At 41.7% G+C, this 1,153,433-nt stretch overlaps 1 protein-coding gene and 1 pseudogene across 2 annotated transcripts; one reads left to right on the top strand and one right to left on the bottom strand.

Moving 5' to 3' along the window:
- The first annotated feature begins 353,777 nt into the window (after positions 1-353,777).
- Positions 353,778-356,845, top strand: LOC120928295 (annotated as a pseudogene).
- A 232,756-nt stretch (positions 356,846-589,601) lies between these two features.
- TAFA3 (TAFA chemokine like family member 3) lies at positions 589,602-1,148,012 on the bottom strand. Of its 2 annotated transcripts, XM_040337473.1 has the most exons (6): positions 1,147,521-1,148,012; positions 912,274-912,389; positions 679,611-679,760; positions 674,705-674,829; positions 621,980-622,055; positions 589,602-592,357 (listed from the first exon to the last, which is right to left on the bottom strand). In XM_040337473.1, the coding sequence occupies exons 2-5, from the start codon at positions 912,386-912,388 to the stop codon at positions 622,029-622,031; spliced, it is 417 nt and encodes a 138-aa protein (XP_040193407.1). In that variant the 5' UTR covers position 912,389; positions 1,147,521-1,148,012; the 3' UTR covers positions 589,602-592,357; positions 621,980-622,028. The 2 variants fall into 2 exon arrangements, with proteins under 2 accessions (XP_040193407.1, XP_040193408.1); XM_040337474.1 differs by lacking the exon at positions 621,980-622,055 and having other exon boundaries at positions 1,147,521-1,148,011.
- Between the last annotated feature and the right edge of the window lie 5,421 nt (positions 1,148,013-1,153,433).

The raw sequence follows: 1,153,433 nt of genomic DNA, 5'->3' as shown, positions 1-1,153,433 counted from the left end.
CCTTCCCGCCCAAGCCAATTTTCAGCTTTCAGCACTGTCGCACTTTGAATGGCAATTGCGCGGTCATGCTACACTGTACCCAAAATTGGCGTCCTTTTTTACCCACAAATAGAGCTTTTTTTGGTGGTATTTGATCACCTCTGCGATTTTTTTTTTTGTTGCGCAACAACTAAAAAAAAATTTGAAAAAAATTACGTTTTTATTTTTTTCTGTAATTTTTTTGTAAATAAGTAAGTTTTCTCTTTCAATTACGGGCACTGATATGGTGGCACTGATGGGCACAGATGAGATGGCACTGATGCACATCGACGAGGTAGTACTGACGGGCACAGATGAGGTGGCACTGATTGGCGGTGCTGGTATGCGGCACTGATGGGCACACATAGGCGGCACTCATGGGCACACATAGGCGGCACTGATGGGCACTCATGGGCGGCACATATGGGCACTGTGGGGTGGCACTTATGGGTGGCACAGATGGGCACTGTGGGGTGGCACTGATGGGCACTGTGGGGTGGCACTGATGGACACTGTGGGGTGGCACTGATGGACACTGTGGGGCGGCACTGATGGACACTGTGGGGCGGCACTGATTTACTTGTTGCCAGTCAGTGCCCATTTGTGGGCACTGATTGTCATCTTTTTTTTTTGCATCTTTTTATTTTTTCCCCAGACTTTATTTTTTTTTTCAGACTTTTTTTTATTTTTTGGACTTTTTTTTGTTTTGCCCTTCCCTGGTGGGCATCCCTGGTGGTCCATGTGGCGATCCGAGGGGGGGCTGTGCTGATAAACAATCAGCGCGAACCCCCCCTGTCAGGAGGGCTGCCGATCGGCTCTCCTCTACTCGCGTCTGTCAGACGCGAGTGAGGAAGAGCCATCAACGGCTCTTCCTGTTTACATCGTGATCAGCCGTGATTGGACACGGCTGATCACGTGGTAAAGAGTCTCCGTGAGAGACTCTTTACCGAGATCGGTGTTGCGGGGTGTCAGACTGACACCCCACAACAACGATCACCGCAATGCGCGCCCCCGGGGGCGCGCAGCGGCTCAGAATCCTGAGGACGTCATATGACGTCCAGTCAGGATTCTACAACCACTTTGCCGACGTCAATTTGTCATTGGCGGGCGGCAAGTGGTTATATATTGCTTTTTGCACAGGATTATGTCCTTCATTAGCTTTGATACTTCATAAGCAATATCACAGTCACACTGTTTTTTACTAAACCTGCCAAGGTAGTCCAGCACTGGGGATTAAACAAGGTTGGAAGAATTTTTTCTGGTTATAGTTTATGTTATTTTATGTTTTTTCAATCCAATAGCACTTACCATCACTAGTGCCTATAATATAGGCCCATTCACTGTTTGCTGACATCCACAGCAATACAAACCTGGTTGCCTGCACAGAGTCCTTATTTTTAAGTTTTCTTTTGTGTTTATTTCACTCAATTAGTGACACACACACTTCACAGGGAATTGGATCCCATACCTGTGACACGCCTATTCACAGTGATACATACATCTTCTTTCAAATTGCCATTTATGTGGCACAATCCTATTGGCATTATAAACGGGTAGTCTGAAGGTTTCGTAAAGCCCATTGGGGACACAGAAAGGGGGATTCATCCAATTGGACCCACCCTTCATTCTAGATTACCCTACACCTGTTTGCTTACAGGAATTTTGATTATCAGCTGGCGGTCCAGCCTATTTTGCAGCGCCACCACCCCTTTTTTACTTTATACATTGTTAACCTAAGCTCTTAATTACTGTGACACTGTTTTTAACTATATTAGCAGAAATAAACTATTGTGAGGATTTCAAGTTCTGAAAAAATAGGATCTCATGGCCAGGTATTACTATTTTTAAGATAAATTGCACAATAAAGTATTTTCTTTCTTCAGTTGCTGAAGACAATGGCAATAATGATTGCATGTGAGTGACTGGTCCTTGAAATATGTCTCAGTTATTGCTTTTCTTGGTCATTAGAAAGAGCAGCCAATCATCACTTAGCTCAAATACTCACCAATTCATCTTAAACATTAGCGCCATTCAACCTGTTCCCACCAGTCACTCTTCTAATCAATTCTCTGTAGTTAGTTCCCATAGGAACAACCCAATTGAACAGCATACTCCTGTAGAGTCAAAGTGAGAATCATGAACAAACAAGGACCGTGCAGTGCACAGAACAAAAAAAAATCATACTAAGTACCTATATATTTTTTTCTATATTTGGCACTCTGCTCATAAGTAAAAACATGTTGATTGCTTTTCATTCAGTTGTTCTATTTTAGTGGACAAAGAATTATATTTCTTTGACTTGTATATAAGAAATAAAACACTCACATGTTTACAGTGTGACTAACTAGGCCACGTAGTAAAAAAAAAAAAAATATATATATATATATATATATATATATATATATATATATATATATATATATATATATATATATATATATATACAGTATATATATATATATATATATATATATATATAGTGTCATTTGATTGACACCAATGTATAAAACCAATAACTCAAACTTCTTTGTATGTGTTTCATTTTATTAACATTTGCTCTACTGAGAATCATTTGCTGTCATTGTTGGTGTTTTTTTTTTGTGTCCTTTGTCTGCTGTAATATAGTAATATAATAACAAAGCCATATAAGTTATAATGTGATGTACTTCACCTGTCAAATTCAATCCACATGGGCTGAATGTTGTCAACTTTGAAACATATATCTAGAAGTAGTTGTTCATTTGGGTACACAAGTCTGTTAACAACTAGCATTAAACTCTGTAATCTTTGTATAATACACTCCTTCCTTTCAGCATGAATGCATAGAATAAGCAGAGGATGTCTTCTACTTACCTGCCCACCAATCTCAATGTTGTCTTTTGTCAGACGTTTGTGTTAAATGTTGTCTTATAATCCAGTTTTCAGACTGTTTGTCATCCACTGTTCTCTAATGCAGCACAACATGAATGGCATAAATGTGAGCCTGTCTTTTCTTGGTAGACAGTAATGCCAGTAAATAAGCAATAGGTCTGAGATGAAGAGCTATCAGGGGCTCAAGGAAGGAGATAATGCAGATTGTGCCATGTATTGTAATTTTTCCTATTTAAGTTTATATGTTTGCATTTACTTGAAGAAGAAAACAATGGCCCGGATTCACAGAGAGTTGGGCGCACATTCAAACGCTGTATGTCACGTCGACGCAGCGCAGAGAGGCAAGCATGGAATTCAGGAAGCAAGTGCTCCCAATGCTGCGTCGGCGTGGCGTAGGTTTCGAAGGCGCAGGCCGGCGTAGGTGGAAGTGGGCTTGACCCATGCAAATGAGGTGTGACCCCATGCAAATGATGGTCCGAGCACCAGACAATTACGTTTACTGAACTGCGCATGCGCCGTGACGTGGACGCATCCCCCTGCGTATGCTCACAACCACATCGAAACAACTGCCTAAGATACGCCAGATCACTGCGTACGCCATGAACGTAACCTATGCCCAGCCAGACACACGTCCAATGTAAAATACGCCGGCTAGCCCGGCTTGTGTTCCCTGGTGCAGACCTTTGCATGTCTGCTGCTGGGTTACACCTCCTTTATGGGGCTTTACGCCGGACGTACAACTTACGCCCACCTCTCGTAGCCTGCGTCGGGCGCACGCAGGTTTCGTGATTTGCCGTATTTCCCTCATTTACATATTTGAATGACTAATCAATGGGAGCGGCACCATGCTCCCAGCCTAAATGTGCGCCCACTCTACGCCGGCATAAGAAAGATACGTCGGCAGGGTGTAGCCTGGTTTTAGGCGCATCTCTTTTTGTGGGTCTTGCGCACAGATGCGACGGCACACATTTGCACTTACGTCGGCGTAACTTGTTATACGTCAGCGTAAGTGCTTTGTAAATCCGGGCCATTGTTTTTAGAAATGCAAAACGTGATTTGGATTGTGTTTAGCAGCAGGACGTCCTTCTCAGGACCCTATCTTAAGTGTTTAGCAGCAGGACGTCCTTCTCAGGACCCTATCTTAACAGCGCTACACTGTTTTTGCACATTTTTCTTTACACTTTATATCTAAGTTGTAGTGTTTAGCAGCAGGACGTCCTTCTCAGGACCCTATCTTAATTGTTTTATCAGCGCTACACTGTTTTTGCACATTTTTCTTTACACTTTATATCTAAGTTGTAGTGTTTAGCAGCAGGACGTCCTTCTCAGGACCCTATCTTAATTGTTTTATTAACATACATTTCTTACTAAGCGCAAATTATTCCCATTCCCTTTTCCCTTTCTTTTACACACTGGATTATATATTTGTCTGAAATAAGAGACTATTTGTGTGAGAACTAGTTTTTTTTGTGCTGTCTTGTATGAGATCAGTACCATAAGTGTTCACAAATCTCAAAATTAAGGCTTTGAAGGACCGAGTTATTGAGACACATAGAAAGTTTAAATGCAATTAAAACAAAACCAAGGACATTTAGAGCTGATAAATACTGTATAGGAAGTGCACTTAAAAAAAAATGTGGAGCCTGAATAGCATTGCACCAGTAATCAGCAGATCACTGGTGCCATGATGCAGTTCCCCTGCAGATCTGTCAGTGTATCTGTGTACCCATACATGAACAGCACACACAGATAGATACTGTTATGTGCGCTGGAAAATGATGAGGTGCTACTATTCAGGGGTCCGTTGAGGTTTAATAAATATTACCTCAATATTGATCTCTGGAAAAGTCATGCATCTTAAGCAAATATCCTACAATTAAAATAAAAGAAGAAAGAACATTCAAAAATAAGATCACAAGTGATATTATTCATCTTGGGACCCCTTCCACTATGATGAAGATAATATACCTAGATTTAACCCAGGGATACAAAAATAATGGCCCAGATAGAGTTGATTTAGAACTTCTAATCTTAGAGTGCCATCTGGTGGACAGGTTCAGTCAGCACCTAATTAAACATTAGGTTAATCACTAGAAATGCCTTCCAATCAGATATGGATGAATATTCTGAATTACACCTTCTAGGCTAGTCTTTAGGTAGGGAAGCTTTGGAGATAAAAGGGGAAGTTCAGAGGGAAAAGTTACACTATCTCAACCATTACTTTCTCAACCCAGAGATTATGCTCTCTCAAACGAAAAAACATGCTCTTCCAGACACATACACACTCTCTTGATCAAAACATCCTCTCAATCAGATGCTCTATCAATCTATCTCTTGGGAGCCTTCTAAAAAAACTCTCAAAAGCGGCCTTGCAAATCTTTGGGTGTGATCCTATAATCCACCACAATTATCTTTGTTGGTAGGGTATAATTGAATACCTACTCTGCATATTTTTTTCTCTCACGTCTGAAATTTACTGAGTGTGTATTTTAAAGTTGTGTATGATAGGCTGGTGGCGTTAAATCCTATTTACTGGTTTTATCTCCACTGATGGAATCAAGTAACTCAGCTGAACCATGCCAGTAAACTAGTAGCATAGACTTGATCCTTGCATTCTGCTGCAGGGAATTCAAGGGTATGGACTGATTGGGAAAGACCTTGTTGTCCTGTAGTTCAAATTGTTTGTATTCTGAGATGCCGGTGATGGTACCTACTGCATGTAAAAATAAATAATCTAATTTACCCTATGTTCCTAGGCCTTAATGTATAGTTGTATTGATTACTTTTGAAGAAACGTGATATTGAGTCAACTGTGTTTATGTATTGCGATAAGCCAGACCTATATATATGATTGCAAGTGACTTCACAGTGAATAATTCGTTATTTATTTTATTGTTACGTAGTTCATACTTTCACTGATAATTGTATTGTGCTAAATAAAACTACACACATAGTTTAACAGACTCAGGAAATTAATCAAGCCAGTGTAGGTTATCTTTACTAGTTTTTTTGTATGTAATTAGCATGACGAAAGGCTGGAGGTCCTGTTCTAAATTAAAGAATTTAATAATTGGCATTGCTGTCTTGATTGATCGTAAACAATGTGAACAAATATCTGCGCTAACTAAAGGTGAACCAATGTATTATATAAAAAAGCAGCTAGCACAGTCTGTGGATTCAGCAAACAAAAACATGTAAATAAATATGTAAATAAATAGTGCAGCGCTCAAATAGTATAAAGTGACAGTCCAAGTATAAATCAATGCAGGGGGAAAGTAGATGGAGCTGATAGAAGACCTCCACCACAGCTTCAGTGTGAACATAGGCAGAATACACCACACCACTGTGCTAATAATCTGCTTACCAGATGGTAAAGGCAACAGGCGTTGTAATCATACAATGCAGAGGGTTAATGGGAAAACGATATTCCAAACCAGATAGATCGATCAGCATAACATCAAGAAATTCCAAGACTCGGACAATGGATGGATATATTGTGCATCATCACATGGAATTAACTAATGAAGAGAAGGAAAGCAACAATAGTGAAGCCCGTAAGGTAAAACATACTAAAATATATTGTAGTCTATTGTTGTCTTGATTGATCATTTAAGCTTTCTGACATTGTCAGCATCCTGTGTTTACATGGTTCTTGAGTAGGGATGAGCTGAGTTTTTGGTCTGTATGTTGAACAGCATTGATGAACTTGACACCTTCCAGCACCTAATGCATCCTTAGCAAAAATGGCATTACCTGCCACCATTTGCTTACATGGCTAAAAATCCCCAGTCACATAAGAAAATGAGCAGGGATATGGGGGGGTTGTCATTTGGTAAGTGGCCATCGTAACATCAGGTTTTTATCTTTGAGTGGGCTCTACCCATGAGACTAACAATTTTGGGGATTTTGTTTTCAGTGTCTTGGTGTTGTTAGCTACTGTTTACTTTTTCCTGTGAATGGATAGTAAATAGTATCCTTTACTCATTCATGTGAGGGGTGTTATCTGGGGGCCTTCTTATTTTCTTTTTATCTTCCTCATTTGCATATGTGCATAGAAAATCAATAGGAGCGGCAAATGCGCCCAGCGTAAATATGTGCCCACGATACGACGGCGTAGGCAAGTTATGTTGGTCGTAGGAAGCCTATTTTTAGGCGTATCTCAGATTGTGGGCACGGTGCATAGATACGACGGCGCATAGTTACACTTACGCAGCGTATCTCGAGATACGACGGCGTAAGTGCTTTGTGAATCCGGGCCAAAGTGGCACATAATTGTAAAGTGGAAGGAACATGAAACATGGTTTTCCATTTTTTTAAATAAATAAATATGTGAAAAGTGTGGTGTGGTGCATTTTTATTCAGCCCCCTTTACTCTGATACACCTAACTAAAATCTAGTGGAACCAATTGCCTTCAGAAGTCACCTAGATAGTAAATAGAGTTCATCTGTGTGTAATTTAATCTCAGTATTACAGCTGTTCTGTAAAGCTCTCAAAGGTTTGTTAGAGAATCTTAGGGAACAAACAGCATCATGAAGGCAAAGGAACACACAAGACAGGTCATGGATAAAGTTGTGGAGAAGTTTAAAGCAGGCTTAGGTTATAAAATAATGTGCCAAGCTTTGAACATCTCACAGAACACTGTTCAATCCATCATCTGAAAATGGAAAGAGTATGGCACAACTATAAACCTAACAAGACATGGCCGTCCACCTAAACTGACAGGCTAGGCAAGCATAGCATTAATCAGAAAAGCAGCAAAAAGACCCATGGTACGGAGGAGCTGCAGAGATCCACAGCTCAGGTGGGAGAAGATGTCCACAGGACAACTATTAGTTGTGCACTCCACAAATCTGGCCTTTAAGGAAGAGTGGTAAGAAGAAAATCTGGCCTTTAAGGAAGAGTGGTAAGAAGAAAGCCATTGTTGAAAGAAAGCCATAAGAAGTCCTGTTTGCAGTTTGTGAGAAACCTTGTGGGGGACACAGCAAACATGTAGAAGAAGGTGCTCTAGTAAGAATTTTTTGGTCTAAAAGCAAAACACTCTGTGAGGTGTAAAACTAAAAGTGCACATCACCCTGAACACACATGGTGGTGGCAGCATCATGTTGTGGGGATGCTTTTCTTCAGAAGTGACAGGGAAGCTGGTCAGAGTTGATGGGAAAATGGATTGAGCCAAATACAGGGCGATCTTAGATGAACCCAGCAAAAGACTGGGGCAGAGGTTCGCCTTCCAGCAGGACAACGACCCTAAACCTACAGCCGGAGCTACAATGGAATGGTTTAGATCAAAGCATATTCATGTGTTAGAATGGCCCAGTCAAAGTTCAGACCTAAATCCAATTGAAAATCTGTGGCAAGACTTGAAAATTGCTGTTCACAGACACTCCCCATCCAATCTGACAGAGCTTGAGCTACTTTGCAAAGAAGAATGGGCAAAAATGTTACTCTCTATATGTGCAAAGCTGGTAGAGACATCCCCAAAAAGACTTGCAAATGTATTTGCAGCAAAAGGTGGTTCTACAAAGTATTGGACTGAATAAAAATGCACGCCACACTTTTCGGATATTTATTTATTAAAACATTTTGAAAACCATTTTTCATTTTCCTTCAACTTCACAATTATGTGCCACTTTGTGTTGGTCTATACATAAAATCCCAATAAAATACATTTACATTTTTGATTGTAACATGACAAAATGTAGAACATTTCAAGGGGTATGAATACTTTTTCAAGGCACTGTAACATCTTTTAGTAAAGTGGACCCTTTAAAGCATGCCCGAGTTTTTTTCCTTCCTGATCTCTCAAGTAGGATAAGCACCCACAAAGGGGGGACATTAGTGAATACTCTGTGGAAATTTGTTCTTTGGTTTTCCCACCCTGTTCTGAGCAGCTGTCACACATGCATCTCTCTGGTTCTTCAACCTGTAGCTACTGGTTTAAGGCCCAGCCTCCAGTGTTAAGCTTGAAAACAATGCCAAAGAATTCTATCTAAACTTTACTTTGTACAGCTTTTAATCAGTGGAACCTTCAAGAATATTTCCACTTACATTTTCAAAGATCAGGCACACTCTACTAAGCCATAGTTGTATTTGCTCAATTCATTCCATAAATGCAAAACATTATTTTGTTAATAAACAACTTGCTGTGCAGTATGAAGTATGAAGTACTGTTTGGAATCTTCATTATACAGCCTGGGGATGTTTTTCTATTCAAGCACTTGATTATTTTATTTATGTGAGTAGGTGTTTATACTTTGAAGTGCAATAAAAGTTTAATTTGGATTTACACTATGTGGACCTTTTCATCTTTGATTTTATGCTGAACCGTGTGAACTATGATGCTGCATACTGGAGTGGGGTTCGGATCCCTTTGTGATGTGATTGTCATTTTTATGCCAATGTGATGTAATGTGGTCCATTTGTTCCAGTAATGCTGCGTACACACAATGGGTTAGTCTGATGAAAACGGTCTGATGGACCGTTTTCATCAGACCAAACCGATTGTGTGTGGGCCCCATAGGTTATTTATCCATAGGTTAAAAAAAATGGAACTTGTTTTAAAATTATCTGATGGATACCTAACCGATAGTAAAAAAACGATCGTCTGTAGGCACGTCCATCAGTTAAAAATCCATGCATGCTCAGAATCAAGTCGACGCATGCTTGGAAGCATTGAACTTCATTTTTTTCAGCACGTCGTTGTGTTTTACGTCACCGCGTTCTGACACGATCGTTTTTTTAACTGATGGTGTGTAGGCATGACTGATCATCAGTCAGCTTCATCGGATAACTGATGGAAAAATCCATCAGACCGTTTTCATCAGACTAACCTATCGTGTGTACAGGGCATAAGAGTCCTTATCTCACGGATGGTGATGTCCAAGGAGTGATTGCATGATTTGATCAAATGCATTTTTTGCACAGCAGTGATTTGGAAAGTGTTCAATCAGGACTTTCATCACATTACTTTCTATTATATACACACATGGACTGTATGATTTTGTATTTTGCACTTTCATATAATTGATTCACTTTTTTAGGTTTGCACATGATCACATTTAGCATGCCAAGTTGTTTATTATTGTTAATATGTAGTTTGTCTGACTATTTCTTGTCAGCAGCTGGAGCTCTGTACCTGCCAGCACGTTTTCTATTATGGTGTTATATTCTTTTATTAGCAGTTCACAGTCACCGTGTATTAAAAAATAGCAAAAAACATTTATGTATATCCATTCTTTGCTAATAAGGTGTATCAGAGAAGAATGCCGTGATACAGAATACAAGCCTTCTGTTTCTACTTTTGTTTACATAGCAGTGTGTTACTTGACTGTGCTGGAAACAAACTGCTATTTTCTCCACAGTGCCTATTGAAGCACACAGTATTTTGGACTTGGCATCTGTAGAAGATATTGCATTATCACAGCTGATACAGAGGAATTCTCAGCAGCCTATCCCAGCATGACTTTAGTCATCTTTCGTCAGGAATGATGAACACAACAACAAGGGTCATATTATTTTACAGCCACAACAATGTATAGCTAATATTTAATTGAGCAAAGTTTCAGTATAAAAATAGTTTTCTCCCTTTTATTTTAGTAAGCTTTTTGGATCCTCTCATGTGAGCATACTAGCAAAATCATTGAAAACTGGATCAAACTTAAGTGACAACTGTCATGGTTAAACAGTAATGTTGGTCTGTCAGCTTATCTTTCCATGTGCTCAGATTAAGAGGTCAGCCACTCTCACCTGGCTGCTTAAGTAATCTCTCCTCTAAGCACGGCTCCACCCCAGGCCCTATCAGGGAACTCTATATTAACCTGTGCATGGCTAGCCAGCCGTGCTGATCAATTTAGTGTGTTTTGGCTCCTGTGTGCTCATTGCTCTGTGTCCTATGTCTGATCCTGTTTACCGACTTTGGCTTGTTCTTGACTGTCCTCTCCTGCTTCATACCCTGACTTTTGGCGTGTTCTTCTCAACTATCCCTTTCTGCTTGTTGCCCTGACCTTTTGTCTAATCTCTTGACTATCCTTGTTGTGAGCGTGAGCTGGAAGACCCCGGGGGCCGTGACCTGGAGACAGTTGCAGCACAGTCCATCCTCACCACTAGAGGCTCCGGTGAACACCTGCTGGTTCTTAGACTCTGTGCCCTGGGGAATCTATGCTCTAGCTCCCAGTGGGATCTGTGTTGGTGCTCCAGTGGACCTGCCTTCCTGAACCTCCCAGAGTTTCATCCGCAGCAGTCAGTACTAAGATCCACTACCTTAGCGGTGCACTCCTGACTCCTACGGAGTGCATCTGTCACCTGGCCTCAGGTGACCTAACAGTTTTATCAGCCATGGACACAGCTGATGTGCCACTACCCTTAGATGATCCGTTGCAGGGCAAAGTCTGCAGACTTGAGACTCAGGAATCTAATCAGACCCAGGTGGTGCGATTCCTTCAGGATTTTGCTTCCCATTTTGAACAGGTTCAGGCCTACTTAGGACCCCCGGTTCAACAACCTCAACCTCTATTATGGTGTTATATTCTTTTATTAGCAGTTCACAGTCACCGTGTATTAAAAAATAGCAAAAAACATTTATGTATATCCATTCTTTGCTAATAAGGTGTATCAGAGAAGAATGCCATGATACAGAATACAAGCCTTCTGTTTCTACTTTTGTTTACATAGCAGTGTGTTACTTGACTGTGCTGGAAACAAACTGCTATTTTCTCCACAGTGCCTATTGAAGCACACAGTATTTTGGACTTGGCATCTGTAGAAGATATTGCATTATCACAGCTGATACAGAGGAATTCTCAGCAGCCTATCCCAGCATGACTTTAGTCATCTTTCGTCAGGAATGATGAACACAACAACAAGGGTCATATTATTTTACAGCCACAACAATGTATAGCTAATATTTAATTGAGCAAAGTTTCAGTATAAAAATAGTTTTCTCCCTTTTATTTTAGTAAGCTTTTTGGATCCTCTCATGTGAGCATACTAGCAAAATCATTGAAAACTGGATCAAACTTAAGTGACAACTGTCATGGTTAAACAGTAATGTTGGTCTGTCAGCTTATCTTTCCATGTGCTCAGATTAAGAGGTCAGCCACTCTCACCTGGCTGCTTAAGTAATCTCTCCTCTAAGCACGGCTCCACCCCAGGCCCTATCAGGGAACTCTATATTAACCTGTGCATGGCTAGCCAGCCGTGCTGATCAATTTAGTGTGTTTTGGCTCCTGTGTGCTCATTGCTCTGTGTCCTATGTCTGATCCTGTTTACCGACTTTGGCTTGTTCTTGACTGTCCTCTCCTGCTTCATACCCTGACTTTTGGCGTGTTCTTCTCAACTATCCCTTTCTGCTTGTTGCCCTGACCTTTTGTCTAATCTCTTGACTATCCTTGTTGTGAGCGTGAGCTGGAAGACCCCGGGGGCCGTGACCTGGAGACAGTTGCAGCACAGTCCATCCTCACCACTAGAGGCTCCGGTGAACACCTGCTGGTTCTTAGACTCTGTGCCCTGGGGAATCTATGCTCTAGCTCCCAGTGGGATCTGTGTTGGTGCTCCAGTGGACCTGCCTTCCTGAACCTCCCAGAGTTTCATCCGCAGCAGTCAGTACTAAGATCCACTACCTTAGCGGTGCACTCCTGACTCCTACGGAGTGCATCTGTCACCTGGCCTCAGGTGACCTAACAGTTTTATCAGCCATGGACACAGCTGATGTGCCACTACCCTTAGATGATCCGTTGCAGGGCAAAGTCTGCAGACTTGAGACTCAGGAATCTAATCAGACCCAGGTGGTGCGATTCCTTCAGGATTTTGCTTCCCATTTTGAACAGGTTCAGGCCTACTTAGGACCCCCGGTTCAACAACCTCAACCACTATCTGCTGCCGCACCTATTCCGGCCACAGCCACATCCACAAATTCTTTGCATTTACCTGCTCTGTCCTGTTACTCTTAGTTGCAACCTTTTTACATGGCCTCTCTGATAGAGTGAAAGATGAATTAGCAGGAAGAACCATCCCTGCTGATATGGACAATGTCATCTCCTTGTTTAACCAGATCAATATTCGCTGGCAGGAGAGGACCCTGTAAAAGATACCAGTACTCCCCGGTCTTTAGGCAGCCTGAGCCTCCCTCTCCTCAACCTGAGAAGCTCCTCCTGCCAGCTGAGAAACCTATGCAGCTGGACCGGACCAGGCTTTCTCCAGAGGAACACGCTAGACACAGAGCTCTGGTCCTGTGCCTCTATTGTTGGGCCAAAGATAATTTTCGCGACACTTGCTCTCTTCGTCCGGAAAAACTTTTGGGTCTAATAAATCTGGAAGGTGGAGTATTGGACCCAGAAATATAACCTTCACCTTCTCGTCTTCTTTTTCTGTGTTCCTTCATGTTGGCACTTCTTCTCAGTGTATCTGGATTGCAGAGCCACTGGCAATTTCATGAACTGGGAAACTGCATCTTGCATGAGACTTACCCTTTTGGCCCTTCTTGGCAATTGATGGCACTGTTTTCCCTGTGGGCCCTATCCGCTTCCAGATCCTCCCTGTTAGGATGTCAGTAGGGACACTCCACCAGGAGTGGATATCCTTCCTTATCTTATCTAAGGCCTCAACTCCTATCGTTTTCGGTCTTCCTTGGTTTTGGCTCCATTCTTCACAAGTTAACTGGACTGCTGGACAGATCTTGTCATGGGGTTCCTCCTGTTCCTCATCCTGCCTACCCATGGTTGCCCCAAAAGAGAAACTTCCTGTTGCCACCATCCCAGTATCTCTTGCTCTTCCTGCTGCATATAGTGATTTCTGGCATGTGACCTGCAATAGTTGGGCTGATGCACTCTCTAGGTCATATGGCACTCTGGATGAGGAGCCCACCTGTGAACCTAAGCCGATCATTCACTCCAGTTTGCATAACCATTTACCTTTGTCTGTCCCTAAACACCATTGGACGCACAGCCAGGCTAACTTGTCTGCAAGTTCTGCAGTCGCTACAGTGGGTGACCGCGACATTGTGTCAATCTCGCTCCCTTTCTCGGCGAGATTGACCACCTACGAGCACCATCGCGGGAGCCAGCGCCGAGCTGGCTTGCCGCGATGGAGACAAAGCCGGCATAGAAGCGACGGGAGATCCGACTTGGATTCCCGCCAATTCTAGGTGCGGCATTTGGTATGCATTCCTGAGAGGGAGAACTCCAGGCCAATTTTTAAATAAAAAACCGACATGGGTTCCCCCCCAGGAGCATACCAGGCCCTTAGGTCTGGTATGGGTTGTAAGGAGACCCCCCCTACGCTGAAAAACCAATGTAGGGGGCCCGCCTACAATCCATACCAGACCCGTATCCAAAGCAAGCTACCCGGCCAGCCAGGAAGGGAGTGGGGACGAGTGAGCGCCCCCCCTCCTGAGCCGTAACAGGCGGCATGCCCTCAACATGGGGGGGTTGGGTGCTCTGGGGCAGGGGGGCGCACTGTGGGGCCCCCCCACCCCAGAGCACCCTGTCCCCATGTTGATAAGGACAGGGCCTCTTCCCGACAACCCTGGCCGTTGGTTGTCGGGGTCTGCGGGCGGGGGGCTTATCGGAATCTGGGAGCCCCCTAAAATAAGGGGGCCCCCAGATACCGGCCCCCCACCCTAAGTGAATGGATATGGGGTACATCGTACCCCTACCCATTCACCTGGGTAGGTACCACGTGGGTAGGTACCGGAGCATGATGGGACTGTGAGGCCTATATAAGTCGGATGCAAGCCGCGCACCTGTCATTGCAGTGAGAAGATGCGTCGGGTCAACATCGGAAGAAGGGAGAAGAAGAGAAGAGAAGAAGAAGACGTCATAGAACAGCGGGCTGGCCGCCTGCTAGTAACTAACACACGAAGATAGCGGGCGACCAGCGCTGAAGGAGAAGGCACCGGACAGCGCGAGAAGAACCGGGGTGCGCCGAGTCAACAGCGGAGAGCGGCGACGATAGAAGAAGACCCCCCCCCCCCGGCGAGCGGAGAAGACCCCCGAGAGCGGAGAAGACCCCCCGGAGAGCAGAAGACCCCCCCGGAGAGCGGAAGAAGAAGCCCCCCCTGCTAAAAGAGCTAAAGAAGACAGGGGGGGCCCCCGGAGCAGACTAATAAATTATTTTAAAAACCCTGTGCCGCGTGTTTATTAACTTTAACACTTTGCCTCCGGTGAATGGGTAGGGGTACGATGTACCCCATATCCATTCACTTAGGGTGGGGGGCCGGTATCTGGGGGCCCCCTTATTTGAGTGGGCTCCCAGATTCCGATAAGCCCCCCGCCTGCAGACCCCGACAACCAACGGCCAGGGTTGTCGGGAAGAGGCCCTGTCCTTATCAACATGGGGACAGGGTGCTCTGGGATGGGGGGCCCCGCAGTGCGCCCCCCTGCCCCAGAGCACCCAACCCCCCATGTTGAGGGCATGCAGCCTGGTACGGCTCAGGAGGGGGGGGCGCTTGCTCATCCCCACTCCCTTCCTGGCCGGCCGGGTAGCGTGCTTTGGATACGGGTCTGGTATGGATTATAGGGGGACCCCCTACGTCGGTGTTTCGGCGTAGGGGGGGTCTCCTTACAACCCATACCAGACCTAAGGGCCTGGTATTGCTCCTGGGGGGAACCCATGTCGGTTTTTTATTTAAAAATTGGCGTGGAGTTCTCCCTCTCAGGAATGCATACCAAATGCCGCACCTAGAATTGGCGGGAATCCAAGTCAGATCCCCGTCTCTTCTATGACGCGCTCGCTGGAATGTGCTTTGTCTATTCCAGCGAGTGCGAGATGTCGGCACCATGTCGCCGAGAATCAGCGCGATGCTGTCGTGCTAGAAACACATTCTCGGCAACATGTACTGTACTGTATGCCTTGTGATGTGATTCAGGTAGTTGCTACACCTGACTATGCTATTCACTTGGCCTCTGCACCAGTTATGCCAATCCAGCCCATGCCCAGTGAGCCTCCTACTTTTTCTTATTCAGGATCTTCAGTAACCTGGCCATTATCCTACCACTCTTACATCCATTCAAACCTGTCTAAGAGGCTCTATCCATCCTTTGGATAGACTGCCTCATTCGGCCAGGTGGGGTTTTTAACCTTTTTTCAGTGCTCTCTGCATTTTGCTTGTCTTTCAGCTATCCAGCTTGCCTCCTGTGACATGTCACCTTCTAACCAACCTGACCTCAGGGATCCACTGACTTCTGTCCAGTCTGATGGTCCTGTGCTAGATGTCCAGCTCATCTTTAAGGGTCTGGGGAACCCTCCTCAGACTCCTGTTGGTCCTCTCATGCCCTTGCTTATTCCTAAAAGGCCTTTAGTCCTCAATAAATCCTCTCGTTCTCTCCCTATCTTGGTTCTGGTCTCTGAGGATAATATAAAGTACGAGGTTAGTCAAGGTCTGGATTCTCAGCTCTGTAGAGGCATTCTTCAGTACCTTGTGCATTGTAAAGGATTTGGTCCTGAGGAGAGGTCTTGAATCGCTGCATCGGAGGTCTTTGCACCCTGTCTGTTGAGGAGTTTTCATCTGAGGTTTGGGCCCAGGCAGAGGGGAGGGCCTCGTAAGAGGGGGGTACTGTCATGGTTAAACAGCAATGTTTGTCTGTCAGCTTACCTCTCCATGTGCTCAGATTAAGAGGTCAGCCACTCACTCTCACCTGGCTGCTTAAGTAATCTCTCCTCTAAGCATGGCGTCACCCCAGGCCCTATCAGGGAATTCTATATTAACCTGTGCACTGCAAGCCAGCTGTGCAGATAAATAATGTTTGGTTTTGGCTCATTGCTCTGTTTCCTACGTCTGATCCTGTTTACTGACTTTGGATGGTTCTTGACTGTCCTCGTCTGCTACATACCCCGACCTTTGGCGTGTTCTTCGACAATCCATATCTGCTTGTTGCCCTGACCTTTTGGCTAATCTCTTGACTATCATTGTTGTTCCAGGCTGCTGCTTCCTTCCTCTTTCTCTTGTGTCTACTGTGAGCCTGAGCTGGAAGACCCTGGAGGCCGTGACCTGGAGCCAGTTGCAGCGCAGTCCATCCTCATCACTAGAGGCTCTGGTGAACACCTGCTGCCTTTTAGACTCTGTGCCCTGGGGAATCTATGCTCTAGCTCCCAGTGGGATCTGTGTTGGTGCTCCAGTGGACCTGCCTTACTGAACTTTCAAGAGTTCCATCCGCAGCAGTCAGTCCTAGGATCCACTACCTTAGCGGTGCACTCCTATGGAGTGCATCTGTCACCTGGCCTCAGGTGACCTGACAACAACTTCTACCATTAGGTAAACAAAATGGGATATGAAAATAGAAATGTTCACTAACAGTATGTTCAATTCAAGCTTTAAGCTCAAAAAAAATAGGGAAGGGGAATAACAATAAGGCACTCACATTGGCCCACATCCGAAATATTGATTCAAAAAAAGAAAAGTTGTGCTACACTGGGTAGCGACATGGCGGACTTTAGAGGGCAATAACAGGGACATTTATCGTTATAAAAATAAAGTTTAATTACAAAGTAGTACGTATACAAATAAATTTCTTATTAAAAAATGTTATCAAAAAAGAGAACATAGATACATATTTGAGCAATAAAACGTCTCGCCGACGCGTTTCGCCTTGCGGCTTCTTCTGGACGAGTTGTATGGTTTTATAACATGGAAGTATTGCTACTTGTATGTGTCAATTGAGTTGGTGGTCATCCGCATCCATCACACATCATTGGGGTAGTGCCAAAAAATAAGTGCGTTAGCCGGGTAACAAGGAGAAAGAAACGATCTCCTGATGGTATGGGAAGCCACAGTACTATTAGATTCTCAAGGGTAGTATAAAAGGCAACAACCGGGACCAGCAAGGCAGAAAACAGGTGGAAAAGACCTTGAGGGAAAATAGATTCCGTCGCTAGGTGACCCCACTGTACTGTCCACAATAAAGGGCAGATCAGAAGGCTTTAGAGACCTTGAAGCCTACGAAGTAGTGTGTGTCCCGGGGAGGTAGCAGGCTGTGCTCCACGGGACACACACTACTTCGTAGGCTTCAAGGTCTCTAAAGCCTTCTGATCTGCCCTTTATTGTGGACAGTACAGTGGGGTCACCTAGCGACGGAATCTATTTTCCCTCAAGGTCTTTTCCACCTGTTTTCTGCCTTGCTGGTCCCAGTTGTTGCCTTTTATACTACCCTTGAGAATCTAATAGTACTGTGGCTTCCCATACCATCAGGAGATCGTTTCTTTCTCCTTGTTACCCGGCTAACGCACTTATTTTTTGGCACTACCCCAATGATGTGTGATGGATGCGGATGACCACCAACTCAATTGACACATACAAGTAGCAATACTTCCATGTTATAAAACCATACAACTCGTCCAGAAGAAGCCGCAAGGCGAAACGCGTCGGCGAGACGTTTTATTGCTCAAATATGTATCTATGTTCTCTTTTTTGATAACATTTTTTAATAAGAAATTTATTTGTATACGTACTACTTTGTAATTAAACTTTATTTTTATAACGATAAATGTCCCTGTTATTGCCCTCTAAAGTCCGCCATGTCGCTACCCAGTGTAGCACAACTTTTCTTTTTTTGAATCAAGCTTTAAGCTGTCCATACATGGATTAAAGTTAAGGCTGGTTCAGCAGGGACCAGCTGAATTGCAATTCTTGTTTAGGCCCTGTTGTTGTACAGAAGTCAATCTACAGATCGACTTTTGTTCAACAGCCCTGTCGGACTTTCCCCTCTCAACCAGCAACACAGACTATAGACTGCAGTGCTGATCAGTGTATACTCATGGTGGGCAAATCTCCCCACTGTCAGAATACATTAGCTCGGCTTGGATGATTCCCTCATCCAACTTGATTGTGTGAATGAGGGAAGTGAGTCCGTTCTTTCACTGACCCCGCTGGTTGAACAAAAAAAAACAAAAACTGACCTATGTATGGATTGCCTTAAAGTGGTTGTAAAGGCAAAAGGTTTTTTACCTTAATGCATTAATATAAAAAACTTTCTGTGTGCAGCAGCCCCCCTAATACTTACCTGAGCCTATCTCGATCCAGCAATGTTGCTCTCGGCTGCCTGAAATTCCCCTTCTCATTGGATGACAGTGTGGGGGCATTGGCTCCCGCTGCATTGAATTAAAGTCAGTAAGCCAATGAAGAGAAAAATGGGGTGGGGTCGGGCCACGGCTCCATGTCTGAATGGATACACAGAGCTGTAGCTCGGCTTGGTTGCCCCCATAGCAAGCTGCTTACTATAGGGGGGCTCAGCAGGAGGGAGGAGCTATAAGTACCTAATAGAGACCTGAGAAGAGGAGTGTCCAGGATACTCTGTGCAAAACCATTACACAGAGCAGGTAAGTATAAGTATAGACTGTTTGTTATTTTTAACTAAAAAAAAAACAAGGCTTTAGTATCGCTTTATGTGTGATGATTAGATTAAATAGTGAATAACTACAGATATTAAAGCGGGGGTTCACCCTAAAAAAATCTAACATTGCATGGAGCTGACCTATGAGACCGACAGTATGCTGTTGTTTTTATTTTTTTTCTTGCGTACATACCATTTTAGGGCTATTTTCACCCCCGGCTTTCCCGCGGGAGTGGGCACACCATCGCATGCAGGGTCATCCCATTACCAGCCAATTGGTCTTCAAAAGCTGTTTTAGAGTCTATGCAGCAGACAGAGAGTCAGAGGGTTAACAGGTAAGATGTCCTACTCAAAAGATGGGCAGGGGATATATAGCGGAACGAGCAACAGCAGTTCCATTGCAGCAATTGGCTCACTCTCCTCCAGAGAAGTTAACTCTTCCTGGCCCATCCTCGAGAGAATAATCTCAATATGCAGCAAGTATCCCTCCAAGACATCTGGATGATGGGGAACCATCTGAGGTTTCCTCAGAAGAGCTCAGCCCTCAGACTTAAACTTTTTGCCCCATGTCCAGCCTGTAAACCAGCTATTGGCTGGGAGAAAGGTGACGCTACATCTGAGTAGTCAAAAGACATACTTCATATTTCTAAAGAAGCTGGTTTCCTTCTTTTCTTTCAATATTTTTCTTGTATATTTTTATAAAGAACAATAAATCATACAAAAAATGTGGTGGTCATTACATACAATTAGAAGTCAAGGAAAACCAAATCTCAGAGTGAACAGAGTGAAATAAGTTCAGAATGTGGGAGTAAAAAACATAGCACATGTCATCCAGTTAATTCTTTAAAAAAAAAGAAAAATTTAAATGGGATAATGCTTTGTTCATGCTGGAGGTTAAACTCCCATCGGTTTGTCAGGAAAGCAAATGATTAGTCTAACTTCAAGCGTTTTCAGGATATTATTTAATATACCTCAGAGGAAACATTGTTTTTAGATATTAGGATCGCCACTCCCCTAGTTTTGTCCTCAACATTGGCGAGGAAAAACAGCGGCAATTTTTCATGCTGGAAAGAGGGATTATAACGCTTTGGAAAGTGAGTTTCCTGGAGGAGGACTATATCAACCTTATGTGAATACATGAATTGTAAAATTTTCCAGCGTTTAACCGGAGAGTTCATACCCTGCATGTTGTGGGAAGCAACCCGCAGGGGAGGAGAGAGTGTGGTGGTGTCAGCCATCGAGCACAGGCTAAAGGCCCTCTTTCGTTATCCTGTCACGTACCTCAATGATGTCCTTGAGTCTATTCCGGTATTCGTTTCAGCAAAATTTTAGCACCCCTTCAGAGGCTGTCTCAGCGGATGGATCCCGAAGGCTGGCAAAGAGGGGAGAAGAAGAAAAGAGGTTAGCGAAAGAAAGGAGAAGAAGCAGAGGCAAGAGGATATGGGTATGTGGGGTGCAAGAACATATGACCCCGGCCTAGGCACACCAAAATGTATAACTTTACAAAATGATTGAAAAACTTAAAGTCTGGGCATGCGCGAGGCTCGTGATGGAAGACGTGTCCTTCTAGAGCTCCACACTCCCCGCCACTACAACGGGTTTTGACTGACGAACTGGACCGTTCGGCAACCCCATTTTTTTTGGCAATCCCCTCCGGTACACACCAAGCACCTCCCGGGATGGTCCTGACCGGACATCGAGGCAAAACGAAGCCTAAACCCATCAAGGCGGCCTTGGCCCGAGCCTCGTCCAAGATGGCGGGGAAGGCCTTAGCTAAGCAGCTCGCGGCTTCCCCGGACAGATCCATCCATGCTGACAGTGACGACGATGAAAACACTGAGGCACACCTTGGCGAATCTTCTACACTACCGCCTTCAGGTATGTCACAAGGGGACTTTTTTAAATATATGGAAGCCATGCTTCATAAAGCGCTTAAAGCCACCTCGGATCAGATCACCAACCGGCTGCCCCGGGAGATCAGGGAGCTTGGTCAGCGTACAGCAGATCTAGAGACTCGGGTGGATGACATTGAGCTGACCCTCCAGGAACAGGCCCAAGAGCAGGCGGTTCTCCGTGAGGACAATGCCACGCTTCTCTCCCATTTAGAGGACGCCGAAAATCGCTCCCGCAGGTCCAATTTGCGTATCCGCAACATCCCTGAAACCGTGGATGACCTGCAATCATTCTCCACTGCCTTTTTCCAAGAGCTTGTACCCTCTATCCCAATTGAATGCCTGGAGTTTGATAGAATCCACAGGGCCCTCACCCGCCGCCAGCAAGATGGCTCCCCCCGGGACATTATCATCAAGCTGCACTTCTTTCGCACAAAGGAACAATTGCTTGCTGCTGCATGGAACAAAGATACCCTTCTGTTCCAGGGCCATACCTCAGCTCTTTTCTGACCTGGCCCCCCTCACTATCACAAGGAGACGGGCGATGAAGCCCCAACTGCAAGTTCTCATCCAGCACCACCTGAAGTATACTTGGCGATTCCCCTTCGCCCTGCAATTCACCCACCAAGGCCAACAACACTCCTGCACGTCACCTGAATCCTTGCAGCGCCTCTTGGAATCCCTCCACCTAGCCGTCCCTGCTCAACCATCAGAGACTAATTTGCCTCGCACCCCTGCCCGTGATGCCACCCATCCTTACTCCTTCACCCCGAGGAGGGCACAGCAGGGTCCCTCCTCTGTTCGCAAGGGGACCCCTGCTCGCTCCCATAGGGATGGAGCTCCTGACCGTCAATTGTATTCGCCTCGCTGAAGAGGCTTGTTTAACTTTATTTTTTCTTGCAGGTCTCTCCGTTTTTGTTTCTTGTTTTCTTCCCCAGTGCCGGACTGAACTTTCGGGCTGAAGCTTACTGTTGCGCACTGTCCCACCTGTGGAAGACCTGTTTAGCTAAGCTCGGAGAGACTGCCATCCCTGGTTCTCCACTCTCCCGGAGGGAGACAACTGCAATCCTGTGAAGCCTACAGGAATTGCTCAGGTCCAGTCCTTTATTCCTTTTTTTTTGTTGTTTTCGTTGTCTACCATTTTTCTTTTTTGTCCTTTTTCCTACTACTCAAGTATATTTTTTTTATTTAGCTTTAAGTCAACCCACCTCGGGCCGCAGCCTTTTGTGACCCGGGGCGGCTACGACACATTTTTGCATCCGCCAACCAGGTTCATTTGTATGCTATTCTTATGCATTAGGTGTGCTACATACATAATTATACCCTCATAGGTGTAGTTCCATTCTTATGGTTGTTTATGATTGTTTAGTTCGCCTATGGGAGCCTATGGTTCCTGCCATGTGCCTTAGAGGGTACCCCCCCGGGGTTTATGACTCAGGAATGTTGCTTCCCCTCCCTCCCCTCCCTACCCTTCCCAACTACCCTTTATCTCTCCCCGATCATCCTCCTGCCCCGATAACACCATACCCTCCCTTACCTTCCCCTTCCTCCCCCTGCCTCCGTTCCTTTCCCTACCCCAACATATCCTTTGGTTTTCCCCCTGAGAGAATGGGTTATTCTAGCACCCAGGTTTAGGTCCGGGTGCTTATCCTCTGATATATAACGGTATACACACTGCAAATGTTAGTTATGTGCACCTTTGGTTTGGTTTGACAATTTAATTTCTGTTACCATTCTCATTTTTGGAAATATGCTCGATTTACAATTACTGTTTGTTGATCCTTTCACGTTGACACATGTTAGGTAACCTTTATATCCCCCATCTGTGGCGGGGAGCAGTCATTGCTCCCCCTCTCTACGGTGCACCCACACCCGTGCTAGCTGGCTGGCCGGTGGTTGGTGCACTATTTGGTCGGGCGACAGAGTTTGACTCTCACCCTTCCTTATGCTTTCTGGTTTGCCCTATGAACCCTTCCCTTCCCTTTCTTCCCCCTCCTTGTCTTACTTTTCTGCTCTTTTCTTTCTCTTTTCTCTTTGTCGGCGTGGTCGTGGTCCCCTGGTGAGGTCCCAGAATACTCTTTTTTTTTTTTAGTCTTAGATGGCCCCCTTGAATGTTCTTTCCCTAAATGTCAAGGGCCTGAATTCTCCTAACAAGAGGGTTAAGGCGTTTCAAACATTTGCCTCTTTGAAGGCAGATATAGTGGCCCTCCAGGAAACTCATTTTTCTGAACGCAATACTCCAAAATACTTTGGCCCTAAATATCCTCAGGTGTTTACTGCCTCAGCTAGTACAAAACACCGGGGTGTTCTCATTGCCCTACATCATTCTATCCCCTTCTCAGTGACCTCAGAAATAAAAGACCCTGAAGGTCGCTATATTATACTGGTTGGTTTGCTCCAAGAAGTCGAGGTTACTCTTGTCTCCTATTACGCTCCGAACACCAACCCAATCCCCTTTTTTTCACACCTGTTCCAGGTCTTACGTTCCCATTGCAAGGGCACTCTGTTTTTATGCGGTGACTCAAATTTAATACTACAGCCCCACCTGGACAAATCCCCTTATGCTCCTGACCAGTACTCTCCCTCTCTACGCTTTCGGAAACTTCTCCAACAGGCCTCCTTACTCGATTCATGGCGTGAATGTAATCCAACCAAGAAAAACTACACGTTTTATTCTTACCCCCATAAGTCATTCTCTAGAATTGACCATATTTTTGTATCGGTTGCCTCCTCTCCTATTTTGCTTAGTTCCACCATTCAGCCTATTACTTGGTCAGGCCACTGTGCAGTGTTAACCTCAGTCTCGTCCTTGATTCCACGCTCTAAAGATCGTACCTGGTGTATGAATGAAGCCCATCTTACTAACCAGTCATACTGTTTTGATATCCAAATTGTCCTAACTGAATATCTTAAACACAACTCCACACCTGAAATTTCCCCAGTTCTTTTGTGGGAAGCACACAAGTCAGTGATTAGGGCTAAATGTATCTCGGTGTCGACCCACTTAAATCGTGATAGGAAATTACAGTTGGCCAAGCGAGAACACGACTTTCACCAAAGTTTCCTTTGGTTTCAATCCTCCCCTTCTGAACCCAATAGGATAGCCATGGAAAGGGCTAAAGTAGAACTGGACCTGTTGTTGGCCGAGTCTGCAGATAAGGCCATCCGCAGGTCTGCCCACACTATTTATACTAAGGCCAACAAACCTGACACCTTCCTGGCATTGCGCCTCCGTCATCCGGATAGAGCTCATGTCTCCATTTGGCTTCGTACAGACAAGAATTCATTTACCAGCAATCCTGTTAAAGTTTTAGCGATTTTCCGTCGGAAGCTGGAAGAGTTGTATAAAGCCCAGTCTTCTTTCTCCCCGGTTGAAGCTGAAGCTTTGTTCCAAGACGTCCCCTTACCAGCTTTGTCTGACTCTAATCGTGAGCTTTTGGAAAAATCTATAATGGTAGAGGAGGTCATTTCGGCTATCAAAACTCTCAAGCCCCATAAGAGACCTGGTCCGGAAGGGCTCTCAAGTAATTACTATAAGAAATTTGTTGTTGGAATCAAATTATAAACTATTGACCCAATGGTATTATACACCAGTAAAGTTGCAAACATTTTCTAAAGATTACTCAGAATACTGTTGGAGATGTGGCTTGGAGCAGGGAACCTTTCTACATATATTTTGGTCGTGTGTAAAAATAAGAGAATACTGGAAGGAGGTCCAGAGAATCGTTCAGAAATTTACGGAATTTCAGATTCCGGATGATCCAGCCTTTTTTCTGCTCCATAGTTCACAAATCCCAGTACGAGAGTATAAAAAGACGGTAATTTGCCACATGATAAATACAGCAAGAAAGGGGATAACACTACAATGGAGAGACAGTAAACCACCATCCATCGCGAGATGGCTCAACAGAGTTAGGCCCCATACTCACGACCAAACATGTCTGCTGAAACTGGTCCGCAGGCCAGTTTCAGCAGACATGTTTGGTCGTGTGTGGGCGCGAGCGGGCCGAATTCCAGCAAACATTTGCCCGCCGGGCCTTTTCCCAGCAGACAAATATTCCTGGACTTGTTTTAAAACAGTCCGCTGGAATTCTGCCCGCTCGGACATGTACGGTCGTCAGTACAGACCTACCGTACATGTCCAGGCGCCCGCCGTCCCTCGCATGCGTCGAATGACTTCGACGCATGCGTGGAAGCATTTTAAAGGCGGGCCGCCCATGTCGCCGTGTCATCGACGCGGCGACACCGCGGACAAGCCCCGCGTATTGTTTACGCGCGGACTTCTGTACGATGGTGTGTACAACCATCGTACAGAAGCCCTCTGGCAGACATGTATGGTGAAAACGGTCCGACGGACCGCTTTCACCATACATGTTTGGTCGTGAGTACCCGGCCTAAGAGAGACGGGAGCCATAGAGGACTTGATCCTCTCAGCCCGGAATAAAAGGGAACAATACATAGAAACATGGACTGGATGGAATCCATTTGTAAACACGGAAGAAGGGAAGAGTCTACTGGAGGAGGAGAGCGGGTAGAAAAAGACCCTTTTTGGGTAGGAACAAGTTGGGAAGGGTCGAAGGACTTATCTGGGAGTGGTCCCCTGTCTCCGGCGCGGAAGGGATGGGGGGGAGGTAGGAGGGGGGGGGGGGGGTTTGGGGGGGTTTGGGTCTGGGGAGGGGTTAAGTAGGGGGATCATGGAAGGGTAGGGGAAAAGAGGGGTGAGTGTTGTTGGGGGACGATATGGTGGTACTAAGGAATGGGAACGGAAGTTAAGAATAAAAGGCGGAGTGGTATGTGAACAGGGTTAGGGGACGAAAGATTGCTTTTCCTTTTGTTTGGTTTAGTTATCTTAAGTTGTTCGGAACCCCTCTTGTTTTCTTTACCAACCTTACATAAGAGTGTAGTGTGAAAAACTACATATATATGCTGCTGTTCCCATTATATATGTTATGTTAACCTTTTGTGAAACTGTCATATAAAGAAAAAGAGAAATAAAGTACAAATATGAAAAAAAAAAAAAAAAAGAATTCATTTACCAGCAATCCTGTTAAAGTTTTAGCGATTTTCCGTCGGAAGCTGGAAGAGTTGTATAAAGCCCAGTCTTCTTTCTCCCCGGTTGAAGCTGAAGCTTTGTTCCAAGACGTCCCCTTACCAGCTTTGTCTGACTCTAATTGTGAGCTTTTGGAAAAATCTATAATGGTAGAGGAGGTCATTTCGGCTATCAAAACTCTCAAGCCCCATAAGAGACCTGGTCCGGAAGGGCTCTCAAGTAATTACTATAAGAAATTTGTTGTTACTTTGGCCCCACTCCTTTCTAAAGCTTTTAATGCAATCCTGCAACAGCATTCGTTTGGTCGAGACACATTGACAGCAATTATAGCGATGATACCCAAACCCAACTCAGATAATACCCTGTGGTCCAACTTTAGACCTATCTTGTTGCTTAATTTGGATATTAAAATTTTAGCTGAGATCATGGCCTTACGCCTCAATCCCATCATAGGGGGAATGATACACAAGGACCAGGTGGGTTTTATTCCCCGCCGGCAAGCTAGTGATAACTTTCGCAGAGTAGTTCTGCTTCAACATGTTGCTAGAAGCCGTAAAATCCCCATGCACCTGCTGTCTCTTGACATCAGGAAGGCATTTGATACAGTCTCATGGCCCTACCTAAATGTTATACTCACCCGATGGGGTTTTGGTCCACATTTTTTGCAATGGATGGGCTCTCTCTATAGCCATCCTCAGGCATATGTTAAATACTCTGGATTTCGTTCTGATAGTTTTCAGATTGGTAGGGGCACCAGGCAAGGCTGCCCCTTATCCCCCTGCTCTTTGCCTTGGCAATAGAACCATTAGCTGCTTTGATTAGGTCCAGCCCCGAAATTAAAGGACTAGAAATTGCCTCTACCTCCCACAAGATTTGTTTATTTGCGGATGACGCCCTTTTATTTGTAACTTCCCCCCGTCTAACCCTCCCAAGCCTACTACGAATTCTTGATAAATTTGCTAAAACCTCTGGTCTAGAAGTTAATCAATCTAAGTCGCGGGCCCTCAATGTGTCTCTCCCTGCCGATGAGGTTGCTCATCTTCAAGAATATTTCCCTTTCACCTGGTCCGCTGTCTCCCTGCCATACCTAGGCATAAAATTGACTGGTGACCCAGCCTCTCTTTTTCGGTCCAATTACCTTCCCATGTTGACACAGTTATCATCTTTGCTAGATTCATGGAAACCTTTATGTGTGTCATGGCTGGGCAGAGTTGCTGCTGTCAAGATGTCCCTGCTTCCTAAGTTACTTTATCTTTACAGAGTCCTCCCGATAGCTGTCCCGTCTTATTACCATAGGGTTATTCAATCCCGGGTCTTCCGATACATATGGGGCCCCATTAAACCAAGGGTTTCCAGATCTATTCTACTCCACAATAGACTCAGTGGGGGACTCAGGATTCCCAATTTTCTTCGTTATTATCAGGCCTCTCAGCTGGCCCAGATCACCTTGCTTCATGCGTCCACTGAAATTCCTATATGGATCGGTCTGGAAGCCATTGATATTTCTCCCCTATTGGTCCACAATTTACTATGGCTACCCACGTCGGTCCGCGCCTCAATAACGAATCCGATCACGCGTCACTCACTCAAAATATGGGACTCCTTACGTACCCCATTCCATTTAGTCTCCACCCATGCCCCTTTACTTTCATTTTTTGGCCACCCACTTTTTTATCCTGCTTTCACAGAACCGGAATCCTTCCGGTTTTGGTCTCAAGCAGGGCTACGCCGGATCTGCGATATAGCAAATAAAACCACACTGAAGACTTTTTTGGAACTCCAGACCCAAGTTAAGTTACCTTCTGTTGAATACTTTCACTACCTCCAAATAACCCACTTTACTCGTACAGTGGTAGGTGTTTGCTCCTCATTTGACGGTATGTCCTTCTATGAGAATATATGTAACTCAGATCCACACGCCCCTGGCATTATTTCACGTATCTATAGCCATCTCACGGCCCCACCCTCTGAACTCCCTCTATATGCGGCACAGTGGTCCAAGGACCTACAAGTAACATTGGAACCGGAGGACTGGGCGAACATTTGGGCCCGTACTAAGACCTCCACTCAAAACGTGGTGGCCCTGGAGGCCAATTACAAGGTTCTCATGAGATGGTACCTGGTCCCAGCTAGGATAGCTAAATTCTCACCTTTGTACTCCCCTGTATGTTTCCGAGGCTGTGGAGAGAGAGGTACCCATGAGCATATCTGGTGGTCATGCCCCATTGTACAACAATTCTGGAAATTGATATTCCGTATGGCCTCGACCCTCTTACACGACACCCTCCTCCCTGATCCATCTTTGGCCTTGTTAAGTCATATTAGTGGTGACTCTACCAGAGCCCAAGTTCACCTTCTACTACAACTAACCACGGCTGCTAAACAAACAATAGCCAAGGCCTGGAAAACCCCTAAACTTCATGTAGCCGAAGCAAAACACAGAGTGACCCAAGCAATGATCCATAGTAAGACTGAAGCAATTGTTCTGGACAGAATTCCACAACATGATAAGGTATGGTCCCCATGGGTGGAATATTTTCTCCCCCCTGACTTTGAAGCCACCTTCCCTATCCCATGATCATCATGATGATCTCATAATTTGACACAATGACCCATCGGGGCTCACCCGTCCACGCCGACACTCCTTCTACCTCTTACTCCTACAGTTCTCCTCCCCCGCCCTCGTCTCTTAGGGCTCCTCTCCCCCTACATTGAAACCTTTTGTTTTTACACAAGGGCGACACAGTGACGTGTAGCCCCCCATTAGCCTTTAGTTCTCTATTCTTGGACTTGTTGAGTACGGATTATTGTTCTACACCACCTTTTGGAATAGAAACGTGTGCTATGTAATTTTGGATTTATTTGTCCCTATCCATTATGTTTCCAAATGCCTCAGTTATAATGTCTTCTCTCATTATGTTGCACTTGATCCCCTGTTAATTGATCCCAGATAATTTCCCTGGTACTGTTTGTACACGTTGATATCATTATGTACCACTGCATCTCCGCTATTGTTTTATGCGGAAATGTTTGTTTTTTAATCTGTACTCTTTATTTTTTCAATAAAATATTTGAACAGAAAAACTTAAAGTCTGACTATAACAGGTACAATGCAGTATAAGGTCTGAGCTGGACTAGCTTGAAAATGTGTGGGGGAGGTAGGGGTAGATGGAAGAGTGTTTACCGAACCTGGAATATGAAAATATACAGATGGGGGTGGGGGGGGGGGTCTCAACTGATGGCCTATAAAAAGGTATCTCATTACCAAGGTGTCACACAAGAAACATCTCATGACTAGGGATGACCCCCCCCCCCCCATTCGGTTTGCACCAGAACCTTCAAACAGGCCGAACGTTTGCGCAAACATTTAGAACCCCATTGACGTCAATGGGACTCGAACGTTCAAATTCAAAAGTGCTCATTTTAAAGCCTGAGGCCCCGTACACACGACCGAACATGTCAGCTGAAACAGGTCCGCGGACCAGTTTCAGCAGACATGTTCGGTCGTGTGTAGGCCCGAGCGGACAGGATTCCAGCATACATTTGCCCGCCGGGCCTTTTTCCAGCGGGCAAATATTTCTGGACTTGTTTTAAAACAGCCCGCTGGAATCCTGTCCGCTCGGACATGTTCGGTCGTCTGTACAGACCTACCGTACATGTCCGAGCGCCCGCCATCCCTCGCATGCGTCGAATGACTTTGACGCATGCGTGGAAGCATTGAACTGGCAGGGCCGCCCACATCGCCTCGTCATCGGCGCGGCGATGGCGCGGCCACGCCCCGCATATTGTTTACGCGCGGATTTCTGTATGATGGTGAGTACAGCCACCATACAGAAATCCCCGGGCAGACATGTACGGTGAAAACGGTCCGGCGGACCGGTTTCATCGTACATGTTTGCTCGTCTGTACAAGGCATAATATGCAAGTTATTGTCGGAAAACGGGTTTGAGAACCCGGGTCTTGCCCCAGGGAACATGTATGAACGGAAAAAAAAGTTTTAAAAACGGTCGTTTTTTTCTGGAGCAGTGATTTTAATGATGCTTAAAGTGAAAAAAAAAAGAAAAATTCTAAAATTTATCGTACCTGCTGGTTGTCTATAGTATGCCTGTGAGGTGGCACGTGTTTAGAACTGTCCCTGCACAAAATTAGATTACTATAAGAAAAAAGTCATTTAAAACTACTTGCGGCTTTAATGTAATGTCTGGTCCCTGCAATATGGATGAAAATCATTGAGAAAAATAGCATGGGTTTCCCCCAACTCCCCCCAGGTCAATTCAAGCCCCTATGGCTCTATATACTTTGCAAAGCATTATACAGGCGGAGCAAACAAGACAGGCACTGTAGGTTTGTTGTTAAGTAGAATCTGTTTGTAATTTTAAACTGGTACTTTTTTAAAGTGTAGCTCCAGCCATAAAATCTATTTTTAAGCTTTTCTGTAAAAATAGAGAAGGGTTATCACCCCTGTAAATTTGTTTTGCTGTCTGTGTGCATCTGTTTTAGAAGATTGCAATTCACTTTCTGTCCCAATGACAAATGATGTTTTGAAAATGTGTTTTTTTTTTGTGAAACAAGGATTGGTGATAAAGCATCAGTGGACAGGAGACACCTCTTACAGAAGAGAATTTCCCTTCCTAGGGGTAGATTTCCTCTCACTTCCTGTTGTCTCCTTCCATTTGCAAGTAGGAGTCGTTTGTAAGTTGGATGTTTGAAAGTAGGGGCCTGCCGTATATACTGTATATATATAGGTGTTGGTGTGTGCCACAACACTGTAAGCCCTCATAGTTAGTCTTGGTGGGCGCTGGAACGCCCTGCTGTGTGAACTATTATATCAAGAATTGTAAATACATGCCATTGTTGAACAGTGGTAGAAAAATTGGGCCTTTGGTGCTGACGCTGGTGCCACAACTCTGTAAACCCTCACAGTTACTCTTGGTGGGCACAGGAATGGGCCCTGCTGTGAAATATTAGATCAAGAATTGTAATTACATGACCCTGTTGAACAAGGGCAGAAAAATTGGGCCTTTGTTGGTGGTGCTGGTGCCACAACACTGCAACCTCTTACAGATACTCTAGTTGGAGCGCAGCAATGAGCCTGCTGCAAAGTATTGCATCAACAATTGTAATTACACGCCCCTGTTAAACAGGAGCAGAAAAATTGGGCCTTAGCCACTGGTGGCGGTGCCCAGAACCAAAAATGTTCTTACAAGCTACTGTATCAGCATGATAATTGAGGAGGAAAGGGATAGTCACTCAGCATAACAGGATAGTCACTCAGAATCAGCATAGGCAGTCTTGAAGGGATCTGACATTTAAAAAAAAATCTCAGTTACATCAGCATCAGGTGCTTGGTAGCTGGTGGTGATCCAAGCCTGATTCATTTTTATGAAGGTCAGTCGATCGACCGAGTCGGTGGAGAGGCGCACCCTGTGATCGGTTACAGAGCCTTAAGGCAGCACTGAATGTGCGTTCTGAAAGAACGCTGGATGCAGGACAAGCCAGTAGCTCAATTGCGTACTGTGCAAGCTCTGGCCAGTGATCCATCCTCAAGACCCAGTAAGCCAGAGGATTTTCAGTGGGAAAGGTGACCAAGTCTGATCTTGCCCCTAGGTATTCCCGAACCATGTAAAACAGACGCTGGCGATGGTTGCTGGAACCGGTCATACCTTGGGGCTGCGGACTAAAAAATTGTCTGAACGCATCAGTCAGATGGCCACCTTCTCCACCGCTCCTTCTGTGACTGACCGAAGCCTCAGTAACACGTTGTCCAGGACCTGGATTTTGTAACCCCCATTCTCTGGGATCGCGTTGCACAGTCCTTTCTGCAAGGCCTCCCGAAGATGTTTTATCTTCTGCTCCCTCTGCGCCGGCAAGATAAGGTCTGCAACCTTATTCTTGTAATGTGGATCAAGGAGAGTTGCCAGCCAGTAATGATCCCTCTCCTTGATAGCACGAATACGAGGATCCTTTCCGCAGGCTTTGCAGGATCAGGGAGGCCATACAACGTAGGTTTGCTGAGGCATTCAGGGCCGAGTCCTCTGGGTCACTGAGGACGACAGGATCCGCAGCCACCTCATCCCTGCCACGTACAAGTCCATGGGTTCCTTGGGACTGTAATTAATCCCTTGAAGACTGCTGCTGATGCTGAGTGCTAGGCTCCACCTTCATGCTGACACAATCCTCCTCCTCGTCCTCTTCCTGTGTGATAGGCGGGCAAGCAGGAACACTGTCTGGATAAAGGGGGCCTTGAGAGGTAAGGAAGTCCTCCTCTTCCTCCCTCTGTTCTGCCTCAAGGGCCCTGTCAATTTTTCCACGCAGCGTGTGCTCCAACATGTGAATAAGAGGGACAGTCTCAATGATGCATGCACTGTCACTGCTCACCATCCTCGTAGCCTCCTCAAATGGTGACAGGACAGTGCATGCATCCCTGATCATGACCCACTGGCGTGGGGAAAAAAAACAAGCTCCCCTGACCCAGTTCTGCTGCTATATTGGCACAGATACTCATTGATGGCCCTCTGCTGCGGTTGCAGCATGGCCAACATAGAGTTCCACCTGGTGGGCATGTCACAGATTAGGCGGTTCTTGGGCAGGTTGTATTCCCTTTGGAGGTCTGCCAGCCGAGCACTGGCATTATATGACCATCGGAAATGCACACAGACTTTCCTGGCCTACTTCAGGACATCCTGTAAGCCTGGGTACCTGCCCAAGAACCGCTGCACCACCAAATTAAGGACATGAGCAAAACAGGGCACATGGGTCAGTTGTCCCTGTCGCAGGGCAGAGAGGAGGTTGGTGCCATTGTCGCAAACCACCATTCCTGGCTTAAGCTGGCATGGCGTCAACCACCTCTGAGCCTGCCCCTGCAGAGCTGACAGAACCTCTGGCCCAGTGTGGCTCCTGTCCCTCAAGCACACCAGCTCAAGCATTGCATGGCATCTCTTTGCCTGCGTACCTGCGTAGCCCCTTGAACGCCTACGGAGCAGCACTGGTTCCCGAGGACACATCAGCACAGGAAGAGGCCACAGAAGAAGAAGACGAGGAGGGGGTGGAGGAGAGAGGCGTATCACAACCAGTAGTAGCATTTTGGAGGCGTGGTGGTGGAACAACCTCCAACACTACTGTACCTTGTCCTGCGTCCTTCCCAGCTGCCAGCAGAGTCACCCAATGCGCCGTGAAAGATAGGTAATGCCCCTGTCCATGCCTGCTGGACCATGAGTCAGTGGTAATATGCACCTTACCACTGACCGCCCTGTCCAGCGAGGCATGGACATTGCCTTCCACATGGCGGTAGAGAGCCGGAATCACCTTCCGTGAGAAAAAGTGGCGTTTAGGAACTTGCCACTGAGGTACCGCACATTCCACAAACTCACGGAAGGGGGCAGAATCTACCAACTGAAAATGCAGCAGTTGAAGTGCTAGCGATTTAGCTAAGCTATAGCATTCAACCGCTGGGCATGTGGTTGGCTGGGAGAGAACTTCTTTCGGCGCTGCAGCAGCTGGGGCAGGGAAATTTGCCTGGTACAATCTGCCATTGGTGTACCGATAGATTGCCCGCATGTACTAGGCTGTGACACACCTAATTCTACACCTTCAGTCCTATCAGTGCAGCCTTCAGAGAGGACTGAGGGTATAGTGGGGTTGAAGATCCCAGCTAATGAGGGGCAAGGGGAGGTCCGCTTTGTTCTTTGGTGTGGGTCTTTGAGGTACGCTTGCCAACGAACTGCATGGCAGGTCGACATATGTCTGGTCAAGCATGTGGTGCCCAAGCAGGTGATGTTTTGGCCACGCGAGATACGCTTAAGACATATGTTGCAAATAGCAGCGGTGCAATCTGATGCACTCGTCTCAAAAAAGACCCACACCAAACTGCAGAGGACCCGGGCAGTACAAACCAAGTAGCTTTAGGTGCAAACTGCAGAGGACACAGGCAGTACACACCAAGTAGCTTTAGGTGCAAACTACAGAGGACACGTGCAGTACAAACCAAGTAGCTTTAGGTGCAAACTACAGAGGACAGTGCAGTACACACCAAGTAGCTTTAGGTGCAAACTACAGAGGACACGTGCAGTACACACCAAGTAGCTTTAGGTGAAAACTACAGAGGACACATGCAGTACACACACTATGTAGCTTTAGGTGCAAACTGCAGAGGACACGGGCAGTACACACCAAGTAGCTTTAGGTGCAAACTGCAGAGGACAAAGGCAGTACACACACTACGTAGCTTTAGGTGCAAACTGCAGAGCACACGGGCAGTACACACCAAGTAGCTTTAGGTGCAAACTACAGAGGACATGTGCAGTACACACCAAGTAGCTTTAGGTGCAAACTACAGAGGACACATGCAGTACACACCAAGTAGCTTTAGGTGCAAACTACAGAGGACACGGGCAGTACACACCAAGTAGCTTTAGGTGCAAACCACAGAGGACACGTGCAGTACACACCAAGTAGCTTTAGGTGCAAACTGCAGAGGACACGGGCAGTACACACCAAGTAGCTTTAGGTGCAAACTACAGAGGACACGTGCAGTACACACCAAGTAGCTTTAGGTGCAAACTGCTGAGGACAAAGGCAGTACACACCAAGTAGCTTTAGGTGCAAACTACAGAGGACACGTGCAGTACAAACCAAGTAGCTTTAGGTGCAAACTACAGAGGACAGTGCAGTACACACCAAGTAGCTTTAGGTGCAAACTACAGAGGACACGTGCAGTACACACCAAGTAGCTTTAGGTGCAAACTACAGAGGACACATGCAGTACACACACTACGTAGCTTTAGGTGCAAACTGCAGAGGATCCAGGCAGTACACACCAAGTAGCTTTAGGTGCAAACTGCAGAGGACAAAGGCAGTACACACACTACGTAGCTTTAGGTGCAAACTGCAGAGGACACGGGCAGTACACACCAAGTAGCTTTAGGTGCAAACTACAGAGGACACGGGCAGTACACACCAAGTAGCTTTAGGTGCAAACCACAGAGGACACGTGCAGTACACACCAAGTAGCTTTAGGTGCAAACTGCAGAGGACACGGGCAGTACACACCAAGTAGCTTTAGGTGCAAACTACAGAGGACACGTGCAGTACACACCAAGTAGCTTTAGGTGAAAACTACAGAGGACACATGCAGTACACACACTACGTAGCTTTAGGTGCAAACTGCAGAGGACACGGGCAGTACACACCAAGTAGCTTTAGGTGCAAACTGCAGAGGACAAAGGCAGTACACACACTACGTAGCTTTAGGTGCAAACTGCAGAGCTCACGGGCAGTACACACCAAGTAGCTTTAGGTGCAAACTACAGAGGACATGTGCAGTACACACCAAGTAGCTTTAGGTGCAAACTACAGAGGACACATGCAGTACACACCAAGTAGCTTTAGGTGCAAACTACAGAGGACACGGGCAGTACACACCAAGTAGCTTTAGGTGCAAACCACAGAGGACACGTGCAGTACACACCAAGTAGCTTTAGGTGCAAACTGCAGAGGACACGTGCAGTACACACCAAGTAGCTTTAGGTGCAAACTACAGAGGACACGTGCAGTACACACCAAGTAGCTTTAGGTGCAAACTGCTGAGGACAAAGGCAGTACACACCAAGTAGCTTTAGGTGCAAACTACAGAGGACACGTGCAGTACAAACCAAGTAGCTTTAGGTGCAAACTACAGAGGACAGTGCAGTACACACCAAGTAGCTTTAGGTGCAAACTACAGAGGACACGTGCAGTACACACCAAGTAGCTTTAGGTGCAAACTACAGAGGACACATGCAGTACACACACTACGTAGCTTTAGGTGCAAACTGCAGAGGATCCAGGCAGTACACACCAAGTAGCTTTAGGTGCAAACTGCAGAGGACAAAGGCAGTACACACACTACGTAGCTTTAGGTGCAAACTGCAGAGGACACGGGCAGTACACACCAAGTAGCTTTAGGTGCAAACTACAGAGGACACGGGCAGTACACACCAAGTAGCTTTAGGTGCAAACTACAGAGGACATGTGCAGTACACACCAAGTAGCTTTAGGTGCAAACTACAGAGGACACGGGCAGTACACACCAAGTAGCTTTAGGTGCAAACCACAGAGGACACGGGCAGTACACACCAAGTAGCTTTAGGTGCAAACTACAGAGGACACGTGCAGTACACACCAAGTAGCTTTAGGTGCAAACTGCAGAGGACAAAGGCAGTACACACACTACGTAGCTTTAGGTGCAAACTGCAGAGGACACGGGCAGTACACACCAAGTAGCTTTAGGTGCAAACTGCAGATGACACAGGCAGTACACACCAAGTAGCTTTAGGTACAAACTGCAGAGGACACGTGCAGTACACACCAAGTAGCTTTAGGTGCAAACTACAGAGGACACAGGCAATACACCATGTGAGAATACTGCAGCTAGCACAATCACCTGCCTGCCAGTAAATTAGGAATAGCTGATCTAGCTAAACTATACAGTGTATAAATATATGTACAACACCTGGGATGCATATATATCCTCTACACACTGTGGCCCAGATTCTTGTAGAGCGGCGTAAATGTAAGCGGGCGTAGAGTATCGTAGTTACGCTATGCCGCGCAACTTGGAGAGGCAAGTGCTGTATTCACAAAGCACTTGCGTCTAAAGTTACGGCGGCGTAGCGTAAATGTGCCGGCGTAAGCGCACCTAAATCAAATGAGGAACAGGGGGGCGTGTTTTATGTAAACTAATCATGACCCCACGTAAATGACGCTTTTTTCTAACGGCGCATGCGCGCGCATGCTCAGTATAACGTCAAATTTTCTAATTAAATTACGCCCGCTCAATGCCTAGTCGACGTGAACGTAACTTACGTCCAGCCCCATTCACGGACGACTTATGCAAACGACGTAAAACACGACGCTGTTCGTACTTTTCCGACGTCCATACCTAACATGACTTACCCCTGCTTTATGAGGGGTAACTTTATGCCGGCGTATGTCTTACGTAAACAATGTATCTTGCTATGCCGGACGCACGTACGTTCGTGAATCGGCGTATCTTGCTCATTAGCATATTCAACGCGGAAATCTATGGAAGCGCCACCTAGCGGCCAGCGTAAATATGCACCCTAGGATACGACGGTGTAAGAGACTTACGCCGCTCGTATCTTAGCCAAATTTATGCGTAACTGATTCTATGAATTAGCCGCATAGATACGACGGCTCTCACTCAGACTTACGACGGCGCACATGGCGCTACGCCGTCGTAAGTCCTTTGAGAATCTGGGCCTGTAACTTTAACTGACTAGCCTGCCTGCTCTATCTACCTAGAAAAAAATACACTGTCTCTCTCTCTCTGTCTGTCTTTAACCACCGCCGCAACACACTACACAAGGCCGACCTGCAGGGGGCCTTTTATAGTGTGGGGCGTGTACTAAACCCCCTGAGCCATAATTGGCCAAAGCCAGCCTGGCTTTGGCCAATTATGGCTCTCCGTTTTTTGTGTGCTGTGATTGGTCAAGCATGCGGGTCATAGTGTATGCTTGGCCAATCATCAGCCAGCAATGCACTGAGATGCCGCAGTGAATTATGGGCCGTGACGCGCCACTTGAATTTGGCGAAAAAGGCTTAACCCTACTCAGGCTGGGTAAAAGCAAAGAGCTCTCTCAAGACCTTTGCAACCTTATTGTTGCAAAACATACTGGTGGCATTGGTTACAGAAGAATTTCTAAACTTCTGAATGTTCCAGTGAGCACCATTGGGGCCATAATCTGGAAATGGAAAGAACATAATTTCACCATAAACCGACCGCGACCAGGTGCTCCTTGCACGATTTCTGATGGAGGAGTGAAAATAATTATCAGAAGAGTTGTCCAAGAGCCAAGGACATCTTGGTGAGAGTTTCAGAAAGGAATTAGCAGGTGCAGTTGTTTCAAAGAAAACAAAAAGTAATGCATTTAAACGTCCTGGCCTGTATCCACGCTCACCACGCAAGACTTTATTGCTGAAGTAAAAGCATGTTGAAGCTTGTTTGTTGCTGCACAACATTTAGGCAAGCTTGTGAAATATCAGGAGAATATAATCTGTTCAGATGAGACCAAATTTGAACTCTTTAGATGCCATAATACACACCATGTTTGGAGGTCAAATTGCACTGCACATCACCCCAAAAACGCCATACCAACAGTGAAGTTTGGAGGTGGGAACGTCATGGTGTGGGACTGTTTCAAAGCATACAGTACTGGCATAGTTCATATCATTGAAGGAAGGATGAATGGAAACATGTACCAACACATTCTTGATAAAAAGCTACCAGGATAATGAAGATGAAATGAGGGCATTTCAGAAAGACAATGGGGATGATTTGCTAAAACAGGAGCACACAAATTTTGGTGCAACTCTGCATAGAAACCAATAAGCTTTTAGGTTTATTGTCAACAACAAGCTGAAGTTAGAAGCTGATTGGCTACCATGCACATCTGCACCAGATTTTGCACTCTTTAATTTTAGTAAATCAACCCTAATGATTCCAAATACAAAGTCAAATAAACTTTCAGTTGGTTTCAAAGAGAAAATAAAGATGCTAGAATGGCACAGCCAATCACCAGACTTGAATACAATAGAAAATCTATGGAAAGAACTAAAGATCAGAGTTCAAAGAAAAGGCCTACGGAACCTTCAAGATTTGGATGTGGAAGAATGGGCCAAAACCACAGCTGAGCAATGCATGTGACTAGTTTCTTCATACAGGAGGCATCTTGATGCTGTCATTACCAAGAAAGGATTTTGTACGAAGTATTAAATACATTTCAGTTAGTGTGTTCAATACTTTTTCCCTCTGCAATTCCATTTTATTGCACATGACTTAATTTCTGAACTTTGAATGTATGGATTGTATGGGTTGTTACTGACATGTGAAGACAATGTCATGCCAATAGTACCTTTAGAAATATATTTACCTCGAAAAATGGTGATGTGTGGCCAGTTCATCACCTTTACCCTCAGCTTCTTTAGCAAGGCAGCGGTCGTATTAGAGTTGTGTTTGGGGTCATTATTATGTTGGAATACTGCCCTGTGGCACAGTTTCTGAAGGGAGGGGTCATACTCTGCCTTCCTAGTGGCAGCTAGGGGCAAATTTACTTTCACCTTCATGTCCCATAACATTGGTAGTCAGGACAAATACCTGTAGAGATAGTGAGGTTGATTTACTAAAAGATTTGAGAATATTCACATAATACATTGTGTGAATATTCATTCTAATTATCCAATCATGTCCAGATAAAATAGGTAAACATGGATTTTCATTTTACTTAACCCCTTTGCGCCCACGCTATAGCCGAAAGACGGCTACAGCGCAGGCCTAAATTGCTGGGAGAGCGTCCATGTACGTTCTACCGAGCATGTGCTGCCTGTGCCCCCCTCTTGCCGGGCGCAGGCAGCACACTCTATGATCAGCGAGTCTATGAGATGCTGGCCCCTTACCACATGATCAGCTGTCATCCAATGACAGCTGATCACATGATGTAAACAGAAGCAGGTAATCTGCTTTTTTTCTCCTCAGGCTGATAGTGTGAGGTGAAAAAAAAGGCAATTACCAGCTTGTGTAAATGGTACATCTGTCCCGCACACAGAGAGCCACTACGCCTCATCAGTGCTGACCAGTGCCAACCTACAAAAGCCCACCAGAGCAATCTATCGATGCCCACCGGTGCCACCTACCAGTGCTGACCAGTGCCACCTATCAATGCTTACCAATGCCACCTATCAGTGACCATCAGTGCTACCAGTTAGTACCCATCAGTGCCTCATCATCAGTGCCACCTATCGGTGCTGCCTATCAGTGTCACATGTCAGTGCCTTTCAATGCCCATCAGTGCCACCTTTCAGTGCCTGTCAGTGCCACCTATCAGTGCAGCCTCATCAGTGCTTCTTGATCAGTGCCCAGTAGTGCTGCCTCATCAGTGCCACCTATCAGTGCCCATCAGTGCAGCCTATCAGTGCCCATCAGTGCAGCCTATCAGTGCCCATCAGCACGCCTCATCAGCACACATCAATGAAAGTGAAAAATTACCTGTTTGCAAAATTGTGTAACAAACTATGAAAACAAATTTTTTCTTTCAAAGGTTTTTTTTGCAAAAAATAAAAACCCCAGTAGTGATTAAATACCACCAAAAGAAAGCTTTATTTGTGTGAAAAGAATGATAACAATTTAATTTGGGTACAGTGTAGCATGCCGGCGCAATTGTCATTCAAATTGCGACAGCGCTGAAAGTCGGCCTGGGCTTTCTCTTACTGTTTCAGTTCACTTTCAGCTTTTATTAATTGCGCTATGCCTCAATATTACCTTGAACATCATGGTCAGAAGGCTCTTTCTCTTTGGTATTCTCACAGTATTTCTAGTCTAGTGTTGTAGGCAAGCACCATTTAAACTCATGCACACACACCTATGCCCTGTACATACGATAGGAATTTCCTATGGGATAAAATCTGATAGAATTTTCTGTCAGAATTCCATTCAAGCTGTCTTCCATCAGTCTTGCATACACACTATCAGGCCCCGTACACACGGCCGAGGAACTCGACGTGCCAAACACGTCGAGTTCCTCGTCGAGTTCAGGGATGAAGCCGCCGAGGAGCTCGGCGGGCCGCCTTCTCCCATAGAACAACGAGAAAATAGAGAACATGTTCTCTATTTTCTCGACGAGTTCCTCGGCGGCTCCATCGGGCCAAAAGTGTACAGACGACAGAGTTTCTCGGCAGAATCCGGGTTTGACCGAGTTTCTCGGTGAATTCTGCCGAGAAACTCTGTCGTGTGTATGAGGCCTCAGACTAAATTCTGACCGCCCAAAACAGGGTGACGTAAAACACTACGATGAGCCGAGAAAAATTAAATTCAATGCTTCTGAGCATGCGTCGACTTGATTCTGAGCATGCCTGTTTTTTTCTCCGTCAGAGTTCCACACAAACGATCGGAATTTCCCATAGGATCTTTTTCCATCAGAAAAAATAAAACCTGTTCTATTTCCAAACTCTGACGGAAAAAAATCCTATGGGGCCCACACACGATAGGAATTTCTGATGAAAAAATTCCATCAGACTTTTTTCATCAGAAATTCCCATCGTGTGTACAAGGCATTGCTGCTCTTTTCAGACAACAAAATCCTTGCAACAGTCTTTAAGGGTCTGGCATGCTTATCTACTTTTTTATGCTATACTACAATTCAATTTTTAAGTTGTTATAGTCCTTCAGGTCTCATGCTGCTTCAAAGGTAATGCCACATACACACGATCGGTTCATCCGATGAAAACGGACGGATGGATTTTTTCATCAGATATCCGATGAAGCTGACCTTCATCAGTCTTGCCTACACACCATCAGTTAAAAATCTGATCGTGTCCAACGCGGTGACGTAAAACACTACGACGTGCTGAGAAAAATTAAGTTCAATGCTTCTGAGCATGCGTCGACTTGATTCTGAGCACGCATGGATTTTTGACCGATGGATTTCCCCACAGACGATGTTTTTTTTCTATCGGTTTTTTAACCATCAGAAAATTTTAAAACAGGTTCTATTTTTTTTCACCAATGGGAAAAAAAACAATGGGGCCCACACACGATCGGTTCATCCGATGAAAACGGTCCGACAAATCGATCGTGTGTACAGGGCATAACTCTCCTTTGTGATGCAGCCTGAATTCAACATCATTCCAAAGTAACTAATACTAAGTATGTATTCAAAGTATTTTCCTATTGCAGTGTGCAAAGGATGTTTAGTGTGCTGTTTTTCTTCTCATTTTGTAGACAGTAGATGCCATATTATATTAAATCTAATAATGTGGTGGTCAGAACATGTTATGCCGCGTACACACGATCGGTCCATCCGATGAGAACGGTCTGATGGACCGTTGACAGAGGTTAACCAATGAAGCTGACTAATGGTCAGTCGTGCCTACACATCATCGGTTAAAAAAACGATCATGTCAGAACGCGGTGACGTAAAACACAACGACGTGCTGAAAAAAACGAAGTTTGATGCTTCCAAGCATGCCTCGACTTGATTCTAAGCATGCATGGAATAAATTTAAAACAAGATTGCTTTTTTTTTAACCTATGGATAAATAACCGATAGGGCCAACACACGATCGGTTTGGTCCGATGAAAACTGTCCATCAGACCGTTCTCATTGGTTTGACCGATCGTGTGTACGCAGCATTAGAGTTCTACCATATTGTATTAAACAATTCCTTCAATTATGACCAAATATTCACTTTATCGTTTTACTTTTATATTTATTTAATAATCCATGAAGCTATACTATAGAGTAGACATAGGGCCGTATTCAGATACATTGCAGCATCTGTCGGCGCGGCATATCGTATCGCAGATACAGTACGCCGATGTAACTTAGGGCGCAAGTTCCATATTCAGAAAGAACTTGCGCCCTTAGTTACGGCGGCGTAACGTATGTTTGTCAGCGTAAGCCCGCCTAATTCAAATGGGGATGATGTGGGCGTGTTTTATGTAAATTCACTGTGACCCCACATACTTGACGTATTTTACGAACGGCGCATGCGCCGTTCGTGAACAAATCCCAGTGCGCAGGCTCGAAAATTACGCCGCAAGTCGTCATTGCTTTAGACGTGAACGTAACTTACGTACAGCCCTATTCGCGAACGACTTACGCAAACGACGTAAAAATTTCAAAACTCGACGCGGGAACGATGTCCATACTTAAAATTAGCTACGCCTCATATAGCAGGGGTAACTTTACGCCGAAAAAAGCCTAACGTAAACGACGTAAAAAAATGCGCTGGCCGGACATACGTTTCTGAATTGGCGAATCTTCCTAATTAGCATATTCATCGCGTAACTATACGGAAGCGCCACCTAGCGGCCAGCGTAAATATGCAGCCTAAGATACGACGGTGTAAGACACTTACGCCGGTCGGATCTTAGGGAAATCTATGCGTAACTGATTCTCTGAATCAGTCGCAAAGATACGATGGCCCGCACTCAGAGATACGACAGCGTATCCGGAGATACGCCGTCATACCTCCTTTCTGAATCCGGGCCAGTGAATACATCAATAAACCAGTGCATATTGTTACAACATTGCTTTAACAGTTTCTTATATGATGCCCTTAATAACCACAATTCTCTTACTTTTTAAGTAGTTATAAACTTTGGAAGCCATAGCGTCTGCTGCACATCAGCTGTCATTTTCTTGTCCTTTACCCATAACACAAGTAAATGAGTTGTTTCCGCTGCACAATAGTGTACACTCTATCTAAACTGAAATCTCAGCAGCTGTTTATGTCTAGGCTTATGCTACGTAAATCTGTCATGTGCTGTAGCCTAATAAATAGGAGTATGACTTCCACTTGAAAAAATCGTACAAATTCAAATCCTATAAATCAGTCTTGTGATGAATTACAGGAGACACATTTGCCAAATGCAGTCTGCTATAAATTGGGGACGCTGGTCTGTGAATGGTTGATGAGTCTCACATGATTACTCATAACTTTTTACTTCATGGTGACTACAAAATTAATTGTCTAGCACTGAAGTTAGCAAAACAACTTCCACAGACTTAAATATTATAGTTAATAAATCAGAAATCCATTGTGTTCCTTTTATCCAAATGCTTCTTTTTCAGTCACCATCACTGTTCACGTGTTTCTAAAATTCAGTATTTATGTTACACATAATGCAGAGCTCCTGAGGTAGAAAGTGGTGTTCTATCCTATTCTATATTATGTAGAGAAAATATATTCTTCATTGTTTAATCTTTGCAAGGATAGAGATCAGGTAATATGTTGTGATGAGAAAACAAAGCAACTTTTATCACTTCCATTTTGTTTGAAACTCTTGTGCAAACCATGGGACATACAGTACCATTCTGTGTCAACCTATGCTTTTATGCCACGTACACACAATCAGTTCATCCGATGAAAACGGACTGATGGATTTTTTCATCAGATATCCGATGAAGCTGACTTTCATCAGTCTTGCCTACACACCATCAGTTAAAAATCCAATCGTGTCCAACGTGGTGACCTAAAACACAACGACGTGCAGAGAAAAATGAAGTTCAATGCTTCCGAGCATGCGTCGACTTGATTCTGAGCATGCATGGATTTTTGACAGATGGATTTCCCCACAGACGATCGTTTTTTTTTTCTATCAGTTTTTTAACCATTAGAACATTTTAAAACAGGTTCTATTTTTTTTCACCGATGGGAAAAAAAACAATGGGGCCCACACACGATCGATTAGTCGGACCGTTTTCATCAGACGAACCGATCGTGTGTACAGGGCATAAGAGTTTTTCCAGTGAAGAACTTTTTTTCCAAGAATGCCTTTCCACTGCATTGGAGGGACAATACAGCAAGCCTATAGGGTGCAATATATTTAATTGCACACTATATCAAATCTGCTTATACTGTAGATTTCAACACTATGGTGAACCATGACATTAAAAAGTGCCAATGAAAATGGTATGCACACCTAAGATAGAAGGAAAAGGGAAGCACCCTTAAGGTTCAGACTTTAGAGGCAATTTAGACCACGTGAGGTATATAAAAATATAAACGTTATTAGTACAATACAATAAAAAAAGATTTGCAAAGAGCAAAAACATGAAGCTTAAAAGCATGCATTTGCATATGTGTATAATGTAGACAAATGGACACAATACTATAGAAGTGAGTAGTTACACCATATGAGATGAATGAGCCCCTGTGCATTTGATGCAAGCCACAAGCTGTCACAGGTGGTGCCCACAGTTAGGATGCCAGTCCTCAGAGCCTCTTTGGGGGAGTACATTGCTGGATCCTGGGACATGTGAGTGTCTGTTTATTAACCTGTTGCCACCCACATTATAGCCAAATGATGGCTATAGCGCAGGCTTACTTTGTTGAGAGGGCATCTATTGATGTCCTCCCGTGGTCGTGCTTCCCGTGTGCCCCCTGCTGTGTGTGAGTGGCATGCTCCGCCACTCATACTCTGCTCTGCTCTGCCACTCCTTCGGACTCAGCTGATCACAGATCAGGGTAAAGGGCCAATCACAGCAGCCCTTTGCAATGAGATCAGCTGTGTTCAATGACATTGCTGTCTGATTTGAGATAGAAAAGAGATACATGTCTGTAAATTTATTTGTAACACTCATTGATAAAGCTAAGTAGCCCTGGACATTTGTGAAGGGGGAGTTTCCCAATCACTTGCTCTATTTTAAGCTGCTGTAAAAGGTTTGAATAATGAGGCTATGTGTTCAGAGGATGTTTTAGGTAGATTCAGTGACATAGCGTGAAAGGTGCGTAGCCCCAGGTGTAAAATCTAGGGGGACTGGATCTCCCCTTTCTTCATTGTGGCAGCCAGCCAGTGCCCCTCATATATCTCCAATGTCCCTCCTGTCCCCAGAAATGTCCCTCCTGTCCCCACAATCAGCCCCAATGTCCCCCTGTCTCTCCAATGTCCCTCTGTCTCTCCAATGTCCCTCCTGTCTCTCCAATGTCCCTCCTGCCCCCCCATTACCCCCAATGTTCTTCCTGTCCCTCCAATGTTCCCCCATTTATCCCCAGTATCCCTCCTGTCCCCCCCCAAATGTCCCTCCTGTCCCCACAATTAGCCTCAATTTCCCCCAATTATCCCACATTTCCCTCCTGTCCCCCAATGTCACTCCTTATCCCTGATGTCCCTACTGTCCTCCCAATGTCTCTCCCAATGTCTCTCCTGTTCCCCCCCAATGTCCCTCCTGTCCTCCCACATATTCCCAATGTCCCTCCTGCCCCCCTAATTGTCCCCAATGTCCTTCCTGTCCCCCCATTTTTCTCCTGTCCTCCCACTTATCCTCAATATCCCTCCTGTCCCCAATGTTCCTCCTGTCCTCCCACTTATCACCAATGTTCCTCCTGTCCTCCCAGTGGTCCTCCTGTCCCCCAATGTTCCTCCTGCCCCCCACTTATTCTCAATGTCCCTTCTGTCATCTAAATTTTCCTCATGTTTCCCCACTAATCCCTAATGTTCCTCATGTCCCCTCAATTATCCCCAATGTCACTCCTATCTCCCAATGTCCCTCCTGCCCTCCCAAAAAACCCAATGTTCCTCCTGTCCCCCAATGTCCCTCATGTCCTCTCAGTTATCCCCAATGTCCCTCCTGTCCCCCCAATTATCCCCAATGTCCCTCCTGACCCCCTAATTATCCCCAATGTCCCTCCTGATCCCCCAATGGTACTGTCTGTGTCATCTGCACATTGTGCTCCTAACGTAAAGCTGGTGTTTCTCATATTTACTCCTAGAAGCAGAGATCTTCTCATATTAATACTACCGGCAGGGTATATTGCTGCAAGTACTTTCACGTGGTGTACTGTCTGTGTCCTCTGCAGTGTGCACCTAAAGCTACATGGTGTGTGTACTGTCTGTGTCCTCTGCAGTGTGCACCTAAAGCTATGTGGTGTGTGTGTGCTGTCTGTGTCCTCTGCAGTGTGCACCTAAAGCTAAGTGGTGTGTGTACTGTCTGTCCTCTGCAGTGTGCCCCCAACGCTATGTGGTGTGTGTACTGTCTGTGTCCTCTGCAGTGTGCACCTAAAGCTACGTGGTGTGTGTACTGTGTCCTCTGCACATTGTGCACCTAACGTAAAGCTGGTGTTTCTCATATTTACTCCTATTAATACTACAGGCAGGGTATATTGCAGGATGGTGATAACCCCTCATAATGAGCACAGCAAGAGTACAGCCGCAGGAATTCAGCACAGCACAGGGATGGTGGGAACTCCTCATAATGAGCACAGCAGAAGTACAGCCCCAGGAAGTCAGCACAGCACAGGGATGGTGGGAACCCCTCATCCCTGTTCTGTGCTGAATTCCTGGGTTTGTACTTCTGCTGTGCTCATTATGAGGGGTTCCCACCATCCCTGTGCTGTGCTGACTTCCTCCTGCTTCCTCCTTCCCCCAGCACAGCACATTGCCACCATAACATCGCGCACCGCATCGCCCCAGCACACCGCATCGGCCCAAGCACATCGCAGCACACTGCATCATCCCCAGCACACCACATTGTCCCCAGCACATCACATCGGCCACAGCACACCGCATCGGCCCCAGCACACTGCATCGCCCCCAGCACACCACATCGTCCCCAGCACACCGCATCGCCCCCAGCACACCACATGTCCCCCAGCACAGCACATCCACCATTACATGTCCCCAAGCACATTGCCAACATTACATGTCCCCCAGAACAGCACAGCCACCATTACATGTCCCCCAGCACAGCACAACCACCATTACATGTCCCCCAGCCAGTGTTGTAAGTAACGGCGTTTAAATAAATGCCGTTATGTAACGATTGGCCTCCTGCGGGTAACTAGTAATCTACCTGATTACTTTTACCCTCTCGGCAATGCCGTTCCCACTACATGGGCGGCGTTACCGAGATTACCCCCACCGCCGTTGCCGCCGCATACCGTAACACCGCCGCCTAGTTAATTAGGGTGCAGGGAACATTACAGCTTTCATTTGAATAGCTGTCTGTTCCCCTCCGTGCCGTGTATAGACACTCCCCCTTGCTCGGGATTGGATGGGTGATCTGTCTATCAAGGTGCAGATCACCCGTCCAATCCCGAGCAAGGGGGAGTGTCTGTACGCAGCGCGGCGGGGAACACACGTTCAAATGAAAGCTGTAATGTTCCCTGCACGCTGATTAATGCGGCGGCGGCGGCATCATCATCTAGGTGGGGACATCATGGCTGCATATGTGGGGGAAATCATGGCTGCATCTGTGGGGGACATCATGGCTGCATCTGTGGGGGACATCATGGCTGCATCTGTGGGGGACATGGCTGCATATGTGGGGGACATGGCTGCATATGTGGGGGACATGGCTGCATATCATGTGGGGGACATGGCTGCATATGTGGGGGGGACATGGCTGCATATATGGGGGACATGGCTGCATATGTTGTGGACATGGCTGCATATATGGGGGACATGGCTGCATCTGTGGGGGACATGGCTGCATCTGTGGGGGACATGGTTGCATCTGTGGGGGACATGGCTGTATTTGGGGACACATTTAAAAAAAAGTATCGGCAGTCTTTTTTTTTTTTAAATGTGGTCCACCTTTAAAATCCTTTCTAGATTTCTAGGTTTGGTATAAATTTTAAAAAAACATGCCATGTAGTAGAAAAGTCACACAAAGAAAAAAAAATGGCATTTGATTAACCGTAATTGCATTGTAGAATATAAAAAAAAAAATCTCAGTTACTTTGCCAAGTAACTAGTTACTTTGCCAATAAAGTAACTGAGTCACTAACTCAATTACTTTTTCGGACAAGAGCACTATCTGGAACAATTATACACGGTTTAAGGATTGAACAAAGAGTGGACCAACGTGCCAATTGAAGGCCTTCAGAGTTTCATACCAAGAGAATCACTCAGCACGGCCCACTCCTGTTGTATTTCAATACCCTATACTGTGTCCAATATTAATTTAATCTTTTTTTTTGGATTTGTATTTATTTTCTATGTACTATTAAATTATTTTTGTATTTTTACAAATAAGTGCCTATAAAGTCCATTTCTTCATTCCCTCCTCTCTTCAATATAATTAGGATGCGGCACTATGTTATTTAAGGATGTTTGATTGCCATCCAAGGGCAAACACAATCAATTTTTCAAAACATCTCCCAGGAGGCATAGCGGTCCGTGGATGACGCTCTGAGGCTGCTGCCGCCGCGGCGGAGCGGGGAATAAACAATGATATAACAATGAGTTTTAATAATAATAAAAAAAACATATGCTAAATCGATATAAGGGGACAGACCTACAGGGGATGCAACAAAGTGTTAAAGAGGGTGGAGCTCCACTTTAATAACTTCAATTTCTCAAACATATATTTATCTAAAAATTTCCAGAGAGGAAACAAAGCTAATTACTTAACAGGTTCACTTCTTCTTTATGCCCTGTTATATCAGCCATCTGTTTGAACACACAGGTGGGAATAAAAAATAAATTAAATGCAGATGTAATTTTTTACTTCTTTACCTGCTTTGCTATATGTTAAAAACCATTTACAGGGAGAGAGAGAGAGAGAGAGAGAGAGAAAGAGGGAGTGTCTATTAAAACTGAATTACAGGAGAAGCAAATATTGTCTAACTACAAAGGGCATTTTATCTCTTCTTGTGCAGACTGGCATCTTTTATCTACCCACAACTAGTGTTGAGCAGAATACGCCATATTCGATTTCGCGATATATCACGAATATATAGCCGAATATTCGAGAAATATTCGCTAAATTCGAATATTCGTGATATTTTATCGAAATTAAATTTTTGCGAAATTTCGCTATTGCGAATGCGAAAATAATTGCGAAATTTTGACAACTGCGGTAGGAGCACTCTGATTGGCTCAGAATATTTGTGATATTTTATCGAAATTTCGCAAAATGCGAATGCGATATTTATTGCGGAATTTCGACAACTGCGGTAGGAGCCCTCTGATTGGCTCAGAATATTTGTGATATTTTATCGAAATTTCGCAAAATGCGAATGCGATATTTATTGCGGAATTTCGACAACTGCGGTAGGAGCCCTCTGATTGGCTCAGAATATTCGTGATATTTTATTGAAATTTCGCAAAATGCGAATGCGATATTTATTGCGGAATTTCGACAACTGCGGTAGGAGCCCTCTGATTGGCTCAGAATATTCGTGATATTTTATCGAAATTTCGCAAAATGCGAATGCGAAATTGATTGCGGAATTTCGACAACTGCGGTAGGAGCACTCTGATTGGCTCTGATGCAAAAGAAGGGCGGAGAAAATAATCGCGCGATATTCCGATTGCCGAATAATCGCATTGCGATTTTTCGGCAAGATAAAATGATCGCTTCAGCTACTCGGCCCAAGGTCTCTAATCATACCAGCAATGCTTTTAGACGTCGATGGAGATCTCTAGGATGTGATCTGTTCTAAAAATAAAATTGAAAAAATTTGAATATTCGGAATAGCGAATATTCACCACGAAATTCGAAATATATCGCGAATACTCGAATATGCCATATTCGAGCCGAATATTCGCAATACGAATATTCGTGAGCAACACTACCCACAACCTCTAGTGGGTCAGTAAAACTTGTGTCACAAAACTGGAAGCCTACATCTGCTACTCCTGAAAATCAACCAGCTCACAATTCCAGACATTTTCTGCCAAATTTTAAGGATAAGTTCACATTATAAAAAATATTAAAGCACATATTGTTGCAAGTAAAAAAATGTGCATGTTATTTTTTTTATTTATTTTTTACACTGGAGCCTGTAAAGCATTGTATCTGTGATCAGATTGTGGGTGTAATGCCACAATGCTGCAATGCACACTGTCTGCCCATACTGTACCTCTGATACAGGCAGGCAGTTACTGAATTGCAGGTTGAATCAACAAACTATTAGAGCACTCAGCAGTGCCCTCGCAGTTCATTGAGAACTATAAGCTATTGGCCGTGGTGGATGATGGGTATCTGTAGTAGTTCATTCATTCACAGAACTCTGTGAATTAATGATGTGGCTGTGCAGGCAGAGTCCTGCATGGCCTTACTGTTATTAAATTGTAATAGCGGGTGCAGGGAAAAGGTCACCATGTCCACTGTCACAGGGAGGAAAGAGTAGTAGGAGGTAGGAGCTGGAATATTTTACATACACCGTAAATACATGTGGAATATGTAACATTTTCCAAAGATGAACTCAGCCTTTAAATCCTACAAAACGTAAGGCATTTCTAACAAATTTTAAAAGGATTTCAGGGTGTAAACAGTGATCCTGGGATAAATGGGTCAGTAATTGCTCCCTTCTTGACAAGAGACTATCAAAAGATGTTTTACAAGCTAATTCTAGAGGACACCATGGTCTAATACCAATTGAACGTGTAGATCTTAACCCACCTTGGGGTGACTACAGCAGTTAAAGTGCAACAAGTGCACCACTACAGAGTGGATTAGCCCTCATGATCCCAGATGTATGACCTTAATAATCTGTGGCTAATTATTCCAATCAGAATCTTTAACCAGCCTGCAGATGGGGAAAAGAGTTGGGGTGGACTGATACCTTTAGTCCCTGCCAGTTAATCTGCAATTAGGGTTTTGCCATGAAGAGTATGAATAACGGTCCCACTTTGCTCTCTGTGTATTTTGATGACATTGCCATATTAACTGAGGATGGGGAGTGTCAACTGTCAATGATTCAGTCAGTACTAGACTCCATAAAGAAACCAGGATTCATTGTAAATTCTGAGGAATGTGTTTTGGTGATGGAAGAAGCAAAATACCTCAGGTACACTGTAGGGAGGGGGTTGGGGAAGCAACAAACTGGAGGCTATCTAATCCTGATACATTGACATGGATGCACCAGAATAAGGGAGGTAATGCTAGGGTGACCAGGTGGTTTCTGGAACTTTAGGAATTCAGATTTGTGATGGAGCACAGACCTAGGAGACAGCATCAAAATTCTGATGCCATTTACTGGGTCCATTATCTAAACTCCTCTAGTGCCTGCACCCTTGAAAATGCCCAAAAAAAATCTTTAACACCTTGCATATTGACCACATAAATTTACTTATTTTGACAACTCCTGATTTCCTCCAAAATTCAGGGAAAATTAAAACTCTGCTTTACTCATCCTTTTTAAAAGGCTTTAGCTGAGTCTGCATAAATCACATTTCATTTATTCATTTATTAATTTATGTTGACCAAGTTTGATATTGGACCCCTTCATTACTGATAAATATGCAGTAAGACATAATTTAGGATGGAATTTGATTCTAAATCAGAAGCATAAGTCCACTAGTAGTATGGATTTTCTTTTACACTACATACCTGTGAAGCATCAGACAGCAATAATACTCAGTAATATGTATAATGCAGCAGGTCCTGTTGTATTTTAGGCTACAGACTCACAGGGAGAGAATAAAAGTGGTGTTTAGCAAAAATGATAGACACAAGGGCTTTAGAGGCAGTGGTAGAATGGTCAGTTGAGAACCAATGGCCCAGAGCAAGCTTGTTGTAAAACCAATCCAGAAAGATGTAAATTCATATTTCTAAATCTCAAAGTTTAAGGTCATTCCTCGTTCAAACACTTAACCTTAACAAATACCGGCTATGGTGCCATTGTCCTCAATTTGTTATAAAAATGATTTTTAAATGCATGAAGATCCATAAAGACATCTTTATTAAGCATCTCAGTCCTGATTGAGACTGTGAATATACTCCATTCCCTAAATCGTAGCATCAAGAGTCATCTCATTCATGACACATCTGTCATAGCTACAACCTAATTTTATTTCACTTTAAATTGCCATCATGATCTTTATTTCTTCATGGAAATGTGTATACTGCACCAAGAGATTATCTTTGCCATCTGTTAAATATAACATTTTCTTCACAGTGTTAAAAAAAACACTTCTTTTATTCAGAATGGAAAGAGTCTATGAATTAAATCCCCAAGATTATGGGAAAAGCACAGCTTACATTTCATTGCCATTATGCTCTTGTGCCCTTTATTTCATTAAAGAAGATCTAAACCATGGCACAATGATACTAAAGATCTAAAACCATGGCACAATATACTAAAGCACTTTGCATTATCAACAGTTAGGGTCCACACCAAGGGTCTGTGCAAAGTCTGGCAGTGTCTTTTCCCACTGAGCCACCTAAAGATATGGATGGCTCCTTGCTTGATCTCCTGGTCATTCTTCATTATTACCCAGTTATTTTCTGAACTATGAACTCCTTGCTCTTTCCTTAGACCTCCTGTTTATGCCACTTCCTGTCTGCCATATTAATATGTAAACCTGATTCATTAAATTTAAGCTGGGCACATATATCTGCAGTGTTTTCTTATTGCACTTCAAAGCACTGTGTCCCATGTCTTTCTCCTGCTCCGTTCTTCTGTTACCAGCCTGATAACTTCTGATAAATTCCCTGACACATGAGAAAAAAGCAGACTGAATTTTGTTTCAGGGAGGGAGCTGTAAATAGATTAGCAGGCAGCTTGCCATGTCACAGAATACCTCTGAGAGTCTTTGCCTATGTGGAGAGGGGATGTGTGCCTTTCCTCCAATAAGCTGTGTTAACCGTCTTGGCTGTGTGCCCAGACTTCACACTCCATGTTAACAAGGAAGAGAATCTCCTAACATGATGTGAACTTTCTAAACAGTATATGAAGATGGAGATAGCAGACATACATGTAAAACTTAGGGAGATTTGGTTAATCTCTGTGTATCATCTGAGGTTGTTCACTTCAATGGGTATTTGTGGGGGTTTACATCCACTTTAAGCCAGTATATTGCTTTTGTTGCTACTGCTACACTCTGTCCTTATTTACCAGTACTCATTTATCTACCCATGGTGGCCAATTCACTGACCACTCTATCATTCTTCACTTCAAACCTATTATCTGTGGCTACCAACTTTGGCTACCAAATTTGATCTCCAAATACATTTCTCCTATATTTCTACCAATACATGTGTACTGAATCCAGCCTGTTAAAAAAAACAGCTGATCTCAGCACATAATAGAATAATCTGGCCACAATGTGGAGTCTGCTAATAATCCAATAAAGCCCACTGCCATTACAGAGGTATTCTTCCAGATGTAACTTGCTGCATTTCTTTTTGAGACAATCTTTTTGCTTCTATAACTACAATGAATCACATTTTTTTATTTTAACTGCTGTGCCACTGCCAAAGCTAATTTGCACAGTTTGCAACAGGGTAAACACTCTGAATACACACCTACATTTTAATGTTAGATTGCACTTAGAATCCAGCAGAGAATATCAGTCAGTTATGCTGAGGCCTTTCTGAACAAGGTAAAAACAAGTTTACCAGAGTAGAGACTGATGACCTTGAGGCTTTTATTCAACTATGTATCCAAACTGATCAAAGAATTACTGAAGGTATGAAGGAGAAACTAGGAATGTTGGGAAATAATAGAGGCATGCACTTCTCACCTTTTATTCAAGAAGAAAATAATATTTATTCTCAGTCATTTCATTTTATCATTCCTATCCAACTTATTCTTAAGAGCTTTCATATTCCTTGTTTTGCTTTGCATGAATCTAAGGCTGAGGGAAACTTCATGGACATAGAATTCTCTCAAAGCAATGCTATAAAAATGAGAACTAAGGGCCAGATCCACGTACAGCGGGCGCAACTTAAATATTCGGATTTAAGTTACACCGCCGCAAAATTTCTACCTAAGTGCCCGATCCACAAAGCACTTACCTAGAAATTTGCAGCGGTGTAACTTAAATCCGTCCGGCGCAAGGCGGGCCCAATCTAATGGGGCGAGTCCCATTTAAATTAGGCGCGCTCCCACGCCGGATGTACTGCGCATGCTCCCGACGCGATTTTCCCGACGTGCTTTGCGTTACGTTACGTTGCGCCGAGTTTTGTGAATCGTGACGGGTAAAAAAGAGATGCGGCGGGAAAAATAAAATTAAAAAAAAAAAATTGACAGCGACGCGGGAAAGAAGGGTATACTTTTACATGGTGTACTAAGTTTACACTTTGTAAAAGCAGCCCTAATTTTGCGACGGCAAACTAACACTTACGGAGAAAAAACAAAGGGAAAAACCTTTGTGGATCTCCGTAAGTGCTAATTTGCATACCCGACGCGGAATTTCGACGAGAAATGCCCCCAGCGGTGGCCGCGGTACTGCATTCTAAGATCAGACAGTGTAAAACTATTACACCTGCCGGATCTTAGGAATATCTATGCGTAACTGATTCTATGAATCAGCCGCATAGATAGAAACAGGGATACGACGGCATATCAGTAGATACGCCTGCGTATCCCTTTTGTGGATCTGGCCCTAAGTCTGCACCTATTGATATGGATACTGTTGATGGATCACCTTCATCTTCAGGGCCAATTACCCATGAGACTGTGCCTCTTGAACAGCAAATTGAGACCCACCAGCACAAGCTTTCAGCTGACTGCAGCACTCAAATTTCCTCTTGGTTTTCTACTCATAATCCCCCCAACCTGAAAAACACTGACTATAGCTTTTGCTTCTGATCATTGTAAATAATATTATAATTAACATTGTGAATTAAATTCTTCTCTGATCAAGGAATCACACATAAACCTCTTGACCTTAAAGCCTCTTTCTAACACTTTTGTTTGTAATTGAGTAACTTGTAAGTGAGTCATTTTTGCTAGAAAATCTGTTATAGCACACAGTATTTGCGCATCAGTTTTTCAAAATGCAATTTTTTGGAAAAAAAAATACTTTTTTGAATTTTAATGCAAAAAAAACACAATACATAACCCAACTTTTTTGAAAATATAAAAGATGATGGTATGCCGAGTAAATAGAGACCAAATATGTCACACTTTAAAATTACGCACTTTACGCCTTTAGAAATACCTTTTGATCACATTTAACAGTGTGAGCTTTAATTAAAAGTGCTTAGGGAGTACAGGATGGAAATTTAAAGAAGAGTTTCATCAGACAATTAACATCTTTTGCAGATGCAGCCCTGTTGAGGGTCTCTCTATCTGTTGTCCATACATCGACCACAGGAAATTAAATAAAATCATGGTTAAGAATTGTTATCGTCTCCCTTGAATTCCTAAACTGCTAAAATACTCTACTCTGGTAGGATATTCATCAAATTACACTTATGGAAAACATATAACCTCATTTACTTTGGTCAAGGAAAAAAATGGAAAACTGCATTCAAAATCACATATGGAGATGTTGGGTTTAATTTAACAGACTGCAAATAGACTATGCAGGCTCACTGCAGGCTGCGAGGCCATTTAGGCCACAATATTTCAAAATATTACCAATAATGTGCTGCAAGATCCTTTAGTCCAGCATGTTGTTGCCTACTTTGATGATATCCTTATATTTTCAGATAATTTACAAGAGCATCACAGGCATGTTTTAATTGTCTTTGAATGACTGAGGAAGAATCAGTTTTACATAAAATTGAAAAAATATTAGTATGAACAAACACAGCCTTAGTCCTTGGGTCACATAATTTCTCCAGAAGTGTTGAACAAAGCCCCCAGTAAGATCAAAGCAGTTATGGGGTGACCTGCCCCAAGAAACATTATAGAAACTTGATTTTTTTTTTTTTGCTAACTTTTTGAAACATTTGTATGGGACTTCTACAAAGTACAAATTGCCCAGCTTACAAGGAAGAGGAGGTTTTGTATTGTCACCACAGGCACAAGCTGCTTGCTTTTAGCAAACTAAATACTGTTTTTACTTCCACACCAAATATTGGGACATCCAGGACCATGCTATTAATAAGCTTATGATCTACCAGAACCCCAGTTGTAACCCCCCCCAGTATGTATGATGCATGTATATTTTAGCTACCCAAGTGCATAACTTTTCAATTTTAAACCTAATTTTTCACCCAATTAGTCACTCAATTAAACAGTGTATTGAGGTTGGCTTGTAAGTTGGAGACAACCTGTAAGGACAATATTCCAATTCATTGCTTGGTGTAATTTGCAAAGACTGAAATTGTACTTTTAATCCCAGACCCTATATCATTTATAAATATAATAAAAAGCAAGAGTCCCAACACTGAACCTTGGGGTACACCACTGATAACATTAGACCATTCAGAGTATAAGTAATTCGCCTCTACTTTGCAGACCGTAAGTATTCCAGGTTCCTGTGGTCAGTGAAAATGATAATGGGATGCGCTGCCCCCTCCAGCAGGTACCTCCACTCCTCCAGTGCAAATTTTATGGCCAGTAGTTCTCTATCGCCTACGTCGTAATTGCGCTCAGGAGGACTTAGTTTCCGAGAGGCGTAGGCTACTGGGTGAAGAAGCGACTTCGGTCCCTGTCTCTGGGAAAGAATAGCGCCTGTAGCAGATTCCGAGGCGTCCACTTCTAGAACAAAAGGTAACGTAGAATCCGGATGACAAAGTACAGGTGCCGAGGTAAAGGCCGTTTTGAGTTTGATAAAGGCCTCCTGAGCCTCTTGTGGCCACTGGAAGCGGTGCCCCTGGCGGGTCAACTTGGTGATGGGAGAAACAATTGATGAAAAACCGATGATGAATCGTCTATAAAAATTGGCGAAGCCAATGAAGCGCTGAACGCCCTTTTTGTCTGTTGGAGGTGCCCACTCCTGAATAGCACTGATTTTCTGGGGATCCATGGCTACCCCATGCACAGAAATTATAAATCCTAAAAATTGCACTGATGTCTTTTCGAACTCGCATTTTTCTGATTTGAGATAAAGCTGGTGTTGTCTTAAGATGGTGAGAACCTGCCTGACATGTTGCCGATGTAATTCTTTTGTGGCTGAAAAGATGAGAATATCGTCCAAGTAGACTACGAGGAAGTCATCTAAAAATTGTCGAAAAATGTCATTGACTAGATGCTGGAAGGTGGCGGGCGCATTACAGAGCCCAAAGGGCATGACCAGATACTCGAAGTGCCCGAATCTGGACCTGAACGCAGTCTTCCACTCATCTCCTGCCCTTATTCGGACCAAATTGTAGGCGCCCCGGAGGTCCAATTTAGAAAAAACCTGAGCTGATCGGAACCTTTGAAAGAGCTCAGGGATTAGAGGCAGCGGGTACCGGTTCTTGATGGTAATTTTGTTTAACTCCCTATAATCAATGCAGGGTCTAAGCGATCCATCTTTTTTCTCGACAAAGAAGATCCCCGCCCCCGCTGGCGAGGAGGAGGGACGGATGAACTTCTTATTTAAATTTTCTTCAATATAGACCTTGAGGGTCTTCAACTCAGTCTCTGACAAGGGGAATATGCGCCCAAAGGGAATCTCAGATCCGGGCAAGAGGTCAATGGGGCAGTCATATGACCGATGTGGTGGGAGACAATCGGCTTGTTTTTTGTCAAAGACATCCTTGAAGTCTAGGTAGGCTGGAGGAACATGCTGTAGGTCTTCAGGTGGAGTAGCTAGCGTGGAGCAGGCGACTGGAGCGGGTGCGAGACAGTGCTGGGAACAGTAGGTGGAAGGGAAGCTGACTTCTTTCTTGAGCCAATCAATGCAGGGCAGATGAACTTGTAGCCAAGGGAGACCCAGAATGATAGGGAACATGGGGGACGGGATCAAGTCCAAACAGAGGAACTCCCGGTGCCCAGAATCTGAGATGGCACAAAGAGGAAGGGTTTCCTGGGTAATCAATCCGGAACGGGGAAGAGAGCCATCAGCCAGATGAACTTGCAGCTGAAAATCCTTGGTACGGCAGGGGATACGCAGCTTTTGGGCCAAGGATGAGTCCAAGAAGCAGCTGCAGGCCCCGGAATCAATTATCGCCGGCAGACGTGTTGCCCCTTCCGGGAGCTGTAGGGAAAGAAAGAGGATAACATAAGTCTGAGGCAAACTGGTAACAGGGAAATTGATAGCAGATGGAGGTTTCGACTTACAAGGCCTTACTGGGCAAGTGCGCAAAAAGTGTCCGGCGGCTCCGCAGTACAGACAGAGGTTAGATTGACGCCTCCGGAGTCTTTCTTCTGGAGTCAGAGGGGCCCGTACTATACCAAGCTGCATCGGCTCTGGGTCAGGTAATGAGGTGTTTGGTGGAGCTGGGTGAGGCGGAGGTACTGGAGCATATCTTGGTGGAACCCAGTTAGGTCGGTTGGACTGGAACCTCTCCGAACGACGTTCTCGAAGGCGCCTATCCAGCTGAGTGGCGGTTTGGATTAAATCCTCCAGAGAGGCAGGGGGTGCTGACCTTGCAAGCTCATCCTTTAGGTTCTCAGAGAGGCCCTGGCGGTATTGGTACCTGAGGGCCAACTCATTCCAGCCTGTGTCAGCAGACCACTTTCTAAATTCGGCGGTGTAGTCTTCCACCGGCCGTCTCCCTTGATTTAAGCTGTGCAGAGTACCCTCTGCGGTGGCTGCACGTAGGGGGTCGTCGTATAATTTCCCCATGTGGGTGAAGAAGGTGTCCATAGAGTCAAGTATTGGACTGCGTTGTTCCATTAAGGAGTGTGCCCATGCTTGAGGCTCCTCAGAAAGGAGAGAGATTACGAATCCAACCTTAACAGCTTCGGTCGCAAAAGTTCTAGGTTGCAAGGCCAGGTAAAGGGAACAGGCATTCTTGAAAGCCCGATATTTCCGGCGGTCGCCTGAGAATCGCTCGGGCATGGAGACCCGGGGTTCGGGATTACTCCCCATCATGGCAGGGCTTGCAGGAGCTTGGGCAGCAGAAGGTCCGGGTGAAGAGGCTAGGGACGCAGTGGATGGACGTGGGGAACCGGCCAGTTGTTGGAGGCGGCCATCAATCTGGAGGTAGCCTTCCTGAAGCTTCTGGACTGCCTCTGTTAAGGCGGAGACCTGTTGGCACAGCGTCTCAAAGGGTGAGCGCGCCCTGTCGGTCTCAGACATCTGGCTGGTTTGTACTGTCGGAACCTGTACTCACCGAGACCGAGATGCTGAGGGCGGCTCACCTTTGCGACCCTGTGCAGACCACTCCCTGGAGTTGGGACAGAGGAGGGACGGCACAAGGAGGCACCGGCGCCGGGAGCTGGCAGGAAGACTTGGTGCAGCTGACAGAAGCAGGGCAGGTGCAGAAGACTGGAGACAAGCGTTGGTCAGGCAGGAACTGGTAGGTGAGTCTGGTAGGGTCCACAGGAGATGAGGGCAAATCCGAGTCACAAGCCGAGGGTCAAGGGCAGGAGAGTTCAGAGGGAGTCCATGAGAGCAAGCCAAGGTCAAGGGGCAGGAGACAACAGCAATCCAGGTAACGTTAGCCAAAGGGTCAGAGGTTCCAGGTGAGAGGAGAGTCGTCGGGAATTCCGGGTCAAAACAGGCAGGTACGGCAACAGGTAAACACATAGGAGCTGAAGACAAACCAGCAACCTGTTCAGGGAAGGCTGCTGGTTTAAATAGGAATGTCCGGCCTCTGATTGGCCCCAGGGTTGCCGCATACGTGCACGTGCGCGCTTCCACGCACACGGCGCGCTGCCGTACCGCGCATGCGTGCGCGCAAACCACGCACAGGCATGCGCCGAAATGTCATTCTACTGGGCATGTGCGGGAATCTGTCAGAGATGGAGCTAGTACCCTGACATTTCGTGCAAAGCACGGCGGGAAATTTCAAAACGGAGCATGCGCAGTACGTTCGGCGCGGGAACGTGCCTAATTTAAATGATACACACCCCATTTGAATTAGGCAGGCTTGCGCCGGACGGATTTACGATACGCCGCCGCAAGTTTACAGGCAAGTGCTTTGTGAATCAAGCACTTGCCCGTAAAACTTGCAGCGGTGTAACGTAAATGTGATACATTACGCCACCGCGGATTTACGCAATTCTACCTGAATCTGGCCCTAAGTAATTAGGTAATAGGGCAGCCCAGTGGTGTTGTGGTTAGCACTTTCACCTAGCAGCAAAAGGGTAGCTGGTTCAAATCCTGACCATGACACTACCTGCCTGCAGTTTGCATGTTCTACCCTGTGCCTGCATAGGTTTTCTCCCACACTCCAAAAACATGGTGGTAGGGTAATTGGCTCCTGAGTAAATTGGTCTTAGTATGTGTCAGGGACTTACCTCTCAATCTCGCCGGACCACCATTTGTTTGAGACAGCAGCGCTCACCTGTGACTGTGCGCCATCGCGCGTCTATCACGCGCACATGCACAATGGTACGGCGCGCGGCGGGAGCGCGCGTGCACGTTAATCCGGCTTGGCGCCAAATTCCCTTTCAAAGCTCACTTGTGTCCCCAGCACATTGCTGTCTGATCTGCAGTTCCTGAGTGTTTATCAGTTTTTGAAAACCTGATTTTTGTTTGAACCTTCTGACCCGGCTTGTTGACCATCCGTACCTCTCCAACCTCTGACCTCTGCTTCTATTGACCTTGCTTCTCTGATTGATCCACCACTGCCAGACCCTCCTGCCTGCACCACGACTACGCTTCAGCCTTCCGTACCTGATTACCTGATTATCTGTTGTGACCCAGCTTGCCTGACTCTGCTATCACCTGCTGTCCATTAACCAGCTTACCTTACCAGCTTGTTGCCGTTGTACCTGCACCTTCTGTTAGGGTCGCTAACCCACTTCCTCCACTTCAGTGGTTTCCAGTCTACCGCTCCAGAAGGAACCAGCACCCCATCAACTACACGCTACACCGGCACTCCTACCCTGCCGCGCTCCCGAGCCTGCTGTTCCCACTCCAGCGGCTCGCGAGCCAGAGCCGTAAGAGAGGCCTTCTCCTGCGACCAGGCTCTGGCTACCAGGTACGTGGTACATAGCAGTATGTGTATGAATGTAATGTCAGAACATTTGGGGGTTAAAAGAATATATATATATATATAAATCCATATATTTTTCATATTTATAAATATTGAACAAGAGGAGCCATTTTCTCTCTAAAGCTGAAATTAAGTTCAAAGCTCATGAATAGACATGTTAGGAGACTGTGTAAGTCTATCTGCACCATGTTCCCAGGTTATAATTCAAAGGTTTAGACATTTAGTAAAATAGACAAGATAGATTCTCCAGATGAGACAAGGGGAGATTCTACAGATGAGACATGAGCTCACAGTAATTATCTTTGCATGAATGAAGCAAGAGGGCTTATTTATAAATAAGCCATTGTATTATATATGTTAAATAATAATGTTTATTTTATAATATGTTTACAGTGTATCTATTAGTTAACAACATATAAACCTGTTTACTACATATATATTATCATAAGGGTTGCAAATGTGAAATCCTAGCTGTGTTGAAATGAGGCACATAATTGAATTCCGTTGGTTGGAGTTTCAAGGAATTTACAGACCCTTAGCTAATGATGAGGGGTAAACAGTCCCAATACATATATCTAAGCTAGACGCTAGGTTGGCTAGGAAAGTTGACACGTGATGTCAACCATTACACAATTAATGGTGTTTCACTAAGTCGAAGATCAAAGGGTGTCACAAATTGTATTAAGGCTTGGACATCCAACAAAATTTCCCTTGGATTTTTGTCCTAATTGATTTGTCCGATCACACCCATAGCATACACATGCTCAGACTTTCTCGGCAACCAACACGAACGTAGTGACGTTTCAACGTACTGCAGAGCGTTTAAAAGAGGAAGTTCAATTCTCCGACGTCACCCATTGCGTTCCTTCAGCTACTCTATAGTTAGTTGACGTTTCGTGTGAGTGCTTTCTAGATTTCGAGACTTGCCGCGTCACGAATGTGCTTTTTCAAATACGAACGCTAGTTTTACTAGACAGAAGGCTTCCGGCTGCTCTTTACTTCTGAGCATGCGCATTTGTACTTTGTCCAAATGTCTGATTGTTTGCTGTACACACGGTCGGACTTTGCACCATCTGACTTTTGTTGACATAAAGTTGGTCCGTTTGAAGACCCAACTTTTTGTCCGAAGAAAGCCAAAAAAGTTGGTTCGATGGAACGTACACACGGTTGGACAAATGCGAAAAGTTGCGGATTTTGAAGTTGGTTGGCCAAAAGTCAGACCGTGTGTATGGGGCTTTAGACATATATGAGAATAACATTAGAAGTCATTTCTTATACAACACTGCCCCTAGAGGTGAAAATATGAATTATTCAAGATTGATGCTGAACTTGGTTGTTATGGCAACATATAAACTCCATTGTCACATGTCATCATCAATTACATAGTTGTAACGGTCACCACCGTTTACGACCTTCCATCCACTACGACAGCTCATCTGACACACAGACAAACCAGCAGGCCTCCCATTTCCCAGAATAACGAGACTTGCTCCGTGTTCTCTGGTTTCAAATGAAGACATCTTTAATGGTTCACTCTCAGCTTTTATACAGTTTTCAAGGCACAGGAACAATCAAACTGCCCCCCCCCCTCATCACACCATGGGGCTTCAATCACATTCTTTTACATAATGATATTCAGAGTTAATTATCCCCCAGACTTTGCGTCTCCGACAAGTACATTCCACACATAAACAGTATACATAATGAAAGGTCTGGTAGCCAAGCTGACTCTGTTTCAATCCACAGAAGCAGTCTTAGCATCTCAACAGCCTCACACAATGGAAGGCCTTTCAGAAGCAGACTCAATTAGCATGTCAACAGGCTATCCAGAGAGATGAGTCATAGAATATTCTTTGCAGGCATTAAGGAATATACTGTAGATCACTGTCCATGCCAAAACAATCCAACATCTCCTGGCTCAATCTGTGCCCAAAAGTCACTCCTGTTACATGGCTCCCTCCTTGTGGAACACTCCGGCAGACACGGCTTGATCCTTTTCGGGTCAACTTGGGGATGTCCGGAACTAGGAGGCCGGGATGACGTCTGTTTGCCGGGAAAAACCATCAGCATTGCCCTCTGGCTTACCAGGTCGGTAGCTGATGGTGAAGGTGAATAATGGAATTCAGTTCTGGAACAGTCACTTGCTTTGCTCTCTCAATGGCTCGCAAAACCTGTTGCTGATGCTCTTGGGACAGATAAGGCACCACCTGGATGCAAATCCCATTTAACCTTTTGACAATTTCAGCCTGTTTGTGCATTTCAATGTTCAAGCCACGGGACATCTCATAATACATGACGTAGTGTCGTTGCATTTCTGATTTCTCACTGGCCAACTTGTCACATTCCCATTTTAGACCGTGATATTGTGCCGGATCTACAGTATATGTCGGGGAAGGTAGTCTTACCCGGGTCTCAGCCGCAAGCGAGTTGGTTCCAGCAACGTAGGTTGGGGCACAGGTAGTCACTATGTGGGCTTCAGCGGGACACATCGGGGCGTACGCAGAAACAAGGGGGGCCAAATCATTCCCCAGTAGTACATCTGCTGGCAAATCCTTCATCACCCTCACATTCACATGTCCCGAACCAACCCCCAATCCAGGTGAACCCGGGCAACGGGTAGCCGGAAGACGGTGCCTCCCGCTACTCTTACGGCTACGGTGTCTCCGGTGTGCTGGCTCTCTGGGATGAGTTTCTTCCGTAGCAGTGTCATTGTGGCCCCAGAATCGCGTAGTCCATTGGCTACCTTTCCATTGACCCAGACAGTCTGCCTGTTGTCCTGGTTAGCTGCTTGTATTGGATCTGTCTCGTGCAGAACGCCCCAATGTTCTTCCTCCTCAATGCAGTTGGCCGCAGGCATGGATGTGTGGGGGTTCCCCCTTTCTGGCTGTCTCCATGACTGTGACTGCCTGGGTGGATTCAATGGACAGTCTAGCTTTCTGTGTCCTAGCTGTTTACACCCAAAACACCTGATGGGCTGTGAGTAGTCCTGGGAGTTGAACCTAGGCTTATGAGGATAAGTGGCCGCTGGAGGTGGTGTTGTAGGACGGTCCGACTGGGGTTTGTAGGCAATAGCCGGCGGGGGTGCTGCTGATCGATAATCCACCCGAGCTGTGGTCTTGACCACAGAGTTGTCCAGTTTGCGGGCGTCTGTGTATTCGTCCGCCAGGCGAGCTGCTTCAGACAAGGAGAAAGGGTTTCTGTCCCGGACCCATTCTCTGACCTCCCGGGACAGTTTGTCAAAGAAGTGCTCCAGCAGGAACACCTGCAGCACCTCTTCCTCGGATTCTGCTTGGCATCCATCGACCCAGTGGGATGCTGTGCGGTGTAGGCAGCATGCCCACTCGGTATATGAGTCTCCAGTCTGCTTGCTCGTCTCTCGGAAACGCCTGCGGTATGCCTCTGGTGTGACGGCATACCTGGCCAAAAGTGCTTCTTTTACCAGTCCATAGTTCATAATATCCTTGTCTGGGATGGCCCTGAACGCTTCACTGGCCTGGCCGGACAATTTTCCAGACAAAATGGTAACCCATTCCTCTGTGGGCACCCGGTGTAGGGCACATTGCCGTTCAAAATCAGCAAGATACCCGTCAATCTCCCCTTCAGTTTCAATGAAGTTCTTAAAATCAGAAAAATGTATCTTTCTCCTTTCAGTTGGTGCTGCTGTGACTTCTGCTGCTGCAGAACGTCTTTGCCGTAGCCAATTTGCGTCCACAGCAGCTATAACTCGGTCTATGATCTCCGGTGAAGGGTTAGGACCATAGTGTGCCAGTCTTAGTTTAACAGCCCGATCAAAGCTTGCCTCCTCCGGGATCCTATCTGTTACGCTGGGCCTTTCCGTTAAGTTGGGTCTTACCGCTCCATCCATTTGGACAAGTTCTGTGATCACGTCCATCTTCTTATGGTTGCTGGCTGGTCTGCCACGGTTCTCCAGTAGTCCTTGTAGCTGTCCTTAAAGCGATGGAATTATCCCACTGCTGTGCCACCACTGTAACGGTCACCACCGTTTACGACCTTCCATCCACTACGACAGCTCATCTGACACACAGACAAACCAGCAGGCTTCCCATTTCCCAGAATAACGAGACTTGCTCCGTGTTCTCTGGTTTCAAATGAAGACATCTTTAATGGTTCACTCTCAGCTTTTATACAATTTTCAAGGCACAGGAACAATCAAACTGTCCCCCCCCCTCATCACACCATGGGGCTTCAATCACATTCTTTTACGTAATGATATTCAGAGTTAATTATCCTCCAGACTTTGCGTCTCCGACAAGTACATTCCACACATAAACAGTATACATAATGAAAGGTCTGGTAGCCAAGCTGACTCTGTTTCAATCCACAGAAGCAGTCTTAGCATCTCAACAGCCTCACACAATGGAAGGCCTTTCAGAAGCAGACTCAATTAGCATGTCAACAGGCTATTCAGAGAGATGAGTCATAGAATATTCTTTGCAGGCATTAAGGAATATACTGTAGATCACTGTCCATGCCAAAACAATCCAAAGTCTCCTGGCTCAATCTGTGCCCAAAAGTCACTCCTGTTACAATACCGTAGTAATGAGACACACACCCACTTTTGGGGTGGGTTAAAAGGGTGTTACAGATAGCAGAGGGGAGATCTCAGAAAGAGGAGCTGAAGGGAAGATCTCTCGGGAGCTGTCTATACCTCGCTATCTCTTGGGCAGGAAGGATGCTATGAGGATTCTGAAAGGGGGGATCTTGAAAGGCAAAGATGTAGGAATGTTGGAGTCCGGTGGGACTCATAATGGAAGCTTCTCAAAAATACAAAACTCTTAGGCCCCGTACACACGACCGAGGAACTCGACGTGCCAAACACATCGAGTTCCTCGTCGAGTTCAGTGTGGAAGCCGCAGAGGAGCTCGGCGGGCCGACTTTCCTCATTGAACAACGAGGAAATAGAGAACATGTTCTCTTTTCGGCCCGACGAGTTCCTCGTCGGCTTCCGCGCTGAAAACTGTACACACGACCGAGTTTCTCACCAGAATCCAGCTCCGACCGAGTTTCTGGCTGAATTCTGCCGAGAAACTCGGTCGTGTGTACGGGGCCTCAAGCCATGGTAAAGTATTAATCTTTTCATGTATTCCTTTTTGGTAATTGAATTGTTTTTGCATATACATTACTAAAACCATTTAAATATATATGGCAGAGAAAATTGGAGTTGTATTATTTTTATCTGCAGTATGAAATAATTATATTCCAAATATTAAGAGACATACATAGTTGTGTCTGTCTTTAAAAAGCTAGAGCTAAAGTTGTACAATGGTTTTATTATGATATATGTTTAGAAATTGATTCATCCTAAATTTAACATAAGTCTTGATTACATTATCAAGCTGTGCACAATATGACATTTTGTCTGTGCACGTTTAATGTTTAACCACTTGCTTACTGGGCACATATACCCCCCTCCTGCCAAGGCGAAATTTCAGCTTCCAGCACTGCGTCGCTTTAACTGACAATTGCGCAGTCGTGCAACGTGGCTCCCAAACAAAATTGACGTCCATATTTCCCCACAAATAGAGCTTTCTTTTGGTGGTATTTGATCAATTATGTTTTTATTTTTTGCGCTATAAACCAAAAAAGAGCGACAATTTTGAAAAAAATATATATATTTTTATAATTTTTTTCCCCAGTTTAGGCTGATACGTATTCTTCTACATATTTTTGGTAAAAAAAAAAATCGCAATAAGTTATAGCGCCTACAAAATAGGGGACATAATTTTTTTTTAATAATTTTTTTTACTAGTAATGGCGGCGATCTGTGATTTTAATTGGGACTGCGACATTATGGCAGACACATCGGACACCTTTGACACATTTTTGGGACCATTCACATTTATACAGCGATCAGTGCTATAAATATGCACTAATTACTGTATAAATGTGACTGGCAGGGAAGGGGTTAACACTAGGGGACGAGAAAGGGGTTAAATGTGTACCCTGCATAGTGTTTCTAACTGTGGGGGGAGGTGACTGACTAAGGGAAGGTGACCGATCTGTGTCCCTATGTACAAGAGACACAGCATCAGTCTCCTCTCTCCCTGACAGGACGTGGATCTGTCTGTTTACACACACAGATACACGTCCTTGTCTGTGTAACTGCCGATCACAGGTGCCCGGCGGACATCGGCATCTCAGTGATGGGGCGTCGCTCGCACGCCCCCCAGTGGCTGGAGGAGCCTATAGACTTCCTCCCGGCAATTGAGAGCCGTCTTTTGACAATAGGCAGGATGCCAAGTGGTTAAGAGTGTAAGAAGGAGGTCTGTTTGTTTTGAGAAAGCATCACATCATAGTGTTAAGGTAAGCATCACATCATAGTGTTAAGGTAAACAAAATTGTTTACACAAGTCCGTGAAGTCACAGAAAGCTATTCAAGAGTTACCCAAGTCAAAAATTTACAAGTATCATTCAAGTATTGAAATGTGGTAATTTGTAATAGAGATGGGGTAGAAATGAATATTATCTGAATTATCATTTATCTTTGATATGTAGAAGTATATCCATTTATTTGTATTATCACCAAATATACTTGATATTAATTTGAACTGTATTTTTACTTAATATATATATATTTTTTTAAGCTTATCATTTGTACCACTTGTCTTCAAAATAGCACAGATAAACTAACTTGAATTTCTTGTTGGTATTGGCGGAAAAAATGTAAATTTCCCAAAACAAAGATTTGCATATTTTAAATACAATACTGTTTTATTATTATATACAATACTGTTTTATTATTTCAGTATAAATATTCTGACAGTGAGTTAGGGATCTTAGATTGTAAGCTCTTTGAGGGCAGAGACTGATGTATATGACAGTGCTGTATAAGTACTTGAAATAAATAAGTTAATGTATGTGTTCCTAAAACTTTTCTAGAAACTGGAACAATTTAGTTGGCTTACTTGAACCTATGGGGCCAGATTCACAAAAGAGATACGACGGCGCAATGCACTTCGTAAAATTTTAGGGACGGAGCATGCGCAGTACATTCGGCGTGGGAACGCGCCTAATTTAAATGGTCCCCGCACCATTTGAATTAGGAGGGGCTTGCGCCGGGCGGATTTACGATACGCCGCCGCAAGTTTACAGGCAAGTGCTTTGTAAATCAAGCACTTACGCTGAAAACTTGCGGTGGTGTAACGTAAATGTAATACGTTACGCCGCCGCAGCGTAGGGCGATTCTACGTGAATCTGGCCCATGGTCTATAAACTGGAAAAATATAGTTGGCCTTACTTAAAACTATAGTTCCAGACAAGTTAAGTTATGTATTCCTAACTTAAAACACTATGGTCTATAAATTGAAAAAAAAAAACAATAAGTTGGCTTTACTTAAAACAACAAAGTTGAAAACATGAAAAGTCTAAGGCCTCGTACACACGACCGAACATGTCCGCTAAAAACTGGTCCGCGGACCAGTTTCCGCGGACATGTCCGACCGTGTGTAGGGCTTAGCGGACAGTTTTCCGGCCGAGCGGACAGGTTTCCAGCGGACAAAAGTTTCTTAGTATGCTAAGAAACTTGTCCGCTGGAAAGCTGTCCGTCGGACATGTCCGATGGTTAGTATGACTCATCGGACATGTCCGCTGGTTATGACGTATAACCAGTGGCCCGAAATCCCACGCATGCGTCGAATTGATTAGACGCATGCATGAAATCATCGTACTACCGTGTCAGAGAACGTCGGTGTCGTATACGTCACTGCGTTCTCTGTCCATGGGGATTTTGGTCTGATAGTGTGTACACACATCAGACCAAAACCTCCCAGCAGACATGTCCGATGAAAACGGTCCGCGGACCGTTTTCATCGGACATGTCTGGTTGTGTATACAAGGCCTAATAATCAGTTTAGTTGACAATACCCATAAAGCTGAGTAGACCAAGCACAATATATTTTACAGTGTATATACAGTGGGCCATATTCTCGAAAAATATCCGCCTGCTGCGCTTAGGGCACTGGAGCAGGTGTTGTATTCCCCAAACACTTGCTCCATAAGTTGGGACAGCGGAGTGTAAGTGTCCCGGCGTAGCCTGGCGGATCTCCAAGGGGGCGTCTTCTATTCAAATGAAGCGCGCCCCCGATGCGAAAGAACTGGGCATGCGCCGGGCTGCAAAAAGCCCAGTGCGCATGCTCCAGTTCTCGGCGGAAAACATCAATGACGCCGACGTGTGCGTCATTTACGTAAAGTCGTATTCAAGAACGACTTACGTAAACGACGTACTCGACGAAAAAACACGACGGGGACCCGACGCCATCCGTAACATGGCCTACGCGAGACTTGCGGAAATTTAATCCTCCATATAGCAGGACTAAATTTCCGCTTACGCAAACGACGTTAGCGACGGTTACGCAACGCGAACTCGTTCGGGAATCGGCGTAGAAGGATCATTTGCATATGCAAATGACTCCTTCACGTAAATGCCATCTAGCGGCGGCCGGCGTCATTGCATTTAAGATCCGCCAGTGTAAGTGACTTACAGATGGCGGATCTTAAGTGTATCTATGCAAAAATTATTCTGAGAATCAGGAGCATAGATACACTGGCCAAAAAAGGGAGTTACGATGGAGTATCTGACTTACTCCATCGTAACTTCACTGAGAATATGGCCCAGTGTACATACAGTATGTGTGCATCAGGGGCACATGGTAAGTTTGTAAATACAGAAAACATATGACTTGATTGTTCACTCACAAGTGGATGAGCAAACGTGCTCACATACAGTATCCTTTGGTAAATTAGGACTTTCATCTCATTCTGGTAAATTTTGTTTTAAAACATGTCCAGTTAATCAGTTAGGAAATGTAGCAACCTATTATAAGTAGTGACAGTCTTACAGTACCCACCTTTTCTCATTAACATATGTTAGTGACTGTCAGAGATATTTTAGGTTATTCTGGTAAATATGCAGCAAATGTGACAGCAAATATTTGATTTGTACTGTATGTCTGGACATGTTGCTTTCTATGTATCGATATGATAAAAGTAAAAAAAAAAAAATATGTGTTACATCCATTTAAGCTCAATATCATTGAATGGAAATATTCAATTGGTCACACTTTTATGCTTTAATAGTGTTTAAAACTTGCTTCAAAAGCACTATAATTGAAACAATGATAATAACAGCCATTGCATGAATAAACCTTAAATTAGCACATTATTTTGCCTTCTGTTCACATTTACATGGCTTTTTTAATTGGAAATGATTTCATTTGTACATTGATTGAAATTTAGGCCTAATTTAGCGTGCTCGTTATTTACTCACTCATTTTAATAATAATACATGCTAAATCTAAAAGCAATTCTAGCAGAAAATATAACTCATGAGATACAGCATTTGGTATACCACATACTGGTGCCTGCTCTATTCTTAAGAAATAAAGCATGCCAGTAAGAATAGAAAACATAAATGCCAAGGCTTCCTGTATACTGTTCCCGTATGCAGACACATGAAGACAACAAAATATGCTTAATGTAGTATATGAGTATGCAAAGATGTTTTACAATTTAGTTATTTTTCTAAATTACTTATTTTAATGAGTTTTCATGCTGACCAGATGTTTGTGTTATATATTTCCACGCTATAGGGTACTGTAAAGTACCTTAACTAATCTTTGCTATAACAGCTAATTTTTCCTTGAAATCTATTACCTTAGAAACTAAAAATAATTTTCCAGAATGCAGCAGAAAACTGTTACATCGAAATTCTCTCTTCTCATTTTTGTATCTGACAATATGCTGCAAATTTGGAGAACTAATAGCTATCACCCATGCAATGCTGTACACAAATTAAATATATATATATATATATATATATATTTTCACACAAATAGAATTTTCTTTTGGTGGGATTTGGTCACCACTGAGTTTTTTATTTTTCGCAATATAAATGAAAAAAGATTGAAAATTTATGAAAAATAAATATTTTCTGCTATACAACATATCCAATAACAATTTAAAAAAACAAAAACATATGTCTTCATAAATTTTGACCAAAATGTATTCTGCTATGTGTTTTTGGCAAAGAAAATCCCAATAAGTGCATATCAATTGGTTTGCATGACAGTTATAGTTAGGGGTGCAACGGATCGTCACCGATCTGTGATCCGAACGCGCCACCCCGTTCGGATCGGTCACACCACGCGATCCGCGGAGCGCTTCGGAGCCTCGGCCGTAGGAAAGTCCCCGGCTTCGGCCTAGCTCCGGAGCGGCGGCCATCTTGCTCCACCCCCGTGTGCTTGCCAGAGCCCAATGCATAGCACAGCACAGCTCGCTCACTGCAGACATGTGGAGAGTGGAGACAGCATCTGTGAGCTCCTGCAGGTAGGAGATCCGTTGCACCCCTAGTAAGCATGATTGTAATGTTCAATCTGAAAATAGCAAGACAGAGGGAGATAAGGGGCCAGAGGTATTTGTGGAGAGGCCCCCTAACAGCTGCATCTGTAATGGGAGGACATGGGGGCAAGTGGACATCTTTCATTACACCCAACAGAGTTTTAGATTCAGTTATTTTCATCACAAAATACAGTATTTGTAAATCCGATGGACAGTTTAAATGTTAAATTTAATGTGAAAATCAGAGGTGTAAGGTTACATTAGCAATAAACAGTCCGTCGGATTTCCAAACACGACGCGTGTGCCTGGTGGGCGCGATCACCACTGGGCACCCACGATCGCTCGTTACAGAGCGAGAACCAGGAGCTGTGGGCCAGATTCACGTAGACTAGCGGCGGCGTAACGTATCGTAGATACGTTACACAGCCGCAAGTTTTCATCGCAAGTGCCTGATTCACAAAGCACTTGCAATGAAAACCTACGCTGGCGGCCTTCGCGTAAGCCCGCTTAATTTAAATGGGCATGTGCCATTTAAATAAGGCGCGCTCCCGCGCCGGACCTACTGTGCATGCTCCGTTTCGAAATTCCCGCCGTGCTTTGCGCGAAGTGACGTCATTTTTTCAAACGGCGACGTGCGTAGCGTACTTCCGTATTCCCGGACGTCTTACGCAAACGACGTGAATTTTTTAATTTCGACGCGGGAACGACGGCCATACTTTATACAGCACACACGTGTGCTGTGTAAAGTTAGGGCACCCAAAACGACGACTAAATTTGCGACGGGAATCTAGACTAGCAGCGACGTAGCGAACGCGAAAAACCGTCGTGGATCGCCGTAACTCCTAATTTGCATACCCGACGCTGGTTTACGACGCAAACTCCCCCCAGCGGCGGCCGCGGTACTGCATCCTAAGATTCGACAGTGTAAAACAATTACACCTGTCGGATCTTAGGGCTATCTATGCATAACTGATTCCGCTGTGAATCTGGCCCTTTGTGTGTAAACACACAGCTCCCGGTCCTGTCAGGGGGAGAAATGCCTGATTGTCTGTTCATACAATGTATGAACAGCGATTAGTAATTTCCCCAAGTCAGTCCACCCCACCTTCAGTTAGAACACACCCATGGAACATACTTAACCCCTTCCTCGCCCCCTAGTGTTAACCACTTCCCTGCTAGTGGCATTGTTATAGTAATCAATGCATTTTTATAGCACTGATCGCTATAAAAATGCCAATGGTCCCAAAAATGTGTCAAAAGTGTCCGAAGTTTCTGCCATAAGGTCGCAGTACCGATAAAAATCACTGATCGCCGCCATTACTAGTAAAAAAAAAATATTAATAAAAATGCCATAAAACTATGCCCTATTTTGTAGACACTATGGGCCAGATTCTCAAAAAAGCGCCTATCTATAGGCGGGCGTAGCGTATCTCAGATACACTACACCGCTGTAACTTAGTGAGGCAGGTCCCATATTCTCAAAGAACTTGCGCCCAAAGTTACGGCAGCGTAGTGTAACTGTGCTGGCGCAAGCCCGCATAATTCAAAGTAGGTTAGTGTGGGCGTGTTTTATGTTAATGTATCGTGACCCGACGTGATTGACGTTTTTAACGAACGGCGCATGCGCCGTCCGTGAATGTATCCCAGTGCGCATGCTCAAAATTACGCCGCAAATAGTCAATGCTTTCGACGTGAATGTAAATTACGTCCAGCCCCATTCACAGACTTATGCAAACGACATAAAACACAACGCTGTTCCGATGTTTCCGACGTCCATACTTAACATGACTTACCCCTGCTTTATGAGGGGTAACTTTACACCGGCATATGTCTTACGTAAACAACGTATCTTGCTACGCCGGGCGCACGTACGTTCGTGAATCGGCGTATCTAGCTAATTTGCATATTCGACGCAGAAATCTACGGAAGTGCCACCTAGCAGCCAGCGTAAATATGCAACTAAGATACGACGGCGTAAGATACTTACGCCGCTCGTATCTTAGCCAAATTTATGCGTAACTTATTCTAATGCCGCGTATACACGGTTGTTTTTTGTGATGAAATAAAACAACGTTTTAAATCATGAAATAAAAAGAAGTTTTTGAAACTTCATTTTAAAAAACGACGTTGCCTACACACCATCGTTTTTTTCAAAATGCTCTAGCAAAGCGCGGTTACGTTCAGCACTCTTTTCCATTGAAGCTCGCTTCATAACTTGCTTCTGAGCATGCGCGGGTTTAAAAACGTTGTTTTAAACGTCGTTTTAGCTACACATGATTTTTTATGACACAAAAAACGACGTTTTGAAAAACGACATAAAAAATTGAAGCATGCTCAAATTTTTTTTTTTTTTTTTTTTTTCAGAAGACATAAAACAACATTTTCCCCACGCACGGTCATTTTAAATGACGTTTTTAAAAACGATGTTTTTTTTCATCACAAAAAACGACCGTCTGTACGTGGCATAAGAATCAGCCGCATAGATACGATGGCTCTCATTCGGACGCTGTCGTAAGTCCTTTGAGAATCTGGGCCTATAACTTTTGCTCAAAAAAAATATGTAGAAGAATACGTATCGGCCTAAACTGAGGAAAAAATATGTTTTTTTATATATTTTTGGGGATATTTATTACAGCAAAAAGTAAAAAATATAATTTTTTTTTCAAAATTGTCGCTCTATTTTTCTTATAGCGCAAAAAAATAAAAACCGCAGAGGTGATCAAATACCACTAAAAGAAAGCTCTATTTGTGGGAAAAAAAGGATGCCAATTTTGTTTGGGAGCCATGTCGCACGACCGTGCAATTGTCAGTTAAAGCGACGCAGTGCCGCATCGTAAAAAGGGGCCTGGTCATTGAGCAGCAATATGGTCCGGGGCTGAAGTGGTTAATAATGCACAAGGTAAACATTATACTGCCCTGGTGTGGGCGGTATCCTGCGGTGTGTTAGGCTGGCGAGGCACCTTGCTGTACCTTCTTTGGGTGCGCATATACTCTCCTAGGGAGAGGGACGTGCTGTGGACGTGCTCATCTGGTTTTCTGTCTTTCCTCTGACTTTTATGGTCAGGCTGTGGTGCTTTATGGGGTGGTGATAGCATTTTGGCACTGAGCATGCACGGTTTTCCTATGCATGCACAGTTGGGGTATTAAACCTGGTGACATCACAGGTCACCAAGTTAGGGGTGCAGTCGATGAAGGAAGTGCCAGAGGGAGATATATAGTATACCATTTGTTCGAGGAAGTTGCTTTTATAAACTTTTATAAACTGTCCTTATTATGGACCATCACTCTATATTACCTCCTTTTTCCACATGCATCTATTCTCTTGTTTTTTTTTTTTAGATTCCATATTTGGGTGTTATACTTTCAATGGTGGACTAAGTAACATTTATTTGTGAGATCTGACTCCACCTGGATCTTGTGATGTCCTAGGAATACCTCTCCACTGCCCAAATGCACATTGTGCAATCCAGTGCTTTGCAATCGCTTCCCCTTTGGCTCATTCAGACCATAATTTTTTAGTTTGAATTACCATATACTGCAGCCACTTTATTACATACACCTGTTCAGTTGCTTGGTAACACAAATTGCTAACCAGCCAATCACATGGCAGCAACTCAATGCATTTAGGCATCTAGATGTGGTGAAGATGAATTACTGAAGTTCAAACTGAGCATCAGAATTGGGAAGAAAGGGGATTTAAGTGACATTGAATGAGGCATGGTTGTTGGTGCCAGATGGGCTAGTCTGAGTATTTCAAAAACTATTGATCTACTGGGATTTTCATGCACAACCATCTCTAGGGTTCACAGAGAATGATACAAAAAAGAGAAAATAGTGAGCGGCAGTGGTGTGAATAAAAAGGCCTTGTTGATGTCAGAGGTCAGAGGAGAAGGGGCAAACTGATTTGAGATGATAGAAAGGCAAAAGTAACACAAATACTGTAACCACTCATTACAGCCAAGGTATGCAGCATACAGTACCTGTTGCCGAGAATGTGTTTCCAGCACGACAGCATCGCGCTGATTCTCGGCGACAGGGTGCCGACATCTCGCACTCGCTGGAATAGACAAAACACATTCCAGCGAGTGCGTCATAGAAACGACAGGGATCCGACTTGGATTCCCGCCAATTCTAGCTGCGGCGTTTGGTATGAATCCTGAGAGAGAACTCCACGCCAAATTTTAAATAAAAAAACGTCATGGGTCCCCCCCCCCAGGAGCATTCCAGGCCCTTAGGTCTGGTATGGTTTGTAAGGAGACCCCCCCTACCCCGAAAAAACGGTGTGGGGGTCCCCCCACAATCCATACCAGACCCGTATCCAAAGCACGCTGCCCGGCCAGTCAGGAAAGGAGTGGGGACGAGCGGGCGCCCCCCTCCTGAGCCATACCAGGTCGCATGCCCTCAACATGGGGGGGTTGGGTGCTCTGGGGCAGGGGGGCGCCCTGCGGCCCCCCACCCCAGAGCACCCTGTCCCCATGTTGATAAGGACAGGGCCTCTTCCCGACAACCCTGGCCGTTGGTTGTCAGGGTCTGTGGGCGGGGGGCTTATCGGAATCTGGGAGCCCCCTTTAAAAAGGGGGCCCCCAGATACTGGCCCCCCACCCTTGGTGAATGAATATGGGGTACATCGTACCCCTACCCATTCAACTGGAGGCAAAGTGTAAAAGAAAATAATCACACAACACAGGGTTTTTAAAGTAATTTATTAGTCAGCCCTGGGGCCCCCCCTCTCTTCTTTAGCTCTTTTACCAGGGGGGGCCTTCTTCTTCCGCTCTCCGGGGGTCTTCTTCTGCTCTCCGGGGGTCTTCTCCGCTCTCCGGGGGTCTTCTCCGCGGCTCCCAACTGGAGCTGTCAGGTTTTTTGTGTGCAAAATAAACGGTAGTGTGTACCAGGCTTTAAAACAGGTTTGGTCTTCACCCAAAGGCTGCGTATACATCAGGGGTCTCAAACTGGCGGCCCTCCAGCTGTTGCAAAACTACAAGTCCCATCATGCCTATGCCTGTGGGAGTCATGCTTGTAACTGTCAGCTTTGCAACGCCTCATGGGACTTGTAGTTTCGCAACAGCTGGAGGGCCGCCAGTTTGAGACCTCTGGTATACATCAATCACCTTGCAGATGGACAGCCAGACAGTAAGAGTGCAGCTCAGCCAAAACCAGGATCCTGGAATGAGACAAGCAGCTGCCATGGAACAGGAATGACACACTCCTGACACTGTGTAATTATCATTCAAATCGTGACATAGCTAAAATCTGAAAAAATGGCCTGGGCAAAAAGGGGGTGAAACAGCATGGTCTTGAAGTTATTAAAGCAAACCTGTAAGATTACAAAAAAACAAAATCATTTGCTCCTGCAAGCAAAGAGCTTTTATACTGACTTTTCTCGTGGTCTTGGAATCTTGCTGTCCCTCTGTTCCAGTGCTACAGCCTTCAAAAGACTCCTATGGAAGTTTTGAATGCCTGATTCATCTAGAATTCACCTTGCTTTTCTCCAACCATAGGTGTGCACAGCCTGTTGCATTAGGGTGTGTACCTCAAAGCTCCAACACATATGCGTATATGACATATATACACCGGCCTTTTCCACGCTCTCCATCCTGAAACAATGGAGGAAGGGGGAGACCCGGGCAGCATAAAGAGGGACAGAAGGGGTGGCGTGGGTGGCATATATTGTTATCAATCCCCTATATTTTGCTCCTGTGGCAGCTGAATGTCTGCGAGAGGGAGAGGCGAAGATTACTTTCAGCTGCTGCAGGAGGAAAATACAGATCTTTTCCACTAAATTCCAACTCTACCGCCTCTCCTGTCCAGGTTCTGGGGTTTGGCAAGGAAGGATTAAGGTTCACCAGTCAGCTGCCCACTATCAACAGGTAGATTATGATTGACAGGTTGCCAACCCCAGGATTAGGGTCTGCCCAGGCACACCTGGCACACCCCTTGCACACACCTATGTCTCCAACCGTTATTTTACTGCTGTGTCTGGTAATGATGTAGGAGGCAGAAGATGGAACCATGATGAACCACATGGGCACAGGCATTTTACATTCTGGCAAACATTTTACAGAGACTGGAATTGAGCAAAGGCAGGAGACATGGGCCACTGTAGAAGTGGATATAATAGCTCATCTATTGCAAGGATTTTTTATCTTGGTTTTTTAAGTAATCTAACTGGGTCGCTTTAAGTACAGATCAGCATGACCCCTGTTCCCTCTCACAGCAATGATTAGGCTGGGAGAGGGAACAAAGGAATGTAAATTGTTGAGATAAAAAAAGAACTATACTTTAATGGCTAAGTTATAAACTTGAGTGATGATATATTCGTCATAGCTTGCAGTTACAGAGGTCAGTGAAGGCTTATTTACTGCATGTCAAAAATATGGAAATATGTTCATATACTGGTTCACTTTTCAAAATGTTCACAAGTTGAATGGCAGTGTGTATAAATGAATAAGGGCTAGATGAAATCAAAGCTTGATTCACCTGTCCTTTATCTGAATGATTACATTACCTACTATACTCATAGCCACAAACAACACTACCAAAGTTGCCTGTTCTCCTAGCCACTACCACAAATCCACCATGAAATGAGTTGCTACCTGAATATGCAATAGATATTTTACAGAATTTTGCTTTACTAGTAGTAAAGTTTTGGTTTCTATACAACACATTGCACATTTGTATGTCTGTAATTGGCAGGGTATAATTAAGAAGTTACTTACCACCATTAACTTTGAAACCTGGGTAAAAAAATTACTCAAAACATATCTTTGAAGTTGGCTACAAACTTCTTGAGTATTATTAGAGTAGACCATATTTCAAGCCAGATTAGTAAAAGCATATGTTTCATAAATGGTATAAATGGCATATTTTCTTAATAGTCCCAGTTAACTTTTAATTGGTTATGCTAGAATTGAATTAGAGTCACTTTATGCTTCCTATTAAACAGCAATGCATAACACCAACAGCATGAACTTCCAAAATTATTACCATTCAATTATATAGCTTCTCAGGATTTTTTTTACATTACAGCCACATTTAATATTTCAGTGGTGACTGTCATTGATATATACTCTTACAAGGCTAATAATTATTAAATCAAAATAAGGAGTTAAATCTAAAAATAGCTGTGGTTACACACAGGATGGGTTAAATCAAATTACTAAAAACCAACACCATAAACCCACCTGTTAGATATGCATAAATACACATCGAGTGCAGGGATATTTAGCTAGATTCAGGTAGAGTTAGGTCGGCGTATCAGTAGATACACCGACCTAACTCAGAATCTGCGCCGACCTATGTTTAAGTGTATTCTCAAACAGAGATACGCTGAAACATATCTAAGATACGACGGCTTGTGCCGTCCTATCTTAGGTTGCAATATTTCGGCTGGCCGCTAGGTGGTGCTTCCATTGCGGTCGGCGTAGAATATGTAAATCAGTAAATACGCCTATTCATGAACGTACGCCCGGCCGCCGCAGTACATTTACGCCATTTATGTAAGTGATAGGCCGCCTAAAGTTAAAGCTGCCCCCTAGGTGGCGTAGCCAATGTTAAAGTATGGCCGCCGTTCCCGCTTCGAAATTCGAAAATTTTACGTTGTTTGCGTAAGTCGTCTGTGAATAGGGATTTACGTAGTTTACGTCCACGTCTAAATCAATAGGCCTGTGCGGCAGACTTAGCCGCAATGCACACTGGGAAATGTAGGCCCCCGGCGCATGCGCAGTTAAAAAAAAATGCCAATTACGTCGGGTCAAGCCTCATTATCATAAAACACGCCCCCTCAGACAAATTTGAATTAGGCGCCCTTACGCCCGACCGCTTTAGGCTACGCCGCCGTAACTTAGCAGGCAAGTACTTTGAGAATCAAGTACTTGCCTCGCTAACTTATGGCGGCGTAGCCTAAACACGCTAAGCTACGCCGCCGCAAAGTTGCGCCCATCTCTATGAATCTGGCTAAAAATGTCTACTCTAAAAGTATAGCAGTCATTAACTCCTTAACTCCCGCCGCATGACTATTTACGTCCGCACAATGGCACGGACAGGCAGAAGGACGTATATATACGTCCTTGCCTTTTCTGCGGGTCGGGGGTCCGATCGGGACCCCCCCCGCTGCGTGCGGCGGGCGGATTCCCTCGGGGAGCGATCCGGGAGGACGGCGCGGCTATTCGTTTATAGCCGCTCCATCGCGATCGCTCCCCAGAGCTGAAGAACGGGGAGAGCCATATGTAAACACAGCTTCCCCATGCTTCACTGTGGCGGCGCATCGATCGTGTCATCCCCTATCTATAGGGGAGACACAATCGATGACGTCAGACCTACAGCCACACCCCCCTACTGTTGTAAACACACACTAGGTGAAGCCTAAAACGTTCAGCGCCCCCTGTGGTTAACTCCCAAACTGCAACTGTCATTTTCACAATAAAGAATGCAATTTAAATGCATTTTTTGCTGTGAAAATGACAATGGTCCCAAAAATGTGTCAAAATTGTCCGAAGTGTCCGCCATAATATCGCAGTCATGAAAAAAATCGCTGATCGCCGCCATTAGTAGTAAAAAAAAAATAATTAATAAAAATGCAATAAAAATATCCCCTATTTTGAAAAACCCTATAAATTTTGCGCAAACCAAACGATAAATGCTTATTGCGATTTTTTTTACCAAAAATAGGTAGAAGAATACGTATCGGCCTAAACTGAGAAAAAAAAAAAATTTATATGTTTTTGGGGGATATTTATTACAGCAAAAAGTAAAAAATATTGCATTTTTTTCAAAATTGTCGCTCTATTTTTGTTTATAGCGCAAAAAATAAAAACCGCAGAGGTGATCAAATACCACCAAAAGAAAGCTCTATTTGTGGGAACAAAATGATAAAAAAATTGTTTGGGTACAGTGTAGCACGACCGCGCAATTGTCATTCAAAATGCGACAGTGCTGAAAGCTGAAAATTGGCTTGGGCAGGAAGGTGCGTAAGTGCCCGGTATGGAAGCGGTTAATTGGTTGTCTGCAAGCTGGTCGGGAGCCACGTCGCACGAGCGCGCAATTGTCTGTTAAAGCGATGCAGTGCAGAATTGTAAAAACGCCTTTGGGCATTTAGCAGCATATTGGTCCGGGGCTTAAGTGGTTAAAGACACAAATAGATACAATTTTATCATTGTTAATTCCTTTTGGCCCCCAGGAAAAAATATCCCATCATGAGCTCCTGCTGGGGTATGTCAGGGAACTCTCAGATACCTCAGTAGGGGACACTAGAGGCTTTTATTAGATCCATGAGACCACCCCAAGGGATCAGCTCTTTGGTATACTGCCTGGATTGCCCATGTACTAAAGTAAGCCCTCTTTCACTTGTCTGTGATATACATGACTAATTATGGTTATCAATTCACCAGTACCCTCACAGCCTCTCATTTGTTTTCCTTTTCCCTCTCCCCACTCCTCTTCCCCTCCCCCCAATTTACAGGTATGATATATTCCATATAGGAGCTATATGCAGTCTAACCATTTTTTTCCTTCCTCTCCTAGGTTCTATCTCAGCCCGATTGCCCGTATCCCTTTTAGGGTATCCCCAAGCAATCTCTCCAATGAATGTAAGTTAACCATTTCCTTTTTTCCCCACAAATAGAGATTTCTTTTGGTGGTATTTGATCACCTCTGCGGTTTCTATTTTTTGCGCTATAAACAAAAATAAAGCGACAATTTTGAAAATATATATATATTTTTTACTTGTTGCTATAATAAAATTCCCCCAAAAATCTATAAAAAAACTTTTCTCAGTTTAGGCCGATACGTATTTTTGGTAAAAAAAATGATTTTTGCAAAGTTGTAGCGTCTACAAAATAGGGGATAGTTTTAGGACATTTTTATTAATATTTTTTTTTACTAGTAATGGCGGTGATCAGCGATATTTATTGTGACTGCGACATTATGGCGGACACATCGGACACTTTTGACACCATTTTGAGACTATTGTCATTTTAACAGCGATCAGTGCTATAAAAATGCACTGGTTACTGTAAAAATGACACTAACAGTGAAGGGGTTAACCTGTAGGGGGCGCTGAAGGGGTTAAGTGTGACCTAGGGAGTGATTCTAACTGTTAGGGGGCATGGTTTGCTGTGACACATCACTGATGACTGTTCCCGATGACAGGGAACAGACAATCAGTGACATGTCACTAGAAAGAACGGGGAGATGTTTACACTGACATCTACCGGTTCTTCAGCTCTATGACCCGATCGTGGGACACCGGCAGACATCGAGTCACGGAACTCGCGGGCACGGTCACGGAGCTTGCGAAAGGGTCGCGAGAGTGCCGCTGCCGGTGCACACATGACCACACGGCGGAAAATTAAAGGGGCCATGTATATATATTTATATATATATATATATATATATATATGTTTATTTGCGCAGTCGTGCCATTCTGTCAAAGTAAAAACTTGTGAGGCGGTCGGCAAGTGGTTAAGTAAGTATATGCATATGTTGACACGCAGATGCACATTGCTTCCTCCTGTTGGATTTTATATACAATGCAGCCTGTGTCTAATTCTCTCTACCCTGACAGGTCAGTGGCAAAATATATTGCGGCGGCAGCGGTGGATGACGTGACGAGGAAAACCGGGGGCCCCCGAGTACATTTAGGGCGGATCGGCCCTGCCCTAAGGGCCAAAAGGAATTAAGCATTATGAAATTGTATCTATTTGTTTCATTTCAGAAAGCTATACTTTTAGAGTAGCCAATTTGTCCCTGCAATGGATGTGTATATATTTATATCTAACAGGTGGGTTTATGGAGTTGGTCTTTAGTAATACAAGTGTGGCTTTCTGTGCTCTTTTGTGTATGAGCTTATAAATAATAATTCTTTACTCTTATGTTTATGTTTTCCATGGTTTTTGTTTTTTTAAGTCCAAGTCGCCATTTTCCTTGTTTGGGACTGTTTCTGTTGCAACCAGATGTGTGCGGGGAACCCCAAGTTTGTGCACTTGTTCTGTGATTACTATCTTATGCCCATCCTGTGTGTCACCTCAGACCAGAGGTTTCAATCCCTTTAAAGTCCCACTACTTCTTTTTTTTACTGTCTTTACCAATATTGGGATTAAAGGGAAGGGACGGGGGTGGATCAAGGAAAGGGAGATAAGAAGGTAAAGATAGAGGAAAAGAAAGCAGAAGGAGGGGGGTAAAGCACTGTGAGGCAAACACAAGCCACACTGCAAGCCAAATATAGTAGAGGAGGGGGAGGACATGAAGTGGAACTTAACCTTCCCGGCAAGCTTTCCCTACCGGCAGCTCACAATGGGAAGTTTTCAGGTTTTTAGAGGCAGTGCTGTCAATACAGAAAGCAGTGGGTAGGTGTGGTCTGTGAATGATATCCTATTCAAGTGTAATCTGGCTCAGAACACATACAGTGCCTTAAAAAAGCATTCATAACCCCTTAAATTTCCACATTTTGTTATGTTACAACCAAAACTGTAAATGTATTTTATTGGGATTTTATGTGATAGACCAACATAAAGTGGCAAATAATTATGAAGTGTAATGCCCCGTACACATGAATGGATTTTCCAGTGGAAAAACCATGGATGTGTTTTCAGACGGAATTCCGCTCAAGCTTGGCTTGTATACACACAGTCACACAAAAGTATTTTTCCTCACAAATGGAGCTTTCTTTTTTTTCTGTTATTTTTTACACTATAAACAACAAATTTTGGGGAAAAAAAATACTTTTTACTTTCTGCTATAAAACATACACAATAAAAAATGTATAAAATATAATTTCTTCATAAATTTAGGCCAATATATATTTTGCTACATATTTTTAGTAAAAAAAAACTCCAACAAGTATATATTGTAATACATTATAATTGGTTTGCGCAAAAGTTATAACGTCTACAAACTATGGGTTTGATTTAGGGACACACATATATATATATATATCAATATATCAATATATATATATATATATATATATTTTTTATTTTTTTTTGCGGCGAACAAATCTGACACTAAGGCCTCGTACACACGATAGGATGGCCAGAGGAGAAAGGTCTGAAGGACCGTTTTCATCAGTCCAAACCAATCGTATGTAGGCCCCATAGGTTAGTTATGCTTCGGTCAAAAAAATGAGAACTTGCTTTAAAATTTAACCGATGGACACCTAACCGATAGGTCAAAACCGATCGTTAGTACGCACGACCATCGGTTAAAAATCCATGCATGCTCAGACTAAATGAGGGGACGGGAGCGCTCGTTCTTGTAAAACTTGCGTTCGTTTTGGAGATAGCACATTCATCACGCTGTAACAGACAGAAAAGCGCGAAATTGTCTTTTACTAACACAAAATCAGCTAAAGCAGCCCCAAGGGTGGCGCCATTGGATTTGAACTTCCCCTTTATAGTGCCGTTGTACGTGGTTACGTGTCCGCGTTCTGACATGAACGGTTAAGTAACCGATGGTGTGTAGGCGCGATGGACCATCAGTCTGCTTCATCGGTTAACCGATGAGAGCGGTCCTTTGGACCGTTCTCATCGGATGGACTGATCGTGTGTACGAGGCTTAAGTGACAATTTTTGGGGACTAGTGATACCAATACAGGGATCAGTGCTAAACAAAATGCACTGTCACTTTATAAATGACACTGGCAGAGAAGCCGTTAGCATCAGGGGCAATCAAAGGGTTAAATGTGTGCCCTATGAGTGCTTACTTACGATTCGGGAGTGCTTTGACTAAAGTAAAACAGATAGCCCTGTTTCTGTTTAACAGAAACACACAATCTCCATTTTCCTCTCTGGCAAAAGGGCGGTCTGCCTTGTTTACATAGGCAGACCGCCATTCTGCCTCTCTATAAACAATCACCAGGCTCCAATCACAGCAGGCCTTGGCAGCTCTCACGCATGCCCCAGAGCCAAAGAAGAAGGTCCAGGTATGTGATTTTGTGCTTAAGGGCCACCCTGCTGCAGTATATGTACGTGGGGAAGTCCTTAAGCTGTTAAAGTGGATGTAAACCCGCCCATTAACCCAGTAAAGTGAACAGCCACAGATAATACACAGGGATGAACCAAAGCTCCCTACATAGGGTTTACATTTATATCTGCTGTCTTCACATTTATATACTGTTTAGAAAGTTCCAATCGTGTTAGGAGATTTCCTCTTCCTGGTTAACACAGAGTTAGATGTCTGGGTATACAGCCAAGATAGCTAACATTGCTGATTGGAGGGAAGGCACACACACCCTCTGATCATAGGCATAGATTAACATAGGTGTTTTGTAATAAAACCTGCTCCCTGCTAATGTACTGTATTTCAGTTTCCTACCCTGGCAGAAGATTCAGGCTGCTTTTGTCTAAAGTGTCAGAGAATTTGTCAGGAGTTATCAGGCTAATAACAGAGGAATGGTTTAGGAGAGAGCTAAAGGGACTTAACTCATTGTTGGGAGATAACAAAATACTGCAGATACAGTATATGTGCCCAGCTCAAATTTCATGAAAAACCTTCTGCCTTTTCAACTCCTTTAGGCTCCATGTACATGGGACGCTTTTACAACTGTTCCTAACTGATTACACTTGACAGATTGTAACCCACATTTAAAACGTCTGTTTTGCCATGTTTACATGCCGCATTTAGCGGCGTTTAGCCACGTTTTGCCACGTTTGCGTTTAGAAGCATTTCAATAATAAATATATATATATTTTAAATGGGCAAAAATGAAAAATGCCTATAAACGAAATGCTGCTAAATGCGTGTTACCGCGTTTAGCTTCGTTTAGCCACGTTTGGCGTCTGAAACGTGGAAATCTTCTGGGTCTGAACCCATTTTTGTGCTTTCAAAGAAACGCTGTTAAACACAACTGCCTAAATACGGCAATAAACAAGACTGCGTACATGGTCACATAGGATAACATTGAATAAGTTCAGGGGCAGTTGAAAAAAGCATCCAACTACCTCTGAACGTACATTTAAAATTAAGTGCTGCAGCACATATTTTTCAATAGAAGGCCACAGTTTTTCTTTAAACAATGCAGTTACAGAAAGCAGCCTTGTAATGTCTAGTGTTTAATATATTCCATTAGTAACTCTCTAGCTGCACATAGACACAGGGTTGGCCAAGCTATTGTGATGATCCTGGAGCTGGAGAGGATGGACTGTTGTTTAGCAAGAAAAACTAGTGTTTATTGGGCCTCATATCATTAGTGTTGGGAAGCATTCACACTGTGTAAGTGGATTAAGTCATGTGTTTGTGTTTGTTGAATAAAAGAACTGTGTGAAGGTGATTTTTTTTTCCTATTCTATAAAAAGTTGACCTATGTTTAAAGGCTTATTAACATTTTATAGTCAAAGCTGAGGATGATTGGAGTTTCATTATCTAATTATGCCGATTGGGACACTTTCATTCAAGGGAACATGTTTTATGTTGAAAGATCATAAGTATTTCTGAGGATCTTTTTACTGATTCAAAATTAATGGGGAAAAAAGCCACAGATCAAATAATCTTGTTCACTTTACATTTTTTTTTGGTTTAAACAATATCTTATTTACATTTTGTTTCATCATAGTATCACATTTTATTGTAGCTCTACAGTTTCTACTAGTTTTTTTATGTTTTATTTCACACCTCTTCTATGTTGAAGCTTATTTTCATGTATTTTGTTTAGGTAGGCAGTGCAGACAAATATAAGGTATTTAGACATATGGGGTTATTTCCCAGCAGCACCAGTTTTGGCCTTTAGTAACTGAGAGGCAGGGTTGAAATCTCTGAGACAAGAGAACAACTCTGTACTTTTTCTTTCATTTTACTATGAATACAGTGATCAATGCAGTCAAGCTCTAGCTCATGCCTTACGATCTCATAGAACCCAAACATATCCTCTAATTTGGATACTAAATTTCATACTCCGAACCTGCCAATTTAAATGCACCCCTTAAAGGTGCTCAACTGGACTACAGTTAGCAGACATGAAAGCCAACATATCTGCAATAGCTATGCCTACCTTGATAGTAGACAAAAAAAAATCTTTGGCCCGTACGATTACAGCAGACAAAATCCTTTGGGAATGGCAAAGGCCCTGCCTATAATGGCCTTACTGCCTCTTGCTATAAAAGCTTCTTGCTTCAGCTGACTTCACATTTCCTGGATGTGTTTTATGTCATTCTGGAGGACTCTCATATCCCAATGAGCCCAATGTGGGCCTAGATATCAGTAATTTCCAAGCTCGACAAAGACTCCAATTGCTTTATTGTGATCTAAGATTAAAAAATTGCAAATAGATTTAGCTCAATCCTTCCACCCATTGTCCCTCTGGATCAAGCCAGCTTTATCCTCACTAGAGAGTCACAAAATAACACTATCCATCAACCTCTTCTCCAAAGCTATAAATGCATCCACCTCTATGCTGTCTGTGGATGCAGAAAAAGCCTTTGATAGGGTTGCTTGGACTTTCATGCAGTGCACACTGGCCCATATTGGCGTGGCGGACCCCAAACTTACATGGACTAAAGTCCTGTACACACGGGCCAGAATCTCGTCAGGAAAAGACTGTCGTTTTTCCTAATGAGATTTTTGGCAAGAATCTCTTGCCGCCCAAGTGTACAGACACTCCTTTCAAAAGAACCGCGGTTCTTTTGGAAAGCAAGAACGCGGTGATGTCATCGCGTACGACGAGCTTGCGCTCGTCACATTCGATGCTGTCTTCGCCATCTTGCTGCACCCTACCTATGCATAGGAAGCTACCGCACATGCGTCAAAGTCATTTTGAGAGAGGGTATTTCAACTTTTGAACGTACAGAGCAGTGCGAATACAGATGTGTAGAACTTAACATGGGTACAGGTATACTCAAATAAAAGCGTTTTCCAGCAAGAGATCATTCAAGCAGAGTTAACATACCATATCCTATGGCAAACATAACAGGTAGAAAATATATAGCTCTGAATAAAAAAGGCACACCTTAATCAGAAGGTGGCACAGGAGGATTAGGTGTTATGAAGGTTTTCAGATTCAAGGGCTAAACTCTGAATTGTCCCATAATTTCCATATTTTATAAAAGAAGGGTAATGTGTCTTCAATCTTAGCGGTCAAGTGTTCCATCCTACGTATATCAGCCATTATTGAGAGAAAGTGATGAAATGTGGGAGGGGAGGTGGAAAGCCAATGCCTAGGGATGGCTCTCTTTGCAGCCACAAGGATGAAAGACATAAGTTTGTGTGATGCTTTAGATATTCCCAGGAGCTGTGCTGGTTATCCACAGCTCCCCCTCCGTGGTCCAGATTTCTGCACCTGGTTACTGAGATTCGGAGGATGGAGTACTTAACAGCATCTGTCCATGATTCTATTCCACAATTTGATAAAGTTTGGGAACCTTGGGACCACTCGAGATACGGGACTTCTGTACCACTGGCCTCACCTTAGTCTTTATTATTACTCTCCGATTTATGCTGCTAATTTCTACATTGGAGTTGTTTGTTCTATATTATCTTGATATTTTTGTGCAGATCACCACTGTGATCTGCATACTTGGACACTGTGGGGCAAATCCACAAAAAAACTGCCTAACTTAACTTTTAGCAGTTAAGTTACACTGGCGGAAAATTTCTACCTAAGTGCCCGATCCACAAAGCACTTACCTAGAAATTTTTGGCTGTGTAACTTAAGTGCCTCCGTCGCATGCGTGTGACGTCATTTTTCCCGACGGGCAGCGAGCGAAATTACGTTACGTCGGGCTTTGTGGATTGCGACGGGACAATAAAGTTGCGTCGGGGAAAGAAAAAGTTACGCGGCGAAAAATAAAATTTGAAATTTAAAAAAAATAGCGGCGATCAAAAAAAAGGTATGTTTTTACAAGGTGTTACTAGTTTACACCTTGTAAAAGCATCCCTAATTTTACGCATGCAAAACATAACTTACGCAGAAAAAAAGCTTTGTGGATCTGCCTAAGTACTCATTTGCATATGCAAAGCGGCATTTCGACTCGAAATGCCCCCAGCGGCGGATGCGGTACTGCATCTTAAGATCTGACAGTGTAAGTGTCTTACAGATGTCAGATCTTATGCCTATCTTTGGAAAAATCCTTCTGTGGATCAGTTCCAAAGATAGGCACAGGGATACGCAGGCTGAACAGCAGTTCCGCCTGCGTATCTCTTTTGAGGAGTTGGCCCTGTATTCTTGTCAATTGTTTTCATGTTCTCTTTTGAGAAATCTCTTTGATATCATTATGTTGATGTTATCATTCTTTTGTACTCTATGATTCAGCTCTGTACTATGTGCTTCTTAAAATCCAATAAAAATACAATTTTGAAAAAGATATTCCCAGGAGAGGTAGGCCTATAAGGAGATGTATATGAGTCAAAGGTATGGGTATAGATAATAACTTTTGTAGAAGCTCCTGAATTTTAGTCCAAAAAGGGCCAATGAGAGGGCATTCCCAAAAGATATGAAAATGGGAACCTACAGATTCATTACATCTCCAGCAGAGAGTAGAGATGGTGGGATTACGGACATGTAACCAATCAGAGGTCCTGTACCAAAATGACAAGATCTTAAATGCAGTTTCCCTCTGCACTACACAGTGTGAGATTTTTGACGTAGATGCCCATATTTTCCCCCAGTCTAATATTGAGATTGGGCGTTGTAGTATATGAGACCAGTTTTTATGTAGTGAGTTCCGTTAGAGGTGGGGTTTCGTGCAGGAATTTATATATGGATGAAATCTGTTTGGATTCATAGGGACCATTGGCACATAAGATTTCAAAGTCGGTGGGTTTCTTTAGTGAGAATGAGGGGGATTTAGAAAGGAAAAACGTGTTTAAATTGTATGTAGGAATACAGGAGGGAGGCAGGAAGTTAATGTTTCGCCTGTAAATCTGGGAAAGACAAGAGTTTACGTGTGACCGGGTGTACAAGATGTCGCGATTGAAAGATTCCAGCCTTAGTCCATGGAAACATTCTCGTATAGGACATTCCATCAGGTATGTCTGGGTTGAAAAGTATAATCAGGAGTGGAGAGCAAATGGAGGAGAGGGAGACCCGTTCTGCACATCTCCTCCAAATAGCAAGGGTGAAAAGCATCCACGCCAAGCAGAGGGATCTCAGTTGAGGCATACGTTAAGTTGAGGAAGGCCATAGCATATAACAAGAATGCACCGGAACAGTAACCCCCATTTCAATCTCAGCCCATCTGCTTAGCGCTTTTCTAGAGATCCAGGAAGTTAATACTCGGAGGTGAGAGGCATAGTAATATTTAATGATATCTGGTGCAGCCAGTCCCCCTTTATTTTTAACCACTTCATTACCCAGCCATAGTCAAATGACATGCACAGATGGGATCTCCCATCCTGGGTGGACACCATATGACGTCCTTGGCTTTCTGACGCTACGGAGCAGCGGGCGGCCGAGGGGCACGCAGCACGACAATCAGGGCTGAGGCTTTTCCCCTGGATACAGCCTAGTCCTGATCACGGTAAAGAGCCAATGAAATTGGCTATTTACCATGTGACCGATTGTGTCCAATCACAGCCGTCACTAAATGTAAACACAACCGATACGCAACGATCCAGTGTGAGGAGGAGATCAGCTAACAGTGGCTTACACATCTGTAATACACTACATATGTACTACTGTGTCCAAATTGCCCCCCTAAATAAAGACTACCTGTCATCTAGTTCCTGTCATCAGGAGTACCTGTCATCTAGTACCCCCTACCAGAGTACCTGCCACCAGAGTACCCGCCACCTCACCAGAGTACCCGCCACCAGAGTACCCGCCATCAGAGTACCTACCACCAGAGTACCTGCCACCAGAGTACCTTCCACCTCACCAGAGTACCTGCCACCTCACCAGAGTAACCACCACCAGAGTACCTGCCACCAGAGTACCCGCCACCTCACCAAAGTACCCGCCACCAGAGTACCCACCACCAGAGTACCTACCACCAGAGTACCTGCCACCAGAGTACCCTCCACCTCACCAGAGTACCTACCACCAGAGTACCTTCCACCTCACCAGTGTACCTGCCACCTTACCAGAGTAGCCGCCACCAGAGTACCTGCCACCAGAGTACCCACCACCTCACCAGAGTACCTGCCACCTCACCAGAGTACCTACCACCAGAGTACCTGCCACCAGGGTACCTTCCACCTCACCAGAGTACCTGCCACCTCACCAGAGTAACCGCCACCAGAGTACCTGCCACCAGAGTACCTGCCACCAGAGTACCCACCACCTCACCAAAGTACCCGCCACCAGAGTACCCACCACCAGAGTACCTACCACCAGAGTACCTGCCACCAGAGTACCCTCCACCTCACCAGAGTACCTGCCACCAGAGTACCTTCCACCTCACCAGAGTACCTGCCACCTTACCAGAGTAGCTGCCACTAGAGTACCTGCCACCAGAGTACCCACCACCTCACCAGAGTACCTGCCACCTCACCAGAGTACCCGCCACCAGAGTACCTGCCACCAGAGTACCCACCACCTCACCAGAGTACATGCCACCTCACCAGAGTACCTGCCACCTCACCAGAATACCTGCCACCTCAACAGAGTACCCGCCACCAGAGTACCCGCCACCAGACTATCCGCCATCTTACCAAAGTACTTGCCACCAGAGTACCTGCCACCTCAACAGAGTATCTGCCACCAGACCACCTGCCACCAGAGTACCTGCCACCTCACCAAAGTACCCACCACCATAATACCTGCCACCAGTCCATCAGGAGTACCTGTCTATCAGGAGTATCTGCCACCAGAGTACCCATCACCTCACCAGAGGACCTGCCACCGGAGTACCTGCTACCCCAACAGAGTACCTGCCAGAGTACAAAAAAATAACAAAAAGAAAAAAAAATAACAAAATGTAAATAATACTTGAAAACATTTTTTTAATGACCCTAAAGTTAAAAAAAAACTTCAGGGAACCCAGGCAACAACCTGGGAACTTAGTAAGGGGCATGGCAACCTGCACGTTCCCGTCTCTTCTAAGTAAACAGTCATCACCATTCAGTGGAGGGCAAGCGGTATATTAAAGGAGAAGTAAGCAACTACAAGATTATCAAGAGTGGAATTACTTTAAAAAAAACAAGATTTAAGGAAGTGTCACTCTCGAAAATGGAGTGGTCCATTTTCAAGGGGCCACTGGCACAGCCAGATTAAACATCATCTGGCCATGGTAGGGGAATAAGAAGATTCTTGAAGAAAGAGCCTCTTCAGGTCAGAAATCTGAGGGGTTAGCTTGTTGAAGGGTAGAGAAGGCCTTTTGCGATCTCCGTTGGACAGGGGTCCAGATCTTGTCTGAGGTCAATGGCGATGGAACGTCACTTCCATTAGCATTTCTGACAGGTCACCATATCTGATGAAACACCTGCAATCTCTGAAAATTACGGCACCCCGATGCTTAACAATTAGCACCAACGCCAATTCCTATACTTCCTGCATTTTCCACCCAAATCTCATAGTTTCTGGAGGGAAATCACTCCCTTTGAAGAAGTCTGTCTAGAAGACAGTGTCTTGCACCTTTATCTTCTTCCTACCAGTTTGTGTTGAGAGGTGACCCTAAATGTCTTTCTTGCCAATTGGTAAAATGATCTTCACTAAGGACCAAATTTACAGAATACAATTTCGTGCCCACAAAGAATCCATCTTCTACAAATATCAGGGGCTCTCCTATAAGTTTGGAAAAAGAAAAAAGAATTGTGCTAAACCTCATAAACGTTGTGCATAAATGATATGACAATTGACAAATAAACATTCACATATGTAAATAAAGAGAAAAACAGTGATTGTTTCCCAAAAACATAAAGAAGTCCTTGCGTCACATGATATGATGATAAATGAGTCCTCATAGATTAGAAGCCAGATACTTTCCAAAAAAAGGGAGGGCCCATAGATCAAACAATTAAGAGAAAACCAAACAAAAAATGAAACAAAAATTGTCTATAGAGAAAAAGGAAGAAAAGCAAATCCTCCTCCACCCATGTGAAAAAAATCCTAAATGGTGTAGTCTTGAGTGATGTACATATATGGTATTGATGATGGGTGACAATCCAACAGAAATAGGCCTCCACCGAAAGAGCACACATATCTCCTTACCAGATCCCGAGTGTCCCTTATTACAGGGGACCCCAGGTCGCATGTATGGTCATACAAACAGCTGGGCTTAGCGAGATACAGACAGCCTGGTATGGGTCATCTCCACAATCCAATTCTCCAATGATGATGATCACATATACATGAAAAGAGCCAAAGGAATGCTTCGATCGTGTAAAACCTTTTAACATTTTATTGTAGAGTAATGATATGTATAAAAATTCACACTTTTTTTGTAAAAAAGAAGCCTTGAGTCTGCTGTTCTGGCCAGATACAGACAGGCAGACCGGTCAGTTGAGAAATCCTTGAGCAGTCCAGGGGGTGATCCCAGTGTGCCGCTCGTTCCACTCGCTTGGGAAACAATCACTGTTTTCTCTTTATTTACATATGGGAATGTTTATTTGTCAATTGTCATATCATTTATGCACAACGTTTATGAGGTTTAGCGTGATTCTTTTTTCTTTTTCCAATTTTGTTCACTGTTTATATTACGCAGCGAATCGCAGCTTAACATTTTTTTATCACAGCAAACGTTCACTTATCCGTTTTTACAGTCTTTTTTATTAGCGCAGTTTACACCACTCCTATAAGTTTGTCACTAGGTAGTCGAGGAAACTGTTGGCCCTGGCTAAAATTTTCTCTCAGCAAAGCCACAACTGTTGGTAATGCAGTACCCATGTAGGATCCTTTTTTATGTCTTCTGGAGCTGTCCTGTGTATGACCCGAGGCTACAGAATTTTTAAAACACATTTTTGTACTGACTAATGACCCCTTTGCCATTCTTCTCCATCTTACAACCATGTCCTGGAAAAGATACAAAAAGCCCCTGCTCATCCTCTTACTAAATGCTGCTAAGGCCTGTGTGTTTGGTAACTGGAAAAAAATTACCCCCCTTCATAATTTTGCAGGAGTTTGACAGGGTGAATAATACTGAGATTATAGAAGCCCTTGCCACTGAAATGTCCAATTACAAAGTACTCAGAAAAAAGGTTTGGTGGGGCTGTAAGATTATTGTAACTACTTAAAAAAAGTCAAGAGATAAAATATCACAATGTTCATTTATATGACATTAAAAGGTTAAATCCATCTTCCCCTTGTCAAGGTAAAATAAAAACATGTTACCAATAATACCCTTCCTTCAGGAGACCACCACAAAGTAAAATATCACAATGTTCATTAACATATCATTAAAAGGTTTACAAATCCATCTTCCTCTTGTCAAGGTAAAATAAAAACATGTTACCAATAATTCCCTTCCTTTAGGAGACCACCACAAAGGTGGTACTTTATGCAAAGTGTATGTCAGACGTTTATGCAAAGTGTATGTCAGGCGCTTATGCAAAGTGTATGTCAGGCGTTCCATTTGTCAAATATTCACAGAGGTCTCCTTTTTTCTCAATGTGTTTCACTTATCAGGTTTCATCAGGAGAACAAGGGGAGAAGGAGTATTTAACATCATTCAAATCAGAGATACACATTTGAATTCAACAATACATTTATGTTATATAAGAATACATGGGGGTTATTTACGGAGGCAAACCCACTTTGCACTACAAGTGCAAACTACAAGTGCAAACTACAAGTTCAAAGTGCACCTGAAATTGCACTGAAAGTGCAGTCACTGTAAATCTGAGGGGAAGCTCTGCTGATTTTATCATCCAATCATGTGAAAGCTAAAATGCTGTTTTTTACTTCCTTGCATGTCCCCCTCGGATCTACAGTGACTGCACTTCCAAGTGCACTTTCGGTGCACTTTCAAGTGCAATATGCATTTGTCGTTTGCACTTGTAGTGCAAAGTAGATTTGCCTTTCGTAAATAACCCCCCAGTGTACATCTTGATACATACAATATATAATTAATTTTTATGTTTTTAACAGCTTTTTAAAACATTTTTTTAATTTAAACTACCTGAATCACATGTGTACATCTGTAGGATACTGAAGAGTGAAGCTCGGTACCAGGATGGTACAGCTTCATTTCAAATGTGAGAGAGTTGCATCATCACTGACTGCCCTTTGGGCAAAGACTAAAAACACCAGCGACTAAAGAAGCTTGAAATAACATATATTTGTTTATCAATATATAATGTATAAGGCTGAACCAAGACATGGGCCCATCCAGTTAAACCTATGTGTGTATGCATGTGTGATTTTAATTATCTAATCATTCTCACAGGGCTGTATATTCTGCTTCTTGATAAAGACATTGAAATGTTTTTTTTTTTTTTTTTTTTTTATAAGTTGTCCACACTCTCAGCTAGCAGCACAAAATATGATACCAGCAGCTATGCACACAACGAACCCAGAGGTGAGCACCTACAACAATCAGTTCCAGTTTAATTCTCCTGAAAAGTGAAAAAAAAGTCAACTCTACACTACTGCCACTCAGAAAAAAAAACTGTTCTCTTCTTCATTGTCACCTTCTCTGGAAACCACTGCTCCAAATATAACAGTTGTATTTAAATGTAGATACCTACATATCTCCCCCAAGGAAGAAAACTAGCTAATAATAAATTGAATCTAGTTAATAATTGTTTCATCTAGTCACATTCAGACAAGAAAAGAATGTGACAATACATTTGCATTTCTTCTTTATAGTATGTTAAAGGCATTTTTTTTATTTGCCTGCTCTGTGCAGTAGTTTTGCACAGAGTAGCCCTGATCCTCCTCTTCCCCCCACCCACACCCCTGGCCTCGTTGTCCTGCTGAGTGCCCCAGAGTAAGCAGCTTGCTATGGGGGCACCCACGCAGGCTCCACCCTGAGTTGCTGCTCTGCATATCTATTCACATACAGAGCAATAGCTCAGCCCCTCCAACTCTCTCCTTATTGGCCCATTGGCTGTGATTTACAGCAGCTGTCTCAGACAATGAGGATGTAGGGGGTTATTGTGCCATTGTTGGATCATGATGGGACTCAGTTTAGAATTAAGGGGGCCGGAGGGGAGGCTGCAGCATGCAGAAGTTTTTTTGCATAGAATGCATGACAGGGGGAAAAAAAAAAAATTCATGCCTTTACAACCACTTTAATCTTTACACTACAAACTGGATAAAGGGGACAACATTACTGAATCATCACTACAGTGGCTTTCTTCTATTTTTTTTATTTTATTTATAATTTGCTGAAAAAAAAAATAGATGAAAAATTACAAAAGAGAATAAAATGTATTTGTTGTAAAGTAAGTATTAAAAAGAGAAGTAGTTAAGTAGGTTTTTAAAATGTTATGTAACTTTTGTGGGGACAAACATTATGAGCTTTGTATTTACTATTGCTTGTGTACAAGGTGCATTATAGCAAACATCAGGTATCTTGCGTCACATTTTAGCCAGGGCTAGATCTATTATTAATAATTTCTAAAAATACGTCTCCACGAATGGCTGTGTTGTAGTAAATCACTAGTATAATCCTACAATGGAAAATGTGCTTTTTTTATTTCATTTTTTTTTTTTTTCGGTGGCTAAGAAAATTTGCTGACTTGGCAACTTGGCAGCAGCTTTATATTATACCTTACATAAAAAATCCCTGTTAACAGTTATTGTCATGTTGTGACAAAGCCAAATAAAATATTTTTAGGACATCTTCCAGTTTGATTGTGGAAGATATTGCACTAGTTACATTGTCACATTATGGACATAATTGATGTACCCTACTGCAAACGGCTTATCATTTTGTTGCATTGTGTGTTGACTTTCTTTGGCTTTTCAGTGTATTTTATTTGGTCTTATAACAAAACATTTTATATTACATCACTTGGTATGGTTTAGATGTTTGTGCCTGTAAGATTTGTGTTCTAATACACTGCAGCAGAGTATTCTTGAGTCTCTGTTGAGCTTATCAAGAATGCTGGCTCATTTGTTTTGTGTATTGCCCTGACATGGTTAGTGCAGGGTTACTGAGCTTCCTTATCTACACTTCTTTGTCTGTAGTTTCTCTACATTACCAGCCACAAATCAATTTCTATTTTAAATCCTCCTATTCACATGAATCTGCCACTTTGTGCAGTTTGGCAACAAACCGATCTGAACTTTTCTGCTGAATCTCACATACATTTATTGAAAGGGAACTGAGAGTTAAAGCATTTTATGAAGACTCAAAGGTCCTTGAGCATTGCAGTTAGGACCACTGAACTGTCAGATTATGCAGAAAGATGATTTGTTTTCCAATTTACATATATATATATATATATATATATATATATATATATATATATATATATATATATATATATATATATATATATATATATATATATATATATATATATATATATATATAAATATATATATACACAGTGTGTTAAGAAAGACAAGTAATACATACGCCTACAGAAAATGAATGCACAACTATATCTGCCGCTGTATTGTGTTTGCCTTGGATCAATTTCCTTCCTCCTGCACATTGAATGAAACATGGCTATGAATATTACAGAAACCCGCAGTTAGCTCTTACTTGTGTGTACATCAATATAAGTAGGAAATAGAAAGTATATATGGCAAATAGATATATTTAAAGTAAAGGGAGATACAGAAAATTCACAGAAATATGAAAAAATGGTGGTGTAAAAGCAAGAACTTAGAAAGAAGTACAGTATGCTCTCTCTGGGATATGGGAATTTGCCACTCAGAAAATACTATACTAAAGGTGGGAGTGGGTATAGTTAATATTTCCATACAAATACAAATTTCAATGTAATAACATTGATAAGTATGAATATTTATGGTGTTTAAAGTCAGCATAAAATACAAAACAATAGGGAAGAAAAGGTTTAATTTAAATCAAGAACTTCAAATAAATAAGCTCCAGAAGTTTGAAAAGCAATATGTAAACCAATAAAGCATATCCCAAAACAAAAATGTAATATATTTTAGTTTACCCGTCCTTAGTGAGTGTACCTGTGTTCATTTTCTTTTTTAGTTATTTTTTTTCCCTTTATTTTCACCTGGTAATCATTGCATGACTAACTAAGACTTATAAAGATCAGAAGGCTTGACTAGGGATGTGCTCAGTTGTTCAGTCTGTAAGTCTAGACAGAGCACTGGCTGTTTGGACACAGGCAAACAAATTGCAACTGCCAATGGCTGCTAAGGAAGCAGTGACTGCTGAGTCCACTGATTCTCTTCATGTACATAGACGGGACTCCCTAAAAGCAAATGGAGCTGCCTACATCATTGTCTAAACATGGCCACACATTTATGACAGGAGAGTGCAAAATTTGGTGCAGATCTGCAAAGAAACCAATCAGCTTCCTTTTTTTTTATAAATGCTTAATTGAACAAGCTGAAGTTGTGTGAGGTACCCCCTAAAATTCATACCAGACTCATTGGGGTCTGGTATGCATTTTGGAGGGGGAATCTATCCATATTTTTCATTTGCCAGTAAATGACATTTATTGCCAAAGTCTTAAAAAAAAAAACCCCACACAAACCCCTCCAAAAGTCCATATAATACATAGCAGACACTTGAAGGGGTCTGTGTGCTGTTTTTTTTTTTTTTATCTGGCAATGGCAGCTGTAAAAATCATTTGCCAGCGTCTTAAATGTATTTTTTCTCTGTAAATATTAATGCTGATGCAAGACTTTCAGTACATCACAGAGATGCACCCCATCAAAGGCAGGATTTTGACACCTAAAAAAAGGCTATTTATAGGAATTTTACATGTTTAATGGTTCACCTTAGGCATTTAAAAAATCACTGCCCCTGGATTTTTTTTTCTTTTTTTCGATGGTACATGCTCCTTAGGACAGTGGCCACTTCCATGCTATTTCTTTTCACACCGTCTTGTATATTAGCCCAGTACATGAGCATATTTGATATGACAGATTTGACTTCCAATGATTACACTGGCATTTTGATTCAGCATTTTAACTCGTTTGAAATTTGGTGAACCCCCACTGAAGAGAACCCAGTCTGACTCCTCGCTAGTTGCAACACAAATTATATTCAAAACCAACAGCATGGAATGGATTCTATGCTTCCCCTCAGGAAAAATAAACCAAGAATGCATCGCACTTACAGTGGTGAGGCTGCATTTGATGATGATTTTGCACACAAACAAAAACAGTCACACAAAAATCATCACAAACACATACTGACATTACACACACACACAATAGAAATCCCTTTCTCGAGACAGGGGTACTTACAGTAGGAATTTTTTTTAGATCTGCAGGTGTACCGTGTACTTCACCATAAAAGGTTGAGAAACACTGCTGTAAGTGACTGAGCAATCCACACTGTCACTACATGCAGACCTAATCTGTCTCTATAATACCACCCTAACCAGGCACTATATATCACCCTGACCTGGCACTATATACCACCCTGACCTGTCTCTATATACCACCCTGACCTGGCACTATATACCATCCTGGCCTGGCACTATATACCACCCTAACCTGGTACTATATACCACCCTGACCTGGCACTATATATTACCCTGACCTGGCACTAGGTACCACCCTGACCTGTCTCTATATGCCACCCTGACCTGTCTCTATATACCACCCTAACCTGGCACTATATACCACCCTGACCTGGCACTATATACCACACTAACCTGGCACTATATACCACACTAACCTGGCACTATATACCACCCTGATCTGGCACTGTATACCACCCTGACCTGGCACTGTATACCACCCTGACCTGGCACTATATACCACACTAACCTGGCACTATATCACCTAACTTGCCAGTATACTACCCTAATGTTACTTGAAGTCGATGTGTGGTGCGCTGGCCTGGCGGGGGGTGGCAGATATAGTATCCGCCCCGGGTGCCAAATGCTCTAGGTACGCCCCTGCACTTTTTCCTTCCTTTTGTGCTTGTCACTATATATAATGCTTTCCAATGTTTTGCAATTCTTTGATTTTTCCATATACCCGTTGTCTGTTGAAATCTCAGTAAAGCTTTTGTGAAAGAAAAAAGGTATTTACTTGCATAAAATAAAGATTTCTTGCTTAGCAAGTGCTTGCTTTAGACTCCTGACTGTGAAAACAACAGGCTTCACATACTTCAATACCAACTAACCTTAGTCAAGTCCTGTATGCATACTTAGAAATTAATTATAACACAGTAATTTGCAGGTATTAAACACTGCTGACAAGTTTGACAAGTTTTCTTTTTTTTTATCTCTTGCATGATTATTCTAAAGTAGAATTTAAATGCATGTTTAACATTTACTACTTACAGTATTAGACCCCAAAACTGATTTTTCATATCTCTTTGTGATTTTAAATTAACTTTAAAAATTAAATAAATATTTAAATATTTAATTCCATGTAACATAAAAGCAAATGGTCAATGACATTGACCAGATTCCCCAACAATAAATATTTATTACTGCAGCCTGGAATCCACAATTTAGTAATGGCCGTGTGGCATGTACAAATTGGCAGGCAACAGATGATCATGATTGACATTGGTTACCTGGATTACTTTATTCACGTGGTCACATGGTACACATACGGCAACATTTCGTCAGACAAATGGTGATGGTGTAAGATGTCATGTCCTGCTTGTGTAATTGGCTTACTGTTTTTCCCAGAAGTCTGTACCAAGATCAGGGCCGCCATCAGGGGGTACAGGCAGTACACCTGTAAGGGGTCCAGAGGTTCCCAGGGGCCCAGAGGCAACCTCCCTTTTTTTTATTTATTTTTTATAAAAAAAATATATATTTTTTTAATATCTTTTTATTTTTTGTTTTGTTAAAGGGACAATTTTTTTTTAGGGGTCTGGAGGTTCCCAGGGGCCCGGAGATCCCCAGGGCCCCAGATGACAACCCCCCTTTTTTTATATAAAAACACTTTTTTTATATATCTTTATATTTCTTTTATTTTTATATATATATATACATTTTTTTATAAGTGTTTATTTTTTTTTATATATTTTTTTTGTTTATTTTTTATCAAAGGGCCCAGAGGTCTATTTTTTTTATTAAAGGGCCCAGAGGTCCCCAGGGCCCCAGATGGCAACCCCCTTTTTTAAAAAATATATATATATATATATATATATATATATATATATTTTATTTCTTTTTAATAAAGGGCCCAGGATGGCTACCCCCCCTTTTTTATATATATTTTTCTTTATTTCTTCTCTAATTTGTAAAGGGGCCCCCCCGCTTCTCAATTTGCGGCAGCCCCCCCCCCGCTTCTCAATTTCAGGCGGCAGCACCCCCCCTGGTTTTCTGCTCCAGGAGGGCCCATGCCTGAAGCTGTGTAAGGGGCCCCATAATTCCTGATGGCGGCCCTGACCAAGATACAAATTCAATTTTGAGCATTCCCAGCAACAAAAATTGCCTTTTTGATGAGATACCCTCAAAGAGAAATCACATTTCAGTTCCCGACACAAAAACACATTCCAAATCCGTTCCAGACAGGCCCGGATTGGCCAATCGGGAGAACCGGGACACCTCCCGGTGGGCTGGTCGGGTTGCGGGCCGCTACCATTTTGTTCAGGAGGGGGGCGCAATCAGCCGCGGCCGCTAAACCATTTTAATCAGTGTGTCAGACAGCGCACTGAGCGCAGTGACACTTTAAAAACTGTCTGCCCGCCGATTCCGACTCACTGGCTGCCGAGTGCGCTCCTTTCCTCCTGTGCGTTTCCTCGCCCCCCCCATGGAGGATTGACTTGGGTTATTCCACTGGCGTGCGCGCGTGACGTCACGCCGGCGGCCGGAGGCGAGGTGAGAGAGGGAGGACTCGCGCAGGGAGCTGTGCCTGTGAGTGTCGGCGCTTGCAGACTAGCGCTTGCAGCTGAGGCAGAGGGAGGGGTGCAATCAGGGGGGACAGCCCAGGCTGCTTTGGCTTCTGTACGAGGCAATTTTCTAGGTCTGGAGTGGTGGGCAGAGGCAGAACTGTCCTAAGATTAGAGGACTATTTGTTCATTTTCGGGCGGCGCAGTGATCTAGACGCACGGCTATATGAATCCGCCAGCCCTGTGCTTTCTAGCGGCTCACAGCTGACACTTGTTTAACACAGGAGCTTGGTCCTGTGTTTTCAAGCAGAGTGACAGCAAGCCGCTCCCAGCAGCTCACAGTCCAATAGAGGAGGGGGCGAGCAGTGGGGGAGGTACCTCACACAGCGCTTCCTCGTGTTTGAAAGTGCAGTCTGCAAATGACCGACTTCGGCAGGCAGGACAGGTGGGGGTGATCTGACATGCAGGAACAGAGTGAGCATACTGCAGGCACTCTGCTCTCTTCTCCTCTCTAGTTTACACAGCTGCATTCTGACTTATGTGCAGTGTTTCAACTAGTAGTGTAGCACCAATGTGTGTCACGCTAGGCTCTGTCCTCCTATTTTCTATTTTATGTGTCCCTGTGCTCTGGTCACTCAGCCTGAGACAGAACAGGGACACAGGAAATAGAAATTAGGAGGACAAAGCTGACCTGAGAGTGACACACACTGACGACTGGGCGAATGGGGTCATGTTCGGTCATGTGCGGCGGCAGGGCTGCTCCTGGAGTCCCGTCTCCACTTCATCGTGAGCTGCCGCTGTCTTCTCCTCTGGATCCGTTCCCCTATTGTGTCAGCCAGTCTGGCAGTGTGTGACAGAGGTTACAGAGCAGAGGGAAAAAAGGCAGGTGGTCAGTATAGGAATACTGTAGGTAGGTCAGTGTAGTGGTCAGTATAGGAGTCAGGTAGGTTAGTGTAGTGGTCAGTGTAGTAGTCAGGTAGGTCAGAGTAGTGGTAGGTCAGTGACTCAGTGTAGTGGCCAGTATAGGAATCAGGTAGGTCAGTGTAGTGGACAGGTAGGTCAGTGTAGGAGTCAGATAGGTCAGTGCTACTAACACAGACATGGGGCACTAGTCCATGTTCTGACATTATGATACCAATGATGGGGCACTGTTCCTCCCACTGATACCAATGATGGGGCGGTATTCCTTCCACTGATACCAATGAGGGGGCACTATTCCTCTCACTAACCAATGATGAGACATTATTCCTCCGACTGACATTAATTATGGGACATTATTCCTCCCACCGATAAAAATAATGGGGTATTATTCCTTCCACCGATACCAATAATGGGGCAGTATTCTTCTCTCTGATACCAATAATGGGGCAGTATTCCTCTCTCTGACACCAATGATGGGACACTATTCCTCCCACTGACACCAATGATGGGACAGTGTTCCTCCCACTGATACCAATAATGGGACACTATTTCTCCCACTGACACCAATGATGGGACAGTGTTCCTCCCATTGATGCCAAGATGGGGCACTATTACTGTACACCACCACAGTGACACTGTCAGACTGATATTTTTCTGGATAACCATACAAGTGATGGGCTCTGTGCATCAGAGAAAGTCCTTTGGCTCTTATTTAGGTAAGTTGTCAGGCAGTCTGAATTTGTACTGTGTCCAATGGCCCTCTACTGGCTCAGAACGCCTTTCCAGCCGCAGAGACTTACTTCTGTGGGGAGAACTGCATAATTGTGAGGTAGGAATAACCTGCCCAGGGTTAACACTGGAGATTGCAGCCACCACAACAGGGGTGAGACAAAGTTCCCTGTCCAGGAAAACAGTAAGCTATCTTATCTAGACAATATCTTTAGTTGAAGGGCTCTGAAGTAGAACTGGGCAAAGAACTGCCTTGAGAAGTGACAGTGTGCTGTGTGAAAAGTAAGAAAGAAATGAAATTATTGTATTAGGGGTTGGGGGGGGGGGGGGGGTTGGACTGAGGTGACCATAATTTCTTTAATAAAAGAATGTTTGTTATTTTGAGCTTGCCTTCTCTGACTAAAAAAATAAACCCATTAATTGAAGCCTCACTGTGCCACCAAACGCAGTCACTGTGCCATCACACGCAACCTCTGTGCCATCACACGCAGCCACTGTGCCCATCAAACGCAACACTGTGCCATCAATTGTCGCCACTGTGCCATCACATGCAGCCACTGTGCCAACACACGCAGCACTGTGCCATCAATTGTCGCCACTGTGCCCATCACATGCAGCCACTGTGCCCATCACACGCAGCCACTGTGCCCATCACGCGCAGCCACTGTGCCCATCATACGCAGCAACTGTGCCATCAATTGTCGCCACTGTGCCCGTCACACGCAGCCACTGTGCCCATCACACGCAGCCACTGTGCCCATCACACGCAGCCACTGTGCCACCAAACGCAGCCACTGTGCCATCACATGCAGCCACTGTGCCCATCAAACGCAGCCACTGCCCATCAATTGTCGCCACTGTGCCTATCACACGCAGCCACTGTGCCTATCACACGCAGCCACTGTGCCAACACACGCAGCACTGTGCCAACACACGCAGCACTGTGCCATCAATTGTTGCCTATACTTTGAAGTGTAAAGGAGGGCTCGGGGGAATTACAGGCTGTAGAGAACAGTGCGCCATTGCAACCTTATATTTTGAGGTTTTAATTACATTATATTAATAGTCGTGAACTAAAGTGGGCTGGTCTAAGGCATGAAACTCCAGGGCTGAAAATGAGTCCCACTCCGGCCCTGGTTCCAGATACATTTCTGCTTGTGCATTTTTATCAAATTTTTGATGTGTTACAGTGCATTTTTGATGCGTTACCGGATGCATTTCACGTTCTTTTTGCTTTATTTTTCCTGGTTTTTTTTTTTCACTGGACCCCATCCAGTGCATTTTCTACTTTTTTTTGGAACTGACCATACTGGTGTAAATGATGCCATTGGAAACCAAGGGCCAGATTCAGAAAGAATCGCGGCGGCGTAACATATCGTCTTTACGTTACACCGCCGCAAGTTTTCAGCGCAAGTACCTGATTCACCAAGCACTTGCGTGTAAACTTACGGCGGTGTAACGTAAAGCCGTCCGGCGCAAGCCCGCCTAACTCAAATGGGGCGTGTACCATTTAAATTAGGCGCGCTCCCGCGCTGAACGTTCTGCGCATGATCCATTAGTAAATTTCCCGACGTGCTTTGCGCGAAATTATGGCGCCCCGACGTGTTTGTGAATGGCGACGTGTGTAACGTACTTACACCGAAAAAAAATAATAATAATTTGACGTGGGAATGACGGCCATACTTTAACATGGCTGGTGTAAAGTTAAGCCATGAAAAAGCAGGCTTAACTTTGCGACGGGAAAAAACGACGTAACGCACGTGAGTAGCTTTGTGGATCGCCGTAAAAGCTAATTTGCATACCCGACGCTGGAAAACGACGCAAACTCCACCCAGCGGCGGCCGAAGTATTGCAGCCTAAGACCTGAAGGCGTACGAAGCCGTAAGCCTGTCGGATCTTAGCCAAATGCCGTCGTATCTTGTTTGTGAATCACAAATTAAGATACGACGCAGCAAATTTGAAAATACGCCAGAGTATCAGTACATACGTATTTCTTCTATGAATCTGACCCCATATAACCTACTTTCCATGCATTTTTTTTTTTTCATTGAATTTTTTTTTTTATATATAATTTTACTTTTAACAATATTGCAGTCATAAAATCAGGAAATAGTAAAGGAAGAAATCCAATTGGTCAGGAAAATGATATGTCTGGAATGTGTAGGCGGAGTAGGTATTCATTTGTGTACAATACAACGTGGCACATTAGTATACCAAAGTATTGTAGAAAAGATCACAACATAGAAAAGGGGGGAAATTAGAAAATAAGCCTAGATATTAAGGTGAAATTTGTGTACGAAGTACACAGGGGTGCCACACTTTATTTCATTGTGGGCTGCATCAGCATTATGATTGTTCTCAAAAGGGCCAGTTGTATCTGTAAGATTAGATGTCCAGCGCATGCCCTCCCCTAGATGTCAAGAGCCACCCCACCATCATAAGTTGAGTCCCCCACTCTCCCTTACATCACAATGTAACCCCTTTTCCTTATGCTGCTGCTGGGAAGAAGCTGGATGCATTGCTTGAAATCAGAAAGTAGGGGTCTGGAGGAGGACCACAGGAGGGTCTCTGCTTTTCAGACTTTCCATGCGTTTTTGATGCAGAAAAAAAACACACTGGACTGAATGTAGTGTGAACTGGCCCTCAAGGGATGCAGACCCTGCCTCATTAGATCCCTGCAGGTGCAGCAGCTGATTGATAATTATAAAAAGACTCCCATACTTCACTTGCACATGGACACAGGCATACAAACAGCTATTCCTTCAGACTAACAAAAGGTTGGAATCTGCAACAAGGTTTGTTAAAATTTGTGTGTGAACTAAGCCAAGCACTAGGTGTGACAGTGCTCACGTGTCTCATAAATCAATAGATCAGGACATGTGTATCAATCAATTCAATTATATTGTGACTGCCCAAAACAATATACTAAAAACATTTCCTCAAAATCAAAAAACAGTGAAATCCATTAAAGTGCTTGTGCATATAAATGGACCAAATGTGTACCAATACATCAAAGCATTTTAAATCCTTGCAAGCATGTCAAATCCTTGCAATGTACATTTGAACAATGTACACCCAGAGGGGAATATTTTTTTCTCAACAAAAGTGGAGTTACTTTAACCACTTAACCCCCGGACCATATTGCTGGCCAAAGACCAGAGCACTTTTTGCGATTCGGCACTGTGTCGCTTTAACTGACAATTGCACGGTCGTGCGACGTGGCTCCCAAACAAAATTGGCCTCCCTTTTTCCCCACAAATAGAGATTTCCTTTGGTGGTATTTGATCCCCTCTGCGGTTTTTAGTTTTTTGCGCTATAATACAAAAATAGAGCGACAATTTTTAAAAAAATTAATATTTTTTACTTTTTGCTATAATAAATATCCCCCAAAAATATATATAAAAAATGTTTTTCCTCAGTTTAGGCCAATACGTATTCTTCTACGTATTTTTCTCAAAAAAAAATGCAATAAGCGTTTATTGATTGGTTTGCACAAAAGTTATAGCGTTTACAAAATAGGGGGTATTTTTATGGCATTTTTGTTAATATTTTTTTTTTTACTAGTAATGGCGGCGATCAGCGTTTTTTTTTTTCCGGTACTGCGACATTATGGCAGACACTTCGGAACACTTTAGACACATTTTTGGGATCATTGGCATTTTTATAGCGATAAGTGCTATAAAAATGCATTGGATTACTATAAAAATTCCACTGGTAGTGAAGGGGTTAATACTAGGGGGCGGGGAAGGGGTTAAGTATGTCCCTGGGTGTGTTCTAACTGCAGGGGGGGTGGCCTCACTAGGGGAAATTACTGATCTTCTGTTCATACATTCAGCATTTCTCCCCCTGACAGGACCGGGACACAGCTCCCGGTCCCCGCTCTGTAATGAGCGATCGCGTGTGCCCGGCGGTGATCGTGCCCGCCAGGCACGCGCACGGAGTCGGGGGCGTGCCAAATGACGGTGGCTGGTCGGCAAGTAGTTAACATACATAAAATTACATTTTATGGTCAACTATGTCACCAAGGGATCCCCTGTAAACTATGGAGTCAGACAATGTTTAAAAATGTTGTGCTAGTTCACAACAGATGCTGTCCCGTTCAGTTCTGTGTGCTTTTTTTCTGCACAAAAGGCATGCATAGTGTTTTCCATGTATTCCAATGGCTCCAGTTGGATCTAGTTCACACCATACAGTCAGTTTCCAGTCAGTTTCTGCACCGGAAACTGACTGCATGGTGTGAACTAGAGCCAACAAGAGCCATTGGAATACACTGTGGCCCAGATTCAAGTAGAATCGCGCAATATTTGCGTGGGCAAAGAGCAAATTTTTTTCTCTGCGCCCACGCAAATATTGCGCTTTGCCCGCGATTCACGGAGCAGTTGCTCCGTAAACTGCGCGGGCAATATGCTAAGCAGCCGGGCGCAAGGCTGCCTAATGTAAATGATCCCGCCGGGGGCGGGAATCATTTAAATTAGGCGCGCTCCCGCGCCGAGCGAACAGCGCATGCTCCGTCGGGAAACTTTCCCGACGTGCATTGCGGCAAATGACGTCGCAAGGACGTCATTTGCTTGTAAGTGAACGTAAATGGCGTCCAGCGCCATTCACGGTTCACTTACGTAAACGACGTTAAATTTGAACGTCGCGAGCGGGAGGCGCAGCTATACTTTAGCATTGGCTGCGCCTGCTATTAGCAGGAGCAACCTTATGCTAAAGGCGCCGTACGGAAACTCCGTACCTTGCGTAGGCAGGGCCCGCGCAACTTTTGTGAATCGGTGGTAGTATGCAATTTGCATACTACACGCCGATCACAAAGGCCGCGCCCCCTAGCGGCCAACGCAAGAATGCAGCCTGGGATGTGAAGGCATAAGGAGGCTTATGTTTATCACATCCTAGGCTGCATTCGGTGTAACGAGGTTCCTGAATCAGGAGCACTCGTTACACCGGAGCAAGTAAGCACTTGCGCCGCGCAACTATGGTTGCGCGGGCGCAAGTGCTTCTTGAATCTGGGCCTGTGCATGCATTTTTAGTGCAGAAAAATGCACACGGAACTGAATAGAACTGCGTCTGGTGTGAACTGGCCCTAAAGTGAAAGTACACATGTATTTAAAAAAAAAATTGGGTTGGGTGTCCCTCATTATTCAAACTATAATGACGCCTACACACGACCGTTTTTAATGTCATGGAAAAAAACGTGATTCTTGACAAGCCTGCCTTGCATACACACGATTGTGAAAAAAAATCCTCGACCAAAGCGCGGTGACGTACAACACGTACAACGGCACTATAAAGGGGAGGTTCTATTTGGATGGCGCCACCCTTTGGGCTGCTTTTGCTGATTTCGTGTTAGTAAAAGTTTGGTGAGAGACAATTTGCGCTTTTCAGTCTGTTACAGCGTGACAAATGTGCTATCTTCGTTACAAACGCTAATTTTACCAGACCAAGTGCTCCCGTCTCATAATTTGCTTCTGACCATGCATGTTTTTTTCCCGTCGTTAAAGCCTACACACGACCGTTTTTCACGACGTGAAAAACAATGGTTTTAATGGCCTCTTTTCACGTCGAGAAAAATGCTCTGGAGCCTACACGTGACCGTTTTTAATGACCAATTTAAAAAATGACATTTTTCTCTTCATGAAAAACGGTCGTGTGTAAGTGGCATAACACTCTTACTTTGTAGTCATGGACCTTCTTTGTGGAACATATAGATGCAGCATAAAAACTACATTTAGTAAAAACAGTATTTTATTTATGTTGAGTAAAATATTACAATATAAAACTGGTGTCTGTTTGGGAGATCACAAAATGTATAGATCCACAACAATCCACATGTAAACTTAATATGTTTAAATGATCTTTCTCAGAAGAACATGTGAATCAAATCAATGCAATGAAACCCACAGTTGATATTTGAAAACAGAAAGTACAATGCAATCCTCTGGACAACATATCAGGTGAAATTTTTCTACACTCCCACAGAGATGTAAGATGATTAAATACCATAGTTTCTCAGTCCGTTCCAGTCACATAGATAGAGGTCACCATGAATTCTAAGAACCAGAATCTTCTTCTCCATGGTGTTACAGCTGTATAGATAGTCACATAGCTCAGTATCTCATTCCTGATTAAAAATCCCTTATAGGTCAAAAAGAGCAGCAAGGATTTCTAACTTATGCCAGGTAAAGAAGATCAAAAAAGTATAAATCATATGGCCATACATGCTCCCACCAGAACTAAGAAACTGGAATTTATTTATTTATTTAAGATATGCCTACAAGGGAGAACATTTTCACCTGATGTGTTGTCTAGTGGATTGCATTGCACTTTTTATTTTTAAAAAGATCAACTGTGGGTTCCATCACATTGATTTTGTTTAACATGTACTCCTGGGGAACATTATCAAAATGCATTGACATGTGGATAGTTTTAGATCTATACGTTTTGTGAACCCCCAAAGATACACCAGTTTTATATTGTGACCTTTTAATCAACATAAATAAAAGACTGTTTTTATAAAATGTAGTATTTGTTCATGTTGCATTAATATGTTCCACAAAAAAGTGATATATACTGGTATACAGGGACGTGGACATACTGTATAGCCCACACAATCTAGGTTTCAAATACCTTTATGATTATTAAAACCAGACCTTTATCCAGGCATGATACCAGAGTGGCAAAGAAAGAAAGGGCAGTGAGCATAAAGCCCCAACTTCCACACCAGGCCACTTGTCTTTCAACATTAGAGGGTACATTGCAAGAGGGATGGAAAAGCTAAAGGACAATAGCCTCTTATCCATCTCCATGTGCCCAAAAAAAGAAGTGGGTTTAATAGAAAATTAGGGGGAATTACGATGGTATCTGTAAGAACTCTTTATTATAAGGAAGTGACCAGATATCAACCCAATCCCAGGGGAATAATTACAGGTGTACAATAATATCACTTACCTATTTCCACAAAGAGTTAAAAGTTAAAGAAAAAACATACACACACAGCAAAATGAATTCCTTTAATAAAAAAAAAATATATATATATATATATTTTTTTTTTATTTTAGCTCTTATAAATAATGTTTATTAGTGTCCCCAGAAGTAAATCCAGTGCTTTCACGAACCATGGGTGTAAACCTTTTAATATTAATAAGCAGCAAGTGCAAGGTTAGGTGAATGTTTGTGGTTAATGAACTTGCAAGATTGTACAGGAGAAACCATAGGGTGTCCTTGGCAGATGTCTTCCAGTATTGGTTCCAGTATTCATATTAGAAGTGTAGGGAATCTTACTAGTACCTAGTAGTATTCTCCAGAAAAGAATGGGAAATCAAGATGTATAGGAAATGTTGACAAAACAAACCGATTCAATGAACATGTTAGAGACAAATGTGCAAAGTAACTCTAGACATATGTGCAAATGTCCTGCTTTATAACTATGTCTCTATTATTTAAACAATGTTTTTTTATGTACAATTATGATGTATATGATATTTGTATATGTATATTGGAAATTTTGCATACTAAAAGCTTATGGTTCCTCTTTATCATTTATGAATATGGAAGGCTGAGGGATTTATTTTTGATTAATTCTAATGATTATTTCTCTAAATTTCTGAGGAATTTTTTTTATTCCTTACAACTGTTTTCCATACATTCTTTTTCATACACTTTTGTAAAATGCTTAGTGCTCAAAACATGTAGAAGATACCAATAATATCACTTTAAAAAAATGATGGACCCTGTTACCTTTCTAAAATCTCTTGTTAATGGAAATACAGTATATTAACTAGTATTTTAAAGGGGTTCTAAAGGCAGAATGTTTTTTATCTTAATACATTCTATGCATTAAGATCAAAAACCTTCTGTGTACAACAGGCCCATCCCAGCCCCACTAATACTTACTTGAGCCCCATCTCAATCCAGCGATGTTGCATGAGAGCCTCGGCAGTCCGGAATTCTCCCTCCTGAAAAACCACTACACAGAGCAGGTAAGTATAACATTTTGGGCCAAGTTATTATGTGTTCCCTTTTGGAACTAGGAGCTTGCAGCGATGAGGGCTTCTAGTTCTAAGATCATACGGTCACTAACAATCAGGAACCGCTCTGATCATGAAGACAACCAAAATCCTAGTAGTCACATTTAAAAAAAACAACAACCAGCCAAATGAATAAAAAAAAACACATTTTCTTAAATTCGGTTATAAAAATTTTCAAATAAATAACCTTTCTTTATAAATGTAGGCCAGAAAGTATTCTGCTACTTTCTTTAGTAAAAAAAAAAAAAAATCAAATTTGGGTATATTATTCAGTATGTGTGAAAGTTATAAAAGATAAAATAATGAACAGCTGTGGCAAGGAAAACCCTTATTACTTCAGTGGTTCTTGCTCAGGGATAATAACAGGAGACAAACTTCAAGAAAAATAAAATAAAAATGAAACGGGAAAAGCATTATGACTTACAATCAATACATGACATCCAGATTGAACCATGGCCCCCTCATCTGGTAGTGGACCAATGTACCAGGAGACCCATCAGTCAGTTGTGGCAGTGGAGGGTTCAGCCAGCCATTTTCCCCACACTCTATCATATTTCTTTGTACAGCCCCTATTTTGATAGGTTTCTTTATAGTGAGATAATACTCTATTAACCTCCCTGGTGGTATGATTCTGTCTGGAATTACGTACCAAAAGCGGTACAATTATTTGCAAGGAAATTTGGCGTTTTATACTGTAGGCCTGTGATTTTTAGGAATAACTCACTTAAATCTGACCAAACAAGAATCTAGTAGGCATCCCGGGTATGACATTTTTTTAAAAACAAAATTTTAATTTATAATATAATAAATAATTATAAATAATTATAGCAAGTAATAATATAATTAAAATAAAAAATATTCAATAATGTAATCAAATCAAAATCACTGAAATTTTCTCAGTTGCAGAATTGTTGCTGTCATTATTTTTTTTTTTTTATGACGAATTTCCCCGCAAATCGCTATCGCACAATTCTGCAAGTGATTATAATTTATTATCGCTGTTTTCTAGCTGATCTAAAACCATTTTTGACATAAAAAGACACTTTTGGTTGCTATGGACAATCTACAGTTTTCAGGCAGAAAAAAAGGTTTTTATTATATAAAATGACATGCATGACACTGGGCAGACCACTAGGGACAAGGGGGGTGTGTTTTTTTTACATACAGTACTGTAATCTATAAGATTACAGTATACTGTATGCAATGTGTTTGTTTACTTTTTTTAATTTGGCGCCGATCTCCGCTCCCGTGCGTCGTAACGTCGCAGGGAACGGAGATCGGCGGCACAGGAGGACGCTGTGTGAATCGAGCGAGGTCCCGCTCGCTCACACAGCGTGGTGACATCGCTGGATCCAGGAGAAGGTAAGCCAGCGCACGCTGCAGGCTCTGCATGTCTACCCCGAGCGTGACTCGGGGTTACCGATCGTAACATGAAAAACCAACCCCGAGTCACGCTCGGGGATACCGCCAGGGAGGTTAACAGGTCGCTTTCCATAGGAGTTCCAATCTGCATGTGAGCCTCAGTTAAAATGATGTTTGTCTATTACAACAGCTTGTAATAAAGAAAAAAAACCACAAGCAGTAAATGTAATAAAACTGTGCAGAAAGAAAAGATTTACATGTCCACAGAAAAAACAAAAAGGGAAAATATTAAGGTTTCAATGACCTCTTGCCATGAAAAAGTTAAACACAGTTTGATGTCATCCACATTCTTAATAGAATGTGCTGTTGATGGGAAATGTTGTTGTAAAAGAAAAAAATAAGAAAAATTAATGAGGTTTCTTTATCTACAAACCTACTGGGATCTAGATTTCCAACTTTGAAGTTGTCATTATTAGATTAATTTTATTTGTATTTGTAAAACATTGGCCACATGAGGAGAGTTGCTTGCGGTGCAACGCAAGAAAAATTGTAAAAGAAAGCAAAGTGTAAAACAATAATAAAAAAGGGCCATGTGCGAAATTAGCCATGGGAATTTTTGGTTAATGTTGCTCATTATTCTATGATAATTTGAAGTGCCATTTTTATTCCCAGCTTGAAGACAGTCTTTTTGTTACTTATTAAATTGGTTCAATGGATTTAATATTATGTAATTAATGATGCTCTCCTGTAGCTTCAATTAGATGCATTGAAACTGACTCTCACAATTAACTCACTGGTTTAGACCTTAAGATTTATAAATAGCAATGGTTGCTGAATTCATGGTCTGCTTAAGTCAAAATGGTTTGCTTATTGCAATAGTTACTTTTAAGTGAGTCAGCCTATTTTAAATCATACTTAATCAACTTTCTGACAAATCACTGCACCAGGAAAATACACTTATAATATTAGTTAAATACTGGAAAATACTGGAAATGATCACATGATGCCCGCGTTTATGCACATCACTAATTTCCATGTTAAATGCCCTTAGGTATATGATTATGCTAATAGTACATATTACCCATATATATTATTTTCTACCCTGAACCTTGATTTTCCTCAGTTTTATGACAGTAAGATCCTGTGATCAAAATATGTGCAGTCTTTATATTTATACAGTATGTTGTACAAAAGAAACACATTCTTCAGGGAATATAGCTTTATGGCAACACATTAAAACCGGACTTGGCAAGAGATATATTTGTCCATGTTGAGTGCATACATGCTATGTAATATGTCATTTAAACATTTAGGCTTCATTTCCATGGACGTTTTTACAGACACTTTTCTGAGCTTTTTTGCAGCTTAAAAACGGCTCCCCATGTTAGTCTATGGCCTCATGCCCACTATGACGTTTTTGAGCTGTAGATGGCTGAGCCGTTTTTAAGCTGCAAAAAAAAAACAGGACCAGTGCGTTCTGAAGCTCCAGACTTAGAGCTGTAAAAACGCCAGACGTTAAAAAACACTCAAAACGCGCAAAAACGCTAAAAAAGCTACCGCGGCGTTTTGGAGCTCCAGCTCAAAAAAATAAAAACATGGACAGGCATTTTTAAGCTGTAAAAACGTCCATGGAAATGAAGCCTTATAGTATATGTTACGTGTCACATTGGTCATTGTACTTTTCCTTGCAATGCCATAATCTTATTGATTCATTGTGCATTGTCAGCATCTACTTACTGGGCCAAAATCCTGACTTAGCAATGACAAACATATACATTCTGGTTAATGTGCAGATCCTGGGTGTTTTCACAAATGTCTGACACAGATCAGCCCATGCTGCATCCCTATAATGTTACAATTATATCAATGGAACTGGGAAAACTCTTGTTCTTACCTGAAGCAGATTGGCATCTGTCAACACAAACACCTAACTGGAGATTAAAATATGCTTTGTAATAATAATATGTAAACACATTTTGAAAAACAATACTGCTGCTATATTGTGACCTGGCAGGAATGCATTCATACACACTTGTAAAGTTACTAAATACTTCCCTTTAAGCATCCAACAGAAGCAAAGTCTTTGGAAGGAATGTACAGTGGTTTTGAATATTTTGTTTATAGACATACCTTGTCTTGAGAAAGATGAAAATGTGGAAAATAAAAACATTGCTGTTTTGATCTGTCTCCTTTGCAAGACCCGTGAGTACCTCTATACCAGTTTTGGATATGTTTATAGACATAGATAGACACACACACATAACTGAATGGTACAGATGGATAACTCAACCCTTATCAGTACAACATTTCAGAAAGAGATAGTGGTGCCTGAAAGGGAGCTACTGTTCTGTCTCTTTAGCTATACCATAGTGCTTTTGGAATAATTTGTTCAGTACTGTATTAGGGGTAGATTTTAGAAAGAAGTTACGCTGGCATATCTATTGATACGCCGCGTAACTTCTAGGATGCTCCGGCGTATGTTTTTTCTGTATTCTGAAAACAAGAAACGCCGGAATTTGGCTACGATCCCACTGGCGTAAGTCTCTTATGCAGTCGTATCTTAGTTGCATATTTACGCTGGCCGCTAGGTGGCGCTTCCGTCGATTTACGCGAGGAATATGCAAATTAGGTAGATACGCCGATTCAGAAACGTACGTCCGCCCGGCGCATTTTTTTACGTCGTTTACGTTAGGCTTTTTCCGGCGTAAAGTTATGCCTGCTATATGAGGCATAGCCAATGTTAAGTATGGACGTCGGGACAGCGTAAAATTTTACGTTGTTTGCGTAAGTCGTTCGCGAATAGGGCTTTAGTGTAAATTACGTTCATGTCGAAAGCATTGACTATTTGTGACTTGATTAGGAGCATGCGCACTGAGATACGTTCACGGACGGCGCATGCGCCGTTCGTTAGAGACGTAATTTACGTGGGGTCATGTTTTATTTACATAAAACAAGCCCACCTCTTCACAATTTGAATTAGGCGCGCTTACGCCGGCAGATTTACGATACACCGCCGTAACTTAGGACACAGGTTCTTTGTAAATACAGAAACTGCCTCACTAAGTTACGGCGGCGTAGCGTATCTGAGATACGCTACGCCCGCACAAAGTTACAGTGGGCTATCTGAATCTAGCCCTTAGTGTTTATTTGTTAAACAAAGAAAACATCAGTTGATATCTAAGTCCAAATCCATTTTTTAACCATTTCCATACCGGCCTATTTTGGCACTTGTCTCCTACATGCAAAAATCATAATTGTTTTGCTAGAAAATTACTCAGAACCCCCAAACACTATATATGTTTTTTTTAGCAGACACCCTAGGGAATAAAATGGTGGTCATTGCAATTTTTTATCTCGCGCAGTATTTGCGCAATCATTTTTCAAATGCCTTTTTTTGGGGAAAAAAACTGTTTCATGAATTAAAAAATAACAAATCAGTAAAGTTAGCCGAATTTTTTTGTACAATGTGAAAGATGAAATTACGTCGAGTAAATAGATACCTAACATGTCATGCTTTAAAAAAATTCACGCTAAAATTGCGCTCACTCATGGAATGACGCCAAACTTCAGTACAATCTCCATAGGCGTTGCTTATTTTTTTTTACAGGTTATCAGTTTAGAGTTACAGAGGACCCCACATCTCTCCTCCAGGCTGGAAAGCATGAGATCGTGAAAAAAAATTCACGGATCTCATGCTTTCAGCGGCTTTGTTTACATTCTGGTACCCGGGCGTGACGTCATAACATCGCGCCCGGGCCTCCGACGATCATAGAGATGACTGGTGACCACCCCGGATGGCGAAACCGCCACTATGATCATTCGTATGGTGCACAGAATCGCCAGCTGAAGAGATGGATATGTGAATGATGCCTGTAGCTGCAGGCATCTTTCAGATATTCCCACTCAAAGTCCAGGACGTCATGTGACGTCCTTGGGCGGGAAGTGGTTAAACTTCTACTCAATCCTTTAAAAACATCAAAAATCAATTTCTCGTATTTCTTAAATGGAGCCTATGTTTTACTTCTCTGTGTTGGTATGATCTACTACATGATTTAATCTTCAAAGTTGTCAGAACATTTCTAATGTAAATTGATATGTTTCTCCAGTTTGAAAAGATATAGCAACTGGACAGGATGGCTGTGTCTGATGTCCTTGAAAACTTCATCCCCAAGTCCAGCTACAAATCTAAAGGAGAACGAAGATTCGCAGTCCAAGGACCATGGCTATGGAACGCTCTACCTGCGAACATCCGCATGGAAGAAAACCATCAGGCCTTCAGGAAAAAACTTAAGACCCACCTCTTCTGAAGGATCTGGATGACATTGGATGCAAAGCGCCTTGATGCGATTTAGTTTACATTTGTAGCGCTATACAAGTTACTCACTCACTAACCATTTGAATTATCATATGTGCAAATAACCAGTTGTTTTTTTTCTCGCCTTTCCCATTTAGCATGGAGAGTGGCATTCTTTTTAAAAGTATCACATGTAGTTATTGAGAAATGAATGAAGCCTAGATAAACCAAGGTGTTCTGCTCCCTACTTCTACCACAGTAGAGATATATCACCATCACCATGATCATCATTATTAAAAGTTGCCACTTATCAACACCACCAGAAGTACCAGTATATATCTGCCACCACAGACAACAAAGACACCTGCACTTGTATTTGTTCTGTTGCTTATCCATTCCCAACATTCCATATTCTCACAATGCGCCATAATAAAAGGCACTTCTTAATTTTTCACAACCATAAAAGTGGTGTTGTGAAAACATTAGTTTAATTTTTATTCATAGTTTCCTTTTGTTTTGTTTTTTTCTTGGTGTGTTTTATTATTAATTACAAGAAATTGTATTATTATTTGTATTGATATTTTACTATTTTTAATCTTTATAACTTCTGCCATTTTTTTATCTATTTTATTCACGTCTTATGTAATTTAGAATCCATCTCTTTATCTTATTTATATTTAACCACTGATCATTCAGGAACCAGTCAGAATGGTGGTCTGCCTATGAAAACAAGGCAGACCGCCGTTCTGTGAGAGGGGAATGTACTGATCCTGTTAGCTAGATTCACAAAGAGTTACGCCGGCGTATCAGTAAATACGCCGTCGTAACTCGGAATCTAAGCAGTCGTATGTTTAGGTGTATTCTCAAACTGATATACACTTAAACCTAGCTAAGATACGACGGCCTGCGCCATCGTATCTTAGCTCTCTAGTTCCGCCGGCCGCTAGGGGCGTGAACGCTGATTTACACCTAGAATGCGCAAATCAGCGAGATACGCCGATTCACGAATGTACGCTTGCCCATCACAGTAAAGATACGCCGTTTACGTAAGGCGTTTTCCGGCGTAAAGTTAGTCGAACAAATAGCTGGCCTAGCCAATGTTAAGTATGGCCGTCGTTCCTGCGTCGAAATTTGAAAAATGTACGTCGTTTGCGTAAAAGTAAGCCGCCCTACCTGCATCCAGCTATGTGTTTTTAAGCAGAAACATGGATCCTTACCTTCCCCCAGTCAAATCACCCCCCCCCCCCACACACACATACACACACAATTAATAAGCACTTCCTAGGAACACATTTAACCCTTTGATCACCCCTGATGTTAACCCCTTCCCTGACAGTGTCATCTGTACAGTGACAGTGCATATTAATATATACTAGTAAAAAAAGAAAAGAAAAGAAAATATCCCATAGTTTGTAGACTCTATTAGGTGGATTCAGGTAGGCGGGCGCATAGTTGCGGCGGCGTAGCATATGGCATTTACACTACGCCGCCGTAAGTTAGCGAGGCAAGTACATGATTCACAAAGTACTTGCCTGCTAAGTTACGGCGGCGTAGCGTAAATCGGGCGGGCTTAAGCGCGCATAATTCAAATTCGGCTGAGGGGGCATGTTTTATGCTAATGGGGGGTGACCTTACGTGATTGACGTATTTTACGAACGGCGCATGCGCCGTCCGCCTACATATCCCAGTTTGCATTGCGGCAAAGTACGCCGCACGGTCCTATTGGTTTCGACGTGGACGTAAATGACGTAAATCTCTATTCATGGACGACTTATGCAAACGACGTAAAATTTTCAAATTTCGACACGGGAACGACGGCCATACTTAACATTACTATTCCAGCTATTTGATGGAATAACTTTAGGCCTGATAATGCGTTACGTAAACGGCGTATCTGTACTGCCAGGCGTACATTCGTGAATAGGCGTATCTAGTGATTTACATATTCTACGCCGACCGCAATGGAAGCGTCACCTAGCGGTCAGCCTAAAAATTACACTTTAGGATACGACGGTGTAAGACACTTACGCCGCTCGTATCTGAGCCTAATTTAAGCGTACCTGGTTACCAGAATACGCTTAAATTAGCGCCGGCGCACATTCAGACTTAGGCTGGCGTATCTACTGATACGCCAGCCTAAGTCTTTCTGAATCCACCTACATAACTTTTGCGCAAACCAAACAATATACGCTTATAGGGATTTTTTAGCAAAAATATGTAGCAGAATACATACTAGCATACATTGATGAAGAAATTCGATTTTTTTTTTTTTTTTGTATTGTGTATGTTTTGTAGCAGAAAGGAAAAATATATATTTTTTTTCAGAATTGGTGTTTTTTTTTTGCTTATAGCGAAAAAAATGAAAAACTAATAAATACCACCAAAAAAAAGCTCTATTTGTGGGGAAAAAAAAGAGCACACATTATATTTGGGTACAATGTCCCACAACCGCACAATTGTTAGTTAACGTGACGCAGTGCCGTATCACAAAAAATGACCTGGTCATTAAGGGGGGTAAACCCTAAGATAGTCACTTACACCTGTCGGATCTTAGGGAGATCTATGCGGAACCTGATTCTATGAATCAGGCGCATAGATACCACGGACGGAACTCAGAGATACGACGGCGTATCAGGAGATACGCCGTCGTATCTCTATCTGAATCCGGGCCACAGTTTATTAACTAAAAGCATTGAACCTGTTTTGAAATTCATTCTAATAGTAAACTGGAAAAAAAAACTGACTTGGAACCCCTTTTAGGTAAAGATTATTATCTTGCTAGGACTTTGATGTTTATGAAACAAACCTCTTTGGCTTCAGATGAGAGATTACATAGATCCATTATTTGTTTTCAAATCATCTCTCAATGATTCCTTAAAGGGTTAGTTCACATTGGCAAAAAACTGCCTATGCGGGTAAAGGATATTTGTAGATTAACCGCTTAAGCCCCGGACCATTTTGCAGCTAAATGCCCAGGCCAGGTTTTGCGATTCGGGACTGCGTCGCTTTAACAGACAATTGCGCAGTCGTGCGACGTGGCTCCCAAACAAAATTGGCGTCCTTTTTTCCCCACAAATAGAGCTTTCTTTTGGTGGTATTTGATCACCTCTGCGGTTTTTATTTTTTGCGCTATAAACAAAAATAGAGCGACAATTTTGAAAAAAATTCAATATTTTTTACTTTTTGCTATAATAAAAATCCCCCAAAAACATATATAACAATTTTTTTTTTCCTCAGTTTAGGCCGATACGTATTCTTCTACCTATTTTTGGTAAAAAAAATCGCAATAAGCATTTATCGATTGGTTTGCGCAAGATTTATAGTGTTTACAAAATAGGGGATAGTTTTATTGCATTTTTATTAATTTTTTTTTTTTACTACTATTGGCGGCGATCAGTGATTTTTTTCGTGACTGCGACATTATGGCGGACACTTTGGACAATTTTGACACATTTTTGGGACCATTGTCATTTTCACAGCAAAAAATGCATTTAAATTGCATTGTTTGTTGTGAAAATGACAGTTGCAGTTTGGGAGTTAAACACAGGGGGCGCTGTAGGAGTTAAGGATCACTGTGTGTGTGTTTACAACTGTAGGTGGGTGTGGCTGTAGGAATGACGTCATCGATCGTGTCTTCCCTATAAAGGGAATGACGCGATCGATGCGCCGCCACAGTGAAGCACGGGGAAGCCGTGTTTACACACGGCTCTCCCCGTTCTTCAGCTCCGGGGAGCGATGGCGACGGAGCGGCTATAAACGAATAGCCGCGCCGTCGTCCCGGATCGCTCCCCGAGGGATCCCGCCCGCCGCACGCAGCGGAGGGGGTCCCGATCGGACCCCCCACCCGCTAGAAGGCAAGGGCGTATATATACGCCCTTATGCCTGTCCGTGCCATTGTGCGGACGTATATAGGCGTGCGGCGGGTGTTAAGTGGTTAAGGCAAGCTGTGCAGCTCAGACTAAAATTGAATAATGCCCTTGCTAAAGGTGTAGTCCATTTACATACTGTAACTCCTGAAGCCTGACTGGAATACTCCTAGGACATTGCTAAGTGAGGCCAAGTTATTTCTGCTTATCTATACTATCACAGCAGTAAACTTCTTCTCTGATTCAAACCCCCTCACATGCTTTTTATCTCTTCTGATGCAGTAGCTCTGAGCTCAGCATTTGAAAGCTTACTCCTGTGATGGTAGAGGTGAGCAGTAACTGGGCCTCACTTAACAATTGACGTGGCAGTTTTGGTGGTATGCAGAGCACACCGCCATCCTGCCTTGTGCTATAAGCACACACTTCATCTTAGTGAAATAATCCATCTCTAAGCTAAAAGTTTCACTCACCATTCATCCCCTTCCATTCATTCAATAACAGACCATTGACACCAGCTTGTTCTCAGTTCGCCATCACAGCCATCATTGCCTTTTCAAGCTCCTCACGGCTCCTTTATTCTCACAAACAGGAAGTGATCACTCCACCAGTTAATCACCTCCCCCATGGAGTGGTCATCACAGGATGTCCTCTCCACACAGCAAGCACCATATAAGGGCATCCCTCTAACAGGATTATCCTATACAATGAATACAATACATGAATAGAATACATGAATGGAATACATACAATGCTGGCTAAAGTCTTATGGGCGTGTCTGGGCAGGGAATGCATCCATGCCTTGTAGCAGGCAAAGCTGTATTGCTTTTAAAACATGTACGCCTTCCACCAATCCAAAAACGCCGCATATTCAGATTATACCATTATTGTAGGTGGAATGGAGGCTATCTACAGGCGTACTCTACGAATCCCGAACCATGCTGATCAGACACAGCAGAGAAAAGAGCGCACATCCGTCTATAACCACTAATGTCTTTGCGGAGTGAGCATAACCCCTCCTCAACGATCGTCTGCGCTATAATGCACAGAGGGCCCATTGCTGGCGGACATATGCCGACGCCGCAAACATCAAACTCCAACCTCAAGACATTTTCTACTATCAGACGAGATTCAACCAGTCTCAGACTGCCCCAGTCAGCTCTTTTAGAGCGGATTGCCGAAGTACTAAACACTGGGTGACACTATGACAATGCATATTAAATACATCTTGAAATTCCCACAACAAAATCAACTGGCAGTATTCTAGTTAGGTTTCAGGAGATACAATATGTACTTGACCTACACCTATAGCAAGGGCATTATTCAATTTTAATCAAAGCTGCATCATTTGTTTTTTTCTACAGATGCCCCTTATCTACATAGGCAGTTTATTGGTAAAGGTGAACTAACCTTTTAACAACTTCCATACCAGGAACTTAGTCCCCTTACCGCCCATGCCGATTTTCAGCTTTCAGCGCTGTCGCGGCTTAAATGAAAATTGCATGGACATGTTACACTGTTGGTGGTATTTGATCATCTCTGCAGTTTTTATTTTTCGCTAAACAAATAAAAAAGACTGAAAATTGTGAAAAAAAAATTTCGTTTGTTTCTGTTATAACATTTTGTAAATAAGTAAGGCCTCGTACACACAACTGTTTTTCTCAGCAAAAACCAGCAAGAAAACTGCTGGCATTTTAATATGCTTGAAATGACTTTGATGCATGTAGCTTCCACGGCATAGGTAGGGTGAATAAGATGGCAGCGACGGCATCGAATGCGACGAACGCATGCTTGTTGTACGCGATGACGTCACCGCATTCTTGCCTTTCAAGAGAACCAAATTTTTTCTAAAAGGTCAGTGTGTACACTCGGGCGGCAAGAGATTCTTGCAAGAATCTCATTGGGAAAAACAACGTTTTTTTCCTGACGAGATTCTTGCCTGTGTGTACAAGGCCTAAGTTTTATTTTTAACTGATGGGCACTGATAAGGCGGCACTGACGAGCACTGATAAGGCAGCACTGATGAGGTGGCACCAATGAGGTGGCACTGATGGGCATTGACAATGGGCACTGATAGGCGGCACTGATGGGCACTGATATGTGCACTGATGGGTGGCACTGATATGCAGATATGATGGGCATTGATAGGCGGCACTGATGAGCACTCATGGGTGACACTGTTGGGTACTGATAGGTGACAGTGATAGGCACTGAAAGGCTGCACTGATGGGTACTTATGGGTGGCACTGATAGGCGGCACTGATGGGCACTGATATGTGGCACTGATAGATGGCACTTACCCTGCTCTGCACATGCTCAGTCACTCTCTATGTTTGTCCATCCGGATAACATCCTATGCAGATACGACCAGAAAGTGTATTTGGGCTGATATGCTGTTACCTTACAGCAGTAAGGTAAGGGGACATCCTCACTTATTTTGAAGAGAACACCGGCGATACCACTATAATACCACAGCGTACCTTCAGAGCGAAGTCAATACCTTGATGAGTCAGGGCTGTTTTGTAGGTAAAGAGGGACCTACTCAATATTAGCTGGATGGTCATCATATTATAGGTAATCAATGTATATCCAAAACTTCTTTGCTTTAGATGAAGTAGTGAAGTTTTCATTGCTGTCTGTCATTGATAAATAGATCAATACCCTCAATATGTCCATAGAACCATTGCCATTGAGACAAAAAGATTACACAGTGTGAGTGATGCTGTCAGGGACCTGTTTCCCGACCACGGCGTGTGCGCATGTGCACGCATGCTGCTGCTCAAATTAGACAACAGCAGCCATCTGTAACTGCGTGCCGACGCGCGCCGAATGCGCCAATGACGCACGCGCACCGGGAGCATGCACGTGCACGTTAATACGGTTTGGCGCCAAATCCACTAGCCACACCAATACAGTGCTGTCTGATCTGCAGCTCTGTATCAGTATCCTGCATCCCTATCTAACCTGTTACCAGCACCGACCCGGCTCTATCTGACTATCTGAACCTCTCCAATCCTTGACCCTTGGCTTGTTTGACCTTGCTCACCTGATTTGCCTACCTGCTAAGCCCTCCGCATCAGCTGCCTGATTGCCTGTTCTTGTCCCGGCCTGTCTGACTCCGCTACTGCCTGTTGATTGTACTTAACCCCGCTGTTCCAGTATAACCAGCTCCTGGATCGCTGATCCACCACTTACACTCTAACTGTCCTCAGTTCCAGCCATTCCTGAAGGATCATTATCCAGTGCCTGACTACTGCTTCCACTCCGGCACTCCTACCTCACTGTGCTCCTGAGCTTGCTGTCCCCACTGCAGTGACTCATGAGCCAGGGCTGTAAGAGAGGCCTTCTCCTGCAAACTAGGCTCTGATTACCTGGTACGTTCGTACATAACAGATGCATTTTTTTTTTAACCAGAACAGGAAGTGGGGGTGAGTCTATCAGTGCGGACATCTTTTCTGGTGACAACTACGGTAACTTAAAGGGGAATTTCTCTCACTTTGTAAGGATTTCCGCTAGCCTTCTATTGCATCTTCAGGATAGGAAATCAAGAGAACTATCCAGTTTTTATTTTCCTTAATTTTTTTGAAGTTGTATTTTCAAAATTCATTCATCACATTCATCACTTTCACTAAGCTAAGGGAAAGTTTTCTTTCAAAGTTGTAAAGAGTCCTAAAGCTCTTATTATCAAGGGATGTCATTGTGCAGAACATACATTTACAGTACATTAATATGACTATTGAATGTAACCAAACTCAATATATATTCAAATACATTTTTTTTTACTTGTATTTTCTGGATCACAAACTGACAAATATTTTCCCTCTGAAGGAGATGCTTTGAGGCAATCTGAAAATTGCATGCATTAAACAATAAATACAGACAGATAGTTTAGCTATGTTTTCAATAGACTGACAAGCAAACTAATCTGTTTGTCACTATGTACACTTTATTAATAGTGATAATAACTAGTGCTGTATCTAAAAGCAAATGTGGGGGTGACACTTAAAGCGGGAGTTCACCCGAATTTTTTTTTTTTAACATGAGATTGATGCTCATTTTGTCAAGGGGAATCGGCTAGATTTTTTAAAATCGAAGCAGTACTTACCGTTTTAGAGAGCAATCTTCTCCGCTGCTTCCGGGTATGGTCTTCGGGACTGGGCGTTCCTATTTGATTGACAGGCTTCCGACAGGCTTCCGACGGTCGCATACATCGCGTCACGAGTAGCCGAAAGAAGCCGAATGTCGGTGCGGCTCTATACGACGCCTGCGCACCGACGTTCGGCTACTTTCAGAAAATCGTGACGCGATGTATGCGACTGTCGGAAGCCTGTCGGAAGCCTGTCAATCAAATAGGAACGCCCAGTCCCGCAGCCCGTACCCGGAAGCGGCGGAGAAGATCACTCTCTAAAACGGTAAGTACTGCTTCGATTTTAAAAAAAACTGGTCGATTCCCCTTGACAAAATGAGCATGAATCTCATGTTAAAAATTTAGTTTTCGGGTGAACCTCCACTTTAAGTTGAACCGGAGGCTCAAAATGTCTCGACACTAAACTTTTGAATTAACTAGAGATATGTAGCACAATTAGGCAACTTACAAGAAAAACCTATTTTGAAAACTGAGAAAAAAACTTCTACTTTAATGAAATGACACTTGGTTTAGTGGATATTTTCTACAGGAAAACTAATATATTTTAAAAAATTACTACTAATATCGGAAAACTTTGCTCCAATATATATATATATATATATATATATATATATATATATATATATATATATATATATATATATATATATATATATATATATATATATATTGTAATACAACACAGTGCTTGTGCTTTTCTGCACAATATGGAAGTATAGCTATGTCAACAGATATTTAAGTGGGACTTTAGTCAGAAAATTACAATAAGTCCTGCTAGATCAGTCCATGTTGGCCCCGTTTGCAGGTATAGCTATGTAACACATTAAAAATAAGTGCCTATACTGTTTCTAATCCAGTAAAAAAAAACTGCCTTACCCTGCTCTGCACATGCTCAGTCACTCTCTATGTTTGTCCATCCGGATAACATCCTATGCGGATACGACCAGAAAGTGTATTTGGGCTGATAAGCTGTTACCTTACAGCAGTAAGGTAAGGGGACATCCTCACTTATTTTGAAGAGAACACCGGAAACCTACCTTTTCTTCACGTTATTTTGGCATTTACACATGCACTTTTATTTTTGGATTTTTCCTCCGTTATGCTTATAGGCTTTTTTTTGCATGGACATTTAAAGCGGGGGGGGGGGGGGTAAACATGAAAAAAAAAATTAACATTAGATTGAGGCTAATTACTGGAGGCAGAATCGGGTGTTTTTTTTTAAAATCAATTACTTACTTACTGTTTTAGAGATAGATGTTCTCTGCCGCTTCCGGATATGGTCTTCAGGACTGGGCGTTCCAATTTGATTGACAGCGTTCCGACGGTCGCACACAGCGCGTCACGAGTTGCCAAACGTTGGTGCGGCTCTATACGGCGCCTGCGCACCGACGTTTCGCTACTTTTGGAAACTGGTGACGCGCTGTATGCGACGGTCGGAAGGCTGTCAATCAAATTGGAACGCCCAGTCCCGCAGCCCATACCCGGAAGCGGCAGAGAACATCTATCTCTAAAACGGTAAGTACTGCATTGATTTTAAACAAAACACCTGATTCTGCCTCCAGTAATTAGCCTTAATCTAATGTTAAAAATAGATTTTTTGGGTGAACCTCCACTTTAACTTAGCCTATTTCAGTCACTGTTGTGTGTTGTGTTATGCACGCTGTACACCCCATTGGTTAACAGTACACTAATTATTATTGTATTACACTGTATGATACTAGCACTGTCACGTTTTATTACCCTACTTTTGCCAGCTGGATTAGCTGCACTGTAGCACGTTAATTTTGATGTCAATATTTTTTCACATTGTCATTTTGATCATTAGTCAGACTGTATCTTTTTTCATATAAGGATTTGCTACACTTCCTCTATACTTGTACCCCATTCCCTATTTACAGCGCAGCACTATCCTTTTCTTTATATCTATTATGGTCTGATACACCTTTCAGTGCCGCAGCCGTACCCCTTCCTTTTTCCCCTTCCCCCATTTCTTGGTAGCGCGGTAATACTCACTCACTCGCTCTCTATGTTTGGTATTGTGCTGAAAATCAGAGCCACTAGAGGTTGATCTGGTGACAGCTTAAATATTTACTGCTGCTCAGGGGTTCTGGGTTTCAGCAAAGTAGTAACCTCTGGCAATGCTAAAGGCAATTTTCAGCACACAAAAAAAATGTTGCATAATTAATAATGTGGCATGTATGATCCTTGCTAAAAAAAACATTATTTTTCATCAAGCTGTTATGGGTGAAGTCCTGCTTTAATACAAAGCATATATGTTGTGGGTGGGCTATTGAGTATTTTTGTGTGCAGCAGTCTTTCAGTAAGGATATTGATTCTATCTTCTAATATAAGAATATAGAGGACACCTACTTACAATACATGTACAGTGATACCTCGGTTCATGAAAAGTTCACCAACATTTGCTTCGGAACGCAAACACGAGCCATGGCCATCTTCCCTTCTCTGACACATGGTTGTGACTTCCTGTAGGTAAGATCTCGGTCACAGAGAGATGCTGAAAGTGTACTGTGAAGACACTTACAGTGTTGAGAAGTGTTGAGAAGCTTTTTGGTGTGCTGTTTAGCACATAATTTACATCCTGTACTGTAAATCCCTGTGCACACTTGCTGTAGAGCCTTTTAGTGTGCTTTTTATCACATACTGTACTGTACCGGACATCCAGTATGGCTCCAAAGAAAATTCAGAGCAAGCATAGTGGTAAGAAGTAGTAACGAAGGTGACAAAGCTGTTCAGAGCAAGCATGTAGTTAAAAAGAAAGTGCAGAGTGGTAATGAAGGTGACAAGAATGTGCAGAGCGGAAAGGAAGGTGACAAGAATGTGCAGAGCTGTAATGAAGGTGAAAAGAATTAGAGACAAAGAAGAGAGGAAACCCCTGAAGCAGATCTCCCCCATGTCCTTATGGAGGGGGACTCTCCCTCCGAGCAATAACCACCTCCCATCCGCCTTTCTCCATGCCAGAAGTCGAATCAAGAAAGGTTAGTGTTAGTATTCTCTCCCTTCATACTGTACTGTACTTTCAGAACGGATTAACCTGATTTACATTGAACCCTATGGGAAAATTTGCCTCGGTTTGCGACCAATTCAGTTCACGACCAGTTTGCGAGTTGTGGACTATCACTGTATATCACTGTATATGAAATATAATCATAAAAATGCTGCACAATGAACAAGCATTTAAAAGTAAGAAAATCATGCAAAATAATGTATTTAAGTGAGCTTTACAATATTAACATAAAATTTATACTCAAAATGTGTCTGTTCCCTATAAACTAAACTATTAGCTGGATTCAGGTAGATGAGCCTAACGTTAGGCAGGCATAGCATATCTCATATACGCTACACCGCCGTAAGTTAGAGAGGCAAGTGCTGTATTCACAAAGCACCTGCGTCCTAAATTACGGCGGCGTAGCGTAAATGTGCCGACCTAAGCGCGCCTAATTCAAATTGTGAAGAGAGACCCGACGTGATTGACGTTTTTTTACGAATGGCGCATCCGCCTTCCGTGGACATATCCCAGTGCTCATGCTCCAAATTACACAGCAAAGACTTATTGGTTTCGACGTGAACGTAAATTACGCCCATCCCCATTCTACGCGTAAATCAGCGTACACGCCACTAGCGGCCGGCCTAAATAGACAGCTAAGATACGACGGCGCCCGAGGTCGTATCTTAGCTAGATTTAAGTGTATCTCAATTTGAGAATACACTTAAATTTACGACGGCGCAGATTCAGAGTTACGACGGCGTATCTACTGATACGCCGGCGTAACTCTCTCTGAATCTGGCTATATGTTTTTAATGCAAGTTTACAATACTAAGTAAATTCTAAGCCAATGAAATTGCTAGAGACTATTCAAAATAAGTTAAAACTATGGAACTTTAATTTACAGATAACACGTCAGAATTTCCAGCACTCTTCTCCTGCATACACTTTTCACGATCACTATCCTCCACACTTCTGCTTATATTTGCACCATGACATCTTAGAAAAAAATCCTCAAAAAGCCTTGCACATACAAATGTCAAGTTTCTGTGATGTAAATAAATGAGAAAGATAAACAATTTCAGAACTTTTTACACCTTTGATGTGACCTATAAACTGTACATCTCAATTGAAAAACAAACTGAAATCTTTTAGTGGGGGACATAAAAAATAATAATAATGTGGTTGCATAAGTGTCCACACCCTCTTATAACTGGGGATGTAGCTGTGTTCAGAATTAAGCAATCACATTCAAACCCATGTCAAATAGGAGTCAGTACACACCTGATATCATTTAAAGTGTATCTGATTAACCCCAAATAAGGTTCAACTATTCTCTTAGGTCTTTCCTGCCATTTTCTTAGTCACATCCTACAGCAAAAGCCATGTTCCACAAAGAGATTCAAAAACATCAGAGGGATCTCATTGTTAAAAGGTATCAGTCAGAAGAAGGGTACAAAAGAATTTCCAAGGTATTAGGTATACCATGGAACACAGCGAAGACAGTCATCATCAAGTGAAGAAAATATGGCACAACAGTGACATTACAAAGAACTGGACGTCCCTGCAAATTGATGAAAAGACAAGAAGAAAACTGGTCAGTGAGGCTGCCAACAAACAACATTAAACTAGCTGTAGGAATATCTGGCAAGTACTGGCTGTGTGGTATATGTGACAACAATCTCTCGTATTATGTATATGTCTGGGCTATGGGGTAGAGTGGCAAGACGGAAGCCTTTTCTTACCAAGAAAAACATCCAAGCCCGGCTAGATTTTGCAAAAACACATCTGAAGTCTCCCAAAAGCACGCGTGAAAATGTGTTATGATCTGATGAAACCAAGGTTAAACTTTTTGGCCATAATTCCAAAAGATATGTTTGGTACAAAAACAACACTGCACATCACCAAAGGAACACCATACCCACCGTGAAGCAAGATGGTGGCAGCATCATGCTTTGGGGCTGTTTTTTTTTCAGCTGGAACAGGGGCCTTAGTCAAATGCCAGTCAATATTAGCACAAAACCTTCAGGTTTCTGCTAGAAAGCTGAACATAAAGGGGAACTTCATCTTTTAGCATGACAATGACCCACAGCATACATTCAAATTAACAAAGGAATGGCTTCACCAGAAGAAGATTAAAGTTTTGGAATGGCCCAGGCAGTGCCCAGGCTTGAATCCCATTGACAATCTGTGGGGTGATCTGAAGAGGGCTGTGCACAGGAGATGCGTTTGCAATCTGACAGATTTGGAGCGTTTTTGCAAAGAATATTGGACAAATATTGCCAAGTCATGATGTGACATGCTGATAGACTCATACCCCAAAAGACTGAGTGCTGTAATAAAATCAAAAGGTGCTTCAACAAAGTATTAGTTTAAGGGTGCAACAAAGTATTAGTTTAAGGGTGTGCACACATTTATTTTTTATTTTTACTACTCTCCACCTAAAAGATTTCAGTTTTGTTTTCCAACTGAGTTGTACAGTTAATAGGTCACATTAATGGTGGAAAAAGTTCTGAAATGATTTATCTTTGTCTAAAATTTCAGAGAAACCTGACATTTTAACAGGGGTGTGTAGACTTTTTATAGCCACTGTATTACCCACTGTCATACCCTCTGGCACTTTGTTTCCATAGATACTGCCCACCATCATACCTTCCACACTCCTATCCTGCACATAGAAAACCTTAATCTCATTACAAAATTTGACACATTGTTTTATATTTTATTTAAACTTACATGCAAAAAAAAAGATTTCTGAAAGGGTAACTCCACTTTCGTGGGAAAAAAATGGCAAATAAAAAAATAATAATAATATAATAAATATAATTGCGACAGAAGCCATAATGTAATTTAATGTTATTGAAAACAACCTTTCCTTTTCAGTCTGCAACACTGCAATTTTCTGTAAAACACAATGCAATATTGCAACATGGAAGCATTCGGTACACAGATGGTGTACAGAACATCCTCCAGAAATATAATTTCCTGCTTGTGAGATTGGTTAATAATTTTTCCAGAAGTCTGCAATGAGATACACATCAGATTTTGGGCAGCTCCTGCAACAAAAAGGAAAATCACATCTAAAGAGATGCAGACCCTGAAATGTTCCTCGTTAGAACCCTGTAAGTGCAGCAGCTGATTGACAATTATGATATTTTATGAATAATAATTATGAAATCACTCCCATTCACTACCATTTTGCACATGTACACAAACAAACAGCTATTTCTTCACAATGAGAAAAGGTGTGAATCTTCAATAACATTTATTAAAATCCCTGCATGTACATTGATCACCAAGAGGGGATTTTTTTTCCACAAAAGTGCAGTAACTCTTTAACTTTTCAACATAAATTGTAACAATTGTAACCGTGTTTGTATATATATATATATATATATATATATATATATATATATATATATATATATATATATATATATATATATATATATATATATATACATATCTGTCTAGCTAGGCTCATTCTCGGGGCAAGCTTTGAGCAAAATACTAAAGGCAATCCTGCTATGCTTTAGTGGGACCAAGACCAATAAGTATAAGTAAACATTGTTATAACTGAATATGTATGTAATTGACTATATAAATATAAAAATATGTTGTTGATGCTGCTGGTAATTATTTAAAGTTTTATTTTTACACATATATTTTTGGAGGTAATTTAGATACATTTTGTGAGTATAATGTCAATAATTATAAAAAAAGTCAAATCTTTAACTTATTAACCTTTAATTATTGTCACATATTTAATAGAAACTGTATTGGCATAAAAAAGGTTAACAACTGGCAAAAATTATATTTTGTCATTGTCCGTAAACAATTCAATTACCTTGCCGGTATTTTCCTACCTGCTTGTCACATTTCCTATTCTCTCTACCTCACTCACTTTTTTTTTTAATTCATGTTATTTAAAAGCTGAAAATATCATCCATTACCCTAGCATGACAAAGCTGTCTATATAAGACCCAGGAATCCCATTAAAAGGTCTTTAACTGACAAGACTACAGCAAAGCTGTATTATTCAAATTGCATATCAGTCACAAAAATGGAAGGGTAATTTGTCAAAGTCACAGTGGTGCTCAATAACTATTTGAAGATGGCTCAGTAATTAATCATTAATATATTCTGTGCCTTTCATTTTCAGGGTAGCATTCTCTGATTGTTGTCTTAAATAATAACACAAGATATTTGATATTTGTAGAAAATAAATATCATGGCAACCTAGCACTCATAATTTGCCCTGGATCAGTCATTTCTGGAAGAATGTTGCCTATATAATGTTTGTACCTCAAAGCCTTCACCCACACATTTTTCATCTGTGTGGTGTCATGGCTTAAGTTCCATTCAGTAGGTTATATGTGTGTTTCAGATATTTTAATGTTTGAAAAAGTCTAGGGTAGACTCACTAAGCTTGTCAGATATGAATGTATTTCACTTTAGTTGAAGAACAGATGAATGGCACACAAACAAAATACTCAGCATGCTAATTGCATGAAGTATAAAACCCCTATTACATAATTGAACCTGTTTTCTTTTGATAAACAAGATGACCAATATTTTAGTAGAGTATTATAAGTTTTATACAGTGTATATATATATATATATATATATATATATATATATATATATATATATATATATATATATATATATATATATTGTATTTATTGGCGTATAACACTCACTTTTTTACCCTGAAAATAGAGGGTAAACTGTGCCTGCGTGTTATACGCAGGGGGCTGTGGAAGTTTTTTTCCCCTGAAAATACCCTCTTAATGTTATGGTGCGTGTTATATGCCGATAAATATGGTATATATTTATTTATATATATACAGTATATATATACAGTATATATATATATATATTATAAATGCTCACACATGTAACAAAGGAAAACAAAATATTTAATTTGCTGCTGTGGATTTGAATATGGAATGGTTTTTACATTGAATGCAAGCCTGGATTGGCAACTTTATTATATTGTACGCAATATGTTGTATGAATGTGTTGTTCCGAAGAACTTTATATACTTTAGTAAACATGCACCCACTAAAGCCTCGTACATGCAATCGGATTTTCCGACGGAAAATGTGTGTTGACAGCCTGTTAGCCTAAAATCTAACCGTTTGTACGCTCCATCAAACAATTGTTGTCGGATTTTCCGCAGACAAATTTTGGATGGCAGGCTTTAAATTTTTCCGCAGACCACGGTCTGTTGTACGATTTTACGATTGTGTGTATACAAGTCCGCCAGACAAAAGTGAAAACACGCAGATCCATCTTTTACCTAAGATCCATAAGGATCCCACTAACCCTCCTGGGCACCCCATAGTTTCTGGGATGGAATCGGTGACAACTCCACTAGCACAATATCTGGATAAGTGTATAACACCATTATTATTTAACACTGAATCATATATAAGGGTTACTACAGAGTTCCTTGATAAAGTTTAAATTGTCATTCGATTCCATCCTAGTAACATGGGATGTTTCCAGTCTTTATACAGTGATCCCCCATGAGTTAGGAATTGAAGCATGTTGGCGATTGTTATTATAATCGAATTAACATAATAATCGATAAATTGATTTTCTGTTGGACCTACCCCCCTCAAGAGGCTTTCTCCACACCAGGGAGAAAGCCTTGCATTACTGTGTGGAGTTACAGACAGAAGAACAGGAAGTGAGGATTTCTCAGAAGAAATAAGGACATTTAAAAGCAAAATGGAAGGATGAGGTAAGTGAAGGAGGACTGCACTAAGGCTCCATTCACATTGTAACGCCGCACATGCGGCATATTTTGCCGCGATTAGTTTACTTTTTTTTTCACAAAGAATTTACATTGATGTCTATGGCCGAACGCCAATGCCACCTGAAAAAAAGGGTCCGGGACTTGTTTTCAGGCGGCAGGCGTACAGCGTTTATGAGATGTGAACCATCTCATAGACATCAATGAAAATTCTCCCCTCCAGCGGCACGGGCGTCGCGCTTCAGGCGTTTTGTCGCCTAGGTGTGAATGCAGCCTAAGTTAAAGGAAGCTATTTAGGGGGGAACAATTCCTTTACAACCCTTTTAAGTATTATATTATACACAGTACTTTAGCTAACTAAATGTCATTCAGTTAGGGTTTACATCTATTTTTATTGAATCAAATAATACATGTTTCTAGCTTTTTATTGGTTATTGATGGGCCATGTTGGGAGAATACCACACAAAATATGTCCAATGTGATCATTTATATGTGCACAGCTTGCACAGCTTTGTGTCCTAACTCAGTTTTATGATTAATGGCCAGAAATGGCCCTGAATTGTTGGTTAATGGGAAAATATGGTCCTAATTTGCTTGCTAATGGACAATGATGACATCCAGTTGGGTGCTAATAAGTAAAAACAATGATCAATGAAAACACTATTTACCTAAAGTCTATTACACCACAGGTCTAGTTAGATGGACAAGCAAAGTTTATATTCTTTGTTGTACTGACTCTCGTTATGAATTGAAATGCACATTTAAAAATGTAACACTTTAACCACTTCAGCCCCGGAAAGGATTTACCCCCTTAATGACCAGGCCATTTTTTGCGATACGGCACTGCATTACTTTAACTGACAATTGCGCGGGTGTGCTACGCTGTACCCAAATAAAATTGTCCTTTTTTATTATTTTTTTATCACCTCTGCGTTTTTTTTTTTTTTTTTGCACTATGAACAGAAAAAGACCGACTATTATGAAAAAAAAAACAATATTTTAAACTTTTTACTATAATACAGATCCAATAAAAAAAAAAAAATGTATTCATCAGTTTAGGCCAATATGTATTCTTCTATATATTCTTGGCAAAAAAAATATGCAATAAGCGAATATTGATTGGCAAAAGTTATAGCATCTACAAAATAAGGGATAGATTTATGGCATTTTTATTATTATTATTATTTTTTTACTAGTAAGGGCGGCGAGCAGCAATTTTTAGTAGGACTGTGACATTGCGGTGGACAGATCGGACACTTTTGACACTTTTTTGGGACCAGTGACATTATTACAGTGATCAGAGCTAGGGATGAGCTTTGAGTTCGAGTCGAACCCATGTTCGATCGTTCGTCAAATTACAAACTTTATGGGCCATTCCCGACAAATTCGAGTGGCGCGTCACGGGCCATAAATCACTGCGGCATCGCAGTGCATTGCTGGCTGTTGATTTGCCAAGCATGCACTATGACCCGCATGCTTTGGCCAATCACAGTGCACAAAAAACGGAGAGCCATAATTGGCCAAAGCCAGGGTGACTTTGGCCAATTATGCCTCAGGGGATTTAGTACACGCCCCACACTGTATAAGGCTGCCTGGAAGTCTGCCTTGTGTAGTGTGTTCCGGCATGCGGAGATAGAGAGAGAGAGAGAGAGAGACAGTGTCATTTCATTTGAGTTAGATAGAGCAGGCAGGCGAGTCAGTTAGCTGCAGTTACAGTGTGTAGAGGATATATATGCATCCCAGGTGTTGTATATATATTTATACACTGTTTTCAGTATAGCTAGAACCGTTCCTGTTATTCTCTTCATAATATACTGACAGGCAGGCAGGTGATTGTGCTAGCTGCAGTATTTTAACTTAGTGTACTGTGTCCTTTGCACAGTGTACACCTAAAGCTACCTGTACAATTGCTGGTGTTCTCATACAAATACAGGCAGGGACCTCAAGTACCCTGATGTGCTGTGCCCTGATGTGCTGTGCCCTGATGTCCTGGGCCCTGTACCCTGATGTGATGTACCCTGATGTGCTGTGACCTGATGTGCTGTGCCCTGTACTCTGATGTGCTGTGCCCTGTGCCCTGATTTGCTGGGCTCTGTGGCCTGATGTGCTGTACCCTGATGTTCTGTGCCCTGATGGTGATTGGTCAGTGTGTAGTGTAGTGATCAGTAAGGTGTGTAGTGGTCAGTGGGGTGTGTAGTGGTCAGTGTAGTGGTCTGTGTGCAGTGTAGTGGTCTGTGTGCAGTGCAGTGGTCAGTGTGCAGTGTGTAGTGCAGTGGTCAGTGGGGTGTGTAGTGGTCAGTGGTCAGTGTGCAGTGTAGTGGTCAGTGTGTAGTATAGTGGTCAGTGTGCAGTGTAGTGGTCAGTATGCAGTGTAGTGGTCAGTGTGCAGTGTAGTGGTCGGGGTTAATAATGCATTTGCTGACACCAGTGCTAGGGGTTAATAATGTGTTTGCTGACACCAGTGCTAGGGGTTAATAATGCATCCGCTGACACCATTGCTAGGGTTAATAATGCATCCACTGACACCAGTGCTGGGGGTAATAATGTGTCTGCTGACACCAGTGCTGGGGGTAATAATGTGTCTGCTGACACCAGTGCTGGGGTAAAAATGTATTTATTTTTTTAATCAAAAGAAACACAACACAAATTCAAACAGGTATCACATTACACTTTGTTTTGTCAGTGAAGAATCAACAGAGATTTGCATGCATAATGTGATTAAAATGTAATGTTATATACTATGATATACAAATTTCTAATTAACTGACTTAATATGATATGTATATGTTTCTGTTTTCTTGATAGAAGGCTTGTGCCTCTTAATCCCCTGAGGAAGCCTGACATATGGGCGAAACATGTTGGGAAATCCATCTTTCAGTGCTGTTTCGATAAAACTATATTGAGCTATACCTGTCAACTGTTATGTTTTGTAAGGCAAAGACAATCCGCGCTATCCCCTTAGAACACAAAGTACAATAGTGCTAAATGTGATATATAAAAAAATTAAAATACAATTAGCCAGATTCAGGTGCATATCTTTAGGCGGGCATAGCGCATCTCATATACGCTATGCTGCCGTAAGTTAGAGAGGCAAGTACAGTATTCACAAAGAACTTGCGTCCTAAGTTACGGCGGCGTAGTGTAAATGGGCCGGCGTAAGCGCACGTAATTCAAAGTAGGCTAGAGTGGGCGTGTTGCATGCTAATGAATTGTGACCTCACGTAAATGACGCGCCTAACGAACGGCGCAAGCGCCGTCCGTGAATGTATCCCAGTGCGCATGCTCAAAATCACATCACAAATAGTCAATGCTTTCGACGTGAACGTAACCTACGCCCAGACCCATTCTGAATCGACTTACGCAAACAACGTAAACGACGTGAAATTCGACGGCTGTCCCGACGTCCATACTTAACATTGGCTGCGCCATCTTTTTGTTGTTTTATCTTTACGCCTGAAAACGGCTTACGTAAACGGCGTATCTTACATGCGACGGGTGTGCGTACGTTCGTAAATAGGTGTATCTTGCTCATTTGCATATTCTCGGCGTAAATCGCCTTACATGCCCCTAGCGGCCAGCGTAAATATGCAGCTAAGATACAACGGCGTAGGAGACTTACCCCGGTCGTATCTTAGCAACAGAGAAGCGTATCTCAATTTGAGCATACGCTTAAAGATAAGACGGCGCGGATTCGGACTTACGATGGCGTATCTACTGATACGCCGTCGTAAGTCTTTGTGAACCTAGCTAAATTACAGTGCTGCACCTTGATACAAAGAAACCTAATATTGGGCTTCAGACATATGTGCATAAAAAAGGAAAAAAGGTGCGCTACAAAAAATGTAGGCAAAAAATTGCATAAGAGTGTTCTGAAAATAGCAAAAAATTAATTAATGAAATCAAGTGTCCTTGGTCATATCCCAAAAAAACATGTGCTATGAATGAATGAGTCCTGGCTAGGGATGAGCCGAACACCCCCCTGTTCGGTTCGCACCAGAACTTGCGAACACACCAAATGTTCGTGTGAACTTTAGAACCCCGTTAAAGTCTATGGGACTCGAACATTTGAAATCTAAGGCCACGTACACACGGCCGAGGAACTCGACGTGCCAAACACATCGAGTTCCTCGGCCAGTTCAGCCCTGAAGCCGCCGAGGAGCTCGGCGGGCCGAGAGCTCCCATAGAACAACGAGAAAATAGAGAACATGTTCTCTATTTTCTCGACGAGTTCCTCGGCGGCTCCATCGGGCCGAAAGTGTACACACGACAGAGTTTCTCGGCAGAATCCGGCTCTGACCGAGTTTCTCGCCGAATTCTGCCGAGAAACTCTGTCGTGTGTACGAGGCCTAATGTGCTCATTTTAAAGGCTAATATGCAAGTTATTGTCCTAAAAAGTGTTTGGGGACCTGGGTGCTGTCCCAGGGGACATGTATCAATGCAAAAAAAAGTTGTAAAAATGGCTGTTTTTCGGGAGCAGTGAATTTAACCACTTGCCGCCCACCAATGACACATTGACGTCGGCAAAGTGGTTGTAGAATCCTGACTGGACGTCATATGACGTCCTCAGGATTCTGAGCCGCTGCGCGCACCCGGGGGCGCGCATCGCGGCGATCGTTGTTGCAGGGTGTCAGTCTGACACCCCGCAACACCGATCAAGGTAAAGAGTCTCTCACGGAGACTCTTTACCACGTGATCAGCCGTGTCCAATCACGGCTGATCACGATGTAAACAGGAAAAGCCAGTAATCGGCTTTTCCTCACTCGCGTCTGTCATACGCGAGTAGAGGAGAGCCGATCGGCTGCTCCTGTGACAGGGGGGGGTTTGTGCTGATCGATTATCAGCACAGCCCCCCCCGAGGATGCCCACTGGACCACCAGGGATGCCCACTGGACCACCAGGGATTAAAAAAATGAAAATAAAAGGTATGCCACCCTAGACCACCAGGGATGAGGACACAAAAAATGGATGCCAATCAGTGCCGCAATGGATGCCAATCAGTGCCCACAATGGGCATCACTGATTGGCAGGCATTGTTTGGCACTGATTGGCATCCATTAGTAAAACACATACAATAGTGCCCATCTATGCCCATCCTTGCCACCTATCAGTGCCCATCCGTGCCGCCTATCAGTGCCCATCCGTGCCGCCTGTCCATGCCTATCCGTGTCCATCCATGCCGCCTATCCGTGCCCGGCCATGCCGCCTATCTGTGCCCATCTGTGCCACCTATCCGTGCCCATCCATGCTGCCTATCCAAGCCCATCCATGGCGCCTATCCGTGCCGCCTATCAGTGCCTATCCGTGCCGCCCATCAGTGCTGCATATTAGTGCCAATCAATGCCACCACATCAGTGCCACCTCATCGGTGCCCATCAGTGCCGCCTTATTAGTGCCCGTCAGTGCAGTACCATCAGTGCCATCAGTGAAGGAGAAAACGTACTTATTTACAATGTTTTATAATAGAAAAAAAAAACGTTTTTTTTTCTAAATTTTCGGTATTTTTTTTTTTTTTTTGCAGAAAATAAATATCCCAGAGGTGATCAAATACCACCAAAAGAAAGCTCTATTTGTGGGTACAAAATGATAAAAAATTAATTTGGGTACAGTGTAGCATGACCGTGCAATTGTCATTCAAAGTGCAACAGCGCTGAAAGCTAAAAATTGGTCTGGGCGGGAAGGTGTATAAGTGCCCTGTATGGAAGTGGTTAATAATGCTAAAAGTGAAACAATAAAAGTGAAATATTCCTTTAAATTTTGTACCTAGGGGGTGTGTAAAGTTAGCATGTGAACTATTGCATGTTTCCCGTACATAGAACTGTCCCTGCACAAAGTGTCATTTCTGAAAGGAAAAAAAGGCATTTAAAACTGGACTTGTGGCTATAATGAATTGTTGGCTCCGAGAGAATTCATTCATAAAAAAAAAAAAGAAGCATGGGGGTCCCCCCAAATTCAATTACCAGGCCCTTCAGGTCTGGTATGGATATTAAGGGGAGCCCTGCCGTCAATTTAAAAAAAAAAATACATGGGGTTCCCCCCTTTTTTTTAAATGGCGTGGAGTTCCCCCAAAAATCCACACCAGACCCCTTATCCGGGCATGTTAACCTGGCCGGCCGCAGAAAAGAGGGGCCCTCCTCTCCTGAACCGTACCAGGTCACATGCCCTCAACATGGGGAGGATGTCTCCATGTTGATGGGGAGGATGTCTCCATGTTGATGGGGACAAGGGCCTCATCCCCACAACCCTTGCCCGGTGGTTGTGGGGGTCTGCAGGCAGGGGGCTTATCAGAATCTGTAAGACCCCTTTAACAAAGGGGACCCCAGATCCTGCCCCCCCATGTGAATTGGTAATGGGGTACATTGTACCCCTACCATTTCACGAAGGAAGTGTAAATAGTTGTAAAAAACACACACACACACCGTAGAAAAAAGTCCTTTATTAATAAAAAAAAAAGAAAATAAATCCAGCGCTGATAATGCACTCGGTCCCGGCTTCCTGCTCCAACATTGTCTGTATCCAGTGACGGGTGATCTCCTCTCAGGTCCAGCGATGAGAAGATCGCCCGGGATCCAGAGAGCAGCATCACCCGCCTCCTCTCTCCGCCGGACACAGCCCAGCGAATGACGCACCTGGAGCTTTGACATTTCTTATATTTGTGAGGCGGGGCCACCGTCACGTGACCCCTCCCCCTGTTTAAATTGACGACGGGGTTCCCCTTAATATCCATACCGGACCTGAAGGGCCTGGTAATTGAATTTGGGGGGACCCCCACGCTTTTTTTATGAATGAATTCTCTATGAATTGCCGGAGCCGACAATTCATTATAGCCGCAAGTCCGGTTTTAAAAGCCTTTTTTTCCTTTCAGAAATGACACTTCGTGCAGAGACAGTTCTATGTACGGGAAACATGCGGGAAACACTTTTCAGGACAATAACTTGCATATTAGCCTTTAAAATTAGCACCTTAGATTTCTCCCATAGACTTTAACAGGGTGTTCCGCGGCTTTTCGAATTTGCCGCGAACACCCCAAATTGTTCGCCGAACAGGCGAACAGGCAATGTTCGAGTCGAACATGAGTTCGACTCAAACTTGAAGCCCATCCCTAGTCCTGTCACAAACACATCAATGCGCTGGCTCATGTATGATCTCAATCCTCCGTTGGAAAACGGGATGAATGCAGATAACTTATAAGCAAATGGCAGATAACTTATAAGCAACAAAATTCCCATGTTTAGAGAAATGGATGGCCGCTTACCAGATCCGTTGGACCCCCAAACGGATAAGTCAGGCACTGAGATTAGGATGTCTGTCACTGGGTCCAGGTGGCTGCTCCGGGTTTTCTCCTCTCATGGAAGCTCAGGAACAAACCTGCTGTTGTCTCCCACCGGTTAATACAGGATACAGCAGCCTCTCCAGATCATGTAGGAACTTGTGGGTTCAAAAGGAGAAAGAGGGAGTCATAGTTAGTGTTGAGCGGAATACGCCATATTCAATTTCGCGATATATCACGAATATTCGTGAAATATTCGCAAAAATCGAATATTCGTAATATTTAAAAAAAAAAAAAATTGCGAAATTTCGCTAATGCGAATTTATTGCGAACATTTTGCGATTTTTTTTTTTTTTCTGATTGGCTCTGATGCAAAAGAAGGGCGGAGAAAGTATTCTCGAATATTCGGAAATCGAATATTCGGAATATTTTATCAAAAAAAAAAATGTTGTGAAATATTTTGACAACTGTGGTAGGAGAACTCTGATTGGCTCTGATGCAAAAGAAGGGTGGAGAAAGTATTTGCGAATATTCGGAAATCGAATATTCGCGAATACTTTCTCCATTCATTATTGCATTCTTTATTGTGAAAATGACAGTTGCAGTTTGGGAGTTAACCACAGGTGGCGCTGTAGGAGTTAGGGTGCACCTAGTGTGTGTTTACAACTGTAGGGGGGTGTGGCTGTAGGACTGACGTCATCGATTGCGTCTCCCCTATAAATGCGCCGCCATAGTGAAGCACGGGGAAGCCGTGTTTACATACGGCTCTCCCCGTTCTTCAGCTCCGGGGAGCGATCGCGACGGAGCGGCTATAAACAAATAGCCGCGCCGTGGTCCCGGATCGCTCCCCGAGCGGACCCGACCTCCGCATGTAGCGGGGGGGGGTCCCGATCGGACCCCCCACCCGCTAATAGGCAAGGACGTACAATGATGCCCATGTGCCTGTACGTGCCATATTGTGGACGTACATTTACATGCGGAGGTCGGGAAGTAGTTAACGAAACTACTGCACTATGAAGTCCTCTTTCTCCTTTTAAGGACTAAGCGCTGATACCTCAGTGTGAAATGCGTCAGCTATCCATCCCACTGTCTGCTGTGACTTGTAGTGCTGTTTCCATTTTTTACTATTAAAAGCAACATTTTAAGAATTTCGTGGAAGTGCGGCTGTCCAGTCTTTTTCTCCAGTCTTCGCTCCGTGCATTGCCTGCACCCACGCTTCTGAGAGGACTCACCTGGAGCGGCAGTTTCCCTTTTCTCTACTCATTCATTCATAGCACATGTTATTTTTGGGATATGACCAAGGACACTTGATTTAATTTATTAATTTTTTGCTATTTTCAGAACACTCTTATGCAATTTTTTGCCTTAATTTTTTGTAGCGCACCTTTTTTCCTCTCTGCTTTTGCTCTACTATGTTGTCTGTTACCCAAATGGCAGTGTGTCCCCGGGTATCTTTTGCATCTATGAGCATCTAAGCAGTCTCATCTGAACCAGTTTTCTTGGGCTTATACCTGGTGTATCCAGCCAAGCGGCCCATAATCTGTTAATGTCCCACGATTTCCCCCTATGCTGATATATGTATTTTTCCATTATAAGAGTATTTTTTCCTAGCTTGAACCAATGCTCTGGTGAAAGCCCTTCTTGTCATTTCCTCTGGGACTTCCCCCTCCAGTACACCTAGAAGGCAACCTAGTGGATCAAGAGGGATATTAGTTTGAAATACCCCATTAAGTGTAGCCAGGACCATGTCTAATATCTATGGAGTTTGGTGCAGCACCAGAGGAGATGTATCAGGTCAACCAGCACTATTCTACACCTGCCACATAACGAGTCTGGCAATTTGCCCATTTTGTGGAGTTTTACTGGGGTATAGTGTGCTCTCAATAGTATATATAGTTGGGATACTTTTTGTGAAACGTTCAGCGAACAGGTGTTAACAGCCTGAAGGGCCTCTTCCCACTGTTCCCCTGTAATAAGGCCTAAGTCTGCCTCCCACAGGATCACTGCTTTCATGAAGTAGCCCTCCAAGAATGCAGATAGGAGCATAAGGAAGCATTTGGATATTATGCCCTTTGTGTCCGTTGCGTTTTGCAGTATGTGGAAAATAGGGTTGGTGGATTCTAATCAATCTACTGCGATACCCTGCGCTTTGACAGCGTGATTTAGTTGGAGGTAGTAGAATAGCATGTTGGAAGGTAGGGCATATTTAGATTGCAGATCTGCAAAAGAGAGCAGTCTCCTGTTGTAAAAAGGCATGCCTGAGGTGAGTTATTCCCATGGGATGCCACCTGGGTCCCTGTTGAAGTTTGGCCAGTTCCTCGTATGATTTATTCCCCCAAAGTGGGCGATAAACTGTATACCAGTTACGTGTTGCAATTGTTTGACCTTGTTTCACACATTCTGAAGGAGTGTGTAAGTGGGCATTTGTTTGTTGGCCCCTTGAAACAACCCAGCATCTAGGCCCTCTGGTACAGACTCCACCATGATTAATCACTTTGTGTGAAACGCATCTTCTGAACAGTGTGGATCCCTCACATGTCATGTTTTTAAACCTTTGACTCTACAATAAACCAACACATTTTTCTTCATCTCTCAATGTGCCACTTTTTCTCTTTGTTACATGGTACAGACTCTGCCCCTGTGCCAACTAGCAGGAGTTTAGCTGATGAACCTGCAGGATTGGGAGCCATAGCTCCTATCAGGTGCTGCAGCTGTGCAGCCAAATAGTATGTCCAAGGGTTGGGGAGTGCGAAACCACCCCTCTCCTTCGGATATTGCAGCTGCTCCAATTTATTCCCGGGTGGGGGGGGGGGGGGGGCGGTTTGTTATGCCATAACAATAATCGGAATAGGGAGTTGACACCTTAAAATATTTTCAGTGGAATAACCAGTGGCGTGTCGTGGAGCAGGTACAGAAACTGGGGCATTAGGATTATCCTAATAAGGTTTGTATTCCCTGCCAGGGACATTTTGAGTCTGTTCCATATATTTATTTTGTCTCTGAAGTGAGTCAGTAGGGGGTATATATTTTGCCTATAATAATCAGTCAGTTTGGGTGTTATGTATCTATCTTTTAATTTTTTAAAGCAAGTCATATAGAGACAGGGCAAGGAAGCTCTGCATTCAATCCAGCTGCCTCATTCACAAACAGCAGTGCGGACTTAGACCAGTTAATGGTAAGGCCTGAGTAGTGACCAAAATCTGCGATAAGGGACATTGCGTGAGACAATGAATTATCCACGTCCTCCAGGGAGAGGAGCTTATTGTCGGCATAGAGCATTATTTTCTCCAGGACTGGTTTCTTAAACTACAATAATACTACCCACCTTTTAATTTATTGTTTACAATAATGACTGATTTATTTAAATGATGCCATAAAAATATAAAATGTAAACAATTTAGCAGATAGAATCTGACTTCCTGGTCTCCGGATGAGAACATAATGACTTTTTAAAAACGAGGAAGAATGGCTATCATGAAAACATTTGTCTGAAAAACATTTTTTTTTTTTACTTTTTTTTTGTGTTTTAATGATCTTTATACTGAAATTGGCAAATTGTTTTAATATTTAAAAAAAACATCATGTATTGTTATATATCCTTCTCTTTCAGAGATGTAAGCAGTTCTTATAGGAATTGCATTGACAGGGTTAATTATTTATGCAGCTAATAGAGGACCAAGAAATAAAAAGTAGTTTAGTATTACTGTAAATTAGCTAAATAAAGCTAATTGAGCATCGTATCTAATTGTCTTTTGTCTCCAGTAGATGATACTTGTTTCTTGGAAATGAATACCAAGCAATGTATTCCTCTATGGTATTGTATTTCTACATCCTCTGCAAGTCCATGCAAAGTATATTCAAGATGAAAAATTATAACTGGACACAATAATTACTCAATTATTTTTAAACACAGAAAGGTTGGTAAGAATTTGTTACTACTATAGGTTATGCTGTCTGGAATATTGATTCAGTGTCAGTTGTCTTTTTTATTTTTCAAGTAGTCATTCATCTGTTGTAACTGATATCTGATGAAATATTGCATAACAAGAAAAAAATATATAAGGAAAAAAACACTGGATTTATATTTGAGGAGTGTATTTGAAGATGAGCTTCAGATGATAGCTCATACCTATGAAATACATTATAAAAAAAGCTTTACCCACCAAAGCATTTGTATTTCCATCCATCCAATCCTAAGATTTACACATTTAATAAGAAAACACAGCACAACAAGGTGGATAACGTCACGTACAGTTAAATCAGGATTTCTCAACTCCAGTCCTCAAGGCGCCCCAACAGGTCATGTTTTCAGGCTTTCCATTATTTTGCATAGGTGATTTTATCAGTTTCACTGCCTTGTAATTACCACAGCTGTTTCATCTGAGGGAAATCCTGAAAACATGACCTGTTGGGGTGCCTTGAGGACTGGAGTTGAGAAACACTGAGTTAAATAGTACAATTGTGTCCTTTCCTCACCCCACCCCTCCCCAACCTGTTAATTGGACATTGAGGGGAAGTTAGCATACCTCTGAAATGATCTATCTGCCTGGTTGCTAACTCTGGCCTCCTATCAACATGTTCATTTTCAACACATTGGCTCTCAGTCCTGCCCCTTTCTTCTTTATATGAGTGCTACTGTTTTAAGAATTAGAGGAACCTAATGCCTCGTACACACAATCGCGATTCCCAAAGAGAAAAGTGCGATGTGAGCTTTTTTCGCAAATTCTGGCCGTGTGTATGCTCCATCACACTTTTTCTGTCAGAATTCCAGCCAAGAAAAGATTGAGAGCAGGATCTCAATTTTCGTGACAGAAAAAATTCCTGTTGCGAATCGCATTCGTCTGTATGCAATTACGACATCCAAAAAAATGCGCATGCTCAGAATCTAGCAGAAGAGCCAAACTGCCTATTGAACTTCTTTGATCTCGGCTTGTCGTACGTGTTGTAAGTCACTGCGTTCTTGACGTTTGGAATATCAGACAAGATTAGTGTGACCGTGTGTATGCAAGACAAATTTTAGCCGTTGTCGGAAATTGCGATCGTGTGTACGAGGCATAATACCAAAATAAATTCAGACAGTATAGCAGTTGCAATTAAAAAAAACACCTATCTGCATACATGTTTTTATTTTTATATCTGTCTAAGATTCAACTTTAACAATGTAGCACAGGATACACAAGCTTTAGGGTCCATTCCCATCACAAACATGCATTGTATTGTTCCAAGTTCATTGCAATGCAAATGTCTCCAACAGGCCCAAGTTCCACTAAATGTACTGCACTAGTGTGTGGGGGGTTAAACTTGAACAAGATGCAATTATATGCAGTGCAAAACAGCACAGTGCGTGATAAGAAGAGAAAAATAAAGTATTTTGGCTCCATAGATTAAAAACTAACAAAAGAGACAACACACATCAATGCAACACAATGTTCTAAAAAATACATCAAGTGAAGTGTGTTTAGTACATGTCAATGCATGTTAAATGCAAAGCAAGTGGTGTAAATGCAGTCTTGTTTGGCCTTCTTTAGGTTATACCACACCCAGGAAGATTTCTCCTAAAGTTCAAGTGGTGGCTGCATTTAACATGACCTATACATTGCTTTTAAAAGGCTGATTTACTAAAGAATTTGAGATTTACTTCAATTATCCAATTATGTAGGAAGAAAGTGTCTGTTTACTATTTTATCTGAACATGATTGGATAATTGAAGAGTATATACACACAATTTATTCTGAGAACATTCTCAAACCCTTTATCAAATCAATTTGTGTACTTTCTACATCTGTACATTTTATAAAATGAAGCAACCCTCTTTGCAACACTATATCTTGTGATGTGAAATAGGATAAGATATGCAGTCTTTTTTATACCAAAGAAGAGCCACATAAATACATATTCAATTACCAATCAGGTCCTATCCTATTAGTTGATGTCTTTCACCCTAGATTGTGAAAAAAAAAGCTGCATTTATCATCTTACAAATATTGGCTTTACTTGGCCTATCTCTGCTTCCTTTTTTCTGCATATATATATATATATATATATATATATATATATATATATATATGTGTGTGTGTATATATAAATAAATCTATATATACACACACAGAGTTTCCAGCATTTGGATTTATTTTTGCAGCTCTTCGACTGTATTATGCACTTGCAATTGTTTTTCATCCCCTGTAGTAAATAACATTCGAAATAATTGCTTGCAAGCCGATGGGAAGGACAAGTAATGTAGAGAGACAGAAATAAACATCACAGGCCGACACCGCCTCATCTGTCCTGGAACGGTAACCTTGGACATTCACCTTGGGGCACTACTTTGGTCTAATCAAAAAGAAGTAACTTGCGGCTACATTTTCCATGCTTTACAAGATGCAATAGTTGAAAAAAAAAGGAAGCATCATTTAAAAAGAACAGAGGATACCTAAAATGTCTAGGCACCTCTGAACGAGAGAGATGGAGGAGAACTGGCATTGTGTGTCAATACACTGCACTGAATAGCGAGTTCTGCCCTTCACTTTCTTCTGATTGACATAAAAGAGTAGCTGCAAGAGGGAATAGTAGAATTTACCTTGCATGAATTCAAATTACTTAGTGCTGAATAAAATAACACAGATAATAGGTTTCCTCTGAAGGCATCCCAAATCTTAGTACACTGCAACAGCACTGCAAGTGATTTGGAAGATTGCAGTATCCTTATTGCTATGGTAGGTGAATAGAAGTATGAAAGCAAAATAGTATTATATACACATATTGCAAACAATTTATATCTGGAGTATGTATTAGTGACAGTTTGGAACCTGTTTTTGTTTTTTTTCTGCACCCACCATCCTTATTGAATTTTGTGGTCCACTATTTTGGATATATACATATATATCCAGATCCCAGTGTTCAGTCTCCACCTGCTTCTGGCTGCTAGGAGGGTATTTAGGTCCTCCCTTACTAGTGCCTCTTGCTACAGTGTTTTGCTTGCTGCCAGATACTGCTAGCCATTATCCTGTTTCTGCATCTGCCCTGTGTGCTGTACCCTGTATCCTGCCGCCTTGTATCTGCTCTCCCCTGTTCCTCATCCCAGTCTTGGTTCTCCCTTCCCTTCTGCTCCTGCACTTTTAGCTTTCCCCTCATTATCTGTGTTCTTCATTTGTGTATATTGTATATAGTTAGTTGGTAGGCTTTGTGTTTGCTAGTTATTAGTCAGGTATTCTGTCATTGGGTTTTTTGGTTCACTTATATTTTTATATTTTCTTGTGCTGGTGTTTGGATGGATTTTGTTTCAATGCAAATAAATCTCACTTAAAACATACACATAGTGGTCTCAGTTTCCTGAGTGTAGTCTCACAGACCTGACCGTCCCTGTTACTGATTCCAAACAGGCCTGCTTTTGGACACCAATACTTTGCTTAATTATCATCAATGGAGGAAACAGAAAATATGATTATTATACTCACTATAAAATCCTTTTCTTGAAGACCATTGAGGGCCACAGATATTCCCCCCTCATTTCCTATTGTCCTGTCTTTGGACTGCTTGCTAGGTGGGAGGGGTTTTAGCCTTTGTTTTGTTTTTTTGTGTGTCAAGTGTCCATTTCTTCTATAGGTGACAGTATATCAAGCTATGCCCATAAATGAACCCCAAGAGAGGATTTAAAAAAAAAAACGAACATACATGAAACTGAACTCTAAAGGAATGGACTCATCAATGACCCGGTTTTCAGAACAAATCATCAGGTTCCACAGCCTCAGTCAGGGTCATGCAATCATATACATTTATTGGAAAGCCCCTAAACCTCTTGCATTGTGCCCTTTTCCAAGCTAGAATGTGGACATGAAAAAATGAATGGGAACAGATGTGACCCAAAAAAGGTCTAGGCTTATTTTTATTGGAGACCAGATTATTTGCCGAGAGTCACCTGCTGATATCTACACTCCTACTGAGTTTAGCTTTAATGTGAACAAAATAAAAGCTCACGTTGGCATGTTTGTGAAAGCATTTGTAAAATGCAGTTAACACTATCTGCAACTATTTTAATAGATACAATAATTGTGAGGATAGATGATTTTTTTTATAAACTGTAACATACACCATACTATAAAAGGCTTCTAAATTATTGTTTTAGGATAAAACCCTCAATTAAATATTATGACATTTTCTTGCTAAATTGAAAAGAAAATAATCCTTCTAAATGCTTGTTATATACACTTTTTATTGTAGCATATGCAAACTTTCTCATATAAATAGTATGATAAAATGGGAAAAGACATGGATAAGTAAAGCATATGTAATCCCTCACATTGTAAAACAACCCATTCAGTTTAAAATAGAAATAAAAGGCAAATAAATTGTATGTATGTATATATATATATATATATATATATATATATATATATATATATAACCGTATTTATCGGGGTATTGCGCGCTCCCTCCGGTTTATAGAGCGCACCCCTAAAGTGGACCCGCATTCCTGTGGAAAAAAGATTTTTGTACTTACAGTTTTGGTGTTTTGCACGGCGTCCATCGGCGGCCTCGTCGGGTCCGGCGTCCGTCTGCGGCTTCGGGTGTCCTCTTCGTCGGGTCCTGCGTCCTTCTGCGGCATCCTCCCTGCTTTCCCGTGCCGAGTTTGAATACTGCGCCGGCATATACTGAGCGCAGTACACTCGTGTATAGTCGGGCAGGCTCGGCTACTCTCGTGCTCACGTCCTGTACGTCCAGGACGTGAGCGCGAGAGGAGCCGAGCCTGGCCGACTATACATGAATGTACTGCGCTCGGTATATGCCGGCGCAGTACACTCATGTATAGTCGGGCAGGTCCGGCTCCTCTCGCGCTCACGTCCTGTACGTCCAGGATGTGAGCGCGAGAGGAGCCGAGACTGCCCGACTATACACAAGTGTACTGCGCTCGGTATATGCCGGCGCAGTATTCAAACTCGGCACGGGAAAGTGGGTATCGGCATATATCGCGCACCCACGATTTTGCCCTGATTTTCAGGGCAAAAAAGTGTGCGGTATACACCGATAAATACGGTATATATATATATATATATATATATACACACAGTTGGGCTCATAAGTTTACATACCCTGGCAGCATTTATAAATTCTTGGCCATTTTTCAGAGAATATGAAGCTCCCAAATTTGATTGCGAAATGCGTAGAGGTTGCTGGGAAACTACAACATCACTTCCTGCTAGTAATGAGATTGAGGCTTGGACCGAGCGCTACCAAAGGGGAACACTTGTTGAAGACATCAGCTCCATTACACTGCTGAAAAAGGCTTGGTGCCGGCTTATGGGCACTGAAAATTGTAAGTGCAATAGTTTTTTAACTTTTTTTTTAATAAAGTAGCAGACATACTGCGCAATGATAGCTATTCATTTCTCCATGAGCTCCTGATAATAACATATAAGAAGCTAATTGATGACACACTGACATTGCTGATACACTGACTGGAGAATGCTTAAGGCTGATGCTTGAGAGTGGAATGGTTATCCCACAGATGAACCAAAGGCGTACATATAGTTTACTTCTGGTGAGTGGCCAACTTATAAGGTGGTGGTGCCGTCACAATTTGGTGGAACACAGATGTGCTGAGTCACGGGTGAATGGTTGATTTCACAAATCTACAGTTGAATTGCACTGAAGATATTCACTGGGACTATAATATATATTGTATTTATTGGTGTATAACACTCACTTTTTTACCCTGAAAATAGAGGGTAAACTGTGCCTGCGTGTTATACGCAGGGGGCTGTAGAAAGTTTTTATCCTGAAACTTCCTTCTTAAAGTTAGGGTGCGTGTTATATGCCTGTGCGTGTTATACGCCGATAAATACGGTAATTCATCTAGATCTATTTCTTTTAAATCTTGGACTCTCTCCAAATTATTTGTTGTTTTTTTGTTGTTGTTTTTTTTTATCTGCTTGGTGATTTATTGGGACACACGATGTGTTTGGTATTGTATCACTGAACAAGCACATAGGGAACGATTTGATGGTATTTTTTTTAAGGGTATCAATATTTAAAGTTGCACATTTATCCAATTTCTTGAATCAATTTAATAATTGCACATTTATTGCTGAATTAGAAATGTTTAATATATGTGAAAGTTAGCGCAGTTATCACTTTTTTTTTCCTTTTTTCAAATAGAAACTGTTCTCTAGAATGAATGTTCGCTATGAAGAATGATTCCCTGACAGAGTTTAATTCACTATGGGACCCCTGGCTAGCACACCCATACTATTCTAATGCATAATATCTACTTTCTAAAATCTTTGTGTTTCCTCATTACCAAAGATGTAACACTTTTACTGTTTTGTTACCCCTAATTAGCTGTTCCAAATAGTATATGGTTTGAGTCGATATAATGCACAATGCATGTACCTGATTCTATTTGTTTTCCGTTAGTGCTGTACTCTTCATCACTTGTTCCCACTGGGCCAATTAGGCCTCTGTTTACCCTATTGTTACCCCCTCATATGTGTAAAGCTTTAGTGAAGAACAATGAAGCATAAGAGTTGGCTGTGTTGTCTTCCCCTCAAGACACAGTGGGGGTTATTTACGAAAGGCAAATCCACTTTGTACTACAAGTGCAAATTCCACTTGAAATTGCACTAAAAGTGCACTTGAAAGTTCAGTCACTGTAGATCCGAGGGTGGCATGCAAGAAAACTAAAAAAAACAGCATTTTAGCTTGCACATGATTGGATAATAAAATCAGCAGAGCTTCCCCTCATTTCAGATCTTCCTCTCAGCTTTACAGCAACTTCGCTTCACAATTTCAAGTGCACTTTGCACTTGTAGTTTGCACTTGTAGTGCAAAGTGGATTTACCTTTAGTAAATGACCCCCAGTGTGTTCCCAGATCTTTTATTTAGCTATGAGTAATACTTAAGATGTTCAAATATGCTTGTTATTTCTGTTCTGTCATCTGTACTAAAATGAGTATGTACCCTTACTATGTATTGACAGTGCTGATCAGTGCTCATCATTGCCACCCATCAGTGCCCATCACTGCCACCTATCAGTGTCCATCACTGCCAGCTATCAGTGCCACCCATCAATGCCACATATTAGTGTCACCTCTCAGTGCCCACCAATGCCACCTCTCAGTGTCCCCCAGTGCTGCCTATTAGGGCCCACCAGTGCTGCCTATCAGTGCCCACCAGTGCTGCCTTATAGGTGCCCATCGGTGCAGCCCTTCGGTGCCCATCAGTGCAGCCCATTGGTGCCCATCAGTGCAGCCTCAACAGCATACATCAATGAAGTAGAAAAATTACAGTTTGCTAAATTTTATAACAAATTATAAAACGGTTTTGTATTATTTAAAAAAAAAATTGTCTTTTTTTTTTATTTTTTAACAGAAAACAAAAACCACAGAGGAGATCAAATGCCACCAAAAGAAAGCTCTATTTGTGGAAAAAATGTCATTTGGGTACAGTGTTATATGACTGTGCAATTGTCATTCAAAGAGTGAGAGCACTGAAAGCTGAAAAATGGTCTGGGCAGGAGGGGGGTTTAAGTGCCCAGTAAGCAAGTGGTTAAGGGGAACCCAAATACTTTTTTTTAATAGGAAAAAAACATGTTTATTGACTGCTCGTGGGCTAGTAGGGTTACATACATTAACAGAGAAAATTGTTGGGTATGATATATAACTTAATAACACTGAAATAGTATTAGGCCACCTTTTTGATTCAAAACAATGGCATTAGAGTTAAATCCTTAGAATTGGACTGTGTTAAGGCTACATAAGTTTTGATAAACATGCCTTTTTACATGGTGAGGAATGCTTGGTTTATTAGGACTTTAAGCTGATAATGGCAGATGGCTGGAAGCACATTAATTTAACAGATCCTCCAGTAACTTCTTGTCATTGCCACTGGGAAGTTGAGGAAGAGCTTCCAGTGCTTGTTTGAAATTTGATTTGCTGTCAGTTTTAGATACATAGCTACTGCATCTCTCAGTTAGCTAATTTCAAGGCGTGCCTGCAATGCTCCGTTCCTGCTGAAGGATGACACACTGCATGAGCCTGCTGAGCTCTTCCCCCATTGCTTCCACAGTTCTATATATTACTCTGGGGACAAGTTCTTTGGAAATACCCCTGCATGTACAGCATTATGTTCACCAACACTTCCTTCAAATAGTTTCTTACCCCTGTAGGAATAAGGCAGTCTTTCCAATCAAAATACCCAGCATAAATACCAGGCTCCAGGGACCCAACAATAGGATCTGCTTTCATCTCGATAAAGGTTTCAAGTAATCTATGGTCCAGCTCCCTGCGAGACTCATAAATGGCCTGGGCTATCTTCTCTATTTCTTGGAAGCCATGCTTCTCAAAATGTTGCTAGTTGTTTTACCTCTTCTGCTGTATGCTGTAAGGTGACAATGACACAGCAAACTTGTAAATCAAGGATAAGGACTTGTATGGATTGCAGCATGTCATTAGGGATCTCAAGTGCTGTCAGAGATTCATAACTAAGTCTGACAGTCTGGACAACATGAGCCAACCAGGGCTCTGACAATTCAGCCTTTAACTCTCAGCCACCATACTTCTTTAAAGGGGTTGTAAAGGTAATTTTTTTCCCTAAATAGCTTCCTTTACCCTAGTACAGTCCTCCTTCACTTACCTCATCCTTCGATTTTGCTTTTAAATGCCCTTATTTCTTCTGAGAAATCCTCACTTCTTGTTCTTCTGTCTGTAACTACACACAGTAATGTGAGGCTTTCTCCCTGGTGTAGAGAAAGCCTCTTGAGGTGGAGGGGGTGAGCAGGAGTGTCAGGACGCCCACTAACACACAGCTCCTTTCTCTATCTGCAAAGTAGAAATTGTCCTGACTTGACTGCTCGCCCCCTCCCCCCTCAAGAGGATTTCTCCACACCAGGGAGAAAGCCTTGCATTACTGTGTGTAGTTACAGACAGAAGAACAGGAAGTGAGGATTTCTCAGAAGACATAAGGACAGGAAGTTTATTTCTCTGGTCAATACTTTTGTCTTTGTATTCACAAATTTCCATTGGCAGGGTATCCATCAGCCTACACCACTCTATACTTTGTAAATGGAAAATTAGCACACAGGTTAATCTTCCTGCTGATAGACATTGTCTGCTTTTCAAGAAAAGTCACCAAAACTGAAAGTCACCAAACTTTTGTTGTCAGAAACTCATATCTGGTCTCTGTTTAACCACCTCTCACCCACACTCGAACGATGGCTACAGCACGTGCCTTAACTGTCGGGAGGCCGACATATGACGTCCTCCCATGCATGAGCTATCTATGAGTCTATGATAATCGGCTGATCACAGATCCCTTACCACGTGATCAGCTGATCATGTAATGTAAACAGATGATCGTTAATCACCGGCTTCTGTCAGAGGGACATCAGTCCCTCACACAGAGAGCCGTGGCTGTCTCATCTGTGCCCACCAGTGCCACCTGCCAGTGCCACCTATCAGTACCCACCAGTGCCACCTACCAGTGCCCACAGTGCCACCTACATTTGCCCACCAGTGCCACCTATCAATGCCCATCAGTGCCTCATCATCAGTGCCATCAGTGGCACCAATCAGTGTTGCCAATAAGTGTCAAATTACCTGTTTTCAAAATGTTATAACAAACTATGAAACTGTTTTTGTTTTTTTCTTTCAAATTTTCAGTCCTTTTTTTTTAGCAAAAAAAATATAAAAACAGCAGTGAAGAAATACCACCAAAAGAAAGCTTTATTTGTGTGAAAAAAAAAAAAAGATAAAAAATTTGGGTACAGTGTTGCATGACCGCGCAATTGTCATTCAAAGTATGAGCGCACTGAAAGCTGAAAATTGGTCTGGGCAAGAGGGGGGTTTAAGTGCCCAGTAAGCAAGTGGTTAAACTGCCAGGCCGGAGATGGCTGTTGGTGTCCAAACTGTTTATTACCTTTTTACAGTGGGGCCACCACACCAGGTGGTGACTGATCAAAACAGTGATAGTGTGGGTCCTCCAAAGGGGAAAATATTTAGGTGTTGATGATCTCCTTATTTGAGATCCTCTCTGTCTAGTAAGCAGCCTGTTTGCCCTAAGGAGCACAGTTGTGACACAGACTCAGTTTATACAATTTTACAGCACAGAGCACTTTTCCTTGCACCTGGATGGACTTTATTTGCATTTTTTATTTGTTTATGAATTAATAGTTTAGTATTTATATTTATTCACTTATGCATTATTTTGCACTTTCATGTGGAATGTTTGTTATTCACCCAGAATAAACGAATGGCACAGTATTAATGTGTATATTATGCAATCCTCCTGCATGTATCCCTACCTTGCAAATGTCACCCCCTTCAGCAGTAGGAGCCCCACAAAACTCTGGAATCAGTGGGTGGGTCTGTTTGCTGAAGCTTGGTTGCTTATTGAATTTTACATGAAAAACAGGAGAATATTTTATTTGTATTATCACAGTCACATTGGCTCCTAATAAGTTTGTACATTATATTAGTACAATTGTTATTATTGGTAGCGCCACTTTTTCTCATACATGTCAGGCCCCGTACACACGACCGAGTTTCTCGGCAGAATTCAGCCAGAAACTCGATCGGAGCTGGATTCTGCCGATAAACTTGGTCGTGTGTACACTTTTCACCAAGGAAGCCGACGAGGAACTCGTCGGGCCAAATAGAGAACATGTTCTCTATTTTCTCGTTGTTCAATGAGGAAAGTTGGCTCGCCGAGATCCTCGGCGGCTTCAACACAGAACTCGACGAGGAACTCGATATGTTTGGCACGTCAAGTTCCTCGGACGTGTGTACGGGGCCTAAGTGGTAAAAACCATTATAGCATTGCAATCTGCCAAAACATCTCTGTGTTATATTACAACATTTTAACAAAAAAGGTTAATTTGGAATATGCAAACGTATGTGTAACTAGTTTTACAAATATTAATATATTACATATTAATATTTTGAAAGTATTAACACTGAAAGTGTTCATTATTCCTGATGAGTGGACTGGTACAGACCCAGTGCTTCCCTTTCAGCTTTTCTTCCAACTCCTTGCAGTTCAGAAACATTTGTTAAACAATCTTTATGATTATAATTATCATTAGTAATGTGATGTAAAAGCAGGTTGATGCTAAGGTTTGTAACCTACAGAGAAAATTATTTTGGATCAGGTGTTAAATCTCAAGGGAGATGTTTTATGACTTAATAATGCTTGAAAGTTGCCCTTCAAAAATCCTGGCATTAAAAACACTTGAAACTTTACTCTTCTTGATGAACCAGGCGTTATAATTATATGTGATAATAAGGCCTGAAATGTCACTTATGGCAGGTGGCATTCGTCATATTGTTGGTATCTATTAACTTGCTGGATTAAGTAATTCTATAATAATTGAATAGTTGTATATTACCTATTTCAATGAGTTGATTTATTAAAGCAGTGTAAAAAACAATGGTGCTGTACAAAGTGAAATATTCAATAGCAGCTGCTCAGTTCAGTTCATTGCAGCCAGATCAGTTGTCTGATGATTTGTCTTGGCAGCTATGAGTTACTGTACCTTGCAAGTCATCAATTCCTTTAATAGCTCTACTGTAAAAAAATAAATAAAAAAAATACAGTGTATAGAGGCAACTGCCATTTTCAAAATAACGATTAGGTTTTAGAACTCACCTAAGGTACACTAGCAATGAATCTGAAGTGGCTGCATGATGTTACCTAACCTAATTATTTTATATATGTGTGCTCAAAAACATTGTAACCAGTTACAACCAGTAACAGCACAAGAAAATAGATAGAAAATCATGCAGCCGTGGTAATTATGGATAGCTGAGTGGTTAACATGGTATGATAACTATGTGTATATATATATATATATATATATACAGGGCTTTTTTTCTCAGACAATAGGTGCAGGAACTCCCCTTTTCCGAGTCACTTTTCTCTGCCCCTACCCACCTCCGAGCAACGTCCCTTGGTTCCATCCTCTACCCACCTCCCAGTACAGCCCCTTTTAGACAATACAGAACTAAGTATCATTTTGTTGTGCTAAGTAATTTGTATGGAATTTAGTTTCCCCTTCAGCCAGCAACAATAGATCCTCCTAACAATGTACCACCCACAACAAAATCCCCCCCCCCCCAGCAACAATAGACTACCGGCAGCATCAACAGATCTCCGCACAGCCAGCATTAATAGACTCTCTGGCAGCCATCAACCATAGACCCCTCCCCCAACAATAGATCATCTTCAGCAACAACTGATCCCCGCAGCAACAATAGGTCCCCCACCAGCAACACTAGACCTCCTCAGCAACACTAGACCCCCCTGCAAAAATAGATCCCCTCCAGCTAGAATATATCCGCCAGCAGTGAGCATCAATACCCTGCAGCACACCCCAGCACCCCTTGACATTACATACAGTCAGTCCAGGAGGTGCCGGAACTGCGTTCCCCCGCGTTCCCGCTGAAAAAAAGCCCTGTATATATATATATCTATATCTATATATATAAAACTCAACGTGTATATGTATGTATGTATGTTCCAGCATCACGTCCAAACGGCTAAAGATATTAACATGAAACTTGGCACACATGTTACTTATATGTCAGCAACAAACATAGGATAGGTGGTTTAACCCTTACCCACCCCCATTTGCCATGGTCGGGGTTTTTCTTTAAAGTCCCATTCAACTCTATGGGAAATACATGTTACTTCATAACTTCCAAACGGCTGTACATATTTCGATAACACTTGGTCACATGTTACTTACCGTATTTATCGCGGTATAACGCGCTCTGAAGATTCACGAGTGTACTGCCCGAAGATTCACGAGTGTACTGCGCTCGCTATATGCGGGCGCAGTATTCAAACTCGTGGCGGGAAAGCGGGTATCGGCGTATATCGCGCACCCACGATTTTGCCCTGATTTCCAGGGCAAAATAGTGCGCGGTATACGCCGATAAATACGGTATATGTCCACTTAAACTATAGGATAATTAATTTATCCCTTAACTACCCCCATTTGTGAGGGTCAGGGTTTTTGTTTAAAGTCTCATGCAAATCAATGGGAAATGTATGTTCCCACATAACTTCTGTACGCCTGGAGATATTTCAATAATACCTGGTACACATATTACTTATATGCCAAATAAAAATATATGACAGTTAAATTAACCCTTACCTACACCCTTATATAAAAGATATTTATATTACTATGATTTTCCTCCCCAAAAGGTTAAGATAGGAAGACCGGACAAACTTTGCTCTGTCCCGGTCCGCCAAACCGGCGGACATCTGGTGATGTTCGCGGCGGTCCGCCATTTTACATAGAGAAGAACTTTGACCTATGACACATCCATCAGATGGAGCAGGACAGCAAATTGAGACATTTCAGCATGTGGACATACCCCCTACCTTATAAATAAACCTGATCTGGCGGCCATCTTACATTCTGCTTTTTGTCAGTGTAGGGAGAGGTTGGTGTTTGGAGCAGGGACAGGCTGTATTCAATCAAATAGCTATCTAAAAGGTCCACAAAAGTCCTTTTAAGGACTGGTATAGGTGTACTACTTGCTGTGCAGTATATAGGTGTGTAATACATTCATATACTTTTTGTCAGTGTAGGGACAGGTTGCTGTTTCGAGCAGGGACAGACTATAGTGACACAAATCGTTACCTAACAGGTCCACAAAAGTCCTTTCAAGCACTGGTATAGGTGTACTACTTGCTCTGCAGTACATAGGTGTGTAATACATTCATATACTTTTTGTCAGTGTAGGGACAGGTTGCTGTTTCGAGCAGGGACAGACTGTAGTGACACAAATCGTTACCCAACAGGTCCACAAAAGTCCTTTCAAGCACTCATATAGGTGTACTACTTGCTGTGCAGTATAAAGGTGTTATATATTTACTTATAATATACTTTCGAATATAGAAAGCATATTGTAGTGGATTTGTATTGTGCAGCATTGTGACTGGCAGTGTATTTGGTTACTGCTGAATTTTTGACTCTTTTGTTGCGTTACCTCTGCTACACACATTAACAAGATTTAGTGAAAAAAAAGTTTCATAACTGGTGCGATAAACTAGTGGCCCCCCAAAACGACAGATTGAAGCGGGGTGTTAAATAAAAATATACTTTCATAATAGTGTATTTGGGTACTGCAGAATTGTTGTCGCTTTCGCTGCTTTACTTCTGCTACACACAGTGGCAAAATTTCCTGGAAAAAAAAGTTTCATAACTGGTGCGATAAACCAGTGGCCCCCCAAAATGACAGATTTTGTTATATACCTTCTTCCACATATACTGCGCTTCCCTAGAGACTTTTGTCACAGGGTCATTTAAAAAATGACAGGCAGAGGAAGAGGCAGGCCCTTCCGCAGGTGTGGTAGGGGTAGGGCAGTAGCACCAGGCCGGAGCCAAAATGGGAAGTGGCACAATGTTCTAAGGATTACGTCAAAGGACTCACCAGACTTGGTTGAGTTGCTCACCACCAACACTACCACCAACACCAAATACCCTCCGCTTGAGTCACAGGAATTATTTTCCGATCCATCAGAAGACATTTTGGATGCACAGCCATTCTTGGCATTGGATCAGGAAGAGGAGGTAGCAACAGCTGGCACTCAGCAGTCTGACGACAGTACTCAGATCAGCCCAAGGAGGTTGGTACCTGCTGTTGCTGCCTACTCCGAGATCTCTTATGTTAGTGGTGGGGAAGGTGACGTTGATGATGACGTGTCTACAGACGTCACATGGTTGCCCACAAGAGAGGAAGAGGAGAGGAGTTCAGAGTTGCACAGGAGGGAAAAACCAGACTCCTACTGTATCAGGAGCGAGACATCAACCATGTATGGTCACATCTGGCGCTCCCAGGATGCCGGCCCATGGCTCCGCAGGGTGGTCTTTTTTTAACGTGTCCGCTGCAGACAATAGTGTTGTCATCTGCAGCCTTTGCAGTCAACGCATAAGTCTTGGTAAGCCCAACACTCACCGAGGGACGAGCACTTTAAGAAGGCACCTGGCCTCCCATCACTGAGTCCAGTGGGAGCAACGCCATCATACATTCTCCATGCTTTACATACAAAAGTAACTTTAATACAAAGATAGAAATGCTTATTTTAAAACTCTTTAAAATTCCATGATTAATCATGCCTAATAGCATTAAGTAAAAAAAAACCCCGGTACAGAAAATTAATCCTGACAATATAAGATACAAAATCTTAAGGGGGCATACAAAACACACAAAAACACCCTTCCCCCTACACATTCCATATATAGTGCATATGTAAAATAAAGAAATATATTATGTACATCAAGTGCCAATATAAAACCACAGCGCTATGAGAATAAATAAATATTCAAATCTAAATATATATATACAAGTGTACAAAGTGATATCACAATTATACGTGAATAAACTCATAAATTTGTAAACATGCTAAAAAAGTGAAAAAAAGTTTGTGATGTTACAAAAAACGTGAAGTATTTAAAGGAAAGTTCATGTGACTTCAAAAAAGTTGTTCCACTCTTCCGGGACTTCCACCACACCTCAGTGTTCAGTGCTCCAATCCCCCCTCACAGTGGACACTCACCACAATATTATGCCTCCCACTCTCGTGTTTGGCTAACGAGCTTGTAGTAAGACCGTCCCCCTATTTAAGATCAATTTTTATCCCCAGTATTTGGTAATCGTTATTATGCTCACACACTTTCATTTTTTAATACTAATTTGTTAGTTTTGTTTTTTTCTTTTTTAAAGTAAACTGTTGTGTGATATGTTTGTGTACCAGATGTACACTGCACTTCCGTCTGGGTTTATGATGCGGAGATTGTCTATTGGCTACGGGGTACACGTGACTAGTTGGCCGCGTCCCCCGTTGTCAGGACAACGCGGCACCCTGACGATAGCTTATGCTCATTCGTCATCTTCCGGCAAGGCGATTGGATACAAGAGAAGCGCAGCATGATTGGTTGCGCTCATCGCCGCTGAAGTGACGAGTGAGACCCTATACACAACTCCCGCCCATAGAAACGGCGATGCTCTCACCCCATTGGACGCGGAATCACACGTGACCGGGTGACGCTCTCGCTATCAGATGATACGATGCACACACGCAAGGGGCGGTGTGTTAATCGTCACTCTCTGATTTTATTTGCTGCTAGTATCCCTGAGCATTTATAAAAGAGGGGAATGGGGGATTCGGCCATACCCATGAATAAGACAGGAAGTCGAAACATGTCGGGGCGTGGCCTAATCCATGTTTGAAAAAAGTTCCAAGTTACATCTAGGACTGTTTGTAGCCATCTCTTAGTTGGTTTGCACTATCGAGCTAAGGAGTTTTCGTTTGAAGTGATATGCTGTGCCAAGGATTGTGGTGAGATCATCCAATTAATCGAGGGTCCGCCGTGACCACTGTTATCTGCAGTTAAGGAGTTTGAAGTGTGCAGTGATTTGTTATCATACAAAGCTGGTTTTGTGATTTCGTTTTGTGAGTGCAACTTTTGAAGGTTCATTTGAGTGTTTTAATAAACTGGTCTTACGTTTTTACACTATTGTGCACTTTTTTTCCTTTTTTGCATTTTATTTTGGAAATATCCTCGGAATTGACACTGGGATTCATATTGATGATACCTTGGAGATACTCTTACTACAAGCTCGTTAGCCAAACACGAGAGTGGGAGGCATAATATTGTGGTGAGTGTCCACTGTGAGGGGGGATTGGAGCACTGAACACTGAGGTGTGGTGGAAGTCCCGGAAGAGTGGAACAACTTTTTTGAAGTCACATGAACTTTCCTTTAAATACTTCACGTTTTTTGTAACATCACAAACTTTTTTTCACTTTTTTAGCATGTTTACAAATTTATGAGTTTATTCACTTATAATTGTGATATCACTTTGTACACTTGTATATATATTTAGATTTGAATATTTATTTATTCTCATAGCGCTGTGGTTTTATATTGGCACTTGATGTACATAATATATTTCTTTATTTTACATATTATTTATCTAAACAGCAGCTAGGCGCTTCAACTTCTTTCCATTTGGCGCAGTAGTGGGTTATCAGTCGGGCGCAGTTTTGATACCCCAAACATTACATATATAGTGCATGCCGAATGCACATGTAGGGAATATTGAAATTCACATGAAGATAATTCAATATTAGTTGTATGTTAACCCTAAAATGAATAAAATAGAAAAAATAAAAAATCTATTTCTTTAAATACCTATGGGCAAGAACGAATACCCATTGTGGGTTAGACGTGCCCCCATACATTATATACCTGGAGTTATGATTAAAGGGTAATGGATTAAAAAAACAGCATTAGTACCACTAAAAAAAATTAAAATTAAAATAGCGACTTCCAACTAATAATCTGAAATGAAGCAATTCAAATCGAATTCAATGTTGAGTCCATTGGGCGCTAAAGATCGCATTTCATGTATCCATCTGGATTCACTTTTACTAAGTTTGCAAACTTTTTTGACTACCTGGCTATATTTGTCAATGGCCCAGAACTTAATTTCTTTTGGTTTTTTTTCATGACACATTGCGAAATTACGCGAAACATTGTGCTTGGGGAAGCCTTTTTCAATGTTCTGTACATGTTCTCTTATGCGTTTCCACATGGGTCTTTTAGTACGTCCTATGTATTGAAGTGAACAGGAACACTGCAGAACATACACCAGACCTTCTGTTCGGCAGGTGATGAGATCTTTGATTTTATATTCTTTTTGGGTGACGTTCGACACAAATTTAGAGCATTTTTGTCCATTAAAATTGTTTTTTTTATAAGCGTAACACCACTTGCAGGGAAAAAAAACGTTTTCTTGATAGAATTTTAGTAGATTATTTTTTGTTGGGGGATCAGGGACATTCTTGGCTACCAGGTCCCTCAGGGTGGGAGCTCTTCTGTAAATTACTTTTGGGACACTAGGCAAGATGCCCTGCAACTACCTATCGGCTTGTAATATAGGTCAATGTTTTCTGAATATCCTTTCTAATTTTTTGTGTTGAGCACTATAGTTAAGGATGATAGGTAATTCATTTTCAAAAATATTATTTTTAATCTTATCCTGTATGAGAGATTCTCTAGGGGTTTCATATTCCTTTGAAATTTGGGTTTGTATGAAATCTTTATCGTAACCCTTGTTGATAAATTTCATGCCCACCATATTCGCTTGCTCCAGAAAAACCTCTGGGTCAGTACAATTCCTCCAGATCCTCGTCATTTGCCCTTTGGGAATGTTGATCAACCAGGGATCAAAATGACAGCTATCTACTGGTATGTAGCTGTTTCTTTCCACTGGTTTGAAGTAGGTTTTTGTGGTTATTTTCTGGGCCTCCAAAGTAATTTCCAAGTCGAGAAACTGGATCGTTATGTCACTAATTAAATAAGACAATTTGATGTTCTTTTGATTTTGGTTCAAATTATCAAAGAATTGTGTCAGGGAGGCCTCATCACCATTCCAGATGATTATACAGTCATCTATGTATCTTCTGTACAGAACTAGATGGTCAGGCATATTTTGAATAGATAGCCGTTTCCTCCCTTTCGGACATAAACACATTTGCGACACTTGGAGCATATTTAGCGCCCATCCCTATTCCATTAATTTGTCGGAAAAAATCAGACTTGTACCAGAAATAATTATGCTGAAGGCCATAGGCCAAACACCTTAGGACAAAACGTTTTTGGTTTAAGATAAGGAGGCCATACTTATTCAAGGCCCACTTAGTAGCCCCAATCGCTTCTCCATGGTTAATAACTGTATATAGTGATGCCACGTCAGCTGTGGCTATCAGATATTTATCCTGTGTATTCATCACTATAGTATAAAGGATCTGAATGAGATGCTTAGTGTCTCTCAGATAAGCCCTTGTTAGGGGAACTAGTGGTTGAATAAATTTGTCAACATATTCTCCCAGGCGGGAATTAATTGATTGGATCCCATTGATGATAGGCCTACCAGGTGGTCTGAGAGGATCCTTGTGAATTTGGGGTACTGTATATATAATTGGAACCCTACATACATCTGGGTTTAAGTATTTTTCCTCTCTTTTATTGAGAATACCTCTCTCCCTTCCTTTGTGAATAAGTTCAGAGAGTTCCTCCTTATATTCCCCCGTAGGGTTTCCCCTGAGTTTCATATAAGTATTAACATCATTGAGTTGATTACCCAATTCTTCATGATAGTACTCTTGTGAAAGGACTACAATGGCCCCGCCCTTGTCTGACGGCCTAATGATTACTTGTTTGTTCTCTTCAAGTTCTTTGATCCCCTTATGAATGGCCTTAGGATCCGGCATTTTCTTAATTTTCAATTGATCCAGGTCCCTAAGTACCATTTTATTGAACACCTCTACATGGTGATTATTATGTACTTGGGGATTAAATAAGGACTTGTTTCTTAATTGGCTGTGTGACCAGTACTGGGTGGCAACGTACTTAGACCCCCGGTACAAACAAAACATGGTGGAAATGTTACCACCATCACAGAGGGCTATCAGAATGCAGCACTTCCAGTCATTGCTTCGAGAAATGCTGCATTCTGCTTTTGCGTCCACTGGCAGAGGAATTTCCACTGACAGAGAAACAGTTTCGGGTACAACAGCGCCTGCAAGAAGAGGGCGGTTTGAAGATGGCTTGGTCACTAATGATATGAGATCATTCTTTTAGCTGACCCATCGACAGCTGTCCTCCGGATCCAGCATCAGGAAACGCCTAGACCGACAGGTGTCTGACTACATCGGGTTAACGGCCGATGTGGACGCACTGAGAAGTGATGAACCCCTGGACTACTGGGTGGGCAGTCTTGACCTCTGGCCAGAGCTTGCACATTTTGCAATGGAACTGTTGGCTTGCCCCTCGTCCAGTGTCCTGTCCGAAAGGACGTTCAGCGCAGGTGAACGCTGGTGGCCGTGGGCTAATTTTTGGGGCCTGTAATGGCTGACACTTACTTCTGTATCTGGTGAATGCCTAATGTACCACCAGCCACATAATACAAAGTTGTTTGCTGTCAGGTGACTGCTGTGGCCGTGGGCTAATTTTTGGTGCCTGCAATGGCCGACACTTACTTCTGTATCCGGTGAATGCCTATTGTACCACCAGCCACAGAATACAAAGTTGTTTGCTGTCAGGTGAATGCCTGTGGCCGTGGGATAATTTGTGGGGCATGTAATGGGCCGCACTTACTTCTGTATCCGGTGAATGCCTATTGTACCAACAGGCACAGAATACAAAGTTGTTTGCTGTCAGGTGAACGCCTGTGGGCTAATTTTTGGGGCCTGTACTGGCCGGCACTTACTTCTGTACCTGGTGAATAGCTTAATGTACCTCCAGTCACAGAATACAAAGTTGTTTGCTGTCAGGTGAACGCCTGTCGGCTAATTTTTGGAGCCTGTAATGGCCGACACTTACTTCTGTATATGGTGAATAGCTTAATGTACCTCCAGCCACAGAATACAAAGTTGTTTGCTGTCAGGTGAACGCTTGTCGGCTAATTTTTGGGGCCTGTAATGGCCGGCACTTACTTATGTATCCGGTTTTTCACTTAATACTTCTGGTAGGTCAGTGTCCATGTTGTGGGGCTATTTGTGCACAGCCAGTAAGTATTTTGTGGCTGCAAATATGACCTGCAGGCTTTTAATATTCGCCTGCCATTAAAGTCAATCCATCACTACTCTACTTTACCCTAGACTGGTCTAGTGCTTGTTTATTTTTCAGCTGTCTTTTGCCTGAACCTGGTTTGCCTGTTTTTGTTAATCCGTATGGATTCAAACTTACAAACCTCTGTCTGTATCAGCGTATGGTGTTATCCTTTTTTCCTGTTTGATTCATAACCTAAAAGGATATATTAAGAAAATGGATACCATCAAGTAATATCGTTATATGGAGAGTACCAATATCCTTTATAAATGTTTTCAACCAACCAAATTTATTTATTCAGTCTGAATTAAAAATATACAATATATATATACATAAAATTTACATTTTGCAAAACGGAATACCCTAACCTCCACTCCTACCAATATGACCTAGCATTTACAGTATTAAAATATCTACAACATATCTACAATATATAAGACCATATACGACCTTAGATAATTGTGCTATTTAAACACTAGGGCCCAGATTCAGAAAGAATCGTGTATCTTTAGGCGGGCGTAGCGCATCACATATGTGCTACGCCGCCGTAACTTAGTCAGGCGAGTAGTGTATTCAGAAAGAAGTTGCGCCCGAAGTTACGGTGTCGTAGCGTATATGGGCCAGCGTAAGCCCGCCTAATTCAAACTAGGCTGGTAGGGGGCGTGTTGTATGGTAATGAATCGTGACCCTACGTAAATGACGCACCTAACGAACGGCGCATGCGTGCGCATGCTCAGTATCATGTAGAATTTTCACCGTAAATGACGCCGGCTCAATGTTTAGTCGACGTGAACGTAACCTACGCCCATCCCCATTCACAGACGACTTACGCAAACGACGTAAAATACAGTCGCTGTTCCGAGGTTTCCGACGTCCATACCTAACATGACTTACCCCTGCTTTATGAGGGGTAAAGTTACGCCGGTCGGACGCCTTACGTAAACAGCGTATTTTAATACGCCAGGCGCAAGTACGTTCGTGAATCGGCGTATCTGGCTAATTTGCATATTCAACGCGGAAATCAATGGAAGCGCCACCTAGCGGCCAGCGTAAATATGCACCTAAGATACGACGGTGTAAGAGACTTACATCAGTCGTATCTTAGACAAATTCTGGCGTATCTGATTCTTTGAATCAGGCGCCGAGATACGACGCCTCACATTCAGACTTACGACGGCGTATCTGGAGATACGCCGTCGTAAGTCCTTTGTGAATCGGGGCCTAGGTTGTATGGGTAGAAGTGGAGTTTAGGATACTACATTTTTCTTACAGATGTAATATACTGTAGTTAAGAAAGCTGATGTAATGTCATATAATGGAACAGCATGGTTGGAATTGTATGTAAAGTGTGAAAATAAGTGTGTACCTTCAAAATCCCAGAGAACTTCTCAAATTGTGGTTGGACACTGACCTAAGCAGCATTGGCCATTTTGACATATCTGCAAATCTAGACCTGCTTCATTTATCCTGTTCAATAATCCTGTCCTGTCATGACCTCTTTGTTGCTTAAACTAGTTAATCTTCCTCCTGATCCTGATACTTTCAAATAATATTGGGGGGTCACAGCATAGCAAATATCCTGCAGCCCTGAATCACAAATTATTGTGTTGATGCAACAATACTTGTTTGTCTGCACTAATCCTGAATGTACTTTTGACAGTACACTTCTTTATTTTCTATTGTAACATTTATGCCCTTGGCATCTGGAGATAGGACACAAGAGACGTGCTGCTGCATCATTGTTTGTTCAATATGTGACACAAACAAGATATCTTAAGCATCTCCCTGAAAAGTGATATTTGTGGAGGGTGGGTGCGCTAACAATATTATATTAGTAATCCATACCTAAATCAAGTGCAAAGAAATAAATATAAAATTACTACAACACCTAATGTAATAGATGATCTAGTACAAATGTCCGTTATTGCAGTACTAATACTGCCTGTAGGATGTCGATTAATCCTGTGCCAAATATAATATATGACTTTGTGATCTCAAATGAAGTGAATAAGTCCAATAAATGCATGAGAAAGAAAAAAGTCCATAAGCAGTCCTCAATGATTAAAGACAGATGCGTGCTCCTGATCAAATCAGTAATATTCCACCTTCACCATTTAACTGATATACACCCGAAGTGAATGAATGTAGATGGCTCCTTACCAAATGGAAATGCTCCTTATTTTGATACCAAAAAAGGAGACATGTAAAGCTTTAACAGGCAGACCTGTATGATCAGATGCGTCCTGGCAGTGTTAATTCTTGCGATCAGAAATATCCCAGTAGATGCATGTAAAATAAAATAGTGCCAAACATAGTGTAACTTGTTTATTATAAGTATAAAAATATAAACAGAGGGAGCCAAATGGCCGCTTACTATTTGAGGTGCCTCAAACCCGGCACTGAGGCTCAATCGCGTTGGATCAGATGGTTAGTCCTAGACGCTGTATGCTGCACTCGTGTCCCGAGTGTGCGTTCCACCTCGGCGACGATCAGAACCAGCGGGACAGGAAGTGATGAAATGCCGTGCGTGGATAGGTACCTATGTTTATATTTTTATACTTATAATAAACAAGTTACACTATGTTTGGCACTATTCTATTTTACATGCATCTACTGGGATATTTCTGATCGCAAGAATTAACACTGCCAGGACGCATCTGATCATACAGGTCTGCCTGTTAAAGCTTTACATGTCTCCTTTTTTGGTATCAAAATAAGGAGCATTTCCATTCGGTAAGGAGCCATCTACATTCATTCACTTCGGGTGTATATCAGTTAAATGGTGAAGGTGGAATATTACTGATTTGATCAGGAGCACGCATCTGTCTTTAATCATTGAGGACTGCTTATGGACTTTTTTCTTTCTCATGCATTTATTGGACTTATTCACTTCATTTGAGATCACAAAGTCATATATTATGTTTGGCACAGGATTAATCGACACCCTACAGGCAGTATTAGAACTGCAATAACGGACATTTCTACTAGATCATCCATTACATTAGGTGTTGTAGTAATTTTATATTTATTTCTTTGCACTTGATTTAGGTATGGATTACTAATATGATATTGTTAGCGCACCCACCCTCCACAAATATCACTGTTATAATCAATTGATTATTTTGGGTTGCAGCTTTAGTTTTATTTTATATTTTGTAAACTTTTTGGCGCGAGATACTATTTACACAATCTCCCTGAAAAGCAAGTAGCAATTAGAGTTAAACGGACACCTGGAGGTCCGGGTTCGACGGGTTCGGCCGAACTTCGGAAAAAAAGTCCGGGTTCGGGACCAGAACTTGACCCGAACTTGACCCCGAACCCCATTGAAGTCAATCGGGACCCGAACTTTTGAGTACTAAAATGTCTCTAAAAAAGTAATGGAAAGGGCTAGAGGGCTGCAAATGGCAGCAAAATGTTGATAAGAGCATGGCAAGTACTCTGCAGACAAATGTGGATCGGGAAATAATTTAAAATAACATAAAATACATAAAAATAAAAAATAAATAATCTTGACCTAGGAGGACAAGGTCCATATGTGTTTATCTCACACGTACAGATATGGAGGAAACACTGCAAACACTGGAGGAAACACTGCAAACACTGGAGGAAACACTGCAAAATATATTTGTTTGTCCTAAATGGGTGTTTTTTGAATAACACAATAGAAGAACAGTAGCTAAAGTGTTTATCTCACTCGTACAGATATGGAGGAAACACTGCAATCACTGGAGGAAACACTGCAAACACTGGAGGAAACACTGCAAAAAATTTTTTTTTGCCCTAAATGGGTGTTTTTTGAATAGCAAAATAGAAGAACAGTAGCTAAAGTGTTTATCTCACATGTACAGATATGGAGGAAACACTGCAAACACTGGAGGAAACACTGCAAAATATTTTTTTTCCCTAAATGGGTGTTTTTTGAATAGAAAAATAGAAGAAAGGTATCTAAAGGGTGTATCTCACACATACAGATGTGGTGAAAACACTGCAACAATTTTTTCCCCCTAAATGGATGTTTTTTGAATAGCACAATAGAAGACAAGTATCTACAGGGTGTATCTCACAGTAACATATGCAGTGCTGGTGTAATTTGATTTCTGAAGCAGGACTGACTCCTATTTCTCTCCCTAAAAGCAAAACCAGGCAGGAACCTTTCCCTAAAGTATCTAAAGCAGAGTGACTTGCTGTGCTATGTAGATCGCTGAGTAAGTTGATTTCTGAAGCAGTACAGTCTGACTTCTATCTAATTCTCTCCCTCAGAGCAGCAGGAGCGCCAGCCTTTCCCTACCTATCTAAAGCAGAGTGACGTGCTGTGCTATGTGCCTCTAGCTTATATAGAGGCTGGGTCACATGCTGGGTCACATGCTGCACTGTACAATATACAATGAACTCTCAAACTCTTGTTGTAGCAGCTGTTTAAACCAAAATATACTATGTTCACTTTCAAAAAACCTATACCTGTACTCCATGTGTATGATTTTCTCAAGCACATTTTGAAAGAGTAGTCTAGTTCCAGCTTGTACACACTGCTCACTGATCTTCATAGTAGTTCCTATGCCAACTTAGGTAAATTAGAGTTTACTTCAAATTCAGCACTTTTTTATTTTGTTGATATTACTCAAAATAGATCTAGAGAATTTATGGGTTTCTGAAATTAAACCCAAAAGCAAACATGTATTATATCGCAGCTTACCATTTCTTAGATGAACTGGATAATGAGGCAAAAAGAAAGAAGAAGAGAAAAGACAGAGTCTAGCAGTGATTGGCTTCTGAGACAAGAAGAATTGTCATATACATATATTGGTTATTGGTTATACCCATGCTAACCAACTTGCGGAAAAGTTATCCTGATGACTATCGTAATTATCTCAGGATGTCCCAAGAAACTTTTGACAGTCTACTTGAACAAGTTGGTCCTCATGTGCAGAAGACAGATTCCCTAATGAGGAAAGCCATCAGCCCAGAACAGAGACTTAAAGCAACTAGGGATGAGCTGAACACACCCTGGTTCGGTTCGCACCACAATTTGCGAATAGGCAAAAAATTTGTGAACACCGTGGGACACGAACATGAACAATCAAAAGTGCTAATTTTAAAGGCTTATATGCATGATATTGTCATAAAAAGTGTTTGTGAGCCCCCAGATCCCAGCCCCCTATGTGAATTGGTAATGGGGTACATTGTAACCCTACCATTTCACAAAAAAAATGTGTAAAAAAAAAAGACAAGAGCCAGCTTGGAACAAGTCCTTTATTAAAAAAAAAAAAAAAAAAAGTGTAAATCCATCTCGAGTACCGGACCAAAGTGATAATTTTAAAGGCTTATTTGCAAGTTATTGCCATAAAAAGTGTTTGGGGACCTGGGTCCTGCCCCAGGGGACATGTATCAATGCAATTTTTTTTATTTTTTTAAACTGCCATTTTTTTTAGAGCAGTGATTTTAATAATGCTTAAAGTGAAACAATAAAAGTGAAATATTCCTTTAAATTTCATACCTGGGGGTGTCTATAGTATGCATGTAAAGTGTCACATTTTTCCTGTGTTTAGAACAGTCCCTGCAGCAAAATTACATTTCTAAAGGAAAAAAGTTTAAAACTACTCGTGGCTATAATGAATTGTCGGGTCCCACAATACAGGGAAAAGTCATTGAAAAAAACAGCGAAGGGGTCCCCCTCAAAATCCATACCAGACCCTTATCCGAGCACGCAACCTGACAGGCTGCAGGAAAAGAGAAGATGACAAGAGAGCCCCCCCTCCTGAACCATACCAGACAACATGCCCTCAACATGGGGGGATGGGTGCTTTGGGGCAGGGGGCTCTGTGCCCCCCACTCCAAAGCACGTTGTCCCCATGTTGATGGGGACAAGGGCCTCATCCCCACAACCCTTGCCCGGTGGTTGTGGGGGTCTGTGGGTGGTGGGCTTATCTGAATCTGGAATCCCCCTTTAACAAGGGGACCCCCAGATTCCGGCCCCCCTTATGTGAATTGGTAATGGGGTACATTGTACCCCTACCATTTTACCCCCAAAAAAAAATGTAAAAAGGACAAGCGACAGCTTGGGACAAGTCCTTTATTTTAAAAATAAATAAAATTCCAGCGATGTAAATCCATCTCGGGACGATGACCGGGAAAAACATAATGGAACAGCTCTGTCTCCATGGGCAGCTCCTGCCGAATGTTGCTACTCCTGTCGTGATAGCTGAGGGCGGGGCCATCTGGTCACATGTATGGGTGACCCCGCCCCGCCTCTGACACCTCAGGGAAACGCCACAAGGCCACCCAATCACGTATATGGGTGACCACGCCCCCTCTGACGCCACGGGAAAACCCTGTGGCGTCAGAGGGGGTGCACATCACCGGGTGGCCTCGCCTTCAGCTATATAACAGCTGTCACAGCGGGAGACGCGCCATTATGCAGGAGACGCTCATGGAGGCATAGCTATTGCGGTGCTTTTTTTCCTCGGTTCGGCACTCGAGATGGATTTACACATTTTTTTTTAAATTAAAGGACTTGTCCCAAGCTGGCTCTTGTCTTTTTTTTTATTTTTGACACTTTTTTGTTGAAATGGTAGGGGTACAATGTACCCCGTTACCAATTCACATAGGGGGGCCGGGATCATTTATTTACATGCTGAGATGCATGAGGATTAATACTTGCAATATTGGTGGTAGAGATGGGCCAAACTGTTCGGGAGTTCTGCTGTGAACCAAACAGGGGAAAAGTTCTAACCTGAAAGGCGTACCCTATTGAAGTCTATAGCCCCATACAAACTATTCAATTTTCTGCAGATTTTTGTCTTCAGATTTACCAAAACTATATAATATGAGCTCAAACCTTAAGTGTTTCTATTTGTATGCAACCAGCCAGGCCTGACACTACATGGTTTTGGTAAATCTGAAGACAAAAATCTGAGGAAAATCTAATAGTGTGACTAAGGGACCCGAACAGGAAAATAAAAAGTGACGATTTTGATGGCTTACATGCAAGTAATTGGCCATAAAAGGGGTATGGGGGGGGGGCGAGCACCCAGCTATTGGAAAAAAATTATGAAAAAACTGCATGGGGTCCCCCCTAAGATCCATACCAGTCCCTTGCCTGAGCACACAGCTTGGCATTTCAAGAAAAGGGGGGACGAGTGGCTCCCTCCACCCCAGAGCACTTTGTCCCCATGTTGTCGCTGGGCTGGGGTTGTGGGGGTCTCAATCTTCCTCCAGACTCTGGAACCTTTATTGCCAAATAAAATGCAAAGATTTTTACAGTCATCTGCTGGTGTTAGGCAACTGTATGTTATCAAGTCCAAAGTCAGCGTAGCCCTATACCATGAAATTCTAGGGCACTTTCCTCTGCTGACCAGCTTTATGGAGATGCTTATTTCATTTTTCAGCAGGACTTGGCACCTGCCAACACTGCCAGAAATACCAATAGATGAGTTAATGATCATGGTATCACTGTGCTAGATTGACTAGCAAACTCGCCTAGCCTAAACTCCATAGAGACTCTGAGGGGTATTGCCAAGAGAAATGAGAGACACCAGACCCAATACAATGCAGACAAGCTGAAGAACACTATCAAAGCAACCTGGGCTTCCATAACACCTCAGCAGTGCCACAGGCTGATCGCCTCCATGCCACTCCACATTGATGCAGTAATTCATGCAAAGGGAGCCCTGACTAAGTATTGAGTGCATACTATACTGTACGTGGTTATACTTTTTCAGTAAGCCAACATTTCTGTATTCAAATTCCTTTTTTTATTGGTCTTATGTAATATTCAAATTTTCAGATACTGAACTTTGGGTTTTCACTAGCTGTAAGCCATAATCATAAAAAAAAAAAGAAATGCTTGAAATATCTCACTCTATGTGTAACGCATATATATACAATATATGAGTTTCACTTTTTGAATTGAATTACTGAAATACATTTTTGATGATATTCTAATTTTATGAGATGCACCTATAGATCTGCTAACTTTTGGTATGCCTCATCTCGCAACTGTCTATTGAAATAGTCCTTTGATGTCACATTCCAGAGGTTTGAATTTTTCAGATTAATATCAATAAATTGTGGTAGGAAATGTAAGGAGGTAAATTTGGTTACCATTGCTGTAGGGAAAAGTAAAAAAAAAATAATACTAGTCAAGACATATAAGAGCACAAAAACAGTAGATGACAGAATGCAAAGGCAAACAATAGTCGGAAATGCGGCCGACATGTTTCCCAGAGTTCTTCTGGGTTTTCAGGCTCCGGAACTGTGTTTACCAGTGCGCGGGTGCTGCTAGACATGTGCAATTTTTTTAGTTACGAATACGTTTTCCGCCAATTTTCGTTATTTTAGTTGATTCGTTAACATACGAATGAACGAACGGTTTAGCGCAATTAATAATGAATAACAATATTTTCAAAATAACGAATATGGAAAACAACGAAGATACGAAAGAAGAAAGAAACGAAAACATAGAAACAACGAAAATACCGAACCCCAAAAAAAATTACGAAAAACAAAATGAACGAAAATGCAAACTTACTAATATTCGAAGACCAAAAAGAAAACAACCTAAATGCCGAACAAAGAATAAAAAACAAAAATCAAAACTAACGAAAAATAAATTACGAATCTTCGTAAAACGGAAATGAAAACAACGAAAATACGAAATAATGTAAATTAGCTTTCGTTAGTACTGAAATATTTCTGGACATTGACCAATAGCCACTGAACGCTGTCCCTTTCCTCTGAAGAGATTTGTTCCTTCCCCCAATGAGCTTCTTTCTCATTACCTCCTGGCTCCTTGTGTCTTTTTCTGTGTTAGACTGCAGTGCATCTAATTTCTAGATTTGTATTTGTAATATCTGACATATTTTAGTTTTCTTCTACTTCAGACTTCATTCTAGACAGGGTGTGTGTGCTAACTAAGACAGTCAAGTCAATCACAGTAAAGTATGAATTACAAAATTACGACGAGTAGTGTGTCGAATAAACGTAAAATGTATTCTAACAGAATTACGAATGCAATAAAATCTACAAAAGTACGTTTTTACAACCAAAGGAAAATACGAACGTGGCATGATGGAAAATATAATGTAATGTAATGTAAATACGAATAGCAAAACAACGAAAATTAAACCAACATAAAAACGAAGAAACAAATGAAATCATTTTAAAAATACGAACGCGGCAGAATACAAAATATAACAAAAATACTAATCTCGATTCAATGAAAAATAAACTAACAGAAAAAAACGGAAACGGAAAAAAAAGTGTTACGAAAATACTAAAGAGTACGAATACGATAACTAACGTCTTACGAAATTACGACTCGTTACGAATCACGATAAATGAACAGAAATGAAACAGAAATAAACGAAAATGTTTGCTGTGTACATGTCTTGGTGCCGCCAGTCATGGCACAGGCCATGAAGAAACCGCATGAGCGGACTGTTTCTACAGTGCCCATGCACCAATGATGTCCGTGGCAGCGTATACAGTAAATATCTCCTATACGGTGCAAGTTTAGGAGATATTTACAGTACCTATAGGTAAGCCTTATTATAGGCTTACCTATAGATACAACTTCCCCATGGAGGTATACAGCTTCTTTAAGTGTTTTCTTGTAATTGTCTCATAACTTAATATAACATACTTGAATGGTCTATTTATAATTTTGGGGCTTTAAATCCTTATAGTGAGTATTGTAATTCTGAGATTTATATTTGACATACTGTTTTTTTTTTTTTTCATTCTGTCTTGATGGTTATATACATTTAAACTATCTTTATTTTCTGACATATGGACATTTAGCAACATCTTTCTGCTGAATGTCAATTAATACTATTTAAGTCACCAAAAGTGAACATTTTGGGTAATAATGTAAGCTTAGATGTGGGCGGTGGACAAGTCTGTTTCACCTATGGTGTTTTTATTAGTCCAGCAGCGCACCAGCACCTTTGCAGACATTGTGCTACATGCTGGGTGTCTGGTGTGCTCCTGTACCTTTAAGAAGAGATGGGCTGCCCTTCAGTCCACCTGTCCTCATCTATCCATCAGAATGCATGTGCCTCCATTGTGGGGACACTCATAGTTTAGTGTTAGGACCACAGAATCCAGGGAGCCGTGTCATGGCTCCGTTGGTCATGCATGCGTTTGCAAATGCGTGCGGACAAAACCCCAGTTTTTAACGCATACTGTTAGACAGGTTAATTGGTTGTCTGCGAACTGGTCGGTAAGTAGGCTTGGTTTTTCCTGGGCATTCCCCAGGCCTTTGTTGATATCTGTTTCAGCCTTCCAATGCTGCTTACTGCGATTGCCAGCTATAGATGAGGGTGGTGGACAAGTCTGTTTCACCTGTGGTGTTTGTATTGGTCCAGCATCGCACTCACACCTTTTCAGCCATTGTACTACTGGAGAAGGAAGTGTTTCCAAAAAGCAGAAGTTCAATTTTTGGGTGGAACTTAGCTTTAACCTCCCTGGCAGTATGATTATGTCAGAAATTTGTACCAAAAGCAGTACAAATGTTTGGCTTGGAAATTGGGTGTTATGTATTATAGGCCTGCAATTCTTAGTAATTACTTACTTAAACCTGACCAAACAAGACTCTAGTAGACATCCCAGATGTGAAGTTTGAAACACAAAATCATGAATTATAATATAATAAATAATATAATGTATTCAATAATGTAATAAAAAATAATGACATTTGTCAAACAAAGAAAATTCAATAAACATCCTGAGTGTGATACATTTTGAAACATGGGACTGCACAAAGTCCGACGTCACAATCAGGACAATGGAACCTGGTTTATTTTTGGACTTTCTTTCCATTGCCATCTCTCCTTGAGCAGCAAGCCATGCACATCCTGGTAGGTGCTGCCTTTTTTGCGGTTGGCGGGATGTAGTCCATAAATTGACGACCAGTCAGGCATTCTGGGTTGACAACGTCAACAGCATGACGTCCAGGTCTGTTCACAGCTACTGATGGCGTCTGGTGGTTGACAAAAATCCGCTCAGCCACCTTCAATATAAACTCAGAATGAACAAGAGGCATGTCACTCTTTGGTCTGTGCAGGATATATAAATTCCAAAGGCATTGTTCCAGAAGATGCCTGAAGATCTTCTTATAATATTTTTTTTGCTGTTTGCGCATAGCTGGATAAAATGTCATTGCCTGATCGGCTCTGTCGACACCTCCCATGGTGTTATTATAGTCTATCATGACTTGCGGCTTCAGCACATCTTTCCCACCTTTTGTGTGTACCATGGCAGAGGAGGTATTGTGCACAGTACTCATGAGACACACGTCCTTCTTGTCTCGCATTGCCATCATCTTACCCTTCTGTCAGGCAACCATTTCTCCAGTTTTGAGTTTTTTCTTGGCAAACATAGATGGCATGTCACGTCGGTTAGGCCTAACTGTACCATATGCATCAGTCTTGTTTTGTAGCAAAACCTCATACAGTTCCGGAGACGTGTAGAAATTGTCCGTGGCAACACAATATCCCTGTTTCAGCAATGGCTCCAGCAGTGTAAAGAGAGATGATGTGGCCATCCCATAGCCGCTGTACCTGGGGTTGAACTTTGTGCCTTTACCGGTGTAAATGACCTAATTTCAGATGTACCCAGTGGATGAATCGGAGAGCATGTAGGATTTGATGCCAAACTGCGCTCTTTTGAAAGCAATGGTGGCCAGTAACTTATTGGTGGTCTAGTACCATTTCTGGAGTGGTTTCCCACCATCCCCTGAACAATGATGAGTCCCAGAAACTGCCAGATGTCCCTTTTTGGTCTTTGCTGCTCTTGGTAGCGATTTGTCTCAGTGACAATTCCTCAGTAAGGAATAATTGCAGGTATGCCACAGGGTTGTCATGCTCAACATCTACCTTCATCCCAGGTGATCCAGTGAACAGGAATCTTGGGGGCACTACCTGGTCCGTATTGCAGTCAATAGGGCACCAAGTGCACACATCGCTGAGGTCAGGTGCAGGATCATCGCCGTTGTCACTTGCCAGATCAGTGTCAGTGTCAGACCTCAAATCTCCCCACAACTCACTATCGCTCAGTTCTGCGAGCACCTCCGTGTAGTTGTCACTCAACTGGTCCAAAAGCACTTTTGTAGTAAAGTGCCGCTTTTTTGATGCCATGTTATAAATATTTTATGGGCACAAATGACAGTAAAATGGCAGGCAAGGTTCACTGTACAGTGATCAAGTGTCATGCCACGTACACACGATCATTTTCCGGGTTGTAAAAAAACAACGTTTTTTAAAAATGTCATTTAAAATGACCGTGTGTGGGCTTCAGAGCATTTTTCGGGTTCTGAAAAACGGGCACATTTTTTTTCGAACATGCTCTATTTTTTCACAACGTTTTAAACTATGTCTTTTTTCGGGTTGTAAAAAATGATCGTGTGAGGACTTTAACGACATGAAAAACCTGTGCATGCTCAGAAGCAAGTTATGAGACGGGAGCGCTCGTTCTGGTAAAACTACCGTTCGTAATGGAGTAGGCACATTCATCACGATGTAACAGAAAAGCGCAAATCGTCTTTTACTAATCGAAAATCAGCTAAAGCAGCCCAAAGGGTGGCGTCATCCGAATGGAACTTCCCCTTTATAGTGCCGTCGTACGTGTTGTACCTCACCGCGCTTTCCTAGTGCATTTTTTTTTTAACGATCATGTGTAGGCAAGGCTGTTTTAATGATGAAGTTGAAAAAAACATTGTTTTTTCTAGAGTCTGAAAAATGTTGTTTTTTACAACCGAAAAATTATCGTGTGTACGCGGCATCAGATCTGAGATGATACAGTGTAATCATCTCAGATTACAATGTATCACCGCTTTTATGTGTGTGTCTCTTTTGAATTACCCACCCAGTTCTGCTCCCAGGGCCTCAGGGAACGGAACCAGGAAGTCAGATGCCAGCCGGGGCTCTCGCCAGCGATCACAGCGGATGACATTGCTGGACTGCCAGGAGAAGGTAAGGGGACTCAGCTGACAGCTCTGCAATATTACCCCGTGCGTGACTCGGGATTACCGCTCCTGGCAGTGAAAATTAACCCCGAGTCACGCTCGGGAATACCGTCAGGGAGGTTAATGCTGGATTCAGACATATGCAAATTGGATGTGGCTTACACCACATCCAATTCGCAGAACATTTGAAAATATGTTTTGTTTAATGGATCTGGTTCACATATGTACGTTGCATCTGCACTCCGCATTGCACAAAAAACATGTGTGTTTTCTAGGCTGTGCGGTGCGAATTGCAGGCACATAGGGCCAGATTCATGTAGGACTTACGCAGACGTATCTCGAGATACGCCGCGTAAGTGTAAATATGCCCCGTCGTATCTGTGCGCCGTACCCACAGAACTAGATACGCCTGAAACTAGGCTTCTTCCGACCGACGTAATTTCCCTATGCCGGCGTATCGTGGGCGCATATTTACGCTGCACGCATCTGGCGCACCCATTGATTTCCTATTCAAATATGCAAATGAGGGAAATACGCCGATTCACGAACGTAGCGCGTTCGGTGCAGGCTACGCGCGGTGCGCGTAAGTTCTACGTCCGGCCTAAAGTTACCCCTCATAAAGCAGGGGTAACTCTGCACCAGACTTGCACAGGTCAGCTGGAGAGTAGCTGCAGCAGCACCGTTACGGACGAGTTGAGCAACCACACTTGCAGGACAACACATCTGTATGCCAACATGCCAGGGGCAACCGTGGTCCTAGCACTACTACTGTGTCCACAGGCATGTAGGAGGCCACAGGAGAGGATATACCGAACGCGCATGAACGTCTTGGCATGGGGGATTCGGAGGTGTATCGCATCTTCAGATTCAGCCCTGCTGCCATCCTGGAATTAGCCACAGCCCTGCATGATGACATCACCAGCAAGACACAACATGCACATGCCATGCAGCCACTAGTCAAGGTACTGGCAACACTGCATTTCCTTGCAAGTGGATCTTTTCAGCGTACAAGTGGAGTCGTGGCTGGGATGTCACAATCAACCATGAGCAGATGTGTGCACCAGGTTATCCCCGTAATCCTCACACGCATGTCCCACCACATCATCAAACCCACCCATGAGCATCTACGGCAGAAGGCAATGCAGGATTTCTACAGAATTGCAGGATTCCCACGCACCGTGGGGGCCATTGAATGCACACATGTGGCACTACGGCCCCCCCGTGCCACAGAACACATGTACCGCAATCGTAAGCAGTGGCATTCCATCAATGTACCGGTGATAGACGATGTGCAATGCGTCATATGGCACGTCCGTGCCAAACACCCCGGGGCCAGCCATGACAGCTACATATTCCATCAAAGCAACATCCCAACAGAATTCGAACAGAACGTGTACGGGAACAGCTGGCTGGTTGGTAAAAGACATGGGAGTCAGGCATGACTGTCCGAACCCATGATGCAGACATCACGAGGGGCACATGCACGACTAACATCCTCCTGTCTTTTTCCTTCCAGGTGACTCTGCATATGCACTTGGGCCCCATCTCATGACTCCATTCCGGAATCCCGAAACCAGAGGAGAGAGAAAATACAATGCTGCACACATACGTACCCATGCAGTGGTGGAGCGCACATTTGGCCTCCTGAAGTCCCATTTCTGATGCCTGGATAATTCCGGGGGGACCCTGTTGTATTCCCCAAACTTTGTGTGCCAGATCATCGGTGCATGTTGCATGCTGCAAAACTACGCCATGAGAAAGGGCCTGAAGATTGACATACGTGATGACCTGACCCCCGAACCACACAGTCCACCCCTAACCGAGGCTACCCCGTCAGGAGATGCCTCGTGGTACGCATCTTTGCACATTAAACACACACATTCATCATGGTACAAGGAGAATGCACGCATGCACACCACTGTGGTCCCTAGCTCACACACCACATATACCTCACATTGGATTAGCCCAAGTCCACCATGCAGGACTTGGGAGCAGCAACGCCGCGCCAAGGCCCCAATGGTGTCGCTGACCATTCATACCACATTCACACGGTCATGGGGATAACTTCTCCCCGACGACCCAGGGTGACACACCTTGCTGGCAGGTATGTCACCCCCACATTCACACAAAAGTAACACTGTAGCCTGCACTACTGACCGTGTGCATACATAATAATAAAAAAAACGCTCCTCACTGGAGCATAAAATAAAAAAAAAACGCTCCTCACCGGGGCATAAAATAAAAAAAACGCTCCTCACCAGAGCAAACAAAATCCAAAGAAAGCAAACAATTGCCCTGTTGTGGGCTCTGCCTGGTGCCACATCTCTGGCTGCTCAGTTGCCTGGGGGGAGCCTCAGGTGGGTGTGGTGGGGCATCAGGAGGAGACTCATCCTCAAGTCTGCCACTCCTGGCAGGTGCTGGCTGCCTGCCCTCCAACGCCAGGGCATGGCGGGTGAGCACCGCGTTGGTCTCAGCCTGCATCCGCAGCTGGCGGGTGGTGGTCTGCTGCTGGTGGCGCCTCCTCTGCCTCCCCTCCGCCGCGATGGCAGCACTATTGGCCTTTACAGCCACTGTCAGACTCTTGACCTCTGTCACAAGGCATGATGTCGTGGCCTGCAGCTCACCAACGCAGGTCACCACAGCTGCACAGTCGGCACTTATATCTTGCAGACTGTCGGGTATTTGTGCCGAGGAGGCCAGGCTGTCTGCGACACGCCGCATGTCCCAGTCAACAGCACCCATATGGTGGGTCTGGCAGGCCTGATCCCTCGCAAGAGTTTCCTGGATGGCTTTGGGAACACCCCTGGTTTTGCGAGTAGCCTTCCTGGGGGCAGGAGAGGCTTGGGGCCGTGTATATGGGGAGGCCCTTGAGGAGCCTCCCCTGATGGTGGAGGAGGGTGAGGGTCTTTCCCTGATGGGGGAGGAGGGTGAGGGTCTTTCCCTGATGGGGGAGGAGGGTGAGGGGGGTCCCCTGATGGGGGAGGAGGTTTGGGAGGGTCCAGGGATGATGGGATCCTCCTCCACGAGGTAGACCACTTCCTCCAGGTCCCCGTGCTCCTCCACTACTTCCTCCAGAGGAAAGGTGTGGGCACACTCATCCGTGGATGGCATGGGTCGCCCAGCAGCCGACGATGATCCAGCTCCCTCCAGCACATCTGTGGATGACACAAAGCATTCACATGTTGGTGGACCCACACACTTGTCACATATTCCCTTCCACCCCCTCACATGCTACACACCGTATAGGAGCTAAAACACACTTACCTGACCTCAAGGACTGGTCACCGGAGTCGAATCCCTCCATGCCCTCCACCTGCTCACGTTGCAAACATTCGGCAAAGGGCTTTTAAGTTTATTTATATATTTTATTTTATTTACATATTCTACTTGATGGGCATTCATCTTTTTCAACCTAAGGGACAAAAAAGCGGCGCCCTCTAAGCGTAGTATAAAATTTTATAAAAAGACACAAAATAGACATCAATTCTTATGAGGGTTGTACTCACAAGACTGCAGGGGGTACAGGCAATGGAAAATAGGGTGTCATCCGTGACTGGCTTCCGGGGTGCATAAAATCCGCTGTGTAGATCTTGCTCGTTTATCATATGCTCAGGCACTCAGTATAGTGGGCGATCCACAGACTGGAGCAGGGTACAGTGTCTCTGAGGATCCCAGGGAAATGCAGGGACGCCGTAGACCGGCGTGGTGGAACGCATCCGTGGAGAACAAACAGCAAGGCGTCACTTCCGGGTTAGGTCATGGGGCGGTGCACGCGTTCGAGGCATGCGTGCCTCTCCATCGGGCTCTATAGGGGCCATCTTGGATGAGGGACAGAAGAACAGCTCAAACGGAGCTGATTGGTTGATAAAGGAGCACACGGAAAATCAACTTAATACAAAATACAAACGTAAACAATACGCATATGACAAAAGGGGGCACATCTTTATGGATCAAGAATATATTAACAGGAGGCAAATCTTTAAAAATTAGCACACTATTGCGAATAGGAATTGTGGTATAGAGCGTGTGTGTATATAAACATATGTAAACACATATAAATTATCTTATAGGAACAGGTGTGATTCATACCTATGGCAACTAACAAAAAAATTCTCTTATTATATAATAATAAAAAAATATATAAAATTGTTTGACAATTGTTTTAAAGTTAATTATGGAGATTGGTTTTAGAAAGAACTACAAAGTGGATGCACACTAAGGGATAAGCTAAGGAAATTATAAGATTAAAAACACCCTTACACATACGTTATCTATGCAGTATGTGCGGGATGATACGAGCATATATCAATGGATATACACACATGCACATTGGGCATGTACATGCGCGCATAAATGTATACACACATGCGCACATGTGTAATTGGACTCACACAAATAGATTTGTGTGGGTACATATACAAGTATGTGATACAAGAGAAACCAGATGTAAAAAAAAATAGATATAAAAATATATTCATATGGGGACTTGCATGGTCTATAATCTGTGAAAAGGGACTATAGCCTTCCCTCATTATGATAGATGGATATTGAGGTGCAAATTAATATGTATATATCGGGTCAGACCAACATGAGGGGGAAGGGGTGAGGACTGGCGGGCATGACCACCCCACCAACATCAAGGGGCTTAGTAATAATAAGAGAGGTAGAGCAGGAAATGAAAAGGTGCTAAGTAGGGATGAGCCGAACATACCCGGGTTCGGTTCGCATCAGAACGTTCGAACAGACCGCGGGTTCGCGCGAACATTTAGAACCCCATTGAAGTCTATGGGACTCGAACGTTCGAATTCAAAAACGATCATTTTAAAGACCAATATTCAATTTAATGTTGGTAAACGTCTTTCAGAACCCGGGTCTTGCCCCAGGGAACATGTATCAATCGAAAAAAATATTTTAAAAACGGACGTTTTTGCGGAGCAGCGATTTTAATGATGTTTAAAGTGAAAAAAAAAAATGAAAAATTCCTTCAAATATCACACCTGCTGTGTGTCTCTAGTAGTGGCACATGTTTAGAAATGTCCCTGCACAACATTAAATTATTATAAGAACAAAGTAATTTAATACTGGTTGCGCACGTGCTGTGTGGGAACAATATCTCGATTATTTTAGGGGTGGTGGGGGGGTGGCATTATCTTTTTGGGAAAGCAAAATTGTAGAAAAAAGGGCACCCCTCAAACATACTGTAATTGTAGCGCAACAAAGAGCCACGTGCAAAGTATTGCATCAAAAATTGTTATTAGGCGCCCTTGTTACACAGGGGCATAAAAATGTGTCCGTAGGCGCAACATAACACTGCAACCCCTCCCAATATCTGTAATTGGAGCGCAACAAGGAGCCACGTGCAAAGTATTGCATCAAAAATTGTTATTAGGCGCCCTTGTTACACAGGGGCATAAAAATGTGTCCGTAGGCGCAACATAACACTGCAACCCCTCCCAATATCTGTAATTGGAGCGCAACAAGGAGCCACGTGCAAAGTATTGCATCAAAAATTGTTATTAGGTGCCCCTGTTACACAGGGGCATAAAAATGTGTCCATAGGCGCAACATAACACTGCAACCCCTCCCAATATCTGTAATTGGAGCGCAACAAGGAGCCACGTGCAAAGTATTGCATCAAAAATTGTTATTAGGTGCCCCTGTTACACAGGGGCATAAAAATGTGTCCGTAGGCGCAACATAACACTGCAACCCCTCCCAATATCTGTAATTGGAGCGCAACAAGGAGCCACGTGCAAAGTATTGCATCAAAAATTGTTATTAGGTGCCCCTGTTACACAGGGGCATAAAAATGTGTCCATAGGCGCAACATAACACTGCAACCCCTCCCAATATCTGTAATTGGAGCCCAACAAGGAGCCAAGTGCAAAGTATTGCATCAAAAATTGTTATTAGGTGCCCCTGTTACACAGGGGCATAAAAATGTGTCCATAGGCGCAACATAACACTGCAACCCCTCCCAATATCTGTAATTGGAGCGCAACAAGGAGCCACGTGCAAAGTATTGCATCAAAAATTGTTATTAGACACCCCCGTTACACAGGGGCAGAAAAATTAGGCCTTAGGCCACGTGCAAAGTATTGCATCCAAAATTGTTATTAGGCGCAACATAACACTGCAACCCCTCCCAATATCTGTAATTGGAGCGCAACAAGGAGCCACGTGCAAAGTATTGCATCAAAAATTGTTATTAGACGCCCCTGTTACACAGGGGCACAAAAATTAGGCCTTAGGCCACGTGCAAAGTATTGCATCAAAAATTGTTATTAGACGCCCCTGTTACACAGGGGCACAAAAATTAGGCCTTAGGCCACGTGCAAAGTATTGCATCAAAAATTTTTATTAGACGCCCCTGTTACACAGGGGCACAAAAATTAGGCCTTAGGCCACGTGCAAAGTATTGCATCAAAAATTGTTATTAGACGCCCCTGTTACACAGGGGCACAAAAATTAGGCCTTAGGCCACGTGCAAAGTATTGCATCAAAAATTGTTATTAGACGCCCCTGTTACACAGGGGCACAAAAATTAGGCCTTAGGCCACGTGCAAAGTATTGCATCAAAAATTGTTATTAGACGCCCCTGTTACACAGGGGCACAAAAATTAGGCCTTAGGCCACGTGCAAAGTATTGCATCAAAAATTGTTATTAGGCGCCCCTGTTAAACAGGGGCAGAAAAATTAGGCCTTAGGCACTGGTGGCGGAGCACAGAAAAACAAAATTTCTTACTAGCTAACAGCATGAAAAGTGAGGAGGAGAAGGATATTCCATCAGCAGCACAACAGGACAGTCACTCAGCATCAGCAGTCTCAAAGGGATCTGATATTTCAACACAAAATTCTTATTCAGTAACATCAGCATCAGGTGCTTGGTAGCCGGTGTTGATCCAAGCCTGATTCATTTTGATGAAGGTCAGTCGATCAACAGAGTCGGTGGAGAGGCGTACCCTGTGATCGGTCACAAAGCCTCCAGCAGCACTGAATGTACGTTCTGAAAGAACACTGGATGCAGGGCAAGCCAGTAGCTCAATTGCGTACTGTGCAAGCTCTGGCCAGTGATCCATCCTCAAGACCCAGTAAGCCAGAGGATTTTCCGTGGGGAAGGTGTCCAAGTCGGATCTTGCCGCTAGGTATTCCCGGACCATGTAAACCAGACGCTGGCGATGGTTGCTGGAACCGGTCAGACCTTGGGGCTGCGGATTAAAAAATTGTCTGAACGCATCGGTCAGACGGCCACCTTCTCCACCGCTCCTTCTCTGACTCACCGAAGCCTCAGCAAGACGTTGTCCAGGGCCAGGTTTTGGTAATCCCCCCGGTTCTGGGAACGCATTGCACAGACCCTTCTGCAAGGCCTCCCGCAGTAGTTTCATCTTCTGCTCCCTCTGCGATGGCAACATAAGATCCGTTACCTTACTCTTGTAACGTGGATCAAGGAGAGTTGCCAGCCAGTAATGATCCCTCTCCTTGATAGCACGTACACGAGGATCCTTACGCAGGCTTTGCAGAATCAGGGAGGCCATGCAGCGTAGGTTTGCAGAGGCATTTGGGGCACAGTCCTCTGGGTCACTGAGGACGACAGGATCCTCAGCCACCTCATCCCAGCCACGTAAAAGTCCACGTGTTCCTTGGGACTGTAAATGATCCCTTGAAGACTGCTGCTGTTGATGCTGAGTGCTAGGCTCCACCTCCATGCTGCTGATACAATCCTCCTCCTCCTCCTCTTCCTCATCCTCCTCCTCCTCTTCCTGTGTTCCAGGTGGGCAAGCAGGAACAGTGTCTGGATAAAGGGGGCCTTGAGAGGTAAGGAAGTCCTCCTCTTCCTCCCTCTGTTCTGCCTCAAGGGCCCTGTCCATTATTCCACGTAGGGTGTGCTCCAACATGTGAATAAGCGGGACAGTCTCACTGATGCATGCACTGTCACTGCTCACCATCCTCGTGGCCTCCTCAAATGGTGACAGGACAGTGCATGCATCCCTGATCAAGGCCCACTGGCGTGGTGAAAAAAAACCAAGCTCCCCTGAGCCAGTTCTGCTGCCATATTGGCACAGGTACTCATTGATGGCCCTCTGCTGCGTGTGCAGCCGCTGCAGCATGGCCAACGTAGAGTTCCATCTGGTGGGCATGTCACAGATTAGGCGGTTCTTGGGCAGGTTGTATTCCCTCTGGAGGTCTGTCAGCCGAGCAGTGGCATTATATGACCTCCGGAAATGCACACAGACTTTCCTGGCCTGCCTCAGGACATCCTGTAAGCCAGGGTACCTGCCCAAGAACCGCTGCACCACCAAATTGAGAACATGCGCAAAACAGGGCACATGGGTGAGTTTTCCACGTCGCAGGGCAGAGAGGAGGTTGGTGCCATTATCGCTGACCACCATTCCAGGCTTCAGCTGGCGTGGCGTCAACCACCTCTGAGCCTGCCCCTGCAGAGCTGAAAGAACCTCTTCCCCAGTGTGGCTCCTGTCTCCCAAGCACACCAGCTCTAGGACCGCATGGCATCTCTTGGCCTGCATTCCTGCGTAGCCCGTCGTACGCCTACGGAGCACGGCTGGTTCTGAGCCAACATCACCACAGGAAGAGGCCACAGAGGAAGAAGAAGAGGAGGGGGTGGAGGAGAGAGGTGTGTCACAAGCAGTTGTAGTGTTTTGGAGGCGTGGTGGTGGAACAACCTCCAAAACTACTGTGCCTTGACCTGCGCCCTTCCCAGCTGCCAGCAGAGTCACCCAATGGGCCGTAAAAGACAGGTAACGTCCCTGTCCATGCCTGCTGGACCATGAGTCAGCGGTAAGATGCACCTTACCACTGACCGCCCTGTCCAGCGAGGTATGGACATTGCCTTCCACATGCCGGTAGAGAGCCGGAATCGCCTTCCGTGAAAAAAAGTGGCGTTTGGGTACTTGCCACTGAGGTACTGCACATTCCACAAACTCACGGAAGGGGGCAGAATCTACCAACTGAAAAGGTAGCAGTTGAAGTGCTAGCAATTTTGCTAAGCTAGCATTCAACCGCTGGGCATGTGGATGGCTGGGAGCGTACTTCTTTCGGCGCTGCAGCAGCTGGGGCAGGGAAATTTGTCTGGTAATATCAGTAGATTGGCCGGATGTACTACCACTACTACGTTGTGACACACCTATTTCTACACCTTCGGTGCAGGCTGCAGAGAGGACTAGGGGTCTAGTGGGGTTTGAGGTCACAGAAGGGCAAGGGGAGGACCGCTTTGGTCTTTGGTGTGGGTCTTTCTGGTATGCCTGCCAACGAGCTGCATGGCAGGTCGACATATGTCTGGACAAGCATGTGGTGCCCAAGCGGGTGATGTTTTGGCCACGCGAGATACGCTTGAGACATATGTTGCAAACAGCAAAGGTAGCATCTGATGGACAGGTTTCAAAAAAGGCCCACACCAAAGAACTTTTGCTGTACCTTTGAGACACAGCAGCGCCACGTAATGCAGTTGGTGTACTGCCCTTAAGCTGACCCCTGGAGGGCTTCCTGCCTCTTTGAAGATGTGCCTGTGCCTCGTCCTCTTCCTCCTCCTCCTCCTCTCTCCTACCAGGCACCCAGGTAGAGTCAATGACCTCATCATCCCCTCCCTCCTCATCATCACTGGCGACAACCTGGCAGTATGCTCCAGCTGGGGGAACATCACTCCCAGATTGTTGTCCCTCTCGGCCACCCCCTCTCCCTGGGCTCACATCAATGCCTTCCTCTATCAGTGTTCCGTCATCGGAGTCTTCAAAACGCTGTGCATCTTCAGCTAGCATGTACCCAACACTGTGTTGAAACAGTTCGGGGGACTCCTCAGAAGGACACGGTGGGACTAGGGAAGGATTGTGTGATCCCATTGTGCAGAGGGTAGAGGACGCCTTGGCAGCTGCTTTGCCAGACAAACTATAATCAGTCTGTGTGAGAGAGGATGAGGAGGATGAGGACGGCTTGGTCATCCACTCAACTAATTTCTCAGCATGTTGAGGCTCAACACGGCCAGCTCCCGAAAAGAAGGACGAGCGGCCACGGCCACGTGCTGAAGAGGATGCACCACATCCATCACCAGCGTTACCTCTAGATGCAGAGCCTGCTTGCCCTCGTGACTCTCTGCCTCTCTTTGTCCTTCCAGCCATAGTTATGCGTTCAGGTGTTATGTAACAAAATAGTCGCTGTCACACCGACTGCGTTCAGATGGTATTAAACAGCAACCACACAGTAAGAGCGACTTGGCTCAAGTGTAAAGTAACAAAGTAGTCGCTGTCACACCGACTGCGTTCAGATGGTATTAAACAGCAATCACACAGTAAGAGTGACTTGGTTCAAGTGTAAAGTAACAAAATAGTCGCTGTCACACCAACTGCGTTCAGATGGTATTAAACAGCAACCACACAGTAAGAGCGACTTGGCTCAAGTGTAAAGTAACAAAATAGTCGCTGTCACACCAACTGCGTTCAGATGGTATTAAACAGCAACCACACAGTAAGAGCGACTTGGCTCAAGTGTAAAGTAACAAAATAGTCGCTGTCACACCGACTGCGTTCAGATGGTATTAAACAGCAATCACACAGTAAGAGCGACTTGGTTCAAGTGTAAAGTAACAAAATAGTCGCTGTCACACCAACTGCTTTCAGATGGTATTAAACAGCAATCACACAGTAAGAGCGACTTGGTTCAAGTGTAAAGTAACAAAATAGTCGCTGTCACACCAACTGCTTTCAGATGGTATTAAACAGCAACCACACAGTAAGAGCGACTTGGCTCAAGTGTAAAGTAACAAAATAGCCGCAGTGACACCAACTGCCTTTAGTTGCTATTAAACAGCACGCACGCAGTAATAGCGACTGCGGTCAAATGCGATTTAACAGCACGCACGCAGTGACACCAACTGCCTTTAGTTGCTATTAAACAGCACGCATGCAGTAATAGCGACTGCGGTCAAATGCGATTTAACAGCACGCACGCAGTGACACCAACTGCCTTTAGTTGCTATTAAACAGCACGCACGCAGTAATAGCGACTGCGGTCAAATGCGATTTAACAGCACGCACGCAGTGACACCAACTGCCTTTAGTTGCTATTAAACAGCACACACGCAGTAATAGCGACTGCGGTCAAATGCGATTTAACAGCACGCACGCAGTGACACCAACTGCCTTTAGTTGCTATTAAACAGCACGCACGCAGTAATAGCGACTGCGGTCAAATGCGATTTAACAGCACGCACGCAGTGACACCAACTGCCTTTAGTTGCTATTAAACAGCACGCACGCAGTAATAGCGACTGCGGTCAAATGCGATTTAACAGCACGCACGCAGTGACACCAACTGCCTTTAGTTGCTATTAAACAGCACGCACGCAGTAATAGCGACTGCGGTCAAATGCGATTTAACAGCACGCACGCAGTGACACCAACTGCCTTTAGTTGCTATTAAACAGCACGCACGCAGTAATAGCGACTGCGGTCAAATGCGATTTAACAGCACGCACGCAGTGACACCAACTGCCTTTAGTTGCTATTAAACAGCACGCACGCAGTAATAGCGACTGCGGTCAAATGCGATTTAACAGCACGCACGCAGTGACACCAACTGCCTTTAGTTGCTATTAAACAGCACGCACGCAGTAATAGCGACTGCGGTCAAATGCGATTTAACAGCACGCACGCAGTGACACCAACTGCCTTTAGTTGCTATTAAACAGCACGCACGCAGTAATAGCGACTGCGGTCAAATGCGATTTAACAGCACGCACGCAGTGACACCAACTGCCTTTAGTTGCTATTAAACAGCACGCACGCAGTAATAGCGACTGCGGACAAATGCGATTTAACAGCACGCACGCAGTGACACCAACTGCCTTTAGTTGCTATTAAACAGCACGCACGCAGTAATAGCGACTGCGGTCAAATGCGATTTAACAGCACGCACGCAGTGACACCAACTGCCTTTAGTTGCTATTAAACAGCACGCACGCAGTAATAGCGACTGCGGTCAAATGCGATTTAACAGCACGCACGCAGTGACACCAACTGCCTTTAGTTGCTATTAAACAGCACGCACGCAGTAATAGCGACTGCGGTCAAATGCGATTTAACAGCACGCACGCAGTGACACCAACTGCCTTTAGTTGCTATTAAACAGCACGCACGCAGTAATAGCGACTGCGGTCAAATGCGATTTAACAGCACGCACGCAGTGACACCAACTGCCTTTAGTTGCTATTAAACAGCACGCACGCAGTAATAGCGACTGCGGTCAAATGCGATTTAACAGCACGCACGCAGTGACACCAACTGCCTTTAGTTGCTATTAAACAGCACGCACGCAGTAATAGCGACTGCGGTCAAATGCGATTTAACAGCACGCACGCAGTGACACCAACTGCCTTTAGTTGCTATTAAACAGCACGCACGCAGTAATAGCGACTGCGGTCAAATGCGATTTAACAGCACGCACGCAGTGACACCAACTGCCTTTAGTTGCTATTAAACAGCATGCACGCAGTAATAGCGACTGCGTTTCTGTGCAATTCAATAGCCCAGTTGCATTAACAGCGACTGCGCTTCTGTGCAAATAAATTGCACACGTGCAGTAACAGGTAATGCGTCTGTGTGTGCAATTAACTAGCACACGTTAAATAACACAGAATAATTATATTTAAAGTAAATCCCTAATGCAGGCAATACAACACGTTAGAGCGCTGCATGTAGAACAATCTCCTGCCTGATAGATAAACTAGCTGAGCTGTACAGTTTATAAATATATTGACAACGCCTAAGGATGTGAATATATTCTCTACAAACTGTACTTTTAACTATACTGACTACACTTCCTACTCTATCTATCTATCTATCTATCTATCTGGTTAAGACACTGTGTCTCTATCTCTCTATCTCTCTCTGTCTGACTGACTGATCTCTAGAACCGCCAACACACTACACTAGGCAGCCGTGCAGGCTGCCTTTTATAGTGGGGGGCGTGTACTAATCCCCCTGAGCCATAATTGGCCAAAGCCACCCTGGCTTTGGCCAATTATGGCTCTTCGTTTTTTGAGCGCTGTGATTGGCCAAGCATGCGGGACATACAGCATGCTTGGCCAATCATCAGCGCTCAACGCCCCAGTGAATTATGGGACGTTTTGCGTCACTCGAATTTGGCGCGAACGACCCGTTTTGTTCGAGTTTCGACGAACGATCGAACGACCGATGTTCGAGTCGAACATACGTTCGAATCGAACGCGGAGCTCATCCCTAGTGCTAAGGTATAACATAAGTCCCATTAGAGAACTAGGATTAAGGAGGGATGGATCTAGCTATGTACCCATACAAATATTTTTATGTATGTATTATGTTGTATATGTTAAAGTATATGTATGTTATGTATGAAAAATCTATGAGCCGTGTATTGGATGTTGATTTTAAAGAAAACAAAGTTTGTAAAGATTTTTCTATGGGAAAAGAATAAAAAACAATTTAAACAATAACATGCAGGCAGTTTACCCTCTATTTTCAGGGTAAAAAAAAGGGAGTGTTATACGCCAATAAATACAGTAATTGGTTTAGTGGGAGTTTTGTAGTGGGGTGGATTTGGCCAAAATTTGGCATGGGCATCTAGGCAATAATAACCTCCAGTTAAACCATGTGAATGAAATATTGCCATTGTACGCACCCCTGGTAGCATTAAAATGTATCATTCTGATAGGAAGCTTGAACTGCATGTAATTCTGGGAAAAATTATAAATAATAACTATCAACACATAATATTTGCCACAATAGTGGTCTTTTTAGTAAATGGATGGAAAATTATGGAAAATGTATACAAATATAAACAAAATATCAACATGCAATAAGTAAAAGGTTCTAAAAAGTATATTCAATTAAATGTCTCAGCCATCATTAGATAATATTTTTGAAAATCATGGACATAAGCCCCATTAAAAAAGCATAGCATTATGGCACTGAAAATAAATCAGTCACATTGAAAGCACATAAAAGGATAGTATGACTGCTGTAACAATCTGTAACAAGCACAGTTTTGCTATTAGTAATTAATTCTGCTGCCAGGATAGAGAATAAATATTTCATTGCTAATGGATATGTATTCAAAACAGTGGATATTCGCTTTACATGAAACTTGTGAAAATGCTGCCCTGAGTGCAAATAGAGCAACAGACATTTTTAAAAATGAGCTTTATAGTTGGTGATGTGTTACTAGATAGTGTATAAACACAGTCAATACAACAATGTCTGATAGGAATCTGGTAGGCACTACAGAGACAGTAAAGAACAAGTATCCTTAACTGATACTGGGGAGTTAAAAGGACTGTTTTTTTTGTTCCCAGATAGATTTAATCCATAAAAGCTGGCGCCATTGGAGATTTTTAGCATTTTCATTGAGTTACCATAAAAGCCATCCATTTGCCAAGTACAAAGCTCCATCCCAGTCGCTTAATCTGGCGTTCTCCCTTGTGTATTTAAATAATTTATAAGCTTATGCATTATACACTAATCTAAATGCATTAACAAGTACTTAATTGGGTCCCACTTGATCATAGTACCCTGATATATATTGTATTACTTGTAAATCAATTCAACATCTTTGTGACTCCTCCGGACCATCTTTCTAAACACTCTGTATGTAAAAACAGAGGCCTTGTCTCTTGATCTGCTCATGTTCATCCATTGTATTGCTTGATGTCTTGTGTACGTTATACATTGTTTTTGAAACATAGATGCTACTATCTACAGTATATTGCTGAACTGATATTATATCAGTAAGATGTAAGTAAAAAAATAGTTTTTCCCTGTTTTTAATGTTAATTTGAACTTCTTGTCTTCTTCAACTTTCTAAAACATATTTTTTGAAAGCCATGTTTATGAGATTTTGCACAAAAAGTAACAGCTGCAATAAATAATATTTTTATGTTAGACAAGGACTTGAGAATATTGTTGCACTTTCCAGCCAATTTAAGCCAAGTCTATATCAGGCACAGATACCCCCAGCTGACTTTTTGCAGTGAAAAGACCTATCAGACAGGTTTCAAAAACGTATCTGATTGTTATTCTTTCTTCTAAGATAAGACAGATTTGGCATGTCACTGTATTTTAACCACTTCCATACAGGGCACTTACGCACCTTCCTGCCCAAGCCAATTTTCAGCTTTCAGCACTGTCGCACTTTGAATGACAATTGCGCGGTCCTGCGACGTGGCTCCCAAACAAAATTGGCGTCCTTTTTCCCCCACAAATAGAGCTTTCTTTTGGTGGTATTTGATCACCTCTGCGGATTTTTTTTTTGCGCAACAGCTAAAAAAAGACTGAAAATTTTGAAAAAAAAAATACATTTTTATTTTTTTCTGTTAATTTTTTTGTAAATAAGTACGTTTTCTCTTTCAATTACGGGCACTGATATGGCGGCACTGATGGGCACCGATGAGATGGCACTGATGGACATCAATGAGGTAGTACTGATTGGCACAGATGAGGTGGCACTGATTGGCGGCGCTTGTATGCGGCACTGATGGGCACACATAGGCGGCACTGATGGGCACACATAGGCGGCATTGATGGGCACACAATGGCGGCACTGGGCACTCATGGGCGGCACTGATGGGCACTCATGGGCGGCACTGGGCACTCATAGGCGGCACAGATGGGCACTCATGGGCGGCACTGATGGCTACTTATGGGTGGCACAGATGGGCACTGATAGGTGGGCACTGGGCATGGATGGGCACTGTGGGGTGGCACTGATGGACACTGTAGGGTGGCACTGATGGACAATGTGGGTGGCACTGATGGACACTGTGGGGCGGCACTGTTTTACCTATGTTGCCAGTCAGTGCCCATTTGTGGGCACTGATTGGCATCTTATTTTTTTTTTTTTTTTTTTTTTAAGACTTTTTTTTTACAGACTTTTTTTTGGCTTTTTTTTTTATCTGCCCTTCCCTGGTGGTCCAGGGTGGGCTTCCCTGGTGGTCCATGTGGCGATAAACAATCAGCGCGAATCCCCCCTGTCAGGAGAGCCGCCGATCGGCTCTCCTCTACTCGCGTCTGTCAGACGCGAGTGAGGAAGAGCCGTCAACGGCTCTTCCTGTTTACATCGTGATCAGCCGTGGTTGGACACGGCTGATCACGTGGTAAAGAGTCTCCGTGAGAGACTCTTTACCGAGATCGGTGTTGCGGGGTGTCAGATTGACACCCCGCAACAACGATCGCCGCGATGCGCGCCCCCGGGGGCGCGCAGCGGCTCAGAATCCTGAGGACGTCATATGATGTCCAGTCAGGATTCTACAACCACTTTGCCGCCGTCAATCTGTCATTGGCGGGCGGCCAGTGGTTACTATACTGCACTGTAAATATAATTGTAAATGACATGACAAAATTAAAAAATCTTGGATTTAAATAAAAATGCTACTTTATTTCATTATAGACATGATAATAATATACAGTATAGAAAACAATGTTATTCAAGTAGTATAATTTTATATATAACATGTTATGTATAGTAAGATCTGTATAGTGGAAGTATACTTGACCTGGCCCCAAATTGAACCCCATATCCCTGTAGAGTTCCTTGGATCTTATGCCAGTTAACATATCTGTGGTTTTGACTGCTGCTAATTTGAGATTGAAATGTAAAGCCAAAAATTGTAACAATAAAACTCCAATATGTTAATTTCAATGCATGTCATGTTATAGATGCAGTAACCTTTCCAGCTTCATATGGTGTTTTAAAGGAGTTTTCTGACCTAAAAGTTTTAACCCCCGCTGTGCCCGGGCTGTAAAAAAATAGAAAATAAACTGTCACTTACGTGCCTACGATCCCCCGTTGTTCCGATATCGCCGTCCCGTTCTCCGGTCCCGGTCTCTTCCGCTTCCTGTGTGTCGGTGACTCATAGTGCGCTCAGCCTATCAGTGGCCGCGACGGGACATTGCTGCGGCCGCTGATAGGCTGAGCGCACTATGAGTCACCGACACACAGGAAGCGGAAGGGGCCCGGGACCGGAGAACGGGACGGCGATATCGGAACAACGGGGGATCGTAGGCAGGTAAGTGACAGTTTATTTTCTATTTTTTTACAGCCCGGGCACAGCGGGGGTTAAAACTTTTAGGTCAGAGAACTCCTTTAAGGATGATATATTCACTCAAGCAATGTTAGTCCTTTCCTCTCCTGTATCCCATTGAAGTAGTACTGTAGTGTGGTGTGTTGTCTCTCCCTCCCTTCCTATTACTAGGAACAAAGTTACAGGGACAGTGACAGCTCTGATGCCGAGAGAAGACAGGGTGAAGTGACCATATGACCACCATAAAAGAATACCATAAAAGGTATAAGTCAATGAATTACAACTTTGTCCAATGATACAGATGATATGATATACAGCCATGTATTACAGCTAGTCTGTGTAGGTTGAATTCTTAGGTGCTTGCAACAAAGGACTTGCTTTTTAAAGTTTATCTAAGCTCTGACTTCCCTTATTTGTGTCCTTTTGGTTTGTTAAATATACAATCAAATTTAATTTAAAAAACTGTTTATTGTCAGTTCAGTTGCTATTGCCCTCTCAGTTCTTAGCTTGGGACTACAGAAAAATCATTACTTATGCTGTAGAGTTGGAACAGTGGAAGGATTTAGGAGAAGTTTAACAAACGAAAATTGGACAAGTCTGACCTTCACAACCTTCACAAAATTACTGTGGGGTTGATTTACTAAAACTGGAGAGTACAAAATCAGGTGCAGCTGTGCATAGTAGCCAATCAGCTTCTAACTTCAGCTTGTTCTTTTAGACTTTTAAAAAAAACAAAGGAAGATGGTTGGTTTCTATGCAGAGCTGCAACAAATTTTCTCAAGTTTTAGTAAATCTACCCCACTGTGTTGTCAGCCCAGAATAGAACTTAGGAGGTCTGTATTTGTGGCAGACCAACACATATTTTTCTCTGTTTGCATCGTCTTTAAAGGGAGACAACAGGGAATATGTGTATTAATTGCAAAAATGTACTAAATATGTGGGTTTTTTGTTCTGACTTTGATACTTTAACAACTTAACCGCTTCCATACCGCGCCATTGGAAAATGACGGCGGCAGGAACCCCTCGCCGATCCGGGTGGACGTCATATGACGTCCTGTGTTCACGGCGATCTAGGGCGCGTGCGGTAGCGCTCGTGACATGGCACGGGTGGCTGGCGGCCGCGATTGTCGCCGGATGCCCCCAATTGCCGGTAATCACGGCAGGAGTGTGGATCTGTGTGTGTAAACACACAGATCCACCTCCTGTCAGCAGTGAGGAGACCAATGTGTGTTCCCAGTACAGAGGAACACACATCGGTCTCCTCCCCTTGAGAGTCCCCTCCCCCCTACAGTTAGAACACACCTTAGGGAACATATTAACCCCTTTAACGCCCCCTAGTGGTTAACCCCTTCCCTGCCAGTCACATTTACACAGTAATCAATGCATATTTATAGCATTAATCGCTGTATAAATGTGAACGGTCCCAAAAACTTGTCAAAAGTGTTGGATGTGTTCGCCGCAATGTCATGGTCACAGTAAAAAAATCGCAAATCGCCGCCAATACTAGTAAAAAAAAATAATAAAATAAAAATGCCATAAATCTATCACCTATTTTGTAGACGCTATAACTTTTGCACAAACCAATCAATATATGATTATTGCGATTTTTTGTTACCAAAAATATGTAGAAGAATACGTATTGGCCTAAACTGAGGAAAAAAAATGTTTTGTTTTTTTTAATTGTGATATTTATTAAATAAAAAAGTAAAAAATATTAACTTCCGCCCATAGCTCTTAAATTTTTATTTTTTTTCAAACAACATTTATTTTTTTATTGCATTTTAGTGTAAATATGAGATCTGAGGTATTTTGACTCCAGATGTCATATTTAAGTGGTCCTGTCATGCTTTTTCTATTACAAGGGATGTTCATATTCCTTCTAATAGGAATAAAAGTGACACAAAAATAAAAGGTAAAATACATTTTAAAAAAACGCAGAAGCGAACAAACACGTGAGTAGCGGCCATTGAAAACGGTGTTCAAACCACACATGTGAGGAATCACTGTGATCCATAGAGCAAGGGCAATAATTCTAGCCCTAGACCTCCTCTGTAACTCAAAACATGCAACCTGTAGAATTTTTTAAACATTGCATATGGAGATTTTTAAGGGAAAAAAATTGTAGCCATTCCACGAGCGGGTATCAATTTACTCACCGTAACATCATCTTTCAGGATATTAAAAAAATTGGCTGACTTTACTGTTGTCTTATTTTTTAATTAAAAAAAGTGTATTTTTCTTTAAAAAACAAAAGCCGCTGCGCAAATGCGGTGTGAAAAAAAGTATTGCAGCGGCAATAGTATCTATACGGGTCAGTATGGTGCGTTCATGCTGCAGGGAGAGCAGAGCTCACTCACTATGATGCCGCTCTGATTCAGCTTGAGACACCCGCTCAGACTCTCGGACCCATTGGCTCCCCCCGCACGCTGCCTGCACGCTGCCCGTACAAAACTACACCGGCTCTGATACCTACCTACCTATTGATATTCATTGATACTCGCCGCTGGGACCCCTGTAGAGATATACCTGCACGCTGTCTCGCACAGCGTCTGCTACACGTTGCTACACACTCCCGACCAGACGCCAGATGCCAGATGCCGAGCAGACTTCCATGCAGTCATCCGTGCACTCATCCATGCTGAACTCCGCTCCCGGTTCTGAGGTTATCTGAGGCTATCCTGATAACCTATAGAGTCAGTTCAGACTCATACCCCGACTCCACTCAGGCTCTTGCTCAGGCTTTCGCTGGGGACATCTACTGACGCTTGTTGATCTTTGCTGACCCCTGCTGGGACTAGGACATATCTACACGCTATCTATATGCTACTACACGCTGTCGGCACAATATACAGCACAGCCACAGCCACAGCCATATAGTTCACACAGCCATATATATATATATATATATAGCTGTACAGCCATATACAGCTATAAACAGCTATATACTGTTATATATATATATATATATATACTTTGTTGTGATTCAGACCTATCTCCACCTATATCTTCACATCTAGAACATGGTCAAAATTAACCCACCACTTCCTCGGTTACCTGCCACTCGCTCCTCATCAGTACCGCGATCACAAAGCATTCCAGACCTGTTTAGGTCCCGCCCATCTGCCCGCGATACAAACGCTCCAGGCACTGCAGGTAGCTCTGGTAGTTCAGACACCAGAGACACCCCAGGAATTTCAAGCACCCCGGGCAGCACAAATATCTCTAACATGACGCCAGAGGATAACGATCATGAGGATAGCGAGGGTTTGCAAGTCATGGCGGAGGAAACGGTGAGGCATTGCCCTTCTTCTGATCATTTGTTAACTTATGCTGATATGACTGTGTTTGTGGATGACATTAAGCATAATTTTGCATCTGCTATTACTGATCTCAAAACTGATATGTTAGTGTTAAATGAGATGGCTCGGACGGCCGAATGCCTGGGTCAAAAAAGAGACATTGCAATCCCGGCTGGAGTCGGTTTCAAATGCTCATACCGCACAATTAATTGCTGTAAACCGACACCTGGAAGATTTGGAAAATAGGGACAGGAGGCATAATATAAGGGTCAGGGGGGGACCCGAATCAATCACACATGAGCAAATTGTCCCCACTTTGTCCTCCATTTTTAACAAATTATTAGAGAAACCAGCAGATAACCCAATTGATTTTGATAGAGCCCATCGGGCATTTCGTGTACGTCCGAGTGAATCGGCGCCTGCTAGGGACATTATCTGCTGTCTTCAGAATTACAAGCTTAAGGAGGACATTATGGCACATGCACGTCAAAATGAACAAATTATCTTTAATGAGCAGAAGATCTCCTTATTTCAGGACCTCTCACCCATTACTTTGAACAATCGTAGAGCCCTGCGACCTTTATTTGAAATACTTAGAGAGCATAATCTCACATATAGATGGAAGTTTCCTTTTGCTCTCTCGGTCAATGTGGAGGGGGTTTTCCACACTCTTAAGACCCCGGATGACTTACTGCAATTTTGTGAAGCTCTGCATCTACCACCAGTGGACTTACCAGACTGGTATAGGGAATTTAGGTTACCACTAGACCCCCCTAGACCACCTGTTTCACAACAATCGACTCCTAGTACACATGTAATGAAGAAGGGTAAATATCAAAAGTCCCAGGGAGTGGACCCCGAAAGACAGGTCCAGGTGACCAGAAGCACAAGGGCAAGAGAATACACTTAAGAAGTCGCTTTACTGCTTCAAGGAGTCCTGAATTATATAATATGTGTATACTGGACAGGGTTATCTGATTGTTTGACTGCTCCTTAGACTTTTGGGACGCTGAAATTCCTGTCCTCCTTTCTTATATATATATATTTTTTCGGCCTATTTTTGGGCATTAGAATAAGTCTAGTTCCCCGTAGGGGACCATGGCCCCCTCCAATTATGCATGAAGTGACGGCCTGTAATTATGTGTATACTGGACAGTATTGTTTGAGTGCTCTTTACACTGTTGGGATGCTGAAATTTTTGCGTTTTTTTTTTTTTCTTTTTTTCTTTTTTTCTGGATTCATGCAAGTCTTAATACACTTACGGGTCAATGTTTTATAAATATGTATTTTTTTTTCTTTTTCTCTATTCTGCAGGTGTGAGTAGCTGCTTTTCTGTTATTTAACATAATAAATATATTTTGTTCTCTGACCATTTCACAGGTTTTACCCACGTACCCCACACTGTGTCTATCCCGGGTGTTCCACCGGGCTAATTTCCTTCTGCCAGTGTACCCCTAGGTAGACACAATAGGAGGAGCCCCTCTACAGCGGTAGAGGAGTGCTCGATCGGTTATCTGTAAATATCTAGCCTGTTCATTCAGGAGACTTTTTTTTTCTTCTGCCCCCCCCTTCCTTTTTTTTTTTCCTCTTCTCTTGACGCTGTGCTGAAATGGCTTATCATTCATTAGGCAAACACCCCACCCTGATCTCTCATAACCTAAGGGGTCTTAATATTCCCGAAAAGAGGGTATCACTTCTAAGAGAATTGAAAAAAGCCCAACCGGCTTTTGTGTTTATCCAGGAGACCCATTCCCAATCCTCTTCGGTACCCAGATTATTTGATAGACATTTCCCTGAGGCATACCATGCGCCAAACCCTAACTCCAAATCCAAAGGTGTGTCTATTCTGCTACATAAACATGCACATTTCAAAGTGTCTCAACAATACACGGACCCCCATGGGGCGATTTATGTTCCTTAAGGGAATGTGGCATAATAGAGAGATCACCTTGGCAAATGCTTATTTCCCTAATTCAGGTCATCTTGCATTTTGTCGTCACCTAATAGACGAACTAAAGGGTTTTGCCACTGGCTGTATTATCTTAGGTGGGGATTTTAATATACCCAACGGGCAGAGATTATACATATTATTCTCCGCTACATAAAAAACACTCTCGTATTGACTATGTGTTTATTTTGCAACGTGATTTACCTTTGCTCCAGGCAGCCAACATAGGCATACAATCCCTTTCGGATCATTGTCCGGTATCGATCTCTCTGTCACAATCAGATAGGCCTCCTAGACCATGCAGCTGGCGGTTGAATTCCACCTTACTGACGGATCCCTCTACTTGCCAACAAATCCACAAGGCGCTTAAATTATACTTTCAGCTTAATACTACAGAGGATATGTCACCCTTGACGATCTGGGAGGCTCACAAGTGTGTCCTACGTGGCGAACTTATGCGCCTTGGCTCCCTTAAGAAAAGAGAAGCTGAAAAAGTTACTCTGACATTAGCCGAAAAAATTGTCTCGTTGGAAAGCCAACATAAACAGTCACATGTAGAGGCGCACCTGTTGGAACTGTCAAAGACGCGGGAAAAACTTAACTCTTTACTTAATCTTAAAGCAAAACAAATTCTCTATTTCAAGAAAGGCTTTCATTATGAACATGGGGATAAGTGTGGCAAATTTCTTGCAAAAACCCTTAAAACAATTACCCATGCACATTCTATTCTTTCTATTAAGACTTCCAATGGACAACTTGTACAAAAAACGGACCAGATTGCGTCACAATTTCATGCTTTTTATACTAAGCTTTATAATCTCCCCCCGACACATAAACCCATAGAGCTTCAAGGAAATAGAGAATCCGTTTTGCAAGAATATATCATGGAGAGTGGCATGCCTACTTTATCTTCGGTTGAGAGTGATTCTTTGGAATCGCCGATTTCAGAAGAATAACTTATACGGGTAATTAAGACTCAAAAAACGGGTAAGAGCCCAGGCCCGGATGGGTTCACGGCCCATTATTATAAAACTTTTATAGACATCCTGAAAGCTCCCCTACTCCGTGCCCTGGAACATATCCGAACCTCTTCATTAATGTCGAGCTCCTTTACGACGGCATATGTAACATTGATCCCTAAACAAGCGAAGGACCGTACTGATTGTACAAACTATAGACCGATTTCATTGCTGAATTTGGACCTAAAAATACTGGCGAAGGTATTGGCATCTAGACTGACATCCTTTCTCCCAAAACTTATAGGCCCATAACAGGCGGGTTTTATGCCAGGGAGGGAAGCCTGTGATAATGTTATAAAAGCCCTTAATCTGATTCATTACGCACACACCTGGGGAATTGAGGGTCTCCTCCTGTCAACTGACGCAGAGAAGGCCTTCGACTGTGTTGCCTGGGACTATATGTTTGCTATTTGCAGACATATTGGGTTGGGATCGAACATGATGGCGTGGATATCGGATTTATTTCATAAACCTAGGGCACAGCTTAAAATTAATGGTACCCTCTCAGAAGCTGTGGACATAAATAATGGTACAAGGCAGGGTTGCCCTCTTTCCCCTCTTTTATTTATTCTATCTTTAGAACCTTTTATCCGCACAGTAAACACAAATCCTGATATACGAGGCTTCCAGATAGGTCAACACGACTTTAAAATTGCAGCATAAGCGGATGACCACAGCCCCAGGTCTCAATTCCGAAGCTCTCTAAAGCTTTTAAAATATTTAGTTATATTTCCAATATGAAAATGAACTATTCTAAATCAGAAGCTCTCAATCTCACATTGTCAGCTGACCCCTTAGAGAGTGCACGCTCTTCTGGCTTATTTAAGTGGGTAACTTCATCTATTACCTATCTAGGAATCAAACTTGCACCCAAATTCGGAGATATATATAATATTAACTTCATCCCTTTGCTAAAAAAAATTCAAGTAGATCTTAAAGGTTGGACCTCAAGATCATTTTCCTGGTTCGGCAGAGCTGCTATATTGAAGATGGTAATTTTACCCAGAATCCTATACCACTTCCACACCTTACCTATTCCACTCCCAGGTTCCTTTTTCAAACAACTTCAGACCATTTTACGCACGTTTATTTGGAAGGGGCAAAAACCTAGGATAAAGCTTGATACGCTTACAAAACCCAAGGAAGAGGGAGGTATAGGTTTACCTGATTTTAAACTTTACCATTCTGGGATACACTTGGCCAGAATTATGGATTGGAACTGTCATAGGGAGCAGAAGGATTGGGTCACATTGGAGGAAGCATCCTCAACACTTCATATTAAACTCCTACCTTGGATTCCCTGGGTAAAATTGCAGCAAAACGTGCAGCAGCATCCCTTGGTGGGGACCACGCTTAAAGTGTTTCATACGATGACGAATCACCATAAACTTTCCTCATCTCCTGGACCGCTTTCATTTTGGACCTACCGCCAGCTGCATAATTATACACAGGTTTCCCAGACCAAAAAACAGTTGTTTAGACCAATAACTCCTTTTGAACAAATTTGCTTGGCTGGAGCCCCGGTACCTAGAGCTACTTCCCTTACGTACTCATGGCTCCAACTAGATAGGGGCGGGATACCATCCGGAATACGAGTACAATGGGAAAAGGCGATTAAAACAAGCTTCACTGATAAGCAATGGAAACGTGCTTGTATTTTTGCCCATAAGTGTTCCATTGGTACAAGAATGGTACAGACATCAGATTCTTGCTGGAGATGTGAGCAAGACCAGGGGACTATTCTCCACATCTGGTGGGAATGTCCTCGCTTGAGACCCTTCTGGGACAGGGTGTGTGAGGTGATCAAGGTCATTACGGATACCACAATCTCTCTCTCTCCCGCATGCTGTCTACTCCATATTGCGGATTGTTCTATGCAGCATTATAAAAAATCACTGATTAGACATCTGCTGAATGCAGCGAAAGTCTTGATTCCCAGGCACTGGAAATCGAAGGATATTCCTTCTATCCCAGAATGGTTTAGCGCCATAGAGAATATCCACCAAATGGAGGAAACTGTAGCCATTGCCAGGGAATCGTCGAAAAAATTTAATCAGACATGGTCACCTTGGGTGGCGTTCAGATATTCGGATCAATACTCACAATTAGATATGAGATGAGATTGGGGTTGTGGCTCTGATATTTTCTTGTTCACTCTCATTGGTACATAGAGATTCTAGATGAGCCGTCTGTGCACAGCGTCTCTCTCCTTTTTTATTTTTATTTTATTTTTATTATTTATTTATTTTTATTTATTTTTTTCTCTTTTCTTTTCTTCTTTTCTTTTTCTTAGTAGTAGTTAGTAGCGGGTAATATCCTAGGTTGTGATGTTTCCCTTCGCTATCTTGTGTTATAAGATATAAAAGTAGCTTATTTTTCAGAGTATGTATTGATATGTTTTGATTTGTGTTTTCGGTACCATGGCTGTATTTTGTACTCTGATTTTCCTTTTCACCAATAATAAAAAAAACGTATTAGTAAAAAAAAAAAGTATTGCAGTGACCGCCATTTTGTTAGTGTTATTATTGGTGTTAGATAAAAAATATATATATGTTTGGGGGTTCTAAATCATTTTCTAGCATATTTTTTTTAACTTGTAAACAACATGTGTGAAAAATAGGCTTGGGGCTGAAGTGGTTAAGGAGGAGTGTAATAAAAGTACAATATTAACTTGGCTGTTAGTTGAGAACCTATGTTCAATCTGGGTCCATGCCCCACAGGGACACAACAATTTATTTAGGTTTAAAACAGTTACTTGCAGGCTCCACATGATGGTTATACTTCGCCATTATTATTACCGTAGAAATATCTTAAGTCATGTCAGGATCATCTTAAGGTTGTAAAGTCAGAAGTTTTTTTTGATCTTAATGCATTCTATGTATTAAGATAAAACGCCTTCTGTGTGCAGCAGCCCTTCTTGGGCCCCCTAATACTTACCTGATCCCCATCACTGTCCAGCGGTGTTCATGAGTGTCTCGGCCATCTGGGAGTGTCATTGGCTCCTGCTGATGTCAAAGTCAGTTAGCCAATTAGGAGAGAGAGGGGGTGGGGCCGAACTGAAGCTCCATGTCTGAATGGACACATGGAACTGCAGCTCGGCTTGGGTTCCCCCAAAGCATGCTGCTTGCTGTGGGAGCACTCAACAGGAGGGAGGGGCCAGGAGCACAAAAGAGGGACCCGAGAAGAATCTGGGCTGCCCTGTGCAAAATCACCACACAAAGAAGGTAAGTATAACATGTTTGCTATTTTTATAGAAAAAAAATGATTTACAATCACTTTAAGGACATCTGCAAACACAGATCCCTAAATCAGGTGGAGGATATTGTAGTAAACTACCCTGACTTTCATGCTTTTCAGCCAGAAATCCTAAAAACACTAAAAAAGTAATATCTGTGTTATTAAAAAGAAGACTTGTGAATGATTTGGGAGCAAGGAGTTTGCTAAGAAACAAAAACATATCAAAATAAGTGAATGTTTTTCTTGCCTCTAACTACTTAACGGATGTATTTACTAAAGGATTATTTTTAAACTATGAATTCTTTACATCATGGTCTCTTGTTTTTATTATTTTTTTCCTTAAAAATATCAGCTCCTACATTTATATGATTATTGCTGAAGTCATTCTTGACTCAGCAAGCAAGTAGTTAAGGAATCTAATCTACAATTTCAAAGATTAACTCATCTCCCAGGTGTAGGAGGAAACACGAGGCTAGGACATTATTAAAAAGCAATGGACCATACGCTAATTTGTTCATGTTTTCAGTTAGCAGTCATTTATTAAGAATGTCTGACTTCATTCATATTCAGGTCAGCCTAATAATATCATATTAACCTCCTTCTCCATCCATGCAAAAAACCAAAAGTCTAATCACATTTTTTGTACAAATTCTATGTAGAAGGATAATGGGATTTTTTTCTTTGTCTTTTTTTGGATACGCTACCAACAATAAAGAATTGTTAGATTGATCCTGTCAGTGCAGACACACGGTACACATAGCAGTGTTTACTTGTCACAATCGCTCACAAAGTTTTCTGCCAGGAATATAACAAGGTTTGATTGTCGGAAGTGAGTAATGCCTTCGAGTTCAGAGACATAAAAAAGAAGCAAGAAAAATGTGTATTTAATGAAAAACTCATACAAAGTTGTGTTGTTAATACATAGCATAGGTATATTAATGGATTACCTCTCTGACAGACAAATAAAGGTACTTAACAATTGAATTGGATAATAAGTAGTTGCAAAGTACAGTAACCCACACTCAACAATGAGATTCAGCTTTCCTAGTAAAATAATGGAAACCATAAGAAAATAATCAGTTGCAAAAATTCACTGCACTTTGAAGGTAGTCTTTAGTTACACCTTGCACTATTCTATTAAATACTCTCAAATATGCATTGCACACTTAAAATAAATATTTTAATTAATTAAAATTACTAAGATCTTTTGGACTTGTATATTTAAGATACTGAATAAGACATCCAACAAATGTATTATTTAATGTTTTATATTCATAACAGGCTGCTTCTTTATGTCTAGGTAACACAAAGGAAAACATTTATAAAGCAGTATGGCCTTACCATGACCATATTCATGTTATTTGAAAAAATAATAATAATGAGCACCTTCACATTTTTAAAACATAGTGGTGCACATTTGTACTTAGTTCTTCGAGACTTCTAAGCAAGACAAGCACTATTTAATGAACTGAATGAAAAAAAGAGGCAGAGGGAACAGACATGGAAAAGTCAATTGATTAGCCTCTCCTCCAATTATGAAGTGTTCTTTGCACTGTTTAGAACCATGGCTGTATTTTATGAATAGCTCAGAAAATACATACATTGAGGAAAGACTAAAACAACACCCTCTAGATACTCTGTAAATGTAGTCAGAGATGAAGGATGAACCTTTTTGGCCCAAAGGGGACTCTACACACAGTGGACATAGACTTCCCTCTGCTGACCTTCATTTACTGTCAATAAAAAAAGTGATTTCAAATACAAATGCTAGGAATTAATAGGTAATAAATGCAATTCACAAGATAATTGGGCATACACATTATAAATATATCTTTCTTTACTAGGGATGGCTGAAAGTGGCAGCTTTACCACTATGATGTAGCTACTGCTAAAAAAAGTTTTTAATTCTCCAGAAACTATTGCAATCCAAGGCTGTTTGCAAGATATTAGTTCAGGCACAGCAATGTCAAACATTGGTTGAGACACATTTCAGACTTAGCCACAGCTAAGAGCTAAGTGTTGTATATTTGGGCAGACTGATGATTTCATGCTTAGAGATAAAACTGTGTTCAGCATTACCAATCCTGCTTTGAAAAAAAAAAGCTATTAGCTGATCTTGATCTAATGATAGACAAAGCTGTGTCAGTCTGGAGAATTTCAGAAAAAAGTATGGGGTCTGGTCTACAACCAAAACCACTATATGGTCTGTCTTATTGTACACAGTGCACAAAAGGTAAGCATGCCGCACTCAAAAAGTCAAAGCAATATCTGCAGACAATATGTACAGACTAAATCAGTCTCTAGTATGTAACATAACATCAAAGGGAATTACATTTTCTGTTTAGATATCAGTGGCTGGTATACAGATATTCTTTATCTGCTCCTTGGCAAACTTAGTACCACAAATGTGTTAGTGTCACATGTGGTACTACACTCATTCCTTATAATTGATTTAAGCTGACCATAGATTGTTAAAATCTTGGTCGGTTCAGCAGGAACTGGCTGAGATGTGAACTATCTATGGGCAGACTGAATGATCGATTGTACAACCAGCCTGCTGGATTTTACATGTGATTATTGCTAGCCCCCTAGCCAGGAGAACACAATGGCTCAGAAGAAGAGATTCCCCTGTCAACACTGTGTTGATGGGGGAATCAAGTGATTTTCTTTCCTGCAACCAAAATCACTTTGTTTATGTCCAGCTTTAGACCACAAGGATGCTCAAAGGCTAAAAAAAATTAACCCACTCTATTACAAGTAAGAATGTTTTGTCTGTTACAGAAATAAATGTATGTGTAGATCATTCACAAGACTGGTTTACTCCATGCATCTACATAGCTAAGACATCTTAAACTGTTACAAACCTTAAGGCTGGGTTCACACTATTGGGTTTCCCCACATCCAATCCGCATTTCAGGAGATTGTGAGCCGGTTCTCACATCTCCGGAGTCCTGAGTCCTCAGGAGTCCTGTGCATCTTCTAGTCGATTTCAGGTCCAAATTCAGCTGAAAATGCAGGCTGAAATCAGACATAAGTAAGAAGTGATTTTCGCGCCAAAAAAATTAATATAAATATAACGTGGGATAAATATACATAAATCAAAAGCTGCTCCCCTAGAAAAGAAGAAGTGATGGGCCTCTTCAATCATTCACTGAAATCAGACATGTAACAGTGAACAGGGACTCACTGGACCACTGCTATGAGCCGCTCAATGCTTCAGTGTGAACAAAGCCTACAGCAGTGCTAAACTTAAAACAAACAAAAAAAATGCTAGTTAGGCCCCTTTCACACGGGGGCGGATCAGTAATGATTCGCCCCGTAAACCTTGGCTTGCTCAGCTGGGATCGCTCCGTTGATCCCAGCTAAGCCGGAGAATGACAGGGCGGTCTTTTCTCTGCTCTGCCCTATGGGGGGGATCTGATGAACACGGAACATGTGTCCGTGTTCATCCGATCCGCAGAAGGAAGGAAAAATAGGCTTTTCTTCTGTCTGCAGAATCGGATCATTGCGGAGGCGGAGGAGATCGAGTGTCAGCGGATGTTCATCCGCTGACATCCGCAATCTCATAGGGACCAATGTATGTCCCTTTTTCATCCGCAAACGGATGGATGAAAAATTGGGCATACGGTCCGCAGGTGTGAAAGGGGCCTTAGTGTTTTTTTTTTATTGGAAATGTATTTATACGTCTCTTCTGTCCAAAAAAAATGCTTTACTCGTTGCTACCCAAGGGCCAAAGTGAGACAATGCTTCATGTGGAAGAAGAGCAGAAGCAAACAGAGAGGTGGTGTGTGTGGACTTGAGTACTGGAGGAGGCCAAAACTAAGGGTAAAGTGTGCCATAATGTGCAAGTATGCTCAGTGAACCCTAGTGCATTTAGATATTTGAAGACACAATGATGCTGATTTACTAAATAAACTGAAAATATTCACACAATAAATTGTGCAAATGTTCACTTCAATTATACAATCATGTAAAAATCGGACGCCTATTTACTTATTTGACCTGTGTATGTTTGGCTAATTGAAGTTGATATTCACACAATTTATTGTGCAAACATTCTCACCGTCTTTAGAAAATCAGCCTCACTGAACTATGTCATTCTTACAACAGTTTTACAGCTGTATAACAACTGATAGCTTGCTTGGAACAAAAACTGTCCCCTGACAGGGTTGCCTCCCACCCCATGGCACAGTGAGTTCCCAAATTGGGGTGCCAGAGAGATAACACAGACTCCAACAGAGAAACACCAACTTTACATCTAGATATTAAAGTTTCAACACAACACCTCTTATCTTTATGTTACCTTCAATGTAAGTCTTTAACGTTTGCTATAATTCTCCGTACGAATTGATGTTGATAATATCTTTCTCAACTTATGTATTGATACTTTCTGAAAACTTCAATAAAATCTTTGATTAAAAAAAAAAACTGTCCCCTTTTTTTAATGATTTTTGGACATAATTTACACTTTTTTGTGGGACCTAGTTATACTGTATGTCTGGAGAAAATTGATTATGATGCTAAAAAAGCTGTAAACAGGTCATTAAAGGGTAAGTTCACCTTTACAGAAAAATATGTAAGGTGAATTTACACTGGACCCTCTCCCCTTCCCCCCAATCCTGCTGACTTGGAGTCCGGGGATCATCCGCACTCACTGGTCTGGGGCTTAGAAATCCCCTGCGTCTCAATCGCCTATATGTACCTCGTCAGGAGCATTCTAATTGAACGTTAACTAATCAGAACCCGCGTAGCCCGTCCTGTCACCGCAGGTGAAGAGGAGAAAATACCATAGGTATTTCAAATCCCCAGACTGGTAAAGCGGCGATACGATCTGTCAGAACAGGAGATCAGGGGACTCCAGGTTAGTGGGACAAGGTGCAATGGAAAGGTGGTCCAGTGTAAGTTCACCTTACAGATGTTCTGTAAAGGTGAACTTACACTTTAAGGCATTGCTAAAAAACAGCAACAAGAAAAAGTATTAGTTTAAAAATGTCCAAAGACACCACACAAATGATGGAAAACAGCAAGTCTTTCAACAAAGCAGAATAATCATCTAAAAAGAGGCTATGTTATCACATGACTTATATTACTGGCTCAAGCAAGCCATGGACACCTTTGATTTTAGAGGGCATGGATTCTTACTGTTTATAAATTATTTCTTAAAATATCCCAAATTCCTGCAACTACGTAAAAAATATACAGTATCATACCATCATTGACAAACTCAAGTCTATACTTGTATGGTATAATATATTAGAAGAGATCATTTAAGACAACATACTTTATGTACATTTGAAACCAAATGGTGAACTAAACTCATTTTGTTTTAGTCCATAATACCTTTAGTCCAGGGTATAAGCTGAAAGGGTATATCATAATAAAAACAATATTTTCAAGAATTCAGTAAGCACAGGTGATGATCTGCCTATACAGCTGCAGAATATTCATATTTCTGGTACATTTGATGAATTTCGTCAGTTACCAATGGAGAGAGTGTTGAAACATACTCTACTTAAAGCAGTAATAGACCCCTGCCTTTTTAAAAAAAATGCAAAACAATGTCAAAATGTGCTAACCTTGCATACTAGCACATTTTGTGGAACAAAGCCCTCCAGTAGCACACTGTCGCCGCTGAAGGAGCTTTCATCTTCACTTAGTCTTCTTTCCGGGTTCGCAGTCTCGCGTTTGTGTGAGTGGCTGAAACTACAATGACATCCCTCCTGGGTATGCACATCGGAGCTGCCATTTACAGCACATTATGTTGTTCTTTCAGAGCACATGCAGCGGTGACGTCATCAAGTAAATATATTCTAAATATCTCCAAAATGTGCACTGTTTAGGAGCTATTTACAGTACCTATAGGTAAGCCCTATTCTGTCTCTAGGACAGATAGCTAAATCTGCTTATCATATAAACTTCAGATACCATATTTCTTTGATTTTAGTTTTGTTAAAACAAGTCAGGTGAAACTACAAAATAACAGAAATAGACCTCAATAAGTACAATATTGCATACATTAAAGCATACATTACAGAAACAATGATCTACAATATAGGATGAGATAGTAAAAACATAGGGCCAGATCCACAGCCAGCGGGCGCAACTTAAATATTCCGATTTAAGTTACACCGCCGCAAAATTTCTACCTAAGTGCCCGATCCACAAAGCACTTACCTTGAAATTTGCAGCGGTGTAACTTAAATCCGTCCGGCGCAAGGCGTGCCCAATCTAATGGGGCGAGTCCCATTTAAATTAGGCGCGCTCCCGCCCAGACGTACTGCGCATGCTCCCGACGCGATTTTCCCGACATGCTTTTTACGTTGCGCCGAGTTTTGTGAATTGCGACGGGTAAAAAAGAGATGCGGCGGGAAAAATTTTTTTAAAAAAAAAAAATAGCAGCGACGCGGGAAAGAAGGGTATACCTTTACATGGTGTACTAAGTTTACACTTTGTAAAAGCAGCCCTAATTTTGCGATGGCAAACTAACACTTACGGAGACTTAACGAAGGGAAAAACCTTCGTGGATCTCCGTAAGTGCTAATTTGCATACCCAACGCGGAATTTTGACGAGAAATGCCCCCAGAGGCGGCCGCGGTACTGCATCCTAAGATCCGACAGTGTAAAACTATTACACCTGCCGGATCTTAGGAATATCTATGCGTAACTGATTCTATGAATCAGCCGCATAGATAGAAACAGGGAACCTTTTGTGGATCTGGCCCATACTTTTTAAGTTCTCTAATGGGTGATGGCGATAGATTGAGAAATACATGTCTTGCTTCCTGCAGTATTTTCTCAAAGAATGGTGGCTGGTTCACTTCCTGTGAAGATTCTACCCAAAACTCCCTGCTTACTAACAACTTCCTTAACTACACATAAAGTAAATTAACAGAACAACTGCAGGATTACCAAAAATAACACTATATGGACTCCACATATGATTGTCTTATGTAAATTACAAACCTTACATGTAATTTAAACAAAACAAATACAGATGATCAGTATAGCCATCTGATGGATAGAACACTCCCCGTCTGACGTCAAGTGACGTCACTAACAGAGACCTCCATAGAAATCAACAGAACAAGTTCGGTCACTGGTCTTAAGAATACTTTAGCCTCATTTTGTTTAAAGATCTTGACCTCGACCTTACAGACACGATTATCCTTGCTTGGGAGTACTTTGGCGACCAGACCCAAAGGCCACATATTCCTTAGTGTCTTGCAATCTTTCATGAGCACAACATGACCAGGTTTAAGATTAGGCTTTTCAATGTGCCACTTTCTCCTTACTTGTAGAGTAGATATATATTGTTCCCTCCACCGGCTCCAGAAAGTATTGGCAAGGGTTTGTACTTGTCTCCATTGACGTTTGTCAAGGTCCTTCTCACAAAACTCTCCAGCTGGAGCACTGGCAAGGCTAGTTTATGCGTGAGTAACATGGGAGGTGTGAGGACCACTGCATCTTCAGAGTCACTTGAAATTGATGTCAAAGGTCTGGCGGTAATGATAGCTGTAACCTCTGCCATAAATGTCACTAAAAATTTGTGAGTAAGCCTTGCAGTTCCTACTTGTAGGAAGATAGAGTCAAGAATTATGCAGGCTATGCCTATCTTCCTCTCCCAAACACCTCCCATGTGAGAAGAGTCAGGTGGGTTGAAGATCCACCTGCAGTCTTGTTCACTCAAGTATCTTTCTACTCTGAGAACGTCCAAGTTAGAAGGAGTTCGAAGTTCTTTTACTGCTCCTACAAAGTTAGACCCTCTGTCAGAGAGAATACGTTTCACTGGGCCTGTGATTTCAATGAAACGTCTAAGAGCATTAATGAAACTTGAAGTGTCCATGGTTTTCAGGTAAGCTACAACAGCAATTGCTTTAACAGAAGCATCCGAAAACAGTCTTTGCATCTGAATGTCTGTAGATGGCAGAGGAGCATAAGAGCATGGAATTTTAAGGTTGGATAGAGCTGTTAGTGAGTCCGTTCACTCTAGCCATAGGTTCTTCCTGCCGGTGGGGAGAGGGTGGTCCCAATCTAACAACTCACAGGTTAAGTCTCTAAGTAGTGCCTTACCCTGGATGGTGACAGGTGCTGCAAAGCCTAAAGGATCATACAGGCTGTTTATGGCAGACAGGACACCTCTACGGGTAAAGGGTTTATCTTCTGTGTTTACTTGGAAAGTAAAGGTGTCAGATCTTAAGTCCCAAAGCAAACCAAGGCTGTGTTGCATGGGAAGTGAGTCTGTGCCTAGATCTAAGTCAGTTAACTTGTTAGCATGATCTTGGACAGGAAAGGCTTCTAAAACTTCTCTACTGTTGGGAGCAATCTTGTGGAGTCTTAAGTTGAAACAAGTAAGCATTGCCTTTTGAGGAGACTGATTGCAGCTTCATTTGTGGGTAGTGATTTCAAGCAATTGTCTACTTAGAAATCCTTGTCCACAAATTGTCTGACATCTGACCCATACCCTGACTCTCCCACTCTAGCAGAGTGTCTAAGGCCATATATAGCAAGTGCAGGGGAAGGACTGTTGCCAAATATGTGCACCCTCATGCAGTATTCTGTGATGTCTCCAGAGGGGTTGTTGTCCCTGAACCAGAGAAACCTCAGAAAGTTTTGGTGTTCTTCTTTAACAAGAAAGCAATAGAACTTTTGTTGTATGTCTGCCATGAATGCGACTGAATCCTTGCGAAAGCGGAGAAGTGCTCCCAATAGTCTGTTGTTAAGGTCAGGGCCAGAGAGAAGGACATAATTTAGAGAGACACCCTCATGCTTGGTGCTGGAATCGAACACCACTCTAATCTGCCCTGGCTTCTTAGGGTGATAGACCCCAAATATGGGTAAGTACCAACATTCCTCTGAGTCTTTGAGGTTTGGGGCTATCTCAGCATGACCATTCTGGAATATTTTCTTCATGAAGGAAAATAAATGTTCTCCCATCTCTGGTTTCCTTTTTAGATTGTGTTTTAGGGAACTGAGGCATTTATATGCTAGTTCTCTGTTGATAGGCAAACATTGTCTTTGTGGTCTAAAGGGAAGAGGTGCAACCCAGCTATTAGTCATGTCTTTCTCTATACTCTTTTCCATAACTTCTAGGAAGAGCCTATCCTCAATGGACATTGCTACCTGGTTATCATCCTTTGCTCTCCTGAACACAGTGCGTCCTAAGTCGCTTGGGTCATCATCATAGGTAATGCTGTCACAGAGGGGGCATAGGAAAGGAAGAGGTACAGGGTTGTTATGTGGTAGCTCCTTTATGAGGATGTGATTTTGACAGGGTTGGAAAAGAGAAGGACGACCATTCTCGAGGGTACTAGTGAGCAGGTTATTAACGGATGCTGGTTTGAGTGTGCCTCCCAGGCAAACATCACCTATAATGACCCACCCGAGATCCAGTTTTTGGGCATATGGGGTGTTTTGAGGACCACTGATCAGTTTTCTTACTTTGTGTGCTTGCAAGATATCTCTCCCTAGGAGTAAAATTATCTGAGCCTGATCATCTAGTTATGGTATGAGATGTGCTATGTGATTCAAGTGAGTCTGTGTAACGGCACCAGGGAAGGGAGAGTAAACCACAACTGCGAATGCAAGGATTTCAATGTGCTTCTTTATGTGACAACTCAGTATTAGCCCCAGGCGTCACTCCTCTCAAACAGGAGTTTGGGGGATCTCTACATCATCTCTCTGTCACATAAAGAAAGGCGTTGAGCTACTAAGAATGGACGCATTACAACATGCGACCAGAGCTTAGCGTTTAAAATTATATTATGTACTAAAAGATTGCAATGCACAATTGTACGCTAATGATTATGAGTATTATATGGCGTTGTGCATTAGGCGACTAAGGGAGAAGATATAGAATACGTCAACCCCTAGCATAGAAAGTTTAGGCGAACATGTTCCGCAACTTTAGGGCATAGGCCCATATACAAGTAGCACTTATGTCAGCACGTAGTAAATATGCGTTGTAGCGACAACTGATAGTTGCATAAGAGTAGCAATTATAGCTCAGGTAATAATAGTTGCATTTGAGAGGCAAATATAGCTCAGGTAACAATAGTTTAGATGTCTCTTTAAGTTCTTCCTTAGCAAACAGTCCTTAGCAAAGGGGTATATCCCACAAAGTATGTTGATAGCCACCAGACATTACAAACAATAGCAATTGTGTTAGATGAAAGATAAGCAACAGTTCTTGTTATAGCACTACAAGTGACACAACAGCTACTAATCCATTTGCAGGCTTCTGTGCAGGCAATAGGGATTCCTGGTAAGGATGTTCAGCAGGGAAGGCCCAAGGATGTCCCCAGCAAGGCTCTCTGTTGAAGCAGGTGCAACAGCACTAAAGGAGTAGTTGATGGCAGGAACGATACAGTCCAGGGATTGCTGGGACCTGTAGTGCCTCTGTAGCCTTGATAGTAGATGCCTGCAAGGCCAAGAAGGCTGGTAGCCTAGCCGGCTACGGCCGACATAAATAGAACAGGGTTCTTTTGAATAGTGAATGCCTTTTTTAGGCATATAACAGCTGCAGTGCATCTCACTGATTTGAGCACCGCAGCGCACTTCCGCGTTCCACGCTGGAACCCACCACGGCACCAGGCAATGACGTCATCACGCGAGCGCCGTATGCGCTCCAGCATGGAACGTATTACGGCGCCGAAGGCGCCTGTCACAACAGAAGGTAACAGGTGCGCGGAGCGCCTGTTACAGTCTGGTGAGCTGCTGCATCTGGTGTGGGAATGTCTGATCTGTTGTCTGGCATCTGGTTGCACTCTATTATGGTTGGTAAGGGTAGGCATGTCTTACCATCCATAGATTTAATTTGTAGGCAGTCAGCTCTTCTCCCTGCCGTTTCCACTGTACCTGCAGAAGTCCTAAGGAAGTAAGGGCTGTTGGGGCCTTTAAGGTTTAGAATTTCAAAAAACACAGATCTAGCTAGTGACTTATTACTCTGATCATCCAAAGCTCGACTGCTTTGTCTCTGCGTCCCTTTGGGTAAACTGTTACGATACAGATTTTAGAGCAGGATGTGCCATCTGCACTTCCTTTGCAGACTTCAGTGCACTGTGAAGTGATTTCTATGGTGTCTGTACTAGAGTCTTTGGTCTCGCTGCCTTGCTCCTTGTACCTATGAACGGGTGGGAAAGTTCTTGGAGTAAGCCTTGGGTGTAGAGCTGTGTTGTGCTCTGTGCTGTCACATTCTGTACATTTGACACTGACCTTACAGTCCTTGGCGAAGTGTGTGGACGAAGAGCAGCACTTGTAACAGATGTTGTTCTTTTTGAAGTCTCTGTTCTGTCTCTCTCAGCTGACGGACATTGCAGCTGCCGGCTACGCGCATCGACTCTGCGCCAGCCCCCTAGAGCTCTTAAAGCGACCGATGTACAATGACAGCGATTTGCCCAGGAGAGCCAACCTGCCGCAGTACAAGTGCGGTGGCTGGTCTTAAAATGGTTAAACACAAAATAAGCTTGCTCACTAAACCACTTGTAGGTGGGAGATATGGGGACATTTGTCATTAATGAGTTAAAAAATATACACAACTGATACATACAGTTTAGGCATTGCCCCATTCACTTGACTGGGTTGCATTTAATGGTGGTACTGCCCACAGAAAATGAGAGGGGGCATAAAGTTTGCTTGCTACCATGGTATACTGTATGTACAGCCCTGTGTGACTGCATGCCATGTTTTAGGTGGGTGGTCAGCCTGTATGAGCAAGGCCTAAAAGCCATAGCACAGTTCACACAAGCTACTCCCTCCCTATAAGGGTCCTTTTACACTAATGTGCTTTTGATGTTTACCCATTGACTTACAATGGACGGTGCCTTTTTAAGTGCTCCTTTGAAAAACTGTGCCAAAGATGCAGCTTCCAGGACTTTTCAAAACACGGTGCACCTTAGTGTGAACAGTTACATAGGATTTCATGGGGAATAGTTTTCATGCACTTTTTGTCGGCCTGGAAAAGCACAGAAAAAACACCAGTGTGAAAGTGGCCTTATATGTTTTTGCCTAGGTTCAGCTGAACTTGCACGATTTCATTCCCGCATGTCAGTCCGACTTTGGGGGAAATTTCAGAGACATCTGTGTGGGTTCTTGGACAGATGTCTATTGAAAAACCGCACCCAAAGTCACTAAAAGTAGTACAGAAACTACTTTGGGAATCTGTGCGATGCCGCAAAATCGGCGTTGCGCCGATTCGGACGGTGCCATTGCTGGCAATAGCTGCCAATTTGGCATGCGATTTAAAATCGAGTTAAATCGCATTTCAATTCCCATCAATGTGAACCTAGAGCCCTGGTGCAAGAAATCAAAAAGGGCCAAAACTGTTTACTATAATTCAGTTATGAATGAACAGAGTCAGTGATCAGTACGGATCACTATATCTATTTATTAAGACAAGAGAGGGGCCGGTAATTGGCACAGCAAACTACAGTATTCCATAGCAACCAGAATCAAGTTTTATATTTGATACAATCAAAATATAATAAACTGATTTGTTACTTTTGGCTAAAGTATTGTGCAGTTTGCAGAAAACGATTACAATCTTATTTAATAATATCCTTTGAGTCTCCAAACCCAGTCTCTGTATTTACAGTTTATATTCTGTGTCAGGGGGAAAGGTATAATTTTATACCATTCCTAATATGTGTTGATAATAGGTTGTTTCCACATCCAAAGAAAAAAAATAAGAAAAAAAAAAACACATAGTGATAAATTGCTCAAGACAACAGCAAATTATCAAACTAATAAATCCTCTAACATGTATCATGCATTAGCTGTTAATCATAGTGAGTAGTGTTCCTGGAGTGACGATTTTTCGTTATATGGACTATTGTATCAAAGGGTGCTTTTAAGCTGACCAAAAACAAGCAGATCTCCACTGAGCTCTCAGAGCTGCTGCAGATGTGTGATGGCTTATTCAACTTATGTGCCATCAAGGGATTGTTCACTTTCCTCAACCATAAGATATCAATCAAACAATGGGTCTAACACATTTTTCCAGAATTTTGTAAAATCACTGTGACTGACACTGCAGACGTCCATCATGTGCGATTCTCCAAATGCTCAGTATCAATCATTTAATAACCCTTAAACTCTCTAAGGTTCAGATCGGATTTATAGCTTTAGAATTTCATGTATAGTACTAGCATTATGACATTAGTTCCTGAATAAAAGATTCCTGAAACAGAAACTAGAGAATCTGTTTTTCATCTCTTTTAGTCATGGTATAATGCAATGTAATTAAAGTCCAATCCACCCAAAAGTTTTAGGTGCAAACCATAAAGCAAAACTAATTTGCAGGATACAGTTGCTGCAGTACAATTATGAGCAGCGCTAAATGAATCTATATTAGACAATAAAGTGCCTCTTATTAAAAATAGTGCTTAGACATTCAAAGCAACCAAAGAAAAGTGACATAAATACTCATAAATACACATATAATGACAATTATAAGTTATATAACATGGGTTAGAAATTACTGTGCAAATAATAATAAAAGTCCAGAAAAGTTTATATAGACAATTACTGTTCATGCACTGATTCTGTGTGCCTCATTAAGCAAGGTGCTTCCCCCCCCATGTGTCACCACTCAGAGAAGCTTGTTACCAGATCCTGTGGACCATAAAATTATAAATGGTCAGACACACCCAGGTTAATTCGACGTCCAATAACGTCCTGGATAAAGCTGGATAAAGCACCATTGCCTCTGGATATCACCGCAAAAAGGAAACATACAGGTCTATAGTGAGGTACATAAAAGGTCTTCTTTCTCTGGGCGGTGTGTAATTGTGATGAAGTCATGTCATAGCAACTGAGCTGGATTAGTAGCAGATCCTTTCTCGTAGGACATGTGGTCGCAGACCTTCTCTCTCTATTTACTTCCTCCTTCTGGGGTTTCTAACTCAGCCACACAGAGACAAGAAGTGATGTACATGTATGTGTTCGCTTCTGCGCACATGCACGGCAGGACAGGGTGCTTCAAATATTTTTGTAATAGAAAAAAAGCATGACAGGACCTCTTTAATGTGAGATCTGGGGTTAAAAAGACCTTAGATCTCACATTTACACTTGCAAAAAAAGCCTTTTTTTCCAATAAAGAAAAAAATTCCCCTTTAGGACCATTGGGTGGAAGTGATGTTTGATGTTGCTTTCGCCATCCAATAGTATGGAGGTGAGTGGGGGGCCAGCATTTCCTCACTCACTTCATGCCTCTGAGGGGGAAAGGATCGGATCATCTCCGCCGCTACCGATGGCTCTGGTAAATGGCGGAGATGACCAGGACGTGGCGGGAGGGGGGGTGGGCACCTCTCCCACCGCTGAAAAATGTGATATTGCAGAGAATCTGCCGCAGAGACCACTTTTACTTTTAAGAGGAGCACCCTCAGTTTTTAAAAATACCAGGGCTATGGCAGCTATCTTCTGCCCTAACAGTATTCAACATCAAAGGACTGACGTATAACGATGCCAGGCGGTCGGGAAGTGGTTATTGACCAGTCTCAATTTAACTGACAATTGCAGTCATACAACGTTGTATCCAAACAAAATTGATGTATTTTGGTGGTATTTGATTACCTCTGCATTTTTTTTTTGCTCTATAAACAAAAAAATAATTATTTTGAAAAAAAAACTATATTTTTTGATCTCTGCTGTAATACATGTCCAATATATATATATATATATATATATATATATATATATATATATATATATATATATATATATATGTGTATGTATTTATATATATATGTATTCATCAGTTTAGGCCAATATGTATTCTTCTACATATTTTTAAAATCGCAATACGCGTATATTGATTGTTTTGCGAAAAAGTTATAAAAAATAGGGGATAGATTTGTGGACTTTAATTTTTTAACTGGTAGTGGCGGCAATCTGTGACTTTTAGCTAGACTACGACATTGCGGCGGACAAATCTGACCCCAAGTGACACTTTTTGGGGACCAGTGACATTATTACAGTGATCAGTGGTAAAAACAATGCACTGATCAATGTATAAATGACACTGGCAGGGAAGGGGTTAACACTAGGGGGTGATCAAGGGGTTAACTGTTTTCCCTGGGTGTGTTCTAACTGTGTGAGGAATGGGCTCATTGGGACAACACAGAGGTTGCTGTTCCTGATCACTAGGAACAGAAGATTTTCATGTTGTCCCCTGTCAGAACGGGGATCAGCCTTGTTTACATAGGCAGATCCCCGTTCTGCCTCTCTGTGGAGCGATCGCGGATGGCTGGCGGACATCGAGTCCCGCAGTATCTATTACACAATATGCAGTACAGGTACATAGTTTTGCGCAATAAAGCAAACCTGCCACAGTATATATACTGTGGCTGGTCGGCAAGTGTTTAAGCACAGCCACTTAGAAATACAGACAGTAGATGGCAGCAGATTCCTGCAGCAGCATAACATCCAAACCATGAGAGGTTCCATTGAAGACCTGACCTTGGTGTTGGAAAAGAACAACAGGAAAGTTGCTAATAAACTGACAATACTGTATGCATTATACATATCTATGCAGCAGGTGGCACTGTAGTATTATAGGGCCAAATCCACAAAGACCCGGCATAACGGCAAAATTCTAATTTAAGTTACACTGCCTTAAAATTTCTACCTAAGTGCCCGATCCACAAAGCACTTACCTAGAAATTTCTGGCCGTGTAACTTAAATTTCGCCGGCGCAAGGCGTTCCTCATTTCATGGGGGCAATTCCATTTAAATGAGGCGCGCTCCCGCGCCGGCCGTACTGCGCATGCTTGTGACGTCATTTTCCCGACGTGCATAGCGCAAAATTACGTTACGCCGGGCTTTGTGGATTGCGACGGGTCAATAAAGTTGCGTCGAAAAAAAAAAAAAGACGGCGCGAAAAAAAATATTCAAATTCGGAAAAAAAACGTGTCGCTAGACAGAAGGGTCTGCTTTTACATAGTGTACTAACTTTACACCATGTAAAAGCAGCCCTAATTTTGCGTATGCAACTTAATACTTACGGAGAAAAAACGAAGCAGAAAAGCTTTGTGGATCTCCGTAAGTGCTAATTTGCATACCCGAGGCGGCATTTCGACACAAAATGCCCCCAGCGGCGGATGCGGTACTGCATCCTAAGATCCGGCAGTGTAATTCAATTACACATGCCGGATCTTCTCCCTAACTATGGAAAACTGATTCTGTGGATCAGTTCCATAGTTAGGACCAGGGATACGACGGAGTAACAGTAGTTACTCCGGCGTATCTCTTTTGAGGATTTGGCCCATAGTGTATAGTGAATGTAGTCTATGATATAACAGGATGTACCGTCTATCTAAGTTATGTGAACTTGTTTGTGTTCTCTTCCTGTTCTATGATAAAAGGCATGTCATTTATTTCTCCATGAAAGTAAATGTATACTCTGCATACAAGAAGCTTTAGATGCATGATGTTAATACTCTGATAATAGGTTAAGGGTTCCAGACACATACAGGAACTGTAGAGGATTCTACAAGCAGCAGCAAATCCAGCAGGCACCCAGACACCCCCAGACACTGGAAAGAATTCTGCAAGTCTGTGAGTACTGTATGTAAGCTGCTGAAACATGGCAAGTGGTTCAGATGTGAAGATTCCAATTTTAAAGCTGATCAATGACAATTACCAGCTGTGGATGTTTAAACTACAAATGCTTTTAATCATGGATGACTTGTGGCAAGTGTTGAATACAGACAGATCCACAGACGGAGAGACGGAGGACTGAAATAGAAAGGAAAAACGAATTTAAGCTTGCTATTGGAAAATGACCTGCTTATCCACATAAGAACAGAGAAAACAGCCAAAGGTATGTGGACTTCATTACAAAAGCTGCATGAGCATTCAAGTCTAAACAGCAAACAGTTTTTGCTAAGAAAGTTGTACAAGATGAGACTACAAGAAGGCCCGCAAATGTGTGACCACATAAAAGCTATGCTAGAGTAGAGATCTTAATGCAGCTATGCGCCATCTGAGAGGACATTAAAGGTAAACATACTGGGATGCGTCCGCGGACGGCGCATGCGCCGTTCGTAAGAAGCGTCATTTACGCAGAGTAATTACCATAAAACACGCCAAACTCTTCAACATTTGAATTGGGCGGGCTTACGCCGGCCAAAAAAAAGAAAAAAAACAAAACAAAAAAAAAAAGGTAAACATATTGGGCTAGATTCAGTAAGAGTTAGGCCGGCGTATCAGTAGATACGCCGACCTAACTCGGAATCTGTGCTGACCTAAGTTTAAGTGTATTTTCGAACAGAGATACACTTAAACCTATCTAAGATACGACGGCTTGCGCCGTCCTATCTTAGGGTGCAATATTTAGGCTGGCGCTTCCATTGCGGTCGGCATAGAATATGTAAATCACTAGATGCGCCTATTCACGAACGTACGTCCGCCCGTCGCAGTAAAGATACGCCGTTTGTGTAAGAGATAGGCGCCTAAAGATAAACATGCCCCCTAGGTGGCATAGCCAATGTTAAGCATGGCCGTCGTTCCCGCGTCGAAATGTGAAAATTTACGTAGTTTGCGTAAGTCGTCCGTGAATAGGAATTTACGTCATTTACGTCCACGTCGAAACCAATAGGCCCGTGCAGCGTACTTTGCCACAATGCACACTGGGATATGTAGGCGGACGGCGCATGCGCCGTTCCAAAAAAACGTCAATCACGTCAGGTCAACACAAATTAACATAGAACACGCCCCCTTAGCCTATTTTGAATTAGGCGCCATTACGCCTGCTCGCTTTAGGCTAAGCCGCCGTAACTTAGCAGGCAAGTACTTTGTGAATCATGTACTTGCCTCGCTAACTTACGGCGGCGTAGTGTAAACACGATACACTACACCGCCGCAAAGTTAGGGCGGGCTATGTGAATCTAGCCCATTGTTGCCCTGCCTCTCGGCTGCCTTCCAGAGACATATTCTGCTCTTATTAACGCTTTAGAAACCAGACCTGAGCAGAAGCTGATACTAGATTATGTCAAAGTGAAATTAATCAAGGAATATGACAGAAGGAAAGAAAATACACACCATGATGACAAAGCTTTCAACATGTACAAAGCTCTGTAAAATGACTGGTCACTTAAAAATTGATTGTTCTATCTGGAAAGCCAAGCTGTGAAAGTTAAAGCTATCCGCATAAGAAAGAGTTGCAGCAGCCACAAAGGAAACTGCAGACACACCATGGAGTGGCACCTTTAAAGTGCAAAGCCACGCAGCTGGTGCATAGACTCAGAAGCGACAAGCCACATGACTAGGGGGTGTGCATGATTACAAGCAGTCACAGATATTCACACAGCACCATAGGCTGTGGTATGCACTGCTAGAGACCAGCACTGTCACCCACAATTCCATCCACTTCCTAGCAGCATTGTTGGAAAGCAGAGGGTAAATTTCCAACCACACAGCTTAGCAACAGCAGGGGCATGTTCCACCAGTACCAAATGCTACATGTACTTGATTTCCCAAAGGTTAAATAAACATTTAAAATGTCTATTGAGACTTCTACTTTTAGCTTGAGTGGAACCTCTACACACAGTGAGTAGATGCAATAGGGGTTCTATCATATGTTACAATGAAAGCCCTAGAGGTCAGGAATTTAAACAGGATTTAATTTAAAATATACAGACCACAGAAAGTAAAGCAGTGTGATGGTTAAGCTGGTAGTTCATTATACAGCAGCATTGGATTGCAGGTTAATCAATAACAAAGTTTGTAGCCAGGCCAAGGGTCATACACAGGAATCAGTCCAGAGAGGATGCAGGAACAAGCTGGGCCATACACAGAGGGCAGAAGATAATAGAGTAGTCGGCAAAGCCAGGGTCAGATACGAGGAGATAAACAGGATCACAGGTTATGACGTAAGCCAAAGGTCAAGCCAGAGATTCAGGATCCGCAGGATACAGGAGACACAGAAAGCTGATGATAATCCAGCAAACTTTAAGTATCAGTGGCAGCTTTAAATTGACCGGGGGATGCGCCTACAATATTCACGGAGTGCATGCACGTCCGCGCACCACAGTGCATGCGCACAGGAACATGAGTGGCGCAACCATGGCGGTGACTGGCGGAATTGCCCACACTACGGCCATTTCCCTGACAGTGCCCCCCCAAGGAGCAGCCTCTGGATGCCCAACCGGGCCCATTTCTTGGGGTATCGGACTCTCTAGGGGCATGTATATTGCTTGAAAGTTCCAAAGAATTTTCTTCTACTGAATAACCCTTCCATTTTATAAGATATTGAATAGTCCTACCTCTCCAGCGACAGTCAAGGGTGACTTCTACCTCAAACTCTGTTTTATCTCCCACTGAGACTGGAGGCGGAGGGTATTCTTCTCTTCCTGGAAAAGGACTAGGGATAACAGATTCAAGTAGAGATACATGAAACACAGGATGAATTTTATAAGAGCATGGTAGTGACAGTTCGAAAGCTACTGGGTTGATCTCCTGTCGAATCTTAAATGGGCCGATAAATCTTGGTCCCAACTTCTGGAAGGGGCAAGGAAGCCTAAGATTTGCTGAAGAGACACAAACTTCATCTCCAACCTTAAAGCTAGGCCCCTTTCCCCTCTTCTTGTTGTATTGATTCTTATAGACCTCTTGAGCCTTCTGCATGGTTAGCCGGAGGGTTTAATAATTAGCCTGAATAGAACTTATCCTGTCTTGAACTGCTGGGACTGAGGCTTCTGGAATGATGTTAGGTAGAAATGAGGGATGGAAACCATAATTGGCCCAAAACGGTGATTGATTGGTGGTTGTGTCTACTGAATTGTTGTAAGCGAACTCCGCTTAGGGAGTAAGGAGGTCCAGTTATCCTGGGAGAAGGAGCAGAAGCAATGTAGATATTGTTCTAAGGTCTGATTAGTCTTTTCAGTCTGACGGTTGCTTTGGGGATGATAGGCTAAAGACAGGCATACTTCAATTGATAGTGACTTACAGATTTCTCTTCAGAATCGGGTGGTAAATTGTACCCCTCTATCAGACACAATGCTATCAGGAAGGCCATGAAGTCTGACTATCTCCCTTATGAAAGTGTTTGCCTTCTCTGCGGCAAAAGGGGTACCTGTCAGGGGCAAGAAGTGCGCCATTTTGGACAAACGGTCCACAACTACCAGGATCGTTGTGAACCCTTCAGAGGGAGGCAGCTCTACTATGAAGTCCATAGATACATTTCTCCATGGCTGTTGTCAGGGACCTGCTGGTATGCGCTGCTGTGCAGAATAGGCCGCAGCATCCATCTGTGCCTGTGCGCAGGCGCGCATCGAGTGCGCGTGTGTGCACCGATTACGCATACATGTGCGCTCATGCACGTTAGCGCTTCTTGGCACCATTATGTCTTTAAAAAGCCATCAGCTGCAATTATGCATTGCTGTTTGATCTGCAGCTCTGTACCAGTAATCTGCATACCTGTTTATCCATTACCTGTACCGACCTGGCTCTGCTTGACTATCCGATATCTCCAATCCCGACCTTGGCTTGCTTTGACCCTGCTCAGTCTTCTATTTGCCTACCTGCTGCCAGACCTTGCCTGTACCACTGACCACACTTAGTCTCCTGTATCCAACCGTCTGATTACCTGCTCCGACCCGGCCTGTCTGACCCTCCTACTGTCTGCTGCTCTGTGTTACAGCTAACCCGGCTTGTCTCACCCTGCTCCAGCTTCCTGCTGTTCCTGTACCCACCAGCTCCTAGGTCGCTGAACTACAACCATCTCTACTGCTGCCTACAGTTCCAGCCATCCCTGGAGGATCATCATCCTGCCACTGTGCCAGGCTACTACAACTACCCCAGGCACTCCTACCTCACTGCGCTCTCGAGCTCACTGTCCCCACTCCAGTGACTCCTGAGCCAGGGCTGTAAGAGAGGTCTCCTCCTGCAAATCAGGCTCTACTACCAGGTACGCTCTATACCTAACAGTAGTGATGGACAAACATCCGACGGGACGGTTTGCGAACGCTAACCGCAAACAATCGCAAATGTCCGCAAACCGCAAGTTCGCGGCGGGCCCCATTGACTTTAATGGCAGGCGAATATTAAAAACCTTCAGGTCATATTTGCAGCCACAAAATACATACTAGCTGTGCACAAATAGCCCCACAACATGGACACTGACCTACCAGAAGTATTAAGTTAAAAAAACGGATACATAAGTAAGTGCTGGCCATTACAAGCCCCAAAAATTAGCCGACAGGCGTTCACCTGACAGAAAACAACTTTGTATTCTGTGGCTGGAGGTACATTAAGCTATTCACCGGATACAGAAGTAAGTGTCGGCCATTACAGGCCCCAAAAATTAGCCCACAGGCGTTCACCTGACAGCAAACAACCTTGTATTCTGTGGCTGGTGGTACATTAGGCATTCACCAGATACAGAAGTAAGTGTCGGCCATTGCAGGCCCCAAATATTAGCCTACGGCCACAGGCGTTCACCTCACAGCAAACAACCTTGTATTCTGTGGCTGATGGTACATTAGGCATTCACCAGATACAGAAGTAAGTGTCGGCCATTACAGGCCCCAAAAATTAGCCCACGACCACAGGCGTTCACCGGACAGCAAACAACTTTGTATTCTGTGGCTGGTGGTACATTAGGCATTCAACGGGTACAAAGTAAGTGTCGGCCATTACAGGCCCCAAAAATTAGGCCACGGCCACAGGCGTTCACTGAGCAGCAAACAACTTTGTATTCTGTGGCTGGTGGTACATTAGGCATTCACCGGATACAGAATAAAGTGTCGGCCAGTACAGGTCCAAAAAATTAGCCCACAGGCGTTCACCAGAATTTGAATGAAACATGATCTACTGGTCACATGTGTTGAATTCCTCTGAGATCCATGCTTCATTCATTTTTTAAATGTGAGGTAGTCAACACTGTTGTGAGCTAGGCGAGTGCGCTTATCGGTCACTACCCCCCCTGCTGCGCTGAACGTCCTTTTGGACAGGACACTGGATGAGGGGCAAGCCAACGGTTCCATTGCAAATTGTGCAAGCTCTGGCCAGAGGTCAAGCCTACCCACCCAGTAGTCCAGGGGTTCATCACTTCTCAGTGCATCCACATCGGCCGTTAACCCGATGTAGTTGGACACCTGTCGATCTAGGCGTTCCCTGATGCTGGATGCGGAGGACAGCTGTCAATGCGTCGGCTGATAGAATGATCTCCTATCATTAGTGACTAAGACATCTTCAAACCGCCCTCTTCTTGCAGGCGCTGTTGGATTGGTACCCGAAACTGTTTCTCTGTAAATGGAAATTCCTCTGCCAGGAGACGCAAAAGCAGAATGCAGCATTTCTCAAAACAAGGCCTGGAAGTGGTGCATTCTGATAGCCCTCTGTGATGGTGGTAACATTTCCACCATGTTTTGTTTGTAAGGGTCTAAGTATGTTGCCACCCAGTACTGGTCCTTGCCCTTTATGCTTTTTATACAGGGGTCCCTCTTAAAACACCAGAGCATGAAGGCCCCTATTTGCACTAAACTGGAAGCGCTGTACTGGCCTGGCTCCTGCTCATCATCCAGGATAATGTCGTCCTCGTTCTCCCCCCCCCCCCATCCATGGACAACACCAGGGATCCCAGAAAGGTTTAAAGCATGCTCTTCTTGCTCCTCCTCCTCCGCCCCGGCACCATCCTCTTCAGACTCCCATTGTTGACTTGTTTCAGGTGGAGTAGCCCCCCCTGAGAATTCATCCAGCATTGCGACTTTCTCATCTTCCTGCTCCTGCTCCTCGACGGCTTGATCAATGACACGACACAATGCACACTCCAGAAAGAAGGCGTAAGGTAAGATGTCACTGATGGCGCCCTGGCTGTGACTGACCAGTTTGGTGCTCTCATCAAATGGCCGCAGAAGTCTGCATGAGTCGCGCATGAGGAGCAACTGGCGCCGTGCAAAAAAACAAGTTCCCCAGAACCTGTCCTGCCGCAGAGTTCGTACAGGTAGTCGTTAACTGCACGTTTCTGCTGGAGCAGCCTATCAAGCATATACAATGTTGAGTTCCATCGCGTCGGGCAGTCACAAATAAGACGTCTGACGGGCAGGTTGTCGCCGCTGAATGTCAGCAAGACGAGCCATGGCTGTGTAAGATCTTCTGAAATGGGCCGAGATTTTCCTGGCCTGCCGCAAGACGTCCTGGACACCAGGGTATTTGGCAATGAATTGCTGCACGACCAAGTTCAGGATGTGTGCCATGCATGGCATGTGTGTAATTTTGCCCTGTTTCAGCGCGCTCAGCAGATTGGCACTGTTGTCGCACACCACTTTACCAACTGTCAAATTGAGCGCTGTTAGCCACTGTCTGCCTGTGAACGCAAAGCTGAAAGGAGTGCAGGACCAGTGTGGCTCTTGTCTTCCAGGCACAACAGACTCAGCACAGCATGACAACGTCTCACCTGGCATGTCGAATAGGTTCTGGGGATCTTGAGAGGTGCAGCGGAGGAGACGATAGCATCGGAAAATGAGGAGTAAGCCGAGGAGGAGAGGGAGGAAGGAGTTGGAGGAGGAGAAGAAGAAGAGGCAGGCCTGCATGCAATCCGTGGCAGCAAAATCAAATCTACATGGGTGCCACGGGTTACATGCTTGATGGCCGTCAGAAGGTTTACCCAGTGGGCAGCGAAAGTTATATACCTTGCCTACCCGTGTTTGCTAGACCACTTGTCTGTGGTCAGATGTATCTTGGCACCGACACTGTGTGCCAGAGATACATTCACTTGCCGTTGAACATGGCCATATAGCTCTGGGATGCCCTTCTGTGAAAAAAAAATCCTTCCTGGGACCTTTCATTGTGGTGTTCCAATGGCCACAAATTTTCGAAAGTCCTCCGACTCCACCAGTTTATATGGCAGTAGTTGGCAGGCTATCAGTTCCGACAAGCCAGCGGTCAAGAGGGTTATCCGGCGTCATCGTTTTTTTACGATCGAACATTTGGGCCACGGAAGCCTGCCTTTTTGCAGAAAATGTGAGGAAGGCATGATGGAAGGTGGAGTGGAGGACAATTGTGAGCATAGAGGGGAAGGAGAAGGAGAAGAGGCTGGACGGTGAGAGCCTGGAGTGTGGCTTTGTGGGTTCTGATGGCGTTGCTCCCACTGGGCCTTCTGGGAGGCCAGGTGCCTTCTTAAGGCAGTGTTGGGCTTACAGCGACATATGCGTTGACTACAAAGGCTGCAGATGGCAACACTATTGTCTGCAGCGGACATGTTAAAAAAAGCCCACACTGCGGAGCCATGGCCCGGCGTTCTGGGAGCGCAAGATGTGACCATACATGGTTGAGGGCTCGCTCCTGATACATTAGTAGCCAGATTCAGGTAGATCGGCGCATCTTTGTGCCGGCGTAGCGCAGCTCATATTTGCTACGCCAACGTAACCTAGAGAGGCAAGTACAGTATTCACAAAGCACTTGCTCCCAATGTTGCACCGGCGTAACGTAAATTTGAAGGCGTAAGTGTAAGTGGGTGTGACCTTATGCTAATGATGACCTGAGCATGGAGCAGTGGCTTACGCCCGGCGTATCATCAATGGAGCATGCGCAGTGACGTGGACGTATGATTGCTTCCCTGTGCGCATGCTCACAACTACACCAACACAACTTCCTGGGATACGTCGGCCCACCGGCTTACGCCAAGCGCATAAATATGCCCAGACATGCGCCCATCCGACGCAAAAGTACATCCTGCTTTTTTCCCCCCTGAGCAAGGTACTTTTGCGGTGCAATGGCTGCTGTAGATTCTGAGAAGGACAGGAGGAAGAAGAATTTCTCGCCAGAGGAGAAGGCAGTCCTCATCTCTGCCATAGAGAAGTTTGACGTCTTCCTCCATGGTGCCCAGAGTCGCGATACCAGCCGGGCCAGGAAACAGGTCATCCTGAAGACCATAGCCAGTGATGTCAGTGCTCTTGGCAATGAGTCCCGGCCTGCCAAGGATATTAATAAAAAAATTAATGACCTGAGGCGCCATGTTCGGGAGAAGGTGGCCGCTATCAAGAAGCACCAGAGGGGCACGGGGGGCAGACCATCATGTGCGGTGAGCTTGACCCCGGAGGAGAAGGTGATTACCCAGTGTCTGGAGAGGGAGCAGTTGGAGGGCCTGGAGGGCTTTGATTCCCTTGACCAGGCCTCGAGGACAGGTAAGTGCTTTTTATCCCCTATCCGGTGTGTAGCATGTGAGGGGGTGGAAGGGAACATGTGACAAGTGTGTGGGTCCACCAGCATGTGAATGCTTTGTGTCATCCACAGATGTGCAGGAGGGAGTGGGGCCATCTGCTGCCAGTGGCCATCCCACGCCATCTTCCCCGGAACATCCTCAGCCTGACCCCCTAGGAAGCCAAAATCCAGCGGTGGAGGGGAGTGCCCACACCTCTCCTCTCGAGGTGGTTGAGGAGGAGACGGTGAACCTTGCCCAGGTTTGTCTCTATATAGAGGAGGCCTCTGTTTCGCCTGGTCCCTCTCACACCTCCCCCCCATCAGGGGAATCCCCTCTGGCTCAGCCCCCAGCAGGGGAAGCCCCTCAAGGGCCTCACCATACAGCCAGTCCCAAGCATCTTCTGCCCCCAGGAAGGTGACACGGAAGACCAGGGGTGTTCCTGATTCCGTGCAGGAACAAATTGCAAGGGACCAGGCCCGGCAGACCCGGCATATGGGGGAAATAGCCTGGGGACCTGCACAGGGTGTCTGACAGCCTGGCCTCCTCGGCAAACATTAGAGATGCAGTGCAGGATGTCAGCGGCAATTGTGCTGCAGTGGTCACCTGCCTGGGGGAGCTGCAGGCCACCACAGCAAACCTGGTGTCAGAGGTTCAGACACTGACTGTGATGGTCCAGGCCAACATGGCTGCCATCCAGGAGGGGGGGCATAGGCAGCGTGACCAGCAGCACAACCTCACCCGCCAGCTGAGGATGCAGGCCCAGACCAATTGGTTCCTCAGCCGCATTGCTGTTGCCTTGGAGGGCAGGCAGCCATCACCTGCCAGGAGTGGCAGACCTGGAGATGAGCCACCTCCAGATGCCCTCCCCCACCCGAGACTCCCCCCAGGCAGCTGAGAAGCCAGAAAGGTGACACCAGGCGCAGCCCACGTCAGGGCAAATGAGTGCCGTATTTTTTTTTGTTGTGCTCAGGATTTGAGTTTTTTTTTTTGTTGTTGTGCTCAGGATATGAGCTTTTTTTTTTATGTGCTCAGGATATGAGTTATTTTATTTATGCTCAGGTCATGAGCCTTTTATTTTATTTATGACTGCACACGGTCAGTAGTGCAGGCTACAGTGTGGCTGGTGTGTGAATGTGGGGGTGACATACCTGCCAGTAAGGTGTGTCACCCTGGGTCGTCAGGGAGAAGTTATCCCCACGACTGTGTGAATGTGGTATGAATGGACAGCGACACCATTGGGGCCTTGGCGCGGTGTTGCTGCTCCCAAGTCCTGCATGGTGGACTTGGGCTAATCCAATGTGAAGTGGATGTGGTGTGTGTGAGCTAGGGACCACAGTGGTGTGCATGCGTGCATGCGTGCATTGTCCGTGTGCCATGATGAATGTGTGTGTTTAACGTCCAAAGATGCCTACCACAAGGCATCTCCTGACTTCTTTTCCCTCAGCAGATGGGGTAGCCTCGGTTAGGGGGGGACTGTGTGGTTCGGGGGTCAGGTCATCACATATATCAATCTCCAGGCCCTTTCTCATGGCGTAGTTGTGCAGCATGCAACATGCACCGATGATCTGGCACACAAAGTTTGGGGAATACAACAGGGTCCCCCCGGACTTATCCAGGCATCGGAAACGGGACTTCAGGAGGCCAAATGTGCGTTCCACCACTGCACGGGTACGTATGTGTGCAGCATTGTAGTTTCTCTCTCCTCTGGTTTGGGTATTCCGGAATGGAGTCATGAGATGGGGCCCAAGTGCATATGCCGAGTCACCTGGAAGGGAAAAGACAGGAGGATGTTAGTCGTGCATGTGCCCCTCGTGATGTCTGCATCATGGGGTCGGACAGTCATGCCTGACTCCCATGTCACTCACCAACCAGCCAGCTGTTCCCGTACACATTCTGTTTGAATTCTGTTGGGATGTTGCTTTGACGGTATATGTAGCTGTCGTGGCTGGCCCAGGGCCGTCTTACTGAGCGGGCACCCCTGGGCACAGCCCGGGGGCCCCACTTCACCTGGGGCCCCAGCAGAGCTGGCCATCATAACTGGACAAATGGCACTAGCCGGGGCCCGGGGGAGTGTCAGTTGGTGCGCTGAATGAGTAGTGTGCTGCGGATGTTCCGCGAGCGGAGGAGGGTGTTTCTGGTGCTGTGGAGAGCCTTAGTTAGCTGGAAGATACCAGCTAACTAAGGCTCTCCACAGCACCAGAAAGTTTAGAAACACGCTCCGTCGCTCGCGGAACATCCGTAGCACACCCGGGAATGGCCAGGAAACCCGTAGCTCTTCCTCTCCTCCCCCTCCTTTCCAGGCTGCCTGCTGAGCCGCAGCCGCTCCATCCTCACTGCTCAATGTGCAGTGACAAGCGTTCGGGAGGTGTGGCTGTCCTAGAAGGGATCCCCCACGCTGCTCCATCCCCTTCTCCCGCCCCTCTCTCCCTGCATCTCTCTGAAGGGGATGAGGGGGCGGGAAGATTAAAAAGTCAAAGACTAAGGCCCCATACACACGAGAGAATTTATCCGCGGATACGGTCCAGCGGACCGTTTCCACGGATAAATCCTCTCAAAGATTTCCGCAGATTTCTATGCGATGGAGTGTACACACCATCGCATTGAAATCCGCGCGGAAATCCTCTGGCGATGACGTGTCGCGCCGTCGCCGCGATTATGACGCGGCGACGGGCGCGACGCTGTCATATAAGGAATTCCACGCATGCGTCAAATCATTACGACGCGTGCGGGGAATCCCTTTGGACGGATGGATCCGGTGAGTCTGTACAGACGAGCGGATCCATCCGTTGGAATGGATTCCAGCAGATGGATTTGTTGTGCATGTCAGCAAATATCCGATCTGCTGGAATCCATCCCAGAGGAGATTTCTCAGCGGAAACAGATTCGCTGGCGTGTACACACCATAGGATCTATCCGCAGAAACCCATTTGCTGGGATTTATCTGCAGATGGATTCTATCGTGTGTATGGGGCCTAAGAGAAGTCACTGACTGAGAGCCCCCAGGGACCATTCAAGTAAGTGAGCACTGTGACCAGACCCACCCCCTCCTTCTTCTCCCCCCTCCCTTCTCCCCCTCCCTTCTCCCCCTTCCTTCTCCCTTGCCTTCCTTCTCTCCCCCACCTCCCCCCTTCTCTCCCCCACCTCCCCCTTCTACCCCCTCCTTCTTCTCCCCCCTCCTTCTTCTCCCCCTCCCTCCTCCCCCTTCCTTCTCCCTCGCCTTCATTCTCTCCCCCACCTCCCCCCCTTCTCTCCCCCCTTCCTTCTCCCCTTTCCCCCCCCCTTCCCTTCCTTTTCCCTCGCCTTCCCTCTCTCCCCCACCTCCCCCCTCTCCCCCACCTCCCCCTTCTCTCCCCCCTTCCTTCTCCCCCTCCTTCTCCCCCTTCCTTCTCCCTAGCCTTCCTTCTCTCACCCACCTCCCCCCTTCCTTCTCCCCCCCTCCCTTCTCCCCCCTCCCCTTCTTTCTCCCTCGCCTTCCCTCTCTCCCCCACCTCCCCCCTTCACTCCCCTTTCCTTTTTCCCCCTCCCCTTCCTTCTCCCTCACCTTCTTTCTCTCCCCCACCCCCTTCTCTCCCCCTCCTTCTCCCCCCCCTTCTTCTCCCCCCCTTCTTTCTCTCCCCTCTTCCTTCTCCCTCACCTTCCTTCTCTCCCCTTCTTCCCCCCTTCCTCCCCCGTTCCTTCCCCCCTTCCTCCCCCGTTCCTTCCCCCCTCTCTCTCCCCTTCCTTCTCCCCCTTCCTTCTCCCTCGCCTTCCTTCTTCCCCTCATTCTCTCCCCCCTTTCTTTCCCCTCCCCTTCCTTCTCCCCCCTCTTCGTTCTCTCCCCTCTTCCTTCTCCCTCGCATTCCTTCTCTCCCCCACCTCCCCCTTCCTTCTCCCCCTCCCCTTCCTTCTCCCCTCTTCCTTCTCTCCCCTCCTTCTCCCCCCTCCCCTTCCTTCTCCCCCTTCCTTCTCCCCCTCTTCCTTCTCTCCCCTCCTTCTCCCCCTCCCCTTCCTTCTCCCCCTCCTTCTCCCCCTTCCTTCTCCCCCTCCTTCTCCCCCCTCCTTCTCCCCCTCCTTCTCCCCCTCTTTCTTCTCTCCCCTCCTTCTCCCCCCTCCCCTTCCTCCTCCCCTCCTTCTCCCCCTCCTTCTCCCCTTCCTTCTCCCCCTCTTCCTTCACCCCCCTCACCTTCCTTCTCCCCCTCCTTCTCCCCCTTCCTTCTCCCCTTCCTTCTCCCCCCTTCCTTCTCTCCCTTCCTTCTCCCTCGCCTTCCCTCTCTCCCCCACCTCCCACCTTCTCTCCCCTTCCTTCTCCCCCCTCTCCTTCCTTCTCCCTCGCCTTCTTTCTATCCCCCACCCCCCTTCTATCCCCCTCCTTCTCCCCCCATTCTTTCTCTCCCCTCTTCCTCACCTTCCTTCTCTCCCCCTTCTTCCCCCCTTCCTCCCCCCGTTCCTTCCCTCCCCTTCCTTCTCCCCCTTCCTTCTCTCCCCTCTTCTTTCTCCCTCGCCTTCCTTCTCTCCCCCACCTCCCCCCTTCTCTCCCCTTCTCTCCCCACTCACCTTCCTTCTCCCCCTCATTCTCTCCCCCCTTTCTTCCCCCCCTTCCTTCTCTCCCGGTGGCAAGTGGCACACTGTAAAGTAGAAATATTGTACCTCCATTCTTGAGAGTAGGTGCGTAAATTGGGGCAACCTTGTAGGGGCCCCATAGCATTACTTTGCCCAGGGGCCCATGATGCTATTAAGATGGCCCTGGGCTGGCCCCTGGATGTTTGGCACGGATGTGCCATATGAGGCATTGGGCATCGGCTATCACCTGTACATTGATGGAATGCCAATGCTTACGATTACGGTATATGTGCTCTGTGGTACAGGGGGACTGTAGTGCCACATGTGTGCAATCAATGGCCCCCACGGTGCGTGGGAATCCTGCAATTCTGAAGAAATCCTGCATTGCCTTCTGCCGCAGATGCTCATGGGTGGGTATGATGATGTGGTGGGACATGCGTGTGAGGATTGCGGGGACAACCTGGTGCACGCATCTGCTCATGGTGGATTTTGACATCCCAGCCCCTACTCCACTTGTACGCTGAAAAGATCCACTTGCGAGGAAATGCAGTGTTGCCAGTACCTTGACCAGTGGCTGCACTGCATGTGCGCGATGTGTCTTGCTGGTGATGTCATCATGCAGGGTTGTGGCTAATTCCTGGATGGCAGCAGGGCTGAATCTGAAGATGCGATACACCTCCGAATCACCCATGCCAAAGACGTTCATGCGCGTGCGGTATATCCTCTCCCGTGCCCTCCTACGTGTCGGTGGACACATTAGTAGTGCTAGGACCACGGCTGCCCCTGGCATGTTGGCACACAGATGTGTTGTCCTGCAAGTGGGGTTGCTCAGCTCGTCCGTAACGGTGCTGCTGTAGCTACTCTCCAGCTGACCTGTGCAAGTCTGGTGCAGAGATAAACCAGCTTTTTGATGGAATAACTTTAGGCTGGACGTACGACTTAGACATGACATGCCTACATGCCTACATGACCGTACACACGACCAAACATGTATGCTGAAACTGGTCCGCGGACCAGTTTCAGCATACATGTTCGGTCGTGTGTAGGCTCGAGCGGGCCGAATTCCAGCAAACATTTGCCCGCCGGCCCTTTTCCCAGCAGACAAATATTCCTGGACGTGTTTTAAAACCGTCCGCTGGAATCCTGCCCGCTCGGACATGTACGGTCGTCAGTACAGACCTACCGTACATGTCCGAGCGCCCGCCGTCCCTCGCATGCGTCGAATGACTTTGACGCATGCGTGGAAGCCTTTAAATGGCAGGCACGCCCACGTCGCCGCGTCATCGTCGCGGCGACGACGCGGACACGCCCCGCGTATTGTTTACGCGCGGACTTCTGTGCGATGGTTAGTACAGCCATCGTACAGAAGCCCTCTGGCAGACATGTGCGGTGAAAACGGTCCGACGGACCGGTTTCATCGTACATGTTTGCCCGTGTGTACCGGGCCTTACGCGCACCGTGCGTAGCCTGCGTCGGGCGCACGTACATTCGTGAACTGCCATATCTCCCTCATTTGCATATTTGAATAGGAAATCAATGAGAGCGCCAGATGCGTCCAGCGTAAATATGCGCCCACGCTACGCCGGCGTAGGAACATTACGTCGGTCGGAGGAAGCCTATTTTCAGGCATATCTAGTTCTGTGGGTACGGCACATAGATACGACGGCACATATTTACACTTATGCGGCATATCTGTAGATACGATGGCGTAAGTCTTTCTGAATCCGGCTATGGGAGTCTGGTTTGTCCCTCCTGTGCAATGTAAGTTCGGCCTGCTTCTTCTCCCTATCTGTTGGTCCATCTCTCCCTCTGAACTCCTCTTCCTCTCTTGTGGGCACCCACGTGATGTCTGTAGACACGTCATCATCAATGTCACCTTCCCCATCACTAACAATAGAGATCTCGGAGTAGGCAGCAACAGCGGGCACCAACATCCTTGGGCTGATCTGAGAACTGTCGTCAGACTGCTGCCGGCTGTTGGTACCTCCTCTTCCTGATCCAATGCCAAGAATGGCTGCGCATCCGAAATGTCTTCTGATGGATCAGAAAATAATTCCTGTGACTCAAGCAGAGGGTATATGGTGGTGGTGGTGGTGGTGGTGGTGGTGGTGGTGGTGTTGGTGGCGAGCCACTCAACCAAGTCTGGTGCATCCTTTGAAGTAATCGAACAAACATTGTGCCACTTCCCACTTTGGCTCCAGCCTGGTGCTCCTGCCCTACCCCTACCACCCCTGCGGAAGGGCCTGCATCTTCCTCTGCCTGTCATTTTTTGTGACAAAAGTCTCTAGAGAAGCGCAGTATATGTGGAAGAAGGTATATAACAAAATCTGTCGTTTTAGGGGGCCACTGGTTTAGTTACCAGTTATGAAACTTTTTTTTCAGGATTTTTTTTAATGTGTGTAGCAGAGGAAACACAGCGAAAGAGGCAAAAATACAGCAGTAACCAAATACACCGCCAGTCACAATGCTGCACAATACAAATCCACTATAATATGCTTTCTATATTCGAAAGTATATTATAAGTGTATATTACACATATATACTGCAGTGCACAGCAAGTAGCACACCTATACCAGTGCTTGAAAGGACTTTTGTGGACCTGTTAGGTAGCGATTTGTGTCACTAAACTCTGTCCCTGCTCCAAACAGCACACTCTCCCTATACTTATAAAAAGTATATGATTGTATTACACACTATCATGTACTGCAGAGCAAGTAGCACACCTATACCAGTGCTTGAAAAGACTTTTGTGGACCTGTTAGGTAGCGATTTGTGTCGCTAAACTCTGTCCCTGCTGGAAATGCCAACCTGTCCCCACACTGACAAAAGTATATGAATGTATTAGACACCTATATACTACAGTGCACAGCAAGTAGCAAACCTATACCAGTGCTTGAAAGGACTTTTGTGGACCTGTTAGGTAGCGATTTGTGTCGCTAAACTCTGTCCCTGCTCCAAACAGCACCCTCTCCCTACACTGACAAAAAGTATATGAATGTATTAGACACCTATATACTGCAGTGCACAGCAAGTAGCACATCTATACCAGTGCTTGAAAGGACTTGTGTGGACCTCTTAGGTAGCAATTTGTGTCGCTAAACTCTGTCCCTGCTAGAAACGCCAACCTGTCCCTACACTGACAAAAACTATATGAATGTATTAGACACCTATATACTGCAGTGCACAACAAGTAGCACACCTATACCAGTGCTTGAAAGGACTTTTGTGGACCTGTTAGGTAGCGATTTGTGTCGCTAAACTCTGTCCCTGCTCCAAACAGCATCCTCTCCCTACACTGACAAAAAGTATATGAATGTATTAGACACCTATATACTAGAGCAAGTAGCACACCTATACCAGTCCTTAAAATGACTTTTGTGGACCTTTTAGATAGCTATTTGAATGAATACAGCCTGTCCCTGCTCCAAACAGCACCCTCTCCCTAGCATGACAAAAAGCAGAATGTAAGATGGCGCCAGATCAGGTCTATTTATAAGGAAGGGGGTATGTCCATGTGCTAAAATGTCTCAATTGACTGTCCTGCACCACCTGATGGATGTGTCATAGGTCAAAGTTCTTACCCATGTAACATTGCGGACCGCCGCGAACATTGCCAGATGTCCGACGATTTGGCGGACCGCAAAAGACCAAAGTTCGCCACAAAATGACCACCTGGCGAACCGGCAGGCCATCTCTACCTAACAGCTGTTCTGACACTGGCAGTGGACGTAGCAGACCACAAGACTTGACGTTGGACCCCTTATTTCTCTGGCAGGTAGTGCAGAAGTTATCATACTCCCTGCAATCAGATTTCATGGTAGGCCACCAAAAGGATCGTTGGATGAGGTCCATGGTTTTCCTCACTCCAAAGTGGCCAACATGTTGGTGGTCATGAAATGTCTTTAGAACCTGAATTCGGGCTTGTTGCAGAACAAAGATCATGTCCTGGTGCCAAAGATACCCCCTTGGCTTCTTAAAGAGGATGCTTCCGATTCCTGGCATTGGAGGGAAGCCTGTTCAAGGGAAGACCTTAGATCGGGTCGAATCAAAAGAAAGTTCTGTGGTGACAAGATCATGCTAGGTGTTGTCTCTTCTGGAGTATCGGGGAACATTCGGAATAAAGCATTGGCCTTTCCGTTCTTGGAGCCAGGGCGGTAGGTGATGTGGAAATTAAACCTGGAAAAGAACAGAGCCCAGCGAGCTTGATGGGGTCTCAGGCGTTTGGCAATGCGGAGATACTCAAGGTTCCTGTGATCTGTGAATATCATTATGGGGTGAGTAGCTCTCTCAATAAGGTATCTCCAATCCTCTAAGGCTGTCTTAATGGCCAGGAGCTCACGATCACCTACATTATAATTCCTCTCGGGCTGGCTCATTTTCCGAGAGGAGAAGGCCATGGGGTGAAGCAAAGACTTGTGTCCCTGTCGCTATGAAAGTACTGCCCCTGTGGCTACCTCTGAGGCATCGACCTCCAAGATGTAGGGCAGGGTCAGGATGTTGGAGAATTGGTAGAGATGTGAATAATGATTTTAGTTTTTTGAAGGCAGAGTGGGCTTCGGGGGACCACTGGAAGTGGACATGTAGGCAGGTTACCTGGATTATGGGTGAAATGATGGAAGAGAAGTTCCTTATAAACATTCTATAGAAGTTTGCAAAGCCCACAAACATTTGCACCCCCTTCTTATCTGACGGAGTTGGCCAATCAAGGATTGCTTGGACTTTCTGTGGATCCATAGCTACACCGCCTGTGGAGATGATCAGTCCCAGAAATTGTATTGATTTCTTTTCAAAATCACACTTCTCCGCTTTCACGTAAAGTCCATGTTTCCTTAATGTGAGCAACACTGGCCCAGATTCAGGTACCACTTGCGCATTATTTGCGGAGGCACAGGGCAACGATTTTGCCCTACGCCCCCGCAAATAATTTGCGCTGCCTTCGATTCACGGAGCAGTAGCTCCGTAAATTGCGAGTGCGCCGGCAAAATTGCCCGGCGTAAGCACGCGCAATGTAAATGATCCCGCCGGGGGCGGGAATCATTTAAATTAGGCGCGCTCCCGCGCCGAGCGTACAGCGCATGCTCCTTCGGGAAACTTTCCCGACGTGCATTGCGGCAAATGACGTCGCAAGGACGTCATTTGCTTCAAAGTGAACGTGAATGGCGTCCAGCGCCATTCACGATTCACTTACGCAAACGACGTAAAATTCGAACGTTGCGACGCGGGAACGCCGGGTATCCTTTAGCATTGGCTGCCCCTGCTTTTAGCACGGGCAGCCTTACGCTAAAGATGCCATATGCAACCGACGTAACTTGCGTACGCAGGGGGCCCGCAACATTGTGAATCGGCGTAAGTATGCAATTTGCATACTATACGCTGACCACAATGGGAGCGCCCCCTAGCGGTCAACGCAAGAATGCAGCCTAAAATCTGCGTGGCATAAGATGAAACTAAAGTAGAACTGTTTGGTAGAAACACAACTTGTCGTGTTTGAAGGAGAGAGAATGCTGAGTTGCAACCAAACACCATACCTACTGTGAAGCATGGGGGTGACACCATCATGCTTTGGGGCTGTTTCTCTGCAAAGGGAACAGGACAACTGATCTGTGTACATGAAAGAATAAATGGGGCCATGTAATGTGAGATTTTGAGTGAAAACTCATCCCATCAGCAAGGGCATTGAAAATGAAACGTGGCTGGGTCTTTCAGCATGACAATGATCCCAAACACACCACCCGGGCAACGAAGGAGTGGCTTCGTAAGAAGCATTTCAAGATTCTGGTAAGGCCTAGCCAGTCTCCATATCTCAACCCCATAGAAAACCTTTGGAGGGAGTTGAAAGTCCGTGTTGCCCAACGACAGCCCCAAAACATCACTGCTCTAGAGGAGATCGGCATGGGGGAATGGGCCAACATACCAGCAACAGTATGTGATAACCTTGTGAAGACTTACAGAAAACGTTTGACCTCTGTCATTGCCAACAAAGGATATATAACAAAGTATTGAGATGAACTTTTGATATTGACCAAATACTTATTTTCCACCATAATTTGCAAATAAATTCTTTCCAAATCAGACAATGTGATTGTCTGGATTTGTTTCCACATTTTGTCTCTCATAGTTTAGGTATACATATGATGACAATTACAGGCCTTTCTCATCTTTTTAAGTATTAGATTGTAAGCTCTTCTGAGCAGGGCCCTCTTAATCCTCTTGTATTTTATTGTATTGTAACTGTATTGTCTCCCTTTTATATTGTAAAGTGATGCGTAAACTGTTGGTGCTATATAAATCCTGTATAATAATAATAATAATAATAATAATAATAATACGTGGGAGAACTTGCACAATTGGTGGCTGACTAAATACTTTTTTGCCCGACTGTATGTATTGTCGCAGAGTTCCTAATTCCATTTCGGAGAGAGGGAATATTCGTCCAAATGAAATTTTGGCTCCTGGAAGCAATTCGATTGGACAGTCATATGGCAGATGTGGTGGTAGAACATCAGCTTTTCTCTTATCAAAGACATTCAGGAACTCTTGATACTTCTGGGGTACATTTTGGCTAGTGGTGCATACAGGTTGGACTGTCAGACAACTGGTGGATCAGGGATGAGGCAATGCTGCTGGCAATAGGGAGAGGTGAACAGGACTTCCTTCTTGATCCAATCGATCTGGGGGTTGTGGGCTCGGAGCCAAGGACTTCCCAAGATAACTGGAGACATAGGTGTGCTCAGAGCATCACAACGATTGAACTCCTGATGGCCATCAGGAGTAGCAATAAGGAGAGGGGTAGTCTCTTGAGTAACAGGGCCAGAACTAGGCAATGTGCCATCTAACAGACAAACTTCCAGCCCCAGTTTCTTGTGGAGAAGGGACAACCTAAGGTTTCTTTCCAGGTTCAAGTCCACAAAGCAACTACATGCTCCAGAATTGATTATGGCCTGAAGCCTGGAGGTTTCGGAGACCTGGAAATACACTGGAGGGTAGGAAGATGGCTTCTTGGGCCTTCTGGGGCAGTTACACAAGAAATGTCAGTTTCCTCCACAATAAAGGAAGAAGCTGGCTAGAATACGACAACGTCTTTCATCAGGGGTTAATGCGGAACATAGGAAGCCAACTTGCCTAGGAACTGACCCAGAGGTAGATGTACTGGCAGGCACAGGCACTGATGAATAGAGAACTTTAGGCAGCATCCAGGCAGGCCTGGAGACCCATGATCGTTTGGACCGTCTCTCTCGTAGACATCGATCCAACTGGATGAATAATTGAATGAGACCCTCGAGTGTAGTGGGGACCCCAATCCTGGCCATCTCGTCTTTGAACGATTTGGAGAGTCCTAGGTGGAACTGGTGTTTTAGAGCTGCCTCATTCCAGCCTCTGTCTGCAGACCACCGATGGAAGTCCACGGTATAGTCCTCCACTGGTCGCCTATCCTGCTGTAATGAGTGCAGGGCGACTTCATCGGTTGCCATACACTGAGGTCCTCATAGAGTTGTGCCATAGCTGTCAGGAATGTGTCCACTGTGTTAAGGACCGGACTCTGGATGAGCGGGATTTAGACACGAAGGCACACCTCGGTCCTGCAGCGGAGGGGAGTCCCGGGCAGCTGAGAAACTCCTGCAACATCGCTGGATAGAGATTGGCTCAGGAAAGTGTTAGGGGGAGGTGGGGGCTGCTACACACATGAGTTTCTTTTATCTTTTTTTTTCCCAATAACAGTTTTTTATTTTGAAAAAAAAGGGCAGTACAAAATATGGCAACATATCTGGTGTAAGAGAAGAGAAGAGGTACACAATTCCAGCTTAATGTGCTTACACAGTGGTTTCATAGTTATTTGTACTATCAGTAGCTTATAAAATAACAGGATTCAAACAAAAGAGAGAAAGGAAAGAGGAGGTGGGGCGGGAAGGGGGGATGGGTGAGTGGGAGAGGCAAGTGGAGAGGGAGAGAAAAGGAAGAGAGAAAAAGAAAAAGGAGAGGATAGAAAAAGGGAGAGAGGAGAGGGGGAAGCAGGCAAGAGGGGTGGGTGTTGTAGCATACCTCGGTGGTCTGTCGTCGGCTCACGGCGGGTCCTCCCTCACATGCCACCTCTCCCAGACAAGGTCATGATCCTCTAGTCTGTCCCGGATCCTAGCCGTCATTTTTTCCATGAGTTCTACATCCTTGACCCTAACGTAGAGGGCCTCTTGGGTTGGGGGCATCGGTTTCTTCCAGTTTAGTGCTATCAAGCACTTTGCCGCCGTGGTAATGTGTCTTAACAGCTTTTTATAAGGTTTGGCTATGCGAGGTTGGGACAGGCCCAAAAGGAATAGCTTCGGGGAGAGGGGTATGGGCACCTCCAGGAGGCGGGTCAGGAGCTCTCGTGTCTGAGTCCAGAACGGGACAATCAAGGGGCAGGCCCAATATATGTGAAACAATGTGCCCCTCGCTTGGTTACATCGCCAGCACCGGTCAGAGGTGGAGGGGTAGATCTTGTGGAGAACGTCCGGGGTCAGGTACCAAAAAAACAGCACTTTGTATGCATTCTCCTTATAAAGGGTACAGATAGAGCTTTTGGCCGCCTGTCTCCAAACCGCTCCCCACTCCTCCTCCGAGAGCACCTCCCCAAGCTCCCTCTCCCATCGAAGCATATAGGCGTGTTTACCGTGTTGTTGGAAGGAGTGTTCATTTAAGATTTGGTATATGTCTGATATAAGGCCCCTTCGAGCTGTGCCCTCTAGTATAATGCGCTCAAATGGGGTTGGCTTCGAGAAGAGGAGCCGAGGGGCTACTGTGTGGGCGTAGTGGCGGATCTGTAGGTAGCTGAAGAAAGCTTGTCGTGGAATGTCATGTTTGGCTTGAAGATCAGCGAAGGAGTGTAGGGTGCGGGACCTGGGATCTACTAAATGACCAAAATGAAATAGGTTTCGCGAGGCCCAGGGCCATGACATCGGGTGGGTGAGGCTTGTCGGTACTTTAGGGTTATAGAGAAAGGAAGTCAGCAGGGAGCTATCAGATTTCAGTCGGCAGCCTTGGGCTAGCCTCCTCCATATGCTTTGAAGCTGCCGCATGGAGCCTAGCAAACGTCCTGGCTCCACTGACGCGTTCGCGTTCCAGAGGAGGTTATTGGGGTGAATTGGTGCCAGCCAAATCTTTTCCACCTCCGTCCACCTATTGTAGGACTTCTGGGGAAACCATGATGCCACCGCTCGTAGCTGTGAGGCCTGGTAGTATTTCACCAGGTCTGGGAAGGCCAGGCCTCCCTCGGTTCGCGCCGCCGTCATGACCGAACGTGGGATCCTGTGGCGCTTGTAGTTCCACACATATCGGAGGAGGTCTGCTTGTAGGGCTCGCAAATGGGCGCATGGGACTGGGATGGGAAGGGTCTGGAACAGATACAGCAGTTTTGGAAGGATCACCATTTTTATGGCCGCTATCTGGCCCAGAAGGGATATCTGATGGGGCTTCCATTTATGGATCAGCGCCCTGATCGAGCTATAAAGGGGGGGGAAATTGGCCTGGTACAGGGATGCAAAGTCCGGGGTCAGATGGACCCCCAGGTATTTCAGGGAGGTTCGCTCCCAGTGATATGGGAAGACTGACTGCATGTGTAGGGTCTCTGGTTCGGGCATGTTTATCGGCATGGCCATCGACTTGGAGGTGTTGGTTTTGTATCCCGAGAGGGCCCCGTATCGTTCAAGTTCAACGTGAAGATTGGGCAGGGAGATGCGGGGGCGCGTCAATGTTAGAATAATATCGTCAGCAAAGAGGGAGATCTTAAATTCCCTCCCCCTTACTGGAATACCCCGAATGTCCGGGTTACCGCGGATCGTCGCTGCTAGGGGCTCGACGCACAGAGCGAAGAGCAGGGGGGAGAGTGGGCACCCTTGGCGGGTTCCATTGGTGACAGGGAAGGTGGACGAAGTGGCAAAGGGAGTTTTTACCTGTGATAACGGGTTGGTATAGAGGTGTCGGACCGCCTGAAGAAAAGGTCCCCTAAACCCCATGTGTTTCAACGTGGCGAGCATGAAGGGCCAGCCAAGGCGGTCGAACGCCTTTTCTGCGTCTAGGCTTAGGAGCAAAGATTCCGAGCCCTCCCTGCCCGCCACGTCAATTAGGTCAATCACCTTTCTCGTATTGTCCCCCGCTTGGCGGAGGGGGACAAAGCCCACCTGGTCTTTATGGACCAGGGAGGGCAAGACTACATTTAAACGGAGGGAGAGGACCTTCGTAAATATTTTGAGGTCTGAGTTTAATAGGGCTATTGGCCTGTAGCTTGCGCATAATGAAGGGTCCTTGTCAGGTTTAGGAATGAGGGTGATAAATGATCGCTGCATATCCTGCGGGATGGGGGTCTGTTGTAGAAAGGCGTTGAAGAGTTTAGTCATGTGGGGGAGAAGTGTGGGGAGAAAGGTCTTATAATATTCATATGGAAACCCGTCTGGACCTGGGGACTTGTGGGCGGGCAGGGCCTTAATGGCCCGGGTTAGCTCCTCATCCGTGATGGGAGCATTAAGGGGGATCAGGTCCTCCGGTTGTAGCCGAGGGATGCCCGCCTGTGTCAGGTATTGTGTCATCCTATCAAGTAGGTCGGGGGTGGGTGGGTTATGGGGAATTTCAGGCCTGTTGTACAGATCCGCGTAAAATGCTGCGAATGCGTCCGCAATACTTTGCGGGTGGGATATGGTGTTGCCCGATCTGTCCTGGACCTGGTGCGGGGTGGAAGCGAGGGAGCGATCGGCTAGCTTCCTTGCTAATAGAGCTTGCGCCTTATTGCCCTTATCATAGTATACCTGGCGGAGGCGGACAAGGGCCTTCTCGACTCGACCCAGCGCGAGGTCCCGGAGTGTCGACCGCACTAGGGTAATGCGTTTAAGAAGCGTCAGGGAGGGTGAGGTCTGGAGACGGGATTCTAGGGCTTGAAGCTGCGCTTCCGCCTGTTTTTTAGCTGACTCAGCGTTCCTCTTAAGGGCCGATGAGATGGCCATACAGCGTCCCCTGATTACCGCTTTATGAGCGGCCCACAGTGTGGTGGTGGATATGTCCTGCGTATCGTTTTCGCTAAAATACAATTGTAGGGCAGTTTCTATCTCCATTTTGGAGGGGATGTGCTTCAGGAGGAAATCATTCAGTCGCCAGTTACAAGGCCTGCGGTTGGGAGCGGTCAGGTCGAGGGTCAACGTAATGGGAGCGTGGTCAGACCAGGAGATGGGTAGTATCTGTGCGGAGCTAGTAGCGCGTAGCGTGGTATTATTAACTAGAAAGTAATCTATGCGTGAGTGTGTGTGATGGGGGGATGAGTAAAAGGTAAACTGGCGATCCCCTGGGTGAAGCGCCCGCCATGCGTCAAATAGAGCATGTTTCCTCGTAAGCTGGCGGAAGAGCTTGGAGTCCCGCAGGGCCCTAGTCTGAGAGGCCCGGGGGTTCACTACCAGGCGATCCCAGGTTGCTGAGTGGGGTAGGTTGAAGTCCCCTCCCACCACCAATAAACCGTGGGGGGAGCGGGCTAGGCGGGCGAGAACCCGGCCCAAAAATCTGTGCTGATGGGCGTTGGGGGCGTATAAGGTACACAGGGTTATGTCTCTCGAATGCCACGTTCCCCTCAGGATGATAAAGTGGCCCAGGGGATCAATGTAGGTGTCGGTGCAGGTAAAGGGGGTGCCCCGTTTGACCAGGATTGCAACTCCTGCCCGTTTGCGCGAACTAAAGGCCTGGTATATTAAGGGGAAATATCTAGCTGCGAACGTAAAGGAGTCGCCCTTGGAGAAGTGCGACTCCTGTACCATTATGATCTCCGCCCCCGACTGCCTGAATTCCCTTAGTGCTAAATGTCGTTTCTTATTAGAGTTGAGCCCGTGTACGTTCAGGGATAGCAACTTAGCCATGTTGTGGGTGGTGTGGTCGTGAGTCATACTTAGCTGGAGTCAGGTGCACTACGTCTGGTTCTGGGAGGGTGGGTGGAGGGGCCGCCGGGCCGGCAGCCACCGAGGCGTGCCTTCGGGTCTTGCCTGCTCGAAAGAGGAGAGAGAGAGATCTGGAAAGAAAAGGAGAGGTGTAAGCAAATAAACAGAGGAAGAACACAACATTATTCAACAATAGGGGTCCAGGTGGCCCGAGGGCCCCCGGGACCCAACAGTTCCTTGAGGACCTCCCGACCAAAGAGTCCAAAAATGTGGGTCGGGGGGGCAGGGGGGTGGTGTGGATAAATTCCACCGTGGGGGTTGGGGAAGAGGGAACTTTCAGGCTATTAGCCATGGGGGGGTCCGTAATCAGAAGGGTAGCCTCTACGGGGTCTCGTCCGAGACTGGCCCGATATGTAGCTCAGGGGTAAGGCTTGGGCAACCGGGGGTAAAACCAAGAAAAAATGTAAACAATGGGCAAAAACAAAACTTGAAAGCTACATGTAGTGCTCAGGGCGGCTCTTGTGGCCAGGATGACCATCTCACGTAGGCCTGTGCCTGGGGGAGTTGCGGCCAGGGTCGCGGCCTCTGGGGCGCCTAAGCGGCGGGACTTTCTGCCAGACCACCGGTGGTGGGGGTGGTGTAGCCACAAGGTCCCAATCTGGCAGCTGGGGGACAGGGATGTCCAGTGTGTTGCAGAAGGTGTCCAGGTCCTCTGGGTAGCGTAAGGTGGCAGAAGTTCCCTGGTGGCTGGCGGAAAGGCTAAAGGGGAAGCCCCATCGGTACACAATGTCTTTGTCCTGTAAGGTGCGGAGCAGGGGTTGAAGAAGACGCCGTTTCTGGAGGGTAATCCAGGAAAGGTCCGGGTAGAGCTGTAGTGGATTATTGTTGAAGACTAGGTTACGAATGGGGCGGGCTTTGCGCATTATGGCTTCCTTCAGCGGGTAGGAGTTTACACGGCATATGACGTCCCGCGGTTTGGAGGCAGGGCCCTTTGGCTTGAGGGCTCGATGAGCCCTATCCATCTCGATGGTCTTGTCTGCTGGTTCGCCCAGGATGCCATTGAATAGTTTCTGGAGGGTGAGCTGCAGGTCCTCGGCCCCCTCCGCTTCGGGGAGGCCGCGTATGCGGACATTGTTGCGGCGCCCCCTGTTGTCCAGGTCTTCGATGTGCCGCTGCATGTCTCTGAGCATAAGATGATGATCTGATGCCTGGATTTGTGTGCGGTGCACTGCCATTTTAGTCTCTTGGATCTCCTCCTCCGCCATCTCCACTCTGTCAGCTAAGTGTTTGAGACCCGTATGGAGAACTTGAATTTCAGCGCGGCAGGTCGCCTTGACGTCTTCAATTAACTGTTTAAAGTCGTCTTTCGTGGGAAAGGCCTGCATGTAGGACTGCCATGGCGGAGGGGGATAATGAGAGGGTCCCCCGGTGTCATGCGTGGGATGGAGTGGGTTGATGGGGGGTGGCTGGTGGCTGGGACCTAAGTCCCCATGTTTTCTGGCCTCGGGGGGGGGTTGCTGAGATGCGTCCCATGATGCGGACCAGGCCCGAGCCTGTACCTCCATAGAAGTGGGGGCCCCTCCGTGCCATGGGGCACAAGTGCTTGCCATTGAGGCATATGAGGGGGGAGAGATCCCTCTCCTATCCCCGGCCCCGAGATGGATGGCCGGGTGAATAAGCCCCTGTGCTGCGGGAGAGGTGGATTGCGGCCTAGCACTGGCCGGGGAGCCGCCTTGCTGTGGAGAGCCTATGGAGGCCTGGGAGGTGCTGGTGGCTTGCAGGGCCGGGAAATCCTCCCGATTAAATGTGGGTGAGGAGAGCTGGTCCCCGCTTTGCAGCTCAGGGTCTGGGGCAGAGCGGAGCAGGCGGGGGAAGGCCCCCGTACATTGAGTGTCCTGGGGGCCATAGAAAGCCGCGGCCTGTGCCGCGTGGTCTGCGGCAGGGAGATGCGGATGCGGGGATCCACTCACCGGCTGCTGGGAGCCATCCGGGCTCGACGGCGAATCGGATGTCCTCGATCGGGTCGGGGATGGCTCCGGATGGTGAGGTGAGTGAGGGGGAGACGTCCCTGTGCTGAAGGCGGCAGCGTCCGGCGCCATCTTGTCTCCTCCGCCCGGCGGCATGTCGGATGGCCGAAAATAGTGCTTCAGGGTCGAGGATGAGCCTGGCGGGGGTTGGGATGTTCCCCGAGCCTTAGTGGACCTGGTGGTCCGCGATCCGCCCATGGATGGCAGGAATTACCCCCGTTTTGTTGCCTAATTGCTGCGGGCTGGAGAGGAGCTCTCAGGGGATGCTTCCTTCCAGGCTGGCTTCCGGTCACGCCCCCAGTTTCTTTTATCTTAATGCATTGAATGCATTAAAATAATAAAATCTTCTGTCTTTACAGCCACCTTAAGGCCACGTATTGCCATTTATATTTTAAATATAATGGGCAAACAAAAGTGATGGGAAACCTGCGTTACATCAGAGGGGGGCGGGGTCACCCGTCATGTCACTGGGAAAGCCTGAGTTTCCCCTTGCGTCAGAGGGGGACGTGGCCCCGTCCTCAGCTACATAAGGCTGTCAGGCTGCGGCGACAATATTCCCGGGGTGTCTCCAGTGGAGACAGGATGCGCTTGCTAGACATCTCATTGCTGGAGCCTGGACCTGGATGGAGAGGCGATCATCCATCGCTGGACCCCGGAGAGGAGAGCACTTTCTCCACCAGCTTCTGTGTGCTAGTGTCGGCATTGCATCCAGGGCACATGATGCTGAATGGATGTCCCTGCGCTGCAAGTGCCCAAATGGTGAGAGAGATGGGGAAGGGGGATTTGTGATCAGGTGTCAGAGATATGGAAGGGGGAATTTGTGATCAGGTGAGAGAGATGGGGAGGTGGGATTTGTAAACAGATGAGAGATATGGGAGGGGGGATTTGTGATCAGGTGAGAGAAATGGGGATGGGGGATTTTTGATCAGGTGAGAGAGATGGGGAGGGGGGATTTGTGATCAGGCGAGAGAGATAGGGATTTGTGATCTGGTGAGAAAGGTGGGGAGGAGGATTTGTGATCAGTATTTGTGATCTGGTGAGAGAGATGGGGATGGGGGATTTGTGATCAGGTGAGAGAGATGAGGATAGGGGATTTGTGATCAGGTCATAGAGATCATGGCCCATAATTCACTGCGGCATCCCAGTGCATTGCTGGCTGATGATTGGCCAAGCATGCACTATGACCCGCATGCTTTGGCCAATCACAGTGCGGAAAAAACGGAGAGCCATAATTGGCCAAAGCCACCCTGGTTTTGGCCAATTATGTCTCAGGGGGTTTAGTTCATGCCCCACACTATATAAGGCCGCCTGCGTGGCGGCCTTGTGTAGTGTGTTGCAGTGGTGGTTAAAGACAGACAGAGAGAGAGAGAGAGAGAGACAGTGTCATTTATTTTGAGTTAGATAGAGCAGGCAGGCGAGTCAGTTAGCTTCAGTTACAGTGTGTAGAGGATATATATGCATGCCAGGTGTTGTATATATATTCATACACTGTATTTAGTTTAGCTAGATCCGTTCCTGTTTTTCTCTTCATAATATACTGGCAGGCAGGTGATTGTGCTAGCTGTAGTATTTTCACTAAGTGTACTGTGTCCTTTGCACGGTGTGCACCTAAAGCTTACCTGAATACAATTGCTGGTGTTCTCATATAAATACAGGCAGGGACCTGCAGTATTTTGATCTAGTGTCCTTTGCACAGGACCAGACATTACATTAACCACTTGCCGCCCGCCAATGACAGATTGACGGCGGCAAAGTGGTTGTAGAATCCTGACCGGACGTCATATGACATCCTCAGGATTCTGAGCCGCTGCGCGCCCCCGGGGGCGCGCATCGTGGCGATCGTTGTTGCGGGGTGTCAGTCTGACACCCCGCAACACCGATCTAGGTAAAGTGTCTCTCACGGAGACTCTTTACCACGTGATCAGCCGTGTCGAATCACGGCTGATCACGATGTAAACAGGAAGAGCCGTTGACGGCTCTTCCTCACTCGCGTCTGATAGACGCGAGTAGAGGAGAGGCGAACGGCTGCTCTCCTGACAGGGGGGGTTCGCGCTGATTGTTTATCAGCGCAGCCCCCCCTCGGATCGCCACATGGACCACCAGGGAAGCCCACCCTGGACCACCAGGGAAGGGCAGATCCCAAAAAAAAAGCTCCAAAAAAAAGGCTGTAAAAAAAAAAAAAAGGGCAGATCAAAAAAAAGCATAAAAAAAAAAAAGATGCCACTCAGTGCCCACAGTGCACTGACTGGCAACATAGGTTAATCAGTGCCGTCCCAGTGTCCATCAGTGCCACCCTACAGTGTCCATCAGTGCCACCCCACAGTGCCCATCCATGCCCAGTGCCCACCTATCAGTGCCCATCTGTGCCACCCATAAGTAGCCATCAGTGCCACCCATAAGTGCCGCCCATGAGTGCCCATCTGTGCCGCCTATGAGTGCCCAGTGCCACCTATGTGTGCCCATCAGTGCCGCCTATGTGTGCCCATTAGTGCCGCCTATGTGTGCCCATCAGTGCCGCCTATGTGTGCCCATCAGTGCCGCCTATGTGTGCCCATCAGTGCCGCATACAAGCGCCGCCAATCAGTGCCACCTCATCTGTGCCCATCAGTACTACCTCATCGATGTCCATCAGTGCCATCTCATCGGTGCCCATCAGTGCCGCCATATCAGTGCCCGTAATTGAAAGAGAAAACTTACTTATTTACAAAAATTTTTACAGAAAAAAATAAAAACGTGCCCACCTATCAGTGCCCATCTGTGCCACCCATAAGTAGCCATCAGTGCCACCCATAAGTGCCGCCCATGAGTGCCCATCTGTGCCGCCTATGAGTGCCCAGTGCCACCTATGTGTGCCCATCAGTGCCGCCTATGTGTGCCCATTAGTGCCGCCTATGTGTGCCCATCAGTGCCGCATACAAGCGCCGCCAATCAGTGCCACCTCATCTGTGCCCATCAGTACTACCTCATCGATGTCCACCAGTGCCATCTCATCGGTGCCCATCAGTGCCGCCATATCAGTGCCCGTAATTGAAAGAGAAAACTTACTTATTTACAAAAAAAATTACAGAAAAAAATAAAAACATATTTTTTTTCAAAATTTTCAGTCTTTTTTTCGTTGTTGCACAAAAAAAAAAATCGCAGAGGTGATCAAATCCCACCAAAAGAAAGCTCTATTTGTGGGGAAAAAAGGACGCCAATTTTGTTTTGGAGCCACGTTGCACGACCGCGCAATTGCCATTCAAAGTTTGACAGTGCTGAAAGCTGAAAATTGGCTTGGGCGGGAAGGTGTATACGTGCCCTGTATGGAAGTGGTTAAAGCCGCAAGCAGTTTTAAATTACTTTTTTTCCTAGGGAAATGTAATTTTGTGCAGGGGGGCTGTCGGTTACAGTACAGTCACTGTGCAGGGGGGGGGGCACTAAGTGGGCTCTCAATAAGTGGATACCCGCTGTACACGTATATTTCGCAGTTCGGCATTAACCACTTAAGCCCCGGACCATTATGCAGCTAAAGGACCAGGCCCCTTTTTGCAATTCGGCACTGCATCGCTTTAAGTGACAATTGCGCAGTCGTGCGATGTGGCTCCCAAACAAAATTGACGTACTTTTTTTCCCACAAATAAAGCTTTCGTTTGGTGGTATTTGATCACCTCTGTGGTTTTAATTTTTTGCGCTATAAATAAAAATAGAGCAACAACTTTGAAAAAAAATTCTATATTTTTTACTTATTGCTATAATAAATATCCCCCAAAAACATATAAAATGTATTTTTTCCCTCAGTTTAGGCCGATACGTATTCTTCTACATGTTTTTGGTAAAAGTTATAGCGTCTACAAAATAGGGGATAGTTTTATGGCATTTTTATTAATATTTTATTTTGTTACTACTAATAGCGGCGATCAGCGATTTTTATCATGACTGCGACATTATGGCGGACACATTGGACACTTTTGACACATTTTTGGGACCATTGTCATTTTTACAGTGTGTAATTCTTAAGGTAGGGGGGCGTGGCTAGGCGTGTGACATCACTGATCGTCGTTCCCTATGACAGGGAACAGACGATCACTGGAAGAACGGGGAAATGTTTGTTTACACTTACCTCTCCCCGTTCTTCAGCTCTGTGACCCGATCACTGGACACCGGCGACGATCGGGTCTGCGGGTCCTGCAGGCACGGTCATGGAGCTTCGGACCAGGTCGCGAGTGCGCCGCCGGCGGTGCGCTCGCGACCCACGGCTGGGTTCTTAAAAGGGATGTACCTGTACTCCCTTCTGCCCAGTCATTCCATTCTGCCGACGTATATCGTTGTGCGGCAGTCCTTAAGTGGTCAAAACCCGCCACTGTGCTGCAACATATATGCTTTAGGCCATTGTTAAGCTGTTAATGATATTTTCTGTTGGATGCCATAATATTATACTTTTTATTGACACTAGTAAAAAAAAAAGGAACTGATTACCTAATAGGTGTAAAAGGAAATATCCTATGAGCTTCAGAGACAGGAAGAAAAACAGTGTACAGTAATTGAAAGAATTAGAAAGCTTCAGTCATCCTTGAAGTACGAAATCCATTTATTAAATGCCTAACCAAATGAATATGGCTTCCTATTCACTGGCTGGAGTAAAATTTAATCATATCAAGTACCAATGTTTATCTCTTTGATTAATGATCGTTTCATAATTACTCTACTAGAGAGAGCAGAAATACAAAGTGTTGTGGTAGATGTAATGCCTGATAAACAGCAAATGGTGTGTTATTAAAATGTATGACAATACAAATTAAAACAGTTTAAAAAGGACATACAAAACAAATCTATACATATCAGTAGGAGTATATATATATATATATATATATATATATATATATATATATATATATATATATATATAGTACATGCAGTATCTCACAAAAGTGAGTACACCCCTTTTTTAAATTATTTTATTTATTATTTTTGTAAATATTTTATTATATATTTTCATGTGACAGCACTGAAGAAATTACACTGTAGTAGTGAATGTACCACTTGTATAACAGTGTAAATTTGCTGTCCCCTCAAAATAGCTCAACACATAGCCATTAATGTCTAAACCACTGGCAACAAAATTGAGTACACCCCTAAGTGAAAATGTCAAAATTGTGCCCAAAGTGTCAATATTTTGTGTGGCCACCATTATTTTCCAGCACTGCCTTAACCCTCTTGGGCATGGAGTTCATTATAGCTTCACAGGTTGTCACTGGAGTCCTCTTCCACTCCTCCATGATGACATCACAGAGCTGGTGGATGTTAAAGAACTTGCGCTCCTCCACCTTTCAATTTTGAGGATGCCCCACAGATGCTTAATAGGGTTTAGGTCTGGGGACATGCTTGGCCAGTCCATGACTTTTACCCTCAGTTTTTTTTAGCAGGGCAGTGGTCGTTTTGGAGGTGTGTTTGAGGTCATTATCATGTTAGAAAAATGTCCTGTGGCCTAGTCTCTGAAGAGAAGGGATCATGCTCTGCTTCAGTATGTTACAGTACATGTTGGCATTCATGGTTCCCTCAAAGAACTGTAGCTCCGCAGTGCCCGCAGAACTCATGCAGCCCCAGACCATGACAATTCCACCACCATGCTTGAATGTAGGCAAGACACACTTGTCTTTGTACTCCTCACCTGGTTGCTGCCACACACACTTGACACCATCTGAACCAAATAAGTTTGTCTTGGTCTCATCAGACCACAGGACATGGCTATAGAAATCCATGTCCTCTGCTTGTCTTCAGCAAACTGTTTGCCAGCTTTCTTGTGCATCAACTTTAGAAGAGACTTCCTTCTGGGACGACAGCCATGCAGACCAATTGAATGCAGTGTGCAGCGTATGGTCTGAGCACTGACAAGTTGAACCCCCACCCCTTCAACCTCATACATCTATTTCCCAAAGACAACCTCTGGATATGATGCTTTGCATGTGCACTTAACTTCTTTGGTCGACCATTGTGAGGCCTGTTCTGAGTGGTACCTGTCCTGTTAATCTGCTGTATGGTCTTGGCCACCGTGCTGCAGCTCAGTTTCAGGGTCTTGTCAATCTTCTTATAACCTAGGCCATCTTTATTCAGAGCAACAATTCTTTTTTTTCAGCTCCTCATTGAGTTCTTTGCCATGAGGTGCCATGTTGAACTTCCAGTGACCAGCATGAGAGAGTGAGAGCGATAACACCAAATTTAACACACCTGCTCCCCACTCACACCTGATACCTTGTAACACTAATGAGTCACATGGGAGGTAAAATAGCTAATTGTGCCCAATTTGGACATTTTCACTTAGGCGTGTACTGTAGATTTGACATTATAGAGAGAAAAGATTTGACATTATAGAGAGAAAAGATTTGACATTATAGGGAGAAAAGATTTGACATAGAGAGAAAAGATCGCTGCTGGAATTGGGTGGGGGAAGTAAAATAAAAATAATGATGATGATGAATGTTATTGTCTGATTGTAACCAAAAAGGAGGAGCAGTAAAATAGCTAGAACTAACTTGACAATTCAACATGAACGACGAAGATTCAATAAAGCATCGAAAAACATACAAATATACAAACATACAAACGTCGAATCTGTCATTGAAGGCTTAAGGTGTCTGTCGAATGTTCAAGAAGATTCGATGGAGCAGCTAAACTGTACCACGCTGCAATCGTACATTTCTGGTCAAATGCTCGGCCCATAGGCTATAGAAAAATTCTAATGTTGGTTGACTAGTAATAATAATTAATAAATATAATTATTACTAGTCATACAACATTAGAATTCTTCTATAGCCTATGGGCCAAGCATTTGAGCAGCGTGGTACAGTTTAGCTGCTTTTTCACTGCTCTGTCAAATCTTCTTTGAACATTCGACAGACACCATAAGTATTCAATGGCAGATTCAACCTTAATTCATTCGGATTTTCGGACGAGTGCAATTTCCAACGAAAAACAAAGTTGATAAAAACGAATTTCGGGAGTAATTAAATACATTTATTTTTCAGACGAAAACGAAATTCCGAAACAAAATATTTCAGTGTGCACATGTCTACTACTGAGCAAACTTGCTGAAGGCTTGAGACATCTTTACTTGAGGGTTCGGAATATAGTGGATTTCCACTTGCTCAACTTCTTTATGACATGGTCCGATAACCCGTGTTGTGAATCGGCTGACCCTGCTATTCTGGAATGTCCAGAATAACAGCTGGGGTCAAGGCCTAGGTTAAGCAAGAGGATCCTAATGGCGGAACTGGAACTTCCTGTGCCATTAGCGGCCGGAAGACTTCCTGTTTCCAGTGACTAGCAGACGAAATGGCAAACGACTGCATGGTTGCTGGGTATCCAGGAAGTAAGATGGCGGAATTGGAACTTCCTGTGCCATTAGCTAAGATGGCTCCTGGAAGACTTCCTGTTTCCAGTGACAACTTTGCAGCTTTACAGGTAAAACACAGGGGTATAAATTCAGTTGAAACAGTAGTGTCCACAGCTCTCCTGACGACGCAAATAGCGAAACGCGTAGAGGCTGCCTGGACACACACATAGAGGGTGAAGCACATTAGCACGCAAGGACCCCTTGTAGCAACACATGCGGAGAAAAGCGGGGCATGCACACCTCCTAGGACGCCATTTAAATGCTGGTCAGCGGCTTTTAACGGTTGACACTGCCAAAGACACTCAGTGCCGGTCAGAGGCACTTTATATTGTAAGTGTTATTTTTTACCTTTTTTAAATAAATATATTTTTAACATACTACACCATGATGAGCCCCTAGTCTTTGAGGATTTAAGGATACCTTGTAAAAGGAAAAAGGAGGTAACACCCACTGACGGATAAAGAAAAGACACCACCTTGGAGCCTATTAATATCTGGGGTCTGGTGAGTGTTGATTTTAACCATTGGTGATGGTGGCACATTTTTATCGGGTGGAAGAGATAGCGGCACTTGTCTGTATACAGCACCACCAACATTGAACCTTTTGTTTGCTGGAACCTACTGTATAGGATCAAGATTGCTTGTCATTGGACTATTTTCAGTGCAGCTAGCATATTGCACTTTTTATTGGTTGTTTGATAACTATATATATATATATATATATTTGCTATACATAATTTTTTGGGGATTACCTGTTTCCAATACCAGTTATTGGACAATTCACGGTGCAGTTGGCACATTGCACATTGTGTGTTTTATATAGTATACTTTTTTCTGTATTGTTTTCATTATTTAGCCGGCTAGTAGCAGCAACAATAGCCACTCTTTCACAGGAGCACTGTGGCATATTGATTGATGTGTATGCCGATACACCAATTTATATTTGTGATTCAAAAACTGTGTCACGTATGCATGATTTAAATTTAATTTATATATTTTCACAGATTGTTTGTATTTAGGTTACTCACATTTAAGATTGGGCACATTGTGGCCCTGATATATATATTCCACTTATGGTTGAGGGTGTATTATATTAAGTCACAGCTCACATTTCCAGAGACTAAACCCTCTGGATAATTAGATCAGCGCAGTAACATTTTTTCCTATGCACTATTAACCCCTACCAAGGGCACACAGTACTGCAGCAGATCACGGTTTATATTCATATTCATTTTATTTTCTTTTGCACCAGTGACACTCACAACCAGGATCCTAATGTGTCTGGTGAACTGGCTACCACTCAGAGGGTTGGTAAGGAAAGGTAGCAACGAGCTGGACTCCAATAGGTCAGGCAGATGAGACAACTGGTCTAGAATCGCCACTGTGCACCAGATGGATCTGGAATAGCTTGACGTCTACCCCAGTTCCAGACTGTTGCGTTTTGGACACTAAAAGGTGCAGAACAAAGTAATCCTGTTGGCATGTCATGGCCTCTGCGCAGTATCTGACAACTCGGGCCAGTGGCAGAGAACTCGCTCGGCCGTAAACAGCTGTAGAAGGCCAGGTAGATGGCTTCTTGAATGACTGGAGTGGCCAAGAACCCAAACAGGGAGTGTGAAAGGATGGTAGACATGTCCCTGAAGGTGGCACTAGTGATGGGTAAGTGCTTGCTATTGGCTAAGGGCTGTTGCCTCTAGATACCACGTAGGATGGATTTGACGCGTGGGCTGCAAATAGGGATGGCTTAGCAGGGTCCTGTAAGGAGAGGAAATGTTGGATGCCAGCTAAATAGAGTCTAATGGTATTATGTGATAGAGCCAGCTGTGTGTGGCAGTATGAAATAAAGGCCAGGACATGCTTGATGTCTCCCAAAACTGCCCCAGAGTATGAGGCTAGAAACCTGTTGTAGGTGTTCCAGGCAGTGTGGCAGGCCTTTAGGGTGTTGCAAAATAATTACTGATTTATGAGGTGGGTCGCATTGTGTAGGTTTTCCTTTAACCCAGCATCAGCTGTGACCAAGGTGGGATAAGAGAAGTGGTCGGGTCGGATCCAGGTTCCTGCAAAAAGAATGATGCATAGCGGGACAGTGCGTCGGCCGAAACAATGCACTTGGTCAGGATATAGATGCATATTGAATTGATGCTGCAGGGATAATTGCAATAGCCTGTGCATAAAGAAAATGATGGCTAGCGATTTGGACCTGCCTTTGTTTATGATATTAGCTGTGGCCTGATTGTCTGTGGCAAAAATCACTGTTGGCCCTGCCCAGGTGCTGACCCAGACCTGAGCTGCTGACACAATGGGGTAGAGTTCAAATAGTGAGGATAACTGACTAAACCCGGGCATCAGGAAGATTTCTGGTGGCCCTGAGCCTGCAAACCAGTAATGGCCAAAAATTGCAGCAAAACCTGTAGAGGCTGTGGCATCTATGGCTACCCATGGTGAAGAAGAGGATACTGATGGAATGAACATTGATATACCATTCCAGTTTGTGAAAAATGTGTCCCACATTGATAAATCCGCTATTGCTGCTGTGTCCTGCCTGAGAATTTGGTCAGGGTCTTGCGCCTGCAAGAGAAAAAAACAAGAGGCGCGATATGAAAGACCACCCCTGAGGGATGATCCCCATGGTGAAATTAAGCATGTCAAGCAGAGATTTCAGCTGTCTTATAGTGCACCCTCGTGTAAGGGTAAAGGTATCAAACAGCCACGCTTTTAGAGACAAATGTCAACTTAGTGGCAAAGTAATACAAACCTTTCCACTTAATGTCATGCCACATCTGAGATGTCTGCTTTGGACAGCCAAGCGCCTACTCCTATGCTAATGATAGCTTGAATAGCTACAGTAGGTCGACTGATATATGTTTCAGGGAAAATTCCTCGGAGGGTGTTAGGGGGTTACATTTTGGGATGTGAGAACAATGAGGCACAGACAAGTCATACACTAAACTGAGTTTATTTGAAAACTTGCCCTTGATAAGTCCAAGAGGGCTGACTCTCCAGACGGTGAAAGTTGACTTGTAAAGGGGCTGATCATGTACCCCCGGCCCAGTTCGGATTGTAACAAGGTACTGATGGCCAACTCGTCGGTGGTAGCTGAGAGGAGGTTCCTTCATTTGTGTGTTGAGTGGGGCAGCGTGATAAGGTGGTTGGAATCCTGACGTGACTCTCTGCATGAGGAAGGTGGCCAGGGAGGGAGTCGGGTGAGAGGAGAAGTAAAACTGGAGCCACCCGATGTGTCCGTGGCCTAGTCATGATGTATTTTGCTGCTTAATGCTGCACGTGAGTTTGGTATGCGCTTTATGACATGAGAGTCAAACGTGAAGAAGACAACACTGACTGAAGTTGCAAGTTATAATTGTTGCAGATGGATGCACCCCCCACTGACAGAATTGGTCATCCCAACTTGTCCACCTAGGGTGGCTGTGTGAGGGAGAGCAAGCCTTAACCGGTAACAAGAGGTGGAGAGTAAGTTGGGGAGGCATCTGCCACCTGCATCGGAGCACCAGTTTGCTGTATGGGTGGAAGACTGGCAGATGGCAAACAGTGGGGAGCATAGACCTACAAAGTGGCAGCAGAACAGCTCGGTATCAATAATACTCCACTTGGTGGTGATCTGGAACTGTGAAAGTCTGGCTGATGCTTTGGCTGAGAATGACCGGTGGTAGCCATAGAATGAAAACCCTCCATACTTGGAACCCAAGTCCACCACGGCATGTAGGTATACAAGTCCAGCTCTTCCCTCCTGCTGGGGTTAGCCGCGAAAAGGACATCTCTAATCATCCTGAAGGCTAGCACAAACTCGGTGACGGTGAGCTTGTGGTTGAGCCTAGGGTCCTTAACTTTGAGGACCACTGAGACGTCCCCCTGGTATATGATTTGTTCTCGGCCACTTTGCGAACAAATATAAGGAGGGAAGCTATGTTAACATCCTTGCCATCCAAAATGTCTTTCCTGATTCCAGCTAGGACGAGGTGTGCAGGGAAGACAGTAGTGGAGATCTCTGGCATACCTGTGGGTGGAGGCATCGGGACGGAGATGGTTACCAGGTTGGTAGGGCAACGGTCGGGCGCACTTCTAGGGCTCCCATTTGGGCTGGACATCAGTGACTGCTGTGGACAGTGTGATCACCATGGAGTGGAGCTGGGCAATAGCAGAGATTGACTGCAGGGATGCCTGGGTGCCAGGCTGGGTTGCCGCTGGCGGTGGGAAAAGCAACCTCAAGAGCTTGGCTTTACTGGCTCCGCTGTGATCTTGAGGATGGTCCAAGCCCTAGGGGACTGAGTGCTGCCGCTCTCTAAAAACACAGAGGGTGACAAAGGGGCAAAGGTGAAGTCTTCGCTGCTGGCCACTGACATGGCTTCAGCTATAAGAGAGATGTGTATGCTGTGCGCCTGGTTTTGTGAAATGTGAAACTGAGGATTCTAATTGTTGTGCCACCGACATGACTGGATTTTTATCGGGCTGAGGAGTGAGTGAATTACATGGATTTTAATCTTTGTGCCGGCCATTGTGACTAGATTCCAACCGGCCTGTGGAATGTATGAATGGACCCGTCACGAATCATTACGCCGTTGATGCGACTGACTCGGATTGGAGTGTAGGGCATTACTAATGCGTGGTAGTGATTTAAGTAACTGACTAAGTACGAATACATGCAAATGATTTGGTAAGTCTACACAGTGGTAGGGAACAAGGCAGAGGAACCTACGACATGCGGCGATGATAATTCAGGAATAGGGAACATGACGGACAACAGCCCATTGATACAAGAAAGCTTTTAACGAAGCCTTCCTGCGACAGAGAGCATGGAACGATCTACAAAAACCACGGACAGGGAACTGCAACACCCTGGAATTCAAATACACAGACTCACGAACACGCATTGAGCTGGCGGAGTCGGCCTGGTGACGTATTATCGTGCACTGGAACCAACAGACCACGGGTGGGTGGTCTGCTTAAATCCCCCCCCCCGGGCTCCTCCCATAAATTCAGGCCACCATACTGTGTATATATATATATATATATATATATATATATATATATATTATTTTTTTTAACTGTGTTATCATTTAATAATTTACCAATGTATATCATATGAACAGTGTCAACAGATATAGGACAATGCAGAAAAATTATATTTTAGCAGATTTGATCCTTCCCAGTTAGTTTTTAATTTCGGAAGATTGCCATGCATTAAATAATAAACTTTGTTCTTTAGACCTTATGACATGCCTCTTTGGAATTCCAAATTAAAACATGGGACACATTGACTATGGCTATGTTGTTAGCCAGGAAAACCATGGTTATTAATTGGATGAATCCCAATGCACCATTGTTCAGCTGTTTGAAACATATTGGGCTGGATTCAAAGAGATTTGCGCATTTATTACGGAGGCGCAGGGCAACGATTTTGCCCTGCGCCCCCGCAATTTTTTTGGCGCTGCCCTCGATTCACGGATTCACGGATTCGCGCCTCGATTCGCGGGCACGCCGGCAAAATGCCCGGCGCAGGAGCACGCAATTTAAATGATCCCGTAGGGGGTGGGAATCATTTAAATTAGGCGCGTTCCCGCGCCGAGCATAGAGCGCATGCTCCGTTGGGAAAGTTTCCCGATGTGCATTGCGGCAAATGACGCCGCAAGGACGTCATTTGCTTCAAAGTGAACATGAATGGCGTCCAGCGCCATTCACGATTCACTTACGCAAACTACGTAAAATTAAAATTTTGCGACGCGGGAACGACGGGTATACGTAACATGGGCTGCCCCTGCTAATAGCAGGGGCAGCCTTGTGCGAAAACCGCCGTACGTAAACAACGTAAATTGCGTACGTAGGGCTCGCGCAACGTTGTGAATCGGTGTTAGTATGCAATTTGCATACTATACACTGAGCACAACGGGAACGCCACCTAGCGGCCATTGCAAGAATGCAGCCTAAGATATGCAGGCATAAGAGCCTTATGCCGCGCAGATCTTAGGCTGTAGTCGGCGTAACGAGGTTCCTGAATCAGGAGCACTCGTTACACCGGGGCAAGTAAGCAATTGCGCTGTGTAACCTATGGTTACACAGGCGCAATTGCTTCTTGAATCCGGCCCATTGTGAATGAAGTTGATTGAGATAGTTTGTATTGAAAAGCAAAAGCATAATACCAAACCTCAAAAAAAACTTACAATGCCTGTTGGGATTCCCAAGCAATCTTTTGCCCATAGACAGCTGGTTTCACCTATAATAGGGATTTTTTTTTTTTTTTTTTTTTTTTTTTATAAAATACGCTCAGTCTTGGTAAAGATCCCTTCAAAGATCTATTTATTCTGGACACAAAGACATTTGGTTTGAAAAATATTAGGTAATGTCTGTAAACATGCCATAGCAACTGTAACTCAAATTAACCCGTATATATATTTGCAAATGCACATGGTGCTGCATCTACAGCTGTAAAGCTGTTGACCTAAGCTGCGGTATCTGAATGTTAATTATAACAATAATCAAAAGAAATGCTCATGCTAAAAGTTATCTAATCCTTTTTTTTCCCCCATTTAATACACATTAACTCTACGACAAGCGCGCTATACCGTCGGAATTGCCACAGGATTCGACCGCTGGTGGTGCGGTATTAACCCCCGCTAGCGGCCGATAAAGGGTTAATACCGCCCGCAATGCGCCTCTGCATTGTTTTAAATGGGAAGGAGCGGTGAAGGAGCAGTATATATACCGCTCCTCTCACCGCTCCAAAGATGCTGCTTGCAGGAGATTTTTTTTCTCTATCGCCAGCGCATTGCCTCAGTGTGAAAGCCCTCAGGTTTTCACATTGAGAAGGCTGGGCAGGAGTTTTTTAGGCGGTATTTAGGCTCTATTTTTAGCGCTGTACCGCCTGAAAAACTCAGTGTGAAAGGGGTCTAAGGCTGTATAGCACACAAATATGCAGGACATTTTGGCCCTTCCAGTATTTATGTCAGTATAGCCAAACATGCTATACTAAGGCATGCATGATGTATACTAGAAATAACCATAATAACTAGCCACTAATGTACTTAAAAAAAATAAATCATAATAATTATCTTCCTGGATAATGAATATGTAAAAAAGAAGATAAAATACACGTTTTAAAGCTACCTACAATTATTTGGTCCATTTATTGTTAATTTGCTATGCAGTGCCCCACTGAAAATGTGAGTATACTGCATGTAACATGTTCATCACCCTGCATAGCCATACCACAGCACATCTGAAGTACCAGATTTTTTTTTTTCAATACATTTTTGTTGACTTTTTAAGCATACAAAGAACAATCCAGTACGATAACATACATAGCAAATATCAAACATTGTATGGTTTCAAGTGATATATAACTGAAAACAGAAGAGGCAGGTACAATATTCAAGGGTATCATTAACATATGCATCCCTGAGAGTACAGATAGTGCACTGATGCGACAGGGGTGTGGTACAATTTTTTTTAAATGAATGAGCACAGTCAATGTGACATAAAGCCACAACCTTTTTTTGCATCGATCCCTTTGTAAAGATTATAATGCAACTAGTACAAGTATAAGCAGTTTTTTTGTATAATAGTCTGAACCATAGATAATACAGATACCCAAGTAACAAGAAATGCTTCATGTCATTTCCGATTAACCCCTTGCCGACCACTGCACAACTATATACATCGGCAGAATGTCAAGGCTGGGCATATGGAGGTACCTGTATGTCCCTTTTAAGAAGTGGCATTGTGGGCGTGCACGTCCCCGCCACAATCTCCGCGAATGTGATCGCAGGTCCCGCAGACTCAATGTCCCCCAGTAGTCCCGCGATTGTCTCACAGAGAAGAAGACTGGGGAAATGCTGATGTAAATGCTGATGTAAACAAGCATTTCCCCATTCTTCCTAGTGACACGACACTGATCACATCTCCCTGTGATCGGGAGTGGTGATCAGTGTCGTGATAGAAAAGGAAAAAATCGCGCTACCCCTTAACCAAGTTAAAACTTAAATAAAAAAATCACCAAAATTAAAATTTGTCAAAGGAACAAAATCAGTGATATATGGATATGTAACCAATGACTTATGATATCATATCAAATGTGTCACCATTAAATGAATAAATGATAAAAAACATTAGCTGCCATTTAAAAATTCCATGCCAAACAATAAACAATAAAACAATAAACATGTGCCAATAATAATGTGTTACTAAAATAAAAATGTATCAAATTCAGTATATATAAATACTATATTAAAAAATAAGCAAAAATGCTTAAAGATATATTCCATAAGTGCTATACATAGGCGTGTGCAAGGGGTGTGCCAGGTGTGCCTGGGCACACCCTAATCCTGGGGTTGGCAACCCATCAATGGTCGAGTGGGTGACAGCTAAACTGCAATCCTTCCTTGCCAACCCTCATAACCTGGACAGGAAAAGCAGCGGGGTTGGAATTTAGTTGAACCGATCTGTATTTTCCTCCTGCAGCAGCTGAAAGTAGGCTTCTCTTCCTCTCCCTCTTGTCAACATTCAGCTGCCACAGGAGGAAAATACATGGGATCAGTACCAATATATGCCACCCCCACCACCCCTTCTGTCCCTGTTACACTTATTTCTGTTGCCCGGGTCCCCCTGTGTGCTCCATGGCTTCCCCTTCCTCCCATTGTTTCAGGATGGAGAGTGGGGAAGAGGCTGGCAAATATGTCAAATGCATATGTGTTGGAGTTTTGGGGTGCGCACCCTAATGCAATAAGCTGCACACACCTATGGTGCTATATCAATGGATGCTGTACACCCGTGCTCTGTGCCAAGATCCAAAATCTAATGGAAAAACGTGTCCCAACAAAAGTGATGAATCCTCCACCAGTGAGTAATAATGGCTCCTTACCGACTTGCCCTGATCCTTTATGACAGGGGATCGTTAAGCGCGTGTAATTAAGGGTCTCACTCCCACTATGCAGCTCAGGCAGACTCAATCTTTAACCTCCCTGGCGGTATGATTATTTCAGAAAAAAGGTGCTGAAAGCGGTACCATTATTTGCAAGGGAATTTGGCGTTGTATACTGTAGGCCTGTAATTCTTAGAAATAACTCATTTAAATCTGACCAAACACGAGTCTAGTAGGCATCCCGGGTATGAATTTTTTTTAAAAACAAAATTATAAATTATAATATAATAAATAATTATAAATAATTATAACAAATAATAATATAATTATAATAAAAATTATTCAATAATGTAATCAACTCAAATTCACTGAAATTTGCTCAGTTGCAGAACTGTTGCTGTCATTACTTTTATTTTTTTTATGATGAATTTCCCCACAAATCGCTATCGCACAATTCTGCAAGTGATTATAATTTATTATGGCTGTTTTCTAGCTGCTCTAAAACCATGTTTGACATAAAGGGACACTTTTGGTTGATATGGACAATCTCCAGTTTTTAGGCAGAAAGAACAGTTTTTATTATATAAAAGTACATGTAGGGCACTGGGCAGACCACTAGGGACAAGGGTGATGTGTATTTTTTACATACAGTACTGTAATCTATAAGATTACAGTATACTGTTAGTATTGTGTTTGTTTACCTTTTTGAATTTGGCGCCGTTCTCCGCTCCCGTGCGTCGTAACATCGCAGGGAACGGAGATCGGCGGCACTGGAGGACACTGTGTGAATCGAGCGAGGACCCGCTTGCTGACACAGCGTGGTGGCATTGCTGGATCCAGGGACAAGGTAAGTAAACACTGCCTGTGGATTCAGCGAGGCGAGCCCGAGTCTGACTCGGGGTTACCGATCGTAGCCAAAAAATCTCACCCCGAGTCTGGCTTGGGAATACCGCCAGGGGGGTTAAAACAGTGGATCTCATCCAGCGAAAGTTGCAAATCACCAGCATAAGTACCCAACATGTAAAGGATAATGACAGCTCCACAGCGCATTAAAAGTATAAAAATGTATTAGAAAAAAGTTGTATTGCACTTACAACATTGCAGGAAAATAATGCCTTTAATCTGGTGTATCGGCCAGTACACAAATTCCAGACACCCATCCTGCTGGGGGATCGTATTGAAGCTGGGGGTGACGACAGCGCACCGATACACCCTACGTCTGTTTCGTAATATCTTACTTCTTCCAGGGGCACACGTAGCCCAGCCCCCCTACAGTTGGAACACATCCCTAGGACACACTTAACCCCTTCAGAGCCCCCTACTGGTTAACCCTTTCACTGCCAGTCACATTTACACAGTAATCAGTGCATTTTTATAGCACTGATCACTGTATAAATGTGAATGGTCCCAAAACAGCGCCAAAAGTGTCTGATGTGTCTGCCATAATGTCGCAGTCATGATAAAAATCGCTGATCACCGACATTACTAGTAAAACAAAAATATTGATAAAAATGCCATAAAACTATCATTTATTTTGTATATGTTATAACTTTTGCGCAAACCAATCAATAAACGCTTATTGCAATTTTTTTTTACCAAAAATATGTAGAATACGTATCGGCCTAAACTGAGGAAAACCATTTTTTTATATATTTATTATAGCAAAAAGTAAAAAAAACTGCCTTTCTTTCAAAATTGGCGTTCCTTTTTTTTATTGTGCAAAAAATAAAAACCACACATTAAAAGAGAGCTTTTATTTGTAGGGAAAAAATAACATAAATTTTGTTTGGGAGCCACGTCACACGACGCGCAATTGTCAGTTAAAGTGACGCAGTGCCGAATTGCAAATAAGCGCTCTGGTCTTTGGCCAGCCAAATGGTCCAGGGCTGAAGTGGTTATTACCTATGTCCTACATCAGTCAAATTGATGTATTGGGGCTGACTAAAGAAAAATGGCAAGGGAAGCTCCACTTTGCGCTTAAATTTTTCCTAGGGCTTTGTGAATGTGGTGAAGTTTCACTTTGTAAACAAGTATACCCAATTGGGGAAAAGGTGGAAATAAGGGCCGTCTAATTGAGCCACCCCCACTGCGCGTAACTGGAGAATATAAGTGAAAATATAGTGATACAGTATTGATAATATAAATAAATTAATAAATAAATATATGTGAGCTGCTGCTTTAAAAGTTAAACAATCAAAATGTAATATGCAAATACAGTGCTACCTGATGTGAAAAAAGGTATCAAATGTGATATTAAGCAGCGCTCAAAAGAATCAAATAAAAAAAACACACATATAATATTGCTAGACTATTAAGTGAAAAATAATGAGTGATCCACCCTCTATGTGAAACAATATATCAGTGTCAAAAATAGGTACCAACAATACACCCAAAATAACAGGTTGGCAAAAAAAAAAAAAAAAAAAAAATCCATAAACTGATTGTGTAAACGTAAATGAAGTTCATAAATGGAGAACAGAAGAAATCCCTTCACGATCTTCAGACAGTGCTTTCACCACACCACAGTGACTGCGTGATTCCACCACCCATCAGAATGCAAACTCACCACAATAAATGGCCTGACACTCTCGTGTTAAGGCACACAGGCTTTTTAACTGAACCACTCAGTTTAATTGATGGAACTCCCTCTTTGGAAACTGGAGCACTCAGTTAAATAAATGGAGATCCGTTGGAAAAAGGAAAAACTCCAAGATGACAGCCACATGTATAATGAAGAGAGAGAGCACAATAGTGTGATATTGCAACACAACTTTTAATAAAAACACTAAAAATCTCCCAATAGATGCACTCACAAAAATGACTCTTGTCATAAGCAGTGATTAAATCCAAACATCACACGGTGTAAACACAAACGAACATTTTCCTCCAGGTGAACCAGTGGTCACGGCGGACCAACAAATAGCCCAGGTTTACTCACAGCCCTATGAAGGTGTACTGGAGTCGCTCTTCAGATGACTATGTTGGTGACAGATGGACCGTTCCACGCCCGACCAGTTCAGTTTAAGGTATGCGGTTGTAACTTAGTACCCACGCCCCGACATGTTTCATCATACTGATTTAATCATGGGGATACCCAATTACATGCAAGGACAAAAAAAAAAAAGTTTCTAGCTTTCACATGATTGGCTGATGGAAGAAACTTCATATCATTCAATAAGCTCTTGAGCAAATGATTCTACACTGTTGATTAAAAGAGAAACCGTAGAGAACGCTAATATAAAATATTATATGATAAATAACCCATAACAGATACTAACTCATAAATGCATTTTGTTATTTTGGATGCAGTGTTTAACGGCTTCAGCCCCGGACCATTTTGGTGGTCAATGACCGGGCCACTTTTTGCGATTCGGCACTGCGTCGCTTTTACTGACAATTGCGCGGCCGTACGATGTGGCTCCCAAACAAAATTGACGTCCTTTCTTCCCACAAATAGAGCTTTCTTTTGGTGGTATTTGATCACCTCAGTGATTTTTTTTTTGTGCTATAAACAGAAAAAGAGCAACAATTTTTAAAAAAATTCAATATTTTTTACGTTTTGCTATAATAAATATTCCCAAAAATATATAATTTTTTTTCCACAGTTTAGGCCGATACGTATTCTTTTACATATTTTTGGTAAAAAAAAAATCACAATATCGTTTATTGATTGGTTTGCGCAAAATATAGTTTATAGTTTCTACAAAATAGGGGACTATTTTATGGCATTTTTATTAATATTTTTTTACTAGTATTGGCGGCGATCAGCGGACATTATGGCGGACACATCGGACACCTTTGACACTATTTTGGGACCATTGTCATTTTTACAGCCACCAGTGCTAATAAAAAAAAAGAAACTGATTACTGTAAAAATTTCACTGGCAGTGAAGGGGTTTACCAGTAGGGAGAGATTATTACGGTTAGGGAGCGTGGCTACACCTGACACGTCACTAATGACTGCCTAGTGACAGTGTCACTAGGCAGAATAGGGCAATGCCTTGTTTACAAAGGCATTCCCCTGTTCTGCTTTTGCCGACCGCAATCGTGGGCCTCCCAGGAACATCAAGTTACCGGGACCCGCGGCCGCACTCGCGAGGCACGCGGCGGGCACGCGCCCCCAGCGGCGTGCATGCGCCTGCTGGGCAGCAGATTTAAAGGGACGCACCTGTACGCCAATCTGCCTGCCTGTGTCATTCTGTCTACGTAAATAGGTGTGCGTCGGTCAGCAAGTGGTTTAAAAAAAAAAAGATACGATTTGGTTTCAAATTTTGGCCTAATATAACTCCAAAGGCTCCCAACTTCAGTTCTCCTTTGAACTATATGACTGATCAATGTTCTATAAATATTATATAAATATTATATAAATACTTTGTAATAGAATCCTATACTTGTGGATGGTTATTGTCAAAACTTTTACTCAAGTCACTTTAGTATTATGTGACATAATACACTTTACAGACTATCAATATTCCTGCATTTTGTGAAGCTATATTCTTGTTAAACCTTTACAAGAGGTTATTTTGATAAGCTTGTTCTGAAAAGAAAATGTCAACTTAAAAGACTTCCGTTTAATAACACCCTTGAAAGCATTTTCAGTACTCACACTAAAAGTGATGTGTATTTTAATATAGCAAGAGGATTATATTCCATTTTAATTTTTTTTTTTTTTTTTACTACCAACCTAGTTAAATAGATTCTATGATAAACAAAACAAGTGTGTTTCAGGAATAACATGGGTATTTCTTGGTGATTCCTATACAAACAGATCGTCTTTTAAAATTGCTATAGTTATTATTACTAACCCTATAAACCCCAGAGCTGGGTTATATCTTGAATCTTTGCTCCAGAAAAAAAAAAAGTTCTTTTAGCTTGGTGGAATGGAGAAGAGATAGGATTTTGAGCTAGGTTTTTATTTTTGTCTGCATCCCTATCAGGCATGGAAGAATAGATAGGTTGCGCTTAACTTCCTATCTAGGAACTTTTAGGAAATCCTCCAGTGGGTATAGTGACAACAATGCACATACTGTATATTAATTTTTTTTGCATCTAATTATAAAATGCATCTACAACATTTGAATATATATAGTACTGTAACAGCGCAACATATACTTAATGATTTTACAATATAATACCAGTGTTGCTAAACACAAAGTTGTTTTGTAGTTAATACAAGTTATTATATCCTGGAAAATGAAAAAGGACACAAAGTGGGTGTGGAAAGTGCTGCTCACCCCTTAATGATAGATAATAGAAAAAGCTCCCCCATTGGGGTTTTTGGGCAGCAAAGTGTATCGAATGGTTGGTAAAATAGGAACTGAAAATAAATGTAAAAAGTAAAAAATATTTATTGGTACATTGAAAGTCATAAAAATGAGCTCTGGTACTCCATACAAAGTCAAATATATACATACAGAAGGGTAAGCACCAAAAAAATTACATAAAAGAACATACAGGTAAATGGTATACAAATATGTCAAACATGGTACTGACGCGTTTCAACCCATAGGCAGGGTCTTCTTCAGAGGATCTAATAGGTGCAACTGTAACGAAAAGTACAATGTCGACATATATACGGCTAGATTCACGTACGGCGGCATATCTTTCTGCCAGCGTAGCGCATCCCATTTGCACTACAGCGACGTAAGATAGTGAGGCAAGTACTGTATTCACAAAGCACTTGCCTCCTAAGTTACGTCGGCATAGCGCAAATGGCCCGGCGTAACCTAATTCAAAATAGGCAGGTAGGTGGCGTGTTGTATGGTAATGAATTCACGATTCATTACCATACATGTAAATGAAGCGCCGAACGTACGGCGCATGTGCGCGCATTCTCAGTATCACGTCGCAAATACTCCTTGCTTTCGACGTGAACGTAACCTATGCCCAGCCCCATTCTGAATCGGCTTGCGCAAACAACGTAAACGACGTGAAATTTGACGGCTGTCCGACGTCCATACTTAACATTGGCTGCGCCATCTTTTTGGTGGTTTATCTTTACTCCTGAAACCGCCTTACGTAAACGGCGTATCTTACATGCGACGGGCGAGCGTACGTTCATGAATAGGCGTATCTTCGCCATTTACATATTCTCGGCGTAAATCGACGTACACGCCCCTAGCGGCCAGCATAAATATGCAACTAAGATACGACGGCCGTATCTCAGCAACATTTAAGCGTATCTCAATTTGAGCATACCGCTTAAAGATACGACGGCACCGATTCGGACTTACGACGGTGTATCTACTGATACGCCATCGTAAGTCTTTATGAATCTAGCCCTTAGTTGCTACAATGTATTGTAGAACAAGTATCTATTAGCATAATTGTTACATATATAACTACCTACTTACTGTATGTAAATGTAGTTGTGTTGGAACCAGAGATTGCTTAAAAGCACGGAAACTCCAAGAATGGACCCCAAAGGTGATCCTCCACAAAGAAGGCAAAGCACTGGAGAGACCCGAAAGTGTGGTGCCTCTGTTGGCGGCTTACAGGAGCTCACAATGTGATGGGAAAAAGGATCCCGGACCGAGTCCAGACTGACAAGGGAAGGGGGTCCCGGCGAGACAGTCAGCACAGGGACACCTATCAAGAGATAATGATAGAGTATATGATGTATAATTATATATAAAAAAGTAACTAAATTGGGTCAGGTCCGTGTGCATTCCACATTACACATCCTCCATCATGTGTCAGCAGGGGATCAAAGAGGGGGGAAGGGGGAATATAGCATGGGCAGTGATGTTAATTAAATTGGACATAGGCCAGAGGGAAATAATGAAAATAGTTTTTAGTATACTAGCATATTGCATAACACATATGGGACTATGTGGAAAGAGAAAAAAAAGTGGGTATGGAAAAGGGAAAAGTGAGGAAGTGAAGGAGGTGCTAGGCGAGGTGGTGAAACATAGTGTATATGCTATGCTGAGGGTAAGGGCAGCAATGTATACATGGATAGGTTGAAACTATCTGTTAAAAAATTACCTCTGTTGATGAAAAGGCTTGGGCCTGGAAACAGCACTGGGCTATCTACATAAACCTATGCCTGCAGAGGAAAGGATGGAAAAAAGGTAAAGTTGTATTGGGATTGTATAAAATCACATGGGGGAGCTTTTTCTATTATCAGTTATTATATCCTTTTTTGCAAATTTTGTAATTTTCTAAAGGTGTCAAATAAAATTCATATGAGACTTCCTCATAATACTAGTGTCATTGGGTTTTATTTACTAAAGGCAAACAGGCTGTTCACTTTTCAGGGTAGCTTTAGCTTAGTGAACATGGTGGAAACTCACTTTGCAAAGGATATCCAGTCACATGCAATAAAAATAAAGCAAACAATATTTTTGCTTGCACATGATTGGATAATGCAAGTCAGCAGATGTCTGTAAAGGTAAAATATGTCCAGATGCATAGTTATACACAGACAAAGAATTCCTGTTAGCCAGTCTCTTGCACCCACACATGTATGCATGCCAGGTGCATGCCCGCTACTAGATTGGCTATTGGGCTATTTAAACATCACTGCTGCGCTAGATCTTTGCTTTATGGTCTACAACATTCTTCTAACATGCTATCAGTTCCTGTGCTTGATCTCCTGTTGCCATCCTGATCTGTCTGACCTCGCTTGAATTCTACCTGAACCTACCCCCGAGTTGCTTTTGACCATGTCTCTGCCTGATCTTTCCACCTATCTGCTTACCATTGCCAACTCCGACCTGAACCTGACTACTTTCTTGAATGCTGCTCTGTTCCTGACATGCCTACTGGTGTCTGACCTTGCTTGCCTGACCCTGCTCTGTGTCCAGCCTGTGGCTTCCATCCTCTCTCCTGCAGCCTGCCGAGTGCCTGCTGTCTGTGGCTTGCCAGCCTGCCAAGTGCCAGCTGTCTTCAACCTGCCAGCCTGTCAAGTGCCTGCTCACCATCTAATCACCCGCTGTGCCTGCTGCCCTGTGTTACCATCCAGTCTGCATGTTTGTGCACAAAGACTAACACAGAGCTACACTCTATTCACCATGCAACAAAAAAAATCCCCTGCAAAGTGAACCTTCTCTCTCATAGTAAATTAACCCAACTCAGTCTAAATTACTTCTTGTGTGATTGGTTCACTGCTTTTCTCAAGTAAACTTTTAGGCAACTTCTGCATAGAAGTTTTAGTGAGAGTTTATTAAACATTTAAATTGAGTTCATATTAGGTGGCTATAATCCATTCTGTGAAATGTTCCTATTAATTGATTTTAAGACATTTCTCCAAAATGTCACCTAAGAAACGTTATTGTATTAATCTCTCTAAGCATGATTTACTAAAAGCTAACCTTGCAAGGGACATGTTCCTTAGCTTAGTGAATGGGGTGAAGCCCTGCTTGCTTTTTTAATTTAATTTTCAAGTGATTGGGTATTCTTTGCAAAGTAAAATTTCACAACATTCATTAAGCTACAGAGAAGTTCCCTTTCAAAGTGAACTGCCTATCTGCCCTTAGTAAACCAAACACAATACATTTTTAGCGAGATGTGTCAAGTCAATTGAAGGTAAGTTTCAATGAAATGTTACCAAAGTTAAAATCAACTTTCACTAATCCCCATTAAGAAGGGATTGTTTTCTCAACAAAACAGGTTACACATATATATATGAAACATGGGAAATTTCCCCCATGGGGCTTTGAACAGCAATATAATTAGATGATCAATATAAAAATGAAATAAATGATTTTTATTAATATAATGATAATGACATATTCAGATTAAAACAGAAAATACTGGCTATATTATGAAACATAATGTTGAATGGTGTGAGGTGAAGACACCAACAAAAACAGTATTACAGAAGTTGTTGTAACCATGAAAAATCCCTGACGCGTTTCGACCATCTTCAGGGGGAAGGTAAACTGTAAATATATATGAAAAGATTTATGCAACTTGAAACATTTTAAAGCATACATCGGGTAAGTTTGTAAAATAGAAACACTGATAATTACCACTGAAAAAAGAGATGGATAATCTCATAGCCAGGAAGGTAGACCAGGTGCAGGATCCGGAGATTTCTGAAATGATTCCCAGCTCCCCAAAGGGACAGGGGACCCCGACAATGGAGTGGGCTTACAAGGAGCCACACATTATACGCCCCCAGAGGCAAAAGGGGAAGAGGACAGGCACCTCGCCGAATCTACTGTAGCACAGCCTGCACTGATCACCGGGGTTGTAAAGAGCCCACAAAGCAGCGAGACGCCTCCGGAAAAGAAACGGAGGATGTCCCCACCGAAAAAGTCGTCCGCAGCGGCGGAAAAGCTGGCTAAGTACAGGCATGGAGGAGAGGAAGACCAGGCCAAAGATGGCGCCGACGACCCTCCGGGGGAAGGGCGCCATGCGGAGGACACCACAAAAGTTCTAGAAGCTATAGCTGCACTGCAAACTACGCTTACCACTAAAATAGATGTGGTGAAGATAGATATCTCCCTCATGAGACAAGACCTCTCCACGGTCCGGGAGCGAGTCACTGAAACGGAGGCCCGAATTAGCGCGGCAGAGGATGTACTGATCCCTCTGCAGGAGGCCGCAGATGACATGCAGCAACAGATGCGGCGGCTCCACGAGCATCAAGATGAAATGGAGAACAGGCTGCGCCGCTGTAACTTGAGGTTCATAGGCATACCTGAGCGGGCAGAAGGCAGAGAACCTGCAGAATTCTTGGAGAACCTCCTTATTGGGGAATATGGCAGAGAGGCCTTCTCTGTGATGTTTGCGGTGGAGAGAGCACACCGAATCCCAGCAAAGCCCCCGCCTGAGGGAGCGCCCCCCCGTACATTCATCGCCAAGTTCCTGAACTTCAGGGACAGGGACAAAATTATGCGTCTGTCGAGAGAGAAGGGGAACATGAAGATGGGCAACGGACACGTGGCGGTGTTCCCGGACTTCTCCAACGAGGTGCAAAAGAAACGGGCGCAATACCAGGATGTAAAGCGTCGCTTGAGAGTGTTACACCTAAGGTATGCAATGCTGTTTCCCGCAAGGCTCAGAGTGGAGGAAGACGGAAGAGCGCAGTTTTTTGATACCCCTACCGCTGCTGCAGCATGGCTGGACCGCAAGGGAAGGCAGGCCTAAAAGCCTGCTATGGAGAACCGTGAGTACTGTTGCCTGGAGACCGTTGGGGCCTTATTGTTTTTATGCCTGGGACCAGAGTGTTTAGGACCGGGACGAGGGGAGGTACAAGAAAGCTGACACCCCAAGTTTGTTTTATTTTGTTGCGTTTCATTAATGCCTCAAGTTTTGCTATAGCAGGCCCCTCGGTCTCCCTATGGAAGGCACCCCCCCCACTTTTCATTCGCACACCAAGTGCGTGTCTCAGTCCCTGACTCGTGAGCCGAAAGGCCTCAGGCCGTTTATTCAGTTCCTGTTAACATTTGCTATGGGACGGGGGACATGGGAGTGGAAGAATCAGCCGCCAGCGAAACTGGGGGGGGGCTAGCAGGAGATGAGAAGGACAATGATTGAACGCACCAGCGCTACCCCCGGCTGGGGGGGCCTAAACTTTTTTTCTTTCTACAAATATCCGTGTAAATAAATTTCCCTTTTTGGTGTTACTGTTTTACAACATGCCTGCGGACGAACAATGGATCCGGAGAGGTCATTCTTTGGTTGGGATGGGGAGGAAACTTGATGTGACACACTTTGGGGCGAGAGGAGCGAGGCCATGAGCTTTGGGATTACCCACCTGCATGAAACATGGGCTTTACCACCCCTATTTTCACCATCATTGGGTTGTTAAATATGTTCAGCTCCGAACACATATGTTGCTCAGTGAATAATCGCCCCCACGCATCACAATGGTTATGTAACGTAAAGTCTTTTATAGATTTTAAGATATGTGCCTCCAGTCAGGAGTACCTGCTGGAAGAAATGATTAGAAGTTACGCTGTTTTGGACAGAGGGTTATGGGATCGAATGCTCACGCCAGGTTGGGGAGGTGATGGGCTGGGAGGGGGGAGGGGGAGGGAAGTTGGAAGGGACACCGTTGTGACCCTAATAGATTATTGAGATGTATACACTGGATTACAGTTGGAAGGGGACATGTATGTGATACAATAAAGAGAAGGGGTAACTCGCAAGATGCAGACTTAGGATACCTGATGTTTGTTTATGCTACCATGCTGATCCGACGGAAATATTTACGTCAGGGGCCACCATGACATCAATTAAATTTTTGACATGGAATGTCAGAGGGCTGCGAAATAAAATTAAGCGCACCGCTGCCTTGGCCTACCTAAAAGCACAAAAAGCGCATATAATGACATTGACCGAGACAGATGTCACAGGCCACCTGCAGGCGGCACTGAAGCGCCCGTGGATTGGCTGGGCGTATCACAGTACACATACCAGCTACTCCAGAGGGGTTTCGTTACTGGTGACAAAGGCCACCCAATTTGAGCTATTGTCCTTGGAGTCGGATCAGCAGGGGAAATTTGTGTTTGTACATGCTCGGGTGGGCGGAACCCCTATGCTGTTAATAGCGTGCTATATCCCCCCCCATACAGCTCGGAAGTCGTCACTATGGGGTTGGCATTTATGGCCAAGTACCCGGCGGTTCCAGCTGTGTGGATGGGGGATTTCAACATGACAATGGATCCATTTATGGACAGACCAGCACAGGTGGGAGGGGATCCGGGGGGGCCCAGGACGACCAGACTGGGCCGCCTGGTGAAGGAATTCGCCTTGACGGACATATGGAGGCTCCAAAACCCGGAGACTAGGGCTTATACATGTCATTCTACCAGCCATGCCACAATGTCCCGTATTGACTACATCCTAATTTCAACGCCCCTTGTGCCCAGGGTGGGGGGAATAGGGTTTGCTCCTAGAGCACTATCAGATAACTCGCCATGTTGGATGCAACTGTCTATACCGGGGGAAGCCCCTAGAAGGGTATGGAGACTGAACCCGTTCTGGTTAAAAGCCCTGCAGGATCATGACAGCATAGAAAGGGAGTTAAAGCTATTTTTTCCAGAAAACCAGGACCCTACATCACTTAACCTTCAATGGGATGCCTTTAAATTACACGCAAGTAGGATACTAGACACCAGAATTAAAAGATTGAAGATCTCATCCCAGGTAATAGTGCATGAATCGGAGGAGGCGTTGCGGGAGCTAGAAGACACGTTTAACACACAGCCTAACCCGGGGAACTTAGATAAGGTGAAAGTTCAAGCCAGGGTAGTGACACAGCTACACCTGGAAAAAGCCAAACAGCGCATCTTCTTTTGCAAGACAAGGATATACGAGCATGGAGAAAAGGCGGGAAAGATGTTGGCATATCTGGCCCATCTGGAAGATAGGCCACCTGTGGTGGTGTCCCTGGCGGAGCCGGACGGCTCGATGGTCGCGGACCCCCCGCAGGTGGCGGACAAATTTATGAAATTCTACAGGGACCTGTATACTTCCCAAAATAGACACACACCGAGGGAGATACGCACATACTTGCATGCGTTACAGTTCCCACAGTTGAAGGCAGAGCAGGTGCAGCAGCTCGAAGCCCCTATCACAGCCCAGGATATTGCGAACGCAATATCGCAACTGGCCAAATCTAAGGCCCCAGGTCTGGACGGCCTACCACTAGAATTTTACGCCTCCTATTCCGAAACACTAGTGCCTAAGTTGAGGGATGTATTCCACGCCATTTTTGAATCCGGTATTCTCCCCATGTCTATGCAGGAGGCTCAGATCATAGTCCTTCCCAAACCTGGAAAGGACCACAAGTTTCCCGAATCGTACAGACCAATATCTCTGTTACCGGTTGACATAAAGATATTAGCTAAGATTTTGGCGTCCAGGTTAAATGCGGTAATTCTCTCCCTGATACACCCGGACCAAACCGGGTTTATGCCGGGCAAGAACACGGCCATGAACATCAGGAGGTTGTTTATGAATATACAGGCACAACATGACAATATGGGGACCAGAGTAGTGGTGTCCTTGGATACGGCCAAGGCCTTCGACTCTGTCGAGTGGCTGTATCTATGGGAATGCCTAAGATGCTACGGGTTTGGCCCGAATTTCCTTAAATGGGTCCAGCTTTTGTACCAGACACCTAAGGCCAGAATCTTTGTCAATGGATGGCTATCAGAACAGATTGCGTTGGAGAGGGGTACGAGACAGGGATGTCCCCTGTCACCGCTATTATATGCCTTGGCGGCAGAACCACTAGCCATGGCAATTAGAGCTAGTCCAGAAGTCATAGGACTCAGAAAGGGAGATGTGTGGGAAAAGATAGGACTATACGCAGACGACACTATCCTATATTTAGCAGATCAGGGACCGTCGCTGAGAGCAGCTCTACGTATAATAGAAGAGGCGGGGTCATATTCGGGGTTGAAGATAAACTGGGACAAGTCCCGGATTCTCCCGCTGGACCAGTTCCCCCCTCAGGCGTCCTCCCCGGAGCTACCATTGCAAAGGGTGGCGGAGGTCAAGTATTTAGGAGTCAGTGTGACCAGGAATCTCAAGGATTATGTCCCTCTAAATGTAGAACCCCTATTCGCTATTATTAAAACCAGAACACAGGCGTGGGCTAGACTACCACTGGGGGTAATGGGCAGAATTAATCTGGTAAAAATGATCTTACTCCCCAAAATATTATATATGGTCTGGCATGCCCCATTGTACATACCTCTAAAAGTGTTTAAACAGATGGAAGCTCTTCTAAATTCATTTGTATGGGGGTCAAGCAGACACAAGTTGGCTTGGCACATACTCAAAAATCCAGTTTTGGAGGGGGGATGTTCCCTCCCGGACCTGCAAGACTATTATATTGCGTCACAACTGTCCCACGTTTACCACTTTAACACGGCAGAAGCACAGAGGCATAGATCATTGGTATGTAACAGGCCAGGTAGCCACTTTCATACCCCGGTTCAGGCCATATTTCGGACGGGAACGGGGGGATGTAAGACAGCACACTTCGGGGCAGACATGCTAATACACCAACAAAAAGTCTGGGACATAGCCCTTAAAAAACTGGACAGGACACACGTACACTCTCATACACCACTATGGAAAAACGGGAGTCTACCCGAGTTAGAAACCGTACCAGACCAGGGGTTATGGGCAGCATATGGTATACTTTTCTTGTCACAAGTCCTCACGGAAGCAGGCCCTAAATCCTTCTCGATTCTTAGGGAAGAATTCTCACTTCCACCTCAATTTATTTTTCGATACCTGCAGCTTCGACATGCACTAAGAACACAAATGGAGCGGGTTGTAGTGGATCTGGGTAGACCGCAGGTGTTGGATGTTATTTTTGGGGCTGAGTCAACAAAACTTACATCCAACTTATACTACATAATTAGGCTGAAGAAGGTAGGCAAGGTGTCACAGACAGCGAAGATAAAATGGGAACAGGACTTGGGACAGATAGAAGACGCAGACTGGGGCGAGATACTGGAGGGGGTAAAGACGTCGTCCCCTAAACTGTCGGACAGGCTGACACAGCTATATATCATTCACCGAGCCTATTTGACGCCCAAGAGAATTGCAAAATTTCAACCCGCGCGAAATACTGCTTGCCCCATGTGTGCCGACACGGCGGCCTCATTCTACCACTTGCTGTGGCACTGCCCTGACATACAGGCCTACTGGCTACAGATAACACAGTTCCTACATGACAATATGGGGTCACCGGTGAGCATGGACCCAAAGTTATGTTTGTTGGGACTGATCCCTGACATTGAAATTGATAAATATCAGAATATCTTTATCTGTGAATCACTATTTATAGCTAGGAAGGTGGTGGCTAAGGCATGGATGAGGGATAGGGCCCCAACATTAGAGGAATGGAAAAGGGAGGTGAATACCACTCTTCCATATAGGAAAATGATATATATTCATAGGGGGCGCCCACAGAAGTTCTCCAGTATCTGGGACAGGTGGTTGGAGGACGGGGAAACATGCACGGAATGAGAATACGGAGGTGGAGGAGGGTGCAAGGAAGCAGGGTGACGTGGTTGAGTCTGTATATGTAATGTACCTATGGATTAAAGACTGCTGCTCCATCTATGCATGACAAGATTGGTCCCCCGGTGCACGAGAACGGGAGTGTCATGGTATATGATTTTACACTGTAAACTGCATAACTGTAATTATGTATCTGGATCGTCTTTTATTGTTCAAACGCCTAACATGTATGTGTCTTTTTATTTATTACATCTCAATAAACTTGGTTTTGAAGTTAAAAAAAAGAGTGTATGTATATATATATATATATATATATATATATGTGTGTATGTATATATATATATATATATATATATATATATATATATATATATATATATATATATATATATATATATATATATATATATATATATATATATATATATATATAATTAAAATCAAAAGTAATCAAGTTGTTTAAAAATAAAGTAATTACACAGGTAGGTGTGATTATGAAGTGTAAAGATGTGAAAGTAAAGAGTAACGGTATTGCCTGAGTGTGTGTATTAAGTATGATGTTGAAAAGGAGCAAGTATAATAAGGTGTGGAGGTGTACAATGAAAGAAAAAAAGAAGAAAAAAAAACACACAAGAAAAAGGGAAAAAGAAAAACCTCAATAGTGAGGTGGTGTGTGACCATTATGTGGTGTGAAAAAAAACTATGTGATGAAAGGATAAATGCAGTGAAATGTGATGCTGGAGATGTATGTAGTGAATGTAAAAATAAAAATAAAAATGCTGTGTTGACTGTAGATTTAGTAGTGGCCAGCTAATCGAGGAGCTGGACAAATGAAAACTGTTGGATAAAGTGTATTGGGGGATAGGAAAGATAAGGTAATGAAAAGAAATTGCAAATTGAATTGCATAAAATCTACAACATGAATGATGTCGCATAGCCTAAAAAATGACTACCATAGCAGGTTAAATGAAATATATACTTGTATACTCACATGGAGCCTTGTATGTGTATGTACTGGCTAATGAGCCTGGTCTGCATAGGGATCGTCTAAAAATCCCTGTTGCAGCCATGTTTAAATAGTACGCCAATAAGATGGCAAATGGGCTGCAGTTCCCGCTTGTTATCCATCTAATTAGAATCGAAAGTAATCAAGTTGTTTAAAAAATAAATAAAGTAGAAACACGGGTAGGTGTTTTAAAGAGTGGATTGTAATGAATTGAGTGACTATAAATATACTGAATGAAGTGAAAAAATATGCTAAAGTGTAAAAATGTGAAGGTGAAAAGTAACTGTGTAGCCTGAGTGCGTGTAATGGTATGAAAATGAAAATGAAATGAAGAAAGTGTAATAAGGTGTGGAGGTGTAAAATGCAAACAAGAAAAAAAAAATATATATATATATATATATATATATATATATATTAATTATTATATACAGTAGGTCCTATTTGGTTTTGTGTGTAAACTTAACTTTTAGCTACCAATCTCTGTACACATACATTAGGCCTTTTTTTTTTTACAAAGTTGTAATCACAGTTTAAGATGTATTGTTTAAAGAAGCCTAACGTTTTATCTGTCGGTTTAAAAAGAGAACACTACATATTAATAATAATAATAATACTAATAATAGTCATAATAATAATAATAATTATAATTATGGAAACACTATTCCTGCCCCTTAAGGAGGAAGGGGTTTACTCCTTGTAAGATCTTATGATTATATGAAGCCCAGTTCACACATGCGTTGCGGAAACCAATGTGATTCCAGTGCTGGTTCTCGCATCTCCCTCGCAGGCAGTTCACACTGCCCTCTGCTAACCGCTGTGGGTGTCAATACAAAGTTAATGACACCCCCAGATCTGTTTGCAGATCACAGTGCGAAATGTGAACTCTGACAAGAATCAGATTGCATGAGTGTGGAAACATGTGGTGGCTAATTTAATAAATACTACAGTATTAAAATATGCTAGTTTATTTTTATTTATTTTTATATTATAAATGAATGACACATGTGGACCTGGTAATCTGCATCCATCATCCTTCCCTGGGGTGCTAAAAAAAGCTCTACAGGTTTGCTGCTGCCTCCTTGTTTCAATATTTGCTTTACAGAGTGGTGAGAGTACAGATGCCATCCTGATTCAGCTTTGCCACCTGAACAGGATCATATTTTTGCTTTTTTGTGATGGGGCGTAGACCCTGGTTGTTATATCTCATGGGAATGTAGGCTGTACCAAATAAATTAAACTAATACCTATAAATAAAACTCAACATACCAAAAATGTATTTAAATAATTTTATTGATAAAATGTATATATATATATTTTTTTTTTTATTGTAATAGAAATGGTCACGGCACCTTTATTGATAAATATATAAATATATATAAATAAATAAATAATCCAATTAATAAATTAAATTCATTAATAAATAAAACTTTCAATATTCAACTTCTTAAAAATAACTTTCAAACTTAAAATTCTCTCTCAAGATCTCGCTCAGTCATAAAACTCGAGCGAATACCATAAATAATTAAATAAATACAAAGTCCCCCCTTGAATTCAAGGGTGACATACCACATAACAGGTGCTGCGACAGGGTGGGGGGGGGGAGGGGGAGCACACCACGCTGTTCCAGGTTACAGCTGATTAAGGCCTCAGGATGCTGGGCTTATATAGCCCCATACACGTGCAATAAGCCCGGGAAAAACGTGACTTCAAAAGCCCGGGAAACACGTGACTTCCAAAGCCCGGGAAAAACGTGACTTCAGCCTTCCCGCTCAAACTCACAATTTAACTGCCCAAAGACAGGCTTCTACCCACCCAAATTACACCTGACAGCCCCAGTGAAGCTGACAGGAAGCCATTTTTTTTTATTTATTTTTTATTTTAACTTACAGACATATTAAATATTATTTATTATAAATGTAATTATTTATTCTGACAGCCACTCTCCCCATGTTGTGGGCACTAAGTAATGCCCCCTTTTCATGCACACAAGTAGGTCAGCAGGTCATAGGACAGAATGCTATGTAGTGTGGCTAGGCATGTACTGGCCATCAGGACTACCAGAAGTTTCAGTGACAGGGGAGGAGAGAGATACACAGTGCCAACTAAGTGAAGCATTAAAACAACTTTTATTTCACAAAAAGAACATTACTGACAAAGGGAGTAGGGTGAAAGGAATTAAAGGAGTTGTAAAGGTAAAACAATGTTTTCCCTAAATAGCTTCCATTACCTTAGTGCAGTCCTCCTTCACTTACCTCATCTTTCGATTTTGCTTTTAAATGTCCTTATTTCTTCGGAGAAATCCTCACTTCCTGTTCTTCTGTACAGGATTGTCAGGACGCCCACTAACACACAGCTCCTTTCTCTATCTGCAACATAGAGAGCGTCCTGACTCTCCTGTATTCCAAGGGAGGGGTCGAGCACGACACTCTACACCAGGGAGAAAGCCTTGCATTACTGTGTGGAGTTACAGACAGAAGAACAGGAGGTGAGGATTTCTCAGAAGAAATAAGGACATTTAAAAGCAAAATGGAAGGATGAGGTAAGTAAAGGAGGACTATTTAGGATTTTTTTTTTACCTTTACAACCCCTTTAAGTCACAGGAGAGAGAGAGAGAGAGATACACAGCGCCAATAAGTCTAGCATTTAAACTGTAACTAAGGAAAAATATACTTTCTTACACAGAGGTTGTCTAGGGAAATTTGAAAAAATATGGAGAAGGTGGTGTGATATTTTGGAGGTATGATGAGAGAGGCGAGGAGGGACAAGTAAGTAGAGATGGGAGAGGGGGTGAGATTATGGGGGCCAGGGGTAAGGGGCATGTGATTTGTGTTTTTTTTTTTTTATTCCTCTCAAGGCAGGCTTGGGTTGTATGTTGTATTTGGTGTTTTTGTTGTTTGTATGTAAAATAAATAAAAAGATGATTTGATTAAAAAAAATAAAAAAACATGTTTATTCCACTAACAGAATGTTATTGACAAAGGACAAGTGACGTAGCAAGTGACAAGCTGCATGTGGTGGCAGGTGATGGTGGCAAGTGACACACTGCATCTGCTGACAAGTGACATGGCAATTGGCAGGCAACAGAGGCAAGTGACACACTGCATCTGGTGGCAGGTGACAGTGGCAAGGGACACGCTCAGGTCTGCCACTGATTCTGCATTATGGTGAGTTGAACTATTTAATTTTATATTAAGCTCCAGGAACAACACATGTTTTCAACAGAGAGCAAAGACAACCTGAAACAAACATTAATATTGGCAGGATTTTACCTGCTGACTTGACATAGAAATGCAAAAAAATTGTGTTATGCCATATTTATACGGCTAGGAAAATGTTATATTTATATTATATTTGAACTTCCATCAACATCAACATCCAGAATGAAAATATGTATATACAAAACCACCATAGATGTGCGCAGCCTATTGCATTAGGGTGTGTATCTCAAAGCTCCAACACATATGCATATGCATATTTACCGGCCTCTTCCTAGCTCTTCATCCTGAAACAATGGGAGAAAGGGGGAGCAAGGGAGCACAAGTGGGACCCGGAAATCAGAAGAAAGAGGAACAGGGAAAGGAGGGCACTACTATGCACTTTATATGGACTTTTCTCACTGTTATATTGTAACGGACTTATGTTTTGTTGTATGCATGGTCCGTTGTGACACATTTATAGGCAACCACTTAGCTAACGGATGGTGATTAGCCGTTTTGCATTGTTGGCACATATTATATATTTATTACAACTGTTTATTATTTATGTTATGCATTTTTAGTTAGCATAGCGCCCCCTGCCTTACTATTTTGTACCTATCTCCAGTTTTACTGGAAATTTTGGGGAGCAGCTTTTTTGATCAATTTAATTGATTCACTTAGTCACATTTAATTCACATTTTATTTGGCGCGAGATCCTTTTTCCTTATATCTTAGCTATTTCATAGTTTTATCTGCGCAGCCATGGACGTATTTAATTTCATGCAAAGTCGGCAGACTGACCTGGAAGAAATATTTCAACAAAAACCCAGTCCTAATTTGGACCTTGAAAGAGGTTTTAAGCAGCTCCAGCTTAATATGGAGAAACAAATTAGGCTGTGGTGGGACATAGCGTCATTTGAGGTGTACGTCAGTAAAAACCTCACCCCTAGGAGGTTGAGGTGGGATGTGCACCCCAATGACGGTATAGAAGATCTCTCCTTAGTGGATGATTGGTTTCAATTTTTCAATGCGTGTGAGCAAAAGCTCATGCAGCTCATGATTAGGAGACGTAAAGCTAAAAATGTCCTGTTAGAAACCAACATTGCAGATTTAAAAGAACAAATGGGACCCCATATGGGAACCAAAGAATATTTAGATAGGGCTCAGGTCCTTCAGACCCACTTATCTAAATATGATGGGGACATCAAAAATAAAAAACTCAAAAAATATCAGAGGGACGTCACTGATTATAACGACTTAAAGGTCTATAAATGGCAAGTTAATTCTAATCCAAATGGATCAACAGAAACTACCATGGATAGAGATGTTGAAGTTTCAAATGTGGTTACCCAAGCAGCTACCAAGTTCAAAGTTAAAACACATACCCCTAAAAACCTAGAACCCCATCCCAACCCAAAGGTCCCCACCAATTGGGAGGGAGGGGTCCACCACCCCCCTATGGAGGTAATTACCCACCTCCCCCAGTGACTACTATCCTGCTCCTTATATGGCACCTACTCACAATAGGTTTGCTCCATTAGACAACAGACCTATGGATTATCATCATCCACAATATCAGCGGGGTCAACAGTACTATGCCCCTAGACCTCCACGTGGTCACTTTAGGGGTAACCATAGAGGGAGACCAGCCCAACAGCAACCCAATCAACAACAGGCGGGGGAATGGAGGGGATGGAAGGAGCCCTACAAAATTCCCCCAGCTATACCCCATCCCCCCAAAGAGGAATAAGAGGGGGAGCCAGGAAGAAAAAGGCCCCGGGACAACTAGGGGAAGGGATATTCAACCTAGCCGGGGTTGAACTTTCGGAGGCAGAGCTCATAGTCCTGTCAAAAGGTATGAAGTTTGCCCCCAACAAAAACTTAGACAAATTTGATTTATTTGTGGATGTTGAAAAATATGTTAGAAAACTGAATATTAAAAAGCATTTTTCACAACAAACTACTAATCCACCTCAACAAACTCCAACGGGTTATCAACATAGCGGTCTGAGGAACAACTCAATATTTAACCCCAATATGGGAACACACCACCATGTGGAAGTGTTTAAAAATATGGTTAAAGATCTGGAAGTAAAAATACACACTAATAATAATAGTTTGGTGACGGAAGGGATTAAAAAATTGGAGAGAAATAAAAATATAGTAATACGGCTGGCAGATAAGGGTGGGGGTGTGGTGCTACTTACTAAGGAAGACTATTATGGAGAAATCCAATGTCTCCTGAGTGACACCAACACCTACCAACCCCTCCCGGGGGACCCAATGGGGAAACTTAAGGAAGAACTCTCAAATTGGGTCGATGATGGAGTAGCTCAAAACATCTTAACACAAAAAGAAGCTTTGTACCTGGTGCCCAAAGTACCACGCACACCTGTTCTATACATTGTCCCTAAAATTCACAAAAATAGGACCAAGCCCCCAGGCCGACCCATAATTAGTGGGATTGGTTCTTTGTACTCCAGAGTAGGTGAGTACTTTGATATTTACCTCCAACCTATGGTAACACAGGGTTTAGCCTATCTTAAAGATAGTAGAGAGCTTATAAAATCTCTTGCCTCCATAGCTGTCACAGATACAACATGGTTGGTGACAATAGATGTCGAATCTTTGTGATGCTATCATAGCGATAACAGAAGCACTTCAGGAAAAATCCACCTTACAAGAGTCCCAAGAGTCCCAAGCCTCATTTCTAGTTAACGGCTTGAGTCTAGCTATGGGGAACAATTATTTGTGGGCCCAGAGCAACTTCTATAAACAAATAAAAGGTGTTGCTATGGGGGCTCGTTATGCCCCCAGTGTTGCTAACTTGGTCCTTAACCTGCCTGGTGGTATTCCCGAGTCTGACTCGGGGTTAGATTTTCCTGCTGCGAACAGTAACCCCGAGTCAGACTCGGGCTTGCCTCGCTAGATCCACAGGGAGTGTTTACTTACCTTGTCCCTGGATCCAGCGATGCCACCGCACTGTGTGAGCGGGACCTCGCTCGATTCACACAGCGTCCTCCTGTGCCGCCGATCTCCGTTCCCTGCGACGTTACGATGCACGGGGATGGAGAACGGCGCCAAATTAAAAAAAGTAAACAAACACATTACATACAGTATACTGTAATCTTATAGATTACAGTACTGTATGTAAAAAATACACACCCCCCTTGTCCCTAGTGGTCTGCCCAGTGTCCTGCATGTTATTTTATATAATAAAAACGTTTCTTTCTCCCTGCAAACTGTAGATTGTCCATAGCAACCAAAAGTGTCCCTTTATGTCAAAAATAGTTTTAATCAGCTAAAAAACAGCGATAATAAATTATAATCACCTGCAGAATTGTGCGATAGCGATTTGTGGGGAAATTCGTCATAAAAAAAAAATAATGACAGCGACAATTCTGCAACTGAGCAAATTTCAGTGATTTTGATTTGATTACATTGTTGAATCATTTTTATTATAATTATATTATTATTTGTTATAATTATTTATAATTATTTATTATATTATAATTTATAATTTTGTTTTTAAAAAAATGTCATACCCGGGATGCCTATTAGATTCTTGTTTGGTCAGATTTAAGTGAGTTATTTCTAAAAATTACAGACCTACAATATAAAACGCCAAATTTCCTTGCAAATAATGGTACCGCTTTCAGCATGTTTTTTCTGAAAGAATCATACCGCCAGGGAGGTTAATAAATGGGAGGAGGAAACTATATTCAGGGAACAGGATGTATCTGTGGCCTATTACAAAAGGTACATTGATGACATCATATTGCTTTGGGAGGGTTCCCAAGCAACATTAGAAATGTTTTTATCTCAGATGAATACCAAAAGATATGGCCTCAGCTTTACAGCTGAATCTAGTCTGACCTCCATCAATTTTTTGGACCTCACCATTACGAAAAATGGTAGCTAAATTGGCACGAAAACATTCTTTAAATCTACGGATCAGAACGGATACGTGCCAATCACCAGTTGCCACCTCCCGAAAGGGCAATATATGCGCATCCGTCGAAATTGCAATGATACCACTGACTTTGAACAACAGGCAAATATGCTTACTGATAGATTCATTGCCAAGGGGTACCCCCAAACCAAATTATTAAGTATCAAGGAAGAAGTTTTGGGTATGGATAGGCATACACTGCTGGAATCCAAAACTAGGCCTCCCCGTCAGGGTGAATTGGCTTTTTTATCTGGCTATCACAGACAATATAAAAGTCCAAAACCAATCTTTTTTTATAGGAAGGCCCCAGGTCTTAGGAATATGATAGCGGGTAATGTGCCAGATCCACCTAAAAAAACATTAACATTTCTGGATGGCTCAGGTTTTCACTATTGTACCCGCTGCAGGTCTTGCAAAAGCACCAACAGAAAGGGTAGAAAGGTGAGCAAGTTCTGTTCAAGTGTCACTAAACAAGAATTTGTTATTAAACCACTTATTACATGCCATTCTAAATATGTTACTTATGTCCTGGAGTGCCCATGTAAATTTTAGTACGTGGGTAGGACTACTAGAGAGTTGAAGGTGAGGATAAATGAGCATGTAGCCAATATCCTCAAAGGCTATCCAAATCATAGTGTCTCCAAGCACTTTGATTTATTCCATAATAGGGACCCACGCAAACTTACTTTTTATGGAATAGATAGAATTACAAGTCATTGGAGAGGGACCAACCTCACCAGGGCGGTATCACAAAATGAGACTCAGTGGTTGCACCGTCTTAGAACTATGCGACCACTGGGCCTCAACATAGAGTTTGATTTAAACTGTTTCTTGACCAATGAATAAGGGATGTATGGTTGGATAATAATTAAGTACTCAGGTGTTATTTAGGGTCTGTAAACTACTATTTTATAAAAAAATGTTTTAATGATTTCAACTATTTTGATTAATTTTTGATGATATAATATTTTAATAGTATTTTAAAATATGAATTTTTATAGTGTTTTGCAGCTTATGTACCACTATGTTAAATCCCATATTATGGCTGTTATCTGATCTGGACTTATAGGATGGGATATGGGTTATCAGTAGTATTGTTAAAATATACTGTTAAGCTAGTGGGCATTTGTATGTAAATGTTATATATTCCTATGTAGCAAGCTATCTTCGGGTTTTGATATATAACTCTGAATTGCATTGCTCCGGAGTTTTGTATATTGTTGCTGCGGTAACCGGGACAAAGGCTGTCATAGGCTAAATCCCTCCTACTTTTTCTGACCGAGGACCTATATTATGGGTCCTGTGCGTGCACCAGGTACGCTTCCTGATGACGACATAGACGAAACGTACAACGAGGCGGTACCTGGGCACGCACATCAACTTCCGGTCTGCTGGTTCTCTGACGCCAGAGGTGGAACGCACGCCAGCTTCCCCAGCGAGGACCCAACTTTTCTATTCGACCTTAAAGCTGTACAGCCTCAGTGCCGGGACGTGGGCACTTTCCAAGTGAGGAGCCACTCGGCACTGTGTTATTTTAAGTTTTTTAATAAACGTTATCATGCTATGGCGACCTCTTCTTTCTCTTTTTTGCCACGCTTAATGATGCCTTAAGTCAAGCTGCAGCCAAGGAATAAAAGGATTACTTGCCATAGTTTGTCCTTTAGTGACAGCAAAGCCCATTTTGACCTTTTTTCTAACGAATAAGGTCAACAACATCTGGTAAGGTGCCATCCTTATTAGCACAATTGTGGTGTACCTTAAGTGGTGAAGGTGTAAATCATTTCTTTACCTGTTCAACACCAATAGAAGAATATCTGAGCACTACTATGCACTTTATATGGACTTTTCTCACTGTTATATTGTAACGGACTTATGTTTTGTTATATGCATGTTCCGTTGTGACACATTTATAGGCAACCACTTACCTAACGGGTGGTGATTAGCCGTTTTGCATTGTTGGCACATATTATATATTTATTACAACTGTTTTTTTTTATGTTATGCATATTTAGTTAGCATAGCGCCCCCTGCCTTGCTATTTTGTACCTATCTCCAGTTTTACTGGAAATTTTGGGGAGCAGCTTTTTTGATTAATTTAATTGATTCACTTAGTCACATTTAATTCACATTTTATTTGGCGCAAGATCCTTTTTCCTTATGGCATATATTAGTACCGATCCCCCACATTTTCCACCTGTGGCAGCTAAATGTTGACAAAAGGGAGAGGAGGAGAATCCTACTTTAAGCTGCTGCAGGAGAAAAATAAAGATCGGTTACACTAAATTTCACCATCGCCATCTCTCCTGTCCAGGTTCTGAGGGTCGTCAAGGAAGGATTGCCATTTACCTGTCAACTGCCCACCATTGACAGGTTGCCAACCCCAGGATTAGGGTGTGCCCAGGCACACCTGGAACACCCTTTGTGCACACCTATGAAAACCACTATCAGTTCATGCTTCCTGCTTGTTTTGCATGTTTTTTAGGTGTCTTTGCAAAGAGCATCAGTGGGCAGCCCATTCATTCTTACAGTACTTGACAAGCACGTCAGATGATACTAGAGAAGTAAGCTTAAAAGTCCAGATATATTTGTGGTAATCCATAATGAGAACAGTTAATTCCTTGGGAGCATATATATAAAGCTATAAAGTATAAATAATTCAGATTGATCCTTTTTTTTTGTTCAACCAGCAAGTTGAACAAAAAAAACTGACCCGATTCTTCCATCCACACATTTGAGGTAGAGACCTTGCAGTGACATTGTATTCTGACAATGCGATGATTTTGGGATCGTTAAATCAGCTGCAGCACTGATCAAGTGGATGAAATCAGCAGAACAGTTGTACAGAAGTCTAATGGCAGATCAACTTCTGTACAACCACAATAAATGGCTCAATATTTAGCTAGCAAAAATAAAAAACAGAAACATTAGAACCAGGCTCAAAAAAACTTTCCAAATTGTATTAAGTTACAAATAAAACCATACATTAAAATCATTGTGTATACCATACAGTAGAGGGCATAAGAGTGCAGCTACAATGGAATATTGTTTTTTCTGCCTAATCATCCAATAAACTTTTTGGTTGGTCAATGCTTTTCGTGGGGACACCGCTTCAGCAGGGCTACATATATCATCGAAAAAATGTAAGAAAGCAAAAGAAAAAAATTATTTACATATAAACATTTACCAGTATGTAAATATAACATTAATTAATTAATTGACTCCAGTGAGGACAGAAACACCAAATACAGGGAAAAATATTTTTTTTTTATTAAAAATGTATTATTTTTATATATTTAATATTGTGTACAAATCATGCCTAAAATATCATAGGATTAATTAGCACATAATCAGGAAAGACAGTCTCCGGCACAGATTGCCCATATCCAGCTAATGTCACAGATATCCCATGCACATGGCCAGAAACAGAAGCACACAGACTGTAACACCATCTCCTACCATGCATAATACAGCACGCCCCAGAGGGCAGTAACAGCGCATAACAAAAAGATACAGCAAGGCAGCGCAAAGTGGACAAACAACACCGACCTGTAATACACCTCCTACAACAGCTAATTTTTCTCTCCATTTTTTTTTTATTCGGGTAAGAATGATCTTTAACCCCCCTGGCAGTAATCCAGAGTATAGCCTGGGATTACATTTCAGTACTATTATCGGTAACCCCTGAGCCACACTCGGGCTTGCATTGCAGAATACTGGTCTAGGTTACTTACCTTGTCACCAGGATCCTGCAATGTCCCCCTGCTGTGTTCTCTGCCTGATGCTCTGTGTGCTGGGCTCCATTCCCTATGAGTTTTGCAATGCATAGGAGCCGAGCCCGGCGGCAAATTCAAAAAGTACACAAAACATAACACATATAGTACACTGTAATCTTACAGATTACATTACTGTATCAAATAATTTCACATCCATTTTGTCCATAATGCTCTGTCCAGTGCCCTGCATGCAGTTTTATATTATATATATACTGATCTTTCTGTGTGAAAACCTGAAATTGTCCATGACAACCAGAAGTGTCCCTTTACGTCAAAAGTTGTTTTAGACCAGCTAGAAAACAGTGATAGTAAATTAAAACACTTGCAGATTTGAGCGTAAGTGAATTGTGGGGAAATTTGTTTAATTATTATATTATTATTTTTTTCATAATTATTTATAGTTATTTATTAAATTATAATTTATGATTTTGTGTTTCAAACTTTATCATACCCCTGATGTCTACTAGACTCTTGTTTGGACAGATTTAAGTGTGTTACTATTAATAAGAATTACAGGCCTACAATCTAAAATGCCAAATTTCCATGCAAAACAATGTACCTCTTTGGGACACAAAAATATGACATAACCAGGGTGGCTACGGCCAGCATAGTGGGGGTTATTTACGAAAGGCAAATCCACTTTTCACTAAGTGCAAACTACAAGTGCACTTCAAAATGCACTGAAAGTGTACTTGGAAGTGCAGTCGCTGTAAATCTGAGGGGTAGATCTGAAATGAGGGGAAGCTCTGTTGATTTTATCATCCAATCATGTGCAAGCTAAAATGCTGTTTTTATTTTCCTTGCATTTCCCCCTCGGATCTACAGCGACTGCACTTCAGTGCAATTTCAAGTGCACTTTGCACTTGTAGTTTGCACTTGTAGTGCAAAGTGGATTTGCCTTTAGTCAATTACCCACTTTGGGGCAGATCCACAAAGAGAGTACGCCGGCGTATCTACTGATACACCGGCGTACTTTCAAATTTCCCGTGTCGTATCTTTGTTTTGAATCCTCAAAACAAGATACGACGGGATATGGGTTAGATCAGACAGGCGTACGTCTTCGTATGCCTTCGGATCTTAGATGCAATTCTTTGGCGTCCGCTGGGTGGCGTTCCCGTCGTTTTCCGCGTCGAGTATGCAAATTAGCTATTTCCGACGATCCACGAACGTACGAGCGGCCGTTGCATTCTTTTACGTCGTCTCTTGTCGACTTTTTTCGGCGTATAGTTAAAGCTGCTATCTGTTAAGTATGTTAAGTATGGCCGTTGTTCCCGCGTATAATTTTACATTTTTTATTTTGTTTGCGTAAGTCGTCCGTGAATCGGGCTGGACGTAATTTACGTCCACGTCAAAACAATGACGTCCTTGCAACGTCATTTAGCGCAATGCACGGTGGGAAAATTTAGGGACGGCGCATGCGCAGTTCACTCGGCGCGGAGACGCGCTTCATTTAAATGAAATGCCCCCTATTTGCCATAAATACAAAAGAAGGTACAGCGCTGATGTAAATGAAATAAAAGATGAATGAACCAAATACAAAAAATTAGGGAATTTGTGACTTAATGAACAGCAGAAAATATATAAAAAATTTCATATAATGTCCAAAAGTGAAAAAGAAAAAAATATATAAAAAAAGTTTTTTTGCTGATCCTCCGCCAATCAATGATTGAATATAGGTGATAATATCAATATTAATAAAAATCAGTGAAAAAAAAGTCCAAAAGTGAAACAAATGAAGTTCTAAATCTTCCACCAAGAGAAAACACCCGTGTGATGGTATTTCAATCTGCTTACCAGATCCACTGACCGTTTTTTACGCGGTCAGTTAGAGCCCAGAGATGTTTTAAAGTCCTCTCAAGTGGACTATGAACCAGCAGGTTACACAGATCGAATTATCAGCTGCTCCAAAGCTTCAGATACAATGGGGAAGATACGCTCATATATTCAAAGAAAAAGAACCAAAAAATAGCTCCATGGGGAAGTACTGTATGTAAGGGTCTTTTAATGAAGAAAAAGTTGCACTTACAATTCAGTTGATTTAAAACAGCCTGTCATAAATCCCAGCGCGTGCAGCGCGTGCTGACAGTCGAACCCTGGTAGCTGTGCTCTGTGTGTATACAGATTCAGATTCAGATTCAGATTCATCGCTCGCACGGAGAGAGCTATACACACAGAGCACAGCTACCAGGATTCGACTGTCAGCACGCGCTGCACGCGCTGGGATTTATGACAGGCTGTTTTAAATCAACTGAATTGTAAGTGCAACTTTTTCTTCATTAAAAGACCCTTACATACAGTACTTCACCATGGAGCTATTTTTTTGTTCTTTTTCTTTGAATATATGAGGGTATCTTCCCCATTGTATCTGAAGCTTTGGAGCAGCTGATAATTCGATCTGTGTAACCTGCTGGTTCATAGTCCACTTGAGAGGACTTTAAAACATCTCTGGGCTCTAACTGACCGCGTAAAAAACGGTCAGTGGATCTGGTAAGCAGATTGAAATACCATCACACGGGTGTTTTCTCTTGGTGGAAGATTAAGAACTTCATTTGTTTCACTTTTGGACTTTTTTTTCACTGATTTTTATTAATATTGATATTATCACCTATATTCAATCATTGATTGGTGGAGGATCAGCAAAAAAACTTTTTTTATATATTTTTTTCTTTTTCACTTTTGGACATTATATGAAATTTTTTCAATATTTTCTGCTGTTCATTAAGTCACAAATTCCCTAATTTTTTGTATTTGGCTCATTCATCTTTTATTTCATTTACATCAGCGCTGTACCTTCTTTTGTATTTACGTTTCTTTTGCTTTGGGTATTATGAGCAATAGGTACTAGCTGCTTTTGTCACATATCATCATTTAATTATCACGCACTAGCGCAGTGTTTTCCTTGGTTTTTTCTAAGGAATTTTTACATTTGCCCCCTATTTGCCGATTTGAATTATGCGCCGTTACGCCGCGAGAGATACACTACGCCGCCGTAACTTACGGCGCAAATTCTTTGTGGATTCAAAGCTTCAAAAAGTAAGTTACAGCGGCGTAGCGTATCTCTCATACGCTGCGCCCATGCAATTCTACGAGGATCTTTGTGTCCTAACTTGTTTACATTTTTAGAGCTGTAAATAGAATGATCTTGATATATGTAGTCCTGACGAAGCGGGTGTCCCCGAGAAACGCATATACCAATCAAAAAGTTTCTTAGGTCATTGAGCAGAAAAAACAATATTCCATTCTAGCTGCACTGGTATGTTCTGTACTGTATGGTATACACAATTATTTTAATGTATGGTTTTAATGTGTGAATTATTAAGAATTGTAAAGTTTTTTATATTAATTGGTTTGAGTCTAGTTCTCCGAGGCATATTTAAAGACCCAAATTGTTTTGTTTTTTTTGCCAACTGAAATAATCTGTATATCTGGGAAGATGCCAATGCGAACCTCATATAGTATCTGTGAATGGCATCCTATCCCGGACTCATAAATTAGAAATACATGGCTCAACATTCAGCTGGTCCCTGCTGAAGCAGCCAAATTTCAAATTTAAGCTGGCTAAAAACTGGACAAAATTCAGCTGGTTCAGCAGGGACTGGCTAAATTTCTATCCATGCGTGGGCACTCTGGTTCAACAGAAGTTGATCAGTGTATTCTGATTGCAGGAAGGCCAACCCACTGTCAGGCCTCGTACACACGACTGAGTTTCTCGGCAAAAACTAGCAAGAAACTTGCTGGGAGATATTTTTTTGCCGAGGAAACTGGTCGTGTGTACATTTTCGTCAAGGAAACTGTCAAGAAACTCGACGAGCCAAAAAGAGAGCAAGTTCTCTATTTCCTCGACGGGAATGGAAAAACTTGCCTTGTCGAGTTCCTTGACAGCCTGACAAGGAACTCGATGAGGAAAACGATGTGTTTCGCCCATCGAGTTCCTCGGTCGTGTGTACGAGGCTTCAGAATACAATAGTTTAGTGGGGAGCATTTCCATATCCACCTCCTGCATCAACTCTCTTGTTAAATAAACAAAGCTCAGGTTTAAAACAACATATTTTGTAGGTTTTGGATAGAATTGATAGAATGGAGAAGGATTAGAAAACCTGTCAGGTATTTATTGTTTTCTGTGAGATTCACTTATTGTATTCTGGGAGATTCACGCTCTATTAGTCATGGTTACTGTTATCACCAAGAGTGAAAGTAAAGGAAAATCCTAAATTTTGGGTTGTCACTAGAGTTGCCACCTCATCCCTTTAAAACAGAACACATATGAATTACACAGGTTCTGAGGCTAATTTAATGCAAATAAGGCACCAAGTGAGTTTAATTACCTCCTTAATCAGCCACAGAACCTGTGTAATTAATATGTGTTCTGTTTTAAAGGGATGAGTTGGCAACCCTAGTTGTCACCCAAACAAGAATAGAGGGAAAATCATCTAGAAAGGAACCCATTCTGGTGTTAACTAGAGACTCGCTCACTTTAGAAGGATTTCCTCCCACATCCTGTTTCAGCTATGGGACAGGAAGTAAATAAAAATGTCACCAATGTAAAAAAAAGAAAACAAGGGTTATAGACCTTGCGCTATCCAAAATGAAATAATTTTGCTTTACAGGGCATTTGGGATTTAGAAGTTCATTACGGTACGAAGAATGGCCACATGAAAGTCACCAATGCGCGTCCATTACTTCACATTACCGCAACATGATTGCTGTGAATGGGCCCTTAGAGTAACAAGGTCTTGGCACAGAGGATTCAAAAAATTCTATGATGAAAAAATCTTCTGAAAGATTCAAAGTTATCTGATGTTTTTGACCTTTTTGGCTGGGAAGCCTCTGATTGTCATAACACATTCAAACATCAGTTAGTATACTAATCCAGTCACAAAGCTGAACAGGTGGTTGTCAGCTCCTCAATCAGAGTCAGAGCATGGTTACCCTAATTGAAGGCTACCTGTCCACCTAATTATTGAGATAATAAAATCCCCTTAAACGCCTTTTGAAGCATAGGATATTTAGATTTAATAAACTGAAACTATTTAGACGTGTATATTTAAAAAACATCCAGCTGCACAGTGAATTCACCAGAGAATGTAACGCTGACGTTGGCATCTAATTGCTAATTGAATTGCAAACAGGTTTCAATTAACTAACTATCTAATTTTAAAATAATTAATTATATTCAGATTTAGCAAGTACAGACAAAGATTTAAAAAATAGGATGTGGGGGTGGAAAGAGAGAAAGAGCAGCACATCTTTTATCTCTGCAATATGATTACTGCACAGGGGACACAGAGCCATTTGTAATTTTTCTAATTTGAACTGGAATATTTAACCTGGTAATTAACAATAACTCTACAGCTCACACATCAGCAATGGAGAAGAAAAAAAAAAGATAGACTAAGAGAGACTCTGAAAGCCTAGTTCTGAATCACTGTGAATTAATGCTATGGTGTTTTCAGAACAACAAACAAGTAATATGCAGTGTTTGCTGAGAGTGGCATTTTTAGCAGAGAAAAAAAATGCCAAAGCCCTTTCGAAGATTCGGTAATTGCAGTGAGTTTCTCCAGTAGTATAAAAATATATGATTTAACTGAAGCCTGGACATTAGGGACAGATAGAATCTGTAGTTGTAGATACTGAAAAATTGCTTCTGCAGTACAACAAGCAATAATAAACAAAGAAACACATTGGAAACCTTAAATATTAGTTTGTAAATTACTGGGTAAAAATGTTGTTTAGCGGTTTTGTTTTACTATTTCTTAGTTGATACCCTTGAGTTGGTTATTTTTATTTTACTTTTTCATTTTTGGTTTTATATATATATTTCTATATCTATGATTTAAATTAAAATGGTTCTAAAAGTTGAAGTTTGTTTTTACCATAATGCATTCTTTACATTAAGCTAACAAATATTATCCCCACCCCAGTCTTATGCAAGCCTGATTTTGATCCAGCACTGTGCATGAAAGCAGCGACTATCTCTATTCACCGACAGCCAGTGAGGAGAGCGAGGTCTGGGGCCAAGCCATGCTCTGGAGGAGACAGGAGCGCTAGCAGAGGACCCAAGAAGAGGAGGATCAGGGCTGTTCTGTGCAATACTTTGGCATTACAACAAGCTATTGCACATAACCGGCACAGAACTATTGCATAGAACAGGTAAGTATGATATGTTTGTTATTTAAAAAGAAAATATGGGTTTATGTTCACTTTAACCTCCCTGGCGGTATGATTCTGTCTGGAATTACGTACCAAAAGCGGTACAATTATTTGCAAGGAAATTTGGCGTTTTATACTGTAGGCCTGCGATTTTTAGGAATAACTCACTTAAATCTGACCAAACAAGAATCTAATAGGCATCCCGGGTATTACATTTTTTTAAAAACAAAATGATAAATTATAATATAATAAATAATTATAAATAATTATAACAAATAATGTTATAATTCTAATAGAAATTATTCAATAATGTAATCAAATCAAAATCACTGAAATTTTCTCAGTTGCAAAATTGTCGCTGTCATTATTATTTTTTTTTTTTATGACAATGTTTCCCACAAATCGCTATCGCACAATTCTGCAAGTGATTATAATTTATTATCGCTGTTTTTTAGCTGATCTAAAACCATTTTTGACATAAAAAAACACTTTTGGTTGCTATGGACAATATACAGTTTGCAGGGAGAAAGAAAGGTTTTTATTATATAAAATGACATGTAGGACACTGGGCAGACCACTAGGGACAAGGGGGGTGTTTTTTTTTTACATACAGTACTGTAATCTATAAGATTACAGTATACTGTATGTATAGTGTTTGTTTACCTTTTTGAATTTGGCGCCGATCTCCGCTCCCGTGCATTGTAACGTCGCAGGGAACGGAGATCGGCGGCACAGGAGGACGCTGTGTGAATGAGCGAGGTCCCGCTTGCTCACACAGCGTGGTGACATCGCTGGATCCAGGACAAGGTAAGCCAGCGCACGCTGCAGGCTCTGAACATCTACCCCGAGCGTGACTCGGGGATACCGATTATAGCAGAAAAAATCAACCCCGAGTCACGCTCGGGGATACTGCCAGGGGGGTTAATTGTATACTGTATGTACATTAAGTATAGTGGAAATACAAAATGTTTTTTTACTGTGCATCTCATTAAAAGGTGAATAAATAATTTAGTTTTTCTATTTAATAGGATTTACAATTTGAAATGAACATGCATAAGTACTGCAGGTACACAATGGTGGTTATTTACTAAAGGCAAATCTACTTTGCACTACAAGCGCAAAGTGCACTTGGAAGTGCAGTCGCTGTAGATCTGAGGGGGACATGCAAGGAAAATAAAAAACAGCATTTTTAGCTTGCACATGATTGGATGTTAAAATCAGCAGAGCTTCCCCGCATTTGAAGTGCACTTGTAGTTTGCACTTAGTGAAAAGTGGATTTGCCTTTCGTAAATAACACCCACTATGCTGGCCGTAGCCACCCTGGCGGGATGATTATGTCATATTTTTTTTGTCTCAAAGAGGTACATTGTTTTGCATGGAAATTTGGCATTTTAGATCATAGGCCTGTAATTCTTAGTAATAGTAACACACTTAAATCTGTCCGAACAAGAGTCTAGTAGACATCAAGTGCATTTGTAGTGCAAAGATGATTTGCCTTTCGTAAATAACCCCCAATATCTTGGCCTTGAATTTTACAGAAGCTAGAAAATGTAGAGAAGAACTGAACATAATGGGTCATATCATTAACCAAATGTCAAAAGTATCTCTAAATGGAATAAAAGATCACTTAACTTAAAGCTGGACTCCAGGTATGATCCTAATTACATGCTTACATCTTGGATCAATGTAAGTATAGAAACATAGAAACGTAGCAGCAGAAAAAGACTGAGTAGTCCATCGAGTCTGGCCATTTTGTTTCCTTTTTTGTCTGGATATTGATCTATGTTTGTCCCAAGCATCATTTACTGTTGATTGGGTCACTACCTTGGCTAGAAATATATTTCCAGCATGTACTACCCATTCAGTTAAATTAAAATACATTTGTTTTGAACTTTTTGAGATCATGTCCCTGTGTTCTGATTTTGGTTTTTATATTGAATAAACTGCCCTCCCAAACCTTATTCACCCCCTTGATGTATGAAATATGCATTTCATACCTAAGGAACCACTTGAAGTATGTATATTTCATACCTAAGGAACCATTGTGGAAGCTGACAAGCACTTAAGTAGTTAGCTCTACTACAGTGTTTGCCTTGGTCTTCTGGGTCCCGCTGACCACAGGGGGTAACTTCCTTAGCACTGCTGCCATTTACTTACTGCCACAGAATGCCTTGTTTTTTTTCCCAATGATTTGAAGACATTGTCTGATTGGATAAGGTAGAGATCATTAAATCACTGCTCCTCCTCTCCACCTTATCCAGGCAGAAAGCTCTTGTATTCAATGAAAAAAATACAAGGTGTTCTGTGAATGGCATCAGTGCCAAGCGAGTAAGGATAGCTGAATACTTTTGGTTTTAAGGCTGCCCATAAAATGTCCAGCAACCAATCATCAAGCATCATTTCAGATAATGGGATTTGAAGCAGTTCCTGTCACCCTGTAACTCAACTTGATGATTGCCGTGTATGTCTGCACTATATGCCCAACTATATGCCCAACATGAGAGAGAGGGGGTGTTGTCTGTTTGGGTGCCCCTATTGTAAGCTGCGGGGGTACTTGGCAGGAAGGAGGGTTCAGGAGGGCAGGCGGGGGAAAAGGAGCATTGGGGCTGCTCTGTACAAAAATATTGCACAAAGCAGGTAAGTTTAACATGTTTGTTATTTAACCACTTCAGTTCCGCAAGGTTTGCCCCTCTTCCTGACCAGGTAATTTTTTGCAATACTGCACTGCATTATTTTAACTGACAATTGCACGGTTGTGCAACACTGTACCCAAATAAAATTGATGGTGTTTTTTTCCCCACAAATGTTTGGTATTTGATCACTTCTGTGGTTTTTATTTTTTGCGCTATAAACAAAAAAGAAGAATTGACGTAAGGGGGAAGGAGCTGAGGGGGGTGGGAGGTGAGATGTGGATTTTTTTTTTATATATTTATGTTCTACGTTTTAATTTCTATGATACTTTTTCTTTTTGTATTGGGGGATAACCAGGGTGAGGAACAGGGTAATGAAAATAGAACACAGATATGGGAATATAGTAGACCTATATAAAAGTGTGATTAAAATTATGAGATAGTTGAAGTAGAACTGAAAAACTGTTATTGTTGGTGAAAGAGTAACTAATGTTAAGGAAAATATGTTATACTTAAAATAACAGAACTGTTGCATAGATTTATTTTATGAATGGTCTATTTGAATCTTTGTGAAAAAAAAACTAAAATAAAGAATTTATAAAAAAAAAGACAGACGATTTAGAAAAAATATATACATATATATATATATATATATATATATATATATATATATATATATATATATATATATATATATATATATATATTTCACTTTCTGCTAAAAAAACATCCAATCATTTCTTAAAAAAAGTGAATTTCTTCATCAATTTAGGGCAAAATGTATTCTGCTAAATGTTATTGGTAAAAAAAATAATCCCTATAAGCATATATTGATTGGCTTGTGCAGAAGTTAAAGTGTCTACAAACTATGGGATAGATTTATGGACTTTTTTTTTTTTACCTTTTTTACTAGTAATGTCGGCAATCAGCAATTTTTAGCGGGACTGCGACATTGCAGTGAACAAATCTGACACTAAGTGACACTTTTTGGGGACCAGTGACACCAAACAGTGATCAGTGCTAAAACAATGGACTGTCACTGCACCAATGACACTGACAGGGAAGGAGTTAACATCAGGGGCGATCAAAGGGTCAACTGTGTTCCCTGTAAATGTTTTTTTTACTATTGAGGGGGATGGTTTAACTGAAGAAAGACAGATCCATGTTACTGCTTAGCAGAAATCCAAATTCAATAATAATAACTCAAAAATACAATGACACTAATAGACTGCACTAATGGGCATTGATGAGGCGACACTGATGGGCACTGATGAGATGGCACTGAAGAGCACTGATGAGGTGGCACTGATGAGGAGGCACTAATATGCAACACTGGTGGGCACTGATAGGTGGCACTGATAGGCTGCACTGATGAGCACTGATAGGCGGGACTAATGGGCACTGATAGGTGGCACTGATTGGCAGCACTTATGGGCAAAGATAGGCAGTATAGATAGGCTGCACTGATGGGCACTGATGGATGGCACTGATGAGCAGGCACTGATGGGCAGTAAAAAGGAAGCACTGTTGGGCACTGACTGGCATCACTGCTGGACACTGTTTGGGCTGTACTGATAATCAGGGCACTGATTATCAGTGCCCTGATTATCTGTACAGGTCTCCTCTGTGAGGAAATGCCACTGATCGGCTTTCCTCTCCTCACAATCTGTCAGTGTGAGGCAAGGAGAGCTGATAACCGGCATGTTCTTGTTTATATGTGATCAGCTGTAATTGGACACAGCTGATCACATGGGTAAAGAGCTGAGTCATTGACTCTTTGCCAAGATCAGGAAAACTGCACACCCACGATCGCCACACTGTGCACACGCGGGGGCGTGCAAGTGTGTTGAGACTGGGGTGAAGTCATATGATGTCGTCCCAGAACAAGAGAGCACCCCACCCACCGCCATTTGTTTATATGGGAGGTGGTTAATATCACGTTAAAGTTATCACCATTTACTGGGGTTTTGGGTAGAGGAAAGGGATAGAGGGCATCCTTTTCACCATTGTAAATATGATTGGGTGGCTACCTGCTGTTTCTTGACAATGATAACCAAAAATCACATGCATTCTAGTTTCCAGCTTGCACAGCATCTTCTTCCTTGGTACCTCCCGGAGTTACATGTAGCCAATATATTCAGCCTGTAACATCACTGACATGCCCCCAGCCACCCACACAGCCCTCTAGAGTCTAATCCACAGCTGCTGGCATGTGTCACACTGTCAATAGAGCATCTGCACACTTTTGAGCCTCTGCCCCATCGCCCCTGAAGCCTGGGGAATAAGAGCCACATGATCATAAAAAAAGTATTTTGAAATGTTTTGGGATGATTTTGTTTATAGAAAATGAAAAAATAATGTATTGTGACTGTCAATATGTGTTCATAGACTAAAGTATTTACATCTCCTTTAACCACTTGCTTACTGGGCACATAAACCCCCTTTGTTCCCAGGTGAAATTTCAGCTTACGGCACTGCGTCGCTTTAACTGACATTTGTGCGGTTGTGCGACGTAGCTCCCAAACAAAATTGGCGTCCTTTTTTTCCCACAAATAGAGTTTTCTTTTGGTGGTATTTGATCACCTCTGCAGTTTTAATTTTTTGCGCTATAAACAAAAAAAGAGCGACAATTTAAAAAAAACATATATATTTTTTACTTGTTGCCAATATCCCAATTTTTTTTTAAAAAAAACAATTTTTTTTCTCAGTTAAGGCCGATACGTATTTTTCGACATATTTTTGTAAAAAATAAAAAATAATCGCAATAAGCGACTGGTTTGCGCAAAAATTATAGCGCCTACAAAATAGGGGACAGAATTATGATTTTTTGTATTATTTTTTTTTTTACTAGTAATGGCGGCGATCTGCGATTTTAATTGGGACTGCGATATTGCGACGGACGTATCGGACACTTTTGATGCAAATTTTGCACCATTCACATTTATACAGCGATCAGTGCTATAAAAATGCACTAATTACTGTATTAATGTGGCTGGCAGTGAAGGGGTTAACACTAGGGGGTGAGGAAGGGGTTAAATGTGTATCCTAGGTGTGTTCTAACTGGGGGGAGGGGGGTGACTGGGGGAGGTGACCGATGCTGTGTCCCTATGTACAAGGGACACAGATCGGTCTCCTCTCCTCTGACAGCACGTGGAGCTCTGTGTTTACACACAGAGCTCCACGTCCCTGCTGTGTTACCGACGATCGCTTGTACCCGGCGGGCATCGCGACCGCCAGGTACACGCCACGGCTTCCCAGAGGCGCGCGCGGGTAATGCTTTTAAATGACATCCAAAGACGTCCAGTTGGCACCAGAGAGCTGTGCTGTTGACGTCTTTTGTCAATAGCGCGGGTCTCAAGTGGTTAAGAAATGGTAATAAATGAGTATCAGATTTCTATAGACATTTTGCTACACGTACTGTATAGCAATTGTCATCAATCATAAATATGCCCACATACAGTTGATAAATGTACTCTGTAACAAAAACTTTATCAAATCAAAGTAAAATGGATTGCAGTAAGCAGAAGGTGAAGATGACATGGTAAACGAGAGATGTATAAACACATAGGAAAGCAATAACATGTAATTATATGGTAGAGCAAAGAATTAAATCTACTCATGCAGAAACAGCTTCCAGTGAAAGAGTTCAGGCAGGTTAAATTAAACTTAGTCTGGTATCCAAAAGGAAGAGTGAGATTAAAACATCTGTTGAGGAATTAATTCAGGACAGAGACCATTCTGAAATGCATTGCTGGAAGGATACTCAACCTTTTCCAAATTAAAAGGATAGAAAGCAATCTCTATGCCTTTGATTGCAGCACTAATTTTTTTTAGCCATCTTATCTATTCATTCACTCTGTCAATACTGGTCTTTTGTCATTAACAGTTCTTCAGAATTCATTGGTTGAACCAATGTGTAATATTCACTTTAAAATGTGCCATTGGTATATGAAACCAGGTATATGGGCTGGCTTTTTTTTCAGAGTCATATCACTTTTCTTTTACCTGGTAAAGGTAGAAACTTACATTTAAACAAAAGTTACTTCATCAGCATCGACTTCCACAGATAAGGTTTTTATATTATGGGGTTGACTTACTGTATATAGAATTCACATAGACATTGAAAGTGCATGTGCATTTGTTCTTTTTAAAATGGGGCAACATATGTAAATAGGCAATATTCTGTGCTGTTTGAATATAAATGGTTGAGTTTAAATGGAGAATACCACATTCCACTAGATGGAGCTAAATATTATATTGATGTATTAGTTCAATGTAGTTGCCAAATGTCACATGTTCCAATTAAAATCAATTATTTACATTCAAATAGGAGGGGATATAGCCTATTCACATTCACTTTTTTGCCCCTGTAGCACAGAACAAATTTACATGCACCTTCACTGGGCAAATGGATATGAAAATTCTTCATAAATCCATCCCTATGTGTATCATTTGTGCACAGACTATAAATCATTACTAATAACACCATTAACTGCAATGCAAAGTTGTAGTATAATTACCTGAATCTGTGATACCAGCCTCATATTATCCCTTGTACAGCAGCACTCAGATGGGGAGAGGGATGAGCTACTGTAGGAGCCAATCAGACTCTGCTGATTGCACATGTGCTGACAGGAGAAAAGAGCAAAGCGAGCTGAGTTATTGACTTAATTTTGAGTTGTAGCTTCTTCATTGTCTATTCATCAGAGTGCAGGTAGAGAAGTGATACATCTTAAATACATAGGTGTGCACAGCCTGTTGCATTAGGGTGTGTATCCGAAAGCCACAGTAAATGTTGGGTGTGGCCCAAATTTTGTTTATGGTGACAGGGGCTTAAAGGGAATGGTTAACAAAAACATAAGCCTTCCTGTACTCATACAATTAGCTTTGTGTCCCCCTCCTCCCCAGTAGGGTGTATTCACACTGATTCTATATGGTTCTAAAGTCACCAATCATTAGGGATGGGCCAAACACCCCTCAGGGCGATTTGGACCAGAACACCTCGAACAGGCAAACCGTTCTAGCGAACATGCAAACCCTATTAAAGTCTATGGGACATGAACATGAAAAATCAGAAGCCCTCATTTTAAAGGCATATATGCTAGTTATTTTCATAAAAAGTGTATGGGCACCTGGGTATTGCCCTAGGGCCGGGTATGCATCAATGCAAAAAAAGATTTTAAAACAATGGTTTTGGCCATCTGTGATCACTGATGGGCACATATTAGCATCACTGATGGGCACTGCCTGGCATCACTGCTAGACACTGTTTGGGCTGTACTGATAATCAGGGCACTATTATCTATTATTATACTATATATTATTATACTATTAGTATGTGAGGAAATACCGCTAATCGGCTTTTCTCTCCTCATAGTCTGTCAGTGTGAGGTGAGGAGAGCTTATAACCAGCATTGTCTTGTTTACATGTGATCAGGGACGTGCCGTGTCCCAGGAACACAGTGCACCCATGATGGCTGCATGGTGCATGCGCGGGGGCGTGCAAGTGTGGTGAGACTGGGGTGAAGTCATATGATGTTGTCCCAGAACAAGAGAGCACCCCACCCACCATCATTTGTTTATATGGGAGGTGGTTAATATCACTTTAAAGTTATCACCATTTACTAGGGTTTTGGGTAGAGGAAAGGGAGAGCCTGGGAACCACCACACGCAGTGATAGAGGGCATCCTTTTCACCATTGTAAATGTGATTGGGTGGCTACCTGCTGTTTCTTAACAATGATAACCAAAAATCACATGCATTCTAGTGTTTCCAGCTTGCACCCAATCTTCTTCCTTGTTACCTCCCAGAGTTACGGTGGGAGGGGCTTAAAGGGCACGATTACCTAAAACATAAGCCTTCCTGTACCCATACAATTAGCTTTTGGTCCCCCCCCCCCAGTAGGGTGCATTTACACTGATTATATATGGTTCTACAGTCACCAATCACTAGGGATGGGCCAAACACCCCTCGGGGTGATTCACACCAGAACATCACAAACAGGCAAAAAGTTCTAGCGAACATGCAAACCCTATAAAAGTCTATGGGACACGGACATAAAAAATCAAAAGTCCTAATTTTAAAGGCTTTTATGCAAGTTATTGCCAAAAAACGTGTATGGGGACCCAGGTACTGCCCTACAGGGCATGCATCAATGCAAAACAAGTTTTTAAAACAATAGTTTTTTTAGGAGCAGTGATTTTATTAATGCTTAAAGTGAAACAATAAAAATTAAATATTTCTTTAAATATTGTGCCTGTAAAGTGGTGCATCTGTGCGATAAGTAGAACAGTACCGTAGCAATAATGACTTTTCTAAAGGAAAAAAACGTCATATAGATGAAAAATCAATAAAAAACACAGAGGTGATCAAATGCCACCAAAAGAAAGCTCTATTTGTGGGAAAAAAGAACACTGATTTTATTCGGGTACAATGTCACACGATTGTCAGTTAAAGCGACGCAGTGCCGTAACGCAAAAAATGGCCTGGTCATTGAGAGGGCAAATCCTTCTGGTCCTCAAGTGGTTACTTTTAAAAAAATAAAGAAACCCATGCCAATATTTTGACTAGATGGCTTTGATAAAAACGATAATGCATTAGGAAACACAAAAAGAGAGAGTAGATGTTTATGTGGGAGCATCAAAAAGAAATCTAAATGCTTTGGCAAATGAAAGCCACTGACTCCACACGGAAGAATATGAAAACCGTGTTTTGGATGTGAATGAATTTTTATAGCATCATACACTAATCCCTAATTAGATTCCACAGATGCTCTGGGCACAGAACACCTTCCAGATCTGCATCAGACAGCAACTGTTAGAAACGGAATATCTGAATATCAAGAAAGAGGATCAGCAACACTATTATGGTTACCAGGAATATGTTTTGCTTTGCCCCAAAAATTACCCTTTAAACACAGAAAGAAAAAATAACTTAATAATCTGATAATAAAAAGGATTTGGATAAACAATTAATTTCAAAAATTATATGATCAAAGTTAATGAAAATATGTTTAATGGCAAAGAATTTTTAAGTTCAAAAGCAACAACAATGGGAAAAAAGCTTGAATAGAACAATATTAGTTGTAGATTTCTTTTGAACCCAGGACCAAGGCCAAGAACTGCAGCACCAGTAAGTATTCCGGATTGCAGTAAAACCTTTAGAACTGGCTGCATGAGTAATTTATTCTAAATCAAAACAACATATTTTTTTTTTTAAATAGATCTATCATTATACTCGTCAAAAAATCCAGGAGCCTAAACTGAGACATGAATGTATGAATGTTTATACCCCAAAAAATTATAGAAACTGAAGGATAAACTAACTTTTTGGAAGCCAGAGGAACATCAAAATAATCATAGATAATGCAAAATAGTTTGAGTAAATAAGAACAAAGAGGGGAATTAGAATACCCAACAACTAACCACTTAAGACCCGGACCTTTAGGCAGCTAAAGGACCCAGACAGTTTTTGCGATTCGGCGCTGCGTCGCTTTAACTGACAATTGCGCGATCGTGCGATGTGGCTCCCAAACAAAATTGGCGTCCTTTTTTTCCCACAAATAGAGCTTTCCTTTGGTGGTATTTGATTACCTCTGTGGTTTTTATTTTTTGCGCTATAAACAAAAATAGAGTGACAATTTTGAAAATAAATCAATATTTTTTACTTTTTTCTATAATAAATATCCCCCAAAAATATATAAAACATTATTTTTTTCCTCAGTTTAGGCCGATACATATTCTTCTACATATTTTTGGTAAAAAAAAATCGCAATAAGCATTTATCGATTGGTTTGCGCAAAATGTATAGCGTTTACAAAAAAAGGAATAGTTTTATTGCATTTTTATTAATTATTTATTTTTTATTACTAATGGAGGCAATCAGCGATTTTTTTCATGACTGCGACATTATGGCAGACACTTCGGACAATTTTGACACGTTTTTGGGACCATTGTCATTTTCACAGCAAAAAATGCATTAAAAATACATTGTTTACTGTGAAAATGACAATTGCAGTTTGGGAATTAACCACAAGGGGGCGCTGAAGGGGTTTTGTGTGACCTCATTTGTGTTTCTAACTGTAGGGGGGTGTGGCTGTAGGTGTGACGTCATCGATTGTGGTTCCCTATAAAAGGGAACACACGATCGATGACAGCGCCACAGTGAAGAACTGGGAAGCTGTGTTTACACACAGCTCTCCCCATTCTTCAGCTCCGGAGACCGATCGTGGTACTCCAGCGGTGATCGGGTCTGCGAGTCCCGCGGCCACGGTCACGGAGCTTCGGACCGGGTCGCGTGCACGCGCCCGCGGCGTGCGCGCGACCCCACGGCTGGGCTTAAAGAGCAACGTACATGTACGTGGATGTGCCCAGCCGTGCCATTCTGCCGAAGTATATCGGTGTGAATGGGTCCTTAAGTGGTTAAACATATTTTGGAGAAATAAAAATAATGGAAACAAAAGCCAAGCAAATTAAAATAATCAGGAGAAATGGGTAACAGCCTTAAAGCAGATTTAATATTTGCACCCTGACCAAAATGCTTGAAAAACTGTATGGCATCATCAAAACTGGCGTAAGAAACTGAAAATACGGAGCAATCAATTTTGTCATTAACCTCCCTGGCGGTATGATTCTTTCTGGTTTTAGGTGCTGAAAGTGGTACAATTATTTTGCATGAAAATTTGGCGTTTAACATTGTAGGCCTGCAATTCTTAGGAATAACTCACTTAAATCTGTCCAAACAAGAGTCTATTAGACATTTTGGGTATGATAAAGTTTGAAAAACAAAATCATAAATTATAATATAATAAATAACTATAAATAATTATAACAAATAATAATGTAATTATAATAAAAATTATTCAATAATGTAATTAAATCAAAAACACTGAAATTTGCTCAGTTGCAGTATTGTCGCTGTCATTACTTTTATTTTCAATGATGAATTTCCCCACAAATCAGTATTGCTCAATTCTGCAAGTGATTATAATTTATTATCGCTGTTTTCTAGCTGCTCTAAAATCACTTTTGACTTAAAGGGACAGTTTTGGTTGCTACGGACAATCTACAGTTTGCAGGCAGAAAGAACAGTTTTTATTTTATAAAAGTGCATGTAGGACACTGGGCAGACCACTAGGGACAAAGGGGTGTGTATTTTTTACATACAGTACTGTAATCTGTAAGATTACAGTATACTGTATGTAATGTGTTTATTTACTTTTTTGAATTTGGCGCCGTTCTCCGCCCCCGTGCGTCGTAACGTCACAGGGAATGGAGATCGGCGGCACACGGCACTGTGTGAATCGAGCGAGGACACCGCTCGCTCACACAGCGCAGATGCATCGCAGGATCCAGGGACAAGGTAAGTTACTTGTGCCTGTGGATGCTGCGAGTCGATCCCGAGTTTGGTATTGAAATCTTACTCCGAGCCGGACTTGGGAATACCGCCAGGGGGGTTAAGGGATTGACCGGTAAGGTAAGACAAATTGTGTATAATCCTGAAAGAATTAGGCTCTTTCCTAGGCACAGTGCCGAGAGGTGAGGTACAGATATGCCGAGAGGTGAGGACAGGTCACGGAATACAAGGATCGGCAACCTGACCTTCAGAGATTTTTTTATAATTTGTTTCCCTAACGATATGTTTAGCAACTGATTTTTTATTTTTTAATACAGAATCGCCTCTACCGGAAAAGACAGGTAACTTGAAACCTTCAAATAATTAATTAATGCGTTGGCCTTCCCCCTGTCTGGGCATAGGTGTAGCCAATGAAGCATTCTTTCCCAGCCTCAAAGGTGTGCAGGCTTTTCTGAAAATCATCCTTTTGAAGCTGAACAGTAGTAGAAGATGTTTTGAAACATTTAGATTAGGGCTGCGGAAATTAACAATTAAACCTTAGATTAATCGTTAATTTTTTTGATCGATCAAAATTATTTTGATCAGTTACTTACCTCTCTGTGGTCTTCCAGGTCTCCGCTGCCTCACCCATAGGAAAGTCCGCAGCTTCGGCCTAGCTCCGGAGCGGCAGCCATCTTGGTCCACCCGGCGGCAGCCTAGGTGATCTCCTAGAGCGGCGCACTGAGGTCATCACCCCTCAACTGCTCGTGGATCCAGACGGAGGGGGTCTGCCGGCTTCTTTTCTGGTATGTCTGCTGGGGGAGATGTCCATCACAGTGGAGGAGATGTCTGATATTACAGTGGGGGAGATGTCTAATATTACAGTGGGGGGGATGTCCATTACAGTGGGGGAGATGTCTGATATTACAGTGGGGGAGATGTCTGATATTACAATGGGGGAGATGTATGATATTACAGTGGGGGAGATGTCCATTACAGTGGGGGAGATGTCTGATATTACAGTGGGGGAGATGTCTGATATTACAGTGGGGGAGATGTCCATTACAGTGGGGGAGATGTCTGATATTACAGTGGGGGAGATGTCTGATATTACAGTGGGGGAGATGTCCATTACAGTGGGGGAGATGTCTGATATTACAGTGGGGGAGATGTCTGATATTATAGTGGGTGAGATGTCTGATATTACAGTGGGGGAAGATGTCTGATATTACAGTGGGAGAGATGTATGATATTACAGTGGGGGGAGATGTCTGTTTCAGTGGGGGGAGATGTCTGTTACAGTGGGGGGAGATGTCTGTTACAGTGGGGGAGAATGTGGATATTACAGTCTTCTTATATAACTAATCGAAATTAGTCGATTAATCGATTAATCAAACACAGAAATTGTAATCAGTAACAGCCCTAATTTAGATATAGGGTGAGGACTGGAACAGAACAAACATTCATGTCTCTAGCAACATGAAGCATTCCAATTACACTGTGTTTCAATAAATGCATAGCAAATACCCTTTTGTATATTAGCCTTGGGAGTAGGCTGTTTTTGATAAAGTCGACTTTTGGAGTAAAATTTGATTTAAACACAGGCCTACGTCTTTCATCCCACATTTTAGGGAGGATAGACTAATAATTTCTGGGGGAAGGATTCATCATAAAAGAACCAACCGAGACTGCCAAAATGACTGCAAGCTTCCCATATAATCTCACACTGTTGGAAAAGACCACTGCGCTTATTAGGGAAATTTTCACCAAGAATACTTGAGAAAGGATCTAGAAACTGTTCTCCATCTGTCATCATCTATTTTTTCTTTATTTTTCTTATTTAAAAGAAAAATCATAATTTCAAATTTTAAATTAAATATTACCAAAACGAAGATCATGAGCATAAATGTTAGTAAGATAGAAGAAAAATCCCTGAAAAAAAAACATCGTTTCGACTGGGTCAGTGAACTTAAATACCTTGGGATTATGTTAGCCAAATCAATTAAAAAAATGTACGAGATAAATTTTATCCCATTGCTAAACGAAATTAAGAAAGAGACAAAAAGGGTGGAAAATAGAGCAATATCATGGATAGGACGAATCAATTATTGCAAAATGGTCATCATGCCAAAGGTCCTATATAAATTCCAGATGATCCCCATAGCCCTCCCGAGAACTCTACTCTCAGCCCTTAATAAATTAATTATGAACTTTATATGGAAGAACAAGAAACACAGGATATCTTCTCAAACATTAATGCAACCAAAAAAAAAGGGAGGACTCGCCGTTCCGGACGTTAAGAGATACTACGATGCGGTTATTTTGACAAGGGTGGTGGAGTGGGCCAGACTCAATAAAGAAAAAAGATGGGTAAGTTTAGAAAATGAATTATCACAGGCTAGGCTAGATAAGATAATTTGGAACCCCCCCAAATTTAGGACACTGGATATAAACCTACACGAGATAACAAAAAAGGCACTGAAAACATGGGATATAGTATATAAAAAAATTGAGAAAGAATATAACTCACCTCTCATAGCACTGAAAAACAACGATTTTTTTGCACCGGGTAAGACACAAGTGGGGGGGCATTGGATTAAAAAAGATACGGCACAATTAAGAGACATAATGAGTGAGGGTCACATTAGAACACTGCAGGAGTTAAATCTTAATAAAAATTTAATGGAAATCAATGAGTGGAGGTATCAGCAGCTTAATCATTTTATCCAAGGTCTCCCACACCCGTTGAGGTCAGGAGACCAGCTGTCAGACTTGGAAAAAATCTGTACCACGGAAAGATCCAAAGGTATTGTTTCAAAACTCTATAGGATCTTAATGAAGATGGAGGAGCCGGGTATACCCCCATTCATTGAAAAATGGGAAAGGGAATTGGGCACAAAGCGGGATAGGACTACAATAGAGAGAATGTTGATTCTGACCCACTCCTCCGCGGTGGATAGCCGCACGGCGGAAATGTGCTTTAAATGCTTTGCCGGTTGGTATATGACACCGGATAAATTAAAACAATTTAAAGAGGGGCAGACAGGGAACTGCTGGAGGGGGTGTAGCACACTAGGAAATATGGCACACCTTTGGTGGGGATGCCCTAAGATAAAAGAGTACTGGGAAAAAATATTGGGATGCGTTGAGGAGATCACAAAGAAAAAGATAAAGATGGACCCATGGGTTGTTTTATTTCATGGGGGAGAAGAAGGTATTAAAAGGTACAGGGAATCACTGATACCGCACCTCCTGAACGCCGCCAAGAGATTAATCCCTAGAAGGTGGCAAGATCCAGACCCCCCTCTGATTTGGGAATGGATCGACGCAGTCGAAGAAACATACAAAATGGAAGAACTGAAAGAGGGTTTAGAGGGCAATAATATTTTATTAAGCACAAAATGGGAAAACTGGAGGATCTTCAAGAAAACTTGGAGCTACGCAGAAAAGCTAAGGGAAGAATTTTAAACGCTCTCCTAGAAGAATATTAGAAAGATCTACAGGTCTGAAGAAATTGTCCAAGGTGAGACAGGGGAGGGGGGGGGGAGGGGTAGAGGTAAGGGGGGGTAAAAATTTGAAATGGTCAACCTTTTGGTATTTTTTTATTTGCTCTTTCGCAAGAGGAGGTATATATGGGTTTCATATGGGTTTATTGTATATGCGCATGTTATAATAGCATATGTAAAAAAAAAAAAAAAAAAAAAAAAAAAAAAAGAGAAACCCTTATAAAGAAAAGCGACACTAATGATGCAAAACCAAAATAGAGATGCAATGGGCTGGTACGTAGAACATGAGCATATATCCGCACTCTATGAGGTAGAGTCTGAAGTGGAAATAAAAAAAAAAAAAAAAAAAAAAAAAGAAAAAAAAAAGAAAAAAAAAAAAAAAAAAAAAAAAAAAAGAAAAATCATTTGAAGGAAGAAAGAAAGTAAAGACAATATAAATGTCAATATAATCACCTCTACAATTATTTTTTTATTTTGTTGCTAAATGTAAGTGAAACCCCTGAGGAAAAACCTCACAAAGCACCACCCTAAAGCCTCGTACACACGATCGGATTTCCATCGGACAAAGCACAGGACTTTTGTCCGAAGGGCGTTGGCCTTGAACTTGTATTGCATATAAACGGTAAAGAATTGTTGGCCAACAAATATGATACAACGTGGTGTTTCAGCTCTTTAGCACCCCCCTTTGGGCAACTTATGCTATTGTTGTGGTATGGTAAGCATTGCTTCTAAGCATGCATGTTTGTACTTTGGATTTTTTTCCGATGAACTTGTGTACACACGATCCTAAAATTCGACATCACACATTTGTTGTTGGAAAATTTTAAAGCATGCTATCCCACATTTGTTGTCAGAAAATCCGGGATCTTCTGGATCTAGCGGCTTGTGCATCTTGACATCACACTCCTCCCCTTGCTTCCACCAAGACTCCGCCTCTTGACTCACCGAGTCTGGGCGCTCCAGGGGCATGCTGCACTGTGGCTTCCAAGGAGATGACGATGGGTCGTCTGGGCACCGTCTTCGTCGTTGAGAGATGAGCGGCAGCTTCTCTGCTAATTCCAGGATTCTTTGAACCAGGGTCTTCATGGCAGAAACACAGGCAGTGAGCAGTAGTATTATAGCTCAGGTGCTCACTATTCTGTGTCACTGGCCAACTTCTGGCCTTTTATACAGAATTCCTGAGTTGTGGAAAAATCTGGAAATGCATATGACTACATTTCACCAATAACATTTACCTGGACAGGTAAGGTAAATTCTTAAAAGGGCAATAACCCTAAACACCTGAGTGGCTGCTGTGGCCACAAACCCATGACAGTAGGGCCACAATGTGTGCCCCCTTTAATGTCATTCTGAGCCTAACTACAACTTCCACACCACCCCAAATATTTGCTTACCTCTGTATAACACAATTATCTGCTGTAATATTTACTAGGGTTGTCCCGATACCACTTTTTTAGGACTGAGTACAAGTACCGATACTTTTTTTCAAGTAGTCGCCGATACCGAATACCGATACTTTTTTTAAATGTGTCCCCAAATGCAGCCATGTCCCCCACATATGCAGCCATGTCCCCCCCAGCCATGTCCCTCACATATGCAGCCATGTCCCTCACATATGCAGCCATGTCCCTCACATATGCAGCCATGTCCCTCACATATGCAGCCATGTCCCTCACATATGCAGCCATGTCCCTCTAGCCATGTCCCTCACATATGCAGCCATGTCCCTCTAGCCATGTTCCGAGTCCAGCCATGTCCCGAGTCCAGCCATGTCCCGAGTCCAGCCATGTCCCCCATACCTTTGCCGCCGCCGCATGGAGAAGATCACAGCATTCATTTGAATAGCTGTGATGTTCCTGCACGGCGTTTAACCCATGCGGCGGTGCGGTGCGATGCGGCGGCTTTCGATGCGGCGGCGGCAGCGGCGGGGGGGGAAGTATTCTATTTAGGTATCGGGGGTATTTGCACGAGTACGAGTACTCCCGCAAATACTCGGTATCGGTCCCGATACCGATACTGGTATCGGTATCTGGACAACCCTAATATTTACCTTTCTTGTGCTAAAATTCTCCCTATAGATTAGAATTAGGATGTGCACCAAGAATCTTTCAGTCTATAGAAATTTATTTTGACACAGTTACATAAATTATTAACTACTTAGTCTTTAAGGCAAGCTGCCTGCAAATGTAATTAAGATAAATGTATGAGATAGTTATGGAACAGTGCAAATGTTATTTTTTTAATATAAATGGTTAACTGCAGTTGATTTACTCAAGGCAAATAGGCTGGTCAAGGGAAGCTGCATTTTGCAAAGGAATTTTCTCCAGAGCTTAGTGAATGAGGTGAGATTTCACTTTACAAAAAAATACACAACCATGTGCATGAAAAATAATAATAATAATAATAATAATAAAAACTGCATTTTTGTTTGCACTTGATTGGACAATTAAAGTTAGCTGAACTTTACCCTTTTCATAAATCTCTGAGGAAAAATCAGTATTTTTATAGCACTGACGCTGTATAATTGTCAATGGTACCAAAAAAGTGTCAAAAGTGTCCGATATGTGTGTCGCAATATCGCAGTACCGCTAAAAATCGCAGATCACGGCCATTACTTGTAAAACAATAATAATCAAAATGCCATAAAAATGCCATAAATCTTTCCCATAGTTTGAAGAGGCTATAACTTTTAAGCAAACCAATTAATATATGCTTATTGCAATTTGTTTTTACCAAAAATATGTAGAAGAGTATATATTGGCCTAAACTGATGAAGATTTTTTTTATTATTTGGAATATTTATTATAGCAAAAAGTAAAAAAAAAATGACAAAATTGTTGCTCTTTTTTTGTTTATAGTGCAAAAAGAAAAAGCATTCCCCTGGGTGATCTATGTACTTTGCAATCATCGTAACAACCTTTGTGGCAGATTTCTACTTTTTGTTATTGTGAAGAAATCCATGTGTTTGTCTGTGCCCATGTGGAAAATGAATCTAATGGGAGCGGTTTCATAATTATCAATCAGCTGTGCAGCTGCAGGGCACTAATGAGGAAAAGTGCTGGGCCTGCATCCCTTTAGACGTGTTCCTTTTGGGAGTATCTCACCAAAAAAAATATTTTTTGTTCCAGGGGATTCCTGAAATCTGACTTGTATCTTAGGGTAGACTTCTGGGAAAATCTGTGAGCCAAACACACAACCGGGAAATTATGTGTCTGGGGGTGGTCAGTATACATTATGTGTACAGAACAACTCCAGCTGGCCTTATTGCATTGCATTTTTAGAAAATTACATCAGCTGCAGATTGAAATGGAAAGGTAATATGACTTGTGTCGCAATTGTATATGCTATATTATTTTTTCTTTATTTGCAAATTTTTTTCCCATGAAAGTGGAGTTACCCTCTAATAAATCAACCCCTTGTGCCCCTTCTGTACACTAACATATACTCTTACTTTTTCGCTTTTCATTTGTGATTATTTGGATTGGCAGAGAAAGCTGGTAGTAACAATCCAGTGCATCGGTGGATCTCTCATCCTTATGGAACAGAACACTGCAGCAAAACATGCTATGTTGTTCATTTATGGGGAATACTAGAATAAATGGCTTACAATAATTCTTTATCTGTCCTTATGTACCCATGATAAAATATTGAAATGTGATAGAGGTGGACTTCCCTGGTATTCTATGGCAAATGCTGTGACTGAAATTAGTCTGAGATCTAGCAATTGATACAGAGCAGAAACTTAACAGTGTCAGAGTTGGTTCTTTGTTATTCTTTTATAGCTGTGTGCAGTCATTTCCCAAATTACCCATTTAAGTAAACAAGCAAATTGAATGCAAATTACTTGGGGAGCTGACACTAAAAGCAGGCTTCCAAATGTCTTTTGGCTTTGATCAAGCAGTGAAGTACTTTTGCTGCTTCTTATTACTCCTTATTGCACCAGAAAAAAAAAAGCATATTAAAAATAATAAAACAAATAGGTGTTCATAGAGATATATCCCAAGCATTATTGTAAATGCCTTTATTGCATACAGCAAATGTTAATTTGTATATATATATATATAAATATATATATATATATATATATATATATATATATATATATATATATATATATATATATATATATATATATATATATATATATATATAAAGTACATCCATTTTTGTAGTTCTAAGCGAGAGATATAAAAATATTATGCTAAATAGAAAATCTGCATCACATGCAATTTCAGCTAACTGTTTTTCTCCCATTCTGTTTAACATACCGAAGCTGAGAAAAAATCATAATAGCCATTTAAGTATAGTGCTACAAATTAATTTGAATATTAAAACAAAAAAAAGTTGACCTTACTGGGTACACATTTGCTCGAAGTGACACTCAAGTGTTTACGGTGCCTGCACAGTCAGCTCTACACGGCAGGCGCAGGTGCCGTAAACACCCGAGTGTCACCTCGGGTATTTTCGGAAGGTGTGACGCGCTTTAGCAGCCCGTAAATCAAATCCGCTTGGCTTAGGAACGCCTATTCCCCCGCAGAAATCCCCGCTCGGATCCGGATAACAACGGCTGATAAAACGATAAGTACAAAAAAAAAAACAGCATACTGCAGATGTCAGTAGTATGTTGGATCTAATGGCAGAAAGTTGATTTTTTGGGTGAACCTTCGCTTTAAGAACCATATTGTTATTACAGCAGGACAAAAAGAAGAAACCCCCAGTTGTACTCATGTTAATAGATGCTGAAAAAGCATTTGACAGAGTCGACTGGGGTTTTTTTTTTTTTTTATTCCATAAGTCTTTATTGAGTATATAATAGTGCAAAAGACAACAAGAAAATACATTTTTGAGCACATGACATGTTAAACAATTCAGTACAAAGAATTTTTAACGGTATGAGCAAAATAAAAGGAATGGTGCAGACATTATGCATATGGAATAAACTGAAGTTTGCTTGATGTATTGGTATAAGAAAAAATTCATCCTTTAGTTTTGTACCTGTATTTAGGGGTTGGGAAGGGGAAGGATTGACCTAGGAGGGGGAGGGGGGGGGGGGGGTTAGATAAAAAAAAAAAAAAGAGAGAGAAAAAAGAAGGACATGTGTAGCGCGTATGAGAGGAGCAAATCAGCTAAACCATCAATCTCTGTGTAGACAGATCTGAGGTTCAGGGATTACAAGTTATAGGTTTTGTATTCTGGGGTGCTTTTAAACTCAAGCCATTTGTACCAAGTAGTATTAAATGTAGTAATCCATTCCTGAGCAGTGCTAATGAGTTCTTCGATTCTTTCTATGTTGATTAGCCTGCAAAACCACTCTTTCTTTGTTGGTCTGATAGTTGATCGCCAGTAGCAAGGAATACAGTGTCTAGCAGCGTTTATCATGAACATTGTGAGGGATTTCAAGTATCTCCTTCTGGGGATTAAACTATGGTGTAGCAGGTAGAGAGACTGGGTGAAACTCCTGCGCTGTCTTGGATAGGTGAATGGGGGAGAGGGGAATGTGGGACGTGAATGGGAACACTGCAGCAGACAAAGAAAGTCTATCCTAATTAGACAATAAAAGATAATTTGCAAAAGGTGATGATGTCTGCGCTGTGAATGATTACCACTGTGGGCAGGGGAGAGAGGAAGGTGAGGGGAAGGTGAGGAGGGGGGGAGGGGGGGAGAATTAAGGTTAAAGGGGGGAGGGGGGGGGGTTTGAAGTCAGGTGGGTCTCTGGAGCAGTAATGAAATCACAAAAATGGTAGAGGTGCAGTTGCAAAGTGGTGCTTAAATCAACATAAACTAGACAAAACTGTGCATATCAATGAAGAGGACTGAGAAAAAACTACAGTACATATATCTGACAGTCCCAAGTTAGATGAAAAAAAGAACCAAAATCAAATTCCAAAAAGTGCTGTTGCAAGAAAGCATACTGAGTAAATAATCAAAGATAAAGTTCCAAAGCCAATGATGAATGAAGATGTGCGGGAAAATCAAATCCAAATGAATGAAGATGTGCGGGAAAATCAAATCCAAACAAGTGCGCCCACACCGTTAGTGATCCAAGCAGCTTACCTCCTGGTTATCATTCAACAACCCCAAAAATGGGTGCTCTGGCCTTTCATTTGGTGGGGATCTTCCTGGTGAGTCTCAGTAGTTGGTCATGTATGGAAAATATATAATAATAAAGATAATGTGGCGTGATGCTGGTATCACATAAATAAAACAAAGGGGGAGCTCTGTATAAGGTGGATGGAAACTCACACAACTTACACGCTGTGTAGAAATGGAGTGCTTGTCTCCACGAGCGCCGAGCTCGTCTCCCTAAATTCTCCTGGGGACACTAAGCACTGGCAGCAGCACCTGACGGACGGTAAACGAGCGCGACGCTCGTAGGATATGTAACCGATACCAGACTGCTACATGTGAGTCTTTTAAGATTGTTTTATGTTTTAATTAAATTGTTTTTATACGGAATCACGCAAGAAAAGTTGTGCAGGAGAATTTAGGGAGACGAGCTCGGCGCTCGTGGAGACAAGCACTCCATTTCTACACAGCGTGTAAGTTGTGTGAGTTTCCATCCACCTTATACAGAGCTCCCCCTTTGTTTTATTTATGTGATACCAGCATCACGCCACATTATCTTTATTATTATATATTTGGTTAACATAAAATGTTAACCAACACAGTTCTCTAGACAGCGAGACAACCAGCTTTTAGCAATCTGTTTTAAAAACTTGATGTACCGTAGTTGAATAGACGTATACTCGATAACCTGCTGTTCAGCATAAGTAATGGCAGAAACTGCATTTCCAGTAAGGATAAACAATACTGCAATAACTTTACCTGCTATCAGTATACTATATTACTAGAGTGCACTCTAGAGATGATTAACCTATAGCCCAGGTCTACTGCAGCAATACCCCTACTTCTACAGGCAATACCAGGTGCCTTTGTAGGGAGGCTTATTTAAGCACTTGCTTACTGTGCACATACACCCCCTTCCTGACCAGGCCAATTTTCATGCTACATTGTACCCATATGACATTTTTTTTTTTTTTTTACACAGATTTGCAGCACTTTTGTTGTTGTTGTATTTAATCACCATAAACAAGCAAAAAATACAGAAAGAAATGTTTTTATAGTCTGTTATAAAATTTTACAAACAGGTAATTTTTCTCCTTCATTGATATGCACTGATGAGGCTGCACTGATGGGCACTGTTAGGTTGCACTGATGGGCACTGATAGGGTGCACTGATAGGCACTGATAGTCACTGATAAGGCGGCACTGATGGGCACTGATAGGTGGCACTGATGGGCACTGATGAGGTGGCACTGGTGGACACTGTTTAGGAGGCACTGATGAGGCTGCCACTACTATTCAATGCCAGGTCTTCAGTTAAACCAGCTGTTGTGCTCTAGCATCAGTAGTGACTCAATTCCCAGTCTCCATGCCCCCTTAGCCGCTCTCTTTCTCCCAGTCTCCCAGCTGTGTGAGGCCAAGATCTTTGCTCCAACTACCAGACAGGGAGGCATGCTCACTCCCAACTCCCACAGCAAAATACTATTCTATTTAAACTGCAGTCTGGGAAGGTACTGTTTCTCTCATCTGTTGCTGCCTCATGTGGTAACCGTAGTCCATTAGTAAATAGATGTCCACAATAGCGCTCCCTACCTGGACTTCAACTCCCACATTTCCCTGCGACTTGCATAAAAATCCTTTGACTCGCCAGCTTCTCCTGCTGATGGGAGGCAGGCAGTGTGCTTAGATACAGCATGTCAGTTTAGTCATAGTTCGAGAGCAGCTGCAGACAATGTAATGACTTGCTCCTTGCAACCAAGTGCCTGGCTACAGTTCATTTACATACCACTCAGCATGTAACTCGGGGCAATGGAGATGAGACTACAATATTGTATAGAATTCCACACAGTTAATCATGGTGGAAGACATCTAGCTTTAAGTGCAAGAATTTTAAAATGCTGATATGAGGATCTTATGCATCATTAGGATTTATTCACAATTGTTTTTCTCATTCATTATTATGTGTATTGTTTATTTACTAATACTTTACAGTAACGTGTGTTTATCTTTTGCTTTCTTTGTTTTCTACTAATTATGAATTTGTGTTGCATTATTTAATTTTTTTTTTGTTATTAAGTTTAGTATAAAATATAATTACAGCAGTTTATTTTCATTTTCATTTCCTTATCCTTTTATTTAAGATTTTTATTTAAATAGGCATATTATACTCTCTCTCTCTCTCTCTCTCTCTCTCTCTCTCTCTCTCTCTCTGTCTCTCTCTCTCACTATGTGTGTGTATATATATATATATATATATATATATATATATATATATATATATATATATCTCCTTTACAAATTGTTAGCATAAAGTAATTCACAGTAACTCAGCCAGTGATACATATCAGTAAAAGTAACTTGGCTGTGAAGGACGCAGCACTTTAGGTGGTGATTTTTATAGTAGTAAGTACATCAGTCATAGAAAATGTTTATCATTTATCAATAGTCATACCTTCCATTAAAGACTTTTGGTTTTGTTCTACTGTGACAAACTTTTAGGCAACCATCATTTTGTCTCACTTGAATTGTTATAACAATTTTGCACTCTGTGGTTGCTGCTAAATGAACATGTTTTTTACTCCGGGCTCATACATTTGTCAGAAAGTCCTTCATGGGTTCTTTAATTCTTCCACTTTGATGTTTGATTCTGATTTGTAATCACCTTTTGCACTAGGATGGTTTGATGAGCAATCAGACTGCTTTTTCTGTCCTTTTCAGTTCTTATAACATTTTCCTTTTCTAAATCAATGCCAGCAGCCTTCTTATTGCTACCTTAATTAAGAATATAGTAGATAGTATGGATCTAATAGGTCATTTAGAAAACCTTAAAATGACCTTTTCCTTTGAAATATTTTTTTTCATCTATCAACTTAAAGTGAATTATGAAATGTTCTAATATACAGTTGTGCTCATAATCTCATAATTACATACCCCTGCAGAATTTATAAGACAGGGACCATTTTCAAGTAAATATGAGTAATTATTTTTGTTTATTATTATTATATGATTCAAATTAAAGTGTAAAGTTTAAAGAATAGAAAAATTGTTAAACAACTCACAGTAATAAAGGAAAATATTAGCATGGCCCTGTTCAAATGTTTGCGTACCTTTTAACTCTTAATGTTGTGTTTTCCCTTTTTCTTCTTGGCAACAAGCCTTCAGGTCTTGTAATTGTTTTAGTTGCCTTGCAGAAACTCATATTTAAGATATCCCCAAGGTGTTTCAAAGATGTTGAGGTCAAAAGGTTGTGATGGACACTCAGAACCTTAACCTTTTTTTGCTACAGCTATTGAAGGATTGACTTAAATGCTAACTCCACCTCTTGCAACATATTACATGCTTAAAGTGTGACTAATATCTGGTCACACTAGCATGGGCACGTGGCAGTCTGCTTAATCTAGCTAATTTTGTGTTAAAAATAAACTTGTTAACCACTTCAGCCCCGGATGGATTTGCCCCCTCCCTGACCAAGCCATTTTCTGCGATATGGCCCCCTCCCTGACCAAGCCATTTTCTGCGATATGGCACTCTGCTTTAACTAACAATTGCACGGTCATGCGACATTGTACCCAAACAAAATGTATGTCCTTTTCCCCCACAAATAGATCTCCTTTATGGTTTTTATTTCTTTGTGCTATAAACAAAATAACAGCGACAATTTTGAAAAAAACATTTTGTACTTTTTTCTATAATAAATATCCCCCCAAAAAAATCTTCCTCAGTTAAGGCCGATATGTATTCTTCTACATATTTTTGGTACCCCAAATATTACTGCTAATACCGGCTTCAAAGGGAACAGGTCTGTGCCACAATACTGAGAGTATGTCACCGGGATATAAGAAGCCAGCACTGTGAACACCATTTCTGCCATTATACATATATGCTATAACCTTACAGCCGTAAGGTAAGAGGCTACATTCACTGAAGTGTGTCGTGCAGAAGAGGGGAAATCACTATTACACTTTGCACATTCCATTTATTTGCATAATTTGTTTGCACTTAAAAAAGGACAACTCACTTTAAATGTTATATTTGCACTGAAGAGTGAATACAGCACTTTATTATTTTATTCATTCATATAAGATTGTCTTTATTTATTTATTAAGCACAATTCTGCACGTGTATAATACTAGCTTTAGCACCTTGGTGAATTATTTATTATTAGTTTGGATATTTTAACAACAGATTGCTTAGCTAGCATTAGCTTAAATTTAGCTGTATATATTTGCCTTTATAACAGCTTAGCACCATTTATTTTATATATTTCATATTTTGATTGGTTTGTGCAAAAGTTATAGTGTCTGCAAAATAGGGGATAGATTTATGCCATTTTTATTATTTTTTTACTAGTAATGGCAGTGATCTGTGATTTTTATCAGAACTGAGACATTGCAGTGGACAAATCAGTCACTTTTGACACTTTTTTGGGACAATTGACATTTATACAGTGATCAGTGCTATAAATGTTCACTGATTGATTACTGTTTAAATGTCACTGGCAGGGAAGGGGTTAACACTAGGGGGCGATCAAGGGGTTAAATGTGTTCCCTATGTGTGTTCCAACTGTGGGGGGAATGTGGCTGACTAGAGAAGGAGAGAGATTGTTGTTCCTACTTGGTAGGAACACACAATCTGTCTTCTCTCCTCTGACATAACAAGGATTTGTGTGTTTACACACACAGATCACGGTTCTCACTCTGTCACGAGTGATCGCGGGTGCCCGGCGGTCATTGTACCCGCTGGGGGCACCAGCATCAGCTCTGGGGACACGCTGCAGGACACGCTTGCTACAGTGTGTTAAAGAGCCAACATATAACTACGATGGCTCAGAAGGGATAAATTAATACAGTAATATTTGTGCCCAGGTAAAGGTGTCTAATCAGGTGTGGTGGAAATTTCTGGAAGGCATAGGTCCCATTATATAAAGGGAGAGCAAGAGAGCTTCCCCCCCCCCCCCTCCCATCACAAGCACTTATTTGTGGTTATTTCACCTCCGGATCTGATGGGGGGCTTCGTTATTGTATAAAAATATGGTTGTGCTTGAGTTTTTGATGACTAAGCATATAATGTTATTTACTGAAGTTTTGATGTTTAAAATTAATGTATGGTTGTTTATTTTCAAACCAAAAGTGCTGCGGTCAAAATTATTTTGCCAAAACATGCATAAGTGCATTCATTTACTGATCATTTGAGTGATTGTCTTAGGGGGATAATGTTGGTTGACATGGAATAGTGCAGCCTGTGCTCCCATGTATTTAGGGTGTAACATGTTGCTTTTTTTTTCCTGCAAATGTATGTATGTGCATTCACTATATTTTTTTTTTAGGCGAACCTAGCCTTCAGTTACTGGAGTTCTGTGTATAAATTATTTTTCCCAGATACGACAAGTAGCCACTCTGTAGTAGTCCTGGCTTATGGAGAATGTTTGTTTAGTGCTTTGCAAAATAAAAAGTGCTTAATGGACTGACATGTTTTAGCGTGCATCCATGTGGAGAACCCCCATTTCACTACTTATATACTCTGTGAAGTAGTGGTTAAAAGCTCATTCACTCGTGGCAGGTAAAGTCAGGTGTTTACATTTCTCTGTGGAAGATTATGGCAAATTATAACTCAGAAGATTTTTTGTTTTTGGATTGTTTTATAATTTCCTTTTGATGATTGTCCTTAAGCATATCCCCTATAATATGTGGGGTCCATATTGATTTATGCAATTTTTATTATGCATGTTTCATTGTATTACATGTGAATATTCAGTGTCAAATTGGATGTATTTTCATGTATATGATTTATCTTGGTAGCACTGCACTATGTTATGCTTGGAGTTTATTGACTTTGCTGATTTCCTTTTGTTTAGTTTTTATATTTTCAGCATATTTGTAGAATTTATATATATATATCAGTCTGCCATCACCTCCTCCTCTTCAAGAGAAGTCCTACTGAAGAAGCTGGTCTACCCTGTGAAACAAAGAGAACCGTATGAAGACTCTTTTCCATATTGGGTAACTTCAAGGGGGACCAATACAATAAATCAGGGATTTACAATTGGTTTAAATATTTAAACTGCACATGGTTTCAATTGATAAGTTATATGTCAATAAAGTGTGAATAAATGAATTTTAGTCTGTTCATCCTTCATCATCTTTAAAGGTCTTTTTTCAGACCTCTGATACAACTAGTTTGGATGTGGTGCTTGATTTATTTCAAATGTTTTTTATTAGGTTTTAAAGAAGAAGGGTAACAAATATACAAAACAAGAACATACATTCAAAATATGGTCTTACCAATATCAACTTATGTTTATAGAGGTAGTATAACAGATAAAGCAGGAACGTTCATCACTGTTTCAAATACATGTATCTCATACTATACGGCTAAGTATTATTCCATGAGTTTCACCTGAGTAAACTACCTTGTTCACATGTTTAAGGTTAGTATAATACAGATAGTCGAATGAAGAATATATAAAGAAAAAAAAAATAACTGGGGAGAGAGGGAGGGGAAGAATTGGCACCCAATTATTACAACTTGTAACACAAGATTCATACTCATTGAATTGTATACAATGTGAGGATTTGGTTTATGATTCTCTGTGGAATTCTCTCCAGATTGCTCATAAAATTTTTAAAAACAGCCTTGTTTATATGCCATTATTTGTTCTAGGATAAATGTCTCAGCTATAAGATTGATTAATTCACCAACATTTGGGGTGAAATTGGACTTCCATCTACTCATGAGTGTTAAATGTGCAGCAAATAGTATATGCATAACCACATGTTTAAAGTTGTGAGGGATTTTTTCTATTTCAATACATAGGATTGCCAGTTTAATGTTGGGTCTAATTATAAACCCTGTCAATTTTGTTATAAGTTTAAATACTGAGTTTCAGTAGCTGCGTATACTAGGACAAAACCACAGAATGTGGGACAGTGTTCCCACTAGGCCGCAGCCTCGCCAACATTGGTTAGATTGTGCTGATTTGAATTTAGCCAGCATGTATGGCATGTAGTACCATCTAAGGTGAATCTTCTGCGCCATTTCCCAATAGGTAGTGCATTACGAAGTGGACATATTATTTATTATTGCCTTATTCCACTGAGATTCTGTGATAGTAGCATTAAGTTCATTTGCCCATTTAAGCAGGCGGTTGGATACTTAAAAAGTAAGTTTATCGTGTAGGCAATTGTAGAAAAGGGAAATGTCCTTCCGTTTGGGGTTAGTAGACATCCAGTTCAGCCAAGTTTCCTGGGAAATCTCTATTCCTGAGGTCTGATTGGGTGGTAGTGTAGATCTTAGTTGGGCGTAAGTTAGGAATTCCCCTTTTGTCAAGGTGAATTTGGAGGATATTTCCCCATATGGGATGAGTTTGCTCTACCTAAGGATGGCTGAGATATCTGTAATCCCCCTCATCTCCCATCTGGGTATTGCTTTGGTATGGTTAATGAATCTGAGTGTCCCCAATGTTATCGAGACATTTGTCTGTTTGGCCAAGTGATTGCCATATTGTAGATAATGTTTCCATGCTAATATGGAGGCTGATATTGTGGGGTGATCTAGACCAATTTTAATCTTAGGGGATAATGCATTGGCTAATAAAAGTGACTGTAGTCTGCCTAGTGTTATGGTGTCTTGTTCCAAAGAGCACCATGATTTAGGATACGGTTGAATAAACCAGAACCTGAGTCTGTCTAATAATGTAGCTGGATAGTAGTCATGCAAATCTGGTACTCCCATTCCACCCACCCTCCTGTGTTTTCTTAAGGCATCATGAGTACATCTTGATTTACCTTTAGACCAAAGCATGGTAGAGATTATTTTTTGCATAGCTTTGAAAAAAGTGAGTGGAATTTGGATTGGCAGTGTCCTAAAGGCATATAATATTTTGGGAGGAGTCAACATTTTAAAAACTGCCAATCTTCCCGCCCAGGATAAGTAGAGTTTACCTATTTTATTAGCGTCCTTTTGAATCTCTGTGAGCAGTGGGGCAAAATGTTCTCTATATAAATTGGAAAGAGGGGAGGTCAATGTAATTCCCAAGTATAGTGAAAATTGCGAGTATTGCCTCATTAGAATTAAATAGCAAAATTTGTAAAATGTGCCAACATCCCTGTTGTTTGTAATAGGTATATCTTGATTAATACTACCACTACCTATATCCTTACCCCCTCTAATGTTATTATCATATGCTATAGATGTCTGCTATATTTCATTTGAATCTCCTCGTCCTGACTGTCCTTTCCCCGATTTTTGAACTATTCTTGTTTAATGACTCCACAATTAAATGTACTGCAGGTATATCCCCCTGTATATATTCATAATTAAAATGTTTGTGATATCTGTTTATTAACGATTATATTGTAATTTTCCCTTGTACGCCTCAGTGCTGTGCCTTGTCAGCTTATGACCTTTGTCATGTGATCGGGCCGGCCGTGGTCTCGCCCCCTCTTCTCTGATTGGCGCACGCTGGACCCTCCAGACCACGGGCTCCAATCGGAGCCCGCTGTTTGCAGCATTGAACCCGGCCTCCGGCCATTGGGTGTCATGTCTGCAAGGCCGCGCATTGACGAATGCGCGGCCGTCTGGAAGGTGAGTCACGTCTGCGTCACGCCCACGTGACGCATGACGTGTCTTGGGATTTCTCATTTAAGCTGCTCTATGAGCGGCTTGAGTGAGATGCACGGAGCTCTCCCTGGGGACGGACTGACACTCCATACTATGTGGTAAGTATACACTATCCTAACAGATCCTGCAATTAAAGCTTCTGTGCCATTCGATTACTTCAGATATTTATTCCCAACTACCTGGTTGGTATTGTATCTTTCCCAGATTGGCTTTTGCCGGTGCCTAACTACACTGGCTTTTTTTGACTGCTTGCTGGTTCATATAATTTTTACCATCATGTGTCCACCACCCCAGTATCGATTAATTTGATTACATTATCCTGGACGGTAAGCCTTAGTTCAATTCAATCCGCTCAATCCCAGCACATATTGTCACTCCCTGGTGTCCCGTTGCTGAACTATTAGTTTATCTGGTTGTCCTTTTCAGTTTTTGCCTGGGTACCCTTGATTTTCACTACCCACTACCCCACAATAACCCCTTTTTTCCCCCTCTCCCCCACCTCTTTCCGTTTTTCAAATCCCCTCAATGGGACATCCCTGTCTTGTCCCATTGGAGATTTTAAAGTTCTCAAATGCAGATGGCATTGTATATAGAGCAGTCATGGCTGAGAAAAGTTCACCTTGAATATCGAATTTCTTTAGAACACTGGATAGGTACCCACAATGGACCCTACCGAAGGCCTTCTCACTTCCAGTGTCAACAGCAGAGAGGGCCTTCGTGAGGATTCAGCTTGACGTATTCGATTTATGACTCGCCTTGTGGCATCAGGGGTTTGACGGCCTGGCACAAAACCCACCTGATCTGGTTTAACCAGGGTAGGTAGGAAGGTTTGGAGTCTAGTTGAGATGATTTTTGCATAAACCTTTAAGTCTACATTTAAAAGTGATATAGGCCTAAAGTTTTGTACATAGCAGATTCCTTCCCTGGTTCTGGTAAAGTAATGATATTTGCAGTTAACATTTCTGCTGGGAAGGAATCACTGGACACGGGGGCGTTGAACACCTCCTCCATGTATTTAGACAACGTACATTGGAATAGTTGATAATATTCGGATCTGAATCCTTCAGGACCATGTGCTTTGTCGTGGGGGAGTGTTTGGATAGATTTTAAGGATATATTTTTGTGTAAAAGGTTGATTAAGGGTTGACCTATCATCTGGGGATAAGGAGGGCAGGGAAATTGAGTTCAAAAACTCATCTATTAGTTCTGGACTGGGTTATGGGGTGCCCTCCTGGTTATGTAAATTATATAGGGAGCTATAATTGGTGCTAAAGGCATCTGCCATGTCTTGTGGGTTCAGTAATTTTTCACCTGATTGTGGGTGATAAAGGTGGGGTAAATGTTTTATCTTTAAGTTTGTTATAAGTTTAAATTGTCAGTTCATTGTATTATTTGCTACACAGAGTTCCTCCTGAAGAAGCGGTCAACCTGCGAAACCAGTTGAGGACATTGCCTCACTCCAACACAACTAAAATCTCTCGGAGTCACCCATTAGCAGTAATTTGTTGTATCTGGGTGGGGTCTGGCTTGTAATTTTTAATGTTGTTCAGTTTTATGTAATAAATAATTTTATGATACTATGGCCCAGATTCTTGTATATGGGCGTAAAACTGTGCGGGCGTAACGTATCTGCTTTACGTTACGCCGCCGCAAGTTTTACAGGCAAGTGCTTTATTCACAAAGAACTTGCCTGTAAAGTTGCGGTGGCGTAGTGTAAATCACCCGGCGCAAGCCCGCCTAATTCAAATTAGCCGGGTAGGGGGCGTGGAGCATTTAAATTAGGCGCGTTCCCGCGCCGAACATACTGCGCATGCGCCGTCTGAAAAAAATCGCAGGGTGCATTGCTCCAAATGACGTCGCAAGGACGTCATTGGTTTCGACGTGAACGTAAATGGCGTCCAGCCCCATTCACGAACGACTTACGCAAACAGCGTAAATTTGAAAATTTCGACGCGGGAACGACGGCCATACTTAACATTGGTTGTCCCTCATATAGCAGGGGCAACTTTACGCGGCGCAAATTTAACGTAAACGTCATAACTTCACTGCATCGACTGCGCGTACGTTCGGGAATTCGCGTATTTTGCTAATTTGCATACTCGACGGGGGAAAACGACGGAGGTGTCACCTAGCGGCAAAAAAAAAAATACATTTAAGATCCGACAGCGTAAGAGCCTTACTCCTGTTGGATCTAATGGTTATCTATGCGTAACTGATTCTAAGAATCAGTCGCATAGATACGATGGCCCAGATTAGGACTTACGACGGCGTACATTGCGTTGCGCCGTCGTAAGCCCTTTGAGAATCTGGGCCTATATGTGTCAATATCTATATTTTCAGTGCCAAGATAGTCCAACCAATTTCCCTCCCAGGTGACCACATATGGGTTTAGGCAGTACCAGCACCTGCCACCATGGATCTACTTGGGTTAATCATATATCTTTAAGTTGACGGGCTAACAATTTACCTGCTTTATTGCCATGGAAGTAAAAATTATCTTTCCAAGACTTCATTTGCTTGTGATGTTGACTGAATAGGATTTTTCTGAGGTCAAATCTCACCTGGGTAAGCTGCTCTAAAGTGTGTGGTTGGGGATTTTGTTTGTGGGAATGTTCTAGGTGTTTAATGGAGGTTAAGACGTCATTCAGCTGCTGTTTCCTTAGCTTCCTATCAATAGAACTTTGTTTCATTAGAACACCTCGGATGTAGGCCTTATGTGAGTTCCACAGTGTCAAGGGGTTGTCTGTGGATGGAGCATTCAGATCAAAAAATTATTGTAAAGCTTGTTGTATTTGATGTCTGTGCTCAGGGCTAGACATCAGCATAGCATCATTGCGCCATATTTTTTCCCTTGTCCCCAGATTAAACCATGATGGACACAGGTGCGTGATCCGACCACGTAATGTTACCTATGTCCGATCTTTGCACCTTCTGTAGAAGAAACTTATTTGTTAAGAAAAGGTCAATATGGGTATAGGTTTTGTGGGCATTAGAAAAAAAGTGAAATCCTTTTCTGTGGTGTGTTGGCAGAACCAAATATTAAACATAGAGGAGGAGTCTAGGAAGTTCGACAAAGTAGCTCTGTGGGAGCGGTTAGGTGAAGAAATAGAAGTGTCCATCTTACTGTCTACTATTGCTTTGGAGTCACCACATAGTATGACATGGCCCTGGAAAAGGGGTTAAACCCTTTTCCAAATTTTTCTCAGTGAGGAGATTGGTCTGACATTCGGTAAATAAACATTAACGATAGAGTAAAGGACATTATTAATCTGGCACACTAGAGCTAAGTAACGTCCCCTCTGGGTCTGATTCTTGGGAGATCAGAGTGAAAGCAACAGAGTCCTTAACCGCTATGAGGACTCCCTTCTTCTTTCTTCTAGAGGCATTGGCTTGATATACATGTGGGAATCTTTGTGTTGGAATGTAGGCAACTTTTGTGAGTGGAAGTGTGTTTCGTGTAGACAAAAAATTGCACAATTTAGTCATTGTGGGCCAAATCCTCAAAAGAGATACGACGGAGTAACTGCTGTTACTCCGTCGTATCCCTGGTCCTAACTATGGAACTGATCCACAGAATCAGTTTCCCATAGTTAGGACGAAGATACAACATGTGTAATTGAATTACACTGTCGGATCTTAAGGATGCAATTCTAGGCCGGCCGCTAGGTGGCGAGGCCATTGCGGCCGGCGTAGAATATGCAAATGACCAGTTACGGCGATCCACGAACGCTCTGACGGGCCCGTCGCTCTAAATCTACGTCGTTTACGTCGAGTTCCGCCGCGTAAAACTAGGGCTGAGCCCTAGTTGTCTTAAGCCATGTTAAGTATGGGCGTCGTTCCCGCGTCGAATTTTAAATTCTACGTCGTTTGCGTAAGACGTCCGTGAATGGCGCTGGACGCCATTTACGTTAACGTCTAAGCAAATGACGTCGGAGCGACGTCAGTTAGCGCAATGCACGTCGGGTAAGTTACCCGACGGAGCATGCGCAGTACGTCCGGCGCGGGAGCGCGCCTAATTTAAATGGGACTCGCCCATTTGAATAGGAACGCCTTGCGCCGGACGGATTTAAGTTACAGCGCCGCAAAGTTCCAGGTAAGTGCTTTGTGGATCGGCACCTAACTTGGGAATTTTGCGGCGGAGTAACTTAAATCCGAAAAGTTACGTTGCGCCGCGGCTTTGTGGATTAACCCCTGTGTCTCTTTCCATACCATATGCTGTTTAGTTGGGCTATTTAAGCCCTTAACATTTAATGAGGAAATTTTAAACTGCATCTCGGTGGGTGTTTTCCTGAAGAGTATCAGGCGAGAGTTTGACAGAGAGTACAAAAGGTATGCACGGTAGGCAGACTTTCAAAAGGTCCGAAAGCAAAGTTCAAATCCTGGGATGTAGATAGAAAGTAGGTTACAATAGGCTAGTTTAGCTGACCAATTGGGTGATTGGTTATACAGACAATACAGAAAAAATTAACAAGCATGGATTTCCCTCTGAGTGGGGAGATCCAAACTAGGAAACAAAAAAGTATGATTCCAGACGGAATCTGAGCGGATGGTAAACTGCAATTTTCAGGGGTGCAACTGCAACTTCAAACTATGTAACTAGCATTGCACTTTACAAGCTCGCCGGATCCATTTTAGTGTGATTATCGCTTAAGTCATACAGGCCTGTGGTTAGTAGAATCTGAGCGGATGGAATCTGAGCGGTGATTGGTTATACAGACAATACAGAAAAATTTAACTAGCATGGATTTCCCTCTGAGTGGGGAGATCCAAACTAGGAAACAAAAAAGTATGATTCCAGACGGAATCTGAGCTGATGGTAAACCGCAATTTTCAGGGGTGCAACTGCAACTTCAAACTATGTAACTAGCATTGCACTTTACAAGCTCGCCAGATCCATTTTAGTGTGATTATCGCTTAAGTCATACAGGCCTGTGGTTAGTAGAAGGAGCCCTTCGTTCTGGCGGATCCCGACGGGGTGACCTAGATTGTGTCTCTTTCCATACCATATGCTGTTTAGTTGGGCTATTTAAGCCCTTAACATTTAATGAGGAAATTTTGAACTGCATCTTGGTGGGTGTTTTCCTGAAGAGTATCAGGCGAGAGTTTGACAGAGAGTACAAAAGGTATGCACGGTAGGCAGACTTTCAGGGTGCAAAAGGTCAGAGTGCAAAGTTCAAATCCTGGGATGTAGTTAGAAAGTAGGTTACAATAGGCTAGTTTAGCTGACCAATCGGGTGATTGGTTATACAGACAATACAGAAAAATTTAACAAGCATGGATTTCCCTCTGAGTGGGGAGATCCAAACTTGGAAACAAAAAAGTATGATTCCAGACGGAATCTGAGCGGATGGTAAACCGCAATTTTCAGGGGTGCAACTGCAACTTCAAACTATGTAACTAGCATTGCACTTTACAAGCTCGCCGGATCCATTTTAGTGTGATTATCGCTTAAGTCATACAGGCCTGTGGTTAGTAGAAGGAGCCCTTTGTTCTGGCGGATCCCGACGGGGTGACCTAGGTTGGTTTGGGGTGGGAGATTTGGGATTCGGGATTTGTCAGTCACGTAGCAATTTGATGCCCTTTGCTAGGGAATTGATCGTACAGTATATATTCGATCATCCTTAGTAAAGTTTTGCAGGATATCTCCACTGGTAGGAGATAAGGTGGTTCAAATGCTTTGTTATAGTGGCTAGTTGTCTACGCTGCTGTGTAGTATGTGCAGACAGATCGATAAACAGTGACAGCTGCTGTTCTGGGACCTGGTCCACTTGTCTGAAGCCTCCCATTAGTTTCTCCTTAGTGTGGAAAAAGTGAATGCGAGCTATGGTGTCTCTAGGCAGGTGAGCAGGAATATGTTTAAGTTTTGGGAGTCTGTGGATGCGATCATTTAATAGATCGATTAATATATCTTCCAAAGGGAAGTCTGGCAATGCGAATTTCATCATATCAGTAAAAAAGGCCATCAGGTCAGGTTGTTTTACAGATTCGGGGACCCCTCTGATTTTTACATTATTGCGCCTGGAGCGGTCCTCCAGGTCTGCCATTTTGGACTTCATCCAAGTGATGTCATCATCCTGGGAGTTATGGGCATCAATCAACTCATTAAAAGTTGTGGCAAATTCCCCCATCTTATCTTCATGTGTGTCACTCTATTGGCAATTTCAGTAACATCATATTTAAATTGCTGGGCTAGTGATAAGTAGGAATGAGCTTCATAGGAGAAATGGGGGGTCTATAGTTAGGGATGAGCTTCATGTTTGACTCGAACATCGTATGTTCGATCGTTCGTCGAATTACGAACGTTATGGGCCGTTCGCGCCAAATTTGAGTGGCGTGTCATGGCCCATAATTCACTGCGGCATGCGGCATCGCAGTATATTTCTGGCTGATGATTGGCCAAGCATGCTTGGCCAATCACAGCTTGCAAAAAACGGAGAGCCATAATTGGCCAAAGCCAGGGTGGCTTTAGCCAATTATGGCTCAGGGGGTTTAGTACATGCCCCATACTATATAAGGCCGCCTGGAAGTCGGCCTTGTGAAGTGTGTTGCGGTGGTTACAGACAAGGCCGTTTGAAGGAATTTGGGGGCCCCAAGCAAAATGGACATGGAGGCCCCCAAACCCCAGCCCCCCCCGCACGCGAAGCCTAAAGGAACCACAGTATAGCGCTACAGTTTACGCTCACTCACACGTTATATAAATAAAACATGTTTACAGTGCAAATACTGCTGTTGCATATAATGTGCCGCAGCAAACGCGTGTAGCTGAATTGCGAGTGTTCTGCATGGAATGCAGGGGTCAGATATGTCCTGGGGAGAGGGCTAGTGCTAGAGAGGGGAGAGATAGATATGTGCTGGGGGCAGAGGCGGTCGGTGCTCAAATTTGTTTGGGGGGCGCAAACTGATTCTAAAAAAAAGAAACATAAAATGCAGTCAGTGTGCCCCATCAAATGCAGCCACCGTGCCCCATCAAATGCAGCCACCATGCCCCATCAAATGCAGCCACCGTGCCCCATAATATGCAGCCACCGTGCCCCATCATATGCAGCCACCGTGCCCCATCATATGCAGCCACCGTGCCCCATCATATGCAGCCACCGTGCCCCATCAAATGCAGCCACCGTGCCCCATCAAATGCAGCTACCGTGCCCCATCATATGCAGCCACCGTGCCCATCAAATTCAGCCACCGTGCCCCATCAAATGCATCCACCGTGCCCCATCATATGCAGCCACCGTGCCCCATCATATGCAGCCACCGTGCCCCATCATATGCACCCACCGTGCCCCATCATATGCAGCCACCGTGCCCCATCATATGCAGCCACCGTGCCCCATCATATGCAGCCACCGTGCCCCATCAAATGCAGCCACCGTGCCCCATCAAATGCAGCTACCGTGCCCCATCATATGCAGCCACCGTGCCCATCAAATTCAGCCACCGTGCCCTATCAAATGCATCCACCGTGCCCCATCATATGCAGCCACCGTGCCCCATCATATGCAGCCACCGTGCCCCATCATATGCACCCACCGTGCCCCATCATATGCAGCCACCGTGCCCATCAAATTCAGGCACCGTGCCCCATCATATGCAGCCACTGTGTCCATCATATACAACCTCTGTGCCCACATGTGCTTGGGGGGTCAGATATGTGCTGGGGGGAGCTTTGTGAGAGAAAAGATACAGTACAAGGGGGATGGGTAGGATATGTGCTGGAGGGGTGTTTTGAGAAGGAAGAGAGGGGTTGTCAAATTTAAGATCTAATCCACACTTCTAGCATTGCCTCCCCCCTCACATGTCCTCCTAACCTAACCCCTCGATCACTCAAATGACATCTACCTTGTCCTCCTTTCCAGACAGACACTCTCCTCCATCTACAGTACAGAGCATAGTAAAAACTTAGTGCAGACCTGATCAGAGCGTCCCATCTCCCCCTCTTCCTCCTCGTGTGTGTGTTTACAAAACGGACTGAGGAGGGGAGGAGCATTGATACACTGACTTCTCTGCTCAACTAACCAGAGATGGAGACTGGTGTCTGCCGAAAAAAAAAAAAAAAAAAGTTAAAGTAACAGACATCGCTGCGGCTGTAAATCGCTGGGATTATATATCAGGCCTGCCACACAGTCCAGTCCGCCCCTGCTTCTCTCCCCTCAGCAAACTAAAGCCCCCATTCCCGCAGTGGAACAAACAGGCTCCTGCTTGGGGGCCCCTGGGCAGCTCGGGGGCCCTAAGCAGTTGCTTGCTTTGCCTGTCTTGTTCCGACGGGCCTGGTTACAGAGAGAGACAGAGAGAGAGAGAGTTTTATTGTTTTGAGTTAGATAGAGCAGGCAGGCAGGCAGGCAGGCAGGCTAGTCAGTTAGAGTTACAGGGGCAGATCCACAAAGATCTGCCCTGGCGCAGCGTATCAGAGATACGCTATGCCGCCGTAACTTACTTGTGTTATCTTCGAATCCTTAAAGATTTTGCGCCGTAAGTTACAGCGGCGTAGTCTATCTCTGGCGGCGGAATTCAAATAGGCGATTAGGGGGCGTGTTTCATTTAAATGAAGCGAGTCCCCGCGCCGAATGAACAGCGCATGCGCCGTTCCTAAATTTCCCGCCGTGCATTGCGCTAAATGACGTTGCTAGGACGTCATTTTTTTTAACATAGACGTGAATTACGTCCATCCCGATTCACGGACGACTTACGCAAAAAAAAATAATCAAATTAAACGCGGGAACGACGGCCATACTTAACATGGCAAGTCTAACTATACGCCGCAAAACACCAGCTTCAACTATACGCCAGAAAAAGCCGACTAGAGACGATGTAAAAGAATGCAACGGCCGCGCATACCACAGGCAGGTGATCATTCTGCATGTATTTTCATGTGGTGTACTTACGGTGTCCTCTGCCCAGTGTGCACCTAAAGCTACGTCAATAGGTTTGCTGGTGTTCTCATATTAATTCCCACAGGCAGGGATCTGCTCATATTATTACCACAGGCAGGGGATCATTCTGCAAGTATTTTCATGTGGTGTACTGTGTCCTCTGCACAATGTGCACCTAAAGCTACGTCAATAGATTTGCTGGTGTTCTATTATTAACCACTTGCCGCCCGCCAATGACAGATTGACGGCGGCAAAGTGGTTGCCTAATCCTGACTGGACGTCATATGACGTCCTCAGGATATTGAGCCACTGCGCACCCCCGGGGGCGCGCATTGCGGCGATCGTTGTTGCAGGGTGTCAGTCTGACACCCCGCAACACTGATCTAGGTAAAGTGTCTCTCACGGAGACACTTTACCACGTGATCAGCCGTGTCCAATCACAGCTGATCACGATGTAAACAGGAAGAGCCGTTGATGACAGACGCGAGTAGAAGAGAGCCGATCGGTGGCTCTCCTGACAGGGGGGGTTTGCGCTGATTGTTTATCAGCGCAGTCCCCCCCCCTCGGATCGCCACACTGGACCACCAGGGAATAAAAAAATAAAAAAAATGGGCAAAAAAAAAAAATAGTAAAAAAATATATAAATAAAAAAAGACAGAAAAAAAAAGATGCCAATCAGTGCCCACAAATGGGCACTGATTGGCAACATGGATCCATCAGTGCCACCCCTCAGTGTACATCAGTGACACACCTCAGTGTCCATCAGTGCCACCCCACAGTGTCCATCAGTGCCACCCCACAGTGCTAATCCGTGCCCAGTGCCAACCTATCAGTGCCCATCTGTGCCACCCATAAGTACCCATCAGTGCCACCCATAAGTACCCATCAGTGCCACCCATATGTGCCGCCCATGAGTGCCCATATGTGCTGCCTATGAGTGCCCAGTGCCGCCTATGAGTGCCCTTCAGTGCCACCTATGAGTGCCCATCAGTGCCGCCCATGAGTGCCCATCAGTGCCGCCTATGAGTGCCCATCAGTGCCGCCTATGAGTGCCCATCAGTGCCGCCTATGAGTGCCCATCAGTGCCGCATACCAGCGCCCATCAGTGCCGCATACCAGCGCCGCCTATCAGTGCCACCTCATCTGTGCCCATCAGTACTACCTTATTGGTGCCCATTAGTGCCACCTCATCGGTGCCCATCAGTGCCGCTATATCAGTGCCCGTAATTGAAAGAGAAAACGTACATATTTACAAAAAAATTAACAGAAAAAAATAAAAACATTTTTTTTTCAAAATTTTCAGTCTTTTTTTAGTTGTTGCGCAAAAAAAAAAAAAATGCAGACGTGATCAAATACCACCAAAAGAAAGCTCTATTTGTGGGGAAAAAAGGACGCCAAATTTTGTTTGGGTACAGTGTAGCATGACCACGCAATTGTCATTCAAAGTGCGACATGGCTGAAAGCTGAAAATTGGCTTGGGCGGGAAGGTGCGTAAGTGCCATGTATGGAAGTGGTTAATTCCTACAGGCAAGGATCTGCTCATATTAATACCACAGGCAGGTGATTATTCTGCAAGTATTTTCAGGTGGTGTACTGTGTCCTCTGCACAGTGTGCACCTAAAGCTACGTCAATAGATTTGCTGGTGTTCTCATATCAATTCCTACAAGCAGGGATCTGCTCATATTAATACCACCACAGGCAGGGGATCATTCTGCAAGTATTTTCACGTGGTGGGAGTGAGTGAGTGAGTGAGTGAGTGAGTGAGTGAGTGACTGAGTGAGTGAGAAACTTGTAAAGCGCAACACATGCAAACTGAATCGCCTCTGGGCGCTGTATCCATTTCATGGGTAAGGAACCCCTTGACCTCAGAAGAGATGGGTTTTAATCTTTCTCCTGAAGGCCAAGTGGTCCGACTCCAGTCGGATAGTGGTTGGTAGTGCATTCCACAGGCGAGGTCCCTGGACTGCAAATCTTCGATCTCCTTTGGACTTGTATCTGGCTTTGGGTATCTGGAGTAGGTTTTGATTGGTGGATCGCAGAATGCGATTGGGGTTATGGGCTTTTATTTTTTCGCATAGATATTGGGGGGCGTTGCCTTGAATACACTTATGTATTAGGCAGAGTGCCTTGAAAGTGATTCTGTCTTTTACTGGCAACCAATGAAAGGATCTCAGTGAAGGTGAGATTGATTCCCATGGTTTTTTTCCGGTCACTAGTCGAGCGGCCGTATTTTGAACGACTTGCAGACGAGTGATTTGGTATTTGGGGAGTCCTAGATAGAGGGCATTTGCGTAGTCGAGTCTGGAATTGATGATTGTTCCCACCACGACTGCAATGTCCTCTTTCGGGATAAAGGGCGTGAGTCTGCGTAGTAGGCGTAGCAGATGGTGGGATCCGTGTACTGTGTCCTCTGCACAGTGTGCACCTAAAGCTACGACAATAGATTTTGCTGGTGTTCTGATATTAATTCCTACAGGCAGGGATCTGCTCATATTAATACCACAGGCAGGGGATCATTCTGCAAGTATTTTCACATGGTGTACTGTGTCCTCTGCACAGTGTGCACCTAAAACTACGTCAATAGATTTGCTGGTGTTCTCATATTAATACCACAGGCAGGGATCAGCAAGTATTGTCAGTATTTGTGCAGCTACATCTCCCTCCAGGCCATTAGTATGTCTAGAAGGAAAACAAGGAGAGGCAGAGAGTCACAAGCCGATAAAGAGGGCAAGCAGGCTCTGAGTTTAGAGGCAACAGTGCTGCTGGTCGTGGACACGGTGCATCCTCATCAGCCTCAACATGGGCATGCAATTACAATTCTTGATCTAATATTTCACAGCAGGGCCCATTCCTGCGCCCATAAAGAGTAACTGTGAGGGCTTACAGTGTTGTGGCACCAGCACCACCACCACTACCAACAAAGGCCCAATTTTTCTGCCCCTGTTCAACAGGGACATGTAATTACAATTCTTGATCTAATATTTCACAGCAGGGCCCATTCCTGCATCCACCAAGAGTAATTGTGAGGGCTTACAGTGTTGTGGCACCACCACCACCACCACCAACAAAGGCCCAATTTTTCTTCCCCTGTTCAACAGGGGCATGCAATTACAATTCTTGATCTAATATTTCACAGCAGGGCCCATTCCTGTGCCCACCAAGAGTAACTGTGAGGACTTACAGTGTTGTGGCACCAGTGCCAGCACCAAAGGCCCCGTTTTTTCTACCACTGTTCAACAATGGAATGTAATTACAATTCTTGATATAATAGTTCACAGCAGGACTTCCAGCACCCACCAATACTAACTGTGAGGGCTTACAGTGTTGTGGCAACACCAACACCTAGGGCCCAAATTTCTGCAGAGTATATACGGCAGGCCCCTACTTTCAAACATCCAACTTACAAACGACTCCTGCTTGCAAACGTAAGGAGACAACAGGAAGTGAGAGAAAATCTACCCCTAGGAAGGAAAATTCTCTTCTGTAAGAGGTGTCTCCTGTCCACTGATGCTTTATCACCAATCCATGTTTCACTAAAAAAAAAAAAATTCCCCAAAAAATTATCATTGGGACGGAAAGTGAGGTGCAATCTTCTGAACAGATGCGCACAGACAGCAAAACAAATGTTACAGGGGTGATAACCCTTCTCTATGTTTTCCAAAAAGCTTAAAAATAGATTTTTTGGGCTGGAGTTGCACTTTAAAAAAGTACCAGTTCAAAATTATAAACAGATTCTACTTAACAACAAACCTACAGTCCCTGTCTTGTTTGCACCGCCATATTTCAGGGACCAGACATTACATTAAATCCGCAAGCAGTTTTAAATTACTTTTTTATTATAGTAATGTAATTTTGTGCAGGGAAAGTTCTAAACACGTGCCACTTCATAGGCATACTATAGACACCCAGCAGGTACGATATTTAAAGACATTTTTCAGTATTTTTTTTCACTTTAAGCATCATTAAAATCACTGCTCCCGAAAAAACTTTAGTTTTTAAAACTTTTTTTTTCCATTGATACATGTTCCCTGGGGCAAGAACCGGGTCCCCAAACCTGTTTTACGACAATAACTTGCATATTAGCCTTTAAAATTAGCACTTTTGATTTAGAATCTTCGAGTCCCGCAGACTTCAATGGGGTTCTAAAGTTTGCGCGAACGATCGGTCCATTCGAAGGTTCTGGTGCAAACCGAACGGGGGGGTGTTCGGCTCATCCCTAGTGATAAGATATCAGCCTGGAGTGTGCTTCTTAAGGATACTAACATGTCCTTTAGAGTGGTGTCTAGCACCGGCTTGTTGGCTGTGTGGTATTCTGATATAGAATCCTGCAGTTCTATAGTGTCTTCGAGGGAGCCTGCTATATCACTCACCTCCAGAGATGGATTGAGCATCTTGTGGCTTGTGTTTAGCCTTGACAGGGCTGGAGGAGCATGAGGAGGTCTGGGAAGCCTGGCCACTTGCATGTTGTGCTCTGTGGATGTCTGGAGAGAAGTGCTTCAGGTGTCTCTCTTTCCTGTTGGAAATGGCATGCGTGGTGTGTGAAGAGCCGTCTGCGCCATCTTGGCTGGATCAGCGGCCAGGCTGAGAGTAAAAGTCCATCATTCTCCCCGGTGGATTCCTCTCCTTCCTCTTTCGGGACATGTAGGGAAGGGGCTGACCAGGAAACGGCTGAAATTGCTTGTTTTCAGCGCCTGCAGCGTCTGTTTTTTGCTCCGGCGAGCTGGCTGTGTGCAGAGCAGATCTTTCAAGTAGCCATCTCCCGTGCTACCCCCTGTGGTGCTTGATTTATTGTTATTCCACCGGACTAGAGGAAGAGTTTTCAGTGGTCTAACATTGAACCCATGATACACTGATCTTCAGTGCAAAGCATTGCAATCATCTGTAAAAGAAAAAAATGCAATTTTTTTCCAGCAAAAACAGCATTTTATGCTTTTTATAAAGTTGAACCTAGCTTTTAAAGCAATTTTTTTCCTTAAAACAGACACCATAAAATACTGACAGATTCACCATAATTACTGGGTGATCTCCTTCTGCTTTGCTTGCTGTAATTGGTTTGGTTCTACTATCTGTAGCATTGTTAAAATGGCATAATTCATTGATAGCTTTTCACATTTATAAATGTACTTTTATACTATTAATGCTTTTTAATCCAATTTAGCAGCTCAGATGACTTTTGCATGGGGTCCTTTCAGTTATTGGATAGTTGACAATAATGAATGATGATGCAACTGTAAGGCTTTTCATATTTTCTCATATATATTTTTTTTATCAATGTAATATAACTATGAATTCATGATGTATGATGCATGCTTGATCTACAAATAAATATAAAACTTAAATGAGTAACTATCCATTCTCTTGTCATCATTGTAAATTGTATCCCATCCCTGGAGTTTCTTATGAATTACCTTGGGAAAAGGCAACATGACTTGTAATTTATCTATGAAAGATACAAGATGACAATCATTGGGTCACAGAATAGTGCCTGGGGAGAGATTTCTCCATTACATTAATAAGCCTCTGCCAACAAGGGGTTAATTGTATCATGACTTATGCAGAAGAATATGCCATGTTGCAAGAGAAATGTAGTCATTTGTACTGAATCATTATTAGATGCATTATGCCAAGCTGGTGAATATTAAACATTTTTTTTACATTGCATCATTGTACAGTGTAAAGAAGAAGTGAAATTAATAGTGGAAGTAACATACCCCTGTTATGTTTGATGTTGCTATTCTATCTCAACCTTATAACATAACATATACTGTATAATACATAAATGAAAAAACAGAGACGTTGGCTTGATATGACTTTAAAGGAGAGCTCCAGGAAGTATTTCTGGAAAGTAGAGTTGGGTATATGTGTTGACTACTCTTATGTCTGTGCTGTCCTTCTATCCTTTCCAAGACACGGCTCTGTCTGTGTTTTGGGAAAACTGTGGTAGGGCACAGTGGTAAAATCAGTTAAATTATTGCTGTTAATTGTATGAATATGTCAGTTGTCTTTTTAATTAGTCACATAAGTATTGCTATAATGTAAGAAGTAAAACACTTTCAGAATAGAAGCAGTGAGATCCTGGTGCTGCTAAATTCTGGACTCTGGGCCAGATTCACAGAGATCTGCGGCGGCGTAACGTATCGTCTTTACGTTACACCGCCGCAAGTTTTCAGCGCAAGTGCCTGATTCACCAAGCACTTGCGTGTAAACGTACGGCAGTCTAACGTAAAGCCGTCCGGCGCAAGCCCGCCTAATTCAAATGGGGCATGTACCATTTAAATTAGGCGTGTTCCCACGCCGAACGTTCTGCGCATGCTCCGTTTGGAAATTTCCCGCCGTGCTTTGCGCGAAATTACCGCTCCCCGACGTGTTTTTTGAACGGCGACGTGCGTAACGTACTTTCGTATTCCCGGACATCTTACGCAAAAAAAAAAAAAGAAATTAAAATTCGACGCGGGAACGACAGCCATACTTTAACATGGCTGTTCTAAATATAAGCCATGAAATAGCAGGCCTAAGTTTGCGACGGGAAAAGCTGACTAGCGACGACGTAAGAGAATGCGACGAACGCGCGTACCTTCGTGGATCGCCGTAAACAGCTAATTTGCATACCCGATGCTGGAAAACTACGCAAACTCCACCCAGCGGCAGCCGGAAAATTACACCTACGATCCGAAGGCGTACAAAGCCGTACGCCTGTCGGATCTATGCCAAAAGCCGTCGTATCTTGGTTTGAGGATTCCAAATCAAGATACGACGCGGCAAATTTGAATATTTCTGCTGTGAATCTGGCCCTAAGTTCTTAGACAGCCATAACTCAGAAAGAGCAGTGCAGTGGCAAAAGTAATCAACACATTATGATCCACTGTCTGTTAAAGATACATTTGACCCAGAACTCTCCTTTAAAGGGTTACTATAGGAAAAAAAAATGTCTTTAAAATAGCAAACATGTTATACTTACCTCCACTGTTCAGTTTGTTTTACACAAAATGGCCCCCCGATCCACGTCTTCTGGGGTCCCTTGGCGGCTGTCTCTGGTCCTCTCCGCAAGAACTCATCACAGTCATGCGAGAGAGCTCGCATGGTGATGAGTCCTTGCAGGCACGCTCCCGTGCTTCCGCCATAGCCGCTCACTGTATCACTCGGCTCCGCCCCTCGGCGCGCCGCGTCACTGGATGTGATTGACAGCAGCGCCAGCCAATGGCTGCGCTGCTCTCAATCCATCCGCTCTAGCCAATCAGCAGCCAGGCTGAGTGGCGAAGAGGATCTCGGGACCGAGGGGTCAGGTAAGTAAAACGGGGGCTCGGGGGGGGCGGCATCATCAAATGTTTTTTCACCTTAATGCATAGATTGCATTAAGGTGAAAAAAAATGTTTTCTTTACAACTCCTTTAAGAACCAACCGTGTATGTACAAAAATTGCAATACATTTATGGTATGTTAGCTTTCAGTACTGGAGAAATTGGCACAAGTAGTTTTCAGCTCAGAGCTTCATGTGCAGAAAGTGGTGCCTTACTATAAGGCCCTTTTTACACCTTCCTGTAACCCTGAGACCCAAATTAATGCTTAGGTAATTTAAAATAAGATTTGACACTTCATTGGAAGTGCTTCAATACTCATAACTAGGATTTATATGGTATCCATTCACATCTGAGTGTAGTGTTGATTGAAGCTTGTCACTTTTGGGGTAGTGTCACGTATTTTTACCCCAATGGGAGCTGCTAAAAACACACAAAAAATCATGTTTTTTTCCCTTTTTCCTGGGTTGCTTTTATGTATTTTCATATTAACTAGCTTTTCATAAAAAAAAGCTGGAAACACATGCAAAATAAAAGCAAAAACCTCAGCTCCCAGCAGCTTTCCTAAAGCCTTTAAAGCACCATGTTTGAAAATTAAATACAGATCCTAATTAGAGTACTCACTGTCACTATAGACAAGCTGCTAGCAATCTTCAGCAACAGGCTTCAAGTAGTGCTGAGGGCTGCTAGCAGTTTGTTTAGCACTCCCATTAAGATCTATGTTTAACTTTTCCAAACTGGAGCCGAATGGTACTTTAGGTTTAATTTGCATGGACAGCCATGGTTCAGTAAAAACAGATGGTTGAGCTGTGGTTTTAACCCATCGCCCCCACCATCCACCTAAAGTTTAATATAATACAGCCAATTTAGAGCAGCATGTTGAGTTGCCAGGTGGCATTTCTTGTCAAACTTGGCCATTCAATTCCACAGGAGCCGGGCCATGCCAGCTAGCCATACCATTAGCTCTTTGTTGCAGCACAATAGCCCCATTGTACATTCAACAACAACAAAAAACTGAAATTCAGGAGGCAGCAGGAATACATCCAGAATACCTGATAGCGGCTGCTTAGCTCCACTTTGAAAAATGGCTCACCACAGATTGCTTTGAGAGCATGGACTTGTGTGAACCTAGTCTAAAAGCATTAACAGAGCTTGCTGAAAGCTCTGCAAAAACGGAAAATTGTATCATACTTACCAGTAATTTTCCTTTCCTGGTGCCTATCCATGGCAGCATACCTGTGACAAGCTCCGCCTTGGCTCCTCCCTCAGGACTAGTGAATATTATAAAAGTGTTGGTTAGCACAGCCCCCACATTCTCCGTAATATAGAATACCGAAGGGAGGGATTGTATGCTGCCATGGATAGGCACCAGGAAAGGAAAATTACTGGTAAGTATGATACAATTTTCCGTTTTCCTGGTGCCTCCATGGCAGCATACCTGTGACAAATAACTAGCTGAGATGGGTGGGATGATTCAAAGAGTTTTTTTTTTTTTTTATCATTTAAAAGAAGAACCAAAAGGCCTATTCGCCATCTGACTGCCGAACTCCACTGATGAAAAAGAGCTCCACTCTGCAAATTTTTCAGAAACATATGCTGGGACGCCCCAGTCGTTGCGCTGCGAATAGCTTCAATTGATACACTCGCTCTTGCCGCCCAAGAGGCAGGAACCACTCTGGTGGAGTACGCCCAGACTGCCAAAGAGGATCACAGTCCTTTTGCCCTGTACACCTTGTGGACGAGCCACAAGGCAATCATTCTTGCTGGCGCCTCCATGCCCTTGTTTTCCAACCTAGGGAGTTAAAAACAACCTGGTAGAGTCCCTGAAGGATGCCGTAGCCTGCGGATGTCACCTGAAAGTGGAGAAAATGTCCAGCTCGTGAAGGGAACCTGAGCCCTGTCTTGAAAATGTTGGAAGTGCCCAAGTTTATGACATGTTCGAGGATGATATGACCTTGGGGCTAAATCCCCGAACAGTTCCGAGTTCCACTCTGTCAGGATAGAATATGATATGATTATAATCCGCTCCTAAATCTGGGAGTACTGCAAACATGTCTGCCAGAGATTATGGCTATGAAGAAGAATAGCTGCATGGTTAGATTCCAAAGCGATGTTGACTCTGAAGGGACAAGAGGTGAATTGGCTAAGGACTCTAGGATGATAGCAAGGTCCCGAGTGGAAAAGATTGTTTAGTTGGCGATCGGCTCTTTGACGGCTTTGAAAAATTGGATTATTAATGAATCCTCTGTCCATTTTAACTGGCTGCTGCTGAAATTGCCGCTGCACGTACCCTTAGTGTACTCAAGCAAGACCTAGGTCTAAGCCTGCCTGCAAGCATTCAAGAATTTGAGAGGATGATGGAGAATCTGGAACACCGCTTCTGCCAATCATGAAGGCCCAGAACCTGTTCCGCACCTTGTTTGTGGTTGTACTGGATGGACTTGAGTCTTTTCTCAACTTGATCAACAATGTAACTATATAAGCCTATCCTATATCCCGTTTGTGGATGGCTTTCTTGCCCTGAGCAGGGTTGCGATAACCTTGTTGGAACATCCTATGGATTGGAACCTTTCCCTTTTATCTGCCAGATGTGAAGATCCAACCTGTGGGGAACTGGATAGGTGCGACGTACTTATGACAGGAGAAAGGTATTATTGGAACCCTGACTGAAGGCTTGGTATTCAGGTACATTGTTGTGGGAAAACAAGGATGTCTTGGCCAGTGCGGTAGGCCTGCTATTACCGTCATGGTTCCTACCATGAGGCTCCACAGGAGCTTTGGAATGAGACCCTGGAAAAAAGGCATAGACCAGGTTGCAGGGATCGCATCTACTGCTTCTGCTTGGGGATGAGGAGGCCTCGGGACGAACTTTGAAATCTTGGTGCTGTCGCAAATAGGTCCGGCTCGAGGGGACCCACTGGACCACTATCTAGGTGAAAACTTTCTGGTGCAGAAACCATTCTTTGGAATCAACGAACCCCCGAGATAGGTGGACGGCCCTTGAATTGAGATGACTGGGCAGAAAGGCTGTTTTTAAGTCTTTAGATTCCTTTCTGCCCAAAGGATTATTGTTTCCACTTCCCTCAGCAGGTCCTGCTGTGCATTCCTTCTTGTCAGTGCCAATAAGACACTGCAGCCCTCTTGGCCATTCGGAGGTGGGAACTGGGTTGCCTGTACCTCAAATTTCTAGTGTTAGCAATGCAAAAGGAAGGATTCCTGAACCTCCAGGCTATTCGATACTAGGCATGTTGTATGGAAGGACCATCTTCCCTGCCCTGAGATCTGGATCTAGTGTGAGCCCCCACTTGCCGCACTGGTATCGGTAGTAGTTGTGATCCAGTTGACATGTCCTGATGGATGCGATTTCATAAGCGTGTATTTCTTCATCCACCCATGTAGACTCCTGGGCATCAGGGTCGTCAGGTATATGGATTGAGATAGATACGGTCTGTTCTGTCGCCTCCAAAACTCTGGCTGGAAATGTCTCGAATGCTAATACCATAGTGATGCATGACAACATCTGGCCTATTAGGCTCAGACAGTTCAATGCCCACAGGTAGGATGTCACACTGACTCCCTTCATCTGCCGAATAGTGGACTTTACCTTTGAGGCGGGAAGTTTACTGTACTGTTCTGTTCCACTAATTGGGCTGGATTCTTCACCATGGGACAAAGGTCATCCCTGTAGTGGTGTACTTCAGAGTCCTAATTCTCCTGGAGGGGTTATGATAGCAATTAGGATCTTCATAAAGACTTTTGGTGATGTGCAGAGGCCGAATGGGAAGGCTCAAAGATTGAAGATGTACATGCCCCACTGCAAACACTGGATATTTCAGGAGAGGAGTACAGGTACATGCAGGTAAGCATCCTGCAAGTCTATTGATAACATCCAATACCTCGGTTGGAATAAACGAACAATCGTTTGAAGCGAAACCATTTAGAGATTTCCAGGAGGATCTTAGCGAGTTAGACTCTTCAGATCCATCACGGAACTCCAACCTTTGTTTCTCTTGGGAACTAGAAACAGGGTGGAGTAAAAACCGAGAATCTCTCTGATAGAGGTACTGGGACCACTGCTTGCTGCTCCTGCACAGGAGAGAAGAAAAAACACTGTAGTGCTTCAGATTTTCTGGGGGAACCTCGACACCCTTGTCGGAAAAAAATAAGATTTGGAGGGGGGGTGTCTATAAACGCCCAGAAGTGACCATATTCAACTGTGAAGACTACCCACGGATCCCTGCACCTTGAACCCGGATCCTCGAGAAGTACTTGAGTCTGACCCCCCTTGGGAAAAAGGATTTGGCAGAATCCTGTGGAGGTAGGCATGAGCTTCCGCATACGGGCTTGAGGAAGGTGGAATGCTTGCTTCTCTAGCTCTGCCTACAGCCTTCTTCCGTCTGGACTGTCTGTAGTCCTCACTCTTGGAGTATTAAAAACTTGGTGCGAATGAGCTGAAGCACCCGGGTCGTCTGTCTTGGGGTAACAGGCCTAATTTCCCGCCATTGATGCGAGAGATGGTCTTACCCAATTTCTCCCTAAACAAGGCTTTCCCGTCAGAAGGTATCTTGTACCAGCTCTGTTTTGAGGCAATATCTGTTGACTATGGTTCCAGTCACAAGGCCCGTTTGGCCATGACTATGTGGAGCATTGACCCAGGGGAGCATAGAAAAGAATCGATTGCGGATTCACCAATAAGATCTGCTTAGAGCTTTAGCTCATCTAAGGCCCTGGTGGTATCCCCCTTGGGATATCCAGTTGCATTGCGCACTCCATCACATCTGTCCAGACGTAAAGGGGGGTGGACATTGATGTCAGGGCCATCGCAGGATTACAAGTGTTTGCCCACCGTCTGGTGGAAGATCAAGATCCAACCTTCTGTCTAGTGGGTGCCTAAGTGAAGTCGAGTCCCCTTTTTTTATTTTTTATACAAGAGACATAGAAAACAAAACAGCAGCCGGCCAGTATTTACTGAGCCGAACAAGGCCCAACATGGCCCATTACACAGGTACAATCAGTGACCTCTAAGTGAGGTTGAGTCTTACATGGGCAATGTGACGTTCTTTGCCAACTTTACCACCACTCCATCGACTACTGGAGGGCTTCCAAGCATTGCGGAAACTGCTTTTAAAGGAGGTATAACTTTCCTAGTTGAACAATGGAGAATTCTCTCTCCGTCCTCTTCCTCAATCACACTCCTGAATTTGCCCATGAGAGGGAAAAGGCAATCTGGAGGAGAAAAGGGAGGCACGATTTAGACTTCTGTGCCAGTCTCCTCCCAGCCGATTGCTAGTTTCACCGCCTGCACATACGGCTGGACCGTGGTGAAAGCGAAACAAAAGGCATCATGGACATCGGAGAAGTCCCCTGAGATAGTATTCTCTTCCTGATGTTTGAAGGAAGAGACAGGCGTTGGGCGAGATTTCACTTGAAGATGGCCCGGGAATGGACGCCTCCGCCGATTGCTCCAGAGTAGAAGATGCCGGTTGTTGTGGCGGCATTGTGGGGCCCAAATCCGCAAAGGAACTCTCTCCCGCGTATTTAGGTAGGTCCACCATTTGCAGGCTTTGGCCCTCTGCCACTGGGCAATTCCGCCAGACCGGTTTGTCTGGAAGTGGGGTGACTCCACGGGTCTGACATTTCGGGGATCTAGGCTTCAAAGAGCGCGAGTGACGGCGTTTATTTGGCCGATGATTACCTGCCACTCCTATGATCCCTATGCCTGGACGACCCGTCTCCACGTGGACTAGAGTCACCATGGTCCACATGTCGCCTTGAGGTTCTCTTAGACCTCTTCTGGCGTACAGGGCTGAAAAGAAAGTACCAGCCTCAGTGCACTCTTTTCCTTTAAGATCTGTAAGCTTACCTGAACGTAGGTCCTTACCTCATCTGTAGAGTAGGATCTTGTACAGGTGGCGAATGGCTCACACTGAGTGGATTTAGCAGAAGTAGCAGCCAAGAAAAGAATAAAGAGGAAACCAGGGGTCAGATCCTAATCTGGGGATTTACCTCTGAATAAATGGTGTGATTTTTTTTTTTTTTTTTTTATTACCGGAGACACGAAAAAAATATATTTTATTTTATTTTATATGTGTATTTATCTTTAATTATTATCTTTTACTTAAGCTATATTTCTTCTACTTCCCTTTTTTTTTTTTTTTTTACTTAAATAAACATATAATACACGTATCCGTCTTATTTTTAAAAGAAAACATATGTATGCATACATTATTATTATTTTTTTTTACTTTTACTTACCTGAAGAGAAGAGAGTGTTTCCCTGGAGCCATCTGACTGCGTAGTACTTCCTGCAACCTTTAGGTGTCTCACTGAAGCCACTAGAGGGATCCATAGAGGCGAAGAATGCTTCAGACTTGTGCCTGACATCTTGTGGGCAAAAAGCGTCGCTCTGCCCTCATCCAAAATGGCCACCGCAGCCTCCGGATCCACCGCGCATGCGCCGACCGTCGGGACGAGAACCCGGAAGACGCGCACCGCCGGCGCATGCGCAGAACGTGACTGAGGACGCCGAACATAAATAAAAAGCCGGCGCTAAGCGAGCGCGGCTCCTAAGGAGCTGGAAAAGTTTACAGGGGGCTAGGCACAATAAGAAAGGGGAATGAATACAAAGAGGACTAGTGCAAGGCAGGATTGGGAGAAAACCTGGAGAGAAAACAAAAGTAAATGCAGAAATGGCTGCTACCTCTGTAGCCAACAACTGAGCAAATGCCTAAACACCACTGTGCAGATAGAGCTCTTAGTTAAGAGACAAACTGCTTGTCCCAAAAGATCCTACAGAAGGGACTCCCTACCTTATCAGCGCATTTAGCTGCCCAAGAGAAGGGACCGCGTCCGGGAGAGGCTTGAACCCAGACGGAAGCTGCCGAATGCAGAAGGTAAGGACAACCGACCAGAATTCACTGCCATGAGGTATGAGGAAAAAAAGGAGAATGTGGGGGCTGTGCTAACCAACACTTTTATAATATTCACTAGTCCTGAGGGAGGAGCCAAGGCGGAGCTTGTCACAGGTATGCTGCCATGGAGGCACCAGGAAAGCTTTTTCACTGTTCACACTGCTCTTATACAAGCTGAAGCCTGTGTGAAGTAGGCCGAACACCAGCTCTCCCCAACATTAATACTAACTTTACACTCCTACTGTACACCTAATCTCAACACTAACTTTAAATACTTAAATAGGACTTGAACTGTGGCAAGCACAAAACAAATAATTAGTCACCAATGTTGTCTATAGGCCCCCTGCAGCCAATTTTTTTACTTTTATCAGGACTGAATGCTCTGTTCATTATGATGTCTTTATGTAAAGACATCCATCTTGATAGAGGATCAGTGCTTTAGGGTCCTTTCACACGTGCGTCCGTTTTTTCATACGTCCGTTTACGGTCTGCAATGCTTTCCAATGGGATAGCGTACGTTAGCGGATGAGCATCCGCTAACGTCCGTTAACATCCGTCTCCGTTAAGCTCCGTTTTTTTGAACGGAAGAAAACCCTATTTTTCTTCCGTCAAAAAACGGAACGGACGTAAAACGGATGTTAGCGGACGATCCGTTTAACATCCGATCCGCTAACATCCGTTCTTCATCAAAATATGTAATACAAATAAAGTTCTAAAAAAAAAAAACAGATGAAAAAACTGATGAAAAAACTGATGAAAAACTGATGAAAAACAGATGAAAACAGATGAAAAACGGATGACAACTGATGAAAAACGGATGTAAAACGGATGAAAAACTGATGAAAAAACGGATCAACTGATGATAAAAACTGATCTAAAAAATGGTCCGCACGTGTGAAAGGACCCTTACTTATTTATTTCTGAGTTTGAAAGACTGCTGCACAAATACTGTGTGACATAAAATATTGCATAAATCGCCATTTTATTCTCTAGGGTCTCTTCTAAAACAAAGTATATAACGTTTGGGGGTTCTAAGTAATTTTCTAGCAAAAAATACTGATTCAAACTGTCAAACAAAAAGTTCCAGAAAAGGCCTGGTCAGAAAGTAGATGATAGAACAGAGACAAAAGAATATAAACTGGTGGGGGCATGTCCAAGCTGCAGACCAAGATGAATGCTCGGCTCTAGATCTCCCTGCCACACCGGGTCTCTAACACGGCTCACAGCTCACTAAATAACAGCTTTCAGACCCACAAAGAGACACAAACAGCGGGGAAAACCCAGGCCCCAGGCCTGCAGGAGGAATCAAACACCAGGACTGCGTCGCTTGTGAGATTTCTTCATGCAGACTGCAGGCAACATACACAAGATGGTGTCAGGGAGAGTGACCACTCCCTTTATCTCTCTGTCATGGAGGTCTCCTCAAAGCAGCAGGAGGACAATGCTACAGCTTCTGACAGAGGTAAAAAGAGCTGCAGAATCCCCTGCACACTCTCCACATAAACTGCCCTCAGCAAAGAAACATCACTTGGCAGGCATACATGAGTCAGCAGCAGACACACCAACAGAACACACAGAGCCCCTAGCTGCATTTCCTGCATCAGACACCCCATCCTCTGAAAACACCATCAAGGTCATGTTATTGTCCCTCCAAGCTGACCTGCATTCTAAACTACACTCCTCAGTGTCCCACCTTTCTCACATAATAGTTGGCATTGAAGATCGCACAGACCACCTGGTATCACAGCTAGGAGTGTTCATAAAAGCGCATGATGAAATGGTGGATGCTCACGAGGAACAGACAGACATGATCTGTAAACTACAATTGAAAGTTGCAGATTTAGAGGATCATTTCCACCGCAATAATTAAACAATAGGAGGAATCCCCGAAGCTGTTAAAATACAAGATCTCATACCTTACTTGCAGCAGTTTCTCTTAAAGCTTATCCCAGATCTCACACCTAGAGATTTACTGATGGATAGAGCACACAGGATCCCCAAACCAACACACCTGCCTGACACAGTATCTAGAAATGTGGTAACGCTGGTCCATTTTTATCATACCAAAGAAAGCCTGCTCAGAGCAGCCAGATCCTCCCGCACACTCTCCTCTACATATGTGGGGATAGTCCTATACCAAGACCTATCTGCAGCAACCTCAAAAATGAAAAAGGAATAGACACCCATCACTGCGATTCTGAGGGACCAGAATATTGTTTACCACTGGGGCTTCCCTACAAAATTGCTGGTCACATATCAGAGCCAACAAATCACCACCACATCCCCTAAAGATGGTTAGAAGATGCTCCACAACTGGGGCCTAACACCTTTATCAACTACAAGTCATACAAACAACAACATAACCTGTAAATCCTGGGAGATTTGCTGCATAGCAATCACAAAACCTGCCTGATGTTTTCATGACCACAATGTCAGACTATTTCCCCCTCAGACAAGCTGTTTAGCTCCTCGTTAACCACTTGATCTGAGGCCTGGATTGTGGACCTAATTTCTGGTTACTACACACCCCTGGCACAAAGTGTGCTAAGCACACAGCCTGCATTCATTGTAACAGTTTTTTTTTTAATTTCTTGTGTTAATTACGTGTTTGTTTAGTCATAACCTTCTGCTTATGATAATACTATCCTGAGACCAGGTACCGTAACTTACCCTCCCATGCACCTACAACTTGGTAGTATGTCTATCCGTATCACAAATACAAAAGGTCTTGACTATGGAGAGAAGCCATTAATCAAAAAACAGACATATTATGTGTTCAAGAAACTCACTTTATGCAAGACAAAGCTCCCCTGTCAGGTCATCTATGGCCAGGTGACAAATGCACCCCTTTGGAGACAGGGGTGCACCGCAAGGTAGTGAACCCAATAGCTGACTGCTGTGGATAGACACGAACCGTGAGCCCAAGATTCCCGAGGGCGCAGAGTCTAAGGTCCAGCAGGTGTTCACCAGAGCCTCTAGTGGTGAGGATGGCCTTTGCTGCAACTGAACCCAGGTCACGGCCCCTGGAGTTCCCCAGGTCACGCTCCGTAGGGAGAGAGGGGAAGCAGCCACTGAGGACACAAGGTGTAGTGATGGGTAAACCGAGGTGGGGGCAACAGGCAGACGAGGGTAACCAAGGGACAGGCCAAAGGTCAGGATCACAGGCAAACAGGAGTAGTCAGAGACGAGACAAAATCGGTACACAGAAAGGTAAACGTAGCACACGGCAGACAGGAACACAAGCTAACAAATAAAGTTGAACAGCAAAGCAGACCTGCAGTGCACTAGTTAATATAGGCTTCCTGGGATGGCCTGGGGTGGAGCCATACAGGGAGGAGAGATGATAAAAGGCAGCCAGAAAGAGAGTCAGGCCTCTAATGGACACATGGAGGAGAAGGTGAGTTGCCAGACATTATTGCATGCCCCACCTCTACCCCCATACTTACTTTCCACATGCTACCAAAAAAATGAGGGGAAGAAAGTGGAAGCAGAGCTGGACCACCTATTGGCTGAAAAGATCATAATGAAAGTTGATAGAAGTGAATGGGCATCGCCAATTGTGCCTGTCAAGAAAAATAATGGAGACATTAGGATTTGTGGTGATTTCAGGGTAGCCCTGAACAACCAACTTCTTGTGGATCAATACCCATAGCCTCGACTTGAGGATTTATTTGGCTCACTGGCTGGGGGGCAAAAGTTTACAAAAATAGACTGAAAGCAGGCTTACCTGCAACTGCAAGTACACCCTGATTAACGTCATCTGTTGACCATTAACACTCATAAAGGTTTATTCCAGTATAACCGCATGGTTTTTGGCATAGCCCCAGCTCCAGCCATCTGGCAGCGGCTCATGGATGAGGTCCTGGCAGGAATACCTTTCACCCAATGTCTACTGTATGACATGCTCATCACTGGTCCCACTGATGAAGAACACAGAAAGAATGTTGAAGCGGTGCTAGAGAGACTCCAAAAGTATGGTTTACATGTTAATCTTTCAAAATGTGAATTTCTCAAGTCTCAACTGGAATTTTGTACCCGACATGGGTTACACACTACTGAAGAAAAGGTTAAAGCCCTTACCAATGCCACTACTCCCCAGAATGTCACCCAGCTCAGGTCCTACCTTGGCCTCCTAAATTACTACCACCATTTCTTGCCGAACCTGGCACACCAGCTCTACCCATTACATTGCTTACTGGATGCAAGAGCTAAATGGATATGGACAGAAAAATGTGAAGAAGCTTTTCGGTTTTCTAAAGACCTCGATCTGTCTTCTCGAGTTCTGGTCCACTATGATTTAAAGAAACCCGTCATCTTGGCTTGTGACGCCTCGCCTTATGGACTGGGTGCCGTGCTTTCCCATGTCAATCCCGGATGGCACGGAGCGCCCCATTTCTTTTGCTTCCAGGTCTTTAACCTCCGCGGAACAAAACTACTCCCAGATAGACAAGGAAGCTTTGGCCATTGTGTGGGCCACAAAGAAATTTCACGCGTACATCTATGGTCGGGAGTTTACACTTATCACTGACCACAAACCTCTGTTGTCAATACTGAACCCTCAGAAAGGGATTTCTACAACGACCGCATCTCGCTTACAAAGATACGCTCTATTTTTAGGAGCTTATACTTATTCTACCAGATACCGTTACCATGATACCCATGGCAATGCAGATGCATTTTCCAGATTGCCACTTGGAGGCCACCCACCAAGAGATATACGAGTAGTGGAAGTACACAGGCCACGATCTTGCATGTCTACCTCCCTGATTGCCAGACATACAGCCACAGATCCTTTCCTGTCTCAGATATTCTCTTATGTTCAGACTGGATGACCAAGGAGAGTTCCAAGTGAATTTTGTCCGTACTTTTCCAGAAAATGTGAGCTTGTGACGAATGTTGGTTGCCTACAATGGGGCAATAGAGTGATTGTACCCCAGTATTTGCAATCAACCATGCTGCGGATGCTGCATGAAGGCCATCCTGGTGTGGTGCGCATGAAGCAGGGAGCCCGGAGCTATGTTTGGTGGCCACAAATGGATACAGCAATTGAAGATTATGTTGCTCAATGCCCTGGGTGCTGTCAAGCCCAGCGACCCCAAAAGAGAAGAACCCTGCAACCTTGGCCATGGCCAACAGGCCCGTGGTCAAGGCTCCATCTTGATTTTGCTGGCCCCATCCAGGATAAAATGTATTTGATCGTGGTAGATGCGCATTCCAAATGGCCGGAGGTTTTTCAAATGCCTTCTATTACCTCGGCTGCTACCATTCTAGTCTTAAAGAAGCTCTTTGCTAATTTGATAATGGCACTCAATTTACATCGCATGAGTTTCAATCCTTCCTTGGTGGCTTGGGCGTCCACCACTACAAAACAGCTCCTTATCATCCAGCTTCGAATAGGCTGGCCGGAAAGATTTGTGCAGACGTTTAAGAAACACTTAATGTCCACTCTGGACCAGGTTGGACTGTCAGAGGAGAAGCTGCTGGAATTCTTGATCATGTACCGTAATACGAAACACGCTACTACTGGGCTGTCACCAGCTTTTCTTATGCTTGACAGGCATCTCCACACCAAACTTGATTTAGTTCATCCGCAGGAACCGTCACCAACACCTTCTTTGCCAGGCCGTCTGGGATTCCGTGCCGGTGATCTTGTATGGTCTCGGAATTACAGAGTTTTGCCCCCTTGGCTTCCTGGCGTTATTGATGGAACTCTTGGAAGAAGAATGTACCTTGTTCACCTGGAGAAAGGCATTTATGTTCGATGACACCTTTCGCAATTGAGGAAGCGCATTTGACGGCCACTAGTGATGAACCCGACCCCTCTTGCTAACCACCCACCAGAGTCTACTCTGAACTCTGCTGGTGACATATGGCATGGTGTCTGGCATGATCCCGCAAGTTTACAACCAAACCCTGAAACGGTTGGTGACCATATTCCTGAGGAGCCCAGTCATGTGCCTGGAGTTACAGAGACTGATTTGTCTGTGGGACACCCACTGACATCTTCAGAACCTTTGACCGACTCTTTTACTCCCAGTGCTGTGCCACTTCATAAGTCTACCCGTCAAAGACGTCAAACGCCTCGTTGGCAAAGCGCTGAAATTTAACATTGGAGATCAGGACACAGAGACAAAGGGCTCATGAAGTGCTGCGGGAATCACAGAACTGAGTTGCAGATACTACTTGATGAACTGATTTTGCTTGCCTCGTTATGTTATGTGTTCAACATTTTGTTCTCTTGTTATGTTTTGTTTTTTCTTTGTGAAAGAAAGGAGGTGTGATGTTTGTGATAGATCACTGTAACCTTGCCCTTTTTCTCCTGATGCATGATGGGGGGGGGGGGATGTACCAGAAAGTCAGGACAGTGTGTGTGTGGGGAAACTGGAAGCAGACACACAAGGCTGGAGAAGGGATTACATCTGTTAAGAACACAAGCTGTTTGGATCAAGACTCCTCCATGCAAGAATGCCATAATGTTTCTGAGTAATAAACCTTGCTCTGGTTAGGAAGTACCTCGTCTGTGTGTGTAACTTGCTGAGCAGATACTGGCAGCATTGCCAGCAACACCGGAGAGACACAGAGCGGCAAGGGGACATAACAATTGCTATATGTAAATCCCTATCTTTCCAGCTCTGTTATTTGTAAGCTGATCCCTGTGGCAGATACCTAATCCTAGATGCCCTTTTTGACAATATACCATATGTTATACTGTAGCTAACATATATAAACAACAAAAGTTTATCGGCTAATGTCTCTAAAGTATGCCACATCCAAATGATAATCAAGAAAAGAAGGGGTATCCCCTAATGGACTTTGAAGGCACCAAAGTATGAATCATATATTCAAAATCATGTATATAAATATAATTTATTCTGCGTGTACAACAAGATCATACATTAAAATTGAATTATATATGTAATGATTACAAAGCAATCTGAGAATAACAACCCAATGTAAAACAAAATATGCGGGACATGATTATCCAAAAGGAACCTGACGTTTCGGAGAAGTGTCTCTCTTTCCTTAGGGGTTTATGGACGAATCAGCCTGCTATCTATAGAGTGCACAATAATGAGTTAGCATACAATATTACAAAATATATATGGAAATGGTATTTGCAACAAAAAACAATGTTTTTCATCACAATACTCACAACAACTTAGTAGACATAGTAGACATATTAACATACATATTATGTGTTCAAGAAACTCACTTTATGCAAGACAAAGCTCCCCTCTGTTAGCCCCACCTCTACCCCCATATTTACTTTCCACGTGCTACCAAAAAAAATGAGGGGTGTCATGATTGCTATATGTAAATCCCTATCTTTCCAGCTCCGTTATTTTTAGGCTGATCCCTGTGGCAGATACCTAATCCTAGATGCCCTTTTTGACCATATGTTATAGATAACATATATGCTCCCAATTCTCACCAAAAACAATTCTTCAAAATGATAATGAATGAGCTATCTCATTACCCAAAAGAATGCATAATTTTATGCACAGACTTTAATGACACGATTGATTATGTGCTTGACTCCTCTAACCAGCGTAGAATAAAATCAACGGCCCTTTCCACACTCACACAACTGGAAGATCTTTATGATCCCTGGCGGTGTTTACATGGGATGGAAAGGGACTTTACTGTTTACACGGACACACAAGAATCAGACTCCAAAATTGACCCTTTCCTGTTATACAAAAGTATCCTGCAAACCATATCCCAAACAGATATAGACATAATAACATGGTCAGACCACACCGGTTGCAATCAGCATTTCTATCAACTGGTCCAATAAACAGTCCACCATCTGGCATATGATCACCTCCCTTTTATCCCAACCTAAGTGTCAGGAAAAGATCAAACAGGAGCTAGAGACCTACTTTTCTTGCAATATGAACTCTGTAACAAATAGCATATTGCTTTGGAACTCACATAAAGCCTTTATGAGGTGTTTTCATTAAGCTTGGAAGCCAAGAGAAACACTTGCAAAATGAGAAATACAATCACTTCCTTGATCAGATACGCAAACTTAAAAAGTCAAACAAAACCTCCCCTAACGATGCAGATACCACCCGCTTACGTACACTCAGGCCCCGTACACACGACAGAGTTTCTCGGCAGAATTCACCGAGAAACTCGGTCAAAACCCGGATTCTGCCGAGAAACTCTGTCGTCTGTACAGTTTTGGCTCGATGGAGCCGCCGAGGAGCTCGACGAGAAAATAGAGAACATGTTCTCTATTTTCTCATTGTTCTATGGGAGAAGGCGTCCCGCCGAGCTCCTCGGCGGCTTCATCCCAGAACTCGACGAGGAACTCGACGTGCCAAGCACGTCGAGTTCCTCGGCCGTGTGTACGGGGCCTCAGAGAGGAATTCCTCTCCTTCATACATGCCTCATTTGATCACCACATCAAACGACTAAAAGTCACTTGGTATGCTACTGGCAATAAACCAGGTGCTCTTTTAGCCAGACAAAAGAAATATAAAACTGCTGCTTCCAAGATCCCATGTGTGCAGACAGCCCAGGGTCTGAAGCCCAGTACACACGATCGGTTTGTCCGATGAAAACAGACCGATGGACTGTTTTCATCAGACAAAGCGATCGTGTGTGGGCCCATCGGTTTGTTTTTCATGTCATTGTAGTCCCGACCAAGCCTCTTCAGTCCTTATCAGCACTTCATGACCTTTTGGTACAGTTTGGCCAGCTATCCTTATACAAAATTAACTGCTCCAAATCCAATTGGATGGGCATGTGTCTTGATCAAGGCACAAAAGCAACTCTCACTCATCTATCCCCATTTCCATGGGCCCCAGGCTTAATGCTTACTCACTTAAGGATACAGTTAACTGTCCCTTCCAGCAATACCCTCCATATAAATTATGAAGAAACCACACGATATCTGCACCTCCCTCTGAACCACCCAGACTTCCTGGGCTGGGAGGATAGCGCTATCCAAAATGTTTCTCTTACCTCATCTGCTATATCTGTTCCGAACTCTCCCACTACCGATACTTTCTTCCAACTGGACATACTCCAACGCACCATCAACAACTTTATCTGGGATGGCAAACACCCCAGAATTAAACAATTCATCATGTGCACTGCGATGGCAAAGGCAGTGATGGGAGCTCCTAATTTCAAGAACTTCTACAAAGAAGTTCTCCTAAACCAAACTCAACATTGGTGGCCACCCTTATCTCGCACTCTGTGGGCAAGGATAGAAGAAACTGCTCTTCGCTACCCCACTAAATCTCTACTAGCTGCTATATGGCTACAACATTGACCAATTCTGTCCTTCTTACGTACAGTAAAAGCAACTCTCAAAGCCTGGAGCTCAATTCATCAACAATCTAATGGACTGTCAAAAAAAGCATTGGAATCTTTTCCTTTGGCTGCTTTCATATGTCACTAGCCTCCTGGATAACAGCAGGCATTACCAAAATTGTAAACATTCTACACGAAGGGAAGCTATGCTCCTTCCAACAACTACATGAGGACTACAACGTTCCCAATAGGGACTTCTCCAAGTACTTAAGAGTGCGAGATGCTCTGTCCTCCACCACATGGTCGGATCAACCCCTCATGACCGACCTCATACAAATCTACGACCGTCCTGCATCACTTCTAAAGGGATCCTCTATTTTCTACAAAATGCTGGACATTACACAAAACCCAGAGAAGACTCCATCGATGGAAAAACTGGGAAGATACCCTGGATTTTTCAACAGACCTAACCTCTTGGCACCTCACAACATGCCTTACCTTGAAAGCCTCTAGATCAGTGGTTCTTAACTTCTGTCCTCAGGACTAGGGATGAGCCGAACCCGGGTTCGGTTCGCACCAGAACATTCGAACAGACCGCGGGTTCGCGCGAACATTTAGAACCCTATTGAAGTCTATGGGACTCGAACATTCAAATTCAAAAACGCTCATTTTAAAGACCAATATTCAATTTAATGTTGGAAAACATCTTTCAGATGGGGAGGAGCTTGAGTGACGGGACGCACGGAGGTGCCGGATGAGGAGCCCGACGAACTGAGCAGCATATGCACACACTACGTTGCAGCCTTAATACTACTGAGGATTCGTGAGTGAGAGTCTGTGTATTATGAACGCCATTTCCCTATCCATACAGTATCACACTATTGGTCTCTTTCTTTCTTTTTCTTCCCTGCATATCTTGAGTATTGAAAATCTGGAGGAAAGCACACTTTGATCTGACTGTTTGATTGTGATTCCACGGCTGAAAATCATCAAGTCATTTAACCCATACCAAGTGGATGTGTGGTTTAGGAAGGTGTTGCTGAGCTGTTTTTTAATTGCAGCGTCAATGGAACTATATAGCAGTACTTAAATTATGGGATTTATTGTCTTTATATATTGAATCCTTTTCTCCAGTATTTTGTTGGTGTGTTTGATATTCCACATGATCAGTTGATTCAGCGCATCATATATACATACATCTTTCAGAACCCGGGTCTTGCCCTAGGGAACATGTATCAATGGAAAAAAAAGTTTTAAAAACGGCCGTTTTTTCCGGAGCAGCGATTTTAATGATGCTTAAAGTGGGAAAAAAATGAAAAATTCCTTTAAATATCACACCTGCTGTGTGTCTATAGTAGTGGCACGTGTTTAGAAATGTCCCTGCACAACATGAAATTATTATAAGAACAAAGTAATTTAATACTGCTTGCGCACGTGCTGTGTGGAAACAATATCTCGATTATTTTAGGGGTGGTGGGGGGGGGGGGGGGGCATTATTTTTTTGTGAAAGCAAAATTGTAGAAAAAAGGGCACCCCTCAAACATACTGTAATTGGAGCGCAACAAAGAGCCACCTGCAAAGTATTGCATCAAAAATTGTTATTAGGTGCCCCTGTTACACAGGGGCACAAAAAATTGTCCTTAGGCACAACACAACACTGCAACCCCTCCCAATAACTGTAATTGGAGCACAACAAGGAGCCACGTGCAAAGTATTGCATCAAAAAGTGTTATTAGGCGCCCCTGTTAAACAGGGGCAGAAAAATTGTGCCTTAGGCCATGTGCAAAGTATTGCATCAAAAATTGTTATTAGACGCCCCTGTTACACAGGGGCAGAAAAATTTGTCCGTAGGCACAACACAACACTGCAACCCCTCCCAATATCTGTAATTGGAGCGCAACAAGGAGCAACGTGCAAAGTATTGCATCAAAAATTGTTATCAGACTCCCCTGTTGAACAGGGGCAGAAAAATTAGGCCTTAGGCACAACACAACACTGCAACTCCTCCCAATAACTGTAATTGGAGCACAACAAGGAGCCACGTGCAAAGTATTGCATCAAAAATTGTTATTATGCGCCCCTGTTACACAGGGGCAGAAAAATTAGGCCTTAGGCACAACACAACACTGCAAACCCTCCCAATATCTGTAATTGGAGTGCAACAAGGAGCCACGTGCAAAGTATTGCATCAAAAATTGTTATTAGGCGCCCCTGTTAAACAGGGGCAGAAAAAATAGGCCTTAGGCACTGGTGGCGGAGCCCAGAAAAACAAAATTTCTTACTACCTATCAGCAAGAAAGGTGAGGAGGAGAAGGATATTCCATCAGCAGCATAACAGGACAGTCACTCAGCATCAGCATACGCAGTCTCAAAGGGATCTGACATTTCAACAAAAAATTCTCATTCAGTAACATCAGCATCAGGTGATTGGTAGCTGGTGTTGATCCAAGCCTGATTCATTTTGATGAAGGTCAGTCGATCAACAGAGTCGGTGGAGAGGCGCACCCTGTGATCGGTCACAAAGCCTCCAGCAGCACTGAATGTGCATTCTGAAAGAACACTGGATGCAGGGCAAGCCAGTAGCTCAATTGCGTACTGTGCAAGCTTTGGCCAGTGATCCATCCTCAAGACCCAGTAAGCCAGAGGATTTTCGGTGGGGAAGGTGTCCAAGTCGGATCTTGCCGCTAGATATTCATGGACCATGTAAACCAGACGCTGGCGATGGTTGCTGGAACCGCTCAGACCTTGGGGCTGTGGACTAAAAAATTGTCTGAAAGCATCGGTCAGACGGCCACCTTCTCCACCGCTCTTTCTCTGACTCACCAAAGCCTCAGCAAGACGTTGTCCAGGGCCAGGTTTTGGTAATCCCCCCGGTTCTGGGAACACATTGCACAGACCCTTCTGCAAGGCCTCCCGCAGAAGTTTTATCTTCTGCTCCCTCTGCGATGGCAACATAAGGTCCGCTACCTTACTCTTGTAACGTGGATCAAGGAGAGTTGCCAGCCAGTAATGATCCCTCTCCTTGATAGCACGTACACAAGGATCCTTACGCAGGCTTTGCAGGATCAGGGAGGCCATGCAGCGTAGGTTTGCAGAGGCATTCGGGGCACAGTCCTCTGGGTCACTGAGGACGACAGGATCCGAAGCCACCTCATCCCAGCCACGTAAAAGTCCACGTGTTCCTTGGGACTGTAAATGATCCCTTGAAGACTGCTGCTGTTGATGCTGAGTGCTAGGCTCCACCTCCATGCTGCTGATACAATCATCCTCCTCATCCTCATCCTCCTCCTTCTCTATGTGTGTGCTAGGTGGGCAAGCAGGAACAGTGTCTGCATAAAGGGGGCCTTGAGAGGTAAGGAAGTCCTCCTCTTCCTCCCTCTGTTCTGCCTCAAGGGCCCTGTCCATTATTCCATGTTGGGGGGGGGGGGCAACATGTGAATAAGCGGGACAGTCTCACTGATGCATGCACTGTCACTGCTCACCATCCTCGGGGCCTCCTCAAATGGTGACAGGACAGTGCATGCATCCCTGATCAAGACCCACTGGCGTGGTGAAAAAAACCCAAGCTCCCCTGACCCAGTTCTGCTGCCATATTGGCACAGGTACTCATTGATGGCCCTCTGCTGCGTGTGCAGCCGCTGCAGCATGGCCAACGTAGAGTTTCATCTGGTGGGCATGTCACAGATTAGGCGGTTCTTGGGCAGGTTGTATTCCCTCTGGAGGTCTGTCAGCCGAGCAGTGGCATTATATGACCTCCGGAAATGCACACAGACTTTTCTGGCCTGCTTCAGGACATCCTGTAAGCCTGGGAACCTGCCCAAGAACCGCTGCACCACCAAATTGAGAACATGCGCAAAACAGGGCACATGGGTGAGTTTTCCCTGTCGCAGGGCAGAGAGGAGGTTGGTGCCATTATCGCTGACCACCATTCCAGGCTTCAGCTGGCGTGGCGTCAACCACCTCTGAACCTGCCCCTGCAGAGCTGAAAGAACCTCTTCCCCAGTGTGGCTCCTGTCTCCCAAGCACACCAGCTCTAGCACCGCATGGCATCTCTTGGCCTGCATTCCTGCGTAGCCCCTCGTACGCCTACGGAGCACGGCTGGTTCTGAGGAAACATCACCACAGGAAGAGGCCACGGAGGAAGAAGAAGAGGAGGGGGTGGAGGAGAGAGGTGTGTCACAAGCAGTAGTAGTGTTTTGGAGGCGTGGTGGCGGGACAACCTCCAAAACTACTGTACCTTGCCCTGCGTCCTTCCCAGCTGCCAGCAGAGTCACCCAATGGGCCGTAAAAGACAGGTAACATCCCTGTCCATGCCTGCTGGACCATGAGTCAGCGGTAAGATGCACCTTACCCCTGACCGCCCTGTCCAGCGAGGCATGGACATTGCCTTCCACATGCCGGTAGAGAGCCGGAATCGCCTTCCATGAGAAAAAGTGGCGTTTGGGTACTTGCCACTGAGGTACTGCACATTCCACAAACTCATGGAAGGGGGCAGAATCTACCAACTGAAAAGGTAGCAGTTGAAGTGCTAGCAATTTTGCTAAGCTAGCATTCAACCGCTGGGCATGAGGATGGCTGGGAGTGTACTTCTTTCGGCGCTGCAGCAGCTGGGGCAGGGAAATTTGTCTGGTACTATCAGTAGATTGCCCGCATGTACTACCACTACTAGGTTGTGACACACCTATTTCTACAACTTCAGTGCAGGCTTCAGAGAGGACTGGGGGTCTAGTGGGGTTGGAGGTCACAGATGGGCAAGGGGAGGTCCGCTTTGGTCTTTGGTGTGGGTCTTTCTGGTATGCTTGCCAACGAGCTGCATGGCAGGTCGACATATGTCTGGACAAGCATGTGGTGCCCAAGCGGGTGATGTTTTGGCCACGCGAGATACGCTTGGGACACATGTTGCAAACAGCAAAGGTACGATCTGATGGACATGGCCTTTCAAAAAAGGCCCATACCAAAGAACTTTTGCTGTACCGTTGAGACACAGCAGTGCCACATAATGCAGTTGGTGTGCTGCCCTTAAGCTGACCCCTGGAGGGCATCCTGCCTCTTTGGAGATGTGCCTGTGCCTCGTCCTCCTCCTCCTCCTCTTCCTCCTCCTCTCTCCTATCAGGCACCCAGGTAGAGTCAGTGACCTTATCATCCCCTCCCTCCTCATCATCACTGTCGACAACCTGGCAGTATGCTCCAGCTGGGGGAACATCACTCCCAGATTGTTGTCCCTCTCGGCCACCCCCTCTCCCTGGGCTCACATCAATGCCTTCCTCCATCTGTGTTCCGTCATCGGAGTCTTCAAAACGCTGCGCATCTTTATGCAGCATGTACCCAACACTGTGTTGAAAAAATCCGGGGGACTCCTCAGGAGGACATGGTGGGACTAGGGAAGGATTGTGTGATGCCATTGTGCAGAGGGAAGAGGACGCCTTGGCCGCTGCTTTGCCAGACAAACTATGATCAGTCTGTGTGAGAGAGGATGAGGAGGATGAGGACGGCTTGGTCATCCACTCCAGTAATTTCTCTGCATGTTGAGGCTCAACACGGCCAGCTCCCGAAAAGAAGGACGAGCGGCCACGGCCACGTGCTGAAGAGGATGCACCACATCCACCACCAGCGTTACCTCTAGATGCAGAGCCTGCTTGCCCTCGTGACTCTCTGCCTCTCTTTGTCCTTCCAGACATATTTATGCGTTCAGGTGCTATGTAACAGCACACGCGCAGTGACACCAACTGTGTTCAGGTGGTATGTAACAGCACACACGCAGTGACAACAACTGCGTTCAGGTAGTATGTAACAGCACACGCACAGTGACACCAACTGCGTTCAGGTGCTATGTAACAGCACACATGCAGTCACACCAACTGCGTTTAGGTAGTAATAAACTGCACACGCGCAGTAAGAGCGACTGCGTTCAGGTGCTATGTAACAGCACACACGCAGTCACACCAACTGCGTTTAGGTGGTATTAAACTGCACACGCGCAGTAAGAGCGACTGTGTTCAGGTGCTATGTAACAGCACACACGCAGTCACACCTACTGCGTTTAGGTGGTATTAAACTGCACACGCGCAGTAAGAGCAACTGCGTTCAGGTGCTATGTAACAGCACACACGCAGTCACACCAACTGCGTTTAGGTGGTATTAAACTGCACACGCGCAGTAAGAGCGACTGCGTTCAGGTGCTATGTAACAGCACACACGCAGTGACACCAACTGCGTTTAGGTGGTATTAAACTGCACACGCACAGTAAGAGCGACTGCGTTTCTGTGCAATTCAATAGCCCACTTGCATTAACAGCGACTGCGTTTCTGTGCAAATAAATAGCACACGTGCATTAACAGGTAATGCGTGTATGTACAATTAACTAGCACACGTTGAATAACACGGAGTACTATGTTTAAGCTAAACCCTAATGCAGGCAATACAACACGTTATAGCACTGCATCACGCACAATCTCCTGCCTGACAGATACTATTAGCAGATCTAGCTGAGCTATACAGTTTATAAATATATTGACAACTCCTAGGGATGTGAATATATCTATCTGTCTATCTATCTGGTAGAAAAGACACTGGGGCAGATTCATATAGATCTGCGGATCTTTAGATCCGCTAGATCTACCTGGTTTACGATCCGCCGGTGCAATTTAGCGAGGCAAGTGCATGATTCATAAAGCACTTACCTCGCAAACTGCACCGTCGGATCCTAACTCCCCCCGGCGGAATGCAAATTCAGCGGCTAGGGGGAGTGTACAATTTAAATCAGGCGCGTTCCCGCGCCGATTTAACTGCGCATGCGCCGGGGGCGAAAAAGCCCAGTGCGCATGCTCCAAATGACGTCGCTACGACGTCATTGTTTGCGGCGGGTACGTCGTTTGCGGCCATCGGTATTCCCGATCGCGGTACGCAAACGACGTAGAAAATTTAAAAATCGGCATTAGCTACCCCTCATAGAAGCAGGGGTAGCTATCCGCCGGAAAAACCCGAACGCAAACGACGTAGAAAACGAGCGACGGGCGGGCGTACGGACGTGAATCGGCGGTTTTCCTCATTTGCATATGCGACGGGTAAAAAATTGCGACGACACCTAGCGGCCAGCGGGAGATTACAGCCTAAGATTCGACTGGTGTAAGTCACTTACACCAGTCGGATCCAAGGGAGATCTATGCGGAACTGATTCTTATGAATCAGTCGCATAGCTCCGACGGTGGGATCTCACAGATCCGACCGTCGGGTCTCACAGATACGACGGCGGATCAGGAGATCCGCCGGCGTATCTATTGATGAATCTGCCCCACTGTGTCTCTATCAATCTCTCTCTCTCTCTAACTGTCTGACTGCTCCTCTCTGTAACAAAGCCAGAACACACTACACGAGGCCGCCTTGCAGGCTGCCTTTTATAGTGTGGGGCGTGTACTAAACCCCCCTGAGCCATAATTGGCCAAAGCCAGCCTGGCTTTGGCCAATTATGGCTCTTCGTTTTTTGCGCGCTGTGATTGGCCAAGCATGCGGGACATACAGCGTGCTTGGCCAATCATCAGCGCTCAACGCCGCAGTGAATTATGGAACGTTTTGCGTCACTCGAATTTGGCGCGAACGATACGTTTTGTTCGAGTTTCGACGAACGAGCGATGTTCGAGTCGAACATACGTTCGTATCGAACGCGAAGCTCATCCCTACTCAGGACCATCTAACAGGCCAGGTTTGCAAGATAACTGAAATACATCCCAGGTGATATCGCATTAGGAAACAGTACAACAAATACTCCACCAATGGTATTATATGTCAACAAAATTATCCCACTTCTTGCTATCCCGCTCACCTGCTTGTTGGAGAAATTGCGGAAACGTAGTTTCCAAGGTACATGTCTGGTGGTCCCTCTGCTACTGTCCTTTCCATTTTGCTCCAATTCATCTTTTGATGCATTCCCTGCTGATCGTAACAAATACCACAAGTGGAAAAAAAAAAACCTTAGGGATTTCACAGGTGGAACCTGCCTTAAGTTGTTTGCATGCTGGAAATTCTACCCATGTTTTTTTTTTTATTTATTTATTAAAATTCTTAAAAGTACAAAATGGTACAAAACGCAGTCAGTTACCCGTAGGCCTCGATGCGCCGAGAACAACAATACAGCAACAACCAAAAAAACACAAAGGGCAGCGGAACAAATACAAATTTTAAATGGTTAGCAGATCAAAGAACTATAAAAACCTATGTAATTCCATAGGCTTGACTGAAAAGCTATTTTTTTTAGAAGCTTCCTGAACTTAAAAAGATCATTCTCAAGCCTTAATTTTAGAGGCAGGGAGATCCAAAACTGTGCTCCCTGGACCGCACTCGTCCTCCCTCCGCATTTTTTCTTTCGAAATTTAGGGATCACCAAAGTTTCCAAATTAGCCGACCTTAAGGTACTGTTAGGCACATACTTGGTGAATTTTTCCTGCAGGTACACTGGCCCCTTGCCATGGGTAGCCCTGTGCACCATGCAACCAGTCTTAAACAGAACCCGTTCCTTCACGGGTAGCCAATGCAGGGCTCTCAACGATGGCTTGATGTGGTCACGACGACCAACACCCGTGAGTAGCCTTGCAGCGGCATTCTGAATAAGCTGTAGTTTGTGCATGATGTTATTAGGTAAACCCAGGTACAAAGCGTTACAGTAATCTAATCGACTTCCGATAATGGCATTAACCATAAAGATCTTGTGCGATTCTTCAATGAAGCGAAAAGTCGACCTCAGGAGTTTCAAGTGGAAGTGACAAGAACTCACCACCTGGTTTACCTGTGGTCATAGCGTTAATCTCTCGTCGAAGATGATACCCAAATCCCTGACCTGGGTGACTGGTACTGGGACCGATGAAAACGAGTCTGGCCAAGTAGGGAAACCGCCTGCCCATGACTGATTGCATAAAACCACACTAGGAACACACAATAAAGATGATTTGATACTAAAAGCAGCTATTAACCCTGTGAAAACCAGGTACCCTCCCCCCGAAAGGTGCCAATTGGCACTCAAGGGAGGAAGGGGATAAGCAGAGCTTCCACCTCTGGGTGGAGCTCCACTTTAAAAAAGTAGAAAACATAAAATGCAGCGCTTTTCATAACAGACCTACAATGTAAATTTAGTTAATTTCCCCTAAGATGAGTAACAGTATAGCATAATAGACAAGATTTGAGTTATAGAAATGATAACTATAGAGTCCTTTGGCTTTAAAGGAGATTGTAGCTTAACAGGATGAACAGGAACATAGATCTGGATTGGGGACCGCCACCTTCACTACCAACACATACAGCTTCTTACCCAAAGTAGTTGACCCCCCTATTACAGAAGGTCAGACATGCACATATGTGATCCTAGGCAACATCCAGGACAGTCCCCTTCCTCTGGTATTATAGTTATATAGTTACATAATTGACATGGTTGAATAAAGATAGCAGTCCATCCAGTTCAACCTGTGTAGGTTTGTGTGCGTGTGTAGATTTTTTTTTAACAATAGTTTTGATTTTTTTGTGTTACAAAAAGGAAATATAAATTACATTCCAATTTTTCATAATGTCACAACACGTTGTACAGCTCTGTCACGGCCCTCTTCTCACTGTTATGTGCTCCACGTTGGAGCGCATTGTGGTGACCACGCAATGACGTCATCGCCCAGCACAGCATGCGTTCCAGCGTGGAATGCGGAAGTGCGCCAAATGCTTCTTTTCAAATCAGTGCTAATGCACTGCACCTGAGCCCTATCTTTAAACAGAGCAGTGTGCCTCCTGCACACCATTCTATTATTGTCAGCCGTAGCTCGGCCACGCTACTGGTATTGGTGCCATCGCTCCCCATGCTGCAACACCGCTCCAGCCGCAACTACTACTTTGGTGCTATTGCTTCTACTGAAACAGAGAGCCATTGCTAGGGATAACCTTTGAGGCCTTCTTACTGAACACCCTTCACCACGGAATCCCTATTGCCTACACTGAAGCCTGCAAACGCATAAGTAGCTATTGTGTCACTTGTAGTGCTATAGGAAGATCTGCTACTTATGTTCCATCCATACAATTGCCGTTATGTATAAAGCCTTCTGACTATTAACATACTATTTGGGATATACTGTTGTGGTAAATGACTGTTTTCTAAGGAATATCTTAAAGGGACATCTACACTCAAATACCCTGAGCTAGAGGAGCTGTGGTGGCTCAACGCGATTGGCACTGCGCTGACAAGCCATTCACCTCTGCAGCTAGAGGTTCGGATCCCGGTCTCGGCTTCATGTGAATTGAGTTTGGTGGTCTCAGCCCGGCTCCCGGTGGGTGTGCTATGCAAGGTAAGCCTGTGCTTAGTACCCCCCTCCCACAAAAACCACCACACCTACACACGCACTCTAAATTGGGTTAACACACTCACATTGACCATGCGGTCTCTAAAAGAGAGGCGAAGGACTAATGGGGCTGGTTGAGCGGGCTAATCCTCTCACTCCCTTATAGGGAGTCCCTCTGCCCCGTTGGGCTTCAAAGCGGAGCAGGTAGGGTGGGCTGTGTGGGAGGACCCCCTCACACACCCGCCATTGCCACCCGGGGCATGGAGAAAGGTGGCAGATTGCCTCTGGGGGAGGCCTGCCTACTCCCAACTCCTGCAGTCCGGCTCCTCTCTCGAGTACACGCACAAAAATACACTTTAAAAAAATAAAAAATAAAAAATAAATAAAAAAAAAAAAAAAAACCCTGAGCTATATTCGCCTCTCATATGTAACTATTAGTTGTCGCTACAACTCCTAAATATTACGTGTACACCCAAAGTACCTGAGCTATATTGTCTCTCATACGCAACTATTAGTTGTTACTACAACTCATATTTACTACGTGCTTGACATAAGTATAAAATGCTTATAGGCCTTGGCCTAAGTTGTTGAACATGTTCTCGCTAACTTTTCTATGGTAAGGGTTGATGGTATTTCATACCAACTCCCTAGTGGCCTAATACATCTCTATATGTTTAAGTGATATGATGTAGAGAACCCCCAAACTCCTGTTTATGTGGAGTGATGCCTGGGGTCCTGTACTGATAATCACTTGCATATAGAGGTGTATTGGAATCTCCAAAGTATATATATAATTTTAAACGCTAAGCTGTTGTAATGCGTCCATCCTTAGTGGCTCAACGTCTTTCTTTATGTGACAAAGAGATGATGTAGAGATCCCCAAACTCCTGTTTGTGTGGAGTAACGCCTGGGGCCCAATACTGAGTTGTCACATAAAGAAGCGCATTGAAATCCTTGCTAACCTCAGTTGTGGTTCACTCCGTTCACCAGTGCTGTTACAAGCTCTGAGATACAGGTAGGATTTTCAAGGTTAAAGTGGGATTGGCTTGCATTATAACACAACATTAATTTCAACTCATAAAACATGTATAAGCTCAAGAGTTTTAAAATATCAGGATTTACCATCAAAGATACTGGGTTCAAATGAAAATCACTGCTCGAGACCACTGTGTCCAGGGAAGCCATTATGTACTCTTTTAATCAGGCCTTTGCTAGAGGCTAACAGTTCGTAGTTGTAGTGCAGATTGACTAGGTCCGAGTGTTTTCTATAGTCGGTGTTTGGCTGGTTTTCCAGAGCCTGGTTAAGCTCAGTCTGGCTGCTAGGAGGATATGAGTTATTATCCTTCTTAGTGGGATGGTATCGATTCAATTGTCCGGTTTAGTAGTGCCAATGCCTGTGTAGGAGGAATCTGGCTTTGAGCAATATCCGACATTATGTGGAAAATTGATTCCCAATAATGTTGTATGGATGTACAGGACCATAGTGTGTGTAGTAGGTTACCTCTTGCTTTACTACATCTCCAGCAGATGTCCGAGGTTGTGTTACTGAAGGATGCCAGTTTTTTTAGTGGATTTGTAGATAGACCATAGTGCTGCCTGCCATTGTGCTTCAGTGAAGGTGTGGCCCAAGTCAGTCAGTGTCCCAGTGGAGGTGTGATTTCGATTTATTAAACACACATTTTTGGTGGAAGGCATTGTAAAAAAGAGAGATCCATTTTAATTTTGAATTGGAGCTAGTCAGGTAAATCCATACACTAGGAGGAAGTATGTATTGGGGGTAGCCATGTGAGAGTTGCAATGTTTTACTAGGATGTTTTACTGGGATGTAGGTGAATAATTCTGTGGGAGGGAGATTGATTTTTTCTTGTAGTTGTGGAAACGACAGTAGGTTGGTCCCCTGAAATAAGTCTTGTATGTGTTTCAGGTCTTTTGATGCCCAGTGAGTTAGAGAAAGGTCTGTAGAGTATTGGTGAAGTATGTCTATCGGGAGAGGTGGGGAGAAGGTGGAAAGTTGCGTCAAACCTAACTTAGTTAGCTTTTTCCAGGCTAGAGCAGAGGCTCTCATCGTGGGGGGTAGTGCATTTGGAATGGAGTTGTCAGGGGGTTCCTAGAAGCCAACTGTGTAAATTATTGTGTTTTAATGTTGCTGCCTCCAGTTGTCCCCATAGAGCCTGGGGGTATGGATGGAACCAGTCTGGCAGTTGGGTCAGGATTGATGCCCAGTATTAATCTTCAAAATCTATGGATCCTGCCCTAGATAAAGAGTGTAGAACAATATTTTTCCTGCGTGTACAAACAGTACTAAAAGGATCTATTGCATAGTGACAAATAAATCTTTGTCTCAAAAATATACAGGGTGCAAATCATACAAAAACGTGTTGATTCCAATCAAGACATATGATGCAAAGATTGTCACGTAGTGTCACAGAGTGAGATTTTGTTGTCACTATGCAATAGATCCTTTTAGTACTGGTTGTACACTCAGGAACCATATTGCTCTACACCCTTTATTTGTTTGTCACTTGCACTTTATTTTGCACATTGCACTTATACCATTTATTGTATTTATTTATCCATGTAATATTTATGTGATTGTTCATTTAGCAGATTTTATTATCAACACCTCAGCACTACCTTTTCTGTACCCTTTCTGAGAATGGTGACCAGAACTGGTTCCAAATCACTAAAGCAATGCCAAAAATGAGTCTCCCATAAGTGTACCTAGGTCCGCAACATATGTCTCTCAATAAGCAAATAAAGCCTCCTCATAAACTTCAGTTGAAAACAACATTTAAAGTGCCTGAATAGAGTTTCCAACTAAAAAAATGGCCTTGCTCTGCTTAGTTTCTGATGCTACGATGATGTCATAAGCAAGGCTCCACCCTACGGGTTTTGTCATAAAGGTTTTAACTGAAGTTCATGTGAGTGGCTTTCTCTATTTCTAATTAAATGGTGTTTTAAACATATTATGCCATGAGAGACACATGTTGCCAGGGCCGTCCTTAGGTGTTCAGGCGCCCTGTGCGAACTAATCCTGTGGCGCCCCCCCCCCCCCCATATTCACCCCTCGCCCCCGGGTCACCTAAACATTCAAAAAGAGGAAAAAAATATTTGTAACAAATAATTTGTTTTAATTTAACTTTACATTACACAACACCCTGCATCTCTGGACCCCTTTACATTACACAGCCCCCTGCATCTCTGGCCCCCTTTACATTACACAGCCCCCTGCATCTCTGGCCCCCTTTACATTACACAGCCCCCTGCATCTTTGGACCCCTTTACATTACACAGCCCCCTGCACCTCTGGACCCCGTTACATTACACAGAACCCTGCACCTCTGGACCCCCTGCATGTTACACAGACCCCCCCTTCAGTGTAGCCCCCCTTCAGAGTAGCCCCCCTTCTAAGTAGCCTCCCCCGTTCAGTGCAAGCCCCCCCGTTCAGTGCAGCCCCCCTTTAGTACCTCAGATCAGCGTGGCGGCACATGCACAGCAGGTCCCCTCCCCCTGTTTACACATAAACAGAGATGAGGGGGAGGCGGCTTCACTCGGCTGTGCCTGTGTGACATCCAGGATCGCACAGACAGGCAGCCCGTGGCCGCAAGAGGAGGGGATGGTAGGTGCAGCGGTGTCACCCTGCACCCCCCTCGCACACCCCCTCCCCACTGTAGCTAGCTCGCCTCTCCCTGCCTGTGCCAGTGTGCTACTGCCACCGCGGGTGTAATACAATCGTGGAGGGGGGTGCCAGTCTGACACCCCCCTCCAGTGTGTGGTACCCCGGGGCGGTTCGCCCCCCCCCCTTAGTACACCTCTGGATGGCCGCTTGGCGCCCCTGTTGCCCATGGCACCCTGTGCGGCCGCACAGCTCGCACACCCCAAAGGCCGGCCCTGCATGTTGTGCACCTGGGTGCGATTATGGGAGACTAATTTTTGGCATGTCTTTAAAGATCTGAAACCACTTTGATGAGATACCAGAGGAAGGGGACCATTTTGGAGGTTGCCTAGGATCACATATGTGAATGTCTGACCTTCTGTAATAGGGGGTTAACTACTTTGGGTAAGAAGCTCTGTGTGTTGGTGGTGAAGGTGGCAGTCTCCAATCTGGATCTATGCTCCTGTTCCCTCTGTTACGTAGGAATGGGCAAATGGCTCAGCCTGAGCATTAGTTCGGGCTGAATATTGGCTGTTCGCCCGTTCAACAAACACGCAAATTATCGGGTCGTTCGACCATTTGTTCAGCCTGCCCAATGACCACAAAGCACTGCACTGCTGCCCCGTGCATTGGAATCCCTAATTGGCTAAAGCAATGCACGCTTCTCACAATTAGGGCACACAGCACTGTCAGAGACATGATTGGATGCTGTCATGATGATGTTATCCAATCATGGCTCATTGCTCTTAGTCATGCCCCACACTATAAAAGTATTCTTTAAATAGCAGCCGTTTGTAGTGTGATATCAGCATAGAGAGAGAAAGAACAGGGCTCTGTTCAGTGCTACTAGAGATTTAGTGTAGTGTAGTGTGCTATTGTGATTCTTTTGACAGTGTAGAACATCAGTTTAGTGTGAATCTTGTGATTGCTCAGTCAGTGTGAGTGTAGTTATCACCATTCATCTTTACATTAGTGTGAATCGGTGATAGTTCAGTCAGTGTGAGAGTAGTGAGTGACCATTCCTTTTTGTTTTAGTGTCACTTTAGTGTGAATCTAGTGATAGTTCAGTGTGAGCGTAGTGACTATTCCTTTTTTCATTAGCGCCAGTTTATTTTGTCAGTGTAGGTTTACTGCAGTATAGTTCAGTGCATTAGTGGACGTTTAATGCAGGATAGTTCTGTGCATTATGTGCCATTTAACACAGTATATTTCAGTGCGTTACTGCAAGATTAACACTGTATATTGCACGTATGTCAAGTGGAGTTTAGTGCAGTATATTTCAGTGCATTACTGCAAGTTTAACGTTGTATATTTCAGTGTGTTACTGCAAGTTTTATGCCGTATATTTCAGTGCATTACGTGCCATTTAATACAGTATATTTCAGTGTGTTACGTGCTGTTTAACACAGTATATTTCAGTGCATTTCTGCAAGATTAACGCTGTATATTTCAGAGCATTACGTGGTATTTAACACAGTATATTTCTGTGTACGTGTAACACAGTATATTTCAGTGCGTTACTGCAAGTTTAACGCTGTATATTTTAGTATGTTACTGCAAGTTTAATGCCATACATTTCAGTGTGTTACATGCAGTTTAATGCAGTATATTTCAGTGCATTACTGCAAGTTTTACGCCATATATATTGGTGCGTTACGGGCCATTTAACGCAGTTTATTTCAGTGCGTCACTGCAAATTTAATGCTGTATATTTCAGTGCATTTTGCCATTTAACACAGTATATTTATGTGCATTACTGCAAGTTTAACACTGTGTATTTCAGTGTATTACATGCCGTTTAACCCAGTAAATTTCAGTGTGCTACTGCAAGTTTAACGCCATATCTTTTAGTGTGTTACGTACCTTTTAACGCAGTATATCTCAGTGTGGTAATGCAAGTTTAACAACGTATATATCAGCGCCTTAACACAGTATATTTTTGTGCATTAGTGCCCATTTAATGCAGTATATTTCTGTGCGTTACTGCAAGTTTAACGCAGTATATTTCTGTGCATAAGTGTAAATTTTAGAGCAATATATTTCAGTGCTTTAGTGCAAGTTTAATGTTGTATATTCCAGCGCGTTACGTGCCATTTAACACAGTATATTTGAGTGCGTTACTGCAAGTTTAACGTTGTATATTTTAGTGCATTACATGCCGTTTAACCCAGTAAATGTCAACGCGTTACTGCAAGTTTAACGCTGTATATGTCAGTGTGTTAAATACCATTTAACGCAGTATATTTCAGTCTGTTAATGCCAGTTTATTTCAGTGTTACATGCCTTAACGCAGTATATTTATGTGCGTTAGTGCACATTTAACGCATTATATTTATGTGCTTCACTGCAAGTTCAACGCGGTATATTTCTGTGCATTAGGGCACATTTTAGAGCAATATATTTCAGGGCCTTAGTGCAAGTTTAATGCTGCATATTTCAGTGTCTTACGTGCTATTTATTGCAGTACATTTCAGTGCGTTACAGAAAGTTTAACGCTGTATATTTCAGTGCATCATGTGCCGTATAACGTGGTATATATAAAAGCGCTATATTCCGTTTAACACAGTATATTTCAGTGTGTTAGTGCACGTTTAACACAACATATTTCAGTGCGGTACTGCAAGTTTAACACTGTATATTTCAGTGTGTTACGTGCAGTTTAACGTAGTATATTTCAGTGCATTACTGCAAGTTTAACTCTGTAGATTTCAGTTTATTAGTGCAAGTTTAGTGCAGTATATTTCTGTGCATGTTTGATGCAGTATATTGAAGTGCGTCAGTGAAGTTTTACTGCAGTATATTATAGCATATCAGTGGAATGTGTCTGTGTAGTGAGTACTCAAGTTAACGTGCACCCCAAACACCACTTTCCATTGATGATAGTGCATCCATGTAAACACATTTCCACATCTTTATTACATTTTGTTAATAACCAACCTCCCACCATCATGTCTGGGACGACAACAGGGAGAGGCAGTTTCTATGGTGCTGTGAGGGGGGCAGCACCGTATGTGTCCACAGGCAAAGATGGTCAGTCCTCAGGCAGGGCATCATTTCCTCCGTGATGCAACAGCATGCAGAGGAGGTGGTGGACTGGCTTTCTAAACCATCCTCATCCTCCTCATCCTCCGTCACCCAAGCAGAGACTGATTGACTAAGTCAATCCCATGACTAAGTCTTTTATGACGAAACATGTCAGGGTGTGGCTGTGCAGCAACCATCTGAAGTGAACGTGTGACATATCAAGGCCGATCAAGGAAGCGGAGATCCAGGAAGGAACAGTGGGGAGGTGGTGAGCGATCAGTGGACACCTTGGGTCTGCCGCGACCAATATTCTCGGTTTTTAGTTCATCTCTGAACGAGTGTTTGCTGAGCAGTGTATTGCTCTATTTTTTTAGATTCATGAGAGTGCTATATTTGAAGATTCAAGTGTGTTATTAATTGCTTGCCGACCAGCCACCGCAGTTATATGGCGGCAGGTCGGCTCTGCTGGGCGAGAGCCCGTAGCTATACGTCGCTACCTGAAGCGACCACTAGGGGTGCGTGCGCGCCGTGGGAGGCGTGTGCGTGCGCCCCCCGCTCGCCCCCAACTCCCGTGCACGTGCCTGGCGGGCGCGATCACCGCCGGGCACACGCGATCGCTCGTTACAGAGCGAGGACCAGGAGCTGTTTGTGTAAACACACAGCTTCCAGTCCTATCAGGGAGAGAAATGCTGATCTTCTGTTCATACAATGTATGAACAGAAGATCAGTCATTTCCCCATGTCAGTCAACCCCCCCTACAGTTAGAACACACCCAGGGAACATACTTAACCCCTTCCCCGCCCGCTAGTGTTAACCCCTTCACTGCCAGTGGCATTTTTATAGTAATCCAATGCATTTTTATAGCACTGATCGCTATAAAAATGCCAATGGTCCCAAAAATATGTCAAAAGTGTCCGAAGTGTCCGCCATAATATCGCAGTACCGAAAAAAAAAAACGATGATCGCCGCAATTACTAGTAAAAAAAAATATTAATAAAAATGCCATAAAAATACCCCCTATTTTTTAAACCCTATAACTTTTGCGCAAACCAATCAATAAATGCTTACTGCGATTTTTTTTTATAAAAAATATGTAGAAGAATACGTATCGGCCTAAACTGAGGAAAAAAAATAGTTTTTATATATATTTTTGGGGGATATTTATTATAGCAAAAAGTTAAAAATATTTATTTTTTCAAAATTGTCGCTCTATTTTTGTTTATAGCGCAAAAACTAAAAACCGCAGAGGTGATCAAATACCACCAAAATAAAGCTCTATTTGTGGGAAAAAAAGGACGCCAATTTTGTTTGGAAGTCACGTCGCAAAAAGTGCTCTGGTCTTTGACCAGCAATATGGTCCGGGGGTTAAGTGGTTAAACTGATTTTACGGTATCACGCTATTTTGAGCACTTCTTTTATTCACATGCAGAGCTTCCAGCAGTGAATTGGTTGGAACTGGGATTATCTGCTATACCTACCAGTGAGGTCTTTTTGTACACGTTTACATGCCAAACACAAGAGTGTAAGGCAATTTGAGTTGGTGAATTTTGCATCTGACGGGAGAGGATTCACTAACAATGGGTGTGGTGGAAGATTGGAAGCTATTATCATTATTTTTTTTACAAATCTACTTGATGTGATATATGGACATATATTTAATAAATATTAAATATAATTTAATATTTAATATTTATAAATAAATATTTAATTTTCCTTTACAACTCCTTTAAACACATTTATATATATTTTTTGGAATTTGTGCACATATTCACTTTTGTCACATGGTGATGTTTATGGACATTAACATTATTTTTGAATACCTGTTAAAACTGATATTTCATCTTACATTGTTTACAGCGCTGCTTATATCATATAACTAAATTTGCCACTAACATGTTAATAAAAAAATGTAATTATCTTTTGTTTTCAAAACACTCTCCAATTCAATTTGAACAACAGACACACAACACAAAGAATACAAATGCTGAGAAGAATACAGATCGTAAAGATTAAATGAGAAGTTAATACATTAGCTAAATTAACAGTATTTAGTTATCTTCCTTAAATCTAATTAATCGTTTCCTTTTTTTTCTGTCTGCTCAGCCTGCCCTACAGCTACTTCAGAATTCATTGTAGCTCTCTAATCAAAGATGATTCTGTGTCCCCAAGATGTTTTCATACAATATGCAGCTATTTTAATTAGTAGGGAGGGGTAGTCGCAGATTAATTTTCTGCCCTTGTAATACATAACCTGCATATCTAAAATTCAATTACATCATGTGACATGTGGTTTTGCATTAAATATTTACTTACAATGTAAAGTAAATTGAAATAAAAACAACATGATGTTAGCAAGCTGCTATACGTAACACTGCTAGCCATCTTTACTAAATGTTATCCCCCATCAAATTTGTTGCATTCAGTTATACCTAGTGATGACAAGTAATGCAAAATTTGCTCTGCAATGATTTATATTTATCTCTGTGGAGATTGGCTTTATGGGGAACACAATTATGCAATTGATTCTACCAAAATGAGGGTTTAACCACTTCAGCCCCTTACCATTTGGCTGCTCAAAGACCAGAGCACTTTTTGAGATTCGGCACTGCGTCGCTTTAACTGACAATTGTGCGGACGTGCGACGTGGCTCCCAAACAAAATAGAGTTTTCTTTTGATGTATTTGATCACTTCTGCTTTTTTTATTTTTTGCGCTATAAACAAAAAAAGAACAACTTACTTTTTGCCATAATAAATATCCCCCAAAAATATATAAAAAAACAGTTTAGACCGATACGTATTCTTCTACATATTTTTGGTAAAAAAAAATCACAAGAAGCATTTATCAATTGGTTTGCGCAAAAGTTATAGCGTCTACAAAATAGGGGGTAGTTTTATGTCATTTTTATTAATATTCATTTTTTTACTAGTAATGGCGGCGATCAGAGATTTTTATCGTGACTGCGACATTATGGCGGACACATCAGACACTTTTGGCGCTATTTTGGGACCATTCACATTTAAACAGCGATCAGTGCAAATGCACAAATGCACTGATTACTGTGTAAATGTGACTGACAGTGAAGGGGTTAACCAGTAGGGGGCACTGAAGGGGTTAAGTGTGTCCTAGGGATGTGTTCTAACTGTAGGGGGATGGGCTACGTGTGACATGACACTTATCACTGCTCCTGATCTCAGGAAGCTGTGATCAGTGTCCTGTCACTAGGCAGAATGGGAAATGCTTGTTTACATCAGCATTTCCCCGAGCTCACAGCGCATTCGCACTCACAATGCCGCTTCTTAAAGGGGACGTATATATACATCCAAATGCTCAGGCGTGCCATTCTGCCGATGTATATAGTTGTGCAGCGGTCGCCAAGTGGTTCATTTTGGGGGAGTTGGGGGGGAAGGTCCTTCCTGTAAATTTTACTAAACCCTACTTACCTTTTTGACCTTCAAATGAATGTGCAAAAGAATACAGTTAAAAATACAGGAGAATAGGCAATGAGAACTGACAATAACACTTACATGACTGAAAATGGTGATTATGGGAAATAATACATATCTCACTGAGCTGGTCCTAAGGAACTAAGGATTGTTGATAAATCTTTTGGGAGGAAAAAAGGTTATGAGAAATGGCCCTCCCCAAACAGAATATTGCAGTAAATCTATAGGTAAATAAAAGAATATTCATGAAGTGGAAGAGTGGGTTTCATAAGTTGTCAGTGTGGCAGTGCATCCACCCAGGACAGGGCCTCTGTGGGGATTCCCTTCCTAGGAAATTAACCAGTAATTTGGAACAGAAGAACTACTGTCACATATAACTACATGTTACAGGATTATCTGTGATCTGAGTGCAAGGTTTGACAAAGATCAAAGATGTTACAGCTCCTTCTTTTTTTCTGTTGCTTGTTGTCTCTTTGTTTCTTTGTAATATCATTTTTCTTCTATCTTAACCCTATACCCACCCCTTAATCTAATAAATAAGTAGCACATTTTACATTTTTTACATATATGTTTTTTTACGGTCCCCACTCCCCCACCTTTTCTATACAGTGGAGGGGGATAATATTGATGGGTAAGGGTACACAGTAACCTGGGAGGAACTAGGGGACAGCTGTATGCAGTTCCCAGATCCACCCCTTAATTAACCACTTTAGACTTGGACCATTATGCAGGTTAAGGACCTTGCCCCTTTTTGCAATTCGGCACTGCATCGTTTTAACTGACAATTGCGCAGTCGTGCGACGTGGCGACAAAAATAAAACGACAATTTTGAAAAAAAAACAATATTTTTTACTTTTTGCTATAATAAATATCCCCAAAAAAGATATAAAATAACTTTTTTTTCCTCAGTTTAGGCCGATACGTATTCTTCTACCTATTTTTGGCAAAAAAAAATCGCAATAAGCATTTATCGATTGGTTTGCGCAAAATTTATAGCATTTACAAAATAAGGGATAGTTTTATGGCACTTTTATTATTATTTTTGTTTACTACTAATGGCGGCGATCAGCGATTTTTTCATGACTGCGACATTATAACAGACACATCGGACACTTTTGACACATTTTTGGGAAAATTGTAATTTTCACAGCGAAAAGTGCTATAAAAATGCACTGTTTACTGTGAAAATGACAATGTCAGTGAAGGAGTTAACCACTAGGTGGCGCTAAGGTGTTAAGTGTGCCCTAGGGGGGCGTGGCTGTAGGCGCGACCTCACTGATTGTCGTTCCCTATATCAGTGTCACTGCCACACAGAAGAATAGGGAAGGTGTGTTTACACACACCTCTCCCCGTTCTTCAGCTCCTGTGACCGATCGCGGAACACCGGAAGGGATCGGGTCCGCAGGTCCCGCGGGCGCGGTCACGGAGCTTCGGACCGGGTCGCGAGCGCGCCGCCGGCGGCACGCTCGCGACTCACGTCTGGGCTCTTACAGGGGACGTATATATACGTCCCTGTGCCCAGCCGTGCCATTCTGCCAACCTATATCGTCGTGCGGCGGTCCTTAAGTGGCTAAATAAAAAATTCACAACACACACATTTTTAGGTATTTATGTTTTTCACGGTTTGTAATAGGGAGTGTTTTATTTTGTATAGTGAGTTTGTTGGTTGGAGAATTTGGTGGGAGGGAGGGGTATTGATGGAAAGGAGTGGAGGGATTTCCATAAAAATTAGATCCCTCGACTCTTTCATCTCAATTAGTATAATTTGCCCCCCCCCCCAGGAATTATATGTATATTATAATCTAGGAATAATTGGCCAGATTCACGTACGGCAGCTTAAAGATGTGTGGGCGTAGCGTATGTAATTTACGTTACGCTGCTGCAAGTTAGAGAGGCAAGTGCTGTATTCACAAAGCACTTGCGTCCTAAGTTACGGCGGTGTAGCGTAAATGTGCCGGCGTAAGCGCGCCTAATTCAAATTGTGAAGAGGTGGGCGTGTTTTATGTAAATAAAGCATGACCCCACGTAAATTAAGTTTTTTTTTTTAATTGTTTATTTTTGTTAGGAAAGAGGCCAACAATCAAGGCATGACAAGAAAAATACTGGTTCATATATACAAGCATGACCCTGCTATTCAATCAGGGATAGAACAGGTAGCACAGTAATACAGCCAGGCACGTATAGACAATATACAACATCATATGTTCCCACTTTGCCTCTGATGTATCCCATATATGGCTATGGTCTAGTGCCCTGTAGTGTGGCTAGAACTAATGTCGTTCTCCCATCTCGGGGGGACCTTGCTTGTGCCATCAGGGTGATGAGGTATGATAATGCAGTCCCGTGGGCTCCGTCCTATCTTTTACTCTATTTTACACGCCTCCCCATCGCAGGGGCCAGCGAAAAGGAGGAAGGAAAGAAAAGGGGGGAGAGGTAGTCTAGAAGCGTAGAGAAAGGAGAGATCAGGGGGGGTGGGGGGGGGAAAAGGGCCAGCAAGAATGATGAACCTGGATACCTTGCTCGGGGTAGAGTCGTTAGTCGACTCGGGTCTGACGACAAGACGCAGGGGGCGGCGCATGGGTTCTGCCGCGGTCACACAGCAGCGGAACTATGCCGCAGTGCTTGGCCCTCATCTGAGAATATGAAGATGTTCCACAGTTGCCAGGTAAATGACGTATTGCCAGGTAAATGACGTTTTGAACGAACGGCGCATGCGCCGTCCGCGGTCGTATCCCAGTGCGCATGCTCCAAATCACGTCGCAAATAGTCAATGCTTTCGACGTGAACGTAACCTATGCCCAGCCCTATTCTGAATCGACTTAAACAACGTGAAATTCAATGGCGGTTCCGACGTCCATACTTAACATTGGCTGCGCCATTTTTTTGGTGGTTTATATTTACGACCTGAAAAGGCCTTACGTAAACGGCGTATCTTTACTGTGACGGCGAGCATACGTTCGTGAATAGGTGTATCTCGCTGATTTACATATTCTAGGCGTAAATCAGCGCACACGCCCATAGCAGCCAGCGTAAATAGGCAGCTAAGATACGACGGCGTAGGAAGACTTACATCGCTCGTATCTTAGCAACATTTAAGCGTATCTCAGTTTGAGCATAACATTTTGGATGGCGCGGATTCAGAGTTACGACGGTGTATCTACTGATAAGCAGGCGTAACTATACCTGAATCTGGCTATATATGTATATTATGTAGGATTTAAAATGTTTTATTGTATGCACATTCTAGGAATGATGCACATATTTGTATTGAATGTTATGTTATGTCTTGTGTTTATCCCCTTCACGCCGATTGTGCACATATACAGTATGCGGCCTCAGATTTAGGGGGTTATACCAGGATGATGTCTGCAGCTGCAGGCATCATCCCAGTACCGTTTTTTAAAGCAGGCTGTCAGCAATAACAACCAATGCGGCTAAAAGCTGCTCGGTTGTTATACCGGAGGAGCGGGAGTGGACATACCTCTATTGCCGCCTTCAGCTGCTCTTACCGATCCTCCCATGCCACCGGGAGACCTGATCTGCGATCCACCTCTCTTGGTGTCTAGACACAGACTGGCACAAAGCCAGAAACATATTTTTTCCATTCGTTCGCATACAGAAGTCACTCCTGCATATGTAAATGGTATTCAAATCACACATGTGAGGTATTGCCGCGATCGTCAGAGCAAGAGCAATAATTCTACAACACTTCCTCTGTAACTCCAACCTGGTAACCGTTATTTTTTTTAAAGTGTCACCTTTGGAGATTTTTAGGGACCGTAGTTTGTCGCTATTCCAGGAGTGTGCACATTTTTAAAGCGTGACATGTTTGGTATTTATTTACTTGGCATAACATCATCTTTGTTTAAAGTGAAAAATCTGTGCTGCTTAATATAGGGTGAACAAGTGTGAAAAAAACCTTTACTAACACAAGAAAGGAGAGGAATGAGCCTCACCTGCCAAACAATTGGGTGCAGCAATTAATTAGCCTGAATAAGGCTTGCAGAAATTGGTCTAAAATGATTAAAAATGCGCAACCCAAAAAACAACATGTGAAATAGATATAAAAATAATATTAAGTTGATGCATTAATATGGTGATGAACATAAATATTTTAACGAAAAATGTAATTTGTTAAACACAAATGAACATAATTACATTGGGGCTGATTTACCAAGCCTTTGCTCCATGATTCATGGAGCAACGGCCGTTTTGGCATTTACTAAAGGAATGCACTGGCAATGCAGCACAATTATTTACTATAATGCCGAGTGCGCCCAGGAGGGGGCGCATGGTGCGCCCATATGGACCTGGCGCACGTCATCTAGAAATGTAAATAAAATGTGTTTGGGAGTGAGTTAATTAGGGGGGGATGTGGGTTGATGTGGGGAATTGTAGTGACATGTGTTTGTGTAATACTTATGGGCCGAATTGAAAGTGAAAGTGACTTTTGTAAAAACGAGCCGCTGCGCCTGCTAGTACATTTAAACCTGCGGAAGGTTTATTTGTGTACTGCGCAAGTGTGAGCGGCAATTTCGGACAATCACGCACAACGCTTCACTACGCCAGCAAAATATTGGTAAATATCAAGCAGCGTAGCTGCCTGTGCGTGGCTTGAAGCGGCACAAGTGAATGACTGAATCTTTTTAGCTTACACTGACCAAAAAAGGGGAACTCCGCGCAAAAAAAAAAACGTGGGTTCCCCTTCAGGAGCATATCAGGCCCTTAGGTTTGGTATGGATAGTAAGGGGGAACACCTACGCCAAAAAAAATGGCATGGGAGTTCCCCCAAGATCCATACCAAACCCTTATCCGAGCATGCCACCTGGCACAGGAAAGGAATGGGGGTGGGGATGAGCGAGCGCCCCCCCTCATGAGCCGTACCAGACCGCATGCCCTCAACATGGGGGGGTGGGTGCTTTGGGTGCCCCCACCCCAAAGCACTCTTGTTCCCATGTCGATGGGGACAAGGGCCTCTTCCCGACAACCCTGGCCGTTGGTTGTCGGGGTCTGTGGGTGGGAGCTTATCGGAATCTGGGAGACCCCTTTAATAAGGTAGCCCCCAGATGCCGGCCCCCCACCCTATGTGAATGAGTATGGGGTACATCGTACCCCTACCAATTCACCTGGGGAAAAATGTTAAGTTAAAAAAACACACATATTGTTGAAGTAATTTATTAGTCAGCTGGGGGGGTCGTCTGCCGCCCCCCTTTTTTCTTTAAGCTCTTTTACAGGGGGGTAGGCCCGGACTTCACTGCTGTGTTCCCTCTTATGCCGGGCTCCACCCTGGGGGCCCGGACTTCACCGCCGCCTTCCCGGTCCCAGAGCATGATGGGACTGTGACATCATATGAGGCCTTTATAAATCATCACGCACCGGACACCCAGCATTACAGCGGGAAGAAGCGTTGCATCAACATAAGAACAAAAGAAGAAGGCAGAAGACGCCAAAGAAGAGCGGGGTCCGCCGCTGCTAGTAAGAGAGCTAAAAAGAAGATGGCGCCGGCCAGCCCTGAAGAAGGCACCAGAGAGTGAGCGGGAGAAGAACCAGGGAGCGCCAAGACGAGAGCGGAGAAGACAGAAGAAGACCCTCCGGAGAGTGGAGAAGACCCCGCGGAGAGCAGAGAAGACCCCCCCAGAGCTGACTAGTAAATTATTTTAAAACCCTGTGTTGTGTGTTTATTTTCTTTTACACTTTTCCTCCAGGTGAATGTGTAGGGGTACGATGTACCCCATATTCATTCACCTAGGGTGGGGGGCCGGTATCTGGGGGCCCCATTATTAAAGGAGCTCCCAGATTCCGATAAGCCACCCACCAGCAGACCCCGACAACCAACGGCCAGGGTTGTCGGGAAGAGGCCCTGTCCTTATCAACATGGGGACAGGGTACTTTGAGGTGGGGGGGGCAACCAACCCCCCCATGTTGAGGGCATGCGGCCTGGTACGGCTCAGGAGGGGGGGCGCTCACTCGTCCCCACTCCCTTCCTGACCGGCCGGCGTGCTTGGATATGGGTCTGGTATGCCCCTGGGGGGGAACCCATGCCGTTTTTTTATTTAAAATCTGACTTGGAGTTCCCCCTCGTGATTCATACCAAACGCCGCGGCTAGATTTGGCGGGAATCCAAGTCGGATCCCCGTCGCTTCTATGACGGCCTTTTCCCCATTGCGGCGAGCCAGCTCGGCACTGGCTCCCACGACAGGGCTCGTAGGTGGAATCTTCCCGAGAAAGGGAGTGAGATTGACACAATTGACTGGCAACCTCATTGATTAAATCCAGCGTGCCATTTATATTTTAAATTATTTAAAAAAATCGTATCCAAAGAAATATTCATCATCCTTTATAATACATGAACTAATTGTCCTTCTCTACACACCCCTGAAGAAGGTTACCCGCAAAACCCGTAATTTTTTGGGTGTAAAGAAGGTGACAATCATTGGAACTGTATATTTTAATTCAATATTTCATATTTTTTTGATAAATATGTACAATTGTGAATAAAACAATTTTTTTACTCTCAATATCCTCTATATTTTGGAATACTATTAGTGCCTTAAAAGTTCACCCAGGGGAACCCCCTTTTTCTTTTGTTATATAAGGACAAGGGGGACTTTGTGATTTAAGAGAATTGAGCTGGTTATAACTTGTCTGATGAATAAGTAATATTGTTAATAGTTCATAATCCCCACTTGTTCAATTTACACATCTTCTAGAAACATTAATATGGAGTCTCTCACAGCAATCCCTACTGTCATAGTTACTTTCCACCACAATCTCATTACCCTTTGGTCAGGTGCCCAACTCTTTTCTTGTTTCTACTATCTTCTACGCCAGGGATCCTCAAACTACGGCCCTCTAACTGGTTCGGAACTAAACATCCCAAGAGGCATTGTAAAACTCTGACATTCACAGACATGACTAGGCATGATGGGAATTGTAGTTCCTGAACAACTGGAGGGCCGTAGTTTGAAGACCCATGTTCTACGCTCTCTACTCTAATCCCCCAGTATCCCCTCCCTTCCTATTTCTCTATATGAGGCTCTGATTACTTTTCTTCTCAGCTTATGTCCCCGAAGTTAATTGGAATTTATGTTGCAAAATTTAAGTAAAGTTTTCATAAACAGGGATGAAGTTTGGATTCACTGCTACCATTGGTAAAAGGTGAATCCTGCAGGTTTAAGATTCTTGGTCCCGATGCATTCATGTGCAGATTAGACTGGGCTTATTTTTTGAAAATATAATGCATTCCATGGCTTTTGTGTTATGGTCAGCAGGCTTAGAAGTGCCAATGAAGGGACTTTTGGATAAGCCAACCCCTTTACTATAAATGATGGTGTGTGGGTGTAATGCCAGTGTAATGGAAACTGCTGTATGGAAAGGATAGGAAAAAGTGTACATTTTCATAGGTAGAGCTGAAAGTGATAATATGATTGGCATCTCTTTGGGCAATAAACCCTTTGCTGATTTATTATTATTTAGGGAATTTTTGTCAATAATTTTATTTTGAGGTCTGTGGTAATTTTTAACTGCTGTCCCATCCAAAGGAAACATTTTAATAAAACAGCCTTTGTTACGGGAGGTATTTGTTTTCTTTGTTTGGGGGGACAGGGGGGTATATTGTTCATTATTTTCATTATTTTCTGTAGCTAGGCTGTTGAATATAGGTATTTTTCAGATAGATATTTTGGGTTAAACTACTTGTCTTTCTCATTTACTAAGTGACACAGGATTTAGTTAATCTGAGACATTTTGGGTTATAATGTTCTCTAGAGAACACTACCAATAAAGCCATATGCCAGCCAGGTATAACTCCTCTCACTCCCATTAAGTCAACAAGCCTGGGCATAGTTATTTCTATTTCTTTTTTGCTTCAATCAAGACTTTATATGCATACTGCTGAGTTTAGCTATTTACTGTATGTAGCTACTCAGATCAGTGTTTCCTCAGCAATAGCTTTGGAAGCCATACTGGGACCCAGCTGGACTGAAAATTGTATGTAGTGTGACCTTCAGGCACTTGGTTCTTCCTGTGGTACTTTACAGACTAATGTGCAATAGTTGCCAAATGCTCTCCAGTTTCAGAGCCATGGCACAGTCTCCGGTGAGATCTTGTTTCTGCAAACTCATTTTGCAAGTATGCCACAGAAATATTCCATAGTTTGTAGACACGTCGGGCCTAATCCACAAAAACCCGGCGCAACGTAACTTTTGCCATTTAAGTTACACCGCCGCAAAATCTCTATCTAAGTGCCTGATCCACAAAGCACTTACCTAGAAATTTTGAGCGGTGTAACTTAAATCCGTCCGGCGCAAGGCGTTCCTAATTTAATGGGGCAAGTCCCATGTAAATTAGGCGCGCTCCCGCGCCGGACGTACTGCGCATGCTCCCGACGTAATTTTCCCGACGTGCTTTGCACGGTTTTACGTTGCGCCGGGTTTTGAGAATCGCGACGGGCGTAAAAAAAAAAAACGAGTTGCGGCGGGAAAAAAAAAATGACAGCGACACGGGATAGAAGGGTCTACTTTTACAAGGTGTAAACAGTTTAGGCCTTGTAAAAGCAGCCCTAATATTGCGACGGCAAACTAATACTTACGGAGAAAAAACGAAGCTTAAAAGCTTTGTGGATCTCCGTAAGTGCTAATTTTCATACCCGAAGCGGCATTTCGACGAGAAATGCCCCCAGCGGCGGCTGCGGTACTGCATCCTAAGATCCGACAGTGTAAGTCCCTTACACATGTCGGATCTTCTGCCTATCTATGTGAAACTGATTCTGTGGATCAGTTCCATAGATAGAAACAGGGATACAACGGCGTATCAGTAGATACGCCGGCTTATCCCTTTTGTGGATTAGGCCCTTTAACTTTTGGCCAAACCAATCAATATACGCTTATTGGGATTTTTTTACCAAAAATATGTAGTAAAATACATATTGGTCTAAATTGATGAATTTTTTTTTATTTATTTATTGGATTTTTTTATAGCAGAAAAAAAAATGTTGTTATTTTTTTCAAAATTGTTGGTCTTTTATTGTTTATAGCGCAAAAAATAAAACCCACAAAGGTGATCAAATAACACCAAAAGAAAGCTCTATTTGTGGTGAAAAAAAAGGTTTTAAAAACAATTTTATTTGGTCAGGCCTCGTAGACACACAACCGGTTTCCTCGGCAGAATCCATCAAGAAACTTGGTGGGAGAGCTTTTTTGCCGAGGAAACCGGTCGTGTGTACGTTTTTCATCGAGGAAACTGTCGAGGAACTGGTGTTCGATGAGAAACTCGAGCGTGTGTATGCTAAGAAACCTGCGCTTGCTCAAAATAAAGTATGAGACGGGAGTAAAAGTAGCATTTGTAATGGAGATAACACATTTTTCAAGCTGCAACAGACTGAAAAGTGCAAATTGTCTCTTAACAAACTTTTACTTAACACGCAAACACATGAGATTAGCATGAGTCATCGCATTTGAGAATGAGGAGATTTTGTCTTGACAGTGTGTACGCAAAGCAAGCTTGTCGAGTTCCTCGACAAGCCTAACAAGGAACTCGATGAGGAAAACTATGTGTTTCGCCCGACGAGTTCCTCAGTTGTGTGTACGAGGCCTAACAGCTTCGTACAACCTCACAATTGTCAGTTAAAATATTGCAGTGAGGGATGAGGGAATTTGATCGATACAGCGAGATCTCAAATTTACGCATCAGTTTGAATAAATCTGAGGTAATGTCGGTTAACCTGGCACAAACTTTAACAGAACAATTAAAGGGAACATTTAAATTCAAATGAACAGACAGGGCCCTAACATACTTGGGCACATATATTCCAATGAATGTAACAAGGATTTTTGAGTTAAATTTCCCACCGCTATTACAGAAGGTTAAACTGTTACTGAATAAATGGAAACCAGGATACCATACATGGCTTGGGCGATGTAACATCATAAAAATGAGTATTCTTCCCAAATTCTTATACTTATTTCAAACACTGCCAATTTATATCCCGTTAAGTTTATTTAAACAATGCCAGAAGATTATATTTGAGTTTATATGGGCACATAAACATCCCAGGATACAGAGTAAACAACTGACTCTTATTAAAGCACAAGGTGGTTTAGCAGTATCGGATCTACGGAAATATTATCAGGCGGTACATCTTAACAGAGTTATAGATTGGAATAGGTACAGGGAATATAAAATATGGGTTCAGATAGAGCAATCCCAATCACAGATCCGAATTAGCGGAGCCCCCTGGTGCTACCCGATATTACCTAGAGAGATGAAGGAACACCCGGTGGTGGGAAATACAGCGAAACTTTGCGCAACATTGTTCCCCACGTTGGGCATAGATCCTGTAACCTCGCCGTTATATCCGATACTAGGTAACCCGAAATTTCAACCAGGATGCGAGGGAAATGATTTTCGACAGCTGGCCGAAAGTGGATGCATTCATGCATCCAGTTTTATACAGGATAGGGCGTGGCTGACGATAGAAGAAATGACCAAACAAGGTGGTAGAGTGGGGCTTAAATTTTGGAATGTGCTTCAACTTGCTCATTTTCTTAATGTACTTCCGGAACCTGAGAGGTTTTGTAGACCTCTTACTAGCTTTGAAAATCTCTGCAATGGAAAGGAAAGGATAGCTCATACACTTTCAGTGTGGTATGGAATACTAATAAAACAACCAGAAGGACTCCCACTGAAATGTATACAGGAATGGGAGAGAGAAATGGGAAGAAGTTTTGATTGGGAGCAGCAACAGAAGATGTGCAGATTGATACATGAGACATCAAGGTGCTCCAGAATTCAGGAAACAAACTTTAAGATTTTTACCAGATGGTATAAAACACTGGAAAATTTAAATAACATTTTCCCAGATGTACCAGATACATGCTGGAGATGTCAAGAAAATAAAGGAACAATGCTGCATATCTTCTGGGACTGCCCCAAGCTAAAAATCTTCTGGAGAGAGATTCTGCGAATCATACAACGGCTTACAGATTTTGTTTTAAAAGAGGACCCAGCTCTGTGCCTTCTTCACGTAAATGACATACCAGAGAAAAGATACAAAGAATCTCTTGCCTGCTATTTATTAGACGCGGCAAAAACCTGTATACCATTAAAATGGAAATCGACAGTAGCTCCTACAATACAAATGTGGGCCTGTAAAGTAAAGGAGATAAGCAGGTTGGAAGAAATGGTTCTTTCATTACGCCAACAACTAGAGAATTACTTAAAGATTTGGGCGCCCTGGAATTCCTTTCTGGCTTCAGAGGAGGGAGGATCCCTCCTCGAAGTGGTTTAACCCATAAGAGACATGAATAGGGCATAGGTATAAATCATGAATAGGGACGACATTCCGACGACGGGTCTGGAGGTGGGAGAGGAGAGGGAGGGGACTCGGGGGGGGGTTGTTTTTTTTTTTTTTTTGGGGGGGGGTAAGGTGAAGTAGGGGGAATTAGGAGGGCTTAGATAGTCAGTAGCCGATGCAGAGTGAGGGGTAGCCAAAGTCAGGAAACCCGGAGGACAATCAGAAGGGTGGAGATCCCAAGAGGGGTAGGCCAAATAGAGCCTATACCGGGGGGTCCCCACTCGTTTTTTCCTTTTTTTCTTTTTTTTATTCTCACTTGCTGTTAATTTAAGTTAAAGGAAAAAAATAAAAAGAAAATAAGGAAATACTGAAAGTATTTGTTTTCAATTTATACTAGGTCGTTTTGGAACCTTGTTTGACCTTAAAGCGGAGGTTCACCCATAGCGAACACATTTTCCCCTTAGCTTCATGCTCGTTTTGTCTAGGGGAATCGGCTATTTGTTTTAAAATATGATCCGTACTTACCCGTTTATGAGATGCATCTTCTCCGCCGCTTTCGGGTATGGGCTGCGGGACTGGGCGTTCCTTCTTGATTGACAGTCTTCCGAGAGGCTTCCGACGGTCGCATCCATCGCGTCACGATTTTCCGAAAGAAGCCGAACGTCAGTGCGCAGGCGCAGTATAGAGCCGCACCGACGTTCGGCTTCTTTCGGCTACGAGTGACACGATGGATGCGACCGTCGGAAGCCTCTCGGAAGACTGTCAATTAAGAAGGAACGCCCGCTGCCAAAGACCCATACCCGGAAGCGACGGAGAAGATGCATCTCGAAAACGGGTAAGTACGGATCATATTTTAAAACAAATAGCCGATTCCCCTAGACAAGACGAGCATGAAGCTAAGGGGAAAATAGAAAAAAAAAACGAATTGGGTGAACTCCCGCTTTAAGATTCTCAGGAATTGTATAAAGAGCCTATGTTATGTCCTACATGGTATTTCTCCTTGATCCTTAACCCTAATTGCGTTTGATCTTATGACTGGATTCAGGTTCCTATAGGGGTTTGTTTTGTTTTTATTTTTATTTTTTTGCACAAGGTATTGATATTGTGTGTTGAATAGAATTTATTTTTGTTGGAAACTGTAAATGTTTGAAGATTGGCCTATGTATGCTGACTATTTTGTCCTTTCTTGGATTTCTTTTCTTTAATAAAAAAAAAAAAATATTGAAATAAAAAATATTGCAGTGTCATTTTGCAAAAAATAGCCTGGTCATGAAGGGGGGTAAATCTTCCAGAGGTTAAGTGATTAATAACTATATATACCTTGTTATATGTGCACAATTCCACCAGGACTCTTGTTGGGCTCTTTTCCGATATCACCTCTTTGTACATTAATCTTTTCTTATAAAAGGCTTGTATTATTTTGATACTGTTGTGCAGCTATATATGTATGTATTATATGCTGGTTGTAGTAACCCCTCTGCTTCCAATTAATTTGATTAGATAACTGGTTAATTTCTCTGTGGTGGGTGAAGGCACTGCCAACTTTATTATCAAACCCACTCTTTGACTTAGCAAAGGTTCTGGTTCTCTTATTTACCTACAGGTTTAGCATAATATCCTGTGTGGGGAGGGCCATTACTTATAACAAACCCCCCCAAAAAAGGGCTACACAATATTAGAGGATAACCTTTTTTCCAGTAATGTATACACAGCCTTAACTGCCCCTAAGTTTGTGCACGCCTAGGATGCAATATTTTCACAGTTAAAACTCATTAAACTACTCTGTGTAGAACTAGCCATCCACTTCTATAAGCATTGCATGTTTAGGCTACAGAGTATTTAGTATAACTGGGGGAATCTAAAAAGTGGAAACAAAAACTTTGGAATAGATTAATTTCATGTCTGTAACAACGAAATAATAAAACCACACAGTGATTTGTCTTTTCTATCCTTGTTTTAGTCTATTAGGCTTTACAGATACAGAACTCAATATATAGACTTAAAATCTTTTCTGTGTTCCATTCTTCCATCTTAATTCCATGCCAAATCCTTGCTTTGAGCTCAGATCTTATAGTCAAGAATGCTTATGGATTTTTTTTTCCTGTTACAAAGAGAGTTTTAGGTTGCCAAGGCACACAATGCTTCTTTTACTGTGGTTATCATTATTGCAAAAGATAGAATATTTAGAACCATCCATGCCTTCATTAGAGTTCCCATAAAGTATGATCATATACATGTGTCAGAAGAGAGATATTAACGTATATCAGACAAATATTTGTAGTGACCTGGCTTTCATGCACTTGGGTAAATTTTGCACACACCTTCCACTTACTGCCAACCTATAATTTCCCCCACTCGGTTTTCTGCTTTTGAAAAGTTTTCATTTTTCTTTTTGTTGTCATATTTGTTTATTGGGTTTAAAGTAAAGAGAAAACAGTAGATACAATTTTCTTCTTTCTTTTTATACAAATTGTTTATTGATGGTATTACATATACAAGTATTACATGAACTGTATAAAAGACATTCCAGAAAAGAGAAAACAAAATTGCATAAGAGTAATGAAATAGTCAAAGATAAAACATCACATAATGTCATACAGTAAAAAATCAAACATAATGTCATACAGCAAAATCAAAGTTCAAACAAATGCAGACATATAATATAAAGACCTTGTGGTAGATCCCTAACAATCATGTGGTAGTAGCAGACTGGAAATACAAGAAAAGAAAGACAATTATCCAGAAAATAGGTCATGTTTAGATTCCCAAACCTCCCATTAATCAGAAAAGCGAGGCATAGAATCACGAATCATGTTAAATATACATTCCATCAACATAACACAATTAATAAGGTTTAAAATTTGAGTTTAGTTTTAGGTAGATGATATAAGCCTTGGAATCCATGGAGGAATTCTGCACAAAAACCATAGTGTCACAATAATATGGACTTATACTGCTAGATGACGCTATCAAATGCAAAGGTATTATTTACAAATAAAATTTACCTGTGTGCCTTTATTGTTCCAAATGCCTCTTTATAGCAATGACTGCAACTATTGTGCAACACAGGCCGATTGCACATACATAGCATAACAAATTTAAGTTTGTTACAGAATGACTGATAATTTACCCTTTGTTCAATGTTCAGTACTCTAATGCTACTGCTATGGGGGCTTATTTACCCTGCAAGGAATAGTACCATGAACTACTATTTGCACTAAACTGGAGAAAAATGCTTCTTGGCACATTTATGGCTCCTTGATGACAGTCTTGACTTGCTAAATTGGTGTAGATGGAGTCACTGACACTCTTCAGATTATCAACCTGAACACTTATCAGTGCATACAGTCACCCTTGAAGGGGAATTTTTCACTTCAGCCTAAATGCACAGGCACATATTTCTACTACCAATACTGTACATGGGGGGTTATTTACTAAAGTTGGATAGTGCAAAATCTGGTGCAACTCTTGAATAAGCTGAAGTTAGACACCAATTGGCTACCATGCACCGCTTCACCAGATTTTGAGTACACCGGTTTTAGTAAATCTCCCCTATAGTGGCCTTCCATGCTCAGAACTTATGCAACACACTCCTCTGCTGGCCTCCACCCTATACGACATACATAAAAAATTCACATGTACATTCAGTTCCTTGTGACTCCTATTTAGAAAGCAGGACCTCCCCTATTCTTGGAAAGATCTTCCTTCATGACTCCATGTCACCCATCAATGGAAGCCATTTAACTTACTGCTTTACATAATAGGGCCAGAGAATGGGAAGTAAAACGTATAATGGTTTGGCTTGATTGCCTTAACCAGTTACCGACCGCACTATAGCCGAATGAAGGCTACAGTGTGGCTCGATAACTCTGGGAGGGCATACATTGACATCCTCCCAGAATCGAGTGTCTATGTATTGAGTATCTGTGACCGCCAGGTCAACAGCGGCCGTTTACCACGTGATCGCTCTGTCAGATGACGGAGCGATCACTTGTAAACAAACCAGTGTCATGTCCAGTTCCTCTCTCTGTACCGATCGGTACAGTGTGAGGGGAGAGGGGAGATATCGGATGCAGCAGCGCTGTGGGCTGGATGTATAGTGCCCACAGCTCTGCTCTGTGACAACTGTAGCCTCATCCAGCCATCCATCCCTCTGTATTACTCAGCCATCAATACTCATCCATCCAGCCATCCATACTCAGCCATCCCACCATCCATACTCAGCCATCCCTCCATCTGTACCCAGCCATCCCACCATGCATACTCAGCCATCCTGCCATCCATACTCAGCCATTCCGCCATCCATACTCATCTATCCATGTTCAGCCATCCCTTCATGCTCAGCCATCGATACTCGGCAATGCTCATTCATGCTCAGCCATCCCATCTACCCCCATCCATACTCTGCAATACCCAGCCATACTCAGCCGTATCCAGCCATACTCAGTTGTACCCAGCCATGCTCAGTAATGCTCAGCCATACTCAGCCATACTCAGCCATACTCGGCGATACCCAGCCATACTCTGTTATACCCAGCCGTACCCAGCCATACTCAGCCATACCCAGCCATGCTCAGACATTGTCGGGGATACCCAGTTGTACCCAGCCATACTTAGCCATACTTGGCCGTATTCGGCCTCTATATGTGACCAGGCTGTGGAAAAGTCTCACATGTGTGGTATCGCTGTACTCAGGAGGAGTAGGAGAATCTATTGTGGGGATGTCATTTTTGGTATGTACATGCTATGTGTTAGAAATATTGTATAAATGGATAACTTTGTGTTAAAAAAAATGTTTTAATTTTCTTTCCAAATTTTCCCCAAATTTTTAGAAAAAAATTACATGTTCAAAAGACTCATTATGCCTCATATTATACGTGTTTTCTTTCCAAAACGGGGTAATTTTTGGGGCTTTTTTATTGTCCTGGTGCTCCAGGGCCTTTAAAAGTGTAAGGCCTCATACACATGACCGAGAAACTCGACGGGCGAAACACATCGTTTTCCTCGTCAAGTTCCTTGTCAGGCTGTCGAGGAAATCAAAAAGCCAATTTTCTCCATTCCCTTCAAGGAAGTAGAGAACATGCTTTCTTTTTGGCTCGTCAAGTTTCTCGACAGTTTCCTCGACGAAAATGTACACACGACCGGTTTTCTCGGCAAAAAAATATCTCCCAGCAAGTTTCTTGCTGGTTTTTGCTGAGAAACTCGGTCGTGTGTACAAGGCCTTAGAGGTAGTCAGGAAATTAGATGTGTAATTTATGCTCCAGAACGCCTGAAGGTGCTCCCTGCATGTTGGGCCTCTGTATGCGGCCACGTTGCGTAAAAGTCTCACACATGTGGTATCACCATACTCGGGAGTGATAGCAGAATGTGTTTTGTGGTGTAATTTGTGGTATGCATATGCTGTGTGTGAGAAATAACCTGCTAATATAAAAAAAAACATTGAAAAAAAATCTTGATTTTGCAAAGAATTGTTGGAAAAATTACTACAACTAACTACAAAACTACAAAAAACTCACCATGCCTCTTTCTAAATACCTTGGAATATTTACTTTCCAAAAAGGGGTAATTTGGGGGGTATTTGTACTTTTCTGGCACGTTAGGGTCTCAAGAAATGAGAGGCCGTCAGTACTCGAGGTGTCATTAATTTTAGAGATTGGCACCATACATATAACTTTCTATAACTTTCAGAAAGAACAAATAATATATACACATTTGGGTTATTTTTACCAAACATATGTAGCAGTATAATTTTTAGCCAACATTTATGAGGAAAAATTACTAATTTAACCGCTTAAGCCCCGGACCATTTTGCAGCTAAATGCCCAGGCCAGGTTTTGCGATTCGGGACTGCGTCGCTTTAACAGACAATTGCGCGGTCGTGCGACGTGGCTCCCAAACAAAATTGGCGTCCTTTTTTCCCCACAAATAGAGCTTTCTTTTGGTGGTATTTGATCACCTCTGCGGTTTTTATTTTTTGCGCTATAAACAAAAATAGAGCGACAATTTTGAAAAAAAATCAATATTTTTTACTTTTTGCTATAATAAAAATCCCCCAAAAACATATATAATTTTTTTTTTCCTCAGTTTAGGCCGATACGTATTCTTCTACCTATTTTTGGTAAAAAAAATCGCAATAAGCGTTTATCGATTGGTTTGCGCAAGATTTATAGTGTTTACAAAATAGGGGATAGTTTTATTGCATTTTTATTAATTTTTTTTTTTTTACTACTATTGGCGGCGATCAGTGATTTTTTTCGTGACTGCGACATTATGGCGGACACTTTGGAAAATTTTGACACATTTTTGGGACCATTGTCATTTTCACAGCAAAAAATGCATTTAAATTGCATTGTTTGTTGTGAAAATGACAGTTGCAGTTTGGGAGTTAAACACAGGGGGCGCTGTAGGAGTTAAGGATCACTGTGTGTGTGTTTACAACTGTAGGGGGGTGTGGCTGTAGGATGCACGTCATCGATCGAGTCTCCCTATATAAGGGATCACTCGATCGATGCGCCGCCACAGTGAAGCACGGGGAAGCCGTGTTTACATACGGCTCTCCCCGTTCTTCAGCTCCAGGGAGCGATCGCGACGGAGCGGCTATAAACGAATAGCAGCGCCGTCGTCCCGGATCGCTCCCCGAGGGATCCCGCCCGCTAGAAGGCAAGGGCGTATATATACGCCCTTCTGCCTGTCCGTGCCATTGTGCGGACGTATATAGGCGTGCGGCGGGCGTTAAGTGGTTAAAGGCTCAAAAAATAAAATACCCAGCAGTGATTAAATACCACCAAAAGAAAGCTCTATTTGTGTGAAAAAAGGACAAACATTTCATATGGGTACAGTGTTGCATAATTAAGTAATTGTTATTCATAATGTGAGAGCACCAAAAGCTGACAATTGGTCTGGTTAGGAAGAAGGTTAAATTGCCCAGTGGTCAAGTGGTTAAAATGTGTCACAAACAAATATTACATAACTACATAGGAACAATGTTTAAGGAAAAAGAGACATGTCTGTCTATTTTTCCCTTAAACATTGTTCCTATGTAATTATGTCATATTTGCATGGGGGTCCTAAGAAAGGCTCCCTCCAAGTCCCTATGGTCGGTATATAAAATCATAGATGTCGAGGTCCTCAATGCTTTTTCTATGAAGTTTATTAAGTAGGTTGTCATTGGTTTTAAACCATATATTTAAGATTTCACTTTTTGAAAGAAAGAGTATGTACCTCTTCATACTTTTATTTGTATTCGGGCTTGTTTGGTTACCATTACTGCCAATCACAGAATACCTATTGTATAAATATTGTTTTTTTTTATATATCTCTTTATTAATTTTTTCATACAAAAATTATACATTTCACGACTTACATTTAATAAAATTCCACTAACATTCATTTCTTCAAACACAAATAACATTTATACATTCATTTCTCCCCCTTTATTCGATGGTGTGGTTTACCCTGTCTTCCTACCCTCTTTATCTTGAAGCCGTCATGGTATTCTCTATCCAATTTGTCCATACTCTTTCATATTTCTCCCCATACCCTCTGTTGCAATAAGTCTCCCTATACAATGGTAGATTGTTATTCATTAAATGTTTCCAATATACCAGCGAGGGAGCTTCAACCTTCTTCATGCTCAATACTATTGTCTTTCTTGCATAGAACAGTAATAGGCCCACCTGTGTTCTCTTTCTGTAGAAGTGATATTCTTCCCTACCAATCCTAATAAACAGACCCCTGCCTCTTGTTCCAAAGAAACTGATGTTACTATAGCAATTACTCTCAAAACTTTCCTCCAGAATACCACTATCTTTGGACAGGAACAAATGTGGATAAAATCTCCTGGAATATCTGCACACCTCCAACAATTGTGAGGATTTAAAATAGCAATAGTCCTGCGAGCCACCACTCCTATAGGTTTAAATGTAATCAATATAAATAAAGCTGCTAGCGTGAAACACCTTTCATAAATTTGTGCCAAATTAAATGAATAAACAAATAGCAGCACTGAGAAACTTAGCAGTGCACACACCACAAAAAACTGGTGAGTGTCCAGTAAGTGATACAAAATTATAAAAATAACAGAAAATTAAATGTACAGTGCAAATTGCATAATCATGCGACAGTGGAAATCGCATAATTGTGCAACACAGTGCAAAAACATGCATAAATATCACAAAATGGAGAGAAACAATAAATCCTAAAGAATGAATATATATTGACACACAAGTCCTTGTATAAGTACTCTTTAAGTGCTCCAGTGCATATAATGAATACTCCAAAGTGCTTCAGTGCATGTGATATTCAAATAGCAGCATTCCTGGAATGATAAGTATTACAGTTCATAAAACCACACAGCCCAGTGAGTGATCCAAAAAGCTGTATCAGAGTGCTGTCACACAGGTGCTCCCCCAAGGTAATGGACGCTCACCTCAGAACGTGCAACCTTGCAGCTAAGCTTGGTCTGTGCATGCTTATAAACCACACCTGGGTTTTATTGGGCAATCCTGGGATCCAGGTATCCTTAGTATATATTCCAGATCATAGAAGATAGGAAAAAAACTTGGATGGTGCAAGTAACGTTTTTAAAGGTTTATTAAATAAAGAAATCGCCTGCCGGGGTACTCACACAGCGTGTGTTTTAGAGTGGTGCACTTCCGCACTCATGCTGTGTGAGTTAAAGACGTATTATGATGTCACAGTCCCAGCATGCTCCGTGGGTCCCGGAGCATTGTTTATTGTTTATTGTTTATTACTTATTGCTTGTATAGCGTAGAATCACCCGAAGGTATCGAAACGCTTCCAGACATTAACAATTCACAGCAAGACCGAGTGTTACAAGCATACATTAACATAGTAACAATATAAAATATGTACCACAATTAAAATCAACTAATAAAACAACAATATCACACCATAAAACCAAAACAGTACAAAAACCATAGAAATGACATAAGACCAAAGGAGAGACAACACACAATTCCCCACACAAACAGATCTAACAGTGCTTCCCTCTAGAATGACCCTAACCTCACTCTTCCTATCAATCTGCCTCTGCCCACAGATAGGTTTTTAGATCCCTCCTGAATGTGGGTAGGTCAGGACTCCGTCTAAGACTTAGGGGAAGTAGATTCCATTCTCTCGGGCCAAGGACAGAAAAAGCCCTGCCCCCCCATTTTTTCAGCCGACTCTTTGGCTGTTCCAAACGGAATTGGCAGCTCCATCTAAGGGAGCGGCCAGTAACATGTTTATTCAATTTCTCACATAGATAGGCGGGTCCTAGCCCATTAAACGCTTTAAAAACAAGTGTTAGAATTTTAAAACGCACCCTCTGACCAACTGGCAGCCAATGCAGGGCAGTCTGATGTCTCGCGGTGGGGCAGTGGCCTCTGAGATTTAATGCAAGCCTTACCGCCTGATTCTGGACTTTTTGAAGTCTCCTAAGCTGGACTTGAGGCAGTCCAGCCAGGAGACCATTACAATAGTCCAGATGTGGAAGGACCAGAGCGCGCACTACCAAGATCCTTTCCAGGTCTGACAGAAAAGGCAAAATGCGGTAAAGAAGCCGCATCTTAAAATGGCAGGTCTTGACAACCTGACCAACATAGGGGATTAGCGTCAAGTCGCTGTCAATTAGGACCCCTAGTGTCCCCACTGTGTCGGCCGTCCACGGGCACACCCCTGCCCCATCAGGCCATGATAACACCCAGTGTCCCCCAGGAATATTGCCTGATTTCAGAACCTTGGTTTTGGCCTGGTTTAGCTGCAGGTAATTAGCTGCCATCCAGCTTTTTATGATCTCTAAACCTGCAACCAACTTGGCCTCCGCCTCTGGCTCATTGGTCGAGATTCTGGAGAACAACTGGGTGTCATCCACATAGGACTGAAATCGAAGTCCCATATTTGAGATCACCGCCAGCAGAGGGCGAAGATAGATGTTAAAGAGAAGAGAGGAAAGCGGGGACCCCTGAGGCACCCCACAAGTCACCTTAATAGGCTCTGAGTAGAAGTCCCCCAGTTTCACCCTATATTCCCTCTCCTCTAAAAACGACTTAAACCATTTCAAGGCCTGGTCACTCACCCTCGCCACCCCCTGAAGCCGTGTCAGCAAGATCTGGTGATTTACTATGTCGAATGCGGCTGACAGGTCCAAGAGGATGAGGATTGAGTGGGCATGCTGGGGCTGTGACGTCATAAGAGGCCTATATAAATCATTGCGCACCGCACACCCGGCATTACAGCGGGAAGGAGCATTGAGTCAACATCTGAAGAAAAGAAGAAAAGAAGAAGGCAGAAGGCGGCATAGAAGACTGGAGGGAAGAAGGCACCGGAGATGGAGTGGGAGAAGAACCAGGGAGCATCGAGACAATGCCGGAAAGCGGAGAAGACGGAAGAAGACCCCCTGGAGAGCGGAGAAGACCCCCGGAGCTGACAAATAAATTATTTTAAAAACCTGTGTTATGTGTTTCTTTTATTGACACTTTTCCTCCAGGTTAATGGGTAGGGGTACGATGTATCCCATACTCATTCACCTAGGGTGGGGGGCTCCCAGATTCCGTTAAGCCCCCCACCCGCAGACCCTGACAACCAAGGGCCAGGGTTGTTAGGAAGAGTCCCTGTCCTTATCAACATGGGGACAGGGTGCTTTGGGGTGGGGGGCCGCAGGGTGCACCCCTGCCCCAGAGAACCCACCCCCCCATGTTGAGGGCATGCAGCCTGGTACGGCTCAGAAGGGGGGGGGGCGCTCGCTCGTCCCCACTCTTTTCCTGACCGGCCAGGCAGCGTGCTCGGATATGGGTCTGGTATGGATTGTGGGGGAACCCCCACATCGTTTTTTTGGCGTAGGGGGTTCTCCTTACAATCCATACCTGGTATGCTCCTGGAGGGGAACCCATGCCAGTTTTTTATTTAAATTTGCCGTGGAGTTCCCCCTCATGATTCATAACAAAACTCCATGGCTAGAATTGACGGGAATCCAAGTCGGATCCCTGTCAATTGTCGGCTTTTTCCCATCACGGCGAGCCGGCTCGGCGCTGGCTCCTGCGATGGAGCTCGTAGGTGGTCAATCTCGCCGAGTAAGGCAGCAAGATTGACACAATATTGCGGTCACCTACTGTATTGACACACAAGTCCTTATATTCTTATAAGGGGTTAGGGTTAGGCCTAGGGTTAGGGTTAGGCCTAGGTTTAGGGTTAGGCCTGGGGTTAGGGTTGAAGAATATGGCTAGAACTCAGGAATTGGAACAGGGACCTCCCCCAGAGGTCAAAGGTCAGAAGGCGGGTTCCCAGAGGTCAAAGGTCACAGGGCGTTGCTGACCCACCCCCACCAAAGTGTACCGCCTACCCCAACTAAGTCGGGGGATTGAACAAGTCGGGGAATGAACAAGTCGGGATAAGCATCTTAGGGTTAGGGTTAGGGTTTTCCATTGAAGAATATGGCTAGGACTCAGGAATTGGAACAGGGACCTCCCCCAGAGGTCAAAGGTTAAGAAGGCGGGTTCCCAGAGGTCAAAGGTCACAGGGCATGGCTGACCCACCCCCACCAAAGTGTACCGCCTACCGGTTCTATGTCGCGCTCGCTGGAATGTGCTTTTGCTATTCCAGCGAGTGTGAGATGTCAGCACCCTGTCACCGAGAATCAGCGCGATGCCGTCGTGCTGCAAACACATTCTCGCACACAGGTACTGAATATAATGTAAAGTATGGTAGCTGTGCTGTGGGGAAGGGAATGGAAAAGGGGAAGTGAGAGTTGGGAGGGATCGTGGGTGAACTCAGCAGTGAAAAAAAGAAAAAAGAAAAAAAAGTATCTGATGATACTAAAATAAACAATACAGATGAAGGTGAACAAACACCTATAATCCTGTGACGGTTTAGCAGTGAAAATACATAGTAAAATTGCTACTACATATACAAACACCAAAACTGGCATAAAATAAGTGAAAAAATATATATAAAAAAGGTGCAAAACTATCCAAAAAATCACACAAGTGATAAAGTCCTGTCCATAAATAAAGATCAGATCTAAAAGTCCAATAATACCCCCATAGAACTGTGTCTAGATGAAACACCTCCACCAAAAAAATGCAACGTGCAAGAATAGGAATCTTCAGTGATGACACCTCTGATGTTCTGGCAGCTCACCTCATGGCTGTTTGTCCAAAACAGCTAACATAGATACTGATCGCAGCTGGATAGAGTGGGCTGATAAAAACACCTCTTCCTGACTCCTAAGACAGCTCTCAGCGGCCAGTGTGTGTCATGGAAAAGAGAAGATATATGCAATGCATATAGCGTGACACTGTGGGGGTACCTCAAACTGGTAAGAATTAGAGAAAATGCACTCACATGAATGAAGCGGGCATAAATCCATGAGTGCCAAACTCGTATCCACCTCAGAGTGTCAGCTGTACAGGTGAGAGTGTGATCTGATCCTCACACGTCCAAATGGCAAGGCTCAATGTATAATGGGAGCATTAAGAAGAGCGAAAGAGAGACCATTGTGTGACTCCATATAATGGATACATTTAGTAAAAAACAGATAAAAAAACTCACATTAACTACTTGCTGACCAGCCGCCGTATAACAGTTATACGGCGGCAGGTCGGATCCCCTGCGCAAGAGCCTGTAGCTATACGTCGGCTCTCGGAGTGGCCACTAGGGGCGTTTGCGCACTGCCGGAGGCGCGCGCGCCCCCCGCTCGTCCCTGACTCCCGTGCGCGTGCCTTGAGGGAGTCAAATTCCACCTAGATTTTAACCCCTGGTATGGCAATCCCTGAAGTGCTTCAACCGATTGGACCACTGCTGCTTCCTATATTGTAGCCGAATCAAACCCATCAGGGTTCAACCATCTCACCACCATCAATAACTGTGTAGCTAAATAATACTTATAAAGGTCTGGGAAGGCCTGTCCCCACTGTGCTACCAATCGCATAAGTGTGCTTAATTTAATTCTGGCTGGCCTGTTTGCCCATATAAATGCAGATAGCATACCATGCAACTGCGTGAAAAAACTTTTAGGTAACCATTGTGGAGAATTTCTAAACAAATATAAAAATTTAGAAAGAATCTTCATCTTTATTAAATTTATATGTCCTAATAGCAACAGGGGCAACGCTTCCCACACCTAAACTTCTGTATCACTGATCTAAATTTAACATTTGAAATTCTTTAATCTGTTGAGATATTATTATTTCGATGTACTTAAATTCCGTTACCCATTTTAGTGGCAAATTTGGAGCAGCGGTATCATGTGCTCTTTGGTCAATGGGAAATAATAGAGATTTGCCCCAGTTTACTTTAAGCCCTAGTGAAAAAATATTGAATAATTCTAAGGCTCCTTCCTAAGATGGACCCGCGTATCTCAAAAACAAGAGCATGTCATCGGCATACAGGGCTACCCTTTCCTCCAGCCCTCCCACTTGCAGTCCTTGAATATTTGGCAAAGTCCTAAAAAGCCTCTGCCACTGGCTCTATTGCTATCGCAAAGAGTGCCGGAGAGAGCAACCCTGCCTCGTGCCTCTGTATAGCTGAAAAAAAGTAGACAACTTTCCTCCCATTTTAACCGCTGACATGGGTCTCCTATATATTATTTATATCCATTTAATGAATGTTAATGGGAATCCCATCCTTCTAAGTATTTCCCACAGAAAAGGCCATTCGATTGTATCAAAGGCCTTCTCTATGTCTAGGGAGGCCAACGTCCTAGATCCTTCATGGACGTGATGAGTATGTATATTTGTATATAATCTACGTAGGTTGACATCCATTGTTCTCTGTGGCATAAATCCTGTCTGGTCCGAGTCTATAATATTTCTAAGTAGGGGTTGTAATCTTAATGTTAATATTTTTGTCAATATTTAAAAATCTATATTTAGTAATGCTAATGGCCTAGTCGAGGAGCATAATTTTGGGTCCTTCATTTCTTTATATATTAGAATTATATGTGCCTGTCTCATTGAATCTGGAAGGGCCCCTTTTAATAGCCCACTTGTAAATACTTTTGTGAGTTTTGGAGCTACTAAAGCTCCATATTTTTTATAGAATTCCACTGTAATTCCGTCTGGACCTGGTGCCTTTTCACCTGAAAATGTATGTATAGTCTTCATGACCTCTTCACTTGTAATTGGGCCAACCAATGTCTCTCACTCCCTGTCCAACAGCCATTCAAGGGCTACCCGGTCCAAAAGGTCCACCATAATCCCCGGGCGGAAGTCGGAGGGGAGATAGCGAACTATAATACTCTCTGACGGTCTCCAATATCTCCTCAGGTTCTTTTACTCTCTGTCCTTTTTGGATCTCAATTTCTGATATAATTGTAGCTTGATATTCTTGCTAAGAATCGCCCACTTTTATCCCCCTGCTCAAAAATATTTTGTCTATTCCTGTGTAATACTAGCCTTGTTATTTCCTCCATATGTAGATGTAAGTCTCTCTGCACGGCCATCATTAGATCGAAATTAGTGCTTCTGGATTCTTGACCATATTTTTCCTTTTGTAATTCTGTTTTTGTAACTTCTGTATCTTAACCTTCTGTTTTTTATTAACTGCTGCAATATTTGAGATGTATTGCCCTTGCAGATATGCTTTAAATGCATCCGAGACAATGACAACCGAGGACGGTCCAGCATTGTTCTCCAAATATTCCATTGTTATGGATATCATTTTTTCCGCTATTTCCGGGTATAACACCCACTGCGGAGTTAAACTCTACAGTGATGCATTTCTCGGAGTAGGGATACGTTTTGAGAAGCATAAAGGAGAATGATCTAAAAGATCACTTGGTAGTGAGGATGAGCTTCGAGTTCGAGTTGAACTCATGTTCGACTCGAACATTGTCTGTTCAGCGAACAGCGAACAATTTGGGCTGTTCGCGGCAAATTCAAAAAGCCGCGAAACACCCTGTAAAATCTATGGGAGAAATCTAATCTAATCTAAGTGCTAATTTTAAAGGCTTATATGCAAGTTATTGTCATAAAAAATGGTTGGGGACCTGGGTACTGCCCCAAAGGACATGTATCAATGCAAAAAAAGTTTAAAAACTGCAGTTTTTTTGGGAGTAGTGATTTTAATAATGCTTAAAGTGAAACAATAAAAGAGAAATATTCCTTTAAATTTCATACCTAGGGGGTGTGTAAAGTATGCCTGTAAAGCAGTGCTTGTTTCCCGTGCTTAGAACTGTCCCTGCACAAACTGTCATTTCTGAAGGAAAAAAAGTCATTTAAAACCAATCGCGGCTATAATGAATTGTCGGCTCACAGCAATACATAGAAAAGGCATTGAAAGTCAATGATAAAAAAAAAAATGCGTGGGGGTCCCCCCATATTCAATTACCAGGCCCTTTAGGTCTGGTATGAATATTATGGGGAACTCCACCCCAATTTTTTTTTAAATGACGTGGGGTTCCCCCCAAATATCCATACCAGACCCTTCAGGTCTGGTATGGATTTTAAGGGGAACTCCACCCCAAATAAAAAAAATGGCGTGGAGTTCCCTCCAAAAATCCATACCAGACCCTTTATCCGAGCACGCAACCTGGCAATAGGGGGGGGCGAGAGAGCACCCCCCCCTTCTGAACTGTACCAGGCCACATGCCCTCAACATGGGGAGGATGCTTTGGGGGTCTTGCCCGGTGGTTGTGGGGGTCTGAGGGCGGGGGTCTTATCGGAATCTGGAAGGCCCCTTTAACAAAGGGGACCCCCAGATCCCGACCCCCACCATGTGAATTGGTAATGGGGTACATTGTACCCCTACCATTTCACAAAGAAAGTGTAACAAATTGTAAAAAAAACACAGACACTGTTGGGAAAGTCCTTTATTAAAAAAATATAAATAAAAAAAAGGTAATCCACTCTCGGTCTCCGCTCCAACGCTGTCAGTATCCTGCGATGGGTGATCTCCTCTCTGGGGTCCAGCGATGAGAACATCTCCTCATCCTGTCTTCACCGGAGACAACCCGGGAATGATGCGGCCGGAACCAGTGACATCTCTTATGTAGCTGAGGGCGGAGCCACCCGTCATGTGACCCCATGCCCCTCTGACGCAAGGGGAAACCTAGGCTTTCCCTGAGACGTGCGGGTGACTCTGCCCCCCTCCGATGTATTGCAGGTTTCTGTTGCACCCGAGGGGGGCAGGGTCACCCGTCATGTCACTGGGTAAGCCAGGGTTTCCCCTCGTGTCAGAGGGGGACAGGGTCACGTGATGGGTGGCCCCACCCTCAGCTACATAAGAGATGTCACTGGCTCCCGCCAAATCATTTCCGGGGTGTCTCCGGTGGAGATAGGATGCGCTGCGCTGCGGACATCTCATCATTGGATCCTGGACCTAGATGAAGAGGAGATCTTCTCATTGCTGGACCCCGGAGAGGAGATCACCCATCGCAGGATACCAACAGCATTGGAGCGGCGACCGAGAGTGTATTACCACCGCTGGAATCTTTTTTTTTATTTTTTTTAATAAAGTACTTTTCCAACGGTGTCTGTGTTTTTTTTTACAATTTGTTACACTTTCTTTGTGAAATGGTAGGGGTACAATGTACCCCATTACCAATTCACATAGGGGGGCCTGGATTTGGGGGTCCCCGTTGTTAAAGGGGTCTTCCAGATTCTGATAAGCCCCCCGCCCGCAGACCCCCACAACCACCGGGCAAGGGCTGTGGGGATAAGGCCCTTGTCCTCATCAACATGGGGACATGGTGCTTTGAGGGCATGTGGCCTGGTATGGTTCAGGGGGGGGCGCTCTCTCGTCCCCCCTCTTTTCCTGCGGCCTGCCAGGTTGCGTGCTCGGATAAAGGGTTTGGTATTGATTTTTGGGGGGAACGCCATTTTAAAAAAAAAATTGGGGTGAAGTTTCCCTTAAAATCCATACCACACCTGAAGGGTCTGGTATGGATATTTGGGAAGAACCCCATGTCATTTTTTTTTTATTTGGGGTGGAGTTCCCCTTAATATCCATACCAGACCTGAAGGGCCTGGTAATTGAATTTGGGGGGACCCCCACACATTTTTAATTTTTATTTTTATCAATGACTTTTCTCTTTATTGCCGGGAGCGATAATCCATTATAGCCGTGAGTGATTTAAAATGACTTTTTTTCCTTCAGAAATCACACTTTGTGCAGGGACAGCTCTAAGCATGGGAAACAAGCGCTACTTCACAGACATTGAGCTAGATTCACGTAGCTCTTACGTCTGCGTATCTATAGATATGCCGCGTAAGTAGAAAGATGCGCCGTCGTATCTATGCGTGCCATTCTGGTAGTTAGATACGCCTGAATTCTAGCTTCCTCCGACCGACGTAAGTGTTAGTACGCCGTCGTATCTAGGGTGCATATTTACACTGGCCGCTAGGGGCGCTTCCGTAGATTTACGCGTAGAATATGTTAATGACCTAGATACCCCGATTCACAAACGTACTTGCGCCTGCTACTCCGTTTACGTATGCTTACGTCTGGCGTAACGTTACCCCTGCTATATGAGGCGCAGCCAATGTTAAAGTATGGACGTCGGAACAGCCGCCAAATTTTGCGTTGTTTACGTAAGTGGTACGTGAATGGGGATGTGCGTAGGTTACGTTCACGTCGAAAGCATTGAGCCAACGTATCTTAGGGAGTATATGCGACGTGACTCTGAGCATACGCGCGAATGCACGGATCGTTAGTGAAAAAATCTACATGGGGTCACGTCTACTTTGTATACAACACGCCCACTAGCTTCCACATTTGAATTAGGCGGGCTTACGCCTGCCTATTTACCCTACGCCGGCACAACGTACGGCGCCAGATCTTTGTGAATAATGGTCTGGGCGCCCTATTTTACGTCCAAACTATACGCTGAGCTACGTGAATCAAGCTCATACTTTACACACCCCCTAGGTACGAAATTTAAAGGAATATTTCACTTTTATTGTTTCACTTTAAGCATTATTAAAATCACTGCTCCTGAAAAAACTGCCGTTTGTAAAACGTTTTTTTTTCATTGATACATGTCCCCTGGGGCAGGACCCTGGTCCCCAAACACTTTTTAGGACAATAACTTGCATATTAGCCTTTAAAATTAGCACTTTAGATTTCAAACGTTCATTCTTTAACGGGGGTCTAAAGTTCACACAAACTTTTGGTCTGTGCGCAGGTTCTGGTGTGAACCGAATGGAGAGGTGGGGGTGTTTGGCTCATCCCTACTTGGTAGCAATGTAGCTTCTGCAATATATGCTAACATTGCAGGATCTGCAAATGCTAGATCTATTCTAGATATAATTTTATAGGAGGGAGAAAAGTAAGAGTAGGCTCTTTTTTCTGGATCTGATAGAATTCAAACTCAATCCCTATAATTGAGTAAACTGATCAGTAAAGGGTAGGGGGTGCCCCTGGTTTTGTAGAGCGAAAGGAGATCCTATGTGATCTCTCTTTTACAAACGTTGGAGACCTGCTTATGAGGCCCAGTATATCCGTCAGTAATTTCTCTGAAAAATCAATGGGATAATCTCCCTCCACCCGTTCTGGCAGACCCACAATCCAAATATTATTTCTTCTCAAAAGGCTTTCTATATCAATTGCTCTGTCCTGTAATGTCATAACTTGCTTTTTTAATATTTGCCATTCTCTATTATCCGTTTTTAATTTGGCTTCTACTTTTACAATACAAGTTTCCATTTCTAGAGTCATATATAAATATTGTAACAAATAATTTAAAGGGTAACTCCACTTTTGTGGGGAAAAAATAGCAAATAAAGAAAAAATATAGCGCATATGATTGCAACACTAATCATTTTGTAATTAAATATTATTAATTTTTTAATCTACAGCCAATGTAATTTTCTGAGAATACATTGCAATATGGCAACCTGGAGTTTTCTGTACACTTTGGGGCAGATCCACGAAGAAGTTACGACGGCGTATCTATTGATATGCCGCGTAACTTCTATTTTGCTCCGGCGTATCTTTGTTTTGTATCCACAAAACAAGATACGCCTGAAGCTGGGCTAGATCCGACTGGCGTACGTCTTAGTACGCCGTCGGATCTAAGGTGCATATTTACGCTGGCCGCTAGGTGGCGCTTCCGTCGAATCCAGCGTCGAGTATGCAAATTAGCTAGGTACGCGAATCCACAAACGTACGTCCGGCCGGCGCATTTTTTTACGTCGTTTCCGTAAGGCTTTTTTCGGCGTAAAGTTACCCCTGCTATATGAGGCGTACTCAATGTTAAATATGGACGTCGTTCCCGCGTCACATTTTTTAAATTTTACGTTGTTTGCGGAAGTCGTTCGCGAATAGGGCTTTGCGTAGAATGACGTTCACGTCGTAAGCATTGGCTTGTTGCGGGTTAATTTCGAGCATGCGCACTGGGATACCCCCATGGACGGCACATGCGCCTTTCAGAAAAAAACGTCATTTACGTTGGGTCAAGTAGAATTAACATAAAACACGCCCACATCTTTAACATTTGAATTCCGCGCCCATACGCCAGCAGATTTACGCTACGCCGCCGTAACTTTAGAGGCAAGTGCTTTGTGAATACAGCACTTGCCTCTCAAAGTTGAGGCGGCGTAGCGTTATTACGATACGCTACGCCTGCCAAAAATTACGATACGCTACATGGATCTGGCCCAGAGTGTGTACTGACCACTCCCAAGAAACATAATTTCCTGCTTGCGTGGTCAAGCAGGAAATCACCAACTTTGCCAGAAGTCTGCCTAAGATACAAGTCAGATTTCAGGCATCCCTTGCAACAAAAATGTCATTTTTTGAGAGACACTTTTAATAGGAACACATGTAAAGGGATGCAGGCCCAGAAAATTTCCTCATTAGTGCCCAGTAGCTCCACACCTGACAGTTAATTATGAAACCACTCCCATTAGACCTACTCAGAACAGAGGCACAGAGAAACACACAGGGATTTCTTCAGAATGACAAAAGGTGGGAATCTGCAACAAAATGTGTTATAATCCTTGCAATGTAAATAGATCACCCAGAGGGGAATGTTTTTTTCTCAACAAAAGTGGAGTTACAGTTTAATGTTAAACCTGCACTAGAAAGGTAACAGCTGGAATATGACTGGTCTGTGTGGAAAACAAAAGTACCTTCTTTTCATCTGACATTTGATCATGGAGCCCAGAATGCCTTAGGTGACTTCTAAACTTTGTTCTTGGAGACTGAATCGTGGTAAATCTATACACTATTAAATATGTTAGTGGAATATGAACAACAATAAAACATGCAACATTTTTTTTCCATTAATGTTCTACATATTAAAGCAGGAGTTCACCCGAAAAACAATTTTTAACATTAGAATGAGGCTCATTTTAAGCAGTACTTACCGTTTTAGAGATAGATCTTCTCCGCCACTTCCGGGTATGGTCTTCGGGAGTGGGCGTTCCTATTTGATTGACAGGCTTCCGACAGGCTTCCGACGGTTGCATACATCGCGACACGAGTAGCTGAAAGAAGCCGAACGTCGATGCGGCTCTATACGGCGCCTGTGCACCAACGTTCGGCTACTTTCGGAAAATCATGACGCGATGTATGCGAACGTCGGAAGCCTGTCAATCAAATAGGAATGCCCAGTCCCGCAGCCCATACCCGGAAGCGGCGGAGAAGATCTATCTCTAAAACGGTAAGTACTGCTTCGATTTTGAAAAAAACACCCGATTCCCCTAGACAAAATGAGCCTCAATCTAATGTTAAAAATTGTCATTTCCGGGTGAACCTCCACTTTAAGCACTTGCCAACAATAGGTTAATCACACCATTTAAAAAGTCTGTATAATTGTTTCTTTTTCCAAACATTCAAAGCTTAAAGTGTTTAAAATGCAAATATTACGCTTTTCCCTGTATTTATACCTGTGATTAACCTTTATAAAATAAGAATTTGTCTATCAAATAAGAAAAGTGACAGTCATGTTGGATGCACTAAGTGATCATGACTTTCAGGGTTAAAAAGACAGTGGGTTGTGTGCCAATCAATCAACCACTTTGAAATTCCATGTCTGCTCTGAATAAACAATGAAATATTGCAGTGTCAATAAAAAATTGGCAGGTCTGCTGTGTTGATTTTATGGCATATTTACCCGCAATGTCCTTTAATCCCAACACAATAGCAACAAGAGAATCCTAGCTTAAGAGAGAAAATGCTGGTAATGTCTGGACATGCGAGGAACTACTAAATATAAAGGAGCTGTTATCTCATTTCTTGTACTACCAAAGTCCTATTCTGCTATGGTGGCGATTATATACATTGAAATGGAAACACTTTATTTTATGAAAAAGAAAATGCAGTAGTAAAAATAAAACATCTCTTAAAAGATCCCTGTTTTCATATTGCACGGTCTTTTCACTATGTGTAATAGCTAATGTTTACAGCAGAGCAGATCCTATGATAAAAATGAAACTCAATTAAAGGCTCACTAAAACCCCTTTCACACTGGGGCCGGGGCTGCGTTAGCACTAAAGTAGCGCTTTTTGGCCACTAGCGGGGCGCTTCGAACTCCAAAGAAGGGGTTACAATCGATCATGTTGCGGCGCTTCCGAATCGCTTTTCGGGTGCTTTGGAAGCACTGCCCATTAATTTCAATTGACAGGGCATTTTGGGAACACTATATACAGCGCTCCCAAACCACCCCAAAGATGCTGCTTGAAGGGCTTTTCCTAACAACCCGCAAGCGCACCGCCCCAGTGTGAAAAGTCACACTGAAATTAATAGGAGGCAGTTTTCAGGCATTTACAGGTGCTATTTCTATGGCTAAAACGCCTAAAAACTGTGAAAGGGGTCTAAACTGCCTCAGTGTTCAGCTGAACAGAACTGACTAAATCTAAACTTTTGGGATGTTTGTTGGGAATTGCCCAACAAAAGGTCCCACAATACTTTGGAAAAAGCCTTCATTGAATAACCTTCCACAGCAGCTATTTGTCAGTGAGGTGGAGTTTGGTGGTAGAGGGAGACAGCTGAGAGTATTGCAGGGAGAGAGAGGTTTACAATGCAGTTTGCTACCACAGAGCTATATAGTGTGGTATATACACTGCTATATTCATTACTGTTGTATATTCCCTCTGATTTTGTGAAGTGAATTGCAATTTGTGAGCTAAGGAGAGTAGCGTGTAAGCCCATCCTCATTCTCCGTAGGGGGTATTTATTTTTTTGTTATTTTTTTTATTCATGTATTTTTTATTTTAATGTTAAAAAAGAGAGGTTTTTGAATTGGAGAACCATTTACTAGTGATGTTCCTGCGGCTGCAGCTTACTGGCACATTGTCTCCATTGAAAAAGAAGGGGGGGGGGACGATGAAGTCTTCAACTATACCTGGGTGCGAGATATACGTAATGTAGGTGGTAAGTAAGAGAAAGGTACATTGTTGAGACATCTGACTGCTTACAGACACAGACATCCACTCCTAACCATAGGTAACCACTTGGTCTGCGGCTAAATGTGAACAGCAACGGCTGCTCTCAGCCTGTCATTAATTTGTACAGGCAGAGGGGCTGCTGCTATTTGTATACACCTTTTACCTACACACATGATTCCAGCTGTAAGAATTCATCCTCTGATTCTTGTGAATGGAATCCAGTGTCTGTAGGAAATCACCCATGATTGATGCCTTAGCACTGTTGGGGCTTTGTTAGTCCGCCTGTTTGCAGAGAGTAGACAAGCTGATCTTTGAGAAAGTGAGCCAGTTCTGCATCAGCGACTACCAAGTTCCCACTGCTGATGTTACAAATTAAAATTTGTGTTAGGCCCCATGCACACGAGACACAGATGCAAACTCATCTAAACACACATTTTCAAACGCAAAAAACGGCGTTTAAAACGCCCATTTTGCCGCAAATTTTGCAGCATTTTACCGCGTTTGCGTTTATAAGCGTTTCGTTAAGAAACATCATAAGACCCTCCCTAAGCTAAAAAAAAATATTATTTAACCATTTCAGCCATTTTGTGAGACCAGAGTGAGTAGCAGCTGAGAGAGCAGCAGTGTACGTGTATTTAGCGTGTCACTTGCCACATCACCTGCCACAAGCTGCAGATTGTCCACTTGCCATGTCACCTGCCACAAGTTGTGAATTGTCCACTTGCCACGTCATCTGCCACATCACCTGGCCATGCCACCTGCCACAAGTTGTGGATTGTCCATTTGCCATGTCACCTGGCCACATCATCTGCCACGTCACCTGGCCACGTCACTTGCCACATCACCTGGCCATGTCACCTGCCACGTCACCTGGCCACGTCACCTGCCACAAGTTATGTATTGTCCACTGGCCACGTCACCTGCCACGTCAACTGGCTATGTCACCTGCCACAAGTTGTGGATTGTCCACTGGCCACGTCACCTGCCACGTCAACTGGCCACGTCACCTGCCACAAGTTGTGGATTGTCCACTTGCCACGTCAACCTGACCACGACACCTGCCACAAGTTGTGGATTGTCCACTTGCCACGTCACCTGCCACAAGTGGATTATCCACTTGCCAAATCACCTGGCCACGTCACCTGCCACAAGTTGTGGATTGTCCACTGGCCACGCCACCTGGTCACGTCACCTGCCATGTCACCTGGCCACGTGACCTGGCCACGTGACCTGCCACAAGTTGTGGATTGTCCACTTGCCACATCACCTGGCCACGTCACCTGCCACATCACCTGCCACAAGTTGTGGATTGTCCACTGGCCACATCACCTGCCATGTCAACTGGCCACGTCACCTGCCACAAGTTGTGGATTGTCCACTGGCCACGCCACCTGGTCACGTCACCTGCCATGTCACCTGGCCACGTGACCTGGCCACGTGACCTGCCACAAGTTGTGGATTGTCCACTTGCCACATCACCTGGCCACGTCACCTGCCACATCACCTGCCACAAATTGTGGATTGTCCACTTGCCACGTCACTGGACCACGACACCTGTCACAAGTTGTGGATTGTCCACTTGCCAAGTTACCTGGCCATGTCACCTGGCCACGTCACCTGCCACAAGTTGTGGATTATTCACTTGCCAAATTACCTGGCCACGTCACCTGCCACAAGTTGTGGATTGTCCACTTGCCACATCACCTGCCACAAGTTGCGGATTGTCCCCTTGCCACATCACCTGGCCATGTCACCTGGCCACGTCACCTGCCACATCACCTGTTCACATCACCTGGCACGTCACCTGCCACAAGTTGTGGATTGTTCACTTGCCACATCACCTGGCACATCACTTGCCACGTCACCTGCCACAAGTTGTAGATTGTCCACTTGCCACTTCACCAGGCCATGTCACCTGGCCACATCACCTGCCACGTCACCTGGCCATGTCACCTGCCACAAGTTGTGGATTGTCCACTTGCCACATTACCTGGCCACGTCACCTACTATGTCACCTGGCCATGTCACCTCCCACAAGTTGTGGATTGTCCACTGGCCACGTCACCTGGCCACATCACCTAGCCACGTCACCTGGCCACGTCACCTGGCCAATAGTTGTGGATTGTTCACTTGCCACGTCACCTGGCCACTTCACCTGGCCACAAGTTGTGGATTGTCCACTGGCCACATCACCTGGCAATGTCATCTGGCCACGTCACCTGCCACAAGTTGTGGATTGTCCACTTGATACGTCACCTGCCACACATTGCAGATTGTCCACTTGCCATGTCACCTAGCCAAGTTACCTGGCCATGTCACCTGCCACGTCACTAGTTCACATCACCTGGCATGTCACCTGGCCACAAGTTGGCACACCTTACTTTAACCACTTAAGACCCGGACCAAAATGCAGGTAAAAGACCAGGCCCCTTTTTGCGATTCGGCACTGCGTCGCTTTAACTGACAATTGCGCGGTCGTGCGACGTGGCTCCCAAACAAAATTGGCATCCTTTTTTCCCACAAATAGAGATTTCTTTTGGTGGTATTTTATCACCTCTGTGGTTTTTATTTTTTGCGCTATAAACAAAAATAGAGCTACAATTTTGAAAAAAAATGCTATATTTTTTACTTTTTGCTATAATAAATATCCCCCAAAAATATATAAAATTATATTTTTTTCCTCAGTTTAGGCCGATACGTATTTTTCTACCTATTTTTGGTAAAAAAAAATCGCAATAAGTGTTTATCGGTTGGTTTGCGCAAAATTTATAGCGTTTACAAAATAGGGGATAGTTTTATTGCATTTTTATAAAAAAAAATGTTTTTACTACTAATTCCGGCGATCATGGATTTTTTTCGTGAATGCGACATTATGGCGGACACATTTTTGGGACCATTGTCATTTTCACAGCAAACACATGCGCCCGCGACCCACGGCTGGGTACTACTATAGGACGTACCTGTACGTGGATGTGCCCAGCCGTGCCATTCTGCCGACATATATGTGCAGGAGGCGGTCCTTAAGTGGTTAATCAAAGTATTGTATTTAAGAAATTATGCAAATCTTGGTTTCGGGAGATTTACCCTTTTCCATAAATATCAACGTTTTTCCGTGCTATTATGAAGACAAGTGACACAAATAATATGCTTAAAAATATATATTTATTAACTAAAAATTCAGTGCAAATTAATATCAGGTATATTTTGTGATACAAATAAATGGATATATTTCTAAATATCAAAGAAAAATTATGATATAGATAATTAGCCAGATTCACGTAGTTTGACGTATGTTTAAGCCGGCGTAGCACAGCTCATTTGCACTACGCTGACGTAAAATAGAGAGGCAAGTACAGTATTCATGAAGCACTTGCTCCGTAAGTTATGTTGGCGTAGCGCAAATGGGCTGGCGTAACCCCGCCTAATTCAAAGTAGGCATGTAGTGGGCGGGCTACATTTAAATTAACCGTGACCCCATGTAAATGAAGGCCGTTCATACAGGGCATGCGCGTCATAAATACTCAATGCTTTCGACGTGAACGTAACCTACGCCCAGCCCCATTCACGTACGCTTACGCAAACAACGTAAAATACGACTGCTGTTCCATCGTCCATACCTTGCATGGGCTGCGCCATCTTTTTGGTGGTTTATCATTACGCCGGCGTATGTCTTACGTAAACGGCGTATCTTACTGCGACGGGCATACATACGTTTGTGAATCGGCGTATCTTGCTCATTTACATATTCGATGTGTAAATCCACGTACACGCCCCTAGCGGCCAGCGTAAATATGCACATAAGATACGACGGCGAAGGAGACTTACGTCGGTCATATCTTGGCCAAATTTAAGCGTATCTGGTTTCCAGAATACGCTTAAATATACGACGACGCTCATTCGGACTTACGACGGCGTATCTACTGATACACCGTCGTAAGTCTACCTGAATCCGGCTAAATATTCACATTTCTACACAAATTCTTATAACAAATTGCAAGCATTTAAATTCTTGAACAATACTTGTTAAATTTAGACTTGGTATCTAGTGAATAGCTTCTGTGACTCCACGGACTTATGTAAACAATTGATGTTTACTTTAATCATGGTGCTTCCTTCTCAAAACAAACAGATCTTCTAACTTAAACTTTAAACATGCACAGACAAAATGTCAGCTTGATAATTTGATCAAGACTTGGGGCTCTTTCACACGGGTGGACCGTTTAGGTCCGCCTGTCAGTTTTTTAGGTGGACCTGAACGGGTGCTTCGTGCAGCTCTATGGATCCATGGATGTCATGGATGTGCAGAGACAGACCTGTCATATGCCTGCTCAGTGGGGATCGACGCCCACTGAGAAAAGTGGAGCCAGCCCGCGGAAAGCCCCATGTAAAAGGGCCCTAATGTTAAATTTGGAATTGATTTATGGTTTAACACATACTATAACTAATCCAATTCTTATGCCGCGTACACACGATCGGTCCATCCGATGAGAGCGGTCTGATGGACCGTTTTCATCGGTTAATCGATTAAGCTGACTAAAAAAACGATTGTGTCAGAACGTGGTGACGTAAAACACAACGACGTGCTGAAAAAAACAAAGTTCAATGCTTCCAAGCATGCGTCGACTTGATTCTGAGCATGCATGGATTTTTAACCGATGGTCCTGCCTACTAACGATCGTTTTTTTTTTCTATCGGTTAGGAATCCATCGGTTAAATTTAAAACAAGTTGGCTTTTTTTTTAGCCTATGGATAAATAACCAATGGGGCCCCCACACAATCGGTTTGGTCCGATGAAAACTGTACATCAGACCATTCTCATCGGTTTGACCGATCGTGTGTACGCGGCATAAGACTTTGAAGTCAGTTTTATGAGATATAACAATATATGTATCTCCCTTGTTTTAGAAGCAAAACAAATTTATACTGCAGTTAGAATTCACTTCACTCCAAAACTAAACTAACAATGGATTGGATTAGTCAAGCATATGCTCAACCAAACTTCAATGACCTAAAAAGGTAAAATAAACAGAATAATACTTTACCAGCACTTAAGAATTCTGTCATTTTGAGAAGCTTCAAGTTAGGTAGTTTCAACCTCCTACATCTCTCCGCCTTTCAAGATCTCCTTGCATTCCAGAATCCTCATAGCATCCTTCCTGCCCGAGAGATAGCGGGACATAGAGATTTTTTTAGCCTCTAGAGAGATCCCTCTCTGCTCTCTGTAACTCCTTTTTATCTCCCTCAAAGAGTGGGTGTGTGCGTCATTACTATGTAATTGATGATGTAATATGACGATATGTTTTTGTATGTTGCCATGACAACCAAGTATGTGGCCATCTTAAATAATTACTATTTTCACCTCTAGGGGCAGTGTTGTATAAGAAATTACTTTTCTTAATGTTATTTTCATGACCTTCTGCCCTCAGCTTAGTAAGACACCATTAATTGTCAAAAACTGTCAAACATGTGTCAATTTCCTCCAGACATTCTGGTGCTAACTTATAATATATGTATGTGATAAGATATACCAACACAATTAGCTGGGGCTGTAAAATGCCATGAAAATAAAGTAATTATTCTAACGATAAGCCGATGGTTATTCATGAATATTTTCATTAATAGGATACCATGGGGTAGATTCAGGTAGATTGGCTTATTTTTATGCGGGCGTAGCATATCTCCGATACACTACGCCACCGTAACTTAGTGAGGCAGGTTCTGTATTCACCAAGAACCTGCGCCCTAATTTACAGCGGCGTAGCGTAAATCTGTTGGCGTAAGTGCGCCTAATTCAAATTGTGAAGAGGTGGGCGTGTTTTATGCAAATAAAACATGACCCCACGTAAATGACGTTTTTGACTAACGGCGCATGCGCCGTCCGTGAAAGTAACCCGGTGCGCATGCTCCAAATTAACCCGCAAAAAGCCAATGCTTTCGACGTGAATGTAAATTACGCACAGCCCCATTCACAGACGACTTACGCAAACAACGTAAAAATTTAAAAATTCGGCGCTGGAACGACGTCCATACTTAACATAGGATACGCCTCATATAGCAGGGGTAACTTTATGCCGGAAAAGGCCTAACCTTAAACAACGTAAAAAAATGCGCCGGGCGGACGTACGTTTCTGAATCGGCGTATCTACCTAATTTGCATATTCCTCGCGTAAATCGACGGAAGCGCCACCTAGCGGCCAGCGTAAATATGCAGCCTAAGATACGACGGCGTAAGAGACTTACGCCGGTCGGATCTTAGTCAAATCTATGCGAAACTGATTCTAAGAATCAGGCGCATAGATACGACGCTGCACACTCAGAGATACGACAGCGTATCTGGAGATACGCCATCGTAACTCCTACCTGAATCTGGCCCCATGTTTGCAACTTTTATCATCATAATTTATATTTGTATTTAACAGGTTTTTATGAATAACGAATACATTGTTAAGATATATGAAAGAAAAATTATTTAACATTATTAAACATATTATTTAAAATACATAATACGATAGCTTAAATTGAGAATAAGACCTCTGGTTTCAATCATGCAAAGAACACTACTGTGAGCTCATGTGAAACAAGAGCTTCTTACCATTTTCTTATCTTGTTTATTTTACTAAGTGTTCAAATCTTTGAATTATAACCTGGGGAGATGGTACAGACAGACTCCTTGTGGAAGTTCTTGTAACAATGTCTATTCATGAACTCTGATTCAACTTTTAGAGAGAAAATGTCTTTCCTCATGTTCATATGAAAAATATACAATATACAGGCTATATATATATATATATATATATATATATATATATATATATATATATATATATATATATATATATATATATATAGGGCTGGATTCAGATAGAATGGTCTATCTATCCGCCCGGCGTAACGTATCTCAGATACGTTACGCCGCCATAATTTAGGGCGCAAGTTCTGTATTCAGAAACAACTTGCACCCTTAGTTACGGCGGCGTAACGTATCTGTGTTGGCGTAAGCCCACCTAATTCAAATGTGGATGATGTGGGCGTGTTTTATGTATATTAACTGTGACCTCGCGTATTTGACGTAAAAAAATGCGCCGGATGGACGTACGTTTCTGAATCGGTGTATCTACCTAATTAGCATATTCATTGCGTAAATATACGGAAACGCCACCTAGTGGCCAGCGTAAATATGCAGCCTAAGACACTTATGCCGGTCGGATCTTAGGGAAATCTATGTGTAACTGATTCTATGAATCAGGCCCATAGATACGACCCCGCACACTCAGAGATACGACGGCGTATCTGGAGATACGCCGTTGTATCGTCTCTCTGAATCTACCCCAAACTGTATATATACATATATATATATATATATATATATATATATATATATATATATATATATATATATATATATATATATATATATATTCTTTTAACCCCAATGGCTCTGACATTCTGACATAATTCTGACTGATCAGAGACCAGGCTATGAGGTTTATTTACTAAAATAACAGATAGACTATGCACTTTGCAAGTGCAGTTGCGTCAAAATGTAGTAAATTAGGTAAAACTTCACTTTACAAAGAATACACAATCACATGTAAGGAAAATAAAAAAAACTGTGCTTCTGCTTGCACATTATTGGGTGATGGCTGTCAACAGAGATTTCCCTTACTAAGATCCTGAGCAACTGCATTTGCAGAGTACACAGTCTATTTGCCTTTAATAATTCAACCCCTATGTGTCATTGGAAAATGTATTGGTATGTATAATAAGTCTGTCTTCAGTAGAGTTGAGCGAACCCGAACTGTAAACTTTGGGTTCGGTACAGACTTTGGGTTTTTCCCAAACCCGGACCCGAACCCGAATAATTGCTGAAAGTTCGGGTCCGGGTCCGGAGTTCGGGAAAATTTTTTTTTCCCCACCAGACCCCTTATCCGAGCAGATCCTGCCCCCCCCTGTGTGAAATGGTAATGGGGTACACTGTACCCCTACCATTTCACGAAGGAAGTGTAAATAGTAGTTTTCAGAAAAAAAACACACACACCGTAGAACAAATTACTTTATTAATTAAACCAAATAAAAATCCAGCGGTGAAAATAGACGATCGATGCTGCTCGCTGCTCCATCGTTGTCTCTATCCAGCGTCGGGTGATCTCTCCAGCGACGGGTGATGTCTCCAGCGATGGGTGATGTCTCCAGCGATTGGTCAGCACAGCTCAGCGAATGACGCGCCGATGCTTTGACGTTTTTTTTATAGGGGAGGCGGGCTACGCGTCACGTGACCCCGTCCCCCTCTGACGCACACTCTGCTACGTCACTGGGACAGCCCTTGCGTCAGAGGGGGACGGGGTCACGTGACGCATGGCCCGCCTCCCCTATAAAAGAAACGTCAAAGCATCGGCGCGTCATTCGCTGAGCTGTGCTCTGAATGGATGGATGTTCTCATCGCTGGACCAATCGCTGGAGACATCACCCGTCGCTGGAGACATCACCCGTCGCTGGAGAGATCACCCGACGCTGGATAGAGACAACGATGGAGCAGCGAGCAGCATCGATCGTCTATTTTTACCGCTGGATTTTTATTTGGTTTAATTAATAAAGTAATTTGTTCTACGGTGTGTGTGTTTTTTTTCTGAAAACTACTATTTACACTTCCTTCGTGAAATGGTAGGGGTACAGTGTACCCCATTACCATTTCACACAGGGGGGGCAGGATCTGGGGGTCCCCTTTGTTAAAGGGGTCTTCCAGATTCTGATAAGTCCCCTGCCCGCATACCCCCACAACCACCGGGCAAGGGTTGTGGGGATGAGACCCTTGTCCCCATCAACATGGGGACAAGGTGCTTTGGGGGGCACCCCAAAGCACCCTCCCAATGTTGAGGGCATGTGGCCTGGTGCGCTTCAGGAGAGGGGGGGCGCACTCTGTCCCCCCCTCTTTTCTGCGGCCGGCCAGGTCAACGTGCTCGGATAAGGGGTCTGGTGTGGATATTTAGGGGGAACCCTACGTCATTTTTTTTTAAATTGACGGCGGGGTTCCCCTTAATATCCATACCAGACCTAAAGGGTCTGGTTATTGAATTTGGGGGGACCTCCGCGCATTTTTTTTTTTTTTTTACTACAAGTCCGTGTCCCATTGACTTCAATAGGGTTCGAAGTTCTGGTTCGGGTTCCCGAACCCAAACTTTTTTATTAAAGTTCGGGTTCGGGTCCGAACCCGAACATCCAGGTGTCCGCTCAACTCTAGTCTTCAGTATTATGCAGTGTGTTGCCCTGGTGCATTCAGCACAACATCCACAGGAAGGTATTTCAAGTTAAAGTTTGACTTTTAAAGTTTGCCTTTTCTGCTTCTTGCATATTGTAAAAAGTTAAAGCTTTATTTAAAATAACTTGTTTTATTTACTGTGTATTGCCATTTTTCAAATATTGAGCTTAGTGACCAAATTAGCTGCTGTGGACACCAATTGTATTCTACTAGTTTAAACCCAGCATATATATCATAATATAATTAGAATGTAAAAAAAAAACAATGTAATTAGTGTTTAGAAAAAATATTTCCTTGCCAGCTTGTGCCGGTTTGATAAATATAGTTTTAGCCTTGCTCTTTTCTTATATGGAAGTTTTGCAATATTTTTTCTTGCTGGCTAGCCTATAAACATTTTGCAAACAAATGTGCTTATGTGCAGTAATATACATACTGTAATGTTACAAAATGCTATAGTGAAGATTTATTTCTGCTAAAATACCAGTGGAAGGTGGAAGTTCTATATTAAATACCTAACAATAAGATGGGCTTTATTAAACAAAGCACACAGTGAAACATATGAAGCATGTATTCAGTATAAATCTCACTGCTGGTAATTTATCAGTGGAAGTGCTTTTTTTTTCAATTTACAATTCCTTTCCTTAAAGGCAGCTTTGGCTTTTTGACCATATTGTTTTCAAATTTGTTACTGAAATTCTGACAGTCTGTCAGCTGAAACAGAAACAGATATCATAATGGGTGAGTGGTATTTTCTTATATGGCTGCAGTGATTTTTCCTAATCAGGGATGAGTTGTTAAAAAATGAGGTTGGGACTTTATATGAGGCATGTGGTTTAAGTCACCACAGGCCTCCATCCCTGTAAGGATAAAATATGGACGGTTGGGACTTTAAATGAGATGCGATTAGCAATATGCGATTAAGTATACATATGGAAATGTAAAAAATTCTTACCATAAGGACCAGGCTCAAAAATACCAAACCAAAGAAGCACAAAACCAAATTAATCTGTCATTTTTTAACATTAACCAGGGATGGAGATGCGATTTCAGGAGTGTCACACATTGCCTCCACAGATCTGCCACCAACAAGTTAATTTATGCATTGTCGTTTTTTGACTAGCTGACCCAGTTTGATGTGGTCCGCACCCAGTTTGGTGGTATTTTGGCTTGGTAGGCATGTTTTGGTTTCACCCCTGTTTTTTGTATTTTGTTTTTTCAGTGCTCTCATTTGCCAGACCAACCATAGATAGGGGCGGTTCTATGTTGCCTTCTGCTCCCTGTCTATTAATTAGCACACCTGGGTTCCTCCTTTGGAGGCCTTAAAAATCACAGTTAGGACTGCAGTTACACAGAGTGCCGTGACGTGGCCTGCAGCTTCCCAGACATTTGCAAATGACTGCAACTGAACCTCTGTTTTAATCACATACAGTTAGACAGATTAATTTGGTTTTGTGCTTCTTTGGTTTGGTATTTTTGAGCCTGGTCCTTATGGTAAGAATTTTTTACATTTCCATATGTATACTTAATCGCATATTGCTAATCGCATCTCATTTAAAGTCCCAACCGTCCATATTTTATCCTTACAGGGATGGAGGCCTGTGGTGACTTAAACCACATGCCTCATATAAAGTCCCAACCTCATTTTTTAACATTAACCAGGGATGGAGATGCGATTTCAGGAGTGTCACACATTGCCTCCACAGATCTGCCACCAACAAGTTAATTTATGCATTGTCGTTTTTTGACTAGCTGACCCAGTTTGATGTGGTCCGCACCCAGTTTGGTGGTATTTTGGCTTGGTAGGCATGTTTTGGTTTCACCCCTGTTTTTTGTATTTTGTTTTTTCAGTGCTCTCATTTGCCAGACCAACCATAGATAGGGGCGGTTCTATGTTGCCTTCTGCTCCCTGTCTATTAATTAGCACACCTGGGTTCCTCCTTTGGAGGCCTTAAAAATCACAGTTAGGACTGCAGTTACACAGAGTGCCGTGATGTGGCCTGCAGCTTCCCAGACATTTGCAAATGACTGCAACTGAACCTCTGTTTTAATCACATACAGTTAGACAGATTAATTTGGTTTTGTGCTTCTTTGGTTTGGTATTTTTGAGCCTGGTCCTTATGGTAAGAATTTTTTACATTTCCATATGTATACTTAATCGCATATTGCTAATCGCATCTCATTTAAAGTCCCAACCGTCCATATTTTATAATCAGGGATGAGTTGTAGATTCCCTGCAATTGTAAATTTGCAGTGCAACCCTATTGTTTGAAAAATTTACAGCCCCCCACAAATGTTTGGGCAAATTCAGCAGACTGTTTTTTTTTTTTTTTTTTACATCTGAATGCACTGCATCACCTTGAAGCTATGGTCAGCAGGTTTAAAAAAGGCAAAGAGGAGACTTTTGTCTAAAAGATAAGTTCACCTTTGTTCACTTTTTTTTTTCTAAAGTCAAGCTCCCCTATGTACCAATAAAGCATTAATGTACTTCTGTTGCAAAAACAGCTTTCCATTTATTCTACACACACTTACCTCATTGTCTTTATGAATGTTTCAAAACACATATCCATTACTTATGCCTTACTTCCTGGACACACTATAGGCTATGACACAGGAAGGAGTGTCATTAGCACACACCCTGCATCATCCAGTGCCTATTTTTTTTAATTAAATGCAATCACTAAATACACAGGCATAGATTTTTTTCTCCTACTGTAACTTTAATCTTGCATAGATCGTTCATTTGGCATTTTACAGTGTGCAGGAAATGGGAGATCAGATAACAGTCTGTGGATAGAGCTGTAGTATTAAAAACAGGAGGAGTGTTCCCTGGGTTCTGTAAAGTTCACCATACACTATATCTGATTGTACAATCTCCTTTAGATCTACCATCATAGGCGTGTGCACAGGGTGTGCCAGGTGTGACCACGCACACCCTAATTACCCTGTGCAGCACAGATTTCCCCTACTGTCCTGGTTCCCCCCTCCTTCCCCCCACAGTGCCCCCGGCTTCCCTCCTCTCCTCTCCCGCCAGCTGTTGCTGCAGTAATGTTTTAGGATGAGTGGAGGAAGGGGTCGGTAAATATGTAATTTACTGGCCCCTTCCCTTTGTGAACATTGTAAGTGATCGGTAGTGTGTGTTTGAGCTTTGGGGTGCACACCCTAATGCAATAGGCTGCAAACACCTATGTCTACCATCAATTATGTAGTGCAAGGGCCTGCCTGATTGGCTGGCTATATAGTTGTTTCCTCCTATTTCCTTCTATTATAGAACTTTGGTAAATCTAAAGGAGATTGTACAATCAGAATGTACAATTGTGCTCTTAAGTTTATATTACTCTGGCAGAATTTATGATTTCTTGGCCATATGAATGATAACACAAAAACATTTCTTTCACTTATGGTTAGTGTTTGGCTAAAGCCATTTATTATCAATCAACTGTGTTTACTCTTTTTAAATCATAATCACAAAAGAAACTACCCAAATGACCCTGATCAAAAGTTTACATACCCTGGTGATTTTGGCCTGCACACAAGTTGATACAAAGGGGTTTGAATGGCTATTAAAGGTAACCACCCACACCTGTGATCTGTTTGCTTGTAATTCGTGTGTTTGTATAAAAGGTAATGAGTTTCTGGACTCCTGACAGACCCTTGCATCTTTAATCCAGTGCTGCACTGACATTTCTGGATTCTGAGCCATGGGGAAAGCAAACGAATTGTCAAAGGATCTGCAGGAAAAGGTGGTTGAACTGTATAAAACAGGAAAGGGATTCAAAAAGATATCCAAGGAATTGAGAATGCCAATCAACAGTGTTCAAACTCTAATCAAGAAGTGCAAAATGAGGGGTTCTGTTGAAACCAAACCACGGTCAGGTAGACAAACTAAAATTTCAGCCACAACTGCCAGGGAAATTATTCAGGATGCAAAGAAATCTTATTCAAGATGCACAATAAGGAGGCACTAATACGCACTACTACGCAAATGCCACAAAGTATCCTGCTTACAATACGCCAAACAGCACAGAGACAAGCTTCAAATGTTCTGGCACAAAGTCATTTGACGTGATGAGAGCGAAATTTAGCTTTTTGGCCACAACCATAAACACTACATTTGGAGAGGAGTCAACAAGACCTATGATGAAAGGTACACCATTCCTACTATGAAACATGGAGATGGGTCGCTGATGTTTTAGGGATGTGTGAGCTACAAAGGCACAGGAAATTTGGTCAAAATTGTTGGCAAGATCAATGCAGTATGCTATCAAACAATATTGGAGGCCGCCCCTTCAACATCTCCAATGGCACTCGACAGGGTTGCCCCCTATGCCCCCTTATTTTTAACCTGCTGATGGAACCCATTGCTTCACATGTTAGAGCCCTTCCCTCTGTTTCCGGCCTACAAATCGGTCACACCTCACACAAAATCAGTCTATTCGCTAATGATGTGATATTAATCCTCACAAACCCGGCTTCTTCTCTGGCAGAGGTTCAAAAGTTACTCACTTGGTTTAGCGAGATCTCCTACTATAAGGTTAACACGACTAAATTGTTTATTCTTGACATGAATTTAGATGCTACCACCAAAAACTTGCTACAAATGCAGTACGATTTCAAATGGGCCGAGAAAGAAATTTCCTACTTAGGTGTCAACTTAACCAGATCTATGAAAATTCTATTTGCTTCTAACTTCTTACCTCTACTCCACAAAATACACACTGAATCCCTACAAATTGCAAAACATGAACTCTCCTGGTCAGGCAGATTAGCAGCCTTCAAAATGATGTGCCTCCCACAGATACTTTAACAATTTAGAACCCTGCCCATCCCGATCGCTTTATCATACTTTAAGTCGCTTCAATCAATCCTCAACGCCCTCCTTTGGAAGGGGAAAAAACCTAGATGCGCCCACTCCAATCTAATAAAAAATAAACTAGCGGGGGGTGTTGGCTCAATTGCCTTTGAAGACTACTATCTGGCTTCTATCCTTGCCCAACTACCGGAATGGTTCCGTCCTCAGCCCAATGCCACTTGGGGGCAAATAGAATTCTCCCTCCTCCACAACAAGAACTTAAAAGATTGGGTGATGAGCATGCCGCTGGGAGTGAAATTACCTACCTCCCTCCCTCCAACAATGAAAGCCGCGGCACAAGCTTGGAACAAACTTATCTGTGAGTGTTTCCTTACATCTCAGAAATGTGCAGCACCAACAATCACAGTAAAAAACACACCAAGCCCGCTTTAAAAAAAAGTTCCGAAGCTTTTTTGGGGCGATTGCTGTGTGTAGGGCAGCCCATTCAGGTGGACAGGCTGCCTTATGCGTGATGAGTGAAAATGCTCCAAAATGCTCCGCCCCCACAAAAACAAACCAAAAAATGCATGTGGGAATGTGAGTCGCACTACTCAGAGATGTGAATGGGGCTTGACAGCTGAGTGTTTCCATCCACTCCCTCCTATGTACTTGTATAAAAATGGCCATGCACTATGCAATCTGATTGAACAATTTCTGTACAATTTTGTTTGGATTTACCAGAACTATGGATTAGGAGTACCCACCTATCAATCTATTCACTCTGTATCCCATCAGAAAGGCCCTTGCACTACAGAGTTGATGGTAGATCTACACAAATAGTAGAAATAATGGAAACATCCATGAAGACAAGGAGGTTAGCGTGTGTAGAATAAATGGAAAGCTGTTTAATTTTTGCAAAAGAAGTATAGTAATGCTATATTTGTACATAGGGGAGCTGGAATTTAGAAAAAAAGGTGAACTTAGCCTTTAAGCTAGTCCCTCATTATAAAACAAGGTGGGCTTTGTGCAGCCATAGCATCAGTGTTTTATAGTACTCAAGTAGTGTAAAACACTTGTCTGTGCTCTGCTCTTGCTCATTAAAACTGCTAATTTTTACACTGCTGTCAGTAATTATTAAATGAGAGTTTTATATAAATTGGCCAACAACAAGATGTTTTGCACCAATAACAACATCCTCAGCAAAACACTGGTCTATTTATATTTGCTGTTTGCACGTGTCACAGCTAAAACTTATTTTATATGAAAATGAGTCAGATTGGGCTACCATTGCTGTTTGTAAGTCAAGCTACTTTAAAAAAAAAAACATTTCAGAGCTACAACCAAGATGCCAGTATCGCTCGTGCTGCCAGCCTTTCAGTAACACCAAATACAGCCTTAAAGTGATAATATATATATATTTTTAAAACAAACATGTCATACATACCTGCTCTGTGCAATGGCTCCAGAGCGCCTGCTCCATGTGTCCATTTACACAAGGAGTGCGGCTTGGCCTAGCTCCTGCTCTTTCCTCAGCCAATGAGGAGGGAGAGACCTGGGATAGCCGAGGCTTTTGTGCACATTGCTGAATCGGGATGGGTCTCAGGTAAGTTTTAGGAGGGGTGGGGGCACTGCTGCATACAGAAGGTTTTATCTGACAGGTCCATCCCTGCACAGTGAGCAGAGATGGGCCTGTCATCCCCTGGCTCAGCGGGGGTCAAAGGATCGATCCCTGCTGAGCAAGCGGAGTCCGTCAAAACAGACATATATGTGTGAAAGGGGACTAATAGTGGAAGTGGAGGGGAAAGTTCTAAAATAATCTACATTACTCCTTGTTTTGCCGTTAATAGACCACCCCTGGATGAACCTACTGCAAGGGAATTGGACAGGTGTATTTGTTATTAAAGCCAACTAAATATACAGTATATCACATACTGTAAGTTTTTATTTGAAATGTAAGCATTGGAGCCAGGGCCGGTACTAGACTATTTTGCGCCATAGGAAAGACCAGCTACTTGCATCCCCCCCCCAGGGATACTTTCTCACCTCCTTGCCAACATTAGCTCTGCTGGTGGGGTAGGTATGTGGTGGAGGCAGTATGACTGGGAACAGTATGTGGTGAAGGCAGTATGTATTGGGGACAGTATGTACTGGGGGCAGTATGTAGTGGGGGGCGTATATACTGGGAGCAGTATGTAGTGGGGGAAGAATGTGGTGGTGGGGGCAGTATGTAGTGGGGGAAGAATGTGGGGGGCAGTATGTAGTGGGGAAAGAATGTGGTGGGGGCAGTATGTACTGGGGCAGCATGTAGTGGGGGTAGTATGTAGTTGGGACAGTATGTACTGGGGCAGCATGTGGTGGGAACAATGTACTGGGGCAATATGTAGTGGGGGAAGAATGTGGTGGGGGCAGTATATACTGGGGCAGTATGTACTGGGACAGTATGTATTGGGGGCAGTAAGTATTGGGGGAAGTATGTACTAGGAGGGAGCATGTCCTGGTGGCAGTATGTCCTGGGGACAGTATGCGGTGGATGCAGTATGTGGTGGGGCAGTATGTACTGGGGGCAGTGTGTAGTGGAGGCAGTATGTGGTGGTGGCAGTATGTGGTGAGTGTGAGAGTATCTGCTAGGGGCAGTATAAAGTTACACCCCTGGGAGAAGTTCCCTGCTGTTTGTGTGCAGGTTAGGGAGCTGAAGCATTAAAGCATTAAAGACAGAAGAGAAAACTTCAGTCACTCACCCTATAGCTATAGTTGAAGATTCCTGGGGCTGTCATCTCACCTCCTTCTCCCAATCTGGTGCAGAACACCAATGTTTGTGGGAGTCAGCCACACCCCTGCCCTGCCCACTATCTCGATTATCCTGGGAGAATCTACAAAGCCTACCTTCTGAACTACAGAGATGCTTAGAGGAGGAGTTTCAGGAGGCGGAGAAAGTACTGAAAACATTGTTTACAGGCAGCAAGGTATCATGGGATATATCTTTAGAAATTGAAAACAAACCAAAGGAATGGGCATTGTAGAAGCTGCAAACAATGCAAAGAATTCAGGAAGTTATAGAAAGAGATGTCTAGCAAGCAGGCAAGGTGACTTTTGAAAATGCCATTTCAATCAATATTTAAATATTATATAAATGTTACCATACCCATAAGGGTATTCAGCTTTACAGTTACAAAGTCAAAACAGTGTATCAAAATGTGAGCATGGCTAGGATAATGAAAGACCTGGGACCTGGCATACCCTGGGAGAGGATCAAGAAACCAGATGACAAATGGCAGACATGGCTAGATTGCGCAGTACAGAGGGAATGGCTTAATTACTCCCCCCTGGATAGATGTTATATGATGTCCTGAGGTTTAAGTAGTTGTACCCGGATGATGTCTGCAACTATAAGCATCATTCCAGTATCAACATTTGCAGCTGGCAATGCTCTTTTATGTTAATGTAATTGAAGTGGCTATGAAGCCAGTCCAGATAGAGCTGCCGCCTGCTCCTTCCACTACACTCCATACCGTGCCATCCACCACCCGCCAGTGGGACCGATCCTCTCGAGGAGACCCAGGAGCCTTGGCTGTGCCCCTAAGTCGTCAGTGCACCCTAGGCAGCTGTCTAGTTCGCCTAGCGGTAGCGCCGGCCCTGATTGGAGCACATTTTTGCTTTTTTTAACTGAATAGACTTTTGAACTAATTCATTGGAACTTTTAAATTATCTCCTACAGTAGGTATTTGTGATATTGTGTTTTTAGCACGACAGCATCGCGCTGATTCTCGGCGTCATGGTGCCGAGATCTCGCCGACATCTCGCCCTCACTGGAATAGTGACAGCACATCCCAGCAAGCGCGTCATAGAAGCGACGGGAGAACCGACTTGGATTCCCGCCAATTCTACACGTGTGCGGCGTTTGTTATGAATCCTGAGGGGGAAGTCCCCGCCGGATTTTAAATAAAAATTCGGCATGGGTTCCCCCCTCAGGAGCATACCGGGCCCTTAGGTCTGTTATGGGTTGTAAGGAGAGCCCCCCCTATGCCGAAAAAACAGCGTAGGCGGTCCCCCTACAATCCATACCAGACCCGTATCCAAAGCACGCTACCTGGCCGGCCAGGAAAGGAGTGGGGACGAGCGAGCGCCCCCCCCCTCCTGAGCCGTACCAGGCTGCATGCCCTCAACATGGGGGGTTGGGTGCTCTGGGGCAGGGGGGCGCACTGCGGCCCCCCCACCTCAGAGCACCCTGTCCCCATGTTGATGAGGACAGGGCCCCTTCCCGACAACCCTGGCCGTTGGTTGTCGGGGTATGCGGGCGGGAGGCTTATCGGAATCTGGGAGCCCCCTTTAATAAGGGGGCCCCTAGATACCGGCCCCCCACCCTAAGTGAATGGATATGGGGTACATCGTACCCCTACCCATTCACCTGGAGGAAAAATGTCAAAGTTAATAAACACACCACACAAGGGTTTTTAAAATAATTTATTTTTCTGCTCCTGAGGCCCCCCCTGTCTTCTTTATTAGCTCTGTTTACCAGGGGGGGGCTTCTTCTTTGACGTCTTCGGGTGGGTGGGGGCCGCCGTCTGGTTCTCTTCCACCGCCGGGGGGGTCGCTTTTAAAAAAGCCCCCACCCCCCAGCGGGTTTCCTCCGGCGTCTTCGGCGGGGGGGCTTCTTCTTCCGCTATCCCGACGGGTCTTCTCCGCTATCCGGGGGGTCTTCTCAACTCTCCGGGGGTCTTCTTCTATGTTCGCCGCTCTCCGCTGTTGACTCGGCGCACCCCGGTTCTTCCTCCAGCTGTCCGGTGCCTTCTCCTTCAGCGCTGAACGTCTATCTTCTTCTTCTGTGCTGTGACGTGTTCTTCTTCTTCCGGGCTGTGACGTCATCTTCTTCACTTCTCCAGATGTTGACACGCCGGCTCTTCTCGCTGAAATGACGGATGCGCGCCTTGCATCGGACCTATATAGGCCTCACAGTCCCATCATGCTCTGTACCTACCCATGTGATACCTACCCACGTGGGTAGGTATCACATGGGTAGGTACAGAGCATGATGGGACTGTGAGGCCTATATAGGTCCGATGAAAGCAGCGCACCTGCCATTTCAGCGAGAAGAGCCGGCGTGTCAACATCGGGAGAAGAGAAGAAGAGAAGACGTCACAGCACAGCGGCCTGAACGGAGAAGTAGAAGTCGTCACAGAACAGCGGAAGAAGAGGAGAAGACGTCACAGAACAGCGGAAGAAGGAGAAGGCACCGGACAGCGGGAGGAAGAACCGGGGTGCGCCGAGTCAAGAGCGGAGAGCGGCGAACATAGAAGAAGACCCCCCGGAGCGGAGAAGACGTCACAGAAGAGCGGTGAAGACCCCGGAGAGCAGGAGAAGACCCCCGTAAATCGGAAGAAGAAGCTTCCCCTGGTAAAAGAGCTAAAGAAGACAGGGGGAGCCTCCGGAGCAGACTAATAAAATATTTTAATACCCTGTGTTTTTTATTTGTGTTTTTACCACTTTTCCTCCAGGTGAATGGGTAGGGGTATGATGTACCCCATATCCATTCACTTAGGGTGGGGGGCCGGTATCTGGGGGCCCCCTTATTAAAGGGGGCTCCCAGATTCCGATAAGCCTCCCGCCCGCATACCCCGACAACCAACGGCCAGGGTTGTCGGGAAGGGGCCCTGTCCTCATCAACATGGGGACAGGGTGCTCTGGGGTGGGGGGGCCCTGCAGTGCGCCCCCTGCCCCAGAGCACCCAACCCCCCCATGTTGAGGGCATGCAGCCTGGTACGGCTCAGGAGGGGGGGGGGCTCGCTCGTCCCCACTCCTTTCCTGACCGGCCGGGTAGCGTGCTTTGGATACGGGTCTGGTATGGATTGTAGGGGGACCCCCTACGCCGTTTTTTCGGCGTAGGGGGGCTCTACTTACAACCCATAACAGACCTAAGGGCCCGGTATGCTCCTGAGGGGGGAACCCATGCCGAATTTTTATTTAAAATCCGGCGGGGACTTCCCCCTCAGGATTCATAACAAACGCCGCACACGTGTAGAATTGGCGGGAATCCAAGTCGGATCTCCCGTCGCTTCTATGACGGCTCTGTCTCCATCGCGGCAAGCCAGCTCGGCGCTGGCTCCCGCAATGGGGCTCGTAGGTGGTCAATCTCGCCGAGAAAGGGAGCGAGATTGACACAATATCGGGTTCACCTACTGTAGCTGTAATAAATGGAGATTGTATCATATTATGTATTAATAATAACCACTTCAGCCCCAAAAGATTTGGCTGCTCAATGACCAGGCCTTTTTTTGCAATACGGCACTGTGTCGCTTTAACCTCCTGGGACCCACGCTATAGTCGAATGACGGCTACAGCGCAGATCCCAAAATCCAACAGGACGTCAATAGACGTCCACCCCATTGGGCGTTCCCCGCGCGCGCTCCAGAGCGCGCAGCAGGGAAACTCTGTGTTGGCCGTGTCCCTTGGACACAGCCAATAACAGATCGCCACGAACGGCCAATCAGAGTGGCCGTTTGCGATGCGATCTGTGCAGCCAATGAGAGATGATCTCATATGTAAACATATGAGATCATCTCTCATTGCCGTTTTACACAGAGACAGCGGTGCTGTCTCTGGAGAGGAGACCGATCTGTGTTTCTTGTACATAGGGACATAGATCGGTTACCCCCCCAGTCACCCCCCCTCCACCTACAGTTATAACACAATGCAGGGATACATTTAACCCCTTCCTCACCCCCTAGTGTTAACCCCTTCAATGCCAGTCACATTTATACTGTAATTAGTGCATATTTATAGCACTGATCGCAGTATAAATGTGATTGGCGCCAAAAATGTGTCAAAAGTGTCCGATGTGTCCGCAATAACATCGCAGTCCCAATAAAAATCGCAGATCGCCGCCATTTCTAGTAAAAAAAAAATAATAATTCTGTCCCCAATTTTGTAGGCGCTATAACTTGTGCGCAAACCATTCGCTTATTGCGATTTTTTTTTTTTTTTTTTTTTTTTCCATAAACAATTTTTATTGAGAGATAATAAAGCAGTACAATACAGTGCCGTATACAGACCTTGAAAGTACATGGAATTAGATTGATGCATGGTAATATTGCATATACAGCTAACAACAGGGTGTTGGGGTAAGCATGTCTGAACTGAGCACTATCCCATCTTTTGGGATTGATACGTTTTGGAAAAATGGCCTATGATTAAACCATGACAAGGAGCAGTTTCTAAGAAAATAGTGGAGAGAAAGAAGGGAGAAGGAGGTGAGAGAGATAGAGGAAGAGAGAATGGAGAGGAGAAGAAAAAAACAAAGCAAAACAAAACAAAACACAACAACTAAGGGAAAGAAGAAAAAAAAAAAAAAAAAAAAAAAAAAGGAGGGGGGAAGAAGAGGTGGGGAATGGTCTATAGTGGAAGGTCACCAGTGTCGGCAGTCCTCCGCCAGGGAGGCCACAGGCCGAAGGCCACAGTAGTATTCACTTAGTAGGGACAAGCTCCTAATGGTGGCGGAAACGCTGAGTTGTTTTAAAGTGGGTCCAACATGCCCAGGTGTTTGTAAATTTTTCAATGCGTTCTTGAGAGATATGAACCAGTTCTTCCATTTCTTCGATCTTAGAGATCCTGTTAAACCACTCTTTAATCGTCGGGGTGTGTGTGGAGCGCCAATGTACCGGAATACAGAGCCTCGCCGCATTTACCATGTGCATGGCCAGGGACTTAAAGTATTCAGATCTGGTCAAATGCGTATGATGTAGGAGATATTGTGCCGGAGAGTAGTCAAGAGTGTAGGTAGTAACGTGTGCAATGAGCTCATGTACTTCTTTCCAGAATGGCTGGAGGGAATCACAGTTCCACCATATGTGGAGCATGGTCCCCCTCTCCTTACCACATCTCCAGCACGTTTCCGGGATCGCTGGGGAAAATTTGTGTAGGAGAGCTGGGGTTCTATACCAGCGTGTTTTGATTTTGTAGCAGGTTTCCTGAGTAGCAACATTAAGAGACCCTTTGTGTATATATTCATCGATACGGGACCAGTCCTCTTCATCCAGGGGGACCCGAAGTTCAGATTCCCAGGCAATACGTGCGGGATCTGGGGGTTTGGGGGTATTATCCGAGAGGATCTGATATATACTGGAGATCAAGTGTCTCTGTTGAGAGGTCTGTGAACATAGGTTTTCAAAGGGCGTCAGTTGCCTCGTCCAAGTTTCGGAAGTCGGTTGTGAAGAGAGGAAGTGTCTTAGTTGTCTATAGGACCAGAAGGGGAAGGAGTTGGATGGGGATTTAGAGACCAGATCTGAGTAGGGGCGAAGGGATCCGCGTAAGAAAAAGTGGCGGGCTTGGACCCGGCCTTGTGGCCAATCTCGATTCAGGAATGAGGAGGCTAGACCTGGCAGGAATTCAGGGTTGCCTCTTAATGAGGTCATCGGCCCCGGGACTGAGGAGAATGTCTGGGTTTTCGTCACTCGCTCAAAAGCTTTAAGAGAAGGGTAAATCAGCGGATGCGCCTTGATTTCTGGGGGCCAGTGTCGAGGCGGTATCCAAGGGAGCGAATCAAGGGGGAGTTGCGTGAGGGACTTTTCCAGCACAACCCACCCCTTTTTAGTTTCATGGACGTTCCAATCCACTATTCGCATAAGGTGGCCTGACAGGTAGTATTGGAGGAGGTCTGGAAGACCGATACCCCCCTTGGCCTTTGGGCGGGTGAGTCGCGAGTATCTAATACGGGGGGGTGAATTCTTCCAGAGAAATGCTGAAGAGGCCTTCTTGTACATTGCAAAAAAGGAGGGAGGTAAAGCAATCGGGATACATTGCATGAGGTACAGTAGGCGTGGTAGAATTATCATTTTCAGTAGAGCGGAGCGGCCGAACCATGAAACATTAAGGGCTCCCCAGTCTCTTAGGTCCTGTTGCGCCTTTCTAAGGGCGGTTAAAAAATTATCGTTGTAAAGGTGCGCTAAATCTGTCGTAATTTGAATGCCCAGATACGTAATAGCTCTTTCGTTCCAAAGGAACGGGAAGGAACTCCGGCAGCTGTCTACGTCGCACTTCGGGAGTGACACATTCAGGGCATGGGATTTAGAGTAATTGATCTTAAAATGGGACAAGTCCCCAAAGCTCTCAATGTCTTTCAGCAAGTTTGGTAGTGAAATCCTTGGCAGCGATAGAGAGAGGAGAACGTCATCAGCGAAAGCCGCTACTTTATACTCCCTACCTGCCACCGTCAGGCCTTTAATATCGGGATTACAACGTATTTTGTTAAGAAAAGGTTCCAGAATTAGAACAAAAATCAGGGGGGATAAGGGGCAGCCCTGGCGGGTTCCATTGCTTATGGAGAAGGCGTCCGACAGGTGTCCATTCACTCGGACACGAGCACTGGGAGTGGAATACAATGCAGAGATATGTGCCAGCATGCGAGGGTGAAGGCCAATCGTTTTCAGAACCTCTCGCATGTAGTCCCAGGCCACCCTGTCGAACGCCTTCTCCGCGTCAAGGGATAAGAAGAATCCCTTCGTCCCGGATACGGTGAGCCAATGGTGTAAGTTCAATGCCCTGGTAGTGTTGTCCCTGGCCTCTCTTCCAGGGACAAACCCCACCTGGTCTTGGGAGACCAAGCCGGGTAAGAACGGGGATAGCCTATTTGCTAGTATCTTGGCGTACAGCTTAATGTCCACATTGAGAAGTGATATTGGTCTGCGATTTTTTTTTTTTACCAAAAATATGTAGAAGAATACGTATCGGCCTAAACTGAGAAAAAAAATGTGTTGTTTTTTTTTTTAAATTGGGATATTTATTATAGCAACAAGTAAAAAATATTGTATTTTTTTCAAAATTGTCGCTCTTTTTTGTTTATAGCGCAAAAAATTAAAACCGCACAGGCCATCAAATACCACCAAAAGAAAGCTTTATTTGTGGGGAAAAAAGGACGTCAATTTTGTTTGGGAGCCGTGCAATTGTTAGTTAAAGCGACGCAGTGCCAGAAGCTGAAATTTCACCTGGGCAGGAGGGGGGTATATGTGCCCAGTAAGCAAGTGGTTAACTGACAATTGTATGGTCGTGCGACGATGTACCCAAATAAACTTGACATCCTTTTTTTCCCACAATTAGAGCTTTCTTTTGGTGTAATTTGATCATCTCTGCGGTTTTTATTTTTTTGCGCTATAAACAAAAATAGCGACATGAAGAAATAATAATAGTAATGACTAAGCCCTAACATTTGCATGCAACATGTCTACCTCTTTGTCCCCTGCTCCATCTGTCAACCACTTGTCATATTAGGCTTCAATAAAAGGATTTTTGGAATTGCAGCCACCCAGAATTATTTCTTCATGTTACACAGCGTGCAAGCTGGGGTAGCACCTGACTAGTGTTTGTGGGGATTAACCAGAGACTCACTCACCTGGAGCAGCTTTTCTTGTTTCAAAAAACAATTTGAAAAAAAAAACACAATGGGCCAGATCCACAAACCAATTACGCTGGCGTATCTATTGATACGCCGCGTAATTCCAAAAATTCTTTGAGGATACAACAAAAAAGCTGTAAGTTACGGCAGCGTAGTGTATCAGAGATACGCTACGCCCAACGGAAATATGCGCCAGGGTACGTGGATCTAGCCCCAAATATTTAACTTTTTGCTATAATAAATATCCCCAATTTTTTTAAAAGCACATTTTTTCCTCAGTTTAGGCCGATATGCATTCTTCTTCATAGTTTTGGTAATAAAAATCGCAATAAGCGTATGTTTATTGGTTTGCGCAAAAGTTACAAAATAGGGTAAAGATTTATGATATTTTTATTATTATTATTTTAGTAGTGGCTGAGATTTTTATCGGGACTATGACATTATGGCAAACAGATAGGACACTTTTGACACATTTTTTGGACCATTGACAATAATACAGTGACCAGTGCTACAAAAATGCACTGGTTACTGTGTAAATGTCACTGGTAGGGAATGGTTTAACACTAGGGGTGATCAAGCGGTTAACTATGTTCCCTCGTGTGTGTTTCTAACTGTAGGGGATGGGACTGACTAGAGAAGATGACAGATCGCTGTTCCTAGCTAGTAGGAACACACAATCTGTCTCTCCTCTCCTTACAGAACAGGGATTTGTTTACACACACACACGTCCCTGTTCTGGCTCTCGTGCCTGTGATCACGCGTGGCTGGCGGTCACGCGCATCGGCACACCCACAGTGCAGCAGGAGAGCATGCCTCCAGCAGCTTGTGCACGTCTGCTATCCCACTTAAAGGAGCCGACATACAGCTATGAGGGTTCGCGGGACTGTGCCGACCTGCCACTGTATAATGAGGGCGGCTGGTCGGCAAGCGGTTAACTTAAGGCCTCTACCATAGCTTTTTGTATGTGTGAGTTGCATGTGAAGTATACTTAAATGACATAAAAATACTCATCTGATGACGCTGGGAGCTGAATGACTGTTAACACATATGAGGTTATATGCAAACAAGCAAATATTGCATGAACAAAAAGTACACGCTTCCTTCTACAATGCAGTTTTTGCACAAAAGTGAACACCCCATGATATTTAAGCCCACAGGGTCTATATCTCAGGAAAATGTTTGATGGTGCCTGGGTAATGTTTATTTAACAGTAAAGGCATGAGTCAAAATATATTTTTAGGGCACCAAATAATCTTGTATAGGGTACAGACAGTTACAACAAGAACCTTCATGTTTGTAGAATATCGACAAGTTGAATATTTGTATCTGTTCTGCTTGAATTTTCTTATTTTACTGTAAGCAAAGTAGACATGGAGACACCTCTGTGCTGTACTGCATATGGGAGGTAAGTGTGATTTTACACTGCAGCAGCAATCTTAGAAGCGATGCAGACAGAAGCTGCACATAAACATCAGTTCACCCTTTGCTGGTCACAAACCCTGCCATTAGGATAAGTCCTACATCCATCTAATGATGGCTGGTGTTCATAGTATGGATATCGTGCCTCAAACATTGGGGTTTAATGTTTTTTATGTGACTGTTAGCTTTAGACCTTATCTCACAATAGCATCTTGTATGCACTGTTTTGTCCCTGTAATGTATTCATTCTTCCTTGATCCCTCAATCTGTAAAAGAAAAAACATGCATCTTGAGAAGCCTAGTAACATTAAAGTGACAACTAAACTCTTTTATATATATATATATATATATATATATATATATATATATATATATATATATATATATATATATATATATATATATATATTTAAGTACATATTCTTAACTTAGAGATTACCTTCTCATCCTTCTCCAAATCCCTAAATCATTATAATTTGTTGGTTGTTGTATTACAGCTTCCTGTTAGTAGGTGGCTTCATTCATTCTCCATGGTCCCACTGTATGTAAATATGTAAACACCTTCTCACTCCCAAGCAGGGGTGTCACGTCCATTAAGGGCGCACAGGGTGCCATCCCCTTCTATCCAATCAAGCTCCACAGTGTCCGGCAGTGAGCACAGAGCACACTAGAGGACATCGGGCCCTCAGGCCACCCCCATGAAGTCTGTTTCTGATTGTTTTGTGAGACATTCAGACCAGTGGCCTCCTGGAGGTAATTTTGTAGGGCTCTGGCAATGCTCATCCTGTTCCTCCTTGCACAAAGGAGCAGATACCGGTCCTGCTGATGGGTAAGGATGAGCCAAACACCCCCCTGTTCGGTTCGCACCAGAACTTGCGAACACACCAAACGTTCATTTGAAATCTAAAGTGCTAATTCTAAAGGCTAATATGCAAGTTATTGTCCTAAAAAGTGTTTGGGGACCTGGGTCCTGCTCCAGGGGACATGTATCAATGCAAAAAAAAGTTTTAAAAACGGCTGTTTTTTCAGGAGCAGTGAATTTAATAATGCTAAAAGTGAAACAATAAAAGTGAAATACAGTATTACTTTAAATTTCGTACCTAGGGGGGGGGTGTGTAAAGTTAGCATGTGAAATATCACATGTTTCCCGTACTTAGGACTGTCCCTGCACAAAGTGTCATTTCTGAAAGAAAAAAAGACATTTAAAACCGGACTTGCGGCTATAATGAATTGTCGGCTCTGGCAATTCAGAGAGGATTCATTCATAAAAAAAATAGCGTGGGGGTCCCCCCAAATTCAATTACCAGGCCCTTCAGGTCTGGAATGGATATTAAGGGAAACCCTGCCGTCAATTTAAAAAAAAAATGATGTAGGGTTCCCCCCAAATATCAATTCCAGACCCTCCAGGTCTGGTGTGGATTTTAAGGGGAACTCCACTCCAAATTTACAGTAAAAAAATAAATGGCGTGGAGTTCCCCCCAAGATCCACACCAGACCCCTTATCCGAGCACATTAACCTGGCTGGCCGCAGAAAAGAGGGGGGAAAGAGTGCGCCCCCCCCTCTCCTGAACCGTACCAGGCCACATGCCCTCAACATGGGGAGGATGTCCCCATGTTGATGGGGACAAGGGCCTCATCCCCACAACCCTTGCCCGGTGGTTGTGGGGGTCTGCGGGCGGGGGCTTATCAGAATCTGGAAGACCCCTTTAACAAAGGGGACCCCCAGATCCTGCCCCCCCCTATGTGGTACCCCTACCATTTCACAAAGGAAGTGTAAATAGTTGGAAAAAACACACGCACACACACCATAGAAAAAAGTCCTTTATTAATAAAAAAAAGAAAAAAAATCCAGCGGTGGTAATCCACTCGGTCCCGGCTTCCTGCTCCAACGTTGTCTGTATCCAGCGACAGGTGATCTCCTCTCCGGTCCAGCGATGAGAAGATCTTCTGGCATCCAGAGCTCCAGAGCACAGCATCGGAGGCCGCCTCTCTCCGCCGGACACAGCCCAGCGGAATGACGCGGCTGGAGCGGATTAGTGGATTACCACCGTTGGATTGTTAAATTTTTTTTTTTATTAATAAACAATTTTTTTCTACGGTGTGTGTGTGTGTTTTTTCCAACATTTACACTTCCTTCGTGAAATGGTAGGGGTACAATGTACCCCATTACCAATTCACGAAGGGGGGGCAGGATCTGGGGGTCCCCTTTGTTAAAGGGGTCTTTCAGATTCTGATAAGCCCCCCGCCCGCAGACCCCCACAACCACCGGGCAAGGGTTGTGGGGATTAGGCCCTTGTCCCCATCAACATGGGGACATCCTCCCCATAATGAGGGCATGTGGCCTGGTATGGTTCAGGAGAGGGGGGGCACACTCTGCCCCCCCCTCTTTTCTGCGGCTGGCCAGGTTAACGTGCTCGGATAAGGGGTCTGGTGTGTATTTTTGGGGGAACCACGCCATTTTTTTTTAAAATTTGGGGTGGAGTTCCCCTTAAAATCCACACCAAACCTGAAGGGTCTGGAATGGATATTTGGGGGGAACCCCACGTAATTTTTTTCTTTAAATTGACGGCGGGGTTCCCCTTAATACCCATTCCAGACCTGAAGGGCCTGGTAATTGAATTTGGGGGGACCCCATGCTTTTTTTTATTTATTTTTATGAATGAATTCTCTCTGAATTGCCAGAGCCGACAATTCATTATAGCCGCAAGTCCGTTTTAAAAGTATTTTTTTGTTTCAGAAATGACACTTTGTGCAGAGACAGTTCTAAGTACGGGAAACATGCGATATTTCACATGCTAACTTTACACCCCCCCCTAGGTACGAAATTTAAAGGAATATTTCACTTTTATTGTTTCACTTTTAGCATTATTAAATTCACTGCTCCCGAAAAAACGGCCATTTTTAAAACTTTTTTTTGCATTAATACATGTCCCCTGGGACCCAGGTCCCCAAACATGTTTTAGGACAATAACTTGCATGTTAGCCTTTAAAATTAGCACTTTAGATTTCTCCCATAGACTTTAACAGGGTGTTCCGCGGCTTTTCGAATTTGCCGCGAACACTCCAAATTGTTCGTTGTTCGCCGAACAGGCGAACAGGCAATGTTCGAGTCGAACATGAGTTTGTCTCGAACTCAAAGCTCATCCCTACTGATGGGTTAGGGACCTTCTACAGCTCTGTCCAGCTCTCCTAGAGTAACTGCCTGTCTCCTAGAATCTCCTCCATGCTCTTGAGACTGTGCTGGGAGACACGACAAACCTTCTGGCAATGAAACATATTGATGTGCCATCCTGGAGGAGTTGGACTGCCTGTGCATCCTTTATAGGGTCCATGTATCGCCTTGTGCTACCAGTAGTGACACTGACCCTAGCCAAATGCAAAACTAGTGAAAAACAGTCAGAAAAGATGAGTAGGGGAAAAAAATGTCAGACACCTCCACCTGGAAAACCATTCCTGTTTTGGAGGTCGTCTCATTGTTGCCCATCTAGTGCACCTGTTGTTAATTTCAATTAACAGCAAAGCAGCTAAAACTGATTAACAACCCCCTCTGTATACACCCCTCCCCCTCTGCTACTTAACTGACCAAATCAATATCCCAGGAGTTCTGATTAAAAAGTGTTCCTTTAATTTTTTTGAGCAGTGTATATTATTAAGTAGTGAATATGTATTGATTCTTTTTGAAGAATTGAGATATTGTTTAGTGTCACTTTAAGGCCTGCACCATCTATTTCCTCTTTTGTTGGAGCATCCCTGGTGGGCTTTGGGCATACACTTCGCTTGTACCCAACTTGTTACACCCACCAACAAACTCAGCTCATGTTTTATTAAATTGTATATGTATTTTGATTATTTAATTTTCTTCTCAATTTTACCAATGTGTTCAATAAAGTTTCAAGGCTTCCATACACAGTCTAACTTATTTGAGGTCAGGGGGGTTTAATTGAATATCAAGCTGCACACCCACCACAGGGTAATACTGTATGTAGTGAGGATAGGACAATGGCGATTGGGTAAACAACCCAGGGAAACAGATTGTGCATCTGTGTTTTTTGTGGTGTCAATGCTAATGGGGCACAACTGGGAGCCATGAGGCAAACCGAGACTCTAGTCTTGCATACTCCAAGCCAAAATTATTTTTGTAAAACAATCCTGACGAGTTTATATCCATACAGGCTGAAAAAGCACTCAGAAATGTCAGATGTCTTGTATAACGATCCTAAGCAAGTGGCTAATTTTAGGATGAGATTCTTACATTGTGGTATGGTAGCAATGGCCCACCTCTAGTGTTTTACTACATAATTAAACCTCTTAGTAAAACTGGATCTTGTTCAGGTCCTATTGGAATGTTTACACTGCTGAGATGACATACTAATATTTATAATTAAAAAAAAATTGCTAAATGTTTTGAGTAGAAACAATCCAGCACAGAATGTGCAGGTAAATTATGCATCGTATTCTAAAAAAAATGATGGTTCTGCCCTCATTAGTCCAATAAAGTCAGGTAACTTATAAACATGAATTCAGATGAGTGAAATGAAAACAACCAATTTATTTTAACAGCATCTACTGTGGAGAAGTCTGCGTAATGACTTTACAGGTGCAAGCTTATTCTGGACACATTCTGCATGTTTCTTTTTTGCTGTCTGCCTTAGGGCAGACCTCCCAGTCATTCCTGATGTCCCCCCAACCCTGCCAGCCTATAATCACAATGCCATAGCTGTGCCTACGCTTTTTAATACCATTACAAGCTGGGCGAAAACAAACCAGATGCTTGCTGCAAGGAATACAGAACACATGTATGTGTTTCTGTCCACATTCTCTCGATGTGTTACAATACAATGGTGAATTATGATTCTTTTTGGATGTGTAATTAGAGAACAGAGCAGATGGCAGAAGGACGGTTTACAGTGTTGTAATGAGCAGGGATGGCTGAGTTAGCTGTGGCCTGGATGCTTGTAACACTTACAATTTCACACCATTTACATGCAGCAGCATGGAGGAGATTTTCAGAAATAATGTTAGCTGTACAAGATTTGTTTAGATGCAATAAAATTTGTTATACATTAATGATTCCAAAATCAGTATTGGATTCATTCACGTTGCACTATGTCTTTCTAAATGATCATTTTATTTTGTTTTATTTCTAAGCTATTAAATGTTAAATGTCCCAGTAGGACAATTAGCTGTTTAAAAACTCAAATCAAGTTGCCTGATTTCTCTGCATACCAACACTTTTACATTTTCTTTTTTCTTTTTTTTTTTCATTCTTTTTTTTAGTAACAAGCAACATGTAAAATACAACAACCAACCAGAGCATACAAACTTTTCAGCTCACTGGATATCCAGCAGCAACAATAGTATTTCATTGCTCTTTTCCAAAAGATATAGCAAAACTTGTTTAATGGCATTATTATCAGACCAAACAAAAGACATTTATCGTCAGGGTTTATTTACATTTATATATTTATAAAAAAACGTCATCCTATGGAACAGCATGCACATTTATTCAGTGTGAATAGAGGGGATATTGAATGTTATAAGGCTATTTACTCTCCAAGTCAAATATTTTTCATTCATACAGAATAAAGTAAATCAGGTATATATAGCAAAATTACCACTAGATGGGGCTGCCAATTATAGTAAATAAGTGTTCATTTCCCATGACTATCAGCTCCCTCTAGTGGCCATAATTTAGTATTTCAATTATTCACTTTATTCTGAATTAATAAATAACATTCAACCTGGGTAGAAAATAGCCTAATGTTATATATAGTCCTGAGCTACTAGCCAGGATTTAGGAGTTACTCGCCACTAGTTGCACCACCCAATCCCTCGCCTGCCCCACCACTAAGTCCGCTCCTAAACACACCCTTGTAAATGATCTCATGAAATTACACTGTTAAATGTTTTAAGCAGAATAAAAGCGGGGGTTCCAGTCACGTTTTTTTTTGTTTTTGCCATTTGAATATTATGCTGATAAAGATCCCAATGTAATGCATTAAACATACCACATCGATGTGTAAATAAATAAAAAACTTGCCTCCTTTGCTGTGCAGTACGATGTGGTCGTTTCCATGCTCTGTGTGGGCAATTGAAGCCCAGCACATTTTTTTTACTGTTCCCCGTGGAGAGGTGCCTGCTGGGTAACCTTTAAATCTCGAGCGTGCACATTAGAGCGCCTCTCGTAGCTGCGATTGTTTGTGCCGTTGTCATAACAACGAGCGGCGGCGGAGGAACGTCCTGCCCTGTTATTATGACAATAATCCCCACTCTAATAAAAAAAAATGTCATGCCGATCTATTGAAAAGTAAGGGCTTTATGCCCTTTTTTAAAATGGCGCTGTAAACAGCCCCAATCGCGTAATTTCATCTACTAAAATCCCGCGATTTTTCGGGGCATAGGAGCGCACAGACTCCTGAGAAATGATGACATAGCATTCCCAGGAGTCTGTGCGGCGTAGGCTACAGAGGAAATGCACCGAGGTGCAGGAAGAAGGCAGATTAAGAAGTCTGCCTAGCAACAACCATTTTGAGGTATGTAAAAACGTATTTTTATTTTTTTACTCGGCTAATGACATTTTTTTAAATGTGCTGATGCAGAGTGTGATTTGAGGGTGGAGCTCCGCTTTAAGTTCCAAAAATAAATATTACTAACAACAACGTTAACAATATTAACTTAAAACATATCAGTACCCATCAGTGCAGTCTCACTGTGCCCATCAAATGCAGCTTCACGGTGTCCATGAATGCAGTCCCACTGTGCCCATGAACGCAGCATCACTGTGCCCGTGAACACAGCCTCACTGTGCCCATGAACGTAGCCTCCCAGTGCCCATGAATACAGCCTCATTGTGCCCCATCAAATGCAGCTTCACTGTGCCCCATCAAATGCAGCTTCACTGTGCCCCATCAAATCCAGCTTCACTCTGCCCCATCAAATGCAGCCTCACTGTGCCCCATCAAATGCAGCCTCACTGTGCCCCATCAAATGCAGCTTCACTGTGCCCCATCAAATGCAGCATCATCGTGTCCCATCAATTGCAGTGTTGCAGTGCCTCATCAAATGCAGCGTCACTGTGTCCCATTAAATGCAGTTTCACTATGCCCCATCAAAATGCAGCGTCACCTTGCCCCATCACTCCAGACTCACCATTGCCTTGATGCTGGTTAACACACACACAGTGGGAGATGTCCGCTATGTGCGTGTGATACACAAGAGGAGGAGACGGCTGCAGCTTCAGCTCAAAGCAGCGCCATGGCAGTCCAGCTCGGTGTGTTCCAGCTAACAGTTTCCTGGCTGATCACTTCAGCCAGGAAACGGTCAGCCTGCTCCGTCCCTGCACACCTCACTCGCCCTGCACTAAATTCCACTCGCAAAATGCAAGCAGGCGAGTGGAATTTTTGAGGGCTGTAGATCTATCTATCTATCTATCTATCTATCTTTCTATCTCCATATATATATATATATATATATATATATATATATATATATATATATATATATACATTTGGCTGCTGTTGGGTATTATAAATTTAACCGTATTCTTGCTTTTCTGCTTATTGAATCTTTCACTGCAACAAGCATGCAGCCAAGAATCACCTGACACCTGGCTTGCATACTTTCTCTGGGTTAACAACTCACTAGCCAGCAAATATTTCAGGAAGGGCATGACAGTAGGCAAGAAATCTCCTCAAGATGATTCTCTATGCACAAACACAGGCTCACATACAGTCATCCATATTCACACATGCTCATTTTACGCATGCATCCATGTGTGCAACCGCGTGCCCCTACATGCGCATTTTTCATTAATGCTGACGCCAGGTGGGCTATTTAACCACTTCAGCCCTGTAGGATTTGGCTGCCCAATGACCGGGCAATTTTTTTGCGATTGAGCACCGCGTTGCTTTAACTGACAATTGCACGGTTTTGTAACGTTGCACTCAAACAAAATTTACGTCCTTTTTTTTCCACAAATAGAGATTTATTTTTATGGTATTTGATCACCTCTGCGGTTTTAATTTTTTGCGCTATAACCAAAAAAAGTGCGACAATTTAAAAAAAAAGCAATATTTTTTACTTTTTGCTTTAATAAATATCCCCCAAAAATATATAAAACAAAAAAAGTTTTCCTCACTTTAGGACGATATGTATTCCTCTACATATTTTCCCACCACACAGATTCTTAAAGGGGACGTACAGGTACACCCATTTGCCTACCGCTGCCATTCTTCTAACGTATATCGGCGTGCAGCGGTCAGCAAGTGGTTAAATATAGCCTGTGATCAGGTTCAGTGTTGTTTCTGGTGACAACTAAAAATGCTGTGGAAGTCCCTCTTGCACATCCTGCCCAACACTTCTGAAGGTGGAGACAGAGAGAGTGAGAGCACGTAGGGGCAAGAGTGATGGAGTAGCAGGCTGGAAAAGTCCACTCTTTAGGCGGACAAAACTGGGGGTCAAAGTCCTCAGGACAGGATCCTAAAGCAGCTTGGCACCAGAGCAGGAGATGGTACGTGGCGACCAGTGATAGCTGGGCAATGAGGGACTGAGTCAGCAGGCAGAGCAAGTCCAGTAAGTAGGCAAAGGTCGGTAACAGCCAGGCAGCAAAGTACAGAATCAGCAGGCAAAGACAAGTCAAGTAAACATCCCGAAGTCAGAGTGATCCAATGAACAATTTTAAAAAGACCACAGGGCGCCATGTGCATTTGCTAACTGGTATGCGCACTTGCTCCTGTACATGTGCGCACACAAGCATGAGCATGACTAATTGGAATATTACAGCATTTTCTCTTTGCTTAGAATTATTAACATGTTAGCAATGAGCACGCACACGAAAATGAGCCATCACTGGTTTTCTGTTGCTGGGAATCTGGTTTACCTTGAACTTGTCTTCAGCATTTCCAGTGTAATTTGTGACCTGTTACTTGCATCTAGTAGCAGTTACTGACCCGCCTTGTCCTGACCATCCCTTGAACTCTGCCTGCACTGACTATGACTTGCTTCCTGACCTTTGCTTCTACCTGCTCCTGTTGCCACTATACTGCTGATATGATACTGACTTTGTCCTGCCTACCTACTTGCTACCAGCCAGTACCTGCTCATTGCCTGCCTGCTAACCAGCCAGCACCTGCTTGTCATCTGCCTACTACCAGCCAAAGCCTGTGCCAGCAATAATAAACCAACAACGGGAATAGTTGGGGTGATAGGGGATGTCAAGATATTGTCACAAAGTGCAGTGGATATAGTCTCAATATGTGTCCATAAACATGAAGAATACCACCACTGTGAATCCTTAAATACGTGAGAGCCCGCCACCTAATGGAAAGCCTCTAACCGAAAGGGCAAGCTTAACCAGCGTTAACACAATGCCCGGCCATGGCCTTCGTCTACAGGATTGGAACTCAGGAACCCCAGACAGAACTTCTTCCGGGGATGAGTTCTATTGGTTTTGAGTTTATCCAACCCAAATGCAGCCTGTTTTATTGTTTATATTTATTTACTTAGGGTAGCGCAGATTTTTGTACTACCAGCCAGAGCCTGCTGTCAGTCAGTACCTACCTGTTCCAGCCTGCTACTTACCTGCTGTCGCCCATTCAGTCCATTCCAATGTGACCTACTGTTGGCTTCCTTCTGCTCCACCTTGAACAGCCTTCTCAGCTCCATTGCTAGCAAGATCAACAGACACTTGTGCAACTCTGAACTTTCGTACCGCCTGTCCAATCTATCAGGTGCCCTGAGCCAAAAATGTAAGAGAGGTCTTCCTCATAAGGCTCCACTACCAGGTATGTGACAAAATCAAAAAGAAGCTTGGAAATAGATCACAATATATTTATATATTTCAATCTAAACAGGCTCCCTGAGACAATGATCAATAGCGCATGTAAGATTTAGGGAGTTCATATGCTGCATATATTTATTTTTTTCCGTTTAAAGAGATTTGTTTTTGAAAAAAAGTAGAACATTGTGTGCTTCATATTTGTTAGAATGTTTCTTTTGCATGCATATGCAACATATATTTAGTACATTGATTCCTGTGCATATACTGTAGGTAGTATGCCTGCATCATCAATGAAGTGTCAATGAAAATATATATTTCCATGCTTTGGCAATACTAATTGCTTTTCTAATACTTTTATCAGTAGTATCCACTTGTCTGTAGTATGACCTAGAAAACCTAGCGCACAGAAAGCATTTTTGTTTTCTTTCAAATATTGCGCTGTAGATTTTAGCTATGACTAAGCACTGAACTCTTGTGCGAAACGCGTCAGCTTTTTATTCCACTGCTTGCTGTGCTGTGCTTTGTAGTGCTTTTTATCCCTTTACAACAATAAAGGCTACCTTTTTTAGGTTTATTTTGGAGTGTGGCTGTCCGTGAAATTCTTTCATTGATTATTGCGCTGTAGATAGATATAATATTGTACAGCACAACATACTATACCGTCTTTAGCTAGTGGTATGTGTATCTCAGGGGCTACTTATTAAAGTGGAACTAATCTGCATCCGAGAACCACAAACCAAAAATAATATTTAATTAATTTTTAATATTCAAAGCAAACCAGTCCATCCGTGTATCTGAGCCTTATTTTGTTGAGAAATAACTTTGAAAAACACCCCCTAGAAATGTTGACTATATCTTGAATAAGGGCAGATGATTCAAGTTGTATTTACTTCCTGGAATACATCTGCCTTTTAGTTTAGGCATGCAGGTAGGAGGGTGTGCTTAGCTGGAAAAAAAACCTCCTCACCTCTTGAATACTCATGGGATATATGAAATCATTTGCCTAGGTCTGGAAACCAGGACGAAACTGAAGAAATGTAAAAAAAAAAGTATAAGACAAGTAAATACAATATACTTTACTCTCTACAGTATTTACTAATGCAAACAGCATAAGGATTAACAATTATTAATATTGATTGAGAGAGTGAAGTTTTGGTTTAAGGTTCTTTTGCCTGTTTAAGCAAATGCACTCCAGTCTAAAATGTTAGCTCCTCATAATTCATATATATTAGATGCCTAAATATTTTTTTTTTTTTTAAACCATATGGTATTGTTTAGAATAAAGCACTATAAAATTAGGGAATATACACATAAGCTACATGACATGTGCAAAAACTTAAAGCGGGGGTTCACCCTATAAACCCCCAAAAAAATAAAATAATTTCTTCTACCATAAAATCAGGCATTGTAGCGCGAGCTACAGTATGCCTGTCCCGATTTTTTTATCCCCGTACTCACCGTGTACTCGTACATCGAAGATACCGACTCCCCTCGGGGAATGGGCGTGCCTATGGAGACGGAGGATGATTAACGGCCGGCTCTGGTGCATCACGCTTCTCCGGAAATAGCCGAAATAGGCTTGGCTCTTCACGGCGCCTGCGCATAGCCTGTGCGCAGGCGCCGTGAAGAGCCGAGACCTACTCCGGCTGTCTTCGGGGAGAGTGACGTGCCAGGGCCGGCCGTCAATCATCCTCCCTCTCCATAGGCACGCCCATTCCCCGCGGGAGCCGAAATCTATAATGTACGAGTACACAGTGAGTACGGGGGTAAAAAAATCGGGACAGGCATACTGTAGCTCGCTCTACAATGCCTGTCTCGATGGTAAAATCGTGTCACTGAGGGTGAACCACCGCTTTAAGTAAAAGGGATAGAGCTTTGTTAACGTCACATCATTTAACCACTTAGGGCCGGAAGGATTTTCCCCCTTAATAACCTGGCCATTTTTTGCGATACGGCACTGTGTTGATTTAACTGTCAATTGCGTGTGCGTGCGATGCTATACCCAAACAAAATTATACGTCCTTTTTTCCCCACAAATAGAGATTTATTTTGGTGGTATTTGATCACCTCTGTGGTTTTCATGTTTTGCGCTATAAACAAACAAATTAGTCAATTTTGAAAAAAAAAAATTGCTATAATACATATCCCCCCAAAAAAAATAAAAAAACGAATTTATTCATAATTTTAGGCTGATATATATACTGTACGCAATAGGCGTATATTGATTGGTTTGCGCAAAAGTTAATGCGTCTACAAACTATGGGATAGATTTAGGGACTTTTATTTATTTTTATTGTTTTTACTGGCAATGGTGGCAACTGCAACATTGCGGCGCACAAATCTGACCCCAAATGACACTTTTTGGGGACCAGTGACATTATTACATTAATCATGCTATAAAAATGCACTAATCAAGATAAAAATGACACTGGCAGGGAAGGGATTAACAACTAGGGGGCAATAAAGGGGTTACCTGCATTCTCTAGGTGTGTTTTAACTGTAGGGGGGTGGGCTGCCTGGGACATGACAGAGATCACTGTTTCCACTCACTGGGAACCAGTGGCGGCTGGTGCTCAAAATTTTTGGGGGGCGCAAACAAACTGAAAAATTTGGGGAAAAAAAATTGCAGGCTCACTGTGCCATCAAATGCAACCACTGTGCCCATCAAACACAGTCACTGTGCCCATCAAGCGCAGCCACTGTGCCCATCAAACACAGCCACTGTCCCCATTAAGGGCAGCCACTGTGCCCATCAAATGCAGCCACTTGTGCCCATCAAACACAGCCACTTGTGCCCATCAAATTCAGCCACTTGTGCCCTATCAAATGCAGCCACTTGTGCCCATCAAACACAGCCACTGTGCCCATCACACACAGCCACTGTGCCCCATCAAATGCAGACACTGTGCAAGACAATTACAGCCTCACTGTGCCTGTCAAATGCAGACCCACAATGCCCCAGCCATGTTCATTGCATGGACTTGCAGGGTAGTTGTGGTGCACTCTATTCATGGTGAAATGCCTTTTAATTTTTGCCATTGAACAGCACTGCATGGCTGCATCTCTTTTCAGGTGGGATGGTCAGGGGTGGTAATATTTCAGCTCAACCGCCTGCTTTTACTGCCCCTCCCAGCTGTGTGAATGACTTCTTTATAAGTGTGAGATCAGATCTGGGCATTCCTCTCTAAGGGTCCACATATTGGCTGTCTGCCCAATACCCTCCATTCCAGATTACTTTATATCTCTTTTACCTGTTCAGCAGCTCAGTACATTCTATATATATATAGAATATACTGAGCTGCTGAACAGGTAAAATAGATATAAAGTAATTTGGAATGGAAAGGGTGTGTTTAGAATGGTCAGATCTGACACTGGAGGATGCAGGGTGTGTGAGCAGTGAAGATATATGTGAGGGGAGAGAAACCATTGTGTACTGTACCTTTTCTGTGTGTTTTCAGTGATCGCTCTGTGTGCACTGCTTGTTATCACATGGAGATGGATGGAGGACTGCTTCTTCTCCTGCTGATTGCCTCAACACTTACCTGCTGAAGGAGGTAGGCAGTGTGAGCCGAGTCAGGCAAATGCGGCCAGTGTAAATTGGCATAGGAACATAGGAGCAGAAATAAAAAAAAAAGTCCCTCCAGCTACAGTCTTACCTTGCTTCATGGAGCCGACTTCACTAGAACAGAAAGTGAAAGTGACACGGCTGCCGGAAAAAGCACCTCCCAAGTCCTACGACGGGTGCTAATGGTCGGATACAAAGACAGGCAGAAGTCTGACTCAATGAGTGTGCTGGGGCTATTACCTGTGCGCCTCAAAGCAACACAAAACCAACACAAAGCCCCACAAATGTAGCGTCTCGCCTGCAATCACGGGATTGCATCGGCATGATGCTCCCATAGTGCACTGGGGCCGAAGCCCAAGCAGAGTGAACTTAAAGAACGTTTTACTTTTTTTTTTTAAAGGTACCTTTTTTTTCTTTTTTTTCCCCAATAGCTTTGGGGGGTGGTGGCGCCCATGTGCCTCCTATGGACGGGTCGCCACTGCTGGGAACAGTAGACATGTCCCCTGTCAGAATGGGGATCCGCCTTGTTTACAAAGGCAGATCCCTATTCTGCCTCTGATTTAGGTGATTGCGGGCTGCCGGCGGACATCAATTCCGCCCAACCTGCGGGCACACTCCTGCAGCATGCAGCCAGTGAGAGAGCTTGTCCACAACTGCACCTGCGTGAGCCGCCATACAATTATGGTGATTTGCGCATGGGGAGCCAACCTGCCGCAGTATAACTGCGGCTGGTCCTTTAAGCAGTTCAAAAACACTTTTGTATGCCAGATTGCCTTTATAAAGTCTGCAAATGTATAGGTTTATATAACAGCATTTCAAGTAGAATCGAACAACAGGACCGAAGGGGCCATTTGTCTACAGTAGCCTATTGCCACTTCCAGGAGTTAGTAAGAAGGCCTCTGGCATGCTTTGTACTTTTAGCAATAGTCAAGAAGGACAATTAGACCACCCAATCGGTACCCCTTATTGTAAATCTTTATCTCATTATCTTTAAGTTCCTATAGCACCATTACCAATTCTGAGGAGCGGTTGAACTGCATCATTACTATCTCTGGCCCACTGCTATTCCACCTTGCACTAAACTGTATTGCCACCTTACTGCATACAGGTTTAAAGAACTATTATAAGTGCACCAACACTCATTTATAGGGCCCCAACATTAGCCGGCAGAAGATCAACTTTATGGACTGCCACTATAATCCATCTTGCAAGTTTCCCTCATTCCCCTTCACTGCTTATGTTGCTCTATTCTGACAGTGCCTCAGTTAAGGCCTTGCATAACTGCCATTAGTGCACACTGGCAGTATACAGTCATATTACTGCTCACTGTTGCATTTTTTGGTGGCACTTTTTTTTTCTGATCTGCGTGTTACCATGCCATTTATGCTTAACCCTTGCTGTTAGTCATTCTGTATGCTGAACTGTGTTACCACAATTGCCAATGTGTTTGTACTTTCTTAGTTAACAGCATTACTGAGTAATAATATATTAAGTTTACTTTTGCTAACTGCTTTTGGTGTCTGTTTTCAAGATAGCAATATTATTGAGTGATAACAAGTATATGCTATGTTTTACTGTCTTTACTTGCTTTCATGGTAAACCTGGTGTCTCCATAAAAGTATATTTTCAAGGCTGTTCTAAAGAATTTAAGAAACAAAGACAGAATAAAATAAAAATAAAAAAAGCACATTTCTTGTTGAAGCACAATCTCAGCTGACAGGTGAGCTCTATAAAACATCCTAATCCTCTACAATAACAAGTATCATAGTCTGTGAAATGACCTAATGTGCTTTTAGCAGCCCATATGAAAAGCATCATGCTGAGATATGTCTACAAATGGCATTTGAGAAGTTGATTATACAGAAAAATCAGTAAGTAGCTAATGGGATCTATGCATTATCAAAAGGAACTTTAGAAAAATATATTTTAGAACAGTGACAATTTTTTTTTTTTTTGTTAAAATAGAATGAAACATAATAGATATATCTTAAGATAGCAATAGAGACTGAAAGTAACTGGCTTATAGTGTATGTTATTTTATACCCTTTTTTCCTTTCTGGGTTATCAGACTTTTTTATTTAAGTGATTAAAAAAAAAAAACATTTACTCCATTGATTTTTTTACAGATTAATATTTTTTTCTCAACTTTTTTTTTTAAGTATTTAAACTTAGACTGGATAACCTCTATGCATTATTAAAGGTTAGGTAAATCTAATGGCCATCCCCTAATGCTCAGGATGTACCGTATTTGCCGGTGTATAAGATGACTGGGCGTATAAGACGACCCCCTAATTTTCCGGCTAAAATGTTGGTTTTGGGATATACTCACTGTATAAGACGACCCCCTTCCTACTAGTCATGCTTCGCCACACCTCACTGTGCCATTACATGCCAGACTGTGCACCATTACATGCATCACTGTGTCCAATTACATGCATCACTGTGCCCAATTACATGCATCACTGTGCCCAATTACATGCCTCACTGTGCCCAATTACATGCCTCACTGTGCGCCACTACATGCTTCACTGTGCCCAATTACATGCTTAACTGTGCCCCACTACATGCCTCACTGTGTGCCACAACATGCCTCACTGTGCCAAATAACATGCCTCAGTGTGTCACTGCTTACCTTATCGTGACATGCAGACCGCGTCCGTCCATTTTTCAAAAGCCACGCCCTCCTTTCTGCTGTTCCGTGATAGGCCGAACACTCCGCTTCCCAGGAGACACTGTGTTTTGTGTTCCGCCTATCACGGATGCCCTCTCGTACTCGGTCTCAGACGAGAGGGCATTCGTGATAGGCGAAACACTAAACACAGTGTCTCCTGGGAAGCGGAGTGTTCGGCCTATCACGGAACAGCAGAAAGAGGGGCGCGGCTTTTCAAAAAAGGACGGCCGCGATCTGCATGTCACGGTCCTGGATAAGGTAAGCATTAGGTTACCGGCGTATAAGACGACCCCCGACTTTGAAGAAGAATTTCAGGGGTTAGAAAGTCGTCTTATACGCCGGAAAATACGGTAATAAGGATGTACCATACTTTTGGATGCAATAATGTTATTATGTTTTTTTTTTCCCCATAATATTTTATTGGTAGATAAAATAAGGTTTACATTGCATTTAAACTAGGTATCTAAAGCAATACAAAAGGTTTTACTGTTATTTTTTACATGGTTCCATATAGTGTTAAAATGAAACTGGTGGTTAAGGGTTTAAAAAAAAACAGCTGTTTATTGCTGTTTCTGTCTCCATTGGGGATATTTCCACTCGTACTGTCTGTATCTCTACTGGAGTAATTTTTCTTACACCAAGTACTTTTTAAGCAATTTACTGAGTCAGCTAGAGCCAATCCCTGTGAAAGCCTATTCTCTAATTTCACATCTGTTACTATAAAGAACTCTTTCAGTACACGGAGATTAAACCATTTTCCTCTAGTTGCAAAGAATGCTTTTGTAAACAACTTTTTACTGAGTTTATTAAATTGACATTTGGTAATTTTGTTTCCCATAGCTAAGATCATCTATTTCCATTTTTAACTTAGTTTACCTTTTTTTGAATTCTCCTGTTATAAAGCATACTTTTGTGAACTGGTACTCAAAACTGAACTGCATATTTAGGTTAAGACCTTTGTATAGTGGCAAAATTATATTGAAATTGTATTTCTGTACTAGATCTACCAGGGCACCCAGAACCAAACTTTTTCTGTTATTGGATTACCCAGGTCCAATCCCTGGATTGTATCATATATGATTTTTATTTATTTTTTTACCCCAAGGGCAGCACTTTTCACTAACTAACATTAAACTTAATTTTGCATGTAGCTGCCTGGTGAGCCAACTTGCAATCTAGAGACATTTTGAAAGGACTGCAATCTACTACATAAATTGTGTTATCTGTACAAACAGGAATAACACATTTGATCCAAATCTATATATGTTTTATAAATGACTTAAAATATAATGTTCCAACAAATGAACATTGGAGTAAACCACCTAAAACCTTATGCCATTTATATTATGAAGAAATAATCAGAGGTCACTGAACCTAGATGTTCAGGTCACATTTAGCAGCGTAAATATGTATCGGTTAACTAGTTAATAACTCTGGGCCAAATTCTCAAAACCATGTCTAAATTTAGGATTATCTAACTTATGTCATTTAAGTTACGGCGCCCTAAGTTGGTGTCGTAACTACCGTATTCTCAGTGCATTTGCGCACAAAACTGCGCCATCCTTAACTTAAGTTTCAATGCCTAAGGCGTGGTTATGGCAAGTGGGAATGAAGTGGGCGTGCTTCATTGTAATGAGCCGTGACCCCATGCAAATGAAGTGCCGGCCGTACTGCGCATGCGCGCACGAATCTGGACCTCAATGCGCATCTGCAGAACTTTGGTCAGCGCAATCAGTGAGATAGGTAAAAGGCCAAGCGTACTTAGTTTGAAGATCGCCCTGTGTCTAAATAGCCCCAGTCAAACACACTTCAATTGCAAAAGTATTTCCCTGTGTTCCCTTCCTAAAGCAAGTTGCTTCTGCTTTGAACGTTTGTCAGTGTTTGTTGGTAAGATTGTTTTGTGAGAAAAGTGTTTGTGGAGTTGGAGGGTATAGTTGGTGTTTGTTTTTGATAATTTGTTTTTTGTTTTGATTGTTTGCCTGTTTGTTTTTCCTAATAGTATTTTTTTGGTTTTGTTTATATTTTTTGTTTTCCTTTTTTGCCTGTTTGTTTTCGAATTAATAGTAGCTGTCTGTCTATTTTTTATTTTGGCTTGTTTGTATTTTCTTTGGTGTGTGTGTGTATTGTTGTTTGTTTGTTGGCTGAGTTCCCTGTTGCTGGGTGTTGTCTGTCATGGCTCCCAAGCGCAGGAAGCTAAATTTTTCACCGGCAGAGAAGCATATACTTGCTCAGGGCGTCATTAAATTTGGGCGATTTCTCCATGGCCCTGAGAGCCACACCACCACCCCGGCCAGGAGGAAGGAGATCCTTCAAAAGATCACCGATCGGATCAATGCGGCGGGGGGGGGGGAGACCAGGACCATCGCTGGAGTTCAAAAAAAAATAAATGACTTGAGGAGCGTGTCCCGGAACAAGCTGGCAACGCTGCATGCCCATACCAGGGGCACTGGAGGAGGGGGACCCTGCCCAGTCAGGATGAGTGAGGAGGAATGGGCAGTGGCCCAGTGTTTCCACCCACAGCAGGTGGTGGGCCTGCCTGGCTTTGACAATGATCCTCTTATGAGGACAGGTAATTTTTTGGAATTTCTATCTGGTGATTAGCATGTGTGGGTGGGGGAAGGGAAGATGTGCCAAGTGTATGGATCCAACAACCTGTGATTGTTTTGTGTCCTCCCCAGATGGCCAGGAGGTGGCAGCCCCATCAGCCCAGGAGGTGCCAGCCCCATCAGCCCAGGAGGTGGCAGCCCCATCAGGTCAGGAGGTTGCAGGCCCATCAGCCCAGGAGGTGGCAGCCCCATCAGGTCAGGAGGTTGCAGCCCCATCAGCCCAGGAGGTGGCAGCCCCATCAGGTCAGGAGGTTGCTGGCCCATCAGGTCAGGAGGTTGCTGGCCCATCAGGTCAGGAGGTTGCAGGCCCATCAGGGCAGGCTGCTGCACCACCCCCAAGACAGGCTCATGCAGAGTCCCAAGAAGGGCAGGATTCGCCATGGGAGGGGAGTGCCCACAACTCCCCTAATTTGGATGTTGAGTGGGAGGAGGATGAGGGGGAGGAAGATGACAATATTCTGATTGGGCAGGAAATAATGATGGGCCAAGATATGACTTTTGAATCATCCCCTGAGGGAACCCCACAGGCGCCCAGAAGTCAGGCCACCATCATGGGTCGCCCCTTCCAACCCTCCTCCAACATGCAGCAGCACCCATGGCTCACTCCAACTCCTCCTCCAAGGCCACAAGCCTCAGGGGCAAGTAGGATGCCGACCCCTGAAAACAGGGGGGGGTTGGTGCGTCTGCCGGTCAGTCTGTTGAGGGACAATGTCCGGCAGACCCGCAGTCTGTCTGCAATACAAAAAACTATCAGCAAGGTGGAGCGCAGCCTGGGTGCAATGAGGGAGTCACTGGGTGACGTGGCCACCAACTCCGTGGGGGTCATCACCTGTTTGTGGGACCTGAGGAACGCCACAACAGGTGTGGCCCAGGAGGTGACTGCCCTCACCCAGGCTGTGCAGGCCAATACCCGGGCTGTGCAGGCCAATACGGCTGCCATAACTTCCTGTCTGACAAGGATAGCCGTTGCCTTGGAGGGAAGGCCAGCAGGAGGACAGACACCAGGGGAGGCTGCTTCCTCCCCTGTACAGTCCCCCCGCCCTCAAAATACTCCCTCCCCTGCACAGTCCCCCCCCCCCCTGAAAATACTCCCTCCCCTGCACAGTCCCCCCCCCCTGAAAATACTCCCTCCCCTGCACAGACCCCCCCCCCGTGAAGATCCCCCAGTTGGCCGTGCCCGTCCCCGTGCCCGTCCCCGTGCCCGTCCCCGTGCCCGTCCCCGTGACCGTGCCCGTGCCCGTGGGCAGCCCAGAAGGAGCACTCGGCAACATCCTTAAGTTGCAGGGGTACTTTTTTTTTTTTTTTTTACACTGTACTTATGATTTGGTATATGTGTGTGAATGATGTGTGAATGTGGGGGGATGGCATTCCTGAAAACATAAGGGTGTCACCCTCAGTTTTGGTGGAGTAGGGATCCCCAGGACCAGGGAGAAGTCATCCTAGGTTCCTGAATGGTGTATGAATGCACAGTGACATAATTGGAGCCGTGGCGGGGCGTTACTGCTCCCAAGTACCAAAGGGGGGGGGGTACTTGGATCTAATCCAATTCTATGTGCATGTGATGTGTCTGTGCTAGGGACCACAGTGACGTGCATTCATGCATTCTCATTGTGAGATAATTAATGTGCGTTTTGTAAATAAAAATAAACATTCTGTTTGGCATATAAGTAATGTGCATTTATTTAGCAAAATAAAGATTTAAAGGTCACATAATCTCTGTGATTTGGTCTTGGCAAATCAAAAACAAAAATTGTATTAGGATGCATTTACTGGGCAAAGATGCCTTCAGACAGTTGTCTCCTGATAGCCTGGCCCTCAGCAGACCGGGTAGAGGGGTTTGGGGGGGGGGTTGCCTGGGTGGGGGGTTAGGTCAGGAGATATCTCCACATGCATGCCCCTTCTTAATGCAAAATTGTGCAGTATGCAACATGCACCAATAATTTTGCACACAAAGTCTGGGGAATACAATAGTGTACCCCCAGTCTTGTCCAGGCATCTGAATCGTGACTTTAGCATGCCAAAAGTCCGCTCAACTATAGCCCGGGTCTGGACGTGCACCTCATTGTATTTTCGTTCTCCGGGTGTTTGGGGGTTCCGAAAGGGGGTCATCAGGTGGGGTCCCAATGCATATCCTGAGTCACCTGTAAGGGAAAAGACAGGAGAATATTAGTCATGCATGTGCCCCTTGTGATGTCTCCATCATGGGGGGGGCATACCTGACACCAATGTCACTCACCAATCAGCCAGCTGTCTCCATACACGTTCATCTCCAAGTCTCTGTAGATCTTGGTCTGCCTTAGTATGAAACTATCATGGCACGAGCCGGGAAACTTGGCACAAACGTGCCAGATGAGGCCATGTGCATCGACAATCATCTGGACATTGATTGAATGCCAGCCTTTCCTGTTTCTGAACAGGTGTTCAGTATCATGGGGGGGCTGGAGTGCCACATGGGTGCAGTCAATCGCCCCGATGATCTTAGGAAAGCCAGCAATATTATAAAAGTCTGTCATTGCTTGCACACGCTGGTCCTCCTGGGTGGGCATGACAAACTGATGGCTCATGCGCCGCAGTATGGCAGGGACCACCTGATGTAGGCATTTACTCATGGTTGACTGCACCATCCCAGCCACACCTCCAGATGCTCGCTGGAAGGAGCCACTCGCTAGAAAATGCAGTGTTGCCATAACTTTTTCCAGAGGTGTCAGGGCATGGGAACGTAGGGTTGGGGCGATTAGATCCTCATGAAGGAGTTGGGTAATCTCCAGGATGGCCTCCCTATCAAATCGGTAGTTGCCAATGACCTCATAAACTGGCATTTGCCAAATATCACGGCGTGGCCGATAAACACGCGCCTGTGCCCTCATCCTCCTCCTCTGTGCCCTCCTCCTCCTTTGTGCCTGTAAGGCAGCAAGTCCCGTCAAAATCATTGCTGGTCCTGGCATTTTTCAACAACAAACTTCACAACTAGAGCTGTAACTCCCTTCTGCAAACCCTTCCACAGCATGTGTAAAATTAGGGCTGGTTTTATAATGTGGAAATTTAGTCAGAAAAACTAACAGGTGCGCACAGGGCGGAAAATACGGCACACACACTTAATTCTGAGAATCGCCCTAACTCCCTCATTTGCATCTTTGCCTATCAAAAACAGCGGCGAGCCTAGCGTAATTTGCGCCCGGGAATGCGCAGGTGTAACTACTTTAAGTACGGCTGAAAATACGGAAATCTTTGCTTAAGTCATTTTGACGATCGCGCGCAAATATACGCGCCGTGTAAAATTAGAAAAATGGAGTTAAGTCTGCGTATCTCTTTTGAGAATTTGGCCCTCTGTGACTAATTTGCTCAACTATTTCTGGGCCTGTTGGTGTAAACTATAGTAGCCAGATTCAGGTAGAGATACGCCGTCGTAACTCAGAATCTGCGCCGTCGTATATTTAAGCGTATCCTCAAATTAAGATACGCTTAAATGTTGCTAAGATACGAGAGCCTGCGCTGTCGTATCTTAGCTGACTATTTAAGCTGGCCGCTAGGGGCGTGTACACTGATTTACGCCTAGAATGCGTAAATCAGCGAGATACGCCTATTCACGAACGTACGCTTGCCCGTCGCAGTAAAGATACGCCGTTTACGTAAGACGTTTTCAGGCGTAAAGATAATCCACCAAAAAGATGGCGCAGCCAATGTTAATTATGGACGTCGGAACCGCGTTGAATTAAAAAAAAATTACGTTGTTTGCGTAAGTCGTCCGTGAATGGGGCTGGCCGTAATTGACATTCAAGTCGAAACCAATGAGTCTTTGCGGCGTAATTTGGAGCACTGGGTTATGTCCATGGACAACGCATGCGCCGTACGTTCAAAACGTCAATTACATGGGGTCATGCCTTATTAACATAAAACACGCCCACCTCTTCCCAATTTGAATTAGGCGCGCTTAGGCCGGCACATTTACGCTACGCCGCCGTAACTTAGGACGCAAGTGCTTTGTGAATACAGCACTCGCCTCTCTAACTTAGGGCGGCATAGCGTATATGAGATACGCTACGCCTGCCTAACGTTAGGCACGTCTACGTGAATCTGGCTATAGGTGTTTTATTTACATTTATTTTGTTAAATTGTTTCCTAACCACATTTTGAGCTACTATGAGTCCAATATTTTGACAATGGCAGAATTATAAGAATTTTACTACTGTTACATGTCTTTGATTAAAGAGAGTACTATAATATGTCTCCACTTACAGTTGTACTGTAGGTAGTGTTAAGTCTGTAGATTTTTGTGCGTCCTGTTAATTTGTTTATGCAGAATGTTCTCACTTAGATAGTTTTTCTCTTGCTATGGCTATCCAGAATCCACATGTTCTACAGATATTGAAAAGCTCCAGAATAACCTTTTAAAACCTAACTTCAAGATTTCACCTTCAAGTAGGCTATCTATTCCCTCCTATGCTACATTGTCAGGCTCTATGCAGTCTATATGGCATCCATCATCGCCCATTATCATCCAGACATCAACAAGGCCAACTGGGACCACTACCCCACCCACCAAATCCCCTGGACTACATCCTCATCATCACTAGTTGAATTTTTATGTGACAGTAGAGAGAACGTACAGAGAGCAAAGTTAGGCTGCTTTCACATTGAGGCGTGCAGCCGCGGTGACGGTATAGCCGCGCTATTTGTAGCGCGGCTATACCGTCGTATTTACCGCAATATTCGGGCGCTAGCGGTGAGGTTTTAACCCCCGCTAGCGGCCGAAAAAGGGTTAATACCGCCCCCGTTGCGGGAAGTATTACCGCGGTATTACCGCGCTTTCCCATTGATTTCCTTTCCTTAGGGCCCTTTCACACTGGTGCGTTTTTGCTGCTTTTTTGCCGCGTTTTCACAGTAAACATAGCGCTATTAAAACACTCCCGTCACCCCTCTCCATTGAAATTAATTAAAAACGCTGTAAAACGCGGTAAAATGTGGTAAAAACACGGTAAAATCACAGTTTTTTACCGTGATTTTAACGCTCCGTTTTTACCGCATTTTTACTGCGTTTTTAAAGCGGTTTTCAATTCATTTCAATGGAGGGGGCATGGGGAGCGTTTTATGAGCGTTTTAATAGCGCTATTTTTACCGCGAAAATGCGACAAAAACGCGGCAAAACGCACCAGTGTGAAAGGGCCCTAAGTGCAAACTTTTTTTGCAGCTAGAGAAGGATTCCTTGGAAGGGTTAAGTCAATTGACCAGAGCTGAGCTTTACAGGTCTTCAATTGGGCATTAGCATATTGCTTCCCTTCCCTTTCCTACTTCCTTCTCCCTTTCCTTTACCCCCTTCCCCTTCTATTCAGCCCCCTTGTTTTTTTTTAATCAAGTACTGTGACCCTAGTAAGTACATTTATATTCTTACTGCCATCTTTGTCAGCTTAAAAATTAGTTAAAAACATTTAGTACCCTAGTGATGGAAGTCTCATATGGAGAGTGACGTCTTCTGGCCAATTTGCGATACGATGCCTCAGCCAGAAGATTTAAGGCAATGTAACAAGGTACCCCGTCCTGAAGAAGCCTGATTCTATTGGTTGGCGAAACATGTCACGCATGCTGGCACTGTGAGCATGCACACCTGCAGTTCTTGAGGCTTGAAGTCTATGGCTGGCGCGGGCGATTGACTGTTTACACTGTGGAGTACTGCTGTCTGACCCACAGAGATCTAGCACCACCTGCTGACTGGAGAACTGTCTTGTATCATTTAAGCTAACTAACAGCAGATCTGTTACAGACCATGGGGGATTGGTGGGCCTCAATAGCAGGATTACTGGCAGTTTGACTGTGTATGTTTAACCACACTACCTTAGTGGGCTACAATGCAGCTCTACAATACCACTGACTGTATTTAATCCCTAATGTGCCTCTGCGTGCCGCGCCATGCCGAGCTCTAGCCCATGGTATGGTCCTTGGCTGGATAGTTGAACTTACACTTATCTGGATACAATTGTTCTGAGTGCACTAGTGTTATAAGTGACTATGACTATGAGCTTTACCTAATTCTCCTGATGTGATGGAGTTGCTAGTCATTTAAAGAGAGCACCTCATCAACCCCTATATTTCATTGAGGTTTGGGGCTAAACGGTAGGATCACATACTGCAGGTATATCTCCGTGATCCCAAATGTCTGTCCCTGTTCTCTTTTGAAAGGAGGTCTACTTTCACTGTGAGCATATTTGTCGCTGTGTGCAGCATTTTTTCCTATATACAATTGGGCATTGACTGAATTTTAGGGTTGTAAAATGTAAAAAAAAAAGACAAATAATTCAGTCATTATTGTTGATTTACTGTCAAATGAGTTCACAAAAATAGAAATAGTCATGTTCATTTGGAGTTTCTGTAATAGGATAGTGACTAAAGTGTAACAGCCTGTCTTGCAACATCTTGTGATATCAGGTCTATTTCCAAGTATTGCTTCAAATATTGAAGGACTATTCTAAGCTCTTGCCATGTTTGCTGCATAAGCCTTAATAAATAATCAGTGAAGTTATAATGCCTAAACCCAAGAAAGAGTGCCGACAGCCTATAATGCATAGGTCCTGAGATACTACAGTGTGAATTGAAGCGGAGGAAAATGAACATGTTTCCACTTCAAACAACCAGTCATGTGCATTTTAATGAGCTTCTTTTATTTAAACAATTTGTTTGGATGTTTGAAAGGAATACAGTTATCCATCAACTTACTTTTATACTTAAAAATCAAATTTTTACTGTAATGATGAACTTCTCTTTTTTGTCACCCACAAAATACTTAAAAGGCCATACATGCTCAGCCTTAATTTTATGCTTCCGAGTAAGATAGTCCCAGTCACGTAAAAGCTAACTTAGTCTAAAACCTAGCAATTACTAAAGTTGTACACCAAGCAGGTATAACAGAGATAAAGCAACTAGTTATTAATGGATTGGTCATTAAAATGTGCAATGGTATTTTCTAAATGCAAGCAGTGTAAGGGTCTATGCACACTGGCTTAAAAAAAAGGAGTTTTGCGTTTTACCTGTAGGAGCAGCTCAATTTTATCCTATGTGTCCATGCACATTAGGAGGTTTAGAGGCATATTTTAAGCTTAGCTTTTAGAGGCAGAAAAAAAACCTTCTATTTTATAATTTTGTTCCCACAAATAGAGCTTTCTTCTGGTGGCATTTGATCACCACTGTTTTTTTTTTTCTAAACAAATAAAAAAAGCCGAAAATGTAGGAAAAAAAATGATTTCTCTGTTTCTGTCATAAAATTCTGTAATTATGTACGATTTCTCCTTCGCTGGAGATAAGGTGGCACTGATTCTCCTTCGCTGGAGATAAGGTGGCACTAATGGCCACTGATGAGGCTGCACTGATGGGCATTGACAAGGTGGCACTGATGAGGTGGCACTGATGGGCACGGATGATGAGGCACTAATATGCATCACTGATGGTCACTGATAGGCTGCACTGATGGGCACTGATTGGTGGCACTGATATGCAGCACTGATGGGCATTGATAGGCGACACTGATGTGCACTCATAGGTGGCACTGATGGGCACTGATAAGCGACACTGATGGGTACTTAGAGGTGGCACTGATGATACGTATAGGTGGCTCTGATGGGCACTTATAGATGGTACTGATAGGCGGCATACACTAGCAGACACGTCAGGAAGAGAAGCGTAGGCTGGAGCAGAGTCAAGGTACAGGCCCGGGTCGGTATTAGGCTGGCAGCGAGGTAGCAGGAGAGGCAGGCAGATGCAAGGTCAAACAAGCCGGGTCAGGCGCAGGTAGAAAGCAGGAGCGTCAGGGACAAGCCGGGTCGGATAACAGGAACAGGATTCAGATACTGGAATCAGGACACACAAACACTGTAGGATGGATAGCACCTGAGTCTGGGTACTGACCCAGTTTAAATGGCCTGTCTGGCACCAAAACTGTCATGGGGTGCACGCCGTGGGGCGCGCACGTGCACGCACGCGCACAGAAGGTGCTCTAACAAGAACTGAAGTCACCGGCCGTCTTCTACGGCCGCCATCTTGGAAGTTGGCATGCCCTTCCTGACAATAGGTAAGGGGCGGGCCACCTGGTGACATCACCTGATGACACTGCACCCATGTGACATTACCACACCCCTGCTGCATCAACATGGGGACAAGGTGGTTTGGGGTGGGGGGCAGAGCCCCACTTACCCCAAAGCACCCCCATATACAGTGTTTACATAGTAGGGAAGGTTGAATAAAGACAATAGTCCATCCAGTTCAACCTGTGTAGGTGTATGTGGGTGTCAGTGTCAAAAATTATTTCCCATATCCCTGTATATTGTGTTCCTTAAAGGAGTTGTAAAGGTTAGTGCATTGTTGGTTCACTTACCTTTTCCTTCGATTTCCCTTCTAAATGTTTTTTTTTCTTTGTTTTCTTTGTCTGAATTTCTCACTTCCTGTTCCTCCTCAGTAAGGTGTTCAGTAAGCTGTTCTAAATGACTTTCCACTGCTCGGATGATGGTGGAAAGCTTACTGAGGAGAAACAGGAAGTGAGAAATTAAAACAAAGAAAAAAAAAATTTAGAAGGGAAATCGAAGGAAAAGGTAAGTGAACCAACAATGCACAAGCTTAAAGGAACCTATTTAGAAAATAAAAGACAAACCTTTACAACCCCTTTAAGATGCACATCCAAGAGTCCTTTAAAAATATTAATATTCCCCGCTAACACCACCAATTGTGAAAGAGACTTCCACAACCTTACCGCCCTGACAGTGAAAACTCTCCTGCACAGTTTAAGGTTAAACTGCTTCTCCTCCAATCTCATCGTGTGGCCACGTGTCCCCTTACACTCACTGAGACTGAATAGCTTTTTTTCCTATGCTGGAATCACCATTGAAGTGTTTGTAAATTGCTAGCATGTCCCCTCTCAAGTGTCTCTTTTCCAGCAAGAATACATTTAGTGCTTGTAGTCACTCCTCGTAATTGAGGTCCTCCAATCCTTTTATTTTTTTGTTGCCCTTCTTTGGAGTCTCTCCAACTTCAGCACATCCCTTCTGAGTGACTAGAACTGGACAGAATACTCCCAGGCCTCGTACACACCAGCGGATCTGTCCGATGAAAACGGTCCGCGGACCGTTTTCAATGGACATGTCTGCTGCCGGATTTTGGTCTGATGGCTGTACACACCATCAGACCAAAATCCCTGTGGAAAACAAACGCGGTGACGTGTCGCGACGTGGCCGTGACGATGATTAGGCGACGTGCGCGACCCTGGAAGGTCAATGCTTCCACGCATGCGTCAAATCACTTTGACGCATGCGACGGACAGGCTTCCAGCAGACATGTTTCTTAGCATGCTAAGAAACATTTGTCCGCTGGAAACCTATCCGATCCGCCGGACATTTGTCCGGTCGGCCGTACACAAGACCGAACATGTCTGCGGAAACTGGTCCACGGACCAGTTTCAGCAGACATGTTCGGTCGTGTGTACGAGGCCCCAGATGTGACCGAACCAGAGTTTTAAAAAGTGTCAGGATTAGTTTTATCTCTGGAGTATGTCCCCTTTTTTATGCATGCTAATATTCTGCCAGCTTTGGTAGCTGCAGCTTCACATTGAAAGACATTTCTCAGTCTGTCTTCCACTAGGACCCCCAGAACCCACTCCATTATTTTGTTCAGGTCTTTGCTGTAAAATTTCTATATCCTGATGTGAAGTTATTGCCCTGCTTATTTTTGTGTCGTCTGCAAAAACTAAGGTTGAGCTATGTATCCTGTCCTCTATATCATTTACACATAACTTAAACAGAATTGATCCCAAGACCAAAGCTTGGGGTACCACACTTACCACTCCAGACCAGTCTGAGTACACATTTTTAATCACTACTAGGGATGAGCTGAACATACCCCCGTTCGGTTCGCACCAGAACTTTCGAACGGACCAAACGTTCGCGCGAACATTTAGAACCCCATTGAAGTCTATGGGACTCAAACGTTCGAATTCAAAAGTGCTCATTTTAAAGCCCAATATTCAAGTTATTGTTGGAAAACGTCTTTGAGAACCCGGGTCTTGCCCCAGGGAACATGTATCAATGGAAAAAAAAGTTTTAAAAACTGTATTTTTTTCTGGAGCAGCGATTTTAATGATGCTTAAAGTGAAAAAAAAATATGAAAAATTCCTTTAAATATCGTACCTGCTGGGTGTCTATAGTAGTGGCAGGTGTTTAGAAATGTCCCTGCACAACATGAGATTACTAAAAGAAAAAATAAATTTAATACTGCTTGCGGCTTTAATGTAATGTTTGGTCCCTGCAATATGGATAAAAATCATTGAAAAAAATAGCATGAGTTTCCCCGCCACCACTCCCCCCAGGTCATTACAAGACTCAGTGCCGATCCTGACCTCCCTGGGGCCCTAAGCAAAATGACCTGGCACAATAAAAATGAGAAGCGAAGGGCGCTGACGACAGTGACATGTCACATTAAAGAAAGTTGAGAAGCGGGGGGAGGGGGTGTTCTGCTGTCGGAAATGACTCAGCCAGCGAGTTTAGAAGCGGGGTGAGGGGGCGAAAATGACTTCTCACCAGACGGGGCCTCTAGTAATTTGGGGGGCCCTTTGCAGCTTTGCGGGGCCCTAAGCGGCTTGCATAGTGAGCCTATAGGTTGATGGATTTTGATCAATGTATGGCCAGCTTAATCCTACATACTCTGCATATTGTACATAGCCTTCAGTTCTTGTAACCACATCCTATTCCATAATTACTGTGTTATGAGTGAGAGTCTCACTTATATAATCCTATAGAATCCATAAAAAATATGTAAATAAATACATCACATATATACACATATAGCTCACACTTAGTCTGAATCTATGTTAAAAGAACTTCATTAAAAAAAGTTGTGGGGGCTTCTCTGGCCGATGAGAAAAGACTCCCACCCATACACTTGCGCCTCAGCTCCCGGGCATCCAGCACAGCAAAGTCAAATCGATGTAAGCCATCTTAACCTCCCCAGTGGCTCACAGATTTTATAACCAGCTTCTCAAGATGTTGCTGGCTTCTGCTCCAGGAGCATGCTCTGAGCCAGCTTGGTATCAATGTCTCTCCCTTGAATTGGTGAGTTGTCTTCCCCCTCCTCTCCCACTACATCTAGACCAGCTAAAACCAGGCAGAGGAGGAATAAGGACACACATTTACAATTTACTGCTATTATGGACATTGTCTGTTTGGGCCAGAGTGCACACTCATTATGATCCATTAAGACCTTTCTGGCTGCAGACCAACCCATATTTGAGAGTACTATGAAAACATGTTGTTATCACTTAGGCATACACTGCATGCATAATGTTATGAACAGTATGTTTTCTAATCTCAATTCACAAACTCACACTGAGAAGATACACCAGACTGAAGAAAAAAATCAGGAAACCATATGTAGCGCATAATAAACTGGTTGATGCATACACTGATCAAGCAACGGAAATTAACTGACTGAGAGCTAAACTTGCCTACCCTCAAAGACCACTCTAGATGGAACAACATTACATGTTGAGGCATCCCAGAGTTGGTGACACCCACTGATCTGCATATGTTTCTCCAGAACCTCATGAAGGCCCTCCTTCCTTCTTTAAGTGACCTAGAACTATGCATCCATAGAGCTCCCAGAATTCCAAAGCCTCCATTTTGCCAGATACAGTGCCTCATGATGTACTGGATCACATTAATTTCTATCATATTAAGGAATGCATTATGGCAGCTGTGAGACAATGTCTGGCTCCACCTGACATATTTGCAAACATTTCCCTTTATGCTGATCTATCTCAGCACACCGTTCTTAACAGGATAAAACTGGCCACAGTAAATGCTTTGCAACAACAAAATCTCATATAAATGGGGTTTCCCAACAAAACTGCTTGTAACTTGGAACAATAGGCTCATTCCCATCCTTAGCCTGGAAATGGGGCTTCAGTTGTTCAAGTAATGGAAGCTCATTCTGTCCAATGCTCAGCACCACATCCTGATTGCCTGGAACCTGAGTAGTCTACATCTCCATGAATCTTGGCTTTGACATACCATCATAATGCACACCTTTTTTCCTGTTGCTGATTCAATGTCTTTTTTCTTTTTCTTGTCTTCTTTTTTTTTTTTGAGGCAAGAAGCACCTGCTCCCTTTTTTTCATGCTCACCAAATACCACCAATGTACCTACTATTTATTCTTCTACTGTGCATGAATACCCTACTGTCTGTTTGTAAAATTCTCTTCCTCTTAGCAGTATTTTTTGCCCTTTGCTCCTGTATTTTTGATGGGATATTTTTACCTGTTACGTGTTTTTATTCTACACTCTGCAAATTACCATGTTATCTCTCAAATTGCAGTTAAACAATGACAGACAAAACCAAATGCGAAAAGCTCTCTGTTCTGTACCCACCCTACCCTAAACATCTGGTCTGGTCCTATTATCCAATTGCTCCTTATCCTTCATTGGGCCTCAACGTGGTCACCCTTTTTACATGAGTGATCAACCAAGTCTGTGGCTACGTCCATCTATAAAGCCTTCTGAATATGGCCTTTAAAATAGTCTCTATCAATGTTAGGGGTCTTAACAGCTCGTACAAAGGGTCAGCGATACATCAAGAGATTCATACACTGCATGGAGACGTTCTCTTCAAGAGACTCATTTTGCTGCAACTAAAACACCAAACTTAAACTCAAATATGTCTTAAACACTACAATTTAAGCTGCTAACAGAAGTGGAAGTTCCTTTGGGACAATTTCTGTTACATTCAAAATGTCCCCTACACCATTGTTAACATATACACAAGGAGCGCTGTACCAAACTTGGGTTGGACTAGAAAGTAGCAGATTTAGTGATTAACGATATGTATCATAATGTACTAAAGTGTACTATTTAATTTCTGAAAATAAATTTTTTTAAAAGAAAGCAGCAGATTTTTTTAAATAAAAAAAAAAAAAAAAAATATATATATATATATATATATATATATATATATATATATATATATATATATATATTTTGTAAAAAGGTACATAAGATTATAAAAAAAAAAAAATGTTTAAAGCATTCTGAAGTTACAGTGTGATGCCAAGAATGAGATGCGAGTGTACACTACAATGTGCATGCCCTGCTGCAAGTATATACAACATTTATTTTTAATTTTGAAATAACAGATACTGTATGTACAGTGTTGTCTGTAAACCAGCTTTACTTCATTGGAAATTATTTTCTGACTTAAAGGGTAACTCCACTTAGATATGGAAAAAAATAGCACATAAAAAAATAATAATATAGCATATACAATTGGGACACAAGTCATATTTTAATTGAATGTTATTTAAAATTACCTTTCTTTTTTTTAATTTGCAGCCACCGTAATTTTCTGAAAATGCAATGCAATGTGGTTACCTGGAGGTGTTCTGTACACATAGTGTGTACATGACTCCCCCCAGATATATAATTTCCTGTTTGTGTGATTGGCTCACCAATTTTCCCAGAAGTCTGCACCAAGATACAAATCAGATTTTGGCAACCATGGCAACACAAATACAATTTTTGGCAAGATAATTTCAATAGGAAATCACGGCTAAAGGGATGCAGGCCCATCAGCTTTCCTGATTAGAGGCCTGCAGCTGCACAGCTGATTGGTAATTATGAAACCACTCCAATTGGAGCCCTTTCTCACTGGGGCTGCCGTGCCTTAACGGTAAAGTGTAACTAGTTTTTTCGCCTCTAGCAGGGTGCTTCTAAACCCCACTAGTGTTGTGGTGCTTCTGAAGTGCTTTTCATGCACTTTGGTGGTGCTGGCCTTTCATTTAATGGGCAGGGCATTTTGGGAGTGCTGTATACAGCGCCCCCCAACCGCCCCAATGATGCTGCTTTCAGGACTTTATCCAACATCCCGCAACCGTACTGCTCCAGTGTGTAAAGTCACACTGAAACAAATGGGAGGCGTTTTTCAGACATTTTACATGCACTATTTCTAGTACTAAAACATCTGAAAACAGCCTGAGTGTGAAAGGGGTATTACTCAGCAAAGGGGCACAGAGCAAAAAACAGGGAGTTCTTCAGAATACCAAAGGTAGGAATCTGCAACAAAGTTTGTTAGAATCCTTGTAATCATGGGCGTAGCATAAGGGGTTGCAGGGGTCACAATCGCAAACCCACCCCTAGCTCCAGGGGGCCCCTGCAGCCTCCCTCTCATATTATCATATCCTCTACAAAGTCCAGCTCAGATATGCCCAAGGGCCCCACAGCCACGCTCCAGTACTGGGCTTCCACTTTGCCTTCCACGGTCCACACCCCTCCGTTCTCATTGGCTGGGGACAAGCTGTGAGCCATTTCCTGAATGGAGAGGAGCACAGGGTGAGAAAAGCCCAGGGGCCAGGTCAACTTTTGCATCGGGGGCCCACAAGTTTCAAGCTATGCCTCTGCTTGTAATGTACATAGATCACCCAGAGGGGAATGTTTTTTTCTCAACAAAAGTGGAGTTACACTTTAAATTCCACTTTAACTTTTAAATTTTCCTGAACATTATCCTATAAACATCAAATATACTATTGAATGTTTTCAGCCTCTATCAAGCTAGACTTGAGATCTCAGCAGTTCCAGCTATTTGTCTCTGGCTAGGAATTCATGTCTATGAAAGATATACATATTTTAAAATAATTTTATGTCTGTATTTCTAAAATAAATTGTTGCTGTCTCAGTAGATAACTTCATGTACCTGTCTATGTCTGAGAATTGCCAGACTGTTGCATTAGCTCCCTTTTTTTCGAAGCTAAATTTAAGAAGATATAAAAGACAAATTATGATCACTGTAATCATTATGTATTTTTTTTAAATGCAAGCTGTGTAAGTATGTGAATTTGACCTGACATCAGCCTCTTGAAGTCCCTGTACAGAACAGCTGGAGTATGGGAGGAAGAAGCAGCACAAGAAGCCAATCAGTTTACGTGCTAAAAAGCAGCATGCTGATAAGGAGAGAGAGTCATTGTACTGCTTCTCTGTTCACTGTCCAGGCTAGGGCAGGTCCAGAATGTAGAATGATGGTGGTCATCAGATTGAGAACATAGAGCAGGAAAAGAAAATACTGTGGGGGATCTCTGTATTGAAGCCGAATACTGAAGCAAAATCTGGTTTTGTTATTTTATCTTTTAATGGACAAATCTTTTTCATCTTGCAATTTAAGCTAGAGGTCTGCTTTAAGTTTCCTAGCTCATAAACTCGCATAGATTTCTAGATCAGCCCCATAGTCTTTCCTTGTACCTGAGGAAGATACGCTTCACTTGCTGTGGCATACAAGTTATTGTCTTGATACAGCTATGAATTATTCATCCATGCCTTATCTTGTGGAATATTGTGTGTTACAAATAAACATGCACTTGCTGCTCCAGTAACCCCATGTAAAATCTCCCCTCAAGATAACCTAGTGAAATTCAAAGTAAATACAATACAATAAGGCACAAAATCAACACCACTAACAATAAGATCCATGTAACAAGGCAGCAGTATTTTTGTGTTTGCTTAAAGATTAACTGGGGGTGGGGGGGGGGGGGGACGTGTTGGGTGTCTCAGCTAAGTTTTGATATTGGCATTTGGCGAGCTGACAAAGAACCGCTTCAGTTTTTTTTTTCTTTCTTTCCCAAAAAGGCTTTTCTCCATTTCATTCAAGGCCCTAATCTCTAAACAACAAAACACCCTCTAGAGCTAAAAATTCATAAGACAAAGCGCCTAGAGTATCTGTTAAATCAGCTTTTCCACTCTGCAGTGATTTCATTGTTTACTGCTCGATGCTGTAATGTTGAAACCAATCATTTTTTAATTATTAAGTGACATCCATTGTTACGGTCCAAGGACCTTTATCCTTCCCACTCATAACAGCATGTGTTAAATGTTTTGAATTTGTATGTGCCTTGTATCTATTGTTATATTTAAACATATAAATCGACAAATGGCAGTAAAGGGTTTCGGTTAACAAGGTAGATACTGTTTGCGCTAAAAGATTGAGACTGGGATTCCGTTTAAAACCATTTAGGTTTACATTAATCCTATTCTATTTTGGTTTACTTGTCAGCAGGAAGTCATGTATTTTGATTTTATAACACTTTTTACCTTGTGTTACTGCTGTATTAAGCTGCATATTACACAATTATGTGTTTATATTTATTTTTGTGCATTTAACAAGTAATGCTCTAAGTCATCACTTATATTAAAAAAAGTTGTAATACAATGATTGCCTGTAAAAATGTAAGCTATTTGGAAAGTATTTCCATTAAAAGAATTTTTGAAACAGTTACTGTATATAATTTATGTCGCAGTATGCAAGTGTTCAATGACAGATTCATAACAGTAAATACTACATTATTATATTAGAGCACAAAAGCCCACACCAACATACCTCTCCTGGAGCTTTGTTATCTGCTGTCAATCAAATCCCCATGTTCTGTCTCACCACTTGTCAAAATAAAAATAACTAATCATAGTAAGCAGAATATGTAGCTTGGGTCAAGAAATATGAACATAGACACATACAGGGAGCCAGGTATAATGCACAGCAGACAAGGTACCATACACTAATATGTACACTACATCACAGCTTCTCAGACAGTGATGTGTTTGCCCCTTGGGATAACTCTTCCAGGCTCAGGTATACATCTGCGTGTACAGTTCAGCTCAGAATAAGAGTTTACAGCTTTTACAAATAATCGTTGCAATTCAAAGCATTAAGAAGTATTTTATATACTCCCACCAGTGGATACCTACAATGTTACAACAAGCTATATAATTTAAGAACTCTCCATTACACAATACACCTGTAGTGTTTACCAGGGCCTGGACAAGGGGTTGCCCACAGAGGGAAGGTTGCCCTGGGAGTAATGGTTTACTGTAGGGATTAGGCCACAAGCAACATGGTAGTAGATTAATTAGGTGTATTATGGCAATGGACTGGTGCCCCCGTAGCAAGCTGTTAGTGGAGGGGGCACTCAACAGGAGGGAGGGGCCAGGAGCAGCAAAGAGGGACCTGAGAAGAGGAGGATCCAGACTGCCCTGTGCAAAACCACTACACAGGGCGGTTAAGTATAACAGGTTTGTAATTACAAAAAAAACAAGAACGAGGCTTTACAATCACTTTAAACTATAACTAATTTAACTAAAGTTCAGATAGCGGCATCAACTAACTCAGGAAAATAAAGGTCCTGCTGTGCACACTATGGTAGAGTCCCAATAACGGGGGGTTGGCATATGCATTCCTATTTTCTATATTGTGGTAACAGTGTGTGACAATAGTTTAAAGTGGTTATAAACCCTTACAACACACTTTTTTGCTACAGGTAAGCTTATAATAAGGCTTACCTGTAGCTACCCTGGATATCTCCTAAACATGAACGGTTTAGGTGACATCCCCTGTATTTTCATGTGCCAATGTCATCGGCACACGTGCACGTGCCGTTGCTTCAGTGAGTATGCCATTACCGGCAGCTCGAGTGCACAAGATTGATGTCATCGCAGCTCCGGTCAATCACAGTGCCGGAGCCTACGATACCTGAAAAAAACTCCAGGAGCGATGTAGGCCGCCGGAGCGGTGTACGAGGACGGCTGCAGGTGCTTCGATCTCAGGTAAGTAATTCATAATGAGTGCAGGGATATGTGGGTAGAGAAGTGTTCAGCCCATCATATTTCACTGACATGTATGGTGTAGTGCCCCTTTAAGAACTGCAGTACCCATGATCCATGGCATCTGCATAGCAAGTCCACTGCTTGGTTGAAGCTATCCTGCTCCCTGATTGGTTCAAGCCCTCTGCCAGGAGGAGGAGGGGGGGTGATGCACAAATGAGGGATCCACTCCTGTCTGCTGCAGTGAGAGAAGGGAGAGTAGCTGGCTCCACACACACAGCCAAGTGCTCCTTTCATGCCATTTATAGTCATAGCAGGGGGTGAGGTGAGCAAGGAGAGTGGCCACTGGCAGGGCCGTCGTAATAACCTTATGGGCCCCTGGGCAAAGTAATGCTTTGGGGCCCCTACAATGAAGACAGTGCTGGTAAACAGACATCAAGTAGGTAGGAGGCAGACAAGCGGAGCTTCCCCTTTTTGGGTGGAGCTCCGCATTAACTACATGAACAATCATTCTGTACAGCAAAGAAACCAATGGGAATATACTGCATACATTAAGTAACAAAGCTGTCCTGTGCATATAATATATCTGCTAGATTGATGCCTCCCCAGCACTATATCCTCTCTACACCCCAGATATCCCCCAGCACTCTGACCCCTCTACACCGCAGATATCCCCCCAGCACTCTGACCCCTCTACACTCCAGATATCCCCCCATCACTCTGACCCCTCTACACCCTAGATATCCCCCCAGCACTTTGACCCCTCTACACCCCAGATATCCCCCCAGCACTCTGACCCCTCCACACCCCAGATATCCCCCCAGCACTCTGACCCCTCTACATCCCAGATATCCCCCAGCACTCTGACCCCTCTACATCGCAGATATCGCTCCAGCACTCTGACCCCTCTACACCCCAGATATCCCCCCACCACTCTGACCCCTCTACATTGCAGATGTCCCCCCAGCACTCTGTCCCCTCTACACCCTAGATATCCCCCAGCACTCTGACCCCTCTACACCCTAGGTATCCCCCCAGCACTCTGACCCCTCTACACTCCAGATATCCCCCCAGCACTCGGACCCCTCTACACCCTAGGTATCCCCCCAGCACTCTGACCCCTCTACACCCCAGATATCCCCCCAGCACTCTGACACCTCTACACCCTAGGTATCCCCCCAGCACTCTGACCCCTCTACACCCCAGATATCCCCCAGCACTCTGACCCCTCTACACCATAGATATCCCACCCAGCACTATGATCTCTCTATACCTCATATATCCCCCCAGCGCTCCGACCCCTCTACATCTCAGATACCCCCCAGCACTCTGACCCCTCTACCTTCCAGATATACTCTAGCACTCTTACCCCTTTACACCCTAGGTTTCCCCCCAGCACTCTGACCCCTCTACACCCTAGATATCCCCAGCACTCTGACCCCTCTACACACCAGATATCCCCCCAGCACTATAACCATATACCATAAGATACCCCTTGAATTGTGACCCCACTACATCCCTGATACCCCCTACACTGTGGCCTCTCTACATCCCTGATGCCTCTAGCACCATAGCCACCCAAGCTACCCCAAGCATTGCTACCCCCTATACACCCAGATCCCCCTCAGCATTGTTTTCCCCCATACACCCTTTATATGCCCCAGCACCATTATTCAATCCATGTAGTACCCCCTTTTCCAGTGGGGATACAGTGCATGTAAACTTTTGGTTCTGTGCCCACCTCCAGCACTGGACTCACCTATACCAATCAAGCAGGCAGAAGGAGGGGGCAGAGAAGGGAGCATCTCCCCAGGCATTCCAAGCCTTTCAGTGCAGACAGAGCTGGACAGCTGGGCTCACCATGACACCATCCACAATCATATTTTGCCTCATTTTTTTTATTGGAACTTACAGCAGCACTTAGCAGACTGCAGCGTCTGCTGACAAAATGTACAGCCCATAGGTAGTAGGCTGGCATAACAGGCTACAACAGCAAGAGGGATTGAATTACTAAAGGCAAATAGAATGTGCACTTTACAAAGTGCAGTTGCATTCTGCAAGCGCAGTTGCTCCAGAGCTTAGTAAATGAGCAGAAGCTCAGCAGGTGTAGAAAGATGGTCCTCAATGCCACTCCCCCCCCCCTTCTTCTTGTGACCCAGAAAGCGACGTATCTGATGCCTCTTCTGTGTCAAGCTCTCTGTGTCCCTGGCTCGAATTTGCTGAGAAAGGATGTTTTGCAATGCGATCTACATTGCAATACATTCAGTGGAGCACAGGGGAGACATGCAGGGTCATTTAAACCCTGAATATCTCAATAAAGAGAACCTGTCACCTAAAGATCATCACATAGGGGACTGTTTGACCCCTATGTAATGAAAAAAAAAGGCCCCCCTACCCCCACATATACACATGCACGAGCGTAAACGCATGCAAAAGGGTGCCTACACGTGAAAACATTGATTGCAATATACATGTTACATATCAAGTGAGAGCAATAATTTTAACACCAGACCTCCTCCTTAACACTGAACTGATAGGGGGCTTTTGAAGCGTTGTCTGTAGAAAATATAGGGTACTGAAGCTTGTCGCCAATTCACAGGAAAACATAAATTTAAGGTTTGGAATGTTGGGTATCTATTTACACGGTGCAACCTCGTCTTTTATATTTTGCCAAAAAAGTGGGTAATTTATTGTGTTTGCTTGCCCTAAAATTCAAGTTAGTGTGTTTTTTACTGAAATTTTGCATACCCTAAACCATTGCGGTAATATCGTGTGACATAAAAAATTGCAGCTACCACTATTTTGTTTTCTAGGGTATCAGCTTTTGGGAAATGTTTTATATTTGTGGGTTTTGTGTAATCTTCAGGCCTAAATGATTGTGCAAAACATGCAAAAAAGACTCTGGCAGTGAAAGGGTTAAAGCTAAACAGTCTCTACATTCTGTAAATCAGTACATTTATTTTGGGCTTCATCTAGTGGCCACATTTAATATTGTAGGCAGATAAAACATAATGAATATCCTGCTGAAGGCAGAACAGGTAGTTTAATATTATAATTTGTTATCCTCACACTTTTTTTTATCCTTTTTATTTTTATTTTTTGTCTTGATTTTATTATTGTTCACTGAGTCCTGAGTATCTTATTGCATTCCTTCCATGTATAACATGATTTTGGAATGACAATAAAAATATCCTTATGGTAAATAGTTTTCACCTTAGAGTTAGACTGTGCATTACCTATTTGTGGTTTGTGTGCATGCTTTTTACTTAGAGATTACAACATTACTCTATCTTACAAATTTAATCTACCAAAGAAAACTGGAGTTGATTTTATTTCCAACATTTATATGGCACATTCATAAAACACTGTATTTTACAGGTGTAAGTAGAACCATTCACATCTGCCCCTGCTCCAAATAAGCTTACAGTCTAATATCCCTACAACAGTTATATAAAGTCATTTGGTTAGAAGCACAATAAAGATTCAATTTTTTGTGATTGTAAGAATTTTTTTTTTTCTTACGTACAAGGAGAGCTTGTAAGTAACGTCCCTGATGTAACTAAATCAAGGACCCTGACAGTGCAAGTGCTATTCAATATTGTTTTCACATACTGCAGATATGTGTTCTATGTTCATCTACATACATTTGTATCTAATTTAATTGTAAATCAATTGCTCCAGAACCTTGCCAAGAAATATTCAGAGAATCTCTCCAAATAGAGCACTGAACAGATTGCCTGGGTGGTGAATTATGTGATCCGTGAGAATCCTTTGCCATCAAATGCTTCAGTTAATTTTTATTCATTTGCACAAAACAATAAACCTTTAATTCAATCTCTTCAAACAGCAACTTTCAGTTGACTTAGCTTTGTTGCCAACATCAAAATGCTAAATATAGGGGCATTTTGTTTCATTTTAGGTCTGTAGTAATGAAAGTAGAAAGTATTGTTCAATGCATTTTTAAACCACTACATATACAGAATAAATTTACATGTGGGAGTTGTTTTACCTACCAAATGAGTTGTATTTATATCCATGTATATTATTATATTATATATATTTTATTTTATATTTTTATATTTTTTTATATACAGAATATTTATATATCTTTTTTTGCTGCACCTAAGTAACACATACAGGTCTTGTTCCTCCCCTGGCCTGTTACTGGACAGTGAAAGGAAAACAGAAGACTAATGAGCTCATCTATATGTCAGCTCTGCTCTCTCCTTTTGGCGGCATGTACCTTATTAGCACATAAACACTCCAGTACAACTGGCTGACTCATTGTGCTGCTTCTCCCATTCCCAGTTTGAATTCCAGGAATGCAAGCTAAATATTGATAAATATATAGCTGCATTAATTTGTGTCTTTCTGGAGTTCATCTTTAGGATATGTATAAAAGTCTGATAATGGTTCACATTGGAGTGAAAATGAGGGTAGACTAGGGTGACCACATGTACCGGATTGCCCGGGACAGTCCCGCATTTTGCAGGTCTGTCCCAGGCACATTCATTCCAGCACAATACAGTGTCCCGGAATGAAACTGGCACAGCCACCCCCCGGGCCAATCTGATGCCCCCCAAAAAGGCTGCCACATCACCGTTTTACTCGCTGACAGTACTTGTCCTGGCCGGAAATGCTTGGAGGAGCACAATCCCCGCCCCCTGCTTGTGATTGGAGAAATCATGAATCCTGACTCTTGTGTCCAATCACTGTGCTGTGATTCGTTACAGCGCAAGCTGATTTTTGGGAAGGCAGGGTGTGCGTGAATGGTAGTTTGGAAATGTGGTCACCCTAGGGTAGACATATGGGGAAAAGGGTATTCCTGAATTGGCTTTTATGGTGGGGGCTATCATTCTGATTTCGGGTCCCCTACCTAATGGGTCAGGTTTACTAAAAGAAATGTGAGAAAATAGGGAGAAATTGCAATAAAGATAAGTGATATACTTCAGCTGGTGGTTCAAATGGATATTTGGATGTTAATACTAACTTACACTTATATTTAATGCATACATAGTGGTCCCAATTTGCATTGTACATTGACCATCAAAATGATGCTGTATATATGCCTTATTTTCAGGTAATGTTTAGAGTTTATAGTCGTATCTGAATGCACTGAAATGACAGATCTAAAATACCCATATGCCATGCTCTTGGAGTAAACTAGTAGGTGTAAATGTTGGTATTTATCATTCAAACTTGCATTTGCAGGCACTTACATGTAAAATTGTGTATACCTTGCCGTGGCCAAAATGTGCGTGTTTGAGCATGCAAGCTGTGTTTTTCCTACAAAGCATTTTGACCTTTTTTAGTTTTACAGTAAACTTCAGTGATATTGGTATGCTGTTCTTGTGGAGTTATTGTGAAATGAAATGCACGTGCAAAATAGCTAACAGATGGTAAAGAAAAACATATTTTTTTATAGCTATGCCACGATTTAGCTGGTGCATGTTTAGATAAGGAAGTATTTGCTGCTAAGCAAACCACATATGCTAGTGAAGTTGCCATATGTATGTATTGCATGCTCATTTTCTAAAAACAAGCCCAATGTAGCATCACCTAAAATATTGAGCAGGGCAAGAGTTCAGGTTTTCAGATTTCACTGGATGCATGCTTGTGTATCCTTCTTTGGGGGGTGAGGGGGGATGTTATGAGAAATGTCTTTCCCCAAACAGGATATTGCACTAAACCTGTAGGTAAATAGGAGAACCAGAGTTTTCTCTCAGTGAAAGAGTGAGTGTTATAATAAAGTTGGCAGTGCCTCCACCCAGGACAGGGCCTCTGTGAACACAGGGGATTCCCTTCCTGGGAAATTAACCAGTAATCTAATCAAAGTAATTAAGAGAAGAGGAACTACTGCAGCCAGCATGTCACATTAACCATAGGTATATAGGTACACATGGGTATGGGAATAATATGAGCTTTATATAATAAAAGGTTAATAAGAGTACATACATCCAATGTACAAAGAGGTAATATGAACAAAGGGCCTGGTGGAATTGTGTACATATACTTAACCACTTAAGCCCCCGACCAAAATGCTGCCTAAAGACCCAAGGGGTTTTTACAGTTCGGGACTGCGTCGTTTTAACAGACAATTGCGCGTTCGTGCGACGTGGCACCCAAACAAAATTGGCGTCTTTTTTTCCCCACAAATAGAGCTTTCTTTTGGTGGTATTTGATCACCTCTGCGGTTTTTATTTTTTGCGCTATAAACAAAAATAGAGCGACAATTTTGAAAAAAATGCAATATTTTTTACTTTTTGCTGTAATAAATATCCCCCAAAAACATATATAAAAAAAAATTTTTTCCTCAGTTTAGGCCGATACGTATTCTTCTACCTATTTTTGGTAAAAAAAATCGCAATAATCGTTTATCGGTTGGTTTGCGCAAAATTTATAGCGTTTACAAAATAGGGGATAGTTTTTTTTCATTTTTATTTATTATTTTTTTTTACTACTAATGGCGGCGATCAGCGATTTTTTTCGTGACTGCGACATTATGGCGGACACTTCGGACAATTTTGACACATTTTTGGGACAATTGTCATTTTCACAGCAAAAAATGCATTTTAATTGCATTGTTTATTGTGAAAATGACAGTTGCAGTTTGGGAGTTAAACACAGGGGGCGCTGTAGGAGTTAGGGATCACTGTGTATGTGTTTACTAGGGTAGGGGTGTGTGGCTGTAGGAATGATGTCATTGATCGTGTCTCCCCTATAAAGGGGATGACGCGATCGATGCGCCGACACAGTGAAGCACGGGGAAGCCGTGTTTACACACGGCTCTCCCCGTTCTTCAGCTCCGGGGAGCGATCGCGATGGAGCGGCTATAAACAAATAGCCGCGCCGTTGTCACGGATCGCTCCCCGAGCGGACCCGACCTCCGCATGTACCGGGGGGGTCCCGATCGGACCCCCCACCAACGTCTAGCAGAGGACGTACAGGTACGTGATTGTGCCTGTCCGTGCCATTCTGCCGATGTAAATGTACATGAGGAGGTCGGGAAGTGGTTAATGATTATTAATAAAGATACCTCCAGATTAGTGATGGGCCCGCAGTTCGAGTCAGTTATGTTTTTTTTTTTTTTTTTTTGCAGCACCACTAAGAATATTTAGGGCATAATTGTTGTCACCCATTCTGCATTGTAAGTGTTCTTCTTTCTGTGTCAGCAGTGGTTCCTTTATTTTTGGGAGGGCTTTTTGAATTTTATTTTTCCAGAAGCAGCAGCAGCAAAAAAAAAAAAAAAAATCCCCATAATTGCTGTTTCTTCTTCTGAGTCACAGGTGGTCTTCTTTCTGTGTCACCGCTGTTTTGTTTTTTCGCCTTTCCTAAATAGAAATGTTATTTTAGTTTTTTGCAGCAGCAGTATTTTCTTTATTAAAAAAAAAATAAAAAACTGTGATAAAACAGTGCACAAAGTACAAAAGTTTTGCACGCAAGAAACATATTCCCATCCCACACTCTATAATACAAAGTTATAAAAATCCCCCCCCCCAAAAAAATAAAAACAATAATTAAAAACGGTTTATAGTACACCAAGCACAATGGTATTGCACCAAAGCACCATATTTTCATCCCATGTGCTAAAATAAAAAGTTATAAAAATTCCCCCAAAAAATCCCAATCATGTCTGAAAGTCCAACAAGGAGAGGAAGACGCTCACAGGCCACTAAAAGAGGGAAAGCAGTCTCTGTGTCCACAGTGAAAAGTTTTAGTCACGGATATGGTGCATCCTCTGCAGGTGGGGCATGCTTGTCCTTTTTTTTTCCTGTGCTGGCCATGTTATTGAGCCACAACATGCAGAAGAGATGGTGGCGTGATAACTATGCTATCCTCATCCTCCTCATCCTCTGTCATCCAGGCTTATACTAGTTTGCCTTTCACCACAGCTGCCACAGCTGCCACAGCAGCTAATCCACAGACTCCTTGTCCACAGCTACTCCTTCCGTAGCCCCACCATCATGCATGGGCGATTTCAAAAAGTTCATTGGTGTGGGCTTTTTTCAACACATGTGCAGCAGACCGCAGCATTGCTGTTTGCAATCTCTGTCTGAAACAGATCAAGAGTGGCAAGAACACCAGCCGCTTGGGCACCACATGCTTGACAAGACATATGACTATTTGGCAACAGCACCTGAAAGACCCAAATTTTAAAAAAATGCAGACTTCTCCTTGCTCTTCATCTGGGATCTTCATCCCTACTATACCTCAAGTCTTCTCAAAAGTCTCCACTGAGAGGAATGATGGTATAGCAGTACACCACCTGTTGATTTCACCAGGCAAATTTCGCTACCCCAGTTACTAAACCATAAAAAAATACTGTCCAAGCCATCAACATGCTCAGCGTCTAAATGCTAGCTTAGCCAAATTGCTAGCACTACAACTGCTGCCGTTTTATCTGGTAGACTCTTCCCTTTTCATGAATTTGCGGAAAGTGCTGTACCACAGTGGCAGGTTCCAAAAAGAAATGTATTTTCACGTAAGGTCATTCCAGCTCTGTACCATCATGTGAAAGGCAATGTTTTGGCCTTGTTGCACAAGACGATAAGCAGCAAGCTTTACATTACTGCTGACTTGTGGTCCAGCAGGCATGGTCAGGGGAGTTACATTTCCTTTACGGCGCACTGGGTAACTCTGATAGCACCTGGGAGGGATGCTGGACAGTGTTCAGTGCTGCAGCTTGTTCTGCCACCACTCCTCCAAATATATGGTGGTGATTCTGCCACATCTGTCTGCTTCACTCCCTCCTCTTCCTCTATGGTCTTTTCTGCTGAATTGTCCTCTGAATCAGCAGCGCTCCCTAAGCATTCAAGGGACTATGCATGCAGTCAGACTTAAAGATGCCATGCGGTAGACATGTGCAGTTTCCTTTTGGTCCGAAAAAAAAAATTCGGACACATTTTTGGTTATTCAGAGATTCGGATGTATCCAAATCTCCAAATGAAATAGTAACAAATTTAATTAAAATCCATAAAAAATGTGTTTTGTTTATTAGTTTTCTAACAAATTCCAACTTTTCAGAACACTTAGAATTCAGTTCTAATTGGGTCTGGTATGGATTTTAAGCACTTCTCTTCCGGCGCATTGTAAAATTACAGCAGGGACACTTTCTCCCTCCTGCAGCCCATCAAGCCTCGTACACACGATCAGTCCATCTGATGAGAACGGTCTGAAGGACCATTGTCATCGGTTAACCGCTGAAGCTGACTGATGGTCCGTCGCGCCCACACACCATCGGTTAAATAACCGATCATGTCAGAATGCGGTGACGTAAAACACAACGACGTGCTGAAAAAAACGAAGTTCAATGCTTCCAAGCATGCGTCGACTTGATTCTGAGCATGCGTGGATCTTGCGATGGCTGTGCCTACTAATGATTGGTTTTGACCTATCGGTTAGCAATCCATCGGTTAAAATTGAAAGCAAGTTGGCTTTTTTTAACCGATGGTTAAATAACCTATGGGGCCCACCCACGATCGGTTTTGACCGATGAAAATGGTCCATCAGACCATTGTCCTCTGGATAACCTATCGTGTGTACGAGGCCAAAGAGTACTCAAGTACCTGTCCCCAGCCCTTTGGACTATCTGAGTATCTATCTTCAGCCCATTAGAGTACTCGAGTACCTGTCTCCAGCCCATCAGAGTACCTAAATACCTGTCTCCAGCCCATAAGAGTACCTGAGTACCTCTCTGCAGCACCTCGGAGTACCGGAGTACCTATCTGCAGCCCATCAGAATACCAAAGTACCTATCTGTAGCCCATCAGAGTACCTGAATACCTATATGCATCCCATGCCAAATATATGTTGGGGTGTTTTCTTTCCAAAATTGTGTAATTTTGTGGGTAATTCCACTGTCCTGGTGCTCCAGGACCTTCAAAAGTGTGGTAGGTAGTCAGAAATTATATGTGTAATTTATGCTTCTAGAACGCCTGATGATGCTCCCTGCATTTTGGGTCTTTCTATGTGACCAGGCTGAGAAAAAGTCTCACACATGTGGTATTGCCATACTCAGGTGTAGCAGAATGTATTTTGGTGTGTAATTGGAAGTATGCATATGCCGTGTGTGAGAAATAACAATTTTGTGTAAAAAATAAAATGATTTCTTATTTTTTCTAAGAGTTGTGGGAAAAAAATTAAAAACTCACTATGCCTCTTACTAAATACCTTGGACTTTCTACTTTTCAAAAAGGGGTAATTTGGGGGTATTTGTATTTCAGTACCTCAAGAAATGAGATCTGTCAGTACATCAGATGTGATAATTTTTTTTATGATTTGCACTATAGCTTGTAAACTCTACAACTTTCACACAGACTAAATAATATCCAATCATTTGGGTTATTTTTTACCGAAGATATTTAGCAGTATAAATGTTGGCCCAAATTTATGAACACTAATTACTTATTTGCAAAATGTTAGAATAGAAATGATTTTTTTTTCCAAATTTCCACTCTTTTTTACTTATATCGCAAAAAAAAAAAAAAACTCAGTGGTGATTAAATACCACAAAAAGAAAGCTAAATTTGTGTGATGAAGGATACAGTTTTTTTTTTTTTTTTCAAAAACATTTTATTAATTTCAAGCAAAAGAAAAATGGGGGGTACAAACATCAAAAGAAAAATCATAGAACCAATGCATGGAGACATGTCTACCAAAGAGCTATGAACATAAAGAAGTGACATTCTCTGACCCATGACACACTCTAGGTATCAAGAATAAAAGAGGAGGGCGAGAGGATGAGAATGTAGCATCCAGGACCAGGCATTACTTAGTAAGGGTGAAAGAGAAATAAAGAAATAAAGAAGTGAAAGAGAGTCTAGAGTTGAGAGCAAGACCTTGAGAGGACAGGTATGGTGCATACATTAACATGGCTAAATAACACAGTACCTCATATAAAAGGTTTCTCAAGCAACTAAAAAGTGCAGACGGCCAGGGAGGACCAAAAGTAGGCAATCATTAGAAACAAATAAAATGGACACAGATCATTAGAGAAATAAACAGGACACATATGGACTAGATGATTAGTTAGCTAGATTGTTAGTTGGGGTTGCGCTCACGACGTTGCCCTTGTCCGAGTATGCTCGAGCGTAGACAGGTTATGTTTAATAAAAGGCGACCATTTCTTATCGAATTCAGCTCTGGAATGTGTACAATGAGTATGAAGATCCAGGTTTTCTTTGTAGAGTAAGACCTTTAAGCTTCTAATCAGTTCTGCCAGAGTTGGAGGGGTAGAAGAGATCCAATGATTCAGAATGGTTCTGCGAGCAACCAGGAGCGTGAGAAGGATCCATTGGTGCAAATTTTGAGGCAGTGAATTAGGAGCAGGAGAGAGTTCCTTCCTTTGTGGTGGATACCCAAACAATAGAAGTATCGGCTCTTTATTAGGCATATGTCCTGTTACGCTTCGTATGAATTGTAGAGTAGCAGACCAGAAAGCATCAACAGGAGGGCAGGTCCATATACGATGCAGTAAGGTTGGTTTATGTAAAAGACACCAAGGGCAGGCAGGGCCTATGTCTGGGGAGTGCGACATGGAGAATGGGTAGTAGGCCCTGTGCATTAGTTTGAACTGCGTTTCCCTCCAGGATTCACATGGAGTGATACCTCTGGTTATCCTGTAGCCTTGAACAACATCCTCCATGTCTATTTGGCCTGGCAAGTCTTTACTCCAAGAGGACATGGAGGTGCAGTGTAGGGGTTGCACAAACTTCACAGTCAGTGGATGATAGATATCCGAGATAGAGTAGCGATTTTCTGCCAGGATAAAGATTTTGTTTGGGTACAGTGTTGCATGACTGAAGAAATTTGGTCTGGGCAGGAAGGTGGTGAAAGTGCCCTGTATTGAAGTGCACCCCATGACACCATTCCCATTTTTTTTAAACGGTGTGAGGACCCCCAAAATCCATACTAGGCCCTTTTCTGAGCATGCAGCCTGGCAGGCCAGGAAAGGGGGGATGAGTTAGCGCCCAAAGCACCTTGTCCCCATGTTGATGGGGACAGGGGCCTCTTCCCAACAACCCTGGGCTGTGGTTGTTGGGGTCTGTGAGCGGGGGCTTATCATAATCTGGAAGCCCCCTTTAACAAGGGGGCCCCCTGATCCCACCCCCCATGTGAATGAGTATCTGGTACATTGTACCCCTACCCATTCACCAAAAAAAGTGTCAAAAAGTAATAACCACAGGAAACTATTTTTGACAAGTCCTTTATTAAAAAATAAAAAAAATAGTGTCCCTCGATGTACATCCATCGTCAATCACGATGCCAGGCGGACCCAGAAAATAGAAAAAAAATACTGTCACCTCTTCAGAGGCCTCTGGCCATTTACCTCCTCTTATATAGGCAAGGAACATGGCCACCTGGCTACGTCTCCTAATGGCACCAACCCTTCTGACATCATGTGATGTTATGTGATGTTTTAAGGGGGTGGAGCCACAGAACTGTCAAAGCGCAGAGCAGGCATATGGCAGGTAGCCTCCCAGGAGGCGTAGAATTACATTTTTTACATCGAGGGATATTGTTTTTTTTTAATAAAGGACTTGTCAAAAACAGTCTCCTGTGTTTCTTACTTTTTGACACTTTTTTTTAGTTAAAGGGTAGGGGTATAATGTACCCGATACTCATTCACATAGGGCAGGGCGGGATCTGGGGCACTTTGTTAAAGGGAGCTTCCAGATTCTGATAAGCCCCCTGCCTCCAGACCTTGACAACCACAGTCCACGGTGGTCAGGAAGAGGCCCTTGTCCCCATCAACATGGGGACAAGGTGCTTTGGGGTGGTGGGGGGGTCGCAGAGCAAAGAACCCACCCCCCATGTTGAAGGCATGTGGCCTGCTATGGTTCAGGAGGGAGGGAGCGCTCGCTTATCTCCCTCTTTTCTGGCCTGCATGCTCGGATAAAAGTCTGATATGGATTTTGGGGGGACCCATGCCGGGTTCTATTTTTTTCATTTTTTTATCTGTATTGCTGGCAATACATTACAGTCATGAGCAAGTTTAAAATAAATGTTTTCATTTAGAAATGTCAGTATTGCTACAGCAGGTTCTATACATTGTGCAGATGTGCCACTTTACATGCAGACTAAGGGGACCCCATATCCACTACAGTATATTTAATGGATTATTTAATTGTTATTGCTTGACTTACAGCATTAATAAAATCACTTCTCCTTTAAAAACGATAGTGTAAAAAAATGCATTGATACATGTCCCCTGGGGCAGTACCCGGGCCCCTATACACTTTTCATGGCAATAACGTGCATATAAGCCTTTAAAATTAGGATTTCTGATTTATCATGTTCGTGTCCGATAGCCTTTAACTTTAAGAGTTTGCATGTTCGCTAGAACGTTTTCCCTGTTTGAAATGTTCTGATGTGAACCGAACAGGGGGGGTTTCAGTCCATCCCTACTCCAGATTAATGATACAGAAAGTCCAGTTGTAGGGACCCCTGAGGATGATTATTATGCGTCATCTGTCTTGGTGTTAATGAGGATGATTCTCCAACCTTTGTCCAACTGGTCTGGAATATAGCTTCTCAGCAGAAACCATGGTGTGACACTGGTCAGCTTATGTACTCTGCTTCTTAGTTCCTTCCTAATAATGATTCAACCAGACCGTTAACTACCTATTGACCATCAGAGGCCTAACCTGGCCTTATCCTATGCTGGTTACTGAGCCCTGAGCTAAAACCAACTATAGAATCCCAGACCAGAAGGAACATGGTTAACTAAAATATTGGGAGCTGCATATAAACTCTATTACAATAAACAAGTTCACCTACTAACAAACAGCAGGTGACCACTACACACTCACACTGTATCATCACAGACTTAGCTATCTGTTATAGTGCAAGTGAAATAACAACAAGGGGGCAGATAAACAGGTACTTCTGTCACCAGTCTTAGATATATACTACATATACACCCAGAAGCTATGGGCAACACTAGTAAACTGTTAACATAGGAACACTTGCCTAATAACCTTTGCTTCTGAATAGAATTAGCTCTTCTATGGGGGCATATGGTCCCAGCTCCTTTCTCTTTCTCTCCAGTTCTTTAATCTGGAGTTTCTAACCCAGCCAAACAGAGACATGAAGTCATGTACATAAATATCTATCTGATAAGTAAAGAGTAACAACTATTTACAAATACAGCCAGTAGAGAACAGCATGTCAGTAACGTGCTAGATAGCCCAACTTAAAATGGAATTCCAGGCTATTACTAACTAAACCTAAATCTGCTCCCATCCCCCTTCTTACTCCTTTAATAACTTCCCTGTAAAAGTAAGATACTTATACTTACTTACTCTCAGAGTGCTCCATGACAGTCACATGATTTTCCCAGCAGCTGGTCAGGGGAGAGAGGAGAGCAGCGACAACAGGTGCAATGCCTGGGTAGTGATGTCATCCAAAGGCTTGCTATCAGCAGTTGTTGGTTGTCCCTCCTCTCCCATGCTGCTGGAATTTGATCACATAACCAGGCCCTGAGAATAGTTAAGTATAAGCATCTTTTTTCTACAAGGTAGTTAGTATAAGATTTAGAAGGGTGGTGGAACCAGTTTATTCTTAGGCCTTATACACATGATCAGTTCAAACTGATGAAAACGGACTGAAGTTTAGTTTCATTGGTCCAAACCGATGGTGTGTGGGCCCCATCAGTCCGTCGTCCCAAAATTCAGAACTTGCTTTCAAATTGAACTGATGGACGCCGAACCGATCGGTCAAAACCGATGGTCTGTACGCAAAAGCATCGGTTCCAAACCCGGGCATGCTCAGAATCAAGTCGACGCATGCTTGGAAGCATTGAACTTCATTTTTATCTGCACGTCGTTGTGTTTTACATAACCGCGTTGGACTCGATCGGTTTTTGAACTGATGGTGTGTAGGCACATCAGACCATCAGTCAGCTTCATCGGTTAACCGATGAAACTGAACTTCAGTCCGTTTTCATCAGTTTGGACTGATCGTGTGTACAGGGCCTTAGTAATAGCATGGAATTCCACATTAAATCAAGCTTACAACCACTGAGCTTGCTCCTTCATAAAAAGCAAAGTCAACAGATGTTCACTTCAACATTCAGGCATTGATTTCTTGTGGTCGCAGATAACAGAAATTCAACTTTTTATCAGTTTTCTTGATAATATCTGCTTTCAGGTTAACAAAATACACTTTAAAAAATGCATGAAAAGAATAACATTTTTAGTGGTTATTAACCACAAGTCTATTTTCCTAGAGTAAAACACATGAATTGTATTGTAAGAAATGCATTTCAAGTGGGAAACCTATTCTCTCTTTTGTGGCTTAGAATTGTATCTGCTTCCTCACAATTTTAACAATTTATGGCAAGCTTTACATACAGATAATAAAGTAAGAAAAAATATTAAAGGTAAAACTGTAAAAGCTAATGTTCATGAAATTAAATAAAAACTAATATAGGCAGATTGGGCCAGATTCCCGTACATCCTGCGTTGGCGTCGCTTAAGCTATTTACACTACGCCGCTACTACTTACAGGAGCAAGTGCCGTATTCTCCAAGCACTTGCTCCGTAATTTGCGACGGGTAGTGTAAATGGCCCGGCGTATGGCCGCGTAATTCAAAGGGGGCGGCTTGTATTCAAATTAAGCGCACCCCCGCGCCGATCGAACTGCACATGCGCCGGGCGGAAAAATAGCCCAGTGCGCATGCTCCAGCTCACAATGGAAAACGTCAATGTCGCCGACGTGAGCGTCATTGACGTAAAGTCATATTCGCGGACGACATAGTAAAACGACGTAACCGATGGAAAAAGACGACGCTGACCCGACGCCATACTTAACATGGCATACGGCGGACTGGCGTAAGGTTACCCCTCATATAGCAGGGGTAAGCTTACGCTTACGGAAACGACGTAAACGGCGACTACGCGACGCAAATTTGTTCGGGAAGCGGCGTATCAGGCTCATTTGCATAGTCAAATGAGAACTGAACGTAAACGCCACCTAGCGGCCGGCGTCGCATTACATCTAAGATCCGACGGTGTAAGTGACTTACACCTGTTGGATCTTGGCCGTATCTATGCGAAAATGATTCTAGGAATCACTCGCATAGATACCCGGGCTCAGAAATAGAGATACAACAGTGTTTCCTGATATACACCGTCGTAACTCTTCTGGGAATCTGGCCCATTGTTTTTACACCTAATGCAGGAACATGATGGTGATAATAATGGCTTTCTAATTAAAATAAAAAGCAAGGATTTAATAGTGGTGCATGTAGTGCACTGTGAAAAAATATAAAGATAACAGTAACATGCTTTGATTGTGAGAGGACTACATGTAGGCAGGTAGTGGTGAACGCTGTCCCAGCAAGGAAGTTGGGAGTTAATTGTGCTCCCTGGGTTGTTCTTGGTGGGTTTTCCTTAGTCCAACCCCCCCATGTTCTGTGTTCATTAAAAGAAACAGAAGCCCGGACCCTAGGGGGTTCTTGTTGCTGTTCTGCTGGTTCGGTTCCGGCCAGTTCAATTTGGCCAGACCTGTTCCCTGCTGCCACCGGAGTCTGGATTTTCAATGATATGTCATAGTTTTCACTGTCCAAGAGGATTTCTCCTAAATACATCAACCAAGGACTCTACTGAAGAGACTCTATCCTATGCAGGTATGCTGAGGCAGCCACAAGTTTGAGTTAAGGACTAGGAATGTTAGGAAAATGTTTGCACTTTATTTCGGACTGTCGTCTGCATATGTCATCATGTTAATTCATTCAAGTAAAGCATTTGAAACTTTGCCTTTGCCTGGTCTGAAGTTGCTCAAGGGGTGTATTGCAAGCAAATGGCACATCTAGTTACAGCTCGGGTCATAAACCACTTCCCAGCCGCCTTATAGCAATATGACGTGTGCAAAATGGTTTAGTTATCCTGACCGGACGTCATATGACGTGATCAGGATAATGAGCCAGTGCATGCCCGCGGTCTGATACACCACAACTCTGATCTAGGTAAAGAGTCTCTGTCTTATCAGCTGTGTCCAATTACAATTGATCACGATGTAAACAGGAAAAGCCGTGTATTGGCTTTTCCTCACTCGCCTCTGTCAGACACGAGTAGAGGAAAGCCAATCGGCTGCTCCTCTGATAGGGGGGATCTGAGCTGATTGATTGTCAGTGCAGAATCCCCAGGATGCCCACCCAGCACCACCAGGAAAGCCACCAGAACCACCAGGGATGCCACCACTTGTGACCACCAGGCATGCCACCCATGGCCACCAGGGATGCCAATCAGTGCTCAAAATTGATGCCAATCAATGCCCACAATTAATGCCAATCAGTGCCCATCACTAATGCCTGCCAGTGCCTCCTTATCAGTGATGCCCATAAGTGTACATCAGTGCCACCCATCAGTGTACATCAGTGCCATATATCAGTGCCCATCAGTACTGCTTATCAGTGCCAATCAGTGCCAATCAGTGTTGCCTATCAGTTCCCATCAGTGCCACTTATGAGTGCCCATCAGTGCTGCATATTAGTCCCCATCATCAGTGCCACCTCATTGGTGCCACCGCATCAGCGCCCATCAGTGCCCCCTTTTCAGTGCCCATCAGTGCAGCCTCATTATTGCCCATCAGTGAAGGAGAAAACATACTTATTTACAAAGTTTTCAGAAATTAAGAAAAAAAATGATTTACATTTTTATTTTTTATTATTTGTTTAGCAGAAAATAAAAATTCCAGATGTAATTAAATACCACCAGAAGAAAGCTCTATTTGTGGGAACAAAGTGATAAAAAAATGTGTTTGGGTACAGTGTAGCATGACTGCGCAATTGTCATTTAACCACTTGCTTACTGGGCACTTAAACCCCCCTCCTGCTCAGACCAATTTTCAGCTTTCAGCGCTGACGCACTTTGAATGACAAATACGCGGTCATACAACACTGTACCCAAATACAATTTTTATCATTTTTTTCCCACAAATAGAGCTTTCTTTTGGTGGTATTTGATCACCTCTGCAGTTTATATTTTTTGTTAAAAAAAATTAAAATACTGATCTAATTTTTTTTTATATATTTTTATATTTTGTTATAACATTTTGCAAACGGGTAATTTTTCTCCTTCATTGATGCTGATAAGGCTTCACTGATGGGCACTGATGGGTTGCACTGATGGTCTGCACTGATAGGCACCGATGGGCTGCACTGATGGGCACTGATGGGCTGCACTGATGGGCACCGATAAAGCGGCACTGGTGGGCACTGATAGACGGCACTGGTGGGCACTGATAGTCAGCAATGGAGGGCAGTGAGAGTTGACACTGAGAGGTTGCACTGATGGGTGGCACTGAAGGGTATTGATAGGTACTGGTGGGCACTGAGAAGTGACACTAAAAGGTGGCATTAATAGGTGGCACTGATAGCTGGCAGTGATGGACACTGATGGGTGGCAGTGATGGGCACTGATGTGTGGCAGTAATGGGCACTAATAGGCAGCACTGCTAGGTGGCACTGATTGGCACCACTGGTGGGCATTGATAGGTGGCACTTGTGGGCATTGATAGGTGACACTCATGGGCATTGATAGGTGGCACTGGTGGGCACTTGCAGGTGGCACTGGCAGGGGGTCCTGGCAGCACAGAGGAGGCAGATGTGCCTCCTTCCTCTTTGGGACCAATGTCCCTTTCACAAAATTGTCAAAAAGTAAAAACCACAAAAGACAGTTTTTGACAATTCCTTTATTAAAAAATAAAAAATAAAAAGTGTCCCCTGATGTCGATCCATCTTCAATCACACTACTCGACTAACCCCCCAAAAAAGAAAAAACATGAAAATACTCCGTCTTTATGGGAGGGCTCCCACCGACTTCTGTCTTTTCATTGTGACAGCTGTTATATACGTACCTAGATGACCCCTCCCCCTCTGACGGCACATGACTTCGGAAGAGGAGGAGTCACTTGGTTATGTCACTGAGTGGCCCCACCCTTGCCTATATAACAACTGTCTTAGTCAAGAGACAGCAGTCGGCGGAACACCTCCCATTCAGGCGGATTATTTTTTCTATTTTACGAGTCTATCAGGCGGCGTGATGGAAGATGAATGGACATCGCGGGACACTTGTCAAAAGAATTGTCAAAACATTGTGGGGATGAGGTCTTGCTATTAAATAATATTTTAATACTTCAAAAATTTTAATTACATGCCCCCATCAAACAGGTGCAGAAAAAATGTGTCTTTGGTGCTGGTGGTGCCAGAACACTGTAACCCCTCACAGTTACTCTTATTGGGCACAGAAACGGGCCCTGCTGTTAAATATTATTTAATTGTAATTATATGCCCCTATTAAACAGGGGCAGAAAAATTAGGCCTTGTGTGTTGGTGGTTCCCTAAACCAAAAATATTGATTCAGGAATAGGATAGGCAGCATAGGCAGTCATCAAGGGATCTCAGATCCCTAGCAAATTCAATAAGTTACATCAGCATCAGGGGCTTGATAGCTGCTGATCCAGGACTGATTCATTTTTATAAATGTGAGCCTATAAACAGAGTCTGTGGACAGCCACACAACAGACCTGGCGGGAACAGCATTACCTGACTTCAATGCATACTACCTTGCTGCCTAGTTGTCACAGATCTTTCATATTGATAAAGTTGACAAAGACAAGTTTCTCCGCTTTTTATGCCCACAATGGACGCAGCCAACACTGGACCCGCTGGTGGCGGTGGCGGGAGGTGAGGGACCACTGACAGACCACCGGTCGCTATTATACCAATACAAAAAGGTGTGGAGTATGGCTTCAGACAGGTTAAACATTACATCACCACATAGTTATACCTCCCTATGGCATAACGCAGCCCTGCCTGAATTTAGTCTTGTTCAGGATAGTGGGGTGTGGAGCTCTTGGGGTGTGTTCTACTTTTCCCACATCACCCATAACGGGAAACTAAAATCTTTTAATAGTCTTGAAACTGAATTTGATCTGCCGAATCAGATGTTCTTCAGATATATTCAGCTCCGTCACGCTTTCCATTCCCAGTATCCCCAAGACGATCTTTCCTTAACTGACAACCCCTTAATGGCAGCAATAAAATACCCTGACCCTAAAAAACTGATCTCTCAATTCCACACTATATTAACACTCCCGAAGGCAACCGCATTGGCATATGCCCTAAAGTCTAGATGGGAGGGAGAGGTGGGCTCAATGGAAGATGACGAATGGAGCGATGTCCTTGACACATGCAAATTATTATCCCCTAAACTGTCAGACCACCTAACACAAATCTTCATCACACACAGAGCGTACCTTACGCTGCTTAGAGTCTCTAAGTACAAGAGTAACCATTCTGCCACCTGCCCAATGTGCGGCCAAGCAGTGGGCACCTTTTACCATTTAATGTCCCAAAATCCAGACATTCTGGGAACAGGTTGCACGGTTTTTACATGACACAATGGGCTCTCCCATAACACTCCAGCCAAAGCCGTGCCCCCTAGGTATTTTCCTGGAACCAGAGTTTAACAAATTGACTAAAATATTCCTGCATGAAACACTCTTTACGGCAAATAAGGTCATAGCCAGAGTCTGGATGAGACCCAATCCACCGGAGTTCTCGCACTGGATAGCAGAGATCAATAATGTATTACCCTATAAGAAACTTGTCTACTCTCATAGAGGGTGTCCCTCAACGTACGATAAGATATGGGACATATATCTCAAGGCATCTGCAACCTGCACCTGATGAAGATAAGACATAATATGGCCTTCAGGCTTTCTTGGTATTCCTGTGGTCTGTGTACACTGGGGGGAGGGATGTTTATCACAAAGCAACATGTACACTGTATGGATACAACCAATTGTTAATGGTACCGACAACTATGTCTCGAATTAATGCATACAATAATGGGGGATGTTGATACATACCCTTACTGAGAGATACTGTTTAGTACTCACAATGTTTGTCAAGACTGCCTATTGTATGTATTTTTCCTTTTGTTCAATAAAAGCATTTGTTTAAGTAAAAAAAATAACCCAGTGGATGCTCAGTTGGAAAGGTCTCCAAGTCTGCTCTTGCCCCTAGATATTCCTGCACCATATAATGCAGACACTGGTGATGGTTGCTTGAATCAGCCCTGGGCTCTGTGGTCTAAAAAATTGTTTAAAGGCATCGGTCAGCCAACCACCTTCTCCACCGCTCGCTCTTCCTCTGACACAAACAAAGCCTCAGTTGTCATGCACAAATGGTAACCTCCCAGGGTCTGGAAAGGTGTTACACAAACCATTCTTCAAGGCATCCTGAAGATGTTTCATCCTCTGCTCCATCTGCAAAGGCAGGATGAATTCTGCACATTTATCATTGTAATGTTGATCATGAAATGTTGGCAGGCAATAATGATCCCTCTACTTGATACCACAAATCCTAGGGTCCTTTCATAGGCTTTGCAGAAACAGGGAGTGCAGGCAGCGTAAGTTTGCAGAGGCATGAGTCCTATGGGTTACTAAGGATGACATTGTCAGGGACTACCTCCTCCCAACCACATACAACTCTTTGGGTTTCTGGGGACTGCTGGAAATGACCACAGACTTTTCTGGCTCAATAGATCTTGTAAGCCTGGGTACCTGACCAAGAAATGCTGCACCACCAAATTCAGCACGTGTGCCAAGCATGGAACATGTGTCAAGTGTCCCTGTCGGAGGGCGGAGAGAAGGTTGTGCCATTGTTGCATACAACCAATCCTGGCTGCCATGGCGTCAACCACCTCTAAGCCTTCCCCTGCAGAGCTGTCAGAATCTCTGCTTGCATAGCCCCTTGAACACTTAGGGAGCACTGCTAGTTCAGGGGATAATTCTGCAGAAGAGGCCATAGAGGAAGTAGAAGAGGAGGGGTGGAGCAGAGAGATGTGGCAGAATCACCACCAGCTTTTCAGAGGCGTGGTGGCGGAACAAGCTCCAACACCAAACCTTGTCCTGCATCCTTCCCAGCCACCAGCAGACTTACCCAGTGCGCTGTGAAGAAAAGGTAACCATGCTTGCTGGACCATGAGTCAGCAGTAATATGAACCTTGCTGCTGACCACCCTGTCCAACTAGGCCAAAACATTGTCTTCCACATGCTTGTAGAGAGCTGGAATGGCCTTAAGTGAAAAAAAAATGTTTTTGAACCTGCCACTGTGGTACAGCACATTCCACAAACTCACGAAAGGGGCAGAGTCTACCAGCTGAAAAGGCAGCAGTTGCAGTGCTAACAATTTGGTCAAGCTAGCATTTAGATGCTGAGCATGTGGATGGCTGGGACAGTATTTTTTTTTACGGTTCAGCAACTGGGGTAACAAAATTTGCCTGCTGATATCAACTGGTGGTGTACTACTAGCAGATTGGATGCAAGTACTTTTGGCACCTATTGCTATACCTTCATTCCTGTCAGTGCAGGTTTTTGAGGGGACTGGAGGTATAGAAGGGGTTGAGATCACAGATGAGTGGCAAGTAGTCCACCTTTTTTATTATGTAGGTCTTTCAGGTGTTGTTGCCAACTTGCCAATGGACTGCATAGCAGGTCATCATATGTCTTGTCAAGAATGTGGTGCCCAAGCGGGTAACCTGCCTTTGGGCAATTATGGCTTTTGCAGCAGAGCACGCTGTGATTGGCCAAAGCATACAGGTCAGGTGCATGCTTTGGCCAAGTCTCACAGTGCATTATGGGGCACTCTGTGGCGCTCAAATTTGCCGCAAACACCCCATATGTTCGGTTCGTTTGCGAGCACTTACGTTTGACTCCAACATTGGGACCATTCCTAATACACAGTATTGCTAGGATAGCCAAGACATGACTATCTTGACAATACATGGGAAACAAATGGGCAATTGTTCACAATATACATTCAGCAGTCAACTGTTACAAAATGCAGACAGCAAATGTATTTATTAATAATACAACACACAGACAGGAAAGTGCCAATTGTGACAGTATGCTAGTAACACACATGTGGGCAATAAGTAGGGAATTATGACTATATGGGGGCATCAAACATACAATCATAAGTATATGGGGGCAATAAACTGATAATTGTTACATTATGGGAGCAAAAAAATGGAAATCATTACAATATAAAGCAATTTAAACAATTGCGACAATATACAGACCATAAATGCACAATTTTAACATTATACTGTATGACCAAAGAATCCTTCTCCCTCTCTCTCAAGCAATAAACTCCTCCCCTATCCCTCTCTCTACCCCCAGCACCCCACCCCACCCCAGCAAACCCTGTTCTAGCAAAAATCACCCTCCTCAATCTAAACTCCTGTCTCCAGTAAGAAAGCCTTCTCCCTGAGCCACAAAAACACCTCCAAGAAAAACCTCAGCAAAACACCCCAGAAGCAACTGCCCTTTCCTCAGTAAACCCCCTTCTTTCATTTGAACATATTGAGTCTAATGGCCTGAAAACTGTCGTCCAAGGAAGAATCGTATGATAATCGGATCATTAGTACAGAGCTTTTGAGAGCCGATCACTACAATTCATCCGATATTATTATTTAATCGGACAAGCAAGAAATTTTTCAATGTACGATGCCAGATCGCACATGAAATCACTTCCGATTTTTTTCTGTCGTACGAGAATTTTCGTGACTTTAGTAACCTATTAAATTTCTACTTGCGACTATTAAGCAAAAAAAGTCAGACAATCTGTATGGGCCATTAGGCACAGCAGTACCTGACAGACTGAGGGAAGTTCTCATATATTTTCCCTTAACTGTATCATGTGAACCAAGAAGGAGCATAGGAAAGCTTTATTTGTATCTTAGCTATAAGACGTGGTTGATATGGTGGCACCCCTAACATGGTTTTACCTAGAGAAGACCACCCCTCCCCCCAAAATATGTCACATCTCTCCATTCTTCCTGTACATATGTTCTTTGTTTACAAAACTGCTAGGTCACTGTTGGCAGGGGTGAATAAAACAGAGAAAACAAAATTTAAGACAGTTTGATCACAACTTTAAGGATGAATTACTTGATGCCTGTAGCTGTACTAATGAAGGCTGTATGTTTACTACTTGCATACCTGTCTGGGGATTTGTTTTTGTTCTGGCCCAATTCTCCCTCATTAAAGAAGTCCTGCTGCTTAATGTAAGCTTTAAAAAAATGACCAGTGGCAGAACAGTGTTGCATCAGCAAGAACAAGGAGAGCCACAGCAAACTACTGGCCAATTTATTTTTTATTTTAAAAAAATATATATATTTCACAACCAAATATGTGCTGCCAGTGTATGCCTTGGCTGTCCCTGAGAATTGTACTGTTCTGTAACACCATGCACAGCTTTGTGGAATCCCCAAGCATTTTAGTTAAAGGAATGGTTTGTTTCTAATGTTACTCTCAAGACTGCATGAAAATACTCTTTGACCCCTGTATTATTATTTTTTTTTTGTTGCATTGGTATATGACCCCTGAGTCAGTGAAAATGTTCTGATGCCTTAGACAGGAGTTTGCCTATTATGCAAAAAGGTGGGTTGTATCACTCAGGTAATCTCTAAAGAAACAGAGAGTCCCCGGGGATATAAGGGACTACTATAGGCTGCAATGGACAATGATCAGGGCATCTGCATAGAAAAATATAACAGTTTATTGTATCAAAATGCTCAGTTAACAAAAATACAACATATTGCTATAGGTAGCCAATCACAAAAACTAGCTGCTATTTGCCGGCAAGTGTTGCACCAATAAACGAAGGTTTATTGTATATGTGCAGACAAAAAAACACACAAAGACATAGACAAACTTAAAGAAACAAATAAACAAAAACAGTCCGGACGCCTAGATGTCCGCACTTGCTGGGTTCCCAGACGGTAATACACCGTATTAATATGTTAAATAATGATGGTGATAATAAAGGGAACACCCAGCCTGTGCGTCCCGCGCGGGGAATAGTGAGGATTAACGGCTGTGTAATGATAGAACTGTGGGCCAATGCCCATATACTAACTAATATGACACTAAGCAGATACAAATTGGAGAAGCAATCTCGTGGCTGTCCTTATTGAATAAAACTGCCAATAATCACATGGATTGGCTAATCTGGTATAAAGATGCTGCTCAAATGAAAAATATATCTCCTGATTGAGTAAGGCCTCGTACACACGGCCGAGGAACTCGACGTGCCAAACACATCGAGTTCCTCGGCCAGTTCAGCACTGAAGCCGCCGAGGAGCTCGGCGGGGCGAGAGCTCCCATAGAACAACGAGGAAATAGAGAACATGTTCTCTATTTCCTCGTCGAGCTCCTCGTCGGCTCCATCGGCCGAAAGTGTACACACGACCAGTTTCCTCGGCAGAATTCAGCCAGAAACTCGGTCCGAAGCTGAATTCTGCCGAGGAAACTGGTCGTGTGTACGGGGCCTGAAGCCGTACCTATAGCAATATGTTGCATTTTTGTTACCTGAGCATTTTGATACAATAAACTGTTATATTTTTCTATGCAGATGCCCTGATCATTGTCCATTGCAGCCTATAGTAGCCTATTATATCCCGGGGACTCTCTGTTTCTTTAGAGATTACCTGAGTGATACAACCCACCTTTTTGCATGTACGTTTTTTGGCTACGGCGGTAACCTCTACATGAGGAGTGACTTAAAAACAGGGCTCTCAGGTCTACAAGGAATATACTTGCAGGGGTAGGTTCACCTCTTTTTGGGTTTGTTTGCCTATTATCCCTTTACTCAAAAGAAGTAAACAGAGCTTTGTGGACTTTACTGGTACACATGAGGTGACACATATAATTCATAAAATTGTACTTTCCACTTTAGTATTTTTAAAACCAGCTTAAAAATCTGGTTCACAATATCTACTTACAGTTTCCAAAAGGATGATAAATATATAATTTACAATGTATGCACAGATTACTTAAAGCGGTAGTAAAGTCTATTTTTTTTAAGAGATATAGCGAGCAGAATCTGGTGACATGATAGGTATGCCGTTCCTTCAGAGCTGTGTGCCATGCCCGTGACATCATTGTGGCTAGGCCAATCAAGCAGCTATAGCCCGCAAACCCTGGAAGGAAGACCGGTTGAAGATGGAAGCCTCTGCAGCAGTGACAAGTGTACCACTGGAGGGATTCATTTTAAGGTAAGTCTTTCATAATGTGCTAGTACAGTATGCGGGGCATTTTAGCACATTATGATATTGTCTTGCAGGAGGAAATGTTATTATTCCAAAAGAACATGAATGTATATAAATATGTACTGGGTCTTTTAGATAAACCATATGTACATAAATAGCATACACTTATACGATCTATAGAATACACATATATACTCATGTTCTCCCAAAGTATTGCCATAGTTTAAATAAGAAACATCTCCCCTAACATTTTCACATACATGTGTGTATTGTACAACATAAATTGAGAGCAATAGAAAATAAAGAAGGCAGAAGGGAAAAAGAAACTTCCACATAGTGCTGGCACATATCGGACGATATTACTATAGTTTTTCACAAAATGGTCACAAAATAGTCATAATGCATAACTTTAGCTTTGAATCCCCTCGAGACCCCTCGCCCGGAAGGCCAAGCGGACCGCGCCAGACGGCGACCCCCGGCGGACACCCCAATGGGATCCAGCTGTGTCCCCCGAGGGCCCCCCCCGGCCCAGCCCGCCCCACCCCCCACATCGGGCCCCAGGACCCCCCACATCCATCATTGACAGATGCGTCAGGGCCTTTTATGGACTGCATGTAGAGGGTTGTCCCCCAGGAGAGCCGCGTGAGTCGGTGGGAGGAGAAAGAGGAGGGACGCATAAGGGAGGGGGGAAGGAAAGAAAAGGACAAGAAGAAAGGAGAATGGAAAGGGAAAAGAATAAGGGTAAACCTTAAGTACTGAACTTTGAAATATGGATCTGCAATCAGCCCTATTATTTTATGTTCATTAAAACTTATAGTTAAAGCTTAAACAATATCAGCCTTATATCTCGGACAGCCACTCAGTCCACGCTCTCCATCGCCCATGAGCTTCCATAGACCTGCCTTGGGACGCTGCGAACATCCGTTCGTAATCGATATGTGTGCTGGTGGTTGTGATTATTTCCCGCATTGTGGGAGCTGTGTGATCCCTCCAGTGGCGAGTGATTGCTAATCTAGTACTCATTAGAATATGGGATACAACTGCTCTATTAGTTTTGGAGAAAAATTCTAATCCCAGCGAAAGGACCGCCAGTCCCGGGGACAGCGGCACCTCCACCCCCGTCACCTGGGCAGCCAGGGAGAAGACCTCCTCCCACACTGGACGAATGACGGGGCATTCCCACAGTATATGGAACAGAGTCCGCATCTTCTCCAGCATAGAGGAGAAGCCTGAGGACTGAATTTAGAAATCCTATACGGAGTCAGGTACCATCTTAACACTATTTTCTGATTGAGCTCCCAAAGATTGATGCTCCTGGTGGAGGAGTTGGAGATACGGATAGCTCGCTGCCATTGATCTGATGTATATGAGGCTCCCATGTCTCCCTCCCACGCTACTATATTGGAAGATTTTACAAATTCTAGTTTGTTGTTCAAAACGTTGTAAAATAGGGATATTCCTTTAATCTTGGTAAATTGTTTAGACAGATAAAGTACGATTTTCCATGGGAGTTGGATCGAGAGAGTCGGACCAGTCCTAAAGAAATGGTTCAGACGTAAGAAAGTGAAGTGGTCAGCCTCTCCCAAGCCAAACTCCACCTGGAGTGATCTAAACGTTTTCCCGCTTGGGCCTATCATTAGGTCTGATATATTGACTATTCCCTTATTGGGCCAATGGGCAATGTTTAAGTCTGGTATGATGCCAGTAAGGCATGTTACCGGTATTGGGAGAGATGTTTTGGCGTATTGCGAGTGGGAGACCTTTAGAAGTACCTCCCAGGCCTTCAAAGAGGCCACTATTGTAGGGGATAGCCCGTCAGTGGGTACGGCTCGAATTGCACATGCCATTAGGAGGTCATGTAGACTTCCGTGTGGATATTGAACTTCCTCCAATTCCCGCCATCTCGTGGAAGGCGGGTCCGGGAACCAAGTCCTCAGCTGTGCCAACACAGCCGCTATATGATAGTCTTTCACCACTATATTACCAATCCCTCCTGCCCCTTTAGACGTTATCGAGTTCCTAAATGCCCACCTTGCTTTTTTACCCTTCCACAAAAATCGGTTGATAAGGGCCTGGACTTTAGTAAAAAATGAGTTAGGGGCAGGAATAGGGAGGGTCCTAAATAAGTAGATAAGTTGTGGGAGGACCATCATCTTGAAGGCTGCTAAGCGGCCTGACCACAGCATCTCGGACTTAGCTAGCTCCTGCAGTTTACCCGGGAGAGAGGCCAAGAACGGGGTGTAATTGTTGTAAATAATTCCTTTGCTTTGGCTGGTAGTACAATTCCAAGATACTTAATGCCCTCAGTGCTCCAGGCGTATGGAAATCGCGAACCGAGTGACCTCCGTACATTGTCATTGATACCCATCCCCAGAATAAAGGATTTATTCTCGTTGACCTTATAATACGAGATCGTTCCAAATAATTGAAGTGCCTCATGTACCGAAGCCAGGGAAGTGACAGGGTCTGAGAGCATCAAAATGATGTCGTCAGCAAAAAGACTGATAGTATGTACAGTATTAGAGGAAGGGAAGCCGCTTATGTCTCTATGTGCCCGTATATAAGATGCGAGGGGTTCTAGAATCAAGTTGAAAATTAAAGGGGATAATGGGCACCCCTGGCGGGTACCGTTGGTAATAGCAAAAGGTTTGGAAAGTGTTCCAGAGGTGAACACTCTAGCTGAGGGTGCTGAGTAAAGAGCTAATATTGCCGCACAAATGGGGCCCATGAAACCAAACTTCCTGAGGACCATCTCTAGGTATCCCCAATGGACCCTATCAAAGGCCTTCTCTGAATCCAAAGCTAGGAGCAGAGAAGGCCTTTGTTGAACCCCCGCAAGATGAACGATATTAACCAATCGTCTCGTAGCGTCCGAGGCCTGACGCCCTTTGGTGAATCCCACCTGATCCGGATGGATCAGTGTGGGCAGTATGTCCACCAATCGACCCGCAATAAGCTTGGCATATAGTTTAAGATCATTGTTCAGTAGTGATATAGGCCTGAAGTTGGCTGGGGTGTCAGGAGTCTTCCCTGGCTTGGGCAAGGTCACAATCAGTGCCTCCAGCATTTCTGGGGGGAAGGACGAAGAGGCGGCAGCCTTGTCAAACACCTTTAGAATGTAAGGTGACAGGATGGATTTAAACATCTGGTAATACTCTCCCACAAATCCATCAGGTCCCGGGATTTGTTGGCCGGTAGGGAGTCAATGGTTTTTTGTATTTCTTCTACCGTAAATGGGGAGTTTAGAAAATGTAGTTGTGATGGGGAAAGCTGTGGTAGGGAAACTTTATTAAGAAAGTCATTTATCGAAGAGATAGTGGGTTGGGGCGTATTTTTGTCGTCCTTCAGGTTATAAAGGGCGCCATAATATTGACTGAAGGCATCTGCCATATCTTGGGGGTGGAGTAGTTTTGTTTTGTGCTCGGGGTGTAATATATGAGGGATCCTGGCTTTAATCCTGCGTCCCTTAATTCTATTGGCCAACATTTTACCCGCTCTATTGCCCTGTGCATAATAAGTCATTCTCAACCTCTTGGAATGCCTCTCAAAGTCCTCCAGTAGGAGAAGCCTGAGATCGCTCCTTAGTTGCATTAGTTTAGTAGAAATTGTATGAGTGGGTGCCTGTTTATTTTCCCGATCCATCCTTGCGATTTCATCGGTGAGGGTTTTTATTTTTAAATGCTTCTGCCTCTTTGCCCTTGCCCCTAGTTGAATAAGTATACCCCTTAAATAAGCTTTGTGAGCAGACCACAGAGAGAATGGGTCTTGATCAGGCACATAATTTATATGAAAAAATTCCTGCAAGTGGTTTTCAATAAGTAGTCTGTTGGCGGGTTGTTGCAACAAAAACGTATTGGCCCTCCATACAGGGGATGGATTGGCAATGGAGCCATCCCTAAGAGTCAAAGAAATTGAGGCGTGGTCTGACCAGGATATGTCATTTATAGATGATGAGATGGATCTGGTTAGGGTAGGATAATCCGTCAAAAACAGGTCTATTCTTGTGTACGTGCGATGCGGGGCCGAGAAGAAGGTGAAGTCTCTTTCCCCTGAATGGTGGCATCTCCACACATCAAACAGTTCTGCCTGATGGATCGCGTCCTGTAGCGTCACTCCTGCTCTAAGTGCCTTGGACGTGGTGTCCATGTTTATGTCGGGCACAGCATTAAAGTCCCCGCACAGTAGAAGGAGGCCCTTTTTGACGGGTTGTATTTTTCTTAATAGCTTATTGAAAAAACGAACCTGGTGAGCGTTTGGAGCATAGACGTTCACAATGGTGTAGGCAACTGAGTTGATATCGCAAATCAAAATCAGGTATCTACCACTAGGATCAGCTATTTCCTTGTGCAGGGTAAAGGTGACCGTGTCCTGAATGGCAATCAGGACTCCCTTAGTTTTAGTGTCCGCATTCGCGGTAAATACATTGGGGAAATTTCTGTGGGAGCACTGAGGCGCTGATTCTCTACTGAAATGCGTTTCTTGAGCGCATATAATGTCACTTTTGTGTATCATAGCTTCCCTCCACAGGGACTTTCTCTTTACAGGGTGGTTCATACCTCTAGTGTTGATAGACAGAATCTTAATCACCATTGGTAGTAACTGGGGGTGATGTTTTGTGTAGCAAAGTCACATTTGAGAGACCTGAGGTCCCCTTGGGTGTTCTAGACATCAGTGGCTGAATGCGTCTGGCGCAAAGGTTACTCACTGTGGTCCCTGGTCGGTAAATTCTTTCAGAGGCTTGTGGAGGTGTTTGAATTTTGCATGTTGGAGAGCGGGTGGATCCTCCGAGCGGATTCCATCTCAAGTGGTCATGTGTGGCTGTGCAGATCCAAAAACAAGAAAAAAAAGAAAAGAACGAAAAAACAAAACATGAAATTACGCGTAACATCAGTAAACAACTAGCCATTACCATGGCAACAGAAGAACGCTCGTGAAGGCTATGCCCGGGTGCAGCTAAACGCTGCTCAGGTGTTGGTGGGGATAAGTTCATGCCCAGGAACCATTCAGGATCCCACGAGATTTGGATAAGTCCAGGATTAGATCATCATCACACTTGTAAGAGAACAAAGGCACAGCTTAAAAAGAAAGCACCAAACTTAAAAGAAAAATAAAAAAAAGAACTCATTTGTGTGATTTTGCATTTCTATGTGTAACTTGCTTCCAGATAGGGGTGACTGCATTGTTATGCGAGGTTGGCTTGTCTTCCTCTCTAGGAGCTGGCAAAATTTCCCAGGTTTTTAGTAAGGCAATACCTCTGTCGACTGAATCTACATTGAATGACTTTTCTCTGTAAGTGATGATGAGTTTGGTAGGGAAGCCCCACTTGATATCATGGTTTCTCAGAGCTTTGGTAATTGTACTTAGATTCCTCCTTTTTTGCAGAGTGTGTTGGGAGAGGTCAGGGTAAAATTGTAGGTTTTGAAACCTGGAGGGGATTTTTTCATTCCTGCGCATCGCTTGCATGAGTTGTTCTTTTACATGGAAAAAAGTCATGCGCAGGATCACATCCCTAGGGATGGCATCAGGGAGGAAGGCTGGTTTTGGAAGCCTGTGGATCCTATCGATAGTGAAGTCCACGTTGTTAAGGTCAGGGAGGAGAGATGAGAACAGATCGGTCGCATACGATCGCAGATCTGGGGGTTGCACTGACTCGGGGACCCCCCTTATTTTCATGTTGTTCCTCCTAGATCTGTCCTCGAGGTCTGCTAACTTATTCTTAATCCATTCATCATGTTCCTCCTGCGCTTCACTTGCATCCACTAAACTGTTAATGGTGGAGGCATATTCCCCCATCTTGGATTCTATGTGTTCCACTCTGCCCTCCACCTCCCTCAGTTCTCCACTCACTCTATGTATACAATTCACCATGTCTGCCTGCAGTGAACTACGCAGTGTCACTAGCATGTCTCTGAGGACTGTGTCCATCACAGGCTGGTTAGATGTAGGGAAAGTTGCAATAGAGTCATGTAACTCACGTGTGTCCTCCCCAGAGTCCGTGGCAGGACTCGCTGCAGGGCCGCGTCCATCGTCATCCAGCCTCATCCGAGTCTTTGCGGGGCTGGTTGATGGTGAGGGAGAGGAGGTATGGGTGTCGGGAGAAGCCCTCTGTTCCCCACTCGAGTATCGAGGCCCTCCGCTGTGTTTGGCCTGGTGTGCAGGCGCGGGAGTTGAAGTCGCATCGGCGCCATCTTGCCTGCCCCGTCTCGTGGCACTGTGAACATGTCCATCAGACGCTGGGGTTTCGCGGAGCCTTTCCGTTTGTTGGTCATCCTCCCAGTATGTGCCCGGATCGGATCGCACACTTTTGGGGTCAGTTTTGTGCCCTGGATCGGTCGTTTAGTGCCGCTTCGTTCTCGTGGGTGGAGGAGCTCGCTCACCACGCTACCATCCGGTCCCGCTGCAGGCCACGCCCCCCCAGGAATGCTTATTAACAGCTCCCATCATTGTTCTCACCTGTGCTCAGCCTCCAGCCTATGTCCCCTTCCCCACCGTCCTTGGCTGGTAGGGGCATATTTAAGCAAGCAGTCTTGTACAGCAGTTGGTGATCTATACATGCTTTGCCTATTATCCCTGGAAATGGGCAGAATTTACCAATACGTTTTGCCACAATTGATTTCAAGGGCATTTGTCTCTAAGTTTAGGTTCATTGGGCCAGATTCACAAAAGAGATACGACGGCGTATATCCTGATACGCCGTTGTATTTCTGTTTCTATCTATGCGACTGATTCATAGAATCAGTTACGCATAGATATCCATAAGATCCGACAGGTGTAATTGTTTTACACTGTCGGATCTTAGGATGCAGTACCGCGGCCGCCGCTGGGGGGAGTTCGCGTCGTAAACCAGAGTCGGGTATGCAAATTAGGAGTTACGGCGATCCACGACGGATTTTCGCGTTCGCTACGTCGCCGCTAGTCTAGTTTCCCATTGCAAAGTTAGTCGTCGTTTTAGGTGCCCTAACTTTACACAGCAATCGTATTGCTGTATAAAGTATGGCCGTCGTTCCCGCGTCGAAATTTAAAAATGAACGTCGTTTGCGTAAGCCGTCCGGGAATACGGAATTACGCTACGCGCGTCGCCGTTCGAAAAAATGACATCACTGCGTGCAAAGCACGACGGGAATTGCGAAACGGAGCATGCGCAGTAGGTCTGGCGCAGGAGCGCGCCTAATTTAAATGGCACACGCCCATTTGAATTGGCCCGCCTTGTGCCAGACGTCTTTACGATACACCGCCGCAAGTTTCCAGGTAAGTGCTTTGTGGATCGGGCACTAAAACTGGAAACTTGCGGCAGTGTATCGTAAACGGGTTACGTTACACCGGCGCTCTTGTACGTGAATCTGGCCCATTGTATTTTTCGTGAAACTAACCCTTGGCAAATTTAGCCCAGAGAGATTCATCTATTACTGATTAGTAATACTAACCAATTGAAATTTCATTTTAATTCATGAGCTAGTTTAGGATGCTTGAGTATTACATTTTTGTTTTATACTTGGACTGTTTACATTTTAAGAGAAATTTTACAAAGAGAGGCCTAAATGCACAAAAATATTAAATAGCACTTCCTTTCAAATATAAGTACAGAATTTTGCTGTAGCATTTTTGTAGCATACTATTCTGACTTCAATATTAAAATCTACAGTATTGTCATTCTATTATCCCAGCTACACAATTTTGCAAAAGTTCATCATTCTAGCTTCATCATAATGAATCCTCTTGGTGATGTCTTGCTTTAATGCATGAGAACCACTCATTAATTAACAAAATTTCCATTCCATGGAATTAAAATTTCAGCCATATATTTTTCTCAGGTCTATTGCAATTTAACTTTTTTTTATATATATATTATTATTTCTAATTAAAAATTGCCAGTAAAGGAAAACCTGAAGGAATTTTTATAATGAAATTAAAAAGCTCAATTGGTTCATTTTAATTCAATAACACCTTTTTCATTACCTTGGCCAAAATGACACTTGAGGCTCCCTATAAATTAATTAGCAATGAAATTGAGAATCATGTTAAGAGAATAATATCACTTTTTGTGTTTAACCCTATCCCAGAATAATTTTAGAAATCATTTATTTTAGTTACCCTGATCTAACCTAAATTAATAGTTGTTATGCATTATTTTTGTCCTTTGCTGTGCCAAGGCTCTTGTTTGCCACTGCATGGTACTAGAACACAATCAAAACACAGGGGCATAGCACTGGAATACAATTATAGCACCCTCTACACAGGTAAATTTAGGCAGGCCTGGCTGGCAGCCAGGCCTGTTTGTTTTGGTTTGTGTGGGCTGGGAGTGGCTTAGAGTTTAGCAACTGGTGACTCACAGACAGCGTCACTGAGACCTCCCTCTTTCTTTTAGAGGATTCTAGAAGCAGAGGGGGAGAGGAGAGTTGGAGCTTCCTGGGATGTTCTAAGGAGCCCTGACTAATCCCCAACCTGGATTGGCAAAGGGCAGGCCTCCTTAAATACCTAGAGTCAGCCCAGCTGGGGAGGAGTTTATGGTTGGAAGAACTGGACATGGAGTACTAGGCTGTCATGGCCTTTGAGGGAGCTCCCCAGTCTGGGTGGGGTTGACCTTTGACCTGGGCTTGGGTGCAGGAAGGAGCCTTTCAGGAAAGCATGAAGGTTCTAGACAGGAGGCACGGAAGGAGCAGGAGAGGATAGCAGGAGCTAGTACTGCCGGTCAAGTCTTAAGGCAGGAACCACCAGTTGCAGCCACGAGGGCTGGTGAGTGACATGTGCAGTCAAGAGGACTGGGAGGCATGCTTTAGAGGACTGGGAGCATTCAGTCAGTGATAGGTGAAGAGCCAGTAGTGAGGACTGCAATGTTATGGGCAGTGGAATCAGGCAGCTGCAGCCAGGAGGGCTGGCAGTTCCTGAAGTGTCTGATTGGAAGCAGTAGTCCAATAGGACAGCTAGCACTAAAGACTTTTCATGTATTGCTACTCCATAGGGGCCTGTGATCCCTGCCTGCAAAAGTCAATTGCTAAGGCCTGGCTCAGTGAGTGTCAGGTCTAACTTTAAATGTGCTAGCTGCTCCTGGGAGTTAAGAGTTGGGCAGGAGGAAGGAAGATGAATAGTCTGCAAGGAAAGTGCTGGAGGAGACTGAAGTGGTAACTGGTACAGAGAAGTGTATATAATTGTCCCAATTGATTGATATACAATCCGCCAATTGATATAAAATCTGCCAATCGATTGATATACAATTTACCAATTGACTGATAAACAATTCACTGGGCATCCAGTATTTCCCTTACCCCATCCAAGTTAAATTTCTTCAATAAAACAAACAACAAAACAAGCACAATGAACAAAAGGGTCAGTCAATGGAAAGAGTTCCCTATCTTTCAATAGATAAAGACTGCTCTGTTTTTACCAGAGCCACTGATATAGTAAATAGAATTGATTGTGGAAAATCCCAGCTCATGGTCCCAGATTTGCATCATAAGCAGTTCAGAGAAAGGACAGTAGGTCAAATCCAGAGGAAGAAATATCACAGCTTAGTAATGGATCAGCTGACAGGAACATGGTCAGTAGGAAGGCCAAGGTAAGCAGCAGAAGTTACAAACTGCAGAACCAAATTAGCAGGCATGAATAAGGGGAGGAAACAGACCAGTACCTTCTGCAGAAGTCATACTGATAACAACATACACGACAATAATAGAAGATAGATGAGCCAAGAACATAAGCTGGTTAATAATAGGGAATATACATGCAAAAGACTGGACCAGGAACAAGTTTTGTTAATTTCTTGCATTTGGTATGAGGATGTACAGTATAAAGGTTTAGAGACGTATTGATGCAAGACAGGTGCCAAGGTTTTTTAAGGATAATGGGGTCTGATATGTGCTAGCTTAATCAGTGCTAGCTAGGGGAACAGATGGCATCAGCTGTTGTCTAAGAAAAAAACAAAATAAGTACATTTAAATTAGAGTTCAGAATTAGAATCCAGGCAGAACCGTGACAATACTGCTTAAAGTAAAAACAGCCATGCTAAGTCCCAAGGCCAGGGAGGATTGTTTCTGTTGCATACTCCTGATGTAAATCTGGTAGGCACTGCAAATATTTTTAGAGACTTTTATTTTTCTTGGAGGAGTAACCATAATTCCCAATAATTTATGCTTAGGTCTTTTTGTGATCCAGTATGTGGCCCTGTTATTCAGAGTGAAATTATCTTGTTAGAATTCCGTTAGAATATTTTATTTCCCTTTTCAGACTTTCTATAATGATGTTCTTCCTCTTTTACCTTTTACAGACTTTTGGAATAGAATGAATTTAGTTGACGGAGCTAAATGAGAGCAAATTGATCAGTCTAAGAAGCTTTGTGTAATAAAGAAATGAGGAGAGTATTGAGATTAGGATTTAGCAGCTAAAATAAGAGGATAGTGCTGTAGGTGCTCTGACTGTATGTGTTTGGTTCCCATAATATTTTACGTTAAAGGTTATTGGTGAAAGGCACCAGAATGTGTTCTAAATGATCAATTCAGTGAATAAGTGTTCAGCATAATTGTGATGTTTGACATTGATGAAAGAAAATGAATAATGGTTTATGAATATTTTCTTATATTATTCTATATTAGGACATAAAAATAAATCCTTTTAATTTTAGTTAGAAATGTATTAAATATTGCAAAATAATACTTTGTATTGTCATTTTGTGCTGTCAGGTAGAGCTTTAGCTTCCCTGCCATAGCTAGGGGTAGATATTGAAAAAATTGAATTCACAACATACAAGCAACATACAAAGTGATAAACTAGACATTACCTCATTACTCCTTTTCCCTAGAGCAGGGGTAGGCAACCTCGGCCCTCCAGCTGTTTTGAAACTACAAATCCAATCATGCCTCTGCCACTAGGAGCCATGCCAGTGATTGTCAGGGTCTTGCAATGTCTCATGGGATTTGTAGTTTCAAAACAGCTGGAGAGTATAGAAAAGGAAAATGGAGAGAATATCCCCAGTTAGCATCTGAACTCAAAGACCTCTGACTATATGCTGTCTGGGGTTAAAATACAACCCTTTCTCAATGAAATGTGAGGGTTTGTCATTGCATGCTAACCTTTTTCCCATAGACAAGGCAAATCTTAGCAACTGCTTTAAACCTACATTCATATTCAAATAATTTTTTTATTACAAATACTGTTTGTAACTACATACATACTCTCCCCTATCTCAAGGTTTTTCAGAGCTGGGGTGCCTTTTTTTTTCTTTTGCTCTATTTTAAAAAATCTCTCCATGCAACCAATCTTGTGTGTTACTTTTCTAACTGTATAATGGCAGGTATGGCAGTTAGGAGTCATTAAAAAAATTGTAACCAGAATTTTGGATTGTGATGAAGAAAAGCCTATTGATAGACAGGATAAAAGAGGTGACGTCTCGTGAACACAGAAAATCTTGCTAATCTTTTTGATGCAAGTCTTGGATAATTATCTCATTCTATGAGTACATCCTCCTCAAGCAGATTACCTTTGCTTAACATAGTGCTATTTAACCTCTTGCCGACTGCCGCCTGTAGATATACGTCGGCAGAATGGCATGGCTGCGCAAAGCAACGTACAGGTACGTGCCGCCGTGCGGGCAAATGTGCGAGGACCATGACCATGCCCCGTTGGACCCGCGGACTCAATGTCTGCCGGTGTCCCGTGATCGTGTCTTTGGGGAGAAGCCCTTTCCCTGTTCTGCCTAGTAACAGGACAGTGATCTACTGCTCCCTGCCCTTCCTCATCCCCTAGTGGATAACTCCTTCCCTGCCAGTATCATGTACACAGTAATAAGTGCATTTGTATAGCACTGATTGCTGTATAAATGACAATGGTCGTCCCAAAATAGCATCAAATGTGTCCGATGTGTCCGCCATAATGTCGCAGTCATGATAAAAATCTCAGATCACCACCATTAGTAGTAAAAACATTTTTTTTAATAAAAATACCATAAATCTATCCCCTATTTTGTAGACGCTATAACTTTTGCGCAAACCAATTAATATATGCTTATTGTGATTTTCTTTTACCAAAAATATGTAGAAGAATTCATATCGGCCTAAAATGAGAAAGAAATTATTTTTTTTATATATTTATTATAGCAAAAAGTAAAAAAATATTGCTTTTTTTGTTTATAGCAAAAAAAAAAAAAAAAAAAAACGCAGAGGTGAACAAATAACACCAAAAGAAAGCTCTATTTGTGGGGAAAAAAAGGAATTCAATTTTGTTTTGGTGTAATGGCGCACGATCACGCAATTGTCAGTTAAAGCGACGCAGTGCCAAATCGCAAAAAAATGGCCCAGTCATTGGGCAGCCAAATCCTCCGGGGCTGAAGTGGTTAATATTTATTTACATGGTATGATTGAAACTGCAATAATAAACAACATTTTTAAGATGCAGCTCTTACTTCCACCTTCTTTCCCCCTGCTGCTATTACTGGAAAGTATTGACAATTACCGGCTGTCGAAATTACAGCCTTCATTGCCATTTAGTTAACTCAAATCAGCCCTAATTAACTCCTACACCCCCCTCTTCTTCCTTTAACTATTATGTTTCTGCTAATATACTTGTATGTCTACTTGTTACCATGTATATCTTTCTTTAGTGAAACGACACAAAGTGAGAAAATGCAAAAAAAAAAAAAAAATTTGCTACAAACTTTACAATACCAGAAACTTTATATTTTGGCATTTAAACAGGACAAATTATAGAATAAAATGTGTACTTTTTTATTTACAATAAAACGGCTTTTTTTAAATGAACACTGGTCAAAATAGAAAATAATGCATTTTTTTATTTTATACAGTATACCCTTTTTTCGGTAGATTCAATGGAAAGTAAAATCATTTTTGTAAAATAACATCTGCCAAAAGAAAGTAAAAAAAAAAAAAAATAATGTATTAATTTAGTATCTTAAGCAATGATAAAGTAATTGCCAAATAAACAGTAGTGAAAATTCTAAAATTACTCTAGTCCATAAGGGGTAAAGGGGTACAAATGTACGATAGCCAAGAAGGTTCATTCAGTAGAATATTAGACAGTGTGGGCTATAGAACTAAAAGAAACCAAAATAATCAGCCTGGCTGTACTGGAGGTGATTTTTAAAGTAATAGTTGCTATGCAAGCCTTTTATAGTCATTAAAATCACTCTTCATACAGGATACTAACAAGTAACTGTGTATTTAATGTTTTTGCTTTTCTAAATGTGCAGCAGTTAAATACAAAAAGATAATATGAGTCTTTTAAGTGGCCAGCCAATTGAAGACATTCGCTTTTACTCCAACAATCCCAATTACATGTCACACATTATTCCTTGCACGGAGCTGTAATTGCTAATATGCCAGAAAACATCAATTTGCTGCGTCTACTTCCCGTTTTAATTGCTAGTTCTTGAAGTGACATTCTCCTGTCCTCAGACCATCCTCAGCTAATTTTGCAGGCCCTTGAAGAGTTTATCTACCATGTTCCCACATAGATATGTAGGTTTTCTTCTCTTATGATGTTAAACAGAATGATCAATGGCTCGCTGTACATTTCCCATAATGAGCTTCATCTTTGACAGTTTGACTGACTTTCTCCCTTCAGAAAAGCTTTTAAAAATCAAGAAAACTTTTGACAAAAAAAACAAAACAATTACCCTGGTTCCTCATTGCATTTATTTTTGAATACTGCCAAATCCTGTGTTTTGCAAAATAAACACTACACTCAAGTAAAGAATTTTAAATAAAGGAATTGTGTAAAATGAATTGTCAGTTTTGGTATAAAGTCTATACTTTTCTTAAAGCGGAGTTCCATCCAAAAGTGGAACTTCTGCTTAAACCACTCCTCACCCCCTTACATGTCACATTTTGGCATGTCATTTTTTGGGGGGGCTTCAGTAGGAGTGGGACTTCATGTCCCACTTCCTACTTCCGCCCAGGGACCGCTAAGGCAACTCGTCATATCGCCTAATGCGGCCCCTCCCTGTAGGCGATCACCTGGGACACGTGACAGGTCCCAGGTGATCGCCTGTCCACTCAGAGAGCGCAGACAGTGGAACAGGTAAGTGTATGTTTATTAAAAGCCATCAGCTACACTTTTTGTAGCTGCTGACTTTTAATAAACATAAAAAAGGCTGGAACTCCCCTTTAAACTGCCTATTCACAGAAATATTCAAAACATTTAAAGGGGGGTTCTCTTTAGTAACAAAACGTAACTAAGGATGAGCTTTGGGTTTGGGTCGAATGACTGTTCGCAGTTTGGCAGAATGACAAACATACTGAGTAGATTTGGTTAAATCACGCGCCAACCTACCAAAACCTGCAAAAGCAGTATTACTCCCATCTCTGATAGCGTCCTGCTGGCTTTTGTTTCATATTTAAGCGGATTGGGGTGGGGATTCTGAGTGATGCCATTGACCAATTATTTCTACCAAGGACCTGTATCTGAGCCCCCCCCCATTTCTAAATAAAGCTTCCAAATTTTGATAAGTCAACCCCACAGTCCCTATCATGCTTTTTGGGGCACAGGATGTGAGGATAAGACCCTTGTCTCTGTTAACATGGTGACAAGGTTTCTTGCAAGGGTGGGGGGGCTTTACAATTCACTTGTACATTACCTTCTGAATAATGTTGCGAGCATGTGGCTGGGTATGGTTTAAGAGGGAGATTGCACAGTTGTTGTTCACCACTTACCTTGACCAGACAGGCTATATGATCTGCATAGGGGTCTGGTTTGAATGTGAAGAGAAATTCCATGTGTGTAATTTGTGTTTTTCTTTGTATTCTTAAAGATACAGAACACATTGTTGTCAAAAATGTATACTGTTGCTTTGAGGTACTGTATGCACTCTAGGTGGCCCCTCTCCTGTCACATGGTCTAAACATTTGGATGGTTCCTTACAAGGGCTGTGGCCAAGCCTCTACAGTTAAAAAGTAAAAAAAAATATGAATTTTAAAGTCTCCTCAGTAGGAGCTCAGGAGTGCTAATCAATAGATAAGGGGCAGGTGACTGGGGGTGACCCAGTCCTCCTTAAAGGGGCAGGAGCACACCAAACACCCAGCGCATAGAAGCAAAGGCACTGGTGTGCACCTGACCATGCCCCTACCTATGGCTGGTCTAACAAAAAAGAGCACTGAAAAAAATGTATGTGTATATACGAAGATATCACAAAAGAAATAGTGGAACTAATCATGCCTTTCAAACCAAAGCACCACCGAACTAAAAGGCGGACCACATCAACCTGGGTCAGCTAGTCAAAAAATGACAATGCACAATTAACTGTAAGTGGTAAATCTGTGGAGGCACTTTATTCCACTGCTGAAATGCATCTCCATCCCTGAATAATGTAAAAAAATGGGGGATAGGGTTGGGACTTTACATGAGGCATATGATAAACAACCATAGGCCTCCATCCCTGTAAATGGATAGAAGGGGGGGAGGTTTTGGGACTTTAAATGAGATGCGTTTTAAGCAATATGCAATTAAATATATATATGGAATATAAAAAATGTTTCCATAATAACCAGGCTTAAAGGGCCAGATTCACGTAGCCCGGGCGCATTGTAACGTAACCGATTTACGTTACACCGCCGCAAATTTTCTGTCTAAGTGCCCGATCCACAAAGCACTTACCTGGAAATTTGCGGCGGTGTATCGTAAATCTGTCCGGCGCAAGGTGGGCCAATTCAAATGGGGCGGGTACCATTTAAATTAAGCGCGCTCCCGCGCCGGACGTACTGCGCATGCTCCCGACGCAAATTTCCTGACGTGCTTTGCGCGAAATTATGACGCGCCGATGTTTTGTGAATCGCGACGTGAAAAAAAGACTTGCGCCGGGAAAAATATTTTTTTTTTAAAAAATTCAAAAGCAACGTGGGAAAGACGGGTATACTTTTACATGGTGGAGTAATTTTCCACTTTGTAAAAGGTGCCCTATCTTTGCGACGGCAAACTAACACTCGCGGCGATGTAACGACGGGAAAAAGCTTTGTGGATCGCCGTAACTCCTAATTTGCATACCCGACGCTGGTTTACGACGCAAACTCCCCCCAGCAGCGGCCGCGGTACTGCATCCTAAGATCCGACAGTGTAAAACTATTACACCTGTCGGATCTCAGGGATATCTATGCGTAACTGATTCTATGAATCAGTCGCATAGATAGAAACAGGGATACGACGGCGTATCAGGAGAAACGCTGTTGTATCCCTTTTGTGAATCTGGCCCAAAGTTACCAACCAAAAAAGCAACAAACCAAATTAACCTGTCTAGCTGTATGCATTAAAAACAGAGTGTTAGTTGCACGCATTTGCAAATACCTGTGTAAGCTGCAGGCCCCGTCAAGGCTCTCTGTGTACTGTGGTCCTAACTATGATTTTTAAAGACTCCTCAGTAGAAGCACAGGAGTGCTAATCAATAGATAATGGACAGGTGACTGGAGGTGACCCAGTCCTCCTTAAAGTGGCAGGAGCACACCAAACACCCAGCGCATAGAAGCAAAGGCACTGGTGTGCACCTGACGATGCCCCTACCTATGGCTGGTCTAACAAAAAAGAGCACTGGAAAAAAAGTTACCTCGTCCCTATGTTGATGGGAGAAGGGGCCTTATTCACACATTCTGTCTTCCAAAATAGATGTGGGGGTCTGAAAGGAGGCCCCAGATATCACCTGAGTGAACGAAGGCACCAAAACTGTAAATAGTAAAAGAAAAAAAATACCCACACTGTAGAAAAGTCCTTCATTTAAAAAAATACTGTACACATAAATCCATTAATAATGTATTTATTATCTTTGTAAATTTTTTCACAAGAAATGAATTAGGTTGACATTAAAATGTGTGCTTTAAATATGTGCATAGAGTCTATATTCACCTTCCACATTAAAAGTGCCTCTGATGAACATTGTTACACAGAAGCAGATTTATAGTTTCTCCCGTACAGAGCACCTGGAACACTGTGTATGAACACCAGAAATCAATGTGTCTGTATCGCAGAGCTAGGCCCTGATCAGTGTACTACAGCAGAGCTGCAGAATATAAATTATTTGGAGGATGAGAAAAAACTGTGTACCTTGGTTACAGTTCCTTGGGCTATTGGAATTTCTATCAGGCTGCTGCTTTATTGCTTTTTTGCAGACGTATTATGAGTGCCCACTTCATCAGTAGTGTTAATGTACTATTTGACATTGGTCGGAATGAACTGATATTTTCTCAGTGTAAATATATTCCCGCTATATGAACAGGGCTACTATGTAAGTAATTTTCTATCCATTTAGGAAATATTTTCTACATCTTAAAGAAAGAAAATATTACCCTAGTTAGCCAGGTAATGCTTGTTTTCTATATTAGCCAGAGTTTAAAATTGAGCTCATAAGCAGTTTGACATTTAATGCAGAATGAAAACCATGATATAATAAAAAAAAAAAAAAACCACACAAAAAAATGGACATGGAAGGCGCCATAACTATAGTTTGATTAAAACCTCAGGCATCTAGAACCAGTTTGATATGTTTTCCAACTAAGCGCTTCTTCACGAGCTTATAGCACTGTCCAAATAGATAAAAGTAATGGGTCAATACATATCTATAAGGATGTCAAACCGTGTATATTATGTAGTATTCTCAATACTTATTGAAAACTTACGAAATCACTATACACCTATAACGCACAAACAGGTAGAGGTGGGGATCAATCGCATGCAGTATGAACCTCCAGGTGAACATGGGGGCTCACCTACAGTCAATGACCAGGGAGATGTTATAAGGAGGGCAGAGGATCACATGTAACCAGACTAATGCCCCGTACACACAATCGTAAATTTCCGACAGCAAAAGTCCGATGTGAGCTTTTGAACGGAAACTCAGACCGTGTGTATGCTCCATCTGACTTTTGCTGTCGAAATTTCCACCAACAAAAGAATGAGAGTTGGTTCTCAAATTTTAAGACGGAAAATCCAATCGTCTGTAGCAATTTGAAAACGCATGCTTGGAAACAATTTGACGCATGCTCTGAAGCATCAAACTTATTTTTCTCGGCTCATCGTAGTGTTGTACGTCACTGTGTTCTTGACGGACGAAAGTTCAGAGAACTTTTCTGCGATCATGTGTACGCGGCATAAGAGCATAGTACTTATTGACCAGATTTACAGGTGTATTACAGGTATGTTAGCGATTCTATTGACTGAAAAGGCCCAGCATTAAAGGGTTAATTTCTATATTCTAAAACTTAAACGGTCCACTCTGGCTCTATTAGAGAAAGGGGAGGAAAACAACATGTAATCAATTCATGAATTGTAACTGCTGTAAGTCCTCCAAAGGGGGGATTGAGTCGGTAGTACCAAAAGCTCACCTAAATAATACCTAAATACATCCAAACACTGCTCCTCTTAAGCTCTTGATTACCAGAGAGAGCCCATCTAGGAAGCTTAATATATAAAATAGTCCTACCAGTAGTATATATCAGGACCATCTACCAACAATACGATGTATAAACTGTGGATAATATCAATGGCATACTATTTATTTCTGTACACCAACAGGTGACAAGTTTTGTCTCACACTCAGCAGGTCTACTCACCACTAGTGGGGTACTGCAAAAATAAATTGCCTGTAAGGGGTAGGCAGTCCTGCCCTGTTCTGTCACCTTCTGCCCATCTGTAACATATTAGTTTATACTGTGAATCTAAACAAAGTTTGGGGTCCCTGTTTCGGCATCTATGTCCTCCATTTGCAGGCGCAGGTCAGGCTAGGAGTCCGCCTTGACTCCATGTAATCCCCAGAACAAATAGAGAAAAATCTCAGCACACCATACAAGCCCATCGTGTAATAAGTGATATCAGCCTCAGGCTAACTCCATCAAAGCCACGCCCTCCAACATGTTTCACCCCATCCACGGGGCTTAGTCATGGAGGTCCATGACTATGTTTCTCTATTTGTTCTGTGGATAGCAACATACAATAAACATAATTTTCAAATCTTGTTTATACACACATGGTTGTATATGTATATTTATTTAGTATTATTTAGATAGGATTTATTTAATGGTGGTATATGTAACAGAGGAAGTAGCAATGTTACATTTAAAAGTATATACCAGGAAGTGCACTGCTATATCTCAGGAGGAATTCAAGATATACCATAAATTTTTTCAGGATACTGCTTAACCCCCCTGACGGTAAACCCGAGCGCGACTCGGGGTTGGTTTTACATGTTAGGATCGGCAAACCCGAGTCACGCTCGGGCTGGACGGGCTTACCTTTCGCTGGATCCACAGGCTTGGTTTACTCACCTTGTCCCTGGATCCAGCGATGCCACCCGCTGTGTGAGCGAGCGGGACCTCCTCGCTCGATTCACAGTCCCCGTGTGACGCCGATCTCCGTTCCCTGCGACGTTACGACGCACGGGGACGGAGAACGGCGCCAAATTCAAAAAAGTAAACAAACACATTACATACAGTATACTGTAATCTTATAGATTACAGTACTGTATGTAAAAAATACACACCCCCCTTGTCCCTAGTGGTCTGCCCAGTGCCCTACATGTACTTTTATATAATAAAAAATGTCATTTCTGCCTGCAAACTGTAGATTGTCCAAAAGTGTCCCTTTATGTCAAAAATGGTTTTAGATCAGCTAGAAAACAGCGATAATAAATTATAATCACTTGCAGAATTGTGCGATAGCGATTTGCGGGGAAATTCGTCATAAAAAAAATAAAATAATGACAGCGACAATTCTGCAACTGCAAATTTCAGTGATTTTGAGTTGATTACATTATTGAATAATTTTTATTATAATTATATTATTATTTGTTATAATTATTTATAATTATTTATTATATTATAATTTATAATTTTGTTTTAAAAAAAAAAATCATACCCGGGATGCCTACAAGACTCTTGCTTGGTCAGATTTAAGTGAGTTATTTCTAAAAATTACAGGCCTACAGTATAAAACACCAATTTCCTTGCAAAATAAATGTACCGCTTTTGGTACGTAATTCCAGACAGAATCATACCGCCAGGGAGGTTAAGCACAATTAATATATATTTATTAAGTAAGCCCTAAAGTCTGATTACCTACATCATCCAGTTTATAAATGTTTTTGTACCTTGTAATGAGGCTGCATAAATTAAGGGTCCACCTAAAACTGACATGTTTATTTTAAATGAACACTAATGCCGCGTACACACAATCGGATTTTCCGATGAAACAAGTGCGATGGTCTTGTTTCATCTGAAATTCCGATCGTGTGTGGGCCCCATCGGACTTTTCTCCATCGGTATAAAAAAATAGAACATGTTTTAAATTCTTCTGCTGGAAAATAATCCGATGGGGAATTCCGATCGTCTGTGTGGAATTTAGTCTGACAGTGTGTATGCAAGACAGCTTGAACGGAATTCCGATGAAAAAATCCAGAGACTCTGATCATGTGTAAGCGGCATTAGGTGTTGAGACTTCAGGAGGCTACAGGAAAATTAAAGTACAGTACACCTAGGAGATTTTCTTAGGGTGATCTCACTGTTGATGTACTTGTGAAGTGTGAGAAGCTACTGGGTGAGTCAAATTCCTTCACTATTGCTGTTTCCCAGAAATAATCAGCTGCTGGAAAAATCTGTTAGGCAAGACAGTCTTTTTAAATAATACAACAGAAAAACACAGAATTAGAGAGGCTAGACAGTTTACTGTTCCCGAGCAAGACGTATATTACATTCTGAGTCTCTTGTTAATGCTTTGATTTGACTACTGTAAAACTGCTCACTATAAGATGGATCTTAATTAGAGGATTTAATTCCACAGTTTGCAGCGTCATTAATGATTCTTGCTAAATGTCCTTTTCTATTGATGCTGCATGGTGGCCTTGCTGAGCAGCCTAATTTACGCTGCTCTTATTAGTAACAGTTTTGTATTTAAAAGGGAAATGATATTAGAACTGTGATAACTAAAAGTATATTTATGTAACTGTGCCTTACATATCAGGCTGATTTGAAAAATATATCTCTCATGCTGTGGGTGTTTTATACTCAATTTCACTCATGGCTGCTGGTTTCTGCGGGCATGCAGAGACTTTTATGAGGAACCCTAATGAGTGATTGCTCTGGATGCTACTGAGTCATGACTTTAGGGCTTGTGTAAAAAAAAAAGAACTAAAATAAAAAGATTTGATGGTAAGAACATGTGTCTGCAGTTAAATTATTATTACCATTTATACTGGACAATTGATCACTACCCTTAAGTCTCTAAGGAACCCTCATTCGGAAATGATACCTTCTTCAAACCTGTAATGTGTATTGTGCCTGTAGATACCAGTTAGAGCTGTGGCAGTGTCTTACTGCACTGTGTTGTAAACAGATGTGAAATGCTTTTCATGTTGCAGTTCAATTCATTTATTTTACAGCAAGAGTACATATTGTGTATCCATTGCTAGATTATGAAAAGCTGTTAAATGGTTCCTATTAGAAGCCCTGGCAGAAAAACTGTGTGCATGCAAACATGCAAAGAGAGCAGTTAGACAGCTGCTGCACAAGTAACATGTTAAAAGGCACCTGACGCCTGCTACTACCACAAAAGCAGTGCCAAAGGTTTAGAGATTAAATTATGAAGCACAACTAACACCAGTCTTCAGTTCACATTTACTGTCATTCTAAAGACAACATCAAATTTTTGTTCATTTGGCTGTACTTCTCCTGTAGATCACAGAAGTCCAGTTCGTTCTGGATCTGTAACCCATGTTCAGCTGACAATAGGCTGAAGCAGAGTGTGATCCCCAACCTGTGAACTTCATGCCCAAGAGGGTTAAGGCAGTGCTGGAAAATAATGGTGGGCACATAAAATATTGACACTTTTCACCCAATTCATACATTTTCCCTTGGGGTGTACTAACTTTTGTTCCCAGCGGTTTAGACATGAATGGCTGTGTGTTGAGTTATTTTGAGGGGACAGTAAATTTACACTGTTATACAAGCTTTACACTTACTACTTTGAATTGTAGCAAAGTTTCATTTCTTCAGTGTTGTCACATGAAAGATATAATAAAATATTTACAAAAATGTGAGGGGTGTACTCACTTTTGTGAGATACTGTATATATATATATATATATGAAAATGTATCAATCCTGATGTATTGATGGCCTATCTCACTTCTTGAGGCCCAAAAATGCCAGGACAGCACAAATATCCCCTAAATGACCCATTTTTTGAAAAGTAGACAGTCCAAGGTATGTAATAAGAGGCATGGCAAGTTTTTTTAAGTTGTCATTTTCTGTCATAAGTTTTTGGAAAATTAAGAAATGTTTTACTTTTTTTTTTTACTTACTGTTATCGCTGTGTACAGTGATCAGTCATTGGCTATGTGCTATGGTCCGGGAGAATGTCATATGTCTTCCACCCAGATCAATGAGAGGTTCCCGCCGTCATCATCTTGCTGTAGACAGCAACCGGTTAACACATTTCATTTATCGTTGTGAAAATAGTGAAATTTCATCAATACCTTCTTTTCTTTTTGCCAAACCTTCACAAAAATAAGCCTCTTCAGCGCACCAGTCTCTCTTTCCCTCCGATTATATGTTTTATCTGTGGTTCCACTGGGAGAATTCTCCTAATTGTTTTTCACCATTACACAAAGGCAAAATACAATCTTTCTCAACTTTACTTAAAACGTGTTTTTGGGCTAGTCCACACCACAAAAACGCACTCCAGATCCATTCTGGATGCATTTCAGTATGCGCATTTTTAGCAGATGTTTGACATATTCCAATGCGTTTTTGATGCGCTTCCAGATGCATTTCAGGTGCTTTTTTCTTGTGTTTTTTCATTTTTTTCCACTGGAACACCCTGGAACTGACCGCACTGGTATGTATGTAGCGCCAACCCCAAATTCAGGGGCGCTATTCTAAATTTTTGGGGATGTCTGGGCCAATACTTGGGCCCAGACCTGTTTGATTGATACAAATTTGCCTCTGCTCTGGCTGTGGTACTGTCTGGTAGTTTCCCTTGTTGCCTGCAGGTGGCGTTACCATCTTGGGCCTATGTTGGAGCGCAGAGGTACCATGGTGTGTTGGGTGTCCCTTCTCGGCAGCAGTACAGTGGGAGTGGTGACCATGCTGTGCATGCTGGGAAGGGGTACTTAAGGGGCGGACGCCATTGGTTCGGGGTCCTCGCCTCGTGGCCCTCCTGGCGTGAGGTGCGTGTGTGTGAGCCTGACTTCAGGGCCACGTTGGCCTGGGGTTGCATTGCTGTTGAGTAGGCCCAGCTATGCTGGCTGGGGCCTGCAGTCCTAAAAGGGGATCCCAAGCTGTCTGTCCACAAGGGAGGAAGCTGTCTTAATGAAGGAAACCGGGGGAAGACCTGCCCAGGAGGAGACCAGCAAAGTGCTAGTGTCTCAAATGAGGCCTGGTGACCTGATTAAGGAGGGATCCACTACATTGAAAGCCCTGCAGTCTGCTGGTTTGGCTTAGAGGCTCTTCTACTGCATGGCTGGAGGTTCAGGACTTTAAAATCCTGTGGCAGAGACCGTTCATCCAAAAGGTCTGTGGCAGAGACCGTCTGGACATTAGTTTGTGCATCATCTTGGCTGCTAGGCCATGTGAGAGGGGACTATCCAGGTAAGCAATACCCACTTAATTGTTGCGAGTGGAGACTGATTGACTATTTTTAGTCAGTTTTAGTCAGTTGCAATATAGTGCAGTTGCACTCTGCAAGTGAAGTTGCTCCAGAGCTTAGTAAATGAGCAGAAGTTCTGCTGACTTCCATCATCCAACCATGTGCAAGCAAAATGCTGTTTTTTATATTTTCCTTGCTTGTGATTGGGTACTCTTTTACTCTTTGCAACATGAAGCCTAGCCTCATTTACAAAGCTCTGGAGCAACTGCACTTGCAGAGTGCACAGTCTTTTTGCCTTTAGTAAATCAACCCCAAAGAGTACATAATTTAACAGAGGCTAACAAAGATTAAAGCTTAAGCAAACTAGTCAAACCAGGTTAGCTTCTACTGTTAGAAAAGAGGCTGCAAAACCAGCCAGTTAATATTTGCAAATATATTCATGAACTCTCTACATTTTGAACTGAGTAGGTGACATGCGGACCTCCACTGTGACAGGAGGAAAGAAATGTCACTGCCAGCATAGAAAGGAGCCTTTGGAGTTCAGTTAACAGACTGAGGAATTACTTAATAAGTGATAAGTGGTGAAAGATTAACGGGTTGTAATAATAGGTTTGATGCATTTCTTAACAAATTTTGACTTGAGCTGTACTTAGAAAGAATGACAGAGTTACTGTTCTGCGGTTATATGTGTGATCACAGAATTATTTTAGAATCTATTTTTAGAAAATAATTATTTATTATTTAAAACACTATGGCTGTTATTACTATTATTCATTATTTAAAGTAAAAGGGGGCCTATACCGTGCTAAAAGTGAATACAGTGAGGAGAAATGTACTGTATAAATATAATATAAATATATCCCACATATAGAGAGTATTCTTCCCTCTGATGGAATGTAAAGCACACTCTCGGACCCGACGTGTTCAGATAGTGTGTTATCCTTAAAACACTTAAGCCTCGTACACACGATCGGATATCTGATGGAATCTAATCCGATGAATTTTCTCATCGGATATCGGATGAAGCTGACTTTTATCAGTCTTGCCTACACACCATCAGTCAAAAATCCGACCGTGCCAAAACGCGGTGACGTAAAACACTACAACGTGCTGAGAAAAATGAAGTTCAATGCTTCCGAGCATGCGTCGACTTGATTCTGAGCATGCATGGATTTTTGACCGATGGACTTCCACACAGACGATCGTTTTTTTCCATCACTGATGGAAAAAAACCAATGGGGCCCACACACGATCGGTTTGTCCGATGAAAACAGTCCATCGGTCTGTTTTCATCGGACAAACCGATCGCGTGTACAGGGCTTTATTCTATTTATTCGTAAAAAAGTTTGTGGATCACAAGTTGATATACAAAAAGAACAAATTTAAAATAGCCGGCAATAAAATAATGCGAACGCCCCCGTGCTTCTGGGGTCATATGGAATGCGGTGACATCAGTGCGTAACTCTGTCCTGACATGTTTCGTCACACGTGACGTTTTCAAAGGGCATGCACTGACGTCACAGCATTCCACGTGACCCCCGAAGAATTCTTTTTTTGCCGGCTTTTTTAAATTTGTTCTTTTTGTATATCAACTTGTGATGCACAAACTTTTTTACGAATAAACCAAGTAATTGTTTTAAGGATAACACACTATCTGGAGTACTCCTTTTTTTCCCTTAAACGTCGGGTCAGATAGTGTGCTTTACATTCCATCAGAGGGAAGGATCCTCTCTTCACGGCACGGAGGACTGACATGGTGAGCGAGGAAGACGATAGGAGCTGGGTGACACCCACACCTGCGATTTACTAAGTCCCCGCAGAGGGTTATATCTGTAGGCACGAATGACCTTGCTATTATAGGAGGTCCATCTTATCGGGTAAGGGTGTCCATTTTTTATCTGGTGTATTCCTCAAGGAGTGACCTTCCCTTTATTACCATGGTGGCGGTGGAACTACTTTTCAACTTTCGCTCATCTCAACACAATTGTTTTTTTCCATTTAAGATTTGGAACCACTATTTATGTTATTTGGACTTTCCTTTTGTGTGCACAGATTCACACTTTTTGCACTACGTATTTCATGTGATTACCCATTTATTGCACTATTTGTGGGCTTACGATATATTATATTTATACAGGTTTTGATACACTGTTTTGTAGTAGTGCGAACTCCCCCCCTTTATTTTATTATTCATTATTACTATCATAATAATAACAATAATAAGGCTGGATGCACATGAACTAATCCACCCATGCAGCATAAATACATTGTGCATTTCTGGTGTCCTAGATGTTTTTGAGTAGCTTACAGCTTCCCATAGACATACAACAAATTTAGTATCTTTATGCTGCATGGGCAAATGCACCCATGTGCATGTAGTATAATATAATATTAATAATAACAACACAATGTTATTTTAGACTTCTTGGGGACAAATTTAGCTTGCTGAATCTGCATGCAGTCTTGATACCCATTAAAACTTACATCCACTGTATGTTCCTAGATAAACTGCAAACCTGACATATAGTTATATATAAATTATAATTTACCTACAGTATATTACCTATTAAAAATGATATTCACATATTTAAAAACACAATATTAGAACATCTTCAGTGTATGTTATTAGTGTTTGCACACGTTCTGACTTGGAATAGCACCCTATTAATAGGCTGCTTCTCGTTGATTCCTTTCTAGAAGTAAAGTGTTTCAGAAAAGGGGTATATCTACTTTCAGCCCTTCCTGCCATCAATACTGTGTTTAGTAAGCCTGGAGTTCCCCATAGGTAAAGTGCAAATGATATTACAGAAGTGCAACCATATTGAAGTGAACAGAGTCTGAAGCATCACTACAAATTTATGCTGGAACTGCATTCATTTTTTAATTTTTACAGCTTTGCATTGACTAAGCATGGGTCATTTTACCTAACAACTGTATATAATGCTAAATATATGATGCTCAGAGAACACCTATTTAAAACACAGATATGCCGCTTCAACCTGTGAAATTAATGTATTTGAAGAATGAACAGCAAATGTGCAATGAATGTGACATCCCTTACATTAAAAATAGGGTGCATAGTACAGTAAACAAGTTTGACAAAATAGGCAGGAATATTAACTAAGGAGTCCATTTATTAACGTTTTCACCCAAGCTTTAAAACATTTTTAGCCAGGACCCCTTATGTTTTTGCATAGGATGAAATATAAAAAAATGTATGAACCGTGGGGTAAAATTTGTGTGAATCTCAGGTGCAAGTAAAAACAGATAAGTATATAAGAATAAATAGAAAATTTATAAATAGACCCCTAGGTCTGGCACTGGAGATACTGGCACTAGTCACAACCAAATGTGAGTAAAGACATCGCCAGTGTCCCTGTTTCCTTTGTAGATGTAGCAATATGGACTATAAGCATAAAGCACCGTACCTTCCAGTGTTCAAAAGCATTGTTTGTCCCTCTAGTTATCAGCATACCAGGTGACATCATAACTGTGTGTCAAATAAAAGGATTGTGGGATGAATAGTCCTCCCGTCAGTTAATTGCTTTGCACGATTATGTGCCAGGACTAAATATCCCAGGGATCTTTGCTGCCGTCGGGAGGACTCTGGGAGTAGCTATAAAGTAAGTAAAATCTTGCGCGGATCTCTCTTCTTCCAGGGCCTGTCGCTAGATGGACCTCTCTGTGCAACAGGGAAAGAGAGGTTGTGGCCTTCCACGCAGAATACCACCTTCCAACCCATAACCTGAGAGGCCTAACTCCTCTGTATGTTGTCGATCATCTCTCCAACATCACTCCTGTCGCCTTTCTATTGGTGGGTTTCAAGCGTCACGTCGGAAAAGAACAAGACAGCGGATCCGATGCACGAGTGACGCTACACAAGTTCCTGTCTGGAGGACATCAGAATGATCTGGTCGTTGGTGAGAGGGCAAATCGCTCAACCGTTACCTACTCTTGTCACTGTTACCTTGAGACACTTTGCACAGGCATCTTTATCCTGGGAATACTTTACTGCATTTACTTTAACACCGTGCTTAGACATCTTTAGCCTCCCTCATTACAAGATATTACTGTTTCCACTACACCTGATAGCATTACAGTTAACAAGCTCCAACAAGCCGGTGAAGAACATCATATCTGCAACGTGGACTTTATTGCTTACTGATACAAGGGGCCCCTATATTATATAACTTTTTGAGAAGTGTACCCATATATACATATATATTATTGTCATTGCTATAACTTGTCTTGTCTTTTAAAGGGGTTCTTCTGCTGAGTTGGTGCTGTTGCTTAAACTCAACAGATCTACTACCTCCTCTTTGCAGCAATGTTTACCATTTATGGTTCAATTAAAATATCCATAGAACATAAATAAGCTGAGTTGTCTGATTATTACTCTACAGTGAAACAAGGATGTCTAAACACAGCGTGTCAGGTGGGTAGGAATGTTCACCAAGTCATGGCCATGCAGATGCATAAGCATTCCTCTAGGGGGCTGTGCTACATATATATTTAGCTTTTGGCCAGGGAATCTCCTGGCTTACAGCTGAATATGGTCAGAGATGGAGACCTGTGCGGGAAGCTGCAACATTATTGACAGCTTCTTAGCACACATGCCCCACTATAAGAACTGGTGAACCTCTGCACACCAGCTCAGAGCTGGTCTTAAAGTGGTTAAAATATCAGGATTGTTTTTACCTTAATGTATTCCCTGCATTAAGGTAAATATGCCCAAAAAATTCTATTCATCCCTCACTTCCCTAAATACTTGCCTTAAGACCCATACACACATGTCAGGAGACATTTGCCGGTACAAAAAATGTGTATGTCGGTCTGTCGGACATGCATGCTGGAAAAGCAGAAGCCGGCTGACTCACGATCAGCTCTCTTAGTCAATGGCAGAGAGCGCTGAGCGCTGATCGCAGTGTTCTGAACAGCTCAGCTGGGGGGATTACTGAATTAACCTTGCATGGTTAGTACAGTGTCTCCAACCAGAGCTGACAGTTTTCTTTTCATGTAAACATCTGGGTTGCACGAAAAAAAGAATAGTGTGTACCCGGCTTAAGTAATGTATCGATTCAGCACTGTGCGCAGCTGGCAGTCTTCTCTCTCCTCTCTCTGCTCTCAGTACACTACACTTAGAGTAGAAGTGTCAGTAAAATCCTGTGGGCAGGAGTTGTGCTGTGTGTGTCTATGGACACATACAGCCAAGCTCAGGAACAAGCATGCATTTCTGTCCCCACAACAAGCGGCTTGCTATGGTGGCAGGCACAGAAGAGAAGGAGTCAAGATTGCTGTTGGGGGCCCCATAAGAGGACATTTAGGGCTGCCCTGTGCAATACCAGTGTACAGAGCAGGTAAGTATAACATGTTTATTATTCTAGGTAAAAAAAATTGCTTTATAATTACTTTTATTGCTGCCAGTTTCTTAACCCCTTCCCGCCAACCGCTTTCAACTCTTGGAGGGTGTTAAAAGCTGGGAGGCGGAGGTGAGCATTTGGATCATGTGACTGCTGTAATTGGCTATCACAACAGTCACATGATCAAAAAACTTGATCGCTAGTGTGCATCTGGAGCTTCTTGGGACATACCGGCTACTGTGCTGGGAGCATGCAGGGGCTGTCCTCTCAGCACTGTAGGTAGTTTTAACAGAGCCACACATATACGGCCGCTTAATGTTAAGGCATAGGGGTGTGGGGGTTAACCTGCAACCTGGCAGTAATATTTCAAGAATCTGCTGCCATAGTTACAGGTTCTTAAAGTGCTAGCAGTTAGTACTACTGTACCTGAATTTGTCGCTATGTTATTTAAACTGGTCATAATGCTAACCTGACTTTGTTGCAGCTAGTTCCAAAGGGAACTACCACCAGAAAGGGACAAACAAGCTTTATTTAATTCCCCTGATTGTGTTTGCCAAAGTACATTAATGCAGGAAGTGCTGCTTCTATCTCCCTTTATATCCTGTGACTGAAAAGATACAAAAACAAAAACGTATTTGTCTTATGCATGTATTTGCATTACTAATACTTATCCTTGCAGAGGTGGTATATTCTTACAGTATGTAGGGACGAGCTTTATGTTCGAATCGAACATGAGTTCGACTTGAACATTGGCTGTTCGCCGGTTCGCCGAATAGCGAAAAATTTGGAGTGTTTGCAGCAAATTTGAAAGCTGTGAAACACCCTTTAAAAGTCTATGGGAGAAATCAAAAGTGCTAATTTTAAAGGTTAATACGAAAGTTATTGTCATAAAAAGTGTTTGGGGACCTGGGTCCTGCCCCAGGGGACTTGTATCAATGCAAACAACGGCCGTTTTTTTGGGAGCAATGATTTTAATAATGCTTAAAGTAAAATATTCCTTTCAATTTCATACTTTGGGGGTTGTCTATAGTATGCCTGTAAAGTAGCGCATGCTTCCTGTGTTTATAACAGTCTCTGCACAAAATGACATTTCTAAAGGAAATAAAGTCATTTAAAACTACTTGTCGGGTCCCGGCAAAACAGATAAAAGTAATTGAAAAAAAATGACCTGGTTCAGTGCCTAATAACACACAGCTTCTCCAGAAGACCCAGCTACCGTGACCTAATTGCTACTAGAGTACTCCAGTTTCTGTGGGGTAGCCTTTTGTTTTTGAGCCTTGTATCCATCCAAGATTTTACCTGTTTAACCAGAGCTACCATGCACTTCACTGTGAGGGATGCTGTTTATAAGGAGAATTTCAAGTAGCTGTATTCTTAATTGTTTTACTGAAGTAGTGATTCTCAGCTAGACTGTTTTAGAATCGTATGGATACTATGCTATGAGGCCAAAATATTACCCCAATTGAGTCACACAGAAATTTCTGTGATGAGTCCATGTTTGTCCAGCTTTCATATGTTTGCACAGCTTTCATTATTCTGCATTGTACGCATGTTTTTTTATTGTTTTTCCATCCTGAACCTTCTTGCATTATAGCTTCTAACTTTACACCTGTTTAGTAACCTGCAAGTCATAGTTACTTTGTATGATCATTTGGCCAATTACCTACTATGTTAAATATGTTTGTACCTGCTCATAATTTAACATGGCCAGCTGGACAGCAGCATATAAACTCCAGTAATATGGCAATGTTAGCAAACACAGCTGATAAAAAATTGCTTGCATATGTATTATAGCCAAAGGGTTAAATTTACTACTATAAAGCTGTGGTAGGACGAGGTCATGCCACTGTGTAAATTGGCAGTCTAGATCAGAATTTGCAGAAAACAGGCACTCTAATGGTGCAGATGCGTGCTCATAGTAGAGTCAGAATCATAGTTCAGGGCTCCAGCTTCCTGGGAGTCAGTGGGCCAGATTCAGTAAGAATTGCGCATTTATTACGGAGGCGCAGGGCAACGATTTTGCCCTGCGCCCCCGCAATTTTTTTGCGCTGCCCTCGATTCACGGAGCATAAGCTCCGTAAATTGCGCGGGCGCGCCGGCAAAATGCCCGGCGCAAGAGCACGCAATTTAAATGATCCTGTAGGGGGCGGGAATCATTTAAATTAGGCGCGTTCCCGCGCCGAGCGTAGAGCGCATGCTCCGTCTGGAAAGTTTCCCGACGTGCATTGCGGCAAATGACGTCGCAAGGACGTAATTTGCTTCAAAGTGAACGTGAATGGCGTCCAGCGCCATTCACGATTCACTTACGCAAACTAAGTAAAATCCAAATTTTGCGACGCGGGAACGACGGGTATACGTAACATGGGCTGCCCCTGCTAATAGCAGGGGCAGCCTTGCGCGAAAACCGCCGTACGTAAACAACGTAAATTGCGTACGCAGGGCTCGCGCAACGTTGTGAATCGGTGTTAGTATGCAATTTGCATACTATACACTGAGCACAACGGGAACGCCACCTAGCGGCCATCGCTAGAATGCAGCCTAAGATATGCGGGCATAAGAGCCTTATGCCGCGCAGATCTTAGGCTGCAGTCGGCGTAACGAGGTTCCTGAATCAGGAGCACTCGTTACGCCGGGGCAAGTAAGCAATTGCGCTGTGTAACCTATGGTTACACAGGCGCAATTGCTTCTTGAATCCACTCCAGTGTGTGTGAAAGGCAGAAGAAAGGTGCACTGTGCTTTCCAGGATAGGAAAGACAGAGGCCCGAGTCTGAGTGAAAGATGGCATTGGAGTAGTAGTTAAGTTTAAGGCGACTGAGATGTTTATCATATTGTTGTGACATTAACTCTCTGAGGTTTTTTCTAAGGGCGTTTAATTGTTTAGTTAAGAACACTGAAGGTGTTTTTTTAGGGATGAGGTTTTGATGTTGGTGTACTGTGCCTCTTTTTCTCCAAACATAGTGTCGTGTACTTCTTCCAAACAACTCAATTTTGGTTTCATCTGTCCACAGAATATTTTGCCAGTACTGCTGTGAAACATCTAGGTGCTCTTGTGCAAACTGTAATCGTGCAGCAATGTTTTTTTTGGACAGCAGTGGCTTCCTCTGTGGTATCCTCCCATGAAATCCATTCTTGTTTAGTGTTTTACGTATCGTAGATTCGCTAACAGGGATGTTAGCATATGCCAGAGACTTTTGTAAGTCTTTAGCTGACACTCTAGGATTCTTCTTCACCTCATTGAGCAGTCTGCGCTGTGCTCTTGCAGTCATCTTTACAGGACGGCCACTCCTAGGGAGAGTAGCAGCAGTGCTGAACTTTCTCCATTTATAGACAATCGGCCGGATTCAGATACATCGGCGCATTTTTAGGCGGGCGTAGCGCATCTCATATGCGCTACGCCGACGTAAAGTAGAGAGCCAAGCAACTAATTCACAAAGCACTTGCTCCCAACGTTGCGCCGGTGGAAAGTAGGTGGAAGGTGGGCGTGATCCATTTAAATGAAGCGTGACCCCATGCAAATGATGGGCCGAACGAACGGCGCATGCGCCATCCCGTGGACGCATCCCAGTACACATGCGTCAGAATCACGTCGTAAATACTCCATAAGATACGTCAAATCACTGCCTAAGATGTGACGTAACCTACGCCCAGCCTCATTCACGTACTACTACGTAAACGACGTAAAATACGACGGCTGTTCCCTGGTCAATACCTTAACATGACTTACCCCTACTTTATGAGGCTTACCTATACGCCGGACGTAACCTTACGTAAACCGTGTATATGAATGCGCCGGACGCGAGTACGTTCGTAAATCGGCGTATCTCCCTCATTTGCATATTCAATTCGTAAATCAATGGAAGCGCCCCTTGCGGCAAGCGTAAATATGCGCCCAAGATACGACGGCGTAGAAGACTTACGTCGGTCGTATAAAGCCCAAATTCAGGCGTATCTTATTTGCTGAATAAGGCGCATAGATACGACGGCGCATCCGTGGACTTACGCGGCGTATCAGTAGATACGTCGGCGTAAGTTCTTTCTGAATCTGGGCCAATTTGTCTTACCGTGGACTGATGAACAGCAAGGCTTTTGGAGGTTATTTTTTTAACCCTCTCCAGCCTAATGCAAGTCAACAATTCTTAATCCAGGTCTTCTGAGAGCTCTTTTGTGCAAGGCATCATTCACATTAGGCAATGCTTCTTGTGAAAAGCAAACCCAGAACTAGTGTATGTTTTTTATAGGACAGGGCAGCTGTACCAAACACCTCCAATCTCATCTCATTAATTGGACTCCAGTTGGTTGACACCTCACTCCAATTAGCTCTTGGAGATGTCATTAGTCTAGGTGTTCACATAATTTTTCCCACCTGCACTGTGAATGTTCAATAAAAACATGGTAACAGTTAATTCTTTGTGTGTTATTAGTTTAAGCAGACTTTGATTGTCTATTGTTGTGACTTATATGAAGATCAGATCACATTGTATGACCAATTTGTGCAGAAATACATATCATTCCAAAAGGGTTCACATACTTTTTGTGGCAACTGTATATCTGAGAGCTAAACATTTTTAATTACTTTTTTTTACAGTATGGCCCATACTGTATATGTAGGATTAAAGTAATTGTAAAGTCTAACTTTTTCTCTCTAAAAATAACAAACATGTTATAATTACCTGCTCTGTGTAGTGATTTTGCACAGAGCAGCCCAGATCCTCCTCTTCTTGGGTCCCCCTCCAGTGCTCCTGGCCCCTCCAGGCCCCTCCCTCCTGTTGAGTGTTCCCACAGCAAGCATCTTGCTATGGGGGCACCCAAGCACAGTCATAGCCTCCGGTGTCCATTCAGACACAGAGCGCCTATTTAGCCCCACCCCTCTCTCTCCTGATTGGCTAACTGACTTTGATTGAGAGCAACGGAAGCCAATGGTGTCCCTGCTGTGTCTCAGCCAATCAGGAGAGTCCTGGATGGCTGAGGCACTCGCGGACATCACTGGACAGAGATGAGATGCAGGTAAGTATTAGGAGGACTGAGGGTGGCTGCTGGACACAGATGTTTTTTTATCTGAATGCATAGAAAACATTCAGATAAAAAACCTTCTGACTTCGAAACCACTTTAACACTGTCATGTTGTGTCAAGATTTACCTTAATAGACACATGCTCCTTGCAAAATCTTTCATTATATGGCATTAAGATAGCATATGAAATGCATGCTCTTTTGCAGCCATGGATGTTGCTAGACGTCGGCACCATGGACATGTGCTCCCAGCCTCATACCTGGTGATCTGGGTCCATCCTTATCGGAGCAAGTCACTTGGACTTGCAATATTGTATACTTGCAGTGCAGTGCAAAGGGATAGTCAGCCTGATGCTGTCTGAAAGATTTCTGATGTAATTCTGCAGTAGAATCAGAAGCTTGGCAAAAGCAGTGAACCCCCTTTTGAAAGTAAGTGTACAGTTAAGCTCCTACTTAGACAAGCAAATTGAGAGACCACTGTGTTATGGGGGGCATCCCTTGGTATTAATAAAGTATTATAATTATTACTCATCATTTAAGCAGGGAGATGGGCACTGATGGGAATGCACTGATGGGCAGAACTGATTGGCATCACTGATGGGCACACATTGGCATCACTGATGGGCACACATTGGCATCACAGATGGGTACTGACTGGTGTCACTGATGGGTACAGGTTGGCATCCCAGATGGGCACAGAGTAATATCCCAGATGGACACTGTTGGGGCTGCACTGTAATCATGGCACTGATGATCAGTCCCTGATTAACTATACATGTCTCCCCTGTGAGGTGACATGGCTGATTGGCTCTCCTCATCCCACCTTCTGTCAGTGTAGAGTGAGAGAAGAGCCAATAGATGGCACTTTCTTGTTTACATGTGATTAGCTGTGATTGGACACATCCGATCACATGGGTAAAAAGCTGCAGCTCTTTTCCGAGATTGTGGTCGCAGCGTGTCCCAGGGACATAGCGTGCCTACAAACGCCACACTGCATGCCCACGCGGGTGTGTGATCATAACAAGACATCATATGACGTTGGCCCCGATTGAGTGCTGCCCTGCTCTGCCATTATTTTTTTTAAACAATACGCGGGGCGTGTCTGCGGTGTCGACGCGTCGATGACGCGGTGTCGCCGCGACAATGACGCGGCGACGTGGGCGGCCCGCCTTTAAAATGCTTCCACGCATGCGTCAAAGTCATTCAACGCATGCGAGGGATGGCGGGCGGCAGGACATGTACGGTAGGTCTGTACAGACGACCGTACATGTCCGGGCGGACAGGTTTCCAGCGGACTGTTTTAAAGCAAGTCCAGGAAACAGTTGTCCGCTGGAAACCTGTCCGATCGGCCCGAAAATGGTCCGCTCGGGCCAACACACGGCCAAACATGTCTGCTGAAACTGGTCTGCGGACCAGTTTCAGCAGACATGTTTGGTCGTGAGTACGGGGCCTGAGGGTGTAAAGCTGTACAATACAATGCTCCAGTGTTACTGACAAAAAAATAAACAGTACCCTGCTGTGAAGAGAACTAGAAAACCGGGGGTGAAGATTTAGGAGAAAACCTAGAGGCAGAAAGATTATGCTCAGTAAGGGTGGAAAGCTGAAATCTGGAACTTTTTTTTGACAGCATATGCTTCTCTTTGTGGTTGACTTAGGCTGCATATACACTATGGATCAGATTCAGGTAGCTTGGCGTATCGTTGAGCGGGCGTAGCGCATCTCATATGTGCTACGCCAACGTAACATTGAGAGGCACGGTGAGTATTCACAAAGCACTTGCTCCCATATTTACGCCAGCGTAAACGAAATGGGCCCGGCGTAAGCCCGCCTAATTCAAAGTAGGCAGGTAGTGGGCGTGTTGTATTAAAATGAATCGTGACCCCATGTAAATGAATGGCCGTACGAACGGCGCATGCGCGCGCATGCTCAGAATCACGTTGCATATCCTCCCTAAGATACGACGGCTCAATGCATAAGACGTGACCTACGCCCAGCCCCATTCACGTACGACTTACGTAAATGACGTAAAATACAACGCTGTTCCCGCACCCATACCTTAACATGACTTACCCCTGCTTTAGGTGGGATAACTTTACGCCGGATGTACGCCTTACGTAAACGGCATAGCTTACTGCGACGGGCACAAGTATGTTCGTAATTCGGCATATCTAGGTCATTTACATATTCATGCGTAAATCAACGGAAGCGCCCCTAGCGGCCAGCGTAAATATGCACCCAAGATACGACGGCGTAGGAGACTTACGTCGTTCGTATTAAGCCAAAAATCAGGCGTATCTTGTTTCCTGAATACGGCGCATAGATACAACGGCGCATCCTAGAACTTACACGGCGTATCAATAGATACGTCGGCGTAAGCTGTCTGTGAATCCGGCCCTATAAGTTTTTATTTATTGTTTTGTTTTTTTTAACCAGCGGGTTGAGTGAAATAAAACTCACATATCCTTGCATCCACATAAGCGATGTGGATGCATGGTTCTCCCCAGCTGCGCTATTGTTTTCTTACAGCAAGTCTCGCCTTCCCCATCAGAATACAATCAATGTTTAAAAATAAATTAAAAAAATAAAAATATAAAACTAATTAAATTAACCCCTATTGCTCAATTACACACCCAAGTTCAAAGGCATGTAGGGAGTGTGTAAATATAAATTGCATCACTCTTCTGAGCCATCACCATGAACGCCATACAAGAGTTCTAGGGCTTAAATTCATGGTTAACTCTAAACTGATAACCTGAAGAGGCATTTAACGCAATGCCTATGTAAAAATTTGGGTGCCATCGTTTTTCATTATTTCATAAGTGTGGGACATTTTAAGGCTTGACATGTTTGGTATCTTTTTACTCAATGTATCACTATCTTTAATAGTTTACAAAAAAAATGGGTAGTATATTGTGTATGGAACCTTTTTGTTGACAGCATATTCTTCTCTTTGTGTTTGACTTAAAGTGGAAGTAAACCCATCTATTTGATAGTTTAAAAAAACAGTTAACATTCCCGGCATGCCGGAAATGCTAGATGTCACATTTGCTTGTGCTCTTAACCAAACTGTCAAACCATCCAATGGCTGGTTTCATAACTGATCAAATGTGCAGCATCGTGGCAGTTACAGATTAAACAGAGGCCAAGATGGCAGCTTTCTTGGCTGAAAACAATAGGAGGGTTTACTTCCACTTTAAGCTGGGTATACTGTACACCAGCAGGTTGAATGAAATAAATCTCTCATATCCCTGAATCCATGCATGCGATGTAGAAGGAGCTGATGCTCAGAGCGCATAGCCTTTCTTGCCCAGTTGTTCTTCCCTTGATGTTTCTCTGCTTCCGGTGATGTAATTTCCCTGTGTTTCACGCCTGCCCAGGCCGACTTCCTGGTGGCCACAGGACTGATTGTGGCTTCCTAAACATCTACTACACCCGTGGACGTTCGCCTCGGATGACGGACTACATCTTCACATCCCCACACCGATGAGCCTGCTTTTATCTTGCTTCCTATGTTAATAAATCTTATCTAACATACTATGCTTCCTGTTTCTCCCCTCACGCATTTGATGTGGATGCAGGAATCTCCCCAGCTGTACTATTGTATTCTGACAGCAAGACTCCCCTTCTCCATCAGAATACACAGATAAATGCTGCAGCGACTGATCAAATGTTGGTTTTGCAGCAGGTAAGTTCGACAGAAGCTGGTACAATGACCGGCTTCTGTTAGGCTGCTTTCACACTGAGGCGGTTTTCAGGCGTTTTAGCACTAGAAATAGCCTCTAACTAATACCTGAAAACCGCCTCCTTATTTATTTCAGTGTGACTTTTCACACTTGGGCAGAGCGCTTGCGGAACATTCTGAAAAGTCCTGCAAGCAGCATCCTTGGGGCGGTTTGGGAGCTTCGGCAGTGCCGCAAAACACAGGCGATTTTAACCCTTTCTTCGGCCGCTAGCAGGAGTTAAAAGTGCAGATGACGCCCAGCACTGTCAGTGTGAAAGTAGCCTTAAAGTGTGTGTAAAGGTTCCCGTAAAAAAACAAACAAAAAAAAACAAAACAAAAACAAACATGTCATACTTACCTCCACTGTGCAGTTAGTTTTGCACAGAGTGGCCCGATCCACCTGTTCTGGGGTTCCACAGTGGCTCTTTGAGCTCCTCCTTCCCTATGGGAAGCTTTCTCCCGAGGGGGTTACCTTGCGGGCGTGCTCCTGTGTCATAAACTCGGTGTCCATAGCCACTGAGTGTATGACTCTGCCCCGCCCCCTGGCACCTGGATTTTATTGACAGCAGCAGGAGCCAATGGCTGCGCTGCTATGAATCTGTCCAATGAAGAGCCGAGAACCTGGGGAGAGAGCGATGTGGAATCGCACCAACAGAAATTCTCAGGTAAGTAATGGCGGGGCTGGGGGGCCGGACAATCAGGGGCGGACTGGGGCGGGGGGGTGGAGATTTCCCCCCAGGCCGCCTACCTTATTGATAAAACGGCCGCATCGCTTCCCTTAGCCTGTTTTACTTTTTTTTTAGTTTGTGCAGCGCGGCTGCCGGCTTGCGTATTTGCGTAAGTTGCGTGTATGGCCGGCGGTGTGCCTGGCCGGGCGGAGGGGCGGATGATAGTATGAATTTGACTGGCGGAGGTGCAGCCTAAAGCTCCTCCCACCCCCTCCATGCAGCTGTTGTTCACTGAGTCCTCTCCTGGGTGGGGGTGGGGCTGTCTGATGACAGGAGGCGGAGGAGAGAGACAAACACGAGGGGAACTGCCTGAGTAGGACAGCAGGTACGATTCAATAAAATACTCTTATCGTGATATACAGATCATGATTTTGCAATCCATGCTGCAAACTCAACAGTCTCCCTTCAGCGAAAGTTCAAGTTTTGCAAACTTTGCAGTACATAAACTTTCACTGAAGGTGGAGACTGTTTAATGAGTTTGCAGCATGGATCACTTTATATTTAATGGTTTTTATTGAAGGTTTTATCATAACAAAATGCCAGAAGACAATGGCACATAAAAGTACAGAGCTAATGCAATAACAGAGTTCTGGAGTTATACTCCTAATGGACATGCAAACACAACATACCATCTCAGCCAGATTATAGTGTCCGTGGTTGTGAAGTCGGCCTTGTGTCTACCAGTAAGGCAGACAGGCTTGTATACTACCGCTGCGCAGGCCCCGTGACACTCATCTCCCTGGACGCCCCTCTAGGGTTCACACTGCGTCCTGGGAGCCAAGGCCCCGGAATCCCACGCTGCCCCGTATAGCATGGATCACTTTATTGCAAAATCATGATCTGTATATTAATCAACTTTCAATGAATGTGGTCTGTTTAACGAGTTTGCATTGATTTCAGCATGTGCAAAGTGTTTCATGCAATGCATGCAGAAATCAATGCAAACTCATTAAGGAGGTTGAGGCTGCACTCATTGCCACTGATTGGGCTACAGCGGCTCTTTGCTGGCGGCGCTGCCCAATGATTTCAATAGGCAGGGGTCGCTGTAGGAGCGGTGGATACACCGCTCCTACAGTGCCTCAAAGATGCGGCTTGCAGGACTTATTTTTACTGTCCTGCCATCGCACCGCTCCAGTGTGAAAGCCTTTGGGCTTTCTTTTTTTTAAATACTTTATTTCTACCGCCAAGGGAGAATCCAGGTTTTCATAACAATCATATATAAACATAACATAACAGATATGATCACTAATCCTTAAACACAAGCTAATAATCACATTCTTCATAGCAGCCTCCATACACCCCTGAGGAGGTCACCATGCTGATATTACAGCAAGCGGGGGGACCACCCCCATACGCTGTATCTGGATTCACCCTATACCTTTTCCATTTATTAAGCTATGCGCAAAAACAGAGGGGGGGGGGAGTGTGGGGGGGGGGATAAAACATTTTTTAAGGGGGGGGGGGTTAAGGGAAAGAAAAAAAAAAAGGAAGGAAAGGGACTACACTGAGTAAGTAATGGATAACTAGTTATGATACTTGTATCAGATCATCCTGAGTTAAGCAAGATCAGACCTTCTTCAGAAGCAATAAACATATTCCACTGTCTCCATACCTCAGAATACCTTTCTTGTTGGTTTTGTGTTGAAAGTGTGAGGTCTTCCATCTCAAAGATGCGGCTTGCAGGACTTTTTTTACCGTCCTGCCGTCGCACCGCTCCAGTGTGAAAGCCTTTGGGCTTTCACACTGGAGTGAAAGGAGTGGCTCTTTCAGGGAACTTTGCAGGCACTATTTTTAGCGCTATAGCACCTGCAAAGTGCCTCAGTGTGAAAGTAGCCTTAAGCTGCACTGATAAGGCAGCACTGATATGCTACACTGATGGGCACTGATGAGGCTGCACAGTTGGTCACTGATAAGCTGCACTGGTGAGGCTGAATTGATAGGTAATGGTGAGGCTGCATTGTCGGGCATTGGTGAGACTGCACTAATGGGCACCGGTGGGGCTATATTAATGGGTACCAATGAGGCTGCATTGATGGGCACCAGTGAGACTGTTATAATGGGCACTAGTGATGCTGCATTGATGGGCACTGGTGAGTCTGTGCTGATGGGCACCAGTGAGGCTGCATTGATGGGCACCGGTGAGGCTGCATTGATGGGCACTGGTGAGGCTGCATTGATGGGAACTGATCAGTCTGCACCGATGGGCACTGTCTGCACTGGTGAGGCTGCATTGATGGGTTCTGATATGGCTACACTGCTCAGGCTGCATTGAAGTGAAAAAACAAAAAGGTTTACAGCCCCTTTAAACAGCCAGGGCTGAACTGTTCAAATTTTGATATGTGTATATCCATGATGAGTAAAGTGAGGCTGTTTGCATCGCTTACATGAACATGCTGAAATCTTTTTTCTTTTCTTATTTTGCTCATGATTTTTCCTTTGCAGTGGATACAATACAGTTTCATTCCATTCACTGTGTATAGTGAATATTCTCTTTAAAAATATTATTTATTCTTTTAGTAAATCAAACCTTTTGACTTTTGAAAATGCCTGGCTTACGACATAATGCTAAACATCACAGCAGGAACCGGTGCAATCAATAAAAATGATACATATTTCAAGACATTTGTAATCTCCGCTGTGATGTACGGTACAGCAGTGCTGACATTTTAAGTCTGGACTTTTTCATACAGTGGCAGCGTTCTGTGTCAATTAGAAACAGTGACCTGGTTTTACTGCTTCGTGTTTGTGAGAGGATAAACCAGAGCAGCCAGTACTGAGTACTTGACACATTCGGGATGTGCGAATGTGTAATCCTTGCTTCTTTTTGTTCCCTATCTCATTTACTCTGGCACATGACAAACACTTCGCACTCTGAGCTTTTCTTTTTTCTTTTGATGCCAGAAGGTCAAGGCTAGGGTAACCAGCTTCAGAGTCAGTTTCATCTGACTAAGGGGATTAGAGCTTGTTAGCGGGAAATAAGAGTGTGTTCTGACAATGAACTTGTTGCACTTCCTAATAAGAGACGAGTACAGTGCAGTGCAGGTTTTCTCAGAGAAATATATCTACAGCTTGCATTGATCACCCTTCCAGCTATTACCACGTGTCTGCCTCCTATTGAGATTTTATATTTGTGGTTCCATCCCTGTAAAAAGACCAAACAAGTAATGCTTTCCAAGAGTAGTCATTTGGTCCAGTTATACTAAAGCAGACTTTACTGATCGCGGAAATATCCGATAAAAATATTACAGTATGGTTAGTCCCTGCAGACCAGCTAATGCTGGCTCCTTGTCTACCAAGCTATGTTTACAAATATCCTGGTATTTAAGGGGTTACATCAAACTCATGGATGCTGATGAAGCTATGAGATTAGAAAATATTTTTTTAGCCGACACACAGCTTTCACTTGATTCTGGCAGCTTCAGATCACTTATTTGGGGCTCTGAAGGAGCTTGTTAGCCCTTTGTGATAACAATAAAGTTTAATGATAAAAAAAAACGTTCCAAAAAAAAATAATAATAAAAAATGTATATGAACCCCCATTGCTCCTTTACACAACACACAAGGGCAAAGGCATGTAGGAAGTGCATGTGTACGTAAATATAAATTGCACCACATTTTTAAGCCATCACCATGAACGTCAGACAAAGAGTCATAATTCTAGGACTATAATTCAGGCTTAACTCTAAACTGATAACCTGTAAAAGACTTTAAAGTGGAAATTTCACACATGACTTTACCTATAGGTAAGCCTACATTAAGGCTTACCTGAAGGTAGTGTAAATATATCCTAAACGTGCACCGTTTAGAAGATTATTACATTACATGCAGCCAGTGACATCACTGGCGCATGCGCGCTGAAGGAACGGCCAGCCGTGCCACTCCTTCCGAACCCTGTGCTGTAATCGGTGGCACCTGCGCACATGCACGGGAGTGACATTATCGTCGCTCCGGCCAGTCACAGAGCCGGAGTCTGCGAACCTGGAAGCAAGACAAGTGAAGATGGGAGCCCGCTGCAGTTCTGAGATCTCGGTGCCGGAGGGCTTCGTTTTAAGGTAAGTTTATTATGCCTTTACCTTGCAGGGTTTAAAAAAATATATACAAGTTTGCGGTTTACACACATATATATATATATATATACACACACAGTTGTGCTCAAAAGTTTGCATACCCTGGTAGAAATTGTGAAATGTTGGCTCTAATATTGAAAATATGACTGATCATGCCAAAAAACGGTCTTTTATTTAAAAATAGCAATCACATAAAGCCATTTATTATCACATAGTTTTTTGGATCCTTTTTAAATCATATATGATAAACAGAAAGCACCCAACTGGCCCTGATAAAAAGTTTACATACCCTGGAATGTTTGGCCTTGGTACAGACACAGAAGGTGGCACACACAGGTTAAAATGACAATTAAAGTGGTTGTAAACCCTCCCCCACAACTTTATCCCATGTAAATCAGCATAAAAAACCCTAATGAACACTGCTTGTAAAAATATCCCTACTTGCTTAGTATTGTTGTAATCCTTTTTGTTCTTTAGAATGACGTCACTGGAGCATGCCCAAATCTCCCCTGATTTACGGCACACTCTGTTTGCTTGTCTGTCTGTTGTCAGGACTTTCTACGGCACAACAGTGAAATCCCACGAGATTGCATAAACACTCAGAGCTTCCTCCTACACCCCACGTGACCACGTGACCATGTGATATCACATGGAGTGTAAACCTGGGCATTGGACTGCATTACTGCATTACTGAAGCTGAAGCTGATAAGACTGACATAGGCAAACACTAGATAATTGGCACAAGTAATTACTATGAAATAAGCAAGTGACTCAGAGCAGGGAAGCAGGGTTGCCATAAAAACTTTGGATTGAGAAGGAGGCTTGGTTAACAGTACAGAAAGTGCTTAACCACTTCCCGCCTGTTAGATTTTGAATTTATTATTATTTTATGTGATAAAAGTTTCTGAGAATCAATATTTAAACATGGTCATTTTGAAGGTTGATGAGGAAAGAGAAAGGTCATCTGTTGTAGGTTACATGTATTTTTGGAGTTCTACGTCAAGACAATGGGTGGAGATATGTTACTTAATATACACAAGTGGGTGTTACGTTTGTGACAGCCTCACCACCTTTCTTGGAGCTATTCTAAAAGTAAATATGTTTAGCTTGGCTTTTAGAACAGTATAAGAATCCATGTGGTTTGAGTAGCTAGTAGGGACCTCGGGGTCACCCGACCCTGCAGGGAGATGGGGGTAGGAAGCCCACCCAGCAGGAAGCTTTCACTATGGAAATCCAGCAGAGATCCTCCGTCTGAAACCTTCTGAATTACCATCTTGCCATGTATTACCAGCTGTAATTATGTAAGCATTGTCGTTTTGCTTGTCCTATGTTGAAGAATAAACTTCACGTTATTGAAGGAAGCCTAAGTTTTGTATATTGGGAACGAAACGACTGGAAGAAAGAGACTATTGACATAACACATGACACGTGTCAAAAATGTCCCCTCTTCCACATTCATCATTTTTCGAAGCCAGCCAAATTGGTAATTTTTTTTCCCTAAAGCCTTGAAAAAGGGGGAGATGAAAAGACAAGATGAAAACTTTCATGATTGATCAAGTCTTGCAAAAAAAATGATCCAAAGAACCTAGAAACAAAGAGGTGTTTGTATTCCATCAGACGACAGAAGTCTCAAAAACACAAGGGTGAGTTTTTACATTGTCTGTTTTCCCACCTGTAGATCGCTTGTGAGACTTACAAGCAGAAGAAAAAAAACACACATCTGGACAGAATGCTTCAAGATATTGTGGAAAATCCAGCGAAGACTTTCTGGTTGTGGAGAAAAATCGTAAACGTTTACGTACGTGAAGAATTCTGCCAAGAAGGTCCTAAAAAGAAGTGTTGAAATAGGATCAAAAGCTTCACGTTATTTATAAAGGCCACCATTGATGCACCAGGCTCTCTTTGGGTGAGCTAAATATGAAAGTCGGATTTTGATGTTTTGGACGGTCCAAGAATACACTATACATTATACATTCCTTTTGCATACACAAAAAAGGAGAAAGACATTTTTGCGCACGCATCTTTACATTTTGTTTACATGAGGCCATTTACAGGCTACCTAAACAATACATGAACACGGGCCAAGGAACAAGGCGAGCCAAAGAACAAGACAAGAGCCACAAGAAAACTATTCTTCAAAGAAAAGATACAGGACAATATTCTTTCAAGAAAAAGCAACAAGAAAAAGCAATGAAGACAAAGCAAGGAACGAAAGAAACTAACAACAGGCAAAGTTAAGGGGTAAATATGTTTGTTTATAACATGGGATGGGTAAGATCTCAAAGTTCAAGAAGTATATCCCTGTACTATCGGGAGTTTAATGCTGCATGTAAATGTTTAGGAATATTTTAGCCCTAAATAACAGAAATGTGTTATTACATGTCATTCAAAGCACAAACAGGTGCAGAAGTTTAAGAAAAAAATATTGATTAGGATTATGTAAAGAATTGTATAAAATTCAGTTAATGGAAAACAACAAGGTATTTTGTTTTAACAAAAATCCTACAGATTTGGTTGCAGGAATTAATAAGTTAAGAATTGAGCAATTTTTACCAAAGATTCCCAACTTGGATTTGGTTATTAAATTAAAAAGTAGTAGATTGTTAAGGTTACCCAGGAAAAATATTAAAATATGAAAGTTGAGTTTAATCTAAAAATTATTAAAAATTGTAGGAAAAAAACTATTGCTAAAAGTTTTTGTAATTGAGTATTTCTGATAAGAGTAAGGACTTTGGTTGGAGGAATTTTCTCGGGAAAACGCCAGTCAGTTCATGCGCAGGGACCAATCTGAGTTTCACGAGATTGTCCCCTAAACAATTTTTTGTCATTACTAAAATCAAGAATGTCATATTATAACGTAATATACATGATTTTTAGCAGATGTACAAACCAAATATGTTTTAAAAAAGGTTAAAAATTATAAAAACAATAAATGTAATTGTTAACGAATCTTACAATGTATGGGAATCCAAAGCATGGTAACTAAGACTGAGGCCCCGTACACACGACAGAGTTTCTCGGCAGAATTCAGCGAGAAACTCGGTCAGAGACGGATTCTGCTGAGAAACTCTGTCGTGTGTACACTTTCGGCCCGATGGAGCCGCCGAGGAACTCGTCGAGAAAATAGAGAACATGTTCTCTATTTTCTCATTGTTCTATGGGAGAACTTGGCCCGCCGAGCTCTTTGGCGGCTTCAGGGCTGAACTCGCCGAGGAACTCGATGTGTTTGGCACGTCGAGTTCCTCGGCCGTGTGTACGGGGCCTTAGAGTGACAGATCATACTCTGGGAGTGTGACATGTAAAGGAATGTACTATTAAAAGAAAAAAGCATTTAGAAGAAGGAATATTTCTAGCTGCTTCAGTTCTGAGGAATATTGTGTCTGATCATTTGATACAAGGTGGAGCAATTGAGATACTGTGGTTCTGTGTGTATTTAATAGTTTTAGTATGTTTAATCATAATTCAGGGGGGATTGTTAGAATATTATTTCAAATTCATAATTTGGCAATTCATAATTTATGGCAAGCTTGCAAAACATATTAGGATTTATGATTAATCATAATAATTAGGTATGAGTGAATGACCTTCATCAATTGATATGACATGATTCTTCAATCTAAAGCTGAGCATTGCTGGATAATTCTGGTCAGCCAATTTGAGTATGACACATAAGGAATCTTGGTGTAGGGTGACAAGAATAGAGATTCAGAATAGATCAATATTTATGTAGTGAGATCAATAATATACTAGTTTATATCTACTGTTAAGTAGTGTTGAGCGGAATACGCCATATTCGATTTCGCGATATATTACGAATATATAGACGAATATTCGTGAAATATTCGCTAAAATCGAATATTCTTGATATTTTATAAAAAAAAAATTTTTTGCGAAATTTCGCTAATGCGAATGCGAAATTGATTGCGAAATTTCGCTAATGCGAATGCAAAATTGATTGCGAAATTTTGAAACATTAAATTTCAATTTCAATTTCAATTTCACCTGCCCTTTGGAAAAAGTGTGGTTTTACGTAATGGACCCTGCAACTAACAACAAGGTATTAATAAAATAAATACATTATTATATAGATTTGAGGGTTTACTTTGACCAATTTGTATATTGATTAGTTTAATAAATATTGAATAACCATAGATTTGGAAAATACAGATCTCCCCTCTAGACTGACCTGTATTGAGTTAGGTAAAGATCAACCGCACACTGGGGCCCCTGATTCTGTTGAGTTAAAAAAAAGCCAAGTAAACCGTTTACGTTGACATCTCTTAAATGTCTTTATGTTAAACAGTTATTATTCTCATTAAAGAGGTGAAATGCAAATGATGACACGGGACAAAAGATGGAAAATTCTTTGAAGATGTGATACACTGGAAAAACTCACAGAAACACTCCACTCTCTCCTATGACAACTGTGGTAGGAGAACTCTGATTGGCTCTAATGCAAAAGAAGGGCGGAGTAAGTATTCGCGAATATTCGTAATACGAATATTGGCGATTGCGAATATTCGTAATACGAATATTCGCGATTGCGAATATTCAGCAACATAAAAGGATCGCCTCAGCTTAGCTACTCGGCCCAGGGTCTCTAATCATACCAGCAATGCTTTTAGACGTCGATGGAGATCACTAGGATGTGATCTATTTTAAAAATAAATTTGAAAAAATACGAATATTCGGAATAGCAAATTTTGGCTGCGAAATTAGAGTTATTCGCGAATATTCGAATATGCCATATTCGTAACGAATATTCGCAATGCGAATATTCGTGAGCAACACTACTGTTAAGTTAGTTTTAGTGAAGTCTTAGTCATACTATTATGTATTAGTATATAGTTACTTAATGAAGTTATAGCTGGTATTATATGTTCATATAGATTATGTAGTTTATGACGTTACATCATCAGCACACCATTCTAAGTATAGAAGTGTCACATGTGTGCCTGTCCATCAAACTCCATACCACTCTCGTATGTGTTATGTGTAAACACAGAGCTCCACGTCCTGTCAGGGAGAGTAGACTGATGCTGTGTCCCTTGTACATAGGGACACAGCAATCGGTCACCTCCCACAGTCAGTCCCCTCCCCCCACAGTAAGAATCACTCCCAGGATACACATTTAACCCCTCCCTCGCCCCCTAGTGTAAACCCCTTCCCTGCCAGTCACATTTATACAGTAATCAGTGCATTTTTATAGCACTGTTCGCTGTTTTAATGTGAATGGTCCCAAAAATGTGTAAAAAGTGTCCGATGTGTCCGCCATAATATCGCAGTCCTGACAAAATTTGCAGATCGTAGTAAAAAAATAATAATAAAAAAAAATGTCAGAATTCTATCCCCTATTTTGTAGCCACTATACCTTTTGCACAAACCAATCACTATACGCTTATTGCATTTTTTTTTTAAATAGGATATTTATTATAGCAAAAAGTAAAAAATATTGTGGTTTTTTTTTCAAAATTGTCGCTCTTTTTTGTTTATAGCGCAAAAAATAAAAACCGCAGAGGTGATTAAATACCACCAAAAGAAAGCTCTATTTGTGGGAAAAAAAGGACGTCAATTTTGTTTGGAAGGCACGTCGCATGACCGTGCAATTTTAATTTAAAGCAACGCAGTGCTGAAAGCTGAAATTTTGCCTGGGCAGGAAGGGGGTATATGTGCCCAGTAAGCAAGTGGTTAATGTATGTGCGGAAATAAACTCTACAGTGGACTCAGAAAACAATACTTAAGATGGCACTGCATTACCTCTGGAAACAAGTTGTTTTAAAGTTTCTTTAACCAGTTGGTAACCGCCCTATAGCCAAAATACGGCTACAGAGCGGTTCCTTAACTCTAGGAGGGCGTCAATGTACGTCCTCCCAGAGAGTGAGTTGTGCGCGCCCGAGCGGGCGCGCACACGCGATCGCCGGTGCTCGCCGGGTCTACGGGACCCGCAGCAACAGCACTCGCGGTAAGGAGCCAATGGAAGCGGCTCCTTACCACGTGATCGCGCCGTCCAATGACGGCGCGATCACAATTGTAAACAAACCCTGCGGCTGGGTCACCTGCAGGTCATCTCTCTCCTCTCCTCACACCGTTGCAGCGTGAGAGAAGAGGAGAGAGATTTTTTTGAATAAAAGTAAGTGCCAGCAGTGCCCAGCAGTGCCCAGCAGTGCCCAGCAGTGCCCCATCTGTTCCCCAGCAGTGCCATCTGTACCCCAGGCAGTGCCATCTGTACCCCAGGCAGTGCCATCTGTGCCCCACTAGTGCCATCTGTGCCCCACTAGTGCCATCTGTGCCACCTGTGCCCCACAAGTGCCCCACCAGTGCCACCTGTCCTACACCAGTGCACACCAGTGCCACAACATTGCCACAACACTGCCACATCAGTGCCACAACACTGCCACATCAGTGCCACCTGTGCCCATAAGTGCCACCTGTGCCCATAAGTGCCACCTGTGCCCATAAGTGCCAATCAGTGCCGCCTGTGCCCACGAGTGCCGCCTGTGCCCACGAGTGCTGCCTGTGCCCACGAGTGCCGCCTGTGCCACACCAGTGCCACCTGTGCCACACCAGTGCCGCCTGTGCCACACCAGTGCCGCCTGTACCAAACCAGTGCCGCACCAGTGTCATCTGAGCCACACCAGTGCCACACCAGTGTCATCTGAGCCACATCAGTGCCGCCTGTGCCCATCAGTGCCACTTGTGCCCATCAGTGCCGCCTGTGCCCATCAGTGCCACCTGTGCCACACCAGTGCCGCCTGTACCAAACCAGTGCCGCCTGTACCAAACCAGTGCCGCACCAGTGTCATCTGAGCCACACCAGTGCCACATCAGTGTCATCTTTGCCACATCAGTGCCGCCTGTTCCCATCAGTGCTGCCTGTGCCCACGAGTGCCGCCTGTGCCACACCAGTGCCGCCTGTGCCACACCAGTGCTGCCTGTGCCACACCAGTGCCACCTGTGCCACACCAGTGCCGCCTGTACCAAACCAGTGCCGCACCAGTGTCATCTGAGCCACACCAGTGCCACACCAGTGTCATCTGAGCCACATCAGTGCCGCCTGTGCCCATCAGTGCCACCTGTGCCCATCAGTGCCGCCTGTGCCCATCAGTGCCACCTGTGCCACACCAGTGCCGCCTGTACCAAACCAGTGCCGCCTGTACCAAACCAGTGCCGCACCAGTGTCATCTGAGCCACACCAGTGCCACACCAGTGTCATCTTTGCCACATCAGTGCCGCCTGTTCCCATCAGTGCCACCTGTGCCCATCAGTGCCGCCTGTGCCCATCAGTGCCACCTGTGCCACACCAGTGCCGCCTGTACCAAACCAGTGCCGCCTGTACCAAACCAGTGCCGCACCAGTGTCATCTGAGCCACACCAGTGCCACACCAGTGTCATCTGAGCCACATCAGTGCCGCATGTGCCCATCAGTGCCACCTGTGCCCATCAGTGCCGCCTGTGCCCATCAGTGCCACCTGTGCCCATCAGTGCTCATCTGCACCCCACCAGTGCTCATCTGCACCCCACCAGTGCTGCCTGTGCCCCACCAGTGCCATCTGTGCCCCACCAGTGCCATCTGTGCCCCACCAGTGCCATCTGTGCCCACCAGTGCCACACCAGTTCCACCTGCACCACTGCAGTGATGCCTGTGCCCACCAGTGCCGCCTGCTAATCAGTGACCCCAGAGCCACAGCAGTGCAACCAGAGCCACACCAGTGCCACATTTGCCCATCAGTTACACCTGCGCCACTGCAGTGCCACTAGTGCCCACCAGTGTTCTGCAGTCCAGCCTCACTAGCCACCAGTATGGCAAAAAAATTTTTTACCACCGAGCAGGCCTTCCAGAAACTATGGGCGTCTGATGACAGCTGCGAGGAGTCTCTGTCCGATTCCGATTCGGCCTATGAGCCCGTAACAGGAAGCGGGTCTGATACGGATTCAGAGGAGGAACCTGTGCCCGTTAAAAGAAGGCATTCTGGCGTGGAGCAGCCTACTACTAGTGCAGTGCCGTCCACCTCGCGAGCAGTGCCGTCCACCTCGCGAGCAGTGCCGTCCACCTCGCAAGCAGTGCCGTCCACCCCGCAAGCAGTGCCGTCCACCCCGCAAGCAGTGCCGTCCACCCCGCAAGCAGTGCCGTCCACCCCGCAAGCAGTGCAACAAAGGTCAGGCACCAGTAGGGTGTCCTCTCTGCCCCAAAGGGATAGGGGCCATGCCAGCCTTCCCTATGGCCTTCAAAACCCCCTGTGGCTGCCTTTGAATTCTGGAGCATCAAGTATCCCCCCTTTCACCGCCCAACCAGGTGTACAGGTGAACACCGATAATTTTGACATGATTGATTTTTTTCATTTAGTTTTTACAGAAGAATTATTGTCATCTATTGTGGCCCAGTGCAACCTCTACGCTCAGCAACCCCGATTCCAGCTATGCCCGCCCCTTTCATTGGAGAGACCTGACCGTAGAGGAGTTTAAAATATTCTTAGGCCTGACCTTCAATATGGGTCTCTCAAAAAAAAACAAAGGGTACTCCTATTGGTCTACCAAAGCCATCCACCACATGCCCGTCTTCTCATCCCGTATGCCCAGATCCCGATACTTTATTATTCTACGATTCCTCCACTTCAATGACAACACCCAGTGCCCTCCCCGAAATGACCCTGCTTTTGACAAATTATTTAAAATTCGGCCACTTCTAAAAAAAAATTCTGAAAAATTCCCCCAGTTATATACCCCTCAACAAAATATATCAATAGATGAGTCCCTTGTAAAATTCCACGGCAGGCTGGGCATCAAACAATTCATCCCCAGCAAAAGGGCCCGATATGGGGTGAAGATGTACAAACTGTGTGACCGAGACACGGGGTACATCTACTCCTTCATTGTATACGAAGGGAAGGACTCCCAACTACATCCCCCCGAATGCCCCGAATACATCGGAACAAGTGGAAAAGTCGTCTGGGAGCTCATCTATCCACTACTTGGAAAAGGATACCACCTTTACGTGGACAATTTTTATACCAGCTTGCCCCTGTTTAGAAATCTTTACCGGAGAGACACCCCAGCATGTGGCACAGTGAGAATAAACAGAAAGGGCTTCCCCCAAAAATTGTTGAATCAGAAGCTGAGACGAGGAGAGACGACGTCTTTATGGAACCAGGAGCTATTGGCTGTCAAGTGGAGGGACAGACGAGATGTCCACATGCTCAACACCATCCACAATGACACCTACGTGGAAGTCCCCAAAAGAAGCGGCCCAGTGCAGAAACCATCTTGTGTCTACGATTACAATTTATTTATGGGTGGCGTAGACTTCAATGACCAGATGATTGAACCCTATCTTCCCTCCCGAAAATCCCATCACTGGTATAAAAAAGTGTCCATTTACTTTTTCAGTTTGGCCTTCTATAACTCTTATGTTATCTACAAAAAAGCAACACAGAATCCCGTTCCATATCTACTCTACCAAGAAGACGTTATCACCGCCCTTTTGTTCCCTGAAATGCCACCAGACATTCTTCGCACTGATTGCGTGAGCAGACTTCACGACCGGCACTTTTCTGACAAAATCCCCCCCGTCGAACAGGTGCAGCCCGTCAGAAGAAATGCCGGGTGTGCGCCAGAGGAGGAGTCAGAAGAGACACAACAGTTTATTGTCCCGATTGTCCCTCCCAACCAGGCCTCTGTTTAGGTGCATGTTTCCGCCGTTACCACACTATTGAAAATTATTAGGTAAACAAAATTCAAATTCCCTGTCATTTTCCTCCACACCCCTTATGCCACTGCACTCTACATACCTCTGCCTTCTCCGGAACCGACCCTGGACTGTTATACGACCACGATTTTGCCTAATGCTAAAAATACCTCTGCTTTCTCTGGAACTGACCCTGGCTTGTTATACGACCACGCTTCTGCCTAACGCTTAACTGTACCTACCTCTGCCTGCTCTGGAATTGACCCTGGACTGTTTGACCACATTTTTTGCCTGCCCCTTGGATTGATCTTTTACCCTGCTATGCTAGTGGGAACACAGGGGTCTCACACATGTGAGGGGCTCCAGAATTGTTTTTCTGGATGAAAAAAATAATTTTTTAGTTTTCTCATTCCCAGATTAGGGTCTGGTTGCCCGGAGGCTTCAAAGAGATTTGGGTGGGAGAAGCCTCTACCCCTGTCCCCATTCTTTCCTGGCCTTACTACCAGGACCAATATTTTGGCACTGCTGGCTATGTACCGACTATGAACAATATTGCTGCCTGGACAATTCCATTCATTGTCGCTGACCACGTCCCTGCCTGCTGCCTGGATCAGGGCTCTCCTCCTGTGGACAATTGCACTACTAAAAACACAGGTAATCCTTTTTTTTGTACCCATTACTCAGCAGAATGTATTTTAGGGTGTAACTCTTGGTATGTACATGCTGTGTTAGAAATACGAAGGGCCTTCAAAAATGTGATAGATTGTAAGGAAATTGGATGTGTAATTTGTGTCCCTACAACACCTGATGGTGCTTCTTGGATATTGGGTCTCTATGTGGCCAGGCTGTGTAAAAGTCTCACACATGTGGTATCGCCATACTCAGGAGGAGCAGCAGAATATATTTTGGGGTGTAATTTTTGCTATGTACATGCTATGTGTTGGAAATATCCTATAAATGGACAACTTTGTGTAAAAAAAATGCGTTTTCATTTTTTTTCCACATTTTCCAAAAACATCTGCAAAAAAATGAACTGTTCAAAAGACTCATTATGCCTCATAGATTATACGTTGGGGTGTTAGCTTTCCAAAATGGGGTCACTTTGTGGGCGTTTCCATTGTCCTGGTGCTCCAGGGCCTTCAAAAGTGTAATAGGTGGTTGAGAGATTAGATGTGTAATTTATGCTCCTAGAATGCTTGAAGTTGCTACTTCGGTGTTGGGCCTCTGTATGTGGCCACGCTGTGTAAAAGTCTCACACATGTGGTATCGCCATACTCAGGAGGAGCAGCAGAATATATTTTGGGGTGTCATTTGTGGAATATACATGCCATGTGAGAGAAATAACCTGTTATAATTACAATATTGGTATGAAAAAAAAATCTTAATTTTGCAAAGAATTGTGGGAACAAATGACAACTTCAAAAAACTAACTATGACTCTTACTAACTACCTTGGAATGTCTACTTTCCAAAAAGGGGTCATTTGGGGGGTATTTGTACTTTATTGGCTTGTTAGGGTCTCAAGAAATGAGAGAAGCTGTCAGTACTTCAGGTGTGATCAAATTGTTCAATTTTCAGAAATTGGTACCAAAGCTTGTAGACCCTTTAACTTTCACCCAGACTAAATAATATCCAATTTTTTTTTTTTTTTTTACCAAAAATATGTAGCAGTATGCATTTTAGGCCAAATATATGAGGAAAATTACTTTTTTACAAAATGATATGATACAAATGAAGAAAAATTCATTTTTTTAGAAAATTTTCGTTCTTTTTTCATTAATAGCGGGAAAAAAAACGCAGAGGTGATCAAATACCACCAAAAGAAAGCTCTATTTGTGGGGAAAAAAAGTACACAAATTTAATTTGGTTACAGTGTTGTATGACTGAGTTATTGTCATTCAAAACGTGAGAGCACCGAAAGCTGAAAATTGGTCTGGTTATTAAGGGTGTTTAAGTGCCCAGTTGTCAAGTGGTTAAGGTAAGGTCTACAGGATTGGATATATCAGTTTGTAAATGGATAGAAAACTGGCTGAAAGACAGAATTCAGAGAGTTTTGGTTAATGATTCTTACTCTGAATGGTCCAATGTTATCAGTGGTGTCCCCCAAGGTTCAGTGCTGGGACCCTTACTTTTCAATATATTTATAAATGATATTGGGTCTGAGATCAAAAGTAACATTTCTGTCTTTGCAGATGACACCAAGCTATGCAGTGGAATAACGTCCTTGCAGGATGTCGCCAATTTACAAGCCGACCTCAATGCTCTGTCTAATTGGGCGACTGAGTGGCAGACGAGGTTTAATGTTGATAATTGTAAAGTTATGCACTTAGGGAATAAGAATATGCATGCAACATACATGCTAGGGGGAGTACAACTGGGGGGATCTGTAGTGGAGAAGGATCTGGGGGTCTTGGTAGATCATAAGCTCAATAATAACATGCAATGCCAAGCTGCGGTTTCCAAAGCGAGCAAAGTCCTTTCTTGTATTAAGAGAGGTATGGACTCCAGAGACAGAGATATAATTTTGCCCCTGTACAAATCATTAGTAAGACCTCATCTGGAATATGCAGTTCAGTTTTGGGCCCCAGTTCTCAAAAAGGATATCGGAGAACTGGAGAAAGTGCAGAGAAGGGCAACCAAACTGATAAGAGGCATGGAGGAGCTCAGCTATGAGGAAAGATTAGAGGAACTGAATTTATTCACGCTTGAGAAAAGGAGAATAAGGGGGGATATGATCAACATGTACAAATATATAAGAGGTCCATACAGTGGACTTGGTGTTGAGTTATTCACTTTACGGTCAACACTGAGGACAAGGGGGCACTATTTACGTCTAGAGGAGAAGAGATTTCACCTCCAAACACGGAAAGGTTTTTTCACAATAAGAGCTGTGAAAATGTAGAACAGACTCCCTCCAGACGTGGTTCTGGCCAGCTCAGTAGATTGCTTTAAGAAAGGCCTGGATACTTTCCTAAATGTACATAAAATAACTGAGTACTAAGATTTGTAGGTAAAGTTGATCCAGGGTAAATCCGATTTCCTCTCGGGGGATCAGGAAGGAATTTTTTCCCCTGCTGTAGCAAATTGGATCATGCTCTGCTGGGGTTTTTTGCCTTCCTCTGGATCAACTGTGGGTATGAAGTTGGGTGTATGGGATTGTACTGTGTTTTTTATTTTGTTTGTTTATTTTTTATGGTTGAACTGGATGGACTTGTGAGTTTTTTCAACCTGACTAACTATGGAACTATGTAACTATGTAACAAACAGTAAGTAATATGCAATTTGGGCTGGATTACAGCGGCTATAGATGGATAATTACTTAATATAATGGACAAAATGAAAAGAAGCATCAGAGTGGGAGAGTTTACTTCCTCTTTAAAGGTTAATTTCCCCACATGTGTGGCTTTTTAAATCCCAATTAGTGTCTGTGTATAAATAGTCAATGAGTTTGTTAGCTCTCACATGGATGCACTAAGCAGGCTATACATAGAGCCATATATCCCTTTCCATCTTTGTAAAGTTTAATTTCCTTGTTACACAGGTCTTTTGACTGTTCTTTTCTACTTCCTCGTGGCTCATCAGCCTTGTCTATTAGCCTTTCCATATTTGAGAATATATAACAATATTTTGAGGGAAGTTAGCCATACACCAGAAGCCAAGCACAGCACAATGGCATGTGAGGGCCTCTAATATTTGCAATTTTAATACAATTTATTATTGAATAAGTTGAGCCCTTCCTTATAAGATTCTGAGTCATCATTGGGTGTAATGTAAAGACAATGCAACTGCTTCAATCAATTTATAACCAGCTTTTAAAGTAAGATGCACATGGAAGGGCTTGCACAGAACAAAGAATACAATAATTTTCCCAGCTGCCCATAAAACAATAATATATATATCTATATATAGATATATACAGATATATATGAAGTATCTCACAAAAGTGAGTACACCCTTCACATTTTTGTAAGTATTTTATTATATCTTTTCATGTGACAACACTGAAGAAATTACACTTTGCTACAATGTAAAGTAGAAAGTGTACAGCTTGTATAACAGTGTAAATTTGCAGTCCCCTCAAAATAATTCAACACACAGCCATTAATGTCTAAACCGCTGACAACAAAAGTGAGTACACCCCTAAGTGAAAATGTTTTGTGTGGCCACAATTATTTTCCAGCACTGCCTTAACCCCCTTGGGCAAGGAGTTCACCAGAGCTTCACAGGTTGCCACTGAAGTCCTCTTCCACTCCTCCATGATGACATCACGGAACTGGTAGATGTTAGAGACCTTGTGCTCCTCCACCTTCCATTTGAGGATGCCCCACAGATGCTCAATAGGGTTTAGGTATGGACACATGCTTGGCCAGTCCATCACTTTTACCCTTAGCTTCTTTAGCAAGGTAGTGGTCATCTTGGAGGTGTATTTGGGGTTGTTATAATGTTGAAATACTGCCTTGAGGCCCAGTCTCTGAAGGGAGGGAATCATGCTCTGCTCATTATGTCACAGTACATGTTGGCATTCATGGTTCCATCAATGAACGGTAGCTCCCCAGTGCCGGCAGCACTCATGCAGCCCCAGACCACGACTCTCCCACAACCAATTAAGTTTATCTTGGTTACATGAAAACATAGGACATGGTTCCAGTAATCCATGTCCCTAGTCTGTTTGTCTTTAGCAAACTTTTTGTGGGCTTTCTTGTGCATCATCTTTAGAAGAGGCTTCCTTACTGGATGACAGCCATGCAGACCAATTTGATGCAGTGTGCGGTGTATGGTCTGAGCACTGACAGGATGACTCCCCACACCTTCAACCTCTGCATCAATGCTGGCAGCACTCATACGTCTATTTCCCAAAGACAACCTCTGGAGATGATGCTGAGCATGTGCACTCAACTTCTTTGGTTGACCATTGGCGAGGTCTGTTGTAAGTGGAACCTGTCCTGTTAAACCACTCTATGGTCTTGGCCACCGTACTGCAGCTCAGTTTCAGGGTCTTGGTAATTTTCTTATAGCCTAGGCCAGATCCTCAGAGAGTTTTTTGACATGAGGAACCACTTCCAGTGACCAGTATAAAAGAGTGAGAGCGATAAAACCAAATTTAACACACATGATCCTCATTCACACCTGAGACATTGTAACACTAACGACTCACATGACACCTGAGAAGGAAAATAGCTAATTGGGCCCAATTTGGACATTTTCACTTAGGGGCGTTGCCAGCGGTTTAGACATTAATGGTTGTGTGTTCAGTTATTTTGAGGGGACAGCAAATGTACACTGTTATATAAGCTGTACACTCACTACTTTACATTGTAGCAGTGTAATTTCTTCAGTGTTCTCACATGAAAAGATAAAATAAAATATTTACAAAAATGTGAGGGGTGTACTCACTTTTGTCAGATATTGTAAAAAAAAAAGAGGATTTATTTGCACAACATTTTCAAATACAGCATATGTGGAACGTGAGTTAATAATAAGAGCTGCACTCTAAATGACCAACATATAATACAATATAAAATAGTATATATATATAATATATACAATATAAAGTCCCAATTGTGATCCATGTGACACAAATCAAGTGAGTCCTCCAAGTAAGTTACAAAACTTGAAAATCCTCCTGACATCACTTCCTGAAGTGATGTCAGGTACAGACAGGAAATCCTGGGTGAGAGGTAAGTTGAGAGGAAGTAGAGAGGAGACCTTACTGGAAGTGGCAGCCAAAGAGGTTTGACCAAAATTTCCGACTGCAAATTGGATTGCTGTTTTACCTGAACATCCACATGATCATGAGATTGATAGTGGTGTACGGAGGCTGTCTATGGTTCAATCTGCTATTCTTTGTGTTTCCTGGAGGAAAAGGCCCTGGCTGGGTGTTAGCCCCAATCTTTAATAGTTTGTGCGGCTGGTAAGCGTGCACTCTTTGTGGTGGTGGATTCACTATTGTCTATCAATACCCATTCATAGTTATAGGAGGAAGTTACAGCACAGTGTGTTTTGGTCCATTTACCTTCCTTCAATTTAAAGTATTTTCAAGTTTTGTAATTTAACTTGGAGGACTTATTTGATTTTTGTCACATGGATAACAATTGGGACTTGTATATATTTACTTTCTAAGTGAATTTATATTGTATTTTATATTGTATTACATGTTGGTCATTTAGAGCGCAGCTCCCATTATTTACTTGTTTGTGTGTTTCTCACTTTGAACTGTGGCTATATTTAGAGGTTGTGTTACAGTTCAGTTTTGCTTATTGCACATGTGAGTATACGTGGAAGCCTCATTGATTTGTCAAGACCACTCTGTGAAGTGGAAATTTATGAGAAACCCCAGTTTGGAGCATACAAAGCAAATAATAATTTGAGGCTGGGTGTTGGGGTCAACATAGCAAACAGCAATCATTGAGACAATAATTGCTTTTGGCCAAAAGTATATACACTGAGCAAAATTATAAACACAACACTTTTCTGTTTGCCCCTATTTATCATGAGCTGAATCCAAAACTCTATCACTTTTTCTATGTATACAAAGGGCCCATTTCTCTCAAATAAAGTTCACAAAATTGTCTAAATCTGTGTTGGATTGGATTGGAATAAATACTTATAGAGCGCCGAATGTGAGTTGTGAAACTCGCGTCTAAGCGCTTACCAACAAGCTGGGGGTATCCAGTTCCCAAGAGCAAAAAGAAGAAACTAGGACATCTAAGTAAAAGAGGGGAACAGACAAGAAATAAACAGAAATATAAAAAGAAGGGGGGGGGGGGGGTCAGGGCACAAAAAGCCTATCCCTACTCCCTGACCAGCCTGGGATTAAGGCAGCGTCCTGCTAAAGGCTTGGAAGGCCAAGTCTCTATCTGTAGGCTTGTGAAAAAAGAAGTGTTTTCAAGCCCTTACGGAAGGCCATCAAGGAGGAGGATGCTCGGAGCCGATGAGGGAGCTGGTTCCAAAGAGAGTTCCCCAGTGTTTGGAGCCGGCGGCCACCTTTTGAAGCTGATCGACTAGATTTAATAATTGCTAACAGGGCGTCAGTCGAGCGAAGCTCTCTGGGTGGACAGTAGTGTTGTGTCATATTCGATAAGTACATCGGACCTAGTTGCCAATAGGCCCGAAACACCAGACAGAGTGCCTTGAACTCAACCCGTTTTGCTATCGGGAGCCAGTGTAGATTCTTAATCTTTACCAAGTGTGGCCCAATCAAGATGCTGATTAGACAACATGATTATGGCACAGATGTACCTTAAGCTGGTCAAAATAAAAGACCACTCTACAGTAAAATGTGATGTTTTATCAAACAGCACAATGCCACAGATGTCTCAAGTTTTGAGGGAGCATGCAATTGGCATGCTGACTGCAGGAGTGTCCACCAGAGCTGTTGCCCTTGAATTAATTGTTAATTTATCTACCATAAGCTGTCTCCAAAGGGGTTTCAGAGAATTTGGCAGTACATCCAACCGGCCTCACAACCACAGACCACGTGTTACCACACCAGCCCAGGACCTCCACATCCAGCATCTTTGCCTCCAAGATCGTTTGAGACCAGCCATCCAGGCAGCTGCTGCATCAATAGGTTTGCATAACCAAAGAATTTCTGCACAAACTGTCAGAAGCTCATCTGCATGCTTGTCGTCCTCATCGGGGTCTCCACCTGACTGCAGTTTGTCATCGTAACTGACTTGAATGGGCAAATTTCAATGGCATCTGGCACTTTGGAGAGGTGTTCTCTTCACTGATGAATCCTGGTTTTCACTGTATAGGGCAGATGACAGACAGCATGTATGGTGTTGTTTGGGTAAGCTGTGTGCTGATGTCAACATTGTGGATCGAGTGGCCAATGGTGGTGGTGTGGTTATGATATGGGCAGGTGTATGCTAAGGACAATGAACACAGGTGCATTTTATTGATGCCATTTTGAATGCACAGAGATACAGTGAAGAGATCCTGAGGCCCATTGTTGTACCATTCATCCACGACCATCACCTCATGTTGCAGCATGATGATGCACGGCCCCATGTTGCAAGGATCTCTACACAATTCTTGGAAGCTGAAAACATCCCAGTTCTTGTATGGCCAGCATATTCACTGAACATGTCACCCATTAAGCATGTTTGGGATGCTCTGGATCTGCGTATACGACAGCGTGTTTCAGTTCCTGACAATATTCAGCAACTTCGCACATTGTCATTGAAGAGGAATGGACCAAAATTCCACAGGTCACAATCAACAACCCGATCAACTATATGCGAAGAAGATGTGCTGCACTGCGTGAGACAAATGGTGGACATACCAGATACTGACTGGTTTTAGGACCCCCGGACCTTCCCAATACAGTAAAACTGCACATTTTAGAGTGGCCTTTTATTGTGGCCAGCCTAAGGCACATCTGTGCAATAATCACGCTGTCTAATCAGCATCTTGTAATGCCACACCTGTGAGGTGTATGGATTATCTCAGCAAAGTAGAAGTGCTCACTAACATAGATTTAGACAGATTTGTGAACAATATTTCTGAGAAATAGGCCTTTTGTGTACATAGAAAAAGTCATAGATCTTTCAGTTCAGCTCATGATAAATAGGGGCAAACACAAAAGTGTTGCATTTATAATTTTGTTCAGAGTAATAAACATATACAATACAGCTGTGAGCTTGGTATCATTTTTTTTTCAACATGTGACTGGCTTTTTTTAGCAAACATGGCTACCTAAACACTTTTACAGTCTGGTTTCCAGGCTATCCTGTTCACCTGAGCCAGGGGCCACAGTTTTTTTTCTCAGGTTAGCGAGCAGAAACAGATCTAGGCACATATGTTCCCCAATCTGCTCTGCATTTACAGAACCAGGAAGAGGTCACCAATGACCATTTCAAGTTTCCGAATTATCATACTCCCAGATGAAATGACAATTATCAGTCAATAAGAGCAAACTGATTTACTGATTGGATTGGAAGTCAGGGAAGACATTATTCTGGCCATATTTTGCATTGATTTATGTTATATTGTGGGCACTGCATAGTGCTGCAGAATTATGGTCTCTATTATAATAAAATGTGAGCTCTGGTGTACTTTTGCAGTGGCTAATCTGTGTTTTGACTGCTGTATTATGAAAGGGACATGTTAAAAATAGCTTGTGAGCAAGGTCCTTTTTTTCCATATAGTATCAGTATTTTTTGTATTGTCACATACATCTTGTATATTAAAAAAGTACTGCATATAATCTACAGTGCTATATCAAAGTCTACATAACAATTTACTCCCTTTGTTAAAAGAATAATTTAGGGCCAGTGCATGGGATGTGGAGCAATGTTTGGCAGTAGTTAGGTAGCAAAACAGGGGAGTACCTACACCTCACCTGTTTATACTTATTAAAAAATACTTAATTAAATGTACTTAAAAGCCCAACCCTATCTGTTGTAGGTACTGTAGGTATTAAATCAAGGCTGTGACTATTGATAATACCTAAACTATTAAGGCGACCCCCCTCACACAACCCTTTAATCCCCTATCCAAAGGAAGTTCCTCTAGTGAAGCAGAATATTAATTATTTTCATAGAAAAGAAGGTTGAAGTTTTCACACTTGCATTTAGGTAGATGCAAACAGCCTAAAAAAAGCTGTCTTATGAATAGTGCATCTGGATATACATTACTAACATAAAGAGAGACATTTGTACACACACACACATATATATATATATATATATATATATATATATATATATATATATATATATATATATATATATATATATATATATATATATATATATATATATATATAAAAACATTCAAAATGTTACAGAATAGCAGTACAGCACAATCCTCTAAAATAGATGGGTCATCTGTATAATTTTATTATTATTATTATTATTATTATTATTATTATTATTATTACACTTTGTTGGACATTTTTGACTTTTCCTTTTTTTTTTTTAAAGATGCACCTGCACGATATAACACACACACACATATATATATGTGTGTGTGTTATATCATGCATCATGCAGGTGCAGCTTAAAGTGGAGTTCCACCCATAAATATAACATTACATCAGTAGTTTTAAAAAAATGTCATTAGTCCTTTAAGAAAAACATTTTTTTTTTTAGATGCCTTCAAAGTGTTGTTGCTAGGCAGAATAGTTAATCTTCCCTCTTCCTGCACCTAGGTGCTTAAGCTTCCTAACCTACACCGCACAGACTCCTGGGAATGTAGTGGGTGTAACTTTCCAGGAGTCTGTGCACTCCCCAGTCTCGAAGAATCATGTGACTTGGACAGTACAGGTGCTGAAACCTGATCTGAAACCTATTACACTACTTGTGCAGCACTGAGCATGTGCGAGATCTGCAAGGCTGAAATCCAGGAAGTCATACAGTCTGGCTTCATGATGCCCACACTTAAGATGGCCCCAGTCAATTTCTATTTTATAAAGTGTCTAAATGCTGTAACAACCTAACAAAACGGACCTTAGTTTACAGACTAACTTTACTAGAATACATTAAGCTTGTGTATTACAGGGGTATTTATATTTAAAAAGTGAAATTGTGGCCGGAACTCCGCTTTAAAAAAAAAAAGTAAAAGTCAAAAATGTCCAACAAAGTGTAATAATAATAATAATAATAATAATAATAATAATAATAATAATAATAATAATAATATATAAAAAAAAATTATACAGATGACCTATCTATTTTAGAGGATTGTGCTGTACTTCTATTCTGTAACATTTTGAATACAGTACATAGAGTGTAATAATAACCTGTGAGCTCAACAATACATTTGGCAGACATTTCAAAGCTTTAGTAACCTGTTTAGTTGCTGCAAAGGAAATTCCTATCCTGATGAAAAGTCCATCTGCACAAGGTTTTAATCATACACTTTTGCATGAAGTCATGGAAAAAACATATTGTTCTTCACAGTGTATTCAGTTCACCAGATGCTTACAGACACTCAAAAATTAATTACACATAGAACTAACTAATCATTTCAACTTCTAGCCTTGCAGAATAATTCCATAACATACAGGAAAATTGCTCTCAGTCAGTAAAAGCACAGCAAAACACTCCGTGATTCTATTTTAGCAGTATCTAAAACCACTTAATCTTAAATTGGAATGACACATTGATCTAGTATGCTTGTATTAAAACATTGTTCCAATTTGTCACATGACTGCCTCCTCTCCGCCCTATTTGCTAAATGAAGCTTATCCTGTGAATCACTCAATGGGTTCCCATTAAACTATACAGCATTCCACTTTGAAACTGCAACATAAAACAGGAGACGCCAATTATAATTCAGCAACTAGTTGTAAACAAATTGGCTTTGCCACTAATTACTCAGACAATCTAATAAAAAGATGTTATCTCTGAGAAAAAAGGAGAGGATAAAAAAACACAGCCCTCCCCAAGATGCACAATTAACCAAATTATTTTCGGCAAGCTGGTAAATGTTTGCTTTTAATTGTGTCTTGATGTGAAATTGGAATTGTCCTGTTGCCTCCACTGCCTCCCTGCCGTCTGCATTTTATGCTCCCCATTGGAAATGCGCTTTTACTCTGTTGGCTTTCTCCTCACTAAACTTGCCTCTTCTGGGACATTTTGGAAAGGTATGGTCTTTATCTGTATCTTTTCTCTTTTTTTTCCTGCATATGCTTTCCATCTGTGTTATATGTAGGACTTTTAGGATTCCTACATATGTATAATATGCCAACACGTGCTGGGTGACCAGAAGTTGACAGATCCCATAGTACAATAACTGACTTAACCAGATAGCAAGCAATTGTGCTGCAAGTTTGAAAATTACTTGCTGAACTATTGCTAGACTTGCCAGGCTTCACAAGTTTGTTGTACACTTGCAGGAAGTCTGCATTACATGACTCCAGATCAACTTTATTTGCATACATTCTGCAAGTCTACTGCATGTTCTGGTTCAGTTATGTTGTGCAATAGTCATCCCACCACAGGGGTCATTGTGGCTGAATTTTCATGCTGTTGACTAAGGATGAGCTCCAGCGTGTTCGCATAGTACACGTGCAGAGCCCGCCAGGAACTCTGCATGGCGCTGTACTAATCACAGCCATGGAGACATTGTCCTGATGCTCGGCTGCAGAGATCGGGAAATGTCTCCCTGGCTGTGATTAGTGCAGCGCCGTGCCGACTTCCTGGCGGGCTCTGCATGTGTACTATGCGAACACGCTGAAGCTCATCCTTACTGTTGACTTACAGAGCTCTTGCTAGAGACTTTCCCCGCAAATTTGCTACAAATTGGAAAATTGTCAACTAGAACTTGTGTTTCAAGTGCTCTGCAAGTGTACAACTTGCCAGTAAATATGTGCAGCAAGTTAACAGTCTCACAATTTAACACTGTCACACATTTGTGGCAAGTTTTCCTTGATATCTAGGTAGTATACTACAGCTAATAGACTGCAGGGTTTTGAAAAATGTTATCCTACTGAAGTAATGGCACCATGTTTGGTTATAGACATAATAGTAAACATGTTCTGCAGTTAGACAATGCATCCAAAATCCCATCACATGTTTTCTATTGCCAGTTGTGATTTCGCTGTTAAACCATATATGGGTCATTCAGACCACTTTACATTTCCTTCTTTTTATGACCTGTAATATTTTTGGCAATCTCTAACTATTATAAAATAAATGTTGGTATTCCATGCTAACACCAAAGGCCAATAGATATGTATACCTCTTAACCTCCCTGGCGGTATGATTCTGTCTGGAATTACGTACCAAAAGCGGTACAATTATTTGCAAGGAAATTTGGCGTTTTTTATTGTAGGCCTGTAATTTTTAGAAATAACTCACTTAAATCTGACCAAACAAGAATCTAATAGGCATCCCGGGTATGACATTTTTTTTAAAACAAAATGATAAATTATAATATAATAAATAATTATAAATAATTATAACAAATAATAATATAATTATAATAAAAATTATTCAATAATGTAATCAACTCAAAATCACTGAAATTTTCTCAGTTGCAAAATTGTCGCTGTCATTATTATTATTTTTTTTATGACAAATTTCCCCACAAATCGCTATCGCACAATTCTGCAAGTGATTATAATTTATTATCGCTGTTTTCTAGCTGATCTAAAACAATTTTTGACATAAAGGGACACTTTTGGTTGCTATGGACAATCTACAGTTTACAGGCAGAAAAAAAGGTTTTTATTATACAAAAGAACATGCAGGGCACTGGGCAGACCACTAGGGACAAGGGGTGTGTGTGTTTTTTTACATCTTATAGATTACAGTATACTGTATGTAAGGTGTTTGTTTACGTTTTTGAATTTGGCGCCGATCTCCGCTCCCGTGCGTCGTAACGTCGCAGGGAACGGAGATCGGCGGCACAGGAGGACGCTGTGTGAATCGAGCGAGGTCCCGCTCGCTCACACATCGCGATGGCATCGCTGGATCCAGGACAAGGTAAGCCAGCGCACGCTGCAGGCTCTGCATAGCTTACCCCGAGCGTGACTCGGGGATACCGATCGCAGCAGAAAAAATCCACCCCGAGTCACGCTCTGGGTTACCGCCAGGAGGGTTAAAAGTGTTAACCACTTGAGCTCCAGAAGGGTTTACCCCCCTCATGACCAGGCTATTTTTTGCTATTCAGCACTGCACTACTGGCATTCACACGGGCATGCAACAGTGTGCCCAAATAAAATGTATGTATTTTTTTTCACACATATAGAGCTTTCTTTTGGTGGTGTATTTCATCACTTGTTTTTTTTATTTTATTATACAAACGAAAAAAAACTAAAGATTTTGAAAAAGAAAGAACAATGGGCCAGATTCAGGTACATTTACGTTGCGCAGCGGCGGCGTAATGTATCCCATTTACGTTACACCGCCGCAAGTTTACAGCGTAAGTGCCTGATTCACAAAGCTCTTACCTGTAAACTTGCGGCGGTGTAACGTAAATCCGCTCGGCGCAAGCCCGCCTAATTCAAATGGGGCGGGCACCATTTAAATTAGGCGTGTTCCCCCCGCCGAACGTTCTGCGCATGCTCCGTGTGAAAATTTCCCGACGTGCTTTGCGCGAAATCACGGCGCCCCAATGTTTTTTTTGAACGGCGACGTGCGTTACGTCGTTTCGTATTCCCGGACATCTTACGCAAAAAAAAAATTGAAATTCGACGCGAAACGACGGCCATACTTTAACATGGCTGTTCTAAAGATAAGCCATGAAATGCAGGCCTAAGTTTGCGACGGGAAAAACCGACTAGCGACGACGTAAGAGATTGCGACGGACGCGCGTATCTTTGTGGATCGCTGTAACTAGTCATTTGCATATTCTACGCCGACCGCAATGGAATCGCCACCTAGCGGCCGGCCTAGAATTGCATCCTAAGATCCGACGGTGTAAGTCAATTACACCTGTCGGATCTTAGGGCTATCTATGCGTAACTGATTCTATGAATCAGCCGCATAGTTAGGATGGGCGGATCACATAGATACGACGGTGTATCAGGAGATACGCCGTTGTATCTCTTTTGTGAATCTGGCCCAATATTTTCTACTTTCTGTTATAAAATATATCCAATAAAAATAAATGTCTTCATAAATTTAGGACAACGTGTATTCTGATATATGGCTTTGTTAGAAAAAAAAATCCCCAAATAAGTGTATGCTAATTGGTTACAGTTATAGCATCTACAAACTATATACTGGAATTTACGCATATTTTACTTTCAGAAGGCCTAGGCTATTACATTTCTTGAGGTGCTAAAATGCCAGGACAGTACAAATACCCCATAAATTACATTTTTGTTAACATTGAGATCATGTGATCACATAGTGATCACACGATTCCCGGGCCGTTTAAAGCAACCAGTTACAGGGAACCACAACTCACTGTGTCTGGTGGACACATCGGTTGCGGGAGTGGCACGCTGCACAGCCCAGGGTGGGTGACGTATATACACGTGATACAGCCTGCTCATGCGGCCGGCCCGCAGTAAATGTACTGTGGGCAGGCAGCAACTGGTTAAAGTGTATCTGAAGCCATGCATTTTTCTTTGGATAATGTAGGGAAGGCCTAGAACCTCTATCAGATTTATATTGCTTTGCCCACTATATTTGCACTGATTATAAGGACTCTGAAAAAATTTACATTTTTGAGTTTTAAGTGAAGCAGGAATGGATGGTAAATCTTAAAGTAGAGACACTTTTTACAGTGACTATCTAAAGGGGTATTCCCCTTTTTTTGATGAGATATTGTGCCTGATGGCCACAAGACACACAGCAAAAAAACAAAACAAAAAAAAACACACGCATTACATGCACACAGAAGTATGTCAGGGGTTCTAATAATTCCCTATGCTATCCAGAGCTTAAAAGGTTCTGACTTTATAAATGCGTATTTTATCGTTTACCTCTTTACTACTTTACTTTTCAAGCCAAGCTTTGGACTTCCCAATGCAAGGCTCAATATCCACAGGAAATCATACCCTGGTTCTTTAAGATTTTGCATATAATGTGCATTTCAGGTAGATATGGGCTGTTGGTATTAATCAGCTACTTACTGTAACTAATATTAAAATGTATTTCCAGACAGTAGTTCTGCTTTAAGTGAAATGCTCATGGTATAACGTGTTATATGGAAGAAAGAGGATCCTGTGGTCTCATTTACTGCTTCAGCACCAAGAAGAGATTAGATTGAAGGTCAGCTGGAGTTCTGCAAACATCTTGTGTCTGTATTGTTTCCTGCTACCAACTCAATAGGTGTTAGAACAAATGATGTGTCTTTAGCATCTTCCCTGTCTTGAAGCTCTCTATATCTACCCTATGTGTTTATGGCTTTTAAACAATAAAAACTGTTAATGTAGCAATCATAAAAAGAGCAGAATTTCCTTTAATAGTATCACAAGTTGATATGGAAACGGGTAGTTTCTTGGATTAAAACTGCTGAGAAAAAGTTTCTAGTTCTTTATTTTTTAGGTGTAAAAAAAAAAAAAAATACTGTATTTTTTTCTGTACAACGGGCTGTGGAAAGTTTTTTTCCTGAAACTTCCCTCTTAAAGTTATACACTTGTGCGTGTTATACGCCGATAAATACGGTATATAAACACATATTTTGAAAAACGGTATATACTATGTCACCTGCAGTAGGTATATAAATGCCAATGTATACATTATTTTTTAAGCATACAAAGATCCCCATCAGGGACGTGCAGTCAATGAACATAAAAAAAAAGATCAAGCTGTGAGGGTCGTAGCTTGATGACCTGGGGTCACAGAGACCCCATTTTTAGGGGTAGATCCTACCCCACCACTGGTCAATTTGGGGCTCCTGACACCTTTGATTTCCGGAGATAGGGAGCTCCTTGTCAGAAGCTATATACAGAGTGGCCTGTTTAAATACAAGCTGGTACACTCTCTTTGCAACAGACAGAGAGGATAAGCTCACAGTGCCTCTGATTTCTTGTCAGAGGCACTGAGCTCAATTGAAAGCTTGGAGCCTTGGACCAATGGTAAAGTACCACTGGCCCAAGCTGGCCCAGGCTCTCCTCTCACTGCAGTGTCATAGAAGGGGGCATGCGTCTAAAAATAAAATGCTCCCTTCCAGCCCAGCCCTCTTAACTACAAGGAAAAAACATGGGTTTATTGGTAAAAGATTTGCACATTATCCCATGTTTTTCTCACATAGTTAAGAGGGAGAATGAGAATTGTTTGCTGCTGAAAAGGTGCTGTTTTAATCAAGCTAAATCATATATTATTATGCTATATGTTATAACATAATAATTTATTATTTATCTATTTACTGTGAAATTACTGGTACTTCAGTAATTTTCCCATCAAGCCACCTGCTTCAGTACAGATTTTGAAAAAAAAAAAAAAATATATATATATATATATATATATATATATATATATATATACACACTGTATATATATATATATATATATATATATATATATATATATATATATATATATATATATAATACCAATTTTTTTGAGCAAATATAGACCACCCCTCCCCCCGCCACTGCCGCCAAATACTTGGCCAGCCCCTCAGCTCCTCAGCTCTGGGTTTGCCTACTTTTCCCTGTCAGGACCAGAGAGTCTGTAAATCTGTGACAGGTAGTGAGGCAGAGCGTTCTCTCTGTGTTCCCCTCCTTCTCCAATAAGAGGGGTAACTGTCAGCGCAGATACAAAGTGCATGAATAAGTAGGGGTATGGCGATTAGTCCATTAGAAATAATAGAAACAGGCAGTTCAATGGTTAAAAATGCAGGTGATTTGGCTGTTCAATAGCAGCTGCTGTCCTCAGAGAGCTGACTCTGTGGTAAACAAAAGAGGGGTAGAGAAAGGAAGCGCCACCTAAGTGCAGTATTAAAGAGGTTCTTTTAATGACACATTATACAAAACACACTTACAAGAAGGCAAGGAAAGAAGGCTCATCTTTAACATCTTGTAGTCCTCGTCCCAGATCCATGGGCTGCTTAGAAGTGAAGATAATCACATGACCTATCACATGACCTGTGAGGCTGAACCAGGCCTCATCCTGATGGCCACAAGACAAGCCTGAAGACTCCACACATTCTGCTATCTTCACTTCTAAGCAGCCCATGGATCTGGGACAAGGACTACAGGATGTGTAGTAACCTTCTCAGAATATATTTTTTCTTATTTTCCTTGTCTAAAACCTAGTTGCGTCTTATGGTCATGTGCGTCAAATGGAGAGAAAAATATGGTAATTATTTGTATATTACTTACTTATGATAATTAACAACTTGGAACCCAGGCCAGTTCTGACACTTCTCGTCTACATGTAAAAAGAACCCCCAAACATTATATATATTTTTTTAGCAGACACTCAGGGAATAAATGGTGGTTGTTGAAATTTTTATGTTACACAGTATTTGCACAGCAATTTTCCAAAAGGTTTTTTTTTTTTAAAAGAAACTGTTCCATGAATATTTAAAAAAACAAAACTAAGGTTAGCCTGCTTTTTTTGTATACTATCGAAGATGATGTTCGGCCGAGTAAATAGATACCTAACATGTCATGTTTTAAAATTGCACACACTTGTGGAATGGCGTCAGACTTCAGTACTTAAAAATCTCGATAATTTTTTACAGGTTACATGTTTAGAGTTACAGAGGAGGTCTAGTGCTAGAATTATTGCTCTCACTCTAACATTTGCTCTGTATGTAACCTGTGTGGCTCTGATACTAGCCAGTGCCTCACCAGCCACTGACCTCACTGCATGTCCCTGATCCCCAAATACTGTATCTTACAAAAAAGCTTGAGAGATATGCTCTCTTTATAGAAGAATAACATTTTCCATTCTAACAATTTATATGTAGTAAAGTATACTTCAGGCAAGCCATTGATGTACTAGTACTGAATAGAGATGGGCCGAACAACCCCCGTACAGTTCGCACCAGAACACTTGAACATCAAGAAAGTTTGGAGCCCAATAACATGTGCACTAATGCATCTCAATTTACTGCAATAAACATACACTAATGCATCTCAATATATTTCAGTAAACCTGCCTTAAAAAAAATAACACTGAAGTACAACGGAATGGTCGCACTACCCTCGCGCTGTACTAACACTATATTCACACTACACTTAGGCCTCGTACACACGACCGAGAAACTCAACGGGCGAAACACATAATTTTGCTCGTCGAGTTCCTTGTGAAGCCGTCAAGAAACTCGACAAGCCAATTTTCTCTATTCCCGTCAAGGAAATAGAGAACTTGCTCTCTTTTTGGCTCGTCAAGGTTCTCGACAGTTTCCTAGACGAAAAATGTACACACGACCGGAAACTTGGTCGTGTGTACGAGGCCTAACACTCTACACTCACAATAGACTCACAATAGCACACTACAGCACACTAACTTGCTAGTAGCAATGAACTGAGCCCTGTTCTATCTATCACCACTCCAATATCACACTGCAAATGACTGCTCTGAGAAGGATTCTTTTATAGTGAGGAGTGGGTCTATGAGCAATGAGCCATGATCATCAGCCATGCATCATTACTTTCTTTAACCATGGCTCTGACAGTGTTCTGTGCCCTGATTGGGCAAATCCTTCATTGCTTCAGCCAATTAGAGCTTGCAATGCACTGTACGACACGCAGTGCATTGCGGGGCACTTGGCGGGCCGAACAAATGGTCGACTGCACTCTGTTTGTGGTTTATAGATGAAAAGGTTCCAATGTATTATTACTGTTAAGCAGGAAATTATTGTCACTTCATAGAAGGTACAATTTGTTTAGTGTTTCTCTCTCTCCCTTGCTGGAAGGCCACATTAAAATTAAAACACCTGCTCAGTAAAAAAAGGATATAAAATATACTTCCCTTTCCACTGGCTTACATACTGAAGGGGATAATGCCTCAATTTTGCACAAAACATAAAAGCACAAAATTGTCATCTCATTAAAATTTGGACTATTCAACTTTTCTGGGGATCTTGCTGGAGTTATGATGTTGTCACTTTCATATTAGCACTGAAAACATGAGAAGGGTATATTATATCCCAGAGAATTAAAAAAAAACGACTCTTATGCAAGGACTTGGGAATGTGGGAGATGAGACATAAGGTGTAATACTGACCTTATAGCTACCGTCATCTATGCTACTGGTCCCCCAAAGCCTCTTCAATAAACACCTCTTGATTGAAGTGAAGAATATGCTATGTAATAAACCTATCAAGCATTTGAAAAGCAGGGTGTCCCAGCAGCAAGGATAATTATTTTGTAATTTTGTAATTCTTTGAGTTTCAGCAAGAGGTAGAAGGACCATATTAACCACTTTGCCGACCGCCGCATGCAGATGTACGTCGACACAATGGCACGTACCTGTACGTCCCTTTAAATTTGCCACCCAGCGGGCTCACACCCGCCGTGTGCCTCGTGAGTGTGCTTGCGGGTCCCGGGAACTCAATTTTCCCGGGTGGCCCGCGATTGCGGTCGACAAAGGCAGGAATGGATGCCTTTGTAAACATGGCTGTTCCCCGTACAAGAAAACGGTCATCAGTGACGTGTCACATGTAGACACGCCCCTAACAGTAAGAATCACTCCCAAGTGCTGACTTAACCCCTGCAGCGCCACCTAGTGGTTAACGCCTTCACTGCAAGTGTAATTTTTACAGTAATCAGTGTATTTTTTTAGCACAGATCGCTGTAAAAATGACAATGGTCCCAAAAATGTGTCAAAAGTGTCCGATGTGTCCGACATAAAGTCGCAGTCACAATAAAAATCGCTGATCGCCGCCATTACTAGTTAAAAAAAATATTACTACACATGCCATAAAACTACCCCCTATTTTGTAGCTGCTATAACTTTTGTACAAACAAATCGATAAACGCTTACTGCGTTTTTTTTTAACCAAAAATTTGTAGAAGAATACGTATTGGCCTAAATTTAGGAAAAAAATATATATATACTTTTTGGGGATATTTATTATAGCAAAAAGTAAAAAAGTATTGTTTTTGTTTTTCAAAATTGTCACTCTATTTTTGTTTATAACGCAAAAAATTAAAACCGCAGAGGTGATCAAATACAACCAAAAGAAAGCTTTATTTGTGGGAAAAAAAGGATGTCAATGTTGTTTGGGAGCCACATCGCACGACCGCGCAGTTGTCAGTTAAAGCGACGCAGTGCCGAATCGCAAAAAGTGGCCTGTTCTATGACCAGTAAAATGGTTCGGGCTGAAGTGGTTAAAAACAGATCTTGCTATTAATGTGTATTTAACATCTACGACTAATGATGAATAAAACATGTGTCCAGTGGATGCAATTTATTGGACCAATTCTACAGCCTTTATTAAACCCAGATACTGTACATGTCTGCTATTGCCAGCATATAAAGATTACAAGTAGTGCTTTTTGTTGGACCACATTTTTTTTTTACCCAAATCTAGTCAAATGCCTATTTTGATGACAGTACATTTATTTAATGGACTGCAAAATAATTCAAGGGTTATGTTGCATGGTTTTTGTGTCAGTGGATGTACTTTAAGGATAATCAGAATGCAGGAACATTATGTCTGGCATATGAACCTTAAGGGTGAAACATTGTCTCCTAATGGGAACTTGGTGCTTCACGAATGTTCCAGTGAATGGAGTGGCATACAGTAATAAACGACCAGGCAGTGACTGTCATCAGAAGCATAAAAAAATGTGTCATTCTGCAAAATGTATGTGTAATAAAGGTCACCTAATAGTTCTGATTTTACAAAAGTATAATGACAAATGCTTTTATACAGCTCATGGTAGTCCAAGGTGACTTCTAATATCTTTTTTCCTTTGCAACAGAAAGGTACAGTATGTAGCATTCCATGTTAATATTTCAAGTTGAAAACATACATGAGCCTATTATTTCTAATGAGAATTGTGACCTTCACAAAGGAATTCTTTAAAATGAATCAGATGGCAAGTCATGACCATTCTTGTCCTGATTGGATTAAAAGCATTGTTACACAAAAAAAGAAAAAAAGTGACATACTGTTACTGATCTGTAAATTTAAGAACATATTTTGTATGCAATCAGTTATTGAATCACTGATTGTTATTTATGTAACTCAATTTCTCTTCATTCTATAATACTGACATTAAAGGGGTTGTAAAGGTAATTATTTTTTCCATAAATAGCTTCCGTTACCTTAGTGCAGTCCTCCTTCACTTACCTCATCCTTCCATTTTGCTTTTAAATGTCCTTATTTCTTCTGAAAAATCCTCACTTCCTGTTCTTCTGTCTGTAACTCCACACAGTAATGTGAGGCTTTCTCCCTGGTGTGGAGTGTCGTGCTCGCCCCCTCCCTTGGACTACAGGAGAGTCAGGACGCTCTCTACGTTGCAGATAGAGAAAGGAGCTGTGTGTTAGTGGGCGTCCTGACTCTCCTTTAGTCCAAGGGAGGGGGCGAGCACGACACTCCAGGGAGAAAGCCTCGCATTACTGTTTGGAGTTACAGACAGAAGAATAGGAAGTGAGGATTTCTCAGAAGAAATAAGGACATTTAAAAGAAAAATCTTTTTTTACCTTTACAACCCCTTTAAAATAAATTTGTACTCTCTATGGTGAATGCCATTAATAACTCTGGGCCTTATGTTTAAGCCCAACTCCAGGAAGTAGAACAAAATGCAACCCCTGCAGTGATTCCCTATCTCCTGCTACAAGGGTGTAATGCTTGGTAAGGCAGGCCATACACAATTCAAATCTCAGCTGGTTCAGCAGGAACGAGCCGAGATTTGAACCGTGTATGTTTTGGCTAAATGTACCAGGTTTATGAATCAACTTGGGTACAACCACCATGCCTGGGTTTACCTGTAATTATTTCTAGCAGCTGCTATATCTGGTAGCATTAATCACGGTCTTCTCCTTGCAGGGACGGCCTCCTCCACCATAAGAAGACAGTGGCCTGGCAGGAGGGATTCCCACATCAACACTGTCTGTGTTGATGGTGGAATCAAGCTAATTTCTTTCTTGCAAACCGTGGTTTCAGGAAAAAAATCTGCTCCGTGTATGGGGAAAAAAGTGACAGTATTATTTACCTTACAAGCCTCTTCATCCCAAAACTCAGATCTGTAGTCCCTCTGTCCCACAGTTTCATTACATACAATGCAGCGCTATTAACCCTGCATCAAACATGATGGGGGTAAGTTTGCGACCATGGCCATAAGCAGCTTAGAGAAGAAGCTTCAGAAGACCAGTTGCTCTGCTGTAGCACAAATAATATATTTCTCTGTATTTGGAAACCCTTAGACATAATAAGCATTTAACCATTTGTAGGAGACACACTGCAAATGTATTTTTATTTTTGTTGTGCCTAGAGTTGAGTTTTAACCTCTTCCCATTGCTGCCTTCCTGCCCTTTAAGTGGATCTAAATACTGGGAAGCGGAGGTGGACTTTCCCATCATGTGACCACTGTGATTGGCTGTCACAGCGGTCACATGATCGGAAAGCTCACGATATCACGTATGCATCAGAAGCTTTCCAGTACCCATTCATTACTGTGCTGGGAGCACACAGGGAGTATGCTCTCAGCACAGTAAAGTGTTTACCTAGGGCTGCATATATGCACCAGGTCGGCAGGAAGTGGTTAATAACTAGAGGTAGTAAAAGTGAAGGTGTTGGTATTAATACCCATGCATTTTTAACTTTTCCCACTCTTATAGTGATTTTGAAATATATAATCTGATAGGATGATTTCATTTGTACACTGTGGGGGTTATTTACTGAAGGCAAAGCCACTTTGCACTACAAGTGCACTTGAAATTGCACTGAAAGTGCACTTGGAAGTGCAGTCGCTGTAGATCCAATGGGGACATGTAAGGAAAATAAAAAACAGCATTTTAGCTTGCACGTGATAGGATGATAAAATCAGTAGAGTTCCCCCTTATTTCAGATCTACCACTCAGATTTACAGCGACTGCACTTCCAAGTGCACTTTTAGTGCAATTTCAAGTGCACTTTGCACTTGTAGTGCAAAGTGGATTTGTCTTTCGTAAATAACCCCCTTTGTCTTGCAAATGTGGGAGGAACACTGTTCCTGTATGCTTTGCAGTTTGCACCTCTGAAGCCTCGTACACACGACCGAGAAACTCGACGGGCGAAACACATCGTTTTGCTCGTCGAGTTCCTTGTTAGGCTATCGAGGATCTCGGCGAGCCAAATTTCCCCATTCCGTCGAGGAAAAAGAAGACATGCTCTCTTTTTGGCTCGACGAGATCCTCGATAGTTTCCTCATCGAAAAGTGTACACACGACCGGTTTCCTCTGCAAAAAAAAAAATACCAGCAAGTTTCTTGCTAGTTTTTGCCGAGAAACTCGGCCGTGTGTATGAGGCCTGAGTTACAAGAGGTTTCACAAAGTAAGTGGAGTTCTTTTGTCAACCCTTACAATGAATCTAGTATAAAACTTAACACTTACAATGAATCAGTGGGTGCATATAAGGATTACCAAATCTAGGAGAATACCAGGCTGGAGGTATAGTGGGGCATTTTCACCCCATTTATTACTAAGAAATGTTGGGCAGGTGGCCCTGAGTAGATATGCGCTGCCATTCAGGCATCAATCAGACTGTGACCTACAGTCCAATGTCACACATGCTGAACATTACATGTATACCTACCTACTCACACCTCAGACCTGCAATCATAGCATTGGGCAGAGGAAACTCTTCCAGCACATAAATTCCCTTGCAAATTTAGAAATTTCTACCAGATGCTGAGAGTCAAAAAAATATCCTGAAAAGGTGTCACAATAAACCTTTCCTTTGGAAACATTCACCTTTGGTCAGGCACACTAAACAGTTCCGCACCATAATACGACGTGGTATCATTTAGCCCACATAAATCTGTCCTTACCATGAAGGTGCTTGTTGGTTGTGTTTGGCCCCAGTTTTCCCTGACCAAATCACTTTATTATTCTGAGTTTTAAAAAATGCACTTCTTTTTTGCTGTGAGTAAAGAAACACAGTGCCTGGCTACCAATTATTAATACAGAAAATCAGTTTCTCTCGAAAATCGCCTGCCTCCAAGTATATAGAAACATTTAAAGTGCAACATAAAAGCTTTTTAATACAGGCATTGATAAAATTGTTTAAATGGAGCTAATCTATAAACCATAAAAAGACAGCAGCTTTTTCTTTAAAATGTTTCATTAGAAAGAAAAAAATCATTTACACCCACTAGAAAACTCACACATCTAGAATATTATTTAAATAGTAACAATTCACAAATCAAAGTGATGCCTAAAGTCTACAGCTCCTATACATGAGTCAGAATGTTTCCGGAATAACTTTTTTGCAAATGTAAAACGTTTAAACTAGCAAGTTAAAAAATTCTAACACTTGCCGCATATTGCACACACACACAGATACATCCATAACACTTAACTAGCATACTCCTGCTAAATTTTGTGGCCTTTTTTATAGTCGACAGAAGGTGCTACATAACCTATAGTGATGGTATAGTCTCAAAAATACAGTTAAAAGAAATGACAAAAAAGTTCAAGCCGACAACTGAACCTTTATAGTATAACAGCTGCAGCAAATGAGAAATATATCTGTGGAGAAATCTGACAGGTCTATAAATCGCCCGCACTGTGTACCCTCGACAAGTGGCTTATGAACTTGTCCATGAAGGGAAAAGATTGCCCCCCCAGGTCTTCTTGTAATGGATAGGTTGTAATTCATAACCAGTCGTCTACAATGGAATGAAGCCAGCGAGAAGTAAATAAGAAATGCAGGCACACAATGTGGGGGCGGGTAAAAGGGGCCAGGTTAACTTTCCCAAGTCATTGCACAAAATAAACACATAGCAATAGAAAGGACCGTCAAGAAGAGATATATAAAATTCCACTCTGCTACAGCCTATTATCAAAAGTGTCTGCTGAACTCTAGTAATCTTCTGATTTTAACAATAGTGCTGCTGATGTATAGCAACAACAGGAACGGAAGAAACAGGAGCATTGCTGCAATTTTCTGACATGCTCTAGAAAATAACATGGGAATCCAACTGGTTGCTTTAGGAAACATGATTACATCTTGAATAATCTTTAAGCACCATCCTTAATATAAGCTAAGTTATTGCCAATTAATGCCAAATAAATACTTAGTTTTTGTTTTTTTCTCAGATATTTCCTTTTAATACTTTGATATTTTCATATTTACAGAGTAGCGCCATAAACAGGTTGTACATATCCTCTTACAAAATACATTTAAATAACAAAGTTAGCATGATACACAGTAGCATGTCTGTAGTCTTTAGGGAAATTTGTGGTTGTCATTGACATCCATACAATGGGCCGTTTAGTTTCTTTGTTTGCAATGTTTGCTATTTTATCTATTCATTTGTTATCTAATGTTGTGATAATATTGGAACCATTTCTTGTTAAGTTATTTTGTTATTGCATGTTTGTTTCAGTCATAATGTATTTACATTGATAATTTTCTAAAAAAAGAAAAAAATAGTCAGATTGCTAAAAATGGTTTCAATTTGACTTGCATTTCATTCTAGCAGTAACAGGTTTTTTTTTTGTCTTTGCTTACAAAAAGGCAACCGTTTTAATGTTTTCAATGTTTATAATGGGGAAGGATTAGACCCTCTATTAACTTTTAAATACTGTCTGTGTCACTCCTAGGTAGATTCACTCATTTGTTTGTCCTGGTGTGCATTGTCACTAAGACAGAACAATGAGAACAAAATCCAGAATTTAAAAGTTGTCCTAAAAAAAAGCCAATTTTTAAGAGGGGAATTCCTTCATTTTGTGGATATATTCCTCCAATGAGTGAAGGAAATTTTCCAACAGGACATAGGAAACAAAAAAATAACCCAGTAGGAGTTTACATCCTTCCACACAATCCAAAACAGAATAAAAAAATGGATATAAATACACTTTAATATATCTAATTTATTAGATGGTCTTACATTTCAGCTTTTTTTTCTGTCATCTTTATAGCAGACTAGGGAGGAGAAGCAATCTAATTTACTGAATGTTATATTATAGCATCAGTGGATCAGAAGGTACTGTCAGCCTTTGTAAAAGTAATTCTACAGGAATAAGATGAAAAACATTTTTTTGATTTTCTAGAAAATCAAAAGTACATAAAAGAAATGCAAAAACAACACCAAGTCTTTGACTGCAACCTATGCATTATTAAAAGCCAAAGAAACCGTTTGACAAATATATTTTTGTAAAATAGATGCATCACTATGCTTTATCATACTTTTTCTGTTTTCTTATTGTAATCTAGTATTTACCGTAGTTAAAGATGAATAAAGGAACATGAAACTATTTCCTAAATGTTACATGTGAAGAGCTAGCTAGAAAGACACTTTTTAACTAAATGCATTAAATCTTAATATAAGCTCTGCAGTGAGTAATGAACAGAAGAGAGTAATGCAGTACTGTACATACTAGCGGCCATTTGTATCTTGCATTACAATTCTTATGCCACGTACACGCGGTCAGAATTTCCGACAAGAAAAGTTCAATGTGAGCTTTTGGTCAGAAATTCCGACCCTGTGTAGGCCCCATCGGACTTTTTCTGTCGGAATTTCTGACAGCAAAAATTTGAGAGATGGTTCTCAAATTTTCCGACGGAAAAAATTCCGATCGTCTGTATGCAATTCCGATGCACAAAAAAACATGCATGCTCAGAATCAATTCAACGCATGCTCAGAATCATCGAACTTAAGCTTGTTGTAGTGTTATACGTCACTGCGTTCTTGACGGTCAGAATTTTGTATGACCGTGTGTATGCAACACACGTTTGAGCCAAAATTCAGTCGTAAAAAAAATCGACGGTTTTCTTGTCAGAATTTCCGATCGTGTGTACGCGCATTAGAGATGAGCAAAATGATAGTTCATTTTAAATAATAGTGACTGTGGCAGTTTTTACTTCATTGACTATGATTATGGGAACATTTTGACATTTTATAGTTGGCCAACCACATTTATCTTTTACATAAAGATAGCCATTGATTGACACGTAGCTTCGTTGGGATCATATTTATAGTCACTACTGCCATACTTACTTATCTTTACCACTGAGAATTCAAATTCTTGTGACATAGCAAAATATACTTATTATCAAGAAACTGGCAAAAAAATGGGTTATGTACCAATTTGACTATATCATGCTATCTATTTCTCATCAAATTTTTAAGGAAACCAGATTGCACTTCAATAATTAGCAGATGGCTTATCATGTGATATATTTGAAAATACTTGCATTACTTTAACCCCAGTTCAAACTTAAAATATTCTTCATCCAGGTTGACTGACGCCCAGCATCATTCAACCCACTTCCTGCAAGTCCATGGCATCAAGGACCTGCCCTAGGTCTCTCTGAGCTCACAAGTATGTTCTGCAGGGAACAGTGTCACATGAAGAATAAAAAAATATTTCCGTGCAATTTTTTTAAATTAAACACAGCAAGGAAGGAGAACCAAGGCATGGGTTTTTGTCAATTTTGTCCTATTGCGCAAAGTCACAGGTTTGCTTTACATACCTTGCCTTTTCTGTGCTGTCTTCCATCAGTATTTCTTGAAAGCAAGCCTTGAAATCCCTCCAGTGTTGAATTACTAGGCAAGCCAAAAACCCTATACAGTTTTGCTCAGTTCACCCGCCTGTCCGAAACCTCCGGCTGTCACTAATTTAGTAAATGTATTACTGATGCCACAAAATGACAGCTTCCGGTTTCAAATTTTAAACAAGTCAGCCTGCATCCCAGGTGATGTAATTTACCAATTTAAGTCATGGACTAATTTGTTTGTGAATGAGTAACAAGGGGTACTATGTACCTCATATGCATTCATTTAGGGAGAGGGATTGATATTTAAAAAAAATATAAGATTTGTCTTAGATAGATTGTAATAGACTTTATGTTAGGGGAGTCTGCATGTCAGGCTGGGTTTGAAGATTGTCCTGTGAACAGAACCCTGTCCAGTTCACTCTTCACAACATAAGATTCCATGGACATTCCGTGTAAATTAAGATTATTGCATCTGCAAATTCTGCAAAATACCTGGTTTTTAGAAAATATATGTAGGCCGCCTTCAAACTGGCACTGTCAAATGTACATTTGTATACATTTAGAGGACATTTATAGATATTTATAGATTTGCAAAATTTAATTTAATCACATTCACTAAGCTCTGGGAAAAATGTCCTGGCAAAGTTTAATTTCCCTTGCAATGTGAACAGCCTATTTGCTTTTAGCAAATCGATTCCTTTATGACATTCTAATGTTCTGGTGTGGGGCAGCATCTACTCCCTTCTCCTGATTTGGACTACAAGTATTAGTGATACTAAGGACCCGTTCACACTAATGCATCACTGTAACACAAGTGCTTTTAATGCAAGGTATTTGCACTTTATTCTGCATTGAGTTAAAAGCCCATTTCTTTCGAATGGATTGCCAATGCCCCACAATGCACTTAACACTTGACATAAAATATATTGTGTATTGTGCTCTACAATGCAAGTTTGCCATGGTGCATTATGTTGGTGTGTTAGGATGCCATTCAAAAGGAAGGCTTGTTACTGTGTTTCTACAATTCACTCACGTGAACAGGTCGCCCTAACTGTACCACTGTACTAAAACCTTTTTTTTTAAATAAATGCTTGTAAAAGAATATGGGAGAAAAAGTATAATTGTTACTCACGGTGATCAATTCAGTTTATGTTTAGAGACCCATTTACACTTGTAAACTGTGATAACATGCAGCAACACATGTTACATGAGTTGCAGTGCAATACATTTTGAATGGCACTCTAATGCACCTGCATTGTATTACAAAATTTAACTCATGTGCAATTTATGGGACTTTTTTGAGCTGGACGTTGACATTTCAATGGCCTGCCTTAATGTGATTCATATTAACACACATCATAACATGCATTAATATACAAGCATTAACACACTGTGCAAACGTGTCCCTTATCCATCAGGGTACTGAACATGGAATCTAACTGGCCCTTAGTATCAGAACATGTGTCACGGGAAAGACAGAAATGTCTGGAAGAATGGTGCTTGAAATTATTGGAAGCTGCAAAGTCAGCTTATAAGTAGTTTGTCACATCAACTTCCACACAAAAACAAATTCAATAAACATATAATGTGCCTATGAAAATAAAACTTGGATGCAATTTTTTTATTGTGGTGGATTTGAGTATGGTCCACAACAATACTAAAAAAAATTATATATATATATATATATATATATATATATATATATATATATATATATATATATATATATATATATATATATATAGTACAGTACAGACCAAAAGTTTGGACACACCTTCTCATTTAAAGAGTTTTCTTTATTTTCATGACTATGAAAATTGTAGATTCACACTGAAGGCATCAAAACTATGAATTAACACATGTGGAATTATACATAACAAAAAAGTGTGAAACAACTGAAAATATATTTCATATTCTAGGTTCTTCAAAGTAGCCACCTTTTGCAGCAGACACATCTCTAGAACTGTTAAGAGGAGACTGTGTGAATCAGGCCTTCATGGTAGAATATCTGCTAGGAAACCACTGCTAAAGAAAGGCAACAAGCAGAAGAGACTTGTTTGGGCTAAAGAACACAAGGAATGGACATTAGACCAGTGGAAATCTGTGCTTTGGTCTGATGAGTCCAAACTTGAGATCTTTGATTCCAACCCCCGTGTCTTTGTATGACGCAGAAAAGGTGAACGGATGCACTCTACATGCCTGGTTCCCACCGTGAAGCATGGAGGAGGAGGTGTTATGGTGTGGGGGTGCTTTGCTGGTGACACTGTTGGGGATTTAATCAAAATTGAAGGCATACTGAACCAGCATGGCTACCACAGCATCTTGCAGCGGCATGCTATTCCATCCGGTTTGCGTTGAGTTGGACCATCATTTATTTTTCAACAGGACAATGACCCCAAACACACCTCCAGGCTGTGTAAGGGCTATTTGACCAAGAAGGAGAGTGATGGGGTGCTGCGCCAGGTGACTACCTCTTGAAGCTCATCAAGAGAATGCCAAGAGTGTTCCAAGCAGTAATCAAAGAAAAAGGTGGCTACTTTGAAGAACCTAGAATATGAAATATATTTTCAGTTGTTTCACACTTTTTTGTTATGTATAATTCCACATGTGTTCATTCATAGTTTTGATGCCTTCAGTGTGAATCTACAATTTTCATAGTCATGAAAATAAAGAAAAATCTTTGAATGAGAAGGTGTGTCTGAACTTTTGGTCTGTACTGTACATATATTCCGTATTTGCCGGTGTATAAGGCGACCGGGTGTATAAGACGACCCCCTAATTTTACATATTTTTTTGCCTGTACTCACCCCGTATAAGAAGACCCCCTTCCGAGGCTTCCGATGCTTCATATTTATTCCTTCTGGAGCCATGTTCTTCTTCCTTCTTGCTGGCATTGGAGCCAATCACGGCGAGCAATGTATTCTATTAAGGAATACAAAGCCTGCTTGGATTGGCAGAGGCAGTAACATCATCAGCCCACGCCTCTCTGACTCTCAAAGTCAATCCGAGCAGGCTACTGTATGTAGCCTTCTGGGATATTGGCAGAGGTTGTTACTCCAATCCTAGCAGGATCTGTATTCACTGGGATTGGCTAAGCGGTATATACTGTATATCCAGCAGGAATCCGAGCAGCTGACCCGGCGTATAAGACGACCCTTGCTTTTTGGCCAGTTTTTTTAAGTGTAAAAGGTAGTCTTATACGCCAGCAAATACATGTACATGTATATATTTTTATGTAGAGAATATTGTATGCAAGTCTCTGTATCATTTGAGGGTGCAGGAAAAAGCTTGTTAACTTTATTTGAACTTTGATGCATTATTTCTTGAAACTAATCCACTGGCACAGGTAATAATTTAGTTTATATTCAATCATACTTACAGTTCCGCCAAGAATATTAAAAAACAAAAGCTCTTATCAGTGTTAAAACAATAACTTCCTTCCAAAATGTATTTAAGGTCAGTCTGTCATTTCATAATTAGTTGTTTCAAAAGGCCTAATAAGATTTCCAGTGCTGTCCTGTATCAGAATCTAATTTTCCAAGCCACAGCAATAAGATTTGGGAGTTGAAGAGCAACAAATACAATTTCAATATGAGACTGCTGCTTTAACAAAATCTACTGGAAATCACAATAACAAGACCCATCAAACTGGAATGCAAATGATTAAAACATATTAGGTTTTTTTTTTTTTTTTGCTTTGTTTACAAATACAATATGCAGAACATTTGCCTCCAAAAGGTGGTAAAAATGTGCCCATAGAAGGAGGGATATACTGCCTATAATTCTAGTCTCAGTGGAAGCTCCCAGCTGCCAATAAATACTAACCTTAAATCTCCTTAATCCAGGTACTATATTTAAATTATTTCCTGCCAGTTTGGCAGTTAAGAAGATGTTTCTGTTATCCCTGGTTCACACTGGTGCAATTTGACATGTGATTTGACATTTCAAATAAAGCATAAAAAAGCATAAAAAAAAATTAACCCACCTAAAGGAAACGTATATTGGTGCATCCAAGCTAATAATGCTGCCTATTCTGGCTACTGAGGCCTTGTTATTTAACTGTTAAAGAACAACAGTGGGGTTGATTTACTAAAACTGAAGAGTACAAATGCCGGTGCATTTGTGCATTTGTGCATTGTAGCCAATCTTCTAACTTCAGTTTGTTCAATTAAGCTTTGACAAAAACTCCTGGAAGCTGATTGGTTTCTACCAGAGCTGCACCAGATTTTGCAGTCTCCAGTTCTAGCAAATAAACCCCTCAGTGTGAGAGCATAGCCAGTGCTGAAGAGATTTTTTATGTCAGGTTTCAAACCTTGGAGGAGGCTACAGCTCTGGTAAGTAATCAATCGTGGCTGGGTGGAAAGAGGTTGTGTACTTTAGGATGGGGAGTGGTATTAGCTATAGTTAATATATAGTAAAGACAAAGCTGCTCTTTAAATGGGGCATAATTTAGCTCCAAATCAAGCTTAAGTGAGATTTTGGGGTTGATTTACTAAAGGATGAAAGTGTTTACTTAAAGGATAAAAAAGGCAGGTTTGCAGGTTAAAAAGAGGCACACTTTTTTTTCTACTGGGAGGGTGGAAAGCATTGCACCCGCGATTAGTCGATTGTGGGTGTTATGCAGGGCTCTTGCAGACTGTGTGTAAGCTGTCTGCCCTGTACATTGTACAGCTCAGCATTTCCACACAACCAGGAAGCATCAATGATCTACCACAGCAACAACACTGTGGTAGTTCATTGAGAACCACAGGCCGACAGTCGCAAAGGTTGCCAGACCTTGCAGTTTTCCATTCACAGGACACTGTGAATGGATGATGCGGCCAGGCAGAGAGAGCCCTGCATGGCCACGTTCTTTTCAGATTATGACGGGGTATTCCGTCACTCCCTGTCACAATAGGGAGCCTGGTGGGCATGGGAGCTAGTGGATGAGTAACATGTTACACCCTGAATATGGATGTAACATGTCACATGTTACAAATGGTGAACTGATCCTTTAACTTAGGGAACCTGTCTTAACATTAAATGTGCAGGGGAATTTAAACAACATAGGAATTTACTTCACATAAGATTGAATGATTGAAGTGACACAGATTTACATGGCTAAGTGACCTGTTTACTTCTTTAACAAACACCTGTTTATAGCGAACACCTAAGATCCAGGTGATCTAAAATTGCTTGGACAATCCTTTGCTATTTACACATAACACAACATTACTAAAACATAGCATATTCAGAAAAAATTATGCAATGGTTGCATTGATTTGACCAACAAATATAAGATCTAAAAAATAAAATGATCAAACAATGACCAAAATGCACAAAAAATAAACATCTATTACCAAAATCTGAATCAGTCTTCTCTTCTCTGAATCAACAGTTAAACCTTCTACAGCCACCTTCAAAAACTACTCTCAATTTATATAAAAATACATGTATATAAAAAAAATATTAATAATTAACAATATTATTAATAATAAAGATTTTAAGGCAAGGACTGTTATCTCCTTTAAAAATCTGATTTATTCATACTCGAAAAAACTAAATAAAAAGAAGCTATCAACATGCAAACAGTATGTTTTTACTTTTGTGATTATGAATAAAACAGCTTTCAAAAAGGGATTGCACCCCTAATCTTTTGGTTTATAAGCATTATTAACATTTTATTTGTATTTACTGTATATTGAGAGTGATTTTTCAAGGTGGTTCATAGAAGTCAAAATGTCAGGGATTTTTTAAGATTTAATTTAATCAGATTGGAGCCTAGAGTGGTACTAAATCTCCAAATAAAATGTACTTTATTGTAGCTTACCATTCCTTATGTGTGGTGGCTACATGTATTTTTCCTTTTTTTGGCTTTTTTTCTATATGTTCACTATCTAGCCAGTAAGTCTGTTATTTTCAACTTCATTTACCAGACCAAGCTGTCCAGAAAGAGAGATAGAGGGTTGAGAAAGACCATTTACCACTGACATGGGTACTTACAATTGTCAGATTTTGTTAATTTATGTAAAACGTTTCTTTACCTCTAACTTCTCAAAAAAATGTTATCTGGATTTCAGTTTTAATATGTTAGTCAAGTCCATCTCAATTTACTAGTGCATATAACACTATCTTTTCTATTAATTGAAAATGTTGCTGTCCAAGAGAGGTTCCGCTGCTCGTTCAAACAGTGGAGCAACCCTAAAGCCCTGTACAAATTAGTCCAATGTTGGGTGACATTTGGCCCGTGTGTACTGCAGCTGGTTTGACAGAAGTCGACCATTCGGTCAGGTTCTGTTGAAGAGGCAAGACCGAAAAAGGTCTGCTGACTGTCTCACAATCAACACTGACCAAAGTGTTCTGGCAGGGGAGCCATCCTCCTGTTACAAAACAATAGAACAGCAGGGGCGATCACTGTACTAACATTGGATTGTTACGACAGTTGCTCTGACCTGAGCTGTCAGGTTTTTTCTTTCATTTAGCCCGCTGGGTTGAATGAAAAAAATTGTAGTGTGTACTAGGCTTAAGACAGGAAGTGTTTTACTGGCTGCATTATTATGTGAAAATAAAAGGAAAATAAATCCACAAAAAGAAAACAAATTCAGTCCTCACATTTAGGGATTGGTAAATTGCAAAAGCTTATATTTTTGTTTTTGAGATTAGTATTGCTTTAAATATGCTTTATGTCAAACCATGTTAAAATTCCTTTTTTTCTTTAAACCAAAAATGAATAATGAATGAATTTGTTCAATAAAATACCTTTTGTTACATGGATAGCAGGACTATCACAGGTCTACTGATCCATGCAGTGTCAATAAAAGATGAATCTCAATAGGGATTATACAGCGTGTTGTTTGAAAAATGATGGGAGCAGCTTATTTTTTTGCCTGCCTTTATCTGAGAAACTGCACATGGGTGTTTTGATGATAAAAAAAAAAACTTACTTTTAAGTAGTTTTCCTAATTTTTTCAAAATTTATTTTTACGCATATAAGCTATAACACAGGCAGATAATGTATTCTTAATGGCATTTACGACAACCTGATTTTATTACACTGCAGGAAATCAAGTTCTTTTGGAGAGTAAGTGAATAAGTGTTCTACAAAGTAATAGGATGCAGTCTGCTAGTTGCATTACCCTGCATGTGTCATGTGAAGAGCAGGAATCTGATGTTATGTGCATATGCTAATTGCTGTCATTTAATGGTAGAGAAGCAATTTTGCCAAGATGAAAACTCCTCCTGTGACACAACTTGTTTACTGCCCAGTTAAGAGCTAGCACCAATACGGCATCTACATTCGCAGCCAGCAGCAATTAAAGCAAGGAACACAAGCACAGAATCTTTTGTACATATTTCCTTTTTACAATTTCTTTGGAAAATTGCACTCTTTCATTCAAAGAACTGAAAATATTGTTGAGCAGGTGCTGTAAATTTAACTTTAGTCCTTGCATGTTGATTTGACTATGAATGAGAGAAGGCTTTAGATTGAAGCTTTCTTTACCTTGTTATGTGTGGCTTTGAAAGTATGCAGTGCATTGTCCTGCAGTGCACTCGTGGACCATGACTGTTGGGCATGAAGACAGGAAAAAGCAAATTGAACCTTGGTCCCTATGGTCAATGCTTTAATGATACCCAAGTCATTTCTAGCAAACGCAGGATGGACAATTAATGCTGCTGGCCAAGTTCCTGATCCATACAGCCTGCATTGAAACATGTGTCATGAGATTTAAAATGACTATTTTAACGTAGATCCAGCTGTGGCCATGAACTATTAAATGTTTTGTAAGGCAAGGTAGATATAAAACCTGCAGGTAGACTAATTTGAGTTGATTTACTGAAGGAGAAGAGCAAAGAGAATGTGATTTTGTTTATTTAGCTTAGTGAAAAAAGTGAAACCGTGTTCACTTTAAATATTCAATCATTTGCAAAATGAAAAATAAAAACATAAAAAAACAGTTGATTGGCTGACTGAAATAAACATGGCTTAAGATATTTACTATGGTAACTGAAAAGTCACTACTCCTTTAGCAAATCAACTGTATTGATTAAAACATCACTAATTATTAGGGCATTTGATGTATATTTTGACTAAAGAAATTTAGTAAGAATCTGATGCTAGCTCGCTAAACCCTAAGCAATTCACTATAGATACCATGTGATATGCTATAACTATTTTAAAGCCCATCCAAATTAAGTCAATAATTCAACTGAGCTTCAACATTTGCTTTTATATTGATCCCGGTCCTCCAGGATTTTGTTAGCTAACCAAATACATGTGTCTGCTAAAAGAGCCACTAAACATTGATTTTAGGCGAATAAGGCTGGCTTATGTAAAAAAAAAAGGAACAGGAACCAGCCAGAAATATTTATAGCGAAAGTATTAGAGTAGAGATTGAGTCCTTCCAATGCATAGTAGGCTTTCTGTACAGTTATGTTGTTAAAGAATAGTCATTTGTCAATTCCAGTCTTCTTTCAGACTAAAATGGCAGTTACATTTTGCAGCAATTTTTATAAATTTTGCAGCAATTTTTATAAATTTTGCAGCAATTTTTATAATTTTCAAGTATCACATTGTATGAGTAAACACTCTTTTTACACTTATTTGTGAATGTGATCATTATATTCTTTCCCATCAAGTAACTATTTTTGAATGCTTTTGTTTCAGATTTAGTGGTCATTTACATACCTTTAACAATTGCTTAAAAGTTTATATTTAGTATTCTTATGTATTTTATAATAAAAGCAGAATTTTTAGGCAAAGTGCTTAAATTTTTATATGTATCTAAATAAAATAACTGATGCAGTCAGGTTAAAAAAAATGTCTTTGCTCCTGTACAATGCAACTTATGACCCAATTAATGACATTTGAATAAAACATGTTATGTTTTTATATAAAAAAGAATAATCTATATCCCCCCATGCTCTAGTCTGAGACTGTATATTTAGCACTTTGGAATTAAGAACATTGATATGGAAAGAATATATTGCTATTGGCCAAAACATTTTACATATATGACACGCTCTTCCTTAAAATCATGATATTTTCCAAGAATTAGCACAGCCTAAAATTCATACCATACAAACGCATTGACCTAAAATATATAAGTGATGTGTAATACATTTGACCCAGCTTGCTTTACCAATCACTCCCTGTTAATCACTTTCACAATATTGGGACTGCCAATTATCATATAAGAAACTGTATTTTCTTCGGCTTTCACTTGACAGAAGGGCAAAAAGTCACAATTCCAAGTCATAAACTGTAGACATATTGAGATAGAACTAAATAGCTTCTTGGAAAGAATAAAATATCAAAGGTCAAATAAAGTAGTTAAATTACAGTTAAATTGGGTGTTGGTATACTGCACACAAACTGTCTCTTGTAATACGCATATTTTATTTCAGAGTAGTCCAACATGTTTGGAAATGGATTCATGTATTCCATTTTGCAACTATTCAGTCTACAGTTTTTGTTGCAGATTTCTTGCACACTTTAAATGTCATCAAGTTGGTCCTCTGTTTTACTTTGTACATGATTATTGTCCTCCCCTTTAATGTCAGTTAGGGCTACTATCCAAATATATCCACGCATTGGAACGAAAGATACTTTGCATGGGGATATACAGTATGCCAGTGTAAAACTTTGGCCTTTCACATATTTTCCCTCTGGGTGTTCGCTGCGTATACTCCAGACACTATCGTGTAACCTGTGTAGAAGAAAAAAAAACAGTCTCAATAAATGATCTCCAGAATTACAGGACATATCAGCAATAGTAGATGATCTATTTCATTTAACTTCAACAACATATTATATTTAGAAAATGGTAACGTAGTTAACCATGGCATCAAATCAGAATTTATTTTACACTAATGTGTAAAACCAGTTTGCTACTAGTGGCCACATCATTATTGCTTTTTGGCTGTATTATTAAAGGGAATGTGTAGCCAGGCTATGGAAATAAAGTATTTTAATATTCTTGACAAACAATACATTAGCTTTAAGACAAGTCCTTCATAACCCATGTACTGTAGCTGCAGTGGAGCAATTCATCATCAAAGTTCACATCTAAAGTACCAAAGCTATCCTTGGGCAGCTCATTCCTCCCAGAGCTCAGGTGTACAATAAAGCTTAGAAGGTTGCTGTGTTAGGCCTCGTACACACGACCGTTTTCCTCGACAGAATCCATCAAGAAACTTGGTGGCAGAGCTTTTTTGCCGAGGAAAACGGTCGTGTGTATGTTTTTCATAGAGAAAACGGTCAAGGAACTCGATGAGAAAAAAAGAGAACAAGTTCTCTTTTTCCCCGTCGGGAGTCTCAATTTCCTTGTCGTGTTCCTTGTCGGGCTGGTTTTCGTCGAGAAACACATTTGTGTGTATGCATAGAAACCCGCACATGCTCAGAAGGAATCAGTGGAATCAATCTTCCCCTTTATAGTGCCTTTGTACGTGTTTTACGTCACCGCGTTTGAGAACGACGAGATTTTGTCTTGACAGTGTGTACGCAAAGAAAGCTTTTCAAGTTTTTCGACAAGCCTAACAAGGAACTCGTCGAGGAAAACGATGTTTCATTTACAACGAGTTCCTTGGTCGTGTGTACGAGGCCTTACTGTTAGAAAATGGAGCAGGGGGAGTTGAGCTGACTTAGAAAAGACTTCAGTTTTTCTGTTGTGAATTTTGTAAGATTAATTTTTCCACTACATCTGCAGTTGTTTTAAAGATCATATGCTGCTGTAAGAATATTTAAATACAGAGAACCTTGGTTAACAAGTAACACCGTTAACAAGCATTTTGCAAGACAAGCAACTTTTTTTTAATATCATGACTCGGTTTGCGAGTGTTGTCTCGCAAAATGAGCAGTATTATAGAACAATGGGGTGTGCAGTACCTCTTTTGGCCAGAGGTGTGGGGGCACCGGTGATACTCAGAACGGTTCTGAGCCACTTGGAAATACTGGGAATCACTCCGAAATACTTGGAAACGCTCGGAAATACTCCATTCCCAAGTGTTTCCGAGCCTTTCAGAGGGTTTCCGAGTTCAGCCGAGCTGTCCCCGAGTATGCCACAAGCGGTATTGCATGCAATAGAAGTCAATGCGGAAGAAATTATCTTTGTTTCCATTGACTTATATGGAGAAACTCGCTTTGATATGCGAGTGCTTTGCCAAGGTTCCACTGTACCTGGATGTTCATAGCCTAGCCCCACATATAGTTTAAGCAAGAAAAACACTTTGCTATTGCTCATCATCATTTAAAAATGTTGCACATTTTTGTGAATGCTCAATATAGAATCTTTGCTTCCCATGACTACATTTTATTTAGCAAAATTCTACAACATATCTTTGTTTTTTGAAAACACTTATATATGAATAAAAGCCGAGCTCCAGGAAGTTAATCATTTTGATAAACGTGCAGGTACACTATGGGTTTGATTTACCAAAACCAGAGAGAGCTAAATCTGGTGCAGCTGTGCATGGTGGTCAATCAATACAGATTGTTCTCTTACTTCTTGGCTGCTAAGACCAATGCTGCCCGAAAGTTTCCAAATCTCTCTAATAGGTTACACGATAACTGTAAAAACCCTACAAGGGTTCAAAGGTCATAATTGCTTGTCACTCTATTCACAACTGAAAAAAAGATTTTGGCTGCACACAAATTCAAGTTTTTCTTTACAGTTTTGAAAAACAGCGTCTCCCCGTAGGGATATAGTCCCAAGGGAGGGGGCAAGCACACTAACTAACCCCCAGCCATAATGGCTTGGATGATGGGGGCAAGCTTACTGAGGAGAAACAGGAAGTGAGAAATTCAGACAAAGAAAAAAAACATTTAGAAGGGAAATCTAAGAAAAAGGTAAGTGAACCAACAATGCACTAGCTTAAAGGAACCTATTTAAAAAATAAAAAAACAAAGCTTTATGACCCCTTTAACCCCCCTGGTGGTATTCCCGAGTCTGACTCGGGGTTAAATTTTCGTGCTACGATCGGTAACCCCGAGTCAGACTCGGGCTCGCCTCGCTGCAGCCATAGGCAGGGTTTACTTACCTTGTCCCTGGATCCAGCGATGCCACCGCGCTGTGTGAGCAAGCGGGACCTCGCTCGATTCACACAGTGCCTCTGTGTGCCGCCGATCTCCGTTCCCTGCAACGTTACGACGGACGGGAGCGGAGAACGGCGCCAAATTCAAAAACGTAAACAAACATATTACATACAGTATACTGTAATCTTATAGATTACAGTACTGTATGTAAAAAATACACACCCCCTTGTCCCTAGTGGTCTGCCCAGTGTCCTGCATGTACTTTTATAAAATAAAAACTGTTCTTTCTGCCTGCAAACTGTAGATTGTACATAGCAACCAAAAGTGTCCCTTTATGTCAAAAATGGTTTTAGAGCTGGAAAACAGCGATAATAAATTATAATCACTTGCAGAATTGTGCGATAGCGATTTGCGGGGAAATTCGTCATAAAAAAATAAAAGTAATGACAGCGACAATTCTGCAACTGAGCAAATTTCAGGGATTTTGAGTTGATTACATTATTGAACATTTTTTATTATAATTATATTATTATTTGTTATAATTATTTATTATATTATAATTTATCATTTTGTTTTTAAAAACATTTCATACCCGGGATGACTACTAGACTCTTGTTTGGTCAGATTTAAGTGAGTTATTCCTAAGAATTGCAGCCTTACAATATAAAACGCCAAATTTCCTTGCAGATAATGGTACCGCTTTCAGCACCTTTTTTCTGAAAGAATCATACCGCCAGGGAGGTTAAGTAGTTTTTTTGTAGTGTTTTCCACAAAGTAACTCTAGTTGACCCTTACAATTTGAGTGAGGGACGGAAGCAGATCCTGATGGTGATTTATGGGATTTATTCTTTTGGTGGGTCTGCTGTTCATTATGACTGATGTGGATCTGAATTGCTGGATGACATGATTGATGATGGACGTACAGTACATGGTGGGACTTTCTGCATTTTTTTTAAAGGACTTGTCATCACTTGTGGTTTAAATATTTTTGTGAATGAGTAGTGGTACTGTACACCCATTACTTATTTACATGTGGTGTAGAATCTGTGGGTCCCCTTATGGATGGCTAAAGTGGGGGTGCAATCTCACCCATTCCTTTCCTGACCAGCCAGGCTACATGTTCAAAAAAGAGTTTGGTACCATGTTTTGGGAACTTCACTTTCTTGTTTGTTTGTTTTTTGCATAGGGTTCCCCCTTAAAATTCTTACCAGACCTGAAGTCTCTGGTATAAAATTTGAGGAGAACTTCACTCCATTTTTGTATTGGGTCCCCCATTAACATCTATACATCTATACCAGACCCTCATCTATGATAAGGGCCTCTTTCGGTTTTGCTGCAGTATAATGTATATATATTATACATATTTGCACATTTAACCATTAAGTTAAGGGCAAGTTAAGGGCATACATACAGGATTTTTTTTGTTTTGAAAGTCTCACTTTAAGCATTTTTAAAAACCCTGCACCCCCCCCCCCCCCTCCGACCAAATAGATTTTTCTTTACGATTTCTTCGTTTATTTTTGTTTTATTACATGTTGGCATATACACATATTAACATTTCTCCATTTTCAGCAGTAGTAAAACATAAAGTTGCTCTTAATACATAAGACAGATGTATATCTTCTTTTTATTTTACACCTTAAAAATGCATGCAGAGTGTAGTTAAACCCCTGTCAGGTTTTTATTTTTGTCATCTGTGCCCCACTGAAGAGTTTTTTCTTCATCCCTTCACTTCTTGTCCTGTAGATAAAAGTGAAAATCTATCCAAAGTGAGAAAAATTCCATCTTAGACAGTTGCTCCCAAGTAGGAAACGTATAAGAAGATTTCACCGAACAGTTTTGGCTTTCGATACATTTTAATTGAGAAAAAGAAAGGAGATTTCATCAGTTGACCCAAAATTTCCCCAGTAGGACCCTACTACTTCTTTTCCTTACTCCTTTTTTCCTTAATCCTTTTTTCCTCTTATCTTATCATTATGCAATGCCCAGTCCCTGCAGGTACAACAAGAGGAAATATCCACTGATTTGTGTGCCTATGGTCAACATAAGAGAATATGTTCTTTTACTAAGAAATTAGTACACAGCAGCATACTCCCCTTATAACTGGATACAATCCGTCCATCACGATTGCTAAGTTTTCTATCCCAACAGGATCTTACTACATGACACTGTACTAAGAATTGCATATTTAGGATCAAATAACAAATTAATATCTGACCATTGGTGTCCCAGTGCTTTAACATTTGGGACATTAACAAGAAGTAGAACCCTTGCTGATATCAATATCCCCCAACAGTACACCCTTTCCCAGTCATTGCTTAAGATGCACTGTTGCTTTTTTACTAAAGGAGTTTAGAATATGCACTTAATAAAAAATGTGAATATTACATTTTTCTATCATGCAAGAAGCAAATTCCTATTTATGTCACCTGCATGTGATTAGATGCTCAAAGTGAACAGGAATTGCTTTTCACTGAATGAATAAATTAAATAAATATTCACACAGTCTACCATGTAATTATTTTCAACTCCTTTAGTAAAAATCAGCTCAAGTATGTCTGCCATATAGAAGATAGTTTGTGCCTGTATGAATTAGCATAAAAAAGGTTACAGCAGATAAAGCCACAACCAGACCAGTGGCTCTTAGCATTTTAGGTGGCTTAATAACAATGATAAAACAAGCAGTTCATGTAGGGCTTCCACTATTGCAGTTATTAATATAGAATTAAAAAAGTGATCAAAGATTCCTCTCCACCTTGTAATCTCCACCTTGTAATTTTCTTACATCAGACATATTATAAGTGACTGCATCTAGAGAGCACGTCTTTGCTGTATGTACAGTAGCTCAGATGTGCATGCTGTAAGCAAGAATGCCACATATGGTAGTTTTCAACAGAATTGGGCTAATTTGAAGAGCCGCTGGCTATTTATTGCTAACAAGCTAGCAAAAATACTTTCCATAAATCTTTAGAGACCATGGTACAGCTAAAATATTAATCCTTTATTTCATCAATCAGTAGCCTGTCTCGCATGAGCTAGAAAATGTATTTTAAATAAATTACTCATTTTGGCATTATTTAAATTTTAGGTGATAACATTTGGAATAAATATATAAAACTTGTCACTCTTTGGGCATAAGTAGTAGAAGTCACAAAATGAGGAGCTGTATGGGTCACACCTCCTCAGACATAGCTGTAAATAATAGGGGCAGACATAGAGACAGTATACCTCTCACTGTGACCCAATTTCTTTATTCAGGGCAGTCTAAGTTTGCGTAAAACTTTTTTTGTTAAATCTGCACAAGGCACAGTGCTTACATTTAATACATACACAATATTGGTATAACGTTCAGCGTTACACCATCTGATGAAAAAGATTAAAGTTTAAAATTTAAATGAAAATGCATGCATCTGCAGGCTGATACATGAAGGTGCAGCCATGTGAATGGTGAGTTGATTGAAAGTTCTGGGGGCTGAACCCCTAAAAATGAGTCTCTAAAAAAAGTCCCTAAATGGAGGCTGTAAAGGCAAAGAGGCTGCTTCAGGCGTGACCTCGGGAACCCGATCACCGGGAACATAAGGAAAGCAAAAGGAGAAGAGAGAAGCGCCAAGCCAATCCTTTAAACAGCTTAAGAATTTATTCAGTGTATAAGTATAAAACAACACTAAAAATGTGTGTGACAAATGTTGGAGCACTTGCAGAGTGCTAGAGCGGGTGGGAGCTTCCACTTGCAGTGTCACAGGAGCACCAGAGCTCCTGTGCAAACAGCTTGCTATGGGGGGCACCCAAGCCAAGCTGCAGCTCTGTGTGTCCATTCAGATACGGAGCTGTGGTTTGGCCCCACCCCCACACTTTCCTGATTGGCTAACTGACTTTGATTGACAGCAGTGGGAACCAATGCCACAGCTGTGTCTCAGCTAATCAGGAGGGAGAGTCCTGGATGGCTAAGACACTCATGGACATCGCTGGACAGAGATGGGGCTCAGGCAAGTATTAGGGGGGCCGAATGAGGCTGCTGCACATAGAAGGCTTTTTATCTTAATGCATAGAATGCATTAAGATAAAAACCTTCTGACTTTACAACCCCTTTAACTGCTCTGTGCATAGCACAGCTTAGCTCCACTTACCACTTCCTTCTCACAGCACTTGATTGACAACAGCAGAAGCCAATGGCTCCTGCTTATACATCAGTCCCTGTGAGTAGGGGGAGAGGGGAGAGAAGATAGGCAGCTGAACACAGAGCTGGATTGATTGGGGTAAGTATTTAGGGAGGGGCACATAGCAAGTTTAAACATTTTTTTTAAATTAATGCAGGGAATTAATTAGCATAAGAACCACTTTACAACACAACCACTAGAACCTGTTGTTTCATGATGCATTTTGATTTTTATCATTTTCTAGATAAGTAAATAAATAAATATCTACATTTAGGCTCGGTTCACACTGGGGCGACCTGTCAGTGCAATGGAACTGTTCTAATTGGAGCCACTCAAGTCACTACAATTTAGAATAAGGTTCATGTACTACTTGGGAGCGACTTTGGAGCAGCTTGCATTGACTTCTATTAAAGAAGTTGTTTGCAAGCCATGCTGAAGTCGGGGCAGTGCATCACGGCTTCAGAGCAGGGCGACTTTGAAGCCACCCCAGTTTGAACTGAGACTTACTGTGAAATAGTTTGTGTTTTCCCCCTTTATGTTTGTGCATTTTAGCTAGATTTGTACCAGGGTTGACCAGTTATATAAATGGCAGACCTAGAAATCCCTGCCAAAGGTTTGCATATCGTCTTTAATGTGACCACACTGTGATCTGCTTACTCTGAAGATATTCTAAGATTTAATTTAATTTAATTTGAGCTGTGACAGCTACTATGTGACTCCCAGCATAGTGAAGTTTTTAATGCCATATTAGCCGGACACATATTTGCTCATGCTTACAATAAAAAAAATGCTTTAAAAAAAAAATCTACTTACTGTTTTAAGTAGATTTAAACCTTACCTGGATTATGTGTATTTTGCTTAAGCACTGGACATCATAAACAATTAACATTTTAATCAAATAAAAAAAAAAAAAAAAATTTTTTATCTCAGTGCTCCTAATCTTCTACAATCTTTTAGTAACCACTTCCTCTATACATGCACTCCAGCGATGGATGCATGCTATGTCTAAGGCCAAGTTTATAAATGATGACAATAGTGGACCATGCTTAGACAATGTATGTGTATTTGGTATGAGATGATAGTTAGAAAATCTGACAGCCTCTTAGCAACCAGTGATGCTGCAGGAGGTAGATCTTGATTGGGAAGCTGAGACACTATTTCGCCATCAGGTCCACCCTCCCCTTGTAATTGATAGCAGACAAGTGTGTGGTTTCTTTAGCCAGTATCAGGCTGTCTATTGGTTAAGGCTCTGACCTCTCAAGGGGAGCTGACCTGAAGGGAAACTAGAGTCTGTGTATCCCTATTAGGTTCCACACCCCAACATACAAAACCCCCTTAATCATTGTACTGTTTGTATGACAGCTGCAGCAGTGAGGAGAATGCACAGTTGCACTGATGCTGGAGTGTCCATCGGGACACACTGGCCTTAGTATGCCTCTACACATGGTGTCTGCCCCAGATTTGCATACCAGTTTACAACAGGTACAGGCTACTGTCACCCACACCGACATTTATCATGTGGAGGCACATAGGTATTCTATTTAACGTCTTAGACACGCTTTATGAATTCTCCTGATTGTGAAAATGTATCCTAATTCTAAGGAATAGAGCAATACCATATCCATCTTTCTGTTCCCAGCCAATCAGATTCATAAATTCTACATCAAATGAGAGCCTGAAATGGTTATAGCGAATATATGGTATTTTCAGTAAATTTTAGATATGTGTGTATAGGAGATCAGCTTAATGCAAATAATCTTATCAATGCATGTTGAAGTTTGAATAACTGTGTTTCTCTATAAATATGTATGTGCATGGTGACAGTATTTTCTGCTTTTTACATGTGTAGGTTCTTGTTTCCTGCTTTGCCTTGCTTCACAATAGTTTGGTGTTACTGTTCTTCCTTACACTGTAGATCTATGAATCAGCCGATTAAAAACAATGCACTGCCTGCCTGGTGATTTTTTTTATCTCTACAGTTTTGGGCAAAGGAAAGCAGTGTGATTGCATATTGAGTGTTTGCTCCATCCAGTGGCTAATCTACACACCACTATATTTAACACACACCAAAAAAATATATAGAGGAACATATACATGAAAATATTAAAGTCACATCACAAATGACTTGAGAAAAATACTGCAAGAATACTTGAGAATTTGTAATTGCTGAAAATTCCTTCTACTTTCACCTTTGGAAATCAGTTCAGACTGCCTCTTTAACGATGTAAGCTTGTTATCAGTTGACAAGTATTTAACTAATTTTATCTACATACTAGATACCAGTCATGCTGCATATATGATATGGCACCTTTCAACTTCTCTCATTGTTACCAAATAACAAAAGCAGAGACCTGTAACAAAACCCAGTGTAGCTTGCAGCTAATTAAGTACATTTAGGTCACCTCTATAACACGTATCTCAGTTTGCAGGTTTGCAATGTAACGTGTACTGAGGACTAATCGCTTCTATTTAAATGTAAAATTAAGCTCATGTCACTTTCACCATCACTCTTAATTTTGATGTTACAAAAAGCTTTCTCAATTACTTAAGCCATGTATGTCTGCTAATCCAAATGTGCACCAGTTGCATTTCTATTTAATAAAGAAAATCAAAAACCCAAGTTAGATTTAATGGCTTTTTTTCTCAGGCTTTTCCACCTTTCATTTCACCTGGTGGTCCTGAATACGTCAAGGCACGGTATATATATCCATATGTAGATATATATCTATATATATTTGACAATTAATCAATCCTGATGTACTGACTGTCTGTCTGATTTCTAGAGACCCTTAAATGCAAGAACAGTGCTAATACCCCCACAATGGCCCATTTTTGTAAAGAAGAGTTATAATTCTTTGACAACATTCGTTATTTTTCACACACAGCAAGTGCATTCTTAGAAAAACACCCAAAGAAACATTCTACTACTCTTCTTGACTATGGGGATACCACAAGTGTGAGACTTTTTCACAGCCTAGCCAAATAGAGAAGCCCATAATTCAAAGAGCACCTTTATGCGTTCTAGGGGCATAAATTACATATTACATTTTTTGACTACCTATTACATATTTTGGGGCCCTGGCGCACCAGGACAGTGAAAACAATTGGGGACACTGGCTCTGTTGGCACTGGTCATGACACTGGTATGACGGGGATCAGGACACTGGTATGGAGGTGATCAGGTGCCTGGTGTGGTGGTGATCAGAACACTGGTATGGCAGAGATCAGGAAACTGGTATGTTGGCAGTGATCAGGAAACTGATATGGTGGCGATCAGGGCACTGGTATGGGGTATGGCATTGATCAAGACACTAGGGTGGTGGTGATCAGGACTCTGGTACTGCAGTGATCAGGAAACTGGTATGATGGTGATCAGGACACTGGTATGACATACAGCGGTTTGGCATCGCCGCAGTCAAGGATTACTGGCTGGTGGCAGTGGTTTGGTGACACTGACAGGTTTAGCTAGTGATAGGGTACACTGTTTTGGCAGCACTGGTGACACTGGGCAGGTGAAATAAATGACAGATGACTGGCTGCACTGGGGGCTAGTGATCAGGGTCACTGTGGGCTGGGTGACATGGTGTGTGTGTACTTACAGTGTGACAGTTTGATTACATTCAAAGGCTGCGGAAACAGTTCTCTCTCCTCTCACAGATGATCTCTGTGGGAGGAAAAATAACCCGTCTTTGCTTTCACTTGCAATGTATGCAAGTGATTGCTGTGCTTGGACACAGCGATCACATCTTACAAGACCAATTTTATTGGTCCTGTACCCAGTCATTGTGATATGCTGTTTCTGGGGGGCACAGCAATAACTGGGCTTATAGGTGTACACTCTGTGAGCCGCGCACAATCAGCTGATGGCAGAAGATATATGGGTATATCTATCTGCATCAGTACTGCTCTCGTCTGACCGTATATATATACATTGGCCAGATGGGAGGTGGATACGAGATGTTCATTGTTAGGGTTTACATATACTTTAAGTGAAGGCTTTGAATGATAAAAACTTAGTAAGCAACCATTTATAACAGCACTATCTTGAAGAGGCATAATGATATACTATAAATGGCTGATAAATCAAGATTTGATCAGCACTTGAAACTGAAAATACAATTTAATGTTCTATAGCAACACACATTCAAAAATGTAATACAGTAAAAATCATTCCTAGTATGTTTAACAAACCCATGTGATGATAACTATAAAAAGCTGCAGGAGGATGTTGATTAGGGATGAGTCGAACACCCCCCGGTTCGGTTCGCAGCAGAACATGCGAACAGGCAAAAAATTTGAACATGACATGCGAATGTCTTTAAAGTCTATGGGACGCGAACGTGAAAAATTGTAAAGGTTAATATGCAAGTTTTTGTCATAAAGTGTTTGGGGACCTGGGTCCTGCCCCAGGGGACATGTATCAATGCATTTTTTTCAGGAGCAGTGATTTTAATAATGCTTAAAGTGAAACAATAAAAGTGAAATATTCCTTTCAATTTCCTACTTGGGGGGTGTCTATAGTATGCCTGTAAACTAGCAAATTGTTCCTGTGTTTAGAACAGTCCCTGCACAAAATGACATTTCTAAAGAAAAAAAAAGTAAATGAAATACATTGGTCCTGGAAATACAGATAAAAGTCATTGAAAAAAAAACGGCATGGGTTCCCCCCCAGTCCATTACCAGGCCCTTTGTGTCTGGTATGAATATTAAGGGGAGTCTCGAACCAAAATGTAAAAAAAATGTGTGGGGGTCCCCCCAAATTCCATACCAAACCCTTCAGATCTGGTATAGATTTTAAGAGGAACCCAGTGCCAAAATAAAAAAAAAATGGCATGGGGTTCCCCCTAAAAATCCATACCAGACCCTTATCCGAGCATGCAACCTGGCTGGCTGCAGGAAAAGAGGGGGGGGCGAGAGAGCTCCCCCCTCCTGAACCGTACCAGGCCACATGCCCTCAACATGGGGAGGATATCCCCATGTTGATGGGGACAGGGGCCTCATCCCCACGGGGTTAGAAGCTGATTGGTTTCTATACAGAAGTGAGCCTAATTTTGCACTCTCCAGCTTTAGTAAATAAACCCGATTGTGTACTTAAAATTGGGGTATGCCTGTACCCACTGTTGATCCAGAGGAAAGGAAAAAAAAACAATAAAACATGACAATTTGTTTGGGGGGGTCCTTCCTGATCCCTCAGGAGTCAAAGGAGGCAATTGGATATTCTCTGAATCAACTACGATACTTCTGGTGTTATTACCTATAAATATTAGTACCCAGTAATATTTTGTGCATTTAGGAATGCATCAAGCTCTTTCCTAAAACAATCTACTGAGCTGGCCAGAACTAGTTCCACATTTACCCAGCTTTTACTGTAAAGAAGCCTTTCTGTTTGTGGGGTTTAAATATATTTTCCTCTCAATGTAATGAGCGTCCCCTTGTCCTCTGTAAAAGTGAACAACTCAACACTAAGTTCACTATATGGAACACTTATGTATTTATACATGATGATTATATCCCCCTTTAATCACCTCTTCTCAAGAGAGAATAAAACCTAAACATGGAATAAAATACAAATTGTATATAGATAGTGCAAATGGAACAGTATGGTCACCCTAAGGGAACATATATAACACTGAATGAAAGTGTTCTATAGTCCACAAAAATAATTGGGAATGATGCAAACTGATAACACACAGCGGTGGGTATAACATTTACACGCAGTGTGTATTATTCAGCCCCAAATGCACCAAAAAGGCATCCAATTCATGTTGGTAATTTACAAAAAAAAAATTACAATCAAAAATAACAATAACATAAGGAATGAATTATAGGCTAAAATAGATATAAATGCATCAAGAGAAAGCTTAAACCATTCGCTTTAGCTGTAATAACAATGTAAGAAAACCTTACACAGAAAAGGTAAGGCAAATCATTTAGTAACATGTTCCTGGTGATGCTTCTTGACTCATTAATTAATATAATATTCATTAACATAATATTCCAAATAAAGAAGTGCAGCAAATTATTTGTATAATAATACATAAAAAAATTATGAACTATGTTAACACATTATTTCAATGCCTCATTTGGACTTGGTGTTTAGTCTTCTTCTAACCATAATTAAAGTTAACCAGTATTAACAAAAATAGGTAAATAAATAAATAAATTAAAAAAAGGCCAAGTCTAGGGCAGACATCCTCCAGTACCATAACTAACCTTTCGCTGCCAGAGCCGTTTTTGCAGTTTTTTTTGCACACAAATATTATATATTAAATATTATATATTATATATTTTCTGAAAGCAGATACCCTACATTACCACAAAGGAGGTAAAAAAACACACTAACATAGAATTTTAGGGCAAACAAATGCAATATATTACCCATATTTTTGATAAAATATAAAAGACGAGGTTGCACCGAGTAAATGGATACCCAACATGCCAAACCTTAAAAATGATGTGCGCCTCTGAAATGGCGACAAGCTTCAATACCCTATATTTTCTATAGGCAACTCTTCAAAAGCCCCCTATAGGTATCAGTTTAGTGTTACAGAGGTTTGGTATTAGAATTATTGATCTCACTGCGGAGTACATGGTTATATGTAACATGTGTATAGCAATGAACGTTTTCATGCGTAGGCACCCTGGCACATTTGTTTATGTTTGTGCATGTGTATATGTGGGGGTGGGGGGTCTCACAATTTGTTGGGGGGGGGGGTTTATGTGCTTGGATGTAACATTTTTTTTTTGATGATTTTTAGGTGACAGGTTCTCTTTATTGAGATATGCAGGGTCTAAAAGACCCTGCATGTCTCCCTTGTGTTCCCCTTTACTCCACTGAATGTTTTGCAATGCAGATCGCTTTGCAAAACATCTTTTCCCGGCAAAGCGAACCGGGGACAACGAGAGCTTGACACGGAAGGGACATCAGAGACGTCGCTTTCCGGGGTCACAAGAAGAAGGGGAGGAGAGTGGATGGGTGTCCACTCTTCTCCTTCCCCTCTACCTGCTGGCACCCACCATGGAGACCCTGGGCCGTTGATGGGCAAGGGGAGCCCGGTAAGCATGTACCGGGGTCTTGTGAGAGCAATCCGGCGGCAGCGGAGCCACCGGATTGCTCTCTTCTGACAGGCAGGAGTCTGCCTGTCAGCTTCACACACAATCGTGTTGGCTGCAGCCACCGGGATGTGTGTGTTACCCCCTGCCATTAAGTCCATACGACATACAGACCTGGGGGCGAAAGGGTTAAAGTCAACTTTGTGATTTTTACCTACAGGTAAACCTATAATAAGGCTCACCTGTATGTAAAATGAATATATCCTAAACTTGCACCATTTAGGGGATATTCACCCTGGATTCAGCAGGTGATGTCACCGACACATGCACTCTGAAGGTCCGGCATACCATGACAGACCTCAGACCTCAGAGTCCGCAAACTTGGAAGGAAGAATGGGGGAATATGGAAGCCCTCTCAGTGGCGACAGCGCACCATATGTGATATATGTATGATGCAATGCATACTAGCACATTAGTATTTGTTTTCCAGGCAATGTATTTTATTTTATTATTGCAACAGTTTACAACAGCTTTATACTTTCTTCCATGAGCAGAATTATAGCTATTATAATAAAATATAATGGAATGGCACAAGGAACACATGCACTTTATGTCTTGATTTGTTTGCACATATCTCTGTACTGTATATACATATGAATTTGGTCTGTTTTCTGGTTTGTTTACATGTAGTACTTTGTCCCATGTTTCTAAGTGCTTTCCAACAATAGTTATGATGTTCAACTTGCTCCCCTCCCCTCCTGACATGGTCGATCTGACAACAGCTATGAAGGAGCCAGCTGATTTGTAGTTTTTCTCGGTTATGAGCACTTTGTGAGGACAAGCAATGGCAAGAGGAATATAGAGGGAGGGGTAGCAGCTTTACCCTGCATTTTTCCTGCATTTCCTTTTCTTGAAAAGCTGCGACAAGCTGCAGCTATTAATCAGACATCTCTTTCATAGCTGTTGTCAGATCAGTCACAGCAGAAGGGGCAGGGGAAAGTCAGATCTCATAACCAGGGTTAGAAAGCACTTAGAAACATTACTACATGTAAACCAACCAGAGAACAGTGAAATGCTAAAACCAAGAAGATGTATAAAAAGAGTTACCTAAAACTACAATAATAAATGCGTATATACAAACATAAGTGCAAAGAAATGTATATGTGCTTTGTGCCATTCCATCATAATCCACTATTTCACATCCTTGATAATTAAAGTGCATAAGTGCTTCATGTAACGCACTGTGAAAAATATTTCAAAACGTAGTTCTTCTCTATGGCTCCCCACTGTCTTTCACACACTCTGGGGTTGATTTACTAAAACCAGAAAGTACAAAATCAGGTAACCAATGAGCTTCCAGTTATTTTTTTATGACAAAGCCTAATTTAACCTCTTGCCATCCAGGCCAATTCTGACATTTCTCTCCTACATCATATTTTTTTTGCTAGAAAATACATAGAACTCCTAAACATTAAATACGGTATGTTTTTTTAGCAGAGATCCTAGAGAATACAATGCAACTTTTTTATCTCGCACATTATTTGCGCAGCGATCTGTCAACCGCGTTTTTTGGGGGAAAAAACGGTTTCATGCGGCCCATTGGACGGTGGAAGTCAGCTGCGCTTCACCTTATTCACTAACCTCTGGTAAAAATTCCTTTACAAAGTGCAACTTACCTTGCAAAGTGAAAAGATGCTCTGTCTTTAGTAAATCAACCCCAGTTGCTCAAACACAGAATTCTCACCAGTAGAATTCCTGAGAGATATAATGCCACGTACACACGATCATTTTTCGGGTTGTAAAAAACAAAGTTTTTTAAAAATGTAATTTAAAACGATCGTGTGTGGGCTTCAGAGCATTTTTCTGGTTCTGAAAAACGGACAAAAAATGTTCCCAACATGCCCTATTTTATAACAACGTTTTAAACTATGTTGTTTTTTGGGTTGTAAAAAATGGTCGTGTGTGGGCTTTAACGACGTAAAAAATATGCGCATGCTCAGAAGCAAGTTATGAGACGGGAGCGCTCGTTCTGGTAAAACTAGCGTTCGTAATGGAGATAGCACATTCATCACACTGTAACAGACAGAAAAGCGTGAATTGTCTTTTACAGTACTAATACAAAATCAGCTAAAGCAGCCCAAAGGGTGGCGCCATCCGCATGGAACTTCCCCTTTATAGTGCCGTTGTACGTGTTGTACGTCACCGCGCTTTGCTAGAGCATTTTTTTTTAACGATCGTGTGTAGGCAAGCCGTTTTAATGATGAAGTTGAAAAAAACGTAGTTTTTTCTAGAGGCTGAAAACCTTTGTTTTTTACAACCCGAAAAATTATCGTGTGTACGCGGCATAAGAAACTGTAAGGTTTTTTACCTCTTTGTATCCATAGAAAGTGAACATATAATATAAGGTAGAATTGTCCTTTACTTGAGTGCAAAAAAAACAGCAAAAAAAAAACACAACATTGGAATACATATCCCTTTGACTAAATCTGTCACGGTAGATTGAATTTCTATTGCATACATAGTCAAGTTTAGATGTTTCTCTAATTAAACCCCTACCACCACCAGAGAACCTGCCTGCAAGTTACTGCTGTTTGGATCATGTATTATAGGACCACCAACTAAGCAAAACATATGCCACAGATCAACAGTAACAGAACTTCACTCTCCATGTTGTTTACAATAGAAAGACTGCATGATCAATTAGGCGCTGGCAGGGCTAACCAACTTTCTTAATGTATTTAAAAGAGTGTCATATCAGCTACATTAGAAATAAACAGTGGCGCAGAAGTTCAAACATGTTAATTGTTCCTAATTAAATCTATTAATTGGAATTTTCTTCTGTAGACTGCACTTTTCCTTAGGAGTATGGGCTTTTAATAATCTATATTGTTTATGTCCTACCAAAGCATTTCTATTTTTTTATTTATTTTTTTGATTTATGCAAAGAATTAATGATGCAGAACTTTTAATGGAGCGGTTTACCATCTGGTCAGATGTCTTAGCTAGTCAGATCATACTGAGAATGAATGTAAAATTAAAATCAACAATGGTGCTGTGAACTCAACGGAACAATCACTTCATTTTATCTGAGTGAGCAATCCTTAACATTTCAAATCAGTACCACCTCTCCTGCCAGAAGGACCTGAATCAAATTAATATCTAACTGCCGTAACGATGTGCCTATTATTGTGTAGAGACAACAACCAAAGAGACTGGGCATGTCACTCCACATTTACTTATATTTTATGGAATGTCTGCAGAACTTTCTCCTTTTATGCGATCAATAGAAAGTACACTCCTGTTATTTTCGTGAAAGAAGCTTTCATATTGTCTTATGGTGATTCCTGTCATTGCTAGACATTAGAAGAAAACAAATCTCCCTACATGCTATGTCAGGTATACAAAGGGACTTTTGCGGTGAATAAACAATAGCTGAATTTACAGAGTCTAAGGTGTTTATGAATGATAAATAGGTTGTTCATTTTGCAAAGAAGTTTTCCCTAGAGCCTAATAACTGTAATGACATTTCACTTTGCAAAAATGGCCAATTACTGGCTAGAAAAATTAAAAACAGCAGTTTGCTTGCACATGATTGGATGATGGAAGTCATTTGAGCTTCCCCTCATTCACTAAGCTCTGGAGAAAGTTCCTTTGCAAGTGTAACTTCCTTTGCAAAGTAAACAGTCTGCTGTCCTTTAGTAAATCAGCATATACTACTTAGAATATACAGTATATCAATTAATATGAATACTAATTAATATTAATTGATATTGTCTACTGATAATGAGATTGTCTCTAGATGAATTAGTTACCATTGGCTTAAATTATAAGGCAAACACACTTGGATATCCACTTCAGCCCCCTAATGACCAGGCCATTTTTTTTACGATACAGCACTGCGTCACTTTAACTGAAAATTGTGCGGTTGTGCGACACTATAACCAAACAAAATCGATGTCCCCCCCCCCCGCAAATACAGCTTTCTTTTGATGGTATTTGATCACCTCTGCGATTTTTATTTATTGTGCTATAAACAAAAAAAAGCAGACAATTAAAAAAAAAATACTTTCTGCTATATCCCAATAAAAAATAAATAAAAATATTCATCAGTTTAGGCCGATATATATTCTTCTACATATTATTGGTAGAAAAAAAATGACACTTTTTGGGGACCAGTGACATTATTACATAAAAATGCACTGATCAATGTAAAAATTACACTGGCAGGGAAGGGGTTAACACTAGGGGAGGCGATCAATAGTTTAATGTGTTCCCTGGGAGTGTTCTAACTGTAGGGAGGATGGGCTCACTGGGACATGACAGAGATCACTGTTTCCGATCACTGGCAACAGAAGATCTCTGACATGTCATTAGGCAGAACGGGGAATCGCCTTGTTTTCATAGGCAGTTCCCCGTTATGCCTCTGTACACAGCGATCGCGGGTTGCAGGTGGACATTGCTATCCTCCTTGCTCAGACGCACATACACCTTTGGCGGTTTGCGCAGGAGAGCTGAAGTGCCGCAGTATAATGATGGCAGCTGGTCGGCAAGAGGATATAGATCCCTATTTTTAAAAGGTTGTTTTAAGCTGAGTCTAATGAAATGTCAAAATGACAGTCACCTTTGTATAAAACGTTGTGAATTGAGTCCTTCTAAGCACATATATCATACCAGCAGTGGTTCTAAACCAAGAGCTCTGTGGCTGCATAGAGGCCCTAGTATATTTCAAGGGGCCATAGCTAATAAACTATAAGGAAGATTATGGCACATGATATAGCAAGTTGCCATAGAAAGACAACATGTATAATACTGCAAACATTTTCAAATGAATCAATTTAAAGTGAATGCCGCTGACATTACATCTCAAGAGCTGCTTAGGCTACATTCACGTGGATGGATATCTATGGATAGTTTGTTGTGTTCAGAGTCAGCTAAATGCCACCCCTGTATGCAGCAACACTCTGTGCTATGGCTGCGTACAAACTGGCCAATTACTGTACAGTAGCTGCAGCTAGTTTGTGTGCAACCAGAAATGCTGTCCCTGGACAGGACATAGGATCTGTATTTAGGGTCAGTCAGATACTCTATTGGAATGTAACCATTTGTTAAGTGTTACATGTGAACAGCAGTGGTGCTGGCCATTGATTTGTACAAAGCAAAAATCTGCCAACTGTTACTGGTCACACACAGCATGAGCAGGCAGCATGTACAAAAGCCATCAAGAATCAGAAAGGTTATGCATATTACATGGCAACACTGTGTCGGCCTCCCTTGAACACTGATATTTAGCCCTGTGACGCATCTAGGCCTCATTTTCATGAACATGCAATTATATAAATGGTTATAATGATTTACAATACTAATACATACTGTGCGTTTACTTGCATTCAGCTTCATTCAGTTTAGCTGAGTTAAAAAAAAATGAAATCTATGCATCCAGTGACAGATTAGATATCCTAAATACATTTTTTTGCAGGTACATTTGGTGCCCATTTTGTGAAATGACTGGTGTTTTTGTTCACAGGATCAATTCCAGTCACTGCAAATGGCACAGGGAAATCAAACATGTTTCCTTTGTGCCTGTTCACACCACAACACTAGTGTTATGCCCTGTAGCTCCCCCTATGTCAGCACCGTTCATCTCATTACAGCTCCACTGTGGTAGATAGTTGTAAATGAAATGTCACTTTGACGTGGCAATAAATGAATACAAAGATAAACAGTACCATGTGTCATTACAATGCAAATAATTGCTCTCCACTACTTGTACAGAACAAGGCAGGTATGTGTGAAAGGGCAATTTAATGCCAGAAATGAGTCTGGAAAGTATACTGTTTGTTTATACTTCCCAGATCAATTTGATCATGTATTTAAATAACACCAATGAAGGAGGCCCATGTGATAATGCACATTTCAATACTTACTAACAAACCAACATAACAGAACATGCATCTGCTTTTGCTGAAATATTTGGAAAATAAAGACTTTCCCTTTCACTCAACCCTACACACTAGCAGTCTCTATGATAGCAGCAATGAAAACTCTGTGCAAAGATTCAGTTTACATGAACCCTTTCAAGGCCACCAACCTATGGTATACGTCAGGAGCAGTGGAGAGTTTTACACAGGAAAGTATATAAATCTGAAAAGCTAGGTGGGTGCAAGTATTCAGATGGCTGTACAGCTGACTGATTGTTTTCATTCACCTCCAGTACATTTGTCCTCCACTCACAAGCCCCTACCTTGTTTCTGTGGCTCTTCACTCCCACCTGCAGACCAAGGATTGTGAATGTGTGTGCTGCTGAGTAGTTGGAAGTAAAACCAACACACATTCATTTTTTGATTTCCCATACCTAGTAAAAACCTGGAGGCAGCTAAGGAATGAGCTAATGAAAAGTGATATGTGCCCCATTAGCTTCAATGGAGGGCAAGTGTGACATCAGGGGTAAAAACATACCTGATGTATGATTAAAGACAACCTGTCATTACCAAATTGGATTACATAGAAGAATTTTGGTAACCTATGCAATAATAAAATACATTTTAGAGCAAAAATAAAATAAAAAACATTACACCCAAGCACTTAAATCCCTCCTAAAATGTTTAGGTCTCCAACCCTAAATCCACATACAAGCACATGCATACATTTTTAAACACATCTTTCGGTGGCACCTACATATGAAAACATTGATTGAGCTACTAATGTACATATCACCGTGCACAACTGAATGAGAACAATATATCTAGGGCCATTATTCCTGAGTAACTCTAAACCGATATCCTGCAGGGGATTTGAAAGTGTCATTAAAATCTAGTTTTACAAAAAAAAAAAAAGTATATATTCTTTACTCAAAAATAACTTTTTATTGCTCAGTGTCCTCCAAATCTCCAAATTCCTTATGTTATTGCTATTGCGATTTGACTTCCTGTTAGGGTGTGGCTATATCTGCTCTTCATGGTTCACTGTAAGTAAGAGTATAGCCACCCTCTATTACTCATGCCTGGGATGGAATAGAGACCCTGGATTACCGACTATGAGATGTGTAGCATGTATAGAGCAGTGCATGTGATTATAGCCAACATGCACTGCTTATTAACAAGTGAAAGTGAGGGGAAAAGGAGAAATTTGGGAGCTTATGTCTCATAGTACAAGAAGCAGAAAAAACACAGTAAGAAACAATTATGTGAAAAATAGATTACAGTAGTGGATTATTTTTGTAAGGATATTGTATATTGTCACTTTAAAGCATCTGAAGTTTGTCGCCATGTGCATGTGCAATTTTAAGGTTTGACATGCTGGGTATTTATCTACATAGAACAACCTCATCAAATATAATTTACCATAAATCATTTTTGTGTGCCCTAAATCTCATTTAGGTGTATCCTCTACTGAAATGTTAATAAACTGTTGCTATAATATCGCATGGCAAAAACAAAATGGAATATCACCATTTTATTCTCCAGGGTCTCGACTTTCATAAAATATGCAGTTCTAAAATGATTTTTTAAACATGTGTATAAAAAACACAAAAAACTACTGTGGCAGCTAGAGGGTCAAAAGTGTACATGACAAGAAATAAATAGTTGTTTCTTGAATAATATATATATATATATATATATATATATATATATATATATATATATATATATATATATATATATATATATATATATATATATATATATATATATATATATATATATATATATATATATATATATATATATATATATACCAGTATATGGTATCAACCTACATCTTCAAAGATATCCTTGCATCTTTATATGCATTGGCCTCAATGTAAAACATTGTTTAAATGAATACATGAACACATAATCTGTATTCATTTTGTACTTGTCTGACTTCTGAAAGTAAATTTGAAATGGCTGCCATGCAGTTAACACAATTTGCCCTTCTTCCTTTTTTCTCATTGCATTTTATTGAATGAACCCAACTATGTAATTATTAAAAATTTAAGTAACTATTTCCTGAAACAAACATAAAATATACCCAATTCTGCTCATTCTTTTCAAAAAGCTCAAACGGTTTTTAGATTTGATGAATTCCACTAAAACGATGTACTTTATAAAAGCTGATAAACTTGTATGCCCTTTTACAATGTAGTTAAATGATTCAATGTTTAACATTCACAAATCTATATGCTGTTCAACTTTATAGCAAAATCTTTTCCAGACTTCTCAGAGACCGCACTGATTATTTAAATGAATATGCCAGCATCCTGTGGATTGGTAAAATATGAGACACATTTAAAAGCATTTGACGATAGTAATTTTAATGGGTACAGTAACATGGTTTTTCAAACTTACGAGCAGATAGAAACATTCACAATGGCATAAAATGCTCAAACCATTTCTTTGGCCATTTTTCAAAAGAATGCAAATTGTAGGGAAATATATCCCCGTATTAAATCATTAGGAGGTCATGCCTGAGACACTTGTGCCCATAGTTCCATAAAAAAAAAATCAAAGAAAAGACACTTAAGAAAAGCAAGCAGTCAATCAACAAATAAAAATTAATTGGCTGCTACAAACAACAAATTCCTTGATAAAATCATGCTAAATTACATTTGAGTTGTCTTTTTTACCAGTCGTGTCATTTCAAACCAATTAACCTCCCTGGCGGTATGATTCTTTCAGAAAAAAGATGCTGAAAGCAGTACCATTATTTGCAAGGACATTTGGCGTTTTATACTGTAGGCCTGTAATTCTTAGGAATAACTCACTTAAATCTGACCAAACAAGAGTCTAATAGGCATCCCGGGTATGACATTTTTTTAAAAACAAAATGATAAATTATAATATAATAAATAATTATAAATAATTATAACAAATAATAATATAATTCTAATAAAAATTATTCAATAATGTAATCAACTCAAAAATCACTGAAATGTGCTCAGTTGCAGAATTTTTGCTGTCATTATTTTTTTTTTTTATGACGAATTTTCCCACAAATCGCTATCGCACAATTCTGCAAGTGATTATAATTTATTATCGCTGTTTTCTAGCTGATCTAAAACCATTTTTGACATAAAGGGACACTTTTGGTTGCTATGGACAATCTACAGTTTGCAGGGAGAAAGAACCGTTTTTATTATATAAAAGAACATGTAGGACACTGGGCAGACCACTAGGGACAAGGGGTGTGTGTTTTTTTTACATACAGTACTGTAATCTATAAGATTACAGTATACTGTGTGTATAGTGTTTGTTTACGTTTTTGAATTTGGCGCCGTTCTCCGCTCCCATGCGACGTAACGTCGCAGGGAACGGAGATCGGCGGCACAGGAGGACACTGTGTGAATCAAGCGAGGTCCCGGTGGCATCGCTGGATCCAGGGACAAGGTAAGTAACTTTGTCTGCTGCTGCAGCGAGGCAAGCCCGAGTATGACTCGGGGTTACCGCTTTTGGTATGAAAATCTCACCCCGAGTCAGACTCGGAAATACCGCTAGGAGGGTTAAGATATTCCATGCTATTTATAAAAATGTTATATTGGACATTATAACCCTTTGCTTTAACCCTTTAACAATTTGAGCCATTTTTTATTAATTGTTTAGCTTGTTTTTCACACACAAAAATGCACGTTTTGTACATAAAAAAAAACACTAAAATATTATATATTTTCTGAAATCAGAGGACCCATAGAATAAAAACATGGTAGTTACAAATTTCTATGCTACACAATATTAGCACTACTATTTATTAAATTCATAGTTTCAGTGAAAAACACATAAAAATTTATTTAAAAGGACGCCACACAAAATCTCCAAATGTTCTATGAATTATCAGGCCGTGTACACACGATCAGGGAACTCGTCGGAAAAGACACATCGTTTTCCTCGTCGAGTTCCTTGTTAGGCTTGTCAAGGGAACTCGACAAGCTTGATTTGCGTACACACTGTCAAGACAAAATCTCCTCGTTCTCAAACGCGGTGACGTACAACACATACAATGGCAGGGGAAGTTCGATTCCACTGGCACAACCCTTGGGACTGCTTTTGCTAATCTCATGTTACTGCGTGTTAAGTAAAAGTTTGGTAAGAGACGATTTGCACTTTTCAGTCTGTTACAGGGTGAAAAATGTGTTATCTTCATTACAAACGCTACTTTTGCGCGGGTTTCTTAGCATACACACACTCGCGTTTCTCGTGGAAAACCAGCCCGACAAGGAAGATGACGAGGAAATTGAGACTCCCGTCGAGGAAAAAGAGAACTTGTTCCCTTTTTTTCTCATCGAGTTCCTCAACAGTTTCCTCGATGAAAAAAACGTACACACAACCGTTTTCCTCTGCAAAAAAGCTCTCCCACCAAATTTCTTGATGGATTCTGTCGAGTTTCTCGGTCGTGTGTACGAGGCCTAAAAGGTGAGACAGAGTCCAGTAAAAAGTTACCAGACATGTCAAGACTCAGAACTGTGTGTATTTCCAGCACTTTAAAAGCCATCACTGGGAGTCATCAACTGAGAGTTAACTTTAAGTTATGGCCATTAAATCATTTCTCTTCCTTATGCCATATCTATGTAAAGGGAATTTTTTAAATGTATTTTATAATATAAATTCTTTTATTTTGCACTTTACTTTATTTTTTTGACTTCACAATGGTTTTAAGTGAACAATTTAGTTTTACTTAAAAAAAACAGGTTTGTACCTACCTGCTCTGTGCAATAGTATTTCACAGAGCTGCCCCTAACCTCCTCTTCTGGGATACATTTCTGGTGATCTTGGTTCCTCCTTGTCTGTGTGGGCTCACTCCCGAGCCAGGCTGTGTGTGCCCATAGACACACACATTGCAGATTGGCCCTGCCCCCCACTGTCTGCTTACTGGATTTGACTCACAGCAGCAGGGGCCAATGATAAGCCCCCTATGTGATAGCATTTTTGAGTAACAAGTCTTTTGGACCCCTAATGCCCCCTGTACTCAAACAATCTCTGCTGCACCCGACTCACGCAGCTGAAAACTGATAGCTCCTCACCCAGAAGTGCACATAACGGAACACTTCTGGGTTTGTACTTCACAAGAGAAATGGAGGAATGTATATTTTTAATCATAAAGAGTGGTTCAACTCTAGTAGGGAAGGGTGGAAATTGCCAACATCCCAGTGGTACATAAAAAAATACAAGAGAAACCCTCTGACGGGACTTTGAAGGCAATAGCTCCACCCAATTGAGTATGCAAAAACAGTAAATTTATCAAGAAAATTTATTTTTGGTAATAGTGTATGCCTTAAAGGGTCACTAAAAGAAAAACTTTTTAGCTGAAATGACTGTTTACAGGGTATAGAGACATAATAGTTAACTGATTCCCTTTAAAAATTATTAAAAATAGATAAAAACCAATCATATAATGTACCTACAGTTTAGTTTAGTTTTTGCTGTTGTTTCCTGGTTCTCTGATGTACAGAGACAAAGAGCCAATAGAGGGCAGTGATGCTTTGTAAAACAAAACTGGATTGGTGCTGACACACAGTAATCACACCTCCTTGATTAGTCACCACCATTAGTCACCACAGTGAGAAATCTCCCAGTACTGTGGTGATCAGGAAACAGACAACCAGGAAGTGTCCAGAACAGAGAGGAATTACAGCAACATCAAAGCAAAAACGAACAATGAGGACATGAAACCAGGACTGCAGTAAGGTAAAGGAAGCTATTTAGCTTAAAAAAAAATCATTTAGTGACCCTTTAATGTGACCTCAACATCATTGGTTATTTCTTGCACCCTTTGTCCATATTCAGATAACGTTAACAATGTAATGCTTTTACGATAAATCGTCTTGTACCTTTCCTGTACTGTATGTTTACTGAGAAATAAATAATTAAAAAAAAGAATACTAAAACTCTTAAAAATGTTCATATTATGCGTATCATTCATAATGAAATGGAGATAACTGATAAGCATGGTGTTTCTAAATGCATCCACAAGTATTTTCTGAAAATATATTAACAAAGCCAGCAGTCAGTTTACCAGCAAAGGACCATAAGTCAATTATAAGTCTATTCATAGGCATTTTTGCTTGGCTAGGTCATAGTTCAAGTAATTTTCCATCAAATAAGATGCATTTTCTAAAATCAATATGACTTTCTAATGCCATTACAAAAGATAACACAAGTCATAAAGCTTCCAATTAAGGAGTCTTTAGACTACAAATAACAATTTTAGACTGGTGTAGAAGTCACAAACAGCAAATAATTTTCCTTACAATCTTTATCCTATTCAATAAACCAAGCTTGTAGTGCAGAAAAATGCTAATTGAATAGGGATAGTGTTTGACAGTTCCAAAATAACATATTTGGTATAAAAGGACAGCGTTTTATCCATTTAAGTGTTCCTTAAAATAGAATTAAAAGCAATATCCATACAGCTAACATAAATATGTGAGTTTTTATTTATATTTACCGTATTTATCGGCGTATAACACGCACAGGCGTATAACATGCACCCTAACTTTAAGAGGGAAGTCTTAGGAAAAACACTTTCCACACCCCCCTGCGTATACCGTAACACGCAGGCACAGTTCACACTCTATTTTCAGGGTAAAAAAGTGAGTGTTATACGCCAATAAATACAGTATATTATATTAGCTTTGTGTGGTCCCCTGCACACTAGGACTTGGAGTTGACAGCAATGTGAGCCAAACAGGTTTTAGGGCTTTACATACTGTTGTAAGTCTAAATGTGCAGGGCAAGGACTCAAAGAGTGCAAGTAATATACTCACTGGGCCATAAGGCTCCTAATAGAATGAAAGGTATATGTCACATTAGCAGATTGTCCAATCCATCCAAATAATTATAAAATGCTTTAATAACGTTCAGGAAATAAAATTAAGGAAGTCCATTCAGCCCTGTACACATAGATGTGGCCTCCTGAAAGTGGGTCTTTACTAGGGGTGCGCATCTTCACTGGTCTCACGATTCGATGCGATTACGATTATCTGGTCAGCGATTCGATTCCGCGATGCATCATGATTACCGACAAGCTCTCACTTCCGCTTGGGCCGCCTAGGCGGCTCTTTCTCCCTACAATCTTCTGAGACACATCACAGGTCCCAGAAGATTGCCTGGCTATGCAGGACAGCGCAGTGAGACCCGGTTGTGAAGCTGCAAGCTGTCACAGCCGGATGACCACAGTAGTAATGAGGGCGCCGTGGACAGAAAGTCTTTTTATTAAAAGTCAAAAGATACACTTTTTTTGTAGCTGCTGACTTTTAATAAAACAAAAAAATTTAAAATAAAAATAACTTCACTCCCTGAAAGTGGAGTTCCACCCAAAAGTGGAACTTCCGCTTTAAGCACTCCTCACCCCCTGACATGCCACATATGGCATGTTATTTTTTTGGGGGGGGGTTGTCCTCTTTTTAGTGGGACTTCCTGTCCCGGCTGCCTAGGTGACTCCTCCTCTCGCCCTAGGTGAAACAAAAATGCATTTGGATGAAAACGAATGCACATGTCTAGTAATTAATACATTATATATATTTTTTTTCAAACATAACTAGTGTAACTAATCAATTTGACTTGGTATCAGGCTCTTGCAATCCCTTATCACTGCACTCAGGCTAGGAAGGGGATAGGCAGGACTGGGAGCCAATCAGATATGCTTCTTAAAAATGTGTTGACAAGGAACATACTAATATGAGGTTGCAAAAAATGAGCAAAAGGAACAGAAATATGACTTTATAAATCTGTTGCTGCTACCCTGAAGTCAAAAGGCTGATGTGGTGAGAGGACATCACTGTATTCCATAACTGTAATTGGCGCCAGCCTTCAGGCTTTTCTGTGCAAGGGGGCTTTGTAAATCTCAGGACTGAATGAACAGAAATGCAAAACCTTTGGCCAGTAAAACTCATAGTTATTTCATCTTTGTATGCAGTTGTCTGCCTGGAGCAGTTTTAATGCTATATACTTGTTCCAGGTCAGGTTGGAGGAGGTCAGAAGTATTTCACAAATTTCCTTAAAACTGCATTGTGTTTACAATTGTTCTGTGGTTTAAAGATATTTGAAATAAAACAACTCAGTTTTTTTCATATTAGAATTATTCATTTACGTTCCCATGCAAGGATAAAGGTACAGCCACCCTCAGACAATGAAATAAGCCTAGGGGGCTTTAGTTTTATATCTCTGTTCATTCTCATTAGTCTCAGGGAATTTTCTTAAGCTCCTTGCCTGTAAAAGTATTACTGTTAAATGAATTTTCTAATGTAGGAAATATGCCTTTTTGTCATCCATCTATCCGGTCATTTTAAACAAAGGAAATCTACATTGCTCGACCAAAACTCCATGTCTTTTCAATTATGTTTCAAAATAATGTTCATGACTGCATTTTCATAAAGATAATTAAATGTAGCTAGAACAAAACATTTGCTGCTTCTTTTCTGTAATATGTGCTTACAGGATATTTCAGAATAAAGGTACAACTGACTAGGCCTATCACACCAAGGTAAATTATTTTTTAATTTGCATTTGCCTTTATTGGCTGTTTAAAGTAAAAATCAGTTTTCCATTTTAAAAGCCTTTTCCCTGTGAGTAAGTTTCAGTGGTTGGAGTGTAACACATCGGGGTCCAGGCTGAGACTGCCACTTGTCTACACACAGCAGGTCTTGTTATGATGTGCGGCTCCCGGGATCTTCTGCTCTTATCTGTCATTTTAAAAGCATTTTCAGTGCTACTTACCATCCACAACCCAGCACTGCCTTTGGCATGAGACCATTCACAATTTTTAGTTTTACCCCAAGATTAGCCACAGTAGTACATGCAACTAATCAGGAGGGTGAGCTTCTCTTTCTTTCAGACTGCAGTTAATCAGAGCGGCACTTTTATCTGCCCCATCTTATTTTAACTTGGCATAGCTACAAGCTTACTACCAGAGAAATGCTTGTTACCAGCTAGCTGTCATGCTGAACTTTGGCTTGTATTCTGAATTTCCCTGTCTGTTCCAGTGTATCTCTACCTGGCATGCTCCTGATCTGAGTACACCATGGACCACGGTGACTAGAGCAGGATGAACCCAGGGGCTGTGACCTGGGGTCAGCATGCAAATGAATGCAAACTCCTTTGATATGGTCCCTGATGAACACCAGTTGGCCCTTGGACTCAGTGCCCTGGGGCATCCCATGTCACCTGCTCTCTCATGGGACCATCCTAAAGCACCTTGTTTGCTGTGTTGTGTTTGCCTGTGCTAATGATTTTAGTGTATTTGTATAAAAAATATTATTTTGATAAACATTTGCACAATTGTGGGATATACAAAATCAGCAACACAATTTTTTTTTTCACTCGTCCAGTGAATACAGAAAATTTTAATTTTCAAACCGGTTAGTACAGTACAGTAAAACTATTAAAAAAACACTGTTAAACAAAGAAACTAAATTTGATGTTTTACTTGCAAATAAAATCTTTTTTTTTTTTTTTTTTTTAATAAAGTATGGGATAGAGAATCTTTAGTCTTCAACCCTGGATTATATACAGCTACCGGTTCCAATGATGAAACATTGGCAAAAAAAAAGAAAGCTGCAAAAAACATACCCCTATATAACAAGTGATAGGCAGATCATAAGAACAAATGGGAAGTATCTGTGTTGTGTATTGTACTCCATGAAATAGATTTTACTGGTAAGTCAAAAATTGTATGTTCCTAGTCTTACAGTACAGGACACAGGATCTGAAGCCTTTAAGCATAGGATATCCAAAAGGAGTCCGACTAAGGGGTGGGCAACAGGGAAAACAACTTCAACAGGGCCACATATCAAAAAGATAAGGAAGGGCTCCACAGAATCTGAAGTAGAAGACAGAATTGATTCAGACCAGACTAGATAAAACAGGATGTGTCTCACAGAGTGCATCCTAGGATGGAATTTGCTAGCCTCACACCACACAAAATAAACTTTTTCTGTGGGATGACAAAAAGTCAATTTCCTAGCCTTCAAGAGAGTAGGGATGACTGCATCTGATAAGCCTCTTTCCCTCAATACCTGGGCTTCAAAAGTCATGCCTGTATATCAGGCTGAACTAGCGTAACATGAAAAATAACCTCCTGCGCTCAGGTGTGGTGCTTAGAGGGTAAAATGGACTCACCTCTTGGCTTTATCTTGCAGGTACAGAGCACACACGTCTTGCTGCCCTCTTAGGATTGTCGGTATCCTTGCACAAACTACAAAACAACAAGAAAGAGGGCGCACAGACCTAGTGCATTATCATAACTAAATCTTTATTAAGAAAGTAAAACAACAATCGGGTATTCACATGTTTGACACAAGCATGTCTAGAGACAAAGATGAGACCGCCTTCAATACACTATACTCAGCTGAAAGCATAGGAAGACCTCTAAACGTCCATAGATGGTCAACAGGGCGTCCAGGGTCAGGCCATTTTCCTCAGAGCAAAACTCATGGATCATACACCAACTATTTATATACCATATTGTGTCATCAGCCATACCCCAATGTCCCTCTCCCAGCTGGGAAGAGGTGGGGGAGGAGGAGGGTGGACTATGGAGGGGATGAAAAAGAAAAGGAGGATGGAGTACCAAATCACGTGGACACCATAACAATAACAATATCAATATCGCTAAGGTAAAACTTTGAATGCCTTATGCAGTGAATCATTGCAAAGGAGTAATGTTATATATACAGGTCATATCTTTATTAATAATAATTATTTAAAAAGATAAACCTCATGGTGGCCATTACCTTCAACCCAGCCAAATGTGCTCTGGTTGCATGTGGTTAAATGGCTCCTGGCATGCTGCTGCAACACTGTAAGCAGATGAATGACATGCTGACAGTCCAGCCCTGTTGGCGCCGCTCCGCAGAGCTGAAGCCAGGAGAAGCAGTGCCACCCAGTGGCCGGTCGGTGGTATTGCAGCTCTGAATACAATGAAAAAGAGAAGAGGCACAAACTATTGGCTCCACGTGGGACCCTGTTCCTGGTCTGCACACTAAAAATAATAACAATAATAATAATAAATTAATTAATTAATTAATACATTTAGGCTGAACTGATCCCACTAAGTCACTATTGCAGCCACTACGAAGATCCAAGGGAATTGGTGACAAATCTGTCCAGTTTGTTGTTGAATCTGATGTCACAATTATCCAGTATCCTCCATCTGCATCAAAGGGCTTAAAGCACCTCCAGGTGTAGAGCCTATTTCCTTGGATTCCGACAATGACAACTGAAAAAGTCTGCCTGACAATTTACCATGCCTGAGATGTGAATATGGAATGGATGGGAATGTGAAGTTCTGCCCATGAGTGGATCTACTTCTTTTTGAGTGGCATAACATCTGGTGATTCCTTGATGGTTGATGTATTTCATGGAGAATGCATGTCTGATGGAGGAACAACAAACTTGCCCTGAATTCCAGGATCTTGATTTGAAAAAGCCTTACTTACATCATCCAATGACCAAGTTCCTTGCATGGAGAGATCATCAAGCCCCACAGGCAGGCATCCATCATGAGAATGCCCCATCTTTAGAGGAAAGGTTTCCCCTGACTCCAGTGTCGGGTTGGAAACTCACCATGCCAGGGAGATTCTGACTTTGCAGGTCAGTTGCATGGGGTGGCCCAAAGGGCCAAGTCTGTTTATCCCACAGTGCCAAAATGTTGAGTTACAATCGGCATATAGCATTGCCTCTAAGGAGGCTACCATCAGGCCAAAGTTTCTCATGCAGGAACAAATTGAGGGTCAGCACTGGGAGAGAAAGGGAGTTTTCCCTGGACAGAAGGATACTGGACAGGACTGTATCCAATATCAGGTACTCTAAATAGTGAGTTGGTTCCAGTGATGACTTCCAAAATTTGAAGACCCAATTGAATCTGTGCAGTCTGCTCTGTCCCCTGGATATTGGGGAAGTGGGGAAAGCACCTTTATAAAAAAACTGATGGGGGGGATAAGGGGGGACATGAACAAGACAAAAAGAACAGTGTTAAATTGGTAATGTTGATTATCCACCGCAATAAGCAGATGGTGTTGATGAGGTGGAAAGATGGCAATGTGCAAGTAAGCTTCCCAGCTGTCTACTGACTGATACCAGAAAATACCCCGGGAGACAATGACCGACCTGACAAAAAACTTTAATGAAAAAATTAAATTTCACTTACATGTTGTGCTACATGTAAAATGTATAGGAGGGAGGTGATTTCTTTTTTTTCAAACAAATAAGTGTGAGGGCTAGATTCACATAGATCAGCGGATCTTTAGATCCACATGACCTATGTGATTTAAGATCCGCTGTCGCAAGTTTGAGAGGCAAGTGGGTAATTCACAAAACACTTACCTCCAAACTTGCGGCGGCGGATCGTAAATCCCCCGGCGGAATTCAAATTCCGCGGCTAGGGGGAGTGTACTATTTAAATGCGCATGCGCCGTCTGCGATTTTCCCGGCGCGCATTGCTCCCACTTACATCGCTAGGACGTCAGTGGTTTCTGCGTGAGCGTAACTTGCGACGAGCGGGTTAGAGAATCGGCGTACACAAACGACATAAAAAAAAACGACGTGGGAACGACGGCTATACTTAACATTGGCTGCGCCTCATAGAAGCAGGGGTAAGTATACGCCGGGAAAACCGCTACGTAAACGTCGTAACAACACTGCGTCGGGCCTGCGTACATTCGAGAATTGGCGTATCTCGCTGATTTACATATTTCTCAACGTAAATCAGCGAGAACGCCCCCCCGCAGCCATTTTTAAATTGCAGTTAAGATCCGACGGTGTAACACAGTTACACCCGTCGGATCTTAGGCATATCTATGTGTAACTGATTCTATGAATCAGTCGCATAGATACGACGGGCCTAAGTCAGAGATACGACGTATCTCTTTGTGAATCTGGCCCTATGTATGCAACCGTTCTAGGGTGTACCAGTTCTCCACTGGCAATTCTAGTGGCAGCAGTTGAAGTAATGTTAAAGTGTGCACAGCATACTTACATATTTTGAAAACTTTCCTTTGATTTACCATGTGCAATCTATAACATCTCCATTCCCTTCACTGTCACTCAAATCATGCCATTTTTTCAGATGTTTTTTCCAGCATGTTACCTATCTTGAGAGCATACACTACCACAGGTTGCAGGAAATAAATTTGCATGATTCTTCCAACAACACAGACAATGCTGACAGGAGAATCCCTCCTGCCACGCAATTGGGAGAAGACAGTGATTATCGCTAGAGTCTATAGCAGCCACTAGCGATAATTGCAAGATAATCTGGCAGACTGGTTGTACCCAAGTTGATCAATAGATCAGCTTGGTACATTCAGCCTGCCCATTAAGGGTTACATTTGAACCATGAATGGCCGGCCTAAGAAAACAATGCTATTAGAAAGGCAAAGATGTTTTTTGCCAAAGGAGATATACAAAGTCTCTTTTACCGCAAAACTCTGGCAATTAGCATATTTTTTTTGCTTCTGCCCTATTATTAACAAATTAACGCCTTGATATCTCTAACTAGTCCTAAATATTTCCCTCCTTGTTTGTTCAATATAATATATATGATTCACAAGTGTATATTAAGTCATAACGTAGTTATTGCTCATTAGGCTCATAGCTCAAATGTAAGAACAGCTCTGGAGTTCATCTAGCTAACATACTGTATACATAATATCTTCATGGTACATAGCACCATTTACTTTACTGCATGATCTGATTATTTCTTTTATCACCTCAGTGCTGACACGAAACCTTAAACAAAAATCACAACCAGCTCATTATTTAATATCCTAAATATTGTATTAGACCTATCATTCAGGTAAATAGCAATAGGGTGAAGGATAAGTCTTATGACAAAGATTTTACTGAAGCTAATTTCATAAAAAAAACTATGCTGCTCTAAACCTTTATAGACAAAATATACAGTAAAGCATGACCATAACAGACATGCTATTGCAATACAAAATAACTATAAGGCTAAGTAATTATATAAAGAGTGAATATGTCCAAGTAAAAAGTCCACGATTAAAAAAGTGCTTGTGCAGATGTAAAAAACTAGGTGCCCCACTTCTTAGTGCCTCCAGTGTTCCCATACATACACTCACCAAAAGTTGTTGACCTACTATTGATAGTCAGGTCAGTAGTGCTTGTGTTTGGGTATATACCTATAGTCTCCAATGGCTTGTTCCTATAGGTCCTTCTCAGATGGTGTACTGTCATACATGCAAATAAATGCCATGGAGGATTTCATAGTGTAAAACCATATGATTTTATTAAAACACACAGGAATATTGTAAAAGAAAAAATCACACTCCAATTTGTAGGTGCCTATGAGAACCAGAACTTGGTATGTATGGCTTGCATAGGGTGACTGTGCATGTACAGAAAACCAGTGTGTGCTCCAACAGGGGGATATGACGTTGCCGGAAATGACGCCAGCACATAGACTTCAGCACATAGACCACATGGGACTTTTTACTTGGACTTATTCACTGTTTATATGATTACTTGCACACCCATGCACACTTATAAAAAACGTACAACCTTATAAAAACTCCTGTAGCTTTGCAGTGAGTTGTTCAGAGTAATTTAGCGTTAGCGTTTTTAAGTTTTTTTTTTTCTTCAATTGTTTTAAAAATGTTAAACGCTGGTGAGTAATTTTTTTGAGTGTTTATCTGTGTTTTTAGGTGCTTTTTGACGTTTTAAACCTGAAAAACTCCTCTCAGAGCCCAGTATTTTTATTTTATTTTTTACAGACAAAAAAACGTCCCAGACAAAAACAGTTGATAACAGCCTATGTGTGCATGGACACATAGGATAACATGCTGGAGAGTTTATTGACTGTAGAAAAAAAACGTCTGAAGCCAAAAACAGCAGCTATAAAAACATCCAAAAACGTTCAGTGTGCATGAGGCCTTTTATTTTGTACTGCTATAGCATGTCTGTTATGGTTATGCTTTATATTTTGTCTATGAAGGCTTAGAGCAGTGCAGTTTATTTATGAAATTAGCTTTTGTACTCAGTGTTTTGATTAAATAGCATTTGTTTTAATCTGCAGCAGCTAAATTCACAGGAATTATTTATTTACACATTTTATGGACTTAAACTTTAACTTTAAAAATATTTCCTGGGTGCTAGATCTTTTTAGTTTTTTAAAGATTATACTGATAGCAGGGGCGGACTGACCATTGAGGCACTCGGGCACTGCCCAAGGGCCCCATGCCACTAGGGGGCCCCATCAGGGTTTCCAGGCTCAGTAAAACCAGGGACAGTATGTAAAAATCTGTGTTTTTTTACATCTGTCCCTGATATGTCCGAAACCGCATTGCTTTTGATGTGAAAATCCCGAGATTTTAGCTGCCCTGACTCTGCACTGCCTCCTGGCATGGTGGCCATCTGTAAGCCCGGGGACCCCATAATCTTCTATTGCCCGGGGGCCCCATGAGTTGTCAGTCTGCCCTAGACTGATAGTGATAGGTGTCATCTCATCTGCATACAATTGGAATTGTCATAATATAAATGCCAGAAAATTAAAACCTTCTACTGTAAACTGCTAATGAGGCTACCTCATACAACCATACACATATACAGTAAATGTAATCACTTTCAAAGTATGTATTACTTTTTTTACAGACATTTTCCCTTTAAATAATACATACTGCTTTAGTGATGTTATCAAACCACTATTTAAACAACAAATCTTTTGTACATTTTTTTTACTAAGCTTTTTTCCAGGTTACTATACTATTACTTTCTAATGTGTCATCCTGTGGGACAGCCTCATTATTTTGCCAGGGGGGAATTTCAACTTTTTCTTTAAACAAAATGTTTGCATTCTGTATATCTTGATAATCCATTAATATTTTATATAGAATGTACAGCTATACACAAGTATTTTTAAAGTGCAATCCATGTAGGTCAGAAGGAAAAAACAATCTTTCAAGAATGTACAGTAGGCATCTCAGTGATTGCTATATTTTCTATTTCAAAACTTGTACTTGGACATTTATGACCAAGATAATGGAAGTGCACCATTTCCTTCCCTCTGAAAAAGTGCCTCTCAGGCATGCTACATATTAAGGCAATGGCTCCAACATCCACCTCCTTTTACCCACATTCTGCATCTAAGTATTTTCATGTTACACTCAGGCATTTTTGTAGTATGGATCATGTGTGGATCTATAGCCTTTGAATCCTTGAATTGTGTTATGTTTAGTGTACTCTATATTTTTTTTATATATTCCTTTTCATTTTATTCACAGTTATACGTAATTTCATACATCCTGTATATATACTGTATATATATATATATATATATATATATATATATATATATATATATATATATATATATATATATATATACACAGTATCTCACAAAAGTGCGTACACCCCTCACATTTTTGTAAATGTTTCATTATATCTTTTCATGTGACGATACCAAAAAAATGTCACTTTTCTACAATGTAAAGTAGTGAGTGTCCAGCTTGTGTAACAGTGTACATTTGCTGTCCCCTTAAAATAACTCAACACAAAGCCATTAATGTCTAAACCACTGGCAACAAAAGTGAGTACAACCCTAAGTTAAAATATCCAAATTGGGCCTAATTAGCCATTTTCCCTCCTAGGTGTCATGTAACTCATTAGTGTTACAAGGTCTCAGGTGTGAATGGGGAGCAGGTGTGCTAAATTTGGTGTTATCACTCTCTCTCTCTCTCTCATACTGGTCACTGGAAGTTCAACATGGCACCTAATGGCAAAGAACTCTCTGAGGATCCGGAAAAAAAAAGAGTTGTTGCCTTACATAAAGATGGCCTAGGCTATACTAAGATTGCCAAGACCCTGAAACTCAGCTGTACAGAGTGAAGGGTTTAGGAGTGCATGGTGTACAGAGTGCAAGATGTAATAGTGTGCAGAGTTTGGAGATCAGAAGTGTGCAGTGTAAAGAGTGCAGGAGTGTGCTACATACAGAGTACAAAGTTAAGGCACATGTTATGTACAGGACAGTGCAGTTCAGGACTGCATTTCGTACTTGCCACTTTAAAACAAAAATGACCCCCCCCCCCCAACTCACCACCCACCCCCAAACTCTCATCCTAGACAGGACTGACATCCCTCTTCTAGCACAAGCAACCCATCATAATAAAGCCTTTTGCCCTGTCATAAATCCTTTTGTTTCTCCTCCCCTCAAATCTCTAAACCCCAACCTCAGATACAGCATGGGCTCCATGTGGGCGGGAAATGTTCTTTCACCCAGGCTCCTTCTCGTTAGGTCTGTCATAGGACATGTCAGAACTGAGGAGGAGCCAAGGGAAAGCTTCTTCCGCTCTGGGGTGACATGTGGCAGCTGGTGTGGGAGATGTTGTGGGTGGCAGCAATTGCAGCAGGGCATGCACTAGCAATGTTATTGGGGCCCCTCCCGTACATTACACCAGCTGCACCCAGTTCAGTGCAGCCACCTGGAAAGTTGTGCTGTCACTTCTAAATGCAGAAACCAGGCCTCTGTATTAGAAGTGACAGCAGTAAGTGGAAAGCACAGGGCTAGCGCCAGAGGTGGTGGACCTGAGTTCTGCCACATTCCAGCTGCAAAAAAGACCTGCTTTTATGCAATAGTATGCCTATTGCACTAAGCACTTTATATGATCCCAGCATTTGCTGATGAAAAAACTGATTTGATCTGGATTAGATGGAGTCCAATTTACTACATATACAAGTTAATGGGTGAAACAAGAAGGCAATGGACTCAAAATAAAATAAAGATAAAAGGCTCCAGGGGGAACAGAGCAGATGTGGGGACCTCACATCACTAGAAGAGAGCAGACTATAAGGAGTAAGTGTGTCATAATGTACAAGAATGCTGTTCATGCTTGCACATTATAGCAAATTCTGGCCATGCCCATCAATTTTATTTTAAATAGGAGCTCCAGGCTTCCCCTAAAAAATAAAGGTCAGCAGCTACAAATACAGGAGCTGCTGACTTTTATTATAAGGACACTTACCTGTCCAGGAATCCAGTGATGTCCTCACCCAAGCCAATTCTTCAATTGGCTTTGGGTGCAGGCACTGACATTGTAAATAAAGTAAACTGGCAATGAAGCCTCGCGGCTTCACTGCCGGTTTCCTACTGTGCATGCCATGCTGTACTGTGAATGGTCCTGTGTTCCTGTGATGTGTCCCAGAAGGAGGAGGGTCGAACTTCTGGCTCTGTTTGCTGTAGTGCATCTGACTGGATGTTGTTGTAATATTAATATATATGTGTAGGTATTTAAAATATTGTGTTATATGTATGGCATGACATACTGTATATGTGTTACATACAGGCATTCAAGATTACACATCAAAGGGTGTTTGCTGACCAAAGGGGTTAGTGGCCAACAAAGGGACAGCTGAAGACCCTTAGATGTGTTAATATTGTCCAAGACTACCTAGGTGTGTGAGGTATGGCCTGCCTCAAAGGGTAAATTGCTTACATACATAAGGAAGTATTTATTGATGGTAATTAGACTTGAGGGGCTATTCATTCAGGGAAACATTTGGTTGACCTGGAAGAACCCCTCCCTCCAGTGTGAGACCAGTATTTGAGACATTCAAGCTGGCATTCAGTCAGTCTTGTCACTGAGAATATATTCTCTGTATATTCTCTGATATGAAGGCACAGGTCGAGGAAGAGATTTGAATTATATACTCTGTTGGATTTTGTATCGTCTGTGGACTTTGGACTTTGTTCGTTTTTGGAAGTTAAATAAAATGCATTCTCTGGAGAGCCTGGTGTGTTGCTGCAGAACAACAAATTTATAATCATCATACTAACATCTAAATATCAATTATCTAATCGGACTCCACTCTTTTATATCACTACATTGGTGCCGTGAATCACCTGTGATACAAGATTAACACATGTAAGGGTCTTCAGCTGTCCCTTTGTTGACCACTAACCCCTTTGGTCAGCAAACACCCTTTGATGTGTAATATTGAATGCCTGTATGTAACACATATATATATATATATATCATGCTATACATATAAAACAGTATTTTAAATACCTACACATATATATTAATATTACAACAGATGTGGGAGTGGGTACCTGTCAAAACCAAGTATCCACTCCCCCTTCCTCTAAAAAGTACCAGATGTGCCAGTGGAGGGAGGGGGTGAAAACAAGCTGAACTTCCACTTTTGGGCTTGATTTTTTCGTGTAAGGTGATGATGGTTCGCCACCTATCCAAGTAGGTGGGGCTTGAATTTTACAGAACATTACAGAATAGGTCTAGTTAGGGGTAGGTAACTAACTACTACTAGCTAAGCAATTAGCAAATATATATTTTCCTTTTTTTTTACGAAATACATTCCAATATAGATGCCATCTGTATTTCTAAGGCCCCGCGTACACACGGTCGGACAAAACCGATGAGAATGGCCAGGTCTGTGGCAGAGACCTGTTCCTCTCAGAAGTGCCGAGTGATACCCTGGCTGTCAGGTCGGTGTGAGAGGCCTGTCCAGGTACACTAAACCCACTCCGGCTGGAGTGGCGACGAAAGTGAAGTGTCGTTGGAAGCAGGACTGCTTCTGTTCTATTGGGCCTGAATCTGCTAATCCTTCTCCTCACCCATTTTTGATCTATCTACCTCAACTTTTACTGTTTGCCGTGTTGGGCAGAAATAAAAGCACAAGAAAGACACCAGCTGTTTGGACATTCCATCATTGCTACTCTCATCATCTACCCCTAGACGCTCACAGAGGTAACACGCCATCCCTATTCTAAACCATATTTTGGGTAGGGTTACCATTTTGAAGATATTTATTCCTCCACCCCAAGATAAGTGTTTTGGTGCTATTCTGTTGCTATTCTGAATGTCATCCAATAATGGAAGAAAATTTGCTTTATATAATGTCTCAGTGGTTGTTGTTATCTTCACTTCTAGATACTTCAGTTCTTTTCCCCCCCAAACAAATGGAAAATCTTTTTAATAGGTGTACCTGTCTAATACCTGATATAAAAGTAACATGTATAGTTCATAAATAAACAGAAAATATATATTTGTATGCAATATGATAAGCAATAACAATTAATTGTATTCATCTTAGGCCCTATACACACGGTCGGTTTGGTCCGATGAGAATGAACCGAAGTTCATTTTCATCGGACCAAACCCACCCTGTGTATAGGCTATCGGTCTGGTTTCCTTCGGTCCAAAATTTCTAAACATGCTTCAAAACCGAACCGATGGACCGCTGCCCCATCGGACCAAACCGATGGTTAGTACAGAAAAGCATCGGTTCAAAACCCGCGCATGCTCAGAATCAAGTCGACACATGCTTGGAAGCATTGAACTTCATTTTTCTCAGCACGTTGTCGTGTTTTACGTCACCGCGTTCTGACACGATCGTTTTTTTAACTGATGGTGTGTAGGCAAGACTGATGAAAGTCAGCTTCATCGGATATCTGATGAAAAAATCCATCAGACCGTTTTCATCGGATGAACCGATCGTGTGTACAGCGCATAAGTGTCTGGCCTGTTGGTATATAACCCACGACAAAGCACATAAATGCCAACGGGAAACAGTTATGCTGGAGGGGGTGCAAAGAAATTGGGACTATGTACCACATATGGTGGACATGCCTCAAAATCAAAAAATGTTGGGTGGAGATTAGGCAATTAATAAGAGAGATAACAAATATTTTAAAGTCCCAGACGACCCATGGGGGTGCTTACTCCATGGGATCAGAATGAAAATTAAGGGTTTAAGGCACATATTATGTATTATATTGTTTGTTTTCCTATGTGAGGTTGAGACGAGAGGAGAAACTCGCTCAATGTAATGTAGTTTTATACGGAAAAATTAATAAAGAAATATATAAATATATATATATATATATATATATATATATATATATATATATATATATATATATATATATATATATATATATATATATATATATATATATATATATATATATATATCATGTATTAGACTCTTTATGGCAATACAGATGTGTACTCATAGGAGGGATGCTGAGAAGTATGCCCATTAAACCACATATTAGTAATCTGTCCATATTGTATTCCTCAAATGAAAGTACAATACAATGCATAACACTAATGTAAATTTTTCTATGTCAATGATCAACCCAGTTTGACAATCAACTAGTTATTATGTGTCAAACATAAGGCATGCTTAATAAAACCACTATATTTTAGTACTGAAGAAATATTGCTTGTCTGTTTTGATGGAAATGGTAATAAATGCTAAAAACTGATTAGGAAAAATCACGCCTCTAGTTGAATTAAGAACAATGATTGCAGTATTACACAACTGATTAACCGTGACACATCAGTCATTATTTATTTCATCTCATTTAATTGCACCTTGTCCTGGAGGACATCTTGTAAGCCCACAAGAAGAACACAGACACGTCTCTTTATGATGAATGTGTCTATGAATCAAACACACCGTGAAGTTGCTGAATTTCTTTGAGATAAATGTGTTCCAGGATCTAGTAGGACAAACGAGGAAATGAATATGTACCACCGTTTAAAATGAATATCATGATGTCACTGTAAAATATGCATTAGCCTATCAAATGTTTATTTTGGCTATCATTATAAGCTGCGTTTAATGAATTTGTAAACGCTACAAACTAACTACTTTGGTAGCCATTTTTTTTCCATTTAGTACCCTAAAATACAGCGTTTAAGGTGTTGTGTTATGTCTAATTAATAAGTGCACACAATACCTGTTCATTCCTCAAAAAAATCTTGGCAGCAGGTTCTCTTTCTGTTGTGTGCTTTTATCAGGCAGATAAATATCCCAGATATGTCAGACAACAATAGAAGACTTATGGCCGTACACGATCCGAATAACAGATCGTACGACTTTTTTTGCTTAATAGTCACAAGTAGAAATGGAATAGGTTACTAAAGTCACGAAAATTGTCCTTGACAGAAAAAAAAATCAGAAGTGATGTCATGTGTTGTAATGTATTGTATTTTCGGACGACAACTGTACTGATTAAATGAAAATCGTACGATCTGGTATTGTACAAGGAAAATTTTTGTGCTTTTCCAATCTAATAATATTGGATGAACTGTCGTGATTGGCTCTTGAAAAGTAGTGAGCACACAAGCTGAAAATTGTACGATTCTTCCTTGGATTACAGTTTTGGTCCGATATTCGAATCGTGACCAGTACTCTCCATAATATAATATAAGTAGATAGAGGGAGGTTATTGTACTCCTGTCTATAGGTGACAATGCTGCTTCTCCATAGACGCAGAGCAGTGAGGGAGTGTTGGCATCATAGGAAAGGTAGAGTGGAAATTGCATTATCACAAAATACAAAAATCTGGAAAAAGCCCCAGAAAAAGAACAAACAACAAAAAGGCTAATGCAACCACAATATTTCAGGATTGGTAAACTGCATATATTGTTTGTGTTTTGAAGTATTTTTAGATCACTACATATTTCTGAGTACTGGCATCCACTTGTTTTTCACCAAAACTGGCACCTAATTTGATTGATTAATGGCATTTACAATACAAAAGCTAGACCCTTTAGTTTTGAATATGCAGCTATAAAGAGTTTAGTAATTAGGAGTTAACAAGGAAATAGGTTTGCTCATATTTGGCATATTGGTAAAATCATTTGATATTTGTTACCAGACCCCAAAAGACTCAGATTTAAAAGTTCTTCATTCATTATCACTCATTTTTTTTTTTTTTGAGAATTTATGTAAGGCAATAGCAGGCATTGATGGCCAGCTTTGTTTCACATTTCACTTAGCACGTCACATCAAATACTGAGAGGCTGTTTTACTAAAGGATTCGAGTTCAAGTCAAACTCATGTTCGACTCGAACATTGTTGTTCGCCCGTTCGCCGAACAATTTGGGGTGTTCGTGGCAAATTCGAAAAGCCACGGAAAACACTGTAAAAGTCTATGGGATAAATCGAAAGTGCTAATTTTAAAGGCTTATATGCAAGTTATTGTCGTAAAAGGGGTTTGGCACTCTCTTGTCCCCCCTCTTTTCCTGCAGCCTGCCAGGATCTGGTATGGATTTTTGGGGGGAGTTCCCCTTAAAATCCATACCAGACCTGAAGGGCCTGGTAAGTGAATTTGGGGGGACCCCCACTTTTTTTTTTATTTTTTATCAATCAACTTTTTTCTGTACTGCGGGAGCGGTTATAAATTACTTTTTTTCCTTCAGAAATGACACTTTGTGCATGGGCAGTTCTAAGCACGGGAAGCAAGTGCTACTTCACAGGCATACTATACACCCCCCCCCCCAGGTACGAAATTTAAAGGAATATTTAACTTTCATTGTTTCACTTTAAGTATTATTAAAATCACTGGATCCGGGGCCCCAAACACTTTTTAGGACAATAACTTGCATGAGCCTGCATGTTCGGCTCATCCCTATAAAGGATTGAGAATGTTCACCCAACAGTCATCAAATCATGTGCAGGTGAAATAAGTAAATAGGGATTTTCTTGGAGATGATTGAATAATTGGAACTGAATCTTTACGCAATTTGTTGGGTGAACATTCTCAAAGGGGTTGCATCCTATGCATTAAGGTGAAAAAACACCTTGCAGTCACCGCCCCCCCGAGCCTCCGTTTTACTTACCTGAGCCCCAAATCTCAGTGTGCGCGATCCAGTGTTGCTTTCCCCCTGGTCTTGTTGGCTATTCATTGGATGATTCATAGCAGTGCAGCCATTGGCTCCCGCTGCTGTCAACCACATCCAATGACGCGGCCGCTGGGGGGCGGGGCTGAGTCATACAATTGGCGTCTATGGCACGGGAGCGCTCCCGCAAGCTAACCCCCTTGGGAGAGCGCTTCCCAGAGGGGGTTGGCTCTTGCGGGGAGAAGCCGCAAGAGCCGCCATTGGGACCCCAGAAGACGAAGTTCGGGGCCACTCTGTGCAAAACTAACTGTACAGTGGAGGTAAGTATGACATGATTTTTTTTTTTTTTATAATCCTCAAACATTTAGTACCCATTTTAAGTAAATCAGCTTCTGCGTTTTGTAGTCAGTGGGAGTTATTTTAGAACATTTGGTCATTTTCAGAGAAATACAGCAGCTCATCATAGATATCATAGGTCAAGTAAGATACTTTTTGTCTGATATATGCAACTTTTGGAGGGCTTCAAGTCAATGCCGCAGGAAGTAAATATGGAAAGTGCACAGTGCACAAATGATGGATCTGCTGTATTTTCACAATAGAGAAATAAGTTAGTTTGCATGGGTCACAGCACTTAGGGCCAGATCCACAAAAGGGATACGCAGGCGTATCTACTGATACGCCATCGTATCCCTGTTTCTATCTATGGAACTGATCCACAGAATCAGTTTCTCATAGATAGGCAGAAGATCCGACATGTGTAAGGGACTTACACTGCCGGATCTTAGGATGCAGTACCACGGCCGCCGCTGGGGGCATTTCTCGTCGAAATCCAGTGTCGGGTATGCAAATTAGCACTTACGGAGATCCACAAAGCTTTTTCCCTTCGTTTTTTTTCCGTAAGTGTTAGTTTTAGGGCTGCTTTTACAAAGTGTAAACTTAGTACACCATGTAAAAGTAGACCCATCTTTCCCGCGTCGCTGTCCAATTTTTTTTTATTTTATTTTTTTTCCGCCGCAACTCTTTTTTTTCTTTTACACCCGTCGCGATTCTCAAAACTCGGCACAATGTAATTTCACGCAAAGCACGTGGGGAAAATAGCGTCGGGAGCATGCGCAGTACGTCCGGCGTGGGAGTGCGCCTAATTTAAATGGGACTCGCCCCATTTGAATTGGCCCGCCTTGCGCCGGCCGGATTTAAGTTACACTGCTGCAAATTTCCAGGTAAGTGCTTTGTGGATCGGGCACTAACTTGGACAATTTTCGGCAGTGTAACTTAAATGGGAAAAGTTAAGTTACGCCCGCTATTTGTGGATCTGGCCCTTTTAGTCTGAATTTGCTAAGGTTCTTCTCCTCGGAAGCAGCAAGGATGTCTTTGCTGGATTTACTGTGCTTTTAGTCAAACCCTATGAACCATTCCTTTAATGGGATTACATTTCCTCACCTAAAGCAGATGTTTTAGAGAATTTTAACAAATATTTCTTACAATGCTTTATGTGATTTATATAGTTGAAACATAAGCCTAATTAATGCAGAACTCAAGTGCCAAAAGGGAATTAGTACTACTTTAACATTCACCCCTCCTCAAGCTGAATTTTTTTTTACCCCACTGTTGCACTTTGAATGATAATTATGCAACGCTGTACACATGAAATTTTATCTTTTTTATCTTTTTTTTTCACACAAATAGAGCTTTCTTTTAGTGGTATGTAATCACCACTGGGGTTTTATTTTTTGCTAAACAAACAAAAAAGACAGAAAATTCTGAAAAATAAATATTTTTTTATAGTTTGTTATAAAATGTTGCAAACAGGTAATTTTTCGACTTCACTGATGGGTGCTGATAGGCTGCACTGATAGGCTGCACTGGTAGGCACTGATGGGCACTGATAGATGGCACTGATGAGGCTGCACTGATGGGTGGCACTGAAGGGCACTGTTGGGTGGAAAATTCGAAAATCCAGAAATTAGAATTTTTTTTAATTCAAAATTCGAAGAATCTGAAAAGTTAAAAATCTGGAAATGTTAAAATTCGTAAATTCGAAAATTCAAAACTTCGAAGATTTGTAAATTCAGAGATTCTAAAATCCAAAAATTCGAAAATCCAAAAATAAACAAAAATTATAAAGAAAATCCAAAAATTCAAGAATCCGAAATAATAACTAACTAACTTAACTTTGCTAAATATAAAATTATAGGTATTGGAATTTCCTTTCAAATTTGGTTATTAGTAAACATAATGAATACGAATTTATCCAAAGTTACGAATTTTCTGAAATAACGAATGCCGAATCTAAACGGATGGAACGTAATGAATTAATAATAATAAATAACAATAATAGTAATAAAAACATTTTATTCCTATTATTAATTAATTACGTTCCATTTGTTTAGATGTGACATTCGTTATTTTGTATAATTCATAACTTTGGATAAATGTGTATATTTTTTAATATTTTCATTACCTATAATTTCCGAAATTCCAAAATTTAGAATTTACGAATTGTCATATTTCCGAATTTCTAGATTTCGATTTTGAATTTCCGGATTTACCAATTTTCTAATTTCTGAAATGTATAGATTTTCAGATTTTAGAATTTTCAAATTTACGAGTTTCGGATTTACTAATTCTCTAATTTACGAATTTACAAATTTTTTAATTTTAAATTTTTTAATTTTTTAATTTATGAATTTTAATCATAACGATTGACCTGATAAATGAAAAAAAATATGAATTTTTTTTTCGGCAGTGCACATGTCTACTGATTCGCAGCAATGTTGGGCACTGGCAGCAGGCACTGTTGGACACTGATCAGCGGCACAGTTGGACACTGACTAGCTGCTCTGGAGGGGACAGATGTCCCTGTAACAGAAGCTGTCTAACAGCGCAAGCATGGGAGGACGTCCAGGGACGCCTCCTGGCATTTTAATCCGGTGCTGTAGCCGTCTTTCGGCTATAGCATGAGCGGGAAAGGGTTAATGAAAAACAAAAAAGTTTATTTATGTACAATCATTGTCAATCATGTCACCCAACGAGGCAAATTCAAGTTGATCACAACACCGCCACAAGAAAAAAAATCCAACAGAAACAATCCATTCTTGTCTCTTAGAGAATTTTTTTTTACCCCAGCTCCACTGCCAATATAGAAGTCCACGAACTGTGATCCGGTGCTATAGCCAGGACGTTCAGACCTCATAAATACAATACTTAAATCAAAACGGGCTGGCAACTCGGATGCTCTTGAATAAAAGTCCTTTATTGGTTACATGGGTACACGGGTACAGGCTATACGCTGATATGTTTCGGCTAAGGCCACATACACACGGTCGGTCAAAACCAATGAAAACGGACCGAAGGACCTTTTCATCGGACCAAACCAACCATGTGTGGGCCCCATCGGTCAGTTATCCTTTGGTCAAAAAATGTAGAACTTGTTTTAAAATTGAACCGACGCCTAAGTGATAGGTCAAAACTGACGGTTAGTATGCAAAAGCATCGGTTAAAAATCCACGCATGCTCAGAATCAAGTGGACACATGCTTGGAAGCATTGAACTTCGTTTTTTTTCAGCACGTCGTTGTGTTTTACGTCACCGCGTTCTGACCCGATCAGTTATTTAACCTATGGTGTGTAGGCACATCAGACCATCAGTCAGCTTCATCGGTTAAACCGATGAGAACGGTCCGTTTTCATCGGATGGACCGATCGTGTGTACACGGCCTAAGAAGCCTTCATCAAAGCTTTGATGTAGGCTTCTTAGCATTGAATGACATCTCTTGGACCCTGCTGCTAAATGTAAACAAAGGGATGGTGTCTCATGTGGCCATATTTGATCAGTGATGTCAGTGCTATCCGCACGCCTTTGTTTACATGAATTTGTTTTCTAATTTCAGACAAGAAAACTTTAAGCAAGTTCAGAAAATATCTGCTGATCTTGTCATAAATGTGGTAAAGTTGTCACTTCCTATAGGCTGAGCTATGTTTCTTCCGTAAGGTACCAAACCACCCACCCTCCATGTACATTAAATAAAGAGAAGAAAACACGTTTGAAGTCCAACCTGGGTGACAAACATGGCTTCCCTTATGGATCCATTGGAGGAGTGGCCGTAGCCCCCTAAAAAATAAGTATTTTATTCCTAGGGTTAGCAGGGGAATAAAAGGGAAATAAACACCTAATTTAAAGACGGGTAAGCTGCAATATAATAAACATGGTTTGCTTTCAGGTTTAAATACATTTTAATTGTGGGATACATGTATACATCATCAGGCAGATCAAAATATATGAGTTGCTGATTCTTTTGATCACCACTAACAGCAGACTTTTTTGGCAGAATAAATTCAAATGTTGCTGTCATTATTTGCAAATGACCTAAAAGGTGAAGGTTCGATGCATGCTTTGCCAAGTTTGGCTCCACTGAATTTAATGTAACAGATAGAAAGAGAGGTAGGATTTAACACCTTGTTAAAGACAAGTCTCTGGTAAGTATTACATACACTTGTGTTCTGCAATTGATAGGAGAATGTTCGCCAACCAATCACAGAGAACACAGATAGCACATGTCAGGTGGTTGATTGTGTTAGAGAGGACATATTAAGTAGTTGCCCTTTTATTTCAACACAAATAGTAATACAAACCTGACATGAATACTACTTATTTAGCCTGGGGGAGTGTATTGTAGAGGAATATTTGCCTTAATGTTCACTCCCATAGCATTGATGTTCCTGGCTTCCACTCCAGCCCAACAGGCCCTTAACCTCATCACATACAATGTAGGACCAGCAGTGGCATTGTAAGTGTAGCGCTACCCCCGCAGGAGCCGCTGGATAGATTTGGGATGGTGTGTTACCTTCTGTGATGCGTCCAGGGGTATGATGATGATGATGATGAGCAATGACGGAATGTCCAAACAGGAAGGTGTCTTTTTCTGTGCTTTTATTCTTGCCCAACACGGCAAACAGTGAACTTGAGGTAGATAGAATAAAGGTTGGTGAAAAGGAGAAAGTTGCTGACTCAGGCTTGGATAATGCAGAAGCAGTCTTGCTTCAAATAACACTTTGCTTCCTCGTCACTCCAGCCGGAGTGGGTGTAGTGTACCTGGGCAGGCCTCTCACACCGACCTGGCAGTCAGAGTATCACTCGGAACTTGAGGAGAAAATAAGTCTCTGCCACAGACTTAAGAGAACTGACGGGTCAGAACGGGACCTCTGCCACAGACCCCTTCTCCAGAACATAGGTAGTGAGGTAAATCCTCCTTGGTAAATTAGTGCCCGAATCTCCCTCAGGTAGTCTCTCATATGGTCACCGACTGACAGGTTGCCATCAAACAAACTGTCAATGTACTGTCACCTCGATCCCCGGTGGATTGTCTAGGCCCTGTTGGATCGCCTGCCTCCGGGCTCACCTCAGACTGACTCCCCACCGAACAGCACAACTCGCTTGGGATATTCTTCACAGGGAACGAGGACCCAGTCGATCACTGGGGCCCCTTTACAGCTTCAGTTGCTCCGGGCCAACATGACCCAGAACTGAGAACACAGCATAGCACGTGCGCCCCGGCCTGGTAGGCCATGTCGCCGGGGCCCGTGATGTGCGCACACCCTGAAGGTGGGTGCCGCACCCGGAACAAGCACCAGAAGACCAACCCCACAAAATGGCATCCGCTCAAGAAGTGCCCTCCCCCAGCATTCCCCGCGAGGGAAAACCCCTACTGATTGGCTGCTGGCAGTACAGCCCAGCTAGAGTAGAGGCTTAATTTACATAAATTAGCTGGATGAGAGTAAACTAACTCTCTCATCCCCCTCAAAATTTAAGATAGCACCTGGACTGAAAGTACACAGGTGCTACACAAGTGTTGCATCTATCAGGGGGCTGCTGCATGATTGGGACAAAAGGAGTGGCTTTGCAGGACTTGTAATCCATCCTTGAACTGAAGGGGAAGACAAGAGTGAGGCATAAGGTAAGTATTTATCTGCATTAAACCCCTAAGGATTAAACACGTAACAATTCATGAAAAACATGGATATATTTGAGCAGAATTCTGTAAGAGATCATTGGCCCAAACTGGTTCCTCTCTATAGGCATAAACATGGACATTTACTTATCCTTTTGAAAGTTGGTAAAATGTTCTGTAATTAACTTTAAGGACTTGGCAATAATTAACTTGGCACAAACAGTATAATAAAATGTATTTTACTGGAGCCACAGCTATCCTAACACATGCCACATGATTGATTTAGTGCTTTGTTTACAAAGATGGCTTGAGATGCCATGTTATAAAGAGCAAACGGATGCCTTTTCTGTATTATAAATTCCAAAACAGAGCTGTATTTCCAGAGGTGTCATGCTGAAAAAAATCTGAAGAAACATAATGGCCCATATTTATAAAGAGTCAAATGATCAATGGCCACCATTTTCCTTTGTAATACACAGAATTGAAAAAGGTATTTAACCACTTCCCATCCCGCCTATATACATATGACGTCCACAAGGTGGACTCCCGGCTGCTAGGGTCACTCGGGTGCCGATGCGCTGCCTGGTGGCCGCGATGTCCTCCTTTGCTTGTCACAGAGCCAGGGACTTGGGTCTCTGTGTGTAAACACAGAGATCCACATCCTGTCAGGGAGAGGAGACCGATGGTGTGTCCCTTGTACATAGAGACACTGATTGGTCACCTCCCCCAGTCAGTCACCTCCCCCTACAGTTAGAATCACTCCCTAGGGCACACATTTAACCCACATTGCCCCCTAGTGTTAATCCCTTCCCTGCCAGTCACATTTATACAGTAATCAGTGCATATTTATAGCACCGTTCGCTGTATAAATGTGAATGGCAAAAAATAGTGTCAAAAGTGTCCGATCTGTCCACCGCAATATCACAGTCGTGACAAGAATCGCAGATAACCGCCATTACTAGTGCCATTACAAGTAAAAAAAAAAATAATAAAAAAAATCTCATCAATCTATCCCCTATTTTGTAGATGCTATAACTTTTGAGCAAAGCAATCACTATACGCTTATTGTGATGTTTTTTTTACCAAAAATATGTAGAAGAATACGTATCGGCCTAAACTGAGAATTTTTTAATTTTTTTTATTGGATATCTATTATAGCAAAAAGTAAAAAATATTGTGTTTTTTTCAAACTTGTCAGCCTTTTTTTGTTCATAGCGCAAAAAAAAAAAAAAACGCAGAGATGATCAAATACCACCAAAAGAAAGCTCTATTTGTAGGAATAAAAGGACAACAATTTTGTTTGGGAGCCACATTGCATGACCGCGCAATTGTTATTCAAAGCGTGACAGTGGTGAAAGCTGAAAATTAGCCTGGGCAGGAAGGGGGTGAAAATGCCCGGTATTGTAGTGGTTAATATATTTGCCTTATCTTTGTCACCAACTCAGAGTTGTCTTGTAAGGAGCCTACATACTCAGACCTAGGATGTTTCCTATTAAAAAACAGGTTTAGAAGGGAGCTGCGGTGGCTCAACACGATTGGCACTGCGCTGTTAAGCCATTCACCTCTGCAGCTAGGGGTTCGGATCCCAGTCTCGGCTACATGTGAATTGAGTTTGGTGGTCTCAGCACGGCTCCCGGTGGGTGTGCTATGCGAGGTAAGCCTGCGCTTAGTACGCCCACCCCCCTCCCACAAAAACCACCACACTTAAACGCACTCGAAATTGGGTTAACATGCACGCACTTTGACCACGCGGTCTCTAAAAAAGAGAGGCGAAGGACTAACGGGGCTGGTTGAGCGGGCAAATCCTCTCACTCCCTTATAGGGAGTCCCTCTGCCCCGTTGGGCTTCAAAGCGGAGCAGGTAGACTTACACCAGTCGCATCTTAGGCTTCTGTCAGCGTATTTTGCTTTCTGAATACAGAAAGAAGATACGCCGGCGCAGCTTTGAATTTACGCAGTGTATCTATAGATACGCCGGCGTAATTCAATGCTGAATCTAGCCCTGTCTGTATACACAGCCAATTTACATTTACTTGCAGCATTTATTTACTATTCTCAACAGGCAAATTCTCAATGTTATCAATAATCTCCAATTGAGATGCCCATGTTTTATCTAAATCTAAATTCTAATTATTTACACTTTTACCACACTGTAAAGGAAGATTTTACCTTAAAATTTTAATTTGCATAACTACCTTCCCCTTATTTAGTCACTGCTGAAAATCTTTTTTAAATATAATCTTGCATTTTTCTGAGAAAAAAAAATGTAAATGTCTTCCCCAGTCAGTTTTAGAAATGTTAAGGATTTTAGTAAACTTCATTGCTCAGTCTCACCTATTAACATTTATTTAAAAAAAAAAAACACGTGTACTCAACTTAAATCCTACATCTTGCATTATTATACAGTTTTTTTTTTTATAGCACCAACAGTTTGTGCAGCGCTTTACAAAATGAAGGCAGTTACAAGACAATTTGGTACAAGAGAAATCAGACAGCCCTGCTCGTTAGAGCTTACAATCTAAGAGGGAGGGTCAAGTGATACAAAAGGTAATAACTGTGGGGGAGGAGTTGATAGAGAAACAGAGAAAGTAAAACATAGTGTATTAGTTAGAAGCAGGATACGTTTTTTTAAAGAAAAGGGTTTTTAGGTATCGTCTAAAGATGGATAGATTTGGGGATAGTCGGACACATTGGAGTAGGGAGTTCCATAGGATGGGATAAGCTTGGGAGAAGTCCTGGAGGTGAGCATGAGAGGAGGTGACAAGAAGAGCAGGAGGTATTGGGAGGAAAGAGAGCGATTTGGTTGGTATTTTGAGACCAGGTTAGTGATGTAGCTGGGGTCAGAGTTGTGGATGGCTTTGTAAGTTGTTGTTATTACTTTGATATTTTATTTCTTGTGTGAGCGAAAGCCAGTGGAGAGATTGGCAGAGAGAGGTGTTAGACACTGAATTGTTGGTAAAGGTGGATAAGTCTGGCAGCAGTATTCATGATGGACTGAAGGGGGAGAGCTTATGTAAAGGTAATCCAAGTTGCAGTAATCGAGGCAAGAAATAACCAGCGAGTGAATTAGTAACTTTGTGGTGTCATTGGTTAAAAAGGGGTGCATTCTGGAGATGATGCGGCATGATTTGGACAGGTATTGGATGTAGGCCTGAAAGGACAGGGTTAGTCCTAGCACCCTCGCATGACTCAGAGGTCAGGGGAAGAGGCACATAGAGGAGGAAATATTATGAGCTCAGTGTTGGATAGATTGAGTTGGTTGAAAACTGGAGATATGCTTCTGGACACAATCATAGACAGTAGACATATTACTTAAGATTGCTAAAAATCACTGCTGTGAAAGGGAAATAGGGACAAACAGATTAGTGTCTTCAGGGACCCGGAGGGCCACGCAACAATGTCCAAAAGGCAGCAGGTTGGGCACCAAGGGGTTTAAACAGTTTAGTGGCCACTGTCAGTGCTATATGAACTATGTTTATAATTAGCTACATCCATACAGTATACAGCACTGTGTATACACACCTGTAGGTGACGTCCCATCTGCTGCCAAAACAAAATTCAGTCAGGATGATCTCTGCTCAGCCATTCATAGAAAGCTTTATATTTTGTCAATGAATACACGGCGTCTTCTGAGTAGCTGATCATGACATCATCTGCCTGCCGCTCCATCTCATTTAGCGGAAGCCTTGTATTAATTAATACATTTATAAAGCTTCCTGTGAACTGAGACGTGGTATAGTTTCTTTGTAAAGTCAAAATTATTTCAACAAGCTGTTCTCTTACCGTTTTTCATTTAGGGGTCAGTTCACTAATGTTTCCTGCATGCGATAAGGGTATCATATTACTAATTTGCATAAATTATTGCATGCGGTAAATTAAAGCGTATGTTAACCCAAAACAAAAAACAAATGGATTCTGCTCCTTTAAAGCATGTTATATGACACAGTGCTTGCACTGTGTCATTTGGACCCCTCTAACACCTAAAAAACCTGGCTGATCCTTCCAGTTTCTCCCCTATGTAAACTGACCACAGTAATCATGGCTGCTGATCCCTGACACAGTGGTCAGTTTGCTTGCCTCCGTCATCCGCAGCCCTGCTGTCTCTCCTCTCTGCTCATGTCCTCCATCCCCCCTCCGTGCCTGTCGACTCCTGTGTCAGGGTCCAAGCCCCCACCCCTCTTGCTGCTGCATTAATAACATGTCTTACTTTACATAATCTTCTCTGTCTCCTAATGATATGTCCCCACGTGTGTGTTGTATAAAAAAAGTCATATATACCTTATCTGTGAGCGCTGATTAGTGGTCACGTGACACACCGGCTCTCTCCGGCTCTCTCCTCCTCTCCTACTCCCCTCCATACTGACATCAGCGGGGGAATCTCAGCCCCTCCCGCTGCATCTGTCAGACAGGGAGATGAGAGATGTGGCGTGTCACGTAACCGCTGATCAGCATTCACAGGTAAGGTATATAAGGCTTTTTTTTCTACAACACATAAACAGCGGGACATTTAATTAGGAGACTGGGCCGATTATATAATGTAAGACATGTGGGTTTACAAATCCTTTAAGTCCAGTTAAAAAAAAAAAAATATATATACAGGTGGTTCTCAAAAAAATTAGCATATTGTGATAAAGTTCATTATTTTCTGTAATGTACTGATAAACATTAGACTTTCATATATTTTAGATTCATTACACACAACTGAAGTAGTTCAAGCCTTTTTATTGTTTTAATATTGATGATTTTGGCATACAGCTCATGAAAACCCCAAATTCCTATCTCAAAAAATTAGCATATCATGAAAAGGTTCTCTAAACGAGCTCATAACCTAATCATCTGAATCAACTAATTAACTCTAAACACCTGCAAAAGATTCCTGAGGCTTTTAAAAACTCCCAGCCTGGTTCATTACTCCAAACCGCAATCATGGGTAAGACTTGCCGACCTGACTGCTGTCCAGAAGGCCATCATTGACACCCTCAAGCAAGAGGGTAAGACACAGAAAGACATTTCTGAACGAATAGGCTGTTCCCAGAGTGCTGTATCAAGGCACCTCAGTGGGAAGTCTGTGGGAAGGAAAAAGTGTGGCAGAAAACGCTGCACAACAAGAAGAGGTGACCGGACCCTGAGGAAGATTGTGGAGAAGGACCGATTCCAGACCTTGGGGGACCTGCGGAAGCAGTGGACTGAGTCTGGAGTAGAAACATCCAGAGCCACCGTGTACAGGCGTGTGCAGGAAATGGGCTACAGGTGCCGCATTCCCCAGGTCAAGCCACTTTTGAACCAGAAACAGCGGCAGAAGCGCCTGACCTGGGCTACAGAGAAGCAACACTGGACTGTTGCTCAGTGGTCCAAAGTACTTTTTTCGGATGAAAGCTAATTTTGCATGTCATTCGGTAATCAAGGTGCCAGAGTCTGGAGGAAGACTGGGGAGAGGGAAATGCCAAAATGCCTGAAGTCCAGTGTCAAGTACCCACAGTCAGTGATGGTCTGGGGTGCCATGTCAGCTGCTGGTGTTGGTCCACTGTGTTTTATCAAGGGCAGGGTGAATGCAGCTAGCTATCAGGAGATTTTGGAGCACTTCATGCTTCCATCTGCTGAAAAGCTTTATGGAGATGAAGATTTCATTTTTCAGCACGACCTGGCACCTGCTCACAGTGCCAAAACCACTGGTAAATGGTTTACTGACCATGGTATTACTGTGCTCAATTGGCCTGCCAACTCTCCTGACCTGAACCCCATAGAGAATCTGTGGGATATTGGGAAGAGAAAGTTGAGAGACGCAAGACCCAACACTCTGGATGAGCTTAAGGCCGCTACCAAAGCATCCTGGGCCTCCATAACACCTCAGCAGTGCCACAGGCTGATTGCATCCATGCCACGCCGCATTGAAGCAGTAATTTCTGCAAAAGGATTCCCGACCAAGTATTGAGTGCATAACTCAACATAATTATTTGAAGGTTGACTTTTTTTTTTATTAAAAACACTTTTCTTTTATTGGTCGGATGAAATATGCTAATTTTTTGAGATAGGAATTTTGGGTTTTCATGAGCTGTATGCCAAAATCATCAATATTAAAACAATAAAAAGGCTTGAACTACTTCAGTTGTGTGTAATGAATCTAAAATATATGAAAGTCTAATGTTTATCAGTACATTACAGAAAAGAATGAACTTTATCACAATATGCTAATTTTTTGAGAACCACCTGTATATATATATATGATTATGTGGTATTTACCCGAAAAAAAATGTGCCAGCAAATATTGCATAAAAAGCTCTTAAATCCAATTCACAAACAGACCAGATAGTAAAAAAGCATGCAATATTTACCACCAGGGTTTTGCTGGCGGTATCACATGCAATATATATAAAAAAAGCGTGTGTGTCAAGGGGACCCCCACATTTTTGTTTTACAAATATTTAGTTGTTAAGAAGTTGGCTTGGAAGCCCATCAACATGAGGACAAGGTACTCTGGGGTGGGGGGGCAGAGCCTCCCCCTGCCCCAAAGCACCCCCTCCATGTTGAGGGCATGTGGCCTGGTATGGTTCAGGGGATGAGTCCCCCCTTTCCTGACCTGCCAGGCTGCATGCTTGGATAAGGGTCTGGTATGGATTTTGAAGGGGACCCCATGCCATTTTTTTGTTTTTAAATGCCGTGGGGTTCCCCTTAAAATTCAAATCAGACCCGAAGGTCTGATATGCTTGGGGGGGCACGCTGTTTCTTTTTTCAACATTTTTATTGAGGGCTTTTTTTTACATTCAGCTGTCAGCGGTCAGCTGCCAGCTGATGAGTCATCATTTGTTAAGGATTCCCAGACCACTCCTTAACAACCAGCTTAATGAGGTAAAATACCACATTAGATAATGCAGCATTTACTGCTAAATCTAACAAATACTGCATTCAGTATTTAACGCAAAATTCTGAATGAATTGAACACTTGCACAATTATTACCGCATGCAGTATTTAACCGCATTTTATGATCCATTATTTAACTCTTAGTGAATTGGTCCCTTACAGTCTAACATTTTCATTGGTATTGTTCTAGAATAAATTGAGTAAGTTAAATCTGATGTTATCTGTGCGCTTAATAATTTTATTAAATAATTAATTATTGGTACTTTCCAGTACAGTGTACTGACTTTCATGAGATATAGAAAGCTTTTTTTTTGCAAATCAGATCAAAGCTTATAATGTTTCTGCTCCCTATTTAACACTAAGGCCGCGTACACATGATCGGTCAAACCGATGAGAACGGTCTGATGGACCGTTTTCATCGGTCCAAACCGATCTTGTGTGGGCCCCATCGGTTATTTATCCATAGGTTAAAAAAAAGCAATCTTGTTTTAAATTTAACCGATCTTAAAAATCCAATCATGCTCAGAATCAAGTCGACGCATGCTTGGAAGCATTGAACTTCTTTTTTTTCAGCACGTTGTTGTGTTTTACGTCACCGCGTTCTGACACGATCGGCTTCATCGGTTAACCGATGAAAACGGTCCATCAGACCGTTTTCATCGGATGGACCGATCGTGTGTACAGGGCTTAAGAACATTCTGCCACATTAACCTATACTCAAGTTTTCTTTTGATAGTTAATGCATTCTATTATTATTATAAAAAAAAATATTAAATGATTTATGAAGCATGATAAGTTTGAGCCGCACTTGATATATTGAGAATATAAACAATACAAACATATAAAATGTTGGCAATGACAAGCTAGATAGCAAAATCTATACAGTAGTAACAAAATAAAATACAGGAGAAAGCCTTGCTCATACAATATTACAATCTAGATTGACAATAATAAGAAATTCAATGGAAATTTAAAATTGTAAGCAACTGCCTAAAATGCTAAGGAATTCAATGCACTAAATGGAATACATTCAAAAATATCATAAGATTCTGAGTGTGCAACTAGCAACTATCCTGTTTTTTTTTTTTTTTTTTACATTTTTTTTTTTTTTCCTTTTTTTTTCTTTAGTTTTTCACACAAAATCTCAAAATGTAACCTAACCTGAATTTTTCTTCTAAATACACAATTGGTGCATGAAAATAAAAGGCGTCTAAAGTTTTGCAGTTGGTTTTCTTCAGAAAGCAGCCACAACATGACTGGAAAAGCCAGGGAATGACCCTTTATTTCTGTCTGAAAGAAACAGTTTTCCCTGCTGTATCAGAATTAGGCCGCGTACACACGATCAGCCCATCCGATGAGAATGGTCTGAAGGACCGTTGTCATCGGCTAACCGATGAAGCTGACTGATGGTCTGATGTGCCTACACACCATCAGTTAAAAAAACGATCGAGTCCAACGCGGTGATGTAAAACACAACGACGTGCAGAGAAAAATAAAGTTCAATGCTTCCAAGCATGCGTCGACTTGATTCTGAGAATGTGCAGGTTTTTAACCAATGCTTTTGCATACTAACCATCGGTTTTGACCTATCGGTTAGGCATCCATCGGTTCAATTTTAAAGCAAGTTCTAAAATTTTTGACCGAAGGATAACTGACCAATGGGGCCCACAGACGATCGGTTTGGACCGATGAAAAGGTCCTTCAGTCCGTTTTCATCGGTTTGGACCGACCGCGTGTACGCGGGCTTAGAGCTTTCCTATCAGCAAGGAGCATGAGCTTTGCTGCATGGGAAGCTATATGTCTGACTCAACCGTCTGTTTGTGGGACCTCTGCAGGGAGACTACTACTACAATGAGCAATGGTCTTCATGGCAGTATGCTGCCTAGGAAAACACTTTTCTATTCAGGCTGTGGCTATTTTCTTATAATCTACAATACTTTGCACACAGTTTGCTTTTATGTTCCTGGAATGCCCAACATTTAGCTGGTATCTACAAAGATGCAATCAGGCTTCAATTAATGCATAGTGAAAATTGCTGGTTGGTTTATGCTCTGAGTTATTGTTATGTCCAAAGCAAACGTCATATGTAAATCTTTTACTTTTGTTACTGTATCCCTCTGGCCATGTAATTTTACCTGAAGCAAAACCAAACTTACACTTGTCCCCTTAAGTATATGGATAAAATAATTGGTTTAGTCACACGAATGCTAAGTAAGATGCAATCTAACTTATAAAATGTTAACAGACATTTCTGTCTCTTAAAAGAAAAAGTGTGCTTTCCACTTGATGGGACAAATATTTCCCTACTGTATGCTGAGACACTATTACACTTTATAAAGATTGAAAAAAATATATATATCAAAATAAATTCTTTGTAGAGCTTGGAAAATGTTTTTGTGTATACTTTCCCTTCAGAGGCACAGATGAGTGTGGAAAATAAAAGAGGGCGTAAGAAGTTTTTCAGTTCTATTCATTTTTACAGTGTTTTATTTTAGATCAATACACAGTGCAGTAAAAATAACTAAAAAATAAAGTTATATAAAGAAAGCAGAATAAGTGAATGTGCCTAGACGTTAGCTCACAAACCCTTGTCATTCGTCCTGGAGCAGCACAAAAATGCAAAACAAAAGGGTAAAAATTTGCCACTGATCACCGCGATGCGCGCCCCCACGAGCACATACCTGCAGTTATCCTGCTGGACATCGTATGACTCCCAGTCAGGATAACTGATGCATCGCCCAGCCGTAATTTTTCTATAGGTCGGGCGGGAAGTGGTTAAGCATTTAACAAAAGATAATGTAACAAAACCAGCATTTGCTGCAATATTCATCTTCATTCTAATGATTTGCACCATAGTACTTTTTTCCACCACTAGATATCCTCATTCTGATGACCTTATTTCAACTCGCTTCCTCTAAATCCAGCTCATCCCTGACCCACCTCAGCCTCTGACCAGGCAATGAAAGAAGCAACAGCACAGTGTTGAGCTCATCTTTCTGTTGCTCCTTTTAGTAAAATTTTTGTCAGCCTATGAACTTATACTGTGCTGCTTCTTCCACTCATACTCCAGCCCTGCTATTCAGGGACTACAGGAGTTCAGCTTTAACCTAAAATCAGCCACTGCTTAGGCAAAGTCTTCCATGGAGATAAAAACGTTTGATGGTTTATGTGAATCCTACATATTTAGTGGTCATGCAATCTTATTCAGACGTTCGGCTCCTTTTAGGATGCCGGGCGCTTGAATTATAGCTGCAGGGGTGTATTTTTGAAGCACCTGATTAGAACCGTAGGCTCTAATAGGCTTCCAAAATAGGCTTCAAAAATGTGGATTTGGAGTGCAGAGCATTATGCTCAGAGCCCACCCAGGTGTGTTAGAAAAGTAAATTAATATTTACTTTTCTAAAACTGAACCGCCTTCCCGCCAATCAGGTAGCATGGGCCTGATACCCATCACCTGACTGGCTAAAAGGACAGGTGCTGCTATTGGATGCCTAGCAGGAAGCAAAAAGAGACACATGGAGGACACAGCTCGCCGCTGCCTTGCCCACCACCAAGTTAGGGCAACTTTGAGGGTTACAGTGGCTGCATTTGATGGGGCACAATGGCAGCATTTGATGGGGCACAATGGCGGCATTTGATGGGCAAAGTGACAGCATTTGATTGGCACAATGGGGGCATTTAATGGGCACAGTGGCCGCATTTGAAGGCACATCAGCTGAAATTTATGGGCACAGTGATTACATTTATTAGGCACGGTGGCTGCATTTTTTAGGGCACTTTAGCTGCATTTAATGGGGCACAGTGGCTGCATTTGATGGGGCACAGTGGCTGCATTTGATGGGGCATAGTGGCTGCATTTGATCTGCACAGGGGCTTCATTTGATAGGCACAGTGGCGGCATTTGATGGCACAGTGGCGGCAATTGTTGGCACAGTGGCTGCATTTGATGGGCACAGTGGCTGCATTTGATGGCGCAGTGGCTGCCTTTGGTGGGCACATTGGCTGCATTTGATGGCACAGTGGCTGCATTTGATGGGGCACAGTGGCTGCATTTGATGGGCATAGTGGCTGCATTTGATGGGCGCATGCTAAGTTGTTTTAACAGGGCCATATGTGACTGGTTTGTATTAAGGCCGGACAATGGGTTAATATGCATTAAAGTTAATGGTAGACCATTTTTCTGTTTCATCTCTTAGTCAATAGAGTGCTGCTCGGTAAAACTATTGGTATCCAGTTGGCATGAGGATTTGTACCTCCTCCCTGCATCTAATAGGTCTATTACTAGTTCACCAGGAAGGTGGTAATTAGGTACCTGCACGCACCAGGGTATTGCATAAAGACCCACGCATTTTCTTCACATGTCCCTAGGTAACAGAGGTGAAAAAGAGTCAAGTGCCTAGTAATAAAGGGCTTGCTTTTTTTCCTGAAATATCTAGCTAACATCGATGGACATATAAGCCGATTTTGACAAAGTAGGGAACTCATACATTTATGATGCAATAAGTTGGTATATTTTTGAAGGGGAAAATACATGAAAACTTTTGAAAGTTTTCTTTTAAAAATGTTCATAAAAAAATAAGAATAGTCTTCTCCAAGCTTTGCAAACAGGATTGCAAGAACATATCATGTCAACTGCTGTCAGAGATTATGGGCCAGATTCAGAGAGATCGGCGCATCTTTAGATAGGCGTAGCACATCTCATATGCGCTACGCCAACGTAACATTGAGAGGCAAGCTGAGTATTCACAAAGCACTTGCTTCCATATTTACGCCGGCGTAACATAAATGGGCCGGCGTAAGCCCACCTAATTCAAAGTAGCAAGGCAGTGGGCGTGTTGTATTATAATGAAGCGTGACCCCATGTAAATGCATGGCCGAACGAATGGCGCATGCACGCGCATGCTCAGAATCATGTCGAATTTACTCCCTAAGATACGCCAGCTCCATTCATACGACGTGAACGTAACCTACGCCCAGCCCCATTCACGTACGACTTACGTAAACGACGTAAAATACGACGCTGTTCCCGCACCCATACCTTAAAATGACTTACGCCTGCTTTATGAGGAGTAAGCTTACGCCGGACATACGCCTTACGTAAACGGCGTAGCTTACTGCAACGGGCGCAAGTACGTTCGTGAATCGGCGTATCTAGCTCATTTACATATTTGATGCGTAAATCAACGGAAGCGCCCCTAGCGGCCTGCGTAAATATGCACCCAAGATACGATGGCGTAGAAGACTTACATTGATTGTATCTTGGCAAATTTCAGGCGTATCTGATTTCCTGAATAAGCGTATAGATACGACGGCGCACATTTGGACTTACAATGGCGTATCTGGAGATATGTTGTCGTAAGTCCTTTCTGAATCCGGCCCTATGTCTTTCCCAGACTAAAAGATACGCACATCAGGTATATGTAGTAGTGCAACTCTTCCTCACAATGTCTGCACAGTGGATTAAAAAAAACACTCAAACCAGCTGGGCAAATAATTTATTTTTTTATGTTTTGTTAGAAGTGTACCCATTAATCTACTATTATATAACTTACCTTAGTTTTTTTTTAGAAATATGTATATATTGTTATCTATTTAAAATAAAATGTTTTGTTTTGAATTTTTTCACAAAACATATTTATACACGCTAAAACTATTTTAGTTTTTTTTTTTTATGTGATCGTTTGACTGACAATTACTCATCCAGCACAATAGAGGGTCCATACAGTTTAGTTTGAGGTTCCAATGCCACATATTCAAAATAAATTATAGTGTTGGGATTAATTTTTCTATTGCTTTTACATGTATGGCAACAGCATGTTCATAAATAAATCAAGTACTTCATAAGAAACTGAACTTTACATAAGCTAAAACGTGGAGTGAATTTGTATTTCCTTCTCAACCAAATCCATAACCAGGGTATAAATTCCACCAGTGCACATATGACCACTGTTCTAACTCCCTTATATGAGTAGAGACAAACATGGTCCCCATCCTGCCGTTCAATACTGAACTGATCCTTGCCTTCCTCCCTGTATTCAACCCTCTCCCAGGTCTGCCTTTATGGCTACTAAGGATTAGGGATGAGCCGAACACTCCCCGGTTCGGTTCATACCGGAACACGCAAACACAGTTAAAGTCTATGGGACACGAACATGAAAAACCAAAAGTGCTAATTTTAAAGGCTTATATGCATGGTATTGTCATAAAAAGTGTTTGGGGGCCTGGGTCCTGCTGGCAGTTTTTAGGGGAGCAGTGATTTTAATAATGCTTAAAGTGAAACAATAAAAGTGAAATATTCCTTTAAATTTCGTACCTGGGGTGTGTCTATAGTATGCTTGTAAAGTGGTGCATTTTACCCGTGTTTAGAACAGTCCCACAGCAGATATTAGGAAGGTCAAAATTGCTTACTATGAAAGTAGTTACTTGAGACCAGAAGGGTCTTATCCTGTCACATGACCACACCATATATATAACCTTCCTTTCATATTCCCATATTTGTGGCTTAGAGAGTTATTTATTTTACCCATCTTGAATAGTCTCACTGGCATGTAATATGTCTGGTGAGAAAAATATCATTTGAATCATCTTATCTTTAGATGATATGACTGTCTCTAAATAAGTATTTAAGACTTCCTGTCATGAATCTTCTAACATATCTGGGAGGGACTCAGCACATCTATCTCTGGCTTGTCTACTCTTGTCATCCTCAATGAGGGTCAACAAAAACATAATATCAGGATGTTAATTTTGAGTGATCTGAAGACAAGAGGAACTGTTCTAGCCAAAAGTCTGCAGAGTCTCTCCTATCCCAAACTGGGTGGCAGACATATGATTTAACTGAATATACTGAAATGACTAGGAGGCCAGGACCCTGTGCTCTACCTGTAATTAGGGATGAGCCATCAGTTCGACTCGAACATCGGGAGTTCTCCTGTTCGCCAAATAGCGAACAATTTGGGGTGTTTGCAGCAAATTCGAAAGCCGCGGAACACCTTTTAAAAGTCTTAGGAGAAATAAAAAGTGCTAATTTTAAAGGTTAATATGCAAGTTATTGTCATAAAAAGTATTTGGGGATCTGGGTCCTGCCCTAGCAGACATGTATCAATGCAAAAAAAGTTTTAAAAACTGCAGTTTTTCGGGAGCAGTGATTTTAATAATGCTTAAAATGAAACAATAATAGTGAAATATTCCTTTAAGTTTCGTACCTGGGGGGTGCCTATAGTATGCCTGTAAAGTAGTGCATGTTTCCCGTGTTTAGAACAGTCCCTGCACAAAATGACATTTCTAAAGGAAAAAGGTATTTTAAAACTACTCGCGGCTATAATGAATTGTCGTTGAAAAAAATGGCATGGGTCCCCCCCCAGTCCATTACCAGACCCTTTGGGTCTGGTATGAATATTAAGGGGAACCCAAACCAAAATAAAAAAAATAAAAATACGTGGGTGTCCCCCCAAATTCCATACCAGGCCCTTCAGGTCTGGTATGAATATTAAGGGGAACCCTGCGCCAAATTTTAAAAACAAAATGGTGTAGGGGTCCCCCTCAAAATCCTTACCAGACCCTTCAGGTCTGGTATGGATTTTAAGGGGAACCCCACGCCAAAATGAAAAAAAAATGGGGTAGGGTTCCCCCCAAAAATCCATACCAGACCCTTATCCGAGCATGCAACCTGGCAGGCCGCAGGAAAAGAGGGGGGCGAGAGAGCACCCCCCTCCTGAACCATACCAGGCCACATTTCCTCAACATGGGGAGGGGACAAGGGCCTCATCCCCACAACCCTTGCCCGGTGGTTGTGGGGGTCTGCGGGTGGGGACTTATCGGAATCTGGAAGTGCCCTTTAACAAAGGGGACCCCCAGATCCCGGCCCCCCTATGTGAATTGGTAACATTGTACCCCTACCATCTCACAAAAAAAAGATGTAAAATATAAAAAAAAAAACAGTAGACAGCTTGGGACAATTCCTTTATTTAAAAAGAAAAAAAATTCCAGCGATGTAATCCATTCTCGAGCGATACAGAAAAAAGCCGACTCGATCCTGCCAATATGGGAGGCACCCGCGGAATGACACTCTCCTGCCGTGACAGCCCTTATATAGCTGAGAGCGGGGCCACCCGTTGTGGGCGCGGATAACCCTGACCCCTCTGATGCAATGGGTAAACGCTGGGGTTACCAAGTGACATGTACGGGTAAATACCGCGTTGCCTCTAAGGGGGGTGGGGTCACCCATACATGTCACTGGGTAACCCAGGCGTTTCTCCATTGAGACAGAGGGGAACGAGGTCACCCGCACACGTAAGAGCTATATAAGAGCTGTCACGGCGGGAGAGCGTCATTCCGCAGGTGCCTTACATGGAGGCAGGATCGAGTCGCCTTTTTTTTTCGTATCGCTCGAGAATGGATTACATCGCTGCAATTTTTTTTTCTTTTTAATAAAGGACTTGTCCCAAGCTGTCTACTGTGGTTTTTAAAAATTTTAAAACTGTTTTTGTGGAATGGTAGGGGTACAATGTACCTGGTTACCAATTCACATGGGGGGTTGCCTTATTTAGTGTATGTGGAATGGTCAACACAATAAATAGCACCATATGATCTCTGTGATTACCAATCACAGTAATCACATGATATCCAGCCACTGAGATCAACTGAGAACAGTGTCTCTTAGCTCCCAACTGTCTAATGACCATAGTGATCACCCAGAGGATTGACTGCCTGACAGCTATTTATCCAGTGCCATTGGATAAATGGCACTGGGTAAATAAAGGGCCACTGATACGCTATTGAAAAACATACATCGGTGTGTAAGCAGTTAAAGCTGAAGTCCCTACAGCTTTAGTCGCATTACTTATCTTGAAGGAAGCGTGTTCAATGTTGTGCTGTCAGATGTACCTTGGCAAAATCTTCATTATAGGGGTGCCCCATCCTCTTCCTTTCTCTGAACTTCTGGCACTGCAGTGGTTCATGGCTTTGGGTATTTGGGCAAAACAACAGCACAAGTGGTATGGTGAGGACATCTTTCATTGATTCTAATGCTTGTAACATGATCTGGGATTGGGGGATAATCTGAGCAGTCATGGGATTCCTATTGGAGGAGGGGGAGGGAGGAGGGGAAGTTTCCCAGTCAGACCATCTATGCTGCTGTTCTGCCTAAAGACCCAAAGCTTTTAACTGTTGCAGCATTGGTCCACGATCCAGCTACCTGCACAACATGGGACATGGGGACATACTTCACTTAATTTAATCGATGTGACTAAGCTGTGGGTTGTTTTGTTTTTTAAACTAACCATGAGCTTTAAAGTGGCTATAAACCCGAAACTTTTATTACATTTTTTTTTTTTTTATGTTACAATGTACAGTATAAGATTTCCTATCATCTGTGCCCAGTCTTGCCTCACAGAGTTAATCCAGCTCTGAACAATTGTCTTTTATTGTTCAGTGAAAAAAAAAAGGGACTTTTTTCCGCCCACTTGCTGTGAATGACAGGTTATTTACAAATCTCATGCACTAGCCTGGAGACAGGCATTATTTTTTAATTCCCACCCCCACTCCTTTTCTGAAGTCATGTGGTTACTTTTCTGGATTTTGACTGGATGTTAGTGATCATAGCAGAATTCAGTTTAAGGAATACACAGGAAAAAATGCATGTTGACAAGGGGAGTGTAGAGGAGGGCGGGGAGTCTACTGACATCACGACTCCACCCACAGAGCTCCAGACAACAGATCCACCCACAGAATCTGCAGTTTTTCAGTTCTTATAACAGACAGAGGGGAGACATTTGACAGGTAAGGATACATGCAGGATGCATCTATATCCTTTTTGATCAGCACTATGGCAGTAGTTTAACAAGAATGAGAGTAGGTTTACATCCACTTTAAGATTGAAATTATGAAAAGTGATCTACTTTAGAGAAACACTAGCCGCAGAACATAGGTGTAATTCCCCATGTGAAAATACAGGGACACACAACCATCACACAACCACCAACAAGGTTTATGTTATGTGTGACTTCACCCAAATCTTTAGAAATAGCATTTAAGACTTTAAAGGAATGATTAACTAAAGACTACATTTCACTCTAGCCCATAACAAGAGCTTGCTTAATATTTAACCACTTGAATACCAGGCGCTGTCGCAGTTTAAATGACAATTGCCCGGTCATCCTACACTGTACCCAAACAGAATTTTTATCCTTTTGTTCACACAAATAGAGCTTTCTTTTGGTGGTATTTTGGTCCTGTGCAGTGATCCGAGGGGGGACTGTGCCAATAAACTATCAGCACAAACCCCCCCTGTCAGGAGAGCAGCTGATCGGCTCTCCTCTACTCGCGTCTGAGGAAAAGCAGATCAGCGGCTTTTCCTGTTTACAATTGTGATCAGTCGTGATTGGACATGGCTGATCACGTGGTAAAGAGCCTCCGCCAAAACCACTTCCCGGACGTCAATTCACTATTGACCGGGCGGGAAATGGTTAAAGAGATGGGGAATTTCATGCCTATAGTAAATCAGCTGCTAAAAGCACCCCCCCACCACCACCACCACCATAAAAATACCTATGCAATTCTGGTTAATATTTGCAAAGTATGTGGAAGATTTGAATGACATGTCAACTTTAAAGGCAGAGGGGGTGACATGCAAAAATATTTAAAAAGGGAATTGCAAAGTGCACCATTTTAAAGCACTTCTCCTCTAAGACCCCTTTCACACTGAGGAGTTTTTCAGGAGGTACAGCGCTAAAAATACCGCCTGAAAAACTCCTTCACTGCATACTCAATGTGAAAGCCTGAGGTCTTTCACACTGAGGTGATGCGCTGGTGGGAGAGAAAAAAATCTCCTGTCAGCAGCATCTTTGGAGCGGTGAGAGGAGCTGCATGTATACCGCTCCTTCACCGCTCCTTCCCATTTAAAACAATGGGAAACCGCGGCAATACCGCCCGCAATGTGCCTCTGCATAGGCGCATTGCGGGCGGTATTAACCCTTTATCGGCTGCTAGCGGGGGTTAATACCGCACCACTAGCGGCCGATTCCCGCGGCAATCCCGGTGGTATAGCGCCACTATTTTTTGCGGCGCTATAGCGCCACCGCGGCTCCCGCTCCAATGTGAAAGTGGCCTTACATCGGTAACCTGCAAATTGAGCTTTATCAGGTGTGTGCATTTTGTAAGCTTCATAGGAAGGTACCAATTGACAGAGGACGTTCTCCTAATTCCGATCATGATTGGCATCTGTGAACAAATCGCAACCTCATCTAACAATCCTAGTGGATTGCTATTGGGGGGAAAGTTATAATGCCATTGGTTTCAGTAGAAACCTGTCAAGTTCATAAACATGTATGCTCATTCAATGTGCATGTTTACATCTACTCCCTAATCTGTTATGCACTTCCTTTTTAAGTTTTACTTTAAATTATATTTTTGTGCTGATAGAATTCAAAAGTAGAAAATTAGTTAATATATATATATATATATATATATATGTGTGTATATATATATATATATATATATATATATATATATATATATATATATATATATATATATATGTATATATATATGTATATATATATATATATATATATATATGTATATATATATATATATATATATATATATATATATATATATATATATATATATATATATGTATATATATATATATGTATATATATATGTATATATATATGTATATATATATATATATATATATATATATATATATACATATAAATATGGAAGGTGTTGGCCAAACCCTTGATGATGACAATCGTATCAATTTTATTTTCCCTAAAGTGGCTGCTGCAAGGCAAAACAAGAACAGGTTAGATAAAATCTATAAAATTCCTTCAGTTGTCACAGACAGATTATCTTTACTACAACAGCCCATACAGTCATAAACTGCTCACATTTTCAAAGCCTTTAATATTTCAACCATTAATACTGCATCCACCTGCTTTCCTATTTAAAAAAAATGTGTGTGCCACTGTGTGAAAGCTCCAGTGATAAACTACTGAGTAAGTAGTACAACAGCTGCCCTGATCTATTGTTACTGATTCTCAGTAATCTGCGGCTCTGGGTATTATAATGCCGTGAAATCAATGGGCTTAATAATTCTTACCCTTGTGCTGTAGAAAGACTTGTCCTTTTCCACCCACCCTGTTTTTCCATCCTGTTCATGCTGAGATGATAAAAATGCTACTATTTATACATCCCTGGCACTTCCATGAAAAGCACGAGTAGAGAAAAATATTTCTATTTTCCCCCATAATATATGTTTTTTTTATAGGTTCAGCTGGCTTTCTTTTCCAAGAAACAAATTGGCTCTTCCTACTGGGAGGTATTCTAGAATTATGTCTTTTCCTCCTACTCATTAGAAACTGGACTCTATTCAAAAAGGTCTGTTTTTCATGTTCTTATGGTTTTGTTTCCTATTTTATTTCCTATGTATAACTGTTTGATTTTCAACACTTTTTTGGTATGTTTTGAATCATGTTTAATGGCGAATCTAAAGTAAATGAATAGGGTAGTAAGTGCAACGATGCAAATTTAGACCTCTATTTATAAAATGCAAATTTATCTTTTAGGAGACAAAATATGCTGTTTATGCAAACATAGAAATTGATGCTTCCTCTTTGCACATCAAGGCCCAGATTCTCAAAGGAGATATGACGGCGTATCTCCAGATACGCCGTCGTATCTCTGAGGCCTTGTACACATGACCGAACATGTCCACTGAAACTGGTCCGTCGGACCAGTTTCCGCGGACATGTCCGACCGTGTTTTGGGCCTACCGGACAGTTTTCCGGCCTAGCGGACAGGTTTTTCAGCGGACTAAGAAACTTGTCCGCTGAAAGCCTGTCCGTCGGACATGTCCGATGGTTAGTACAACTCATCGGACATGTCCGCTGGCCCAAAATCCCGCGAATGCGTCAAATTGATTTGACGCATGTGTGGAAGCATTGACCTTCCGTGTCAGAGAACGTCGGTGTCGTCTACGTCACCGCGTTCTCTGTCCGCGGAGATTTTGGTCTGATGGTGTCTACACACATCAGACCAAAACCTCCCAGCAGACATGTCCGATGAAAACGGTCTGCGGACCGTTTTCATCGGACACTTTCGCTCGTCTGTACAAGGCCTCAGTCTGAGCTGTCGTATCTATGCGCCTGATTCTAAGAATCAGTTCTGCATAGATTTGTATTAGATCCGATTGGCGTAAGTCTCTTACGCCGTTGGATCTTAACTGCATATTTACACTGGCCGCTTGGGGCGTGTACGCTTATTTACACCTAGAAATATGTAAATCAGCTAGATACGCGAATTCACGAACGTAAGCCCAGGCGACGCAGTACAGATACGCCGTTTACGTTAGGCTTTTCCCGGCGTAAAGTTACCCCTGCTATATGAGGCGTAGATGCGGCGTACCAATGTTAAGTATGGACGTCGTTCCCGAGTCGAATTTTGAAAATTTTACGTCGTTTGCATAAGTCGTTCGCGAATAGGGCTGGGCGTCATTTACGTTCACGTCGAAAGCATTGGCTTCTTGCGGGTTAATTTGGAGCATGCGCACTGGGATACTTTCACGGACGGCGCATTCGCAGTTCGTAAAAAGCGTCATTTACGTGGGGTCATATAAAATTTACATAACACACGCCCACATCTACCACATTTGAATTAGGCGGGCTTACACCGGCCTATTTACGCTACGCCGCCGCAACTTTCGTTTGAGAATACGGCACTTGCCTGTTAAAGTTGCGGAGGCGTAACGTAAATAGGATATGTTACGCCCGCACAAAGATACGCCATTCTACGTGAATCCGGGCCCATATCTCCTCTTCTGTGAGTGTTTACATTTTCTGTGATGATCCAGCTCCTCTACCAATTTATTCACCTCCCTACATACAGGCGTGTATGCAGTTGCTGGGAGAAAAGCAAAGATAACATTAATGATTGTCACTTGAGCCACCTGAGAGTCTTCTGGGACTGCTGACATCACATTTAAGTTAGCAGTGCCCAGCAGCATTTTTAGGGCTTTTGGGTGCCTACAAAAGAAAGACTTGCACTCCTAAATATCATACATAAAATATGTTTAATGCAGTGATAATGGATTATATTGTAAGAAATGGATTGATGACAGGCAGGTCCTTCATCAGAAATTGTGGGGCCCCTTAGACAGCTTTATGCCTGGGCCCCCTTTCCCCCGGGCCTGACCACCAACCTTCCCCAGGGCCCGCCCACTAGCCGTCCCGCCAAGTCCTTCAGTGCACACACTTTTATTGCAACACTCTTACAACGTCATATATGAAAATGAACAGTGTAATATTAGTCATCGGTGCTTTCAAAGTTTAACAGTAGGAAATTATATTTTGCCGAAAAGAGACATCCCAGACCAGCAGCTGTACGCTCTCAGCCCCCTCACACCTGTACGCTTGCAGTCCCCCTCACACCTGTATGCTCTCAGCCCCCCTCACACCTGTATGCTCTCAGCCCCCCTCACACCTATATGCTCTCAGCCCCCCTCACACCTATATGCTCACAGTCCCCCTCACACCTGTACGCTCGCAGTCCCCCTCACACCTGTATGCTCTCAGCCCCCCTCACACCTGTATGCTCGCAGCTCCCCTCACACCTGTACGCTCACAGTCCCCCTCCTCACACCTGTATGCTTGCAGCCCCCTCACACCTGTACGCCCGCAGCCCCCTCCTTACACCTGTACGCTTGCAGCCCCCTTCACACCTGTATGCTCTCAGACCCCCTCACACCTATACACTTTCATTCCCCCTCACAACTATAAGCTTGCAGCCCCCGTCAAACCTGTACGCTCTCAGCCCCTCTCACACCTATATGCTTTCAGCCCCCTCACACCTGTATGCTCTCTGCCCCCTCACACCTGTATGCTCTCTGCCCCCCTCCCACCTGTATGCTCAAAGGCCCCCTCACACCTGTATGCTCTCAGCCCCCTCACACCTGTACGCTCTCAGCCCCCCTCACACCTGTACGCTCACAGCCCCCCTTACTCCTGTACACTCTCAGCCCCCTCACATGTGTATATAGGGCACACACACACGCGCACACACACATTTACACAGACACACACATATATACACACACATATGTACACATACTGTATGTACACACACACACAGACATGCACACAGGCACACATGTGTACATAGATCCACACATGTGAACACAGACACACGCATGTGTACACAGACATACACATGTACACAGACACACACACATGTACACAGGCACACACATATGTACACAGACACACACAGACACTCACACACACACACGTACACATGCACACACATATGTACACAGACACGCAGTCACACACATATTTACACAGACACAGACACACACACATGTACACAGATACACACATATGTACACAGACATATGACAGGGTCTCTTCAAAGAAGAATGTAAGAGTGGTAAGGCAGCCAGAATTTTCCATAATGTGCAAGTATGCAAAATGGCCCCCATTGCATTTATCTTTGTGGGTGGTGCTCACACAGCCAGTGCAGCAGTACAGGATTTTGCACGTCATTCTTCTTCCTCTTTGGAATGGCTTCCAGACAGATCAGACATCAGAGCAATTCCGACTGGCCAGAGCTAGTACATAACAAAAAAACAGCCACTTCTTTCAGAGGTCCTCCACAGCGGGATAGGACTGTGCATCAACAAAACTATAAAAATCCAGAATGTCTGGAGGATGTAAACCTCCTCAGATGGGGAATCCAAAGAAGCTCCAAAGAAACAGACAGGAGGGCTCAAGCACCAATGAATTATTTTCGCTAACGCACTAGGTGCTTGTGCCTTCCTGTCTGTTTTTTTTAGTGCTAGCACATGACTGTTTTGACCAATCAGAATCATGCTGATCCATCCCAAAAACCCTACAACAAAAAAAAGGAGGCAGAAGAGTAATCCACTACACACACAAAAGATAAGTGCAGCAGCCATGTAATGTGCTAGTTCACCTTTAAATTTTTTGTGAAAAAGTGACCTTACACTTTAAAGTGGTTGTAAAGGCTGAAGTTTTTTTTACCTTCATGCATTCTATGCATGAAGGTAAAAAACCTTCAGTGTAAAGCTCCCCCCTTTAGCCTCCCTAATACCTCAGCCCGATCTTGATCCAGCAATGTTCTGAATACCTGATGCACTCCCGGGTCTCTCCCTCCTGATTGGTTGAGATGCAGCAGCAGGAGCCATTGGCTCCCACTGCTGTCAATCACAACCAGTGCCTACCCACGTGCACCCACCACGTGGGTACCTGCCGGAGCATGATGGGACGGTGATGCCTATATAAATGGGATGCAAGGCGCGCTTCCATCATTACAGCGACAAGATGCGACGAGTCAACATCGGAAGAGGGGAGAAGAACAGAAGACCCTGACGTCACAGAAGACCGCGCCGGCTGCCTGTTACTAATTGAGCTAACACACAAAGATAGCAGGCAGCCAGCGCTGAAGAAGAAGGCACCGGACAGCTGGAGAAGAACCGGGGTTCGCCGAGTCAACAGCGGAAGAGGGGAGAAGATGGAAGAAGCCCCCCGGAGAGCGGAGAAGCCCCCCCCCGGAGAGCGGAAGAAGAAGCCCCCCCCCGGAGAGTGGAAGAAGACCCCCGGAGAGCGGAAGAAGAAGCCCCCCCTGGAAATAGAGCTAATAAAGAAGACAGGGGGGGCATCCGGAGCAGAATAATAAATTATTTTAAAAAGCCTTGTGTTGTGTGTTTACTAACTTTTACTTTTTGCCTCCAGGTGAATGGATAGGGGTACGATGTACCCCATATCCATTCACTTAGGGTGGGGGGCCGGTATCTGGGGGCCCCCTTATTAAAGGGGACTCCCAGATTCCGATAAGCCCCCGCCCACAGACCCCGACAACCAACGGCAAGGGTTGTCGGGAAGAGGTCCTGTCCTCATCAACATGGGGACAGGGTGCTCTGGGGTGGGGGGGCCCGCAGTGCGCCCCCCTGCCCCAGAGCACCCAACCCCCCCATGTTGAGGGCATGCGGCCTGGCACGGCTCAGGAGGGGGGGGCGCTCGCTCGTCCCCACTCCCTTCCTGACCGGCCGGGTAGCGTGCTTTGGATACGGGTCTGGTATGGATTGTAGGGGGACCCCCTACGTCAATTTTTCGGCGTGGGGGGGTCTCCTTACAACCCATACCAGACCTAAGGGCCTGGTATGCTCCTGGGGGGGAACCCATGCCGGTTTTGAATTTTAAAATTGCCGTGGAGTTCTCCCTCGGGAATGCATACCAAATGCCGTCGCTGGAATGGGCCTTTACAATGTGTGACTAACTTTCCACATTATAAAACCAGCCCTAGTTTTGCGCAGGCAAATTCGGAACTTACGCAGAAATCACAGTGATGAAATGCTTTGAAAATCTGCTTAAGTCCTCATTTGCATACGCAAAGCTGCATTTCAATGAGAAATGCCCCCAGTGGCGGATGCGGTACTGCATCCTAAAATCTGACCGTGTAAGTGTCTTACACATGTCAGATTTTCTGCCTAACTTTGGAAAAAGCCTTTTGAGAATCGTTTCCAAAGTTAGGCACAGGGATACGCAGGCTGAACAGCAGTTAAGTCTGCGTATCTCTTTTGAGAATCAGGCCCTCTGTTCCTAGCCCTGCTGAACTCTAAACTCTCACATCTACATACTGCAGTAAGGTAACTCTCATTTCCTTAATGTGTTCTCTGGGATTTAAAATATCTGTAAAAAAAATAGTGTCGGAAACTGAAAAGTTGTTAGCTGATTTAATCTCCATAAACCCAACTGTAATTAAGTAAGCTGAATGACTTTTTAAATCAGTAGGCATATATATTATTGTCAGTTCTTGGAGGCGCAGAGACTTTTAAGCACCTAGTGTTCTGTGTTCCTCCAGGTGCAGATACATGTGTCTTCCCTTAGAAAGCAGATGGCGGTTTTCAAGTCTTACGCAGCACAAGGTGCTGTTCATCAGCAGAATGCCAAAATACCACAGTGTCCTTTTTCATAGCTTGTTCTTAGCTATTTTCATTTCACACCCTATAAATAACTGTCTGCTCCTGAAGACAGTTAGCGCTTAATTTACAAAAAGTCAAGTTTATACTCCCTCCCACGCAAACAGAATGATCTTTATTTTCTTATGAAATTCTGAGCATGTACACACTTATTTGCATGGGTGAAAAGGGCCATACTCAATAGGCGATCTCTGGGAATATAGGTTACTATGGACAATTCACAGACCATTTATTAAAGCAGAACTCCTAATACTGTGGTATTAAAAGGTATGTTTTAAAACTAAATACAGAAATAATTAAAGCAGCTGTAGAATATATATAATAGCCTAAAAAAATATATTTTGTTTTAGTCAGCCAGATACTATATGAAAATGCAACCCAAAGTGTGTGTGTCTGGGGAGGGGGGGGGGTTCAAGCAGCACAGACAATTTTACTAATCTAGGAAACAGTGGGCAGGGCTGCAGAGGCAGCTCTTTAATTAGGTAAATTAGGTGGTCGCCTAAGGCTGGGTACACACGGTCGAACATGTCCGCTGAAACTGGTCCGCGGACCAGTTTCCGCGGACATGTCCGACCGTGTGTACGGCCTAGCGGACAGGTTTCCAGCAGACAAAAGTTTCTTAGCAAGCTAAGAAACTTGTCCGCTGGAAACATGTCCGTCGGACATGTCCGATGGTTAGTACACCTAATCGTACATGTCCGCTGGTTATGACGTGTAACCAGCGTCCCAAAATCCCACGCATGCGTCGAATTGATTCGACGCATGCGTCGAATTGATTCGACGCATGCGTGGAAGCATTGCACTTCCGTGTTTGAGAACGTCAGTGTCTTCTACGTCACCGTGTTCTCTGTCCGCAGGGATTTTGGTCTGATGGTGTGTACACACATCAGACTAAAAGCTCCCAGGAGACATGTCCGATGAAAACGGTCCGCGGACCATTTTCATCGGACATGTCTCCTCGTGTGTACGGGGCCTAAGGCCTCACACTCATAGGGGCCTGCAATCAATCACTGATGTCGGCATCAGCGGCCCGTTGGGACTCTGTGGCCCAGGGACTGACAATTCAGGTACTGCCAGAGGGCCCTGGTCTGGGTCAATAGTGGCCTCATTATGGAGCTTTCCGGTCCGGTGGCAACAGGTGCAGGGCACGGGACAGTAGAGGCCTCTAGGTGGCGGTAGCAGCCAGATGACATCACCTGGCTCCAGGTGCCATCTCTACAAGGCTTGCGGTTGGTAGGTCCATGTGGGACCCTAAGGCAGCTGAGCTGCTCCTTCAGCCTGCACTGCTCCCCTGACCTCTCTGCACCTGCCTCCCATTCGATTCAGCAGTCAGGGCCGGGTGGCTGAAGCTATTCAGCTGCCCCATGACTGTGAATAAGTTCCAATCTCCTGATGCTGCTTGGCCGACTGGAGAGAAAGTGAGTGCCCGTGCAGCCTCCCCTTTGTGTCTAGATAAAAGGAGCAGTGGGGTGGCTAGCGGCTGCATATAAAGGAATAGATCTTTCCATATTCCTCCAGCAGCTGCTAAATGCCTGCAGGAGGGAGAGGAGGAGAAGCGTCATTCAGCGGCTGCAAGAGGAATGTGGAGAGATCAATTCCTCTATATGCAGACACCCCACCGCTCCTCCTATCTAACTTCTTCTGAGTCCCCATGTTCTCTGACCCCTCCTTGTGCTCTCCCACCCCCGCTTTTCAGCCCCCCGGGCTCTTCACCCCCATTCTTTATGCCCCCCTGTTCTCAAGCTCTCCACAGCGCTCAACAGGCCCCACCCCTCAGTGCTCTTCACATTCCCCAGTGCTCTTTTCCCCCCAATGCTCTCCAGATCCCCCCTGCTCTTTGCCCCCCAGTGTTCTCCAGCTTCCCCTTGCTGTATCTCCTCCCTCTTTTTCCTCTCCCTCTTTCTGTTACCTTCCTTTCTCTCACCCCCTCATTCCCCTTTCTATCTATAGCCACCCCTCTCTTCCACAACCTCTCTATCTATCTATCTATCTATCTATCTATCTATCTATCTATCTATCTATCTATCTATCTATCTATCTATCTATCTATCTATTTCTCTCTCTCTCTCTCTTTCACCAGCCCTTTTCTCTCTTCCTCACCCCCACTCTTTTTCACCCCCTCTTTCTCACCCTCCTTTCTATATCTTTCCCTCTCTCATCACCCCTCTCTCTCACACCACTAGGGATAAGCCCGATGTTTGAGTTGAACATAAATTGGGGTGTTGGAAAAGTGGGGTGTTCGCGGCAAATTCGAAAGCCGCGGAACACCCTTTAAAATTCTATGGGAGAAATCGCATAATTTTAAAGGCTAATATGCATGGTATTGTCATAAAATGTGTTTGGGGACCTGGGTCCTGCCCCAGGAGACATGTATCAATGCAACAAAAAGTTTTAAAAATGGGTGTCACAGACCCCCAAAGCATCCTCCCCATGTTGAGGGCATGTGGCCTGGTAGGGGGCGCTCTCCCCTCCCTCTCTTTTCCTGCAGCCTGCCAGGTTGCATGCTCAGATAAGGGTCTGGTTTGGATTTTTGGGGGGACCCTACGCCATTTTTTTTATTTTGGCACAGGGTTCCCTTTAATATCCATACCAGACCTGAAGGGCCTGGTGGTATGGAATTTGGGGGGACCCCCACACATATTCATACCAGACCCAAAGGGCCTGGTATTGGACTGGGGGCAACCCATGCATTTTTTTCAATGACTTTTATCTGTATTGCGGGACCCGACAATTTATTATAGCCGCAATCAGTTTCAAATGACTTGTTTTCCTTTTCTAAACACAGCAAAATGCACCACTTTACAGGCATGCTATAGACACCCCCTAGGTACGAAATTTAAAGAAATATTTTACTTTTATTGTTTCATTTTAAGCATTAATAAAATCACTGCTCCCGAAAAAAAAAAAATTGTGACAATATCATGCATATAAGCCTTTCAAATTAGAACTTTAGATTTTTCATGTTCGTGTTCCATAGACTTTAACAGTGTTCGTGTGTTTGAACACATTTTTTGCCTGTTAGGCAAGTTCTGGTGCAAACCGAATGGGGGGTGTTCGGCCCATCCTTACTCACCACCCCTCTCTCTCTCACCACCCTCCTTCTCTCTCTCACCCCTCCCTCTTACCCCCTCTCACCTGTATCTCTCCCTCCATCCCCTCTCTCACTCCCTTTGTCTCTCTCCTTCTCTTGCTCACCCTCTCTCTCCCCCTTTCCCTCACCCTCTCCCTCTCACTCACTCTCTAACCCTCCCCCTCTCACTCCCCCTCTCTCTCCCCATCTCGCTCCCTCCCCCTCTCTCTCCCCATCTCGCTCCCTCCCCCTCTCTCTCTCCCTCCCCCTATTTCTCTCCCTTCCCTCTCTCTTCCTCCCCCTCCATATCTCCCTCCCCTCTCTCTCTCTCCACCACCTCTCTCTCCCGCCGCCTCCACTCTCTATCCCTCCCGCACTTCCTCCCCCTCTCTCCTCTTCCGCTCCATTTGCTGTGCTGGGGTCCCCCCACTCTACTTCCTCTGTGCATGTGGTATGATTCAGTGACACCCCTCCTCATTCTTCCAAGGCACAGGGGAAATTCTTAGAGGGTTTGCCACCTTGCTTGGTCCCAGATGTTTTATTGACTGCATATGTCTGATGGGTGAGGAGGGTGCCTTTGAAGTGGTGCTGATGAACTGTGTGCTAGATCCGTGCATCTTTCTGCATTTTTATTGCTTGATTTTTTTTTTTCATTTAGGGGCGTGAGTGGTGGCCTTATGTGTACGTTTTGCCTAAGGCCTTACAAAGCATAGAGCCACTTTTGGCCAGCTGTTTCCTGAAAAGCTGTAGGCTTATGTATTATCAGTAAAAATGCTGATAGCCACACCCCCTTCAAAGTAGGCACAGTCTGTATAGGGTAACAATGCTGCTTTTAATTCATAAGCAGTGAAACAGTGTTATACACCATAACTGGAAGATGCAGGAGGTGGATTTCACCGGCAGGAGCAACAAATATTTGTGATACTGTAGAAGGGAAATAAAGGAAGATATTACTTACAACTACTGTAGGTGCTGCAGCATTTTTTTTTTTGGGGGGGGGGCATATTTCTACTTTAAAATAATACCTGATACTTTTGCCATGAAGAGTCCTATCAGACCTTCCTGCCTTAGGGTTACAGGTAGAGATGTCCCTGTCATCTGTGTGCCTACTTTATCATTCTGTCACAAAAGATTTGTATAGGTGTACTTACTTATCTGACTGCTGCCTGTTGTATTGATTTAGAGTGTTATTCATCCAGGATGATGGTGAACTGTTCCACAAAATTATAGAGGAAATGATGATCAGTGATAACTGGCGAGCAATCATTATGAATGTGTACATGTGCATTTCCAACCAAGATTGGGAGCACACATGCTGCTAGAATATTTTCAGGTTAGCTAGCTGAGATCTGTCTCATACATATGTTTATGCACACACTTTCTGGCTGAGTCTGGCTTCATAAATTAATTAGTGCTCTGTTTAATATTTTGCACTTATGATTTTCCATTATAACTGAGAAAAAAATATGAATTCGCTCATTAGCCTATAAATAAATGCTTTGCTGTCTCATTGCCCTAATATATTTTCAGTGGCATAAATGAATTGCCAATGTACAAATTCTTTAAGTAAAATAATAAATCATATTTATGCATCATGATGTAATGCAAAAACATATATATATATATATATATATATATATAGATATATATATATATATATATATATATATATATATATATATATATATATATATATATATATATATATATATATATATATATATATAGTATATATATATATAGATAGATGTATATATACACTGTTAGCCGGATTCAGTTAGAGCGGCGTATGTTTAAGCCGGCGCATCTCATATGCGCTACGCCAACGTAACATAGAGAGGCAAGTACAGTATTCAAAGTAGGCATGTAGTGGGCAGGCTACATTTAAATTAACCGTGACCCCATGTAAATGAGGGCCATTCGTACGACGCATGCGCGTGCATGCTCAGAATCACGACGCAAATACTCCCTACGAAACGACGTTGGCTCAATGCTTTCGACGTGAACATAACCTACGCCCAGCCCCATTCACGTACGCTTACGCAAACAACGTAAAATACGACGGCTGTTTCGTCATCCATACCTTGCATGGGCTACGCCATCTTTTTGGTGGTTTATCTTTACGCCGGCGTATGTCTAACGTAAACGGCGTAGCTTACTGCGACGGGCATACGTACGTTCGTGAATCGGCGTATCTTGCTCATTTACATATTTGACGTGTAAATCCACGTACACGCGCCTAGCGGCCAGCGTAAATATGCACATAAGATACGACGGCGTAGGAGACTTAGCCACAGTGAGGCGTATCTCATTTTAAGAATGCGCGCAAAGATACGACGGCGCACATTCGGACTTACAATGGCGCATCTACTGATACGCCATCGTAAGTCTTTCTGAATCCAGGCTAATTATATCTATCTACATCTATCTATCTATACAGTATCTCACAAAAGTGAGTACACCCCTCACATTTTTGTAAATATTTTATTATATCTTTTCATGTGACAATACTGAAAACATTACACTTTGCTACAATGTAAAGTAGTGAGTGTACAGCTTGTAAAACAGTGTACATTTGTTGTCCCCTCAAAATAAGTCACCACACAGCCATTAATATCTGAACCGCTGGCAACAAAAGTAAGTACACCCCTAAGTGAAAATGTCCAAATTGGCGAAACATGTTATACTTATCACCTCTGTGCAGTTGGTTTTGCACAGAGCAGCCCAAATCCTCCACTTCTCGAGACCCTCTTTTCTGCTCCTAGCCTCTTCCTCCTTTGAGTGTCCCTCAGCCAGCAGCTTGCTACAGGGGGCACCCAAGCCGAGTCAGAGCTCCTTGTATCCATTTAGACACGGATCCCCAACCTGGCCCGTCCCCTCTCTCCTCTGATTGGCTGACTGACTTTGATTGACAGTTGCAGGAGGCAATGGCACCGCTACTCTGTCTCTGCCAAACAGGAGGAGTATACTGGATGGCTGAGGGGATCGTGTACATCAATAAGAAGAGAAGGAGCTAAGGTAGATAATTGGGGTGTGCTGGGGGGGGGCTGCTACACACATAAGTGTTTTTTAATCTTAATGCATAGAGATAAAAAATTGTCTGCCTTTACAGCTCTTTTAAAGCAAAACTTATTTTTTTTTAATGCAAACACTCTGAAATAAAAAAGTGCATGCATGAAAATTTGCAAGACTTTTCTAGGTCCCCTGGCTGCTGTGCAGCACAGTGCAGAACATGGTATTCCCTCTAATTTGATTCTTATTTTAGACATGTGTTTGGTGGTTGGTAACAATGCATGGTTAAAACACATTTTTCCCACTCCCAACAGGTCCCCCTAAGCTATAAAGGCAGCCATACAGGGATTAAAACATGCAGAAACTGCAACGGTTAAAATACTGTCCACCAAATGTGACCCATTCAGGTGAATAGGACTGCTCTGCAAACTACCACCAGCCATGGTGGCATGGGCTTTTACAGGTTAAAACAGGAGGTGAGAAGGTGACACAATGGGGCTGGTTTACGAAAGGCAAACCCACCTTGCACTAAAAGTGCAAAGTGCACTTGAAAGTGCACTGAAATTGCACTTGGAAGTGCAGTCGCTGTAGATCTGAGGGTGACATGCAAGGAAAATAAAAAACAGCATTTTAACTTGCACATGATTGGATACAATTTAGCAGAGCTTTCCCTCATTTCAGATCTACCCCTCAGATTTACAGCAACTGCACTTCCAAGTGCACTTTCAGTGCAATTTCAAGTGCACTTTGCACTTGTAGTACAAAGTTGATTTGCCTTTCGTAAATAACCCCCAGTGCCTCCTCACCTCATGTCAGACATTCTTTGAAAAGTGACTCACAATGCTCTTTAGTCAACCATAACTGCATTGAACATTTTGGCTCCTCCCAGTCCTGTCCTGTGTCCTCCCTTCTCGATTGTTGACAGCTTCATTTTTTAAATCAAGTAACAGAAGCTGATAAAAGAGCAGAAGTGGACAGGATTAGGGAAGAATAGGGCTGTCCTATTACTCAGTGTCTGGCAAAGAATAAAATAGTTACTACAGAAAACTTCCTATTAGGAGAAAATTGCATTGCTTCCCATATTGTAGCACTCTTTCATCAAATCCCACTTTTTTTAAATATATATCAGGCATAAGTTAGCACATATTTGTAAATATACATCAATGCACATTTTTTTAACTTAAGCAATTTCCAAGGCTTTGCATTAAAAGAAAAAAAATAATTTAGTTCTGTTTCAACTTATTCTAACCTACCGTATATATCTGAATATTTGTCTTATACTAAGCTGGGAGCAGCAGCAACATAAATATTAATGCTTGAGCGCCCTGGTAGTTCATTGAGAACTACAAGCCATCTTCTGCAGTTGCAGGAGGAACTAGCAGTTAATTCATTCACAGATCACTGTGAATGAATGACAAGGCTGTGCAGGAAAAGCCCCGAACAAAATGTGACAGTGCGTGTGGGAGAGGATCCCCTGCCCGCTATCACGGAGGGGTGAGTGGGTAGGCGGCGGTGCTGCAATATTAATATTTTACATGTTACACCCTAACTACCGATGTAACTTGTTACTAAAGGTGAAATTATCCTTTAACTTCCACAGAGAGTCTCAATGAAAGCTAATAAATTTCCAGAATGAGTTATGTACCTATTTCAGGAAATATATAAATGTACATGTGTGTCTTTTATTTTTTGTTTATCTATACAGTTTGTCTAACTACTTACTGTACTTCTTTTGGCCTCACAATATTACCCCATTACATTCTTAATATATTTTTGAATAATCAAACTTCAAAAACATATTTAAAAAAAAAATTACATATACCAACATCATATCATACTGACACCAAGCTACTTTTGAAGGCTGGAACAATCATTCATGCCTCTGGAACTATTAGCACTGATCCTAGTTTCCTATACCAATCCCAGCTTCAACTCATACTATTTCTTTCTCTGCTACAGGCCCTTCACTGCTACTAAATCTCCAAACAAGCTCCCTTATGCTGTTTGCTCTTTAACATCCACAGGGCAACTGGGAGTTGGATGAAGTATTAACCTTACTGGAGACCAGTCAAGCTGCAGCAGCTTTATTGTTTATTTTTAACCCCCTGAAAAACAGTCTAAACACAGCTGAAGGTCTCTGCTATGTACGAAACACAAAACATCCTTTAGTATTCCTGTGAAAGTCACAAAGCTACAGGCTGTAAGTTGCCGAGCATACCAAGAGTACCACTTTGTCATTCAAATGGGACAACACAGTTGATCAGCAAGCACATCGATACAGCTACAATCACCCTAACCATTCCAATGTAACAAATAAATAATGTACATTTGTTCTTTTTAGCCTTACCTTTGTTGTTTTGACTTTGTTCCCACTACTACAACTCCAACCTGTCAAGTCTGGTAGAACTTTGCAGTCTTCTCCTTCTAAACAAGGCTGCATCTGACACCACCATTTCTGGATAACTATAGAAGCTGAAACAGATAACACATGGAAACGATTAGTGAAACATAGAAGTAAATGTGATATGTAGAATCTGTGGCAGCTTATGTCAGGCATGGTTTAGGTATTGGTATTTTTATTTATTTTTATTAATGGCAAACTATAATGGTCTTTGGTTAACAGGCATTACTGAATGGGGTGGTGAGGGTTTTTAGGGGTTAAAAGAAGTAGTGAGGAGTCAACATAAGGCCTCCTTACCACCTGTCAAACATTCTCTGAATGTGATACACCACGGATCGTTCTTTAGAAGGTGACACTTGTATAAATAAGACTTTAATGCAGCCATCACATACACTATATTACTAAACGTATTGGCACACCTGCCTTTACACGCACGTGAACTTTAATGGCATCCCAGTCTTAGTCCGTAGGGTTCAATATTGAGTTGGCCCACCCTTTGCAGCTACAGCGGCTTCAACTCTTCTAGGAAGGCTGTCCACAAGGTTTAGGAGTGTGTTTATGGGGATGTTTGACCATTGCACAAAGCAAGTTTCATAAAGACATGGATGAGAGAGTTTTGGGTGAAGGAACTTGACTGGCCTTCACAGAGTCCTGACCTCAACTCAATAGAACATCTTTGGGATGAATTATAGCGGAGACTGCGAGCCAGGCCTCCTCATCCACATCAGTGCTTGACCTTACAAATGTGCTTCTGGAAAAATGGTCAAACAATAACAGTAACAATGCTGTAAAAATACAGTAACAATGCTGTTTCTTCATACATACAGTACAGTGAGTGAGCATTTTCAACAGGTAGTGTGTTATTGGCAGAATCCCCAGGTGACAATAAAGTGGAAAAAGTGTGAAAAAAAGGACTGTCATTCCCTGGTACAAATGTGGGCAGTTGGTGCAGGATGAAAATAAGTATAGAGCAAGGCATGCATTCTTGCAAGCAATGTTATCTTCTTTAATAAAAAAAATCTCTTAATTAATTCATTGATTTATTGATTTATTTGGTTTTTGGGCAGATAGTGGAATTCCTAGCTCCTGTTTGTGTATTTTATTTTATCTCTTGTATCTCAATTAGGACCAAAGCAGGTGGCAAGTGGGAGTATAAATCCCAGATTCCAGTGATGAACCACACTTTCTCTGAGAAAGTCTTTGCGCCAACTCTTAAGGTCAACCCTTACTGCCCTTTGATCACGTAGAGAGATTTACTGGTGTATAACCACCCTAATTTTAAACTACACAAAACTCAAAAAACAAACAAGCATATTCTGTATGGAAATGCACTGATTAAAAATAATGTGCAAAGTCAGTAACAAATAGCAACCCACCAGATTTACCTAATTATCATCAGTCAATATAAGACCACATTTATGATTGATTGCTCTGATTTACAGCTTTGCACATCCTCATTGTTCTTTTCTTTCTTTCTTTCCTTGCTAAATACATTTGATAGAGATTATAGATAACTTCCACAAATTATAAACTGCAAGTTGGTACCTAATTTTTACACATTGTTTTATCTTTTTCAGTTCAAGATTTTTTTTTTTAATGCTGCTCTTGATTTACATTGATGTTTACAGTGTAAATAATGGTGGGTGTACGTGTAAAAAGGATTGATATATTGCTATGTGGAGTGCTAATTAGCACATGGATGTTAATTATGCATATGAACTAGCTTCAGGAAAAGGATCTGTTACATAGATGGATCAGTAATGGGAACTGCATATGTAATAAAACATAAGAAGCATTTTCACATTGCTTTACCTTGTTTTACTTACTGAAAAAACTTGATGTTATAATATCTTTAATGCACTGTAATTATTTCCACTGGGCTGGCTAGATTTAATTAAGGCTTTGGTACATGTGTATATGAACATACCGCTGTAAGTTTATTTTATCTAGTAGCATTCACATGTCCTTATCCTGCAGTAAAAATTATTTGTGGTGCTAGGTGAACATGAAAAAATACTAGCATGCCATATAGTAGCAAGAGCAGAAACATGAAATTACAACAAAAACTTTTTTTTTTTATCAGGCCATTCCCCATGCAATGATGCAGACACTGTGGGGGTTATTTACTAAAGGCAAATCCACTGTGCACTACAAGTGCAAACGAAAAGTGCACTTGAAATTGCACTGAAAGTGCACTTGGAAGTGCAGTCGCTGTAGATCCGAAGGGGACATGCCAGGAAAATTAAAAACAGCATTTTAGCTTGCACATGATTAGATGATAAAATCAGCAGAGCTTCCCCTCATTTCAGATCGTCCCCACAGATTTAAAGCGACTGCACTTCCAAGTGCACTTTCAGTGCAAATTTAACTGCACTTTGCACTTGTAGTTTGCACTTGTAGTGCAAAGTGGATTTGTCTTTCGTAAATAACCCCCTGTGTGTATCACACATAGCAAAATAAAAAAAAAACATATTACACAAAACAAGACAAAGTGAAAGCTAATACTGAACAGCTTAAATCGTTCATAAGGACCTGAACTTTAGAAGCTGTGCCCAAAAACAGAAGAAAAAGGCAAAGACTAGTGGCAGTATTGTCTGAGAAAATTTGGTAGCTGATCATTTTTATCCCATTATTGAGTTACTATGCATTGGTCTGCACTGTGTTTCTCTGTGACTATCTTGGTAGAAATGCAGGGCTTTGCTTTCTTGTGTCAGGCCCCGTACACACGACCAGTTTCCTCGGCAGAATTCAGCTTCCGACCGAGTTTCTGGCTGAATTCTGCCGAGAAACCCGGCCGTGTGTACACTTTTGGCCGAGGAAGCCGACTAGGAGCTCGGCGAGGAAATAGAGAACATGTTCTCTATTTCCTTGTTGCTCTATGGGAGCTCTCGTCCCACCGAGCTCCTCGGCGGCTTCAGTGCTGAACTGGCCGAGGAACTCGATGTGTTTGGCACGTCGAGTTCCTCGGCCGTGTGTACGAGGCCTCAGAGCTGTCACTGCTGGCCTGATTGGGTAATATTTAAGACTCCAGTTCACAGAGCACAGCTCCATACAATGAAATAAACATGCAAAAAGATGCAAGCAGTGCAGATTTTTGTCCAGCAAACAGTAGTGAAATCATAAAATCTCACTCCAAACCTTGTAGAACTAGCAGTCAGAAGCAACAGTGGCTTAGGCGATCTTACACTGCAAATATGAAGGTGTAGACACAGAGCTATACTAAGGCACAATTAAAGCCTTAATTAAGGTAAAACAAAGCACTACAAAATTGGCAAAGGGATATTACTTACCTTCAATGTCATGTGTACCCTGGGCTGCTGTCTTTTGTGGAAATCTTCCCCCCTCTGATGCCCCCTACCTCCATCACCATAATCTTCCAGTTCTGCCTAGCTCTTCCATTCACAATGGCCATCACTACAGCGTATTTAAAATTAAATTAATCTACTGTATGAATGGAAGAGGGGTCGGCAATTGAAAGATCTGCCCCCTCCATTCATACATCATGTTTCATTCATAGAAGCTGTAATTAATGTTTTTATGAATGGAGGAGATGGGCAGAAAGGGTGGGGATAGTCGGACAATGGGTGTTATCAGAGGAGGAATATTTCTACTAAACCAGAAGACAGCAGCACAAGGAGCACATTACATTGAAGGTGAACAATGTCCCTTCTGAAGATTTACATTTTTTAAATTATTTCTTTCTTTATTTTGTTTTTTGTTTTAACTAAACTTAGTCTTTAGCTATTCTAAATGTTCCCTGAAACATAGCACAGCTTTTCTTTTTGAGTTCAGGTCAAATTAGTGCAAAAATAAGGATTTATAATTTAGTCATGTGATTTTAATTTCTCATTGGACTTAGGTGAAAATAATGTCATAGTTGTTAAATAAGTATCTTGGTGCATTAACATTATGAATTGAGCTTTTTTTTCATAAAAAAAAATCTTATAGGGACAGAATTTTAGTGTAGAAGGGACATTGGGGGTTATTTACGAAAGGCAAATCCACTTCACTACAAGTGAAGTCGCTGTAGATCTGAGGGGGACTTGCCAGGAAAAAACAGCATTTTAGCTTGCACATGATTGGATGATAATCAGCAGCGCTTCCTCTCATTTTAGATCTTCCTCTCAGATCTACAGCAAATGCACTTCCAAGTGCACTTTCAGTGCACTTACAAGTGCAATCGTAGTGCAAAATGTATTTGCCTTTTGTAAATAACCCTCATAGTGTGTTTGTTTCTGCTAGGTCTTGTCCTAAAATATGGAACAACCTCTGTAGCCGTTAATATGGTCTCTAACCTTCTTTCCTTTTTTTCACTTAGTTTGTCATAGTCACTGATAATATATACATTTTGTCAAGCAACTGACCACTTTGTAAGAAACAATTTAAAGAGATGCATCTTTTTTGAAGAGGCCTTAACGTGAGCCTATGACTATGTTTGGACATTCAAGTATTTACATATTTTAGTAAATTAGCTTTAAGACAAGCCCTCACTGATTTTCTATCTGCAGGCACTGTGGCACAATTCATCCTTCAAATTCCTTCATTCATTCCTTCATTCAAATTTCACAGCATAAGCACTAAAGTCTTTTAAGTTTAATCTCTCCGCAGTTCAGCTTGCCTCGAAGCTCCCTCCCAAAGCAATGGCTTTGTGTTTACATTAGAGATCAGAATACTTGAAGACTTTCTAAATCACTGTTTGGTAGGGAAAGCACGGTGCTTGTTCAGATGATGTCAATAATTAAATGACATGGTGACCAAATGTTCATTTTAAGGTTTATAATCGGTAAAAATGATTGTGCCTTAATATACAGCATAGCTATTTATAAAATTAAGATTTTGAATTAATTCTTACCATCTACACAAGATGGGGCTGCCCTCGTAGTCCCTGCAACTTGGCCAGGAAAACAGGAACATTTTACTGTTTGTGACCTTTCTTCAATCTTGTTCTTATTGCAGCATCTGTGAGCAGCAATCACTTCACATGTGCCTGGTTGTACATGAACTGCAAGAACAAAAAAAAAAAAGATATTTAACAAAGCAAAGAACTACAGTGCATCTCCGGAGTGTCTATGATTAACATTCTCCAATAAATTATGTAAAACATTGCATTTTTAGTATCCATTTTATTCAGAACATTTGCATTAGGGCAACAATTGTATAGTAGTATAGTGAACTGAAATCTGATTGTTATTCTGGACAGCCTGATTACTTATTTAACCTATTAAAAAAGACAGCATATGTTAATCTACAAGCTGGCAATAGTTTAGTTCTGTGTATCATATCTGATATTCAAGTAATGCCTAAGAACCTCCAACTTTTATCAGGGCCTTTGGGGTGTGCGAGCTGTGCGGCCGCACAGGGCGCCATGGGCAACAGGGGCGCCGTGCGGCCATCACAGTTTGCAGAATGTGAGTCGCAGCAGGGCCCGGCCAGCGCTACCACTAGGCGGATTAGGAAGGCAGCCACCTAGGGCGCACTGCCACCTAGGGGTGGCACTGACTTTTGCCTCACCTCTTCCTCATTGTTGCTCCCCAGGCTCCCGGCAGAGGATAGAGGGGCCCCGGACAGCCTCTTTGTGTATGTTTAGGTGACCAGGGGGTGAGGGGTGAAGATGGGGGGGGGCGACACAAGATTAGCTCACACAGGGTACCTGAACACCTAAGGCTGGCCCTGACTTTTATAATATATGCTCAAAGTACAGTGGTTATATATCAGTACATAGATGGATCTGTTTATTACAGTGAGTGGGGTCATGCTATTACCCTGTGTATGTATGCCTATGCCTGTATTGCCCAGTTGTGTATACCTGGGCAAAATTAAAGAAAAACATATGCAACACATTTCTCAAATACATGCATATTGTCTCTTTTAAAACCTTAAAAATACAGAAAATATCTGTTGATGCTGCCAGATATCCAAAAATGAGCTGACAATGTTGCCTCTGATACACTGAAATCCCAAGCACTTCTACTGAAGTTCTACTCTTCAGTACTCCAGAATTTCTCCACCTTATGCTATGAAGATAAGTAGGAGGGGTGGTTTTAACAGTCAGGCTGCCTACACACGATCAGTCCATCCAATGAGAACGGTCCAAGGTACCGTTCTCATCCATAACCGATGAAGCTGACTGATGGTCTCATGTGCCTACACACCAACAGTTAAAAAAACAATCGATTCCAACGCGGTGACGTAAAACACAACGACATGCTGAGTTTAATACTTCCAAGCATGTGTCGACTTGATTCTGAGGTTTTTAACCAATGCTTTTGCATACTAACTGTCGGTTTTGACCTATCGGTTAGGCGTCCATCGGTTCTAACATTTTTGACCGAAGGATAACTGACCAATGGGGCCCACACACCATCGGTTTGGACCGATGAAACGGTCCTTCAGTCTGTTTCCATCGGATTTGACAGACCGTGTGTACGCGGTCTCAGCGGTAAATAATCCATTTAGGGCTGAAAAGCTGCTTAGGACTTCAATGCTGAGTAAGTACTGTGTATTGAGAAAAATATGTAGACTGCTATACAGTATGTGGTTTCCTGTCAAAAATGCTAGCTGATTGGTTGTCTATTGCTTCAATACTATCTAAGTCATTGACATAGAACAGTCACATAGCAACTAAAGCTGGCCAAAAATGGATTAAAATTTGTCCAGTTCAGCAGAAACCGGACACATTTCATTCCATGTGTGGTTGTCTCTGTTCTTCAAATGTTGACCTTTAGATTAACTTCTGTCAAATGGGAAAATGTTGGAAAAATGTTGGAAAAATGTTGGAAAATATTTCTGACTACGGAAAGCCAGTATACAATATTCCAGCAAAAGGGATTCCTCCAAACACCTCACTTGTGTGGGTGGGGAAATCTGATTAAAAAAAGGAGTTATCTATTGCCAGCTTAATTCAGAGGAATGCTGATGGCCAGTTACTTAGTAATTTCTTAGGTTTTTGGAACTGGAATTGTTAGATAACAACGATTTTAAGAAAGGAGGCTTAGTACTGGCAGCCTCCATTATTGCTTATACAATCTCCCCTTAAAGAGGTTATAAAGGTAAAAAAAAAAATCCTAAATCGCTTCCTTTACCTTAGTGCAGTCCTCCTTTACTTACCTCACCCTTCGATTTTGCTTTTAAATGTCCTTATTTCTTCTGAGAAATCCTCACTTCCTGTTCTTCTATCTGTAACTCCACACAGTAATAAAAGGCTTTCTCCCTGGTGTGGAGTGTCGTGCTCGCCCCCTCCCTTGGACTACGGGAGAGTCAGGACGCTCTCTACGTTGCAGAGAACTCATTTTTCCCAGAGCTTAGTGAATGTGGTGAAGCTTCACTTTGTGGAGGAGAATCCGTTGCAAGACGAATAAAACAAACAGCATTTTTGCTTGTACATGATTGGATGTTGGAAATCAGCAGAGCCTAGAGCTTCACATTTAATAAGCTCTGGAGAAAATGACTACAACTACATAGTTTGGTTGCCTTTATTAAATCAATCCCACTGTGTATATGCTCTACAGAACTATGGGTTAGTTCTATGTCCTTCTTTAGCTGCTATGGAAAATAAATAGAGATTTTCACAAACTTTAAAATGATGATTAAAGCATCCATTTGAGTTCTATTTCTCATATTAATATAATACAAACCTTATTAAAGGGTTTTTAAAGAATACATAGAACCACTGCTTTCAGGCTCTCCCTCCTAAAGGATCTTCCTAAGAAACCTACCATACTCACATTAATGCAGTCTTGAATGGGAGCCAATTATCCTACTATTTTTTTGGGAAGTATCCAGAAGAACAGGGGAACCAAATTAACAATGAGAAAACATGCAAATAACCAAAAGAAAATGCACTTGGTGGAAGTCAAACTCCAGACATAAAGCTGCAACACCGGCATGCAGCCAATGTTAAAATTTAGTACTAGGAGTTCTATGTACTTGTATATAATTTTGTGCAAAATCGATTTTATGCATTTCATCTTAATGCATTCTATGCATTAAGGTGAAAAAACATCCGAGCATTAGCGGCCCCTCCGAGCCCCCGTTTACTTACCTGACCCCTTTGAAAGTCCCGTGGCGTGAACGTGCTGGCTTCTCGGTTGGCTTCTCTGCTCATTCATTGGTTGATTGAAAGCAGCGCAGCCATTGGCTATCCAATCCAATCATATCCAATGATGCGGCGCGCTGGGGGGTGGGTCCTAGTGATACAGTGAGCGGCTATAGCCGTCGGCTGTATCACGGGAGAGAGCTTGCATGAAGGTGGAAAGTTCTTGTGGGGGGAGCAGAGACAGCCGCCGAGGGCCCCCTGAAGACCAGGTTCGAGGCCACTCTGTGCAAAACGAGCTGCACAGTTGAGGTAAGTATGACATGTTTTTTATTTAAAAAAAAATCTCTTTAGTGTTCCTTTAACCACTTCCCGCCCGGTCAATAGTCAATTGACGTCCGGGAAGTGGTTCTGAAATCCTGACTGGACGTCTATTGATGTCCTGCAGGATTACATGCCGGAGCGTGCCTGTGGGGGCGCGCAGCGCGGCGATCGGTGATGCGGGGTGTCAGTCTGACACCCTGCATCTCCGATCTCGGTAAAGAGCCTCCGGCGGAGGCTCTTTACCATGTGATCAGCCGTGTCCAACCACGGCTGATCACGATGTAAATAGGAAGAGCCGTTGATCGTCTCTTCCTCACTCGCGTCTGACAGATGTGAGTAGAGGAGAGCTGATCGGCGGCTGCTCTCCTGACAGGGGGGTTCACGCTGATTGTTAATCAGCGCAGCCCCCCCTCGAATGCCAGCACTGGACCACCAGGGATTGCCACCCGGTGCTCAATAGAGCAAAAATAGGCACAAAAAAACTTTTTTTTTAACACAATCGATGCCAATCAGTGCCCACAAATGGGCACTGACTGGCAACATGGGCACTGACTGAAATGATGCCCAGCAATGCCATCAGTGCCACCCCTCAGTGTCCATCAGTGCCACCCAGTGTCCATCAGTGCCACCTCTTAGTGCCCATCTATGCTCAGTGCCCACCCATCAGTGCCCATCTGTGCCACCCATAAGTACCCATCAGTGCCACCCATAAGTACCCATCAGTGCCACCCATAAGTGCCACCCATGAGTGCCCATCAGTGCCGCCAAAGAGTGCCCATCAGTGCCGCCTATAAATGCCCATCAGTGCCGCCTATAAGTGCCCATCAGTGCCGCCTATATGAGTGTCCATCAGTGCCGCCTATATGAGTGCCCATCAGTGCCGCTTATGAGTGCCCATCAGTGCAGCATACCAGCGCTGCCTATCAGTGCCCATCAGTGCTGCCTTTCGGTGCCCATCAGTGCCACCTCATCGGTGCCCATCAGTGCCACCTCATCGGTGCCCATCAGTGCCGCCATATCAGTGCCCATAATTGAAGAAGAAAACTTACTTATTTACAAAAAAAATTAGCAGAAAAAAATAAAAACTTAATTTTTTTCAAAAATGTCGGTCTTTTTTTAGTTGTTGCGCAAAAAATAAAAATCGCAGAGGTGATCAAATACCACCAAAATAAAGCTCTATTTGTGGGAACAAAATGATAAAAATTTCATTTGGGTACAGTGTAGCATGACCGCGCAATTGTCATTCAAATTGCGACAGCGGTGAAAGCTGAAAATTGGCTTGGGCAGGAAGGTGTGTAAGTGCCTGGTATGGAAGTGGTTAAGCTAATCAAAGCATGCATATTTATGGAAAATATTTAACAAAAATATAATTTAGTGGTTAGACCATGTCTTTATAGCAATCGGCTTCTGACAACTATAGGTAGTTTGATATCCAAAACTGAGATTATGCTGATGAGAATAATACAGATTAAGGGGCAGATCCACTGATACGCCGGCGTACTTTCAAATTACCCACATCGTATCGTTGTTTTGAATCCTCAAAACAAGATACGACGGCATCTGGGTTAGATCCGACAGGCTTATGTCTTCGTACGCCTTCGGATCTAAGATGCAATTCTTCGGAGTCCGCTGGGTGACGTTCACGTCGTTTTCCGCATCGAGTATGCAAATTAGCTATTTCCGACGATCCACGAACGTACGAGCGGCCGGCGCATTCCTTTACGTCGTCTCTAGTCTACTTTTTCCGGCGTATAGTTAAAGCTGGTATTTCGTGGCGTATAGTTAGACCTGCCATGTTAAGTATGGCCGTCGTTCTCGCGTTTATTTTGAATTTTTTTTTGTTTGCGTAAGTTCGCCGTGAATCAGGATGGACGTAATTCACGTCTATGTTAAAAAAAATGACGTCCTTGCGACGTCATTTAGCGCAATGCACAGCGGGAAATTTAGGGACGGCACATGCACAGTTCATTCGGCGCGGGGACGCGCTTCATTTAAATGAAACACGCCCCTAATCGCCGATTTGAATTCCGCGCCGCTACGCCGCTTGAGATACACTACGCCGCCGTAACTTACGGCGCAAATTCTTTATGGATTAGATTTCAAGCCAGGTAAGGTACAGCGGGGTAGCGTATCTCGGATACGATGCGCCGGGGCAGATCTTTGTGGATTTTCCCCTAAATGTATAAAGACCCAGGCTCTTAGGGCCAGATCCACAGCCAGGCGGCGCAGCAGAACATAACCTATTTAGGTTACACCGCCACAAATTTCCGCGCAAAGTGCCCGATCCACAAAGCACTCACCTTGAAATTTGCGGCGGTGTATCCTAAATCCGTCCGGCGGGCCAATTCAAATGGGGCGAGTCCCATTTAAATTAGGCGCGCTCCCGCGCCGGACGTACTGCGCATGCTCCCGACGCTATTTTCCCGACGTGCTTTGCGTTACGTTACGTTGCGCCAAGTTTTGTGAATCGCGACGTGTAAAAAAGAGATGCGGCGGGAATTTATTTTATTTTTTTTTAAATTTGACAGCGACGCGGGAAAGAAGGGTATACTTTTACATGGTGTACTAAGTTTACACTTTGTAAAAGCAGCCCTAATTTTGCGACGGCAAACTAACACTTACAGAGAAATAACGAAGGGAAAAAGCTTTGTGGATCTCCGTAAGTGCTAATTTGCATACCCGACGCTGGATTTCGACGAGAATTGCCCCCAGCGGCGGCCGCGGTACTGTATCCTAAGATCCGACAGTGTAAGTCCATTACACATGTCGGATCTTAGGGATATCTATGCGTAACTGATTCTATGAATCAGCTGCATAGATAGAAACAGAGATACGACGGCGTATCAGCAGATACGCCTGCGTATCCCTTTTGTGGATCTGGCCCCAAATGCATTATTTTAATCTACATTCTACCATAAATAAATCATTAAACACACAGTATTTTTAATTGACTACTTTTCAACATACATACACTAAGGGGGTGATATATTTCAACAGTTGGAGTGATATTGGGTATGTATTTCTGAAAATTTAGCAAACATCAATAATATGCTCTAACAAATATACACAAGTCAAATGTGAACAATCAATAGTATGGTATAGCCAGAATATAATCAGACACATTCTGCTGTTGACTGTTGGTGACTGTGTTGTTGCACATTACCAAATTCATTTTCAAATGTATTTGTGTTTGATTTTGTAAATATGGTTCATTATAACCAGTAGCATCATGTGCTGATTTTTTGCCTAATAATCGATGCATGTATATTTTTCCTATCATAGGAAAGTGTTAGGCCTCGTACACATGATAGGTTAACCAGAGGTCTGATGGACTGTTTTAATCGGTCCAAACCGATTGTGTGTGGGCCCCATAGGTTATTTAACCATACGTTAAAAAAAAGCCAACTTGCTTTAAATTTAACCTATGGATTGCTAACCGATGGGAAAAAAACGATCGTTTGTAGGCACGTCCACGTCCATCGGTTAAAAATCCACGCATGCTCAGAATCAAGTCGACGCATGCTTGGAAGCATTGAACTTCGTTTTTTTCAGCACGTCGTTGTGTTTTACGTCACCGCGTTCTGACACAATGTTTTTTTTTAACTGATGGTATGTAGGCACGACGGACCATCAGTCAGCTTCATCAGTTAACCTATGACAACGGTCCTTCAGACCGTTCTCATCGGATGGACTGATCGTGTGTAAGAGGCTTAACTTCCTCCGGGAAAAATAAATAAATAAAATGAGCACAGATAAACGTTACTATTCATACATTAATTTATAAAAAATAAGGAATGCTTTTTATGTTTTCTTGCATCGGTATAAGAAGTTGCCCTTTACACCATTATCAAGCTCTCAGGATATGAGTAAAAATAGGAAAGACGCATAATTTTACAACTCAGACATTAAATGAAAACTGTATTCTATGGTGATAAACTGAGTACAATTATAAGCTGATTTTATGTTGCTTTTGACCCAGGAGTAAATTCACCCTTCATCTAAGTCTCTCTGGCATTCAGATCAGGAAGCGTGCCTTCATTTTATGATCTGATCTTCTTGTCATTAAAATTCTTGCTGTGTTTTCACTATGTGCCATAAAATAATGATGACCTATGATAGCATAAGGAAAGCACAGCAAACAGCGCATACAATGGGCCTGTCCGCCAGCTCTGAAGGTACTGATCCACATTACAAATTGGGACAGAAGAGCACTTAAATGAAAAAAGCCTCTTTGCCAGATTTTAATGGAAGTCACAGACATTTGGAGAAATAAAGATGCAGCAATAAATAACATATTGGAAAACACATAACGCACAAAATTGAGTTAAGAAAATTTCATGGCATTCTGTATTAAAAAGCTTTCTGCTGCAGAGGTAATCTTTAAGCTGGTCATACACTAGACAATGGTCAGTGATTTGCAAACAATCTGACTGCCAAATACTCTCTTTTAACACATTGTGAACACATTCTATGAATATTCACCTGCTTGCATACCTAACACAGCTATAGCTGTTATTTAGGAAAAATTCAGAGAATAAAATGACCTACACAGAACAATTATTTTCTCCCAAGAACTGTTGGGCAGGGTTGTTTACAGATATTCAGATGAATTCCTAATCATACCATAATTGGTGGTTCGAGGAACAATTACCTAATGTTTTATGGATACCTAAATTTATACTACCTGGAAATAATGCTGTAAATACAAGTATACTGTTATCTTTATTCCAACGATTTTTGCAGATGCAGAAACCTACTTTTTTCTAATACAATATTTTCCAATGCTATTTTGTAATGAAAGACAGGGACCTATGCAGGCAGAAGGAGTTGTATACACAGCTTGTCAATTAGTATGGAAACTATCCTAATGTCAGTTTCCCTCAGTGATGACTTCCTCTTAGGGACCAGATGTAGAGATGAGGTCCTTGTTCTATCAACATGGGAGCAACAGTGGAAGGGGTGGCTCACCCCCCCTTGCAAGGTACACTTCCAATATTGAAAGGCATGTAGCCTGGTATGGATCAGGAGGATGGGGTCTGCACATTCACTGCCCTCCCCTTCCTGGTCACCAAGGTTGCATGCATGGATAAGAGTCTGGTTGAAATTTTAGGGAGAGCCACCATGCCATATTTTTTCCCCTTTAAAGGTATAGTACAACAACAGCAAAAAATAACACCAGGCTCTCCTTAACGTTCATACCAGGGCATTATCCAGACATGCCCTTTGAAAAGTACATTGTCCCTGGATTGGAGGTCAGTGATGTCACAGAGGATCCTTATCCAGCTTTTTACAAAACAAAGAAGGGGATCTGACGGTCATCTAGTAGTGGTTGGGAGGTCATCAAAAAATTAGGCAAACATCATCAGGCAGCAGGAACATTTTATTGGGTGGCAGATTATTGTGATTATTGTGGACACACTTCTGGACGACATGATTGATAACAAATTTACATCTGGGGACATTGCTTACATTTTTTAGTCAAATGTTTGCTAAGTGGGTTTATTCACAGTTGAGGGCTTTAATTTATATATTTTTTTCAATTAGTAATAATGAGTACTAATGTACCCCATAATCAGTTAGCTGGAGGCAGTGGAAGGCTATCTGGGGATGATAAGATATGTGGATGAAGTCCTAGTCCCCTAACATTGAGACAAGGTTCCTTGCAATAGGGAAAGTCCCATCTGCCCCATAGCAAGGTAACCCTGAATGTTGAAAGGTATGTGGCCTTATTTTATTCAGAAAGGGAGAATGCACACTTGCTGCCCTCCCTTTCCTGGCCACCAAGGCCAAATGTCTGCATTAAGGGTCTAATTGGGATTTTAAGGGGAACTCCATGCCATTTTTATGCACCTAAAGCATAAAAAGACCATATTAGCACTTAATGGTATTTAAAAAAAATTGTATTGGTGTATGGCTCCCATAATATTACCCTTTAATATCAATAGATTGTATATTAACCTTAAAAAAGGCGAAAAATGGCAATGTATGGTTCCCAAAGACTTTATTAAGGTTTCATATTCAGAATTTGTGAACTACCCACTGGGTTTGCCAAACCTCATGTAAACTGTTTCACTTATTCCTACTAACCGGCATTCACAATATGTACAACTGGCAAAAATAAGAGAACAAATGCATTAATAATTTAAAAAAATTTGAACGTATGCTCCGCTGTAAGAAAATTACTGGAAATATCATAATTCATATAACAATTACGAACTATAGCAACACACTGAAATAAATATTACAATTCTATAATCATATTGAATTATTCATAACCATTCATAACCATCAATGCTTTACATTAGATCGGTTCGATAATTGTGCGTTAACACTCTGCAACCACTGTTTTCCTTAAGCATTAACTGCTCTTCCTGGCCCAACTTCCATCATGTAAGAATGCAATTGATATGATCCAATAACATTAGCTGCTTACTACTTGACTATGTACTTAAAATGCACTGAGATTTATTTTTTATTAACTTGTACAGTTTATGAATCATGATTGTCTGGATTCAACAACTGTGATCTCTTCTCTACATCTGACAAATATATGACTCTACAAAGGGTACCCCCTGACTGCGTTATACACACACCTTACCATATTTAACTTGCCGCTGCACTGAAATGACTGTCACTGCTGCCACCAGCCTGGGTGAAGGGGTTATGTTTGCAAGTTCAGTTTCCTGGCTTTTTGGTTCCAGTCAGTCCACCTGTACCAAAAAAAGGGCTGGTACTTGGTTGGTTCTGTTCCAGCTTATTGCTTGTGGTATCAGGAGTGCTGCTCCTTGATGTCCGCTGAAGGAATTATCAGAGGAGAGCTAAGCCATGGAGAATACCAAGATGAACTATCACCTCAAGGAGATATGCTTAGATCGCCACACTTGTTAGTTAGTTTAGGTATAAAGACATTGTTCACATTGAACTGTTATACTGCAACTTGTTCAATAAAGTTACATTAACCATTTTGAGACTGGTTATTTAGAGGGGGATGCATGGTATTTCAGTCGTATCTAAAATAACCAGGGTCTGTAAAGCACAAAGCCTTATGAAGTAATATCACTACAAAGGGTTAACTCGGCAAGACAAGGAGAAGCAGTGTAGTTTAAGTAAGTTCAAGACACCAAGCATCCAGTCATTAGGCATGGTACCTGGTAGGTGAAAAATCCTCCATTAGCAAGGGAGTCAAAATTCTGGCTCCCTCCATAGAGGTTGGTATCCAATAGCAACTGAAACTTTGTCTGCGTTATGGAGAAACATGACTTGGTCACTTGGGTATGGGAAGGTAAGAGTTAACGAGTGCACGCATGAGGTCTGTGCTATGTGAATGACGAGACCCCATTCTAAGAGTGAGGTATGTTGGATTGGTGAAGTGGGTGCAGGCTCAGCACGTCCCTCCTAGTGCAACATCTACCAAGTTACAGTGTGCAGTGACATGGTACAGAACTTTGTCAGAGGAATTCTGCACTTTTATTGCACACAGTGTAAAGTCTCATCTCTAAGTCAGGGAACTGTCTTAATGTGAGATTCCTCACATGAATGCAGCCTCTGCCTGGTTCCGGACATTGATAAGCATGCTCTGCATGAAAGATACACACATGTGCGGAGGGAAGATAACCCCATCAACAGGTGTATAATTTTAGTTAATGAGTATGTGCATGATCACAAACAAGATATTTTGAATGACCAGGATGTAAACAAACATCTTTGCTGCATCTCAATTGATTAGCAATACAAACTTGCAACATTTATAAATGAGGTCCTCTGTGTTGGAATCTACTCCAGCTGGCAGTTCATAAGATTATTTTAAAGCTCTCTTTAAGTTTAATTCATACAAGTGGATAAAACAAACACATATTACATTTTTTCTTTGTTAAGGACACATAATTAAGTGACCATTGGGTTATACGACTGCCTACAGGAGAATTTGGACACTGGCAAACAGTGATCAATCTGGGATAACCCTTCCCACCATGCCTTACTATTTGCTAGTGTCCTAGGAGGATGGATATCTTTTCTCTATTGAGAAATATTTAACTGTAAAAACTATTTCATTAACTATTTTATAGTTTATAAAACACATTTTTAATATTTTTCAAGATATTATTTTTCTGTAATATAACAAGTCTCCAGCAGAACCTATCTCATGCATGTAGCCGGCAAACAAAGGTTCCCTTCACTGTAGTAGATGTTCAGCTGCATGCATAATGCCCTGTACACACGATCCGAATTTTCGATGGGATAAAATCTGATGGAATTTTCCGTCGGAATTCCGTTGAAGCTGTCTTGCATAAATACTGTCAGATCAAATTCTGACCGTCCAAAACGCAGTGACGTAAAAGACTACGACGATCCGAGAAAAATTAAGTTCAATGCTTCCGAGCATGCGTCAACTTGATTCTGAGCATGCATGTTTTTTTTCTCAGTTCGGAGTTCCACACAGACGATCGGAATTTCCAATAGGATTTTTTTCCATCGGGAAAAAATAAAACATGTTCTATTTTTAAACTCCAAAGGAAACAAGTCAGATGGGGCCCACACACGGTCGGAATATCCGATGAAAAAATTCCATCTGGCTTTTTCATCGAAATTCCGATCGTGTGTATAAGGCATAAGCAACCCAACTAGTTGATGTAATCAAGGTACCAGCACTCAGTCACTGGAATATGCACTCATTTACAAGTGAGAGACTTATTTTTCTCCTACTGAATTTGATCAGAAAAAGGCTATGATCCTGAGATATTGTGTTGTCAACAGGGGTCTTTAGTGCAGCAACATCCCATGCATGCCCTTTACCTTCTCTCTCATGCCTCTGCCTATTCTGGGGTCATTTAAGGTCTATGATGGGGCTGAGCAGGAAGACTCTAAGAGCCCATTCACACAGGATTTGGATCCAAATTCAAGTCGTCCCAAGTCGCCCCTAGTCGCCTCAAGTCACGCTGCATGGGAAAATCAATGTAAGTGAATGGAACCGTCTTAATGCACACTACTGCAGTCTCCCCGACTTCAGAAAAGGTTCCTGTACTACTTCAATCTGACTTCTAGGCGACTTGTAGGCAACTTGTACCCATTGATTTCAATGGAAGTCGCCTCAGAAGTCATATCACAGAATGTCTTAACAGAAGCAACAATACAGAAAGAGAACATACATTTCTCAGGCAAACCCCTCCCTTCCCCCTCCCTCCCACAGAGCTGATTCTTGTTTGATTGGCCACTGGAAATCCTCCTGTTCTGGAGGCAACTTGAAGTTGCCTTGTAAGTTGCCTCAGGTCGCGCTGTGATTCATACTCAAGTCATGTCCAAGTTGCCTCCCAAAGTCGTGCTGGAAATCATGTAGTCCCTGTGTGAATGGAGTCTCGCTGTGTACAACAGATAGGGGCCTGAACTAAGGAAGTGTTCTGTCTGCAGAAATACATTGTAAATAATGAGTTACACTTAGCACAGATCCTAAAGTTTTGACCACTCCTGTTAAACACCAGCAAGATAAAATCATCAGCAATAAAATGACTGCAATTCTGTCACTTTTGTCTTGAAGGTTTTTAATGAAGATCCAAGACACTTCTCTAATGAGCCATGCTTTTAGTCTAATGGTTTGACTTTCATGTTCATGTGAATGGTCTTTTATAGTAAGCTGAGCTTACTGTACCTATTATAGACTGGTCTTGAGAAAAGTGTATAAACCTTAAAAAAGTTCCTAAAGATGTCATATCTCATTCCATACAGATGTATACAGGATATAGGAATCTGTTGAGCTAGCACTGTCTCAAATCTTTTTAGAAACACGTGCAGGGTCCATGCATGCCTCTAAAGGCGTAAGTGGAGATCGATATTTAAAGAAAAACATTGTTCACAGACTGCAATTTATCAGTTGAAAATTGATGTCCTTGTTTTATTTGTGTCATTGTTATTTTATTTTCCAGTGTTTGACCAGGGAGAATTCAAAACTGAACTAACAACAACTTATCATTTCAGGCAATTACATTTGACACTAGTCAGCTTTAGTCATTTGCAGTCAGGTAAATCTATATAGCTCATAGATTTTTTAAAGCTTTCTATGCAAGAATACCAAGTGCCTCTTCATCGTAACTTGGGGTTTGGAAACCTTGACTTTTTTTTTCCCACTAATTCTACTATACTGTATTTTTGGTGTTGAGAATGAGGTGCCATTTTTTATCAACATCTATTCACGATCAGTAGGTCAAGGGACGATATGGTGATCAGCAATGGCTTGAGTATAAACATTTCTTGCTGTGATCACACAAATGGACAAAAAAAATTTTTTATCAAGAATTTTTTTTAGCTATTTTACAATTAGCAAATTTAATCAAAATGTGTATCATTGGCCCTGATCCTCCTCAGTGGCGCTCCTGTCTCCTCTTCTTATCAAGTGCCCCGTTGGAGAGCCGCTTTCCCTCGGGGACACTCATGCGGGTGTGCACTCCCATGTCCTGCTGCTGCGTCTATTGACACAGACAGCAGGACTCGGCTCTGCCCCACAATGGCTGTTATCAATCTATCCAATCAGGACCTGAGACACCTGCTGAAAATGGTGTGCTGGTCACCATCGCTGGAAAGACCCTGTTCAGGTAAGTAAAATGGGGGCTCTTGGGGGCAGCTGCATCACAGGAGGTTTTTCACCTTAAAGCATAGCATGCATTAAGGTGAAAAACCTCAAGGGTTTACAACCTCTTTAAGATCTGCCCTAAAGCAGTTTTACTGCTACAGGGCGGTACCTCTGTATTTATACGTGATGCGGCTCTTCCAGGTAGGGAAAGTGCCTGCATTCTGCAGCTGGCTTGCTTAATGTCCGCCTGCAAAATGCTAACGATCAAGCAGAGCAGTACACAAGGCAGATCACCGTTCTGACAGGAGGGAAGATATGGATCCTCAGTCTCTGCAAAGCAGGAACAAGGATCCATGTCTTCCCCTAGTAAAAACACCTCCCACAGCTTAAAAAAAAACACAGGCTATGCACACAGTTAACCCTTTGATCACCCCTAATGTTAACCCCTTCCTAGCCAGTGTCATTAGTACAATGACAGTGCATATTTTTAGCACTGATCACAGTATTAATGTCACTGGTCCCCAACAAGTGTCAGTTAGTGTCAGAATGTAATGTCCGTCACAATTTTCCAGTCCCCCTATAAGTCTCTGATCACACCTATTACTAGTTAAATAAATAAAAATAAATAAAAATATGCCATAGTTTGTAGACGATATAACTTAAAGGGTCACTAAAGGATTTTTTTTTTTTAGCTAAATAGCTTCCTTTACCTTGCTGCAGTCCTGGTTTCATGTGCTCATTGTTCGTTTTTGCTTTGATGTTGCTGTAAATCCTCTCTGTTCTGGACACTTCCTGGTTGCCTTTTTCCTGATAACCACAGTACTGGGAGATTTCTCACGGTGGTCACTAATCAAGGAGCTGTGTGTAAAACGAAACTGGATTGGTGCTGAGGAGTTTTAGACAAAGTATCACTGCTCTCTATTGGCTGACTGCCCTCTAGTGGCTCTCTGTACATCAGAGAACCAGCAAACAACAGCAAAAACGAAACTACACTGCAGGCACATTATATGATTGTTTTTTTATCTATTTTTAATCATTTTTAAAAGGAATCAGTTAACTATTATGTCTCTATGCCCTGTAAACAGTCATTTCAGCTAAAAAATTTTTTTCCTTTAGTGACCCTTTAAGTGCAAACCAATCAATATACGCTTATTAGGATTTTGTACGAAAATATGTAGAAGAATACATATTGGCCTAAATTTATGAAGAAATTACATTTTTCAATGTTTTTATTAGATTTGTTTATATCACAAAAAAATAAAAACCACAGGTAATCAAATACTACCAAAAGAAAGTTCTATTTGTGGGGGGGAAAAAATACATACATTTTATTTTTTGTACAGTGACGCACGTCTGCGCAATCATCAGTTAAAGTTAAACATTTTACATCTTAAGTGCTCTGTATCCTAAAAAAAATTCATAAAATATTGTTTCCACCTTTTTTCACTTTTTGTAATGCAGTATCTCAGTGCTGCTAATCTCCTTCAAACTCATTCAGCCACTTTCTGTTTACATGTACTCACTCATACATTGGCTGCATATCATTGGTCTGGTCAGGCTACCTGATGTCTGCACAGTGTGAACTGATACTTTCACTTGTAGACTTCATCATCTGGGCACATGTGTTAAAAAAACAAGAGTACATTTATTGCTGGAATACCAGATATTATTTGTCATTAAAGCTGTATGTTTAGAAAGTTGGAAAAAAAATTGAAACTACATCAACATGTTAAACTATTTATGAGATTTTATTAATTAGGTTTAGATCTATTTTCTATTGCATTTTCTATTTTGTTATTTTACTAATTATAGTACATAGTGGCAGTTAAAGCAGAAGGTCTGAGTGTAAACCAATGCATGTTTATACTATGATTGGCAAGCATTGTGATCACCTAATAGGGAACAACACTAATTGGTGTCTGATCATTAGTGTAAATCAGCAGCCATCAAGAATAGCCTAGTCTTAGAACTTGGGGCGCACCCTGCTGTGTGCTTCTTTTTATAGTTGAGGTTTATAGTAGAGACTTTGGGCCAGATCCACAGCCAGCGGGTGTAACTTAAATATTCGGATTTAAGTTACACCGCCGTAAAATTTCTACCTAAGTGCCCGATCCACAAAGCACTTACCTAGAAATTTTCTGCGGTGTAACTTAAATCCGGCCGGCGCAAGGCGTGCCCAATCTAATGGGGCAAGTCCCATTTAAATTAGGCGCACTCCCGCGCCGGACGTAGTGCGCATGCTCCCGACACGATTCTCCCGACGTGCATTGCGTGAAATTACATTACGCCAAGTTTTGTGAATCGCGCCGGGTAAAAAAAGTTGCGTCGGGAAAAAAAAAGATGCGGAGGAAAAAAAAAATGTAAAAAAAAATTTGACAGCATCGCGGGAAAGAAGGGTCTACTTTTACATGGTGTACTAACTCTACACTTTGTAAAAGCAGCCCTAATTTTGCGACGGCAAACTAATACTTACGGAGAAAAAACGAAGCGTAAAAGCTTTGTGGATCTCCGTAAGTGCTAATTTGCATACCCGATGCTGGATTTCGACGAGAAATGCCCCCAGCGGCAGCTGCGGTACTGCATCCTAAGATCCGACAGTGTAAGTCCCTTACACATGTAGGATATTCTGCCTATCTATGAGAAACTGATTCTGTGGATCAGTTCCATAGATAGAAACAGGGATACGACGGCGTATCAGTAGATACGCCGGCGTATCCCTTTTGTGGATCAGGCCCTTTGACCCCAAGATAGATGTTTATTAACAGCACCAGGGAACCTTAAAGCCAATCTAGGGGTTTGAATCTTAGTAAACCACCTATGTGATGAAATAAGTCGCATCTGCAGGATCTTTTTCATATCTACGGTTATTTATTATGAGTGCTAGTTCACAAAGGCCTTTGGTATTGCAGTAGTACTGTTATCAAGTTCCACAGATCTGGAAAAAATACACAGAGAACACCAAGATTCAAGTAAGCATACACATCACAGTTGCCACCTCATTCCTTTAAACCTGAACACATATGAATTACACAGGTTCTGAGGCTAATTTAGGTGAGTTTAATTACCACCTTAATCACTTCAGCCCCGGACCATTTTGCTGGTCAATGACTGGGCCACTTTTTGCGATTCGGCACTGCTTTAACTGACAATTACTGCGACGTGGCTCCCAAACAAAATTGGCTTATTTTTTCATAAAAAATCACAATAAGCGTTTATTGATTGGTTTGCACAAAAGTGATAGCATCTACAAAATAGGGGATAGTTTTATGGCATTTTTATTAATATATATTTTTTTACTAGTAATGGCGTGATCTATGATTTTTTATCGGCAATGCGACCTTATGGTGGACACTTTGGACACTTTTGACACATTTTTGGAACCATTGGCACTTTTATAGCGATCAGTGCTATAAAAATGCATTGATTACTGTAAAAATGTCACTGGCAGGGAAGGGGTTAACACTAGGGGGTGAGGAAGGGGTTAATTATGTTCCCTAGGTGTGTTCTAACTGAAGGCGGGGTGGGACTGACTAGGGGAAATGACAGATCGCTGTTTATACATTGTATGAACATGCGATCAGTCATTTCTCCCCCTGACAGCTCCCGGTTCTCGCTCTGTAACGAGCGATCGCGGGTGCCCGGCTCGCGCCCCTCGTGGCTGAAATGCTAAATCACGCAATATTACATGATTTCGGGCAGCCAAGCTGACCTGCCACCGTAAAACTGCGGCGGCTGGTCGGCAACTGGTTAATCAGCCACAGAACCTGTGTAATTATTATGTGTTCGATTTTAAAGGGATGAGGTGGCAACTCATACACATGCTTCTAATATTTATACAATATTGTTTTAGCCCAGTGTTCAACTTAAAGAGGTTTTGACTACCTTACAATTTTTGTTGTGTTTTTTTGTTTTTTTTATTTAAATAATTTTATTGAGTATAAAAAAGGAGTAAAATGAATACAGATAAACAACATGTAGTATCGTATAAAAAGGTGACTGGATAAAGTATGAGGCTGCTGGAGCTGTTAGGTGAATGCGTATACATCAATGCAAGGGTATGTTTGATACAACCTGGTATAAACTGGTGTAAACATCTATGGTGTTTCCTAGTAGTCTGTAGGCATAATTGATAACCATGGAGGAGGTTAGGGGTGCAGTCCAAAGCCTTCCAGCCACCCCGAGTGGGAACAAACTGTGTCAAGACTGTAGACCACCCCCATCCTCCCTCAATCTCCGCCATCATCGCTTCCGGTTATTGGTTGCAATACAATATATCGGCACTATTTACCTAACAATAGATGTGATGCTGTATATTTTTTAACGTATCGGTCACCCCCCCCCCCCTTAGGTGGTGACCAGGTAAAGAGAGAAAGAACTATAGAGGGGAAGGGGGTAAGGAGTAGGGATTCCATTCTCCTCTGCCAGAGGGGTAATGGGGGGTCTGATTGCATTATTTAGGCCAAAAGCTGTGTATATTCGTCTGTGGTTGTAAAGTGATGCCAGCAAGACCATACTTTATTGAAATTGGGTTGTGTCTCTTTTGCTATGTGGATAAGCTCTTCCATCTCTGTGGTTTTCTGTATGCGTCACAGCCGTTCTGTTATCGTGGGTGGTTTGGGGTTACGCACATTTTTGCCACATTTATCATGTGCAAGGCTAGGGAGCGATCATATGATTTCACGGGGTGGAGTTTGTTCAGTTTTTTTAGAAGGTTTTTATACTTTCCACTGATATTAAGATAGGTTCTTCTAGTTCTGCTAGCCCCATAAAGGATTATATAATATATTACAATATAAATGATTCCCCAAATAAAAGGAAATCAACATCAGATGCTTCTGAAACACTACCCTTTATATGCTGTACAGGCATTAAGGAAGCATGTCATTTGACTTCTATTACCTGACAAATGTTCCTTGCAGCATCCAAATTAAAGCACACCAATGCAATAGGCGCAAATGCTTGTCAGAAACAAGGATATATATTAACACATTAAATTACAAATTCAGTACACTGGCAAGATCAGGCAAAACATTGAAAATCATGTTAAATGTTTCCAAACTTAACCCCTACTAAAACCAAACATTATTTTATGGGAATGCTAACATGATCTATGCATTTTCCTCTATGATTAACCCTCTGACACCCCCTGGTAACTACTGGTCTAGTAATGTGATATATAGTCATACTGACCAATAGTGAGACATATGAGTTCAAGCTTCCTAGCTGAAGGTGTTATTTGCATAAGACTGAATAAATGAAGATTTGTGCTTTCCAAAAGCAGTTTGCTAGGACTAGAATCATTACTGTCAAGTAATAAACATTATGGCTTTACTTCTTGCGCAGGGATATTTATGACCATTGCTGTCTATTTATTTAAAATGTTTCAAGAATCATTTAAAAGAGAACAGAAAATATTAGAAGAGGAAGCTATATTGATTGTAAGAAAATGAAAAATAAAAGGTAAGTGGTCATTAAACACAAGAGAGCAGGATGTGGCATGTATTGTGGTGGTCAGAAGGCACAGACACTGCTAAAATATTTAATAAAGGAAATAAACAATATATTCATAATCACAAATTCTTAACAACCCACTTCCTTGTAAATGATAAATCTACCTTTAAAACCAATGTTTTTGGAATTTCAGTATTCTTAAATTTTTTAAAGGATTGCACTGTTTTGGTAGATGCTGGACAATTGATATTAAATCACTTAACATGATCTTATATCACACTGTTAATTTTCCAGCGCTGCACTCTGTGTCCTCGTTCATTCTCTTCAGAGAAGTAGAAATGTATATGGAATTATTATAGAACCAAGAAACACATTGTTGTAATCATGCCTAGCATCACATGAGCAACAGCATTTCTATATACAAAATATAGATGATAAAGTATTGATTGTACACTAGTTCTATTCAAAATGAGTCATACTTAATGCCTTAAATTCTGATATAACTGAGTGGAAGGTAAAAGTCACACTACCCTACCTGCCAATAAAGCATACAATCGCTTAAACGTCAAGGACCACCATTCACAGTCATTACAGCTGACATAGTTGCAAAGTCCCCCTACCCAACAATACATCACAGACAAAATGTTCTAAAGTTCCAAAGCATGTGCTTTAACCTAACAATAACCTGTCTTGGCTGAACACATAATTTAGAAATCCAAAACCTATAGTCATCCACTTGGTGGGTGCAAATGAATAATGTTATTAGATGTTTGGGTATAAATATATACAGCCAGGGCTCGAGTCCTGCGGGAACGCGCGGGAACGGTGTCCCTGCACTTTATTCACAGCAGGAACGCCGTTCCCTTTGCAGGGCTAGCCGAGCCGCCCGAGCCGATCAGAGTCCAGCCTGGCTGGTATGAGGTATGCAACGCCCTCCTCCTCTGTGGTGTTGCTAGCGGGGGGTGCGGGTCGCACCCGGGTGACACCCACCAGAGGGGTGACACCAAGGCCGAGGGGCATGAAGAGATGACAGTGCATGCAGTGCAGGCTTAACTGTGCCCGATGGCAGATGAACATGGCATGCACATCGGTACACAGTAACAGATCACTGCCGAAGTCAGACCCTGCACAGTGCCCTTGCAGAGCTGTAGTGAGGTGCCGAGTGCTGGAACGATCCCTGCATTCCTACACTCAGCATAGTAGATATCCTTCCACTTCCACTGCACCCGACAGAATATTTCTAGTCACAGCCTCTGACATGATGTCATTCAGAAGCCTGGACAGGAAGAGAGAGAGGCACCGCGAGGTAACATGCATGTTGCTGGCATTAGGTAAGTGAGCAATGGCAGACAGAGGTAAATATATGTTGCAGTGATTCTTTTCCAGTGCACAGGACTGGTTAATGTCTAATTCAGCACAAGGAGTTAATGAACACGGCCATTGATCTCTAATGCAGTAGTGCCCAGTAGAAGTTAATTAACCCCCTTGTGCTGTATTAGTGGTCAGTGTCAGTGTTAATGAACCCATTCATGCTGCAACAAAAAGGGGTAACTAACACTGACCACTAATACAGCCCAAGGGAGTTAATTAACACAGCCACTGGCCACTACTGCATTAGTGATCCATTGCAGTGTTAATTAACTCCTTGTGCTGCAGGGCTTTAAACAAGCATTAATGCCACTGACCATCAATGTCAGGGGCTATTATTGTAGCTACTGCAGTTTTGCAGAAACTGACACCAATATTGGAAGCTATTATCGCTGAAATGGGCACTGATCCGGATGGGGGGTTGTTATTTCCTTGGGAGTTCTCATTTTTTTCATATCATATTGTTAGTTAAATGTGCTAATTGCTTTATAGTTGTTAACATCACTACTATTTCCATTATATGCAGGGTTCTATGGGAAAAAATAAAATAGGGGGGGGTGACACCATGTCTTACCGCACCAGGTGACACCAACCCTAGTAACACCACTGCCCCCCTACCACCCATGGCTGTGTCTAACCCCCCTACCACCCCTGGCTGTGTCTAACCCCCTACCACCCCTGGCTGTGTCTAACCCCCCCTACCACCCCTGGCTGTGTCTAACCCCCCCTACCAACCCTGGCTGTGTCTAACTCCTACAATCCCTGCCTGTGTCTAACCCCCTCCCTACCACCCCTGCCTGTGTCTAATCCCTCCCTACCACCCTGGCTGTGTTTAACCCCCCTCAATACAACCCCTGGCTGTTTCTAAACCCCTACCACTCCTGGCTGTGTCTAACCCCCCTCCCTACCACCCATGGCTGTGTCTAACCCCCTACCACCCCTGGCTGTGTCTAACCCCCTCCCTACCACCCCTGGCTGTGTCTAACACGCCTACCACCCCTGTCTCTGTCTAAACCCCCCACCACCCCTGCCTCTGTCTAACCCCCATACCACCCCTGCCTGTGTCTAAACCCCCATACCACCCCTGCCTGTATCTAAACCCCCCCCCCCCACCACCACCACCGCTGCCTATGTCTGAACCCCACCATCACTGTTCCATGTAAATCTGACTTACTGATAAATTTAATTTGGGTTTTAATTGTAATGATTTAAAATAATTAATGTGTGGGCCTTTTGTTAGGCAATATTTTTTTTTGGGACGGGGGGGGTGCAGCACTTCATTCCTGGGCCCAGGCAGCACAATGTCTTGGGCCGGCCCTGATATATATACACACACACACACACACTTTTCTTGTAATTTTTAGGTGGGGAATCTTGGGTGAGTCCCCACACTTTTTTTTCCAGGACTTGACTCCTGTATACAGCAAATATAAACTTGAAGATATATACATTTACAAGACCTTAGTGTGCATCTATTCAGCTGCTGATGGCTAGACAGCCTGTTATGTGGTTAATCACAAGACAATATAATTTTAAAGTGACTTTTGAAACAACCACAGTTGTGTTTGCTGGAGGGCATAGCTGGAAGTAATATGCCTGATTTCATTTCTGATGCAGATTGTACATTGATAGTAATATTGTCTACCATATGTATAATGTCTTTTAGTTTTACTTAGCCCCATGCAGCTGTATCAGAAAGAAAGAAAAACCTGGTGACATAACACTTTTAAATCAGCGTAAGTCTGAATGATATCAAAAGATACTTGATGTATTAATCATCAAGGAAAAGCTGTTCTGACTATATTTTACAAAGATAGATTAAATATTCATGACTGAAAAGCAAAAAGCGAGAACCTGAGAGAGATTCCTACTACCTGCAAGGAGTCAGAAGCCAAATACTAAAAAACTATTTTATTAAATTCTTATATTTACCTATGACACTGACAAATGCTACAGCCTTGTCTGTATTTACTATATTAGATTAAGCTGGCATGTGCTTCTGCTGCGCAGTTTTAAAAATTCAGATAAATTGATTTACGTTCAGTTATTAAAGCTAACATTCATTTTTGGGAGATTTCATTAAAGGGGTCTAATCTGCAAGTATAATATTGTTCTGAATCTAAGAATTTCCTACAGATACAGTATGCCACAATTAGGTAATAGGTAGATAGCATATGTTCTGTTGACCAAGAGTGTTTCTAGATGCTCAGAGCATCTTTGGGCAACTCACATAGTATGAAAAGTTGTAGACTTCCACTATAAATAAAAAAAAGCAAGGGTAGGGAGAGCATGTGTTTGTTACATTATTTGCATTACACATGCAAGGTATGATAAACCAATGTGTAATCCCAATATATCACTTTAAAAGAGTAAACAGTGTGACCACTGCAACCAAATATTTGTGTTCCCACAACTCCAGAGTGAATATAATATTGCTTATTGGTTGCTGAAGACACACGTTGGGCAGAGTCGGGTGATGGAGTACATCAGGATGTGGGAAGAAACAAGTAAAGGCTTTGTCTTGATTTTAAATGTAAGTGGATGCTGTTCAATAAATGTCATGTTTTAATACTACACAATGGAAGCTTACGAGGGATGGTGAAGGAGAAATGAGGAGATTTCTACACAACCTCTTAACAGCTCTAACTAAACCCGGAGAGGGCAGAGGAGTAGAGGAGAGGATATCATACCATTCATTGGAGTATACCCCAGCTGGGGAAGGCGGCAAGGCGCTGTCAGACCTTTTAGGTCTGTAATTGAGGTGAGCGCATTGGTGGACATCATCACATATGCATGTTTAAACCCACATATGGTGAAAATTGAAAGAAGAGTTAAGCTCTGTACACACGATCGGATATCGAATGGAATCGAATCCGATGGATTTTTTCGTCGGATATCCGATGAATCTGACTTTCATCAGTCTTGCCTACACACCATCAGTCAAAAATCGGATTGTGCCAAAACGCAGTGACGTACAACACTACGACGAGACGGAAAAAAATGAAGTTCAGTGCTTCCGAGCATGTGTTAACTTGATTCTGAGCATGCATGAATTTTTGTCCGATGGACTTTCACACAGACGATCTGATTTTTCTATCGGTTTTTTATCCATAGGAAAAATTTAAAACATTTTATCACATATGAACTTTACCTGAATATCATTAGATGGACTTTATATAATTGTTTTTAAAATAGATGAGCGTATTGATTCTTTTTTTTTTAATTCAATTGTTTTTATAGATTTTTTCAAGGTAACAACAAACAGGGAAATACACACATTTGCAGTAGTGTACATTTGATCATCGCGTATATATTTAAACATTTATAGCATGATAACGTTGGTGTGTAATATTTATATTTATAACAGTAACATTTCTAGTAAGCTAGCTACTATGGACCACTGTATTTGTCCGAATTTTCCAGTTCTTATCAAATGATGTAGATGAGAAGGAATTACTAACTGTACAAGGGTGTAATTTAGATGGACAAACTTTAGCATATCTGATACATTGACAAATTGGCCATCTTTCCAGGTGCAGAGTACTAAAGTACGAACTGCTAATAGTACATGGGAGACTACCTGTCTAAAGTTGGGGGGGAATCGCTCTACTCCTAAGTGAAATATTGCCAATTTAGGGTTGGAGAGAGTTATGACACCTGTGAGTGATTAAATTACTTGAAATACTTGTTTCCAATTACTCTACTTCTACTGTTTCTATTTACTTGTTCAGCTCCGTATTGATTCTTTTGATGTTGCACATTATTTTGGACAAGCACAACCAATAAGCAATATTATATTCACATGCAAGGTATGGTCCTAAATGTCAGAGAGAGAGCAATAATTATCCGGCCATAGTTTTGTTGCGTATGGAGTATTTGGGGTACCATTGCTTTTTGCGATGTTTGGTATCTATTTATTTGATGCAGCCCCATATTTTATAAAATTGGTAAACATTCCTGTGCTTATCCCTCTATCACTCAAGTAAAACAAATGAATAAATAAATGATTAATAGCTTAATCACACATGAATAAAAATTATCTTTCAAGATAAATTTGTCCGCACAAAGAAACTCTTATAAAAATAATTAAGATACACAACACCCAATCCAGTAATAGGAAAAAAAACTGTGATGAATTATTAGTATTCCTAATGCAATGCAGATAAAAACGGCATTCTGATATATCCCTTCACCACAAACACTCGGCTCTTACCAGAAATGTGGATCTCTGGTAATAGAGATCAAATTTCAATGGATTCCGCATTCAGGCTGGAGGAGAGATCCAATTGCAATGGAATCAGTGGTCAGGCTGGAAGAGAGATCTGATTCTTCGGTGGTGATAATGCCAAGGCAATCAATGCTTGGGAATCCAATAGCAATACTCCCAATATGTGTGGAGAGAAGAGGAAAGCCTCGTAGTGCAATATGTTTAAAACATTTATTGAAAAATGTAATATACACTTACAATTAGGCAGCTTCAGATCGGCATTAAAACAAACACGGTGGTGGTCACCACCTGCCTGCCCATGCGGGATGACTTCACAGATAGTGTCTCCGCCCGACGCATTTCCCCGTAACAGGCTTAAACTGGCAAAGGAGACTTACCCATATTTTATATCTTACCCAGAATGTTGGCATATCATTGTGTTTGTTTGCCCAAAAATTAATTTAGTGCATTCTTTTCTTGAAAATATGCATTTGATAAATAACTACGCATGACATAAACAATAATTTAAACTACTACCATTTTATTCTCCAGGGTTTCTACTTTTAGAAAATATATATTTTTTGCAAAGTTTATAGTAATGTCTAGCAAAAATACTGATTTTAATATGTGTACATGTAATTTTAAAAAATGCACCGGTCAATAAGTGGTTAATTGTTGCCTGGAACTAGGTTTAAAACATTTTTTGTAAATACCAACAAAATAATAAATCAGAATTGTTGTGCACCCACTCCTCTCCTTGATATTTAAAAGTCCTAATGTAGTTCAGTAGTATAGTACCCTATAAAACATCTGTTCGGTCTTATGCTGAGAAGGGTTTATTTAGACTGGTATAACATCATAGTTACAAGGGCAAGCATGCCAGCTGTTGTTTTATTTTTATTAGTTCATATTCATGCAATAAATATCAAAACTGTTATTGTTTTTTTTTTTTCAGGATACTCGATAAGAAGTAGGATTATTTCTGCTGGAGAAAACAATCAAATGACCACTGAGGGAGGGAAAGGAGAGGCTTACCAGAATGATATAGTCCCCAATTAAGAGTGGTCCTTTTTCCCCACAAATAGTAAAACACAAAAGAGAGCAGCGCCATCTAAGTGCAGCAATGTTAAAACATTTTTAATAGGACAGACAATTTGGAATTTACTCTGAGCCACCAGCACTGTCAGGAACATCAGCTGTCTCTTCACCTTCAAGCCTACCGCCTTCCCCCAGGAGTGGATGAACTTCTTATACCTCCTATACCTTCCTACATGCGCTGTGATCTCTACGATCTTGTGAGTTCCAAATTGTCCGTCCTATTAAACATGTTTTAACATTGCTGCCCTTAGATGGCGCTGCTCTCTTTTGTGTTTTATTGTCTACAGAGCCCCTTCTAGCTTGTTATGAGCCAGCAGCCATCCACAGTCAGCCTATCTTTGACCACCAACACACCTTGTGCTGCATCTGAACTATCATATATGGACTCCCTGCTATAGAGAGCTATTTAATTGCCCATTCTCTTTATCGAGCTGACAGAGCGCACTTGAGCATATGTATATAATTTTCCCACAAATAGAGCTTTCTTTTGGTGGTATTTGATCACCGCTATAAACAAAAATAGAGCAACAATTTTGAAAACAAAAGCAATATTTTTTTACTTTTTGCTATAATAAATACCCCCAAAAATATTTAAAAAGGCATTTTTTCCCTCAGTTTAGGCCGATACGTAACGCAGCTCGGCCATTTAAATGGCTGGACGCCACAAATCTGGAAGGAAGACGGGTGAAGATAGAAACCCTGTCAGTGGTGACAGCATACGGCTGGAGGGGTTCGTTTTCAAGTACGTTATTCATAATATGCTAATACTCACTGCATACTAGCACATTATTATATTACTTTGCTGGAGGATATTTTTTTTTTAATTGGTGAAAGTTTACTACTGCTTTATCCTCTTGCCAACTGTGTAACACATACTATATATGTGGCGGCAAGAAAGGTTAACTTTCACATCCAGCCATTGCACATCCACACCAGTGGTATTCAGAGGTCTTCCTTTGTTTACATATACAATAGTGATATTTGGCTTCTGTGATACATAAATTGACCTGGATATAACTTATAACACTCATACATCTTTAGTTTATCCTTGAAAACGGAGCAGTTAGCTCATTAACTAGTCTTATGTGATTGCCAGTGATAGTTGGGCGATCAATGCCACAAAGTATTAATTTATGCCAGTGGGCTCTATATTAATGGAGACACCTAAGGTTAAAAATATTTATAGGGGGGCGTGGCTTGACGCGCGGCTTGGATGGCAGCACACTAGAGGAGCTCCGGTCAGCCCACAGCCTACTCGCTCGTTACCCGACCACAGAAGCTCAGATGCCGGGCAAAAAACTATTCTTTACGCCCCAGGCTCGTTCCCGACGAGGACAGTCGACCCCCGCGACACGGAGCATCACTGAACACTTCTCCCAGACTCAGGCGAAGTACGGAGCAACTGGGCCCAAGATGGCGCCGACACGACACTCGGAGGAAATCAGTGGAGACTCTGATTCTGCTGCCGAGGACACAGGTAGGGGTACCTCCCGCTCCAACAAGCCCCTAACCTACGACGATATGTCAGGCTTCACAGCAGACATCAAGTCTACCTTCTCTGCTGCAATTACAGACCTGAAGACCAACTTGGTGGTGCTCACAGAGAAGCTGGCAGCATCAGAACAGGCGGGCAAACTACGTGACAGGGCCATACACAGGCTGGAGGACATCACGGTATCCCATGCGAATCACTTCATAGAAATAAACAGACATCTGGAAGACCTCGACAATAGAGGACGGAGGTCCAATATTAGGGTGAGAGGCATTCCAGAATCTGTGGAGCCAGACCACATCATCCCTGCCTTGAAAAGACTTTTTAATAGTCTTCTGGAAAGACAAGAGGACATAGAGATAGACTTTGTACGCGCCCATAGAGCCCTCAGGCCGAGGGGTCCGGACACGGCACCGCCTAGAGACATTATCTGTTGTCTCGAAAATTTCCAGCTCAAAGAGGAGATTATGCGGAAGGCAAGGAGAAACGAGCACGTTGTTTTTAATGGGGAGTCCATTATGCTATTTCAAGATCTCTCACAGATCACTTTGAGGAACCGCAGGGCTCTGCGTCCACTGCTTGACGCACTGAGAGAAAAAGATCTAAAATATACCTGGCGCTTCCCCTTTGCGCTCATTGTCACAGCAAATGGCCACCAGCATGTGCTCAGAATCCCAGCAGATTTGCAGGAGTTTTGTGAAGGTCTGGGGTTGGGAGAGATAGCCCTGCCTGACTGGTACGCGGAATTTGCATTACCCCCACGTGAAAGAAGCCCTTCACATTCGCCGCTTTCATCCCCGGAGAAGAGACATCCAAAAAAAGCAAAACATGCCAGGAGCGGAGGATCCAGAAACGGGACCCCAGGACGGGGATTCGCCCAAGCCCGTGACAGAGGGGACGACTGATGTGATGCCAAACTCTCTCTTATGGCGGCAATATCCAGACACCCGCAAATAAGTGACTCTGCTCTTACTCTCTTATGGGACACATACACCTCTCCACCTTCCACCCCCCCCTTATTTCTCTCCCTTTTTATATTTCATATGTCACTTTTTATAGGGTTTTTTTTGTATATGTCATATGGCTACATGGGGAGATATTGTAAAAGTTCATACCCTTCTTTTTTCCTTTAAGTCAGAAAGAGTGGATCCTTCACTGTTCTATACCACATGAGAAAGCAAATGTTGTTTCCTGATCCATGGCTATAGAAGGGGAAATATGCCCTAAAAGGGGGAGGTAGTTACCTAAAATAGGTGGTCCCATCGCCGAATATACCCCCTTTTTTTTTTTTTTTTTTTTTTTAGCGGTCATCGTTCTGGAAAGTTGCAATCTGCTGTTTTTTTTTTTGTTACGTTCTCTCCTGTTTTTCGTATGTTTTTTCTCATAGCAATTTTAGTTTTTATTATTTCTCATCGTGAGACGCCACGTTTGGCGCACATGAGGAGAAATGGTGACGATCTGCACCATTATTTGTTCCTTAAATTTACTAAGTTTTCATCAATGTTTGAGGTGCAGTACATCACCAATTGGTCGGGTTAACCAAATAACGCTTAACATTTGTTTAATTACAATCAGATATCTTGTAGGCTGTGCGCGGTTGGGAGGTGTAGTAACAGTTTTTATTTTCTCTACTTTAAATATATTGGCCCTTGCCAAAACCTGTTGCTATCTGAAATCTGGTGTGATAGGGGTACATAACCTCGATAACCAGGTGGCCGTCTCCCACATCCCCACAAAGTGCATGGTTCTATTGAATCGCAAGGCACTACTAGACCTCATTGACCTCGGAAGATAGGGCTCTATCACGAGGTAGATCATACACTCTTCGATTTTTCTTCTTCAAATATCTTGTTTCTTCATCTTTTCTTTCTTGTCTCTTGTGTGGGCTCGGCCGTAGAGCGGTGAAGCTGCAACTCAGTGACTTTTGTCTTCTCAATTTTGTTTCAGGTCTGGGCAACTAAGTGTCCACCTCTGGGCCCATTTCATGGCGTACTCCTCGCTTGGTCGCACCCCGGTGGTGATTTCCCACAATGTACGGGGACTAAACTCACCAGAAAAACGTTCGGCGTTGCTCAGAGAACTTCGCAAAGGTAAACCGCACTTTGTTTATTTACAAGAGACGCACTTTAAAACACACCAAGTACCTAGACTCACCGATTCAACATTCACCAGGGCATTCCATGCCACTAATGACATCACCAAATCCAAGGGAGTTTCCATTCTAATCCACAAGGAAGCACCCTTTGAGATTACGGGTCAACAGGTTGACCCTGAAGGCAGGTTTTTATTTATCAAGGGGCTCTACGGGGGCACTCCCCTAACTGTAGCAAACGTATATTTTCCCAATAGAGCTCATTTGTCATTCTGCAGACACCTAGTTCAACAATTACAGTGCTTTGCCTCAGGATGCATAGTTTTGGGGGGAGACTTCAACATTCCCTTGAATCCGCTAGTAGACACGTCCAACGGTAAATCTAGTATGAAATATAGGACCCTTAAACAAATAAAATCCCTTTTGCACTCGCTACAACTAATTGACACATGGAGATTTATGAATCCGGACGGACGTGACTTCACGTTCTTTTCATTTCCCCATGAGAAATACACACGCATAGACTATCTTTTTATCACACAAAAAGACCTCTCGATCCTGACTGAAGCGAAAATAGGCATAGGTTCAGTATCAGACCATGCCCCAATTGCCTTGGCCCTAGATTTACTCAGGAAAAAGCCGAAATCTCAGACCTGGAGGCTTAATTCCTCTTTGATGACGGATCCGGCTTTATTGGAGGACATAAAGTTGTCTCTGAAGCTCTTTTTTGAACGCAATGACACGCCTGGCATGGATCCAATGTCGATTTGGGAAGCCCACAAGTGCACCATTAGAGGGGAACTCATGAAAATAGGAGCAAGGCGTAAAAGGGACAGAGAGAAGGAGATTAGGAAAATTTCTAATCAGATTCACAAACTAGAAACCCTCCACAAGCAGTCCCTCTCAGTGGGCACAGCATCTGAGCTGCTAGACGCCAGGAAAGCACTACAACGGATCCTTGATGATAGGGCCAAACGTTTTTTGTTTTTTAGGAAAAAGATATATTACGAATCAGGCAACAAAACGGGCAAGTATTTAGCTAAAGCATTAAGAGAACACATTCACAGCAACACCATTCTGGGGATCAAAGGAGCAAATAACAAGTTGGATGTATCCAATGAGGCAATAGCGGAACATTTCCACTCATACTACAAAGCTTTGTACAATCTACCTCAGCAACATAGGCCCCCTGGAATGATAGGAAACAGGTCCCAAGTCATTCAGGACTTTCTAATTAGGAGTGGCTTGCCCATTCTGGACACTACTGACACCGGGGTCCTAGAAGATAAGATTACCCCATCAGAGATTCAGGAGGTCATCAAAAAGCTAAAAACAGGCAAAAGCCCAGGCCCAGATGGCTTTACAGCCATATATTACAGATCACTACCGGACATTTTATCAGATCCCCTAGCAAAAGCACTGAACTCCTTGTCGAACCAAAGAGAAGTGACTCCAGACTGGCTCTCAGCCCATATTACAGTACTCCCAAAGCCAAACAAAGATCCTACCGAATGCACAAGCTACAGACCCATATCATTACTGAATTTGGATGTAAAGATTTTTTCCAAAATAATAGCCAATAGGTTAACACCACTACTTCAATCGCTCATAGGCCCCGAACAGGTGGGCTTCATGCCAGGAAGGGAGGCGAGAGACAACATTATTAAGGCTATGCTTTTAATACATGCAGCAGACCCGCTAGACATCAAGGGCCTTCTCCTGTCCACAGACGCGGAGAAGGCCTTTGATCGAGTGGCGTGGGACTACATGCTGGCTACATGCTCACATATAGGATTAGGTCCCAAGATGCTAACCTGGATATCATCCCTTTATCAAAATCCAACAGCTAGGCTAAAAATTAATGGTACATTATCAGAAAAAGTTCATATATCAAACGGAACAAGACAGGGTTGCCCACTCTCTCCACTCTTATTCATACTCTCACTAGAACCCTTCATTAGGACCGTCAATGCGGAAAGCGCAATTAATGGTTTCAGGGTCAAGGACAGAGAATACAAAATGGCCGCTTTCGCGGACGATTTACTGTTCTTTCTAGTCAACCCCCACACCACCATTCCCAATTTGATAAGTAAATTCACACAATTTGGCTATATTTCCAACCTAAAAATAAACTACGCTAAATCTGAGGCAATGAACATTAATTTACCAAAACAAGACCTTTCAAATATTAAAAAGAATTCCGCCTTCCGATGGGCCACCAAAAGCCTACAATACTTAGGCATCAAATTAACAGCGAAATTAACTTCAATCTTTACCGAAAATTTTGCCCCACTATGTAAATCTATTGAGAATGACCTCGAGAGATGGCATAGAGGTTTTTTCACGTGGTTTGGCCGCGCAGCAATAATTAAAATGACCATCCTTCCGAGATACCTTTACCTTGTTCGTGCCTTACCAATACATCTACCAATTAGCTTCTTTGCCACCCTTCACAAGATTCTACGTAAATTCTTGTGGGCCCACAAGAAACCTAGAATAAAATACAACACTTTACTCAGGTTAAAGGAACAGGGTGGGCTAGGACTACCCAATTTTAGAGATTACTACATAGCGGCCCAAGTGACGAGAGTCATTGATTGGCACTGTCACCAAAAATCCAAGGACTGGGTAGACCTAGAGTTCGAGCTACACCCTATATCTCCAAGATTTTCACCCTGGATGAGTTGGTCCGCGGTCCCAGGGGAATTGAAACGCCACCCTATCACAGGTTCCACTTTGGCGGCGATTCGCGAAGTGGCTCGGGGAGCGGTTCTTACAACCCCTCTTGGCCCATTGACACCACTAAAAGACAATCCTGAGTTTACTCCGGGAGTCGGTAACAATCACTTTATAGCAACCACAGGAAAGGGCCACTTCCTTGCTGGAGACTGCTATGCGCAGTCGACAATCAAGGAATGGAGTGCGCTCAAAACAGAGAGTGGTCTCCCTACACTACCTTTCTGGACTTACCTACAGCTACGCAGTTTTCTTCACAGCAAAGGCAAACTTAACACATTTAGTAGATCCCTGACAGAATTTGAGTCGGTGTGTCTTACTGGTGAGTGTCTCCCTCGAGCAACGTCGACCGCATATGCCTGGTTACAGAAGGCCAGGGGTGCCCCGGATGATGGGCTCAGAAGGAAATGGGAAGAAGATCTACAGGTAACCATAACACCTAAGCAATGGCGAAACTCATGCATCCTAACACACAAATGCTCAATTAGTGCGAGAATGCAGGAGATGGCATACAAGTTGTTAACGCACTGGTACCTAACACCTACTAAATTGCACACTTGGAACCCTATAAAAAGTGATAAATGCTGGAGATGCAACACAGAGGAGGGATCCCTACTCCACATTTGGTGGAATTGTCCTCTCATACAGCCATTTTGGGCTAAGGTAAAAGACTTGATAATCAAGATCACCGAGACCACGTTGCCACTTGACGCGGCATGCTGTCTCCTGCATATTTCTGACTGGTCCCTGAAAAAATATAAAAATTCACTCACAAAACATTTACTAAACGCTGCTAAATCCCTTATTCCATGCAAATGGAACACAACTCGATTGCCCTCTGTCTCAGAGTGGCTACATAAAATATCAGAGACCCACGAAATGGAGGACACACTTGCCCAGTCCAAGGAAACAGCAGAGAGGTTCCATGAAACATGGCGACCTTGGATTGCTTTCAGATATTCTGCAATCTATTCTGAAATCTCAGGCTCTCAGACTGGAGATGATGTGGGTCACATTTAAGCTCTTCACGTAACGGGATGTGCGTATGACATCCCTGGATCTGCTTTGCACGCTCGGCGGCCGAGCCGCACATTGAGACGTTACTTTTACTCTGACTTCTTCTTTCACCCAATACTGTCACTAAACTTCCAATTGCTTTTTCTTTCTTTATCTCTTAGAACCTGTATATTCTTGCAGCTACATGTTGCTTGGGTACCAAATATAACAGGACACCATTTAAACGTTTGTACACACGGCGTTAGTTATATATAGACGAGGATAATCACACAATTAGCATACAGTGACCATATTGAAAGACCGCTAACTTTAATAATCCTATTACTTGTGTCTAATTGATCTTTTTTGAGAATATTGATGTTCAATTACAAGAATGTAAATTGACAAACTTATGACTAACTTCATATGCCTGAAAGTCATGCCATGTACTGTTGTGAACTGTACCTTTCTGCATCAATAAACTTTTAATGTTAAAAAAAAAATATTTATAGTTAACAAGAGGGGCCCCTACACACAACTAATGCCGCGTATACATGATCGGATTATGTATTGATACTTTGATATATATCTTGTCTATTCCAGTTTCATATTCAGGTGTCCATTTATGAAGCAGTGAAATATATTCACTGCTTCATTTGCCGGCATTCACAGTGGAGATCTCTCTCTTCTGTTTCATTTTGGATGTCAGTTTATTAAGCAGTGATAAATTATCACCGTTCAGTACACTGACAGAAAGAAGGTTAACCTCCCTGGCGGTATGATTCTTTCAGAAAAAAGGTGCTGAAAGCGGTACAATTATTTGCAAGGAAATTTGGTGATTTGTACTGTAGGCCTGTAATTCTTAGGAATAACTCACTTAAATCTGACCAAACAAGAGTTTTGTAGGCATCCCGGGTATGATTTTTTTTTTAAAACAAAATCATAAATTATAATATAATAAATAATTATAAATAATTATAACAAATAATAATATAATTATAATAAAAATTATTCAATAATGTAATCAACTCAAAATCACTGAAATTTGCTCAGTTGCAGAATTGTCGCTGTCATTACTTTTATTTTTTTATGACGAATTTCCCCACAAATCGCTATCGCACAATTCTGCAAGTGATTATAATTTATTATCGCTGTTTTCTAGCTGCTCTAAAACCATTTTTGACATAAAAAGACACTTTTGGTTGCTATTGACAATCTACAGTTTGCAGGCAGAAAGAACAGTTTTTATTATATAAAAGTACATGTAGGGCACTGGGCAGACCACTAGGGACAAGGGGGGTGTGTATTTTTTACATACAGTGCTGTAATCTATAAGATTACAGTATACTGTATGTAATGTGTTTGTTTACGTTTTTGAATTTGGCGCCGTTCTCCGCTCCCGTGCGTCGTAACGTCGCAGGGAACGGAGATCGGCGGCACAGGAGGACGCTGTGTGAATCGAGCGAGGTCCCGCTCGCTCACACAGCGCGGTGGCATCACTGGATCCAGGGACAAGGTAAGTAAACACTGTCTGTGGATCCAGCGAGGCAAGCCCGAGTCTGACTCAGGGTTACCGATCCTAGCACAAAAATCTAACCCCGAGTCAGACTCGGGAATACCGCCAGGGGGGTTAATGTTAATAAAATAACGATTCCCCCTGCATAATATATATATATATATATATATATATATATATATATGAATGTATACACACACATACATTGTGTTCCCCGCATCCAATTCGCAATAGCAGGAGATTTTGACTGGCTCTCTATGGAGCCGCATCATAAATCTCCGCTGCGGCTCCGGTGCGATTTTTCACAGGAGCTCTGTGCATCTCTTGGTCCATTTCAGGTCTGAATTCAGCCAAAAATGTGGTCTGAAATCGGACCTGAAACAGTGAATAGGGACGCATCGGACCCCTGCTGTGAGCCGCATGCGAAGATAGTGTGAACCCAATCTAAAGGTATATCTAAAGCCATTTTTTTTTTTCATTTTGGGTCAAGTTTTTTTTTTACTGTCAAGGGAAATTTACCTTTACTTTTTATCCTGTAAACACAACATGAAACAAGAGGCAATCTCTACATTGTGAGGGATTATCCCCTCTTAGAAAGTCGTAACTGGAATAAGTGTTTGCAAAGTTTTAACTCTTTTATTTACTGGTGACAACTCAAAATTCTGTATTTTACTTTATTTTCAGTCCCAGTGAGGCCTTGTACACACGGTCGGACCAAACCGATGAGAATGAACCGAAGTTCAGTTTCATCGGACCAAACCGACCGTGTGTATAGGCCATCGGTCTGTTTTCCTTCAGTCCAAAATTTTAAAACATGCTTCAAAACCGAACCGATGGACCGCTGCCCCATCGGACCAAACCGATGGTTAGTACAGAAAAGCATTGGTTCAAAACCCGCGCATGCTCAGAATCAAGTCGACGCATGCTTGGAAGCATTGAACTTTGTTTTATTCATCACGTCATGTGTTTGATGTCACCGCGTTCTGACCCGATCGGATTTTGGACTGACGGTGTGTACGCACATCAGACCATCAGGCCACTTCAGAGGTGAACCGATGAAAGCGGTCCAACGGACCAGTCACATCGGTTTGGTCCGACCGTGTGTACAAGGCCTGAGAGTGATCACCTCACCAGGACAAACAGAGACAGTGAATCTCTCTAGTGGGGACACCAACAGCAAAAAAAAAAAAAGGTGTTCTAAGCTCTTACCATTCTATAAACGCTAAACTAAAAACTTAAAATATCATTTAAAATGCTACTCGAGAGGTACAAGTGACTAAAAGCTTGCTTTGTGTCTAATAACCAGCATTTGCTGTCTTAAACTGCATTACCGCTTTGCAGTATCTCAGACTCGAGCCTAAAGTGAGAAATCCTATGGCTGATGGTTACCTACCTCCAGGCAGAGCCACCAACGCATCCCTCTAATTACAGACTTTAGTTACAGTTACAGTTTCCAATTCAGATTCAGTCAGTGTGGTACCTGCATTTAATTGGTCACAGAACCTGTTTAAACTACATGTGTCAGTAATTAAAGTGATATGTTGACAACACTGCCTCCAGGGCTCTAGTGCAATAACTCAATGGTTAGTATGTCTGCTTTACAGTCCTAGGTTCAATTTGCAACAGAGATACTTTAAGATGTTTGATTTACCCATATTTGTGCAAGCTTCCTCCAATGACCTACAAACATACCGGTAGATTAATTGGCTTCTAACCTAGCAGATCCTTTCCTGGATGTGCTTGTATGACAGCACAGCAGTGGTGATATTAGATGGTAAGCTCTTCTGGTATAGGTAATGTTGTGAATGGTTTTATGCACACTAATGCCCTGTACACACGATTGGTCAATCCGATGAGAACGGTCTGATGGATTTTTCCATCAGTTAACCGATGAAGCTGACTGATGATCAGTCGTGCCTACACACCATCAGTTAAAAAAAATGATCGTGTCAGAACGCGGTGACGTAAAACACAACGACGTGCTGAAAAAAAATGAAGTTTAATGCTTCCAAGCATGCGTCGACTTGATTCTGAGCATGCGTGGATTTTTAACCGATGGACGTGCCTACAAACGATCGTTTTTTTTTCTATCGTTTAGGTATCCACCGGTTAATTTTAAAACAAGTTTCACATTTTTTAATGTAACCGATGGGGCCCACACACGATCGGTTTGGTCTGATGAAAACGGTCCATCAGACCGTTCTCATCGGATTAACCGATCGTGTGTACATGACATAAGAGATGCTGAAGAATATGTTTTTGTTAATAAAAATAAAGGATATAAATTTAATGCATTTGTAGTTGTATATTCACATATTGGTTTTGTAAACTCACACTTATATTAAATATAATGAGCTGAAGCTACCACAAAATACAGTGAAATAAAATAGTTTTTGAATATTTTCCTCCTTTTTTTCTGACTGTGTTAAAGTTAAGTCATATATTTCAGCAACATGCAGCCTTCAATCTGTTTTTTTTTTTTTTTTACCTCAAACACAATTTACTATGTATCATTTATATATAATATAGTGCGTGTGTCTGCAGCAACTAGATTTCAATTTGTAGTTCTCTAGCATATATTCTATGTATTTCTGTAAATAAATTTGTAAGTATAAAACAACACAGCTTTGAAATATGCTGTGTGAAATTGCAGCTAGAGAGGAGAGGTAGTAATATATTGGTAACTGTAGTAAAAATTGCCACTATCCATCCTGGGTTGTTAAAGCACACAACTAAGCTTATATGTCTTCTGAAAAATAAAGGAAAGATTTGTAGTGTGGAAGGAAGAAAGGTAGGTGGGTCATTATCAAATGGTTCTTGAGGTTTTCCTAAAGGGTAAAGGAACTTTATCACAAGAAAAATAAAATAAGCACTCTTCTAAAGAAGATTAACCACTTGAACTCTGAAATATTTACCCCCTTCGTGACCAGGCCATTTTTTGCGTTACGGGACTACGTTACTTTAACTGACAATTGCGTCGTGCGACACTGTACCCAAATACAATTTGTGACAGAACCCACTGTCACTGTGCATTTTGGAAGGGACTGTGGGCTGGCCTCCTACCCACAGATTATGGCCCAGAAGAGACTGGAGACCTGGGGACAAGCTGGCATTGAGATAATGTAATGTAATGCTACATCCCTTCTCCCCACCCCCCCCTCTTGTTGCTGTGTCTAATTGTGTTGGTTCATGGCACATAGACAATGGTCTGGACTGGAGACATCTCTCCGCAGGGGATGTGTATTGCTAGGCTGCCTGCTTACCATAATCCTTTTATGTTTATCTCTAGTTTCTGTTTCAGTGTACAAGCGTTCAGTTCCCATTGGTTGTTCCTTGTCCCCTACCCCCTCCCCTCTATGACAAAGCTAAGGGGAGTGTCCCTAACTGTGTGTAAAAGTGTATGTTTTGTATTTAATAAACAGTTTATGCTCTGCATGTTTAACCCTCAACACCTGTGTGGACTGTCTCGTGATTGAGGGGTTAAGGGCTGGTTATGGCGAATCTGCAGGCTGCGGGTGCGTTTGGAGGACAGGAGACACAGGTCTGGCGGATGTGCCCACCTGGGGTATTCGAGATCCGTCACACAATTGATGTCTTTTTTTTCGCCACAAATAGAGCTTTCTTTTGGTGGTATTTGATGACACTATAGTTTTATTTCTATATTTTGCGCTATAAACAAAAAAAGACCTACAATTTTGAAAAAATATATATATATTTTTTTAATTTCTCTTATAAAAAAAATTCCAAAAAAAAATGTAAAAAGTGTAGCCCAGATCCACGAAGAACTTACGGCGGCATATCTATTGATACGCCACGTAAGTTCTACGATGCGCCGGTGTATCTTTGTTTTGTATTCACAAAACAAGATACGCCTGAATGTGGGCTAGATCCAACTGACGTACGTCTTAGTACGCCGTCGGATCATAGGTGCATATTTATGCTGGCCGCTAGGTGGCGCTTCCATTGATTTCCGCGTAGAGTATGCAGTATGCAAATTAGCTAGATAAGATTCCCAGAACGTACGACCGCCCGGCGCATTTTTCTACGTCGTTTGTGTAAGGCTTTTTCCGGCGTATAGTTACCCCTGCTCTATGAGGCGTACGCAATATTAAGTATGGACGCCGGGCCAGCGTCGAATTTTCCGTTGTTTACGTCGTTTGCGTAAAACGTTCGCCAATAGGGCTTTGTGTAAATTACGTTCATATCGAAAGCACTGACTATTTGCGACGTGATTTCGAGCATTTCGAGCATTGCGCACTGGGATACCCCCACAGACGGTGCATGCACCGTTAAAAAAAACATCATTAACGTGGGGTCAAGTTGAATTAACATAAAACACGCCCACATCTTAGTCATTTGAATTTCGCGCCCTTAGGCCCCGTACACACGACCGAACATGTCTGCTGAAACTGGTCCGCGGACCAGTTTCAGCAGACATGTTCTGTTGTGTGTAGGCCCGAGCGGACAGGATTCCAGCATACATTTGCCCGCCGGGCCTTTTCCCAGCGGGCAAATATTTCCGGACTTGTTTTAAAACAGCCCGCTGGAATCCTGTCCCCTCGGACATGTTCGGTCGTCTGTACAGACCTACCGTACATGTCCGAGCGCCCGCCATCCCTCGCATGCGTTGAATGACTTCAACGCATTCGAGGAAGCATTGAACTGGCAGGGCCGCCCACGTCGCCGCGTCATCGTCGAGTAATCTGGTTTCACTCTGATCCCACCTCTCTCTGCTATTTTCTTGACTCACTTCTAACAAATTAGGCCAACGCCACAACCTCCCAGGAGAGGATGTTTCACCTTTCCTGCACACAGCAGACCCATACACCCATCTCTTTGTAACTTTCCTCCATTCAACTCTCAGATTACACTCAGCTATGTGCTCTAGTTCTACAGTGTGCATGACATCAAATCTCTGCCTCCTGCTTTATTTTGCTAAGTAAAATCATTTCATCAGTGTGTTGTAGAATTCTGTTCAGGACAAATGGCTGCAGATAAACAGATACAACCTATATAGTAGGATTTGTTTCATCTCTATGTATCACCTGAGGCTAATCACTTCACTAGGTATATGTAAGGCATTACAACAACTTTAATGGAATACATCTGTTCTCTTTCAATATCAATTATGTGCAAGGAAAAAAAAACGGAATCTTTGCAAGTACAGTATGTAACTGTGTTTTAAAAGGGTACACAAGTTTACTTTATTTAGTAACATTTACTTTGCAAGACAAACATACACTTTGCAAAGTGAACAGCCCCTAATATTTTAGTGAACCCCATACTGCTTATTTAGGTCACACATGGTAAAATGAATCTTCTGTGTCTGCTTATATGGCCTTTCCAAAAGTCTGGGCCCCTAATCTTTTGACACATTTGGGGTTAATTTACTAAAGACAATTAGGCTGTTCACGTAGCAAAGAGAATTTTCCCTTCACTGGGGAATTGCCCCCCTTGCTTAGTGAATGAGGAAAAACTCTGCACACTTCGATCGTCCAATCATGTGCAAAAATGCTGTTTTTTTTTTTTCCTTGCTCTTGAATGCGTATTCTTTGCAAAGTCAATTTTCACCACATTTGTGAAAAGTCCCTTGCAAACAAAATCATGCACTTTTAATTGGCCTGCAGCTGCCCAGGCGAACTGCTTAACCCCTTCAATACTGGGACTTTTATCTCCTTTCTGCCCAGGCCAATTTTCAGCTTTCAGCACTGTCGCACTTTGAATGGCAATTGCGCGGTCATGCAACGCTGTACGCAAATTACATTTTTTATAATTTTTTTCATACAAATAGAGCTTTCTTTTTATGGTATTTAATCACCACTTGTTTTTTTTTTATTTATTGCAAAAAAAAAATACCGAAAATATTCAAGAAAAAAAAGTTTTCTTTCTGTCAGGAAATGTTGTAAATAAATATTTTTTCCTTCAACTGATGTATGCTGATGAGGCGGCACTAATGGGTACTGATAGGCTGCACTGATGAGGCGGCACTGAAGGGAACTGATTAGGTGGCACTGATGAGGAGGTACTAATATGCTGCACTGATAGGCACAGATCGGTGGCACTGATATGCGGCACTGATGAGCACTGAAAGGCGGCACTGATGGAGACTGATATGTGGCACTGATTGGCACTGATAGGTGGCACTTATGGGTAATGATAGGCGGCATGGCTAGGTGGCACTGATGGGCACTGATGGGAGGCACTGATGAGCAGGCACTGGTGTGCACTGAAATGCAGCACTGACTGGCATCACAGATGGGCACTGATTGGTGTCACTGATGGACACATACTGGCATCACTAGGGGAAAGAAACCGCCACACCAGATGAGTGCACTTCGGTGGTGAGTCTGAACTCAGAGAGATCCAATGGGTGCAGGCAATGCATGAAGCATAAATGGAAGCAAAAAGGTATGGACAGCCGCACTCCGATAAATGTAAAAAACAATAAAAGCCTTTAATCCAGTAAAAAAACACTGCACAAACAGAGAAACAGCAAACGGTGGGATAATATAGCTGACGCGTTTCACATTGTTATACAATGCTTAGTCATAGCTGATGACTAAGCATTGTATAACAATGTAAAACGCGTCAGCTATATTATCCCAACGTTTGCTGTTTCTCTGTTTGTGCAGTGTTTTTTTTTACTGGATTAAAGGCTTTTATTGTTTTGTACATTTATCGGAGTGTGGCTGTCCATACCTTTTTGCTTCCATTTATACTGGCATCACTCTTGGGCATTGCTGGGGCTGCACTGATGATCAGTGCCCTGATTACCTATACAGGTCTCCCATGTGAGGAGACAAGAAGAGCCGATAAAGGGCACTTCTGTGTTTATATATGATTGGCTGTGATTGGACACAGCCGATCACATGGGTAAAGAGCCATATCATCAGCTCTTTACCAAGATCGGGGTCCCTAGGACATGACGCACCCGCGATTGCCACTCTGTGTGCCCCCGCGGGTGCTGGAGAGTGGTGACACTGAGGCAATGTCCTATGACGTTAGAATGAGAGGGGATCCAGCTCGCCGTCATTTTACTATACGGCAGGCGGGAGGAGGTTAAACAAATAAATTGGAGTAATCCTTTACATTTGGCTAAAGACCTGCAAGCCTGTTTTTTTTAACAGAAGAATGTAACACAACGTAAAGTGTGTACTCAGAGCTATTTGTTACCTGCAAGAGGCACATTTCTCACAAAATGTATCTCTATTAGCAGGAACATCAAGCCAGTAAAAGATAAAAATAATGAACATAAAGCCACCACACATTAAATTGCTATAACACAGTAATGCATGACTAACGCATTGATTTTAAATTAATTAGAAAGTCAGCAGCTGTAGAATTGCTTGGTTCAATATCAGCCAGACAGTTACATTACACATCTAGCCCCTAGTTTTAGTGGCAGCCTTCAATCGAGTTGAAATTCTCCCCTGAGGAAAATATTTTTCCCTTAAGAAATGTACAATTTTCAGTGTGTGGGAGTTTAGCTAGTTGGCCTAGGCCCCGTGTTCAAGGGCAGTCAATGACATTTCAGCCAATTAAGGTGTCAGGACTGTGGGATGAAAAGATGTAATTGAGACGATAAAGGCAGAGAATGTTAAGTAATTACCACTACCTTTTAGCTATGTAAGACCCAAGAAATCTAAATTGTGGCATAGTTAGTGGTAAATGTCAACAGCCATGGCAACCGTAATGCAACTGTAATGGGTTTTGTTAACCTATGCATTGCCAAAAGATAAATGTAGTCATTGCATTAATTAAGGCTTGAGTTGCAATTGAGCAAGCTTTGATGGAACTGTGTCTTCTAAATGTTTAATGACAATGTTTGAAGTAAAATTCATTTCTAAAGAGACAGTTCACTAGACACTAATAGGCAGGTCTTCTCTCTCTTTTTTTTTTTTTACTTACTTATCTCATTTATTATAGTGCTTTAAATGAGGACCATCTTTCTTACCCCAGAAAAAAAACAGATTGAATCCTTCAGTGGAAAACAACAGCTGGAATATCTAAGCTTAAATGTAATGGTTATAAGGTAACACAAAAATAATTTTTCATTTCAGAAACTTTGATAATATAGGTGTACTGCAGTTTATAATGGGTCTGGGTTAGTTGCATCTTATTTTGTTTCTATAAAGTTTAAAACTGTAATCAAAACACGATAAGATAGCTTTTCACTATTATAATTTCAATCAAATTGTTTTGTGACATAAAAGTTTCACAAAAAAAGTATTGAGACTTATTTTTGCTAAAAAAAAATGTTGTAGCTCCAAAAAAATAAATCACATTTTCCCTAATATATATAGCTAGATTCAGAGACGTTTACGCCGGCGTATCAGTAGATACGCCGTCGTAACTCTGAATCTACGCCGTCGTAAATGTAAGCGTATTCTGGAAACCAGATACGCTTAAATTAGGCTTACGTCGTATCTTAGGGTGCATATTTACGATGGCCGCTAGGTGGCGCTTCCGTTGATTTTGTCGTAGAATATGCAAATGACCTAGATACGCCGATTCCGTAAGGCTTTTTCCGGCGTAAAGTTAGTCGAACAAATAGCTGGCCTAGCCAATGTTAAGTATGTTAAACATGTTAAAAAACATGTTAAAAGCGCCAATCACGTCGGGTCACCAGTCATTAACATAAAACACGCCTCCCTGTTCCACATTTGAATTAGGCGCACTTAGGTCGGCCCATTTACGCTACACCGCCATAACTTAGGAGGCAAGTGCTTTGTGAATACAGCACTTGCCTCTCTGACTTACGGCGGCGTAGCGTATATGCGATACGCTACGCCGCCTCAAAATTAAGCCAGTCTATCTGAATCTGGCTAATAGTGTTCAAAATATTAATTTATCAATATTAATCTGTTGCCATGCAAATAATTAATATGTGCTGCTGCAAAGAGCGCCTAAACACAACACATACATCCAAGGCCTGCAGTACAGAATGGCACAACAGCTGATTTCCCCATTGTCCCTTTGCAGCACTGAACCTGCCCATCAATACAAAAAAAAACGCCCTTCACAACACTGGACACGCCCCACAGGTGGGAGGCAGAATCGGCTATTGTCTCCAATGCACTGCGCAAGCACTGTCACACCGTCACAACAGCTGATCTAGAAATCAGCTGTTGTTCCGTCCTGTACTGCGCATGCGCAGCCTGGAGCAGACATTTTTCGACAGAGGGCACTATTTAACAGAACACCGGGAGAGGTTTCTGTGCTGAGAGTGCACTAAATCTGGCCATACATAAAAATGAACTGACGCTGAACCAATCCCCCCATCCTTACATTTCAGATGGATGGGGGAACCCTCACCACTGTGCTTTTGTATTGTGACAGCAGGGAGACCCCCCCCCTCGCTGTCAGAATACACAGATCAGTGCTGCAGCCTATTATAGCTTTTATCTGACAGGAAATTTAAACATAAGTCAATTAGTACACCTCAGTAGCAACATATGAATCAAAATTCCACTGGTCCCCACTGAACCGGATACATTTTGATCCATGTACTGTATGATCAGCTTAAAGGAGTTGTAAAGGATTTTTTTTCTTTTTGCTGAAATGACGGTTTACAGGGTATAGAGACATAATAGTTAACTGATTCCTTTTATAAATGATTAAACATAGATAAAAATCAATCATATAATGTACCTACAGTTTAGTTTTGTTTTGCATGTTGCTTCCTGTCTCTCTGATATACAGAGCCAGAGAGCCAATAGAGGGCAGTGATGGTTTGTAAAACAAAACTGGATTGGTGCTGAGGGGTTTTAGACACACAGTAATCACACCTCCTTCATTAGTGACCACAGAGAGAAATCTTCCAGTACTGTGGTTATCAGGAAACAGACAACCAGGAAGTGTCCAGAACAGAGAGGAATTACAGCAACATCAAAGCAAAAACGAACAATGAGGACATGAAACCAGGACTGCAGTAAGGTAAAGGAAGCTATTTAGCTAAAAAAAAAATCCTTTAGTGACCCTTTAACTGTGCTCTCCAAGCACATTGACAAGCTGCCAAAGGCAGCTGCTGGTCTCCAGCAATTATTGTGAGACAGTGGGACAGGCTCCTGATCATGTATCCACTGTGGCAGGCAATCACAGTGGTCAAATTATAGAGCAGACCCTCCTGCCCCTGGGATATAATAGGGCATTAAAGGGGTGCTGAGACTGGATGGGAAGGAGTTAAGGGTTCACGGTGATGCAGGCAGGCTTTTATTTCTTTTCGGTGTCTGATATACATGTAAAATTCAGGTCAACAGATATCCCTTTACTTCAAAGGTGTAGTATGAATGAAAGTTGCGAAGCCGCGTTTGACCTGCTTTGCATTTATTGCCTCTACTGAGTTGAATTTACATTGCAGACAAAGCAAGTTAAGCACAAACGTTGCCGCTTCTTGCATTTAAATGTATGCCTTGGAGCAGCACTACATTCAAATGCAAATTGTGTGATTTGACAATAGTCCTAAAACTTAACAATTATAATATACAAGATAAATCCATTTTCTTTATTGTTCATTGAGGGACACAGGGATTCTGAAACAGTTAGATTATATTGCCACCTAATGGAGTTTTGGACACTGGCAAACAGAAATAAAACACTGTAAGCCAGCCCCCCATATAATCCCTATTTAATCAGTATTTTTCATTTTTCCTTCTTTAATGCTTGCAATCCAACAGCTGTGGTGGCCATACCAAAACCATGCTGGACTATTAGAAAGTTGGGCTAGCCTGGAATGTGTTATGCCCTGTACACACGATAGGTAGGGATGAGCCGAACATACCCGGGTTCGGTTCGCATCAGAACGTTCGAACAGACCGCGGGTTCGCGCGAACATTTAGAACCCCATTGAAGTCTATGGGACTCGAACGTTCGAATTCAAAAACGATCATTTTAAAGACCAATATTCAATTTAATGTTGGTAAACGTCTTTCAGAACCCGGGTCTTGCCCCAGGGAACATGTATCAATCGAAAAAAATATTTTAAAAACGGACGTTTTTGCGGAGCAGCGATTTTAATGATGTTTAAAGTGAAAAAAAAAAAATGAAAAATTCCTTCAAATATCACACCTGCTGTGTGTCTCTAGTAGTGGCACATGTTTAGAAATGTCCCTGCACAACATTAAATTATTATAAGAACAAAGTAATTTAATACTGGTTGCGCACGTGCTGTGTGGGAACAATATCTCGATTATTTTAGGGGTGGTGGGGGGGTGGCATTATCTTTTTGGGAAAGCAAAATTGTAGAAAAAAGGGCACCCCTCAAACATACTGTAATTGTAGCGCAACAAAGAGCCACGTGCAAAGTATTGCATCAAAAATTGTTATTAGGCGCCCTTGTTACACAGGGGCATAAAAATGTGTCCGTAGGCGCAACATAACACTGCAACCCCTCCCAATATCTGTAATTGGAGCGCAACAAGGAGCCACGTGCAAAGTATTGCATCAAAAATTGTTATTAGGCGCCCTTGTTACACAGGGGCATAAAAATGTGTCCGTAGGAGCAACATAACACTGCAACCCCTCCCAATATCTGTAATTGGAGCGCAACAAGGAGCCACGTGCAAAGTATTGCATCAAAAATTGTTATTAGACGCCCCTGTTACACAGGGGCACAAAAATTAGGCCTTAGGCCACGTGCAAAGTATTGCATCAAAAATTGTTATTAGACGCCCCTGTTACACAGGGGCACAAAAATTAGGCCTTAGGCCACGTGCAAAGTATTGCATCAAAAATTGTTATTAGACGCCCCTGTTACACAGGGGCACAAAAATTAGGCCTTAGGCCACGTGCAAAGTATTGCATCAAAAATTGTTATTAGACGCCCCTGTTACACAGGGGCACAAAAATTAGGCCTTAGGCCACGTGCAAAGTATTGCATCAAAAATTGTTATTAGACGCCCCTGTTACACAGGGGCACAAAAATTAGGCCTTAGGCCACGTGCAAAGTATTGCATCAAAAATTGTTATTAGACGCCCCTGTTACACAGGGGCACAAAAATTAGGCCTTAGGCCACGTGCAAAGTATTGCATCAAAAATTGTTATTAGACGCCCCTGTTACACAGGGGCACAAAAATTAGGCCTTAGGCCACGTGCAAAGTATTGCATCAAAAATTGTTATTAGACGCCCCTGTTACACAGGGGCACAAAAATTAGGCCTTAGGCCACGTGCAAAGTATTGCATCAAAAATTGTTATTAGACGCCCCTGTTACACAGGGGCACAAAAATTAGGCCTTAGGCCACGTGCAAAGTATTGCATCAAAAATTGTTATTAGACGCCCCTGTTACACAGGGGCACAAAAATTAGGCCTTAGGCCACGTGCAAAGTATTGCATCAAAAATTGTTATTAGACGCCCCTGTTACACAGGGGCACAAAAATTAGGCCTTAGGCCACGTGCAAAGTATTGCATCAAAAATTGTTATTAGACGCCCCTGTTACACAGGGGCACAAAAATTAGGCCTTAGGCCACGTGCAAAGTATTGCATCAAAAATTGTTATTAGACGCCCCTGTTACACAGGGGCACAAAAATTAGGCCTTAGGCCACGTGCAAAGTATTGCATCAAAAATTGTTATTAGACGCCCCTGTTACACAGGGGCACAAAAATTAGGCCTTAGGCCACGTGCAAAGTATTGCATCAAAAATTGTTATTAGGCGCCCCTGTTAAACAGGGGCAGAAAAATTAGGCCTTAGGCACTGGTGGCGGAGCACAGAAAAACAACATTTCTTACTAGCTAACAGCATGAAAAGTGAGGAGGAGAAGGATATTCCATCAGCAGCACAACAGGACAGTCACTCAGCATCAGCAGTCTCAAAGGGATCTGATATTTCAACACAAAATTCTTATTCAGTAACATCAGCATCAGGTGCTTGGTAGCCGGTGTTGATCCAAGCCTGATTCATTTTGATGAAGGTCAGTCGATCAACAGAGTCGGTGGAGAGGCGTACCCTGTGATCGGTCACAAAGCCTCGAGCAGCACTGAATGTACGTTCTGAAAGAACACTGGATGCAGGGCAAGCCAGTAGCTCAATTGCGTACTGTGCAAGCTCTGGCCAGTGATCCATCCTCAAGACCCAGTAAGCCAGAGGATTTTCCGTGGGGAAGGTGTCCAAGTCGGATCTTGCCGCTAGGTATTCCCGGACCATGTAAACCAGACGCTGGCGATGGTTGCTGGAACCGGTCAGACCTTGGGGCTGCGGATTAAAAAATTGTCTGAACGCATCGGTCAGACGGCCACCTTCTCCACCGCTCCTTCTCTGACTCACCGAAGCCTCAGCAAGACGTTGTCCAGGGCCAGGTTTTGGTAATCCCCCCGGTTCTGGGAACGCATTGCACAGACCCTTCTGCAAGGCCTCCAGCAGTAGTTTCATCTTCTGCTCCCTCTGCGATGGCAACATAAGATCCGTTACCTTACTCTTGTAACGTGGATCAAGGAGAGTTGCCAGCCAGTAATGATCCCTCTCCTTGATAGCACGTACACGAGGATCCTTACGCAGGCTTTGCAGAATCAGGGAGGCCATGCAGCGTAGGTTTGCAGAGGCATTCGGGGCACAGTCCTCTGGGTCACTGAGGACGACAGGATCCTCAGCCACCTCATCCCAGCCACGTAAAAGTCCACGTGTTCCTTGGGACTGTAAATGATCCCTTGAAGACTGCTGCTGTTGATGCTGAGTGCTAGGCTCCACCTCCATGCTGCTGATACAATCCTCCTCCTCCTCCTCTTCCTCATCCTCCTCCTCCTCTTCCTGTGTTCCAGGTGGGCAAGCAGGAACAGTGTCTGGATAAAGGGGGCCTTGAGAGGTAAGGAAGTCCTCCTCTTCCTCCCTCTGTTCTGCCTCAAGGGCCCTGTCCATTATTCCACGTAGGGTGTGCTCCAACATGTGAATAAGCGGGACAGTCTCACTGATGCATGCACTGTCACTGCTCACCATCCTCGTGGCCTCCTCAAATGGTGACAGGACAGTGCATGCATCCCTGATCAAGGCCCACTGGCGTGGTGAAAAAAACCCAAGCTCCCCTGAGCCAGTTCTGCTGCCATATTGGCACAGGTACTCATTGATGGCCCTCTGCTGCGTGTGCAGCCGCTGCAGCATGGCCAACGTAGAGTTCCATCTGGTGGGCATGTCACAGATTAGGCGGTTCTTGGGCAGGTTGTATTCCCTCTGGAGGTCTGTCAGCCGAGCAGTGGCATTATATGACCTCCGGAAATGCACACAGACTTTCCTGGCCTGCCTCAGGACATCCTGTAAGCCAGGGTACCTGCCCAAGAACCGCTGCACCACCAAATTGAGAACATGCGCAAAACAGGGCACATGGGTGAGTTTTCCATGTCGCAGGGCAGAGAGGAGGTTGGTGCCATTATCGCTGACCACCATTCCAGGCTTCAGCTGGCGTGGCGTCAACCACCTCTGAGCCTGCCCCTGCAGAGCTGAAAGAACCTCTTCCCCAGTGTGGCTCCTGTCTCCCAAGCACACCAGCTCTAGGACCGCATGGCATCTCTTGGCCTGCATTCCTGCGTAGCCCGTCGTACGCCTACGGAGCACGGCTGGTTCTGAGCCAACATCACCACAGGAAGAGGCCACAGAGGAAGAAGAAGAGGAGGGGGTGGAGGAGAGAGGTGTGTCACAAGCAGTTGTAGTGTTTTGGAGGCGTGGTGGTGGAACAACCTCCAAAACTACTGTGCCTTGACCTGCGCCCTTCCCAGCTGCCAGCAGAGTCACCCAATGGGCCGTAAAAGACAGGTAACGTCCCTGTCCATGCCTGCTGGACCATGAGTCAGCGGTAAGATGCACCTTACCACTGACCGCCCTGTCCAGCGAGGTATGGACATTGCCTTCCACATGCCGGTAGAGAGCCGGAATCGCCTTCCGTGAAAAAAAGTGGCGTTTGGGTACTTGCCACTGAGGTACTGCACATTCCACAAACTCACGGAAGGGGGCAGAATCTACCAACTGAAAAGGTAGCAGTTGAAGTGCTAGCAATTTTGCTAAGCTAGCATTCAACCGCTGGGCATGTGGATGGCTGGGAGCGTACTTCTTTCGGCGCTGCAGCAGCTGGGGCAGGGAAATTTGTCTGGTAATATCAGTAGATTGGCCGGATGTACTACCACTACTACGTTGTGACACACCTATTTCTACACCTTCGGTGCAGGCTGCAGAGAGGACTAGGGGTCTAGTGGGGTTTGAGGTCACAGAAGGGCAAGGGGAGGACCGCTTTGGTCTTTGGTGTGGGTCTTTCTGGTATGCCTGCCAACGAGCTGCATGGCAGGTCGACATATGTCTGGACAAGCATGTGGTGCCCAAGCGGGTGATGTTTTGGCCACGCGAGATACGCTTGAGACATATGTTGCAAACAGCAAAGGTAGCATCTGATGGACAGGTTTCAAAAAAGGCCCACACCAAAGAACTTTTGCTGTACCGTTGAGACACAGCAGCGCCACGTAATGCAGTTGGTGTACTGCCCTTAAGCTGACCCCTGGAGGGCTTCCTGCCTCTTTGAAGATGTGCCTGTGCCTCGTCCTCTTCCTCCTCCTCCTCTCTCCTACCAGGCACCCAGGTAGAGTCAATGACCTCATCATCCCCTCCCTCCTCATCATCACTGGCGACAACCTGGCAGTATGCTCCAGCTGGGGGAACATCACTCCCAGATTGTTGTCCCTCTCGGCCACCCCCTCTCCCTGGGCTCACATCAATGCCTTCCTCTATCAGTGTTCCGTCATCGGAGTCTTCAAAACGCTGTGCATCTTCAGCTAGCATGTACCCAACACTGTGTTGAAACAGTTCGGGGGACTCCTCAGGAGGACACGGTGGGACTAGGGAAGGATTGTGTGATCCCATTGTGCAGAGGGTAGAGGACGCCTTGGCAGCTGCTTTGCCAGACAAACTATAATCAGTCTGTGTGAGAGAGGATGAGGAGGATGAGGACGGCTTGGTCATCCACTCAACTAATTTCTCAGCATGTTGAGGCTCAACACGGCCAGCTCCCGAAAAGAAGGACGAGCGGCCACGGCCACGTGCTGAAGAGGATGCACCACATCCATCACCAGCGTTACCTCTAGATGCAGAGCCTGCTTGCCCTCGTGACTCTCTGCCTCTCTTTGTCCTTCCAGCCATAGTTATGCGTTCAGGTGTTATGTAACAAAATAGTCGCTGTCACACCGACTGCGTTCAGATGGTATTAAACAGCAATCACACAGTAAGAGCGACTTGGTTCAAGTGTAAAGTAACAAAATAGTCGCTGTCACACCAACTGCGTTCAGATGGTATTAAACAGCAACCACACAGTAAGAGCGACTTGGCTCAAGTGTAAAGTAACAAAATAGTCGCTGTCACACCAACTGCGTTCAGATGGTATTAAACAGCAACCACACAGTAAGAGCGACTTGGCTCAAGTGTAAAGTAACAAAATAGTCGCTGTCACACCGACTGCGTTCAGATGGTATTAAACAGCAATCACACAGTAAGAGCGACTTGGTTCAAGTGTAAAGTAACAAAATAGTCGCTGTCACACCAACTGCTTTCAGATGGTATTAAACAGCAACCACACAGTAAGAGCGACTTGGCTCAAGTGTAAAGTAACAAAATAGCCGCAGTGACACCAACTGCCTTTAGTTGCTATTAAACAGCACGCACGCAGTAATAGCGACTGCGGTCAAATGCGATTTAACAGCACGCACGCAGTGACACCAAGTGCCTTTAGTTGCTATTAAACAGCACGCACGCAGTAATAGCGACTGCGGTCAAATGCGATTTAACAGCACGCACGCAGTGACACCAACTGCCTTTAGTTGCTATTAAACAGCACGCACGCAGTAATAGCGACTGCGGTCAAATGCGATTTAACAGCACGCACGCAGTGACACCAACTGCCTTTAGTTGCTATTAAACAGCACGCACGCAGTAATAGCGACTGCGGTCAAATGCGATTTAACACCACGCACGCAGTGACACCAACTGCCTTTAGTTGCTATTAAACAGCACGCACGCAGTAATAGCGACTGCGGTCAAATGCGATTTAACAGCACGCACGCAGTGACACCAACTGCCTTTAGTTGCTATTAAACAGCACGCACGCAGTAATAGCGACTGCGGTCAAATGCGATTTAACACCACGCACGCAGTGACACCAACTGCCTTTAGTTGCTATTAAACAGCACGCACGCAGTAATAGCGACTGCGGTCAAATGCGATTTAACAGCACGCACGCAGTGACACCAACTGCCTTTAGTTGCTATTAAACAGCACGCACGCAGTAATAGCGACTGCGGTCAAATGCGATTTAACACCACGCACGCAGTGACACCAACTGCCTTTAGTTGCTATTAAACAGCACGCACGCAGTAATAGCGACTGCGGTCAAATGCGATTTAACAGCACGCACGCAGTGACACCAACTGCCTTTAGTTGCTATTAAACAGCACGCACGCAGTAATAGCGACTGCGGTCAAATGCGATTTAACACCACGCACGCAGTGACACCAACTGCCTTTAGTTGCTATTAAACAGCACGCACGCAGTAATAGCGACTGCGGTCAAATGCGATTTAACAGCACGCACGCAGTGACACCAACTGCCTTTAGTTGCTATTAAACAGCACGCACGCAGTAATAGCGACTGCGGTCAAATGCGATTTAACACCACGCACGCAGTGACACCAACTGCCTTTAGTTGCTATTAAACAGCACGCACGCAGTAATAGCGACTGCGGTCAAATGCGATTTAACAGCACGCACGCAGTGACACCAACTGCCTTTAGTTGCTATTAAACAGCACGCACGCAGTAATAGCGACTGCGTTTCTGTGCAATTCAATAGCCCAGTTGCATTAACAGCGACTGCGCTTCTGTGCAAATAAATTGCACACGTGCAGTAACAGGTAATGCGTCTGTGTGTGCAATTAACTAGCACACGTTAAATAACACAGAATAATTATATTTAAAGTAAATCCCTAATGCAGGCAATACAACACGTTAGAGCGCTGCATGTAGAACAATCTCCTGCCTGATAGATAAACTAGCTGAGCTGTACAGTTTATAAATATATTGACAACGCCTAAGGATGTGAATATATTCTCTACAAACTGTACTTTTAACTATACTGACTACACTTCCTACTCTATCTATCTATCTATCTATCTATCTATCTATCTATCTATCTATCTATCTATCTGGTTAAGACACTGTGGGCCATATTCTCATACATTTCAGGCGGCGGAACGTATGTACTTTACGTTACGCCGCCGCAAGTTTAAGTGGCAAGTGCCGGATTCCCAAACCACTTACCTGTGAACTTGCGGCGGCATCGCGTAAAGTCCACCCGTGTAAGCCATCCTAATTCAAATGATCCAGGCAGGGGGCGTGGATCATTTAAATTAGGCGCGCTCCCGCGCCGATCGTAATGCGCATGCTCCGTCGGGTAAATTACCCGACTTGCATCGCGCTAAATGACGTCTCACGGACGTCATTTGTTTTGACTGTAACGTAAATGGCGTCCAGCGCCATTCACGGACGACTTACGTAAACGGCGTTCAATTTTGAAATTTCGACGCGGGATCGACGGCCATACTTAACATTGAGTACGCCACCTAGGGGGCATCTTTATCTTTACGCCGCGTATCGCTTACGGAAACGACGTTAAAACACTACGGCGGGCAAGCGTACGTTCGAGAATCGGCGTGAGTAGTCATTTGCATATTCTACGCTGACCGCCACCTAGCGGTCAGCGTAAATATTGCAGCCTAAGATACAACGGCGCAGGCTGGTGTATCTTAGGCATGTTTAAGTGTATCTCATTTTGAGAATACACTTAAACATAGGAAAGGGACTTACGTAGGCGTATCTGTTGATACGCCTACGTAACTTGTTTAAGAATATGGCCCTGTGTCTCTATCTCTCTATCTCTCTCTGTCTGACTGACTGATCTTCTCTAGAACCGCCAACACACTACACTAGGCAGCCGTGCAGGCTGCCTTTTATAGTGGGGGGCGTGTACTAATCCCCCTGAGCCATAATTGGCCAAAGCCACCCTGGCTTTGGCCAATTATGGCTCTTCGTTTTTTGAGCGCTGTGATTGGCCAAGCATGCGGGACATACAGCATGCTTGGCCAATCATCAGCGCTCAACGCCCCAGTGAATTATGGGACGTTTTGCGTCACTCGAATTTGGCACGAACGACCCGTTTTGTTCGAGTTTCGACGAACGATCGAACGACCGATGTTCGAGTCGAACATACGTTCGAATCGAACGCGGAGCTCATCCCTAACGATAGGTTAGTCTGATGAAAACGGTCTGATGGATTTTTCCATCAGTTATCGGATGAAGCTGACTGATGATCAGTCGTGCCTACACACCATCAGTTAAAAAACCGATCGTGTCAGAACGCGGTGACGCAAAACACAACAATGCTTCCAAGCATGCGTTGACTTGATTCTGAGCATGCATGGATTTTTTAACCAATGGACGTACCCACAGACAATCATTTTTTTCTATAGGTTTTTTATCCATCAGATCATTTTAAAACAGGTTCCTGTTTTTTTAACCTATGGATAAATAACCGATGGGGCCCACACACGATCGGTTTGGTCTGATGAAAACGGTCCATCAGACCGTTTTCATCAGACTAACCTATCGTGTGTACGCAGCATTAGCCGCAGAGTGCTTTCCAGGTCCAAAACTGTTTCACAGCCTCCGATGTGACACTACTGTATCTCTGAAAACTCATTTAGTCAATAAGGCTGGTTGGGCTGAAGCACTGGGGGCTACCTCACAGTTGGGCATTCTTTAAATGTACTACTATTGCTAGTTTCACCACAGTAAAGGTTAGGGTTGGTGAAACTGAGGGCTGATGATATTCACTAAATTAAGTGTTGCATGTACTTGCTTGCAGCTCTTTTTCCTGCCATTCAGTCTAGAGAAGGCACCATTCTGCTTCTCCTGAAGCATTATGTAGATTATCTGGTTTTGTTCCACTGCCCACCTGCAATGACTTAGTATGTAAGTCCATAAAAGAATGGCGGTTCAGATATCTGCTATTTGTGTAGCCACATTCTTAGAATATATGGAAAGACAAAATTGCCCCCTGTGTAATGGGACTTTGAAGGCATACAAGAGTGGTCAATATTTCCATTCAAATTCAAAGTTTGTAAACTAATTTGGTACTATTAAACTTTGAATTTTAATGGAAATATTGACCACTCTTATATGTGTTTAAAGTCCCACTACAAAGGGGGAAATTCTGTCTTTCCATGGTAAGTCTTTGCCTTACTTACTTACTTACTTACTTTAGTAATTTTCTAATTTTCTGCTATGTGGTGCAGCATGTCTGGGCTCTTCCAGGGAATATGGATAAGCGTTTTCCCTTTGAGAGGGAATGTAGCGCTTGGTGTTCTCTCCCCACCATAGATGTTTCAGTAATACATGTTAACATGCATTCTACCAAACAGGTTGATGGTGTTCTCACCTTCTTGGAGTTCACTGATCAGTATTTGGATCCCAGTTTGAACCAACTGGAGTGACTCTCCACCTAGTGTTGGCAGTAAATTAGATTTGTGAAACTGTGTCACTATGGATTAAAGCTTAGTACACATGGGCCAATATTTGGACTAAATAGAAATTGCCTGACATTTGAACCGTGTATACGGCGGCCAGTCCAACAGAAGCTGGCCATTTGGCTGACTTCTGTTGAAGGGTCATGACCAGAAAAGGTCTGTCGACCAGCTCCCTGTCAGCACTCTCAGCCAATGGCTGAGATCACTGACTGGAGTGTTCTGGCACTGGGGCCGTCCCCCTGTCAGAACACAAAAACTCAGTAGGGGAGATCGCTGTACTAACATCAGATTGTTAGTACAATGGTTCCGACCTGAGCTGTCAAATTTATTTTATTCTAGCTGGATTGAACAAAAAAATAGTAATGTGTATGAGGCTTACATCTCTTACAGAGGACCTTTTCATCATCAAGGTATGCTCTCATTTCATTGGGGTAGATACAAGTTCTTGTTCTTGGTAAGATACTTTTAAAAAAAACATTAAATGGTTTTTGGGGTGGTGAGAATAATGATTAAACAATGGAACTCCAGGAGTTTAAAATGTATGCATTCTTTTCCAGTTAGCTGTCAGCTTATCATGCTAAGGCCTATGCCAGTTTCATCAAAATAAGGTATGAATCTGCAGTGTAGTTTCTTAAAATAATTGCAATGTATATAGTAGCCTATGATTTTTTTTAACAATACGTATTGCATCAGTTTTAACATTTTGTGAATCTGCAGTGTCATCAGTGATAAGCATATGAGGCATTTAAAAAAAAATGAAAATTTGGAAACTGCTAGCTTTGTCCACATCAGTACATATCCTGCTTTTATTATGGATGGACTACTTACAAATGCAAAAAAAAGTAACTGATAAATGTAGTTTTTATGCCCTGCAATTTTAGGTTATTTTCTCTCCTCTTGAAAAGCGTACAACAGACAATTCAGTCACAAGGTCTGTTTAACTGCTGAGAGCTGAATGTATTGAAAAATTATTGTACAGCTTTCATAGTAACATTACCCAAAAAGGTCAACATCACTCACAAACCCAGCACAAAAGGACAGAACACAAGAACAGGAACAGAAAGTTCCCCCGTTCACTCTGTCCACAACCTTCAAGTTAAATTCCTTCCTGTTATTTTTTTTTTTCAAATGTTTGAACAGTGTAGCACGCGCATCACATATCTTTTGGAATGTGGGTGCAGGCTGCAATACGTGGGCAGAACAACCAGAGAATTGAGCATCAGACTTAGAGAATAAATCAACGATATAAAGAAGGGATTAAGATAACACAGCCTCTCAAATTATTTCAGAATACATCATGACAAAAATCTGGCAAGTCTGAAATATTGTGGTATAGACAAAATAGAGAAATATTGGTGGGGAACTAATCTGAGAACAGCAGTCTCACAAAATGAGACAAAGTGGATATATCAGTTAGGGACAATGACGCCAAAAGGTTTAAATGTGGAGTTGGACATCAACTGTTTTATTTCTAATTATTAGATTTTTTTAGTATACATATAACTAAATTTAGGATATGAAAATAATCTATAAGAGAATCAGGCTTATGTAATGGATATTAGCGTTAGATGTTCAAAACAATTCACTCATAGATAATAATAGAATGGCCTCATTTAGTCTATGAAATAATAAACAACAAGCTTCCTATTGAGACAGTTAATGTATAACGTATGATTTTAATGTTTTCAAATACATTATTTTAATTCATTTTCAGATAGCACAAATGGGGGATTGTATAAGGTGGATAAGGCTAGTCTATTATTGAATAAGAGAAAAGGGAGGCGGTATTACAATTTGCAAAAAAACTTTAAAAAGATGTAATGTTTTGTATATATAATAGGTAAGAAGTAATAATGTATCTGCATTTAATGCATGTATTGTTTTATCCAGTTTATAATCAAGATTGGGGTTTGTTAATATGTGTAAACTGGGGCTAAAGGATGCACTAATATGACGTCTCCTGCTGCCCAATATAGTAAAAGAAGTCACATACACCATAATGTAGTTAAGATGGCCGAAACAGGATGTCATGTGAGGCAATAGGGTATACTTCCATGGCTGCTTATGGATTCCTATAGTGAATGAAGTTGTTTACACCCATAACATCTAAGATGGCCACAAAGGAAATCAAAATGAGATTGAGGCTTGACTACATGGGACTGAGGAAATAGGATATATTACCTTTGGCCGCTTATGGATTGAAGCTGCTTACATCAATAATAGCTATAATGGCTGCAAAAGGAAGTCAACACGAGATTGAGGCTTGGCTACATTGGACTGAGTCCCAGTTTCCCAGGAGGAGTAGTAGCATACATAAAAGAGACCCTATCAATGGCAGCCCCAGCTTCTAAAGACGCCCAGTGGGAGGGGTGAAACGAATAAGCAGGCTCTATACCAGCGACAACATACAACACACATGAGGCGCTTCCAGGCTGTTTATGCTTTGTGTGTTAAAATACCCTGTACAAGTGAGTGCAATATTTTTTAAGAATTATTTTGAAATAAAGTGTATTTACATTATGGGAGCATTCCCCTGTTTGTCCTTTATATATATATATATATATATATATATATATATATATATATATATATATATATATATATGACACAGGGTTTTTCCCACAACCTGAAATAACAAAGGAAGGAGACAAAGAGGAGAAGAAAGTACACTGAAGGAGAGCATACATCTGGATATATCAGCATATAAGGCGCATCTGACTTACATGCTTATGCATGGGGTCCATTCCTTTTGGTGAGTGTGGGCACAAGGGGGAACACAGAATTGTGTCTGCACAGCACATAATTGATTATTTAGCATGAGACACTGCATGGTTGTTACCACTCTAACACAGATTAAACAAGTGTGAATGGTTATTTGATATCCATCAGGTTTTTTCAGCATTGGAAGGACTATATATTACTGTGGACTATATATAGTATGTTACTACATCTGGATGATATATGCATGTTTGAAGGAGTGATAGCATTGGATGCAGCATTTAAAGTTGTGATAGCACATGAATTGATATAAGCTAGACATAATAACTTAAAGGGGTAGCGCTGCGCGTAGTGTTTTCAGTAGTTTGAGGTGTATGCCTTAGTAACAGCAGTAACCCCATCTTCAGAAGAATATTGTATATACACATAAACTACTAATAGGGGGGTTAATTTTTCACTGTTTTATTTAATTGAATAATTAATGAGAGATATATATTTAGCTTAACACATTGAAATAAACGAGTAGAGCTGTAACCGTTTGGATACAAGTGTGGTGATGTCACTGTGCATGTAGTTTAGTATTTACTTCTATCAGTTCCAAAAAAATGTCAGGGATGTAAACAATGCAAGACCATATGGGTCCGATTTTCTAAAACTGGAACGTGTAAAATCTGGTGCAGCTCTGCATAGAAACCAATCAGCTTCCATTTTTGTTTTTGTTTTTTCATGACAAGCTTAATTTAACAATTGGAGGATAGAAAGCAGACTGGCTGACATGCACAGCTGCACCAGATTTTGTAAATCAACCCCTATGTATTGCTCCTATGATAAGTCTTACCTGTAAGTACAATGAATATCTCCTAAACTTGCACTGTTTAGGAGATATTCACGCAACATGCAGCTGGTGACTTCACAGGCTCATGTGCTCTGAAGGGACAGCATACAGTAGTCCCCTCTCCCCACTTGACAGAGTCTCCTAAAACTTGGTGATAAAAGGCTACCTGCCTGCTTCATGCAAGAATAAAACAGACCACATATGTTTTTTCAAATGTCAATTCAACTATAGGAAGTTTTTATGTTCAATATTTATAAGCTTGAAAGAACATTTTTCTGAGTGGTTTTAGTAGATCTGCTGCATAAGTATAGTTTAAATTTGAGGTTCACTGATCAATTTATTAGAATTTCCTGTATGGCTAATTCCTAGGGAGTAGGGAGAACAAATAAATTGTTTGGAGATGCAAACTAGTGCAAACTAGTAAAGATATGCATCTCCCCTTATTCCTCCATCAAAAATAAATACTTTCTGTTTTTAAGTTAAAACACTGGCGCTTGATAAAAATTACTGCTACATAGATGAACATAAACACACAAAGGTTCTATCATTACGGATTTCAAATGGTCTCATCTAACACAAGAAAGGTTTAAGGTCTCCTGAACCAGAGATCCCTTGGTGTATATTTAATTAATAGGAGGGCTAGCACTTTGAGGGGCCCTTTAATTTTTGATTCAACAAGAACTCCCCTGTGATCATAAAGGAATACTTTCTCTTTATGTTATTCCTGGCTTTTTTTATTAGTCGTGTCCCAGGGACCATATAAGTCTGTTAAAATATTCATTACAGGCAGTACAGAAATAATGCGTGACAAGAGGAATTTTCTATGGTAGGAGACAATCATAAATGTCAGATGATGCCTACAATGTTTTCTGAAATATAAAAAGCCTACATTTATAAAATTGTACCCATAAACCAAAGCCCTGCTTAAATCTAAATGATACTTTACATTAGTGCATACTTGCTTGTATAAATGTTATGTTAAATTATGAACAGTATATTGAAGAGATTTTTTTCACAGAAAATAGAAAATAAACTAACATGTTTTGTGAACTCTGATTATAGCCTTTAAGTAATAAGGAACACCATTGCTAGCAATTATTCATAAATTAACTTGCAATGTTCTTACAATTCAAAACTTGCAAAAACTGCATTTTGAAAATAACTAGCAGAGCAGATTTTCTATTGCGTGTTCATTTGTAATGCTGAACTAGAAGCTAAATACAATATACCAACCTAGGGCTGTTAGTGGATTAATATTTATCTCTGTTCAAGTTGCTTCTCATTGATAGTTGATGGTGATTAGTCTGAGGCAACAGGTCCTTTCTTTCTTTATTTTGTAAGCAATGGCTTGGTGAGCCAGTCTGTATGATGAGGCCACAATGTAGTGCACGGGGAACAAGATTAGAGATTTTTTGGATAAAGACTCTACTTTTGATTTCTACCTCTGTAACGGGTGCAGAAAAATTGTTCTTTGGGTGTCCGTGGTGCCTTTACACCATAACCCTATAGAGGTACTCTTGATGAATGCAAGAATTGACCTTGCTGTCAAAAATGGCAATGCTATGCACTTGTCAAACAGGTTGTGACGAGATCCTTGCTCGCCCAGGTCCTGCTCTCCCGACACTCCTCTGCTTCTATTGGATCAGCTTGCAGATTGCAACGTCTGATGGTCCAGTCATCCAAGGTTCCGGGATCCGAATTACAGCTATGTGCCATTCGGACCCATTAAGAACAAACACCAGGCAGGCTGTATGTAAGTTCCAACAGGACTCTTTATTTTCAAGTACACAGCACACTTTTATACAGAATTTTGGAACATCCCACTCCCAACAACCGCTTTCCTATTGGTCAATTGTAAAGTATGCAGTCTTCACTCAGGTTCTCCTTGACCATGCAAATGAGGACTTGAAATAGTCAACAGGGATTGGTCCAATAGCTTGGATAGAAAGACTTGTGTATTGAGACAGAAGCCCCAGGGGGTAATCAATGTACACAATAACCCGGTCTACTTAATTACTACCTCTGAGAGGTTACATTCCTTTTAGACAATAGAATGCTAATTCAATACAGCTGACAGGCTTCTGACCTTTAGAACAATACAAAGTCCCTTAGCGTAAACACATACATCTTCAAACATACATAATAGATTCAATTAACCTTCAACCCCCAATTCTAGCCAGACGGACTGTCTCCGACACCCGCTCTTAACCTGCAGAACACAATAAAAGGTATTTCACAAGCTGGTTCCACTTAGCATTTCAAAAGCCGGTGTCCTTGCATTGAATGTCCCTCTCCTGTGTAACAGATGTCAAGTAGAAACACTTTAATATCTCAAGATCCATGACACAGGTGCAGCAAGATTGTTCTTTGGGTGTTTGTGGCGCCTTCACACTGTAAGCCTATAGAGGCACTCTTAAAGGGTCACTAAAGGAAAAGAAAATAGCTGAAATGACTGTTTACAGGGTATAGAGACATCATAGTTAACTGATTCCCTTTAAAAATTATTAAAAATAGATAAAAACCAATCATATAATGTACCTACAGTTTAGTTTTGTGTTTGCTGTTGTTTCCTGGTTCTCTGATGTACAGAGACAAAGAGCCAATAGAGGGCAGTGATGCTTTGTAAAACGAAACTGGATTGGTGCTGACACACAGTAATCACACCTCCTTGATTAGTCACCACAGTGAGAAATCTCCCAGTACTGTGGTGATCAGGAAACAGACAACCAGGAAGTGTCCAGAACAGAGAGGGATTACAGCAACATCAAAGCAAAAACGAACAATGAGGACATGAAACCAGGACTGCAGTAAGGTAAAGGAAGCTATTTAGCTAAACAAATGTTTTCCTTTATTGACCCTTTAATGAAAGCAAGAATTGGCCTTGCTGTCAAAAATTGCAATGATATGCACCTGTAAAACAGGTGCGGAAAAATAGTTTGACAGTACATGTCCAGCATCTAAATGCAAGCTTGACAATGCTGCTGGCTCTACAAATTCTGCCTTTCCACCTGGTGGATCCTGCCCCTTTCGTGAATTTTCAGAATGTGCTGTACCACAATGGCAAGTTCCCAGTCCCTATTTCTTTTCACGTAAGGCCATTCCAGCTCTCTTCCATCAGATGGAAGGCAATGTTGTGGCATCGTTGCGCAAGACAGTCAACTGCAAAGTCCATGTTACTGCGGACATGTGGTCCAGCAAGCATGGGCAGGGATGATATATTTAGTTCTCAGCACACTGAGTAACTCTGCTTGCAACACGGAAGGATGCAGGACAGCTCAGTGCTGCAGCTTGTTGTGCCACCATATCTCCATACAGGTGGTGATGATGTAAAATTTGACAGCTCTACCCCCTCTTCCTCCTCCTCCTCCTCCTCCATGCCCCCCTCTGCTAAATTGTCCTATGAACCTCAAGTACCCCTTAAGCATTCAAAGAGCCATTCAATGAGTCAGGCTAAAAGGTGCCATGCAATACTTCAGCTGATGTGTCTAGGGGACAGGTACCACACCGGAGCAAAGATTCTTGCAGCTCTGCAGGCACAGGCCCAGAGGTGGTTCACCATGCCAGCTGGAGCCAGGAATGGTGGTGTGTGATAATGGTACAAACCTCCTGTCCACCTTTAGACAGGAAATGTTGACACATGTGCTATGCCTGGCTAATGTACTCAATTTGGTGGTGCAGCATTTCCTAAATAGGTACCCAGGTTTGGAAGATCTACAAATTCAGGCCAGAATAGTATGTAACCATTGTAGGCAATCATACACGGGCAGTGCTCGGCTGGCTGAAATTATGTGGTAATTTCACCTGCCCATAAGTCGTCTGATTTGTGACATGCTCATCAGTTGGAACTCGACTTTTACTGTACAAGTTCCACAAAAAAGCCTGGTTACAATATGCCCAACAACATCTTGACATGCCTCATTGTTTTTTTGTGGCATTGGCGCAGTAAAGGCTTCCTTCTGGCAGCTCAACCATGCAGTTTCTTTTGCTCAAGTATCATTGAATTGTTTCTTAAAAACAACCACACGTCTTTTTGGAGAACAGCCTGTATTTCTCCTGCGGTTACCTGTGGGTTTTTCTTTGTATCCTGAGCAATTCTTCCACCAGTTGTGGCTGCAGTCTTTCTTGGTCTACCTGACCTTGGCTTGGTATCAAAAGAGCCCTAATTTTCCACTTCTTAATAAGTGATTAAACAGTACTGACTGGCATATTCAAGGCTTTGAATATCTTTTTTTATATCCTTTTGCATCTTTGTAGAGTTGCATTACCTTGTTACACAGGTCTTTTGACTGTTATTTTCTACCTCCTCGTGGCTCAGTGTCTAGCCTGCTTAGTGCATCCATGTGAGAGTAACAAACCTATTGACTATTCACTAATTGTGATTTAAAAAGCCACAAATGTGGGAATTTAACCTTTAATTGCCATTTTAACCTGTGTGTGCCACCTTCTGTGTCTGTACCAAGGCCAAACATTTCAGGGTGTGTAAACTTTTTATCAGGGCCATTTGGGTGATTTCTGTTATCATTATGATTTAAAATAGGATCCAAAAAACTATGGGATAATAAATGGCTTCATGTGATTGCTATCCTTAAATAAAAGACAGTTTTGTTTGGCATGATCAGTCATATTTTCAATATTATTGCCAAAATTTCACAATTTCTGCCAGGGTGTGCAAACCTTTGACCATGACTGTATATATTATGCTCATTTAAAAATAAAGATAAATGCAAAAACAGTCCAGAAAATGTATCATACAGTGTATTTCTATTTTTGACATATCATGGCTGGCATACAGTATGTGTGAATGTTGGTGTATGCATTCCACACCAAACCTCACCTGTTATTTAATTCTGCATATGTATGCTGTAGTCTGTGTGCACCTGTCTGTCTGTATCATCGTGGATAAAACATTCCAAAGACATATGATTTTGTTTGCATTTATGAGCCAGAGTACACACAAAATGTAATACATTTGGACATGCTGGAGGTGATTTACTAAAACTGTAGAGTGCAAGATCCTGTGCAGCTCTGCATGGTAGCCATTGCGCTTTTAACATCAGGTTGTTCAAGTAAGTATTAACAGAAAAAAACTGGAAGCTGATGTGCTCTGCAATGCTTTCTAAATGGGGGTTGTGTCAGATAAAATGACCGCATATAAACCACCCTAAAAAAAAAAAAATTCTACCATGACATCCAGCATACTAGCGCGAGCTACAGTATGCCTTTATTTTATTTTTTTGCGCCGTACTCACAGTTTAATCCCGTAGTTAAGTTTCAGACTCCCCGCGAGGAGTAGGCGTTCCTATGCAGAGGGGAACATGATTGACGGCCGGCTATGGCGCGTCACACTTCCCGAAAATAGCCGAAATAGGACTTGGCTCTTCACGGCACCTGCGCAGTCAGCTGCTAGTCTGTGCGCAGGCGCCGTATAGCGCCGTGAAGAGCCGAGTCCTACTCCGGCTATTTTCGGGAAGCGGGACGTGCCATAGCCGGCCGTCAATCATGTTCCCCTCTGCATAGGAACGCCCATTCCCCGCGGGGAGTCTGAAACTTAACTACGGGATTAAACTGTGAGTACAGCCCAAAAAAATAAAATAAAGGCATACTGTAGCTCACGCTAGTATACTGAATTTCATGGTAGAAACTTGTTTTTTAGGGTGAACCACCGCTTTAAACACTGAATGCATTAGACTGGCCATAGATAGATGAAATCTTGGGCAGTTCAGCAGGAATCGGCCGAGATTCAAACCATGTGTGGGTAGGCTGAATGTACCAAGTTGATCAATCAATCAACTTGGGTACAACCAGCCTGCCAGACTGCTATTATCGCTAGCAGCTGCTATAGTCTCTAGCAATATTTACTGTCTTTTCCCAGCGGGTATGGCTTCCCCAACCCCCCCCCCCCTCCCAACTGGGAGCAGACAATTGCTTGGCTGGAGGGATTCCCCTGTCAGCAATGTCTGTGTTGATGGGGCAATCATGCAATTTTTTGAGGAAATAAATTCACACTATGGCCTGCCTTAGTTAGGTGAATGATGATTTATTGATTGTCACACTTTTGTACAGAAATGACCAACAAGCTTATACAGGAGGTTGCAATCATCCAATACTCAATCATCTTTTTATCAATAAAGTTTCTGATGAATTCAGAAATCACAGGTGCATTTTTGCTTGTAGCTATATTAAGGCTGAACTCCTGTTTTCTTAGTCATATTTGTTTATTTTCTATGTATTTAAAAAACATGTACTAATAATATAAACTGTATTTTTTTCAATAAAATATTTGACAAAGGAAAAAAAAAAGAGATGAACTCCAGCCTTACCTTAATGCCTCATACACACGATCGGACATTCCGATGAAAAAAGTCAGACGGAATTTTTTCATTGGATATTCCGACCGTGTGTATGCCCCATCGGACTTTTTCCATCAGAAATTCCATTTGTCTGTATGGAACTCCGACAGAGAAAAAAACATGCATGCTCGGAAGCAAGTCGATGCATGCTCGGAAGCATTGAACTTAATTTTTCTAAGTTTGTTGTAGTGTTGTACGTCACTGTGTTTTGGAAGGTCGGTCGGAATTTGGTGTGTCTGTGTTTATACAAGACAGCTTGAGTGGAATTCTGTCGGAAAAACCCATCTGAGTTTATTCTGACCGAAAAACCGATTGCGTGTACGGGGCAGATGCCTTTGCTCTACTAAAATAGCTTCCTCTGATTTCACTGCACACTGTGAGCAGTAAACTAGCCCACTGCTTGCATAAGGACTGAAAACCCTGCAGGGGAGTACTGAGGCAGGATGCTGTGATCTTTTTAAGAAGCTATGCACAGCATCCTGCAGGCTTCTCCCATTAATTGGCTGTATTGCAAATAGAAGCACAGAGATGAACTCTGGTGATGGTCATGGTGATGTAACCATGTTTAAAGTAAGGTAAGTCGTAAAAAGAAAAAGGGGAGAATTATTTTCAACATTTTAATTTGTTTGTTGATGAAAAGAGGAATCAGGTAAGGCAATATATATATATATATATATATATATATATATATATATATATATATATATATATATATATATAGTATATAGTATATATAAAAATATAATAAGCAATACACAGTTACCTTCATCTTTGGCCACAGTGAAGACCTTAACTGTTTTTTTTTTTTTTATTGCATCTTACAGGACCTGTAACGTTTTTTTTTTCCTATTACAAGGGATGTTTACATATAATAGGAATTAAAGTGGCCCCTTTTAAAAAAAAAAAAAAACAGTGTCAAAATAAAAAAATGAAAATAAAAATAAATACGATTTTTTTTCAAGTGCTCCATCCGACGCACCCGCACACAGAAGCAAACTCATTTGTGAGTAGCGTCCGCATATGAAAACGATGTTCAAACCACAGAGGTGAGTTATCGCTGCGATTGTTAAAGCGAGAGCAATAATTCTAGCCCTAGACCTCCTCTGTAACTCAAAACATGCAACCAGTAGAATTTTTTAAACATCGCCTATGGAGATTTTTAAGGGTAAAAGTTTGTTGCCATTCCACAAGCGTGTGCAACTTTGAAGCGTGACATGTTGGGTATCAATTTACACGGCATAACATTATCTTTCAGAATATAAAAAAAAATTGGGCTAACTTTACTGTTGTCTTAGGCCCCTTTCACACTGGGGCGTTTTTCGAACATTTTTCGATCGTTATTCGAGCGTTATTCAATTGTTTATTCGAGCGAAGCCTCATCTGCAATCCCAATGTGCTGGTAAAGCACTGCTAAGACCCCAAAGTTTTAGGGAGTTTTTGCAGTGCCTCAGTGTGAAAGGGTAAGGCGTTTTTACATCGTTTTCAATTCATTTCAATGGAGAGGGTCATTTTTTTCAGCGCCCAAAAGCTGCTCCAAAGATGCTGCTTGCTGGACTTTTCTCAACGCCCTGCCAACGCCTCAGTGTGAAAGGGCAAGGTGTTTTTACAGCACTTTCAATTCATTTCAATGGAGAGGGGTGTTTTTGGAGCATTTTTTTCAGCGCCCAAAAGCTGCTCCAAAGATGCTGCTTGCAGGACTCAATGTGAAAGGGTCCATTGAGATGCATGAAGAGCATTTTATGAGCATTTTAATAGTGCTATTTTTAACACTAAAACGCTGTGAAAACGCTTTAGTGTGAAAGGGGTATAAGGCCCCTTTCACACTATAGCGGCGCTATACCGTCGGATTTGCCACGGGATTCGGCCGCTAGCGGGGCGGTATTAACCCCCGCTAGCGGCCGATAAAGGGTTAATACCGCCTGCAATGCGCCTCTGCAGAGGCGCATTGCGGGCGGTATTGCCGCGGTTTCCCATTGTTTTAAATGGGAAGGAGCGGTGAAGGAGCGGTATACATACCGCTCCTCTCACCGCTCCAAAGATGCTGCTGACAGGAGATTTTTTTCTCTCCTGCCAGCGCATCGACTGAGGCCTCATACACACGACCGAGGAACTCGTTGTAAATGAACCATCGTTTTCCTCGACGAGTTCCTTGTCAGGCTTGTGGAGAAACTTGACAAGCTTTCTTTGTGTACACACTGTCAAGACCAAATCTCCTCGTAACGCGGTGACATACAACACATACAACGGCAGGGGAAGTTCGATTCCACTGGCACAACCCTTGGGGCTGCTTTTGCTAATCTCATGTTTCTGCGTGATAAGTAAAAGTTTGGTGAAAGACAATTTGCACTTTTCAGTCTGTTACAGCGTGACGAATGTGCTATCTCCATTACAAACGCTACTTTTACCGAAGGTGCGCTCCCGTCTCATACTTTATTCTGAGCATGCGCGGGTTTCTTAGCATACACACGAACGTGTTTCTCATCGATAACCAGCCCGACGAGGAACACGATGAGGAAATTGAGACTCCCATCGAGGAAAAAGAGAACTTGTTCTCTTTTTTTCTCGTCGAGTTCCTCGACAGTTTCCTCGATGAAAAACATACACATGACCGTTTTCCTCGGCAAAAAAGCTCTGCCACCATGTTTCTGTCGAGGAAAACGGTCCTCCGGCTTTCACATCGAGGTTGCTGGGCAGGATTTTTTCAGGCGGTATAGCAGCGCTATTTTTAGCACTGTACCGCCTGAAAAACTCCTCAGTGCGAAAGGGGTCTTATTGTTTAATTCAAAAAAGTTATTATTTTCCCCAAAAAAGTGTGCTTGTGCAAATACGGTGTGACAAAAAGTATTGCAACGACTGCCATTTTATTCTCTAGGGTGTATATATATATATATATATATATATATATATATATATATATATATATATATATATATATATATATATTTATATATATATATATATATATATATATAATGTTTGGGGGTTCTAAGTAATTTTCTAGCAAAAAAAATGTTTTTAACTTGTAAACACCAAATCTCAGAAAGAGGCTCGGTCCTTAAAGCGGGGGTTCACCCTAATTTTTTTTTTCTAGCATGCCATCAAGCATAGCTACAGTATGCCTTTATTTTATTTTTTGGCGCCGTACTCGCAGTTTAATCCCGTAGTGAAGTTTCAGACTCCCCGCGGGGAATGGGCGTTCCTATGCAGAGGGAAGATGATTGACGGCCGGCTATGGCGCGTCACGCTTCCCGAAAATAGCCAAAATAGGACTTGGCTCTTCATAATAAAGGCATACTGTAGCTCACGCTAGTATGCTGCATTTCATGGTAGAAACTTGTTTCTTAGGGTAAACCACCGCTTTAAGTGGTTAAAGAGAATTCCTTAGAGTATAATTTTGTAACTTATTGTTTTGTCATTCTGGTTTCTTGGGATAAAATGGAGGGGGATAAAATAAGTTTGAATATGGAAAGAAAATATAGCCATTTCGATTTTGACTGATAACATTGTGCATGTTTATCAGAACACTCTCTATGTCAGCCTTTTATTATAATACTGGTTTAAATAGTGGCAGTACTTTTAAAGTTCTTTTAAATTTACATTTAATAAGGGACTTATTAAAACAGAAAATTAACAAAACTGAGGAAATATGGTTGTTACATTTCATCAAAATATATAACAAAACGTGTTTGTTTGTTTTCTGTTTCGGGACAAATGAGGAATAGATCTAATCTCTCTTGGGTTTCTGTAGGTGTTTGTGTCCCCAGTGGGGAGATTTGCCCCCTTGCTTTCTATTCTTGTGACAGGAATTTGAAGTCTTTCTAATGACAGCACCAACATTTTTAGTAGCTTAATTCATCTGCTTGTATTTTATTACTATCTGTGACATCCTGTCTTAGCCATACTCATTCTCCTGATTTCTTATTTAATTATCAAAGGGATAAGAAAAATGTAGGTTATGTAGGTGCATACATGACCAAACTATAAAGTTCTAACATGCTGGTGTCTTGTTATACCTGCAAGAGACAACCTTGCCCATATTAAGCGATCCTGGACATTGAAATTCTGGCAAGATCAACAGGTTTTTCCTGAAAGTGTGCCTTAAAAGAGAAAATGAATGGAAGTACCACATTTACAGACCGGTAAACAGCGATATATTACATTTATGTTTTGGGGTTTATTTCTTCTCTAGATCTATACCATTAAGACATCATATTGGAGCACTTAAGCTTTGCTGAATTGTTCAGAACAAGTCTTTACATGTAAATTATTTTCACAAAGATATAGGATTGAATATCTCACATTTGAATAAAGGAAATGTATTTCATTTTAAGGCAACTGCATATTCCAGTTTAAAGTAAACCTGGTATGAATGGTTACCAATATAATACCTCATCGAAAAGTCTTGTTTCCTGGCTAGTTTGCTGACTTAGGCCTGCCATACATGGCTAGACATGTGCATGACAAAAATAAATGTTCAGTTTAGTTTCCATTCGTTAATCTAGTTATTTTGTTTAGTTAACCACTTGTCGACCGCCGCACACAGATGTACGCCAACACACTGGCACGGGCAGGCAAATGGGCGTACCTGTACAAAATGTGCCGCCCAGCGGGCGTGCGCGTGCCACCGGGGGGCGCGTGCGCGCTCCCACTGCGTGCCTCGCGAAGTGTGCTCGCGGGTCCCGGGAACTCGATGTTCCCAGTCGGCCCGCGATTGCAGTCAGCAATGGCAGAACAGGGGGATACTTTTGTGAACAAGGCATTCCCTTATTCTGCCTATTGTCATGTCACTGACGGCTGTTCCCACGTGATCGGGAATGGTCATCAGTGACTTGTCACTCATAGCCATGCCCCCTAACAGTAAGAATCACTCCCTAGTACTAACTAAACCCCCTCCAGTGCCACCTAGTGGTTAACTCCTTCACTGCCAGTGTAATTTGTACAGTAATCAGTGCATTTTTATAGCACTGATCCCCAAAAATGTTTCAAAAGTGTCCGATGTGTCCACCATAAAGTCGCAGTCACAATAAAAATCACAGATCGCTGCCATTACTAGTAAAAAAAATATTAATAAAAAAATAATAAAAAAAGGCAGTATCTTAGGAAACACATAAATAATACAGATGCATGTGTATTTTAGTGTAACTTGATTTACTAGCCATCCCTTCAGAAATGGTCCAGCATTCTTTATAAAAATAGAAAACATTTTTAAAAGGACCCTGATTCCTTATTACGTAAGAAAATAAAATAGTATAAAAAGATATGTTGACAAATATGTAAATTGAAAGTTAAATCTCACTGCTTGCTATAAGCAACATATTTTTATGTTTAAATTTGTTTTCTCAGTTTTTAATAAATGAGTTGTTAAACAGACTGCCAGTGATTCTGTAATCTGACAGACAGCAACATTCACAAAGCTTTCTACCATAGTTAAGGATAGATTCCTTTTTTGTGTGTTTAGCTAATATGCCAGCTCAAGCTTTGCATATCGCTAAGTAATTTTAGAATTTAATGATGATTAAATACTAAATTACTAAATACCAATCCTTCTAAACTCAAATCTTCTTATTCAGATTTTCTAGCTTTTATTAAATCTCTTGGTTTGTATTTGAGGCCTATATTTTATTTATAGATAGAACTGGTTGGCCTGCCTCAGCTCCTTGCTTCTTGTAAGTTTTGGTTACTACAACAGTGAGATTTGTTCACAGTAGTTATCAACTCTGTTCCAAAACATCTGAACATTTTAGGTGTTCCTGTCTACTTTTGAGTGTTCCAGGGCCTTGCGCTCTCCATAATTGAAAACAAATAAAACAAATAAAAAATCCTTTAGTGGATAGTGGGAACTCCAATGGCAGAGTTACTGTGGGACAGATGAGTGTCCGATTATTAAAAGTCAGCAGTTCCCCTTTTTTAGCTGCTGACTTCTAAATTGGTGGAAAACCACTTTAACATAAATAAATAGAAGCTATGGCTTTAAAGTGCATTTAAACCCATCATACTAAAAGAAAATGTATTGTTTCACATCATTCTGTAGTTTTAAAAAGGGTAGTTTTTTTTTGTATATCTTTCTTTAAAAAAAAAAAGAAAATATAGTGCCCACAAGCACTTCCTTACCTAGAATGACAATGCTTACTCATCTACAGCTGCAGCGCTGTCACTTTTTCCTGTGCGCTCCTGCGTTGGACTATAGGCAGTTGATTTAATGCACATTCTGCCATAGTCAACGTAGTAAAACTATAATATTCGGCCTTTGCTGCGAGAGTTTTTACAGAAAATTGATACAAAAAGTCTACAGGATCCTAGTTAATTTACAGTGCACTACAAAGCAAAGCATTCTTTTGTGAGGGTTAAGTCCTACTTTAAGCTTGTGCCAAAAAAAAAAGGAAACAAACCAAATTGTTGTTGCCTCCGTTTATCATCAATGACCGCGCACTACGACCTGGTGACTTGTTTATAGATTTTTTATCGACTTTTATTGTTTTCTGCTTTCCTCATAAAAGTGTCACCTTCGTTGTGACTTTTGTGACAGATGTCCCTATGATTTCATAGAAATGACTCCACCGGGAGATCCTGCAATATTTTAGAACTAATTTACTGTATCCAACGGGCAAAATCTCTTTTCTTTCATGGACGTGCTGTCAGTAAATAAGCACCTACTGCGCATAACATGAAATATTTACATCCTCTTGACCAGGGACGCGTACATATGCATCATAACACTGTGCAGAATACTGCGTTAAATTGTGGCTGGGATAAAGGAATAAGTGCTGCACAACAATGTGCAGTGAGTTTGTAAGTGCTGGGAATTTTATGGATCATATCTATTAAGTAGAAAAAAACATCTTTCCTTCAGAAAATGTATTCAAACACTGAATTTACCTACCATATGTTTGGCAAGATTGCCACTCTAGATACTATTGTAATATAAATTGTATATACATGTCTAGCAAATGAGAAATTTCTTCTTTAGAAAAAAAGTACTACCTCCCAAGTTATTTTTATTTATTTTTTTACACTTAGAAAGTTTTACTTTTTCAAACTGATTGATAGGTACTTAAGACTGACTTCTAGGGAAACAGATAAATACACAGCTGAAATTCACATATGTGAGTCTAATCTGCCAAAGGATTTGTAATTCTGTTTAGTCACTCTTTTTTTTATAAACCACCAGACAGTACAGCTAAGTGACACCACTTCCTCTGTCAGGGTTAAAGAACACAGTAGTGTCAACTTCCTGCCTGCAGCCTGCTGATTGGACAATGAAGGAGCAGCATTAAACTGAGAAGTCATCAGCTTTGCTCACTCCACTCCCTCTTTTCCCTGAAAGTACATGCTGAGTCTGATTAGCTTCTACTTCTACCCCCACTCCTAGTCTGAGGCTAGGTTCACACAGGTGCGATGTGGGAACCATAGCGATTCCTGTACGGGTTCCTGCACCACAACTGAATCTCAGGCAGTCCATACTGCACTCTGCGAACCCCTGCGGGTGTCAATATAAAGTTAATGACATCCCACAGAACGCAGTCCAAACAGAGGAATCGGATGGAATCATATTGCATGGGTCTGAACACTCATGTGATCCGATTCCAGTGCGAAGAAAAAAAAGGGGGTCCTGTATTATTTTGGTGCGAATACGATGCAATTCCAGCCATACAAACTGTGCGGTGCGGAGTGCAGTGTATATCCCATCTGATGTCTGCAATCTGATTAGTGTGAACAATGAGGAATATCAAACTATATAAACAGTAGTAAAATTGTCACATGTATGGGTCAGTGGCGGCCTGTCCATTAGGGGCGTAGGGGCGCTGCCCCCTAATTCATGCGCCTGGCCCCTAATCTACATGCAGGGTGCCGGACACATGGATTCCAATGTATTTTTCACATGATTATAGCCTGAGGCTCTAATTGGCTGAGCCCTGAGCCCACCCACTTGTGTGACAATAGCAAATTAATATTTGCTATTGTCTTCCTGATTCTCCTCCTGGCCAATCAGCAAGCAGCTCCTGAGACCCAATTGGCCAGGAAGTCTTAGGACTCCCAGTCGTGTTTTAGGACACACTGGCCTGTTCAGCCCAGAGGAGACAGAGAGGAAAATGGACCGGTCCTTCATTCCCGCTGCCTCCTTTGTTAAGGTTAGTCTCTGCCGCCACCTTCTCATCCGTCTAATGCCTGGGGGGGGGTTATTTGTGTGCTTGAGGTGCCTTTCCGTCCTCCAGTCGTCCTGCGTGGGGGGTTGCTTCCGTCTGGGGGGGTGGATTGTATTAGTTTGCCGCACAACCCCCCAACATATTTAGCACCAGCCACTGGTATTTGATCTTCGGCAAAATAAAAAGACCATGGGGGGGGAGATTTACTAAAACTGGAGTACTCAGAATCTGGTGTAGCTGTGCATGGTAGCCAATCAGCTTTTAACTTCAGCTTGTTCAAGTAAGCTTTGACAATAAAACTTGGAAGCTGATGCATGATGAGGCTAAATGATGAAGCTGAAGTTTCTATGTAGATCTGCACCCGATTTTCATGCTTCAGTTTTAGTAAATTCTCCCCTTGAGTTTTGAGGGTTCAAACACTCCCCCTTCATTAAACTACAATGCAAATGGAGGAATATATATATGGTAATATAAGAGTTCATACATGACAATTACATTTACTGTATTTATTGGCGTATAACACTCACTTTTTTACCCTGAAAATAGAGGGGAAACTGTGCCTGCGTGTTATACGCAGGGGGCTGTGGAAATTTTTTCCCTGAAACTTACCTCTTAAAGTTAGGGTGCGTGTTATACGCCTGTGCGTGTTACATGCCGATAAATACAGTATATGGTGAATCATCTGTTAAAAATAACTAATTTGAAAAGAAGAAAATTATGTAATTATACCATACAGAAACTATACTATACTGCATATACCATTATTGCATACTAAAAATAATAAATACTGTAGTTTAAAAAACTATAAAAATAAAAAACTAAAGATCTGAATTATTATGTTATTAAACTTGACCCTAGCTAACTGGAATGCCATGAACATACAGTAACTAGAACCAGAGAATAAAAGCTTTTGCCTGACCTGAATTTACATAAAGAATGGCATATGCATGACTATAACAGTTCCAAATGATATGACTAACAGTGCCATTAGCGCAAAAACACAGTTTAGTACTATATTAGCCAATTATCACTTTAAAACTATTAATATGCAATAATACTAGAAGCACAAAAGAAATTCCTTGGCCATTTTTCAGAGAATATGAATAATAACACAAAAACTTTTCTTTCACTCATGGTTAGGGTTTGGCTGAAGCCATTTATTACCAATTAACAGTTAAATCATAATCACAACAGAATCTACCCAAATGACCCCGATCAAAAGTTTACATACCCCAGTTATTAATACCGTGTATTACCTCCTTTAACATCAATGACAGCTTGAAGTCTTTTGTGGTATTTGTAGATGAGGCTCTTTATCTTCTCAGATGGTAACGCTGCCCATTCCTCTTGGCAAAAATCCTTCAGTTCCTGTAAATTCTTGGGCTGTCTTGCATGAACTGCATGTTTGAGATCTCCCCAGAGTGGCTCAATGATATTGAGGTCAGGAGACTGAGATGGCCACTCCAGAACCTTCACATTATTCTGATGTAGCCAATTACAGGTCAACTTGTCCAAGTGTTTTGGATCATTGTCATGTTGGAATGTCCAAGTATGTCCCATGCACAGCTTCCTGTCTGATGAAGGCAAATGTTCCTCCAAGATTTTTTGATAACATACTGCATTCATCTTGCCCACAATTTTGACCAAATTTTCTGTGCCTTTGTAGCTCACACATCCTCAAAACATCTGTGATCCACCTCCGTGTTTCACAGTAGGAATGGTGTACCTTTCACCATAGGCCTTGTTGACTCCTCTCCAAATGTAGCATTTATGGTTGTGGCCAAAAAGATACATTTTGGTCTCATCCCTTACCAAATAACTTTGTGCCAGAAGGTTTGATGCTTGTCTCTGTGCTATTTGGCATATTGTAAGCTTTGTGGTATTTGCGTAGTAATTGCTTTCTTCTGGCGACTCGACCATGCAGCCGATCTTTCTTCAAGTGCCTCCTTATTGTGCATCTTAAAACAGCCACCTCACATGTTTTCAGAGAGTCCTATATTTCACCAGAAGTTATTTTGGGGTTTTTCTTTGCTTCCTGGACAATTTTCCCGGCAGTTGTGGCTGAAATTTTAGTTGGTCTACTTGACCATGGTTTGTTTTCATCAGAACACCTCATTTTCCACTTATTGATTAAACGTTTGAACACTGCTGATTAGCATTCTCAATTGGATATCTTGTATATCCCTTTCCTGTTTTATACAGTGCAACTACCTTTTCCCGAAGATCCTTTGATAATTCGTTTGCTTTCCCCATGACTCAGAATCCAGAAACGTCAGTGCAGCAATAGATGAAAGATGCAAGGGTCTGTCAGAAGTCCAGAAACTCAATGACCTTGTATACACACTCACTAATTACAAACAGATCACAGGTGAGGATGGTTACCTTTAATAGCCATTCAAACCCCTTTGTGTCAACTTGTATGCATGTTATCAGGCCAAAATCACCAGGGTATGTAAACTTTTGATCAGGGTCATTTGGGTAGTTTCTGTTGTGATTATTATTTAAAAAGAGTAAACACAGTTGATTGATAATAAATTACTTTAGCCAAACACTAACCACGTTGTGTTATCATTCATATTCTCTGAAAAATGGCCAAGAAATCATAAATTCTGCGAGGGTATGTAAACTTATGAGCACAACTGTATGTAAGATCTAAACCACAGGCAGTTTATGCAGCATATAAATAGAAAATTAACCAGCGCAATATGCTGTCTAACTTGTAAGCAGCTATGCACTCAAGATCAATATATCAAATCCTTAGGTGTAACTTGTAATTAGAAAAAAATCTAACGTCATTAAACACAATTATCAGATCAATAATTGCTGAGAAATATAAAACAGGCACAATAAAATAAGTAATCTTTAAACAAGATTGCAAACACAAAAAGGATTTCAAGAAAATAGATCCCCAAAGCGTGGTCATGCGTTTCTCATTATAGTGCATCCATAATAATGCCTCCACCATAGAAAAATACAGGCGGGACTTCATCAGCAGTGTCCACAAGTTTAAGCTTAAAGGAGTTGTAAAGGCAGAAGTTTTTTTATCTTAATGCATTCTATGCAGCCTCCCCAGCTGAGCCCCTTTCCTCTGCAGTAATGTCCACAAGTGTCTTAGCTGTCCCAGACACTCCTCCTGATTGGCTGAGAGACAGCAGCGGTGCCATTGGCTCCAACGGCTTTGAATCAAAATCAGTCAACCAATCAGGGAATAATGTGGGACAGGACCAGGTCGAGGCTCTGTGAATGGATACACGGAGCTCTGACTCAGCTCGGTTGCCCCCTGTAGCGAACTTCTGGCTGAGGGGCATTCACCAGAGGGAGTAGCCAGGAGCAGAACAAAGGGACCCGAGAAGAGGAGGATCGGGGCTGCTCTGTGCAAAACCAACTGCACAGAGGAGGTAAGTATAACATGTTTGTTATTAAAAAAAAAAAATACAAGCCTTTTCAATCACTTTAGATTGTACTGTACTGTATAATACTAGTGATTTCTTATACTTGGTTTTCTTAGTTCTCTTAGATAATGCTATTCTGTATTGTGCTGCCACCTAGCAGCCTTTGTTTAAACTACTCCTAGGCAGCCCTGTACTACACTAGTGGCACTGCTTGTTATACTTTGTCTAGTGCATGTTACCTTTACCATTTTATTGACATTGTCTATTTATCTTGTATTCATTCAGTACATTTCAAATTTCACTTGACTGTTTGTCTGATCATTATGCTGATTGCTCTGCATAACACTGACAAAACAAACGAACACCTTTTAAGTTAAATAATCCACATCATTTGCATTTTGTGATGTGTGAATGTGGCAGTGCCCATTATTCTAGGTAGGGACTGGTCAGTGAGTTCCAGCAGCCAAGCTAAAGCAAAATTCACATTAGCTTCTAAAGTGTGAGAGGCGTGAGATATAAGGCTGCTACATCTAACCTCAGATATTAATTCGGCTAATAAATAATTGTCACAGAAACCATAGCGGCCAGCTGGGGCTCAATGAGTGAATTCCTGTTGAACTATTTTTTTTTAAGTCCCGACACAAAAGAACTGCCACAGATCATACAGTACAGTATATTTCTGCTCTTGTCCCTATAAGTAGCTTTTATTACAAAACAATGGCATCTGCCTATTAATTTATAAGAAAAATCAGCCTTCTATTATAGCTGGCATTGTTTATTGCCTGTTGTATTACCGGTGCTATCCTGCAGTTCTACCTAAGCAAACGACACAACCAATGCTTATACATTGTAAAGACTAGAATTACATTATTACATTATTTATATAGAATTACATTATTCTCTATGCATATAGCTCAGGAGACGTAAGGCTAAAAATGTTATCACAGAAGCCCATATCACTGATCTCAAAACATCTATGGGACCCTTTATGGGATCCAAAGAGTACTTGGAGAGGGCTCAAACCCTCCAAAGTCACCTGACCAAATATGATGGGAATATAAAAAACAAAAAATTAAAAAAGTACCACAGGGATACCAAAGACTACCAGGATTCCAAGGTATACAAATGGCAGATCAAATCTGACCCTATTGGCTCCAAAGATTCCTCCATAGATAGAGACATCGAAGTACACAATTTAGTTACCTTAGCCGCTAACAAATTCAAAACCCAGTCCTCTACCCCCAAAAAAACGAAAAAAACATCACAAGGGCCTCAACAGCAGGGAGGGAGGGGTCCCCCACCCCAGCCCCCATACAATAGTGGGTACCATCCAGGACCTCCTAATAATTATCAACCTGCTCCATATATGGCACCCAATCACAACCGGTTTGCACCCTTGGACAATCGCCCAATGGATTACAACTATTCCAACTATTATCAGGGTCCCCAACAGTATGCCCAGAGACCCCCTAGAGGCAAATCCAGGGGCAACCATAGAGGCAAACAGGGACAACAACACCCTGGACAGCAGCCAGGGGGGGAATGGAGGGGCTGGAACGAGCCCTACAAGATTCCCACCAATTCATCCCAGCCCCCGAAAATAAACGCAGAACCAGAGGCAAAAGAGGGGGAACCGGGAAGAAAAAGAGCCAGGGACAACTAGGGGAAGGCATTTTCAATTTGGCGGGGGTAGACCTTTCTCAGGCAGAATTAACAGTCCTGTCACAGGGTCTAAAATTCGCCCCCAACAAATGCCTGGATAAATTCGAGGCCTTCATAGATGTGGAAAAATTTGTGAGAAAATTAAACATTAAAAAACATTTTTCAAAACAAACCACATATGAACCCCAAACAGAAAATACAGGATTCCAACACAGCGGGTTAAGAAACAGTTCGGTATTCAATCCACAAAAAGGGACTCACCATCATGTGGAAGTCTTCAAAAGTATGGTGCAAGGGAAAATCCAAGATTTGGAAATTAAACGCACCACTCATAGTAACAAATTGGTGATGGAGGGAATTAAAGCATTGGAACAGAATAAAAACATAGTAGTACGCCCAGCAGACAAAGGCGGAGGGGTAGTCATACTCAAGAGGGCGGACTACTATGGAGAGATCGACCGTCTTCTGAGTGCTACTGACACCTATTTACCACTCTCGGGAGATCCGCTGGGTAAACTTAAATTAGAACTTTCACTATGGGTGGAAGATGGGAAGGTGCAATGCATCCTAACGGAAAAAGAAGCACACTATCTAGTGCCCAAAGTACCTCGCACACCTGTCCTTTACATTGTGCCTAAGATACACAAAAACAAGACCCATCCACCAGGAAGACCCATCATCAGTGGGATAGGATCACTCTATTCCAGAGTGGGAGAATATTTGGATTTCTTTCTCCAACCCCTAGTTGTACAGGGGAAAGCCTATCTCAAGGATAGCAAAGAACTCATAAAATCGTTAGCATCCATCACAGTTTCAGAGGAAACGTGGTTGGTAACTGTAGACGTAGAGTCGCTTTACACCAACATCCGGCAAGCTGACGCAATTCTGGCAGTAAAGGAGGCCTTGGAAGAAAAATCTTCATTACCCCAGGCCCAAATTGGATATTTGGTGAAGGGTCTTAAAATAGCTATGGGAAACAACTACTTCTGGGCCCAGGGAGACTTCTACAAGCAAATCAAAGGAGTCGCAATGGGCGCCAGGTATGCCCCCAGTGTAGCTAATCTGGTACTTAACAGATGGGAGGAAGAGATAATTTTTAAGGACAATGTTACATCGCTTATATATTACCGAAGGTATATAGATGATATTTTACTATTCTGGGAAGGTCCCCAAGCATCATTGGAACAATTTTTATCCAAAATGAATACCAACAACTACGGTCTCAGTTTCACAGCAGAGTCCAGTAAGACTTCCAGCCATTTTTTGGACCTTACGCTAACGAAAAAGGGCAGCCGGGTCCTCACAAAAACGTATTTTAAACCAACGGACCGCAACGGATTCGTGCCTATTTCAAGTTGCCATCACCCAAAATGGCTGGGTGCAATACCAAAAGGGCAATACATGAGGATCCGTCGAAACTGCGATGATGTTGCGGATTTTGAACTACAAGCCGCAATATTAACTGAGAAGTTTATAGAAAAAGGTTATACCAAAAATGCATTGTGGAAAACGCAGCAAGAAGTCTTGGCAATGGATAGGGAGTCCCTCTTGGAAACTAGAGTGAGACCCCCCAGAAAAGAAGATGTACCTTTTATATCAGGTTACCACAGGCAATATAGAAGTGTGGAAAAAATTGTCAAAGAGTTTTGGCCTATACTTTTAAAAGACATGGATTTGGTCAAAATCCTGCCGAAACATCCCACCTTTATCTATAAGAAAGCACCAGGCCTGAGAAATATGGTAGCCACCAATGTCCCAGATCCTCCAGAAAAGCCACACACTTTCCTGGACGGATCCAGCTTCCACTACTGCACCCGCTGCAGATCCTGTAAGAAAACAAAAAGGCAAGGAAAAAAGATCAGTAAGTTCACGTCCAGTGTAACTGGACAAGAATTCACTATCAAACCATTGATAACATGCCATTCTAAATTTGTAACGTACGTCCTAGAATGTCCGTGCACTCTGCAATACGTGGGCCGGACTACCCGCGAACTTAAAGTCAGAATAAACGAACACGTGGCCAATATAATTAAAGGGTACCCAGAACACAGCGTGTCTAAGCATTTTGACTTGTACCACAACAGGGACCCGAGTCTGTTAAAATTCTATGGAATTGATAGGATTACCAAACATTGGCGTGGTACTGACCTTACTAAGGCAGTATCTCAGAACGAGACTCAATGGATACATCGTCTAAGGACTATGCGACCACTAGGGCTCAATATAGAGCTCGACCTTAATTGTTTTTTAACTGATGCGTGAACGGCAGACCTATGGGGTGAGCAAACAAACAGTTTAGTGCATCATTCCATACACACACCCAGAGGACTTTGGGAGATCCCCACTCCAAGGGGCTGGGCAGTTTGCACATCACCCATCGGTCAACCCATCTTGAATTGGGCTCACACAAAACAAAAGGGTAGAGGGAAAACACACATTCCTTGCACCACCTGAGCCTTGGAGTGTAGAATTTTGATTGTTTTACAACTAAAGTTACATACACACTCCTTGTACTACTCGAGTAGGATTGTATAATTTTTATTATTTTATAACCTATTTTAACTAATTTACAGGCTACGCAAATGGCACACATATTAAATAATAATATAACTGGGAGAACTAAAAACGCACTGCATCTAGATGGATTTAGAATACTGGTGCTATTTTGCACAATACCACATAACCCCTCTAGATGGCGCACAGAACACTATGGACCCATTGCATAGCATATTAAAAATGCCAGAGTTTTAAACAAATTCAACACGTCCAAATAAGAATTCAAAGATACATTTCAGGTATTTTAAGCAGCGAGCAGATACATGTATGTATTGATTTATGATTGGAGACAGTTTGCACAGCCATAATGTGTTTAATATGTGAGCTTTGGTAACTGGGACAGAGGCTGTCACATGATCCGATTGCCCCTCCCACAGGCTGATAAACAGACCTATATAATAGATGTCTGTTGCGTGTGCTGGATACGCTTCCTGAAGACGGTTTAACTGAAACGTGACGTCGAGGCGGTATCCGAGCGCACACGCATAGCCACGCACTTCCGGTCTCACTGGTTGATGGACAACTAGCGGTGGAACGCACGCTAGTGGACCAGGACGCGGCCATCTCTTATCTTGTCTTACTATCCCCACCACCTACAGCCACAGTGCCGGGAACGGGCACCAGCAACAGTAAGAGGCCATTTGGCATTGTAATTTTAACTTTTGTATATTAAATGGTTTTACACTATGGTGGTATCTCTTCTCCTTTCTTGGTACACCATTTGCTGCAATCGCTGACATTGGAATCCAATGAGACCCTGCTGATCCTCATTTAAAACAAGCCTGATCGACCATATTTTAAGTAATCTGGTCAACACCGTGTGGTAAGGAGCCATCCATTATTATTCTGGTGACCTATAGGTGAAGGCGGATCACTTCTATCTCGCACTTTGGCTATTTTGAAGATTCACAAGCACTTTAGCATTTGCACTTTTCCCTGCGATTTGGGATTGGATTATTTGCATTTTGCACCAGGACTTGATACAACACTGGATCCATTTTGCACTTAACTATTTATTTGCTGGACATTCTTTTAAATTTTTTTTTTTTTTATATATTTTATTTATTTTCCACAGCATTTGGCACTATTGTACTTATAGAGTTTAGACTATAATCTGTTTGGTTTTTCACATAGATTTGGGTACACAGTTACACTGTGTACTACTCAAACGCACATTGTGACACGCATCCACTATTTTGATATAGCGCCCCTCACCTCACTATACAATATATGCAAGTCAGTCACCTGATTTTATTTGGGAGCAGCTTCACTCAGTTAGTCACTTGATTTATCAAGTATATAATTTAGTGTAATTCATTTGGCGCGAGATTTCTTTTTCCTGTATATGCATATAGCTTGCATGGTAACACAAGGGTATGGATGGGCCCAAGGTGTTTGCCTTTGTCTTTTACACTAAACTGCAGGGCATAGAAGTGACCCAACTTGACATACATTTTCCTGTAGCAAAAGGGAAGCGCTTTGCTACATCAAAATAGATGTGTCTAGGGTAGGCATGTGTCTAGACAAATATATTTTTGCTGTTGCTATTATTTGCTGCAATTTTTACATTTCTACATGCTTTCTTTTACTTTTTATTAAATGTAGACTTTTGAAGATTCACTACTAGAAGCAGGGTAAATGACAACAACCCTAACTGCTCAGAAACTGCAAGTATCTTAGCTACACAGTGGGGGACATTTACTAAAACTGGTGCACACAGAATCGGGTTCAGCTGTGCATAGTAACCAGCTTCTAATTTCAGCTTGTTTAATTAAGCTTAGGCAATGAAACCTAGAAGCTGTTGGTTACTATCCACAGCTGCACCTGATTCTGTGTGCATCAGTTTTAGTAAATCTCCCCCAGTGAGATTTCAGTGAGTTGACTGAGTCTTGGGACTTGCATTGCAATTTGCCCAGTGAAAGTGCTTGTACATTCATTCACAGTGAATGGGGGCAAAAAAAACAAATGTTATTAGACTATTTCCTGTGATGGTCGAATTGTTTTTCTTTTTTTTATTTAAAAGGAAAAGTAGCACATTTGATCACTAGATGACACTAAGCATCTAAGAAATTGCATCTGCTGGCTACAATCTGTATTCTATGTCTATCAAGCAAAAATAATTGACAAGCACAGGAAATAGCCTTATATTTGTTTTTGCCCCCATGCACACTGACAAAATGTACATGCACTTTCACTGACCAAAATGCAAATTGTTTTTTAAATACACTCTTAAGATTTGTTTTATGAAAGGTGTTGTAAAGCGAAACAACTGTGTAACACTGCAAATCACACATACAGTATGTAATGACCAAATATGGTTGCTCACAAAATAACCAGTTATCCATAGATTATTAACATCAATATGTATTTCATTTATAACTTAATAAACTGAACAAGCTATACATTCCCTTTAAACTATGCACATGGAAGTGCTTTTTTCTCATTAAGTGTTTATATTTGCTCATAGCATGGGTTTAGCGTCTTCTGCAGCCAAAGTCCACTAAGCTACCCAAGCACAGATCTCATGAATCAGAATCATTCAACAGCTTAATAGGCATGCAAGGCAGTAGGGCATTTTTCAGGTTGGAATTTGAGTTTTGTTTGTCGTATAAGGCAACTGGGCGTATAAGACTACCCCCTAATTTTCCAGCTAAATTGTTGCTTTTGGGATATACTCGTCGTATAAGACGACCCCCTTCCCCCCTCACTGTGCCATTGCATACCTCACTGTGCCATTGCATACCTCACTGTGCCATTGCATACCTCACTGTGCCATTGCATGCCTCACTGTGCCATTGCATACCACACTGTGCCATTGCATACCTCACTGTGCCATTGCATGCCTCACTTTGACGATCTTCATACCTTATCCCTGGCAGAGCCAGTCAGACTGCCGGCAACCATTGTTCAAAAGCCGCGCCTCCTCCTCCATTCACATTTATACTGCGATCAGTGCTATAAATATGCACTAATTACTGTATAAATGTGACTGGCATTGAAGTGGTTAACACTAAGGGGTGAGGGAGGGGTTAAATGTGTACCTTAGTGAGTGTTACTAACTGTGGGGGGAGGGGGGTGACTGGGGGAGGTGACCGATATGTGTCCCTATGTACAAGAGACACAGATCGGTCTCCTCTCTCCCTGACAGGACGTGGATCTGTGTGTTTACACACACAGATCCACATCCTTGTCTCTGTAACCGCATCGGCATCCCAGTGATGCGGCGGGCACGCGCGCCCCAGTGGCCAGGAGGAGCGGAGGCCGTGTAAAGACGGCCATTTAGAGAAGTAGAACCACCCAGCGGCCGTACAAAGTCGTACGGCCGTCGGAAAGTGGTTAATGTCATAGCAGTATTAGTCCATAGAGTTCAATATTGAGATGGCCCACCCTTTGCAGCTATAAAAGCTTTACATCTTCTGGGAAGGTTGTCCACGAGGTTTAGGAGTGTGTCTATGAAAATGTTTGACTGTTCTTCCAGAAGTGCATTTGTGAGGTCAGGCACTGATGTCCTGTTCCGTGATAGGCGGAACACTCAGTTTCCCAGCAGAGCCTGTGTTCAGTGTCCCGCCTATCATGGGCGTTGTCTCGTCTTTGGCCTTGGACGAGAGGACATCCGTGATAGGCGGAACACTGAACACAGGCTCTGCTGGGAAGCTGAGTGTTCTGCCTATCACGGAACAGCACGAGGAGGAGGTGCGGCTTTTGAACAATGGATGCCCGCAGTCTGACTGACTCTGCATACGGCGTATAAGACGACCTATTTTTGAGGCATATTTTTAAGTATAAAAGGTAGTCTTATACGCCGGAACATACGGTATTAAAAATGTCCCATCTTCAATTTATTTTAACATTAATATAGTGAATTTTACTTAATAACTGTGAACCACGATTGTGTTTTAGATGCTCTAGTGGTTATCACACTTGGGAAATTCATTAGAAAAGTAAGAATAAAATGTCTCCTGTCGAAACCTGCATTTACCAATTCAAACCATGGTGAGAACAATAGCTTTAATAGACAGCCAAATCTTTTCCCAGACTGTAGGTCACTGTAGGTCACTCCTGCTCACAATGTGCAGTAAACACAAAACCAAAGCCAAATTGTTCAGCTTATGAACAACTTTATTTGTTCTTAGGGAAAACCTGTCAACACATATTACCCTTGGGGCAATTATCTAATTGACAAACACAGAGGAAATGTCAACAGAGGTAATTGTGAATCTCATCTCTTTTACGTCAGTCACACAGCAGTCAGAGTTCAACAGACTAAATATAAGCTTTTATTAAAGTTGAACTCCAGACAAAAATGAAAACCCAACAATGAAAAGTGCAGGTCCTGTTTAATGGTGAAAGTAAAGGTTCAACTGATAAGTCCATGCACTTGAAGTACAGCACTGTCATTCTCCTGTTATCCCCTGTACGTTTTGAAGTTCCTAAGTCATTTTCAAGTCCAATAATCCTTTTATTGAATTCCTGTACAAAACAACTGAGCTTTTCTGTGTTGCTAGTGGCAGAGATAAGAACTGTGCAGTACTGTTGTTGCTCAAAGCTCCACTTAAATTATGTAACCCCTAACAATGAACTTCTTTTACTTTTCGCTTTTGGACTGTTAAATGAACCATTAACAGTGTTCTGTTATATCTTTTTGATTAGTGCCAAAAATACCTGTGCTATCTCAAGGAGAGTAATTAGCCATTCCAGTCCTGATATTAGGACTACAAAATGATTAGCCTTTATAGTGGAAAACTGAGAGTATGTGAGTATATGGCCCAAATCGTCCTCTCTACTTCTCCCAAGACCTCCAGCTCTCCCTTGTTTCCTCCTGCGATGTTCTCCTCCAGGACTTCTCTAGGGCCTCTCCCAACCTCTGGAACTCCCTGTCCCAGTATGTCCGGTCAGCCCCTACCATGTCTACATTTAGGAGATCCCTGAAAACTAATTTATTAAGGGAAGCCTATCCCGCACCCACCACCCAATTGTACCCGAACCACCCCCATCAGACCACCCCCCCACCCCCCGTAGCTATTACCTTTTGTACCACCTCATCCTTCCCTTTAGAATTTAAGTTCTATCAGCAGGGCCCTCCTGTCCCTTCTGTATTGAACTGTATTGTAATTGTGCTGTCCCCCCTCTACATTGTAAAGTGCTGTGCAAACTGTTGGTGCTATATAAATCTTGTATAATAATAGTATAAAAATGTGAGTCTGAGTAGTTTGGCAAGAGAAAATTGGGCAGGGCTAACAACACTCAACACACAAAAGTGCTGTGTGTTGTCAGCCTACAACATGACTTTTGAGTTGAGTGCATTTTCTGGCATATCAGGAGGTATTTTTCAATATTTGCAGGGTCCTTAAAGGTATAAAACATGGGGAAATGTGTAAGTATTGCAGAGATGTACTGCATATATACTATATATACAGAGAGAGAGAGAGAGATACACTGTATTGTCAAAAGTATTGGTACGCCTGCCTTTACACACATAGGCCCGGATTCAGATAGAATTGTCTATCTATCGGCGGGCGTAACGTATCGCAGATACCTTACTCCGCCGTAAATTAGGGCGCAAGTTCCGTATTCAGAAAGTATGTGTGTCGGCGTAAGCCCGGCTAATTCAAATGTGGTTGATGTGGGCGTGTTTTTAATCCAAATTCACTGTGACCCCACGTATTTGACGTATTTCACAAACGGCGCATGTGCCATTCGTGAAAAAATCCCAGTGCGCATGCTCGAAATTACGCCGCAAGTCGTCATTGCTTTAGACTTGAACGTAACTTACGTACAGCCCTATTCGCGAACGACTTACGCAAACGACGTAAAATTTTCAAAACTCGACGCGGGAACGACGTCCATACTTAACATTGGCTACGCCTCATATAGCAGGGGTAACTTTACGCCGAAAAAAGCCTAATGTAAACGACGTAAAAAAATGCGCTGGGTGGACGTACGTTTCTGAATCAGCGTATCTACCTAATTAGCATATTCATTTCGTAAATATACGGAAGCGCCACCTAGCGGCCAGCGTAAATATGCAGCCTAAGATACGACGGTGTAAGACACTTATGCCGGTCGGATCTTAGGGAAATCCATGCGTAACTGATTCTATGAATCAGTCGCATAGCTATGGCCCCGCACACTCAGAGATACGACGGCATATCCGGAGATACGCCGTCGTATCTCCTTTCTGAATCCGGGCCGTCAACTTTAATGTCATAGCAGTATTAGTCCATAGAGTTCAATATTGAGATGGCCCACCCTTTGCAGCTATAACAGCTTTACATCTTCTGGGAAGGTTGTCCACAAGGTTTGGGAGTGTGTCTATGAAAATGTTGACTGTTCTTCCAGAAGTGCATTTGTGAGGTCAGGCACTGATGTTAGATGAGAAGGCCTGGCTCACAGTCTCTGCACAAATTCATCTTAAATGTGGTCTATCGGTTAGAGGTCAGGACTATGTACAGGCCAGTCAAGTTCCATTGCGGGACTTTTTTTAATAAAGGAATTGGCAGTCGTGTGTACGTTTTTCATCGAGGAAACTGATGAGGAACTTGACAAGGAAAAAAGAGAACAAGTTCTCTTTTTCCTCGGCGGGAGTCTCAATTTCCTTGTCGTGTTCCTCGTTGGGCTGGTTTTTGACGAGAAACTCAAGCGTGTGTATGCTAAGAAACCCTTGCATGCTCAGAATAAAGTATGAGACAGGAGTAAAAGTAGCATTTGTAATGGAGATAACACATTTTTCACGCTGTAACAGACTGAAAAGTGCAAATCGTCTCTTACCAAACTTTTACTTAACACGCAGTAACATGAGATTAGCAAAAGCAGTCCCAAGGGTTGTGCCAGTGGAATCGAACTTCCCCTGCCATTGTATGTGTTGTTCGTCACCGCGTTTGAGAACGAGGAGATTTTGTCTTGACAGTGTGGACGCAAAGCAAGCTTGTCGAGTTACTCGACAAGCCTAACAAGGAACTCGTCGAGGAAAACAATGTGTCTTTTCCGACGAGTTCCTCGGTCGTGTGTACGAGGCCTAACACAGTGTTTCTCAACCTTTTTTCAGTCAAGGCACCCTTTAAAATTGCACACAATCTCGAAGGACATCGGCTGCTAGAAGGTTGTGGTGGTGCTTTGTGTAACTTATAAACAGGTTTGATCCACCCGCTGACTTGTATACAGTTTATTGGGCAATTTCTAGGTATTTTGCCAAGGCACCCCTAAAACACCTGAAGGCACACCAGGGTGCCTAGGAACCCTAGTTAAAAAAGACTGCTTTAAGATATTAAGGTAATAAAAACAAATTTTCAGTATTTTATTACATTTGCAGCATTTATTAGCCACTTCAGCCCCAGAAAAATGTACCCCCTTAATGACGTGATAATTTTTTGCGACGGTGTACCCAAACAAAATTGACATCCTTTTTTCCTTTTTCCCACAAATAGAGCTTTCTTTTTGTGGTATTTGATCACATTTGCTATAAACAAAAAAGGCCGTAAATTTTGAAAAAATAAAACAATATTTTTTACTTTTTGCTATAATAAATATCCCCCCAAAAATATATAACAACTCTGATTTCTTCCTCAGTTTAGGCCGATATGTATTCTTCTACATATTTTTGGTAAAAGAAAAACGTAATAAGTGTATATAGATTGGTTTGCGCAAAAGTTATAGTGTCTACAAAATAGGGGACAGATTTATGACATTATGACATTTTTATTATTACTGCAACATTGCGGCCAACAAATTGGACACTTTTGACACTATTTTGGGACCATTGACATTTATACAGCGATTAGAGCTAAAAATAGCCACTGATTACTGTATAAATGTCACTAGCAGGGAAGGGGTTAAACACTAGGGGGCGATCAAGGTGTTAAGTGTGTTCCCTGGGTGTGTTCTAACTGTAGGGGGGATGGGCTCACTAGAACATGACAGAGATCACTGCTCCCGATCACTGGGAGCAGTAGATCCCTGTCATGTCACTAGGTAGAACAGGGAAATGCCTTGTTTACATAGGCATCTCCCCGTTCTGCCTCTCTGTGTGACGATCGCGGGCCACTGGTAGACACAGAGACTGCGGGACCCACGGCCATGCTCCCGCAGCACAATGACTGAGGGACGTACGGGTAAGCCCATTTGCACAGCCGTGCCATTCTGCTGACGTACATCGTCGGTTAAAATAATACCTAGTTATTTTGTCATGAAGATATTTGTTCAAACACTTTATGACCTAGGGTAACATTGTCTCCCAATTTACATCAACTTTAAATATACATTGCTCATTGGAAATATTTAAAGGGTAACTCCACTTTCATTGGAAAGTTTAGCAAATAAAAAAAATATATAACATATAAAATTGCAACACAAGTCATATGTAACTGCATGTTATTAAAAATGAATTTTCCTTTTCAATCTGCAGCACTGTAATTTTCTGGAAAAAGCAATGCAATATGTGTACCTGGGGGTGTTCTTTACACAAAATGTGTACTGACCATTCCCTATAAATGTCACTTCCTGCTTGTGTGATTGGTTTACTGATTTTCCCAGAAGTCTGCACTGAGATACACATTTTGAGCATCCCCTGCAACAAAAATGACATTTTTGGTGTGAAACTCTCAAAGGGAAATCACATCTAAATGGATGCAGACCATGCAACTTTCCTTATTAGAGCCATGCAGGTGCAGCAGCTGATTGATAATTATAAAACCACTCCCATACAACTTCACTTAGCACATAGGCCCATACAAACAAACAGCTATTTCTTCAGAATAACAAAAGGTAGGAAACTGCTATAAAGTTTGATAAAATCCATGCAATGTACATAGATCACCCAGAGGGGAATGTTTTTTTTTCTCAACTCTTTAAGTCTTTTCGAGCCACTCTTTAATTTCATCTTCACAGTTGAATATCATGTTGTAAATGACTTTGTTAGTTTTGTTTGCATTTGGAGAACTTCTAGCTAGTTGAAAGTTAGGTATATCTATCATATCTGTACATCACTGTCAAAGACAAATTATTTGAATAACTGAAATTTTAGTGTATTGGACCAAGGAGAATTACTTTTTAATGGGAAAACTCACATTTCAAGTGATGAACTGTACGTTTATGATAGCACTTAAAATGAAGGAGGTTATCCTATATTCTGCATAAACTGGGATTAATAAGGCTATCTAAGTAATGGCTCACCTTTCATGGCACAGGTTTTAATAAGGTATTTATCATTCAAGCTGGCTTACCAAATGAAATGAAGAGAAAGATGAGAAAGCAAACAAACCACATCAAATATCCAGCAAACACACCATGACTTGAGCAGATAATTAAAAGTAAGCTTGTGTTGTTTAATCAACTGGCTAAAATAGTCATATTAAGCAATTATTTTTTAAGTGGTTATTAAAAACAATGGCATTTATAGCTATTAAAGCTAGCTAGTAAATGCCCAAGTGATCAAGAGAAGAAGAAAATTACAAATGTTACCATGATATAACAAAATGTAATATATATTCTGTATCATTAAACATGCAAGATTATCTATGCTAGAGTCTGGGTATGTGCAATTTTGTGCATTCAACAGACTGTCACCAATGGATAAACTTGATATGCTAGAATTCATGCTTTATTTCATTTATACAGAGGTGCAATAATACCGGGCTGCATACTCATGGTTAAAGTGATATCAAAGCTTCCACTGTTATCCTTATCTGCTCTGTGCAAAGGTTGTGCACAGAGCAGCCCCGAACCTCCCACCCCCGATGGTGCTCCTGCCCCCCCCAGTTCCCCTCTATAGAAAGACACTTTCTATGGGGCACTCATGTGGGCTCACTACTGAGCCACCTTGTCTGCATCTATTGACACAGACAGTGGGGCTTAACCCCACTCCTGCTCACTCATCATAGGATTATATCTATTAATCTGCCCAGTAAGAAGGAACAGAGGCGGGAGAGCTGCTGCTCTCGTGCACAGCACTGGATATAGATATTTTTTTTACCTTAAGGTAGAAATCATAAGACTTTAGAACCACTAAGGACCACATACAGGGTCCATTCTGTTTTAAGGGGGTTTAAAGTGGATAAAAAAGACTAAATATATGTTGATATATATGTTATGATATATAATATTGATGATAACTCAATAATATATATAGTTGTTTAATACCACTGGCATACATTTCTCTTTGGGGCAAGCTCTATTAAATCCTCTGCTCTAAGTGATTTTTTTTTTATAAATTCTTTATTTTTCACAAGTTTCACATTACAGATTATCACATTTTATATCATCCGTTTGTCTCAGCTATATCAAAGAAGGAAGAAAGAGATGGAATGACACCTATGCTGTCTCCTCCCATCCCTCCCTCCCCACCTCTTCTCTAGTTCCGTGTAACTTCTAATTTTCTCTCCACCTTACTTCTCGCTGTTACCCTCCCCCTCCCTCCTCCCACCACCTTACGGTGAAAAAAAAAAAACCGCCAACGATGCCAGCCGTCTCTCCCCCCCCTCCCAAGCCCACCCCCTCACTCCTCCCTATATTTCAGATATGGGACCCATATCGTCCAGTATCTCTCATCCTGGTCTTTCATTGCCAATGTGAGATTCTCCATTTATTGAATCTTAGCAAATCTTGCAAGACATTGTGCTCTAGATGGGGAAATCTCCTGGTCCCACAGGGCCAAGATTTCTTAACAACAAATTTTTATATTTTTCCATTGACATATTCATCTAGTATTAAAATAGCTACTGGTCTATCTTCTAAGTTAATTCCTGTGATTTTTTTTATCATTTCTATTACCATTTTCCAGAATTCCTGTATTTTTGCGCATTGACAGAAGATATGCAATAGTGTCCCTTCCGCTGTGTGACATCTCCAGCAAGCATCTGATGTCTGAGGATATATTCAGTACTGTTGGTGTTCTATACCATCTAGTTAGAATTTTATATCCTAAGTGATATTTTGATGTAATTTCAAGATAACTTACAGTATAATTACAATCATATCAGTTTCTCTTAAAAACTAGCCTTCTCATTTGCACTATGGGACCCAGCGATACATATGCATATTATACAGTTACCTCATTTCATAATTAACCACTTCCCGCCCAAGGACATCATATGACGTCCTGGAATTTTAGTGGGGATATCTGAATGATGCCTGCAGCTACAGTCATCATTTAGATATTTATCTTTTCAGCCGGTGATTCTGTGCACCATAAGAATAATCATATCGGCAGTTCCGCCGCTTATAGGCAATGGGAGGGGACTCCCCCCCCCCCCCATACGGAGCTTCTCCGGGCTCTCCCGTGCCATCGGAGACCCGGAGAAACAATCTGTTGGTGCCAGATGGGAAGCATAGAGATGACTGGTGACCAGATGATCACCATTTATCTCTATGACCGTCGGCAGCCTGGGGCAACGGTATGACGTCACACCTGGGTACCCAGAAGTAAACAAAGCCGCAATCCATATGAGATCAGTGCATTTTTTTCACAATCTCATGCTTTCCAGCCTCGAGGAGAGATGTGGGGTCTTATTGACCCCGCATCTCTCCATAAAGAGTACCTTTCACCAACCATTCCTATTACTAGGGATGTTTACATTCTTTGTAATAGGAATAAAAGTGATAAAAAAAATGTAAAAAAAATGTAAAAATAAAAAAAAAATCTGTAAAAAATAAATAAAATTAGTAAAAATAAAACACCCCTGTCCCCAGTAGCTCGCGTTCAGAAGCGAACACACACGTAAGTCCCACCCACATATGTAAACGCCGTTCAAACCCCACATGTGAGGTATCGCTGCGTGCGTTAGAGCGCCAGCAACAATTAGCACTAGACCTCCTCTAACTCTAAACTGGTAACCTGTAAAAAAAAAAATATTAAGTGTCGCCTATGGAGATTTTAAAGTACTGAAGTTTGGCGCCATTCCATGAGTGTGCGCAATTTTAAAGTGTGACATGTTAGGTATCTATTAACTTGGCGTAACATAATCTTTCACAGTATGCAAAAAAATTGGATTAACTTTACTGTTTTGTTATTTTTTAATTCATGAAACCGTTTCCAAAAAAAGGCATTTGAAAAATGATTGCGCAAATACCGTGTGAGATAAAAAGTTGCAATGACCGCCATTTTATTTCCTAGGGTGTCTGCTAAAAAACATATATATATATATATATATATATATATATATATATATATATATAGTGTTTGGGGGTCCTGAGTAATTTTCTAGCAAAAAAAAATATGATTTTTGCATGTAGGAGAGGAGTGCCTGGTATGGAAGTGGTTAAAGGGTTATACTTATGTCATACACAATAGCAAGAGGTGATTGTTAATGACCCAGAATTTAAATCAGGATCTGGTTGACTGTCAAGTAATCTGTGTATTATTTTATTAAGTACGGTATGTATATTTTTTCTTACGTTCATCAGTGTCCTTTCTACTATTCTATCAGGTGAATAATTTGCAAGGTTTTAGCAAATGCTAGAAATTGTCTAGTATCCAGGCTGCTCTGGTTTTACACATGTCCTATAGTGTAACTCCTGCGTGCACCATGAATAAAAAAAATACACTTTAAGTCATAAACAAGTGCAATTTGCATATTCCTAAATGTCATTTACAGTCATGGTTCACAGCGGACAAAAATATGCATACTCTAAATACTAATGAACACTGTGTCCTCCACTCAGTAAGCTGTTTTATTTTTGCATGCTTTAAACCTGCTGTATACAATGTGTCAAGTAGTAGTTTTGTGTTTGGCTTACCATCTGGAATACAATTTCAAAAAAGCACGTAAAGGAATAAAGCATATATGCGCATGTGTACTCACCAGCACACAATAGGCAGTGTATGTGCGTGTGTATTTTATTATCTTCTTGAATTATACTGCAGCTGTTATTCTCTTTGTATCACCTCACCTGGGTGCTATGGCCTGTCTCCCTCTGGACAGAAACAGCAATGTAATGCATCCTACACTGCCAATTATGCTTCATAAAATATTCAGAGATCTGTGTAGCTCTTAGTTTGTGTGCAAAATGTGTTTTAAAGAATGTCATAAAAATAGCTACCATGCCATCAGCGGGGATAATCTTACATCTTGCCAACTCTAAGCACTGTAACAACATCTTAACACTATACCTCCTGTTTAGTTTATTATTTTTCATACTAACATGTTTCGCCTTTTCCCCCCCTAATTGTTGTCCCTTTTCATCATAACTGCTGACACAACGTGCCCCAAATAAGGCAAAATACAGGAGGTAGTTAACAGAAAGAATTTTGATTTACAGGGGTTGATATACTAAAGGAATGCAAAAGATTTATGTTTAAAAAATACATCTTGCCAGTGGCCGCCCTAAGGGGCGCACGGGCGCCACACCCCTATTCATGCATCCGGCTCTTAATCTACAGTATCTCACAAAAGTGAGTTCACCCCTCACATTTTTGTAAATATTTTATTATATCTTTTCAAGTGACAACAAATTACACTTTGGGGGTTATTTACGAAAGGCAAATCCACTTTGCACTACACGTGCAAACTACAAGTACAAAGTGCACTTGAAATTGCACTGAAAGTGCACTTGGAAGTGCAGTCGCTGTAAATCTGAGGGGGAGATCTGAAATGAGGGGAAGCTCTGATGATTTTATTATCCAATCATGTGCAAGCTAAAATGCTGTTTTTTATTTTCCTTGCATGTCTCCCTTGGATCTACAGCCACTGCACTTCCAAGTGCACTTTTAGTGCAATTTCAAGTGCACTTTGCACTTGTTGTTTGCACTTGTAGCACAAGTGCACACTCACTAAAGTAGTGAGTGTGCAGGTTGTATAACAGTGTCAATTTGCTGTCCCCTCAAAATAACTCAAACACAGCCATTAATGTCTAAACCGCTGGCATCAAAAGTGAGTACACCCAATTAGCCATTTTCCCTCCCCGGTGTCAAGTGACTCGTTAGTGTTACGAGATCTCAGGTGTGAATGGGGAACAGGTGTGTTAAATTTGGTACTATCGTTCTCACTCTTTCATACTGGTCACTGGAAGTTCAACATGGCACCTCATGGCAAATAACTCTCTGAGGGTCTGAAAAAAAGAATTGTTGCTCTACATAAAGAGCGCCTAGCCTATAAGAAGATTGCCAAGACCGTGACCAAAGAAACTGAGCGCACATGCTCAGCGTCATCTCCAGAAGTTGTCTTTGGGAAATAGACAAATGAGTGCTGCCAGCATTGCTGCAGAGGTTGAAGAGGTGGGGGGTCAGCCTGTCAGTGCTCAGACCATACGCCACACACTGCATCAAATTGGTCTGCATGGCTGGTGTCTCAGAAGGAAGCCTCTTCTAAAGATGATGCACAAGAAAGCCCACAAGTTTGCTGAAGACAAGCAGACGAAGGACCTGGATTAATGCCCTCTGGGCTGATGAGACCAAGATAAATTTATTAGATTCAGATGGTGTCAAGGGTATGTGGCGGCAACTAGGTGAGGAGTACAAAGACAAATGTGTCTTGCCTACAGTCAATCATGGTAGTTGGAGTGTCATGGTCTGGGGCTGCATGACTACTGCCAGCACTGGGGAGCTACTGTTCATTGAGGGAACCATGAATGCCAACATGTACTGTGACATACTGAATCAGAGCATGATCCCTTACCTTCGGAGACTGGGCCGCAGGGCAGTATTCCAACATGATAAGGACCCAAAGCAGACCTCCAAGACAACCACTGCCTTGCTAAAGAAGCTAAGGGTAAAGGTGATGGACTGGCAAAGAATGTCTCCAGACCTAAGCCCCATTGAGCATCTGTGGGGCATCCTCAAACGCAAGGTGGAGGAGCGCAAGGTCTCTAACATCATGGAGGAGTGGAAGAGGACTCCAGTGGCAACCTGGAAAGTTCTGGTGAACTCCATGCCCAAGAAGGTTATAGCAGTGCTGAAAAATAATGGTGGCCACACAGAATATTGACACTTTTGGCCCAACATTTTCACTTAGGGGTGTACTCACTTTTGTTGCCAGTGGTTATGACATTAATGGCTGTGTGTTGAGATATTTTGAGGGGACAGCAAATTCACACTGTTATACAAGCTGTACACTCACTACTTTACATTGTAGCAGTGTTGTCACATGAAAAGATAAAATAAAATATTTACAAAAATGTGAGGGGTGTGCTCACTATTGTGAGATACTGTACATGCAGGGTGCTGAATGCATGGATTCCAATGAGGGGGGGGGGGGGGTTCTTAGAAGAAAGTTATGTAATAGTTTTTTTTTTCCACAGTTAGAAAGCACTCATAGGGAACACACTTAACCCTTTGATCGCCCCTAATGTTAAAGGGGTTGTAAAGGTTTATTTATTTTATTTTTTTTAAATAACAACAAACATGTCATACTTACCTCCACTGTGCAGCTCGTTTTGCACAGAGTGACCCTGATCCTCATCTTCTGGGGTACCTGTCTTGGATCCTCACCGAAAGAGCTACCCCCCCCCCCTGGGAAGCGCTCTCCCAAGGGGGTTAGCTTGCAGGCATGCTCCCGTGATACAGTCGGCGGCCATAGCTGCCAACTGTATCACTCAGGCTCCGCCCCCCGGTGTGCCACGTCATTGATTTGATTGACAGCAGCGGGAGCCAATGGCTGCGCTTCTATCAATCATCCAATGAAGAGGCGAGAAGAGCCAAGGAAACCCGGGCTGAGAAACCAGCGCGTTCATGACCGGGACTTTCAAGAGCTCAGGTAAGTAAACGGGGTGCTGGGGGGGGGGGGGGGGCTTGTAAGCATTGAACGTTTTTTCTACCTTAATGCATAGGATGCATTAAGGTGAAAAAATGCGAAGCTTTACAACCCCTTTAACTTCTTCCCTGCCCGTGTCATTAGTACAGTAACAGTGCATTTTTTTAGCACTGATCACTGTATTAGTGTCACTGGTCCCCAAAAAGTGTCAAACATGTCAGTTAGGTATCCGATCCGTCCGCCTCAATGTCGCAGTCCCACTCAAAATCGGTAATTGCCACCATTACTAGTAAAAAAACACTCCATAAAAATGATCACATAGTTTGTAGACGCTATATCTTTTGCACAAACCAATCAAAATACGCGTATTGGGATTTTTTTACCAAAAATATGTAGCAGAATACATATTTGCCTAAACTGATGAAGACATTTGATTTTTTACATTGAGTATTAGACATGTGCATTCGTTTTCATCCGAATGCATTTTTGGCCGAATTTCAGGTATTTTCGTTATCGTTTTAACAAACGATAACGAAAGCACAGAAAACGAAAACCGAAAAATCCCACATAAACAAATGCTTTATTTTCGTTTTCGTTGCGGTCAAATGTGCCTAACCTTAACTCTAAAGATTTGACATAGAGAGAAAAGATTTGACATTATAGAGACATGAAGAAGAGTCGACATAGAGACATGAAGATTTGACATAGAGAGACATGAAGAGTCAATTTTTTTTTTTAAAGATTCTGTCGAATCTTTTTTTTTTTTTTTTTCTTAGAATATTCGACAGACACCATAAGCCTTCAATGACAGATTCAACCTTAATTTGAATTTTCGGACGAATGCATTTTTTTAACGAAAAACAAAATAAATACATTTATTTTTCGGGCAAAAACAAAATTACGAAACAAAATATTTCAGTGTGCACATGTCTATTGGGTATGTTTTATAGCAGAAAGTAAAAAAAATATATATTTTTTTTAAATCGTCACTCTTTTTTTTTGTTTATAACGCAAAAAATTAAAACCGCAGAGGTAATCAAATACCAACAAAAGAAAACTCTATTTGTGGGGAAAAAAGGACATCACTTGTGTACAGCATTGCACAACTGCACAATTGTCAGTTAAAGTAAAGCAGTGCCTTATCGCAAAAAAATGGCCTGGTCAGGAAGGGGGTAAGACCTTGAAGTGGTTAATGAATGCTCCATGTTTAAAAAGATTGGAAGCAACATTTTACATTAATTTAACATGTTTAGTGATTGGGTTTAAATGCGCTCTCCCTTTCCATGTCCAAAAGCTAATGCATGGTATTGTTTCAGTGGGCCTGATATGTAGTGAACAGCATTAAAATGAAGTAATGTTTACTGTTTTAAAATTCCAATACACATCATTGAAAACATTATGTGTCTTTAACAACATTTTACGCTTTAGTAAATCGGGCCCAATGAGTGTAGATGTGTGTTTGTAGATAAAGTCTCTTTATACATCTATACGGCCCACTGAAATAATTTTCCACCTCTTCTATACACATTATAGGTTTGCCTGAATAAACATACAATTTAACCCGCTTCTACAAATGGTATGCCAACTTTCACTGATTCGCTTTTTCACCATGCCCATTAGAACCAATACAGCTGTCCAAGGCAGAGGCATTTAAATGGCTGTAAACTAAATTTAGTCTTACTTACTGCTATTTCATGGTCAGTTTGTCCTAATGAACCATACCTTTCATCCCCGCCTCAAATAATTACACAATTACCCATCGCTAAAGTATTTGGTAATCACAACTCTTGAAGCAAATATTGCTTTCTGTTCAACGCTATCCAATTTTACATGTAATGAGGCTTCTCTTTCTAGAATCTCAAATAGAGAAGTTTCTTTAAAAACACAATACTTTGCGTCCAAGTTTGTGTGTGTGTCTGTGTGTTTGGAAGACAGGCTTACTTTAACAGATGTCACTTGGTTTTCTGTATATTTTTTATGATTGAAGTAGGCTAAAGACTTAACAAGAAAGCAATTGAAAAACAATACACACTAATTTAATTACGGCGCGGGACCTTCAGGTGCCTTAACACTTAAGCCTTTTTTAATTTCCTTGCTCAGGTCTTCGATGAGAAGGGGCGAAATTAAACTGTGTTTGTCAGGGATGTCTAATTACTTTTATAACGTAACTGAAATGTGAGCCTTACAAATCCATTACTGTGAACCTATTTTTTTTTTCTTTAAATCGTATTTTTTTTCCATTACTGACACCTCATTAGTAAAGAGATAATGCTTTGCTCTTTGATTCTTTCTCACCACCTTAATACATTATGGATGGATTTGGGTGACCCTCACTTTTAAGCTGCTTGCCTAGTCTGCCTTCTTTTATCACCATAGCAACCAAATGTTAGACTATTTTTACCATTGTATTAACACATCAGCTGTAAAGCAATCAGTTAAAAGATCCCAAACCTTTCTGCCAAGACTCCATTTTTGCGAGTAATACTGTGGTTGGTTTAGGCACTTCCAATGAATGGGGTAAAGTTTCTGAGAAAAATAGCTTCTAATTAAAGAAGTTATAGCCACAAGCTAAGCTATTTAGTCTTTAAGATGCCACTTGCTAAAGTTGATCAGTAATAACTATTAAAAGAATGTAGAATTTTTTTTTTATCTGATCTATTGCAAAATGTGTGGAAGGCACTTAATGAGGGATTCAAAAACATCAGCCAAGAGTAAACTTGTTTTTAATGTATCGTTTTTTACTCCACATAATTACACATCCATTTTAATGCAGTTGTAAAAATGAGAGATGTCCACTCAAACCAATTTCACACTGCTCTGACAAAGGGAAACATTTAGGTCTAGCTATCGACTATCTGAAGAAGCTCTTCTGTTCAATCAAAACTACTTAATTAAAGAAATCCAATCTGAAAAAGAATATTCAAGCAAAATATCAGCCATAACCAAAGGCTCTTCAGTAGACCACAGGCTCAATTAGAGCACAAAGGCAAGATCTACTAATGGTAAGGCTTATTAAATTGTAAATGTAATGTAGCAAAATATAAAAAGGTTTCAGTGCTTACATAAAAAGAAAGTAGCTTGCAATTGCAGTCTGCTTTGAGCTAGAAGGGAAATAATCCAAAATGTCATATGGGGTATTACATTTCTAGCTGTTCTCCAGTAACTAAAACTTACATAAATCATGGCATAGCATTACTGACTACAGCAGGAAGAATACATGTATGATTAGAAGAGAAGTAAAAAATATTGCCTCTACTAGTTTCACTTCTGGTTGTTAATTTAACCAATTAACATATGTTTTGTTTGATTTATTTTTTAAATGTATCTTAAGTGGATGTAAACCCAAATATATATTTTTTTTTTATTAAGACTTCTACCTGGTACAGTAGAGAATGTCATGTCATCTTTGCCCAGTCCTGCCACAAAGAGTTAATCCAGCTCTATGCAATTCTTGTATCTTTTTTCAATAATAAAAAAAAATGACAGATGAATGTGTGCCGTTTCTTCCCCTGTGCTGTGAGTGACATAGCATTTCCTTATATCACACACGAGCAGTCACATCCCTCCTACTTTCTTCTGACAATGTATAGAACATGCGCAGAAGTGACAGGGGGCTGTGAGCATGCTCTGCTTCTTCCCCGAATGCGCTCTGTTAAAATTGTGCATGCCTTTTCACTGAACAAGCGCTTGGCCAGACGCTGCCTGGCCAAGGGAGCGTAGAAGTGGGCGGGAGTCTGGTGACATCATTGGTGCTGGAAAATAGACACATCCATCGATTTGGGAGATTTGTGGTTCTCATTGTGCAGAAGGGAGTGACATTTCACAGATAGGGATACATGCAGGAGTAGTACTATGGCAACGGCTTGTAATAATGAGTGGGTTTACATCCACCTTAAGTAGGGTATATGCTATAAGAAAATCAGGGAATCGATCGTCCATTTATCCTCTCTTTTCTGATTTTTCTTGTCCGAAAATCAGACAAAAGCGGTATACATTAATCGAGAAGGGGTGTTGCTGGTGGCTTGGGAACATCTGACCTTTAATTTTAAAACACTTTTGTTAAACACTTTGGCCAGCACTCAATGCTATGTGCTCGTTCTTTCCTTATTGATTTTATGGATTTGTGAATATATTGTATGTTATAATATTGATGCAATAATAACATTTACAATTTTAAACGCAATTGTTTCTGTCGTGAGGCACCGCAATAATCTCCACTCCCTCTTTCCCATTATCATTAAACTAAAATTGTTTGTTCTGTTCCCGTATGAGAACATTTGGGGAGTTTGTCCCTTCTAGACAACAGAAATGTTTGCCCAATCTTCTTATAGTGTGTATGAGCCTTTATCAATTGAGCAACAGTTTAAAAAATGAACTACTGTATGGGAGTGCAAATTCAAGGCTCTGGCATGTACATAAGAGTTTTTAATGGGTACATTATGGTGCCCACAAAAGTGAGGGGTAAATGGCCAAAAATTACGTTAAATAAAATTAGTATATAATATAATTATACTCGAGTATATATGGTATATTTCAGAGGCGCTGAGAGTCTCAATTTCGTCATATAATAAAATACATAAAAGTGAGAAAAAAACCAGACCCACTGGAAAATGAAGTGTGATAAAAGTAGGTGTCACAAAAAGTCCCACGTACATCTCAATTACTTTGTAAATCACCTATAAAGTGCTCCACCCAATCCCCTTTGTGCATCAAACTCACCAGAGGGATTTGACTCACACAAATGTTTGACAAATATTGCATAGGTGTATGCTAATCACAATGTTTCATCTGGTTGGAATATAAAAAGGAAAATAGTGCGCTTACCAAAAAACAACAAATGGTGAACAAGCTGCTAACTCAAAAATGTTATACTAACATAAAATCTTATACAAAAATGTGGAGTAGCGCTAAAAAACTGAAAGGCCTTCAGATAACAGAAGGCTATGTGAAAGTCCAATATCAATCAAAAATGTGTTACACAAATAAGTGGAAAAACAAATGGTTAATAGTCCAAATGTGCATCAAATTTAGAGTGTGACACCCCAATGTGAAACAGAGGAGAAGAATCTGGCTGCAAATGGAAAATGCAACTTGCTGACCCTTACCGCAAAGGAAGGTCCTGACGGACCTAGTCAAGCAGAAATCCCTGGGTATGTTGTAGTAGAACTTGTCTGTTTAAGACGATCCCTCCAGGGGTCACAAATCCACCAATGAAGCAACCAGAAAGGAAAAAAAAAACTCATATAGTGTGAATCCGTGTGATGAAAAACACATAAGTGCATCCCCCAGTGACTGGCAACAGACAGTGTGAACACAAGAAACCACCACCAGTACACACACTGACCCTTACCAGAGCATATGATCTATCAGGATCAGTCAGAGCAGAGGGGATGTAAACAGTAAGCAGCAATGGGACGTCTCAGCCAATGGTAAAACGGAAGAATCGGCAGGTCCACTCTTTGCTCTCACAGACCAACACTATCTGTGTCCCAGGGCAGAGGGACATAGATAGTGTTGGTCTGTGAGAGCAAAGAGTGGACCTGCCGATTCTTCCGTTTTACCATTGGCTGAGACGTCCCATTGCTGCTTACTGTTTACATCCCCTCTGCTCTGACTGATCCTGATGGATCATATGCTCTGGTAAGGGTCAGTGTGTGTACTGGTGGTGGTTTCTTGTGTTCACACTGTCTGTTGCCAGTCACTGGGGGATGCACTTATGTGTTTTTCATCACACGGATTCACACTATATGAGTTTTTTTTTTCCTTTCTGGTTGCTTCATTGGTGGATTTGTGACCCCTGGAGGGATCGTCTTAAACAGACAAGTTCTACTACAACATACCCAGGGATTTCTGCTTGACTAGGTCCGTCAGGACCTTCCTTTGCGGTAAGGGTCAGCAAGTTGCATTTTCCATTTGGAGCCAGATTCTTCTCCTCTGTTTCACATTGGGGTGTCACACTCTAAATTTGATGCACATTTGGACTATTAACCATTTGTTTTTCCACTTATTTGTGTAACACATTTTTGATTGATATTGGACTTTCACATAGCCTTCTGTTATCTGAAGGCCTTTCAGTTTTTTAGCGCTACTCCACATTTTTGCATCTGGTTGGAATGTCTGAGTATTACCAACACTTCACCTTCATATATTCCAGGGGGGTTTGCCTCACACAAATGTTCGGCAAATATTTCTTAGGTGTATGCTAATCACAAAATGCCATCTGGCTGCTGAAAGGTCTAAGTATTACCAACATTTCTCCTTCATATATTCCTCAAATATAAAAACACTCCCATTAGCGTAATAAAAGTTTCCAATTTATTTAAAATAAAATCCTACTCACAAACAAGATAAAAAACAAGCATGTCCTATCACAAGATCACGTAACACTCCTAAACATCCTTGTGCTTCCCCATGGGCTAGTGTTGGCATCTTACCCAACACCAGATACCTCCAGGCTCATGGTCAGTGCTGGGATGGCGTCTGACATCACCACTAGTCGCTGTGCATCTGCGACCTGACACAGAGTCTTATATAACTGTTCCCTCCAGAGAGTCATCTCCTAAGGCACTGAGATTGGATCCTCTCCAGGAAGGGTGAACAGTATCAAGAGCCCTTAATTGCAGAACTGATGGGTCTCTATTGTGTATATACCTGGGGACCTAAATAATTGTCATGAGAGGTCATATATTTAGTTTGTTAAAATGCTGTGTATTATAGGCACTTGTCATATGTAAAAAAAATATATATGTGTCTCTACCTTTTTTTTCATTCTTGCATTTTAATGCTTCTAAACATTCTGTCTATACAGATGCACTCCATTGATGGCTTCAATTGATTTATTTGGGTGGGTTTCCTAACAGTAAGAAAAGTAGACCATGCCTATGCAATGTGTGTAGAAACAACCAGTTGTAGTCCTATCAGTAACACCAATTTCTATCTTCTCCCTTGTCAGAATAGCGATCTGCCTTGTTTACATAGACAGACCAACATTCTGCCTCTTTCGGGAATGATCACGCGTGGCCGGCAGACATTGGGCCCACTAGAACCACTAATTGGCTTCCCCTCTGTCCAATTAGCGTGCGATCGCGCCTCCATCGGCATGCTCCCGCCCCCAGTGACTATTGCACGAAATTACGTACAGGCATGTGATTTTACGCAATAGAGCCGACCTGCCGCGGTATAAGTATGTTAGGTGATTGAAAAGTGGTTAAGGAAGAACCCTTCAGGGGTTGATTATTAAATGCAAACAGACTGTTCACTTTGCAAGGGAAGTTTCACTGTGCTAGGGAATTTTCCCCAGAGTTTAGTGAATGAGGTGAAGTTCTGTTGACCTCCATCATGAATTCATGTACAAGTAAAAACTTTTTTTTTTTTTAATTTTGCTTGCATATGATTGAACATTCTTTGCAAAGTGAAATTGCATCACATTCACTAAGTTCAGGGAAAAAAATCACTTGCAAAGTGCAACTTCCCTTTCAAAGTGGACAGGTGGGTTTGCCTTCAGTAAATTAACCTATTGGTTTTATGTTCCCTTTCTTTCTTGTAGCAGAAGGTATGATGGCAATAGCCATCATAAGTACTAAGTGAACAAACAAACTTAAACTCTATGGGGTAGATCCACGTACAACGGCGCATTATTGCGCCGGGCGTAGAGTATCTAAGATACACTACGCCGCTGTGACTTACTTTTTTTGTTTTGAATCCTCAACGAATTTGCGCCATAAGTTACGGTGGCGTAGTGTATCTCTTGCGGCGTGGAATTCAAATGGATGTAATGGGGGCGTGTTTTATGTAAATACGTCGTGACCCGACGTAAACAACGTTTTTTTTTAACTGCACATGCGCCGTCCCTGGGGGTATCCCAGTGCGCAAGCTTGAAATGTAACCGGAACAAGCCAATGCTTACGACGGTGACAACATTCTACGCAAATTCCTGTTAGCGAACGACTTACGCAAACAACGTAAACAATTCAAATTTCTAGGCGGGAAGGACGGCCATACTTAACATTGAGTACGCCTCAGAACAGCAGCTTTAACTATACGCCGGAAAAAGCCGAACGAAAACGTTGAAAAAAAATGCGCCGGGCCGACGTACGTTCATGGATCGCCGTAACTAGCTAATTTGCATACTCGACGCAGATTTAGACGGGAACGCCACCTAGCGGCCGCCGAAAAATTGCAGCTTAGATCCGACGGCGTACTAAGACGTACGCCTGTCGGATCGATCCCAGATGCCGTCGTATCTTGTTTTGTGGATACAAAACAAAGATATGACGCGGGAAATTTTAAATTACCCTGGCGTATCAGTAGATACGCCGGCATAATCCTTTTGTGGATCTGCCCCTACATATTGATAGCTTTGACAGGTTTTGACATGTGTTCTTAGTTATTTGTGAGTACCTGAATCCTTTTTCAAAGATGGTTTCCAATGTGTTTTATTAATATAAATTTTATAATATTGTATCATATCTAATATAACTGTGTGAAAATTCAAATGCTTTTTTTTTTTTGTAGTGTTAGATAATATAAATGTGGAGTGTTTCTTGTAGAGCTATATACTATACTATTTTGCATGCATTAATGTTTGTACACACAAAATATACAGGGGACACATTCGTCATTCTAAAACAACAACTATAGGGATACAGATGTGCTTAAGAGCCATAAAGGACAGCCCACACTTCCAAGCAGATATATCACTAAGTACTTTCACATGAATACAGGATGGCATTATTTATGCCTCCACTAATAGGGTCAAAATAATCACACACAGTTGGTTATTTATTAAAAAGCAGCTGCTAGAAATAGCCCCTGTAAGAAGTCCTTAAGCATTTTCATTAATGACCCTTTTAGTGTAACAAGCATGAAGGAGCTCTAGCAAGTGCGACGAATATAGAACACACCAATATAAACAAGAGGATTATATTTTTTATGATGATTTGCCTTAAAAGCTTACCACATTGCATCCATTACCTCCACAGACTAGCGTTATTGAGCATTGAGGCAGAACTCTCCAATGGAGAAAATAACATTTCCATTTGATGTAATGCTCATCTCACATAAAAGCATGAGAATTAAACATTTTTGAAGGCTTAAAATGTAGATACGCTTTACTATTTTAAGATATGTGAAAGCAACTATGCTCTCTATACTTTGATTTCCAAAGCTAAAAACAATAAGGAGAATTGTAAGCCTCATGAGAATTTCTTTGTAACTATTGTGAACCTTTTTTCCAACCAGGTTCTGTGTATTATGTGCCAGCTAGAGTAAAAGCTATCATACTGAACTTAAGCCTAATGCCAAGAACTGCAACTAATATATAGTGTTCCAATTTTGAAACAGAACATAGCATTGGGTTTTCATTAACTGTAGCAATGAGACTGTCAACCAAGTGGAGGTATCTGGAATTGCCATTTGCTTGAACATAGACTTCCCAGCTGTGTTTGTGTAACTTTCTTTTTGATTGATGCACAGACTTTTCTAGTTTCCCCAAAGGATTCTACTGTTATAGTAAAGCCATACATTGCTCATGAACTAGAATAGATGTTCCTCCTATTCCTTTGTTAAGAATTTCCTAGTCACATTGCACTTCCACTACATAAATCATTTAATTATAAGGAGGTTCATATATCAGAACCAATCATATGCTGCAATATGCAAAAGTATAAATATTATTTTTTAAATTTGTATAACTGTATGGTCTTACTTATGACAGATTTATATGTATCTCTCTATGTAGCTTTACTTACTGATATACTGTATGTAATATGTTCTCTTGGGTACATTAAATTGATATTATACTCAAAGAATGGTAATAATGTGCATCTAAATTCAAGAATACAAATATAACATTGCAGCTTACCAATCATTAGATGTGGTGGCTGTATTCATTTATTTTTTCAGGCTTTTTATTACTTGAAGATCCTGCCAATAATATTGTTTCAGGATGACACCATCAATGACATTGTCATGAAGCTGATCAATGATTTCCAGGCATCCCTGGAGCAAGAGCATGTTGATGGTTTTGGATGAAAAAGGCTGGAGGAGATCAGCAGCATTTAAATGCAAAAAAAGCTCATAAAAGGTAAAAACTGTACTTTATGACTTGCCATGGAAATTGTTTATAGTACACGGTGCCTCAAAAAGTGAAATGCCATCAGTTAGGGTTCAGATTTACTAAGGAGTGATATGTTTAAATCCTAAAGTGTATCCGACCCCAAAAACACAAACATTTCAAAAACCAACTTACCTGTCCCTGTGGAGTTGATTTACTAAAGCTGGATGGTGCAAAATCTGGTGCAGCTCTGCATAGAAACCAATCAGCTTTCATTTTTTTATTTTTTTTTGCCAAAGCCTAATTGAACAAACTGAAGTTAGAAGCTGATTGGCTACCATGCACAGCTGCCCCAGATTTTGTACTCTCCAATTTTAGTAGATCAACACCGTTGCGTCTATATGTATTCATTTATTTTGTACTTATGAAAAAAGCCATTGTTGTCACACAGGCTGGGCTTCAAACAAATTTGCTTTTGTTCATCTCCTTTACATGGTGGACAAAGGAGACTACTAGTTTACACAAGAAAGTTAATGATATTTGTCCTTTTTTTTCCAGCTGACAGGAACTGGCAAGGATTCTGCACTTATGATAAGATCAACAGGTCTGTTCTGTACTTGCAAAAAAGTTGATTAGCCTGAAAAAAATAAAAAAAAGCAGCCGTAATATCTAAGGATTGGTAATCTGCAATTGACTACATTTTTGGTTTATATAGAATTTAAGAGATGAGTGTTAGGCCTTATGTGTCCTGGGTGTTTAACTCTGCCAAACCACCAGCAAACTCCACGAGAGGCAGAAACCTGCTGCGGCTCAACTGGCCTGGATGGTGCAGCAAGTGGTACTTAAATTTAGGGCACTTTGCACCCAAGGATGAATACCTGAAATGCAGACTGCTTGCATGAGGCGTTATTGATCAATAGAAATCAAATAAAAAAAAGTGTTTATACAATAAATCAACATTTTCAGCCCCAAAAAAGTTTCATGTCCATATATACTGCAGTGTCCCCCTAGCACCAAAACTGAGCATTTAAAGAGAGAAGGCAAATGTAGACTGGCGAACAAACAACAAATAAACAAAAGAGCACAATTAAAATAATTATTGAATGTGTAAATGCATGCAAGTAAATATTAAAAGACTGTGTCAGTAAATCCATAACTACACATGACTGTGTAAATAACTATAAAGCTATTAAATGATTTTTAATGCATCTTTTTATCCTTGTTATTTCTTTGTTTAAGGATCATGAAACTGTAATTAAAATTACAATAATGTACATTTCTAATTCCTGCATTTTTCAGTTCTTTTTCCTGCAGCAAGTGATCATTTATGCCACACAGAAAGTGATGAGTGTGTCTGGAAAATATTCTCAGTGAGTCTCTTTTGACAATAATCTCCTGCTTCATAAATGCAGTGAATCTTCATTTCACACAGCAAGACAGCTGGCATCAAATAGCAAGGAAAAAGAGAATGCATAGTTTGAAAAATGAAATCAAAGTACAATCTATAAATCACTCAAACAAAAAAGGGGCAAATATTTGGCAAAGAATTGATAAGAAAAGGTGAAAAAGCTAATTCAGTTATTGCGAAAATGAACTATAGTTTCCATGCTAATGAATGCCAGTGTTCTATAGAAAAGCTTTACTAGAGAAATATCATAGTCAGGATGTTTTGCAGGGATCTCATCAGCTGCCAGAGGGAGAAGACCCAGAGGGCACAGAAGACTTTCACTTTGACCCCATGGTCTTACACAACTACAAGACATGAGATGCTAGCCCTACTCTTGCATCGTAACAAACATGTAAATTGAAGCCCCACACCAGCACTAATGCCACGTACACGCGATCGGTTCATCCGATGAAAACAGTCTGATGGATTTTTTCATCAGATATCCGATGAAGCTGACTTTCATCAGTCTTGCCTACACACAATCAGTTAAAAAAACGATCGTGTCAGAACGCGGTGAGGTAAAACACAACGACAAGCTGAGAAAAATGAAGTTCAATGCTTCCGAGCATGCGTCGACTTGATTCTGAGCATGCGTTGATTTTTAACCAATGGATTTCCCCACAGACGATGTTTTTTTTCTATCGGTTTTTTAACCATCAGATCATTTTAAAAAAGGTTCTACGTTTTTTCACCGGTGGGAAAAAAACTGAAGGGGCCCACACACGATCAGTTTGTCTGATGAAAACAGTCCATCAGACCGTTTTCATCAGACGAACAGATCGTGTGTAAGCGGCATAAGAAGTCCAGATACAACTTAATTCGAATAAGCCCCATGCTTGTAATCTCAGTGGAAGAAATACTGTTAAAGGTCAAACTCACTTCTAGAATAAGTGGTTATTAAGTGGTTATTCTTTAGGTTGTCCCCCTGATTTTCATTGGAATAACATTTTGCCCAGACCTCTTAGCAGTATTGTGGGGCTTCAATTTAGGTTTTTGTTGCAGTACACTACAAGCCAAAGAGACCATGGAATTCCTTTGGAGTGTAGAAGCCGTCTGTCTGGGAACCAGATTGTTTACACCAACATTAACGCTTAAAGATAGCAATACCAATAAGATAACTTTATTGGTCCAGGACTATTTTTTAACTTTCTTCACCTCCTCTTGCATTGACTGTGCTGCATTGTCTTCTTTTGCTTGCTAAAATGTTTCCAGAGATAGTTACTGATAGATATACAGAGGATGAGGAAGGTAAAAATATATGGAGAGCAGCAGCAGCAGAGGACTCCTGAAGAAGTCACGAGAAGTGACGAATGCGCGTATGAGTATAACATAGAGCCCATAAGAGGTACCGGAGGTGACGTCGGCGAACGCCCTGTTTTTATATGCCTGTTTTTTATCACTACAATCCCTTTTGGATGATACCGTATTTGGATTTGACCAGAAAAGTGTACCTGGGTTTTTACGCTGTTACCTTACAGCAGTAAGGTAAGGGGACATCCTCACTTACTCTGAAGTAAACACCGGGAATTAACCTTGTTTCACGTCACTTTGGCATTTACACCAGCACTTTTATTTTGGATTTTCTCCTGCTGTTATGGTTACAGCTATCTGCTGTATGGACATTTAATTTAGTGTTATTGCAGTCACCGCTGTGTGTTGTAGTTTGCACGCTGTACACCCTATTGTGTATCAGTACATTTGGTACCATTATATTGCACTTTATGACACTTGCACTGTCACTTTGTACTACTTCATTATTTGGCAGCTAGCCTTGGCTGCACTGTAGCACGTTTACTTTGATGTTATTCACTTGTTATGGCATATTATCATCATTTTTACTGTGATTGTGATTATTAGTCAGACCTTATCTTTCCATATATTAGGATCTGCCATATTTCCTTTGCACATTATCCCACTCCCCACTCACAGCGCAGCACTACCCCCCTATTCTTTAGATCACAGGATTGGATGGGTGACCAGTCTATCAAAGTTTTCCCGGACAAGAGGGAGGGGTTGTATATGACGCTCGTGGCGGCGGCAGCTATTAATTTGAAAGCTGTATTGTTCCTCGCGTCCGAACAACGCGGCGGCTCCGGCTCCTCTCCTACCCTACTCAGCACAGGTAGGCTGCTATTGTGGGGGGAACTCCTGGCTGCTATTGTGGGGGGAACTCCTGGCTGCTATTGTGGGGGGAACTCCTGGCTGCTATTGTGGGGGGAACTCCTGGCTGCTATTGTAGGGGGAACTCTGGCTGCAAAATGGGGACATTTTGCTGCACTGGGGACACATGCTGCATTGGTAGACATGGGGAGGCTGCATTTTTGGGCACGGATAAAGTTGTTGTTAATATTTATTTGTATAACTTAATTCTGCATAAAACATTTAAGTGCCATTTCATGAGATTTATGAGGGCATGTCTAGGGGCGGGGTTGGGGGCGGGATATGGTAGGGGTTGGACGGGGCAACTGGTGGCGAGTACGCCTTGAGGCCTGGCTAGTAGCTCAGAACTTGACATTTTGAGCCCTGGTATAGAACATAAATAACTGTAGTATGAGAGTAGATGGATCTATCTAGTACTGTCACAAATCCTGCCAGAACCGCCTGTGTAATGGTGTAGAGTAAATCTCTATGTTTTGCAGAGCATGTGAATATGAATGTATATCTGAGTATTTAAATGCATCTTGTAATGACAGACTGTGAGACAGTAATATTTAAATCCACATTGTGCAGAGAAATCCTGCTATGCTAGTGTAGTGAGAGGGGGATGTGCTCCAAATGATAACAATGCTTCAATATAGCAAGAAGAAACCAAAAGATCAACCAAAAATGTCGAGAATAAAAAGAGTTTTTAGCTGCTCTGCCCCCCGACTTTGGAAAATACTGCAACCTGACATACACAATATTCATTGCTTCCATCTTCAAATCATGTCTCAAATCTCATCTTTATTTTTTGTAATTTAATGGTTATGTAATGTATGTTTATTTTATTTATTAAAATTGTTGTTGCCATCTTTGTAAGGTGACCTTGGGTGTTCTGAAAGGCGCCTATAAATAATATGTGTTATTATAATTGCATGTGTGATTATAAAGCACCATCATCGTTGAACAACTTTATATACCCCCTACCAGTACATTACTCTGTGCTTTCAGAGAAGTTCTGGAGAGGTGTCAATGTTGCTGATCAATCACTCAGCTTGCACCAAAATTGATTTCTGTAAAATGTTACAGAACATAACATCTGTATATGTTGAAAAGGTCTGTAACAAAATCACCTGCTGTTGGCTTTTCTGCTCAGCCTGCTCATCAGGTACTCATTAATGAATGATTTGCTTCATATACTGGAGTTTCCTTTTTTACAACTCTGCAAAAAAAGTGGACCATCTATCTATCAATCAGATTTAAAAGTTCACATAGACATGCCATTGGGTGCTGTCAAAAGAATAACTATTCTCTCCCTAAAATAATCTCTCCCTCTTCTCCATGGCTCACAGTCAAGCCTCGTACACACGACAGAGAAAATCGATGGGCGAAACACATCGTTTTCCTCGTCGAGTTCCTTGTTAGGCTGTCGAGGAACTCGACAAGGCAAGTTTCTCCATTCCCGTCGAGGAAAAAGAAGACATGCTCTCTTTTTAGCTCGACGGGATCCTCGACAGTTTCCTCGTCGAAAAATGTACACACGACCGGTTTCCTCGTCCAAAAAAAAATCCCAGCAAGTTTCTTGCTGGTTTTTGCCGAGAAACTCGGTCGTGTGTACAAGGCCTGACTGGATCTTGATAGTCAGTAGATCATGTTTTGTTGAAGTGTATAAACACTGTAAAAAAATTGTATATATAATATACAGTACACAATATAAAAAATATTATTGCAGCATAACAGTTAGATGTGGTGGCTGCAATATTTTCTTTCTTAATTTTATTTTCATGTTCTGATCCTGTCAGTAATACGCTTTTTGTCCTAGGGTGACAACATTAACTCACTTATTGTATCTATGCAGGAGTTGCATTTTGACTCATGGTTTGTTTTAGATAACAAACACCGCTTCTCACCTCTATATTATAAGGCATGGGGTCTCCAAACTTTTCACTTTGAGGGCCATGTGGGATGAAAAAAAATCTGCTATTTTTTTATAGCAGCAGAATAAAATAGAATTTGACAGGCGGCTGGCAATAGGGCTGGATGGCACACCTGCATCCTCCGCCGGCACTTAAACATTAGAGCCTTGTGCAATGGGTCTAAGCTTCCAGTGTGTATAGAGCCTTACATCTTTGTTTCGTCAGAGTCTCTCCATACATCCGTGTCCCCTTCAGAGCCCACTAATGCATTTGTGTATCCATCAGGATCTCACCACACAGTTGTACCACCTTAACCCATCACAGCCTCCCCACAAATTGTGTCCCCATCTGAGCCCTACCCACACATCTGTGTCCTCTCAGAGCCGAGGAGGAGGCACATTTGTGTCCCCATTAGAGCATCCCTTCTTATTTGTGTCCCCCTCAGAGCCCTCCTACAAATGTGTGTCCCTGTTAGAGCCCTCCTACACATGTGTGTCCCTTCAGAGCACCCATGCACATTTATGTCCACCCTCAGAGCTCTCCCGTGCACATTTGTGTCCCCATTACAGCCCCCCCCCCCTGCACATTTGCACATTTGTGTCTCCTCAGAGCCCCCACACACACATTGTTGTTGTCACACAAGGTATGTGCTCCTCAGAGCACCCACACACAAATTTTTGTCCTCACACAAGGTATGTCCTCCTCAGAGCACCCCTATGCACATTTATGTTTCTCTCAGAGCCCCCTCACTTATTTGTGCAGCCCTCAGAACCCACCATGCACATGTATGTCCCTATCACAGCCCCCCTAAGACAAATTTGTGTCCCTCAGAGACTGCCCATGCACATTTATTTGTTAACCCATGGAGATGGAGCCTCTCAGTTATTTGGGTCCCTCTCAGGGCTCCCCATTCACATTTGTATCCCTCTCAAAACTCCCTCCATGCACATTTGTGTCCCCATCTGAAAAACACATTATCCCATTACACCAGTTTTAACGCTGTATAGTGTGCTTCTGAAACAACTAGCAATTGTCTTTGCAGATCAACTGCCCCTCCAGTCTCCCATCCTGCTGTTACACAGGCATGCTGTGTAAAAGACCTTTAGGTTAACAGCGGGCGGGAGTCAGGAGGTGCAGCAAGTCTGCATTGAAGTATTTCATTGGTTTCTAGGATGGCAGCTTGAGCAGAGACTGTTCCTACAGTAACTCTGGGGACTCAAGCTGCAGGCTGGAAAAAATGTCCAATGAACAAGATGTGGCCCGAGGGCTGTACTTCGGAGACCCCTGTCATAGGGGTAGATGTTCTGTAGTTCACAGAAGGGAACTGATAACAGTTGATAGCAACAGTAACAGTTGATATTTCAGATCAGTGCACAGGGTGTCTCAAGCACACTGAATGTCTAGCAGGATCAATGCAACCATCACATGTAATGACTAAAAAGATGCAGTAGATTTTTATTCTTGGGCTTCGCTGTCCTTTAGGCCTTGTTTCCATCTCTTTGTTTACACAGTCATGCTTTTTGCTTTCTTTATTTAAATGTTTGTTTTTGTGCATTTTACATGCATTTTTTTTGTTAACCAATAAGTATGCTTTTAGTGTAGTGACGTAATCAAGGGATGTGTGTCCTAAATTTCTGTGTATGGAGTTGAGGAAGCATGGCTGAGTTTACACCCCTGTTTGCAGCTGCCACAGCAACTGTAATGGTCTTAATTGTGTCTTAGCACATGGCAGGTACCATGACGGTTACCTCTCCTATTCAATACATAGTAGGTATTCAGGGGAGGAGCAGTTAACTATAGGATAACAAGCTGCCATGTGTTCACCCACAACAAGTTGAAAGTACATGAAAAAAATGCATGAAAATGCATAATATGTGCATTTTCATGTGTTTTCGTAGACTTCAATTGGCCAAAAATATGCGTAAAAAATTGACTTATTTTTAACAATGCAGCAGATGTAAATGGCCTCATTGGGGTTAATTTACAAAGAAAAGCCTAGGGGCTCTTTCAGACCTGCGTATCCCATGAGGATCAGTTTTTAAACAACCACTTGCTCAGCAGGGATCGTTCTGTTGATCCCGGCTGAGCCGGCAGATGACAGGTCTGTCTCTGCACACTGTGTAGGGACTGCCCTGTCAGATCTCTGCTCTCCTCTATGGGGGTTTGGATGAAAACGAACTGTCTGTTCATTTTCATCCGATCAGCTCCGCCGGATGGATGCAAAATAGGGTTTGCATCCGTCACATTTTAGTGGAGAGGATCGGATCGGGGCTGATCGGGTGTCAGTGGACATGTCACCGCTGACATCCGACGCTCCATAGAGATACATGGAGCGCCCGTTCAGATCCGCCTGAAAAACTGACAGGAGGATCTGAATGGTCCACAGGTGTGAAAGGGCCCTTATTGAACAAGCTGACATTAGGCTATCATGCACAGCTGCACCTGATTTTGTGTTCTCCAGTTTTAGTAAATCAACCCCAATGTAATTTTGTGACACATGCGTTTTTATGCATTACAAAATACACATCAAAATGAAAACGTGTGAACCAGGCATAAAGGACTGACAGAATAGTACGTATATTTTACCAACATAAGCTATACTGAACAACTTTAATTAATCTGTTACTCTGAAAAAGTTTAAGTTCACCTTTAAGGAAAAAAGAATAGAAAAAGAATAGTAATGCAAAGCATTTTGACTGCGATCAGCGGATCGCAGGTGCACTATCAGGCTCCTGCAGACACTTGCTCCAGCTTTATACCTTTAGAAAGCTGGAGGATGTGTGCTAATCAGCGCTTCCATAGTCCTTTGAGAACTAAAAACTACCTGCTGTTGTGGAAGATTCATTTACAGATGAATGATGAATACATTTACAGTACATGAATGATGCGGCTGCCGGGGCAGATTTTAAATGTGACAGTAGCTGCGGGAACCCCTGCCTGCTGTCCAGGATAGGGGGACCCAGGAGGTAAGGGAAACTGGAACATGTTACACCCTAAATACGAGTGTAACATGTAACATTTTTTATAGAGGTGAACTTTTACTATGTGTGGCACTTCTTGAATAGCAACTATGAGAAGCTAATTTAATATGCTGTACAGGTAAAACTCGAAAAATTACAATATTGTGCAAAAGTTCATTTATTTCACTAATGCTAATTATAAGGTGAAACTTATATATGAGATAGACTCATTACATGCAAGCCAAGATAGTTCAAGCAGTGATTTGTCATAATTGTGATGATTATGGCTTATAGCTCATGAAAACTCCAAATCCACAATCTCAGAAAATTAGAATATTACATGCAATCAATAAAACAAAGATTGTACATAGAACAATATCGGACCTCTGAAACGTATAGGCATGCTTATGTACTCAGTACTTGGTTTGGGCCCCTTTTGCAGCAATTATTGTCTCAATGCGGCGTTGCATGGAAGCCATCAGCCTGTGGCATGGAAGTCATCAGCCTGTGGCACTGCTGAGGTGTTATGGAAGACCAGGATGCTTCAATAGAGGCTTTCAGCTCTTCTACATTGTTCGGTCTCATGTCTCCCATCTTTCTCTTGGCAATGCCCCATAGAATCTCTATGGGGTTCAGGTCAGCCAAGTTTGCTGGCCAATCAAGCACAGTAATACCACAGCCATTGAACCAGGTTTTGGTGCTTTTGACAGTGTGGGCAGGTGCCAAGTCCTGCTGGAAAATGAAGTCAGCATCCCCATAGAGCTCGTCTAGGGAAGGGAGCATGAAGTGCTCCAAAATCTCCTGGTAGATGGCTGCATTGACCCTGGACTTAATGAAGCACAGTGGACCAACACCAGCAGATGACATGGATCCCCAAATCAACACAGACTGTGGAAACTTCACACTGGACTTCAAGCATCTTGCAGTGTGTGCCTCTCCATTCTTCCTCCATACTCTGGCTCCTTGGTTTCCAAATGAGATTAAAGATTTGCTCTCATCAGAAAAGAGGACTTTGGACCACTGAGCAACAGACCAGGTCTGTTTTTCTTTAGCCCAGGTAATACGCTTCTGATATTGTTTGTTGTTCAGGAGTGGCTTGACAAGAGGAATACGACATTTGAAGCCCATGTCCGGGATCCGTCTGTGTGTGGTGGCTCTTGATGCACTGACCCCAGTCTCAGTCCACTCCTTGTGAAAGTCCCCAACACTTTTGAATGGCCTTTTCCTGACAATCCTCCCCAGGCTGCCGTCATCCCTGCTGCTTGTGCAACTTTTTCTTCCACACTTTTCCCTTCCACATAACTTTCTAATAATGTGCTTTGATACAGCACTTTGGGAGCACCCAACGTCTTTTGCAATTACCTTTTGAGGCTTTCCCTCCTTATGGAGGGTGTCAATAAAGGTTTTCTGCACAACTGTCAGGTCAGCAGTCTTTCCCATGATTGTGATTCCTACTGAACCAGACTGAGAGACCATTTAAAGGCTCAGGAACCCTTTGCAATTGTTATGGCTTAATTAGCTGATTAGAGTGGGACACTTTGAGCCTAGAATATTGCAACTTTACACAATATTCTAATTTTCTGAGGTTGTGGATTTGGGATTTTTATAAGCTGTAAGCCATAATCATCACAATTATGACAAATTAGCTGATTACATCACAATTATGACAAATTAGCTGATCACGGCTTGAACTATCTTGCTTTGCATGTAATGAGTCTATATCATTCACTCCTCAAAAAAATTAAAGGAACACTTTGAAAACATATCAGATCTCAACGGGCAAAAATCTCATGCTGGATATCTATACTGATATGGACTGGGTAATGTGTTAGGAATGAAAGGATGGCACATCATTTGATGGAAATTCAAATTATTCACCTACAAAGGGCTGAGTTCAAAGACACCCCAAAAATCAAAGTGAAAAAATTATGCAGCAAGCTAGTCCATTTTTCTGAAATTTCATTGCAACAACTCAAAATGGTCCTCAGTAGTTTGTATGGCCCCCAAGTGCTTGAATGCATGCCTGACAACAACAGGGTATGTTCCTAATGAGACGATGGATGGTGCCCTGGGGTATTTCCTCCCAGATCTGGACCAGAGCTTTACCGAGCTCTTGAACAGATTGTGGTGCAACCTGGCGGCACCGGATGGACCAAAACATAATGTCCCAGAGGTGTTCTTTTGGATTTAGGTCAAGTGAGCATGGGGGCCATTCAATGGTATCAATTTCTTTATCCTCCAGGAACTGGTTGCATGCTCTCGCCACATGAGCCGGGCATTGTTGTGCACCAGGAGGAACCCAGGACCCACTGCACCAGCGTAGGGTCTGATAATAGGTACAAGGATTTCATTCCAATACCTAATTGCAGTCAGGGTGCCATTGTGTAGCCTGTAGAGGTCTGTACGTCCCTCCATGAATATGCCTCCCCAGACCATCACTGACCCACCCCCAAACCAGTCATGCTGAACGATGTTATAGGCAGCATAAAGTTCTCCGCGGCTTCTCCAGACCCTTTCACGTCTGTCACATATGCTCAGGGTGAACCTGCTCTCACCTGAGAAAAGCATGGGGCACAATTCTGGTGTTTAATGGACAATACCAATCCAGCTCCACAGTGTCCGGTAGTGAGCACAGAGCACACTAGAGGATGCCGGGCCCTAAGGCCACCCCCATGAAGTCTGTTTCTGATTGTTTGGTCAGAGACATTCACACCAGTGGCCTGCTGGAGGTCATTTTGTAGGGCTCTGGCAGTGCTCATCTTGTTCCTCCTTGCACAAAGGAGCAGATACCGGTCCTGCTGATGGGTTAAGGACCTTCTACAGGTCTTTCCAACTCTCCTAGAGTAACTGCCTCTCTCCTGGTATCTCCTCCATGCTCTTGAGACTTCCGGCAATGCCTTCTGGCAATGCCACGTATTGATGTGCCATCCTGGAGTAGTTGGACTGCCTGTGCAACCTTTATAGGGTCCAAGTATTGCCTTGTGCTACCAGTAGTGACACTGACTCTAGCCAAATGCAAAACTAGTGAAAAGTAAAAAACAGTCAGAAAAGATGATTAGGGAAAAAAATGTCAGACACCTTCACCTGAAAAAACATTCCTGTTTTGGAGGTCGTCTCATTGTTGCCCATGTAGTACACCTGTTGTTAATTTCAATTAACATAAAAGCAGCTAAAACTGATTAACAACCACCTCTATATACACCCCTCCCCCTCTGCTACTTAACTGACCAGATCAATATCAGAGGAGTTCAGATTCAAAAGTGTTCCTTTAATTTTTTTGAACAGTGTATTTCAGCACTTGTTAATTGTGTGGGGGTTTTTTTACCCTGTAAAATGCAGCTGATTAAATAATGCAGCTGATCTTCTTGCTCTGGGATGCTTTGTAATGTGCTGATGTTTACACCCCATGTGACGTTGCTAGTCACATGAGTTGTTTCAGGAAGTGAATGACACTGTAATCTCGTGAGATCTCGGAACAGTGCTGTGGACAGAAGATGTACATTTATGAATGGACTGACGGCACAATGAGCATGCCGTTAATGAGGTACTGTAGAATATGCGGCACTGACGTCATGAAAACTTACCTCACAGATTACAATCAAATGGAGAAGGTTAGGATCAATCCATACAGAGCAATGTGTACAGTGCTTATTGATGATTACATCTGAGAAAACTTATCAAGGAGGGTTTTGCAACCACTTTAAGTTGCATTAGTGAAATAAATGAACTTTTGTACGATGTTCAAATTTTTCGAGTTTCACCTGTATATTAGAAGCTAAAACAGTCATTAAAAAAAGAAAACATTAAAACGACCACATGTCCATTAGTGTATGTCAGTAAACAGATTTATCCAATAAGCTATGTTCAAACCCACCATTAAAGCAAATTATATATCTTGCTCCTCTGGTATAACTTTAACAATCTGATTAGCCGATATAGGTGATTGCACAAATAATATTACCATTGTTCTTTGCTTTACCTTATTAAAAAGACCCATTAGCCGTATTTATAAGACACTAACAAAGAGGAATCCATCTCTATTTAAACGGTAAGGTTTGAGGTATTTCTAGCTTTAGGAAGATTGCTTCATTTGTGTTTGATGGCTCCCTCATTGATTTTAAGGCATTGGAGACTTTGATATATAACCTGAGTATTCACTACATTATCAGTAAACAGATGATCTTCTTAAATGCACTGGCTGTGTGTGCAGGAAATGTTTGTAACAGAACCAATCTTCCTAGGGATTCCAGTGTAATGATTTAGGGTTAACACTAAGACGCAGCTGAGAGGATTTGTGTGTGGGATTCTCAGCCTTGCAGAATACTAAAACCTGCTTAAATTGCCTGGCAAACTCTCCCCGTCCAGCTTGTTTAATGTAATCTGCCATGTGCCTATCAGAGTTCAGTTTTAATAACCTGTGAGAGATTTTAAGCTGATACAGCCTCAAAAGGAAGGCACCCATTTTTCACAGCTTTGGATCCTCTCCAGTTTGGGTAAATGTACATTCCCTGGCTCTTTTCCCCTCGTTATAAATAAAGATGAGTAGCAGTACAAAGTTCACTAAATAAATATTCATCTGGAGTCACTGTTCTTTTCTTCGTAAAATTGCACAGGTTATTTCTGTCTGCTCTGCTTTATGTGTACACTTCAAGTAATGTATAGGAGTCATCTATGACACAAACAGGTATAGAGTATTTCATGGTGTCTGAAGAAGCTGGATTGAAGATCATGTTTTATAATATCTAAATACACTATCGCATTTTCTGAATAATACAACAAAAACAGAGAAAGCTATCTGTATGTTTAAAATGACACTAAATATATTCTCCCAAAAATAATCAATACACACCCACTATAAGTATAAAAGCAAATAATGTAAATAAATGAATAAATATAATGTGTATGTGTGCATTATGTTATAGATATTATATATTATAGATTATTTCTCAGTTTCCAACAAGGACATTAAATGTTCTGAATGACATTTGTGTTTCCTGTGCACATACTCACATAAGTAAACGCAAAGTCTTTAAAATTTTTGGTGTGTCGTGGTGTAGGTTTCGAAGGCGCAGGCCAGCGTAGGTGGAAGTGGGCTTGACCCATGCAAACCCATGCAAATGAGGCGTGACCCCATGCAAATGATGGTCCGAGCGCCAGACAAGTACGTTTAAAGAACTGCGCATGTGCCGTGATGTGGACGTATCCCCCTGCGCATGCTCACAACCACGTCGGAACAACTGCCTAAGATACGCCGGATCACTGCGTAGGCCATGAACGTAACCTACGCCCAGCCAGACACACGTCCAACGTAAAATACGCCGGCTTGGCCGGCTTGTGTTCCCTGGTGCAGACCCTTGCATGTCTGCTGCTGGGTTACACCTCCTTTATGGGGCTTATTTTTACGCCGGACGTACAACTTACGCGCACCTCTCGTAGCCTGCGTCGGGCGCACGCAGGTTCATGAATCGCTGTATTTCCCTAATTTGCATATTTGAATGACTAATCAATGGGATCGGCACCATGCTCCCAGCCTAAATGTGCGCCCACTCTACGCCGGCGTATGCAAGATACGTTGGCGGGGTGTAGCCTGGTTTTAGCCGCATCTCTGTTTGTGGGTCTTGCATACAGATACGATGGCGCACATTTGCACTTACGTCGGCGTAACTTGTTATACGTCGGCGTAAGTGCTTTGTGAATCCGGGCCTTTGTTGTTACATTTTGGAAGAGGGTGTGCAAATCATGTAAATGTTACTTTTGGAAATGCATTTATTTTATATTATTCTAGTCCTAGAGTCTTAGTTGTAGTTCTAGACTACAAATGCTAAAATATATTGGCCCAGATTCTCAAAGGCGTTGCGACGGCGCAACACCATTTGCGCCGTCGTAAGTCCTAATCTGGCCCCGGGTATCTATGCGACCGATTCTTAGAATCAGTTACGCATAGATACCCATTAGATCTGACAGGCGTAAGGCTCTTACGCTGTCAGATCTTAAATGCATTTTTTTTTTTCACCGCTAGGTGTCGCCGACGTCGTTTTCCCCGTCGCTTATGTAAATTAGCAAATTACGACGATTCCCGAACGTACGCGTGCTCGACGCAGAGAATTTACGACGTTTCCGTAGCCTTTGCGACGTGTAACGTTGCCCCTGGGGTCTATGAGGCGCAGCCAATGTTAAGTATGGCCGTCGTTCCCGCGTCGAAATTTTCAAAATCTACGTCGTTTGCGTTAAACGTCCGTGAATGGCGCTGGACGCCATTTACGTTAACGTCTAAGCAAATGACGTTGGTGCAATGTCATTTAGCGCAATGCACGTCGGGTAATTTACCCGACGCCGCATGCGCAGTACGCTCGGCGCAGGAACGCGCCTAATTTAAATGGTGCCCGCCCCATTTTAATTGGGCGGGCTTGCGCCGGGCGCTTTTACGATACACCGCCGCAAGTTTACAGGTAAGTGTTCTGAGAATCAGGCACTAACGCTGTAAAACTGCGGCGGTGTAACGTAAAACACATACGTTACGCTGCCCAGGAGCAACGTAATTGTATGAGAATCTGGGCCATAATGTGCACAACTGAGAGAATGCCTGAGAAAAAGGCCTGGGGACTCAAGATGTGCAATATGTAGCATACTTAAATAAAACAAAAAATACTCTTTTACTTAAAGCTGACCTTTAGGCAGATATAAAATACACACACGAATGCAGTGCTGTAATCAGTAATACATTATATATTATATAATGTATTATATATACATGAATATGACCTGGTATCATCCCCTCTCTGTATTGCAGAGCTGGAATGTGAGAGAATGAGAGAATGAATCAAAACAAGGAGCCAATCACTTTATGTGAAGTGCAGTCGCTGTAGATCTGAGGGGGACATGCAAGGAAAATAAAAAAAACAGCATTTTCACTTGCATATGATTGTATAATAAAAATCAGCAGATCTTCCCCTCATTTCAGGTCAGATCTACAGTGATGGCACTTCCAAGTGCACTTGTAGTGCACAGTGGATTTGCCTTTAGTAAATCAACCCCTTTGTGTTATTTAGACAGACTTGATAGGTGTCAACATATTGTACTCCAACTAATACCCATATTATCACAGTTAACACCAAAAGCGAGGCGATAATATGTGAATCCTTAAAGCGCAGATTCAGCTCACTATACTTGCAGTGTTTACTCTCCTAATCTGTCAGCCTGTCTGACAGCATGACATGCATCTTTCCAAAAGATTGAACCAATGTTCCTGGCTTTCTAACTCAATCCATTATCCTTCACCTGGGGAAACAAAGAAATCTGTTCAATATTATTGGTTTGGTACTTTGTGTTTATTTCTAATGGTTTTAATCTGCAGAAGACATAGTTCCAACCTTCATGAGCCTGTTGCAGATACCTGCAAGCTGGATCAAGGTTGCGACTTTTAAATAAGAAGAAGTATTTATTCATGCCTCACTTTTCAACCCATGATCCCTGTAGTTGTAATTATCTTACTGAGAATAAGGTACCTTAACCGGTTAAGACCCGGACCAATATGCAGGTTAAGGACCTTGCCCCTGTTTGCAATTCGGCACTGCGTCGCTTTAACTGACAATTGTGCGGTCGTGCGACGTGGCTCCCAAACAAAATTGGCGTCCTTTTTTTCCACAAATATAGCTTTCTTTTGGTGGTATTTGATCACCTCTGCGTTTTTATTTTTTGTGTTATAAACAAAAATAGAGCGACAATTTTGAAAAAAAATGCAATATTTTTTACTTTTTGCTATAATAAATATCCCCCAAAAAATATATAAAAAAAACATTTGTTTTTACTTAGTATAGGCCGATACGTATTCTTCTACCTTTTTTCGGTAAAAAAATCGCAATAAGCGTTTATCGATTGGTTTGCGCAAAATTTATAGCGTTTACAAATAGGAGATAGTGACGATCAGCGATTTTTTTCATGACTGCGACATTATGGCGGACACATTGGACACTTTTGACATTTTTGGGACCATTGTAATTTTCACAGCGAAAAGTCCTATAAAAATGCACTGATTACTGTGAAAATGACAATGGCAGTGAAGGGGTTAACCACTAGGGGGCGCTATAGGGGTTAAGTGTGACCTCATGTTTGTTTCTAACTGTAGGGGAGCAGGTCTGGACGTGTGACATCAGTGATCGCCGTTCCCTAAATCAGGGAACAGACGATCACTGACATTCCCACCGAGAAGAACATTCTGCCGACGTATGTAGTCCTGCGGCGGTCCTTAAGTGGTTAAGAAAGTGTTAGCTACAAGGTAGTTGCTTAGTATCCTATTTAAATTGTATATGCTTTACATAGCTTAATGAATTTATTTTCCAGCTGCAGGCTCATAGTCACATAACAGTTTCAAAATGCCAGCACTCACCATTGCTGTCTAAAATAGAACATAATCTTAATTAAAAAATACAGGACTATACATTACAAAAAGAACAAAAACCTGATTGATGCATTTTAACTGTACCTAGCATTAAGCCTCATGCACACGACCGGTTTTCCTGCCAGGAGAGCTTTTGGCCGGGAAAACCGGCCATGTGTTTGCTTCCTCACAGTTTTCCCAACAGGTAAACTACCGGGAAATCCCGACGGGAAAATAGAGAACCTGCTCTCTATTTTACCGCCGCTTTCCCGACGGGAAACCCGGCCGTGTGTACATGGGGAAACTTACTGAGCAGGTTCTTGTTTTTCCGTCGGGATTCCCGGCACACTTTATACTGCCCGGAATCCCGGTCGTGTGTACAGGGCTTTAGTCTTAGTCAATGCACCTTGTCAAAAATAATAATATAACAATCCCATGTCAAAACACACTATACCCCATAATACAAGTTGACTTAACACTTTCTAGATATGTACAGAATTTTTGTTTATAGCCTCACATAGAAACAATATATAAAGTACCATCATCCAGATTAATATAAGAGAACAAAGTAGGGTGGGAGTGTAAGGGCACGGTATTTACTATATGCCTTACTGTGTCATTTGTTTTATAGACAACTCCTCTTGAAGAAGGGGGCCTATACCTGCAAAACTAGTTGAGGAAAGACCAGTCTATATACTACATCAACAGATATCTCTCGGGGGAACCCGTTAGTAGTTGTCTGTGGTTGATATTTTAATGAATTTTGTATGTCATTTTATATGTATTAAATTGTTTATTTTACAAAAATTATGTTGTTTGTGTATCAGTACCGAGATAGTCCATTATAACCTACTGGGTGGGTATGTGTATATGCCCTCACACTCCCACCCTTCTTTGTTCTACTTTCTAGATATGTGTTTTAGCCCAAACTGGGATGTTAGGACTCTATAGGTAGCTTCTCCATTTTGTAAAATTTAAAATTGTAATATTCATTTTAATAGGGGAAAATTCATGATTTGCTTGGAATAATTTAGACTATGTGGTACACTTTTGCAAGATTCATTCATCTCTTTTGCCCTTTATAGGTAAGTAAATAGATACAGGAAAAAAATAACATCATGGTATACTTCAAAATCTATTATCTATTTTACCGTATTTATCGCGGTATAACGTGCTCCCGCATATACCGCGCACCCCTAAAGATGCCCTGAATCCTGTGGAAAAAAAAATTGTTTTGTACTTACAGTTTTGGTGTCTTGCGCGGCGTCCATCTGCGGCCTCGTCGGGTCCGGCGTCCTTCTGCGGCTTCGTGTGTCCTCTTCGGCGGGTCCGGCGTCCTTCTGCGGCTTCGGGTGTCCTTTTGCGGCTTCGGGTGTCCTTCTGTGGCGGGTCCGGTGTCCTCTTCGGCGGGTGCGGCGTCCTCGCGTCCTCCCCGCTCGTTTCCCGCGCCGAGTTTGAATACTGCGCCGACATATACAGAGCGCAGTACACTCGTGTATTGTCGGCAATGCTCGGCTACTCGCGCTGATGTCCTGTACGTCCAGGACGTGACCGCGGAACGAGACTGCCCGACTATACCCGAGTGTACTGCGCTCGGTATATGTCGGCGCAGTATTCAAAACACGGCGCGGGAAAGCGGGTATCGGCGTATACCGCGCACCCACGATTTTGCCCTGATTTTCAGGGCAAAAAAGTGCGCGGTATACGCCGATAAATACGGTATTTATGAAGCTACAGTAAATGTTACATAAGCAGAAAGACATTGACACAGGTAATTATGCTCATGAGCATGTTTGCTTGGAATTAGTGTAAGCATCAAAGGCACACAAGACATACTCACACTCTGTACCCATATGCACATTGTTCATGCCTTTAAAGAATCAGTGTGATATCCTGAAATGATTAGCCCAGTGAAAGAACACATCTTTAGTAAATAAAGCTCCTTACTGCACACACATGTTCTACATTGTAGTTCATCCACTAAATGTTAAGCTTAATGAATAAGCCTATTTTATTTATGCATCATTTAAATGGTAGTGGCAATCATATTACTAATGAGTAGTGTGTACTCAGTGATCATATTTAAAAGAAAATTATATTTAATTATATTTGTTATTCTGTTACATACTGACCAATTCAATCTGAACATTTACTGCATCTGCAGCATTATTTCTTTGATTAATCAACCCTGGATGGTAAAGATATTGGTGTGTCTTATTTGGAGGAGAAACATCATTAGGAAGAACAGATGGTACCCTTTAATACAGTAAATTACAAATATACTCCAATGAGAACTAACAAAGACAGAAGCATATTGGAACAGATGTTGGTCAGCACAAGGCTTTCTTTAAATAAAATATATGCATTCCCACTGGAAGTGAATTGGTTAAGTTCAAGTCAGTCAACACTGCCTACAGATTTTGCTAAAGCGTGATGTAATTTAAAGCAGACAAAACCTACTCAATGCAAGTCACGCTTCTCTAACTTCAAATAGCTGAAAATTGTGGCTGTTCTTTCCACCTGATTTTTAAATTTAGGATTTATCACTTTTTTTAATGTTCTGACAGAGGTAGAAGATGCAAAATTTTTATGGAAGAAAAGCACAGGACTGGTTACAGACACAAGTAAAACGAAAACCTCACACTATCTTCTGGAGAACAGTCACAAGTATATACCTATTGTATATATGTATTTTAGGTATATTGCCAAACTTAGGTAACTATAACATTTTAAATGCCAAAACATACAATACAGGGCTATAATGTAAAAATTACTTTTACTGTTGACGTATTTTAATAGTACCCAAAGAACAGGAAAATTAATGGCAAGCAAATTCACACAAACTAAGCTCTAGAACAGGGGTCTCCAAACTGCGGCCCGAGGGCCGGATGTGGCCCTTTGCGAGCCTTCATCTGGCCCTTGGGGCAGTATTTCTTCCAATGGCACCAACAATGGGACACTATCTCTTAGACTAATAGCAATGATGGAGCCCTATTCCTCCTCCTACTGCCCACCAATACTGGGGCCATGTTTATTCTCACTGATGCTTGGCCCTGGGGCATTTTCTACCCGATCCGGCCCCCCTGAAGTCTGAAAGACCGTAAACTGGCCCTTTGCTTGAAAAGTATGGAGACCCCTGCTCTAGAAAATGACAAGACTTGAGTAAGCCACATGTAAAATGCAGAAACTAATTATGTCATTTTTTAATTTAAAGCTTCTAATGTTAATCAAGACTTACAACTTCAAACCTCTTCCTATGCCAAAGAAGCATAAGTGTTGGAATGGTAATGTGGTGGTAGCAATAGGAAAAAGACTCAAAGGCACAATTGATCCTTTTACATGTTCCTAGACTACATACTTACATATGTGACACATTGTTTTCTGCCCTGAAGTCATATATGGACTCATGGAGCAATGGAGTTGACTTCTAAGCATTCCAAATTAGTAAAACTCCATAGTACAGTTTATGTTTCATAGCTGTCATGTTTTTTTTTCATTTAACCTGATGGGTTGAATGAAAAAGAAACTAGTAGTGCGTACCAGGCTTAAGAGTAAATGTAGAACACAGGAATGAGGACTACGTTTTAGAAGAAAAAAAAGGGGGAGCCCAAAGTCTCCTGGCACAGATCGGCATTGTATTTGTCATAGTAACCTGTGCATAGACTTTTGTCTTACACAGAGAATACGTGTGTGTGTTTCTAATCTAGGCTGCAAGTAATAGTAGTAGGACAGACAAACTACCACTCTGTTGTTAAGAGTAGCATCTGTTTTCCAAAAATAGGAATTATGATCATACTTCTGTATACAAACAATCATTTTAATTATGAAATCACATAAAAGACAACACGATATGAGGATATGCATCCCCTTCATCAGGGCATTGAAATATACAGTATGATCAAGAGGAACATAGAAGCATTTGAATTGAGCAACAAAAGAAAGTGACTGGGCTCTGAAAGACTGATGGCATGCAACAGTTTTTGGGATAAAGTGGAAACATTTCTGTATGTGCTTTTATGAATAAAACATTCTGTTACATTAAGTTTGAGACTGTATATGTTGGAAGGTATTGTAAATGCACCTCAACTCAACACATGAATGTTGTCAGTGAATGCCCTACCCTTGTTATGGTTGCAAAAAATGTACAATGCATAATTCATTATACATTTACATACTCTTTATTGTTTTCTGAATAATGTGAATCTTAATTTAAAGGGCTTTGGTAGAGTTTTTGTATAGTGTTATATTCAGGAAAAGAAAAAACATGATAAAGCATGTAGTTCTTCCTACATGCAGATCCCTTGGACAAGCTAATACTTCTTAATAATATAAAGGATCTGCCATTAATATCTATGACTTTTTTAGGACTTCTCAAGGTACATTCCACTCACATAAAAATATTTTCATGTGCTTGAAATGCTCTTTATTTCTAAATAGCCTTAAATCTGAGCCAGTGAAATGCAGGCCAGGTGTTCTCAGAGATCGATGATCCACAGCTGCACAGCACATATTTATGTGACAAGAAACTACTCTTGGACCCAAAACCCATGTGATATTCCTGACATGTCAAGCTACACTGGATTATTTAACCACTTGAAAACTGGGCACTTATACCCCCTTCCTGCCCAGACCACTTTTCATCTTTCAGCACTCTCACACTTTGAATGACAATTGTGCGGTCATGCGACGCTGTACCCCAAAAAATAGAGCTTTCTTTTGGTGGCATTTGATCACCTCTGTGGTTTCTATTTTTGCGCTACAAAAAAAGGAACCATTTAAAAAAAATGTTTTCTTTCTGTTTCTGTTACAAAACGTTGTATGTTTTCTCCTTCACTGATGGGCACTGATGAGGCAGTACTGATTGGCACTGATGAGGTGGCACTGATAGACACTTATGGGCACTCATAGGTGGCACTGATGGGTGGCACTCGAGAGCACATATAGGCAGCACTGGTGGGCCCTGATAGATGGCACAGATAGGCAGAAGCACTGGCAAGCATCACTGATGGGCACAGAGTGCCATTCATATTGGGCAATGATTGCCATCCCAGGTGGGTCCTAGTGGGCTTACCTGGTGGTCATGGATGGGCATCCCTAGTGGCAATGGGTGGGCATCCTTGCTGGCCATGCACGAGCATTCCCCAGGGGGGCTGCACTGATAATCAGTGCAGACACCCCCTGTCAGGAGAGCAGCTGATTGTCTCTCCTCTACCCACATCTGTCAGCGTGGGAAGAGGAAAAGACGCTCCACAGCTTTTCCTGTTTACACTGTGATCAGCTGTGATTGGACACAGCTGGTCATGTGGTAAAGAGCCTCCTAGAAACCAAAGTGCCTGCATGGGTTGTTAGCTAAACCATTTTAGGCAAGGTCCAATTTACTTAAAAGTACAGTTGATATGTTTTCTGAATTAGCATTTTAGTAAAATACCAATTTTACTAAAACATTGATATAACATACTGTACTTCATTGGGTCACAAGCACTGCCATTTTAATTTGCAGCAGCTTTTAGAGTAGCCAAAAAATTAAATGTCTTTCTTTCAAGGATTGTTGACTTGCTTCAAATGCTGCACAGGACCTGCACCAGGTTGAAGATACCTTCAAATATGTCTGGTTAACCACTTCAGCCCCGGAAGAATTTACCCCCTTGCTGACCAGAGCACTTTTTGCGATACGGCACTGAGTTTCTTTAACTAACAATTGCGCGGTCGTGCGACATTGCACCCAAATAAAATTGACTTCCTTTTTTTCCCCACAAATAGAGCTTCCTTTTAGTGGTATTTGATCACCTCTGTGTTTTTTATTTTTTGTGCTATAAACAAAAAAAGAGCGTACATTTTTTGTAAAAATTCACAATAAGCATATATTGATTGGTTTGCGCAAAAGTTATAGCGTCTACAAAATAGGGGATAGGTTTATGGCATGTATTTATTTATTTTTATTAGTAATGGCGGTGGACACTTTCGACACTATATTGGGATCATCGTCATTTATACAGCGATCAGTGCTATAAAAATGCATTGATTACTGTGTAAATTATACTAGCAGGCAAGGGGTTAAACACTAGAGGGAGATCAAGGTGTTAAGTGTGTCCTAGGGAGTGATTCTAACTGTGGGGGGATGGGCTACCACTGACATGACAGTGATCACTGCTCCCGATGACAGGGAGCAGTAGATCCCTGTCATGTCACTAGGCAGGACAGGGAAATGCCTGTCACGATCACGGGACACCGGCAGACATCGAGTCAGCGGGACCCATGGGCATGGTCACGGAGTACGCAGCAGGCGGGCACTAAGCCTCAATTTAAGGGGGCCATACGTGTACGCCCATTTGCGAAGCAGTGCCAATGTGCCGACGTATATCGTTGTGTGCTGGTCGGCAAGCGGTTAAAGAAGTCAATGCTTGTTCCTTTGCTATCTACAACACTATTAATGATCGTGTAGTTATAATGAAAGAGGATCCTGCCAATTAGTAAGCAGTTAGAGGAAAAATTATTTCTGGTGTGATGTTTTCAAAGTGGAACTTTTTGACTTTCTGGCACAAAATGTTATGTGTGGAATTTAGTACTGCTCAATTCCCTGCCAACACCATTCAAAGGGTGGTAGCATTGTTCTGAAGGAATGGATTTCTTCAGAAGTTTCTAGGAAACTGGACACAATGGCAGGTAAAATGCATATAGCCAAATGCAGAGCAATTGTACAGTAAAAATCCTAAAGTGCATAGAAAACAAGAACCTGAATGTCTTAGAAGAGCCTAAGGGAATCTCAAAAATCAACCTAACCAAGAATCGGTGCCAATACTTAAAAACTGCTGTTTACCAATTTTCCCCATCCAAGCCTGTGGGAATGAGGAATAAGGTATTTCTGCACATTCCTTACACCATGGACAAAGCAATCAATTAACCCTTGCAGTACAATGTGGTGGGGCACTGCCTTTATCAATTTTGAAAGCTGATTGGAATCCAGCTTTATTCATACTTTGGACAACAAATGGTAACATTGCAAAATGTGGAACATTCCAACGTGGTAAATACATAAGCAAAGCACTGTATAGTATATGAAGTATTTACTTACAACATATTAGTCCATATTTGTTTTTAGGTCTTCTATAACTAAATATGTGTATGTACCATATATTAATGTGCACATTGTTTACTGAACTGCAGCCTATATAATGACCAATTGATTTTATTCCATGTTAGAATTGAAATCAATCGGCAGGACAAAAAGGTAATACAGGACATAATTAAGCCATAAAATATTTATACTACATAATGACTTTTGTCAACCCCTCACACTACCTAAATTAGTTTTTGTTCAGAGAGATATCCAAGAAGAATTATAATTGTATTACTTCAGAATGTACAATATAGTAAATTAACATTGCTGTGTGTTTTGCATTTATATGACACCAAATAATTTTATATACTTTTCGTACTGTTTACCGAACTAAAGTTACTAATACATTTTCAAAACAATCCACCTATAAAATGCATTGTTTATTATATATATATATATATATATATATATATATATATATATATATATATATATATATATATATATATATATATATATATATATATATATATACATACATACATATAAAACAATACAATTATGTTTATAGGCATCTCCTGCAATAGCAGGTTCATGTTTTGTAAGACACTTTTAAATAAACTTACTGTGTAAAAGGATGCCCATTTTTGTATTACAAAACTAAGCATGATCAGTTGGTTCAACTAAAGAGGATCCTGCCACTTAGCAACCAGTAATTTAACTGTTGACATGGCTTTTATGAATTAAAATATTGGGTTACATTTGCTAAAATACATTAAATGTTTAGTATACTATGTAGTTTACTTCAATTAGACCATGCTTTCCTATATCGTATAAAACTATTAGTGTGCTAAAATCAATTAGCTAACCTTTTAATTTTTTTGACTTTGAGTTTATGTTAAATTTATATTTTATTGATAAATATATCAAAAGTGGCTTGTGACTATAAGCCTACATTTATCAAAAGTCCTGGACCTCCTTGTTCAATTCTACAACTTGTAGAATCACAACCTAAAATGAAAAAGGATTTAAATTAAATATAAATGATAATTGTAAAATTATAATTGTAAAATTATGTTTAGTATTCCATATAAAAAATATTGTGTTTGTTAGTGTATACAGTTTTTTTTAGGCACTTTTACTAAGATATAGCATAAATACAATTGCATAGCCACTTTTTCATAAAGTGAACTGAACTGCCTAGATCCTTTTCTGTTTAATCTTAAGCTATAATATTTTAGATCAAAATACATATTTTAAAAGCCTTGGCATGTGGTTTACTCCCATAAAATAGAAGTACAGATATTTTTCAGACTACTTTGCCAGTCACCTTTAATAATTTAAGAATATGGATTTAAAAGAGTGCAGTGTTTTAACTAGCAATTAGTGCATTGCATAATCTCACTTGATTAGTTGGACTTAATTCATGAAAGTATATTTTTAAATTAAAAACAGCCTTATCTCAGTCTCATTAAAAAAAGACATTGTAAAGTTAAGTCATAATTAGAAAATTTCTTTCAGCCTTATTATATAAAAAACTGCCCCATCCAAAATTAACTTTATTTTAAAAGTCTGTTCAGTCTTCAATAAATGTTCAGTTTCAATTTATACTTCTAGGAGATTTGAGTGACTCTGATCCCAGGTCCATCCATTTCACCAATAGAAGGCACACCAAAGCATGAATGAGTCCAAATTAATTTTTTAGTTTACACTAAAAACAGTCAATGCATTTCAGGGACCAGAAAGACCTCCGACTTCATCAAGGCTGCAATTGGGAAGCTAATTGCTGGACTAGGAGAGTGACCAGCCAGCAGCATCTGCATGAACAGTAAAGATCCTGAATGTTTTTGTCCTCTTACTGCTTTGTGTGAGCTCACATCAAAGTCCCAGTGCTTCTTGATTGCTTTTTTTCTTCATTAGACTTCCAAAAGAGCCGACCTGGTGGTAAGGCTGGTAATCCAGGTGACATAACTCCATTACTGAAGTTTCAAAACGCTAGTATTCGATAAATTGATCCACCATCAAACATGTGAGCCACATGTTATAATGAAAGATGTGACTCAGCTGATACATTGATGTATCTTTATTTTAAAAAGGTAAACAAATTAGCAAAGAAATTACTATAAGTGTTTTCACATGTTGTATGATAGAGTACCCTATTGCGATGCTCTCGGTGGAAATGCCAAGTACAATGACGGCAAACCTTGGCACCCCAGATGTTTTGGAACTACATTTCCCATGATGCTTATGCACTCTGCACCATAGTTGAGCCTCATAGGAAATGTAGTTTCAAAACATCTGGGGTGCCAAGGTTTGCCATCACTGGCCTAGTAGAACTGTAAAGCACATCATGCGTGTGGTAAAGACCTTGCTACACATTTTAATACTGGGTTGTGATTTCCCTATGTTTCTTGAACTGTAAGGGGGGGGGGAGTATTCAGTTCTGGAAAATGTGTCTGAAGTAAATGTCTGTACTATTTTGCCTGAACTGGAATAGAATGTTGTCAACCCTGCACCAGAGGTACTTGACAACTAGTGGTCATGGTCAGAGTTAACAGATATATCAAGAATATTTTGAGGCAGCATAGTTGCAGGATCCCAGTGTAGCAAATGCATGAAAATGTCAGGACAGGAGTAAGAGTGACAGTGAAACCGTGGGAGCTGGGTGCAGGTTTTTTTTCTTTCAGCAGGTGATGTTAATTATGACTTATGGCTGATTTTTTTATTTATTTTTTGGATATGGGGGGTTGTAACAAAGAACTTGTATGTATGTATGTATGTATGTATGTGTTTATCTACAAAGTGAGAGTGGATCGCTGGGATCCCCTGCACCTCCACAACCAAGGGGCCAGGGTTTAGTAAAGATTTCCTTGTTCTCATCAACATCACCCCCCCCCCCCCCGGGCACGTCACATAGTATGGTTTAGGAAGGGGGAGAAAGTCCTCAGATTAAGTGTCTGAAATTCTAATTACATGTTTGAAATTCCCCCTTAAAATATGTACCAGATCCAAAGGCTCTGGCATTAATTTCGGGGAGACCTCTGTCATTTTTTTTACATGTATAGAAAAATTTACAAATAGAAAAAAAGCAGTTAGTCAACATAAGCTTCCTCTATTTTGAAAATAGTGTAATGCATACCAGACCTTCTTAATCCCCTCCAGTCTGGGCCATATCTTATATTTCTCTAATACATGTAAACATTGGCATTGTTTTGCTAGCCACAATGATATTCTTAAATACTGTATACATAACTCACAGCTTTACCCCTTTAAATATACATAAATATTGCATAGGTATGTCAACATACTGTATATGTTCCTAGATATGTTAAACAATATTTATTGTCCACAGTGCTATTCAAATGCTGTGCAAACAAAAAGGTGACAAAGATCCATTCACACTTGATCCCTCTGTGCTCTTTGGTGTAATTATGCAGTCTCTTGTGCTGATAAATCACGTTTGTGCATTGCAGACACAATGCTGTGCTCCATTTTTGTGCCCACACTCACCAAAAGATGTGGACCCTATGCAAAAGCATGCAGGTCAGGTGCACTTTAAATGCTGGGATATTATATATATATATACATATATATATATATATATATATATATATATATATATATATATATATATATATATATATATATATATATATATATATATATATATATTCTCCTTGGATATACTCTCCCCCACTCCTTTCCTTCTTCCTCTATGGTTCCAATCTTTAGGAAAGCCTCAGTGTCCCTCATGGACAAAAGGACAACTCAGATAGAAAAATAATGTGCTTAAAAATCGGTTACACTTGGTAGAAGGTATTTGCAGATACAAAAAACAATTGAACCCAGAAGAACTGTGCTGGTGTGCACCTCACATCCCTTCCCACACAGTGTCCTCAGAAAAACTTTAACACTTGTCTACTGGCACCTAAACCCCCTTCCTGCCCAGGCCAATTTTCAGCTTTCAGAGCTGTCACACTTTGAATGACAATTGTGTCGTCATGCTATATTTTCTGCCCATATGACACTTTTTTTTATCATTTTTATCACACCAATAGAGCTTGTTTTGGTGGCATTTAATCACTACTGGGGTTTTTATTGTTTGCTAAACAAACAAAAAAATATTATAAAAAAAAATATATATATGTTTTCATAGTTTGTTATAAAATTTTGCAAATAGGTAATTTTTCTCCTTCATTGATGTGCGCTGATGAGGCTGCACTGATGGGCACTTATAGGCACTGATAGGCTGCACTGAGGGGTACTGATAGGTTGTACTGATAAGCACTGATAAGGCTGCACTAGTGGGCACTGATAGATGGCACTAATAAGAAGCACTGATGGGCACTGATGGGTGTCACTAAAGCAAACTGGTAGATGGCACTGATGGGGACTGATAGGTGACACTGATGGACACTGATGGGCACTGATAGGTGACATTGATGGGCACTGATGGGTGGTACTAAGAGCAGCTAATCAAACCAAGATCGGGTTGATCATCTGCTTTACAAGCTGGTAATGGCTTGTAAACAACAAACAAAAACTGGTAATAACTAAAGCTTAATTTATGATATCACAGATGGGGAGGAATAATGAAAGTTTCTCCTATTTTGTCTAGCACATCCAATGTGATGGGTCGCATTGATGCAAGGCAACCCTGCGGAATAGGACAGTCTGGTAAAGGCGATGGGTGGTGGGAGGGAGAGACCCCCTTTTGCTACCTGTAAAAGTGATTAGACGGCTGTATGCATAACCACTGACTGAAAAAAATGATATCAGGATCTTGGCTGGTAACGGGTCCCCATTACATTATTCATAAAATAGATGTAGCTTGAGGTGAAACGTGAATTAGCAGCATTTTAGGCAACTTTTTCCCTCTGTAAATGTCACTTTTGCTCTACTACTTTGCTTACATGGTAGAGATGTGCCGCTTCATGTGCAGGTTTAAGTGTGGGGGGGGGGGGGCTGCCCAATGATGTTTTTTTAAAGGAATAGGTTGTTTTTTTTGGGACACTTTTTTTTCCAATCCCTTGGTTATTAGCTTTTGACATCTATTAACTTCAATGGGGTTCAGATTTGGCATCCAAACTTTTGATATGTTTAGCCAAACCTTTTTAAACAATTTAAACCCAGGCGTGTTCTCGTCCTCCCTACTCCGGTACTTTAGAAAACCAAATGTCATTCATTAAAGGTTTAGATCTACTTTACTTTCTTTCCATTATAAAATATTTAAGGTTAAATAAAGAAAGCAGATATCCCAAAGACCATAAAATCCCCCCCCCCCCACCTAGAAATGGTTATGCTTTGCTTTCTTTTCCAACTCAAGCAACATTTGACACTTGTGCAGGTAAAGGTTATGTTTAATTTTTACATACAGTATATATTCTAAATACGACATCCAAAAAATTTATAAAAACAATAATAAAATAATAAATAATAATATTACTAATAAAAATAATATGGTAATAGATGATGTGTGCACCAAATGAATGACTCTGCTATGAAGGAAGAGATGTGATTAAAACAAGAACAGGCACTGATACAACTTAAAACATAAGGCCTTGCTCACACCAGCATTAGCAATAGGCATTGAGGTCTAGTTTTTGCTGATACCCAAACAGCCTACAGTGTGTGATATGGACAATGGACAGAGCTGTTCACGCTTACAAGTGTGGAGGAGTCTCGAGAAGTTGATGTGTGAAGTCTGGGAGGTATTAAAGCATATTAACTCCTTTCATTCAAGTCTATGGTCAGGGCCGATCCTATGGTCACAGGCGCCTGGGTGCAGAAATGGGCCCCACATGGGCGTCATCATTTTACTAACTCTCCCCTTTACAAATGTTTCTATGGCAATGACTCAACCACAGATATGCTCCCCCACAAAGTCTTCATTAACCTGGGATCCTTACATGATCTCTTAACAATAAACAAAATACAGGAAGAGAAGCAGAGTACTTTATTGGGACCTGGAGGGGGGCCTCTGATGGACACAGAGAGGGCTTCTGTTAGAGAGTCTGTTAGATGTTTGGCGCCCCCACCTCTGCAGGCGCCTGGATGCAATGCACCCTGTGCACCCTGCCTAGGATCGGCCCTGTCTATGATTCAAGCGCATTTACCATGCATTAATAGCGCATTTGAAAAATGTTTATGAAATAAAAGCGAGGTGGAAAAAACACTCCTTGAATAAAAATAAATTTGGAGGGCATCTGAGGTGCATTTTTTAATGTGTTTTTATAGATGCAATAATTCACCTTAGTGTCAGCATTAGATATTTTTGCAAGTGTGAACTTACCCTAATAGACGAAAACACCCTTATTATATCACAACCTGAGGTTTACAGCCAGTGTGGCAATGCAGATGAGCCCAGTACTTGTCACTGATTCTAACAATAAGAGGTACCTCCCTTGCTACACATCTTGAGAACAGAGTGTTAATGAAGTGTTGTTCCATCATGACTTAATTATGTTAATTCAAATTTGCAAATCAGTATACACAAAATTAACACTGAATAGTTATTTTACCTTCAACAAACATGTGCGTTTTAGAATTAGTTGCTAAAAAAATAACATTAGTGCTTTAGATACAGAACACAGTTATGATACCGCTGACATACATTTAAACTGTTGCTCAAAACTAGAACAAGTGCCTGCCTGCAAATGGCAAGATCAGCATTTCTCACTAATTGACTGTAGCAGTGATATCTTCTTTTTTTTTCTTTTTTTTTCAGTGGCATTTAAACATTTACAAAGAACATAGCACCATCAAACCAAGCTAGTCAATTATTTTAAGAGCTAGTGGTACAGTATGAATTGCATTGTTTATACTTTGTTCTGTAATGATTACTTAGCAGATAATTAATGAACTGTTTACTTTATCCTTTCAAACTTTTTTTTTAACTCCTTTCCACATCTGGACTGCTATGCAATCCCGATTGTGCTACATCCTGGTATACAAATAGAGTACATTAAAGCTGAACTCTAAGCAGATAGAAAGACACAATTATTGTAACTATGTAATCATTATTGTGACATTAAAAGTATTTTTTAGGTATATTTAGGTACCCAAATTAGAGCTATTGTGAGTTTCTTGCAGTCCCTTTACAGTAGGGCTGGCCTGAAAGTGAATAAGGTGCCAATAAGTTCATGGTCTGACAAGGAACGTGGTGACAGATAAAAAGCAGAGAGAGAGTGATATACTAGATTGAAAAATTGAATTGGCGGATGACGGACTTTAAAGGCATAATACAGTTAGAAAAATGTATATGTTTATTAAAAGAGAAAAACAAATAATAAACAATAATGGCCGCTACTGAAAAGGCCTAAGAACACAAAAATACATAACACAGCACCTATAGTCTAGAGAATACAGTGTATCAAAAAATAGAGAAGGAAGGACAACACGGTTACTTCCTATTATTGTATATCTAGGACCATATAACCAATAGAAGGTGGTGTATCATGTACTGTATAACTCGGCTCAGCTCAGAGTGGTATACTAATTTGTGTGCTGCTTCTCCTTTCACTGTTTAATCACAGGTTGGGGCGGGTGCAGCACGACTTGGGCGCAATGAAATTTCATTGAATGATACTTCTCAACAAATCTCTGGAAGGATCAAAGGTGGATATTGAATCAAATGTAGGTTTTTGTTTTATTTTTATTATTTTTATGCTGTTGTTCATGGCTGCTTTAACCTCTTATAATTCAATGACCATCAACACTTTCTTTACAGTACAGTTACCACTTATTTACCAGGGCAATCAGTACTCTTGCTCCTGTATGAGAGAATATACCACCCAACTAAGAGGTATATTATGAATATGCTCACAGTAAAGATACAAATGAGTTGCTTTACTAAGACAAATAGACTATGGACTTTGCAAAGTGCAGTTACATCTGCAAGAGCAGTTGCTCCAGAGCTCAGTAAATGAGCAGAAGCTCTGCTGATTTCAATCATCCAATTACGTGCAAGCAAACATTTTTTTTTCTTGCACGTGATTGGGTATTGTTTTCAAAGTGAACCTTTATCTCATTTACTAATCTCTGGAACAACAGCACATTGCAAAGTCCACAGCAGTGTTGCCAACTGTCAGTATTTTTGCTGGCAGCCAGTAAAACACAAGCACCTTGCTCCTGCCAGTGAAAGCCAGTAAAAGGAAAAGGTTGCCAGTAAAAAATATGGCTGTGATGCTTGGCTTGGAAGTGGGCCTGGAGACAGACAGGATCATCCAAGTACCTGCTACAGTGTGTTCGGGTGGTACCAGCGAGGGGCGGGTCTGGTGGAGACTGTGCCTGAGCATGTCATGTGATGTCATGGTGCAAGGGAGCCGAGTGGTGCGGCCAGAGCCTCGCGTCCGGATCTGTGGGATGGGAGCAAGGCATGCTGGGAGCGGGCCTGTCAGTGCTGTTTGGACTGGAGGGGACTGAGAGGGCCACCTGGCATGGATAGAGACTGTTACTGTGACTCAGGATGGGAAATGTCAGTGATCTGTTCCGCAGTCTCTTTGCCTTTAGTAAATCAACACCATAAGGTCAGCAAAAATGATCTCTATCTGTTGATAAAATGTTGTGGACAATACTGTGGTCTTACAGCTGGTATGTTCTCCTTCCATTATTCCCGATGCTTTTTTTTTTTACTGTCTTTAGCTACGGGTAGCTTTTGTACACTCAGACACAGGTTTTAGAAGCTTCATCGATCTGTATGAAAATCCCATGTTGTTGATCCCAGAGCGTTGAACATCTCCATGGGAGAAATAAGAACAAATGGAGACCACTCCATCAACATCCAAAGATACTGCAGTTTGCATTCATTTTAAAACAGCTCAGAGGTAGGGATGAGCCGAACACCCCCCTGTTCGGTTCGCACCAAGACTTGCGAACACACCAAATGTTCGTGTGAACTTTAGAACCCTGTTAAAGTCTATGGGACTGGAACGTTTGAAATCTAAAGTGCTAATTTTAAAGGGTAATATGCAAGTTATTGTCCTAAAAAGTGTTTGGGGACCTAGGTCCTTCTCCAGGGGACATGTATCAATGCAAAAAAAAGTTTTAAAAACGAACGTTTTTTCAGGAGCAGTGAATTTAATAATGCTAAAAGTGAAACAATAAACGTGAAATATTCATTTAAATTTCGTACCTGGGGGGGTTTAAAGTTAGCATGAGAAATATTGCATGTTTCCCGTACTTAGAACTGTCACTGCACAAAGTGTCATTTCTGAAAGAAAAAAAGTCATTCAAAACCAGACTTGCGGCTATAATGAATTGTCGGCTTCATAAAAAAAAAATAGAGTGGGGGTCCCCCCAAATTCAATTACCAGGCCCTTCAGGTCTGGTATGGATATTGAGGGGAACCCCGCCGTCAATTAAAAAAAAAATGATGTGGGGTTCCCCCCAAATATCCATTCCAGAACCTTCAGGTCTGGTGTGGATTTTAAGGGGAACTCCACCCAAAATTAAAAAAAAAAGTTCCCCCAAAAATCCACACCAGACCCCTTAACCTGGTCGGCCGCAGAAAGGAGGGGAGGACAGAGTGCAGCAATTCATTATAGTTTCATTATAGTTTCACTCTAAGCATTATTAAATTCACTGCTCCCGAAAAAATTTCTGTTTTTAAAACTTTTTTTGCATTGATACCCCTGGGGCAGGACCCACGTCCCCAGACACTTTTTAGGACAATAACTTGCATATTAGCCTTTAAAATGAGTACTTTAGATTTCTCCCATAGACTTTAACAGGGTGTTCCGCGGCTTTTCGAATTTTCCACGGACACCTCAAATTGTTTGTTGTTCGCCGAACAGGCGAATAGGCAATGTTCGAGTCGAACATGAGTTCGACTCGAACTCGAAGCTCATCCCTACTCAGAGATGATGTTTACTTTCAGTCCTAAGTGTTGGGTAGAACTTGGCCTCTACAATGTATAAAGAATAACCACAGAGGGCTCCTTTGTGACATTAGAGTGACAAGTCTAATGTTGTCTGTTCTGAACAAAAAACATTTATTTATAAATGTAGATAACTTTGAGAAAATTCCAGAGCAGGTCACATGTTGCACAAGTATCCTCCACATGCAATCCAACCTAAATAAAACCTAAATAAATATGGATTTAAGTGTATTTATAATTTAATATGGAAAAAGTACCTGTTTTAGTCTGAACACAGGTTTGGATTGAAGTTTTCTTGTTCTGGCATTTGTCCGAATGGTGGACTTTTAGCACATTCATCAAGAAGATCATATATAGTAGTCATTTATTATAATCCCTTTCCTATTAAATTAACACATGGCCAGAAATGATTTTTAATATTCAGCTCCCATTGCTTTAATGGAGTTTGGATTTAGCACCTGAGCTTCTGCAATGCTGGCTGAACCTGCCTCAAATCAAACTGGGGTATGTTCCTCTCAGTCTTATAATTTAAACAGAGGTCTTAATTGCCTATCTATTTTGAAGTGCTGAGATATATCAACATTGATTAAATTCATGCCTTCGTCCCATCAAAATATTGTAGAGAAAAGGGAGGCTAAAATGGACTGTGATGGCATCGTATGTACAACTGATAATCAGTCCAAATTGTATTTTAAAAAAGTTTTTATTACAAAATAGAAAAAGGTTTGGTAGTAGAATGTCAATGACAATTTGATCCATGGCTGTCACAATCAATATTTTATTGTAAATGTATACAAACCTTTTTCTATTTTGTAATAAAAACTCTTTTAAAATATAATTTTGACTGATTATCAGTTGTATATACGATGCCATCACAGTCCATTTTAGCCTCCCCTTTCTCTACAATATTAATTGCCTATGTACACTTAGGCAAGGTGTGACCCCTAACTGTAATCGGTATGTCACCCAAACAGGAACTTATATAGTATAACAATGGATAAATCCAGAAAAGATCATATAATGTATACTTTTTCACAAGAAAAAAATCCTAATGCCCACTGTTCTAAAGCAAAACCTTTTTTTTTGGCCAAATCAAACTTAGTATACAGTATAACTAAGGGCTTGTTTACACAGTGTGCCCTCTGAAGAAAGATCTGTGGTGGATCACATTTCAGAGGGCATTTAACAGGCAATGAGGCAGTGAAAATTTTCAACCTCACCAACTATTTCACCCCCTAAAAGCCTTTGCCGAACCCTATTTCAGGATGCTTGTGGTAAAATTCCAGTGAATTAAATGGTTTGTGTTCAGCTGGTAGTACTGTCTGCCAACTACAACAGGGGGGATAATTTTTGCCACAAATTGCAGCCTTGGCATGTGTATGCTCCAATATAGCTGCCTTTGCAGATTGGGGGCGATTGTGAAAATGTGTCTCAACTGCCTAAATTTCCGATCCTTCAACCTCAAGTGTAAACTGAGCCTTACCGTTAAAGCTGTATTAAACCCAAATGCAAACATATTTTATATATATTATTTTTCAGCTTTTAACTCTTAAGCCCTGTACACACGATTGGATATCTGATGGAATCTGATCCGATGGATTTTTTCGTCGGATATCCGATGAAGGGGACTTTCATCAATCTTGCCTACACACCATCAGTCAAAAATCCGATTGTGCCAAAACGCGTTGACATACAACACTATGACGAGCCAAAAAAAATGATGTACAATGCTTCCGAGCATGCGTCGACTTGATTCTGAGCATGCGTGGATTTTTGTCCGAGTTCCACACAGACAATTGGATTTTTCTATCGATTTTTTATCCATAGGAAAAATTTAAAACATGTTCGATGGGGCCCACACACGATCAGTTTGCCCGAAGAAAACAGTCCATCAGTCTGTTTCCATCAGACAAACCGATCGTGTGTACACGGCTTTAGATGTAATGGCTGTATTAATTTTCTTTTTAGGCTTTCTTTCTTCTATGTGTATCTGGTAATCTAGTCAGCAAGTCTATTGTTTTTCAGTTTAAGCTCTCCAGCAGAATATATAATTTTACATGGGTGAGACAAACCATTTAACACTGGCAGGGGTGATTAAAACGACCAAGTTTTATTTATGCATGCAAAATATTTCCCAAATAAAAAAAAAGTTTGCTGTAACTGATTATAAAGTGTGAGTTGGAGTTTGGCTTTAATTTGTTAGTGTACCTTTCCCCCCCTGACTAACAATATTTCTTTCAGCTGTACCTCCTCTGCTACTTTTCTTAGGCCCCTTTCACATGTGCGGACCATATGTCCGCATTTTCATCCATCCATTTGCGGATGAAAACAGGACATACATTGGTCCCTATGTGATTGCAGGTGTCAGCGGATTAACATCCGCTGACACCCGTAATCACCCGCCTCCGCAAAGCTCCGATTTTGTGGACGGAAGAAAATCCTATTTTTTCTTCCATCTGCGGATCGGATCGGATGAACACGGACACACATCCGATCCCCCTATAGGGGATAGCGGAGAAAAGACAGGGCGGTCCCTGCACAGTGTGCGGGGACCGCCCTGTCAGCCGACGGCTCAGCTGGGATTTTACGGAGGATCCCCGCTGAGCTGACGGACACACGGAGGCGGATCATTACTGATCCGCCCCGTGTGAAAGGCCCCAAGAGTTGTGCTTTACTAATACAGGAGGTGTGTTGCTGACTAGATCACCAGGTGAAATCAGAGGGGAAAAAAGCCAAAGCTTCTGGACCGCCCACTGCACATTTACTGTATGTACAGTGAGAGTGCTTTTTTTTAGCACTGATCACTGTATTAGTGTCACTGGTACCCAAAAAGTGTCGCTTAGTGTCTGCAATGACGCAGTCCCACTAAAAATTGCTGATCGCCGTCATTACTAGTAAAAATAAAATTGCCATTAAAATATCCTATAGCTTGTAGACGGCAGAACTTTTGCGCAAACCAATAAATATACACTTATTGGGATTTTTTACCAAAAGTATGTAGCAGAAAACATTGCCCTAAATTGATGAAGTTAGATTTTAAAAAAAAAAAGAACATTTTATTGGGTATGTTTTATAGCAGAAAGTAAACAATATTGTTTTTTTTTAAATTGTCAGTCTTTTTTTGTTTATAGTGCAAAAAAATAAAATCCTCAGAGGATTTTATTTGCAGGGCGGGACCGCTCTAGTTCTGGGAAGACGTCATATGATCTCCTCCAATTTCTTGCCGCAGAGAATGTGTCCATAGGACACAGCCCATCACCGATCGCGTTAAACAGCCAATGATGGTGGCTCTTTATCATGTGACATGTGCTGTGTCACAGCAGATCAGGATGTAAACACACTTGCTGGTTATCAACATTCTTTCCTCACACTGCCACAACGTGAGGAGAGGAGAGAGCCAATAACTGGCTAGTGAAAAAGATGACAACTGCCCTGATAATCAGTGCAGCCCCATCAGTGCTTCCTATTAGTGCCAACCTGTGCCCACCAGTTCTGCCAATCAGTGCCCATCAGTGCTTTCAATCAGTACCAATCAATGCTGCCAATCAGTGCCTCCTCATCAGTGCCACCTATTAGTGCCCATCATTAGTGCCTATCAGTGCCTTGAGGCGATTAAGTTCGCATTTGTTGCGCTATACAAGTTACTCACTCACTCACTCACTCACTCAGTGCCCATCAGTACCGTCTATCAGTGCCCATCAGTGATGTCTATCAGTTCCCTTCAGTGCTGTCCATCAGTGCCTCATATCAGTGCTAATTAGTTCTGCATATCAGTGCAGCCTCATCGGTGCCTCCTTATCAGTGCTCATCAATGCAGCCTATCACTGCAGTCTTATCAGTGCCCATCAGTGTCGCCTCATCAGTGGCAATTTGTGCAGCCTTGTCAACACACATCAGTAAAGGAGAAAAATTACGTGTTTGCTAAATTTTATAACAGAAACTAAGAAAAACATTTGTTTAGCAAAAAAAATTAAAACCCAGTGGTGAATAAATACCACCAAAAGAAAGCTTTATTTGTGTGAAAGAAATGATAAAAATGTCATATGTGTACAGAGTAGCGTGACTGGTTGCTATGGAGGGTTGCTATGGACTGGTTTCTATGGACTGGTTTCTATGGACTGGTTGCTATGGACTGGTTGCTATAGACGGGTTGCTATGGACGGGTTGCTATGGACGGGTTGCAATTGTCATTCAAAGTGCGACAGTGCTGAAAGTTGAAAATTGGCCTGGGCAGGAAGGGGGTAAAAGCGCCCAGTAGGCAAGTGGTTAAATAGTGTAATATCAGCATTATATAGACTTTTTAAAAATGTTAAAAGAATTAATGTATGCACTGAAAAAAAAAAAAATCTTAAATGTTACTCACAGCAAAAAACATCATTTTGACAGGTGGCATGGTAGATTGCTTTAAGTAAGACAACAACAGTGTAAAGTTCCTGCGAGGTGCTGAGACAAAAAAAAAAAAACAAGTACAGTAAGTGGTGACATATTACTGATTGAACCCCGTCCAGAACAGATGTTCGCACTATCCCATAAGAATCACATAATGAGAAAATCTTGTGCTTCAGTTTGCTAATGGACATAAATTGTTGACAGTAACTAGGGAAAGGTGAAAAATCTGCTTATAATGTTCATGCTTACTTTAGTAGAAGCGTTCTTTTATGGCCTGCAGTTTACTGCTCAGTAAAAGCATATTACAGGCTCCAAACTGTATATATATATTTTTTTCCGCTAAACTGTTCACAATTCACAGGTCCCTGTTGGTAATTATAATACTCAAACTACCAGACCACAGGTGTTTGACAAGTCACTTTGTGATTGCCCATGACGTACACATTATTTATAGCACATGTGGCAAATTGTGTCTGCAATGTCACAAGGGTGTCGTGCATAGCAATGTTTGTGCGTCTTTTAGCTACATACTATACATTTCAATTTCTTCCTTTCTCTTTTAGTAAAGCTATAAATTCTAACCCAAAAATATAATTTGAAAGAATACTTTGCCACATTTCATCATCAGGAGGGCAAGTTAAACCTTAACTTTACCCATAAAAAATAAGGAACATAGGGGCAGATTCACAGAGCAAGTACGCCGGCGTATCTTTAGTTTGAATCCTCAAACCAAGATACGACGGCATTTGGGTAAGATCCGACAGGCGTACGGCTTCATATGCCTTCGGATCTTAGATGCAATACTTCGGCGCCCGCTGGGTGGAGTTTGCGTCGTTTTCAGTGGCGGGTATGCAAATTAGCTTTTTCCGGCGATCCACGAACGTACGCGCGGTCGTCGCATTCTCTTACGTCGTCTCTAGTCGTCTTTTTCCGGCGTATAGTTAAAGCTGCTATTTTGCGGCGTATAGATAGACTTGCCATGTTAAAGCATGGCCGTCGTTCCCGCGTCAAAATTAGATTTTTTTTTTGCGTAAGTCGTCCGTGAATAGGGATGGACGCAAGTCACGTCGAAGTTCTAAAAATGACGTCGTTGCGACGTCATTTCGCGCAAAGCACGGCGGGAAATTTCGAAACGGAGCATGCACAGTTCAATTGGCGTGGGGACGCAATTCATTTAAATGAATCACGTTCCCTACCCGCCCAATTTGAAATACGCGCCGAGAGATACACTACGCCTCCGTAACTTACGGCGCGAAATCTTCCTGGATTTGACTTAGAGCCAGGTAAGATACGGTGGCGTAGCGTATCTCTGATACGCTGCGCCTGGGCATTTCTCTGTGAATCTGCCCCATACATTCCACTTTTATATTTATGCTACCAAAATGAGTGGTTCTGTAAATTGCCTACAGTTGCCATTTTGCTGAAGCCACGAGCCCCTGAGCAGTAGGAAATCTTTAGCTTGTGAGCAGATCAGCCTCTACAAATTTGTAGAATTCTCTACAAATTCGTGGCACAGTGCTGAAAAATAGAACGCAGAGCAGGGTGGCACTGTATATTACTGGATTCTAAACAGTATATTATTTTTAATGTTTTACATTTATATACCGTATTTATCGGCGTATACCGCGCACTTTTTTGCCCTGAAAATCAAGGCAAAATTGTGGGTGGGCGATATACGCTGATACCCACTTCCCGCGCTGTGTTTGAACCACTGCGCCGGCATATACCGAGCGCAGTACACTCGGGTATAGTCGGGCAGGCTTGGCTCCTCTCACGGTCACGTCCTGTACGTCCTTTACGCAAGAGGAGCCAAGCCTGCCCGACTATACCCGAGTGTACTGCGCTCGGTATATGCTGGCGCAGTGGTTCACACACAGCGCGGGAAGGGAGGATACCATGATGACCGCAGTAGGACGCCGGACCGGACGAGGCCGCCAATGGACGACGTGCAGGACGCGATGGACGACGGGCAAGACACCGATGAGGGGAATCCAAACTGTAAGTATTTTTTTTTCCAGGATTTTGCTTCAAGTTCAGGGGTAGGCACTATATGCTGGGGCGCATTATAGCACGATAAATATGGTACCTACAAAAGGGGTCAGCCTAAAGTGATCTAGTAAGGTTTTCTGACTAAAGCTCCACTTTAAGCTCCATGGACATTATTGTGCCACTCAATCATTCTGTCAAAAGTGGTCTTCATCAAGTTAAACCCCAGGCAAACAGCCCACCAAAGGATTTGCAATTCCTTTCAGCCAATAGTGTCACTCAAGGATCCCTGCTTGACAGCATAACTCTGTCGGTGACCTATCCTTTCTCTAATGCAGTTAAATAATTAATCTTGGTCATCAACCTTCTACAGACTTAAGAATTGACATCAAAGATGCAAAACAATGAGGAGACCATCACTCATCATTGAACACATATTATTTCAGCGGAACACAGGAACACAGGATAAGTGGTTAGCCCTTCTACCTATCAGCATTAGAGTTGTTGGTTTGAATGCCAACCATGGCACTACCTGCACAGAGTTTGTTCTGCCTGGTGAGTTTCCTCCCATGCTCCAAAGATATGCTAGGAGGTACATTTGTCCTTATATGCGTATGTATGAATGTAAGTTAGATTGTAAGCTCCTTGAGGGCATACTCTAATGTGAATGTACAATATACCGTATTTGCCGGCGTATAAGACGACTGGGCATATAAGATGACTGGGCATATAAGACGACCCCCTAATTTTCCAGGAAAAATTTTGGGTTTTGGGATATACTCGCCATACTAGTCTTTCTGGAAGCTGAGGGGTAGCCGGAACCGCTGACAGAAACAGGCTTTTTTCAAATCTCGATGTGCCATTACATTACATTCCTCACTGTGCCATTACATTACATGCCCCCACTGTGCCATCACTTGCCTCCACTGTGCCATCACTTGCCCCCACTGTGCCATCACTTGCCCCCACTGTGTCATCACTTGCCCCCACGGTGCTATCACTTGCCTACACTGTGCCATCACTTGCCTACACTGTGCCATCACTTGCCTACACTGTGCCATCACTTTCCCCCACTGTGCCATCACTTGCCCCCACTGTGCCAACAGTGCCATCACTCACGTTTTGCTGATATTTTTCCAGGCCGGTGACACAAATTTTCCCAGCAGCACCTCTGTTCTGTGTTCCGCCTATCACGGACGTCCTCTCGTCCGAGGATGAAAAGGCATCTGTGATAGGAGGAACACAGAACAGAGGCGCTGCTGGGAAAATGTGTGTTCCGCCTATCACAGGACACGCTGAGAAGAAGGAGCGGCTTTTAAATCATAGACTCTTGCAGCACGGAGACTGTCACCGGCGTATAAGACGACCCCCGACTTTGGATGCATTTTTTTGCATTCAAAAAGTCGTCTTATACGCCGGAAAATACGGTATATGAAAAATGGATGGTGCTATACAAGAACCTGTAATAAATAGTGTTTTTTACATCCGCATGTTGTTCAGATGTAATAGCCTCTGTGCTTAAAGTGGTTGTAAACCCTTACAGACCACTTTGACCTACAGGTAAGCCTAGATTAAGGCTTACCTGTAGGTCCAAGAAATATCTCCTTAACCTACACGATTAAGGAGATATTTCCAAGAAAGACAGCACAGATGTTTACAGCGCATGAGACGTAGACAACGGGGTGCAGGCACACTGAGCGTGCCGCTACTAACGTCGTCAAGCCGTTAGTGGCGGCTCCCGCGCATGCGTGGGAGTGACGTCAACGTCATCGTCATCGCTGCTCCGGCCAGTCACAGCGCCGGAGCAGCGATACCCATAAGTCACTCCGGGTATCATGGCAGTGACGGAGGTGGGTTTCGTTCTCAGGTAAGTAATTCATAATGAGCTAGTATGCTATGCATTATAACTGCCCTTGTGAACCAAAAGTAATAGGATAGCTAATGCAGATCAAGTATTATTCCTCATTTTCCATAGGGATAGAAAGTAGTGGATGGTATAAGATGCAAAATGGAGGAGCTCATCTCTTACCACTTCTAGATGTTACTCTGAAAGGAATTGCAAAGCTTTTCTGAAGGTTGGGAGAATGCAGTATTCGATGTTACTATTTTTGTACTATCTGATTAAATCATATAATGCTAAGTACTAGCACAGAGTTAACTGACTGCAAATGATTTATTGGTGTCTGCAGATAAGCAGATGGTGGATTAAGCCACTCTTTCTTTTTTGTGTATCTTATTATCAATTCTTATATTCATTAGCACAACACGCAAGCCTTACTATAGCAGATAAACTATTGAACAGTTTGGCAGTTAGTACTAGTACATACGCCTTATCATATTTCATGTATTTGTCTAGAAAATTCAGTATTCAGTAGTGACTTATACAATAGTTTTCAAAACCATTACTCTCAAGTTTCTTGACTTTGGACCATGAGAATGCTTTAAAGCTGTAGTTTAAAGTGGATGTAAACCCACTCTCATCCTTTCTAAACTACTGCCATAGTGCTGATCTATAAGGATATAGATGCCTCCTGCATGTATCCTCACCTGTCAAATGTCTCCCCTCTGTCTGTTATAAGAACTGAAAAACTGCAGATTCTTTGGGTGGATCTGTTGTCTGGAGCTCTGTGGGTGGAGTCGTGATGTCAGTAGACTCCCCGCCCACCTCTACATTCCCCTTACACTAAATTCTGCTATGATCACTAACATCCAGTCAAAATCCAGAAAAGTAACCACATGACTCCAGAAAGGAGTGGGGGTGGGAACTAAAAAATAATGCCCGTCTCCAGGCTAGTGCATGAGATATGTAAATAACCTGTCACTCACAGCAAGGGGGCGGAACGGACTAAGGTTTTTCTCTGTAAGTCTGTTTTATTTCACTGAACAATAAAAAAAGGATTTCTCAGAGCTGGATTAAAGGGGTTGTAAAGGTTTGTTTTTTACTTTCTAAATAGGTTCCTTTAAGCTAGTGCATTGTTGGTTCACTTACCTTTTCCTTCAATTTCCCTTCTAAATGTTTTTTTTCTTTGTTTTCTTTGTCTGAATTTCTCACTTTCTGTTCCTCCTCAGTAAGGTGTTCAGTAAGCTGTTCTTAATGACTTTCCATTGCTCAGATGATGGTGGAAAGCTTACTGAGGAGACACAGGAAGTGAGAAATTCAGACAAAGAAAAAAAAACATTTAGAAGGGAAATTGAAGGAAAAGGTAAGTGAACCAACAATGCACTAGCTTAAACGAACCCATTTAGAAAATAAAAGACAAACCTTTACAACCCCTTTAACTCTGTGTGGCAAGACTGGGCACAGATTATAGGAAATCTTATACTGTACATTGTGACAGCAAAGAAAAAAAAATCGGGTTTACATCTACTTTAAATATTGACTATTTTGCATAGATATATTGGTCCAGCTTGGACCAATGTAAGTAAGCATGTCCTATACCTGGCAGAACCCTGTGGAAGCTGGAAATCACTGTAGTAGTCACTGCTACTACAGCAATCACTGCAAGCTTCTTTGCTCCTCTGCCAAGCGGCTGCCCTGCTACTTAGTGAACACAAGCATTCACTTGCTTGGCACTGGCCTCATTCAGTGAACATTCTTTTCAAATAATACAAAACATTCTCCAAATGGACGAGGTGGAGATTCCTCTTCTCCAACTTGTCCAACCAGAGAACGTTCGCTTTGCATTATTTAAGACAATGCTCGGCTCCGGCGCCCCCCCCATCTCAGGCCAAAAGCAGTACTGCACACCGTTTTGGCCCTAATTGTGCTTGTTTTACTAGACAACATGCGGCCAGAGGTGGGGGGGGTGCCAGAGAGCTTTGGAAACGGCCGGAAAGGCCCGCGGACACATCGACTGACCTCGGCAAATGTCGGAAAGGCTCGGAAACTGTGTATTTCTGTGTATTTCCGAGCATTGCCAAACGGCGCCGATCGGCTGCGATCATCGATGTTCGGGTCTGCTTGGCTCTGGCGCCCCCGCACCTCAGGCTGAATGCGGTACTGCAGGCCCTATTAGGTTGAATTCTTGCGAGACAACACTCACAAACCGAGTCAGAATTTTTTTTTAAAAGTTGCTCGCAAATCAAAACGCTTGTTTACCGCGTTACTCTTAAACCGAGGTTCCACTGTATTAATGTCAGTTCAAAAGTTGTTTTCAATTGGACTCCTACATTGCCTTAATGTCACATCATGTGGCATGGTCCACTGTTGCTACTTTTAGTGAACCAGTGCAGAGCAATGGTAAGCAGACAATGCATGCATGTGAAAAGGAAGTTGCAGAAAAAGACTGGAAGAAAATAATAGCATTAAGATGCAAAACAGAAAAAAAGGTGAAAACTGCATTTTATTTAAAAAAAAATACAATTGTTTATAACACACAGCACTTGAGCAAACTAAATGTCGTCCAGTTAGGGTTTAGATTCACTCTAAATTCTTCAGTATGTCTTACCTATTGAAGCTCCATGTCAGTTAAAGGCATTACCATTATAAGTCATTACCTGTACTTTTTCGGTAAACTGAAATCCAATTGGGTATTTATCGACTATTGCATTTTGCACATCCTACGTTTTTTTTGCGTTATATTGACAATTATTACATTGTGCATAAAAACATGCATGGCTGTATGCACTTATGTATAGGCTTAAAGACTTGGTTGGAGGACATTTTTTTTTCTTACAGTACTATGTACTTTTTCTTACAGTACATAGCAACAACATACTATGCATTTATAACTCATATTCATATCTGTCCCTGTCCTCCAAAATCATGTTATAGCGTCTCATTCACACTTGCATTTAAGGGCTGACTAGGTTTTAATGTGGTAAACTCAACAGTCTGTAAACCCCATAAAAAGCAATAATAATCTGACATCTCCTAATGCTATTAATGGTCATTCACAAGTAATCAGACATGCAGCAATTACCTGTGGATGATCAGCTTAGTCCGCAAACAGATCTTCATGAGTCAGCCTTTTATTGCTTTGTATGGGGCTTTTCGCCTGCAACTGTTTGCACAAATCTGCATTGAATCTCCTGCAGGAAATCGTAGTTGAAACCTAATTGCACATGTGAATCAGTCCTAACACACACACAAAAAAAACTACTGACACCATCCACTGCCCTATTGACACCATGTCAGGAAAGGTTCCATCTGCTGGTTACTCTTTGCCTGTTACCCAGCCTGACGTCCCAGTGCCTGTTACCCATCCTGATGTCCCAGTGCCTGTTACCCAGTCTGACGTCCCAGTGCCAGCTGCCCAGCCTAACGTCCCAGTGCCAGCTGCCCAGCCTGACGTCCCAGTGCCAGCTACCCAGCTTGAGGTCCTAGTGTTGCAGCCTGAGGTGCCCATTTCCCAGCCTGATGAGCCACTGTCTGCTGCCCAGCCTGATGAGCCACTGTCTGCTGCCCAGCCTTGGGTGTTCCTGTCTGCTGCCCAGCCTGGGGTGTTCCTGTCTGCTGCCCAGACTGAGGTGTTCCCATCTGCTGCCCAGCCTGAGGTGTTCCTGTCTGCTGCCCAGCCTGAGGTGTTCCTGTCTGCTGCCCAGCCTGAGGTGTTCCTATCTGCTGCCCAGCCTGGTGTCCCGATGCCTGTCTTCAAACCTGGGGTCCCGGTGCCTGTCTTCCAGCCTGGTGTCCCGGTGCCTGTCTTCCAGCCTGGTGTCCCGGTGCGGTGCCTGTCTTCCAGCTTCTTTTCCAGTCTGATGTGCCCGCTTTCCAGTCTGATGTGCCTGCTTTCCAATCTGATGTGCCCTCTTTCCAGTCTGATGAGCTTGGTTTTCAGTCTGATGTGCCCGGTTTCCAGTCTGATATGCCCGGTTTCCAGTCTGATGAGCTTGGTATCCAGTCTAATGAGCTTCTTTTCCAGTCTGATGTGCCCGGTTTTCAGTCTGATGTGCCCATTTCCCAGCCTGATGAGCCACTGTCTGCTGCCCAGCCTGATGAGCCACTGTTTGCTGCCCAGCCTTGGGTGTTCCTGTCTGCTGCCCAGCCTGGGGTGTTCCTGTCTGCTGCCCAGACTGAGGTGTTCCCATCTGCTGCCCAGCCTGAGGTGTTCCTGTCTGCTGCCCAGCCTGAGGTGTTCCTGTCTGCTGCCCAGCCTGAGGTGTTCCTATCTGCTGCCCAGCCTGGTGTCCCGATGCCTGTCTTCAAACCTGGGGTCCCGGTGCCTGTCTTCCAGCCTGGTGTCCCGGTGCCTGTCTTCCAGCCTGGTGTCCCGGTGCCTGTCTTCCAGCCTGGTGTCCCGGTGCGGTGCCTGTCTTCCAGCCTGGTGTCCCGGTGCCTGTCTTCCAGCCTGGTGTCCCGGTGCGGTGCCTGTCTTCCAGCCTGGTGTCCCGTTCCTGTCTTCCAGCCTGGTGTCCTGGTTCCTGCCTTCCAGCCGGATGTGCCTGCCTTTCAGCCCGATGTGCCTGCCTTCCAGCCCGATGTGCCTGCTTTCCATTCTGATGAGCTTGGTTTACGGTCTGATGTGCCTGTCACCTGCCCGGATGTGCCCGCTTCCCAGTCTGATGTGCCCGCTTTCCAGTCTGATGTGCCTGCTTTCCAATCTGATGTGCCCTCTTTCCAGTCTGATGAGCTTGGTTTTCAGTCTGATGTGCCCGGTTTCCAGTCTGATATGCCCGGTTTCCAGTCTGATGAGCTTGGTATCCAGTCTAATGAGCTTCTTTTCCAGTCTGATGTGCCCGGTTTTCAGTCTGATGTGCCCGCTTTCCAGTCTGATGAGCTTGGTTTCCAGTCTGATGTACCTGCTTTCCAGCCTGATGTGCCTACTTTCCAGCCTGATGTGCCCGCTGTCTGCCCAGATGTGCCCGATGTCTGCCTGGATGTGCCCGCTGCCTGCCCAGATGTGTCTGTATCTGCTGCTTAGCTCAAGCTGCATTTCGTTTAGGTTAAAGCCATGGACTTTCCTCATACCCAACCTGATGTGACTTTACCTGTTGCCCAGTTTGTCACCATGGACTTTCCCCAACAACAGTTAGTTGGAGCATCCGGAGGCCGCTCCTTCGAGGGGAGGGGGGTACTGTCAGGAAAGGTTCCATCCGCTGGTAATATTTATTATTTGGCTTGCAGTACTGTGGTTCACCAGCAGGTGTCTCCTGGCAGTTTGGAACTGTCAGGAGAACTTCTCCCTGCTGGTGTTATATCATCTTTGGGATGCAGTACTGGTCTCCACCAGCGGATGGATCCTGGCAGTGTGGAGCGTACAGCTCTTTCTGTGCTCAGGTGTAACTTGAAGCCAATTATTGACATCCCTATTTATACGCGGCGAGTGCAAGCACACCTCGCATTGGTATCTCTCTCCCTGACCTTGAGCCTGTGATCCTGATGTGAGCCTGCTTCTTCCTGACTTGATCCGGCCTGATCCCTATCCCGAACCCATCCTGGACTTGACCTTCCTGCTTCCCCATTGCCTTGGATCCCTGTCCCCTTGTTACCTGGATCCCTGCTTTGCAGCACATCCATTCGTCATCTCCCTGTTCATCCCCCGTCCTCATCTATCTTCTGATCTCCCTGTGTATGACCTCAGCCTGGCCTGTTTACGATTACGGTATCTCCCATCACTGTACATATTGGCCCGGATTCACAGTCACTGGCGCATATTTATGCCACCGTAGCGTATCTCCTTTACGCTACGCCTACGCAGCGCAGAGAGGCAAGCACTGAATTCACAAAGCCAGTGCTTCCAAATCTGCGCTGGGTTTTCAAGGCGTAAGTCGGCATAAGTGGAAGTGGGCGTGAGTAATGCTAATGAGGTGTGACCCCATGCAAATGATGGGCTGAGCGCCAGACAGATACGTATCGCTAACTGCGCATGCGCCGTCCCGTGGCCACATCTCAGTGCGCATGCTCACAATCACGTCAGAACAACTACCTAAGATGCGTCGGATCACTACCTACGGCGTGAACATAACCTACGCCTAGTCATATTCACGGCCTACGTAAACTACGTAAAATACGTTGGCTTGTGTTCCTTGGTGTAGCCCTTTGCATGGATGCTGCTGAGTTACACCTCCTTTATGGGGCATAACTTTACGCCGGACGTATAACTTTACGCGCACTGCATCGGACGGACGGACGGACGTGAATCGGCATATCTCCCTCATTTGCATATGTGAATAGAAAATCAATGGGAGCGCCAAATACGTCCAGCGTAAATATGCGCCCACTCTACCTCGGCGTAGGCAAGTTACGTCGGTCGGATGAAGCCTATTTTCAGGCGTATCTTAGTTTTGTGGGCACAGCGCATATTTGCACTTACGCGGCGTATCTCGAGATACATCGGCGCAAGTGCTTTGTAAAATCCAGGCCATTGTCTTAGTTATCTTTGGGTCACTGTTTATTTGTTTATTTATTGCACTGTGTTCTGTTGGAGGTGGTTAATAAATTACTATATTTTTACCTATATACGTTTTGGGTCTGCTCTTTTCAGTCACACAGTCTGGTCCACTAGCTTCTCTGACACACCGTCTACTGCCTCATAACCCCCCACCCTCTTCCACAGAAGCACTGTGAAAAAAAATATTAAAATGAATATCTTTAAAAAAGAAACAAATAAAACAAAATTGTAAAAAATAGATAATAAAATAATAATTAAAAAAAAACTACGGACACCACCCACTGCCATACTGACACTGTCCAACCCCCCAAATCATAAAAAAAAAAATAATAATACAAAAATCAATTGTAAAAAATAATAATTAAAAAAAAAATCTGACACTGCCCATTGCTCTTCTGACACTGCCCATTGCTCTATTAAACCAAACGCTATTTAGCCATGCCCAATATTTAGCACATTTTTTTTCATGCTTAGGGCCCACTTTTTAACTTGCACACGGGCCCACTGATTTCATGATACTTACCTGAGCCACCTATTACATACTGTTTTAGGCCCCTTTCACACGGGCAGACTGTTACGGACGGCCTGTCAGTTTTTTCAGCAGACGTGAACGGGCACTGGAGCATCGGATGTCAGCGCTGACATCCAATCCGCTAAAATAAGATGTATGGCGATACGTTGCCATCTGTCCTGGCGAATCGGATCGGGTGAGATCTGATGAAGACAGCATGCTGTCAGTTTTTGTCCAATCTCTCCATAGACAAGCAGCGGTGCTCGACAAGCCCCTCACCGCTCAATGAGCAGAGAGGGACCTGTCATCCGCCGACTCAGTGGAGATCAAAGCAGAGATCTCCCGCTGAGATGGCGGACGCCGCTGACAGATCCGCCTAGTGGGAAGGAGGCCTTACTGTGACCATTGCGACAATGTACCAAACAAGTAACCTTTTTTTTATAGAACAGTGAAACTTCTTTAACTCTCAGAAAGAAAAAGATTTTTTATAAAGGCATGGTATGAGAAATACAGCTTTGGGTGGCTGAACCAGGGGAAGTGGACCTTCAAACACTATCTCTATAGATATTTGGAAGCATGAAAGATGAACATAAAATGCATTTAAATTACTGTACTTTGTGGGACCCCTCCATTTAAAAATACATTGCACAGTTCTCCATATGTCTTATTGTATTTGCTCAGTTCTGTTAATGGTTCAGGAAGAACAATCCTATGTGAAATTTCCTACAGGCTTCATGCGTTGTTTAGGCTTACAGTTACTCAAAACAGCAATGGAAATAGTGACAGTGATGTACAAGTGCAAACCAACACCCAATTAGAAGTCACCACTAATGGTATCTGACTACAATAAGAATGACGTCATATGGTTCGCTGTTAGTTAGTTACTAAGCTTGGAACATCATCATTGCTACGTGCAGCTTCTATTCCCTACCACAATATAACTGATACATGTTCCACTATTGCTGCTATTGTTCTAATAAAACAAACAATAAATCTTTTTCTAAAACTCAGACTGTTTTTTTTTTCTTTTTTGAAACAAAGGGTGAATGAAGCGGAGAAGCAAACAAAAAAAAAATTGTTAAGTGCTATAGAGAACTCTGTGTCTTCACAGCACAAGTTATTCTATCTTAGCTCAGTTTGTTAAATATAGAATTTAAAATAGAGAAGAGCATAGAGAGAAGAAAGACTTTCACAAATAAAATATCTGACAGGAGAAATCCCATTTAGACATATGCCAAGGCACCTGCCTTTAAATCCCACGCAATATATAAGACTTTATATATTATGCGGGTGGCACAAATGCACAGGATGACAAGGGCTGTGAAAATTTGTCAGATGTCAGCAAGACACTCATATCATTTGGTATGTGCCAGTTTATACTCACAGTAAGGCAAAGCAAGAGCATATCAAGATAAATCTATTTTTTATGTTTTAAATGAAAACCGGACAAGTACAACAGAGTCAAAAGAAGCCACTAAAAAAGTCAAACCTTTTTCAACTCAAATTTGGAGCAGATGAACATATATGAACGTATGTGATGAAACCATCATGATGTCATTGACACAAAAAGAAAAATAGATGACCACACTGGATCAATAAAGATGGCATGATAGTTCTCAGCAGTGGTAGAACAGAACAGTTTGCGTGGTATTTGGCACCAAAAGCAAGTGAAAAAAGGTGCCTTCAGTGACCACACAAGTCAAGTGACACCCTTAGACTTCATGTACATGGGACATTTTTACAACCTCTCTTGACAGATAGTAACCCACGTTTAAAACGTCTGTTTTTCCGCATTTACATGGTGTGTTTAGCGCGTTCAGAAGCATTTTTTTTTAAATAGTAAAAAATGAAAAACGCCAGTAAACGAAACGCGGCTAAATGCGAGTTACTGCGTTTAGCCACATTTAGCCGGATTTAGAAGCATTCGGTACTCAAATTGAGTCTAAACACAGATTCTGAACCAACTCAACTGCCTAGAAACTACTATTAATGACCCTGTGTACATGTACTGATAATATAACATGGATGAGCGTTCAGGAGCAGTTGAAAAACATGCCTAAATGCTTCTAAATGTCCGTTTAGCAGCAGCAGTCTACAGTCCCTGACAAAAGTCTTGTCGCTTGTGTACAAATTGACCTGAAGTGCCGCTAAAATATATTTCTAATCAAGATTTTGTTACAAGAAATGGGTCATTTTAATCCCAACAGCTTTTGTAATAATGTTTCAGTGCAAAACGAAACTGACAAAAAGTATTCTAATATTCACAGCTTGGTAAAGCCCATTGAGTCAATTTTTGCCAAGACATAAGTGTTGTCGCCTTGTTATATGAGCTTCACCTGTGACTAATAATGGATCAATTAGGTCTCAGGTGTGTATAAAAAGAACACCAGTACACTCGACCTTCTCAACTGCAACTAGACCTCTGCAAACATGCCTAAGATTCACCCAGAGACTAAAGTGTTGATTGTCAAGAGGCTGAAGACCAGATCCACTGCTGATGTGGCAGACACCTTCAATGTGTCTCAGCGTCAAGTTCAGAGGATAAAAAAAAAAGATTTGAAGAGACTGGAGACGTTTTGGACAAGGCCAGGTCAGGCCGACCCCGCAAGACAACTGCTCGAGAGGACCGTTTGTTGGCTCGAAAATCAAAGGCCAGCCCATTTTCCACTGCAGCAGAGCTCCACGAGACCTGGTCACCTGAAGTCCCTGTGTCAACCAGAACAGTTTGTCGGATTCTGTCTCGAAATGGCCTCCATGGTTGAATCAGTGCCCATAAGCCAGCACTAAACAAAAGACAATAGAAAAACCGTGTGGCATTTGCCAAGGGCCACAGCCTGCTAAAAGGATGGACTCTGGAAAAGTGGCAGAAGGTGGATTTTTCTAATGAATCTTCTGTTGAATTACACCACAGTCGCCGCAAATATTGCAGGAGACCTACTGGAAACCGCATGGAGCGGAGATTTACCCAGAAAACAGTGAAGTTTGGTGGTGGCAAAATCATGGTCTGGGGTTACATCCAGTATGGGGGTGTGCGAGGGATCTGCAGGGTGGAAGGCAACATCAATAGTCTAAAATACCAAGAAATCTTAGCTACCTCTTATATTCCCAACCATAAAAAAAGGCCAAATTTTGCAGCAGGATGGTGCTCCATCGCATACTTCCATCTCCACATCAAAGTTCCTTAAGGCGAAGAAGATCAAGATGCTCCAGGATTGGCCAGCCCAGTCACCAGATGTGAATATCATTGAGCATATGTGGTGTAGGATGAAAGAGGAAGCATGGAAGACGAAACCAAAGAATATTGATGAACTCTGGGAGGCATGCAAGACTGTTTTCTTTGCTATTCCTGATGACTTCATCAATAAATTGTAGATAAGATATTAACTTTATGAAACAAAAACAAAAAAAAAGATATTACATTTGGATCTCACAGCACCACTACTTAATTTGCTGACATATTTTTGGATTTTCAGTAAAGTTGTTCAATTTCTGTATAGGCGACAAAACTTTTGTCTTGACAAAATTTTACCTTTCTGTCTTGATTAAATGATAAATCTTTTTTCAGTGAAGCTAATTTATTTCAGTGCATTAAACATCATTCGGGAGGGCTTTTGACTTTTGTCAGGGACTGTACATTAGGCTTTACACTTCAACTTCCCCCTACTTCAAATTGTACCCCCATACAATTCCTGAAATAAAAAAAACTTTAATGTGAAATTCTAATTTTGTAAAAAAAACAATCCACTCTGGATTTTAACCCCTAGGCACTGACAGTACACAAATATGCGGCCTCTCGGTGGGTGGGCCTTGGTGCCGAGTGGCCGCATATTTGCGTACCAATTAGCTGACACAGCTGTGCCAAGAGTGTAAACCCTTCACGCTGTTGACACAGTTACCAGCGCCTAACGGAAAGATTTCCAATCATGTGATCGCTGCGACAGCCAATCACAGCGATCACATGATCATAAACCCTGCCCGACTCCCGGCATCTGAAACTTCTTAAAGAGCTGGGAGGTGCCAGTGCAAAAGGGTTAACACATGTTTTTGCAGAGCCCTACCTTTTTTTTTTTTACCATGCCCTGTGTAGACTGATTCTAAAAGGGAGAGGCTGGTTCATTATAATCGCCAGGTGCATTCTCAGTTTTCCAATGAGAAAAGCTGAATTGTTAACATCTCCTTGAGGAATATGTCACCAAAAATGTATTTTCTATTGCCGGGGGTGTCTAAAATTTGACGTGTAGCTTAGTGCAGACTTCAAGGAAAATCATTGAGACAATCACGCAAGCAGAAAATAACATTCTTTGTGGCCTTCTGTATACCAATGGTAACGATTTCCATATTGCACTGAATTTTACAGAAAATTACAGCAGTTGCAGATGGAAAAAGAAATGTATTTTTTAATGGTATTACATTACAGAATTGACTGTCTATCAATTTTTGTACAGTGGCCTTCCAATTATTCCCCCACCTCTTTAAAGGCAGCTCACCTGGTCAGCTACTTTTCAGCTTCAGCAATTTTCACTATGCAGTCCTGTTCTGCACAGCTTACCAGTAAAAACATCACTGTCAGGTCCTCATCTTACTGTGCATGCATGCCCAATGATGAGCCTAAAAAATTTAAGGTTTTTCCAAATTCATACCCGTTAAGATCACTGTTAAAGTTAAGATCACTAAATAGATGATAGAAAGGTAAGTATTTTACCTGTCCAACTGAGCTCAGGGGGTTGGAGGACTAAATAAAGGAGAACTGTACCAAAGCTGTGGTTGTTTTTTAATTCATTATTACATCATTTTAAAACTAGCTCCTATAGCCTCATACACATGATCCGATTGTTGGCAGGTCTGTTGATGGACTGTTGTCCTAAAATCTGACCGTTACTATGCTTCTTTTGACAATTGTTGTCCAACTTTCGGCCAACAAATGTTGGATGACAGGCTAGTAAATTTTCAGTGGACAACGGTTGGTTGTCAGATTTTCTGATGGCCAGTACACAAGTTCATCACATAAAAGTTGAAAGTACAAACACGCATGCTCAGAATCAGTTTTTCCTATGGATATGTGTAAGTGCAATACTTTATATTAAATGCAACCTGTAAGAGGTTTTACACTATCCAGCGTTTTATGTTTTGTTTGGATCTGACTACATGATTGTCGTTTGGGTGGAGTCCCCTGAATGCACTGGATCTGTTCCTGACATTACATCCTTTGTACATCCCCTGCTGATGACCCCTTCTGGGACATATTTATCAAGCCCCTTCATATTAAAGGGTCCAGGCTCTCTGGTCCAACCTATTGTGGTGGTGGCATGCTCACTTGGTGAAGGAATTGGATAACCTTATCCACAGTTGAATCATGGAGTTTGCAATTTGACCATTATGGTCCATTTTTCTAGACTGATTTTTCTAGACTGTTTATTTATTTATAATTTTTTTCAGTATTTTTAATATCAATCACTGTAGCGTAACACACCTTTATTTTGTTTCTTTTTTACTGTAGTAATATCTCATATTTGTAGTGCTGCTTTTTTTCACACTAAATAATCTTTTCACATGCGCAGTCTTATTTTTGTATTTATTTCAAAAATATATATTTAAATTGTTTATTTCTATCATTTAGGGCCATTTCACGCATGTGGACAGTTTTTCAGTTTTTCATCCATCCATTTTCGGATGAAATACAGACATACATGTATCCTTAAGGCATAGCGGGTGTCAGTAGGTGACACCTGATCTCATCGGTCCCCGCTATGGTCCGATTTTGCAGACGGAAGAAAATCCTATTTTTCCATCCGTCTGCAGAGTGGATCGGGTGAACACGGACAGACGATCTGTGTTCATCCGATCCCCCATAGGGGAGAGCGGAGATCTGACCGCCCTGTCATCTGCTGGCTAAGCGGGGATCAACGGAGCGTTCCATGCTGAGCAAGCGAATGAGACATGTATGGATCCTCACGGGATCCATACATGTGAACGGGGCCTTACAAAATGCAAAGTGAGCAAACAGAAGAAAATCAAAATCAAATTAATATTTGGTGCGACTACAATTTGTCAGGTGTATGGTTAACCAATTATACCAAGAAGGCGCTAATAATCATGATCAATTTCAAAGGTAGGTTGAAACACAGTCATTAACTGAAACAGATATAGCTGTGTAGAAGGCTCACGACTGGATGAGGAGCAGCCAAACTCTGCTACTAAGGTGAGGTTTTGGAAGACAGGTTCATGTCACAGGACATAGAAATGACTAAGCACAGCAACAAGATAGAAGTTAGTAATACTGTATTATCAAGGTCTCTCCCAGGCAAAGATTTCAAAGCAGACTGGGGTTTAAGAGTGTGCTGTTCAAGCTCTTTTGAGGGAGCACAACAAAATGGGCAACATTGAAGACTGTAGACACAGTGGTCAGCTAGGGGAACTTAAAAGAGAAGTATGGGGAAAAAAATTCCCATATTAAATATTTACCTAGGTGGATGCAGCATCGGTCTGATGCTGCATCTGTCCCCTGGCACCCCTGCACTGAGAAACGAGCCATCAAACACCGCTGATGGCTTGGTTCTCTCAGCTCCCCGAGCAGAGAGCTGCTGCCTGTCAGTCATCAGCTCTTGTGCTCTGCTCCTCCATGCTCATTGGATGGCTGAGCTGTGGAGGGGGGCGTGGATTGGCCATCTCAGCGGCTTGCTGAGAGTCTGAGACAGCCATCAGTCCAGGCAGCTTGTGGGTCCTGACTCCCAGAGTCAGGATGATGTGGTGCCTGGACTGATCTGTGTGATGTTAGCAGAGAGCAGACTTCAGACTGCTTTCTGCTGAATATGGATCACAGGAGTGCAAAACAAATTGCACTCCTGTGACCCTTAGGAGTAGCCCAGCCAAACAATCTCAAGCTTGACATCTCCTTTAATGCAGCAGATAAAAAAAAGACACATCATGCTCACTTTCCTTCATTATCAGAAGATGTCCAGCAATGCCATCAGCACAGAACTGCCAGAAACCAGTTGGACCCAGGTACACCCATCTATTGTCTGGAGATGTCTGGCCAGAAATGGTCTTCATGTAAGAATTGCGGCCAAAAAGCTATACCTCTGATGTGGAAACAGGGCTACTCAACAACTCTACTTAGCAACTCAATTATGCATGAAAACATAAGATCTGAGGTGCAGAAAAATAAAACCAGGTGCTCTGGACTAATGAGTCAACATTTGTAATATTCAGCTCTAGCAGTAGGCAGTTTATTTGCGAAGGGCTGGAGAGCGGAACAGTAATGAGTTTCTGCAAGCAACAGTGAAGCAAGGTGCAAGTTCCTTGCAAGTTTGACCCCAAATGTATTCTGCAGCAGAACAATGACCCTAAACATATAGCCAATGTCATTAACAACTATCTTCAGTGTTGGATGTTTGGATTAACCTACCTGCCAAGTTCCTTCAAAAACTGTGTGCAAGAGTACCTAGAAGAACTGATGCTGTCTTGAAGACCAAGAGTGGTCACATCAAATATTGATTTGATTTGGATTTCTCTTCTTTTCATTGATCAAAATATACTATTACCACTTCTATTTCTGAAAGGATTCTTTATTTGCAGCATTTTTTCACATCTGCTTAACATTTTTGCAAAATAGGGTATATAATGATGGAAGATATACCCCCCTGTTTGTTTTTTTTCAAGCAGTAATGTCAAGGACAGTTGTACAGTGCCATAGGAGAAATGGTGATACTGAAAAGGTAATCCAGATGCAAAGACATTTTATAAAAGGATGTGCAGCACAGACAAGCATCGAGTATCCCCTCTTGGAGGCACTGAACTTTATGAATTGAGTGAGGTTAGGTGAAGCACTGACATGTGTTCTCTTTAATGTGACCCTAGGGAACGGTATTAACTAGACATGCATACAAACCACAGGTCACATCTTTAACCACATGAGTCCCTGTGCCTATTATGTCTAAATCCCCTAGAGTTCCTGCTTTGTAGTCTTCTCCATCATATTTTTTTGAAATATATAGTGCTTTATTTTGATAGAAAATTTGGACACATATGTTCTTTTTTACTTGGTGTTTATTGGACACACAAAAAAAAAACATGCATCTTCCTGTAATTTTTTTGGAACATAACATTTATGCAATTTGAGAAAATTGGAAAATAAAATCAACAAAGTCTAATTATTTAAATATTATAACATTAGTGTGACTTTATATAAAATAGCAGCATAGTAAACCTCAAAGTGACTTGCATGCGCTTTACTTCCGAAAAGTTATGCTCTTTCAATGCTAAATTAAGACACATTCAGGGGGAAAAAATTGCCTAAATTGTTAGAGTAACATTAAAATAAATGAAGTGAGGTTGATGTTGGAACAAATTAGCACAATGGCAATTTTTTCACAGGTTTGCAATTGATAAAAATGTAAATGACATTGTGACATTCCGTGTGTAAACCCAAAGTACAATTTCGGGTCTAGAAAGGATGAAAATATTTAGATGACCATCACACCATCTGATCACTCCCAAAGGGCACATTTTTTTCTGTTTCAACCAGAAGGGGCTACTTTGAGCTACTAAGAGACATTAGTTAATAGCGAATGTTATATGCACTGTTCCCTCTGTCAGTGGGACATTAAGAAGATTACATCTGCCCCTGCAGCAAGGATTCCAGGGGTGGCTTAGTTACAAGATCATGGTTTCTGAATTGATTATGATGTTGTTCTCAGTATGCCTGCAAGGAACATTGGTCCCACTCTGCAGCTGTTGGCAAGGGAAACAATGTTCTACTCTATTTTACAAAGAGAAATTATTGCAAGAGTATGAACATCTTTTATTTTCATGCACCTGGAATGTATTTAGCCAATTCAAACAAAGCCCTTGTTCACACTGAAGGCGAGTTTAAAATCGTTCAGCTGAACTTGCATGATTTCAAACCTGCATTTCAGTGCGAGTTTGGGTAGAGATTTGAAAGACATCTGTGTGGGTTCCTGCACAAATGTCTATTGAAATCGCTCCCGAAGTTGGTAAAAGTAGTGCATGAACTACTTTTGGAAATCGGTGCGGCCACGCAGAGTCAGCGTCGGACCGATTGGGACAGTGCTGTTGCCGGCAATAGGCTCCAATTTGTCAAATTGTCAAATTGCTCCGATGTGAATGGGGGCTAAAGGTTCAATTGGGCTTTAATTTACCAAAGCAAGTGTGCTGGCAGCAGTAGTTTTCTGTTATATGTCAATGGCAAGGAAAAAGTTAAATCTGTATGGATAAAGTATAGAAATAAAAGTATACTTTATGATATAAAGTGTCTTTAAAGCTAAAATTTGTCAAATGGGAAAAGTAAGTGACAGTGTTTAACCATTTATTATGCTACAAAAATGGCTGTATTAACTTTAGATATATTTTAAAACAGAATTCCCCTTTAAAAATGAATAAATAAATCATCCAAAATAAATTTACATAATATGTAAACGTATGTAAATTTATTTTGAAAGATTTATTTATTAATTTTTTACATGCCAAATGTGGTCCTCTTACATGCCACATTTGGCATGTAATATTTTTTTTGGGGGGGGGAGTGAGGGCTTCTGTAGGAGTGGAACTCCCTGTCCCACTTCCTCCTTTCGCCCAGGGACCGCCTCAGCGACTTCTCTTCTCGCCTTAGGCGGCCCCTCCCTTTAGGCGATCTCCAGGGACACGTGAAGTTGAAAGCTGTCACAGCCGGGTGCCCACACTATGAATGGAGGCGCCGTCTGGAGAGGGGGGGAGAGGAGTGGAGCTCCGGGTGGCAGCGTCGCTGGACCGTGGAGCAGGTAAGTGTATGTTTATTAATAAACACTAAAAGGCTGGAACTCCGCTTTAAATGATTTAGATTATCAAAAAAAAATATTATTACACAAGGATAACACAAGTAAATACAAAATTCAGTTTTTAAATGATGGTTTAATTTATTAAGGCAATAAAGCTGTCCAAACCTGCCTGGCTTTATGTGAAAAAGCAATTGCACCCTAAACCTAATAACTGGTTGTGCCACCCTTGGTGGCAACAACTGCAATCAAGCATTTGTGATAACTGGCAATGAGTCTTTCACATTGCTGTTGAGCAATTTTGGCCCGCTCTTCTTTGCAGAATTGTTTTAATTCAGACTCATTGGAGGGTTTTCCAGCATGGACAGCCTGTGTAAGGTCATTATACAGCATCTCAATTGGATTTAAGTCCGGGCTTTGACTACGCCACTTCAAAACCAAAATGTTGCTTTGTTTTAACCATTTGGAGATGGACTTGCTGTTGTGTTTCAGATCATTGTCCTGCTGCATAACCCAAGTGCACTTGAGCATGAGGTCACAAACTGATGGCCAGACATTCTCCTTTAGGATTTTCTGGTAGAGCTCAGAAATTATGGTTCTATCAATTATGGTAAGTCATCCAGGTCCTGAAGCTGCAAAGCAGCCCCAGACCATTATGTCTAACTGTTGGTATGATCTTGTTTTGAAATGCTGTATTCGTTTTATGCCAGATGTAACAGGATGCACACCTTCCAAAAAGTTTAATTTTTGTCTCATCAGGCCACAGAATATTTGCTGAAAAGTCTTGGGGATAATAAAGATGTTTTTTGGTAAATGTGAGATGAGCCTTTGTGTTCTTTTTGGTCAGCGGTAGGGATGAGCCAAACACCCCCCGATTCGGTTTGCAGCAGAACATGCGAACAGACAAAAAATGTATTTGAACACGCGAACACCATTAAAGTTTATGGGACTTAAAAATCAAAACTGCTAATTTTAAAGGCTTATATGCAAGTTGTCATAAAAAGTGTTTGGGGACCCGGGTCCTTTTAAACACTAAGTATAGTGTGAAACATGTCAGCTCTGCCGGTGTGCTGTGACATGTAGTGCTGTTTTTCTATTTGGATTTTACAATAAAGGCAATTTTAATTCGGAGTGTGGCTGTCCAGAAGAATATGTTCTGTTGTTTTGCAATCTCATATGCATTGCCTGCACCCGTGGTTCTGGGAGAAGTAATTATTTTGAAGATTTCCACACCTGAGCGGCATCTTTCTCTTCCTGCCCCAGGGGACATGTAGCAATGCAAAAAAAAGTTTTAAAAATGTCAGTTTTTTCAGGAGCAGTGATTTTAATAATGCTTAAAGTGAAACAAAAAAATGAAATATTCCTTTAAATTTCGTACCTGGGGGGGTGTCTATAGTATGCCTGTAAAGTGGCACATTTTCCCTGTGTTTAGAACAGTCCCTGCACAAAATGACATTTCCTGTTGTGTCAGAGGGGGGCGGGGTCGCCCGTATATGTCACTTGGTAACCCCACAGCGTTTCCCCGTTGCATCAGAGGGGGCGGGGTCACCCACACATGTGACGGGTTGCCCCGCCCTCAGCTATTTAACAGCTGTCACTGCGGGAGAGCGTCATTTGGCGGGTGCCTCCCATGGAGGCAGGATCGTGTCTGTGTTTTTTTTCCTCGTATCCTCTGCTCGAGAATGGATTTGCATCGCTGGAATTTTTTTTCTTTTTAAAACAGGATTTGTCCCAAGCTGTCTCCTGTGGTTTTTAAAATTTTTGACACGTTTTTTGTAAAATGGTAGGGGTACAATGTTCCCTGTTACCAATTCACATGGGCCGCTCTTTCATCTCCCCTCTTTTCCTGCGGTCTGCCAGGTTGCATTCTGGGATAAGGGTTTAGTATGAATTTTTGGGGGAACCCCATGCCATTTACTTTTATTTTGGCGCTGGGTTCCCCTTAAAATCCATACCAGACCTGAAGGCTCTGGTATAGATTTTGAGGGGACCCCTACATCATTTTTTTTAACTGGCGCAGGGTTCCCCTTAATATCCTAAAGGGCCTGGTATGGAATTTGGGGGGACCCCCACACAATTTTTTTTTATTTTGGTTCGGGGTTCACCTCAATATTCATACCAGACCCAAAGGGCCTGGTAATGGACTGGGGGGGGACCCATGCTGTTTTTTTTCAATGACTTTTATCTGTATTGCGGGGACCCAACAATTCATTATAGCCGCGAGTAGTTTTAAATTACTTGTTTTCCTTTAGAAAAGTCATTTTGTGCAGGGACTGTTCTAAACATGGGAAAAATGCGCCACTTTACAGGCATACTATAGACACCCCCATGTACGAAATTTTAAAGAATAATTAACTTTTATTGTTTCACTTTAAGCATTATTAAAATCACTGCTCCCGACAAAAACTTTTTGCATTGGTCCCCAAACACTTTTTATGACAATACCATGCATATAAGCCTTTAAAATTAGCACTTTTGATTTCTCCCATAGACTTTTAAAGGGTGTTGCACGGCATTAGAATTTGCCGCGAACACCCCAAATTGTTCGCTATTCGGCAAACAGGCGAACACCCGAAGTTTGAGTCGAACTTTCATTCGACTCGAACATCGGGCTCATCCCTAGTCAGCAGTGGCTTTAGCCTTGGAACACTCCGATGGATGCCATTTTTGCACAGTCTCTTTCTTATTGTTGAGTCATGAACACTAATCTCACCTGAGGCAAGTGAGGCCTGCAGTTCTTTAGATGTAGCTCTGGGTTCTTTTATGACCTACTGGATGAGTCATCGTCATGCTCTTGGAGACATTTTTGAGGGCCGGCCACTCCTGGGTAGGTTCAACGCTGTTCCAAGATCTCAATTTGTGGATAATGGCTCTCCATGTGGTTTACTGGGGTTCCAAAGCCTTAGAAATGGCTTTGAAACCCTTCCTAGACCGATACATGCACATTACTTTGTTTCTAATCTGTTCTTGATTTTTTTTAGATTGTGGCATGATTGGTGATCTGTCAGTATGCTTCACTTTGTCAGACAGCTTCTGATTACGTAATTTCTTGATTCAACAGGTCTTGCAGTAATCAGGCCTGGGTGTGGCAAGTGGAATTTAACTCAGCTTTCCAAAAAATTGTGGTTAATCACAGTTCATTCATGATTCAGCATGGGAGCGGGCAATTACTTTTTCACATAGGGCCAGGCAGGTTTTAACAGCTTTTTTCCCTTAATAAATGAAATAATAATTTAAAAACGGCATCTTGGATTTACTTGGGTTATCTTTGCGTAATATTAAAAAATACCCCCGATACTGAAATAGAATACTCAGCCCCCCCCCCGCCACCGCCGCCGTCGCCGTTACGCCGCATCCCGCCGCCGTTACGCCGCATCCCGCCGCCGTTACGCCGCAGCCGCCGTTACGCCGCATCCCGCCGCATCCCCGCTACCACTGACTGGGTAATACGGGCGGGGAACATTACAGCTGTCATTTGAATAGCTGTAATGATTCGCGCTGCGCCGCGTATAGACACTCCCCCTTGCTCGGGTGAACTGTCCAATCCCGAGCGAGGGGGAGTGTCTATACGCAGCGCGGCGCGAATCATTACAGCTATTCAAATGAAAGCTGTGTAATGTTGCCCGCGCGTATTAACCAGTCGGCGGCAGCGGGGATGCGGCGGGATGCAGGTAAGGGGGACATGGCTGGATATGGGGGGGAGACATGGCTGCATGGGGGGGAGACATGGCTGCATGGGGGGAGACATGGCTGCATATGGGGGACATGGCTGCATGGGGGGAGACATGGCTGCATATGGGGGACATGGCTGCATAGGGGGAGACATGGCTGCATGGGGGGGACATGGCTGGATATGGGGGGGAGACATGGCTGGATATGGGGGGACATATCTAGATATGGGTGAGACATGGCTGGATAATGGGGGGACATGGCTGCATATGGGGGGGACATAGCTGGATATGGGGGAGACATGGCTGGATAATGGGGGGACATGGCTGCATATGGGGGGACATGGCTGGATATGGGGGGACATAGCTGGATATGAGGGGGGGACATGGCTGCATATGGGAGGGACATGGCTGCATATGGGGGGGACATGGCTGCATATGGGGGGGACATGGCTGCATTTGTGGGGGGACATGGCTGCATTTGGGGACACATTTAAAAAAAAGTATTGGTATTCAGTATCGGCGAGTACTTGAAAAAAAGTATCGGTACTTGTACTCAGTCCTAAAAAAGAGGTATCGGGACAACCCTAATGCAAATATAATAAAAAATCAGGAAGGGGACAAATACTTTTTCACAGCACTGTATATACAATATATCTTCTTACATTTATGTCATATAGTTTTCTTATTTCCAAATAAGTTGCAGCATCTCCTATTTATGTGTTGTTCTTTTCTTCACTTGTATGCACAGCATAACAAAGACTTTAAAAACACCCTAGACAGCATTTGTCTTATTCATGCTGGATTGAAAGCCTAGCTCAGAGAAACACATTGCTAAGATGCAGAGGCACGCGCAGTGCACAGAACATGCTGCCAGCTGTCTGTGCCCAGTGGACTCTAGTAAGCAGGATCCCAGGGGCCCTTTGTGGATAGAGTTTTGATGCATGGTCATGAGACAAGACAAGCTGTGCTACCTCAGATACTGTTGTACTGATAACAACATTGTTTTTTTCTGAAGGAAAAAAAATACAAAGTCTGTCAGAATTTTTATGGATTGCACCTTCTAGATATTAAAGGTTAAACAGAACTAGAAAGATGTGGAGCTTTTTCTTATTACATTGCATACAAAGGATGCCAGGCTAGTTTCATATCATTTGAATGTATGCTATCCCATAATAATAGCCGAACATAATGAGATAAAAATAAATAGCCCAAAAAAGATAAAATACCAAAACCAGCATTTGCTGCAATATTCACCTTTAATCCAGGCATTTCCCCCATAGCATATGTTTCTGCTGCTAGATGTCTTCAGTACAATGGTCAGCATGATTCAAACTACTTCCTCTGAGTGGTGAAATGAATGACAGCACAATGATTCTCTAATGCTCATTTCTCTTTCACTCCTCCTATCAGTATGTTTCTTGGAACTTGAACTGATTGGCTCTGTGTGCTGCTTCTTTTTCTCGCACTCCAGCCCCACTGTACAGGGACAACAAGAGGCTGATACCAGGTCAAATTCAGGTACTTACACCGCTGGAAATTAAAAAATGTAACTTAACTAGTTACCGACCGCCCACCGTCGTTATACGTCATCACTTTAAAGATGAATATCTCGGTAACGGCAGCAGCTGCTGCCACAATCGAGATATTCATCTCTTCAGTGGGCGGTCCGGTACACGATAACGGTGATCTCCGCGGCGCATTCGCTGCGAGATCGCCGTTATCGGTGGTGGGAGAGGGCCCCCCTCCCGCCGCTCTCCCGCGCCCTCCGCCGCTTACCGTAGCCGTTGGTAGCGGCGGAGGCGATCGGGACCGTTCGGCTGGTGACTGGGGATGAGACTGAAGGAAAAATCTCCTTCACCCGTCCCCATAGCTCTGCTGGGCGGAAGTGACGTCAAAACGTCAGTCCCGCCCAGCGTCTTAAAGCAACATTTTTTTTGTCATTTGAAAAATTGACATTTCCAAATTTTAGTTTTTTTGCATTTTAGTCTAAATATGAGATCTGAGGTCTGAGGTCTTTTTGACCCCAGATCTCATATTTAAGAGGACCTGTCATGCTTTTTTCTATTACAAGGGATTTTTACATTCCTTACATTCCTTGTAATAGGAATAAAAGTGATATTTTTTTATTTTTTTTATTTCAGTGTTAAAAATTGTAAAATAAATAAAAATAAATGCAAAAACCCCCAAAAAATGTTTTTAAAGCGCCCCGTACCGACGACCTCGCGCGTAGAAGCGAACGTATACGCGAGTATCGCCCGCATATGAAAACGGTGTTCAAACCACACAAGTGAGGCATCACCGCGATTGTACGAGCGAGAGCAATAATTTTAGCCTTAGGCCTACTCTGTAACTCAAAAAATGCAACCTGGAGAATTTTTTAAACGTCGCCTATCGAGATTTTTATGGGTAAAAGTTTGACGCCATGCCACGAGCGGGCGCAATTTTTAAGCGTGACATGTTGGGTATCATTTTACTCTGCGTAACATTATCTTTCACAATATATAAAAAAATTGGGCCAAATTTATTGTTGTCTTATTTTTTAATTTAAAAAAGTGAATTTTTTCCAAAAAAGTGCACTTGTAAGACAGCTGCGCAAATACGGTGTGACAAAAAGTATTGCAATGACTGCCATTTTATTCTCTAGGGTGTTAGAAAAAAAATATATATAATGTTTGGGGGTTTTAAGTAATTTTCTAGCAAAAAAAATGTTTTAGTCTCGTAAACACCGAATCTGAAAAACAGGCCCAGGGCTAAAGTGGTTAACATTGACTAATGATTACAAAGCTGCATTAATTCATGTATTTTTTTTTAATCTGCCTGTAGTTTTGCTTTAAATGCTTTGTGAAATGCAACCTTCTGAAGATCATAAGGTTCCTCCTCTACAGTTGCAGATAGCCACTGTTGGCTTGTGAGAGAAAGCAAGGATACATCTTATGTCATCTGTGGCTGAGAGTTTCTTGGGACAAGATTCTCATTAGCCAAATGGATGGAACAGCTCTAAAAAACCCATCAGTAAAATACTTGGTAGTGAAAGAACCTTTCATTTTCAGAGTTTGTGATTTTTATAAGCATAACTGTTTTCTTAACAAGTTATGGGTATGTTGTATTATTTCTGCCAACTAGAGTCCTAAATAGGTAAGTGCATGCCTTAATTTACAAAGCTATAACACACGTTTCAGGATTTGTATTTTGGCCATATACCTCTCATTTCAAATCTCATTACATGCAGCTAAAACTGATTGTTACTTTTTTTTAAATATGTATTCCTATTTTGGTGTGTTAGTTTTAACTTTGATTTTTGGATCTTACACGAGTTACAAGTAAACTGACACATTAATGCACATTTAAATACTAAGTAAGAAAGTTTTACCCTGTTCCTTTTATGACTCTTGTTTCTTTTAAGAGAACAAGCAACACTTTGAAATGTCTACAGTTGACAAGTTAAATTTTCTTCAAACAGAAATAGCTGTATATACAGTAACAAAGGGGAAATTACCCATTGGATCTGAATTTTTGCACTTTTATAAGGATTGATGTAGACAGGTTGTGTTTCTAGAGTACAAATAAGCCATAAATGTGTCTATAAAGGTTCTCAAGTGCTGGGGAATGTTCCTGAAACTCATTAGAACTGAAGAAGCTGCTTGGATAAGCAGCAAAATGCTGTAAACATTACAGAAGTTTAGCTGAATGTGACTAACCACTGCTGAGCCATAAATACAATAAATGCCATAGGTGCTCCATGCTTTCAAAATGTATTAGTAAGTAAATGTACATTATACTCAAAGTATAGACATCAGTCTATTAAGTAACATGCCAATTGCCATGAAGTTTGCATCCATTAGCACACTATATGTAAAAAAAAAAAAAAAAAAAAAATCTTTATATGAGCTTTCTAAAAGTTGGAAAAAAGTTCACCCTCTTAATACTAATAAGGAATCAACTACTAAGGTGTCAACAGCTGGCAAATTGCAAAGAATCTTGAGCGCCTTTAAAGAAGGGTGCACATATTTAATACTTAATATACATTAGATTAGCTCAAAGCACTCTTTTTATTCCCTATGCGCAAATACACTTTGACAAAAAATAACCCTCTGCAGGAAAAAGAAAACTGTTTATGGTTAAGGCCTGCATATAAACATTGTGGTGTTACACAACAGGAAGGTTTTCTAGAATGGTGGGTGTGTTTAATACAATCAGATTATGTCATCTAATAAAATTTCATAGGGGCTAAGTTTTATGAAACACATACTATGATGTCATTAGAACTTTGTTAATCAGTTTTCTTATAATGCCATCTTCGGAAGATCAGATACTTCCATTAGGTTTTTTAGTTTGTTTTTTTCAAAAAGTCTATAAAATGTAGTGTGGGAGTCATTTGCTGTTTTTGGCTTAAAGTTTAGAGAAAAATTGCCAAAACTTGTAGCCTGCAGGCTCAATTATGAAAATCTGACCAGTGATTTGACAGTGTCTACAGTTTGGCTGCTTAGGCAATTAGCACTGCTGTGTGGAAGGAAGGGCAGAGAGTAAGGTCATACATAGTTCAATTTTTTCAACTAGTGGGTTAAATTTAAAAAAATGATCTGATTCTCACATACACAAATTCGAAGTGACTCGGGGAATTCTCCCCACTATGTCATTGTACTCTGACAGTGGGGAGACTCCCTTGCTATCAGAACACACAGATCAGAGCTGCAGCCTATTGCCTGAAATTGCAAAAATATATTGGTAGGGTGGTTGAACAGAAATCAGTTAGAAGAATGACTTCTGTTCATCCACAGTGGCAACACATGGATCGGAATTTTCCTGAAACCGGACAAATTTCAATCCATGTATGGCCAGCTTTACAGGGCTCCCAAACATAAAAATGTTTGACAGCAGTCTCCAACCTTTTTGGCACCAGGGACTGGTTTCATGACAGACAATTTTCCTAAGGACTGTGAAGGGGGGAGTGGCCCGGGGCAGGATTGTGGTAGTGGTGGACGGGTCGGGGGAATGGGATATTCATGAAGTCTGTCCTCAGCCCCTTCACACCACAAACCCCATTTACAGCACAGTCCCCCATTTATATCAGTTTCTACACTTCCCCTTTACATTACAGTTCCCCTTTAAAACAGTCCCACAGTGTCCTCAGTTCCCCTTCACATCACAGCCCCCTCCCCTTTACACTACAGTGCCCCTTTACAGTGCAGTCCTATTTACATTATTGTAACAGGGACTGATCTGTAAAAGGAACCCTGTAATGTAAAGGGGGGCTGTAATGTAAAGGGGACTACACTGTAAAGGGGGCACTGTGATATAAAGGGAACTGCACTGTAAAGGGGCACTGTAATATAAAGGTGGCTGTAATGTAAAGGGGGCACTGTAGTATAAAGGGGGCTGCACTGTAAAGGGGCACTGTTATAGCCTGAAGTCTGCCCCTGCAGTCTGCTTTCTCCCCTCCTTTCCTCACTATAATCAATCTATACCTCCCCTGCTCAGGACTCCTACCCGCAGGGCAGAAGCTGTTAACAGTTTGTGTGTTCTCTCCCTGCTCCTCCACATGCCAGCCCGGCCAACTATGTCATCCTATCAGCAGGGCAGGTGTGGGAGGATCCCTCTGTTCCGATCTGCAGCTTCTCCCACCCCCCTTGCTCTGCTAATAGGATAACATTGTCGGTCGGAAGGAGTCGGGAGAGGACACATGGGCATAAGAGCACAACAGGAGGTGAGCGACGACCACGGTTTGTGATAGCTCTGTGCAGACCGTGGTCCCTGCTCATCTACTGCTATGTGGCCTGGTCATCAACAGGCCACAATGCACAGATTCATTTTAAGTCAGCCCTGCATTGCATAGTACCTTATTATCCTATTTCAGATAACATATATTTTTATAGTACAACATTTTCCGCAAACCCACCTTGCTCCCAGAAAATGACAAGAAAAGATTATTCAGTCTGTGTTGGAGTAAAACTACAAAAGTACCAAATTAATTACACTGCCTCTTTCATCTTAAAACACAATAAACATAGGCACAACAAAAGCAAATTACACAGCACCTTTACAAAGCTTACACTAATTAATAGCTTGCATGGTTGTGTGGAGAAGGAAGAAATCCTTTGTGCAGCCATAAAAGAGAGTCATAACCGTGAGGTTTCTGGTATTGTGAAAATAACACCCATTAAATCATTAACTAGCCAGACATGTAAAAAGACACATGTACAACAATGGCATTAAGTAGTTAGCACAAGCTAGGTAGGGACTGCAATGAATATACCCATTTACAAGGGCACTTAAAAAGGGAATTGTCACTTATACTTTCAATTCATGTCATGATAAAATTATTGTTCTGTCATGTTCTGTCATTGTTATAGGGTTAGGACACAAAAGAATTGCAGGGATATAGATGAGAGACTTGACAAGTATACTGTAAGAGAAAGAGGGGAGTAGAAAAATTGCAAGTTATTTAAAAGTATGAAATAATGGTGTATTCTTAATAAATATTGTAGTTCACAGAACACGGCAATATACCAAACTTTTGTTCTTTTGAATCATTTGCAAAGTCTGTTTTTTTTTTACTTTGAATATGGGTGTTTATTCCATATTGTTATGGAAGCAGTGCTGTTGTTTTTAATGTTACTCTTTTGAGACCCCTTTCACACTGAAGCGTGTTCTCTTGTTAAACTAGAAAAGGGATCCTTAGGAACCCTTAAACCAGGCATGTCCAAAGTCCAGCCCGCGGGCCAATTGCGGCCTGAGTTTCGGTTTTGAATGGCCCGCCTGGTTATCTGGACATATATATCTTTTGTGGCCCCCAACAATCTCCCAGAACCGGGGCCACAAAAGATATATATCAGGCATCACTTAATGGTGGATCGAGGGCCGAATCCTGCACGCCGCTAACATCATTCATTACATGGGAAGTGCGGCAGGTCTCTCTTACAGTGGGGTCTGTAATGGGGGGGATCTGTAATGAAGTGGAGTCTGTAATGGGGGGGATCTGTGATGAAGTGGGGTCTGATGGGGGATCTGTAATGAAGTGGGGTCTGTAATGGGGGGGGGGATCTGTGATGAAGTGGGGTCTGTGATAAGAGTGGGATCTGATAGGGGGGATCTGTGATGGAGCGGCGATCTGCTTCACATATCTTTATTTAAAATTGTAGTTTTTTTTCCTTAAACTTCCCTCTTAAAGTGAAGGTGTGTATTATACGCCAAAAAATACGGCACATCCAAATAACACACAGAGCTCACCTATTTACTCACACACAGCCACAAAGGCAAGATAATTCTTGTTGGGCAGTGTATTAGTGCTCGAACGAACACACTTAGACCAAATTTTTATGGTTCAAAGAATGTCGGGCAAAATGGTCGGCCCTCATGCATGTTCACTTCATCAAATCTGGCCCTCTTTGAAAAGTTTTATAAATTATTGCATATACTAGCCTTTCAAATATAAACAGGTATGACAATATCCAACATACATTGCTGTGCAAAAAAGCTACAACAGCAGTTTCCTTGAAACTCCTTGCCTGTGTGGAGGGGTGTGTGTGCCTTTCTTCCAATCAGCTGTCACACAGTATATGCACTTTATGGACATAGAACCATGGAGAGCCTTGGAAAGTGTCAAGACGGAATCATGCATAAAGTTCCCGCACCTTCCGTGAGTTAAGTTCAGTTACCATAGAAGAGAGCCTATTCTACAAAGTACAGATAGTCTAGTTCAGCTCAAAAGCTCTTTTCCTATACCGCTGTATGCCTTATCTCACCTTTTTGTATAAGAAATCTGCCAATTTGCCAATATGCCTATTTGCTGATCGTTACTATTTTTGACTAAGGGTGTCTTGTGCCTTATTTGCATTTTTGCACATTTTACAAGCTTTTTAAAAGTGTTTTAGAAGTTTTTTTTACAAGCATTTTATAGCTTCAGGTGTTTTTGTTTAATCAATAAAAAAACCCTGGGGGGGGAATTAGGGATGGAGAGCTGCTATTTGAACAGAAAACGCTTGTAAAAAACTCAGGCCGCGTACACACGACCGGTCCAAACCGATGAAAATGGACTGAAGTTCAGTTTCATCAGTCCAAACCGACCGTGTGTACGGCCCATCGGTCTGTTGTCCTTCGGACAAAAATTAGAGAACTTGCTTTAAAATCGAACCAATGGGCAGCTGACCATCGGTCAAAACCGATGGTTAGTACACAAAAGCATTGGTTCAAAATCCGCGCATGCTCAGAATCAAGTCGACGCATGCTTGGAAGCATTGAACTTCGTTTTTTTTCAGCACGTGGTGTGTTTTACGTCACCGCGTTCTGACCCAATCGGTTTTTGAACTGATGGTGTGTACGCACATCAGACCATCAGTCTGCTTCAGCGGTGAACTGATGAAAACGGTCCGTCAGACCATTCTCATCGGATGGACCGGTCGTGTGTACGCGGCCTCATAAAACGCTTTGTAAAATGCTCAGTAAACACTTAAAGTCAGACATTTCTATTGAAGTCTTTGGGGCCAAAAATGGTTGTAATCTGCCAAAAAGAAGTTCATGTACTTTTTTGAGCTTCAGGCATTTTGTTTTAGGCAACAGAATGCTGGGAGGTGAACAGGGGCCATTAAAATAAAAGGTATTTGGCTTGTTGAGCATTTTAGCTATAAGCTTCATGAAGAAAATCACTCATATGTGATTGGGGCCTTATGCAAAATGTCATTTAAAATGACCGTGTGTGGGGAAAACGTTGTTTTATGTCTTCTGAAAAACGACAAAAAAAATTCGAACATGCTTCAATTTTTTATGTCGTTTTTCAAAACGTTGTTTTTTGTGTCATTTAAAAGTATGGTGTGGGTAAAACGATGTTTAAAACAACGTTTTTAAACCAGCGCATGCTCAGAAGCAAGTTATGACGTGAGCTTGAATGGAACAGAGTGCCGTCGTACGTGCTGAACTTAACCGCACTTTGCTAGAGCATTTTGAAAAAACGATGGTGTGTAGGCAACGTCGTTTTTTAAAATGAAGTTTGAAAAACATTGTTTTGTTTCATGATAAAAAACGTTGTTTTATTTCATCACAAAAAACGACCGTGTGTATTATGTCGCGTACACACGATAATTTTTCGACATGAAAAAAACGTAGTTTTTCAAAAACGTCATTTAAAATGATTGTGTGGGCTACACATAATTTTTCAGGTTCTGAAAAACGACAAAAAAAAATTCGAACATGCTGCATTTTTTAAGGTCGTTTTTCGGGTTGTAAAAAATGAAGCCTTGCGGCTTCACTTCCTGGTTCCCTACTGTGCATGTGCAAATCACACTGTGCTACCTCACTGGTCCCTGCCGTCTTCTGGAACCAGTGTGTCTCCCAGAAGACATCAGGGGGCCGGAGGAAGGGCCGAACAAGGCATAGATTGCCGCGGATACTGTGGCAATCTATGCCCGGAAGTGGGAGCAAATACCTGTATTAGACAGAAGTTTCGTTTTTGGGTGGAACTCCGCTTTACATCATAAACAAAAAGAAAAAGGCAAGTCCTTCTACTATAAATGCTCTCTCTTATCAATTCCAAACTCTTCTTAAAATTTGATGGGTGCTACCTTCTATTAGAGAAAGGCATACATAAAAAAAGCATGTGCCCAAGAAAAAACACCAAAGATAAAATCACAGTGTAAAACATTAATATAAAACTGCCTTACAACCTTGGCAGTTAGTACTGTATATAATTTTATAAGCAGACATACAGTACACATATATTGCAAAATGCAATGTATAATTGTACTTTTCTTTCTAAAGGGATAAACTCACCATAACCAAAGAAAATAGATCATCCAAAATGTTTTTTTTTGGCAGTTCCAAATAAACGTAATAGTCAATTGAAAGGTGTAATAATAATTTTTTGTCTGTAAATTCACTGTTATTTGAACTCTTCCTAACAATCGTTGATATCGAGATGGTCTCCACCATGGGATTCATTCATCTCTCCTATTGTAGGAATACAAAGCATGAAATCCCCCAGCATTTCAATCGATAGAGGTGGATTTGTCACCCTATATCTCATTTTGACTATGGGATGATGCAACAGTCATGTACCTATTCACTGACCTTTTTCTTTAATTACATATCATTAGATAGATCCATTAAATAGCAACTCTACCCTAAATATCATGAACTTAGTAATCAACTTACTCTTTACATACGGTCTCAGTATTATCAGCAACTTCAGCAAAGTTACAAGTCCAGTTCTCTACCTATAACAAGTGTAGCGCCGGGGTATTTCTAAGTACCGGTGCTGACAAAATTTAAGGGATAGTCAGAGTGTAATTTGACTCTGATCTCAATTTTAATTCTAAAAGGGTCTCTGTTTCAGCAAGGCTTACTGTGGGCTCATTCTGTTGTACCACCCCGGGGCGACAGGTGGCGCCAGTGGAGTCGAGGTTTGGGTGCCTCTTGCCAGCAGCCAATGAGGAGGGAGTTTATCTCGCGGGGCATGCTGGGAGAGGGTACTTTTGGAACAGACGCCATTGAGGCGGGGTTCTTTTTCCGGTGTGGCACCCACCTTCAGGGTGACACACATCACGGCCCCGCGGCAAGATGGCCTTCCAGGCCGGGGTGCGCGTGCAACGCAGTGTTCTTGGTTCCCGGGACAATGTTGGCCTGGAACATTTAAAGCTGTGGCGGGGGGCCCAGTAATCGTCTGGGTCCCCAATTCTGAGAAAAGATCCCAAGCAAGATAGCTGTTCGGTGGGGAGTCCGCCTGAGGAGAGCCAAGAGAGGCTGGCGATCCAACAGGGCCTCGACAATCCATCGGGGATCAAGGTAACCGGACACTGAAAGGTTGGATGTTAGCCACCTGTCAGTTGGTAACCTAATTGAAAACTACCTGAAGCTGATCCAGGCACTAATACTACTGAGGAGGATTTTCTCCATGATCTAAGTTCTAGGGAGGGTCTGTGGCAGAGATATTTTCCCTCGTGGTTCCGAGTGATACTCTGGCTGCCAGGTTGGTGTGAGATGCCTATCCAGGTACACTAAACCCACTCCGGCTGGAGTGGCAACGAAAGCAAAGTGTGGTTGGAAACAGGACTGTTTCTCTGTCATTGAGCCTGAATCTGCTGTTTCTTCTCCTCATACATCTTTACTCTCTACCTCAAGTTTTACTGTTTTACCTTGTTGGGTAAATAAAAGCACAAGATAAACACACCTGCTGTGTGGACATTCCATTGCTTTGGCTCTTATCAACTACCCTAGATGGCGGAGTCACAGAGGTAACATGCCACCCAATCTATAACCAGCGGCTCCTTCGGGGGTGAGCGCTACACAAGTCTTTCTTGTTTCAATGGTACAGAACATAAAATCCCTCATCCTGTTGATTAATACAAGCATGTCACTACACACCTCACTATAGTTATTGAACATTGCAATAGTAATGCATCTATGTACTCATCAGTTCTTTTAGTGTCACTGGACATCATAGGACCCATATAGCAGCAAATCCACCCTAAATGGCATACTGAGATCCTCCACCTTGTAAGACATGTAAATCAGCTCAAGTGACATCTCAATTAACTAATTTATACAGCAGAACAGAGGGGTTACAAAGCTCAGCTGTCAAAAGATATCATAGCCGAAACAATTCAATCCCAAAAATGGTCCTGTATTTCATGATTTTGTCCCATTCTTCCATGAATATTTGATTGCTGCTTTCAGTTCTGTGAACATCATTCCTCATGTCTCAATTCATCCCTCTGTATCAGGGACAGCCAGATCCAGTAAATGTCCATAGGTACAAAGCACTACACATGCATTCATTTTAATTTCATATGCTCATTCCTTATCCATTAACCTTCCATTCTCTTAAAGAGTATAACCACTTTTCCACTCAAAAATCTCACTATATGTTTCTTATCTGTTCCTATTCACACAGCGTGTCCAACTTTTTTTTTAATATTCCTTATTTTTTTTATGTTTCTCAGAAGAAGGTTTCATGGTTGACTGCAAGCCTTTTTGAACAATGTCAGAGTGTGTCTGTCCAAAGTCTGCCCTCATTACCAGACAATGCAAAATACATAGCCTCTAAACCTTTGACCATTTGTTAAGACAGAGAGAGTTCAAATCTAATGGCATCTGCTAATGAAGATATGCCTGCACAGGCAGGGTTAATTATGGAAAACACAGCTGCCCAGCCCCCCCCGATAATAAAGCAAACTAGTTGGATTTTTCCTTGTTAGAGGGTCCAGAAAATCCATCTAAAAAAGGTAAACTATATTTTTTTAAATATTTTTTAATGTATGTGTATGGGGACATGAAACAAATATAAAGTAGGTGTTATACCAATCTAGCTGCAAACGTGGAAATATTTTAAGTCACGTTTTCATTCTGCATCTGGCTCATCTGTCTTCTAATTAAAAAAAAGGAATCCAGGAATGTATGTATGGTAACCATTATTAATGGTTATAACTACACTTTTTTACTGTCCTATTAATAAATAACACTGATGTCATGTCAAATTGTATCACTTTGTAAAACACTGAATAATTGACATGACTTTTAATCAACCGTTCCCACTCATTTAAAAAAGCATGTTAAGTCTATAAGTTGCATTTCTTAATTTATTTGGAAAGATAATGTATCCTAAAGGCCAACTCCGGGATTCTGGCTTCCCACTCTTTTCTGCACACTTTCTGCTTTTACTTGATGAAATGGTATTTTAACAGTTCAACTAAAGTGCCAGTCATCTTCCCAGCTCACTCTAAGTTTGTTACATGGGTGGTCTTTAACAGCTCTTATGCATCTTCACATTTGTATGTGAAGTGTTGTAGGGCTGCTGTCAATCAGCTACAATTAGCATTACCATGTGAAGCTCATTTTCTCACTACGGTTGGCAGTAATGCCCACATTGAGCCTGAAAAGAGTGATGTTGCACCCTCTGTGGTATGAAAATACATAGGGTGTGTGCTAGATGTCCAAAAATCAAAGAAACACATGAGTATATGTATGTTGCAGGGACACTGGGCCCTATGAGTTCATGTGGAGCAAAGGTCGAAATTCTATGTTTTTCAGAGGCAGCTATCAGTTGGTGGGGGTTATCCCAAGGGGTTCCTGCAAAAGCCTGTCGATTATAGGAAGGAAGAGAGTACCATAATGATTGGATAAGTCCATTAAAATTTTTTTTATCAAGCTCAATATAAAACAAGTAAAATGTGTATATAAAACAACAAAAAAAAACTAATACTGTATATAAAGGTATATGTAAAAATCATACATATGAAATACTTTTTTGTACTACTTTGTTTTTCTGCCCTGATAAAGAGGATGCTGTTATCCCCAAAAGACTTATACATTGTTTTACATTTTATTTAATAAAAACGTTTTTAATGGACTTATCTAACTACTATGGAACTTTTTTCTGTCCAACAGGTGGGAGGGTAGTAAAAGAATACTTGAAAAATTATGGAGCATCTCAACAACATAAGCAAGGTAAATATTTATAGCTTTGGAAAATATTAGAGAAAAGAATTAAAAAAAGAAAAGAAAAAGCAAGTGGGCTTTTAAATATACAACTTATTTTTGTTCAGCTGCTTTGGAAACACAGGGCATTTTTTAAATGAGCTTTCTACATGTAATGATAATTTTCTCTCAAACAAAAAACTGTGCTTATTGATACTTGTCAGTGTAAAGTTCTGTAAATTAAGGATTATAAAATAAAAAACTGAATTCACCACATGTATTATATATATTCGGTGGTTTGGTCACAGTGATATTATTTAATTTCAATAAAATATGTGTGTTCCCATTTCTTCATTTTAATCATAAAATTATAGGATTTGTTTTTTAAATCAACAGTAGAGCCTGTGCTGGTATTGTATCTGGGCTCCCTGAAATGTAAATGTACTTTCTCAATTATCTTGTGTTCTTACAGTTATGAACCTCTGAGCCACCCCATAACCTCATCTGTTATACTAGGAATATTATACCTACATTACTTACAGCTATAACAGACAGCATATGTACCACATATATATATATTACACATTGGCACACATATCCTATTAAAATATTTTGCTGAAATTACTGTTTACAGGGTATAGAGACATAATAGTTAACTGATTACTTTTAAAAACAATTAAAAATAGATAAAAATCAATTATATAATGTACCTGTAGTTTCTAGTTTTGTTTTTTGCATGTTGTTTCCTGCCTCTCTGCCTTGTAGAGCATACAGAGCCATAGAGCAGTGATGGTTTGGAAAACAAAACTAGAAACTAGACACACAGTAATCACACCTCCTTGAAGTTAGTGACCACAGAGAGAAAGCTCCCAGCACTGTGGTCATCAGGAAACAGACAACCAGGAAGTGTGGAGAAGAATTACAGCAACTTGAGAGCAACAATGAAAACAGCACTGCATTAAGGTAAAGGAAGCTATTAAGATAAAAAAATGTTTTCCTTTACAAACCCTTTAAGGGAGGTTTGTGTACATGCCATCAGGGTAACAGCTGCTGATATAGTGAACATAAAGCGGAACTAAACCCATCAATTTAACGGTTTCAGAAAAACAGTTACATTCCCAGCATGCCGGGGATGCTAAATGTCATATTTGCTTGTGCTTTCAACCAAACCGTAAAACCATCAAATAGCTGAAGTTATAACTGATCACATGTGCAGCACCATGACAGTTGCAGACCAAACAGAGGCTAAAATGGCAGCCTCCTTGGGTAAAAAGTATAAGAGGGTTTAGTTCCACAGTAGTAAGAATTAGAGAAACACTCCTGAAGCCACATCCATATTAAGGGGTAAATATTAGAAAAGAAGGGGCCAAAAATGGCCCTAGATCAGACTTTAGAGTGAAGATGGACGATAGTATAAAAATATATTTTATTGGTAACAATTAATCGTAAACGTAAGTATTGAAAGAATAAAAAAATAACAAAAAAAACAATTAACACAATAGACATAGGTGTATAGCGTGAACAGAAATGTTGACACCATATAGACAGCAGTGAGCCCCTGTGTGTCCTGACTGTACTGTACTGCTTGGGATAGGGTTAAACATCTAGGGCAATTAAGGGGTTAATTATGTGCCTAGTCAGTGTTTGTGTTTACTATGTGTGCCACTTTTACTAGGAAAATAGGTGGATTTTAGTCCCTTTGCAAGAACACAAAGTCCATCCCTTCCCCCTTGTCAGAACGGAACTCTGCCTTGTTTACATCTGTCGTTTGGCGTGTGCCAATGGATTTCGAGTGCCCTGCACCCGCAGATCGGCTTCTGCTGTAAATAATCATAGCAGATGTGTCCTGCCAGCAGAGTGCGCGTACCCCTTGCAGGTGGAAGTGCAGGATGACGTATATATACATGATCCGACACACAGCTGCTGCCCTGTAGCAGTAAAACTGCTATAGGGTGGTCAGCAAGTGGTTAAACCAAAGTATACAAATAAGCATTTACTTTGAAAAAATTGTAAAGAGCAAAAATGCAAGCTGCTAATCTACCTTTACAAAAGTGTCCCCCATCGACACAAAAATTCAAATGAGCGTTAAAATTAAAACTACCAGACATTGTTGATTTGTAAATAGAACACCAAGCTGTTTGTTGATGAGGCAAAGGTTAGTTATTACAAGATAAGTGGCTAGAAAGTTATTTCCAGCTTTAGACACAAATGTTCTGGACTCTGTAGCTGACAACATGAAATGCAAAATTCTTTACAAATGTGCCTAAGGGACTCCATTTACTGTACAGCTTTTAAGCCTTAATAGGCTAAAAAGCTTACAGGCAATTATTATTTTGCAGTTTTCCTACCGTTTTCAGTTGTACAAAAAAAAAATCACTGACAAAATCAGTTAAAAGTTTTTTTCAGTATCAAAACTTAAAATAATGTTGAACAAAAAATACATAGAAAGGCGCACGGCACTTGCTGCAAGATATAAAAATATGGATCATTTTCAAAGTGTTGAATTTTAATGAAAAAATGCAAATCAAACAAACTGTCAATGTAGAAAGGAAACAGGGTGACATGGTGATTAATCTACACTAGAATTATGTATATTTCTAAGTAATCTGAATACACATGTTAAGAAAAGAAAAGTGAAATGGTATTTAAATGAAGTAACAGTGAGCAATAACAGAAGATAACACTTTCCTGTAACTTAGCATTAAACAGAAGGTAACTTTTCAACTGGCATATTTAAACACATACGATAATGTACAGCTGGGTGGATTTACTAAAAGATAACAGTTAGCCCATTTTTTTTGTTCATATTGTAAAAGATAATGTTACGCCAAGAAAATTGATATCCAACATGTCACGCTTCAAAATTGCTCCTGCTCATGGAATGGCGACAAACTTTTACCCTTAAAAATCTTCATAGGCGATGTTTAAAAGACTCTACAGGTTGCATATCTTCTATTACAGAGGAGGTCTACGGCTACAATTATTGCTCTCCCTCTACCGATCATGGTGATACCTCACATGTGTGGTTTGAACATCGTTTTCACATGTGGGCGCTGCTCACGTATGCGTTCGCTTCTGCACGCGAGCTCGGCGGGACGGGGCGCGTTTAGAAAAAAAAATCTTATTTCATTTACCTTTTATTTTTATTTTTTACGCTGCTCCTTCAAAAAAAAGTGTGTTTTTCCTATTACAAGGAATATACATATACCTTGTAATAGAAAAAAAAGCATGACAGGACCTCTTAAATATGAGATCTGGGGTCAAAAAGACCTCAGCTTGTATATTTACACTAAAATGCAATAGAAAAATGGCCCTTTAAGAGGTATGGGTGGAAGTGACGTTTTGACACCGCTTCCACCATGCTATGATATGGAGATGGGGTGGGGGCCATCTTCCCCTCACTCGTCTCCATACCCAGCCAGCAAGAAGACCTGATAGCTTCCTCCCCTGCCGATGGCTCCGGTAATCGGCGGAGGGCACGGGAGAGCGGCGTAAGGGGGCCCTCTCCCGCCGCAGATAAAAGTGATCTCACGGCGAATCCACCGCAGAAACCACTATTATTGGAAACCGGACTGCCGGCTGAAGAGGAGCATACCTGGGTTATGGCAGCTAGCTGCTGCCATAACAAAGCTATCCCTCTTCAAACAGCTGGCGTGTGGTGGTCCGGAAGTGGTTAAAGGAATGCTAGATATAAGGGTTGATTTACTAGGAAAATAGGCTGTTCACCTTGAAAGGAAAGCTTACTGTGCACAGGAATACGCCCCTAAGCATATTGAATGAATTGAAGCTGTACTGACTTTTGTAATCCAATCACATGTCAGCAAAAATGCTGTTTTATTTTTCTTGCACACAATTGTGCATTATTTGCAAAGTGAAACTTCATCACATTCACTAAGCTCTGGAGCAAATTACAGGGCAACTTAGCTTTCAAAATGAATAGGCTATTTTCCCTTAGTAAATCAACCCCATAGGCTCCTTTGAGGTGTAGATATTTTTAACATGCCCAGTGTTTCCCAAGGACCCTAGTATATGGAATTGGATCCTGCTGCATGACACACTCAGGTCATTGCCTATGCTCCATGACTGCTGACTGAGGTTTAACAGCCAAAGATCTGATAGGAAACTGAGGGGCAGAGAACACCACTGTGGGGGAGGTGATGTGAAGGGGGGGGGGGGGGGGTATAGAACACTACAGAGGACATTGATGTAAGAACAAGATGGTGATATTCGAGGAGGGGGCCTGTGATTTGAAGTACCTGAGGCAATGGACAAAAATGCATTTCAGACTTCTGCTGAATGAAAACTTTAGTGATTGGACCTCTGTGAATTTTAATTCAATCCCCCTGAGATAGAGATTAGTTAATATTGTGTTTTATTGAGGTTCATTAATATATAATAATAGGATATGACAGTAAAAAGGAATCTTATTATGTGCAAAAAGATATAACAGTAAAGTGCTCTTTCAATAACCAAAAGTCCAGTGAAAGCCCCATAAATCATACTGTATAAGGAATCCACTTAAAGTGGTAGTAGACCCTCCTATCGTTTTTAGCCAAGGAAGCTGCCATCTTGGCCTCAGGCCATAATGCTGCACATGTGATCAGTTATGACACCGGCCATTGGATTGTTTGACAGTTTGATTGACAGCACAACCAATGGGAGTGTTACATTTCCGGCATGTGCCGAAAAGGTAACTGTTTTATGCATGGGTTTACTTCCGCTTTAAGAACTTTAATGATAGTGATTCCCAGTGTTGCTATTCATTCACTGTGCAACCAAAGTGCTATGATCCTTCACCATTATGCAGTCACCAGAAAACGAATGGGTATATAATGTCAGTCGTTCATACAGGCACATGGAGTCCACCTTCAAAGCCCTACTCTAGATCGTTTCAGTCCAAACAGGGCCCTACGCAAAAAAGACCTCAGAAAACGCTCACCACATGGAGCCCAAAGATAAAGGTATGCAGTGTACTATTTATTTATTAAAATAAGTCATATAAATATTATAAACTTTTACAGTTTGCACGTAGAGTCAATCAGAATAAAATTAATCCGGACTTAGTAAGATGGCTGCCGATCTGGAAACCGAAAATGTCAACACATAAGGCCCCACCCAGAATGTTTTCATACACACGCATGTCCTCCGGGGATACGCCTACTGCTGACATAAATTGTTTCATCCTTAAAAAGCCAGGGCATGGGAAAGAGCCTGGAATCAGAGGCACCATTTTGCTGTGTGCAGCAGACATTTTCTCATAGACCAAACCATGGAGAATGGCACAAAACAGGAAATATAAAAACATCTCTCTAAGCGGTTGCCATGTAAACAACCAAATGTTTTGAAAAGGTGAACTAACTCTTCAAAGGATAACTAAACCCAAGAACAAAAATTTTATATATTGCAGCTTACCAGTCCTTATACAGTGGGGATCGAAAGTTTGGGCACCCCAGGTACAAATTTGTATGTGGATAACGAAGCCAAGGACTGATGGAATATCTTGTACTGCCCCCTCTGGAAAGTATCACAGCTTGTAAACACTTTTTGTAACTAGCCAAGAGTCTTTCAATTCTTGTTTGAGGTATCTTTGCCCATTCATTCTTCCTTACAAAAGTCTTCCAGTTCTTTGAGATTTCTGGGCTGTCTGTCACGCACTGCTCTTTTAAGGTCTATCCATAGATTTTCAATTATGTTGAGGTCAGAAGATTGTGAAGGCCATGGCAAAACCTTCAGTTTACGCCTCTTGATGTAATCCCCCATGGATTTTGAGGTGTGTTTAGGATCATTATCCATTTGTAGAAGCCATCCTCTCTTTAACTTCAGCTTTTTCACAGATGGCATCAAGTTACCATCCAAAATTTGCTGAAATTTTATTGAATCCATTTTTCCTTCTACTCGTGAAATGTTCCCTGTGCCACTGGCTGCAATACAACTCCAAAGCATGATTGATCCACCCCCATGCTTAACAGTTGGACAAAGGTTCTTTTCATTAAATCTGTGCCCTTTCTTCTCCAAATGTACCTTTGCTCATTCCGGCCAAAAAGTTCTATTTTAACCTCATTGGTCCACAGAAGTTGTTTCCAAAATGCATCAGGCTTGTCTATATGTTCATTTGCAAAGTTCAAACACTGATTTTTGTGGTGAGGACGTAGAAGAGGTTTTCTTCTGATGACTCTTCCATTAAGACCATATTTGTACAAGTATCTCCTTATAGTGGAATAGTGTACCACAACTCCAGTGTCTGCCAGATCTTTCTGGAGGGATCATGCAGTCAAACGTGAGTTTTGAATTGCTTTTCTCACAATCCTGCAAGCTGTTCTGTCTGATATTTTTCTTGGTCTTCCAGATCTTGCTTTAACTTCCACTGTTCCTGATGACTGCCATTTCTTAATTACATTCCGAACAGAGGATATTGACATCTGAAAACGCTTTGCTATCTTCTTATAGTCTTCTGCAGCTTTGTGAGTGTCAACTATTTTCAGTTTCAGTTTTCTAGACAACTGCTTAGAAGAACCCATGGTGCTGATTGTTGGGGCAAGGTCAGATGAGTCTGGGCATTTAAAACCTTTGAGATTGACATCACCTGGTCTTCCCAGACGATGACTGAGAACAATCCATGACACTGGCAGGTCTCAGCTTTGCAAAGGGGCAGTGCATGCTATAAATTCTGCAGGGTTCCCAAACTTTTGCAGACGCCATTTTTTGTTTTCTATAATTTTGAAAGTGTAAATGATGGAAATAAAATCTAACTTTTTTTTACATATTATAAGAATGTCTTATCTGTAATTTGATGCCTTTTGGAGATTTTTCCATCTTTCCTTGGCTTTGTTATGCACATTAATACAAATTTTTACCTGGGGTGCCCAAACTTTCGATCCCTACTGTATGTGGTGACAGCATTCGTTTTTAGGCTGAAAACATTTTTAGCACAGAGCAGGAAGCATGTTATTGGCAGAGTCATGGGTTAAAAAAAAAGAAAATATCCAAAAATAAAACACATATGCAGCTATCACATTCAGAAACTGGTAAGGTGTATTATATTACATTTTTGTTTTTTAATGTCGTTTTAGTCCTTTGCCTGCCAGTAGCCACACTGTTTTAGCATTGCAAAAGCACCATGACATGGGTAGGTTAAGGGAGCATAAGGCATTAAAGGCATAACTGTCAATCAAACGTTCCACCATCTAATGTTATTATAACATTCATATGCAAAGGGAAAAGACCTGTATTGTACCTAAGCTGATGTGGTTGGGCATTGCTCAATCTGTACATGAACCAGGGTTTATTATGTGCTTTGCAATACATCTTTGTAACAAGATTGAGTTTTCCACCTACAAACTGCTAAAGCAGCTACCGGCCATATTCCTGCATAGCCAGGTCCTGTCCTGCATGTTTCTTGATTACATTTAACTGTAGCAACTGCTTACTTTAGTTGTGAGTATATTTGGCTTAAAGCAATGTAGGATTCCTTTTGATCCTTTGAGATACTTTAGTACTCTGATCTATGATCTACGTCTTTCTAGTTATGACTCTGCTTGGACTGTTTTAACATTACATCACAGGTCTATTAAAATATTTTTAAAATAGTATTTCCAATGCATAGAGGACCGCATTCTATTATTGTATGTTTGTGAATTTACCCTCTTCTTCATTTAATTGCAATCATCTTTATCTTGGAATAAACTGACACACTATTAAAGGTCAATTCCGATAGAATTCCATTGGAGTAAAAGAGAACATGGAATTCATCTGAATTACTACGATGGGGCATACACACGGTCGGAACTTTCGATGGAAAAAATCCGTCTGACTTTTTCCATCAGACATTCCGATCGTGTGTATGCGGCTTTAGACTACACTGAAGAATGAAGCCCTCATCCAAGGGCATTAACAATCATTGACATTTGATACTTGACCAGATCTTTTTTAGGCTCCATATTCTAGGATAGCTAGCCATCAAGAACCAAAGTTACAGCAGCAAACAACCATGTTATTTTATAATTAGGCAATGTTTGGTCGTGTTTAGATTCAGGCTTTATATTTCATTTAAAATGTAAAAAATGTCATTTTAAATTAAAAAAATTAAATTTTAGGCTTTATCTTCAGTGTTAAATAACTATATGACCTACTGTGTTTAATTAGCAGCTTCAACTGATAACTAATTATTATGAAATAATTTTATTTCTTAACATTCCATTCTAAAAAAAGCATATTCATCTTTCAAGCTGTGTTAAAGCCAGACCCATTTGGTTTTGTCACAGTTTACATACTTAAACACAAATTAGAATGGTTTTATTCCATTCTAAATTTCACCAGTTTATTATTAGATCTTTTTGTTTACCGTATCCATTTAAAATTGTATTTTATATATTTAATATATGCCTATTTGAAATAGTATCATGCTTAGAATGTTTTTTCACTGCTGGGGTAAGCATTCAAAAATGAATCATGAAGACAGCTTATTAAGCAATGATCCATATCGTATCTGACTGTCTGGGCTGATAATATTATTTCATCTCGTATAGATATCACATTCAAATAAGATATTAATCTAGTTTGCTGACTTTTCAACCACAACATAAAAAAGTAATTGTTTTTTTTTATTATTATTATTTTCTATGTTCATAATAGTTCAGATAAGGCAATTGTGTTTATTGTGTAGCTTTTTAAAGTTTTACAGATGATTTTACAGAAGGGTCGCAGGACCAGTAAGTATAAAGTAGTAATCTATATACATAAACAGATGTGTTTCTAAAAAAAACACCAAAATAATTAATAAATAATACAAGAGAGTTAAGCATAGAAAGCATAAAACATAAAAATACAATGGGCGATGGGAGGGGGTCTATAGCCTCTTGGATTACATTATAAGGAATCATCCTCTGAAAAAAAAACGTTACCGGGATCATGGTTATACTCTCAACCATGATCTCGGTATAATCACTTTAACCGTAGGCCATTTGTAAACAGCCTAATGACGGGAAGTGGTTAAATACACAATCAAGTGCTATGGAAGATGTTGTCATCTGTCATTTATTTGGAGGTTTTCTGTAGTCCTAACACGCTTCCAGAGCACAATGTTTGGAATAACCCTGCAGAATATCCAGGGTAGCACTAGATTTCTAGCAACATCATCAGTTTTAATTCATTTATTTTTTTATACCAGGTTTTTGCTATATCTATCAGAACAAAAGTGAGAAAACAAGAAAAGCACATTTTAGAATTTACAAACACTTTTGTGTAGGATTTTTTTTTCAAATACCTTAAAAATAATATCTTTTATACAGATATTAAACAGTTAAAATACAAGCCACCAAGATATGAGAACTTTCAAATACTGGACTATTTTAGTTGTGATTGTTTGAGTCACAAAAAGTACCCTGTACCTTGTATATTTTACAAGGTGGGACATTTCTAGGATTTTTTTCCCCCCTAAAACAGTGTTCTAGTAAGGGAAGTTAAACAAGCTCTAAGGTGTATTATGTATGTATAAACAAAGGCAAAGATTAATGCTGAATACTCATTAATATATGGGAGCCACTATGATAAGCACTAATGAGTTCAATTTAAAGTTCCTGTCAACATCACACTAATGGGCCTATGAGAAGATACAAACTCCAAGCACCAATTACAGCCTGTCAACTTGTGTGGAATTAATTTCCAGATGAGTCATTCTGGAGCGAAGCCTTCCCCTGTTTCATCTCAAAATGTCTTAATCTCCGATCTGCAGAGACTCTTTGAATACGGAAGCCAAATTAAAATACGCGCTGCTAATCAGGACATTTAAAATCCTTTGTCGATAAGAAGGAAGAAAGGAGGAGATAGGTTGGATGTTAAGAGTACACAGAAGTTTCCTGCTGGGTTTTGATGTGTAATAGGATTCAAGAAAAGATTGCAGCTAGAATAAATTGTGTTAACACTTTAAATGCCAAAGTGGACACCAGTAAACAATAAACCTGGAACACATTTAGGTTAACATTTGATGCAGTTATATACTATATAGAACCATTATGTTATTAACATTCCCACCAAACTTGCTTATTGTTTAAGTTCCCATTGGATGAGTATATTCTAGCTTTTATGTCTTGCCACAATAAGATGGTTTTAAAACTGTCTATGGACTACAGCATATTGCTTCCTCAAGGGGCCATCATGGAACTTCTAGTCTAAGAGGCGATTTCCCCAGATATCTAACGTACGTTCATAGTCTTGACATCTAATTCCAGTTGGCTCTTTAACTTTTTTTGCTTATAAAGTATATCTTTAACATAATAGTTTTATATATAAAAGATCTCACAAAATTGAGTACACCTCTCACATATTTGTAAATATTTTATTATACCTTTTTGTGTGACAACACTGAAGAAATGAAATTGTGCTACAATGTAAAGTAGTGAGTGTACAGCTTGTATAAATGTGTAAATTTGCTGTCCCCTCAAAATAACTCAACACACAGCCATTAATGTCTAAACTACTGGCAACAAAAGTGAGTACACCCCTAAGTGAAAATGTCCAAATTGGGCCCAAAGTGTCAATATTGTGTGTGGCCACCATTATTTTCCTGCACTGCCTTAACCTTCTTGGGCATAGAGTTCACCAGAGCTTCACGGGTTGCCACTGGAGTACTCTTCTATTATTCCATGATGAATTCACAGAGCTGGTGGATGTTAGAGACCTTGTGCTCCTCCACCTTCCATTTGAGGATGCCACACAGATGCTCAATACGGCTTATCACCTTTATCCTCAGCTTCTTTAGCAAGGCAGTGGTTGTCTTGGAGGTGTGTTTTGGTTCGTTATCATGTTGAAATACTGTCCTGCGGCCCAGTTTCCGAAGGGAGAAGATCATGCTCTGCTTCTGTATGTCAAGTATGACTCACAGTACATGTTGGCATTCATGCTTCCTTCCTGAACTGTAGCTCCCCAGTGCTGGCAGCACTTATGCAGCCCCAGACCATGACACTTTCACCACCATGCTTGACTGTAGGCAAGACACACTTGTCTTTGTACTCCTTACCTGGCTGCCGCCACACCTGCTTGACACCATCTAAACCAAATAAGTTTATCTTGGTCTCATCAGACCACAGAAAATGGTTCCAGTAATCCATGTGCTAGTCTGCTTGTCTTCAGCAAACTGCAAGCTTTCTTGTGCATCATCTTTAGAAGAGGCTTCCATCTGGGACGACAGCAATGCAAACCATTTCTATGAGAGAGCAATAACAGCAAATTGAACACACCAGCTCCCTATTCACACCTGAGACCTTGTAACATTAACGAGTCACATAACACCAGGGAGAGAAAATGGCTAATTTGGTCATTTGGCCATTTTCACTTAGGGGTGCACTCACTTTTGTTTCCAGCGGTTTATACATTAATGGCTGTGTATTTTGAGGGGACAGCACTGTTATACAAGTGGTACACTCACTACTTTACATTGTAGCAAAGTGTAATTTCTTCAGTGTCCTGACATGAAAAGATATAATAAAATATTTACAGAAATGTGAGGTACTCCAAACAGGAATGAGAGGTAATATCTGAAGTAAGGAAAATCCTCATTAAGACAGGAGTGACATTATCACGGCTCAGCCATTGAAGAGGCCGGAGCTCACAAACCCAGAAGATAGACTGGGAGAAGATGGAAGCCCTGTCAGTGGTGACAGCTCACCACTGGAGGGCTTTGTTTCAAGGTAAGTATTTCATAATGTGTTATTATCTAAAACATACCAGCACATTATGACATTACCTTGCAGGAGGAAAACAAACGTTTTGTCTAAACTTTACTACCACTTTAATCTCTCATGAAATAACAGGTGGCCACTATCACTAAAAGCTCTTCAGAAGCAATTTAAAGTGGTTGTAAATCTCTGAAATGAAAAATGAACATAGTAAACCCTTCTATAGTATGTACTTACCTACTGTAATTTCTGTCTCCTCTCTTATTCCTCTGCTTTCTACACAGTTCTGACAGTTAGAAATGATTTACATGCATTCAAATTATCCAAGGGCACAAACGGCCTGAGTGGGGACCTGTGGGTCGAACATCCTATCTGTATTATTATAAGAGCCCAATATATGTGATAGATACTGGGTTTTACCCTTTTCACCTCAACTCCCTTCTCTGAGGCCCCATACACACCATAGAATCTATCCGCAGATAAATCCCATCAAATGGGTTTCTGCGGATAGATCCTATGGTGTGTACACGCCAACGGATATTTATCCGCAGAGAAATCTCCCCTGGGATGGATTTCCAGCAGATGGATATTTGCTGACATGCACAACAAATCCATCTGCTGGAATCCATTCCAACGGATGGATCCGCTCGTCTGTACAGACTTACCGGATCCATCCGTCTAAAGGGATTCCCCGCACGCGTCGTAATGATTTGATGCATGCGTGGAATTCCTTATATGACAGCGTCGCGCCCGTCGCCGCGTCATAATAGCGGCGACGGCGCGACACGTCATCGGCAGAGGATTTCAGCGCGGATTTCAATGCGATGGTGTGTACACGCCATCGCATAGAAATCCTCTGAAATCCTCGAGAGGATTTATCCGCGGATACGGTCCGCTGGACCGTATCTGCGGATAAATCCTCTCGTGTGTATGGGGCCTGAGCTGTGCTGTATGTGACAACAGATACCCGCCTTATGAAACTAAGTAAAGTACAATTTGTGCTTTAGGGGGCTGTAGAGGAGAGAGGTACAACTTACGTAGCAGGATTTGTTTTATCTGTTTGTATCACCTGAATATAGTCACTTCAGTTGCTATATGTAAGGGTTTACAACCACTTTAAGATAAATCAGAACATCAGTGGATCAGTAACCACTAATCTATAAAATAAAAGCTATAGAGAGAAAACATTTACAAACGCTTTAACTTTTTCATCATATTATGCATAGGAGATTGAGTTGTGAACAAAGTGTCAGCTGAATCAAGAGCTGATTAAAGCAATATATACTTACCAAAACTATTATTTGTACAGCAATCACTTGAACAGTTTATACAGTGTTGTAAAATAAGGTTACTATTACATGTTTAATTAGGATGTTCACTGTGAATATAAATGTATGCTGATTGTACTGGAACAACTTAGAATCCAGAGATGAGCAAACTGGATATAACAAATTGGGATTTGACCTTGATCATCAAGTTCTTTTATCTCTTACCCCTGATTATAATAGGAATAGATGAATCACGGTAGTACTATAGGTCTGGATTGCACCAATCTGTCTGCATGCAAATCAGTTATGGAGTGGATTTTCTTTTTACATTTAGAACCACCATTATTTTGTCACTTTTGCATTGAATTTTTTTTAGGCATTATTAATATTAGTATGTTCTTTTGAATGTGCACTGGGCTAGCTATACCATCATACTGCTGATTTCTTTAAACCAATAATATGAACTGATTTTCATAGTGTTTTACTGGCGACAATGGACAAAAAGTTGTTTTTGCAGAAACTTATATCAATCAAAAAAAATAAAAAAAATAGACCTTCCACCTGCTGTGACTTTCACTGTATGTTTTTAGATAATTATTATGTGTTACAACAAATGTCCATTGTACAGTTAATTATATGTCCCCAATGAGTGCTGAACCACACAACAATCAAGATATTTCAGCTTGCTCTCAGTGAAACAGAAGGGAAACAGAGTTTGAGTTGATTGCTTTGGGTGAGTCCATCTTTCCAATTATCATCATTTTAATCTGAAATGTTTAACTGAATATTCCGAAGAAATTTGTTATGCTATACAAAAAAGATACATTTTATCTGGTATTAATATAAAAAAAAATGTTAACAATAGTAATTGTAAATAAAGTATTTTTTTTTTCACTTTAGCTTTAGCCCTTTCATGCCTAAGGCCCCATACACACGGGAGGATTTATCCGCGGATACGGTCCAGCGGACCGTTTCCACGGATAAATCCTCTCAAGGATTTCCGCGGATTTCCATCCGATGGAGTGTACTCACCATCGAATCGAAATCCGCGCCGAAATCCTCTGGCGATGACGTGTCGCGCCGTCGCCGCGATTATGACGCGGCAATGTGCGCGACGCTGTCATATAAGGAATTCCACGCATGCGTCGAATCATTACGACGCATGCGGGGGATCCCTTCGGACGGATGGATCCGGTGAGTCTGTACAGACCAGCGGATCCATCCGTTGGGATGGATTCCAGCGGATAGATTTGATAGCATGTCATCAAATATTTATCCGCTGGAAATCCATCCCAGGGGATAAATATCCGCGGAAACAGATCCGCTGGAGTGTACACACCATAGGATCTATCCGCTGAAACCCATTCGCTGGGATTTTTCAGCGGATGGATTCTATCGTGTGTATGGGGCCTCAGCCTATTTCTGACATTTGGTGTTTACAAGTTAAAATCTGTATTTTTTTGCTAGAAAATTACTTAGAACCCCCAAACATTATATATATATATATATATATATATATATATATATATATATATATATATATATATATTTTAAACAGAGAATCTAGAGAATAAAATGGTGATTGTTGCAATATTTTATGTCAAACAGTATTTGTGCAGCGGTGTTTTAACACTACTTTTTGGGGGAAAAAGACACTTTCATGAATAAAAAAAAAAAAAGTAAAGTTGGCCCATTTTTTTTATATTATGTGAAAGAGGATGTTACGCCCAGTAAATAGATGCCAAACATGTTATGCTTTAAAATTGTATGCACTTCTGGAATGGCGACAAACCACGGTACCTAAAAATCTCCATAGGCAACGCTTTAATTTTTTTATGGTTACCAGGTTACAGTTACAGAGGAGGTCTAGTACTAGAATTATTGCTCTTGCTCTGATGATCGCGGCGATACCTCATATGTGTGATTTGAACACCGTTTACATATGCAGGCGTGACTTCCGCATGTGTTTTCTTTGCTCCGCGAGCTCGTGGGGACAGGGCGCTTTAAAAAAAAAATCGTATTTATTTTATTTATTTTTATATTTTTACATTGTGTTTAAAAAAATAAATAAAAATGTGATCACTTTTTTTGCTGTCACAAGGAATGTAAACATCCCTTGTGACAGGTACTCTTTATGGAGGGAACGGGGGTCTAAAAGACCTCCAATCCCTCCTTTGCACTTCATAGTATTCAGATCGCTGAAAACAGCAATAAAATAAAATAGGCAAGGATTTAACCTGGGCTCTGACTTCTATGTTTTGGTACACATTCCATTATCCAATGGTAAACCTATATTTTCCACAGAGGTGCCTCATTTGTTAATCTGATGTCAGGAGCATGCAAGAGCTCTTAAATGGGAGCCAAGTCGAGGCATCTGCCTGCTGCATATGGTTAGTTCCAGACAATCCCAGGCTTCAGAAAAGGTGATATACAGTATATACAGCGTGTAAATAAGTATTGCACATGTCAAAATTTTTCCAGGTAAATAGATTTCTAAAGGTGCTATTGTCATGACATTTTCACCACATTTTGATATCAACCCATGCAATCCATACCAACAAATAAACCAAAACAAATAAGTTATATGTAATAAAATGGAACAGTACAGGGAAAAGGTATTGAACACGCTAACTAAAATGTATTTTATACTTGGTACAAAATCCTTTGTTGGTAATGACAGCTGCAAGGCACCTTCTGTATGGAGAAACTAGTCAATGCATTGCTCAGGTGTGATTTTGGCCCATTCTTCCACACAAACAGTCTTCAAATCTTGAGGCTCGGTTCACACCATCGCCGCATGCAGCTCACAGCAGGAGTCAGGTGCGTCCAGGTTCACCGTTTCAGGTCCTATTTCAGTCTGAAATTTTGGCTAAATTCGGACCTGAAATGGACCAAAAGATGCACATGGCTTCTTTGTGCAGGGGCCACAGTGGAGATATGTGAACCGGCTCCATAGAGAGTCGGTCAAAATCTCCTGCATTCAATTCGTAATGGTGTGAATCCAGCCTTAATGTTCTGTGGGCCTCTTCTATGAACTATGATATTTAGTTCTTCACATACATTTTCTATTCGATTCGAGTCAGGTGATTGGCTGGGCCATTCTAGCAGCTTTATTTTCTTTCTTTGAAACTACTGTAAGTTTCCTTGGCTTTGAGTTTGGGATTATTGTCTTGCTGAAATGTCGACCCTCGTTTCATCTTCATCATCCTGGTAGATGGCAGCAGATGTTTATCAAGAATGTCTTGATACATTTTTCCATTCAACCTTACTTCAATGAAATAAAGTTTGCCAGTACTGTATGCTAAAAAAAACCACACCATGATGTTCCCATCTCCACACATCATGGGGTTGTTTTTGGGGGTGATGTGACAGAGTCACTCCCTTTCTTCATGTGTTCAATACTTTTTCCCAGTGTCATTCAATTTATTACACATAAGTTAATTTCGGAACATATTTGTTTTGGTTTCTTTGTATGTATGGATTGTTGTTAGTAGTAGTTGTTACAGACATGTGGTGAACATTTCATGTTAATCGCACCTTTAGAAATATATTTACTGTGCTTATTTTACCCACTGTGGGCCAAATTCTCAAAAGAGATACGCAGACTTAACTCCATTTTTCTAATTTTACACGGCGCGTATATTTGCGCGCGATCGTCAAAATGACTTAAGCAAAGATTTCCGTATTTTCAGCCGTACTTAAAGTAGTTGCGCATTCCCGGGCGCAAATTACGCTAGGCTCGCCGCTGTTTTTGATAGGCAAAGATGCAAATGAGGGAGTTAGGGCGATTCTCAGAATTAAGTGTGTGTGCCGTATTTTCCGCCCTGTGCGCACCTGTTAGTTTTTCTGACTAAATTTCCACATTATAAAACCAGCCCTAATTTTACACATGCTGTGGAAGGGTTTGCAGAAGGGAGTTACAGCTCTAGTTGTGAAGTTTGTTGCTGAAAAATGCCAGGACCAGCAATGATTTTGACGGCACTTGCTGCCTTACAGGCACAAAGGAGGAGGAGGGCACAGAGGAGGAGGATGAGGGCACAGGCGCGTGTTTATCGGCCACGCCGTGATATTTGGCAAATGCCAGTTTATGAGGTCATTGGCAACTACCGATTTGATAGGGAGGCCATCCTGGAGATTACCCAACTCCTTCATGAGGATCTAATTGCCCCAACCCTACGTTCCCATGCCCTGACACCTCTGGAAAAAGTTATGGCAACACTGCATTTTCTAGCGAGTGGCTCCTTCCAGCGAGCATCTGGAGGTGTGGCTGGGATGGTGCAGTCAACCATGAGTAAATGCCTACATCAGGTGGTCCCTGCCATACTGCGGCGCATGAGCCATCAGTTTGTCATGCCCACCCAGGAGGACCAGCGTGTGCAAGCAATGACAGACTTTTATAATATTGCTGGCTTTCCTAAGATCATCGGGGCGATTGACTGCACCCATGTGGCACTCCAGCCCCCCCATGATACTGAACACCTGTTCAGAAACAGGAAAGGCTGGCATTCAATCAATGTCCAGATGATTGTCGATGCACATGGCCTCATCTGGCACGTTTGTGCCAAGTTTCCCGGCTCGTGCCATGATAGTTTCATACTAAGGCAGACCAAGATCTACAGAGACTTGGAGATGAACGTGTATGGAGACAGCTGGCTGATTGGTGAGTGACATTGGTGTCAGGTATGCCCCCCCCATGATGGAGACATCACAAGGGGCACATGCATGACTAATATTCTCCTGTCTTTTCCCTTACAGGTGACTCAGGATATGCATTGGGACCCCACCTGATGACCCCCTTTCGGAACCCCCAAACACCCGGAGAACGAAAATACAATGAGGTGCACGTCCAGACCCGGGCTATAGTTGAGCGGACTTTTGGCATGCTAAAGTCACGATTCAGATGCCTGGACAAGACTGGGGGTACACTATTGTATTCCCCAGACTTTGTATGCAAAATTATTGGTGCATGTTGCATACTGCACAATTTTGCATTAAGAAGGGGCATGCATGTGGAGATATCTCCTGACCTAACCCCCCACCCAGGCAACCCCCCCCCCCAAACCCCTCTACCCGGTCTGCTGAGGGCCAGGCTATCAGGAGACAACTGTCTGAAGGCATCTTTGCCCAGTAAATGCATCGTAATACAATTTTTGTTTTTGATTTGCCAAGACCAAATCACAGAGATTATGTGACCTTTAAATCTTTATTTTGCTAAATAAATGCACATTACTTATATGCCAAACAGAATGTTTATTTTGATTTACAAAACGCACATTAATTATCTCACAATGAGAATGCATGAATGCACGTCACTGTGGTCCCTAGCACAGACACATCACATGCACATAGAATTGGATTAGATCCAAGTACCCCCCCCCCTTTGGTACTTGGGAGCAGTAACGCCCCGCCACGGCTCCAATTATGTCACTGTGCATTCATACACCATTCAGGAACCTAGGATGACTTCTCCCTGGTCCTGGGGATCCCTACTCCACCAAAACTGAGGGTGACACCCTTATGTTTTCAGGAATGCCATCCCCCCACATTCACACATCATTCACACACATATACCAAATCATAAGTACAGTGTAAAAAAAAAAAAAAAAAAAAAAATACCCCTGCAACTTAAGGATGTTGCCGAGTGCTCCTTCTGGGCTGCCCACGGGCACGGGCACGGTCACGGGGACGGGCACGGGGACGGCCACGGGGACGGCCACGGCCAACTGGGGGATCTTCACGGGGGGGGGGGTCTGTGCAGGGGAGGGAGTATTTTCAGGGGGGGGGGACTGTGCAGGGGAGGGAGTATTTTCAGGGGGGGGGGACTGTGCAGGGGAGGGAGTATTTTGAGGGTGGGGGGACTGTACAGGGGAGGAAGCAGCCTCCCCTGGTGTCTGTCCTCCTGCTGGCCTTCCCTCCAAGGCAACGGCTATCCTTGTCAGACAGGAAGTTATGGCAGCCGTATTGGCCTGCACAGCCCGGGTATTGGCCTGCACAGCCTGGGTGAGGGCAGTCACCTCCTGGGCCACACCTGTTGTGGCGTTCCTCAGGTCCCACAAACAGGTGATGACCCCCACGGAGTTGGTGGCCACGTCACCCAGTGACTCCCTCATTGCACCCAGGCTGCGCTCCACCTTGCTGATAGTTTTTTGTATTGCAGACAGACTGCGGGTCTGCCGGACATTGTCCCTCAACAGACTGACCGGCAGACGCACCAACCCCCCCCTGTTTTCAGGGGTCGGCATCCTACTTGCCCCTGAGGCTTGTGGCCTTGGAGGAGGAGTTGGAGTGAGCCATGGGTGCTGCTGCATGTTGGAGGAGGGTTGGAAGGGGCGACCCATGATGGTGGCCTGACTTCTGGGCGCCTGTGGGGTTCCCTCAGGGGATGATTCAAAAGTCATATCTTGGCCCATCATTATTTCCTGCCCAATCAGAATATTGTCATCTTCCTCCCCCTCATCCTCCTCCCACTCAACATCCAAATTAGGGGAGTTGTGGGCACTCCCCTCCCATGGCGAATCCTGCCCTTCTTGGGACTCTGCATGAGCCTGTCTTGGGGGTGGTGCAGCAGCCTGCCCTGATGGGCCTGCAACCTCCTGACCTGATGGGCCAGCAACCTCCTGACCTGATGGGGCTGCCACCTCCTGGGCTGATGGGGCTGCCACCTCCTGGGCTGATGGGCCTGCAACCTCCTGACCTGATGGGGCTGCCACCTCCTGGGCTGATGGGGCTGGCACCTCCTGGGCTGATGGGGCTGGCACCTCCTGGGCTGATGGGGCTGCCACCTCCTGGCCATCTGGGGAGGACACAAAACAATCACAGGTTGTTGGATCCATACACTTGGCACATCTTCCCTTCCCCCACCCACACATGCTAATCACCAGATAGAAATTCCAAAAAATTACCTGTCCTCATAAGAGGATCATTGTCAAAGCCAGGCAGGCCCACCACCTGCTGTGGGTGGAAACACTGGGCCACTGCCCATTCCTCCTCACTCATCCTGACTGGGCAGGGTCCCCCTCCTCCAGTGCCCCTGGTATGGGCATGCAGCGTTGCCAGCTTGTTCCGGGACACGCTCCTCAAGTCATTTATTTTTTTTTGAACTCCAGCGATGGTCCTGGTCTCCCCCCCCCCCGCCGCATTGATCCGATCAGTGATCTTTTGAAGGATCTCCTTCCTCCTGGCCGGGGTGGTGGTGTGGCTCTCAGGGCCATGGAGAAATCGCCCAAATTTAATGACGCCCTGAGCAAGTATATGCTTCTCTGCTGGTGAAAAATTTAGCTTCCTGCGCTTGGGAGCCATGACAGACAACACCCAGCAACAGGGAACTCAGCCAACAAACAAACAACAATACACACACACACCAAAGAAAATACAAACAAGCCAAAATAAAAAATAGACAGACAGCTACTATTAATTCGAAAACAAACAGGCAAAAAAGGAAAACAAAAAATATAAACAAAACCAAAAAAATACTAATAGGAAAAACAAACAGGCAAACAATCAAAACAAAAAACAAATTATCAAAAACAAACACCAACTATAACCTCCAACTCCACAAACACTTTTCTCACAAAACAATCTTACCAACAAACACTGACAAACGTTCAAAGCAGAAGCAACTTGCTTTAGGAAGGGAACACAGGGAAATACTTTTGCAATTGAAGTGTGTTTGACTGGGGCTATTTAGACACAGGGTGATCTTCAAACTAAGTACGCTTGGCCTTTTACCTATCTCACTGATTGCGCTGACCAAAGTTCTGCACATGCGCATTGAGGTCCAGATTCGCGCGCGCATGCGCAGTACGGCCGGCACTTCATTTGCATGGGGTCACGGCTCATTACAATGAAGCACGCCCACTTCATTCCCACTTGCCATAACCACGCCTTAGGCATTGAAACTTAAGTTAAGGATGGCGCAGTTTTGTGCGCAAATGCACTGAGAATACGGTAGTTACGACACCAACTTAGGGCGCCGTAACTTAAATGACATAAGTTAGATAATCCTAAATTTAGACATGGTTTTGAGAATTTGGCCCTGTATATTTAACGGTACGTATATTAGTATGGGATTTTTAGCCCTAGTTAAAGATTTAAGTGAATAAATATTATAACTAAGAATATGATAAATTCAAAGACCTTGACAATAGATTGAAAAAAATATGTTAGGGAGAAGAGCAATATTTGAACAATGGCTTATCTTACAGCTTACAGATAAAAGAATTGATTAGTAAGCAATATTATTTTTATTTATTTCAGACAAGGACATTAGATCATAGCTCGTAAAATGTTTTGCATTGTTGACATAAAGACACATTATACAAGCTCTCAAAATAGTATTGTAGTTCTGAGGGCTAAGTTTCAATTAAATCTTAATTGCCAATATTGCTGCTGATTTCCAATATCTCTGTTTTATGCTAATTTTAAATGTGTCCAATATGATGACTTGCTCAGCAACATGTATACTAATTAAAATATAGATGGATTTCCTTTAAGAACAAAAAGGTTCATTTACACTTTAATCTCTGTCTCGCGTTTTCTTGGGTAATATAATGCTGTCATGGTCGAAAGACACAAATGAGGGAGTTTTCAGGGTTCTGGACCAAGAAATGACATTTTAATGGAATGGTTCTAAGTTCAATGAATGGCACTCCATTAAAGTCTATGGAGTAACTGATGCAAGGAATTATTAAGGCAGCCTTCCACTCAAGCAGGTTTGACTTTCTCAATGTAATACTAATATAGTGTTTCAGATGACAACTCTCTCTGCAGAGAAGATGTGATTCCTATACTCTTAGCAACACTCAATATTACAAGCATCATAAATGTTGTGAAGGATAAGCCTGGTTTATAACAGTTCTATCCCAAAGTCACAAAAACAATAAAAATAGTAAGAACACATATATTCCCCATTAATAGGACAGGGACACTGATTATAAAGGTTATTACAGAGAGACAAGGGTTTTCAGTAAAAAAAATAAACTTAAGAATCACAAGATAATCATATATTAACTCAGTCTTTGCATTGCTGGTCCATTAAATGCTCTAATATCAGAAGTGTGGGTACTTATCTACTCTAATTTCTGAACACTCTTTTTATTAACTAATATGTCATAATTATGCCCACTTACTGTATATCACTCAAGCAAACCTGCCTATGCACTGATCACACAACCTCATGGCAACCCACAGTATGTAGAAAACCCATAAAAATAGTCAATAAAAACTAACACTGACAACCGGCTTTTCTTGTAAAGAGAAAGCTAAGAATGCTACGAGGCTAAGTAAGACAAGGATTGTTTCACCAGGTTAATGTAGACCAGAGTGAAAAGATGCATACTAGTATAACATCAAATAAAATAAAAGCCTTTTCGAAAATATAGATTGCACTAATCCATTTGTGTTGCAAAAAAAGCAATAAAAGATGTCTATGCAGTTTTTAGTGTTACATGAGTAGCACTTTTGTAATTAAATTTCTGAAATTCAGCGATAAACCACTGTTACGGTTATAGTATGCAACTATATCTTTAGGCCGTTGGGCCCATGTGAACTCTGGTATTCTATAAACAGCCATCTCTGTATCCTTACTTTGAATATCCTTAATAAAATATAATGGAAACAACATTTCAAAGATTCAATTTGCCAGCAGGTGGTCCAAGGTGAGAAAATAAATTTGGTAGAACGGAACTTCATTGAAGAAATTAAACAGACATGGATTATGCTGTAAGAGTTTAATATATTTAATGGAGTCATCACATTTTTTTATTCATCCTTATCCTCTATTGGCAACTAAATGAGCTTTTGGATAGAGTGTAGAAGACCACATTTTAGGACTTTTGAGTTTCAAAATATTACACTTTACCACATATAAAATGTTAGTGTTTTACTGTATACATGTATTAACAAAGTACTGATTTCATAAAAATCTTTGTGAGCAGAAGAATATTACCTCTGACTCATATACATATATAAGATGCTACTTACAATTATAACTTAGAAACCTTGCTTCTTACACCCCCAGTCAGTACATTCTGCCTTCAAGCAGACTGATATATAGGTTTTTGAAGATCACATACACATTGCTCTCAATGGCAGTTACAGGTTTTGTTAAACCATGCAATAGAGTTAGTACTAACATCCACTCACAGGCTCTTCAGATCCATGCATTCCTTATGCCCTTTAAACATGATCGGTTCGTCTGATGAAAACGGACCGATGGACCGTTTTCATCGGACGAACTGATCGTGTGTGGGCCCCATCAGTTTTTTTCCATCGGTGAAAGAAAATAGAACCTGTTTTAAATTTTTCGTATGGTTAAAAAACCGATAGAAAAAAAAGATCGTCTGTGGGGAAATCCATCGGTCAAAAATCCACGTATGTTCAGAATCAAGTCGACGCATGCTCGGAAGCATTAAACTTCATTTTTCTCTGCACATCATTGTGTTTTACGTCACCGCGTTGGACATGATCAGATTTTTAACCAATGGTGTGTAGGCAAGACTGATGAAAGTCAGCTTCATCTGATATCTGATGAAAAAATCCATCGGTTCGCTTTCATCAGATGAACCGATCGTGTGTACAGGGCATTAGAGCAACCAAAAACCAGCTTAATCATTTTATATAGAATTTTTTTCCAGACGAGCAGTGCATAAAGTTACAAAAGTTACAAAAACAAAAAGATTATAAGTAAGACACAAATGAGCAAACCAGCATTCAGAATTAAAGGCATAACTCACAGAAAATTTAAAAAATATATATTTTCTTTTTCTCCCAGGGTTGGATAGAACATATACAGATCATACCCCATGGCATAGATGGGGCTCCTCAGATATGACCAAGATTTGATTGTAGCGGATGTTTGCTGTATATACCCAATTAGCACAGTTAAGATTGTTGTGATCAAATTCTTCAAACACTGTGTAGAGGTATGAATTATGAATCCCAAATTAAGAGTAATAGTCTGCTTTTCTGATATGCATAGAGACTAAATACAAGTTTACACCTAGCAGTACCATTACCAATGTAAAAAGACCCTAAAAAATAATAACTCTTATTCACATAACTACAAACACCTTCTCTCTTCACAACCAAGTTCTTGCAGAAAGTTTTATAATTGCACACTGCAAGGGATGAGAGGTATGAGTTATTAAATGCTCCAGAACTCTCTAGAATTGAATTACACAGATTTGTCTCAGAAACTATATGAAAACTCCAACTAGTCTGTGTTAATTTTGGATGCAAACACATAGATTGGTGTCCAGTGAGAACACACTTAAAGGGGCTGTAAAGGTAAAACATTTCTTTCCTAAATAACTTCCTTTACCTTAGTGCAGTCCTCCTTCACTTACCTCATCCTTCCATTTTGCTTTTAAATGTCCTCATTTCTTCTGAGAAATCCTCACTTCCTGTTCTTCTGTCTGTAACTCCACACAGTAATGCAAAGCTTTCTCCTTGGTGTGGAGTGTCGTGCTCGCCCCTTCCCTTGAGGGGGAGGGGGCGAGCAGGAGAGTCAGGGCACCCTCTAACACACGGCTCCTTTCTCTATCTGCAATGTAGAGAGCGCCCTGATGCTCCTACTCACCCCCTAAGTGAAGGAGGACTGCACTAAGGTAAAGGAAGCTTTTTTACCTTTAAAACCCCTTTAAGATCTAAAAGGATCCCTTGTGTGAAGAATATAGATTAAATATTCTGCCATTCCCTCAACACTATACTGTTAAACTGTTGTGTACATTTTAAATAACCCTGTCCTAACTGGATCACGACAGACCTATACTGTGATTTTCTAAATGTTTATAAAAATATGATCCAGACCTACTCATTTTGTTTGTCTACTTTGCTGGCTCAAGACATACTTCCCCCTCTCATCATCTCCATAAGATGAGGTGTTCTGTAGTCCACAGAGAGAGATGCTAACTGAATACAGTACATTCAACAGAGGCAGAGGGCACAGGAATTTATTAGCTCAAAATATTTTTGGTAGGATCAACAGGCATTTTTTGTACCTATTGAACAGAGATAACAAAACGCTTGGTCTATATTTAACAAACCAAAAGGAAGCAAATTGGTCATTGTTAGGGTTTACACTCCACTTAATATAAGCATTTTTAGTGAACAAAACCTTTATAGTTTTTAGAATAGCACAGCTGCCTTTCCATAGCAATCATGTAGGATAATAATAACAGTTCTTTCTTGTGTGTCGTTGCCAGCTTGGATCACACGTGTAATCAGCTGGAGTTATGTATTACTGGCTGTGAGATTTCACTAGTTTTAAATTGCAGGTGATGTGAAGACACAGCAGGAAACTATTACCACATGTAATAACACAAGCGCTAAATGAAAAAAGATATTAGTGTATATGTGTTATAAAAGTGAATTATAGTATCACTGCAGTTCAAAATATTCTTGTTTTAGTCTGCTACTGACATATGCTTTAGGTATTTCTGTGCCTATGAACATAATATATTGCATATAAACTATGCAAAACATAAAAACACATTGTAATAAAGTTGTTCCAAATAGAAGATAATCTTACTACTGATTTTTAACCCCCCCTTTTTTTGATTTTTATCAATGTGTGCATCACATGGAGAATAGATGCCGGGTTGAGAAAAAAAATTACAAACATGATGGACTTTTACGGTACCAGAGAGGAACTTATAGATAGAATATTTTACTAAATATTTTTATTAACAAAAGTAAAAACATTGATTACATTCATAAAATCATTACATTTTTACTGGATATCATAGAATTTAAAGATCTCTGTTACTATACATGTCAAGTGATTGACACGTTTCGTATTCTTGCTTCTTCAGAAACTTAAACTCTTGACTTGGAACAGAGACCTTGATCGAGAACAGAGAAATACATGGATATTATTACTGATTGGATTCTCCATGGATATATCATAACCATTATCACAGCCCATCACCTCATCAAATGTATAGAACAATAGACAAAAAATTAGTTAATTGACTCATATACTATGAAATCCTTATAACATTACCTTTGGTAGCGTGCCAGGAGTGTGGAAGAACAATTTAGACAAAGCAATAAAGATAAGGATTTTCAGTTGTTTCCTCCAATTCAGGGTCCACCCAACAGACAGATGGCTCCCCACAATCTGGACAGATATGCGTACAAAACCAAGTAGATACCCAGTTGCAGGTAGCTAATTTATCCTCAAGAACTCTCTCCCGAATGGAGATTGAAGTACTTGGTCTAGGCCTCAGCTTCTATTCAGCGACACAAACGAACAGCTTTGAGGTTATAAAGGATATCAACCTCTTTACCAGATGTCTAACTTATAAATACCTGTATGATGAGGAAAGGAAAAAGAAAAAACAAGAGATCATTGAACGTAGAAGTAATTTTCCCCAGATCACCTATAAAAATTGTTGATCATTGAAGGATCAACTGGTTCATAGCCACTTCCAAGAATCCTGGAGGTCCAATGTACAAGAGATTGGCATGCACAAATGTGAGGCATGCAAGTATTGTAATTGGATCCTCGAGGGAGCTTCATTGACTCTACCTAATGGAGATATATACAATATGAGGTTCCACGCTAATTGTCAAACGAAAAGCGTGTAATATATTTTCTGTAGATGTGGATTGTTTTTTACGTAGGTAAGATGTTTTGGAACTTCTGGAAAATAATCTACGACCATATATATTATATAAGGAAGAACTTATTGTATACTCCTATTGGCAGACATATCGCCTTGAAACACAAGAATGATACCTCTATGGCCCCATACACACGAGAGAATTTATCCGCGGATACGGTCCAGCGGACCGTTTCCACGGATAAATCCTCTCAAAGATTTCCGCAGATTTCTATGCGATGGAGTGTACACACCATCGCATTGAAATCCGCGCGGAAATCCTCTGGCGATGACGTGTCGCGCCGTCGCCGCGATTATGACGCGGTGACGGGCCGACGCTGTCATATAAGGAATTCCACGCATGCGTCAAATCATTACGACGCGTGCAGGGAATCCCTTTGGACGGATGGATCCGGTGAGTCTGTACAGACGAGCGGATCCATCCGTTGGAATGGATTCCAGCAGATGGATTTGTTGTGCATGTCAGCAAATATCCGATCTGCTGGAATCCATCCCAGAGGAGATTTCTCCGTGGAAACAGATCCGCTGGCGTGTACACACCATAGGATCTATCCGCAGAAACCCATTTGCTGGGATTTATCTGCGGATGGATTCTATCGTGTGTATGGGGCCTAAGGTATAGTTTACCGTCCTCAAAAGGGGATATTGATAAAAAATTACTTCAACGGGAGGCGAGATGTTTTTTTAAACTAAATGCCACTCGGCAACCAGGCCTGAACTTTAGGCCCTTCTTGGGTTAATCCCATGTTAATTTATGGACACATAGCTCCGGGTCCTATATATATTCACTTGGTACAAATAAGACATCATAATGATACCACATTCTGATCTATGTTGTGTTCTATGTCTGTTAGAAACTTGTCTTTAATTTACTGTATATGTTGAAATATAATAATTGTTATATGATTGTTTTTTCATATAGAGATACTGGAGGTTTGGATCTCAAAATGGATATACAGAGAAACCAGGCACAGCGAGTATTTTTATATTTATTGTATTTTGACTCTGTGTGTAATGTGCTGTGAAATCTAAAATATCTAAAATATTACAATGATGTGCCAGCTGCATATGGGACAACTGATTTATGTGGGACCCTGACTAACGGAACCCCGACATGGTTTTGACTCTGGGGGCATATGGGCAATTTATGCCCTTTGCCTTATCATGGTGGTGTAGTTGCGGTGGTAGGAGCCTGGGGAAAACCCATCAAGTGTCAGGTTTAGTGTCCCCTTACGTCCAAATCTTGATGTTATTGTGGCTTGGACAGGGCGGTTTTGGATTCTCATGTCCGCTATGGCATATATGATTAGTGGTGATCAGTGGGAGCTCTGATGGGTGCTGTATGTCCAATGTTAGCTGATTTGGTGCCTTCTGCACATGTGCACAGTTTCGGTTTTGTAGTACAGAGGGGGAACCGATTTGGAGCATGCGTGGTTATTTTGAACGGCCAATGCGTCATTGACCGGCCCCTTAGTCTATTACTTGGCCTGCTATTGGTCTCAAATTAGTACACCTGTAATCAAACTAATTAGGAAGCCGATTTTGGTGCCAAGATCAGCTATTTAGTCAGTCTATGCAGGATGGCTTATTGAGCGCTGCCATGCCTGCTGTTGGGAGACTGTGGTAAGGATTTTTTTTTGACAATTGTATGGAAGGAAGCTGTTATGCTCTCGGCTAATATGTCGCTTACTCATTTTTTATTGGATTATAGATAAAATATACATCCTGCACTGAATTTCTGGGCATCTGCCTGAGGGCTGTTGTTGGCCATTTGGCCTCTGTGAGATTGAATCTATGGATATTGACCTAGCCATGTGATAGGGATGTTACAATATATTATCAGGCTTGATTCTCCGTTTGAATAAGGTAGCTGATATACAATTTGAGTATCTTTATGAGCTTTTTATGAGAAAAGTTTGGTTTATAGCGTAGTGATTACACACTGGACCTCTATTACTATTATTATTATATATAGGAGTCTGGTGGATGGACTGGTGGCAGCTATCTCTGTACTTCCAGAAATTAGGGAAAGTTTTCCTTTCACTCTACCATCTTATTTTTGCCTCAGTAAGTACCATACCTCTAAAGCCGCGTACACACGATCAGTCCATCCGATGAGAACAGACCGATGGACCGTTTTCATCGGTTAACCGATGAAGCTGACTGATTGTCCGTCGCGCCTACACACCATCGGTTAAAAAACTGATCGTGTCAGAACGCGGTGGCGTAAAACACAACGACGTGCTGAAAAAAACAAAGTTCAATGCTTCCAAGCATGCGTCGACTTGATTCTGAGCATACGTGGATTTTTAACCGATGGTTGTGCCTACTAACGATCGTTTTTTTCCCATCGGTTAGGAATCCATCAGTTACATTTTAAGCAAGTTGGCTTTTTTTTAACCGATGGTTAAAAACCTATGGGGCCCACACACGATCTGTTTTGACCGATGAAAACGCTCCATCAGACCATTGTCCTCTGTTTAATCTATCGTGTGTACGAGGCCTTAGAATATATGATTTTTTCTATTTGGATTGTGTGACTCTTTATATAGGGATTTCTAATTATAATGTATTCATAAATTGTTTCCATCTTTTGTTGAAGGATACATTCATCTGAATCATTCTCCCACACATTTGGCATGCTACTAATAGTAATGTTTAAGGATGTCATAGTATGTGAGTCAATTAACACATTTTGTATTCAGTATATCAAAAAATTCTTGTCTATTGTTCTATACATTTGATGAGATAATGGGCTGTGATAATGGTTATGATGTATCCATGGAGAATCCAATCAGTATTTCTCTGTTCTCGATCAAGGTCTCTGTTCACAGTCAAGAGTTTAAGGTTCTGAAGAAGCAAGAATGCGAAATGCATCAACCACTTGGCATTTAAAGTAACAGAGATCTCTAAATTCCATGATATCCACTACCAATGTAATGATTTTATGAATGAAATCTTTTTTTTTCTTTTGTTAATAAAAATATTTAGTAAAATATTCTATCTATAAGTTCCTCCTTGGAACCGTAAAAGTCAATCATGTTTGTTCGTTTTTTTTTTTCTAAATATTTTTGATGTAACCCCATAGCCTACTTTTCTTCTTTTTTATAGATGCCATGTTGAGTCAGAATCGGGGGGAGAAAGATAAGTAACAGGGGTAATTTGGAGCCCTGAGAAGAATCTCAGTGGGCAACAGTGCTTAAGATCTTAAATCTAGCACTGACCCTCCAGAAAAAATAAAGAAAGAAATAAATATATATATATATATACACACACACACACACACTCGCTGACCACTTTATTAGGTACATGTTACTAGTACAAAGTTGGACCCCTTTTGCCTTTAGAACTTCCTAAATTCTCCATGGCATAGATTCAACAAGGTGTTGGAAAAATTCCTCTGAGATTTTGGTCCATATTGACATGATGGCATCATGCAGATGCTGCAGATTTGTCTGCTGCACATCCATGATGCGAATCTCCTGTTCCACCACATCCCAAAGGTGCTCTATTGGATTGAGATCTGGTGACTGTGGAGGCCATTGGAGTACAGTGAACTAATTTTCATATTCAAAAAAACTGTTTGAGATGATTTGAACTTTGTGTAATGGTGCATTATCCTGCTGGAAGTAGCCATCAAAAGTTATGTAAACTGTAGTCATAAAGGGATGAACATGGTCAGCAACAATACTCAGGTAGGCCTTGGTGCTTAAATAATGCTCAATTGGTACTAAGGGGCCCAAAGCGTGCCAAGAACATATCTCCCACAGCATTACACAACCACCACCAGCCTGAACTGTTGATACAAGGTAGGTTGGATCCATGCTTTTATGTTGTTTATGCTAAATTCTGACCCTACCATACAAATGTTGCAGCTGAAATCAAGACTCATCAGACCAGGCAACTTTTTCCCAATCTTCTATTTTTATTTATTTTTATTTCCAATTTTGGTGAGCCTGTGTGAATTGTAGCCTCAATTTCATGTTCTTAGCTGACAGGAGTGTCACCCCGTGTGGTCTTCTGTTGCTGTTCAATGTATTGTGCATTCAGAGATGTATTCTACATACCTTGGCTGTAACGAGTAGTTATTTTAGTTACTATATTGCCTTTTTATCATCTCGAACCAGTCAAAGTAAAGTGGCCTGTGAGTGTATCTTAAAAAATTTGAATATCATCAAAAAGTTACTTTATTTCAGTAATCCAATTCAAAAAGTGAACATATATTATATAGATTCATTACACACAGAGTTATATATTTTAAGCCTGTCTTTCTTTTAGTTTTGGTGAGTATGGCTTACAGCTAGTGAAACCCCAAAATTAAGTATCTTAGAAAATTTGAATATTGTGAAAAAGTAAAATATTGTAGAATATTGTAGATATTGGTGTCACACTCGAATCAGCTAATTAACTCAAAGCACCTGTAAAGGTTTTCTGAGCCTTTAAATCAGGGGTCTCAAACTGGCTGCCCTCTAGCTATTGTGAAACCCATGAGGCATTACAATGCTGACAGTTACAAGCCTCACTCCCATAGTCAGAGGCATGATTATTTTTATATTTTTATTATTATTATTATTATTAAACAGGATTTATATAGTGCCAACAGTTTGCGCAGCGCTTTACATCAGAGAAGACAGTACAGTCACAATACAAATCAATACAGGAGGGATCAGAGGGCCCTGCTCGTTAGAGCTTACAATCTAGAAGATGGGACTTGTAGTTTTGCAGCAGCAGCTGGATGGCCGCTAGTTTGAGGCCCCTGTTTTAAATGGCCACTCTGGTTCAGTAGGTAACATAATCATGGGGAAAACTGCTGACTTGACATTTGTCCAGAAGACAGTCATCGACACCCTCCATAAGGAGGGTATGACACAAAGGTTCATTGCTAATGAAGCTGACTGTTCATAGAGTGCTGTATCTTAGCATATTAATGGAAAGTTGAGTGGAAGGAAAAAGTGTGGTAGAAAAGGGTGCACAAGCAACAGGGATAACCACAGCCATGAGAGGATTGTGAAGCAAAGGCCATTGAAGAATTTGGGGGGCATTTCACAAGGAATGGACTACAGCTGGTGTCAGTGCTTCAAGAGCCACCACACACAGACATATGCAGGACATGGGCTACAACTGTCACGCTCCTTGTGTCAAGCCACTCCTGTACCAGAGACAATGTCAGATGTGTTTTACCTGGGCTAAGGGGAAAAAGGACTGGACTGTTGCTCAGTGGTCCAACGTCATCTTTTCGGATGAAAGTACATTTTGCATTTCATTTGGAAATCAGGGTGGAGTCTGGAGTGAAGAGGCACAGAATCAAAGTTGTATGAGGTCCAGTGAGAAGTTTCTACAGTCAGTGATGATTTGGGTAGCCATGTCATCTGCCGGTGTTAATCCACTGTGTTTTATAAATTCTAAAGTCTGTGCTGCTCTCCACCAGGAAATCCTGGAGCACTTCATCCTTCCCTTTATTGAGATTCTGATTTCATTTTCCAGCAGGACTCGGCACCTGCCCACATTACAAAAAGTACCATACCTGGTTTAATGATCATGATATCATTGTGTTTGATTGCCCAGCAAAATCATCTGACCTATACCCCATAGAGAATCTTTGGGGCATTGTCAAGAGGAGGATGAGAGACACCAGACCCAACAATGCAGATGAGCTGAAGACTGCTATCAAAGCAACCTGGGCTTCCATAACACTTCAGCTTTTCGCCTCCATGCCACGCCGCATTGATGCAGTAATTCATGCAAAGGGAACCCTGACCAAGTACTGAGTGCATTCTATACTGTACATAGACATGCTTTTTAGTAAGCCAACATTTCTGTATTAGAAATCCTTTTTTTTATTGGTTTTATGTAATATTTTACTTTTCCCAGAACTGCATTTTGGGTTTTCACTAGCTGTAAGCCATAATCATCACAATTAAAAGAAAGGAATGCGTCAAATATATCACTCTGTGTGTAATGAATCTATATAATATATGAGTTTCACTTTTTGAATTGAATTACTGAAATCAATTAACTCTATGATGATAGTCATGTTTTTTGAGATGCACATATATATATATATATATATATATATATATATATATATATATATATATATATATATATATATATATATATATATATATATACACAATGTATATCATGGTACTTAAAAAAATGCAAATAGCTAATTGTATGATAACCCATGCTGTCTTTTAAAATGTGTCAAATACCCCTTTTAATTAGTTTGATTAATTATAACCAGTGACTTGTTCTAAAGTTCCAATTGCTTGTGAAATAATAACAGAATATAAATAAGCTGTAAAGCCTTGTGCTCAGAAATCTCAAGATACAGTCTGCTTCCCTTACTTGTTAAGTCAACCTACAGCAGCCGATGTGCTTCACAGAATACCAACATTATGCTAAATCTGCTTTCAATTCCTCACTGGAGTTGGAAATGAAATGTCCTAAAAACCAGAAGGGTGTTTGCAAATCACATTTTCATTGACTTTTGTATGTGCATCTCGAAAGACAAATAAGTCTGCAGCGATTCAGCAAAACGCTGCTGACAATATTGGAACCAATATACAAGACGATGTATGATGCTTTTATTGATATTAAGCTCAGTTTTCTGCCTATGTGAGTTGATTCTCTTGATACACTGCGGCAGTACACTGCATGGGAGTTTCTGTCTAATATACGCTTTGTGCTTTTTGTAGTAGAAATGGCAATACATGCATCGCTTGATGCTTACTGAGTTATACATTTTAATTTCAGAATCATAAAAAAATACTGATTGCGTAGTTTAGGGAATTTGTTCTATGAACGATGTTTACAATAGATTTTAAGGGATTAAGAAAGATGATGTGAGCGCTGAAGAGAAGGCAGTCACATATGCAGGTGTTATAAATTCAGCAAACAAACATCCACAATCTGCCAATTAAACTGGAACAAGTAACAAGGGACATCAAATTCACACAGGTTCTGTGTTTCCATTCAAAATAAGTGATACAGGTACAGTATTATTCATCATCTTCTGTTGTATCTGGCAGCCATATTCCTTAGTTAAATGAGTCCTTGAATTATGTCATTGCCTTATGTCAATGTAGGTAACGTTTCTAGCTCTCAAGACAATCTTGGCATATATAAAGTTGTCAAAATGAAGAATATGGCTTGGATTTGTGGAAATACACATAGGCTTTAGAATTACTAGTCATTACCAGTGAACTCTCCATGAATAAGAAAAATAACCTAAGCTGAGATATATGGCTACCTTAATTTCTTTATATACAGTATATAGCATTAGGCGGATTTTCTAAAAGCAACAAAAGCATTGGATAAACTACTAGATATGAAATCTAGTATGCAATGTGCATACTGGTGCCAACTCAGGGCTGTACTTAAGTTATTTGCTCGCTATGAATAATCTCCTTATACCACCCCCCCCTCCATGAACCCTACATTGATATATATATATATATATATATATATATATATATATATATATATATATATATATACACCATAATACAAATAGCTTGCTTAAAGCACAAAGGACATACTGTGCTGATTCTTCTGATGTTAGTAGTAATTCTCTATTTTGCAGCCATACTACAGCTTCTACAGATGGAAAAGGATCCAAGAATAGAGGATAGGCAGATGAATGATAGCTCTGCCCCTTCATTCTTAGATTGTGTTCCATTAATTGAAGCTGTAGTAAGGCCTCAATGAATGGCGGAGTTGGATAGAAAGGGCAGGCATAGTCAGACCTTCTTGATGAGAGCCTGTCACAGTCCGCTAGTTGTATTAATTCTTGCCAAACTGGAAGATTACGGAGGCAAAGATGGAGCAGAATTACCACTAACAGTAGAGGAATCAACCCAATGGACACATCTTACTGACTGTAAGACAAAAGCAGCAATAGTAAGCATAGTTGTACAAACAATTTAAACAAAATACAGGTTTACAGGTAGATTTTCCCATTTGATTAAACATCAATGCGTACCTAAAAAATGTTGTAATACAAATCAGTGTTGTGATAGCTTCTCTGCCACCTGCCCTATGCTACAATGTTATAAAATATATATTAGCTCATGGTGTAGAAGAACAGTTTATGTAACAAAGGGGAAGAGGAGAGCACTGACCAATGACTAGACCAGTGGTTAAAAAAGCATATTAGCAAAGGTATGGTATGGAATGGTACAATATTACCATAGTGAAGACAGCTAATACAGCTAATAATGTCATGCATAAGGCACCATCAAATAATGACACGATAACATGACAAAAGAAAAGTGTTTGTATTTTGCATAATTAAGAAAATATATATCACTGTAAAATTCAGTCTACACTCTTCCAGCTAGATAAATCAGAACTTTAGAACATTTTAAAATGGTTATCAAACTGGTCATAAATACAGATATCTGATAATATGGGACTGATTATTTTATATATATAAGACACCCTTTTTAACCAACATGTCAATCTACATGCAAGATCTACTTGTAAGATGTTCAAAATACTGACCATTTTCTGTCGTCCCACATTTTAGCACAAATTAATACAATAACAAAAAAAGAAAACTCCAACCCTTTCAGACTGTTTTCATAGACTGATTATTGAACAATACCCTATAGCAGGGGTGCCCAACCTTATGAAGAGCATAGGCCACTTAAGCAACTTAGTAACCGATCGTGGGCCACAATGACTTGTGTGGGTCCATCAGACCGTTTTCATCAGACAAACCGATCGTGTGTACGTGGCATTAGAGTCTGCAGACTGTTGTGATGGTTCACCTGCCAGCAGGACAACGACCCTAAACATACTACCAACCAGGGGCGGACTGACCATTGGGGCTCTCGGGCACTGCCCGAGGGCCCCATGCCACTAGGGGGCCCCATTAGGGTTGAAAGGCTCAATAAAACCAGGGACAGTATGTACAAATCTGTGTTTTTTTTTACATCTGTCCCTGATATGTCTGAAACCGACATGCTTTTGATGTGAAAATCCAGAGATTTTAACTGCCCTGCCTCTGCACTGCCTCCTGGCATGGTGGCCATCTGTAAGCCCGGGGGCCCAATAGTCTTCTATTGCCCGGGGGCCCCATGAGTTGTCAGTCCGCCCCTGCTACAAACTCTACAATGGAATGGTTTATATCAAAGCATATTCATGTTTTATATTGGTCCAGTCAAAGTCCAGACCTAAATACAATTAAGAATCCCTGGCAAGACTTGGAAATTGCTGTTCACAGAGGCTCTCCATCCAAACTGATAGAGCATGAGCTATTTTGCAAAGAAGAATGGGCAAAAATGTCACTCTCTAGATGTGCAAAGCTGGTAGACACATACCCAAAAAGACTTGGGAGTGAATACAAATGCACGCCACACTTTTCACAATTATGTGCCACTTTGTGTTGGTCTATCACATAAAATTCTAATAAAATACATTTATGTTTTTGGGTTGTAACATGACAAAAGGTGGACAATTTCAAGGGGTATGAATACTTTTTCAAGGCACTGTATGTGGATATATGAAGAATGAAAACAATACATTGTCAGGCCCCTATTTACTAATAAAAGAACCACTCATGCTTCTGTGAGGATTTACAGACGTGTACAATTTGGGCACATTGAACACGAGAGAGCAAAACTCAGTTAGAAATTGTTAAATGTCTTTTGAACCAAACCAGATTAAATTATAGTGTACATAAAATACAGCGGTCATCATAACCTATAATAACTGAACTGTGAAGGCTGTTCCATAGCTATTACTTGTCTATAAGTTAAGAAAAAAACAAAACACATTAGCATGATCAAATGTACATCTAGCCAATTTATGTCTACAGCTGCTAAATATGTAGGTTTATTAAAACATATTAGTGTGAGATTGGCTTTTCTACTTTATAAGACAGGAGCAGCAGCTGACTTTTGCTGTATTTGCCAATTTGTGATGGGAATAGCTTTAGATGATATAATTTGTCAGTCGACAGAACAGATAAAATGAACAAAAATCATGATGATTGCTATTATTTTTTTCTTTCATAGGATGTGGATGAAGCAAATATGTAAAGGCATACAACATACTGTATAAAGGTACAGCGGGTCTAAAAAGATTCAGTGGGTAATGTACTCAAGCCCTGTACACACGAACGGATATCTGATGGAATCTAATCCGATGGATTTTTCCGTCGGATATCCGATGAAGCTGACTTTCATCAGGCTTGCCCACACACCATCAGTCAAAAATCCGACTGTGCCAAAACGCGGTGACGTAAAACACTACGACGTACTGAGAATGAAGTTCAATGCTTCCGAGCATGCGTCGACTTGATTCTGAGCATGCGTGGATTTTTGACCCATGGACTTCCACACAGACGATCGTTTTTTTCCCATCGTTTTTTTATCCATAGGAAAAATTTAAAACATGTTCTATTTTTTTTCACCAATGGAAAACAAACCGATGGGGCCCATCGGTCTGTTTTCATCGGACAAACCGATCGTGTGTACAGGGCTTCAAAGGTGCAGTTTTAGGTAAATATGTAAAAAAGAATCCCAGATATCAAACAGTAATTAATAACATACGTATGAAATACATGTTTATGTTAGGGGATGTTAATCTTTTTAAGATGCCCCTTGTATAGTAAAATAAACAATACAAAAATTAATAATAATAATAATTCTAGCCAATCCAGGCAAAAGCTAAACATATACAGGAACCTCTCCATAAGTTGGTTGGCTAGAACCAGCCATCTACAAACCCAAGCTCCTAACAACCTTAAAGAGTAACTTCACTTTTGTTGAGAAAAAAGCATATCCCTCTGGGTGATATATATACATTACAAGGATTTTAACAAACTGTGTTTTAGATTCTTACTGTACCTTTTGTTATTCTGAAGAAATCACTGTGTGTCGATGTGGAAAGTGAATCGAATGAGCCTGGTTTTATAATTATCAATCAGCTGCTAGACCTGCAGGGCTCTAATGAGAAAACTTGCAGGGTCTGCATGATTTCCTATCAGGAGTATCTCAACAAAATTGACATTATTGTTGCAGGGGATGCCTGAAATATGACTTGTATCTTTGTGCAGACTTCTGGGAAAATCAGTGAGCCAATCACACAAGCAGGAAATGATTTTTTGATGGGCATGCTGTAGACATTTTGTGTATTGTGCAGAACAACTCCAGGTAGCTATATTGCATTGCATTTTACAGAACATTACAGAGCTGCATATTGAAAAGGAAAGGTACTTTTTAATAACATTAAATTACAATATGATTTGTGTCACAATTGTATATGCTATATTATCTTTTTTTTATTTGCTACTTTTTTTTTCACGAAAGTGGTGTTGCCCTTTAACTAGACAGTCTTCTGCAGCTATCACAAGGAACAAAACCTGGCATGTATTAGAAACAAACATAAACAATACAAGTAAACCAAGTACATATTTATGAGCCCTAATCTCTCATGTATGACAGAAAATTTTGAGAAATAAACCTGCCCTCAATGGTCAGCGCCTTTGCAATGTCACAATTTTTGGGGGGGCGCAATCAAACAAAAAAAAAACGTAAAAAAAAAAAACAATTGCAGCCCATCAAATGCAGCCACTGTGCCCATCAAATGCAGCCACTGGGCCCATCAAATGCAGCCACTGTGCCCATCAAATGCAGCCACTGGGCCCATCAAACGCAGCCACTGTGCCATGCCATCAAACGCAGCCACTGTGCCATCAATTGTCACCACTGTGCCACACCATCAAACGCAGCCACTGTGCCATCAATTGTCACCACTGTGCCATGCCATCAAACTCAGCCACTGTGCTATGCCATCAAACGCAGACACTGTGCCATCAATTGTCACCACTGTGCCATGCCATCAAACGCAGCCACTGTGCCATGCCATCAAACGCAGCCACTGTGACATCAATTGTCACCACTGTGCCATGCCATCAAACGCAGCCACTGTCCTATCAATTGTCACCACTGTGCCATGCCATCAAACGCAGCCACTGTGACCATCAATTGTCGCCACTGTGCCCTTTAATTGTCGCCACTGTGCCCTTTAATTGTCACCACTGTGCCAATTGTCGCCACTGTGCCCTTTGTCCCCACTGTGCCAATTGTCGCCACTGTGCCCTTTGTCGCCACTGTGCCCTTTGTCGCCAATGTGCCCTTTGTCGCCACTGTGCCAATTGTTGCCACTGTGCCAATTGTTGCCACTGTGCCCATTGTTGCCACTGTGCCAATTGTTGCCACTGTGCCCTGTAATTATCGCCACTGTGCCCTGTAAAATGCTGCCCCTCTGCCTGGCACTTACCTTTCTGGGGTCGGCCAACCTCCTTCCACGGTCCCTCGATGTCTTCTCCCGCCCTCAATGACGCTTCAGTCAATCAGGTTACCGGTAACCAGAACCGGTGAACCTGATTGGCTGAGACACCTGTCAGTCTTATCCAAGGAACGCGCCCCCCGTGCGTCCCTTGGATAAGTATTTGGAAGCCGATTACAGCCTGAGGGCTGTACTCTGAAAAGCCTATCAGAGCCGCTGGCTCTGATAGGCACTTCCACAGCCAACCAGCTGCCGTTATTCAGATAGCTGGCGCTCACCAGAGGCCCGGCCATATGGATAGTCGGCGGCAGTGGCAATACATAGATTGATGCAATGCATGAATCTATGTATTGTATCAGTGGCGGTGCGGAAGCGAGGGGGGCGGCACTCCGGCGTCCTCTATGGACACACCGCCACTGGTCACTATATACAGTATATAGGAGCAACCTTTAAATGTAAGAAGCACTGTTCACACTGACCATCACTCTGATGTGCTATAAGCTGTACATTTAATAATTATTAGCAGGGGTTTCCAGAAGATAAGAAGTTGTGTCAAGGGTTCCTCCATATTAAAAAGATTGAGAAAGGCAGATCTAGACATTTATAAAAAAAAAAGCCATGTGCAAACTAAAAAACAAAACATAACCTACAGTACACGCTTGACTGAAATATTAAACATTTTACAATTGTTTTACTATATGTTTTTTAGGTGTCTTTACTGGCAAATATGTGCAGCACCCTGTAGTTTGGTCAGGGATGCTCCCCACAAATTTACCAGGAGTAGTAGTTACCCTGGTCAGGCGGTGTTCAAGTCAGGGACCCAACCAGTGGAGGAGACACTTGCAGGGCAGCTATGTGAGTCAAGCCAGGGACCGAGCCAGTCAGCAGGGGTGAAGTTTGAGAAGTATCTGTTGTGCCAAGCTAAGGACCCAGCAGGGAAGCTTGAGGGAGATACCACTGCAAAGATTGGAAGAGCTCAAGGGATTCTGAGTCAGTAAATCAGAGGGTCTAGTGAGAGACTGGGAGCTCAGTGTTGAAGAACTACAAGAGGCAGTTGTAGTGAAGCTGAAGGAACTGTTAAAGACTGTTGCCATAGGAGACAGCATTCCTGCATGTGCAGATGTGGCGCCTTGCTGGGGCCTTCCCCTGCACGACTGCCCTCCTTTTACAGTCTCTGAGTCTGCCAATTGAATCTACAACTAATGAAGGGTGTCCTGGCTCTAACCCCATTTCCCCCAAAAATATAAAAAGGGCTGTTAAGAAAAATAAAACCTCTTTTACATTCAAGAAGTATCTGGCGCCCAATAACTTCATCCACCTTGCAGCCACTATGCCTCACAACCCACCACATACAGAAGAATGTCAGCTATCTTTGGCCTGGAAAGTTCTCATTAGACTGGACAAGGCCAGAGACCTTGCTACACATGAAATTCACTGTCTTTAATTTCCAATGTTAGCTTTGCATTCATACAGTAATATATTCATGTTTAGTTTGTTTCTTATTATACTGTAAATACTTGTTGATCTTGTCAGGTATCTGTTTAGTAGGAGTCTTCGTGCAGGGCCGGCAATGCTATGCAGCTACCATTCTAATAGATAATACTACAGCATTGTGGAAGCCCAGAAGCATCCCTACCTCACTGACTCTGTATGTAGAACTATTCCTGACAAACATGAGCTATGATTCTAGAGGAATATCCAGCATTGCTCAGTCTGGACTGGTCCTAAAAATTCTTCTCCTCCTCCCTGCTCCATGTTTGAAGTCTTGAAGGGTTTGAAGGAAAGTCTTGAAGGCTTTGTGGTCACCTGACACATAGCTATGGGAACATACAGTATGGTATTTATTCAGCAATTTATGATGGTTTAAACAAAGAAAGACAACAAGCAGGGTTTGAAGTGCCATGGGGACAATAGTTTAATTTTATCTCTTCATCTACTTTCAATGGGCCAGATCCACAGAAGAATTACGCCGGCATATCTATTGATACGCCGCGTAATTTCAAAGTTCCCGCGTCGTATCTTTGTTTTGTATCTACAAAACAAGATACAACTGCATCTGGGCTCGATCCGACAGGCGTACGTCTTAGTACGCCGTCGGATCTTAGGTGCATTTTTCCGGCTGCCACTAGGTGGCGTTTCCATCGAATTTCGCGTTGAGTATGCAAATTAGCTAGATACGGCGATCCACGAACGTACGTCCGGCCGGCGCATTTTTTTACGTTGTTTGCGTTTGGCTTTTTCCGGCGTATAGTTACCCCTGCTATATGAGGCATACTCAATGTTAAGTATGGCCGTCCTTCCCGCGTCGAATTTAGAATTTTTTATTTTGTTTGCGTAATTCGTTCGCGAATAGGGATTTGCATAGAATGACGTCACCGTCGTAAGCATTGGCTTGTTCCGGTTTAATTTCTAGCATGCGCACTGGGATACCCCCACGGACGGCGCATGTGCTGTTAAAAAAAATGTTTACGTCGGGTCACAACGTATTTACATAAAACACGCCCTCATCACATCGATTTGAATTGCGCGCCCTTACGCCGCCAAAGATACACTACGCCTCTGTAACTTACGGCGCGCATTCTTTGAGGATTAAAAAAAAAAGTAAGTTACGGCAGCGTAGTGTATCTTATATACGCTACGCCCGACAGAAATATGCACCAGGGTACGTGGATCTGGCCCAATGTGTTTGTAATCTTTTTCTACTGCTGTACTCCAGCACATAAGCCATGCAAAAACACTGCAGTAAAGTATTTTGTCTGTACCAGATGTAATATTTTCCTTAGGATTTTTACCACAGGCCTGGGGAAGTTTTATCCTTGTTCTATAACCTGATGTGTACAAAGGTTTATGTCAATGCATTATTCAGTGGATAAAGTAAACAGCAGTCACTGGGTAGACAGCTCCCCTTTGATTTGCCATGTTAGACAAATAAAGCTTACTAGCTATGAGTCCAAAACCTTTATGTGAACAAGTCTTAGCAACAAACACAAAACAAAATTTGAGAATGGTCAAATATATTGTATCTCTCCCCAAAATAACATTTTTTTTTCTTAATAAGTCATAAGGAGCTATCCACTAACATTCTATTGCAATTTTGGGTAAATATCAGTTTCAGAGAATGCATGTGTTCTTAGTTAAGACATGCGTCAGAAAGGAGCATGCAACTTATTTTTTTTTTAAATAATAACAATTTCAAACTGGGTGGAAACTGTCTGAAAGGCTCTACTGCATTTAAAAAAAAAAAAAAAATTGGGATTGATTTTCTAAAACTCAGGCCTGGTACACACGACCGAGTTTCTCGGCAAAACCAGCAAGAAACTTGCTGGGAGATATTTTTTTGCCGAGGAAACCGGTCGTGTGTACATTTTCGTTGAGGAAACTGTCGACGAGCCAAAAAGAGAGCAAGTTCTCTATTTCCTTGACGGGAATGGAGAAACTTGCCTTGTCGAGTTCCTCGACAGCCTAACAAGGAACTCGTCTAAGGAAAACGATGTGTTTCGCCCGTCGAGTTCCTTGATCGCGTGTACGAGGCTTCATTCACACATTGGGGTTGACTAACTAAGCAATAGAGGATGTTTATCTAGCAGACTGAATGTTTACTTTGAAATATATACGTTCACATTGCAATGAGAATAAAGGTGAAGTTCTGTTTGTTTTAATGACCAATTATTATGAGTGAAACAGGCAAAGTTTGGGGTGTGAAAGGTTCAGTAAACCAAGTGGGAAGTCTGGCAACACTATACATGGTACAGACCCTATTAAAGTCTAAGTTGAATCTTGCTATTGTTTTTGTCCTTTTTCAAAGCTAATTTGCAAGTTATTGTTAAAAAGGCTTGGGTAGTTGGGCACTGCCATGGGTGACATATACAAAGCAAAGCAAAAAAATGTAAGGAAGTTCATCAGGGATAGGTTATTTGCATGTGGCAAAACTGAAAATACACAAATCATTTAAAGCGTAACTTCACTTTTGTTGAGAAAAAAGCGCTCCCCTCTGGGTGATCTATGTTCATTACAGGGATTTTAACTAACTGTGTTGCAGATTCCTATCTTTTGTTATTTTGAAGAAACCACTGTGAGTTTCTCTGTGTCCATGTGGAAACTGAATGTAAGGGGAGTGGTTTCATAATTATCAATCAGCTGTGCACCTGTAGGGCTCTAATGAGGAAAGCTGCTGGACCTGCATCTCTTTAGACGTGCTTTCCTTTTGGAAGTATCTCACCAAAAAATTAAAAGTTTGTTTTAAGGGATGCCTGAAATCTGACATGTATCTTAGTGCAGACTTCTGGGAATGCCAATGAGCCAATCACACAAACAGGAAATTATGGGGGTAGGTAGCCATATTGTATTGCATTTTCAGAAAATTACAGAGCTGCAGATTGAAATGGAAAGGTAATTTGTAATAACATTCAATTACAATATGACACGTGTCGCAATTGTATACGCTACACTATTTTTTCTTTATTTGCTATCTTTTCCCCACAAAAGTGGGGTTACCCTTTAACCACTTCAGCTCCGGAAAAATGTACCCCCTTTCCTGACCTGGCCGTTTTTTGTGATACGGCACTGTGTCGCTTTAACTGACATTTGCGTGGTTGTGCAAAGCTGTACCCAAACTGAATTTATGTCCTTTTTTTCCAAATAGTGCTTTCTTTTGGTGGTAACTGATCACCTCTGTGGTTTTTATTTGTAGCACTATAAACAGAAATAGAGCGACAATTTTGAATTTTTTTTTTTTTTTTTACTTTTTGCTATAATAAGTATGTCCAAAAATGTTTTTAAAAATCAAATTTCTTCATCAGTTTTGGTCAATATATATTCTTCTACATATTTGTGGAAAAAAAAAAAAAAAAAAAAAAAACAATAAGCATATATTGATTGGTTTGCACAAAAGTTATAGCATCTACAAACTATGGGAAAGATTTATGGCATTGTTATTATTATTATTTTTTTTACTAGTCATGGCGGTGATCTGCAATTTTTATCAAGACTGTGACATTGTGGCGGACAGATTGAACACTTTTGACACATTTTTGGGACCATTGACAGTTATACAGCAATCAGTGATATAAAAATACACTGATTACTGTGTAAATGTCACTGGCAAAGAAGGGGTTAACACTAGGGGGCGATCAAGGTGTTAACTGTATTCCCTCACCGTGTTCTAACTGTAGGGGGATGGGAGTGGCTAGAGGAGAAGACAGATGGTTGTTCGTAGCTAGTAGGAACACACAATCTGTCCTCTCCTCACAGAACAGGGATTTGTGTTTTTACACGGCTCTCGTGCTCGCGATCGCACATGGCCGGCGGTTACCGCACATAGGTTCCCCCTGCAGTGCAGTGGGCATGCGCACCTGCTATCACTGCTTAAAGGACCGACGTACAGCTTAGATGGCTCGTGCGAACGTGCCGACCTGCCACAATATATTGACAGATTGGTGGCAAGCGGTTAAATAACATAGTTGGGGGATATCTTAAAACTGCAAATGAAGGTAATGAATAGTATTGAATAGTCCCTACCTTTTTTGGCTTTGGGTTTAATACCACTTCAAAATTCAAACTGGACTCTTTTGCAGGCATGAAGTCTCGGTGGCCAGGAAAGGAAGAGCAGTGTTCCCTCCCTTATTATAAAGAGTGCTTTTAGATTTATATAAGACCGTCCAAAAAAACATACTTTGGGGACCGGATGTGTGGAAGAGGCCCTTGTCTCTTCAGAATTGTAATAAGGTGACTTGCAAGGGGAGGCTAAACTGCATGTCCTTTGCAAGGTACCCACCCAATGTGAAAATAATGTAACTTTATATGCTTCAGGAAGGGGGGAGCACATACTTGCTACCTGCCTTTTCATGCCCATCCTACCTGAATAAGTGTCTGGTTTGAATTTTAGAACAAAACACCACATTGCTTTTTTTTCTCAGTTTCATGGTAAAGCCTAACTCCAAGTTTTAATTAATATTAAATATTTTGTTTGGACCAAGCTGCCCCAAACAAACTATTTCCTTCACTAACATATGTGATCACTGGGAGTGCTGTATAAACTGTATGTAGCATCAGTTGCTGTGTTCCGGCAGAAGGATGGGAACTCCTGTCTTATTCCAGGAACAAAATTGAGCAGGGTTGTGTACTGTTCAGCCAATAACAGGAGAATTTGTATTTTATGAATGAATACAAGGCTTCCTCTGATTGGCTGATGTGGAAATCGTGATATCTTCCTGCCTCTCTACCTCTCTACCTCAGCCAACCAGAGAAAGCCTTGTATCCAAAAAATACAAAGCTTCCTGTAAATGGAAGAGCAGCACTCAGCCCGACTCAGTTTTGTTCCAGGAGAGGATAAGAAAGTTCCTATTCTGCTGATGGAACACAGAGCTGTATATTGTATGTAGCTAATGCTAATGCTAATTTATACAGCTCTTACAGCGGGTGCATCTATTTAGCCCAAACTAATTATTTACAGTTAAGTGAAACCTTTAGTAAGGCTTTAAATGTGTACTGCTTCTTTAAAAAAAAGAGGGGGGCAGTGTATACACCTTTCAAAGTAAATATTCACATTGCTAGGGAAACACACTCTACTTTAGCAAATCAACCCCATTGACTGCACTTTCTACGTACATGATATTTGAAAGATACAATTTTTGAGTAGCCTTGTTAGTACTAGTACTAATAGCATCACATTTCTCCTCAATGCCTCTGAGGTCTGGTAAGAATACAAAGAAATTGTGCAGCAAATCTAGGGAAGGGGGATTGCTGACTTCACACATGAAAAGTAGGCCAAGAAAACCAAGTTGAGAGATCAACATTGTGTAAATGGCAGAGTTAGGTTCTCCACACCACCATATAACACAAAAAATATTTTTTTACACGTTTCAATTGCTTTACAAAGCAGAGAAAACAATTCACATTGCAGTTTAAGTCATTTTTCATGCTATGTCTGCTATAAATTGTTCAGTTCAAATAAATTAGAACACTGAAATATAGCAGTGAGACATATTTATGCTCTGCTCAATCTACCAAAAATATTTCCTGACTGGATTCACATTTCATCAAACTACACTAGCATCTTACAGTTAGCAGGCTAAGCAATGTTGACAGACTATAATAGGTAAAACAGGTTTCTTATAGGACAGTACTACTATAAATAAATGCTCTTCATTTTTAGACTGATTTATTAGTTATTAGTTAATCATTTAAGGGGAACCTGTCATTAAAGAAATAATGTACACATGTTATGTTAATGTATGATATGCACATGCTGGTTCCATTACAAAGGTTGCTTCCAGTTCTGCTATAAACTACATATTAAACTTTTATTGAGCTTTAGGACTTTTCTTTAGTTCCTTTTGTTCCAATAACAACTACTTTGTCACGAATGTCACATCCAGTGGCGTCAGTAGGTGGGTGAGGGGGGTGCAGACCACACCCGGGTGACACCCGCCAGAGGGGTGACACCCGTGGTTAGCGGTACCACTAAAACCGCCTGCTGCCATGACTAGCTGTGCCTCGCACCGCGGCTGTGTCTCTCAGCCAAGCGGACCGAAGCTGTCTCCTACTGTACTGCTGGGGGTCTGCACTGAGGGGGTGTCTGTACTGCTGGGGGTCTGCACTGGGGTGGGGGTGTCTGTGCTTCTGGGGAGTCTGCACTGGGGTGGGGGGTGTCTGTACTGATGGGGGGTCTGCACTAAGGTGGGGTCTGCACTGAGTGGGGGTGTCTGTACAGCTGGGGGGTCTGCACTGAAGTGGGGGTGTCTGTACTGATAGAGAGGTCTCAACTGAGGTGGGGGGTGTCTGTACTGATGGGGGGTCTGCACTGAGGTAGGGTGTCTGTACTGAGGGGGTCTGTACTTAGTGAGGTGGTCTGTACTGAAGGAGGTGGATCTATACTGCGGGAGGGGGGTTTGTACTTGGTGGATGGGTGTCTGTACTGAGGGAGGACTATATTTGGTATAGTTTTCTTACCCGGTGACACCAACCCTAGTGTGTGCCACTAGTCACATCTACCCCAACGCAGGTGGTAAGACACTATAGCTGGCTACTGTGCGCTTCACCTATAGCAGCCCCCTTTCCCTTAAGGCAAGTAGGCCTACCAGGATTTGTTTGCCCCAGGACTTAAACACAATGTTATAGTGTCTGGCCAGCACACCTGGGCAGACTCAAACAGAGCAAACAACAGATTACTTGCAGTATAAGACAGCGTGGTTCAAAGACAGTTTAGGTAAATGCAGGCTGAGTTCAGGGGATAATCCAGTATCCGCTACAGGTAAAAGGGCAGGCAAAGTTCAGGGGATAGTCCAGTCCATCCGGGTCAAACACAGGGGATTCAACAACAAACAAGGCAAACTAACAGGGGGCTTGAGCTAGAACAATGCAGGTAAGTCTGTCTTTATTACAAGCAAGGCATAGAGTGTTAAGTTTGCTTATATCAGGTGACTGACCAGATCAATCAGTCAACAGGTGAACACAGACAGGGAGGAAAAGCAACAGCCAACACCCGGGTGCTGGAATGAGGAACAGGGGCACTAAGTGATTTTGACAGAATTAGGAAATGGTGTTAAAAATTCTTGCCCAATGACAGACCAGTGGATCTCCAGCTACAAGTCTCAGGCGCCTCCACTAGCTGGAATGTAAGTCAGCTAGGCAGGTTGTAGTGTATTATATGATAAGAGAAAGAATGGCGCCTCTAGGTTAGAACTGTAAAAAAAGGAGATACAGGTTCATTATCCACTTACATGGAAGTTAAGGAAGTAAGGCACAAGTCCATCGACACATTCACTGCAGATCTGTGTTCTGAACAGCTGTGGGGGAGAAATCCTAGCCAGCAGGATCCCTGAGACCACGGGAATGAAATCGAGGCTTGGATCAGGCTGATGGTGTGGGCTGGAACGCGGTTCCGGGTGTGATGAGGTCACTAGTGGGGTGCAACAGCGCTTTGGAGCATGCACACTGGTAGATGGGACTCAGGGCATGCTCCATTGTCAAGCTCTTTGTAGTGTATTATATTGCCATGTAGTTCCATAGCCACTACATTTCCTCTGAGACACAGGTTCTTAGCCAATGAAAGGAGCATTTGGATTACTACTTTTGTTGTTAGAGAAACTTCATTGTTACAATATAGAGTTTAAGCTGATATTAAATACAATTTTCATTTAACAAGCAATTAATAGGTAAACACTGGATTTCTACAACATAGACTGTAGGGGAAGGCACCAGATCTGAGGGGAAAGTGGGGGCACATAGCCACCAGCACATAATGTTTTTAAAAGTCCTATGTTTTTAAAAGGTTCCAGACTGAAGCTTTTGTTCATTGTTGGTGACTCTTTGCAGCTTATTAATTTTTGCAGTGTATACAGTTCATATGTTCTGGGTGAACTGTCATTGTCTCTATTTATCCTCGCCCCTAGCATATTCTGTGTGGCTTTGGCAACTGATCCTATTTGTGTGTTATTAAGGCTAGCCCACTAGGGTTGGAGGGAGGCAGCACAAGATAACTTGCCTAGGGATGCAGGAAGTATAAATTTGTCCGTGGTCCATGAAATAGAGGAACTTACTCCCATGAGAGGTACAATATCAATACAGTCAAGAAACACTGCCCTTTGGCAAAAGATAGAAAGTGTCTTAGTTAAAACTAATAGGATATCATCATTAAACCACAATCAACTCTCAACAGAGAAGTGAAAACAGTTGAAAAACATTTGTTGGGCACATTTCCAAGTCTTTTTCAAAATACATTTTGTTACAGCTTTTAACATACAATATCTTCATTGCAGGGGAACATTGCTATAATCAAAACATTTCTCAAATTTATTTCCATTTGCACAAAACAAGAAACCACAGCTACATGATAATACAATTATCACATCATGACTAGTAATATCAAGCACGGTAACTATCAATGATATACTCAGTAAAATTTCCTTAGCTCCTGGATTTTGTTTTTTTGTTGGTAGCGAACACTGAATATCAGAAATAAAACAGTAACTGTTTTCCATCATGTTCCATCCTATACATACTATAGGAAACACTTGAAAATGAATATCACTTAGCAACACTGAATCGTACATACCATTTGTTAAAGACAAAAAAAAACTACCCATGTAATGACCATTCACACACCACCCCCTACACCCCACCCCCCCCCCCCATTCCCCAGCACTGGAAGCATTAAATGCTTGTTATGTCTAGGGGTAGAGGAAAACGCTGGAAAACCTTATTCTTCACTCCACCAGGCTACCTCCATCTGTGTGACTGGTCCCCCAAAGACTCTTCCATAAGACACTCACTCCTGCCCTCAGTCTAAGGCATCCGAGAGAAGATGTTATTGCCCAAAGCCTACCGGAGTAAGGTATAAGGTAATTGCTACACCATATTCCTTTACTTAGCAAACATTTAGCCCTTGCAGTGCAGGGGGGGAGGGCATTGCAAGGGCGATTTTTGTATAATTCCTGGTGTTCAGCTTTAATGTAAAATATGCATTATTGGTATGTTTTCCATGAAATCCTCAAAGCAGACCTTGCAGTAAAATGCAAGGTTTGCTCACATTGCCTGGGCCCCCTCTCCCTTTACAAAGCAGGGTTAGTAGGTGTATATTAAAAAAAAGATTACATTTACTTTACTACTGTCTTCTTCATGACTGGGTGTGATATCACTGTTCTTCTGGGACGATTCCTGGGAAATTCAGGGCAAGTGAAATCTCACGAGAAGACACTCTAGTTCTGTGCAAAAGTGTTTACTTGTGAGATTTCGACTGCTCTGTATTCTTAGGGATCTAGCAGAAAGGGGTGTGATGTTATCCTTCTTTGGGTACCACGTTTTGTATACAAGGAGTGAGGTAAAAATAACCTTGTCTTTTTTCTTTAAAGGTACATTTTTATACCTATTAATAGTATTTGGTAAGATAAGTGTACCTTGCACTGTCCACGTTAAGTTGCTGAAAAAGGTCAATTAGGCCTTTTGATTGGCAGTCGGTAAGTAGCATTATATGACTCAGCATTAATCTGGTAAAAAGGCCTACCTGAATGAATTCTGTGATGTGTTGATGCTGATGCTATCCTTCCCCATAGGGTTAAAAGGCAAAGCGTGAGAACCAGTACCCATCTGATAAAGCTTTGTATCTCTCTTTTACCCATTCTGTAAAGCAAAAAACAAAGACATATTAGTTTAACACAAAATATCATCCAAATCATTCTTAATCACACATATGTTACCTATAAAAAAAATGACTATAGTGATATTTTAACTCTGAGGCCCCGTACACACGAGGAGACATGTCCGCTGAAACTGGTTCGCAGACCAGTTTCCGCGGACATGTCCGACCGTGTGTACGGCCTAGCGGACAGGTTTCCAGCAGACAAAAGTTTCTAAGCATGCTTAGAAACTTGTCCGCTGGAAACATGTCCTTCGGACATGTCCTATGGTTAGTACGCCTAATCGGACATGTCCACTGGTTATTACGTCTAACCAGCGGACCGAAATCCCATGCATGCGTCGAATTGATTCAACGCATGCGTGGAAGCATTGAACTTCCTGGTTTGCGCACGTCGCCGCGTCACCGTCACCGCCACGTCACCGCGTTCTCTGTCCGCGGGGATTTTGGTCTGATGGTGTGTACACACATCAGACCAAAATATCCCAGGAGACATGTCCGATGAAAACGGTCCGCGGATCGATTTCATCAGACATGTCTCCTCGTGTGTACAGGGCCTGAGTCATAAAAACAACAATTTATAGATAATAACAACAAACATTTATTTTTATTACAATCATTTAAAAAGTAACTACTACTACAGATGACCAAAACAATTAACATAATATGAAATTCAACTTGGATCAGCCTGACTTGTAACTGTTGGATATTCTCAAATACAATTTTCTAACATTTCTAAATAAGAAAAAGTAATACTAATAATAATAAAAAGTGCGTAAACATTATAGATAACCAAAATGATTTACTCTATATGAGATTCAACTCGGATCACTCTGATTTGCAACTGTTGGATAATCTCAAATAACAGTTTTTTACATTTCTAATTTAAAAATAAAATCACATACGCCCCTCCCTCTTCCCTCCTCCCGTCAAAGATATCAACCTAACATTTTCTTATATTTCTGAAGTATTGGATATGAAGCACAGAGTTGTATAATGTTACACATCCACCAATTATTTTAATGTTGTGATCCCAGGCTGAAATTTTAATTTTTATTCAATTACTGATTCATTATGCTTTGTATAAGAGTCATAATTATCAGCCCACATATAGTTGCATGTTAATTACTGCAAATAAATTACTATTTTATTGTCATCTAAAGCATTGTGTATTGTTCGAAAATATTTATGGCTGCACTCCCCTGGTCTATGGACTACTGCAAAGTAAAAGGACTATACACTTGTGCAGTAGTCCATAGCAACTAGTCAGATTTCAGTTTGCTGCAGTCAAATAAAAATAGAATTATATGCTTGCTGCAGTTTACTGTTTTTATGATATTGTCTTGTGGATGGATTTCCCATCATTTTCTGTTTCAATGACAATATTCACCAGGACAAATAGAGTGAGGGAATCTATCTAATGGGGACACAGACAGCAATCAAAACTTGACAGAGGTCCTAGAACTCCCCAACTCAACAAAAACAAAACAAAATGTTTTGGCTATGCAGCTGAAAATTTCCTATCAAATACTTACCGTCTAATAACTTTCCTGATGGACTTCATGGCAACGTACATTTGGATAGCCCCGCTCTTGCTCTTATCCCATAGGACTCCCCTCTCATACATTTTCAGGCTAAGCCAGAGGCTGTGTTCCAAATCTAGCCTACTCATGACACTGGGAGGGAACTCCTACTGCCATTGAGTTCATCACAAAGAAAATTACGGTACACATTTGAAAGGAAAATTTCCATTTCCTGACAGACTCAGCATATGTTTGGGAACTAACTACTGTAGCAAAAAAAAAAAAAACAAGAGTGAAATTACGGAAAAAAAAGTAGGGTTTCAGTCAACCAACAGAAACCTTATGGAGAGAAATTAAAAAGTAATGTATAAGATGGTTAGCTGCACCCCGCATTGAGCCAGAACAGCCTTAATGGAAGACATGTTATCCCCCTACAAATATTCCTGGCACCCTTTCACAAGGACCCCACAAAGTCTACACTCCTGGTTGCATGTGTTGTCACTGCTTCTGTAGGAACCAAGCCATAAGCTCTATGGGCCATATTCTGAGTAAATATCCGCCAGCTTCGCTTAGGGCACTTACACTCCGCTGTCCCAACTTACTGGAGCAGGTGTTGTATTCCCCAACCACTTGCTCCATAAGTTGGGACAGCGGAGTGTAAGTGTCCCGGCGTAGCCTGGCGGATCTCCAAGGGGGCGGCTTCTATTCAAATGAAGCGCGCCCCCGATACAAAAGAACTGGGCATGCGCCGGGCTGCAAAAAGCCCAGTGCGCATGCTCCAGTTCTCGGCGGAAAACGTCAATGACGCCGACGTGTGCGTCATTGACGTAAAGTCGTATTCAAGAACGACTTACGTAAACGACGTATCCGACGAAAAAACACGACGGAGACCCGACGACATCCGTAACATGGCCTACGCGAGACTTGCGGAAACTTACCCCTCATATAGCAGGGGTAAGTTTCCGCTTACGCAAACGACGTTAGCGACGGTTACGCGACGCGAACTCGTTCGTGAATCGGCGTAGAAGGATCATTTGCATACGCAAATGACTCCTTCACTTAAATGCCATCTAGCGGCGGCCGGCGTCATTGCATTTAAGATCCGCCAGTGTAAGTGACTTACAGATGGCGGATCTTAAGTGTATCTATGCAAAACTGATTCTGAGAATCAGGAGCATAAATACACGGGTCAAAAAAGGGAGTTACGATGGAGTATCCTGAGTTACTCCATCATAACTTTACTCAGAATATGGCCCTATATGCCTATTGGCTAGACCCATCCAGTGATAATTCTGGATGATATCTCTGTCCTGTTGGTTCTGCTAGAGAGAGTGACAAATATGTCCTAAAACTCTGAGCAAATCTGTAGATTGTGAGCATGCTCAAAGTATTCCAGTATCCATGGCATGGAAATAGTTATCCTTAGTGGTCCTGCATATGGAAAAAACATATATTTTGTTCTCATAGGATTCCGGAGCCACCTCAGATGGCAATGCAGTATGGACTGCAGAGATCTACCCTCTAAGAAAGCAGTGCAAATTTAACAAGCATTATTTAAATCCTTTTGTAGGATGTATAGATATTAGCTTAGAGAAAAATAACCAAGCCTGATCAGTCTCTTCCTCCCAGGATGAGAAATTGTAAGAGATGAACAAGAATGGGCACAGCTATTTCAATATACCCACTAGTTAATAATTATTATATGTGTGTCTCTCTCTGCCAATGCTAGGTGATCCCAGTGCGTGCTAGCTTGAACCACTGCTGCATGAGCAAGCCATCCACTTTCCTACGTACCCCATTTTTCTGGCTCTGCTGACTCTGCCAGACAGACACTCTCAATCCTTCTAATTGTTTTTATCCTATGATCGTTTTCTTGTCACTGTTCATGGAGACACTGTAAGTAATGTAGCCTTTCCCATTCTGGGTCCTGAATGATGCCATGTGTACAAAAATGTACATATATATATATATATATATATATATATATATATATACATGTTTCATCTTTTAGACCACATGCACAACAATTGCTAAACTTTCCCTGAGGAAGGGGTTTAAGCACTCTGAAACGTGTTGGATTGGTTTAAGCATAGGTGTAAATGATAGTACAAATGACCTCTGTTAATATTGGGGTATATTATACTCTCCATTTTACAATATATTTTTTTGATATGTACATATATTTTAATATTGCACAAAAATCTTTTTGATACTGATTAAATATTTTATGTTTTAAATACTGAATACAAATGTACACTTTTTGAGCCTAAAAAGTCCAATTTCTAGTAGGGGGATATTTTGTTTTTCTCCTATCAGAAGAGGAGCAACCAGGTGCCCATAAGATATGTATGGGTGGCACAATCTGAAAATGACCAGTAAACAACCTCTCCCCCAGCTCTTTGCTGACTTCTTGGTTAAGGAATCTCTTTCTCTCTTCAATTATTTCTGGACTCCAAGAAGGGAACTGCAGGAGCAAACCTCTTTGGAGTTAGGCACTGACTCTTGACCTTCACTGCAGTCTTATTTCATTTGGCAGACATTTACTAGACATATGCATTTTGTTTCGTTCCAAATTTATATTTGGAAACTGGGGTGTATACAGAGTTTAAACAAATCCGAAATAACAAAATTTAAATAAAGGAACAGAATCCAAAAATATAGAAAATAATAGAATAAAAAAGATATAGAATAAAATAAAAAGAATATAACCATCTTCTGAAATTCGAATTTCAATAGAATAAATTTGAATTCAAATACATAAGAGAAGAACAGAATAGCAAAGAATAGAATAGAAAAAAATAGAATAGGATAGACTATGATGGAATAGATAATAATATAATTAAAGAGGAAGTAAACCCCCCCTCCCCCCAAAAAAAACGGGGAAAATTAACCTGCAAGAGAAAGGCATAATGAGCTAGTATGCATAGCATGTCCTCCTGGGACCCAGATCCCAGAGGAAGGATTTCAGCTGCTGTTTCTGTAATAGGCATACTTAATAGTCACCCACTAATAGCAGGGCTCCCAGCCAATGCAATCACCCACTGATGGAAGGGCCCACTCTGTATTCATCGACCTTTCACATATGTGTGCCATAACACCACCCTGCTGATAGCTGGGGACTCAGTGACCATGCTGGAAGAGTTCTGGATACCACAGGATGCTCCCGACATCTGCACAGCTGTCCCGCACGAGACCTGGCCAAGATACTTCCAGAAGCCATGAAAATGTATATAAAATTGGAGAGAGAGGAGGACAAAAAAAGGAATGTGGCCTCTGGCTCAGCCTGAAAATGTATGGGAGTGGGGTCCTATGGGGTAGGATCAAGGGTGGGGCTACCCAAAAGTATGCTGCCATGGAGTCTGTACAAACTTTAAGAAAGTTTGTAAAGATAATCAAGGTATGTATTCTAATTCTAACTCTAACTGTATGTGTAGTCTTGTACACATAAAGACAGCATACTTGTTTTCAACTTGACTGACAACTAGCCCATCAGACACTTTCATTACAAGTAACATCCACTTGCTGTCAAAAAACAACAATATCAAGAAATTAACATCTACAACAAAGAGAGTAATCCCAGCCCTGCCGACCTGTGCAGTCATTAAGCTGTAAGTAACTCGCTATCTTTTCCCCGTCCCTGCACAATATCAATAATTGTCGCTTCCTCATTCTGCTGGACTGAACTTTGCCGAAAGGACTTATTAGTAGAAGCCACTGGGAAACAAAGTTCCTTCTAATGTGCTGGTTTCTTATTAAGACAACACACCCGGGAGTGTGACAAAATCTTCTTGTAACATGCTGGGTAACTTTTAAAGAAATTGTCATGTTGGGAATTGCCCAACAAACGTCAAATGTGAAAGTAGTCATCTTTTGCAGGAGAACAGTTAGTTGCTTTTCTCAAGTAAACATACATGTGTGTATATATATATATATATATATATAGATATAGATATAGATATAGATATCGATATATATATAAATGGGTAGATTCACATAGAATGGCCTAAAATTAGGACGGCCTAGCCTAGTCTTTTTAGGCTACACCGCCGTACATTTTTTGGGCTATTAGTGATTCTCAAACCACTTACCTTCAAATTTTCGGCGGCGTAGCCTAAAACGAGCGGGCGTAAGCGCGCCTAATTCAAATGACTGGGAGGGGGGCGAGTATTATGGAAATGAGGCTTGACCTCACGTTTTTGACGTTTTTAGACACTGCGCATGTGCCGGGCGACTACATTTCCCAGTGCGCATTGCGGCTAAGTAGGCCGTACGGGCCTATTGATTACGACGCGGACGTAAACGACATAACTCCCGATTCGTGGACGACTTGCGCAAACAACGTAAAAAATTCAAACCTCGCGGCGGGAACGGCGGCCATACTTAACATTGTTATTCCACTTCATAGATGGAATAACTTTAGGCGGCCTATCGCATACGGAAACAACGTAATGCGACGGTGTAGGCCCGGCGTACGCTCGTGAATCGTCGTGAATCGGCGTATCCCCTCATTATCACCTACATAATCTAGGCCGGCCGCAATGGAAGCGCCATCTAGCGGCCAAAAGAAACATTGCAACCTAAGATAGAATGGCGCAAGCCAGCCTATCTTAGATATGTTTAAAGGGTCACTAAAGGAAATTTTTTTTTTAGCTGAATTGACTGTTTACAGGGCATAGAGACATAATAGTTAACTGATTCCTTTTAAAAATGATTAAAAATTGATAAAAAAACAATCATATAATGTGCCTGCAGTGTAGTTTCGTTTTTGGTGTTGTTTGCTGGTTCTCTGATGTACAGAGAGCCACTAGAGGGCAGTCAGCCAATAGAGAGCAGTGATACTTTGTCTAAAACTCCTCAGCACCAATCCAGTTTCGTTTTACACACAGCTCCTTGATTAGTGACCACCGTGAGAAATCTCCCAATACTGTGGTTATCAGGAAACAGGCAACCAGGAAGTGTCCAAAACAGAGAGGATTTACAGCAACATCAAAGCAAAAACGAACAATGAGGACATGAAACCAGGACTGCAGCAAGGTAAAGGAAGCTATTTAGCTAAAAAAAAAAATTCCTTTAGTGTCCCTTTAAGTGTATCTCTGTTTGAGAATACACTTAAACATAGGCCGGCTTAGATTCAGAGTTAGGTCGGCTTATCTGTAGATAAGCCGGCCTAACTCTTTGTGAATCTACCTAATAGTGTGCATCATTTGTCCTTTACATTCACATGCTAGTAATATGTATTATAAGAAAATACATGCTATATATATATACTATATATTATATTATATATTATTATATTATACTGTGTTCCTTGTTATGGAAAACCTACTCAGCTGATAGTACCGCATTTAGGAATATATAGGGCTACAGTACATTTGCTGATTCCATTTTGAAAATGCTAGTAGTCTTAGGCCCTATACACACGAGAGGATCCATCCGCTGGAATTGATCCGCGGACCGGCTCCAGCGGATAGATCCCCTGGTGTGTACAATCCAGCGGATCTGTTTCCGCGGATTTTTATCCCCTGGGATGGATTTCCAGCGGATAAAAATTTGAAGACATGCTTTCAAATCTATCCACTTGAATCCATCCCAACGGATTGATCCGCTGGTCTGTACAGACTCACCGGATCAATCCGTCCGAATCAATCCCCCGCATGCGTCGTAATGATTCGACGCATGCGTGGAATTCCTTATATGACAGAGTCGCGCACGTCGCCGCGTCATCATCGCGGCGACGGGGCGACACGTCATCACGATGGGATTTCGGCGCGGATTTCGATCCGATGGTGAGTACACTCCATCGGATCAAAATCCTCGAAAATCCTCGAAAGGATTTATCCGCGGAAACGGTCCGGTGGACCGTATCCGCGGATAAATCCTCTCGTGTGTATGGGGCCTTACTATTTTATAGGCCACAATTAATTTTAATCTTTCTTTTTTTCTTATACTTTGTGCCATCTCGGTGCTTCTGATCTCCTGCAATCTCTTTATAGCCACTTACTATCTACATGCACTCCAGTGATGACGGCATAGCGGTTTTTTTTTTGTGCCAGGGTTTCAGATGGAGACAACAATGGACCATGACTGAGTAATGTGTGTTGAAATGGCTACTTGTAGTCTCCATCAGAAGTTGGTATGACCGGGTGAGACATGGTAGTACAATTGGAAGACAGGGACAAAATGTCACCCTTCAACAGAGCATGTCTGAATGAGGACCACCATGGCAGGATCACCAAGTATTGTTTTAATGAAAGCTCCAGATTTACAAACATTGGAAATTATTAAAGTTAAATTAATATGTTATATGCGATTTTGGTGATTGGGAATGAGGATAGGGAATTGGAAAAGGGGGGATCCAAAAAGACCAGGGGAAGCATATGTACTACAGGCCAAAGACTAGAGGAGAATAATTTTCAACCCATGACTGCATATCACTGGGTCTAAGCAAGCACATTTGAATGATATTTCTTTTTTACTTGGAGTTTTTGAAATCTTCGCTTGGAAGTTCTAATTGGAGATCTCAGTGAATGATTTCACCCAATTTCTTTCAACAGGGTATGTATTCAAGTGAAAAAAAAAAACTGTGCTAAAAAAAAAAAAAAAAGGAGAAACAACTGTAACACGGATTACAGTATGTTCAATTTGCGAGCTGCGATTATCATGTAAACAATCGGTACAAGAACAAAATAATAAAAAGGAAAAAATCGCGCTACCCCTTAACCAGGTGAAAACGTAAACAAAAAAATCACCAAATTAAGAATGTCAGAAGAACAAAGTTGATAATATGCATATATGTAACTGATGACATATGATATCATATCAATAATGTATCAACATAAAATAAACATTTTAAAAAACATCAGTTGCCATTTAAAGCAATCACGTGCCAATCAATGAACATGTGCCAATATTAATGTGTTACTAAAATTAAAAATGAACATCAAAACCAATATAAATAGGGTTCTATGTTAAAAAAAGAACAGCGATTTGGGGCCAGATTCAGGTACAGCTGGCGTATCTGTGCTGCGGCATAATGTATACGATTTACGTTACGACAGCGCAAGTTTTTCAGGCAAGTGCTTTATTCACAAAGCACTTGCCTGTAAAGTTGCAGCAGTGTAGCGTAAATCACCCGGCGGAATTCAAATTTGGCAGGTAGGGGGCATGTATCATTTAAATGAAGCGCGTCCCCGTGCCGAACGAACTGCGCATGCGCCGTCCCTAAAATATCCCAGTGTGCATTGCTCCAAATGACGTCGCAAGGACATCATTGGTTTCGACGTGAACGTAAATGACGTCCAGCCCCATTCACGGACGACTTACGCAAACAACGTAACTTTTAAAATTTTGACGCGGGAACGACGGCCATACTTAACATTGGCTGCGCCTCATATAGCAGGGGCAACTATACGCTGGGAAAAGCCTAACGTAAACGTAGTAACTTTACTGCGTCGGCCGCGCGTACGTTCGGGAATTCGCGTATGTAGCTAATTTGCATACTCGACGCGGAAATCGACGGAAGCGCCACCTAGCGGGGAAAAAAAAATTGCAGTTTAGATCCGACGGCGTAAGAGACTTACACCTGTCGGATCTATAGGATATCAAAGCGTAACTGATTCTAAGAATCAGTCGCATAGATACGACGGGCCAGATTAGGACTTACGACGGCGTACATGGCGCTGCGCCGTCGTAAGTCCTTTCTGAATCTGGCCCATAGTCCATAAGTGCTTAACCAATGAATGCTGTACACCCGTGCTCTGTGCCAAGATCCAACATCTGATGAAAAAACGTGTCCAAACAAAGGTGATAAATCCTCCACCAATGAATAACAATGGCTCCTTACCGACTTGCCTTGATCCCTTATGACAGGGGATCATTAAGCGCGTGTAATTAAGGGTCTCACACCCACTATGCAGCTCAGGCAGACTCAATCAGTGGATCTCATCCAGTGATAGTTGCAAATCACCAGCATAAATGCCCAACCACACTGTCTAAGTTCCAGCAAGCAAAAAGTGCAAGCTGAAGGATGAGCACCTTTCAAATTTACTGCAGAGAATATAGGATGGCAACATTAACCTCCCTGGCGGTATGATTCTTTCAGAAAAAACATGCTGAAAGCGGTACCATTATTTGCAAGGAAATTTGGCGTTTTATATTGTAGGTCTGTCATTTTTAGAAATAACTCACTTAAATCTGACCAAACAAGATTCTAATAGGCATCCCGGGTATGACATTTTTTTAAAAACAAAATTATAAATTATAATATAATAAATAATTATAAATAATTATAACAAATAATAATATAATTATAATAAAAATTATTCAATAATGTAATCAAATCAAAATCACTGAAATTTGCTCAGTTGCAGAATTGTTGCTGTCATTATTTTTTTTTTTTTATGACGAATTTCCCCACAAATCGCTATCGCACAATTCTGCAAGTGATTATAATTTATTATTGCTGTTTTTTAGCTGATCTAAAACTATTTTTGACATAAAGGGACACTTTTGGTTGCTAATCTACAGTTTGCAGGCAGAAAGAAACGTTTTAATTATATAAAATGACATGCATGACACAGGACAGACCACTAGGGACAAGGGGGGTGTGTTTTTTTTACATACAGTACTGTAATCTATAAGATTACAGTATACTGTATGTATAGTGTTTGTTTACTTTTTTGAATTTGGCGCCGTTCTCCGTCCCCGTGCGTCGTAACGTCGCAGGGAACGGAGATCGGCGTCACACGGAGGCACTGTGTGAATTGAGCGAGGTCCCGCTCGCTCACACAGCGCGGTGGCATCGCTGGATCCAGGGACAAGGTAAGTAAAACTCCCTGTACATCCAGCGAGGCGAGCCCGAGTCTGACTCGGGGTTACCGATCCTAGCCCAAAAATCTCACCCGAGTCAGACTCGGGAACACCGCCCAGGAGGTTAAATGAATAATAAATGGTCAGCCTGCCAGTTTTGAACCCTCTTAAAATTTCTCCAAAAATTTGGGATGGAGTAAAATCATTTAATGAGGGGTTAATGCTCACTGAGGGAACCCTTCTCTTACCACAGGGCTGCAACATCATGGGCATGACACTCCACTGTGGAGTGAAGGGGGGCTCCTAGGTCAGAGGTCCACTGGCCAATCTCTTAGGTCTCTTTGGAGAGATATTTTGCAATTGGTCTGGATATTGAGTTGGCGAGCCTTTTGGGACATCACATTAATTTGTTGATCATTGTGTTCAGTGCATGGTCTATTTGTGATTCTGCAGATCTCAAGTCATACCAAGTCAAAGATAGCAGGTATTTTTGCGCTAGTAGACCTGCCATCAGTGATCTCACGCATGAGCTCTCCTTATTCTTTTTTAAAGCAACAATATGGAAATGGTACAGCCATAAAGCTGCTTTTTAAATGTACCATTAAATGGTAGTTAGAGTTTAGGTCTACTTTAACTCAAAGTCACGTTTATAAAGAAAAGCAGAAATGAAAGCAGATGTGTTATTATCAATGCACTAAGCACTGTTTTCCCAAGAAGGCAACAGCTGCTGTATTTGCATGTTTGCTTAAGCATAAGCATTGCAATGATCCTGATAATGACTTGTTTCACCTACTGGTGACACTGCACCTCCAGACCATTGGGAATGCGATTTCTGTGGCGCGTGCAGGAGTTATATGCACCTATAAATGCATAATATAATCAAATGTGAAAAGCTGATGGGTACCTTTTTAATACCCTTAAATACCAAATGAAACTTAGAGAAATTCCAAAATTTGTAATATTCTTTTATCTCCTACATCTAGTCAGGTTTTATGGTCTCTCTGTTCTTGATGATAGTGCTCATCTATTTGTCTGGCTTTCGCCTTGTGCTTTCATCCCGATGATATTTATAAAACGCAGGTGCTGTAAATTCAAGAGCCTTGTGGGGAACACACACACAACATTCATATAAATCATATACAAAATTAGCACATTATTATTCAGATGTAGTGCATGTTATTGTAAAACATAATTATAGGGATAACATTAATCAAACTAGGATGTTACACGTAAATTGCACTGATGCGAGCATACGCCAGCAAATTAACTTAACTTGCAGACAGCAATCAGTTGTTTCTCCCCCCTTTCTTCAGTCTCCTTCACTTATCATTAGTGGCAAACAGACTGATTTCCCATTCAATGTATACATCTGTCTAACGAAAATGGTTGAGTTATAAAAAAAAAATAGACTTTTATACAAAATCAGTTCATTCAAATTATTTTAATCTGCTTTATTACAAAATGCAGATATGATCAGATTTTAAATGAATGGATCTAAAAGCTACAGCTGTAGAAATAAATTTGTGAACACTTTAAAAGTTCCCTGAAATAATTTTATTGAGCCATATTGCACACCAGCGGTTGTGAAAATTGGGTAACCAAAAAAAATCCATATGGGTTCACAGTCTTTTTCTCACAAACGTAATGCACCTGCATCATCAGAGAGTATATTTATGAGGGCTTTGAAGTCCCTCACCATATGTTGTTGCAGAGTCCCTCCTGGTAAATACAAATCTGTCACTTGCATAGCAGCAATGTGCAGAGAGCATCTCCCAATGCAGAAGATGTTTCCATAAAGAAATGTAGTATTAGGAAGGTTTCAATGAGAATAACCTTTAGGATAATTGTTGTCAAAAGTAGTTTTGTCTTTTATATACTGTAAGTAGTGTTCAACTGCATTCTGAAATGTCCACTGCTGGTGCACACTAGGGATGACCCTAACACAAGCCCCCCCCCCTGTTCGGTTCGCACCAGAACCTTCGAACGGACCGAACGTTCGCACGAACATTTAGAACCCCATTGTCGTCAATGGGACTCAAACTTCGAATTCAAAAGTCCTCATTTTAAAGCCTAATATGCAAGTTATTGTCGTAAAACGTCTTTGAGAACCCGGGTCTTGCCCCAGGAAACATGTATCAATGGAAAAAAAGTTTAAAAAACTGTATTTTTTTCAGGAGCAGGACTCCTGAAAAAACGACCGTTTTTAAAACTTTTTTTCCATTGATACATGTTCCCTCAGGCAAGACCCGGGTTCTCAAAGACAATTTCACAGGAAAACTATAGACACCCAGCAGGTACAATATTTAAAGGAATTTTTAATTTGTTTAATTTTTTTTATTTAAGCATCATTAAAATCACTGCTCCTGCATATTGTACCTGCTGGGTGTCTATAGTATGCCTGTGATAACGTCTTTAAATAGCACAGTCACCTGCCTGCCAGTAGTTTAGGAAGAACTGATCTAGCTAAGCTATACAGTGTATAAATATATGTACAACACCTGGGATGTATATATATCCTCTACACACTGTAACATTAACTGACTAGCCTGCCTGCTCTATCTACCTGCAAAAAATGACACTCTCTCTGTCTCTCTCTGTTAACTGCCGCAACACACTACACACTTTTAAAGTGTGGGGCGTGTACTAAACCCCCTAAGCCATAATTGGCCAAAGCCACCCTGGCTTTGGCCAATTATGGCTCTCCGTTTTTTGCACACTGTGATTGGCCAAGCATGCGGGTCATAGTGCATGCTTGTCCAATCATGAATTATGGGCCGTGGCGCGTCACTCGAATTTGGCGCGAACGACCCGTTTTGTTTTTAATTCGACGAACGATCGAACATACGATGTTCGAGTCGAACATACGTTCGACTCGAACACGAAGCTCATCCCTAGTGCACACACACAAACACACACACACAAAACCAATTGTTCCGATCCTTCAGTCTAATCTGCAAAAAAATATTGAATTAAAAAGGTGGGGAAAGTACAGTTATTGTGATGGCCTTTTAGCTTCCATGGTATAATCATATAAACTTGTTTTAGTTTTGCTTTGCTAATTTAAAGTATGGAAACATTTCCAATTAAATAAAATCTATACAAAATGATTCCTCTTTTAGATCTGAATTGCAATTAGTTTCAGTAAATGGAAAATAATGTAACAAGATATACAGTTAATAACTGCAATAATAAAAAATTAAACATTGATTCATGTGTGGCAAATATACACTGTACATTTTAATTCTCTTTATAGACTCACAGGTGAGCCGATCCCTGGCATTTTATTGCATGGATTGAATTATTGCCATGATAGAAACATGAAAGCTGCCAATGCTGTTTAGAGTTCAAGTTAAAAAGGCAGTATCTGTACTTCTCCTCACTTAACAACATATTAACTTACTGACCAGAAACAGCTATGTTGGTCAGGTGTCCAAACAGTTCACTATCTACAGACTTGGTCCATGTTACTTACCACATATTAGTTACTTAAAGGTGTTGTAAAAGTAAAAAATTTTTTCCCTAAATAGCTTCCTTTACCTTAGTGCAGTCCTCCTTCACTTACCTCATCCTTCCATTTTGCTTTTAAATGTCCTTATTTCTTCTGAGAAATCCTCACTTCCTGTTCTTCTATCTGTAACTCCACACAGTAATGCAAGGCTTTCTCCCTGGTGTGGAGTGTCATGTTCGCACCCTCCCTTGGACTACAGGAGAGTCGGGACGCTCTCTATGTTGCAGATAGAGAAAGGAGCTGTGTGTTAGTGGGTGTCCTGACTCTCCTGTAGTCCAAGGGAATGGGCGAGCATGACACTCCACACCAGGGAGAAAGCCTCGCATTACGGTGTGCAGTTACAGACAGAAGAACAGGAAGTGTGGATTTCTCCGAAGAAATAAGGAAATTTAAAAGCAAAATGGAAGGATGAGGTAAGTGAAGGAGGACTGCACTAAGGTAAAGGAAGCTATTTAGGGAAAAATTGTTTTACCTTTACAACCCATTTAAGGATAATAATGACATCAAATAAATATAATGATAATAAAATTACAACTCCTATTATATTTCAAAAGGTTCCCTTTAAAACAACCCTGTCAGCTTTCAATAACAATGAACAAGGTATAATACTGAAGTGGTGAGTATAAGAACTCCTACTTTGCGGGAGAGATTAAATAGTTAGAACATTGAAGCTATAACTATTGGCCTGGAGACTTATTATAGCATATATGTCAGAAGCCAGACATTATACATACTAAAACAAGAAATATTAACCCCTTCCTGCTTAAGGGTAAAACAAATGTTAATGCATAAGCACAATTTAGCAGTTAGTAAAACCATACAGATCATCATAACTGTATCTAGATGGATTATACCTTGTTTTCTTCAGGAAAAAATGGGCTTTCATTTGGTGGTAAATGGTAGTGTATATCTCCTTGTTTTTTATTTATTTTATTTCAAGATCAAAGGAAAACTGGCCCTAAATAGTAAAAAAAAAAAATTGTTTTTAAATGTAGCTGTATATTTATTGTTACTACCATCTACCACCAAAAAACAACCCAAAATACATTTCCCTTCTACTGACCATTGCAGCAATACCAAATATGCATATGTTGTTTGACACTGATACTAATTTTAAAAAATGTGTTTTCATTTTTTTTAAATCCTTTTAAAAATATACTGACTCTGACCTTGACCTTTGACCCTTACTTGACCCAAACACTAACCCTGGCACTGACCTATATCAAACCTTGATCTAGGTATTTATTATTATTATTATTATTATTATTATTATTATTATTATTATTATTATTATTATTATTTTATTTATTTATTATTTTTTTTCTCTCTGCAAGGATGTATCTTTCCTCTCCTTTCACAGTGAGAAAAACACAGGGGCGGGCTTCACAGTGACTGATTACTGTGATAGCCAATCCGAGTCCCGATCGTTAGTATGTGACCCGGGGGTCCCGCTGAGACTTCGGTCTCTGTGCTGGGAGCACGCTGTGTGGTGCGTCTCCAGCACAAAGATAGATACACATATATCAGTGAGGCATCATATACTGTACGGTTCAGTATGTGTCAGAGCTGCACGATTCTGGCTAAAATGAGAATCACAATTTTTTCGCTTAGAAGATAGATAACGATTCTCTCACGGTTCTCGCGGCGTAACATTATCTTTCACATTAAAACAAAAGAAATTGGGCTAACTTTGCTGTTACTTTTTTTTTTTTTTTATATTCATTAAAGTGTTTTTTCCCCCAAAAATTGCATTTGAAAGACCACTCGGCAAATACAGTGTGACATAAAATATTGCAGCAATTGCCATTTTATTCCCTAGGGTCTCTGCTAAAATATATACGCCATTTTTCTGTTTTCTGTAATTTTGAAAGTGTAAATGATGGAAATAAAATCAAACTTTTTTTGACATATTCTAAGAATGTCTAATCTGTAATTTGATGCCTTTTGGAGATTTTTCCATCTTTCCTTGGCTTCGTTATGCACATTAATACAAATTTTTACCTGGGGAGCCCAAACTTTCGATCCCCACTGTATAATTGTAATTGTAGTTGCATACTGTTTATTAGTGTTAGGCGAACAGTTCGGCCTGAGCATGAGTTCAGGCTGAACATTGGCTGTTTGCCATGTTTGGCAAACACCCAAATTTGCAGGGAATTTGGCGGGTGTTTGTCCCACCGAAAGCCCTGCAATGCACAATGCAATCTAAGCACTGATTGGGAAAAACTTTGTCCAACCAAGGTGCAGTAAAAGCTGGTTGTTAAGGAATACAGCAGGGAAGCTGGTTGTGGCGCCCTTAACAATCAATGAGTCATCAGCTGTCAATGGGCTTCCCCGCTGACAGCTGAAAAAAGGAACTAAGGGAAATATCTCCGCAAAGGATAGAAGTACAGATGAAAACACTTTTTTCAGGATTTTTTTTTTTTTTTTTTTACGCATAAAAGGTGGATTTCCCCTTACTTCCTGTGTTGGTGATGGGAGTAAAAATAGAAGAAGCAGAAACAGCATTTAAAAGTTATATCACAAACAAAAAGGGCCCTTTAGTATTGAAGAGGGTCAGCTTGAAAATCGCTCTACTAGCTTTTTTACAATGGGAGATCAATAATGCTTCCATCTTTCTCTCATGACAGGTTTCCTTTAATGCAGTATGCCTGTCATCTCCTGTCCTTGGAAAATGTTTAGGTCAAAAAGCATATCACCATATTTTATATTTCTAATTTGTTTTAGCTGTTTATAAAATGTTAATTTTCTTACATTTGCATTTTATTGCAGTTGAATTGACCAGCTTATGTATATTTCAGTTCATTATGATCACACATGTCCTTTTAAACCTGTTTTTCACACTACTAATACTGTATATTAACCATTTAATGACCAACCAATAGCAGATTTACTGCTACAGGGAGGCCATTGTGTGCAGAATCACACACACACACATATATATATATATATATATATATATATATATATATATATGTATATATATATATATATATATATATATATATATATATATTTGATTTGTCACAGCAGAATGCAAAGCTTTGCAGTAAAAGAAAATCCATCACTTACTACCTTAGTAAAAGCATCACACACAGTACACAAAAACACTGACTAGGCACACATTTAACCATTTGATCGCCCTAAATGTTTAACCCCTTCTTAGCCAGTGTCATTAGTACAGTGGCAGTGTATAATTTTAGCACTGATCGCTGTATTAGTGTCACTGGTTCCCACAAAGCATCAAAAGTGTCAGTTAGTGTCTGATTGTTCTCCGCAATATCACAATGGTCGCTGTTTGCCATTACTAGTATGATTTTTTTTCCCAATATATGTATCATAGTTTGTATAACTTTTGCACAAACCAATCAATATTAGGATTTACCAAAAATATGTAGCAGAATACATATTGGCCTAAATGTATGTAGAAACATTGGGGCAGATCCACAAAGCGAGTACGCCGGCGTATCTACTGATACGCCGGCGTACTTTCAAATTTCCCACGTCGTATCTTTGTTTTGAATCCTCAAAACAAGATACGACGGCATCTGGGTTAGATCCGACAGGCGTACCTCTTCGTACGCCTTCGGATCTAAGATGCAATTCTTTGGCGTCTGCTGGGTGGCGTTCACGTAATTTTTTCACATCGAGTATGCAAATTAGCAATTTCCGACGATCTACGAACGTACGAGCGGCCATCGATTTATTTTACGTCGTCTCTAGTCGGCTTTTTTCGGCGTATAGTTAAACCTGCTATTTGGTGGCGTACGCAATGTTAAGTATGGCCGTCGTTCCCGCGTATAATTAGTTCGTTCGGCGCGGGGATGCCCTTCATTTAAATTAAACACGCCCCCTACCCGCCCAATTTGAATTCCGCGCCCTTGTGCCGCGAGAGATACACTACGCCGCCGTAACTTACGTCGCAAATTCTTTCAGGATTCAAACCAAAACAAGTAAGTTACGGCGGCGTAAATCATTCAGAGGTCAAATGGTTAATATAACCAAATAAATTAGCTAGTATCTGCTTTGATAGAGATGTTAATTTTAGACTGCCTCAGTTGAAAAACAACAATTGTGAAATGCAAAGCAGGAAATACTAATACTTATTTGCGTTTGTCTGAAAGTGAGTGTATTATATCGGAAAAAAGAAAATGAATGAACAAAACATTAGAAGCAGCATTGGCAGCCAGGCATGAAATCTAAAAATAACAGCAATTTTCCTCTGACTATTATTGTTTTGTATTGTAATGTCAGCTGCAGTACACAGAGTAGGCAGGATAGGTGGGAGGAGGTGGGGGGGGGGGACATTTATAAGAATAGATAGTGTTAGGCTTTAATTCCAATTCACCGCTACTGATTAAGCTCGAAATTTAGGGCTAGTTCACAACGGAACGTGCGTTTTCATTCACACATATTCATGTGCGATTGCTGCACGTTCCCATCCAGTGCATTTTGATAGCCCATTTATTTAAATGCAAGCACTACTTTTTAAAAAATTCACTGCACTAAACTGCGGTACCAGGTAAATTAGTGCCCACAAATTCACTGCATTTGTGATCTGCATTTAGGGTGCCATTACCAATACATTGGCACCCACATACAGAGTGTAAGGGCAACGTGTTCACCTGTGGTCCAGAAAATGTGCAAAAAAATGTGCATTTTCCTAACTATGGCCCAGATTCACAAAAGAGATACGACGGCGTATCTCCTGATACGCCGTCGTATCTCTGTTTTAGGGCCGTTCTAACTATGCGACTGATTCATAGAATCAGTTACGCATAGTTAGCCCTAAGATCCGACAGGTGTAATTGAATTACACTGTCGGATCTTAGGATGCAATACCTCGACCGGGGAGTTCGCGTCGTAAACCAGCGTCGGGTATGCAAATTAGTAGTTACGGCGATCCACGACGGTTTTTCGCGTTCGCTACGTCGCTGCTAGTCTAGTTTCCCATCGCAAAGTGAGTCCTCGTTTTAGCTGCCTTAACTTTACACAGCCCACGTATGTGCTGTATAAAGTATGGCCGTCGTTCCCACGTCACATTTAAAAAAAATTCTTCTTGCGTAAGACGTCCGGGAATACGAAACTACGATACGCACGTCGCCGTTCGAAAAAATGACGTCACTTCGCGCAAAGCACGGCGGGAATTTCAAAACGGAGCATGCGCAGTCGGTCCAGCGCGGGAGCGTGCCTAATTTAAATGGCACACACCCCTTTGAATTACGCGGGCTTATGCCGCAGGCCGCCGGCGTAGGTTTTCATTGCAAGTGCTTGGTGAATCAGGCACTTGCGATGAAAACTTGCGGCGGTGTAACGTATCTACGATACGTTACGCCGCCGCAATTCTACGTGAATCTGGCCCTATGTTTTGGTGTAAGCTGGCCCTAATATGATTTTCTTAGTAAGCCAGGATTTGCAAAAAATAGCATTCAATAACAGCTTTAAATACTTGAGTGAATAACATTTAAGTTTTTGAATAATAAAGTGCTGACGGATTATGCTGCAGTATTAACCACTTCAGGGCCTCAACCATAGGAGATACACTATATTACCAAACATTTTGCAACACCTGCCTTTCCAAACACGTGAACTTTAATGGCATCCCAGTCTTAGTCCGTAGGGATCAATATTAAATTGGCCAACCCTTTGTAGCTATAACAGCTTTAACTCTTCTGGAGGCTATCCACAAGGATTAGGACTGTGTCTATGGGATGTTTGACCATAATTCAAGAATCGCATTTGTGAGGTCAGGCACTGATGTAGACAAGAAGGCCTGGCTCGCGGTCTCCTCTCTAATTCATCCCAAAGGTGTCCAGTCCAGTTCCTCCACCCCCAACTTGCTCATCCATGTCTTTATGGACCTTGCTCCTGGAAGAATGGTCAAACATTCCCATAGACACACTGCTAAACCTTGTGGACAGCTTTCCCAGAAGATTTGAAGCTGGTATAGCTGAAAAGGGGAGGCCAACTCAATATTGAACCCTACAAACTAAGACTGGGATGCCACTAAAGTCCATGTGCGTGTAAAGGCAGGCGTCCCAATACTTTTGGAAATATAGTGTACATACTAAAAAAAAATCAACAAAGTTTCTTGGACCTTTATCCTATGTGCTGCTTTTATCCCCCTGCTGCTATTACTGGCAATGATCTGCTTTCAAACACACAGCAAGAGCACATTTCAAATGCAGCTGTTCCTTTGTAAAATGAGACTTGGAGATAGTCTGCAAGTGTCATTAAAATGGTTGTAAACCCTTACATATACTCAGTGAAATGACTAGCTGCAGGTGATACACAGAGGTGAAATAAAGCCTCCTACATAAGTTGTACCTGTTTATCTTCTGCAGATATTTCTAAAAACACACAAATATTTTTTTCTCAGCTCTAGCAGCAGGGTGCAAGGATATGATGTCACACACACAACATAGCCCAGAGTTCCCTGATATCTGATAGCTGATTGGAGGAAAGGTACACACACTCCTCTACACACAGAGCTGAGGGTATGAGTCGCTTGCTGTGTGCTGGAGGGGTGAGCAGTCTCTTGGGAAGCTGTTGTGTCAGAAAAATCTTTCAGAGCTTACTCATGTTGATAGCAGAGAGAGAGAGGAGCCACACTTGGTGCTTTGGATTACGTATAGTACACACTAAAGTGGGATGTGCTTTGTTAATTTTTCATGTCTGAGGTTTACGACCACTTTAAGTAATACAGTGTAACAATGTATTGCTACATTGTATTTACTATTTGATTCATATATAGACCAAATGTGTGACCTTTGACCTGCATATGACATAAAGAAACCGTACAGTAAAAAAAAAAAAAAAAATACATAAATAACAGCCCTTATTTATAAGTTTAACCAATTGTATTTCTATTTTTATATCATTGAAGGAGAAGTAGGGCCAATGATTTTTTGGCTCTACTTCTCCTATGGATCAGAGGAGTGCAGTTCGTTCTGCACTCCTGTGACCCGTTTTCAGCTGACAGCGGGCTAAAACCTGCCAGTGGTCCAGTGAGGGGCAGGGCAGAGAGCTGGTGTCTGACAGCCAATGGCTCTCTGCTCACTGAAAACTGAGTGATCAGTGGTCTTTGATTGCTCAGTTCTCAGTCTTTGAAGCAGTGGGGGACAGATGTAGCATCAGGCCAATACTGTATCCGCCTACAGTATGTGATGCATTTTTTATTATTGCTATTTTTCAGTTTTGAATTGATAAAGCATACAATATGTTCCCAATAATTAAAGCGGAGTTCCGGCCACAATTTCACTTTTTAAATATAAATACCCCTGTAATTCACAAGCTTAATGTATTCTAGTAAAGTTAGTCTGTAAACTAAGGTCCGTTTTGTTAGGTTGTTACAGCATTCAGACACTTTATAAAATAGAAATTGGCTGGGGCCATCTTAAGTGTGGGCATCATGAAGCCAGACTGTATGACTTCCTGGATTTCAGCCTTGCAGATCTCGCACATGCTCAGTGCTGCACAAGCAGTGTAATGGACAGTACAGGTGCTGAAACCTGATCTGAAACCTAAGTCACATGATTCTTCGAGACTGGGGAGTGCACAGACTCCTGGAAAGTTACACCCACTACATTCCCAGGAGTCTGTGCGGTGTAGGTTAGGAAGCTTAAGCACCTAGGTGCAGGAAGTGGGAAGATTAACTATTCTGCCTAGCAACAACACTTTGAAGGCATCTAAAAAAAAATGTTTTTTCTTAAAGGACTAATGATTTTTTTTTAAAACTACTGATGTAATGTTATATTTATGGGTGGAACTCCACTTTAACATGAAGTTCCTCCAAATAACCCAGTACCCACATTCTTGACTAAGTGGAATCCTGCTTCTGGAAATCTTTGTATGACCCATGCCTGACTTGACATTTGCATTTACAATTGCAATTGCAATTACCATTCCCCCCATGCTCAACTAATTATCTGAGATTACCTAAGGATATCACCCTCTCTATCCCTCCTGAGCTCTCCCAGGGATACTTGATGATGCAATCCTTCATGAAAATCAGCTTTTCACTGAAGCAACAAAACTTACAAAGTAGCTTGTTCTATATTGAAGTGCAGAGGGATTATGTACAAAATACAGTAATCTTTAAAACCTAAAAAAAAAAAAAAAAAAAACCCTTCTAATTATTTAACACCAGCACACTCAAATCTGATTAGTTGCGGTGGGTTACATCATTTTCTATAATTTTTGCCAGTTTTTCTGGGAGGTCACTTGCTGCAACAGGGAAAATTTGAAGTGGACTCAAAAATGCCACAAACCATTCTGGGACATAGGGGTGCAGGTGGCAGTTTGTAAAATGAGGGGACTCACTTTCAGTAAGAGAGACATTTAGAGACTGTGAACTTACACATCTCGATTGCTCCCTGCATTGTTATTTAACAAACCTTGAGAATCTGTGTTTAAAGTACATCTAAAGGCTCATGAATGGCAGTCTAAACAAGTACAAACCCCAGTTACTATGTAATGTACAAGACACATAAACTTTAAAGACAACTTTCTTTACCTTCCTCTTTCATTTGTGACTCACACACTTTCCCACTCAGGCACTGTAGTTCCCAGTTGAAGAGCTGCAGCAACAGGTAGTGCTGTCAATCCATAAAGACATAAATATGTGTGCCAAACACCACAATCTTGTAAGTTATCAGTGACAATGCTGATAACCCCACCCCCATTCAAAAAAAATGTTTCATTCCACTGTAGTGCAAGCAAGCACAGCCTACATTAAAGTGGCAACAGTGCTCTGAATTCAGAAGCAGAGCAGCATTGTTACCATACCATTGCAGGGAGATTAGGTGGACTGCACTTGCAGGTTCCACAGGTATTTTACATGAGGAGTAAGAGAAAGCTGTAAATGTAGATGCACTTATAATTAAGTGCTGCAGCTCATATTATTTTAAGGAAGCCATTAATTTGGCTTTATCCTGCAGGAGATACAGATTTTTTTTTCAGTAAGTCAGTTTCTATGGCATTACAAGTAGTTCTCTAACCAAAGAGCAGGCTGTACCAGACCAACATCATGTTTAATAAAAACATGCATCAGACACCCTGAGGAACTAATGATACTGCCAGGTAACTAACCATGTGCAGAAACACAACCATATTATTTTAAAGCAGTAAGGAAAATAATCATACAATATATAATGGATCCATCAGCCATATTTACAGATTTCTTATGGGGATAAAGATTACTCGTAACACCTTAACATTAATATTTTTTAGAAAATAACCATTTTGGGTATTGTAGGTAGTAAAAAAAAAGTGTTAGGCCCCGTACACATGACCGGATCTGTCCGCTGGGATTTATCCGCGGATCAGTTCCAGCAGACAAATCCGGTCGTGTGTACGGCCTAGCGGACATTTTTCGGCGGACATTTGTCCAGCCGACCGTTTTCAAGCGGATAAAAAATTCTTAGCATGCTAAGAAATCTATCCGCTGGAAACCTGTCCGTCGGACTTATCCGGTCGTCTGTACAGACTCACCGGATAAGTCTGACCGATCCCCATCCTCGCATGCGTCAAAGTGATTCGATGCATGCGTGGAAGTATTTACCTTCCAGGGTCACGCACGTCGCCACGTCATCGTCACGGCGACGGCGCGGCCACGTCACCGCGTATGTTTTCCGCGGGGATTTTGATCTGATGGTGTGTACAGCCATCAGATCAAAATCCGGAGCAGAAATGTCCGAGTGAAACGGTCCGGCGGACCGTTTTCATCGGATATCCGCTCGTGTGTACAGGGCCTAACATAATAAAACTAAGTGAACCAGAACATAACTCCCTTGTTTCACAAAACTGTAAAGCTAGGTCATAATAAGTTTTACATGTTTGCTTTTCTCCACCAATAGATTCCATGATATTGTACACTGGGTCTTGGAAATTAGGGTGAAGATGATATATACAGTAAATGTCCTTTATTGGTTAATGCCTTAGTCCATTTGCCAGGCTTTATACAATTGTATAAATGTATAAAGACTGACAATGAAATCAAAGGCATCCTGAAAAAGGGTGTATTTAATAACTTAGCTAATAAAGCATATCCCTTTATTTCCACGTATATCATAGTACCATACTCTACTATACTCTAATATTACTCTAGTAGACTCCAAAACTGTAGGTGTAAAGAACCCCCTGTACTGCAGATGTTCTACATAAATTCTTGTTTCCCTGTGCCTGTAATACAAAAATAGCTAATATAAGAACATCAAAGTGTACACCGATCACATTAAAATTCAGTTTTACCATATCTCTAGGTTTCACAGACTCATCATTATGTGCCTGTATGAAACCAGAAATAAGAGGATTTATATTTTGTACGCTGTTAGTGTAAGAAAGTTCTATGTATACTTCAAACATTAAGGATTTGTTTGGTTAATTTCCATAATGCATGTAGTGCTGTCATAAGGTGGGTAGTAGAGCATTGTAATATACACCAAAGTTAGGGTGCCCTTTCATTTTAGAGGTGGATGATGATGGACACTAAAGAAAAAGTAGTAGTGTACATAATTGATGATAGTTTTATATAATTCTGATGATGATTACCAAATGTATTGCACACATACTTTGAAGATCCATGCACACATTAATCCCTTCTTATATACAGCAGCAATGATGTGAAAAAATCCAATGTCTGGAGCTTCATTTGTAACTGATCTGTACTCAGCAAGAAGTACTTTGTGAACACTGGACACACTGAGAGATAGAGAAAACAAACTAATTGATTATATTCCCCTCCAACACAGCTTGTTGGTTTCATTTAAAAGTTACAGAAGGTCGAACACAAGGACAGGGTTCAAGCAACAGCCTAACTGGTTTCACATGTGAAGTGCATCCTTCTCCACAGAGTCTTAATACAATTTTTATTTTGCTTATTAGGTCTGCAATGACATTTTAACTAATATGGTTTTTGCCAGAAGGCTGGTATTTCTACGTTTATGTGGGAGTTAGTAGGATTGCTTCGAGCTTCTCAGTTTTAGTACTTGCTTGCATTAAAGAAACACTAAAGTAAAATTTAGTAAAACATTTTGTAAAATAACAAACATGTTATACTTACCTCCACCTGGTAGTAACTAAATTTATAAATTTTTCAGACAAACCCGAAATTCTGAAACATAATATTTCAGTGTGCACATGTCTACTGGAGTGGGCAGACACGCTTAGAAAATGCAATGTTACATTTCAGGAGCAATTTAAGACAAAATGCACCTTTTTCATAATGATGATTATAGTTCCAATCAGTATAACAAATCTTCACTTTTTGAGTTGTGTTTCTACTGTAAGGGAAACCTATACTTTAAATACTGTTCTTACCTATCATGGTGGCACTGCATTGATACAATTACTCCTCTGGGCTTAAAAAAAGGGGTCATGTACAAAGTTATTGGTTGATATGTTAAATGAGCAAGGAAGCTTTTAATTTTCAGTGCCATCTTCATATTGTTTTGGGCATATTCAAAATACCACTTTCTACAAAATACACAGGATTCAATAAACAAGAAAAGATTTCAAATACTAATGATCACTACGATTTTCCCTTGAGACATAAACACCTGATTTTTTTTTTCATTTAGCAAAAAAATTTAGATGTTAAAATTGCTTTTTTTGTCACTTGTATGAAAGTGTATCATTCTGTCTCATATAGTCTGATAGTGTTGCTTTCATGTCACAGAAACATTTCTGGTCTAGTAGAAAAAAAAATATATTATTAAAGGAAGGTGCTTATACTCACCCGCCCCCAAACACATCAGTCCCAGACACAAGGCATACAAGATTGTATCAATATGATTCAAAAGGTAGTGAGCATACGTTTCTATCCAGACCACAGCCAGTACACTCTTTAGCATTAGAGGCTCTTTTTGAATGGTCTCTAATGCCGCGTACACACCATCACTTTATGTGATGGAAAAAAACAACATTTTCTGTGAAGTAAAAAACGACGTTTTTGAAACTTAAATTTTTCCAAAACGACGTTGCCTACACACCATCGTTTTTTCACAATGCCCTAGCAAAGCGAGGTTACGTTCACCACTTTTTTCCATTGAAGCTCGCTTCATAACTAGCTTCTGGGCATGCGCGGGTTTAAAAACGTCGTTTTTTGCTACACACGGTCAATTTTTGTGAAACAAAAAATGACGTTTTGAAAAACGACACAAAAAATTGAAGCATGCTTCAACTTTTTTTTTTTCGTTTTTCACAAGACATAAAACAACGTTTTCCCCCACACACGGTCATTTAAATTGACGTTTTTAAAAATGTTGTTTTTTTTCATCACATAAAGTGATGGTGTGTATGCGGCATTACACCTAATCCTAGTTCTATTGCCAAATAATGTCAGGCGCTTTGCTCTTCTTAGTCCCAATACAATTTATGTACAGTGTATGTGCTACACACTGCCATGTGATCTGGTTATGGAGGCCCTTTGTTGCTGCTCCACAAAAACAACATTTTGCTTCTTACCAATAGGTACCAAGTGCCCAGCAATGTAATTATAGTTTGAAACGATTCCTTACTTCTTCACAGGTCTAGGAGAGGGGTTCACTGTTATTACAACAGGGATTCAATGGAATTCAAAATGAATCAATCCCATTACCAATCCTTTTCCAATACAGAATCAGCACTCTGGACAGCTCCTGCAATACCATTTAAAGTAGAACTATAGGCAAAACCTTTTTTTTTCTTCATTTTGTACAGAGTAAGGGAGGGTAATAATCCCGTTTGTTTCTTTTTTTTTTTTTTTTGTCCAATTAGGGAGATTTACGTTCATCTGCTGTCCCATGGCTCAAACATGAAGTGAGAGGAAATCAATGCAAATTAAGAAAATTTATTTCCTACCACCAAAGTCACCAGAACGAGTTTCCAAATGTCTCCTTTATTACTGTTCTGGGAACAACCCAATATTTGGGATTTTCTTTTACGTTAACTTTTAATTAAACAAGGTAAACAAGGCACATAGAGGGGTTGAATCTCCCTAAAAGGGGAAGAGGCAGCAATAAAAACATGTGATCTAATCTATATCCATTTTGTTCAAAACTAGAAAAAAAATATTTGCCTTTAGTTATACTTTAATGTCTGGTAATTTATTGAAATGAAAGGTAACTTAAAAAAAACAATAACTAGTTATTGTTTTGTAATCACATAACAAAGCATGTCCAAAGATTTAATGAATATATATAAGAAGAAGCATTGAAATAGGTACTAGTTGTGACAAACCCTGAAATAAAAGTCCAATATCTCAGAATTCTGGAAAATGATCTCATAGACATATATGTAGGATGTTTTAGAAGCTGCAAACTCTTGCAGCTCTGATCTATTTGGTTTTCAGACATTTCATGCAGCTACTAACTGTCTGCTTATGATGTGATGAGTGCTGTTCCTTCTGTTCGGGGTGGGGGGGTAGTGCTCATTGCTTATTATCAGTAGCCTACAGTACCTGCAATTCATAGGAAAAACATTATTGATTTTCATCCTTAATGCAGCTGAATGTAGATATTAGTTGTAGAGCGTTCATCAAATAAATCTCATTTGTTTCATAAAACATCTGGGATATATTCCCAAAATGTCTTTCAACCAGTGTAAAAAGCTAGCAGTAATTAGGACGTCAGTGTTAGTCCCACCAAGCATTAGAAATGGGATGTGATTGATATGATCCAAGTGCAGCCTTCCTTTGTAAATACACCTGCAATTCTCTGTAGGTGTGGGACCTAAGGGTACAGGTAACCTAGTAATTGGTATTTTTGCTTGCCATCAGTCACTAGAAACAAATGTATTTGTGAATGCAGGTGCATTTTATGCCACATACACACGATCTGTTAAACCGATGAGAATGGTCTGATGGACCATTAGTCAAAACCGATCGTGTGTGGGCGCCATCAGTTATTTAACCATCGGTTAAAAAAAGCAAACTTGCTTTAAATTTAACCGATGGATTCCTAACCGATAGGTCAAAACCGATCGTTAGTAGGCACGACTATCGGTTAAAAATCCACTCAGAATCAAGTCGACGCATGCTTGGAAGCATTGAACTTCATTTTTTTCAGCACGTCATTGTGTTTTACATCACTGCGTTCTGACACGATTGGTTATTTAACTGATGGTCTGTTCTCATCGGATGGACTGATCGTGTGTACGTGGCATAACACTACCTTGCTGATTGAGGGTGCAGTATTCAGGACAACACTGCTGTTACAGTATTCTTCCTCTAAAACAGCCTTCCCCAGGCCATGGTTGTGAGGCTGTTGTGGAACTACTGTACATGTTTTAGAATTCCTTGCCAACCAGATGCTGTATGTATAGTATGGGGGCAGAGCATGCTGGGACATGTAGTTTTGCAACAGCTGTACAGTCACCAAGGTGTTACAAAGTGATTCCCAGTAAGCCAATCACAACAAAGGTCAAGTATAGGTTACCTGGAGTTAGCAAAAATGATATACCCTTGCAGTGTTTTTTCCATAAATAATTTTGTTTACTTGCAATGTGCCTTTAAACATTTGCTAGAAAGTGGATTTAGTTTAGTATAGTGGATTAACTACAGCCCTCCCTACATAATCTTTTCTGTAGAGACTATAGAATGTCACTTGATGGCATGAGAACTTGGAGCCCATTCACATCAGGTGCATTGGGTGTCTAAGTGCATTCCCACCACGTGACAAGGCACAATTCCTTGACTCCTGTGTGCCCAGTTCACCCACTGTGTTGCAATCTATCATCTTGCACCATGTGGTTGCCAATTGAAATTAATGAAATGCCTGTGTGAAATTTCAACAACGTTTGTTTAAAGAAAAAGTGAACAGTGCGATGTGCGAGATCCGTGCATCAGCCCTGCGGCAATTCCGCAATGCAGCAGCTGGTGTTAGCCTTCAGTCTGCTGACCTAACATCCAAGATGGTTTCCAGCAGCAGTCTCGGGACATAAAAATGTTAAAGAAGTTTTTTTGTTGAAATTAATGGTCATGTAACAGGGTGCCTTTAGACTTGAAGACACCCAGGGTTTGATTTACAAATGAATTAGAATGTTCACCTATTCCAATGAAGCTGTGATCACTTCAATCAACCAGTCTTGTGCAAGGGACAATTCCCTTGCATATCAAGATATTTGAAGTGAGCACATGTTCACTGAGCTAAGTGAACTTTCTACTCTTTAGCAAAATCAACTGCAGTGTGTGCAGCTCTAGCTGTGAAGTTCAGGTTTCAAACATATACTGACTGTCAGGTGCTAAGGTTCAGCATGAATAGAACAGTTAGAAGAATGTTGTGCAAAAAAGAATAAAAAAGAATAGAGCTAATTGCTTTCTCAAAGACTGCGCTGACATTCTAAGCCATAATTTTGAGATATTATGTCAAAATTCTAAGATATTTTTTCAGAGCTCTGGGACATAATCTCAGACCTTTTTTTTCCCACCATGAGTACTTTTTGTAAAATGTATAGTATCCAGCTAAAATATTATTCATTCATAACTATGGAAACAGAGTAAAAACAGGAGCTATCAGGATTAGACTACCTTTATATGCTTAGGAGCTCAGTACAAAGTTAAAAGTTACCTTATTACCTCATTTACAAATATCCTTTGTTTGACAACTTTTCTTATATATATATATAAGAAAAGTTGTCAAACAAAGGATATTTGTAAATGAGGTAATAAGGTAACTTTTTACTTTGTACTGAGCTCCTAAGCATATATATATATATATATATATATATATATATTATATATATATATATATATATATATATATATATATATATATATATATATATATATATATATATATATATATATATATATATATATTATGGTTAGCTCACAGATAATAATGAAAAGAAAACTCAGACCAAATAATAATAAAATGAGATTCAGCATACCAGTTGAATAAAGAACACATTTTGTTTGTCTATGAAAATTATATTTCTATGGGGTAACTGTAAATTTGCTAAATGTTCAATAGCTCATAAATGTTTTTCATATATATATCTCAGTTTTTTTAAAGGTTAGTTTTTTATTTTCTAAATAGGTTCCTTTAAGCTAGTGCATTGTTGGTTCACTTACCTTTTCCTTCGATTTGTCTTCCAAATGTTTTTTCCCTTTGTCTGAATTTCTCACTTCCTGTTCCTCCTCACTAAGCTTGCCCCCATCATCCGAGCCGTTCTGGCTGGGAGTTAGTCAGCGTGCTCGCCCCCTCCCTTGGGACTACATCCCTGAGGGGAGACGCTGTGAGGAGGAACAGGAAGATGTGAAATTCAGACAAAGAAAAAAAAATTTAGAAGGGAAATCGAAGGAAAAAGTAAGTGAACCAACAATGCACTAGCTTAAAGGAACCTATTTAGAAAATAAAAAACAAACCTCTTTAATGCTGGGGACCCCTTTTCGCTAAATTAAACCTATAGTATCCCGATGCCTATGTTTATATCTCATGGCTCCCATCCCTAGTTTGCAGTGGAGATACAGGGTTGTATATTCATTTTATATAGCAAAACAGCCCAGTACAGAGCTGCCTCCAGATTTCAGCTGCTTTAGTGGATGCGAATGTTAGTTTCAGGAGACATAAGATACAGGACCTTGCCATCAAGACACTACAGACAGGCAGGTTGTAAATAGGGAGTACCAAATTATATTAAACAATTGAAAATGAATGAACTATTAATCAAGTAGTAACATTTGAAAAAATTACCGGTAAGTTATGCCGTTAGAACCCAAAATGGCTAAATAAATAAACATTCCTTCGATTATGAGGGAACTGCAATCGGGTTTGAACAGATACACCCAAATAAACCCTTTCCTCTCAAAGCTTGCTTTCAGAAATTAGCAATTTTGTTTGAATTTAGGTGAGCATATTACATTATCTATGTATTTAAAAATGCTTTAACAAAGGATGTAACTGCTTGCTTTGGTCTACTAAAAAAAAACTTGATACTACTAGGCTACTATAAATTTAGGATAAGTCGATAAACATGGCACAAACAATCATAATATAGGGCATGCATGCAGGTTAAATGTACTCTTGTTTGCAGTTGAGATTCATTGGCACAAGGCAGTTGATTCAGATTTTTTATTTTTTTTGCTGCTATTTTGCATCTGGGGTTTTGTTGAAATAGCGCCCAGTGTGTTGCACAGTTCTTTGGCAGCAGAAGAAAAAGTCATGTCCACACTTATTCTACACATGTTATGTAATATTTGTTTTTCCTAATTGTTTTCATAATGTGTCTTTTTTATTTTCTTAGTGGTTGACATTCAAACAACCACACACGGAGGGAGATTTACTAAAACTAGAGCACTCAAATGTGGGCGCAGTTGTGCATGGTAGCCAATCAGCTTCTAACTTCAGCTTGTTCAATAAAATCTGGAAACTGATTGGGTTCTATGTAGAGCTGCACCAGATAGCGCATGTTCCAGTTTTAGTAAACCAACCCCACAGTCTTTTTATACTGGTATTATTTGTTTTTTTTTTCTTTTATATACTTTACAAGTTACTTATATACTACAGAAAAAAATAAGGGTTGTGTGTTTCAGGATTTTTGGGGGGAGGTATATTCTATTTATTGATGTCTCTGGGATGTTCTTAGCAAGAGGGAGCGAGCCCCCCGAGAGAGCCTGATATGCTTCTAAGGTAGGGGAGGGATGTCTTTTCCGGCACGTGTACAGTGCCTTAATGTGAAACCTCACACTGTTATCTGCCAACTATGTCAACTATGTTCCACGGTTGGGGAACACCAGGGCCCAGTCGCAAGTGTGACCTTTGCGACCCTGGTAGTTCTGCCACTGTCTCATGGGAGTGTAGGCCGTACAAAACAATTTAATTCAAATACATAAATGAATAAAACTCACAATAGACCAAAATAGATTTAATAACCTTTATTGATAACTAAAATTGTTTTTTTGGTAATAGAAATGGCCGCAGCACCTTTATTGGTATATATGTAAACATAAATATTTCATTTAATATTATTTAAATTCTTAATGAATAAAACTTTCAAAACTTTAAATTATCTCTTAAGATTTAGCTCAGTCATAGAACCATGAATAATAAATACAAAGTCCCCCCTTGCTTTAAGGGTGACATACCACATAACAGGTGCTGCGACAGGTTGGGAGTGAAGGGGGAGCACACCATGCCGTTTTAAGGTGACTAGTGAATAATGCCTCAGAGTGGTGGCCTTATATAGCCCCCCAAACGTGTATTGATCCAGAACAAACGTGTTTCTCCTGCTCAGAAACACGTTTTTCCCACCTGAGGCACACATGTCAGCCATATGAAGCCTTAAAGTGACAGTACCAACTTTAAACACATACACACATTTTTTATTTTTTTTGACAGCCACAATCCCATGTTGTGGGCACTAATTATTTCCCACTTTTCATTCTGTGACTTCTCAGAGCCACTAGACCCCATCATGTATGGGGTATGAAATAGAGGGGCTGTTCCTGGGCATCCTTTTGGATCCCTGATACCATGGGTGACATTTCACCCCCCTAACCTCAGGTACTGTAGATGTAAGCAAGTGGGTTTGTTGAGGAAACTATTGTCTTCAGCAACACTAAAGACTTGGGGTCCTCTGCTGCATGCATTTTGTGGTGAATTGGTTCTTTCATGTTGAAATGCATGTATAAGAACCCTCGGATTAAAGGGGTTGTAAATGTACAATTACTGTGTGGAATTACAGACAGAAGAACAGGAAGTGAGGATTTCTCAGAAGAAATAAGCACATTTAAAAGCAAAATCGAAGGATGAGGTAAGTGAAGGAGGACTGCACTAAGGTAAAGGAAGCTATTTAGAAAAAAAAATGTACCTTTGCAACCCCTTTAAGCCTAAGAAAATGGCAAGATTGCTACCCATATGCCAGAGGGAGCACAACATGTGGGACCTCATCGAGATGCTAGGAAAGAACCTCTTGGCTGCATTTCCTGACAGTGGCAGGATCCATGTCCAATGTCTCTCTGATCCTTAGAAAAGATTTTTTATAACTACAGTGGGCAGACCCACATGCGGTGCCTCAACCTCGTGATCATGACCATTTTGTAGACATTCTTAGATGTGAGCACCCCATGGATTATTGGGTCAACAATATGTGCTGGAGCTTCTTGCTTGCCATTCTCCACTGTAAAGGTGCCTTACATTGTTTCTGCTGTTGTATCTTAGCTGCAAAATTTCTAATGCTTTCTGCAGAGTAAATCATGCTCTGTGTGTCCACATTTTGGCCTATTTTGGTGCTCCATCACTGTAAAGGTGCCGCACCATGGGGGGAGGTTTACTAAAACTGGTGTACACAGAATCTGGTGCAGCTGTGCATGGTAGCCCATCAGCTCCTAACTTCAGCCTGTTCAGATAAGCTTTGACAATAAAACCTAAAAGCTGATTGGTTTCTATGCAGAACTGGACCAGATGTTGCACATCCCCCCCAAAGTTTCTGCAGCTAGACTTCATCTGCCAAATTTTTAATGTTTGCTGCAGGGCAAAGCTGGAATGCACCCAGCCTGCGATTACATGTGAGGACCCCTGTAGGGGTTCCCATGATTAGCTGCAGAAAGGCAGCCCCATTACATGCACTGATAGACTGCCGGCTCTCACAGTTAGTCGTGCCCACTCACATGTAAATGTTCATGTTGCAAGAACTAATACGGCTGCCTACTTGAAGCTAATTGTGGAACCTCCTGCTGGTGTTCTCACATGTAATTGCCAGCAGGGAGCATTCACAAGTATTAATGCACCCTTAAACCTATTTTCTGTCTCAAAATTTGCTGCCTGGTCCAGTACTGGAGTACTCAAAACTATTTGTGGCTATTGTCTCTCAAATAATGCATTCTAATGTTTATTTCAGCATAAAAATATATATATTTTCCTTGTCTTTTACTCTTTTAATGCAGCTTTACTGTTACTGTATACCATCTCATCAATACGGTCCCTTCATGCTCTTTACCGAAAGACTTTTTGGAAGCCCTCCTACAAATTCTAATCACCTACATCATCACAGCTACCAAACAAATTAAATGGCCTGGAGGATCCCCACTTTTGGCTTTGATGAAGTGAGACAGAATCCATAGTATCATGGTTAACATAAAATTGACAGCATTAGTTAATGACAAACATGATCAGTCAATACATTTTGTCACCAATGGATATGATACACTAGTCTGTTGGACTTGGATGGGAGACACCTATCCCTGGATGGGAGACATCTATACTTGGATGGGTGATACCTATCTCTATGGCGGGACGTACAATATTAATACTTTCTCTTTGATCCATTAGACAAGACTCCAGGAAAAGGAAATATAAACATAGACTTGTGTCACCATTTATAAGATACACTTATAACATCCAGTCTGATATCTAAGAGGAAACAGATTGCTCTACTGGGTTAATAGCAGCAAATAGTAACCTTTTTCGCTTTTTTCAAGTAGTAAGCATTGGACTTTATTTCTGAATTGAATTAGAAATATTTGGCTCATAAACATAGTACATATTTTATTCATTAAATCAAGTTCAATATATATATATGAGATATGGATATATGAGAATGGGCATATCTGTCTAAAATTATATGCATATATGTACATCTCTTTGGACTTTGAAGTATACTGATGATTAGCAATTTTCCCTCATTTCAAGGCTGTAGTTACCTTCAATCATGCAAAGCAGCAAAAGAGAAGAAAACTGCTTATGAAAACATATTTTCTTTGCTCTCTGCGATATAGCCTTTCTTCTATAAATGATTCATCTGTGGCTTAATGCAATAAACATCTGTAATCCTAGAAGTTCTTTCACATATATTTATATTTGCAATGGTCACTAGGGACAAATCTGGTTTGTAAAACTTACTTTTGCTGTATTTTTTCCTCTAACATAGTTATTAAAGCACTTTTTGCTCTGTGTAACAGATTCATTTATTGTGCAAACAACCCCAGGGACCTTCCCAGTTCATAAATTGCTTTGCATCTCTTAAAAGTGAGGAAAGGCATGCTTTTCATTGTAATCTGCCTATTAAACATGTAGCTATTCGTACATCATCTGAGCTCTTAGGCCCCGTACACACGACCAGTTTCCTCGGCAGAATTCAGCTTCCGACCGAGTTTCTGGCTGAATTCTGCCGAGGAAACTGGTCGTGTGTACACTTTCGGCCGAGGAAGCCGACGAGGAGCTCGGCGAGGAAATAGAGAACATGTTCTCTATTTCCTCGTTGTTCTATGGGAGCTCTCTCCCCGCCGAGCTCCTCGGCGGCTTCAGTGCTGAACTGGCCGAGGAACTCGATGTGTTTGGCACGTCGAGTTCCTCGGCCGTGTGTACGAGGCTTTAGACTGCAGACAGACATGTTGTAAGGGTAAAAGCACCACAGAAAGTAACAGTGGAGCGATGTATATTATGTCTGTGCTTAAAGCATCTTCGGGTGACTACTCCTGTGTATAGGAGTCAGAAATAGATTTCCTGCACACAAGACTGTTTGTCAAAATTCATAATTTGCTTAAAGAAGACCTTTTTCTGAAAATACCAGTTGTCTGGCCATAATGCTAATCCTCTTGCTTCAGTACAGCTGGGCTAATTTACTAAAGGAGATGAGAATCTTTACACTACAATTATCCAACCATGTAAAGCTCAAATAAGTAAAGAGGAAATTACTTTTCATGTGACTGGATAACTGAGTTTATGGTGTGATAATTTTAAATTCCTTTAGTGAACCAGCCTCATCACCTGTAGCAACACTTTCTCTGAGGTTTAAAGTGTATATACTAGGGGCACTTCAATGCCTGCCCGTTACAACTGCTTAAACTCCATTCATCCCCTTGGTGGTCCATTTAGCATTGAAAGTGAACTGACACACCCAATATTTCCAGATGTGAGATCCACTTGCTTTCCTATCACTCAGGCACCCAGATGTGTAACATTAGGGTGGAAACATAGCCTTTAGCCCTGTGAAAGCTCCAGCTAGACTGATTTGGAACTTACAATGGGTTTCATCTCCTTTGTTCCTGTGGATGAACGGGGAGGCAGAGAAGCAAAGGGAAGTTCAGTGCAAGCAGCTGCTGGGATCAGCATCAATGTGATGCTTTTAACCCTCTTTCAGAGTTGCGGTACTGCTTACCATTTACTGAAATGTGCTTTACTGTGGTCTGATTTTCAGAGGGTGGAATAGCAGCAAATGACAAGCATTCAGAAGGTGATACTGCCACCTCCTGAATGACTGTTTTTTTTTCTATTCTTTTTAAATTGCATAACAGTAATTTTACACTGTGGGACCATGCCACAATTGCAAGCCGAGAGTTCGTCTCATGGTTCCCATGCAGCTCCAATTCATTTTATAGGCAAGTTTGACAGTCAAGGCATGTGTACAGCCCTCTCTGGGCTGTATTATTACAATGCAGGTGGGTGGCCAGGGGTGGTTAAGCCTGTTTTTGCTGCCCCCTGGCCACCCATCTAAGTTGCTTCCCTTAATGTGATCTTTACCCTGGCCATGACCCATAATATCATTTGTATTTAAGAAGATTTGGAGGCAGATGATTTTCCCCTTTATACATATATACTGGAATAAATCTTAAAAAGTGCATTGCTTTACTATAAGTTTAGAACTTGCCTATGACGTTTGGCAAACATAGATGCAAGCTGACAAAATAGCTATTTGTTGTGTAGAATTTAGTTCTTATGCAACAAATCCTCAGTATGTGATGCTTCATCTAAGCATAAATATTCTAATGATCTAATAAATATCCAGTGTATTGAAGGCACAATTCACCACTTGCAAACATGTATTAAATGCAGCCTTATTAGTAAATTAAACATGTGTATTTATTAAATGTTTGCATTGGAGGCTGCAGAGCATTGAAAACGTACATCTTGGGTGCACTGCTTAGGTTCCTGTAGGCTCTTACCCCAGTCCCAAGTCCATATGGGTTTGCAGACCTTTGGTTTTGGGTTTGGGTGCACTGCTTAGGTTCCTGTAGGCTCTCACCCCAGTCCCAAGTCCATATGGGTTTGCAGACCTTTGGTTTTGGGTTTGGGTGCACTACTTAGGTTCCTGTAGTCTCCCATCCCAGTCCCAAGTCCATATGGGTTTGCAGATCTTTGGTTTTGGGTTTGGGTGCACTGCTTAGGTTCCTGTAGGCTCTCACCCCAGTCCCAAGTCCATATGGGTTTGCAGATCTTAGGTTTTGGGTTTGGGTGCACTGCTTAGGTTCCTGTAGTCTCTCATCCCAGTCCCAAGTCCATGTAGGGTTTCAGACCTTTGGTTTTGGGTTTGGGTGCACTGCTTAGGTTCCTGTAGGCTCTCATCCCAGCCCCAAGTCCATATAGTGTTTACAGACTTTTGGCTTCGGGTTGGAAAGTTTGATGTTACCACACTTGTGCTCCACTGAGGTCTACGAGTCCCTCTGCAATGGTGCATAGAAAGCAGGGGATTCCAGCGCTCCTAGCGATGTGATGCCTTTAAAATTAATGTAATAGTGGCTCTAATGGCACATCAAAGTCAATCAGTATATTAGAAGTAAAAGGAGGCAGCCATCCTCAGAGGGTGTCCATTACCTCTGTCAGCAAGAAGTATAAGAAAAGGGGGGGGCTCCAACTGAAAATGTTTTACTGTTGTTTAAAGTGTCAGTATAGTGTGTACACTTACAGGTTCACTGAGAGATGATACCCATTGAGGATGGAGGTGTCCTGAGTAATGTCGATGCTGCTCTGCAGGCTCTGGTAACGTTTTTCTCTCAGCCAAAGAGGTGTAGAAGATGTTGAATTTTGTTTCACAGGCATCTCTGCAATGTCACATGACAGGAAGCTCCACACTGACCAGTCTGGAACGTGGAAGCTATAGTGTGGGTCCGCTGGCTGTTATGGTTCCACAGCCACGGACCCCCTGCCCATGTATTTAAGCTGCTCTCTTCCCGAGAGCAAACAGGCCAATAGAAGGAACTGTGAGCCCCGAGTGCGTAGCCTGTGAATTCCCCACTCTATGTTTGAATGCCCACCCTGCCGTGGTGATGTCACTGCCACTTTCGCGTTCCAAACTAGTCAGTGTGGAGCTTTCTGTCATGTGACATCGCAGAGAAGCCTGTGAAACAAAATTCAACATCTTCTACACCTCTGTTACCAGAGCCTACAGAGCAGCATCAACATTCGTCAGGACACCTCCATCCTTGATGGACATCATCTCCCAGTGACCCTGTAAGTGTACACACTAAACTGACACTTTAAACAACAGTAAGATTTTTTTTGGTGCCCCCCCCCCCTTCTTATACCCTCTGCAATGGTGGGAGTAGCATCATGTCACAACTGAGTATAAAAAAGAAGAGAGGAGCCTCTAATGCCGCGTACACACGGTCATTTTTTGGGATGAAATAAAACAACGTTTTTAAAAACGTCATTTAAAATGATCGTGTGTGGGCTTCACATCGTTTTTTGTCTTAAAAAAAACTACCAAAAAAAAATTCGAACATGCTTCAATTTTTTATGTCGTTTTTAAAAATGTTGTTTTTTGTGTCATAAAAAATGATCGTGTGTGGGCTAAAACGACGTTTTAAACAACGTTTTAAACCCGCGCATGCTCAGAAGCAAGTTATAAGACGGGAGCTGTGAATGGAGCATAGTGCCGTCGTACGTGTTGTACGTAACCGTGCTTTGCTAGAGCATTTTCAGAAAACGATGGTGTGTGGGCAATGTCGTTTTTTTTATGATGAAGTTAGAAAAACTTTGTTTTTTTTCATGAGAAAAAACTTTGTTTTATTTCATCACAAAAAACGACCGTGTGTACGCAGCATAAGTGTGGCAATATGGTTACATTTAATGAAGGTATGACATTTAGCAACTTATTGCTTTACTTAGAGATGCCTCTCTTCTCTTGTATGCCCTGTAAAAAAAATGCTTTGATATACAAGTGCTTTGGATTACAAGCATGTTTCTGGAACAAATTATGCTCTCCAACCAAGGTTTTACTGTGACATGAAGCCTGGTCAGAAAGCAGGGCTTTGTTTTAAGAGCTAACTAACCTGGATGTTTTTTTTTATTATTATAACATTGAAAATGTTGAATGCATCTTTATATGTGCATGTATTTGTATGTATATATGTGTGGGTTTGTCGCACATGGCAAATACTAAATAATATACCAAAAAAAGGATATGTGCAGAATGACTCCCTTGCTCATGGATCGTTTTGTCTATGTCTTCGATTGCTTGTTATTCAGCAGAACACAAATCTTATATGTTTTAAGTTGCTTTAAACTTCACCAGCACATCCGTTATTTCTTCCCAGACAAGTCCCCTGCATGCTAATAATGTAGAATGACTATCAATGCAAAGCAATCAGTAAGGGCAGACCCAGTGAAATGCAGCATACACATAGCAGGCAGCACTCTCTGTGACAAGGAATTATTTCCCCCTGGTGGTATGAAAGAAAACGTGCGTCTTTCATGTACTACATCTCTCTGATGGAAAAGCAGGCATTTGTGTCTTGATCGAGTTTACAAACATTTTTTATATATTTTTTTGGCAATAGGGCTTATTAAATTATTTCAGCTGTTTGTGCAGTCAGGGTAGTGCTTGTTTCTTATAAGTTTGCTCTGATTCTTAATATCTGCTTATTCCCACTTCAAAGCTAGAAGAGTTCATCCCCAGTTTTAAACAGGAAAAGTCTTACTGCTATTTATCATAAAGTTTTTTGTTGTTTTTATTTTTTTTACTGCAGGTTCTTCTTTCTTTTAACTTTTACTTCCAAAAGGTTTAACAGTTTACCATAGACAAGAGTGCCAATTTACTGCTGCCCTCTGAGACAAATAGTGGAAGCTAAGGCCCCTTTCACACTGAGGAGTATTTCAGGTGTTTTAGCGCTAAAAATAGCGCATAAATACCGCCTGAAATACTCCTGCCCCAGCATTTTCAATGTGAAAGCCTGAGGGCTTTCACACTGAGGAGTTGCGCTGGCGGGAGGAAAAAAAATCTCCTGCAAGCAGCATCTTTGGAGCGGTGAGAGGAGCGGCGTGTATACCGCTCCTTCACCGTTCCTTCCCACTGAAAACAATGGGACACCGCCGTAATGCCACCAGCAATGCGCATTGCCGGCGGTATTAACCCTTTTTCGGACGCTAGCGGGGGTTAATACCGCACTGCTAGCGGCCGTATACCGTATATTGTCATTAGACTCTGTACCCAAACAAAAATTATGTTGTTTTTCCCCACAAATAGAGCTTTCTTTTGGTGGTATTTGATCACCTCTTCTTTTTTTTTTTTGCGCTATAAACAAAGACTGACAATTTTGAAAAAAAACAATGTTTCTGCTATAAAACATGTCCAGTAAATAAAAATAAAAAAATCAAATGTCTTCATCAATTTAGGCCAATATGTATTCTGCTATATATTTTTGGTAAACAACATGGCTATAAGTGTATATTGATTGATTTGCGCAAAAGGTATAGTGGCTAAAAACGATGGAATTTTTTATTTATATATTTATTATTACTAGTAAAGGTGGCAATCAGCGACTTATAGGGGGTCATTTACTAAAGGCAAATCCACTTTGCACAACACGTGCAAACTACAAGTGCAAAGTGCACTTAAAATTGCAGTCGCTGTAGATCCGAGGGGGACATGCAAGGAAAATAAAATACAGCATTTTAGCTTGCACATGATTGGATGATAAAATCAACAGAGCTTCCCCTCATTTCAGATCTACCCCTCAGATTTACAGCGACTGCACTTCCAAGTGCACTTCCAGTGCAATTTCAAGTGCACTTTTCACTTTTAGTTTGCACTTGTAGTGCAAAGTGAATTTGCCTTTCGTAAATAACCCCCATAGTGTGACTGCGATATAGTGACGGACAAATTTGACGCTATTTTAGGAACCAGTGACACTAATATAATGATAAGTGCTAAAAATATGCACTGTCACTGTACTAATGACACTGGCTAGGAAGGGTTAAACATTAGGGGCAATCAAAGGGTTAACTATGTGCCTAGCCAGTGTTTGTGTACTGTGTGGCAGGTGCTTTTACTAGGGGATGAGATGGATCCTTGTCCCTGCCTTGCAGGAACACAGGATCCACGCCTTCCCTACTGACAGGATGGAAATCTGCTTTGTTTACATAGGCAGACTGCCATACTGCCTGTGTACCCAACAATTAGGTGGTGTCCACTGATCGGCTCCCACTATGTATAATCACATTGGGAGTGAGCCACCATCGGTGCACATTCACGCCTGATACCAATAAAAGCTGGATCACGTATATATATCGTACATGATCTGGCACAGGGGTGCTATCCTGTAGCAGTAGGCTATAGGGCAAATGGCTAAAGCATATGCAAACCAAATACCTGAAATCTCAAACAAGCATAAAGTGGACCTTTACATGTCTGCATTTTTTTTTTTCCCACCAATCTTTTTTTTCTTCTTTTTTTCTTGTGCTAGCACATACATTTTTTTCTGGTGCTTGCTTCCATTTTCTCATTCCTCAATCTAGATGAGAATGTGCCACCCCCAACTTGTTCCAGACTGCCTGCAGTCTCTTGAGATACACATCACAAATCTCACAAAGCTTCAAGACCAGTTTGCATGCAGACTGTGATTTTGTCCATGCATAGTAGGGGATTGGCTGTGATTAGGAAGTAACAGAAGGATGCGAAAAGTGAGATGGTGATGTAGAAGATCAGAAGACCTGTGAAGAATCGGGTGCATTAAAGACATAGCTGGTGACTTAGCTGGGTAAAATTCCTCTTTTAATGTAATTTCAGTAGTGATCATGCTCTGGAGGTCCTTGTTCAAGCTGCCTGTTTAAACACACATTTTACAGGTATGGTCCACTGTAGTCACCATCAGGAAATACACCTTGGGAAATGCCATATAGCCATCACTGGACATCATGTAAACAGTAAATGGTTTCAATGAGGCTAAAGACGATCCATACCTCATCCAATCAGAGAATGTTTTGCATTCCTTGAGAAAATGCAAAGTAATGTCTGCATGGCACCTCTGCCAACCCCTTGTGTTCAGAATGCAGCAGGGCAGCCATTCAGCATGCGGCCCAGAAGCAAGTGCAGATCAAGGGAGTAGTGGTGTCTACTACAGCGATTTCCAGCTTCTAGAGGGATTACACATTTGTGGTATATGCATAGTTACATTGATCCAAGCTGGACCAATGTAACTGTGTAAACGTATCCATAACTGTAATTCTTCTTTAAAATGAACTGACTTGGAACAGCTTGTAATCAATGCTCCTCACTGCATGGAGTGGATCAGTTGACACCCCTTTTTATGATAAGTCACAATTACCCTCTGAAAGTAAGCAAACTGAGCTTCTGGCTTTTCTTCAACTTTGTGGAAAGCCAGAGGGTCTTCCTGACAGACAGGTTAAAACATATATCGCCAATACACAATGGATTTTCAAAATAGTTTCCAAAAGTTTAGAGTGATCACATCACAGCAAAGAATTGCAAAATTTCAGGGCCACGCCGGACCCTTTCATCAGACATGTGATATCATTTTTGTTGCTATTTTGAACATCCGCAGTGTTCTGGCAATGTATGATTTAACCTTTTGCTGATATTGGTTCCCAGCAAACAATTGCTACAGCACCCATCAGTCTGTAGCCATTTCCTGAATTGTGTGCGAAGAGAATATTTCACTGCATAGGCGTGCGCACAGGGTGTGACGGGTGTGCCCAGGCACACCCTAATCATTCTGTGCAGCACAGATTCCCCCTACTGCCCTGGCTCCCCACTCCTTCCCTCTGCAGCACCTTCAGCTTTCCTCCTCTCCTCTCCTCTCCTGCCCATGTTGCTGCAGAGATGTTTTTGGACGAGTGAGGAAAAAGGCCGGTAAATATGTATTTATCAGCCCCTTCCCTTTCTGAATGAACATGGTGAATGATCGGTAGTGTGTGTTTGAGCTTTGGGGTGCACACCCTAATGCAATAGGCTGCTCACACCTATGTTTCACTGGACCCTGACAGAGTGGGTAACCACATTTTCAAAGGCAGCCTGCAATCTGTCTGGCACTGTGTATCAGTCTACTGCAAAGTCATAAGGGATCCACTTAGCAACTATAAAGCCTTTCCCAAGGGTATCATAGAGGGTGCCATTTAACTGCTTAAAGGGTAACTCCACTTTTGTGGGGGGAACAAATAGCAAATAAATACAAAATAAAATAGCGCATATAATTGCAACACTAATCATATTGTAATTGAATAATTTTTTTAATTACCTTTCCTTTTCAATCTGCAGTCAATGTAATTTTCTAAGATTACATTGCAATATGGCTACATTGGGTTGTTTTGTACACAGAATGTGTATTGACCACTCCTCAGAAACATACTTTCCTGCTTGTGTAATTGGCTCACCAATTTTCCCAGAAGTCTGCCTAAAGCCCCATACACACTATCAGTTTTCCTGCAGGTTTCCTCTTCAGGTTTACCAAAACCATCTAATATGAGGTCAAACCTCAAGAGTTTCAATTTGTATGCAATCAGGCAGGCCCTTGCACTACATGGTTTTGGTAAACCTGAAGAGTTTCAGGTTTACCAAAACCATGTAGTGCAAGGGCCTGCCTGATTGCATACAAATTGAAACTCTTGAGGTTTGACCTCATATTAGATGGTTTTGGTAAACCTGAAGAGAAAACCTGCAGGAAAACTGATAGTGTGTATGGGGCTTTAGATACAAATCAGATTTCAGGCATCTCTTGCAACAAGAATGGAATTTTTTGAGGGATACTTTCTATAGAAACCTGTCTAAAGGGATGCAGGCCCAGCAGATTTCCTCATTAGTGCACAAAAAGTCTCACACCTGACAGTTAATTGTGAAACCACTCCCATTAGATCTACTCAGAACAGAGGGACAGAGAAACACACTTGGATTTCTTTAAAATAACAAAAGGTTGGAATCTGCAACACAGTTTGTTATAATCCTTTCAATGTACTTAGTTTACCCAGAGGGGAATGGTTTTTTTTTCAACAAAAGTGGAGTTAAGCTTTAAGGATCAGCTGGCATCATTACTACGGCAGGTTGGTTCACCTGGGTGAATCGCCGTAGGTGTCTGTTGGCTGCTGTAAGAACGATAAGGGGCATGCACTCGCCCACGGCACGACACCGGTGCTGATGCGCGTGGCCAGCGACAGTGTTTTCATCCAACAAGGTATAAGCACTGTTCAGGTATTCTGAGCAGGCAGAATTATAGACATTTAACACATCTATAGCCAACTTTAGAGTGTCTGTATATTACCAGAAACCTGCGCTAAGAGAATTACAGCCATTTGCTGCTTTTCCTTATATTAAATCCTTAAATTCAAGCTGCCTGATTTTTATACTGATGCAACACCATTAAAGTTGAACTGTGGACACAGAAATTTAATTGAAATATACCCCTCATAACTGCAAAGGATATAAATCCACTTTGTGTGTACCAAGTGCCTTTGCAAATCTGGATATTATCTTGAAAATGTAGAGGTGCATCATCACTGTGCTGAACATTGCCCATGCAGAGAGCAGTGGGTTAAGTCAAACATATATAGATCAAAATTCGGCTAGGTTTAGCAGGGACGAGACAAATTTGTATCTATGTATGGGCACTGTGTTTTTACAGAAGCCAGTCAACAGATTGCCTTCTGTATAACTGCCCTGTTGGATTTTCCATGCCCGATCAGTGCTGCAGGATATAGCTTGAGATGCCAGTTAATTAAAAAAACAAAAACTGACTCTTCTAAGGGCTGCCTACGACTCAGCAATTACTTTCAATACAGGCTGCCTGCAGAAAACTATGGGAGGGAGCAAATACAAGACGAGTCACCCTGCACAAGAGGAGAGAGCAGCAGTGAGCGGACTTTATTACAGGAAGATTTTACACAGAGGAAATGTACAGGAGATTTTATCAGGCTGGCTTATTGCACTGATCTGGGAGAAATACAACAAGGACAACTTAATGAAATTAAGAATGCACATGCTTCTTGTACCTAATGCCCTGTACACACGACCAGTTTTCACTGCCATTCTTTATATTGGTTGTGAAAACCGGTCGTGTGTATGCTTCCTAGCAGTTTTCTCGATGAAAAATCTTCCCGCCAAAAAAATTTAAACCAGCTCTCTTTTTTCTCGCAGTGTTTCCCGTCAGTCTTTTTCTCGTCGCGAAAAACAGTCATGTGTATGCTTTTCCAAGGAGAAAAAAAATGTGCATGCTCAGAATCAAGTATGCAGCCCAAAAGCAGCCCAAAGGATGGCGCCATTTGAAAGAAACTTTCCCTTTATAGTCCTGTCGTACGTGTTGTAAGCCACCGGCCCACCGCGCTTTGGTCAAACGTTTTTTGCATGAACGTGTGTATGCAAGTTAGGCTGGCGAGGAATCACATTGGGAAACGAGGCATAAGTGACATTTGTTTCCCATACTTTAGGCTTAAAGTGTTACTAAACCCAGGACCCTGCATTCACAATATCTGGTCTCCCACAGTACATAGAACATGGAAATGCAATTATTTTACTAAATATAAACAGCTAAATACCCTTTCTCATCAGCAGTTAGAGCAGTCTTGTGACTTCTATCAGTGTCCAGCCAAGCACTGGTTAAAGCTTGTAGGAGGAGTTTTCTGACTGTGCTATGAGACTGCAAGACCCCTGACTCTCTGTCTTGGCCATGTGCGGATCACCTTCATCCTTCCAATAAAAAAAAATGAAAAACTTCTCTAGCAATACACAATAAAAGGAGCATGTGTAGCCTGACTCCATAGACTCTGTGTTATCAGGAAATTATCAGGGGACAGTGGAAGAAGGAGATGGTCAGAGGAGACAGGATCAAACAGACTTTTTACACAATGCAGAGGATTAACCCCTTAAGTTCCAAAGTGAGTATAACAAGCATGCTTTACTGCATATACAGACTGATTTTACTGTTGTGGGTTTAGTAACACCTTAAAGCTCAGCCAACAGCAAAAAATCTGAAAATTCTCCATTGTAATAGGGTTGCGCCTGTACTGCAAGGGGTTAACTGCTCTGGTGATACACTGTCCTTTGGCTAGCTCATGTTCAATGCAGGGCTATGACCTTAGACCACTGAAGCATGGGGATAAAGACCCTGTGGTGGCTGGTGTAGCAGCATGGAGGAGCACAGGATCAGTAGGTGAATCTACTTTTGCATGGCCTAGACCTAAAAGAGCAGTTAACTCCTGCAGTGCAGGTGCAACCATAGTGCATGGGGGGGAAATTCATGTTTCCTGGAGTTGGACTTCAATAACTTATGTGTATGTGTGCAGATCAGGAGTATGGAAATCAGGGGTATTGATTATCCTTCCTGCATGCTTGTTCTGGGTAAGTGCCTCAGGCAGTACTGAAGTAACTGACAACTACCATTTGCATTAGGATGTCAGCAATAGCATTCTACATATTTCCCTCTGTACAAGTTTTCTTTAGAAACAGCTAGACACAGTAGTTAGAAAGACAGATGCATAACAATATCAGACACAGCATGTTTGTGTATGGTTCCTTTTAAATCATTTCCATTGTAAGCACTGGGCTATGGTGTAAATAATTCAAAAGTGTATATGCAATGTGTGAATGTCTTCACCCTACCGCACGTAATCCTTGGACATGCGAAACTGCTGTGATACAAGCTTTGTGCTGATCACCTCCCATTTCCTATCATCAGCTCTGACCTGAAAACTACTACACCCCATGCTGAATAATGGGTGAGAGCTCTATGCATACGTTTCATGCCCACTGGAGTTCTTTCTTGTAATAGCCTGTCAGCATGATGGCTATTATATCAAAGAAATAGAAAACACGGGAGACCAGACCAGTGCTAAGATATCACATTAAAGGATTTAGTTTACATTTGCCTTTTAAATTTGATCCATCTACAGTAAGTATAGTGTCCTTGGTATCCAACTGTGCAAGTACCGCTCTGCCAACAGAGAATGCCATTACAAGAAAACACAGGCAGAAATGGATATTGATGATCCTATGACAATAGGGCATCTAAGACACTTCTGAAATTGCCATGGCAAGCCCATGTGAGGAGACAAGCAATGTCAAGATCATAAAATTCAGAGTAAAAGCTGCACTTTTCATAATTTCTGGTGGCATCTTTATATGGAAAAGGATTGTCCTTCAAAATGTCATTCTTAGGGTAACTTAACATTCTCAATAGCCTGCCAACTAAGTAAGTAAATTGAGTAACATTTAGGCTGGGTTCACACTATTGCGAATTGGATGGGGGTTCCCCCCATCCAATTCGCAAAAACAGGAGATTTTGACTAGTTCTCTGCTACTGCTCCGGTGAGAATTTGCACAGGAGCCCTCTGCATGTTTTGGTCCATTTCAGGTCTGAATTCAGCCAAAATTTCAGGCTGAAATCGGACCTGAAATGGTGGACAGGGATGCACCGGACCCCTGCTGTGAGCCACATTTGAGAATAGTGTGAACCCAGCCTAAAAGTAAATGTATTACTTTATAATCTATCTGTCATCTATCTCTTTTTTAGAATATTCATACTAAATATTCATACTAAAAGGTGTTAATGTCTGATTGCTTGTTGGTTACTGCACACCACAACTCTGCACACCTACAATGAATTAGACAATATGTTAAGATATTCTATAGACTTATTAAATTATATTTTATTGGGATCTAAATCACACTTTTCACTGACCAGTCAAGCAGCACACCTTCAGCACTTCCGGACCACCCACCGCATATATACTGCGACAGGACGGCAAATCACCTACCTGTGCATGATTTTGTGCACGTGGTGTAGGGGCCACGAGTGCACCACCGGAGTGCCTCTCCTGCTGTGATTGGACACAGCGAGAGCCAATCAGTGGGTCCAGGGGGCTGCTTTGGCCGATGCGACCCGCTGATTGCTCTGTGGAGAGATGGTGTAGTGGTGTGCATACGCAAATAAGGCAAACTGCTGATATGTCAGGGATCAACAGAGAGATCTTGAGTTTCAGCTAAGCTGAAATACAAGATCTCTCTTTTCCTTCAGTGTATCTGTCCCCTACACAGTTAGAAAGCACCTCCCAGGCACATACTTAACCCCTTGATCGCCCCTGGTGTTAGCCCCTTCCCTGCCAGTGTCATGTATACTGTGCCAGGGCATTTTTTTTAGCACTGATTACAGTATTGGTGTCACTTATGCCCAAAAAGTGTCACTTAGTGTCCAATTTGTCTGCCACCATAACTAGTAAAAACAATAAAAAACATAAAAAGTCCCTAAATATATCCCATAATTTAAGATGCTATAACTTTTGCGCAAACCAATGAATATACGCTGATTGAAAAAAAAAATACCAAAAATATGTAGCAGAATAAATGTTGGCCTAAATTGATGAAGAAATTAGATATTTAGCATTTTTGTATTGTGAATATTTTATAGCATAAAGTAAAAAATATTGTTTTTTATTCAAAATTGTCTGTGTTTTTTTGTTTATAGCGCAAACAATTCAAACCACAGAGGTGATCAAATACCACCAGAAGAAAGCTCTATCTGTGGGAAAAAAAGTCCTTTTTTGGGGGTACAGCATTGCACAACCGCACAATTGTCAGTTAAAGCAACGCAGTGCTGTATTGCAAAAAAAAAATGGCCTGGTCAGGAAGTGGGTAAAACCTTCCGGAGCTAAAGTGGTTAAAAATTTTTTTTCTATTAGCACAAATCACTTTACTGCATGAAATGGAAATCTATCATTGTGGTTTAAAGTACAGGGCACCATTATTAAGTTGATTTTGTTGATGAATATTTTGAATTTGGATATGTACCAGTGCTGCTGTAAACACATTTTTATTTTGATTGTTTTGCACCAAGCACAGTTTGTATTTTGGATTTTTTTTTTAACCAAACCAATGTGAACCATACGTGCACTGCAGTACAAAATATTATGAGCTGTGCAACTTTGCAAAGTGAACAGTCTTTTTGCCTTTAGTAAATTAACCCCAGAGAGTTACATTCTCAGTATCCTGAATGAGTTGGACCTGCAGGCATTTACTAAGTAGGCGATTGTGCAAACCCTTTTTCAAGCATGCAAGTTGATACTGGTCCACTGGAAATCTGAGGACCGGTCCTCACTAAGGGAAAGGATATAATGTATTAGGAACATATTGAGGTGAGATCGCTATATATATCGACATAGAGTGTGTCCAAGAAAAATTTAAAACATTTGGACAAATTGGTTAGTTGTCTCCAGACTTTCAACCATGGACCTGACCATAAATAGAGATAATGTTGGGTGAACAGTATTTACAGGGCTTTTTTTCAGGGGGAACTTGGGGGAACTCAGTTCCACCACCTTTGGCTCAGAGCCTTTGGTGCCTGCTCACCACAATCACTTGTAAACACAGAAGTCTGGTTTATGTGTTTGCAAGTGTCAGCTCTACACTCTGTGTGTAACCCCCTGAACTCTGCACTCTGTATTTAATGCGAACCTTGGTTTTTAATGCCCCTTTAAGACCCTTCTACCATTTTTGAAATCTGAACGGCGTCGTGGTTGAGTTCCTGCACCTATTTTCTGAGAAAAAAAGCTCTGATTATGTATGCATTTGTTCAGAGGTGCACTGACAACTCATGGGGCCCCCGGGCAATAGGAGATTATGGGGCCCCCAGGCAATAGATTATGGGGCCACACAGTATACACATACACATACAGTATACATACACAATATATACACACAGACGCACAATATGCACACACAGTATACACACACAGTATACATACACACAGAGGGCCAAATTCTCAAAAGAGATACGCAGGCGGAACTGCTGTTCAGCCTGCTTATCTCTGTGCCTAACTTTGGAAACGATCCTCAAAAGGCTTTTTCCAAAGTTAGGCAGAAGATCTGACATGTGTAAGACACTTACACGGTCAGATCTTAGGATGCAGTACCGCATCCGCCGCTGGGGGCATTTCTCATTAAAATGCCGCTTTGAGTATGCAAATGAGGACTTAAGCAGATCCACAAAGCATTTCAGCATTGTGATTTCTGCGTAAGTTCTGATTTGCTTGCGCAAAACTAGGGCTGGTTTTACAATGTGGAAAGTTAGTCACACCATGTAAAAGCCCATTCAAGCGACGGCATTTGGTATGCATTCCCGAGGGAGAACTCCACGGCGATTTGTAAAATCAAAACCGGCATGGGTTCCCCCCCAGGAGCATACCAGGTCCTTAGGTCTGATATGGGTTGTAAGGAGACCCCCCTACTTCGAAAATTCGACGTAGGGGGTCCCCCTACAATCCATACCAGACCCGTATCCAAAGCACGCTACCCGGCCGGTCAGGAAAGGGAGTGGGGACGAGCGAGCGCCCCCCCCTCCTGAGCCGTGCCAGGCCGCATGCCCTCAACATGGGGGGGTTGGGTGCTCTGGGGCAGGGGGGCGCACTGCGGGCCCCCCCACCCCAGAGCACCCTGTCCCCATGTTGATGAGGACAGGACCTCTAACCGACAACCCTTGCCGTTGGTTGTCGGGGTCTGCGGGCGGGGGCTTATCGGAATCTGGGAGTCCCCTCAAATAAGGGGGCCCCCAGATACCGGCCCCCCACCCTAAGTGAATGGATATGGGGTACATCGTACCCCTACCCATTCACCTGGAGGCAAAGTGATAGTTAGTAAACACACAACACAAGGGTTTTTAAAATCATTTATTATTCTGCTCCGGAGGCCCCCCCTGTCTTCTTTATTAGCTCTAATACCAGGGGGGGCTTCTTCTTCCGCTCTCCGGGGGTCTTCTCCGCTCTCCGGGGGGGGGCTTCTTCTTCCGCTCCGATGTTGACTCGACGCCTCTTCTCACTGCAATGATGGAAGCGCGCCTTGCATCCCATTTATATAGGCATCACCGTCCCATCATGCTCCGGTAGGTACCCACGTGGTGGGTGCACGTGGGTAGGCACCCACCACGTGGGTACCTACCGGAGCATGATGGGACGGTGATGCCTATATAAATGGGATGCAAGGCGCGCTTCCATCATTGCAGTGAGAAGAGGCGTCGAGTCAACATCGGAAGAGGGGAGAAGAACAGAAGAGAAGAACATGACGTCACAGAAGACCGCCCTGGCTGCCTGCTAGTAATTGAGCTAACACACGAAGATAGCAGGCAGCCAGCGCTGAAGAAGAAGGCACCGGACAGCTGCAGAAGAACTGGGGTGCGCCGAGTCAACAGCGGAGAGCGGCGAAGATAGAAGAAGACCCCCGGAGAGCGGAGAAGACCCCCCCCGGAGAGCGGAAGAAGAAGCCCCCCCGGAGAGCGGAGAAGACCCCCGGAGAGCGGAAGAAGGAGCCCCCCCTGGTATTAGAGCTAATAAAGAAGACAGGGGGGCCTCCGGAGCAGAACAATAAATGATTTTAAAAACCCTTGTGTTGTGTGTTTACTAACTATCACTTTGCCTCCAGGTGAATGGGTAGGGGTACGATGTACCCCATATCCATTCACTTAGGGTGGGGGGCCAGTATCTGGGGGCCCCCTTATTTGAGGGGACTCCCAGATTCCGATAAGCCCCCGCCCGCAGACCCCGACAACCAACGGCAAGGGTTGTCGGTTAGAGGTCCTGTCCTCATCAACATGGGGACAGGGTGCTCTGGGGTGGGGGGGCCCGCAGTGCGCCCCCCTGCCCCAGAGCACCCAACCCCCCCATGTTGAGGGCATGCGGCCTGGCACGGCTCAGGAGGGGGGGGGGCGCTCGCTCGTCCCCACTCCCTTTCCTGACCGGCCGGGTAGCGTGCTTTGGATACGGGTCTGGTATGGATTGTAGGGGGACCCCCTACGTCGATTTTTCGGCGTAGGGGGGGTCTCCTTATAACCCATACCAGACCTAAGGGCCTGGTATGCTCCTGGGGGGGAACCCATGCCGGTTTTTTCTTTGAAAATTGGCATGGAGTTCTCCCTCTCAGGAATGCATGCCGAGCGACGCTGTAAATTTTTTTTATAATTATTTGTTTTCCCGGCGCGTATATTTTTTTTCACCCGTCGCAACTTTATTGTCCCGTCGCAATCCACAAAGCCCGGCGTAAATTACGTTCGCGCGCTGCACGTCGGTAAAATTACGTCACACGCATGCGCAGTACGGCCGGCGCGGGAGCACGCCTCATTTAAATTTTAAACGCCCCCCGGAGAGGAGGACCGCCTTGCGACGGAGGCACTTAAGTTACACGGCGTGTAATTTCTAGGTAAGTGCTTTGTGGATCAGGCACTTAGGTAGAAATTTTAAGTCAGTGTAACTTAACTGCTGAAAGTTAAGTTAGGCAGCTTTTTTGAGAATTTGGTCCAGAATACTCATATACACACACTGAAAAGGTACTGGAGAGGCGGGGAAGCTATAATCTTGGGATTTTAGAAAGAAACTCAGATTTTTACATACTGTCCCTGGTTTTTCTGATGCTGGCCACCCTGATGGGGCCCCCTAGTGGCATGGGGCCCTCGGGCAGTGCCCAAGTGCTCGAATGGTCAGTCCGCCCCTGAATTTGTTTCATGTAACTCCATTTGTATCGCTTCTCTACTGTATTATGTATATATGGTTTGGGCCTGCAGCTGTGTAAGACAAGGTATCACTTTGTTCCTCATTTTTATTTCCCTTCCTGGTTTGCAATCATGTCCAGCAGTATAATGTATCTTTTTTTTATTTCAATAAGGAGCTGTTGTTGTATAGAAAAAATAAATAAATGAATGTTCAACTTGAAGGACATAAGGGCATGGGCACATTAGAGCTTTGACTAAATGCTCCATCTATATCTACAGTTGAACTTTAGTTAATACTGGACCTTTGTTCAGAAAAAGCTGCATTGAGAGACACCACCAAGTTCAAAATAAACATGGACTACAGCACTTGCTTTTCAGGACTGTCCCCCACCTGGTACTGTGGCTTGGGCTAATATTTACACGGTTACTTGATTTGTCTTCTATATCCAGCACCTCTGTGTCTGAGCCATTAATGTTAACAGCAGGTAGCAAACATATATAAAAAAACAGACATTTTCCGTCTTTTCACATGTTTAGCCCATACACAGAGTTCAAAATGTTTTTTTTTTTTTTTTCTCAATCGCTTATAGATTTCCTTTCTGTGTACAAGAAATGGTTACATTCCAATAAAATAAAAAGTACTTTACCAATCCAGTTTCTGTAAATACAGCACGTATGCTATAACTATTGTACAACTGGATGGGAATATAATATTGGCGTTATGCCCACACACTTCACCCTGTAAAATCAAAATCCTATTTTAAACCTTCCAATCAAGCTTTCCTACTGTGAGATCACTTGTTACAATTGTGTGTTATCTTAAATAGCCTTCCACACACTACAGTTAACTCCTTACACATCGAGAGTAACAGATTTTGGACAATTACATTGTAGGGTGGTGATGAGTGAAAAATGACAAGATACAAAGAAGTAGATACAAATCTGTTTCCAGAATATAGGTTGTGTATAATATTTCTTCACTACATATCTCTGGCAAACCAGACTCAATAAAAAGAAGTGACGTGTTCACGGAGGTGTTACCCTTGGTGACGCACTACACTCTACCACTCATTTACTTTACTATCAAGTTCAAAAGATGAAAGCATACTTTATTGGTTAAATTTCAAAGGAGTGCAGCGCTAAATATAAAATTAAATTGATGCATAAACAGCAAATAGGTAATGAAACCCTGAATCAAATTAACAAACACAGTGATCAATGCTAGACAAAAATTAGTAAAGATAATAAACACAAAAAAAAGAAAAAAACGGAAAAGAAAAAATAAGTGTTGTGAATAAAAAACTAAAGCAGAGTCCCATTCATAATTTTATAGAAAAGGTCCATGTGAAGGGTTAAATTTCCAAAGTGTATCCAGGTGATTGCAAAGAAAATAGTGAAGAACAACAATCTTTCCAAAAAAAAAAAAAAAACACCCATAAGTGTGGTTGCCTGCTTACCGGAAAGGGCGACTGTTTTGAACCAGTCTCACCAAGCTCAGGGATATAGGTCTCCCCAGAACCAATCAGGACAGCGACTAGAAAATCCAAGGGTAACTCAGAAGATAAAAAACAGAATCTCCCATAGCGTAATATGTTGATACAATGAATTTAATAAAAAAGTATTGCACTTACAAGAGCGATGAGTGACCCAGCATACCAAATCATAAAACCGCGGCGTCTCCATCTGCTTCCTCTCACTTCCTGTATGTCTGTAACACTGCCGTCTCGATGGACGGAACACAATAACGTCACCGGCACCCTACACAGGTTTCGTCTCCAAAGGACTTCTACGAGGGATTTGTTATGCTGGATCACTCATCGTTCTTGTAAGTGCAATACTTTTTCATTAAGTTCATTGTATTACGCTATGGGAGATTATGTTTTTTATCTTCTGAGTTACCCTTGGATTTACTAGTCGCTGTCCTGATTGGTTCTGGGGAGACCTATATCCCTGAGCTTGGTGAGACTGGTTCAAAACAGTCGCCCTTTCCGGTAAGCAAGCAACCACACTTATGTTTGAAGACACGTTTTTCTTTTGGGAAGATTGGTGTTCTTCACTATTTTCTTTGGAATCACCTGGATACACTTTGGAAGTTAACCCTTCACATGGACCTTTTCTTTAAAAATATGAATGGGACTCTGCTTTAGTTTTTTATTCATAACACTTATTTTTTCTTTTCAGTTCTTATCATTACTCATATTTGTCTAGCATTGATCACTGTGCTTGTTAATTTGATTCAGGGTTTCATTACCTATTTGTTGTTTATGCATCAATTAAAAGGCCGGTTCACACAGGGGCAACACGACTTCTAGCATGACTTTGGGAGGCAATTTGGACACGACTTGAGTATGAATCATCAGGCAACTTACAAGGCAACTTCAAGTTGCCTCCAGGACAGTGCAAGGCAACTTCAAGTCGCCTCCAGGACAGGAGGCTTTCCAGTGGCCAATCAAACAACAATCAGCTCTGTGGGAGAGAGGGGGAGTTGAGGGGTTTGCCTGAGAAATGTTCTCTTCCTGTATTGTTGCTTCAGTTAAGACAGTGATCCGACTTCTGAGGCAACTTCCATTGAAATCAATGGGTACAGAAGTCGGATTGAAGTAGTACAGGAACCTTTTCTAAAGTCGGAGCGACTTCAGTAGTGTGCATTGAGATGGCTCCATTCACTTCCATTGATTTTCTCAACCACACGACTTGGGACGACTTGGGGCAACTTCAAGTCGGATCCCAGGTCGCCCCTGTGTGAACCGGCTCTTAATTTTAAATTTATCCAAGCTTTTTGCACTGAACTTTAGTGTTAGCTGCTTTTCTTTATTAACTCAATATTACACTTATCACCTTTCATTATATAGCGCAGCGTCAGCCCTAGGGCTTTTTTTCCTTATACTTTATTGGTTATTATACTACATTTCCATCCCTCTTTTAGTTTTTTTTATACATATATTGTGCATATATTTTATCAAGTTCATTATGGAGTATTGGTTTGCCTTAATGTTAAATTCTACAAAATACTTGAAGGTGTTTTTTTAGAAAAGCATTCTCCTCTTTTTTTTCTTGGTTACAGTTTTCTGTAGTGATACTTTTCTGTTGCTATTTGTAATAAATAGTATGTTTTAGAGCCCTGCTTTCTCCTTTTCCCTTCATATATGGATTTATATACACATAAATTATGGTAACCTTCTGTCACAGACTGCTTCTGATCAAGAAGGTTGTAAATGCTCCATAAATAGTGCAAAAATAACCGTACACGCACAGGGCCAAAATTGTTTATCAAATCAAGCAGAGAGAAAACCGGTACTAGAATTTAAAAAAAAGTACAAAAAAATGATTGTAGCTCACACAGCCAGGACCAGATTTATCCAATACTAGACAGCGCCAGCAGCTCTGCAGTCTAGAACATTATTTTTCTGTACAAGAGGTCAATTCACTTGGTATATTTATAATAGTAAACAGAACGTGCCTCTGTGATTATAGCAAGTTGCTCTTCTGATATGTGTGCTGTGGGTTTTATAGCCAGGTTACAGAGACGTATAAATAATGTATAAAGAAAAAAATATATATTTTTTGTCAAAACCCAATGTCAGTCGGAAAAAAAAGTACTAGTTAAGCATGTATCTTTCAGATACAATAGAAAATATATAGAACTACAGATAGAAGCAAAATATGAAATAGGAGCAACCAGAACTGATAAAAAAGGACTGAGACCACCCATTCAATATTTTCTTTGCAATTAGGCATATTCAGTGTATATAAACCCCAAATCTATTTCTGGTATATTTGGTATAATTTATCACTGCATACAATTTTCAAGCAAAACATTTTTGTTAATATGTTGCAAATTGCCAAAACCTAACAATTGTTATGCTTGTTTCTCAATGTCTGAGAATCCTATTGTTTATAATTGTCCCTATTCACACTTGTGCACTCATTTTAGCATATTTAACCACTTCAGCCTCAAGCCTCTTTTTTACACTTTTTTCTGCTAGAAAATTACATAGAACCCCCAAACATTATATATATATATTTTTTCTAACACCCTAGAGAATACAATGACTTTCTGTCACACTATATTTAGGCATCAGTCTTGCAAGCTTACCTTTTTTACAAGTTTTTGAATAACAAAATAAGACAGCAGTAAAGTTAGCCCAATTTTTTTATATTGTGAAAGATAATGTTACGCAGAGTAAATTGATACCCAACATGTCACGCTTCAAAATTGCACCCACTCGTGGAATGGCGACAAACTTTTACCCTTAAAAATCTCCATAGGCGATATTTAAAAATGTCTTCAGGTTACCAGTTTTGAGTTACAGAGAAGGTCTAGGACTAGAAATATTGCTCTTGTTCTAACGATTACGGCGATACCTCACATGTGTGGTTTGAACACTGTTTTCATATGTGGGCGCTACTCAAGTATGTGTTCGCTTCTGCACATTGTGTTCGCTTCAGGACAGGGCGCTTTAAAAAAAAAATCCTCATTTATTTTACTTAAAATTTTTTATTTTGACACTGTATTTAAACAAAAAAAATTGGTCACTTTTATTCCTATTACAGGGAATGTAAACATTCCTTGTAATAGAAAAAAGCATGACAGGACCTCTTAAATATGAGACCGGGGGTCAAAAAGACCTCAGATCTCATATTTACACTAAAATGCAATAAAAACTTTTTTTTTAAATAAAAATAAAAATTCTCCTTAAAGAGCTATGGACGGAAGTGATGTTTGACGTCACTTCCGCTCTCCCATGCTATGGAGCCAAGCGGGGGAAATCTTCCCCCTCAGTCGGCAGCCAGGCATCCACGGGAAAGGATGTGATGTTCTCCACCGCTATAGGTGGGTCCGGTAAGTGGCGAAGACGACCGGAGTGCAGTGGGAGGGGGGCCCTTTTTCCGGCACAGATATAAGTGATCTAACGGATAAAAGTGATCTTGCCGCGAATCTCTCTGTTTAGAGTGCACCTGAAAACTAAGCGACCAATGGTTACGTAATCGCTCTGTTCTCAGGCTTAGAGCCTGTGGGAGACAGCTGCAACATTGGAACAATGCTGCAGCAGGTAGGTAAGTATGTATGTTTGTTTTGTTATATTTCCACACTACTCCTTACAGCTGCTGCTGGACCTGGGATTCTCTTGGCTTCAGCCCTTTTGGCTGAATAGCCCAGGGGTCATAGGCTATCCACACTTATTTCTTAGTATACCATTTTGCTCTGATCATTGCATAAAAGGCAGAGACCATCACTGTGCAGAAAGGTGTGGCTTTTCCTAGTCCTGTCATGCATTCTCCTTCTACACTTGAGAAATAAGTAAGCAGATGAAAAGAGAACAGAAGAGAAGGATAGAACTGTTACAACCAGTTTCCTGCAAAGGAAAAAAAAATACTTCCTACAGTGAACCTATATGAGGAAATTATTACATACAGTACCTTCCCTCAAATGGTAGCAGCCTTTTGTCACCTCTTACTAATACTGATGAACAACTCTTCATATTATGATGTTAATTATTGTAATTTTTCTAAATTATAGAGACTCATAAAGGTGGTTTGTGAACAGAAATCAAGAATTTTGTGCAGGAACAATCATAAAATATCAAAATATTCAGCACAAAATTCTGTAGATCACTGTCATTTCTTAAAATGCAAAAGTTAGAGCATTATTCAAAGGCTTGCAAAATAAGGGGAAAGCACTATGCTAAAGTGCACTTACTCACAAGTCCAAATTCTTCCACTGAAGTCTGATAAACAAAAAAAGAGTTTAGATTATTTTTGTCTGTGAATATGAGTTACTCTGTCCCTTTCCTATCTTAATACTGTTTGTCTTTTATGTTCATTGATAAACAACTTAAGCAAAGGCTTCTGTATTGCCCATCATAACCAGTTATGTTACCAACAACTGTCGGTTTTTCAGTTCATGCTATAAAAGTAACGAACAACTAAGGAGGAATATCAACAAAGGAAAGGAAGAGTGAATAAAGCCTCATACACACGACTGTTTTTCTCAGCGGTAAAAAGTCTGAGTGGAGCTTTGGATCCCGGCCGTGTGTATACTCCATCTGCACTGCCTCGCAGTCTTTCCCATAGGTAAGTAGTATATCTGGCGGGGAAAAAAAACACATTGGGAATCCCAACAGGAAAATAGAGAGCAGGTTCACTATTTTGATGGGAAAACTGTGAGGAAGCATACACACGTCCAGTTTTCCCAGCCAAAAGCTCTCCTGGCAGTTTTCCTGCTGAGAAAACCGGTCGTGTGTACGAGGCTTTAAAGTATAATTCTAGGCAAAACCGAACTACTCTTAAAAATGGTCCCTCCTCTTAACACCTATTCTGACTAACCTGTGTAAGAAAAATCTGCATATTTCCTATTTACAGGCCACCGCGGTCCTGTCACATGATCTCCCATGTGTCAGCCAGCGACAGCTGCAGGGGAGAGAAGAGAGGACTTAATAACAGCAGACAATGCCTAAATGTTGGTGTTACCCATAGACTCCTATGGCCCATCCACTGTGAATGCTCCCACCTCTCCCCTGCAGCTGGCACTGGCTGACATAGGGGAGATCATGTGACTGGACCGCAGCAGCCTGAAAATGGGTAAGTTTACAAATCTTTCTTACACAGGTTACTTAGAATAGGTGTTAGGAGGGGGATCTTATTTAAAGTTTTACTAAACCCAGGACCCTGCATTCACTATTTCTGGTCTCACACAGCTATTCCATCAGGTTTGTGTTTAGTTGGACCATCGTTTATTTTTCAACAGGACAATGACCCCAAACACACCTCCAGGCTATTTGAAAGGGCTATTTGACCAAGAAGGAGAGTGATGGGGTGCTGCACCAGGTGACTACCTCTTGAAGCTCATCAAGAGAATGCCAAGAGTGTGCCAAGCAGTAATCAAAGCAAAAGGTGGCTACTTTGAAGAACCTAGGATATGAAATATATTTTCAGTTGTTTCACACTTTTTTGTTATGTATAATTCCACATGTGTTAATTCATAGTTTTGATGCCTTCAGTGTGAATCTACAATTTTCATAGTCATGAAAATAAAGAAAACTCTTTGAATGAGAAGGTGTGTCCAAACTTTTGGTCTGTACTGTATTTCTATCTATCTATCTATCTATCTATCTATCTATCTATCTATCTATCTATCTATCTATCTATCTATCTATCTAGATAGACAGACAGACAGATAGATTGATAGATATAGCTATCTATCTATCTATCTATCTATCTATATATCTATCTATCTATCTATCTATCTATCTATCTATCTATCTATATATATATATATATTACAAAACATAAGAAGCAGATTTGGTTCTTAAATTGGTCAAATGCTATGCCTAGTACATATTAAAATGTATAGAGTTCTTTGTTGTTTGCTCACTATACAGATTATTATTCAATAAATATATAAATTTACTTAACTCCTAATAAAAATACAGGGAATAGAAGGGAGGGGTGCATTTAAATTATGCTACTACTCTACCTACCAGAATAGTTTAACTGACATTTACTCTGTCAAGCAACACCTTAACAAAATTAATTTAAATAATCTTTTTTGAATAGATAGGGCTTTCTTTTCATAGTATTTATCAACCACTGTATATCCAATAATGTTAAACAAAAAAAAAAGATGTTATAAAACATAAAAAATCAAAAATACTGTATATAGTTCATACACAGAGGAAGGGGGAGATGAAGGGGTTAATGTACATGTCACATACAGTGGGATGATGTAGATAAGGGAGTTAGCGTACAGTACACGAGTCACTAAAGAGACAGGATGGAGATGAGATGTACAGGAGAGGAGAGAAGGTGAAAGGGTTAAATGTAATCCCATAATTAAATTAAAACCCCACATTGCAGCTGCTGATTCCTGCAATCCATACATTCATTAAATCCTTCTTTCCATCTACTATATCTCTATCTATCTATCTATCTATCTATCTATCTATCTATCTATCTATCTATCTATCTATCTATCTATCTATCTATCTATCTATCTATCTATCTACCTATCTATTTCTCTTTCCACCAGGAAATTTTTTAACATAAATAACATCTTTTTTTTTTTTTCAGTTATTTTTTTTTTTTAACTCTGAATAGAGTGAAAGGCTCACACTCACATTGTATGATTCAGTCTTTACCCAGTGTAGTAAATTGCAATAAACTACATAGAGAAGACCTTATGCTACTTGACAGCTTTGTGAGGACATTAAGGAAACAGGATATGAAACCATGCAGAGTGCTTTCAGAGCCCCTAACTGCTTTGCCTATGTATAAATAACAACTAGTGGCACATGCATAAGATAACTCTCAAACCCTTATAGAGCGTGAAGGAACATTCAATTGGTAGCTAAAATAAATTCCAAAGGCAAATATACAGAACATATACTCTAAAAATTGCTTCAAGTTATCTTATGCTTTAAAAATATTTTTTCAGCAATATAGAAAAAGTTTTTTTTTTATTTGGTTAACCACTTAAGCTGGCCAAAGACCAGAGCACTTTTTGCGATTCGGCACTGCGTTGCTTTAACTGACAATTGCGCGGTCGTCTCTGAAAGATAGCCAGCATAAAGCCTCGTACACACGACCGAGAAACTCGACGGGCGAAACACATCGTTTTGTTTGTCGAGTTCCTTGTTAGGCTGTCGAGGATCTCGGTGAGCCAAATTTCCCCATTGCCGTCGAGGAAAAAGAAGACATGCTCTCTTTTTGGCTCGACGAGATCCTCGACAGTTTCCTCGTCGAAAAGTGTACACACGACCGGTTCCTCGGCAAGTTTCTTGCTGTTTTTTTCCGAGAAACTCGGTCGTGTGTACGAGGCCTGAGACATATAGCTGTGTAAAGCGCATTCTTTCTGGTGATTTTTGAAAGGCAAATACACTGTGCACTTTGCAGTTGCTCCAGAGCTTAGTATATGTGCAAAAGCTGTGCTGATTTCCATCATCCAATCATGTGCAAGACAATTTTATTTTTCATTGTGCTTGCATGTGATTGGGTATTCTTTGCAAAGTGAAGCTTTAGCTAATTGACTAAGGTCTGGAGCAACTGCAAAGTGCACAGTCTATTTGCCTTTAGTAAATCAACCCCTTTGTGTCTGTTAGACAGCTGCATCGAAAAATTCCGTACCTAATGTTGTCATTTTAGTTAAAGAGCACCCAAAAATATAATTTACCTACATCACCATGCAGGGCCGATTCGCCCTATAGGCTCACTATGCAAGCTGCTTAGGGTCCCTCAAAGCTGCGGAGGGCCCCCCAAATTACTAGAGGCCCCGCCTCTCTGTCTGGTGAGAAGTAATTTTCAGCCCCCCAACTCGCTGGCTGCTTGGGAGAAGAGGTAAAAAGTCAGCAGCCCCCCCCCCCCGCTTCTCACTCTAATGTAAGATGTAATTTCCAACCTTTAATCTGACATGTCCCCCCCCCCCCCCCCCCGCTTCTCAACTGTAATGTGACATGTCATCATTTTGCTTAGGGCCCCAGGGAGGTCAGGATTGGCACTGTCACCATGATTCACCAATCACACAGCACATTTATGAGCAAAAATAATATCTAGGATTTTATAAAAAGTTGATCCACTCTATACTAACAAAATGGTGCATGAGGATGTAATTATTATTATTGTTATTATCATACAGGATTTATAAAGTGGCAACAGTTTGCACAGTGTTATACAACATGGGGCATGTAGTACAAATCAATGCAGGAGGAATCAGAGGGCCCTGCTCATCAGAGCTTAGAATCTAATAACCTATAATAAACATATTCTATTCTGGCACCCTATGGCAACTAACCACATGAATTATGTTGAAGGGGCTTGAGGGATATTTATTCAGGTAGAGTAGACCAGGGCTTTGACTGAATAGTGGTTATATCACATTTATTAGCGTGTTTGCGTAATGTTTTACAGGGGTTCAGAGTAAATGCTTGAGTTGATGTTTTCATTTATGTCCTAAGCCTAGTGTCTCCTTTATGCACTGTTTTACGCACTGTTTTATGCACTGTTCAGAACCTGTGTCAAAGGATTTACCTGTTAGAAATGCAATCCTGACACTCTCTCTGCAAATGCAGGGAGGACTAATGAAAATAAAAGTGCAACATATAGGATTTTAGGAACAGAGTGTAATGAAAATAGGAGTAATATTTTTGCCATAATATTCATATACCCCCCTGCCCTTAATTGCGCTGTGGAATTCCACATTTATCCACTGCTAATGTCTAATAAAGATTGCTGGCAGTTGGGAAGTAAAGGTTGTTGATAGGTTCTTTAAATCAAGCCTTTACGTATGCTATTAAATGGAACATATTTAAAATGGGTCATTAATTTGGATTGATTTTTTAATAAGCATTTTATTCACTGTTCCAATCAAAACGCAGATGAATAGATTGTAAAAATAAAGTTAACCAATTAATTTCACCATATGGCTAAGGAGCTAAGAATCCTGTTATCACCATGACATTTGTTACATATACTAATTATTAACAACACAGTATACAAGGTTTCATTTAAAATAAACATGTGATCTGCTTGGATTAGACAACATGTTTATTTGATAGCAAAAAGTCTATATTTACTTTTCTCACATTTCATCACCTCCTTATATCACCTAGGCAGCCCCTGAAAATTTGAGAATTTGATAAGGGCTATGCAGCTCTGTTGTCACATTAGTATGCACAGGTCTAGTGAGCGACAACTGTTAATTTCTTGTAATGAATCAATGCTGTGGGGTAGTGTGAGCAAGTATAAAATGATATACATACAATATAAATATATACAGTGTATATATATGTATATATATATATGTATATATATATATATATATATATATATATATATATATATGTACTATATATATATAGTCCTGATCAAAAGTTTAAGACCACTTGAAAAATGGCAAAAAAACATATTTTACATTGTTGGATCTTAACAAGGTTCCAAGTAGAGCTTCAACATGCAACAAATAGAAATGAGAGTGAGACAAAATATTTTTTGAGCATTCAATTAATTGAAAATAACTATTAAACTGAAACAGGCTGTTTTTCAACTGAAAAAAAGTTTAGGACCACATGCCTTTAAAAGGCCAAATCTGTGCAAACATGTGGATTCATTGTCATTTTCTGTCAGGTAGTCACACGTTGTGATGGCAAAGGCAAAAAAACCCTCCCTTTTTGAACGTGGTTGGGTTGCTGAACTGCATAAGCAGGGTCTCTCATCAAGACACTGGACGATCCTCAACCCAAATTTAACCTCCCTGGCGGTATCCCCGAGCGTGACTCGGGGTGGATTTTCCATGCTAGGATCGGTATCCCCGAGTCAGGCTGGATCCTGCGATGCATCCCCTCTGTGTGAGTGAGCGGTTCCTCGCTCGATTCACAGTGTCCCTGTCTGCCGCCGATCTCCGTTCCCTGGGACGTTACGACGCACGGGGGCGGAGAACGGCGCCAAATTCAAAAAAGTAAACAAACACATTACATACAGTATACTGTAATCTTATAGATTACAGTACTGTATGTACAAAATACACCCCCCTTGTCCCTAGTGGACTGCCCAGTGTTCTGCATGTACTTTTATAACATAAAAACTGTTCTTTCTGCCTGAAAACTGTAAATTGTCCAAAAGTGTCCCTTTTTGTCAAAAAAAGGTTTTAGAGCAGATAGAAAACAGCGATAATAAATTATAATCACTTGCAGAATTGTGCGATAGCGATTTGTGTGGAAATTCGTCATAAAAATAAAAGTAATGACAGCGACAATTCTGCAACTGAGCAAATTTTAGTGATTTTGAGTTGATTATTATTTATAATTATTTACTATATTATAATTTATAATTTTGTTTTTTTTTTAAAAATCATACCCGGGATGCCTACAAGACTCTTGTTTGGTCAGATTTAAATTAGTTATTCCTAAGAATTGCAGGCCTACAGTATAAAACGCCAAATTTCCTTGCAAAATAATTGTACCGCTTTTGGTACGTAATTCCAGACAGAATCATACCGCCAGGGAGGTTAAGGACCTTACTGGTGCTGACTGCAGCCCCATAACCATCAGACGGCATCTGAGACTGAAGGGCTTCAAAAACAAAAAACGTCTTCAAAAACCTTGTCTCCTTGAACGCCACAGAACTGCTTGTTTGGACTTTGCAAGAGAGTACCAAACATGGAACATTCAAAGGTGGAAGAAAGTTATATTCTCTGATGAGAAAAAATGTAACCTTGATGGTCCTGATGGTTTCCAACGTTATTGGCATGACAAGCAGATCCCACCTGAGATGTTTTTTCTACGCGCCATAATGGTCTGGGGTGCTTTTTCCTTCAGTGGAACAATGGAGCTTCAGGAAGTGCAGGGGCGTCAAACGGCCGCTGGCTATGTCCAGATTTTGCAGAGAGCATTCCTCATGAGATGAGGGCCCTCGTCTGTGTGGTAACGACTGGGTTTTTCAACAGGACAACGCTACAGTACACAATGCCCGCAAGACAAGGGACTTCTTCCAGGAGAATAACATCACTCTTTTGGCCCATCCTGCGTGTTCCCCTGATCTAAATCCAATTGAGAACCTTTGGGGATGGATGGCAAGGGAAGTTTGCAAAAATGGACAATGGTTCCAGACAGTAGATGGCCTTCGTGCGGCTGTCTTCACCACTTCGAGAAATGTTCCCACTCACCTCATGGAAACGCTTGCATCAAGCATGTCGAAACACATTTTTGAAGTGATCAACAATAACGGCGGAGCTACTCATTACTGAGTTCATGTTTGGAAGTTGGATTTCTGTTTTGGGGGGGTTTAGTTTTTTTTTGGAGGTGTGGTCCTAAACTTTTGATCAGCTGAAAAACAGCCTGTTTCAGTTTATTTGTTGTTTTCATTAAATTGAATGCTCAAAAAATGTTTTGTCTCACTCTCATTTCTTCTTGTTGCATGTTGAAGCTCTACTTGGAACCTTGTTAAGATCCAACAATGTAAAATATGATTTTTTGCCATTTTTCAAGTGGTCTTAAACTTTTGATCAGGACTGTATATATGTATATCGATATAGATTCAGGGCAAAACTAAAAATAAACTTTAAAAATAAATTGACATGCTTTGGAGATGCCTTAAAACTGCACATGAAGTTGTGTAGCAGTGCAGTGTACTCCATTAAACACTTCCTTACTAGGCACTCAAACCCCCCTCCTGCCCAGACCAATTTTAAGCTTTCAGCGCTGAACCACTTTGAATAACAATTGCGCGGTTATACAACGCTGTACCCAAATTACATTTTTATATTTTTTCCCCCACAAATAGAGCTTTATTTTTTTATTTTTTGTTAAACAAAAAACAAAAAAGTATGGAAAATTCAAAAACAAATCATGTTTCATAGTTTGTTATAAAATTTTGCAAACAGGAAATTGTTCTCTTTTATTGATATGTGCTGATGAGGCGGCACTGGTGGGCACTGATAGGCTTCACTGGTGGGCACTGATAGGCTGCAGTGGTGGGAACTGATAGACTGCAATGGTGGGCACTGATAGACTGCACTGACGCTATGAGCGTGAGGAGAAAAAATTGCAGATTACCGGCTGTGTTTACATCACATGCAGCTGTCATTGGCTGACAGCTGATCATGTGGTAAGGGGTCAAGATCCCAGAGACTGATGCAGAGGCAGGCAGGCCGCTCGAGCACCGGAGGATGTCCAGGGATGCCCTCCCGGGAAATTAGGTCCGCACTGTAGCCGTCTTTGGTCTATAGCGTGGATCTGAAGTAGTTGAAAATACCATATTTTTAGCTAGATTCGGGTAGGAAAAATTGCACCCTAAGATACGATGGTGCAGGCCGTCGTATGTTAGCTAGGTTTAAGTGTATCTCAGTTTGAGCATACACTTAAACTTAGGACAGCGCAGATTCCGAGTTAGGTAGGTCGGCATATTTACTGATACGCCGGCCTAACTCTCTCTGAATCTGGCTATTTGTTTACAAACAGCAGGAATCTGTCATTTAGTGGTGGTAGCACTATCACAACAAAATGACATATCCCCAGCCAGCTTCTGTTTGTGAACAAACTGTTTGAAGATCCTGGGTGACGATGACCAGATTTCAATGATGATGTCACACAGCACGTCTGGTCTATTTTCTAACATACTGAAGATGTAAACCAGGGATCTTCAAACTACGGCGCTCCAGCTGTTGTGGAACTACATGTCTCATTTGGCATTGTAAAACTCTGACATTCACAGACATGACTAGAGGACATGATTGTAGTTCCTGAACAACTGGAGGGCCATCATTTGAATACCCTGCAGGGCTCAAGTCCTGCGGGAACGCGTGGTAACGGAGTCCCTGCACTTTTTTCACAGCAGGAACGCAGTTCCCTTTGCAGGACTAGAGCAGCCGAGAGCAGCCGAGCCGCCCGAGCCAGTCCTTCACTAAGCGGCGATGCCCAGCTCGAGTCACTGTCAGGGGCAGGCGAACCTTAGTAATCCTTTATGTTACTGGCCGCTTCCAGTATATGAATTCATTGGGTAGTATGCGGGTATTCCGTCACTTCCTCGATAACACAAGAACTTGCTTAAAGTTCTTTCTAAATCCTGCGATAACTCGCGGCAGACCTCCGCAATGTCTCCTGGGTACAATAACAAAAGCTCCCAGGAGACATTGCGGCATCGAGGAAGTGACGGAATACCCGCACACTGCCCGAGTGGATGTGGAGTGGAGTGGATCTTGGGTGGGAGTTCCCACATTTTTTTCCTCAGGACTTGACCCCTGATACCCTGGATATAAACAAACTGACTGGAGATCGTAGGTGACAATAATCAGATTTTATTGATGATGTCACATAGCATGTCTGGTCTATTTTCTAACATACAAAAGATGTAAACAAACTGGCTGGAAATCATGGGGTACAGTGGCCAGATTTAACTGACGATGTCACACAGCATGTCTGGTCTATTTTCTAACATACAGAAGATGTAAACAAACTAACTGGAGATGCTGGGTGACGATGACCAGATTTAATTGATAATGTCACACAGCATGTCTGGTCTATTTTCTAACATACAGAAGATGTAAACAAACGAACTGGATAAAGTCTGGGAACCTTGGGATCTCTCGAGATACGGGACCCCTGTGTCGTTGCCCTCACCTTAGTATATGCCTCCCCCTTGTGGTTTATTTTTTTTTTTTCTCTGTTTGTACCTCTAATATATACCTGAGAGTTGTTTGTTTTATATGAGTCTCTAGATTCATGCAGATCTCCTCTGTGATTTGCGTCCCTGGACACTATGTATATGTCATTTATTTTCATGTTCTTTTTTTTTTCTCTCTTTGTACAATCTCTGTATCGTCAGTGTGCTGAACTTATCGATACTTTGTACTTTATGATACTCTGTTGTCTTACTTGTTTTTATAACCCAATAAAAATACAATTTTGCAAAAAAAAACAAACTAACTGGAGATGCTGGGTGACGATGACCAGATTTAATTGATAATGTCACACAGCATGTCTGGTCTATTTTCTGACATGCAAAAGATGTAAACTAACTGGCTGGAGATCCTTGGCGACGATGATCAGATTTTTTTGATGATGTCACACATCATGTCTGGTCTATTTTCTAACATACAGAAGATGTCTGAGGATGTGTAACCTGTGACAATAGTAGTGATGGGTAAATATCTTTGAGCAGCAGGTCATCATATTGGGGAGTTACCATTGTTAAATAAAGTAGATGGTCTTCATGATTGACATAGATCTACATTGCTGGATGATTTAATTTATGTTAACCTCTTGCCGACCGCCCACCAAAGTATTACAGCGGCAGGTCGGCTCGGCTGCACAAAATCACATAATATAACGTGATTTTGCATTGCAGCCACTAGGGGCGTAATGTATGTACAATGTATGAACAGCAATCTGACATTTCCCCTAGTCAGTCCCACCCCCCCTTCAGTTAGAACACAATGAGGGAACATAATTAACCCCCTTTCTCGCCCCTAGTGTTAACCCCTTCCCTGCCAGTGACATTTTTACAGTAACCAATGCATTTTTATAGCACTAAATCGGTATAAAAATGCCAATGGTCCCAAAAATGTGTCAAAAGTGTCTGAAGTGTTCGCCATAAGGTCGCAGTACCGATAAAATCGCAGATCGCTGCCATTACTAGTAAAAAAAATATATTAATAAAAATGCCATAAATCTATCCCCTATTTTGTAGACGCTATAACTTTTGTGCAAACCAATCAATAAACGCTTATTGCGATTTTTTTTAATGAAAAATATGTAGAAGAATACGTATTGGCCTAAACTGAGGAAAAAATTTTTTTTTTTATATATTTTTGGGGGATATTTATTACAGCCCAAAGTAAAAAATATTATTATTTTTTTCAAAATTGGCGCTTTATTTTTGTTTATAGCACAAAAATAGAAACTGCAGAGGTGATCAAATACCACCAAAAAAAAAGCTCTATTTGTGGGAAATAAAGGACGCCAATTTTGTTTGGGAGCCACGTTGCGTGACCGCGCAACTGTCAGTTAAAGCGACGCAGTGCCGAATCGCAAAAAGTGGCCCGGTCATTGACCAGCAAAATGGTACGGGGCTGAAGTGGTTAATTTTGCATCGAATAATGGATATTTTTCAAATAATATACTTTTTTTTCCACTGTATAGACTGTAAGATGCTATATAAGTTACTATTTACATATTTTTCTTATATTTCCAGTACCATTTAAAAAAAAATGGGTGGATTTGTGTTGAACTCATTTAAGCCAAAACCCAAAACTCATCGCTAATTGTGAGGCACTGGCTGGCAGAATTATGGATGATATACAGTATATGTGTAACCTAGGTTTCTCAACTTAACAAAGTTGATTAAGAGCCCATTCACACAGGGGCGGCACGACTTTGGGGGCGACTTGGCAAGTCGACCTGGAGATGACTTCAGAGGCGACTTGCAAAATGACTTCTGTATAGAAGTCAATGCAAGTCGCCCGAGTCGCCCCCAAAGTCGTACAAGAACCTTTTTCTAAGTCGGAGTGATTTGCGTCGCTCCTATTAGAACGTTCTATTGAACAGAACGGGACGCGACTTGTCAGGCGGCTGTCGTCCCTGACAAATCGCCCCTGTGTGAATGGGCTCTTACTGCAGAGTGCAAAATCTGGTGCAGCTGTTCATGGTAGCCAATCAGCTTCAGCTTGTTCAATTGAGTTTTGAAAAAAAAAAGAATCTGTAAGCTGATTGACTTCTGTGGAGAGCTGCACCATATTTTGCACTCTCCAGTTTTTTGTAAATCAACCCCAAGTGTGGCTGCATTGGAAATGGAGTTCAGCTTCAGTATGTTAGTGTATCTAAATCTACTGGTGCATCTAGCATCCCCCTCCCCCAACCACCACACTTACACACACCTAAACTGACCATGCTGATGTCCAAAGGTGCCCCTGTGTTCCTTCATCCAGAGCATGAGCACTCTAATATGGGAGGAGTGTTACTGGCCAGATCACCAGGTGAAAACAGAGTGGGAAAAAATAAAAAGGAAAAAGAATGCAGCCACCACATGGTAAACTGCAACAGTGAGGGTCTGGCCCCAGCGGTGGTCCAGGCTGAGACTGCCACTTGTTCACATACAGCGGGTCTTGTTCTGATGTGTGGCTAATGGAACCTTCAGCACTTATCTACTACTGTCTGGAGCGAGGGTGGGCTCCATCCCACCCATCACTCACAGCAGCAGACACAGGACTACACTAATGCCTTGTACACACGGTTGGACTTTTGACCGAGTCCGACGGAAAGCAAGAGAATGAGTTCTCTATCTAAGGACCGTTGAACTTCTGACAAAAAAAGTCAGATGGAAGCTACACACGGCCGGACTTTCCGAGAAAAAAGCCGTCTGACTTTTTTTTTAGAAAGTCTGGATCTGTGTACGAGGCATAACTTGCAGCCTGAGTGGCTCACATACACAACATGGGTTCACGGTAAGCTGCAACATATTAGACTTTTGGTTTTCAGTTTGATACTGTTTTAAGTCATTTATATCACGGCAAATGAATTCCTTGCCTCTAACCAGTGTGATCAGGATATCTTATCCTATGAAATAGTAACCCCCCATTATCCAATGCTGTAAAATATTAAGGCAAATCGGTAGTGAAAAAGCATAGCACAATAATGCACAAAATACATTTGATGGAATAATACTGAATCTAATCACGGTAGCCTGCTTTTTCCAGAACATTTCTATTTCAGAAATCTGATGCAAGCTAGCTGACTATAGTAATGAGAACAAACACCTACCTACAAAACAGTTTTACTGCCTTTGGCACAAAGATTGGTAATGACTGACAGTGGGGTTTCTTTTTTCAGTGATATTCAAGTTTTAGCTGCTAATGTCATGTTGAAATGACAATAGTTGAGCCTCTTGTATGACTCCCAACCCCATACAGCGTACTGCATGCTTGCTGATTACACATGTAAATCTTACAAAAAAAACAATATTATTATGATCTTCAGCTAAAATGTTTGTTAACGTCACATTTCCCAAAGAGATTGTGTTAAGGCAGAGTGCGGTCTGATAAATGAAATACATAAATCTTTTTACACACTTTCAGTCTCTTTTTTACAACACAGTTTAAATCATTGCAAAGCTTGAACAGAAGTACAATTAGTCACTTCCCTTTAATGACTTTAATATCTTATACAATCATTTCTAAGCACTGAAACCGTTATTCCTTTAAATAACTCTGTTGGGTATAGCCAATCATCATGCAGTGGGTATTGACAGAATTGTGTAGGTGTACAGAGATCTCTTGTTTCCCGTATTCTTTAATATTCTGCCAATTTTCTCATTGATTGCACTGAACCATCAGTGAATTCCTAATCAGGGCTAAATTGTTACAATCAAGCAATATCTAACATCACCCTTTGCTGGGAATACAATTACACATAAAAGTTTGTTGTTGTTTTATTATTTAATAAAGGCTCCGAATAGAACCATATTATCCCCTGGCTATCTTCTCCATTTCCTCTCTGCTATCGGCAGGATTGTAAACAGAATTTACATATGTGAGAATAATGATTTGCCAGCATGGGCCACTTATTTTCTGCAAATTATGCATCAGATAAACATTATATTTTATCATCTGGAACGGCGAAAAGCAGCTCAGACTGAAGTGTCAAATATTTTTGCTCTACTGTTAAAATATACTTGAGCTGCTGCATCTGTGCTTTTTACAAGATAGGAAAACGCTTGGCTATTCATAAAAACTGGATTGGATGCCTTTTCAGCCAGGAAGATGATTGCAGATGAAAATGGTTCAATAATATATTTATATGCAAAATCGCTGAAAATACTATACAAAGTTATTAAGCTGAGGGCAAGGTTATTGCATTTCTTGTTTTAAAGTTTGCTCCTAATGCATAAACAAGATCGTAAATGACAAATATACTGTAAAGTGCTGTTTCTATTGAGCAGTGCAAAAGGCGCATTTGTCAGCAGTCCATCTTTACAAGTTAAGCCCTGTACACATGACCGGGAATCCCGCCGGAAAAAAAAAAAAGTCAGTTTTCCCAACGGGATTCCTGGCAGACTTGCCCTGAAAAACCATGTCTACACACGGCCACACAAAAACCCGCCGTTCTTTTGAATGGCAAGAAGGCGGTGACGTCATCGACTAAGACGAGCCGGTGTCTCGTCACATTCGATGCCTTCGCCGACATCTTGCTACACCCCACACTAATCTTGTATGCTACCGCGCAGTGTAATCGAGCATGCACAGTTTTTCACCGCATACAGACAACCGGTTTTCTCGGCAGGAAACACTCTGCTGGAAAACCCGAGGAGAAAATAGAGATGGGATGGGAAAACTGCTAGGGAGCATAAACACGGCCGGGATTCCCGGCCAAATGCTCTCCTGGCAGTTTTCCTGCCGGGAAAACCGGTTATGTGTACGAGGCTCTACATCTATATGCTGGAATTCCAATTTGAAAATCCTTCCTTGCAGTGAAGCTTCATCTGCACTGCAAGGGTTAACTGCTCATTTCGTCTAGAAGAGAGTAACAACAATTTGGGGTTGATTTACTAAAACTGGAGTGTGCAAAATCTGGTGCAGCTCTGCATTAAAACCAATCAGCTTCCAGATTTTTTTGACAAAGTTTATATGAACAAACTGAAGTAAGAAGCTGACTACATACCATGCACAGCTGCAGATTTTGCACTCTCCAGTTTTAGTAAATCAACCCCTTGAACTTACCAGATGCTCTGCTCTTTCAGCAGATGGTGCTCCTCATGCTCTGACAATGAACAATTCTCCAGACCCCACATTGGTTTCAATGATGTTAGAACCTAGACCACTGGAGCGTGAACAAGAATATCCTGCAGGGACTGGTCTAGCAGCGCAGAGGATCGGGTAAGTAGTTCTTCTCTTTTATGCCCCTAGATCTAAATGAGCAATTAACCCTCGCAGTGCAACTGCAACCCCACTGCAAGGCATATTTTTTATGTTTCCTTGAGTTGAGCTTTAAATACAGCTATATTTGGAACAAAGTAAAGGTGAATGTCTGGAGCAGTCTCTGCTAGGGTTTTAAACAAGGTGTGGTATATGTTTAACAAGCCTCTTAGGAATGTACTCAGTTGTACCCAGGACTCAGCACTGTATTGTCATACCTAGTCAAAAGTGCTGAAAGTGGAGACAAAAACTTGCAGGGCAGAAAAAGCCAAGGTCTCTTAACCAGATGAGTAACAAAAGATGGTTGGAAAAAATGGAGTTGGATTGGAGTTGGGAAAGAAAAAGGCATACTCAGAGTTGGTTTGAAATTGGAAACTAGTAGATCAGTAAGTCACATAACATCACTTCCATCTGAAAGCATTCTCCTACATCCAGATTCAGTTCGGTTTAAAAAAAAAACTCTAACTATAGCTCTTAGTTGGAAAAAAACTACCCCACCATCATTGTCTATGTGGAAACGACTCATTAACAATAGCTTATCATTATATAACGAGACCTATATCAATAGAGGTTGTCTTTTTAAATATGAGGTGGTTTGGTCCAAATGGCTGATGGATTATACCACAGTCTCTGAAGCCTTTTAGAGGAAGATTTTTTATTCTTCTCTCTTTTTTTTGTCAGTTATTTGGGCGAATATCCATGATAATTCAAAAATCTTATATTGGCGTATATATATAGTATAGTATAATATATACTATAGGACTACATGTCTCCCAAATTTGAAAATCGAGTTAACAGGAGTATTATCTAATGTCTTTTGTTTCCTCTATAACCCGATATAATGTCTATCGTAATAATTACATACCATGTAAGACCAATATATGTATGCAGGCTTATTTTTTGTCTGTTGTTGTTTTTGGTTCTGTCTGTTTTTGTTTGCTTACTGTTTCTGTAATTGTAAATTTGTGTCTGTGTTTTGGAAAATTAATACAAATTAATAAAAAATTGATAAAAAAATTGATAAAAAAAAAAAATCTGGATATCAATGTACTGTGCTATGACACACTGAGATTGTCTACTCTCCAGTCCCTTTCTCCGCCTTTATTAAAATTAAGTTAACAAACCACTGTGGAGCAAACTTTAAGTTTATGCCTTTAACATCAGAATGCAATGTTATTTCTAAAGTACGATATATGAGCAGCTTAAAAGCATATCTTAAAGAGGAACTTTGGTCCCATCTTTAATGGCTCTGTCTGCTCCAGCGCCACCATTATGACATGTGCGCAGATGTGCTGAATGGCTCTTCCTGGCATTTGGGTCCTTTGACACATCTAAGCATGTGCAGGAGATTTCCCAAGAATGCTCAAAGACAGCAAAAGTTTGGGACTTTGATAATAGTCTGTGCACTTGCATGAGGAAACTCACACATGCACAAATGTGACACTAATGTGGACCAAATCCCTGTGGAACATCTGTGCACTTGCAGAATCCGAGGGGGCAGGTGACACAAATTTCATTCTTAAAGGGGTTGTAAAGGTACAATTTGTTTTCCCTAAATAGCTTCCTTTACCTTAGTGCAGTCGTCCTTCACTTACCTCATGCTTCGATTTTGCTTTTAAATGCGCGGCTTTCTCCTTGGTGTGGAGTGTTGTGCATTTGCAACGTAGAGAGCATCCTGACTCTCCTGCAGTCCAAGGGAGGGGGTGAGCAGAACACTCCACACCATGGAGAAAGCCTTGCATTACTGTGTGGAGTTACAGATAGAAGAACAGGAAGTGAGTATTTCTCAGAAGAAATAAGGACATTTAAAAGCAAAATCGAAGGATGAGGTAAGTGAAGGAGGACTGCACTAAGGTAAAGGAAGCTATTTAGGAAAAAAAATTGTACCTTTACAACCCCTTTAACTAGGTTAGAAATGGTTAGAAAAGTGGAAGTGCTGCTTTTCAGCAGAAAAAAACAACTCTTCAATAAAAAAAGGAAGCTGTACAGTAGATCCAATTGTGAGAAAGAGAGGGAGAGGAGGCAGGACATTATCACACTCTAGGGTGAAGGTCCGCTTTAGGTGTTGAGACTTTTGTCATGTTTTTACTGTCACCCACACCATGAAAGACTACCTTTATTTGCCCTGCTGACCGCTTTAACAAGCACAATAAGTCATAGAAACACCAGAACAAAAATATAGCAGAAATCTTCTGATCACCAGTGTCATTATGAATAAAAGTGATTGTAAATCGAATGGCAGCACTTGTTCTAGCGACAACTTATCACTTTTTGAAGATATTTCCTCTTATTTCCCATTTTGTCTATAAGAGAAGTAAAGGGAGTTTTCAACTTCAACTGCACACAGATGGCATAAAATATGGTGTTACCCATTCCCTACTGAGCACTTCTCCCTGCAATTAGCATCTAGCTTCAATTTGTTAAGGTATGCTTTAAAAAAGAAATCTAAAAGTGTATTGGTTGCTACAGTATGCATGGCTGCTCCAGATTCTGCCTAATCAAATCTTATTTGTCTGCTTTTTTTTGTTTTTTTGTGGCAAGGAGCACTGACAAATAATACTTTGTGGTATTATACAACATTTTCAACAACAAGTATACTATAGAAGTGGGGGCACCTTTGCTATATTGCTAGCCATCTTTGAGGTCTTTAAATTGTATTTATTTTCAAACTATTGACTAAATAAACTCTCGTTTTGTGGACTTGAGTTTCTATGTCTGTTCAGGCTTTGGTTTAATTTAAAGTACTGAAAAGATAATGGTTTTGATTTATTATCTCATCTTTCCATACAGAATGACTGGGTAGCTAACCAACCAGGACTATTTTCTTTTATTTCAGTAAACGTGTATAAACTTCAAACATGAGATAATGTGCAGTGGAATCTCCCTATACAAGACTGAATCTTTGTAGCAGACATGTGAAGTGCAAGAAAATAATCCGACTCCAAAAAAATAAAAATAAAAAATAATCCGACTCCAGTACATTAACCCTGTATTCTGAGTCTTAAAGTGATTGTAAAGGTTTTTTTTTTTTTTTAAATAACAAACATGTCATACTTACCTCCTCTGTGCAAGGGTGGGGATGTTACGCACACATGTTCTGCGCATGCGTGATTTGATTGTATGGATCTGTATGGATTTTTACCTGTAAGGAACTACATTTTGCTCACCTGTATTGGAGAACTTTTTTCAGTCTCGTTTATGTATGCAGCATTTCTATTAATAAAACTCCTTAAGAGACATTCTACAGTATTTGGATTTTTTTTTTCCTTTTTGCATATTATTACTTCCTGCCATTGATGCTGTCTGGTTACCATCTGATGTAAATGTATTCTTCCGGTAGGAGACGTCTGAATATTTCCTCAGCGGATCCTCGATCCTACTAAATGAATAATGAATGAATGAATTTGAATAAGTGAGGTCGCAGGCTCTCTGGTTAAGCCTTTTATCCTAACGAAGTGACGGGTATCACGGTGTTAAGCACTTGGTCTATGCTCCATATTGCACAAGAGATCCCTTCCATTGGACTTTGGCTACACATGAACTTTTGATACCTGCACTGTTTTTCGCACTTATATTGCACTTTAATGCACGCTTGTGCATTGTCATATATGCATTTTTTTGTCTGTATTATTGCCCATTAATCACATTTGAATTGCACATTTGCACTTTATTGACACATGCCATATGCCATTCATACATGGGGTCATTTTTTGCATAACTTAGCACTGCACTTTATTTTTTGCATTATTTGCAAGGGTTTTGCACAAGCCAAGCTTCCTTTTATGCGTTCCCCTGGCGGAACTCCTTGCTCCTCCTCTTCATCATGTGCCCCCAGAGAGAGCACTCGTGTGGGTGCATTCCGAGTCCTGCTGCTCTGTTCATTGACACAGACAGCAGGACTCTGCCCCAGAGTACCCGAGACAGTGGCTGGAGCTGCTGGGCTCGTTCTTGTTGCTGAAACACTTGGGTTCACGTAAGGGAAATGGGAGTTCTAGGGCGGCAGCTGCAGCGCAGAAGGTTTTTGTTCCTTAATGCATAGAATGCATTATGGTGAAAAACCTTGAGACTTTACAACTCCTTTAAGGAGTATTAAAGTATTTTTTCCTAAATCAGATAAAAATAACATGACTTACAAGCATTTTATTTTTTTTTATTTTTTTTTATCTCTTTGAACCTTCTTTTTTTAATTGTCCCCTGACTGTGCCGCTATATTTTTCTCTGTGCCCACTGTGTACTACAAATCTTCATGCAGCCATTTAGAGTTCTCTACACCCTACCAGCACAAGAGTGGCACAAAGCAAACTCCACGTCTCTCCTTTCCCTCCACAGTGATGATTGACCAGTGGATCTGTGTTCCTCTCCCATTGGCTGTGTGTGTGGCACCCTTAACAACTGCATGTAGAGTTTTAGTGGAGTGGGAACACGCACAGTGCAGGGACTCACGTGGGATCCCAAAAGTCCCAGCAATACTGAAGGCAAAGAAAGGGTGGAAATATAGCAGCATGGCCAGGAGACAATCAAAAAAGGAAGCTGTTGGGACACACATAGATCTTTAGTTAGACAGATAAAGTAAAAAAAAAAACAACCCGAAAAATGTATAAATAATAAAAGAAAATGAGTCAGAGAAATTTACCTGCAGTGAATATTTGGTGAATGTCACATCCACTGCTTCATAAATGTGCCCTTAAATATGTTTTGTATATGAGATCAGTTAGTAAATGCCAGAGTTGGTTCCATCACTAACTATTTCATAAATGATTCAGAAAGATATGCACTGTTGAAGAATTGTACTGTATATACCGTAGTACATAGGGTATATATATACTGTATATAAGAGTACATTTTTTTTATCACTGATGACAGTGAAATAATAGTATTGTAAAGCTGATCAGTCAATGTGCAAATGCTTCTCAATTATAAAAGGATATAAACACAAATTTACCAAAATATAATTATATTCATTCCATTTAACATTCATGTGCAGAAAAACTTCAACCTGACTGGTTGTACTATTCTTTTCTTTCTTTATTTGTATTTATGTTTAAATAATAAAGTGTCAAATGTATTTACTAAGAAAGCAGCTGCTGAAAAATCTGATTAGAAAATAAGACTCATACAAGCACGTTGATAACAGTCTCTGGCAGTTTTATTCTTCATAGTTTTTTGCTTGAAGCTAAACAGTAAATCTTAACTGCTCTGAAAAAGTCCATTTGTCTTAAAAATGAAAATAGATAAAGTGTAGTGAAGGAGAATATGCAGTCACCGAAAATAAACCTACAACTAGTTACTGAGCATAATACAGCACATAGGAGAAATCAGAATAGTTTAAGATGGACTGGTGCAAACACTATTGATGTCAAGAAGCTTAACCACCCAGGGATAGGCAGCAGCATCCTTTTCAACCAATACCGAACAATATTAAGGATGTTTTTTTTAAGTTAATTTCAGGATATTTATAGCATACTTATGACCTGTTTGTATGCAGCTAAATATGTAATACCTACTGATGTCATGGATGCTCAGAAATTAATTTTATGATTGAGGCATGTGGGCTCAGTCCCAGTCCCAGTCAGAGTCGCACAACGACAAAGTATGCTCCACACAAGTACATGGCCATGTTTTGCTGCTGCTTGCCGAACACCCAAATTTGCAGGGTGTTCACCGGGTTTGGATTTTAAGGGGAACCCCACATTTTTTTTATTAGCATAGGGTCCCCCCCAAAATCCATACCAGACCCTTATCTGAGCATGCAGCCTGGCAGATCAGAAAAGGGGGGACAAGCGAGCGCCCCCCCTTCTGAACCATATCAAGCCATATATGGCTCTGACCTCCTGCCCCAAAGAACCATGTTCCCATGATGATGGGGACTAGGGCCTCATCCCCACAACCGTGGCCAGTGGTCTGCAGGTGGGGGTCTTATTGGAATCTGGAAGGGTCCCCCCAGATCCCCCCTTATGTGAATGAGTATCAGGTACATAGTACCCCTACCCATATACCAAAAAAGTATACAAAAAATAAAAACAGGAGACGAGATTTTGACAATTATTTTGTTAAAAAATAAAAAAAATTGTGTCCCTTGGTGTAAATCCATCGGCAATCATGCCGCCCCCCACCCGTCGGACCCGAATAATACAAATGGATAATGATCCTAAACAGACCTCAAAATCCACGGGGGGTTACATCAAGAGGCATAAACTGAAGATTTTGCCATGGCCTTCACAATCTCCTGACCGCAACATAATTGAAAATCTATGGATAGACCTTAAAAGAGCAGTGCGTGACAGACAGCTCAGAGATCTCAAAGAACTGGAAGACTTTTGTAAGGAAGAATGGACAAAGATACCTTAAACAAGAATTGAAAGACTCTTGGCTGGCTACAAAAAGCGTTTATAAGCTGTCATACTTGCCAAAGGGGGCAGTGCATGCTATAAATTCTGCAGGGTGCCCAAATTTTTGCAGATGCAATTTTTTTGTTTTCTGTAATTTTCAAAGTGTAAATGATGGAAATAAAATCTAACTTTTTTTGACATATTATAAGAATGTCTAATCTGTAATGCCTTTTGGAGATTTTTCCATCTTTCCTTGGCTTCGTTATGCACATTAATACAATTTTTTATCTGGGGTGCCCAAACTGTCGATCCCCACTGTAGTGCAGGATTCACTTTTGTCAGTGGATGGAGATGATCCAAGAGCCCCCCAGAGTGGGGCCCCAAATGACCCACACTAAGGTCCCCCAACAATGACCAGCCACATCAGAGATGGGAACAAGGGGTCTATATATGCTGCTGTGTGCTCTTACAGTGGAGGTGACTTCATTCCATAAAGTGGAAGTGCCATTTCCTTTTCATTATTTTTAAAGATCAGCCTTTAAGTAACAAATGTAGCCTCCTCAACAAATTCCTATAAAATGTTTCATATTGCTGTTTTTAGCTTCCATGTTTGCAGGTCCAGCATAAATCTACCAGCAGCCATTGACTATAGAAAACATCACAAAGTCTTGAACAGCAGAGCTGGAGACAGGTGTCCAGTCTTCTAAGGACATAATGCTAAAACTGAAGCATGCTGGGAAATTGAAGGGGTTATATACCTTATGTGGGCTGGCTTACAATTTGTTTTTCCCATTGTACAGTTCGCTTGGGGGTGGCCCTATATAAAACATGGTTATTAAGAGAGTTCCTGTGTCCCTGTCATACAAAAGGCATTCTAGGGACACTTGCCACTCTATACACTCACCCTAATAAAACACAGGACTGACATAAATTAGGTCGAATTACTTTTGTTACTAAGACCATATGGATGTCATATTCTGACCTACTAATGCTTTTGTTAAAATATAAAAACTGAGAAAAGAAAAGAGAGTATTTGCTGCTTTCGAGGTTGAGAAACATTGCTTAGTTAGGAATCTAAGCTCTATGGCCACAACTGGACTCATCAATTAACAGTCTCCGTCCTTAGATTGAGCTTTCAAAAATGATGACACTTAAAATGGGTAATACCAAATCCACCATGCCTCTAACAACTCTAGCAGGGGTAGCCAACACAACCAAAGTCATAAATGATCAACCCAGTTGAGTGCATGTGTCAACTTATTACAGATATATATACGTATATCTATCTATCTATCTATCTATCTATATATATATATATATATATATATATATATATATATATATATATATATATATATATATTGTGTAGATAGATAGATAGATAGATAGATAGATAGATAGATAGATAGATAGATAGATAGATAGATAGATAGATTTTTTTAAATCCGCTTTATTTTTTTATCTTTTCTAATTTCATACATAAATATGCCTATTCAGCATCCATTACAGTTCAGATGACATACATTATACAACATTTTTATATTCCTATGAGATTCCAATGTACTTCACTATATTATTATATATCCCCCCTCCCCCCTGCCCTCTGCACTCTACATAGATAGTCTATCCGACACCAGTTTTGGTGGTGCGACCCTCACGTCTCTCAACCAGGAATACCAAATCTCCTCAAATTTGCCCTCTGCTTTCCTTCGTTTGTAAGCCAAATGTTCTCTACCCAGCAGGGAGTTGACATACTCAATCCATTGTTTCCCCGTGGAGACCCCGGGGGCCATCCAATATCGTGCTATGAGTTTTCTTGCCAGATACAGCAGTCTTATTATCATATAATACTTTCCTTTTGTATACTCTCCCGGGTCAATGGCCCCCATCAGATATACTAAGGGATCCAACGGAACTGGTACATGTGCCACTCTAGTAATACACTCTGATACTTCCTCCTAGTACCTATGGAGCTTTGGGCATCTCCAAATCAAATGTATGAAATCCCCCTGCTGGGCCTTACATTTTGGCCACATAGGAGTATCCCTTCTTCCTCATCTATGTAGTTGTGGCGCAGTTCTGTAAGCCCTGTGTAGTATAAAAAGTTGCGACAGTTTGTGCGACGCAGAGACGGATACCATCGGGACAGATTCAAGCGCCCTCTCCCACTAGTCTCCGTCTAACTCCCCAATGTCTTCCCCCCATCTCCTGCGACTTCTAAGAGAGGCATGATTCTGAATTGTTGCTAGAAATCCCTCATATATTTTTGTTATCAGTCCTCTCCGAGCTTCAGTACTTCACCCTCATACTGTATAGCTGTGAAAAGAACCAAATTCCCCTCTTTTTCCAAGAATTAAATCCTTCCAAATCCTGTAGCTCTACATATCCAGGATTGTTCCATATTGGAGTAAATGGTAACACCCCCTCTGTCCCCAAGGTCTTCCGTAGCTCCCCCCATACCTTTCTGATGAGAGTTCCTGTGGGTGCTGATTGTGGCATACTGGGCAAGCCCATCTCAAGATGGGAAGCTGCCTTTAATGAGGGGTCAGTACCGGTCACCATATTTCTATTGGGGTCTTCTCCTTCTTCCCGTTTCCATCCCGCCAGCTGTTGTCTGAGAGGCTAAAAAGTACATTTTGGGGTGAGGTACCGCCAATCCCCCCCTATCCTTTCCATATTGTAAAGTAGTTAAACTAATCCTTGCTACCTTTTTTTTCCATATCAGCTCCCGCATCTGGGTATCAATTCTTTTAAACCATTTGTTCGATATCCACATCGGTGAGTTATGGAAGATATATAGGAATTGTGGAGCCCATGCCATTTTAATTAAATTGGCTCTCCCTACCACTGATAGGGGGAGTGTGTACCAGTTGTCACATTTTTCTCTTTGTTTTGCCAGTAATGGACCCAAGTTCAGCTCAAGATATTCAGCCGCATTCGGGGACACCACCACCCCCAGGTAACAAAATCTATTTGATATGGTGATCTGCTCTGCTCCTGCTGGTAGCTGCTCCCTCAATGGATCTATAGGCATTAATATTGATTTAGACCAGTTTATATTGAACCCAGAGAAGCTTCCAAATTCTCCTATTATCCCCATTGCTGTTCGCAGCGACGCTGCCGTATCGCCTAAATATATAAGTATATCATCTGCATATAAGGAGATTTTTTCTTCCTTCTGGCCTCTGCAAAACCCAGCCACCTCCGATGTGGTTCTAAGCAATATCGCCAACGGCTCGACTGCCAATGCGAACAACAGTGGGGACAACGGGCATCCCTGCCGGGTGCCTCTGTGTAGCTCAAATGGGAGGGAGAGGTTATTGTTAACTCGGAGACTAGCTCTTGGTTTTGAGTAAAGCACCTTTACCCATTTTATGAACATGTCTCCTAATCCAAACCTAGTTAATATTTCGAAGAGGTAGGGCCACTCCACACTGTCGAATGCTTTGGTAGCATCCAGTGACAGAATGGCCCTCCCACCCGTATTATCCACCGACACCTGTAAGTTGATATATAGTCTTCTTATATTATCGGCAGTTGACCGGTTAGGTATAAAACCAGACTGATCTTGATGTACCAGCCTGTCTATAACCTGCGATAACCTTTTGGCCAGGATTTTAGCTAGAAGTTTAATATCCGTATTTAGTAAGGAAATTGGGCGCTATGAGTCTCGGGACAGCTTATCTTTACCTGGTTTAGGGAGTAGTATAATTATAGCCTCCTGCATACTGTCTGGTAAAGTTCCCTTTTCCACTGCCTCAGATAATGCTTCCAGCAAGGGCTGCAATATAACCTCTCCGTATTGAGAGTATACCTCCGCTGGCAGTCCATCTGGACCTGGAGATTTATGTTGTGCTGCCCCGTCAAAAGCTTCCTTCAGTTCTGCCAATGTGATGGGGAGATTTAACCTCTCCCTATCCTCCTCAGCCAGTTGGGGGATGGGGCAGCCCTGGAGAAAAGAGAGCATCTCCGAGCCTACCATCTTAGTTCTAGAGGAATATAGAAATCATTTAAAATATCAGAACTGAGAGTGTGCGTCTCCCCGGACTCCACTCTTATAGCAAAAATGTTCGAGGAAACCCTTTGCTCCCTAGCTACCAGTGCTAGAATGTGTCCCGTATTTTCCCCTTCCTCAAAATGACTCTGTTGATAAAAATATCTCCTCTTCTCAGCTGCCGTCAACAGTACTGAATTGTACAAAGATTGTGCCTCTACCCAGGAATCCTGATTACTCTGCGAGGGATCTACTACCAGTGCTTGTTCTCTGATTTTCATTTCATCCTGGACTTTATCCTCCCATTCCCTGGAGCGGGTCTTAATGCCCGATATTTCCCTAATCAGGCACCCCCTCAAAAATGCTTTTAATGTATCCCATACCACCCCTGCACTGGCCGTACCCCTGTTAAGTTGCCAATACTCCTGTAGCAGGCCTACCGTCCCATCTGGGGATGGGAGTAATGTCGGCAAAAACGGGTTCACTTTCCACAGTGGGCGACCTGTTGCAACCGTGGCATCCAGTCTAACCCAGAATAGAGAGTGATCCGACAATAATCTTGGCTCATAGGCCGAATCCCTTACCCTTTGCATTAATGTTTCATTTCCCAGACCCATATCTATTCGTGAGAGTCCGCCATGCGAGGCCGAGTGACACGAATAACATCTCTCGTCACCATGTCTCTCCCTCCACACATCACGGAGTCCCACTTCTGAAAGCAACCGAGCAAACGTGGTTTTTCCAACCATCTGTTCTGTCGCCTTAGGCATCAAAGACATTCTGTCCAATCCTCGATCCAGAATATTGTTGAAATCCCCCAGCGCCAGCACAGGGGTATCTGGGTATAAAGCCATGAATTGTGCCAGCCTTCTCAGGGGTACCGCAGAAAATGGGGGGGGAATATAGATTGCAGCAATAATGCATGTTAACTTATTCAGTTTGCATAGCAGGAAAACGTATCTGCCTTCTTTATCCACCTGTTGTTGAATACATTCAAACAACACATTTGCAGACACCATTACGCTAACCCCCCTTGAATAGGATGAGTATGTGGAATGGTATTGCCTCGGATATTTGCGTGAGCTCAGCCGGTGGATAGAATCAAGCCGCAGATGCGTTTCCTGTAAGCATATTATCTGAGGCTGCAACCTATCAAAATATCTAAACATTGCATTCCTTTTATCTCTATTCCCTAAACCCCTGATATTTCATGTCATAAGTAATACTCCCTTCTTTGTTACCTTATTCATTGAGACTTATCAAACAAAAAATCATACTAAAAATTACCAAAACAACAAAGGAAGAAAAGCTTACAAAATTTCCCTCTGCTATGGTATATGCAAGCAATAAATCTGACAATAATCGTGTTTCTCTATTAATACTCCTATACCGTCTAATACATACATAATTCATATCTCGCCACATAGATAGATAGATCTATATATATAGTGGTATAAAATCAAAAAGGCACATGCAGGGCATAGCATAAATGAACAAATAATTTAGAAATTCATAAATCAGTTAGCATATAAAGTTAGCGTATAAATTAAAATTAAAATAAAAATTGCATGCATAAATGTATATGACAGTAAACATAATAATTATAACAAACACCTAACAAATGATCACAAAGTGTCCATGTAGTTGAACATATAAAATAAAATTTCCACTTAAAAGTCTGCCAATTATATTTTTTCTTGTCATATAAACGTATGTATGACATTTTTATTATATTAATGTTTTCAGAATTATCAGGATATGCTGACTGATTTATGAATTTCTACATTATTTGACTTTGCATCTGAGATTATTGTGGGGGCATACTAGAAAGAGGGCAGGTGCTGGGAATCCTTAAAGCGGACATCCGCTTTAAAGTTTTTTTATTTCAAAGTAAATTACTTTACTATGTTTTCTGTAGTGATAAATTTGAGTTGTTAGTGTCATTGCCTGGAAGTAAGATTTGAGTTTGTACCTTTCAATTATTGCCCTATATTTTAATTGTATAATTGTATTTCAAATAGCTATTTGGAAATTATGCAGTTCAGCCAGGATTAGTAAAGAGTAAATCACTTTGAAAACCAAGCAGGTTAACAAATCAGAATTTAATTGTATTATTTATTTGTTTTTTAGATTTTCCCTAATATAAGCACGCGGAGCTATAAATCTTCAGATAATTATACATTTCATTAATCATTATTGCCTTGATTTCAAAATTGGCTCATCCACATATCCAGATCTACATGTAAATGCGTTGAATCCACGACTCTTTATTTAATCATGCCTAATTAACACCCAACATCAAGAACGAGTAAGATAACAATTACAGGACAACCCACCTAGACTTTGTGTGGCTTTGTCAATCTGAGAAGACCAACTAGCTTTTACTGAGAGAAATATATATTAAAGTAAGTTATTATACATTACACATTGACTTTGAACTTCACTGTAAGGTCCACTTTAAAACAATAGTCAGTCAGGTCACAGCAGCAAAGGAAAGGGAATTTGAAGATTTGGAGGAGGCTGAGAGCAATATAATGTACTGTTCTCAGTTAAGAATATATACTTGAATTTTTGTTGTTGTTAAAGAGGAGTTCCACCTAAAAATGGAACTTCCTCTTAACCCACTCCTCGCCCCCTTACATGCCACATTTGGCATGTAATTTTTTTTGGGGGGGGAGTGGGGGCTTCAGGAGAAGGGGACTTCCTGTCCCACTTCCTATTTCCGCTGAGGGGCTGCAAAGGCGATTAACTTAATCGCCTTTTCACAGCCCCTCCCTATAGGCGAGCGCCTGTCCAATCGGATGGCGCCGCGCCGCTCGCGCATGCGCACTGCCGCTTGTGCATGCACAGTGGGTGCCCGGCCGTGAAGCCGAAAGCTGTCACTGCCGGGTGCCCACACTAAGAATGAAGACGCCGGCCGGCGAGGGGGGGCGAGGAGCGGAGCCCCAGCTGGCACGTCGCTGGTGCCGTGGAGCAGGTAAGTGTCAGTTTATTAAAAGCCAGCAGCTACACTTTTTGTAGCTGCTGACTTTTAATAAACTTAAAGAAAAGGTGAAAAACCCCTTTAATGAGAGTAAAGTGTCACTTTAAGAAGGCCATGTTTGTAAATATATCTGAAATAAACTTCAGAAAGACTGTAGCCTACCTTAAGAGAAACTGTCACTTTGCTATGTTTCTTTTTACTCACTTTATTTTTTGTTTAGCTTAAGGGTTTATTACTTTTCATTCTATTCTCTGTAACCTTATTGTGTCTGTGAGATTTAGACCTTGTTCTCTAATTTTATAAACTCGGTAATTCTCTTTGCACGCTCTGTGTTTCAGTTGCAGAACAAAGAGGCGTATGTCAGGAGAATTCTCCTAACAAATTACTAAATAGCCTGTAAAAAAACACATATTTTCAAACGTTCTGCAGTGCTACAAACGTAGAAGGCCATTTCAGTTCCATTATTGCCCGTTTACATCTAATGTAGTGTCTTGCAAAGTATTACCTTTCTAGCACAAGCAAAATGCATTGGTGTAAGAAATGCTACTGCGTTCATTAAAATCTGATCAGATGTGTGCATTACCAACACAGGCGGTATCAGTTACACATTTTAGTGACTAGAGATAACATGTGTATAAAAAAAGTTTCCATGGTTGCACCCCACTTGACAGTCCTACATTGTTCAGTCCTCAATGCTGCAGTCCATGCACAGATTGTGTATTTTTTGCACACCTTGTAAGCATAAATTTGAGTCCGATAACAATTCTTCACAGTACTTTATTTGGTAAAAGATAAATAATCTGATACATCCAAACAGACCCAGCAGAAATCTAACACATTTCAGCCAAAGCCATAATCATAGGTAATCTGCTGTATACTGTCCTTCCTTTTTAAACAAAGCCACATGCACAGGGAATTTACAATGCAGCCCCATCTATTTGCAACATTAATCACTAGAGCAATCTGTGACAAGCAACTGTTTTGCAGGGTGCAGAGAAGATATTATGTCAGCTTTGAGAAAAAACAACCTTTACAAGTTTGATACCCTTTGGAAAAACTTGCTTATCTGGCTTGAAAAATAATTAGCCTACTAATAAGCCTAACCAATACCTTGATGAATTGCTTGCATTAAGATAAAAATGCCCTAGGCCATTGCTGTCTGATATGCAGCTGTACCCCATGTTCCTGTATCTGATTCTGCTGACTTTTGTATTTGACCTGGCTTTCTCCTAACTTTGCTTGAATGCTACCTGCCCTGATCTTGGCCTGTTTCTGGACTTTGCTCTTCCTTATGCTTATCTGTCTGATCTTGTGTTGCCTTATAACTTCTATACCTGCAACTGACCATCTGTTGCTGACCAGGCTTTTCTGGCCTTGCATCCAGTTGCTAATCTGCCCTGCCTGCACCTGCCAGCCAGAGCTACTTCTTCTGTTGGTCACCAGTCTTCCTGCACCTGCCACTAGCCACTGTTTAACACTGCCTGCTGTCTACCAGCCCAGGATCTGCTCTTTCCACTGTCCTCTACAGTTCCAGCTATCTGGTCAACTCTGGTGATGCACCTGCTACGCATCACTACATCCAATGGAAGACTTCACAGGCACGCAACATAAGTGAGCCCAGGCTGTATAAGAGGCCTCCCTCTGCATGACAGGCTCAGCTGCAAGTTATGTGACAGTGTCCTCACTGGATCCAGTGCTGTGGCCATCTGCAGCAGCTCTTTCCTCTCACTTCCGGTGGGAGCCGTTGTCACTCACTGCTGTCAAATAAAGCCATTGACGAGGGAATGAGGGGTGTGGCCAAGCCCTGATGTCTGTGTCTATTGACACAGGCAGCATGGGAGCAAAATGTTGCTTTGTTTCTATTTTTATGTCCTTCTTAGTTTTTTTTTTTTTTTTACATTTATTCTGCCTTGTCAATTTTTAAAACCAATACAAAGTAATTGCCCAAAAAAAGGGTGCAGACATAATCACAAACAAATAAATATAGTATCAAAGATTACCCACAAACATTATACTTTTATTCTCAGAGAGAGAGAGAGAGGGAGAGAGAGAGGTGGAAATGAGAAATAGTTGGTGTATAAACTTCAATAAGCACATTTATCATATAGAATTTTGTTTATGTTTTTTGTTTATCTCTCCCTTTTACCCTTTTCTTCACAGTTATAAGCCTCCCTTAATCTATTCAATTTTATTTTTAAGTTTGCCTTTAACATATGGGTTTTGGTGTGAGCAAGCCATTAAACAAAATTTCCAATGGCTGGGGGCTGCCTCCTGACAATGCTACTTGTCTGGCTCATCCCAGTTACAATACCGTTAGGCCCCGTACACACGATAGAATCTATCCGCAGATAAATCCCATCGAATGGGTTTCTGCGGATAGATTCTATGGTGTGTACACTCCGGCGGATATTTATCCGCGGATATTTCCGAATTCCAGCAGATAAATATTTGTCGACATGCACAGCATATCTATCTGCTGGAATCGGATCCCACGGATGGATCCGCTCGTCTGTACAGACTCACCGGATCCATCTGTCCAAAGGGATTCCCCGCACGTGTCGTAATGATTTGACGCATGCGTGGAATTCCTTATATGACAGCGTCGCGCCCGTCGCCGCGTCATAATCGCGGCGACGGCGCGACACGTCATCGCCAGAGGATTTCGGCGCAGATTTCAATGCGATGGTGTGTACACGCCATCGCATAGAAATCTGCTGAAATCCTCGAGAGGATTTATCCGCGGATACGGTCCGATGGACCGTATCCGCGGATAAATCCTCTCGTGTGTATGGGGCCTAAGAGTTACTAATGCCAAAGTAATGTTGCAGATAGCAAAGCCAGGCAAAAGTCAAAACTTGTATTTCATGTTCCTTTTGTGGGTCTGTGGCTTACAAAGTATTAAAACCATTGGATGAGAATGACAGTAAAGTAATTGTCTTTTTAAAATAAAGATCAACAGTTATTATTATTGTCATTGATATTTTGATTATCAAGTGCTGTCAAGTTGATATTGAGCCCTGGCAATCACATAAATAGTGTTTCTGATCTGTCTCCCATTGTTTTTTTTTTTTTTTTGCATCTCCCTTACTGCGGGTTTTGTTTAAATTAAGTGCAAAGTTAAGGTGAGCCTGTAGTTAGCTATGGACATTTAAATATTTACAAATTCATAACAAGTGCCAATTGAGCTTTACAAGTGTTTACTGACCTCTAAAACTGCAGGCTTTGTTGAACAATTCATCTTCAACATTCACATACTGTGAAGTAAAGTTCCTAACAGTAGACCCTACTCCCTCTCCCAGAACACTTGCTCCGTACATACAACCGTTTTCCTCGACAAAATCCATCAAGAAAAAAGCTGGCAGAGCTTTTTGCCGAGGAAAACGGTTGTGTATGTTTTTCGTCGAGAAAACTGTCGTGGATCTTTACGAGAAAAAAAGAGAACATGTTCTCTTTTTTCTCGTCGGGAGCCTCAAATTCCTCATCGTGTTTCTCGCCGGGCTGGTTTACGACGAGAAACACGTTCGTGTGTATGCTTAGAAATGCACGCATGCTCAGAATAAAGTATGAGACGGGAGTGCACCTTCAATAAAAGTAGCGTTCATAATGGAGATAGCACATCCCTCACGCTGTAACAGACTGAAAAGCGCGAATCGTCTCTCACCAAACATTTACTAACACGCGGCAACACGAGATTAGCAAAAGCAGCCCCAAGGGTGGCGCCAATGGAATGGAACTTCCCCTTTATAGTGCCATTGTACGTGTTGTACGTCACCGCATTTGAGAACGACGAGATTTTGTCTTGACAGTGTGTATGCAAAGAAAGCTTGACAAGATTCTCGACAAGCCTGACAAGAAACTCGTCGAGGAAAACGACGTTTCTTTTATGACGAGATTCTCGGTCGTGTGTACGAAGGCTTGAGAGGAAGCAGGGGGAGATTAGAGAAACCAACTCAAAATCCACGTTAGTGCTAATAATCCACTGAGAGTTCCACACAAGTCAGTAATATTCAGTAAATTCAGAAGATCTCATTGATCGTGAAGTGAAAGCAATTTAATTATTTGAACAAATATCTCACAAACTCATAACAAATGTAATATGTTTATGACTGTGTTTGACACTATTCACTGACATAAAATGTCATACATGTCTATAAGGCATAATCATACTTTTAGTGCAGTTACACTCATTTTGGTAATTTTCTGTATGTGTGCAGATGTGTAGAGACAACTGTAACTGATTAAGAATATAAACTGTTAGTCCGAGACAAAATTGCAACATACTAGTTTGGGCTTGATGGGTACTTTAATGTTATGTAAAAACCTTAACAAAAAACACATTTAATGCAAGCTTTTAACAAAGTTAATTATTTCACTTTCTTGCGTTACATTATTATGTTAAATCGGTAGAGTCATGCTTTAAAAACTATTTAGATTTAACTTAAATGCATTAAATGAAGGTATAAAAGCTAGTATAAATTATTTAAAATTATCGTTTTTTGAAATAGAGATGGCCACTGTCTGAGCTATAAAGAAAGACCAGAACAAATTAAATGTCCCACATTGTAGCAGCCAGAAGGGTTTAGCAATATATTCTTTTATTATCCATTGAAATCAGAAGCCGGAACCCAGATGTGGGATGTTTGCTGTTAGTGTAATAGAAATTCACTCAGAGTCATTACACTCTGCAGATTTGATCTTGCAGAGTTTGCTGACACAGGGTTAACCAAGCATGTCACTTTCATGAAGTAACTGATCAGAGGAGATGTCTCTAGTCAGTAGTACACGAGTGCACCTGTGTTTTAAAGATTTCAGAAGTGATCTTTTGTTTAAGATATGCTCGGTATATAATGATTTTCTTTTCAAAATATGTAACTGATTTACTGCAAGAAACTGATGCTTTAGAGCATTAGTTGAACAGTGTAGCAGAAAGAAAAGCACATCATGGTAAATTGGGATACATGTCATTATGTGCTCCCAAGCTTATTGTAAACTAAATCAATTGGTTGATAAAGAAGCAACTGATTCACAAAGGCACACAAAAACAGTAAATCAGCCAGTTGTCCTACTGTAGGTTATAAAGTAAGATGGTAGCTGAAGAGATATGTAAACCTTAATGATGAATTACACTCCCTTTTGATCTGCGAAATATACCATTAAATATTTTTGTTCATCTGTTCAATAGGTGCACAAATTACAGTGCCTTGCAAAAGTATTCACCCCCCTTGGCTTTTTACCTATCTTGTTACATTACAGCCTTTAGTTCAATGTTGTTTTTTTAATCTGAATTATATGTGATGGATCAGAGCACAATAGTCTAAATTGGTGAAGTAAAAGTAGGAAAATATATACAACTATTTTTCAGAAATAAAAAAAATATAATTGTCATGTGCTTATGTATTCACCCCCTTTGTTATGAAGCCCATAAAAAGCACTGGTGAAACCAGTTATCCTTCAGAAGTCACATAATTAGTGAAATGATGTCTACCTCTAATGCCTCGTACACACGACCAGTTTTCCCATCGGGAAAACTGCCATGACAGCTTTTGGCTGGGAAAACTGGCTGTGTGTATGCTCCATGGCAGTTTTCCCGACAGGAAAACCGCCGGGAATCCCAGCGGGGAAAATTAGAACATGTTCTCTGTTTTCCTTCTGCGATTCCCAGTGGACTTTTTCCCGGCAGTTTTCCTATGGGAAACACTGTGGTGGAGCATACACATGGCCGGGTTTCCCAGCCAAAGCTCTCATGGCAGTTTTCCTGCTAGAAAAACTGGCCGTGTGTAGGGGAAAAAGCTTTACCCTCTGGGTTTCCCGGCAGTAAAACGTCTGCGGGGAAACCTGTACGTGTGTATGGGGCATTAGTATCACATGATCTGTCATTACATATACACACCTTTTTGAAAGGCCCCAGGGGCTGCAATGCCTAAGCAAGGGGCACCACTAACCAAACACTGCCATGAAGATCAAGGAACACTCCAAACAAGTAAGGGACAATGTTGTTGAGAAGTCAGGGTTAGGTTATAAAAAAATATCAAATCTTTAATTATCCCTAGGAGCACCATCAAATCTATCATAACCAAATGGAAAGAACATGGCACAACAGCAAACCTGTCAAGAGACAGCCGCACACCAAAACTCAGGGATGGGCAAGGAGGGAATTAATCATAGAGGCAGCACAGAGACCTAAGGTAACCCTGGAGGAGCTGAAGGGTTCCACAGCAGAGACTAGAGTAGCTGTACATAGGATGACAATAAGCCGTACGCTCCATAGAGTTGGGCTTTATGGCAGAGTGGCCAGAAGAAAGCCATTACTTTCAGCAAAAAAACAAATGGCACATTTTGAATTTGCGAAAAGGCATGTGGGAGACTCCCAAAATGTATGGAGGAAGGTGCTCTGGTCTGAGGAGACTAAAATTTAACTTTTTGCCCATCAAAAAAAATGCTGTCTTGCGCAAACCCAATACATCACATCACATTACCCAAAGAACACCATCCCCACAGTGATACATGGTGGTGGCAGCATCATGATATTGGGATGTTTTTCAGCAGTCAGGACTGGGAAACTGGTCAGAGTTAAGGAAAAGATGGATGGTGCTAAATACAATGCTTGAGCAAAAGCTATACCACTCTGTGTGTGATTTGAGGCTAGGAAGGAGGTTCACCTTCCAGCAAGACAATGACCTCAAACACACTGCTAAAGCAACACTGGTGAGTGGAGCTGGCGAGGGGGGGGCAACTTTTTTTTCCCACCACAACCCACCTCCCAAAAAAATGGAGCACCAGCTGCCACTGATGTCCTACAGCAGCATTGCTCCATTCCTGATGCCAGTCCCAAGTTAACATACACCAAGCATTATGTAATACAGTGATTTCCTGCAGAGGCACTGCCCCATGAATGATACAATTCCCATTCTCATAGTTGCCATGCATAATATAACAGAGAGGTGTTCCCCAGAGTTTGGCAATGTGGATCTTTTGTTTGAGGCAGTCTTACCAATTTCCCTAAATTTCACCCAAAATGTATTCCTGCCTTATAGCATTTTTATGTAATTTTTATTTTCTCAAAAAAAATAATGATCCCCAGGTCTCCAAATGGCAGGTCAAAAGGTGGCAAGCAGAACACAGCACAAAAAGTATTTTGCCTTTTTAACAATGTTGTGGTCTAAATATGAACATTTTCAAAAGTTTTCTACTACACTTTGATGCTAAAATGTTATATATTTCAGTAAATAGTATGTTATCTATAGATCATTCTCACGTGTCTTCTAGATTCGAGGCTACTGGAAAAGGACTGATTGAAGAAGGATCAGTTCCTGGTTAGCAAAAATTATGCAAAAAGATTGGACTACTTCAAACTCTGCACAATGTCACGTTTGTCGGTCAGTGAGCAGCTGACTGAATGGGCATGTTTAGAAGAAACTATAGATGGCAACACAGGCTGACATGTGAATGTAACAAACCTTCTTAATAAATGGACAAAGTCCATTCATTACTGTAGGAAAGTTAAAAAAGAACATGTGAACGTGTCAGGGAATATAAGCGTACAACATCAGGCAATGGCAAATGCATATCGGTCTGCAGAAAACAGCATAGATACTGAGACTCTAATTAATGCTAACCTGTAAAATAAACAAAAGAAGAAGGTACTTTACAGCTGTCAGATTGTTATTAGACTAATTGATTTCATTCTGTGCATTGCCAAACTATACCTGCGTACAAAGGAAAGGATGAAGCTGCTCATACTTTATATAACCCTGATCTAAATCATGGTAATTTGCTTGAGCTTCTTGTATATTAATATTCACACACATATAGATAGGCCCTGAGTAGTAAATGAAAGGTGCATCACCCCCAATAGTATAGAAAGAGGTGGTCTTATAACATTGTTATGCAAAACTTCTGGAAATTACTTGTTTTCCATCATGGGCAAGGTGGTGAATCAACAAAAAAAAACAGTAGGCTGTGAACCCACTTATGCAGAGCTCACACATTTATACGACACCCAGGAAGGAGAGCCTTCTTCTGAGGTGTCTCATATTGGCATTCAGTGTTTGTGCTATGTAGTCTTACTATGGGTAAATACAACAAATAATATATACATATGTCTCACCATGAACATCAGAAGCAGGAAAATGTATTTCAGGGCTTTTTTTATTTGCAGTTGGGCCATGGTAATAACACAGTGAAATAAAAATATTTTTTTTTAATATTTTGGGACAATTTTCCTTTAATAATAAAGAAAACAAAATCTGGAGATATCTATAATCATTTACCATCACATAAGGCCCAATTTGTCTGGGAAACACAAGGTTTAATTCACCTGGATACACTAAGTAGTTGTGATGATTTTTAAGATTTTACTATCACACGCCGAAGTTGCAAAACTGGGTTCAGGCATTAAGATTTGTTTTATGTTCAGGCATTAAGGGGTTAAATTCAGTGTGAAAATGGACAGTACACAGGATGTTGCAGTGGAAAACAATGCAGCATAATTCTTCAATTTGCCAAAAGGAGAACAGTAACGGAGAGGCTTAACTCTTTAATTAGTTTTAGCAGCAAACTGAAGAAAAACAATTTTCTGAAAGAGCAGTAGAAACACTTTAAAGCCTCGTACACACAAGAAACTTGCTGGGAGATATTTTTTTGCCGAGGAAACCGGTCGTGTGTACATTTTCGTTGAGGAAACATTTTCGAGAAACTCGACGAGCCAAAAATAAAGCATGTTCTCTATTTCCTTGACGGGAATGGAGAAAATTGGCTTGTCGAGTTTCTCAACGGCTTCACAAGGAACTCGACGAGCAAAACGATGTGTTTCGCCCATCGAGTTTCTCGGTCGTGTGTACGAGGCCTAATGGTTGCTCATTTAATGGTGCTGCAGATCTAAGTGTGAGCTCTAATGGAGTACAGACCCACATCAAAACAATGTCATACAGTTCTGTATACACATGGTGCTATGCTTACATTCGTAAATGTTAACTCTGGAATAAGTAGGTGGATTTTCTAAAGGCAAATAGACTATGTACTTTGCAAGTACAGTTACTCCAGTTTTTCAATCTGCTTCATTGATGCACAATGCATTATTTTAATTGTATTTAATTCTGGGATTGGACTTTAAAATGCAGATCTCACTGATGGGAAAAGTATAGCATGCGGAAACTGTCTTACTGATTATTACAGGGCTAAAACTGGAAGGAGGCAGGGGGAGCATCTGCCCCAAAGCGCCGCAATGAGGGGGGGGCACCACCCCTGATGGGAGTAGTGGCAGCGATATTAGAACGTCTGTGGTCAACGTCTGGAGGGATGCTGGGGATGTCAGTCTAGTGACAGCTCAACGAAGTAAACAAAGAACCGCAGCAAAGGAAGACTTCCACCACTGGCTTCCTCTGCTGGGCTCTGTATTAGATGATGTAATCAGTTGATGTCCAGCAGATAGGTGAGTAGGGGAAAGTCTTTTTGCTTTTGGCTCTTTGTTGACAAGTGTCAGATTGTCTGAGCTGTCGCTGGCATCCCCAGCATCTCTCCAGATGAGCCAGGGCCTGTCACTGCATCTGTCTGGAGAAAGATCAGCAGACAAGAACTGTGAGAGAGAGGGTGATTTTTCTACAGGATTGGATCCAAATGGATCAAGCAGTCAGGTATTGAGCACCATTTCCCCTGTCTCCCCCTACTGAGCACCAGTGCCCCCTCCCCCACATACTGGCAGCATCCCCAATCCCCACTGAGCATCCATACTTTCTTTGTCTCCCCACTGAGCACCAGTGCCCCCCTTATTCCCGCATTGAGCATCATTGCCCGCCCATCTCCCCCACTGAGCACCTGTGCCACCTTCAGTACCAATAACTTGCTATGCACATTCACAACTGAAGCATAGTAAACTGTGTTTACTATGCTTCCATTTGTGAATGATCAGGAAGCTTCTCAGAACAGAGCACTTCCCTTTAGTTTACTGTCTGGTGCAATATATATATATATATATATATATATATATATATATATATATATATATATATTACTGACACCAACCTTTGCCCTACTGACACCATCCTCTTGGGTGACTGAATGTCACTGGATTGTTACAGGATTTTTGCATGCACATGACTTGCAGTATTCTGCATATTTAAATATTTTTGCAGCAAATAAAGAAATTCTTACTCTGGCATGCACCCAAGTGTCTTTGAACACTTGAATGCATGGTTCTAAAGGCAAGACATTTTTTATCTTAATGCATTAAGATATCACCTCCTCGTCTCCTTATACACTTATATACTTATCTGAGTTCTATATCAATCCAGCTCTGTGCCTGTCTGCAGCTAGTGCTGTGCCATTAGCTCTTGCTGCTGTCAATCAAACCCTGTGAGGTGGGAGTGGGGGGGTTATATAGTCTCACACAGCCCGGCTCAGAAGTGAGCTCATACATGGGAAGCAGATTCCTATGGTGGCACACAAAGAAGACGAGGAGCCTAGAGTGCGGCAAGGGACCCCAGAAGAGAAGGGTTGGGGCTGCTCTGTGCAATACCATTAAACAGAGCAGGTAAGAATAACATGTTTATTATTTCAGAAGAAAAAATAAACCTTTACAATCACTTTAAGGTTTTCAACTGGACAGGATTCTATGGCATGTTATTGTTCTGAACACATTTTCTATAAAGCTGAATACAAAAACTACAGTCAAGACATTCCCGTAAATGTTGAATATTGTGATCCAGCATAAAGCAGATTGTTATCTAATTCTCAGCAACCAATTCAAACTTATTTTTCAATCAATAATTTATCATAGTTTTTTGACCGAAAGCTCACATCGAACTTTTCTTGTCGGAAATTCCGATCATATGTACGAGGCATAAGAATGATTTTTAATACTACCCACAATATTTTCAACTAAAATGGCAAACTCAACACATTTTTAATAGTTTTAGATGTAGTCATTACTGACTTTGGGGAATGAATATTGGGATTAGAATGTTTAGAATAATAAAAAAAAAAAAACTATGATAAATTATTGATTGAAAAATAAGTTTGAATTGGTTGCTGAGAATTAGATAACAATCTGCTTTATGTTGGCCAGTCCAGCTGTGTGATTGGGTTAAAGTGTTACTAAACCCACAACAGTAAAATCAGTCTGTATATGCAATAAAGCATGCTTGTTATACTCACTGTGGAACTTAAGGGCTTAATCCTTTGCATTGTGTAAAAAGGCTGTTTCCACCGTCCCCAAACCATCTCCTGATAGACTGGAGTCTTTGGGGCAAGCTGCACATGCATAGTTTGGTGTGTATTGGTAGAGAGGCTTTTTATTTCTTGGGGAAGTGCATGTAATCAGCACAGGGCCAATTAGCACTATCCAGACATAGGGTCAGGGGACCTGCAAACTCATAAGACAGTCAGAGGAGAATAAAAAATCCTCATAGAAGCTTTAACCAGACACTGATAGAAGTCACAAGAGTTATATTTACTAAAATATTTCCATTTCAATGTTCTGTGTACTGTGGGAGACCAAATATAGTGAATGCAGGGTCTTGGATTTAGTAACACTTTAAGGTCACCCATTTTTCTTGTTTTTTGTGTTGGGTTCCTAAAATTCAGGAAATAAAATTCAGTAAAGTTTATGTCACGTGATTTGGACAGTTTTAGGCAGATACGATAAACATCTTATTTACATACACAAGTAGGTACTGCTAACTAATCATTCTTGGGGGTTTATAGATGTTTGCTGCCAAACTCATTTTTTGGGTGTGGGTAAGTCCTGGGGTATCTGGAGGTTAACCCCCTTAATGTGCACATTCAAACACTTGAAAAGTTATAATTATCTGCATTAGAAAAAATATATTCATCATAGAAGATTGGTTTGCCATAATAGTGACCTGACCAGGAATTCACAGAGGCAATAAAAAGGACATTGTTTATTTTTAGGCACGCAGGGTAATATATTCCCTGTCCTATTACTACAAATACGTGTAAAAAAAAAGTGATGAAATCTGCAATTAACAGTGCCCAGTGTATCTACAAATATCAGATACATCAAACCTGAAGTGACTGTGTCTTTACTAAGATTATTGAGGATCTGAAACAGTTCATGGTCAAACCATAAGTTAGTGTAATGCCATGTACACATGATCGGATATTCCAACATCAAAACTGACGGATTGTTCGCTCAACACTTGTCTTGCATACACACGGTCACACAAATGTTGTTGGAAATTCCAAACATCAAGAACGCGGTCACATACAACACTACAACGAGCCAAGAAAAATTAAGTTCAATGATTCTGAGCATGCGTAGGATTTTTGTGCACCGAATTGTCTACAATCGTAACTTCCGACAAGAACTTGTCGGAAAAATTGAGAACCAGCTCTCAAACATTTGTTGTCGGAAATTCTGTCAGCAAATGTCTGATGGAGCAAACATGCGGTCGGATTTTCCGAAAACAAGCTCACATCGAACATTTGCTGTCGGAAATTCCGTGTATACGCGGCATTAGAGTGTAGCATTTATTACACAAGTATAACTATAGGAAAAATAATTCAAAAAATGTTTTGTAATTTTGCCCTTTGTAATGTAGTTAAATTTAGTATACCGTATTTATCGGCGTATACCGCACACTTTTTTGCCCTTAAAATCAGGGCAGAATCGTGGGTGCGCGATATACGCCGATACCCGCTTCCCGCGCCATGTTTGAACCAATGCGCCGACATATACCGAGCGTAGTACACTCGGGTATACTTGGGCAGGCTCAGCTCCTCTCGCGGTCACGTCCTGTGCATCCTATACGTCCTTAACGCGAGAGGAGCCGAGCCTGCCCGACTATACCCGAGTGTACTGCGCTAGGTATATGTCGGCGGAGTGGTTCAAACACAGAGCGGGAAGCGGGGATTCGACTCGGAGACAGCGCGGGAGGACACCACGGACACCACGATGGCCGCAGAAGGACGCCGGACCGGACAAGGCCGCCGATGGACGCCCTTGCAAGACACCAAAACTGTAAGTATAAAACATTTTTTTCCAGGAATGTCAGGGCTACATTAGGGGTGCGCGCTATACGCCGGAGCTCGTAATAGGGAGATAAATACGGTAGCTATTCACTATAAAGCAAGCAAATAATATATCATTTATGTCTTTACGTTCATTTCAAAATTGCAATTTACAGTATTATCTGGTGCTATGCTATATTGGAACTAATGTTTTTAAATTATTACCTGTCACGTGGATATTTACAGAAATTACAGTGGTAATCTTTCCCTAAGTATTAATTATATAAAACTCTGTGATTTTGGTTGTTGTATTCATTTGCTTTCTTTTTTTATTCTGTTTATTCGTAAAAAAAAAAAAAAAAGCTTTCTTTTCTGATTCATAGACCACACAAACTATTAAAGGACGCACAATCTGAAACATTATTTAAGTAGCTGAGTATGTATACAATCACACACTTCCTTTCAGTTTCATGTTTTTTCACATGGCTGAATCCGAATTGAGACAGCCTGTTACTATTTAATTAGCGCTAAGGAGTATGTTAAGGTGCATGTTGCCTGGAGAGTTTGATTTGAATCACTGAAGCTTGAGAACTGCATAGACCTTTACAGTAATTATTTGTAATACCACATTTATCATTTGGATGTGATCAGTATATTCTTAGCACAGCACATGAAGTAGACAGAGCTCATTTCAGGATTGCTTTTTTTAGTCTAAAATTTGCTGGATGGGATCTTTTGCAAGGTGTCAACTGCTAACCGAACCCTTGGGATTTACAACAAAGTACCCTATGTTCTTTAAAACATGTAACTATAAAAATGCAGGCGTCTTCTTACTGCGCTCATTTTTTTTTTCCTATCAGAGGTTTCATTTTACCCATTGTTAGCAGAAATGTATTCAGAATAAAAGATACAATGCTTCCTACAACCTGCCACACATCAAAATGAGTACTTTTTCTAGTGGATGTCATGCATTAGGGACAAGAGGTACAGCACCTTACAATGCTATACAGTGCTGTGACACCAAGGCTGTCTGCAGACAACAGATTAAACTGCCTGCCATGATAAACCCTGCACCTTGCCGCTTGTGATTGATTGGATGAAATAAATCCATCAGCTTCTTGAAAAGGCAGCCAAGGTTTTAAAATGAATCGTCGACAGATCCAAGTGGAGAAGCCAAAATTTAAAACAACTCAACTTGGCTCAGATAATGTAAAAAAAGGAAAAAAAAAGCCACGGGCACAGAACCAATCACATTTCAATTTGTGTTAGATATAAAAAGTGCGGTTATGTCAGTCCATAGGTGGAAACTTGCAAAGTCAAATAATAATCAAGGTGTCATGCAGCCATACGGAGAATATTCTCCTGCGCTATTACAGAAGCCAGCTATCTGGAAATGTTTATCAACTGCTGATTTTCACCGTATCCTTTTATGCCTATCAGCTATAACAGGAAACAGGGCTTATGTTCATTACATAGCAGTACAAGATTTACAGGATATTAGACTACGGGAAACTGTATTAAACTGTGTAGGGTTTTTTTTTGTCGATTTATGCAATTTTGTGCATTGAGTTGCCTTATCAATGTGCATTTTTGCTGTCTCTGCACGCATTTAAAAAATAATCATCTGTCGGTTGTATAGTATACAGCATTAAAATGCAATTAAACATGCAATCTGTGTGCTTTACTGCAAAGCCATTAGGTTCCATGGGCCAAAAAAATGTGTTGGCGCTGAGAATTTGATGCAGCTTGCATTTTTCATAACCTACCAAACTGCAGCACAATGGACCTGATTTATTTTTATTTTTGCAGGTTTTTCTGATACCCAACTGTTATAATGCTGTAAATGCAGCCCACGTTTGTATAGCAAGTAAATGGAAGATGCCCTACTTAAATATAGGTCAGTATGATAATAAGATAAATATAACTTTATTTATAAAAATAAAATGTTGTGTTCACAGCAACCATCACTGTTTTGTTACATTTATTTCCTACTTTAACCACTTCAGCCCCAGACCATTTGGGTGGTAAGAGACCAGGCCACTTTTTGCGATTCGGCACTGCAAAGCTTTAATTGACAATTGCGCGGTCGTGCGACATGGTTACCAAACAAATTTGATGTCCTTTTTTTCCCACAAATAGAGCTTTCTTTTGGTGGTATTTGATAACCTCTGCGGTTTTTATTTTTTGCGCTATAAACAAAGATAAAGCGACAATTTTGAAAATGTTTTAATATTTTTAACTTGGTTTGCGCAAAAGTTATAGCATCTACAAAATAGGGGATAGTTTTATGGCATTTTTATTATTTTAGTTTTTTTACTAGTAATGGCGGGGATCAGTGATATTTTTCGTGACTGCGACATTATGGCGGACACATCGAACAATTTTGACACATTTTTGGGACCATTGTCATTTTCACAGCGAACAGTGCTATAAAAATGCACTGATTACTGTGAAAATGACACTGGCAGTAAAGGGGTTAACCAGTAGGTGGCACTGTAGGGGTTAAGTGTTCCCTACATAGTGTTTCTTACTGTAGGGGGGTGGGCTCTGTGTCACATGACACTAATCTCCGCTCCGAGTACACAGAGCCGATATCAGTGTCATTGTCACTAGTCAGAGCGGGGAGATGCTTGTTTACACAAGAATCTCCCCGCTCTATACCTCCGTGAGACGATCGTGGGGATCCCCGCGGCGATCGAGTCCACAGGACCCACGGTCCGACTCACGGGAAAGTCGGCAGGGTCGTGAGCGAGCCGCCGCCGACACGTTCGCAACCGCGCAGCAGGCATTAAATGGGCCACATACAGGTACGTTGCTCTACCAACCAACTTCTGTATAACCAGCCTGTTTTTCCCAAATGATCCGTGCCGCCAGCTATAGCCGGCAACACTGATCAGTGTTTTCTGACAGAGGTGAAGGCTTCCTGCAGTCAGAACACAATAACACAGCAGGAGTCATTTCCCCATCCACCTCGAATGTGTGGATGGGAGATTCGGGTCAATTTCTTGTTCAACACTGTAGTTGAACAAAAAAAAATATTAATATATGACCATTTTAAGAGTACTGATGTTGAAACAGTGGGATTAATGTTTTAACAGAGGTGAAGCTGTTCACTCAGCAAAGTGAATGTATGTACAGTTAACCTATGTGCACTCTGAACACCCATTTGTGTGCTGGCAGGTTGCGTTTTTTAAAAGCTCAATTCAAACTTAGGCAACAAAAGATACACTTAAAAAAAGCTCTGCCCAGGTCACAGAAAATTTCCAATATCATGCCCTACCATAGCACCACTTTAGCAACATTTAGAATTTGCCAACTACCAGTGGAAGAAGAGTGTAATTACCAGTGATGTCACCAATTCAAACAGAATACAGCTGGATAAAGTTGTGGGTGCTCTAATGGAGCAAGGGGACACATTGTGGACAGGACCTGAGACTAGAGTTGGGCTTTAAATTCCCTCACATACATATTCATCTTAAAAAAATTCCATTATTCATATATTAATAACCTTTAGCAAATCAACCACATTGTGTCACACATCTTTTTCTAAATTTGAAAATAATTCTAATTTGAGTTCAAGGTAAAGGGGAATTTAGCAAGCTATACAGCAGTGCTTAAGTAGGTAAGTGTAATCTTTAAGTTACAGTTGCCTTTCACTGGAAATACTGCAGACAAACTTTCTTGATCCACATAGTTCACCTGCTTTACATACCTTGGGGTTGACAATTTCAAATACAGGCATACCCCACTTTTAAGTACACAATGAGGTTTATTTACTAAAGCTAGAAAGTGCAAAATCAGGCTCACTTCTGCATAGCACCCAATGAGCTTCTAACCCCAGCTTTTTCAATTAAGCTTTGGCAATAAAACCTGGAAGCTCATTGTTTTCTATGCAGAAGTGAACCTGATTTTGCCAATTCCAGCGATAGTAAATAAACCCCATTGTGTACTTAAAAGTGGGGTATGTCTGCAATCAAATAATGCAGAACACCAGGATTAATACCTTTATGGACGATGGGCAAAGAGGATATTTTACTGCAATGTTAAAGTCAAATACACCAGAGAGTAAATTTAAATGACAGAACTTTGCAAAGTTTAGCATACATTATTTTGGATCTCATTATAGACCTCATAAATTATCTTATTAACAACAAAGATGTGAAGGCAAACAACACAATCTTTTATCTGGCATATAAAAATAACTCATCCTTTATCGTATGCCACCAAAGAAGCTGACATTGTGACCCCTGCGCATCAAATAGGTGATAGGTTGCCCTGGCATCATTAAATATGAGCAAATACAGCAAAAAAAGACGCCTCCTGTTTCTCTGCTTAATGTGAAATTAATGTTTTTTCTACAAACAGGGATAGAGTTAACTTTCTGTTTTATTAATATGTCATTATACCTTGTAATGACAGTAGTTCTGGGAATTCATTTGAAAAAGAACGCCTGATTTATGATTCATATATTATATCTCCACATTTGTCTGAAGAAGACTAATGAGATTATGTGACTGCAATGGAGTGACATTTTTATTATTTTTGTATTATTCTTTTCCAAATTGTATGTCTTAATTGCTGAGTTGAGAATTAAATATGATAGATCAAGTCCTGATGGATCCTCTATAGAATTAAATATTATGAAATGATTTTACATGGCTCTTTGATGTAATTACAGATGGATCACTCCTACAGAAGCTTATAACAACAATGTAATAATAATAGGGTTGCATTTACAGAACATTTCTCAGTTACAAAGTGTTTTCTAATTGTGCTATTGTGGTATGCCGATGCAGCTTGCCTGATGCTTGGAGAACATTTCTACACAAAGCATAAACACTCCGTAATAAATATGATGTCCTATGTCTGTATTTTTTTAAATCTGTTTGGCAGAAAAGTACTAATTTATCACAGTTTTTAGCCTTTGATTGTGCCAACATTCTCTCACCGACACCAGTCTGGTAATCAATAAATTACAGGTTAACCTAGGAGCTGCAGACAGTGCAGTTCTGGACCACAACTACATGTTGTGCCTGATTTACTGTACCATTGAGAGTAGCCCTATATTGGGGTACATTAAAGTGGAGGTCCACACGAAAAGTGAACCTCTGCTTTTCGGGAACCCTCCCCCCCTCCGGTGTCACATTTGGCACATTTCAGGGAAAAGGGGGGTGTAGATACCTGTATAATCCCACGGGAGTCATGCCCCTTCCTGTCCCCCCCGCTGTCTTCTGGGAAACACACTGGTCCCAGGAGACAGCGGGGACCAGTGAGGACGGGCCGCGCCACTTGCGCATGCGCAGTAGGGAACCGGGCAGTGAAACCGCAACGCTTCACTTCCTGATTCCCTCACTGAGGATGGCGGCGGGGGCAGCCAAAAGACTAGCAATTTGCTCAGCTTCGGCTGTTGACATTGCCGGCGCGCTGCACAGGTAAGTGTCCATTTATTAAAAGTCAGCAGCTGCAGAATTTGTAGCTGCTGGCTTTAAAAAAAAAAATTGGTGGACCTCCGCTTTAAAGTATCCAGTCATGCTGCACTTAGAGGTGCTTTTCCTGGCCAGCAAGGCGACATGCTTTGATAAGGGTCTGGTTTCGGGGGAGCTCCATTTTTTTGGGAGTTTTTTTTGTATTGAATTTAAAATGTTCACATTACCTCTGCTGTTTGTTTACAATTGCCTGTCATCCTGGATGGGAGGGGGGAGGCAGGCAGGGGGGCTCAGAGATGGGGTATATGACTCTTGGTGAAGTCAGACCAAGGGATCAAAGGTCAAGTCGAGAACGATAAAAATGATTTGAAAGGTAATGGGAAATTCAAAGGGTCCTAAACCCATTTAAACTTAAACTTACATGCAATTTAACCACGAGTTTCTCATTATCCAGGACCCAGTGCATACAGGCTTCAACTTCAGCTATAGGAATTGTTTCAGATAACCACACCTCTACAAATGATCGCTTGCTTTGCCGCTGTCAAAACAAACTACTTTTTTTTTTATAAATAGACGCAGCAGGTGTGTAGAGCGCAGCCAAACTCACATTAAATAAAACACTTTATAAAGTGCATTGCGCGCTCCACCTCAGTTGCTACTCCAGTTAATTCAGTAAAAGTTTGTTATTGTGGTGTCTCTGATTCTATAGTGTCAAAGTGACTGTGCCCGGGGGAAATAGTTGACACTGTAAACAGTTATATCAGAGGTGGAAAACTTGGTTTGATTTATGATAGGCAGCCCATATTCTTTTAAATGTAATGAAAGAGTTGATATGTTAAATGTTACAATTTCAAGTATAATTGACAGTGTTTATCCATCTCAATACAATTGGTGGCAATGTGACATTTATTTCTGTGCTATCAATGTCCCTGCTAAGAATCTGGCTCAATTGCATAAACATATGTGACCATTGTATGACAACTTGTAATATTTCTGTCTACAGATCATCATTTAGTGTACCAATCCTACCACTTAACTGTGCTCCTTACTTTGTTCTTGCTTAAGTGCTTGGAGAGTAGTATGTTATATACTATATATGGTTTAAAGTAGTGTTCTTGTAGATCTGGATGACAGTACTTGTTTTAGTCCTAGAAATAATCTGTAATTTTTCTAAATCCTTTAGCCTCCCAGAGAGCAAAGATTTGCAACTGTGCTAATTCTTTGCATTGAGAATAGTTACATATAAACATGTGTAACCCTCCTATTCAGAATGGGAAGGATGTCATGAAACTCTAATTTAGCACTTCAAAACAGTTCCATCTTGTTAATACAATACAGAATACTTTATTGATCCCAATGGGAAATTGGGAAATTTTTACAACACATACACACTTAACAAAGACAACACAAGATCACAACAATAAACTGAACAATATTCAAAAATACAACAAAATTACCAATATCAGCCATTAGCACCAAATAAACAAAATTAAAACTATTCTACAAAAAATCATCCATACAATTAAAATACAACATAGAATGAATAACACAGGTTAACCACTTAAGGACTGAGCCGCTTTCTGAGATTTGTTGTTTTTTTATGTTAAAGAACATTTTTTTTGCTAGAAAATTACTTAGAACCCCCAAACATTATACATTTTTTTCTAACACCTAGAGAATAAAATGGCAGTCGTTGCAATATGTTATGTCACACCGTATTTGCCCAGAAGCCTTACAAGCGCATTTTTTTGGAAAGAAAAATTGAGTTAAAAAATAAGACAACGGTAAATTAAGCCCAATTTTTTTTCTATATTGTGAAAGATAATGTTACGCCAAGTAAATTCATACCCAACATGTCATGCTTCAAAATTGTACCCGCTCATGGAATGACGACAAACTTTTACCCTTAAAAATCTAGGCGACGAAAATTTCTACAGGTTGCATGTTTTGAGTTAAAGAGGAGGTCTAGGGCTCCGGTAAGTGACAGATGGCACAGAAGAGTGGCAGGAGAGGGGCACCAAGACCACTATTATCTGAAAAACCGGATCGCCGGCTTAAGAGGGGGATACCTGGGTTATGGCAGCCAGCTGTTGCCATAACAAAGATATCCCTCTTCAAACAGCAGACATATATCGGCATGCGGAAGTGGTTAAAATAACAGACAACCAAATACAAATAATATACCACATTCTTTAACACCTCCCCATATAATAACCACACAATACCAACATAGTATAAAAACAGCACAAAATCCTGATCATAAACCAGAATTAAATCTTCACCTTCAGCCCTCACAGAAAATGTTATATCTTGATTGCCACAAGCAAATTTCCTGTGTCACTCTGTGGTGCATCGTGGGTGTAACAATCTGTCACTGTTGGCATTCTGCAGACTGACCAGTGTATTGTGGTGTGGGTGGGAGGAGTTGTCCAAGATTGAACTTGAACAACATTCTCCTCTCCAACACTTTTGTAATATAGCTGTAAGCATGAACGGAATGACATTTAGCTCACAAATATACTAATTGTCACAATAACCGTTTTGTTTCTAAAATAATTATTTGTTTAACATTTTTTAATTTGTTGCATTTCACTACTGATGATCTTGTGCGGCCGCTTTGCAGCCACCTCCTGACTACATACACTACAGTGATTAATGCTTTATAGCATGTCTGAACTATGCCTGGGTAATGTGTGTTGGAATGGCCATTTGTAGTCGTCTCCAGTGCGGCAGGCTGATAAAACTAGAAGGCTATAACCCAGTGTTTCTCAACCATTCTTAACCATTATTCAGTATATATACAACCTCAGGGCACCCCATTCTAAAATGTTTAAAACTAAACTAATAGTTTTAAATATCATAGCAGCATCCACGCAAGTGGGTCACATAGCATTAGGCTGCATTCACACCTGAGCGTTTTGTCGCCTGAAGCGCGACGCTCAAAAACGCTAGAGGGGAAAAAATACATTATTCCCTATGGAGATGGTTCACATTTCCACTCCAAAATGCCTGACGCCGAACGCCTGAAGCTCAAACAAGTTCCGGACCCTTTTTTGTTGCGCGAATCGGGCGTTTTGGGCGTTTTTGAGCGTTTCTATTTCCCATAGAAAGTAATGGAAACGCTTCAAGCGACTAGCATGACAATGAGCGTTTGCTTCGGGCGTTTTGTCACTTTAATCAATAGAACATTTCACCCAGGCAGAAGATACAACAAATCTACCAACATAGCAACAAGTGATGAAAAGATGATCATTTTTCCTATTGGCTAAAATAAAAAACGGCGAAGTACAAAAACGTCGGACGACGCTGTATGCAAACTCGCAAATAAGCATGAATACGCGGAAAACGCCGGAAAAAAATGCAGAAAAAACTACCGAACGACCTACGCTCAGGTGTGAATGCAGCCTTAGAGGTGGTTTATTCCTCCACCTTTGCAAACTTGTACTGACTAGTATTCTATTATTCTCTTCTCCCTCTGTTTCTTTTCTCTGCCAACATGACCCCAGTGCTAACAGAGGGGGGTAAACAAGGATATAGTGCAGGCGTCCCACATCCTACTTATCAATGACATCATTGGTTCTTAGGAATTCAGTAGCAATAGTGTTGCCCAAGGTTAAAATGCTGCATAAAAACCTGAGGCTTTGTGTAACAAAAAGATGGGTTTGATCCACTTGCTGGCTTGTTGACAATTTTTGGGCATTTTGCCAAGGCACCCTTAAAGAACCCAAAAGGCAACCCAGGGTTCCAAGGCACCCTGGTTGAAAAAGACTGTTATAACCTACAGTATAGACCTATAACAGGAAGTGCCTAAATAAGAACCTTGAAAGTAGGGTCACTGAGTTAAATCCTAATGAAAATGATTTAAAAATATGCATGGTTTTCATTGATTTTCCATTGAAATATCATAGATAGCAAATAAGTGATGGCATTGTCAACAATATAGCACAGAAACATTTAGGTGTAATGGAATAAATATTTTGTGTTTATGATGTTGTCCAGCATTCGGTTGCTCAATGATAAGCAGGATTATTGTATAAACAAACTGAAAATATGCGGTGACCTCAATATAGGTAGTAATAAAAACAAAGTATCACCAGCGCTAAAATGTGGAAAGATGTGAAAGTTCAATGTAGAAGGGAGAGGAAAAAATCACTGAAGAGAAGTCAAAGACCAGTGCAGCTGGATAAAACCATAGCTGGAGGATATGGGTATACACAGTCAAAACACTCCAGCGCTCAGGAGTCCTTGGTTGCCTTAATGACGCGTTTTTATTCAGGACTGGTTCGTATCTTTATTCATGTTTGAATGAATGTTATTATTTTTTGCACCTGCTATGAGACTGCCTGTTCTTCCTGCCCATTAAGGCCGCATTCACACCTGAGCGTAGAGTTTTCAGTCGTTTTTTTTTCGGCATTTTGTTGCATGTTTTGTCGCGCGTATTAACACGTACTCGCGCGAATGTATACAACGTTGTCTGACGTTTTTGAACTTTGTCGTTTTTTATTTTAGCCAATAGGAAAAATGCTCATCTGTTTCATCATTTGTTGCTATGTTTGTAGATTTTTTTTGTCTTCTTCCTGGGTGAATATTCTATTTCACAGAACAGATTAAAGCGCCAAAACGCCCGTAGAAATGCTTGTTGTCGCGCTAGACGCTTGAATCCAGCGTTTCCATTCGTTTCTTTGTGAATACAAACGTTCAAAAACGCCCAAATCAGCCCGGCTTCGGGCGTTCGGCTTTAGGCGTTTTGGAGTGGAGATGTGAACTATCTCCATAGAGAATAGTATAGGTAGTAGTGAGACAGTGGGGATTACAGATTAAGAAATATTTAAAGAAATACAAAAATATTTTAGAAACGACATTCAAATTTTAAATCTTATGATATTTTATTGATTCGGTTTATATATACTTTAAGTGTTGAAACTGAGCTGCTAGAAAGTAAATCTTGTGGATGTTGTTCCAGTGGATTTCCAGTACTACCCTAGGTATTTTTTCCTATTTTGGGTTCCCTGAAAATGTTGTCTAAATTGTTTCTGGGGAACCACATTGTGGATTTTCTAACGCAGAACTTCACTCTCTCAATCAACATGGACTATTTCTAATTCTTATGCTGCTAAAATTAGTAAATCAATAGGAAAGTACTGACTATTATAACAAGTTATTTTAAACTTTTTTTTACATTTCTTCAGTTACTTCCTGGTTTTCATACCTAGGCAAATTATGTGATTAATCCCAGGAGTCTTCGGGGGGGGGGGGGTTCAGATTATCTTATGCCTGAGCTAAGGGCAGATGGTTTCCAGGAAGTAAATGCTACACAAATCATTTGCCCTTACTCAAGATGGCCACTGCCAGAAATGCTAGGGTGTGTTTTTCAAGGTGATTTCTCAGCAAAATAAAACATGGAGACATGTATGGATTGGGGAGTTGGCTTAGAATACTAAGAATTAAGTATATACTGTAGCATTTTTGGTTTGTGGGGCTCAGGTGAAGTGCATTTCCACTTTAGGAATATATAAGAGTAAAGACATTACACCATTTTAATCAGATTTGCCTCCCCAGCAGTTTACACCAGAAATTACAATTTGATCTAAACTTCTGAACTGAGGTTCATGAAGTTCATATTTCAACCTATTTCTACATGCTGATAAAAACTGTTCTTCTGTGTATAAAGCCTAAATTTAATAATTCTACATGCTGATAAAAACTGTTCTGTGTATGAAGCCTAAATCAATGATGTGACCCTCAAAGACAGATAGAAACTCGTATGTGATACCTCTACCTTGTCAAGTGAGCAGATTTCTATTTCTGCTTGATACAGACTATTATCCAGCACCCATAAATGTTTTATTTTTCTCTCATGTTTTGATTGGACATAAATTGATGTGAGATGTAGAGTACTATATTATGCTGACCCTGTACTAATACAGTAAATTAAACAGCTTGGTACAATTGTGATTTTGTTCCCTGTGTAACAAAATTGGCTTCCAACTAATGTCAAAAATTAGTCACTGAATTTGTCCTTCTAAAAAGGAAATAAATAATCTTGTTTCACATGCAGTGAAATGTCATCTTTATAACTACTTCAGCATTTCATCAAAAGAACATTAATTCAAGTTGACCCCAATATGTTGTTTTCTTTAGCAGATTTGCTTGTGTTTCAGAAATACATATCATTTCTCATTTGATAAGTGTCAGTTTGCTTCTTTACGGTGAGTACAAAACCACAGCAAGGAGGATTATATTTTCCTCATAATTAGCATAAAAAAAGCTCAAGAATAATTTTTACAGAAAATTGTCTTTGTGTTACACTTGGGAAGAAATGGCATTGGAAAGGTTTAAAATAAACACTGAAAAATGTTTATCCCGTCAGCAAAAAGTCGGATTTACATGTTTTCGGTGACTGAAGAAGAAAGGCTTTAAAAGCTGTCATATTTACACAATTAGGGACTTCATGAATGGAAATGGATTAGATTTTCACTCCTCACATAAGCCACTTCACTTCTAGTCTTTTTATGACAGGATCCTTCATTCTGCACAAGGGAAGTTTGGTACTATTACATATACAACGTAAATGTTTAGCAGGTAAAAGTCTCATATGTAAGTAAAATGTGAGGCAGAAACTTTTTGTAAATTTAGGCCAGAGAAGAAGCCAAGATTTTTAGAAGCTATATGTTTCAAACTAGCTATATATTTCAGCAACCTGTCAAAACAGGCTTATCACTCACAAAACATCACAGGCAATATTTATAGGTATACATTAAATGAAAAGAGCTTTGTATAATTTAGCCAAGCTGGGTATGCTACCATGCCCAGCCATGCGCTGTGCTGTCAACTCTGAAGCAGCATGATCTCTTTACCCAAGAAAATCATATTGGGATTGACTGACGAGTCTATTGTGCTTTCTGCCAGATATAAGTAACCCACAGATACAGATGTCTAATGACTCCTACAGTCACTCCTAATCAATGGATTGGCACTGGCTTTGAGTGAGCATGAACAGATAATGATATGGAAATAAAACAAATGTTCCTTACACTTTATATCTTGTTATCATGCTACATAACCTCATTCCATGAGTACAGTACAGAGTTAGAAATATAAAATATTAACCCTGCTCTCCTTGTACTTCTTATGTACCCAATCGTATTGTAGAGGTTTTGTTGTCTTGCTTAGTGTTTTGTCTAGGTTCAAGACACTTTTGTGTTGATTTGCTAAAAGTAACAGGATATAAAGTTGCACATTGTAAGGGACTTTTCCCTGAATGTGAATAAGGTGAAGCTCTGCTGACATCCAAAATCCAATCACATGCAAGCAAAAATGCTGTTTTTTTAATGTCCCTTGCATATGACTGGGCATTTTTTGCAAAGTTCCTTTTTCCTTTAGTAAACCAATTTTGATGTACATCCTAACAGTACTTTATCTTTTATGTTTGCTTGGTAACTGGTACCTGGTGAAGTACTGCAATAGCAAGAAGTGGTAAAATGTGTGCTATTAAAATTTAAAACCAGGTGATCAATTCCTCCATCACGTCTTCCTCACCTGCAACAACAACATGTACAGAAACTCTCAGAAAGTGCCCTCATTCATATTATATATTTAAGGAATTACATTCTATATCACATCCCATGCGCTCAGATTAGTGCCACATAGTGAACATGTTGGTGGAATGTACCCACCGGAAAGATGCCTGCCGGTTTCTCTCTGCTTTCTTCAAGCGGGCAGTTTAGTTGTCATTGTACAATAATTTTTGACACCAAAACATATTTGAGATATGTCCCTTCATGTTTTTGGCTCCTAATCTTTCCTAATACCTAAACTTTTTGTATCACAACCGTTTTCTTATCTGAAGTCCAAAACGTACCCTTAAAATTTAAATCCGTAACACTGAGTTTAATGCCTAACCCAGTTATAGAATGTAACCCTCAAAGTGGAAACAAGGCATCAAAGAGAGAACGTTTAGTAGTAAACTTTGGTATATGAAGTAAAAATGTTCATGGTAAAAAATAAATAAATTTAAAAGCACCATAAAATCTTCTAAAATTGTTGGAAAATGTTCTGCTGGTTTGCTGCCCATTTAAAAAAAATGCACAGTAAAAAGGCAGAATCGCTGCAGGTGTTCAAGATCTTGAACACCCAACCTCATCCTAAACTTATCTCTTTGCAATTAATAATAATCATCAATACCTACCTGTATCCTTAACCCCCCTGGCGGTATTCCCGAGTCTGACTCGGGGTTAGATTTTTGTGCTAGGATCGGTAACCCCGAGTCAGACTCGGGCTCGCCTCGCTGGATCCACAGGCAGTGTTTTCTTACCTTGTCCCTGGATCCAGCGATGCCACCGCGCTGTGTGAGCGAGCGGGACCTCGCTCGATTCACACAGTGTCCTCCTGTGCCGCCGATCTCCGCTCCCTGCGATGTTACGACGAGCGGAGAACGGCACCAAATTCAAAAACGTAAACAAACACATTACATACCGTATACTGTAATCTTATAGATTACAGTACTGTATGTAAAAAATATACACCCCCCTTGTCCCTAGTGGTCTGCCCAGTGCCCTACATGTACTTTTGTATAATAAAAACTGTTCTTCCTGCCTGCAAACTGTAGATTGTCCATAGCAACCAAAAGTGTCTTTTTATGTCAAAATGGTTTTAGAGCAGCTAGAAAACAGCGATAATAAATTATAATCACTTGCAGAATTGTGCGATAGCGATTTGTGGGGAAATTCGTCATAAAAAAATAAAAGTAATGACAGCGACAATTCTGCAACTGAGCAAATTTCAGTGATTTTGAGTTGATTACATTATTGAATAATTTTTATTATAATTATATTATTATTTGTTATAATTATTTATAATTATTTATTATATTATAATTTATAATTTTGTTTTTAAAAAAAAATCCTACCCGGGATCCCTACAATACTCTTGTTTGGTCAGATTTAAGTGAGTTATTCCTAAGAATTACAGGCCTACAGTATAAAACGCCAAATTTCCTTGCAAATAATGGTACTGCTTTCAGCACCTTTTTTCTGAAAGAATCATACCGCCAGGGAGGTTAATGCCAAAATACAGACAAACAACTAAATACATAGATGAAATACATATAAAAGCTGTTATGCCTGCCAAAAAAAAATGTATTTCTATCTATGCAGCCCTGAGATTTACACAGCTCTGCCAAAGGTACAGCCCAGTCTGGCAGGGATGAATACCTGATTTGTGTGTGCTGCAATTAGGTTATATTTATAGTTCTTGTCACTCCCCCAGCCTGTGAATAGACAGTGAATATAGAAGCAATTAACCAGCCTATTGTGCTGGTTATTCCATTCTGACCCTCAGGCCTCGTACACATGACTGAGTTTCTCGGCAAAAACCAGCAAAAAAATTGCTGGGGTTTTTTTTTGCCGAGGAAACCGGTCGTGTGTACACTTTTCAACGAGAAAAATGTTGAGGATCTCGTCGAGCCAAAAAGAGAGCATGTCTTCTTTTTCCTCAACGGGAATGGGGAAATTTGGCTCGCCGAGATCCTCGACAGCCTAACAAGGAACTCGACGAGCAAAACGATGTGTTTCGCCCGTCGAGTTTCTCAGTCGTGTGTACGAGGCTTCAGCTTTGCTATGTAGGAGGCTCCAAGAGACTGTTATCAAATGAAAGCTATTTTCATTTTCTAAAGGGGAAGTTCAGCTTATCCGCCTCCTTACGTCCACTGAAAGGGGCAGGGGGTATAATTCCTGCCATGGCAACAAAACACAGCATTTTGGCATGTGTACACCCCAGGCCACTGCCTCTGTGGCTAAATGAGGTAGCGATTGACAAGAAGAAAAAATGCAGTTTAACTGTGAGGTTTTATTTACCCTCAACCACTAGTGTACAGCCGTGGCCAAAAGTTTTAAGAATGGCACACATATTAATTTTGACAAAGTCTGCTGCCTCTGTTTTTATGATGACAATTTGCATATACTTCAGAATGTTATGAAAAGTGATGAGATGAATTGCAATGAATTGCAAAGTCCCTCTATGCCATGAAAATTAACTTAATCCCATAAAAAAACATTTCCACAGCATTAGTGAAGAAAGCTTCAGGGCGCCCAAGAAAGTCCAGCAAGTGCCAAGACCCACTTCTACAGTTGTTCAGCTTCAGGATCAGGGCACCACCAGTGCAGAGCTTGCACAGGAGAGGCAGCAGGAAGGAGTGGGTACATCTGCACACACAGTGAGGCAAAGACTTTTGGAGGATGGCCTAAGGTCAAGAAGGGCAGCAAAGAAGCCACTTATCTCCAGGAATACAGACTGATATTTTGCAAAAGGTACAGGGAGTGGACTGCTAGGACTGGGATAAAGTCATTTTCTCAGATGAATCCCCTTTCCGATTGTTTGTGGGAATCCCGAAAAAACCTTGTCCAGAGAAGAAAAGGTGAGCACTAACATCAGTCCTGTGTCATGCCAACAGTAAAGCATACTGAGACCATTTATGTGTGGGATTGATTCTCAACCAAGGAAGTCGGCTCACTTACAATTTTGCCTAAGAACACAGCCATGAATAAATAATGGTACAAAAACATCCTCCGAGATCAACTTCTACCAATAAATCCAAGAACAGATTGGTGAGGAACAATGCCTTTTCCAGCATGATGGATAACCTTGCCATAAGGCAAAAATGATAACTAAAGGGGCTTAGAGAAAAAAACATTGAAATTGAAAATTCTGACAAACTCCAAGCCATGATTATGCAAGAATGGGCTGCCATCAGTCAGGATGTGGCCAGAAGTTGATTATGCCAGGGTCAATTGCAGAGGTCTTGAAAACACTGCAAATATTGACACTTTGCATAAACTTTGTGTCATTGTCAATAAAAGCCTTTGACACTTATGAAATGCTTGTACCGGTAATTACTGTATACTTCAGTATACCATAGTAACATCTGCCAAAATTATCTATAAACACTGAAGCAAAAGATTTTGTGAAAATTAATATTTGTTTCGTTCTCAAAACTTTTGGCCACGACTGTATGCAAGCCCTTGGCAATGCGTTAATGAATATAGGGCTGCATTAATTGCCATTTATATCTGCCTGGAGATCAGCTTTAGCTCTAACCTAAACCCCTTAATTCTTGCTTTAACCTAACGTATTATGTATTTATTACAGGTACTTACTATATATAGTGTTGTCAATTTATGCAGCGCTTTAAATACATATTGTACATTCACTCCAGTACTGCCCTTAAGGATCTTACAATCTAAGGCCACTGTCTCACATTCATATATACTAGGGCCAATTTACCTACCAGCATGTCTTTGGTGCATGGGGGGGAAATCAGTGTATTCTCAAATCCCACACAGATACACACAGAAACAGGGGGACCATGCAAACTCAGGTTGAGTTTTAAACCAATGACCCTAGTGCTGATAGACAGAAGTGCTAACCACTTTGCCACTGTGCTATGCCTAAGCAAACCAAACTCAAAGACAAACAGGCCCATCCATTTACAAACCATGCCCACTATGGACAATGTAGTAATTGATGACGTTTCATTGTTTCCATTGTTTCCAGTAGTACAGAGCATGCATAGAGAGATGTTTCATCAATATGAGTCAGTGCAGAATAGAAAATGTTCAATCACTTCTCCCTGATGCCAGTGAATAGATCCTACACTAATAATAATAATGTATTCTATCTATTGAACACCATGCTAGACTGTCGTAGACTCAGCCAAGGAGATTGCACTTCTACTATCTGCTTTAGTTAATTCTCTTTCCCTGTTCTGCTAGTGTTATTCCTAAGCAATCCCTTAAACAAAAAGCCCAAGTGGGAATATCTAAAAATGATTACGCCACAAACAAGATTGCGGGGTTGAGTAGCTGAAGGAACAGATTTTAAGAAGTTCACTCTTTCCCTAGTGTAAATTCAAATGGAGCAATCATTTCAAACATGCAAAACAAAATTGTCATTTTGCTGAAGTCTGTCAGAAACAAGGGTCATAAAACATCACATCTGGTACTTGGAAGCCAGAGGAATTTACATTTCACAATGCCTTACGTTACAAGTGGTTCATTGTTGATGTGTGAATTAAAGGTTTTTAAAGTGATCTTTACTACTTATTTTATAACTGTGGCGTTTCTATTCAACAGCCATAATTACTTTTGTGTTCATGCCATGCATTGCTGCAAAGTTACTCTGTAATACAGCTATCTTCAAGGAGGAATATTGTCAAAATCTGCAAGGCTAGCTTGGACAATATCAGTTCCCCCCTTTATGATGCAATAATGTTGCTTAGTCAACTGAAACCTACATTTTCTAAACACATAGTTTTCTCTGTGATGCTCAGTGCTTGTTACTGGAATACCCTTGAACTTTACCAAACCTATTTTTCTTTAGAATTCTCTTCCTAACCCAACACCATTGCATGACACTACTATGGAGACAGAAGAGAGTGTAGAGTTTTACCGTCCTGCCCTACCGCCATAAATTCAGTAGTCAGTCTTGAAAATTCCTTTATATAAATTTTCACTCAAAGGAATACCATACACAAGAATGCATAATGGCATGCGGTATCCCTTTGGCTACAGGTTTTTTAAGCTATACCCTAGGAAGAATTATCCAGTAGCATTCCTGGGCATCTGTCGATAAGTGTGAGTCATATATAGAGTGCAGACATTTTTTATAAATAATTATTTTAGCTTATTATATTACCATGTAGAGCAGCATTCAGACTAGAAATTGGATTGATAGCACCCTGAGCCAATAAAGTGTCCCACATTCACATAAGCTGATAAGAAACATGTTTACAAGAAGAAAATGGCAAAACCTCATCAGTTTTTCTGCTCCTTCACTGGCCAGTCACAGACTGGGACAAAGCAAAGATCTATATGTGTTGTTAACTGCAGCAGAGAGAAGTCAGGTCACTAGGCTGGCTGAGCTATCACGACTGTGTTAATTTTATAAATTTATGAAAATAAATAAAAAATGTTGGCATGTAAGTGACAGTAATAGGTCAGATAGTGTCTTTTCTTTTTTTTGTAGTTGTAGAACTGGGATGGGGATTGGGAAAAGCTTTGAGATGCCCAAAACTAAACAACATGAACGATGATACTATCTTGAAACAGTTCACTAAAGTAAAGCAAAGTTTTCTGTACATAAAAATAGCAATGGCTCTGGGTTTCCACTATGGACACAGCCCTGGCAGCAGGTCTGGAACAGTCCCCCTAATGAAAAAGGAGTGTACATGCACCTGTGAATTTTCTAAGGCCTACTGGCTGTGATCCAGGCAGTTTGAAGGCCTTCTTCCAGCTTCAGTTCACACTGACATACAAGTATCCCAGGAAGATCCTCTTTGTTGCTCTGGTGATCCTGTGAATTTTGGGGTGATTCTGAATGCTCCTTGTTGAGCTAGAGCACCTAAAGCACCTCCAGGCTGGGTCACTCTCCAGTAGGCAAAGGACCCAGCTACTCTATGTTCCAGTCTCTATATTCCTCTCTCAGCCCAGGGATTGGCTGAGGCTGTATACAGGACCTACCCTCTCCACCCACTATGTCCCAGGGATTTCTGAAAAGACAGGGGGCAAGCAAGCCTGCAGCTGCAGAACCCAGAGTAGGCAAAAAGGAATCCAAAAGCTCCACTGGCTAAGGTAGAGCCCAAAACAACTAAATTTGCCTTTCTACTAACATCTAACTAGGAGGGTGTGACGCATATATTGATAGAATTCAGTATTTGAATGTATTCCTTTTTTTATTTTTTATGCTTTTATTTATATTTTCTCCACACATGCAGCAAATACATTACACAACCAAGGCACTAATGAGTTTAAGTTTTCATTTATAGCAAAACAAGACAATCGATTTACAAAGATCTCACAAGCATGACTACAGTATAATTTCCCTGTTTTGCTTGTTTAGCAATCGTGAGCTATTTACAACATTTATAGCGTTGTTTTTCCTGTGTTGATAGCTGTGCGAGTTCCCCTTTTCATACTTTTTTATTGCATGGGTTTTACTCATAACTGTGTGTGATTTACAATAGCTACTGTGCATTTTAAATTAATTCCTGTACAGATTTAATAAGGTAGTTATACAGCCTTGGGGACTGTTAGAGCCGTCCTTCCAATTTCCAAATTTCCATTTCCGTGTTTTATTAAAGGTTTTATAATTATAAAAAAAATCCACCACTTTAATGTATTTTACAGTGGATAGTGTTTCTTTTTTTTTTGTATTCAGTAAATAGTTAGCAGAGCAAAGACTAATTATATTTGAAGACACAGAATGCTGAAGCTCAGTCTTTCTTTCATGTTATCTTTTCACATTCATCTTTGTAGTCACATGGGAACTGATTCTCCACACCTCTCTCCCACAGTATCACAGCTCAAACATCTTGGGATATGATCCTGAGCCTTTGTAATGACTAACCTGTACACATCTGAGCTCTGATACATACTCCCTTGATATAACACAATTTCACACTTTTGCTCTTTCTCTGGTAAATCTCAGCCAATGGTCCCAGGAGGGCAACACGTTAGTAAGTAGCGTAGGCTAACAATCTGTTAGCAAGATTTCTCAGGCTTAGAATATGGAGAATGAATGTTGTTAAAGTTGTGCAGCTATTACACTACAGTATCTAGTACATCCCATGTGAATATGTGTAACATGGTAGCATTCTGTGCTAGTGTTGTATACCCCTTTTATGAGAAATGTAATGTACTCTAAAGTGGTCTAAGTGTAATAAAAGTGAGGCATGATTAAGTGAATAGGCTCTAATGGTTGCTGCCATGAAGGACAATGAAAAATGTTTAAGAGATTACTTATTTTTTAAATATGGACAGCCTAAACAATGTCTAGCAGTATGATCTAAATTGCACCCGTATTACAGTAAAATAAATTTGTAAAAACATCACCTTGCTTATGCCTATACATAAAGAACTTGACCCATTGATGACTATACCTTAACACTAAACTGATAAGACAACTCACACTTCCTAGTCTGCTGGCCCTTCAATATGTACAATAACTCTTAACCCTAGCTCTCATGGCACTAAGTTCATAAGACATACTGAGGAAAAAATAAAACCTAGGAAGCAAACTCTTTTTATGAAATCTCTACTTAATAAAGTTTGTGGGGAGTGAGTAACCTCCTCTCCTTTTTCTGAGAATGCTGTGGTCTGACTTGGGTGGACAATGCCAAGGCTCAAAAAGTAGGGGTTATTTACTAAAACTGGAGAGTGCAAAATCTGGTGCAGCTCTGCATAAAAAAAACAAGCAACATCCATGTTTTATTGCCAAAGCATAATTAAACAAGCTGAAGTTAGAAACTGATTGGCTACCATGCACAGCTGCACCAGATACTGAGTGCACCAGTTTTAGTCAATCTACCCCAGAGTCTCTTTAGGGACAGAACTTGAAACTATCTCTGCATTATAAAAAATGGGAACTACTGTATATCCACCCATATCAAGACACATATGTATCAGAAATGTAAATTACCCAACATTTTTTTAATGGATCACGTATACAGATTGTTTAACTGTTTATGCTCCTCCACTGTATTTGACAGAAATGTTGTCATTAATTTTGACACCTGAATAATACAATAATATTTTTGGGGACAAACAATGATTTAATAAATATATTTTGTTAGAAAGCTACTTGTGCTACTCTACAGAAAAATATATGCAAAAGTTTTTTTTGTTTTTCTTTACACCTGTAAGGTTGCTAAAGCTCACATTGAATGTACAGTAGATTTAAGGACAACCCTTTTGATCTGCACAGAAATATTAACCACTTAAGACCCGGACCAAAATGCTGCTAAAGGACCCGGCCAGGTTTTGCGATTCGGAACTGCGCCGCTTTAACAGACAATTGCGCAGTCGTGCGACTTGGCTCCCAAACAAAATTGGCGTCCTTTTTTCCCCACAAATGGAGCTTTCTTTTGGTGGTATTGGATCACCCCTGCGTTTTTTTTTTTTTTGCGCTATTTTGAAAAAAAAACAATATTTTTTACTTTTTGCTATAATAAATATCCCCCAAAAATATATAAAAAAAACGTTTTTTTCCTCAGTTTAGGCCGATATATATTTTTCTACCTATTTTTGGTAAAAAAAATTACAATAAGCGTTTATCGGTTGGTTTGTGCAAAATTTAGAGCGTTTACAAAATAGGGGATAGTTTTATTGCATTTGTATTAATATTTTTTTTTTTACTACTTATGGCGGCGATCAGCGATTTTTTTCGTGACTGCGACATTATGGCGGACACTTCAGACAATTTTGACACATTTTTGTGACCATTGTCATTTTCACAGCAAAAAATGCATTTAAAATGCATTGTTTATTGTGAAAATGTGTGACTTCATGTGTGTTTACAACTGTAGGGGGGTGTGGCTGTAGGTGTGATGTCATCGATTATGTATCCCTATAAAAGGGATCACACGATCGATGATGCCGCCACAGTGAAGAACGGGGAAGCCATGTTTATACACGGTTTTCCCCGTTCTTCAGCTCCGGGGACCGATCCCATGACTCCAGTGGCGATCGGGTCCACGGCTCCCGCGGTCCCGGTCACGGAGCTTCGGACCGGGTCGCGGGTACGTGCATGTGCCCAGCCGTGCCATTCTGCCGACGTATATGTGCAGGAGGCGGTCCTTAAGTGGTTAAACAAAATACATTTCAACAATATTGATGCAATGTACTTATCAATGACACCACTAATCAGTGCATGCAGAAGCTGGTGTCAATGCACCTCAGGCACAGAGCAGAACCCAACAGTCAAACGTAAAGTCAGGTCAGGGAAATTTTTCTGGGTAGACCACATGCAGGGGTAGAAGTACACCCACGGTATGTAGGTGCTGTTTTTTTTCCATACTTATATGATAAAATGATATCTAAAACCCTTTTTTTTTTACTTTGGCTAATGTACTAAAAAGTGTTACAACAGCAGGCATTTATTTCCATCTGTGTCTAATTTGGGAGATTTTCTTTCACTTTATGTTCTGTAGACCCAAAAAGTGGGATATTTTTCCAACAAGAGAACAATCATCTTAGACAGTTGTCACAGGAACAAATCTCCCCGCTGGAAGATTTTGCCTCAAAAATGTTGGATTTACCCTCACTTTAATTCCTATTAAATTTGGTGATTAGAACAATTAGAAAGAGTGAATCTCTCTAACAGGGACACAAACAGCAATAAAAACCTATGTATATAAAGTCCAAAAGGAGCACCAAACCAATGCGTCAAAAGCTTTTAATAACAGCTTTTCCCCTTTTCTTCAGATCTTAAGGGCTTTAAAACAAATACAACCTTAATGCACAATGCCTGTAAAAAAAAAAAAAACATAACACTTGCCACTAAACTCATATAAGCCACATTACATTTTAATCTCATATAACTAATAATAAAACACATATGGGATCAAGAATCTTTATGAATTTTTTTAAATTGTAATTATAAAACTATAATATTTATAAAATATTGTGTTTATTTATAATTTATTAATAAATAATAAATAATGCAAGTTATTTTATAATTATTTATGTAGATAACCTTTAAATATCAGGATTGCCATACAGCAAAATTGTGAGAATCAATAAAGTTATTTGATGTATCACTGCTAAATAAATAGGTTTTGATAAACCTTATTTAATGTAACTTTAAATAGCCATGGGTGGCTATAACCACTAAATAACCCACAGTAAATACAATATATAAGAGGATCTATTATTAAAATACTGTATATTATTAGTATAGTTGAAAGACAGTACATGCATAAACGTTCAGTTGTGAAACATGCATAAACTTTAATTGTCACAATTAATCGGAATGTAAAATAACACAGTAAACAATGAATGCAATGCTATAAAAACAAAGCTTTGTGGAGCATTTTGTAACAAAAGTGAAAGCCAGCTACATGGCTGGGTAAAGTGTAATTTACTGTTTGAAAGATATACAGTTGCAAAATTGGGAGCAAAATTACATCAGCATGCTGCCAATTCTGAGCAAGATTGATTTAAATAGATGAATGGGTGCAAGAACGATGGGGGAGCATGGGGAATGAGGTAGGGCTTACAGACATATGGCAGATAATGGAACCGGAACAATAGAAGGAGAGGACAAGAAAACAATCTCCATTCCTGCTCCTGTCATCCAGAAGTGATACATCAAGTAACTTTATTGATTCATGCAGACAACTCCACAGGTAATGATTTTGCTGTATGTTATTCATGATATTCAATGGCTATCTGCATGGACAGTCATAAAATATCCTGCACCAATTATTATTTCTTAATTCGTTACAGTATATACAGTATTCTTGTTTTATAACTACAATTTTCAACTATTTTTCTTCATGTGTTTTATATTTAGTTATATGATATACTTTTTTTGATTATATGAGTTTTAGTTAAAAATATTTTGTTTCCACAACCATTTGTGTACAAATTCCATACTTGTTTTATAATCCTGAAGAAAGGGGATACATTTGAACATCCAAAATGTGTTCACTGTTTTATATTATCTTGGTGATTGAACACTAAAATGAAAAGTTTTTGAACTCTCACTTCATTGGTCTGGCATTATTTTTAGACTTTGTATAGGTAGCTTCCAAAGTTGAGGTCCCCTGATTAAGGGGCATCCTGTTAGTATTTAAGGGTAATCTCACCATAGCCATTTTTGTGTCTCAATTCCATATATGTTTTAAAGCCCAAAAGAAGGGGGATACGTTTTTAAATCCCAAAACATATTGGCTGTTTTTTTTATATTGTCTTGCTAAAAGAACTTCAATATTAATCAGTTTATTGGTCTGGTACTATTTTGGACTTTGTATATGCAGCTTTTAAAACCTGAGGTCCCCTATTTCAGGAGAACCCTGCTTGTGTTTGAGGTTTTACTGGAGCCATTGTGTGCCCTTTTGACTTTCTTCAGTAATGAGCCATTGATGAGCCCAATCCAGCACCTAAGCTATACATATTCAAGCGTTAAAATATGACAGTGGTTTTAACCCATCATTACTCTATTCAAATCTAAATAAAGTGTTGCAATTCAATTGAATTTGGCTGGCTGGTTGTACCCAAGCCATCATTCGATCAACTTGGCACATTTAGCCTGCTCACACACAGTTCGAATCTCGACAAGTTGTTGGACCTTTTATGGCTGCCGTTTGACTTATTAACTCTCTTGAGGCCTCTTAAATATACCATTGGAAGGGTCTTTAGATATATTTCTGATAAGTGCAAAGCCATAGCTGTTGATTGTTCCAGAAATCTATAGCTGTCCCATGCTCTGTGCTCTCTAACTGTATTATCTTAGGAACTCCAATTAGCTCTCCCAGTTCTGTTCTTAATTGCAGAATACATCCCACTCCCAGAGTGGGACAGAAGTGAAAACATTGCTTGTGATTTCTGTGCAGAAAAGGTACGCCATTATGAACCTGCAACAGGAAATTAGGAGCTGGGTATAATTCTGCCATAATCTTTATAGCGATAAAACAAATGAGCAATGTGCATGTACTGTAGAGATGAACTAGATGAGCTGTATATTTTTTATTCTATTTTGCCCTGGCATAGGGCTTGATTTACTAAAGGCAAACAAACTGTGCACTCTGCAAATAGCAGTTGCCCACTGCAAGTGTAGTTGCTAAAGAGCTTAGTAAATGAGGTAAGGCTTCACTTTGCAAAGAGTCCCCAATCACATGCAAGGAAAATTAAAAAAAAATTTTTTTGCTTGCACATTATTGGAAGATGGAAGTCAGCAGAATTTCTGCTCCATTACTAAGCTCTGGAGAAACTGCACTTTGCAAAGTGTACAGTCTTTTTCCCTTTAGAAAATCAACCCCATAGTCTTTAAGTATTTTCTATGTTCCCCTGCCCTGCAATGAGTATGTAATGGATATGGTGGTTGCTTGGTTGGCACAATACCAGGATGGAAGGGGGGGGGGGATTTGAAGATAAATACATTAAAATCCCGCATTATTTCTGTTTAGAAATCCTAAAGAGTCGCATCCAATCATATAAGAATTATGATGTTTAGACACTGATGCATAAAGGGTCAGTCATGAGGCAGAATCCCTAAACATTAATGTAGAAACAATTTTAAGAAATTCTAAGAACTTCTTTGCAAGTCTCAAGACAATGCCTGCAGTAATCCATACTAAATATCATTCAGATTATACCATGATCTTAATGTTCATATTTGCATTTTGATCCCATTTCTCATTTCTGAACTCTCAATTAGCTTAGTCCTGGAAGAATTCCAGTGAAAGAGAAACATTTTTAGTGATATACTTTTTAAAATGGTCACTTCTGTTGCATTTAATGAGGCTGATTACAATATTATTTCCTGTCGTTGCTTAGTAGGATTTTAGAAATAATAAAAGTTCCATATTTACATATTGAGATTTTCTTTGTACTTTATCTTAAGCTAGCAAATCCAGTCAGGGAATGCATACCCTTATTATAGGCAAAATATTAGTAGTAAACAGGGCCGTGTCTCTAACTGAATACAATAGGATACGGCAGCTACACCCTGAGTCAGTGAGTTACAGAACCATGCTCATCTTTTAGCCATCTATGTCTAAAGTTTTTTTTTTTAGATATAAGGGCTCCTTGATGTCATTGTTTCTTTTTTTTACTTTATCAAATCCTGCAGTCTTATCCTGTGCTGTTCCTCCTCACAGATTTTGACTCAACTGTTCAACAAGAATAAATACTTTCTACTGAATTAAGTTAATACAACCTTTGAGTGTTCCACAGGCATGTTGAACCATCTAGTGATTTTAGGCATTGCTACTTGCTTGGAACTTCCAAGGTGTACCTGTGGACAATATTTTAAAGAAATGCACAGCTGACCAAATGGGTTTCAAGCAACAACGAGCTTGGTTATGTTTCAACTAGGATCAAACCACATGTCTGAGAGCCCGCAAGGAAGCTGTCCCTTGTTTGGGCCAATCATCTGCACCTGGGACATTCTTTGCCCCAAAGATGCATATATATGTATAGTTGATACCCCTTGTATACCTGTGCCTTCAATGAGAGGGATGCCCTGGATGCAGATGATTGGCCCAGTACAAGTGACAGCTACCTGATGGGATTACAAATGTGGTTTCAGGTCCCAGAATAAACACGTCCAAGATAGTTCCTAGCCTTCCTGTGCCTTGGTAAAGTCCTGACTTCTTTGCAGTCTTGCATTCCTGGTTGAGTCTGCGGGAGACACAGCACGTCCACCTCCGAGCTTGGTACGTGACATTCAGCTTGGTTAAGATATTATAGCACCTTCTACGGGCTATGTACAGTTGGAATAGCAATGCAAATATTTATAGTGATTTAATGGTTAACTGCCCATTAGGTCTAGGGGTGCATAAAGGTGTAATGATTACCTTATTACCTGATTCAGCAGGCTCTGTGGACTCAAGCAACCAGTCCAGTGATGCTTGCTCTCTAGGGCACACTCCGACACCTTCATATACAATTTCCCAAATAGCTTTGCATTGCACATGATTATGCAGAGGAGCCACCCATAGGCTTTTGGGACAAAAAAGAAGAGTGCTGGAGCAAGCTTGAGTGAGGTCAAGGTAAGTATTACTTCCTCTGCATCGCCCCCTAGACTTAACAAGCAATGAACCTTTGCAGTTCCAGGGGGGGGGGGGGGGGGCACGACACTGAAAGTGTATATTTTGGCTAATTCCCAGAGATCAGCTTTAAGGAATACATGTACCTTTTAATTTCTGGTCTTTAAAATAAAGGTGATGTAAAGGCCAGCTTGGGGCCCCAAGCAATTGTTTGTTTTGCCTGTCCTGTAGCGACGGGCCTGCATATACGATAATGTAAACAAGGGTTTAAAAGTATATACCATAATGAGCATTGAGCATTGCACTTTTACCAGTGTTGTTATGTCAAGTGTTTATCTACAAAATTCAAAATATGCATACAGTACTTTCAGAATACCTAATTTATCTTTGGCCCAGCAATGTAACTTTATATGGTGATATACCACAGCAAAATCATTATATGCCTCTTTGACTTTACAAACTCAATCTTTAAGGCTGTTAAAATAATAACTACAGAATAGTAATTACATTCATAGCACTAAGCCTAAATTGTATATGCATAAATTGTACCCTAAGTGCTGGCCAAATTTCTGTGCTGTTTTAATAAATCAGTTGCAGCCAGACAGTGCTGGCCCAAACCCCACTAGGTCTTATGGCAGTCATACAATAAGAAATGGCTATATTTATTCCCTTACCCATAAAACTGTAGCCGCACTAATTATATATATATTTTTTTTAAATGTTCAAATCTCCTACTCTAGGACTCAAAGTTTCAAGTCCTCAGCTACTACTGTAGCTAGGCCTCAAGAGTTATTTGCCACCAGTTGCCCCATCCAACCCCTACCCTGTCTCACCCCTAGTTCTGCCCTAAACACGCCCTCATATATTATCTCATGAAATTACACTTAAATGTCTTATGCAGGATTAAGTTATAAAAAAAAATATTAACAACAACTTTATCAGTGCCCATCAGTGCAGCCTCACCTGTGCTCATTGGTGCAGCCTCACCTGTGCTCATAAATGTAGCCTCACATGTGCCCAACAATGCAGTTTACCTGTATCCATCAATGCCGCTTCACCTGTGCCCAACAATGTAGCCTATCTGTGTCCATAAATGCTGCCTCACCTGTGCCCAACAATTCAGCCTACCTGTGGCCTTCAATGCTGCTTCACCTGTGCCCAGCAATACAGCCTACCTGTGTCCATCAATACCACTTTACCTGTGCCCAACAATGCAGCCTACCTAAATCCATCAATGCTGCTTCACCTGTGCTCATCAATGAAGCCTACCTGTGTGCTTCAATGCTGCTTCACCTGTGTCCATCAATGCAGCCTCACCTGTGCTCAACAATGCAGCCTACCTGTAACCATCAATGCTGCTTAACCTGTACTCAACAATGAAGCCTCATCTGTGTCCATCAATGCTGCTTAACCTGTGAACAAACAATGCAGCCTACCTGTGTCCATCAATGCTGCTTCACCAGTGCAGGAAATGAGAGGAGAGGAAGAGGATTGCCAGTTGGATCATCAGAGAGTGGGGAACATCGATGTAACAGGTTTCATTTGAAACGCTGAGTGTTCCCCATGCTCGCTGTCACATACAGCCCCGCCTCCTGGCCAGGGTACTTTTATAAATGTCACACGTTCCAGAATTGGACGGATGTTCTCTCTATCAAAGTTCCCTCGGCCAGGGGGTGGGCTGTATGTGACAGCGAGTGGGGAGAACACTCTGCATTTCAAAAGAAAGCTGTTAGAGCGATGATCCACACTCGCTGATGATCCGACCAGCTCTCACTTCTCTCTTCCTCTAGGAGATCACTGGGAGAATGTTTCCCATTTAACCCTGCATGCCGGCGGTGCTCACTCCCCCCACTCCCAGGCAGCCCACACTCAACAGCCATCATTTTCCACTCGCAAAATGCGAGTAGGCGCATGGAAACTTTGAGGGCTGTCCTACTGTATGTATCATTCAAAGAACTTAAGACGCAGGCCAAATCCAAATTTATGTGTTGATTTATTAGAAATGCTTTCTCCAAAGAAAATAAAACTTTCTGTATTTAAAGTAGATGTAAACCCTAACTGAATGTAATTTACCATAGCCACTTCAGCCCTGGAGGATTTGGCTGCCAAATGACCAGAGAACTTTTTGTGATTCGGCACTGCATCACTTTAACTCACAATTGCGCAGTTGTGCGATGTGGTTCCTAAACAAAATTGACGTCCCTTTTCCCCACAAATAGAGCTTTCTTTTGGTGATCACCTCTGCGGTTTTTATTTTTTGCGCTATAAACAAAAATAGAGCGACAACTTTAAAAAAAAGCAATATTTTTTACTTTTTGCTATAATAAATATCCCCAAAAATAGTTTAGGTCGATATGTATTCTTCTACATATCTTTGGTAAAAAGAAAACGCAATAAGCATTTATTGATTGGTTTGTGCAAAAGTTATAGCATCTACAAAATAGGGGATAGTTTAATGGCATTTTTATTATTATTTTTTTTCCTAGTAATGGCGGCGATCAGTGATTTTTATCATGACTGTGACATTATGGCGGACACATGAGACACTTTTGACGCTATTTTGGGACCCTTGTCAATTATACAGCGATCAATGCTATAAAAATGACCTGATTACTGTGTAAATGACACTGGCAGGGAAGGGGTTAACCACTAGGTGGCAAGATAGGGGTTAAGTGTGTCCAAGGAAGTGATTCTAACTGTGTGGGGGCTGGGCTACCTGTGACATGACACTGATCGTTGCTCCCAATCACAGGGAGCAGGCGATCAGTGTCATGTCACTAGGCAGAACAGGGAGATGCCTTGTTTACACAGGCATCCCCTGTTCTGCAGCTCCATGACATGATCACAGGACACCAGCCGACATCGCCCTCACAGGTTCTGCGAGCACAGACAAGGAGCTTGCGGCAGGGGCATGCGCGCACTGCCGCCAACATGTGTGCACCCACATGGGACCACATGTACGCCCATTTGCCTGTCTGTGCCATTCTGTCAATGTAAAAGTGCATGCGACGGTTGGCAAGTGGTTAATAAGGAACCATGCGAGCTGCCACTTCTTTTTTTTAAATAAAATATTTGTTTTCACCACTTTTACATCCAATCTTCTTCCAGAACAGCACATGAGAAAGAGAGTGGCTCCACCCACCAAAAAAGGAAACATAAGGTATGTAAAAAATAAAATAACAAACTCAGACGCCCTGCCCCAGTTCTTTGTCTTTTTTCATCCCTTGAAGGTACAACATCTGAACATTGATATTGCAAGGTCTTTGTGCTAGTTTCAGGGACTCCCATGCTATTCATCTCAGGTTTTATCCCCAGGACAGTGGACCTGGCAAGCTTGGTAGAATTGGGGGATTGGGTGGTGGGGCGCACCTTAGCTTGCAACTGTCCTGTGTGCAATCATGTTTTTTTTGTAATGCCCCTGTCCTATACCACAATATAAATCTCTTGCATGATTTGTTATATATTCTGGGTAACAATCCAGGTTGCTATAGAGGCAAACAGAACATTGATGTGATCGTTATACTGCAGCGCATATTCATGTGCGGGGCTATGGGCAGTGTTGCAGCTTGCACATTCTCCAGAAGTTATAACCTGCTAATTTAACTCACATACTGTATCAGTATCACAGTTGCTCATGGAAGCTGACTTTTTTGTCGAGACCCTTCCTGTTTAATAGATCTTTTCACTTTTATATATTTTTACTTTCATATTTATATATACATATACATATTGCACAGGATGAGTGAGAGATCTTCTATGTTATTGTAAGAGTTTACTGTCTGATTGTCCTTGCAAATTATTCTTAGGCCGTGTACACACAGGCAAACATGTACGATGAAACCGGTACTGCCGAACCGTTTTCACCGTACATGTCTGCCCGGGGCTTTCTGTACGATGGCTGTACTAACCATCGTACAGAAAGCCGCGCGTAAACAATACGCGGGGCGTGTCCGCGGTGTCGCCGCGTCGATGAAGCGGCAACGTGGGCGGGCCTGCCAGTTAAATGCTTCTACGCATGCGTCGAAGTCATTCGACGCATGCGAGGAATGGCGGGCGCTCGGACATGTACGGTAGGTCTGTACAGACGACCGAACATGACCGAGCGGGCAGGATTCCAGCGGACTGTTTTAAAACAAGTCCAGGAATATTTGCCCGCTGGGAAAAGGCCCGGCGGGCAAATGTTTGCTGGAATCCTGCACGCTCGGGCCTACACACGACCGAACATGTCTGCTGAAACTGGTCCGTGGACCAGTTTCAGCAGACATGTTTGGTCGTGTGTACGGGGCCTAATGCAATTTATGATGTAGGGTGTGAGTTAATATAACTTATCAGCATATTTACTTTCGGGTTGATAGGCTGCTCACTTTGCAAGGGGATTTTCTCTTAACTTGTGAATAAAGTGAAGTTCTACTGACTTTCATCTTCTAATCATGTGAAAGCAAAATCTTTTTTTTTCCTTGTGCTATTCTTTGAAAAGTGAATTTTCATTACGTTTACTAATCTTAGGTAAAACTCCCTTGCAAAGTGAAAATTTCCTTGCAAACTGAATAGCCTCAGATTTCCCTTGCATATTGCTCTAAAGAAGATTATTATAGTAAACTATGGGGTTGATTTACCACAACATGAGAGTGCAAAATTGGGTGCAGCTGTGCATGGTAGTCAGCTTATAACTTCAGCTTGTTCAATAAAGCGTTGGCAAAAAGCCTGGAAGCTGATTGGTTTCTATGCAGAGTTGCACCGGATTTTGCAATCTCCAGTTTTAGTAAATCAGCTAGACAAGTGCGATTTGTTTCGTTCTGAATTAATATTCGGACAAGTTTTTCATTATTCGGAGATTCAGATATATTCAGATAAAGAAGAGTGCTGGAGCAAGCTTGAGTGAGGTCAAGGTAAGTATTACTTCCTCTGCATCGCCCCCTAGACTTAACAAGCAATGAACCTTTGCAGTTCCAGGGGGGGGGGGGGGGGGCACGACACTGAAAGTGTATATTTTGGCTAATTCCCAGAGATCAGCTTTAAGGAATACATGTACCTTTTAATTTCTGGTCTTTAAAATAAAGGTGATGTAAAGGCCAGCTTGGGGCCCCAAGCAATTGTTTGTTTTGCCTGTCCTGTAGCGACGGGCCTGCATATACGATAATGTAAACAAGGGTTTAAAAGTATATACCATAATGAGCATTGAGCATTGCACTTTTACCAGTGTTGTTATGTCAAGTGTTTATCTACAAAATTCAAAATATGCATACAGTACTTTCAGAATACCTAATTTATCTTTGGCCCAGCAATGTAACTTTATATGGTGATATACCACAGCAAAATCATTATATGCCTCTTTGACTTTACAAACTCAATCTTTAAGGCTGTTAAAATAATAACTACAGAATAGTAATTACATTCATAGCACTAAGCCTAAATTGTATATGCATAAATTGTACCCTAAGTGCTGGCCAAATTTCTGTGCTGTTTTAATAAATCAGTTGCAGCCAGACAGTGCTGGCCCAAACCCCACTAGGTCTTATGGCAGTCATACAATAAGAAATGGCTATATTTATTCCCTTACCCATAAAACTGTAGCCGCACTAATTATATATATATTTTTTTTAAATGTTCAAATCTCCTACTCTAGGACTCAAAGTTTCAAGTCCTCAGCTACTACTGTAGCTAGGCCTCAAGAGTTATTTGCCACCAGTTGCCCCATCCAACCCCTACCCTGTCTCACCCCTAGTTCTGCCCTAAACACGCCCTCATATATTATCTCATGAAATTACACTTAAATGTCTTATGCAGGATTAAGTTATAAAAAAAAATATTAACAACAACTTTATCAGTGCCCATCAGTGCAGCCTCACCTGTGCTCATTGGTGCAGCCTCACCTGTGCTCATAAATGTAGCCTCACATGTGCCCAACAATGCAGTTTACCTGTATCCATCAATGCCGCTTCACCTGTGCCCAACAATGTAGCCTATCTGTGTCCATAAATGCTGCCTCACCTGTGCCCAACAATTCAGCCTACCTGTGGCCTTCAATGCTGCTTCACCTGTGCCCAGCAATACAGCCTACCTGTGTCCATCAATACCACTTTACCTGTGCCCAACAATGCAGCCTACCTAAATCCATCAATGCTGCTTCACCTGTGCTCATCAATGAAGCCTACCTGTGTGCTTCAATGCTGCTTCACCTGTGTCCATCAATGCAGCCTCACCTGTGCTCAACAATGCAGCCTACCTGTAACCATCAATGCTGCTTAACCTGTACTCAACAATGAAGCCTCATCTGTGTCCATCAATGCTGCTTAACCTGTGAACAAACAATGCAGCCTACCTGTGTCCATCAATGCTGCTTCACCAGTGCAGGAAATGAGAGGAGAGGAAGAGGATTGCCAGTTGGATCATCAGAGAGTGGGGAACATCGATGTAACAGGTTTCATTTGAAACGCTGAGTGTTCCCCATGCTCGCTGTCACATACAGCCCCGCCTCCTGGCCAGGGTACTTTTATAAATGTCACACGTTCCAGAATTGGACGGATGTTCTCTCTATCAAAGTTCCCTCGGCCAGGGGGTGGGCTGTATGTGACAGCGAGTGGGGAGAACACTCTGCATTTCAAAAGAAAGCTGTTAGAGCGATGATCCACACTCGCTGATGATCCGACCAGCTCTCACTTCTCTCTTCCTCTAGGAGATCACTGGGAGAATGTTTCCCATTTAACCCTGCATGCCGGCGGTGCTCACTCCCCCCACTCCCAGGCAGCCCACACTCAACAGCCATCATTTTCCACTCGCAAAATGCGAGTAGGCGCATGGAAACTTTGAGGGCTGTCCTACTGTATGTATCATTCAAAGAACTTAAGACGCAGGCCAAATCCAAATTTATGTGTTGATTTATTAGAAATGCTTTCTCCAAAGAAAATAAAACTTTCTGTATTTAAAGTAGATGTAAACCCTAACTGAATGTAATTTACCATAGCCACTTCAGCCCTGGAGGATTTGGCTGCCAAATGACCAGAGAACTTTTTGTGATTCGGCACTGCATCACTTTAACTCACAATTGCGCAGTTGTGCGATGTGGTTCCTAAACAAAATTGACGTCCCTTTTCCCCACAAATAGAGCTTTCTTTTGGTGATCACCTCTGCGGTTTTTATTTTTTGCGCTATAAACAAAAATAGAGCGACAACTTTAAAAAAAAGCAATATTTTTTACTTTTTGCTATAATAAATATCCCCAAAAATAGTTTAGGTCGATATGTATTCTTCTACATATCTTTGGTAAAAAGAAAACGCAATAAGCATTTATTGATTGGTTTGTGCAAAAGTTATAGCATCTACAAAATAGGGGATAGTTTAATGGCATTTTTATTATTATTTTTTTTCCTAGTAATGGCGGCGATCAGTGATTTTTATCATGACTGTGACATTATGGCGGACACATGAGACACTTTTGACGCTATTTTGGGACCCTTGTCAATTATACAGCGATCAATGCTATAAAAATGACCTGATTACTGTGTAAATGACACTGGCAGGGAAGGGGTTAACCACTAGGTGGCAAGATAGGGGTTAAGTGTGTCCAAGGAAGTGATTCTAACTGTGTGGGGGCTGGGCTACCTGTGACATGACACTGATCGTTGCTCCCAATCACAGGGAGCAGGCGATCAGTGTCATGTCACTAGGCAGAACAGGGAGATGCCTTGTTTACACAGGCATCCCCTGTTCTGCAGCTCCATGACATGATCACAGGACACCAGCCGACATCGCCCTCACAGGTTCTGCGAGCACAGACAAGGAGCTTGCGGCAGGGGCATGCGCGCACTGCCGCCAACATGTGTGCACCCACATGGGACCACATGTACGCCCATTTGCCTGTCTGTGCCATTCTGTCAATGTAAAAGTGCATGCGACGGTTGGCAAGTGGTTAATAAGGAACCATGCGAGCTGCCACTTCTTTTTTTTAAATAAAATATTTGTTTTCACCACTTTTACATCCAATCTTCTTCCAGAACAGCACATGAGAAAGAGAGTGGCTCCACCCACCAAAAAAGGAAACATAAGGTATGTAAAAAATAAAATAACAAACTCAGACGCCCTGCCCCAGTTCTTTGTCTTTTTTCATCCCTTGAAGGTACAACATCTGAACATTGATATTGCAAGGTCTTTGTGCTAGTTTCAGGGACTCCCATGCTATTCATCTCAGGTTTTATCCCCAGGACAGTGGACCTGGCAAGCTTGGTAGAATTGGGGGATTGGGTGGTGGGGCGCACCTTAGCTTGCAACTGTCCTGTGTGCAATCATGTTTTTTTTGTAATGCCCCTGTCCTATACCACAATATAAATCTCTTGCATGATTTGTTATATATTCTGGGTAACAATCCAGGTTGCTATAGAGGCAAACAGAACATTGATGTGATCGTTATACTGCAGCGCATATTCATGTGCGGGGCTATGGGCAGTGTTGCAGCTTGCACATTCTCCAGAAGTTATAACCTGCTAATTTAACTCACATACTGTATCAGTATCACAGTTGCTCATGGAAGCTGACTTTTTTGTCGAGACCCTTCCTGTTTAATAGATCTTTTCACTTTTATATATTTTTACTTTCATATTTATATATACATATACATATTGCACAGGATGAGTGAGAGATCTTCTATGTTATTGTAAGAGTTTACTGTCTGATTGTCCTTGCAAATTATTCTTAGGCCGTGTACACACAGGCAAACATGTACGATGAAACCGGTACTGCCGAACCGTTTTCACCGTACATGTCTGCCCGGGGCTTTCTGTACGATGGCTGTACTAACCATCGTACAGAAAGCCGCGCGTAAACAATATGCGGGGCGTGTCCGCGGTGTCGCCGCGTCGATGAAGCGGCAACGTGGGCGGGCCTGCCAGTTAAATGCTTCTACGCATGCGTCGAAGTCATTCGACGCATGCGAGGAATGGCGGGCGCTCGGACATGTACGGTAGGTCTGTACAGACGACCGAACATGACCGAGCGGGCAGGATTCCAGCGGACTGTTTTAAAACAAGTCCAGGAATATTTGCCCGCTGGGAAAAGGCCCGGCGGGCAAATGTTTGCTGGAATCCTGCACGCTCGGGCCTACACACGACCGAACATGTCTGCTGAAACTGGTCCGTGGACCAGTTTCAGCAGACATGTTTGGTCGTGTGTACGGGGCCTAATGCAATTTATGATGTAGGGTGTGAGTTAATATAACTTATCAGCATATTTACTTTCGGGTTGATAGGCTGCTCACTTTGCAAGGGGATTTTCTCTTAACTTGTGAATAAAGTGAAGTTCTACTGACTTTCATCTTCTAATCATGTGAAAGCAAAATCTTTTTTTTTCCTTGTGCTATTCTTTGAAAAGTGAATTTTCATTACGTTTACTAATCTTAGGTAAAACTCCCTTGCAAAGTGAAAATTTCCTTGCAAACTGAATAGCCTCAGATTTCCCTTGCATATTGCTCTAAAGAAGATTATTATAGTAAACTATGGGGTTGATTTACCACAACATGAGAGTGCAAAATTGGGTGCAGCTGTGCATGGTAGTCAGCTTATAACTTCAGCTTGTTCAATAAAGCGTTGGCAAAAAGCCTGGAAGCTGATTGGTTTCTATGCAGAGTTGCACCGGATTTTGCAATCTCCAGTTTTAGTAAATCAGCTAGACAAGTGCGATTTGTTTCGTTCTGAATTAATATTCGGACAAGTTTTTCATTATTCGGAGATTCAGATATATCCGAATACCTGAATTACAATATAAACATATTTTACCGAATGGGCAGAATAATGTAACAAAATTAATTCTGAATTTTCCAAAATTCGGACTGAAATTCAAATCAAATTTTACATTGAACTCCAGTTGAATTATAACTACACATGTTGCTGAAATTAAAGACTGTGTGTGTTATTAGAGTACCATTTTGAAATAATGCTGTTTTTGTTAAGCCAAAGGTGATTTAAGGAGTCATTGTTATCATTTGATGAAGATTTTTCTTTCGTTTGTTCACCTTGCTGCATTCAAATAATAAGAAAATAATATAACATTTTTATTTCAACCGATTCGAAAATTTATTGATTTGATTGTTTCAAATAAATAAAAAACTGTAAATTCAAAGAAAATTTGAAAATTCTGAATACGAATTCCGAATTTGAATTTAGAATACGGAGTGAACGAATCAACCAAATTTAACTAAATAAAATAACTAGATTGACGAATCATAATGAAAAGATCATGCATATGTCTAAAATCAACCCCTAAGTGTTGTTAAAGCATAGCTAAAAAGTAGCAAAATTCTTTAATTGCCTTCTTATGCCGACCTGTCTGCTAGAAAGAAAACAGGAAAGTCCCAACATTTCTTTATCTAGAGGAAAAGATGGAGGCCAGGGCCTATGTGCATTCAACAGAGGTAGTCAATAGACAAGGTCAGGTACAAAGCAAGGATAATGACTGCAGTAATTTATGGCCGAGTCTTTTGGGTTGCCATGCTGCACAGACTGTGCAAGACTTATCTTAGGAAAACCCCAGTCAACAGTATTTTAGTACACCAGGGCCTAATCGTATACCTCTAGATGACTGAATGCTAATCTAGAAATTTCCCAAATAGAATGTATAAATCATAGTACTTATCTAGTCACCATTTGTACACTGCTCAGATTTTAGCTTTTGGCCACAGGAGAAGTTTCCATGGAAGCCAGGGTTTAGCTATCACAGCACCCTACTGCATGGTTTGGACTCATTAATCCTTATGACAGATCTGGATTCCTGAATAGAAACCAGCTTTTTCATGCCCAGATTTTTGCAGTCATGCTATTTTATCTTAAAGGCAATTTGTTTTCCCTAAATAGCTTCCTTTACCTTAGTGCAGTCCTCCTTCACTTACCTCATCCTTCGATTTTGCTTTTAAATGTCCTTATTTCTTCTGAGAAGTCCTCACTTCCTGTTCCTCTATCTGTAACTCCACACAGTAATGCAAGGCTTTCTCCCTGGTGTGGAGAAAGCCTCTTGAGGGGGGAGGGGGCGAGCAGAAGTGTCAGGACACTTTCTACTTTGCAGATAGAGAAAGGAGATGTGTGTTAGTGGGCGTCCTGACACTCCTGCTCGCCCCCTCAAGAGGCTTTCTCCACACCAGGGAGAAAGCCTCGCATTACAGTGTGTAGTTACAGACAGAAGAACAGGAAGTGAGGATTTCTCAGAAGAAATAAGGACATTTAAAAGCAAAATCGAAGGGTGAGGTAAGTGAAGGAGGACTGCACTAAGCTTAAGGAAGATATTTAGGGATTTTTTTTTACCTTTACAACCCCTTTAACAAATCCAAACCATGGAAAAAATAAAAGCAGGTAGAAGTAAAAACCCAACAAGGGTTCTAATTCTTTCTCATTCTATTAAAAAAAAAATTTGTCTTGACATACAGTTTAACAGCAGGATCACCAGGTATTATTTTAAGTATTAAACTATTATTTTAGGTATAATTTTAATAACAGTTGCACATTTAAAACATTTGAACCTATTTGTGTACATACTTTAACATGTTAAAGCTTACTTTAGAATTTAATGATTTCATTTACAGATTTTTTTTAACTTGCTCTGTTTTATTAAATATTTGCCTCTCATTTGCAATGCCACACAAAACATTTTCTGTATGCTGGTTGTCTATTTTTCTTTTGCAAAGAATGTTTTTTATTTTTCACTAGAAAATAACCAAGTGAAAGAAGCAAAACAAATTATTTGCTGCCATTAGAAAGGTTGAAAGGTTTAGACACCAAATGTGTTTTTAATTTGTGATTATCTGCCGAAAAGTATTAGGATGAAAATGTGTTGGATCATCTAAATGTTCAAGCTTTAGTCAGCAAAATGCCTCTTTATTGCTGTATTAAATAATGCAATAAAATGGCTCTAAACATACCGAGTCAGGATACATTAAGAATTAAACATTCATCGGCGCTAATTCCAATACATTCAACTGGCTTAAGTCCCCAGATGTATTTATCATTTATTTTTTTAAGTTTACAACACTGTTAATGGTTTCATGTACTTAACTCTTTTCAAATAATACTGGAATTTTATCATTGGAAATTTTACCATATATTACAACTATTTTTTTTTTTTTTTTAATACCATTAAAGTTCTATTTCATTATACAAAAGTTTTCTCTTGAATTTTTATTATAATCAATCTGAAGTTGGAGGTGTGCCTACTCATATTGAAGCCAACTATTTTTGAGCATAAGATAGCAGTTCTGACATCATAAACTAGAAAGCAATCATTGAGGAATGATGGATGGTGATGCACCTCACTGATCAGTAATGTGTATGGTTCCTAGTGATCTGAATGACTTCACAGACTGCATGCTAATTAATACCAGCTCAATTAATAGATGTCTAGGTAAAATATTAGATTTCTCTCTTTATGATATTTTCTGCTTTTAATTTTAACTAAACTCACAAAAGAATGGGTTGTTTTGTAGAGCATTAATTAAAAGTTATTACATTTTCTTTATTAAAAAAATAGCAGTGTTGCCACTACTTTGTACATATTTTCTTTCCCTGAACTGTGGGCAAGGTACTGTAGACATTGTATATGAATTATAATCCAGTGGATTATAACCTCTCCTTTAGATCCTCCAATGATATTCTAAATATGTCATCCTCTCCAAAGGATATTACCAGATTTGACCAAATAAAATTCTATATTGTAGTATTTCATTGTACCAAGTTGAAATTGTAACAAATAATATATTGTACTCACTTATTTCTGTGCCATGGCTCGTCACTAGTGTATACAGCCTCACAGGTATTGCGCACCGCCTCTTTCTCCTCCCAAAATCACGTGTAGAGCTGGAAGGGATAACACCCATGGGGCTTCCCACTAGTTTCATAAACTGTATCCTCATGAAAGCCACCAAGGTTTATTATTTGTCTAACATGTAGTAATTTTTATGCCCAGCAAAGACTGTTGGGTAAGACTGGACACAACTAAAAATAAAATGGACTCCACAATAGCAAAAGGCAATGAGAATACTAATTTTGTAACTGCATTACAACATCTTGACTAGGCTAATGGTAAATGAAAAAGATCTTAACAAATGAATGAGATGATATAAGTTTTTTATTACAGGTCTTCCTACAAATATTTCAGACTTTTACATACTATCCAAAAATTGATAAGGAAACTTCTCCCTGACATTTCTAAACATCCTCTAGATACAGACCACATTCACAAAATGTTTTCAGATGGTCCACCAAAAGATATTATTTTTGAACCCCATTTTTTTTAAAACAAAGAATTTGTCATGCTAGTTATAGGAAATCTGTCTAGTTTAACTATATTGGCCATCATGTTCAAATTTTTGTACATTTTGCTCCCATAACAATACATAATACATAGGTGTAGATCATTAAAACATTTTCTTATCCAATTATATTAGCAGAATATAAAATACTGCTGAAACTTTCTTTTTGGTCTCCTTTATACATGTAAAAGTCAAATCACTCTCTTTTTCAAACTTTCAAGAAGGAAATTATAATTTACTTCTCCTGGGCCCAATGAACAGAGAGCAATCAGAATCCTCTTTTCCAGGAGCTGTAAATTAATGTCTTTTTTCCAATTATGTCCCAAACGCTCAAAAATGCACCAAATGGAACTTAGACATTTCTTCATGACTTATGTTTCCGAAACTCTGCTTGGACCTAGGCATTCTGATACATGACACCTCCTATCCCCAATATGACAGAATTCTCCTTTTCTCCCAGTGGTTATTATTCAACTCAGATATTGACCTCCTCACACACAGTGACCTCCTTTTCATCAAATTATTATTAAAATACCTCAATAGTTATTATTCGTCCTTCACCACTCTGCCACACAGCAGTTTTATATAACAGTTATGCTATACTGTGGAATTTATTAAGACTTATACTTATTAAACAGGATTTATAATAATATATTTACTGTAATAAACTGTTTACTGCTTAACTGTAGTAAATATATAAGATATTTACTTTTTTTTCAGACATAGAATATATCTCCTTTAATCAAGTTGACATATCTTAAACTATAATGGCTATGAGGGGCATTGCACCCCAAAATAGGCTTATTTTCATAATTAATGAAAATTACTCTATACCTACTACTTCAAGCATTTTGGCCTATAAGTATTATTATTAGTAAGCCAATTTTACTTGAATATATGCTTGTATATATTTACTCTTTTTTCATTCTGCTCATACAGCGTGTCAACATATTATAGGAGAGGAATCTACTTTAACATTAGATCCATAGTTAGATAAACCCGTCCCTCATCAACCTAAAATTAAACAACCCTCCAAATAATGCCATTAGCTGTTCTTTTTTCCCAATATGACATCAATGATTCATGGAGGGATGTCCATCTTAATAAGAGGGATTACCCTGATTACACATATGAATTCAACTGTTATTTACGTATAGACCATATATTAATTTATCCATCACTTCTTCACTTTGTCGCCTAAGCTTAATTTTTTTCCGTGCCTCAGTTGGTCCACCAAACAGAACAACTTCTTATTTGTGAATGAAACCAAGAAGTTCAGCAGTTTAATACATTTATACTTCTATGTATTTTTAAGGTTTGTGATATTGTATCACTATCTAGCTTTGCTGTTTGATGAAATGTTTACTTGTTATATTTTTGGACTTTTTTTTTATCCATTTCATGTTTTATTACGTCAGCTATGGGACTAACATGTCCCGTTCCCCACCTAGAGACAAATAAAAAATGGCCTGCTTTTTAGTAATTTACTAGTTATTTTTATTATTTCTATGAAGTACATGGCAACCGTATGATAGGTGTTTGTGCAAGTTAATGAAACTCTGTATCTAATTTATATATATATATATATATATATATATATATATATATATATATATATATATATATATATATATATATATATATATATATATATATATATTATTTGTTTACCCTCTTCCTAAATAATATAGTTCCCTATAGTATTATTACCACAGGTTATTCACAATAGAAGTTTATATTACTTAGGCCCCTTTCACACATGCGGACCGTATGTCCGCTTTTTCATCCATCCGTTTGCGGTTGAAAAAGGGACATACATTGGTATGAGATTGCGGGTGTCAGCGGATTAACATAGAGCAGCCCTGATCCTCATTTCCTGGGGTCCCCCTCCCAATTATCCTCCCCTTCTGTGTACCCCCTTGATCCACCCCGTGTGAAGGGGGCCTTAGCCTCTTACACTTATAGCAAGATAGGCTGAAAAGGGTTGTTACTGTGAAACATATCACTGTCATAGCAATAGACCCAGAAGCAATAGCGCCTCTTTTCCCAAGGTGCTTTCAAGCAACTGATGGCTCCCCTTGTTCTACACTACTAAGCATTTTTTTCCAGAGGATGTATACAGTCATCTGGGTGTTCAGACTAACAGGCCTATTGCTGGCCTCAGTTTGCATGCTAAAGCTGTTGAACTTCATAGCCTTGAGTTTGCTGCTTCCCCATTTACTTTAGTGAATAAATTATTGTTTTTTTTAAATAATATTTAGTGTTAATTTTAATTTACTAGATCTACCTCTTTCTGATCTTCTCTGCTCATTCTATAAATCCGTACACCGTTAATTTATGTGTAGTTACCTTTTAAAGGGTAACTCCAGGTAAACAACACAATTCAATAATAATAAAATCACAACATTTTGATACATTATTTAAATGTCACTGTTAAAGGCACTATAATTAGGCAATAAAACAATTGTATGATGTTCTTAATCCTTATTGGGATCTTTAATTCATTCTTCACTAGTACTGTGTTTGTTCTACTTTTCTGCATGCTGCTTGATAACACTGCTGTGTTTTATATTGGCTAATCAGTGTGTGGTCGCATCTAGCAAAATAAACTGTACACGTACATGTTGCAGAACCATAGTGATTCATTTACAGCACAGTTCAGTGCAAGTTTGCATGTGCATATGCATGGTTTATCTCGGTGAATGTGGGCTGACAACAAAGTGCTGCTGGGAACTGTATAAGCAGACTATTAGGACTCCTCCTGTGTCAAATAAATACTGATATGTCCTAGATGTTTGCATAAGATTAAATTAAATCATCACTGTCTTAAAAATGCTTAGCCATTTAATTTAAATACATTATTAAAAAACTAGATAATCTATGTTTAAATCAAACTATAACATCTAAATTGCGATGGGCATGTAAACAAATGGTTCAAACATTTTTATGTTTTTTTTTTCTTGCACTTGGCAGCAACACAAACTATACTGTATGAGCATGCCTTTTTACAGCAGTGCCACTCCTATTTCTAGAAAACAAAAGTTATTTATTTGATAATTCCCTTCCAACCCAGCTTTAAGCCTTTTTGTTGACAGAGCCCCACCAAGATGTCTGCTGCAGTATCAATTACATGCAGATATTATGACCATTATTCTTTGTCAAAAATGTTGTTTCTGAATACCTATTTTTTTTACTCAAATAGAACAAAGGTAATGCATTTATCTTAAAATTGCTAGTGTGTTGCGTTAACCTTTTGGAGCTGGCACCTACTTGCCTTTTAGGAGGTTTAGGATTCCTTGAGGTGGGTGAGGTTTATGATCATGTGACCACCGTGATTGGCTGTCACAGCAGTCACATGATCAGAAAGCTTCCAATTGCAAGCAGGGGTCAGGAACTTTCCGTTAGCCACCAGGCGTGTGCTCTCGGCACAGCTCTGTTTGCACCTATTCACACAAACATGCTGCATATTTGCATGCAGTCGGAGCCATGGGGTTAAAAGAGAAGTGTGGAATTCAAAAACAACAAACATACATACTCACCTTTATAGCTGAAGCATCAGTCCGATGCTGCAGCTGTCCCTGCGCTGTCTTCTACACTGAGCAATCAAAGATCACTGATTGCTCAGTTCTCAGGTTCACTCTGAGCAGAGAGCGGTAACTGTTACTGCTCTGTGCTCTGCCCCTCCAGTGCCGGGCTGTGGGAGGCAGAAGAAGCTGGCTAAATCTTTCAGTGGTGCGCTGAGAGGCTAAATCACCTGCTGGTCAGGAATCTGGGCAGATCCCAACAGTACTGTTGGAATCCCTACAGTGTTTGGACTGGCTCTGTGAAATCATCTGACAGTGGGCTTTAACCCATTGTCAGCTGAATCTGGATCACAGGTGAGCAGAACTAAGAATTAGTGGAACATGGACACCACCGTATTCCTTAATTGTAAGGAATTAATTAACAGAAATACTAATCATTTGGTGAGTAAAATGATTTGTATTTAGACGTTTTTCAACCTAAAGTTCAACTTTTTTGTACATAATAAACAGGTTATACTTACATGCTCTGTGCAATGGTTTTGCATAGAGCAGCCCTGATCCTCATCTTCTGGGGTCCCCCGCCCAATGCTCCTCCCCTTCTGTGTACCCCCCTTGTCAAGTTACTTGCTACAGGGAGTACTATTGTGGTCTTGCTCCCGAACCCCACCCCCAAATTAGGATTTCATTGACAGAAGCACAAGCCAATGGCACCTGCTGCTATCAATCTGCCCTGTGAGGAGGGGGAGAGTGCACAGTGCTGTATTGATATCTGGCTCAGGTAAGTGTAAGGGGGTTGGGAGGGGGGGGGTTCTAGCAACACAGAAGGTTTTTTACCTTAATGCAGAGAATGCACTAAGGTAAACACAAACTTAAGGTTTTAGACCACTTTAAACTCTCCTTTAAAAGAGAAAAAAACAATGCACCAAAATATTCTTTTTGCTAGATAGCTGATTGATAATATTGATTTGTAATCAATCGCTAAAGCCTGACAATGCAGAACAAAGCACTTAAGATCACTCTTTGAAATAGTAATGTGAGTGAACTAAATGAGAACATATTAAAATATTATCCTCCAAACTCTGAAACACTAAATATATATCATAATTTAGCATTGCATTTAAAAATATATATATTTTGGTGTATTTCTTACGGTAATTGAACAATGACAGCAGAAGGTTTTGCAACAAATTGGATGTGCGTCTGATATACAGTACAGCTACCTATTATCTGTTGTATGGGTAAATACAAAGTTCAAACCCCAAGGCAAGTTTTTACCTTCTGAATGGGCTTATAGCATCAGCTACAGTTTGTGTGTGTTATCATTTGGGCACCTGCCTCCTTTGTAAGATCCTAGCCAACTCTCTGAAAAATATTGAAGGTGAACAGCCAGCTGCTCTTAGTAAACTGCTTAAGGCATGTAGGCAAAAAATAAGACTTCTGAATTTTTTTTTTTAAATCCATTAAAGTATGATAAGGTCATAGGATATACACCTTTTTATATGTTTGCAATAGTATGTATGTAGTGTTTTGTATGAGATTTAAAGCTTTTTTTTTCACTCTGTCTTGCTTTTTTTATGAATGAAATTAATAATAAATAATTTAAACTAAAATCCATTAAAGTACATGCTGTAGCTGTAAAATAGTATACCCTCTTTAACAGGGCAGCCATCAGAATTTTTTTGGCCCCTTACACAGCTTTAGACAGAGCCCCCCTGGAGCAGAGAACGGGGGGGGGGGGGGGTGCTGACGAAAAAAAACCAAGTGTAATATCTCTTCTCTCCTGGGGACCATCGGGCCCCTTACAGGTGTAATGCAGAAAAAAGATAGCAAAAAAAATGGGAAGGGGGCCAGCAGGGCCTTTAAGGGGCCCTGGGGACGATCGGGTCCCTTACAGGTGTAATGCCTGTACCCCCCTTATGGTGGCCCTGCTCTTTAACGTTAGCAGTGCCATCAAAGGCATTAGCCTTCTTGTTGTTGTACAACCAACAAGTTTAGTATTTCCAATAAAGTTGATTTAAAAAAAATTACTTTTAAAAAGGAACTACACCTAAACTATTTTACAGAATAACTAGTGAGCAAACTTGATCATCTGCTTGCTTGTCATAACTTCAAAGAATCCATTTAGGCTTGTAACACAAAGTTACAGGCTTAGGTGTTAGGCATTCATGGATTTTTGGTTTTAAAATTAAACTAAAGATTAGGGGTAAAGTAGAGTGGGAGGGGTAAGCACTTACCCAACAGATTACCACATTGGTGAAAGAAACAGAAGAAAAGTCAGGGGCCAGTGGATGGGGAGGAGAATCCAGCAGGCGGTCAGAGATTGTCAGCCATGAGGAAAACATTTCCACCCTATAGCATTGTTGTTTGTTTTAGTTTGAGTGGTGATGAGGGTCTTTGAAAGTGATATTCATGAATAAGTTGGGATGGCATTTGGTACCCATCTTAATTATAGATCCCTTACTTCTTTCAACTTAGTTGATAAATTTGGATGACTTGTTTTTGCAGCTAGTCAGATAAAGTCCCAAAAATATGTTTGTGCTGTGGATGCAGGCATTTATCTAATGTAGTAACATTTTATTAAGTTTAGAGATATTTGTAGTAATGTTTAAGAAGGTTTATATGTTTTTGGCTGCTATGGTCACTAAAATGCAGCGTGGTCATCCCTTTTTGAGGGGTAAAGTACACTGTATTTGTCTTTATATCAAACACCTGCAAAAAACAGGCAGTCCCCGAGTTATGAACACCTGAGTTATGAATGACTTCTACTTACAAACGGCCTCAAATGCCGGCCACTTGTGCTCCACGCTGGTCCTGAATACATCCGAGCACCACCAGACACATCCCACACTGCAGTACAACATGCACTGCATGGCCAGAAAAGCCCCAGATAACATAGCAAGCACCCAGAACATCCCACTTCCATGCACAGGTGGAAGTTACACTTACCAATAGTGTTCCAACTGGAAGTTACACCTAGAAATGCAGACCTACAAACAAATTCCACTTACAAACAAACCTACAGTCCTTATTTTGTTTGTAATGGGGTGATACTACTTCTAAAGAACCTGTCCTTCACATTCCTGCTATAAACCAACTTTATTCCAATTGTCTTTATTCTGTATTCTGTAGTTATTCGAGAAGTGGTCAGGCTTTTCTGGCATAATTCAGTAACCCTGTTATTATGCTAAAAAGATCATCATCTGGCAAACATTGTAGAAATAGGTTGTTGGAGGAATAAGGGGCATGTGTTATTTTCTTTTTCTTTTTTTATTTGCACACAAAGAAAGCATGTTGATATGCATAATAGTGTATAAAACATCAACATTAACCTGTTCTTTGATTTTTCTTAAATGCTTTACCGAATAAGAAACTGTATTCATGTTTATTTGCTTTTTTTTTTTCTAATAAGATTTACTCACCCCTTCGGTATAGAGTCTTTATTATAAATTTATTGTAATGATTTCATTAACCCCTCTTGCTATAGCATGGATTAAGACAAAAGAGTCATGCTATGAAAAATGAGTTTGTGAGTGAGGTTGACAGAAGTTAATGAGCATTTATGAAAATTATTATCTCAACACTGATATACAGTTTTCCTCTTTCCTTCTGTCTTTTTAAGGATGCAGGATGATATAAATAGGATAACACTTGTATTATTCTTGTAAACTATCAAAGAAGCATTAGCACATTTATTTTCCTAACAATCATTTAGTTCTTCTAACCCTACATTTTTATGGTACTATTATTATTATTAGGCTGGTAGAGGTCAACTTATTATATTTTGGTGTGAGATTGCATTCACTATTTATCTCTTCATGTAGCATAAGTCTTAAAGTGGAGGTTCACCCAAAAACTACATTTTTAACATTAGATTGAGGCTCATTTTGTCAAGGGGAATCGGGTGTTTTTTTTTTAAATCAAAGCAGTACTTACCGTTTTAGAGATAGATCTTCTCCACCGTTTCCGGGTATGGGCTGCGGGACTGGGCGTTCCTATTCGATTGACAGGCTTCCGACAGGCTTCCGACGGTCGCATACATCGCGTCACGATTTTCCAAAAGTAGCCGAACGTCGGTGCGCAGGCGCCGTATAGAGCCGCACCGACGTTCGGCTTCTTTTGGCTACTCGTGACGCGTTGTATGCGACCGTCGGAAGCCTGTCGGAAGCCTGTCAATCAAATAGAAACACCCAGTCCCGAAGACCATACCCGGAAGCGGCGGAGAAGATCTATCTCTAAAACGGTAAGTACTGCTTCGATTTAAAAAAAACACCCGATTCCCCTTGACAAAATGAGCCTCAATCTAATGTTAAAAATAGTTTTTCGGGTGAACTCCCGCTTTAACAGCAAATGATACAAATAGGTTGATTTTTCTAAAACTGGAGAGTGCAACACCTGGTGCAACACCTGGTGCAACTGTGAATGGTAGCCAATCAGCTTCTAACTTCAGCTTGCTCATTTAAACTTTGACAGAAAAACCTGGAAGCTGATTGGGTTCTATGCAGAGCTGCACCAGATTTTGCACTCTCCAGTTTTAGTAAATCAACCCCAAAGTGTTATGTTGATCTCATAATAATAATAACAATAACTATAACTATTTAGTACTATTGTACTTTATATGCTTTTACAAGGCACATAACATAACTAATGCACTCTTTGTCTTTTAACAGTTATATTTTCCAGTAGTTTCTAAAAAAATATATATAATGTCATTCGCATTTTTATAATTACTGTATTTGTGTGTATTAAGATGCAGTATTTGTAAAAAAAAATCAATCGAATCTCATATATGCTTATCATGTGAGGGACCCATCATATTTAGTATAATTTAAAACCTACGGTTTTCATTAAATCATTCCTGGGGATGCTGCCATGAAGGTCCCTTTATAGGGCACTTCCAAGTAAAGGGTGGCAACCCTCTGTCCCTCTTTCCAAGTTGTGCTCCTTGTCATTATAAGAGAACCTGCCCTGAAAAATGCCTTACAACAATCATGGAAATGCATGTATGCAGGCAGGAAGGGGCTACAAAGAGTTTATCAGCACAGAGACCCAAAAACGGGTTATAAAATGTAAAAACAAGTATGTTGATATAAAAAAAAACTGTGTATGACATACATTTATGGAGCAAACTAAATGTCATTCATTTAGGGTTTACATGTACTTTCTTGACTGATTCTCACCAAGCCTTCCATAACTATATTTACATTAACAGATCAAAGCACTGGCTCTACTGAAATTAAAAATATTGAACATTATACATGCTTGAAATCGTTTTGTTTATTGACTACAGTGTCCATTAAAATTGTTGTTTTGTTGACTTTTATTCTCTGTAATTGCATTTTTTATGTTTAATTGGTTTGGCTCTTTGGCTTTAAACTACGGTGTTGCTGTCTTTTTTTTTTTATCATGGTGAATCATAGCTGTGATAGAAGTGTATCAGAGTATAATTCATAGAAGCCCCACCATACAATTTGATTTATATCCCTGTTCCTTAAATAGAAATGGAATTTAGAGTAGAATGAATTTCCTATCATACCTTGCCTAAATCACTATAACTAGGAGTGTCTTCAGGGATGCTTTGTCAAAGTAAATTCTGCTTGAGTTTTGGAAGCCTTGAATATTGCTTGCAGAAGTCCACACAAGCGGAATAAGCCAAGTAAAATGTCAAACACAAGTGTTAGGAAGTGTGAAAATATATATTCTGGAAAAGGGCTGTGTGACCTTTTTGGCTGCATATTTCTGTCTTTCCTAGAGGTTCCCTCAGGTGAACAAAAACAAACACAATATTATTACAAGGAACTGGAAACTAACCTATTGTTATTTTAGGTGCATACTTTTGAAGTAATTAATATCATCGTGCTGGACTCAATAAATTTAAGAGAGAAAACTGAAGTATACAGCGCCCTCCGCCGCTTACCGTAGCCGTCGGTAGCGGCGGAGGCGATCGGGACCGTTCGGCAGCTGAGCGGGGTTACGAGTGAAGGAAAAATCTCCTTCACCCGTCCCCATAGCTCTGCTGGGCGGAAGTGACGTCAAAACGTCAGTCCCGCCCAGCGTCTTAAAGCAACATTTTTTTTTTTGTCATTTGAAAAAATTACATTTCCAATTTTTTTTTTTTTTTTTGCATTTAAGCCTAAATATGAGATCTGAGGTCTTTTTGACCCCAGATCTCATATTTAAGAGGACCTGTCATGCTTTTTTCTATTACAAGGGATGTTTACATTCCTTGTAATAGGAATAAAAGTGATATTTTTTTTTTACTTCAGTGTTAAAAATGGTAAAATAAATAAAAATAAATGCGAAAACCCCCCAAATTTTTTTTTAAAGTGCCCCGTCCCGACGAGCTCGTGCGTAGAAGCGAACGTATACGCGAGTAGCGCTTGCATATGAAAACGGTGTTCAAACCACACAAGTGAGGTATCGCCACGATCGTTAGAGCGAGAGCAATAATTTTAGCCTTAGGCCTACTCTGTAACTCAAAAAATGCAACCTGTAGAATTTTTTAAACGTCGCCTATCGAGATTTTTAAGGGTAAAAGTTTGACGCCATGGCACGAGCGGGCGCAATTTTTAACCTCCCTGGCGGTCTTCCCGAGACTGACACGGGGTTAGATTTTCTTGCTACTATCGGTAACCCCGTGTCAGTCACGGGCTTGCCTCGCTAGATCCACAGGCACTTTTTACTTACCTTGTCCCTGGATCCAGCGATGCCACCGCGCTGTGTGAGCGAGCGGGACCTCGCTCGATTCACATAGTGCTTCCGTGTGACGCCGATCTCCGTTCCCTGCGACGTTACGACGCACGGGGACGGAGAACGGCGCCAAATTCAAAAACGTAAACAAACACTTTACATACAGTATACTGTAATCTTATAGATTACAGTACTGTATGTAAAAAAAACACACACCCCTTGTCCCTAGTGGTCTGTCCTGTGTCATGCATGTCATTTTATATAATAAAAACGTTTCTTTCTCCCTGCAAACTGTAGATTGTCCATAGCAACCAAAAGTGTCCCTTTATGTCAAAAATAGTTTTAGATCAGCTAAAAAACAGCGATAATAAATTATAATCACTTGCAGAATTGTGCGATAGCGATTTGTGGGGAAATTCGTCATAAAAAAAAAAAAATAATGACAGCAACAATTCTGCAACTGAGCAAATTTCAGTGATTTTAATTTGATTACATTATTGAATAATTTTTATTATAATTATATTATTATTTGTTATAATTATTTATAATTATTTATTATATTATAATTTATAATTTTGTTTTTAAAAAAATGTCATACCCGGGATGCCTATTAGAATCTTGTTTGGTCAGATTTAAGTGAGTTATTTCTAAAAATGACAGACCTACAATATAAAACGCCAAATTTCCTTGCAAATAATGGTACCGCTTTCAGCACCTTTTTTCTGACAGAATCATACCGCCAGGGAGGTTAAGCGTGACATGTTGGGTATCATTTTACTCGGCGTAACATTATCTTTCACAATATATAAAAAAATTGGGCCAAATTTATTGTTGTCTTATTTTTTAATTTAAAAAGTGAATTTTTTCCAAAAAAAGTGCGCTTGTAAGACCGCTGCGCAAATACGGTGTGACAAAAAGTATTGCAATGACTGCCATTTTATTCTCTAGGGTGTTAGAAAAAAAAATATATAATGTTTGGGGGTTTTAAGTAATTTTCTAGCAAAAAAAAATGTTTTAGTCTCGTAAACACCGAATCTGAAAAACAGGCCCGGGGCTAAAGTGGTTAAAGGAAACAAATAATATTGTTGATTCCCACAGGTCTTTAGTTAGAGGCTATCACATGATTCATTATAGTTGACCTGAAGAAAGCCATATGTTGGTGCCTTATATTCAGTCTCTGGGTGCCTAATGCCGCGTACACACGACCGTTTTTAATGGTCTAGAAAAAAATATTTTTTTTCAACCCGATTATTGTTAAGCCTGCCTTGCCTACACACGATCATGAAAAAAAAATGCTCGAGCAAAGCGCAGTGACGTACAACACGTACAACGGCACTATAAAGGGGAAGTACCATTCGGATGGCGCCACCCTTGGGGCTGCTTTTGCTGATTTCGTGTTAGTAAAAGTTTGGTGAAAGATGATTTGTGCTTTTCAGTCTGTTACAGCATGAGGAACGAGCTATCTCCATTACGAACGCAAGTTTTACCGGAACGAGCGCTCCCGTCTCATAACTTGCTTCCGAGCATGCGCGTCTTTTTTCACGTCGTTAAAGCCTACACACGATCATTTGTTATGACGTTAAAAACGACAACGTGGAAAAACGACGCAAAAATTTAGAGCATGTTTTAAATATTTAATGCCCATTTTTTACGTCGAAAAATGCTCTGGAGTTCACACACAATAGTTTTTAATGACATTTTTTTAGATCGTGAAAGATGGTCGTGTGTACGCGGCATTCGACTGAATTAGTGCCTGAAATGGTGCTGCAACTGAATTTACTTAAGCTTGGTGGTCTTTCCCCCAAGATTTGCATGTTTTTTGTAGACAAGACATGTTCATAGTGGGCTAACTAATGTGGCCATTTCCATAGCGCCCAACTGCCAATAATGCATTGCCTGACCTCGAAATTTAGATCTGATTGGTTAGAATGTCCAGAAATGTGTCAGCCCCTACCTTTAAAAAGGGGTCCCAAATGTCATATTGACAATGTGCTTAGCTTTGATAGAGGAAGCATAGAAAAATCTGTCATTTTTGCATCTGTCCATGAATGTCCATTATGGACAAACAGTCTGCATGTTCATAATGGATGTTCATGGACAGATGCACAAATTATGGATTTTACAAACTGTTCATAATTTTACTGAAAGTTGGCAATCCTGATAGAGGCAGATTAGTGTAGGACTTGAAGGCAATTAGATGTAAACCTTTACTGAATGTACTGTATGAAGAAAATTCAATGTATTTCGGATACTTTTGGGGTGGGGGAAGGGAAGGATTTTACCTTTAATGTTGCTTGATGTGTGTCATGCAGTATTTTTATGACCTTTACAACATCTACAGTCTTGACTGGCTTAACCTCCCTGGCGGTATGATTCTTTCAGAAAAAACATGCTGAAAGCGGTACCATTATTTGCAAGGAAATTTGGCGTTTTATATTGTAGGTCTGTAATTTTTAGAAATAACTCACTTAAATCTGTCCAAACAAGATTCTAATAGGCATCCCGGGTATGACATTTTTTTAAAAACAAAATTATAAATTATAATATAATAAATAATTATTAATAATTATAACAAATAATAATATAATTATAATAAAAATTATTCAATAATGTAATCAAATCAAAATCACTGAAATTTGCTCAGTTGCAGAATTGTTGCTGTCCATTTTTTTTTTTATGATGAATTTCCCCACAAATCGCTATCGCACAATTCTGCAAGTGATTATAATTTATTATCGCTGTTTTTTAGCTGATCTAAAACTATTTTTGACATAAAGGGACACTTTTGGTTGCTATGGACAATCTACAGTTTGCAGGGAGAAAGAAACGTTTTTATTATATAAAATGACATGCATGACACAGGACAGACCACTAGGGACAAGGGGGGTGTGTTTTTTTTACATACAGTACTGTAATCTATAAGATTACAGTATACTGTATGTAAAGTGTTTGTTTACTTTTTTGAATTTGGCGCCGTTCTCCGTCCCCGTGCGTCGTAACGACGCAGGGAACGGAGATCGGCGTCACACAGAGGCACTGTGTGAATCGAGCGAGGTCCCGCTCGCTCACACAGCGCGGTGGCATCGCTGGATCCAGGGACAAGGTAAGTAAACCATGCCTGTGGATCTAGCGAGGCAAGCCTGAGTCTGACTCGGGGTTACCGCTCGCAGCAGGAAAATCTAACCCCGAGTCAGACTCGGGAATACCGCCAGGCAGGTTAATGTGTGTTTTTAAAAGGGCATAATTTATATTTGTTGTTGTCTGAAATGTGTAGACACGTGCAATTTTTTTTGGTCAGAATACAAATTTGGACACATTTTTGGTTATTTATCTGAATCTCCAAATGAAATAGAAATGAATAGTGACAAATTTTGTGGAAATCCGTTAAAATAGTTTATTTGTTTTTCAACTAATTCCAGCTTTTCCGAACTATTAGAATTTGGATTGGTTGAAAAACAATCGACCAGTTCTAATTCTGTGGAAAGAATACCTGGTTGTTAAGTAGCAGGAAGCCAGCCGCCCGCGTCCTTAACAACTATGACTCATCATCTGTACGCTGGCTTCCCCACTGACAGATGAATGTAAAGAAAAGAATACCGGCATTGCCTGACAATAGAATAAAAAAAAAAAAACAGCGTGGGGACCCCCCCAGTCCATACCAGACCCTTCAGATCTGGTATGGATTTGGAGGGGAAGCCAATAACCACGAAATGTAAAATAAAACAGTGTGGGGACCCCCCAATATCCATAACAGACCCTTATCCGAGCCTGCAGCCTGGCAGGTCAGGAAAGGGGGGAAACAAGCAGGTGCCCCCTCCTGAACATACCAGGCCATGTGTTCTCAACATGGGGGGGCGGGTTTTCTGGCACAGGGGGGCTCTTCCCCCCATCCCAAAGCACCTTGTCCCCATGTTGATGGGGACAAAGTCCTAATACTCACAACCTTGGCCAGTGGATATGGGGGCCTGCGGGCAGGGGGCTTATCAGAATCTTAAAACCCCCGTTAACAAGTGGGCCTCAGAACCCACCACCCGCCAACTCACCTGCCCACAGATGCCCACAAGCACGTTGTGGGGATGAGGTCCTTTTGGGTGGGGGGCAGAAACAAAGCAAAACACCCTACCTCCATGTGAGGGCATGTGGCCTGGTATTGTTCAGACGGGGGAGAAGCTCACTTGCCCCCCTTTCCTAACCTGCCAGACTGCATGCTTGTATAAGGGTCTGATGGATTCTGGGGGGGACTCCATGGGGTTCACCTTAAACCCATACCAGACCCGGAGGGCCTGGTATGAACTGGAGGGGGGACAGAATTCACAGAATTCAAATTGGTCGATTGTTTTTCAACTATTCGCGGAATTCGCTCTGAAAAGTTGGAATTTGATTGAAAATGTATTAACAAAACAAATTTTAACATAAATGAAATGCAGTTTAATGAATATGAAAAACTAAAAATGTTTTTCCATTCTGCACATTTCTAGTAATGTGTTTTTTTCACAGCCTGTCCCCGAGTTCTCATGAATTTCATTCTTAAGTGGCTGTATGTGTATTTTCAGAGGTCATATTTTCTAATTGGTGCTGTCTGTTTGTAAAAAAAAAACTGTGTAATATTCCCAGTATTAGTGTTGGGTTTACATCAACTTTAACAAACTATGAGTTTGTTGAATTGCAAAATTTTGATATATTTTCTGCCTGTGTACTTGGTCTCTACACGCAAAAAAAAAGTTTATCCGTCTGCAATAACTGATTGATAGCTTGCTCTAGTTACAAACAACTGAGCTACTTTGTTTTCTATTAAATAAGGTCATTGCCTTTTTTTTATTTATTACATTATAAATGTTGGTTTTGGGTGAATAGCGAGGTGTTGCTGACAGTGCATCCAAGAGCTTAGGTTTTTTTGCACGTTACATTATTCACATCCCCTATACCCATATAAAAAATATAAAAAGTTAGGCATAGATCAGTTAGCTGTATCAGTTGTATCAGTTGGCTGATTTGACACTACTGTAAAACTGTACTGTCCTCATTTTTTTTAACTCTTTTTGTGATTACTATTAGGTGAAATAGTCATTATGACTATTTTTGTGGAGTTCACAAAACGGTAAGTTATTCTGTAGCTGCTTATACAGTTCAGCGTTACACAATAAGCTGCATTAATAGAAAATATATTTTTTATTCTTTCCTTTTCCACAACAAATAAAAGATGATTCTGCCACAAGCTTTTGATTGTTTAAGCGAAGTCAGCTGGGGCATTCTTAGCAAACTCTTCATCTTTGTCAGGTAAGAGTGTAATGTCTGCTTCAGCAATCAGAAAATCTTCATGAGATGTGAACTATTTGGCCTTCTTGCCTTTATCACAACAAAGTAAACTGCACAGAAGACATTTTGCTTTAGCATCCACATAAATCTGGAGTTCCATTTGTTTTGGGTGTAATATCTTTGCTAGCGATGCAAAGCCATATAAATATTACACCATTGGTATACATGTCTGTGTCCACAGCAAAAGACGATCCTGACTCCTGACATTAATTCAGGGAATATGATTTCTTGTGAGAATTTTCCTTGTAGACTTGATGCCCCTGTCCATCATGTTTATTTAAGCTGGGCAGGAATGATCTTACATGGAAAAAAATGTTACATGAAATATGCTAATCTACAAATACATAAAATTAAACCATGAAACATAGCGGAGAGTTGGTTGAGATTGGACCAGGTTTTGGATCTCAGCACTGTCAAAGCTTAAGCCTTCCGCCTTATCTATCTTATTTAAAAGACCATTAACCTCCCATTCCTTTTTAAAAAGACCTAATCTGTTTCACAGATAAGCAGCAAACCGGATCTGCTACATATGGTTCTATTAACCATGAAGTCTCTCCTTCTTTGCTACAGCATGATTTGTTTCAGGACTGGGAGGTATAGGCATTGTTGGAACTCTTGTCTTCAGGATAAGTCTATGTTCAGCCAGTCATTCAAGCTCACTATTTTGTTGTGCTCTGACCCACACCTGCTACCTGAGCATTAGGTTAACCACTTCAGGACCAGAAGATTTCCCCCCCTTAATGACCAGGTCTTTTTTTGCAATACGGCACTTTTCCCACAAATAGAGCTTTCTTTTGGTGGTATTTGACCACCTCTCTTTAAACAAAAAAACAGTGACAATTTTGAAAAAAAACGTTTTTTTCTTTACTTTTTGCTATAATAAATACCCCCCACCAGTTTAAGCCAATATGTATTTTTCTACATATTTTTGGCAATAAGCGTATATAGATTGGTTTGCTCAAAAGTTATAGCATCTACAAAATAGAGAATAGATTTATGGCATTTTGATGATTTTTAGCGGGACTGCGACATTGTAGCAGCAGACAGATCGGGCACCTAACTGACATTTTTGACACTTTTTTGGGAACCAGTGACATTATTACAGTAATCAGTGCTGCTATTGTATTAAGGACACTGGCAGGGAAGGGGTTAACACTAGGGGAAATCAAGGGGTTAAATATGTTCCCTCAGTGTGTTTACTAACTTTTTGGGGGGCTGTGTGACTGGGGAAATACACAGATCAATCTTCCTGCATTGCAGAATACGCCCTGTATGAGCCAACGTACAATGAGGGTAATTTGCGGGAACCAGTCACATTGCCACAGTACAACTAAGTCGGCTGGTGCTTAAGCGGGTAATTTCCCAGCCCCAGTCTATGTTATTTCCTGCATTCCTGTTTATCTGTTTACTGACTTCAGCTTGTATCTAATTACACTTGTTTACCACCCACCCCAACCTTTTGACTGTCCTTTTTTCGGATATTATCCATCAACTGTGCACCACACGCTAGGTCTATTCTTGTTCAGTTGCCATCTGCACAGGTGTGTCTGAGAACTAACTTGCAGGGTTTGTGTATTTAGTACGTCTCTGACATTTTAAGAGTTCACTCCCTTTCCAAAGTGCAGGTGTCAGCAAGGGTCTATTGTAAAGTTTTCCCATGATAATCTGGTTTTCTTTGACCCTATTTAACCCAGTATTGACATTCCCCTCTACTCTAACCTTCAGAGTAGCATTTCCAGTAGTAAACACCTTCACCTCTGCCAGTCAAGTGTTATTGGCGCAAGGCAATGAACTATCCAGAGTTTCATAGTATTCATCAGACACTTCCATGTTGCTGCATTCTAGCTGTTTCCACCTTAGCTGACTTTTCAGCTGTTTAATTGTTTTCTTGACTGGGACAAAATCTACATTTAGATTTTTATTGATACACTATACAATATTCTGTAGGAATTTAATATTGGATAAAATCTTTGTTTTGATGACTTCAATAGGATACTTTTATTCACTGATCTGCTTCACAACTTTGTTGTATGTGTTATTATTTATTGTTCTCTTCCATGGGGTGAGACTCTAAACTCCAAACTCTTTAAAAACATTTACCTTTATCTTTAGGGACGGTAATGCTCTTGGCTACCCATTACAATATTCCTTGTGCACACTCTATGCTTTATTAAATTTTCCTCTTTAAAAACATAAGTATCTACCTTCTCTAATATGCTATCAATACCCTCCACATTGACAGAAGAGCCCAGGGGTGTGGTGGAGGCAAAACTGGAAAGCTGTTTTGCATCAGTGAATCATGTGCAGATGAAGCCAAAGGAACTGTGTGTATCTATCATTAACTCTGTGGTGGCCCTATCATACAAAAAAAAAAAACATTTTTTTTTTGCATAGGGATAAGGAGGTGGTGTTTAGGTCCTGGACTTCCTTTTTTTTAAAGGTAGTACACAGGTTAATTATATTGAGCAGCAACCTCTACTATTTATTTATTTATTTATTGATTTATTCATCTCATTTACGTGGTGGCGCAAGAGACTCTCCTTGCACAAGTACCCAGGTTGTATTGCTGTCTCTGTCCTTGTTTGCCTCAACAGGGCAGGGATAGCTCTACAATGTAAAAAAAATGAAATCTTTAGATACAACATAATGCCTAAAAAGCATGAAGAGCCACTGCCTCTCACTTTAGGGCTGACCCCCATTACAGAATCAAATACGCAAGAGGAATAATGCCAAAGGATCACGGGTTGGTCACCATATATTTGAATTTAAATCACTGCTGACATCCATTCAAATATCCAGGTATGACTGCACTTCAGCACTCGAATATACTGTAGATCCAACACCTTGTCAGCTTTTTTTTTTACTGAACTGCCCTTGTTAGGCCCATCATGTGCGACGATAGGGTATTTCTGGTCTGTTCAGATGTTATCCTGTTCTTAAGTAAATCTGGAATGTACCCTGCTGTACTATGTTCGCCTGATACTTGTTGGTTCCTTAGTTTTGTCCTATGATTTTTCCTGCTGTCATATTGCTTATTGCCTCTTATTATAATACTTGATTGGCTTAACATGTAACTGACTGAATATCTAAAAAAATAAATTCCTTTGGCTAAAAAAAAAAAAGTGTCAGAGTAAGGAGGGAGAGAGAAGAGGGCTCTTCTCTCTTCCGTCACTGTCAGCAGTGATTTGGATTCAAATATATGTTGACCAACCTGTGATACTTTGGAATTATCCCTCCTGTACATTTGAATCCCCGTAATAGGGGTCAATAGAGTCCAGTGAGTGTGTGGTGCATCTGCATGCTACTCACGGTGGATGTTTATCACATTGGAACCATTTTGGATTTGCTATGAACTTTATGTTTTACACCAAAATTTTTTTTTTTTTTTGTTTATTGAACTTTATCTCTTTGGTGGTGTTTAAAATGGTGTATGTAAAAAAATAAAATAAAATGGTGTACGTCAAATGTGTTGCATATACGTGCTTTAATTGATCTTATACCACATTAAGAAGCAAGCATGGTAATTTCATTTTTTGATCATTTTTGCAGGTGTTGTTACACGTTATAACTTGCATCTTCTTAATTTATTCTATTTAAGTTCACTTTTTTTAATTTTTAGCATGGAATTTATTTGTTTGGACTGCTTACAAGAAGTGCTTTTGTAAGTGCATAATATGAATGCTGTTAATGTGTTATCAAAGGGTTAATTGCACTAGGGGCTGTGTGCTCTGTTTTGTCTATCATGTTTTCACAGTGCCTGACCCAATGGGAACTGCATTGACCAGATGCAATCAACCCTTGCTTTCTACTTATGATTGACAGTAGCCTTTTATGTAGGTTTTATTTAGGGTGTGGAGTAGCCCAATAACTTTGACATGTATGTCTTATAGTAAAATAAAATAAAATAAAATGTACCTCCCCAAAATAAAAACCCTGATTTGGGGGAGGATGAGAAGCCTTTGGCCAAATAGTTGTACACTTAACTTTTGCAGCTCCTTGCACTTCCCCCTTGCTGTTATCTCCATTTGCTGCTACTTGAACTTTCCCCCAGCCTATTGTTTTTTGTACCTGCTGCTATGCCTCCGATGTGGTGGATCCTTGCATCATCAGGATGGCAGATCACATACTCAAAGTGGAGCTTGTTCAGCTCATTTTGGGATGGTAGCAGTAGATACTTCAGATTTTCCCATTGGAAACAGGTGAAATGTCTGCCTCAAAGCCTCTAACCAACTTCTTCCTCCTCACTGCCATCACTAGCAAATCTCCTTCACGTCATCATCAGCACCTCAAGGCCTCCTTCTTACTGCCTGCACCCCAACATTCCTCCTCTTATTCCTCCTTTGCCTGGTGTTGAGAAATGACATTCAAATAATAATGTAAGACAGGGATGCAAGGATGCCAATTAATGGCAGCTGGAATATGGCCCTCTGGGGGAAAATAATGGTGGCTGAGTACCTGACAATGTGGTATTACTTCATATTCAATTGCACACTTTCCTGGAAAAGCTCTCACAGTTTGGGTGTTGCAGCAACAGCCAGCTGGATACTGGTTCAATTCATAAAATAGATATTTGCCAGCACACGATGGATCGAAAAAAAGTAGCGTTCAAATAGGTAATTTATTGTATGATCACAACATAAGAAGAGTGCTCAGTGCTAAGCACTCTTCTTATGTTGTGATCATACAATAAATTACCTATTTTGGATGCTACTTTTTGTCGATCCATCGTGTGCTGGCAAATATCTATTTTGTGACAATGTGGTATGGCACAGATAAAAGTGTAGATAGAGTAATTAACCCCTTAACGCCCGCCGCACGACTATTTACGTCCGCAAAATGGCACGGACAGGCAGAAAGAAAGACGCCAATTTTGTTTGGGAGCCACTGTTTTGTAAAACCACACACAGCTTAAAGGAGTTGTAAATGATTTTTTTTTTCACCTTAATGCAATCTATGCATTAAGGTGAAAAAACATCTGGTGTTGCCGCCCCCCCCTGGCGCTGCTGTCAGTCACATCCAGTGACGCGACGCGACCGAAGTATCACGGGAGCACGCCCGCAATTACGGACCACCATGCGAGCTCTCGCATGACTGTGACTGTGGTGAGTAATTGCAGGGAGGACAGAGACAGCCGCCGAGGGACCCCAGAAGACGTGGATTGTGGCCACTCTGTGCAAAACGAACTGCAGAGTGGAGGTAAGTATAACATGTTTGTTATTTTAAAGGAATTTTTTTTTTTCCATTAGTGACCCTTTAAAGTGGTTGTAAACCCTTCCATATATCAAGTGAAGTGAAGGTAGGCAATGCCCTTAGTTTGTAATAATGTACATTTGATTAGTCAGTCTTTAGGTAAAAACAAAGTTGAACCACGGTAAGGGGGTGATTTAAAAAGAGGCAGCCATCATCAGAATGTGTCCAGCAACTCTGCAAAACTTATAAAAGAAACAAGGGGAGGGGTGGCGCCTCTCTAAGTGTAGTATTAAAACAGTAACATTTATTGCACAAGATTAAAAACACTTATAAGATATAATTGGGAGTCATGCTCATCATAAGTATGTAGTCCTGGCAGTTCTATTGTGTCTCACAGGCTCCTTGCATGATCCGGGTAGCTGGGAAAGGTTCTGGTGTGATATGCTGAATCGCTGTACATTCAGGAAAACCAGGAAGTAGTCAGCTCCATGCTGTTCAGCTTGAACCGGAAGAGAAAATGATGTCACTGGCAAGGGGCTGCAGGAAGGGGTCAGGACTGTCTCTGTGGAATGAAAGGCTACGTGCTCAGAGCTCACAACTTCTTCTACTGGCCTATATCAAGTGAAGTGACTGGCCTCAGGTGATACACAAAGATTAAATAAATCCCCCTACATAAGTTGTCCCTGTTTATCTACAGCTGTATTTCCCCTATATCCATTCAAATTGCAGAATTTACACAGGATTTCTCAGCTCTGAAAAGCAGGGGCGGAGTGATGAAATTACATCAGTGAGAAGAGCTCTAAGAGCTGATTGGAGGGAAGGTACACACACCCCTCCACACAGGAACAGAGCTGAGGCTGTCAATCAGCTGGAGCTCCCTCCTCTGTCACCATTTTTCTCTCAAGCCCTGTACACATGGCCGGAAATCCCGTCAGGAAAAAAAACGTCAGTTTTCCTGGTGGGATTCCTGGCAAGCTTGCCTTGCAAAGCCGTGTGTACAGACAGCCACGCAAAAGAACTGCCGTTCTTTTGAATGACAAGAACGCGGTGACTTCATTAACTACGACAAGTCAGTGTCTCGTCACATCGATGCCATCTTGCTACACCCCACACTAACCTTGTATGCTACCACGCATGCGTCAAAGTGTTATCGAGCATGTGCGGTTTTTTCACCCGACGGGAAACCCGACGAGAAAAAGAGAGCAGGGTTCTCTATTTTCCCATCGGGATTCCCATCTGTTTTCCTGACGGGAAAACTGCTAGGGAGCATACACACGGCTGGGATTCCCGGCCAAATGCTCTCCTGGCAGTTTTCCTGCTGGGAAAACCAGACGTGTGTACGAGGCTTGAGTCAGGAAAACTTGTCAAAAGTGACTCATGCTGATAGCAGAGGAATGAGGCAGCAAACAGAAATTACACTTAGTGCCCTGGATTGAGACAAGTACACACTATAGAGCAGGAGTCTCCAAACATTCTAAACAAATGGCCGGTTTATTGTCCTTCAGACTCTAGGAGGGCCGGACTTTGGCCAGCGGGAGTGGAAATTTCCCTGACATCAGCGGGAGTAAACATTGCCACATTTGGTATTGGGGGAGGAATAGTGCCCAATCGTTGGTATCATAGGGAGAAATAGTAGCCCATTTTTGGTGTCAGTGGGAGAAATGGTGCCCCATTGTTGGTGTCAGGTGGCAGAATAGTGTCTCGTATCAGTGGGAGGAACAGTGCCACAAGGGCCGGAAAAGGGCAAGCAAAGGGCCACATCTGGCCCTCGGGCCACAGTTTACAGACCACTGCTATAGAGGTATATGCTTTGTTTATATTCATGTTCAAGGCTTACAACCACTTTAAAAGCATCTCCCAAGCATATTGTATACTTTTCTATTTTAGTCCACACCAGTCCAGTCACATGATCCCCTGTGATAGTGAGTGGTAGCTGCAGAGGAGAGAAGGGACCACTCAACAAATAGCTGAATTCCGGGAACCATGACATAACTCATAGGCTCCTATGTGCCAACAGTTGTCAGCAGCTATTGACTGAAACAGGGGAGTCGGAGCTGTGGATCGCATGACTGGACCAATGCAGACTTAAAAAAGGTAAGTATACATCATTTTTTTACAGGTTAGGTAGCATTTGTAGTAGGGGGGGGTTGAATGTTGGCACATTCAACTAGTTAGGACTAGTTAGGGTTAGGCTGAAATTCTACTGCAATTTGCAATTTTTTTACTTTATGATGGGTTCAGCGAAGAGAGAGCAAACCAAACTCAAACATATTTATTCATTCCTAATGAGGATTTACAATACAGTATATGGGATTAATGCACTGTTAAATATTGCAGTGTTTTTAGTATACATGCACATCATAATTTAGCCACAGCCTAATCTGTGCCCGTATGACTGTTTCCCTTTCGTGCTTATGCTTCTTTCTCACTGCCCTAAAATCTTCTATTTAATGTTGACATTTCTGACAGTACCTAGTATTTGATAAATACATGGGACCAAACAGAACATCACTGGATTTGTTTGGATTGTAAAGAGCTTTGAAAGGTTAAGATATTGATTTGAAATTGTTGCACAGTTCCGTCATATTGGAACATCTTTTAACTGATAAAATATATATCTAAAACCAACAGTTATTATTATTATTTTTTAGACCAAGGATTGTTATTTTATTTTTGCCATTGGGGGGGATTTCCCTTAATTTCTTGCCCTGTAAATACAATGAGAAGTAAAAGGAAATGTTTCCTAAGTGAAGAAAATATATTTTTACACAGTCATCACCTGGAAATAATGAAACATTTCATATTTTGTCTCACTTTGAGCCCCAGGGGCTATGGTCATCAGGAAAAAAAAAGAGTGTGAATTTTTCTTACATGAACAAGGTCAGCAATGAAATTATGACAGGGGTTATAACCTCTCACCATTATATCCAACATAAAAAGAAAGGTTTCAGCTGTATATGCATTATAAATGGCGTACACAGACAAGATCCTAAATCTGCATAAAAAAAAAAAAAACTTTTTGAAAGCAGAGAAGAAAAATGAATGCCATGAGACCCATACCATTAGCTTATCGTACGCATATAACTCATTTGCAATAAAGTCTGCTTGAGGATCAGAACCTTGTAGAGCAGTGGTTCTCAACCTGGGGTTGAGACCCCCTCGGGGGTCAAATGATGATTTGCCAGGGGTCACCGAATCCTAGGCTGTTCCTGAAGCCCACACGCTCTCCCTGTCTTTTGCAGACCCCCAGCAGGGCTGTCCTTGGAGCCTGTGGCCGCCCAGCTGGGCTTTTCCTGTGGCCCCCCGCCAAGGAGTAAGTGAAGGAATAAACATAGAGAATACATGTAAGGAAGAGGAAAAGGGGGAGGAACCAAGAAAAAGGGAGAGAAGTAATAAGAGAAATAACAAGAAAGACGGCTAGAGAGAGGGATGGGGAAAAAAATAAAATTAGGATAGAGAGAGATAAAAGGGAAAGAAAGGAGAACAAAGAGAAAGAGTGATACATCCTAAAATGTACCATAAGGGGTTTTAACACTGTACGAGTGGAAGGGACTCAGAGAGCGCTAAATGTCTGCAGGTTAGAGGCGCAAATTACTTGTCTTGCCACGCAAACAATTTTACTGTTAGGGGTCGCCACAACTTTGGAAATTTTATCAAGGGGTCCCCGCGCCAGAAGGTTGAGAACCACTGTTGTAGAGGATCGTGGCTTTTGGTCTGCAAGACCAAGGTGCAGGCTAATCAAACTGTGACAAAGTTCAAATACCCTATTACTAATCTCCTCTATAGGGATCGATGTTTAGTAAGGACACAGGAACACCCCTCAAAAGCAATCATAATATTTGACAACTGTGCTTAGCGGATTGGCCCCAAAAAGCAGGCATCCCCAAGAAAGGTTGATGTACACAAGATGAATATGCAAATTCCTAAATTATATCTTGTGGCTGGTACTAATGAAACTAGTGCCAGAAAGAAATAGTCCTTACAAAAAAAAGGATAGGCCATGTCTATACAGTTGATTATACTAATTTTAGATAATTGTTTAAAGTGAATAAATATTTTTTTTTGTAGTAACACTGGGAACACACTTGATACACACTAATTATATGATATATGAATAGAAGACACACTGTGATGTAGCAGCATTGGATGGATTATGAATGTGGATAGTTAGAATTTTATATTGATACAAGGAAACAAGTTTGCCCTCACAGTTTGTCTCAATTAAAAGATCTGGGGCCAGATTCACGTAGGAGGGCGTATCTTTGTGCGGGCGTAGCGTATCCTTTTTACGCTACGCCGCCGCAACTTAGACAGGCAAGTGCAGTATTCACAAAGCACTTGCTCCGTAAGTTGCGGCGGCGTAGCGTAAATGGGCCAGCGTAAGCCCGCGTAATTCAAAGTTGGCTGGTAGGGGGAGAGTTGTATGGAAATGAATCGTGACCCCACGTAAATGATGCACCTAACGAACGACGCATGCGCGCGAATGCTCAGTATCACGTAAAATGTTCTCCCTAACTTACGTCGGCTCAATGTTTAGTCGACGTGAACGTAACCTACGCCCATCCCCATTAACGGACGACTTACGCAAACGACGTAAAATACAACGCTGTTACGGCGTTTCTGACGTCCATACCTTAACATGACTTACCCCTGCTTTATGAGGGGTAAAGTTACGCCGGTCGTACGCCTTACGTAAACAGCGTATTTTAATACACCGGGCGCAAGTACGTTTTTAAATCGGCGTATCTAGCTCATTTGCATATTCAACGCGGACATATACGGAAGCGCCCCTAGCGGCCAGCGTAAATATGCACCCCAAGATACGACGGTGTAAGAGACTTACGTCAGTCGTATCTTGGCAACAGTGAGGCGTATCTGATTCTATGAATCAGGCGCATAGATGCGACGCCTCACATTCCGACTTACGACGGCGTATCAGGAGATACGCCATCGTAAGTCCTTTGTGAATCTGGGCCCAGATTTTTTTCCTGGGCCAGAGAGGAAACAATTATAAAAAAGACAACAAACTTGCCAATTGTCCATAACGTAGTGTTTTAGTAGACTAGGCATAAAATGGAAAAAAAATGCATAGTATGCTTTTCAGCTTTGGAAAACTTGTGTCTGTAGCTGTATGACTATTAGATATTCATTTCATTATAAGGTCTTAGTTTGAGGGGGAGGGGGTATGTGGATCTCAGTTAATACTTCCTTTGTAGATTATAGTCCTACAGGGAAAAGTATTGACAAATCAAAAGAAATATTCTTCTTTGTGTGAGAGCTCTGCCACTGAAGTCTGTATGCTTCCAAATGAAAGCAATATCAGAACACATACAGTATGTTTGCTATCTTTTTTTTTTAAATGAATGTTGACAAAAAGATGTACAATTTGTTAAATAATTCATTAATGTGGTATATTTTCTTGGCTATTGCAACAACATTCTAAATTATTAAGACATACAATGAAAAATAAGCTGTATACTAAGATTTTTAAGTATATATATATATATATATATATATATATATATATATATATATATATATATATATATATATATATATATATATATATATATATATATATATATATATATATATATATATATATATAGATAGATAGATAAAGATATGGATATAAATATAGATATGTACACAGTATATATAGGATGTTACATATATACAGTATATGCAGTTGTTGTCTAGTGTCTTCTTATCATATTAAAGGTACAAATGCAAGAAAACAAATTTCTATGTGCTAGAACTGCCTTTGTTGTTCAGTTAACAAGGCAGTTCTTGCACAACAGATATGATGAATAACATGACAGTTCACCCATGTCTGAGACCCTCTAGGGCAGTCAAGTACTGTCGTTGTGAGTCAAAACCCTACACAGATATGAAATGTTAACTGAATTGATCAACACTTCATGCACCTGTCAAGTTTCTTTAGCATGCGAAGCCCCATCCTTTTTTTAGCTTGAACTCAAAAGCTGTTGTTAATGTGACATACATGAGGACAACAAGTAGTGTAGTTTTTCTACCAATAAAAGTTAGGAGTACCTGTTTATACAGGCGTTCATACCTAACAGTGAACTGTTAAATGTTGTTTAATGGACAGAGCTTCATTAAATGGCTAGCATTGCGGATACATTCCACCATGTGTCAGGTTGGGAGCTGATGATACAAAGTCCCCTTTGATAATGCAGAACAGCTGTGATTGGTTAGTGCTGCGAGAAATAACACATCTCCTATCATGTGACCTATGCACTGGCTGTTGAAACATAGCTTTCCAGCACACTTACTAGTAATACTGTGATAACCCCATGCCTGAAGAAGAGAACTGAGTGTTAACTGGCTTAAAGTGTTACTAAACCCACAACAGTAAAATCAGTGTGTATATGCAGTAAAGCATGCTTTTTATACTCACTGTGGAACCTAAGGGGTTAATCCTCTGCATTGTGTAAAAAAGATGTTTGATCCTGTCTTCTCTGTTCCTCACCTTCTTGCATTGTACCCAAAACATCTCCAGATAAGACAGAGATAGTGGAGTCAGTCTGCACATGCATAGTTGGTGTATATAGCTAGATTTTATTTTTTTTCTTGGGAGAGTGCATGTGATCAGCACAGGGCCAATCAACACTGTCCAGACGGAGGGTCAGGAGTCATGCATCCTCGTAGGACAGCCAGCGCAGTATGAAAAGTCCTCCTACAAGCTTTATCCAGGCACTGATAGAACTCACAAAACTGCTAAATTCTGATGATGAGAAAGGGTATTTATCTGCTTATATTTACTAAAATGATTGCATTTCCATGTTCTGTGTGACGTGGGGGACCAGATATAGTGAATGCAGGGTCCTGGGTTTAGTAACACTTTAGGTGTATATCTGAATGCAATTCAATCACCATAACAGTATTTACATAAACATACCTAGATCTGAGGATGCTTGGACACATATACACTTAACCTAGTTAACACTGTAAATGTCAAAAGCTTGCGTTATACATTATATTTAGCACATCATCACAGGGTATTGACCACTTTTCACATTTTCAGTAGTATGGTGGCAGTCTTGGAACATGAGGTCAATCTCTAATAGTCTCTTGTTATGTAAAAGTATTAAGCAACCTCTTGCAGCTCTTTCCTGCTCTAATGTGTATATGGGGCTGCAGTGGGTTCTGAGACATGGTAGTGCAGAAGCACAGAACACATGGCCAGTATTTTCAAAGGCTTAGGTTCAGGACAGTCCAAACGTTGTGAATATTAACTACTGCAAGTTAACTAGCAAAGCAGCAATGAACAAAGACTAATCACCAGAATAAAACAGACAGCCATCAGCAGGAACACTGTATTTCTGAGTGAACTAAATTGCAGCATCTATTGTCTGTCTGATGCATGCCTTTGGTTTGACAAATAATAATTTTCAATGAATTTTCCAACCATTATTATGCATGAGATTTTCTTTTTTCTCCTACATAACTTAATTGATTTGGCCACAAAGAGATGTGTAACACCCCTTGTTCAAGGTGTTTTAATGACAAGCTGTTTTCATTCTCCCCATCCATCATGTTCTCCTTGCGTACCTGTGCATTGTGCTTATGTCTCTATCTCCTGTCTGTAATGTGTCAGAAGATAGAACGGGTTCAGTTAGCAGTCCTGAATGCTCTGTACAAACATCAGGGATTAGAGCTGTGAGAATAGTTTGTGCAGATTGTCAGTGGACATGACAAGCTCACACAGTGCAGGGTTTCTACAATCCTAAATAACATTTAGCAGCTAGAAATGTCTCATTTTGCATTTCCAAGAAGGCAGATAAGCCTTGTATGACATGAGGAATTCTAAAATACGTGGAAAACATACACATATCTGCATTCATAAATTTGGAATGAAAATAAAATATGAAATATGAAATATTAACGCAACTCAAAACTGGAGAAATTCAGTGGCAATGTACCTAGCATGAATGTCTTCAGACACTAAGGTTTTGAATATAAAAGTTAAGAGGACCTTACATATTTGAAATGTATACCTACGAACAAGGACGCTGATAACAGGGTAGCACCTGCCTTCCTGTACAGAGCCCAGGACACATAAGATCAACATGGGGGGGCCCTGAGCAGCAGGAATGGGCGTAGTTACTGGAACCAATCACCCTGTGGCCCTCCCTGTGTTTGCAATGCTTCAGTTTGTGAATGAACAGTGATCCTCTGTACAGAGAGCTTCCTGATCATTCAATCTGCCATTGAGGCTGCAGAGAATGGATTGAGGAATCTTTGTCCTCAATCTCTTTTTGTCTAAAAAGTGAGACTTTGGGTATCTGTTTAGACCCCCTGATATTTCCCTAGGGCTGTTAAAAATTAAACAAAAAAAAAAAAAAACGAAAATTGTAAAAAATACTTTAAAAAACATAATTAAGGGCTCGTTCTCATAGATATTTTGGTTGAATAAATGAGTAGTTTACTAATGCAGATGGTAGCTGCCTATTAGGCTTGGTTCACTGTTCCTGTCAGCTAAACTGTACAGTGCCCCATGATTTTTAACTGCAGCCCTGCCTACTAATACCTGTCTGATTATTATATAAACACATTATAATAACTTGAATACTTTATGACCAAGGAGACCGTGGAACATGAAAGAACATACAGCTTCAGAATTTAGGAGCCAATCTGTCCAAAGATTGAGCCTTAAAATTATTTTAAAAAAAGAACAAACTACCAAGATAATTTATTTTGTCCAGCAATATTTTAGAATATATAGTACTTGTATAGTAGGGGTATAAGATTATTAGTAATTTGGGTATGTTTTCAGTGCTATATAAATAAAATTGTATACTGTGGTTTACATTTATTTAAAAAAATCTTACTACTGTAGCTCTAGTTACAAGAATAAAAACCTTTGACTGCCAACAAATGATGGACACAATCCAGAGACCCCCTGAGCAAGAAGAGACTTTGCTTCTAGTCAGTGGCCTTCATTCTTGTCTCATTTGCATGGCCTCTAGTCAGCAAACCCCATTTTTTTCATAGAATAGCAATCAGGTTACTGCAGGTTTGTTTGAGGATTCTTCTCAAATTAGTGCCTTGGTAACAATTACACAGGTTGACCTGAAACAATAGGAACTGTTGACAGTTGTCAGTTGGTTGTTAAGGTAAATGAGTTTGTAACTATTGTCAACAAAAACCCAAATAAATAATTTTATTTGGGCTTTTGTTGTCAATAGTTACAAACTCGTAGAGACTGATATTGAGGGACTTGCATCATGCCTTAAGACTGAAGAGAAAACGTCTGTAATCAGTCATTGAAGAAGAAAGATACCTGATTTCTAAAGCAACTGCTTTAGACTCAGTTGAGTCCTCCTTGTCAAAGTAGATCACAAACACACATTAACCAAAGTTAAGTAACTTTTAAGCATATGTGTGCTTATTTGCTAAGCATCTTGCTTGATATATCTGTCAGTCTTGTACTGTATTCCTAATATTGTAACTGTTTTGTAATGTACAGTATTTTTGTTCAGTAAAAGCTCATTTGTACACTGCAGAGGTCTGAGCTTCCTTGCTTATACTGCAAAGTAACCCTGCTAGATAGATGTAAGCAAAACTATTTGGGGTTCTATTTGGGGAACTATAAAGTTCAACTAAAGCAGACCTGTTTTTCTGTGGTGTGTTGTGTAGCTTGTGCTAGGAAAAAAAGGTGCAGAAGCTGTTTAGGAAAAGTAAGGCTGCAGAGGGTTCTGGTGTCCAGAGGAGAGTGTGCAGCTTACTTATCTGTGCCAGAGACAATGAGTGGGAGCCTCTTGCTAAAGAAATTGTAGAGGCAGAAATTAAGGCATTAAAAGATCAGCCAGCGGTTGCTTTGGCGTGTGTTCGTTCAACTGCTGGTCGGGCTGATGAGTTGGAAGAGTGGCATGCAGCCCTCATGACCAAATCAATTAATGACAATAAATTAAAGCCAGGGTATGCCAAAACTGGGATTGTGAGGATGTGCTCTCCTCAAATGATAGTGAGGAGATGGAGTTTGATATTTCAGATGATGATCTGCTAGTGGGAACGAAAAAGTATGGCAGACCTCTCATTACTAAGAATGAGAAACGGCAACATGATAGAGAGGATATGGCAGAGCATTTTCACAACCCCAGAGATGTTGAATTTGAAGAAGCACAGGAGTTTACACAAACTGAACTCCATGAGCTGGCTAAACAATACAAACAAAGCTCGGGCGTGCTGGGAACAGAAGCACGTTGCAGGGGGCGGGGCATACGTGGCATCTTTGGTTACTAGGAGAGCAACACTCAGAGATCATTTCTGGGAGTGCACGGGATGATTGGCAGCAGCTCCGCCCAACCCAGAAGCCTCTCATCACACCGCCTATAGGAAAATAGACAACACATGCAGAGGGGGTGGGGCAGACAGGAGACGGCTCCACGCGCACCGGACAGAAGGATTAGTGGAGTCTAGTACCAGAAAGTGTTCCGGTACTAGGCTCCGCTGCAGTACTCAGCACGGATTCCGGGGACAGCAGGATTTGCTTGTTCCAAGGAATCTGTGACAGTTGGGAGCCTGGGTGGTATGCGCTCTTGTCAGTTGCCGGTGGAGAGAGCAAGCGAGATGGGACACCGCAGCACCCACTACGTCCGCTCCGCCTCTGGACACAGACGTGCCATATATCTCCACAGAATAGATGCAACCTTACTGGATTTATGAGCTTCAAAATCTTATTTATTAGTACCAACTAATTAACATACAGGCTACGAGGAATATTAAGAATCTTGATGCATGCCTGGTCTCTCTGCAGTGCTCACATTCTTTTGCCCAAAAAAACTAGGCTTACCTTGTAACATGTCTACAAAAGAACAGTTAAACAATGTATGTATGGGGATTTTGATGAAGATACAGTCAGGCAAGAAATATGAGAGCTGACATCAGTGACTAGTTTTAGGGTTGTTATCCGTATTCTTTCTACTACTTTATGAGTTACTGACCAAGAATAAGCAAAATCTTTACAGTTGTAAGCATACATAATATGCACATGCCTCTTTCAGATCAGTGACTCACTAAGTAATGCAGAATGAATATGAATGATAGCTCCAAAACATCCAACAACAAAAGTGACTAACATCGGCTCCCATATTTCTGTCCTGGCAAGTTTCCTAGATTTGTGAAACTGAGTTGAATAGCATTGCAAATCAGAGTACACACATTTTGGTAACCCAATTTTTGCCTGTAGATGTAATGATGGCATAGGACAACATAACTTTTAACTCAACTTACAGCAGATTTAACATAATAGAACATAATGGGAAAACCTGTTTTTTAAATCTCTAGATTAAAGTATCTTATTTGGAAAAAATTGTGCAACTCTCCTAAAAAAAAGTACATGCCAGCAAGTGAAAGACACTTTGCCTATTATTTTTCCACTATAATCACTCTTATAAATGGAACTTCCCAAATGTATGCAACTGACAAAATTATCTTGTATGGCGGGCTTGGCATTTTGTAAAAGTACCACAGTGCTCAGAATACTTGCAAGGTTTCTCTGCCCTATTGTTTCGGTGAAACATTTCCTGACACAGTATTTCAAAAAAACTCCAGGGGATTTTGTATGCTCCTCTTATCTTGCAAGGGCTAATCTATTTCCACAGCATGAATGGTGCCTAATTTTTCAGCCAGCCCTGTCACAAACTGTCCTGGGTGGCATATCCGGCTCTCTTCCCATCCAATCAATGATCTTCTTTAACATCGAGACAGTACACCCAATACATAGGCAAACATTCACTGTCACTTTAAGACGCTTACCCCGTGTTCCAAGTGAGAATCAAGGTCGATTCAACTATGAATGGGTAGTTTCTCCTACAGCACAAAAGTATTGTTTGTTTTCAAAGCTTTCACCCCTTTTTCTTATTTATATATGAGTGTATTGAAGAAATTATAGAAGCATTCTTTAAACTGTAAGTTCACTTTTTCATAAAAAATAAAAAGGTAAACAGGCTCCAAAATAAAATTGTGCCTTTTTGAATATAGCTTGCAACTGCTATAACTATATAACTATATATAAATATAGCTATAACCTGCTAAACCTTCCAGTGATTTACTCTGTCTGCTTTGTGGTGGCAACAATACGCAGGATCCTTAGCTTCTGCAGCGTTGCCACTGCATTGAGCATGATCCAGGTCTGTGTTGAGAAAAAAAAAGTGTATGTATGCGTTACTGTGCCCTATCCACATCTAACAAAATCACAGACAGCAGCAGCACGGCAAGAGGTGGATCAAAGCAAGTGAGTGATACAGACTCCTTCACAGAGCCTGCCTGCCATTTGTTCTCATAATATTCCTGCATAAGCAGATTGTGACTACAAGGCTTCCCCACCATCAGTGTTATATATACTGATACTGTACTGTAGATAGCATTGAAGTTACTGCTCATAATTATTGACACTGAAGGTATTACCAGTCGTTTTTTAGAAAATAATATTCTGTTACATAGGCTAAAGGAAGCTGTGTAAATGTTTTTTTTTTTAATTAATAGTCAATGGGATTTCATGCCTTTTACTGAGATTACCAGTATTTGGAAAAATCATCAACTGTGCAAAATTCCTAGTAGAGCTAAAAGGTAAGGTATAGATATCAAGGCAGTGCATTTGTATTCCTTATCTGGTTTTAGATAGTAGAGTCATAACATCAGTCCCCCTGTAGAGCTCAGTGATTGCATCTACTTCCTCAGAACATAACGCAGCATAGAAAGCTGCATTAAAGCTCCTTCTACCATATCAACACTGAATCGAACAAGTACAGGGACCAGCATAACATGTCATTGATATTTTTACCACAAAAATATACTTATTCTTTAAGTGTCTAGCACTGAAGTTCCAGCAAACTAATGATCACATGCTTAGTATTATGGAAAAACTGCACAAGTGAAGACAACGCAACAATAAAGACCTGCTGAAAACTGTGGCAAGTGTTTATTTCAATGGACTTTTTGCTTAGTGCAATGTTTTACAGTGCAAGCTGCTAATGAGATCTCTTGAGGCTTCAGTGACGGATGCCACATGCAGAACGAAAAGTCCGTGTACACAAGTTCCTATTACAAAGGAAGGAAACAGCCATATGGAGGGAAAACAATTCATTCTACATAAAGCCAGCAATACTTTTTAAATTTCAAACTTATCTTTAATCAAAAAATATCTCTATTTAAAAAATATAAAAGTCGTTTTAAGTTGCGGTACCTTCTGTTCTGTTAGTATATAAAAGTTCTTTCCAAGAATAGTTTGAAGTAATTTGAGTTACAGGGAGCCATGGTTATCAACTCAGCTGTTACAGGGATTTACTATGCTGTCAAATTCAGATATTAAAGCAAATAACCATAATTATATGTGCTAAAGTGTTTTTAGCCAGAATAACCAACCACTAAAATAACATTAAAAAAATATTTTTACCAGGGAAGCACCCAGTTTAATCACACTCTCCTGTCAGTTGTGAATAGCTTTTACTTCTCTACAGCCTCTTTTTAAAAAAAACTTGCTCCTTAAAAACGTAGTTAATAAAAAAAAAAGGTATCATCTGTATGTAGCCATTTCTGTTTCTTTTTTCTCTCCTTTTGACAAATTGTAGCTTATTATCTCTTGCTATTTCAGTACAAAGGAATTGCCTTTGGAAATTGCTTCTAAGCAGCCATTAGCCTTTAGTGGCAATGTTAAAACAGCAGTTGAGCCTTTTCAGTTCAAATTATACTTATTTTAATAAGTTAAAATGGTATAATGCCGAATAGAGATTAATGTTCTAATGAATGCTAATCACCAGCATGTAGGCAAAATAAAAAGCAGCTGATGTCCTTTAGAAGTGAAAGAAAATCCTTATTATCCTATTTGACTCTGCATTATATAGAATGAAATGAATGGTAAACAAAACCATTTATGTAAAAAAAAAATGAAAGCAGAACTTAACTCTTTTATCCTTTACAGTTGAGAAAGGTGCTATCTTGACTTCTATTTAGAACTGCAGTTACTATGGTGCCGCACATTTGATCAGCTATAGCACTTTCCATTTGAGGGCTTCAGAGTTCAGTTGAGGTCTGATATAAGTACCCAATGCAGTCACTATGTGATGCATAGGCGCATAAAGTAATCAAAATATTTTTCCTCCCAGACACTGCAGCTCACAGTGGGTTTCAGCAACAGAAGCAGCGTTGTCAATCCAGAAAACAATTGGCAGGATGAAGTGTAGCCACGTGCTGACTATTGGGCTACAGGCTTGTGAAACAGCCAGGGCTCAAGTCCTGCAGGAACGCGTGGGAAAGGAGTTCCTGCACTTTTTTCACAGCAGGAACTCAGTTCCCTTTGCAGGACTAAAGCAGTCGAGCCGCCCGAGCCAATCCTTCACTGAGCGGCGATGCCCAGCTCAAGTCACTGTCAGGGGCAGGTGAACCTTAGTAATCCTTTATGTTACTGGCCGCTTCCTGTATATGGATTTATCAGGTAGTGTGTGGGTATTCCGTCACTTCCTCGATGCCGCAATGTCTCCTGGGAGCTTTTGTCATTGTTCCCAGGAGACATTGCGGAGGTCTGCCGCGAGTTATCCCGGGATTTAGAAATACTTACTAAGGTACAGTGGATCGAAAAAAAAAACATGCGGTATAGTAATTATGCATATGAGCGTACCATTTTTTTTCTTTTTTGGGTGGGGGAGTGGATCTTGGGTGGCAGTTCCCACACTTTTTTCCCCAGGACTTGACCCCTGGAAACAGCAGTGCCTCTACTATTTTCATACCACTGAAGTGCAAGCAGGTACAGCCTACATAAAATCGACAACTCTGCTCTGAATTCAGGAACAGTGCAGCATTGTTTCCACGGTATTAAAAAGAAGCTGTATTAGGTACACCTCACTAGTGGGATCAACAAGTATTTGTAGGACTTGCAGGGTGAGTAAAAGAAAACTCTAAGTGCTACAGAATATATTTTTTAAATGGAAAGGCATAGCTCTAGTTTAAATTATTGGATTTAGTTCTGCTTTTATATATAATGCTCTTCAGACAAAGACTATTAAAGCTGGCAGGTCTGTAATATTATATTGTAATAAATGAAGGATCACAATAGATCTCTTGGTAGTTCAATATGAAGGTTCATTGATTTAAATGTATGTTAAAAAAAGTTAAAGGGGTGTCAGACCTATTGCCAATTCTTTGAAGAGTTGTAGGTCTCTGCATAGAAAAGTCTAGAAGTTTGTCACATATGTCTTGCAGCACTTGGGTTTGACTGGGGTGCTGCATTGATGGCTTTTTGCATAATTTCTCATGTCTGCCCTGGTTTCTTCTTTGTTGAGTTTCTTTTTTATACATATGCTTAGTCATGTTATAAAACATACTGGCAGGTTCGCTGCCTTCTTCCCTATTTGACTGTATGATGCGTGTCTAGTACCAGTGTAAATACGCTAAGGACATTCATTTGTGAGCTCCACTAGGGCAAGATGCCTATTTCTCTTAAATATTGTTTAAAAATCTGTATAAATCTGTGTTAGTGAGCACCTCTTCTTTGCCGAGATAATCCATCCAGTTTTAGTGTATTGGGGGGGTGGTCCGAAAACCAATCATGTATCTGGTGTGACCACCATGTGTCTCACGCAGTGTAGCACATCTCCTTTGCATAGTTGATCAGGTTGTTGATTGTGACCTGTGGAATTTTGGTCCATTCCTCTTCAATAGCTGTGCGAAGTTGCTGGATATTGGCAGGAACTGGAACACGCTGTTGTATACGCTAATCCAGAGCATCCCAAACACGCACAATGGGTGACATGTGCGGGGAGTATGCTGGCCATGCAAGAACTGTGATGTTTTCAGCTTCCAGGAATTGTGTACAGATCCTTGCAACATGGGGCCATGCATTATCATGCTGCAACATGAGGTGATGGTCGTGAATAAATGGAACAATGGACCTCAGGATCTTGTCACGATATATATGTGCATTCAAAATGCCATCAATAAAATGCACCTGTGTTCATTGTCCATAGCATATGCCTGCCCATACCATAACCCCACTGCCACCATGGGTCACCTGATCCACAACATTGACATCAGCAAGCCACTCACCAACACAAGGCCATACATGCTGTCTACCATCTGCCCTGTACAGTGAAAACTGGGATTCATCCTTGGGGAGAGCACCTCTCCAAAGTGCCAGACACCATTGATTGTGAGCATTTGCCCACTCAAGTCGGTAACGTGGACAAACTGAAGTCAGGTCGAGACCCCGGTGAGAACGATGAGCATGCAGATGAGCTTTCCTGAGATGGTTTCTGACAGTTTGTGCAAACCGATTGTTGCAGCAGCTGTCCGGGTGGCTGGTCTCAGATGATCTTGGAGGTGAAGATGCTGGATGTGGAGGTCCTGGGCTGGTGTTGTTACATGTGGTCTGCGGTTGTGAGGCCAGTTGGATGTACTGCCAAATTCTCTGAAACGCCTTTGGAGACTGCTTATGCAAGAGAAATGCACATCCAATTCAAGGGCAACAGCTCTGGTGGACATTCTTGCAGTCAGCATGCCAATTGCACGCCCCCCAAAGCTTGCAATATCTGTGGATCTATGCTGTGCAATAAAACTGCATATTTTACTGTAGAGTGGCCTTTTATTGTGGCCAGCCTAAGGCACACCTGTGCAATAATAATGCTGTCTAATCAGCATCTTGATATGCCACACCTGTGAGGTGGATAGATTATCTTGGCAAAGGAGAAGTGCTCACTAACACAGATTTAGATAGATTTGTGATCAATATTTGAGAGAAATAGGCCTTTTGTGTACATATAAAAAGCCGTAGCCCTTTGAGTTCAGCTCATGATAAATAGGGGCAAACACAAAAGTGTTGCATTTATAATTTTGCTCAGTGCATTTTATAATTGATAATTGTATACAAGAACCCCAGAAATGTACAGTATCTACATATTCAGTATCAATTATCCTGTTACTCGTGTGAGGTACTGACAGAATGGAGAAGATCAAAAAAATGTTATGGAACGCTTATGGATATGAAACTTCTGATGGGAATTTGTTTTTATGTTTTACTCATTAGTGTAGACAAGGACAATGGGGCTCATTGTAGCGTGTAATCAGACAAAGCTGTCACTTGTCTATGACAAATTAGAAAATCAAAGAAAACATCCAGCTGGTTGTTTTGGTAGATCCTGCTACTTTTCCTTTACAGTGTTTTATACATAGGACCGACAATATCTAAAAGACATGGAGATAAACTATCTAAAATATGATCTAAGGAAAGTAAACATGCTGATCCATCTGGATAGACAAGAACCCACATAGCTGAGTAGTTTGCTTTGATTATCAGCTAACTTAAATATTGATATTTCCCCTGAGTGCAACTTGCACATAAACAGAATATTCATGAGAAAAATGGAAATCAATGGGTGAGAATCACTTTTTAGCCCCTTTGTGCTCCTTCCTGTTCTATTGCTGACCCTTTGCTGGATGATGAAGGTACTTCATCAAATACTGTAAATTGCATAATAATTTAGGTTGTTTCATCTTAATTTATTAATCAGCTATCAATGCACTGCTACCTAGACTATATTACGCATACAATAAAACAGACTTATTTAAGGGGAGTTGATTTAGTAAAACATCAATTACTTACTCATTCAGGTTTTATATTTTTCATAATTTTATAGTGCTTTATTTGCCAAATTACTATTGTGAGAGCTACTTGTTTCCACAGAAGCTACAAACACATTGGGGTAGATTTATGAAAACTGGTGCACAAAGAATCTGGTGCATAGTAATCAATCAGCATTTAACTTCTGCTTGTTGCCATGCACAGCTGCACCAGATTCTGTGTGCACCAGTTTTAGTAAATTGCCCCCTGTGTTTAGCCCCAACCTGTCTTGTAGTAAGATCCCTATATAGTATGGCTCTGGTCTACATCAATGACTGATATCATGATATTATTGTGAAGTCCACATAAGTCCACATAACTTCCAGGAACACATAAAATGCAGCACAATTGAATTCATAGCCTCTTTCCCCAACACATCTCTTTAAAGGAAATACAACAGAAAAGAAGGGAAGAGATGTTGAGCACCAATGTTGTCATTTGTACCAGAGCATTGTGGCTGTAGATTCAGATTCAGCGGTGCAGCAGACGCTCTCATCTTAGTCTGCTCACCCCAGGGATAGTGAGAGCAGGACGCTCTCAAACGAGTCGGCTCTCCCCAGGGATAGTGCAGCCAGGCAGTGTCCACCACACCCCCCTAGCCAATTGATCCAGGGTTGCACCGATCGCCGTTAAGGGGTCAGGAAGGAATTTTTTCCCCCGATCGCTGCAGATTGGCACAGCACGCCTGGGGTTTTTTCGCCTTCCTCTGGACCAATCGGGGAGAGAAGACTCAACGAGTGACGGCTCACTTGGACAGTCTTCCACCCATCACGTCTCGCGGCTCTTCCCGCATCCGCGCCAGACCAGGCCTCATTCGCGGCCGCCGCAATTAGGAAAGACTGATGACAATGTGACTGGCGACAATGGCTAATCTGCGATACTCTGCGGACTCTATTCGGGGTCTGAGACAATTCGCAACAGCATTACCAGCCGTCACCAAAAAGGCCTTAAAAATAGAGCAACTTTTGAGATTCGATCGACGATCGACCATCAAAAATGTTAACTATTTAACCCAGCTCGAGCACATATCATGTGCTTTGATCAACACAAGATCGGCAGTAAAACACCGATTAGAAATCCACGATTTCTTACTACAAAACGATCTAGACTGCCTCTTTATTACAGAAAGCTGGCTCTCAGACGATTGCAACACCATTCTCGGAGAATTGGTGCCAGAAAACTATTGCATTATAACGGAAAACAGAATAGGGCAAAGAGGAGGAGGCCTGGCGGTGATCCACAAGAATCGCATTACAATCACTAAGCCAGCCCTTCAAAATCCTCTTCCATTCATGGAAACCCTTACTCTTCAACTTCAAACTTCCCCCCAGGAGACTGTTCACATTCTCCTCTGCTATAGGCCACCTGGGCCAAAATCGCAGTTTTTGCCATCATTAACGGAGTTTATATCCACTTATACCCTTAACAGCAAACACCTTTTGCTGCTCGGGGACTTTAATCTGTGGGCCAACTCCGCACAGGATCCCATTGCGGACGCCTGCATTGATCACCTGGAGGGATTAGGGCTACAGCAACTTCTATGCGGGCCAACACATGCTTCAGGTCACACACTCGACCTAATTTTCAGACAAAATCTGAAAATAAGCATTTTAGAAAATGAACCATTGCCATGGACAGACCACCATGCAATTAATTTCATAATCTCCAAAAATCCCCCAGTGATAAAAGCACCCAAGCCGGTGACAATACACTGGGCTAGATCTCAGAAGAAGCTCCATTCGGAACTCTTCAAATCTACCTTGGGAAACAGAATCAAAACAATCCATCCACATCAAACAGCCGCAGATACACTGGATGCCATAAACGCAGCCCTGCTACAGTCAGCCGATTTAGTAGCACCGAAACGCAAAGCCTGCATCCGAAAAAGAAAGTCCGGCTGGTTCAACAACCAGCTGTCGCTTCTGAAGCAAGAGCGCAGAAGGGCGGAAGCCGCCTGGAAAAGAAGTCCTGCAGAGGATAACCTCATCATCTACAAGGCAATAACAACACGATATCATAAAGAAATCTTCAAAGCCAAGAAACATCATTTTTCTATGGCGATTAACAGCGCCCTAAACCGCCCCCGCGAACTCTTCAAGATGGTCACCCAGACCATGAATCCAGGATGTCTTGAAGTCCCCAACTCAGACACCCAAGAGTTCTGCAATGAACTATCGGATTTCTTCATCAACAAAATTGAAAGAATCCGGGAAAGCATCATGCAAAACAATACCCCCCTCAACCCTACCGTCAATCAACCACAAAACATCCACAGAAACGCTCTACAATCAACAAAGTTCTCTCTGGAACCGATCTCCATTGATACCACCAAAAATATCATTGGTGCTTTGCGGAACAGCACATCGCCCAATGATATCATCCCCACCAAACTGCTGAAGGAATGTGCCGACATCCTGGCACCACCCATCACACAGCTTATAAACCAGTCATTTAAGGAAGGCACAGTGCCATCCCTGTTGAAAGAGGGCACAATCCAGCCCATCTTGAAAAAACCTAACCTGGATCCCAAGGACCCAACTCACCGCCGTCCCATAACAGGCCTAAATGTTCTCTCCAAGATAATGGAGAAAGTAGTGGTACAACAGCTGCAACAGCATCTAGATACCCACAATCTACTGGATCCATTACAATCAGGCTTCCGTCCCGGACACGGGACAGAAACGGCCTTACTCAAAATATGGGACGATGCCCTCGAGGCCGCAGACGAAGGAGAATCTTGTCTCCTGGTTCTGCTGGACCTAAGCGCAGCCTTTGACACGGTAGACCACAAACTGTTACTGATGCGACTAGCCAAGGTAGCAGAAGTCGCAGAAGGTGATTTACCATGGTTTTCTTCCTTTCTTGAAAACCGATCACAAACAGTTAAATTGGGTTGTTTCACGTCGGAAAAGCGCACGGTGTCATGTGGAGTCCCCCAAGGATCCCCCCTGTCACCGGTGCTTTTCAACATCTATCTTCGCCCTCTCTTTGATATTATCAGTAGCCAAGAACTACTCTATCACTCTTATGCAGACGATACGCAACTGTATTTTCGCATCTGCAACAAAAAGGATCATCGTCTCAGTTTAGAGAAATGTCTCTCTTTGATAGAAAACTGGATGACTAAGAGTTATCTTAAACTCAACAGTTCAAAAACAGAACTCCTTATGTTTCACGCCAGCCGAAAGAGTCAACTGGCAACAACCTGGACACCCCCACCCATTCTGGGCCAAATCATCACCCCTAGCTCCAAAGTCAAAAGTCTCGGGGTCATCTTTGACACCTTCATGACAATGGACGCACAAATAGGGTCAGTAGTCAGCGGAGCGCACCATCTGCTGCGCCTACTACGCAGACTTATTCCATTTATCCCCAAAGAAGACGTAGCAGTCGTGGTGGGAACAATCGTGAATTCCAGACTGGACTATGCTAACGCCCTGTACCTCGGACTCCCAAAGTACCAAATCTCCCGTCTGCAAGTCGTTCAGAATACGGCCGCCAGACTGGTGACTGGGAAAAAAAAATGGGAATCAATCTCACCTTCGTTGAGAACCCTTCACTGGCTGCCAGTAAAAGACAGAATTGCATTTAAAGCACTCTGCCTGACACATAAGTGCATCCATGGGAAGGCTCCGCAATATCTTTGCGACAAGATAGAACCTCACAATTCGAATCGCGTTCTGCGATCCACCGACCAAAATCTGGTCAGGGTACCAAAAACCAAATACAAGTCCAAAGGAGAAAGAAGGTTTGCTTTTCAGGGTCCTAGACTATGGAACGCTTTACCAACCAGCATTCGGTTGGAGGAAAACCACCTGACTTTCAGAAGACGGATCAAAACTCTGCTCTTTTGATGTCATGAGACACGAACAACTAGCGCCCAGAAGCGATTCAGTTCGCATGCGCCGCGCTTTATAAGTTTTTCATTCATTCATTCATTCATTCATACCAAAAAGCAAAACGTGTTTTCATTTTGGGTAGAGTGTGGGATGGTGAAAGTACCTTTTCATTTTTCCCCCCATTCATGTATAAATGGGAACATTTCCCTTTACTTCCCGTTCTATAGAGGCAACAAAAAGTACCGATGGAAAACGCAAACTGCGGCAAAACCACAGCAAAACAGTGGCAATGTCGTGGCAAAACCATGCCACGATTCTTTTGCGATTTTGATACATTTGCGTTTTCTCATGGATGGTGGTCGTAATAGGCTGTGTGTACAAGTAGCCTAAAGCCGAGTACACAAAGATCAACGTTTGGTCAGTTCAGCAGGGACTGGCTGAATTTCGATCTGTGTGTAGCCCTCCCTGTTCAACAGAAGTGATTTCTGTCCAGCAGATCTGCTGCAAATGTTTAATTTGAACTATAGCTGCAGCCAATCAGCTGCAGTGCTGATCAGTGTAATCTGACAGGTAGGAGTCCCCTCTGTTAGATTTCAATGTCCCGGCGGGGAGGATTTCTGTACCCACCTTGCTTGTGTTTGATTTTTTTTTCATTCAACCTGCTGGTGAACAAAAATAAAAGGTCTGTGTATACCCAGCTTAAACCAATTAGAAAGGCAGCTCTAAGAGTGTGGCAGATTGACTGCTGGGTGTATGAAGGTGGCAATGAGTAGACTGGTTGATACCAAGTCTGGAGCATGAGTGGAGAGATGATGATTACTACACTCAGAAAGCTCTTTCCCTTCCTTTCCCTGTTATCAGATGGTTGTCTTTAAACTCAAGTATAAAGCACCAGACCTAGAGGTTTCTTTGCATACGTGCAGTAGCTTTCAGGGTCTCTATTTTGTTTAATGCCACGCCGTTCAGACTGGTATTGTCAGAGTTCATCCACTCCCTCCTAAACTTTTAATTTCCGCAGCTGGGCAGTCCATTATATGGACTGCCTAATTATATTGCTATACCCCACACTCCTCCACAGTAATGATACACCAAGAAGGGGGCAAGCGGTCATCTTGTAACACACACCGGAGTTTTGCATTTTACAGTTATTTTACGGAGTAAACAGAGCTTATATGGTGAAATACAGTATTTGCAAATCCGTCGGACTGTTTACATGTTGAATTGTAAAATCAGCGGTGTTCTGGTTTGCCGCTGCTTTTAAAATTCAACATCTAAACAGTCCGACGGATTTCTAAATACTGTCTTTGACCTTATAAGCTGCGTTTACTGTTAAAAATAAGTGGAAAATGCGAAACTCCGGTGGGTGTAACAAGATGTCTGCTTGTCCCCTTCTCACTGTACCCTTAGGACCCTTTTTACACCGGGGTCGTTTGCAGGCAATATTGCGCTAAAAATAGCGCCTGCAAATCGACCCCAAACAGCAGCTGCTATTTCTCCAATGTGAAAGCACGAGGGCTTTCACACTGGAGCGGTGCGCTAGCAGTGCCGCTCCAAAAGTCCTGCTAGCAGCATCTTTGGAGCGGTGAGAGGAGCGGTGTGTTTACCGCTCCTCCACCGCTTCTTCCTATTGAAAGCAATGGGAAACCACGGCTATACCGCCGGCATATATTGCCGGCGGTATTAACCCTTTTTCGGCCGCTATCAGGGGTAAAAAAACACACCGCTAGTTGCCAAATGCAACGCAATTCTGACGGTATATCGCTGCTAAAAATAGCAGCGCTATACCACACCTCCCGCCCAGTGTGAAAGGGGCCTTACTGTGGAGGAGTGCAGGGTGTAGCAAGATAGCGGTGACAGAATGTCACTTTGTTACCAATTCTGATGGGTCGCCTAATCTGATGGAACACCTGAAGTCGGTACCCCTTACACAGACTATAAAATTGTATGGCTCAATAGAAAATCAGAAAGTGTTGGAGTTTTATAAAGGCCCAGAATATTGGCAGAGCAGAGGTCCTGAATGTTGATGCAGGTGTGTCCAGCCAATTGAACATTAACCCATGCAATGCTGTGGAAACCTTTTTGAATGGGTACACGTAAAAGCAGCCTGAAGTTGGGCTTTGACTCTTAGTTTTTGTTCTTGTGTGCTCTCATATATACAGTACAGTACATGGCTAAAAGAGTGGGCTGTATATATTACCTGAATAACTACAGGGGGTGGTATATATTTTGTTTTTATAGCTAGCTGAGCTTAGAGATATGGGCATGGAAGGGAGATTAAATAGTAAACAAAGGGGAGCAATAAGACAAAACCTACTATGCAAAGGGAAGAAAAAAGAAATGAAGTGAATAGTAAAGACTTGAGCAGACACTGAAGCTAGGAAGACTGGAAGGAAGGGAGTGGAAAAAGGAAAAGGCTCAAAGCTGGATACACTGGATGTGTTTTGAGGATAACTCGGAAACCCAACAAGAGGGGCAAGAAAAAAAGCATGGAGTGAAGTTCCTCTTTATGAATGTATTTTTTAGAAGTTCCTCTCTAAGAATGTAGCAGATGTTAACTGAATCAAAGGAAAGAGTCCATTGTGCATAGGATATAGGACATATACAAAGAAAAAAACAACAGGCTTACTTTAAAACCAGTATGTAATACCAAACCTTAATCACTTAACCATCGGCAAACTCCATATGTAAGCTCAAGTCAAGTTCCAATCAGAGTAATAGGACTCTCTCCGGCTCATGTGAAAGAATTGGTCAAATCACCAAGCGCCATCACTGTTATGTGTGAGGAAGGAAGGAAGTCACACAATCATGGCACCCAGAAGAATTGGATACTTATCTTCGCTCCCAGTACAAGAAGAGATAAATAAAGGTTATATATACAAGGGAAGGAGGCAAAGATTTATAGCCAGATTCAGGTAGGGGCGCGTATCTTTAAGGCGGCGTAGCGTATCGAATTTACGCTACGCCGCCTTAAGTCAGAGAGGCAACTACTGTATTCACAAAGCAATTGCCTCCTAACTTACGGTGGCGTAGCGTAAATGGGGCCGGTGTAAGCGCGCCTAATTCAAATGAGGATGGGGGGGCGTGTTTTATGTTAACGGTTAACTCAACGGAAGCGCCACCTAGCGGCCAGCTGAAAAATTGCACCCTAAGATACGACGGCGCCGGCTGTCGTATCTTAGCTAGGTTTAAGTGTATCTCAGTTTGAGCATACACTTAAACTTACGACGGCGCAGATTCCGAGTTACGTTGGCGTATCTACTGATACGCCGGCGTAACTCTCTATGAATATGGCTATTAGTGATTCCTTTGCTTTGTTTTGTATATTTATTTTAAATATCAGTATATTCTTACTAAGAACTGTTTTGTTTTTTTCCCAAAGATGTTAGGTTTGAATTTGAAGGGCATTTTGGAATTTTACTGGAAGACAAGTTTATACATCAGTGCACATCCTTACGTGCCATGCACTGTTAATAACACAAGGTACCCTACCTATGGCTGTATTACATTCTCTAAACACTGTTCTGAAAAGGTTAAAGAAAACAGTGTTTGTCTGCAGCATATTATTAACCAGCACAATATTTTTTTTCTACTTGGGTACATAAAATGTATGCATCTCCCTGTAGGAGGTTATTATACAAAATCCTATCCTAGAAATTACTGTTTATTTAGCAATTTAGTACATAGTAATTTTGTTCAATTCCCCTAAGAATGTAACAGTCTTTTCTCTATATTTGCAGGTTATGGATTTCCCATAGGAATCAATGCAAACTGATATCGCTACATGTCACCGTAGACTTACATTGCCGCACACACTTGCACATTGGCATGCAAGGAAATAACTTACATAGTTTAATATGCACAGAATATATATTTGCAAACAGCAGCATACTCCTGTTTATAGCGAAGTGGAAGGAATAAAACAAGTATTGCCCTCCTAATTTACTTTACACGGGCGTTGAATGAGAAGGTGAGACAGGCCCCTAAGGCATAGGTGTTTCCACACTGAAATAGGAATGTGACACATAATAATATACTGTAAGTGCTAAAAATACATAGAGATGTTGAAATGAAATAAGGTCATTATTGTAAACATACATTACAAAGATGCAATCATATGACATCATGACATGTATGTAAATCTGCTCCTTGTGACAATATGATGATGTTTTTGTGATATGAGAACCATGCATGTTCGCATTTAAATTTTGTAGCTGTAAGTTCCTAGAGCAAAGTTTCTTAACCACTTCACGCCAGCTCACAATAGATATACTGAGAGCGGGTGGCACAGACAGGCACCTTGGCGTACCTGTATGTCACAGTGTACTTCCTGGTTTGATGGCATGCATGCATGCGCCTCTATCTGACCCGAGCTGGAGTTTGTCAGCAGATTTCAGCCAATTATTTTGGCTGAAATCTACTGATCGACTGTGGCCAATCACAGCACAGAGTTTTGTGTTGACATCGATCTGTCTATTTCTTCCCCCTGAATTCAACTCTTAGTTCAGGGAGAAAAAGCAGATAGATCTCTTAGTAAAGGCAGCACATATTAAACTTGTTAGGCACACAAGTTAACCCCTTGATTTCACCTGGATATTAATCCATTTCCAGCCAGTGTCATTAGTACAATGTACAGTAATGTCACTAGTGACCTTAGTGTCAGTTAGTGTCCCTCCCAGCCAGGATCTGTTAACGCTAGATTACCCGCCACACTATTACAGTCACACTATAAGTTACTGATCACCGCCATTACTAGTATAGTGGGGGAGATTTACTAAAACTGGAGAGTGCAAAATATGCATAGAAACCAATCAGCTTCCAGTTTTTTTGTTGCCAATGCAACAAGCTGAAGTTAGAAGCTGATTGGCTACCATGCACGGCTGCACCAGATTTTGCACTCTCCGGTTTTAGTAAATCAAACCCACAGTCTGTACAGATCAGTAGATCACAATAGATCTACTATACTAATGTCCCCAACAGTATAGTGTCCCCTAAAAATATGTTTGGTTTTACCAAAGACATGTAGCAGAAGACATTTTGGCTTAAATTCATGAAGAAATGTCATTTATTCATATTTTATAACAGAAAATAGAAAGCATTTTTTTTCTTTTAATTTACATTTTTTTTCTATTTATTAAAAAATAAAAAATAAACATTGATTGATGAAATACCACAAAAAAAAAGCTCTATTTGTGTAAACAACTTATATAAATGTAATTAGCATGACTACACAATTGCCAGTTTAATTAGCACAGTGCGGAATAGCAAAAAAATGCCCTGGTCATAAAGGGGGTAAAACCTTCTGGAGGTCAAGTGGTTAACACATCATAAATTCTTTCATAGATACAAATAGAAAAAGCTTCAGTGACTTACGCTTGTGAGATTTCCCTTCTATTCCTTTACCTAAAATGGGGTTTAGAATTGGAGAGAAGAAGGGTTAGAACTTCTAGAGGTTGCTTTATTGTCAGAACACAAGTGAAGAAAAAGTTCCCTAGGGGAGTCACTAAAGAAAGAGATTCTAAGGCCTCGTACACACGACCGAGGAGCTTGTCGTAAATGAAACATAGTTTTCCTCGATGAGTTCCTTGTTAGGCTTGTCGAGAAACTTGTCAAGCTTTTTTTGCATACACACTGTGAAGACCAAATCTCGTCGTTCTCTAAAGACGGCAGGGGAAGTTCGATTCCACTGGCACAACCCTGGGGGCTGCTTTTGCTAATCTCATGTTACTGCGTGTTAAGTAAAAGTTTGGTGAGAGACGATTTGCACTTTTCAGTCTGTTACAGTGTGACAAATGTGCTATCTCCATTACAAACGCTACTTTTACCGAAGGTGCGCTCCCGTCTCAGACTTTTTTCTAAGCATGCGCGGGTTTCTAAGCATACACACGAACGTGTTTCTCGTCGAAAAACCAGCCCAACGAGGAAATTGAGACTCCCGTCGAGGAAAAAGAGAACTTGTTCTCTTTTTTTCTCGTCGAGTTCCTCGACAGTTTTCTCGATGAAAAACATACACACGACCGGTTTCCTCGGCAAAAAAGCTCTGCCACCAAGTTTCTTGATGGATTCTGTCGAGGAATGTACGAGGCCTAACTCACTCCATACATTGAGGGGAAAAAGTAGATCTATTTTTCTATCAAGCAAATTTCCACTAAGCAGCTAAGAAGCACGTATTTCTCATTCCTATTACCGAATACATGATAACAAAAAAAATCAGTGTATTCATAAAGGATATTCCCACATATTCAAATGCTGCTTTAAAGTGGTTGAAACCCTTTACATATACCCAGTAAAGTCACTGGCCCTCAGGTGATATGCAGAGATTAAACAAATTCTCCTACATTGGTTATACCTGTTTATCTGCAGTCTTCTCTTCTCTACAGCTATTCAAAGTGCAGAATTTATAAAGTCTGTCAAGGCATTCAGAAAAAAGGGGGTGGAGAACTGAATTTACACTCTTCTGAGCTTAGTGAGGAGAGCTCTGAGAGCTGATTGAAGAAAAAAAGGGGCACACCCCCATTTACACAGCACACAGGAACAGAGATGAGGCCGCCAATCAACTGGAGGTCCCTCCCCTGTCACTATTTTTCTCTTGGTGTCAGAAGTAACTCATGCTGATAGGAGATGAATGAAGCAGAGAAAAGTACACACTATAGAGGAATATGCTTTGTTATTATTTCATGTCTGAGCTTTACAACCACTACTACAGTACTGGTACATGTGAATGCCAGGGAGCATCAGAGCACAGTTATGTACATTGTAAGATCCAGGATTGCGTCAAACATATTCATCATTTTAGTGAACACACACAGACACTAAGCTTGAACGAAACAGGCAAAGTTCAATTCGCAGATGGAAAAAATTCACTAAATCAGAACATAGCGCTGAACCTTATTGAAGTCTATGGGAGCTGAGTCTCGTTGTTTTCATCTGTTTATTTTCATCTGGCCTTTTTCAAAGCCAGTTTCCAAAATGTTGTTAAAAAAGGCACAGGTACCCAGGTACTGCATGGGGAAAATGTACCAATGCAAAAAAAAAATACTGTTAATGAGGAAACAAATGCAGCTGTAACATCTAAAAATTGGTAAGCTGCAATCTAATAATTTGCTTTTGGGTTTAATATCACTTTAAGAAACAGGCTCACATTTACTGGTACTGGGGTAATGACAATATTACCTCACATGCTAAATGTATTAATATTTACTTGGATGTAACACTGCTCTGTTATGAGGAAGAAAGAGTGTTGCTTTTTGAGAAACAACGGCCTTCAGAAAAAGTTAGCTTTCTTTATTAGGAATCGACATCAATACACACATTTCTACCTCACTGCATATCTGCTAGCAAAGCACACTGGAAATGGTAAAATGCAGAGAACGCAATGTGGACAGACTTTTAAGGATAATTAACCAACGCTAAGCCGACTTAGAGCAAATGACTGCATTTCTTTTACAAGGTTAACAAACAGCCAAGGGTACAATAAATTTGGCCAATGTGTTTGCCAGACTGAACAGTAACCTGTAGAACAGCCACTGCAATAGTTAGCTAATCTGTCACTGTGCAAACTCAGGTTTCTTTGCCTTTAATGACCTATCACTAACTGGAGCCTGGGGAGTTCAAGATGCATGCCAGCATTCTGCCGGCTTTGGGTAATTCATTTATTTTATTGCTTTGCTTGTATTTTTCTTTTTGGGACTTTCTCAAAAGAAAAACGAAATCAAGTGCTTCATCCTGGGAAAACTAGACTATTTTGCACTGGCTCACAAACTGTCTTGAACGAGTAGCGTCTGTTGGGGGAAAAAAAATGACAGTATGATTTGTACTACTGAATAAAAAAAGGATATGTCATTGTCATATCAACAAAACAAAATAAAGGACCTAAGTGGTTGCTAAGGGCAACTGAAATAAATCTTTTCACATTCTCAATATCATGTCTGTGATCTTTTTCTCTTCCATATTACATTTATGCAACATTTTACATTGGTTTCATGCTGAGATAATACAGCAATCATCAGCTCACTAGAGGATTTTCATGCTAGGATTTTCTATCTCAAACATCTTTGACATGAAAAACTGGTGTATGAACCTCCTAGCCCTTAAAGATGAACTCCTGAATTTAAAAAAGTGCTCCCCTGCAGTGGGGCTGTGTCTGCACTGCAAGAGTTAACTGCTCCTTTATGCCTAGGGCATCAGGTAAAGCACTTTTAACTGACTGATTTACAGATCCAGCTTCTGCTCTGCTAGACTGGTCCAGGCAGCTTCTTCTCCCCTGCAATCTGGTGATCTATGGTTCTCTATGGCCCCGTACACACGTCTGAGGAACTCGACGGGCAAAACACATCGTTTTGCTCGTCGAGTTCCTTGTGAAGCCGCCGAGGATCTCGGCGAGCCGAAATTTCCCATTGAACAACGAGGAAATAGAGAACATGTTCTCTATTTCCTCGCTGAGATCCTCGTCGGCTTCCTCTGCCGAAAGTGTAGTCACGGCCGGGTTTCTCGGCAGAAAACAGCTCCGACCGAGTTTTTGGCTGAATTCTGCCGAGAAACTCGGTCGTGTGTACGGGGCCTGACTTTATCAACATTACTGTAGGGATCATAGTCCTGCATTGAACATGAGAATGCCCAGGTACATTCCACTGCGGGAGCGGAAGGAAAAAACATTTGCCAGGGGGGGGGGGGGGGGGGAGTTGGAAGATCAGGTTATAAATGTGCTCTTACCATCTCCTAGACCAGTGTTTCTCAACTCCAGTCCTCGGGGCGCACCAACAGGTCATGTTTTCAGGATTTCCCTCAGATCAAACTGCTGTGGTAATTACTAAGGCAGTGAAACTGATAAAATCACCTGTGCAAAATAATGGAAAGCCTGAAAACAAGACCTGTTGGTGCGCCCCGAGGACTGGAGTTGAGAAACACTGTCCTAGACCAAGTATCTCCAAACTATGGCCCTCCAGCTGTTGCAGAACTACACTTCGCAGGCATTTTAAAACTCTGACGTTCACAGACATGACTATCCACTGACCAACTGGAGGGCTATAGTTTCGAGACCCCTGTCCTAGACTAAACAAGCAGTTAACCCATGCAGCGCAGACAGGGGCGTAACTAGAAATTACAGGGCCCCATAGCAAAATGTTATATGGGGCCCCCCCACAGCCACCCTAGTATCAAGGCAGCGTGACCTGTGCTCCATACAGCGTGACCTGTGCCCAATGCAGCGTGACCTGTGCCCCATATAGCGTGACCTGTGCCCATTGCAGCATGACATGTGCCCCATACAGCATGACCTGTGCCCAATGCAGCATGACCTGTGCCCAATGCAGTGTGACCTGTGCCCCATACAGCATGACCTGTGCCCAATACAGTTTGACCTGTGCCCGATGCAGCATGACCTGTGCCCAATACAGCGTTGCCTGTGCCAATAAAGTGTGACCTGTGCCCAATACAGCGTGACCTATGCCCAATGCAGCGTGAACTTTGACCCATACAGCGTGACCTGTGCCCAATGCAGCATGACCGGTGCCCATTACAGCGTTGCTTGTGCCCAATACAGGCTGGCCTGCCTGTGCCCAATACAGCCTGGCCTGCCTGTGCCTCATACAGCATTGCCTGTGCCTAATACAGCATGGCTTGCCTGTGCCCAATACAGCCTCACCTGTGCAGAGGAAGAGGCAAGCTGGTCAGATCAGCAGAGAGCGGGATTGCCCACTGTAATAGCTTTCATTTGAATTTCCCGTCCTCCCAGGGCTCATCGTCACATAGCCCCACCTCTTGGCCCGACCCCTTTGATGACATCTCATGTCCCGCATTGGACCGGCGTTTTATCTATCAAAGGCACGGGGCCAAGAGGTGGAGCTATGTGACGTGAGCCCCGGGAACACTGGAAGTTCTAATGAAAGCTATTACAACGGGCAATTCCGCTCTCTGCTGATAAGGACAGCTTGCCTCTTCCTCTCCTCTCTCTTCCCCTGGCTGGGAGACCATGCCGGTGGTGCTCTCATCATCACCGGGCCCCCTTATCCTCACTCGGCTGCGGGCCTTATAGTGCCTGCATGTTTTTTTGCTATGGCGGTAGTTCCACCACTGAGCGCAAACACAGTTTTCCGCAATTCAACGTTATTTTTTCATCATTTAAAATAAATGTCCTGCCTAAGAACACACACAAGGTGCCTGCTATTAACTGCAATGCATGAATCTATCCACTTTACAAGGAGGGGGTGTCATGACAGATGGGGCGTCACCTGTGCACCCTTAATGGACGCACCACCACTGAGTGTAACATACAGTGCCTTGAAAAAGTATTCATACCCCTTGAAATTTTCCACATTTTGTCATGTTACAACCAAAAATGTAAATGTATTTTATTGGGATTGTGTGTGATAGACCAACACAAAGTGGCACATAATTGTGTTGAAGTGGAAGGAAAATGATAAATGTTTTTTAACATTTTTTACAAATAAATATGTGAAAAGTGTGGCATGCATTTGTATTCAGCCCCCTTTACTTTCATAGCCCTAACTAAAATCTAGTGGAACAAATTGCCTTCAGAAGTTCCCTAATTAGTAAATAGAGCCCACTTGTGTGTAATTGAATCTCAGTATACATACAGCTGTGCTGTGAAGCCCTCAGCAGTTTGTTAGAGAACCTTAGTGAACAAACAGCATCATGAAGGCCAAGGAACACACCAGACATGTCAGGGATAAAGTTGTGGCGATGTGTAAAGCAGGGTTAGGTTATAAAAAATATCCCAAGCTTTGAACATCTCAGAGAACTGTTCAATCCATCATTCGCAAATGGAAAGAGTATGGCACAACTGCAAAGACATTGCCGTCCACCTAAACTGACAGGCCGGGCAAGGAGAGCATTCATCAGAGAAGCAGCCAAGAGGCCCATGGTAACTCTGGAGGAGCTGCAGAGATTCACAACTCAGGTAGGAGAATCTGTCCACAGGACAACTTTAATGCCGCATACACACGATCGGTTAGTCTGATGTAAACGACCGTTTTCATCAGACGAACCGATTGTGTGTGGGCCCCATCGTTTTTTTATCCAACGGTGAAAAAACTAGGAACTTGTTTTAAAATTATCTGATGGTTAAAAAAACGATAGAAAAAAAACGATTGTCTGTGGGTACGTCCATCGGTTAAAAATCCACGCATGCTCAGAATCAAGTCGACGCATGCTCGGAAGCATTGAACTTCATTTTTCTCAGCACGTCGTTGTGTTTTACATCACCGTGTTCTGAAACAATCATTATTTTAACCAATGGTGTGTAGGCACGACTGATGAAAGTCAGCTTCATCGGATATCTGATGGAAAAATCCATCAGACCGTTTTCATCGGATGAACCGATCGAGTGTACAGGGCATTAGTCGTGCACTGCACAAATCTGACCTTTATGGAAGAGTGGCAAGAAGAAATCCATTGTTGAAAGAAAGCCATACGTCTAATTTGCAGTTTGGGAGACACAGCAAACATGGGGAAGAATGTGCTCTAGTCTGATGAGACCAAATTTAACTTTTTGGCCTAAAAGCAAAACGATATGTGTGACGGAAAACTAACACTGCTCATTACTCTGAAAACACCATACCCACCGTGAAACATGGTGGTGGCAGCATCATTTTTTGGGGATGTTTTTCTTCAGCAGGGACAGGGAAGCTGGTCAGAGTTGATGGGAAAACAGATGGAGCCAAATACAGGGCAATCTTAGAGGAAAACATGTTAAAGTCTGCAAAAGACTTGAGACTGGGGCAGAAGTTTACCTTCCAGCAGGACAACAACCCTAAACATACAGCTAGAGCTATAATGGAATGGTTTAGATCAAAGCATATTCATGTGTTAGAATGGCTCAATCAAAGTTCAGACCTAAATCCAATTGAGAATCTGTGGCAAGACTTGGAAAATTGCTGTTCAATTGCTGCTCTCCATCCAATCTGACAGAGCTTGAGCTATTTTGCAAAGAAGAATGGGCAAAAATGTCACTCTCTAGATGTGCAAAGCTGGTAGAGACACCCCCAAAAAGACTTGCAGCTGTAATTGCAGTGAAAGGTGGTTCTACAAAGTATTGCCTCAGGGGGGCTGAATACAAATGCACACCACACTTTTCACATATTTATTTGTAAAAAAAAAAACATTTATCATTTTCCTTCAATTTCACAATTATATGCCACTTTGTCTTGGTCTATCACAAAAAACCCCAATAAAATACATTTACTTTTGGTTATAACAGATTGTGAGAACATTTCAAGGGGTGTGAATACTTATTCAAGGCACTGTAAATATTTATAGTATATTACCTGTGATGAAGAAAGAAATATAACTAGTGGTCTGGGAGCATCTGTATTATTTACTTTTCTCTAGCAAAATTAAATTTAAAATATTGCATGAATTTCATCATTTTTAAAAAATATATATTTTTGAGCAGCTATATTCAGTAAACTGCACCGTCTTTACAAAGATCAATGGCTTTTATTCCTGATAAAAAAATGTATCTGATATTTTGCATTGGTTTGAGACGCTGTGATTAATGATCCTATATTTCTGACTTGTTTAGCAAAGTCTCTTGGCTTCACAACCATAAATTACTATAGTCAAGCTGTAACCTTTACTATGGATTTAGCTGCTCTTAGCTATTTTTTGGAAGCCCTCGTGAGTACCGAGTTTAATGAGAGGAAGAAACTGTAAAATACCTTTCCTTGCTTTGGACCTGCCACATCAATTGGATAAGTAATAACAAATTTATCACAACTATACAGCTATTGTGTAAATCTTACTGTAATTGTACCACCTGCCCTATTTGCTTACTGTCACTGGAACTAGGTCTTGTAAAAATATCCATATACTGTATTAGTGTGGGCTATGACCAATATTAATAAATTACTTTATGATGCAGCATACAGTATTGGTCAAAAAGAGAACAAGGTCCCCCCTTGCGGGAATTTAAAGGCCCTGGTAGTTGTGTTAAACAGCCAAACCAGATACAATCAAAAAATCCCCATGCCACACATTCGGCCTGCTAGACACGTTCCAGGTTACCTGGTCTCACTGGGTTGGTTGAGCCCGTTGGTATGGTGGGTGGGTTTGGCACTTGAGTAACCCCTGGTTGGATTCGCTGTTTTTATATTTTGTGTGGCTGTTATTTGGTTTTCAATGTAAGTCTGTTTTGGTACAACTACCACAATAGGCAATGGTTCTTGTTCATATGTTTATATGATGTATACTGTATTTTCTAAATCTTACTTTTTGTATTGTAGTGTGAATGCTTTCATCTACTAATACACCCCTAAAATAGTGAAATGCATTGGGTGTTGTTTCAGGACTCCGTCTTTACATCATGGTGGTCCGGGACCTCTGGCAGTGTACAGCCATCATTGTGATGTTGACATGCAACTTGCACAGCCACGTTGTTCTTTTTCTTTTTTGATGTTTATTGTCTTTTAATATTTGTCAGAATAAATTATATTTTTATTTATTTTTTCATACATACCTGTACTTTTTGTTGTTGCTGCACAACTACCAAGGCCTTGAAAGTGCCGCACGTGGGAACCTTGCTTCCTTTATCCATTTATTGGGATGTTGGGCCACCCCTAGTTCAATCTACCTCAACTCTTTTCTGTCTACAGTATAGGTCATAAGCATAGTAAATTAGCCGGTGATGTTTCTTCTGTGTAAAACACTAACTAACCAATTACATCTGTACAACCTCTACATTATTTAGCAGTACATTTGCTGAGATATGTTGATAAAGCTATGTGTCAACAATCTTGAAGATCTTAAAGCAAAGTAGTCTTAAACCAAAAACTCCATTATTAAGCAAAAATACTGCAATTAAGCTATTTTTTTTCTTTAATAGTTTTTTATTAAAACAACATACATTTTCCAAAAATGTTGCCTATATAAAAAAAGACATATGCAAAAAAAAAAAACACACACACACATTAATATTTCATGGAAGTGGAGTAAAATCTGTTCTGTCCCACCTATATGTTGTTTTCTGCTATGACATTGAAATAAATGTATCAGGTTAATATTGTTCACACGTATGATGACATCTAGTGGTGGTTTAGGGCCTCTACAGTTTGTTTAACTGTGATTTGGTTTCTTCTTTTATCCTCCCCATCTGTTTAATAGTTGTTAGTTTAGTTCTAGATAGATTCTACCTGTTACTTCTATTTTCTCTCAGACAGTGTTAGTTCATCTCAGAGACAGATGTTAGGAAGGTCATTGCACTTGTCATTAGACTTCAAAAGATTGGAAAAATGCTGCACTTATCTGAGGAAAAATCCTCTGCTGTTCTTAGCTTGGTGCACACCTCTGCACCCTGCCGGAGAGAGGTTTTAAGACGAGAGACCTTTCCAGGTTCGAGCAGACCTGCCTTGCAGGGAAATCAATGTCACTCATTGTCCCATCTGTACTCTTTGTTGATAATGGCCAATGCTCCACAGAATCTTTCTTTCCTCCAACAATAGGAGAGAGATTTACAAATTACCTTCTCACAAACTCAAAAGGTTAGAATTTTATTATTTGTTTGTGGCGAGCAGATATCAATAAGGAGGGTATAAACTCCTCACTAGGTGGTACCAAACTCCATCAGTGTTACATCGTATGTTTCCTCAAACCTCCAATGTCTGTTGGCGCTGTTGGGAATCGGAGGGTACCTTGTTTCATATTTTTGAAGTTGACTTTTGGGATATGGCTGAACAAATGGTTAAATCGTAAACGTGTTTGTCTCTTGAAAGGAACATGTAGCATACTTACTCCATGATACACCCTTATCTAATAAAAGTTATAAAAGCTCATTGGCTAGAATTATGGAAATTCAGGATATGGACGATCTCACAATGTCAATGAAAGAACAGAGTGAGAATATGGTCTATGTATTATGTATCTAATCTCCTCTAGTGTCAGAAGGTTAATATAATTTATTTTCCGTGCGGTGCATATAGATTTGAGACCGGAGAGGTTTTTTTTTAACCTTTTGGTGATATAGTAATGATGCTACTTGGTATATAAATAAAGACTTGGAAAAAAAAGTTGCAACATACTTGTCTTACTGAAAAGTTAAACTTCCTGTGGATAGTGCCAAGTCAGCAAGTGACCATACTGTCTAGACAGACTGGGTTTATGGAGATATGTAAATGAGCAAAGCAGCATTCTAAACATAACAAAATAATTAAAAAAAGAATGATTGCTGTTTGTTCTTTATTTGGGGGGTAAGACTTGTTTTAAAGAAACACTGAAAGTGCTAGTAAGTACAGGAACATGTATTTGGCCCATGGTAAGTGTGTCTTGAATCTGGGTCAGGGTTTATTGCAGGTCAGGTTGGATGACTCATACAGGCAGGTCTCTGGTGCACCCCCCTGGTGCTGGAAGTTTGGAAACATTTCTAGAAGTGGGCAGACATAAGGGGGTTGATATTAGACATGTGCACAGAATTTTTTTTCGTTTTTTTTTGTTCTGTTTCGTATCATTCAGTAGGTTCGTTTCCGTTCGTTTTTCGTAAGACGCCCGTTTTCCTGTTCGTTCCCGTTCATTTTTCGTATGACGAGATTTTTTCGTATTCCGATCGTTTCGTATTTTCGTTACCGTTTTATTTTCGTACATGCGGGATGGTTCGTTATTCTGTTTAATTCATGTTCATTACTTGTTAGACAATAATTTTCGTGAATTTTCGTCAATGATTTGCATTATGTGTTTTGGATTCCTTTTTCTGTTCGTGTTTTCGGTCGTGTGTTCGTGTGACATCTATGACAATTTGTTGTGGATGTCATGTGGGCATGCGACTGAAGATACGAACAGAAAAAGGATTTTCGTCATTTTGTACTTTCGTAAATATATTGCGGGGATTCGCTGCACTTTCAACACGCGGCTCATCCATATTAACGATTGTTAAGCCCCATACACTTGGTCAGACTTTTTTAACAACAAACATAAAAACGATCGTTTTCCGTTCGTTCTCAGAAAATTTGTTCGTTTTTAAACTCCATCAGAAAACCATTTTTGGGTTCAAAAGTCTGGCCAACTGATCTCCCTTCAGATGAAAATCCACAGAAAAGTTTATTTGGCTTTACTGTACTACTCAGCACAAAAGAGAAGCTGCTTTACTAACTACACTCACTGCCCATTCAAAAAAACGAAAATGACATCTATAATAAAAGATTTCTATTCTGTATTCTGGGTCCTTTTTCTTTTGGTGTTTTTGGTCGTGTGTTCGTGTGACATCTGTGGCAAAAGATTTGCATTCTGTTGAATCCAAAATACAAACAGAAAAAAGGAATTCAAAATTGTTGTGGATGTCGTGTGAACATACGACTGAGGGTGCGAACAGAGAAGGGATTCAAACAGGATACAGAATGCAAATCTTTTGTTGTGGATGTCGTGTGAACATACGGCTGAGGGTGCGAACAGAGAGGGGATTCAAACAGGATACAGAATGCAAATCTTTTGTTATAGATGTAATTTTTGTTCTTTTGCCGTTTTCGTTTTGTCATATTTTCGTCAGATCGTTTGTTCGTATTTGTGGTTGTTCGTTATGCAGCTCATTCGTAATCCTGTCGTTTTCGTATTTTGGTGCTTTTTTTTTTTTCGTATGTACACATTATTCTGCGGGTACGAAAATGAACATTTTCGTACGAAAATAACATTCGTACGAACGGGAATGCACATATCTAGTTGATATGCATACTTAGGGGAACTTGGTAAATCTTCAGGCAGTTGGCCTGGCAATGTGGCTGAGGCAGCCCTTAAATATGGATGAGTTATGGATAAGTCAAGGCAGCAAGGGAGTTGGGTGGAAGATGGAGTGCTAAGCAGACTGTCAGTGGCCTAGGAGGGGTCTCCTAGGTCTAGGGGAGACCCAAGCTCCAGACTGTGCTCGGGCTGGCTCATGGGGATCCTTTCAGCAGAGCAGTTAGATATGGAATCTTGCCTGGAAAGCAGTGGGAGCAAGGAGGACATTGTGAGTACATCAGCACACCCAGGGACATTCAAGAGGAAAGACTGCCATATGTAGCAAGCTTTCAAAAAGTATAGTGATGTACTTAACCCTTTTATTACTTTGCCCTGGGAGATCTTCAGAGCAGCCAGGAGGGCTGGTAGTGCTTGCAAGCAGTGTAGCTGGGAATAGATCTACGCAAGGAGAGGATACACTTCTGAATGCAGTTTGCGTCAAGTTTTTTTGTGCTATTTGCAAAAGGGCTTGAGAGCTCCTAGTCTGTAATGGACGTTTACTACTAAATCCACTAAGGATTGTGTGTATATACAGGAAGGAAAGCAGCCCAGGATTTTTTGTACAGAGAAAGGGAGTTGTCCCCTGTTGTTGTTTTTGATTCAGTTGGGGCATCCCATAAATCCCTTTACCCATCCAAGTTGTAACCCCTAATAAAACATAAAAACAAAGTCAAGGGACTGACTTCTTGTGTTTAGATGAAAGAGAGGAATGGATGTTGCCTGGTTGGGCAAGAGTTTGAGAACCGCTTACCAGCAGCCCCTTTGGGGGTAGTGCTACACTTAGAATTCTAACAAGGTTATAGATGGGGTCTTCCATGCTTTGAGAATTTGTCAATTGTCAATCTTGCAGCAGCTTAGGTGTAAGTAACTCATTTAAATTGACATCCCTCAGGTTTCTTGCCCACATTTTTTTATATGAGGTCCAAAAATACATGAATGAGCGTGTTTGGGGTGGAGTGACTTGACTGGCCTACACCTCAACCCAATAGAACACCTTTAGGATGAATTCGAGTGGAGACTGTGAGACAGGCCTTCTTGTCCAACATCAGTGCCTGACCTCATAAATTTGCTTCTGGTAGAATGGTCAAACATTCCCATAGACACATTCCCAAACCTTGTGGACAGCCTTCCCAGAAGATTTGAAGCTGTTATAGCTGCAAAGGATGGGCCAACTCAATATTGAACCCTACAGACTAAGACTGATATGCCATTAAAGTTCATGTAAAGGCAGGTGTCCCAATACTTTTGACAATACAGTATACCCTCACCTATTTAAACTGCTCTGTAATTTACAGATAGTTCTAGGACTTGGCTATCTGGCAGAGGAATCTGGATTACAGGACCAACTGAAAAGAATTATAAAGGGTATAGAGGGCAAAAGAGGTCACGTGTATCATGTATGCATTTCAACTGTGTATGCAGCTGTGTGGTTGGAGTCCATTTTCAAAACTGCAACATTCTATTACTCCCTTTGTTCTATGGCCCCGTACACACGGCCGAGGAACTCGACGTGCCAAACACATCGAGTTCCTCGGCCAGTTCAGCCCTGAAGCCGCCGAGGACCTCGGCGGGCCGAGAGCTCCCATAGAACAACCAGGAAATAGAGAACATGTTCTCTATTTCCTCGCCGAGGTCCTCGTCGGCTTCCTCGGCCAAAAGTGTACACACGGCCGGGTTTCTCGGCAGAATTCAGCCAGAAACTCGGTCGGAAGCTGAATTCTGCCGAGGAAACTGGTCGTGTGTACGGGGCCTATGTGTTGTCTACAATGATCAGCTTGACTGAATTTATATTGCTAAAGGCACTGTGTTAAGCCATGATTGGAGCTGTAAAGAGTATGTTTGCAGTAAAAAACATGCACACATGGCTTTAGGCATGCACATTTATGTGCCTGTCAAAGGGCAAACACCTACCATCAATAGACAGCTTTATTTGCTTGATATTATGCAATAACATCTTAACACCCTCTGCCTACGTTTTTACTACTATATAATAGTCCCCTGTTTTTTAGAGCCACATTTCAGTTATGTGATTCCCTGGGCTATTTTTGCAAAGCTTTTCAGTAGCTATAAATATTTCCGGTTGCACGGTTTCCAATATCTTGCACACAGTAAACGTATATTACATTTATTGTTTTGTGTTGTGTTACCACCCCCTAGAGATTTTGTTTCTCAACACTAGTGCCTGTGCGGCCTTTGCACAAGTCTGTCAGTTTGTGTGCAATCATTTTCTATTTTCTTCTGAAATATCCATGAGGGTGGCCTGAAAATAAAGCAGCACTTCAGTTTGATGAGACAGTTGCAGCTTTGAGGAAGTAGACAAGCAGATAAATCTAGTCATAAGAATGCAGTGTGGCATCACATTGTAACAGAAAATTGCTATAATTCACACCTAGGATGGATTCAATAGTTCAGCTTTCGAAATTAGTAAACCGATGCGGTCAACTCTTCACTAGATTGTGTCAATCTAATGTGTTTATTTCTATACCCATTTCCTTTAATGATCACATTCCGGTGTTGAAGGTTATTTGCCTCATGTGACTAAAGCACTGACCATGAAGCTACAGTCAGGGCTATATTTCAGTATTACAAATAGGGAAGAGCTTTAGTTTTGGTCAAAATACAGGTTAGGACCAAGCTGTTCTTCAGAACACCATCCTTTTTGCTCATTTGATAATAGCCAAACATCATATATAGCAGTGATAATTCTTCTGCTACTATTTCTGACAGCTTCCTGTCAATGATTAAGAAATCAGAAGGTGTCCTTAGCAACCATTGATTTGACCCAGACCCATTTTATTGCTGGTCTGAAATCTCCAACCCTTTAAACAAAGAGGCAGAGATGGCATTGGCATTACTGACCAAATATGGACATGATGCCATATTTAACCTAAGAAAAAGACCAAATATGGCAATTTCCATATTTAGTTAAAAAACATTACCAGGGGACCCCAAGTATCATCTATACTGGGCCATCATCTAGGATAAGGGTCTAGTATAGATTAAAGAAATATCTGGCCATTTTGTTTTGCTGCAGTGGGTTGTATAAATTGCACAGATGAGTCACTTCACAAGCATGTCCAGGGCCTTCCCTAAACATGTTATTTAAAGGAAATTTGCATTTTTAAATTACATTTAAATTAAATGTTTAAACTAAAAACACTGCTCCTCTCCACACTTGATTTTATAAACTTTTTTTGCCTTAAGACTTTTTCCCCAGGGCAGTGTACAGCTTCCCATGGCATTCATTTGACAATCTCTTGTGTAATAGAAAATGGTCATTACTGTTTTCTTAATATTTGACTACCATTGACTTCAGTGGGATGTGGATTCAGCATCCAAGCTTTAGTAATGTTCGCCTAACCTGCCTCAAACCAAAACCCAGGTACATTCAGCTCATCCCTCATGGCAAACACAGACTATAGCTAGATTTCTTATTAGTCGCATAGACACATGCCTGCTGAAGGCAGCGAAGTAACTTTTACCTGTATAATTATCAGCCACAGATCTTTTTCCTATTATAAACAAAATACAGTTCTCTAATATGGTTATGTTAACTATTGTTACAATATTCTAAGTCAGGTTATGACTAGTAAATCAAGAAATTCCCTGTGTAAAAGAGGAGATGTAATGGAATAGCCATTTACTCGCCATGCCTAGATACAGGTGCAGGTACTATTAAATCCAATTTCCAAACTCCCTGGATTTTACATGACATTTGCTCCCTAAGAATCTCAGAAAGGCCACATTTAATGAGCCAGAGGTAGCTGGAAAGGGATTTGCAGCCAGTTTGTTATTCCTCCACTGTCAGAACCAGTGTGCAGAGATCTGAGCAGGAGCCTAATAGCATGCAGCTGTTTCGGAAGACCTAGCTACTGTGGGGATCTCTTTCATAACTGCTATTATGCCTCGTACACACAGCCGCATTTTCAGAGAAAAAAAGTCAGACAGGCTTTTTTTCTAGGAGAATCCAGCTGTGTGTAGCCTCCATCTGACTTTTTTTCGGAAGTCTGACGGACCTTAGATAGAGAACCTGTTCTCTTTCTTTCCGTCAGACTTCCGACGCACTCACTGCAGACTTTTGCAAGGTCAAAAGTCTGACCGTGTGTACAAGGCATTAGAGTACTCCAGTTAAAGTGGAGTGGCCTTTTGACTTTGATCCTTGGATCCCTCCAGCTGTTTGCCTGTGTTACCAGCACTACCCTGGACCTCCTTGAGTGGTATCCTGTTTATGAGTATAATTATGAGTTATTATGATTATACTTTCTGGTGTTATAGAGTGTTATAGAGACCATCCTATGTAGCTATATGCTGCCCTGATTAAGTCATAGAGACATAGAGACAATGTTCTGAAGAGTCCATATTTTTTCTACTTTTATACAGGCGTAAAAGTAAAGGTCATCCATGGCCACCAGGTTTCCCAACATTTCTCCTCTCTGACATAGAAAAAGGCTGTCATGTTTTCCATTATCCTAATTTCATATAATCTAGAGAACCAATGTTTCACAGGTGGCATAGTGGCAGATTTCCATAGGTCTGGAATACATGCCAGGGCAGCATGTGTGCTACCAATAACTTTTTATATTTATGGAGGGGTATCGCTTTTAGGTGTGGGAGATATCCCAAAGGGTCCGAAACAAGGTCAACTGATGTTAATTGTTAAATCCAGTTCCCCACTTCCTATCAAAATGGTATAATTAAGGGACACCCCCAGAAAATATGTAATAATGTTCCTGGCTCTTTCTTGCAATGCCAACATAAGTTAGAAATTTGCGGATATAATTTAAGTAGGGCCGGGACCCTGTACCACCTAACCAGCAACTTATAACTCTGTTCTTGATAGCGGCTTGCTATAGAAGATTTACGGGAAAATGAAATAATTCACATGCTTGTAAAAGAAATGACATTTGAAAGTCCTCCTCCCAACGACATATATACGGGGGGACATGGCCTTCTGGGGGCTCAATAATCAGTTTATACAAGAATGACAATGAATGTGGTACATATTCCCCCGCGACACATATTCGCTCAAAAGGTGTCAGTGGCCTGACATAAAGTTCTGCATCCGGTATAGACCTTAAATAATGTGCCAATAGAAAGGCTGACCAGGAGCTCAAAGGAGGCTGTGAAAGGGTGAATAGATCTTGCACAGACATCCATCCCTGCTGGGTAGCAAAGTGCATACGTCTAGTTATACTAAGTCCTACTAGGTCCCGGTAGCTGTTTATTGTCAAAAAAATCTTTTAATTGCATTGTGCTTAAAAGTTTTCCAGGAATAAAAGATAAACTATAGCATTTTTGGTTCCATACACCCAATATCTGATTTTTTTATAAAACGTTTCTAGTCCTATGCTTTGATTCCGACTCTGTAAGCCTGTTTCTGATTCTACCTCTTCAATCATGCTTCTGAATTTGCTTAGTAAATGTACAATAATTATTGATCCGAGTATGGATCTGCCCGTATTCTATTGATGCAAGCTCTGTATACATGATTCAGATATTCTTAGTATGATGTGAAGACTAGCTACAATCAGAGATAGCAACCCTAAAACCTGACCTCAATAAGCCATAATTTTGCAATGTCAATATTGTGTAAACATGCACAATACTTTTAGAAAAAAAAACTTGTGGTAGTCTTTGACTGTGAGAGAAGAGGTGAAATTGTTGGCTTTTGGATGTAGAAAATTCAAATATGGTCCTGGATATAGTATATATATATATATATATATATATATATATATATATATATATATATATATATATATATAGTATATTCCCATTGTTTGCCAAGGCTAGTAGTAAAATCAGAATCTGGAAAGGTTACACAGTAAAGCAACAAAAAGGAAATACCCAGTATAACATCTATAAAAGGTGCAGTAGGGAACGAGCACCGGGGGTAGGTTACCATGTAAGACAACAGGTTAGGTGACACTGTGGCATGTTTGTCACCTCTGTGGTCATGGTTAAAGAAATATTAAAGTCATACATCATATGCATTAAGTACATAACGTGAGAGATTTACTAAAATGGTAGCAGTAAGGATCTGGTTCAACGGTGCATAGTAGGCAATCGGCTTCTCAGTTCAGCTTATTCAATTAAAGGGGTTGTAAAGGAAAACATTTTTTTTCATTAAAGGCATCCTTTACCTGCAGACTTTACCTGCAGACTCTTTTCACTTTCTCATTGTTCGTTTTTGCTCAGAAGCTCTATTTCTTCTCTGTTCTGTTCACTTCCTGCTTGTCTGATTTTACTGACCACCGTGAAGGGACGCTTTACTGCGGTGGTCATTAACATGCTCACCCCCTCCTGGGAACTACATATGTATGGCAGGACGCTCTCTACGTGTTAGAGACTTCAAGGAGGTGTGAATTACTGGGCGTGCCGCAATTCATACTGGGAAATGTAGTTCTTACATGAACGAGCGATGCAAACCAGGAAGTGAATGAGAGAACAGAAACTAGAATGCCGGTGGTGATATAGATGAAGGAATTTAATAGGTATTTACTTGTTTTTTAACAGAATCATTACACTATTCTGTCTGTCTACTTTGCAGTCATTAATTTTAGGCAAGAAAAAAATTTCCTTTACAACTCCTTTAAGCTTTGACAATAAAGCCTGGAAGCTGATTCATTTCCATGTAGAGCTGCACCAGAGTTTGCAAGCTCCAGTTTTAGTAAATAACCCCTATGTCAAATAACAAAAAAGTCAGTTTGACTACAGGGTCCTGCAGAACTGATTGCAGGCTTAATGCATAAATACATTATAACAATTGTGTTGCAATGATGTTCTTAGTGCTTATGTGCAAATCAAAGAACTTTCCCCACTACATCCCCACAAATCCTGCAATGACCTAGGTCTGCTCCTTGATCTTGACTGTGCAACCAAATATAAGTCACACAGCCTGCTCACAAAAGTCTCCCAGCAGGGTCATGCCTGTGAAATAGATTTCCCATTAATTTCTATGAAAGTGCTGTATACCACACTTTGAAATGCTTTAGGTACCAAAGAACCACGCTCCTATCAACCTATAAACCCATAAATAAGTTGATGAAATAGCCCTCTAATCACTTAAAATACACTGTATCAGAGCACCACAAACCCCAAAAAATACTTAAGTATTTTTTTATATTTAAAGCGCCCCCCATCCATTTATTCATGTTTCTAAGTTTTATTTTGCTTACAAATCACTTTGAGAAACACCCCCTTACAATTTCTGTGGCCATCTTGAGTAAGGGCAGATGGTTCATGTAACCTTTACTTCCTTGAATCCATCTGCCCTTCACTTAAATATGCGTGCAGAAAGGTGTGCTTTGTTGAGAAAACCCCTCCTTTCCTCCTGAAGACTCCTGGGATGTATGACATAATTTGCCTGGCCTGAAAACCAGGAAGTAACTGAATAAATGTAGAAACATTTAAAACAAGTAAATGTAATATACCTTCTTACCTGTTTACAAATGCTAGCAGTATAAGGTTTAAAAAATAGTTTATTGGGAGACTGAAGTTCTACTTTAAATTATTTTACACATTGAAAATGCTTTACCAATGTGGTCAAATCAAGGATAGATTGGATTTTACAGGCTTTGTCATCCTGCACACTTTAATTTCTGTACTGTTTACTAACCTTATATAACCTATTTTTATATTAAGAGGATCAATAGAAAACAAGTAAACAGAGCAGAGTGCAGTTAATGTATAAATGCAATTCTTTATGTACATGCTGTTCTTGTATTTTACACTTTTGTTTGTATTTTAAAGTTTTGACCAGTACATTTGGTTATGCAAAGCGCAATAACTCGTCAAAATAAGATAAACAATCCTGCTACTTTCATTGATTTAATGCATGTCATTCTGCTATGCTGTTTGAGTACACTGAAGAAAGCCTTATATATAAGAAATGTGGAAAAGCCCTAGTGAGTCATATAGTATACTGCCAGGCTACAATGCTTCCTACTCCTCTGCTGGCCCACACTATTAATTTTTCATAAGCATCCTGCATTAAAGGCTGGAGGTTTGCTTACCTTACACAACACGACAATGCTGGGTTGTGATTTTTCTGAGAAGTAATTTTAGGCGCTAGTGAACTGCCAATCGTGACGTGAACTGAAAACAAAGAAGTGGGGGATATTTTACAGTTACTGCAGTGCCTGCTATTCTTTCTCATCCACAAGCACACTTGGGTTGCTGCTAATATTCTGCACTTTGTTTACCTAACATATCATGACTAATGTAGTTATGCATTGAATGAATGTTTTATTATCACGTATTTCCCACAACAGCCAATGCTTTAATAACTACAATACTTGTATTAAAGGAGCTAATGAGGTTATCACCTAACTGTTTTCAGTGACAGGACGGGGAACAATGGCTAAATACATGTTTGTCCTTCTCTACTTTGATGTCTCATTATATGTGTGCACATACTGGAAAATGCACATATAGAATGAAAGTATTGACTAACACATGGTCATTGTACAGATATAAGTCAGGATATAAAAAACATTGTCTGTGTGACCAGCAGGTGTCAAAAAGTCATGCTTATGTGGCCTATGACCATTACAACACACTGGATATCCTGATATATTTTTATTGACTATTTGTGGGATTGTGGAGAAACTATGTATACAGATTTGGTTATAAAATGTAACACTATGTCAGCCATAACATTTATGGTAGTTTGTTGTATTTTTAACAATTGTTATATAAATAATATTCATCTTTTGTAATATACTATAAGGCCTCATTCAAATGAGGCGGATCTGCTCAGCGGGAGATCACTCCGTTGATCTCAGCTGAGCCGGCGGATGACAGGTATGTCTTTGTCCACTGAGCAGGGAAGGGCCTGTCAGAGTGCCGCTGATTCCTATGGAGAGATTGGACGAAAACTGACAGCATGTACGTTTTCATCAGATCTCATCCTATCCGATCCACCAAGAGGGATGGCGAACGTGTCGCCATACGTCTGATTTTAGCGGAATCGGATGGCAGATGGGTGTCAGTGGACACATCTCTGCTGACATCAGTCTCCCCATAGGAGTAAATGGATCGCCCATTTGTATCCACCTGAAAAACAGGCAGGCGGATCTGAGCAGGCTTGCCGTATGAAGGGGGCCTAAGAGTGGTGCTTAAAGTGGTATTAAACTCAAAACCAAAAATTTCAATTTTTTCAGCTTACCAGTTATTACAGTTTTTTTTGTTAGTTTTTTTCCCCCTCTGTTTTCACCTGGTGATCTGGCCTGTGGCACACCTCCTGTATTAGCGTATCCTCATTCTGAATGAATGAGCACAGGAGGCACATTTGAACAGAAGTATTGTCAGTCTGGAAGGAGCAGGTTAACTGTAAAAGCAGATTTAGATACACTAACAAACAGGGGCGTACCTAGAGCTTTTGGCACCCGGAGCCCATCCAATATCTGGCATCCCCAACTGTAAAAACACCCACAAAAAAAAAACCTCCTCTGCCAAGGTCAGCGTTTTTGAATCCAGTTTTTTTTTAATGGCGTTGTTGGTTGCCGAGTAAACCGGAAGTGACACTGTAATGTCGCTTCCGGGATTCTACATTGGAGACCCGATTAAAGGCAAATCCGGCTTTATTCGGGTCTCTGGCAAGCCGACTGGTGGCTTGGTCTCTGGGTGGGATGGGAGACCTGGGCGGAGTTGTGGGTTCTGTACTTGAGCACTAGTATGTGTATGCATAAATGCATTTATAAAAAGAACTTGTGCATGAGAGCAGAGAGCAAAATGACTCAGATATGGTCACAGTGAAAGCCGGGTTTGGAGTGTCTTCAATCTATACTGCTTCCCAAGGAGCGTGTAAAAATCTTAAGGGTTTGAGGATGAAAATGAGCTTGCCTGTGGCGCTGGTTAAATGAGAGAAACTGAACACAGCGCAATAGAGTCACAGAGTAATCTGAAATTATATATATGCAGTGGTAAAAGGATTTGTTTATTTAGCCTCTAATTACTTTTTCTGAGGTGGTAAGTAAAACCTTGGACAGAGGGGTGGTGGTGGACGTGGTATACTTGGATTTTGCAAAAGCATTTGACACAATTCCCCACACACGTCTAAAGTGTAAGGTAAAGTGTACAGGCTTAGAAAGATCAATTTGCAAATGGATAGAAAACTGTCTAAAAGACAGAATTCAGAGAGTAGTGGTTAATGTTTCTTACTCTGAATGGTCTAAGGTTATCAGTGGTGTACCCCAAGGTTCAGTGCTGGGACCCTTACTTTTTAATAACTTTATAAATGATATTGGGTCTGGGATTAAAAGTACCATTTCTGTCTTTGCAAATGACACTAAGCTATGCAGTGGAATAACGTCCTTACAGGAGGTCTCCAATTTTCAAGCCAACCTCAATACACTAATTAGGCAACTAAGTGGCAAATTAAGTTTAGTGTTGATAAATGTAAAGTTATGCACTTGGGGGCTAAGAATATGCATGCATCATACATACTATGGGGAGTACAACTGGGGGTATCCATAGTGGAGAATGATCTGTTGGTTTTAGTAGATCATAAGCTCAATAATAGCATGCAATGCCAAACTGCGATCATTAGTTAGACCTCATCTGGAATATGCAGTTCAGTTTTGGGCACCGGTTCTCAAAAAGGATATTCGGGGAACTGGAGAAAGTGCAGAAAAGAGCAACCAAACTGATAAGAGGCATGAAGGAGCTCAGTTTTGAGGAAAGATTAGAGGAACTGAATCTATTCCCTCGTGAGAAGAAGAGATTAAGGGGGGATATGATCAACATGTACAAATACATAAGTGGTCTATATAGTGAACTTGGTGTTGAGTTATTCACTTTAAGGTCATCACAGAGGACCCATGGGACACGCTACGTCTAGAGGAAAAAAGATTTAATCTCCAAATACAGAAAGATTTCCTCACAGTAAGAGCTGTGAAAATGTGGAATAACCTCCCTCCAGAGGTGGTTCTGGCCAGCTCAGTAGATTGCTTTGAAAAAGGACTTGATTCTTTCCTAAATGTACAGAATATAACTGGGTACTAACATTTATAGGTAAAGTTGATCCAGGAAAAATCCCATTGCCTCTCGGGGGATAAGGAAGCATTTTTTCCCCTGCTGTAGCAAATTGAAGCATGCTCTGCTGGGATTTTTTGCCTGACTAACTATGTAACTATTAAGTCCATAACTAGTTGCTTAGATGCCTGTCACTAGCAATAACACAGCAGTCCCCTTTGTTTTTTTACATATGTTTATCCTGCTGTTATTTTCAAATTCCCTTTAAAAGACCAAATTGTCCAGAAAAGGTGTCAGTTAGAGAGTTGAGACAAATCATTGTAAAACTGACAGGAGTGGTTACCATGGTGTCCTTTATTTATTTAATTAAAACTTTAATCCCAAATAAGAAAAAAAATAGTCAGTTGTGTAAAGTCCATCTAAATCTACTACTCCATCTAACACTATCCCCTCCAGATAGTGCTGCTGTCCATGGTTGTCTCCTTTGGTTCTCCAGAGATAGAAGAGCCATCCTAAGTCAGGAATATGTTACTTGCCGGACCACCAGGTAAAAAAAAATAAGCCAAAAAAAAAAAAAGAATGTAGCCACCACATTTGAGAATTTGTAGTCTGCCAAATAAACATTTGTTTTTTGGGATTAATACCACGTTAACTCCCAATTCAAAAAGTTACACTACCAGGCTAATATCATTATTTAAAAAAAAAAAGGTGAGTTACTTTCAGCTGAATTCACTGAGATTTGAAAAATACAGTTACTAAGCTAAAAATACTACATGGCTTGCGTAACGTTTTCTGAAAAAGTGAAAAAAGTGAAGCCAGAACTTGTGTTGGGTATACTTGTCCTGGGTAAACAATTCAAATAATATTGTAGATAGAGGATCAGCATGACATTCAGACAGCTACAGTGCCTTGCAAAAGTATTCACCCCACAATGGCATTTTTTGTGTTTTGTTGCTTAACAACCTGGAATTAACATGGATTGTTTGAGGATTTGCATCATTTAGTTTACAAAACATGCCCACAACTTTGAAGAGTTTTTTTTTTATTGTGAAGCAAACAATTAATAGGACAAAATAATCGAAAAAGTAAATGTGCATAACTATTCACCCCCTAAATTCAATACTTTGTAGAACCACCTTTTGCGGCTATCACAGCTCCAAGTCGCTTTGGATAAGTCTCTATGAGCTTGCCACATTTTACCACTGGGATTTTTGCCCATTCCTCCTTGCAAAACTGCTCCAGCTCCATCCAAGTTGGATGGTTTGCGCTTGTGAACAGCAATCTTTAAGTCTGACCACAGATTTTCTATTGGATTGAGGTCTGGCCATTCCAACATATTTCCATGTTTCCCCTTAAACCACTCAAGTGTTGCTTTAGCAGTGTGTTTGGGGTTATTGTCCTGCTGGAAGGTGAACCAGCGGACAATATTCGGCGGACATTTGTCCAGCCAACGGATTCCCAGCGGATAAAAATTTCTTAGCATGCTAAGAAATCTATCCGCTGGAATCCTGTCCCTCTGACTTATCTGGTCGTCTGTACAGACTCACCGGATAAGTCCGTCCGATCCCCATCCCTCGCATGCGTCGGAATGATTCGACGCATGCGTGGAAGAATTTACCTTCCAGCGTCGCGCACGTCGCCGTGTCATCGTCGCGGCGATGGCGCGGACACGTCGCGACACGTGACCGCGGATGTTTTCCGCGCGGATTTTGATCTGATGGTGTGTACAAGCCATCAGATCAAAATCCGGAGGAGGAATGTCCGCTGGAAACGGTCCGGCGGATCGTTTCCAGCGGAAATCCTCTCGTCTGTACAAGCCTAAGGGGGGGGTGGGTTATTGTCATCCTATGTACAGATATTCCAGTCTGCTGTGGAACTATGCAGCTCCTCCAGGGTTACCTTAGGTCTCTGTGCTGCCTCTCTGATTAATGCCCTCCTTGCCCGGTCCGTGAGTTTTGGTGTGCGGCCGTCTCTTGGCAGGTTTGCTATTGTGCCATGTTCTTTCCATTTGGTTATGATAGATTTGATGGTGCTCCTAGAGATCATCAAAGGTTTGGATATTTTTTTATAACCTAACCCTGACCTGTACTTCTCAACAACATTGTCCCTTACTTGTTTGGAGAGTTCCTTGGTCTTCATGGCAGTGTTTGGTTAGTGGTGCCTCTTGCTTAGGTGTTGCAGTCTCTGGGGCCTTTCAAAAAGGTGTGTATATGTAATGACAGATCATGCGACACTTAGATTGCACACAGGTGGCCATCAGTTCACTAATTATGTGACTTCTGAAGGTAATTGGTTGCACCAGAGCTTTTTATGGGCTTCATAACAAAGGGGGTGAATACATACGCACATGCCAATTATCAGTTTTTTATTTCTGAAAAATTGTTTTATGTATTTATTTTTCTAATTTTACTTCACCAACTTAGACTATTGTGTTCTGCTCCATCACATATAATTCAGATTAAAAAACATTGAACTAAAGGTTGTAATGTAACACAATAGGTAAAAAGCCAAGGGGGCTTAAATACTTTTGCAAGGTGCTGTATTTATAGAATGAGGTCAGCAATTATAGCCTAAATATAGATGTCATGATCAGTTTTCTGCATCCCACCATGTGCCCCAGGACTACTTGTCCTCCCAGGGACCCAGGACCATCATGGCAGGTGTCAAGATTGAGAGGGTTTGCTGATTTCCCCTGTGCAGTATGAATCTGAAAGTGCTCATCTCCAAACACATGGGTTCATATCAGTCAAATCCTGGCTGCTCTGTGTTTAATCAGTTTTAACAGAGTGCAGAGGAATTTTGGGGGTTAACATATTTGTATCTATAATTATAGTTGAATTAAGAGCAATACTCATTTAATGTTAACATTAAAAATGGAGAGCAGTAAAGGTTTTTAAAGCATTTCCTATGGAGAATTTTGGAACCATCATTTTGCAAAGTTTGGTAGGCCTATGTAATTTTTAGGGTTAACAAGTTTTGTATCTAAAAGTTTTGCTACTGTTAAACCAATATTTTAAGAGCCATCATTTACAGTTACTTTTAAATTTAGTTGTAAAGGTTTTAACCACCCTGGCGGTATGATTATGTCAGATTGTTGCATCTCAAAGCGGTACATTGTTTTGAATAGAAATGTGGTGTTTTATATTGTTGGCCTGTAATTCTTAGTAATAACACACTCTGTCCAAATAAGAGTCTAGTAGACATCTCAGGTATGATAAAGTTTGAAACACGAAAGCATAAATTATAATATAATAAATAACTATAAATTATTAGAAAAAATAATAATATAATAATTTCCCCACCATTCACTATCGCTCAATTCTGCAAGTGTTTTAATTTACTATCACTGTTTTCTAGCTGGTCTAAAACCACTTTTGACATTAAGGGACACTTTTTGATTGCCATGGTAAATCTCAAGCTTCCAGGCAGAAAGAACAGTATATATAATATAAAAATGCATGCAGGGCACTGGACAAAGCATTAGGGACACATGGGAGGTGAAATGATTTCATAAAGTAATGTAATCTGTAAGATTACAGTGTACTGTATGTGTTATGAATTTTGTACTCTTTGAATTTGCTGCCAGGCTCCGCCCCCATGCATCGCGACGCTCGCAGGGAATGGAGCCTGGCACACCGAGGCATCGGGCGGAGGACACAGCCCGCTGACACAGCCGGGAGACATCTCAGGATCCTAGTGACAGGGTAAGTAACCTTGACCAGGATCCTGAGATGCAATCCCGAGTGTGGCTCGAGGTTAGCACAAATGGTACTGAAATTTAACCCCAAGCCACACTCGGGATTACTGCATTGCCTATGTACAGTTTTGGTAGCATAGTTGTTGAGGGTTAACATATTTAGCATCTATTTACTCAGCACAACTTCCTGTTACATATTTTACCAAAAAATAATTATAATCGTGTGGTTGTGTGCACAAAAAAATAGTTTGAGTGTGTTTTTTTTAAAATAAAATATAGATTTGATAAGCTGTAGCACAAATATCATGTGACAAAAAAACATTGCATCAGCTTTCATAAAATATATAATGTTTTGGGGTTTTAAGTGCATTTTTTATGTACAAAATAAAAATATGCATTTTAGTATGTGTGTGCAGTGAAAGGGTTAAAAATACAGTATATCATAGCCCACACTCTATTATATTAATTTACTAACTGAAACAATATTTTCTGTACTTAAAAATCCAATGAAAATTTTGTAAGCACTGTACACTTAACGGCTTGTATGTAAGCAATCAATGCATTACAGTTATTTTTTTCTAGATATGCATCAATAAAATAATGACAAAGAGAGTGTTTCTTTGCCTTGCAGTTTTACTTGACAGTCAGCAGCCTGGAGTTCCATAGCGATGCTTAGTTTTCTGTTGCACTGTTCATTCATTTTGCTAAATATAGCCTTTTTAGATCCTTTATTTTATCCTTCATGTACGCTAAAAATTTATGTGGCGATTTACAAAATAAGGCAGGTATTAAGACGTTACTGTTTTCAATATTTTTAGTCTATGTGTATTTATTATATTTTCTCTATATAATATCTTTCACAGAACTATACAAAGCGCAGACATACAGAAGATCGAACAATGTCAAACAAACATCATAAATGCATTAAACTATAAACATAAAAACCAAGGTATGTCTTTATGACTTTATTTGCGTGATAGAGGAAGATGACGCTAGTGGCAAAGTGTTCTACAGTTTATTTCATTAATGTATTTGTTACATTTCTGCAGTATTTGTCTAACTGTAAAATTCTACGGGTATGTGTGACTTTAGGCAACAAACTGCATCATGTTGTGTTGCTTTTCAGAAAACAATACACCTGAGGCATAATGGATTTTTCATGCTGTTTTCAGACTGACTTTAAGTTGGTTAGCCTCCTATCTTACAAGTATTTCAATAATATCCGCAAAATAAAATCTATGTATGTATAAATGTCAGAAGCTTATCAGAGCTAAGTATATCTGTGATGCATCATTCGGAGGCATGCTTGACTACACCTTGCAGACTCCGAGCAACTATTCCAGGGTCTGTTATCGGTATTGGAAATAATACATTTCCTTGTGAATGAATGGACTTGAATGAAAAACAGGACTTGAAAGAAGGAAATAAAAACACTTGAGCACATGCACAGAACTGTACTATATATATACAATATATATATATATATATATATATATATATATATATATATATATATATATATATATATATATATAATACAAGGGGGTTACAGCATAATTTGTTACTCCTAATTAAACCACTTTGATTTGGTATATGCCCTTCCCTTTCTTCTTTTGTTTGTTCTCTCATAAACTTAAATACAATTCTTGGAAAAAGAAAATACAGTTACTTCACGCATCCCTGCTATTTTAATCACTGACCTGCACTTTACAGTGAAACTGGAGATATGTCTGTGGTCAGAGATACTAGAGAGATGTAACCACACATTAACCCTTAAACATTCAACACGTACGTGTTGGAAAATTAATTATTAAAATGAAAAGCATTAAAAGCAAGCGTATGCATTAACGCAGCATGGAAGGCCATCAGAAGAAAGTGCAATGCATGTGAAAACACTTCTGCTTTTAAGAAAAGTGCTGCTCACCATTTAATATATATATATATATATATATATATATATATATATATATATATATATATATACTGTTTATACAGTATATACAGTATATACAGTATACAGTACTGTGTAAAGGTTTTAGGCAGCTGTGAAAAAATGCTGTACATTAAGAATGTTTTTAGAAATAGCAGCAATTAATATTAATATATATATATATATATATATATATATATATATATATATATATATATATATATATATATATATATATATATATATATATATATATATTAATAAATGAACTAAATGAAAAGTAAATGCACAGAAGAAAAATCCAAATCAAATCTATATTTGGTGTGACTTCCCTTTGGTTTCAAACCAGCATCAATTCTTCTAGGTACGCACTTTTTGAAGGAACTTGAAGGTTGTTCCGAACATCATGAAGAACTAACCAAAAATCTTCTGTGGATGTAGGCTGACTCAAATCCTTCTGTCTCTTCATGTGATCCCAGTAGACCTGATGATGTTGAGATCAGGGCTCTGCAGGGTTCAAACGATTACTTTTAGGACTCGTCCTGCTGAAAAATAAATTTGGGGCCAATCGCATCCCTTTTTGATGGTATTGAATAATGGATAAGTATCTGCTGTATTCATCACCATTGTCCTGACCAAATCTCTAACTCCATTTGCAGAAATGCAGCCCCAAACTTGCAAGGAACCTCCACCATGCTTCACTGTTGTCACTCATTACTGCACCATTTGCCAGCCCTTTGGTGAACAAACTGCCTCCTGCTACAGCCAAATATTAAACATGTTGACTCATCAGTCCAGCACCTGCTACCATTTTTCTTCACCCCAGTTCTTATGTTTTCATGCATAGTTGAGTCGCTTTGTTTCTATGTTCAACTTCTGGCCAGACTGCTCCGGACAGTAGATGGGTGTACCTGGGTCTTACTGGATTCTGCCAGTTCTGTAATAATGGCAATGCTGGAGATTTTCCAATTTTGAAGGGAAGTAAGTATTATGTGTTTTTCATTTGCTTTCTTATTTTTCTTTGGTCGACCACTGCGTCCATGGTTCTCAATGAGTCCAATCAATGGTGTTCTCGATGCTGAGAAAAACAGACAGATACTTATCCATCATGCCATACCATCAGGGAGTCATGTGATTTGCCCTAAATTTATTCTACAGCGAGACAATGGCCCCCAAACATATAGCCAATGTCATTAAGTAATATCTTTAGCTTTAGGAAGAACAAGGAGTTTTGTTTTTTGTTTGGTTTGGCCCCACAGAGCGCCATTCTCCTCATCAAGCCTGTTTGGGATCACATGAAAAGACAAAAGGATTTGAGACTACTTGCAACCAAAGAAGATCTGTGGTTAGTTGTCCAAGATGGTTAGAACAACCATTGATTACATTTATTCTTTTGTTCCCTCATTTTGCAGTTTGTAAATTGATAAAAAAAATATTAAAATATATTTTTTTGAAAGCATTCTTATTTTACAGTTATATATATATATATATATATATATATATATATATATATATATATATATATATATATATATATATATATATATATATATATATATATATATATGTGTGTGTGTATGTAGTTTTCCCTTTCCTCTGTAGGTGGCGATGTGTTGCTGGGCGCTGTACAGATGGAATGGGGATTGAGAGGAACTTTGTTCCTCTGAAATCTCTGTAGGTGTTAGCAGTGCAGTTAGAAGCTACAACACTAGATTACTTAAGTTTAATTACTTGAGTTTCTGGCTGAATTCTGCCGAGAAACTCGGTCGTGTGTACGGGGCCTTATACTTTTTACCAGTATCTGTATCTAAATGGAACTTATTTGGTAAACTAATCATCAGTGTATTTATTTCATAAACCCAAAGGGAATTATTCTATGTAAACTATAAACAACCCTTATAGGGCTACAGTAAGCAATAGTGTCTACACAATCCATCTTCATATAGAAGAGTAAATTTCAGTGACTTTAAATATTGTTTTGACACACTTAAATGGTCGTAATTAAACCTGAGACATTGTGTACATCTGGTTTCAACAAAACAATATGCAAAGGTGTATATAATGTGCATAATTATGAGATGATTTAGTGGTACTAAAATGTAGGAGCGAGGAGAGTTTGGTAAAATATGGTTCCTGATAGTGAGTTTATATGTGATGTTAGTGTAGGTTGGATTATTACATAGGAAGTATATTCAGAAAATGTGGAATTTCTCTCAGTAAGTATTCAGTCTCTGGATGTGCTTTCTAATATATATTAGATTATGATAAGTGAGAAACAGCATTCTGCTTTGGGACTTGGTTATTAAATGATCTGTAATTCACAGGAAGAGCCTAGGAAAAATCTATAATGGACCAGACCATACAAATAGACTTAAAAACATTAGGTGTACTCTGGAGACCTGAGAGCTGATTTAGGTAGTTTATCTTATTTCCTCCAGTTACACCTCTCATTCACCATACAATGAGTCATTATACACAGCCTTGAATTGAACAGACATTCACTTACATAGCAACCACACACATTTTAAGGCAGCTGTAGACATAATTACACTTTGGATAAGACAATGGTTTGAAAATAAGTATTAGAGTACTTGATACAGTACTGTATATTTCTATGCTCAGTGAAAATAACTGGATTTCTATGGGTTGCTCTTTCTGTTGTCTTAAGCTGACGTTGGTGGGAGTCTACAGAGGCATCTACTACTATGATACAAGTGTCAATGTCTACTAATGTATATATTTACTGTCTGGAATTATCATACTAAGCAGCTTTGTGACTGTCAGTGTTTTTGCTGTCAGCTGTTAATAAAGATTTGCAAAATACCACTGTATACAGTAAGTTATTTTACAAGTACGGTAATAAACTGTAAAGCCAAGTAGGCAATGCATTGCAGGAGCACAAAGATTATCACTGCTTCATTACAGAACATTGATTATGCACATCTTTCTGTCTACATGCAATCTGTATGTCCTCCCCATGTTTATGGTTGCCTCTCCCAAAACTGTTATATTGAGACACAATGGGGTTCATGACTATGATGTGAAAAATGCAACAGCTTTGACATAAAAGCCTGGAAGCTGATTGGCTTCTATGCACCAGATTTTGCACTCTCCAGTCTTAGTAAATCAATCCCTCTATACTGATAAAATACAACAATGATAACTAAAAATAGACACATATTAATGGTAATAGATTACTAGTACCAACACAAAGTGAAAAGACCAGAAGTAGGGTTTTAGTACAACATACATCAAAGCAGTTAGCATAGTGCTATGAATTCCATCCATACCCCTATGGAACTCTTCTTTAGTGCATTGAACTTTACTTTCTATTCTCATATTTTAACTTTGTTTTGATTTTTGAAGTTTACTTGTACCGTAGTATTTTCACATGCACCATGCTACGGACCAGTTTGTAGATGTGCTTTCCAACTGGTAAGTTACAATGATTTGTATTGATTTTAAACTGCTGGTGCTTCATTCTTTTGCCCACTTTGTGTTCTGTTTAATCAATATATAGACATCTGAAGAGTTGTTTTTTTGTTGTGAAATATTGCGTACACTATATTTTAATAAGGCACAGAGAAATAGCCTAGGTTGTGCACCACTGGAAATCTGACTTTTGTATTTTTTCTATGCCCAAAATACGTGGGCACAGCTTTCATCTTCCATTTTTAATTTACTGTGCATAAAGCACCTATGATGATATGGTTCCTTATATCAGAAGGTTGTTTGTAGGAAGATGCACAGTTAAGAAGTTAAAATATTTTTCACTGCAGTTTATTGTTCTTGTAAAGTATGGCCTGTTTTTAGTAGCACATTTAATTGTAAGTAATACCCAAAAACGATTTGAAATGGTCTCTGAATGTCTAAGTGACTCTAGATCTGTCTATAAGCTTACTATGAACAATTCCCTTGATAATAATGTTAATAAATAAAGCCATCATTGTTATGCATATTAAATGGAAGCTGTCCCAGATTTGCTGGATTGGATAACAGCTTGTTTTGTGATACAACTAGTCTGTATTTTCCTGGATGGAAATTGTGACGTTCAGAACATTTTATGTGACAATGAAAAGGCTGGAGTAAGATTTATGGTAGGGTGACGTTTATGAATTTTCTTAAATGTTACTAATTACTCTTGTGTTGTTTTCCAAAGTAGAAGGGTGTCATCTATGCAACAGACCTTTCTCTGTGGTTTCATTTTAAAGGTAGAATTTAATCTTTTTTTCAATTTAGACGTAAATAAACTGAGGATATAACTAAGAAACTTAGAAACTGAACTCTTCAGGCTGTGGCCAAAATAGGCAGACAGAGGGAAAATGGCTAGTTACCATGGCTTTAGATGTATTACAACATACAGCAATGAGGCTGTGGACACAGGAGTGCTTAGTCACCCTCACATATCAATAGAAAAACTGCTAGATTTTAGGCGGAATTTCAGAAAATGGTAACTCTTTCAGGGAACAAGTAACACTTCTAAATGTTTCACTTTAATTGGTATGCCGTTAGCCTATCTTATTTTTGGTAAAAGTTCCTATAAGCTGTAGATAAATAAACTGGAACCAACCTTTTAGCAGCGTTGCCAACCTACCAGATTAAAATTTACCGACACAACACCCAAAATTTACTGACACAGCCAACTTTTTACTGGCATTTCCGAAGTATACAAAATTCCAGATTTAATTGCAAATTCTAGTATTTATTATTAATATTATACAGGATTTATATAGCCCCAACTGTTTGCGCAGCGCTTTACAATATAAAGGGAGACACAATATAGCAACAATACAATAGGGTTAGGAGGGCCCTGCTCCTGCAAGCTTACAATCTAATAGGGAGGGGCTGATGAAATAAAAGGTAGTAACTGTGAGGGATGAACTGATAAGGGAAGTATACGATTTGATTGTTAGCTGAAGGCAGAATAGGCCTCCCTGAAGATATGAGTTTTCAGGTATCGCCTAAAAGTGGATAGAGTAGGAGATAACCGGACAGCTTGGGGTAGGGAGTCCCAGAGGATGGGAGAGGCTTCGGAGAAGTACTGGAGATGAGCATGGGAGGAGGAGACAAGGGAGCTAGAGACCAGGAGGTCTTGGGATGAGCGGACAGGATGGTTTGGGTAATATTTGGAGATAAGATTGGTGATGTAGCTCAGGGCAGATTTTTAAATGGATTTGTATGTTATTGTTACTGTTTTGAATTTTATTCATTAGGCGTTTAGGCTGCAAAAAAGTATAATATGCAATTAGCAATGTGATTTAAGGTAATGATTAAGACAAAAAAAAATCTTATTTTATTTTCGATATAGTAAGTAAGTAACTTCCGATGGATAAGAAATGGATGGGCAGGCATACACATATAAAAATTGACACTCACAGTGACACTGACAGCAGTATGCAGCAGCACAAATGATGATGACACCTCACTGACATGACACATCCACTCCTGAGTCACAGTCACAGTCTCTCTCCATGCCAGTTGATCTCTTCAGTCCACTCCAGTCCAAACAGACAATCCCTATCCCATCTTTCCTTGCTCCCATCCCACAGACCCACACACGAGGCTCTGGGTGCTCCGCTCGGCATCAAACCTGTCCAGGGCGGGTGCCACCTGAACACACAGTAGCATGCACTTGGATGGTCTTAGCTGGCTCCGGACCGAAATTGTTCATGCCAAGTGTCACAGCCATATTTTATACTGGCAATCTTTTCCTATCACTGACATTTACTGGCAGGAGAAAAGTGTGTGTTTTTTACTGGCTGCCAGTAAAAATACTGACAGTTGTCAACACTACCTTTCAGACCATTACTTTCAATGTGAGAACAGTCCCTGTACTATAGACTGACATGCCCTTACTACAAATATGCAATCGGTAGGGAGCAGGAATATTGCTGATTGTAGAACAGTGGTGACTCAAGGAAGAGCAGCGATGCCTTACACTGCTACAGAGAGAATGCTGCTTTAACACAAAAAGCAGATGTTTCTTGTCTGTAGCTACTTGCCAAAAGAAATTAGCTCAATTAAAGTACAAGAAATCTAACACATTTAAAAACAAGTTTTTCATCACTGTCAACGATTATATTTAATTTAATAAAATGATAATATGAGTTTAATACAGGTGTTTGGCAATAATTGCAACAGTTCCCAAATCTTTTACTGACAGTTCATCTTGAACACTGTCATGCTTCTCTGAAAAAGTAGACAAACGTAAAAAGTGAATTAACTCACAGCAACTTGGATGTTAGAAATGAAAGTGTTACTAAGCCCAGGACCCTGCATTTACTTTATCTGGTCTCCCACCATACACAGAACATGGAAATGCAATTATTTTAGTAAATTTAAACTGCTAAATACCTTTTATCATTACCAGTACATTGCAATGTACAGCAGTCTTGTGACTTCTCTCAGTGTCTGGCTAAAGCCTGTAGGAGGAGTTTTTATTCTACTACGGCAGTCCTATGAGGCTGCATGACTCTTGACCCTCTGTCTGGACAGTGCTGATTGGCCCTGTGCTGCTGATCACATGCACCCTCCCAGGAAACAAAGCTCTCTAGCAATACACACCAAAATGAGCATGTGCAAAGTGACTCCAAAGGCTCTGTCTTATCAGGAGATGGACTAGGGGCAGTGAAAGAAGGGGGGGGGGGGGCAGAGAAGACAGGATCAAACAACCCTTTTACATAATGCAGAGGATTAACCCCTTAGGTTCTACAGTCAGTATACCAAGCAAGTTTTACTGTGTATGCAGACTGATATTACTGTTGTGGGTTTAGTAACACTTTACTTTCATTGTACTCACTATAGAAAATAAAATATAGTTCACCGCTGTGGAAATTGCTTACTGCACTATCACTGTAAAGCCGCGTACACATGACCATTTTTCATGTCATGGAAAAAACAGTTTTTCTCTACGTGATTCTTGTCAAGCCTGCCTTGCGTACACACGATCGTTAAAAAAAATGCTTGAGCAAAGCGTGGTGACGTACAACACGTACGACGGCACTATAAAGGGGAAGTTCCTTTCGATTAGTGCCACCCTTTGGGCTGAATATTCCCTTCTCATAACTTGCTTCTGAGCCTACACACGATTGTTTTTCATGATGTGAAAAACGACGACGTGAAAAAGGACAAGAAAAAAATAGAGCATGTTCTAAATTTTGAATGCCCATTTTTCACGTCGAGAAAAATGCTCTGGAGCCTACACACGGTCGTTTTTAATGACCAATTTAAAAATGCCATTTTTCTCATCATGAAAAATGGTTGTGTGTACACCGCATAAGCCTTAAGCCCCTCACACATGATCACAATATCGTACAAAAAATACAGTTTCAAATCAATTGTACGATAATCTGATTGTTAGTACAAATTTTCCGAAGGGACAAACATTGACAACATCTCGTAGCGATATCAGATTGTATTTTCGATTAGTCAGTACAGTTTTCATCTGAAAAAACAATACAAATACACTACAACACATTACATTACTTCAGAGAATTTTCATACATTAGTAACCTATTCATTTTCGACATAGCAAAAAAATAAAAAAATTGACGATTATTCGTCTGATAATCTCATTGTGTGTACTAGGCATAAGTCTAAGTAAAATAAAGAAGGCATTGACCACAAAAAGATCTAGTTAAAAGAAAATCCTTATACAATATTAATTTCACATTATATCAATCTCCTTTTAGATTTGTTTACACAATTTATTTTACACCACATCCTTAATCTGATGGCATAAGCCTCCTTTCATCTCAGGAAAGCATTTGTCCTACAATACATAGTACGGCTAACGTATGCATGGTATCACCTCCAATTGCTCTGGGCCTCAGAGTCCTTAAACATAAAATGAAATGCATCCTTGTTTTATTTCTTTATTTATGTTCTGTTCTGACTTTTGCATTTACGACTGATCATTAATTTAGCCAACATGGCCATCGTACCAGTTTCAAAGCAACACTACTAGATAATTTGTAAATAATTTAGAAGGCAGTTAGAACAAACAAACATCAACACGTCCCTTGTTCCATCTGATTTTACTACATTTACAGGGTGAAAAAAAGTGGTTGAAAGAATGTTGTTGTTTTGTTTGTTTGTTTGTTTTATTAATTTGCTCTACAAACAGCAGATTGAGTGTTAAGTAAAGCTGTAAAACTTGAGAGAATCACATTTTCATAACTATAGTTTTAAGTTCCAAGCCTAAACATTTTTTTGTTATTTCCCTCTGTTGGTGAAGTAGTAAAATAAGTAATCTAAATAGATGAGAATTTGTTAGTTTTTTTTTCATTAATGTATTTCTTATATCCCATCATTGCACATAACAAAGTGAGTGAACAGAAGAAAAATCTAAATCAAATCAATATTTGGCATATTTACCCATTGACTTCAAACCAGCATCAGTTCTTCTAGGTACATTTTCACACAGCTTTTGAAGGAACTCAGCAGATAGGTTGTTCCAAACATCTTGGAGAACTTACCTACAGATGTTCTGTGGATGTAAGATGCCTCAAATCCTTCTGTCTTTTCATGTAATCCCAGACAAACTCAATGATGTTGAGATCAGGGCTCTGTGGGGGCCAAATCATAACTTCCAGGACTTATTCTTCTTTATGCTGAGGATAGTACTTAACCACTTGCCAACTGCGCTATAGTCAAATGACGGCTACAGAGTGGTTGGCTAGTTCTGGTACGTTGAGGGGCATGAGTGGCGCGTTCTGTGATCAGTAGTGTCAAGAGGACGCTGCTGATCACAGATTGAGGTAAAGAGCCAATCAGCAACTCTTTACTATGTGATAAGCTGTGTCCAATCACAGCTGATCACAGATGTAAACATAAGCCGGTTATCAGCACCCCTTTCCTCATGAGGAGAAGAGAAGAAAGTCGATAACTGGCTTCTCTAAAAGGAACATGTACACTGAAAATCAGGGCACTGATTATCAGTGTCCTGATTATCAGTGCAGTCCCAACAGTGCCCACCAGTGCTGCCTATGTTTGCCCACCAGTGCTTGCAATCTGTTCCCACCAGTGCTGAAAATCAGTGCCCATCAGTGCTTCCTCATCAGTGTCACCTATCAGTGCTGCCTACCAGTGCCGCCTATCAGTGCCCATCAGTGCTGCCTATCAGTGCCGCCCATAAGTTCCCATAATTCCCACCTACCCGTGCCCATCAGTGCTACCTATCAATGCTCATCAGTGCCACCTATCAGTGCCTATCAGTACCTCCTAATCAGTGTTGGTCCTAATCTCTAACTCCATTTGCAGAAATGCAGCCCCAAACTTGCAAGAAACCTTCATCAGGTTCACTGTTGCCTGCAGACATTCATTATTGTACTGCTCTCCAGCCCTTGGGCGAACAAACTGCCTCCATCTACAGCCAAATATTTAAAATTTTGACTCATCAGTACAGAGCACCTGCTGCCATTGTTCTGCACCCCAGTCCCAAACAAAATTGATGTCCTTTTTTTCCCACAAATAGAGCTTTGTTTTGGTGGTATTTGATCGCCTGTGCGATTTTTATTTTTTGTGCTATAAACAAAAAAAGAGCGTAAATTTTGAAAAAAAAATATATTTTTTACTTTTTGCTATAATAAATATCCCATTTAAAAAATAAAAATAAATAATTTTCTCAGTTTAGGCCGATACGTATTCTTCTACATATTTTTGGTAAAAAAAAATTGCAATAAGCGTATAGTGACTGGTTTGCACAAACGTTATAGCGCCTACAAAATAGGGGACATAATTATTATTATTTTTTTTTATTATTTTTTTTAACTAGTAATGGCGGCGATCTGAGATTTTTTATTGGGACTGCGACATTATGTCAGACTCATCGGACACTTTTGACACATTTTTGGGACCATTCACATTTATACAGTGAACAGTGCTATAAATATGCACTGATTACTGTATAAATGTGACTGGCAGGGAAGGAGTTAACACTAGGGGGTGAGGAAGGGGTTAAATGTATAGCCTAGTGAGTGATTGTAACTGTAGAGGCAGGGGACTGACTGGGGAGGTGACCGATCTGTGTCTCTATGTACAAGGGACACAGCATCGGTCTCCTCTCCCTGACAGCACGTGGATCTCTGTGTTTACACACAGAGATCCACGGTCCTGCTCAGTTACTGAGCAATCGCGGGTGCCCGGCGCCCATCGTGGCCGCCGGGCACGCGCATCGTGTTCCCAGTAACGCGGCGGGTGCATGCGCGCAGGCGGCAGCATGTGCGCCCCCTATCGGCTTTAATAGACGAGGACGTCATATGACGTCCTGTCAGAACAACTGAGCCACTATGCCGCCGTCAATTGACGGTGGCTGGTAGATAAGTGGTTAAAGGCAAAGGATGGTCAGACTAAATATTGATTTGTTTTGGATTTCCCCTCTGTTCATTTAGTTTTAATTTTGTTAATTGAGAAAAAAAATAGTAACACTTCTATTTCTGAAAGCATTCTTAATTTACAACATTTGTTCATACCTCCCTGAAACATTTGCACAGTACTTCAGCTATCCAAAGCATGTCTCTTATTGTTTTATGTCTCATGAGAACTGAACATTTAGCCCTGATGAACAAGACTCCAGAATTTTGGTGCAAAAGGCACATGCACCATCCAGTCTTGCTGCTAGTAGCCTGTGAGAAACCTGAGAGGCTGAAAGCTGCTGTGGCTGTACGGAGATGGACAGTGCAATGAGTACTACTAATACTTAGGCCCCGTACACACGTTCCGAGGAACTCGACGGGCAAAACTCATCGTTTTGCTCGTCGAGTTCTGTGTGAAGCCGCCGAGGATCTCGGCGAGCCAACTTTCCTAATTGAACAATGAGGAAATAGAGAACATGTTCTCTATTTGGCTCGACGAGGAACTCGTCGGCTTCCTCAGCCGAAAGTGTACACACGGCTGGGTTTCTCGGCAGAATTCAGCTCCGATCGAGTTTCTGGCTGAATTCTGCCGAGAAACTTGGTCGTGTGTACGGGGCCTAAGGGTAGTATGCATCCAGAGATGAACACCCACAACACAGAATGCTTACGTACAGGGAGTGCAGAATTATTAGGCAAATTAGTATTTTGACCACATCATCCTCTTTATGCATGTTGTCTTACTCCAAGCTGTATAGGCTCGAAAGCCTACTACCAATTAAGCATATTAGGTGATGTGCATCTCTGTAATGAGAAGGTGTGTGGTCTAATGACATCAACACCCTATATCAGGTGTGCATAATTATTAGTCAACTTCCTTTCCTTTGGCAAAATGGGTCAAAAGAAGGACTTGACAGGCTCAGAAAAGTCAAAAATAGTGAGATATCTTGCAGAGGGATGCAGCACTCTTAAAATTGCAAAGCTTCTGAAGCGTGATCATCGAACAATCAAGCGTTTCATTCAAAATAGTCAACAGGGTCGCAAGAAGCGTGTGGAAAAACCAAGGCGCAAAATAACTGCCCATGAACTGAGAAAAGTCAAGCGTGCAGCTGCCAAGATGCCACTTGCCACCAGTTTGGCCATATTTCAGAGCTGCAACATCACTGGAGTGCCCAAAAGCACAAGGTGTGCAATACTCAGAGACATGGCCAAGGTAAGAAAGGCTGAAAGACGACCACCACTGAACAAGACACACAAGCTGAAACGTCAAGACTGGGCCAAGAAATATCTCAAGACTGATTTTTCTAAGGTTTTATGGACTGATGAAATGAGAGTGAGTCTTGATGGGCCAGATGGATGGGCCCGTGGCTGGATTGGTAAAGGGCAGAGAGCTCCAGTCCGACTCAGACGCCAGCAAGGTGGAGGTGGAGTACTGGTTTGGGCTGGTATCATCAAAGATGAGCTTGTGGGGCCTTTTCGGGTTGAGGATGGAGTCAAGCTCAACTCCCAGTCCTACTGCCAGTTTCTGGAAGACACCTTCTTCAAGCAGTGGTACAGGAAGAAGTCTGCATCCTTCAAGAAAAACATGATTTTCATGCAGGACAATGCTCCAGCACACGCGTCCAAGTAATCCACAGCGTGGCTGGCAAGAAAGGGTATAAAAGAAGAAAAACGAATGACATGGCCTCCTTGTTCACCTGATCTGAACCCCATTGAGAACCTGTGGTCCATCATCAAATGTGAGATTTACAAGGAGGGGAAACAGTACACCTCTCTGAACAGTGTCTGGGAGGCTGTGGTTGCTGCTGCACGCAATGTTGATGGTGAACAGATCAAAACACTGACAGAATCCATGGATGGCAGGTTTTTGAGTGTCCTTGCAAAGAAAGGTGGCTATATTGGTCACTGATTTGTTTTTGTTTTGTTTTTGAATGTCAGAAATGTATATTTGTGAATGTTGAGATGTTATATTGGTTTCACTGGTAAAAATAAATAATTGAAATGGGTATATATTTTTTTTTGTTAAGTTGCCTAATAATTATGCACAGTAATAGTCACCTGCACACACAGATATCCCCCTAAAATAGCTAAAACTAAAAACAAACTAAAAACTACTTCCAAAAATATTCAGCTTTGATATTAATGAGTTTTTTGGGTTCATTGAGAACATGGTTGTTGTTCAATAATAAAATTAATCCTCAAAAATACAACGTGCCTAATAATTCTGCACTCCCTGTATGGAGTAAGTAAAAGTAAGCAAGTAAGTACCTAAGTAAGCAAGCAAGCATACTGTACTGTGTTGTGGGTATTCATAACTGGGTTCATACTACCTTAAGCATTATTAGTACTCATTGTACTGCCCAGCCTCGTACAGCCGAAGAGCTGAAAATATATTTTCCACATTTTGTCCACACAAACACACATTTGAAACCCTATCCTTAGAGATATGCAAATACTACCATTGCCGATCTGTGTCTTATAATGATAGTTTCTCAGTTGTGCCTGGCTTTAGTACTTTATAAGCCACCAACCAGAACAAGTATGACAAAAACGGAAGTCATAATTTCTGATACAAATATTCTATCCAGTCAGTGGCTTAGAAAGTATTGAATCCATAGAATTAGCACGACCGCCTGGCAAAAAGTCGTTTTTGAACAAAGAGGCAGAATTCCATATATGTGTTTCGGAACAGGTTCTTTAAGAAGGAGAACCCGTTTTAAAAGTTTATATATGACTATGTATAAAACTTGAGAAAACTAAAGACCAGTCAGTGCCTTTGGTTTATTGTGGTATGCAATTTATTTAAATATTTATCCTAATGTGGTTTTTCAGATTTTTAAGTACTGGAATTGACATTTTGCACACAAAAGTTTGTGTAAAAGGTTCATAAAGGACTCCATTGTCGATTCCCAGAGATGCATGCTAAAAAAAGCCAAAGAAAAAAATATTTCGTTGGATAGACTTGCACTAACAACTCCCATTTGTATAGTCTTAGGCCCCGTACACACGAGGAGAAATGTCAGATGAAAACGGTCCACGGACCGTTTTCGTCGGACATGTCTCCTGGGAGCTTTTGGTCTGATGTGTGTACACACCATCAGACCAAAATCCCAGCGGACAGAGAACACGGTGACGTAGAAGACATCAACGTTCTCAAACACGGAAGTGCAATGCTTCCACGCATGCGTCGAATCAATTTGACGCATGCGCGGGATTTCGGGACGCTGGTTGCACGTCATATCCAGCGGACATGTCCGATTAGGTGTACTAACCATCGGACATGTCCGACGGACATGTTTCCAGCGGACAAGTTTCTTAGCTTGCTAAGAAACTTTTGTCCGCTGGAAACCTGTCCGCTAGGCCGTACTCACGGTCGGACATGTCCGCGGAAACTGGTCCGCGGACCAGTTTCAGCGGACATGTTCGACCGTGTGTACGGGGCCAAACATTCACTTTCCCTTACTAACAGTTACACAGTGGGTCTAAGGCTTTGTTCACATTAACGATGATGCCTACAGAGTGTGAACAAAGCATAAATGTGACAGTGCAGTCAAGTACGCATCAGAGTCTGACCATGCCTTCCAGTGCATTCTAACTGACCTGGCAAGACACAATCCTTTCATTTAGCCCAGTACAACTGTACATAAGGACAAATGTTATGATGCTAGAACATAGCACTGGAGTGTGAGGGCAGGAAACACATTTGCTGAAAAATAAATTTAAGGCATTTCCAAGCAAACATTAGTTAAAAATCATAACAAACATATGGTGCTACATGATTATGCAGAGAAATGTTTTCTAGTCTCTTTTAAATACTGTCTATTTGCATTTGCTCCATTTTCAGCTTTCTGATCAGACCATACCTGTGTGTGTGTGAATCTGACTACTTGCAGTCTGCAGCAGGGATGCATATGACAGGGTGCATTGGATCTATGAACCATATGTCACTGCATAATGCTTAGTAATACAACTAGGTAGTCAGCAACTACCGTGTTCTAGTGAATTCTGCATATTGCAGCAACAAGCAAGAAGTAGATCTGGAAACAATAGTAGCATCAGTGGCATAACCATGTGTAAAGCAGGCAATGATATCATTTTCCAATTACCAGAGTTGGGGGAACAGCGCACTAAACCAATTAATTTAAAATATATATATATATGTTTCACTAAATTATGCATTTGGAGATTGGCATTTGTGCTTGCCATGGGTGGTCAAAATAATAGAGAAGTTGAGTACCATATTAGGCAAGAAATGTCAATGAAAGAAAACCATTCCAGGCTAAGACGTAGGCCTTGTTCACTGGGCATACTACAGATGATCATCCATATGAGGACTGTGCCCGCAAAGGGATGCACATGTGTTTCTTTCATCACCTTGCAGGCAGTCCCAATTATGTTCATTAGGATGCAGCAGCTGGACAGACACAGCCACTGCTCCCAATTTGACAGTCATGTGGGTGCACTGCACGGTCCCGAACACAGACAGTGAACACAGAGATGTAAATAATGTGTTGTAGATTACAGAGCTACACTTATTTGTGCCTTTTGTATTTATATATAAGTCAAGCATGGAGGTGAAAACATTATGCTTTGGGGACGTTTCTATGCTAAAGATACAGGCCCGACTTTGCCGCTTTGATGGGCCAATGGACAAGGCCAGGTATTGTAAAATCTTGAATGAGAACCTTCTTCCCTCAGCAAAAATACTGAAGACGGGTGTTCAATAAGAGGCACATTAGGGTCATGGAGTGGCCTAGTCAGTGTCCAGCCCTTAATCCTATAGAAAATGTATATAGGGAGCTGAAACTTACCCTTTAAGGATTTAGAGAAGATCTGTAAAGAAGAGAGGACCAAAATATCTCCTGAGATGTGTGAAAACCTGGTCCCCAACTACAAGAATCGTCTTACCTCTGTGTTTGCCAACAAGGGTTTCTCCACCAAGTATTAAGTCATGTTTTGCTTGGGGATCAAATATTTATTTTACTCACTAAACTGCAACTTAATTTATAGCATTTATTTTAGGTGTTTTTTTCTGAATTTTGGTTGATATTCTGTCTCTATCATTTAAAATACATCTATGACAAAAATTATAGACCCTTCATTTCTTTGTAAGTGGGCAAACTCATAGATCTGCAGGGGATCAAATAATTATTTTCCCCACTGTATATATATATATATATATATATATATATATATATATATATATATATATATATATATATATATATATATATACTGTATACTGTATATATTCGTATATATATTTATCCTATTAGAACAAACATCTTTTTTCACTCTAGCCTAAACATGTTCAGTTGGACAGAATGTTTATTTCACAATAAGATCAAGCATAAATCAGCACTCCTTCTGACTGTTCTAAACATGTAAAATCTCATTGTTGCCATGATTTGGGTTACTTTGCACATCGTAACCTCTTGCAATACCCTTTTTAAATAGCCTCAAATATTTCATTTTAAATTTTAGATCTAGAATAATGAAATAATATTTCCTTTTTATTTTCCCATCAATTAAAATAGCCTTTTAACGCCTACTTTCTGTTTGGTGCCGTAATGTAATTATAGTCTGCATAATTGCCTTGTCCTATTAAATAAAGCAGAGAATGTGGGAGCTTGGCTACAAAGGGTTAAGAAATATTTAATTTCTCTCCACCTTTTTTCTATGAAACAGTCACAAGAGCAGAGCCTTCCTATTTCACAGCTAGATATTTCCTCCCTGTAAAAATGTATTGGTTATACAAGACAGCCGTTGGAATCCTTATTACACCTGCACTTTTCACTATCCCTTTTTCAAGGTCACTCCAGCTTTTGCTTTATAATGTACAGGCCTAGCATTCCTTATTTCAGCACCTGAACAGCTCCCTCCACAGCTGCTTAAATGCAAACCACCCATCAGTGACTAGCAGAGAATTCAGAGAAACTGAGCAATACAGTAGTTAAGGTAAGTAAGCCCTAAAAAAAAAGTTACATATATATATATATATATATATATATATATATATATATATATATATATATACACATAGATATAGATAGATATATCTATCTATCTATCTATCTATCTATCTATCTATCTATCTATCTATCTATATATATATATATATATATAGATAGATATATCTATATAGATAGATAGATAGATTTATATATATATATCTATAGATATATCTATATATATATATAGATATATATATATATATATATATATATATATATATATATATATATATATATATATATATATATATATATAGATATATCTATCTACAGGCATACCCCACTTTTAAGTACACAATGGGGTTTATTTACTAAAACTGGAAAGCGCAAAATCAGGCTCACTTCTGCACAGAAACCAATGAGCTTCCAGGTTTGATTACCAAAGCTTAATTGAAGAAGCTGGGGTTAGAAGCTCATTGGTTTATATGCAGAAGTGAGCCTGATTTTGCGCTTTCCAGTTTTAGTAAATAAACCCCATTGCGTACTTAAAAGTGGGGTATGCCTGTGTGTATATATATATATATATATATATACACGCTCACATAGTATATACTATAATATATCTATGTGTGTGTTGCCATTGCACACATATAAGAGAAAATGGGCCCAAAATGAACCTTATCACTAAATGTTTACATTTAAAATCCCATAAGTGCCGCCTTTTTTTTACATTATATAAAAAGTCACTATTTGTTCTCCTCCAAGTGATCAATACAGACTCTCAGCGTTATTCGGCACCTTTATTAGAGTAAAAAGTTTACCATACTCCCTGATGTTCTCTGTTACCAAAATTTTCATACAATGCATAGATAATGGAATGAACTTTTTCATTCACTACAGTATCACCTTTTTTCCCACATATCAAACAGCCTATTATGTGACCAACATTTTACCCTACGTGCAAACACATTGTTCAGTGCATGCCAGATGACCTTTCACGTAGATCATAGCTTTTAGCAGCAGCTCAGAAAAAATAGCTATCCAGCCAAACTATCATAATGTGCCCAAATTAAATCTCAGCACTTGGCAATGATCCGTTAGGAACATTATCACTGTGTACTATGTTGTATTCCAATTATACCATCCAACAGTTTTTAAATCATTTCTGTAAAGAACAATTTAACTTTTTGTATAGCATCTTTTGAAGTTTAGAAGTCAAGTTTTTAAATGGAGCATCTGACAAAATAGTTATGTTAGGATTGCACTTGGGATTGTGTTATCTTGACAGGCATATATGCCCTTTCTCTTGCTCACCTTACATATACTGTGCAACTCCTATTTGATCAGGAAAAGTTGTGTCAATTGAGTTATTGCGCACATTTCTGCATGTTTAGAATAAACTTTACTTGAGCCCATACATGACCAATTCTAAATACGGTTAGGAAAGCCTCAAACCTTCCTACTAAATACGGACAAATAGGTATATCTTTTACAGCTTAACCAAATGTCCTGTGATGATAACGTTTATTACCAATTATGCCTGAGTAGAAGAGATAATCTACTTAGAAGGCCTGGCCCCTTTGTACGAATGCACAATGTCAGTTTAACCTTTAGGCGATGATTACTAAACAGCTTTATTTCAGGCCTATGCACTTAGGTTTTTCAATTATTTTTTATTAAAGACCCAAGAGGACATAAAGGAAATTCAAACATTTCCATTCTTGTTATCTTTTAAGAGAATACAATATCCTAGGGTAACCAAACGCTTTCCTTGGCAAATAATTTTACATGTAGTGGAGCTCATTTAGAAAAAAGTTATTTCTTGTGCCATTCTGTATTTTGGTTGTATGTGTGCTATATAAACAGTATATATACATATTTAACTCATTTTTTTCTTTCTTCCAAGTCAACTACTTAATTCCATAGAATATACTTATCTCATAGTAACATATCTTGCTAAAACATGGAAACATTTAATATATTTTGTATATTTAGGAGGGAAAAAGTGATGCGCTAAGGGCATTAAGCCATTGCATCCAATCAGAAACGGTCTATAATTGTGTTCTAAAAGGTGATCAATGGTTGCTATAGGTTACTGCATCATACAAATCACCATTACGCTTAGCACTACTTTAAAAACAACCAGTATTCATATTTACATTCATATATTGCAGTACACTAGCAGGGGGGAGATCATACTGTAAAATATGCTGCACCTTGCCAGATTCAGTGTGTAGTACAAACCTGTGAAGTTTCCTTTTATGTGATATTTTCTACTTCTAGCTGAAAATGCCCTGCAGCTATTAAGGAACTCATCATTAGGAGACCTGAAGCTGGGAAGAGCTTAGTATAGCAGTGCTCACATCACCCCATGCACTGCGATAAATGGCAAAAATTAGTTTAAGCCAGCAAAAACTAATCAACAGTTACCATAAGGAAGTTATCAATGCATGCTACTGGGATGCAGAATTAAATTGTCATTTGTTCCTGAAAAAGCTACCGGATTTCCACTGGGATTCTGCAAATCTTGGCCTGGCTGTAAGATAACGAGGAACGATTCAGACACATTCCCAGGTATAAAAGGCCTATAATAGACTTTCCCTGCAACTAACCACAGAAACCGCAAAAAAAGGAGAATGCTGACTAGACGAATACCAAATCACATTTTAAATGTCCAGATATGTCATTCAGAACACAGTTCCATCCTGAAATAGATTTTTCACCATCGAATGATGTAAAATCATATAACCCTAAAATCACACATAAAAAATAAATAAAAAAACGTTCCTAATAATATTTTTTATTCATTTCACAAAAGTTTGACCATGGCGTTAAAAACATAAAACTCTAAAATAGTCGGTGCAGCTATAGATATAAAATTGGCAATACACGTGCAATATTGGTCCATAGTACACTTCCAAATGTTCGTACTCGTAATAATTATAATATTACACACACACAATATATATATATATATATATATATATATATATATATATATATATATATATATATATATATATATATATATACACATATACATAAACTTCTCATTTGATTCTTATCATTGATTCCATCATAAGGGGAGATGTCCCTTCTTGATCTCCCAGGAGTATATAGACACACATACGTGTGAGGTGTGTGTATATATATATATATATATATATATATATATATATATATATATATATATATATATGTATATATATATATATATATATATATATATATATATATATATATATATATATATATATATATATATATATATATAAGTTAAAACTAATAATATATATAATTTAATTATTTTATTATTTTTTATTGCCTCTCAGTTTTTGGCAGGAAAATAATACAGTGTATATCACTGTCACTGTATTTTGATACATATGATACATATGTTTTCTCTTTCGACTGCATATGTATGTGTGTGTCCTAAAAGCAGAATAAATCAGCTTTTCCCCCACAATTTGTATACCACATGCATTTCTTTTTAATTGGATAAGCACTTTTTGCTAGACTGGGTCCTTGAAAATGTGAAAGGCATTTTAATATAAGACAGCTATGAGCCAGAGGCATAATACATTACAATGTTGAGAATTTTACATACAATCTGCAGGACATCAAAGTACCTGAACTGCATACCACATACACCATAACATCAGGAATTCAGCTGAGCTGCTTAAAAGCCATGTATAAAATGCTGGCTTTGTGTTTTTTTTTTTTTCTTGCTTGGTTATTCAAGGAAATCTCAGATATTCAATTCATTCACCCAATTAACCAGATGCTTTGATTCCTGAACAAGGCAAATACAGCAGAGCATGAAAGTACTGTTCAATGTGAGCCAGTGAGCCAAACTTTATCCAGTAATCATATGCTGATCTCCCCCCTCCAATTACCCCTCCAAATCATTAACACGTCTGAATGATCGATTACAGCAAATAAATTGCTCTTCAAATGAATTGGAAAAAAAAAAAAAAGTGCGGGGGAGCAATACGTTGTCATTTTTAATTTTTCATTCTTTTTTTCTACTGTTATTGCTATTGTATGCATGCAGACACTTGTGTTTGATTAAAACAGTGATTGCTAGCTAGAATTGATGAGCAGGTTTATAAGTGAATCTCAGTAAGAATAATAAGGCACATAAGACCTACCTGTAGCCTTTCTTTAGAATCGATATCCATCAAATATCCAAGTTACAATTCCATAATTGTGCATGCATGCATCTTGCTGCCTGATGGAACTCAACAAACTTAGCTCATTCTTCAGCACCAAGGTTGCATTCACCCATCCATTAGCTATCCAAAATAGAGGGACAATAATAAGAATCAAAAGAGAGCAGGTGGCCAAGGTGGGTCCTCCCCTCCCCTCCAGAAACTCCTGGCTGCTGTGCTTTTTTTGGAGAGAGAAAAAAAAGAAATTTAGAGTTCCCCCCCTAATCCAAAGTGGTGGTGGAGAGCTGATGTCCCTGGATAAAGCAGACAGGTACTTTGCTGGACCTCAGATGTGCACAGTGTTGTGTGTGTGAGCAGAGGAGTCCCGGAGATGCTAATTCAGAAAATGCTGTCTGGTCCGCCTGCACTGTAATTTGAAAGAGATGCAGCCTGTGGTACCACAGAGAAATGCATTAGGCTTTGACTTCATTGGCAGCCTTAGCTTAAGCAGAATCCTCAGGGACTGTGAAGGAGGTAGGATGGGGTGCCTGTGCTATGGAAGAGGCACAGTGTCCCCTAGTGGCTTCTCTGGTTATAACACACACAACTAGTAAATAATAGGATGCGTAGCAAAGGTAGAGTCTGCAAAAATGGAATTCAGCAAATAAGCACCTTTGTGTTGGCAGCAGCAGCACCGTGAAAATGTGTACACAAAAATACGAAGCTCTATAATTAGACACAATTTATGGAGCTTATTTATGTATCTGATAAAGGCAGGTGGCAAACAGAGCAGCAAGTACAACATAAGCACTATTTCTAGGGTGTTTAGAGATGAACAATAGGGATGAATGCTAGAGAATACACAGCAAATTGATTTTACCGTTTAGTTTTGCTGAACAGAAACTCTTTGTTTTACTCAATGAGCCACTTAGGCAACATTTGCTTATACAGTAAAACCTTGGTTTGTGAGCATAATTCGTTCCAGAAGCATGCTTGTAATCCAAAGCACTTGTATATCAAAGCATTTTTTTACAGGGTATAAAAGAGAAGAGAGGTGCCTCTAAGTGTAGAAAAAAGTTGCTAAATGTTGTACCTTCATTAAATGTAACCATATTGCTATACTTAGAGGCTCCTCTCTTCTTTTTATACATAGTTGTAACATGACGCTATTCTTATATCAAGACATCGCTTGTGTATCAAGGCAAAGTTGATTAAAATATTTTGCTTGTCTTGCAAAACGCTCTCAAACCAAGTTACTCTCAAACCAAGGTTTTACTGTATAACATAAACTGATTTATTCTTTTTTTTTCTGTATTTATAAGGTGTGCTAGTAGTTTATATTACTTCACTTATTTATTTATTAATGTTTTTACCGAATTTGCATAGCTTTCACACAACAGTTACCCTTTTTAATCATATGTGTAAAATAGGTGAATCTTGGGTGACAACATTTATAAATATATATAAATACCCTTAGCCCTGGTTCACACTGATGCGATGTGGGAAATACACAAGGTGCATTGCGCTGCATAGCAATCGCACAGCGTTCATGCAATCTGCTGCGGGTGTCAGTGTTAGACCAATGACACCCCGATACAGAGCGCAAAATGCAGTATGATAGCCAGAATTGCATCGCATGGGTGTGAACACCCATGCGATGCGGTTCAGGTGCGGGGGGGAAAGAAAAATCCTGCAAAATTTTGGTGTGGATGAGATGCGATTTGACCTGTACAAAATGTATGGTTCACACTGATGCGAGTGAGTGAAAAACTTATATAGCGCAACACATGCGAACTGAATCGCCTCAGGGCGCTTGGTATCCATTCCCTACTGTATTTACTGTACTGATGCGATGCAGGAAACATTCAAAAATCGCTGCAATTTCCTCCCAACACATTGCACTGCATAGCAATCGCATGCCATCCATGCAATCTGCTGAAGGTGTCAATGTTAGACTTACGACACCCCGATACAGATCGCAAAATGCAGTATTATAGCCAGAATCGCATTGCATGGGTGTAAACACCCATGCGATGAGATTTAAGGGCCCAGGAAAAAAAAGGTCTTGTACCATTTCGGTGTGGATGAGATGCGATTTGAGCCATTTAAAATGTATGGCTCAAATCGCACCGCACAGACACGGCATGTGATGTGCACAGGAATGCGGTGAAATTCCTGTGCGAATCACACGCTGTGTTCCTCACGCACCGGTGTGAACCCAGGCTAAGGTGGAGATTTACCAAAACTGGTGCACACAGAATATGGTGCAGCTGTGACTAGTAACCAATTAGCTTCTAGCTTTAGTGGGCTAGATTCAGATAGGTGAGCGGATCTTTAGATCCGCGTAACCTATCTGATTTACGTTACGCCGCCGTAAGTTTTTGAGGCAAGTGCTTTATTCATAAAGCACTTGCCTGTAAACTTGCGGCAGCGTATTGTAAATCCCCCGACGGAATTCAAATTCCGCGAGTAGGGGGCGTGTAAAATTCAAATCAGGCGCGTCCCCGCGCCGAATGAACTGCGCATGCGCCGTCCGTAAAATTTCCCAGTGTGCATTGCTCTAAATGACGTCGCTAGGACATCATTGGTTTCGACGTGAACGTAAATTACGTCCATCTGTATTCGCGAACGACTTACACAAACAACGTAAAAAATTCAAAACTCGGCGCGGGAACGACGGCCATACTTAACATAGGATATGCCGCCGGAAAAAGCCGAACGCAAACGACGTAAAAAAAAAACGCCGGGCGGTCGTTCGTTTCTGAATCGGCGTAACTCCTCATTTGCATATTCCTCGCGTATACAAACGGAAGCACCACCTAGCGGCCAGAGTGAGATTGCAGCCTAAGATCCAATGGTGTAAGTCACTTACACCTGTCGGATCTTAGGGAGATCTATGCGTAACCTGATTCTATGAATCAGGCGCATAGATACGACCGGCAGAACTCAGAGATACGACGGTGTATCAGGAGATACACCGTCGTATCTCTTTCTAAATCTGCCCCAGGGTGTTCAATTAAGCTTTCTCAATAATCCCTTGTTCATATTGGATGCGGGTTTGAAATCGTGCGAGTTCAGCTGAACTTGAACAATTTCAAACCCACATTTCATTGCGAATTCAGGAACGATTTGAAATACATCTATGCGGGTTCATGCACAGATGTCTATTGAAATCGCCCCCAAAGTCGCCGCCAGATTCCGTGTGCACCAGTTTTAGTAAATCTCCCCCTGTGTTTAGCCCCAAACTGTCTTGTAGTAAGATCCCTACATAGTATGGCTCTGGTGCACTGATTTGGGTGGTGCCGTTGCCGGAAATAGACTCTGATGTGGCATGCGATTTGACATTAAACCTAGAAGCTTATTGGTTACTATGCACAACTGCACCAGATTCTATTGGCATCAGTTTCTGTATTTTAGTAAATCTCACCAAAAAACAGGTACAGTGTAGTTGAAAATATCTTCAGTAGAGCTCTGAGGCTATTTAAAATCCACTGTCCCTATGAAAACCAGGAAAAAAGTTTTTGTCTTATGCATGGAAGTTTTTTTAAATGTCCTGACTTACCTATGAATTTGGGGAAAGTAAAGAGTGAGTAGCAATCAATGTGATTATATTGCATGCTGATCATTATTAATAAGCTCATCACTTTATAACCTACTATACAGTAAATGCAGATTAGCATTTTTTTTTTTTTAATCTGCTCTCTCAGATCCATCCATCCAGTCTGTTTCTCTCATCATTGGTATTTAAAGGTTACCTAGTGATTATATTTTCCTTCTGAGACTTTAGACATTGTTAGCCACATACATAAAGGGGCAGATCCACGTAGCGCGGCGCATATTCCCACCGGGCGTAGCGTATCTAAGATACACTACGCCGCCTTAACTTTTTTTTTCTTTCAAATCCTCAAAGAATGCGCGCCGTAAGTTATGGCAGCGTATTGTATCTTTGGCGGTGTAAGGGTGCGCAATTCAAAACGATGTGATGGGGGCGTGTTTTATGTAAATACATCGTGACCCGACGTAAACAATGTTTTTTTTGAACGGCGCATGCGCCGTCCGTGGGGGTATCCCAGTGCGCATGCTTGAAATTAAACCGGAATAAGCCAATGCTTACGACTCTGACGTCATTCTACGCAATTCCCTATTCGCGAACAACTTACGCAAAGAACGTAAATGATCTAAATTTCGACGCGCGAACGACGGCCATACTTAACATTGAGTACGCCACCATGTAGCAGCTTTAACTATACGCCGGAAAAAGCCGAACGCAAACGACGTAAAAAAATGCGTTTGTGGATCGCCGTAACTAGCTAATTTGCATACTCGACGCGGAATTCGACGGAAATGCCACCTAGCGGCCTGCAGAAAATTGCACCTAAGATCCGACGGCGTACTAAGACGTACGCCTGTCGGATTGATCCCAGATGCAGTCGTATCTTGTTTTGTAGATACAAAACAAAGATACGACGCAGGAACTTTAAAATGACGCAGCCTATCAATAGATACGCCAACGTAATTCTTTTGTGGATCTGCCCCAAAATGTGTAATCATTTTCTAAGGGAACCTATACAAGGAGCTGCCATTGTCCACCTCTTTAGGAAAATGCCAGTTACCTGGCAGTGTCGAAATTTAATACATGCCGAGTCGTGAATTTGGAACAAGCATGCAGCCAGCTGAGACAAAATGAAGTAAAACATCATGATCTATTCTAGATGCTTGTTCTGTATCAAAAATAAAGATTTATTAGACTTGCATAACAGTTTGGAACCTAGCATTTTTCAGAAGGAGAGGTCAGCAAAGACAGCCCCCAAAATGTTCTCAGTAAAGTTCTCCTGAACAATATATATACTATTTTTTTATTTATTTTGTATACAGTCACAGGGGCTTTGAATGCAGCACACAATGAAGAACAACAGGCAACTGGCAAAATAAAAACTCCAGCTCAGCTAAGCTTTGTTTATATACAATATATAAAGAATATATAACCATAGAAAGGCAAGTTCAAAGTCAAAACAATATTCTCCTCCACCAGAGGATTGGTGCTGCTCAGTGCAAAACCACTGCGCAGAGCAGGTAAGTGTGACATGTTTTCTATTTAAAGAAAAATCTGCCTTTAACCACTTCCATACCGGGCACTTACGCACCTTCCCGCCCAAGCCAATTTTCAGCTTTCAGCACTGTCGCACTTTGAATGGCAATTGCGTGGTCATGCTACACTGTACCCAAACACAATTGGCGTCCTTTTTTCCCCACAAATAGAGCTTTCTTTTGGTGGTATTTGGTCACCTCTGCGATTTTTTTTTGAGCAACAACTAAAAAAAGACTGAACATTTTGAAAAAAATATACGTTTTTATTTTTTTCTGTTAATTTTTTTGTAAATAAGTACATTTTCTCTTTCGATTACGGGCACTGATATGGCGGCACTGATGAGATGGCACTGATGGACAACGATGAGGTAGTACTGACGGGCACAGATGAGGTGGCACTGATTGGCGGCGCTGGTATGCGGCACTGATGGGCACACATAGGCGGCACTGATGGGCGCAGTGCATATTACTTACCTGCACTGCAATGGTTTTGCACAGAGCAGCCCCTATCCTCCTCTTTTCGGGTCCCCCGTTGACACTCCTGCCCCACCCCCCGCCAGGTGCCCCCATAACAAGCGGCCCTCTCCTGAGCCAGCTCTATGTGTCCATTGATACACAGAGCATAGCTTGGCTCCATCTGCACCTCCCATCTCATCTTCACTGTCTGTGATTGACAGTAGTAGGAACCAATGGCTCTCGCTGCTGTGTCTGAGCCAATGAGGAGGGAGAGAGTTGAAAGAGTTTCTGTTCTCGGGCAAAGCGTTGGACCAAGATTGGGCTCAGGTAGGTATAAGGTGGGGGGGGGAGTTGCATACAGAAGTTTTT

The sequence above is a fragment of the Rana temporaria genome, chromosome 2 (genome assembly GCF_905171775.1).
Source record: "Rana temporaria chromosome 2, aRanTem1.1, whole genome shotgun sequence".
NCBI classification, from domain to species: Eukaryota; Metazoa; Chordata; class Amphibia; order Anura; family Ranidae; genus Rana; species Rana temporaria.
The sequence above is the reverse complement of the archived record's forward strand: the minus strand, read 5'-3'. Positions and strand labels throughout refer to the sequence as shown.

Bases quoted from the DNA above. Each gene is read 5' to 3' on its own strand.
- TAFA3 (XM_040337473.1), bottom strand. From the start codon at position 912,388: ATGGGTAAAAGAGAGATACAAAGCTTTATCAGATGGGTACTGGTTCTC. The intron at 679,761-912,273 runs GTAGGCCTTTTT...TTGTTCTTGCAG, and splicing joins ACATCACAGAATTCATTCAG to TTCATGTACAACCAGGCACA. The intron at 674,830-679,610 runs GTAAGAATTAAT...TATCTGTTTCAG, and splicing joins AGCCCCATCTTGTGTAGATG to CTTCTATAGTTATCCAGAAA.